This window comes from Anser cygnoides, chromosome 6, assembly GCF_040182565.1.
Source record: "Anser cygnoides isolate HZ-2024a breed goose chromosome 6, Taihu_goose_T2T_genome, whole genome shotgun sequence".
NCBI lineage: Eukaryota > Metazoa > Chordata > Aves > Anseriformes > Anatidae > Anser > Anser cygnoides.
In genome coordinates, this window is record NC_089878.1 from 35,370,106 (window position 1) to 36,352,178 (window position 982,073).

The window sequence follows — 982,073 nt, forward strand, 5'->3', positions numbered from 1 at the left end:
GGTGGGGAAAATTCGAGGCCAGGACAGAGAGAAACGGTAGTTCTTTATCCCTAAGGCTCTCAGCAGGTAAATATCTTCCTCCAGCTTGTTGTAGCTATCGCAAGCGATATCGCCAGTGTCGTTGTTAATTACGTTCCCTGGTACATGGGTGAAGTTATCCCAGATGCTGGGCCCTTTGCCATCAGCGTCCCAGCCCCCCTCTATCTGGTACGCAGAAGAAGACACACCCCACGTAAAGTCCTCCGGGAACGTCCCGTAGAAGTATGTGTCCCTCTCAAAGTCTGTTTGAGATGAAAACTTCTGCCAGACAACCTTTGACTTGGAGGGGACTTCTGATGCTGGTAAATCTGGCAACTTTGATGGCATGGGTAGGTCAAACACCACTGGCGCAGGGAGTCTGTTTGAGACTTGGGGTGGGAAACCATTCTTTTCGATAACGCTGGCATAGAAATAAGCGGATGCCTTGGGAGTCCTTGGTCTGTTGCTGTCTTCAAAATTCACATGATGTAGCCCGAATTTTAGGCTGTACCCCACGGGGCCTTCAAAGCCATCAACCAGGGATCGAGCAATGTATGACTGGACGTCAACCGTGTCTAGTTTCACCGCTGCCACAGAAACAGCACAAGACTGTTAGTCACCGGGACATTTTCTGAACACACCACTGCCTAACGCAAGCACTACTTCAGAGGGTAACGGGGCGATAGCCAAACGGCTAGGAGTGGTCTTCCAGGGAAAACAAAACAAAACAATTAGGGTACCCGGCAAGAAGAGCATCAGCACTGTCGTAGGAGCTGGTCAAAAGCTGAGTAATAAAAATGCATCAGAAGAGAAATATTTGAGTACAGGACGCTTGTGCCACTGGCAGCTCTTCTATCAGTGTGTTGGGAACTAGGTCAAGAAGACCAAAAGCTCTATACTGATCACCAACATATTTAATAAAGCTTTCTGATGTTATTGATTTGTGTATCTGAAGAGAAGAACAGTAAAATCTCTATTTGAAGTCTCAGAACTATAACTGTCCAGAACTTCAGTCACAAGCATTATTTTTTGCGTCAATTGGATACACAGATTGCAAAGATACAGCCGTACCTTGAATCTTACTCAAAATATTTGAGACACAAACATCTTCCTAAAAATTCTAACCCTCAGTAGTGCAGGACGCTGTCAGTTAGATCTGCCTAGTGAGTAAGGACTTCATTCAGTCCTGACCTATGAGATCTCTGTAGGTAAGGGCCTGCCTGCAGTCAAATTATCTTCAGGAGAGCTGAAGTACATGAACACTGTTCTCACAGAGAATGGCTTTAGGATCTAGGCTGTATTTGTCTGCATGTATGAAAGACCTGTTCCATGACCTAAACAGAATGGGGAGTTCCATATCCCCACACACATGGTGATGTTTTAAAGCTAATCACGGCAGAAGAGATGGATTAACCAGTTGCCATTAATTAAAAAAAAAAAAAAAAAACAAAAAAACAAATCCGTACCTTTTAGAGCCTCATTGATGTACCGGCAGAAATAATCCACTCGCAGAGTGTCGTTAATACGATCCCCTACGGCCTCTGTTGGCATACCGTTTCCTGCTATGTAAATTGGGATCTTTGTCCCTGTGTACTCCTGGGACACAAACTTCAGCAACCTTCTTAATCCCCAGGGGACGACGTGGATCCAAGCAGAGGCAGTCTTTGGCCAAGCAGGATCCACATGCAAGGAGAAGTTCCCGATGCTCTCATAGCCTGGTGCGCAGGTCCCGTTAGTCACGGCACTAACCAGGCGGGAGGTGTAATGGGAAAGCCCAAAAAAGTCTGCAGTCCCTTTCACCCAGGCTTTCTCCTCCTCTGTAAACACAGGCAGCTGTGCAACTGTCGTGGAGCACTGCTGGTTTACCTGCTGGATCTGAGCCTTCAGGACGTCTGGGTAATCACCGTCAACAAATATGGGGTGAGCAAACCAGCCGAGCATGAACTGCAGGTACCGCTCCGATGCCCTCACGTCCTCGGAGCTGGTTGGAGTCTTGGGTTCAGCCCAATCTGAGTTCAGCACCAGCCCCACTTTTCCCTGTTGCTGAGAACGGTATCTGTCGTTGTACAGGTGCCAGACGTCGGCGTGAGCCTTGAGAATTGTGTGAGCCACCTGGGGGCAGAGAGCAGAGGGATGGATTTGTGTCACACTGCTTTGCGGGATTTGGATTAAGCGTAAGAATCTGGCTGATTTCGGAACAGAAAATAAAATCTAGCATCCATGAACTACCCCATTTTCTGGGGAGTATCACAAATCCAACAAGCAAATAACTGTCTCAGAGGCCTCATTAGGCTTGCACATAGTTAAAAGTACAGAATCATCAGAGGAGAACAACACAATGGCAGCTGCAAGATCCTTGTTATTCCTGTGTCCCTACCTTGTAAGATGCGACTCCTGGGTCAGCGATTCCTGGAGGATGCTCGCCAGTGCCGTAGCCAGCATAGCTGATAACCCAAGGCTCATGGAAAGTAATCCAGAACTTGACCCGATCCCCAAAAGTGGAAAAGCAGAAGTCTGCGTAGTTCACAAAAGCATCTATGATGCTGTCATTCTGCCAGCCACCAAGAACCTGGAGAGCTTGCGGGAGGTCCCAGTGGAACAGAGTCACCATGGGCTCAATGTTAGCCTCTAGCAACCTGTCGATTAACTGGCTGTAATAATCCACACCCTTGGAGCTGATGGTCTCATTGGTGCCAGCGGGGAAAATTCTAGGCCAGGATATAGAAAATTTGTACAGCTGGGGATGAAGACCCCTCAGCAAGTAAACATCATAGCTGGTTTTATAGTAGCTGTCACACGCCACGTCTGCTGTCTGGTTCATGTAGACACGGCCTTCGTGCCCAAACCGATCCCAGATGCTCTCTCCTTTCCCATCCTCTGCCCAAGCTCCTTCAATATTGAAGGCACCCGTGGAGGTGCCCCAGAGGAAACCGCTCGGGAAAACATCCTGCAGAAAATAATCCCTCTCCAATTCAGACTGGCTAGCAAACATTTCCCAAACTGTTTGATAGGAGGAGCGAGGGGCGAGAACTGCATCTGGGTTCTCCTGCAGAGCACTGGCTTTGCTGAAAACAGAAAAAAAAGGAATTACAATCTCCAAGGTAGATGCCAGTGCCACAGAACTTGCAAACAGGGAGGATAAGTTATATGCTTCCCACTCGGCTCATTTGCCTCTTAAGGTACAGTCCCTTTGTATTCTGATCAATCCAATCTCCTGCCACCCCGCTGGCAGATGAAGGTGGAGTGCAGTGAGCCAACTTCAGAACAGCTCAAGAGCTATGTATCCAATGCACTTCTTTGTAAGCAGATCTCCATAATTCATTACACCTAGGTCAAAGATGCAAACAAAATTCTCACAGCGCAGCAATTTCACGTGCTCACGAGTTTCTGTGGGACATGCTAAAACTAATCAATCCTGCTTCAGTAGTCCTTAGCTTCTCCCTAGCCAGCTGCATCCTGGGCTGCACCAAAAGCAGCACGGCCAGCAGGCCACGAAGATGATCAAGAGGCTGGAGCACCTCTCCTATGAAGAGAGGCTGCAAGAGCTGGCGTTGTTCAGCCTGGAGAAGAGAAGGCTCTGGGCAGACCTTACAGTGGCCTTCCAGTACCTAAAGGTGGCCTCTCCAGGAAAGCAGGAGAGGGACTCTTACTCAGGGAGTGGAGCAATAGGACAAGGAGAAATGGTTTTAAATTAAGAGGCAGATTTAGATTAGTTATAAGGAAGAAATTCTTTGCTATGAGGGTGGTGAGGCCCTGGCACAGGCTGCCCAGAGAAGCTGTGGCTGTCCCGTCCCTGGCAGTGTCCAAGGCCAGGCTGGATGGGGCTTTGGGCAGCCTGGGCTGGTGGGAGGTGTCCAATCCAAACTGCGCTATGGTTCTATATCCCCTACATCTCTGGGGGCACGATGAGCTTCTCTCCTAGGCCAGATGTTATTTTATGTATTTAATTCCTTTCCAGTCCTTTCAGCAACTATCAGCAGATTTTACCACTAAAACTGTCATACATCTGCCTAGCATATTTGTTCCGAGAGGACACCTCTTTGTTACGGTATCTAATTTAAGGGAGAAAAACTGTACCTTAAAACACGAGATGAGAAGTCCAGTAATTCATTCACATCATACCCAATTGTACGTGCCTTTTCTTTATTAAGAGCTGAAAACAAACAATAAGCGATGGGCTTAGTCACAAATGAGATGCCACAGACTGCATGACACCACTTGTACATACAATTACACCTTTTGAAACAAGGGTGTATTTGTTTTTTTTGTTTGTTTGTTTTTAAACAAGTAATAGCTCTTTTTCTCAGATCCAGTACGTTGGGTTTTTATATTCCAAGAAGGTTATGAAAGAACCTATAAAATTGTTTTGTCTAATAGCAGTGGACTGGACAGGACAATTCTATAGTTTCCCATTCAGAGCCTAGCTACTAAACTCTCCCACTCCTTGGAACAGGTCACTCACCAGCGACAATGGCAGCTACTCGTATGAATGGATTCTCTTCCAGGGAACCACAGTCAAGGAATTTTAGAGTGAAAATCAAGATCTCTATGTCCTTCCAGAGATTCTGCAAAAACAAAATTAAAACGAATTGTATGAAAATAAACTGTGGCCAGCTAGTAAAACCATGTTCTTGGCATCTGTTCTTTTAACACAGAATAGAAAACATCTAGAAGACTGAGAATCAGCGATAACATTGTTCAGAGTTAAAATCATAAAACAGAGTAAGCATTAAATACCATCCCCCACTTTGATCCAAAAAGGCCCTATGCAAATCAAAGCATAAACCCCAGAAACTTTTAGTTTGACCTCCCTTTGAAAAGCCACAAAGAAGTATCTTGCTGTAAATGTTTGAACCACTCCAGATTTTTAGAATTATTGCAGCATGCAATCTTAGAGCAAATGAGTAGCTCCTTTTTCTGCTCTTCAGCTGCTGGATGACTCTTCTTACGTATTTTAAGAATGCAACTCGCTCTCAGATGGATAATATCAGGTACTAGCCTATAACATCACTGACGTTATTGCTGCTATGTGATCTAATCCTTTCACAAATTTGTCCTAATTAACATTTCAAGCATTGCCTTCACTGATGAGGAGTTGTGAGGTTGGGTATTATAGTTGCAGAACCAATGCTAGAATAAAATAAGATCTTTTTGTATAAAGGTATTAGCCAAATTATTTATCACGTCCTTAGGATGTGATAGAGGTTTTCCAGTCCTGGACAAAAGAATTATGCCTTTATTATTTATCACGTCCTTAGGATGTGATAGAGGTTTTCCAGTCCTGGACAAAAGAATTATGCCTTTTCAGTTACTAATGCATCAATAATGATCACTGACCAAGAAAAACATTTCCAACACTTTCGAACACCTGTCTTTGAGTCAGAAAAACAGGGAAGTAACAGTGAGTTGTATGCAGCTGTTTCCTAGCGTAGCTGCTGCCTGAGCTCTCACAGCAATCAGAACTGTTTAGACATGCATCAAGAAACACAAGTTTCCCTTCTCTTTACAGTCTGTATCTACAGTCGACTTCTATAAATCTATCAAAATCTTAAGGATTTTTTAAACATTTATTAGCTTTCCAGAGATTCTCTATGGGGAGTCTCCACTCTACACTCTACACTTCTGGCCAGGCCATCACTTTACCATTTACAGGGAATAAGTGACCTGCCCAAATACACAAAGCAGAGAGAGTTAAGGTAGAGCCTGGCATACTCCTTTTCAGGCTGCTATTGCCTGTGCTACATGATCCTGAGGCATCTCTGTGCTCATTTCTGCAGACACATGGACTACATACACCTAGATGCTGAAGGATTTAAGACAGTAAATTAATTGTCAATTACTTTGAATTCAGCGTGAACTCCTGTACCTGACCTCTTTGCAAAATAACTTGTTACAGATGGTCTGTGAAGTTCAGCAGAAATCTAAGAACAGCGATGGATTTGTTCTATCTGTTCTGCTCTATTACTAGAACTCCAATTCCCCAATGTATCCATGAAGTGAAATGCTCATTTGCACACTGTGCATAATGTTACCTGGAATTCACTCATTTGCATGTAGAAATCTGTTTCGTTTCCACAACTGTACTGAAGGTTGAGAGACAGAAAATCTACCGAATCCTGGAAACAAGAAAAGGAAAAGAATCAACTTTTTTTTTTTTTGTCAGGTATTCTGTTCAAAATATAAAGTTGTTAAATGTTAGATACAGGTACACTGCTGAAGTAAGAAGCCACACAGCTATGTGGGACAATACAATGAGTACAAACTGGGTGGTGTATGGAAAGATGTCTGTCCTCCTAAACAACGCTAAATTTAGAAGAATTAAATGAAGTTGTAAGAATGTTTTATGCATTTAATATTCCTGATTTACAACAGATTCTTTAAATTAGTAAGATTGGTTAATCAGAGACTAACCAGACAGAGAAACCTTTATCAGCATGTGGTACAGGGAGGCTTTATCAATAATCCTCTGCAGAAAGTCCACTTCAGAAATCTTTAACCGTTGCACACTACCAACATTACTCCACTAAAGGTCATCATATTCAAGGGAATAGATAGTATTCTTTTATTAAACTAGCTGCTGAAGTAGGCACAAAAAATTGATAAGCTTCCAGTTTATTTTTCAGTCCAAGGGTTTTTTTTTTCTAGTTTAGTCAGCTTGTTTAGTACATCTTTCCTCCCCATACAAACCACACCTTGCTTATATCGTTGAAGTATCATGCCTGCGTCACTACTTATCCTATTATTGAATCCTGAAGGACTGTGAATACAAGCCAAAAACCTGCACTGCCATTTGTTCACTGCATCCCACATCAACATTATCTAGATGAAAAGAAGTACTGATAGAGGGTTTGGTCTTTACAGAAAGGATGTCATCACCTTTGTAGAAAATAGGTTTTCCCCGTGTTGTGCTATCCCTGTACAACTAGACCACTTGTAGCAGAGCTCAGGCTGTGCTTTAACATATTAACTATTTTTAAAAAGATATTTAAAAAAATAAAAGTTTTTTTTATTTGATTGTGCATTAAGGAGACTTGTGAATAAAAGAGCAATGGGTATACATTGTTATTTAAGCATATGTTGCTAAAAGTGCCAGTTATGAAATATGTCTCCATATATTTTAATCACTGCTCACTAGCCAAGAAGGGATGTTGAAGTATTTTTTAAAATCAGAGCGCTTCACGATTGAAGTGATCAAACAAATAGATTTTACCCTATTGGTCAATCTGCTGAAACTGTATTTAACTTGCAATAGGCCACTTGATCTTGTACATAAAAATCAAGTGAAATGAAATAAAATTGAAATAATTTTGGAAATCATTCCATTAAGGTGTTACCTGAAGAGAAACTGAAAGCAGCTCTGATGAAGCACTATCCAAGCTATGATCTATTCCTAAAGCAATGGACAGCTTTCCACCTTGAAGAAAAGGAGGCAATCTGTTAGTAGTGTATTTAGTACAAATGAAGAATTTTGGTTCGCTGTAGTTATTTTAAAATCAGCTGGAACTTTTCGAATTTGTGGCTCATCAGCCAGCACCCTAGGTAGCTGATTTCAGAACATCCATTATCTTATCAATGGAGAGTTGCAGAAGGTAGAAATTCAAAGGCAGAGTCCAAGGAGTCTTTTTCAGTGAATCTTAAGATGTTCATGAGCAGCAACGATAACGACGTTGTTTGCAGGATCCGAATAGGATCTGAATACAGCTATCCAACAGGAACCATTCCACTCTGTGGTTAATTATAAATAATAATAATAATTTTCATGCCTTTGTGGTTCTTCTATGGTGACTTATTTTTAAATATCCATTCCGTGCTGGACATGGAAAAAAAAAAGACAGAAACAAAGCCCCAAAATAAACAAACAAAACCCCACAAAATACAAGGAAAGAACAAGAATACAAAACCTGCAAACTGACAGTAGAACATGGCACTGGCACAGGCTGCCCAGAGAAGCTGTGGCTGCCCCATCCCTGGCAGTGCCCAAGGCCAGGCTGGACGGGGCTGTGGGCAGCCTGGGCTGGTGGGAGGCGTCCCTGCCCAGGGCAGGGGGGCTGGAACTGGATGACCTTAAAGGTCCTTTCCAACCTAAACTATTCTATGAAGTCTGTGTTCTGAAACTACTATCGTCTACAAAATAGCTTGATCATTAGAGCTTTGTTATCGTACACACACACCCCAAAAAAAAAAAACCAGAATATTTTATTTTCCTTTTAAGCTAAAAGTAACTATCTTGTTTCTTGTTGGTTTATTTAACTATTTAATACATTTCACTTCAGCTAAATGAGAAATTATATATAAATATACACACAGAGATACATGCCTACATTCTCCCCAACTACTTTGGCTATCATTTCAAGTAAAATGGAATTATCAGTAATCATAAAAAAAATATCAAAATAAGATATTTGAAGGAACCTGTTATTCAAGTATTCCTATGCAATTCTGAGAGCAGTGACAGCACATTCAGAGATTACATGTAGCGGTTGCCATTTAATCTCATTACAAACTATTTGTGAAAAGGTCATACACAAAAATCCCTCTGCCTATTCTTACCTGCCAGCGAGTATTTCTCGTGGTAGACACTGTAAGCTCTGTCATGAGCAGCAGCCAGGGCCTGGACACGGAGCTGGGGCTCATCGTAAGGCAGGCTTTCCAAGACCTCTGGCAGGTCACTGAAAGTGAGCCACACATCAACCAGACCCCCAAAAACATTAAAACTGAACTCAGCATAGTCCACAAAAAGGTCAGCAAAAGCGTTGGTTTTGTTGCCTGCAGCCTGTGCGGCCACATTGCCAGGGATGTGCTTGTGATGCAGAACTACCACTGGCCTGAGGTTTGCAGCAACCAGCGTCTCGAGCAGCTGCTGGTAGCACTGCACTTGAGCTTCGTCTGGCTTTCTGGCATCCCCCTTGGGAAGAATGCGCTCCCATGGCAGGAAGATTTTGTAATGCGTCACCCCAACCTCACGAAGGTGGGAAAAGTACTGGGGCAGCTCAGAAGTTGCAGGATCTTGTTGGCATGGGTAATCACGGGTTTCAGCCGCAGCAGGGCCTGGAGCTCCTTTGGGTAGAATGTGGTTTTGCAGCTGGAGGCTATGTACAGACTCCCTGGGTAGAGGTCCAGCAATGGCCACAGAGATCTGAGCTAACTCCTCATCTATCCCAAAGCTGGGACAGGCTAACATGAAAAAGACAACTATCCTACAAACCAGCTCCATTTCTGGATCTGCTTCACAAAGTTAGTCCACACTATTTATATTATAGTAGAAGTAATATTTAACTGAAATTATCTATTACACAGATAAGCCTTCCCAGAACCAGCTGACACTCAAATGATAACAAATCAGGACTTTCAGTTGACAGACGAACAACTGAATAAATAGATGAAAATCTTTTTATGATAAACAGATCTGTCAAGCAATTAGTTGGAGAAAGGTCATGGGGAAACACTGGGTTCATTTTCTGCAATGTGCATGTTTCCCCTTATGCTTGAACATAAACTGACTCTCACTGAGACCACTTTCATTTCACAGGAAGAGAAAGTAAGTAGACAATGCTTTTCATTTCCTCTTGGCATTTTTTTTGGCTTAAAAGGAATTCTGGATTTTGCACAGTTCTGGATGCAAAAAGTAATGAAAGCAGTTACCTGCTTTGCTGGGGCTGGGTGCCACCAACGGCTCAGGTGAGCAGGAGGGAAGGGAGGCTCATTTGTGCTGTAGTTCTTGGGTGCGTGAAGGAAATCTGAGAGGTGGCACCTTACCCACTTGGAAAAGTGGGTGTTACATGAATTCAGGCAGCAGCAACATGTGTTCCCATTCTAAGAAATCAGGGAATTCAAACAATATAATTTTATTGCTTTCCAAAGTACTCCTGCCTTCAGCCTTGAGAAGGCATGCACTCACACAGATCACCTACCTAGATTGCTGCAGGAGGAGATAATTCTAATTTTCTACATCCAAATACAGCAAAATGGAAAAGCTGAGAACATTTGCCTGGAACTGCCATCTGTGCTGCCTAAGTGCAGAACATGTTTAAATTAACTAAATAAAATCTGACATAAACTACATTGAAACTATATTGAAAAGTCAGTTCTATCTCCCAGGTTATTTCCCTTAACAACCAGTTTTTGTCTAAAATATAGCTAGAATCATTTGGGCAATTCATTGCTCTCAAGCAATGTTTTCTTTGTTATTTAAGTCATAATAGAAACTCTCTCAGCTTCTGCTGTTACTCTCAACAGCCAACCTCCTTGCTTATAGAAGGACTGACTATTTGATTCTCAGCCAACTATTTGATTTTATTAAGAAGCCTTGAAAAGCTTGCTGAAACACTGTGCTTGCTGTTCTGAAAGCATAACTACTGTTTTTTTCCTCTAATGGATTTAACGAGCTTGACTAGGAACTTTACAGCACCACCTGCTGCTGATTTCTCAGTACAGCAGTGTTAACTCCAGAAAGAGAAGACCCCTCTCAACCTATGGAACATATAGAACTGTAGGGAAAGCAGAGGTAGAAAAAAACCACTTACTTTCTCCTTACGAGAAAGGATTAATACAAATGCTTATTAACAAATAAAGATCAGGATGGGGGAAGAAGGAACATATAATGAAGAACAAATATTTCTTTCCCTGTCCTTATTTTAAAAGTAAGTTATGAACAATATAGAGTTAGACTTGTGGTAGGTGGGCAGTTCTTTCTAATGAAATGAAGCATTTGCCAAGATGCAGTTTATGAAAAATATTAGCAGAGAAACATTACTGCATATAGAATTAGTGCCCAGTAGTTCGGCTTCACAAGATTAATCTGTTGATGTGAGCAGGCATCCAATTCAGTTGGATTGATTTCAAAATGCAACAAAAACTACTTAGGACTGTGAATGAATGATTAAATAAATAAGAATTACTAATCATATGTAAACTAACAAAAGAACTTCCAAAAACCATATATAAGTATCACCTTCAGTACAGCTCAAAGAATTCCTGATGTAGAATTCCTAAGGTGACAGAGTTCTCCATGTGAAAGGCTGCTAACTGGACCCATCATGGAAAGGAATGAGAATATTCCCAGTCTCGGCAAATGCAGGATGGTGTGCTGGAAAAAGAAACTAAAGCATTAATCCCAGAGGATACATTAAGAAAAAAAAAAAAAGAACTGCACCTTAATAAAGTATTTACCCCTCAGGAGTGCATTAGAAGTACTCTGTTCCCTTGGAGTGACAGCATTGTTGTGAAATCCTGCTAACATTCAGATTGGTGTTAGTTATTTCCTTACTCACCACGAGTTGAAACAAACAAGGACATGGTCACAAAATCAGCTTAGAATATTTTCTTTCAGCTCAAATTTTGTTCTCATTTGGTACCCTATTGAACTACCAACAAATTCCTGGGACGTTAAAGGGCGAAGCTTGGCCTTAACAGTAACACTCAGACAGACCCAAATGTTGACTGCAGCTTTTAGCATTCTAAAAGGATCCAAGAAGGAAAAAAGGCCTTATTAAAATAAACAATGCCTGATACATTTGGCCAATGCTTTTATCTCTAGTTTGAAAAGTTAAATTGCCAAATAACTTAGTCTAGTCATTTTAGAATGCAGGAACTTCAGATAAAATGGAAATTCAGGTATTTCTATGTTCAAGTATTTGTACTTAAAAATACTTACAAATATTCAAGTATTTGTAATTCTTAATAAATAATTTAATATTCCCATAGGGTACAGGACTTAGAGATCCACAGAAATTTAAGCAAAATTTTCTTATAGAATTATCTATAAACAAGTTTACTAATACACACTTGAAAATCCCTCACAAATGATGGCACTTTTCAATTCACTTACGAGTCAAGATATTCCTCAAGCTGGGGGGTGCCATCCTGACTTAATGCTTTGCTTTGAACTTGACTATTTTGACTTTCTATTTTAAATATGCAACAGGAGCATACACATCTTTATTACATCTGAAAAGAAAGAGAAGCAATCAGAGTTTTCCATCATCAATTACTGGAATTCGTAAAAAAAAAAAGCCTGTCATATGGGAAATTTAATCTTTCTTAGGACATGAAGCGTTTAGATCACTAATTTTTCAGTCGCGAAGCACAGGCATAGAAATAGCATCCCCACATACCAGAACCAACAAATCCACCCCCAGATATCTCCAGACTTTTAATGATCCTTTATTTATGTTAATAAGAAAAACATTTAAAATCTACAGTATAAAAAGTTTACCAAATACAATAAGAACAATTAATAGAACAAAATTCCCCCCCTTTAAAACAGAAGCATCTACATAGCTTGATGCTAAAAAGAGCTATTGAATGACCCTCCTCTGCATCTGGACAATGGCAGTGAAAACAGAATTAAAAATGAAACTAATACATGGCATTTCTTTAAAAAATGTTCAGGTATGCTCAGTATCTATAATCAATCATATATTATTAATTGCATATTGATGCGTTACACAGTAAAGCATTCATATGAATCGGTTAGCTCTGTATCAACCATTGCAACAATGCATAAAAGAACGCGTTTTCCAACACGTAACTAGTCTGAGTCTGTTCTACAATGCAGATCTCCGCCTTTAGTCTTCCAGCAGATAGTTTGGGTTGACAACCAGGTATGGGTCTTCATCAAAAGTCTCCTCTTCTCTGGAACCCCTCAGGCCTGACTGAGACAGCTCTATCAGAATGTGGTCCTGCAACAGACAAGAAAATTGCATTCAAACAAGAATGGAAAGGACTGTTTTGTTTGTCCTTTTTTAAAAAAGCATCTCCTTTTTTTCTGCTGGTAGCACCTCTAATTGACAAATTATTCAACCGTTTTAGCTGTCAATTCCCTCTTTAATAGGTTCCTAATCTCAACAATTACCTTCAGTGGTAATCTCCTGTATGTAGTATGCTTTCTGGGAACACATCAGTCTAGTGTTTTCATATTTCTAAAAATGAGAAGTGTTCTGCCTCTTTCCTACTTTGACATTTTTTCTTCCAAAAAGCCCAAAATGTAAAACAAGTAACTTCAGTGCGTGTACATATTTTGATCCTGGGAAGTAACAATTTCTACTTCAGAGAAATGTTTTAAGTAAGACACTCTAAAACGTAAAGCTATCCAGTGAATAAAATGTTTTGTTAATATTTGTGTGCTAATACAACTAAAACTACAGAAATACAGAAAAATAGCACTTATGCTTCTATAAATAAACAGCAGAAAATAAAATAGCACTTTGAACTTTTGTGTACTAATGCACACCTCTAATCTATTTCAGTGTTTTCTCTGAAATTAGTTTTAACAGTTATTAAACAAAGATGGCATTTATGCTGCATCAGTCAATGACACAGAAACACAAAACACATTTCTCAAATTAAGGAAATCTATTAAAAAGGAATAATTGCAATACATATTAAAACTTTTTCACTATCCACACATCCTTATACATACATAACGTGTAAGTCGGTGAATGACTCTCTCTATGATCTTCTTTTTATTTATTAGTTCTTCTTCAGATTCTATTTCAGATTCAATTTCCTTTAGATACCAATTAATAAGTTCGCTCTTCTTTAATGATGAATCGTCCTCTTCTGCAAATGAAAAGCATTAAAAAAAAATCTGATGACAATACCATTCCACATAATTTGCATAAACATAGCAGCTGTAAGATAACTTTCAAACCATAAGAGAAAAGGGTATCTATGTTAACATTTATAATGTTCAGAATATAAACACACAATAGCTCTCTTGTGCTTCTTAAAACAACATATTTTGCACAGGAGACTGCTTTATCACGGTTTAATTTGAGAAGAAATGTTTAACACAGAAATGTTTAACAAATTCCACTGAAAAATGCAAACCTTCTAAGTTTCAGGTGAATTTGTTTTAATGAAGAGCCAGTTCGCACATGTTGACACAACTCAGTCTGCCAGATTTTTAACAAATGCATCCTTACCCTCCTCTGCTTTCCTGAGGTGCAGCACAAGAAGATTAGAAATTCGTCGGTATTCAGAGAAGCCCAGCCTAAGAGAAGCTTTGGGTGCAGCATCCTTGTTCGTGTCCTCTGAATGGCCACTGATCCCATTCACAAGACCATTGACCCCAGCCGGAGCTTCTGCTGCACCTGTTTGGACACATGCTCAGGTTTAACTCTGCAACATCGTTTAACTGGCCAATAATCTAAGCCACTAAAAAGTGTGGCACTGACCAACCAGGCAAGTGGAGCCTACAAAGAGGCTGAAGAAATAAGAGAGTGAGTAGGGATAAAGATTCCTAGACAGTATTAGAAGAGAAATAGGTGGGAAATGGAAGTTTATACTCTAACAAGGTAAGCTATAAAGGCTGGAGGTACTTTCCCCTTTGAAAAGCTCTCTACAAATAATTTACCATTGACTCCATCTTGGTCTTCTTGATCCTCCATTTGCTGCTCATCTTCTTGGTCTAAATTGATGTCAGGAGTCTCAACTCTAATGATGGATTTATTTAAAAGCCTGAAAGCTTCCTTCACATGTTTTGGGTGAACCTGGGGAAGATTTGAAAAAACATGAGTTACAGAGGCACAGTGGCTCCTCTAGTATTAAAGGTTTCTTTCTCCAGTAGTTCCAGTTCACCCCGATTCTGACAGTCTCTCTACCCATCTCAACTAATCAATCATAAGCAGTAAAGACCCCACAGGTCAAATTACATCCTACTACAAGTATTCTGCAACATGGGGTTACAGAAGGAATAAACAGCCTGATGAATGTTTTAGACTTTAGCTATCACATGGTGTCAGTAAAGTTTTTTTACTTATGCCAAGAACATTTTGAAGAAGGATCAGTGGAGCAAGAAACATGAAAGAAATGGATCTAAACAGAAACAATATGAAAAAAAAGTTGTAATTAATGAGACTCTCCTCTGGAATTGAAGAGAAAAAAATGGACAAATCTTCCTTACTTCAGCCATAAAAGCCATCAGTTTCTTTATATGTTGAATTTAATTAAAAAATAACCCACCTCCTCACTCATGGGATTTAAATATGTACAATACCATAGTCACATGGAAAACCCAGAGCTGCCACAACATTTCTATAAACTTTCACGAAAAACCTGATACCTCATCACAGCAGTGCATACGGGCCATAGCTTCGGAGAGCCGAATCATGCTTTCCAGCTGCCGCACTGTGATTCTCCAGGATGACTTTGTCACTCCAGAGCCATCGCGCTGCCGTAGCCGTTTATACTGCTCCACTATAAAGTCCTCGGACTCCTTGGATATCTTTGTGACATAAGATGGTAAGACAGTTTGCCATGTTAAAAGCATTCAAGTTTATGCTTCTTGAATCAGATTAGCAGTTTCCAGACTTTTCTGTGAAATATTTAATTCTATCACACTTACCATACATAAATACAATGGACAATCATATCAGAATTACATTGTAATAATGATTATAGTAACAGTTATATGGTAAGTACATCAACTCTTCAATTATCTTTGTTCTTCTCTTCCAGACTTGCTTCAGACTGTCTCTATCAGACTGTTCTGCATGCAAACACACGCAAGTATACACTCAAGACTACTAACACCAACTACAGCTTTGTGTACATGCTTTTTAGCCTTTGTCTATCTGCACATGCACAGATCCAACTGGAAAACAAACTTCCCACCACATGAAAATGAAATGCAAGTTTGCAAAACTCTGTAAAGGGAGGGTGTTCTCTCCTCCCATTTGAGAAGAATGACAATAGAGTAACAACCAACAGATTGAAAAAACAGCCCATCCAAAAAGCTCCTTGGATAGACCACAAAAATCTGTACTTAGAGCAGTCTCATGTTCCGTGTTCTACCGTAACAAGAGCAAAGAAATATTGAGGAACACCACCCTTTTAAAATAAAGACAAACAATCTGCTGGATTAAGCAAGAGGTCAATAAAAGACAAATATCTCTGCATTCATGTATCGAATAACCCATGCCCTTGAGGTAAGAGATTAAGGTCACTGATTATAACATAATCTCATCTGGGCTGTCTGGATTTCTGGAGTGGAAAAAAAAAAAAAAAAAAAAGAGTGCATGGCTCCAAAATACGTTATGTTTCTAGATAACAACTGAATTTACTGCTCCTTTCATGAGAGAGCACTACACTAAGTGTCTGCATTCATCTGAAGAAAGCAAGCTACAGAGCGACTAATCCTTTGGACTTTCTCACACAGATTAATTTCTACAAGAAAGCAGTATTACCTTTGGTTTAAACTGTCTTGCAAACAGCAGATACCTTCTGATATCGTCTAATGAATACACACGATCGACAGATTCTTCTACTCTGGCATGCAGATCCACTATACGTCTGGCAATGGCATAATCTGTTACCTGGAATAATGTTGCTCTGTTAGATCACTCTTCCAACACCAGCCAAACGTCAAAACAACAGCTGTATTCTTCCTTCCCATCCCCTTCCCTCACTTGCACTCAAGGCTGAGCTAGTCTTTCCAGAAGCAAGATATTGCCAGAAGACCCAGGAGAATGCCCCGGAAGGTTTCAATACAAGGACACAGCAGAGAAGGCACGAAAGGCAGTTTTAGGATTTACAACCTCTTGGAATTCTCCTGGGTTACAAGTTAGACATAGAATAGGCAGAAAGCAGCACTTTGCAGCGTGGGAACCGCTTGCTTTCTTTACAGCCTACTCTCTCTCTTTCAATAGTCCCTTCTCAATTAGATAATGATGCTGAGCAAAACATCTGAAAGAACTGTACGGAGACAACATGAATCTCTGCATCTTTTATACTCTTGAGGCAAATGCCACACAGACAGGTGGTAGCAGTCTTAGCCTTAGTGACTAGCAATTTGTAAAACTGACTAACGTTGTTACGTTTGCAGGTCAAATCACCACAAGTACCCTTGTATTCAGCACTGTGTTCAAATTTGTACTGCCAGCTTTTAACTTTGCAGACAGAGAATAAAAGCAGAAGCAAGAGGCTCTCATGAGATCAGCTTCACCTAAAATTGCAGAGGGCCACAGAGATGGTCAGAGGGCAGGAGCACATTATGTATGAAGAGCGACAGAGAGCTGGGTCAGTTCAGCCTGAAAAGAAAGCAAGTGCCTCATTGGCAAGGCCAAATTGTTCCTGGAAGTACAAATTAACAAGAAAAGAGGCAACTGACACATATTGAACCATGAGAAATTCTGATTAGATATAACTTTTTTTATATATAAAAAAAACCCACAGATTTGTCAAACATTGCCATAGCAGCCTACAGACTGCAGAATCTTCATCCGTGAAGATGCTCAAAATTTGCCAGGTCAAGGTCTTGGCAACCTGCTTTTAATGATCTGCTCTGAGCAAGAGGTTAGACTAGAGATGTCCAGAGGTCTTTTCTGATGTAAATTATTCTACAATTGTTCAAAATTACCTCATTACATTCATCCACAAGAATGAAGAAGAGATCAAACCGAGACATGATGGGAGCAGATAAGTTTATATTCTGTTTCAATGACTTGGATCTATCATAGCGCCCACCAACTGGGTTTGCTGCAGCTAAAATGGAGGTCCTGGCATTCAAGGTAGCCTGACAAAAAAAAAAAAAAAGGAAAGAAAAAGATGTTGTGACTTGCTAAACCAACTTATTGCAACTCCAAGAGATCAGCATGAAGTCTTTTATACAGAACTGCAATGATTATATTACAACAGCAGCTCCTCAAAAGAGTCCAAACTCTTCTAACCAGTCCCCTTACCCAGCTCCGATATCATATTCTGCCCAGGTACAGTTTAATGAGTCAGTATTTTAATATTATCACACAACTACCACCAATACTGAAATAAGCCCTTAAAACTGCTACTAATCACCCTGTTTTTAAACAGTGCATATATACAAATCATTCTGCGAGCAAACAAAGCTACACCGTTTGAGGGTTACTTCAGGGTTAGGATTTTCCCCATACTCATTCCCATTTTCTGTTTCCTTCCCACTACTGTCTCTTTTTTCCCTTCAGTACAGTTTATGATTCTTTATGAGCACAAAAACTTTGCAGGTAAGTGATTTCTCTCTGCCACAGCAAGGCAGCTGCAGAGCTGACATCAAAGTCTGACAGATGATGTTGGATCAGCGTGTGCCACAAACTCTCACATGATCATGGAGACTACACAGCCAAAGGAATAGCACAAGCTACCTTTACTCCGGCTTTAGTAATGGATATCGTCTGCTGCTCCATTGCTTCATGGATAGCTACTTGATCCCGCAAGTCCATTTTGTCAAATTCATCGATGCAACATACACCCTGCAGCAGAAGAATAAAAAATAACAAGTTACCCAAATTCAATCACATTTGGGACAAAAGCATTTTTAAGACAGTTTGGGGCCTTTTGTCATTAATCAAAACCATTCTGGGGGTGCAGAAACCTCTCTAGTTCCTGTACTCACATTATCCGCCAACATCAGTGCTCCAGCTTCAATGACAAATTCATGCGACTCTTCGTCTTTTACAACAGCTGCTGTTAGACCAGCAGCACTGGAGGCTTTTCCGCTGGTGTATACAGCGCGAGGACTGAATTCATCCACGTGCCTATTGAGAGAGAGAACAGCGAGAAACTGTGTTACGCAAACTTAAAAAGACAGACTAAGACCTGCAGAAACAAGACAACTTTAATGCATCGCTGCTTTCAAGCCCGAGGGCCAGGACTCATTCCTTCCTTCAGGAAGCAGTTAACATTTAGTTAGGTCCCCCTGTCTGTAACGATATCTGAGCGAGCCTTGGGAACTAAGCCTTATCTAACTGCAGTCTGTTACAGGTCTGTTATTCACTCTTGGTTACACCAACAGAAAAAATAATCCAGACCTCCTCCCACAAGTTTTCTGCTGACTTCACAAACTCAGACAGCTCCTCACAGGTCAGGCAGAAGTCAGCACAAAGGAACGGCGCGAGGCTGCACAGCAGGAAGCAGCTACGCTGACCACAGGCAGCCAAAGGCAGCTTTTGTGATGCTTCCACATTTCTGAGATGCAATAGACCTCGGCCTCACAGAGAATAATCCAGAGGTAAAAGAGCATCATAATAAAACAAAACCATATTAAACAGAACTTGAAGTAAAACAAAAAAAAAAGCATTATAGCTTGAAGATGTAGCATTAGATATAGTTATTTCGTAATTATTGTTCAGGCTTAGTAGCTGTCTAGTTGATCAGTGTTGGGACCTACCAATTTAGACTAAGCTAAAGCAGGGGGGAAAAAAAATCACTATTTTATCCACCTCTAATGTTTTGAGATATGCAATGTTATATATTTTTTAATATTCAATGACTTTCAAAAACATAAAAACTTGTACTTCCATAATTATCTAAACAACAACAACCACTTCTTAATTTAATTCTTTTTTATTACCTTAAGGGCCTGTTGAATTTAGTTCAGCTCAAATAATTCAACCACATCCAAATTATTCCTGGAAAATTTTCTCAACTACTTTACTTCCCTTTCCTCTGTTTAACATAGGAAAGGCACAGTATACATTTATAGCTCTAGTCACACTGGACAATATTTAAATATTGAGTTTTAAAGAAATACTTACTTTAGAAATTGACTCTTGGCTGTACTTGGATCGCCAACAACACAAACATTGATGTCCCCACGCAATGAAGTGCCTTCAGAAGTGGTCTTAGGGACTCCTCCAAAAAGCATCAGCAGGACCCCACGTTTCACTTCATCATTACCTACCCAAGAAAAGACACTCAACGTGCAACTCCACATTTTTCCTATTTTAAAAAACTTTAGCCCACTAGAATTTTAGAGCATTTAGGCACACCCAACTCAGAATTTATTTGCTAAACATCCACTAAAAGCCTATTTATGTTCTTGATGGCTCTAAGTATGGACAAAATTCAGCTGATCAAACTTTTCAGACATAACCAAGGTAAGTTCTCAAACTAGTTTGAAACCAGAAGCAACACCAGACGTATGCAGAAATATATTGACGCACAACAGCATATGGATTTTGAACTCTTATATCTTCCGAATGATGCCCATATAAAGTAAAGCTCATATCCAACTGTCAGCCGTACGGTTAAGTGGTAGATCACCACATAGCAAAACCACTTTGACTACCTTTGCAACCCTTAATAGTTTAACAAAAGAAGTCCTTTGGAATTAGGTTTTCCTTTTCTAGCAAAACCAATTCCGGAGGGAAGAGTTTGAGATAGTTGGGACTGGGCTTTCACGCGTTCCCAAAATGGTATTAGAAAGATATCAGTAAGAACTAATATTTTCACAAGGGAAATCTCTTTTCTCTGCAGCAACAACTGGGCTCTTACCGTGGATAGTGGGAAAGAGGCTGGTACACAGATTATGATAAAGGTTCTTATCTTGGCTCATTTCAAACACCTTTTCCCACTCTTTCACGGTCATTTGATTTTTGATGCTTTCTGCAGTCTGTTCTTCATCTCGGAGCTCTTTTCCACCAAACTAAACAAAGGAATTAAAAATAAATAAATAAATAACCATGACAAATGTGATCACTACTGAATGCGAGTACTGCAGACAGGAGCTTGTACAAACTTGCACTCTAAGCTGAGCAGAACACATTCAGAAAGACTAGCCTTAGGCTAAGGCAGCTCATCACCTTCTATCTTTAAAAAAAAAAACAAACAGAAAAACATACAGACAATTCTGTAGCGGGAAAATCAAGTCTAAGCTCAGTTAACAAGAAAAAAACAACAGGGATGCTTGTCTAGAGAGTAAAAAGAGAGCAAAAATAATACAGCTTCCTTTGGCTAAAATTTGCCTTTTTAAGTATTCTTTAACCAGAATTTACACGGCCTTTTATTACTAAAACCCAGTCATATTCAGTGTTACTTATTATGTTGTAGTAACACCCTAAGATCTAATATGATAAAATAGAGGGAACAAGAAGGTTAGCTTTTTTCCCTGGGACAATACGAGTCAATAGGATTTTCTGGAGGAAAAGGAAATACTGGATAAATTTATGAAATTTGAATGAAATAAACGAATCATTTAGCTTTTTAGAATAAATTGATAGAATTGGCAAACTCCAATTTCACCTCCATGAAAACTGCTATGAACAATAAAGACAAGGTAAGAACTTGCTATGTAAATTCACTCAGAATATAAGGGCAGTCAAACGCACGGGAAGGTGGTACATGCACCTATTTAAAGCTTTACCTGTCCTCACCCCCCCTAATTTGAGGTAAAAACAGAGCGGAAATCTTCAGAACTCTTGTATTTATTTTCTCTGTAGACTCACCCGTGGATTTGTTGGTGCGACATAACAGGCTAGAAAGACTAGTTTATAGGACAGTTCTCTGACTCCAAGGGCACGAAGTCCTCGGATGCCTTCGGTTTCGTAGCCCTCTGTCCCGCTAAGCCGGGAGCTGGTTTCCGCGCGCACTCCTGCCGTGAGAAGAAGAGTCAGCAGCTGCCAGAGCAAGCTGCAGGGATGTCACACGGAGGTCAGGAGCAGCAGCAACAAACCTGGTGTTGAGAGCTGAGCCACGTCAGGCACGACAATCAGTGATCCTGTGAAGTCACATTTGTCACCTGCCTGGGCAGACTCCACTGCTTCTGCACGCAAGATCACCTCGACGCTGCGAGGAATGCTGCCTCGCGGCAGCTCAGCCTGCGTCTCCTGAATGCGGACCTGAGGAGGTACAGAACATCAAGCGCTCAGATGTTACTGAATTTCAAACTGCTTGTAAAGCTAATACAGCTTAAAAAATAAATACAGAAAGTGGCATTTGCTGGCTGCCATCCATATCAATCATGAAATTTATTTTTTAAATGAAACAAAATCATACTTTACTAACCAGGAGTTACTATCTAAGGAGTGTTAGGGAAACTGAAGAGGATACACACCTAGGAGCCACAGTGACAATTCTGAAGTTAAGGAAAGGTGTTTGGGCAACTCAGAGTCCAGTTAACGTGACTGAAAAAGCGTTATTGTGGAATACGATGTGCTGAGGATTTGGCAGACTAAATCAGTCTAGAAGAACAAAACACTGCCGATACTAAATACCCCTGCTGATACCCCTTTTCATACTTGCATAAAATAATTACACACGAAGTACCTGTGACAGGAGACTGACAATGGCTCCAATACAGGGATTTTCAGTGACTTGTTTACACACTAAGCTGTGCAATAAAACTGCTTTGATTCTAATCGTAACTTCCCATGCTTACACATAAGTCTTCCACAGACAGAAAGAAATTATTTGCAGAAACTCCACTGCCTTTTCTTGAGATCTCTTTTTGAGGTTGACAGAACCAAAATCAACTATCTTTGATATGCAGAAGTACAAACAACACCTTGCAACTACCACTGGAACACAGGAACATCATCATTTGTTGTCCCCCTGCCCCAACTTCCCCACTGTACCTTTTGGAAGTCAACAAATCTTGATTTGTTTGTGTCCAGCAGGAATCTCCTTCTGTTGGCACAGACCGGGTTTCTGCAGATGTTTGGCTGCGTATATTTAAATTGCTGCTCCACATCTTTTATCACTGTCTGACAGTCCAGGCACAGGAAGGTTCCACTTACAAGCTCAGGATGAACTGGGTGGGTACGTACCACCTGTCCACTGATACGCATCAGAGAGCCAATTTTTGCTGATGTCAGTTCTCGAATTCTGTTTAAAATGGAAATTCATCGGCATTAAATTCTTAGTAGGGTTGACATTTCCAGGGGGAAGGTACTACCCAACCAGTAGCTACATAGTTTCATTCGGTCTGTGACTAAAGAACTGTTGTAATACCCAAAGGAAACAAGGTTTCTGTTTTCCTATTTCTTGATTTTATTTAAAATTTTAGATTAATACTAAAGGCCAAACCAAAGCAAAGGTTGATTCATTGGTACTTCAAAAGCAACACGCTATCTATACGAGCTTTGCAAATAGAGAGGTTACATTAGTTTGCAGAATACTATGAACGTCAGTATTTGAAGCAGTTTTTCATTTGTGAATCATAAAAACACTGGACTGGAAAGGCTCTCAAAGATCAGCCATAAGGTCTGGCAGCTTCTTCACAATTGTACTGGTAAACTGTACGTTTTGTTCTGAAAATCAAAAACATTTTCAGTAACCTTTGACACTTTTTTGCAGTAGCAAAAACACACAAGGAATGAATAATCATCTTACTTGTGCCTTGTAGGCAGATCTTGGAAGGCAACATAGAAGTCCTTGTTTGAAGGCACGTTTCCATGGTCTCTGGCAAAAGTCTTTACTGCTCGGCAAAGATAAGGATAAACCCTGAAATACAGAAAATAATAAACTAGTAATTATAAATCCATTCAGAAGTAAGCTTTGATCTAGTAAAAATAAATTTCTTAAATATGAGGTTTTTTGGAATACAGAAAGCAGATAATCTCAGGTAAGACTTTATAGGCCTGAGATGGCAGCACTAGTCAGCCCTCATGTAACCTCTACGTTTTACCTGTAAAATTCCTCCTGAACAGTGGTAGAGAGCTGCTGATTGAACTGCTCCAAATCCACAAAGCTGACAATCAGTGTGTTCCGCTCTGGCCGAATCAGTTCTTCAGCATCGCGCAGGTATTTGACTTCCCCATCACTGTTCTGGAACCTGAAAGCGAGTACAATCCAGCAAAATGTTTGACAGTTATACATCAGGCAGCAGCAAAATACTTCTGCTGTCAAGAGAGGAGAAGGAAAGGACGATATGTGCTAAGGAGTGTGCAAGGAAACGATGGCACCCCCCATTCCCTTGCAAACAGCTTTTCCAGTGATGCCTTTCCTTCTGTCCCCATTCCACACACGCCTTGCAAACACATGGATCTGCTTCTTGCCCCACTGTTCTACTACACAGCCTTTCAGCTGCGGTCTAACCATGACCTGCACCAGTAAGACAGGCTTTGTTCCCTTAGGATCACGTGAACAGCTTCCTTGGGACATGGTGCTTAGGAACATGGTTTAGTGGGTGACAGTGGTGGCAGGGGGACAGTTGGACTAGAAGATCTTGGAGGTCTTTTCCAACCTTATTGACAGAATCACAAAATGGCCGAGGTTGGAAGGGACCTCTGAAGCTCACCTAGTCCAACTCCCCTGCCAAGGATTGCTTAGAGCACATTGTGCAGGACAGCATCCAGGTGGGGTTTGAACATATATAAAATATCCAAAAATACCTAGAAATATTTCTTCAGAGAAGGAGACTCCACAACCTTACTGGGCAACCTGTCCCAGTGCTGTCACCCTCACAGCAAAGAAACGCCCCCTCATATTGAGCCAGAACCTACTGTGCTTCCATTTGTGCCCGCTGCCTCTCGTCCTGTCACTGGGCACAACTGAAGAGAGGCTGGCCCCATCCTCTTGACAGCCTCCCCTCAGGTATTTATATGTATTGATGAGGTCTCCCCTCAGCCTATTGTTTTCCAGGCTGACCAGGCCCAGCTCTCTATTAACGACTCTGTGATCGTTGTTTGCTGCAGGAGGCCCCCTCCAAAGCCCAAACCCCACCACAGCTCCCCCGGCGAGCCCCCGGAGCACCCCAAATCCCCACACGGCGACTACCCAGGGAGCTCCCCACAGGCCGAGCTCCCCCCCCCCAGCGCCTCAGCGCCCCCTCCCTCAGCCCTGCCCGCCCGCCGCCGCCCCGGCCCGGCCCCGCTCACTCCTCCAGGAAGGCCAGGAACAGCTTCTGGCACTTCTCGGCCACCTCATCCCGCAGCTGCTGAGGCGCCGCCGCTGCCGCCCCTCCGCCCGCCGCCGCCGCCAGGTCCATGGCGACCGCCGTCCCCTCAGCCCCCTCAGCGCCGGCTCCGCCCCGCCGCCTTTCCCGCTTCGGCAGCGCCGGCCAGTCAGCGGCCGCCGCCACGCCCGGTCCCGGCCCCTCACGGAGGTTTTGGCGCCCAACGCCTCAGGGAGGAGGGGCCTCGGCGCCACGCTGCCGGCCGCCATCTCGGCCCGCCCGCCGCCATCTTGGGCCGCCGGCAGCCATGGCGGCTGGCGGGACGGAGGGATGGCGGCGGGTACCCGGCGCTGCCCCAGGCCGGCAGCCGCGGCTGAGGGACAGCTGGCGGCAGGGACAGGTGCCAGCGGGGAGAGCTTTAATGTCTGGGAAGAACTGGTCGCAGGCACGGTGCCACCTGCGAAAACATCCATCTGGCGGAGTCTGTCACGAAGGCAGCCAGGGGCTGGCTTCTTGCAGTTCTGAAACTTCAACAAACATTAAAAAATAAAACCCAAGAGTGTGAGCTTCCGGTAGTGGTGTTCCCTTATGTTGCAGTGCCCTTACCATGTAGCGCCCAAAGCCTTGTCTTAGCAAAATGGCAAAGAAAGGCAGTCTTAGATTTTCTTTTAAAAGGTTGGCACTCCGTAAATTCCATACTTTGTGAGACCATACAAGCAAAAATGGGCACAAAAGCAAGTGGGTTGTCAGTCATACATCAGTAGAAATCACAATTCACCTATAATAATTATTTCTGTTGAGTTTTCATCATTTTTGTTTTCCAAAACGAGTCTACCGCCACTCTATACACATACTGATAATACTCAGACAAGGAACAGTAAATAATTAAAATCTAGTGAGGCCAGTTGTATACTCTAGATACAGCTATCAAGAAAACATGCCTTTTTCTTCCCAGCTCTTTTCCTGAGTTTCTCTGTATCTATATTTTTAGCCTCTTTATCATTTTGTCATTGTCTTTTGTCATTTTTGCCTCATTTTTTTCTTAGTCTTTAGTTTTCTTCAGTCTCTTTTCCAGATCCTCTCTTTTCATACTCCTAAACAAACAAAAAATCATACTCTATTTTTCTAGAGTTTCTGTTTTCAGTCTCTTTTTTCCAGTCTCTCCTTAGAAAAAGAAAAGAAAAGGTCTCCTCTTTTTTTCCCAGACTCCCTTTTCTCCAGATGCCCTTTTCAGAGTCTGTTTGGGAAACAGAAAGAGGTTGGGAAAAGTGTCATTCCCTGCCCCACAAATTCCTCTTATTTTTTCAGAGTCTCTTTGAGAAAAAAAAAGGGGGGGGGGGGGGAAGGTTTCTCCATGCTCTCTTTTTTCCACAGATTTTTTTTTTTTAACCGCAGAGTTGCTTTTTTCCCATTCTCCATTTAAAAAAGAGACTCTAGGATTTGTTTTCAAGAGCTGCACTTTTTTTTTCCCCTAGAGCTGCACCTTTCCCTGCCCCACTGTGTTTTTCCAGAGCCTCTCTCTATTCAGTCTCTTTTCCTAGAGCTTATTTTGTAGTCATCCCCTTCCACAGTCTATTTTTCCAGTCCCCTCTCCCCTGGTCTCTCTTTTCTGTGGGACTCTGGAAAAAGGGGGGTAATCTTTCTTTCCCAGTCTCCATTTAAAAAAAAAATATATTTTTTTCAGTCTTTGTTCAGCCTTTTTTTTTTTTTAAAGTTGTTCTCCCCACGGTCTTTCTTTTTGCCCCATGCTCTTATTTATTTATTCTCAGAGGCTGTTTGTGGTGGAGAAGAAAAAAAACAAAAGCCCAATGCGTGTGTCACAGGACTCCACGTTTCAGTTTTTGCTTACGTACCTGAGGCATGACTGCTCGTCAAGCGTGAACAGCCAAAATACCGAAGTGCTGAATTGGTGATGGTTAACACGGACAGGTCCCCAGGTTGCCCCAACCGGCAGTGCACAAGTGACATACGTAGATGAGTGTCCTGCTGCAGGTGAGTCACTGGAACATAGCGGCTCTTTGCTGTGGTTTACCAGCAGCAGCCAACCTGTTTGCGCTCTTCTACGTGTCTTGTATGAGAAAATCAGCCCTGTGTTGTACAGGACCTCTGTTCCCTCTCACCTTCATACTTCTAACCCTTTTAAGCAGTGGGGTGGGGGAAACCACACACAACCCACAACTGAGACCAAAGTCTGAAAGACTCCTCAAGTTTTATTTGGAAACTGAAACACGCAGGGCTTAGCATCATCCCTCAGAAAGATCCTGCGAGGGCAGCCTATCAGTTTCATTTTATCTTGCTTTTATTATCAGGAAAGCCTTCAGGGACAAAGGATGGTGAAGTTACTGGCACAATCAGTGTGTGAATGAAGCACTTTGCCTTTTACATAAAGTAATAGCTGATTAAACTTATGCAGTTCCTGCATGAATGTGAGTCAAAAGAACAAATCGTTTCAAGCTTCAGAAGTCTGCAAGAATATCAGTTGTGTTTTTTTTTTTAAACTTGAAAGCATCTATAAATCATCACAGCGATGCAAGATTTTGAGTCAGCTAGTAAGATTAAAGTAAGGGAACTCTTTGAACTCCTTACAGATGATCAGCATCATCTCAGAAAGGCCCTTGGTGTCTAGTGGAACAAATATGTTTAGAGCTTCTCTGTTACAGACAGTTATGGATTTGGGGAACACCACTAAAATAGAAATCATCAATAAAAGGAAAAGGATGAAGCAAAAAGGTGAAATCAGAGGTAGTTTAAAACAGACACTTGTTCATCATTTTTGCTTGCTTGTAATCTCTAGGTCATTAACAGTACTTTCCTCATGTTTATAGACAGACTCTTAGAAACATAAATACAAAGCAGGCAATAGATTCTGCATCGCCCAGATGCTTATTATCTTTTTCACTGTAAGCTATGCTTCAGTGAGTTCAGTGATTTTCCTTCATAATGAAGTTCTTTCACTAATATGAAACTGTAAAAGAACAAGCTTAGCAACTTTCGTAATCATGGGTGGAACCAAATCAATGCCTATTTTGTAAGTACATAAATATAAAATGGAGATCAGCACTTAGAGGGAAAAAACAGTGGCTAAAGCAGGTACGTCCAAGCAGATTACTGTTCCGGTTGCTGTCAAGCGATTCCCCAGAACCAGCAGATGGGCCAAGGACACCTCTCATCTTTTGGATACTGATGCAATGGATGTCTGTCCATGTGGGTTCCAACTCCACACCTAGCACTGCCGAAGGACTGTGCCAGCTTGCAGTAGGATCACACCTCTAACAGGCCTTGAAACATAGCCTGGGCAAGAGGCTGGATTTCTGGAGTAACAATGGGATCACAGTTGTTGTCTGTGTTGGAAGCCGAGGTGAGCCTGATGGGAAACAAATGGCAAAAGCACCCTATTGTGGCCAATTTGGAGGCCCCACATATCCTTGGCACTATCCCAAAAGGGTACTTCAAGGATCCAAAGGGGTATGAGTGTGCCTTTGGTATAGCTGCTGTAGGTGCAAACAAGAATAAACAGCTGCCTACCTCATCCAGCCTTGAGAAGGATCCTTCTGTTGCGGGGTTGCTGCATGGAAAGAACCAAAGCGGGTACCAGTGGCCCCCACGATGGTGCACCAGCATCACACCTCCAAGGCTCCCTGAGTCGCATCCGGGAGCTGATTCCTTGACTCACTCGTCCTTCCCAGTCCTGTATGGCCAGTGCAAGAGTCTGATAGAGGCTGGAGGTTAACAGTGGACTATGAATGAAGTCACGCCCCTGTTAAGCACTGTCATACCACACATGCTGGAACTACTGCACGAAACGGAGTCAAAGGTGGCCGACTGATCCGCCAGTGCATTTTTCTCCATCCCTTCGGCAGCAGAGCGCAGGCCGTAGTTTGCTTTCACATAGCAGGGAGTCCGCGAGGTGCTTAGCTGCCTCTTGGGGTTACCCCACAACGGCAGCGCACAGCCACTGGCAGTCAGTCCTGCACTTAACTTCCAGAAAACTAGCACAAGTCCTCCCTCCTGGTGGGCAGATTCAGACAGCTTGTTGAACACAGATGGGTTTTCACAGGAAAATGTTGTAGTTAAACTGCAGAAGTAAACTAAGGCTTTCTGGTGTTAGCTGATAACCAAAGACTCCCTGGCAATCCCTTACTATACCATAGTTATTCCTAAGTATTTAAAAAAATTGCACCATAATAATTATCTTCATCTGTACATCATGAAAGAAAAAAAACATCTTAACTGGTGGAAAAGCAGCAGCAACTGGGACTGTGTAAAATGCTAACTTACAGCTAGAAATAGTGGAAATAAAGAACTACACAGGTTTTCCAGAACTATCAAACCACAATTACTATCTATCAAAACAAGACATAGTTCTGAATTACGATTTGGAGAGTTTTAACCAAATTCTAACACTGTGCAGCACTGACATATCCTGTTTAAATGACATCCAGGACAAATGCATGTTTGCATTTTGATTTATGATCATAATTATTCTCAGTTAGCTGTGAACAATTGCATTAAAAAATTCTGCATACAAAGGAATCGGGGCCTCCAGCCAAATTCGAGTTCTTCTGCAGCTACTGTGAATAAATCAAACTAAAACATGAGCTTGAATAACTCTTAACAGAACTGGGATAAGCACAGTTGTTACAGGAGCATATACACTAAACTTGCCGCTGCATCTAGAGCAATGAACTTAATTCCCAGAGTATTTTTTTTGTTAGCATGAAATGGAAGCTAGTAATTTTGCTTATTATTAGGAGGAAGCGCTTCCAATCTGGAATATATTACCAACTCTGTATGAACAAAAGTAATTAAATTAATTCCAGTTGGCTTAGCTGAATAAACAACTGTTTTGAAACTTGGATTCATCAGTAATAAGTCTGTGAAGATAAGCTGTACTTATAAGCCACTTAGCTTTGTAAAGTACAACTGGGTACACTGTAACAATTTAAATGAAAGTAAATAATTTGGGGAAGATTCCATGGTAAATTAATTGCATAACACTCATAAGCAAAGCTGCAAAATGTGTTATTCTTTGAATTGTGTGACTTCTAAACAAAGTTTAACTTTTACATTTCCAGTACTTTACCAAACTGACCTTTAGTATTCCTAAAATGATTGTTTTATAATGGAGAACTTGTCACAAAACATGAAAATTAAGTCTTGTTCAATGGCAGCTGCAAAAGATGATTTGCCCTTTTGTGAAATTCTACACAACTTATACACAGCCTCACTGACCTTTCTGTAGCATAACCGATATATGACTTCTCTGACATTTAAAAATCAAGGTAGCAACAGTAACATAGACTGTCTAAACTACACCTCCTACTGAAAACTCTTTAGCATGGAAAATGTTAAGCAAAAATTAAGTCAGGAGTCACAGATATGTATGAAAATCAGACTAACTGTATTGCAGGGCCCAAGCATGGAACGGAATCCTTTGTTCTTTGGCATCAATGCTTAAATGCTTTAAATTTGAAAAACAACCATCAGATAAAGTACATAAAAGGAAGTTCCAAATACAGTGGTTCCTCACAAAATGCAGGGCATAACTTTAGGGTTGGGAAAAGGAGGAAGAGAAGTAGAGGTTTGCATGCCATTGCAAAATGAGGTTCAAGGAGGTGATTCATTTGAGAAAAGGGATATCTAGAATTTCAGACGTACTCTGACTTACAGAAACACCCAGTTTCTCTAGATGTACAACTTTCAAACAGTTTGCGGCATTTATAAATGGAAAAAAAAATAAAATAGGTTGGCATACATTATTTCCTTTTGTTTCATTGGCAATAGATACATGGGATCCTCCTTGATTTACTTAGTTACCATAGAGGCATGCAAACATGCAACCTGCTCTCAAATTCACCATCCATTCATTTTCTGAGAATATTATATATCCCTCATGCATCCCATGAATGTATATAATCTCCTATCCAGTCTCAGGTAGTAACATAAAATAAAGAATGGGCATGACTTCTATACAACTTCCAAAAAAAAAAGCGAAGACAAAAAAATAAATTTAAACTTTGGACAGTTATTGCATCAGTTTTGTTTGTTTCAAAACAATGTTAACGATTCGTGATTATCTTGTGAGGATATAAAGCAAAAACCAGAAAGACAGATATTGTATCTAATTTACTTTGAGAGATTTATTACAATCTGTTAAGACTTTTTGTTAAGAATGTTCCACTTCTCACCTGCTTCTCTACCTAATACTCATGTAAATTAACAATTGGCTGGTTTCCTCCTACTTTTTGAATTGCAAGCATCCAGCTATTTCAGCTTTGAGCCACTTCTGTACTCCAAAATACTCAATCTTGCTGACATGAGTTAAAAATGCAGATTTTTATTGCATAATTTATTTAAATGTTTAGAAACTTGATACAATTTAATGTGACACTAGAACACTAGCTCAAAGTATCACATTTTCATTAAAAATGTGCAGTTGCCAATACAAAGTCTTGATCTGTTAAAATATTTTTCTTTTAAATAAATACCAAAGAATAAAAAAAAATTATTGTGGCACTTTAGCAAATGAGATGATCTTCTTTTATTGCATATTATAATGCTTAGATCAATACAGGTTCATCAGTAGCAACAGATATGCTCACAATCATATTCGCAGGGCAAATCACCTCAAACTTTCAGAAGGTCTCGTTAGGGCGTCAGTCGTTTGGGATCCCGTGGGAACATGGAGGTCTGACGGACATTATGCAGCCCTAGGTATAGCATAGTTACTCTTTCCAGCCCTACATCAATTGAAAAAAATAAAATAAAAACATCAGTATGGCAAGTCTTTTGTTCAAAACTCTTAAGAAGCTGAAAGTACTTTATAGCTACATCCAGCCTCACATAGTTCGACCGAAGACTGATGTCTTCAGTAGCATGGTCTAGTGGTGGACTTGTCAGTACTAGGTTAAAGGTTGGACTAGATGATCTTCGAGGTTTTTTCCAACCTGAAATGATTCTATGACATGTATGCATTAACACATCTGACTACAGAAAAGAGCTAGAAGCAGAAATTACAAGTTTTACATACAGCACCTTCTGACACGACACAGGCTTCATTTGGAACATGTACCAATAAGCAATGGTACTAGAGACTCAACTCTCTTTTGAATTACTTCAGACTTTCAAGAAAGATGGTGCAGAAAATTGAAATGGGAAGGGAGTAATTGGGAGAACTGTATCTTGAATACAGTTACAGAAGGATAGAACAAAGCAGTCTTAACTGCTGGTACCAAATACTTCAGAGACATTAACTGTCATAGGCAACTACAGTAAAAATCTGCTTGGGGAATTTCATTCCAAATGCTCTACAGTGCAGGAATACAGATTCAGCAGTATGTACCCACGTAACTATTTGCTGATATCTTTATGATAATAAATACTTCACTGGTCATTGTGTTCTTTCCTTCTGAAACCTCAGAGGTTATGCACATACCGTGGAACGTGTGAAGACTTCCACATCCATGGGGCTAGATATGCACCCCAGCCATACTGACACTAAAACCCAGATGCCTATTATTCACACACTCCTCCTGTGTTAAAATTTCCGGCTAAAACAACTAGAGAACAGTGATCATTCTCACAGCATCTTTGGTTTGGCTGATACTTGGGCCTGGCCTCTGGGATGTGTGATGAGGAGCATTTACATTGCAGAAAAGACACAGCTTCAGCTTCCTTGATATCAGTTGTGACTGGCCTAAATGATTGGGGATTGTCTACAAAAGCTGATGATCACTAACGCTAACATCTTTTAAGTGTTTCAAAACAGCCGTCCCAAAAGCATATTGCATTTCAACACATTTACTAAAGGCATACTTAGGAGGTTGTTCTCTTAACGTGCCAGGAATATATTAAACGTACCTTACCAATGTGAGGCAAATGCAGAAAGACTGAATCAAAGAAACCACTGTGCATATTGCTCAGGACCTAACAAAGTATCTTATTTCCACATGCATAAAGAGATTTCATTCTGCTAATGAAAGCAATGTCTATAACTGAAAATTGTTATCATTAAGTTATGAAAAAACTCTTTGTTCATTTTAGTATGTAAAATGCTCACACCCAAGACAGGAAGGCTGTAGACATCAATACCTTTGCAGAAACTATTAGCATCAGCCAAAGTTAATCAGTAACATTCAGTCAAATCGCAGTGAATAAAGACAGAAGCAATCACTTGTTTCTCTTCACTGCACAACAGCTTCATCAAATGCATTAAGATACCAGTGGCTTCTGGTATTAGTAGACTGTGATATATCCATACATAATGCAGTATTTTCTTGCCTCCTTACATTTTTCTCTTTGGTAAAATTTGAAGGTGACCTGCTAGGCTAATAAATCAGTGTATTTTCTCTTGTGATCACCTACCTTTTAAACTTGGCACACTGTGCCATCATTTTTTGCCATTACGTCTTACTGTTTAGCTTCTCTCCTTAAATTCCTCAGGATAAACATTTCCACACATTTTCCTAAAAAGACTACTACTGTGAATTTTATATTGAACCCTGATAGAGACTAAACAGTTTTAAGTTAAGGTCAAGCTAACACAGAATATAATAAAATAAACACACTTACCTATACCACCACCAGCATGTGGAGGTGCACCAAACCGAAAGGAATCGATATATGCCTTTATTTTCTCCAGATCTAGACAAGAAAAAGGTGTATTTGGCTTGGGGTTCATTAAACAGGTGAGAAACACATAAGCGACTAGGGGACTGCAAACAAAAAAAAATTTACCAAGGTGACTTAAAAACTAACAGTGGGTTTCACTCAAAGTGCAAATAAATTACCCAGCAATGTCTAGAAGTTACGCCTGTAGCAATTTTATTCTATTACTGTTAATAATTTAATCAGGAAAGGAATTCTAGAACTGAGTAAGAGCTAGGCCTAACTGTTTGTCATAATTTACGAAAACTAGTGAAATCCTGAATAAACTGCAATGAGAAAGTAATGATTTAACAACTGTTTTTCTCTCTTGCTACAGTGGGAGCTACTCCTTTTTTGCTAGTATCTTCTTGACATTTCACTTCACCATCCACTGAAAGCATGATTTCAATCTACACTTTACATTCCTGATCTCTACCTAATTTGCTCTTCTATCCTTTTACTATTAGCCAGCCTTATCCTTAAATTTCACCACTTATTGCTTATTTCCTCTCAGTTCAAGATATAAAAGGGACAACCAACCACTCTGCTGGAGTACTCCACAAGAAGTCTGTGAGAGTACAGAATGAGACTTGTTTGCCTACCCTCCTTCTATTGAAGGTATTTCCTGTGTTACATCCTCTCTAAAGCGCTTGGAAACAATCCCTTTTCATCAAGGTGTTGCTGGGAAACTAATTACTTTCTTAATACCACCACTCTAGATTAAAATGGTTGAACAATTAGATGGATTAACATTATGCATGAAACAGTGTTGTGATTTTAGCATTACTGCCACATTAAATTCTGCCTGAAATTCTTCCTCTGAACAAAACTAATCCAATCACAATTTATAATCTTTTAAACTGAGCTTTAAGTTGTTTATCTTGTTACCAATGCCGTGATGCTGGGCTCTTTCTGTCAGCAGCTGAGGATCGTGAATTCTCTGAGCTCCAGACAAAATCTCTTCTCCCCTCATGAACATATCGTAAGAGTTAGAGTTTTTCTGGAAAGACAAAGATTAGTTTATTTCCTGTCTAAAGCTGCTCCATCCTTAGGTGGCAAATACACACCCCTCAGTAACTTCACTTAGATATCCAAAGCTATGTAGTAACAGTGCAATGTATTTGAGTCTGCCCTGGAATTAGAGTACACTGTCTCCCCTCATTTGATTGGAGTCAATTTAAAAAAACAAAGTTCATCCACACACTCTTTGAAAAAGACATCGCATTTGCAGGCAGTAATCCAAGCAAAAGATGCTGTAAAGATATTTACTCTGGATTCTGGAATAAACTGGGGAATTTTCTATCAATGTAAAAAAGTGGATTTCTGTTGAAGTGTCTGTTGCCCTCGAAGAATGTTTTTGTCTCTTTTTAGTGATGGAGGAACTGGAGATCTCTTCTAGTGGCCGTGGAGATCTCTTCAGTAAAGCTCCTCCAATTTCAGCTATATATATTTCTTTCTCATGTGTTTTCACTGGTGAAGGGTAACTGTAAACACTTTATGGGCCATGTACAACTGACCTACTCTTGTTACCAGAATTTCAATTACTACAGCAGATCATATAAAAACACTTTATCTATTCTGTCAAGTTATTCCTATACAGAGTAATTTCAACTTCAAAAAAACCCCCACAGACATCGACAAAGAACTTTACTTACAGGGTTTACGGGGTCTGGCATTGTATAAAAAGGCCTCACAGCAAGAGGGTATTTGTCAAGAATATAGAAATCTGTGTCATACTGAAAAATGATGATTTTCAGAAGTTAGCACAAGTGAAAACAATGTAAAGAACAAATTAATATTCCACACAATCAGCGAATCTTTGAAATCTTAAAAAAAAATCCCAATAACTTGGCACAAATTTGACAGTATTATCTTCAAAAATGAGTTATCGATAAAAGTAGTATATTATTTATCTGTTTCCCAATGCTGCTCCTATTGTGAACTCAAGAATTTTTAGCAGCAAAACATCTTGCCAAAGTAAAAGCCCCCCCCCCCACCCCGAGATCTCATTTTTCCCTGAAGACTTCGTTACAATCTGTTCTGCTGGTTTTTAATTATCCTAAGAAATGGTTTTTTTTGGAAGTACTATCCTGTTTGGTGTATTCAATAGAAATAAAAGACTGAAAATGGTTTGGAGTAGATTATCAATAAGACAAAACTGTTGGTAGATGTTGGCAAAAACAAAACTGTAATACAGTCAGACAATTAAGAAATGCTTATGCTAATCACAAATTCTTCACAACTTCTGCATGTTGATACTGTTTTCTTAATCAGTGAGTAAAAAATTATTTTACACGAAGTAGCCATTTATACGTACCCAGTGATTCCACTATATCAGGCTTCAAATTCAGTGACAAACATATTTATTCTAAAATAATCATTACCTTTTCCTTTACGAGGCGTCCCAGGAGCTTTTCATTAGGTGTGCTGAAAAAGATTATCACCATTACAATTAAGTGATTTAAACTTTTACTGATTATATACTTTGTAAAGCTAAAAAGATTAAAGTACAGATTTACTGCAGTCTGTCCTTTAGAAAATGTATTCTTTGTTTCTGTGTGTTTTGGATTGTGCAAACAAATTTCAAAAATCAAGTACATTTATTCCTGTTCCTACGTACATTGTATGGGTCCTAGGAGTCCCTTAAATTAACTGGTACCTAACAATATTCTTGTTCTTATTATAACTACTTTCTAGTCGCTGTATTCATATTACTGAATAATAGTGTACTCTGTTTCATATGGGCATACATCCTGTGCGGTGATTTCTTTTTAGACACAGTGAGAAATGCTCTAAGCAGCTAGCGAGGAAATTATTTTGCTATAACGAGGTCTTACAACTGAAATTTCTTTGACACAAAGTTCCTTTAATTGTAGTATCACATATTATCCTAATGGTACCGGATATATTATTGGAAAGAAAAGAAATGTTTTAACATAGTAAGCATCATCAGAAATATTTATATATAATCAGTTAATTAAAACCATCTTTCAAGCCAATCAATGGAAATGCAATCAACTGCTTAACCATTTTCCTCAGAGGTGGAAAAAGGAAATGCGAAGGCATTACTGAAAAGAAAGACCTTAAGACTGAAGAATCTTTTTGTTTAATCCTATCCAAATACGTATGTCAATTCACATGAAGGACTGCAATTGTTATATAAAAAAGCGCTTCTTCTAATCTTAGAAGGTTCAAGTTCCTCTCACTTCACGTTGTAAGTTTTAGTTTTTTTAATCTCAGAGTTTATATGTATAGCCTAGAATAAGAGAAAGGACTACTTCCATATCCATTCATTTATTTGTCAAGAGATCTGGATATAAGTGCTGTTTATTCCTCTCAAAGTTTGCAGTTCCTTCTTGAGGGCTCAGTTGCACAGTACAGGACTTAAGGTTTAAGTTCGACTGACACATTTGGGCATTGCCAAAGTACCTCAGGTCGTCTTCATCACCCATCTCAACACCAGCCTCCCTAAGCATGGCCACACCTTCACGGTATTCCAGTCTCAGAGTTGGCTCCAAGAACTTAAACGGCTCACATGGGAACTGTTTGTTCACCGTCTGAATTTCAGTTTGGAATCTATACAGAAGAAAACAAGAATAGAAGCAAAATACAAAATAATTAAGAGATGTATGGTCAATGCAAAATCATTATTAGATACAAGAAGAATATAAGTCTGCCACAAGAGGTCCCTCTTGCAACATAAAAACCTTTTTTAAAGCATCTTCTGGAGAAGTTCTGTATAATCCCAAGGAAACGTTTCATGTAAATTAATGCAATCCAATGATATACGTGTTAATATTTTACTATTACTTCTGTTTTACTCCTTTTGTAAGAAATAATTGACTAGGTCAAATTTTCACAGTTAAGACATCTAGAAACCAACCCTTTGATTTGTAATCTTTAGCTGGGTTATCCTTTGATTTAAGTAATACTCTATTTCGAATATAAAAGAGAAATTTCTTTCTAGACTGATGAAAAGATTTGCATTTCTGCTGGCAAAATAGTCTAACTTGTAAGCAAATGAAAACCACTTCCTAAACTTCTGGCCTGGCTTTTTAATGAGTTAGACTATGAATAATGGAGAATAGTCTTTGTTGCTGTCATGGCAGAGACGTGGGCTGTTACAATAAATTTGATTCAGGAAAGCCACCTTAAACGGTTAATATTAATCTTAATTTCAAAACAGAACAATCAGTCTACCTGTAGTGGCACAACAGGAAGGATATTTTACTTTAATGATGGATCATTTGTATTAGGAAGCCCATTCAACAATGAACAGCAAATTTTTGTGGCACAAACTGGCATACTGTAGGAAATTCAAGTTTGGCTAAAAACAGACAATTTACTAGCCTATGGTTTTAGCAAACTTTTAAAGTCGGGTACAAAGAAATGGTTAGGAGCAAAACAACGTTTGAAGTTCTCTTGTTGTAAATCAGGTTACTAATGACTGATTATCTGACAGGCTGAGGACAAAATGCTTACCCATTTGATACCACAGTGCAAGAGATTTCAAACAAATGAAGTTGCTCATGAAATGGAAAATGTTCTCGTTACCTCTCCTGAAGTCCCTTGAATATCTGCACCATGGTATCTGCAATCTCATCTACCACTTCATGATAGTGATAGTTAAAAGCCATTTCAATATCCAGACCAACAAACTCGGTCAGGTGTCTGTGTGTATTGGAGTCCTCAGCTCTAAAAACTGTAAAATTAAACAGAAATTCTAACTGACCTGAAATTGTAATTCCATTTTGAAAAAATAACATGGACAAACAAACACATCAGTAATTGGACCACAGACAATGCTGTCTCTAGACATGACAATTCTGAGAAACAAAAAGTTCTGAGAAACAAAAAGCTGCCTCAAAGCATCATTTCTAATAGCATCTGACAGCATTATTGTTGCTGCGGTGGTCAAAGGATACAAGACAGACAAGACTTGCAGAGAGGTACTACCTCTTGTCACACTAACAAACAAGTGGGAAAAACAGACAAGCCTTCAGGCACACACAAGAACTCTCAGATTTGAAAACTACCTTTTTCACAGGAAACATACTTGTACGTGTGTGAATGTTCTGATTTTTTTTTCAGGTATATGAGTCTGATATATAAACATGTCTTCCTAAAAAACACGACTCGTGTTAGTAATTAATGAGACATTTAAGGTCTTGTGAATTACTTTTTTTTTTTTTTAGTTCTACATGCTGTTATTGATTTGTTTTCCAGCATTTTCACTTTACATATCTTTAAACCTATCTTTGATGTCTTAGCAAAAGATGCTTTATTACCACCTAAAAAGGCAACATCCTATCAGCTTATGAGAAAGACATAGCATGAGACAAGGAAATATTAAATTTGGATTATTTACTGACAGCCCAGTTACAAGTACACATTTTCTAAATAATGCTGTTTGGTACATATACAAGAGCATGGGATAAGTACTTGTTAATATGCAATGTGAAGTACTTAAAACTTTGCTTGCCTATTTTAGCTGCTTACTACTGGGCAACTAAAGCATGCTTAACAGGAAAACATGGCTTCAGTAGTCGCAGTGTTATTCCAAGTTCTCTATCATACTATTAGCTTCCAGTGCAACTCTATTCTTTCTCCCCAGAGAACAGCAGGCACTGGAGAAGACAATTCCATCTGTATTTCAGCATCTTAGTTTTACTTCAGCAACCTCCCCGTCAACTTTATTCTCGTTTGTCACCCCAACTGAAATTTGTGTTTGGTGTGTGAAACCATATTAAGTGAAAGCATTCAAGGCTTTCAAGTTACATGGTATCTTACTTGTAACTGCTAAAAGCCATCACTGCAAACGTTATAATATAGATAAGCCAATGTTTTTCTTACCTGGCCCAACACAGAAAACTTTTTCGAAGTCAGCACATATACACATCTGCTTGTACAGCTGCGGGGACTGAGCCAGGTAGGCACTGCTTTTGAAGTATGATACAGTAAACACATTGGCTCCTCCTTCACTGGCAGCTGAAAAGCAAGTGCTTACAGTAATTATTAAAATAAAAAAATAAAAAAATATATAGGTAGACTGATAGTCTTGTGTTTAAAGATAAGCAGGAGATTTTTCTACAAAGCATGTAAGAGGAAAAAGATACGCTTTCTTAATGCTAAGGGAAGCTTTGCAGCTCAGGACTGTCAGACATTGTCTTGCAAATCTGCAAATTGAGTTGGGATAGTTCAATATGTTACTATTCACAGCCTTCCCTCACCTTTTAGTGAGGACAGCAGAGAATGTATGCTTGTACCACACCACATCTACTTACAGCCCAACATTTCTGTAGAAACCAATCTTTATCTGTGATGCAAGCTTCAAAGACAGTTAACTGCAGAGGCCGAGATCTGAGGCACATCCTGTTTTGCCAGGACTGTCCTTTCTAACAGAGGACTGGGCAAATGTCTGAGTTGTCTGAAGGCACTAATGTATCTCAGAGCCCAAACTAGATTTACCAGAGGACATCTGCCAAAGGTATAAAGCTATCTCTCAGTTTGAGGCAATTATCACAGAAAGTTACCAGGAGAACACTAGGCAAGAACACCTGCATTTGAACCCCTCACTGTAAAGTGCCTACCAAAGCTGAGTCAATTTCCATTTCCCAGCCTGTAGTATAAGAGTTACAGTTGCCTACCATACTGACAAAAGCGCATCAGAGAGTAACATTACTTAATAGTCTTTGAAGATTCTTATGTTAAGATAACACTAAACAAAGTGCTAATTACTATTATTACTAGCCCTTCCACTATAATTTCTTTCTTTTCTTTCATCATCACTACTCCCACTGAAATAGTTTCAGTGACTCGTTATTTTTGAATACAGGTAACCTTTTAAATCTCAAATCTTAAAACAGCTATGATACGTAGCTTGGAAGTTTAGTAAGGACTGCATTGATTTAACTTAGTTATTTTTGCAAAACATTATCTCATTCAAACAATAGGATGCTTGCTTGCTTGCTTTCAATGGTACATTGCACAGTAAGAATAGCACACTTCCTCAAAAGTCCTACATAAATAAACTGACTGCCTGGAAGTCTTTAACACTTCATGATATTTCAACTGTCTCTGTAGGGAAAAAAAAAAAGTTATCCTATCTTCAGTGATACTTTCCATATTGTAAGAATAGTTGCTTGCATGAATTTTCTTAAGAAGTCCTGGTTTCATCTCAATCAAGAGCTGTCTCCAAAAATATAAATACAGAGGTATAAAACTCAGTAGGCAAAAGGAATGCATACAATGAACACACACAATGAGAATAATACAAACATTCTGCCCTCCAGTAACATTTTACATGTTGTGTGTCTTAGTGACATCAGTAACACCTCAAAGCACGCCAATAAGATGGAAGAAAAAACATCCACCTGTAAATCGGAGATTTTGACAATACAGCAGAGATCAGCAACAGAATCAGAAACGAAATCAACACTGCCAGACTTTTAGTTAGGCTAAAACTGTTGGACCATACTAACAGAAAAATGATACTACCGATCCTTCATTCAGCCATATATTCATTGGTACAGAAGTGACACACTGTATACAGTGCCATCATCTTATACCACGGTTTGTTGTAGCTTCTTTATGATGCAAGTTGCTTTTAGGCTAATTTAGAATTTATTTCAATACTGGGAATGGAATTTTAGACTCAAACTAAGACCACTGATCTGAAGAACAATGCCTATGATCAGAAATCCATATTTAAACAAATTAAAACTTTAAAGGTACTGACGAGTAGGTAAATCAGGTATATATAGTATTTGTCTTGTCGATCTTTTAGCATCCAAAGTCAGGAGAAAAATGAAGAACAACTTCCATACTTCCTTTGTTTGCTACGTCGTATCTAAATTAGGAATACAACTTTATCTTTTTGTTAAGAAAGAAGTTACCAAATTTTTGGCAGATAGGTACACTGAGCAAATATAAAGGAAGCAGATCTGTAGCTTCTGGATCAAATATACAATACCTGAAATGATTTTCGGAGTCTGAATTTCCACAAATCCTTTGCGAATGAGAGTTTCTCTGAAAAGCTGACAAATACCAGACTGAAGGCAGAAGACTGCCTGACTAGTGGAGGTCTATAAAGAGAAGATAAAATAAAGAATCCTAAGTTAGTTAATTTTCCCAACCCTTACTTTTTCTGGACAGGTATCAGGACAGTATAAGCTACATTTATTCTCTTAGGAACGCTAGGTTGTTGTATTTGCCTAAACAGAGAAAAGTGCACTTTAATTATTATTTATTACACAAGAAGAAATAGGAATGGAAACAACAGAAACTCCTCATTTCAGTTTACAGCATATTCAGTTATAAAGGAGGCACTATGGTCAATTCAACATTTAAGCAATCACTGATTTATAAGTTATGCTTCTGCAAATAAAGGTTTTATAGTAAAAAATTGAATAAAAACACTAAACCTATTAAAAAGCTTTCAGCACACTGAACTAGAACAGTTGCAGCAATATACCATGCATGATAAGAGCAAAGCCCTTACTTACATAAGGTCAAAATGTTTGTGCCTACTGAAGACTACAGAATACATGTTTGTCACGTAAAACCAGTCACATGCTAACCACATATGACACAGGCACAAAAACATCCTCAAAAGAAGGTCTGAACTCCCAGCAGCATTTAACAGTCCACGTAGCACCTGATCACATGAACTGCAGTTTTTCTGTCTTTTTCAAAATTTACTTCAGAAGTACATTTAGCTGAAAACCTGAACTGATCAGCTTGTACTTGTTTATGCACGACACAGGTAAGCGACTTATCTGGTTAACAAATATCTACACTAAACGTTCTTTGAACACTCTTGGGTTTTAGTGTGAAAAAAAAATCCCTTAACAAATGCTCAAAACACTCCAACACGTCAGCACTGAACCCGTATCTGATTTTGTGCTTGCAGCATTTTAGAACTGGCAGTTAGCAACCTACAAGCGTATACAGAACCTAACGAATTCCTGCAAACAACTTAGAAAACATTTCTTTACAACAACCTGCGTCACAGCACTGTTTACTTCTCCTTTCTGCAAGGTACCCTACTTGTCAGTTAGGGTAAGGAGAGCCTTGTGGGCTTTTTCACATGACTCCTACCAAACCACAAAACAAAAAAACCCAGTCAAAACAAAATATATAAGCACCCAAATTTAGACAGTCAGTTAGTGGATATGTTGAAATAAATCTACATTCGTCATCTCTAGGAGATAAAGATATCACCTAACTGAAAAACTGAAAGAAAACGGTAATAATACTGCAGATTTATAGTAATTTGGAGTTATTTGCAATTTTAGCAGACTGATATCTCAGGAGTGTGAGGGGCTGAGCCTAGTCAATAATTGCCAGCAGCTCTCGCTGTCTGATAGCATTAACCACAGCCACTACTCCCACTACTTTCAAAATGAAGGAAATGAGGTTTTGAGCAACAGTTACAAAAGTACCCTCAAACTTTTTCACCCTTTTTCCACGGGTCTCCCAGAGTCAGACATATGCTAAGACAAGAAAGGTAGCCCAAATTGGGTGTATAATTTGTGGCAGCGTTATATCAAAGCACCCAAATGATTCAAAGGGATATAATAAATACACATTTCATATATGCGTATATATTTAACCATCTCCTATTCAGAAGCTGAAAGATTTTACAAGAGATTACAACCCAAACAGTCACATGACAGTCACCAATACAGTTTTTTTATAAAGTAGACAAATTTCAAAAAAAAGAAGTTAAACAAAACGTGCAACAATTGCTTAAAAGTAGGACAGTAACAATGACTTCTGATCAACAATCCTTCTGAGGAACCAGCACCAGCTCCATGCTAAGGTACACACTCTCAGGAAAAAGAGGAATGGTGATGTGCTAGCCCAATCTGAGAGCAATTACTTGCTCTGAAGCCTAGAGGTGTGCACAGAAACACGGCTGGTAAATAACTAACACACCTCTACTAACAATACTTTGCCAGGTAGTAACAACTCTTTGCTTTAGTGAGGATGCAGAGCAAAGACATTGTCTTCCCAATCCCATCTGTAACGATAAATTATCTTCAAAAATAGTGTTTATGAAGGCAGCCAAATTCACTGGTCTGGACAGTGAAGTTTTTTCTTTAAATATAGACCAAGAAAAGAACAAGCAGCAATTCTCCACACCTCAAATTAGATCTCACAAGACCGCTCTTCTTACTACCTAAGGTAGCTGAGCATCAGTGCTCATTCAGAGACTGCCAACAAAGGTAACTGTTGAGTATATGATCCTGCAGTCTCCTTGCAAGAATTAAACAGGCCAAGACGACATTTGAGATAAACTCCTAAAGAACTGCATCTATCAACACGCAGTAGAGTCAAATGGATGACATCAAACTACAACTTTCCAAAGATTTTAAGTATGTGTCTATATGAAACAAATTTTTTCAGATTTAATTATGTCCTTTGCACTGGAATGTTTGGGACAAAAAGAGACTGAATTTATCTGAAGAAAATAATTCATGCTGTTATGTTGCCTTTAACTGAGGCACTGGTATGTGTGTTATGAGGTCTGGCTATAGTGGTAGGTAACAGTTCCCATTTGAGATACCACACTTAGCTGCAAACATAACAATCTTAAGGCAGAGACAGCTGTCAAAGTGAATCGATTTTTACCTTTGCCTCAAACAACATTTCACTATGGCATACTTTTCCTGTAGTGTTTACTCTAATATAAACTCTTCCCCTTATATACTGGGAAATTCTTATCTGAGACAGTGACAAAGACAGTAAATGATCCTTCAAGTGTGAAGCAGAAACTGAAACAAACTTATGCCACTTAGATGTTGCTGCTGTTAACAGTGTTGATGTTTAAACATGGTCTGCAGAATTTATTTCACAAGAAAATTTGTTATTTCTAATAATCAAAGCAGAAAAAATGTTTAGCTAACAATAGCTTACAGTTGGACCAGATGATCTTCGAGGTCTTTTCCAACCTTAATGATTCTATGAGTGCTGAAATACAAGTTTTCATCATAACTTCGCTGTGCATTTATTATTTAAACGCTATAAAAGGGAAATAATATTAGAACAGAGTAGTTTAACACTGTAAGACTATAAAAACAATTATCACACATTCTATTTAACACAATCTGCAGCATTGAAATAATCGCAGCCACGTAAGTCAGAGACAAATACGTTTCAGTAGAATCGAGGGCAGTTAACACCTTACATGATTATATCTCCAAGACGTGTGACTGAGGCGCAGACGTGCAAAGCTGTGAACTTTTTGTTACGCACATCAGCCACAGAATTTGTTCTGCACTTTTTACATTTTTGTTTGCCTGCTGTAACTACCTATCGTCTATCACAATCACTAATACATAAAGCGGGCTAAATAAAAAGGGAAAATAATATCAACTGTATTGTTTCAAATAACATACATTATTTTATATAAGGTAGGTAATTTTCCAAATCCTTTATCATATGTATGAGGAATGAAGTTTTTGCTAGGAAACCAGGATTAAAAAACTGTTACTTAAGCTAAATCCTAAGTATTTGAAATCAATTATTTCATTCAGATTCAGTATCGGTTTATAGTACAACAAGAAGATATGAACGTGAAGTTTGCCTGAGTGACTGAGACTGTGTTATGTCATCACAGCCAAATCACTATACACAATAAAACAAGCTGTATATCACAAGCTGTATATCAGGTTGTTCATTACAGCTTGAAGTCAGTCAGGAAAACTACAGCTTTTGCAATGAGTAAATTGAATTCAACACAATGAAATCAAGCTTAAAGTAATCAAGTATTTTGAAAAACCAAACTACATTAAGATCAATGAACAGCACTATCACGTAACAGTCTGACATCCATAAACTACTAAAGGTACAGGTTTAATGGTTATGCACTACCCTGAGCAGTTTAAACAAGATAATATTGACTCTAAAAGGACTGTGCTTTGGTCTCAGTGAGCTGTGCATTAGCAGACATAATTATAGCATCAGGACCACTAAATGCATATAATTCAAGCCAAATGCAGACAGATACCATTAAGATAAAAACCCTGCTGGACATCAAAAAATAAGCCAGAGCAAGGACATCAGTCAGAACATTGTTAAAACCCAATGAACCTGAATTGATTTTTAATTCAGAGCAAGACATACTAAGAAACAAAATCCAAGAATCAGTGTTTCACTTGATGCCTTGTCTTTATTCCTTTTTGCTTACCACTGATCTTCATGAAATATGGCTGTTTAACAATTTCTGTATGTGTTTTTACGTATATGAGAAGTCGCCGAATACTGCAGTCAAACTTTAGCACAGCAGAAAGCAGAGATTTAAAAACACCGTCAGTGCTCCAGTTTACTTTTTCTAATTGTTCCAAGAAAGAAGCCATAAAGGAAACGTATACAGAATCAAATACTTTAACTTCCATTAAGATATCATGAAAAACGGATACTTAGGTCAACAGCAGTTTCCTCACAGTCACCTGTGGCTATGTTAAAGGATATCTGATCTGTACAAGGACTCCTCTTTTCCTCTTTGTTCACACCATCTCTCTTGACACTAGACCCTCATTTTTTCTAACTCTAAAATTATGGGATCTGTATTTTATGAGTTAACTCATCAGGAAAAGTCTTTCTACCTAAGTCATCATTCCTTGGAAAGTTTTTTTGTTTGTTTGTTTTTTGAAATCCAGCTCCTTTCATTCATGCAAGTTTCACAGCTCCACTTCATCATGATTTCATCACACCCAAAGAACTTACCAGTTAATCACTACTTAAGATTAGTTAAATCACTATTAAACTACTTTAAAGATTGCATTAAATGGACAAATGTAATTTCAGTTCCATACTAAGGATTTTTTTTAGTCCACGTCTAGCCAAGGTATACGCATTTAGTTTAAATCTTTAGTTTGTTAAATCAGTATCTTTATTTTTGATATTCAATGACCTCCTTCTTCCTTAAAAAATTGGGGCACTAAGGAAACCAGAACTAGATGGCACATCTGTGGTTGGACTTCCTCTCACACTTGCAAGCACAGATCATCACAGCATCTCCATTAGAACTGTTCTGTTAACATTTCTTCCCTGGTGTCCACGATTTGGTTGTACCAGAAAGAAGAGGTATGGATGACAAAGTAGCTAACAATGATTTCAGATACCCCTGTGAGCTTTTAATACATCATGCCTAATCCTCCTTAGAATGTAACTTATGCAGTGCATTTGAAACACTGGGGGCTCTCTGAAGTCCCACTTGTACTGCAGCTTCAGTCTATGAAACCAAATCACTGAAAATCAATTACTGCTTGTCAGGAATTTTTATTTTCTTTTAAAGCTATTTTGAAGGATAAACTGCCGTCTTTCCCTTGCTTGTGTGCATACAGTACTTTGAATCTGCACATATATATTAGTACATGTGTTCTCACTGGGATTTTCCCTTTCTGCATTAAACACTTTTTCTGCTTATTCAGCTCTCCCCTGAAAAAAAAAAAAGTAACACATAACTACTTCGAATCCCCTTTTGCACAAGCATAGCTCCTGCGGAACAGAGAAAGCAAACGTATGATTAGGCATGAGCCTACCCAAAATAACCTTTGTTCTGAAACAAAGAACGAAATAGGCAGCAGAAGACACAAAAACGTGACACAGGCAGCCATGGGAACTTTGTCTACACATAGAAGGAAGGCAGAATAGATAACTAAGCCTAATCAAGGAGAAGCTGTGGACAGATTACATCCAGCCACAGGTGCAAGCAGAGGACAAGACATAAATAAGGCTCTGGAATTTGATATTTCATCCTTCCATCAGTTTAGTAAAAACTTAACCTGAATTCCCTTTTAGCATGAAAAGAAATAGCTGTTTAGCACCTCTGTCCATTAGCTGTTGGAAATGTGGAGAAAAATAGCTTCTGTAGAAGACAGAGTTAAGGTTCAGACCTCAAAACAAGGGGCCAAACATTGCTGAATAAATGGTATATTGACAATGGTTGGGATGTACAATAGTCATAGAATCATTAAGGTTGGAAGATACCTTCAAGATCATCTGGTCCAAACATCACCCTACTACCAATATCACTCAATAAACCACATCCCCCAAGCACCAGAATCGTATGCAATCATACAACTTAGAAAAGAAGGATCCACTTCGGTCAGAAGCTGCACCCTCCAAGTAGACCGGTGACAATTTATTTATTGGCAGACACATAAGAAGTATTTGGAGAGTCCTGCTGGACTACTGGCTATGTCTAGGGATGGAAGAATTTTAGCCCACCTCTGTTTCTTCTCTTGTGTTTACTCTGGCATTACAGTCTTCCTTCTTTTTCCATTACCAGAACACCTTCTCAGGTGTTACTCCACAGATGCTCTCACCTGACTTACAGCTTTCATGCCATTATTTTCAACTATTATTTTAACTGTTGTTTCCCTTTGTATTACTTCTCTGTTCTTTTTGGGGTTCAAAGCTCTTTTCTGTTTATTAATTATACAGGTGTTTCATTCATTAAAAGAATTTTCTTAAGTTTCTCTGGCATGTTGTTCAGCATTTTTCTGCATCATCAGAAGCTCAAGTGAAACTTTACCTTTTAACATCTCAGAGTTCTACCTTCAATTTAGCACACTGCCTTACCATTGCCATAACGTGATGCTTCTTTAAATCATTCTCACTGGTACAGAATTGTCTTAAGTCTTTCATGAAAAGAAAGACAAAGCGACTAATATAATGAGATACTAAATATCCTGAAAAGTAATCACAAATTGAAGTTGCTCAGTATCACACATGATAAGGTCAGGTGAAGAGCCATTAGCATTGATCCAAATAGAACAATTTGCACAAGTAGTTTTAGCTGCTGACAGAGATCAGATGTTCAAATGCTTTAAGCACCTCAGTCCCAAAACATTTCTACGTTTTCCAATAAATAAATGACTTTTTTGTTTTATTTCCCAGGCCCATGCATTGGTTTACTGAGAAACTACCATAATCATAATTTTGAAGGCAGTACTAGAAACACCATAAAAACAAGCTAAGCACACTCATCATTCAATGAAAAGCTAATTAAAATTGTATTGTGGAGAGCCAAGTATGGGAAAAGACCAGAAAAAGTCACGTCGACAGGACTGCAGTTAGTTAATTATGTGTTTAGTGTTGCTATTTTTATTTTTTAAAGAAAAGTTCTGCATTTTTTTTTTTATTGCTGATCAGAAACAGTAAGTATTTGGGAAGTATATTAACTAGCAGAGAGCTGCAAAGAAAAGTATTCCAGATAGAAAAAAATGGGTAAACAGTGGAAGAAACAAAAAATGAGACTGGTGTGATAGCCTGCTACAATTTCACTTGCAAGACATGCATTACAGCACCTCAGCTACATGTTAAGTTCAAAATTTCCATCCTGTATTTCAAAACAGAGCTCTTACTACACTTTCTGGTACTATACTTGAGAAGAAATGTTGTCTCCAAATTGTCTTTATTCAGTCACCTTTGACTTCTAGAAATTAAAATAGCCCAGCTGTAGATGGCGACACGCCAAATCCTAAATGTTCACCTTTAAACGACTAATAAGGGATTCTCCCATGAATGTCAGGAAAGTTGCTTTTGTTTTTTTTCCTGTTGGACTGTTGTTTGCATGTCCATATGTAGATGAAACTGAGTTCTCACAATGTCACTCACAAATTGAAAAACATGTTTAGTTTAGTGAAAAATTGTTTAGTTTTCCCTCTGGCCAACAAAACACTTCCATCAAATCCACTGCTTTATTGCTTCATGGATATGAGCAGTGGACAATCAATGTTTGCAGGTAAGCATATAACAAAGCATATTGCTTACCCTCAGATCAATGACTCTGTTATCCAGTCTTGTGTCTTGGTTTACAGTAGCTCTTCCATCCTAAACAGTTGTGCAAAAAATACATAATGAATATACACACCTAAAAAAAAATTAGTAGAGAAAAACATCTTTTGGTTAAAAGACCAGGGTCACTTCTAAATTCAGCAGAACTTCCAGATGAGTCTGAAGAACATACAACAAACTGCCAGTATAGCAAGGCTTAAGGTATAACTTCCCAGTGGTCACAGGCAGAAACCAGCTAAGGGGATCAACAACACATACGCAGGACTTCAAGCCCTCTGGTTTTGTTTTTCTGCTGCAGTTCAGTAGAGAACAAATCTATAGAAATTTCTAACACAGCTCTGTAGAAATATAAAGGAAGTAAAATGCAAGCCTAACAAAACCCCAGAAGCACTGCACGAAGGAAATGCTAGGCTTTCATGCTTTTCTTCAATTACAGATATATTAAAACATATTTGAGGATGCAAAGTTTTCACCTCCTCGCCTTCCACTTCTGGCCGAACAGCATCATCCAGCTGTAAGGGGAGTCGGGGTTCAGCTAAACTGATCACATAGATCTGAAAGTGAGAGAAGAACAGAAATAACATGAGATTCAGCTCACAAAAGGAGGTGATTTACAAAAGGATATTTTTGGCATAAACATGAAACAGTGTTTGCATAGGCTGTTAGCTGGAAGACTGTGATTTTATTCATATAGTCAAGATACATGGGTGCATTCTCACAATAATACTCACAGTGCTTAAATCTGATTTTCCTGTGGAAAGATGTTTATTTTTTTTTCCCAAGGAGTAAAAAAAAAAACACTGAGTTGAACAAGTATATACTACCTGAGGAACAAGCCTACTGGCATGAATGCCAGGTCTGAAACTACCAGATTTCACAGTTTTAGGTTCAGATTGCAGCTAGATCATCTCATTGTCTCTGTTGTTAAAGTACTGTTTTACTTACCATATAAATGTAAGAGACATTTCAGACTGATAATTCATTTGATAGGAAAAGCACAGTCAGAGAAAGGCACCTTGACATACAGGCTAGTCATAGGTGCATGATTTCCATAATGCTGTTGACTAAAATTTACCTTACTACTACAACTATAATAGGTATTGTATTCTACTATTGAAGTGACTGTGCTTCAGTAGTATTGTAAACATACAGTTTGTATATTGGCTGAAAACCTTTAGATGCAAAAAATACTGCATAAATGTTTAAATATGCATTCTATTTAAATAAACTATAAAGCTACACTTCCTCTAGCCCTACGCCACAAGCTGTGGAAATTTTAGATTTCAAGAGCTCCCCCATTATTAAGCCAGTACTTCACTTCAGCTGAGAGTTATGTATTCCACTCCATTTCACTAAGGGGAAGATTGTAACTCCCTGATACAGAAGAAACTTCTGACTTGCACCTAAAATGATGCAGACTTTTTATTACAGTACCTGCTGCAGTTAAGAATCAAAACAAAATGACATGCACTCTTAACCAAATTGTTCCAGTGAGATTCTTTATTTTACTTGTTAGCGTACTTCAAGTGGAAGATAAAAATCAAATCTTTTAAGAACAGGAATGTTTCATGTTTATGTATTATATAACGAAGTTCGTAGTTTAAAGCAGTATATATCTCTGGTACTGGACCACTTACTTACAAGGTTTGTAAGTGTAAAAAGACAGACTAGATAGGACAGATAATTTCTCAAACAATTAACCAGTGCTCAGTTTTCTCAAAAAATTACCTTTTGAACATGCAGCTCAACATCTTGCTGAGTACAACCTCCGATTTTCTGATGCGCTTTCCTCACAACGCCTTCTACATCCACAATGCTCTCTTTGTTGATGCTGTCAATAAAGATAGTAGGCTTACTAAATTTCATTGCACACTGCACCAGATTCAGTACTTTGCACTCAGATGTTTATGTGCTGTATGAACCGCTGGAACAACAAAACAGTTAAGGATTTAGATAGTTCTTTATTATATATAATCGCTAAATAATAAAGGATGTCACTGAAGTATTCCCAGCCACAACAAACTCAAACTGGGATGGAAGACTTGAGAGGGAAAGAATTATAATTAAGCTTAGTGATCGCTCATTCTTTGTGTGTGTATACATTAAGTGACAAGTTGCACAGTTCTTTTCCTAGGCACATACACTCTTGCATGTGTCAGTTGATGCAATTATCTGAAAGATGGGTCTTGAGCAGCAGAACAACAGACTGAAAGGAAGTCCTAGATCTGGAGGGGAAAATCAAACTGATCGAGCTTGTTTAAACTTCATGACTTGTTACTGAAAGATGCAAGATGCTTGTAAGGCACTTCTTTAAGACAGAGGACATCTTAATTGCTCTCCATTAACAGTCACTAATAGTATATTAAAACTCTATATATTATCTTGAAAATCTTCCAACAATATGATGGAAAGTATGTGTGCTATAAGCAAACAGTAACAAAAGCCTCAAGAGCGACAGATGAAAAATAATTCCTACGAACGGTTTTCATTTAGGTACTTAAAGTATTGGACTTTAAACCAATTACTTTCTACATGTAATTTCATCCCTACTGGAAATATATCTTTACTTTGTGTCTTTGGCAGCGGGCGTACAAAAAGCAAAATATCCGAAAATACTTTTCCTCTTTTTGAAAAATAACTGTTACAATTAACTTTATCTTTCACTTCTCAGGCACTTTTGAGATGACTGGAAAGCACTTTACGTACATCGCTTGACCACGTAAGCCCTCAGAAAGCAAGCAGGTAGCAGGCCCATAATTTGACTTCAAATGAGTTGAGCAAGGATGTCGTTAGACAAGTTGGCCACTACTGACTTTGGGAAATCAAACATCAATTAGCAACCTTCAGGTTTACGAGGTCAGCTCGCTAGTTAGCAAGACTCCTCCCCACACCCCAAAAATCCCCAAACCAATAAATCCTCTAACTTAACTAAATGGAAAAAAGGCTGGGTTAACGAGAAATATTTTACTGCACAGAACTGAGGGGCAATAACCCCCACCCAGTTAAAGGAGAGAAGGCCAGAGTGCAAGCAGATACAAGCCACTGCTGATTGTAACTACAGTCCTAATCACCTGCATCTTCATCAGTTTCTCTAGCATTGCCCAGAGTCAGTCTGGGAGCTGTGAACAAAACCTAGGTATTCTAGACAGACAGTCTTTTTGTACAGCTCCAGTAAAACCACATGAGAAACTCATTAGGATTAAAAATTCTCTTTTTAGAAATATCTGTGTTTGGAACTAGTCATGCTCTCACATGAATTACCCAGCTAAACAAAGAAGTTTCTCTTTTTAGTCGATGAAGGAAACTTGGCCTTCTTCTCTGACAAAGCCCAAGTGGTATGACCCAGAAGCAACTGAGATGCAAAACACTAAGTGTTACAGAGTATGACTACTTGCTTGTCCTGCTTTCTATTATTCCTGAAGCATCCACACCAGCTCTAAGAGAAGCTAGATGGATCTTTGGTCTACAAACTGTTTTATGTTATGAAATTAAGTTCAAAATTAAGTTATCCAACAGAATTTTGAATAAGTGATCAAAGTTGTGAAAAATCTATGGAAGCTGAAGTAACAGTGGGCAATTCAAGCACTAAAATTCTCAAAACTTAACAACATCACTAGAAACGAATCACAAAAAAAGCCAAATTTCATCATTTTAGCATTTCAGCATTCAACTATTTCTTTGATGGCAATACTTTCAGGTGATAGAACTCATTGGCAGCTGCTCTAAAAGTTACACAGACCATGGTGCTTTATATGCCTAACCATTAGGTAATTCCATTTCCTATTTAATATTCCTGAACAGTGTGCTTTTTTGTTATATTTATATTTTAAAAGAGCTACAGTTGCCAAAATCAGCATAATGAACAAATGACTGAATTTGTACAAAGCAAAGGTCAACAGTACACTTTAAATCAGAATTCATTTAGTAAAGTTTGAGCTTCCATTCATCTCAAATATTGAAGATGAGACAACAAATTCAAGACACATAGTAATGACAGTAAGTGCTTAGAAAGAGTTTGCTCTCTTACAAATGGTTCAGCTTAAATCTACTTAAAAAGACAGGAATACATCACTTTGAATGCAAAAGACAACATGAAGATAAGAAATGCACAGAGAATGCATCATGCTAAAGTAGTATTAGGTGTAACTACAAATTCCACCTACTTTTCCAGTAAGCTAAAGTTTAAAAGAAAACAAGTTTTACTCTTCTGCTAATTTCCCCCCGCCCTCAAACAGTTCTCTTCTACTTCTCCTGCTTCCTTCTTCACATCAACATTTTGGCAAAGCCCAAAAAATACTACTAATGACACCAACAGCAGTGTATTAATTGAAATTATAATTTTCCAGTCTGCTGAATAAAAACCCTCCCACTAATAATTGTTAACGAAAATGCTTTAAATGTATTGAAGCAAATTCTACACATTGCAAAAAAGAAAATAATAGTTAAATGTAAATGTTTTTTATGACTCAAATCACTGATCCTATGGCTGCAAGCTGGTATTAGAGAAGTCATTACAGAGCTATGCTCAGAATATGCCCAGAATTCACAACACACAAAATTCTAACAGTTTAAAAATACAGGAAGAAACTGACTTTTACTTCATTGCAACTGTAATATCACTTTGGAAACTTGCATAACAACTCCAAAACTTTGCACTTGTGATTAAATGTGCTTTCACTTATTTTTCCCCACTCCCTCTGAACTAGAACTACAATTGAAACGTTATATTTCTTGGTCTGGAACACACTTTAAGAACTGTGACATCCCTTGGTCCCTATTTTTTTTTATATATATAATTTCATGATGCATTTGAACTCAGTTTCTACCTATGTAAATACCTGTATCCAAATATGCATATAATTGCCTGAGCAAGTACCACCAAATTTTCTACTGCATACAAACATCTTTGCATCTACAAACATTCATAATCTACTCTAAACTTTCATTTGATGATTATAAAACATACTTTTCCTCATTCAGACTGCATATCTGATCTGGTATGCAAGTAAAAGCTCATGCTTTGAGTTCTATTTGAACTGAATTCAGCAAAATCTAGTGCTGGTGAAGCCTGAAGTTCCTAATGTAGTTCATCAAATGTAAACTACAGAAACCTAAAAGATGCTGCTTTGATCCTAACAGGTAATTCCAAGGATGTTACTGAAATGGTAATTTCAGTTCAAATTAGAACAAAAAAGAAGATGCTTTAGTTAAATGCTGGTAACTACAGCAAAATCTTCAAAGTGTTCCCCACAGCACCAGCCCTAAACCATCCAGGTAATGTTTTGATAGAATTCCCATGAGTAACAAAACCAACCAAGCCAAACCAAAGTGAACAAAGAGCAGAAAAAACACCAAAGCTATCACCATTTCCATTAAAGACAACAATATTTCTATCTCTAACTAATGTTGCAAAGGACCAGAACCTAAATTGGGATGCATGAAGAAGACAGATGATACCCTTTGGTTGTTTAACCCTTAATGAAATTATTTTAGTGACAGACTCAAAGCCCAAAGCTAAAAATTTCTCTGTATATTAAACTTTCATTGTAATGTTTCTTCCAAAAAATCAAAACTAATTATTAAAATGTCCATTAGATGCCTTATGTAGCTTTTAATTATCTGTATGCCTGTTAGCCAAGACTTTCTCTTTTAACCACAGGATTGCATTATTGCAGTCTGTATGACAACACCTTTCATCAACAGCTTCATGTTGCAAGCTGAACCCCATGTGGGCCTAAGTGAATCATATTTTCTTGATCAAAAGTCTAAAAAATTAGAAGAAACTTGTTTATTTACTTTAAATGTTTTAATTAGTGAAAGCATCTATACTTCTTCAGACATTTTCTTTTTTTTTTCAAGACTCATGCAAGCAGACTGCACAATATTAACACTTTATTAAATCTTAAAATATTAAATAATTTTTATAAAACAATAATCAATGGTTGCTCATGTCAGTGTCAGAGAAAGCTGGATATAAAAAAAATACTTAAAAAAAAAAAGAGTTCACTTTGCAGCCAAAAGCATGCACAGGTACCATCAGACTGGGATTTAAATTACCTACTCTTGGATAAACTAGACAGGTTTCTTCAGCCTCGAAGGAAGGCAGATTTACCTGACTGCATGAGTTCATCTTGCAGCTTCATCATCAACTTTTTCTAATTTGACATATATTCAGAAATAAAGACAATAAGAGGACAAAATATTCCAGAAATCATCTGAAGACTGACAAATATTATATTAATGACATTTTATTCCTCTTTTTCAAAACTCAGATTTTCTAGCATAGTAGGGAGGAGACCTGCACGAACTCCTGTTAAGTTGGTTATCTATGATCATCTCAAAGTCCTAATTACATACATTTTTCAATATTAATCCTGAACATATACAAAATCTGAACTAGCATTCACAAAGGGACAAATTCATATGGAAGAGTATCAGAGTGATTACTCCAAATAAGCCCTGGTTACTACATACCCCGTGGCAGTAACCTAGTCACCAGTTTCCCATCCCATTTTCTGTGCCATCAGCAAAAGTAACCACTGTGATTTCAATTTTCCCTGCTATTACCAATTCATGTAATCAATCAACTTAAATACACTTTTCCACATTGTATGTTTTTTCCTAAAATTTTACCCATCATATTTTTATTTTTTCTTATGTTTTATCTCTTTTCTAGATTTTCATTCTCTAGCCTACCACAGAGAGCCATGTACTTTCTGAGAGAGGGCAAACTGTTTCAGCAGCTAAATTAGGATCTGGTAACCACCTCCCCCAGCTGCTACATCATATCACCGCTATTTGTGGAATAATGCCAGTAGAGGGGTAAAGCCCAGTGCTGGTTTAAAAAAAAGAGAAAGAAAACCAAAAGTGACCACACCCAGTACGTTCTGGAAAAAAAAAAGCAGGCTGATAAATTACTAATTTCACCACTTGGCACCTTTGCTGTCTGAAAGAGACAATTGACACTGTCATTCCTTGCAGGAATGTGCAGAGGTTTTCTTTGATGAAAGACCTTAGGGGAACTCCATAGCTGCCAACCTTGACTGACACTGCATTGCCAGCTTTGTATTTTTTGAAAGATCAGCTAGAAACTTTTTACAGTTAACCTCACAGAAATCTCATTTAACACTGAGATAAACCAGCGTGAAAAGTATCTTTCCATAAACATAACTCACATTCCTATGATCGTGGAGATATTCAGTATATGAATATTACGTTACTATACGTATATTCATATTACATTCTGTGGTTTCTAGACCACAGAAGGTTATGAAAGTTTTGTTCCCATGTGCCAATATCTAAAAGAGGAACTGGTTTGTTTATTATTTATGAAAATTTGTACAGAAATTGCTCACGATTTAACCAACCTTTATCTTAACCTCTCCTTAAAATTCATGACCTGTAATTTCACAAGCTGTTTTAAAGAAAGTTTTGGACCCACTATCAAAATATGAGAAAGCAGCACATGTAAACTAACCTTTATCCACTGCCAATGAAAGAAGTTTAGTTTACACTGAAATTGAAATGTAAGGTATTTAATACTTTCTTCAATAAATGTGTATTTCCTCAGTTAATGTTTAGGAAACAAGAGGAGATGATGAAAAAGACACCAAGAAAGGCAGAGAAACAATATAGTTATTTTTAGACATCTAAGACCAGCTTCATCTGCTAATAATAATGGCATTATTCCACAGCACATGAAAACAAGCAGGAAAATGACTGAAGACAAGGCACGTACTGTCACTGTGCTTCAGGTGTCACTGACGTGGTGACCACAAGTGCACTTGGAAGTCAGGGAACAGCAGCCCTGAAGGACAAGAGGCAGCTGCAATGACGGTAGACAGAATTGTAGAACAAGATAAAACACTGGAAAAACTGAGAGCGTGGGAGGATATTAACGAAATAGGTTTGTTTTTGGGAAGGAATCTTAAGATGACTGCACTAATAGCGTTTAAAAATAAAGTAACTCTGCAAAACAAAACCCAGGATGGTTGTAGTACTGAAAGCTGTATCAGTCAAAGCACATTACAGTCAGCATATAGGCATTTCAGAAGCACAAATGAGTAAAATATGCATGTTATAAAGTCTGAAGTATCGGGATTTAGACATAAAATACTACCATAAAAGGGAACAGATTGAGAAGTCAAAACACAGTACAAACATGAATTTGGCTACTCAGGGGAAATCAGGTCTGTCACATTAACAAAAGTGGGGAGATGACAGGGAATTGGAAAGAAATTAAAGGATATGGTTCCATCTGATTTAACAGCTCACTGCTGCCAGAAGATAAAGGAGCTATGCCCTCTGCTCTTTCCAGATACCACTTCTTGGTAGCTCTGGACCTCCAGGACCTACTTTAAATCACTACCCTAACAGAAAAATAGCCTAGTATAAAAGATGAGTAAGTCTAAAAAGGGTCATGGAAGGCTTACAAGTGGCAGTCAGCTCACAGAAGAGTAAGGACCAACTTCCTTTTCACAAGCTCCTACACAGAGCTCTGCTGCTCACGAAACAAATGTAAGACACTCAGTTGTGGAGCCAAGAAACATGAAGAAAAATGGAAAAAAACAGATGCTGGAGAAAACTGGAGGATAGGAGAGTATCACTACTATAAAATTGTTTCACTGCTCTGCAGTGCAAGTTTGTTGAGAGCGCACAGGCAGACTGTTAGTGGGTTACAAGGAGAGGAAGTGGGGAACCGAGAGATTGTGCACTCAATTCTTTTCAAAGATTCTAAGTGCTGGAGAGAAAAAACTACTTCATGAAGAAACAGAACACTCTGGCTCATGAACACCTGTAAACAGCATGCTTCACACTGGCACTGCCAACTCTAAGCACCGCCAGACAACTAACACTGCTGGTTCTGTTCTCCCGTTGCCTTGAACCTCAATCAGCAGAGGCATTATCCTAACCTTCTTAACTTGGCTTCTGCAAGTCTATACTACAATGAATCCCTCCTCTCCCTGACATATTGAAGGTTGAAGGCTGTGGCACTCTTGCAGTTAATTAGTGGGGGCTCCCTTCCCAGGCACAAGAGTAGTGCCAAGAACTACACAGAAGCAACTCGAGTACCAAATGTTAAACATACTACTGCACTGAACTGATCCACATGTCTATTTGTGAGTAAGTAGTTATACATGACTAAAAAGCTCTATTATAAAAACACCTTTGTCACGCAAGCATATTTAGTAATGGACAACCTGAAAGCACAATCCTGAAGCAAGAAGCAGGGGGAAAAATGTGTTGTTTTTTTGTTGTTGTTTTGTTTTGTTTTTTTTTATATCATTAAGAATAAAATAAACCAATTAACTGAATTTAAATTGCTTCACACTTTTTTTTTTTAATTAGCAAGTCTAAATATTACTGCAAATAAAATGAGAATATTTTTGAAAAGTAACTCAATCCCCCCAACTTTTTGGGCCAAAAATAAGGCGTGTAAATAAGATTAATTCAGGGCACAGAAAAAACTCTTAATTTCAGCTCTGTAAGACGCTTGTAATATGGAGCTTCTTCGCACCAGTTCTAGCTATGTAATGTGTTACCACACTGCAAATCTTGTAGAAGAAAAACTCTGAACACGTGCAGACACACACAAACATCACACAAAATGAAGTGCCCCACTAAGCTCAGCTTGCCAGACTTTTTGTTAGCCACCTTGAAAGTAAATGTAGGTTGTCTATGGCGAGAGAATGCTGCTTCAGCAGTTCAGAATGAATTTCAAGCCTGTTCTCTATTTTATCTTTTGTCAGTGTAATGTATTCAACGCAATAGTGAACTGACAATTTAAATAACTACATTTTAAAACAAACGAAGCATTGATGTTAATGTGTGAAAATGGTCCCAACCCCTGGGAGTCCTGGTTCCCACCATTGTTTACTCTGACAACAGGATATAATTGCTTACTTACTTGGCAGCAAACTTTACCATCTGCTTGCTCGCATGCTGTCCCACAGCCACAAGAGCCTGGATATTAAACTGCTGCTGACGCAGGACTAAGAAACACTGCTTCCCTGAATACAAAGAAAAACAACGCAGGTGTATTAAGGACAAGTTACTCGGTATCTTTGTGAATGAGAAAAATGCTTTACTAGTTTGATATTAAGCTGAGCTCTTAAGGGGAGACGGGGAGGGGAAGTTTCCCGCTCCCCCTCCCTGTCTAAATAGCTAGATCTCACTACATTCAGCTCTGCAAGTACACCCACCAAACTTGAGATAAATCAAGTAATTTGGCTTACAGAACCTGCGAACAGACACTGTCTTAAAGTATCAATAAGCCTTCCAAGATAAGTAATATTTAGACAGAACAAACTACAGTTCATAACTTTTTGAATATCAACTGTAAGAAGAAACCATACTTGTTGCTTCGGTCACAACTGCTTCAAGTATACATTATTTTAAAATAAGTTCTTCTCTTCTAAAATGTACTTCATCACTTCTAAAATTAAAGCTGTAGAGCTCATTTGAAAAATGTACTCTGAGAGAAATGGGCTTGATTTTGCACCACAAGGGACTATACCAACAATGTTCATTCTATAATACACCACACACTCAGAATGAGTGGGAACAAAAGGAGTATTGATTCTGATAAATGACAAGAACCTAAAAGACCCAAATAAAAATTCCTGTAAGAGCAATTTATTCATGAACAGCTTAGGGAAAAAGAAGTTAATAGGACTTAATAGTAATTTACAAAGAATATAATGCACTTTGTTGACTTTTAAAATGGGAATTTCCAAGTCAACAAAACTCCTTTAATTTGTTTAAGTGACAGTTACAATCATTTCATACTTCTGTTCACATCTCTAATAAATATTCATTACTTAACTTACATTTAAGGAAACACGGTGATTTTAAATGTTTCTTCCTCAGATAGAGAGTACTGACAACAAATACTCACTGTTGTACAATGACAAAATGCATCGATACTATTTCAGTTCCAAATTCTGACTCATAACATGACAACATTTCCATTAAAATTGTGAGAATAAGAAGCTAGCTTTGTCAGACAGAGCTACTTCCCAATTACTGCTGACTTACACTAGGAAACATTCAAAACAACATATATCCAACTTGAACAGTGATACCAAAATGACAGTTGTGGTTTTCACTTGTGATTATGTAGATTACAATTTGATACATAGCTGCAGATGATTTAAATGATATTAGAAAATCATGACAGATGTAGATCATGACATACAATGTCAAATAAAATCAAACACATAAAACAACTAAAAATGCTATTAAAAATAACAATTACTTGAAATAACTTTGTCCTATGATTGTGATTTCAAAAAATGCAATAAAACTAACAGCATATTTTCAGGAAAAAAAAAAAAAGCCTACAACTATTTCCATATTCCAGAGGCTGCAATATCTTAGAAAGCTAATATAGTAAGGATTTACATTTTTCCTACAAGCAAACATTAAGCCATAGATTTAAATTAGAAAAGTACAGGCTTCATAAATTAAGTAGAGCCTTCAGCAACATATATGCCTATGTTTCAGCAAGTTGACTAATTAAAGTACAATTTTTCCATAGGACATTATATGCTAAGGAGTTTTTGGATAAGCTAGGTTTATCTCTCATCTTTAACATCTCAATATTTCTTACTTAGTCTTGGATTTGATACTGTATTTCCTTGAAAACAGTATTTTTCTCTGTGATCTCAGTCACAAAGAATTTAAGGAAGTATGGTGGAGATTCTGCAACACAGTATTAGGTGTTCAAACAAAAATATGCAGCTGAAGACAGCTACAATGTCACTCAACTTGTAAAAAGTTAAGGAAAAGCTAGTGAAACAAATGAGGAAACTTCCTATCATACATATCAGAAGCAAAAGTTCTGCAGTTGTACTTAACTCCAACACTGTAAGTCTGATAGATATTTGCATTACAAAAGGACCCAAATCTTGTCATGAGTAATGGCAGTTGTTTCTATGAGAAAAAAATGCTTTGTAGAATATAATCATTTCTAATCACACGGAAGATAAGTGATGAAACAAACCTCACTGATAGAAATAATTAAAACACTGGAGTTATAAAAATTGTAGAAGGAAACAACTTTTCCCCAAAGAGCCTAATGCGTGCAAGATAAAGTACCAAACAGATGAGGCATAACCAAGTCTAGTTCACGATTAGATGCCGTTCCAGATCAAGAGACAGGAAAAAAGGAAGCATTAGAGTGTGAAAAAAAATAGGATTATGGGATGCTCTCCATGTGTTTCAAAATCTTTACGTGGTATTTCAGTGAAAAGCGTAAGACCAACTTTAATTACTCACATTCAACAACAATAAACTATTTAAGCTTCTATAAAATAAACCGATATTGTATCCTATACATGAAGGCCTAAAAAGATGAAGAGTTTCAAAAGAAAATTTGGTTAAAAAGGTTTGACAGTTTATTGGTAGAAACTTTTAGTCACTGAACAAGTAAGAATACATCACACAGAATCCAATCAAAATTAAGCACAGAAAACCAAACAGGAGTAGATGTCCCTTCTTAGAAATACCAAATGACACGAGACCTTATGAAAGAAAAGGATGCAAGCAAGAACTTTGCACAAACTGTGAAAATGTGTTTGCATACAAATTAATACACTGTTAGTTACACACATCTACCAGCAAAGGAAAAAACTTTTTTTTTTTTTTAAATAAAATTTGGTCCACTTGCACTTCGTGGTCGTTTTATTTTCAGACATACTATTTTGATGTTTTATAAAAGCTTTGCATCCGTAAAACAAAAACAAGTTCCAGCCTTCCATGCCACAGAAGTCCCAGCTGCCTGGCAGAACCCACACTGATTTCCCAACTGCTGTTCAATGATAAACGCGATCAGTAGCTTAGGCTGGCTTTAAAATAAAGCCAGAAATAACATTTCATCTATGATAAAAAACACAGGGCCTCAAGCACTTTAATTTTAGTACAACTCACAGAAATTCCCAACACCCCATTCTTTACACATCTTTCAGTTAATTTCCATTGGACTTCATGAGTGGCTCGCTGTATGAGACAGCTGGATTTTGCAGTCGTTCACATTCATTTCTTTGGTTTATTGGTCAGAACCAGACAGGGTTAAGTAAAGGCTATGTTGGTTTTTTAGGAGTCAAATCCAAGCTTCTAAGAAAAATAAAGCTATTTTTGTGCAAGATTTTCCTGTTTCCTGCAAGATTTTCCTCTCCGTAATGGTAGGAATAGCGCCACAGTGTGTGTGGGAAAGGCTAACATTACATTTTACTCAAACATTTGCTTTTGTTGTAAGATTCTTTCCTCCAAAGCTTAAGTAAACAAGCATACAGTATTCCCTAAGAGCATTCCCTGAATGTCAGAACTGTTCTGTCTTGTCAGTCTAAGAGAGGGAACAAGAAGCACAATCAATAAATTGAGAACACTCTGTGCTCATAATCAATTCATTTGCTTTTATTCTTCAGGTTGTGCTAACAGTTTTGAAAATAGACATTGTTATTTCATGAAAAACCACAGTCTCTCCTGAGGTCAAAGGTGAAGGGTGAAAAGCAACAGCTTCCTGTAAGTTAATGTTGCCATGTTACATGTTATTCTGACTGAAGTAAATGTTTCATATTAGTTATTTAGAAAAGAGAAAGTAATAAACAACAATTCCATTTTGTTTTAGAGGTCTGTATAAAGACATCTGTCTTTAATACGGTAAATTCTGTTAGTAATCTGAACTTTTCCTCTAATTACAAAATAAAAAGCCATGAGGATACTCATGTTTGTATACTAATAACAACAATTAAATTAGATCATGTCTCCTGCCTGAATAATTCCAAGTTGTAATGACTGAGGTTTTCACAGCTTTTGTGATTATTTAGTTTCTGTACCTAGCAAAGAACAACTTCCATTTTATACCATACCACAAAACCACTGAGGAAATCACACAGGTCATCCTAAACGTAAGATTCTAATATACATTAAAACATGTGATATGTATATGTTTACATTTAGCTCCTTATTTTAACTAACAGCATTACAGACACTCATTAAGGAGGACTTTCTCTTTTTTGAGGATTCCTTTTCTTTTTAAAAAAAAAAATTAATCTACTATCTGTGACAATAGTCTGTACTGGATTTTCATCCCTACTTGGCATTATTCCCAGTTCTACAACTATCGTTAAGCTTCATTTGTGAAGATAATTTCTTTATGCTCTTTCCTTTCAACTCTTGGGAAGACAATGTATTTGTATCTCACTAAAGAGCTGCCAAACATAACTGAAACCAGTACAACAGTTGTCAGCATCTGATGTCAACTGAAAAGGCCAAAGCCTGTTGAAGTTTGCGTATGGCCAACTGATCTCCAGAGAGAACTTCTGATTCTAGTGAAAAAACATGGCTGTCAGACAGCCAACTGTGACAGCCCACACTACGCAGAACCTACAAAAGGATTCTCCCTCTGCCTTAAGTCCAAACTGAAATAATCAAATACAGACAACCAAAGGCAAAAAATCTGTAATTTTAATGCATATTTTTGTTTCCTATCAAAGAAAAGGTACAGTAAAACTATTCGTACACCTAATACAGTTGATCTGACAACTGATATATTTAAAATATTTTTTCCCATACAGCCTTAAAAATGGTTTATCTCAGTGCCCCCAAAGAGCTCCCCCAAAGCAAAATGACTGCAATTTTTTACGATTATTATTACTTACAGTTGTCCATACACTGTTTTGTAAAGTGATAAAAACAAAAATTACTTTTACAACAGTGTAATAATAATACCTGATTTTCCGCTCAGCTGAAAATGAAATGTCCTCTTCCCCTTTCAGGAGAAGAAGAGTAGAAAATAGAGAAAGCCGGTTGAAGTGAACACTGAGTAACCAAGTGGCAAAGTTTTCTTATACGCAAGACATAATTAACAGATAGTAATTGCTTTGCTTCCTTTTACCGAAAAATCATGACGCCAAAATAAGTGTCCAGTTTATACCAACAAAATGACAAAATAAAAATCAGATCCCTGGAGGCATCTCACCTTTAGCTCTGCTCGTATGAATTCTGCCACGAACCCAAACCACCTCATCAGCCTTCTCCTCTGTCAAGTCTTTTATTCGAACCAAAACTCGATCTGCATTACAGAAAATAACACATTTTAAAATTGTTTTTTGGAAGGAAAACATTTTTCATTTAAACTCCAGATACATTTTCTATCACTGCTAAAATTTACAATAAATCCAAAATACTATTTTGTGTACCTACAGCATAATAGAAGTTCGTACTGAAAACACACAAGATCTCATTTCCTTTCTCAGCGAATAACACTTGATCAAGGAGTTTTAAATTGGCTCAAGCTTAATGTTTGACTTACATTGCAGGGTCAAACTGTCCTAAAACAAAAGCAAGGCTTATTGTAGTTTGTGGATGGCACACCCAGAATGACTACACTGTTTTTATACAACTTCGCTCTGCTGCGCCACGAACCTGGACTTTCAAGCCTGGATTTCTGCTCGCTAAGGGATACCTGCCTTGCTCCACTGTACAACATGGACATTGGTATGTTGAACGTATGGCTCAGAGGAGACATGGCTGTTCTCTGTATATACATAAGCAGGGTGAATATTGCTGTAAAATAATCATTATTTTAAATAAAATGAATCTACAAACACATGTGCACTACAAATTAAAGGAACATTCAATGCAGGGTTAGGAAAGGGTAGAATTTGGATAATAAAGAAAGAAAGTTAAAAATATTTTTAAATGAATCAGGACTTCACTTTTATAGTTTGTATGCAATTAAAACTAGTGATTATACAAAAACATCTTTTTCAAGGGAGATATGTAACATAAACAAATTCACTCTCTCATCTTTCATCATAGACTTCTCCCATGTTGCAAAATAACATTAAATTCACTAAGACTCTTCAGCTAGTCTAAGACTAAGGCTTCTCTTCCCAACAGAACTTTTTCAAAGTTTGTCTAACCCAGCTTACCATCTGCCATTCTGCACTCCTTCCTTCTGTCCCTGAACATTAGTCACAGCTTGCCCTGAAATCCTATTATTCTGCACTGGACTGGTATTCTGAACTCTGCAAATATGAAAGGGGGTGGTAGTGTTTAAATGTTTTGTATGCCCTTATGCTCAGGGCAACGCATTTTTTTCTTCACAGACACACATCAAAATAAGAACAGAATGAAAGTGCACAGAGAAACGTGATACAAAATTGACTTGAATATATTCATAAGCGTGCGTGCACCTGCACTAGGGAAGGGAGACAGGGGAGTAAAGATGTTATTGCTTGCCAGCAACCCCTGTTGTTCAAACTTCATCAGTACTATAAGAAACAAGCAACCAGCACAACCTATAAGCTTTAGTACTTCTAAGAGTTTGGTATTTAAAAGAGTTTTACAGTTAAAATTACCTCAGTCAACTTAAAACTGTATTACTAGAAACCCAAAATATTTTCCAGGCACAATCATAAAGACAGAATGAGGTGTTACTCTTTTTATGGATCCTTAGTGTTTCAAGAACCATCTGCATTACATAAATATTTCTTAAAAATCTTTTTGATACATAATGGTCCATGTTTCACCAAGACCAAACGACACCTTTAATGCAAAAAAAAAACACATATATATATATATATATAATTACTAAAAACTATTTCAACTTCCATAGAAAGGGTAACAAAACAACATCCAAAAAGAGGCACAATTAAGTGATTTTTTCAACAGTAGACATGGCAACTTCTCCATCACTGTTTCCCTATATGTCCCAAATCTGGTCTTCTTTCCTCTTGTTTCTAAAATGCTGGTAGTTCACGGTGATGTCAATGCTTGTTAGTTCATGGTAATGTCTACGCTTGTTAGTATAAGCAATCATTTGTCTTTGCCACTCATTTTCTCTTGTCCAGCCAACATATTGTAGCTCGTGTCTTCCCTCCGTATTCTCACCTATCATTTCACATGGAATTCCTTTCAGTTCATTTCTATCTTTTCCATGATAAAAATGAAGCTTCTTGTTCTCACCTTGGCGGTTCTCCCATCATACTCTCCAGACTACTGTCTATTTTTTGGCAAATGCAAGCTATACTTACATTTTGTTTTCTTGCCTCTTCTTGCTGCACAAACACTTACAGATAATATCGCAAAAATAAAAGACATTGTAAATTGTGCTACAGTTGCAGTGAAGACAAGGAACACAGATATTAAAGATCAGACCAAACACTCCTTTCTTAGGTCTGAATTTACATGGCCAGCACCCATTGAATGTTCATGCTATGTCACATTCATTGCTATTTAAAATCATATTTAAGGAGAAACTGACTCTGTATTTTTTAATTTCATTTCCTTCATGTATAGCACAACCTCTTCTTTTCAACATAGTAAATAAGAATTATCTTTCTTGCAGAACTCTACCATTTTTTAAGCATAGGAGGAGAAAATAAACATCCAAAAAGCTATATGGGTCACACAAGTCAAAATCACTTTTACACAACGTTTCTTCTAGGTTCGTCTAACTTACATCACTGAATTTTGAAAGGGTTATAAATATTTCTGCTGTCGCTGTGAAGCGCCAACATCATTACAACGTTGGATAAAATTGTAAAAAATAAGAAAGTGGATGTTTAATAATAATAAACTAAAAGCCAAAAGGAGTTTAAGATGAAAGCAGCTTCCAGAGAGGGGAGGTGAAACCAACAGGTCTGAACAGACAAAAAGGGAAAGGCAAATGGAGTTTACTAGCAGTCATAGCCTCGAGCTGGCAGGAAGGACTGTAAAGACATGAGGTAATGGGAGGTAAGCACACCACACAGGCAGGGCAGCCAACACTAGCACAAAAAAAGACTGAGGTGGGCCAAGAATGAAGGCACAGGTGTGTGTGTGTGTGAATACAGTGGAGCAGGGCAGAGTATCTATGCATAAACTTTGTGACAAAGTGAAAGACCTTTTATTTTGCCTGGAGAAGAACAAGAATCTCTGAGTGCAGTGAAATGACAATAAGCTCTTCCTTTGGAGAGAATAATTTGCTCCAATCCATCTAAACTTTTTAGCTCCCCATGTCCATCCAATGCCCTCAGCTCAGTGCAGCTACTATATCGAGCCTAAAACCAACCGTACTACAGGCAGCAAACCGAGCTCCGGCCCACACCTGTGCTGTTGGCTCCAGTTCCCAGACTGTATGCCGATCCGCACACACCACCCACAACTCATTATTCTGACTTTGACATGGCACGTATCCACATGGACTTCAGCAAGAAATTAAGCACAGCACAAACAGATGGAACACCCGCATTTGTGGCACCCCATGCCCCACACGGTAGCTCCTTCAAGATGGTCAATGCAACCAGAATACTTCAGGGAAACACATATGTGCGCTACTGATGTTGAATGATGACTACACGCTCCCATGACTCCTTTGATAAGAACTTTCCCTGGCAGGAACTTCTGAATCTTTAAATTAAAAGGGCATCAATCTTAAGGAAGGCACTGGGCTGATCTTGAAATCTTTTATTACAGGCATTCTGTTTTTTATTGTTACCTTATTTGGTGTTCTGGGTAGCCACTTTCTAACGAATGGAACAGCAGGAGTGGATGTAAGTTTTATTTTATGTCCAGTGGAAAGCCTACTAAATCTTGTCCATGTATTGGCTGAGACTTTTTCAATGATTGAGGGGACAACAACCCTAACTACAGCACTCTGCCCTTTCCACATCGTTTCCCATAGCTTCTACCATTTGCCTTCTCAACTTATTTTTTCTCCAGAGCATTTTTGAGTGTTTCTTTTGAATATGAGACAGCTGGCAGGGTAGACTTCCTCCAAGACAGTAGGACTCGATCCACCATCCAAGCCTGCAGCTGGGGCTCCCACAGAGCTCTTGATAGAGGGTGTGAAACTGGCACAGGGGACAAAGCCTGCAGAAGCTCTGCTGAGCCAAACGCCATCGCAGAGAGCACAGGGCGAGGAGCTCCAACAGCGCGATCCTTCAGCCTACAGTCAGCAGCGCAGTTTAACTAGTCAGCTGCTACCTCTGAGAAGGTGCCTTTTTCATGTCGTTACGCCCTTTGGGTTGTGACTGCACAGCTATCTACGCACACAAGTGTGGATGGCTGTGTTGCTGCCCCCTCCAGCACTTACCACACCACCCCCAGCCAACTTCTTTTCCTTTGCTAAGCTGGCTAAACAAGTTGGTATTGTTCACAATTAAACACGTTGAAATGGAGCACAAGAAGACCGCTGCAGCCAGCAGCTGGGCTGGCTAACATTGTGACAGAATTTCAACTTTAGTCCTGTTTCTTTGGCAGCTAATGCATATTTTATTCAATAATGCCTGTTGATACAGTCTCTGGTGATTTTCTCATCCCGCTATTTTTTTTTTTGCATAATGTTCCCCTTCAGTTGTTTTCAAACTATGATTGCTTTTGTGGCCCCTCCTCTTCCCTACATTCTGCATTTCCCTTCCTAAGGGAGGTCAACCAAAACAACCATTCAGAGGAGAGAAAAAATACCTAGTCACATATGTACTTTTTTTTACATTCCACTATGAAAAAGTTACAAGAAGCCAGTCTGTTACCTTCCCTCACTCTTGTTTCATGAACTGAATAATGTGAAGATAAATATTTCTTGGGATGCTGATCTAGGACATTGTTCTCTAGCTGAAATGTCTTTCTGAATCCCAATTCTGTACCAGTATGAAGTGAGGATTTCTGAATACACAGCAGTGTGAACAACAATAAAAACCTATAAATATTAATATAGCCTACTCAGAGAGAGCTATTGCAACAAGCCATAGCAGAACTTACTCAAAAAAGACCCCAACCACCCAACATCTCAGGACTTGGTATACTATAAATAACAATAATTGAATACAAGAAAGTCAAACCTGCAGTGACAAACAGTCAAAAACTGACAGGCTGCGCGGGGCAAGGTCCATGCGAGCGCAAAGACTGTAATTCCATAATCTCTCTGGACCCTGCTCTGATATCTAACTACTATCACGATTTTCTTTTCTTCTGTCCAATCAGATTTGCTTCTGTTCCAACTTATGTCCATGACCTCCTGTTTGATTGCCACACACCTTCAAGAGTCTGGCTTTATCTTCTCTATACCCCCCCCATAAAGTAACCTTAGATAGTGACAAGATCATCCCTCAGCTGCCTCTCCTCCAGGCTGCACAAGCCCATTTCCCTCAGCCCCTCCTCAGAGATCCTGTGCTCCTTCCCCTGCCCAGGCTGGCAGCACTCCATCAGACTGGCTCCACAAGTCAGTGTCTTCCTTGCACCAGAGAGCTCAAACCTGGACACAGCACCTAAAATGCAGCCTCACAAGCACCAAAAGTATTCAGATAAAGGGAAAGAAGAACAGCAGGATCTAAATGAAAAAGTTTGGTAAATGAGTTTTCAAACAAGTACTGAAGATATGTATTATATAACTTCCCCTCTTTGGCCTCTTTTAATTTTTTTGTTTTTAAACTGACCTGGTTTCTCTTGGGATTGTATCATTGATGACACTCCATATCTTTCCTTAGCATAATCCTAAAAAGGAGATGAGAAATATATATCAAAGAAGCACACGCAAAGTGACAAATAAAATCATTAGTTAACTGAGGTAATATACAACAATTAGCTGTAACACTGAAGTGAAAAAATGCGTATCAGACTTTTACAGATGCACAAGTGAAATAACTGTGCCCTGTGAAAGAAAAAAATTCAACACTGAACGCATGACAGGATCACTCTGCTACACAGAAGTTAGTACAAATGCCTCTCCAAAGGGCCTACTCCTGAAAATATATTTAATTCCCACTGAAGCAGACCCATTGCTAAGTATTTCCTTCCAATATTCAGGTTCACTGAGAAAAACAACAGACTGTATGCCATTATGGCAGCCAAAGCAAGCCCGACTAACAAAATCTGTCAGGTAAGACAAGTAGATAGGGCCTTTTCTTTAGAAAGATGACACTTCTACACAGTTTCCCAACTAAGCCCACTCATTTTCAAACACTCATTTTCAGCGAGGCTGCCACCTCGCTGCCACCTCCCCACCCCAGGCCGGCCCCGCGCTAGGCCGGGCGCTCTCCCTTCCCCCTTTCGGGGCCCTGCAGCCCCGACAAGGCGGCCACAGCGCCTCCCATTCCCCCCTCGCTCCCTCCCGGCGGAGACCCACGTCGGCCGCCGGCTGCTCCCCGCTCTCCGGGCGGCGATCGCGCTCCGGGCCCTGCCCGCGGCCGGCGGCACTCGGCATCCTCCGGCCCCTCACGGTCCCTCACGACCAACTCTCGCGAGATCTTCACCACACTGTGCTACCGGCGCAACTCTCGCGAGACTTGAGCGTGGCGGTTCGGAGGGCGGGACCGCTCTCCTCAGAGCTGCGCACGGGCAGCAGGAGCGGGGAGAGTTTGTCGCCTCAGCGCCGTTCTGGGGACGCCCCATTTTTCTGCAAAACGCCCCATTTCGGCTGCTGCTGTTCCCACAGGGCTTGTCCTGCCTCACGACTCAGCCCGTTTTGACTTGGGGTGACACGTGGCGCTGAGATGTTGTGGCACACAGCTTGGTGCCAGCACGCTGGGGCAAACCAATGCGTGATTTTGGTGTCTCATAAATAAAACTGAGTCACCAGTGCCTGCCCTGAGTTTCCTCTCTTCCTCTGAATCCTGCAGTTTATTATTAGCTAGCTAAAACCCAAAAGTAGCCCTGGTAATTTGGGGAGAATGAGCATTAGAGCAAATCCAGGTGTTTCCCTCCAGCTGGGTGCTTAAATCAATGCTGCGGTATTGAGGCCGGGCCTTGCTGCAGGTGGCAACTTTCAAATGCCCAAAATCGAAGTTGCAAGCAGCTGTTGAGTCCTGTGGCCGTAGTTTGTTTATTTTATACAGGACAAGAAGAGGGAGTTAGCTGTCCTGATTTAAATTGCAGTTTTGAGTTCTCACATTTGACTAGCTAATCCCTCTTGCGGTATCGATTAGAGTTCTTCATTTCCTGTCCTACAGTTGTTTATTTTACAGCACTTTGTTCTGCATTGGTTCAGCGTCTTTTCTGGTGGGAATCCCCTCGCAAAGTTCCCCTTCTGCCTCTGTCTCACAGAATTATGCACTTCACCACCAAAAGACCACACAGCTTTCACAAAATCCTTTCTTCTCACGTGAAACGCTGTTTCAAGCTATTAAGATCCAGTAACAGAAAGGACAAATCACGGTTTTCATACCTTCTTACCACAAGACACAAAGTTCTGATGGTAGGGTATCGAGTACTCTATTTAACAGTAATGTAACAGTAATAAAGCACGTGGATTTCTTGCAGCACGCCAGTTGTGTCTTTTCTGTTACCTGTCACCTAGATCACAAGGCTGAAGAGAACCGCTGCTGAATCTTAACTAACCTACAGATGCAAATCTGGTGCCTCACCGCTGAGCAGACATTACCATCTGCGTGACCGAGCGCTCTGTAATTCTCAGCATTTCACTGGCTTTGCTGCAAAATTCAATAAAAACAAACCAACCCTGTAACCCTTGTTTTTGTGCTGGGAGCCTTCCAGTAGAGAAGAGCATAATGAGTATTTCCTCTGTGGGCAACTAACCTGAAGGCGGTTCTGAAGGAAAAACCCCTTTTAACATAATGGGGGTGTTAACTGAAGATAAAATATGGCCGCTCAGGGGGCACTCTAGTTAATTACTCCATTGCCAAACTAACAGGAACATTTTCCAGAATACGTCCTCTCGGGCCATTTGTCTGGAATACCTTTGCCTTGCAGTGGCAGAAAGATTTTAGAACAAATTTCTACAATGCACTGAAAATAATAATAAAAAAACCAATTGAAGAATAGTTTCACTGACAACAGTTACTTCATATTTGGTTAAATCCCTCAAAATTCTGAAGTAATCCGGGTCTGCAGCAGAAATGCTTTTTGCCGCATCCATCTCACCGGACTTATTACAACTCTTCCGTTAAGAGAACAAAACACTGCGCGAGGATGCTGGAGCTCATCTGCCGCACCTTCTGTCTCGTTGCACCGCTACTGAAAACCACTTAATTGGGGCAGTACCTGCGGCCAGCCGGTGGAAAGTGAGAGGAAAAAGCCGCTGCTGGGCCCAGGGGGAGGCGGAGGGCTGGGAGCCCGGCGGCCGCCAGCGCCGTCCCGGGGGCCTCGGCGAGGATTTCCAAATGGAGGTGACATCAGCCACAGCCAATCCTGGGGCCCCGGGGGTACAGCTGGATGGGAGCCACAGTCCACTTAGGTAACAAGACATGACATACCATGTGCTAATGCTAAATAATTTATCCCTCAGGCATACAGCGAATTGCAAAGCCAAGCTGAGGCCTGGTCAACAGTTTGTGGTTTAAATTAAAACTGCCTTTTCCGTCTTAAAGGGAGAGAGAAGCTTGTCAAGTGTTGTGATCAACGGTGAGATGCAGAAATCCTCTCCTCTCCTCTCCTCTCCTCTCCTCTCCTCTCCTCTCCTCTCCTCTCCTCTCCTCTCCTCTCCTCTCCTCTCCTCTCCTCTCCTCTCCTCTCCTCTCCTCTCCTCTCCTCTCCTCTCCTCTCCTCTCCTCTCCTCTCCTCTCCTCTCCTCTCCTCTCCTCTCCTCTCCTCTCCTCTCCTCTCCTCTCCTCTCTCCCCTCCCCTCCCCTCCCCTCCCCTCCCCTCCCCTCCCCTCCCCTCCCCTCCCCTCCCCTCCCCTCCTCTCCCCTCCTCTCCTCTCCCAGTTTTAAGTCACTGCAAATACTGATATTTGATATATCCTTGAAACTTAGGCATTAGCATCTGCAGTATCCTAAACTGAAGCTATTGGTCATATGTATATCTGTTTTAAAAAAACTTATAGGTGTTTCCATAGCAGAGTCACTAATGCGTCTCTCTAGGAATCCAGTGGCATCTGTCTCTGCGTAGGCTGAAGATCACTGTCTGTACTGGATGGTTTGAGCTAGCAGTAAACAGAGGCTGGATGTGATGTTAACCACAGCATTTCTTTGCCTGCTGGTGGCTGCTGGAACTTGTAGTGCAGTCTTCCCAGCTCAATGATCCAGCTAAGCCCAGCCTAACCTTTGACATACTTCTGTTAAAATATAGTGCTGCTTTTACTTAAGAGCTGGGTGCCACATCATGCTAAACTGAAGCCATGAGAAGTTGAAGACAGACAGCACCTTCCACAGTCTATCCTTCTGTAGCACTTTACAAAAATGGTTGCTCAAATATTCTTTAATCTTCCAGTTTAGTATTGATCAAGAAATGGACAGTTAAATATACACTGTGCTGATGGGAAGGAGATAGGAATTGCATTTAAGTTATTTTAGCGTACGAAATTAAAAGGGCTTCTGGCTTATGGAATAAGTGAGATTATATTTACCTAGACTACATATTTGGCTAGATAAAACCTGGAGAGTTAAAAGGAGCATGTGGAAAAAAATACAAAACAAATTGGTAGTGTCTCTGAAAGGTCTTCAGGGAATTCAGCTTTATTGCCACAATAGTACACTTTCTAGTATGCAATTACTCGTTGTCATGGAAAGGGATTTTGAAGATTTCTCTTCTCCTGGATGCTGCAAAGCATACTTAATTTAAGTAAGAGGTTGCGTTTGGTTTTCCTTTCCATATTAATGTATATATTTAGGTTCTTGTGTAAACCTCATCAGTCCATTATCCCAGTTTCTCTTAGATAACCAAAAGGGAAAAAATACAGAAAAAAAGAATTAGCAGCTAAAAAATAAACATATTATTCATTTTCTAAGTTAAGTAAGTTCATAGTTCACTCTGATAGAGAAAGCTCTCCTATTTATAATTTTCATCCTTGGCAAAAATACATAATTTTTTTTAAATTGATCATTCTGTTTTTACTCAAACATTTGTACAATGAATAACAAAGGCTTTGCATCTAAATCCAAGTAGGAACAGAATTTGGCAAATCTAATTCCTTCCTGGATTTTCGCAGCTCTACTTCCTTTAGGAAGTTTTTAGTCAATGGGAAACAAAGGCTTATTGAAAGGATTAAAGTTACAACTATTCCCTTTGTTTTAGAGGTTCAATCACGGTTTTCCTCTAGTAAACAACATTTGCAATTAATAAGACTTCTAAAAAAACAGGAACTTTGGGGAAGTACGTGATTATGATAAGCAGCAGGATTTCTTTTAACAGAACTCTATACAAAGGTGTAGTCCTTTTAAGTTGGGACAATGATAAACAATTGAGTTTCTCAATGCATTTTGAAAGTGTTCCTTCTGATAAACACAAGACAACATGCTCTGCAGTCGGGGATGGGCAATATATTTAAATAGGATAAATCTTGTCAACAGTTTATTGTGTCCCAAAATGATTTTAAATAGCTGCAAACAACCCACATTTCATATCGTGCATAAACCTAGTAATCGTGTCTTACACAATGAGGCATCTATGCCCATTGGATATACAGCGCTGCATATATTTATGAACTATTACCCATAAATTGTTTATTGTTTCCTTTATGTGATGCTTGAAAAAGGCATTTGGATAGCCGTTATCTGTGCATGAATAAGAACACATGGAATATTTAATCTTTATAATTTATCTTTTGCTGGGTTTATGTCATGAAATATCTTATGAATATTTTTATGTTTATGTCAGCTCTATTTTTCCTCCCCGCTTTGTGTATATTCCCAAGTAGTCTCCTGACAGAGGGAAACTGAGGGATATGCTGTGACTTTGTGGACAGCCCTCCCTGGAGGGCAGTGTGGAGCTGCGGGATGACTGGGAATGAGTGTGCCAGGAGACATTTCATGAACAACTCATCTATTGTTCTGACCCAAGTGTCCAATTCTTTTTCTGGGGTGGCTTACGTCCAAAGGGTGCTGAAAACAGTAATCTGGAGAATAAAGGAACAGCAATTCTAACCGGCCCCTGAAGTGCAAGCTCATTGTTATTTCTCAAATGCCATTTCTCATTTATAAAAAGCATATTAAGCCATTGTCCTTCTGATAATATTTTTTACACTTTTATCTCACACATAGGCAGATTTCTTCTATCAGAATTTTTGAGTAAGCGTTCCGGCGCACTTGCTAACTTCTAACCCAGATTCAGCTTCTGGTGAAGTTGTAAATCTTTAGAAACAGAAGGTTTTAATGGGAATCCTGACTCGGGACTTTCACCGTCAGGAACAATGCTCTGTTATCAGCAAAAAGTGAGTCAGGCACCAACACAAAATCTGTCTTTGAGATCATCCATTAAGAGTAAATGTTCTTTGTTGCACTCTAAAATAAACAAGAAGCAGTGACGAGTCATCTAAGTGATTAAATGCGACACAGAGGACATTAAATACTGTTTTTCAGACATTTTCCTATAGCAATCATGAGCTATTTTTTAAACAAAGCGTGTTATTGGTTAAGGGTGCTGCAACAGACATTCTGCATGTATACACTGAAACAGACTGTGAAGACAGTCACATGGAAATCTGTAAGTTAGAGTACATGGACAGACTGATTCTTAGAGGAAATAAGTGTTAGCATGAGAACAACAGCTGAACTAAAATCCCATAAGCCAGGAAAAACAGCTACACAATTACACTAACAGGTGGTTGGTTTCAAAACAAATTTCAAGGTCTGACAGCTCTGTGCACCTGCTTTGGGCTGATTTCTTTTAAGGACTTAGATTTGGCATGAACCATTGATAAAAACCATAATTCTTTGTGTCTGAGAAAAGTCATAATTACCATATAGTGATGATAAACTTCTAAAGCTTGCTAAAATAGTACTTAGCCAAAAGGTAATGTGTGTCATTGTGCACACTCTGTCATTATAGCTCAAGCTTTTCTCTACCAGAGAGCTTCAGGCAAACACCATTAGGATCAAACCTCTCCTTCTGTAAACGGAGATAATTCCATCTCACTAGGGTGGTGTGATTTGAATTAGGTATGACTTCAGCCTTTTCGTTCACCCTCATAAGAAAAATCATTTTTGATGGGGGATTTAGACAAAGATATTCATCAAATTTGGTTTTAAAGGATGTACTCTGTTCGAAATTTCTTTTAATTGCAAACATTTTACTTGGGAGGTTTTTTCTTTGCTTATCTTTGTTCTCAGGTTATAGGTAATTTTTTTCTGAGTTTTGGAGAAAAGAGGGATAGTCATTTTCATGTTGGGGAAAAAGGAGAATGTGCTTTTATTGTTTAAATTTCATGGTTTTTACTTACAGGAGGTCCTTTATGAATGGTTCACACGTGTCAGGAAGAAACAGTAGAGATCTTAAATTTGATCAGAGCAGAGTGACAAATGTAGTGTTTTAGGTTGAAGTTAATTACTTTCTATGGAATTGAATTAAGATTTTCAGAACGGTCTGAATACCTAGAATTCAAGTTCCTTTAATTTTCAGTTAGTGGGATTGCATACGGTGCCAAGATTATCTGGGCCTTCATTTTGAGCACCTCATGTTGCAAACCTAAAGCGTTCTGTTTTCACGTGAGGCAATCCTGACTTCTGGAAATGTTTTGTTAGTTTCTTCCAGGGGGAGCAGGAGGAAAATGATACCAATTTTCAGGTCTGAGCAACCCATGTGATTAATTGAAACGCATACCTACGGCATAGTACAGTTCTGGGGCACCAGCGTGGGCTGTACGCTGTGCAAACTGCAGCTACTTCTCACTGCTATCCTTCCTCTCCCCCTTGTCTGGTGAGCAAAATTTGCAGACACTCATAGACTTCATGGTGTTTAGGATTGCGGGGAGTGCACACAGAACTCCTAGGTTAGTTCTTTATTCTACTGTGGGTGATTCCCCTTTACATTTAGCTGGTTTTATAGGTGATTAACTGATGAGGATATGGAGGATATTCACAGCTGATAGCAGAGAAACAGATAAACAGGGCGATTAACCTGTCACATCCCATCTCGTTTTTACACACGAACATATAAATCTTACATGATGATTGGTTTTGTTTTAACTGTCCTTCATTCAGAATGACTCAATACTTCACCTGTTGTGGTGTTTTTTTTCTGAAGATTCTGTTTTCCAGACCTTGATAGACTCATCTCTTTTGGATAGTTGAGAACATTCCCGTTAATTTGTGCTTGGCTGCTATATATGATTTAACTGTGTAACTGTCAAGGTCTGCCTGTCTTTTTTTTTTTTTACATTTTTATAGTTACATTTCAGATCCCATGATCTATGGACTCGAAGCCATCTGGCTGGAAAACAAGATTCATTAATAAAGACTGAGGTGCCCTTTTCTTTGGGTCATAACACAGATGCTAGCACAAAGGCAACACCTCAGCTGCCTTCCTCAAGGAAGAACAGTTAGCAAAGCTGAGCATTAGGTTCAAGAACTGAGCACGAGGTTTCATCATTTGGAGGACTGAGATACAGAAAGAAAAAAAAATCCAGAGATCATGTGGATGAAGAATCTGGGAATCTGCAGATTTTCCATAATGAATATTTAACGGCAAGCCAGGGCCTGCAGCCTTTTCTACCAGTGCAACTAGTAGAGGCTGTCTGTGCAGAGTGCTCTTAAAGAAAAAGCACTTTCTCTTAAAGAGAGTACTTTCTCTTAAAGAAAGCAGGCTACCACTTCGCTCTTGTGGTAACTTGCTTGCCTTTACACCAAGGTTCAATGTGAAACCACACCTCAGACTGAACTACTCGTATAGATGCGCCCCTGTCCATTTCAGACGGGGCCATCCAGCTTAGCAGAGTTCTTCAGTTTAAGCTAACCTGGCTGACCTTACTTGAAACAGAACAGGAAACGCTCTGAAGAGCAGGCAGCATAGATAAGGATTACTGATTTCCACTGAAGTGTGGCACGATGAACACTTGAGAAAGAGCCAGTGGGCAGTAGCTTGTACAGTGCGGCTGTTTGCAAAGGCAGATTTGTCTACAGTGTGAATCATTCTGAGAAGATGTCAATCTCAGGGGCTTTTTTGTATTTGGAGGCTACCACTCTGCTGTCTGCACTGCCATGGCTAGCAGTGCTTCAGCCAGCTTGAGAGCTGTGTTGTATCTGTAGACTCCAAACTGCTATGGGGGGATCGTTTGGCACTTTGTTAGAATGTGGCTCTAAGCTTTTCAGAAGCTCAGGACAGATCAGGACGTAGCTTTCAGTGCTTGTCTCAGAGACCTGAGTGCTGAAGAGTGCTCAGATTTTAAATGGAAAGATTTGACCCCCTTTGGGAAGGAAGGGCAAATAGAACTGCAAGTAGGAAGCTCACCTTTAATAACACATGAACTATTTCTTAACAAGCTTTACAATTGCTTTGTTTCTCCCTCTTCTAGTGCTACAAACATGGCTAGCTGAAAGAAGACTTTAGAAAACAACTCAAGGAAGCTATGAAGACTGTTGGGAAAGCAAAGAAGCCAGCTGGACCGGTTAGTGTTAAACACAACCTCTAATAGTTGTATAGTGACACACAGTCTCAAAGAAGAAAATTTGTTTTTACCTCTTGTAGCCCTTTTTGTTTTTTACAGACGAATAACTTGTCCTGAATTCTTGTTTAGATTTTACTGAAACAGCAGTTAGATTATCGGATTAAATCAAATGCTGTCTGCATCTCTCTGGTTTATAGTTTTAGCTGGTCCATTTGCTCTTGCATCTAAGTGCACTTGAAAAGCAAAAGCAAAACATTTGACACTGTCCCGCACAACATCTTTGTCTCTAAATTGGAGAGATGTGGATTTTACAGATGGACTACTCTGTGGGTACGGAATTGACTGGATGGTTGTACTCAAAGAGTTACAGTCAATGGCTTGATGTCTGCGGGAAGCCAGTGACAAGTGGCGTTCCTCAGGGGTTGGTATTGGGACCAGCACTACTTAACTTCTTTGTTGGCAACACGAACAGCGGGATTGAGTGCACTCTCAGCAGGTTTGCCGATGACACCGAGCTGTGTGGTGTGGTCGACACGCCGGAGGGAAGGGATGGCATCCAGAGGGACCTGGGCAGGCTGAGAGCTGGGCCTGTGCGAGCCTCATGAGGTTCAACAAGGCCCAGTGCAAGGTCCTGCACCTAGGCCGGGGCAATCCCAAACCCGAACACAGGCTGGGCAGAGAATGGACTGAGAGCAGCTCTGAGGAGAAGGACCCAGGGGTTTTGGTTGATGAGGAACTCAACATGGCCTGGCAACATGCGTTTGCAGCCTGGAAAGCCTTTTTCTTTCTTTTATTTTGAGATAGTGCAGAGCCCACAGCATTGTCTTTGGGAACATTACTACATTTTTTAAACAAACAATGGATGTGGGTAATATGGGTACAGCTTTCCTGCTTGAATCTTCACCTGGTGTTGTCAGGAGTTTGTAAGTGTTGCAGCAAGCCCTTCTTAACAAGAACCAGAAACAGATAAGAAACAAATGAATGATGGTAAATCTAGACTATTTTTTTTTAATGGGGTGTTGCTGAAACATTTTTTGATGTTGTGTTCTAGTCGCTTAAGGTAAAGCTGGGATTTGCAATTTAAAGCAGTTTTCACAGGTAAGTTCCAAGAGGGTACACTAGGTCCTAATAACGCAAGCTTTTAATGTGGAGTGATTTATCCACTTTTCACAGTAATTTCAGATTACATTTTTTGAACTGGTACAATGAAGCAAGTGAGGGCATTCTCATACATAAAGCTCACTTTTTAATGCATAATAATAGGCTGGATTCTGTTTGCAGTCTTATATAGGCCTGGTAAATAGACAGTTGCTTAATCCAACATTGAACAGGAAAAGATTTTAGTACATCCGTTTTTCCCTTACAGTTTAGTGACGAGGCTTTCTCTCATTTTTCTCATTTTGGACACAATTACCACAGCAAGCACATTTGTCCAGGAACTGGGAAATACATTTTATGTAATGTTAAAATTCTGAACCTCTTGCTTAGGAGGCTGTACTGTTGAGAATGTTGAATTTTTAGTAGCTTGTCATATTTTATATCTGACGATTCAAGGAGATGGGGTAATATTGACAAGTCATAGGTTAAAACTATGAGTGAAAGTAAGTTTGTAGGCATCAAATCCAACTTTTCCTGCTTTGTGATATGTAAAAAAGGTGTTGGGTCTAGGTGGTACAGTTGATGAATGCAGGCGTCTGTAATTTGAAGTGACCGTCATGCGTTTCCAGAGTACCTACTACCGTGGTCACTGTGATGTTACGTAGTGTCCTTGATCCCTGTTCTTTTCTTAATCGTGCGTGAGTGGAAACACCATGCAATGCCTTTGTTGTCCAGGGTGGTCTGGGCAAGCCCTTGCACTGTGTGCAGTGCACAGTGGGAGGACTGGATGTTTCCTGGCCCCGACTGCTTTCCTTTCCCTTTTGTTCCTCCTCCGGGCAGCCTGCATTGCTCTCCGTGGTGCATTAAGTCTTCCTTGCAGGCAGACGTGGCCGTTTGGTACCTGTCAAAGAATGGCACTAGGGGCAGGCGTCCCTCTGTCACTATGTCCTACCTAGTGCGACAGTATTTAATCTCCCTTCCTCAGATTTTCACTGCCTCATATTTGAAATCTTAGAGGCAACTCTGATGTAAATCAAATGACGTTTTCTTTTCTTGTTACGTCTTCAACAGCCCAATTCTCCTTGCATAGACTAACTCCCATTTGTAAATAGTAACTCTGCCTCTGTGGTTGGTTAAGTTATTGAACTACATTTCTCATTTTAGACTTCATTTTTATTTTCAGAAAAGCAATCTATGACTCTTTACGTTAGGAATGAAGGGGAGGTTTTACTGGAACATTTTGCAAGCTGAAATGATTCTGACATTAAAAAAGAAATTCTTATCTCCGTTAAAGGTTTGGCTACATTTAGGAAATGGTTTTATCCACAATAATTTATCTCAAATTGGAGGGAAATTTGAATTCTAAAGAGACACCATACGAGATTAAATATATTATGCATGCACAGCAGGAACAAAAGGAAATGTCTCTGTATGAGGGATAGCAAAACTGAGGAGACAGGAAGGAGGAGAATGCAGTTTTTGCAAAAGGAATATGAAACAAACAAGCAAACCATTTTGTGTAGTCCATGTAGCAAACAAGAATAATAACAACAGAGAAATAAATGCAGCAAAGAAGACAGGATTAAGAAAATGTAGTTAGTTATACTGAGTGAGCTGATCGATCTGGAATTGTCTTTTTGTACCATCTACTCTCTTGTACTTTGAAACCAATTTGAAGTACACTAAACAAGAAAAAAGAAAAATGCCTAATAAGCTAGTTTTGACTTCGGATGTTTGAGCTGTGAAATGCTTTTGTTTATTTATTTGTTTGTGATGTTATCTACAAATGGTGACTGATTTCTTCCTGTACAATATCCATTCACTGCAATAAAAGAGAGGGATGGGACATTCAACCTTTGTCTTTGGAAGAAGAAAATGAGTTGTACATACAAAGAGAACAAGTTATTTATATTATTGTTGTAGTTGTCCCAGTATTTCTATACCAAGCTCTCAATCTTTGCAAGTCATAAATGCCATATAACTTCTTCTAGAGTAGGTTGAATTACATTTCAAATTACTTGCTCAGAGAGAGCATTAGCCATGTCTTCTCAGACACAGCATTGGTATTTTAAAAGCATTTTGCCTGGTTCCATGTCGAGGACACGTTTTCTGCGTAATATGCTGCTTCAAACTTATTATGATTCATTATCATTAGTGAAAGCAACTTCATAAAGCAGTTCAACATTTAAAGTATCACAGTGCAAACTTAGAAGTCTCAGTACAGCAATAATACTTCTTAGTCTTCACTGCAATTACAAAATAGAAAAAGATTTAAAAGATTTATACATGTTGTTCCCATTTGATTTATCTCAAGCCATGCTCTTACCATGAATTCTGTAGCTTTCTTCCTTTCTGCTTTGTTTGTCACAAGCCATTTTCTGCTTAGGTGGTTAATTTTAGGTTTGCTTTGGAAGGGCTCGAGCTCTGGCTTTGTGTCTCGAAAGCAGTGCCGTTAAACTGAACAGAGTACAGCCTGGAAACACTTGGAATCCAGCTGCTTCCAGTAACATAGGGATGGCTCCTATAAACATGACATGAGCTCTGAAGAGAGAAATGGAGAGATCTGTTTATGAACGGGAAGAGAAACTTTCTGTCCAGAGTAACTGATTTAAAATTCATGTCTCTATTTCCTAAACCACCTCCAAAGGAGATCAAAATGATGCTTAGGGTTTAGTTTAGCTATTAGAATCAGTGGTTTAGTTAGCTGTAGCTTTCCACTGAATAGCAAAAAAAAAATGTATATGATACATTTATAAAATGATTCTCTCCTTTTTTTCCTTCATTGTGCTCTTTTCCTCTTACCTACTGTTTTTCCCCCTTCTCTTTTCTCTTTTGTCTCTTTCTAGAAGTTCCTCTCTTGATTTTCTGAGTTTGTTTCTCTGTAATGCCCAATTTCTAGGAATTGGCAAAAGTTCTCAATGAAGTCAAATAGGCCATCTTTTTTTTCTTTTAATAATTTAATATTTTTTTCCCTTTATTGACTTTATACGTTTTAGTCAGATTGGAGAGCTGTTGCATTTAACTACGGGCATCATTAGTGAAGGTCCGTGTGTGCACAAGTGAGAGCAGAATTGGCTCAAAGTCTACTTCAAAAGGAAATTGAGTAGGATCCTGCAATCCCTACCTGCTTCCCTTTCCAACAGCAATGAGCTGAATCAGAAGGAAACTAATGAATTCTGGTCGATTTCCTTCAGCGCACCAAAGCTCTTTAAACACCTACTGAAGAAGGGAAATGAAGTAGGATTAGTCCATTTCCCTTTGAAGCCAGCTGTGTGTTCACAGTGCGAGCACTGGAACGTTATTTCACTTGCCACTTTCTGGCTGGGGGCCAAGCTCTAGGATCATCTTGAATTGATGCAGGGGCTGAAAACATGGAGGGAAACACCCAGGCTGCTTCCGAACAGTGAGTCAGAAATTGATATCTGTATGGCAAATCGACTTATGCTGCTATTCTTCAGTTCTCTACCTCTTTTGCAGGGGATCACCTCATTTTTTTCTTTAGCTTTGTCTTGGCCATAGGCTGTTCTGGGGCCTTATTTTCCCTTTTAGATTCCCTTTAGGTTTTCCCCCTTAGACTTCAAATGGGAGTGTGAATTTTTAATGTAGTGCTAAGACACATTGTTGTTTCTTTAGTGCTATTAGGTTGTGTTTCATCTTATACTGAGTGTGTTTGGGAAGGAAGGATATTTGAGGAACTGTATAATGCAGTATATGTGTGACTCATGCAAGTACTATTGTTCTGCATGTGTATAGGACTTTTCTGTCCAGAAAGTCTCGAACCATTTTGTAAATAACACAATGATTTCATAGCACGTGAAACTATCAGGGACTGCAATTCCCTTTTTGCTCCCAAAGGACAAGACTTCACTTTTGCCACTGCGTTTGCTTTTAGTGTTCCAGAGCTATGGCTGCCATGCAGTTCAAGAGTTCTGATCCTTTGTGAAGGACATAAGCAAAAGGTAAGGAAAAGATAAGCAGAATCACATTCATAGCAATGTACACATAAAGTACACTGGAATGAAAGTGGCTGCAGTCATGTAATTACTGTGTCGTAGTCGTGAAGGGAAGAACTGGAACATTTGGGCTGGGACTGTTCTTCTACAGAGAGCTCTTGGATCTCTGTGTCCTCACAGAGTCTTTCTTAATTGTAATGTGTCCACAGACATTGGCCTCGGCCTTGTCTATTACAGAGCATCTGCCACGTCCGTGTTTTTCCATGCCGCGGTGGTTCTTGCCTGTTTAGTTACGGCACATTTCTGAAAGGTGCAAACTAAGCTGACAAATGCGCTGCCCTGATGGCATAAATGAGCCTGAAGCAGGCGTTCACTGCCATGGCAGTGTCAGCTGGAGGTTACACACGTTTTTCATGGTTTGTGTTGATGTAGCTATGCTGGCAGAAATTTGTACTGTAGTGCTGACTCGAGGGATCAGGGGATGAAGATTCTTGGCTGCCCTTAAAGTAGATGTATACTAACCAAATTAGGGACTTGTAGATTAGGACTGGGACTTCAGCCTTGGTCCAGAGGTGAGAGGAGGACCAGTGGAATACCCAGAGCCCCAGAGCAATATCAGACTGTGTCAGGCTGAATTCAGCACAGCTTCTCTCTGAGGTTCACGTTTGCTTGCAGGTTGAGGGAGCTGCTGAGTTGGTAACAGAACTGACAAAAGGCAACAAACGTAAGCAACCTTCATCTTAAAACCATGCTAACAATAAATTTAAGGAAGCTAACAATAAATGTAAGGAAATTGACTTGTTATTCTGACTGCAGTTTTTTACCTAATAATACTGTCTCTAATAGACAGTGACGGATTACAGGAGCAGAGCTGAGTTCAAACCTCAAACTCTGAATCTGTATGGCCTTGGCTTTTAAGAAGATTAGGCAGTCCAAACCTAAATCCATGTATAAAACAGTGATCTCTCTTCAGGCTGTGGAAAAACCAAAGGAATTTCTTAGTTTGCTGGTCTTTGTTCTCAGGAAGGCCCAGTGAAAGGAGGGAAAATGAGAAAGGCTATGCTCGCATTCCTAAAGAGGCCTTAAAAAAGAAAAAAAACACCCAGGAGATAAAGAGTCAGGTAGGAAACGATGAATGGCCTCGAGAATTTACATGCAAAACTGCCCTTAAAGGAGACCTACAGGAAAGCTCCGCAAACCTCTGTAAGTGCTGTTACCTCAGCCAGAAGCTACCAGAGAGCTGGGTACTCTGCAAAGCCCAGCGAGCAGCACTAAATGCATGTACACAGATTAGACATGCATGACTTCTGGGGGCCCTGAGATGGAAGGGGATGCGCCCCGTCAGGGGAGCGGGGAAAAAAACAAACAACAAAAAAATAGTGCAGATAATTCAGTCCTCCCCGGCCCTCCACTGTGGAGATGTTCCCTTTTGTAGTCCGTACAACAGAGGTAGAAATTAGGCCACAGCATCACTGGAGCAGCCGGGCAGGCTCTGTCTGTGCAGCAGCAGCATGTGCTTCTTTTCAGGGAGTTGCGTGGCAACGAAATGCTGTCCGCCTGGGTAGCTGCAGGAGCCCATTGAAAGCCAGGGAAGGCCAAGAGGGAAGGAGAGAAAGGGAAAAAAAGGAGCACGGGGGGAGTGAGCTCACCAGTTCAGACAGTTCTGGCAGCAAAGTGAGGCCGCCAGGCATGAAAGAGGGGAGGCAAAGTGGGAAAAGGGAGAAAAGCTGGGGCTATTCAAGAGTAAATCTCTCCAGAGATGTCTCATTTTATTTCATAGGCAGAGAGGGAGGTAATGTCACTGGTTTTATAGAACATGTGAGGAGGGTCATGCCCACAGGATATATTACTTCTTATGTGTTAAATATGCATCTGAAAATCAGAAAGTGCTTGTGGAAAGCTGAATTTGCACACACAGCCTTCCGGTGGGTAATGAAAGGCATCCTCCGCCGCAGCCGTGTGCCCTGTGTGGCACTGGGGGACTTTTGGGCCACTGAACTCGGCTGCCACCAGCCCAGCAGGACAGGACATGCGAGCCCCTGCACTGACGTCACTGAGCGCTGGGCTGGGAGCGAATCCATTATAGTGACCAACAATTAGACAGCACCGCTGTGCCAAGTGACTGATTTCTGTTAGTGTGGGAACTGGTTAAATATCACTTCATCTGGGATTTTAAAGAACCTAAGGGAGTCGAGCGTTTAGCTCTCGCTGAATTTCAATTGCATATCTCCCAGGGAAAATTAATGAGCTGAGTCCTAAGAAACCTTGCTGTTTGAAGAGGAGCCTGCATTTATTGTTTGTTGCCCAGTTCTGTTTTCCCCCTCATTTGTAGATTCAGGGCATTCATTTTTACATGCAGAAATATTTATCAGAAATTTCAGTTAGCAACAGTTCAGAAATTTGGAGTCCTTGCTGTTCTGGAACAAACTTTTCAAGTATTTCCAATTAAATTCTATTGTCAGAGTTGTGAAATAAATAGTTGTGAAGACTGACACCCTGACTGCTTTGAGACTTAGCAGCTCACTGAACTAGATGGTTAGATCTTCTAGAAGTCAAGATCAAAATCATCAGATGAGTACTGAGCCAGCCTTCACTGCAGGCTATTGCAGTATGCTTTCCTAGAGAAAACTCAAGACCTAGAGAAAATATTGGAATTACTTAAATATCCAAACAGGAAATGCTGCATTAAATTAGACGAGTATTACATCTGACAAGAAGCCAATTTTTGACAGTTACCAGAAGTGCAGGGAAGTATATTACGAGTAATTTTGAAAAGGATTGCCTGTAAAGGGAATCTCTTTCAAACTGTAACATGTTGCTCGTAGGACTATGTTATTAAATATAAAGCTTAAAGAAAATATGTATTAATACTATTGGTCATTGTAGGAACTCCAGAAGAGCTGTAAGATCCCTACAGACAAATGCATCTGTTGTAAGTCTGAATTATTTTTCTGTGGTGAACAATTTCCGAGATGCATTCTGCCAGGAGCTCTGTTCACCCTAAATTGTTCAATCCTTGGGTTTCCTCTAGGTATGTACAGGAATCCAGCTACTAGCATGAATTTGCTTAATACATTTAAATTAGGAAAGGGACTGCACAGTCCTTATTGCGCATGAGACCGGTGAGATGTTAGGGATCAGACATACCCTCCAGGAACATGGATGTGGTGTCCTGCTGTCCTGGTGTGTGCAGGGCACTCTTCAGCAGCAGCCAACCGCATTCGAATTTCGGGAATGACACCAACGGCCTCCGATGAAAGCAGCCTGGATCTTTTCTCGCTTACGTAGTTAGTTGATGTTTTATGGTGAAAGCTGAGATTAGGAAGCTCTCCTAGCAAAACATACCCAAAGAACGGGCATAATATTTCAATTATGTCTGAAAAAATCTGTCATTTGAGGTAACAAACGTATACAATTACACTTTCACACAGAGTGAGATGTAAAAGAAGCTGTAATAAAATAAAATGCAGATAAAGGAAACAATTTTGTTTCCTTTGGAAACCAGAACGTAAATTACTGGTTGTCATTTTAATATTTTTTGTTGCCTTTTAATAAGTGTTGTGATTTTTTTCCAAACAAGGTAGAATGTATGGGGAGAATTAACCACCTAGATAACAAGTGGTTGTAACAGTTGGAGCCGTAGCATTTAGGGCACTGAAAGAAGCAAATCTTTTTGGATCAAACATCCTGTGTGCTGCACCTACGACATTCGTACTTTAATTCAAAAATGCAGACATCTGGGGTATTTTTTAGATTCTCTGTTGCGGCTGTCATCAAGCATATCATTCCTATTATTCGCAGTTCACTAGGTTGTGCAAGAAGAAACAATTTTTCTTCCAAAGCCCAGGAAATGAGCCATGTTGATTGTTCATCAGGGAATAAAACTGAAGTTTAGGTTTGTGTTTGACTGCAAGAGAATTTTCTGTAATCAAAAGCTATGTATCCATTCTGTGCCTGAAAGTAGGACCAGAATTTCCCAGGTTTTCCAGGATATGTGAATATTTCAGCCATTCTGATACAATAGTGCTGGGCTCAGCCTTTACTTTCCTCTTATCAGATTTGCCATACCCTACAATACAATAAACGCCCACACAAAAAACAATGTTAAAATAAGGTTAAGGTGAGGACATAGACTCACAAAGGAAGGAAGTTCTGAAATACTGTTTTCATTAAAATCTTCACTCAACAAGCAGAATGTTATCAAAAGATGAAGGGTCTGTGGCTGAGAAGGACTGAAACTATCCTAAAATTTTTACTGCTGTGGTATGAGCTTTATTGTACAAAATGATTGTTCGGTGATCTGCTCCAGCTTGATAATCCCATCCACTATCAAAGTGAATAAAAAGTTATTACAGTAGATTAGTTGCGATACTCACTGCTGTACATTTTTATGCACTTGTAGGTTGTTTTTTTTTCCCTTTGATGTCTAGAGACAAAACTGAAAGCTGAAAGCCTATGTGCAATGCTGAAATCGTCCGCCTTTTACAAACTTCCTCTGATCATCCTGTTATGTATTTTAAGGTCAGAAATGCCAGCTTGAGTACCTGATTTGGAGGCTGCGCCTTCTGTGCGTATTACTAATTGTCTATTGATAGGCTAAGTTTTACATACCCACACGGAGCTTTTGATTTTTAGACACAGATTTCCAAGCACAGTTACTCAGTTTCACTCGGATATCAGAAAAATGTCTTTGATACAAATCTCATTCACTTTGATGTGGTTTTCAGAGATTTCACAAATAAGATTTGACACCTAGATTTATTTTTTGCTATTGACTCCCTCTTCTACTTGCCTCCATTTTGGCATGGTATCAATCCTCCATATAATTTAGAAATCACCTCAAATTTAAGGAATTTCATGGAATAATTTAATGAATTTCATGCTATCTTGTCTGAGATTACTTTACTGGAAAGCCACAGTGTATTTTAATTTGAATACCATATTCCAGGGGTGCAATATTATCAGAAAGGTGTCAGTATCCTCAATAGATATCTTTCCCTGCGGTATTTGCTAGCAAGAAATGAAATTTTTAAATTAAATCACTATAATCTGTAAGTATATTGTGATGATAAAATAGAATCAGCTGGTAATAAATAAATGTCAACCAAAAGCTACACTATGCTAATTCCAATAACAAGGTTGTCTGAAGTACCAGGAGGAAGCCATAATGACCATACTAACATCACTAAGTCACACCTTATGCAAATATTCTCTGCCTTAAGTAAATTAAAATATGTGGTATTCATTCATCTGTTCAGTGTAGGAAGAGCTGTGAGCAGTTTTTTCAAAGGCTTGAGCATACCTCAAAAGACCTGGGTGTTAACAGAGGATCAGTGAGGAGCACAGCAGTGCTCAGGACCCTGCTGTAATTGCTGCTAGTTCTGAACTCTCTGTAAACAGTAAAACCAATTCTGATGCTTTCTGATTGCCTGGCTACAAGCATAAAGATATGAACACCTTTTGCAACATGATTTATACGCAAAGTAACATACCAGACTAATCTCCAGTTTATATATATGATTTATTACCATATTAAAGATTAAGGTCCTATTATTGTGCACACAGATAATTAATAAACACTCGTAGGTCAAAGGAGACAAAAATTTCCAAAGTGTTTACATTTAACTGCACTGTCATATAGGAAACAAATTATTAAATGTGTTGAAACAAGCTCTGAGGATTTACTTGTTGGTGTAAGTCATTCTTGGATGCCTTTATTCTGGAAAAACCAATGTCCATACATAGACAGTTGTGTTTTTAAGTAACTATTCTACTTCAAACAAATATTCCTTATTTGTATGAGCAAGTTTAGGCAAGGCCTTAGCTTTTGTCAAGATTCCATTCTAGTATATGCAAGTTCTTATTGCAAGATAAAGCTATGGAAAGCTATCCAAAGCAGAACACATTCAGTTAAAGAATTCTGTTGAAAATCTGAGGTTTAATGTATGCTTGTAATCCTGTACTCAAAATACTGCTGCTCTGAGGAGCTATGTATTTTTTCTCATTCTATTATTAATCTTTTTCTTTCTTTCTTTCTTTCTTTCTTTCTTTCTTTCTTTCTTTCTTTCTTTCTTTCTTTCTTTCTTTCTTTCTTTCTTTCTTTCTTTTGTTTCTTTCTCATTCCTCACAATTTTTAAACTTTTCTTCTTGGTGTTAAACAACAAAATCAATGAATTAATGGAAAAAAATAATGGGGTAAAAATGATCTGTTTTTCAGCCATTGTGAGCATTTTAGTTACCATGAATTGGGAGGTGTTTCTTTAAATGAGCAGAATCAACTGTCGAAATATGGCTGTCAGATTAAGACCAATTCTGATATCATTTATTTTGTATTTAGGTACAGATTCCTTCTTGTCTATATTGTCACAGGTGATAACTTGTTGAAGTGTGATGTATTACTTCAGCTGGGGAGTGGCCAGTATAAGAATATCAGTGGATCAATGGTTCAGTTTTTCTTTCCTTTTTTTTTTCTCCTAGAATTTCATCAGTTTTACTTTCTCATGTTTTCCTCTGACTTTTTCTCAGCTGTGTGGTTATTTAGGGAATGATCACTGTGTATTTAGGGTTGTCCAATATAAAACGTGTTTTCACATTTAGTTTGCTATAAAATTTACATGTGTTTGGCAGTGCTGTGTCAAATAGGAGTAAATCCTAAGGAGGTGGCCCTTGCTTAACCCAGTATCTTGTGTTATCCAAAGAATAACTTCAAAGCTGATTATTTTACCAAGAGGCACCACACAGGGCGACCCTTTGATTCTCTCTTTTTACTGCTCACGAGCTTTGATAAAACAAATTAAAATAAAATTTCTCAAAGACTTCGTCTTTATATTTTTAGTTGCCCCAATAAAAAGGATCACCTCCACATTCTTGGGTGTGCTGTAAAGTGCTTTTCTGTTGAGCTACTTTGATTACCATTTGCACATTCCTTAGTTTAAAGGAAAAAAGAAAGCTTTATAACATGGAGCCTGTTTTACACAGCCCTGTCATTGTGTTTACATGTTTCAATGCTGCATCTGTTTATTCCCTTTTTTCTTTTCTCTGAGGACAATTTAAGATGATTTTCGTTGAAGTGAAATCATCTTCTTCTTCTTCACCTATGTTATAAAAATCCCGTCGCATTTGAAAGTGTCATCATGATTGAAATTGTATTGAGAATTTAATAGATATGAGCAGATGGGTTCCCAGTCTCAATCCCTGTACTTGGTTGTAGTGAAAGATGTGTACTGCTGAGAAACCAGCCTTTAAGTAATGACTATACCATATGTCGTAAAGAAACACATCAAGGTTTGGCAAACTGTTTAAAAAAATACTGTGTATCATTCAAACTTTTATTTTAAGACTTCCAGAGTTATCTCCAAGCACAGGACAAGTAATTTAAATCGAGCACTTTAGTAGCACTGATTAGTGTTTAACCCGATACCTTCTAAACAGCTATGTGGATAATTGAGAAAGACTTAGAAAATTGCTGTATCAAATAGTCTTTTGGCAAATCATTTAACTGGGCAGTCCTGAAGTTTTGTTTGATATGTGAGAATGTAGCCATCTCACACTGTTTTTATTATGAATGCAGGAAGTAATGGTTATTAGGGCCTGGGAATCCCGTTAAAACATATCCTTGAATTAACATGTTACCACTGACAGTAGACTTTCTCTGTCAGCAAAGGAAAGAGCTTGAAGTATTCAATTATTAGAAGCCTTCAAAAAGCAAAAAGTACAGTAAAAAATAACATCCTTATAAGTGAAATAAAAGATGAGGTCAACAATCTGTCTTTTAGTGCATTGCAACCAACTACACACTTAACATGTGAACTCAATTTAAATAATTTGAAGCAGCAAATAAGAGAATACAAAGTCAAGTCTTGTATGAAGAAGTAGTACCTTTTACTGGACAAACTGATTTAACTGAAATAACAACTCGACTTTCTGGGGAATTACCTCTTAGACTTCAAGTAAAGCAACTATGAAATATATTTTTTTGTCTCGTAAAGATATTAGCTATACCTGTACAGCTTAAATCATTTATATGCACATAGTTGCAGCATCATTGCTACTAGAAACATAACATATTTGTGAAAAGCACTTTTTTTTCTTCGTTAGTCTCCATTTTGCTTTACAGAGTGATTGATTCCTTTCTGGAGCAAACTCAGATACAACACAATGAGTGCAGAGTTGACAGTAGTGCCATGTACCATGCGATCCCAGCTAGATAGAAGTGGTATGCTTTGAGCTGGAGATCCTCAGAGAAGGCTTGCATGGAGCTGTTGTCAAAGTCCATTAGATGTGTTTCAAATTTGTAGACACAGGGTTTGCTAGAGACTGTGCCTACAGACTCCTTTCGTCATCCCCAGCTGAGCATTTGTCCTCTGAGGCTGAACCATTGATAACTTGATATTGTTTTAGGTCATACTTTATGATTTTCCATAGGGAAAATACCAATTATAGTTAATAATTGGTCTTTTGACCCCCATAGATAATAATTAGGTGGTGAAGGAGTGCATGTTTAAGGGTGTAATGCAGTGACACGACATATGGATGGCACAAGCACACCCATAGTTAGTCTTGTACCTGTGGTAAAATGAGAGTGTAGAAGTACAAGCAAGACCAGGATTGTAGGAAGAGGCAAACACTTACTGTATAGTTCTCAACTGGACCGAAGGACCAGCTTTTGTGAATGCAAGACAGGGAGAGACATGAAGCAGAAGCAGCAAATTTCAAACTGTATTCTGTTTGGGAAAAATTGCTTTGATAATTAAAATTACTTAATTATTTTAATTTATTAAACAGTTTGAGAGAAAAAAAAAAGTGGCAAGTACTGCTGTGGCACAGGGAGAGATGGAAAACTCATTAGCCACTGGGAGACTGAAGGATTGTGGTGGAAAACTAGAACAAAGGAAAAGCTTGGAAGCAACTACTTAGAAGCAACTACTAAGGAGAAAAAATCTAATCTACTGAGATAAAGAGTTTAATATAAACAACCCCCCAACTATGCTCTTCCAAAGCAATCCTTTGTGGTTCCTTGTGGTTTGTGTCAGGACAGAATTTCTCCACCAGTATCCCTGCCAGACAGTGATTTACTATCTTTAATGTAATCATCCTCACATTTGTATTTAAAGTAAGTAGGCTCTTTCTTTGTTCTTGCATTTCCTTAAATTGAATGTTTTCTCTCTTTAAGTGTGACGCACTCGTTCTTTTATTTGGTGAGGGAATCAAAGCAACTCTGACAGATTGCATAGCATTGTCTCTAATCAAATGAAAGCAGATAACTCTGTAGTTTGAAAGTGAAACCCAGCAGCAGTTGCAATGAAAACAAATCTCATTAAGTGTAACTATTTTTCCTATTTATATTGCCTTGTTTTCTGTCTGCTTGCAAATTGCCGTTTCTTTCTTCTTCTGTTGTAGTTCTAACAAACCAAAAAGAAACTAAACATGCTTTGATTGTATTTACAACATCATCCAAAAATTCATTGCCTCTCATATTGTATGTAAGGTGCAATTTTTTTTGTAAACACTCAATTACATGAACTTTATAGATAGTTTGTTCTTTGGCAATATCAATATTCCTTCTTTCACAACAAATGTGCCTGAAATACTTTCAAAGGAAGGTATCTTACAAAATTTCAAAAGAAGACATGGCTGGAGTCCTACCAAAGTGTTTCTTTTAACAATATGATCCCCAAACAAGCGCTGTTTATTAAATGCCTTTGTTTGTGTATACATTTTATTTTTAGTAATGATGAATGTAAGTGTTTATGAAGCTTCCCTTTTTGCCTGTGAATTGTCCTACCAAAATATAATACAGTTCTGCTGTGAAACACAGAACAAGACTGATGGTTAGCATTGGTCATTTGTTACTGCAAAAATCTCACTGAAGATGTACTTCTGAGAAGTTGTATCTTAGATTACTACTAATACTTTTAATACTAGATTTTTGTTACGGAATTGATAGAAGGACAAATATTCATTTAATATGCAAATGTATATCATAATAAAGAACAAAATACCCAAGATGGTTTTCAAAGTGGCACTTGTAATCACTTGTGAATGCAAGCATGAATGCAAGCATTGGCACATAGCATATTTGCATATGCAAAACCAGAAATGTATGTGTTCTAATCCTACCTGTGCCTGAAAATTGTTGAATATGTAAATACACAAGTAGATAATTTGGAAGTACAGTTCCTCATGTGGCTCAGTACTTCTAGTACAAGCAAGAGCTGAGACAGTGACAATTGTGTAGTTTTAATTAATTTCTGTGAAAATAAAAGGATTGTGCATTTAATTGAAATGTAACATTGGATACCGAATGTACTTAGTTTACAGTAGATGTTCAAGGATGGGAGAGCTAAGGTTTTTGTATGCTTATTTAAAAAATTATTTCTTCTGGACGAACTGGAATCTTCTGAATCAGGCGATGAGTAAACTATCAGTTCCCTAATGATAATAGTTTTATTAAAGGTATAAGGGATACCGAAGTATTCCTCCATGATTCTACACAGCAAAACATACATTTATATAAGCAACTGTATAATTTGAAGGAGGACATAGAGAAATGCTTATGACAAAATGTGCAGCAAATTTTTACACAAAAATTGGTGAAAAAAACATTGTCTTAGTTTGGAAGGGAAGGGACTGCACTAGGGAAAAGATATTATAAGTTAGAATACTTTTGTGCTCTGGAAGGTTAAGGACGGAAGGGATGAAAGAGAGTGGGATAGTGAATGATTATATGTAAATCAGGCTAGAGGATAGTGAGATCAAAATTACAGTATGGCTTCATTACTAGTAATAAGAAAATTTGGGGAATCAAAACTACCGTAATTTTGAATGGGGCATGGAGATGACACTTAGACATTTGGTGCTTTTGAAAAAGAACTGATAATGAATGGAAAATAAAGAAAACTCCTAAGTACTGGTGTTTTCCACATTCACAGAATCACAGCATGGTTGACGCGCTGGAAGGCATCTCTGCAGATTGCCTAGTCCAAAGCTCCTGCTCAAAACAGGGGCAACTACAGCAGGTTGTCCAGGGCTGTGTCCAGCTGGGTTTTCAGTTTCTCCAAAAACGGAGCTTCCATAACTTCCCTGGGCTGTATGTTCCATCTTTTGACTACCTTCACAGGGGAAAAAATGTTTTTTCTTATGGTTAAATGGAATTTCCTATATTTCCATTTGTTCCCGTAAAGAAACTAGACTAAAGCTAAACACATCGACAGTCATAAACATTGCATTTTCAGTAAGGAATGATTAATTTCTTTTTCCTACACTGGGTTATATTGGATTTTGAACTAAAAATTCCTTTTTTTGTATAGGGTATATCCTTATGTAGAAGATTTTGACTGCTTGAGGAAAATCTGCAAAAACTCAAGTAACACGTTATGAATCACATGGCATTACAAGTCCAGTTTTGGAGTTAGGGAAATGTAAATCTCTTCACAGTTCTAAATTAGTGACTGAAATAATCACTCTGAGATGAAATCTGTGCATATTAGCAATATGCACTATTCCTTCCTCAATGTGGGTATTCAATTGGCTGGATGAAGTTGCCAAAAGAGGAAGAAAATCTCATTGTATTTTCACATATCAAGTTTAGTAGACTGTCTAATTATATCTTGCTTGACTGTCAGCGGAAAAAAGCACTTGGGTAATCTTTTCCAAGACCATAATAAAAAGAAGTAAAGAAAAAAAACAGCAATACTATTTTTTATGGTTTTTTTTTTTTTTTTTTGGTCTCTATTCTACTTGCTGTTATAGTGATGATAGTGAGTGATGATAGTGATGTTGCCCTTTTAGGCACTTCCATATTTTTTTTCTTTTTCTTTTTTTTTAATTGTAGCTTTGTGCTAAAATATTTCATTTTCTGCCTTCTCCCTTTTGCTCTGCCCACTCACAATTTCTCATGTGTAACTGCTTTTACTAGGACAATCCCATGTCTGTTCAAATTCTAACAAATACCTTTATGGAATTTTGAAAGGATACACTTATTGTCTGCTCCTGAGATGTTATCGCTTTATGTATGTTATCTCACGTCATGTATTTAAAGTATAGACCGCTTTCCCACTAATTTCCTTAAAGCTGTACACTCCACAGCTGTTGTCCTCACAGTAGACCTTCGAAATAAAGTAGCTGCTCGTACAGTCTCGGAGTTACAGAATTACTCTTTTATATCAAAGAAAAGGAGTTTTACACTATTTATCTTCTAGTATCAAGAAGAAGAAAAGAGGCTAGGGAGCCATCTTAGACTTTAGTTGAATGCTTCTATTTTCAAATTCAAGTGCAGGATGGTGATGTTGGGCACTAATTATTTCAAAGGGTAAAGTCACTTTTTTCTCTTCTTATTCTACTTCCACATTGTAAACAATTTCATAGGAAATTTCTTCACTTGGTTGCAGCCCAGCATTTCTGTTTGCATAGGATTGTACCGTTCTTTCTGTTACCCTGAGGTTCTTGCAGTGGCAGTTGCTCATACCACCAATGCATTTTATATCAACGTACAAATAGCATTTGATCCACTCTTCTCTGCCTATAAATGTTTTGTTATTGAAACTAGCTTGTTCAATGCCGCGATTCTTGACTGTGCTCTCTACCTCTCAAGCATCACAGACACATTGCTGTGCAACTTGTGCTGCTGAGGTCTGATGAATTACATGAGAGCTGGGGAGCAATTCTCAGAGTCCTCTTCCAGGATCTGTGGGTACCTTGAAAGTGATCTCCATGCCTTGGGAACCTAAAAGAAGAGCCACTCTTTCTGTGGCAGACTCAGACTGTCTTTTTGGTTCTTGTTATGTGTATTCCAGAGTGCTCACCTCTGGGAGGTGAGGCTGTGACCAGGTCTGAGCATGTTCTGCCAGTACTATGGAGGCAAAAAAGGCCTCTGCTCTTTTGAACACTTGTTTTTTACACAAACAATGTGAAGAAGCAGTTGGGCAGTAGGTGTGGAAGGAGATAAATTCCACTTATTAGCGGCTGAGGAGTGGGAGGCCAAGTTCACAGACAAGGTGACTTGCCTATGTACATACAGGCTTGTTCTTTTGCTTTGTCCCACTTGTATAAACTCTTGTCATGTTCAAAAATGATTGTAAGTGGAAGAATGTGGTAATGTCTTCAGCACTTCTCAACTCATTGCCTTTGTTTGTGTGCTATCTCTAATCTCACTGGTAGGTGAGATGTTGTCACAGTTTTGACTTTTACATGCAAAACAGCTAACTAAAGACATGCTTTCCTTTTTCCATTTATAGGCTAACATTTTCAGTTTTCACACTTAGAAGCGTAACTGATTGTTTCTAAGGCCTTGATTGCAAACTCTAAACAGCACCTAATCTCCATAAATTTAGGAAAACCATAGGAAAAACTGTAAGAATAACTAGAATTTTTCATGCTGCTCAAGTAAAATATTTTTGAGGCAAGTATAATGTACCTGTCACGACTGAAGACTGAAGTACATTTTCTCCTGATATAAAATGTCTTCTGTTTCTGTAACTTTGGTCTTGCCATTGCTCTTCATGTTGTCCTTTGTTTTCACCTTCAGCACTGAAACAGTGGAATTTATTCTTCCACACCGGTCTTTTCCCACTGGGTTCTTCCTCTTATTGATTGGGCTGCCTGTTATCATCCCTGTGCTCTTAGCTATGGACACTGCACGCTCCCATTGTGGGTAGCCGTGTATTAATCTCAGCTGTGATTTGTAATAGTGGTTTCTGCATGTTCCCAAATGGTTGAGAATACATTTTTAGAAATGGCTGTTGATTGAGGGCACATATCCGGACATTTCTGAAATTACTGTGCTGAAAGTGAGACATGGTTGCTGAATCTCAACAGTCCAAATAAAGAAAAGAAAAGAAAAAAAAAAAAGGCTGTTGCTGTCCAAAGTAGGAGGGCAGCAGTCACACCACAGTCTCACTGAAGAAATACAGTTTCTGCCACCATTCTCAGCTTCATTAGCTTTCCATCTAGGGCCAAATCTGAGGCAGAACTGTCTTCCTGCTTTGTGTTTTCTCATGAAGTGGTTTCTTCCTCCCTCACAGAACTCACACACTCGTTGTTTATGTTGCTCACTTAAAAAAAAAAAAAAAAAGTTATATTAAAAAAATAGCTCTCTGTGGTGAAGCTCTCTTTTTTTGGACTTACAATATTGTACACTTTCAATACATTTCTCTCCAGTATGTGGCTTTTCCTCTTGATTGTTCCTACAAAATGCCGGGTGGTCAGAACTGTAATGTATGAGAATTTAGACATCCTTCTGGTTTCCATGAGACTTTTCAAATACCAAAAAGTGAACATAAGAACAACTTCACTGCCTCAGACCAAAGTTATGTCTAAGTCAGTGACTCATCATCTTTTCTCTGGCCAGTGTTGGAGTATGGGAAAGAGTACAAGAAGACAGTAAGTTTATAGAGATATTTCCTCAATATTTTCTTCCAGCCTCCAGTGATTTTCAGACCAGGAACTTCTTGAGCCAGATATAGCCTCTCTGCATTTAATTGCCTGTGCTGTATTTTCTTTTATTAATTTTTTGATATCCCTTTTTGCATACCTATAAACTTGCAGCATATTTTAGTTCTACAGATTAACTATAGGGTATGAAACTATACCTCCTTGTGATAGCCCTGAATCTGAAGCCTTTTAGTTTTTTTGTCGGCCTGTTTGTACACTCTCTCATCTGTTTTTTTCTTCTTCATATTGCAAAAATTGCTTAATCTATCTATCTGTCTAGATGCTGAGAACTCCTGTATATTTTGTTGTTCCTCATTTATTATTTGTTCCATACCTGTGGTGAACATGAACATCTGTGATGAATAGGAATCATGGTGTTGGCATCTTGCTAGACTGAACAGCAAACTAAATAGAATCTAGTCATCAATCTGGAACATTAGCCAAGTATTTAAGCTTTCAAAATGTTACTACATTTTTCCATGCCTAATTTCAGATACTGTACGCCTTGGGAAATGGCAGAGCCAACAGTAACCTGAGCCCTTGCAGCTCTCATTTATTCTATAGTGACAAACGCTGAATACTGTTGGAGATCAGGTCACGTGTATATCTCAAACTTGGCACTCCAGTTCTGGGTCCCAGAAGAGATGCGTTTTTAAAATTTGAGTCTTTAAACTTTCAGCCATAGTCCTTTAATTTACAAAGTGTTAGGTTCAGTTTATCAATTCAGTGTTCAACTTCCAACAGATGTATTGAGGCAGAGATCAGGTGGGCAGATAATACAAATGCTGCTGAGTATTAACATTCTCATAGCTCCAAACTTTCCAGTCTGCCTACCTGCCTGACTGGGGTTACTTACCACTTACCATTTCTTTACCTCATTAATGGCTTTATCCTCGTTTCTCTTAGCTGCTGAGTTAGCTCTTTTAGCCTAGCACTGGTTAGCTTCTTGACTAAGCAGTTTGTTAATCAATGCCACAAGGCAGATTTTCTGCTGTTGTCTTTATAAGCTGTTCTCTTGATTGCATGTGCATATTAATGTAAAGCAATTGGTAGTAATTATGTAAGATAGAAGCTGTCCCCAAATGAAATTTGTTACACAGGAGAATAAACAGGGGGGAGGATGTGCTTTCTTTACGGGATCTGTTCACAGGAAAATGATTTTGTCACGTAGACTGCAGCGGGGTAAGCACGCAGGTGCCATCCGGTGCTGCTGGGAGGATGCTTGACTCACTCAGTACTCAAGACCAGTGTGTGAGTAAGTGCAGCATGAAGCTAGGAGAAAGAAAAAGAGAAAATTACAGAAAGTTATTAATTGGAAAGTATTTTTTCCCTTGGGTCTTTGTTTTTTGGAAAGCTTTCCTCTTGCCTCCCAGTTTCTGGTTACAGAAGCAGGTAGTTGTCATGAAACAAATATAGTAAATAATGGAATCAGTAGTTTGATAAATACACAATATTCAGTTCCCATAACTAAGGCAACTGAAAAGGTTTTAGCTTATAAATAAAAAAAGCTTTCTGCAGATTAAACTTTAGAAGCTGTGCACAGGCAGCTTCAGAATAACCACCAGCAGAGGTGCCAGCAACCGAATCAGATATCACTGCTGGGAAAAAATGCATTCCTGAGTTTGACATCTGGGTCCTGCAGCTGGAGTGACTAGAAGAAGAAAGGGAAACAGTGCAGACTGTCATCAAAAGGAGGTAGTGTTGCCAAGTGAGCATGGAAATTACATACAGATGCCACTTTTTTTTTTCTTAAGACAAATAGCTCAACTATACAAAAAAACAACAGCAACAACATCCAAAGATGTGCTTAGAAGTGCCTGATGGGTAAATGAGCTTTGCTTTTTTTTTTTTTTGTAAATACAACTGGAGATGTTAGATTTTGAAGTCAAATTTATAGTTGTATACATTTTAACATTTGAACAAACATGCTCAAAAGCATTTTTTTATGTATATGAAGGCAAAGAACAAACAGGGTGTATTACAATTTTCTGAGTAACTCATTGTTTTAGTTTTCCAGCCTGATACTTCACTTTGCGATATATCACTCTTGCTCAGCACATCACTTACACCACACAGGACCCACTGTAGTGACTCTTCTGAAAAGCTCCAACTATCTGAAAGAAAAATTAATCAGAGTTACTTAGGTAGCTGTGATAACAGTAGAAAAGAATGGAGAAAGCCAGGGTGCAAGAGACTGTATGTGTGCTGATCCAAAGCCTATCCAGTGGGAGTCTCTGCTGATTTTAGCACGTTTGCATAAAGTTCTAATCTGATCTTCTTCACTTCTTTTTAAAAGCATAAGTGAGGCTATGGTAACTGGGATAACTGAGTATTATAAGATTTGCTAGACAGAAGCATTGTACTTTAGTTCTGCCTTTTCTTTTATAAGATTTCAGGAAAGCTGTACTTGCATTGAACCCTTCTGTTCTGTCTCAAAAGCTTAATTATTAGTGATTATAGGGGGAAAAAGTTATAATAGGATATATTTAATGCATATAATATTCCAAATGCCTTGCTTTTACTTCTGAATGATATATTATATATGAATTGATAACAGTGTATACCTGTATATAAACCCACTGAAATCAGTTATTGGACAGAATACTATTTTCCATTTCTTTGTGGCTAGAATTAGTGTCATAAATACTTTCATTTAAAACATATTTTTGTTGTTGTTGAAAATTTATTTATTTTGCTACATCTCTTTAGCATACATATTAGGCAAGCTGCTTTTCCTGTCATTGTTTCAGCCAAAATACAACTTTCCTAGAACCATACCTAGCATCTCGAAAGAGAAATAATCTGTTTTCACAAACAAAATGGAAACAGAAATCTAGACTTTAAAGTGCTTTAGAAGTTGTTTGACTGATCAATATGATTCCTTCTGGGGAAGACAGATAATGAGATATATCCACTAACCCATATGTACTGCTGTGTGTTGAACAGTCCCTTCTGTGAGTACAAAAAAAAAATGTGTACCCTTTGTTGAAGAAGCACTGTGCAGTGAGGGCAATAAGAAAAGTAATAGCATAAAAACTCATCAGGGATGCTCTGATTAGTAAAAATACTAGCACCAGCTTTAAGTACACTGTGACTAGAGAAGATGCCAGAAAATGCTACAGAAATGGAGAAGAAAAAGGAGGAAGATTGTTTCCCTCTGAGTTTTTTTAATGGGATAAAGAGCTATTTCTCTTTGAGAACCAAAAGTAATCTGTCTTGGAAACTGTTGAAAGCCATCCCATCCGTTGAGTGTTAACCATCTTGAAATACATTCATAGTCTAAATATACTGTACAATTGAAAGATATCCATATACTGGAAACAATTATACCCCGTTGATAACCTCTGGGTAATGCAGAGGTCCTAAGGATCTCTCTTTGTTTACAAAGGTAGTCCCAAGGAAGTTGTGATGTCCTTAGTGGTGCACTCGTTCTGTATCAGTGTAGAGGTTGTACAGACACCAGGTGCATCAAATCAGGCACCTTCCACAGTAATAAAGGAACCTTAATCAGTAACTGTGTCATTGCCATGGTACCTGATTTTAGAAATAGAATATTTTAAGGCCTCTCTTTTTCTATTACCAGACCTTCAGCACCTGAAAGGAGATTTCAGACTAAATAACTAAGAGTGACTGCTGTGGGGATGCTTATTTGGAGAGTAAGCAATTGCATAGGTGTTGATGAAATTCGGACTACTGATGTACTTGAGGAAAGGTAATGTAGTTTGGCAGCTAAATATCTTCACTGAAGGACACTTTACATAATCTACTACTATTTGAAAGGAAAAAAGCTTGCATCCAAATCAGTCCTATACAAACAAGACCCTTTCTTGTTTAGCGTGCATTATAACTTGCTGTCTTGGTGCTATCTGAAGCAGCATCAATGGGTCTTGCTACCATTTGGGAAACCTGTGTGTATTTCAGTCACACATTGTTCTTGCAGGATTTCCTTAGGCTAAGCTGCAGAAGTGAAAGAGCTCCATTTAAGAGAGTTTGTGAATAACTAGGAAATGAGCATCAAACTAGGCATTATCTGAAGATGTTTGTTAACATGCAGGATGTTCCTTAAGGCCTCTATCTTGAATGAGAAGAGTGTTTATTCAGGATTGCTTTTTCAAAAAGCAAGAGTTCTTTTGCATGCATGTCACTATGGACCCTACTCAAGCAAAGAACTCTGTTTGATGCACTTGGCACAGGTCTACTCCTCTAGTTTCCTTGGATATACTGCTATATGCAGCCTTATTTGGAAGATTATACCTTTTCAGTAGTGAGAATGGGCACGATTATTACCTTGAATGCTTGCTGATAAACTGCTCCTTTTCCATTGCAAAGTCCTAACTTAAATCATGAATAAAAACTGTGGATCTCTGCTGAGGGATCTCTAGAGGGAAAAAAATGTTATGGAGCAAAGGCTCAGTCCTTTACTAGAAGACCAGCTGTGACCTTTCCCTTTATCTTGATAAAATACTACTTTTCATATCTAGCTACAAGAAGAAATACCTTTGTATAGATAGCAGGCTCTACTTTCTAGAGGGTGTTAAAGAAAGTTATTTTTTATTGTAGAGTGGAATGAGAAGCAGCTGGAGAAGCAAGTTTTAGAAGGTTTCCAAGTCAGGAGTACCGGCAAGGAGATAAATGGGATGAAAGTTTTTCTAACAAAATACAAGATTATGACCCAAAGTATAATCAGTTGGATTTGCGTGCATATGTCTATGTGCTTGTGTATATGAATGAGGAAGACAATTTATCTTTCCAGGAGAATGTTCTTACTTGAGGCCTTGCCTACAAAGTCTATACTGATGAAATAACATCTAGGTAGTTATACTTCTATAACTTTCTCTAATACTGACAGAGTTTCAGAATCAGTTTAAGGATCAACCTTCAGACTGTGAAATCATTAAACTCTGAAAGCCACCCGCTAAAAAGTTAAGAAGGCATGAAGTATATCCTTGTTAATTCAAAGACAAAAGGATCCGTTCGTACATTCAGTCGTGTGTTCTTTGTATAAGCATTATCCTTATCTCTAGGGAAGCAAAGACTTAAAAGAATATACATACTATATTCATGCTTATCTAATTAATTTCAGAGAGACTCCTAACTCAGCAGACAGTTTTTGTATATCAAAGTCAAAGGTCCTAACATATGCCAGCCTTCCTACACAGATGTTCTACATTTGATATCTAATAAATAATTAAGCACTGGCTTCAGTAAACCTACGCAGAATATAGATTTAGCTCATTTAATATTTGGAAAGCTACTTATTTTTTGACAAACAAAATTCATTTAGATACAGTCATTTGAATAAGTCAAGGTGAGTTTGTTGACAAGTTCACTTTGAAGGCTCTGTCAGTTTATGTTAATTGAGTGCAAAATCACGCTGGAATATTGAATACGTTAACCATCTTCTACTCCGTGCCCACTGACTTGTAAATCTTGAATTATTAGCTTTTAACTTCAGATGGTTTTATTAATTGCCTACTTGGGGTGGAATGAGATCTCTCAAAAATCTGAGAACAGCACAAGCTCTCCAGTTACGCAGTCTTCTCAGCTTCTTCAGAAGCAAAGCCATCACACACTGCGTACGGCGATACCTGCAGCTCAAGACCAACAATAGAAGCGTGGCTGAAGTGTGGCTCCACTGGCGCATGATCTAATTTCTCATCCTTTCAAAGTCGTAAACAATTAACTGTTTCTCTTCCGTAAACCCTGAGTAGTTATTGTAATGTAATGGAACAAAAACAAAGCATCTGGAAAGAAAAGAATTATAATTAAATTACCCTTTCCAATTAGAGAAAATGGTGGGCCTTTCCCTTGATTTAGAGTTATAATAATCATTTGTAATCTCATTTAAAGGGGCTTATGGTTGCATTCATAAAACTGGGAGACATTAGGATTGACATGACCTCTTAGGTATCTAAAGAAATTATAGGCCTAGAGAGGTAGGGATATATCATTAACTCCTGAGCCGACAGCATTTATTATTTCAACTGACTTTTGGTTGGATTAAATGCAGTCATCAGAAAATAATTCCATTTCAAGTAGCCAAGAATTATTAACAGGTTTTGCTAATTCAGGATTAAGTGCACATCAGTGGCCGAAGAGCTTGTTAGGATGAGCTGTCCGTTCACCTATGGAGTTTTGTAGAAAAAGAAAGGAGGAAAAGACTGTAGCTATTTTATTTCTGGTGTACAGCTTGGATTATTGGTGTATGAATATTATCTGCAGCTCTGTTTTCTTAATGTGGGAGAGTTCTGCAGTGGTCTAGACTCCATTTGCTCACAGCTAGATTTACGAGAGAAATTTAGATTTCTACAAATCGGATGCTTTAAACATAAAACTTAAAAGGCTCTTGTTGAATTGTAACAGATCCAGGTACTGAAACATCTACTGCTGCTTCTGAACAGAACCGTTTCATACTTGATAGCGCTGAATGGCAAAGTCCCACCTGCCTAGCCCCTAGAAGAAGTCATAACCAAAGCACTTCCCAGCTTGTTTCAAGGACAGCATTTGCTCCTAGAGGTGCTTTTATAAACGCACGCCTAATCCTATATAAAACATTGAAGAGGAGAAGGAGGTGCCCTCTGCAAAAACAATGTTATTTGTCAAGGGACGTGGGTACAAAAGCTCAGGTTGCCTTGCACTCTCTCCTGGGAGTGTGCCTAATCACTGCTGTGTTTCAATACCCTGTTCCACATCACTTAGATGTACCCTTGTTTTGCTTGCAGGCTGTGGCTTGTGCCTCATCATTTTCTCCAGTATTTGCCATTTGTAAGTTTAGGCAGCACCCTTCTCTGCACAATACCTTTTTAAAATCCAATTTGTACATATCTTTTTCATATATTTTATAGGAAGGGTGTCCTGAAGTCATGAATTCTGATAGCCTGGTCGTACCACAGTCAGTGTGGTAAAGATACATTACCAGGAGTTGGAGAAGTGAGCTGATGAGGGCTGACTCTCCTGAAGCACAACAGCAAATGATCTTAAAAACTGCAAAGCACAGGGATAGGCTCAGTTTCTTTAGATGGATCTAATTGCCCTTTTTTTCAGTAAATGAAATAATTCACATTGGTGTATTTCTATGGTTGTATATGATGCGTGGTGTATAGACAAACTGGTGTCTGTACGTGATGCTGGTGTGTTAACAAGCTTTTAAATAAAGCTGTTATTTCTGACTAAAGTCTGTGCAGATGAAATACAACTACATAATGTCTTCTTGAGAAACAGGTGGCAGCACTTAAAATCCTGCCTTCAGTAACTGTCCTCGCTGAAGATTTAACAACAGAAAGGATAACTGGCTACCTACATCATTCTTCTATGTAAATGCTGCCTGATGGTAATTATAACTAGTTTGCAAAAACATCCATAATCATTTACCAGTTTCCTATTGGAACAGAGCTGAATGTGGATTTTGATAAATAGAAGGAGGGGTGGGTAAATCACTTGTTTTCTTGTCATGCTTTTTGTTAAAAGTTTTAAGTAGCTTTGTATAAGATGATGCATCAGATTGGTTGCTTTTAGAGGGCACAATAGGTCCTAGTTTGGAAAGCAACTGAAAGAACACATGTAGGGTGAAGCATGTGGTACTAGCAACAGGATTTTAAAATGGATTAGCTTTAGAAACTGGATTTATTCTACAGAGATACAAAAATCTTTGTTCTGAATGTTAATTGTTACTGGAACTGCTGAATGACTGAAGAGGATCTCTTTCAAACACCTGGGTAGCAGAGGGGTTCTTAAATATCACAGACAAAGGATCTCGCGTCCTTCATCTGTCACAGTTTTTATTAGGGAGTGTCCACAAAGTGCTTGATGAATAGGCAAAGTTTCTTACCTATTAGCTTGTAGGAAGAAGCAAGAGTGAGAAGATTCAAGAATTCATGGCTCTGTAGGTTATTTATTCTCTGGGCTCAGCTATAGTTAGATGGGTGTACACTACACTGAATATTCATGCATTGGCCAGGCTCTCCCCTTCATTACAGCGTAGTAGGAGAGACTTACAGCTCCACACATTTACACCATACAATCATTTACACCATATTTAATTTGGCTTCAACATAACCAGGCTGACTGCTTTTCTTCAGTGGGACTAAGTTTGGGTTTTAGGCAGAGATTTAATGTTTGCTTCCTGAGCATACTTCATACCAAGAGGCAATTTCTTCTTTCCTTGATCGATAGGAAAATTAAAAGTAGAGAGAGTCACCGCATAATACTTAAGGGAAATTCTTGGCATTTTTCTTAATAGGAAGCCCTGTTAAAATTTAGTGGCTCTGTTAAATAGCAGACAGGCTCTCTACCTTTCAAGGAATCTGCTTTTAAAAAACACATATCACATTCAGAAAGTCCTGTGGACTATATATGCATGTAGATTTAGAGTTTGCTTTAACAAACAGCTACATTAAATCTGATGAGTGATATAAGTTATAATCAAGAATGTGATTCAACACGCTATTACAGATGTTTTTAGTTTAAAATGCTGCTCTCTCTTATTTGAGCCTTGTTTCAGGGAAAAGTCCGCTGTCAGGTAGTCAGCGGGTAATCATGGTTTGGTTACGGAGGAAGCAAGGCTCACTTCCCTTGGACAGGGACATCTCATTCTCCCACTGCCTTTTCAGCCTCTTGCCCTCTACCTGAGAACTGTTTTATGTTTGTTTAACACTTTGGCTGTTTACTCAGGGAAGTTTTGACAAGATAGCTAAACCAGTCTTAACAACTTGCTGCTCTCAAAAGACAGGGTCCCGCTTCCCCCCGGCTCCCAGGTGCCTCGTTCCACGCTCACTCTTGCAAATGCTCTGGCTTTTGATGCTTTAGTGAGCCAATTCAGTTCTATTCACTTTATTTTGCTGGTTTCTTTTCTATGAGTGGAGGGTTTCACAAAACATAGGGAACCGAGAGCTCATCGCCATCAAAAGAAAAAGTTCAGCAAGTCTGCGTCACCACTTTTCTTTCTTCCCGAGCCATGTGCCTGGCTGCTTACTTTTTTATCGTGGATGTAGTCAGCCCTCTTTGTGAGTTAACTTCATTAAAATGGCATAAAACAAATTAGAAAAAAAAAATAGATGCTATCTATTTAGTCAATTATATCTATTCAAAAGACGGTGTGAATGATTCTATAGATAATTCATGGCAGGATATAGGCCCACAGGACTAAGAATTGGAGAGTACTGAAGATAGGAAATGAAAGGATTCAAAGACAAAAGGAGTGAAGGAGGTTGGAGACCTTCCCATCAGAGCAAACTATTAGATTGCTTCAAATTCCTGTGAAAACCAGTCTTCAGCAGCTGAACTGGCTTGCCAAGAGTCACATGTGCTGCAGGGGTAATAGTAAATGAGAGCAGGAAGGGCACTGTGAGGTGTGAGAAAATCCTTTCTGGCCCTGCTGACTATTAGATCAGTTCAGTTGCTGCATGTCAGTGCATCGTGAGGGCCCAGCTCCATGCAGGATAGCACTGTCAGAGAAAATTTACCCAGTTGAAACACTGCAGTGGGATGCGGGAGAAAGACAGCAAGCAAGGGTGCAGGGGGACGGGACTGACCTAGAAGGCCATGAAAAGGAAGGTAGTCAAAACTAAGGGCTGAGGACAGCAGGAATTCATTAGATCTACTTTGCTGTCAGGTTAAATCGAACATGAAACCATGCCCTTGTACAATAATCCCTTCGTCCCCATTATTCATGTTAGAGACTCTAGCTTCTCTTGTTGATACACCCCTGTACTGAGTTCCAGCAGTGCACTTAGCACTCGTATGATAGATGTAATTCCTTCCCCAAAGAGCAGGAAGAATAGATTGCAGGCTTGTGATGAACCCAGTTTTGACAGGACTCATCTATTGCTGTCACATTAAAACATGCTTATTGAAAAACAGAATCATTGTCTTGCTTTTCACTATTTTGGAGACAGAGTTGATCTAGGGAAACTGAGGCCCCAGTCTGGGCTTCTGCTATCAAGCATACCAACATTTCTCTCCTTGGTGAACTCATATAGACTGACTTGGCAGAACAAGCGTTTTGAAAGATACTTTAAATACCAGATATTTTTCCCAAGTGAAAAAAAAGGAAAAAAAAAAAGCAAATATTAGCCTACAAAGGGGCAGTGCTGAAGAAGAGGGACAGGCATAAGAAAGGTGACAGGTGGAATGTCCAGTAAAAGGTTGAGTGGCTGGGAGAGGAGCGTTAAAGAAAGATATTGTTTTAACTTTTCAGGTTTATTTTTGTCTGTTGAGGACTGTTATGCTCACCTTCGGCAAGCTGACACATTAGGAATTTTGCCAGTGATTATTATTGCTGTCCAGCCCTATTGCGGCCTTGCAGAGCGCATCGGTAGGGAAAGCAAACTCGGGGGCAGCCGGTGGTCGTGTAGCCACGTTAGCAGCAGTGATGGCACCGACACACGGGTGAGGGACCCCCCAGCTGGGCTTATCCAGACCTCTCCTGGGGAAGATCTGCCAACTTCAGGGAGTGCTGAATAGAAATCAAGGAGGTAAACAAATGTCGCTGTGTTTGCGCTTTACGAAACTTGAGAATGAAAACAATCTTTGAGTTAAAACTTTGCATATGATATAGAAGTAATTTAGCTTTTGGCTAAAGGAAAGCAGATGTTGGAAGGGAAATGCATGTGAGAGGACATAGAGACTGTTGTGAGGGCTGCATTTTTTCTTTGAACAGTTTCTCTGTACTTTTTCTTACTTGTCTAGGTTATTGTGTGTAGTCCTAACAGAATGGAACCACTGCAAATTCTATAAAGTTATATTGCTAAAGGAAAAGTCAAGTAGAATAGAAGTTGTGAGAAGGGATAGTAGAAACAAAACACAGTATCAACAGCAAGCAACAAAACACATCATCAGCCCAACATCTCTTCACAATGTCTCCCTTCACAAAATCCCTAATAATTTCTGCTCAGTTTGACAAGTTTGTGTGGTAAAAATCTGTTCTGGTGTGAATTCCAAAAGGTAAGGATATTTAAAATGTTGACCTATTTCTTTCAAACATTATGCCACAATTATTGTCAGACTGTTGATAGCTGGGTATGAAAAATTTGTGTGTCTCCAGTAAGAGAAAACCTTTTTGCTGAAAATTTATTTCTGTTAGGTTCACCAGAACAATTCCACCTGCTCCGTACTGAAAGATCTAATTTCTTGTAGGTCTCTGGCTGCAGCTGAAATCAGAGGAACTCCTAATCTTCATTTGTAATTGATTTGGGTTAGAAGGGCATACTCAGAAGCATAATTCTGTATGTACTCTGACCTCTGAGTTCAGTGGGAGCTTGTCACTAAAGCCTCCTGCCCTTTTAAGAAAGTAGTCATTTTAATTAATATCTTTATCTGCAATGAGTCCGGACTTCTCGGAAAGTCAGTAGTCACTTTGCTGAAGTCTGGATCACTTGTATCAACAATTGAAAATGGTGCTTATAATCTACATTGTCATCCATATATGAACATATTTGTATATCTCTCTCTATATAAGGTGAGCACAAAGTGTGCTACAACTACTGTTAAAATTTAGTTTCAAAACCAATAAGCATAGCATTATTTTCTCCATGCCTTGTTGGTACTAGAATGATAGGAAGATAGTAACAGCGTTGATGTTGAAACAAATGGTCTTTAAACTCCATCCTGCTAAAGATTAAATATTTTCAGGGAAAATTAAAACAATAACACAAGATTTGTTGAGTACAGAGAAAAGATTTTAGGAATCTGTGCCTCCCTTACAAGAAATAATCCCAGTGCTCATGGAATTTCAATTGACATGTGATTTATGACTGTGAAAAAGAGTCTGTTGCTCTTTCAAAACATAAAGTGAGGGAGTGGCATCCTTTGAGCAAAAACTCTGGTGCCCTATCTGCTTAAGTGTTTCCTAAGTTTCAGCACTATGAGAATATGAGAATGCTCCATTGTTAGGGGATTCTGGAGGCATGCCTGATCAAGGAAGTGCTTCCTCGTCATGCTGTTTCCTTTCCCAAACAATATAAAAAATGGCCTTTTCAACCAAACATCTAGAGGTGGTCACTTTGTACATTGTCCAGCTAGAGCTCAACCATCATGAGATAAACCATTCAGTTGTATGAATGGCTCCATGTTATTTCTGTGACTTCCTTTTTATTTTCATGGTGATTTTGTTTTGATTTATGTATATGCATAGGAGTTGAACACCCTCTACCATGATTGCGTCATAGGACCAGCCAAGAAAAAACAAGACATGCCACCTCTACAGCCTGCATACATTAGCTCTGACACCCTCTCAACCACTCGGCTTCTCCCATCCTCCTCAAACGGGGACTCCACACAACCTGATCAGGAGGAGTGCAAATACACCATACAAATAATGGGTTATAGCGTAATTTTATCCCTCTGCTTGAAGTAGTCTAACTTTACCTCCAAACAGCATTTCAGATGAAGCAGAAGTAAGTTCATGTGTCCGTTCCTTTCTTGGTTTAGACTCGCCTGATCCAAAGGATTTCTAACTAATCTTAAGCACTCACCAGGCGTGCATTATAGTATTAGGTGAATGTCCACATTTCAGTCCAGGCACTGCTGCTGGCACATTGCATCAGCCATAGCAGGCAAATTCTGAATTCTGTGGAGAGTCTTTGTAAATAAATTACATCTTTGTAAATACATTCTATTTTTTTAATTACCATGTAACTTGTTAAAGATGCAGAAGCAACTGTTTTGTAAACAGTACTCATGTCTGTTTTCTGTATCTCACGTTGCACATTTAAAAGCAGTTGAGCTATTATTTTACACCAAAGAAGTGCTGAGACTATGCATTTTGTATGTCTTAAAGAAAAAATCTTAACATTATTCTCTATGCTAGACACAAAAAATTTGGAAAAGACTTGGAAAAGCTCTTTGGAAACTTTGGAAAGTTCTCCATGGATGTGGACTTGTTTGCTGTATATGTTTCATAGTTATGGCTATTCACCTTTGTGACTGAATTTACACTTTGAGAAATACATTTACAAGAAATATTTTTGATTCACAAAGGCATAAAAACAGTCATGGCCTCAACAAAAATCTGCTTACAGGCAATGTGGCTTTAAAAGGGAATTAATCGATTTTTTTTGTTTGTTTTTACCAACATGGTATATTTGTAGGAGCTTTGAGTGAAGTGTGCTTGATACATACTCAGAGGTAAAAGGACAGAATTGGAATCATACTTTCTTATTGTTTAATCATGGCAACTTTGTGCAATTTACAAATATGTTCTCTATTACCACTACAAATATATTCATATTTATTGATACATAAAGTTTAAAAATACATGGCTTTTGACTCATTTCTTTGCTGGAGCCAAACCCCAGTAATCTTTTTAAAGACATCCTTCTGTCCATAGTTTCACTAATTCTACTGAGAACAACGGCAGTTTTATAAAACTAATGTAGGTCTCATCTCTCTGTGGCACGGGTTCTGTTTTAATATTGCTGATTTATTTTCTACACAAATGCTTTCTGTTGTTTGTTTAAAGTGTCCTTTTGGTGGTCTTTGGCAGTAACATGGACTGCTGGGGTTATTCCGACTTGCACCCTCTTTCCTGCTAACTCTCTGCGAGAGGTAACAGTTGGCTGACTGTGAAGTATAATGGGAATAATCTAAGTTAATGCTAGAGGGCTCTAAACATTTCCTCAACAAATAAGCAGCAATGTGTTGATAGCCAGTAAGTATTTTATAAGTGCAATTAAGTCACAGTGATTGATTGGGCTGCGGTGGAAATCAGAATCTTTTAGAACAACAAATTCTTCATGGGGAAATGCTCACTAAATTAAGAAAACACACAAACGAACAACAAAAATAAACCATTGAAGAAGTTCTGCTCCTATGTCACGTTTTCCTCGTTTCTCAACTCTGTGAGGAGAAATATGATGAAAGCGAGACCTTCTGTTTCTTGAGATTGCATCGTTTTCTGTTGTTAGTTTATGTTATGCCAAGTGAAGTTACACATTTGAATTTAATTGATCCAAAACGTTAGTTACTAAAAGGGGGGGAACCTGCTTCCTCTCTTTTTACCTCTTCCTCTTACTTTTCTCTCGCTGTGCCTGGCTCCAGGTTACAGGGTCTTGCCCTTTTCTAATGCTTGTTGGACACCTTGTTGAGTTAATTCAGTTCACTAAACTGCTAGATTTTTTTTTTCTGCCATTCTAGCTTTGTGCTGATTCAGCAAACTGCGTCAGCTCAACGCAAAATCAAATGACTATTGCAAAAAGTCATTGCAAGCATGCAGGATGCAGCCAAGGTGCTGCAGCTTCCTGACTGAAGAGCAGGGGAGGTGAAAACAGAAAGGTCTTGCATTTATGAAAATATCTAAAATAAAACATACAATTTAATACATGGTTTAACATGATGGGACATACATTCAGTTGCTGTGCTTATGGAAGGACATTCTTTCTGAGTTATATCACCAAAATATCCATGTTGTTCATTTCACTTAAGTTCTTTGTGACAAATAGCATTGTTTATTTTTTGCTTTTTCAGAAGACTAGCAAAGTGTTTACTATTTAGATAAGTAGCAGTTGTGTTTGTTTTTAGTGTAAAAACATACAAATATTCCCAATGACTCTTTCCTCTTGCGTATTTATTACTTTTGAACATACTCTAACATGAAGAGATGGCTAACTTAGAGAAGATTAGCTATTGGAAATTCTACAGTCTGGCTAGTTCCTCCTAAAAAAAAAAAGTTAAAAAATCCATTATGTACCATTTTTTAAAAGAAAATCAACAGGGTTATATTAAGAAAATGTGGATGTAGATGGGACAGGGAAAGCTCTGCAGAGAATACCTTCCACAGTAGAGATAACCCAAGGACTTTAGTTCACACAAGGTCAAATAATAATATGTCTTTCATTCAGCTACTTTTGATTACTGTTAGCATGTGAAATTAAACTTAGAATAGTACAATGCAGAATAAATGTAGCATTGACTTTATATGCATGGTGTGAAGGTTAGTCACATGCAGTACTCTTGGTTTGACACTTCAGAGGCTGTAGAGCTTAGCAAGTGCTTGACTAGATGGCTTTTCATTTGTGGATGTTTTGCTCTCAAAAATCTCTTTGTTTCAAGTGATAGTTTAAGTCGTTCTAAAGAAAACGTTAACTGGAGTAAATGCATTCTGGTTAAAAAAAAAACAACAAACGATCTACAACTCACAGGTGTCAACTGAACAATTAGTATGTACTGAAACTCGTTTTCCCCCTATTCATCTAAGAGCCATGCAGTTTTCAAAATTATTGTGCAGTGAGTATTGTACTTAAAAGCATTGAGAAAAACATTTAACCTGAAATAAAAATACCACTCAAAATAACTTTTTGTCATATACTTTTATTTACCTTGAACAGAAAAGTTTGCAAACCATCAGCTACTGAGAATGGGGAAAAAAACCTAGCATGTAACAGAGGCGGCTTTGGTTATAAGTGCCATTTCTACAGCAGAGTTAAGCTATTGTAAACCAAACATCTTGTAGTAAGGTAAAAATCTCCAGCAAAAGTTTTCTTTTTTTAAGAATTTAACAGCAACACTGAAAACATTTACATATAAACAACAGAGAAATATTTTCTAAACTTTTAACAGCCACTTGCTACAACCCAGAAGTGGTTAGTTCACATATCTATACAAACAAGCACTAAAACTTTTGTGAACTAACCACTTGTCCACAGGACCTGCCTAGACAGTTTATCATCAATACGAAAGTTTTATATAAATAAGTCAATTAAACTCCACAGAGACTAAAAGAAACAATAAAAAAATCCAACTGTAAATAAATCTGTACATTATGGTCAGTCTCATTCTTGAGCAACTTTTAAAGTGTCTCTTTATAAAATGATGGCAAGGGGCAGTGTTAGCTGGAATGGAAACTTGAAGACTCCGACTCTGTAGAAACAGAAGAATGTCCCCCACGTTTGCTTTTTGACAGAATCTTGAGGCTTGATCCTCTGCTAACTGATGTCAAGGCGTTTTGTGCTGATGTCTTGAATTTGGCACCCAGGAAGGCATAGAGAATTGGATTCAGGCAGCAATGGAAGAATGCTAGGGCTTCTGTAATGGAGATCCATTTATGCACGATCGTCTCCAAGCTGCAGCGATGTCTGATGACTCCAAGCAAGATGAATGTATCTATGCTGATGCCAATGTAATACGGCAGCCAGCAGGCAAAGAAGGCGAGGATGAGGATGACTGTTGTCTTCAAGGCTTTGCGCTTCTGGTGGCCTTTTGAATGTGACAGCTTAGATATTATAATACAGTAGCACGTCAGGATTATCAGACCAGGCAAGACAAGTCCTACCAAGATATGCTGAAATCTGAACGAAATCAGCCAGTTTTCATGAGGGTACATGCGATCACATAGATACTTTCCTTCTACTTCACTAGTACTGGCAAAAATTATATCAGGCACTGTCAAAAGCACAGCGGGTAACCACACGCCTACATACACCACCTTCTCAGCCAACAGCTTTCGTGGGCGCTGGCTGTTGGTGGCATGGACTATTGCCAGGTAACGATCTAAACTTATAAAGGCCAAAATCAAGACACTGCTATAGAGGTTGACTGTGTAAATGACGTGAACTGCCTTACACAGAACATTCCCAAAGTACCAGCTTATCGCCGCATCCACAGACCAGAACGGCAAGGTGATGACGAAAAGGAGGTCAGCCACAGAGAGGTGCAGCCTGTATTTATCAGTCATGCTTCTCTGCTTCTTCTGGTAGCCCATAACAACAATAACCAATCCATTCCCGATTATTCCCGTTAGGAAGATGATGGAGTAGATAGTCGGCAAGAAGATCCGGTTGAAATCAGCGTTTTCATGCTGGAAGCATGGCTCTCCATAGTCTCCGTAGTCACCTGAGCCAATCTCATCCGTGCCATTATCAGAAAATTCAATGATTAACCCGGAGGACAGCTGAAAAAAAAGTAAAATAAAATTAGATGTTAGCACTTTTAGGAAGGCTCACTCTATGTAACAGGCTATATGACTTGTTAGGACACTAAGCAGTCTCTATCACCACAAAGAGGCAAACTTTTTGAAAACCACATAAATGCTATTTATATACCTAATGTATATATATATGTACGATGTATATAAAGCGTTCAGCAAATAGGAGCTAGTCAAGAAAAAACTTGCTTTGTCCTTCTCTGACGGGTAGGATCCTGTAACTGAGGACGGGATGGAAGGGACAGGGCTCGCTAAGGGCCGCCTGTGAGCCAGCCTCCCCTCAGGACACCTCAGCGCTAACTGCACGCCTACCGCCAACGGGAGCGAGCAGCCGCAACGCAGTTACACCGGGACGGTCCCCCTGAGCCCCGCCAAGGGGACGGGGCGGAGGAGGAGCGGAGCGGGTACCGGGGTGGCGGTGCACAGGGGACAAGCGGCAGCCGGGGCTGCCCGCGGGGGGCGCGCAGGGACGGGAGGGGCTCCCCCCGGGCGCCGCGCCGCGGGGGGCGGCCGGCCTGAGGCGAGCGGTGGAAAAAGGAAGCGAAATTCTGGCGAGGGCACGAAAAGCGCGCCCGGAAACCACCAACGGCTCGGGGCACGGCGCGGAGGGGCGGCTGAGGGGCGGCGGGGCGGCTGCCACCTGGCCCCTCACAGCCCCGTCGGGGGGCGGCAGGCGGCGAAGCCCGGGGGCACCCAGCGCTAAGGGGGCACCACCCGAAGCCGGAGCCCTCAGGGAAGATGCCGGGACCCCTCACGGAGCCCCAGGGCACCGCGGACAGCGGGGCCGACCCTCCCCGGCTTCGCGTCGCCCCCTTGGTCCCGCAGAGCGCGAAGCGGGGAGAGAGCACCCCCCGTCCCTCTGGGCGATGCCCCCCCCCGTCACTTACATCCAGGCTGTCGAGGCTGGTGTCCATGCTCCGAGCCATGCCGAGCTCTCCTCTGGCAGCCGCCCCGGCGGGACGCGGCCCTTTATCAGTTCCCCGCCGCCCCCCCCCCCCGCCCCGGGGGCAGCCCCCGCCTGGCTCCTCCCCGACGGGTGGCACCGGGCCCCGGCCTCGGGCCGCCCTTTGTCCGCATGGTGGCGGCTGGCGGGGCGCTGAGCCCTCCGGGGGGGTCTGTCCGCCGCGGGGAGAGTCCCCCCGGGGGTCCCGGGCAGCCGGGGTGAGGCCGCTGAGGGAGGAGGACGAGGAGGAGGAGGAGGAGGAGGAGGGGGAGGAGGAGGAAAGAGCGGTCCCCGAGTGCCCTGGTGACGAGGGGCTGGCTGCTGCCGTCCCTGCTGGCAGAGAGGGGCAGGGGGTGAGGGCACGGTCCCAGCTCCGAGGGTCCCCCCGCAGCCCCTCGCATCCCGGGGTTGGGGTCGGGAGGCCGGGGAGGAGCTGCAGGTGCCGAGCATCTCGGGGCTCGGGGGGGGCAAAAGCTGCGGGGCGCTGCGGGCGGTGTGAGCGGTCAGGAGACAATAGGGTAAAGTGGAACAATAGGAAATGGGAAGAGAATAAAACGAGCCGCCAACTTCATCTCACATCGTGGATTTGCATGCTTAGTGTCTCGTCATCTAAAAATAGTGAACACCAGTTTCTTTATTTTTCTTTATTTGCCCACTAGTATCAGGAACTGCTCGTTTTTCTCTCCAGCCTCAGGGCGAGGAAATCACCTTTTTTAATGTGAGCTGTTTGCAGTACTTGGATGGTCTAAAACAAAAGAGAAAAAACTAAAATTGTGGATATAGGATAAAAATAGCAGTCATAAAACAGGTTTGCAAGGGAAAACTAGCCCGAATAAAAATAAAAGAGAATCATGAATTCCCTTTACAGGTATCTCTAGGGATCAGTGCTGTTGATACTCACGCAGGTAAACTAATTTGCAGAAATGTTTTCACTGGTTTTGATGAGAGTACTTTTCTTTTTTTCCCATGATTTCACAACTCACATCATAGTGAGTAATTATATTGGGAATAATTGATTCAGTTATATGGATTTACTCTTTACAGTTGGAATTTGGAAAGAAGAGAAGAAGAGGGGAGAAGGGCATTCTTTATGTAATAACAATATGCTCAGATTACACTGGCAGTCTCAAGGGATGAATAAAGTGAAAATCTGTCAAAAGCTTTATTCTTAAATCCTCCTCTTGCCAGTTAACATGGCCTGAGTTAGCTACCAGTTCTAGATATAAAGATTATTTGCAGGTATTTGACAAGAGTTACTCTACAACTATTCCCCTAATAACTCTAGAACTTCTTATGTACTCATGTTTATGACTAGTATAGAATCGTGGAATCACAGAACGGTTTGGGTTGAAAGGGGCCTTGAAGCCCATCCAGATCAACCCCCCTGCCATGGGCAGGGACACCTCCCACCAGCCCAAATTGCCCAAACCCCATCCAGCCTGGCCTTAAATGCTTCCAGGGATGGAGCATCCACAGCTTCTCTGGGCATCCTCTTCCAGGGCCTCACCACCCTCGTAGTGAAGGATTTCTTCCTAATATCTAATCTAAATGTACCCTTTTTTGTTTAAAGCCATTTCCCCTTGTCCTATCAGTACAATCCCTGATAAAAGTCACTCACCTGCATTCTTGTAGCTGCCCTTTAGGTACTGGAAGGCAGCTGGTTATATTTCTTTTTGTTAAAAATACGGTGTGTAAGGTATGGCCCTTAATGTCATTATGTACTTTAACTGCATCATAATTTGATAGACATCCATATTTTGATAGAAGCTCTGGAATATCACATGTAACTTGCTTTAAAGGCAAACTTTATTTGATTACAACTCAGGAATGAACGGTCTTCAGAAAACTCAATATCTACTTTGAGTTTACGCCTGGAAAAATGTGAGAGAGGCACCATACCAGAACTCTATAGAAATAAAAACTCTTCTACTGAATCCCCATTTTAAGATACTAGACCTAGCCTTACTTTATGATATTTCTACCTTTCTGAACTCCTTTGGGGAAAAAAAAAAAAAGTATGACAAAATTATGAATATTGCCATTTTCTCATTATTTTCTGTAGAACCTGTGACGCATTCACTACTTTGTACAAATGGGAAAATACATGCCCTGAGTAATCTGCAGTTCCATGACCAGGCAGACAAATGAGCAGTATAATGAGATGAGGGATTTTCATATAGGGATGAGTAGGATCACTTCTGTGTAATCATCTTTCACTTTTTCATGTATGGAGGATACCCAGCTGACGGCACCAGGAATTGCTGTGCAGTTTGCAGCAAAGGTGTGCTTTTCGGAAGGCTCTCCAGCCTACTGAACTTGCGAACATGTGAACCAGCTCTTCAGGTATAGTCGTGTTGAACAGGTGTTAAAAAAATGGATCGGGACATGGAAAAATATATTCCACCTTGGCGGAAGTTCCTGTGGTGGCCGATGCATTGTTACGGAGAATGTAATCTCATCTGGGAGGGGCACAGAAGATTCAGCACCGCTCCTTCTCTGGGTATGCAGTGCAGGGCATTAAAACATGCCCGTAGTGCAGATGGTTTGTGTTCAATGGTTGAGGACGAGAAAAAACAAAAAAAAACACAATGGTGCATGAACTCTAGAGCGATTTGACAAGTCTGAGGGCTGTTTGGCTGTTTATTGGGGGGGGATAGCATGGGTTGCATTAATGCGTGAGGTATCCGCGGTACTAAAGGTGTAGTTACAGTGCAAGTAGCCAAGTGTTATCATCGCACCTTGGTTTTGCCATGCAGGTAGGCCTGCAACAGAAAAGGATATTACCTGGAAATTGATTTCATTAATTACCAGGATGGGAGGCAGTGACCCAGACAGTTATTTGTGTCCACAGATAATATAAGAAATTCGGAAGTGATGAATAATCTAGTTCCGTGGATTGGCCCTGAAGCGTGTAGTGCTGAGTGGTGGTAAATTCGGGGACTGATACCCTATCTGACGAGACGTTGCTGAAATGTGTTGGGATGAAGGTCCTCTGAAGCTAGCAGTCACACTGCTAGTTTGTTATCTACAACCCCTTTTGTTTCTCCTATCAGAAAATCCATGTGAAAACTTCCTTTGTTGCTTGGAGGACCATCGAGGGCAAGTTAATGATTCCCAAAGTGATAAAAGAAGGGGGCCGTTTCTGCAGAGCATGTAATTCAGAGAGTTAGCTGCAAATCTTCTTAAGATGCAGTTAGCAAATAGCAATTTTCAAGCTTGTTTTGCATTACATGTTTTTCTAGTCCATGAATTACTGTGAAAATCAGACACTTCCTAACCCATGTAATATGCATTTTGTTTCCAAAAGTGTGCCCCCTGAGATGCAAAATTTTACATGTTCTTACACTATTAAGCTAACAAAACAATTCCCCAAGTTGTGAATCATTAACCTATTTTTTTGTCTTCTAAAAAGAAACATAAAGTGCTGCTCGTGCATGAGCAAAAAAATTTGTAAAAAGCCTTTCCAGAGGGAAAAATACCCTTTAGATCCAGTATCCATAGAAGCAGAAAAATAAATGGCATTTTGTTTGACTATGTTAAATGACTTACTTGAAGTCTTCACAAGTGTCTTTAGCAAAACAAACTTGCAGCTAATAAAAGGTTGATGACAACATTGTCTTTTGGTGACACCTAACACAAAGGAGATAGGATCCCTGATTTATGTAAAACTGAAATGCCACCATAGTGTAATAATTACAGTGATATATTAATAAGCTGTTCTTTACTTTTGAGGATTAATGGAGCTATCCTTTCAAGATACATAAATGACTGTGTCTTAAAAATACAAACTCAGCAGCACGGCTGAAATTACTGCAGTATGTAGTAGGGAGTGAATAACTTTCAATCATTCCCTGTTTTTCCCTGTACATGTCAACCCCTGTACTGCAGGGCTTCTCAGAGCGAGGGGAAGTATCTTTTGAAAGAATAACAGAAAATGTGCTCAGGATTCGTGAGACATTAGCTTTGAGTAGTGGGTTGTTCTCATCTAAAACTACTCCAGGGAACTGATATTGTGGACTCGCTGGCCACTAGATGAAAAGCGCTTTCCTTACAAACCTCAGATGTTTATTGCCATACACCAGATTGACTTCTTGACAAATGGGTCTTCGAGTGGCCTGAAGTTGTATACATACAGAGGAAAGGGATATCCACTGCTCCTTCCATCTGATCCTTCTGCTGGAGTGGGAAAGGGATCAATCTTCCTCCCGTTAGAATGGCTGCAGACGGTTTGTCGGGGTTGGGTTTCAGCTAATGGCTCGTGCTTCTCCGAGCTCCCGTCTCCGTTTCTTCTCGCCCTGCCAGGGCCGCGGAGCAGAAAAGCCCTCCGACTGCTCCCCTGCTCCTGGAGGGAAGACGTCTGCCCGGCTGCTGGGCAGCGTGCTGCTGATTTCAAAGCACAAAATTGGAACCAGGACATACTGGATTGGTAGCATGTTACACTGTACGCAGGAGAAACCTTGTGTGGAGGGAATGATGCTTGAATATTGGAACGAAATTAAACGAAAAGCCTTACGTCAGTAAAAGGTGACGGAAGTGTTATGTACACTGGTATAAAAGACAGATTTCTTTATGGTTCCTTGCTTTTAACAAGAAGCATTTATTTTGTTTCTTTTAAGTATAGCCACAAGGCCAAGATGTCTAAAGTCAGCACAGAAAACTCGCAGCAGAAGCGAAAAAAAAAGTGCTGTCCTCTAAAAGGAATCATAGTCACTCCTCTGTTTTAATCCCACCTCCATCACCGGCCTCCGGCAAATCACTTAACCCTTCTGACTGTGCTCACCCAACTGTAAAATGGGGATAACAATACCTACTTACCTACCTCAGAGGAGAGTTGCAGGGATTAATTGGTCATGTTTGCGAGGCACTTTGAAGACAGAAAGTGCTTATTTTAGAGCCTGTCAAAATTATTGGTGACACTGATCGGCTAAAATTCAAAGGGGACCAAACTCATTAAAGTTCTGATCTTCTTCCTCCATTTGGCGGTGTTTATGGGTTAGCAAATCTCACTGCATGGGGATAGTTTATTGTTTGTTTGGAAGCAGAGAAGACTAAAAAGATGCTTTGAACAACTTTGTTAATCCTTTTTACAAACATGTCTTCATTTACATATCACTGAAGCTGAAGGTTTTATGTTTGATGACGCTGGAGCAGAGCACTTCTGGAGTCACGTTAAAGTGATTTTTTCCAGAATTGTGCTCGGATCAGAATTATGAAAACAAAGTAACTATCCTAAGTCATTTCTTTACTATAACCAGCTAGGATTTGGGCTTTGCCAGCATTCAGATACATTTCTGTTTAGCTATGAGATGGGTTTCTTGTGATGTTCTTTTATGCTGGAAAATTCCATTAGAAACTTGCTTGCAGTTGTTTGGATTATTAAGGACAGTGTTTGTTTCTGTGGACCCATGTTAAGAGCATGCTAAATTCCTGTATTACTCCTGCTACCAGAGGCACCTGGATCAAAATACATCCGTTTATGTTTGCATACATTCAACCTGTTTGTTGTACACAATGGAAATAGTGTTTTGACATTGTTTTTCCATCCCAACAGTTTTGGACCAATCTTTTGTTGAAATGGTGTCTCTGGATCTGTGTGCTTAGCATATAGTGATGTATGCTACTATGTACCATGTTTTCTTTATCATTTTCACGCATTTCTTTTAATTTTTTATTTAGAAATGGTAGTGGCTATTGATTTTTCACACGTTCTGAGCTTCTGAGTTTTCTGTAATAGTTGATTTAGCTCATTTGCCCAGTTGTTTTGTATCTGGAAAGTGGCACTGAAAGCAGAATTAGGAGCAACAACTCTTCCTGTTTAGCTCAGTTTTGCAGTCTGAAGCGCACAAATGAAATGGTTTTATTGCAACAGCGTTGAAGGAAAGCCTGTGCATATGGGTGCTGAGCCTCAGCTTGGATACTTGGTTTTGAATTTGCGTGCCAGGGATTGCTCCTGTCTGTGCTTCCTCTCAAAGCTGGCGACCGAATCTGCTTTTCAGCAGGCAGGGAGGTCAGCCAAATCCAGCGATGTGCATTTTCAGTGTTCTTTCTTTTGGGTCTGTCTTTTCACTTACTGCCCTGAAAATTCACTCCAGAATTCCAAACATTTCTGTTCTGCTGAAGCCAGGATTGCCGTATGCCATGACTGGAAAGCCTTTGAGGCGCTGCCTTTTTTTCTAGCAGGAGATGCAGGAGTAAGCCTGGGCTTACGTTTCTGAGTCAGTGTTTCCTCCTTTGGTAGTAAAATCAATCCCATTTACTCAGTGACTGTCTGTCAATTTGATGTCTGTTGAAAACATGGCTCAACATTCCTAAAACAACCAAAGAATCTCCACTAAATGTTGCCAAATTTTCAGTGCTGCAGAGTCAAGGCCCTCTGTGTACAATCCTTGCTTACATACATGAGTAAGTACAGCCTGCTGTGTTTATTGTCAAATATAAGGATATTGACAGCTGTAGGAGTCTTTATGGCAGCTGCGTTCCTTCTCTGATCATTAACTGTCAGTGAAATGAGCGTGATGCTGCACCTGTATTATATAGAACTGTCTGGTTTTGATCGGTGATATTTACTCTTTGCAGAAAGCAAAATTTCTATAAATGTAGTGGCACTTCTGGAGTTTTCTGACACTGATGGAAATGCTCGTTTGAACATCTGATAGGTAAGATATGGGGCCTAATCTTTATAAATAACCACTGAGGTCACACAGTATGATTTCTTTTCTGCCATTAGATGACCGACCTCTATAAAAGCAGGAGATCTGCTTGACTGGGATGTTGAACCTCTGTTTTTGATTTAATGGGGAGGTAAATCCAATTTTCGGGATATCTCTTACTGCATCGAGAGCGTTCCAGCCCCCTGATATGAAGAGCTAATCTCTTACAGTTGGACTTGCTAAACTTTCAGCTTGCTGGTTCAAATTAATTTTGCGGTGAGGCGAAAGGCAACTTTGCCTGGGCAAACCTGATGCTGAACCAGGCATCATTCCACATAATTTCACATGATGGACAGAACGAAGCCTTTATAAAAAAACACCTCTGCATGTGCTCTGACCAACCTGACAATAGCATGCTAGCGCCTGATCCAGATCAGATCTATACAGGGGGGTGATTCAGCTACAGTCTGTTATTAGTAGCTGTTGAGCCATCACCTCTAGAAGTGAAGATGAAGCAGAATCCTTAAGGAGCATGCCAAAGAGAACATGAGCATCCAAGAAAATATAGGGCATTAGAAATACCTTCCTGTCTTTTCTTATTTTTTACAAGAAAGAGAACTGCATTTGGCTTGTACATGTGTCTTAATGTGAAGTATCTGCGTTCCTCCCTGCGAGGGTGAGAGGAACTTACTGCTGGAGCTTTGGGCAGCTCGTTTTTCACTGCCTCATCAGATTATTGCATGCACAGAAGAAGCATTTAGAAAATCGGTTGTTATGAATATTTGTTCATGTCTGCATGTTTGTTCACGCTTCAGTATATCTGGTTATGCATAAGTGCATCAGCATAGATTTAAAAAGAAATCTTCCCCAAACATACACACAAACAGAAAACAGGTAAGTGTCAGTGAAGAAGTATGAAAAAAAATGCCATTCAAGCGAAGTATGGACAGGATTTAGCTGTATCACTGCCTCCCAAGGCATAACTGAACAGAATCACAGGGAGCGTAGAAGCTTCAATGCTCAGCAGAGACGGGTCCAATTTAGCTTAATTTGCACTTCCAACTTTTCCAATTAAAAGTTGTAGCCTGCAGTCCTGCTCCTTCATTCATGAGCTCAGTACAACCGAGAATGTGAAGAAAGGCTGGTTTTGAAATGGTCACTTTATAAATGAACTTGTTATTCCAGGAATTTGCCATTATCTCAATAGAAGGTTCTAGATTTCTGAGGTTATTTTTCAGCACTGGGTGAATATTGTGAAAAACATACAAGAGGGGAATTCTAAAAATATTTGTAGGTTACAGTCTTCAGGACGGTCTGTACTAAGTGCTATTTTATCTTTTTGTTGAAGTTATAAAAACAGGAAGAAGCCTTGCTACTTTTGAGGACCCTGATAAATGTCTCTACCTGTCTTCTTCTAGAAAGATCTCTTCAGGTGCCAAGCAAGGGTCACTGTAACCATGGATACTTATACTCCTCTTTCCCCTTGGGTTTCTGTGAAAAACTTGGTATGATGCCCAGTTTAAACCACACTTTGTGTTAGGTAATCATAGGCTCAGTCTGTTCTTGGGTATTGTGGTTTTAAGTTTTCAACGGTTGCTCTGTGGTTTGAAAGCTGTGTTTTTTATTCCCCCTTCTTTTCTAAGCAAAGAAGATGTTAAAGCAAAGCTGCTTGATAACAATTATTCCACCAAAATAAAGACTTTTGGGAAGGATTGATTGTCGTGTGGTTTAAAACTGAAACCAAACTAAGAAACCACTTTACTGGAGCACGATGTTCAATGCAAAATATACAGCATTTTACTGACTTTGGAAAGAGGCTTTTCAATTCCTGGCATCTGTCAAAATGTACTTAGGAATTCAAAAAGACGATCTGTTTTTAACCTGTACGATAAGAGTCAGTCATAGAAAGATTTGTAAATGTATTTTACTGAAAAGTGAAATACTTATTTTCCATAAAGCAGTCTGCCAATCCTCCTCTATTGCTTGGATATAGATTTACAAAGGATCTAAGTCTAGTTGAAGGAGCAGTGCAATACAGAGGGGAGGAACTAATTATAGATTCTTTTCAGCTTTCAACAACCTCAGAGGTGTTGAATAAGGGGACAAAGGCAAGGGTATCTAATGTGAATGAGTATACAGAAGTGGAAACTGCCCTACTGGATGTGGAAGCAAAGCTCAAGAAGTGCCACGTGATCAGATCAGAAGAACCTTATCAGCTCCATCAAATTCTAAAATAACCATGTTAGATAAGAAGTCCTGAGACAGTTTTGACAAACCTGTCAAAACCAAAACAAAGTCATGTGACATTTGAATAGCAAATGCAGGGCCGACATTGAAAAAGAACAGCACGGGCTAGTATCACTCTGGTTGTCTTATTAGCATGCAGAGCTTTAGAACAAGCCTTGGTGGGAAGAATATTTATAGGTGTGGAAAACAAAACAAGAAGGCTATAGAGTTTATAAAGGTATATTGTAGTAGGACTACTTAATAGCTTTCTTTGGTAACTCATTTTCTAGGCAAAGGAAATAGAGGAAGGTTCCACTTGTCTGAACTTTAGTAAAGCGTTTCATGTGATGCTATTTGAGTGTTTATAGCTTAGTTTGTTAAGCTAGAGTATGTGGGAATTAGTACAATATATCTAATATGAACGAGGAAGTTTCTAAATGGGAAATTACAATGATGACACTGAAAGGGAAACAGTGCAGGAAGGTAATCACTAGAGCTCTTAAAGGTTTTGTATTAGACCCAGTTATACTTACTATTTTCCATTAACTTTGGGACAAAAAGTAGTAAGCTGCTGAAATTCACTAGCAGTAGAAAATTAGGTGTCACCGTTAAAAACTGGAATAACCTCTGGCATGGCAGAAGGGAGGAAAACATAAATATATCAGCCAGTGGCAGGATAAGTCTGAACCACCAACTCTATATAGCTGAGAAAAAGATGTCCTTGATTATTGAATGTAGCAAATAGGGTATAGTGAAAGAGAGAAAGACATACTATCACTGCCATACAGAGAACTGGAAAGCAGTCTTCTGAAATACTTTTTACAATTCCGAACAAGAAAAATGAATTCAAATGGAATAGGCACAGGGAAGAACTATTGTTGTAAAGTGTGGAATGGAGAACTTCTGTTGTGAGAGGAAACTGAGAGAGCTTTTTTTTCCTTTGTTCGCAAAATGAAGGTAGAAGGGGGCAATGAAGCAGGATAGTAGGCACCTGAAAAGGAAGAGAAATACTTGAACCAGTATTAGCACACAAATAACTGGATGTAATATCATGATGAACACATTATGTAAAAAGATGAAAAAGATTTGAAATGGCAGAGGGACAATCTTTAGAAACAGTTTCTTCAGAAAAGAAAATTTTAAGAAAATTTAAAGAAAAAAATTAAAAGAAAATAATTTAAAAGAAAATTTATTCACTGCTTTGACAAATTTACTGGGACTTGTTGACCCTAGTTCAGTCTTGTTATCCTAGGTTCTCTGAAATTCTGTTCCTTTGATAGCTGTTATGTCTGTGAATGATAAAATATCACATAACCAATGACCAAAGAATATAAGCATTTGTATAACTTTTATACTACACATTTTATTTAATTCAAAAGACTTCACACCCCTATTTTTTTTTTAGGATTTAGGTGCTAATAGGGTAGCAAAATCAATTTTATGGGAGATGGAGATAACTGTTGAGAAAGTACCCTTCTGGTGCCTAAAGGCAAAGTAGTATTGAGTAGTTCCTAAAATCCTGATTTTGCTCTAAGAGAGAAGCAATTTTCAGCCACAAATGTCAGATTCTAGTATTCAAGCCATGAATCCATGCCAGAGTTGGTGAGCAGGTCTCTGTTGACCAACGCAGCAACTGTACTGCTTGTATCAGATGTAAGTGATTGTGACTTGAAAACAGAGATTTTAGAGTAGCACATAAAATCGGTCTTGTTTATCACAAAATCAATCACAATAATTAATTCAGCAGTTCCTGACTGACTGTGTAAGAGCCATTATTCTAGAGAAGCTTCAAGAAGAGCCAGTCATAAACAAAGTGTTAGTCTTTGAATAATTCTAAGAACAACCGATTCAAGTGTTATGAACAAAGAAACAGAAGGGCCTTTTCATCATCTGTCTGTCTTATTTCCAGTGGAAGGTGGTTTCCTATAAGACAGGTAGCAATCAAAGGCAAGAAAGGGCAAGTAAGAGCAAACTGTAAACATACAGAGCCAGAATCTAGGGGTTAGGAGCAGGTCAGTGCCTGACATGGTAAAAGCAAAGTTTAACTGTATTCTTTGACTTCGATTTTTAAATTAGTGCCCCACAGAGGGAGAGGTTGCAGTCTCAACAGGAAATAACGTGAGTGTTGCTTGGCATTAAGTTAGATATTAGTGACTATGACCACAATCACAAATCCACTGGACAGTTGGCTTTGTTAATTTTTGGAATGGTAGCTTGGAGGTTACCAGAATATGTTTTTTATTTTATTTTATTTTTTTTTTTTATTTTATTTTATTATTATGAAATGTTCTATAGAGTTTAAATGTGCATTTGTGTCTATTTTTATAAATGGCATGTACACAATGAAATAGAAATAATGTGATAATGAACAGGTTGTCTCTACTCTAGGTAATGTCTAGTTATTTCAAAGCAAAACCTGTGTAACTTACACTCCCATCAGGGACAGATGGACAAGAAATGACTGAGTGTTTAACTGGCCTCATGCCTATTCTTTGGACTGAAGTCCCTGAAAAGACTTCGTTCCAAGCAACAAAGATCTACTAAGTTTGCTTGTGATTCTTTGTAATCTATGCTACATGGAAACCACTTTCCATATGGGTAAATTCCTTCTAACAAAGAAAAGTTGTTTCATTTCACATGTGAGGAAGGTCCACAGTATAAAACTAAAAAAGGCAATTAACTTAGTGATTATGTGTAAAAGGATAAAATGTAAAAATGAAACTGTTTATACAGCGCCTGTACATGTAATACCAAAACAAAGTGTTAGGTACAGTCATCCTAGAAAAGCTTGTTTAACAGAAAATATACACGAAATAATCACAGAATGTTTTGAAACACAGAATGGTTTGGGTTGGAAGGGGCCTTAAAGCCCATCCAGTTCCAACCCCCTGCCGTGGGCAGGGACACCTCCCACCACACCAGGTTGGCCAAAGCCCCATCCAGCCTGGCCTTGGGACACCTCCAGGGATGGGGCAGCCACAGCTTCTCTGGGCAGCCTGTGCCAGGGCCTCACCATCCTCAGAGTAAAGAATTTCTTCCTAATATCTAATCTAAATCTACTGTTTTTTTAGTTTAAAGCCCTTACTCCCTGTCCTGTCACTACACCCCCTGACAGAGTCCCTCTGCAGCTTTCCTGTAGGTCCCCTTTAGGTACTAGAAGGCCGCTGTAAGGTCTGCCTGGGGCCTCCTCTGCCCCAGGATGAACAACCCCAGCTCTCTCAGCCTCTCTTCATAGGAGAGGTGCTCCAGCATCATCTTCGAGGCCCTCCTCTTAGCTCATTGTAATATGTCTGTGGAAAGATCAACATCGTAACAGAAAGATCAATATCAACTCATTTATTTACTTGCAAGCGCTAGTAACAGAGGTGTGATCTCTCTAGGGGCCAGTCTAACTCCTGCATGTGGATTTTCATAAAAGTTATGTGGTGAAATACGAAAGGAGCGTGGGGCTGAGCAAAACCTGGCTCCTGGTGTTATTCTCAAGGTGGAGAACTTGCCTTGAAGTTAACACTTTTTATTTGTGGAATGAAGGCTGCTTTGGCTGCTTTGGATAAAATTAGGCTTTGGATAAAGTTGGGGTAAGCAGTGAAGAGAGAGAAGAGTAGCCAAGAAGGAAAGATGAACAATAAGTTCAGAAGAAGCAAATAAATAGGAAGAGACAGAGTTGGGTCACTGGGGGACAAGAGCAAGAAAAGATGGTGACATATGGAGCTGATAGACCTTGTAGAAAAACAACCTTATCCTGATGGGTAGGAAGAGGTGAAGATTTCTCAGTAAAGGATCAGGTCTGTCTGAATTGCTGCAGGCTGAGTGGAATGATAAATGGGAATGCAAAGGGAAATGGGGGCCTCAGGGAAAATTTGTCCTAGCTCAGTAAGGACAAGGATAGTACCAGATTCACAGAGACTTATCTATCATCCAAGGAAAAAAGACAAGGGATGGTATAGAAAATGATGGACTTCTATAAATTTCTCTGCGAAATACTTCGGGTACAAATAGACAGACGCAAAGTTGTTTTATAATACATGTTGGTGCTTTTGTGCTTGTGTCCACTCTAAAAAGAGGGGAAAGTTATGCTCTGAAAGTGTGAGGCTGGGCGCTTTCAGGACAGGAAAACCTGTTTTATTCCTAGTGCAAGTAGAGCACAACGAGTAGAAGTCAAACGTGGATCCCATTATAATTTCTGCCTCTGTCTGTTAAATATGAAATCTCTTTATCTGTTTGTCCACCATGTTATTATTAAAATTTCCCTTTTGCTACAATTAGGCAGGAGATCTTTTGGATTATTCTTCTGGTTTCTGGCATAAAATTGCCCAAGCATACACATGCAATCATGTGTGCACACATCCATACACACATTTTCTGACCTTGGAACTGTGAAATGGTGTGTGAAGGGGCTCTCTTTTTAATAGCGGGCAACTTGTAGCATGTTCCCCACCGTACGACATGACAAAGGTCCTCAGAGGACCAAAATAATCACCACAACAGCTCACCAAAATAGCATTTATCTGGTTGGGTTACACGAATTCCATACCTGGAGGACATTATTTTTTGTAGAGCTGTACTATAATAGCTCCGAGGGTCCCACCAGTCTTGTTCCTCACCGTGAGGACCTACATACAGAATAAAAAGAGTTTATTTAGTTCTTTCCCTGCAGTAGCCAACAGGGTGCCATTTAGGTCGAAGTGTAAGATGGGGCCACTTGTCCATTAGGAAATGGAATGAAACCACTAATTCATTTTATGTAGACTACAAAACAGCTGCCAGACAGTAATAATTTTCAGTCAGTGCTGACCTGGGGTAGATTTAACAAGTGACCTAGAAATGAAAAGCTTGGAAGGCAACTGCAAATCCCCTGAGTTACTTTAAAAGGCATGCTTCTGAAAGATTTAGAAATGTATAATTTAGTAAGGAACAGACAGTGTGTTTTAACTAATATGCTTGTATTTTTCTAGGTCGGATTATTTTTTGCTTGATACCATCATTTGTAATGAATGTAAAATCCTATATCATAAGAATAGTAATGTTTTGTATCAACTTTGCATGAAGTTAAATTAAGTCACGACCAGAAAAGTGATAGGGAATCAAACTCTTAGAGTACATATTTGCATTTATGGAAACGAGTGGAAATGCTAAGTGCATTTGGAAATTAGCAAGATACTTCTTTGGTTGTCCCTGACAGGGGAGGTACATGGGGCTGCAGAACGAGACAGTTTCAGGGCAAAGGCATGGGCAAAAAAGATGGGCACTTAGGTTTTCAACAAACATGAATAATGGGGCTAAATTAGAAAATAATGAATGGCCCGGAGAAAACAGAGGAGGAGCTTATTGTCATCTAATTTACAAGACTAAAATAAGGGGACAGTCAATGAACTTAAAATAGTGGTGACCTATTGCTCTTTTGGCTGAGGGAGCCACGCAGCTGGCGTGCCTGAGTAGCAGCAGCAGAGCGAGGTCGCTGACCAGCCGTGTTGTGTGTGTGCACGCTCTCGGAAGCTGCATCTGCTGAACTTTCTGCAGGACAAGGGGGTAAACATGAGCACACTGCCACTGCTAGCTCTCACGCTGCCTGTCTCTGCGTCCGCTTGAGAATTCATGGGGATCTGGATGAATTGTTCTAGTACGTAGCAGCCACTCCCGTCTGCCCTCTTTTCCTTCTTGTCAATATCAGCTAGTCATATTAGATGTTTCTGGTGTGAAAAAGGAGAAAACAAGGGGTTAGTTGGTATCCAAGAGCATGCAGCTTCTTCTGGAAGACTCAACTTGTCTGTAGTCTGCTCACTACGCGTGCTCTTCAGGTAAAAAGGCTACGAGACTTGAGACTCAGAACTGACCCAGTGGTCTGCCTGTGGGCTGCAGCTGATCTCTGATACAAAATATAGGAAGTTCAAATGTAGTAATTGGAAATATTTTTCCCCATAATGTGAAATTTAAACTGAAATTCTGCTACAAGAATTTTCAGATCACTGAAGCTAAAAATGTACAGAGATTTTAGGAAGGAAAAGATGCTTATGTCTCCATAGTAAGTTTCAGGGTGAAAAGTGGTGGATGACTTTTTTTTTTTTTTTGGTAGGGTTAATTTTATATTTGCTGCTGTTTTTGTACCCTGAACTGATTCATTGTGGAATCGGATCCCACGCAAGGGAAGTGGTGGGATCATATTGCTCGGATCAAGACTGACATTAGTGGGACAAGGCATTACATCTTCTTACCAGTAATGCGAAAATGCATTTTTAGAGATCCATGGAAAATATAGTGTCTGGCATGGAGGAAAGGCAAAACATTTATCAACTGTGGTTTTTTTTTTTGTTTTTTTTTTTTTTTCTTTTTTAATGCTGGCCACTGTCAAATGAAGGATACTGTGTAATATGTGCTAGGGTCTAACACGGTGTGGAAACATATTTCTAATGGCATAGAGCACAACATTGTAATTTACTTAGAGAAGGAACTACAGTCTAATCCTTGCTACACAGAACTTGTCAGCTGGGACTCCAGGCTTTTATTAATGGCTCTACCTTTTGTGCCCTGGATGTCTGCAGGCAAGTCATTTAACTACCAACTTAAGGCTTTTTAAAAAAAGATAACATTGCGTGTACTTGAATCCAACAGAACCTTGAACATTAGATGATCTCATATGGCTAGGATTAGGAAAGATTCATGATAAATTAATGTTTCTTATTTTTATTTTTTAAATCTTTGGTTTCGATCTGTTGATAAAGGTGGCCTCAGATTACCTTACATTGACTGTGACCACACAGTGCCCAAGTGCAGAGGAAAAATGTTTGGTGTGAGCTGCTTGGCCTTCTCTCGCAGATGCAGAGTTGCCTTATATTACTTCACATTTACTACAAGGCATTACTTCCCAAAGGCTGACCATGTACACCTTTTACCTCTACTAAATCAAAGTGATCTGTTGTTGTATTCCATGTCTTTTCACGGCACTATCTACTCTACTACAGTTTCTGAAACTGTAATGTGTGCAAAGTATTTTCCTTTTGCTGCCAGCAAGAAATTTCTGGTGGTGGTGGTTTGTGAGGCTGATGGAAACACTGCACTTTGCAGCTTTCTCCATGGATGCTGAGGTTGTTGACCTCTATTGAGAGAGTTTGTGGGATAGCAGCTGAGCCATTTTTGTCTTCTGCACACCTAAATTTTGCTCTTGATGTTGACAGTTTCATAGTTCCAGTAGGATAGAGCTGTCATCAAGGGAAGTTGAGATCACACAGCATGAAATGGTCCCTCATTTAAAAGACACTGAAAGAGTTTTGGACATGGAGAACAAATAATTTGACCTTACTGAGTGCCCACAATGAGATGAATGAAGGGGACTGAACATGTAGATGATGATGGTCTTACAGTGGTTTGCACTGGATTGAAGACTTAATGAAGTATGTTTCTGAGGCATATTTCATAACCACATATAAGCACAAAACCTTGGGCTCCTCAGATCATTACTGTAGGAATTTCTATAGCAAAGTTCTAATCCACTGGTGAAGAACACTTCTATTACTGATCAAGGGAAAAAAGGTTTTACTACCTAGGAATTCATAGATAGGAAAAAACATACCTATTACTTAGCTTTGTATTTTGGTTTTAGTATAGAACCGCTGCAATCCAAATTGAAATGTCTTTACCTGGGTTTAGAAGGAACGTATGCCTAGACTAAGTTTGTTAACAAGGTAGTGGGGATGTAGTTTGTGCAGAAAATCTCTGTTTTGCAATATATGTACAAACTGAATGACCTCGGTATTAAGAGTGCCCATCTATAGGTGCCTGCAAACCAAATTATCTGTCAGTTGATCCGGGAAAAATTCTGAGGCTTCTCCTCAAAAAGAAACATGGTATATTCTCTCAAACATACAAACAAATTCACAAATAATGAGGCCCAATAAATAGAATACAGCTTTGCAGAGGGAGCATTTGCAACAGGCATAAGCTGACAGAGAAATTTAGAAGTGTATGTCAGCCATCCGGGGTTACTGCTATGCGTGAATTTAACCACTGATTTTCCGAAAGCTGTGAGCAGTCAGGGAAAGTACTAAGAAATCTTGACTTCTAATTGACTTGTGAAAATTGTAACTAGTTCTGGTATATTGCTGCTAGTTAAGTACAGGGTGACAAAATTAAATAGTTCCTTTAAATAAATGTCGTGTATCAAATAAGATCTTTATGTGCTTATGGTTATATTTAGAATGCTTAATGAGTACTGAGTGCAGAAGAGATTATATTTAAACAGAGAGTACCTTGGGGAAATTTCGGGGTGTGAATTAATATACTCTGTAAAACTCAATTTTACAGTTTCTGGTAAATCATCTTGCCATGGATAGTAAGGAATTCAGAACTCAATTTAATGAACTCATCCCATAAACTGTGCTAGTGTCTCTTGTCTTAAACCCTGGAAATTAAGGAACATCAAAACAATGACTTCTGATAATCCTCCCCAGTAAGGCTTAAATTCCTGCAGTGAGTCCTTTGCTGAAGTAGCTGCTCTGAAACAATGAGCCTCATACAAAGGCTCCCCAGGGCAGGAAGATAGGCAGGATGCAGGCTTGAAAGTTTGCTGGCCCAGTCGAGATTTTTTATAGCCTTGGGCTAGGCAGCACCAGCTAATTGGGAGAGCTGTTTAACTGACTCTCCTCTAGACAATGTTTCTCTATCTGTGTTTAACCTCAAGCTCTTGGCTATACCAGCTGGCATCGCTGCAGCGCTTCTAAAACAGTCAGAAAGCTGAAATCAGGGGATCGGTCTTGCAGGTAAGAGTATGTCTCAATAGAATGAAAGCAAAGAAGTGATATGGAGCTTTTGTGTAACCTTCCTTTTCCTCTTGCTACAGCCAGCTTGATTTCTTTGCAAAGCAATATCTGCCTACTGCTGCCTGCTCAGCGCTGCATCTCCACAATAACCCCCCTGTTCCTCCTCCTGTTCCTCCCCCAGTCCCTCATCCTGAAAAATCCCCACCAACTTACATTTCATTCTGAAAGAAGGAACTACACACATTAGACCCAAACATTTTCCTAGCTTCCAGTAACTAGCAAATACATCAGTATTGTTAAATGGATTTTTATAGAGAACTGGGACCCACCGGCGAGTTGTTTTGTTTATGTGCCTCTTGTCATGTAGTGCATGGCCCTTTTTGTGTTTGTGTCTCTCAGAGGTCTGTAAGAACCCGCTAGCATGTGGAATTTATAAGCATCTTTTGTAATGCTGAGTGCTTTATTTGAAAGCTCACACTACATATGACCAGTGACCATTTTATGATCACTCTGCAACTTGAATAAAATAAAGAACCAGACAGGAGGGATGGCTCCTATCTTACACTCCTAATTTAAGAGATTGTAATTCAAATTGTGATTGAGAGTGCAGAGTTAAAATGGAAAAGAAAAGAAAAAAAACAAACAAAAAAACAAAGCACAGGAAGAGTAACATCTTACAACAACATGGATAGTAGAAATGAATCAGAAATGATTTGGGTTTTATAAACATACAAGCTGATCATTCAGATCTTTAAAATAACTTTATTGTCCTGTTGCATTGCTGAGGTTGGAGATTTGAAAGGGAGAAAAAGCTGCAGTGAGTAGGTTCCACTGTCCTGCCCTTAGTGTCTGCAAGCATGCAGGCCTTGCTCATGTCTAACAATAAAGCCTTAACGTGGTATCAGAGGAGAAGAGAGGACACCAGCAGCCTGCCTCAGATGGCACCCCTACTTCTGTGGTGTATGGTTTCTGACTCAACCAAAAGGCTGGTGGTGACAGCAACTGATCCCAAACCTCCTGCACACAGCCCTGGTACCCTTTCTGCTTCTTACCTCGAGACTTCGTTGAATTGTGTGAAAACTGATTTGGGCTTACCCCTTGAGCTATTTCTTGGTATAACTTATTTAAAAAATAGTCATTTCAATACTCATACACTGTTTATCTGAGCAATAGTAGAAGCAAATTTCAAACAAAAAACTCTCTGTCAGACAAATCTGTTAAAATAACATTTTCCCTTTCCAAAAAGCTGCTTTTATGCCTCTGTTTTTCAAAGGCATAATAGGCATCTACTCAAAGCCAATCTGTTCCTTATGGGAACACATCCAGCTCAGGCTTCTCACTGTGTAATGTCTTCCTGCCACTCTTACCTGGGAATGTTTTGAACCACGCTACATTTCTGTATGGACACAAGAGACAGTGAGAGCTCCAACCTCTTCATTTGTACTCTCGGAGTTGACAGAAGAGTTGAATGGTTTAATTGATCCGTTTGCTTGGGTTCCAGCAAAATGTCAGTGATTCATATATTCTGCAAAGCTAACTAGTATAATAACTAATGCTTTTGTTAATGTTGTTTGCAGCCTGAAAGGGTTGGTATTTAAGTTACAGTGCCTTCAGTGTGGTCAGCAGCAGCATAGACAATCTCACGCAGTCCACTTGACTTGTCTGTGAGATACGTCCCCAGACATCTTAGCATCAAACACAAGTGGATGCAGTGCCAATAAGAGCACGGCAGTTCAAGTAGCTTTTAAGGAGTGGGTGCTCTCCTTTAGGTTACTAGGCTGATTAGGAAGAAGTAACACAAGTCCAGACAACTTGAATTGCACGACAAGGCACACTTAAAACCACATTTGATAAGAGTACTTGCACAGCAGAGTATACAATAAATGCAAGCTCCACAAGCAAATCTTTCTTTTTTTCTCTCATTTAAAAAAGAGGAAATTAAGTTCCAAAGGTCACACTGATGCTTACATAACTGAAACTTTTGTAAAATTTTGAGTTTTGCAAAAACATTTGCATGTTTAACAAAACCTCCTGTTTGCAGCAAATGCTGGGGGGTTTAGGACCAATGGTACTGCTATTTTCTTCTTTGTCTTGTGAAAACATTACTGTATGTTTTTACAAATGCTCTAGATAACTCAGTGTGTATAGATGGTGGATATAGTATAGCTTTGGCTTTTTCTGACTCACTCATGTTTACTATACAGCCTCCTCGACATCAGGAGGGGGTTCTTCACAGAGAGGGTGGTTTTCCCCAGTGAAGCAGTCCCACACAAGGACTGTTTAGTCACATTCTGAACTTTTGGGTAGACTTTACATTTGATGACAGTCTAGATATTCTATGATTCTATGCATGCTTTTTACATTTAACTTTACATTTAACAGTCTTTTTTCTATGAGCTATAATAATCATGGTTGCAACAGGTATTGAGTGCTTCATAGAAATTATTGTGTTAACAATCAGAATCTCTGGCATCTTCATTGTGACAACAAGAACAATGATGCATTAATAAAGAATGAAATATATATTTTGGGTATCAAGAAAATTTTAAGTAGTTATCTGTACAGCTGTTTCAGCTACAAGCATAAAATGGGATGGAAATAATACCTATTGAAGCAGTTAAGAGATTTCAGATATTGCAGGCCCAACGTGTACGAACTCTGAGTAAGAACCTACATTCCAGCAACATTTCCTATTGCAAGATTTCCAAGATTTTGATGAGAGTTCAGAACAAAAGCTGTTCTGTTCCTCCTGGGGCTTACGTCACCAGTTGTCTTATTATTCTTGATACTTTGCCAATCATATTGTAAGCTTTGAGAAAGGGATGAAAAAGCAGCTTTTCTCCTTTAAAGAGATTCAAACTTCAAAATCTTATTACTGTGACTATTAATTGCAGAAGAGGACAGGCTGAAACGCCAGCTGTAGAGTACAGTCGAGGTACTGCTGACAACATTTTTATGTGGTTCCACATAATGGCATTTCTGTATGGTGACCTTAAGGTTATAAATGTTCCCATGAATGTTAGTTTTTTGTTTTTTTTTTTAGTGGTGAGAAGTAATGCAATGATAGGATGACAGGAGGATGGGATTGGAAACAAATCTAGTATGACAAGCAATCTTCATTTGTTAGTTTTCTTTCATAATCTGTCATTTTGGAAATACTGACTGCTTGTCTTTACAAAATTATAATTATTTTTAACACTTTTTTATGCAAGTGTATTTGCTTTAGTCCTTTGCAACAGCCTCAAACTTTGAAGCAATTCAAAGAGGTACAGTCTTCTATGCATTAACTGTGTTCAAACAGAGTATGCCTGGGGACAAAATCCAAGGAAGAAACTGCAGCTGTTTCTTTAGTGGAATGTACTTTAGTACGTGTATCTGTGGAATAGCTTTGTCTTGAGAGAAATGCATTATTTGTATTTGTATTTGCATTTTATTGTGCTTATAAATACCCTTTAACACAAACTTTACCATGCTACAGAATAATTTAGCTGGGAAACTTGTTTCCAGCTCTTCATCTGCATTTAAAAATTCAATTTCTAAACTAGTCCTGCAGTCTCTTTGCCAGGACATGTCCCCAGAACATTTTCCCAAGGAGCAACAGGGACTTTCTCCGCAGATGCATGTATCAAGCCAAAGAGGCTACCAAGAAAAGCAGCAAGATTTCCTAGAAGCCAAATGGCCTGTATACTGCACACTGCACACATTTATTTCTTGTCTTATAAGTTATGGGTAAGACATGTGTGTTTTGAAATGTTTGTCACACAAAACCTTGATCCCCAAGCTGAATGGTGAAGAAGAGATGCAAGTGTCTTCAGAATTTTCCCTTCACTCATAGTTTAGCTTCTGTTTTCTGTGCTACGGGACTGATTGAGCAATCTTGATCTATCTATCCACAGGCCTTTGTTTGAGCTTTCCACAGGTTAAATTTCTCAGGATCTTGCCAGGTTGTTTCACTGTGGACTCAGTATTTTCTTCAGAGGTATTTTTTGCAGCCATTTACTGACTTTTTCATTTAATCGGGCCTTCTATTTAAAGAGTCATTGGTAAAGACTCCACTGATTTCTTCCATTTTTAAAATCATCTTTTCAAGCCACTTCTGATAGCTTTATGTATTAAGGCAAAATTGCCTGTGAAGATTCTCAGTACAAACTGAGTAATTCTGGATTCAGCTATATTTTCTTAACTAAAGGCTTCAGAATTGTATTTATTATCATTCGTCATACCAGTCTTGATTGGCCTAAAAGGTTCCAATTTGTAACCAAAAATGATATATCAGAAGTTCAAATTCATGTATACAGAAGTTCAAATCCATGCATATTATAGCTTTTCCACCTCATTTGATGCATAGCCTTCAGCAAGAACTGAAGTGGAAAAGCTTTCAGTGGTTTTGAGTCCTATGCAAGGTACTTGTTCTCAAATTTTCTGCATACAATCATTTAGAATTTTTAATATTAGTATTATATTATTTGAGACATTGTTGAAATGTTAGCATTCTTACTCAGAAAACTATCAAATATAACAAACGGACTTTCACTCAGTTTATGTCAGATTTCTTTGTTTGGTTGTTGGTACTGTTCAGAGCCAGAAATGAAACTGAAAGCCGGCTCATGGGAGAAGCAGTCATGTGGAGTCAAATCTTTTTCCCAGGACCTAAAGCAAAAACACACTTGAGGGCTGAACAATGAAGATAATTTTCCCCAAGAAAAGTTCTAAGGATAGCTGAGATGGCCCCCACACCACTAACAGAAATGTAAATACAGCCTTTGCCAGAGATACCATTGCATCCACTTCCTAATATATGACAAATTGTTGCTTTTTTCATTCTTATTCTCTCTCTGCATATGTATTTAAAACTTATTTATTTATTTATTTATTTATCTCTGAAGACTGTATTTTCTATGTAACATGTAACAAGATCTATCTAAATTAAGGAAGAGAGATTTTGATAATTATACAAGATAGAATGTTGTACTTTCTGATATACCAAATGCCCATAAGTATCCACAAAAATTGAACAAATCTAAGTGGGGAGCCCCACCAGTAGTCACAAGGCTGATGTTTTCATAGCTGATGGTAAAATCATGTAAATCAGGCCACAGAAGTATTAAGATGATTTTAAGGATAATTGTGGTCTTGATACTACACTTTCCAAATTTTTCCACTGTTATATAAAATACTAGAAGCAAGCAATGAAATTGGTTTATTACCACAATAAATTAACCTAAAAGAAGGACTTAGAAACCATGGGTCTGAATCATAATGTTGGTATTAACGGTGCAGGAAGGCAGTGTTCCTTGTGTAATAGTGCAAGTTTCTAAAATATGAAATGTCATGCTTGCTATATATTTCATAGATGGGAGACAAATGGAACTACATAGCATGAAATATTAGGGACTAACAGAATCTTGTACAAGCATTTTGTAAAATTATAAAGGTTAAAAAATGTAATCGCAGTAGATAAGATTAATCATAATTAAATCTAGGGAAAATGAGGTATTTGCAGAGTTTATTTCATTGTATTGACCTTCTTTTTATCATACGCTACTTAAAATGTGTTGTTGAGGACTGGCAGAGGGCATGTTGCAGCAAATGATCAAAGGGAAAGGTTTTGCTTTAAGACCTTACCCAGTGGGGAAAATGTGTATTAATGGTTTTGAACTCTTGTGTAGCATTTTACTCGTATATCTTAAAATGCTCTGAGAAGAAAACTTATATCTCTGTTTTACAGATTACGAGATGAGGCCACAGAGAGTTACCTAACAGTGTCATACTGAAGATTATGAAGCCAGGAGCAGAACTGAGAGGAAACCCTAGATCTCTTTAACTCCATCCCAGCAGAAGAGAAAAGGTACCAACCTATTTACATATTTCTAAGTGGCTATGTTAACTATCCTCAAAATAATTGCAGTTGTTTCTTGACAACAAGGATCTTTTCTGTTGTTCATTTTGATAGCAATGATTATATTAGTACAATTAACTGTGGAATATTTTAGTTAAGCAATAAGCCAGGTTGCAGTTGCATTAAGTTTGATAGAATTCTTTAAAGGACTTCTGTATGGGGTCAAGTAAACCTCCTCCTCCTCTTTTTGTTATTATTATACTTACTCTTTGTTTGGGTAGTGTCTGTAATGTTCTGGGCAATTTCCCAACATAAAAGAAGGCAATATTTCCTTCCCTAAGAGGTTACATGATAAAAAAAACAGGCAAAAAGATAAAGAGTAGAAAAGGTCAAAATAGAAACCGCTAGTGTTCTAACATCTCGTCACGTTTAGTGAGTTTATTGAGTCACTGAGTAACCTCCAAGGACACCAGTCTGGCCATGATCAACCTGAAAGAAGGCTCATCCCATTTTTAATTGTTTGCATGCAAATGACTCTTGCCCATTCTTAAGATAGTTCTCTTATTTGCCCTAGCTGTTGATTTGGGAGGGTAATGAGCAAAAACTATGCATTTAAATAAGGTTTAGGCATGCAGCTCCTACTGATGATGAACCACTTTCATCTGCTGCTCTGTGCATAGCAGCTCAATATATAATTACATATATTGTGTGATTTTTTTAAAAGTGTGAATGGGTGCTAATGTATTAAAAATACAAATCAGTACAAAGAGGTAAAACCACACATTCAAGCAGACTGTTAGGAACCCAGTTTAAAATAACATTACAAAAGATTAATATGTTAAGAAATCACAGATATTATAGAGATCAGAAATGGTACATATTATCTAGGGCTTTTAGATCCTCAATTCAAATCAAGTTTAGAACTGCACCAACCAAATGTTATCATTTGATTGTTTTTCACAAGCCTTATATCAAAGACATTTATTTGTCTTAAGTTGCCTGTCTCATGAAAACCATGACTGCAATAAAATTTTGTTTTAGCAGGCTTCACAGATGCCATTAACTTACTCTTGTCTAGATTTGGACACTTGGAAACTCTAATAACTACTTTTTGGGGATTCTGCCTGCATATACACCACGTTTAGATGGGCTACCATTCTTACAAGCACTATATTTAGGTCAGAAAGCTGTGTATTTATAAAATGCAAACATCAGAACAGGGCCAACAAAGTACAGTGATTCCATTTCTGAGCTTAATGGTTTTTGGAAGTTCAAAACTCAACCAAGTATTTTGATATTATTAATTCATGTATCTATGATGGTGTTAATTATCCATATTACCCGTAAGTTCTCTAATATAAACATTGCATATGTTTACATATGTATATCACATACCTCTTGGTAATGGTATAAGGTATTTAAAGCAACCAATATTTTCCACATTATTCCTTTGTTGTATCTTTAGCTGCCACAAAAGGTACACTTTCTCTTGTTACAACACACATTAGATAGATAAAATCAGGACCAGCAAGAAATAAACATCAGAAAGGAACAGTATGCTTATTATCACAATACCGCATAGATAAAATCTAACAAACATGAAGGCTGGAAGAGGGGAAAGAAGATCTTTCTAATTGCTTTACAAGTAGGGTTAGATACCAGATCAACGAATACCAGCTCAACAAATTACAAAATAAAAACCCCATTGCAATGTTAAAAATGCATAACAATTTAAAACAAACAATAAGGTAAGAAAAGTAGTAAAGAAAAGTGTAAAGGAAAATGACATTTTAATGATTGTCCTTGAGTTATGTTTCTCGTGTAAGCTGAGTACTTGTAGATTTGAAATACATTTCTCAAAATGAGTCTCTTGCTGTAATTTGTTTCATTTTAACTGTTCACTTCTTGTACGTTAGGATCTGTGTAGACTAGGGGTTTTTTGAATCTGGGATAAAAATGGTTCTTTTGAAATGTTGTAATTACCTGTAACAGACTTCCAGTTTTTCTGTACTGTCTCACTTCTTGCTTAGATACTAATAATTTTTTTTTCCAATTTTCTTTATGTATAACAGAGAGGTTTCAAAATCAATTTATGTGAGGGTTAGCTGTAAATTGTCACGGAAGGAGCTGCTCTCAGCTTTTTAGAAAATGGCTAAAACCTAAGTATTTTCAGTGTTAGTTTTCAGGAGGATCAGTGAGCTGATCTTGTTTATCCTTCGCCTGTATGATCTCTAGAGCCCGCACAAGGGAAGTGGTGGGAACACGCAGCTGGAGATAAAAGGAAGTTGGATTGCCCTGTTCAGGAGCAGTGCAGTCTCAGATCAGCTTAAATTGACTGTGAAATCTCACTTTTAGGAGAGGGGGAGATCTGCTGATTTACAGAGCAAGAACATTTGCCCTGATGTCTGATTTCTGCCTTACATAGGCTTAACTTTACATTAACTTTGCTGAAGAGAGTAGATTTAAAATTGCGGGGAAGCGCTAGGAATATTTTTAAAGTTAGGAAGATGGTTATATCCCTCACGAGAAACAAGTAAATTTGCTGGGTGATACGTTAAACAGCTTTTTGATTCCTTTCATTTCCACCTGTATAGGCCTCCTGTTCATGCCTGGGCTGACAATCGCGTCCCTTCCCAGAGCAGCGTGCCGAGATGGAGCCTGGCATGTGGTGCTTCCCTCCGACCCAGTCCTGGGTCCCTTGGGAGCTGTCAGCCCTTGGATGCTGCTGCATGGCATCTCCCCAGGGCCATGCCAGCACCCACCCATGACCCATGGGCCTAGCCATAGTCCCAGCCCGGCCGCAGCCTCCACTGCCCGTTTGCTGTGGGCTCACAGCGGTGAGATAGGCCCCAACCGGTGCCTTTAAATAATGAGAATTACCACAAAGTGCCTTCCTTCAGCTGTTCAAAAGTATCTTGAAGCCCATGTGGATCACATGCTGTCCCTTGGGTTTTTTGATTTTGTCATCTCATGCTTCTGGGGAGATCTGTTTTCACGGTAATTTTGCGTGAAACTAAATGCATATTTATTGCATTTATTAAATGTGCCCAAAATTACTGTTGGCCAGTCAATAACTATCTGCTACAGCTATTTCTAGGGGAAAATAAATCAAATTGATACGTAGGCAATATCTTTGGTCAGTAAAGTTTAATATTTAATGAAATTATTGAAGTATTCTTACTGTAGTATAGGTTTTGTTATTAAAAGTTACTGTTGGAAGCATAATTTATCCTGTTTAAATTGCCTTTCTCTTTACATCCGAAATTAATTTGTATACTTTGTCTTAGAAAATATCTTGCACAACATAGGTGTTTTGCAGAGACATCTAGTTTGAATAGTCTGAGATGTTTTTTTCATTGTTTCTGGATGGGGGAAAATTCTTTGTCTGTCACTCATCTTCGAAACAGAAGCAACACTTCAGTGAGAGTGTCCCGTCACCTTCTCCTGTCTCCTTTTGTTTATCTGACACCTTCGTGAGACATTTGGAACCCTCCAGCTCCATATAAAACATTTGCTTGGCAGGTGAGGCCTCCTCTTTCTTTGATGGATAGAGCACATGTGAAGAAGAGTTGGACACATCTGACTGTGTCCTGTATTCCTGGGGATCTTCACTCTTCTGTTTAATTACTTTTAAAAATTATTCTCCCTGTCCTTGAAAAAAAGCAGCTCCAAGCTCTGTCTCCTGGAAGTGTTTCAATTTCAAATTAGAGCAAAATAACATACTGCTGCGATTGCTAAATGCTTAGTACCTCACATTTCTGCTCGTTCTTTCTGTCTTCTGAGTGGTCTTTGCTGGGATTTGGAGCCAGCTGTGAAGTGTGCTTTGTACTGTGCATATGCCTAGGAATAGTCCCATCCAAATTATGCCATTTCAGATACAACAGCAGAAACAAGAACACTGCTGTTTTCTGTAGTTAACAGAGATTAGTTTTTGAATGTTTACACAGTCTAATTATGGGAAAGGATACAGAGAGAAATAAAATAAGGAAGAATGTTTGAGGTCCAAAACTTCAGAAAAGTCAGTGGTACATATGTGCCTTTGGATGTCTATTCAAGTTACGTAACAGAAAAATGTGGACAAAGCTGCTTGATACATTAAAAATGCCACCAGATATTATTTTCATCATGATTTATACAGATACACACCTAAAACTTCCACTGCTGTTGTTCAGTGCACTGAAAAGTAGCTGTTCTCATTATTTTGTGCAGGCAAATCCGTAGCTGGCCTCTTGCAAATCATGATTTTTTTACTATGAAGATTTACATTTTGCCCAAGACTATTCTTCAGGCTACATGTAGTCCAGTTTTATGGAGAGCAGCATTTTGAGAAACTGGGAACGTATCAGTAAAATGCACCAAGAGTGTGTTTACACATCTGCTAGTTATTGAATTGCTCCATTTGGTCAAGTGATGGACAGGCATGTTTTCAGAGTTTGAAGATGCTGGGTTCAAATCATGCTGGCTCTTGGTTGGAAAAAAACATTGTGATTTTCCTGGAGGATCTCAAAATGGGCCGTGTCTGCCATGTTAGCATTGTCCTGTGGGAAGTGTGCTTGCTGTGCCACAGAAAAGCTGGGGAGAGAGCTTTCTTCCAGGAATTTGCAGATGCCAGGACATGGGTGGTGAGGTGGGTCGACTGAGCACCGGTGACATTTTCTTGCCACTGAGTGGCCCAAAGCTTGCAGTGGGAAGTAATTGCAAGTGGCCTGACAGAGTTGTCTGTCAGAGTTGTCTGACGTTGTGGCTTGAAATTCGAGCTTGGTGTTAAGATGGGATCTGTTTTGATAGTCTGCATATTAGACATTGCTAAATAACGCTCATAGCTTTTTTGAAACACTAGAAAAGCTGACAGCTACCAGGGGTGTAAAGTAAGTGTACATAAGTATGTGTGCATGTTTGTGTGCAAATTATAAGGCAAAAGCTGGTCCTTAACTATGCGATAATACTGAGTTATATCTAAGCCATCCTATTAGTGTGCGGAAGGAAAACAAACTTTTATATAGAACTTAATACTTACAGAATACTGTGTGAAGGACCGCAAACCTGTAACTTTAATAACAAATAGATCTGGAATCCCCTATCTGTGTACCTATCAGTACTGAAGGAAGACTCTGCACTGTATTGTTGATGTAAAGTTACCCTTGAATTATATGTTCTATGTATTTAGTATGTACAGATCTCTAGAATTACAAGTGCATTACTAGAAATAGCTGATAGTACAGGAGTAGAATTAGAATTCCTAATTTCAGTAGCAAAAAAACTATTTTTGTTCCCTGAAACAATGTTTAGTAGTCACATTAAGCACAATTGAACACAGAGGAAAATTATTATTTTCCCTTCCTAAACATTTATAACCTCTTTATACCAAACTAGGTAAAGTACAGAACGTTCTGTATGTTCTGTATAAATCTAACCGATCTTATCTGGGACACACATCAGGCATATTTGAGTGATTCTGTAAACCTTAACTAGGAAGAGGAAAGATAAGTTTGGGGAGAAGAATGAGCAAATTGAAATTGCAAATTCAGGAAACAGTATTGCAACTTAAATTACTTGAGTGAGGAAACAAATTGAAGCTGTGTCACAATTTTGGTTGCAAAATCTAAAAACACCAAACATTAGTAAAAATAAGCCAGTCATTAAGGCCATTTATCCATTTTGTTAATTCTTTTCTCTCTTTTTTTTTTTTTTCTCCCAAGACTGTAGACATTTTTTACCTTAAGTGGAATTGTGTGGAAGGAAGGTTTAAAGCAATGTATCAGAAAAGGTTTACAGAAACCATAGAAACTCTACTAATGACATTTAGTGAAGAATGCAAAGCCAGCATTTAACTAGGCTAAACTAAGCTGGACTGAATGCTTTACTGAGATATTTTCCAGCATGTTCATTTACCTTAATACTGTACAACAGATGTAGTAATATCCTGGGACGAGCAAATTCTGCCCCTAGATCTTCAATTTGTTTCAGACATTAAGCTTAACTTGAACACACGGAGCAGTAAAATGACTGCTTGTCTTTGAATATCCAACTTAAGAACGCCATGTTTGGTTTTCAGAGATTTGCACACCTACATTTTCACTAGAGATCAACGTACATACAGGTACAAGATTATCTCACACCCTAAACTGGCTCACTATTGCCTCGTGTCTCTCTGCCACACTGTTGCATCACAAAACAGCGCAGTTCAGTAGTTGTCCTAGCAAAACAAAAGTAAACAGTGGCAGTAAAACTAACATTGAAAAACAGGTCCATTATCTTAAGAGTAGCATATAAAGTTTCAGAATGCAAAATGTTAGATGGTCTCCAAAATGGAGACCCCGGCCTATGGGCTCCTTAATTTGTCATTTACAAAATATTGATGACAAAGGTAACTTCACTGGTTATTATTGTAGTTCTTGCATTTCCTTGAAGTGCTTTGACATCTATGGTGAATCAAATTGTTAGTAATGATGGTGGCTTGTGACAACAGCCTCTGTGTAATATTGTAACTGTTAGCAGAAATCAAGCTTTTAGAAAGCTTCTGGATTCATGTGGTTTCCAATGCTGGTAGCTGTCAGGTAAATTAACAGTACTTTTCTAGGGTTTCAAACACTAAAACCTTTTTTTTACGCAGAAAGTGCCAACACAAAGATGAAAAGAGGTATTTGGTAAACAGAAAGCCTTTTATTTTTTAAATTGCTGTATTTTATTTCAGTCTTTTCTGTTTACATTTTCCCGTTCTGTTATGATACAATTTAAAAGAATATATCCACACGCTTAAATAGAAATGAGTTCAAGAAGACATATCATACATGTACATGCTGAAGCCCATTGACTTCAGCAGGTGTATGTGTAAGCTGAGCATTGACTTGGTTCAGAGTTTTGGAAAGGTTGCCTCTCCTCTAACAGGTATAGTGTGTTTTAAGACTCATTGTAATAAATACGACAAGGGAGTAAACAGGAGAAGTTGGAATGTAAAAAGGCAAACAAGATGAAAAGGGAACTTCAGCAAAAAAGTCCTCCAAGCAAGTTTGTGGGAAATACCAATGTTGTTTCTGTGGTAAAATACTGTATTAGATCAGCTGTGATCTACTGCAGACGTGTGACAACAAACATCTAACCTTCCCAGAAAATTCTGTGCCTGCAAGCTGTAGTCCCTTTAGTTTTGCAGAAAATATTTTGTGTAGAATACATGTAGGATGCTGTCAATATTAACCCCTTTCTCTGTAGATATAATGAGGAGAATAGCTATTCTTAAAGAGATGTCGTTTTCTGGACAGAAGGCTATGGGACAGATCATAGCAAATGAAAGGTGGCTGTAAATCACAAGGATGCAGGGGAGTCAAAAAATGAAGCTGGAATACATAGCTAGCAATTAGACGGGTAACCTTGGCAGGAGTCTAGGGGCAAATGATATTCCCAGAGAAATTAAATGTAAATGAAATAAAATGAAAAGTTCCCATTATTTCCTGCAGAGTGGAATTAGGAGAATTTTAGAGTAACTGCTGCAACCCTGGTGCAGAATCGAGCTCCTGCTTTTAGGGATCTGCAGAATTCCTGATCATGGCTCCGGCACCCACCAGCTGCTCAGATGTGAATCTCACAGGACTCCCAAGGCTTCGGCAGCATTACTCCTGACCTGCAGGGCTGGCATCCATGCTAGGTGTTGGACTTTCCTCTCTAGTGGCTCATTCTGTCCCTAAAATGAAAAATGCAGTCAGCTGCCGGCAGATGAACTTGCCTGTACATGTTTTGTGCAGAAGCTGGCTCCCCAGAAGGCAACAGCAACAGACCAACTGTAGCTGTTGGGGAAACCATTGGGGAGTTCTGCCGCGAACAGGATGTGATATATTTCTGGATGTGGGCTGTAAAGGCTTGCTATGAGCCCAGGGAAGGCTCTAGAGATCAAAAGCGTTGAGAAGCAGGTCACTAGAGTAGTAAAAAGGGCTTTAAGAGAGAGTGTCAGAGGACCAGAAAAAAAGTGCCCAACAGAGCAGGGAGTGTAGCAGCATCCTGGAGCTGCGAGGGAGCTGAGATCAAGGTTTTGGAAAGCAAAGAGTAACAGTATTCAAAACTCAGGGCTTTTGAATGGACTAGTTAAACGAACCTCAGGGAGTTAGCATCCTGCTAGAGTTAGTGCTCGGTTTATTGTGTGCATCCAGTGTTTATGAAAGTGTATGCGGATGGAGTTAGCTCTTTGGAACGCTGTTGGTAATTTATTCTTTGCTCTGATTTTCTATAAACGTTTATATTATCAGTTCTTTTATATTTTATACCTCACAATGCCTTTTGGCTTTGCCAAATGTATCTCAGAGGAACTTTATTATTTTTGTATTGTTTGTGGTATGAGCATGAACTTTGACTTCCTGCCTTCCAATTTAGTTTGGTGTCTAGCTTTTTGCTGTCTGGGTCACTCATGTTACAGCTGGAGCTTCCTGTTTTCAAACCCGTAGCAGCCAACCATGTAAACCTGAGGGTCAGCGCGTTCAGAAATGATGCATGATTCCAGTCACTTGTTTGCTGAAATAAATTAGATTTACGTAATGAAAGCTGTCAGGTGCTGTATCAATCTTCTGCACTAGTCAAAGTACTTCCTTATTTACAATTCGTGTTTCTTGATGCGCAACTCAGCCACTTAAAAATACTCGCATTATTTCTCTGAGAGGAAAACACCGTTCAGACACAACTTCCACTGAATTCTGGTGGCCCGATGCAAAAAGTCGTTATCTGTGGAAGTTTCGTTTGGAAGCAAAGGCTGTAAAGGCGTGTAAAACCTTGGGTGAAATAGTAATACTATTGCATACTCTGCACACCCACAAGAAAGGCTGTCCACCTGTGCATATGTGCCATTCCCTCTGCCTGGAAGTGAAAGGGAGAGTGAAGGGGCATCCCCAATCCCACACTATCCTGAAATCTAGGGCTTCCAAGAGAGATTTTGTTAGGAAGTAGGAAATGCTGTGTCCTGACTCTAAAAAGAAATACATAGTTTCTGTAAGGATGACTCTGATGGGTCAGTGTGGGATCCCCAGATCCATTTCTGCCACAGTGCCGGGCTGGTTGGTATTGTAAAGAAACAACCCTAACAGGTGACTCTTTTGGAGATTTTTTTCACTTTGTCCTGTGCTGAAGATTCTGGATGACCAGGAATGTTGCTTCTCTCTGCTGCAAGCGCTGGAATTTCTCAAGGTAGCTTTCTGTTACTGTTATTTCTAAAATACCAGCAGCACTGCCAACCACAAGTGCAAGCTTCCCCTCCCTTACCCATAAGCCTTCAAAGAATCATGAGATTTGCTTAAATCATGAGAATTTGAAGCTGCCATACGTATGAAGTTCTTTTTACTTGACTTCTTGTTTTTGCATCTTTGGGATACACCCAAGTCACACTGGCAAGCTTTCCTCCAAAAAGGTCACATGCTGACCCTGCATTACATCAGCTGAGGCCTGAAGAAAAACAGAAAGCAATACCTTAAGTGCCATAAAACCTGGAGAGTTAGCAAGGGTGTAGCAGATGGAGCGCACTCAGAACTGGCCTGCTCTTCCTTTTCTGAGTCGACATGAACTCTGAGGAACTTTAATTAAACCCGAGGTGTGTTTATTCTGCAGCAAAAGAAAGTACACATTCATCTGTTCTGTGCTGCTTGATTAATTAGCTCCCCAGAAGAGATTATTGCTAATTTAAAATGAAAAAGCATTTGGAATATTTAGGTGTTATTTTTATTTATAATTAAGGAACCCTTACAGAGCTATAACAATGTAAAATGACCTTCTATGCATTGAAATTACATTTAATCTACAGCAATATATTCAGAATAGTTCCCACTGAACTTTCTGTCTGTTTATTTTGTTTTTGGTCACAGCTGAGGAGTTGCCTATGTTTGCCAAACAGAATAACTATTTTCCCTGAGCAAAACAGGCAAACCGTCTTCATATCTGAGATATTCATTGCCAATACAAAGTATCTCCTAATCAGTGTACTTGTCTCTATTGTGTTTTTTAAAAATGAATTTGTTTGATAGATAGTTATATGTCTTGAATTGCAGTGCAAATGCAGACTGTCAAAGCAAATGTTGTACTCGGTTCGTGAGTAGTACTAATGGAAAAAGCTGAGTGGCAGATGACCTCGAGGGGAATTGGAGAATCAACATTTTCTTTTACTTCATATTCATTTAATATGAATGAGAGCTTTGTGCATCTTTGAGTTGGCCGTTGTCATCTTGAACCTTGAGTTTTATGTTTGTATATTCATAACTTCTAAATTCCAACAGCTCTCCTATGAGTTCACTTTGTGTGAACTTATAAGAAATTACAAAGCTGAAATTTATCAGGTAACTTTTAAGAAGAGCTTGCTGGAGGCAGGATATCCCCACGTCAGAATTCTCCATGAGTGGCAGTGGCGGTGGCTTGTTCCGCAGGCTCCCATGTTACCCTCATCCCTGGAGGCTCTTCCCACCATGCATTAAGCCATGTGCATGATATCTGTTATGCAGGGCTCATTTGTTCTCTCAGCATGTTCCCTGGGAGAAAGCATGCACATAAGTGTACTTATCTGTCAAGCTTTTAATGCATAGACAGATGCACATATCCATACCCATGCATACACAAATACAAAGAGAAATGCAGATGTCCATAGGTATGCAGAGATCTTTTTTTTTTTAAGAGAAAATAAAGTCAGACAAGCGCACCAGAAACATGGAGAAAATAGTACATTTTCCATCCTGATGGAATTCATTCTGGAGGCCTGTATCAGAAATTCAGAGTATTCTTGCTCTGGTACAGATGAATAGCATCATCACGATAAAGCTCTGAGATTTCTGAGCAACGAAGTTGCCAATCACAGTCGTTACCCTAAAGGTGTATAAAATAATTTATACAACTTGCTAGCACCGTGGGGAGCACCATATGATTAAAATGAATGATCTTGAACTTTATTCTTCATTCTGCAGGCTGCCGTGGTAGGACACGTTTAATACATTCGCGACAGTCTGTGGTTCAGAGAACATGCATTGCTGTACTTCAAGCAGTTAGCATTTCCTGAGGGTTAGTGCCTTCATGCTCGCGTTGGTAGGTGACAAAGAGCAGCTTCTCGGGTCTGATCCTAGAGGAGGATCACATAGGGTGTATTTATATTTAGTGCACTGGAGGCATTCGTTTTAGCTGTTGGTTTTCTGTGCCTGTGCTTGAGTGATGCAGCGTACAGCCTCTGCGCTACTGATGTGCAGGAAGTAGTTCTCACCTGCTGGAAACCAAGGTTAAGCTGCACGCCAAGCCCCACGTAGGCTGTAGAGAGCATCACTTAATGTGGGTGCGAGGTACCTCCTCAAGAGGAAAGTGCATCTTCTCTGAGGACGGTCCTCCACCAGTTTGCTCTCTCCATGTTCGGGGTTTTGTTAGTTAACAGCAGCATCATGGTGATGATAGGATTGATGAATTCAGGGCAGACCACAGTCCAGCTTATCAGTAGGTGCTGAAGTGCTTGGAGGTCTTTGTCTTTCAGCAGCTTTTTAAGGAACATTTACTTAATATTTGTCAGAATCAAAGGTCTGACAGAGTCAAGGTGATAAAAGCTGGACTGACCAAAATATTTTTTTTGTGTGGATAGGATGTGCTGAGACTTACATTCTGCTATGGGATACACATAACTATCATATCCCATAAAAGAAATTCTTGTTCTCAGATGGGAAAGTGTGTAAATTCTCCATGTTCAGCTGGCACCATTGCCATGTGAGACATTAAACAGTGATAAAGGAGCAACCAGTATAGCATTCAGGTAGTTACCAAGGCTGATGCTACCAATGAACAAATTAGGAGTCCCTCATCCATGCTATCGGATCATACATATTTTTCTTTAGGTGTACTCAGCAACAGTTATACTAGGAATGGCCTTTAATTTAAATTAAGATTAATAATTAGTGAATTGCATAAAATATGCCATAGTTCTCAGCCTACTGCAGAACTTGCATTGATGGTAAGATAGCACTGCATTCCCTATCACCCTTTTATTTTGGGACTATATAGTGATCTCCCATGCAAGTTAGATTTCAGCCAATACCCAAATAAAGTTCAAAATTATTAACTCAGAAAAGATGCTCAAGAAATTAGGACTCTCAAGCTGCAGTGATCATTTCCTAATGCTCCCACCTTACTACAGGAGAAATTACGTATACTACTCATTTTCCCTTCAGGAATGCTCAGTAACCTGTACGAGCTCTTTAACTCTGACATGAGGTTTCACTTGTATCTGTGGTGATTATCTGAAATGCCGAGTCTTGCTTGTAATTAAGCTAGATTAGGCTTCTCCTGTCTTGCAGCTCTATGCTAGTAGTGAGGCAGCTTCTCCACGCACCGAATGAACAAAAGCGTGAGCTCCAATGGCTGCAGGAAATGTTCTGTGGTTAAATAATTCTCTTTGTTTCTCTCTGTAGAGATTAGAGATAACAACAATTAAAACAAAAAAAAAACAAACAAAAAAAAACACAAGCAAACTTTCCTTATTTCTTAGATAACCACGAGAAAGAGAATGGACAGATATTTGAAGAGGATAAGAAATTAAAAGAACAGCACTAAATAGTACCCAGTATTGGATACTGATTTCAAGTTATTTTAAATCTTTTGACCACAGAAAGCCCGCTGCTGGCTGAATTTGTACGTTAAGACATTCTCAACAAACTTCCTCATATTCAGCTCATGTGAGAAGGGAAAACAGCTGGAACCCGTGCGGTTTACTGAGCAGACAAGTCCCGAGTGCCGGAGCCGGGCAGGATCCTGGATTTCATCTGGGCTCCGGGTTCTGACTCACTACGTGACCCCGAGAAAATCACTTGACCTCCTTGATCTTCTGCCAGCTCAGATGGAAAATTAGGTAAAAAGCAAAGACAGCAGTGGAAATTTGGTTCTGTAACTGAGCTGAGTAGATGAAATGAAATGAGTAAATGTACAGGTGTTTCCCTGCACTTACACTGTTGATATCAATGGGAGCCATAGCAGGATTCAAACAAAAGACAGAAAACAGCAAATGTTTGGCGATTTTTTCCGGCTGAGCATGGTCTTTCATAACACGTAGCTTCTCACTGGAAGCAACCTGTAACAAATACATTAAAATACAGCCGCTCGGTGTGCTGTGATGGTGCTGTCCGTAAGGAACGTGGCTTTCATAGTCAAGGGCACTTTTTCTACTTTTACTTCTCCTTGGTCCATGGCTTTGGGTCCTCTTGTCCTGCCTTGAGTAGATGAGACCTTTAAGTGACTAAAACACCATGAGAGGTTGTACAACTGGGGAGAAAGGGCTCAGGCCATCAGAATCTTGGGGTCAGAATCTTCCTGCGTCTATCTACCACTGGGTCTCTGGCTTTGTCTTACCTGTCTGTACAGGGTTTGCAATGAGACCTGCTCTTATATGTGGAAAGCAGCAGTACTTGGAGAGCCTAAGATCAAATACCCAATGGTGGAAAAAAAAGAATTTTTTTGGGGGGGGGAGAAAAATGAGTTATTTGTAAATGTGTGATGAAAGCAATACCTGTGACGATGCTCAGGTTTGGTTTTAGTGCCTTTAGGAGGGAATATGAAAGAAAGACGTGGTACGGTCAAAAAAAAAAAGAGAATAAAGTAGATGCTAAAGCCTGATCATGAATTGAAAACAGATAAAAGGAAAAGATTTTCTTTTTATTCCTTCTCCACCCATGTTCCCAAAGCTCCTTTAAAAAACTGACATTCTGGAAAAAACTGTTGCATTTCTGATTACATCACGGGCCACTTGATCAAACCTGTTATGATGTCACCGCAGCCACCAAATTATTTTAAGGCCTCATTACTCACAATGCTTTTATAACTTTCATTAAGTATAAGTGTGACATCAGAAACTGTAAGCACCAATCCTAACTTTGGTTGACCTTACTCTAAGAATTCAAGAGTGACCGACTTAGTTCCAGTTTTATTGCATTGTTTTATTTTTATTGCCATGCTGTGGAAAACATGTTCATATTACTGAAATCCATCTGAGATCTTATTACTTGAAAAAAAATTTTTTTTGATCTTTATACTTCAAAGGTAACCCTTTTCACGTCTACAGTTGGTTTAGGGCCTGCCAGATGAATGCTGTTTTTGTACTTGTTTTCTAAGAATGGCTGTCAGAAAACCTCGTCTTCCTCAATGCTCTTCAGTTTACCCGGTTTTTGTTTTTCTTTTTAAAATTGTATGGCTATATCTTAATTATATTTCTTTTCCACTGGTGCAAAGCAAACTCTGGCCACTGATGCCTTATAACTGGGGGCAAGAGAATTTTATTTGCATTGTTACTATCTGGCACATTTTCCCTATTTCACATTAAAAAAATATTTTTTCTCATGTATTTTTCAAGTTATTATGTAAGCCTGAAATTACTCTGAGTCTTTTGGCTCTGAACATCTGTAATGTCTCGGGTGGACTTCAGCCTGACGCAAAGTACCTGCAGTATGGGCAAGATAAAATCTGAACCTCGAACTAAATCCTATCCTGCATAAACCCCAGTCTTTGAAATGGAAGTAAAACTTTAATCTGAGCATCTGAGAGGAATGTTTGAAAACAGGACCGAGAGCTGAATTTCGTGGACTTACCCTGTCTTGCTGATTTGAATTGTCCTCTAGTTACACTGAAGTTATTTTGATGAGGGTAGTAAAGGAAACTGTTTCTGATTCAGTCTGATTCACCATGCCCAGACTTCTTTCTCATGACTGATTCAACAAAACACCATTTATTGTGTGCGCCTGTTACTATGGTTACCAGAAACACCGAGCATCAATGAAACTGATTAGAAATTGTGATTCTTTATATTCAGAAACATATCTTTTGTGTGCAGACTTTCTTATGAGTTGCAATTCATGAGTTAGCTTTGGGAAAGCAGTCTCTGAATTTGCTCCCACAAATCCGTATGGACATAGGTGCACACCAGTAATTTGTATGTGCAAATTAGCATTTTCTGAAGAAGCAAACAAAGGCAAATCATTTGTGTAAGACGTGGATCTGGGAAGCCAGAGTTCTTTCCCAGATTCAAACACAAACATCTTGTTTGCCCTTGGACCTTGTCACATAAAGAATTTTTTTAGAGGGCCTGTAAATTCGGGCACTTCTGTTTCCAGGCACAATAGGTACCTTTAGCCTGGTTTTTTTTCAGACTTTCTGTGTATCTGTGGTTTTAATTGTTGTCTGTGAGAACCTTTAGTTGTTTCCAACTCTGAAAGTCGTGTCTTAAGCAAAAATATGTTTGTTTGTTTGTTTGTTTTTCTAATATAAAGCAAGATGAAATGGCATAAATACTCTGTTTTCATGCAGTATCTCACTGTGCGGAACATTTTTTCACTTCCTTTTTGTGGATCATTGATGGGATTAATTTTAAAATAAGAAAGAAGTTGTTGTTTTCTTCTACTAATAGGTTCCAATTGCTAGGCTTGTTTAGTGCTGTTATTTTTTTTAACAAGGAACATATAAACTAATGAGACGATTTACATTTATGAATGAAGATAATACAAAATGGATGTCATTTGACAGGAAGATTATAGCAAGATTAATCTAACTTTAATAATGAATCCAGCTTGGCCTAAATTGGTTGTGTGAAAGAGAGAAGCAGCTTTGATCTTGCCTCGTGTAGCAATGCTGAAGAAACCTAGTTAAGGGAATTCTGCTGTTCCTCTAAGTGCACCTGCTTAGGCCTTTGAAGAGGATGCAAAACATAAACAAAGATGTAAAACATACACATAAGTTGTCTTTGCACTTACTCTTTTAGCTGTGAAAGGATGTTTCCCTGCATCTTTTCCATGTCTAGAATGAGATTCCATTATTTTTTCCTCCCTGTACACTAATGCTTCAGGGGCAGCTCCTAACGCCTTAGACCTTATAAACTCCTTGTAGACAAATTCAGAAGTCTTAAATATGCAAGTTGTCTGGCTAGACTCTGGTGGGGAGAAGCTTAACATTAAAAAGTCTGAAATGTTGTAGTGGGTTCAGTATGAGCTATCTGGAAGACATATTTTTTTTTTCATGAAGAGACCAGAAATGAGCTAGCATGAAGAATGAATTTACAAATTCCCTATAGTATATGATTTGTCCTGGCCATGGGAAGGTCATGGGTAGGGCAGTGTAGGTAGGATTAGGCTTGGCTTGATGATTTATTTTTAGTTTGAAACTAATACCACTTTTCTGTTACATCACTCAGTTGCAGTCCATGACAGATGGGAAGAATCCATGGCCATTTGAACTGCTTATAATATTTCAGCATTTACCACTGAAACCCTGTAGGTCATTGTGTGTTTTATTTTTTTTTAATGAGAATTGATTAAAACAAAAAAGTTTCCCTTCCCTTCCCTTCCCTTCCCTTCCCTTCCCTTCCCTTCCCTTCCCTTCCCTTCCCTTCCCTTCCCTTCCCTTCCCTTCCCTTCCCTTCCCTTCCCTTCCCTTCCCTTCCCTTCCCTTCCCTTCCCTTCCCTTCCCTTCCCTTCCCTTCCCTTCCCTTCCCTTCCCTTCCCTTCCCTTCCCTTCCCTTCCCTTCCCTTCCCTTCCCCCTTCCCTTCCCTTCCCTTCCCTTCCCTTCCCTTCCCTTCCCCCTTCCCTTCCCTTCCCTTCCCTTCCCTTCCCTTCCCTTCCCTTCCCTTCCCTTCCCTTCCCTTCCCTTCCCTTCCCTTCCCTTCCCTTCCCTTCCCTTCCCTTCCCTTCCCTTCCCTTCCCTTCCCTTCCCTTCCCTCTTGCTCTCCTTCTTTTCTTCTTTGGAAAGACTCCAAAAGATACATTAGGAAATCCAAAGCCAAATGCCAACAACGACTAAACTACTATCAGGATAAGATTTTTACTAATATTAAATTAGAACATAAAAAGGGTGCACAAACCAGACACTTTTTATTTTACCGTATTACAGATAAAGTGCCTACCTACCAGCCATGTCAATCAGACACTAAGCTTTCTGAAAGAATTCCATTTGACTTTAATTGTTGTGTAACAGATTTGTATTCAAGACTTTATTTAAAATAAAACTTCTGAAATGAAATTCTCTTCACTCAGACATATTTGTTTCAATCAACTTATAATAGAAAGGTTTAGTACTTAACTACAGAGCCCATGAAAAGTGATGAAGGATTCTTAAACACACATTGGGACTCAAGGAGGCAAACTAAATATATATATATATATATATATTATTTATTTTATTTTCATTTTTTAAAGAAAATTATCCAAAAATATGGTAGAAAAGACAATAGTAGAAATCAGGACTCCTGACTCTGATCAGCACCATAAATTTGGAAGATACTGCCTCATTATTGTATTCCGTAGATATAACAACTGCACTAAAAACTCTTACAAGCATAAACTTGTATTTGCCAATATTACTTTTCTATTAATACCTGTGGATTAAACAAACAAACAAACAAAAACCAAAGCAATAACAAGTTACAGAATATTCTTTATCAACGTCTCCATGGTTAATCTGTCCCACAAAGATGGTGAAAGCTGGAGGGACTGCCCAGCCTGTTACTTGTTTGGCTGTCCAGACAGTGGCATCCCAAATAGGACAAATTCCTCTATTCCTCTAATGAACAAAAATTGCAGAGTTGTGAATGAGATATTAGAGGACAGCGCTAAAATGCAGAAAGTGTGGAGGGAGGTGGGTTTAGATTAGATAGGAAAAATCGCTTAATTCTGGTGTACCAGCAGCAACAATCGTATAGGAATGGAAGTGGGATGGTATCTTCAGGCCTTGCCTAAAGCTGCCATCTCATTTGTAAAGCTACTGAGCAGACTGGCTGAGATTACAAGGCTCACCTAGCGTATGGTAGGTATGGATGAAAACTGGAGCAGGATTACATGATTCTTAGGAACAAGGGATGGCCGAACAGTCACATTGTGGTGGGAAAACTGAATTCCACTGAAAACAGGTCAGATTTAGTGGTGCCACTAATGTGTCCAGCTTCTGCTGCTATCACACAGTTTTTCTGTGGGTTGACTACTCTCTCTGTGCCTTTCTCCGCTGAACTCTACTGAAGTCCAAGCAGAGGTCGGGATTTTCGGGTTAGTGGTGACAGGCACAGCTGACTGCACTGACAGGTATGAGATGTTGCCATCGAAGATATAGGGGAGAGATTTATCTTGGAAAGCAAATTCTGTCCATTTTGTATAAAAATCTTCCTCTGCCAAAGGGCTGTATAAACAGCAAAGCCAATCAGTACTGACAAACAAGTGGTCTTTGATAGACAGCAATTAAGGAATTGAGGGTTTTCTCTAAAAGGGAGAGTCCTTTGCAGTAAAATAGGTGCCATGAAAGTGACAAAGTGATTATGTGGCCTCTTTGGTGTTGAAAGGGAATGCTAGCCAGGCTGGCTCCGAGCCCAGCAGGCGGGTTCCCCACCTGCATGGTGCCTGGGCCATGTGGCTGCCCCTCGGAACAAAAGGAACGGGACGGGGCCACCAGACAAGGCCTGGGCAGAAAGAGAGGCAAACTCTGCTGTAAGGAGAAGGAGGTTTGGGGCTAGGATGGAAAAAGAGAAACTGAGAATCGCCAGAAGGAACTGCAAATAGAAGCAGATGAAGAAAATTTAAAGATTCAGTGTTCAGTGGCCGGTCATCTGGCTCTCAACAGAAACCACTCTCAAGTTGCCCAGCTGGTCAGGATGATGAGAATTCATTGACTGAAACACAAATCTTTCTTGTCATTAATGCTTGCCTATTTTTTATTAACTTGTTCCAATGTCCTGTGCTTTGGGGACAGTTAGAGGATGTACATCCAATAGTGGTAGATGGTGAGGAACAAAAAGAGGTGTGTGATACACTGTGGAGCTATGTCCTTCTTGCTATAAATACTCTCATCTAATTTGGTTTGGCCTCTTCTGGTCATTTTAATTCTGTTCACTTTTGTTCATGTTATTTTAGCTTTCCTCTTCTCATTTTTTTTATATTCTAGCTAAGACAAAGAATGATATAGGCCTGAATATCTGATCTATTTGCTGTTGGATGTTGGAGTTAAAAATGAACGAGGGCCCTACTAAGTCATAAACTATAATGAACTATTTTGGGTTTTATGCTCCAGTTTAGCCTGCCTTGTTTGATTCCCTATATTTCTGCTTTTCTATTTCTCGCCTCTGTATTCTCTTCCCATTAATTTCTGTTTCTCCCTTTTTTTTTGCTGCTCTTGTTGTGGTAATGATTTCTGTACTGCGGACGGCTGTCCACCAGGAGCTGGTTTCAGCCCCCCATTTTACTTCTCAGCTGCCCAGTTGTAGTGACCTTCAATCACTTGTGACCTGGATCCCATTCGCACCTTTGACCTGAGCCCTACAGCTTTTGATGTAACGGGCTCCGATTAGCTGCTGACATGGGCAGGAAGGAGGAACCACGAAGGCTGTGTTGTGAAATGGAGCCTTACCTGCCATTCACTGAAGTCAGTGATTCCTGGGGAATCAGGATTGGGTCCAAAGTCTTGAAAGAAGCTTAGGCTATTTAAATTTTTGTGTCAGAAACAGAAATTACATTCTTGGCTCTCTAAATTATAGCTTTTGCAAGGCCAATGCTGCTTTTTATTCTCCCTTGCCATACTGCCTTGGTTATGAATTCATCACGTTTGAGACCCTAAAATACAGAGTCAAACAATGCCACTTACAATGATCCAGAGTCCTCATTACCTTACTTCTTTATCTATGGGCAACCAGTCTTGCATACAATCTTTCAAACAATTTTTACTGAAAGCCATGAAAACTGCTGGAATTGTGCTTTGCCTCTGCTATACAACGTACGCTTTTTAATAGGCATGGGTCAAAAACAAATTGACTTTTTAGAAGGAAACAGGCTGCTCCTCAAAAACTATTAGGGATTCTGTCATCTGGAATATCCCTATCCTGTTGACCTTATTTACAGATTTCAAGAAAAATACAGCATCATAACATTGATGTATAGACCCTGTAGCATTCAATTTCTTTAAAGGATGCCTCCATATGAAATAAGGATGCTGGTCATGAATGCATGCATGCTGAGGCAATACTAATGAGACTAAGCACTGTGGAATATATTGCACACAAAGGCTTTTTTAAAACGTAGTCATACACTTTGGAAATAAAGCAATTTGGCATCTTACCATGGCTACAAATGAGATAGTGCTATGGGAGGGGGAGTTGGGTAATAAAAGTGACAGTTGTGGAGTGTTATTGACAGCTTTTTTTGTAATTGCAGACGGGGCCTGCATTTATCCACATTGTCCAAGCTCTGGTTTTCTTTATGAGTAAAACACAACCATAGGATGGTAACATTTCATTTGGTCTGTTGGAATAATACTTCACTGTAAGCAATTAAAAAAAAACTTTTATTATTTTATTCTTTTTATTACTTTAACCATGCTCATAAACATAATGCTCACACTCCAAGAACCATGCACAGTGAGTAAGTAGAACAACACAGGGATTACACAAGTTGAAGGAGCAGTTTGTAGGCAACAAAAACTGCTGGATTTTCTGAGAGGTAAAGAGTGGGCGGGCTCCGTTAGGGGCATGGGTCTGCAGAGTGGAAAGTAAAGGAAAAGGAATGGTGTAAGGAAGACAAATAAAGGAAGGGAATTGTAAGAGCTATTAGTGAGGACCCATGCTGAGGGGAGGAGAAAGTGATGGAGGCTATAGGAAATAATGAGCAAAGAAAAAAGAAAACACAGCAGAAATAAAGGAATTTCTTTCTGGCTACCCAGATGTCCCAGTGTTGGGTGTTTTGGATATGCTGTTTATCTGGCTGTTCTCTGGACTCTGTCATAACGCTCTCAGACATATGGTTTAATTTGTAGGTAGTCCTGTATGGAGCCAGGAGTTGGACTCGATGATCCTTGTGGGTTCCTTCCAACTCAGGATATTCTGTGATTCCGTAATTCTGCATTGTGCACAGTGAGGGGAAGCGCTGCCTGCTCACTGCCCTGCAGGTCTGCGCTGGATTGCTGCCTGAGAGCTGGAACCAACTGGGTCCAGTATGGGGTACTGCTATACTTTCTGATAAGAGACTCACAGCAGTAGTCTCTGGGGAAAGCACTGATGCGTCCCTCTCTGGTCATGGCTGGTTACAGGAATTCAAGTCATGGGTAAAGACGAAAAAATTTCCAGCTCAGGTAGTTATGGTGAAATGTTTACACCAAAGCACAAAGATAGACATTACAAATGTATTTTAATTAGTGTAAGTACAGATATTTTTTCAAATCTACCCTAGGCTTCACAAACTCATATTGTATGGCAAGGTGTTGCACAGCACAGCCCTTGTTTAAAAAAAATCTCTTATTAATTCATTAAGCTCTCACTTTCAGTGGATATATCTATGCTTGTAGCATTAAGGAAATTAAACAAACATATCTGATTTACCTTCTGGGCTGGTTTGAGTATTTTGCATAATTTAGGTATTATATCTAATGTGCATTTGTGTGGAATTGCAAATTCCATTTCAAATATTGGGCTTTGTTTGCTTTGTTGTTGTCTCTTTTCCCTTCAAACTGAGCATAATTTCACAGCAGTGACAGTAAATGTCGCTGTGCCAGTTATACTGCTAGCAGTGAGGGTCCATTAAACGCCGGTGATCACACATTCAGGTGGAGCACAAGGAATGACTGCTGGCCAAGGAAAATTAGGTTTATAAGTTTGAGTTTGATCGGGGAAACAACTGTGCATGGATTACTGGATGGGGGCACAAATCACCTATTGAAATTTATTAGGGAGTTACTGAGCAAAGGGGAACTCATAGGTAGGAAATACAGGGAAAGGGGAGACAGAGAAATGAAAGAAAATGGCTGAGCACTGACAGTGGGCACGGGATCGAGCCTTCGTTGATCAGACGTCACAATTTAGAGGTGAGAGATGACGATTCCTTAAGGATTTGGAGTGAACTCTAAGGAAGACTCACGAGGGATGAAAATGCTGAGCTTTGAAATGTGAGTAATAATGTATTGTTTTGTCCAGGGCTGCAAAGGGCAGCTGCTCCTGGGAACCTCTGCAAGAGGACTTATCTGCAACAAACAGTCCTGGGATTCCTGGGCCTACTCCTGATTAGGAATGGTAAACTGAGAACATGTAGTCCAAAAGATCAATCAAACAACCAGCATTTACGGATGCTTAGGCAAATTTGAATGCACACAGGAGAAGCCTAGTTAAAGTGGCTCTGTCAGCCTTGTGACTTCTCCTTTTGTTTTGAGTGTCTCCAACTTCTCTCCTGTCTCCGTCTTCTCTCTTATTTAAGCAAATTTAGGATGAGAGCCTGGAATGGCTGGAAGTATTTATTCTGCTAATGTTTCCTGTCATTTCAGTGAATTCTATACTTGTCTGGGATGCTTTAATACTGTGGTGACCTTTGGGTCACAATACAATGGAAAATGTAAAATGATAATATTTATGAATGGGAACAGATGATCATATTCAACATATCTGCATGCCATTAACAAAATGAAAGTAAAATACTAAGATGGTTATCATATTATCTTTCACAATATCTATTTTCTCTTTTAAGTTGAAATGTAGGTGATTTTTTTTTTTTACTCAGATATCAGTTGGTAAAAGCTGTGCAGTCTGTAAAAGTTATAACTTGCAACAAATACAATTTGTCAGTGTGACATTACTTATCATAATTCAGCATTCAGATGCACGAGGGCTCACATACAAATACATTCCAAGTGTTTTCTAATAAAATAAAATAAAATAAAATAAAATAAAATAAAATAAAATACATCTGTGTTTCTGTGATAAAAAAATAGTTCTTTGCCTGTGAGGATAAAGTTATCGGGAATAAAAGATCTTTAGACTGAGTGTTCATTTTGCTTTCATAACCTTGACCAGCAGTGCATTTTGTGTCTGGTATATAGGAATTTATAGTAAGCGTTGCACACACTTTTAGCCTGCATTTTTTGTATGATCAATAGATCAGACTCAAATGATATTAGTGGCTTAGAGTCAGCAATTCAGTTTAATAGACAAGTTATGAAATTATGCACCACCTTATAGGCCTTTAAAACAATGTTAAAAATCAATTTCATGTTTGGCAAACAGTCAATGTAGCTCTGTCAATACGGAGTGACATGCTGAGGTCATACAGTAACAAATTCTACTCTCAGATGGTTGTATAATGAAAAAATAACACCGTTAACATCAGTGGGGTGACTAACTTTACAACAGTGTATAACAGGGCAGGATGTGACTTATGGGAAGAGTCTCTTCACACTGGAGTTGAACCAGGTTCCTGACATAAAGTACTGACATGAATTAGATTTTCACCGATGGGTAGAGGCCAACCATTTTTGCTCATAAACATGTCTAACCAGCCTATCTCTACATCAACTTACGGATGCTGATTATATATACTGATATATTGAGTTAGTTCATAAGTAATCATTCAGCTAACATATGAAAAAAAATCACGTCCTATACAGCATTACTTAGTGAAAATTTGACATGTGAGCCTCATTTGTCTCTTCCAATTTGTACATGACAATGAAAATCCTTATACACTAGCATGCTCTGTGCAGCATAAATACACTGTTTCCTAGGAAAGAAGCAAATCCTGGGACAAATCTCTGTTTTCTCTAAGCGTTGCGTTGACATATCATGGTCAGCATATTTTAAGCAGATACAATTATCTCCTTTTCCAGTCATGTGAGTTTGATTCTCCCCCTCGTAACATTTGTGCTTTTCTATTCACATCAGTAGCACCAACTTCTAAGGGAGTTCATTTGTGCAGCTAAGTTATATTTTAAGATGAAAGCTATCTTTCTGAGCTAAGTAAAGTTTGGGTAAGACTGCCAGCCATTCTCAACTTGTGCAAACACAGAATGCAAAGAACCCTGTGTACAGGAGACATACTGCTTGTTAGAGGATTACATCTCTGATTGTTTTTCAGTGAATTTCTACATCTGATAAAAGCTTTTGGGTTTGAAAATTTCCATTTTGATTTTTTTTTTAAATCTCAAGAGTTTTAACGGTTAGCAGATGGAAACGTCAAGGGCTGTAACTAACTAGTGCAATTTTTATTTTTAAATAAATGAGTTAAACCTATGATAATCATGATAATTACAACACATCATATGAAATTATGTTTATGGGAGCTAATCTATCTTAATCACTTGTAACAGAAGGCAGTTTGTTGAGAGGATTGAGTGGGACTTCAAAACAATTGATTTCACCTTCAGCTGTGTAAGGGAGAAAACAACTAAGTTACACATTTCTGGTATAGTTTTCTCCAAGATTGTAAACTAAATTATTATTACTACTATTAAAGCAAATTTATGGATTATAATTTTTTGTCAAGAAGCAGCAAGAGCTAGTGATTACTTAAGGGAAGGGGAGTCTGGTACCAAGGGTCACCTCAGTGGAGGCAGTGCCCTCACTAATCCAGGCACAGCCCCAGAGGGTCTGACCATGGTGTCAAGCCCTGGTAACAGGGTCCATCACAGCACCAGACAAGGCAAGAGATAAACTGGGTCCAAGGTCCATCCAGGGAGCCCCAACGAGGATGACAGAAGACAGGGTCAAGGACAGGACTGCAAACAAAGTCACAACATGGGCCCAAAGTCCAACCAGGAGATGAGGTCTGGAGGCAAGCTGTAACATCCATGCAACTAGAGCCACGATGTGGCTCCAAGGTCTGGCCAAAAGGCAGGCCTGGAAGCAAGCACACCTACAAAATAGCCTGGGCAAGGGCTGAAAGCCTAGATGGAATAGAGCCCTTGGGCCCAAGGGCAGGGCTGGGAGCCCCAAGGGCAGGGCTGGGAGCCCCAGGTGAGGCTTATGAGGATCATTAAGGCCTGTGAGTGGCTTAAGGTCTCTGGCAGTTCAGAAAAGATAGTCCTTTCTGTGAAGAGCTTGGTTGGTAAATATGAGGTAAATATGAGAAGTTAAAACAATGTGCATTTCAGTTTCTCAATGTGATTTAGTAGTACAGGTTATCTCTGGCTTTGCAGAGACAAAAATAAGTAATCATTTAGCTAGTGTTTTAAATGTTTTTCATAAATGAAATCACAGTATAAGAGGGGAGTTGAGAGAACTGGAAAGCTGATAGTGATACTGTAAAATTGTATAGCTATAACATGTGATCGCTACCAAAGCACAGAAAATAAGCATCTGAGTTTGAGACTGCTCTGTAGTATTTTTCTGAGTACTGTGTATTAACCTGTATGTTACTGGGGTTTAAAATGCATTAATGTTTGTGTAAAAGGCGGCAGTGAGAAGACAAAGCAGCAGGACAAAAAAAAGAAATTATTGCTGAGAAGGGCCTTATCTCGAGTCCACACTTGAGAGCTATTGAGGAACAATGGTTGAACCATTGGTTTTCAGAACTTTGTTGTAATCTCTTGCTGAGTTTACAGTATGGTTTTATCTGGGAAGGGCAAACCCCCGCAGTGGCAAAGAGCACCCTCCTTGTGCCTTAGGGGGCTTGAGGGAGAGCAGGGCCTGGAAGCGCCGGGCCTAGCGGGCAATGGAGGGAGACTGGGGTAACGGCCAGGAAGAAACGTGGCAGCTTTTCAGAATCTAATTTCTTTAATGACTGCTTTGAGTTTAGAGTTAAATAATGAGTGTTTTGATTTCTGGGAGCTGTTTGTCAGTATATGTATTTGTCAGTATGCCATGGACTCTAAAGTGGAAATAACCAGGCAGTGCAACAACGGACCTACTGCACGCATCGCTGAGTCCTGTTCAGCTGAATGTGTCGGGCCAAATGATGATATCTATTCAAAATATCAGTTTTCTATTTATTCTAGTTTAGTAAATCAGTGCTGGCTAAAGTTACAATATGGGTAAGAAGGACGAGCAGTAGCATGAATGTGAAGGTAATAACTGCCTTGTGCCTACCAGATCTGCTTCCAAGTAAATCCTTCTGTATAAACTTATTTTTATTCTTGGCTGTTGTGCTCCAAATGTAAATGGTATAGTGCATCCTTCAACATGAATTAGAGCATTTATATGCTTTCTAGTTTTTATATTGCAAACATTAGAGGTGAGAAGTTAACTGCACTTTTTTCTGCCAAATACTTTGTTACCATGCACAGGACCTGTTTGAGCCTAAGTTTGTAATTATTTCCCGTATAATTTTCACACCAAACTATAGTACTGCATTGCATTTACGTGACCAGGAGTGTCAGGAGCACTCACATAAGGTTTGTGGCCTGTAAAATAAGCTGTTATTGAATGAAATGAGTTAAACTGCACAGGAAACACTGAAGGTACAGATCCACGCTGTAGGTAGGCCATGCAGTCATCATACAGCTGGGCTACATGCTCATTTCTGCCTGTAAATTTGGACAAGATAATGCTACTATTTCATTTGTAAGAAGTGCTGTACAGGCCTGTCTACTGAGAAGCTCTTATGATATATGGTATAGATAAGTCAGTTCAGAAGAGAAACAGATTTTAGCTATGAATTACACTATTGATATTTCCAGAAAATTCAGCTTTGGAGCTCAGTAGGAGAAGGAGTCCTTGTTTTCAAAGTTATTCACTTAGAAACAAGCAGCCAACAAGTTTCTTTGTAGCAGAAGAGTGGAGTATAGGATTTAGGGGCCTCCTGTACAGCTTCACACACATGGTAGAGAATTCTCTTCTACCTGGCTCTAGTACATGCGAAGCACTGATATCCCTTCTATCAAGGAGAGATGGATGAGTGTGGCAGAAGTATTGCAGCTTTGTATTTTTGCAGCCATTGTGGAATTTTTCATTCAGTGTTTTGCTGGTTGCCAGATTCAGTCTTCACCCATTTGCTACCAATTTCAGCAGTTCTTACTGTGCAGGTGTGGCAGGTATGGTGATGAAACCTCTGCAGGCTTTGCCCAAGATTTCCCCTGAATTGAAACTCAGGAAAAGATCTGTTTGCAGACTCCTAGAATGAAGGACAAAGGCAGCAGTGTGCCAGCCAAGTGAATCATAGCATGAGAGGTTGGTTATATTTGGAGTTTTGCTATCCCACTGGAGTGGGAACAGGAGCCTTTGTCAAAGTCTGCCACTCTGATGCACCGGGAGGCCAATGAAATATTTCTTCTGGCTAAAAAAGGACCAAATGTTTGGAATAAAGGAAACAGTAGCCTAGAAGGCGAATTTCCATGGCTTTCAAGCTATACATGAGTTGTTTGCAGTTTCTTCTTGTTTACTTAACTGGTATTTCCAAATGTCTCTCTTTGTTGATTTCTGGCATTGAAATATGAGTAGGGGCATGACAATAGAAAGTGAAAAGGCACATTCCCCAGTTTTTGGGTACATTATTCCATGAATCTCTTTTGTCGTTGCACATGACCAATTGACCTTTGAAACTGTGTCAGAAATAACTCCACATCTTGATGGATGACACTGACCTTAATAACAATAACAAAAAGAGAGGGAAAAATGCAGCCCCTTTTCTCTGTAATCACCATGGACTGCTGGCTGTCAGGCTCAGACTTTCCTTATTGTTCTTCTCATTTACAAGCCAGACAGCATTACAATGGTTTTTACTTATTGGCTGGTACAAGAGCTAATGTGAAGATGGGTAGTGTGAGTGCAGCAGCCAGAACTTCGTGGTGTTAAGAGAGAGGGAAAAGAACTTAAGAGCCGACCTTAAATACGTGGCAGCGACTTTGCAAACAAGACTCCTATGCTCTGTTGTGGTAAACTGACTATTAAAAAAAAAAATAGAAAAAAAAGAAAAGAGGTGGAATAGTTTTAAATAGTGTTTACACATAGCAGTATTCTCAAATGGAGATATTTTTTGCCTCCAGGTAATACACAATATATGTGTTATCATTGAGTGTGTATTCCATTAAGAAACAGACCTGGATGAGATTCTTGTGGACAGATTGTGGAATGTTTCCTTTGTCTTCCTGACTGAAACTGAATAATAGGATTTACCTGATACAGAGATCAGGCCTTCTTGCTTAAAAGAATAGACAAAGCAAGAATGGGAACAGAAACTTTTTTTTTTATCATTTCAAGGAGGGGGAAAAAATAAATAGAATTGTCTCAGCTTCTGTAATGCTTCTGTGCTGATATGGCAAGATAAAAACTGCTTACTAGCATTAAAAAAAAAAAATCTTCCGTGCAACTATTGAGTTGAGAATGTATCATTAACTACTTTTTTTAATCAACATTTTTAAATGATGGCAATGTCTGGAGTTAATGAGAGGAGTGCTATATTCGTTTGATAGATCTTTTGTCCCTCCAGGTTTAGGAAGCAGAAAATGTTCCCGTTACACAATTCACTAAACTCGTCTAAAGAAGTGAGCCCAATATGGTGAGCCTTTCCCCTGGCCTTCAACAAAGGCCATTGTGAAGCTATTCGATCGGCTCCTTTTCCAGATTTCATGCCCATTAAAGCATCAATTACCTCTGACATTTCTATCAGCCTTCTATTAAGTTTGCACTTAGTAAGTTTCCAGAAATTACGAGCAAATTAATCCACACATTAATCAGATTGCAGAGGGAATAATTTTAAAGAGGAGGGAAATGCTCAGTATAATTTATGATAATAGATTTTTAAATTAATTGCTTCCTTTAGTTAATAATTTGTTCTCTTGTGAATACGTACTTGATATTACACTGGAAGCAGTTGTTTTTCTGGCTTGATCAATTAGTTAATGTTTACACAGCACTTTGAAGATGTAAAGCACTATGTAAATGCAGACCTGTTGTAGATCAGTCAGAAGTCTGCCAGGCTCATAGCCCTCTTTGTATATTTAACAACCGTCGAGTTGCTTTTAGCCTTCCCGAGAAAGGTGTTTCTTCTTTCTTTTTCATATTTTAGAGGGCCTTTGGTTGTGTTGGTGGTTTTTCAGTTGCAGGGCTTCTTTTTTTGTACCAATACTGCATAAGCCTCTTCATTGCACTGAAGAGCCCCAGGAGGAAGATGAGCTAAAGTCCTATTTCTTGCGTGCGATACTCTTATTATTGCCTCACTTAACAGATTTAAAAGCCCTCTGGACCTGAAATCAATAAGATCGGAAATGGAATAAATTAGTTGTGTTTACTCTGTTTATTTTCCTCCCCGTGTATGACTGAATACCTGTCTCTTAACACGGGGACAGGGATGCAGCTCAGCGAATTTCAGAACTATTTGAGGTTCTTAAATAAGGATTAATCGAATTGAAATAAACAGTGTGTCTTCAAAGGGGCTTGCTTTGGGATGCACAGCAGGGGACGTTCTGCATTGTATGCTGAAGTCAAGTTAGATGTGGAGACACACAATGGGTAAGTGGTTAAGCTTCAGCTGAATTTAGGGACTTGAAATACTTGGAGCTGGTTGGAGTCGGGCTGTTTGCAGGGGAGCTCTCGGGTACTAATCCCGTCATTCCTAACAAAGAGATGTAGATGTTGAAATGCAATGCTTGTTTTGCTCTCAGTCTTTTTTTTTTTTGTTTAACCCTACAAATATGTCAGCCCGTTGCCGAGGTTTTATATGGCAAAATACCCTGTGCATCACATCCTTATTGTTCTTTCAGGACAAAATGGAAACTAAGCAAAAAACCAGGAAAGTGAGAACAGGCATATTGCAGACACAGACACCTAAGAAATTGTGATTAATACTACTCACCAGTTTTATAACGCTTTTGTCTAGTGGCACTGGCCTGGAACAAACAATAACAAACCAACCATAATGTAACATCCCCTGAGAGCCATTTGGATCATGCAGGAGCTCGAAAGCCGACAGCATGAGCTGGTGAAAACTGTTCTAATTACTTGTTAAGATACACTCTGAAACCTGGCGAAGGAATCTGTGCTGAGTGCCACAAATGGTGCAGCAGTGCCACCACCTGCAAGAAGGAGAGACTCTGAGGGGAGGGGAGAAAGCCGTGAGGATAATTAAAATAAAGGGAAACAAAGGTCTGAGCTTAAAATCTAACCGAAATCCCACTGCAGCCATGCCTAATGAGGCCAGCCCTTGGCCCTTCTCCCAGGAGTAAGTTTGTTTTCATCTCCAGCGCTAAGTCCAAGACGGACAGGTTGTGATACGCATGTGAAACCTGAGCAGCAGAGAAGAGAAACCTTTCCTGCTATGGTTTCCTTCCTTGCCTGTGGAGTGGGACGGTGCAAAGTAGGCTGACTTTTTCCCTGAGATCCTCCTGGAGCCTGATGCTCCTGTTGGTCTTCCCACAGGTGGATTCCAGACGTACTGGGATATGGAGGGGTGAGAAGGAACTTCAGGCATTTCACACTCCCCTGCTAGGTGTTGGCATAGGTGCTTCATTTTCTTCTCTTAGTTGAATGGCTAAATATCTTTACATCAGTTTCATGTGGTGTGATAACTGAGTGACAATGCAAGATGGTAAGAAGTATGCTTACTAAGGAAATAAGTTTGCTGAGGATAGTGATGAAGCAACCATGCCTTGAATTCCTTATCGATTAAAAAAGGTAGTTTTCTGGTGTAAGGATTCATAGTCTGTGGTGTACCTGACAGGTCATCTTCACAGCCTTACGTACATCAGGGCCAAAGGGAAAGAACTGTGCTGCTTTCTGATGGCAGCCTCTCCCTCCATGGTGTACCAGGGACTGTTACTGCTTTATGTTAAATGTCCAAAGTTTGAACATTCATATAGGAAAAGCCCAAGCTTATTAAGGAAATCTTGAATGCTATGGTTATGTATAATAAGGAATAATGCCACAGAAAGAAGGCAAAATCTGTCTGTGTAAAATTGTCAATTTAAAGGCTTAGAGGAGTTGGGGATTTCATCCTTAGATGATTTGAAAGGCCTAAATATTGCAGATCCTGAAGACAAAGCAAGTCAGAAATATGTGGTGTAAATAAATTTACCAAATTTTTAACCAGAAATCATTTGAATTTTCTATGTGTAAAATGATTTTGCATTCAGCCTTTCAGGCTCTATTGCCACTGTTGCTCCTCCGCAATACTGATGTCTGAGCTGGAATTGTAGACTCCAAGCAATAGAGGATGTGTCTTCATTAGGAGCATTGTGTTCAATTTAATATCAGCTAGGTGGATTCAAGTTATTTGCTAACTTTTTGTTGGTTATACAGCATTCAAGCAAACCTACTCAAGCACAATGCACTAATGTTATCAAAAGCAACTTTCTGATGATCTGCTGGTTGCAGTCAGTGCTATCTCAATTATTTCAGGTTTCCACTGTCATTGGCAAACAGTTTTCTAATAAACACTGTCTCTAAAAAAGTAAAGAAAAGAAAAAAGTTTCCCAGCTGGGAAACAGGTTGCTGGGGTGTTTACTGGCAGCGTGAATGATGAAAAAGCTGAACAGGTACACACCAGAGAGCTAAGATTTGCTGGGAGCCTGTAAAAGCAAATCAGAAAAAAAGAGCTCCACTCTTTTCTGCGGAGAGGTGAGTGTAAGAGGGAGCTTTCCTGTTTGTTTTTTCCCAAACAAGGAGGAAGCCCTGAGCTTTATTTTCCTATATCTTGTTTAGCCACCTTGATTAGCGTCTATATTCAGGCTCCTTAATGGATAGTGTATTATATAGGTTGTTTGAGGTTAAGTAACAATAGGGAACATGGCTAGCACAGTTTCCCATGTCTCTAAATATAAACACAATAAGAATCCTGTTAAGACAATGAAGCAAGATAGAAACAGGCTTGCTGCTCTAGCGCGTAGGCTCTTTTTCTTGTTTTCTGGCCATTATGTAAACTGACATTCTGTTTTTCCCATTTGAGAGCAGACCTCTGCCTTATCATCATCACAGCAGATGTGCCCAGAGAATGTTTACCAATAAGGAAAGAGGCATTGCCGTTGTCTGGGTTGTTATTTCCTACAACAAAGAATAGAGGAGTTGGGATGAAGGAGGAGGACGGAAGGCAGCCGGTGTCAAAACGCTACGGGGACAGTGTTAGCGGGGACCCTGATGTGCATGCAGCGTGCAGCAGAGCCGTCACACAGCTACCAGCTTCATTCAGAAGTGTGGGTCTGCGGAAGAAGTGTTAACTGCCACCAAAATCTGTGTGCACGCACCCATGCCCACAAGCACAAGGTTGCTGTGTCTTTTTGAAGGCATCTGTGCAAGCTCCAACCCCCAACTGAAGTTACATCAGATCAAACCCTCCCATGCAAATGTGCACCACCTGTGTGAAGTGCATTTCAAACCACGCATGCCACATCTACTAGGACAGCTTCATTTTATTCTGTGCTATATTAGTAATATAACCTTGATACAAAATTCATGTATCTGCAAGGCCAGCAGGTATTTTGCATAGATAGGAGAAAAGTTCTAGAAAACTGAATTTCTCTGGAAAAATAGAAAATGACTGCTCGGGAGCAAAATCAAATTCAGGTATGAACAAAGCAAAATATAACAACTAGGCAGGAAGAATATTTGTACAGTGATGGTAAAATTCCAAGTGTTAATTATTCATTAATATCTGTGAGTTCAATGAAGACAAAATAGTTATGAGACAGTGCAGCACCAGACCTGAACTTTTCCCCATGTTCAGGTAAAAGATTTCCTTTTGCCCAAAGCGGCTGTGACCGCTAAACAACAACTTCTAAGAGCCATGAAGTATTCAGGCTGGGGTTTTTAGGTTGCATTTGTCTGAAAAAAAAAAAAAAAAAAAAAAGTAAGATAAATATATTTTGGTATTTACTTGTATATTACTTACGTAAGTGAATTCCATTAACCACCAGACATCCCTTCTAAGCAGACATAGCCTTAAGCTGTCATTTGACTTGTAGCTCTATCGTTTCCCCATCTGCAAAGTAGGAATGATGGTTTTCCCTAATGAAGTGTTATGAGAAGGCTTTAACTCATATTGATGAAGATCTTAGCATGGACAGTTAAAAAGTGGAAGGAGTTGAGAGCTGGTTTTGCAAGGATTACAAAAAATGGGTGCCTTCATGCTGCTTGTTTTGCAGTGAATCAAAAGGTTCTTTAAATTTTTGCAGTGGGAATAATAGGCACAGAGTTCAGGTCTCACTTATCTGGCTAAAAGGAATAAAAGCCAGAGGAAAAAAGTGAAATACTGACCCTGTTAACAAGTAAATATAAAGTGTCAGGACTTGGTGTCATTCTGATTTCTCCAAGCTATAGATGTTAAAAACCCAGTAGTGCCTGCATCGGAGTGAAAATGCACCAGGTTCTGTGTTCAATAAAAACAGCTTCATTCTCCCTGCTGTAGCTGATGAAGACGTGCTCAGCTGTAGACTGGTGCAGGTACAACCAAAAGCAGAATTTGTGTTTTTCCGGCTGTTTGAAAAGCTTCAGCCCCCAAGACAAAGTGTCACCATCTGTGAGTGAAGGTCTCGGCAGCTGTATTCAGGACGGTCATTCAACTTGCATTAATATAACTTCACCCTCTGTGTTCATCCCTTTGTGACACTTTGGAGATGCCATAGATATGGAAAGCAAGGGCACAAGGTTAGTTCTTCTGCGCTGGAGTCAACACACATAATATATTTTGACCTCCTGGGATTTTGTGGAGTGGTTCATTAGTGCAGTGGAACTTATTTGAGGCTCTAAGCTTTTTCTTCCAGGTGTTTGTCTCCCTAATTATCTTTTTTTCCTGCTTTTATCAGAAATACTTATTACTAGAAAGCTGTAGGGTTAATAAGCCTGGAATTTTTGAAGTAGTCTTTTGTATAATTGTTACGGCCCATTTTATAGGCACTGCAACATCATAGTCCCGTAGTGAAAAAAAATCAATATTTCTCCATCATACTTTAAAGACTAATTCCCTGGAGTAATCTCTATTCTCTACTAGTTTATTCTAAATAAAATTGATTTTTTTTTTTTCTGGGAGATTAAAACATGCCTTGAAGATTGTCAGTGGTTTTGTTGTGTAGGCCTTTATTAATAGACTCCCTGCAGCTTAATTCTGTTTATATAAGTTGAAAACAATAAAAAGAGTTGACAGTTTTGTCAGTCGTGTTTACTCAAAAAATATTAAAAAGTAAAATAATAAAAAAAGGAAACGCAGACACCTCCTCCCCCTGATGTAGCAAACGACATTGCTGTAAACAGACTTCAACGAAGTGTTTAGGAAGATCTGACTCATTAGAGTGGGCTGTTGGGTTTATCTATGAAATGTTAAATCATGCAGAAAGTGAGCCATAGGTCTTGGTGTGCGCTTTGTTAGCCAGGAGATGATTGTTTATCACGATCAACAATAACTGACGTAGGAGTCTGTTCACAGAGATATATCCTACTGTGCTCTTTGTCGGTGAACGTAGCGGTAGCGAGGTTTCGCTGTGGTGTGACAGGCTCAGACATCAGACAAGTGCAAGGATGTACTGTAAGTGGCTTGTGGGCAGAAGCTTCCTGTATAGAGATACTGAAACTGGTACGTTTACTTTGGAGGGAAAAAAAAAAAGTGTATTCTTCCTTTAATAAGCTGCATTTTTCATTGATAGAACTTGCCTCGTGGATGTGCCTGCCAACAGGTAGCAGCTGCCTTTGAAGGTTAAGGTAAACCTTGCGTTATCGCTTAACAAAATGCAGTGTTTAAATAGTTGCCAACAGTGGAAATTTACAGTTCCCAGTCAGATTGCCTTAAAAGACAGAGGAGCTGAGATCTAGGTGCTAATGCCGATACATTAGTTTTAATCATGGTTATCTTCCAGGAACTGAGAAACCACTTTGCAAGTGATCAGAGAACCTTCTCAGGATCGTATGAGTCAGCCTCGCTCTTAATTTGCTTTATATTAGGAACTGAATGAACTATGGATCTCTCCCATGGCAAAGTGTCAAAAAGACTTTATTATTATTAAAGCAGGATGAAAGCAAAATTTTTGTTGAAGAGAATTTCACAGATATGATTTGAGCTTGCCTAAATTTCCTTCAGTTCAGTTGTGATGCGGGACAGGCTACCACGGCTGAGTTCTGCCCCCAAGTTGTCACCAAAAATGTCACATCAAGCGATTCCAACATGACATGATTAATTGGCTTGCATTCACTTCAAACACCATCCAGTTTTACTCTAGATATATCCTGTACATTTGCTTTTCAGTGAATGGGTTCAAAATTTTGAATTTGTACTTAAATCTCTTTCAGCAAAGTGTTCTCTTTAGCACAGATAAGAATAATGAACTACTTCTTCATGAAACAAAAGCACAATATACCTTTCCTGTCTGTTCACTTAAGTTCTTGAGCAGGAAAAAGTCTGGGCATGTGCTCAGCATTGAACCTATGTGTATTCCTACTAGTTTGAGGTTATATTGCTCTTATAAATTTCATCAAATAATGCCCTGAAACTTATGTTGGCCTTTAAATTGTTGTGAATCAGAGACATCAAAGACCGATAAAATGGTAGAGTAGCCCAAATAATGACAGAAGTACCTTGGAGGATTCAATCCCAAATTTAAATTTGAACTCTGGAAAAATTGTATCTAAACTCTTTGATGTGGTCCCACCCTTTGCCCCTAAGCATTTTTATGTTTTATTTAGGAAAGAATTTCTGACAGAATAGAAACACAATGAAAGATCAGATACACTAAAGAAGAAAGATAATACCATATTTTGTGTGTTTTTTGTCCAAAATGTTGTAAAATATGGATTAACTAGAACCCAAATGTGTTGAACCTCAGGAACCACCTTAGTGTTCACCAGAACAAATTCAGGACCTAGACAAACTTGTGGGAAGAGTAGTAGACGTAACAGCAGATATTGCTTAGAAGCAATACTTCAGAGGTTTTGCTCTGTTGAATAAAATTGTTGGAATACAACTTTTGAAGTACCACCGATTCATTTGTAAAAACGTTGTGTTCAATTTCACTGTGACGCGTTTTCATATTTTTTTCTATAAAAGATCATGAAAGCAATCCATAATTCATGTAGGCAAAAGATTATTTAGAATGCTTCTTAGAGGAACGTGTTACAAATTGATGTATCAGGAGTGGGTAACTTAGTTAATTCTTTGTCACAGAAATGAACAGTATTGAAACCAGTTATTGGCTGGCCTGCAGACTGGTGTGACAGCTTGTGGATGCGAACCAGGCAAGAAATCCAAAGCAAAATTATAGGGTGGAAAGTACAAAAGTAGAGGAAGAAAATGAGCTAAAGAAAAGTGTTTCAGGACAGCCCTGAGGTCCCTGTGTTGGGAACAGACGGAAGAAGCGAGCTGTCCTATCTTCCCTTGGTCAAAATTTAAAAAGTTTTGAACTTTAGTTATCTCTTGTGCTTTCAGCTTGATATGGGAATTATCTTCAAAGTAGTTATCTGAAGTTTTCTATCTGGAGACAAAAAAAAAAACAACTTTAAAGGAATACTAAATACAACTGAAAGCAGTAGAAATCTACTAACTGTTGAATAAAAAAATTTCCTTTTATCTATAAATAGGTTATTGATTCTGATACAGCAACATCACAGTGTGGGTGGAAGAAGAGCTCCGGAAGAATTGATCATCTCAGAGAGGAAAAAAGAATTATTTTTACCCCCGGGAATGATATTTAATTTTGTCTGGGCTTTTTATTTGACAGTATTTCTGTTCAGTTAATTATAATTCCAGAAACATGCTGTTATAAATTATTTGCAATATATGTTCTTCAGATTTCATTTGTCACCCTCTGAAAATGTATTGAACTAATAATGAATGGGCACTCCGATCCCATAAATAGAAATAGCTGGAGTCAGAAATATTTAGCTTCCAATCCATATTTTGGAGAATTTGTTGAGTTCCTTGGAGAGTTCTGATCTAGCTACTATGTACAATGCCACAGATATTCTTCCAGTGACACTGGAGATCATTATAAGCAGCAAGATTAATTTGTGAGAGAAAGAGGAGAAAGCTGATGCTAAGGCCTGATGCTTCAGGGAAAACAAAACAAAAAGAGGTGATCAGTTAGAGTCTTTTTCTTATGATAGCTGTAGTCTCTAGTGTCCTGTAGTGTGATTGCTGTCATTTAAGAAGCATGCATCATGTTGGAATAAAAAGTAGAATAAAAACATGCTTGCTATTTCACTGTATCTTTTGTTGAAATGCTGAATTTCAAGAATTCAAGTTTCAAATTGTGTGAAATTAAAATTTCAACAATTTATTTATTTATTGAGAAATACTCTGCTGCTTAGCTGTTAAAGAAGAAACTGAATCCATCTGCTGGTCTTCTAAGAAAGATAATCTTTTGTGTAGCTAGAAATATTGGGAATAAATGTAATGGTGGTGGATATTTCCAGTCGAGATGGAGATACCATTTTTTACTATAAAAGTTCAGAAAACAAGCTGCAAGAACTAGATTACATTGGGGGGGAGGAAGTGGTGGGGAGCTTATGTCCAGTATATTCTGTGAAAACAAGCTGATGTTCCTTATGTATTGGGTTAAATGAAGCGTAACATCAATGAAGTTAGCAACTAAAGTAAAAATTGCTTGCAATAGGAGAAAATCAAAGTAGAAATTTTAAGCAAAAATAGATGGAAGAAACATTAAGATCCTTTGTAAAATTATACAACTTATTTGTGACATATTTTTCTGAAATATAATCAGTGTTGTTTGAGTCTGGCCTTCTTTTCAGGAAAATGAGTTCTAGCAATAGGGACAGAAAGTGGAAACCAGTGATGGTTTGAGTCAGTTGTGAACCTCCTCATTAAGTTAAATAATACCATCCTCAAAACTCATCCAATAGCAACATCTCAGTTCAACAATTTCTTTTCAGTCCATTTCATTGTCATCTCCCTTTTACCTAGTTTCTTAATCACCTTGTAGAATCCATATATTCATATTACTAATTTTCTACATAGCGTTGTTTGAAGACTGTTGCTGAAGTCCACGCGCTGTTCATAGATTTTAAAAGTAGATCAGAGTGAATGTGGTAAAAGAGGATAATTACTAGCGCTAAGGAATCTCTTGTATACCTATGATATAGGATACTGAAAGCCTTTGGGAAAGGCTGAACTCCTTCAATATCTGTTGGCATCAGCCTGCAGGAGACAACCAGTGGTATATATATAGCATAATTAAATTCTAGGGCTGTGTTGATTCTTAAGATTATTGCCAGGGAACTTTTCCAGCTGCTGAAAAAAGGTTGAGAGAGTGCTTAAATTAGAGTATATTTGATATATACGTGCTTCTTAGGTTTCGTGGAAGGTTAGTTGGGTCATGTTATTATTCTACAGAACGTGTTTTGAAATGATACATCTATGAGACAACTAAATTAAAAAAAGTACTTGCTATGCCCTATTTTTAGTATAAACGGGATAAAAATAATTCAAGTTACTGGTGAATGAATTTCACCTTTTCAGACCTTTGTAAAGCAATAGAATAATAATCATGGGCCTCGTTCTGTTAGTTGTTATTCCATTGTTTTCAGTCTTGTAGTGTTGTTCATACACTGAGGTGTCGTGCTTACAGATGGATAATCATTTTCAAATAAATGCTTCAGGCAAATGGTTGACGGAGTGCTGCCATCTCTTGGTTATGCAAATTATATGTTGCAAGATATTCAGCACTTTTCTTAGATGGGAATGCCTGCCCTAAATGTCTGTTTGTTATGTGAAAGCTGACGCTCAGCTCTAATACTCGACATGTTTGCAGACATTTTGCATTTAATTTGTCCAGCAGTGTTATTAGTGAAATTTGAGAGACATTGAGGTTGTCCTTCCTATTTAAGACGGCCAGGTTGGATGCTATTGAGAAAGTGGTTTAGCAGTGGCAAAAGCATTAAAATGCCAAGTGTGTGGTCCCCTGTTCTGTAGCTGGCAGTGACAAGGAGAGGCCACGCAAGCATATTGTAGCCCAGCAAATACAGTGCTGCTCTTGTTGGTAGCAGGCCACAGGCTTTGGGCTAAGGTAATGACTGTAGCCTCAGGACTTGCTGAGCCATGCTTGGCCTGGCGTTTGCTTTAGTTTGTTACTGCTGTAACAGCATTCTCTAGCAAGCAGGTGTCTGTTAGGTGTTTCAGCTTTTGCTTAGCTTTGTACAATTGAGTGCTAATGTTTACAGTTACACAAATGTCTGTAACTAATAGATGGTAATGACAAGTAGTCTTTAGTGTAGCGTGAATGATCTAAGAGCCTACAATAAAACACAGCAGAGAGAAGTACAGGCAGGGATGGTTGCAGAGGCCTTGGGAGGGTGGGCGTGGGATGATACCAGAGGCCCCAGGGCTATGGGCAGTGACTGGTCATCACATGAATACAACTTAACACTCACTTGAAATGTTGAAGCAGGGCTCCAAAATGCCAACAATAACGAGAATTCGGTCAGCATCTCAGGCACTTTTGTCCCTGTGGTGCTGCTGGTTGCTCCAAATGCTCAGGAGCCTCAACCCGCTCCAGGCATTTCAACGTGCAGCTGCTCACCTACTGGCAACTGTTGGCCTCTCCTAGCCCCACTCCACCTCGTAAAGCTACAAAGCTCTTCTTGATGGTACGTTTGTCATGAGGGTTTCTTGTGAGAGCAGTACAGTAGATAAACATAACGCTATGTGCTGATTAAACGATACACCCTGAGTTTTAACAGCCTCAATCCAAAGGAAGAAAGCTTTGCATCTCCTTTCTATGCCAGTTCTTTATATGTTGCATTATGAATTCTCCTGCTGGTTATTATCTTCTTATAATGCAGCCTGAAATTGGCCATTTATCTGTGCACTAAATGTCCAGAAAATTCCAGTAATTAGTAGCACTATTTCTACAGTTGGTGATAGGCATCTTTAAATTCTACAGTTAGGTATTTCCTCATCTGTACATCTTCACATACCATAGATACACCACGTAGATTTTTGTTAGTCCTGTGATAATTTACAGGCATCCTGCTTGGCGACCTATTATCTGTCTGCTTATCAGCCACACTGTTGAGTTTTCCATTGTTTCAGTTGTATTCAGATCTAATAGTTAGATTTTATGTCTTTCAGGCCTCTGTAGCCTTTCAGAGGTTGCCTGAGAAATGTTCCCATCTGAGCTCCACCTACAACTTTAATTTGTCATGTGCAAGGCTTTCAGAGGTGATCTCTTTTGGAATAGTTTTAGTTCTGAGAAGGTGTGAAATGTCAATTTCATTACCGTGGCTATGTGCAAATACGCAGTATTTACATGAATACTTGTTACTTCTAGATAATAAACATGACTGTCATTCTGGTTTAAAAATGAATGGTAGCGAGTGTAACTCCAACACTATTCGGGGAATATGGTGTCCCTAATTAGCGGAGTAAGGAAATGGCATGGCTGCTGTATCCTAGAGACAAGATACATACATGGGCCTAGTCAGAAGAAACAAAGAAAAATACTTTCTTAATTAAGCCCTAGTTTATTTTTTGTGGTTCATCTTTCTTTACTCAACTGTTTATAGAAGGTGACAGCAGTGGCAGGAGAGGAAATAATTAAATGAGATTTTTGTTAATCCTTGTGCTCTGTCTGAAAGGCTGCTGCAGCCTACAAAACACCCTGGCAATTTGCATACTCTGCTCTCTTTCAGCATTTGCAGATCTCCCTTGTTACTCCTTCAGAGATAAATAGTCTCACTAATTGGTTGATTCAGTTTCTGATAACATCATCCTTACTAAATTCCTTGTAAAGTGGGTGAGAATGAATTAAAGACTGCAAAACTCTTCTGATTGTTTTCTGTGAGGGAGGATCCAATATTCGTGGAAGGTCTTAAAACATTTTCATGACACTTAAAATTCAAAATGACTCAGGTGCTCTTGAAACTACTGCCTAAGGACACGTTTTGTAAAACTTGGAAAAAATGGTGGTTTGTTCTTACCAGAACTATAGGCTGTACGTGACAGGTGGAGTAGGTCTACATGAAAATCCTTTTCCTTTTTGTCCACTTTAGCAACATTGCAGGAGAACAAGATGCAAAACCAAAAAACCAGTCTCCAGCAGTTTGAAGAATGCGAAAGGGTGGAAGGGGCTTCAAAATTTGCACTGTTATGAGAAAGGTCAGGATACCGTTCCTCCATTGATGCTCTTCTGTATAACCACTTGGGATACTGCATCTGAAACGGGGTTAGAAAAGGCGTTATCTTCATCCCTTACCATGACAGCAAGCCTGAAATTGCCATGTGACGTCCTGCAGACTGGGTTCCCTTCCAAAATGAGAAGCTCCTCCTGCTTTGCCAGCTGCTACGGACAGTGAAACCCTGCACTGTGTATCAGAATCATGGTTCTTTCTTTTGGAGCACTGTTTATGTCAGGGAAGCATTTTGGAGGCAGGATGGCCATGCCCACATAATGTTAGTGTGTTGAGACACCAGCTAAAACACTGGATCAGAAATGAGATTCCCTTCTGCAAGTACTAATAGATGATGTGGGATATCAGGTGGGTTGTGAAGTTGAACCAGAAAGGTTGGTGGAAATCAGGGAACAAAATTTTCTGTCATCTAAGGCCTTACTTTGTACTTACTGAAGTTCCAGAATTTTATGTTAATTTTGATGGGTATCTTGCAGTGCCTTTGGATAACAATACCTGCGATGCTGATTACATGACCTCTCAGGGAGGTGTTTTTACCCAGTCCCACCCTGCCAAGTGAGCTATAGTTTTCATGCCTACTCTGCTGTCTTAACTGCAATTAATGTTTTTGTGAATAGAATATTGCTGTTTCTTCTCACACTTCTCATCATGCAGCTTGGAAAATGCCTTACCTTAAAAACAGGCTTACAAGTTTAATTGGGGATGCTAAAAATTATTCTTGTTTTCACTTCAGAAATAAAACACTTTGCTTGTGATTCTTCTTTTTGCTGGTCACGAATCCTTTTTTGTCAGTCATGGGCCTTTAAAGAACACCACATGTGAATAGGTAAGGGATATAAATTATGATTAGAAGGACAAAAGTAATTTCTTGGACATGACAGCAGCAGTGTGTGTGTTCAGAGCCTTGCTGGTGGGTAAGGATATGCCTCTTTCTCTCAGACCTGAAGTTTTGGAGGGCTACAGTGAGAGAACGAATGACCCAACTTTCCTTCAAAAAGGTAGTTGTCCACTGCAAAGACTGCAGTTTATTGGGAAATGGCTATTTTTTTTTTTTTTTGTATTTGTGCTAGTAATGAACCCTGTCAGTACTCATCCACACAGGTAACTTTAAGTGCAACTGTCTTTGATCGATTATACTGCAAGGAGTCTGCTTGTAATTCTCTGTTTGTTCCAGCTCACATACTAGACTATCTCTTGGTCACCTTATTATTCTGATTTTTGGGGGAATATTTAATAGATAATCTCATTTTTAGAAATGATTTTATTTCCAGTCTTTTATGATGAATTTAATCAATATTTATACTTTATTCAAATAAAAATGATAATTTTTCTTTTACACAATTGACCTTGTATCAGATATTAATCCTTTCCCTGCTATAAAACTCCGGTATGTTTTCATTCACCTCTTCCTTTACTGATCTAGGCAGTGGCAGCAAGTTTTACAAGCTTTTGTTTTATTTCCCACTCCTCTTAGATACTCATACACAAATTTATTTCAAACAATTGGCTATGAACTATCTATATTATTCTGATCCATGTGTCACTGAAGTTATACCAACAATATTTACTGCACTGAAAAGCTTTAACAGTATCCAGCAGAGCATCAGCTTGCCTGGTAATAATTCCCAAAGAGAAATGGATTACATTTTTCATAGCTTAAGAAAAAAGTTTAATATTGATGGAAAAATTCATACACAGCTTTTTTTAAAACACATTGAGTAAAAGAAAAGAAATATGTTCATGGGTCAGTTTTAAGAATGTTTGTAAATAATATGAATAGTACTGGTTAGTTTATTTTTTATTTTTATCATATGGAAACATTTAAGCCTCAACATCTTTTGGTTACATTTTGTGTATTACAGAGATTGTTGTGTTACAAGTTCTCAGTGCTTTATAACACAATCAATCAACTTATCAAGCTGTTACAGAGGAACAAACTATAGCATAAAATTAAAGTACTGTAGAGACAGTGCTTACATCTTTGCTGTATGTGCGCTACATCTTCAGGTTCAGGAAGTAAGCTGAAAGGCACTGTTTTTACACTACATTTAAGAAAACAGCATTACTGACAAAGCAGTGTGCTGTATTTACTCTATCACAGTTCTCTGCAAGTTTGTTCTCATGAAATACATTGAGTCTTTGGTTGTGGATCACATGGCTTGAAACATGGTAGTGTGGCTGGTAGGCATTTGTGAAGGAAGGCTGCTATCTCCTACCCTTTTCAACACAGGTTGCATAAAACAAGTAACAGTAATCAGGAAGCACCATCTGAAGTCTTCTTTCTAATTTCCCAAAGAATGTAAGTACATTTTTGCACAAGAAAGAAGAAAATAAAACCCTGAACTAAATAGTGAAATATGACACACAGCATAGAACTTTGCTAAGGAGAAAATGTGAAAGAATATGTTTATGATGAGTCTTAGAGCAGACAAACTGCTTGTGACAGGTCACCCAGATTTGTGGAATGATCTTTTGCTGAACTGAGAAACCAACGTTGGCATGATATTCTCTGTTTTTCCTTATGATACTTACACCATAGGGAGATGAAAATATACACCAAGTTCTAGAGTGAAGGCTGCAACACCCTACTTATGAAAAAAAAAAAAAAAAAGCTCTTACAACTCTTTATGCCTGAATAATAATTCAAGCAGAATGGGTACACAAGTCCTGCTGCAACTTAACACCCACTTGAAATGTTAAAGCTCCTTTTCTACAATGCTGAAAATAATGAGAATTTAATCAGAATCTCCTGATAGTATGGTACACAACTGTAAAGCCACAAATGAAATACATTTGCTAACACATTCTTGAGAAGAAAATCTGCTGGATACCTTGCAGGTACCCATTTTTTTCTTTAGCTGTGAAGAGAAGGCACAAGTATTTCAGAGAGCAACGAAAATATGCCTTCACAATGAAGTGGCTTGCATGCCCCTTTAATTTGAGAAGCTTGCAGAATAGAGTTATGATGAAATTATAAGTACTGTACATTTAAGTATAATTTAACTAAAAAACAATTCGCCTTGTGCAGCTCATTCAGAGACAATAGCAAAGTGACTAGTGGACCTTCAAGTGAAAAATGAATAGCAACCAGTCAGGAGGAGTTTGTGTATTCGCAGAAACTAGTGGTATTCATTGGACTATTTCATATGATTAGGAGGTTAACTCATGACTTATTATAAAAAGTAAAAAAGGTGAAACACTATCAAGAAAAATTCATTTGGCAGCAGGTAGTTTGTTGCCTATGGGTCTTTAAAAGTGTCTGGATAGGGGACACAGTCTCACCAGAGGGTGTATGTTCTCTGTGTGGTAGAATTTAGGAATTTCGATTTAAGCTGCAAAGCTAACAACTTAATTCGCCTATCGTGGGGTGAATAGGCCATGCGTGGGTTTTCAACTATAATTACTACACAAAGATTTTGTGTAGGAACTTTATATAAAGATATAATGCCTATTGATAAAGTGATTCATAACAATGTAAGCAAGTAGACTGAAAACATAATTAGGCCACTTATGTGATGATGACATTCTGTATTTGCTGTAGCTTTAAGCTTCCCTGATTGAGAAAGAAAAATGGCTGTTAGCAGCACCATATAATCCAGAACCTCCTGAGCTGTGCTCTGCTCTGCTATGTGACCCACTGCTGGCCCATGAAGTATATCAAACTGTCACATAACAAGAGCACCAACTTAACGCTGGACTTGGTTAAAGCTGACTTCCCCCAAACGTATCACAGCTTGCCATGACACCAATCTGTAACTTCCATCTTGATCCAAGTGTAATAGCAGAGTCCATGCAGCTGATCCCACAAAACACTGCCACTTTTGTACTCCTTGCTCAGGATGTGGGAGCAGAGGCTGATGCAATGAGCATATGCAGTCAGAAAGGAAAAACCTGGGATTGTGGTCCTGGTTTGGAGAGAGGGGGCACTTGGGGATGGGGTATCAGGTCAGGATCCTGACTTGGGAGAACTGAGATTGTGCTCATGCTTGTGCTGGTGGTTCTGGGATGGAAGTGCATGTCTTTATACATGTCTGACCATACACCCCACGCATAATAAGCCTCATGTTTCTGAGAAGCAAGAAATATGATGCAGATATGGTGAAAATCTGCTGAATTGCAACATCTTTATTAAAACATATTATTTATAAACTCAATTCTTCATAAACTTCATTTACTGTAACTGGAAAATTTTAAGTAATTGGGCAAATTAAAGGAAAAAATCCAAACACACTATGATTTTTTTTAGTCGAAAAATGCTTTTGTTCACATTTTTAACCTGCTGATATATATTTTGATATATGACACTTCTAATGGATCATTGATGGATAATCTTGTACTACTGCTGATTTACCTGACTGCAAGCCAGGTGTGACAAGGTAAGGCAAAAGTCATTCAAATCTCTTTCAGCTGGCAGAATGGAGAAAATTCATGCATATCCCTACTGTTCAGACCTTGAGAACTATTAATTGCCTTAAGTGTAAGCTTAGGAACAGAGCAGAACACTTAATCTTCTAACAGGTCTAAATCTTATTTACCATTCAGTTACAAGCTTTTTAATAAAAAAAGAGGAGGCTTTAATCTTCCAGTTCTCAACCCCTAACCAGATTCCTGGTTAGGTTAAATCTGATCTAATAACCTAATTGTTAAACAGCTTATGATTGATTCCTGTCAGACTCTAGTAGTTGTGCGTTGTATATAGCGTGTATATAGCATTTGCAGCTAGGTTTATGGTGCTGGGTACAGGTGACTTGCACAAGAATCTCCTTGATGTAGTAGCCATATTCCCACCCATTGTTTCTGGGAGATGCTTTTTAAGCACTAGGCAGCTATGTGCATTACTGAGTAAGCTGGGGGAATTGTTTCCTAGTTAAACTATGAAATTGAGTAAGGTACTTCCTTATAGGCCAACAGTTTCCTTCACAAACTAGTTCGTCCTGCCCACTTTGCACAGCAAGTGTACTTATTAAATACTGCTGTTAGGAAGACCTGGCATGGCACTGGATAGTTTTCTGTACCAAAGCATGAAATGAGACAGCCAGGGTGCAACTATCAGTGATGTTCGGAGCTCACAGGAGTTCAAACAACCTCCAGTGTATTCATACGAAACATCTCTGCCTGAAGATCAGTAGAGGCCAGGCTTTTCCAGAGAGTGCAACCTAATTGTGTAATGCTTTGTAAGCTCCTCTAGCCATCCTGATTTTTCACGTTGCTGTGCTGGAGAAGAACCCCGGAGCTCCCACAGGTTGCTCTGGGTTTGGGTGAGGGCAGGGACAGTCCTGTCCCATCCGTGACCGCCGGTCGGTGGCCCAGGGACAGCCTTTGTGCTGGGTGGATTGCCCCCCAGCTGGATGTGAGGTGACCTTGCTGTGGTCGGCCCTGCGTCTGAGGGGCGGTCAAAACCAAGCCGGGGCAGTCTGGTCCTCTGTGAAGTATGATAACAATGCTTTGCTTTCCTCTCTAAACACTGCTCGTTGCAGTTGAAATGCACAGTAACAACCCTCTTTGAAAATAAACGCGGAGCGTTTTCCTGCCTATCTCGGTGTGATAACTAAAGCAAGCAATTTTATTTTTATTTTTTTTTAAAATATTTTTATATTCGTCGTGCAGAAGCCGAGAACGACCGCTGCTTCCAACCCGAGGGCCCAGGCGAGGCCCCTGAGGCAGCGCCGAGGCGTTGGGCGGGCGCCGCCAGGGGGCAGCCTGCGCCCCGCTGACACACCGAGGGCGGCCCGGCCTGGCCCGGCCCGGCCTGGCCCGCTTGGGCCCGGGCTGTCCTGGCCTGTCGTTTCTGTGCCCAGAACGGGGGCGAGGCGCTGTGGAAGGGCTGTGAGGAAAACCAGGTGTAATGCTAGAGCTGAAAGAAAACGAGTAAAAGGAAAGCTAGCTGCTGCCTCCTGTTTGACCTCGTGTATTAACCCCAGATTACACAGAAATGTCAAAAGCAAAAAACCCCGTAAAAGTCTCTAAAAGCACTAAGTGCTGCCTTTGAACTGTTATCCCGTGTCTGTGTGACTATAATTTTATACAGCTAAGAGACACTTTCACTAAATAAGCAGAGGGAGGTAAATAAAACCAGAGGAGCAAGAACTATTCTAAGAAAAAATTGCCACCTTGTAATAAGGAGAGCACTTATTTGCAGTGGGGTGTTCTGGCCAGAACCAGCTTTCCGGGTGCCGTTCTCCTACTTCTGGGCTTTGCTTCCCACCAGCAATGCCACCGCCACCTGCGGGATTCCTCTGGTGGGGAGGATGCTGGCGTGGCCACCTCCTGTGCAGCTCCTGCTGTAGGACAGAGAGGCGAGGGGAGGTAAATCTTGCTTTATGCATAAAAACAGCAGCTAATCAAGCCATCCATCTGTGAGTTGCTTTAGGAGAAAAGTAATCCTGCGACAAGTTTAGTGAAAACAGCAAAGGAAGTTGGTTTCTTTGCAATTTAGGAAAGTGTCAAAGGACGACCTTCTATGAAAATGCTTTATGATATCCCTTAGGTGTGTTTTGTCTGATCTTTAGTGTATTGAGTAACACTTCGTAGAGGATACAGCTTTAAAAGTAGCTAGAAAACATCCATGCTGTTGTGGTTTCTGTAACTGGAAGGCTAAAATCCTATACAGGATTCACAGATACACTATTCAGCAGGGACAGAGCAGCCTTAGTATCTTTTGTGAAAATTTAGATCCAGATTAGAGTTAGGAGATTTGGGAGTGAGTGTAAAGGCTGTGACTTAACGTGAATGAATATGGTATCCTCACAAGATTTTGGTCCTCAGAGTTACACGTCTTGGGACACGAGGGGGTCCAGGCAAAGGACGTGCTTCTATTTATACTGGAAAACCACCTTTCCCATTTGGGATCCAACCTAGAACTTAAATCCGAGGGATGAATTTGGATGCAACACCTCTTAATTTCCCAGTATTTTACGTGGAAGACTTTTTTTTTTTTTTTTTTTCCTGTTGCCTATCACTAACTTCTGTACATCACTATATTAACTATGAGTATGTAAGTGAAGTTTGCAGTAGGTACTTACGTTGCAAGTAAATGACTTGTAAGTGTTGCATGGAGTTTAAATATTAGGATTGAATCATAAGATGTTCAACAAACAAGAAGGTAAATTTAAAAATGTTGAGTATCAAAATAATTCAGTATCACCACTTGTGTGGGGTGCTGATAAGACAAACAGCATTTTCCTGTGTTCATGACTATAGGGACTCAGCAAAGAAATGGCACTTCTCTGATAGTGTAGAAGCCAACCCAAAAGCCAGATGGAAAGGCAGGGAGGAGGTCTGTAAACTGCTAGATGACAAAGCTGTCTTGTCGCAATCATCACCGTAATCTTTTCTAAAAATGTAAGACTGTTCATGGCTAAATACCATCAAAAGCTATATGGTCTCAAACAGGGATTCTTGGCAGTGCTCAGCGGTAGCATTTCAGCTACTGTAGTTGCTAGCTGCACCCTTAGAAGTCAGTGTGATGCTGAGAGCTGAATTCATGGAAGGTCGAGGTAGCACTGGAAAATCATTCTAATCATCAAATCTGGATGTAATTAAAAATTGCATGATTAATCTTGGATAAGGGTATAGCTATATAATTTACACTACTAGTAGGTCTTTTTATAAAAAGAACAAGGAGGTTCTGTCTTCCAGACTACAGAGCAAGGATTTTTTCTGGTAATCTCTTTCATCTCTGATGGCACTTTTGGCTGATTCTGACTGGTTTTGCCTATCCAGTTTGATTTTTTTTTTCCAGTTCTCACAGGGATTAATGTTTTCTGTAAAAGAGAATAGAGATTTACCAGATATTTGATGGTTGAGTTTAGATGGAAGATACAGACAGCTATTGCTTAGATTGGTGAAGGAGTCTTCCAAAGAAGCCTTTAAAAATAACATGTTCTGGACAGGGAGTTCCTATAGGCAAAATGGGAGAATGTCATACTTACGCAGGTTCCTTTGGTGATATATATATATATATTTTTTTTTCATGGGGAAAAGAAAATGTAGAGGTTATGATAATTTTTTTTTTTGTTATAGGCCTTTGTGCAAGTGGGAAGACTGTCCTGACAAGTGAGTTTTATGGGAAGTGAACAAAACATGCCTCAAGTAACAAATGGTACCTTGTCCACTTGCTTTTGTAGGCATGTGGCTGTTGAGTCAGAAAGCTATCTTGCCTCCTGAAGAAAAGCAAGCCTTACCCATCACCTCGCGAATCTGTAAGTAGATCACTTATCCTAACTCTATTACACCTACTCTAACTGCTCCATAACAAGCAGTTAAATTTTTGGGGCAAGTGCTCTGATGGTGGTAGGTCAGCAATGTTCTTTCTGTGTTCACCCTGGCAGGCTGGTACTGCTGAGCTTGTCACCTAATGGGATGCAGCACTCTACGCAGCACCATTCCCTCCCATCTGTGGTATTTCCATTTTGTGATTGTCAGTCTCTCCAGTGGGCTGGGGAAAAAAAACCACAGCTCCTTTCCTCTCAGGCTCCCTCTTGGTGGGTTGGAGGGCTGAGTATTCCCTTTGTAGCCATAAAATATGCTCGGATTGGGAGTAGGAGGATATTACAGAGAAATCAAGCAGCATCTGCTTTTGCTTCCGTTTAGTGCTAGTGTTGGTAGAATAACCTCATTTGCTTAGGAAGAGTCAGCATACCTGCTTGTGAATCTTTTTTCCTCTCAGTGGAAATGAAAGAACAGCCAGGGACCAACTGAAGTAAAGTTGAATTTGACAAAAAATAGGGAAAATATCTGTTATTTATTCATTGCCTTAAATGATGAACAATAGCACAGCACTAAAACTATGAATAAGTAACTCAGTGATTCACATCTAAAGCCACAGAATCTTGACACAGGAAGAAATTGTATTTTGACATGACCCCAGTGCAGACAGGTAATTCCATACAGTTGGTGTGTATTACCTAAAATGCCATTAAAATCCTTGACTTTGAAAATACTAGAGACCTAAATTTTTAAGTGTCCCTGGGTGACTTGAATGTAATGCTATGGATATGAAGTGAAATTTTCCTCTAATGGATTTAAACCCATTGCACCGTGTATGAAGACTTGAAGAATTTTTTTTAAGACTCTGACAGACATAATATGAGTAGTTGTAGGCTTAGAGGTAAGTATTAATAATAAAGATGAATGAATATCTTCCTTTTACTTTTCTGTAATTTATATATAAAGGAGAAATTTTGCAATCTTTTTGTGTAATCAACCGGAATCTTTGATTTCCTAGATAAGAAACACAAGAGTAATTCCTGAGACCTTTTCTGTTTCTTTTAAGAGGTTTTATATGCAATTAATTAACTGTAAATATGGAATCTTCGTATCAAAAGAAAGAACCTAAAGGTAGAGGTTAGCTTTTTTTTTTAAATTTATTTATTTAATGTGAGTTATTTGAGAATATGAGTTAATTCAAATGTGAATATCAGTTGAACTGATCCGATAAGGGAGTGAGTTTTGATATCTTGGGTTTGGAGCTCACATACATTGCTCTCCTGATGCTTTCCTATGCAGTGCAGACACAGGGAGACATATATTTTCTGTAAGTCTTCTGTATAGATTAATTTTTAGACCTACCTATAAGCTCTTTCGTTAAAAAAAAATGTTTTCAGTATTAAAACAATTCTCTTTTCTTCATCCTTGGTTGTTACTGGGTGCATTATTTTGAGATTCACCAATTACTTCAGTAAGTTGGAAAGCAAGGTCTGGAAATATTGGTAAGAATGTAAACATTCATGCTTATTGCAGATATTTCATACTGGAGGGAGACATACAAATGAAGTAAAACAACAAACACACTAAGGGTTACCTCCTGGGATTTCTTGAACAGAAAGGAAATGATACCCTACACAGGGTGTTTGAGCCTGTTAATGAGCAGATGTAACTGGCAATCTTCCATAACTTGCTCTTAAATCATATCGTTATATAAGTAAAACTTGATTTCTGATCTGACTTTGGTGAACTGATAGTGAAATACGCACAAAAGCAAGCAGTTCATGCTGCACCATTTATTAAGCTTATTTAATGGTTATTTATGTTAGTATGTCAGAAATGTGTGGTGCTGGTGAAAAGAGAATGCATGGGCAAATGGAAAGACAAAGTAGTACTTTAGAAGTTGTGTTATTTGTTCCTGCTCATTACCTTGTTGTTTGGATGCCCATTGTTGATGACTTGATATAAGAAATTGCAAATGACACTTTTTGGCAATGCATTTATATTATTTTCTCAACAGATATTTAAAAAACTTTCCCAGTTTTGTCATGTGTGCTTGCCCAAAGTATTGGTATTTTCTCACAATATAAGTCAAAGATTTGATTTAGTTTTCTGAGTTCAAATTGTGCTGCATTTTGTTTAATTTCTTTTTATACCTGGAGAGCTCAGAAGATCCAGATATTATGAAAACATTTGTCTAAGTCTTAATCTTTTTATTTGATCCAGAGTGCTTCATGTGAAAAGCACAGCCCAAGGACTTTTGAGAAGAACAAAAAACCACAGTGGATAATTTCAGCAGTCACGTTACACAAAATCAAATTTTGATGTCATGATTCTTTGTGAATCAAAATATGTTTATGTAGGAATTTATTATTTCATATTCCTTTCTGACCAGTCAGCCATACTGGTATCACTTCCTCTGATTTGGTATTCAGCTTTGCTTTTACATTTTACAAGGGTTGCTGTTTGCTTTCTCATTCAGAAAAGAGCTTGATATCATGAGCTGTGTGAGAAGAGATTACTTCCTCTGGTTAAAATGCGTACCTCCTGGATGTAGAGTGTTGCCAAGTATAAAGAGTCTGACTATTCAGAGGTGACTCCTCAAAATGCCTGCACTAACAGGAAGCCATCACAGGAGATGCAGGCAGTGTCAAAGCAAAACTGCTCTAGGCTTCACCTGCAATTGGCTCCTGGATAATATTGTTAGATTTTTTTTTTCTTGTGTTTTATTTATTGTAGCAGGAATGATTTTCCAAGGACTGGAATATATTCCCTTTGTAGAGAAAACTCCACCCAAAGACCTCTGTATTTTGGCAACGTTAAATATTGACTACTCAACTCATTGCTTGGAGAGATGTAAGGAAGGCGGTGCCAAAGGTTATGCTGAAAGAAGTTCAGAGATTGTACTAGTGAGGTAGCTAACCTGAGATGCTCTGTGGCAGGCCTCGAGCTCTTATGAGAGCTTAGCAGGAATGCCAGTTCCTCAGTAATGTGAAAAACAGGTGCAAGACTTTTCAAGTTAAATATAAAAACTAAAGTGAATACTTACTCGATTGGCTGAAAATTGTGGTTGAAAGTAACTTACCCAAAGTCATGTAAGGACTCTACTGTGCAGCTAGGAACAGAACCCTGCCTGGATTTATTTGAGTCATGAAACTTGTTTAAAAAGTCAAATCTAGCCTTTTGGAATAGGATCTTGATGGGGAACCACAGTTCCTCAAGCACTTACTAAAGGAATTTTGTGAAAAATATTTTTGTGTCTGTGTATGTCTCAACCATCTCTGTGTCTGGTGACAGATGTATTTAGTAAATTCTCAGTGACTTCTCATCCATGAAGCTGTTGTAGAAGAGTATAAAGATTTTACTTTTATAATTTTCTTCAGAAGATAGTCTATTTTGTTAAATTGCACTGCAAAGGGCTATCAGTGTCAAATTAAAAAGGCTTTAATTCGTTTGTGACCAAAATAAATTAAAAAATGCAGACTATGTGGATGATCATTAGAAAAAATACTCTGTTACCTAAAAGGATTTTTGAATTGCTCAGTGGTCATGCGTGTACAGATGGAAAATGTTTAAGAGATATTGAGATGGTCTCAGGAGACTAATATGAGAGAAATACCAGTAATGCTTAACAAACATCACAAGGAACAGCATGTTCTCAGGAACATGGTATGCTTTACACAGGGTAGTCGTACTTAACTTTTATGATTGTATATCTAAATTCCAGATGGGCTGAGCTTCTGTGGATCTGAAATATTAAATACACTGAAAACAAATATAGCGTCTTCCAACTTTGGGCTTAGAAAAGCTGTTTTCAAAAACACTCTAACAGGTAAGAAGGGTGTCCTGCCAAGACACCCAGACTTAGCAGTCAGCAGAGCCCTCATACCAGATGACATGCCGAATGTGCCACGTGTATTAAGAGTGCTTAGCACCAGCAACCAACAATCTTGAAGTCTAAAATTCGTGTGTCGTACTGATTAGAGGTGTGTGCCATACACATACAGACACATGAGCTTCTATAGGTAAATCACTGCGCTCCACCACTGCAGTCGCAATTACAGGCTCTCACACCTACATACTGCTTTTCGGCAGTGGAGAAATGCCCAAATATGAATAAAACTGCTTCTGTGCAAGGGCATTACTCTCATACTGTGTTCATTTCTAAACTGATATAGATCAGTATATGAAATGCACAGGCATGTTCAGTGATAGAGAGTAAGAGAAAATTTCCTGGTATCTTCGCATCTAAGATGGATGAATTCTCTGTCGTTCTCTTTTTTTTCTCCACAAGATGTTCTGACATAAAGGCTAGATCATTTGCGCATAGCAGCACAAATGCCGTTATCATGTTGATTGAGGTAAAGGGCAGAAGTGTTGGTCATAGGGATGCAGAAGAGAAGAAAAATCCCTTACTGCAAAACTAAAGCTTAAATCAATTTAAATGAAAAAACCTTGTACTGTCCAGGGAGGGAAGGACTCTCACGAAATCGGAGAAGGAACATTGAACTTGATACTAAAGAGCAGCATAGGAGAAAAAACGTGATGGGAGAGAGAATAAATCAGAGCAAAAGTGAAAAACGCCCCGGAGAAAATCTAACTAGAGCAGAAGAGAGACATGAAAAGCAAATCGACTCCTTTGTTTCACACTTAGCAAAGCCTGTGTGGATGGCAGCATCAGTGTCAGGCTTGAAGCTTTGAAAAAACAACAACCTTGAGCCACACAGGTCAGAAGCCATCCGAGCACAGCTTCAACCCTTCTTTACTGACACATGTCCTTGGTTTTATCTGGGCTGCTACAGCCTCTTCTTTTCTGGCCTTTTAGGACCCTTTATGGTCCATACCAAAGGGCTCCTTTTTTACATTTTTCTTTCTCACACTCCTCTTGCCACCTGTTTCACTGGCCCTGATGATTCCTTTTGCATCTACTCAGTTCTACTGCACTGCTCTTGTTCTCCCCGTTAAGCTCCTTATATGTGATCCTTCTCTCTACATTTACCTTTATCTTTCTTTTACTCTTCCAGGGTCTTGTGTTCCTTTAGCATCTCTTTTCTACGAGCTGCATTCGTCCTGTTCTGCCCTTCTCTTCACACCGTCTGTGTGCCAGGCTTAATGACCCTTTCCTTAGGTCCTTTGTATTTTGGGTGACTCTTTATAAAGCACTTTACCTCCCTTTCCTTCGGTTTCACAATGCTGTGAGATTACCAAGTGCTGATAATACCGCTGACTGCCTTTGTGAAATGTTTTGAAATCTGCTGGCGTTATGTGTGAAAGGTAAATATTATTGCTATTTAAATAAGTTAGTACTAAGAATAAGGTGGGCTGTGCGTATCTCTTTCAGAGCTTTAATGCAGAATACTCTTTGATCTTCCTTTGTCCACAGTAGACAAGTATGTGTGTGCTATGTATCAAGTGCCTACTGCAACCTAAGCTCCTGCTCAAATTTATTGATAATGCACAATGTGTGCATAATTTCAAGGTTATATCATTGGCCTTAAAATCTAGTGCCATATTTTGAGGGGGGATTGTACACTGCATTTGTGGCTGCCTTCCTACCTGAGGTATGGGCATAGGTGAGCGAGGAGGGGCCGCTGCAGAAACTTCTGTTGCTGGCCTGATGAATACATACAAGTACGTTGTTAAGTGCCAGATATACTTCCTACTCTTGCTAACCAAAAAATATGGTCATGGCTTTTCTTGAAATTTTCCCTCAAGAATCATTTATCTGTATGTTGAGAATAAGCATGAGCAATTTTCCCCAGAAGGTGAAGTTCAAAGCTGCTATTTCTGAAAACAGAGGCTTAGAAAGAAAATGCCACATCAGTTTTGACTCTGGCATCTCATCAACGCTTCCGGATCTATTTTAACTTAGCCTTTTGTAAAACAAACAATACATGCGAGAGCAGAGCTGGCATATATTTATCCTTCATTTAAAAGGAAGATTGTATTGAAGTTATTTTAGAGGGCTTTTTGGTTTTACATGAATTGTGAGTTGTAATTACGAACTTAGTGGAGACTTCACAAATGTTTACCCTGGTAAGCTGTTATTGCCAATTTCCCGGTACTAAGTGAGGAAGAATAATCTGATGTTTCATCAGATACTGAAGTACAAGATCTTCTGAAAAATACATGAAATACTTGTGTGAAAATGTGTGTTTTCATAAGCACTGGCTAAGTGTTTCTGAGCCTGATAAGGCTAAGCATTATGCATCAATATTGTGCAGGAGGAGGTGTGGTTAGAAAATCTCCCAAGGTCCTTTCTAGAACCAGATTCAATTCTTTATTGAAGAATATCTGCTCATAAGCAGTCTGTCGGATCAGTCATATGTTCATTGCTATAATTGTGTATATATATATACACACATCTATATATCTTTTTTGCTGGTTTGGGTTTATTTTCTTAAATTCATTCAATATTGCCTTATTTTTACAAGAGGCCATTGTTTTCAAAGCTCTTAAGGATTTTTAACAGAATCAATCACTTAAAATCCTGATGTCTCCCTTTATCTGAACCTGCTCATTCCCCCGTTTTGTAGCAAGTCTGTTGGTATGAGTAGTCTAGAGCTTAAGCTGAATGTCATACATACTGGAACACCTCAGTATCTTGAGATAGTCTCATTCCATTAGACATTATTTCATCTCTTTTTCAATGCTATTTTTTTTTCACAATTGCCCTATGTATAAAAACTTAAAAGGTCTGCAGACACCAGAAGATGAAAAGGAGAGCGATTCTTCTTAGCACCGATCCAGACCGGAGACTGAACAATAGATTTCACAACTGTCGCTGCCGAGCGGAGTTCCTTGCCTGCTCCTGCACGCCAAGCCTCCAGTCCCCCATGAGGGAAGCTGCCACTTCTGCCTGGGGATGTTTTGTTTAGAGCCCCACAGACCTGACCTGCACGGCTCACACGAGTGCGAACTCAGACCTCCTGTTAGGGCAGAGAGGATATTTCGGCTGCCTTCTGCTGAAGTGTTCCTGAGTTTGATGATGAAGTAAGCAATGTAGATGATGGACATATGTGATCTGGCAAGGGGGCTCTGCACTTGGATGATAAGGCAGATACTGGAGAAATGACTGTGCTTTCTTATGATAGTTACTAGGTTGCTCATACTATCTCTGATCTACTGTTCTGTGACGTAGTTGCTATCTACCTTTTCTCTTGAGGAAGAATCATACAGCTTTCAGTCTTTCTCTTCTGGACTGTAGGCAGTTAGTTTGCTTAATCTCAGACCCTGTAGTTCTGCTCTCTCTGAGAACAACGGCAACACAGTTTCTTTAAAGCAGTGTTCACTTAACAAAAGCATCTTTACAGCAAATGACGACGTACATGGCTTGCTTTAGGCTTTTCCTTTAGCCTTGCCAATCCCCGAACCTGAGGAAGATACAGCTTCTTTGGCAACTCTCCTGGAATCCCTCCTCTGGCAACAAGCTGACCTGCATGTGTTCTTCGTATGGGAAGTCCCTCTTAACGTGCTGTTCTGTGGCTTCATACTGCTGCCTTGGACAGATCAGGTTGTGGAAGTGGAAATGTGTTCCTTGGTTGTGACTCCCCTCCCTGTCATCTTCCAAGCATGCCCTGGACACTACTCTGTTGCATTCTTGTGTACTCTTCCTCCTGCTACAATCTAGTCACAGAGGAGATTGTAGCACTCTACCACAGGTGGTTATTTACCTCCTAAACCTGTGCCACTAGAGTTTTTTGTGAACTAATCATCCTAGTTATTCCTTATGTGCACCAGCTGGTCTGAGGTAGGAGGTCAGGTAGAGGGTCAGGGGGGTCAGGAGGTTTGGGCTCTTTGTTGGGGGCCAGGTGTGATCCCTATGAGTGTTAAGTGTCAGTAGTTCATCAGCTAGGGTTGCTAATACATGTAAATACCATTTTATTCTGTAATCATTTCTGCAAACAATCATTTCACTTCATTAAAGGGGGAGACACATGTACCTAGGTGATGGAATTTTCTAACTTTTTATACTGAATTACACCTTGGGAAATGGAGAAAACTTGCTCCAAAGTGGAGATAAGAAAAAATCGTCCTCTGAATTGATACCATCTTCGTCTAAGGATGGTAACTGCATAGGCAGAGGTCTCCAGATTCATTTCTTGTCTATCCAGTAGAGTTAATCTAAGAATAACATTCTTTTGGATCAGTGTGGTGTTCATGGTAGAAAATCGCTAGGAAAGAAGAGAGTTATTTTTATTAGTAGCAGGACCGAGCAGAGAAGTACCTGAGCAGAAGAGATAGAAATGTCTGTTTGCTCTTGATAAGAGGTAAATCACTTTATTTGAAACATTTTCCATGCAATAAGTCACTATTGTTTTGTTAAGCTATTTCCTGTATGTGTGGACTCCGGTCCTACTGTGCTATACGCTATCCAAATATAAAAAAGAGTAAAAGCCAGCCTCAAATAGTTGAAAATCTAAGTGAAAGGCAAACATAAAGATAAAGCAAATAGATAAAGGGAAGAAGGGAAGATATAGGGAGTACAAATGATTTGAGTGAGTGAATCTCAGCTTCGTGGCTACTACCTAAAAGAAATGTAGTGATCATGCTGGTATGGAGTTTTATGAAACATTTAGATAAAACTGTTATCAAAGAATGAATCAAAATAGTTCCTGTAAAGGAAAACACTGTCTTCGCATCCTATTAGAATTCTTTCATTACTCAAAGAGAGGAAATCTCGTAACTACAATAGTAAATACAGTTTGTGTAGATAAAGCCACTATAGAAAAAGTGATCTCAGCAAAAGAAGAAAGTTGTCTTGTGGATTAAGGAGCCTTAAGAAGGTAAGAAATAAGGACTTGAGGAAAAGATTAATAGCTGAGTAATGTAAGGACCCATACTTGTGAAAATTATCTGGAAAGTGAATAAGTAGTACTTTATTTTTTGTTGGTGAGGTGAAATTGCATGGGGCTTCTTAGCTATGAGGAGATACAAAGAAAGCAAAAGGATCAAGCGGTGATAGAGCATTCAGTAATAAATGACAGGTGAGCTTCAGGGCGGACAGCTGATGGTAACTGAATCTGAAGGGACAATTGGAACTAATCATACTACCTGATAGATTCTAAATTAGCTGTAACAACTCTGAGAAAAATACTTGATCATTGCAGGGAACAGCACAATGGAGGCTGCAATGCAGTGCAGTCTAGAAAGAAATTGAGATGTTAGATTGTATTAAGACAAAACGAGTATCATTACAGAAATTTATGGTACACCGTTGCCTGTATTAAAGTGTTCAATCTCAGTCATTCCATCTCAAAAGGCATATGAAATAATGGAAAAGGTCCTAAAGAGAGCAACTAAACTGATGAAGAAATACAAAAACAATTCCCAGAGAAGTAAACATGAGGATATTTAAGATGGTGTTAGGAGGAAATTAATATGGGGCAACATAATAGATGGATGATAGTGTGGTGAGTCTTCCCTTTTTATCTGCAATAAAATAGAGTGAAAAGGATGTTTCCGTTTACTTACGTGCAGCTAAAAGGCAGCAGACTCAAAAAAAAAATATGATAAAAGCAAACACTCTGAACACTGCTGAACTAAGCCAATGTTTTCATTCTTAACGCTTTGCTGCAAGAAAGATTCCTTGCTATGATTTTCAGAGCTGGCTGCTTCCCAGCGGCTGCTGCTCTTACTGGCTCAGGGCTTTGCAGGGGCTCTGGGCACTCCCAGTGCAGGCGGTCACCCAAGAGCTACTGCTGGCCACTCCAGGAGCTATTTCAGATCCTGTCTTTCAGGACCAGACCTCCGACTGTACCCTCTCCAGCTGCTGGTGGTGACTGAACGAGCCCTGAGCTTTCTTCTGGATGCAGCGCTCTGTGTGCAGGTGACCAAACAGCACGCGGTCCTGTCCAGCTTTCCAGCATCCTACATCCGAAGAATTCAAATTACAGCTCCTTCCTAGCTGTAGGTCCCTATGTGTCGTATCATGTAGCCTGTCATGATCACTTTAGCAAGTTAATTACCTTTCATTGTGCTGAGCACTCTCATTATCTAGCTTCATTATCAGTGCCATCTGTTTAGTTAATACTTTATCTGGACAAGCTTTGGTCTAAGTTCCCTTCAGGATTGTGCCATTGATATTTAGTGTACTTTTTAAATGGGCAGACAGATGATAACAAAGTGATCACCGTATCTAGAATCCATCATCCGTTCCCTCAAACCTGTCATTGCTTCAATCGCACAACAATGGTCTAATTGCAATAATTTCACTTTTTAGGTCTAGCATCATTTAGCCTAAAAAACAGACTACTTATTTTGGTTAACTTCAAGGTGACTTGGTATTTTCTGAAGTTCATCCAAAATAACTGTAAGATTCAACCCTTTAATGTAGATTCAAAGATAAACAATCATACGGATCTTTTTTCAAGTAATTGATTCCAATCTATATTTTCTTAGATTTTCGTGTGCAGAACAAGCAACCTTTTAACTGAAGTTTTAAAAATAACATTGTGAGGACAAGGGCAGCAGGTAGGATTGGAAGGACTCTAAGAGATCCCTCAGCCCACTCAAGACAGGATTAATTGTGCCAAGTCATTCCTGACTAATGCTTGTCTAATTTGTCCTTAAATACTCCTGGCTGCAGGTTTAACATATTCCTCGAGTGGGTAGGAAGACAAGCAACTTCCTGCAAAACTTCTTTGTTATTCGAAGACTGTTATGTGTCCTTAGGTCTTGGCTAAGTTAAACAAACCCAGTTCTCCCAATGTTTCCTTGCAGAATCTGTTTTCTAAACCTTTGATCATCCTTGCTGCTTGCAGCTGTTCAGCTGGCTCACATCTTTCTTGATGTTTGGTGTATTAAAGCCTATCTACAGTGCTCCAGCCTCAGGCTGCAGCGTGCTGAGGGCTACTTCATGTGTCCTGTATGTGACATCTTCATCACACCCTCCAGTACCAGGGCAGTTTTGTTAGAAAATAAAGTACTGACTTGGGTTCTGTATTCAATTCTTTAGGTGCCACATCTTTCTCCTAACTAATTGTTCTGTAATTAGTTGTATCCCATCTTGTATTTGTGCAGCTGATGATTTCTGCATAAATGCAGTATATTACACTTGTCTTCAGTGAATTGTAATCTTGTTTATTACAGTTTCTCCAATTTGTCTAGATACATTTTGGATTTTAATGCTGTCCTCCCCAGTCGTCATGCATCTTTCCAGCTTGATGCTATCTGCAAATTTAATTACTGTGTATTTTATTTCGTCATTTAAGTCATTCATAAAAATACTGAATAGCGCTGAGCTCTTGCAGGAACTTTACTCAATACATCATTTTTCTCTTGGCAGTAAACCAAGAGCTTTGCTGAAATTTTTGTAGTAGTTTTAGAATAACTTTCTCGAGATTGTATTTCCGTAGCTCATTTTGATTGTGTCAAAAGCTCTTCTGAGTTTAATCTAAAACTAATCCTGACCTAAAAAGCCTGTTAACTTGTCCTAGAAAGAAGTTAGGCTGGCTTTTAAAAAACATGTTGTTTTATAGGTGTTTATTACTTTTATTGGTTGAGGAGCCAACCTATCTAACTTCAAAAAGCCTGGGTTTCTTTTACTTGGTTTCTTTCCCTGGACTAACTCTACTTACTACTAATGTACACAAGAGGTATGTTCATGTTGCTGTTTCCTTGTCCATTTATAGTTGTACTTTGGCTTTTGTATTTTGCTTCTACTTGCCTGCAACATCAATATATTAAATAGGATGTAACTGGATTTAATTTCTGGTCATAGAATCATAAAATCATAGAATGGTTTGGGTCGCAAGGGACCTTAAAGATCATTAAACTTCAGCCTCCTGCCATGTACACACTGGCAACTAACTCCATTTAGAAAAGACTGCATAATTTCTTCTCCTGTTCTGCCACTCCTACAAATTCCCTGGCTTTCATGCTCAAAGACATAAACTCAGCTGTAAGAGAATTGATTCTGTTGGTAATATTTTTTTTTTGTTTTGAATTTGTTTAATTTTTCTGAATTGGCAAGTAATTGGTGATAACTAGAAACAAAAGAGCTGGTGTGTATGCACATCAGAAAATAAGGCATAATTTGTTGCAACAGTGGTGATTAAACATGAGCTGTCAGCATATCCTCGTTTTCTACAGTTAACTCTGCATTAACAATATTAATAGGAGTAATAGCTTCTATTACACAGAGCGAGCTGCTTTACAGCCCCTACTGAGTGGTGACATGTAGCCTCCAGCTGGGGCAGGTAGCAAGCAAATAACATGGAGTGTACTAGCTAACTCAGGGGAAATGGCTGCAAAAACTCATGCCATTCAAAAGAAACGGGAAATTTTCTTACGGTTTCAGCCCAAAGATAAAACAAACATTTCAGGTGTGGAGCCGCCAGGTTGTGGGTTTACATGGGAAGAGGATCAGTGGCTGTGTTCTGGCCCACACTGGGAATTTCACATCGGTGACAGCAGAAGAAGGTGCCTACTGTCTGTAACATAGGTGGGAACTTCTTTTAAAGTTCCCCTCAATGGACATTTAGGTGGCCTGTCTGCAGCACAGAAATGTGTCTGTGACTTAAAAATCAGCTCTTAATGAAGTTGCTTCAGTAAGGTGGGCCCTTTTGAAAGGCTTGATTAAGCCCAACTGTGAATCTCTTCCAGGTGAGTTTGTTTACTTGTGTTCACTTTGTATGGTATTTTGGTGGCAATAATACTTATAAGAAACAATAGCTGATTTTCTCTGTGATAATTTGCGTAATAAGTTAGATGAGAAAAATAGTATTGCCCAGTGATCTGTGCGTCATCATCATCTGCGCATCTCATCGACAGTCACTGTGTGTTCTGAGTATGTGATACCAAGAAAAGGACTGAGAAAATACAGCTGAGCTGTGGGTAGTGCACCTGAAAGATGGGGTCTGGCTGGGAAATCCCTGCCCACAAGAATGACTGAGTTTGTTCTGCGGAGCAGAAGCTGCTCATGGGGTCTGTGTACTGTAATTTGGACCAAGTCCATGCTTTCTTTTCTGAAAGGTCACCAAAGAGCCATTAAATAGCAGCAACTTTCAGCGCCATGTCGTCAGATGTAGTTTGCCAGCCACAAGGCAGCACTTCACAAAGTTTTAAATTCACCCTGCTACATCAGGAGCAGCGTAATAAGCTCGAGTAGTCGCACAGGACACAAGCTATCCACTTGGATAGCACTTAATGTATGCTTTGTCATCCCCGAAACTCCACAGTGTTGTAGAGAGCTATTACACTTAAAGAAGGATATGTACCTGGTGAATCACTCCCACTAAATCTGATTTACTTGTAGCAAAGCCTAAAACAAACAGCCCAACACATTCACAGTAGTAAGATATACAGCTTCCTTTGCTATTCTACACACAGGATAATGACAATGAAAATAACAGCAAAGGGTACCGAAACAGCCTGAGGGACATGACTTGTTGTAATAGTGCCTGACCTCTATCTGTTGTCCGTCCTTTATAAGTCGCCTGTACAGAAGTGGAACCAATACACATTATTAAAAACAAAACCAATTCTGTAGCTGCTGAGTGATAGGCAGGGTATGTATTTTTCAAATCTATTCTCTTGCCTCTACCACCTTTCTTTTGCTGCTACAAAAAGGGCAAAAGGAAACATTTATTTGTTTAAAAATGTGTACCTTGCATTTCTCCTCTGATAACTAAAAAAAAAAAAAGTGTTCCTATACTATTACTTATTACTGTGCATTGTTTGCTAGGGCTATGTTTTCTATCATGGGATTCAAATTGCTTCTTGTGCCATCAGCATTTTCCTTTTTCACATTTCTTTCAAGGCAAAATGGAAAATGTATTTCTCTGCAGTAGCAAGAGTGATCAGGGAAAACTTTATTTAGGGTGAAAGGGAAAACAGTGGAGCCAGAACATGTATCTACACTAAAAATCTGTTTAGAACATCGGGAACCAACATATTCACAAGACAGCAATGTATCAGTTTTAAAAATTAGGCTCAGAAAGATATAGAAACATAGCATGTAACGAGCACTAACCTGCCTATTTGCACTGTAGATTAAAAAATCTGAAGATTTACTAATGAGGAGTTGAAATGAAGGACAGTGTATTTGTGAAAGACTTTATTTTGTGGAAAAGCAGTGTGAAGGCAGTGACACTTGTAAACGTAATACTTGGAGCGCATTTAAAAGTGAACAAGTACATTTCCATTCAGCATTATAGCACGGGAGACTCCATAAATAAAAATCCAAATAGTGCTTTCTTAATTCTCACATACAGTTACATTTAATGGCAATAGGACTTCCAACATGAGTAAAACCAGCAGGGCTTGGCCCATAACAATTATTCTTGTTTGCAGTCTGCCTGTTTTCTAAAGGTTAGCAGTAAGATTTCATGTACTTTCTTCCACAGCAGCGGCTCTGATTTAAGGAGCTGCTGGCTTCTGCCCTCCAGCTTCTCATTCCCCCCTTCCACAGCACCTCTTCAGCTGCGCCAGCACGGGTGTTAGTGGGGCCATTTGGCTAACCAAATGTGGGGAAAAAATACAGCCAGCACTCCATGCCTACTCCACAATGGCAATTTCGAAGCAGAGAAGTGAAGATCTGGGGAATTTAATGAGTGTACCTCATCCAAAGAGAAATAAAAGTGGTCATTAGGGAATGATAGATACAGAAGCAGAGCCTGGTTTGAGTGCCAAACCTCTCCTTTCGTACAGTAAATCATGTAGTGATACGGTGAAGTAGGCACAGAGAAAGGACTATTAGAGCTGATTAGCTTGTTTAAAAAGCAACACTAACGTGCACAATCCAGCATCTTCTGAATGTTGGAGTGAGTCTGTTTGCATTACTGTAGCATTTACAAAATTTAGCTATGACAGGAACTGACAGGGTTAGTTCAGACAGCTGAAAGTTTCGAGTTCTCCCCTTTCTCCAGGTAATTAGAAATGATAAGGAATTATGTCAACAAACCAACAGGAAGGAAGCAGCATAAATTGCGCTGCAATTAGCTTCTTTTTCATTTCTTCTCTTAATAGACATGCTAATGGATACCATTCAAACTTCAGTCCCGGAACAGTGATACAATGCTCTGTTCTGAAATCATATATAATTGTGCTTGACTTTAAAAATGTGAACAATGTAAATGCTGCAAATGCGGAGACCACTTGCACTTAATCTGTAGGATGTGCTTAATATTTTGCTGGATCAGGGCGAGAATAGAGAGCCTCCATGAGAATGAATGCAAGCTGATGTGCTGCTTATGGGAAGGTGTAGTGGAAATGTCATTTTCCCTTTCATTTAAAATTCTGTTAACAGTATATTCTTCCTGGTCCCTGCAGGAAGAGCTGTATCTAGATAATGTTTCATTGTTACTGCAGCAAATGGGCCGTAAAGTAAATGAACTAATTAGTCTTTGAATCATTAGGTTGGGTGTAGCTAGTCAGATGGAATTGTAAGCTGGTGTGTAGAAATGCATTTATTACATCAGGCATAATGCTGAAAAGAAAACAAGAGCCCTTTTACATGTTTTCATGTTTTATTTTGCCTTGTAAGGCTGTTTTGACTTGGTAGTCTCTGTTTTGCTGCCGGATATCATGGGGAGAATCCTTTTTTTTTTTTTTTTTTTATTTCCATAGGTGGTATTTATGACCTGAGAAGATGGGAAAAGAAGGCTGGAATTCCGGGATGCAGGTTTGGCTTTAGTTTTACCTTGAAGATTTAAGGTGTAGTATCTGCATTCTGCTTCAGATTATCATTTATGCAGAGGAAGAATGCTTCCCCGCAAGTACTGTCTTTAAATGTAATACACTTCATGGGCATGCCTTGATGTCCAGATGAGATTTTATGTGAGCCTTGAATAAAACAGTGCTGGTACTGACTACTGTGTAGGCATGCTGACATGACTGTGTTGCCTCTAGAGTCTCTACAAGTCTCACCACAGTTTCACAGAGGTACTGTCCTACTTTGAGTATGTCAGAGGTCTCTAAAATGGCGTTAGGGTGGTCAGTGTTGAGATGCCTTTAAAATAGATAAGAATGAAGTAATGGGTGTATAAAAATGTGAACCTCTGTGCAACTGGAGTTCAGGTGTCCAAAATTCTCAATGCATAAAATGTGTCTGAGGACATTAGGAAGGCAAATGCACTGTCAAGGAAGGAAGAAAACAGGGAATCTTGAACTGAAATTCTATACATTGATCATTTTGGGTTTCTTTGGAAGTTTTAAAATGAATTGCTTTATGGCATGAGAACAGTTTGAGGCTTGAGACTATTACAGCATCTCTTCCAATAAAAGACCTAATTGGAACCAAAGTGAAGACATACACTTGCCCAACATATTGGCTCTAGGCTTGGCTGATTGTCCACAAAAGACTTCTACAGGCACAAGAAAATTCTGTAGAAAAAAGCCTGGCAAAAGATCCAGCCTTTACCCGCAGCTGTGTGTGTTCTGTGTAGTTGAGAAACTCAGCCTCTCATCTCAGTGAGAAACTGACAGGAGATTAAATAAACAGTCAAGCAAAGCGTAATTCCTTTACGAGAGAACTTCCTCTTGATACAAAAACACTGCGGGGATTCCTGTGCCACTGTCTCGCCTTATCTTATCTATTAGCATGTTTGCTTGGATTTTATCTATACCTTGACAGTTCTTCAGCAAAGCTGTGGGCAACCAGCGATAATCTAGAGTGACATCAGGAGTGATCTGATCTAATCTGCCTGGAAAACAGAGCTGGCTCGGACAAGATGCTAATGTAGAACAACATTAGGAGTGATTTGATTTATTGCCCCAGACCTGGTACCAAGGTTGGCCTAATGGCAGAGGTGGCCGAACGCCGCGGCGTTGCACCGAGCCGTGGGCGCGCTCTTGGCTTCTCCCTGCACAGGATGGGTTTGTGATGAGTCTGCTGCCATTTATCATGTAAATATACATTTAGGGACCGTATAAAGCTGATGAATTGTTGAATCTGTAGACTAACTGCTCCTTGATGGTGTTGGTGGCTTAGTTAAAAGGACTGTCTAAAATGCATGTCATTAACTTGATGGACTAGAATAGCTCCAAAGGTTTATCATACCAGTGCCGGGGCTGAACCGAGTGTGGGGATGATTCTAGTGGCTAGAGCAGAAGAATAAGAGGTTGGAAATGTCATAGAGTCTTTCAATGATGTGCTTTGAGTCTCTCTTAACCTCCCTTCTGACCCTTCATGCAGAAGTATTTGAAGAGAAAAATAAATGTCAGCAAAGACGTTTAGAATCTTGGATTTCAGGTGCCTCAGAAAAGCAAAGTATTTTACCAGCACTCGAAATGAAATGTCTCCATTCAGGAAATAACAGTCATTAATTCTTTCAGTCAAACTACTTGGAGCTTTTAGTTCTTGTGTAAACTGGTAGTAAAAAGCCTAGTTAAGTAAAAAAATAAAAAAATAAGAAGAAACCAACAAAACTCTTTACTATGGGAGGACCAGAAACATTGCCATCAAAATTGCACTTTTGGAGAAGACAAATAGCAGTTAAGTTCTCTCATTAAATAGATGTTGACTGCTTCCACTTTAAAAAACAACCCTCAAAATAAAAAAATAACAGCTTAAGTTTGAAATTAAAGCTTTAGCCCTTTCCAAACGCAAATCGTTCCCATGGAGTGAACTTGCAGCATCTTAGAAAACACAGTTTGGAAGGGACCTTTCAGGGTCTCCTGGTCCAGCCTGCTTCCCCACGCACAGTGAGCTTCATTCTGATCAAGGACTGCTCAGGTTTTTGTCCTGCCTTCGGGGAAACTCTTCAAGGACTCATATCTCTGCTTATTATTATTATTATTATGTTTTAAAGCAAAGTTTTAAAGAAGCAAGAAAATAAAAATGGCCTTTCTTTCTAGGAGGGAGATGCAAGCTGTCTTTATACATCTCTATAAATATTTTCTGAATAACTGTCTTTTAGTACCTAAACAGTCCAATAATATTTCTTTAAGCAACTTTTCCCTTTCTTTGCTTTCATTTTCAAGCTAAATTTTAAATTGCACTACATTTTTATGACTGCTATACATAACATTTTTGAAGTTAGGGTGAAGAATGAAAACACAGAGCTTTTATTATAGTGCTGCTAAGGACGCTGCTATAGTAAATTAAATACCGTTAATATTTTAGGAATGGCATTCCTAAAGCCTCTTGTATGAAATTTCTTCTCAGCTGTCTTTCTTTAGCTGAAAATGTGAAAAACAGTTCTTCCAAATGGATGTACCTCTTCAATAATGCATATATTTTTCAGGCTAGAATTAAGTTGTACAATTTTTATATATCTAAAATAAATATCTAATTTTTATACTAAATACCAATTAAGATTTTCTAAATGGTGCTAATTTTTATATTTTAAAAATATTTTCTTGTTAAGTGGAGCTTTGCTGCCTTAGAATAATAGCTCTAATCATAAAATAATGCTCCAAAAAACCTTGGATGTGCTTAGGATTGTTTATTCCAAAGGGAAAGCTGGTATTTATAGAGCTTGGCTCATGCACATGGATCCGTCATGAAATCACATACCAAATGATTTAAACTAATTAAATAGAAAATAGTAAGTTGTTCACAAATAATTCAAACGTTCATCAAGTGAATAATTCATTGTGACCTGTTTGTCCAATTCTACACAAATTCTTACCATGTCAGAAAAAACGAAAGAAAAGGATATTTATAACAAACACAGATTGCCTTTGCCTTGCTCCAGCATGACCACTCCCTCGCTGATGCGGAGTATTTGAAGAATTCTGTAATTTCCCTTAATTGCAACGTGTGCTTAGGATGTTAAATGGACTTTACTCATAGGGAAAGTAACGGGAGTGGAAGGTCACTTGAAAACCATAAGAAAAGAAGTGCCTTAAAATCATTTCGTGTAAGGAGTGATAAACACGTGTAATGTGTTATTGTAAAGGGGCTTTGAAGTCGGGAACATTTTAATGAGCTATGGAGCCTAGTAAACGACTTTTTAAGTAGAAGGAGAGGACAGACATGAACAGGGGAAAAATGGAATTGAAGAAACAAAATGGATGGGGTATGAGTAAAATTATTCTGTCATACTGTGAGTAGTAAGAGAGCAAACCTCATGAGTGCCACTTCTCTCAGTGTTTTGAAAAAGACACTCTTTCTCAGCTAGGAAATGTAGGCCATTATCTGTCACTGATATCTGAAGCATAATGTGTGCAAAAAAAAGTCATAAAGTAAACTCAGACTCTATTTTCCCTCCCCTCTTCACCTGGTAAGTGCAGGGAGAAAAACTTCAGGCTACTAAAAGATGCATTTGTCTATTTACTTATTTGTGTTAGCTAGCAAAAGTCAATGTACAGTTATATGGGGTGATTAATTTCACCATAAAACATTCAGGTATCTGTTTTCTGCTATATAAAACCTAATTTTATATGAATGTCTCCTCTGCTCTTAAACTAACCAAGAGGGATATTAATTATTGCACATTACGCCTATAATTTCAGGTGATACAAATGCATGTTTGAAACTTGTGTCTCTTTTTACATCCAATCTGTCGCTAGTTGAATAACTAGGACATTGATCAATCAATTTGAAAAAACGAGACACCCAAATGTAAGCAAGTTATTAGCTTATGGATGTACAACAATGCAAAACCAAAGTTGGGTCTGAACTTCCATTGCTTGACATCAAGTTTATTCCATTGCAAATGAATTTTTACTACAGCCCTCCACAATATAGCTTTTATATTTCATGAGATGTCTGAGTCCACACCTGAGGAATAGACTTTAATTGTGCTGCAGAAATACAGGTGAGAGCAGGACTTCATCGTCCCACGTGAGACCTCTAGAACAGGCAGACAAAAAGCGATTTTAACAACCAGGTAGTTTAGCAAATCCTTCCTTAAATTTTGCTCTGTAGAGGTAAGCACCAATGGATGTTTTGTCTTGAAACACCTTGATTGTTTAGCATGCAGAATTTTAGACGTGCCAGCTCTGGCTGTTTGATTTATACCTTTGACTTATCTCTAATTATTTTAACCTTATAATTTGCATAAATCCAATCTCTGCTGTCAGACTTGGAAGACAACAGAAATCCCCTTATGCATTGTGACTCACTAAAGAAATCAGAGGTGTGATACTGGGTGGGCTTTTTTCGTATGAACCATGACAAACTTCTAATTTTGAGTCACTCCAGTGAATTTTTGTGCTCTTTAAAGATTTAGAGAACAGATGACTGCTGAGTGCCACCTTGCATTACGGAAGCTTTTTTGCCTACTTTTAGCAAAGTGGATCAATGACTGTCTGCCACGGCCATTCTGTACCAGAGCTGCCCAGCTCAGCAGGGAGGTTTGGTCTGTGATTCTCAGGGAATTCAGGTCTGAGGCACTGTTTGGATTCATTATTACATCAATGATCAAACTTCTGAACTGGGATTTGAATCCTGATTTGAATTCCAGACACTGACTCATCAAACAAAGAGTGAGATCTCTGAACTTTCTGAACTCCCTGCATCTGGAGTGAGAATGTCCAGCACAGGTAGTGAGAAGATAGGAAACGTTTTGTGGGAAATAGCCATTTTAATATTCCAAGATTTGATTTCTGGGAAGAAAGTGCATGTTTTTAGAAGGAGCAGGGCATTTCACGCCCCGTGCAGTGACTTGTGGAGCTGGGAGAGGGGCTGCCCATCCATAGGGATGTGGGTATTGGGGAGCTGGTCTGGTGTCGCCATAAAGAAAGCCTTTACTATCTATTAGCTTAGCTGGATTAAAAGGTTAAAACACCTTCTCGTGAAAATTAATTACCCTGAGCATTCATTAGGAAGTGTTCTTTGATGTCTGGCATTTGCGTGCTTGTGATGAGGAACAGGTCACCTGCTATGTGTGTAAACTCTCAAGGCTTACAAGAAGAGGAGTAGCTAAATTCCCTGCTAATCTGCTTCTCCCATAGAAGGACGAGCTTCTTACTGATACGGAGGAAGTCACACCTCACTGATGTGGCTATCTGCAGGTTGGCTGATACTGGGCAGGAATTAGAAGTGTCTTTGTGGCTTAGATTAGCAATATTTTCACTGTCCTGCTTAGCTGGAGCAAGAAGAGGTCTCCGTGCACTTTCATTCTGCTCTTGTAGTGATGCTGGGGGAGAAAACTGATAGTGGCAGTGCAGTGCGTTCAATAGGCATGGAACCAGGACGGCATTCCTCAGCCTGGCCATGGGCTCTTCCATGTCCTGAGGACTGATTACCTACGGGCAACGACAGCACCAAGCAGAGTTCAGCTGGACACAAGCATTTTTCTGGGTCAGTGCCAGACAGCTTATCACTTTTCCATCTAGCATTTAACGTGTCTGTTTTAGTCCTTCCCTGCTCTTACTCTGCCTTGGTGTCACTGTTTCAAGGAGCTGTGACATGCTGTTGGCAGTGTCTAGCACAGCTTGGGAGTGACCCCAATATAAGCAAGACCCGGTTGCATCTTTATACGCACACCTTCCTTTATGGAGAGGAGAAAAGGAACTGGGTTACGATGACCTGTGAAAATAAAAGCTTTGAAAACGAGGCCAGTGAAACGTGGCCGGGAAATTACTTGCAGTGAAGGTTCATAGCCTTCAAGGTAGTAAATGCTACATCATGGTAAAGATGCTGTATGCCAGTGAAGTGGCAAGGCCCTTTTCAGCTCCTGACAGCCAGGTGGCACACACATTTGGTTTCGGAGTGGCCTCAAAGATGTTACAAATCTCCAGTGCAAACTTCTACAATCTGATCACTTTTTTCTACAGCTTCTGCTGGCTTCAGCATGAGAGTTAGTTGTGGTCACATTTCTTTACCTCTCCACAAGATCAAGCTGTTTAATACTCTTTTTCTGCCTACTTTTTCATTGTTCAGGAAAGCCTGAATCTTTCACTTTATGTCTCATCTATGACCAAGCCTGATAGGGAATATGGGGTTTTCATGTAATGGGAAAACAGAAGCTAAGAGATCCATCATATCTTTGAATATTTTACTCTTAAAAATGACGTTTTTTATCAGCTGAGCTGATAGCACATCCGGTGTCACTTCATGTCCTTTCAGACCCTGCTCAAGTTTTGATCAGAGTTCACTTCATTATCCTCTGCAGCCCACTGTATGCTTTAAATAATACACGTAAAAGTCAGTCGGAAGATTTTAAAAATGGATGAATTATTATTATTATTATTATTATTTTTCATTTTTACCAAGAAGATGGACACAGCAATGGGACTTTACATTCTCTTGCTAGCTCTAGAAGTGAGCTGTGTGAACTCACATCTTAGCAGTCTTATATGCTTGAATTTATTTATTTACTTACTTGCTAATGTAAAGTGGCAATGTTTATAGTTTAAAAAAAAACCATAAACACCAGCTGAGAAGTGAGTCACGATGTGTTCTTTAGGTTAGACTTCTTTTCAAACTTGTGACTAAGGAGAGTGAACAACACATTAGTATTAATCTTACTCTTTTCATGCACTTCATGCATATAAATCTCTAAAAAAAAACCCATAGTTCAAGCTGATTGATAGAAAGTCTAATACAGTTTCATGACAAAACTTGGCCAAGGGATGTCTTAATGAGTGCACAGTGTTCTCACTGTTTTCTTTGCACTTTGGGATCTTTCATACATGACTGGCTTTTTTTCTTCTTATCTCTCTTACAGATAATCTGAATTGAATGTTTAAACAGATTAACTGTTTTGTAAGACTTAGATATTATACTGAAGGAATTGTTAATTCTACATCAGGCAATTATTGCTCAACATTGCTTCTGTCTGGAAAGAGGCTTGCCTTTCAAAGACAACACAGACAGCCCGGCAGTCTCTGTATTTGCAGCACTTTGCACACCTCATCTTTTGACCTTTATGGAAATGAGATGGCCATTCCACATCACTGAAACCATATGCATAGAGTAATTTAAAATACTGGCTGCATCTCAGCCCGGTGATGCCAGAACAATGTGCATGTGACAAAGAGGAGGGTGATTATGCAAAGTAGGAGTTACCTTCTCAAATGAAAAGTCATGGACGTTTTCCTTTCATGACACTTAGGAGAACTGTCAAGCTTCTCTGAGCAATTTGGATCAACCAGTGATACGCTTGCTGGCACAGCTAAATACAAAATTCCTTTGCACTGTTGAATACACAGTCTGTAATTAAATAATTGTCTCCTTGCTCTATACAGGAATCCAGACAGGGAGTGAGGATTTTATTAGCTGGTCTGGTGGTCAAGCTTTAAAGGTACAACTTTGAATACCGTACTGAAGTGCTCAGGATCAGTAGCAGAATAAAGACTACATTGCAATACCCACAACTCATAACTCAGCTCTTACCACCGCCTCCCTTTTGTTAAGGGCTCTGGCTTAATGCATCTAACTATTTTATTTCTGGTTCCACTCTTTATGGATGTAATGTAACTATGTACAGTGCTGCTGTGATGAGCTGTGGCTTGTAAATTGAATATCTTTGGAACAGTGTTGCTTAGTATCTCTACTTACTGTACAACTAATGAAAAGAGTTTATGCCTAAATTCATCCCTGGTGTAATTCCAATAAAGAGAATGGAGCCAGGCATGCATTTAGTGCTGAGTGATTTTTTTTTTCCCCTTCTCTCCATTACTCAAGTCTACGAGGCCACTGCAGAAGACAGAAATATAAAGATGGTGAGGAAGAAAAGGACACCTGGTGACCTTGCAATTGTACCTGTGCTAGGATGGAGCAGTGCAAGCGTGCCAAAAGGAAAGCAGCACATCGTGAGGATTCCAGCTTTTATCTGAAGAACATCTCTTATCCATAAAGATCATGGAGAGCTTTACAGCTGTGGAAGTGTGAATAACACTGTTGAGTCCTTTCAGGCAGAGAGGTGAAGAGGCAGTCATTGGACTGGGAAGGGGTAATTGACTGGTGGCTTCTGTGACCCTGCTACTCAGAGAGAGAAGGACCTTGTCAGTCAGACAAAAATTACTGCTTGGCAGAAGCACAGAAATTTAGTCATATAGCTCCGGTTATTAGTGAGGTCTGTGAATCTTAACCCTTCATACAATGCTTTAAAAATCAAGAAGAGGCAAAGTTAACAGCAGTTTAAAGGCATTTATGCCATAAATCAGAAACAAGCTAGCTGTTAGTGTCTCTCCTTTAAAAGCACAATTAGAGAACCACGGGAGAGTGGGGAAGATGGTGAAACCCGAGGAAGCCTCCGGGAGCTCTGCTTCCTGCAGTGCTAATGATGCTCCACAGAGGCCTGGGCACGCAGGGGGCCTGGCTTGTGGCTGGAGAAGAAGGCTCAAGGTCACTGCTCCAAATTTCGCTTTTACACTGAAATGTAAAAGGAATCACTCGAGCCTTACAGAGACTGAGAGCAGATCTTGGCACCGTCTTGTGTTTGTGGCCTCCCCACCATCAGATTAAAGCTTTGCAGTCCAGCCGAGTTTGAGCAACCTTTACAACTCAAGGTCAGGCAGGTTTTTTCATCTCAACTTCTAAGGCTTTCCTCGCTGCTAATCTTATGAATAGAAGTGGGAATTTTTCCTGGCATGTAAATGCACCTGTCTCAAATCAAAGCGTGAATTTGACTTCTGGGAGACACCGGGAGGGATCTTTCTGTTCCTGTTCTCTTGCACGGTAGCTCTGAATACACTGGCTTGTGGATTTTGCCCAAGGAGTAACTCAGAAAAAACCCGGAGAGGGTTGTTATTGTGGTCAAATGATCTTAAAAGAAAGGAAACAATTTGCTGTGTCTTGAGATGAAACAAACACATTTTATTTTTCCTCCTTGAAGGTTTTTCAGAAGGGGATATGTATTGTTTCAACTGACTAGAGCTTTCCTGATGTGTTTTATCACTTTCTTATTCAACTCGTAAGTCTTTGGAAAAGTTACTTAAAGTGTTGAGGTGTGTTTATTTATTTACTTTTTTTTGTTTTAATTTTCCTATTTAAAAAAGAATTTAATTTCTTTAAAGTGTCATCAGATACTTAGAGCCCAGCCTTTCCATAAGGAGAACCAACTTCTGAGGGATCTGATTTATCTGTAGGGTATTTCTTCATTCCTCCTTGGCAAGGCAAAAAAGTAGGCTCCCTGGAGGCAGACCATCGTGGTGGAAACAAAGAAAAGCTCTCCTGGCGAAAGGCTCGTATGTGGCCCACACTGCCTAAGTAAGAGCAGTGGTGGCTGCAGAAAGGGGTAACCCAGAGCTGGGTTACCACACAGTTGAACCAACTTAGCACAATTTGAGTACAAATTCTTTCAGATTATTTGTCTTCAGCTACAGATGACCATCAGAGAGTGTGATTGTAGAAACATGCCCACCTCTGCCATGGAAATGAGCATTTCCTGTGTTGTGGGTAAGTGTCGGCAGTTCAACAATGCCTCTTTCCTTGCTCTAAGGCAGATTTTTGTGGCTGCTGCCAGAAATCGGACGAAGGCTCTGATCTGTGACTTAGCACATCAAGCCAGTTGACTTCTCTTGATTGATTTTTGGTATTTACAAATGCTGTAATATTGCAGATGTGATGTTATGAACTCCACGCTATAGTTTTGCTTGTCCAAATCTGAATACAAGTACTGTATGATAAGAGGCATTTCAGTTGCATAAACAGATTTATAATGAAAGAAAAAAAAAAAAAACAAACAAAAACTTAAGGGAAAGTTAGCAGAGAAAAACATAGGCTTGCATCGCTTGTCCTTATCTCATAATTAGCAGCTCATCATTTCTTGACCTTGTATAGAGTTTGTAGGAGACAGTTCCTGTGGTGCAGATAGGTCAGGACTCAGTCTGGCATCATTATTATTGATTTTTATAGGCTTGAAATCCCAAGGAGATGACGGGTATAGAGATAATACCCTGTGCAGCTCAGTGTATAAAATTTATGTAAATTTTTTTTTCTTGAAGTGGAGCTGAATAAAGTGTTTATTTTTCACACTCCTTCGATGAGCAACACAGTGATTGACTGTAGCTATGAGGTATACGTATCCTATTGAAACAAATTATGGGAAAAAGGGTTGTATAATTCATTCACTGATGTGAACTAAGTTCATATAACACTGTCTCAATGACTGACTGATACTGCTGCTTAGTGGATGTGACATTTAAAAGTTTAATCATGATCCTGCAGCATTCGCTGGCTCATTCTAAATTGTAGAATAAGAAATGGGGCATTTGGCATGCTTTCAGACACGCTGCTATCTGCTGCAAAGTACTCGGTAATAGTTCTAAGTGCATGTATCAACCTTTTCATCTATTGATCTCAAAATATTTTACTGAGTTAAGTAAGAATCATCACCCTTCCTATTAAAAAAAAAAAAAGATAGGTATGCAGAACCTTGCCAAGCCCTTTAAAAATCAGCCTATTTCTTGTGATCATATATGTATGATCAGGAGACTGCTGTCCTGTGCATTAGGACCGCTGTTAGACCATTAGACCCCTGTTTTGTGCATTAGGAGAGTCTTTTAGGGTCTGAGCTTTGAGGTGCGTGTCTGCTTACAGTGAGACTTCTTTAATAGCTTTCAAATTACCAATTTTGTCTTGACAGAGTTGAGATGGTTGTACAGATAAAGACATACACCAAATGTGTCTCTTTTTCCCTGTTACCAGATTTTTTTTGGGAGTGGGAACTTAAACAGTAAATTACAGGTGAAAGAAAAGAAACAAAAAGTAAATTATATGATGATATTGAATTTGGTCTTATTAATTATTATTTATTTTGGTCAGATAAAAGTCCTGAGCTGATGGAGAACAGCTTTAAAATGTTGCAATGTCAGTGGCATTATGCACATGACTTAAATTACTTTTCCCAGTGAAGAAGAAACCTGGAAACATGTTGAAGTCTTTTCTATATTTTTGATGAGCTGGCTCATCAAAGATTTTCTGACTGGGTGTTTAACCTGCTTTTCCTTTTCTGTATCACTTACCCTTCCACTATTCTGCCCTTTCCAGAAATCAAAAGCTTTGCTAGTAGTGGCAGCCCTTGAGCCCTCCATGGTGTAGACTGCTTGTCCAGCAGCTGACTCAGTGGAAGAGCGAAAGGTACTTGCGCGAGGTATTAAATCTAGTACTCAGGCAAGAAGAGTGGAAAAAATAGGCTGCCATTCACAAGAATTTGTCCTCTGGGCTCCTGCAAACTGGCACAATAAAACCACACTCAGTGAATGCTTAATCCCATTTATAATGTACAGATTAAAAGTGACTTTAGCTTGCATGTCAGAAAGATGATGGATGAAAACCTCTTATTTATGCATTTGCTCAGTAAACTCTATTAAGATGCAAGTCTAGGTAGAATGTAGTATGCTAATTTCAGAATAGAGCAAATCCATTACACATGTGAATCTAATAAAATATTTTTCCTTAGTAGACCCTACAATGGTTCTTACTGAAAACAATGCTCAGCATTCTAACCTATGGTCTGTGCATATGTACAGGACTGATCAGTTGGGGACAATTCTTCGCTCATGGTTTCCTTTCTAAACAAAGAAAAATTCCCATTCACCTGCCATTTTATTTCTATGAGCTCTGTTAACTTGGTCACCACTTGTGTTCTAATGCACGTTACTTTCAGGGAAGTTTTACATCCCCTTTAATACAGAAGTTTCCATCTGCACTTCCTTTCTGCACCCTGTTACCATCTCAGCTTCTTACCTGCTTGAAAAGCTGTGATTTCTGGCTTTCTGTGCGCATAGGTGTTAACTTAGGGTTAACTCAGTCGTTCTCTCCAGTAAGAATATTTTCAGGGCTAAATATGTTGAGATATTCCTTACTGTTTCTGCTAGGAATCAGTTTTGATTGGGTTTTAGGAAATGGTTTCTTTTTGCAATACTTTCATTTTTATTTCAGTCATTGTGGCTTCTGCTATTCTATATGTCTTCTAGGCGCAAAAGCCATCGATTTCCCATGTTCAGAGAGATAATGTATTAAGGAAACTGTGACATGTATACTAGAAATGCTGTATACCTGTAGGAAATACAGCCTTGTATTTCTGCATCCTTATTTACATACAGTTATTGGCAGCCAGCATTTCCATACCTCTGTACCTACCCAGCAACCTGCCGTAAAGTTTCTGTGGTCAGTCATTCCCTGCTCTGCACCTTATTTATGCATTGCACAGTTGATGTCAAATCAGACCTGGCACTTTGTTTATGCTGCACTTATTTTGCACAGATACCAATGACTGACAGTACTGCAATGCAGGAAGGAATGAGACCCCCTATTTCTAGTATGCGTACGCAGTTCTGGAAACTTTTTGGGGAAGGAACAGGGGCAGCAGGATGCAGGAAAAAAGTTATTTTCATGAGCTCTACCTGTTTTGTAGCAGAGTCACCTCGAAGTTAGTTCATTCGGATTTAGTTAGTTAGTTAGTTAGTTAGTTTAGTTAGTTAGTTTAGTTAGTTTCATTCAGCGAAAGCTAGACACTTTTTTTACAACAGAAATGTGTAATTGGTAAAGATACACCTGTTTCTTCTTTAATTATTAGAAATAGGGAGTAATGTTAGAGATCATGTCCGGGACCTGGAGTTTTGTGGCATTTTTCAGCCCATTGTCCAGTGTCATTGAGTCCTTAGCTCCTACTGGTCTTCCTGTGCTCTGAGCATTCAGTAAGATGGTTCAATATGTGTATGTCTAAACAAATCGAAATGTACCGATATGAGTCAGGGTAAAACTGATAGACGAAACACATTTTAAAAACTCAAGTAGGAATTTTATATACTTCCACTGTATTTTTCTATTTATAAGGATAAAACCACCTAATAATTTAAGAATTGTGTCAATTTATATTAATTCATAGACTTATGGATGCTGAAAAAAAATAAAAAAGCAAAGTAGTCCACAAATGAAGTGTTAAAGAGAGTTGGCTTGCTGAGTAGTTGGAAGCCATCGGTTAACTGTGGGGAACTGGAGCTGTTAGAGCAGTACAGAGGGAATGGGTTTTCATTTAACCTTCAGCTTTATCACCTGGTTTAGCCAAATGGCCATTTCAAAACTGATAAACCAACTGGGCACTGAAAAAATGAGAAATACTGTCTTGTTCCATTCTAGGAATAAATAGAAGACGTTGCTGAAATGGGATCTAGTAGTTTTGAAGGCTGAAAGACACCGTAAGCATTTGATTATAGGCTGATGAGCTCAGGCAAGTTCAAATACAGAGCCTGGGTCAGAGAAGTGATGGCAGTTTCTTTTTTCTGTAGTATCATTGAAATCTATCACTTTTCATGCATACAGAGTTGATAGACAAGTCCCAGACATCACTGGACATAACCTTATTGATTTTCTTGATAATCCAAAAAAAAAAACCAACAAAAAAACACAGGAGAAAATGAGAGACAAGATGAACTACAGACCTCTGACTGGCTGATCTCTCAGTTTTACCTGTACTTACAGCTTGTCGGTACATGAGAAAAAAACAACATGTACCTGTTCTTGTCCTTCTCCTCTGCTTCTAAAAAAATTGATTCTCTGAATGAATCCTCAAGCAAAACCAGAAGAAAAAGTAAAGGGAGGCAAAGAGTTGGAAACAAAAACTTTAGTGAGTCTGGACTTCAGAGATAGTTTGGATTATGTCAGTAATTTAGGCAGACAGCTTCAGCCTCCCCTACATGAATTTGCATTTTTAGGACAAAACTTAATTGCTTTACTTGCTAATACCTTTTTTTTCTTTCTTTTTTTTTTTTTTGTTTTCTTTTCTTTTTCCCCCAATTCAGTTTATTTTTGCCAGAAAATTTAAAAGGGTGCCAGCGGACACACCTGAATAAAGTCTTCTGTGCACATCTGTTCTAGGTTCATGCGGTACTGTAACTGTAGACAAAAGGAGGAATTCTCCTGGGCACATAACCCTGCCATAACACCCACAGATAAGCAGAGGCCTTTCCAGTACGGTGAAAGCCAGTCTGGCATCACGGAGATGCTTACTGTCATTTTCTGTGGATTTTGAGTTATGGCAGTCTGTTCTCTGCAGTTATCATATCTAATAACGGAAGTAATAAGTCACTGTAAATAGCTGTGTATTTCTGGACCATTTCAGGTGAAATAAACATCAGAAAAATACTGAATAATGTTAGCATTTAAAGTGAGGCTTCCAGCTGCCTCCTCCCCCTTTACATTGCTTTTACATTGAAAGTGATAGGATTTGAAGCCTGTGTGGTAATAAAACAGAGAGGGTGTAGGAAGAAAAACCTCTGGAGCTGTTGTTTCAGCTTGTAGGTACACAGCACCTTGTCCAGCAATATCAGCCACCTCGAGTCAGTGGTGTCCTCCTACAGACGATGGAAACACATGGGCAATTTCGTTCTCAGCTATAGGAATTTCAGTCAGGTGTGATTCCACTGATTTCCATGGAAATGTCTGAGTAGTTCAAGAGAAGAGGAAATCAGAGCAATTGCCTTTGCAACGAAAGCACTCTTGTTAGTTGAGTTTTTGAGGGCATTTCATGTGCTGGGGTTCCTGGAGGACTGGGACTGGCAGACTGAGGTGGATGTGGTGTGGAAAGGAGGAAGAGGAGAAGGATAAAGCATAAAGCCAGTCGTAAGAACTGGTGGCTGTATTAATATGAGCCCAAACAGATGCAGATGATGGGTCCACCACAGTGACACACAGGGAGAGGCAGATACATGCAGTGAGCCCTAGGTTGCAGTCCTGGATAGAAAAAAAAGGTATGAATACATTTAACAGGAGAGAATATTGATTTTCAGCGTCAAAAATCGTTTTTCATTTCAGTTGTTTAACCACTCTCAGACAATAGATGCGTGTGAAGAGATGATACCGGGTAAGGCTGAGACATGGGCTTGGCTGTGAGGAGCCGAGTGTCCGTGAGGCAGCGTCGTGGCCAGGCACGGGCTGAGAAGGTGGGATGGGGAGGCGGTTTTAGAAGAGACCCACTTGGCCACGGAGCTTCTGCTCTGTGGGGCAGAGCTGGATGGTGCTGGGTGGAAGGGTTGGTGCTGGAGAAAAAGCGAGCGAGACCATATAGTCGCATTTGGAGGTACAGGAAAAAGAGGTTGGCATTGGTCTGCGCGGAGATAGATAAAGGAGAGTGAAAAGAAGGAGGCCAGTTTAAGTTCATGCAAAGAGGTGGAAGAGGAAGAAGAAATACAGCTGGAAGGAATGCTTGGGGAAGAGAGGAAAAGTGGGACGTGGTGTCCAGAAGTCCCATCTGAGGTCCCTCACACTAGTGGTGGGATAAACCAAACAGCAAAGGGACTGCCAAAGTTAACTCAGTGAGAGGTACGGGAAGGTAAAACACAAGGGAGAAAAGAGGATGAATTCCTATGGGGTCAAGGACTAAAGTGAGCAGAAAATACAGCTGCACTGAATAGGTGAAAACTACTCATAGGATGAACTTCTGCCTCAGTTGCATTTTTTCTGGCGCTGTAATAAACTTTGCTCTGTTCCTCTGTACTCCTGTTATTTCTATTGAGGAACCACAATGCACATGAAAGGTCTTTTATAAGTGACCAATTTGAGGACAAATAGAAACTGTTTTCCTGGTAGAAGTGCACTTGAACTGTAAGTTGAACAAAATGCTGCGGAAACTGTAACGCGGGCTCTGGAGACGGAGTAGGGGATGGGGATGGAGCATTGCTGAGCAGCATCTGCAGCATGGGAAAGGGCCTGCACACACATGCATGTGGCTCCCACTGGCCACCCAGCTTCATTCATGCCTTGCTCTTGTCAAGTTCTACAAACAACAGCATAATTATTTTAAAGGATTATTTTAAAGTATATTGTTAAGCTAATAGAAAGTGTTTTTTCCTTTTTTTTTTTTTTTTTTTTTTTTAATATCTGTTGGGGTTTGCAGACTTTAAAGAAAGGTTTCAAAGAAAGTAATTGGCTTTGCCTTCTTTCAGACACTGAAGCTCAATTTTCAGTGCAGGAGAGCATTAAAAACAGCAAAGAAAAATCGCCTAAGTGCATATAGTTGTAATACATGCTGCATTTGTAGCATCCCCAACAGGATACAAAAACAATATAGCTCAGGCACTTTGCTGGCATGAAAGAGCATCATTCCTTTGGTATTAGTTTATAGCACATGGAGTCATCTCTCACTTGCAGGAAAAGTCACTGAAATAATTTATGTCACTATTAAACAGCTTCACTGCTGATCCATTGCAGCCTCAGCACATTAACTATATTTACCATCTAAGGTACAGAAAGGAATCTGTCCTATCTGACGAGGAAGCAATAAAGTTTTAGTGAAATGGATATAAATCAAAGTTTAAGTTTGCGTAGTAAAAATACATAAAGCTATGTTTCACATCGTGTTTTATGCATAGAAATATTCTGCATTTATGAATAAAACCTGAATTTGTTGAAAAATACAATTTCCACGTTGCCGATTGTTTTGGTCTGTAAATTAAACAGCGTACATTCAGTGATGATCTAAAGAAAAATGCATTTTTTGGCCTGTAACATCCCCTTTGTTTTTGCCAAGAGAAGGGGTGTACTGAATGGTAGAAGACAGAGAAGAAATGGCCTAAAAATGTAAAGTCAATGAGCATTCTCTTTCTGGAATCCTCTTTGTGTCAAGTGCACGGTTTGCTGCATATACCCGAATTTCTACTTTTCTTTTTTGGAGCCTGGGTTTTTGCATCAAGCCGTCACTTTATTAAAGTCTTGCCGAGTGTCTGTAACACGACAGACTGGCCACAGGATGGGGTTTATTGCTGCAAATCCTTTCCTGGAAGACGATGGGGCCACCAAGAACCTGTGTATGTGTAAGGCAATGAATTCACATGGTAAGAAGGAAACCTGCTCCGTGCTGCTCCTGTCCTTGCGCAGTTCTCTGAAGATCTTCTACTCAGACATGAATCAAAATACTGTTATTAACTAAGACTGTCTTAAAAACTGGTGAACAGTTGTTGCTCTTGCAAGAGAGATCAGATTTTTGAATGTGACTCCTTTCCGTAATGATGAAAATCAGCAGGGTTTTGGAGGCATGGACTTGGTTGCTGGATGTGCGCCACTGTGGAGTGACAGTGTCCTGAAGATGGATTGCAAACTTAATGGGCCCAGTGTGGTGAACGGTGCCAAAGACCTCGAGGGAAGGACCACTGGGGAAGGCAGCAATAAGAGATGCCTATTTCAGGTCAAGAAACTTTTCTTCTGGAAGCAAGCGTTTTGTAGTGTACATGCTGCTTTGGACCACGCAGTATGATGACTACTGACCCACTTGGGTGTTAGGCAGGGCATTGCCACCACTGCTGTGTTATGGTATACTGGAGGTTCTTCCTCCCCACGGTGAGGGAAGAGAGGGTCAACACGTTTCTTGGAACCAAAGAGAAAATCCTGCCACAGTCAAAGGGCTTTGTGTGATCTACTGAAGGAGTAAGACATTTGCTTATAGGCTGGCCCTCAAATGCCAAGGTTTTGGTTGTGTGTTTGGTGTTGGATGTATGAGGCATTTTGATATCACCTGGGCTCATCAACCCCAAAACTTGTCTAATTTTTAAAAGACTACCTGTTGTACTGAAACCACTTGCAAATCTTGCCTTGCCTTCGAGGTTGTGAAGTTAAGTTGCCAAGACTGTTTTTATTTTTTTTTCCTGGCTACCTTCCGAGACACCTCCATGCCCCCACAGGCTCCCGCTGCGGTGTGCCTGCCTGGTTTCCAGCATGACCCTGGCCTGTGCGCTGCATGGGCTGAGCAGCTCTCTGCGGTCTTCGTGGCCTTACATGGCTCACAGAATGAGAAGGTAATTAGAGTGTGCAGTAACATTTTTCTTCTTCTCATCATTATTATCATCATCATCATTATTATTGCCATCATCCTTATTCTTAACAGAAGCATAGCTTATGCGTCTCTTCAGCAGAAATAACCCTTGAGATCTGTTGTACACAGTCGCAAGTAGATGTTACAAACAACAAGCTTGTTTGCTTCTTTTAGTTTAAAACCAACTTTTATGGTTATTTTATGTATCCTTTTTCATTATATCTCGACAGTTTAAAAAATTTCCATGGCATGTATCAGTAAAACAAGAGGTATGCTGAAAGAGTCAGCTATAACGTAGCCAAGCAAAAGGGTGCTTTAGGATGCATCAGCTTCTGTAGCATCTTTCATATGGACAAAGTTACAATGCCCTGCAGGCTATCTCAATGTGTCCAATTGCCTATTTTAACAAACACATCTTTAGGCTTGTGGAAGTAAAGTAAGGTCATTGCTAGGATGAATAATCTGACACGGGGAAAGAGATGCAGTGTGATGGGTCTGCTGCTCTCCAAACAGTGTGTACAGAAAAAATAATAGTAAAACTAAAAGATAACATATAAGCAATAAAAAATAGCAAGAATCTCTTCCTAGGCACATCAATCCTGACATCATCAGGCCAGCCACAAGTTAGATGGTAAGGGGAAAACAGAGAGAAAATGTGTCTCATTCTAGCACTGAAGATTACATGCCATCAAAAAGATAAAATTACCCGAGACCCTTCCAGATCACCCAAAAGGTGGGGTTGTGTGTATCCAGCACATTGAAAATCTAGCCCAATTTATCATCTTTGCAAGAAAGCAAATACTTGGTAGCTTTTGTATTTTAAGCAGCACTTGGGGTGCATGAAAATAAATAAATAAGGTAACCTTAAATTCTAAGCCCAGGAATGAAAATCTGAGCAGACTTCAGCCTTCATCATCAGCTTAGCTCTCTGGGTGTGACAGGCAATTTTCCTTTTTAATTTTCTCCAGCAGTAAGGAAGCTAATGGTACATCTTGAAAGATATGACCTTATCCTTGTAAGTTACCTGAAGCTTGGCAGAAAATAGGATGGCCTCACTTTCTGTGAAAGGCCAGCTGGAAGGGAAAAATTCCCTTCTTGCTTTCATCAGGGGACTAAGGAATGGGAGGAAAGATTTGATTCTTACACACAATTTTAATTCTGCAGCAGCTTTGATCCCTGTGGTGGTTTTTAGTGGTGCCATTTTATACGTTTCAAAATTATGGATGCTCCGTAAAAACAGATATGGCTGATCGTTATCATTTGTCTGGAATGTGTTGTAGGGCCAAATTTCTCAAAAGAGTGCCTAGATGCAGACTTTTCTTCCTCCTCACAGTCCTCTTGAAGTCAACGGAACTGTCTGTGTTCATAAAGTTATGGATTTGCTGGATTTTAACATGGCAAGGGTTTTCATGAAAGAAAAAGCCTAAATAGCAGCCAGAGCTATTCCAGTGAGTCATCTGACAACATGTCATTGGTATTGTGAATCTGTCATAACTGTGTGGATAAAGGAAACAGGGAATTCTTCTGTGTTCGTTTCTGAAGGGTTTTTGATTCACATTCACTTAAGTGGGAAACAATACATGCAACTGCAATAATTTTATAAACACACACCCCTCCCTATCATGTTCCTCTGCTTTTTAGGAGAGCCGGACCTTCCACCACTGTCTTTGGCAGTAGTTACTCCACTAACTTACTGTTCCATCTGCTGCCAGAAAAAGAAATGTTTAAACGTCTTTAAATTCCTTTTCCGAGATGTCACACAGGAGCTGCGTGTCAGAGCCCAAGTCGCAGTGCTGTGGTTACAGGGTGCATCTCTCTTCCTTTCACTGCCCACATCTGTTATTGTACCGCTCTTCATTTGTCAGATATCTTTATAAATGCCACGTTGCTTCCTCCCGTAACTCCTGGAGTTAACGAATGCCGTGAGCAGGGTCTGTTCAAGGGGTACGATATGGCAATTTGCACATTTTGTTAGCTGATCCCCATCTTAGGTCCAAACCCTACGAGTCTGTCGGCGGGGGCAAGGCAGGCTGAGGCCTAGCGCGGCCGAGCCCTGCCGCTGGCACGAGGCGGCTCCAGGAGCCCGCTGGGAGCAGACACGGCTTAAACCTTCTGCCAGGCGGCTCGTCCAAATTCCCACAACTCTGTGGATCAGCACAAAACTAAACCTGAACATCACAAATGCCAAAATAATGATCTAATCACTGGACCATGTGGCTTCTATTTGACTTGGCTTCAGAACGAGCGCTCTGCTGAAGTGAATAGGACAGCTCACGCATCCAACTGCTGTTATTACAGGTGTCTAAAGACTTGAGCACACATTGCTGTGTGGGTTTAAACTCATTTCACATTTCAAAGGTTTTCTTTGTGATCAAAGGGGCTAGAGGCTTATTTATAAATGAGAGCAGAGATCTGGGGACAGAAGCTATAGCCACCATTGACAAGGAAGGGCTAGGAGAGAGGAGGGGCACTGGGAACCAACCCAAGGCAGGCTTTTTCAATGGTCTGACTTTGCAAGACGAAGACTTTGTGGGGAAGAGGAATATCTTCCTTTTTTCTAGGTGTGTTTAATCAGAAAAATGTTGAAATGCAGCTGTGGCTGAAATGCAACTGCAAGCACTTCCCATGGCTCTGAAGAATGATTTTTCAGAAGAGAAGCCTGCTCCAAACAAGCCGTATTGTTATTTCCTTGTCCTATTTTGCCATCATTACTTGCAGCTACAGAATCAAGGACCAACATTTTACATTCTGGCAAAATGACTCTGTGTGTTTATGTGAACTAGATCATTTACACAGAGCTCAGTCATTGTTAAATGTGATTATAGTAATTCCATCATAACATCATAACCAAATACAGTTTTTACAGGAAATTAACAGAAATGTATGTTCAAACTGAGACAAATCTGGTGTGGACAATTTGAGTTGGAGGAACAAAAGGCTAGGACACGGGCAAAGTCATATCCTTGCTGTGCTGCACAGGCTTTGGGTGACCCTTAGCACTGCTTATGCACTTTATCCAATTATTCATTACTGCAAAAGGCAGAGTGAATTGCAGGAAGCAGGGGCCAGACCCCAGGATACCATCCTTTTGCCTGAATCCCCTTGCTTTTGGACTGCTGAGTGGGTTCGCCATCTGGCCCTGTGTATTTTTGGAACAGCGACCCAGCTTCAGGAGCAGGGATGCAGCCTGGCCGTGTTTGGGAGCAGTACACCTGCCTGTGCTGGGCCAGGATGCCAGACCACACACTGCTCGGGAGAACCACCTCAGCAGTGCAAATGCTGGTGGTTGCCACCGAGGAGCTGGCCTTTATGGTTGTAGTTACGCATGTCAGGAGGAATTGTGCCTCAGTTTCCCCTAGATTGGATTGTTTTTGAGCAGTAGCTCGCTACCTTCCCTCACGCCAGCTTGTGGGTGTCAGCATTTAGGGTGAGTTTGGACCCTCTTCATCTGTTATCAGGGGAAGAGCTACTGGATTGCTCCCTATTTTCTTGCACAATTAGACTTAAATCTTCTGAAAGTACGGCGTGGCTCTCATGTCACATTCAAGGAGGTGCGTTGGCTTCTGCTGTAAGAGAGATGGAAGAAGCTGTGCTGGGTGGAAGGGTTTCAGAGGATTTCACTACTGGCCTGCAGTTTCCTGATCTGCCACGTGAGAAAAGCACAAGCTAAAATGGTTTGACTCAGTGGATGAGAGACTGACTACTGCCCCCTCCCCAGATATGAAGCAGATATTGATTCATCAGAGCAAATTGCTGCTTTGACCAGCACGACAGGTTCAGCATTGCCTTCATCCAAGGGCAAAATCTACCCAGTTTCACATTGTGAGTGTGACTGTTTTCAGTTTTTGTGCTGCCCATCTCCTGATCAGCCATCGACGCTACTCCAGAGCTAAGGTGGCCTTGTGGTGACAGATCCTGGAACTGTTTTTCGTGACTAGTATCAAGATCATCTGCAAAGATACTAAGCAAAGAGAAAGAGAAGACTCAGATGCTGACAGGAGAGGACAGGGTGTTTGTTTATTTGCTTTAATTGCTGCAATGGATGTTCTGGGTCATTAGTCGCAATTCAGGAAGATTTAAGCTAAGGTCACTTAGCCCAGCTGGAGAGAACAGCCCAAGCTGTTTGCCTCCACATGTGGCTGGTACAGATGCAGATGTTCTTTTGGATGACTAAAACTAATGTTTGTTCTGCCTCCTTTGAAGCTTTACAGATTTAAGTGTCTGAAGTGAATGAGTGTTCTGGTACAGATCCTTGAAATCCGTGGTATCTGAGGGTCATGGTTCAAAGCATGACTCTATGCCAGCTTCAGAAACACAGGTAAGAGATCTCCCATAGCTATTATTTTATCAGGAAAATAATAATTGACTGGATCTATCAACACTCCTTTGCTCTCTGACCACTGACTCCGACTATTTACTGATTATATGGCATGTTAAGGTTAATTTCTGGCTTGAATGATGTACTGATAGGGATATCCCCGTGGCTTTGTATTCTGGAAGGGTGTTGATTTATAGAGGCTGTGCTGTTTACCTTTGGAAGGGGAGGAATTGCATTGCAACAACAGCAGTTCTCAGAAGGAAGGGTTGGTGGTTGTCATTCATTCCCCAGAGTCCCATTATTCAGGCCTTCATCTGATAGCTTAGGCCAAACGTTTTCAGACATTTTATACCACAGGAAATCCTTGCTATTTTGGGAACAAAAGCAAGTTCAGGTGAGTCTCTGGATTTGTATTTGCAGCACTCCTGGTATGAGAATCCCCCACCCCAGGTTGCCTTGCACAGGTGATTTGTGAAAAATGTGAAAGTCCGAATACTACTGTAGAGTGCCGCATAATGCTTATAAGCTTAATCCTTGGTATAATCCTTAAATTTCGTATATCTTGGCAAGTTTCCTTGAATAAGTGTACTTTTCAGCTAGATCCAGCAAAAAGAATAAATTGCATGAGTTAAGCAGAATGGCCAATATTCCTTTTGAAATTAATTCTTACCTGTGTGATTCTAGGCTTGCATGACTGCAATTGCCACTATATCAATTATGAAAAAAAATGAACATTTTCTCTTTTAAGTCCCTAAGAATCTCTAATGACATTTACAAAAATTCACTGCTTAATTTTTTTTTTAATCATTTTGTTTCCTCCATCTTCTACCACCTTTTTTTATATCTGTTTTTATGAACTTTTCAGAACTCCACTGATATAAATGGGAAAGTGGGGCACAATATTGAGTCTCTTTAGGACTTTGTAGACAATTAGCTAGAATGCTTTATGATTTTGGTTTGCAGTGATTTTGTATAGCAGTATAGGTTGGCTCTTGTCATTTGTGATCAATGAACAAAAACACTTGCCATGAATGCATCAATCTGTTGGAAAAAGAAGTTGCAGAAATGTTTGATCTTCGTTTGCAATAATAGTTCAAACCCTATATCCTTCCTCAATCTATCATTAGGATAGAAAAAGCTGGTCAAAGATGCTTTTCCTGATAGTGACAGTTAAAACTGAAGCATCACTTTCATTTTCCTACAGCTTTAGGATAGAAGTTTCCCGATTTTGTGTTATTTTTGAATTGTACATAGAGTCCTATGCGTGGCTCCAGTTTTCAACCGCCTTCACTCTGTGCTTGCTCCAAACAGTACACCAGACCCATCAGTTTAAAAATATTACCCAGAAATCCAAAATCTGAAGAGGTTGCAGACCCTTCTGGGGGGAAGGGGGGAACTTTCATTGTGTGGGCAGGAAGGGGGGTGCCAGGAGCACCGCCGGCACTGGAGCATGCTGCATGCTGCTCTCCGTGGGGACGGCTGGACAAACAAACACCACAACACGCACCTGACGGTGTGCAGCAGCTGAGCAAACAGACAAGGGTATAATTGATCCCTTTCCCTGTTTCAGTGTCTATTTAATGAATTAGCTAATATGGTGCTTACAGCGCGGTGTCAGTTATGACAGAAGCTGCTTGGCATGTTGCTTTGATTGAGAAAAAAGGAAGAGAGGGCACAGGCTGAAGAGCTGGTACAAGGCAGGGAGCAGGGAGGGCTGGGAGGAGAAGAGAGGAAGGCGCTGCCACCAGCGGCTGTGGGACACAGACGCACCCGAGGCCTCAGGAGTTGTCTCTGATTAGGATCCTAATGAGAAGTCCTTAACAGTCTTGACTAGGCTTTGATTATTTGTGCCTTGGGTACTGCAGCATCCCATTCTCTGACTTTGGCAACTGTAGCTGTGCAAAATGCTATCCGTTTTTCCCATCCCCTTGGTCACAGCCTCCCTTGATGGATCGTCTTTGCTGAGAAGTGACAGACCAGCCCAAGACACCAGCCTGGCTTTGTTGCACTTACAGACGCGGCGTCTCCTCTATGCTGCCTTCAGTCTCCAAAGTGTCTTTGTTGCTCTCCCTCACATCGCTCCTAAAGATTCATGCTGGCTACAGATAACAAACAAGTGAGGCTCCTCGTGTGTGCAGACCACGACCTGTCATCCCAATTGATTCTGTCTCCTTGTATTCCTTTTCTGCCTTCCTTTCTCCTTTGATTTTGGGGCTGAAGCCATCTTTTTGCTATGTGTTTAAAGGATTTAGCAGAAAGTGATTAGCTCCCAGGACAAGGGCTTTCACATACCAAGCTAATGGAAATGATAAAAATGCAGGAAAAAAATGATATCAAAAAAAGAACAGCTTTTCCTTGTATTTTAGTCATGGATTTCTTGACAAATACGATACCAATAACTCCCACTTTTCCCTCACATTTCGTTGATGACCTCTGGGGTCCTCAATACCAAATGCTTTTTGGTTTCATGTGGCAGAAAGGGCCCCTGCACCCGGCTGAGGTCAGCACCACTTCCATGTGAGAGCTTCTGCAATAATTGTGATTGAGGATCATGTGGTAGGACACCGTAGAGAGATGGAAAACTGCTACCTGTGAGGAACTTTAAGAGAAGGATTTCCCCCTTAAAATGAATTTATCTGATTTCTGTCTTCCTGAGATATACAGACGGAGGCTTAACTGCATAGAGTACTTTTTTATTGTTTCTGTAGAGGAAGATGAAGGAAGGATTCTGATTTAATAAATGATGTGTGTGAGACATGGCTGATGACTAGCAATCATTGATTTGCCCAGCTCTCATTTTCAAACACTGCAATTGTTTTCCTATTTTGTGGCCACCGTATCTGAAACTTTGTCATGTGTAAGTACTCTGAATTTTTTATATTGCCATACTTCTTTTTCCCCAGGTTTCTCCCCTCCCTTCTCCCCCCAAGCATTTTAATGGCCTTGGTTTTGGTTTATTTTATCACTCTAAAAGAAATTGACTGAGCAAATAATGTTGCTCTTTTGTTGATTGCTTTGTTGTCACTTAAATACTATTCCAATGTAATGGATAAATTATTGCTTCTAAGATAGATTTGCTGTTACATTTTTTTCTGTGTTTTTGAGAGAAGGAAGTTATGTCAGGAAAAAAAAAATATTTATTAGGAAGGAGGAAGGCACTGTGCATTTGAAACCCATGAGAAAGGTTGATTTTCAGTGCAGGGTAAAACATCCTTTAATTAGCTGAAGAGGAGAGTTTCAAAGGCAGAAATACAAGTTAGGTTCCTGGTATTCCCCATGGTTTCTCTTTCTTCTCTCAGCTGTATGATTTTGCAACTTTTTGACCAGCAATATAGTGATGCAGTATTAAATCCATATTACTCTTTTCTAGTATTGCATAGAAGGAGAGTTCCAGAGCATATAAACAGAAGGGGAGCAAGCTGTCAATCCTGTTCTCATCACTGCTTTCTGGCCACCCACACTTTGCCTAAGTATTTGAAAACAGCATAGTTACTTTGAATCTCCTGTGATGACTTTACCATGATGAATTGGAACAGAATGCAGGTCTCTATTAGATGTATAAATTACTGCATGTTTGTCACATCCTGAAAGCTGGCTTGATATATGGGTAAAGATAACTGTTTCTTGATGAGCTCAAGTCCTTGAGTTTTAGCACCTGAAGAGATTTATAGACAGTTGCCTGAGACAGCACGAAGTCTATGTTTGGAACAACGTATTTTTAGAACCATATCTTTATGCATTCACATAATGAGCCTGATTTTTGTATATGAGGTATACCCCAAACTAATGTTTGTAATCTATAGAAAATGGGAACGGTCAGCATCCCTGAGAACTAATGCTCACTAAGAGAAGAAAGCGGTTTTTTGTTTAAAAAGAAGAGATCGAGAAACAGATAAAACACTGAAAAAAAAAACCAACTGAATTATTCTCTGTTTTTCAGAAAACAAAGCCCATTCACCATTTTTACCATTTATAGCTCTTCTAAGCGTGAAGAACTAGCTATGAAGAGAAAAATTCCCAACCAAACGTGTCATACAGGGGAGCAAAGGAGCTGCTTGTTTTCAGGCTGAAGAGGTAGGGGTTAAGTGACAGCCTGAAAACAGCTGAGGCTCGTTCTAGAAAAATCAGCCTGGTGCCCTTACCTAAGGAAGGAGGAAAAGCAGAGGGGGTGATTTCCACTTCTCTTCAAGAAATACTGTGTTACTGACTTTGGAGGAGTCTGACTAACCTGTTGTCAAAAAGAGGTAATAATATGTAGAATTTAAAGCAAAACACACACGCACACAAAACAACTGTTATTCTCAGCTTTGGGGTTGCATATATGATGCTCCCCTGCAGCAGAAATAGAGCAGCAGTAAAAAGGTCTGTTGGTAGGGAAATACCTCCTGCCTGGGTCAAAACGACCTGGATCAGCTGTAGTCTTTCCAAATCAATATCCAGGATCATAAGGGATATAAAATTCTAAGTGTGCCGGCCTAAGGAAATAATAGGAGCTTATGGAGTAGAGCTGAGTTGCAGGTGACTAAGAGCATGTGATGGGGGCACAGCACTGTGCTCCTCCGATGAGGACGTGGTGGTGGGCTGGGACAGGGGGACTTCCCGTGGGCATGTCAAGGAGGCTCGAGGGGGTGAAAGGACTCTGTGAAAGGGGCTTCTGTGAGCTCTGCTCCACGGGCTGCATCCCACTGGGTAGCTCGCAACTGGTTCTTGGATTTAATAATTGTCAGACATCTCGATCTGAGGAATGGTCTCAGCCCTTTGGGGACTTCTGTTAACAGAGCCCAGGGAACCGGATTAAGAGCGTAACAAGGGAGCACTCCAAGGATGCAGGAGAAAAGGAGGAGCCTCCAGCTTCTACTTTGCCGTTAGGCTGTAGACCCCATTTTGCTTGTCCCTGAGGGAACAGGAGGTTGTCTGGAGACAGCCTAGAAATCTTTTCTAGCAGAGAATTGCTGCCCTGTTTAGGAGCCAGGATGGTAGGCAGGAGTTCAAGATGCCCACAATGTTCCTCTTTGCTTCCAGACCACATTGAGAGTATTCTGTAAAACCTTATTTTATGACTTTACGAGAACGCAAGTGAATTTGCCACGTGGAAAGCATTAGTGCCTTACTGGGACAGGATAACAGATTTTCTGTTGTGCATGAATATAGAATTATATATAAACAAGGTTTAATAAAATAAGGGAAACAAACTGATACAAGCAATATCTTCCTAATGTAAAAATTATCACGTACTGCCTGCTGAGAGGGATTTTATTCAGTCTGTGTAAGCTGAAGCTTTGCAAAATTACCACAGAGGCAACTTCTTTCAGCGTAGCAGAGAACTGCTGGGTTTTGCATGAGCCTTTCTGTTTCTTGCCTGCTTTTGAAAAGCCTGCAAAAGAAGGCAGTCTTTATGATTTGTAGGTAACTGTGTATAGAAAAGCCTATTTGTTACTACTCTACAAAGTTAAATGATAGTTGTCAGCCACACTTTTTTTTCCCCCTCCAAAATATGAGCCTGTCTGTCTAACCACAGTGTGGCACTAATGGTATAAATGCAGCAGAACGCAAATGGGAATTAAATAGGAGCTGTGTCATCATCTTCATAGATGTAATATTAAAAATATCACAATAGCTTATTTTTTTGTTCTGCTTATGTAAAGCAGAGCCGCACAACAAAGAATATCGTAACTTTTCTGATAAAGTGCAGCTTGTGACCATTTTTCAATCAAATGACTCCTTTGCCCTCCTGTTCTGCCAGCAACTGCTCATCTCACTAGGGCTTTCCTTGTACCAGTATTAACAATCTGTTATATACCAGATTGGGGTCATTAACCACTCATTAGCTCCTGAGCGAGGAAGGCCACCTCTTGTATGTTGAATATTGATTAGGAGGCAACAGAGCACTCCAGTCTGAAACCACCATGGAAGATGCTCAACTTCTGAAGCATAACCTCAGTGTTTATTTCATAATGTTCTGGATTAGATCTGCTGCAGCTGCTTCCTTTTTTGTTTTCAGTGGTTGTTTTCTTTGTCTTTCCTCTTTTGTACGGGACTAGGCACCAAATAATAAGCAAAAACACGCTGTCATCCCCAGCCTCTTGCGGGATGGAGGAGAGTCTGACAACTTAACTTGGCTTTGCTATCCCTCATGGGCAACCATGCTTCCTTTCCTTCCTCTGATGCATTGCTCATGTAATGTGTCTTGTCCTGCTGCCAATACCACCACAATAGATTACAGTGCTTCTCTGAACAGAGATGCTGGTGAGTAATTTTCATCTCTACTGAAATTAATTCATACATTTTTCCCTGGTTTGCATCAAAATCAAGTGACTTGACTGATTTAAGGTCCAAATTTGTAATCCTTAAATATATAAACCCCTTCCAAAGATAGTTTCTAGCAACCGGTAACATAATGGTAAATGCTGTTGAGGATGACCTTGAGGTAATAACTTCAAAAGCTGATAAGATTTGTGCTCTGATAGTAATAAGAGTTTAAAAATTAAACAAGCAAAACATTGTTTCAGTATTAAAAAACCTCATACATTTTATCTCAATATGTGCTATAATCCAAGCCTGACTGTGCATAATAAGCTTGTAATTCCATTGATTCATTGATGGCGAGATAACACCTGTAAATGGCAAATAGATTGTGTGCATGAAACGGTACGTGTGATGAACCTGCTCCAGCGTTGCAACTTCTTTGTAGTCTCACTGTGTCGCTGTCCTTCTGCCTGTTCCGAGCACCCTGTCTAGGGATTACTTGTCTTGCTCACTGTCAAGTAACTTGTGCACTGTAAAACAAACCAGTTAGATTTTATAGGTGATTCCACCAGTTAAGGCACTGCCTTACCGTTACTTGTTAGCCCTCATGACCTATGTGTTATGCAAATACTGATTTTTGAGGATGTGTGGTTGGATAAAGTGATGCTTGGATTAATTATCACCCAAGAACCACACCAGTTGCCTGTGTTACTGTTTTTGTAAGCGTGCTTCTCAGGCTAATTTCCTCCAGTAAATCCTCCTGTGTTGACAACAGTAATTTTAGGAGGATTAACTTTTTATGGTAAGGTGCACATACATCATATCGTAAAAAGGCAAGCTTTTAATATAAAGGTAAAATTTAAATTTAGTGTGTAATAAGTGTGATATATATATGCGTGGATATATATGTATGAGGAGAATGTTACAGGTGGAAGAAGCAAAAGTGTTTAAAGGTGTGAAATTAAAAGTGAAGGCAAACTGCTCCTCTACAAACCATGCCCTCCCCTCCCACCCCACCACCCCCCAAAAAAAAATATTCCAGGCCAGGTATTCCATTTCTTAAGACACAATCCTCTACTACTGAAGTCAATGACCAAAAAAATAATCCATATTGTTTCAGCAAGAAAAGGTTGAAGGCTTTTAAAATCTGTTAATACCATCTTATCCATTACTTGTTTTGGAAAATGAAACCAAGTCCCTTAAGCCTCTCCTCCCATCTCTTATGGCTCCAAAGTCAGCCTAACAGATCATGGGCTAGAGAGGCCATCTCACCTGTACCCTGCCATCGAGGGAGTCCACGGTTGTCTTTACTTTTATGAAATGTACCCCTACAGTGAAGAGAGGGATGTATGTCAATTTGTTCTCCGCTCTACGCTCCAGAAAATATAGCTCATCTGTATACCAGTCTGTGATGAGGCAGAAAGCAGGGTCTGCTTATCTAATAATCTCCTTGTATCCAATTCAAAATCTTGCCATGCCTTCCTGAGGCAACACTGCTATCATTTCGCCATCCAATCCATGCTAGCTGTCTCTCTTAGCTTGATGTAGACTTCAAAAAAAAGTAAATATTAGGTTCATGCAAAATAAGTTTTGCTTTGCCAAACATAATGTCTGCCCTTCTGATGTAGACTCTTATTTTCATTCAGAGAAAGTCTGAGTATGAAGCTCATATCTTGTTGGAAATATTTCTATCGTCATACATATATATATATTTTTTTTTGGTAGAGTAATATGATTGGAGTTAAGGCATTTGCAGTTAAATAAACATTTCTCGTTTTCATTTCTCATTGCTCCCAAAGAGTTTGGATAGCACTTTGCGAGAGCTCTGAGGCAGATTGCTGCAGTGACCAGGAAACGTTATGGATTTCTTCAATGGTGCATGGGTATCTGGGAAGAGTGGAACATAGTCTTGTCTTGAACATTAAGAAAGGTGGCGATCTTGAGAGCTTTATTTCTGTAATCAGAATTAGAAATATGAGCTGTGGTCTGCCTAGACACGGGGCTTTTTCTTCCTGCAGTGCATTTTTTGGGCCTGTGTAACAGACCGGTCACCTTCTAGCTGAGTTGTGGGGCCAGGCGAGTTTGTGTGTTCAAACAGCACCTTCTTCGTCCTCCTGAACCAAGCACTATTCCTATGATGACTCAGGGCAACAAAGATGGGGAAGGGTCTAGAGAGGAAGCCTCATGAGGAGCAGCTGTGGTCAGTGAAAGGAATGAGCCCTGGTGTGTATCAGAACAGGCAGGTGCTACGAGATGGCCCCAGGGTGTGTTCCCCAGCTGATGGGAGTGAGAGGAGGCATAGCTGGAGAGCACACCTGGCTCAGCCCAGCCAGGAGCTGAATATGGGAGCGCTCAGTCGGGTGCTGAGGTCCCTACACCCAAGCTGAGGGCTGCTCGTGCCTAAAGGATAGCATTTTTTTTCCCCATGTAGTGGGAAAGGTCACCCTGAGCTCCCGCCCCCGCTGCTCCTTGCGGAAACATCTCTCAATGTGGGCTTGTATACACAAATGCTACCAATAAATACACCTAGATGCGGAAGTTTTATCTTTATCTGAAGTCTGCATACGGGCTGTGTGTAGCCTGCCTACAAAGACACGAAGTACTGTCGTGTTCAGAGATGAGAGCTTTGTGGGAGAGGGTTAACGCTTCACATTAAGGCAACGTTAGTGACCTGTAACTAATGCTAGTATGCCAAGTTGTCTTCAAATTGTAGCCTCCAATCTGGTTTGTTTGCAAGATAAACCTGACAGTTCTCAGTCTAAGCTGCTCTATAATTCCCTAGCCAAAATTGTATACTGCTAAAAATAGAGTTTATAATAGAAGTTTCTGCTTTCAACTGTGGGGCTGTCCGGATGGCTCCATTATACTGCAATTCTGTTAATTAAAACGAAGGGGGAAAAACGTGTAATAGGATTGTGTTAATAAAGCATGAAATGAACAGTGTTACCTTAAGACACTTGTCTGTCTGTTTTTCCTTACTGCATGAGCAATTGTCTTTGTCTTCCTCAAAATACACTGAAATTGGGGGAAGGATTTTTTTTTTTTTTAAAGACAACTTCTAAGCTTTCCTATTGACTACCGTTCTGGCATCCTCTGATTTGTCACATAATTGTTTTGGCTTTTTTGGGCAGTGGGTGGGAACACAGTGTAGCCTAGCTGAATAGGCGCTTCATGTTGAATTCAGGCTGCTGAGAGTTACAGGCTGAATCACTGGGGCTGCTGGAAAAAAAAAACACAAAACGCTATTAATCCTGTGTCCTTTCAGGAGAACTTGTACTGAAAAATAACTTTCACATCTCACCTTAAACCTGAAGGGTTTCTAAAATAAGCTATGATGTTGTAAATCTGCAGTACAATTCATAGAATCTTAATGGTTATCATAATGCAGAAGCAAAACTCTTATATCAATATGACTGTAGCAGGAAAGAAAATGGAATCTTACCCTCTGTTTTCTGAATTAAAGCTTTCAATGTAAAACATCAGAACAGGTCTAGAAGCTGTAGGTAATGCTGAACTCGATTCCTCAAACATAATATTGTGATATTTATATATATATATATATTTGAAATTAGCCCCATTTTTCATATACAATCCATGCATATGTAGTTTTTACACATTTCCACCAAACAGGATTGGAGCTCTTATGAAACAGAGCTTATGAATTGACCTCAGCTGTTCACAGGGTTAGGGTCTAACAAATGCAGGTCTCTAGGCAACACTGGGTGTGTTAAATGCCACTTAAAATGTTTATTTTTGCTAGCATTATAAGGTATTTTATATTAATCTGAACACAGTTCATATCCATATTGTTTTTAAAAGAAAAAAAATGCAACTGTCAGGTTTCAATAGAGTTCATGCAGGAGTCAGTTTACCCATGCGCTTTCCAAGAAAGAACACAAAAGTGGGAGGAGAACACGAGGTTCAAATGAGCAGGTTTGCCTGGCATCGAGGTGTCCGTGGGAAATCAGCCACTGGCAGTACCTAGCACAGCTTCCAAGGGGTTATAATATCCTAGAAATCAAAGCTGAGGCAAGATGTAAAATATGGTAACTTCTGTCACTTGCACGGCTCAGAGAGACACCACTGTAGGAATAAAAAGTAACACCCCGAGTCAACCACAATGACAGAACACTCATTGCAAAGTGCTGCTTGAGCATATAAAGTGCAATCCAGTTGCTAACTCAAATGAAATATTCTTCTGACTGTTCTGGCCATCAGCCTTGCACCGCAGCACTCTGTGCAGAGAAAAACTCTGTAAGCACTGGAGAAAGTTCTGGTAACTTACCCTAAAAAGTCATTAGTTACTAAGGTGATTTTTTTTTTTTTTGGAGTATATCTGGATCAATTCATCTGAAACTGTTGCTAGAAGGAAGCAAAAATATATTTCTTGGTAGGAGTTTCCGTAGCTGAAGTGATGTTTTTCCAGAGTTGAAATGCATCAGCCTTTTGATGGCCATTATTAGATGATATACTGTTGGGAGGCTTCAGTTCTGAGGTGATCTTGTCTCATTTCGCTAAAATTAAAGGGTGATTTGTGAGGTTGCTGTAGGGGGAGCAACACTAGCAATTTTTGTTGCAGGGCTTCGGATTTTATTGTGTGTTTGCAAGGGAAAATGAAAAATCTTTATGTTCATTTTCATGTCTGAAATTTGAAAAATAAGTGTAATGATGTACCCAGTGATTAAAATGGACATTCCTTTCGGTGTTTAAATAATAAAGAAACGAGGCAAACTTTTTGATCGTGTTCAGATTGTGAAATAATTAAAAATGATAAAAAATAGCTTTAATAAAGATTCTCATCTGAAATATCAGTGGGTCTTTATATTTCTCTGCTGCTCAAGCTGCAGTTGGATGTTAATAAAAAAAAAAAAAAGACAGACCTCAAACCAAACAGAACACAAACTTGCTTGCTTCTTCGCTGACGGTGACAAGGATTGTATTGCAGTGTGGGGATCATACTGCAAACTAGGTGCTGTCTAGTCTGGTGGTACCATATATCACATGCCTGCTCTTCAGACTGCTCCTCGTTCTGTTTTCAGAGACAATACTGATGCCTGGATGTGCATCTCCACATCTAAAATTGTCCAGTCTTCCTCTCTAGCGCCAGGGTAAGGCTGGTTCTGGTCTCCCCTTCCATCCCCAGTCCCACACCTTGCACAGTCTCTGGCTTGTGGCGGTTTTCTGGGGCAAGAGACAACGCTCTACAAGAGCTGAGGGTGTTAAAGCAGCTCGGCGAAACCTCTGCTGAGCATTTGCACTGGTGCAGCAGGAGGGAGGAAGCACAGCACAAGGGAGGAGGAGGGAGGCCAGGGAAGATCTCTTGATGCTACTGATGTGACGCCTGCCAGGTCACCCACATTAAAGACTTATTTTGTGCTACAGACTCTATGACTAGCTCGGCTTGACACGTCTGATCTAAGTTTCTGTTTCACGTAGTATTTCAGCCATGCTGTGAGCTGCCTGGCTATTTTTCCTTGTCTCTGCAAGGTGCTGCTGCAGATTCACTGTCTTGGCAAGTGTGCCTGCTCTGGCTCCTATCACACATTTGACTATAGTTCATATATACCTAAAACCAGTAGCTTCTGTTTCTACCGAGCATTTTCATAGAGATTCACATCTAGATTCTTAGCTAGTGTATCAGAAAGCGCTAACTGGGTGTTTCTACAGTCATTCTAACAGTGTTTTCCTTTGTGGAGTGAGGCTTCCCAAACACCTCTGTGATAAAGAAGGGATTTGAAGTTTGGAGCCATAACATTTAAGGAAAAAAAAATCAAAGTCTTCAAAAAGAATTAAACAGCAGGAATGATTTCATTTTTAAATCATGTTAGAGGGAAAAGTTTATACAATGAGAACAGAAATAAATCTGTTCAATTTTTTTTTTTTTTTTGCCAGGCGTCAGATTCAGGGTATCGAATGGATTATTACTGGTTCTTATCTAAGTTTAGGAAGTGCTGTGAATTTATAATGAATACAACAGAGATTTCAGTGTTTATTGGTTTCCTGGTTTACTGATGCTTCACTTGCCTGTCTTTGCAAGTGGTGCCATTCATGAAGCCTTGGCTAATGTCCAAAGACAGTCTAGATTTGTTCCATTTATTGCTCTTCTGAGTTTGCCTTTTGGCAAAAAGTTTCAGATCAGGAGCTTTTTTTGCATATCAAGGCTTACAGGTCTGCTTTGAAAAGCTTTGAGGTCTTCACAGTCAAGAAACCTCTCACTATAAATTTATGGAACGATAATTTATTTATTTTTTCTTTGTGATAGCTATCCTTAACTTTCTGTAACTAAAGATTACCACTGCATGCTGTCTTCTGGCTTTTACTAAAGTGAAGTACAAGGAAATACTGCAGAGGGGAGGTATTTTGGACGTAGATTTACAGTGGTCCATTATGCAGATAAGAAAAAAGCAGGCAAAACACTTGCCACAATGAAGATGATGTCCATAAGGAAAGGTCAAGTGGAAATGTTCGGTTTCTTCTGGAGGCTTCTGAAGCTGCCTTGAAAATGATGCTTTATACTGGTCAGTGGAGCAGGGGTTGTTGCACAGGCAATTAGCTGCCCTTGTGGAAAGAAAATACCTTGAACTTCTCTGTTTCGTGGGTGAATGCAACCCAGCAGCAAAGAGAACTGAGTAAGGACAGCTCTTGTTTTGGCTCATTTAAACTGTCAACACCATGGTGATGGTGGTCTGGACTTATTTAGCGTTAATCCCAGATCTGTGCACCCTCTGAAGGTGCATTCAGTAGTGTTTCCTCATTCAGCCCATCTTTGGGTCGTGAGTGCCATCAGCATGGAGCCCAGTGGTAAGTGTGCATATTAGAGTATTGCATCATGTGTTCTGTTAACAATCCATAAATGAACTTTTTCACTTTATTCAGTAGCAGATAGTTTAGGGTTTATAAGTTGACTGGGTTCTATATGCTCCCCAAATCATCTTGTTGTGTTGTAATTGACTTATTAAAATTTCCAGGAACATAGGTATAAGGTTCTTGATATGAAGTACAAATGGTGACTATTCCATTCTGTAGTCTCTAGATCATCTCAAATATGTTTCTGAATTAATAATTCATGTTGCTTTGTATTATTATGGGGTTATATTTCATTCTCCTAGTGTCACATTTTTACTAATATCTGATATTGATGCTACACTAGTAGTTTATTCATATAAGCACAATCTTGTAGGTCTAAGGTATGATTAAATATACACTGGACAGGTGTGGTTTGCATCCTGATGTCTAAAGTGACTTGTTTATAATCTTAGCTCTTATATATCCTGTATTTCATGGGTGTGTCATGTTCCACTTTATGCTCTGACAGTGAGGTTCTTTTGTCTACATAAGGCATTTAAATATATTCTACATTTTCTACCAGTCTATAAAAGATTGTTATATTCAATTAACATCTTTTTTTTTCTTGCCTCAGATTTTTTTTTCCCCCAGTCTATGACCGTATTGATTGTGTCACTCGGCCTTTATTATCAAATGATTTTTTGTTGCATTGGTAGGACTCATTCACATACTAATTCTGGTTTGTTGGATCAGCTTTTCCAATGCAACACTGATACTATGAAGAGAGAGAAATTCCCTTCCAGGGTGCAGTGTTTACAGCAATGTTGCTTTGTGCTCAGCTAAGTGAGGTTATGTGTAATACTTAAGGGATGAGTTCTGGTAGCAGAAGTTGTGTGGACAGGCTTGTAAAAGCAAAACCTATAGTCTCAAAGTTGAAGGCAAATAAAAAAAATCCCGAAATTTCAGTTCTTGTGATGTGAAGGACAGCTTGACTTGTGACTTTGGTTTGCTGCCTATCGTTATTGCAAAGAGGGGAAATAATACTGTGGGTGACTTTCCTCTAGAATTGAAAGCAGGAAAGATGTCTGAATGTAAATGGATATGGCTTCTGTTAGCTTCTGGTGTGCAGAGAGGTCAAAGGAATTTGCTTAGTACAAGATATGGTTCATGAAGACTTGTTATTTCCTGCTTTGTACGGTTTGCCTTACTTGGCATCTTCCTATAAGGTTAAGGGATGCCGCTAAGTAGCTGAAGCCAAGATAACAGCTCTGTATTTTGGAAGAATGAAACATTCTGCTGAAAGGCTAAAATATTCTTACCTATAATAGTAGCTTGTTATTAAGGATAAAAGAAACCCAAGTGTTACATAGAGAGGTGATGTGGAACAGGTATGAAATTTTAAATCAGTTCAAATGTGGAGCTAAATGTTTAGGTTTTCTCTTTAACTAATTTTAATGGTTTGAGTGTTATGTGCACAGAGTTTTCACTATTTTCTTCAGACTCCGAGGATGAAGAATGCTCTTATAAACCCTTTATTTTTCCAGCAAGGAAAAGGTAGTGTAGTTTCACTTCACTATCCTTTTTAATGGCAGTGATGCCTATTAATGGCAGTGATGAATCCTTTGGCACTGTTAACTAAGCCCTTAATGACAGGCTTGCCTTTCACTCTTAACTCATCTCGATGTTAACTGTTCTATAACATTCACTTGAGGATTCATTACCAATTATAAAATACTTGTTCTGAACTGTGATTTTTTTTTAAATATTAAAACATTTTTATTGGTAAAAGATCTTCACGTCAAACAACTGCTAGGCTAATGATTGAATGCAGATTCATTTGGTTCATTCAATTTTGCATTTTATTACCTCATGAAGTAGGAAGATAATAGCCAAGTTCTTCTGTTGGTGACACCATTGAAAACCCTGACTAATTGTTGCAGTGAACGGTGCCGATCTGCATTTTCACACATCATTGAGCAAAATAAAGTCCAGAGTATGGAAAGAAAGGTAGCATGCAGAGAAGCTGTGGAGGATAAAATGTCATAAAACTCAGAGCAACTAGGCATAACTGAGAAGCCGTGGAGTCTGTCTTCACTACAGCCAGGACAAAAAGATGGTCTCTACTCCAGGGCAACACAACGTGTCTGGATCAAAAATTGGAGCGAAAACCAAATCCCTGTCCCCAGATAGAATGAGAGTGAAATATGGAAGGCTTTTGCTTTTTTCTTAGGTAGAACTTTGCTGGCAAGTTTTATGGACTTAGAGGTAGATGTCGTGGTAAGGCTGGAAAAAAAGTGAATAGTCCAATTGTCTGGAGTCAGAGGAAAGCTGCTATGCGGGGACCCTTGTTAGGTCGGGGAGGTGTAATGAACCGCTGCCTGGCAGACAGTGAAGTCTCACTATCTGTTACTGCCTGACCTCTGGCGCAGTCAGGTGTTAGCCCGTTATGTTAGCTTTCATATGCATAACCATCCCCATCCTTGTAGTTCTAATATTATTTGAATGGAACTGAAGTGAAAATACTGTCAAGACCCCTCTTTACCTTGAGGAAGAGGCAGGAAGAAATGATGTGAGGAGCTGTATTTGTAATGAATCACTCCCAGAAAATAGCTTATTGCAGGGAGAGGTCTATGAAAATGAACCCAGGATGAAGAGCACGTGTACGCGACCACCAGAACTATTAACTGAGGTTGTGCGAGAACCAAGGTATCGGAAAGAATCAACAAGAGAAGATCTTGCACTTATTGCTGGAAAAAATGTCAGTGTCCTCTAGGGAATTCTAACTGCCCTTTGATAATAACTGCCAAAACTCACTGTTTTCAGGATTTGCAGGCTCTGTGCCAATCTAACGGGTTTTTCTTCTCATCTGTAATGTAGATTTTGGTCTAAACTTTTTCTTGGCTTCTGTAGCTGTGTTTCTAGAAAATGTGTCTAACCAGTGCACATCAGCTATATAGATTTTCAATGTATCATTCGTACAGAGTCTTAAAAGTAAAATGGGTTGTCTCCTGGCCTGAAATATTCTGAATAATACATTATTAAATGCTTTTGTGTTTTCTGGAAAAAGAGGCTCCAAAGGTAATATACATGTTTCTTTATGATGATTTATCTCAGTATTTTGAAGAGAAGTATCACTATGTGAAGGCTTAAAACCAAACAAAATACCCCAAACAAACAAACAGAAAAAACAAAGCATTTTAACCTTGCTATTTGTAGTTGTTGATGACAGTGACTTGGAAATATTCAACAAGAAAACTAAAAGGGTTGCGCTGTTCTGTGATGGTTCTGTGTATTTTATTGACAAATGCTTTGATGTTGAAAACTCCCATTGTGATATTTTTTTTCAAAATGGAACACTTTTATTATCAAAACTGCTTTAAATATTTCATTGTTTCAATTTTTACAATTTATATAGCACAATAACAATGTTTAGAAGAAAAAACAAACACTTCCTTTAGGGGCCAGTGAGAGAAAATGTTTGTAATCCTAGAATTGTATTTTTCTTTGGAGTGGGGAAGAAGAAACTATCATTCTTAGGCTTTACTGTGGAAAAGGGCAATTTTGTAGGGAGCAACTAAAATACTGGCTGTACAGCAAGTACCAGTGAAATAGATGCTATCGCTGCTTTTCAGCTGTTGCATACTCTGAGTTTCTGGAGTTTCCTCTGCAATGCTGTAGACGTATCAGAGCAACAATTACTCTACCTAGTTCTCAATATTGCTGTACTTAAGATCACTGTGGGTATGTTCTCTGTGCTTACTAGTTGCTTAAACATGTATTTTTTCAGTCTGTATGGAGATTTGTACTACTTCCTCACAGACCAGGGGCTTGAAGCCTGAACAAGACGGCTATATGCTGCAGTCTGGTAGTGTCTACGGCGTAACTGTCTGTCATGAAGCACGAGTTGTGTTTTCAACATTGTTATTTGATGCATGTCAGAGCTGACAGTTCAGCTGAAACCCTTTGTGCCGGGAGAAATTAGAGTTGGTTTTGTTGGGTTTTTGGCTCTAGCTGGAAGCGTCTAAATATTTCTGGAAGGAAATGACAGTTCTGCTAAATGTTCCTCTTATACATTGGAACGTCTTGGAGCTCCCCAAAGTCAGAAGGGTTGTTCTGGATTTAAACTTGTATTCTTGTTCGGTTCTACTTGAGCTCTGTTTTAACAGGTGTAGATATACACGATTTTATCCCCCTAGATGTTCTTTTCTTTGTCTGCAGAAGTTTCTCTCTTTCAGAGAAGATGAGTACATTACCCTGCCTAAATAACATGTCTTTGAGATTGACTGTGAGAGTATACCGTGAGGCATGCACTAAAGACACTATAAATAGTGAATCATCTGTCGCAGACAAACCAGCTTCTATAATGGAATCAGTTGGATAGGTGCCATTTATCCTTATCATTTTTCTACTAAGAGTTTTACATTAGGGGGAAAAAGACATGAAGAAATGTTTTTTAGCTGCTTACCCGTCATCCTTGAACCAAGATTTATACAGGAACTGATTTTTGTATCCCTAACACTTATTGTTATTAACAACATAGTCAGACTCACTGTTTTTGCAGGATATCAAAGAGGTCAGGGATGTAATTGGCTTGAACGACTTTTTTTTTTCCCTTTCTTTTCCTTTTTTTTTTTCTTTTTCCCTTGGAAATCACAAGGTCATATATGAAATAATTTTTGGTGTAAGATCAAGAAAGCTGGAAAAGTTAGTGCCTATTACGCTATTCAGCATACCTTATTAATGAGCTATAGCAAAAGAAGCCATGCAAATGAGAACACAATTATTTACACTAGGTTTGCATCACTAGATGTAACCGCTACACCAACTTAAGAAGCACCCAGCTGCCTCTCCTCAGTCAGTGAATTCCCACCTGTGCTGTGGTTGTTCATGCAAATGTTTCAGCCTGCACCATAAATTACAGCAATAAAATTATCTGGGTGAAGTAGGTTTTTAAGTAGCTCTAAGGTTTTAGTTAGTTGGATAATTTTACTGATTTACACTGTGGCAATCACCGGCATGTGGCCGATTGAACTAGAAATGGAAACGAACGCAGAGCAGGGTGGAAGAGTTGGGTTCTTAAATTAACTTGGGCATAGTCTTGGTATGCCCAGGCCTGCCATTAATAACTCTTAGCACATGAACTAGCCATGTAACTTGCCTTTCATTGCTTCATCTGGTTTTCTATTTTATTGGTCCATGTAGCTCAGAGTGAAAAAAATGAGCAATTTGTCTCTAAATGCCATCGTTCACTGTACCATGACTTATGTATTGGAGTTAGTTATAATAGCCTGATGGCAAAAGTGGTAGGAAAAGCTGGGTGAGAAAGGTATAAAAACAGCAATGCTAACAGAAGGGGAGGAACTACTTCAGAAAAATAAGGTACTGTAAAAAGCTGAATCTCAAAAGGAGTCTAGACTGATTGTCTGGCAGGAAAAAGAGAAGGAAAAAAAACCACAAAATGTGAGATACAATAAAAAAACAATGATGGTAAAAGTAAAACAAAACCATTTTCTGACTTAAGATCAGTCATTTTATTGATTTTTAAAATAAAAGCTCTATTTTATTATGTGCGCCTGAATGTACCAGCCAAAACCTAAAAACACAAATGCTCATATAGCCTCAGGCAGCCCCCAGCCCCCTGGCCAATAACTCTTGTCTAGCTCATGCTGCAAGTGTAAGAGTGTGTACTCTTTTTGTAAGGTTGTTTATCAGTAAAATTCCAGAGAACTGGATAAAAAGGGTCAAGAATAAGCTGTTTTGGCTCTATATTAAACAAATCACTGAACCTATATTAAAAATCAATAAAGCTACAAAAAAATCAATGAGAGAGTTTTGAAAAAGATGCAGTCTAAAGGCATGATTACTCTTTGTGTTTAGAAGTTGCATCTTAAATTATGTTTTACAGTAGCTTCTGAAATTTTGTTTTACCCTAAGATACCTTTGCTGCTAAGATATGTCTGATAAAGGAAATCCAGAGATAAAATCTCTTTTCGAACAAAGCTATGCTAAAGATCACAAAAGAAAAATAAAGAAAAAATGAATCTCTTAACGTGGTCATTTATTTATTTCTATGAACTGTATGTATCACTGCAATTTCACCAACCCAGGTCTGCTTAATGTTTTGACCAGTAAGTCTAGATCTGCACCGACTCAACCCTCTCATCATGAATTTGAGACCTGTGATTCCATAACACATGTTATTGAAAGAATATTGTCTGTAACCACCTGTTAATTAGGAAACATGGAGTTAGAGCTAACTGTTCTAGTGCCCCAGGACTGACTCCCATTTCCTGCCCTTCATTTTCATAGTAGTAGTCCTTTATGAGAGTTGCATGAATACCTACAAAATGGGCGGAGACAGTAAAACATCCCTTTTTGAATTTTGAAGAGAGAGAACGCCGCTCAATCCAATCCAATGTGGCTATTCTGTTGACCACAGGGTCTCTGTATTTCATAAAATGGAAATTTCTGATTTTAATCATGTACTGCTTTTCAATTTTCAATGAGTCTTTTCAATTTACTTCTCTTGTATTTGTATGTGTCTTATGTTAGTGTTGAACTGCCTATGGTTTTTGAAGTGAATGGCAGAAAATCTGAATATCTTAATATTTCACTTCAGACTCTAAAACTTGTCTGCCTCACGCATTTCATAAAAATGCCATTTGAAAGTTAGCCCTTTGCTGAATGAAAACTTAACATATTCTAAGTGAAGAATATAATCTAACAATTGGGTTGATCAGCAATTTTCATATAATTAGTGCAAAAATAGGCATTTATTGGTGTTTTAGCTTAAAGACGAAAGTAATGTCTCCAGAGACTAGAGAATTTTTCTTAATTTGGAGTGGTCCTTGTAACTAAGTACTTACTAGGTTATTCCTCAACTGTACACAAACAATCAAAATAGCTGAAAACTCTGGAGTAGACTTGAGACATGATTCTGGATGACTCAGATTATTACTTGAAACCAGCTTTTTTTTTTTTTTTTTGTCCCTGTTAAATACTATTGCTAATGCCCTGGACCACAGAGAAAGCTTGTTGTATTCAGCCGCCTTCCTGCCTTCAATGATCAGTGCACTGAGTGGCAAAAAGGTGCTCAGACACGATAATAAGCACAGAAAATCCTGCATGAAATTCTTATCAAAACAGATTGTGTATTTAAAAGCTGAGAGCCTTCCTCAACTCAGATGGACACTCTGTCTTCACATGGAAATGGAGTAGAGATCTCCATGGGTTTCTGCTAGAACTGGCAGAGGCCAGTAGACATCCCTGAAAGTAACCTTGCTGGTAGCAGAAACAACAGGTAAGTAAGAGATATGGATGGAAGGGGAAAAAAGCTTCCTTCTGTTTCATGTATGTAGTAGTGTTTTTAGATGTAACTCAAGTGTCCTTGTTTAAGAAAAATTGAAGTGTTTCCTAGATAGCTCCTTAGACCTAAATTAAACTATGCTCTGCTCAGGGAACAAGTAAACTGATACACTTTCCTTAACCATAGGCCATTTTTCTTGGCAAACTGCCTTGGTTTTTAAGTGGCAAAACACTTGATAAGACTACTTAGTCTAGTAGTGCTTCAATAAAATTAACACATTAGTCAAATAAGGACAGACTGTTAGTCTGCCCACTGGCATTGCCAGTTGACTGCATCGGGCTGATCACTTCTTTTGCTTTTGCTGTTCTGCATTACAAGAGAAAGTTAGCATTTATAAAGTGATTGTTATGCCAGTTCCAAGGTGGTATCTCAAAAAGAGATGATTCTTCTGGTATTTATTTTGCTTATCTGGAGCAAGATGTCCCAGTAGAGCAACCTCTGGTAACGTTTTTATGAGTGTCAGTCAAGATGACTACTCCAACACAGTCTGGTCTCTTTGTCTCGCCATCCCCTTATTCCTTGCACTGCTATCATACCCCCACCAGGAATTTAGGTCAGCCAGGCTCATTTCAGGCAAAACAAACCGAGCAGCCTGCTTCAGTATCAACCCCCGCACTGTTAGCAGGGAACAGTGCTCCATTTCTCGCTGCGTGAGGAAGGCTCTCCAGCTTCTCTGCCTTGTGAGTCATCGCGGAGAAGGCTGGCATGAAAGGTTGCATGGATCCCACACCCACACACCTCCAACCACTGTTGTAAAGCCCTTCCATTAACAAAGACTGCATCAAAAGGACTAAACCTTCCCTCAGAGGATCAATTAGCAACCTTAAAATAGAATAAAGGAAGACAGAAGCCCTTGCAGAGCCCTTCTGCTAGTAGCTTTCCTTCTCAGAGAAAAATTCAGGAGTAAGCAAGTGCCTGATGGATGATGGAGAGCTTTCTGTCCTCGTTCCCCTTTTAACGCTTGTTTCAGTGTAATTACTGGAGTGTTACTTGTCGCAGCAATCCAGTTGCAGTTACATCAGCGTTTCTATTAACAATTTCTATTTCCAGGGCTTCTCAGCTTGGCTGTAAATACTTTCTGGTGGAAACAGGTTGGCACACAAGGCCTTAGTCATGGCACAAAGTTCGAAATGATTTTTCTATGCAATTGTTCTATATCTCTATATTTCAGGAGTACACAATAAAAATACAAGCTTTGCTGATCCAATATACCAGTTTCTATGTCTATGAATTTCAATGAAGAGTTCAGATAAGAAAATTCAATCTAACCATTGGGTCTGCCAGCAAATATCTTATTATGCTTACCAATCAATTGGTAACGTCTTCAGAAATACTAGCATTCAGGTAAGTTAGCATGCAGCTGCCAATGAATACCAAAACCTTTCTGATAAGTACAGCAAAGGCAGAAGGCTTTGAGTACTGAAAATGCCCAACCTGTAATTCCTAATTTAGGAACGTCTAAACAACTGAATCTAGGTCTTAATTAGACAGCATTGCCCAATGTGTCTTTAAAATTTCTTACGACATTATTTTTACCTTCTCTATATCATTGCCCTCCTACAAATGCCTTCAAATGTTAAGTTTCTCAAAAATGTTAAATGTATTTTCAACATACTTTCCTATCAGTAATTCGACACAAAGGACATAATGCTGAGATTTCATGAAATACCTTTGACTTGATCATATTTCATTATATAACATTTCCTAGAAGAGAAAAAATGATAAAAATGTCGTGGTTCAAAAAGTAGTTTGAATAAGTTGCAGATTTGTGTATGTTAAGCTGCCCTTATACAGCTTTGATTTGTGTGACCAGCACTTACTCAGCAGTTCAGTATAACTCTTATTGACCTTGGCAGCTGTCACATCTCTTGCTGGATTTTATGTCGCTAGAGGTGTCAACGTTCAGGGGAAAAGATGTGCAGAATATGCGTGGTTTTATTTGCAGATGGGAACGAGGTAGAACCCAAACTACATTTCCAACAGCATTATTTCACAGATGACAGTCACAGGAGACCTGTGACCAACTTTAACCTTTTAATAGTATGCATAAATTAAGGCTACCAGAGAATACCAAGCTGCCAAATATAGAAGCCGTAGTTCTAGGGTCTTTGATTAGCATGTTCTTCTCTACCTGCCCTGTGACAAAAAGGAAAACCAAAGGCTTTATGAAAGGTTTTTGAGAGTGGATACTCATAGACTTATCCTTCATTTACAAAGTGTTTTAACAAATGAGCAGATCTCCCCTCCAATGTGCAGGATAGATAACTAAAGCTTCCATTAGCTGCTAAATAACGGGAGAGAGAAGATGGAGCAGAACAGGCTCACATTCCTGTTTCCTTTCTTCTCTAAACAAATAGTGGATACTTTGTGTCACCTACACCCCTCCCTTATGCAGGATGTGAAGAACTAAGTCTGAGACTGATCTTCTCCAAGGCAGTCTAGCTCATCCTGAATCCTTATCTGCATAATGGTTCTGCAATAAACAGATGCAGTTTATCAGTATTTGTAATATAAAAGGTGTTTTCTGAATATCTTGGATGTCGTCTTGATTTTTCAAGAGGAGTTTTTTTGAGTTTGAATGTCAAGTTTGGATGCTGTTGTACCTCAAAGTTTTCTTTGGGACTATACTTCTAGGTGGCATGCAAGATCCTCAGTGTCCACAGCCTGCTCTGAACTTTGCGTGGTGAAAAGGCTCTGGCCTTCCCAAGCTGAGCTCTGCAGGTTGTACTCCTCTCCAATGCCTGGAGCTGTAACTACCCAACCTCACGCATTGACTCTTACTCCAGCCTGCAAGAGGCTTGCGCAAGGAAGACATTTTTGCTCATAGAAGGGCTTTATGGAGTATAAAGAATGATGGTCCTTGTGGCTTGGCAAAAGACAAAACAAAACAAAACAAACAAACAAAAAAAACAACCAAAAATCCGCTGTGAATCATTATACTCATCTCCATGTTTCTGGCAGTTTTGTCTGGAAGGTGTATCATATACTTTCTGTCTACTATTAGAGCACTTCATTTGCAGACGAGGCTTTGTGTCAGAGAGCAGAGTGTGTAAATGAACGTTAGTAAAGGAGTGAGCTACTTGAGATGCAAGACGCTGTACAGCTGAAACCTTGTGCTTATCCTGACTGTCTTTGGCTTCACTTACAAAACACTGGAGTAAATGAGCACAAAGCATCTAAGAGTTAAATTCCTTCATGAAAATCTCCAATATTGTAACCTCTGTTCCTTGCTCTTTTTTTTTTTTCCTACCTTTATTTTTTTCCTGACATTTTTCATTCTGTTGATCAATCTGACCTGCCTGTTCATGTAACCCACTACTGGGCATGAAATATGCCTGAGAAATAGCTTGTGGATGTTGTCTGCAGATGTTGCCAAAGAAATGCCCTCAGCATCAGCCACCAGAGCATTGTGCCAGCTCCTGCTGTAACTCTCGGTGACAGATGCCACCTTTTTGGAATGGTCAAAGCAGTCTGTGACACTTTTGTTTTGACCTCGTATTGATTAGCTCTTTGTTCTTTTAAGGTTTTAGCAAATAACTATGCTAATCCAGATAAACTAAGTCACAACTGAAGGTCAGCATTAGCTAGATAGCAGCCTCCAGCTGCTTTCTGGTGGAGCTGAAAAGGCAACAGAAAGATTGTGTATGATTTTAGCATAGTTTTACGAGGGACTTATTTATTGACATTGTCCTCTGAATCTCATCTTCTTTGATGCTGACTTAGATCACTGCAGTTCATTGTGCTTGATTTCACAAATGATATTCAAATGCAGCAGTTCATTTAATTATGGATAAATTTAAAATTTAAAAGCTGTAGACTGATTTCAGTCTGTTACACCAAGCCATTTTTCTTGGATCCAGTGTTTAGGCAGTGTTTGTTAAGCAAGTACCCACGTAAGGGTGGGTGCATGTAAGCCCCTGTTTTCTACTAGATGGACAGAGCTTAATAGCTCTAACCTGCATTATCGGTCTGGTATATTTAATGGCAGATACTTTGATGGCAGAATTGGTGTAGTGGCTGTGCTGTGAGAAGAAACATCTGAACCCTGTCCCTGAAAGCCTGCTTCTGTCATATAAAGGTGAGAGCGGTAGAATTGGAGACTGATGTGGGGTTTTTGTACTATGTCATTGGAACTAAATTTTCATTGACCTTTGGCAGAAAAGTTTCTTTAACTACAACCTGTTCTTTTACTTCCTGGAGAGCTGGAGATCAGAGTTAATGAGTTATACTGAGGTGAGAAACCCTGGCGCCCTTTTCCTGGAAACATGCTACCCTTTCTCCTTAATGCTACAGGCTGGCTATTAGCAGAAGCTCACCAGGGCTACAGAAATGAAGAGCAAAGCAGTTCTCTCCATTTCTCTCTGTGGGCAAGGATTTTTGTCTAACCCTATTTTTTTTTTTAAAACACAAAGAAAAGTATTAAATCACATTTCCTAAGACCAATATATACAAGCTTACAAAAGCTGATAGGAGCAAAGTTAAAAGCAAGGAGAGAGTAAGCAGTAAGGAGTCGAAGTGCTGAATTCTTTCCGTTCCCCCATTTCCTTTTTCTCACTTAAATTGCCCTGGAAAGTTGACAGAAATTGCTTTCAATTTGGCTGGAAATGCTGTATTTAAGCCTGTGAATCCCCAAAAAGGCATTTCAGTGACTACGACTTGTCTTCTGCTCTGGGCCATCCACAATCCTTTCCATCTCCTCTTCCTTCCTGGCATTTTTAAGAGCTCCTCTTCGCATTGCTTTCTGCTTGGTGACGTAAAACATTGCCACCCAATGCAGGCAGCCAAGGGTGAGCTGCAAATACCCCCTCCTTGGGGCTGCAGCAGCTGGGCTCTCGCTCGGCCGTGGGGGGCAGACCTGCCTTCCAGTGCCTTTCACTCCTGCACAGAAAATTGAGCCGTGCTGGAAACTCAGGGCTGTGCAGCTGGATTTACTCACTGACTTCAGCTGCCTACTTTTAGTTTATAAATTTAAATCCCGGCTTGGGCCACTTTTCTGCCTTTCTGCTCATCAAACCTACCTTCGCTGGTATCCTACCCTGATTCCTTGGATATTCAGGGCCATTAAAATCAAAGCAAAACAGAGTGGGAAATACTTTAAACCTTATGATACGGCTTGTTCTAAGACAAGGGCTTTTCCATTTAACGTTGTACAATGCTTTCTATCGAAGGCGTAGGCCAGACACTCAATCAGCAACGTCCACTCCAGCTGCTGAGTCAACAAAGTGTGCGGGCACAGGGCGGCTGTGTCATACTAAATAGTTTTCTGTGCAAATCCTTTCCTTCCTGAGTCTCTTTGTACCCCTGATCTTATTGATTTTATTGGCTGTGCTAATTTAGCAGTCCTTTGGGCTGATGATCATAATTGTAACACACAGCACAGCCTGAGTAAACAGGTTCATTGCGGACCTAGCATTTTCAGCTGCCCAATGGCAAATAAGCATACTTTGGGCGAGTGGTGCTTCTTAAATGCCTCTCACTAGTTGCTACAAATCCTGAAGAGCTATTGCAGGGTTATGCAGAACAGGAGAGTTATTCTGTATTAAGCACCATATATTTTTGCATATCGCTCTAAAATTATTGGAAGGCTGATTTCTTTTGAAGCAGATGGACACTGACAGAATTCAAGATAATTTTTACTGTGCCAACCTAACTCCAGTCTTCTTATTTTTACTAATGAGGTAAATATTTATGCCCGATTTTTCTTTGACAGCTATCTTGGAGTAACTGTGTCATGCAGTTGGAGGAGTATGTTTTAAATTAAAAGACGTTTGTTTTAAAGTTCAGTGGTAAAATATAACTGCAGTACAGAATGTTGCATATATTATAGACAGTAATCGGTAATAATTATAAAATTCTTTGCTAGAAAGTAGTGATGAAAGAACACTTAGATGAATGACAAATGAGCTGTTCAAAGCTCAGGTGATGTCAAAGGTAAGGCTGCATGGGCAAGGTTAATTCTCTTCCTTTGTGCACATGCAATGCAGGTATTAAGGATCCCCCTCTGCTTGCACCTTGAGATCTTTCTGCTGCAATCAGTGGTCAAACCTGGCACTCCCTATTATTTTATGTCTGCCCTTGAAGGAACAAACCCCAACATCATTAGTTGCACTTAGGGTTACAGCATGCTCAGAGGCAGGCATGCAGATTCTCCTCATACTGCAGCAGAAGCTGGACAATATCCAGACGCCCTTATTTCCATCCTTACGTCCTCCTGTCCCAGTCGCTCTTCTCTTAAATTAGCTGGAAGGTAGAATAAATAATTGTTTTGCAAACTAAATTCTGTGACCTTGAGGGATTTTGGTTTCCCCATTCTGGCACCGTACTGCAGCCCTTTGTCCCCGAGCAGGAGGTGGCGGTGATGGGGGCACTCGCTGGGTGAAGCCCTTGCTCCTGGGCAGCTGAGCTGAGCACCAGGGGCTGCTGGTGGCTCCGGCAGGTGGCTGAGCTCAAGTTTTGATGATAAAACCCCTCCTGGGTCCAAGAATTTGAACTTTTAACACTCCTGATAAAGTCCACAGGGAATTTACAGAATTAGACAAAATTATCTCTGAAATTGTCCTTGTAATTTGTCTAGAAATAACATGCAGTCTGTTCTGAAGTAGGACAGGTACTTGAAGGCAAGCATTCAAGAAGAATTTCATGGTCCAAGATGTGTCTTTAGGATGCAGTGAGGAGGCGTGATCAGTGTAGGGAAACAACTGATGCGATCAGTTTTTAACAGCATATTTTTCTGTCAGTGTTATCCATGCAGCTCTTTGGATAAATACATTTAGTGGGAGTTCTGGGCATACAGTGATTCATCTGGCTAGAGCACTTAAACAAGTCTCAACAATTTGTTTTTACTTTAAACAGTGTTTAAACTCAGTCTTTCAAGTTGGTACAGATATTGTTTGTATGTTATTTAATCCCATGTGAAATTTCCTTCCAGTTTATTTCTAGCTATGATACCAAAATCAGGTTGCTGCCAAAACATCAAATACTGTTTTGTTCAGTACGGCTTTACTGGATGAAGATGATACTATATGGTAGGTCTGTTATGGTGGAAAGCCTTCCTTTCCTGTAGACAGATACTTAGTACCTGAACTAATAAGCTCACTTTACCAGGGAGATGCTTCAATGAAACAATGTTATTGCCCCCAGTGTGACTTTACATGTAAAGTGCTGAAGTGAAAAACTCTTTAGGAAAACATGACTATAAATAAATTACTGCTATTTCTAATGTTTTCTCTTGGAGTGCTCATAAGACAAACTTCAAGCTGAGAAAGTACATCCTGTTTTTGTTTTATTGGGATGTGACTTCTGAGTCTTTTGCCACTGCCAGAACCTGCAATTAGGTCGGAGTGATTTCCGACCTCCTTGGCCTTCACTTGATTTGTGGACTGTCATAGTACAGTCCGAAATGTGACAAGCTGATTAACTATAAGGAATTTTTTGGGCCACAGGATGCTGCATATTTTCAAGTTAACCTTTTTACTAAGAACCTACTTTTGGGGTGATAGTCCTTGATTAATTATTAGCTCTTATTGATCACTACAGATATGAGAAGTCTAAGGTATAATCACATTTTTTTTCACCGACTAACTTGTCTTTGTGAGCTACTGCTTTGCAGAAGAAGAATCTGTGCAACCATGAGATATATAGGAGCAAAAGTATCAGAAGGAGAAAAGAAGTATTTCAAGGATTTCCTGCTGTGGCATTATCTACTTCTCTTTCTTCCACTGAGGAAGGCAGCAGCTGAATTTGCACTCTGTCAAAGAGCTGAGGAGTCAGACTCATTCATATGACCCACGACCATTTCCAGAACCATCTGAAAAGCACAAGGTGATTTTTCTTCTTTTTGCCCGGAGGACAGTCTGCATGCAGCCTAGTACAGATTTATTTATTTATTTATTTATTTTTGTGGAGAGTTTCTGAGAACAAGATACACTGTCTGTTTTTAGCCCTACCTTCTCTTTGCATCCCTCTAAGTTTCATTTGAGCAGTGCATGCTTAAGTCAGGAGGAGTACAGATGCTACCTGATACAAACTGGTGTTTGCTCTCCCCTGTCCTTGCTGCCTGGCACTACGTGTGCAGAATCATGCATGTTTTTAAGGGACAAGATGTGCCTGCTGGTTCTGCAGAGCTATTTATAAAATGGAAGCCAACAGGACAGTCAGCTTTATGAGGTTCAATGTTCAGGTCTGAGTGGCTACTTCTGGCACTGGCAAAAAGTGGTTTTCCCCCTACCCCCACCCCCTTTAATCTATACATTTCTAATAGCTTTTCTTTTCTATTACTTAATTTTTTGTGTGCATATAACTACACCAGTGCACTAGGCAAGCTTCTTGAGTGCTAGGTCCTTCAACGCTTGGCAGTTCAACTTTAAACTCTAGAGGAAATGCATGCATTGCAATGTTTTCACAGGAGGAAGAAAAGGTTCTGACTATTACAGCTGTCGTAGCTATTACTCTTTGCAGGGAAGTCTTCAGGTGCTGTTGAATACAGTACAAGGAAGAGAAGAACTCAGAGTTCATAAATCATAGAATCATTGAGGTTGGAAAAGCCCTCCAAAATCATCTGGTCCAACCACCCCTCTACCACCAATGTTGCCCACTAAACCACATCCCTAAGCACCAGGTCCAACCTTTCCTTGAACACTCCCAGGGATGGTGACTCCACCACCTCCCTGGGCAACCCGTCCCAATGCCTGACCGCTCTTTCTGAGAAGAAATGTCTCCTCATTTCCAACCTGAACCTTGCCTGGTATAACCTGAGGTCATTCCCTCTTGTCCTATCACTAGTTACCTGTGAGAAGAGGCCGAACCCCCAGCTCCCCACACCTTCCTTTCAGGTAGCTGTAGAGAGCAATGAGGTCTCCCCTGAGCCTCCTCTTCTGCAGACCAAACAACTCCAGTTCCCTCAGCCGCTCCTCATAGGACTTGTGTCCCAGGTCCTTCACCAGCTTCACAGCCCTGCTCTAGACATCCTAGATCTAGATCCATCTGCATCTAGACACCTCGATGTCCTTCTTGCAGTGAGGGGCCCAAAAACTGAACACAGTACTCTAGGTGTGGCCTCACCAGAGCTGAGTACAGGGGGACGATCACCTCCTGGTCCCGCTGGCTGCACTATTTCTAATACAGGCCAGGATGCCGTTGGCCTTCTTGGCCACCTGGGCACACTGTTATTGAGTTATTGATGTTCAGACCAATAAATGTCTGGCATCTATCACTTGAGAGGATGGTCACGTTTTACCTTCCAGGTATGTTGCAACTAAAAGCCTTGTGCAACCACTGCTAACAGAGCAGATATATGAGTCATGTTAGCTTCAAAGGTATCACTCACTAAGGAAATGCAATTTAGTGTAAGGCTGATAAATGTTATAATTATACCATAACTAGTCTCATCTTTTTGACACAGAAGTTGAAATTGCCTGTTCCTGTAACTATACGTTATTTCATAGTTTCATGTTAACAATTGTTTTGCCCCAAACTGAGGTGGTTTGACAAACACAGTGTAGGCAATCTAGAAATAAGCCCAATTTGAAAAGACATGGCTTGTGCATGTTAGTTAATTATCAGATGTCTTTTGCTTCATTATCACAAATAAGTATTTTAATAAATATTAAAATTGTGTTTTTATTTTTTCCACTGGATAACAGGTTACAGATACCAAATAGATCTATTTCCTATTAAATGAAGAGGAGTGAATCTTAGTATACAATGAGACTAGCGAGCAGCAGTGCTTATTTTTAGATTATGCCTTTAAAGCTAAACGCTATCTTTAAGTCCAAGAGGAAGGTGCCATTTCGTTCATTACTTTTTTACACTTGATTTCTCTTGGCAGGTTAAGACAGCAACTTTACATGAAGTGGATGATTGGTTGGGATTTTGTGAATCCTGGTTTCCAGGTTATTTCACTTCTAATAAATCATTTATAGAAAAAGTGGTCTTCTAAAGTTGTCTCATTAGTCTTCATTTTTGTCTCCTTTTCTTGATTTCCTTTTAAAAAGACACTGCATGAAATAACTCTCATCCTTGTCTTCAAACTCATGGGTGCAGTTAACCCCTCAAAACAAGTGAATGACCACTGTTTGATCACTGCTGTGGTTAAGCATTTAGCTTTCACTATGAATCTAGCTGCAAAAGTCTTGTTTCTAAGTCTAGAGATCAGTTTCTGCCCCACTTTAAGGTCCCTTTCTGCCTACCTACGTACTGAGGGAGTGGGTCGCTGGGTGTACAGAGGTCCTAGCCTGTGTTCTAGCTACTGCAGCCAGTTCTACTGTGATCCCAGGCTGTGAAATACTCGCTGGTGCTCGTCAGATCTGGAAATAATTTACTATGTCTGAGGTCCAAATGCCTTACCCCTTCCACTGTGGTTGTGAGTGCAAATCAAACTTTAAAGCTACCTTTGTTCTACTTTATCTCAGAAAAGGCAGTAGACTTCCAGGTACATCAGGGCCTTAGCCAGTGGGCTTGCCACTTACTACCCATGTATTTTTTTCATTCCTTTTGTTGCTAGAAATCAAATATTTAATCATTTACAAGAATTATTTTCAGATTTCTAGATGAATGAGAAGACATCAATCAAAATATGTGCACTTGCTGGCAATCATATGGACTTGATCTGCCTGCTAAGAGGAGCATGAATGAATTTAGATTAACATTTAACGACCCAGGAAAAAAAAAATCCTTTCTGGTACTCTGCAGATGAAACTGTTCTAGCGTCTGGGGATTAAGTTAAACTGAATAGCTTGTGAGTTCCTCTTTTCATTCCCACCTTGTTTCCCCTTGAGGATAAAATCTGCACCAGTCTCAGATTTTTGCTAAAACTTCAATCCATTTAAATCAGACTTTTTTTTTTTTTTTTGGAGTTAGGGAAGCACCAAGGTTCCTCTGATTTGTTTTCATTTGGGCTTGTGTAATTCTAGATGCAAAAGTAAAAAGTAAAAAGTTTTGAATTAGAGACTTTTGTATTATATCCAGAAATAATGTAAAGTGGAAAACAAAAGCTGAAAGTTGGTGTCTTCTCTGATTCATCTGTATCAAAATACAAAAGTGTAGTATCTCATTTGCTATTTCTATCTTACTCCCTGGACATGGTAAAGAGAGGCCAACTACCAGCAATAAACAGCTGCTTACAGGATTTCAAAGATGACCACTATGAAACACAGAATGGGGAGACTGCTCTAAAGATTGTCTGGCAATTGAGAATATTTGAAGGCACGAAAACAAGCTTCGAGCCCAGCTTTCAGCAACTGCTGGCAACCAGTGAGGGATACCTGAACTGTTAGACACAAAGGGAAATTTTTTCTCTGACTAAATCAATACCTCAAAACATACAAAGCGGTTTTTGATCTAGCCGAACACTCCACGAGTGACATTCTCTCTTCGGTGCTCACTGAAGATCTGGTGTAGGTTGAAGGGAGTCATGGAGGCATGCAGTCTCCCACCGAAAAAATCTGATGTATGCTAAAGAAGGTCATTACTTCTACAGAGCAGCTTGGGAAAATCCACCAAGTGGGTTTTCCTTTGGTAACTTTTAAGGGCAATGATTTTATTCCAGGTCTGAAATTCCTCAGCAGTTGCTGCTGAGATTTAATTATATGGTAAAGTTTCACTTGCTCATATTTGACTGAGATGTAGTATTGAACCTGTTGTACTCCAGTGATAGATAAAACTTTTTATAGCTTTGGCTTGAGCATAAAAGACTCATGGATGTTCCTTCTTTGAAATGCTGGGTTCAGATCCACTGCTGATAATCCAGCCAAGGACACAGTATCAGAGCTATGCTATGCCTTTCCTTGTCATGGAAGTGCACGTGGATTTGAATGCATTTATCTACTTGCTGTAAAGCAGACCGGCACCAGTAGCTTTGGTCAATCTCTTCAACTGCTTTGCCTGATATATACAGCTGATTTTTGTTTAGAAACTACCTGAATGTGTGTTGCAAATGCCATTTAGCTCTGTTCCCAATGTTATGCTACGTTAATGTAGATGTTATTTAGCAGGTTACCAATCAATACAGTACAGCACAAAAGGTGAATACATGTATCTTGTTGCCCCATTTCCTTACATCTGGTTAAAGTGTTTTTGTACTGCGTCTTGTATTAAATATTGTTTAAATCATCTTTCAGTTGAGTAAATTTTCCTTGTAATGAATTTTAGAAGGCTGTAGAGAGACTGCAGAAAGCTACTGCTTTGGCCTTCATTTCCCAGAATTGATCACAAAGGACTAAATGAAGTTTCTTGCATATGGTATGGCTTACCTACTTGTTTTGCAAAATAAAATCTTAACTTTGTAGAAGCTTCCTTCAAGACAAGCCACATTTTGCAGGGTGTTTCAATTATCAGCTACAGCTAAGAGGCACGTTAGGACTCTTCCACTCTTTTCTCTTACTTGGCCCAGCATTTTTATAAAAAGCAGCGACAATTCCAGTCATGAGGTACTGTGATCACCTACAGCGTAGACTCTAGAGATAGGTCAAGAAGATGGATGAGTCAGAATACACCACTGTCTGTATTATGAAAGCATTTTTGAAAGATGGGAGAGTGGGGCAAAGAAGTAGTGAGAAAAAATCTCTATCTGTTTGGAACTTTTGAAGGAAGTATAAATCTTTTTCATTTAGGGTAGTATCTGGTTGTATTTCCAGGTTTTTAACAAAACAGAGATGACTTATTGGATCAGACCCGTGGTCTGTCTAGTACTCTGTCTCTGATGGTGGCGATGGAGATGCTATTGAGAGAGGGCATGTGGGCCCTGCCCACCTATGTGCCTGTTCCTATCCTAATTCTCCAGAATTAAGGTTGTTGCAGCATGATTTTTAAGTGAAAGTAGATTATCCTAAAATACTTCAAGCAATGAAAAAGGATAAATCTGGTTTACTTTAATATTGCATTAATTTTTGCAAACACCCCCTTCCTCCAATTAAATAAAAACTATTCACATGAGAATTGTAAATACTAAGGTTTTGGGACGATCTGTGCCAAAGAGACAACTTTTTGCCTCTTACCATTCACAGTTAATGATCACTCACGGTCACTTGATTTAAGTATATCTTTGTATTAACTGCTGTCCGCCCGGGCTTTGTATTCTGAAAGCTATCATATCGTAAGTGACCATAGGTTGGGTGAACGCTATCACCTACAGGTGGGAGATACGAATTCTGATGGCTTTCAAGATGACGTTGAGAGCTTATAGCTCTAAACTAGGAGAAATGTGAGTTGTAGGTAGTTTTATGTTATTTTCAGTTGGCACTCGTTCAACTAGTGTATTACCATTAGTTGTCATTGAATTGCTGATCAATTCGTGTCCTTTTAAATTAATTTTGAATGTGTGCCTACAGGCTGTAGAAGGCTTCCTGAAGTACAAATAAACAACAGGTATCCACAGAACTATTACACTAGGGAGCATAAATGGCTTAGTAAGAAAACATTTATTTAATATTAAATATTTGTCTTAAGCTTCTTGCACTTTGTGTGTAACTCTAGCTGTTGTTGAAATGCTTATTTTTGTGTGGTAAGCAAGGAACAAGTATCTATGTGAAAGCTAAGGGGTGTGTGGAGAAGAGCTAGAGAGCTGTGAGTTAAAAATGAAGTTTGGGATAGGAAACAAATAGAGACGTTAATCATATCATGATAGCTGCTAGGTTTCTTTTTTTTTTTCCTTTTTTTTTTTTTTTCTTTGAATCTGAATGGTTGGAAGAAAATGACATGATGACAGTTAATTATAACTAATCCTGCAGCACTTCAACACAGACTAATATAAAGTTCAGAGAGTTCCACCAGCAGTTCACTATACCCTTAGGAAGCAATGAAACTTTGCTTAAAATAGTTGTATTGTTTCTTGGCATCAAGAATAAAAACCCCACCACATCGCTTAGTAAATGCATCTCATATGGTTCTGAAAACCAAGGCTATAGTGAAAGAAGTGATAAGCTTTCAGCATATATATGTAGGCTCTAGGACTACAGAGCATCTTTTAAACATGTTTATTATTATTACTATTATTTTTTATAATGCAGAAATGTCACTCAAACATGAAAATTAGCAATTAGTAAGGAAAAGGTTTCATCTTCTGTTATATGCATCAAGAGAAGAAAAATAAATCACTACAGATCAGAAAAAGAAATATCTAGATGAGGATTTGGGGAGAAAAACATTTCTAAAGTTAGTAATTATGACCTCAGTCAGTTAGTAGTATTGAGACACATTACAGCACATGATTGTTGCCTTCAGAAAAGTTTGGATCTGTTATTCGCCGTGCTGCTGATGCTCCTGGATGTGCTGCACATGGTGGTTGTGTGAATTATAGGAGAGGGAGAATGTGCCAATTACTTGCTTCACAGATTACCTGATTTGTCAAATGATGCTGATTTGGGGGCTTAACAGGAGAAACGTGTGGTGGAGAACAGAGGAGCAAGTACACTGAACTAATTCCTAGATGTTGTTAGGAGGCTGCCACTACAAGTGTAGGGGCTGGAATATGTTTCTCTGAAAGGATGGCCTAGACAGAAAAGTAATCTGCATAGTAAGCAAGCCTTCAGAACAAATGAACCTAATTGTAAGACAAATTCTCTATTACCCTTAAATAGAGAGGCGGAAGGAAGTGGGGGATGATTTTAAAATGTTTAAACCTTAAAAAAAAAAGGGAACAAAAATTGTTTCAAACTTGCTTTGTACCTGTTCTTGGACTCTTGTTTAGCTCTATTCTATATATAGCCCGCTTACGCAGATACGAACGATATTTGAATTGAATCCATACTATTGGGAACTGCTTAAATTTAATATCTTATTTTATATTCAAAAATGCAGAAAAGTGCAATTTTAGAAACTTATGAAAAGCGTGGTAAGTTGATGGAAAATTGTGTATAACTCTTTTATTGTGTTTGTGTGTGAATAGATAGGACATATCCTCAGACACCTATAAACAATTTGCAAGCAAACACAAGATGTGTGCAAACTCCAAAGAGGGCAGGGATGGCTGAGCACTGGGAGGGAGCCCCTGGAAAAGGAGGGAGAGCTGCTATAAAGGGAAGGCCATCAGCTGGGCTGAACATCCCTCTCTTCTTTGGGTCTTTAGGCGAAAGGTGGTGACTGCTTTTTGTGCAAGTCTTCTGGAAAATGTAAAGGAATATTCAGCTGTTGACTGAATTTCTATTATTTTTTTTCATCCTATTTCTGTTGTGGAATCTTAAATTCTTTTTTTTTCTTTTTCTTTTTGTCTTAAAAATTGCAGCCATCTACATTGTGAACACTTTCCTATTTCTTGTTGACAGGGAATTTAATAGTTCATTTAAATAGTAAATTTAGAAACATATTATGTAGTATTATTAAAGGTGGATTTTTTTTTTCATATATATGAAATAGCACTAGAAATTCTTCTGTATAAAGCGACTGGCTGTGTAAAATATTCACAAGACAGAGCCAGCCAGGTTCAGTGCAGTGCACTACGAAGTGGAAGCTGTTCATTAGGAAGATGGCTGGGTCAAACCAAATTTCTGCATATGGCTGTCTACATTCAGGAACTTCTTCCCACCACTGACACATTTGGAAGTATGGTCCAAACTTTCAGAGGCTGAACATAAGTCATGACTGTCCTTGCCCGATACGTGCTTTTTTACCTGTGAAGCAGGTTTTTGTGTGCCACAGTCCATCTAGCAAGGGCACAGAGCAATTGATGTGCACTGACACCGGACCGGACCGTGACTCCAAGGCAGAAATTTCTGAGCGTTTATAGCGTGATGATCTGTCACAGGAACTGAGACTTCATCTCTTGCGTGGATGCTCCTGAAGTATGTGACAGGATTGAACCTCCTCGAGGAAAAACCCTTCTTGGGAATCTCCTGCAGTGATGCGTATCTGCAGAGCCCCAGAGGCGTGGCTAAGGATGACAGGCAATAACTAAAAGCATGATAAAAATAGCAAGTCAATTTAACATCGGTATCAGAATGGCATTATTGATTGCGCAGGGCAAACCCCTCCAACGTTTAATTAAAGCACTGGAACAGAAGCACTAAAAAGAGCAAAAAAGCCAAAAGCAAATCCAAAATTATAAGAAAATGGTGTGATTTTGAGTTTTCTGCTCCATAGCCATCAAAAGCTTTCAGACCTAATAATTACTCACTAGCCTGGAGCCCTCTTTATCTCTTCCTATCACCTTTGTTACCAACTAGTGTCTCAGAACACAAAAACCTTAATACTTGACAGGTTCCCCAGCAGCTAAATTATTGCCAGTTGCTACTTGCAGGGAAGCCCTTCTTTCTACGAGCAGAATCGCTGCTCGCTGCTCCTTCTGTAAAGCAAGACTCCAATCAGGAAAGGTTAATAGCTTGTGAAGTGCCTCCATTGAAGCTTTTCTTCTTTTGCATGGCAGGTGGAATTCTTGCCCTGTCATGGCTACTGAATAGGAGGCAGATGCATTGCTTTATGCCGCGCCGTCCTCGTGTTTTTCTTTAACTGGCATGCCATGATACTTACAAAAGACTTTCTCTTACACACCAACACAAGTACCGTATTTCCTTGAACATTAACAAGGATATCACATTTTTAAACTCCAGGGACTCTAGCCAAGAAGATAATTGGTCTTTTTCAGTGGTTCTGGTCTGTACTCCAATTTGTACTGATTATATATTTGATAAATATTCCCTCTTTTTCAACCCAGTATTGGCATCAAAAGTCTGATCCTGCCTTCTCAATTTCAAGATGATCTTGAAATTTGAACAGGATGAATCATTCTAGGGTTGGTGAAAACAAAAAAAGTCCTTGTACATGTAAAGTCTGTAGGAGAGCAGGTAGCGTTGTCTGACCTTCCTGTACCAGTGCTGATATAGTTGTGTTAGCAGAACTGCAGACAGAGGATCTGTCCCAAAAGGATCTAGAGTGCCAATAGCTAGTGCTCCTGTATGGTTGAAGGGTTGTAGGATATGGGTTCTTGGGTCTAAATTATAACTTCGTAAGTATTTCATAAGAACTGGTGATCTACGCAAATCATCTCTTCCTGCATCTGTAGTGCTAAAAAATGTAAATGTTCAAACATTTTCCTCCCTCTTGAAAAAGTTAACTTGCACTTGGAAAGATTTTCAGTGCGTAAAATGTTAAGGGACAGCTCTGGCCACAGGGCTGTTGTTTGTCATGGCTCTTGCTAGGTACAGAAAGCAGACCCCAGTCTTCCTCAAACACTTTGGTTGCTGACGTCTACAAAAGAAGAAGCTGGCCAAGACCTGGAGAAAATTTTCTGCTTTCACTCCCATTATTAGAAAAGTTCTTTGATTGCACGAGTTTGCTCTCCTCTGGTACAATGGTGTAATTGGCAACATCTATAACCCACTGTGGTACTGTACACAGTGGGAAGTGGGAAATGGAGGATGAGTGAGAGCAACTCTCCATGCAGTGATTAGGGAACCACCAGGGGATGCCATGGGGATTAAATCTCTACTAATATTTAGCTCTGACTTGCCACTTACGCCTTGCAGCCAGCAGAACCACCCTCTGTACTTGTACCTTGAACAGGAGTGTATAATAAGTCATGTAAAGAGGAGTTGTGTGTCCTTTAGAAATCCCTTCCTACCACAGCACACAGAAGCAGGGTGGAGAAGAACAGCCTAGGAGGTACTATACTAAAGAGTGGGTGCTGGGTTTGGACTTAAATCAACATTAAGACTGGCTGAAGTATTCACCGAGGCGTACTCCAACTAGAGTCTTAATAAAGATAAATATCCTGCCTGCATGCGTTTCTTCTGTGTTACTAAAGAAGTCATCATCTAAGGGTATGTTCACAACAGGACTGCCATCAGTTATGGCAGGTGTCTTGATAACTTCATAATTAAAAATAAATTATGTTTGGTCCTTAAATAGGAATAATATTAAACTGAATGCCTGTTTAATCTGTTAAGTCTGTCACAAAGAAATGACACCATGAGAAGTGTGAATGAATGATATCCCTTTTTTTTCCCCTCCCTGTTTCTAATTACACATGATGGCACTTGCAGTGTCCCTTGTGAATGCACAGAATTGGTGCAGCACGGGAAATGCAAGCTTCCTTATGCTGCAGTCTGTTCATTAGCATCGATTTCTGAGGCACTGCCCCTACGGATGAGAGGATAATTTCTTTTTTGCAGATTCTCATGATCCCAACTTATAATAGACTATTAAAAATAACTTCTAAACCTTGGTGTAAGTTCTGGAACAACGACAGATTCAAGAAACTCCTCGTAACCCACCTTTCCGCGGAGCATTAAAGCCTACACAGCCACACCTACTTGGTGCCTGTCCTGTATGTAACACTTGTTTAAAGCTGTGCCTTTAGACTGCAAATCCATTGTGGCAGGCATTCATTATCTGCTTGGCTTTCTTTTTTTTTTTTTTTCTGTGGAGCCATTGACTTCAATATGAAAGCTGATGCTACTACAGTAAAAATGCCATATTTCATATATGGAAAAAGCTGTCATTTATTTGCAGTTATAGCATTCTGGTAAAGATTATATAGTTCAGATTTTTTTTTTTTTTTTACTTTTTTCCCCCCTAAGTTAGATTTGTTTTTGTGGTGCTGTGTAAAAGCACTGCTATCACCACACTAATGCAGTCTTCATTATAACAAAGGATAGAAACTGGATTAATTAATCTGACTAGGTTTGATCTGATCTGCACAGTCCCTTATATTAACTGTGGGCATAAAAATACATAACGAGTGATAGTGAAAAGTGTTCAGATATCCTGAAAGTTCACCATTAATTATGATTACAAAAGTTGCACCCAAGATGCTTTTCCTGATCTTTTTTTCCTATCTTTCTCTTTTTTTAAAAATGGCCATCTGAAGAAAGAATAGCATTTAAGACCAATTTGAGTGACAAATCGTATTAAATGGTAAAGTGTGAGAAAATAAATCGCAGGTGAAACCTAATTTTGACAGCTCTTCATCCACATTACTCAAGTAACTACTGTAAGATAGCGTAAAAATTCATATAATATTGTGGAAGACTTTCTAACAGATGCAGAATATATTGATAGGGACATTTTGTAACATAGTCTGATCACTTACCATTGATACTGTAGTGGAAGGCTTATATCCTGTATAATTTTGCTTTCAATTTTTGCTCCCTAAGAAGTAGACTAAACTTGTCGATGTGTTTTTATGCATGCTCTCCTCTTCATTTTTAAGTCTGGATTTCCATGTTTTGAAAATGTTCTCTATTCCTTCATAAGCTTAATTCCAGATGCTGTGCGGGCAGGTTGGTTCACATCCCCACGGTACAGAGAACAGAAAAAGACGGCTTCTTTACCCATCTTGCTGAAGATAGACCTGCCTGTAGTATGTGGCTTTATGCCCAGCTCTGCTGGAACTGGCTGTTGCGTAGCAAGGCTTGCCAAAATTATGCACAATAACAAGCTCCAATCTACATAACACCTGGCCTGTACAAACCAGGTCATTATGAACTTGATCCAAGCTGTCATTCAAGTGGCTTTGTTATTCTCTTCTTAGTCCAAGCCAGTCATCCATAAGCAAGAATTGGCTTAATGCTTCCCGTACCCACAGTACTCGGGTACCAGTTTTCTTTCTTTGAGCCCCACAAAGCAGGCACACCCCGTGTAACAGGAGGACCAGAAACAGCAGAAACAAGAAGAAACAACAGGTGATCTGGGCTAAAGAAAAATAAAGCCAAGCAGGTTACTTTGAGTTCCAAGCTCTGCGTTTATGCTATATTTTCCTGTTAATGTTGCTTGTTCTTTTACTCCAACTCTACTCAAATGGAGAAAAGCAGGCTTGTTTCATGTATTTCCTACCTATTTACTCTGTGTTTATTTTCTACATATCTTTTAGATAATATATATTCCTCTGCAAAGATTTTGAGGAACGCTGAAGTTTCAAGGCAGAGTAGCAAAGCCTGAATGTGTGCAATGAATGGAGCGGGCCCTGAGCTTGCACACTGATGGCAAGCTTGCCCTCTGTCACTTGCTGCTGGGACCTAGGGCAGGGCTCTCTGCCCCGAGACACCCCCAGAGAAAACCTTTTTTAAAGGAATCGCCTTCGAGGAAGCGTTTCTACTTTGGGAAGTGCAACTTTTCTCACGAAAACTAGTTTGAGGCATTCCTGACCCAGTCGATTGCATTTTCTGGTGGATTTTCCTTTCCCAGGAAAGACGCCCAGTCATCGGTGAGAGAAACGGGCAGAACGGAGCTGGGGCAGGAAACTCGCATTTCAGTCTGGGATAACGACTGCATGCCCTGTGCTAAAATATCATCACATCTCTCTGCCTCCATCTCTATTCTACTGCTTATTATTTCTTTCCTTTGTAGGAAGAACGCTTGCTTATTACACAGCACAATGAAGTTCTGGTTTCATTTGGCATCTGTGGATGCTACGGTAATATGAACAGTCAGCGCATAATGATTTTCTGATATGTAAAATTTATGTAAAGAGAAAATAAAACGAGAAGCATGAGTGACAACTGTGTCACAAGAAACATTACATACATTATTCTCATTGAATGGAAAACTTGCCGGGTGAGCTAATTTTCAGAGCCTGACTGGGTTATCCCTGGGGTGCAGTGTTAGTGCAGAGGTCATGTGTTAGTCTTACAGGGCCCGACTGTCATTCATTAATAGCAGCTTCGTGTCAGCGGAGTTATTTTTCACTCTCAGTAGTCATAATTAGTTTCACACTCTGCATAGTGTGAGAACAAACCTTCTGTAAGAGCGCAGAAATAAGAACTGTGTGAAAAGGTGGAATAAATATTGTAGTAATGGCAATGTGTGTACAGTCGTTGGGTACTTGGTAAGCTGGATACATGCATTAATTTTTCCTGAATAATCCCTTAATGTACTGACTGGGTGTAAAAAAAGCCTTGGCTGCACCGAATAATGCCTACTTGAATTTCTAAGCAGTGCCGATAAACTAAACTGAGAACATTCACTTCGTGTATTTAAAAAGTGATGGATTCAGTATCCACCCTTCCTCCTCTTCCTGCAATCAATAAATATTCCCTTCTTAATCGAGGCCGTCAGCCTGCTTGGTGATCTCGGGCACTAATTGAATTCCTGAAAACAGGAGATGACCCAGGGGGGCTTTTTGCAGGTGCAGGCGGTGCCTGTTGGAGCGCCAGGCGCAGCAGGGTGCGCTTGGTGAGAAGGGGTGGAAAAACACAGGGTTGTGAGTTGGGGGCCATGGCAGCATACGGCCACAACGAATGGTGCCCCAGTTGGTAGGATCACCTCATAGCTAATAGGATGCGCGGAGAAGTTGGTCTGCTTTGACCTTAGATGCCTGAGGAGCATCCCCCTAAGGGTATCCCCAAAGGGTATCCAAGCTGCAAGCGCGCACCGTTGGCTCCTTGCTCTTGATGGAGGAACCTGCCCGGCACTGCGGAGCCTCTTGGGCCCCTTTCCTTTCCCCTCCCATGCCATGCCAAGCCATGCCATGCCATGCCATGCCATGCCAAGCCACATGCCATCCCCTCCCGTGCCACGCCATCCCGTCCCGTCCCATCTCGTTCCCTCTCGGCGCCGCTCGGCAGAGGGCGTCAGGCGGCTCCCGTTCGTCCTGCTGCCGGAGCCGGGAGCCGTGCCGGTGCGCTGGGCGGGCCGGGGGGCGGCTGCCGAGCCTCCTCCATCTTCGCTCCGCCCGCCCGAGGCAGCCCCTCCGCGCCGCGGGGCCGAGCGGCTCAGGGCGCCGCCCCGACCGCCCCGGGGGCTCGCCCGCGGCGCCGGCACCGCACAGCCGCCCCGCCGACAGGAGGTGCGGCCACCCTCCGGGCTGGGGAGGGGGTCTGCGGGGGGGGTCCCGGGCAGCCCCGGCTCAAATTCCCCGCTTTGGGCCCCCCAGGAGCCCGGCGGGATGGGGATGCTCCGCGGGGGGATGCGGGTACCCGGCCCCGGCGCGCCTCCCCTGCGCCCTGGGGTGCTGGGGGAGGTCCGCGGCGAGGTGTGAGTTAATGGGGATCGGTATTAGGGCAGCGGGCAGAGCCCGGCTGGGCTCCGGGAGGCGGCTGCTGCAAACTCTGGCTTTAAAGGGCTTTTAAAAGTAGCGCAGCGGCGGCTCGCGGAGCTGCCTCTCGCTCCTCTCTCTCTCTCTTTTTGGTTCTCTCCGTCGTGCAGGATGGCTGATAAAATCGTACTTTGTCAACCACCCAGCCCCGGTCACACCACTGAAATGTTTGACTTGTCTTTTCCCTCCGTTGGTTCTTCGGTCAGTGATTTTAAATAAGGTAATCTGCTGCTTCCTTAACCGTGAGCTACTGTAAGCGTTGATTCCTAATTTGTCATGCTTGTGTGTTTGTTTATCTTGTGCTTTGTTGTTCGCTCAAGGTCAAAGCATGTGGAGTTTCTTGGTGGGGAGCAGGTGAGGAGGAGGGCTAGCTGATCCTGCTCCTCTGCCGCTGCCCGCTCGGGCGGCTGGGGATGCTTTTGTGGGAGCTGGGGGTCACGGAGGTACTTGCTGACCCCCACCTCTAGCTCTTCTGTATAATTGTATGTTGTGTAATTTATCTAGCAAAAACGAAAATTAGTGTTTTTTTGAAAAAAAAGCACGTAGAGGATGTATTTATTGTGTTGAGCAGGATAATGCACCTGTTAGAAACAGGTGCCACTGAAAGCGCATGAGAAGGGACGTGGTGACAAGGGGAACTTCTGTTTCTTGTGCCTTTTGCCACGGGGGTGCCCTGTGTGGGTGTTCAGCCTGCACTGTAAGGTCTTCAAACTTTTTTTAACAAAAGTGGTAAACTAGCTTCTGAAAGGATTTCATTGGAGTTCAAGTAAGGTCGTGCCAAAGAGATGACTGAACCTAACCGTAACATAACTGGCTGTGCAGGGCTACTTCTCAGAGACGTGTATATGGATACGTTGGCACTCGTGCGGTGTGTGCGGTGCTGCGCCCTGGGCTGGCTGGTTTGCGTGAGTGTGACCAGTTCAAAATGCACAACATCATGTCTTTGCAGGAGTAGGCTCTTGCTGTTAAGTGCTACGTTTCCCTAAGGGTGGGAGCGGAGGGTTTCTGTGCCTGCCTGTGCCTCACACGCTTGCTGAGGCAGTTTGAGAGCACTGTGGAAGTTACTGCTTTACCTGGTGTAACATCAACAGGAGGAGCATGAGCCTGCTGTAAGTCCTGACAGTTTTGCTACTTTGTTTGGAGGGACTGGGTACAGTTTCATGGCTAATTATTATTGTAAGTATTTAGTCACTTTTCTTAGCAAAGCTTTTTTTTTTTTTTTTTTTTTTTTTTTCTCTCCTGCAAAATCAGGGAAGAGCAGGAGATTTTACGTTCTGTTTTTTAATTTTGCTTCTCTGAGGGGAAGCTATGCCTGGTCATCTTCATGCAGTCGGAAAAGGAGATTTTTTTTTCCTCTGTTTGCAACATTTAAAAGCATTTTCTGAAAAAATCAGAAATAAACACTGCTCATGAGTAAGCTTCTCTTCTGTTTTGCAACGATCGTGTTTCAGAGATCCCATTTCACTCTGGTAATGGAAGACCAGAAGAGCTGTTGAGCTCCATCTGTATGCATTAGGGTAGGTGGTTGATTTGTACCCTGGGGCCATATTATCTGCTATTTCATTACTTCTGGATCAGTAATGATATTCAGGAAAACTGTATTTGTTAGTGACTGCTTTCTAGGGACGTCTCTTCACTAGAAAGCTTTACTGATAAGGATCGCGCTGATGTGTGTTTGCTGACACGCTGCTCTGGTAGGAGGCACTCGTGCTGTTGCTTTTAACTGCTTCTTACAGCACAAAAGTTCTGGGGTTTGCTGGCAAAAAGTCTGGCTTTATGGGGATTCCCAGAGGTCTCCTTGCACTTCAGTATAAATTTTTTTTTCCCCAAAACCAGTTTTCAGTCTCTTACGTCTTGCCCTCAGAAACACTGCTATCAAACAGATCAGCAGTGCTCTCGTGCCTGCTTTAGACACTGCTCCTTCTGTGTGCGTGGAACAGCAGCCACTGTCACCGCGGCTGGTGACAGGAGAGCACGTGAGGAGGCTGAGCTGGAGCAGGTGAAACACGCCAGATGCTGCGGGCACCGCGTGCCAAGCTCGCCGCTGAATTACGGCACAGAGGTAGCGACACGAGAGGGGTCTTCGGGACTGGAGAAAACAGGTGGTGGCTGCACTTTGGCAGCTTTTGATTGCCCGTAGCTGTTGGTAGGTGGGCAGGGGGTCGTGCTGGAAGATGTGCTGTGATGTGAGTGGTCCTATCCAGGTGTCCAAGGCAACTAAGCTTGTCTGGCTGCACAGGCTGTAAGCGAAGAGTGGGATAAGAAAATAATAATAAAAAAATAAATAAATACGTTGAGTTGTCAGTGCTGTGCCGACAACATAAATGCCTGTCTGTTCTGCCTCTCTGCCCTGCAATGCTTCTTGCAGCCATCCACCATAACTTAAAGGGATTATGAAAGCTGAGCAACAGGGATGCTGTTGCCGATTAAAGAGGTGATGGAAATGCCTTCAGGCTGTTGTTCAGCGAGGTAAGTTTCTCCATTCTCTGTTGCAGGTGTATGCTGTGCTTTATCGGTGTATGTGGTGCCGGGGGTCAATGCTATTGATAGGCCAGATGAGAGGAAAAGTGGAAGCCTGTCTGCTCAAGCTGCCTGATGCAGAGGCTGTTGTAGGAACTTGAGTTGTTTTGTAGCTGAGGGAGGCTGTCCAGCCAGGCTGCTGGGGAGCGTGTTTGAAAAGCACGTGTCTGGGTTATCAACAGCTAGGAACTTGCTTGAATCTCAGGGGTTTGTTTCAGTTCTGTGAGACAAAAGCATTGTTTTTGCAAAACTTAGCTTTACTGTTAGTAAACACAATAGACAGAAGATGAAAATTTCTCTTGTTCTGGCCACAGCTTGCAGGCTCCTGTGTAACCAGTACAGCTGAGGGGAGGGAGAGCCGCTGGGAATGCCTGGGAGTGAGAGCTGATGTGGTTTGCCTGTAAACCAGGAAAGTTTAGCAGCTACGGATGGGCTGTCTTGCCTCATTATAGTCGAGTTTCTTAGTACGACAGATCCGACTTACTGGCCAAAACCCTCTGTGCCGTTGTGGCGCGGCACGTTCTGGGTCCTTCCACACCCTGAGCTTGCCCACATGTCCCTCCCGCTCTTCCTGAGCTTTGAAAAAATGTAATTTACTCCTGAGGTAGCATTTTAAATATTAGCGAGGTTACATTTTCTGTTGTTTGCCCTGAGATCAAGTGCACAGGTGGGCGGGCAGGCCGTGAGGAGTTGGTGGGGTTGCCCGGGCAGCACGCTGCAGGCCTGTAGGCCGTGTCCCACCGCGTGCAGGCCTCTTTCCAGGGTAGTGGCAAAATGGGTGCTGTGGTAGGAGAAACAGGCAAAGCACCACAGGTAAGATGAGTTCGTTTACTTGAAAAATCCTAGGGAGTTGTGCCGGGGGATAACAACAACAAAAAGAGCCGTGTTGGGCAAGTTACACCAGAAACTCTGCAAGGTTTCTGTGCTTGCTCTGTGAGCCTGCACAAGTCCAGCCTCTGCATCACTGACAGACCGACCTACCTCGCTGCTGGGTCTGAGCACAAGTGCTCGCTGTGTACCCTCTTGTCTGGAACATGACACGCTAAAAATACCGTGCTTTGGACTGGTGAGCCTACCATGAACGTACTGGTAATGCTCTTTCTGCTCCTTGTTGAGTGCTCCTTACTGAGTCATCTTTAGACATTCCTTTGTATTTCTCTGTATTTAGTTTAAATGCTTGAGTAGTAAGGACATGCTGCATTACTGTTTCCATCAAAATAAAAGCTCAACAAATAAAAATCATAAAAAAGGAAGTATAAGTGAAAGCATTCTGAACAATAATCTGCTTCTAATTTTTTGGGGGAAGGTTTTTTGATTGCTTCTCTTTCTTTTCCGTTGAGACCAACTTACTTGCTAATGCATATATTTTATCTGAAAATAAACTAGCTAGTTTAAAAGTTTTTTTTTTTCTTTTCCTTGTATTCACATATGTTGTGGTTTAACCCGGCTGGCAGCTAAACACCCCACAGCCGTTCGCTCACCCTCCCCCCTCCCTCTCTGGGATGGGGGAGAGAAACGGGAAAGTGAAGCCGGTGAGTTGAGATAGAGACAGTTTATTAAGACAGGAATATAATAATAACAATAATAATAATAATAGTGATAATGATAATAGTATTAACAATAATAATGTGTAAGAAACAAGTGATGCACAATGCAATTGCTCACCACCCGCTGACCGATGCCCAGCCTATCCCCGAGCAGCCGGCCCCCCACCCCGGCCAGCCACCCCTATATATTGTTTAGCATGACGTCAGATGGTATGGAATACCCCTTTGGCCAGTTTGGGTCAGCTGTCCTGGGTCTGTCCCCTCCCAGCTCCTGCTGCACCCCCAGCCTGCTCGCTGGCAGGACAGAGCGAGAAGCTGAAAAGTCCTTGGCCTGGTGTAAACACTGCTCTGCAACAATTAAAACATCAGCATGTTATCAGCGCTCTTCTCATCCTAATCCAAAACATAGCACCCTACCAGCTACTATGAGCTACTTAACTCTGTCCTAACTGGAACCAGGACAACATAATAGGAAGCTTTTCTGAGAAAATATATGAAAGGGATGAGGGCAGAGACATTCAAGGGCCACCAAGAAAGCAAAGAAAACTGTACATTAATGATGTCATAAATTCAACCTGCCTAAGCAGGTTTATTTTAGTCCAAAAGACCCCGTCCTTGCCTGTCTGGCACAGCACTGTCCACTGTGGGCTGGAAATTGGCTCTCAGTGGGGTTGCAGACCCTGGCCTTTCCTGGGCAGAAGGCGACTGCACGATGTGCAGTGTCTGCTCACACAGTCAGCGAGCATTGGGCTCCTCGTGCGTGTGCCGGGCTGGCTGCGGGCAGGTTTTTGGGGAGCACCTGGGCTGATCTGCTGCCTGCTTGTCTGAAGCACCCGTCTCCCCCTGTCTGTGACACGGCCAGAGCTCGCAAACCCAGTTGCGGTGTAGTAAAGTATGAAAAGTGTTTCGGCTGAGGTGATGTGGCCTGGAAGGGCAGTGTGAAGAAGAGAGGGAAAGTCTGTTTAAAAAATGAAACGAACCTTTAAAGCTACTTAAAAACTATTCAGAAACAGAGAAATAGTCTGACTCACTTCTTTAAATAGAAGATGTAAATATTCCTTCAGAGAAGGAGAAAGCAGTGAATGGTAAGTATATTTCAAATGCTGGAAACAGACTAAATTAGAGTGGCAGACTTCTGTTCCTGCCCTCGCTCAGAGTGAGCGAATCGCTCTCGTCTGTCCCCGACTTGACAAGACTGGACAGAAGGATGCTCGTGCCTCTTGGTTCTTCCAGCCTGGCGTAGCCTTCCAAAAGGAAGATCGCACGAAACAATCTCTTCAGTTATCAGGTACAGTGGAGGCAGTTTTTGATCCATCTCCCGCAATAGCTAATAACTCATGTTCATATGTTACGAAAGCAGCCTAGATTTCTGTCTGTTGTGTTGCGAACAGGAGATTGTGGAGAGCGGAACTCGCCATAGCAGGGTTTGTAGATTTTTATATAAATATGTTTATACATACATGGTGCGAGTGTTACTTGGTCATTAGGTAGAGGTTTTTGTCTTTGCTCAGGTGTCTGTTGTCAGTAAATTGCTGTGTTTTCACTGGGGTGTGTGAAATTGTTTTCAGCTGTTCTGTTATCAGATGTTAGAGAGGCCAGGATGGTGAGAGTGAGGTTACTGCAGTACGGGGGCAGCGGTTCCTGGGCGTTAACCTGTGTGTTCTGAGGTACTTAGAAAACTACAGGCAGCACATATTTCAGATCCTGTAATTCGTTTTGGATATCCGTAGTAAACACGATATACGGCTTCAGTAACGGTGGATGTGGTGGAGTCGGTGATTGCAACAATCTCTAGTGATAAGGTATGGTTTATGTAGCATCGGCTTTAGTACAGGGCATTCATTTGGGAAAGAGGAAACTTGGGTGGTGGGGGAGGCTTGACAGATAAGGCAAATATATTTTTACAGATCATCCCAATAGAAACACACAGTAGGATTTCTTTTTTTTTTTTTCCTCTGGTCTTGTTTTCCTAATTAAAAATTTAGCTGTGCTTCAGCTGTGAAATGTTTTAAAACAGTCAGGAAGATAACCTGTCTTGTTTCGGAATATGTATTGAATTATGTTACAGCTGTTAATAAAATAGAGAATATGCCCACAACAAAAAAATGTAATGGATGGAAAAGCTGTCTGAAGATGTAGCACAATAAAGGTGAATGCAATTCAGCCATTAGTGAATGGGATTAAAACCCCTGTTTATGAGAGAGGGAGGCTTTCCACTGGGACGTAGTCTGCTCTGTGGCTGGCTTTTTGTCTCTAGTGAATTGAGACAGCTCTTCCAGAGCGTTTCTGAAGCTCAGCGCTGATGATTTGTATTCTCTTGGAGAGTAATTTGTCAGGAAATGAACAGCAATACGCTCTGTGTTTGCTCGAGTAGTACAGACAAGTCCAGGTAAAGGCTCACTTCTTGAGGTGAAGTCGTTTTAAACTTTCCATCCAAAAAAATATGTATTTTTTTTTTCCATTTCAGGTACTTTAGTAAGAAGTTTTGAGGTTGCATTAAACTGAGAGGGTCAGAGCTTCAAGCTAAATCTTAGTTCACGGAGAGTGTATTGCTAGTGAGAGATCACCATTTTAGAAGTAGTAAAATAATTTGGAAACTTGCTAAGTTTTGTCTAAGGGTTGCAAAATTTCATTGTGATAGTTTTAAGTAAATATTTGGAAAAAGTGGAAATAAAAAAAAAAAATAAGCAGAAGGTTAAATTCCCCCCCTGGTGAAGTGGTCACTTTTCTGGAATAAGACTTGACAGCTTCTAAGGGAAAACTTTAGGATTGCTTTCTAGCAAAAGCTAGAAAGAAAATAAGCATTCAGTTCTCATTCAGTTCTTTTTTTTTTTTTTCTTTTGGGAAGGGGTGGTGTTCAGGTTTGTCTAGTTTTTTCTTTTCCCTCTTCACTATTTTTGCAGTTCGGCAACTGAACAGAGAAGCCCATTAATCTTCAGGTCCAGCCCTAAGAGCCTTGAGGATTCCTGTCTTCCTGTTATTTCTGCTCTTGTGTCGAGTTGGGCATGATTCTCTTTCTTCTTTTCAAGTATTGGGCCTAAATTAGGTATTAGAAACATGTGTTTGATGGGATAACTCTCAAATAAGGGTTTTTGAGGCTTCTGTTGACAGTTTAGATCATGCTGTGGTTTGTGTTTTGTGTCTGTGGAGCTTGGGGCTGGAGTTGGGTAGGGACAGATTTCTTTGCAGCAGTCAGTGCAGCGTCTCACTAATTTGTCTCGTTTTGCTAAATGCAGAGAGATCTGAAACGAGTCTCAAATGTTGGGTCAGTGTGCTGCAGTGAGCAAGAAAGATGTGGGCTGGGACAGTCCACCGTGCTGAGGCTAACCTGGTGGAAGAAAGAGCAAATGCAGAGGAGCTTTAGGAGTTGACGGAGAGTGGTGAGGTAAATGTGTGGTTCGTGGAAAGGAAAACAGTAGACGTGTGTTTAAAATAATAGGAAACTACTCATACTAAGTGGTTGTTTGCAAAGATGGGAGTCTGGCGTGGGGACAACGAAAAGGGGTTGGTGTGTGAGTGACATGAGATGGTGGCGATTTGGAGCTGATACATGACAGGGGAAGGAGTTTTGGTGGGTGAAAACAAGAAAGAGAAGAGGTAAACAAGAAGGCTGGTGTTGAGAAACAGGCTCGGACTGCAAATGTGTGCGGAAAGCCAATGGATTGAAACCTCTGAATGACAAGGAGGGGAGAAAAGACATGAAAAAGAGACATGATGCAGCTTCGATTTTAGTGAGCGGCAACAAAGAGGATGTTTTATGTCACTCTGATCATGATGGAAATAGAAGCTAGAAAGGAGAGGAAACTTTAATGAACAAATAAGATGGAGACAGAAATGGCATGTCAAATACTTTTTTCTCCTCCTTTAACATAAAATAGCAACAAAAAATACACTCCCACCCCTCCAAAAGCCATGCAATCCACTCTCCACCCCATTTTATATATTTGGGCACAGCAGTAGTAATATATCACGTCAAATTCATCTGATATATGTGCTTATATCATGTCTAATCTTGGCAGGAAGTACAACGCTAATTACGCTTACTGTCAAGTTGATTGCCTCTTCCCTGCACAGCGCTAGCTCAGCCCGGCTCTCTCTCCGTTTACATAGGTGTAACTTTTTGTCTTTTTCTTTGGATCATTCTCGGCTCTGGAGTACCCTTTCTCTGGGTCTAGAGGAATCTCGGCCTGTCAGTCTTCCAGATGAGCTGTAACGACTTTCCTGTCAGGGATGTTTAACACAGAAGTATCGATGGGTTGAAATTGATGATTTGTTTTTGACTGTATGGGGTACGTTTTTTTTTGTGTGTGTGTGGGAATTTTTGCCTCGTAAACGACAGCATGTGTTAATTATACTTCGAAAAGAAAGTGCAAGGTGCCCATGTGGGTCAGTTCTGAAGATACCATGCTCAGTTTTTCTCCTTGTTTGGTGGTTTTAAAGTAAAAATTAGATGAAGGCAATGAATAGTAATTACATTAATTTGATTTTGTGACATTTCCTTAGGAATGTTCCTAAAAGAAGCAACAGCGAAGCTGGGCATATAATTTTAAGGAAAAGAAAGGGGGGCAGGAAAATGGAGCGGGGAGCAGTGTCAGTAGAAAGAAAGGAAATTGAACCGAACACTGCGGCTTCGCTGAAAATAATCATAGCACTGGTCATCCTCCTGCGGAGGAGGAGGAGGAGGAATGCAGCATGGGATGTGAAACTTCATGCTGCTCTGAAAGCATTTTCAATGCTATTTGCTAAAATACCTCTGGAAGGGAGAACATCAAAACTGAAGCGATCTGGAAATGCTAGCAGAATTTGGAAAGCATCTGGTCCTGAAGAGAAGAGCGTGTTTGGAGGTGAAAGCTTTGGGAATTACTTCTCTGAAACTGACTCCAGTTTGCGGTTAGGATTATTGCACGTCTGCCTTAGGAAGATGCAAATAGTTACTGTTTTCAGCTAAACTTAAAAAGAAAAATCTGAATAACCCTACTGGGACTGAGAGCTAAAGGTCAGAAACTTTGAATAGCAGCATTAATTGCTCCCTGTAAAGGATAACGGATTGGAATCTTTAAGGGCTTGCTTGTGGAGGAGGGCGATGTTAATGCCCTGTAAGGGATGACACAGCAAGATCCCAAAAATGGGGGCTGTTTTTTTTTCCTTGCTACTCCAAAATCAGATCAACATGCTGGTAACTTGGGTGTTAACTGTCTGAAGTGTTGTGGCATTACTTTAGTTGTGTGCTGCATTTAGGACTTTCCATTCCCTTGCCACAGACGGTGCAGGATCAAGCTCGAAGAAACAGCAACAGCAGGAATTAGGTAGTGCAGCACATACCGTCAGTGCCTTGAGCCATCCAGCGTAGAGACCACTCTGTAGGTGTGGGTTTTTTTTTTGTGTGTGTTAAATTTTGGTAAAAAGTTCCTGATACGGTATTATCACAGCCTTTCAGTAAATGTCATGCTTGATCTTCCATCTTCAGGCTGGCATCTTTGTGTTTGCGAGTTACGCTCTGTTCTCTCTAGTTTATGTTTTAATGTTACAGGATTATTAAAGAGGTATGTTGGCTTAAAATACATGAAGTATCCTATGTATGCTTGCACTATGTTGCTGAATGCTTACCATTGGTTCAGGCTATATTGGAAACGTGTAAATATTCAGGGAATCGGGGATATGTGGTAGAACTTGCTATTGAAATAGATCATGGTGTTCATTGTGGCAATAATTTTTAAGGAACTTGGATTTCCTCAGCTGCTTGTAGGATTCTGTATAATGATAGTGAAGCTATTTCTGCTTTCCTTCTCTAACTAACGTATTCAATAGATTAATTGCATGCTTATTTGTGCAAGCAAGGGTTTGGAAATAAAAAGTTTCCTGTGTTGCAGAAAGAATTAACTTCTTCATCATTTCTACAGTTCTTTTTGCAAAAGAATCTTTTGTAAAGTCACTCGACGCTAAATTTTTTTCCAGGCTTTCCTCACCGCTGTGATGCTCTCACTACTCTGCCTCCCTCCCTGTGTCCTTAGAAAGAATCCTCTCATCTCTAGGGAAGGAGGAGAATTGTAGGGGAAATATGATGATTTGCAAACAAGATTTAAAAAAAAAAAAAAAATCTTTAAATTGGTTTAACTTTGTAACAACAGGTGGCAGAATTTTTTCTTCCTCTTTATTTCAGATATGCTTGTTGATGATCTGTGGAAAACTATTTAGATTTGGCTATTGCAGTTATTTTTCCAATATGCCTTTTAGACTTAGTCACTAGGAGCTTGCTTTCAGTGGAGCACTTCCTAGAGTTTGTAAGAAATCCTATTGGACTATGTAATGATGTGTTTGGATTAAATTTCCTCCCTTTTGCATGTTCTACAGGAAAACGTGTTTCCTATTAGGCTGGTAGAGAGTTGTAAGGGATAGATTTTGTTTGCGTTTGAAATGGCAGAAGTCTCCTAGGCCAGTCCATGAAATTCCTGGGTATTCGAGGGAGGCAGATGAGCGCAGCCCAGCGCCTTGCCTTTCCCCTGCTCCTCTTCCAGCTGTGCTCTGCTTAAATGTGTGTGGATGTCTGCAGGTGGACACAGCTCAGAAAGTCTGGAGGCTGGCTGTCTTGTCGGGTGCTGTGTGGTAAGTGAAACATGAGGTTCTGTATCTAAAGAAGGTTAAAGATTTGTTTCCAAAGAAACACACTTCAGACTCTAGCAAGACCCTTCGACTACGTAAATGATGTTGATTTTGCATTTCCCTGTTTATCTGTCAGAATAGTTTCATGAATTCTGTAAGGACGGTGGGGGCTTCTTTATTGGACCAAATAAGAATGAAGAAGGCAGGCATTTAAGCCTGAAGTCAACTTTAAGTACTTTAGGTGTTTCTGTACAACAAGCATGTTTAAGAAATTTTAGCTGATGGCTGTTTGGCAGCATCGAGACCCTGTGCTCAGAGGAGACCGCAGAAGGCAGGTGTTTGGGGTTCGGTGTTCTCATTGTAGGCTGAATTTTTGTCCTAACCAGTTCTTTAACTGCCTGTTATCAAAAATGTTTGCCTTTTTAGTGGATTCAGATCCCCTAAGATAAGTAGCTGCAGGTTGAAATACTGGCAGCCTGGCGGTGCATTTAAAGTGGCTCAGTGGATTACTCTTACAATTGTTTGCTATCTGGGGATGCTGCTAGCGGAGCTAAAAAAGCTGTGACCTGATCATTATCAAGCTTTTAAAAGGAGGAACAGAAGTATGAGTGTCAAATTCTGCTGAAAATCTGTTTTTTTTTTTGTGTGTGTGTGTGTGTGAACTTGCCTGAAATATTTAAAGTAACACTATAACTAATGTCTGACCTTTTAATTAAAACTTTGCTATTCTTCCGGTGCTAGTTTTGTCAAGATATTTTCCAATATAATGCTATCAATGGCAGAGCTTTTTGTATTCTCCTCACCGGATAAATGATTAATGGTCTCAGCACTGCCTTCTGGATCACCTTGTAAGAGGTCTCCTTCATCAATCTGGCAAGGGGATTGTATGGCAGTTTGCACCCTAATTACAGTCCCCAGCTGGGGATGTGCTGTTTAACAGATTACTTGCAGTGGAAGTACAGTCGGCGCGGATATAGATGACCATGGAGTTGTTTGGTGCTCGGATGCAACAATTTGATTTCCTTTCTAGAACAAAAAAAATCCACTTCATATAAACAGTGCAACAGACAAACGCGTTTAGCTGGAATTAACTCTGTAACTTAAAGGTTTAATAATAACAACAGTTCTGTGTTTCCCTGTTTTCATCTCTTCCTTTGCTTTCTTTCGCAGTCTTACAGACGAGGGCAGTACTGCGAGTCAGAAATTTATATTACCAACAGAAACATTAAGGTTCCACAGGGCAAAACAAAAGTGATTCAAAAGGTGCTTTTATAGATAATAAGTTTTAGTGTTGAACAGTTTACCCAGAAGAAAACAGATTATTTCTAGTGGGCTGTCATTATTGCTGGCTGGTTTTTTTTTTTTTTTTTTCTGGCTCATTTGTGGTGTAATACTGCTAGTCAATTAAGATGTATTTCTGTAGGAACCATGAAAGACAACTGCCCTGCTTCCACCAAGCGTATTGCGAAGTGCATGCGCCTACCTATTGCTCGGTCTGACAAATCTGAGTGTACCGCTGAGAAACAGCTTATTTAAGGACTAAGACATAGAGAAAAACTTGCACAGCATCCCGCCAGGCACAAAGCAAGGTGCCCATTTTGGTATTTGACAATGAGAAGATCTAGTGCTTTGAAAGGATGTAGTTTCTGAATCATTTTGCATATATATCAGTGTTGTAGCAGGCAAAACCAGATAAGGTTGTGAATATCCTGGCAATCTGGAAAAAAATAATGATTTTTTTTAATTATAAGGATTTATTTTCATTTTTTTGTTAATTTTATTAAATCAGAGGTTTATCTGGGTACTGATAAATACTCACTGGGTGACATGCACTTGAAGGATAAAGGCAGGGAAAAGTGATAATAGTAGATTGAAGCTGGAGGTAGAAAATGCGTACAATTTGAGCCTATATCCTGAAAAACTAGAACTGAAGAATTGTTGGGATTAATGTTGGTTGATTAAGACTATAGAAGCCTTTAGTTTTGCAGTGGCTGCTGTGAAGGGGTGTGTGTGTGTGTGACTTCCTTCCTCTAACTTGGAGAGGGTAGGAAAAAAGATCCCGCTATTCAGTGAAAAAGGTGAAAAAGTAGTTGAATACATCTGACCTGTGTTTGAGTGCTGTTGGGTGGTAGCAAGTCTTGGAAATCTCTCCACTTCCGAGCTTGTCTCCCGGCATGTGGATGAGAGTGGATAGGTGTGTATGTCGGAGGAATTTGTCACTGTCTTGTACATGGATTTCTTGCAAATCAAGGACGAAGTCTTAATTCCTAGAGATGGTCAGATAATGGCTCGTTATACAGTGCATTTATTCTTCTGGATTTCCTTCCCCATGAGAAATGGAGGAATTGACCCCAGAGTTGTCATATGTAATATATATTGTTACATTATCCAGTATCACATGTGCTGTATGGTAAAAACTCTTCTGAGAGGTCATGGGGAAGGCTCAGCTTTATTTGCCCCGTGTTTTTTACCAGTTGAAAATCTTGCTTTTCCGATGGTCTGGTTTCCGTTCACTCCATTACCTCCCATGTGGAGCAAGCAGTCCTTCGATTCCTTGTCCTCTTGGTTAAAAATCAGACTGCTCAATTTCTTCTTGTTAAAAAGCAGATGCAATACTTCCTTCATATCTGTCTTTCAAATGTGATAGCAGCATGGCTGGTGCTCGTGTGAGCATTCATCATTATTCTGTTTGCAGAAGCAATTGGAAGCAAATGATCCAGGTCGTTGTTATTACTCATATTTTGCGTTCTTTCCAGTTCTGTGGCTTGAGCTCTTATTTGAGCCGCGCTGACACATTGTGAAACAACACATCTCGGTCTGTAGTCATGCATATTAATTGTCAGGTGGTGCACTGCCTCCCGCCGATCTCAGGATTACCGTGGTGGTGCTTTCAGGTTTTGTTCCAGGACAAATGCATTCTAGGTACTCGGGAGGAAAACATTTTTTCCTAAATTATTTTAGCAAATGGAAACCCTTTTTTACTCTGGCTGAAGACTTTGTCTTGGCTGCAAGCCTGGGAGATTTAAACATTTGCTGTTCCTTTTATTGTTCAAACCTGTGCTGCATATTTTAAGTGAGCAAGCAGTCTGTCAAGTTATTAGAAATCATTACTTTGCCACGGAGTTATTGAATGGATGTGGAAACAGGTGTTTGTCAGTTTTTACCTTCTGGACTGAATATTTTTGATGTTTCAGGAACTCTTATGTGCAGTCAACCATTGTGCTTCATATAGGAGAATGCTTGATTCAGATTATCCGAGCAATCAGGGAGCAGAGATGCGGTTCTGTGATTCATAATTGAAATTTAGCCTTTAGATTAACTTCATTAGTATGCTGTTGAACAAGGACAGGGTGTTAATAAATGAAAAAATCCTTCTGGGTTTAAGCACTGAGTGCCACAGTAGGTCTTTGCAGTTCATTATTAAATTTTTATTTTTGCTGTGACAGCATTATTTTAGATTTGACCGTGCTCTTTTTGTGTTTATTCATCAAAATTGTGCAAATAGTTATGTGAGGAAAAAGAGAGAATAAAACCCAAATTCTCCTAGTTAAGCCACGTTTTTGAGCCATTCTGAGATCCAGAAAAGGAACTTCAGAAAACTAGACTTAAGTTTCCCTTCCAAATGATATTTTAAAGTAACGAGAGAAACCTGACTTATATTCTTAAAGTCCTTTAAACTTTCTGGAGAAGTAGAAAGTAAATAATAGCCTCCAGTCGTTAGATGATAGGCTTGTAAATATTTATAAAATTGTGTTTGTTTATCCTACTGAGATGAAAAAGTTTCATTTGTTGTTCCCATGCCCTGATTGCTTTATCAATTCTTGATCTCGATTCTCGTTATTTTTCTGGATCTGGATATCCTTTAGACCATAGTTCAGCAAAGGACTTAACAGCACTTGAACGCATTTGAAGTTGCTTGGACTTCAGGTAACTTCTTGAAGCTGACCTTGATTCCCAGAGAGATGCTTTATTGTTCATTATATCTTGTACGTCTCGCAGTAGCCTGTGTGCCATCGGAGTAGATGTGAGTATTCAGACTTCTACGGGTGGAGTTTTTTTGTGCAAAATAAAGGTTAATGTAGTTGAACTTGGAGTGACTATGCCGTATCTGCTAGGAAGTCGTTATTGTTTCTATTTGTTAGGCTATTTTTATGTTTTATATAATGCTTTGTATGCTTTGCGTGGTTTTATAGAAGATTTGGACGGATTCTCATTTGTCATACAGACGTGCATTCAAGGAAAGTACATTCAAGGGAAAAATACCGAGTTACCAGAATGGAAAAGAAGATAATAGGAATTTTTGGTTCCTTTCCATCCTCAGAGCTGCTCTTGATCTCCCTAAAGCCTGTATCAGAATATTTCAAGTTAGCTGTACATATGCTCTTCAGTGGAGAGTCGTATACTTGTTGTAGTTCCGTGTACTTTGAGGTAGCACGGCATCTGCTTCTGCAGGGAAGAATTACGAATTTGGCTTTTTTCTCCAGGCAGCCTAGAGAGATGCGCAGATTGCTGAACAACAGAGCAGGTTGGTGTCGGGTTCTTGAAAAGTTGGGAGCAGGGTTTGAACTCCTTACCTGGAGTCTGTACTGGCTTAAAGAAGTTTAGCTCCGGGAAGCTTTGTGACTTATGGCGACGAGGAGTCTTTGTTCTGTGCTAAACGCGGTGGTGATGTTTGAAAGTTTGGAAAAGAAAAATGAAGAGAAAAGCAGAAAGTGTTTGTTATGTGTCACATTAAAATCCTTGAGTAATTGTGAAAAGCGTAGACCATGATCTCTTGATGTATTAGTGGGAGATATGTGTTTTTACATTATACTTTTCCGTAGAGATTGGGGTGAGGGTGGTGGGGACTTTTTTTTTTTTTTTTTTTTTTTTAATGCTGAAGGTTATGACTGAGGAAAATTACTTTGTAGGAAGCAGTTTAAGATATATGGAGTTCTATAGCTTCCATTATTTCCTCCTATGGGAGACCAGTCCTAACCAGCGGAAGTAATGCACATCCCAGAATGTTTTAATTTTCAAAAAGAGCTGCTGTTAGGAAACCTTGAATTAAGATCGAGGGCTAGACTTTGTGGAGTAGGGGAAATGTAGCCATTGCTAGTTTCTAGCTTATTGTAGCCACTTCATGGAGGAAGTGAAATATTTGACTTTTAGAGGGATGTTAGATAAAATAAAAATCAAGTTTACCCCCTTTTTTTTTTTAACCTGGAAGACACAATTTTGAGTATTTGTGATGTGTTTGAGCCAGTACCCAGTGTATAAGTGTGTTTTTTTTTTTTTTTTTTTCTTGAAACGGGTAGCCTCATCTGTAAGAGCCTGTGCTTTTCTGAGAGGAAACCATGCATATAGGAGAAAGAGAGAAAAAGAAGTAAATTAGACAACTGCAGAGTTTAGGTACCATCTGATAGTATGAAGTTTGAATGATAACCTAGCTTCTTAAAGACCAACAGATAATGTTGGTCTCCCTGTTGTCATTAACATTACACTCAAATGCCAAGAGAACAAGCAGTTTGTGAAGATACACGAATAAGGGGAGATGATGACTTTGCCTCACTTAAGGAGGTTTCCAGTAGGAAAACAGTATGAGAGGGGGGGAAAAAAGTCACTTGAAGAGGTTGGAAAAAAAAACAGGGAACCACTGCTGGTATGGATTTCCAGCAAGATGGTGGATGCAGGTAATAAATTCCCTGGGGATGCTCAGGAGCCAGATGTGCTCTCCAATATTTTGTTTTGTATAATGGAGAACTCTTCTTGTTACCAACACTTTTCTACTCATCCTGATCCTTAGATTGTGAGCAATCCTCTGGCCTTGCTGGAGGAAATATGGGGAATATGTTCAGTCTTCGCATGCCCTGGAAAACTTGTGTCCAAGCTAGGGTGCCTACTGCTAGCTCACAACTGCCCTTGCTCTACAGATTTGCCACATTTCTGAAAGAGAATTGCTTGTTTTTATCCAGGTAACTCAAGATCATGCTTACCTCAAAACAGTTATTGCTAAATGCAAATACTGATTTATTTACAAAATTCAAAATAGTAAAATTGCAGATGGGAAAAAATGAGTTAAAGCCTTCCTTTACTTGCATATTTATGAAGGTTAAACTGGAAAGATTTTTCTTCCTTTTTCTACCTGATATTCTGGAGCATTTCTTGGTGGTCAAGTGTTTCATTTTCTTGCACTCCTGATGCTTCTGATAGCGTTAATTGGAGAGTTTTCGTAAGTATGCTTGCACTTATGGTCAATCTCTCTTTTGAGGTCTGACAAGATACATAGACAGATTAACCTTTTAATCAAAATCTAGTTTATTATTCAGGGGTTAGTGTGACCAGTCACCTTAATTAAAGTAGGCATTGCTTTATTTCTTTGGAAATCCAAATGTACATCACTTCCTATATTTAATTGACTACTTAATTACTCCATGCTTCAATGAAGGCTAAAACCCTTCTCTTCCATCTCTTTGATGACTTGTTGATTAACCCAGTGCAAGATATCGCCTCTAGTGAGTCTTGTATCATGCTGCATACTAACTAGGATACAAGCAATAAACTCTGATAGTAGATACAAGTATCTAAAATGTTTGTTGCATGTTAATGGTTCTTGCCTGAGACCATGATGTAGTAACAGTTACCTGACCTGGCATGGTTGAGCCCAACCATATGTTCTGTAAGAATGTTATACTGGATAGATAGCCTTATTCAAACTACGAGTGAGAGTAAAGTTTAGTTTGTGTAGGACAAGTGTGTATGATGTGCAACCATGAGGGAAAACCTCTTGCTGCTTGAGCGTACAACACCTCTAATGCATTTTCAGTCTCTGTGCCCTTTTTGCCCTCATCACCTCAGCCAAATGCAGCCAAAAGAGAAAATACAAAACATGAAAGTTTTGAAACCAACTGAAGTCAGTGTAAAGTGTAAGGCTTCTTGTTGATTTAAGCGTGAATGGTTTTGTATTTAGCTTTAAATAAATTTCCTGCTCTAGAGGCACTATCTGGAAATAAACTGTATTTCAGCTACCTTCCTGGTTCTCTTGTATCATAGTAATATGATGTCTGAGAATCAACATACTTTGAAATAACCTTAGTGAAAATGAAAAACCTTGAGTAGAGTCTGTTTTCAGCTTTCAATATTATTACTTTGATATTCCAGATTTTTATATATATATATATATATTTATATTTGTATGTGTGTATATACATATATATATAGTAGTTTGTAGAATCATAGCCTTAGCTTACTTGTGGAAAGTATCTGGTAGGTAGTTTCTACTGAAAAAAAGCTTAATCTTTGGATTCACTGATCCTCTCTTCTAGCCAGAGCTGTCACTTCCTTCAGGTCAGTTCAGGCACACTATAAATCAGTACCTGCTGACTAGTCAATCAGCGATTGATTCGATTTTGCAGCACTGGAAGGCAGTCTTCGCTGGTTTAAAACAGAGTTAAAGTGGTCTAAAAGGACTGAGCGTGTGAGTTCTGGAGCCAAGACTTGTGTCACTGGTTTGCAGGCAAATAACTTTATATTTACCATGTAGAAATGGTCTTTGTGCTGGAATCTTTCTCTCTCTCTCTCTTTTCTTTTTTCGTTGTCCCACGTTAAACTTGATTGTTCTTTTTTGGGACCTGATACTCGTATCATATTCAGTATTGTTCAACTTCCCTGGTATCTGGAAGTGCTCAGGGACAGAACATCAGGCTCCTTAGTGTGTGTCTCAGATGGAGTTATAAATGCTAATGGAGGTTTTAAAAAAAAAAAAAAAAAAGGATGTTTGCAAGGGCCTTTGACACCTCTGCAGAAATATTGGAAATAAAACCAAATAAGGTCTCTTTAAGATCTCTTCAAAAGTTTAATACAATATTGATTTTCTTTTGAAGGTATAGAAAGCCTTTATCTGATGCCATGTCCTGTTTGTGCCATAGCCCATGGTTTGATAACGCTCAAATCCTTTGTGGTACTGAGTGACAAAACCCAAGTGCACCGTGATGTGACTTGTGCTGACCTCTGTATGTTAGTATTAAAAAGCACTCAGAAATGATTAAGTCCTCCGTGCAGTTTGGATTTCTGTGCCTCAGACTCCAGAAAAGATGCTGTTGCTCTCTCACATGTCGGTGTTCCTGTGAAGAGAAGACCTAAGTATATGTACTTCTGCCTGGCTGGGTTTCAAAGTTAGCTCAAATATTTTGTGTAACCTCTCAATAATTTCAGGGAATGAGAAAACACTGTTAGTGTGAAAGTACAAAATGTTTCAGCTTATTGAAAAAAAAAAAAAAAGGAAAACAAAAATACATTTTAGAAACATCCACTTTTAAAAATGGAACAAATTTCAGATTTTATAATTGTTTCAAAATTAAATATGCCTTCAAGGTAGTAAGAAATTTTCCCAAGGTAGATGAAACCTGCAAGGACAACTGATAGCAAATGAAAGGAAAATAGGGATGGTCTTTTATCGTTTTTTCTCCCCCTGTTACTGTCTGTGGGTCTTCAGCTGTGGTAGTCTGCTCACTTTGAAATTGCCCCGGTTAGGATGGTCTGAAGTTATTGTTGCTATGAGGGAAATGTTTTTACATTAGAAAGGTGTTTCATCTGACTAGCCTTGAAAGATTTTTTTTTTTTTTCCTGGTAGTAGTTCCAGTTTCAAAAATGCAGCCAGCATCATAGCGTGGGCAAGTAAGAAAATCAAAGAAGGACATTTTCTGACTGTGTGCTGTAGTTTTTTGCTTATCGGAATAACTCTGAAATTCTGTTCTGTTGAAATAACAAGGAAATATTTCTGTTTCTCTGATTAGAGGGGGAAAAAAAAAAGAAAAAGAAATACTCTGTCTGATCTGTGGAATACACTTGGAGTGATTCCAGCCCAGCTAGGGATGCTCCGGGTAGTGAACGGATCAGGATCCTGCAAGGGAGGCTGCTCTCAGTGCGTGATGTTCAACAGTGTCTCTAACTTGTTTAGCTCTTTTATGTCTCTATGTTGTGTTTTTGTCGCAAAGTAATTGTTAGTGTTTAGCGCTGGGTATTCTGCCAGTGTCTGATTCCATCAGTCAGTGCTCCCTGAAGGAGCCTGGTTCTTCTTGGAGCTGAGTCGAGGTGGCACATACAGCCACATCCTGAGCTGCTGGAAATGGGCTTACGTGGGCACTGTGGCAAGCTGCAACAGCTGAAGATTTGTCCAAAAGTTTATTTTCATGCCTGTTTAGCTTCTCTGTATGTATGCATGTTCATTTACACAAAAACTTATGCACCAAATAATGAGCAATTATTCCATTAAGACATAAATATTTGAACAAGTTAAAACAAATGAGCTGTGATAACATTGTATATGACTGAATTTGCGTGTTGTGTTTAATAGGTGCACGTTGTTACTGTGTTTAATTTGCCATCATTTCCCCTGCTTTGCCGTTTTTTCAGATGCAAAGCATTTGAAGCAAGACTGGGCTTCACATCAAGCTGAAGAACTGATGTGTGACTTTTTGCAAGTTAGAAGTCTGCTCTCGTAAATTCTTATTCTTTCACAGAGATTTACTGACTCTTTGTAGCTGTTGATTACCTGACTCAAGCAGCTGTACTGATGTTTCCACTCGAACTTCTTTCTGGTTGTTGCTTGGTACAACTTGGTTTGACCGCTGCGGTGCTGGAGTGGCAGCAGATGTAGAGAGGAGAATGAACTGAAGCCAGCACTTGTAAAGCAGCAAGTTAATAATATATTTATAAGGATACTATATATAGGTACTTTGATATCAATATATAGTATTAAATAATGTATAATGTATTTACAGGAAAGAAGTTTCAGCTCTGCAGAAGCAATTGCACGTATAACTACTTGGCAACAAGAGTGGCATGCTACGTTGTAGGTACAGATAATGTTAGTCTGCTTAAAACCAACTAGAAAATTTGCTGTAAATGCCCAGAGTGGAATAAATGCCACCTGAATTCTTAACGTGTTTTTGAAGCAGGTTATAAAATCATTTAAAGGAACCTGTGAGGTAGTGAAGAGAATTTAAAAGTCTGCGTGACTTTGAGCTTGAGAATCTGAGCGTCTTCGGTAAGAGACTTGTCTGTGTGGGAGATGCAATGTGTTAGTGAGCTACTCGTGGAATAGCTCCCTTGGGGAGCTCAGGATTATTGAAAACCTCTCCACCAAGTGTTGGGAATATTTGTTTGGCCTTGCTTTCCTTTAATAGAAGGAGCAATGGTTGTATGGTAAGTGCAATATAGGACTCTGGAGACTAAATAGTATTTTTGATTATATAGAAGAAAATGAGAGCTACTCAGCAGTGTAGGAGATTGGTCTTCAAATCCACTAAGGCAGGTGGTCATAGACAGTAGCCAGAAATCCCTGTGTAAATGTTAACTCTTATTAAAATCAGTGTTTTTTCTTTCTGTAGTTTCAGCGTGTTAAGGGGAGAAAGGGGAAGAAAAGGCTTATCAAATACCAGTATAAACAATATGTTGGCTTTTAAGGCAATCATTTCTGTTCCTATTTTTACTCAAAGCCATTAAGTTTTAATTATGAGTAAGTTTTCTAGTCTGTGTGTGTAAAATCAATGCTTTGTTTATGAAGCAGTAGCAGAGGCGAGTGCTTTCACTCAGGAACTTTTGTCTCACACCTGTGCCCCTTTAGGGCACCGCAGTTGTGTTTGCAGAAGTGTCATTCACTGGGTCGGATTTAAGCTCTTTGTTTTTACAGATGTTTCAAGGTTTTTCTTGTTTGAAATAATGTAAGAAAAGAAGAAAGGTAAAGTACAGATACAGTAGCCAAGAGGAGCAGCTGGGTGTAAGGGAACTGAGGCTCAGTGTTGGCAGCGGTGTCTTTTGTCTGCTGCTGTAGCTGCGCCCCTGGCTGCTGTGAGACTTGCGGGAGGTGAATGTGGGCGCTCATCCCTCCCTGGGGGTTGGAAGGGAGCTGCCACTGCCGTGGTTTCTTCTGGCCACAAGGTGCTGCTGTCTTACCTGCTCTTCCTTGCCTCTCCCAAGGACTGGTGCTGAGAAGCAACCACAACGGCTGCTGGTGAGGACCTAGAGCTATCTTCAAGCTGTCCCTAATCATCCTGTGTTACTCTGTGCCAGCTCCATCCCGGTAACCCCCAACAGGGTGTCCTTTCTCCAAACGACCTGGCAATGAGTGAGGGTAATACCCTGCCAGATGATGATGGATTCACTTATGTTATTTGATGTATCTTTCATGCGAAAGTTAATATCTGCTTTGATGTTGGGTAGGTTGAATTCAAAGAAGACAGTTGATCCATGATCTGAAAAGATGTTTTCAAGGTTCTTGCTGGCTACTAGTAGTTCAGCTTGCAGTTGTCTTGGCTGTCATTCTAGTTAGAGATGAACCTCTGACGGTGGGTTAAATACCAAAGCTAGAAATGTCATGCAAATGTGTGGAAACAGCAAAAGCTGAGTGGTCTGGGAGTTTGTTGTCTTTAAACAAAAAGACCTGGGATTTATAAAGCGCAATATCTGTATCACTTTCATTTGTTTAGGCTTATGTAAATTATTGAAATATATGTGGGAAAATGGATGTCTTAATTGCAGATAATTTGTATCTTCCCCCTCCCAGTATGTGTGGTTATAGTTATGGAATTAAAGGCATGCTGCATCTAGCAATATTTTTAATTTTATTTTTCTGAAGATGACAAAGGTTCAGGTGATCATCCTCAGAAATCTTATTCAGGATGGTGGAGCAGCTCTGAAATGGATAATTCAGGGTGGAAATGTGATGGATTCCTGACTGCTTGTGTTAGTTGCATAATCATAGGTTTTGGGAGATTGTTTGCCCATTAGCAGAGAACTCTGACACTTAACAGCTTCAATCTGCAACCCAAAAGCTTTGTGTGGTGGAGGCTACCACCGTTCTGCTGGAATTCATTGCCTCTTACAGCACTGAGCACGTGGGAGTGCAGGTAGGTAGTGACTGGGATGAAATTCGGTAATATGTTGATTATGACAGCTGACTTCAAATAGGAAAAAGTAGAAAGGGACTCTTGAAACTTTAGCTGATTATCTCTTGGGAGTCCAGATGTGAGGAGGAACTCTAATCCAAAATCTTCTCTTCTGGCTTATTACTTTTGCTTTTCTGTGTTTGAAAAGGAAGTGAGACCTTATTAGAAATCACTAGCTCTGTGTAGACACAGTGATGCATGAGGGGTGTGACGAACAAATTTTGCTTCCTTGTTTCTGCAGTGATCTGAAGATTTGATTGTTTTCACCTTGGCTTGTAGTATGGAAAAGTCCAACTTTCCAGTATACTGTTGTTGGTGGGTACTGTCATTGAAATCAGCAGGAGCCTCAAAACAGTCATTACTAGACCTGACATGACCAAATTTATGTGAAGGTTCAGTTACTAAATAAATATTTAAATTCCTTTAAATAAGAACTTTGATTAAAAATGTGCTATTGCAGTATTGCATCTTTAACTTTGCTTCAAAATTCTTGCATTTTTTTTTCCTGAAGTCAAGTAAATTTTCCTCATTACTTCATCAAGTAATGATAAAATGATTTATTACATTTCTTGGCTATAATAATAAGACTGTAATGTGCAGCAGTCATTTGCAATATGTTAATTCATTGTAATATTGTCATGAACAAACTTCTAATAGCTGTAAATACATCTAAAACTGTCATATTAAGTGCCCACAGACAGGTACAATGGGAAAAGTTGTTTTCAAATTCAGTGAAAATGCTGAAGAATGCTATTTGTCTGTAATTAAATATTGAGGATTTCTGTACTAAATATTTAATTGCCCAGCTGTACTGCAATAAAGTAGTGGGGAAATGCTAAAGCCCTGCATTTGCACTCACTGACCATTTCTGGGGCAGTGAATTGACCTCCATCCTAAAGGAGCTGAAAGGAAGTAAGGGGCTTAAAGACAAGTCTTTGGTGTGTTACCACCAGTGTTGGTCCTGAGAAACAACACTTGGTTATCGCGTGGCTACGCCAGGGCTCTTCTGAGCCACTTGTGTGTACAAGAAGACTTGTTCCTGACTTTTCGCGCTTTGAAGCAGGAGTCCAGGAATTTTGGAAAGGCTGTAAGGCACGTGGGGAGAAAGCAGGAAATGGACTATTTGAACTCTTTTTTGTTATGCGGCAAGTCTGTATCAAAATTGGCATTAAAACAATACAAATCGAAATGATTCGGGTTGATACAACTTTTTTGGTCAATTTTACAGACTTCTTTGAAGCAGATAATTGCTAAGAGAAAGTAAAAATGCTGTTTCTCAGTGTGTGAAATGCTCCCTGTGCTTTGAGGAGAAAATATAAGGACAGAAGTAGGACGTTGTACTTGCACTCAGATTTACAGGGTCGTTGATTAGAAGAGGCTTAGAACTGGCCTTCTTAGTTGTCCATTTTCAACACTCCAGATATTCCACCTAGACGCGGATACATTAAGTATAATGTATGTGTAGGCAGCACTGTAGACATAGAAATACTGGAGTATACTTTGAAGTCTTATGGGTCCGTAACATCTTAGAAAAGTTTAAAAAATTACTACCATTGTAAGACAGTGTTGAAATACCAGTTGGCCCAACACCTGGGGTTTGGTATGGTATTACTGAGGTGGATTGCTTAAATATCTCAGTCGTGGACACTTGTCCGTAACATGGGGACAACAGTGTTGTTACGAACCCCAGTAGTTCTTTCTAAGATGCTTTGAGAAATGAGTGTGTTGGGAGCTCCATGTGCAATGTGTTCTTCCAGTTATCGCAGCGAGGTGATGTGATGGTTCTGCTCCATCCACTCATGCTCCTGCCCCTCCACAAATAAATGGTAAGGAGGGGGGGAAGATCACCCTTAGATGTCAAGTTGAATGATAATTTGGTGTCAGTTCACCTGGGCACACATTGTCAAAAATAATTGTAGCCTGAAAAGGGGGGGGGAGGTTTAAACCACCAATGAGAGAAGTCCTGAAATGTGTCTGGAGTCTTTGTACCCACTGCTGTATCCCAGGGAGTTTCACTGTGGGGTATACACCTTCTATTCTATGTAATCCAGAGTTTTTTGGTTTTATTTCTACTGTGTATTAAAGCTAGGTCATGCTAAAGCTGCAGGTGTCTCACCCATGTGCTTGGGTTAATCAAATTATTGGATGTAAGGAATGGAAAGCGTGTTTGTTTTGATCAAGATTTTTTGGCTTTTTTTCTGTAGCCAATGGAGTCGTTCACTTTTGAGGATCATCCGGGTGTTTGATTTAACAGAGACGCTGCCCAGATCTGCTCTTCTGTATTTCTGTGTCGTGCTGCCATCCTGGCTATTGTGTTCTTATTCTAGACTTCATTATTGGATGTGTAACGTTGACTGTAGAGTCTGAGGAGTTATGCAGAATAGATGTTTCATGGTCTTCTGGATTAAATTTCTTTTCTCTGTGGCTGTGGGTGTCTGAACTCAGAGATATGCAGGTAGTTCTTCCTTTATGTTCCTTGAATATATCAGCTATATTTTTTTTTCCATGTGGAGCTGTGTTTTATTACTGTTGTAGTAAATTTTGTGATTGAAATAATGAAAGGTAAGGAGAATTCCTGATTTCATTGTAATATCATAAACCTGCACCGTTAAAAGTTGTGAATTTGTGTTTTGACAAAAAAAAAAAGTAGAAAGACTTACTAACAGTGAACATTATGCTGTGCAGGTGTGCTGGCATGCTATAAATTCTGCCAGTGCATTGCATCCTGACATTTAATAGTTTTATTATTCTGTTTGTTGGTCTTTTCTGAGCTAAGAGTGTCAATGAGAGCTGCCTAAAATGCCGTATCTTAAAACCCAGTGCGTTTGAGTGCACTTCACGTACCGGTTTTGCACTTTTTTCTTAACCAAGCATCAGGTATATCCTTTCTGAATATCATCAATGTGTGCATGTCATGATTGTTTTTATATTTGAAGCTATCTGACTTAGGGCGCGTTTAATGAACAAGGCCGTATGGGGCGTGCAGCACAGACGTGAGAGACCCGCTTGTAGTCAGCGGAGGCTGTCGTATGCAGGACAGAAAGGGATATGCCTCAGTTCAGACACTGGGTTGAAACTTATTATGCTCAGCCCTGGTATGGGAAGCTGAAGTTCACTAAATGGGAAAGGTTACCGAAGATTCATATTTATTTTCATAGCACTGTGTTGAAAGGTCTGTCATTTTATGAAGATGTTTTGTATTGCAAAGTGAGTTGCAGTTCTTCCTCTGAATTTACAATAGCTGTCCTGTGTATCCTTCCTTCGGTTTTCTGAATTGCATAAATACATCCATAGGGACGGCGTCCGTTGTTGGAATGCCTAAAGCTTTTTCCAGCATCCTCATGCAAAATATTACTTACCAGAAAACTACAACAGAGACAGCTTAATGAAATATTCTGGACCTGATTGAAGTTCTTCAATAATTTTTCATGTTCGCAGTGGAATTTCTCGTAATTCAGCAGAGAGCCAGTATGGTGAGCGTGGGGCTTGACTTAGAACGAGGGATGCTTGGGTTCAAATCAACTCTTCCTGGCTTCATTCAGATCTGGGACTTGGGTTAAAATTCTGGAATTCAGTTGAGTATTTTGAATCTGAAGCTGCAGTGAGGTGCATCTCTCACGTTTTTGATGTAAAATATATGTGAGAAAGGTAACCTTCATAATCAGGCAGCACATAAAAAGTTACTGCATGAAATAAGCCATTTCAGTTCAGTTTTAATGACAGTCATGGGTGAACTCTGCAACTCTCCTGTGCATAAGGCAAGACTATTCATAATTGGGAAAGTTGTTTTAATTCGGCTTGAAACATGGTCTGCAAGGAAGCTTTATAAGCAACTTTAACTGCCTTATGCAACAGAATAAGGCTATTACTTATCTAATTACCTAGATTTTCATTAATAATGCAAAGCTCCCTGCATTTTCATTCCTTCAGGTGATTAACCAAAGGTTTTTGTCAGCGATCTCACCTCTGTTTTGAGAGAGGTGCAATGAACAGTCCAATAGATCTTTATCTCTCCTTTAAAAAAAGAAATGGAAGTGATTAACCTTTAACACAAAACTACCATGACTGTTAACATCTCCTGTGCTAGCCGTGCTGAGCGAATGCTGAACCGTTGGTGAGAAGGTTAATGACTGATCCTCAGGAGAGGGGAGAAATTGATCTCCCATTATTTAAATATAGATCCAAACGCAGGTCTGAGACTGCTGGTATTTTGTTGCTTTTAAAGTTTGCTCTCAAACGACAGCAAAACTTAGATGACAAAACCTGGGCTGTGATTATTGATGTTAGGTAAGCAGGCAATTGGAGTCACAGAGCTGAAGTTTTAGTTAATACCGTTAGGTGTGAGAGCAAGGCTTGAGCAGCTGTAGTCACAGGGAGCCCGAGACAGTGGCCACAGCCTCAACGTTTGGACCATGCCAGCTGCTGCTTGCTCTACACTTCACATCAAACCTGGACTGTGTGCTGCTGGATACATCTTAGGTACAGAAACTTACGTTTAACATAGTTGTGAGAATTGAAATGTCTTTTTCATGATTTGCTGTTCATCTCTAAAATAGAAAAAACCCCACCAACTTTACAGCAGGTGTGTGAGGGGAAAAAAAATCCTGACATGGAAGTGGTTTTTTTTTTTTTTTTTAGAAAAAAAATTGAAGCTTATACTAGAGCATTAATCTTTATAAACCGTTTCTGCTAGGCTGGGAGCCAGCCCCACTGGTGTCTTTGTGCAGCAGGGTGCTTGGTACGGTGGGTTCATGAATGTGAACTGGGGAGCCTCAGTGCTCTGTACACTCCTCCCCCGGTGCTTTGGCGTGGCGGCATCTCCCTCCACTCACTGGCAGTTTTTGTCTCCTCCAATTTCTCTTGTGGCAGTCAGTGATAGGAAGCTGCCCAGCAAAGGGTTGTAGTGATCCCTCCTAACCTGCAGCCCAGCTTCTTGGCATGCATGGGGGCAAAAACCTCCTCGCTGTCCTCAGCTCCCCGCTCCCCATTTAACTTCTGTAAACGTCCCTTGGCAGTCCGGGTGACTCTTTCTCTGCATCCTTGGCAGTCCGGGTGACTCTTTCTCTGCATCCTTGGGTTTGATTGCTTTGAAACAACAGGCAGAGAGAGAAGTTGAGGGTTCATTAACTCCCTTGCCTTGCTGCGTGTTGGTGGTGCGGGCAGTGCTCAGGGTGTTTGGGGGCAGGCTGTTGCTCGTCTTGCTTCTCTGTGGGCATCGCCTCTGGGGTAGCTTCCAGCCGAGGAACCTCACCTCGAGCACTGCAATGGCAGCCGCTATTTCTGCGGCTGCCCTGCTGCAGAAACTCAACCGTGTTTTCATAAAACAGAGTTTAAGTAAGACGCTGTCTGGATTTCTTTCTCAAATGACTTTTATACTCTGGGAAACTCAGTGGAGAATTAGGTGTTTATGCATGGATGAGAAGAAGTTTAATGAAGAGGAAAACTACAGTCTTTACTCATTTTAGACTTTCTACTGTTTTTCAAATAAATCCAGAGAGAAGTTGCAATATTAACAGTGTATGCCTATTCTTATTGTACCCCTCAGCACTTCAACATGGGACTTAGAGACAAATAAAGCCCCCCCAAACCAACCCAGAGGCAAGCTTTGAAAAATGATGATGGGAAAGATCTCAGAAAGCTGCGTGTTTCGGGCTTTACGGAGAGAGCATTTTGAAAAATGTGGAACTCCAGGGCTGCAATGCTGTAAAGTGGGACACTGCTTTAATTTTAATTGTACAGGTATTGAGAAACGAGGAGAAATTTGACCAGAAATCAGAGATCTTGCCTGGCAGGGTATTTAAATAAATAAATAAATATATGAGCCAAGTGTTACTTGCTGAGGGCAGGATTGAAAATGCTGTTATCCTGTTTGCCTCCCTGCGTACACGCAGTTTGCTTCCTTGACCACGTGTGCAGGGGACAGTGTGAAGTAGCATGTTCTGTAGCATTTATATTCATAATTTATGCCTGTGGACTTGAAATAATCTCATTTGTCTTCCGCTGTTAGCGGAGCAGGTTTTGCTGGTGATGAAGGATGCTACAAGCAATGAGGGATTCTGTTGTTTCAGCTTTTCATTCGTCTTCCATAAAGAGTGGAGGGGAATAAGCAGACGAGTTATGTGCAATATAACACAGGGCATGCCACCAACCTGGCTTTGAGGAGACTCACCGGACTCCAGCTTGTCTGCTCAACAGATTATCGGGTGTGCTGGGCAGATAATACTTTGCTCGGATGCAGGGAAAGAATGTGTCAAACACCTGACCTCATCTTCCCAGGTGGCCGACCAGCGTCACGGCAGCAGGACGAGGGACACCGTGCAGCTCTGCCAGTGCCTTACAGAGGAGCGTGCTCGGGATGAAGGGAGGCGGTGGATCCTCCTGCTTTTCCTGCGGCAGTGCTGATCTGCCCCAGGCAAAATGCAGGTGGAGAGGAGGCAGGGCTCTGATCTCTCTCGAAGCTGTGCGCGTTGAGGATCACACCTAAAGTGAGCTCAGATCAGGTGAGAGTTTATTTCTTTGGTGAATCCCTACCAGGAGGGAGCTCCTGTCCTTTATGCCAGGAGCGGTTGCATGGGCTGCAGAGGAGCTGGGGCCAACCTGACGCCAGCAGCAGTCCGGCTGCAGCACTGCAGCACGGGTTAACTTTTCCCTTGCCTCAGTACTCCTGTGGTTGTGGAGTAGCAGTGCCCTGCACCTGTAGTTTTTCTAGGTTAAGCCAGCAGGTTATAGACTACGTTGCAAAATGGTCAATCAGGAATCCGTAGAGAAAATGTGTTTTAAAACTTTGCTGAACTAAAGCCATGGAAAACTTTGGCAACTACAAATAGGGAAAACAGAAATGTTTGCGTTGGGCATGTTGTGCAGCTTCTCACCTTGCTTATGCTGGAGTAAACCTGAACGAGCTCTGGTATAAATTAGATTAAACGTCACCCTTGGGGCCTAATTAAGCAGGGATATAAATAGTGGGGTAAGTTAAATGTTAGCAGATGTCTCAGGTAACAGGTATGGATGGGTGTTAATAAGCTTACATTTTCATAGATGCAGGAGTTGTAATTGCACTTGCTGCTCACTGTTGGGGCAATTGCTTGGAGCCCAGGACCGGGAGCCGGCTTGCTGCGTGGTGTCCTTGCTCCTATTGGCATCGTGCAGCAGCTCCTGAAGCCAGTTCCTCCTGGGACGGAGCTCCACTGGGCTCCCTGTGGGACATGGTGACCCTCATTTCTCCCATCGTGGACGTGGCAAAGGGGCAGCAGCCAGAAGGTGCTGGTGTGGGCAGAGCAGGAGAGGGCTGCAGCAATGGGGAGAGGAACTTGGGCAAGGAGCTGACCCTGCAGGGGTGGCAGAGATGGGGAAGGGGGGACGAGGTGGGGAGAGCACCCTGCTAACACTACGGGTGATATCCAGCACGGACAGGAGCTGCGTTCAGCCCAAAGGCTGGAGCTTCTGTGTATTGCTGGTTGCTTCCATTTACTCCTCTGCCTTGGCACCAAAAATACGTATAAATGCACCCTTTTAGGTACTCTTAAGCAAGGGGGCAGGATTTAAGGAAACTTTCCTAATGACTCTTTTTTTGTTGACAAAACCTTGTACTGACAGGCTTCAGTCTCCCAGTCACAGCAAAAGCAGTCATTTCCGTACCGATTAAATATCGTACCTGCTGAATAGGTTATTAAATTTGCGAACTCTAATGCGCCGTCTCCTATCTTGTTCCAGATAGCTAAAGGTGGCTGTGGAAAGTTTTAATATGTTGTCCCCTCTGCTTGCCTAATGGATGTTTCTGCAAAAATGGATAAGGTGATGAGATCAACATCAGCCACCTTCTGTATGCGGAGGCAGTGCTGCAGGCACAGGCAAAATCCTGGGCAAAGCATCTCATTAATGTGCCACAGACTTGGCAAATATGTCCTTGCTGTACTAAACGAAGGAAACGACCACTTGGTAAAGCACTGGCAAGATATGTATGTATCTAGCTTGGCTACTTTTATATTCTGGTAAATATGAAAGGCTGTTTCTTTTTAACTGAGGGCTCTGGGGAAGTAATAGGGAACTTGCATTTTATTTTCTGTTTGATTGCATCCTGAATTCAGTGCTAAAAGCAAGAGAAAAATTCATATTAAAAACACAAACTCTTTCCATCAAGGACATTTGATTATAACTCAACTCCAAATATTTTCTTCTTCTAATATCTATTTGATTGGCTTTTAATGTTTAAAAGAAAAATCAAAGTATTTCTGAAGACTGATGTGAGAAGAAAGCCCATGAACTTGTGAAGGCAAATAAAAATACTTTTAAAATTTATGATTACTGGAAAGGAAATGTGATTTGTGCAACTTAAATGAGGGGTGTCTCGTGGCTACCAATGTTCTGAGGAGTTTACACCTCATGGGCTTGATCCTATTCCTGCTGAAGCCTGCAGCAAGACCTTTCCAGAAAGCAGCAGTGTTTCCACTTGGGACAGGTGATGTGCTCTGATTACTCGTTTGTTGGGAGCTGGCGCCTCCCTTCCCAGAAGCAGAGGAGAGGGTTATGAGGGGTGGTTTGGTCTTTTGAATCTGAGTTTTATTCCCTCTACCAAACAGTAGTGCCCGTGAGACCACAGCAGCCTGCAGCTTCTCTGAATCCCGTCCCTTTCTCCAGAGAGGAATTCAGTCATTTTTATTACACTTCTGCTCCTGCAAATGTGGCAGAAGTTCCCCAGAGTTCGTAGGGCACTGAGCTGCTTTTCACTTACCATAAAAATAAAAGCGCGCCGGGGGAGTTGCTGAGCAGCGTCTGATAATGCCGGGCCTTCAGAGCCCCGCTCAGCCTGCAGCAACCCCGGCTGGCCTGGGCTGCGAGTCTCACGGTACGTGCACAGCTCCCTCCCGCCGGTGCTTTTATACCAGGACGAGCAGAAACCAGGCAGGCATGGCTGTGGAGGCTGAATGACCCGTTCCTCTGGAGGCACGTGCTCCTGTGAGGGGGGAACACGTCACCAGGGTGGTGGCATCTGTTGGCACTGGTGGCTTGGCAAAGTTGGGCCATCCGGGTCCAGTGCTGGTGACCAGAAGCAGAGCAAGGCCCGTTTCCTTTTTGCCTTTTTAGTTAAAAGAGGAAATAACAAAGCCATCTCCATCATTGTTTTAAGCAGTGAATTAAGCCTTGCTAAAGCAAAATATGATCCCAGTAAAAAAAAAAAGTGTTTTTTTTTTTTACTATATGAATACTTCTTCTGTGGTCATTTAACAAAGAGGCTGAAGTTTTCTAGAGCAAAGTGAACATCCAATTTGTGAAATTAATAAAGAAAAATAGAAGCTTTTATTACGGATATAAGGTCCATGATGAGTCTGAAGATAATTAGATGATTACATGTGGAGTGTTGGTAAGAGTAGAGTGTGAGAACTGTACTGCAATGTGATGTGAACACACAAAGGTATTGTGTAAGAAGCACGTTTGAGCCCAAAGTGACTTTGTTTTACAGTAAAATCGGTTGGCCAGGACTGTTTTGAAGTTGGAGAAGGAAATCTGGATTCCAGAAATGGATAGTAGAATTAAATACAATGTCAAAATAATTATTTAACAGTGAAAATTGTTACACTATGAAACAGGCCATCAAGAGATACTTGCCTTTTTTAGACTTTATTATTAACAGTAGACTAAACTGAATCCTTGTACATAGGATAAGGAAGAATTTCATTAATGACAAAAAATTTAGGTTCATGAAACAGGACTGTTTCTCATTTATGTGCTATTACACAACTTTGTGTGAGTATTTATGACCTTGTAAGGAGCAAATGTGTGACTCAAAAAGTAAAATGCCCCCAAATACTGTTTTAATGAATAAAGAAAATCTCCTTGGCTTGTTGATAGCTGGAGCTAGACCACACCATGCAAATAGCTCTTCCACCCATACAAAACAGTTTTCTTATTTCTTTTCCTTTAAATTTGAACACTGCTAACAAACTTCACCTTGAGACCATGTGTCTTTATACACATCATTGTACAATCTTGCATGGCCTTGTTTTTAAAAAAAGAAAAAAGTCTATGAAGTGTCAAAAAAATGTGTGATGGTCAAATGAGACTAAAACCTTAGGGTTACTTTTGTGAGTTTACTTGGTTTTAAGGCTCTTGCTTCAATTACCTGTTTTGGAGGTTTTTGTGATTTACCCATTTCCTTTAGTTTGATTAAGAGTGGAACTGAAGCAAATTCCTGCCATGTAAGATATCAAGTTCAAATATAGGTCATATTTAAAAGGGTTTATAATGAACTTTGTTAGAAACTTCTACTGGTTTTCTCTGGTGTATTCGAGTGCATATTTTAAAAGCTGCTGATGTAAAGCCCAGCTTATATAAACTTATATATTTAGAACTTTTTTTAAAATATTTTTTCCCAATATAAATTTGGGCCAACTCTAAAAGTGAGATTATATTGTGGATCCTTAGAAGGTGAAATGACAGAATTGCGTCCCTCCGTAACCTCTCATTCTTGCAGGTGGCTTTGTAGGCCAGAAATCCTTTAAACAACTCCCAAGAAATACATTGGTGCGACATTACCGTGGGGGAGAGACCCTCTCTTCATCCCAAAACACTGAGGTTTCATGTGAAGTCTGCTAGATGCTAATTACTCAGAGTAACTTGACACTGTCTCCATTTCTGAAATGCATTTTTTAAAGTGTGGTTTAGGCCAAAGGGAATGTGTGAATTCCTATAGCCAGACTTTACCACTGATTTTGCCTTCTGCAGTGTGTCGGATATAGCTGTTACAGAACATACGTACCTGGTTAACTCGTTGTTTGGTGCTTCTTCAAAAGAAAGAGAAGAACGTCACCACAGCCTCAACTGATTTCTCACTGTACACTTCTGCACACATCTCTGAAGTACTGATGTCTGTGTTAAGTATTGAGAAATACTGTAGTGCACTGTGGGAAGTCTGTTGAAATGGAGAACTACAAAACTTGGAAAAGTTAATTGTGTAAAAGCGTGTGTGTGTGCATAGTTCTCGTGGGACTTTAACTGGCCATAAAGCTTTTTATCTGACAGATTGCTTTGGAGGATTGCTCTAGCTGTACATTGATCCCATTTCCTTCTCCTCTCTCTTATTTGGTTATTTTTTTGAGAATAGGCCTAATACTTGTGATGTCTCACTGAAAAATTGTTCACAGTTATTTTATGGGTATCAAACACTGCAGAAGGAGTGTGGTGGTTAGTACAGAAACAGTGAAACAATTGGGTGCCTTGTACCTTGTCTAGAAGTAATTGACTCATTAATCTTAACCGCATCAACCCCATCATGTAAGGGTCAAATGTAGTTTAATTCTAACTTGGTGGGATTGTGATGGTGTCCGCTCCAGTTCAGAGAGTTATTCCTCTTCCTGAAAATTTGGTAATGTTTTTCCAAAGAAATGGGCTTTAAAAAAAGAAAATGAATAGGAGATACCATGTGAGCTGTAGTACATATACTGAGATACTTAGACAAAATGAGCTGCGCAACAGAACTTAAACCTTTACAGGTGAGATTTTGAAAAATGGTAGACGAGAGTACCCCAGCCATCAAATGATGGGGGGAAAAAAAGAAAAGAGGTGGTATATGTTTGTTTATTTATTTGATTTTATTCTCTGCTCTTGCTTGCCCACTGGTCAGTTTATTCTCCTGTGGGAAATGGTTGTTCACCAACAGACTTAGCAATCTACTTGAGTTGGATGTTTAATGCTTAATACAAAGTAGTTTCTAAGCTTGAATTTGTCTTCTACCAAGCCTGTATGTTATGAAATGCCAGTATGTGACATGGTTATTACAGTGCTGTGTTATAACTTGAATAATATGGTTCCTATTTTCTAACCACTGGCAGGTACTGTTAGGGTCGAGTAAATAACAGACAGAAATATCTGGCAAAAGGCAAACGTTACACAGCCATTGCTGAACAGACGTTCATCAGGAATCATTCAGTTTATCTTTTACAGATAGCACAAACACAAGTATCTTCAATTCTTCTTTATCCATATGTATGTAATTTCTTTGAAATCATGCAGCAGTGCCTTAGCGTTGCTGACAAGTATGGGGAGGCCAGAAGAAGATGGGTATAAAAATGTTCTGTTTGCACGCTTAGGCTCCTATTTGAACATTGTGGTTTTTTAGATTTCTTGTGTGCAGACTGCTGCTATCAAACTTGTGTAAAAACAGTTGACTTTGAAAGAAAAGTTTCCATCTGTGGACTAAGAGGGGAGAAAATATGGCCTTCCCCCGGGCCCTTTTCCTTCTCAGGCCTGGAGCGGAGATGCCATGCGTGGCTGGCTGAGGAATGGTTGTTGCTGAGGGGCGTGGAGCCACGTTACACCGGGTACGTCAGAGATGATGCATGCTTAGACCTGTACCCTGGCAGGAGCATCGCCGTCAGTGGTGTGCGGTGCCCATCTCTCACAAAAACCGGTGGCTAAACCCATTGCGCTGAATTTCATACGGTCTCTCACAAATATTTCCCTGCAACCCTGAGGAAGGAAAGGCTGCTGTAGAAAGTTTGGAGAAAGTACTTATGAGCTGTGACAGGGAGAGGAATGGTGACTGCTGGAGCTGCAGTTCAGAAAGCGACTCTGCCAAAAATAGGAGAGCACAGAGGTACCGAGGCCTGTGCTCAGGCCTTGTTATCAGTGTGCAGGGGTTGTCATTAAAGGGCCCAGAATGGTAAAAGGAGAGAGCTTAAACATTTTATGCCGCCTCACACGATCAGTGACACCGCAGAGGCTGTCAGTGCGTTTGCAGATGTGAGGAATACGGGTCAGGTAACGCCGGGAGCCCTGTCCGTGGTGCTGGAGATACTGGTACCCTTAAGGAAGCGATTCGCGAGAAGGCAGGGAAAGCTTTGTACTTGTTCTGTGCTACTCCCCTCGTTTTCCCCAGACAGCTTTGTTTGCTTATGTTGTAGCTGCACAGCGGATTGTCTGGAAAAAATGCATCTGATCGCTGGGTTGTGTAGCCAACGTTGTAACATCTATCGGTAAGCCGTGGTTTTAGGGGGGAGCTTAAGGACTTGGCAGAAAAGTGTGGGTTTGGACACGTCGTTGGCAGTCACCGTTACCTTTAATCCAATAAACTGATGGAAAAAGGTGTCAAAATAATAATAATAAAAAAAATCCAACTGAGAAAGGTTCAGAATCGGATTCTGTTTGGTGTTGTTACCTTGCAGGGATGCCGGTGAAGCAGGGATTGTCAGCAGGAAGCTGCTGGCATTTGTTTCAGCAGAAAGCTGAAAGAAGAATGCTTGTGCTGTCTGCTACTGATGTTGGAGTCGTTGGGGATTGCAGATGTGTAGAGAGACAGACAAGGCAAAACGGTGAGAAAATTGATACGGTTCGGGGTTCTGGAAGTTGCTCCCGCTTCATGGAAATGATGCTGTATGCCTCTCGCAAGGAAGAGGTAACTGCAGGGTCGCAGGAGATTGCTGCTCCATGCTGGGGAGTAATAGGTGATAACACAGGTGGATTGCAATAGCACAGGTGATGAGTCTTGATGTTTCATAAGCTCTCCGTGACCCCGGTAGCTTGAAATGAAAGATGTTATGTTTTCAGGACATAGCACAACCTAGACAAATGAATTTATTTCCCAGTGACACCGATACTCATAGCGGACTTGTATCCGTCTCAGCAGCAGCCTGATTACTCTTGGCAAACTTAGTTCGTAGTTTGGCCGTGTCAAATTGGGTGCTCTGTACTGGTTAGCTACAGAAAGGAGGACGGGTTGAGGACTTCTGAGGACGGGTTGAGGACTTCTGAGGACAGGTTGAGGACTCTGCCCATCAGGGCTTTCTTAGGACACCTGAGAGGTGTTACAGGGACTGGATATGGAATGAATCCGGACTTCTGCAAAAATAATAAACACTGAGTTATCACTGGAAGCTTCTGAATCTTGCTTCAGACTTGTCTTGTGATTCCTGGATCTCACTGCAGAAAATACATGGCCAGAAAAGCTGATATCAAGTGAATCATCTGTGTTATTATATCACGAATAATGTTTTTGAGTAGCTAAAACAAGCTGTACGCTGTAAGTCTAGTAAAACACACGTATGTTGAAGATGATACATGACCACTGTTAAACTTTATAAATCTTTTATAGTGTGGTAAATGGCTCAAACCAGCTCAGCTGGAAAAAGTATGCAAATTAAAATTAAAATGGAAATTGAGAAGGCTATGAGGCAAAAGAGAGATACCTATATTTGCGAGAGTACAAGAGAAGAGGATGTTCCATGTGTTACATTTGCCTTCATGTAATCCAGCTCTGAGAACTGGGGAGAGGAGGAACTGAGTGCACAGCTGTGTCGGGCTTAGCGGCAGCAGGTTCAGGTAAGGGCTACGAGCCTTTCTTTGAGGGAGGAAGGCAGGGGAGATGAAAGACAAAATTCAGAGCAGCTCCTTGCCCAGGAAAGAGCACTAGCTGCCCTGCCCTGATGCTCTGGTGTCCTGGTCTCCAGCTCAGACTTGATGTGTGAGATGATGGTGGTGGGGAAGGGTGGGTTTGGGAACATTGTACCACAAGGTAGAAGTGCTGCCAAATTCATCCTCGCAGCTGGTAGCTTGGAGATGCTCTGGAAGGAATCAGCAGCTGAAAACAGAGTCAGATTTCAGATACACTTTGATATTTTTCCCTTGTAACATGTTTCCAATTAGGTCATTAAATACGAAACCCTAGCTTGAGTTACCCTGACATTTCTTTCCCTGTCTGAGGCTGGCAGCAGGGGGTGGTGATGGGCTGATGCTGCAGCAGGGGATGTCTCCTTGCTTGAGGAGCTGGGGCAGGGGGGGGGCAATGATGACTTTCTCATGGACAATCACAACTCACAGCATGATTATGGGCTCTCACAAGTTGGAATGTCTTTTCTATCAGCATGGGGGGGGGGGTGGATGAAGCTGAAGGATGCCCGCTCTGGCTGACGTGAACCAACGCCCTTCTGACAAGTGGTTGGGGAGCTGGTGGGCAGATGGCCAATGACTTAGCCTGCACATCAAGAGTAACTTCAGAAAGAGTACCTAGCTTTTTCTGCGCGTGTCACTGGCATGTTGAACAAACAGGGGCGTTCGATAGGCTTTGAGAGGTGTGGAGGTGCCCATCAGCTGCTGGAAATGCTGGGAAGATCGAGTACAGTTCTCAGCTGTTGCAGCTGAACAGGGCGATTTTGCATCCCCAGAGGAGCACAAGCTGTGGAGAGGGAAGGCAGACAAAGTGCACGCTTACTGGCATGCTGCCTGTAAGCATGTGGCTGATGGTGCTTCATAAGATGGGAACTCATCTAGGACCGTCAGTACTGGCATTTAACTGGGCAGGAACCTTAATCCAACGTAAATTGTTATGAGGCTTTCAATTCCCACAAATTAAAGCTTCAGCTGTAAGTTTCTTTCAAAGTACAGGAAGACTTCCTAGCACTGTGATTTGTGATGTATTATTTGCCTATCCTTATGATTCAGTTTCCTGCATGCTACTCAGCTCCTGCCGGGAGAAGGGAAACATCTGAGCCACGTGCTGCTCCTTGGGCTGGGCTGGCAGCAGGGTCGGTGTGGTCTAGGTACCAAGGTATCTCCAGAGCAGCCAGGTGGCAGCTCGGGGACCTCTGTGCTCCACCGTGCTGATGGGCAGGCCTCCAAGGACTGGGTGCTTGCTGCTGGCACCCTGCTGTAGTCAGGATTGTTTGATTTTTCCCTTCTGTGCTTTGCCTGGAGCGAGAGATAAAGCAGTGTACGTTACTTCAAACCATCCATACGTGCGTGGCTCCGCGGGGCATCGAAGCCCTGGCGTGTGCTGAGCAGTGCCTTGCTGCACGTGGGTTCCCACTGCCTTAGCCCTGTGCCTGGGTTCAGTGCTGGCTACTTTTGTCTAAAAAACGTCCGGCAATTTATCACAAATCTTACAATTTAAAGCAGTAAGATGTATTGAAGTCCTTTTAATTTTCTGTTGGGTTTCTGAGCCCCTTAGGATGCGTTCAGGATGATGTTTGCAGATTTTACGATGCAACCAAGAAAGACAGAAAACTTCCTCTTCTGAGATAAAGGGGATTCTCATACAATAGCATGATGTATAGATCTGGTCCTTAAGGAAAAGAAACACAATAGTGGCAGACTGTAGAGGAATATTTATGGAGTTTTTGTTTCCTATTATAGCTAGGGTGCTTATTTTTAGTTGGAGATCTCATACCATGCCAGTCACATCCAATCCATTTCATATCAAATAATACAGAATGTGTTGTCAAATTATGTATAGTAATTGATTGAGCTCGTATATAATGTATTTTTAAGTTTTATTTTTAGCCTGGTTTGTGAGTGCCTCTGTCTAGTCTGCTACTGTCTAAGCTGAGTTTTGTAGAGGAGATGTCTCAAAGGCAACTGCCTATTTCTATATGCATAATGAAAATTGGTGGCTGCCTGGAGTACACAGTCAAAACAAATGCTCCTACTGATGGGAAGGCTCCAGTGTCTGTGGTGAGCACCATATCAGTTTTGGGTGATAATGTGCATGTGGTTTGGAGGCAGCAGCATCTGCCTCCTGCTTGGTTGGTGGTTGGGGATAAAGGCTGAAGGTGGAGGTGCTGCAGGACCTATGGAAGGACAAGGGGGTGAGAGCGTGTGAAAAGGGACTGGAGGTATGGGTGAGGTGGTGAGGCAGCTGAGGTTGTACAGAAACTGGAGGAAGGAGAGCGGGCATCTAGGGGATATCCATATAAAACCAGGCTTCAGTGCACCTGTGGAACGACTTCTTAAATAGACAAAGCAGTGAAGGAAATAGAAATGTGCAATCTTTTTTTCTGATAGACTTGTATTTGAATTGCTTTTGAAAAGAGTCCATAGCTTTGAGTAAGGACAATGGGTAGATCCTGCTTAGATTTCATCTTGATAATTTTCATGATGCCATGTTTTACTTTACAAACCAAAATTAGAAGTGTAAAAGGCCACTCGTCTGTCTGAGATAATGAAACATCGAGGAGCCGTGCTAAGCAATGGCTTGATTTAAGAAGAGGCCATATGCGAAGACAAGGTGCTTCCTTTGTTGCCTTTCTCTCCTGTGGATGATGCTTGATTTGTGTGTGCACACAGGAATCCACCGCGATTCAGAGGAGAGCCTAAAAATGTAAACAGGTGTTTACGGTATGGGCGATAGTTCGTCTTCTGGTTATTTTCTGTCAGAATAATAAGCAGATAAGCGACATCTGCGTGTAACCGCTTTTCTTTCTTAACAATGTGTTAAGAGGTGCGCAAGGTGATTATGCACAATTTTAAGACAGGCCCATGTTTATGGTCTCTGTCTCTTTTCTTCTCTGCACTTTGGTTCCAGATATGCGTATTTTCTTTCCTGTGGTATTTCTAAGAGGTTCTGGTAGATGGAAAGTTACTGATGAACACGGTTAATAAGTACATTAATGAGCGCGTTTTATGTATAGGACTGCTCATCTGCATACATTAAATGTTCCGGGACTTTATCCAGAAATGCAGTTATCCTTCTGGAAATAAAGTAAGAAAAAATTAAACCAAGTAATTTGCGTTTGACATGCATTAAATTGCAAACAAACATCATTTGAGCTTAGTGACAACAGAATCGGGTCTGGTTTTGCAGTAGTTCACATCGAATGGGGTAACTTCCTTTTGTACAGGATTTATTAAGTGCTCCTTATAGTCTTTCAAATAGAGATTTAGGGAGGGCTTTTAGTTTCATGCTGACTTTTTTTTGAAAAAATTGAAATTTCTGTCATGAAAAATTCATATGTACTTCACTAATTAAGAAGTGTATGCATCAGAGTTTATCTAGACAGAATTTTTTATGGTTTCTCTCCACTGTTACTGCCTCTTCTTTTTCCTCTGGTACAGACTTTTTGAACTGATCCTTTCAAAATGAAGTCACTTCCCTACAGAAGCTTAGTTCCTCGCACAAGCTGTCTTTTTAACATTTTTAATCTGTCTTAATATTTCTTTTATTCTACAGCGATGCATAATAGCTTTTGTTAAGATACTTACAAGGTCTATTTTAATCCTGAAATAAGACTTGACATCTCAGGATTATATATATATGTGTAACCTTTTTTTTGTGTGTGTGTGTCTGGAAATCACAATGAACCTGATGGACACTTATTTGTCACAGGCTGCTATTTTAGTTCCCTAAGGCAATTGGAAAAGAATTTGCAATAGTATATGTAATGTGAATAATTTTGGCTACATTTCTTTCTCATTTCTCTGAGCCACCTGTAAAAGATGCTGCTTTTTTGGAGACTCTCAACACCTGCTTTCTGCAATCCCAACCCATTTACGGTGTCCTGAAAGGGGCACCTGAAATTATTGCTCACATTTGAAAGTATTGCTAAAATAGGTTATCCTGATTTTACGGTGATTTTTGGGCTTCTGTTCTTTATGGTTGGACTCTTACTGCTATAGTGAAATGGAAAGATGGAGAAGGGACAGTGTTAAATCCTTCCATACCTCTTTTCTTTTTTATTTAGCTTAGAAGTTCGTCTCAAATTTATGCTTTAAATGATGGTTGACTACAAGAACAACTTCTGTTAAGATAAAATGTGTTTTTTTGACTTTTGACACTTCCAAATTAATGCCACATGTATATTTAAAATACATATAATAGATTAAGTAGAAGTTACTGCCTGGATAAAGGTATTTTCAGGAGGATTCTTTGACCTGCTTAATGCTAGTCTTTAGAGAAGACATTAAAAAAATTGCAGGAAGATAATTATCTATTCATGTGTTCAGAAGTTAATAAGACAATTTTGGATGGATTATGAATTTACAGAAGCTTCTGTATTGAGATGGAAGCACACTGAGCAGCTTCTGGCGGGGTTGCTTGGAGAGAGGTTAAGGTATAGTCTAGGATGGAGGCATGCTCCAGCACAGTAACAAAAGTGTATGTGCACAAAAGCAGAAGGAAGGAATTACATCGTTGTACTGTTCATTCCTGATGAACCAGTGTTCACAGAACCATATGTTTATTTTTAGCTTGGAGAGCGACTCCTGAATCCTCTCTGATGAGAAGAGGCATTTGAGAGAGAACCTGGCAGCTCGTGGGAGGAGGAAAAAAGGGAGGGACAGTGCTTTTGGCTTATTTCCCTCTACAGACTGTTTGGCATTAATAAACAATGTGATTTAATACGAAAAATATGTAACAGGAGAAGGATAAAGAAGGAGACTGTTCATCCTGTGTTTCAGTGTCTGTATGTCATTTGGGTGTGTGAAGGATCCATTGAAATACTTTTAAAATTGAAGCCTTTGATTGTTACGTATGAATGGCCGATAATATTAAGGTTCATTGTTCAGTGGTGTGTGTTTGATATGTCTAGCGTCCATTAGGGTGCTAAGAAATAAAAACTTAGATAAATGTTGACTGGATTTGCTGGAGCTGGTACGTTACTACTCACTTGGCACTTGAGAGGCCTTGTGAGGTTTTCTCTCAAGTCGTGCGGCTTACGTTTATAGAAGGTTGGAGTTCTGGCTCCTAGTCCAAAAATATTGCCTTGACTGGAGCTGTGGTGCTTGGTGGGCTCTAGGTGAACAGGGTGCCAAGGTGGGCTCTGCCACTGTGCCCTGCTTCGTGCCGCTGCGCCACCAGCCCTTTGGCAAGGCACGGTTGCAGGGGCTCTTCTGTTGTCTTCCTGAAGAAGACTGTGTGTGGTGGTTTTCCTACTTCTTCTCGTAGTCTGAGGTACCACTTCAACAATTTCTAATTATTCTTTCCCTCCTTGTTTAACTAGAGCCTGGCCTACCCCTAATTGGATGTGATTCCACATTACATAGTGCCTATCCATGAAGCTCACCACGGAGAGCCTTTCTTTAAATAATTGACTGTGTCTTCTTTTGTTGTGGCAGGTCCCTGCTCATATTTCATCTCACATTCACCTTCTTTGTGGCTGTGCAGTAATTTGGGTCTCGTAGCCCTTCTCAGAGCGCTGGTTTGCAGCGGGGATTGTTTAGGGAAGTTGCTGGCTGAGCGCTGTGCTGCTTTGATTACCTGGAAGGCAAATTGGCATTAGGATAAGTCTGTTTCGCTCAAGCTGATTCTGATGCTGGTGCAAGTTTTGTGAGAGAGGCAATCATTTCTTAGCATCACTGTGCAAATCTCTGATAGTAATTGGCCTAACCCAGAAATAGTCAAATCCTTTTTTCTTTATCCTAAGCTTAAGTGTCTCTGTAATATTCACTCATGATTTAAATGCTTTTTCCTATTGTGTCGATCTTGCTGCTAGCAAGAGAAACGTTTGAGTTGGCCACCAGTTCCTTCCACCCAAGTGATTCCAGTATGGCCTTTCCTGCGCGTGTGCTGTCAGCTCTTCACTCCTGGGAGATGAAATCTGCCATCTAAGTCCATGGGATCCAGTGCTTCAAGTGTTGAAACTGTGGCAGGGACTTCAGTGAGCGCTGACAGCGTGGGTTGGAGTATGGAGAGTCCGCAGGCTTAGGCAGGATCTTCTCCCAAGGTGGTCTCGGCAAAGGAGCCTACAGCTTTTCCTGTGTGATTCAGTCTAGTTATGAACCTGCCTTTTTAACCTCTACTGACAGCACATTCATCTGAAGATGTGTTATGCATTGACATTTCTACACTGCTTTGTGTGTGCGTCACGGTGATCTGCACGACACATCCTGTGTCCAGGACTCATCTAGGCACAGGAGGGCACCAGGACCAGCTAGAGCAGTCGTACACATCCTGGACCCCCAGGCTTGGCATTGTCTTGCGTCCCTAACAAACCTGTTAGAGGGATTATTCTCAAAACAGGTCTTAAGCTCTACTCAAATAAATTTCAGAAGACTAAAAATATATAGATTACGGTAATGGCTCTCTATGTTTTGTGTGAGACAATGCATGGCTGTATTTTCCTGCTAAATGCAGTGTATTGTGTGAGTTTGCTTGTGCCCATTTCTTATTAACTATTCTAAAATACAAATTACAATTGATTTGCAAGTCTTAGCTGCTGTTGAAAATGTCTACTAGGTATAGATTTATATAGATGATATTCATTGCTACTTCCAGCATATGAAAATATACTGAAACACTATTTTTAGATGTTTTACAAGGCAGTCAAGCTTTTTGCTCATCCTCTTGCCTATACTTTCATTTCTTGGAATTTGCAGAGTTTTAGATTAAAATAGGGGGAGAATTAGGTACAACATAATCCATTTACCTCTAGCTTTCACAGTCGCATATTACAATTGCTAATTTATCAGTGGGTAGGCTTTATCAGTGGGTAGGCACCTTTCCTTTGTAATAGATATTGAGGATAATTTAAAACACAGCTTCTAAGCTCAGTCAATTTACGTGGTACTTTAGGAGGTTAGTTGCTCAGGTATAAAGAACTATGCTCATTGGAGAGGTGTTCATATAGCCCTGTTTCATGGTGATGTTTTTTTCTTTAATATCTTTTTTTTTTTCTTGAATGCTAATCAAAATGGTTATTGATTGTCGTGATAATCAAGGTGTTTAACATAAAGTATGGAATATAGTTGGAAGCAGGCAAACTTTTCAAAATTGCTTGAAACTCCTTGCTTAGAAATAAGACTGGAGAGCTGAGCAATTTCTCTGTTTACAATTCATATCACACTTGTCTGAATGGATAGAGGTCCAGGAAAAACAAATCAAGTTTTATGTTCTGCTCTAAGCTGTTTCCATGCTTCTGGGTTTAGTTCCTCCTCTCCCCTCCCTCCCCTTCATCAAATGATCTTCAGTGAAATGGAAGCCGCATCGTCCTGTTTCCTCCTCTTCCCTTCTACCTCTTTGTTCTTGATTTCTTGTTTTAGGACACAAACAACACTAGTAGCTCTCATGTCTTCTGTTCTGATGCTAAGCAGGCTTACATTAAAATGATGGTTTAATTGAGCTCTTACACATGATAAGAAGATTGTCTTGTTTTGCTGAATTGCTGTATGCAGAGGTCTTTGGTAAGAGAATGCCAAGTTGCTTTCAGCATTTGTTAACACTTCTTAAGCATTTGTTAACAAGTAGAGAAAAGCAGAGCCTGTCATTTTAAGCATATTTATATTTGGAAATATGCATTTACCTGTAAGTCGGGGGAGATTCCTTGCACAGGAGAAGAAATTCCTCTCTAGTTTTGTCCTTTACCTTCGATGTGGACCATTCTTATGAAACAATTGCTGGCACGACAAAATCCCAATCTTGAAAGTAGGACGGGAGATATTTTCCACTTTCTACAGATCAATCTTTTCGTGTAACTCAAAGCAATTGCAGTCCTTTAAAAAGACTCATGTACTGAAGAAAAATTACATAGTAAATGGAGTTTTGAGTCTAGTAGTAACACAGTTCCCCGCTAGTTTTACCACATAAGGTAAAAAAAAAAATTATATATATATATAGGCAAAATTATGACCCAGCTCTTTTGCTGCCTCTGCCAAATATTGTTTGGTAGACCTATTTTAAAAGAAATGCCTAGGGTTTGCAATATATTTGCACAAATAAATGTAAAATAAAATTACAATTTAAAGGGCAGAAGTAATCAGATACATTGGATTGCTGTTCCTATTAAGTCATGTCGTTCAGATTCACATCTCTCTGATAGGAGAAAATGCTAAAGGACAGAAAAATGAACCGAGTAATGTGGAAGACAAGCCTGAGAATGGATGCATATTTTAATATTGAAAGTGTTTAGAGTAGCAGTCCCAAATACATTCAGCGAGCAGAAATGTATCAGACTTGGGAATCTATCAACAAGGGAGATTTCATTTCAAGTGCAGCCATTCCACTGAGGAAGCTGGTAATCTCTAAGTATAAATGTTGACTCAATTTTTATTTAAATCCTGAAACGCACAGAAAATGAAGACTAAAGTCTAGTAAACATCCATCGATGTGTAAAGCTTTTCACAAAAGCTTTTCTGCATTAGTTGAGTCAACTAATTAATCGACTAACTTTCTGATTAGTTGATTCATTAATTCACTGAATTTGGAAGAGTGCAGTGTATGGGGAAAAATATATCAGAATGTTTTAACCCACAGAAGTTGGACAAGTTAATCTTGACTAGTAAGCAAAACATGTTTTTCTATATTTTTTTTCTTGGCCACCCCCCAAAAAATCCACCAAACAACAACAACAAACAACAAAAAACCACCACCAATCCAAACCAATGCCACCACAGAAAGCAACGCCACCACTTCTAACCACCACAAACTCTAGAGGATAAAATGCAGGTCTAGGATTGGCAATTGGAATCAAAAACTTTGGACTCCCTCCTATTGACTGTTTTATTCTTAAAATACAGCTGTTAGCCCAGTTATGGCACGCTCTCAGCTGTTCTCAGTCCTTACCCTGAAGCAGTGTTTTGTATTCTTTGCCTGCAGCTTAGAGTTGTGCCCCGTATGTCTGAACAGATATTATTAAGAAACTTTTGTAATTGCAGTTGTTGGTATTTACACGTACTGTCTGCTTGTTTCGGAGAGGTGTATGAGGAAGGCTTTAACAGTGGGTTGAAAGCAAGTGTCACAAACAGATAAAAGCAAAAGATGTCAAAGGTAGATTAAAAATGGGTTTTGGTATAGACTTGAGTAATATGATTAAAAAAAAAAAGTAATCATGAAACCTGACTGTCATAATAAATTCACACAAAGCAAACTTAGTCCTAGCATTACTTAAATTTTAATTATGTCCAACTCCAAAATTGTTGTAGTCTGCTATTATGAAAATAATGTGGTGTGTCTGTACTGTTTTCTGCATAAACATGTCCAGAAAGGGTGAGGAAGCAGACAATAATGGAGAAAATGTAGGAGGCATGGAAAATGACCCCAGGGAATCAAAAACGGGAGATGCAATTGAGCAAAGGCCTAATTAGGAGAAGGAACAAAGTATTGTAGGGATGAGAAACCAAGCTGAGAAAAGGTGGTAAGTTTCATAAAATTGCATCAGTTATCTTTTTTTTGGAATAAATCAACTAATTTGAATTGTTTTGAATGGTTTGAATATTCAGGAAAATGGTAGCCAGGAGCAGATGTGCAGGAGGTGATTAACTGAAGGGCAGAAAGAGATGGTAGAACTGATTAAAGCAAAGAGAATAACTTTTGAGGTGGAGGAAAGCTGCTGGGTTTGTACGATTTGGAAGAGATTAACCACAACCTGAGACCTGATGTCAGCTGGCATGATCTTGGTAGACTAAGCCTTGTGGTGGAAAGCAGAAACAAAAAAAAAAAGTCTGGAATGATGTAGAGTAGTACCTCGTGTGATTCATTGTTGTCTCATCTTGCCTGATCCCACTTTCGGCAGAAGGTTGGATTGGAGACCTCCTGAGGTAGGTGGGGATCTGCCAACCTGAATTATCCTGTCCTCCAGTGAACAGGGAACGATGGCTGTACTCACAGCAGTCAGAGCAGGTAAGCACTTAGCTGGGAGGAGTGAACCAAAGGAAACGGGGCGACAGAGGAATTGATTAAAGTTTGAAACCTTTAGTGGAAGCAGTGTAGAAAAAAAATGTGCTTGTTTTTAGTACTTAGAGGAGGAGAAATGGGGGAAATAGTGGAAGAAATTGGAAACTTCTGGAGTGGAGGCAGAGAAACTCAACATTTCCAATGGTGTTTGATCTATAGAAGTGAGCATGAGAGAAAGAGAAGGCTCTACAGGAGATAGTACAGAGACACATCCCTCAGATATACCACCAGTGGTTTTCACAGTGACCAAGGGACGAAGGGATGCCAAATCTACCAGTAAGGTTGTTAGCAGTTTTGGTTCATTTGCTATGCTCAGGCACTTGATTTTTGAACTCAGATCAGCCGCTGCAGAATGCATGAGTAGGACCTGTTCTTTTGGTAGAACTGGTGAAGAGAGAATATTTTTGGCAAGATGTGTCCTTTCAGTGTGGGAAGGGTTGTTAATCATGGACCTACCTGGAAAACAGATTCTGGACCCTTGCGGACTATGCAGCCAGAGAAAACCGGAGAACGTTTTAAGTTACCAGTAGCACGCTGAAGCTATGAAATATGAAATTAACTGATAATTTTCATAGGTCACGCTCCTTCCCATAAACCAAACTCATCTGCTCTCCTGAGGGGAAACAGAACAACTGGGCTGACTTCTCATTATCTCTTCCTATGGCGTATCCTTATTGAATTACTGCCAGGTAGATGCAGCAGATGCTCATCAAGCCACTGCAGGGCTCCTCTGTTAATTGAACTGTAATGGGGATGACAGCAGGGAAGGTCAGGATGATGGGACCGGTGATGTAACATGAACTCTGGTAAGAACAACCTGCACGGGCAATTGACCTTGCTTAAATAATATTATACTAAGAGCTTTTATCAGTCGATATCATTATGGTTATCTTTTCATATCAAAACTGCAATAGTGTCAGGGACCCCTGTGTGAATCATATTATATTGTGTTCAGGGCAGCTGTATTTCTCACCCTAAAGAGAGTAGACTTTCCAATGTGATAAAATACAGTGAGTGGCTGTAACTAGCTGCAGGAGAAAAAAATGGGAAAGAAAGGTAAGAAAATTTTTAAATAGATATCAAGCCTTGCTTAACTGATTGCTCCAATTTGTTGAAAGGGCGATATTCTTTCTAACTGCCTTCGTGGCCATTTGGTATTTTTGTTGTCATGCACAATTAATCTTGGGGTGAAAGCAAGTTCATTCTTAGATAAAGCTGGAGGTAGATGATCTTTAGGGTCCCTTCCAACCCAAGCCATTCTATGAATGTGCAGATGTTATTGATGGCTTTTTGTATGAGAAACTTATTCCTACAGCTGGTTCTGTGGCTCTTAAAGTGCCTGGGAGTGACTGAGTTTCAGGCATGCATTCTAATACCACGCTCTGAGCCAGAGCATATATCTGGCATTTCTTCCACTCCAGAGGAAGCGATGTGATGTGAGCTCTTGACCGTGGTGTGCATCTTCTGTGGAGGCACATTTTTCTCGGGTGTTGCTGCTGCAGGTGGAGCAATGAGGTCTGTGAAGGCTTTCCCTGGAGACCCAGTGGCACGAGGAGGTTTGGTGCAAGCAGTAGCTTGCACATTTCTGAAAATAAATTTTGCCTAAAAACAAGCACCAGTTTTTGTTACAAGCCATGACTTGCACTGTGTTACTCTTAATGTGTTGGAGTAAGTTTGTGTAGCAGTTTCCCAAAGCTGGTTTCGGAGTGCTGTGTGCACACATGGCATCTGTGCGTGTGTTCAGAAGCAGCCTGTGGAAGCAGAATTCCTTATGCCAATGCCAGTCTATTTTTTTCTATGAGTGTTCAGCCTTCGCCCTATCTTTTTTTTTAAACTTTTTTTTCCTCTTAACCCCTTTCTTTATTATGGTCTGTCTAGGCCAATTTGCACTAATGACTGGGGATTCGTTGTAAAGTAGATAGAAGGCAAATGAGAGTCAGTAGCAAGGCATCACACCATATGAACTTACACGGACAGCTGTAGCTATAACTGTTTATAGTACGTATTCTTACGTGAGACCCAGCTTATGCTTTTTTTTTCCCCCCCTGTAGAAATAATGAAGACTGTGCTGTTGGAGGTTTCATCACAGCACTTCACTGGCGATGTTTGACAGGAAATGAAGAACCACTCTTTCAGTGTTTGATTAACAGTTGTTCCTCTGCAGCGCCCGCGAGTTTTTGGAGTGTTACGCTGTGTGCATCGCGCTCTGTTTTCTCCTTTCCTATAAGTTTGTACTTTGGTGCACTGAAATAAACAGCTGATGACAGAAGATGTGTTGGAATAAATGTTTATTTCAGCACTTTGGAAATGAGTTTTTGAAACAAAATTTATCTTGTGGATGTGTGTCTGTTCAAATTAGCTCATTTGCACATAGACTAGAGCTAGGTAGTGCAAACAGCAAAATAGTAACGACTAGATATCCACACAGAGGTGTAGATACTGTAGAAAAGAAATTATTCTTAATGTAAGTGCAACAGCAGAAGGAAAACTTTGTACATTCAGGAGGTATTGAGCTCACCCTCTGCGTATGTGTGTGTACGAGAGCAGGCCGTGGATCAGGGTATCTTTAGCTGTAGTCACCGCTGCGTGACCAAGTACTGAACTGAGTAACAAGTTAAAATGGTAACATCTTCCTGCCTGTATCTAGTTAATTTGTTTTGTCAGATGCTTAGGTGTGTGTATATGCACTCAGTTGCTCTGGTTATTGCATAAAATCATAGAGATGCCTCAGATATGCCAGTCCTGTGGCGAGGATTCAGCTGGTCTTTTTGCAGGAAAGCTGTGTGATCGTAGTGACTGACATCCCTGTCCGAAATTTTGTGGAGGTGGCCATTCTCTTGTGTCACCTTTGTGCTGCTCCTCGGCAGTGAGGAAAGCTCTCTGGCCATGGGGTCGCATCCTGCAGCTCTTGGGAGACCAGGAGCTGGGGGCTGGAAGGAGGAGGGAGCCGATGGTCCTTCCCCTGCTAGCTGGAGCTGAGGCCCTCGCCGAGCTCGTGTGCCCTGTGGTACCTGATTGTATTATTTTGACCTTGTGTTTAAGATTGATAAACTCTGCGTGGTGGCCGCATTCCAATAAGGAGGAAAAAAAACCTGACCTGCAACCTGTGATGCCCTATTAATGTCAAATAATATAAAGTAATATCAGAATGCAAAAGGAAATCGCTGCAGTAAAGCAATTTAATTTCTCTGAACTGAAAGCACTTTAATGGGAATGCTAGGAAAATCTGCAATTGTTCCTGCAGCAGAGGTTGTGAGGTATTTTCTTACTCTTTTTTTTTAACTCGGTTGCCTTGTAATTGGTGACTTTGAAGCTTTCTGTTGTTTCCAGCAGGAACGGTCATGCTGCTAAAGTAGAGAGTTTGCTCTCTGCTGAGTCTGATTTCCAGGTTTGCCTGTTAAAGGGAAATAATTTCAAATACTAGTTTTCAAATGGTATTATAGTGCTGAACGTGCATTATATGCAATGTTTTGCCAGTAAAGTGAGAATAATCCTCTTTGAACAACAACTTGCATTTACTGAAATGGTGTTGGAAGCAGTGCCAGCTCCCTTTCTCTTTGTCTGCCTAATTGCAATTTAACAGCAATCCAAGACCCATGCAACTGTGACTGCACTTCTTAGATACGGCTGGGTTTGACAGGACCTTTAGTTCATCCATTGCCAATGATGAAAGCTACAGCAGAATAATATATTGATAACAGACTCAAAGTTTTCTCTAACCAATGAAAAATAAATAAAAAGAAACTGCTGTTACCCCACAGCTATAAAGTTTCTCTGCCGTGGAGCGGACACGCCACAGTATGAGAGCATGGCGGAGCTCGCTCCCGCGCTGCGCTCTGCGGCGCTGGCTGGCAGGCATGCCGTGAGCAGCCACCCGCGTGCAAGTGCTAAAAGCGTGTATGGGTTCAGGGCTGGTGCCGTAAGTTTGGAGGGGAAGTCTCCGCTGAGGGCTGTCAGGTGCAAAGATCTCCTTGGTTCTGACTCGGGAGGTGTGGGAGCTGCAAATTGCTGGAGACCGGGCAAGTAAAATGAGAGGTGTTATTTATGCACGTTCAGTTCTTACGCTGCACCCCGGGCATTTGGCATCGGGTCCTTGTCGGAGGCAGGATCTGGGACTTCGCAGAAGTTTGGTTTGACTTGCTACAGCCAATTTTAGTATTTAGTTAAGTGTACAGAAGTGCACAAGCAGTGTGAAAAGGTTACTGAAAAGTTATTGGACACCTTGTGTTCTGCTGCTCAGAAAAAAAATCAATGCTGAGTTCACAAGAGAAACCTATCGACAGTCTTGAGCATTTTGATCTTAATTGCTCTGTGCTTGTTCCTGCTGTGAGGAGTGTGATAATAGTTCGAAGAACACTTGTGAAGGTAAATTAGCCTACTTTGAGTTCTAAGACGTGACGACAAGAGCACCAAAAGGTCCATGGCAGTTAAATACCGTTGAAAAGTCCAAGGCTTGGCTAGCATTTGGACGCTCGCGTGTTGGGTGACACAGCAAATGATCCTTGCGGAAGGAAATGTCGGCGTGCTCCTTGGCTGTTGAGCATCGTACTGGGGGCAGCCAACACGTGGCTGTGCACCTGGGAAGGGTCAGGATGATGCCTTTCACAAACTTGTGACCCTTGACTCTGAAGCCTCCTCTCCTGAACCGGGTTCGTCAGCACAGTGAAATCACGTCTGCTTTGTTACTGAAAGTCAAGTGCCTTTCCGTAGAGTATGTTGGAGGTACTTAGCGTGAACGAGATGTACCAGAAGTGCCATTTCACAGAACAGTTCTGCTCGATCACTGTTTTAATTAAAGTCATTCTACTGATGGAAAGTCTATTCTCTGGTGTTTTCTTTAATGTAGTCATAATGCATCAGTTTGAGCTCCCTTGCTAGAACATCTTTCATTATAATCCACTTGGCTAAGTTTATAATTAAACTTCTAAATTCAAACCTGCCTTTGTTATGTTTTTAGGATATACATAAACAAAAAAGCAGGAAAACTTAGGATTCATGGTTTTTACCCTCAAAGAAATCAATGCAAGTTAAGAAGCAATTCATTGGCAGTAACTTCATATTCTTGCTTTTAATCCCTGGCATCTTCCATAGCTTTGAGACAAGAAATAGTCGAATAGAAGGAAAAAAGATGAAATCATTAGGATTTGTACAATTTGACTATGGAGATCGCCAAAATATTTTTACTGTCAAATAGGGCTAGTAAAGGTAGCGCTTGCCTACTAGGCTTTTCGCAGCTAGATGTTGGGAAAAATTGTTAATGGTTGCATGTGAAAAGGGACCAGCCGGGACGCATGTTCAGCTTGGACGGGGGGACAGGAGGAGCCTGCTCCCCCTGCAGCTTTTGCTGTGACCCCTCCAGCAGTCCCATCTCCCATCGGCTCTGCTCTCTTCTGCTTCGGCCGGCGCCGGGCTGGTTATCGGCACCGAGGCATGGGCAGGAACAGCCGGCAAAACGCGGCAGCGTGCAGGCAGGCTCGCTCCCAGCCCGGAGCAGGCTGTCTTAGACCGTCTGCTGCTTGTTTGTGGTTATCTTCCGTGCGCAGATGTGTGAACACCAGATGTTCTTCCAGGCGTTATTTACCCTTACAGTTACCGGAGCAAACTACCAAAGAATTATGGAGCTTAATATTTTGATTCCCCTTGAGTGATCACTTAGGACAAAAGTTTAGTTCGTTCACACTGTACATTTTTATCCAGGATTTTCCGAAATGCTCCTGGAAGGAGATGAAATATTCTTAACTGAATCTTACAGATGAAGAAGTAGAGGTATAATAAATCGAGCTACTGTTCCCCTATATGCGAAGTCGCTCTACTGAAATCAATGGGAGAGCTTGCAGAATTAACTACTAGCGTCAGAGCAGGACCTTAGGTGACTTTTCACCTTTTTTTGACAGGTTTCTGACACGGCAGGCCCTAGGATTTAGAGTGCCTGTATTTTAACCAGAAGCCTGTTTTTCTCCAGATGTGTAAGCAGAAGAATGTAGTGTTTGTTTTCTGTAGGGTAGTAAAGGCAATTTAGTGTAACTATATGTTCATCGTTAAATAAATAAATAAAAAAGGGCAGCATGCTGGTTTAGGACAAAACAGAATTAATTTCTGGGGTAACAGCTTTCTCAGAAGGCAAGGCAGATTTTACAGGTATCTGAGGATGAAGAGTACACTGTAAACATCCAAGTTACCTAGGGATATCACAAGCAATGAGTCTGCTGTGCGAAATAGGCAAAGTTACATAATTAGAGCTTAGATTTACGTTAAGAAAATTTATTCATGATTAATGATGCTTGTCTTTGTGCTAGACATCTGCTAAACGATTTATAGCCAGATATAAGAGCTGCAACCTCTTTTGTTGTTGCTGCTTAGTGCTTGGGATGACTCTAATTGCACTGTGTATTTTAAATGGAGAATGCTACCCAGGTGTCCTTGTAAGCATCCCTTTCTCATCCAAAAAAAAAAAAAAAAAGTAGGTCGGATGTAGCTGTGATGGAGAAGGTCACAACTCCCAAGGAACGCGGGGGAATTTAACTGATGTATGACAAGGCTGAAACCATGCCTTAGATTCGGATCAGTTTAGGCTGATCTTTTTTCGAAGTTGACTTATAAATACTGCATAAGCCCGGGTTGGAGCAGAGCCAGATTGAATCGTCTTGAACCACTGAAACGACGCAGAGAGCCTGAAGAAATGTCTCGTCCTGTGGAAACTCGCTGAAACAGCGACTGGTCCCCGCTCGACAGCGCGGTGCGCGCAGACTGGGGAGGAAAAATTAGGCCATCAATCTTTTGTCTGTCGGTGCTGGATGCTTCTGAGGACCCCGATGTTTGTGGGATTAGCAGAGAGCCTGTCACTCGGAAACATCTGCCTCGCGGTGCTCAGCCGCAGCTCGCGCCTGTCTGAGCAGCGCCTGGCACACAAGGAAAGTTTCGCAGAGGCTCCTTCCTTCCCCAGCTGAGCAGGGATTAGACCAGGGTGTTTCACTGATGTGGAAAGGGAAATTAAATTTTGATCGTTTTAGAAATAAGATATTTATTGGTGAACTGCGTGTTTGTTTATTTATAGCGTTTTGACACTATTCGAGTGCCTTGTTTTCTGCAGGAATATCGGTTTCTACATGGCAGTCTGCTATTGAAACTAGTTTTACTCCATCCTGTCATTAAGAGAATTAGCAGTGACTAAGAAAATGCAAATGTATTTGCTATGATGGCTAGAAAACTTGAACGTGGCTTTTTCAAGACTGCCTTTATATTCCTAGCCATTTTACCTAATGTAGTTTATCCTTGTTTTTCTGAACATGATTCCATACAAAACAAACAAAAATGAAAGGGATGCTTGTGTTTAATCCTTCAAATACATGAAAACAACAGCTTATTATTTAATTTCATGAGAATCCATTAGTGCAGATGATCACTTGGCCAGGGTTGTATGATAAAGTGTATTGAGTACATCTAGATAATCACTTTTGGAAGAGTATGATGCGTTTCTGAGTAAAACACATCATGAACATACTTAAGCAGTTGCATGAATTTAATCATGAGTAGCCTTGGTAAAGTCAATTTTTAAAATGTAAGTTTCAGGTTTTTTTTTTCTTTCTCATTTTTTCCTCTATATTTGCCAGTTTACAGCTAGCCATGCTGACACATTTGGGAGCTGAGATATACTGTAACTAAATTTGATGTGAAGTGTTGGTGGCCTTCATAATGTAATTTATTCATGTTTCTGTAGATAGCATATGTTGCCTGTGCAATAATTTTTTATCATATCAGGACAGAACAGCTACTGTTCCAAATTGTGTTATACAAACCTAGATATACAGACAAATTTTTATTGTGCTTACTGTGGTGTAAATCAGTGGGCTCTGCTGAGCCCTGCTGGGGTAGGTGAGATTAGAATCAGTCTCGTGGTGTCTAATTTATTTCTGTTTTTTTTTCTGACTTAATGTAATCTCTATTCTTGCTCCGTGGGGAGCAGCAGTCAGTTATCTTTGTAGTCTTGTCCAAAGCATGAACATATGTGAAACCCCTCGTTTTGGGCAGGAGTCTGCTGCTCTCAGGGATTTACTGCTGTTTACTGACCCTTTGAATGCTGAGAAGACGGCAGTGTATTTAGAAAGCTGCTGATTAGCTCTACTTGTGCTTCATTAAAAATCTCAGCATCTTTATTAGCTGTTATGGGAAGTTTCTTTGGACTTGCCCGTTTCATGCCCTGACCTGCTCAGGACACAATTTTTACTGCATTCTCTAGGAGCTGGAGAGCTGCCCTGCAATTCAGAGGAGCGTTGTCTGCCCAGGGCTGGGCCTGCTGGCTCCGATCCAGCACATGAAGCTGAGCATCTGAACAATTCCTTTGCTGGCATTGCATTTTGGGGTGCGAACAGTGTTGAAGTTAGTGTCACTTATTCCTTCTCTTTCCCTTGACAGAAAGTCGGTGACTTCGTCTTTTGACCGTCATACATGGTAACTGCAATGCTGAAGACACCGGGGGAGTTGCTCCTCCTCAGCTCTTCTGTGTGAGGTGAGCAGCCACCTAGATGGGCAACAAGGGATGCCCGAGGGCCCCCTTCTCTTTCAAGGACCTCTCTACTCTGCTTGCGTTGGGGTAACATCTTTCCACTGAGGAATAAGTCTCCTGCATCTCAGTTCTGAAGGATGCTCAAGGTTCCAGAGCTTCGCTTCTGGTCTGTGTGGGACTCTGCAGGCTGTGTTCTGAATCAGATGTGAAATGCTAAATTAACCCAGCAGACGTGAGAATTACAATAAGTCTGTTAACGTTGCCTGAGTTGCGATATTTGGTCAACTTGATGGGTTTTCAGGCCTTAGTGTTTGCCGTTCATCTGAAATGTAAGAATGAACTAACCCAGATAACAGATATAACATTGTATCCTCCACCATAGTTAGTCAATATCTGATTATATTTAATTGCATGAACTTATCATGATAGAAACTGTTTCAAAGTAATTTAAATGCAGCTTGAAATTAAGTTTTACCATCTATTCAGTATGTACTATTTTCAGGTTTATCTCCAGTTTCTTATCAAGAACAATGCTGTGTATTATGTATTATGACAATGTTGCATTTCATAAGGTTAGGAATGTAATGGAATTTTCTGGGCTAAACTTCTAATAGCTGATAATTTTAATGAAAATCACCAAGATTACGCAAGTGAAGACCAATCTTGAAGACAGGTGTTATCTCTGCTAACTCTAATACGGATGTGGCATTTTTACCTGTAAAAGTAGGATTAAACACTAACATGCAGAAATATTTTGAGAATTTAAACATGGTATAAATACAAAAGGTATTACCCAAGAAAAATTTGATATATAAATTTACATCAGAGACTAGCTCTTGTTTAATGTGGCATGTACATGAGCCAGCATTTTTTGAGAGATCAGAACTTTTTCCATTTGAATGTGGATGGATCCAAAATATCTTCAAATCATGTAAAACAAACAACAACAACAAAAAATACCCTGCCTAAATAAGTGCCTAGTTAGTGTATTTGCGGGATGACAGAAATAGTGATTTGAATTTCCATTTTGAATCAGGAGTTCCAAGTTTTTTTTTTTTTGTGCCTTTCTTATTCTCTCATGTTTTGGAGCTTTTCTGAAATATGTAAACAATTTCGGTGTTCAGTGAAGCAGGCATTGAGAAGTTGGGCTCCTGCTGTATGCGGAGACCCCGATACTCCGCCACAGAGACATTCTTCCTTGCTTCCGACGTTGCGCAGGGATTATTTTAATGAGCTGTATGATGTGAAAGTGCTCCAGCTACCGGACTGGATACATTCCTGCCTCACTCACAATGTGGCTCTGCTATTTATCTGAAGTGGTGGAGAGCTTCATTAAAATCCCTTAGTCAGAGAGACCTCTCCAGAGTAACCAGCTGTTGCTGTGGAGCTCAAAGATCAGGGTCTTAAATGCAAGTCCCAAACTCTGGAGAAATGCCTGCGTTATCTCTGGTTTTCCCTTCCAGGCTGGTTCATCACTGATGAGCAGTGCCTTCCTTCCCTACCTTTCCTGGGGTATTTCTCATGTTGCCTTTGTGTATCCTATATTAATGCACGGTGTGGAGAATAGAACAGGTTCAGGTCTGGTGCTTCAGTTGTCAGTAATCTTAAAGTATAGGATGTGGGGTCTGAATTCGGAGCTGGATTTCCTGCTTCATTCTTGCCTTCATTTTAGCCTACTTATAACTTGATAATGTTCATTCTAAAGATAAATTACATAGACAAAAGAAAGGACACATGTCAGACTGTTATCAGATCCCTGGCCATTTATTTGCATTGGCAGATTTCTTCTTAAGAACTTTGTTAAGAACATTTAACAGCCTTTTTTTCATTTATTTTCCTACTTTTTTTCTTCATTTTGGTTATTTCTAGGACTGAAGAAGACCAGAAACGGAATTATCTGAATTATGCTTCTACAACAGAACTGGGTTTCTCCTCATTGGGCATGGCAGAGCCTGGGGAAGTCCTTCCTTTTATTTGTTTTCTTCATGTTGCAAACAGCTGACCTGGAAGCCAGGAGAGGTCATCAGTTTGTCTGGAAAACAGGTAGGAAAGAGATATGTCAGCTATTTACTAGATATTTCCTGAGGTTGAGAATGGAGTACTCTTCATTCTGTTTTAGATCAGTAAGAAATTTTAAAAGCCTGATAATGCCTTCTATTTTTTTTTTAACTGAAAAATGGGGATTTCATCTCTATTTCAAAACAGTAATTTATTGAGGTATGCACCAGAGTGACTCTAGAGCATAACTCTGGACTCCTTAATGTTTTAATCTAAGAGTAGAATTTTTGCTAGATACTTATAGCATCATTTGAATGTTGCTTTATTAGACGTATTGAATACTTTTCTTTGATCCATTGAATGAAAAGGGCACACCAGTGTCTTTCAGAACAAACTGAGTCAAAAGTCCATACTCTTGATTCATCTATTCCTAATTAACATTTTGTTGGTACATGTAGTGAATTATCTTTGTCCATCAGCCAGACTGGATACATGCAGTGTCGGAATGTTCAAAATTGGGCACGTGCAATGTTTGGAAAGTTTTGTGAACACGTTGATAACACTGTGATTGAGTGACAGGGAGGAGGTAAATGGTATGATATAAATGCATAAAACCAAGCGTGACACGTTGGATGCTTATTTTGTAGCACAACACAACAGCAAATACTGTTCAATGAAATGGAAAGATTGGCAAATCCAAGAAATTCAAGTAAAAGAAAATACTCCATCAGAAATATGCAACTGAACTAGGGGTTTCATTGCCCGGGATACCTTTGAGATGTGGCCTTTTATGACTGAGCAACAGAGCAGTTAAACTTTGTGGAAAAATGATTTTCCTCTTGTTGCGCTTTAACCCAGCAGGCAGCTAAGCACCACAAGGCCGTTCACTCATTCCTGCTCCTCAGTGGGATGGGGGAGAAAACTGGGGAAAAAAAAAGGTAAAAACTCGTGGGTTGAGATAAAAGCAGTTTAATAGAACAGAAAAGGAAGGGGAAGATGACGATAATGGTAAAAGAACGTCCAAAGCAAGTGACGCACAATGCAATTGCTTCACAACCTGCTGACCAATGCCCAGCCAGACCCCGAGCAGAGGCAGCCCCTACCTCAGCCAACTCCCCACTGTTATTGCTGAGCATGGCACCCCATGTTATGGGATGTCCCTTTGGGCAGCCTGGGCCAGCTGTGCTGGCTGTGTCCCCTCCCAGCCCCTGGCTGGCAGGGCAGCACGAGGAGCTGAGCAGTCCTTGGCTCTGGGTGAGCCCTGCTCTGCAGCTACTGAAACATTGCTGTTATCAATATTATGCTCATCCCAGACCCAAAGCTTCTAGGAGGAAAATTAACTCTATCCCAGCTGAAATCTGGACACTTTTTTTTTTTTTGAGAGGCTCGTCCTTTCTTGGAGCGGTTCTGTCTTCCTCCAGTTCACTGTTGTATATGTGATTTCTGAACAAGCTTTCAAAGGCAGGGCTGTTAAGACAATTTATGCCCTTCGGTGCTGTTTTACTTCTCTTAAGTTCTGAAGTGTATTGTGCCGGGGGTCTTTACAGGTGTGCACTAGAAGTCATGAAAATTTAATTTGACTTGATTGCAGCTGACAATAAAGTGTCATCAGTGCCTCAAAGACTGAGGCAGGTGTTTTGAGAACTAACAGAAAGCGGTGGTCTATGTTTTGTGGACACGGGTACTGTGCGCTGAATGCCCCGTGATGAGCTCATCCATCACAGAGCTCGTGGTAAAGCTCTGCCTTCCAGACACACGAGCAAATTGTGCCAGTTATCATGACTCCCACAGTGAATCAGAAATATCTGAGATCTCAAGAGTAATCTTATAAAGCTTAAATCCTAGCAGTATTTTGGTGTAGTTTTTCTCTGCTTATGAATGATTAGAGGTAGAAAATGTATGAAATACTTTCTTAATGAAAATAACTTGTGAATTTGAGCCATTCTTATTGTCCTGTTTAGCAAACAAAGACTTTCTTTCTCCAGTTAAATTTGCATCTTTTTATGTTAGTAAACAAAATTTTCATTTTAAAAATTATTTTGTTAGAAGTTAGTTTAAAAGTTAAATAAATCCCAAACCGAAATGTTTAGTTCTAGTTTAAAATGAATGGTATGTTCACTCCAAACACGTCCTTTTGTTAGTGAAACAGTGTTATTTATCAAGCCCCTCAACTAGCTCTGCAGCAGTAGCGAAGAATCAGCTTTTATAAACTGTGAAACCTTTTTTTTACAGTTATTCTAGGTAATAACAAAGCTGTCTGAGATTTTTCTTGACAGTTTGAACAGTTACTCTTTAGGGGACGATCTTGGTAAAATGGAGCTAGGTGTGCTGTAGTCAGGGCAGAGGAAACAAACTAATGGCTTTACTTTGATAATTTTACTGTATGTGGTGCAAATTTCATTTCTGTGGCATCTGGAAGCATGTATATCAAAAGAAAATGCAGTGACCTTGAAATTAATTTTGAAAATTGTGAATAGCAGTCTGCCATCAGAGTGGCATATTTGGCTTGGTTTTGTATGGTGTTCCTTTGTGATTGACTGTAGCCAAAAAAGAACAACAAAGGCGTATTTTTCTTTCAAAAGATTGCAGAGAAAAGTTTTGGGAAGATGGGGATAGTAACTTTAATGGAACAGGTGGACCCAGAGAGTCAAAGGGGTTAACATAACCTCTTGCGGCAGGATATTAATAGTAAAACAGCCTTGTGATTTACAGCATGGCCTAATGAGATCTGTAGTATAGGTAATAGGAAAAAAATCACCCTGTATTTTGAGGACTTGTGTGCCCAATTGAGAGGGGAAAAAAGAAGTAAAAGCACAGCACAGGGAACTTAAAATTAAGTAATTTTAATGTAAAAACTGAGCAGATCCATTCTGATAGAAAGCAAACCTGCAGCTGCTGTCTTTTTTTAATGAAAGGTTCTAATGAGCGATCCCTAATGGGAAAGGCGATGATCTGTTTTGTTTTTAAATCCTGAGTTGTCTTTTGCAAGCATGGCGAGTTACGTGCTGTAGAGGAATTCAACACCTTATTGAAATGCCATGCTTTATAATTAAATAAAAGCATGTTAGTGAAAGCTTTGACTTGAGGAATATGAATTTATATGTGCTATATTAAAAACAAAAACAAATAAAAAGGCAGTGCATCAGCACTGAAGCTCATAAAGCAGGCCTTTTTTTTACCTAAATCCTTGGCTGTATCTAATAAAGGCTCATACATATTCATGCTTGGCTTGACGGACTTGTTATAGCAATTGTACCAAAATCACTGCATCTACAAAAAACAAAACCAAAGACCCAGGCTCAGTATTTCTAAAGTTCAAGAACTTGGCAGTGTGAGGTACCTTATACATACTCTTCCCTCTTGTGTTTTACTTGTTTGTGGCCTACCTTAAAACAGTTTATTTTTAGCTCTTGTTTTTTAGAGATGATACAGTGTAAAGATATTTAGATATTACTATATCTTTTGGTTTCCAGACATTACTTGTCAGATACTTATTTTGTGACCACCAGCCTAACCATGAAAGCAATAATTATACCAATTAAATTACTCAGCAACCTTAAAGAGCTGAATAATTTTCCAACACTTGCCAACTAATAAAGCAGTTTTAGTGATATAATCTTGAGAAAATTTAATTGGATTTAAACCCTTGTAAATTAATATTGTTTAATGCAATACCTAATTAGCAATTTGCATATTTCACCATGTTAATTTTTATTCAACTCTTGAATGGTCCTGAAAGTGCCTAGAATTGGTGTAATGTAAATAAGTTTACATCTTAGTGGTTGTCAGTGAAGCTTTTAAAACTCTAAATGGAATATTGACATATATGTGAATCCACAATATGATTTTAGTGTTTTTTTTTGAGGAACTCTACAAATAAATTCTAAAGTTTAAATTAAGTCTGAAATACTTGAGATGCCTTACAGCAAAGGAGCTGATAATTAGAATTACAGAATGCTGAAAATACAGCTATTTTCAGAGATGCCTGCAGTTACTGCATTGGCAGGTTTTAGGCTCACCATCACTAATGACGACTTCAGCTCCTCCATAAACTTACACATCTACACACCAGTAACAGTGCATTTGTCATTTTCCCTGAAATATGAACAAAAATGAAAGGGATAAAGGCATACGCCATAAAAGTGGCTAGTGGAGCTAAAGCAGTGATGCTGTTTATTTATTTATTTAAATAAGCGGTTTACTTAAAAATATGATTTTGTAGGATGAAAATGTTTTGATTGTTAGGAAAAAAAGTTCTCTAATTTTGGTAAAATACTATTTAACATGGAAATAATACTCTGTATGCTACGAAAGGGGGAAGAGGAATATTAGAAACCCAGATGTGGCATCCCAGTGACACTTCCCCAGCAATAATTCTCTCTACAAAATGAATCACGGTGGGGATTTAGCCCAGCAGGGACACGCTCCCTGTTATGAATGGAAGAGCACTGATAGCGAGATACCAGACTGGCAAATGAATATGTAATACAGCTGATCATAGCGGAGAGATTTTACCTGAGGAAGAAACCATTAATCTTTCGGTGGCTGTGGGCTTCTGGGAGATAGGTATGGTGAGCTCTAAGTTGTATTGCCCCAGGTGAGCAAAAGAAACTTTCTTTGGTTGAGAGTTATTACCCGTATTTGAAAGTGATTCCTAAAATAGGGCTAGCAAATGATTTTGATCATTAGACTTTCTTCTGAGACAATCCATAATGGAAAAGATATGAAATGAACTTTTCAGAGAATGATCTAATGTGGAGGAACCTTTGAACTACTAGTGAATGCGGGTGAACCAGGTAGGACTAAGATGAAAAAGATCTTTTCTTCTCTGTTCTCAGATAATACTGCCATGAAATACCCTTTCCCAAGGTCTTAATTTCAGGAATGCCAAGTGCTGGTTTGGAAGTGCCTTTGACCTTGCATGTTAAAAGACAAACTTTTACCTACATGCAACAAATGTTAAAAGGAGCCCAGATCTTCAAAGGGCAGTGGGTCTCCAAGCTACTGAAAAGATATTCGAAGATAGCGCTGCAACAAATCATATTTTTTTTTTTCCAATGGAAAAATTAAAGTGGAAATTTAGCCTCAATGTCACCAAATTTTGGAAGATTCTAAAATTCTTTGCTATCCTAACGATTTAGGACAGCAGTGGTTCTCTTTGGTTATGGGTTGCAATCTTGTCATATCAACAGCAGCAACAACTGATAGGTTTTTAAAAAATAATTTATTAACTGCCATTCTAAAACTAGTCAGATGGTTGCCATAAACTGGATAATTGAAAAGTTGCCCTAGAATCATAAGCCTTCATAATTTTACCTTTAACATTATTCACAGTTTATACATTTGTGTTTGAGACAGATTATAATCTAAGTCACTCTTTTGATAGTTGCCCCTGATGTATTTGCAAATTAAAGACACCAAGCCATTCTGGACTTCTGCTATTGGTCATATCCTCTTGCACCTGGTTCGTCAAACAAAATCTTTTCTAAACATTGTCCTCAGAATTGTATCGAATCTCAGATGAGATTTTCCCTATTGATATTTTGCAATTTTAATTAGAAGTGCCTGGCTTAATACATCTCACAATCACATAGATGCTGCTGGTTTTGAACACTTTGTAATGAACAATTCAATTTGAAGTAGTTTAGTTGTTTTTAATCTCTTAGTGTATTTTCATTAAATAGCCATTTAAAAAGTACTTTAAATATATAAAAATCAACACAATAATTTAAAAATAGTTCATTGGTCTAAAACACTTCATTACAAAGAACGTACTTTACTGGACAATATAAATTTAATTTCTGCAAAATGATTTTGAATCAATGATATCTGAAACTAACAAAGAAAGTTGTTTTGCAAAATTTCACTTGCAGCAAAATCTAATATGCTGGCCGATCCCAGTCACTGATACTTGAGAAGATTTAAGGGTGGCCTCAAAGCTAATCTTGTGTTTCCTTGAAATGGAGTGCAGTATTTTCTTGTTGCTAAATATTTGGATTTATGTCCTTATTATTCCATACCCTTTCCTATCCACATTTTCACTTCTCTCTTCCATGCACATCTAAATTTTATTACATTCTGTTCTGCTACTGCACTTCGTGATTATTTCAGTTCTTCCAGCACGGTGTCCTCATCTGGTATCCTTTCTTCAGGAGTTAAAGCCAACTAGTCTTGGAGTTGTGGAGGTCCATCTTGTTGCCTTACTTTATAAACCTTTGCAAAGATGGCACAAATATTTATGTGGGTGACACATTTCTATGTTGTTGGAGACCTTGTGTCCTCAGGCAATAAATACTGGTGAGTTTGTCAGGGAACTGGACATACGTACCCGAGAAGTGCCCAATTGCTCCTGAAGAACCTCTCCTGCACAGGAAGCTCATCTTGGATAAGTGTGCCACAACAGCCCACTGCATATTCACCTACATCCTGCCACTGTAGCTTCTGGAGGCATGGATGTGGGTCTGGATTTATCCTTAACCCCCAGGACTGGAAGCTCAGTGTATGTATGCGATGTGGCTGACGAACAGCCTGTTAGTGCAGGGAACGTATTGAGCATCAGAGATGTCTGAGCTGTTAAAGGGGAGTGGGAAGCATAGTTAGAGCAGCCGAGGTGCTTAAACTGATGCCTTTCTTCCTAGCCTGCAAAACTTAGTGTGTTCTTATTAGCTCTGGTTTCCTGTAGGGACTCACACACCAGCAAAATGTTCTTCTTGGTGGCATTATTTAGCAGAAGAGTCGCTGGTCTCTGTAATTCTAGAAAAATGTACTGCAAGCACTATGAGAAACATGGAGCGTCAGTCAAATTAAAAAGTCAAGCTAAGGAGGTATTAAACCGAAACGTATGTTAAAAATAACACTTTCTACAGTTTTTCTCCAAGAATATAGTACTAGCCCTCAGCAGAAAGGAGCACAGTGCAACAGCATGGCTGGTAGGCTGTGCTTGCTGAGTTCAGATGTAAGCTTTTACAGCATGTGCCTGGTAATTTTGTTATTGTTGGGCTTGCAGAACTATTTCAATAGTTCTCTTACATGAAGACTGTGCTTTAACAAATATCGTTGTCTAACCAAAATCAAATGTTCAGTAGGTGGTGGTTTAAACCAGATTACACAGGAGATTCACACTAATCTTTAAATGTCCCTCTTCCCTTCCTGAGAATAATAGTTTTTGAGAATAAGGTGTTTTTTTCTGTTTTTTTGTTGGTATTGGGAAAAGTATAAGTTAGGCATCTTATCCTTTTCTTTACTCAGTAGTTACTATGGGAACAGAGCTGTGGGTCACAGGGGAAAATCTGCAAAAGTGGTTTCTTTTAAATTGTTCATTTAAAAGAAAAAGGATAGCTTATTATTGGAATTGTAGTACTTTTCATTCAACTTTGTTGGATTGTATTGTTGTACATATTTCACTCACAAAAGAAGCACAGTGAGTGGCAAGAAAAACAGATGGGGATGTTTTTGTACTTCTTCCTTGGGGTTAATATTTTTTTAATTGAATGCAGCTGTTGGAAAGATTTCTGTTGTTACATATAGATGGAACATTAAAAATGGACGCTCAGGTTTTCAGCCTGTTTCGGTGGGGTACTAGATTCAATTATTCTGCTGCCCTTGTTCAGAACCCCATGGTGTTTTTAAAATTATTATTACTATTATTATTTATTTTAAATAATTATATCTTGAGTTGGAATAAGAGCTTCGTAATTTCAGTATATAGGAATAATCACTTCCTCATTCAGCTATTGTCTAGAGCAGAATTACTGTGGGTGAACATGCACAAAATTGTATGAGAAAACCCTAAGGTCTCTACTAGAGATCCCTAAGCAGCTGAGTATTTCTAGGGCCACAAGTTTTGGGTAGTCTACCCACTGATACCCGTATTTCCCTGTATTTTTTTTTCCTGATACATATGGGAATAGTCCTGCTGTCATCAACATTTGTCTTTTTTTTTCTTTTTTTTTTTTCAATTCTCTCTTTGAAAAATGTGAGTAGCGTAAGCCAGGAAAATGAAGTGGAGAAGTTAGAATGGTTGAGGGATATCTCATGGTAATCCAGACTATTGACGTAGGGCTCGCCTGGCTTATTTTAATCACCTTCAGCTGGTTGATAGATATGATGAAATGCCTGCTTAATAGAATCTCAAATATATTGGCTTCAGCTTGCGCAGAAAATGCCTGATGAGATCAGTAGGACCATAGTGTGAAAGTCCAGGGGCAGTATCTGGTCCTTACTGTTGATTATCCTGTCTGGTGTCTACCACTTTGTAGGCTTCTACAGTTTCTTCTTCTAGAGACCTTTTAAAGTTTATGGTTAACTGCATCTCCACGTCATTTTTTGAGTATAACAGTGATTTAGGATTATGGAGCTAAATTTGGAAAAGCACGTTAAAACCTCATTAGAGCAGTTCTAAATATATTGGTTGTGTGTGCTGGGGGATACGTTGTAGGCAGTTGCTGAAGTATATCCTGCTTTTGTGTGGCATGTCCTGGAAGGCTAGCCATGAAAAATCACTTTTCAAATTAGAACTTAATAAAAACTTTCCTGCTCTGAACACTAAGCCCTACTCCCCGTGCGATTAGTGGTTTCATTTCTTTCTCAGCAGTTGGGTAATGATTATGGCTCCAGATGCTGCAGGAGTGATAAAGAGATTGATTAATTTCACTTGAAAGGGCATATGTTCAAAGAGGAGCCAGTCAAACGCCTTGAACGCCAAGCCCACGTTGCTGCTGCTTGCACGACTTGGTACCCAGCTGTTCCCGAGGAAAGTACCAGTAAACCTACGTTATTTATCTAGCCAATATATTTGCTGCTTGGTTTTGCCCACTCAGTGATGTATTTTTTTTCCTGTGTTCCACAGTCTCTTGCTTTAAAAGCTTTTTGTGACTCTCTATAAAGCAGAACCATAAAACTTCTAGTGGAAGACTGAGAAGGGGCTGATGTCAGCACAGCATAAGCAACAGCACACAAGTTCAGCATTGTGCTTATCCCTTCGACAGAATGAAGTGGTAATGAGACGATTCATTTTCCTTGGCATAATCAACAGCAAGTTTAAAAACATCTTCCTAAGCCTTATTTGAAATAACAGCTCACACCATAAAACTTACTGAAAAATCCTGACATTTGAAGAATTAAAGTTTCACTATACTTATTTTTTTTTTTTTTTAAATTAACATGTAAGGTAGATACTTCAGTAAGTCTTTATTGGGTCTTTATTGACCTATGGAATAGGTCAATGCAAGCATAAAATATGGCTGATGGTGCTAGCCATGTGATTAAATACAGGGCCATGGGATATCTGATATTTCTTGTGTTATCATTTGAACTTTTTCACTGATTTATGTCCTTTGGGGTTTATTCTGTCACCCCTGAGATCCCAAGACCTTCAAATATCAATAGTTTAAAAATAACCTCCGATGTGTGAAGCATGTTTTACTTTTCTACAGTGTGACATTTATAACCATAAACTTCACAAGTTGGAAGCTGCGGAAGGCAAAAATAAACTCTGTACATCTTTAAGATCTTTTGACCCATTAGTTAAATTGCTTTATACCATCCAGTTGCTTTTAAGCAGAATAAGCACTTGTTTCTAGCCATCGAAAATCTTATCAAGCTACATAGCTTCGAGCTGCAGTAAAAATGAGTTAAAATGAAATGTTTGCAGCTCTGTGTTAAATGTCTACATGGTATGAGAAGAATATGCAACTTGAACTTACAATATTTTCGGTTCAGCTAATCCAGCACATCCGTTTTTTAGCTGGCATTAAATACTTTGTAGCTCAAGTATAATAGTATCTTAACGTAAATCATTGTGAATGTAGAAAATCTTGATTTTGCAGGCACGTATTCCTAAGTTCAGCTTTATTCACTGCTGACAGGGAGCTCACAGGGTGTGAAGTTGTGTCTGTGCCAAACAGGTAGCTGACATATGTTTGTTTTAACGTTATAGTAGTCTGATAACGAGGGTTTATCCAAACTTTAACTCTTATTGATCACGTTTTCCTGTTAAGGAAGTATAAACCCTCCTTCTGCATTCCTCTGCAAGGTGTTAAGGAAACATTACTTTTAGAATTTGCTCCAAAAATGAAATAGTGAGGGGAAAAAAAAAAAAGAAAAAGCTAAGTATATCCTTGTACACATAGCACTGAAATGAAAGTTACAGGGCATGTCTGAGTGTTAAGTGTATTGCTTATGTGTTAGTACCTTTGTGTGTGTATATTTAAGCATTATTTTTTGTGTGTATTTATAGGCCCACCGTGTATAATTGTGTTGCCATATAAGCAAGGACACTGTTAAAGTGGCAGAAGTAGAAAGTTATCTGCAGTATTTTGAAAAGACTGAAGGAGGATGAGATGAGAGACAGGGAAGTCAACGTAAATGATGACAGTAATGTTATTGTGCCCTAAGGGTCTTGCAAAGTACCGTACTTAAAACCAATTTTTGCTTTGTAGATAAGTGAGCGTGTCTTGTTTAAGTCAATATACGTGTGCAATTGGTGATAAAGCTTGGTATTACGTGCCTTCTTTGATATTTTTCATACTTATGCTTTAAAGGTAACGTTATACTTATGTTCAGAACACTGTAAAGTATTTTATGCTTTTTGTTATGAGCTTTCAAGCATGTTTTTTGGTTTAGTAGTAGGAGTTGAGACAGGCCAAAGTTTTCACTCAACTTGGGTATTTATTGATGGCTAATTGACTGCTGACCTTTGCTAGGATTTGCTTCAAGAAAGCAGGGAGTGTGAGTGAGTGACACCAGGGGGTAACAAATCAGAGAGGTTGAAAAGCAGGTGAGAAAATGTAATTCTGTAAGTTACATTTAAATATTGGGACTGTTGTGGGAATAAAAGCAAAGCTGAAAGTCAGCAATGAAAATTCCTTCTTTTCCTTCAGATTTTTTTAAAGTGTTACTTACTCTTCTTCACTGTGATTTACTTGTCCTTGATTGATTTTTTTTTTTTTTAAATGGATAAGCCAGCTTTCAGAGTCCTCAGATTGATTTAATTATTATAGCACACAGGGCCCCAAATCAGATTTAAGGCATTTTGATACAGTTTATGGAATAAACCAGTGAACAGGTGCAGAGGATGCAAAGCTGCTGGTACTCAAATCTACTAGATTATTCTGCAGGCAGAAGATTCCCCATAGACCTTAACTGAAAGGTCAGGAGCTAACCTTAGTATATGCTGTTTAGTACAATATCTTGGTCATAAATATATCGAAACTATGTGTTTGTGTGTCTCAGTGTATTGGGAACTAAAATTGTAAACTCACAGTGTTCTGAATATATTACCAAATAAAGCTATGCAGCATTCAATAAAGCAATTACATGAGAAGCATTACAGTCAACTTCAATTCCAATATTAGCAGTAATAATCGATCATTTTCAATCCCAGGCATAGTCTAATCACTTTTTGTTGTTGCTTTGAAAGGTTACATTACTCAGTTATCTTGCAACTGAGCAACCTTTTCATGTTTTTGTCATGTAGGATTTTATAAATGCTCTTTCTTTTAATCTCAGTATTTTGGCATTGGCTATTTTGCAATAGTTTAAAAATTTCCTTAACTTTTTCTCATCCCACTATCACTTCTTATAGATCTTAGATCTTTTACTCCAAAAATATTTAATTGTCTCGAGCAACAGGTGCTTTTCTTCTTTTTTTTTTTTTCTTTCCAGTATCTCTATAAAACCTCCTTTTTCACAGAATCACAGGATGGTTAAGGCTGGAAGGAACCTCTGGAGGTCTGACCCCCTTATTCAAGCAGGGCCACCCAGAGCCGCTTGCCCAGGATGCTCTCAAGGTGGCTTTTGAAGATCTCCATGGAGGGAGACTCTGCAACTTCTCTAGGCAACCTGGCAAACCATTTTTTTTCCTCGTGCACATGTTCCTACTTTTCTTTGTCATGGGAATGCATCCTACATACCTAATTCCATTTAACGTCACCTAGAGTTTGTGTGCAGTTGAAGGGTTTTCCTTCCTTTGGCATGCCTCAGAACATGAGCCTGACCTTCTTGCATGCTTACTCTTCAGTCTGATCCCCTTGACCAAGACGGGTTTCTCTCGTCTGCCTTGGTCTCACCTGTGTGGGCTGTGCACTGTTCAATTCTATTAGATACTATTGCTGGTGGATATTAACCGATAGGAGCTAGTTAAGCCTCTCTGATTCCTTCCTTAATCAAGTAATTTGGGTAATGGTTTAGGATCTGTTCAGACAATTGAATTAACTCCATTAGATTAGTAAGTGACTTTAACAACAACAAAAAAAAAGACACAGGGCAAGATGGAAAAAGGAAAATTTCCATTAAGGTTTCTTCTTGCTTTGGCTCTCAAGGTGAAGATGCACCCTGGGTGGGTTGTTGATAAAATGAAAGACTTGATTCAGATTTTCTACTAGAAGTGTAAGTTTTGTAGGGGCTGTTTTTGGGCAAAATCCTAGATACTTTGGGAAAGATTCTTGTTTCCAGGTCTTCCAGAACCAATTCTAACCAATCCTATATGGTTGTGGTTGGTGCCATTTAGATAGTATTTCACGTTGTGATTAATGTTGACTTTTAATCCTAACCTGCCTTACAGTTAGTTGGATTACTGTATCCTGGATGCTCCCTACTGTCCCATAAATTTGCTTCCTTCATTGACTAGCAAAATTAGCATATTATGCATGAATGAGAATTAAGATGTCTATGACACTTAGTTTTTTCTCATGTAAATAGAATAGCTGGGAAATTTTGACTTAAGTATAATTTAGGAGTACAAGTAAGAAATGACATGTTATTGCTTAAGAGTAAGTTAAGGGAGATTCGTTTCTTTTGGTCTTTAGTGGACAATTTTGCCAATACCATCAATTTATTGCTGATGGAGTGTTTTTAGTGCTAAGTTTCTTCATGCCTGGCTTGGATATGCATTTTAGTGCACATAATGGACCCAGTATCCTATGGACATATGCAAGTATGTTCTCGTCTGCTTGTCTCGGGGTAGCTGTTGACGGGTGGTAGGTCCATATATCTGAATGGATTTTGGTTGTGGTGATGTTTTCTGTTTTTGCCTTTGTATCAACATAAATATATTCAATCTGACTTCTGTCATCCTGATGCAATGGCAGCTGCACTGAGGTGACATAGGGTGTAAGGTGTTATATGGGACCAGTGACTGTTAATATCATAAATAATTCTAGACTTGTCTTTAAGAAAAACAAAATACTAGATTGGTAAATGCTGTATGTAAAATTTCATAACTTTCTCATAAAACCCTTTTAGTGTCTATCTGGAGACTCTATTGATAAACTTTCCCTTAAGCATACATACAAATTAAATGTGGGAACGTGCAGCTAAAAGAAATTGCTCCAAGGCAATGATTCACAAGGATGAAAAATCAATAAGAGTTTCATTAAGGAAGGAAGGAAAGTTTAGACAGGCTCTTTGCTTTTCTATGGGAAGTAGAAGGAGAAATCATTGATCATTTTATTCAGCTTTCTTCTTAGTCATAATGTTGATGCAGGTACTCTGAAAAGCATGAATGTGGCTGGCTGAAAGAATCTGGCATCTGTGAGCTCTTCTACTACATCCCCAGTGGAGCTTTCCCAGCTCTTCTCCTTCGCGTCTTCCTTTTCACTTGTGTGAGCAGCACCTGCTCGGAGTGGAATTATGCTCTGGAGAAGCTGCCTCAGTGGGTCGCTCAGAGCTTGGTTAAACACGGCCGTATTTGAGCATCAAGGTGCTGTGTGAGTGTACAAAGCAGCAGCAGCACTGAACTGGCTCCTGTTACGCAGATGTGTACGGCACCGCGTTGTGTTCCACTTCGAGGTGCAAGGAGCCATCCCGTAACGCACCACAAGCGTGTCTGTAACCATGCTGTTTACACTACTGGGCTTGCTCTGAGTTTTTCAGTGGACAGGTTTGTTTTTATAATGATAAGGCTTCTACTGAAAGGCATCTTGCAAAAAGAAGCCCCAGGGAATCAAGTTCCTTGAGAACCACCAAACCGCTGCCAAGAGGAGCTGTGCCCACCGGGGGGCAGTTGTCCACCCCCGGCTGTAGCCTCACTACCCAGTGGGTAAGTCAGTTCTGATGCTATGGAAAATGGAAATACATTTGTAAGGGTTTTCGGTTGAATCAGCTTTCTGAGAGGTGGCACGTCCTGCAGCAGATCTGGTGGGAATGAGTAACGGGGAGGGCAGGAGGAAACCGCGCGGTGAATCCCTGCGGGACTGGTGGGTGACAGGGAGGACACGGGCCCACGTGGGCGTCGCATGGAGCTGGGTGGGTGGGTGAGTGTGTGCGGACCTCGACGTGGGCATCTGCTTCCTCCGTGTGCGGAGCTCCTGTCTGCTCAGGAGGCCGTGTTTGTGGAAGCTGGGCTTCTATAGCAACCGTATTTCCCTGCCATAACTCTCTCTCTTTTATTTTTTCACTTTTGCTATTAAAACTTGGTGATGACACATGTCAACAATCTTGCGGTGACACTCGGCAGTTATGCATCTGTTTGTTTTCATTAAATACTGTTTTTCGAAAAGTTTTAGTGGCTACCCGATTAAAGCACACTCAGACTAGGCAGAAGTGCTCTCAGCCAAGAGCAAATTTATTTCTCCAAGCTTGTTTAAAAAACAGGAATGCTGGCAGGCTTGAATAGTAAATATGAGCTGTACATCTTGTTCAGTAGGCTTTTTCTGGATGCCTAGCATGAACCAAACAAGGGAGTAAGTGAAATGCACGTGACTGAGGGCCCTGACAGCGCTGTGGTGATGGATTAAAATCAGATGAGTGAAGCTGCTGCCACCCCTGACCATCTGCCCTGCTCCTTGTTGCGCGTCCCCCAGCAGCAATATTTGGTCTGTTCATGAATCAGCTTTTATAAAGCAGTTTGTGCTCTGGAATATTAAAGTAAGCTGAACAGGGGCTGATTTACTTTAATATACGGTTCTGGGGGAGCTGCTTACAGCACTGCTGTGTGTCACCCAGCGCCTGGTTGCTCTGTTCTGCCCTGGAGGCTCACGGTGCGGGCAGCTCTGCCTGTCCCTGTACTGCATTTCCTTGCTTCCCTGACCATTAGCAGAAATGCTGCTCTGAGCCCAGAGTCTCTTCTCGGTGTGTTAAAAAACTTGTGCTCCAATTTACCACTCCTGCAGAAGCACTGTTACCGATTTGCAAATGTTTTACCTTATTTTAAGAGCACAGTACCTATTTCTTACTCAGATATTTATATGACAACATACACTGATCATCTATACTGTCATCTGCAGATGGTGTGTGCTGTAATTTGGGAAGTCTCTTGCTTGGTTTTAGAGCAAAATTGGGCTAAAGTTGATTAGCTGAAGCCTATGTGGCGCACCAACAACCTATGCTGATTTGTGGTAGTGAAAAGCAGTAAACCTCTGCTTGGGGCTGGAAGTCCCCTGCCTCCAAGGGCTGTGACCTGCCCAGCGACCTGCTCACCTCTCCCACTTTTTTGAACAGTGGTGAGTGAACAGATTGGAGTGGATCTTGTTTCAGCATCGTCTGTTTCTGCAGCTGAAGCTCCCATCTGATCAGATCGTATGTATTATTTAAGATGCAGAAGCTATGTAATCCAGTAAAGGTTAAGGCTCCATCTGTTCTGTCAACCTGGAGGACTGCTCATTTCACAGTGAAAGTCTGTGTTCTTGGATGACGCTGGAGACATCCAGATATGCCCCCAAACTCTTGTTTTGCATTTACTTTGCGATAATGAAGACCTCCCTGCGTTAGCACGGAGCACCTGAGATGCTCTTGGCCCAGCTGCGTTCACCTTCATTCAGTACTGCCAAGCGCACCTCCGAGACCAGGGCTAGCATCCTTTGACAAAAGCTAAGGAAGGCTGTACACGGCACCCAGAAAACATACCTCCTCTGAGAGGTCCTTGTGCAGTAGGAAGAGAAGGCAAAGAAAAAAAAAAAGAATAGGAAAAAAAAATAGAAAAAGGCAAAAAAAAAAAAAAAAAAAAGAAATCCAGTCCTTCGGGTTCCTGTTGTCTTGTTTAAATCATGTTTTCAACTTAAAATCGTACAGGCAATCAGTATGTTAGTGATTCTGTTTGGAAATGGGGGCAGCAGCTTACTTTTATTGTGTAACAAAAACAAATGAAATTATTCCACATGTAGGTGATGAGAGTAAGAATGGAGATTTGAGACTTAAAACTCCTGTTTGAGCTTCAGTGTCACCAACCCCCTTCTCTTCAAGAGCAGGAGTCAAGCTTCTGGAAAGCTCCCTGAGAGATGATTTTTCTTTCTTTACCCATTTGCATTTGGCTTTAAAATTAAGAATTGGCACTGTTTTTTTCTGGTTTCTCCTTAAGACCAAGAGAAATATATATTCTCTCTATATGATATTCTACATATGTAAAAGAAACACGGGGAAATATATTTTCTTAAAATTTGCATGGCTTCAGGTATAGGCTTAAGAAGTCATTCCAAGCATCACAGCAGCTTACAATGAAATTGTGAGAGTAAGTAAGGATGAAGTTTAGTCTCACAGATAAAAATTACCAACTTGGAGATAGAAGAAAAAAAAAAAAACACACCACAAAACCAAACTTCATTTTCAAAGCTTCATTTTCTCCTGTTCAGCTCATTGTGACCCATCTTCGAGGCTTTTTTCTTAAGGCCGGGCGATTTCCCTTCAGTTAGAAATGAGGCAGGATGATAGATAAAAACACCTACTGTGTAGCGCTGGTATCGTTTTTCTAAACGTAATTATTATGTTCTCGTCTTGCATTCTTCTGACACAAAAAAGGGGTACTGTGTTCCTGCTCTTTTCCATGGACACCACGTAACAGCCTGCATCGTCGCAGCGGTGACAGCTGGGTAGTACCGCCGGTGTTACAGGTTGTTAGAGCTTCATGAGCTCTGCTCTGTGAGATTGATAGCTCTGAGCTTTTGGAGAGAAAGGACCAAAGCTAAATCAAGTCCTTATTTGTAATTTGGGAAGATTTTTAGACGAGAGATTTTGTTTGGCAGGGCTGCCTGGCCTCATCAAAATAATTTTGTGTGTGTGTGATAGCTCGGAAGTGGAATAGTTGTGAGCCCTGTGCTGTCACCTGCTGGGGCTCAGCAGCTCTAGGAGATGGATCCCGTGGAGCTGGGGTGATTTTGGTACAGAGCTGGGGTATGTGCTTATGGAAGGTGGCTTCACATGCGGGACAGAGGCTCTAGCTCTAGAGAAGCAGCGGTTTTGGGAGGTAGGTACGTTCCCAGCCCCTACCGACGAGCCACTGAGCCATGCAGGCAGTGAGCCCAGATCAAAGATTTATCCCAGGAAGAAGAAAGAAATGAAGAGGAGGCAGTTAAATCTCTTCTTGTGCTTTTTGACTTTATGGGTTTTTTCCTTCTGTGCCATGACTGTGGTTTTTCTGAGCTGAAAGCTGAAAATATAACAGAGCATAAAAGCTCATAAATTTAACATGAGGTAGAAAGGCTATAGAATGAATAAATACATTTACCTTCCAGGGAGTATCTTTGGCCAGTCAACTTCTCTCCATGCAGGCTGGGCTCTGCTGTCTCAGGCATACAAACTCCTCTATGAAGCTCGTTTCCAGGAAGAGATTGCTCCCAAATGGCTTTAGCGGCCCCTTCGAAGGGCACTGCTAACTAGCGATGGCAAGTGGCACTTGGATTTTCCCTGAATTTAATGAAGCAGAAACAGTGGAGATCTCAAAGAGCTGTAATCTTTTTTCTCTCTTCTGTCCCTGTACTGCTAACCCCAGCCCTGTTTTCTACCTGATCTTGCCTGGATCTTGTTCCCTGTCCACATGAAGCTTCAAGTAAGTTGAGAAAAGAGGAAAAACTGCAAAAATGATGGTTAGTGGGCACGTAGGACATCCTGCACCTAGGGGCCTGATTGTATGAGAAGGATGTTTGTCAGTGTGTTACCATGTGCAGGGCCATCAGTAAAAAGGCAGATAATTGTTATGCTTTCTTTACAACACTTTCCTTAGATTTTTCTTCTGTTTGTCTAAATTCATAGCTCTGGCAACAAATGCTGTTATTTGGAGCAGGCAGCAGAGAGTTAAACTTTGGTGCATGGAATGTAGTTTTCTCAAGCTTAGTGAAATTGCAGAAAAATAGACTTCCTAGCAGAAAAAATAGCAATAAAATCCTGTGTAACAAAGAAAATGTGAGATGCTAACTGCTGCTGTTGTAGAAAGCATTCTCCTGGTCTGTAGCCTGCCACTTGTCCTGTGCTGTTGTGAGTGCCTGTCAACATTTGGGAAAAATGGTTGAATGAATGGACAAACACAGCTGAGAATATGTATGGTGTAATAGTTTTGTCAGGCTTCTGATGTTTATTCTAACATAAGTGTTTTAATCGACGAACTAAGACTTTTAATTAAAATGCGTTAGCTGCCCAGAATCTTAATGGCCTTTTGTGTGCTTGTAGAGGGGTCAGGCTTACTTAAGGTCAGCATGGCATTATTTTTTTCCAGTGTTTTGTTCCATCTAAGATCATGTGAGATTCTTTTCTCCCAGGTGAGTTCTTAAACACCCATCATTAATTTCCTTCAAGTGGCCAAACGCCTGATAAAACGTTTGAGAAGTAAACGTTGTTGACCGTATTAAGTTTCTCTTCTAGCTTTTCAGACAGGCAGGTGGGGTAAACTAAGATATCTGCTTTCTGCAAGGAGACGCTGCTCAAATAATCTAATACATATCTAATCAGGATTGAAGTGCTTCATTGATTTATTAACAGCACGTAATTACCAGCAATCAGTGAGCTATGCGTTCCCAGAGCTGAGATATGCACCGCTGCTCTCTTCCCACTTTTGGGGAGTCCCCACCGCTGTGCGAAACTGTGATAAATCGTGCTTAGGGGCAGAACTGCTTTTTCTGGAGATGATGTTGAAATCCCAGAGGTGGGATTACCTGGGGGCGATGGACTTTGCCTTACATTACTCATTCTGTAATGTACCCAACCACATGATACAGCACTGTCTGTCTGTCTCCTCCATTCATGTTGTGGGTGAAGAAGTTTCTGTTGTTCACTGTATGGCCTTTCCCTTTGAACGGGGATACATGGATAGATAAGTAAATGCCTGCAGATTTTGCTTTTTTTATACCTTGCCTTGAGAGAGGAAATACCATATTCATATTAACAAAGAAGAAATGTTTATTGATACCTATAGCTAATTTCTGCTGGATAAATAGGCGGTTGGTCTGCAGTAATTTCAGAGATGGATCCCACAGATAAACTTTTGGTCTTTTGTTAGATTCAGTTGGCTTGGCATCATCTGATGGCCCTGTCTGCATTCTCCTCAGTTTCAAGACAAAGAATTATTCTTGATATTGGTTTCTATTTCTGGCATATTAGAAAACAGTTTTTTTTTTCTTTTTTCCTGAGGTTATGGTTCTGTTCCTGATTTACTGTTTTTCCTTTCTCTTACTCTCTACATTCAAGATGCAGCATGCTTCTGCGTTCAGAATTGTTGCTGATGAGAAGCACGGTACTGAATTTCTCTGTTTTGTTATTGTTGCACCTTGTACGTTAGCAAGACTATATAGCATAGCCCTATCAGAAATGAGGGGAGAGAAAACGTGCTTTAAAAAAGCATGCAGTGTACGGCTTTCTGGGGTTTCTCATGGAGAAATGTGTATGCATGTGCTGGTCATATCCAGCAAATGGGGTGCTTGTGAGGAGTCCTCCCATACACGTGCTGGCTGCACCGCTGTCCTCCAGGTGCACAGTGAAGCTAAAACTTTCCATTCAGGTCAAAGAATGTACCACTCAGTGCCCAAAAGGGATGGGGTGAAGCTGGCTTACAAAGACTTTAATAGGACACATATGACACACAGGTTTTTTTTTTGAGAAAAGTTTAGATCAAACCTTTTCTAAAAACAGGGTTTCTTTGGCTAAATAATTATAAGAAAGCTATGTTGACAGGAAAAGGAAAAACCAGACATCAAGCCCTAGGTATAAAGCTATTATAGAAGATGGTGCTTGATGTGAAAGCGACTTTATTTGTTTTTGCCTTCATGTTTTCCTTCCTGATACCTGTCACTGTTTTGTTCTTTATTCTCCTTCAGTAACTAATATCGGCACCCAAGCTAGAATCTCATTTGACCAAGCAGTTAAATAGTTTTTCCTCTCTTAAGCCGTATAACCACTTCTTTCTGTGGAAATGCTGTATCTGACCCAACAGTTGAGTCAGCAGGAATTTCCACTGACTTTTCGTGAGGTCTGCGGAAAAAAACGATGAACACCACAAATCCAGACACAACTTCTAACGAATGATGTCCCATCGGACAGGCTGATTGCTTGGAAACATTAATCAGATAAATGCTTCTTAGTAGTTTTTTTCTCTGATCTAAGGCCAGAAGATGATGTGTGAGAATAAATGTATGTTTCTTACTGACCTTCTGCAAACCTTGCTTTTCCCCCTTCCTCCTTTCCTCAACTAAGGCCATGAGAGCAGCTGCAGTGAGCAACCCCACAGTGCTGCTTAAGCTAGCCTCGTCTGCAACAGTTCCTGTGCCACCTGCCTAGGGATAGGGAAATTCTATAGGAAAAGCATAAATTTAGAGATTTCCCTTCATCCTCTTCTATTTCTGAAGCTAGAGGAAGTTCTGAGTTGGAGGTGGTGCCTGCACTGTAGGGGTGGTAACCTTAACAGCCCTCATGGACTTCTCTGTCAGTCTGCCTGAATTACTTTTGGAAACAATTTGTTGTTCTGGCAACCAAACATCTTAGAGCAACAAAGTCCAAAACTTAATTCTTCATAAACCTGCTATGGTGTACGCTGAAAGCTTGTTTGTTTTTTTTTTGCTAACTTTATCCTTTGGTCTAATAAATGAAATTCCTCTTTATAGTTCTTGTTTTGTAACTGAATTATGCATTGTTTTTGTAATGTTTTAAGTTTGTTGCCCATTGGTTAAAGATTATAAGTAATGGTGAATACTCATTCCCTTTTTTCCTTTCTTCTTGCCCACTTTCGTACTGCCTACATTTCACACATGAACCTTAGTTCCCCCCAACCACCAAACCCCTCAGTTTGATGACAATTTATGCAATCCCCCTTCTGAAAGCAAGCCTTAATAATCCTTCTTGCCCTTCTCTGGTCTTTCCCTACTTCTACTGTTCTTTTTTGGAATGGGGAATGAGACTATGTGCAGTATCCCGAATGGGAGTCCACTATCATGTGTACCATACCCTGCCCAGGGATGCTGTAGGCTCCGGGATTTCCTCATGGTCTTGTCTCTTCCACTAGAACTGAATACTGTCTTTTTTGAAGAACAGCATGAAAAAACTCCATGATCTCCTTCTGAAATGGTAATAGCTCTTTTAGGGGCGTGTTACTGGTTATGTGTAGCTAAGGTTGTGTCTTCTCTTGTTAAAGGAATAAGCCTGCTGCTGAGTGCAAACCTGAGTCAGGGAATGTGGTAACATCCCGTTTCATGTAGTCGATAGCGATATTTTTATGTATAGGCTTTCTAATTCCTCTGAAACAGTCTTCCCTATTGTATTTATATATATCTATTTATTGCATTGATTTTATAGCTTCTACCAGCTTAAATATTTGATTAAGTTATGGTTCTTCTGGCATTACAATGAACGGAAGATGAAAAGTGGAAGGTTGTATATCAGTTAGGTAATGGCAATGGATTTTCTCAAACCTTATTTCCTCCAAATAAGAGGCAAGGAGAGAGGAAGAAAAAGGAGAGGAGCAGGTAGTCAAACATGCATCTGTGTGCTTTTGGACAGCACAAATCTGTAACTCTCTATTCCTGTGCAGCCCATCCTAACAAACCTTTTACAGGCAGCTGGCATTGCACATCCATTCACTTCTGCTGTTAAATATCTGTCTTTTTGCTGATTGTGAAAGAAAATAACTTTGTTTGCGAACAGTCCTGCTTACCTTTTAATAAAAATAACTAAGGTTTTTCTGCACTTTTGTTAATGTCTGCTGGAGTTAACCTCGTTTTGTTATTTCCGTAGGGTTTGTTTGAAATGTTTCTTCCTGAAAACCTGAAGCATTCAGTGGGACTGAATGTATGACCCAGTGAGGGCTTTTTTTTTTTTTTTCTTCTTTTTTGTTTTGTTGGGATGGCAAAAACAGCTTTAAAACTGGGTTTAATAAGACTTTAACAGTGTTGCTCTGAATGCTCTGCCATTTTTTGGAGCCGAAGCATTAGCTCTGGCGTACCAGAGGCTCTGTTGAAAGACTCGGAGCTGTGAGATGAAAAGAGGAACTGGCTCCCTGGGGAAACGCTGAGTGTGCTGCCAACACAAAGCACGGGGAAAGAGAACTATAAGCAAACTCCGTAATGTTTTGGTCACAGGCTGGAGGACCTAATCCGTCTTTTAAATTTCTGATATCTACAGGTATGTCTTCTCTTGGTTATAATTAGAATTTTAAGATGTTTCCTGGTTTAACTGTTAGTGCAGTTTTGTGCGCCACAATATAAGAAGGGCATAATACCAGTAGAGAACATCCAGAAGAGGGCAATGAAGGTGGTGAAGGATCTGGAGGGCAAGACATATGAGGAGCAGCCGAGGTCCCTGGGTTTGTTCAGCCCAGAGCAGAGCAGGCTGAGGGGAGGCCTCATGGCGGCCTGCAGCTCCCTCACGAGGGGAGCGGAGGGGCAGGCGCTGAGCTCTGCTCTCTGGGGACAGCGACAGGACCCGAGGGAACGGCATGGAGCTGGGACAGGGGAGGGTCAGGCTGGGGGTTAGGGAAAGGTTCTGCACCCAGAGGGTGGTCAGGCACTGGGACAGGCCCCACAGGGCAGTGGCCACAGCACTGAGCCTGACAGAGTGCAAGAAGCATTTGGACAGTGCTCTAAGACACATGGTTTGATTTTTGGGGGGTTCTGTGTGGAGCCAGGAGTTGGACTCGAGGATCCTTGTGCGTCCCTTCCAACTTGGGATGTTCTGTGATTCTGTGATGAAAAATATTAACAAAGAAACTCCTAGGAAAACAGAAAACACCGATGCCAAACTGACTTTTTTTTTTTTTTTTTTTTTTTTAATTTCTTGAAGTGCTGTAAGGCTTGTAAAGCATTGGATACCTTGACAGCAGCATATATGGGCAACTGAATTATCCGAGTCAGTTCCATCTGTCTTTGCTTCTTTAGTAGTGATAAGGAGAGTTGAAAGAGTGAGCTTGTTGTTTCTGCTTTTCTAGGAAGCTTGCTTGGGAGCTAAGTGATTTTTTCCTCTCCTTTGGGCCATATAAAGTTATCTCTAATTAACTTTCAAATTGTTAGCAGATCGAATATACTGTTTTTGTTGTCACGTGCCACTAAAAAGCAATCTCTGACATCTCCACTAATAAAAACAGAAACAATGACCTGCAATTCAACTCTTTTGGAAATTGCAACCTAAAGCAAGAGCCCTCTCAGTAGCTGGAAGGCACAGCTATGTTCTTCTGTATTACTAATTGAAATTACCTGTAACTTGCAACTTTCTTTGGGTTATCTCTTACTTTTTTCCCACATCTTTCTCTTTCTGTTTTTCTCTTAGACATATACTTGGCTAATAACTGCCATACTTACATATTTAAGAGGTGGAAAGAAAACTCTAATATCAACTCTTTCATGGACCTTTTCCCAACCTTGCTGTGTAATGCCCATCTGTTTGACCAGACTGATGGAATGAATGATGAGAGATGTGTAAAGCTATTGAAAATAATTTTTTCCTGTTTCCCTTTATTGTGATCATAAAAAATAGATCATTAAAGCTGTTTTATAAACATGAATGAGCTAGAAAATATTATGACAGCGTAAGTTGCTAAAGATACAGAAATGAAATTTTTACATGAGATTTATCTTCTTACTTTAATTTGTACTCCTGCTGTACTGTAAATGTAATAACCATCAAAATGAAAAATGCAACAGATTGATAATACCATTGAGTTTTAATTAAACCACTGAATTGAAAAGGGCCCAGATGGATAACTGGAAAATGTAGTTATAACCCTGGTATGAAAAATGCTGGATTGCTAGTGATATGTCTTGTAAATAAATGCTATGCCAAAAATAACCTCATTTTTAGAACATCTTCCTAAAATTAATCATTTAAGTTTCTAAAACAGATGGTTTCTAGATTTTATTTAATTTAGCTGCCAAACACTTATTACCCTAGATCAGGAATCGTGCTTTAACAAATCCCTGTCCGAGAGCCTGGTCCAGTACTGCAGTGTCCCAGGAAGCAGAGCAGTTGTGCCAAAGCGTGTGAAATCTCAAATATGTAAAATCACTGCTCAGTCTATTAAAATGTTGAAATTGCATTAGCTTGGCATAAAATACTTAATACACAAAATAATTCAAATCTTGGAACTTGAGATAATGTTTAACGCCACCAAAATAATATCAGATCTTTTAATGGATCTTTTAATATGGAGTTTTCAGCCTGTATTTTAAGTGTGGACTCTTCACTGAAAGTTAGCTACATGCTGAAACTTTTCTTCATTCATTTCTTGTCCGAGTATTCCAGTTAATATTTTGTCACTAAACAAGCTGGTGTGTGTATTCATGCATACGTAAGTACGTGTGCATGAGCGAGTAACAAAAATACAGGTTTTCCCAATTTTTCTTTTCTGGTGAAGATTTTGGAAGTTATTATCAAAGGGAATCCTTCTCTTCAACTTATATTGTAGCTATCTAAAAGCAAAAATGCTCTAGTCAAATTAAATTAGCTGTGATCAAATCCTAAAATTAGCATAGAAAGTTGCAGAAATCAATACCTTGTTACTTTCAAAGCTTGTTATCTCTACCTTCTCATGAATTAATTTTAGAAACTTTATGCTAAATGATGTATAAATTGATCTAAAGCTTGAAAAAAAAAGTGATCAATATTTTTCTTCTATTCAGAGAGAAATTCATTAAATTCTGTACATATTACATTGCCACATATTCTGACTGAGCTCTGTTCTAATCACTGCATTATTCTTGACTGAGAACACATTAGCTGTAAAAAGTCATGAAATGAGAAACAGGACATTATAAAGATTTTCTCTGGCTATTGTCAGTAATGAGTTGTGCAGAAAAGTGGAACCTGCTCTCATTGCCAGTAAAGATGTGTTTATGTCTGGTATTGCTTTACACTTAAGCATGGAGAACTTTACTATTTTTTTAAATCATTATTTCCCAATAATTTTGGAGAAGCATAAAATACTTCTTTCCTCAAGATAGACTTGCCTTTTCTCTTCTGTGACAAAAATATCTCTTATCTTCAAGAGAAAACCAACCTTTTGGGCAAGAATTGGGATGTTCAGTACATCATTCAGAGAGGTGACTAACATAATTAACTGACATCATCTACCTGGACTTGTGCACCGTCCCCCAAGACATCCTTGTCTCTAAATGGGAGAGACATGGATTTGATGTATGGACCACTCGGTGGGTAAGGAACTGGCTGAATGGTCACACTCAAAGAGTTGTGGTCGATGGCTCGATGTCCTGGTGGACATCAGTGACGAGTGGTGTTCCCCAGGGGTCACTGTTGGAACTGGCTCATTTAACATCTTTGTCAGTGACATGGACAGCAGGATTGAGTGCACCCTCAGCAGGTTTGTCGATGACACCGAGCTGTGTGGTGCGGTCGACACGCCGGAGGGAAGGGATGGCATCCAGAGGGACCTGGGCAGGCTGAGAGCTGGGCCTGTGTGAACCTCATGGGGTTCAACAAGGCCAAGTGCAAGGCTCTGTATCTGGGCCAGGGCAATCCCAAGCACAAATACAGGCTATACACAAATACAAATCCCAAGCACAAGGGTCCTACGGGAAAGCTGGAGAGGGACCTTCTGTCAGGGAGTATAGTGATAGGAAAAGAGTAATGGCTGTAAACTAAAAGAGGATGAATTTAGATCAGATACTAGGAAGAAATTCTTCACTCAGGGTGGTGAGGCCCGTGGCACAGGCTGCCCAAAGAAGCTGTGGCTGCACCACCCTGGAAGGCCAGGCTGGATTGGGGCTTTGGGGAACCTGGTGTGGTGGGAGGTGTCCCTGCCCATGGCAGGGGTGTGGAACTGGGTGGGGTTTGAGGTCCCTTCCAACCCAAACCATTCTGTGATTCTATGAAGTGGTTGAAAAAGATGAAGTCGCTCTTACTTCTTTGGCTTTTCCTGTAGTGATTGCTCGAGTACTCTCAGAGGGGTGTTAGTGATGCTTTGAGTGATGCCTCTCCTGGCTCAGACGTCTGGTTCAGACATTGCGCACCCGTTGCTTTGGCTGGAAGGGGTGGCTCAGGGTGAAATAGCATGTAAGGGCTGGCAAAACTCTCCTCTTTTAATGTGGAAGCACGGAGTCCTCGGGCTTTCCTGTCTCCTCCATGCTGTGATGCACAGCTGCTTACAGCTGGAACATCACTCCTTTGCTGATCTGCAGAGATACGTGTTGGTCCAAATTAAATTGTGGTAAAGAAACCCTCTGGCTGAATATGGGAGCACTGAGGGGCAGTTGAGTGTGTACCCACGTGTGCAGAGAGCATATAGAGCCCTGCTCCAAGGAAAATCCCGTTGTATCATTTTTTTGGCTGTGTTTTGCTGACTGCCAGACTTTTCTCCTATTACGCTGTCTGTCCTTTTCCCTTTTTTTCCCTGCCCTTTCTGATGTTATTTTTCAACTCTTTGGGCACACCTTGGCTTCCATATGGATGTCACCCAGTATAAAAAATAGGAGTCGTTGATATTCATGTAAGTCACTTCTCTACCACTTCAGCTTATTTTGATGATTCAGGAGAGCCTACGCATTATGTAAATTGAACAGCAAATATGGCTTCTTATTGACAAGACAGGAAAAATATGATCTCAGACAAAAAGTGGAAAGCATCTCTTTTACACAGAATAATAAATAATTGAAACTGACAGAATGAATTGTCAGAGAATGCTACTTAATAAATTTTGACTGATGTTTACCACTGTTGTAATAAAGAACATTTCTGTGTATCATATGTCACAGAATACACGCGTAAGTGTAAAGTTACCATTTAAAGCGCATATTTTTAGAAAACCAATGATGTGATACTATGTCTGCAGATGTGTGTACTGGTTAACTATATGTGTTTTGCCCTTACAGAAGTTCATACATTCTTCACGGAAAATAATATACAATAGCGTAACATAGAGTTTTTCTTTTCCTGAGTCTCATATGTTTTTATTTAAAGGAGAGTAGGAAAGTGAGTGGAAGTATTGCCATTTTTTCGAGGAAATCTGACTGAGGTTGGATGAACCCCAAATAACTCTCGTTATTTTTGTGTCAAATTTGGAGCAGTCACACTTAAATCATTGCAAGTAGTGTTTTTGGTTTTGTTTCTCTTTTTTTTTTTTAAATCAGGGGTTCTAAAATATTTGCATCGACAGAAATGAAGATGCAAAATTTACATTCTTTATTACTGAACTAAGAGTCAATCTCAAAAAATAAAGCACTGCTGTCTGTTACCAGTTTCATACTTGCAACTTCCCTGGCCAGGCAGAGCAAGATGCCCAGAGTGTGCTGCAGCAGTTGACTTGGGGAAACCATCACTAGCATTTCCCAAACGGGCCTTTTTTGACCCAAAGCATTTCACTACATATGAATTGAAAGCTGTGCAGTAATGTATTTCATAGTGAAGCTGCTACTTTCATTCTGTGAAACAAAATTAATGCTTCATTTACAGTGACTTTAAGAGTATTTTAATAAAATCCCAGTTTTGTATCATCCCAGTCTCACAAATGTATTTTCAGAGTTATTTCATGCAGCTACCTGAGTACAGGTACCACAAAATCCTGTCAATGAACATTTCACTCCACCAGTTCTTCATAGCTCTCTTTTCAAATGAAACAGCATCTAAGGGTAGCTCTGGGATGCCAGCCTTACTCTGCCTTTTGTAACTTCAAATTAATCGTGTTCTCAGTTTCCCAATGATTGTAGTGCTAGCAAACTGATGTTATACATGCAGTGTACAAAAATTGCAAATCAGTTATTTTGTAGAAACTTAATGGACTCCTCATTCAAAACTAAAGTAGGGTGAATATATTATTTTAACCAAGGCCACAGTTGTATGTTAACCTGAGCCAAGAGTTTGACATTAGTCATTGTATTAAAAAAAAAAAAAAAAAAAAAAACAATAACGAAACATGATACTAATTACCCTGTAATTCAGACTGTGTTACAGAAAGTATTTTCGAATTTAGTCTTTTTTTTTTTTCCATGTTTACTTATCCCAGTGCAGGTTCACTGATGCATCATCACACCCTTATTAATTTGTGCAAACGGCTTTGAAGTACATTTTTAGGGGATGAAGGTTGTTAGAGCTTGGAAATTTAAATAATGTTTACTGATTTACTGCAGTTAGTGTTGTTCATTTACATATTGCACTGAAAAAAATAGTAATTTTCTCAGGCATGTTGTTCAGGCCTTTCTGATCAGTCTGGGAGCATATCCCCCCTGCTGCCTGACTGGGAGGGGGATCAGATCAGGATGTTTTGGGGTCCTCTTGTCCCTGCTGTGTTGGTGTGTCTTTTAGGAGGTAATGTTATTCACAGCCTCTGTGAGTTGTGTGTTCTTTTTAATTTTGTCTTTTTTTTTTTTTTTAAGCTGGGAGGACTGAGAAGCCCTCTCATGTGAGCAGTTCATGCAGGAGGTGGCATTTCCTTAGACCTGCCGGGCCGATGTGTTCTGTCTATGGCTCGGGAAAAACGTAAAATTGCTCCATTTCTACGGATGCCTCACTGTACCTTCATGCTTGCCCTGTGAGGCAGTTTGTGAAACCTGACTCATACCACCTGAGTTCTGCTGGCATGAAAATGCTCAGTTTTTCATGTCTTTAATACTTACACTGAATTTCTCAGGAAACCTGAATCTCCCCGTGCTACCCTCCTTTAGGTGTTGGAATAAGTTGCAGTTGATGGATAGTAAAATTTGGCTTTGAATTTGGCATTCAGGAGAGTAATGTGCTAGTGTGCAGTAGTGAGGTATTTTAATCCAGTATATTATTGTGTTTCAGTGGCTTATTATATATATATATATTTATCGTGGGCATGAGAAAGTGATGGAAGTGGCTACAGCAGGATGCTGCCTTCCGGGGTAGAGTTTCTTTTGATATAACCTGTAAATCAGAATTTTTGTAAGAATTTTGTAATGAAAACACACACTATCATTTCTGTGTCTGTTCCCATGACATTTAAACCCAGCATGTAAAGAATGGCATTTAGTCCTCTGTACTTCAGAGACATAAGAACAGTCTATTGAACCACTAACTCTGTACCTGAAGAGTGTGAGTTGCTTTTAGTGGAAGTAAAATAACTGTGGACCTCTGAGTCACATATTTCACCGTTTTACCTATGATCTTCTATAGCTATTGCTATTTGTTAATTCCTTTATAAAGCAGCTGCCCTATCTGAAATTTTCTTGACAACCTATCAAGTGAAGGATAAATTCAAATACAAAATAACTATACGGTGAAGTACACGACATTTTTATATACAGTAAAAATTACTGATCAAAGTGATGGCAGGCTTAATAACAAAAAAAGCACTTGATATGATGAAAAGCAACATGTATTCTGTGATGTATATGAGGGAAAGAGAGAGAAAAATAATAGCTTGTAAAATACTCTGAAGAAGGGTGTTTTTTATTTTTTTATTCTTTTTTTTTTTTGTATGTTGAGGGAACAACAGGGCTTCATGCATCTGGGCTCTTAATCACCTTACTAAGAGCCTGACATCAAGGAACAGGTTTTTGGAGAGATCCAGCTCCATAAACTAGATGTTCCAAGGCCAGCCCTCCATTATGGGTTACATACATTTATCCCAAAATGAAGACATTGTTCCAGCCGCGGGACTGATTGTGCACATTTCATAGCCATCACTGGCCATCACTCCATATCAAGCAGCTGCCTGTGGGGTACTAGCTGTAGGCTCAGCGACTACTACTGTAGTCCTGCAGTGCCGGGATACTTCTTTACCCAGAAAATAATGCCTTGATGCGTTTTACATATTATTAAGTGTCTGCTATAGCTGAGCTGTCTGTAGTTTCCTAATGCTGTTGACCCCTTCCTCTGGCTGCATGCACAGCCAGCGTGCAGTGGAGGCACGCCCTATTTACTGATCTCGCCAAAGAGACCCCGCTATTTCTGAAGGTTAATTGGTCTTGCCGATACATAAAAGTTGTACTTCTGTATTTTTATGGCATGCTTCTAGGGAAGCAAAGCAAGCCTGAGGGTATAGTTAAAAAGCGCGTATAATCATCATCATCATCGTAATATAGCCATGTTGATATAGCACCTGGTTTAAACTACTGCTGACTCTTGCTTCATGGGAGCACGTGTGCTCATACAGGTATGGTAGCAGATGTGCAATCTTTTATTTTTATAAATATATGCTATATTTATATATATACACACATACACGTGTGTATATGCATGTATGTGTGTTTGGGACCTACTAAGGTATGCAAACTACTTTCCTTCAGGGGTGTTGTAAGAAAGCTGGGTGGCCTTAAAGATAGGAGTTTGAAGGATAGTGTAGTGGATTTGAGCTTGAGCTGTTGCTCGTTATAAAAGGGACAGGAAAGTCCTAACAGTTTCATACACATGCACCAGAGCCTGAACCTCTGGAGATCATACTGCCAGCACCTGCAGACAATGGGCAGAGTGGGGAAAGATCCTGGAGGTTGTTTGTGGAAGGGAAAGCTTTGAACAGAGGGGTATATTTTTAATGTATATACAGGGTATTTCTTCAAAGAAGTAAAATTCTCTGGTATTGCAAAGAAAATGCACATATATATATATATATATAAATAAACTGATCAACATAGCAAGAGAAGGTTATTTTGGAATGAGAGCAGCCGTGAGGAGAAGGGCCAGGGGGTGTTGGTTAATGAGAAGCTCAACATGAGCCGGCAACGTGCGCTTACAGCCCAGAAAGCCAACCGTGTCCTGGGCTGCACAAAAAGGAGTGTGGCCAGCAGGGCCAGGGAGGGGATTCTCCCCCTCTGTTCTGCTCTCATGGAGCCCTGTGTTCAGCTCTGGGGCCCTCGGCACAAGACGAACGTGGATGTATTAGAATGAGTCCAGAGGAGACCACGAGGATGGTCAAGGGGCTGGAGCACCTCTCCTATGGAGACAAGCTGAGGGAGTTGGGCTTGTTCAGCCTGGAGAAGAGAAGGCCCCAGGCAGACCTTACAGCAGCTTTCCGGTACCTACATGGGGCCTACAGGAAAGCTGGGGAGGGACTCGTTGTCAGGGGCTGTAGTGATAGGACAAAGGGTAATGGCTTTAAACTAAAGGAGGGTAGATTTAGATTAGATATGAGGAAGAGATTCTTTACTCCGAGGATGATGAGGCCCTGGCACAGGCTGCCCAGAGAAGCTGTGGCTGCCCCATCCCTGGAGTGCCCAAGGCCAGGCTGGATGGGGCTTTGGGCAGCCTGGGCTGCTGGCAGGGGGTTGGAGCTGCATGGGCTTTAAGGCCCTTTTCAACCCAAACCATTCTGTGACTCTTTGAAATTTATTTTTATTTTGTGCAACGTGCTGATCAAACAGTATCTACTGGTTTTCAGTCTGTAGCAAACCTTTCTAAACAGCGACTCATCTGCTCCAAATTGATGCTTTGCTTGCACATTTATAAATTCAGTGTTTTGTGTAATGTAGTTTGTTAAGGAAATACACCTGACTTTTCTCTGCAGTAAAATGTTTTATGAAACGTGTTGATAACTGACATTTGTTGACTTTTTGCTGATCATTCAGATCATGGAAAAGAAAGCAATTACATCTAATAAAGGAAACTGATTGTGCTTCAAGTTGAAGTCAATGACAAAAGTTTCCAAACTGCTTAAAGGTACGCAGCATTGGGTCATGGCGTTAGCATGGAAAAGCCATAACAGTGTTTCTTGAATCAAAACTCTGAAGAAGTTACATAAAAATCCAAGTTTTCTTACCAAATTTTCTAAAATCTTAGAATCTTCTCTCCTTCTTGGATCTTCTCATTTGTTCTCTCCCATCAGCATCACCATAATTTTGTTCTGTTTAGTTCCTAGGTTGTTCTGGTCTACCACTCTTCCCCATATCTACAGTTAAAATACGCGAAAGTTCTTCAGCTCTGTTATTTTGAGTCCTCTTGTAGTAGTTTGGTTTTCCCCTACTTGTTTACATTTTGCTTTCTAGTCATTGCAATAATGAACGTTTTAGAAAATGCTTCAACAGCAACATAAGCCATCAAGTCCACAGATGTACACAGATTACAATTTTACCCACTGCCTGCCTTGCCCGCTCTACCAACATGCTATTTTACACCAGACTTTGAAAGTCATTTAGTTGATTGATGTAGCAATAAAAGGACATTTAATAGCAGCCAAGATGAAAAGCTTTGCCTAACACTCTTTGTCATGTAATAATGATCCTTGTAACATTTCAAGACCTTCTTGAATGATGAAAGTATAATAAATAAAAATGCTGTTTGACAAAACTCTCTGCATTTTGAAAATTTCTTCTAGGATGAGAAGACCAATTAAAAAAATAAAATTCCTGTTTCCTCTTGTGACACCTGTCGTTGCAAGAGAATTTGAAATCAACTGAAATCAGAAGAAAATGAACACAGTGTATCAGCCCTTTCTGGGGATGGAGTTATTTCCTGTTGCATGGTGTTCATTTTATTACTTTTATTTTCTTTATTAAAAGGGACTGTGGTCATTTTTTCATGCATTCAGAAAAGTTGGACAGCATTCAAGGAATCAGACAGTATTTTGTGACTTCCTTATTTTGACTTATTATAACTATAAATTTAATTGAGCAACACAACTACTGTTTTCTCATAAATGTTAAATTTTTTAAGGAATTTCTGTCTCTTAATTTAGGGGAATGGCATACATTACAAATTCAGTCTGAGTTTGCTCTTTTGGGAATTGCATTACTATAGCTGAGGACAAATTTTTGTCTGCTAGGAATTTATTCCCTTGGCACGGAAAGGGGAACTCCTCATAACTTTTTCTGCATCAGAGTCAGAGAGGAGAGGATCCAACAAAGCCAGTGATAAAGTCCATGTGGTGGTGGTGTGTTTTCTAGTGATTATTTTCTTGGAGGAAACCAGAAATAGGCAGTGTTGGTAACAGGCAAGAGGAAACAAACATGCAGGCTGGAAAGCATGATGTTATGTCCTTTTTTCAGCTAAAGGAAGTAGGTGAAGAAAATTGAAAATTTTGGATGGCTGAATTTTATTTTTGAGGCAAGCAGGGGGGTCTTTAGTTTCAGTCAGTTAATAGCTGACAGGAACATGCTGGACCTTTTTTTTCCCTGGGTTTTCAGTTAAAATGAGATACTTGGCACTCTACGCTGAAGCATACTTCATGAACACCAAGGAAGGAGTTATGAGTTACTGCGTATGTCTTATGAACACATTATAGGGCATGCAAAAGTATTGGATATGTGGCTTAAGAGATTACACATATGAAGAAGAAAGAATCGATTTAAGCTGGTGAGCCAAGAATTTTATTTTTCTGGTGTATCCAGTTAGTTTCAATTGGTATAATATTTCTTGCAAGATTGGAACAGTAGTATTTAGAAACGCTTGAATTTTAGTACGCTTTTTTTGAGGGGCAAAGAGAGACAGAGTGGCATTGCCACGGATGGACTGTGGGTGAAGTCTGTGTTATTTAATTGAGAGTTTAATATTGGGGGTGGATGGAGAGCAGAAGAATAGCAGAGGTGAAAATTGCATTTGAAACCCAGATTCAAGGTGATCTGGTGCTTGGTTCTGTGAATACTTTTATGAGCAGTGGAAAGGCTAAGAAGGCAGTACATGAAGGCATGTGCATGCTTTTACTTTTTGACCTGATTTTCTATCTTGTGTTGAATTAAGTCTTTTCCTGTCTATCCCTATGAATCTTCCCAGTTTTCAGCATTTTGTGGCCCAAAAGAACATTTCAACATTTACTTTTCAGGGACAGCTAAAGGCTTAAAAACATCTCAGGTAATTAATGGCATATCCCTCCTTAAAAGCACAGGATTTATACTCCTAATGCCTACAAGATATTTTTTAAAATACCGCCCTAAATTGGGAGTGACTTAAAGGTACAGATTCCTATTGAAACAGCAGGAAAATCCAGGGGTTTTCAGAAAGCCTAGCTTTGACCTTACCTCTGTCTGTGTTGATGAAATGGAAGCTTCTCTGGGGAAAAGAGTGGGCATGACCTGGGTGCTCTGTTTGCTGCTGGAGAAACCATCAATAGTTGATGCAGTCCATTAATGGGGGAACCTTAACCTTTTCCCTTTAGGGCCCCTTGCAGCCCATCCAAATGTGTGAATACCACCCCCATCAGGTCAGCAGTAGTGTTTTGATGTTACATTAATATCTCAAGTAGGTATTACAGACACATCTCTAGGTCGTGACACTTCACCAATAAAAGCAAGTTATGTGTGATTGCTCCTCCTTATGTATCTTCACTCTCACGTAAGCCAGTTCACAGAAAATACGTGAAAAAAAGTGCTGTGAAATTGCAGGGCAATAGTAAGATGCAAATTCCTGAATATCTATGTAGGACATTTAGACATAATATTCTGCCTTTTGAAAACACTAGTTTGTTTTGGTTTGTACACCACCCACTAATACGAGGTGATAAAGTGATTTCCATTTCATAGGGAACAAGTTATTTGGGCAAATGTGGGCTTGAAGAAACTCTTCCCTTTGAACTTACATTTTTGGAATTGCATATCAAACCAGAAGGAAAATGCCTGAGGTGCTAATGTTTAATTGGCTTTGAGTCATACTGCTGGCATAGAATTTTCTTTTCTTTTTTATCCTAAAAATACAGAGCAAATATAGCTAAGCATTCTAGTGACTTTGACAGGCATTGAATCAGGCTGTATAGTATTCCATTTTGGGATGAAATAGTATTCTGTTTTGGCACCAATCATTACGAGAAAAAAACAAGTACCTTACCTGCCATTAAAGTATCTGCCAAACAGAATTACCTGGTACATGAAGATCGAGAGTGTGTATCCTGTTTCTAGGTCTCATCAGATTACATGTACGTGTATATGTATATGCTATTTTTTTTAGTGCTGAAACATTTTAATCATTAAATAAGATTCTAATTTCTTGCAGTTCATAGTTGTCAAGTGTTGTAATTAACAGCACAAGTGGCTGTTCCAGAGGCTGTTACAAGTGCAAAGGCTCATAGGGGCTACTAGCTGTTTCAAATACAGTACCAAACAGAGGCAATACTGATTTACTGGTGTAAGCCTTTGCTTCTTGGTGTTCTTTTTCAGACAAGCAGAACTATCTGAAATTAATATTTACTCTGTATATTTCCAATGACAGTGAGCTGCTGTTCTGTAAATCTAAGGTGCCCAGTCTTGGGTGTCCAGCAGGTGTGGAGATGTTCCCCATCACTGCCTTGAACTGAGCAGCATTGATCCAAGAAGACTGTAATATTCTTTTCAAAGAACAGAAATAAAAATTAGCAAACATATAATTTCAAAAGAAGTGGTTCCCTGCCCTTCCTACCCATCTGCGCTACCTCTTTGGCCCCCGAAGCCCCTGGGCTCAACAGTTCAAACTTGTGCTCCAGCTGGATATTGAGCACTGTTGATAGAAGAGTGGGGGGAAAAAGTCTGTGCAATTTGTGAATTAGCACTGGAAATGGGGAATTGTTGCCGTTTCAGCTCTTAAGTTGTCACTGGAAAACAGGATTAGAGGAGGATGGATTTCTCTAAGCCTCGAGAGAAAAGCTATCACAGTGGAATATTGACACAAGAGGAAACGCGTATCTTCTGTACTATTAAGCGTACTTAGGAAAATAGTTCACTGTCAGTCACAGTTTACAGTTATGAAATTTCTCTTATGTAATTCATAGGAACGATCTGAGGAAGCCAATTTGTATTGGAGTCAACCTTTTTCCACTCTGCTTCTTTATTGATTCTGTTTCTTGGTTCCCATTGGGCATTTTAAGGCTGTGAAGCTGTCCTTGCTCCCTGAATGCCTCTGCCCATGTCTAGCTGTCCTCAGTCGCTGGTGTAAAATCTCCCCTAGTGCACGTAGTCAAGCAGAAGTGTGCTGCTTTGTACGCCTGGGGCCATTAGCTTGGGGTTGCAGTCCAGAGACAGAGACTATTTACCTTAGGCAGTGGCAGCTGATTTGTTTTCCTGATCTGTTTTTCCTCCTGCAGAGTCAATTTTCTGAGGTCTGTGTTTGTTCTGATGTCGGTGCAAAGGAAATGCGAGGTATCTTCTTCAGAGGTAGTATTTTTTTTAGTTAGTTTCCCCCCAAGTTTTGTCCAGCATATTGGCTACTGGACCTCGCTTAATGGAACTACAAAATGCTTAAAAAGTTGTGAATGGTGGAAGCAACAGTGGAATTCTGTCTGTGTTGTTTGGAAACAGCTGTTTAAACAACCATCCAATGTAGATTGGCTTACTAAAGATTTATTTCTCAAAATTTAACATTTTTAGAACACTATAATGTTAAGATGTTAAATGAAAAGATGCTCTAAGGGGGGAAAATGGGACTAAAACAGTGGCAAGGATAAGATATTCTCACAGTGATTACTCAGGTTCTCAGGGTAAACTGTGGGGGAAGTATGAAATAGGAAATAAATCATATTCTGGCACCCATCAGTGTGCTATGTATTACTTTTCTTAAGCAGGTCTTGGGGTATAGAGCATACTAAAACCTGAAAGGCTCTTGTCTGGGCAGAAAGAGAAAGGGAACATCTTTAGGATGACAATAGAGAGAGAGAATGACAGAATTGGGAACAGAATAATTTGTTTTACCAGCTCAGAGGTGGAGGTAAGAGGTATTCAAAAACTATATAAAAGAAGAGGATAAGATGTATGTACATAGAATCCATTCATGTAGAGTCCTTATTGCTTTTACCCTCCAATCTTCATGTTAATACCTTTGGGTGAAAGAACAAATAATTATTTGTGCTGTGGAGAAATGGTTTTTTAGGCTCATTTTAATAGGAAGTGTCACAGTGTTGTGAAAGACAAAGAATTAGAGGTGTTGTGTTAACGTGGTTGGGAAGCAGAGGCGATAGCACAGAGAGCTATTTTGAGAATGGGTGATTTCATCCAGGAAGAGGAAAAGGCTGCATAATCTGTTCCCCAAAGAGGTGAATATTTGAGGAGCTCGAAGGAGTCTAAAGATAGCTCATTCTGCAACTTTTAGCACCTACCGCTTGTTTTAACTCAGGTATTCAGGAAAACCTATTGAAATATTCATGCGTGTTTGTTTTAATTTATATTTTGGGATAATTGCTGTAGACTAGTAGGCTCCCTTTTGGTTATGAGCTCTCATCATTTCTACCAATAGAAATTACTTCATATTGTTCCTTTGGGATTTTAATTGCATTAAGAAATGATTGGCCCTAATAAACTTCTACAGTCTGTGATAATATAATCAAATAAGATATCCATATGAAAGCATAAAATTATTCCGAAGCAAATGCTATCTTGATCATTAATTAGTGAACTATCAAAGGCATCATTGCAGACGGCAGTTATTTTGTGCTTTTTAGAACGAAGCCTGACCATTGCAGCTTCACATGTGTGTAGTAAATTCATATTCCAGTTATTCTCACATCAGTAAATACATTTGTACATGCATTTATATACTTATCCCATCTTATATGTATATTTTCAGTTTCTTTTCAGGTATGAAAATATCTTCAGTAAAAGCGTTTAGTTCTTTTATTAAAACTGTTACATTATATGGTGCTTTAGGAAACAAATGAATGGATGTGACTGCTGTCCTTGAAAGGTAAAATATTGAGCAACAGTTCAGGTTGTGCGTAAAGAAAATAGAAGTTTGGCATAAGCAGCATTTATAGAACCCACTGACATTTTAGACAAGTTTTGCAAAGAAGAGGAGTTGATGCTTGGTGGCAGGTTGTGCCATCTTTGAGTGGCAACGCAGGACAACTAAGTGATGGGGAGAGAGAAAAATTTAGGACTCTGTATTTGGCATGTGGCAGTGAAACCAAAAAGACTGTCCAACTCAGTGTGGGGACACTGTGATGGCTTGGGTTGCCTCCTCCTCTGAGACAAGGTGGAAGAACGGATGCTGTGCAAATGTGAACACCTTGATACCAACCGAAGATCTGCCAACCTTGGATTTTTTTTAAATGAAGTGCGAGTTCAATGGCACAGCATGCTTCCTATTTCTGGAATCCTTCGAGAAGTAGTGGAACTACAAAAAGCAAATCCAGAGCATTAACGAGGACAGGTGGGCTCATCTGTCAAATTCTTGTGAGATGCTGCCATCAAGATTGCTGCAGGCACAGCTTTATTTACAAAGACTGCCATCCAGATCTAAAGATCAGGAGCATCATTACCACCAGGTTATCGTGATCTGGTGATAGATGGCTCTCTTGTGTGCAGTATCAAGACAGTATGTGACATTTTTGTCTTACGATAAGTCTCCCTCTAGTTAAATGGGCATCATGGCTGTTTTTGAGTCGCATGAAGGCTTTGATTCCTAAATCCTGTAAAGTGGATTTAGGTCCCAGTTTCCCTTTTATTGATTAAAAAGTTAAATTTAATTGCTTACACAGTCTCTCTTTCTATTTTACTCATTTTATCAGTGAAATACAGGCCCACATCTTTGACTTCAAACAGTTACATTTACATAATCAGCACATTTACCATTCTCCCTCACAGTTTACTTATTGGTTGAGCTCGCCTGTCTGCCATGTGATCTGACCACAATGGTAACCACTCCTCGGTGATCATTTATATTATTATTGTAATATGGATTAGGCATCAGTTGGAAGTGAGTCCAAGTCAATACCGACTTTCTTCCTGTGACACCTTAGAAATTATTTAGCAGTCTGATACCCATTTAGAAATTCAAAGGCATTCCTTAAGGTGTTTCTTGGCAAACTGAGGTTCATCATGGAAACTTAGCAACTGGCTTAGCATCCAAAATGTAGGACAGAGTTAGATGACAGAGTAGGAATGTGGAGTGACTCTGCTCACCTTGAATTGGTCCTGGCATAATGGAGACCAGAATTTGGCCCTCTGTCTTCTCCTTGGGAAGATGGTGCCATGAGTGCTTACATCGAGTGACCGAAGGCTGGAAGTCCTGCTGCTGGTAACCCCCTGAGCTGAGAACGTGGACGTTGTAGGTAAAATATTTGGTCTTGTAAAAGTGTTTTTCTTCTTGAGCTAGAAAGTGCGCACATAAAAGTAAACAGGAAAAAATTAATGAATTCTCCTGCCTGCCCATCCAATTCATTTGGCTGAGGTTTGAATTCCCTCAAGAAAGGAAATATGAAAGATTTTACAGGAAGTAGCAGCTGTTCTTCTTCCTCCCTGGGGCGAAGCATATGCATCGTGATCAGTAAAACCACCCATCTTTTATCAATGTGATTGGCACCCAGTGACTTGATACAACAGTCCAGCTGTTGAATGCTGTAATCCTGGAGGGTCAGCTGACATCTGCAGTTGTTACTACTGTGTGTTGCTGATTTATGTACTTGATGCTGAATTAATATTTTATTGTAGCTTATATAAACAATTTCATTATAATTGCATGATTTAGGAGTCTTTTTAGGTGGTCATAAAAAGGTACTTCTGAGCCCTTCTAAAATTTGGATGGGGAAAATCTGTTTGCCAATAAATTATGAATGTAAAATACCTTACAGTCATGTCGTTATGGGTGGGTTTATCCACATATGAAGCTTGTGAAGGGCTTTATATAGTTGTAATCTGAGGAAGAGTTTATAAAATGCTCTGATTAGTTAGTATTTAAAAAATAAATGAAAGCAGCTGCTACCATAAGTATCTTTGTTATGCATAGTGTTCTTCAGTTATTACACGTGGAATGAAATTATTTGAAATGCCATAGTTTCTAGTGCAGAAAACAAATCAGTACCTGAGATACTGAACCTTGCAGTCAGAGAGAGCTCCGGAGGACTTGTTTTGCTAAGGCACTGCAGCACGTAATAAGTAGGAAGAATCTTACTAAGAGGGTTTATGCAAAGTATCTTTGGCTCACATCTGTGTTTCTACTTACACGAACGTCTGAGGCTGATTTATTCTGGAGAATGAGCTATTTGAATATGTTGCACTACAGCAGGCGCGTGTGTTTCTATCAGCATTCTGGTGCAGTGCTCTGCTCCGTCTGCTGGGTGCGAATGTGATCCTCTGCCTGGTGTAATTGCAGCAGCGATAGGACTTCGGGCTGAAGTTGTGGGAATGCAAATCCACAGAGGTGCGTTGACTGAGAAAGACGGTCCATCCTTCGTAAAAATTTAAGTGGGTGTTTCGTAAGGTAAATTCTCGCTTCCTTGCTTTTCCAGAGTTTGTCCTTTTGTTATGTAAATTGACTTCAGATATACTCAGTAACGGGGGGATGTTTTCTAAATACAGAGATGGCTGGTATCTTTGCTAGAGTATATTTTTCCATGGGGCTGCCTTTTCTCTTTTCTTCACTTATGACTTCTTAAACAGATACTTTTTATTTGGATATGTTTTCCGTAGGGTTGCAGTGGAAAAGATGTGCTTAAAACTTTCAGGGCCTCAGGTATGAGGTCAGCTGCCCCTTCTGCACTTCACCACGGAGGAGTTGGATCCCTGCCTGATAAGTCTCATCCCTTGCTGCCTCCTGCGTAATTTTTGCTTTCTCTGATCACGTTCTTTTCACTGCTACCTAATTGCTGCATTAACGTGTGACAGAGCATGTTACCAGTGCCTTGTGTGGAGCTCTGCTGCGGGTGGGTGACAGGCCTGCGAAGAGCTCATGGGCAGGATCCGAGGGGAAGACACTGAGGGAACATCTGAATGGGCATGTACAAGGCTGCCTGATGAAAAACAGGTCATCAGTGAAGCTTTTCTTGTGTTTAAAATCTTGTTCTTGGGCAAAGAGGAAGCACACCTTAGGTACGAGTGTAACCAATTAATTATTGTTAGTATAATTGGAATCCTAAGGGTCTAATCATCGTTAGTCCAGATCCAATTGTTTCTGCATTGTGTTATTCTTTTTGGACCTTATTTTCTTTATATCTGCAATAATATCGAGGTCTGCTGCTAACTAAAAATCATTCGTCATCTGAGAAAGAACTGAAGTAATTTAAGGCCAGTTTTCAAAGATGTTGAATATCTTAAATTTCTAAACTTCAGATAGGATAGACTGTAAATGTTTTTAATATGTAATTAATACGGATTACATTTTTCTTAGCTCCCTTTTCTTCATTGATTTTGCCATTCAACAGTCATTTTGATTTGTATATATAAAATATATAGCTTAGCGTTAAAAGGATTTCAAATCCAAGGGCTTTATTTACTTCAGAATATTCTGAATAATGTTTATTGTGGTAATCTAAGAAAGGAATAGGCATTTCTAATAGACTACTTCCAAGTGGCTTGATTGAATTAAAGAATGCCCACTGGAATGAAAACTCAATTAATAGCAGTTATTTTAGTATCCTTAGTGGAAAAAGAGATTTTCTTACTTGGCAGAGCTACCAGATTTATACGGCTGGGCGGTCTCCATTGGTTGAGGGTGAGGCAGCTCTTTTTAGTGCTGGAGGTTGTGGATGGATATGCCAAGTTTGCTCTGAAGTTTCAGTTCTTTAAATCTGCTTGGGGAGAAGACTGTGGGGTGGATTTCTTTCTGGAGGAGGACGGGTAGCCCACTCCGTTTCTCAAGAAGTCTCTTTCTGTAGCTGTCGATTTGTTGTGGCGATAGTGAATCTCCTTGTGCTGGCTAATGAACCAGCTGGGATGTGCTAATGAGCTGGTTCATGTGGAAACAGCTCATTCATATAAAAGCAGCAACCCCAAACCCCTCTGAAATCTGTGGTTCAGGAGTATTAGTTGAATGTTTTTATGTCCTTGTCCCCTCAGATCTCTCCCTGCTCTGCCTGTCTGGATAACTGTGTGTGTGGGGGAGAAATTAGTTGAAGAGTGTTTTATCTGTTGTCTGCCATCACCAAATTGTCACACACGTCCACAGCCTCTGTCATGACCTCCGAGACACCAGAAGTGCCTTCTCAGAGGGAGGAGGAACTGGCTGTGGTATGTCTGACTCCATGACGTGGTAGTCGTGGTACTTTGCGCGCCTCTGATGCATCGGGTACAGATTCTGTAGCACCAAAGGAGTACGAGAACACTGATTCCAAAATGGGAGAGAAATGGGATAATTTGATGGACGTAAATTCCTAACAGTATGCATATGCATGAGTGTGTATGGATTTTTACATTGAGTAGCAGATTTACACACATGTACACATATTCTTTTCCTTTTATTAAACAAATAACGAATAGCTTTTTCTTAATCAGATGTGCCTTAAAATATTAAGTGAAAAAGAGTGTTTTTCTTGGCTTATCTTCTCCCATGTGGGTAGGCTTTGAGCTTGAGCATACAGGTATTTAAAGGTTTGTTTATAATAGCTTCTCTTTTCGTAATGCTCCTCCAGGACTTGGGACTCATCTGCTGATTTGATTAAACACTTACAGGAGCAGCGTCTTCTGTCAATATTTAGTAAACTGTGGGATTTCAGGTGCTATTGTGATGAACCCAGATGTGACCTAAATTGAACTGAAAGCAGCTTGAGGCAGGAATGGCTTTTTATCTTCTTGAATCATCTTTGAACTTGTGATCTTCTTGGAAGCATATTTAAATTAATAAACACTATATTTTCTTGACAATACCAGTAAAGATACTGCGGGATTTCCATTATTCTGAGTTGTTCTTTTTTCAATCATTTCCCAGTTACAATGAAGATGATGAATGAACTTCACCAAGAAATGATATTGTAAAGCATTAGTTTTGCTGTGTTGGTGACACAGTGGAACAAAGGTGATTACCAGTGCTGATATTTAATTTAAAAATGTCTAAAAACTTGTACTTGACCCTTTTATATAAAGGTGAACTTGAGTGCTTAGTATGTGCGGGTTTCACAGACAGTTCTGGCAATAGTGTAAATCTTAGATCTATTCTGCAGGATAAATGATTATTTTATGTATTCACTGGAACCACTCAGAGCTACAAAAGAAAAATCCTTCCAGTTGTATTTTCATGCAAATATCTTTATTTGTAGTGTAAAAAATTAGAACATTTAGGTGGTACTCTTGTGTAAATTAGTAGCACTGTTTATAAATATCTCTACAATTGAAAGCAGCAGAAGTACCAGATGTGTAATTACATTAGCGCAGATATTCTACAGAAAGCTGCTTCTGTGAAACAGAAACAAGCATAATGTGGAAATCTTTGCTTTTGAGAGTGTGCATGCTATGCACATCGTTAACCTGTTAATTAAATCTATTAAGGGGCTACATTTTCTGAGGCCTTGTTAAATGATTACTAAAGTGTAAAAACATTTGTTTCTAAACATCTTCGGTTACAAAGTGTGGGCTAACGTTGATAAAACAGATGCTTAAGTTCAGACGTAAAATATGCGTACAACAGATGTGCACTCATAATTGATACTTCTCCATCTTGCCATTCCTTTACTTCAGAAAATCATAACGTGGTATCTTTTATGGCAACAGTGGCCAGATTGCCAGGTTAAGATTTGTTCATCTCTGCACACTGAACAGCCCGAGCAGAATTCCTGAGTGCTCTATGCGCCCTGCCACATCTTTCGGTGGTTTTCAGGAAACATGGATGTATGCTAAGCAAAGTCATCCTCAGGGTATATATTCTCAAATGTTTAAACATTTACAAGGACCTGGTTGTAACCTTGTGCTGAAGTTTCTGAAAATGTGCGTAAAGGTGCATGCCTGTTAAACTTTCAGTGATAGCTGAAGACTGTTCAGAAATATGTAACTGCTACAAATTCAGAATAACATAAGCAAAACATCTGTGAAAAGGCAATCTGCCAGTAGTAGTATTCTGACCTCTGAATAATTTGGGTGCATGACTTGATGTTTGAATAAATCCTCTTTGGAACTGAAGTTCTATTTTCAGGTTTCTTTATTTCAGCAGTGTAGTTATTAGAAAACCAACCAAACCAAACAAGCCAACAACAACCTTTCCCTTCCCCTAAATGTGCTTATTCCCACCCTGGGACCTTGGGTTAACACTCTGCCCGCTGCAGTGCTCAGAAGGCTTGGACTCGTGTTAATTTACTGACGCAGATTTATGGCCAACACTACAGTACTCTCTTCTCTGTTTATACTTAGAGCATTGCTGGCTTTTGCCCCAGGGAATCTAAGAACTGGAAAAGAAAAAACAAAATTAAAACAAACAAGCAAATAAAAAATTGCTCTTTATGTTGTAATGCTTTATTACCCTGTGTAGCTTTTGTTGTTCTTGCATGGGAGGTGTGTTTGCAGAGAAGCATTGCAGCAGAGGGTCTGTTTCTCTGGATTGGATGTAGCTGTGTGCCATGTCCTGCTCTCCAGGCAGTGAGCAGATATAAAATGCTAGTTTAAAACAAACAACAACAAAAAACCAACTAGATCTCGGTCCAGCCTGATGCAGTGATCTTAATCTGGCAGTGCTTTGCTGTCACTCGCCTGCATGTGTAGTCATTTGGAACAATACCTGGGAAAGTCAGCCGCCGAATGTGAGGGACATATTTCTTTCTTGACATACCTACCTAGATATGCTGTGCTTGCTTAGAGTTTGTAATTCTTGTCATAAGAGTCCCAAGATTTTTCTAGTCTTAACACCTGTGAATCAGAACAAGGCGAAGTGATCATGTTCCCTGAGTGCAAACTTGAGTGTTTTAGTTATTCTGTTCTCCTGGACCTTGCAATCAAGAAGCTGAATTTATGATGTGATAGGAAATTACTTCAGTTTGAAAAGTAGTGTATTTCTTATCCTCCTCCCCTCCCTCCCTCTCCCCTCCCCTCCCTCTCCCCTCCCCTCCCCTCTCCTCGTTTTTCCTTATTAGGGATGTGTTTATTTATTTATTTATTTATTTATTGCTATATGTCTGTCACTCTTCCCTGAAGTAAAAATCACTTGAATCACTTGAATCTTAAAGCTCTTCATCCTGGTTTTATGGTGTCTGGAAACTTAAGCACTTTGGCCCTCTTAGATTGATTGGATGCTGCTCAAAGCTCAGCCCTTCTTCCTGACAGCAGCCTGTGCTTAGAAGAGCTACTGGATGAGCAGATTGATTTATTGCTGGAGAATGCTTATCATTCTGAAACTTTGGTGTAGCTGTTTAAATTGTTTATTCCTGCACGGCTTTTTCTAAGTATTGCACTTTCCTGAAGTATTTTTTTTTTCCTAGAACTTGGTGCCTTTAAGAAGGGTGTCAAGGGTAATGGAAATTTAATAATAGTTAATTAAAAGTGGATAGTTAAATGTGGACTGTAAATTAAAAAAAAAAAAGGGAAAATGACCACTAGAAAGGAAGGTTTATAGTTCTATAATGACCTCTGTCCAGTCTTTATAAAATTGTGCACATTTAAAAATAGCACTTTTCCCATGTCTTAACCATGCTTAACCAACCCGATTGCTTTCTGTGATGGGACAACTGGCTGGAGAGACGAGGGGAGAGCAGTGGATGTTGTCTCCCGGGACTTCAGCAAGGCTTTTGACACTGTCTCCCATGACATCCTCATGGGCAAGCTCAGGAAGTGCAGGCTGGATGAGGTGGTGGTGAGATGGATTGAGAACTGGCTGCGTGGCAGCTCCCAGTGGCACAGAATCTAGTTGGAGGCCTGTAGCTAGCGGTGTCCCCCAGGGGTCAATACTGGATGCAGAATTGTTCGGCTTATTCATCAGTGACTTGGATAACGGGTAGGGTACCTCCTCAGCAAGTCTGCTGATGACACAGAGCTGGGAGGAGTGGCTGGAAGCCCAGAGTGCCATGCTGCCATTCAGAGGGACCTCGACAGGCTGGAGAGATGGGCAGAGAGGAACCTCTTGACGTTCAACAAAGGCAAGTGCAGGGTCCTGCACCTGGGGAGGAATAAACCCATCCAGCAGCACAGGCTGGCCACTGACCTGCTGGAAAGGAGCTCTGCAGAGAAGGACCTGGGGGACAAGTTGACCATGAGCCGGTGATGGGCCCTTGTGGCCAAGAAGGCCAGTGGCATCCTGAGGTGCATTCGGAAGAGCTTTGCCAGCAGGTTGAGGGAGGTGATCCTGCCCCTCACCTCAGCCCTGGTGAGGCCTCACCTGCAGTGCTGTGTCCAGCTCTGGGCTCCCCGGTACCAGAGGGACATGGAGCTACTGGAGGAAGGAGCTGCTAGGGTGTGATGAAGGGACTGGAGTATCTCATGAGGAAAGGCTGAGGGACCTGGGCCTGTTCAGCCTGGATAAGAGAAGGCTCAGGGGGGATCTGATCAATGTGTATAAGTATCTGAAGGGAGGGTGTCAAGAGGATGGGCCCAGACTCTTCTCAGTGGTGTCCAGCGACAGGACGAGGCAATGGGCACAAACTGCAACACAAGAAGTTCTGTCTGAACATGAGGAAAAGCTTCTTTGCACGAGGGTGAGTGAGCAGTGGCACAGGTTGCCCAGAGAGGTCTCCTTCCCTGGAGATACTCAAAAGCTGTCTGGACACAGCCCTAGGTAATGTGCTGTATAGGGCCCTACTTGAGCAGGGAGGTTGGACCAGATCATCTCCTGAGGTCCCTTCCAACCTCAGCTGTTCTGTGATTTAATTATACCACCTGGGATTGCTACCATCAGTGTTCTCCATCTTTGCAGAAATACTAATTAGTAGTAGTTTGAGCAGCATGGGAAATCCTGCCCATTGTATAGCTCTTCTATAATGCTAGCTTGTTCAGAGTAATGATTGTCTGGTCCATACAGTTGAGAAGGTATTTCTGCATAAATACATATTGTATTTTCATTGTTGTTGCTGATTTTCAATATGCAGCTGAAGTATGTTCTCATCCTGATGTATTAACTGAGTTTCACACTACCACAAAACATCAGTTGAACTTTTTGTTACAAGGGAGAAAAAACCCAATCCCCCAACAGAATTAACAAGCAGAATTTAACCTGCTTTGCAGCTGTGGAATGGGGAAATGAGGAATTTTCCTCTTTGGGTGGCAGACGTGCTCGTAACCGCGGCCTTCCGTGCATGGGTTGACCCAGTGTGGCACCTCAGGGCCCAATGCTGCATTTTGGTTCCTTTATCATGGCTTAGTGATTGAAAAAATACGATATAGTATCTGAAAAAGTATGATGACTTCTGTGCTGTAGTGGGTCATAAAATATGTAATTTGAGAAGGGCACAAAGCCAAGGAGAAAAAATACATTTCTCCCTTAAAATGATGTCTGGAGACAGATACACAATTTCCCGTGTTTATGTACATGTGAAGTAAATTCTGGTACTTCAGCAGAGCATCAGAAAGGTTTTGCGGGTATGCAGATTGGTGTGTTCGGTGTTTTCACAATTCCTTTCTATGAGACAATTGTGTGGATTTTTTTTTTCTTAACATTTTGAATATCAGAACTTTGTTATTATTTCAAAAAACAAGTATACTTTAAGCTTCATGAAAGAATAAGAAAATTAGAAAATGCAGATGTCAAAATTCAGAAGAAGGGATGGAAGTATTTTTGGTGTTTGCCAAGTAATGAATTATTGCAGAACTAATACAAGAATTCTCTTTGTATCGGAGCTCGAATCCCATGCAGATGTTGAACCACTGCCAGTGTTTCCTCCTCAGCTGTTTTCCACCGAGGCTCTGTCTCAGAGCAATAAGACATTGACAGCGAATTTCCTGATTTGATTCCAGTAGAAACCCACTGATGCTGATCTTTAAATTGTTTGGCAAAGTTTATTGTGGAGATGTGGATGGGCTGGCCTCTTCTAGAGCCGTGTGCTGCCTCTGTAGCAGCCCTACCCATCGCGGGGCTGTTAGTAAGAGGGTGGATCTGGAATGAAGCCTGGGCTTTGCGTGCCAGAAGAACCACTTGGAGTGACCGTTTGTGAGGAGGGCAGTGAGGGGAAGACCTCATATAGACCTCTTAGATTGTGCTTTCTATGGACTGGAGAGAAGTTTTAGATATAGTCATGGAGGAGGTGCCAGTGACCAGTGCAGGTTGTCCTGAACCTGTGCAGCTGCGCTGGTGCTTGCAAGTGCTAGGCAGACCTGCCGGGCTGCCCTGCAGGAGCCTGCTCGCCCTTCCTTGCCTTGGCAGCCCAGCTAGGGAGAAGCCCTGGAGGGGTTTGTTTGCAGGCATTGCCTCCAGGCAGCTTTGTAGTGCAGGCTGTGGGGTGGGAGATGCTGCATTACCGCTGCTGTATTGATTCTTGGTCATTTTCAGAGGGAGGACTCAGTTCCCCTTGGGGAATGTAAGCCTCAAAGTCAAGGTGGAGCAGCTGAAGAAACATTTTTCAGTTGCACTTTCTGTTAAGGTTACATTTAGAAACACCTTATTAAGATTATTTTGGTTAAAAAGGATTGGTTTTCATGCTTTAGAATTTTAAAAATGTTAAAGTTTTATTGCAACTCTCTAATCCAGAACTGAGATGTTTTTAATTGTATGCACGGTATAATACACGTAGTTGTAATTTGCTAGTAACATCTCTTTATACTTTTTGTTTTTATAGTATACTTACATTTATATACATTATGACCTCATCTCCTAATGTCAGTTGCTACCAAGACAAGATATCTGTTTTCACATAACCCTCAAAATATGTCGAACGGGTGTTTCAGTAATGTATTGCAATGTGTTTTTTTTTTTTTTTTCCTTTAAAAGCTGAGAGTTGAAAGAAAAGAATATTTTTCCTTGGGCTATCTCCAGGGTGTGGGCACATGATTGAGTAGCTCAGCTAACACAGTTTACATTAGTGCTTAATATTGAGAAGTCCTGCCTTCAAGTGCCAAGGGGTTAGTAAATCACTGAATTTTCATAAACAACAGTGTTCATTACATTCTGCTGTACAATGTCTTACTTGCTGGAGTGTGTCTTGAGTGTTACCGCATGTGGATAATAAGGCAAAAACCTGAAATGTAAAATTGGAACAAAATGCTGCCTGGCTATAAGTCACTAAGCTTCGCTTTTATTCAGATGTAAGTAAGATGAATAACTGAGCAGCTGAGGTACTCATTTGTGTAGGTCATGAAAGTTTAAAAAAGTGCTGCAGATATTTAAAATTAATCACAGGAATCAGAGGAATTTTCTCTGCCATGTGTGATACATTGCAAATATTACAATAGACTTGTTTTGTATAGCATCTTTCATATGAAGTGTTAGAGAAAGCATTTTACTGAATTGCTGTTAATAATATATAGCAAAACTACTGAGATAGTTAAGTACAGGTGAGGAAGAAAAGCTGTATTTTGGTTGAAATGTGGCATTCAATGCAGGGCAGGCATACAGGAGGGCTCTTCCAGAAAGCAGGGAAGTAGGCAGTTATGCAAACAATAGCTTTGCTTAATATTACTTTGTAGTATAAAGTAGTTAAACATATCAAGTCTGGTGTCAGGCTCTGTACAGAGCAGGTCTGTGCCACAAATATTTAAGTCTCATCGTTCTACAAGAAAAGATGAAAGTGGACTGAATACACCGACATGGAGAGAGTACAAATACAAGTGATGTGACTTTCATCAGCATAGTAAGATCTTTGTTGAAATAATTAAAAAAAATATTTTGTGGCATTTTGTCAAATGCCTTTTTATCATGCCTAAAATGAATTCAGTGGTGAGAAAATGTGGTAGTTCGTAAGATTTTTAACAGTTTGGCTCATGATAAATAAATATACATCCAAGTCACATTAAAAATTACACATTTTTCTTGAAAGGGGGGTTACAATCGCATCTGGTGGCGTTATTCCTCAGCTAGGCTTTAAGGACATCACACCTCTCTGTTCTGATACTCAGGGATCTTTATCTACACTAAGAATTAGTATGTTCTATTTAAATATAAACTGGCAGGGTCTACAACAACTGCTCTTAAACTTTATACTTAAACTAAAAGACAAAGTTTTTTTTTTATGTAGGAAATTCATGTGGAGGACTATACCACTGTTAGTCTTTTTTTTTTTTGAGTTCTTTCAATGTTCTGTGTATCAGATGGGACTTGGAAAATATCTGTTGCCTGTTAGAAAGAAATTGCTAACACAGTACTCTACTTAACTGATTGCTAATCGTGTCCTAAGTTTGCAAATTAGTACATAGCTACAGGGACAGAATAATTGTGGAAGATGCTTATTCAATGAATTCTCAGATGGTGAAATGGTTGCAATTAAGCTAAATGTCACATTAAACACAGCATAATTATTGTACCAGTCCTTATTAAGCAATAACATACTTATTAAGCAACTCTTATTGGGATATCTATTTGAGATTTGATACTTAGTTGTGTTTCATTTTGTCTGTAATATGTAATTATTGTCTGAATAGCCTGCTTGCCTTATGCTTTTGTGACCCGTGTGTCAAAGAGCAGATGCTACTGTATCCTTTCAGACATAATTATTGCATAATTGTAGGTAGGTCTTGCAGGCAGGAAAAGCAAATCAGGGCCCACTACATGAAATAAAATATAATTGCAGTGCTATATTGCTGCTTCTAACCGCATTAGAGAAGCTCTTTGGGCTAATTATATGGTTATCTTTCTGTTGGATAAAAGATGGCCAACAGAACAAGGTGGTGTTTTTTCTTCATAAGATTGAATTTATTAATTGCTATCATATCATTATCATCCCGTAGTGTTACAGATGTCCTGTATGAGGTGGTGGGATGTCTTTTTTTTTTTGTCCTTTTTTTTGTTGCCTTTTTTTTTATTTTTGGAAATAGTGATTTGATAGACTTTCTCTTCAGTTTTCTTCCCGGACTTCCTGAGATGTTGCTTACAGAACATAATCATCAGCCACATACGTGGCCGTACACTTTTTTTCTTACTGCACTTGGGTTTCAGCGGTCTGTTTCTAGAGGAGCATCAAGACTCGTTTTGTCTTGGACATTTTTGTTGCAGTTTTCATCTTTTCTTGAACATTCGCCTTCTTGAATTTGGAGGCCTTTGCTCCTAGATGGGCAAAAAATGTTACTTTTTGGTGGTGGTGTGAGACCATGGGTCTGTCCACTATTTGATTAGGTTACAGTGGTTAGGAGATGGACAATGTCTATGTTTTGTCTTCATCTTTTTGTATTTTCCATAGGCTGTTCACCGTGAAATAGATTTCATTTTATTTAGTCTTCTGCTTTAATTACCAGTGGCCTCCCATTCAAGGCTGGGAATTGTAATGCATCTTTTTAAAGTTCTAGCCTTTGATGCATAAGTTCCAGTGAGTTTTTAATAAAATATTGTTAATACTGTTATTCATGTTCTGCTGAGATGTTCCTTCTAATTGACTCAGATTTATTTCAAGGAAGGTGTAAATTTAACGTGGCTCCTCTAAAAAAAAACCTTAAATACTAATTACAAAGCAGACTATTGACTGGGAGGTATTTATATCCTCAGTTAAGCTACTGAACAGGATATTCAACTAAGCAATGAAACATTGAGGATAAGTTTACTGCTGTGTCCTGAAGAGATCATCGGAAGTGAAGAAACATCTGCAGTAATGGGATTTGCATCTGATTTTTCACCCTTATTTTTTCATGCTTATTTTTGGTATGCCAAGAGTGGTCTAACGGGCTATATTTTTAGCATGTTTGCCAGAGAATAATTGCAAATTGTGATGTGTCTAATGATAATGTAATTGCTTATGAGTCCTTTCTTTTTTTTTGTAATTTTTCTTTCTAAATTCACATCTGACATTAAGTAAAGGTCACTTCTTCCTAAGGCTTCTGCTGCATATCTATCTATCCTGTTAATGTTGGGACTGGTAGACCTGTAGCTATTACACAGAACAGTTCTTGAGCAATACCCAGGAAAGCAGCAGTACCAAAGAGATGAGTTTTGTGCAATGGTGAAAGAGTAGTGGTACGTTTGGTGAGTGTAATTTGGCCAGCCTTCTTCAACTGCTTTTTATTACTATATGGAGTTTTTTAGTGGTATTTTGATGTAGAGGAATATAGATTTTAAATTCTCCTGTCCTAAGAAGTAAGTAGTAAATCCTAAATTGGCGTAGTGTGTTCCAAACGATTTGTGAGCAAAACGTTGTTATGCACTAAGCTGAAGTGAAACAATATTGCTCATGAATTTTGGCTTTAAAAACAAACTTGTGAAAAAATAGACATTTCCTGCACTGAAACGTCCAGATATCAAAAAATAAAAGAAATTGTCTTTGTAAAGCTGCTTCAGAGAAGTGTTGAGATAAACTCACGATACAGTAAAGCCACCTAGTACTTGACTTTTGATTTTTAACTCCTGTTTTTAGTAAGATGACAGCATATACATAATCTGATGACTGTTTTTGAATCTTGGCATTTTATTGGAGTAGTCTTTTAAGTCAAAATGACATATCAAGAACAGACATTCAAATTGTCAATAGACTTCTTCATGTATCTGAACTTCAAAAGCATAAAATCTTTTTTTTTTTTTTAATCTTCAGTTTTTAAGCCCATTTAATTATAGTGAAAGTCAATGGTAACTAACTATAATTAGTACAGTACAGTTTGTGGTGTACAGTTTAATTTGCTGCTGTGTTTTCCCATTCAAGATGTGTCACTGCTGAGTCCTTACCTAGCACTGATATCTTTTGGTGTGAAATACAGACACAAAAGGGACAAGGGCTTTTCACATAGCCTGAAGACTGGATTTATCAAAAGCTGGAGCTGTCTAAACCCCGATGACTCTGAAAATCCATCTTGCTTGCTGCCTTTTGACCACAAGAGGAGGTGTCAGACTCAGGATAGAGTGGCAGTCATAACCTGGAGGATGAGGGAGGAAAAGCAGCCACCAAAGGGACATCTCCTGGGTCTCTGCTTTGTAATCACAGCCGTTGGGCTGCAGGGCACTGGCAACAGATGGTGCACCAAAAGGTGGCATCGCCGTCCACCTGACTGGCCTGACTGTGCTCCACACGTGCCTCCAAAGCTCCTGAGGCAGCTCTGGGGAGATCTGTAGTAACCTCTAGTCACTAAAAATCTGTACAGTCAGGACTGGTGATGCCAGAGGAGAGTCAACAGTGATAGCTCAGTGAGGTTCTTCAAGATTTGTATTGATGTTTCTGCATTGCTCCGAAGTCCCCATGCAGGATGTGTTGTAGGAGTGTCTTGGTTATACCCAAAGTATTTACTTTCCCTCTTTTACTAACTATGGTAAATAAAAGGACATTTAGTTATTTATTTATTATCATAATATCAATGCCCTGATTCTGGAAGATTCAATCCTCTCTGTCCATAAAGAAAAAAAACAACAGGTTTACCTACAAAAGCATTATCAGCTAGATGAAATACATGGTGTTATAATTGCAGCCATTATGGGGGCTGTTTTGTTTTTATGTGTTTGTTTTCTTAGTGTAAGCATGTAATGATTCTGGTAGTTTTAAAAATCAATTAAAAAAAACTTGTCTGGAGTAACATTTCTTAATATAAATTGATCTATTTATTATAAGTTCATTTTCTGCTATGAAAAAAATAATAATACAGAAGTTTTTGTTCGTTGCAGTGCACTTTGAAGTGTGGATTACATATGCAACGTTCTTACCCAGTGAAATGGTTCCATTACGGGGTACTGGAAAGTTTTTAAACTTAGGAATGAGATGAAACCCTCTTGAGACACGATCATCAAAATCCCTTTAATATGTTAAGATTCAGTCTGAGTGCTTTCCACTACTTTTTCTTCTCATTTTGAAAGCAATTCTATACTTTATAGCCCTTAGATTATTTTGTGTTCTAGGTGGATTTTTGTGGAATAATATTTTTAGACAAAAATCTTTCTATTTAGCCTTGTCTGATTTAAGTTCACTTGCAAATCCTTAAATAACATTCATACAGTTACATAAGTATGTTAGTGTGCTCCAGAACTGAAAATGAGATTCGTGGGTTTAATTTTGATTTCATTTCTCTTGCTGAATGACTAGCTATGCCCTCATCTGTAGTGCCGTGTACTGCAAACAGGGACGACTTGCTCGAGGTACTTCCCAGGGTAATTTAGAAGTTGAAGCACATGAGGAGCCTTTTCTGCTATATGGGGCTGGGCTCGCAAAGCAGCGCCCTGCGGGACCTGTTCTGTAGTATTTACGCTGTAATGTAAAGGCAGTTCCTCCATTTTGAACTCCTATTAAGCGTGTGCTTTTATTTCCATAGTATTTATCCTCACCGTTTTATCACCACAGATGATGATTCAGCTCCTTCCCAGAGCAGTTTATTCCATTGACTAATTGCTCTATTAAGAATGTTTTCCTCTTATCTAACTTGACTTTCTTTTCCTATTAGATTATTGTTCCTTTATGATCCTTTTTATACTCATTTGTACAAGCGGAATTAAATATTCATATTTCCTCAGGCTTTGGGGGGTATTTTACTGCTGCAGAAATGTGCCTGGCCTGTCTTTAATTTGAGATGTTGTGGGCCATTGGAAGGCAAAATTTTTTTCCAAGTGTTGGGGAGCAGTTGGCATCCTGTGATGTGAGTACATGGGGAGGAGATGTGGGTTGTGGGCCTTCGCAAACATTTAGCCAGTTTTAGGGACTAGCTGACAGTTGTTCACTTCGTAATGGATTCCAGAGCACGGTTTTGCTGTTGTTGGGTGAGATTTCTGGCCTGGCATGGCTCAACCCTCTTCTTTTGCAGGTCACTGGGGCCGATGCGTGGGTGACTGCGGTTCGGGGGGCACTCGCAGCCGGGCCGTCTGGTGCACCCACACTGAGGGCTGGACGTCCCACCACGCGAACTGCGACCAGAAGGAGAAGCCCGAAAGCCAGCGGCGGTGCTTTAAGGTCTGCGACTGGCACCTGGAGCTGTTTGAGTGGGAGGTTTCGGGATGGGGCACCTGCGTGCCCGGCGGTGAGGCCGGGGCCTGCGTCACAGCACAGCACGGCCTGCAGCGCCGCAGCGCCCGCTGCCTCCAGAAGCTGAACAGGAGCACCGTCGCCAGTGAGATCTGCGAGCATCTCGCACCCCGGCCGCCCCTCGAGCAGGCCTGCCTGGTGCCGTGCCCGCGGGACTGCGTCGTCTCTGACTTCTCCGCCTGGTCCCAGTGCGGTGGGGGCTGCACCAGGACCATGAGGCACCGGACACGTGCCGTTGTCGCTCCCCCGCTGTACGGGGGTGCCCCGTGCCCCAACCTGACAGAGTCAAGGCTCTGCGAAATGGCCGCCTGTCCCCTCGGGGAGGAGGAGCACACCTACAGCCTCAAGGTGGGGCCCTGGGGCGAGTGCAGGCTGCCCCATCATGAGGACGTGAGCATGGCTGGGAGAGCCGTGCTGGATTTTGGTGCGGACTCTGGAGAGCCGAGCGTGTCCTGGCTCGAAGGCCGTAAAGCCCACCATCACGCCCGGGAGGTGCAGGTCGGTTATCAGAGCAGGCCGGTCAGGTGCGTGAGGAGCGATGGCAAAAATGTCGTGCTGAGGTAAGGGCCTCATCTTTGATGTCCTTTCTTTTATATGCTGCTGCTTTTCACGGCCACACCGCGAGTGTACTTGCCTTTCCGAGTTTTAAATGCAAATTTTTATGTGTTTTCTTTGCAGTCTGCTTTTTGATTTAATTCCCTTCTTGTGAAGCTAGCATCCCCGGAATATTTTGCATGCTTCTGTGATTCGTGACTGTTTAATTCATTTTATGTTTTTAATATTTCTCTTCTGTTTTTTGTTGTTTTGAGGAAACCTCAAGGAAATGGAGTTATATACATATCACTTCCTACTGTAACTGTAGGAGAGGGAGGTGCTGAACACGGAAAGGTTTCATTTTCAATCACCTACTGCGTATATTTGGCTGAAGAGGCTAAAATAACATCAGCTTAAACTCCTTCGTTCTTACAAATCAACACTGAATAAATTGAGAAGTGTAAACCTGAAAAGGACTTGCAAATCTACTAGAAGATATTTCTTGGACAGATAGATCAGTGAGCAAAGCCATGATTGTCTCCTGCTTTTGAGGAGCCTTCATGTTTGTGAGACTGATACAAGATTCGTGACTTGCATTTCTTTCTTTGGTGGTGGTTGTTGATTTCTATCCTCATGTGTTTTAGCTAACAAAACAGCTAACAGCTTTTCCGTAGTCTATACAGGTTGCCTTACTGTAATTCATGTGTGAAGGTTACAATAATGTACAGCAAATAATGGAAAGATTTATTCTCTCCATTTCTTGCATTTAAATGTAAGTTATCTGAGCTCTGCCATTTGACTTTAGATTGAATTTGGGCAGATGCCAGGAGCTATAGATTACTGTGGAATTGATTGAGTTCTGAGAAAGTCAGAAGTAAGATTTTTGAAGAACTTCTTAGAAGTTCTTGGAAAATCCTGCTCCTGAATTTTGCAGAAATCGATCTTTCTCGGTAATCTACAGCGCCTGGTGCCTGCACAAATTCAAATTGGAGAGATAAGGGGTTATTTTTTGACCAAGTTGCTGCCCCTGTTTATGTCAGATACGTTTTTGCACACACACTGAGGTGCAAATATACATTCTAGCCTATTTGCTACCTCCTCCTATTACATCTGTAGCAAAGTACATATTTTTTATTGCTTGGAAAAAAGTCAAGATTTGTGAACTGTTGCAGCAGTTTCTAACATCTTGACTTTATTACTAGTCTCTAATATATGCTGATTCTAAATATACAGATTTTATGCTCATGTAGCTGCTTGACTTTACTGGAGTTACTTGTGATTTATGGTACTGTGAAATCCGCAGCAGGTTTATGTACGTTAACATGTGTTAGCTGCTTTTCTGCCTTGTATCTCATTCCTTATCAGTGGCTCTGGATAGGGAATACTGACTTGTTAAACTTTCACCGTCTCAGCCCTCACACTCTCAGTGGTACATTTGCTGTAGGAATGGGGAACGGAAGACACCGTTTTCATACTTTGCTCTTCATTTCACTGCTGTGTGAGTAATACATTAAACTTCTGGATGACAGAGCAGAAGGTCCCAGAAGGTTAAATTTCAGTTTCTCTACCGGTGATCAAGATGTCTTCTTCCCTCATCCTTTTTTCCTTCCTTTTCCTTCCTTTCTTTTTAGCTGATCCAGTCCCCTATTTGGGAGCATACAGCTCCATTAGCAGACTTTTTACAGTCCTGTCAGACCTTTTTTGTTGGGGCTGTGTCTCAGCTGAGGCTAACCCATCCTTTTTTCTTAGTAAGCCAATATACAAGAGGAAAATCCATAGATTCCATAGGGGATAAAAGATCTGTTTTAAAACCAAACCACACACACACAAACAAACAAAACCCCTTGTTATTACTTGTAGCCACGTAGCTTGAACTTGGAAACCTAAAACCCAAACCTAAAATCCATCATAAAATCCAACCTGTGTTTAATTTCAGGGCTCTAGTGTCACTGATAAACACCCCTGACAACAACTCCCTAAAAACACCCCATGTTAATGCCTTCCTTGTTCCATTGTGCAGCATATTTGCTGCCATTCACCTGAAGAATGGATCAGATCTTGCAGATGTCACTTTACAAGAGTGATGATATTTTGGCTACTGATAAAGAAGAGTAAATGCATTTGCATAACCCTGAAGCAGGGCTTGGCAGACAGCCAAATGTCTGCTGTAAAACTGGGAAGAAGTGCTTTATTTGTGCTTTTTCATTTTCCTGGCTGAGATTTCCTATTTAGAATAACACTGTCGAGTAAGTACCGATGAGAGATACAAATTAAATTTCTAGGAAGCTAAGGGAAGAGAGAGAAATATCCCTAGATGTGGCCTAGGGATCCTAGAGATGTGTCACTGAGGTCTCTGAGCTGCACGATTATTGGGGTGTGTTGGGATTTTATCACCACCACTCTTCCTTCTGCCACTAACCCAAAGAAAAACAGCAGGTGATGGGAGTGGTCAGTTTAACACCATTACCTGTCAAAAGCCACATGAGGGTAGCAAACATATATTCTGCTCACTTCCAGATTGATAATGCAGCAGCAAAGACGGCTCTGTGGTGTCCACTAGTGGTGTCTGTTGCCTAATTTATTATCAAAGTTGATAAATTTACCTGTTTCTAATCTCAGGACTGTTTGTCAGCCAATTATGCCAGCAAGCAGCAATCATTATGCATGCTAACGGGGGGTTACACTGGTACAGTGCTTGGTGTGAAAGAACAGGCTTTTGCAAAAAAAAAAAAAAAAAAAGGATTTTGGTGGGATGGGTGCAAGCTGTTTTTTAAGGACTAAATGGCTGAACGTATCCACTTCTTAGAGATGCAAAGTTACCTGTAAGAAATTAATTTTCACCTCTTCATTAACAAGTTTGTGATTCAAGAGAATAGCAAAAGTTGTCCTTTCTCTTGTGAGACAAGGAGCAGCAGCAGGAAATGTGCCTGACCTTTGTTTTCCATTTTCCACCGATTCTCCAGTTGTGATGTCGAATCCAGAAAAAAAGATCCTTTGGTTTCACGGCAAACCCTTGGGTGAGAGCTGAAGAATCCTTTGCTTTATAAGGAGAACATTGTTTTCATTTAAATCATTGGTCCCATGAAGTTTTGAGTGTCTGTGTCAGCCTTGAAGGTGCAGAAGAATATGCTAGGAATTTCTAAAGTAAATGTTGTAAAGTCGAGTTGCTTTGAAAGGAGCACAAGTGCTTGGAAGATAGGATGGACTGTATCAGGCGCACGGAAGTGGGGAATGTTTTTGATGCAATGTTGTTTAGATTGGAGGATCTGCATTTGTCGAAATGAATGAAAAAGGGAGAAGGGAAGAGGAAACGCAGAGATGGACCTCTACTTTTTGAAAAACACTAGAAATTAAGACAGTCGACCAACAGAATGTCTCTAGAACTTGAGACAGGTTCAGAAGTAATTTTGGTGTGAAAACTTTATATTCATAAAACATGAAAGGAGTAGGATCAAAATGAAATAGTCTTAGATATATTACAGAGTCTTTTTAAGACTTCATTTATTTTAAAAAGCCTATTTTTTAAATTTCTTTTTCAGATAAACAAAAAAGGTTTAACTTTCTTTAAATCTTCCATCCAGTAACAAAATCAACCATAAACACTTGCATACATTTAAGAAAATCTCTGAAAAAGTTGTAACAAATTTACAGTTAGAAATTCTGCTGGGTTTGGTTTTCTGTTTTGTCACAGTTGTAAAAACCTACCGAGTAGTGAGATGGAGGAACCTTTTTTTTTTTTTTTCCTATTTAATTTAGACACTAAATTGTACTTTAGTTAAATAAGTGCCTATAGCTAAACATTGAAATCCTAAATAAATTTGTCATGATTTTTCTAACTTGATGAGCGCATTCACTCAGCACACTTAGTATTCCCAGTAAGCATTCTGAGAAGTTAGCATCAGGAGCAAACAGTTTTAGTGCCTTTTTTTGGTTATTATTTGGATGAGGAGTCTTTTTTAGGTACGTATTTCTTAAACTCTTCATTCCGTGTGCAAGGTGATGATGATATAATAGAGTTGGATTTGGGATTCAGTTTGCTTTGCCTCTGTAAGTGAAAATTCAGGTCAAATTCAGTCAATGGACCGGTAGATGGAGGACGTGGTAGAGCAGCACTCAGTTCTTTTGTTTACCTCTGTAATTTGAATTTACATTATCCATTTCCTAGTGGATTGCACTTAACCACTGTGCTGTCGTACATTTCTTGGAAAAATTATTTGCAATTTCTGCTGTTGACACTATTCTGTTCTCTAGATGAGAACAAAATTTTACAGAGCAGAGGTGGAAATGCTGTGCTGTAATACACTTACATTTAATGGCCGTGATTCTGTTCTGGGAGAGGAGGAGTGTGTGTGTGTGTGCGCGTTCAGGTTTTTTCCAGCAGATGTAGGAATCAAGCCTCAGTGCTCAGGCTTAAAAAACAAATTCCTGAGCTATTGGATAAGGAGGTCCTTAAAAAAAAGTCTAATTTCCTTTGCTTTTATTAAAAGCACACTAAACAAACGAACAGTGACCGCGTTTTTTCCTTTCAATTAGAATAACGTTTTGGAAATACTGTCCAATAATAAGTAGGCTTTTTCTTTGTTTTTAAAACTGTGCTGAAAGCCAACTGCTTCTGTAGCCCTAAGATCTAAATGCCTGCCTAGTTGGCACAAATATGTCAGCATTTATTTTTAATCGCAGCATAGGATCTCGTGCATAAAGCTCTGGAGACACCAGAACTTAGACGTCTTAGACACTACAGTCTGTGTTCCTTTGGATCATGAGTCTCCCTTTGGTCAGGAGAAAATAGTATTTGGATGCTGTTAGGAACATGGCAAGGCTATGTCCACTACAGTCATTATTAGAGCCTAATGAGTCCTGTGCCAGGACTTATTCTGAAGATGATCAACAACAACCTGTTCCTGTCTCATTCTCTAACGCACTCACCTTTCGTTGTGAATGTGTTGATATGCTTGGGGAAATTAAAGAAAACCAGGGATCATTTCCGCTTGGTGCCCAGGCTGATCTAACGAAGCACTGCTCCAGGAATGAGATGGAGATGGAGGAGAAGAGCCGTACGCCCTTTGGCATCAGCCAGCAGCTCAACACTACGACAGGGGATGCAGGGCTATGTGGAAGGAGTGGTACATGGGGCAGCTTTTCCTCCTTGTCTTGCTTTTCTGTGCATAGCTCCAGGACTACAAGAATGAACAAGAGGCATGTCTAGGTTTCCTTTGGTTTAGTGTTTTTTTTTTTCAGCATGTCTTTTTTCCCCACTCAGTACACAGAAGAGTAAGAAGGCTCTCTGCCACTTGAGTGATTTAAGCTTCATGCATCTGTTGTCTGTTAACCAACTGATCCATCTTAAACTGCAGGCAGCATTACATACAATGCAAAACAATTCCTGGAGTTTTACAGTATCAATCCAGCCCTGCAACACAGAAAGCATCAATTGTGGAAGTACGTTATAATATTGCAGTCACCAGATTGACTCCTAAAAGGAAGATCTAACCTGAATACTTGAAAGTGGAAAGTTAGTGTAAAAAACTGGGCTTATGAGGTAGCTGCCGTCCCCAGGACTTCCTTCCTTCCCTGCTGGTTTGCTCACTGAGGTTTGTTTGTAGGCTCAGATTAACGAGTGTCTCACACACCTGGGTTTTTATCTGTATCAGATTGTTCTGAATACATCAGTTACATGAAAGAATGTGTCTGAATTTCATGCAAAAGGATGGGCTGTGTTTTTACATGTGTTTTTGTGTTGCTCGGTGTCACAGTTAATTTGACTTTGAGGCTCTGAACGAGTGGTACAAGTTAATTAGATTCACTTTCTGTTTGACTGTTGCATGCAATTCTCCCTCAAAAACATCTACCCAAGCAGAAGGATGAAAATTGCCAGCTCCACATCTTGTTCACCTGAAGGTCAACAAAGTTCTCTTTAGCCTTTTATAGGAGGAGCGGTGGAGGGATTTTCAGAGAAAGAATGAGCTATTCAGGCTTCACATACTTGCAAGTCTTGCACATAGCAAGGATGTGTGCTGGGCAGAGATGTCTTTTGCAGCCCAAGTGTTGGCATACGTTTGAATCCATTGGAACAGGTGTTGTAGGTATTGTCTTGTCTAAGTTTGGGACCAGCAATACTCATTTTAAAGAAGACCCCAAAGCAGATTTTTAAAGGCTTCGTTTTCTTTGATATTTCAGCACAGATCAGATCAGACTTAAATTTCTCATTTGCAGTGGTGCAACCCCAGAAATGGATTTGGGTTTTCTTGTTGGTATCTGAACAGCAAATTCTGATTATTCTTTTGAATATGAGATCACTTGCACTCCATGCTATGTTCTTAGGTTAACTCTAGTATAGTCACTCAGGACAATGATTTCTGTTTGCTAGTATTTTATCTACTCAAAATCAGGAATCCTTTCTTATCAACACTGTGGCATTGGTGGCTCACCTGATAGCTCTGTTATAAAAGTATTAAAAAGGAAAGAAGGTTACAATTTGCATGACTCTACCAGCCTAATGCTCCAACCAAGACTCAAAATCACTGGCCTAGCTTGAGTTCAGATATAATGATTATCACATTTCAGTCCTTGGTTCAATAGCACTGATGTTTTGTACCAGATGCAGCTATGCCATCAGTTGCATTCAACATGTGACAGAGGCTTGAGAAATTTTTTTTTGAATATAAACAAGAATAATTTCGGGGCATATCTCAGGTTTCTGCTTCAAGAAGTTGTTAAAATAAACCTTAGCAAATTCATCCTCCCTGCACCTGTGAGACTATTATTCTAGGTGATGAAGCTGAGACGAAAAGTGTTGAGTTATACTTCAAACTTAAAAAGAGAAGTGTAAATTTAAGACACTAAGTGCTGTATTATGCTAGTGATTCAGGGTGTAGTCAAACCTGATCACGTATCGGCGGCAATATTCCTGTTGACCTCTGTGAGAAATGGACCGATTCCCAAATTGGAGGAGAAGCGAGTGAATGCCCGTTATCTTCTCTGCTCCCCCATGAGATTGCCGTGCAATCCTGAAATGATTGCCCAGTGTATTTTCTGTAGAGAAAGTTAGCTTAGTCAGACTGTGTTATAAGTAATATTAAGTGAGGTAATAACTGGTTCCTTGGCACCAGCTCTAGATTTCACACCTTTTAAGTGCACATGTATTTGCTCCTTACAGCTGGTAAAAGCCTGACTGCGAGCAACTGGAAGCTGGAGAAGGCGAATTTAAAGAGAGTTCACACTGAGTTCATGTACGGTCTTAATTTCGGAGAGCGATTTGCATCATCAGTGTATCACCAGGCAGAAATCAGAAATTCTTAGCTCTTTTTTCCTGGTGACACTTTTTCTCTGGGTTCCATCTTTTTGTTTTTTTTCCCCTTTGATTCCTCTCCCCTTTCCCCTGTCCGATCATTTGTGGCTTTCCAGTGACATCTCTGCTCCTACGTAACTCCGTCCTCTTTTGTTATACCCTTCCCAACTCTGTTACTTCAGTTATCTATGGTTTCTGGGAGACAACCATGGTTTCTCACCCTTTTTGGGAGAATCCTGGTGGCCTTGTGGATGATCTCCAGCTGCAGTGAGGTGAAGCAGGAGCAGCTGTGCTCTGCTTGGTCCCTTCCACAGTGAGCAGGGCAGGAGAGCACTGTCTCTCACGTCTACAGTTGTCAGCTCTCAAAATTCATTTTTCCATTGCATTGAGCCACGTGCTGTGTTTTGCTGTGTTACAAAATGAATGAGGATTTTGTCCTAACGAAGGCTCGGGTAATGTGATCGAGCCCAAAAAGTACATGTACGGTTGCGGCATGCCACGGTCTCCTGTGGTTTGTCAGGTTGGAAACCCCTCTGGCCTTAGTTAACAGCATTTGCTTGATAACAACCTCGCAGAACAAAAACATTTCTTATTAATATGTGCCTAATTATTTTTTAAAAGAGCAGGGTTGCTCAGCAGGATGCGCTGGTACCTAGGGCGACAGACGCTGGACAGCTAGCTCTGTGCGCGGAGGGAGGAGAGCGAACACCAGTGGCAACACTTCTCCTGGGCTTGGCTTTTATTTTCAGTCCTGGTTAAACTGTGAAATTGTAACTGCACGGGTGCAAATGTGGTGCATTTTACATCTGTTGTAACTTGAAATAAATTAAGTGTAGTATTTGCAAACCACTCAGCACGCGAGATAGCAGCCAGAACTCTCTGGAAATGCAGGATGTGCATTGCAGCTCCTCTTACCCTCATTGATTTGGTGTTGAGGTGAGTCTTCTGATTCACCACAAATGACCATGGATTTCTTGGTTTATGAGTTAGGGTGAAATATCTGGGCTTTGGGCTGGGGAAACAAAAAATTAGTAAGATCTCCTCAGCTGTTTGACTGTGTTCTTCTCGCAGCCTGTGCGTGCAAGATGCCATCCCTTTGACCTTCAAGTCCTGTGTCATCGCTAAGGACTGTGAAACGTCCGAGTGGTCGGCGTGGAGTGCCTGCTCACAGACCTGCAGCTGGGGAGAGCTCGCCCCGGGCTTTCGGAGCCGGCGCCGTGGTGTGCAGAGCGTGGCAGTGGGCACCGGGAAGCTCTGCCCAGAGCTGGAAGAGAGGGAAGCATGCAGCACAGGAGGGAGAGAGCTGCTGCAGCCCTGCCCCAGGTATTTGTGTGCTTTTGTCAAAGTTTTCTGAAGAACCCCCTGTTTGGAGGTGGTATTGTGCAAAGCAAAGCTTCCTTGCTCTGTGTCTGTCCGTATGTATGGAGAGGGTCACACATCATGGCTCCTATCTGTCTGAAAGATCATTGATTTGATCACTGTTAACTATGATTAGTGGTATTATTTATTGCTAATAGCAGTCTCATAATTGTTGCTGTTATCATCATTGCTATTACAATAATTACACTTGCATATAGAAATAAATGTAAATTACACTGACTACAGCTTATGTTTTCATATTTTAAAAACCGAGAGCCAGATATTCTTGTTCTCTGAAAGAGCTTTCATGCCAATTGCTGGTTCAGAGAATTTCCTCAACGGCGCAGACTGGGCAGGTCTCCACGACTGTGCTTTTATTGGCTTTTCAATCATGACTTTTACACAAGCTTTAATGATTCCCCTTAATCTCCCCATAAAAAATTACAGTCCTCCTTGTGGAAAATGGGAACTGATCAGAGGTAACAGCTTGGTCTTTACGCAGCTTCCCTCCGGATACTTCTTAAACTGGGATATTTAGCAATCCCTGCGTATTAGCTTGGTTTATGGCAATCTTTGTTTTGGCATAAGGTGGGGAATTCACCTTTCTGATCTTTAAATCTGTGCAGTAGTGCCTGGCCAGGCTAGTATAGAGGGGGGCTTGTTTGCTTTGCAAAGAAAGTAAAATATTGCTTAATTTTTTGCGTCCCATGTTCTGAGATTGACTGTAAAATGCTTCAAGATTGTTAAGATTTTATATACATGTAGACAAATCTCCCCCTGTGAATGAATGTGTTTAATAGGAGGCCTATTCAGTGATCAAGTCATGAATTTCTGGTGTTTTGCCAGCTACTGCCACAATCTTTGATAAAGCCTTTGCAAGATACATTTCTTGGGAAGGCGTAACCTGTAAAAGCGTCACTATATTGTTGAGTTCATTCAAAATCAAATGCTGATCATTTTTATGCACCCTGCTAGCAGAGGAAGTATATATATATATATATATATATATATAAAATTCTTTTGCTTGATTACATCCCACGAAAAGGCTCTCACAGAGTGATTTTTGCTCCTGCCCAGATGCACATCAATTTCAAAGACAATAGATTAACACATTGTCTCACTGATTTTGTATAGGAGTGTAGGTGCAAGTGACACCTGATTGGGGTATGCCAGCTGGTAGTTAATCAGGGAGCGAGAAGACACGTGTCTGTCCCTAGTTTCTCAGTTCATCTGCTCTTTGATATTGCACTGCATGAAAGTGCAAACGATTGCAAAGGCTTGATGTAGAGCCAGGAGAGCCCAAAAGGTAAGAATCTGCATAACACTGATAACTTTCTCATGGTGCCACTCTTGCTATAGAAGGAAACCTGTTCTTTCAGGATATTGCTGCTATGCCATGGTTTACCCTCCCCATCCTGACATTCCTATGCCTATTCCATCCTTCAGGCAATCAGGTACTTCTCCAGTGAAGTACCTGAGTGAAGTAGGATAAACTGTCTAATGACCTATCCTAGAACAATAACTTTAGTCTTTAGACTCAGTTTAATAGAGCCACTTAACCAAAAAAATACAGAAAAAAATCTCTGGTATTTAGTTAATTGCTATTTCTAGAGATATAGTATCTCAAAATGCAGGTGATAGACTGACCTTCTTTCACTACGCACACTACTTTCACTTTCTTCTGTGTGCTGAGGAGAATTTGAGATAGCTGTCTGGTTAGTGGACTTTGATTTGGTTGTTCAATACTGCAGAAACGAGGAGGAATGAAAAGCTTTAACATTGCGGTACATTGTGGTACGTGCTGCAGGTACACCAGGTGTAAGGCTCTGGGAAGTGTGTAATAATGAAAAGACGACAAACATTTTAAAGTATGCTATTTAAGTGTCAGCAGCTGGTAAAAGATGTTGTCTGTCCACTTTACAGATTATAGCCTCATGATTCGGTTTTGGTGTTTGGGAGTTGGTGATCAAGATAGTGCAAGTACTTCAGAATGGAAAGCGGTAGCTGGCAGTCATAGAAGGATGTAATCTTAATCCTTATGAAATAATATAAGAAGCCTTTGATGCTCCAGATCTCCTTATCTGAACATTTTTGCATATCTTTGCAGTGTAATAACTAGCAAGATGGTACTTTTTGCCGTTAAATTTATGCCGCATCACTTATTGCTTTGCTGAGGGTTATCAGACCGTTTTCTTTTCTTTTTACTCCACGTAAGATGACAAATTTAAGGAGAGTCAGTATTAGGAACGAAAAGCGCTCTCCTTCATTTGTCAAGCCTCAATACAAACCTGTCTGTTTGTCTTTCTGGCTTGCATTTGCCTAATCAGGTTAGTCTTAAAATCTTTAAGGTGAGAGTCTTATTTACTTTCCCAGTCCCTGGAAAGTTGTTTTTCTGCTGTTGTTGATTTTAAGACCTGTAGCCACTTCTTTAAGTTTTATTCTCTGGGTAAAGATTTTCAAAATCATGCTCCAGGCAAGCCAAAGAAAATCAGTGAGAAGGTTGGCGAGAAAGAGCAAATCTCTGAGCAAAGAGAAAAGTGTTTCTCTAGAGGCCAGTTTCAGTGCAGGGACAAGGATCACCTCATGCCTGAACAAACGTGCATTTCACAGACTATGTCCCCCACCTCATTCATCCACCCGTGTGGAAAAGCAGCAGCTCAAGAGGCAGTACTTAGTTTATTTATTTATTTTTTTTTTCAGAACAGAAAGGTGGGTGAATTTATATTGCCATCCATGGCAAGGCAGCAAGTTAAGGTCCTATCGCACGTACGGGACGATTGATGTAAATTTGCTTTTAATGGGAAGGCCTTTTAATTTTATGGCTGAAGTTTACAATAAATTCTTTAATCAATAGTTTAAATGCAAGAAAATAAAACATTTTAAGTGCATATAGGACTCCAGAGCTTTGTGTTTTGTTTTACTTTTAGTTATTTGTTCTGAAGGGATTAGATTAAGGGTTTAAAAAGCTTAAACACAAGGAAGGTGATTCTACCTTCTTTATTGTGATATAAATTTGGGGTAGTTCAATTAAAGTGAATGGGCATATACTGATATAAAACTTGGGTAAGCACTAAGAGCATAAGTCCTATAGACTGAAGGGACCAAGAGGTTACTATAAATTGGGAAGATATTGAGCTCTTGTTTGTTGCATAGCTGTCACTGAGTCATCAGTTTTAAAACAATGTTTTATATCATTTTTATCCCTGATGTGTAGCTTTCATGTTCATAGGGAATAGATAGATTTTCCAGAATTATGATTATGTCTTTAAATCTTTCATTTTGGTTGTGGTTGCTATGTTACGAGACAGGGATTTAGAAAAAAAAAAAACACCTCTTTGCTTTGTTGGAAATTCAAAGCTTTTCAGAAGGTAAATGATGGAAAATGGGAAAGTTTTAAGACCTGATTTTTGCAAAAGGCTTGAGGTTACAGCTGAGATATGAGTGTGATGGTATCACTTTGTAGATGAGGCCCGTCATGTGCCCTAATTGAAGGTAAAGCGTTGGTGTGAAGTTGGAAAGACCTGAAAGGAAGCGTGCTGAACCACGCTGGTAGGCTGCTGGTGTTGTACTGAGCGTGGTGGCAGCATTGCTGTTCGGCTCTTCAAACTTCATTGGTTTTGGGCACACAGAGATGACCTCAGTTTGGCTGGGCAGCTGGATTCCCTCTCCTCAGATCAGGAACGAGCCCTGGTGAAACTTTGGTTGGTCAGCCCCAGGCTGGACGTTTCTCCTGTGGCTGCTGTTGGGCGTTGCAGTGAGGGCACCCTTTGCTCTGACAGTAGCACCCACAGGACCCGCTGTTCGGCTTCCTCAGCTGACTCTGGTTAGCAGTGAAATTCAGAGCACTGGAATGAAAAGCTGCTCAGCTTTATCAGCCAAGTTTCATCCTAGATACCCCAAGCACCTAGTTATTGTTTCTAGTCATTCTTTCTTGCCAGTTTTCTTAGCAAACTGATATAGCTGCATGTAGATTCTGGAGGTTCCCATGTTGGTCATTATTTAACTAGCACTCTAACCCTTGGGAACAAGGTCTGCTGATCTTTAGAAGTAGCTAAATCTCTTGTCACTCAAACAGTATTGTCAAAAAACTGGTAGAAGCCTATAGGGAAGACAAAGACAAAGCCTTTTTTTTTTTTTTTGTTAGTAACAGATCTATAGATAAACAGGTGTCACAGCTAGGACTGTAGTTTGCATCAAACAACCTACCTAGATATTGGTAGGAGGGAAAATGAGATGTTCCATCTGTTGACATTTGAAATCATCACCACCCACAGGTTTTGTTATAGGGGTGACAAGAGTACACTGAAGCTGACCAACTTTGATGATTCAAATGGCTCTCTCACTTCCAGCGTCATTGTGCTCTTGGTCCTCTAGGGACAGCGAGCGAGGTGGCTGAGTAGCATTGACCCAGCAGTAACGTAGTGCTGATATAGCACACCTGCTTTAACAACGTAATGCCCAGCGTTGCATTGGTGGCTTGGGTCGTGGAGTTTGGAGAAATTATGTGCGTGTGGTAAAGCATCTGTGGATATCGCTAATAATCTGTGAGCAGTAGCTGAAGGTTGTTAAATTACAAGTAAAAAAAAAAACAAACAACAACCCAGGTATTTGCCAGCCAGTAATCTCTGTTTTTTACTCATTGCTATTGAGTAATTAAGTAATATTCATGCTCATTGTCTTTAGAATAGCCCATAGATGGGCAAATTGATACCAGGTGTCAGCCACGCTGCATAAAACCCAGCAGAGCCCTGCAAGGCTGCCTGGGGTGACTGCTCCCTTCTGCAAGGACTCGGTGGGCTAACAGCAGGTCGGATATGCTTCTGGTGTCATTGACTTGTTAATGGCTGTGAGAACGTGTACCTTTTAAACAGCTAACGTTGGGGTCAGGTTTTGTTGCTGGAGAACTCCAGACAGCTTAGGGCATGCCCAGCTGGGAGCAAGCAAGTTGGGCTGGTAAGGATTTAGGCTTTAAAGCTGCTCACAGACGAGGAGGCGCTGGCGGTTGCACCTGATGGCTGCTCATTAAACGCTGCTCTGCGGTGGAGCAGGGTATCCAGTTACTCCGTGTGGATGTCTAAAGGGATTTTTTTAGATTCAGGAGCTGATGAGGTTTAATTATCTCTGAGCTCAGATTTAGTTATTTTGCATAATTTTAATCATTGATGGCCTAATTTTCCTAGGTGTTAACTCCCACAGCTCACGCTGAATTGGAGAAGCAGGTGCTCACACCTTTGGAAAAGAGTCTTTAGGACCCAGAATTCACAGCTGACTCTCTAGGCCAGCTCTTGATAATGAGTTTTTCTTTAGTCAGTTATTGTTTTAAGAAATACCACCCTAAAACAAGTATTTCCGTGGCTGAGGAAAGATGAGTGTGTTCTATATTTAGGCTTCTATCTTTGAAAATACAGGCCTGAGTAGCATGATGTCCTGAAGTGCTGTGGAGGAGGAGATTTGTTTACCCAGTGCTTGATGAAGAGCGGTTTTCATTGTCTTTATTATAACAGGAAGGTTGTATTTAACATTACATCCCCAAAAAAGTGATTAGGAATTCCACAGGAGGAACTATTATAAGAAAAATTCATGGCTGTACTTTATATGTTGTGCGATTTCAATTATTTCATACTCGTCATATGAAAAGTGTATTCTTTATTGTTTTCTGTGCTAGTAGTAAACCCTGTGAGTGTATCCAAATTTGCACGTGATTCTGTATATTATTTAAGAGGGCATGACAGCTCATCCGAAAAATACCTGTAAATTAAAAGTAATTAGCAGTATTCACAAACGTTTTCCATTAGTATTTTACAAAATTCATAAGTGCTCTGTGGCTAGAAATGAAATTCTTCTTATGCTTATATTTGTAGTGCAAGATGTTATGAGAACATTGATGTGTGCTCAGGCAAACTAATGCAGTTATTTTTCATGCAATTTTGAGATGTATGTGTCCCTGCCATAGCTATAGTCAGGGCACAGATATTTGTGATGGAGAATACCCAGAATACAAGGGGAAAGGCTCCTTCTTCAGGGACACCCCGTTGTGCTCGAACTTAGAGTGATCAGTCAGCCCGCAAACATACATAGTTTTAACAAGTGTATGTCTGTCCTAGAAAGAGAGAGTATTTGTCTTGAGGCTAAGAGAAGGAAATTATTTTATGTATTTTAAAACAGGTAAGTTTGTACAGAAAAAGTAAACTATGGAATATAGAGGAGCAAAGGTATGAAGCAGCAGAAGCGTAGAGATTGGTTACAAAACCAATATTTGCTAAGATTCGCATTCAGGAAGCTGAAGAAGAACTTTGGGCTCTTACTCCACTGATACTGTGACCTGCTAATTAAAATGAATTATGTCTGTAAAAACTGCTGCATTAGAAAAATGCTCCATGTTTTCAGACATGATGGGAAATATTTTTTTTATTTCTGTTGCTACACAATACTACTTTCCCTATGGTTTTAATTTGTTCTTCTTGGAAATTAAGAATGTTTTCCTTTCTTCTAAACTGTTGATGCTCTTTAGGTATGAATTAAATATAGGATGAAAATAGAATTTGCTGCATATCACAACCTCTGGAAAGAAAAACAAGAGAACTGAGTTACCTTAGGCAATCCCTTGAAGAAATTGATAGTACCCTAGGCCTTTGCAAAGCTGTCTCCTAGAGAATAGCTGCCTGGTACTTGAAACTCCATTGACGGACATGTAAGGTTTTAGCTATAAGTGCATTTCAGAATGACATGTTCAGCTCTTGGCAGAGAGAGGCAGTCTGGTGGTTTCAGCCACGTGTTTGAAAACTTGTTTTCACAATTAATCGAACCTCTTAATCTTTGTTCCTTTTTTGCATCCTGCTCAAAGGTGTTTCAGGATGATTTAGTGTTTGAGAACACTTCAGAGATTAGTGCTGTGTGAAAAGTTTACATGAGTACTATAGGCTAATAAGGAATATTTAACCTTTGTAAATTTAACATTCAAAATGTTTCAAAACATCCTCTGTTTTGAACAGGGGAGTGCTCCTATAAATATTAAACCAATTGTATTTTGTTATGTAATAAACTACCACCCGCTCTTGTTTCACCTGGTCTCTCTTCTTTCCAAAGGTTTTCCTGGAGGACTTCTGAATGGAAAGCTTGCCAAGTGTCTCTCCTCCTTGACCAGCAGGACCCTCGCCACCATAAGCATGCGGGCCTCTGTGGAGGTGGCATACAAACCCGCGAGGTCTACTGCGTCCAAATCACTGTCGAAGTTGAGATGCACCGACTGAAGGAAGGTATGTGCGTAAAGCCATTCTGAAATGTCTGGCACACATTGATCTCAGTCAGAGAAGCAAATAAATAAACAAATCCTTGCCATATAGTCCATAGAAGGCTTGGCTAGCTGATGCCCCCCTTGTATCGATACTTACCGAGGGAGGTGTTACTTGGGCTTGGTCCTCAGGATCCTGGGGTGGGGAACTGTCTGGAGCCAAAGCCTTCTAGGGGTGAACTGCTGCCAGTTCTGTATGTATACTTGTATGGGGGAAGTTTGAAGAACAGAGGAGCTAAATTCTTCTTCCTTGGACTTCAGTTTTTTTCCTTTTTTTTTTTTGTCAGGTAGTCTGGCCTCCTGGTATGAATGCATTTATTCAGGCTGGCCTGAATGCATTTATCTGTGGTGTTAGTCCTGGGTCAGAGTATAAAAAAAGAGATGTCACACTCCATTCTGGGTATGGCTTTAGCCTCTGCTTCAAACTGATACACGATCTTTCTTGTGTTTTGAAGGGGAAATCAAAAATAATATTGTCACAACTTCTGAGCAGACAGACAGTTTTTGGATTCTGGAAGTGAGTTATTTTCCTTTTAGAAGAATAATGAGTAGATACAGATGCATGATGAATAATTCATCTTAGGCTGTTTTATTTACTGTATGTAGTGCTCTTGCAGAATATGCTTTTGAGCAGAGATGGTAAGACAATAAGAACACAACATCATATCTTAGATTTATTTACTTACAAAGTCAAAGCAAACGTTTCCTGTGTGCCCAGTTGTGTCCTAGCATCCTGCACAGACTCTGAGGTTGTAGAAAGCCAGACCTCTATTAATATCTATTCAGGCCATGCATAGTTGTTGCTTCACCTCTTCCAAACATCTGGCACCACCTTGCTTTGCCAACACAGAACCCCCTCTGTTGTTCTGCACAAGTTTGTGATGTATATGATTTTCATAGTAAGAAAAGTGCTGTTGATGACAGCTATGTAACATTCTTGACTGTCTTCATCCTTCTCACTGCTTCTGTAGTCCGTGTGGCCACTGTATGGCAAGTTGACAAGCAGTAAACTTTAACTGACTTCATTTGTGCTTCTTTATTCTTTGCCAGTATTGTGAATTACCCTAGAAAATTAGGGGAGGTCATCTGAGACCCCTACACCAAAATAATTAATAACATAATTTGTACTGTATATCCAGTATACGATCACATGCAGGTTTTTCCTTTGTTCATGGTTCAATATAACTTAAAAATCTCAAGCCCTCCCCACAACAGCAGGGAAAAATTGAGATACTTCTTCCTTGTCTGTATAATTCTAACACTTTCTTTTTAAGAAACAAATACAGTTTTTTCATGCAGGCAACTGAAAAAACAAACGTAACATTGTGCAAGGTATAAAATTTTCCTGCTTTACCAAGGCAGTTGTGATTCGCAGTAGTCCTTAGAAAGTGAGAATGCATTTACTGTCAGCACAGTTACATGCGAAAGAAAAGAGGGAAAACCTTCCTTATTATCCCTCCCTATCTAGTAATATTCAATGTCTCATTTACTAGCTGATCAACTTTTGTTCTTTGACTAAATAAGGAGTGACATCTTGCACCTTTTCTGGCAATCTGAACTGTCAGAAAATTTTTATTCATCACTAGTGCATCTGATATTTTATTGTACCATTTGTCAGTGATGGGGAGAAGATGAGGAACTTGATTCTTCTATGTATAAGCAAATACAAGTCTAATTGCTACCATAAAAAGTACAGTTATTTTTCTTTCTTCACCTCTTGAATGCCCTTAAAAGGATCATTCAGAAATCAAACAAGCGAGTCTAATAGAATATTACCATCCATCACAGTTGTTTTTCTTCTGGTTACTTCCAGTGAGAATTTGGACCTAGGCACAATGACATATGTGAAAAAAGATTTTGTCCTGTGGTCTCTCCAGCAGCATTCTTGGATAAAATATGTTGAATCATAGTTGGAGACAGGTACCATCTGTGATGTACTTCTACATACTGCTCAAAGCTCTCTTATCCCCCAAGGATCTCTCTCTTATTTTTCATTTCTTTAGTCTTCCCATCTATTTCTTCTTTTATTAAAATGTGTATATTTAGAAATGATCCCCTGTTTTCTGGAGCTTCAATGTATCAGTTACTCAGAGGACTAAGTCTACTGATATCTTTCTATATTTTGATTATAAAATTCCAACGTGAAGATACTGGAAATGGAAAACTTTCACTCAAGTATTACTTTCAGAAATGCATTGATAAGATCTCATATCTTGCTACCGAAAGACAAGTCCTAACGAAGAAATCCCTACCCTGACCCAAGTGAATGTCCAACATATTCGTTAGACATTATGGAGGAATTCTACACTTCTAATGTTGGGCGATGAGTGAGGAGGAAAAAAGCAGCTTTTCACGTTTATCAAAGAGTTCATGGTGGTCTGAATGACCAGACAGAGGAAAAAAAAAATTATATTTCTCTTTACCACTGACATGAAAAAAAAAACATTTTGGTAGCTTTTTTTTTTTTTGCATTACAATGAATAAATTGAACTACATTTTCATGTATCAGCTTTAGCTGAGTTTTTGACATTCTAGTATTTGGAGGCAGAAAGTTTTCTGATCTTTAAAGTTGTTTATAATATTGTTGCTTTCTGAGACTCTTACATCTAGATGAAGCTGACAGGTAAAACGTGGTAAATGTGTTAAATGTTGTGTCACTCAGTTGTCTGTATTTATGTTTATGTAGGTAAGCCAATGTATAAAAACCTTATTACGAGACTATGCTGTTCTTAATGCTAGCTATTCTGTTCATCCAAGGAATCAACATCTTTATTGAGTTGTGAGGCTTTTGTTAATTTAGACTGAACTTTAACATAATTAGCTTTAAACAGTTCCTTATTTTTTTTTCTTTAAGTATCTCATTGAATTTTAATACATTTAAACTTTAATGATTAATTTTCACAGAAAGATGGTCATCTAATACTTCAGGTTTACCATTATTCTTTTGATATCCAGAGATAGAAGCAGCAAATCTACATATCTGAAATGATGTTACTTTTAAAGAGGAGACAATTTCTGCACAAAAAGCAGCATAGAATGTGCACAGTGAACTACCTGAAGGTACAGGCTCAATCTGCGCTTTCTTCCCTTCATCTCAGGATTCTCCCTGATTCTTGTGTCTAGACACAGTATATTTGGAACAAACGGTTGATGTGGTGGTGGTTACCTTTCTTCATACCTCTTTCTAATGTAAGTGTGTCCACTCATATAGAAGCTCTGGAACTGCTAAATAAAGCAAAAATGAAGAGCTTTAACTTATTTCCAAAGCTAAACACTGCTAACAAATATTTTTTATTCTTTTCTTTTGATTTCTATAAAATGCTATCTGAAATCTGTTTTTCCACAATAAATTTTAATTAATCTGGATGAATATCACCAACTAAAAATCCCCAGTACTATGAAAAAACACATGGTAAAAGCATGGAAGAATATTATACAATGGTCAGTTTATGCAGCCTGTCTACTTTGGCAATACTTAATCACAGTAAACAAGTCCACTAATACGGAAAGTATCATTCCTTTTAGAGTCTGTGGATGGTGTCTGTGTTCATGCTGCTAGTAAACATGAAATTCCTACATTTAGTCTTCTTCCTCAGGAATTTTTTTTACCTTCTCTGAAGAGCAGGGAATATCCTTTTGTTTTCTAATTAATTTTTCCCTTTTGGTTTATTTAGAGATTGTAACTCTTTGTCTGTAGTCAGAGGGATGGCATCCTCTATAAAAAAAATTCTCCAGAAACATCTTCTCTCTCCTCTGAACTAGTTATCAGTCGTCCCTTACTGTCCCTAGTGACTGGGATTGCTGTTCTCTCCATATTTTCTGTAACTTTCTAACCGGGGATCTGCCTGCCCTGTCATTCTTTCATAAAATTTGTGCTTTATATATCTTGACATTTTTTCTTTCTTACTTGTTTGAATGAGATCCAATTTACCTCTCACTTTTGGAATTCTCTTATAATGCTTTTGGAGCCTGTCTGCTTAAGTTTTAATTATAGGACTGAAAAGACCTTTGTGAAATGCTGTTCTTCCTTGAGTCTTCTTTATTGTTTACCCAGAGTAGCACTCTTGGCTAATAAAGTTTCTCTCTTATTACCATCTCACCAAAAAATCTCTGCATTTTCCTATCTTCTTAATCTTTGTTATTTTCCATCTGAAAATCCACATTAAATTCTCATACCTGTGTAAGGTTCTAGAGGTTTTTTTACTATTTGTTCGCTTAATGATCATCTCTATTGTATTAGTTTCAATTTTTATTTATTTATTATTTTATTTATTTATTTATTTTATTTATTATTTGTTTTTATTTGATCTAGGATTTCCATAGTAGGTATGTCAGTGAATGATCAAAGTAACCGATTCATTTTCCTTAATGTTAGAAACATGAAAAATCCTGTTCTGGAGTAGTACAGATTAATAAATCTAATCGCTAGGTTTAGAGCCCTTCATAATCCAAATATTATTCAAATCCTTTTTCTTTTAAAAGTTAATAGCTCTTCAAATATTCCTCCCTGTGTGATTCTCATCCATCTTAACATGTAATTTATAGTTTTATTGAAAATCCCCCAACAAGATAGCTTACATTTCCCTGATATAGCCATGTTAAAATTCCTAATAATCTGCAAGAAGAAAGGGACTTGATTCTGCTTAAAATATGCAGAGATAGATATTGTTAATTTTCCTTCATGTGATTTTTGATTTGAATATACCTTCTTTCTTCTTTCTTCATTTGTATAATTCAGAATTCAGGACAGATTAAATAGATTCAGCTGATTAATTATGTCTTTGACTTGCCTTTTTTGGCAGCCATGTGGTAGTTGTACATTCATTGTTCTTAGATACCTTTTAGTGTTACCTTGTAAAACTATTTCTTGAAAAAGTCTTTATTACTTTTAAAACCCTCTTTCTGTTGAGAGTTATTCAACTGTCAACAGTTAATATCCATAATTTTTTGTTTTACTCATTCCACTCTAATTCTCCAGCCTGTACCAAAACTTTTTTTTTTTTTAGGATGTAACTCCACCAGTTTATCTTATATATGTTTATTATTGTTGCTTGACATGCTGTTGTGTATGTTCATAGCCATAGCAGCAAAGCACATTTAGACTCCTTAAAGCTCCAATCCACTTTATTAACCAAAATGGCCAGAAGGTGTTCCCCTGTATTCTCATGTAAGTCCTACTTATGAGTCTCAGAATTAGTTTTATGCCCTTTATCCTTTCTTCTTTTCCACAAAATATTGAGCTTCCTCCCTACTTCTGATAGACAGAAATGTCTAATTCCTTCTTACCTGATGAGTAAACTTTTCAGACTATTTTGAATTCCCATATGGGAGATGTTTAGGCACTGCATTTTATTTTTCAGAAATTACTGGCCTCTTTGGACTTGCACAGAGAAGTATTTGAGGATTCCTTTCATTCACATCCAGTATTATTCTGTATTTATTCTCATCCCTTTCTTTGTGCTTTTTGTCTCTTTTAGCTCTAAAATATGCATTTTTGCCTTCTTTGCTCTGTATGCCCTGTTTCCTAATGAGGACGGCACTTGTTTTTTTTTTTCTGCAAGTTTTTTGTTCTGCTCTGAATCATGATCTTCCAATGCATGCCTTCTGGGGGATTAGTGTTTCAAATTGGTACATGTGGCATCTGTTCAATAAACTATGTGCAAGTACTTTCAGGAAGAGAGAAATATCAGCAGAGTGTTACTAGAGTGTGCCATCATCCTCTTGAGTGCTAGCTGTCCTGCAAACCACCAGGTCCGATTCTTTAGCACAATAAGTTGGTTGTGCAGGTTGTTGTCATCCTGCATATTTATTGGGAAAAGACTGCATTGATGCAGATAAGCTGCCCGTAGGAGTTGGCGGAGGATCTGCACTATTTGAATGAGCACAAGCCCTGTATGGAGTATGAGCTCTATATTAAATGCACACTGTTTTTTCAAATTTATGCTGGTGAAGCTGCAGGAATGAGAAGACTGATTTACTCTATGGAAATTAGAATGTAGGGACTTTGATGTTTAAATCCTGTTGTCCTCTTCTGGTTTATGAAATTGAAAAGGAATAGGTAAAAATATTAATAATGAGAAAACTTGACTAGGACCACAGGGGAGAGAGCTGATGGTCAGCAGTGGCGTGAAAATCTGCTTTGTTTGACAGGCTGGGCTGATGATGCAGCAACAGGAGAGTGCAACATGTGGTCTGATTCATAGAAATCAAGTTCTTAGGTGGAACTAAAACCCCATAAACCAAACCGAATGCCCAAGAATCGCCCTCACCCCAAACTAGGTATTTATCATCAGGATGACTGAACTGGCTTGAAGAGATGAGAAATATACCTCTGAAGTGTAAAATATATTCAGGCAAGTCTGCATCAGATTTATATTGCTGGGATGCCGAGTTATTGATCTGTAAGCTCAGCAAATGCTGAGCAGAATTTACGAGATAAAACTCACATAATGGAAAAATAAATATGTAACAGCTGGCTTCTTCGGGGGAAACCCTTTAGAAGCATGAGAGGAAATGATTTTATTCAGATCTTTGGGGTGCTTGACAGTATTGTGTAGTTGTGTATTTCAGAAATTTTAGTTTGAATCCATTAGGGAAAAACACATTTTCCCTAATGTGTTTCAGAGGTATTTTATTTTCATTTTTTTTTCTTGTCTAGAAACTAGTTAAAGGAAAATGAAAAGAATGTTTAAAAAAAAAAAAAAAGGGAATATATACAAAGATTTTGACAATGAAAGGAATTTTATCTTCTGAAAGGTACATTTAAGAGAACCTACTTTTTTAGTCAACATGCTATTTGATATGCCCATGAAATATTTATCTCTTTATAAATACATTTATTTACATAGCTGGCTTCGGTATGCAGCAAATAATGTGCTGTCCAGTCATTTCGCATGAGATACTAGGTTTTAGTTCAGGTTTTTATCTTTCAAATTTAAGATATTAAATGTTTTTGTATTTTGTCATTATTTCCTGCCGCTGGAGCTGGATTAATTTTATTCAGAATCCTTGTTTTCTTCTGAGTTATTTTGCTCCGTTGTTGTTATGAGGCAGGGGAGCTGCAGTGTGCTCAAACAATGCTGCTCATTCAGATGAAAGAAATGGACGGATTTACGTGCATGCTGTTGCACCCCGAAGGGTGTGGAGAGAGGTGACGAAGAAGACGGTGACAGGGATGCTGGTCCTGCAACAGGATACATTTGAGCTAAATGGAGCTCGCAGAGGTGGCACAGCTCTGCGTGAGCTGCCCTTGGGACACCTGTCCCCAGCGAGAATCACTGACACCTCCAAAGTGGCACTTCGTTTGTGATACTGGGCAAGTTTCCACCAGATTCGTATCGCTGGGATGCTGTGGCCCAGCATTCACGGAACAAAGTTCTGAACTTTCTGAACACGAAGTGCTAATAGTTTATGTCACTTCGGTAAAATTCCCAGGATCTTTAGTGTCCTGAAATACATTAAGCCACTGTTGCTCTTGGCAATCCGCTATTAACCTTCTTTCATGCTGTGATTAGCCTTCCATTTATACTTTGTTTCTTGTCTTTTAATTGATAATAGGACTTGTGCCTTGTGGCTTCCAAACTAATTGATTCTTTTTAGGAGCATGAAAAGATCCTTTCCATCAGGGATGGGGTGCATTAAGCTTTTCTGATGGAGTGATACAATGGCTAGGGTTGGTGCTGTTTCTGGGCTAGTTTAATTACATTCAACACATCTCCTTTGTCTGATTCTTTGTTTCCACTATAAAAACAAGGCTTTCAGATTGGAGAACTTACTTACCAGTGTTGTGCTGGTTTATCCCTATTGTGTTATACACATGTAAGTGATTTTATAAAGAATCATTCATTCCTGATTTTCTCAAGTAATTTCCCTTCATATCGATCCAAGTATCTTTGGTTCGTAAGTCCTGGCAAAGGTAGCAAGAACTTTTACAAAGATATGGCATCACTTTCCTGTACCCTGGTTATCCTTAATTAGGCACAGCTTTGCCATAAGATACAGTAAATATCTGATTGTATTGCCTTAAGAATTGAACATTAACTTGTATAAGGCCCTGCCAGTATGTAGGAGATAATCCTGATGTATTCCAGATACATTACTGATATTTAGAAATGTCTCATTTGGGTGTTTATATCAGAAACATTTGTTTTTCATTCTGAAGGGGAAATTAAGTTAAGGTCCAGGAAAAAAAAAAAAAAAGAAAAAGAAGAAAGTGTTAGATACCTCCTGAGGAGTGAAAAACCAAATTTGAAAGTAATAATTGCAACCAAAATGCAACCCTATATATTTCTCTCTCTGACTGGCCATCATTGCTTTTTAACATAGTATTGGTATGTATGCCAGCAAGTACATGCCGATGTGACTATATTCACAGATAATTTATTTATTGGCTTAAAATTACATTATGCAAGTAGTATCAGAACTGATTTCCTCTTCCACTCTACCCCCAAATCACTACCTCAGTAAAAATATATAGAGAAACAAGATACTTTAGAACCCAATTTATTATCTCCTGCTGGTAGCAATAACCTGAAAATAACAGCAAATAGTAAAATTTCAACTTGAAGCAGACACTGGTGCTGGGAACAGCTGTAGTCGCATTTATAAAGGATAGATTCAATATAACAGCTAAAGAAATGTGCAATGTTTCAGAGGCTTCCAGATTAGTACTTGATTGCTTTTTCAAGTTTATTCTGTAGATTGAGAAGAACACAGGAATTTAAAATATGTGAACAAATGTAATAAATAAGCTGCTACTTGAATAAGAGATACTGCCTCCCCCTCCCACCATTCCCTCCCTGACTTCTGCCTTTCCCCTCATCCCCAAAAGATGACTACTGTTTTTCCAAGGGAAATAAGTACATAAAAAAACAGTTTTACTATGTGAATGTAGAAAATACCATTACAAAGTCAATTATTGAGCACAGTCAGAAGGCTGTCTGGTATTTAAAGACAGGCCTAGCAGCTGTGTTCATTTATTGTAGACATAATCTGAGTTTTTTTTTTTTTTTTATTTTTTTTTTTCCCTTTCCTGAACAGGGAATCCCTGTCCAGGCTATCTGCACCTTTTTGGAGGCTGTGCTGTGTGAGGATTTTGGCATTTAAAAGGTTCATAGAAAAAGACACCTTATAGTTCATAAAGAGAAGGATGTTAATTAGCATATAAAAGAATGGCAGAGTTCAAGAAGGTACGGTGGGTAGTGAGTATTGCTTTTGAAGAACTTTATATGATTCATGCATTACTATAAAGAGATGAATTAAATTGAGGGTGTTAAGATGACGCCGAAAAGAAACAAAACAATGTCAAAGAGATGGAGAGGCTTGAGAAAATACTGCAGATGGTCCGTGAATGAAGAGAGTGGTAGTACCTGGCCAAAGCAGCAGAAAAACATGGAGAATTAGGGAGAATCGATTACTCTCAGAGCTGAGACAAGTGTGTGTGGAAAGACACGACTGCGTCATTCCAGTTTCTTGCTTTGTGGTCCACTGCCATGCAGCACGCAGGTAGGTGAAAGACGAAACTTAGACATCGAGGACCTGTCAAAGAGGGCTGTAAAAGCAGCCTACCTCTGTGCTGCTTCTTCCTCTCCACTCGAAATCTTCCCTCATTTCCTCCCTGTTACAGCTTTGTAGTAAAAAGTGAAGGCATAGTCACAAGACTAAAAGCAACTCAATTTGAGCAGACACTCAGGCAAAAAAGCAAAAAATCAAGCTTTTAAGTAATACTGATGGAAATCAACTGATAGAAATAGTTGTCAATCAAATTGCTGTCAAAGAGAGGAAACTCTTTTATGGAGCCCCACTGGTCCATCCACTCCCTCTGGCTATCATGCTGGGAATGGTGGGTCTTTATACCCACCTGGTTTTTCAAAAGAATGAGATTGTATGTGTGTTTCTTAAGGCAGCTGGTTTCTTTTTGTTCTTGGCTTATTTCTGAAGACTTTCACTGGAGGATTGTAGTCAGTGCAGAGTGAATATAAACTGGCACAGCCCTAGAATATATTTGGATTTTTGATTAAAATAGCCTGTGCATTTTCTGATCTACATTTCACAGAATGTATAGAACGGCTCAAGGAAGTGGGAAAAGGAGCAGTATTTTTCTAGGGACAAGAAGCATGTTGCTCCTGGGAATCGTAAGGGGAAAAGAGCAGCCAGTGCTGGAATTAAATAGAGCGTCAGCCGAAGGGAGGAAGAGGAGTGGGAAGCTGGTTATCGGGGAGAAGGCGGCAGGCATGTCCTCCAAAATGGGAAGGAGTCTTCTGTGAGTCTGACGTGGCCAGTAGGCTCAGTTTTACGCTGGATGCCACCTATAACCTTACCTTTTAACTTCGTAAAATTTTTTTTCTTGTTTGTCTTTCATTCAAACTAATTTAAAATACCCTTAGCAAAATGAGTTAGTTTTCAAAGCAGGAGACCCAACCTACTTTATCTAATATTCCGCATTTCAACGGTTACATTGCTTCTACATTACAATTTAAAAATCAGTGAGGAGAAAAGAGCCATTGCTAGCAACAACACCTTCAGTTGGAGCACAGTAGGATTGGATTTTATTCTTTGGGTTTACCATGTGCACTCAGATTTATTTCCTTTCATTTATTTGACTGAACTTTCCAAAAACGGTACAGGTTTGCAAAGCTCGATGCTGAAAGGCAGGTTAAGCCATGCATGAGACTTCTTTGTAAGATGCATCCTCTTATCCTTAAAAGTCTAATATTTATCTCATTCTGTCTGTCACTCCCCTTGCATGGTCTCTAGAAAAGTTGTGCTTATGTTAGCATTCAGATGAATTGGATTTATGCCATGTTGTAATCTCTAAATGAACATGTCAAAGGCTGTAGAGTGTCTCAAAAATCATTCAGAAAGTGGTCTTTTTTTTACTAATGGGTTATCTTTCAGGTTAGAATTAAATCACAGCTGTTGTTTAGTCCTGTTATTCTGATGAGTTGGAATCATAAGCACTGATATTGGTCTTAAATCTCAACTTCAGGACTTGTAAATAAACATTTATTGGGATTTTGAGCAGTGAATTCGTGTGTTTAAAAGAAAAAAGGATTCAAAGGATTTTATTTTAAAGAAAACGGTAAAGTATCAAAAAAAAGAAAAGATTATACATATATTGGACATATTTTTATAAATTCTTTTCCAGTGAGTTCCATGCATGGAAGCAAAGAAAAATGGACTTTAAAAAAAAAAAGGAGCATATAGCACACTCAATAGCAATAAAAATTAACGAAGGTTTGGTAATACCGTAGCAGAGTAAACTTGGACAAGCCTTTGCCTTTTGAAAGACTGTTTTGATACTGGCTTATCTAAAGAGAAAGCCAAAGTCAGCCCATCATGTAATTAAAATGCAGTGTTGTATAATGACTCAGAAGATAGATTTAAGCCTTCTCCCTTCTTTTCCTTCCTGCCCCAACCCCAAATAAAAAGACAAGAGATGTTAATTGGAAGTAGAAATCTCATGTGATAAATGAAAGTACAAAAGGAGTCAGCTTTCCAAATTTGTTGTCAATATCATCAAAACCAATACGCGGTAGAGTTTGAGATCAGCTTGTCTCCTGGATGCAGAAGTCTGGAGAACTGCGCAGCTGATCCATGCCTTCCTTGGATGGAGGCAATTAAAATGAACATCTCTACTGCCAAGTGGGAAAGTCTCTTTCTGAATGTGTGTGTGGAAGAAACGGAGAGCGCTGCTCATTTGTTTTTTGAAAGCAGATGAAGAAGATGTGAAGGTCTGGATTTAGTCTTCAATCCAAAAGTGCTTGTGCTCCTGAAGGTGATGGATATGCAATCATATCCCTGTGCTCAGACTTTCCTTCATCTGCCTTTGCCTGCTTCCCAATTGCTCCCAATGTGAGCTTTTTGGATTCCCTTCTTATTCATTTTTCTCTTCGGTATGAAGAGGTCTCCTTGTGTATAAATGCAGGAGAATAGATTCCAGTCTGTTGTTCTGGCACTGTAGAAAATCAGCACTGAATTTATCACCGATTTTCCATTAAGCATAGTCTAAAATTGGCCTGCTGAATATGGATGATTTAGATAAAACTAAGTGCCTTGCTGAACAGAAGATTAACTTTTTGATCTGGGAGTTAAGACATGCAAAAAGCAGTGCATTAGGGTGGTTTTTCAGAAGCTAAAGCCACCAGTAAACTCTGGAGCTCTGTGCGTTGGTCAAGGTAAAATTAGACTCTTTTTTTTTTTTCCTATTTTTTTCTCCTTTTTTTTTCTTTTTCTTTTTCTTTCATTTTCTCCTTAGTTAGTAGACCAGTTGATGGGAAGTTCTGCCTGGGTCCTGCTCCCTCAGCCTCCCAGCTGTGTAACCTGCCGTGTCCGTCTGAGTGCGAGGTGTCTGCCTGGTCGGTGTGGGGCCCCTGCCTTCCTGAAAACTGCCAGGACCACCAGGGGAGAAGAGGTAAGGGCTACTCTTACATGTTCCTTGCAGCATTCTGGAATCAAAAATGTGAAATGGAATGTTATGATAACTTTGCAAAAGCAGTGGTGTCAAATTCCACATTGGGACCTTAATGTATGTGTTTTTAAGTTAACATAGGATGGAGCTCTTAGATGTGCATACAGGACTGGAATAAGACCTGTAAAAGCTTTTTGCAGTTATTCTTGAAAGAAAAAATGGATTTAGATTCTTTTTTCCTGCACTGAACTTGTAGAAAGGGAGGATTTCTTGGGATAGCAACTGCAGACCTCCAGGGTGTGAGGGTGTCTCTCTCCCATCTCCTTCAGAAGTCCTGCTGAGTGGCTGGGCTCAAGGGGAATACTGGCGTGAGGATGAAGGGACTCAGGACTGAGCTGTATCCCATAGCTCTGCCATGTTGCAGTTCAGGCTGAGCCAAGAGGTTGTTCTGGGTTTGGTTTCAGCTCCTGGAAGAGGAGTATGCAAATACCTATTAATATCCCCTCGATCTTAATAGCCCAGAATACATGCCGTTTGCTGCAACACTTTGAGATTCATTGCAGAGCCTTTCCTTCCTTTACAATGAAAGCTGGAAACATTACCGCTGGAGTCGTGTCAGGGAATGAATATTATTATTTGGAAATTACACTGTTCTGAAAACAACATAAGTTTTTAAAGTGACTTGAGCTCTTCAGAGTGTTTCAAATGACAAAGAATTAATATAAATATTTCTAAATATAAAGGTTTGCAAAATTCATTTCATTTTTAAATTGTTTTAAAATGAAAAAAGAACATTCTAAAATTGTTTTGACTGATTTGTTTTTGCTGATGTGAGAATGGTGGAAGTTTGGTCTGTTGTATTTTGTGGGAATGTTTTATTTTTCATTTTCTTTTCTGTTTCATGTTCTAAGGCATTTCTATGTGGCCTCCACTAATGCTGTATATTTGCCCAATATCTGAGACACTGTCATAGGAAAGACCACCACCCATTTTCTTCTGCCTTTATAATAATTGTCATTTACATAACAAAACGTGCTGAAAGGTACTTGCCATTAGTTCTGCATTTTATACAGCAACCTGACTTTTGGTTTTATTCAGAAGGAGGTAGATTATGTAATCAATTTTTTCATTATTTCTGTAACCTTTTTCTTCCACTTTACATTTGAATCTACCAATTTAATAGAATATCATTTCAAAGAGGTCTGATATGCATTATGTATCAGAAATCCTTATACCTTCATAAGGCAGAATACTAATTTCGTAGTAAACTGCTCTGTTGTATTTTAAAACAAGTTTTGTCAGTAGTGGATTCCCAGGCAGAGTATAGATGTCATTTATATCTTCAGCTTCTTTACTATTTCTCTCTCTTATCTCAATTTTATTATTACATTAATATATGCCTCAATAGCTAATTCTTTGTTTTGGATGTGTCTTTTTAACTAATGTTGATTAAAATGAAAAAAGAAATATGAAAAATATGGGGCTTGTTGGAATTCTATTGGATTTTTTGGATTCTATTGCATGCCCAGACTGTGGGAAATCCAGCCAGATACCATCACAGTCAATTAAATAGTTGCAAGTGTTGTTCTATTGTTAGTCTTTATTTCCTCCAGTTCCAGATACCATACGTAGTCCTCTTTCTACTAAATTTTTGGTATAAATATTTTTGTGCAGTTGTCCAGTTAATTCACTTTCTATTTTCCAGGCTTTAGAATGAGACAAAGGCATGTAATTATGGATCCTGTAGGCCCTTCAGCGGGTTGTCCACATCTAGTGGAATCTATTCCTTGTGAAGACCCAGCATGTTACGAGTGGATTATTTCAGAAGGAATATGTGTGACTGACCATGGAGAATGTGGACTTGGAAACCGCATCCTGAAAACTGTATGCAAGAACAAGAAAGGTAGGTAATGGCGTCATCTTTAAAGCTTCCCTTTAAAATAGATTTTGTCTGAAGAGCAGTGAAAATTATTTCCAACTGCTTCCTGCTGAATTTTTTTGAAACCTCCAGATTTCTGAGTTGACTGTGGTGATCACCAGTGCTAATGTTACCTGGTATTTTGCTTGGAGCCTCTGGTCTATTTTATTCTAAATGAGATGTCTCACCAGTAGAGCTCATGTTTTGTCCCTTTGGCCTACAGTGTACCTCTTCCATGTGACAACAGTGTGATACCAATGGCTTGGTTCTCCCTAGAATACTTTTTTTCACTAGAATACTTTTTTCACTAGAGTATTTTTTTTCACATGTTGTGCAAAAGTAGGGCTGTCACTGAGGCCAGCAGCACCATGTACACAGTAACAAAATGAATCTGGCTCTTTACATTACTTCTGTCCTCAGTTTTCAGCATGCAGTTTGTCTTTTTATAACAACCCACTTGCCATGATATGAAGGAATGTGGAATGCTCAATTGTGCTGTTAAAATTAATACAAGAATCTAAATGAAATGGTGGCAATAAGTAATGCTTTACTCACTTGACAGCAGTTTGAGACCTGCAGTTTACAAGTTGTTAATAATGAATAAGTACATTTTTATATGACGTTTACAAACAACCAGCAAGAGCCAATTTCTCGTACATGGTTTGAACTTCAGCCAGAAGTTTCATTTCTTGATAAGGTCAGTGTTGTCAGATCTTTAGATTCAATTACATGGAGCGCAATTTTGAAGTTAGACTCTACTGTCATCTCAAAAGTGGCAAAATCATGGAAATTCAGAGCCTAATTTTATATCTGAGATGGAGAATTATTTTATGTGGTGCTCAGGCTGATCACAAGAAACAATTTCAAGTTGATAACAAGAGGGGTTAATTGGCAATTGGTGAAAAACAGTGTGTCATTTACGAGTCAATGGAATCTGGCAGAATTAAATTATGGCTGTTTTGTCCAAAGACTAAAGATTCCTCTGAAATAAATTAAAAATCCATGTGGTTGTCTTGCAAGTTTGTGGAAATGGGGCAAAATCTTCAACTGTTGTAAAAATGACCTAGCCAGAATAAACTAGAGAGAAGAGAGCTGTCTCTGAACTCTGAGTGGTCTCTTCAGTTGTGTGATCGTAACTGTAGGTCCAGTCCTGCAGTGATGTGTGCAGATGGAGCCTTGTACTGCTGAGGAGCACCACGCACTTCGCACTGTTAAAACTGTGCCAACATCCATTTCTGTGCACCAACTTGAGACTCAGAAGGAAAGAATATAATGTGGCAGATGCCCATTGATCTCTGATCAAACTGTTCTCTGTGGCTATGATCTTTAAGAAGCCATGCCTTTGAAGTGTCTCTTCTGCATTTAATTGTTCAGAAAGATATTGTAAGTCTCTTTTTCACTTTCATTACTCTGTGCATGTTCTAGTTACCAAATAGCAATGTCAGGACATTCTTCCTGCCCTGCCACCCCAAAGCAAACATTGACACATACACGTGATCATTTTCTTGGGTAAAAGCTGGAGTAAGCAGCAGAACTGTACAAAGTGTTTTGCCTGGCATAGTTGGCTAATAGGTAGTGGGAAGCCAACAGGGAGTCATGGGAAACTGTAAGACAAATCAGTTATGGGTAAAATAACATAAAGACTGTGCTTATGCTTAGCATTTATATAGAAGTCCAAATTCTGTGCAAGCAACTGCCGTGGAGAAAGCATTTAGGGTAGCTGCTTTGTGTGTTGATATTTTCATTTACTTAAGCGCCTTTTGCAGAATTCAATGCTGTATCCTAAAATTCAGTCATTTATCCATTGTCATCTATGCTTAGCGTGGTTGCTCAGTATTCCCAGTGAATGCCTAAAGAGATGAAAAGACAAAAATACACTTTTTGGACGCTGTTAAATGACAAAATCCAATGTATCTCATCTTAACAACAAAGTTCATTTGAGCCTGCGTTATGTTGATTAGGATACTTAGGTTCTTCTTTATATCGCTCCCTGCAAGATACCTTTATTTTCATATAAATGCCAGACTTCTTGGCATGATGCTCTCTTGCTCTTGTTGCAGTGTGTTAGTTCACCTCTACTTCAGAAGATGAAAGCAGCAGATGTGTCGGTGCCATTTGTCAGCCCTACTGCAGAACAGCATGGCATCGCGGTTTCTTGCCCTCGCTCGTCTCCTCCTCTCCCACCATTCCCAGTGTGGCTGTGAGCACACATCCTTCATGAGCCCGTGCTCTGCTGTGTGATGCCGTGCTGTTGCATGCTGCTTTCCACAGCGTGAGGCCTTTTTCATGAAGAGACGGTTTCTTCCCTCGCCAAAAATGAGCCTTAATTGTGTTGACTGCAGTGGGAGGGAGCTGGCCATGTTTTTCACTAAGGCCTCCCATGCTGCTGTAGGTGTAACCTGTGGGATCCTGTTGACCTAAACTTACCTCCAGCAAGGTGGGGCTTGGAAGTATATCTTGATCTCTGATGTATGTTGCTGGACAGTGGGTAAAGTTAACAAGGCAAGTTAAAGTTAAAAAAAAAAAAAAGTTAAAGTTAACAAGGCTCTAATCTGTCCCATTTCTGGTCACCCCAATGCCTGTCCGATGCCACATCTGTTCCACACTTGTGATGCCAGCTCACTCTGTCGAAGCATTATCTGCTTGTATGGGCTTGTGGGAATTTCTGTGACTTAGCACTTCTACTTCCACTTAGTCTAGAGATGCAAAAATGATTTTGTTGTTGATGTTTCTTAAATCCCTGTTGATAGGGTCCATAGTGAAAGTGTCTCCATGGGGCTATAGGGCTATACTATGTACAGATCCTTTCATGGAGTAGCTGGAGTCTATCATTTGTGATTTGGAGCAGCTAGCATAGATGAGGATGTGGAAGGAATGAGCAGACCATGATTGTCTCATTTTGTGATTGTAAGGTGTCTGTCTGCTCCCATCTCATAAGGTCTGAAATCTCTGTTAAGCTACTGAACATGTGTGATACTTGTGAGAAACTCTAGGTCCATATCCCTTCAGTGTGGCTCTTCTGTAGCATCAGAAGGCAATAGTGTAGTAAAAAGGATGCAGTGAAATAATATGTAAAATGGGAAAGACCTATATTGCATGCTTCTTCCAAATATTTTTTTTCAGAAAGGTGTTCTTTTATTTAGTTAGTGAAGAATAATGGGTACTTTGGGGAAATCAGTGCATCCAAAAGAATAATACAGGAAAATGGATGATGGTACTGCAGATTAGACTTTGTAACTGTATCCTTGAGATCAAAGAATGTATTTAAGATTTTTTTTGTATTCACAAACAACCTATGAATTATTAGTGATCTTAGTTGTTTAAAGTTGATCAATTGAACAGTCAATGAACAATCAATGTATTCTTCTTGATCGGATAGCTGCAATTATTTGACATTTACATTTGGTCAGTCTTGATTACAAGTGACAAACATTTCTGTGCATTGACCAGATGAAAATAACTCTGAAAAGTTTCCAGTTCACTTGTTGTCCTCAAATATTATTGTTCAGTAGATGCAAAACCATGAACGTGGTCAAAACTTTCTCATTTTAGAATGCAATTCGACAGCAGCCAAAACGTATTTTGCTTCATTTTTGGAAGACAACAACCAAAATCATCTTTTATATGCTCTGCTCCTTATGTCTTTGTGGTATCTGCAGGCATCTTGTGTATGGTGAGACAAAGGGAATGCAAGGTGGTAGCGGTGAGCAGAAAGCTGAAAATAATACTAGACAGCAGGATTTGGCCTGGGGTCAGCAGAAGAAAGTTAATGGACAGGAGCTGGTGTACCTTGATAGGTAGTTTCCCAATCTTTTAATTAAGATGCTAAGACAGACAATTAGAATTAACATATAAACGTTGTTTGGTTCAGTCTGGTGGAGGAATTTGGGAACCTTTTTTTTTTATCATTTTTTTAATCTATATTACAGTATTAATATTACATAAATAGATGGAAACAAGACAAATGTTGAACCAAACTGTGATTTTTAGAAATGCACTTTATATTCACGTAGGTTGTGAACACAGCAGTGATTGTGGTGAGGAGTATGCCTGGTTGCACTGGGAACATATGTAAAAGGAGCTACAATACATTCATGAAATAACAAGCATGACTCATAAAAAACAACAATTCGTTTTTCAAGCGTTTTATAAACGTTTCTTACAATACCGTAAGCTAAATCTCAACTAGTAGCAATGCTCTTGAAAGAATCGTAAAATGTTATTATTCTGAATCTGTTTTGTTGTAAACCCCATGTCATCAGTTATTAATTTGTTTCTGCTTGTTCTGATACCTGCCAAAAGAACAATTCATAACAAAGTTGATTTCTCAGTTATAGTGAACAACCTAATGTCTAAATAATAATAATAATAATACAAAGAAATAGTTTATACGTAAAGTATTAATTGTTTTAATCAGAAATTATTAGATCAGCAAAGTGGAGTAATCTGGGTAAAAAGGTAGTCTGATTTTACCGGATTAAGGTTGTTTTACTCTACTTCTAGTTACTAAATCAAACGAGTGTAATTTAGATTAGAAGGAAACAAGGATCTAGTAGTTCAGAGCTGCTGAGCATTTGCCATTCCTTTCTATGCTATTAGCTTGGGTATCTGGTTGTTTTGTGGGAATTTAAGTTGCAGAGTTGTTTTGCCTTTGATGAAAGTATTTAATACAGTTGCAAATAATCGGTCTACTAGTCATGCAGAGTGCATGGAGTGGTAATACGGTGCAGGTACTGGACCCAGAGTAATAAGTAGCGGGCCCTGGGACTCCTGGCTTTAAGGGGCAAACCACCCTGAGGCAGATGATTTGCCACGGTGGTAGCTTAGAAATAAAGCACGATGCTGTTGGAGCTGACACGGTGGCAAGATTTTTTAGTAAGCATTCTCAATGAGATTGTTAATAGCTGCAATAACCTACTGGCTTTAAGGTGCAGTAGTTGTCTGTGCAAAGGGGGCAGCATCCATCATCTGAGCCCTGACTCACTGAGCTTCGGCAGTGCCAGACATGGGGCTGTACCAGCAGCAGAAAAGAGCATTCATGAGCATAAATCGTTGTGAAGTAGAATACGAGTCGTCTTCATTGGAACACTGTTACACTGGATGATTGAACCTTTGTTTTTCTTTTCCTGGTACTAACAAAAACAGCATCTTCACTGGAGCTGGTGAATAGAAGAAACACACAAAATAAGGATGTTCAGCAGCCTTTCAGGGCTATCGCTGCTCTTGCTTTTGAACAGAAAACTGCTTCTTTACCAGCTTCTGCTGCTGTTCAGGCAGTCCTGCTTAACCTGTCTTTTAAATATGACAGCTGTCTTGTTCATCTATGTGATCTCTTTGGTTCTGGGCAGTCAGTATCTGGAATGTGGCACTTGCTGAGGAGATCTTTTTTTTTTCCTTAAGCATTGAAGTCTACTGAAAAAAAGTGCATGTTGGGGGTGAAATACCTCTATTACCAAATTTCAAGTTTCATCTGTAAAATTTGAGAACAATATTTCAGGGAGTCAGAATGTTTTCTACAGATTTTTTTTTTTGAATTAAATATGTTTGCTTTTTTTGTAAATGAAATAGACCAAGTCTGAAACAATAAAATATTTTTAAGAGAGGATGTTAAATAATATAAAAGCAAAATATTCCTTTTAGATTAAACAAGCATTTCACATCTTGAAATTACATTTTTTTTCCCTTAAATCTTCCTCCACTCTTTTCAGTCCACTTAAAGCAGTTTTCTTCCTTCTCCTTTTTTTTTTTTTTTTTTTGGTTCAGTGCCCAAACAGAAATCCATTATTCACACGGCTCTATTGACAGAGCAGACACTGAAATCCTGTTGGAATTCAAGCGAAGAGTAAAGGGAAGTAAGGTAATCAAAGCAGTGTTATTTTAAGATCCAATATTATGTTCTGCCAGAGCTTGACAGTGAAGCTCTGCACTTACGGAAGCTGAAGACTCTTTGGGGTAGAATATTAATATTGCTGTGTTCAGTTACCTGTCTATACTTACAGTTCAATTGCATTGAGTCCATTGGTCCCTAAGAATTTGTGTCCAAAGAGCCTGCGATGTGTGTGCTGCTTGATACACACCGTCATGGGAGGCTGGGACATCCATGACAGCTTTGCTTGAATCCTTCAGAAGGAAGATGCCGCAGGTAGAGGAGATGCCTAGTTTTATTCCTGGTTCAGCACATGAAGCTCTCTGAAAAGTTGTTTTAACATAAATCTGAGCAAAGCCAAATTGTCACCTGGGGAGAATTTTTGATTTTCCACGATGTAATGGGTTTACAACATAGAATGGATTGGCAGGCTGCTTAATTTCTCAGAAAAAAAAAAAAAAAGATGATTTACTGCGTTAAATTTATTGCAAGTAAGTTTTAAATAAGTTCTTTCTGACCTATCAGAATAAGATCTTAAATCTACATTGATACGTTTTGTCCATCAACACAACACAATAGAGAGATTTTGGGTGATCCTTTGTGGAGCCAGGAGTTGGACTTGAGGATCCTCGTGGGTTCTTTCCAACTCAGGATGTTCTGTGAGTCTATTCATGTAAATGCAGACTGGAGGTGTGACAACTTTTCAGGTGTAAGATTTGGATTTATTCTGTAAGGAAGGGTAAATCATCTAGTTGCCCAACACACCTGCACACACAACCAATACAATTGGTACCAGCTCTTCTAAGCCCACAGGTTCCATTACTGCTGTGGGGCTAAGCCTTCTGCACCAATTTTCTCATTCTTTGGTTGTGAACGTACCCCGCTGTACCCAGTCACTGGAGCTGTTGATCCCCAAGCAGTATGTTTTACTGACTGCTAGATACACAAATCCTAAAAGGCAATGTGCAGGGCCTTCTAGCAACTACGATCTACACTTCTCATTTTGCAACCATAATGGAAGGAACAGATTACACTGTAGTCGAAAGGCTGATGAGTATTATGAGTGTTTCAGAAATCCTGGAGAATGGCTTGCTCAATAGAATTGAGACCCATTTTTCATTTTTTTTGGTAGTCATTAAGATTGATGTGCCCTTTGAGCAGACCGGTTGTTTACGAGCCAGGTAGAGCAGATACGGTTACCTCCATCAAGCCTTACCTTGCTGCTGCTGGTTCTGTGCCAAATATTTGATGTCTCCTCCTGGAAACATTTAGAAAGACAAAATGCAGATTGTGACCTGCATTGGTGCATCAACAGTTTGCAGACTGACACCGCCATGGATTCCACTGAATTTACTGCCTTTGCATCCTCTACTGAAACTGATGTCTGCAAAAGAAACAGATCGGCTTTAGATTAATTTTAGGGTAAGTTGCTGGAATTTAAGAACTTTGCTTAGTCACACTAATGATCTTAAAATTCATTCAAGATTGTAGCAAACATATGGACCCCAAGCCAGTGAAGACAGAAACCGAAAAGTCTATAAACAAATCTTGTAGTTGTATTTGCATAAATATCTGTGTCCTAGAGTCAGGCATATTGTGCTAAAATACAGGGTGACATATCTAATGGTGGAAAGCTGGATGGGCTGGTTGTGGGCTTGAATCTAGAGGATAAACTCAAACATACTTTGATTAATTTTCTTTATCCTTAAATGCAAATATGTTGCACGGTTTCCAGCTGAACTGTGGCTGTGCCTTTCAAATCCTGGCAGCGCGCTTCGTGTCAGTCATCCAGAAGGCAGCTATAATCGGTATCCAGTGGTGACTTCAGCTCTGTATAGTTGGCAGACAGAGATACCAGTCGAGTTGATTAGGGATATAGGCAGCTTTCATCCTCCCTGTGCTTGTCAATATAAAGTATTGCAGCTACCTGTGAAAATATTTTTTCAGTGCTGGCTGAGGTAAGTGTGAGCTTGTGGTCTGCAGTATGCCCTCGGATGAATTTCTATGCAAAACCTTGATTCTTTTCAGTATCTAGTGCTCCTTTTTCATACGTAATGTCTCTAAAAGATGTTTTTCAAGACTTCAGAGCGGTGTTAAAATGGTGCGGGCAAAGGCCATTTCTTCCCTATGGCTGTTTCAGCAGGGAGGAGATGGGATTTCAAAGATCCAGCTCCTGCTTGCATTAGTGAGACAGAGCAGCAGGTGCTGATTCTTTTTCTTTTTTATTTTTTTTTGGTGAACCTGAGCTCATAACACCTGTAGATTTGGAACAAAGGTTCAAGGTCGCCCTTTCAGAAATGGAAATTATAACATTAAGAAAAACATAAACATCACTCATTACTTTAAGATTTGTATTGCCCTTTTATGCTCTAAATGTTAGGGAATGAGTTTGACATAAGTTGATCTGAGTTTGTGGTAAAGGTTACCTAAAGAGCATGGCATGTGTGAGTGACCGGTGAGTCTGGTACACAAGAGGTTTGAAGAAACCGTATAGAAGGATTAATATTTATAGAGTAGGCTATTGCAAATTTAACTAAAATTAACTATTTATTTAAAGAGTGCTATTTTTCAATATCGAGGGAGTCTTTATTGAATTTGACTCTAATCTTTCAGTTACAACACTGAAATAAGGTTACTGTATCTCTGTATTCTGTTTTATAACTGTACATATATATCATTATTTTTTTAAATATGAAAAAAAAAACATTTCCCCCCCCCCTCACAAAATATATTGTAGAAAAAAAATCCCAGATTGCTTCAATGAGAAACAAGAAAAATAGCTGCAAGTGCTGAGAGCATGCAGAATAAAATTCCTGTTTGGTTGTTTTCTTTAAACTAAGCATAACTTCACGTATGTGTTGAGTTCATATTATTTTTAGAGAGTTATTGTATTTCTTAGGGAACGCTACTTCAACAAAGGGGAGATGTGAGCAAAATATGATGCTTTCTGAACTCTATTTGAAAGTTAAGTAGTAGGTAGATGACAACTTGAAGACTACCGTGTGCAAATATGTCTTGAGGGGAGGAAGGAGGCATGAAGGATCAATCTGAAAAGCTGAATTAAAGACAGGATTCTGGATCTGTGACCCAGCGGTGACTGAAGTTGCCAGGAGGAGTGAATGGAAGAGGGTGAATCTCATCCATAAATGGCTGTGATTCTGGGGACTAAACAGGTTCCAAAAGTAGCTAAGGATTTCACTGCCTTTCTACTAAGGAAAGAAGCATTTAACGTATGCAAATAGTTTCCTCACTTCTTGTCTATCAGCTGGCAATATCTGTGTTGTCTCATACACAGAGCGGGGAGCTCACAGTCTTAAGGAATGTAAGAAGTGGGAATGCTCTATGACTTTTTTTTTTTATCCATCTCATCCCAGGCAGAGTTGTTAAGGTGCTTTATGCTCTAGTCCTACCCTTGATCGTTTTGGTGTGTAGAAAGGAGTTCTCTGGAAATAACCAGTGGCTATTCAGAGCGTTCACATGAATGATCTTTCCACCTGGTTTTAATGTGGTGTTTTTAGAGCCTCTTTACACAGTTGTGACAAGGGGCAAACCACAAAACTTCCTCAGGCTTTAGTTTCCTGTCCGTAATATCCCCTTTGAGATACATGAATTCAAAGCTTCTTGTATTAACACCATCCTTAAGCCATTTCTCTTTAACCAGATATTACAGCATGTTTATATGACACTGTTCACACAGTTTTTCTGAAGGGCCCTGTAACTAAATTGTAAGAAAACGCAGCATGGGTTGCGCGGGCATGAACTTTTCCATTAAGCATCTGTTCTGAACCCTTCATGTTGAAAAGACATGTGACAGTTTGCAGAAATGGTCACAAAATAAAAATAAAAAAAAAAAAAGGAAAAATGAAAAAGGAAAAAAAAGTGAACTAGGAAAGAATCATGTTCTTGTAGCTTTTGTCCTCCCACGGCGATAATCCAGTCTCTCCCTCCATGCTCTCATCCTGCTGCCCTCCAGCACTGCTCCTCCTTGTGTGTTCAAGTCCATCCCACGGGGTAGGCCAGGTGCTGCATACGTGCCTGATTCTGGGGGCCAGTGTTTGACCAGCCAGCAAGGACGGATGACTTTCCTTAAGTGATGGCAAATAATTTGGGACTTTCTCTAGCAGTCATATCAGTAGATAAGTAAATCTCTAAGAGACAAACCCATGTCAAATTTGGTTTACATCAGTGGGTGGTTTCAAAAAGAGCGTGATGGCATATCCTAATTTCCTTAGGAAACCAGGTTTTAATACAGTTGGTATTATTATTATTTTTAATTATTCTTAATAGAAAACTGTCTAATGCTCAGTTCAGAATTATTTTAGCCAAGACTTTCTATTCCAAGAGAAATACTCAAAATAGTGTAACGTGTTTAACTAAGCAGAAGGTCATTAGAGTAAAGAAACGACTGACATTTTGTTGCATTCTGTATGTGACATCTGGTAGGCTGGAGTCCAAGTTACCATATAACCCATAAAAGAAAAAATATTTTAAAATAAGCTACGTAACTTTTGCATTGGGTAGTGTTGTATAAATTCTAGGAATTTATTTTCTGATAATATAAAAGAAATAAGCCTGATTCTGCAAACGATTAAGTATGTTTTTAGGTCTGAGATCAAGTTTAGTAATGAGTATCTAACAGCAGGTTGTGGAGTTGGGAGCGTCCTTGCATTTCAGTCTGCAGAAGTGCTTGGGTGTGGAAGAGAAGAGGGGAGACGCAGAGAAGTCAGGGGAGGAGAAAACGCTGGGAACGGCCTGCAGAGCTGAGGTCTTCTGTGTTTACTGCTCCTTCGACAAAGGAGGGGAGCTGAACCGAGGATGTCTGTGTGCTGTACTGTGGGGATCAGCAGCAAGCTTCTTCCAGCGTTTATGTAAGGAAATAATTTGAGTATAACTTAAATAGACAGCTTCTCACATTGATCTCTGACCACAGACCTTTTCGTGGAGGAAAAAGAAGGGCTCTTTGTGTAATTGAATCCTTTCCTGCTGTGTGGCCCTACAGAAGGCTTTTTCTGTAGCTGAATTTCCTTTGGTGCTGCACATTGCATACTGGACAGAAATGATTATTTGCACCACCTTTATACAACAGTTGTGAATGCTATGGAGTGAAAATTAAAGTGTTGCACTTTCTTTGAGGTTTCTTTCTGCTTATGGAGTAGAGCTGATGAAATCCAAATTTAGTTCCATGTTTTGAGATTAATGGATGCCAGAGGGGAAGGCTCCTCCCTTAAATAGGAAGTTTTGACAAACTTTTAATTAAGAATTCAGGACATGGAAACTTTAGGCTTGTTCTGCACTGCAGAGATTGAATCTGTAGAATATTGGTCTGTAATTTTTTTATCTTCCACTTAATTCTAATTAAATATTGTAATGCCAGGATTCTTCATTAGGCAGCAATTTGTGATTAGTAAGGTAGTCATAATGGGAAGAGGAGAATGTGATGAAATGGTAGAGAAATTGCAGAGCAGGGAAAATGGCCATGGCATATGGCTCCTAAATGCTCTTTAATGTTCTCTTGTGGGCAGAATTCCCACTGAATTTCTGTGGGATCCTCACATGGATCCTGGCTTACCCAGAAACACAAGAGTTCAGTGGACCTGAAATGCAAAACTGAGCTCTGAAGTTGTGACAAGAAATGATAGACTAAGAACAGCCATAAAAAGGGCAAACTCCTAATTCTGCCATAATTTTGATGCCAGGGTATTAATTTAAGTATGGATTGCATTATCACTTTTGTTTATCCGTGCATTGAATTTCATATTTAATAAAAGGTAGCTTTTGTAAAGTGTTGGAGTGAATGTGATTTGGGAAAGATTAGCTCTTTGAGGAGACTGAGAACAATTTAAAGCTCCATTGTTCAGTGTTTTTCTTGTTGTCTGTCTGTATGCAGCACGTCTGTAATTGTCTCGTACGCTAGGTATTGCCTTTGTTTGGAAGAGTTAAACAAGTAAGAGGAAAAGGTTTTTCATAGTTCCTTTTCAAACAAACAGCCTGTTAGCTTTTTAACTTCAGGCAGCTGGTAAATGCCAGAGCAAAGCTTTTGACAAGAAGGTGAGTTGGAGTTTCTTTACAAACTGAATCATCCCAGATCACTGGAATGCATTTCCCAGTTTTGAAGCCTGCTCCTCCCATATTGTATGCTTTTGATACATCGCAGTTCTTAAAGCTGACACATTTATTTCACCACCCCTCTCCCCTCCCAATGGAAAAAAAAAAAAAAAAAAAAAAGGGAGGAATGAGATGAATGACTCAACGCATCCATGCATACGAGGTCAACAGCTGTGCAAGCAGAGAGCAGGGCTATTTCCTTTCATATCACCAAGGAGGAAAAAGCAATCACAAAAATTAGTTCTTGGCTTGGTCCTGTGGCTAGTGCTGTCTGTGGATATCCAGGCACTACATCCAGCAGGAGACAGAGATTGAAAAGGGCATTTTTGGGAAGAAGTGAGAATATTTATCTGCCCGTAGCAAGTGAGCAGGGAGCTCTCTGGGGAGAGCCTCCTCCAGGTGACATGAGCTCCACCTGTGTTTCCTTGCCACTTCTCCTCTGGCAGTGCACCTTATTCTGTCCCTGGTTTTGGGGTTGTTTCCATTCATTACTGGCAAATGTGCATATAATATAAAATGCAAAATCTTTTTCTTGTAGTGAAACTCTGATGACCCAGCAGGACTGGCAGGCCCTCATGAATCGCAGGCTAGACCTTGGGCAGTTCAGCAGAGAGGGGTTGATCCATGCTTGAACCAGATGGAAGACAGGATTCAGCTGCCTGTAGTACAGTGTAGAAACCCAGATGACCCCCTGAGATCAAATTCCATTTTTCTTACCAGATGCGAAAATCCCAGTAAATGAAGGAATAATTTTCCCCGGTTTCACCAGATTTCCCCCGTTTAATAGCATCAGCACTGTTTTGTTGTGTGCTTAGTGCTGTGTCAGAAGAGACTAGAGCCAAGAGGGCATTTTGTTCTTTTTCGTATTGTTTACAAATAAAGCTGACTGATTTGGTAACTGTGCTGGAAACTCTCTGAGACTGTAAATTTAGCAGAGTGCTCCCTGGGCATGCATAGATCTAGAGGTAACAGTTTCTTGCCTATCAATAAGTATCTTAACGCCTTTACTTTTAATGCTATATATGACTTAAATCCCAGGAAAGTAATTCCACTACTACTGTTCATTTATATCGGAGGAGTTTGCATTAATTCAGAGTAGGCTAGGTCTTCTAATACATTATTTATTTAGGGCTTCAAAATGTCTGTGGTACTGCATGTAGTTGACAGAGCGTATTCTTGTTTGTTAATATTATATGGCAACCTGTTTTCCCAAGATGCTTAAATAAATGAATACCTTCAAATACAGCTGTGATTTTAAAACCCGATTTTTTTCTTCTATTGAAACTATAGCATCTCATAATCTCATCTAATTCCTTTTCTCTACAACCATCTATTTTTAATAATTCTGGAAGAATCTTCAGTTCTTTAGCATTACATTGTGATAAAAACACATTTAGGTCTTGATTCTGCCTATCTAGCCTAGCTTTTGTTTCGTCCCCCTGGGAGATGCAAACTCCGAATCACCCTTACATTCAGTAACAAAATCCCTTACATGAGAGGTGAAGTACTGAGCTCATATTTTCTGGCAGTTCACAAAGCCTATAAATCAGAATACATGAGAGAGCTGCGTAAGTGAGGGCAAAACAAATGGTGTGCGGTGCTTGGGAATGAATGAGTCGTGTGAATGAACATTGGCATGTACATCTTCAGCCCCATATTAAGATTAAAGCGAGTTGTCTGCTGTACAATTGCATAATTGCTCCTGTGACTGATTTGGCGCTGCTCTGTAATAAGTTGTGAATACTGTATGCTGACCTGGTTAATGGGGTATTTACTAAATGAATATATTTGTATAGTTTAATAGGAGGATGGTTGGGAAAATTAGCAGGATGAGAAAGAATGGCTGAAGAGAGTAATTCTTTAGTGAGTGCTGGAGCTGTAATGAGGCAGTGCTGGGAAATGGCCGAGGAATAAGAAAAAAACAAACAAACAAACATCTTTGTCAGATTAAGTTTTTCTTTTTTTTTTTGGGAAGGAAGAAATAATCTGAGGGAGAAGACAAGATGATGGGAAGGCTGTGTGAAAGCAGCTGAGACCTCGGAGGTGCAGAGCCCTGTAAGAGAAGCACGTGGTTGTCTTTGGCATCCCGTTTTTTGTCATGCTAAGGCTCCGGGGAAGAAAGCGCTGCAGCTGCCTGTGCCACCTGGAGACCTGGGGTCTGTATGTACGGGCTGCAGTAACAGGGCAGTGGCTGTCCCTACAGGCATGTTTGTGGGGTTGCTTAGTGGTGTCTCACCGTTTAACTTCTGACTATGGGCCACCCAAACCTGTGGTCTGCCCGGCTGGTCGCAGAGCTTTTTTGGTAGGGCATCAGGAGCTCCTGCAGGTAAGGCCACCTCGCTGTTGGCGTATGAGGGCTTGGAGGGCGAGGTTGCGTGGAGCCAGATCCTTTTCCCACCACAGGGCACCTGGCTGCACCCAGGGCACGACTGTCAGCACCGTGCCCACTGCCACAGCCAGGAGGACGCGCGGGGCTGGTGGTGCCCCGAGTCCAGGCTCCGACCCCACTGGCGATCCCACCGGGGTGGGTGCGTGCACCGGGGGAGGCAGCCTCCGCCCGGCAGCCGTGACTGCTTCGTTTTTTGAAACCTCTCTTTTTCAAATTCAGCTATTTTAAGTACTATAGACTAAGATAATTATTTCATGAAGTAATATTATCTGCAAATTAACCTTGGATCTTTGCGTAGGTTCAGAAAGAGAGAGATAAGGAATTTTATCACAAATTGCAGACTTACTGGGTTTAACGTAAAGGCCGTGGCAAGTAATACATTTAAACTGCATTTAAGTAGAAAAGACCAGAATATCAAAGTCTAAAAGCAATAAACATTAATTTATTCAGAAAGTTTTTATTTTTCTTCTAGTTTATATGTTCTTTTCACACGCTGTCATTTAATGAGGTTATTTTCTGATTAAGCTAAAAAAAAATTAAAAAGTAAAATGTTTTATTTCAGTAGATGAAAATGGAGCTTTACAAATCTATCAGCTTGCCCTGTGTTGTCTGAGCTGGTTGTACAATCTTCCCTTCGTTCAGCATGGTTGCTAGACTAACAGATTCGGGGAGCAAAACTCCCCTGTATATAGAGTTTCTGTTGAAATCCATATTTTCATTTTCTGTGACAACTAATACACTTCCTGTAATCCCTTTCAAATATTCACTGGCACTATTCCCGGACATATATTTTGAAGGTTAAATGGTTTAGGATTTATGTACCCTACTACATAGGTAGGTCTGAATAAGCTAATAAGCCTGTATGGCCCCTTCATTGCCAGAGACCAGCTTGTGTCTCAGGAAGATTATAGCTGTGGTACCACAACGTTGGAGCTGCTTAATGAGCTGTGGTTCTCAGCTCTCTGCTGGGCTAATGAGCCCGGGGTGAAGTGCTGGGCTGGAAAACTCCTCGTCCTGGTTACAGAGCTCGCTCGGGTATCGTTATGTGGTGCTGCTTCACGTGGTGTGGATGTACCTCTCTGGCAGCTTAAGGTTTTGGCTCTCTGTCCAGAAACATAACATATATATATATATATATACACACATATATTTTGTAGGCTGCAATTGGCATGAGTAAAGAGCAATAATTAAAATAATATTCCATGAGGTTTGCATTTTAGTACAGCAGTTTGATTAAAATTGGATCTGCCTTTTCTTCTCCTTTAAGAAACATTGCTCAATTCGTGGCTAATGAAGTGGAACGGCACCGCAATCAATATTTATGGTGTCGCTCTGGGTACCTGCACTTCTTTCAGTCCTTTTTGTACCATGGAGCTGGAATGGAAGTTTTTAACTCCAAGGTAATTAATGGCTAACCGTGCAACTTGATATGAAGTCTTGAATGCCTGTTCTTGTTTCTTCTAGGTCACAGGTGACTTGCACAGATTTGTTACTTCTCATGATTGATCGAGTAAAAGCAGGAACTTGATTTTCTGCAGTGATCTGCTTTCGGACCCCTCAGTCATGACCCTTGGTGTTAATTTGGACTTCCCCAATATTGGAAACAACCTCTTCTGGAGTACCAGCTCTTGCCATTGAATGCTCACACATGCCCACACACATGGCACATATGAATCCTTTTAGCTGAGTTCATTGAAAACGTGTAGAGCAGAATTCTTTTTATACTCCAGTCTCTACCACAGGTTCCAGAAACTGCCAGAGCACATGTTCAGTCCAACATGAATGTTGTGGTGTTCCAGGCTAGTCTGCACTTTTGCATCTTACTGAATTTTGGTCTGTGCACAGCTGGGTCAGAATATTTTTATACAGCTGCTCACAAAGTCCACAGAATTTGGCAGTATTCTCAGTCCAAATCGGTCCCACAGTATGTTGTTCAACAATTCTCCTTTTGTCTATTGTCTCCTTCAATACTTTCCCAAAATAATAGCATCATCTCTGAACTCTTGGTGGGTTGGTCCCTCGCACAGTTCCTTTCCCTGTTAGTGACAGGGGCTGGAGGCAGTCCAATGTAATTAGTAAGTATTTTGGAGACTCTGCTTTGGCAGCCCTGTTAAATATGTGCAATGAAAAGCAGGATTTACTACGGGGCCTCATCTTTTCTCATTAGGGCATCTCTATGATCTGTAGGTTTTTTTTTTTTTTTTGGAAGTTTGCCATTCCTATTAACACAGGAGGTACCCTTTGGTCCAAATTGTGACCTAGAATAATTGTGTATAGTTCCCAATAAAAAGAAAGAAAATACATCCACATACTCCAGGGTGGAAATTTGCCCTTTTGTGTCCATTCCATTTCTCTTGGAGGAGAATTTCATTTTCGAGTAAAGGCAATAAATTTTTGCTGCTCAGATAAGTGACTACAGAGGTTCATCATCAGGATTTGAAGAAATAAGTCTTCTGAGAAGATGGATGATGACAAGGGGAGTAAGAGTTGTTATCCAATCATTTGTCATAGTCTAGAACATTAAGATATATGGGTAAGCCCCCTAAAAACGTGTAAAAGTTCCTTTTTCCAGCAGTCAGTTGGTACATAACAACTTACCTTGTGCATTCAGCCAGCATTACACGCTCTCTAAAAACTCATTTTGTTTGCATCTCTGTATACACAGTACATAAGTGGTAACATCTTCTATATTGCTGGGAAGTATTCTGAACATCATTGAAATGTAGCCCCACGTCTGCTGAATATACAGACGGACTTGCCTGGTGCTCACATTAACTCCCTTCTCTCCGTCCTCCATCCCTGTCCAGATGTTAATATTATCTGTCTTGCCTGGTTTGCTGATGCTGTTCTGCTCTGGGCTTTCTCCAGAGACTTTTCCCTCTGACTGCTTTTCTGTGATTCCCTGTTTTATGTTAGTTTTCCTCTGGTTCTTCCCATGTCTCAAGGCTTCAAAAACATGCTGCAGCCATTGGGTGCAATGTCAGCTAGTGAAAAATTAGATTAAACATTCATGGCTGTAGGAGTTCTTGTTAGCATATATGTATTAATTCAACACTTCCTGCTGGTTTTCAATATGTTGGGAGGTTGCATTGCCAGGGAGGTGACTTTAAAGTCTTCCCATCTGTAGTGGAATACATTTCGACTGCTTAAGAGCAGGTAAAACCTTGCTCTGCTTGCTGAGTTTCAAAGAAACCTTGCGCCTTTCTTTTAACAGACAAGTATTCCTCTCTAAACCGAGAGTGGTCAAGACCAGATTTCTGAAATACTTTCTCATCCTTCAACAGAAATCACTCTTTATTGCTCAACTGCAAGGTTGACCGCTTTCTGGCAGAGGATCTCTTTTTCCTGCCCCGTGCTGGTTTGTCCACTTTACGGTTACGACAAAGTCTGTGGCTTTGGCTGTGTTGTTCGGTGCTGTTTGCTGTTAAATGCTGGCAAGGCAGCTGAATTAGCTGATCTCAGACAGTCACCTTACTGTAGGAGGTAACGTGATAGCTTGCTACAGTGAACTGCTCCCTGCTTTACTGCTTGTTGTGGGGACGTCACACCAAGATGAGCTTTGCTTTGCCCCACCTGGGCTTGCCATAGCACAGAGCAGCTCAGGAACCTAAATTTCACCAACGGAGTCTGAGAGAGCTTGGTGTCTTGCACTAAGTCCTACGAAACTCTGGGAAATCCTCCAGTGTGGCAGCTTCATTATATCTCTGTGCTGGAGTTCAAATCCAACCCTCGTGTGTTTCCCCCAGCCTGTTGTAGTATTTCACGGCCAAAAAGCTTAATCGGCTCAATGTATTCGCTTGCGTTTCTCTCTTGTAGCTAGGTCAGGAGGCTGTACTGACTGCTGATGACTCACAGGCAGAGGATTTTTACCGTAGTTCGCTTTGACAAGGTTTTTAGTTATGAAACTCTCAGGCTTAGTCCTCAGTGGTAGCCTATAAACCTGCGTAGAGACATAGATGTGGTGGGAACCGAGTAATGCTCCGAAGGATCCCGATGTCCAGCAGAGGTTGTGATGCACGTCAGAGGTTTGTGATGAGACAAGCTCACGTCTGGGGCTGACAGCAGTCCTGGCTGTGTGGTTATAAAAGCTCCCCCCGTGTGACTGTGTCGATGGGTGTGAAAGTCGTGCTGGCACAGTCTGCAGCCTGCCATAGGGGCGGTGGATGCGGTGGGTATGGGAGCATGTTCTGACAGCGTGACTTCAAGTGATCGGGTGTTCGGTCCTGTGGGCGTTCGGTGACCTGACCACGACTGGGCTAGCTGCTCCTGTGGGCTCAGGAGGCATCAAACATCACATATCCATGTTTCCTGGGAAGCAAAATACATTTCTGAGTCCCAGCCGTGGAATTACAGCAGTAATAACAGCTATCATTTCTGGTGCCTCAGTGCCAAGTGTAAAGGTTTTGAGTTCTTTCTGTTACATTTTCAGAGTAGTCTATTCTGCTGTTTCTTCCCTATTTGTGCCTTATCTATGACTGAACAATTACTAGAAATGTGATGAGGATATCGTATGCAGAAAGTCATCCCGTTGTCTCTTTTCCCAATGACTCCGAGGCGTATTTGAGCAGCGGTTATCTCAGCTGCTGATCAATGAAACTGGAGCTAATGTACAAAGTGACCTTTTGGAAGAAAAAAAAGGTTGTGCCAATATTACAGTTGCAGTTTGAATCAACTTTTACACTTCAACATGTATTTAGTTGCGGGAGCTGTTACCTTACTGACTCGTGTTGCTATATCATTCATGATTATATCAACCAAGTTAACAGTTGTCTGAAATTTTTCTTGTTTGTCAGTTGTCATGTTGTCGTTGGCCAGGTATTATTAGCGTTACATGATGACCTTCATCATTTTAAGATTTGGTTTCACCTGATTGTCATGGCTCCTCAGTCGTGTTTTCCCTCCAACAGCAGGTACCTCTGTCACTGTTGAACTCAGACTCATGTGCATTGCACCTCTCACCAGCGTTCAATGGGCTGCACTTAAATATTTCCAAGCTGGCTAAATTCCTTCTGTCTTCTCACCTGCTTGTGCTTCATTTACTCTGAAGCTCTTCCTGCATAGCTCTACAATTGCCAGTTTGGTGAACCCAATGGGATTTTTTCCTCTGGAATTAGGCCCAGTTTACAGCAGCCTGTGGGTGAGCAAAGGTTATTTGCCAGCACTTCCCTTCTCTACATTTTTATGGTGCTTATGATTCTGATGGATGGAGCACTCAATTATTTAGCATCTATCAAACTTTTGCTTGCAACACCTAACCAAGTACTAGTATTACCTTTTTACTTTTTTTTCCCAAATACATAAGTTATAATTCTGCTACATTAATCCACAAACTAAAAAATAAGCGTACGCTGTTGCTTAAGTCACGCTTTTAATGAAATGGGTTTTGAATTGAAATTTTAAGTATGTATGAAGACAGTAAGAAAGCATTTGCAGTGTTAGGATTTCAATAATGTATAGAATTAGCAGAGCTTTATTATATTTCTGTGCCTGCTTGCCCTCGGTTGAGTAAAAGTTGTAATAAATATAAGTTCAAAGGTAAAATTTTATTGCTGCGCATGAGAGGATAAAAAATAAATTAGAGTAACGTAATCGGGCTCATATATGTTATGAATTTTGAACACTGTCTATTAGAAAGTTTGTCAAAATGTGCTTAGCTTTGAAAATACAGATTAGCGCTGAAGGTTTTAATATTGTTCTTCCTTATGTGCATATTCCTTGAGAATATAAGTATAAAATATCTCCTGCCGAAAGCAATTGTCATAAAATGGCACTTTCCCATTTTAATAGCTGAATAATCAGAACAGAAATATTTTCTAAGTCATGGAGAGGTTATTGCTTTTTTCATGCAAAGAAATTTAGTAGTAGAAAACCAAATTTTATCCAGATTTTCTTCAGTTTTTCTGTATCAGTTCTTATATTTGAAAAGCGCGTCCAAATGCTTCCTGACAGTCCTGACACTTTGGCGTGGTTAAAAAGGGAGAGGAGGGCCTCCATTTGATTTCATTTCCTGATTCTGTGTTTTCCTTTAATCTAGTAGCAAAGTTAAAATAGTGGTTCTCTAACAGTAGCTGGAAAACCTGGTAGGGAATGACTGGTTGGCCCTTTGCAGTTCATGCATCTCTTTTTCTGCTTTGGAGGAGCACAAATAAGGAATAGGTCGGCACGGCAGATTTACTGGGGGAGTGGCTGCTGGCGTGGGTGCCTCTGAGCTCGCCGAACTCCATTTGTCTGAAATGCCAGCTCAGCATAGTCCTGGCGTTAGCATCTCTGAGAAAACCCCAGCTTGATGAAATTTTGACATCGAAGATAATTCCTTCTCCTGTGCTTTCTCCAGTTACTGTGCATTTACTTTGTCCTCTATCATCTTCCTCACTTTTTTTTTTTTTTTTTTTTAAAAAAAGTGAGCAGGGGGCATACTCTGAGATTACCCTAGCATGAGCAATAGTCTTTTTTCGAGATGTTTTTAATTCAGTCTTCAGATTATAGCTTCACCGTTTGATCCAAAACGAATCAACAGGTGTAGGCATGTCCAGACCTTATTTTGTTTTTAAGTGAGGGGGCCAGTGCTGGATGTAATGGCAATGGTCCAGCTCCGGGTGTGCCAGCAGCTGGACTCGGCTGCTGTGGCTGAGCCCCACGTGTCGGTCAGAGCTCTCAAAGGATGCGGTGGTGGAGGCCAGCGCATCCCACCACGTGGAGGCCTGGGGACGCAGCCTTCATGTCCTGGTGGATGCTGCTCTGCCGGCAACACCCCAGTTGCCAGGTGAGCATGATAATGCCAGTCGGTGCTGCAAATATGCTTCATCTTGCTGCGTCAACACTCAAGTGACAGTGTTCAGCTCATCAGAACAGCAGAGAAAGAGCGAACATTTTTATGGAAAATAGTTTCACCAGATGAGAAAAAAGGAAGAGGAACATGCTGCCTTGTCTGAGCAAGCTTCAGGCAAAGTGGCATCTCAAGCCTGCTAGGTGTAAAACATGTCACTTTTTGTGATGCACGAGCAGATCTGTTGTCACCTTCTAATTACACCACCCAAATACAAGGCCCTGTACTGCTGGGAGAGATTTCCTCATGGAAACCCTCAGTGGAAACTTCGTTTTTCTTTTTTCCCTTCCTGACTGAGAAGTATACTCGCAGATACCAGCTCTTAGATTTTTATTTTAATACCTTTGAGGCTATTTGAATAAAATTGGAAAACAGTGACAGTGGGTCCTGTTCCCCTCCCTCTTGCTCCCCCCAGCTATTATCAAACTTAAATCTATGTAAACTTTCTAGAGAAACAGGAAACTTTTCTAAATATGCCTTCCATATTTTAGGTCGTCATAAATGCTTTTGCCTTTAAATTCCTTCGTTGATGCCATTGTAGTTGAGCTGTAAGCAGGGTTAGGCTGTCGTGTTACAGTATTATCAGTTACAGACAGTGGAGCGGTTTGGAGATCAAATGCCCTTTAAATGGCTGTGAAAGAACGATGCAGTACTGACTGAAATGGTAGGCATCATTATTTACGATGTGATTAAAGTTCTGCCTCGTGGGCTAAGTGGAAGCACACAGACAATAATATTTATATTGTTTCCTATGTTTAATTTCTCCCCATTTTAGGTACTAAACGATCTATCTACACAAAATACAATGGGAATTAAAACACTCTTTTCTTCTAAAATTTATGACTTTTTAATATAAAAATGGTTCAAGCATACTCCCATTCTTCTAAAATTTACAACTTTTTTATGTAAAAATGGTTCAGGCATACTCCCATTCTTCTAAAATTTACAACTTTTTTATGTAAAAATGGTTCAAGCATAGGTAAGGGTGCGTTAGCTGGAAGTAACTTAATGCATGTGAAAACTGTCTTGTGCAGTTGAGATGCATATTTTTGTACTTGGCAAAAAGCTGTGTTTACGATAATAGGTTTTACTCAATAACCAAAGATAATGGTTTGTGATTTGTATTGCTTTTGTCACGAACAGATTTCACTCATTCGTTTAGACCCTCAACTGGTAGTCAGTCTGTTATTGTGTGTACTGTCTTGTAATCTTTTAAAGTTATCCAAGAGGACATCTTACTACCAGTCAATTCGGAGTTTCGTGTATCAATTAGAGACAAAATTGAAAAATAAACCACTACCGTTAGTAGTACTAATAAAAATAAAAAATAGCCTAGTATTTGGTCCTGCATGTTCTGAACATTTCCTCATGGACTGGGGAAGCTCTGAGCTGCTTAATGGGATTACACACACATGCACACTCTGCATCTGAACTAGAACACATTTTTGTGTTAACTGCTTCTAAATGAGCACTTATTTTTAAGTGGTTGGCATAAATCTAATTTTAATTTACCATTTTCATTTTCTTTTGCATTGATCCTCTTTTTGTGGAGATTCAATTTCAGACGTGGAGAAAGATGTTTTTCAAAGATTCCAGATGGTATTTGCAATTATTTATTATCATTAGCATTCACTGTATCTGAAAACAAGACTTTTGCCAACTTAGATAAACCATTTCTGCTGCAGTGTTTACAATTTTTCAGTCTTATGTTGATAAAAACTCACTTTTCAGTTGATTTCTGTTACTACAAGAGTAAAAAATGTTTTCCGCAATACATGGGAAATTTCTAACTCTTATTTTTGGGAATAACAGTCAGTCATAGCCTTGATGACTATGAAGAGCCAGCAAGATACGTCATTCTTAAGAGTAGCATAATCAGAATAAATATCATAATAATCCGAACAGGTAAAGTAGGCTTTTCCGTGTGTACACATGTGACTTCTCTTTTTTGGGTTGCTCACTGTGTGAGATCACTGTTACCGTAGTTTGCCCTTTCTAATATGTCCCTTATATTTTTTTTCTTTTGAATTTTTAGTACAAAAATGGCACCTTAATTCTGTAGAAATGGAGTGTTTTGAAATTTCTGGCTGTGATGCCCTGGGAATAAAATGTCACCTTCTTTATTCATAATTAGTGTCTGAATACTTCCACTAAAATTGACATGGCCCACTGTACAGATATTTAAGATGAAGTTCACTATGTATACTATTGGAATAAACAAGTCTTCGTAACAATTGTTTTTATTCTTAAAGTTTTTGAAGTATATATATTTTGTAATATTTTAATACGTTTGACTTGTTTGTGTAATTGATTTCTACAATATTTTGTGTTGATTGACATTTTGAACAAAGCAGCACAGAGAAGAAAGCTGAAGGACACCTGCTTCAGTTACACTGCAGCACCAATTTCAACAATAAATCTTAATTGTAATCAGTCTTGATCAACCCACCTGTGTAGATTCCTTCGTTTATAATTACTAGGGATAAAGAAGAAAAAGAAGAAAGTATGAATAGAGTAGAAAAAACCAACACTAATATGGATTATGTTCAGTTCTTACTCTTTATGTTTTCAGATTGCTGTGCTATGCTAATTATTAGGAAAAGCTACTTGAAGTTATGTGCTCTTCTCTGAGAATACAGCAAATTCATGTTTACTTTCAGGTGCCACGTGAGCAATTTCTCTGTTGTACGTACAATCACAAGGTAGAAAGAGGTAGAATGAATTCTTCGGCTGTTATTTCCAAGCCTAGCAGGCAAATGTGCAGCAATATTTTTAAATGACTACGTGTCTTTGTGCATGGGACAGGAAATACATTGGACCCGGTGTGCTACATAGGTAACCTCATGCAGCTCTATTTTATTTTATTTTTTTTTTAAAGTTTAGGACTGATAGCTACTGCAAAATACTCCATGGTGGGAATATTCCACTCCTGGGATTTTCTCCGCAGTCTTGTCAGCTGCTTACTGACGTACTTCCCACCGGTGCTTGCTTTCATGGAGCTTCCTAAGGGTCACAAATCAATTTTCTTGCGTGTATTTACATAAACAAAAATGGAAAAAACAGTTGAGAGTAAGCAGTCCAAATGGCAGTGGAAGTTGTACAGGAAAGAAAAACAAATACCCATCTTTCCAGGCTCTTCTTCTATTTCTCATAAACACTCTAATGGTCATAAGGGAGTCCACTTGGATAAGCGACAGGACTGTGGGCAGCAATGCAGAGATGAAGGCAAGCCTTCTGATTTTGCAGTGATTTTGTAACATGTTTACAGTCGTATTGTTTCTTTTTCAAATTTATTCTTACTCCCTCTTTTTTTCATACTTTTTCATTTTACTTCCCTTTGTTCTTACTACCCTGAAACGTTATTGTTTTTCTACATTGTGCGTTATGCAGTTGAAAGTGGTTTTTTTTATTCATCTAATGCTTTGTTTTTTGTAATTGTTTTTTAACTAAGCCTTTTGACTCAAACCCTTAATGATTGTCATCTATTCTTTTTTCTCCTCAGAATGATCCTTGTTGCATTAGTGCTTATTTCCTCTTTTCCATTGTGAACGGCTCTTTTTCCCTCTCTGCTTCATCGTTTTCATGATAGATCTTCACCTCCATTTGTCTTCACTGTCCTTCCATTCTTCTTTTCTGGTGTGGGGCTCTGATAATAGTGATGGACCACCACAATTAAATGTGTTCCATACGCCACTGCTTTCCCTGACAAACTGACACGGCTCTTCCCAGATGCTCTTACCTATTGACTGGCATTAGCAGAAGTCAGCCAGGACCCAGGAACTTCACTGAAGTGTGACTTTGCACGCCCAGTGCAAGGCAATGTGTGTGGGATGGCTGAGCACGGCGGTCTCTGGATGGTCCAAGCTGCTGACAGTACCACGTGGAGGAGAAGTCAGCAATGCTGTTATAAGATGAACACGTTCAAAATGTTTATAAGCAATCTCTCCTATTGTTGTCATTTGATTGTTATTACTTTTAAATTTAACATTTTTGTTAGTTGATGAGATGCCTAGGCCAAGATGTTGTCAGCAGCCAGCTTTCTCTGAATGCAATTGCTGTTAGCGAAGTGGAATGCAGTCAATATGAATTCCTCTGAATTTACTACTGCCTGTTGACATCTTATTCTGTTACAGGCAAGTATTTAATCAAAGTTTATTGTCATTCTTCTCTGAGATTTAAGTGGGACATAAAATTTTACGATACATATAGTATTTTCGATGACGGCTTCATTATTTCCACTGAATAATTTGAAATGCTACAAGGAGAAATATTGATGTCAAACTGGTAATTGTCATTAAATATGCAGCATTTTTGCAGCAGTCATTTGTGCAAAAAATAAATTTTCTGAACTTGTAGGTAGCAGTGCAGAACCATCTGAAGAGCGATCTTAAAGCCTTTCCCTGCTGCAGAGGCTGGTCAGGGCCAGAGCTCCACGCGTGGATGCAAACATGAAATCTTCAAACTAATTTTTCAAATTCTTCTTTTTAAAAATGAAACCAGTATTGTGGTGTCCACTCAATTTGTTGACCTTTCCATTCCTACTGCCTAACAGGTTTTGTATTTTTGTTGCTTTAGTCATCCAATGACCCATGGACATTCCCTGTGATGCAGTACTTCTGCTGCCAAGCCAGGAGGGACAGCTGTGCCGGTGCAATTACCTGGGTCACGGGATGGGAGGATGCAAGTCACTGGGGAGAAAGAGAATATTGCTCTGGATCTGGGATTTCTGTGAGGTGTCATGTAAAGTAGGCAGGTGTGGTTTAATATTGAACCGATTCAGAATGAAGTGTTACCATTTATTCTGAACCTCTCTATGAAATACTTTATTCAAGACTATGGAAATGTTGTTTTCTTCTAGAATGGAAAAGACAATAGGAAAAAATAGGGAAAACCTCGCTCTTTATTTCAAGCAGGGTTTTATGTTTTTTCTTGTTTCGTTTTGCCTGTTGGGGAGAATTTCATTTGCGTTTAAGATGAACCAAAAAGTTCCACTCAGTATTGTATTTCTCCATGTAGTTTCTTTAAGTTTCTTTGTTAAGTTGCCTTGTTAAGGAATTCAAATAAGAGACCCGTGCATTTGGTAATTTTATTAACGAATGTATTTGCAAAAATGCTGTGCTTGTCTTTTCTTTCGTAACTATTACACCCTGACTATGGAAGGCAAGGGATTCAATGTTTACTATATTGAGAATATTATCTGTTGAACGGCTGTGGTGATCATGGCTAGCACGAAATAATTAACAGCTGTAACTCAAACGCAGGCATAAGTTCAGTTTTACAGCTAGTGCTTTCCCCATGCGGTTTTATTAGCAGAGGTTGGTTGTGGTTTCCACGTGGATAGAAAGCATTTCCCGAGGTTCGCTCCAATCTGAGTCCCACTGAACTTCCACCTGCATGTCCTCAGCATTAGGTTGAAGCTCTTCAGTTGCTCAGTCGTTGTCCTCACCAATCTTCCCGTTGTATCTACGTAATAGCTGGGGCTTTGTGCTGCTCAGTATTACAGCAGAAAAAAATACTCTTCGGAGTAAGCACAGTTCCCTGAGACTAATTCTGGGCACTTTGCCAATGTCAAGGGAGAGGAATAAAGATGAAATGAGCAAGTAAGTAATACCTGAAGAGAGGCAATGAAGACTGTGGCAGTAACCCCTAAGGTAGGATAGTTTGGATGGGTTGGATCCGTTCCAAGCTGATTAGAGGACTCCACAAAACCTAAGAACCCTTTTTTCTTTCTTTTTTTTCCTTTTTTTTTCTTGTCCTTTTGCCTTGGGTGGGCTATCTTTACTGATGAACAGTGCTCTAAGTTTATTATGACTTCACAGAAATTTGCAGGCAAGAACCAGTTTCCTATAAGAGAACTGTCGTGGGCTCTGAATGGGAAAGACCAGGTACCTGAAGAAAAAATTCTGCCGTGCTCTGAACTGCCACTGAGTTTAATTCCTGGTTATTACAAGAATAACTTCACTCCCGTGTCATCCTTTCTCATCTGAAAAACTAGAATAGGGAGCAAATTTGTAGTTGTCATTGTCAGTGCTGTCTCTTCCGCTGTTTTTCCTGAAGGACGAGTGACTCACAAAAACTGGCATCCTTGTCTGCCACCCCACAGCTCTCCATGGCTGATTTCAGAAGCTTCGTCTTGAGATCTAAACACATACTTGGAGGGGAACTTGTATTGCATTTAGGTAATTTAGGTGCTTAAAGCCTTATTTAGCAGAGAGAGAAATCTTCCTGTAGAAAGATTATTTGGAAGATCTGCAATAAGAATTACACCTTCAAGGTATTGGGTGGACAATTTGGAAGCTCTGGGGAAGTTAATATTCCCTGTAAATCTGTGCCGATGCTTAAAGCACTTTTCAGCTGTATCCTGTTCGAGCAGTTTTCATGGAACGTGAGAAGTATTATTTTCTTTTGTAATATATGGTAGGCTTCTGAAAATTCTCTGCTGGGCAGATGGTACAGAAGAACGGTACACCTCTACATTAATATCAGCCAGTAATTAAACCTGAGCACAGTGAGTAGAGCTATAAAGTAAATCAAACTGAGTCTTGAATTATACCTTCATGCACTTGTTGGCAAGCTCTTTATAACAAAACTCAAATATTCATTTCATCGCTGAGGAACCATGAATTGCAGCCTCTGGTTGCAGTGGTGCTGTTGCTGTCACTTGTTATAAATCAAATGTGAAAAGAAATCATGGATAGAAGTGGAAAGCAGATTTTGCACCTTTGCCTCACTTTCCCACAGGGTGGTTGCTCCAAAATCTGTGGAATGGGAATTGGGGTATGTAAGTGCACGCTTTTACCTAGGCTCATGGGTGGAAGAAGCCACCCCACAGGAGACCTGAATGTTTTGAACCATCTTCCAAGTGGAGTGCTGGGTGCTTGGAGGCAATCTTTGTAAAGTCATAAAGGCATCAGTGTAAGGACTCCCCCGGCTTTCGGCAAGTAGGACTGTCTGTAACGCTTATGTCTCTGGCACAATCTGATTTTTGGAAATAATTGTGCCAAGTCCAGAATTCATTGAACTTCATGGAATTCCCTTGCCATAAAGCCCATGGATAATGAAGATAACTCGCACAGGTGGAGGGAAGGGATGTGTGCTTGTAGGACGAATGTTTGTGACAACTCCCCAGGCCATGATCTATCTCATCCCTGTCATTGACTGCACACTTCCCTGTGAACGTGAGGGGAGAGGAGGATGGATGTTTTACAGTAGTTCACCAAAGCTTATAATCTCTTGATTTTACTGTACCAATGACTCCTAAAATCAAGTCTGCCCAGGATGCCCTCATGTTATCTGCTGCTATACAGACAAGCTGTCAAAATGTTAGCAGGGCTTTTGACACTATGATGACTCAAGGGGACTGCTGGAATAAGGCTTACAGGCTTACGTTCTATTTATTTATTTATTTTTATGCTGTTTTTCTCCGAAGATAGTTCTCAGCATTATGTGAGCATCCAAAGCAGCGGTGGTGATAACAGGCTAGTTGAAGCAAATGATTGATTAAGCACGGTTTGCAAGGGATGCCAAATGCAGTACCAAAATAGGCTCGTGCTGCTCAGGACTTGGGGCTGTCTGCAAAGGGGGGTGTTGGTCTTAATTTTGTTATTCAGCAGATTTGCAACAAATAGTACTAAAATGATTGGGCTTATCAAGCCTTTCCTGATGAACATAGGCAAATGCAAGGAAAAAGGACTATAAAATATTTTTAAACATATTTTGCAGTCTGATTGCCTGCTAGGTTCTCCGTTACTTCTTATAATATGCTTGGAAAATTTTATTTGTGCCTTGAGGGTGATGAGCCTGTCTTCATTTAGGGATGCAACTGCAGATAATACAACGGTGCTATTGACAGTTTTATGCAGTCTCGCTAGCAGCCTCCTTCTCTTATTTACTCACCCGTACATGTATTGTATTGCAAAAGCAATATAGATTTCTATCCTCCTGGTTATAATTGCATCTTGGGCTACCTCATCACAGACCCTGTTCCTCTAGAGTGAGGTGAAAGAACCAGTGTTACTCTGCTGTTGCCATTATAAATTTAACATTTTTTTCCCTACATATAATTGAGCTTGGTTAGTCATTATGTTTTTTCATAGATCTATAATTAAAGAAACCTCGAAGGAGAGCTTTGTAGCTATTATAAGGGCAAAAGAGGTAGCATTCAATGTGAGCTTGTTGTTTATAAACAGGAAGATTTGAGCCTCCTGAAATTTTGGATTTTAACTGAAAATTCATGAGGGTCCAGAAACACTAAGCAAGAGAACAGTGTAGCAAAGTCAACCATATCTGTTCATTTGAATTATGTTTATTAAACATTGGGTGTAATTTAGTACCATAAGAGTTATGTTTTGTGAATATTTATCAATTACGATGTCCTTGTAATGTCTGCGTAATTAACAAAATTACTGGACATTTCCCTTGATATTTTGAAAGTAGAATTCTATTTTGTTTTACTTTTTAAAGCAATAGTCCCATGTGTTGTATGCCACATTACATCCCTCATGTGCACTTTGTTCTGCTGCCCGTTCTGCCAGCTCTTCTTTTGGTTGGTAGGCTTTTCCCCACCACCCCCAATGTCCTGCCTTGTTGAAAGGGATTTTGGAAAGATGTATGCTTCTGGTCCCTGTCCCTTAGTTCATCCCCATTGAAAGTATTTCTTCCTTAGGCGAGGTTGGTACAATAGAACCATTATGTTGGATTTCTTAGTTTTTGTGTGAAAAGCACACAGAAATGGTATGTGGTTAGTTCTAGTGAGGTGACAGGACAATGACCAAAACGTCTATCAGATACTTTGTCCTGCAGGAAGAAGAAAACTGTCTTCTGTGGGGGACCTGTGTAAAATTTATATTGTGGAAAATAGGTTCTGTAGTTGGAGTTTGCTGGAAAATACGGGGCTTCTGATGATAATTGATATTACAGCTTTTTATTGATTATCACATTCCTCAAGCTTGTGTGCTTTATAAAGTGGACTGTAGTCACAAAGTTACACATAAAGCTTAAAACACATTTTTTTTCTCTGAAGAAATAATTTAGATGGTTGTTCAAATATTATACTTTCAAGCCTGAAGCTGAATCCTGCACTCCTTTGTGGTATATTCCTCCACTGTCAGGCAGACATTTGATATAAAGACAGTCTGTTCGATACAGACCATTGATATTAAAGCAAGTCGAACTTCCCTCTGTTTTGTTTTGTTTGCTTTAGGTGAAGAAGTACCTCATCACCTTTGCTCAGAGTATCCACGTCCTGAAGTCATGGCTTGTGAAATCCCTTGTGCAACGGACTGTGTGATCAGCGAGTGGTCCCAGTGGTCCCCGTGCTCCCATTCATGCTCCAGTAAAAATGCCGAGGGCAGTCAAAGCAGGAGTAGGTCTATCTTGGCCCTTCCAGCAGAGGGTAAGTGGTAAATATTTTGGATTAACCACTGTTTGTTTAATGAATTGACTTGTGTTCCTCAGCCGAACTATTTAGATCAAAACTAATCCCAATACTGAAGCAACGAGAAATAATACGTCTTGTCTATACTTCATGCCTAGCAACTAACAGATGATCTTTATAGGCTTGAGTTAATACATGTGTTACTTAGTGAAATTCTGTCATAGTTCAAAATTATTGCTTTAGCCTATGAATTATTGTATATTTTAGGGCCAGATCTGTGTGTGAATTTATTTCAGGAGAGCTACGTCCTACACTAATGAAATCGCAGCATGACATAATCTTACCATGCAAGTGTTTTCATATTAAAACATATTAGTATCAATTTAAAAGAGAACAGTGAGCTGTGTAAAACAGGAAAATAGAAAAGGACCTATCTGTTTTATTAATGCAGATCTGAAAAGTATTGACCTTCCTATTTTTCTGTTGAAATAAGTAAACAGCTCTTGATGAATATACATAATTTCTGCTGGATCTTCGTGGACTCATCATGCACCTGGATTTTTATGTACCAACATCACAGTGATATGATTTCTACACAAACTATGTCTTGCTAGAATTATAGTCTTCTAACAACAGTCACACATACAACATTTCATTTACGTGTTGCTTTATTTCAAAGGATTTGAATGATATCACACTGAGTGCATAAAAATTCATAAAACGTGAACAGGTCTAACAGACTAAAGCCTTGTTGACACAACAGAAAATATCTACTATTGTCAGCACTATGTGCAGTTAATCCAGCAGCAAAACACTTCAGATGCAAATCTAGTCTAGGACAAGCTCTGTTAAGTGCTGTTTTGTAAATTATCATTAAAACCACCCACTGTTTCTGGGGCAATGTTAAGGACTTGATCCTGCAAACCCTTGCTCATATGAATGGTCTGTACTCACATAAACATCCTTATAAGCACTTGCAAAGAAAATTGGGACCCTTCAGGATGTAAACTGCTATATAATTGTTGATTGAATGATAATAACTACTACTAAAAAAGTCTATGAGTGAGTCTATGAGTGAAAGAATAATTAAAATGAAAAATAAAGTTGGCTTCATATTTTCTGTAGTGGGAACGAAATGCAAATGAGAGACTAGCATGGAATTATGGAAGTAGAGCAAAGGCTGAACTATTGCTAGGGCTGAAGAAATGAATTCTAGAAGTCCATAAGCTCAGGGATCTCAAGAATATGTAGTCTGAAGCATACTAAACTAAAAATGGCATGCTTTGAACTGAATATTTCAAGCTTCTTAGAACGGAATAAATAATTAACAAAACCAAATACTCCAACTTTTTCTAAACATCTTTAGCAAAGCATAAAATATTTTACCATGCAGAGTCATACAGCTAATCGGAATTTGGGGAGACTGAAGTAGAAATGGATTTATTACTGTTTTCATTGTAATACTAAGGTAATGTTCTGTTTTCTGACTCTTTCATATCCGGCTCATAGGTGAGCCACCAGCTTCTGTTGGGGTCTGCTAACCATTGCAGATCATATTTCTTTTGTCCTCTATCAGCTGAGACAATGCTGGGCTTGGCTGTGCTCTCAGGACTTTTGGATGCTGTCTTGCAGGGTGACCTCAGTTCAAACCCTTTGGTCATTTTCCCCAAGCCGTTCGCAAAATCCCATTATATGAAACCAGGAGGCAGTTGATGAAACTAGAAGAGGTTGCTTTAAAATCAAGTTTTAAAAGATGTTTCTCAGCACAGCAAACTTCTGCAACTCGGTGCAAAAGGCGAGTGTGGAGGCAGCGAGTCTCAGCAGATTTAAAATGGATTAGAGGAACTGATGAACAACAGGTCCATAAAAGGTCCATAAATGTCTTCTAAATGGGCTAGACAGGGGTGTGCTGTTCTGCTTTCCTTGCACAAAAGTTGTGAATGAGCTGCAGAAAGTGGCCAGGCTCTTGTGCTTTTGCTGAACAGCATCTCCTGCTGCCACTTTTGCAGGCAGACTGCTAGGCTGAATGAACCATCAGGCATTACTTATGTTCTGAAATTAAAACTCCCTTATTACTCTTGCTGGTTTAAGAGTTCTTCCTTATTGTGGGTATTTTTGAGAAAACAGCATATCATTTTTCCCTGGGAAGCCCAAATTTTAGGTTAGATTTTTTTTTCCCTGTCTGATGGACCAGACATTTTGCCGTTTGCTTTTTATTTTCATTTTATTTTATTTTTTATTTTTTTTGGAAGTGTGCTCAAATGCTCAAGTGCATATCCAGTCTGCAGTTTTCCTTCCAAGCAGAAGTTTTTCAGGAAAGTAAGATTTCCAGGGGCGTTTTCCACTCTATCATTGTACTAAACCTTTCAGAGACTGAACATGATGTGGAACAGTCCATGCTCATGAAAAGAAGAAAAAGAGGACAGTAATGTAGTATAATCATCCAAATCAGCGTGCTAAGAAATTTCTATCCCTCTCTTTTCTCAGTGTTATTGTGGCTGTTTGGGGTCATACCTCATTTGGGAAGGCTCAGTCCTGCAAGGTGATCAGCATCCCTTTGAGGAGCAATATGCCTTCATCTCCTGTTGATTTTAGTAGGGTATAAAGGTGCTCAGAGCCTTGCGATATCTGGCCCCAACAATTCAGTTCTTTCAGAAACCTGTAGCTTTAATTTTGATGCCCTTTTGCTGTGTCATAAGTTGCCAGTTTCAGCCTCCTGGAAGAGAATGGTTTTGATTTTAGTCATTTTTACTTCTTTCTTCCTAAAATGACAATGCTTACTGTTACAATTTCATTGCGTTACTCTCTAGCTTTTGAGCTATGAACATCTGCAGCTTTTATGGAATAAATTCAGGCTGCTGACTGGAGTGTTAAGGCTTCTGGGGAGACTGTTCATACTCCTGTACTTTGTGGATTTATTACAAGTTGTTGACAAAGTGCAGTATCTTAGCAAAATCTTTGGACACGAATTTGGAGGATGCAGTCTCAGAAAAGATAAGGCTTCAGACTCAAATTCTGTCTTTCAAGTTTTTCCCGCTTGATTTGCAGATGTGGGTATCAGTTGGTATTAACAAATCTCCATCAGTATGGTTTAACACCCTATACAACTCTGTGGATATAGTACAAGTATTACTAAGAGATATTCCTCCTTGGGAAATTAGCAAGGAGTATGAACATAAAAATAATGCTTAATTTGTCTTTAAAGCTAATTGCATGTTTGCTGAGTGATACTGCCATTTAAATGGAATCAACTTGGCTGTGCGTAGGAGTATCAATAAGGTAACTCAAAAATATGCTTTGCCTATTTCTGTTTCCATTATGTGTTGGAACACAATTTTATGCAAGGCTAGTTTAATGGGGAAACAATATTTTAGAAAGTTGTTATTGCAGCCATAAAGGTCAACAGCTTTATTTAAGCTTTATTTATTTATTTATTTTTAAATGGAACAAAAAAAGTTAAGCGAACCTATCACATTTATTTTTTTCCATGGCTTCCTTTTGCCACGTCATAAGATAAAATATTGTATTCTTTTGACACTTTCTAGGTGGAAAAGCCTGTCCTCCTGACCGAGTCCTGCAGGAGCATCGTGCCTGCAATGATCACCCGTGTGTGCATTTCTACTGGGAGACTTCTCCCTGGAGCTCTTGCTCTGAAGACGCCCTGGTTGCGTTGAATACGACCTTCAGTTGGAGTGGAGAAGCCACTTGTGGAGTGGGCATACAGACAAGGAAAGTCTCCTGCATGAAGAGTAGTTCCGGCCATGTTACACCTAAAAGGTATTCAAAGAACGGTTATTAGCAGTATTCCTTCGTCTGTATAACTCAAGTGATGATTTGTAGTTACAGTACATTAAGTATAAAAGCATTTTCAGCTAGTGTAGAGAATCAGCAACTTTAATAATTCTATTTCTGGGCTAATTCTCCAGCTACTATTCCATCACTACTATGTAAAGGTTACTAATAGGTAACAAAAATGAATAGCTATCTCATTTTTAATTTTTATGTGTAAATCCCCCCCCCCCCCCCCAAAAAAAAAGCATGTTCTTAGTGCCATTGATTTTTTTGCTATTCAAATTCACATTTTTTTGCAAATGTTTTTCCTCAAGGACAGGTGTGAAGAAAATACAAAGTGCATCCAGATATAACATTCATGAATGCATTACTAACAATGTTCTAATGAAATAATAAAAAAATAGTTTGCATTATAGTTACACCATAACGAGAGAGAACAATATGTTATATATATAATTCAGTTGATTTATATAACTTCTATGATGTGATACCAAGACACCAAAATTATGTATTCTGAAGTACAAATATTCTGAATTTTGCTTTGCTTTTAGTAAATGAGGAAAATAAGCAGCACAGATGTTTTCCCTAATATCAAAAAATCAAGACACTGCTAATTATTTTTTCCACTGATAATGAGTCTAGAGACTAACAACTGAGTTTCATTTCTTATTGTAGCTCTCAAAACAATCCTGTTGGTATAAGCAGACTGTGTTGATTTCAGTAAAGTTAATTAAAATTCTTGAGGTTAATGAGATTAATTAAATAAAAGGGAAGAAATCTAGTACTCATTTATATCTAGAATCTATTGATATGCTGCAACTTTGCCTAATTAAACATATTGTTTATAGAGCTACATAACATCTAAAATAGTTGTTTGCCCCCTCCACTTTGAGACAGTGTAAGGGGAAAAGGAACTGAAGGAGGAAAGTAAGTAGTCACATGAAGTGTCTGAAGGGAAAAAAATCATACCAAAAGAAAAGATCTGTGTACTGGAGCTTGCAGAAAGGGGCTGCCCTTGGCTTTGGTGTGGTAGCTTCCGCACCGCAGCATTCCTTGTGTGATGGAAGTAGCTGTACCAGAGAGGACTTCAGAGTCCCTAAAAGAGCTTCTTACTGATTTTTTTTTCTTTTTTTTTTTTCTTTTTACTTTTTTTTTCTGCCTCTCTGGGTATTGTTCTTATAGAGATAGCTGCCTTAGGAATGAAAACCTTAGACATCTTAAGAAAGATGGTTCTAAATCAAGGGATAAAACCAACGTAAACTTGGGGTTTCTGAATTAAAGCAGTATCTGATTACTATCCAAGAGGGTCCGGATGGTTATGGTGCTGGAGGCGAGGGCAGTCCTCTTTGGTGAGGGCACAAGCACTGGGTTGCATGCACTGCCCTTAGAGCAGATGCCTGGGGTGAGGGACTCTGTGGGGAACCCAAGCCCTTTGTACCGAAACTGCAAATTGAGGATTACTGAACCAGAGCAAGTTATTCTGCTGACATAGTTTATGTTTGAGTTGATGAAAACTGACCTAAAGTAATGTTGCATTTAGAACTGCTGCAGCGAAAGTCTACCATTATGTGACTTCAGAAATGGGATGTATTATGTAAATTAATAGCCTTTGTGTGTTAGCATACTGAATTTTTTGTATTCTGCATTTTTCCTGATTTCATGAAGAAAAATTACACCGTATTTGAAGGAGGTGCATGGCACAGAAAGCTGAATAAAACTAGAATTACTGCAAAAATGTATTTCAACACCTTACTAACCAGAAACAGAAGAGAGATAACAGAATTCTGCCCTCTAGAATAGTCCTGCTTAATGAGTACAAATGCCTCTCTATATTTATCTTCTTTTAAATTTTACCTTTCAGTATTTTATTACCATCTCAGTAACAGAATGATGACTTCGATTTTTTTTTCTTTCCTAGCTTTGCTTAGTGGCACGTTCCTCTTTCAAATGTGATCATTTTGGGTTGCATGTATTCCTAAGCATCTTTGAGTGATCTTTCTACTAGAAATTGATAAAAATTAGAAAAGGGTAATACCCTTTCTGACAACCTACTTGAGGAGCACGATATGCCCGTTTCCAGAAAATTGTCCCTTTTCCACCCTTCTAGTTTTTAAATATTAATTGTCTGTGTCTGAAGCCTTTATTAGAATATATGTTACATATTATTCATTTAGGACTTAAAAAATCAAGAAAAAAATCACTTTTTTTTCCCCTATACTATGCTGTACAACTTTCCAAATAGCAATCAAGGCCTCAGTCCTGCAAGCTCCTGCTGCATAATGGGAAGGGGGCACAAATATGACTTTAAGTTACTTTTGTATTTCCTAGCAGCTTGAAAGTAGAGGAATATCACATCAGTCTTTACACACAGTTGCAAGTGGTTTGAAGGCTGTTGTATGTTGTGCTAAACAGGGCTACCTTATAAACATAACTACTCATTTTCTTTGGCAATAAATATATCTGTGTTGCTTCAGTGAGCGTTGTATTTTAGGCATCATAGGTAGTGTTACATTTACTCTGTATTCATCAGACCAAACATTTGGTGTTTTTTAAATCATTTTTAAACATTTTTAAAATCTGCAAGTGTGCTGAATTCAGTTTGGTAGCATGAGTGCAAGGGGGAATAAAAGTGAGGCTGGCTGTGAGTGGGAGTGATATCTTTCATATGGCAGTACGCTCGCAGCCCCGTGAGACTCTTATGAGATGAACATTTCCCTACAGATTTGGTGTTTATTGATGGCATGGTATCTTTGCATTTGAACTGATAGATGTCCAGATTCCACCAGACCTGAGACTGCGCGACCATGTGTCCTCCTCTGCAAGAAGGACTGCATCGTTACGCCTTTCAGTGAGTGGACTCGCTGCCCAACAACATGTCAACCTGGTAAGCCTTTAAAAAGAGAACGAAATTTTGGGCAAACTGTTACATCGATGGCCACGGGGAATGGAATGACATGAGGGGCAAGGTCTTGAGGAACATCCAGGCATACGACGTCTGCCTTCACCTCAGAGTTACTACTGGGGCTTTAGCAGCTCCCTGGTCTGCAGGATTTCTTCTCAGTTGTGTTTTCTGGCAGCAGAAGCTGCTACCAAGTCTTGAGCATCGCAGGCAGAGACAGGTGGCTGCCAGTGTGGATATGCTGAATTGGGAAATGCAAACACCAGTGGGCAGGGATACCCAAGTGGGTGGAGAGACAGAAAAGATCTGCGGAGACACAAACCCTTCCTTTTCTCCCTGTGAATTTCCCCATCACCCTGTACTTCCTGTGGATGCCTAGGAGAGGGACACAATGGAATTTAAAATTTGACAACCCAAGCATTGAGGGAGAACTCTTTCAAAGACAGAAGTCTGAGGCCCCAGTGTTGTATGGATATTTGAGGGATTGCTTCATTATATGAAATTTATTTCTCCTGACCAATCCAGATGTATGCACAGGGCTGTGCAAACAACTCTGTGTTTTTTCAAGTACCATATGTTTCTTTGATCTAGCTGGTTAGCTTTTGTATGCTAGGTGTTTAGCAAAGTTACTTTATAATGATCTACTGCTGTTTTTTTGTGGCAAATATATGTGTTTCATTAATTGTTCAGATGAAAGTCTTCTTAGTTACCAGAGTATTTCCTTTTTCTTGGCAGCTTCCTTGCCCTTCAAAGACTCTCAGTGGATGCTCTAGCATAGTCCTTGTTAGATTTTACAGGAAAATGAGTTGCTTTCTAAAACAGTGAATCCTGTTTTAATTAGCAATTTATTTTTAGACTTTAAATGAGCTGCCTATGAAGAAGTAGAATAAATTACCTGGCAAATTACTTTGTTTATTAAATAATAGTCTACAATTAAAATGAGAAGAAATTAATTATTTAACCTTCTTGGCAATGTTATCATTTTAATATAATTCTAAATTAAAACTTCTTAGATGGGGGAGTTTGCTTTCTGCTAGATCCATTATTGATATGGCTGCACTGCAAGATTTTTTTTAAATTTGCATTGCACAATTAAAACCTCAGCATGATAATGAAATTTTGAAACCACTATATGTATGTGAGTTGTTTGGGGTTTTGTTGTTTTATAGAAAAGTTGTATTTAATGAAAACAATATACAGATGGTGAATTACTAAGCACATCAAGCTGGAGCAGGTATTGCCTGGCAGATTTAAAATTAAATGTGTACCAGCATAAGATCAGAGCTTAGACAAACATGCAGTCACTAAATCAGGTTTACACAGAACTTTACCAGTTAAGCTGTTTGTAGTTTATCTGAGAAAATGCATCCAACTTTGCTATTTAACAGTAAAAAAGCTGACATTTTCCCTACATTTAAATGTCATCAGACAACAGGCTGTCTTCTGGCAACGGATTATCTCATACCTCAGAAATGTAGACAGCAGTGAACTTAGGGCAATAACAGATGGACGGACAACATAATTCACAAAGGAAGTGCAATTGAATCAAAACACCTGTTGGTGAGGCAGAATGGAGAGGTTGTTGCAGGTTATTGATTCTCTGCCATTTCAGATACTTAAAGGTGACAACTGTCTACCACAGTCTCCTATAATATATCTGTTTTAATGGGTCTTTGAGGATGAATTGAAACAAGAATCAAAGACTCAACATGGAGGTTTCAGAAAATTAAATGGTTTGAATGAGGAGCATGTAGATATTCCTGCATACTCGATGGTCAAGGTGTCTGGTGAGGTATCTGCTCCCAGCAAGGGTGATGTGCTCTCTGGTCTGCCAGCGTAGCTTTAAAATGAGATTAAAACGAAACAAAACTCACAATAAATAAAATTTTTCATCTCCCCCCTGAAAATAGATGGTATCTGTAAGTGACTTTCCTCTTCTGGACATTGGTTGTCCGGGGTGAAGGTTAGCAATTTCATTGTTGCTTAATTCTCTAAACAAGTTTACATGAAATGTTAGGCCATGTCTATCAAATTTATTTCTATGACTTAAAACGTATTTGAAACAAGGTAGAGTGAAAGTGGACAAAATGTATGGCTTGCCTCAGTAAGAAATTCCAGTGACCTTTACCTTGTGTCAGACAGTTTTTGTCAAGGATCTGCCACTGTCAGTTCTCATAAATACTCAACCAGAGTTGGTCAAACTTAGGCTTATGCTTTCAGAAACTCTTATCTGCACAAAAATACTGGAGACTGATCTGATTTTGGCAACTAAAATCTTGGAGGGTCTGTCCCTATTATTTGTGTACTTGAAGACTGATGCCGACAAGTCTGTCCCCTTCCCTCCAGTCAGGAGCAAAAAGGATGAAGCTGAATGCTTCCTGTAAAAGCTGGGGCAGCAATTCTGTCAAGAGAAAGCCAGACCTTAGAGTAGTGAGCAAGAAATTTGTCCCTCATCTGACAGCGGGAATCCACCTCTCCAAGCCGTGAGCAGTGTGCCAGGGAAGCCGTGGGGGTCAAATGGAGAAGAAGTGAAGATGCGATAGCAAAGGAGGGATTAAAAGAATGGATTGATGGGAGGAGTCATATGAGTCTTTGTGTAAGGAGAACAGACTGGAGGCAGTGGGACAGGAAGATGGGAATAGGAGACGAGGTAAGACACCCCCAAAACTGTCAAACACCGTTATCTGAATTGCAGAGTCAAGGACATATAAGTTGATTGTTTTGAGATCCTGGGGCTTGATTTTTCAGGAGGGCGGTCATAACCTTGCTTGAAATCAGCTAAAGTTTGGCTTTAAATGTAGAGTCCTACATAATGTTAATACTTTGGAAAACCAAGCTATAACAATCTTAAATGAGATATAAAAATTGCGTTCAGTAACATTTGTAAAGAAGTCTATAGAAAAGCCAATGAGGAAATTCAATTTTGAAAATGGGGTTTGAGTAATGTGCAATAAATGTTGAGGATAATTTAGTTTCTTGAGGTAGAGAAAATTACTATGGGAAGCTCATTTGGATTTGGTACTGATTAATCGGAAGGAAATGGCTAAGATTCTAATGGTGATAGACAATTTGAATTAAAGTCATCACAAAGAAATAGAGTTCATGATTCTTCGGAGAAGGGAAAACTAGCAATATCAGCAGGACAGCTTTAAAAAAAGACAAATTTCAACAAGCTCAGCAAATTGCCTGCTACACCTATGCAGACAGGAATGAGGAAGGTCTGGAAGCTACCAAGAAAGACCAAAGGTCTCGAGCCCAACTGCACTTTACTTTGCCACTTTCTGTCCTGAAACTATTACAATAGCTAGTAGGGCCAGGAGCACAGGGGAACAAGGTGCGCATAGGCCTCTATATGACTTGTCTGTCCAAGCTTTAACCTGTGAAGAGAAAATATCAAGCACAGCTCTGTTTTTATCTCTTCTCATCATCAGAATTGTTCAGAATCTTGATTCTTTTTTGATAGCCAAATTGTTGTGCAAAAGTTAGAAACGAACATATAACTGAATGTGAATTTAAAGGAATGCCCAAAAGCATAGTACCTAAATCAAGAATGCAGATTAAGTTATAGAAGAATATTAGGTTACAAAATGGATTGGATAACACAAATGGATTAGAAGTGAGTGGAAGCTGAATGAAATACATATCCATTACTTATTGAGAAATGAGGGAAATGCAAAACAGGGAATGTGCAATTCTGCTGTTGTTTTCTGTCTGCAGCCAGGAGAGGAATGGACTAAATAATAAATATTTCAAGAAATTAGCTGTTTCCACGTCAGTAGGGCTGTATGAATAGAGAAAGAAGTAGTAAGTAATGTCAGAGCATCTGGCTACTATCTTCTGGATGAGAAATTGCTAAGTCCTAGAGAACTAAATAAAACCCTAGTAATTCCCCACCCCCTCACCCCAAACAAACAAGCAAAACAAACAAAAACAACAAAAGAAAGGTCAAGGAAATCAAGGAAATTATAGATTACTCATCCTAACTTCATCATGTGGAAAAACACAAGAATTAGTTATTACCTGAGATGTAAACATCTCTTATAAGAATAAGATTATGATAAACTGGCCAGTATGGATTTGTTGAGAACAAATAATGCCCAGTAAATTTAATCTCTTCTGACAGCATTCCTGCACTAACTAAGGGAAGTGGTAGATTTTTGACACGTGAAACTTTTATCAGAAAGCTGAAGAACAGTGACTCGAATTAAATCACTGTAAATGGGTATTCAGGTGGTTGAAAAATGTCTCAGTGAAGATCACTGTGAAAAATGTCTGGCTCCCTCTCCTTTACCATCCTCCATTGGGTATACTGATATGATATGATCCCCCAAGCTGCCTTCTCTCCATGTTGAGCAGTCCCAGCTCTCCCAGTCTCTTCCTGTGTGTCAGACGCTTCAGCCTCTGCATCATCTTTGTGGCTGTTCACTGAACTCACTCCAGTATATCCACGTCCTTCTTACCCTCTGGAGTCCAGAACTGGACACAGCACCCAGATGGCTCACCAGTGCTCAGCAGAGGGAAAGGATCCATTGACCTGCTGGCACTGCAGCCCAGGATGCTGTCACCCTTTGCTGCAAGTGCACATAGCTGCCTCATCATTAACGTGTCTGTCAGGACACCTTGGTCCTTCTCTGCAAAGCTACTTCTAATCAGTTGGTTGACAGATACCACTCCTCAGGATCAAACTGGAGCATGAGCCAAGGGGAGTTCAACAGAAAACTGCTCTTGTCCCAGTTCTATTTGGTATTTGTCTGAACAACTCATCTGTCTGAGTAATAGCATTAGTGGATGGTGCTGAGCTGAAGGAGGTAGCAAATAAAATATATTAAGTGATACTGAAATCTTTGAGAAATTTTTCAAAATATGACTTGGGAAGGAAAAATCAATTGCGCGAAGACAGAATGGGAAGTAAAGACATCAGTACTGTCTCAGGCAACTCTGGAGATACTACAGACTACAAAACGAATGAAAGTCAACAGTTTGAAATGCTATAACTCGTATTGGGCTTGTTAAATTCAATGGACGTGTGTGCACACCACTGAAGGTATTGGTATGCTGTGCGCTGGTGAGGCTGCAGGTGGGATTCCTTGAGCACTGCATTGTAGGAAAGGGATCAGTGAGAGATGACTGAACAGCACCTATGAAGAACTGGGTTTGCTTAGTTTAGAGAAGACTGAGAGTGGATACAAGCCCTTAACATTTCATAAAGACTATTTATTCATCTGACAATAGGAATAACATTTGTTATGTCTAGTGCACAGAAGATTAAAAAGGTTTGGCTTAATTTATAGGAGGGATGACTTGTATTCGATTTTAAGGAAAGATTCTCCACAAGTAGTGGGCCCGTCATCTGAAAGGAGACTGGTGGAAGCTGTAGGGCTGCTTTGGGTGGTGGCTGTGAAAGAACTAGGAAGGGGATTGCCCTGGGTGTGCTTATCCTGCCTCAGGGTACGATACTGGGGCAAGCAACATTTGGTGCCTCCTGCCAAGCCCCTCTGTGGTGATTTCACAGTGATAGCACACGTGTGAGTGAAGGCTTGTAAAACTGATATTTTTGGAGCCAAACATTTTCATTGGACCTGTACTTGCACTTTGTGTCCACGGTGTGATGTTTCTCTTCTGCTCTAAAGCACCATAATCTTCCTACTGCAGCCTTGTCCTTGTCTGGGGCTCAAAAATAATTCTCGTATAATTGGGTTAATTTACAGACCACTATTCACTCTTGGACAAATCCAATGAAGTCTGCTGTCATAAGACAGCTTTTCCTGGTCTGGAATATTTAAGTTCTATTGAGACCCCTTTTCCGTTTTGCAGTTGCTGATGTGCACAGCAGTTACGCCAGCTCTCAGATTCCACGTCCCACTTACGCAGTCAAGGATTGTGTTTGCTTTAGCTATCAGGTCACACTGGTGTAAACCCTTGCCTTGTCTCTCACACTGCATTCTGTACCACAGATTGTGAGGTGTGTTCCAGATGCATTGACCTTGTGCATAATTCAGGCTAAGCAGAGAATTAGCCTCTGTTGGTTACAATGGTTTTCTTATCAGGAAGTTATCATCTATAATTTCTAGGCACAGACAGGTGGCAGCAGCCTGAGACCACCAGAATATGTTTTCAAGAACAAAATCTTTCATTGTAACAGGTTTCTTTTTCTTCTTTTTTTTTTTCCCCTTGCTCAGGTGTTTAAGCATTTGCTCATAGCTATTTTCTTGTCTGATTTGATGTTCTGTAAAAAAGCCATTTCTGATGCATCTCTTAAGCTGTTAAATTATCAACCTTCCAGGTGCTGCTCTGCTGAACTATTTGTAATTTTAAAGCTTTTGATCCGATGTACCATTCCCTCGCTTCTTTGTGAGGGGTCATGAGAGCCAGAGGGCTCACAATTTCAGAATATAAATGTAATGTGAGGATGTTTTTAGCCAAGACAGCTAGATCACTAACACAGGGTGCCAACTGTGTCTGGAAACCATTTTTTTCTTTGTTTTACAGGCAATGCTACAGCAGTTAAGCAATCCCGGTATAGGATTATCATTCAGGATGCTGCCAATGGGGGACATGCATGCCCAGACACCTTGTATGAAGAAAGAGAATGTGAAGATATTCCCATTTGTCCAGTGTACAGGTAAAAAATATTAGCTTTGAATCAGTTTCTTGCTAGTGGGTTTCCAGTTCTCTAGAAATTAATCTTGTTGGGTCATCCTGCACAGTTTTCATGAGAAAATGACATAGAACTGGGAAAATGCAAGGTTATAACAATAACATGAATAGTAATAGCAATATATAAATAGTAAGTTTTGCAAAATATGTAAAAGTAGAGATCAAGTTGGAGTTTTGAAATTATCTGGCTTCATCAGAATGAGCACCAATAGACACAGCTCCTGAAAAGGGTAACTTCAGGGTCTGAAGTTTTTAAGGATAATTTTACTGGGAACTCCCCCCTCAGTGTACCTAAAAATCAATGCAAGCTGTTTTGGTATCACAGGCACTGCCTTAATCATAATTGTATGCTTATTGCAGAAACACAGTCTTCTCCCCTGATGCTCTCACTCCAGTGAATAATATGCACTTAAAAAATTTCTGATTAGACAAATAGTACAATAGGGCAATTACTCACCGCTCTCATTAAAATTCTATGACCCATCTGTTATACAATGTTAGTAAATAGAAATGTATTATATCTTTGTATATAAATCTTCAAACCACACATCCTGTAGCACATGGACTCAGAGCAGAGCAGGCAACTGAACGTGGGGACAGAGCAGGAGCTGAAACATTCAGGCACTGTACTGCATGGCACTATGGAAAGCTGCTGTCTTGCATTCCTGGCTGACACACATCATAGCAGGGAAAGCAGCAGATTGTGTAAAGCATCAGTTGTGTGAGAAAGGGGTTGCAGAAAGAGAGTGATTTCAAAGCTCATAAAGTTTATTTTGTGACTTTGAGTTATGCCCCGCAAAAATAAAAGGAAATATGGTGGAAGGATGGTGTGGCTTTCTAGAAGGTGAACCTTACATCTGAATTTCAGTTCACAATGCTTATTTCAGGTCTGATTAAAGCTTTTTGTTGTTGTTGTTGCGGTTTTTCCTTGAGTCTCTGCAGTATATCATCATGTATATCTCAGCTTTCAAAAGTTTTTGTCTGGACATATTAATTGTTTTCCAATTTTAGCTACTTAATTGATGACCTTTTCCTCTCACAGGTGGAAGACCCATCGATGGAGTCACTGTATACTGGTACCAGATTCAGTGAGACAGGGTGTGCTGGGATATAACGAGGCGTGTGGACATGGTTTGCAGTCAAGGGGTAAGCTTTCTCCATGCAACCTCAAAATATTTAAGGTGATGGAGGGTGACATTTAAGTAGGGTCTTTACAGTTTTACAGTAGCCCATTTGGAAACAGTGACTGAAGCACTTCAAGTGTAAAATAAAGCGTTTTGGGAAGTGGATTCATTATATAGCTTTGCTGCTGTACTGAAAGCTAAAGTACCAGTAACATGATAGTTTACTAGGAGTACAGGGATGGATTTATGCTGGGTATTCATGTATCCTTACAGTAAGTACCCGTGTTCTTCTGCCTAAAGATGAAGTATGTGGGCTTTGAAAGAACTATCTATCTATAGATCTCTGTGAAGTAATCCATTCTTGGCGCTAAAAATGGAAAAGATAATTTCCTCGTGATTTTAAATTTTGCTAATAATTTGCCTGAGGCCTGATTTTTATTAGGGCTATTTGAGGAGCTCAGTGTGGGTAAAGGCTTTGGGCTCCTGCCCTTTGTGTGATTAAGCACTTGGAAAATACAGCGATCCAATTGTCTGAACAAAAGCGCTAAGAAGAATTTCACTCTTCAGAGTATGTGATGGGAGTCTGTAGCAGTTCCTGCAGATGGCTTGAGATTTGACTGTTATCAGTCTGCTGAAAAATCTAATAAAACCTTTAACAAAAGGTTATTTTTATTGAAAAAAGATTACTATACAGGTATGCTAACTGAAGAAACTTGACATAATAATTTACTCCTTCACAAGGTTAGAAGCTATTCTTTAAAGATGAACTGAATTTCTTACATAATCTGGAAACAAAGGAAAAGAGAGAGAAGCCCTGACAGTATGTGGGTTGCATCTGAAAGAAGAAATGTTTTAAACTAAAACTCAAAGGAGTAAATAACTTTAACTAGGTTTTGACCACAAGCCTATCCACAAGGTTTTCAAAGAGAACTCTGTAAATTGAGATGTCATTAAATGTATTCCTGAATCTCCATGTGAAGGGAAGGTAATCTTTATGCTTCAGTAGGTGCATGAACTTTTTATTAATCTTACTCTGACAGAATTCAAAGCATAATAGAAAAGTATTTTGCTTATTTTTGCTCTGTGGAGAGCTCTCCAGAAATTAAGGAGGCTATGTAGTGTTTTGGGGTAATCATGGGAAAGGAATCTCACAGCCTGGTGGGTTTAAGCAAATTTTGCTTCAGTGCCAGGTTCACTTTTTATAATTAGCTGAAGTTTTCACAACAGCTCCGATTTTCATAATTGCGTGATGTGATAGAACCAATCTGCTAGGCACTACTGAGGATGAATGAAGGTTCTGGAAAATGAGTTTTCAGATGAAATGCATGGAAGATTTTTGAGACATCTCGAAACAAGAAAACTCCTACAAACGAGAGGAGTGATGTCCACGGAGAAGGCAGCTGAAACCAAGCTGCTAACTGATGAAGTTGCTTCTGAAAAACAAGCTGGTAGATTTTCAGTGATTCTGCACCTTATCTGTAAAAGTGTTTAGTAATGGAAGCTTTCAAAAATCTTATGTTGGAACCTTGTCTTGCTACCTGAACTCTTCAAGAGCAGCTAGCGTGTGTGAAGAGGTGCTCTGTTAACAAACTGTCACGGAGTAGCCGTTTAGCCAAAGGTGGCAGCTGCTTACACACCTTGCAGGATGTCTTCCAGCATGTAGACTTCAGCGCTGGAGGACTTCTGAACTTATCATCCTTCACCATGAAAGCAGCCTTTGGAGGTTTTCTGTAATAATGTATGAGGCAAATCCAGAGAGTTGGCTTTATTCAACCTGGAAAATGGGAGTGAGGATGGAGTTGCACTCCTTCCAGAAGGGCATAATGAAATAACAAGATAACGATCATAAGTTGTAGTGACAAAAATTCCCAGATTGCCTAGGAAGGCTGTAGGTACGTTGGAGATGCTTAAAACTCAATTGAATAAGGCTCTGAGCAATCTTTTCCAACTTATAGGCCCGTCCTGATTTGAGAAGGCATTGGACCTCCAGATGTCCCTTCCATCCCAAGTTATATTGTATGATTGTGTGAGTCTGTAGAGTTCTTTTGAGGGTGAACTGTGCTATCAGTGTAAGAACTCTAGGTGCTCTAAATCTATGCTTTCCTGCAATATTCATGCATCCTACAACAGTTTGCGTTTGAGGTAGCACCAGTATTCTACACAGTAACTGGCTTGCATTGTGTGTCAGTGTCTTTAATTGGTAAATGCTTATTCTCCAAAGAGTATATGAATTTGCCTAACTTCTTTTTTACTATATAACAGCTATTACCCTTTTAGCACTAAAGATAATCAGCCATAGAGTATTCACTTTAGAATTTGTTTTTTCTTTTGCTGTCCATGTCCTGACTGTCATGGAAATAAGAGGATTTCGGTTTTCAGTGACTGCCAGGTCTGGCCAATTATAAAGGCATTGAATTAATATCAATTATTCTAAAGAAAGAAAGTGTATGTATGTGTATATGTTTAGAATATATTTAAAATACTTAGAACTGTGACTCTGCTGAGGGAAAAAGAAGTCTGAAATGGCTTTCAAGCTCCATTCTTAGGGTACATTCTGAGATAGGTACTTACAGATCTTGTTCCATGAGTGTTTTCACTGAAATGGCACATGTAACATGCTGAAGATACTGGGATTTATCCGAGTAATGAACAGAATAGCCAAAGAGATGATGCCTCTCTGAAGCTGCAGTTTTCACAGCTTTATCTTGCAATGATGTTGCACTAATTAAAACAGCCTTTCATTTTGTATATCACCTTCAGTAGACTAACTTATTCAGAAAAAAGGCAGGAAGGTAAGAGGAAAATAGTGTTTAGAGCTAAGAAAAATACTTGTTATTTAAACTTCATTAAGGCATTATTTGCAAAAGAACGTGAGATGGGGCACTTGAGAATAAAACAGGGTGGGGGATATTACTGTTGCTTGACAGTGACATAGACAACATTTCTAGCAATAAATGAAGAGCTTTACAAGGTTTTCTATTGCTATATAGCTGTCATTTTCCTCGAGAAGTGACTAATTTACTAGAAGGTGTCAAGACTGTGAGAAAATTGCTTCTGCTTCAGATGCCCTTTGGTGACTTTACTGTTCTCTGATGTTTGTGATGGAAGATCCTCCAGAAATGACCTCTCTCTTCAGTGCTGACATGATCAGCCATCTTAGACATTCACATTTTTTTGGGGAAAAAAATGTGTTGCTCATTACAAGGGATTGTTAACATTTAATTAGTGGATGGAAAGCCTGCTTTAAGCAAGTGTCTTTGAAGGCTGCTTCAAAAGCCATTGGATAAAGTAAATGGACACGTATTAAAGACCAGACTGATGTAATGAGGCTTGGCTTTAAAAAAAATAGTCTTGGAAATACCTGACAACATGGTTATGAAAAAAGTAGTTACTTTCCAAAAGCAGGGAGAAGCTGCAGCAATGGAATATGTCATATCTTATTTTCTTCTGCTCCTGCCACATCTTAACAGTGATTCATTTGAGGGATCTGACCATATCTCTGTGCATTAAAAGAAGGGATATGTCCATCTCTGAGCTGTAAGTCGCCATTGGAAGAATACAGAAGTGCAATGACACAAAGCAGCAAATTAACACAAAAGCAAATATTCTTAGAGAATAATTTATTGATTTGTGTACAGTAAAACATCAACAAAACCACCAATGCCATAATGAGAAACTACTACTCTGCTTTGGAAGAAGTGTACTCTCCCTGGCTTACCTGAGGTGACAGGGTGGACTACTACTGGATAACCTCCTTGTGCATCTTAGTAGAACATTTTTTGGGGGCATGCTGTACTGCCAGACCACGTATGATCTATTTCTTTTGTCCGTTAACAAGGTTGTAAATTCATACCACATGGGATTTGATGAGATAGTTGTTGATATAGATATAATCTATTTCAGTGCAAAAGCTGATATATGAATTGACAGTGAAAAATTGGGAATGCAGGAACCACTGGGCTCGAGGAATTTAGGATTCCTTTCTCCTTCATTGCAGGTTTCTGCAAACTCATTTGGAGTTTCTGTGGTAGCTATAGGAATGTTGTAAATGAGTCTGGTTTTAGCCTGAGATGCAGATCAAAAACTTATCATTAGGAGAAAAAAAAACAGTAACAGTCTGCCATGTAAATTTTTATTGGTGTGTTTAAATGCAGGGATTGTTCCAGTAAAATCTTATCTAAAATACAGGTGGAACTGTGATTACAAACGTAATTTGTAATAAATTAGTGACTAAGTTAACATTTGTTCCAAACTAAGTAAGATGAAAGGATGAATTTTGACATTGCCTGTTAGTACTGCATCTACAAAACTATTTTAAAGAGGTGTCCTTTAGATATACTATCAATTTGGAACACAGTAATGGCCATGTACATTACTCTTGTTTCTACTGAAATTATTTTGTGATAATCTATTTATAATGAGATGTGCCATCAGAAAAGCATCAGTGTTACCATTTTTTGCTTGTCAGATAGTCACCCAACAGTTCTTATTCCCTGTTTTGTAGGTAGTTAATATAACAGAGGTGCATTAATTATATTTTGAAGTGCGAGGTGCTGCAGAGTGCTTTTGAATAGAAATACCAATTTCAGGAGGTACATATTGAAATCCTTTTATAGTTTACAGGCTAGAGGCAATGTGATATCCTGAAGTTTGCAGTGGGTATGTTTATGATGGTAAACATGGCAAAACCACGGAGTACTTGAGTTAGATGGTGATATTTTATGAGCAGTGGTTTGTGATTCAGTCCTGCCTGTGCATAAATCTGTCCAGCTGATAGCAGCTTACCTGTAATCAGTAGCTCACTCCAACACTAGCTTTGCCTGGTAGGACGCTGGCACCTTAAGCCTTATTCTGGGTGATACTGAGGGTTTGATAGGTTTGTCAATATATTTTTTTATATTATTATTTTTATTTTTATTTATTTATTTTTTTTCCTGATGATGCTGGTGTAGGGACCCAATGGTAATTGGTGGTTGTGGGGAAATGAGTGGGAGTGTGGACTCGGGAGCACAGCAAGCAGAACATGAGTGGTCTTGGCCAACATCACTGTCTGGAAGACACCTGCTTGTCAGCTGGTAGCACTGATAGCATATAGCTGAGGGAGAGATAATTACTAGGGTAAGGACAGGAGCTGGGTCTTGTTAGTGATATATTTGAAAAGGTTTGTGAAGTGAAGTCTGTCTAGGATCAACATTCAGGGGTAGTGTTTCCAGGATGCTATCAGTTGCATCTCTCTGCAACTTTGCCAATGTAGCCAATCTGCGTCATACTGCAAATTCATACAGTACGTGTTATCTGTATTTTTATTTCCTTGTCACTGATATTGCAATTTGCAGCTTACAAACACATGGGGAGTAATAAGGTGATAAGAAGCAACCAAAATAGAATAGATTTACTATTATTTGTTCTTGATACTCTGATTTCTTTCCTTGGCAAGGCAGCTTGCTGAGGGTTGGCAGTAAGGTAAGTGGAAAGCAGGACAGATAATATTCCCTTGACTTCAGGAAGACTTTGAGTCCAGTCCTACATGATAGTCCTCCCACAGGCTATTCAAGTTCAGGAATTCAAGTTGGATAAATCGGAGAATGCTCTGAAATCAGTATGACCTAGAGAAATGCACTATGAGGTGGTTGTGCAAAAATAAGTTCAAAGCTCTGTTATCAGCTGTTTGCTGTCAACCAGGAAGGCCATTTCAGATGTTATCCCACCCGGCACATGTAGTCTTGGCTGTCTTCACTGTTTTCACTAACAGTGTGCATAACGAAATGGAGAGTACCAGTATAACACATCTGAGTAATCACAAATTGCAGGTTGTGAATACTTTGAACTTCAAACCAAAAAATTCAAGTTGGATAAATTTGAGAATGCTCTGAAATTGGTAAAGTGAAATTTTCATTAAAGAAAAAAAATACGTAGCAGTTACACTGTGTAGAAAGGCAGCAGTGCTGCAGAGGTGAGTGTCGAATTGAGTTATGGACTATGAGTTAGTAGCATTATGCTGTTGTAAAAAAAAAGTACACATCATTAAATCATCTATTTCTTGCATTTTATTTCATATCTCTAGCTTCCTGAAATTGATTTTTCTAATTCCTAAAATAGAATATTTTTAACAGGTAATCCTCACTTTTATTTCTGTTCGGTAATGTTTTCTGCCACTGTAAATGATGACAAACAATTAAGATCAAATACAAACATCAAACCTTTTCGTAATTAATTCTAATTACTTGTTTACCAGCAGAATCAGAATAGATAAGGAATTTTATTTTTCTTCCAAAATATCAAACTTTCATTCATCAGAAAAAGATAGTTATTTATGAGTCTAAGCTCTGGTGAATATTAATGAATGATTTTAAATCTCTTGAATTTAATGAAAATTTACCTTTGATTTTACACTTGAAAATTATTTACAGTCTTTGTGAACTATGCATGAACTGTGCACAGGAATTTGGAATTTGAGAGATTTATCATGACAATATGGATGTTTTACTACATAAGTCTGGATTGTTTGTATCTGATTTCTATCAGTTTACTTTTATGGTCTGATCTTTAAAATATTTCCCAAAGTCTGTGTTTAATTCTGACTTTGATAGTAGTTTCATACAAAAATGTGTGATAATGTTTCACAAAGAGGAAAACGAGGAAAAACTGAGGAGGAGGCATTAATACAAAAAAAATTTTTATTTGATAACCTGTATGTATACATTCCTAGCCTACGGTAGCAGTATGAGGAAAGTTTCCACTCACAGGCAGGTTTTTGATGGGATATATTTGAGTTTGGGCTCAAATAGAGCCAAATTGGGTTAGAATTGACCAGTAGCAGAGAGGAAAGGGCAGATGTTGACTATGTGAGATGTGGTGGATAAATCACTCTGGGCATTTGTGGCTGACTTTGAGATTTCTGCAGTTTTGAGATCTAAAATCACCTACTTGTGCAGAGATCATCCTGAGCCCCTTTCTGAAATCCTGATGACTTAGCAGAGTTGTCTGTGTAAATATTTGCGTGGCTTTATTGAAGGCCGCAGCAGGTAAATCAATAGTTTGGGGAACTGAAATTAGTCCTTGTATTGTATTACATCCCACTGATTTCCAGGTAATGTTTTCTTGTAGACCAATTTTTCTTTACTTTGGACTTAGTTGATAGGACAATGGGCAGAAAGATTGATACCGATTTTCCAGTGACAAGTTGCCGACAAGAGAATGATAGTGGACTACTCTCCTTTTTTATGGAAGATGTCAGCAGACATCACAAGACACTTAAAACAGTGCTACTATATTTCAGTCTGGGTCTGGTCCAGCTTCCATCTCAGGTATATCTACTGTATGAGTATTTCACGGGCAGTAGGAGAATTGGCATGACCTTACTTTATAGATGCTAACTAATGGCATGAGAGACTCCAACTCATTCTGTCACTGTAGCCTTATGCCAGCAAAACATAAAAACTAAGGAGACTCTTATGAGAATTTGTCCTGACAGTAATCTACAGTGCAGCATTTTATCCAAAGGCAATTCAGTATTCTGTAGACTTTCCATAAAATAAAGATGATGAAGTCTGCATCAGATAAATTATATGTATTTGATTTCCTTCAAAAATAGGACGATATATTCTACTCTGTACAAGGAAACAAGCAGGCTTTCTGGCTTAACTCTGTACAGTTCCTATCTGATAAACAAAACAGGAATATCAGCATCTTAGTATCACACGCAGCATTTATTTTCTGGGGAAAAAAAAAGAGTCTTGATAAGTAGAAAACTCTTTTGAAGCCAGAAGGCATAAACACTGAAAATGTATATTACAAGCATGTACCAATAGAGGGATTGTTAAAAGATCAAAATAATGAGAAGTAAAGCAGAGGAACATCAAAGCTTTCCAGTCTATGTATTTCTGCCTTGATTAGGAGGAAGGAGGGAAGAAGGGGGAAAAGAAGGCTTTAGATCAATAGGAAATGGCCCAATCACCTCAAAGTCAAAGGCAGCACCATTCAAATGTGTACAATTTACAAGAATTGCTAGAGCATCTCAATCATAAAAGTCCCAAATGATCTGACAGTACTCACACCATATTTAGCAGGTACACATAAAGAGTCAAGATCATCTTATCTGAAGGAAACTCCTTTTAAAATGTAAGGGTAGATATATTTTCATTTTGTCTTTCATCCCTCTGATTAAGTTCAGCTCTCTTTGGTCCTCCTAAGATTTCTTTCATCTAGTGTGTAGTCTCTATGATCTAAGAAACTATCTTTGGTGAAAGTCATTTTTGGGGTCCGTTTTTTAAATGATGAATTGTCATTAAACAGAGTATAGCAGATGAAAGTGGTCCAAGGAGAACCAAACTGTGCTGAGACTTACTCAGGAGGATAAAAGACATAATGAGAGACATAATGAAGAGCAATCTCTTCCTCCAACTGGAGACAGGCCCTTCCAATTACAACTTGTTTTAGCATCATCTTCCGTAGATTTAAAATTCAGGCTATGAACTGTTGATTCAGACTTTTCATACAAACCTGAGAAACTTCTATTATCTGAACAGTAGGCGTGTGTGGTCACACTTCTTGTTTTGTGCAGAGTGTTATAAACTATAACTGAAACCTTTCTGTGACCATCGATTGTTTGTAAGTAGAGCTGATTGTGCAGCTTTGTCTGCTACTTTTCAAAAATACAGGAGCCATTTTGCTCCAAAACTCTGTGTTTTGATGACTTAGAACCTGAAACAAGAGGGTTTATAATCCTTCGTATTTTATATGAGATCACATAACTGTCACTGTAACTAGTTTTATATATATATATATATTTTTTTTTTTTTCCTCCATGTTCTTCCTAGTCTCTTTGCCTCTTCTGTGTCTGGTATACTGCAGTTCCATGAGTTAACCCTGCAGTGTGTAAACCATTTCACTTTATTGGTGATTTTCATGTAAATTGAATTATCCTTTTTTCATGAGGCAATTGAGTCCATTTTGGTCACCTTTTGTGTTTGCTATTTTACATAACACTTTCATGTCCCTCTAGCTCACATCCATGCTGTAGACAGTCCCATTCCGTACTGATATAGATCTACTTTTGCTTTTATAAATTTTTAATTTCCTTCTTGTTATGCTTATGCTGCTTACAAATCCAAAGATAGTTCATGCTAAAGCCATTCTGGTTCACAGGAAAATTGTTAAAAATTCATCTGAGCTGCCCATGATAAGATCCACCTACTCTGGAAATGGCCTGAAGGAGAACTTTTCTTCAAATAGGCTCTTTAAACTGGAGACCTTAAAGCATGACCAAAAATAAGTAAGTTTATTAAAAAGCTTTTATACTCTTAGTTGTTGGAAAATCATTAGAGATGCTTTTCTCTGAGCCATTACCGGAATAATGTCATCTTGTCCATAATGATCTCAGTCAAGTGGAATAACAAGTTCTAGAAATTCCAGAGACATTAGGTGGGAGGATAAAGACAGGATATTTATTCTTACAGTACGGTGGTACACAATATACTTAGTTTGGTATTTATTTTACCTAGTGGAAGAAATGGTTGGTTCTGGGTTGAAATGCTGATGCTACTTAAATCAAAGAAATATTAGAGGACTTCGTCAGTTCTGTGGGAAACAAGACAAAAAACAAACAACCAATAAACAAACAAACAAGCACAAACAAACAACTCAGCTATTGGTGAAAGGAAAAATAGAGATGTTGAAAGGAATGGAAAATTTTCTTCTTGGCCGATATTGTTTATTGTCACGCTGCTAAAGTTTGGCCCGTCTAAGGATTTTTTGTTAGAGAAGCTGAGTAAAAGTTGCATTTTGCATTTTTCCTTGTTCTACATCAGTTAGAAAACACTTCTTATTAGAAATTATTGTCAGATTTCTTTAAATAATTAAACTATGGTATTGAACATGAATATTAGAATCCTAAATGACAGAGCTCATCAGTGTCACATACTGTAAATCTTCAAGCACAAGAGATGTTAATCGTGGCATGCCACAAAGGTGCAAAATGAATCCTGATGTCGTGTTGATTGAATGTGAACTTGTGTATTTATGTTACTCCAGCAGCTTCATGTCTGCAATTGAGGTTTTAGACATGAATTTTTCAGTTTCAGAATATGTGAATAACCATGGCTTAAACTGCCTTTCAAAAATCCCACAACCTTACTGTCAAACAGGTGCAGTAAAATGGCAGTATGGTAATTGGAAGTGACGAGAATACTTAGAAAATGCTTGTACTTACGCAAATACTTCAAGTAACTGTGAAGTGGTCAGTATTTCCTACATTTTCTTTACACATCCAGTGCTGCTCTTTTCTCTTGGCACCATTTCCAAAGATGTTCATGTCACTGTGTTCAGCCTAACCTGGAAAGAGAATTAATTGATTTTTTTTTTTTAAAGTAGCCTTTCTGTTAAGGAAGATGAGAAATAGTGGTTTCTAGTACACAGAGAATTTTATTTGTGATAGAAGTTTTCTTTAATGTTCAAAAATATATTAAAAAAATCTAAGCACTTTCTAAAACTGTTTGATTATTGCAGTATTAATTCTTCTGAGCATTCTTCCTGTTCAAAACAGCCCCTTCTTCCCTTTCATTAACAGTATTGTCATTGAATTGCTTCTCAAAGGATTCAGAAGAAGATTCAGTCTTCCTTATATTATAATAAATCAAAAGAAACTTCATCCAAAAAATTGGAATTCCACTGGAATAAAATTACTACACAAGAAAAAGCCATCTCTATATTTTGATGGCAATAGATAGTAATGAAAAAATGTCATCTCCTAACAAAGATTTTTCTAAAGTCAATTTTTTTCCTGGCAGCCACTGGTTTTGCCTAGTGCGTGAAGCATTTATTAAAGGATTTCTGATATTGGCTTTGTGAAATAAGGAAGGTATGGAATAATATATTCTGATATTTTACAGGTTTTTCTTAAAGTAGGGTATTTTGTAATGTCAAATTTGGATCTCGAATGTGAAGCCCTGTAGAAAATGTGACTTCCTACCACTTTTCTGGGCAATTCTAACATCAGTACTGTCGTTTCTTCTTGACAGTCCCCAGAAGTTTCAGTCCTGTGATCATATATTTATTTTCTTTGATATGTGCCCCAAGGTGATGGAAATTTCTTCGAGTTATCTCTTTTCTTCTATCTCTTGGATATTAACTTTCTGTATCTTTGTTTCTATTCCAGTGTTTGTGTTGGCAAAAGAAACGCTTGAACTAGAGGTATGCCATATGAGGGAATCTAACCAACCTATTAAAATGTAATAGGCTTGTCGGAGGCCATCTACTTCAGCATTTGTTTAATCCAGGGTGAAGTAGATCAGCATGTCCTCAAGGGATGTATTACGTGACAGAACAGCACTCCCAGCCGCTGCCGTGTGATAAGAATATATGGGCTTCCATAGCCTTTGCCCTTGCTGACCACGAGCCTTCACTGTTGGCTTATTTTGTTCCTTCTGCTCTCAGAGGACATTTTAATAATAATAGGTACTTATTAACAATTTTTGAGAAAATCAAGCAGGAATTGGTCTGCAGTACTGAGCAGATACGTGTAGACATTAATTGTTGACAGGGCCTGAAGGATTTAACTCTTCTGTTGCATTCTGAGCTCACAGCATGAGATGCGGTCATGACACATATCGTCATTGGGGCATATTGGGGCATTTATTTCATTCGTTGAGGCAAATCAGACGTACTGTGTTTGTGAGAAGTTGCTTTGACCAGCAGGTACTTTTCAGTTCCACTTGGAAATGATCAGGTAATGGAGCACACAAAAATCACTGCCTGCAAGATGGATGGGTTTGGTGCAGGCTACATTGCTGGTGAAGTTGCATGTGAACAAACCTCCAAACAAACAGGAAATACATTTGTGCTTTAAAATAAATAGATATCTTCAGTGCGTAGTTTCACGGAGTATAAATTTTCATGTAATCTAAGCACATCTGCTCATAATAATTAACTTCTTTGGCATATGAAAGGAAAAGCTACATCAGCTCTCTGGTATGATGAGATGGATTGCTTTCTGTCTGTTCATCATAATGATTAATTGTAGCATTTATATGAAAATGGCTGCTCTTTATTCATTTTTGTTTTTAGATCATGTACCTTGCTTTTTTTTTTAAATCTTATTTAAATGTAAATACTCTGAAAATCTGGTATGAAAGCATAAACTTTCCAATTTTAAGTGCTTTGATGAGAAAACAGGCAAAAATGTGTCTCTGCTTAAATCGTCTTATCTGAAGACTTTGAAAGATGCCTGTCTTTCCTCGTTACATGGATTTCACAGGTAAATGTAAATATAAAAAACTAACCATGAAAGAAATTTAGAAGGATTACGGAATTTCAGTTGATTCTGAAGACTGGTGTTTCCAAGAGGCAAACTTAATAATACTGAAACATAACAGCAATTTGCAGTTGGTTTTGCAAGTATTAAATATTTACAGTGAGGGAAATATAACCTGTTGCCCTTCCAAAAATTAAATGCAATTAATTTATGGGCTTTAGTTTAGTAAAATTTGAGTACGTGCTTTATTGAATGTAAGCTTTCAGATGTGCAGTGGAAGAAGTGATGGATGTACGAGTACAGCTATCAACTAATGCTGGCCTGTCAAGTAGTTTGATCAGGGGACACAAATGATCCTATTGTATTTACTCCCAGTGCAGTCATCATCTTCTTCCATTACTTGAAAAGAAGTTAATAAATGTTGTACAGGTAATCCCTGCTCTGGTTCCATTATTACTGTGTTTTGAAGTCTCAATATTTTTTTTTTTTCTTTATTGATAAGGTGATTCTACACCTGCCAGTGCAATGCTCTGGATAAGCAATATGCCTTCACCCACAGCATCTCTGCAGTCAGCAGTAAAACTCGTGGCGTTTCCTTGAACAGAAACCCTCCTCTAACTTCTGTCCAGAAGCGTTAACACCAGCAAATAACTGCTGGTGAACAAAAGCATCAAGGTGTGGAATTGGTCTCTGTGCCCTGCAGTGCTGACATGCTGTGCCATGTGAGGACTCCTAGACCCTCATATAGCAACTACATAAAGCAAACCTTTAGAAATCTCTGGCTGACCTATTTTTTTTTTTTTCTTGTGGGTATAAAGATGAAGGAGGTCACTCACAAGTTTTTACTGGCATTGAGTTTGTACAGTAAGAATTGTGTAAGCAAAAGAAATGATGTGTGGAGAGCATTTATTGAGTGAAAGTCTAAAACTCAGGTAAAGTTGCAGTAGGTATGAACAGAATTTAGCTTACAATTTAAAAATCTTTCTAGGTTGCTCAAATCATATTGATTAAATGATAAACAAAGTACTTGAAATCTCATGGTGACTGGCATAAGATCCCTGATCAAATTATACTGCAAACAGAGCACTGTAAAGGAAAATGTCTTCCCCAGTTAGTTATGTCTTTTTTTTTTTTTTAAGGATTTCTTATTAAAAATTCCATCCCAGGATTTTCTCAGAAGATAAACTAAACTCAACAAAGAAGTTAATGCAAAAATAAACTATTGCAAGGCATCAACAAACAGCTACAGTAAGCAAATAAGCAATTTGCAGATAAAGTCAACATCACATGAAATGTTTATAAAGGTAATATTTAAGATCTCATAAAATCAAATTGTATTCAGATACAATAACAAAAGTCAGTAATAAAACAGCAGTGAATCAGGTCCAGAGAGAATCATAAAGCAAAAGGCTATGTTCTGTTTCAGAGTTTTTTAGTGCTAAGCATACTATATATTTTTATGGCAACTCCACCCAATCTTTGCTTACCCAGTTACTCACTGTCGAGTGTGTGCATACAAATCAGACTGCTAAAGGCATGTGCTTTTTGATGCACTATAATTTAATTATTAAGAAAGCCATTTGGATGTCATTTAGGATTCATGGTGCTGAGCATTTTTAGGATTTTGTCCTCAAGGAAATAAGCTATTTCCTGTAGTATGTTTCAAACCACAGCGTATGTAATGCTGTGTGTATAATGAGTGATCAGGGAAAATACTATGGAGTGAGGAGGGAGGTTAGGAGGAACTGGAGAGCTGTGTTTCCTTACAGTTCAGGAAATCCTGACTGCAGACTCCTGGATTTTCTTTACATTGCACGTGCAGCAGCTCTGCTGCATTTGGAGTCTTCTGGAAGTGCATCATCAAGGTTGTTAATGAAAATTTGAATTAATAATTTATTCCATCTTAATAGTGAACCTTTACCAACTACTGTCTGCACACAGTCTTCCTGCCAGTTTTTCTTCTACTCCCTACTTGTTTTGGTAGAATATACCTTGGGTACCAGAGGAGTATCTGTGTCAAAAGCCATTCTAAAGTGAAGTTAGACAGCACCCGTTTTTTGTTTTCTTTCCTAGAGTGCATTAATCTGTTACAGAAAGAAAGTTCAGACGTTTAACTTTTTTTTAATTTATTTTTTTTTACATATTGGATGTGAGAGATGCCAGTGGTGTTTGCCCCTGTCATTGTCTGGATAATAACTTGTTTTTTGTGCAAATACATTTGCACAAAATTTTACTTCCCTTTCCAGACCTTTCTTTTTGTGTATTTCCGTAACCCTTGCTTTAAAATAAATAAAACAACAGCACTGGTACAGGCTAGGGAGAGTGTTTCATGGTAAGTTGCACTTCCTCCACGAGATCACAAAGATCAGGTCTTTAAGTTTGCTAGAGCAAGGATTCATTAGGACTGCCAGTTTCAAAATAGTTGGCTTATCCTAGACAGCTCTTTCCCCTGTAGAGGCCTGAGTTTTTAATTTTGTTTTAGCTGCTAATTGTCACACTTGCAGGATTGCAGCTGATATGCTCGTTGAAGTGGGGGGCAAACTTTTTTGGGCCTCTTTTTTGGCAGGTGGGGCAGGAGAGCTGGAGGGTGTCCTTCTGTCTCCACATTTACAGAAGGATCCTTTGTTACCTTTAATGCCCTTTGCTCATTCTGAATTATGTATGCTTGTGCTGCAGTCGTCTTCTAATCCTCACGAACTTGACCTAGTTTCCACCTTTCTTTGAGGGCACTGAATAGCTTTTGACTGAGCCTAGCTGAGCTCTCATGCTCCTGCTTATCTGTGGCTATGCCCAGTTCCTAATGAGACGGCTTTCACTTTGCCATTTGTTGTTTTTATGAGCTGCAACTTCCTGCAGGTTTTTTTTTTTTTTTTTTTCTTTTTTTTTTTTTTTTTTTCTACCAGCCTGGCCTTTCAGGACAGCTCCCATACCTTTAATAAATTTATATGAACCCATCCGAGCTGTTGTTACCTGTGTAATTTTATGGTCACTCGCTTTCATCCTCCCTCTACCCTGCTGTTCTCCATGGGTTCTTCCTCATGCTGTATGATCTCGCTGAGTAGACTTTGTGTCCTGCCCCCAAACACCAAATTTTGCCAAATTCACCAGAGCAGTCTCTGAATTCTGTGGACTTTGAGCTGTTCTGTATTCCTTTAGCGCCAGGTGGTGTGCTGTGGATGGTGTCCTGCTGCTTGCTCACAAGTTCACCTCATTTGATGTCCTTTGCCCAACATTGCATATATTCCTTTCCAATTGAACCATCGCCTGGGTAAACTGCATGAATTTGCCTGTTAAGTTTTGGCTGTGTCAGGGCTTCACTCAAAGAAGTATGTAATGTAATAAGTAAAAATTATCAGTCTGTTTTTTAAGACTTTGTTGAGTAAATATAGCATTATTGCGAAACCTCAATTACTTTTCTTGAAGTGTAATGTAGGAGATCTCCTTCCTATCTTATCGTGGAAGAAAAAAAAAAAAAAAAGGCAACCAAGACCTGTCCTGGAAAAGGCTACTGTATGATGGAAGAAAGCTATTCTCTAAGGGCAGTTATTCTTATTATATAATTATTCTGTATAGCAGTTATTCTGAAAGGAAAAGTCGAATACTAATAGCAGTTGAGTGTTGTTTGCTATTTAGTCAGCGTTTTTGTAGGTGCAGCAAATTTTGTGTTGGTAAAGGATAATTTTATTTTTGGAAGAGATTGTGTATGACGTGCTTTTTTGGAGTTGTTACTGAAGAGTCCCACCATAATCATAACAAAGTATATTAAACTTCATATTAAACATACTATGAGAAAGGTGGGTTAGCATTTGAAACATAAAGAGTTAAACTTTTCCTCACTTCTCCATGGTCTTTGCTCGTTCTTTTGCTGGGAGAAGACTGTCAATCTCGTGTCTTCTAAATGTGTCCTGTGACCCTACCTCCAATGCATGCTTATTTTTTCTACAGTAATTTTATATAGCAGTGTGAAATAGGCTTCTGTTATATTGGACAATGTAGAATACAAGAATCCGTGCAAAACTTCATATGAATCCTGGCTATTTTGCTTGCTTACTGTGCTGGAAAACCTTGTAGTCTCATCAAGACTTCTGGTTTATTGATAGCAGATACATCAGCATTGGCAGTTCATCTTCTTTTTCTCTTTATTAGAAAAACTTTCTGTATTTTTTTATTGAGTAGAGGAAAAAAAAAAATCTGGTTTTGTGTTTGTAGTTTATGTGAATATATATGTCAATCGTTGCTGCTGCTTTCCAAAATTCTCATTCCACCCAGGAGTTAATCTTGTGTTTTTTTTTTTTTTTCTTTTTTAAGTTTCACTGGATTTTGACAGTTGTATGAGTACTTAGGAAGTGGGTTAAAGCTAAAATAGCCGTTTAATGCCTTCCTTCATAATTTTCAGCAACTAGGGAACAACTTTTTTCTTTTTTTTTTTTTTTTTTTTTTTAAAATCTTGGTGTAATCAGTAATTTTACTAATAGTATGCTTTGATACATTTTTCTTTACCTTTTGACAAATTGCATTGTTAATCGTGTACCTCCAAAGTGTGGTACTTAATCCTATATTCTGACCTTTAATTATTTTAACTGTTAGTTTTGATCCCTACATGGAAGGCTGTGGAGATGTCTTTGTTTCACACACCTAATGCTTTATGAGATAAACAAGTAAGTAATTCATGCTTTGTTTTCTGTGTGCGCCACATAATGACCTAGTCATAATTTTTGAATCGGCTGTCAACACGCATTAAATCGGAGCATCTATTTGAAACAGTAGTATTTCATAAGCTGCATGTGACAGTTCATTATCTTATCTATGAGAACTCCTTTATTCCTTCATCTTGCCTCAAAAACAATATCCCTGCAATTGAACTTTTGGTAAAAGTCAAGGTCACAGCTTTGGAATAAAGCTATGTATGAGAATTGCCTGTCTCCCTGTTGAAAATGTGAGTAAATCAAAAGTACTGATACGGTAATCTCAATCTATAGGATGTTCGCTTGTGTTTTGTTGAAACTAAAGGATAAGAAGTTTTATTGGCTTTTAAAAACTGTTCCTTTTAGAGAAACTTCCTTGAAAAAGCCTCTTATTAATAAATCTAAATAGCATTAACGCTACACACACACAAAAAAAACACATCAGAAACAGCAGTAAATTATAGGAGAAAGATATATATGCGTGTGTGTGTATATATATACACAATAAAACCTGCAAGGAATGGAATTTATGTATGTATTTAGGTAGAAGTGTGACATCTACTTAAATTAAATTCATTTAGGAAATTCTTTTCAGGTTTGCTGAAAGTCAGCAGAAATTCCCTGTATTTTCTGTTGGGTCTGTTCCTTGGAGGGTTCTGGGAAGGGGAGAAGAAGGGAATATTTTAATCAGAAAGCCACCATTTTTCCATAGATTTATAATTTTTTTCATGGAATGAATGTCATGAAAGGGACTGTCTTAATGTAGAAGACTGATGCCATTTGGTTTCATTTGATTAAAGGAAGCTGGAAAACAACTTTGCTTTTGATTATACAAACTGCAGTTCATGTACAATGAAATGAGAGGAATCTCCCAGAAATCTATTTCAATTTCTGAACTAATTTTGGTTTGATATTGTCATATGTCTTGCTAATATGTCAAATCATTATGAGTTTGTAATTATTTTATTGAGTGTAACAAAAAATTAGAGTCTTTGTAACCTTTTAATTATTGCAGTAACTTCAACTTCTGCTTACAATTTGACATTATGACATTGAAAATTGTAGTCAATTTTTTCATACTTTTGAACAAAAGTCTTTGTTTGACTTTTGGCCTGCTGCAAGGAAACATTTAATGCTTCCTAAAAATTATATTCCAAACTTTGTAGGTTATTTATAATGCAGGTGATTAAAGCTTTCTCAGTGCTTCTGTGTTTCTGTGTGAATCACAAACCATTCGCTCCTGGAGGAGACTCAGTTTTAAGAAAATTTCTGCATGGATGGATAACTTCTTAATGCTTTTTAGGTCATCTACCTGTAAGAATCAGCATTGCTGTTTAACATTTTGCTGAACAGCTGTGTGCTGTGCAGAGAATAACGAGCATGGTGATATACCTGATAGGGAAAACAATTCAATTCTCACCACTCCAACTCCTTCCCTCACCAAAAACCTAACAACTGCACGATTCTCATGCCTAGCAATAGATATTCATTCCGTTCTCCTATTCCTTTGTGGGAAGAAGGCCCAGCACTGCACACGGGATCATAAAAGCCCAGAGAAGCCTTTTTCCATCAACTGCAGATGACCTGGCACTGGTAGGAATGCATAAGGCTGTGGGCTCTGTAGTAAAGCTGGAGAAAAAGCCTCGTATGTGGCTAGCATCATCTTCATCTTCCAGGGGAATTAAGTTTACATCCTCCTTTACACCACTGGGTGTTGTGTACAGGTGTTGGGCCGAGGGGGATCTGAGCAGACTGCTGCCCTGGCACTGCCAGTGGGACGCCTCTTGGTGCCCATAGGGGTTGCAGGGACTTTGGGTTCAGAACTGTGTTCTTCACTTACAAACTTTGTCTGTAGGAACCGTGGTCAGTTTTCTGCCTTAATTCCTGACATGGCTTAAACTTCTGCTTAAACTTGTTATCTGATGAGATTGGTGTGCTTGGCAATTGAAATCCTTTGTGGAGTATTTCACCTACAGGACACATTATTTTTTATTGACCTCTTTAACAGGAATGACTGTTATTACGCTTGGCTGATATGTATAGATTTTTTACCCCTCTTACTTTATTACTAAAAACCACTGCTATCCTATTTTTTCAAGGATAAAATATACACTAAAATTCATACTTGACATTCATTTCTTTCTAGGATGGCTTTTCCCAAGGAGTTTTCCCAGCTGGTTGCCTGCAGCTGAGCTCTCAGAGCTATCCCAGCACACAGTTCCCACCTTGTTTCCATTCCTGCTTCTGTCTTTTCCCTGCGTGGGGACAGACCCCTGGGCAAATGCCAGTTTTAGTGGCACTGATTGCACTGCTTTTCTGAAATGATTAGAGTTGGTAGCCCAAGAGCCTGGGGGAAGAGGAGCGCTCTATTTGGGCTGAAGGGCTGAAGGCTGTTCCAGCCCCCAAGCAGCCTCTCAGGCTCTGATTCCTCTATTTCTCTTCAAATTCTTTTTTTTTTTTTTCTTTTTTATTCCCTGTCTAGGGTTTCTGTGCTTCATCCATCGTCGTGTTGAACTGTGGGCAAAATTGTTTTCAGACACTGCCTTTGTTCAATTCTCTTTTACCTGATTATATTTTTATACACATCAATGAGATCTGCAATGTTGAGTGAAAAGCCATAAAAAAGGAAAAAAAAAAAAAAAGTCAGTCATTTCTGAGGATTCTCCTTTTCCTTATTTGAACATTCAAAATTTCGGACTTAATAGGTTTCTCCTTTATTCCTCGTTGCCTGTGATGTTATAGAACCTGAAAGAATGTCTTGGTTTTCATTGCTTCTAGTATTTTGTTGCTAACCTGTTCATTAGTTTATAGTGAGGGATCTGATATTTCCATACGCACCCACACTTTCCTGCTAGTGTTGCCCTCATCTACTGAATAGTAGTGTTAACCTTTTGTTTTGTTTTGCTTTTTGAAAATAAATAGTTTTTATTTTAATGAATTTTGCATTGTTTTGAGTAAATGAAAACAGTGGATGAAGCCGTGGTATTTAATAATGTAATGCCAGAACAGAACTTCATGGCATAAAGTTTAGTGGTTAGAGCAATATTTAATCTGTATAGCAATGTTATTGCTCGAGTAAACATCATCACTTCACACATTTCTTTGCAGGACCTTCTTTTGCCTCCAGCTATAAATGAAAGACGCAATTTTATTATAAGTCTCTTGGATTAGGTGCACAGGAGCTGCATTGGTTGACATTGCCTTTGATATATGTGAGCAAAAGTTTATAGTAATTTTTGCTGTTTCCATTCTAAAAGTTAATTAACTGATAAGATATAACCCTGGAGGTCTTCAAATAGGACAAGACAAAGGTTTAAAGAGAAACTGAGACAAAGGTCTGAAGCAGTGAAGGATCTAGAAAAGGTAAAATATGGATACAGTATTTTTAGAGAATCTCTCAGGTCCGTGTAGCCATACAAATTTATTTGGCTGTGTTAAGTCAAACTTACTCATAGAAACAAGTTACTCTGAATTCTTGGTGTGCTGTAAGTATTTACACTTCCATTAGAGCAACAGCCAAGAGTAGGTTTCCCAAATGTAGCACATTCAAATGGGAAGTTTCCTTTCCTTTGTGCTTCTGATGGAATTAAAAGCAACTATTTACTGTTACTTTGAAAGACACGCTTAAAAATTTCAAGTATCAGTTCTCTCTCCTGTAAAGGAAATGTGAAGTGAATCTTAATGGATTTTCAAAGTATTGAGTTGGTTCTGCTTTGAATTTTATTTCTGAAATAACTTATTTTAAAATTAAAGGTAATTACCATACCACTTTGGGAGATTTTGGAAGTTCCTCTGATTATGTTTCCTAGGTTTTAGGAAAAATGATAATGCTGGGTATCATTGGCAGTAGCCTGTGTTCCCTCTGCCCAATTTTTGGTTTTGTCATCAGCAGAACAGCGAAGGAGGGTGCGAGGGTCAGACGTTCCTCTACGCTTCATTTTGCTGAGGCCGACTCAGCTTTGTATCAGCGATGGCTGCTTCGTGATGTCCTCCATGCCTGGCATGGACCTGCCTCTCTGGAGGTGGTCGGAGGTCCTGATGCTGTGCTTGGCCACTGTGGCAGCCTCATATTTCCACCATCATGGGAAGGGGAAGCTGGTGATAACTAATTGTGGCTCAACCCCTTTCAAATGAGCTAGGAGAGGCATACTCAGGATTTATAGAAATAAGAATACGTCCCCAGAGCTGCTGTCACATTACTGTTTCTTCTTTACATTTTCATGGGCTGCTGTTGTCCTCATATTTTTTTTTTCTCTGTGAAAATATTTTTTAAGAAGTCAGAGAAAGTAAACATAAAACACTTTTGTAAAAGATTTGCTCCATGTTACATTCCAGAGACAACCTTCCCCTGCTTTAATTGTTCTTCATTTTAAACACGATGTGTCCGATCTTGTTGTAATGGCAGCTGGCAGAAACCTTTTGCATCAAGAAGGATTCGCACACACAACAATTTCATGCGACAAACTGCTCTGAGCTCCAGCAAAGATGAACAAAGCTTCACAGGTGGAAAGGGAATAAGATGAAAATCAAGCTGTTGATTTATTGTAGCCAAGATTAAAATAGTTTGTCTTGGAAATACTATAATATAAGAAAACTTACGATAGTATCACAGTCAGCTGTACCCTAAGGTTAGCTAGAATGAAGCTTATGAAGACTATCTAAAAATACTAATAATCTTCCAGCAGGGTGGAAAGTGTTGCTAGTTCTGATGCAATTTACTTTCTGTTGTGCTAATTTGTTTTTATTGCATTTGATTGTTTTTCAGGTAAACAAACCAGCAAATTATGGTTCCATTATTTATAATTATGTGATCCGAACCAATGGTAAAGAAATCAGAAATAGAAACTTTTTGTGCCAAATATTGTATTTGTTATACATGAACAACCCTATAGTAATCAATCAGTATTTTGATTATGTATTTGCTTTAGAAACAAATGCTTGTAAACAAATGCTTCGTTCACAGATACTAATAGGAAAGTGTAATAGGATCTGTTCCTTTCCTATTGAAATAAATGTGATTTTTGGTATTTTCATCAAGAATGCAATCTGCTTTATAATCCCCACACAGTTACAGCAATTTGGTACAAATTTAAGAAAAGTAGCAGCAGCTAAATAAGAAATGTTGTTTCCTTTTTTCTGTCTATAAGAAAGGAACAGAATGTCATCACAAGAAAAACATACCGTACACTAGGATATCTTCCTTCACATCTTCTCTGTGATCTTTTCCCTTGTTTTGGGGAGAGTAAAAGGGGAAAGTAAATCGTTTCTTTAGATCTGTTAGCTTCAAAAGAAGTGTAAAAAGGAATGGATTACCAGAGAGAATGATCTCAACAGCAAACATAAGAATTATAAAAATAATTACTCATCTTTTGTTAAAAGGCAGACTGATTGCAACTCCTTTGCTCACATAAAAATGAGTTAATTTGATGTGACCCAGGGGAAATGCCAGTTCTTATATGTATGGGAATCAGAATCTTACGCACATTATATTATAAAAACATCCTTTATCATCTTGGGCTGTTACTGATTTCTGTGACTTTTTTTTTAAATTTTTTTTCCTCACTAAAGAAAGGAAGTATGTCATGAGGTAGGGTTTCTCTAAAACACTTTTTTTTTTTTCTTCCACATACTAAGGATGTTTAGGAAGAACTATAAAAAGCTTTTCTGCATGTATAATTTCCACATTACGTACACATATATAGTGCTCCCACACATCAGCATAACTGCTCTTACTGGGAATCAAATCTGCATACCGGGTAAATCTGCTGAAAAGCCCCAAACATTTGATTTTTCAAGGTTCTGTGTGGGAACCTTTCCATCATTTCCTTCTGCCTCTTTCACCTTTAAGTACCAGCACCTTTACAGTACTTAGAAAGTACTGATCTTCCAATCTCAAGTACAGTATCTTTATTTTGGCAGTCAAGGTAGACAATACTGTAAGACAGCTGAAAGATCATTAATTTAGATCTTGTATAATTAGTATGCATTTTTATTGGCTTTGGTCAAAGTAGACTTAGTTGTCTATCAGTTTTAGGCTGGAGGTGAATAGCCAGACTTTAGAACTCAAAGCATTTAGTAATTTTTTTTTTTTATTATTATTATTATTATTAATTTATTTATTTTCTGTAGAAAAGTGATGGGTAAAGTGGAAAGTTGTATGCAAGGCCAGATGTGCAACATGCAGTGGTACTTCAGGAAAATTTATCATTGGTTTCCTTGAATAGACTACAGAAAGTAATGAAGGGGTTTCCAAGTTTCCATGTTAGTCCCTTCCTATTGCAGTTTTGGACTTTGATAAAGATGACAAGTCTGTATGCTGTAAAACGCCATGGTTGTCTGAATTCTACAAAAGCGTGGTTAATTACCAAAAAAAAAAAAAAAAAAAAGAGACCACTTTTCTGGTCTTATTTTAAGTCTGTCCATATCTAAATATCTTTACTAAAGTGCAGTGGTACAAACAGCATTATGCAGGCACTACTGTCAGGGAGGAACTGATAATTTCAGCCCAATCTACTTATCCTCCCTTAAACGTTAGCCCTGTGGCCAAGTAGTGAGAAAATCTGAATTTGGGGGAAATAGGAATGAATACAACCCAATGGACAACGGACTGCCATATAACCCCTTTCTGCAATGAGAAGACCTGTGTAACTGCACATTAATTTCTGCTGTCTTTATCTGACCCATAAATGTGACATCTCACAGGAGCAAGACCATGTCTGGGGGTTTGTCGAGAGAGAAGGTGAGTGCTCTTGCTCATACTCCCTCTCTCTTTGAGAAGCAAGAAGTAGGCATTACACAAGCTTTCACCATGACACTTGTCCTTCCTTTTCTGACTCTTGTAACCTTGATTTTCATGCTTTGCCCCATTGAAACTGAACACTTTCTACGCAGGACCCAGATCTTTATTTGTTCTTATGAAGCCTCATGGATGTTTACTCACTGGTTAGTAACCATGAAATTAAGATTTTTTCTTCCCAATAAAATGCCTGTGAAGTTCAAAAGCATCTCTTTTGAGAAAAACATTTCAGAAAACATTCAAAGCAGATGTGTATATTCTGAAGTCTTGTCACTTAAACATAGGAAAACAATGGAAACAGTGGGGGGGGGGGGGGGGAGTAGGTTCCCCCTGAGAAGTAGGGCTTCATTTAAGGCTTCACTTTTCTGAGCTTCTCCCAAAATCAGTTGGGTTAGGCTGAAGGTAAAGTGCCTGGAGGGCAGATTTATGCGGGCCTTGGAGCACGTCTGGTAGGGTGGGATTTGGGCATTGACAGCAGAACTGGGGAGGAGGAGAAGAGGCAGGTGTGAGCGGGAGGCATCAGGATGAGCTGAAGATTGCTGAAGGGGTCATTAATCGTGTGTTCATGGTGGTTTAGTTGTTGGTCTCTGTCGAGGTGACAGCAGAAAGTAGTTTTGAATGCCAAAACGAGAAGAGCCAAAGCTGAGGTGGAGCGGGGTAACGGGGATCTGAAAGGGAAGGGTAGATTAAAATCTTCAGGTGTTAGCTTGGACCATAATGTTTTAAATACAATGCTGGGGGAGATGTAAATATATTGGTTCGTTAGTGTAATGCTCTGCATTTAATATCTGTGCTTCACTGTGAAGGGATAGGTGGGGTAAAATGGTGGAACAAGATTCTAGAGCAAGATTTTCACGTGTATTTTCCTGAACCAACATAATACAATATTTTTCATGTCCAGTTATCTGCAAGTTGGTATCAGCAGTTTTGTCAAAATAGTCTTCTGATAACAAAAAACTTTGAAATGCACATTTGGCTGGACAAGCTTGGAGGGGCGTTTTCCAAGACCTTCCTCAGCTTGGTTTTGCCGTGTGAGCCGGCTGTCGTGTTCAGCTCCCCACTGCTGTTGTGAAAGGTACCCGTGAGGTGCTACTAAAAACTGGACCTGCCTAGATAAAACAGGCTGGATTAGATTTAAACCCATCCAGCTCTCACTAAAAGCACTGGCCAGTGAATATATAACTGAGGTAGAGCTCTCCAAAGGAAGTCAGTGCTTTCAAAGTATTCAGCTAAGTGCTTTTCTGATTTGAGTTACTAGCAATACTGTAAATATTGTTTGTTTTCAATTTTCTCACCCGTTATTTGGCATATTTGATTCTCTGTATTTACTGTGCTCTCAATGTGTGTATATGTAACAGGCTGTCTTAGTTTTATTTTCAGGTTGTGCAAAAATAATTCATCTTACATATAACTTGATGATTGGTGCTACAAATAAATTGAACTTGAGTACTTCTAGTAATTGTGGGCCACAGAAAGAGGGAAAAAAAAAGAAATATATTTTTGTATTTTGCTATGTTCTCTGAAAGGAGCAGGAGCATAATTTATATCATTAATCATCTAATGTGCTTCTATTGATTTTTCTTTTTAATAGAAAATGAAAGTAAAAGCAATTCAAAACCTGTAATAAAGTCAGAAAAAAAAAGGGAAATTGTGAAAGATTCCTTAGACTGATTGCATAATGTAGAAGTGCTCAGATTGAAGTTATTCACTGGCCAAAGTGAATATGAAACATTAAAAAATCATATTATTTTGTCTTTCTAGCCAGGCAATGTGTGAACCACTACAATAAGAAAACACTTGTATTAAAATGGAAATGGTGCTAGGCGTTAATGTATCAATCCCCTGTTCTACAATTCCGTCTGTGGGTGGGAAGAGGAATGGGCCTCAGAGCAATATATTTCTCTCCTATTTTTCCTTAAACAGTGGGCAATCCTGGTTCAGAGATGAGGAAGAATTAAAATATCAAGTCACGTAGCTTAGCAAAATTGACATGTACAGCTCAATCCTTTCAGTGATTCAAATCATATATTCCCCACCAAATAATCAATAACCTCATCCATAAATATTGAAGGAAAAAAATGTACTCTAACAAGTTACTTTAAAATGGAACAGAAGCGAGTCCTGTTTCAGGCGTTGCATTGCAGGATTCCTCCTGCACTGATTTTACTGGTTTTAATATGCAGCCTTGGACATTTTCGATCCCTTGCAGACAAGCTGATCCGTTCTAGTTCTTGCTCTGTGCTGTTAGCTGAAAGGCCTTCAGCCATGAGGGGCGGAAGGTGTGGGATGTACATACACCTTTGGCACCCAGACCTTGTGTGCAGACCTGTCTGTCCCTTCCCGTTGGGTGAATGCCAACGACGTTTACTTTGGAGCTCCACGGCTGGCTCAGACGCGTGCACTCGGGGCCGGCTGCCCCGGTGGCTGTGCAGGGGCTGGAGGTGACCCCCACCGGGCTGACCCCCGGGGGGGTGCGGATGGATGGGCTGCATCCTGAGGCTCCTGTACCTAGGCTAACCCATCTTCTGCCAACATACATGCCTTCTCGTGGGTAGGCTGTGGGGAGAAACCAACCCAAAGAGCAGCTACAACATGGACCTTTAACTTGAGGATCTTCGGTTTTGCATGCTTTTTTTCCTCTTCTCTTCTGATTTTATCCCCAACAACCCCTTTTTACCTGTTATAATCTCTTCTCCACATTAATGCTCTATACCAGACTTGTCTACCCAATTCTTCCCTAATCCTCTTTTTATGCAAATCATTTCAGTTGCTTTTCTTTATCTTTTCAGTTGATATTTACCATCTTTATTGCTTCCCAACCTCATCTCAGGCCTCCCGTTTGTTTGTAGTGCACGCTGGTTGGGGTCCGTGTTTACTCAGAGCTCTGTTTACGTGGTGCCATTTGTTAGCCTTTTAGCAGTACTGTCAATATCATTAATAATTATCAAATGGGAAACTGGTGATCTCAAAGCCAGTTTCACTGCTGAATAACTAGTTGTTCCAACTCTGCCTCAGTCATTTTTGCTAGATTTGTGCCTGCGATGTCCTTCCCGGCATCATTTTTTTCATTTTTCTGACCTTAAATAGTTACGTAGTGGTTTCCTCCTGTAAGTCCATGCTTCACGTGAGTGCTACTGAATCCAAGGAGAGCATTGCAGTGGTAAAGGTTTGTGTATGCTTATGTCCTTACAGGATCAGGGCCTTAGACTTAACCCTGAGTCTCAGTAGAGCCCTATATTACGTATTCTGTAAAGCGTACAGTACTGCTTATTGTCTCCTTCTATAATTAGGGATTGTGTAACTTACCAAAAATAACATAAATGTTCCACCTGGGATTTTTGAGAAACTGGTTGTAACTATGAAGGAGCATCAATATCAAAAATAAATGAGATCATCGTGATTTATTAGACTGTGGTTACAGCCAACAAGTCTGAATAAGTCCTCTCCTCTCCCCTCTTATCCTCTCCTCTCTCATCACTGAACTCCTTTTTCACTCCTTTTTCATTAATGGCACACGTAAGAAATAAGTTAACTAGTTACTGTTATGTTGGGGGTAATGAGAATAATTATACAACACAAAATGAGAATTTTTCTGATCAAAGGGAAGGTAAACAGCCACATTAAAATAATTAATTTGACTTTATGTACTGGCTTTGATTTTTCACAGGATCTTAGAAATTGAAGCCAAAGAAGATCATTACACCATTGTGTCTACACCTCTTGGAGGTTATACTTCTTGTAAGCCTCATAGGTCATCCCCTTTATTTATTAAGTTCACGCATCTGATTTACACTACCGTATAGCTTTGGTTTTAGTGTCTGGCCTGCACGTACCTTCCTGGTATTATCCGTCACTGTTTTCAGATGTTCTAATGACATTTAATTCCAAGTTTTGAAGCCACTAATGTAGGTGTCCCAAATTGAAGTGCCATGGTACAGCATAATTTTACTGGTTGGTAGTTGGTATTCTCTTCAGCTTTTTACTCTTAGGAAACTGTTGAAATGGATTTTTAAAGGAGAATTGATTATAACTTTGGTAAATGAATATAATTACTAAGACTGTCTGTAATTGGATTTTTACTTAAGAGGAACTATATTTATGTTATCTTTCCTTATTGCTTGCAGTGCTGTGCCTATAACATTTCTTTCTCCATACACTCCCTTTTGCTGGGACCATCTGTGGAGCTGTAAGTCAGGCATGTGCCTACCGAGAGTGCTTGAGCTCCCCCGGTTTGATGCTCGTGTGTTTCTTTGGTAGTGGTGTAACGTTCTCCAAAGATGTAGTCAGCGTCTCTGCAATTTGTCAGCGTACAAACATTTGACTTTACTGTGTTCAAGTTTATAGAAGTAGTGTCTGCTATTTACTCTTAATTTAAGATAAACGTAGTTAAAGAATATAGCTTCCATATGCTTCTTTATGCCATATGCTAAGAAGATGGCACACAAATGCACTGTTGTGGGTATAAATACAGAAGAAGAAGAAGACAGAAATTGTCATACTGAGTGTCCCGCTAGCAATCCTAATTCAGTATCTCGATAGGGCCCTGTCCCATCAGAAGGGGAGATCTCCTCCCCGGCACATTCAGGTAGCACTTGCCTTATGCCTCGAAGCGAAGCAGTTGCATCTGCAGCTCTTTTCATCGCTCACGTTAATCACTGGATTCAGCTGGCATCTTAATGCACGTATCCACGTGGTGAGTTAAACAACTCCTGCTCTGCTGTGAAACCAGGCTTCGCCTCCTGCCCGGCCGGGCTGCCAGCAAGGGGTCCTCTAGTCACACTCCTTCATCAAAAGATACTTTCTCTTAGCATTTGAAACACGGTTATCTTTCAGTTCAGTTCATGATCTTGTTTTTATTGTTATGAGAGAAAATGTACTTTTTTTTTTTTTTTTGTGCCAGCCGCTGTTTGATATTTATATCGGCAGAACTGCATTAAATTGCCATCCTGGAGCTTGGCCCCAAGTGTTTAATTCCAGTTTGGTGGTGTTTACCGGCACTAATAAGAAATAGTGGGACTTCAAAAGGAAATCCTCTATTTCTCTTCCTCACAGGAATCAAGACTGCAGTTTGAAACCCTTTATCTGGCAGTGTCCTGTTATTAGCTGTTTCTATTCATATGTTTGTGTCCATTTTAAATGCTGCAGAGAAATCATACGCTATGTCTAGGAGGGATTTGCAGTTACTATGGGATTATTTTTTAACTCATTGCATAGGGCTGAAAATGGACTGTATTTGCCCTTCAGTGGTATCCCTCTTAAAAAAAAAAAATAAAAAAAAATTGAGATGTTGACAGAACAGAAATTGCTTTGCAGTGTGAGTTTGTTTAAAACCATTGTGACAGACCTGAGGATTATGAGGAAGTATTTTCTATGTAACAGAAAACACAATGAGCCAAACCAATCAGTGGTTTGAAACCACTGAGGATGAATAATTTTATTAACTTTCCTGAAGGTCCACTAAGAAGAAATTTGTCTCATTCTGTTTCCAGAAGTGCCTGTATTTGAAAATATTTTTTTCTTAAAAGGCAGACCTAACCTAACTGGGAAATAAGTTTGCAGCAGGCACAAAGGAGGTGCCTGTTTCCTGAACAAACCACTAGGATCGATCTGGCAGCTGTGCTGCTCCTGTCTGCTACTTCTGAATCCATTAAAATGCCCTAACAGGCATTTGTTTTATTATTTAATTTATTTTAGCAATTCACGCAGCTCACCTCAGACATAGCATATGCATACAGCAGAAGTCCTACTGGTTCTTGTGACTGACACGCTGTATTTTGCTTTTGTTTCCCATTGTTGCTGTCAATAATATCAGCCTCGTTCCTCTCTTTCTCGCTCATGCTTCTCCATGGTACATTTCAAGATGTCTCTTTTTAGACAAACCATTACTCTTTCTGCTTTTCAACTCCTTCTTGTCTCTATGCTTTTTTCCTTGTTGCTTCTTGTGGCAAAAATGTGATTACCTTTGTTGATCTCTGAGAGTCTTCAGGGTCTCTCTTAAATCCTACTCTTTTTTTTTTTTTTGACAAGTTTTTGTGTGTGATGTAATCCCCCTCAAATCTGGTTACTGATGTCTCTACCATATGTCTTCAAAATTATTGCTGCATGCATGCAACACAGCATAATCCATATTACTTGTTGTTTTAATTTAACTTTCCTCTACCCATGTTTACTATTACCATTAATTTCTTTATGCTCCATAATCTCTGTCAAATATTTGCCCTGACCTTACATATCCATTACTTTTAGCATCTAAATAGCCTCAGCAAACTCAGTGAGTTATTTGTATGCTTAAAATTAAGGGCATTTGTGCAGAAGATGTGGCCATTACATAGTAACTCATTGCAGCATGGAGCATCTGTTTTAACATCGATATTTAAAAGTTCCATCACTTGTGTCACCATTAATAAATGTCAGGAATGAATTGCGGTCTTCTGTCAGATAGTGGTAAACATTGCAACAGGACAGTTTACTATGCAATTGCATATATTGCTAGCTGGGCCTGCAGCACAGGGCATTGCTCACTGCTCCCAGACACAAGCTGTAGCAAGGCTGAGAAGCCCTTGCATACACTTGACCATCCTTCACGTGGACGAGTTTGTGTTGCTGAATCTTTGGTGTCCTTGGTGAAGGTAATGAGGCTACACAGACCTTGGGCATCAGTCTATTACTTGTTTAACCTTCCTGGAGAGGGCAATTACCCCGCTTTCCCGTACAGAGTGGTGACTCCTTCCTCCTGCTTTCGTTATCGAGAAGGGGAATGTCGCCACGTTTCTGACTGCCAGCGTGGAGAGATGGCAAGGGTCAAAAGGATTGAAAGTGAAAGGCAAGGATCAGCAATTTAGAGGTGGCTATTAATATGCTGATTTACTGTCACTTGAGTCTAAAGAGACTTTTAACAATTGCTTGCCTTTTGCATGCTCTTTAAAATGCTGTGTTTTTTTTTTTTCTCCTTAGAAATCATATTGCATTTTAATGAATTACTTTTATTTCCAGGTGGCTGCCGACTCATCCCTTACTCCCATGCAGTACTGTACTTTAAAAAAAAAAAAAGAAAAGGTGTGAATTCATTGCAAACTTACACCCCGCTAAATCCTTAAACTGTAAGAAAGCAATGAGTTACTTTCCCCTTTTTCTTCATGCACTCTTAGTTACAATAAGTGCTGGCAACAAAAAAAAAAAAGTATATTCTGCCTCAAAAATCTGAATTATTTAGGAATCTCCATAAAATAATAATACGGGTTGTTAAAGTTAAATAATAATATCTGGTTTAAATCATTTCATCTTCTGTAACTTTATGATACAATGGGAGGACTTGCCTGAAGTCAGAGGACCTAACATGACTAAACTCTTGGGGCCAAATTTAATTCCTAACTCTGTCCCTGGTTTTATTACTTAAATCAAGTCATGACCTATCTTTGCCTTGGTTAATGACAACGTAGGATATAAATAGCCTATAATCTTGGGGATTTTCTGAGAATTAATTATTTTTAATGAAATGAAAGACTCCATGATGTGCAGACTATTTTTATTTATTATAATTACTTATTATTAATTCACTGAAACTTTAGGAAGTTTTATTGTAGGCTCCTTGTGACTCAGATTTATACGTTAGTACTTTTGTGCTCCATCATGACTGTTCAGTGCCATTACCCAGCCTAAAAAATTCATCATTACAGGCTAGCTCCAAAAAAGGATGGGGGTGCTGAAGGCAAAGGGAATTGGCTTAAAATGAAATTTGGGGAAAATCAATGCCTCTCAGTCTTGGGCTGTGCCCTTGGCAAACCCCATTGGACTCTTGCCTGACACAAAGGCATCTAAGTCCAAATCCGTAAGACCTCAGTCCTACCCCAGGCCTGCTCCTGCTCTTTCCTGTTGCCGGGGTGCAGTCTTAGAGACTGGGTGAAGCTTTAGGCAGGGGGGCACCACGTTTTAATGTGACAGTGGCTGGTGTGAAGGCACTTCAGTCGGATGGAAGTCAGCAGAGTGACGCTGTCCTCACCTGAGACCTGGAGTAGCTGGTTTTATTTGCTTGTGTGTTTTCATGTTAGCGCATCCATTCAGTAGTGCTCTGATAGGAAGCCGTCATGCTCTGGAGAAGCGGGCTGGCAATAAAATGCAGCGGCTGTGTCCGCTTTCTATCATGGGATTACCAAGGAGGAGGAACGCATGGGTCTCCTGCTTGCCAGGCTGCAAGCTGAGAGCTCTTCCCCTTCCTCCTAAACATCTCCATCTATGCAAAAAAGAGTCAAAGGCTTAAATCCAGAGAGAGGGAGGGCCCAAGAGGAAGCACAGTGTTTAGGGCACACAGTTTGGAGGGTGCTTACATCTTGCTGCAGGGAACGTTGAGCTTCATAAGCAGCATCTGCTGCTCAGACAGTCATTCCCTTCATCTGAAATACAGAAAAGATAACAGTTTTGGAACAAGAAGCTTTCTTTTATCTCTTTTCCTTTTTTTTTTTTCTTTTTTTCCCCCCCCTTTCTTTTCACACTTCAAAACAGTTTCAGTTCTGTGGGCGATGTGTGCATCACAGCTCGGGAATCCTGGCCTCGACCAAACATGCTTTATGGCACATAGCTGCAGTATTATATCTCTTCTCCTTTGGTCGTACAATGTATCATTGGTTGAACCATTGCCCCAGCACTTAAAATGACTGCCTCCTTGAGAATATTGAATTTATATCATCATTTAGATAACAAACCGCTCAAATAAGAATGTGTCTTTATGGTTTTGTGAAGCTCTCAGAACATGTTTGAGTGATGCATGAATAATGACCTAAAAATAAATCAGCTTTATACTATTAACCCAGGGGTGTGAATCTCCCATGGAACACAAGCACGGACTAAATACAGTGTAATACAATTCATACAACAAAATAAAGATTTCTGTCCCTTTACTCTTCAGCTGTCACGTGCCTGTCAGAGACCAACGAATCTGCCGATGTCACTGAATGCCTGAGGTGGGCAGGACCGATGCCGCCTCTTGTGCAGGAGTGTCTCGTTCCCTGCAAGGATGACTGCACCTTTACCCCTTGGTCTAAATTTACAGCATGCTCATTTGACTGTGAATCAACCAAAACTAGGAGACGGTCACTCACAGGTATAATCTTTTATAATATTTATCTGGTGATGATGCTCTTGAATGATGTTTCTTGGACGTTGGTGAACTGATGTTGGGGCTTTGGAAAATTCCAGATGGAATAGTGTACATCCCTAATTGATTTTTGGTCTGATACTGGTCATTGCCTGCTTCATGCATGTGCATTTCAGGATGAGAATGGTGCAGAAAGTCTCAGTGGTGGAAAGCCATTTTTAGACATAAACCAAATAGTGACAACGCATTATGCAAGGTTACCTGACTTGTTAATCTGGGAAACGTGCAGCAAATGTGCGTAGAAGTAGAAAAATAAATGTATTTCTCTGTTTAAGACTGTTGAAATCTGGATAAACTTTAAAGCAGGGAGTTCTGCGCTCAGCAGTATTCAGTAGCTCAATAGTGCAAATTAATACCACGAATGAAGAAAGAACAGTGTTGTTTAAACTGTTTTGCTTGATCTTTTATGTATGTTCATAAAACATTCTAGCTCAAACCGTTTAATGGAACGTTCTCCCATACTTGCTGTTGTGGTGGTTTGTAATTACGTTATTTGAATGCTGACCAAACTGGAAAGCTTTCTAACTGTGTGGAGCAACTTGGTTTACTGGGATTTGTTCATCCGTCCCCACTGTGTCTCCCCATCCTCCCTCCCACGCCCAAGTTACTTCAAGCCAAAATTAATTGTACTGTTTTTAGAAGGTTTACAGTGAAATTACTGTTGTTACCCTGAACATCCATGTCTTGTCATACTTTTGTGTTTGAGAGCTATAGAGTAGCTGGCTTTAGTGTGTTCCCTTCCTGGAGTTGAGCTCCACTACCAGAGGTGAAACTTCAAAGACTTCTACTGTAGAGCAAAAATCCAGCAAAGCCATAAAAATGTGCTCTGCTCTGATAATGTCTGGGAACTAAATGACAGCAAACTATGGCACCTACCACTGTTCCTTGCTTCTAGAATCACTTGTACCATGATTTTTATTTTGTTATTCACTTTGTTACTGCTGGAATGTTCCAAGTTTTTAGTAACTGACAATCACAGCATAAAGACATAATGGCATCAAACTGCCATTCATGAGTACGATTCGCTATAGGATAAAGATTTCTCTTTTACATAAACATCATTATTATAAAATGCTCTGTTGTTTCTGTCAAAGACCATATTTAAAATGTTCTCCATATCAGTGCTTGTACATTTAAAGTAGTAGAAATCCCTATCAAAATAATATATGCTTGATCTTATAGAAATTGTGATACCTTAAGAAGTAAGTAAATATTTACTTCCAGGTAGTTTTAAATCAGAATTTTCATTATGAACACGTGTACAAGCTGCAAAACAGTATGGTTCTACCTATCTCCTTTCTTGCTCTGTTATACATCAGACATAGATCCATTCAAGACCAAAAATGGTTTCTGCTATCCAGGTTTTGGTGGCTTATCTCCTCACCTGTACTGCATTTCTCGTGATCTGACTCTCCCGTAACACCTTGCTGGGTTCCCTTCTTCCCAATGGGAAGGATTTTTAAGCCTCAGCCCACTCCCTGCAAAAGCATCCTGAAAACAGTGGTGAAATGCAGCAGGTGTCCCAAGTGGTGCTGGGCGGCACAAAGCCACGGGGAGCAGCCAGGGAAGGGCCAAATCAGAAATCGGCTCTGGTGTGGCCACAGTTCAGAGAATTCAGCGAGATCAGTGCTGACCTGTCTTAGAATAAAATTCATGAAAATTGTTGCTGGCCTTAGTCATACAGCTGGAGAGCAAAAGTCTTGGGAAAAATCTCATCCATATAAACTCAGTCCAAATATTTAAGGAAAGTGCTGTTTAGGGAGTTCTTCACAGTTTTTAAACAAGTCCTTTACCCATTTGTATTTCACCTTTTCTGTGGGAGCGTGTGAGTTGTATCTCCTTGCTCATCATTGTATACGTCTATGCTCAAATGAATGCTTTGACTTCATTTTAAGAGTTCATTAACAATGTCATATTACAGGAATCTGCTAATTGTTTGCTAAGTATTTGCCTGCCTCCCACTCAGTTTTCGATAGTATTATTCATTTTACTTTGTAAGTAATCATAGACTCTACATTCAAAATTAGTCATTACTTAAGAAGCAAAAGACTTATTACAAAGCACATCAAAGTTCAAAGTCATTATGATGAATATACATTTTTTTAAGCAAGTCTTCAATTAATAGTCAAATATTCAGTGTACTATAGATATAATGCATTTTATGTAGATCGATATTTTCTTAATGTCATACAGGTTTTATGGATAGTATGTACTACCTATAATATTTAATGTATCTAAAGTTAGTGTTCAGAAGTTCAAATTAAAAAAAAAAAAGCTTTATAATGGAAGGGTTTGTGTCCTTGAAAATTTTGGTGATGACATTTGTAATCATCATTTTTAAAGCAGTCTGTGGAGGTGATAAAAACATCACCATCACTGATTTTAAAACTACTTCTTTGTGAAGAGTATGGTATGAAGGTATGAAGGCCACTTTTGCCTTTGATATAGGGCTTTAATAGCAGCTTCATTAGAGGATTCCTACGCAATGGATGGCAGGGCAAGATGGAAAAAATGTTTTGTGGGAGAGTGAGATTATTAGCATCCTTACCTATATCTGATATGCTTCATATAGTCATGGCAAAACTTAGAAACCATGCAGTCGTGGGCAGGCCCCAAAGTCCTGTGTTTACTAATAAAATGCAAAACATTTGGCTCTACATTTATACTGATTTTGTGGCTTCCATCAACTTGCTGAACATGAAATGCTGGAAATGCCACTAGAAAATTCCCTATCTGTTTAAAGCCTTTTAAGACTTTCCTTGAAGTATGTGGAGTTGTACCTCTTTTACCTCACCTGAATTCATTCATAAATATTTGTTATGAGTGTTAGGGAGGATAATATGAATAATTTCAAGTTCCCTTATAGTCCTTCGTGGTAGCTGACTTTGTAAAAGCTGGCGCGGCATGTCCCCTGTCTCCCAGGTGCCAGGCTCAGCCGATGAAGGCTTCCTCGAGGCTGCGGGCAAGGAGCCAGCCTGGTCCACAGCTGCTCTTGGGGATCCTCTTCCTCCCCCTTGGCTGTAAGGGCGCAGGGAGATGGGGCACGGAGCCAGGCACACGGATTCACGTGCCTAAAGGGTGCTGCAAACATGCCCCGCTCTCCTTTAGGGCTTGCCCGCTGTTGCGCTGCCAGCTGAAAAACAGATACTGGCATTATTTGCTTTCTTTGAGTTTATTATCCCTTTGTGTTTGCAAACTTTACCTTCCCCAGGACTCTTGATGTACAATTATGAAAGAGCTGGGGCTTGGAGGACGATAGTAATAAGGGCCCTTCTCTTTGGAGATGCCTGCTCATAGCAAGCAGGTGTTGGTAAGGGCAGCTGTGCTCCTGCTGACACGACTGCTGGTGCTGGACCAGCAAGGGGCTTGTTGGGTATGCAACTTCGTGTTTCTTTTTACTATCGTACTGGTCTGCAGTTGCAAGGAAAAAAACATTTTATTTTATTTTATTTTATTTTTGAGATCAGAGCTTTAAAAACTTTTTGCAGAAGTATTTTTAGAGTGTCCAGGATCCCCAAAGAGTGTTTGAGGATCTGATACACAGGCAGTTTGTTAGCAAAGATGAGTTCTCCCCGTCTCTGTGGATGACAAACACAAAGGCATTCCTGAGTTCAGACAGCATAAAGATTGCTCCACTTCACATTGGCTAACCCATGCCAAGAAAAGCATTGATTTTACCTTTCAGAGGCTATACACAGACCTCTTCCCCCTTGAGCAATTGTAGGGGTTCGGGGAGCATGGATTCTCTCCTTCGCATTATTTCTTCTTGTACCGGGGACCTCTTCTCATGTCTAGAAGTCCTCCAGGAACGCGGGCTGCAGAGTGCAGTTGCGAAGAGCTGCCCTGCAGGTTCATTTAAATGCGTCTGCTTCCTGAAGCTACCGAAGGGGAAAGATCTGTAAACAGCCTTCTTTTCAAACCTATTGAAGGAATAAAGCAAAAGAAAAGATTAAACCAAATGTAACCATTGAAATGCTTTCCAGCCCTAATAATTTCCTGAGGATTATCTTCTCTGGTTTCTTCAAAGTAAGGTTTGTGTGCAGAGTGCATCTTTAACTAATTTGTAAAGTAGCCTCAAAGAAGAAGTTGTGGCTAATGTGGAGTCCTTTGTAAGTTGTCCTGGCAACCATTGATTGCAAGCGAATAGAGACAAAGCAATCAATTTATTTTCATCAGATAATTAGAGAAAAGTGATATTATATAAAATTACAAAGTGTTTTCTGGGCAGACCGTTACTCCATTAAGACTGCGTTTTGCTCCTTGCCCTATCCATCACAACAGTATTTCCAAGTTCTCTGGTTGCCCCTGGAGATAAATACGTTGTCCTTGCACTCCAAAGCACTGGCAGCGGCTAATAGATGCTTCGGAAACATTCCTGGATATTAACATTCAGATTGTCTTGGTTCTAATGTGTTGAATTCCTGCAAGTATAAATAATATGACATGTCGTTATCAAAAGTAGCAGATGTTAAGCTAACGAACAGCTTTCTCTGGTTGGAACAGGGCGAAGCAGAAAGCGAGACAAATGCCAGAATACAGAAGTTTATCCTCAGGTTGAAACAGAGCTGTGCCCCTGCGAGGTGTTTACCTCCCAGCCCCATGGGAATTGGTCAGACTGCATTATCGGAGGAGGGAAATCAGAGCCACAGTCAGGAATGCGATCCCATGGAGACACCAAAGAGTGTGGAGAGGGGATACGGCTGCGCGCTATTGCCTGCTACGATAAGACCGGCAGACTTGTGGACCCATCTCACTGTAGCAGTTCAGGTAAGGTGGTAAAAATAAAACAAGATTGAACAACTCATGTAAACAGCCCTGATGCTGGGCACTGTGATCCACTCAACAGTTCATTTTGGAGCCTATCACATGTGCGCCTGTTTGCTGGTTGGATTCCATGAGGTTGCCATGGGTGTTGGACACAGTTCTTCTAGTATCTTATTGCTCTTAGTACCAATGTCTTCTGCAGTCTGAGTGTCTGATGACATTTTTACAATTGAAATGAAATAGAAGAGGGCTAAAGTTGACTATGGTGTCAGAATACCAGATGGATTTCTTTTCTTTGTATTAAAATCCCATAAAAGTATAAACTAGCTTAGAGACAGAAGCTATATTCCAATCAGCACATTGTTTGATGATATATCCTACTTCAGCTTTTACTTGCTTTTAGATTTTTATTCATTTTCACTAAATTTGGAGGTTCTTAAAGTTGTTTTCAGTGTGGGAATCAGAAACTTTCTATGGACAATCATATTTAATTGCAAAAACTCCGTAAAGTCCCTGCTATGTTGCTCATGACAAGTACATGTGACTTCAGCAGTCAGTGGTCTCATCCTTGCAATTTTGAGACAGTCTTCAGCTCAAAGTGGTACAGAGCATATATTCCAGTTCCACTGCTTGCTGGGGCTCTAAGCTATGCTTCTGTCTTAGTAGCAATTTGACTCTGCGTATAATGTAGTGGCCTATATCAAACACATGCTTCAGAAGATGGGCAGAATTACAGCTGAAGTAGAAACACAGCAAGAAGGAGATGTCATTCTATCAGGATATTTTTTCCAATTTTTCATAATTTGCAGTTCGTCATAATCATTACTCTAAATTGATTTACAGGCAAAAGCCATTATCTTAGGAGCAAATTCTGTACCCATGCTGCCCCCAAAACACTATTGCTCTCTGACTTCCAGCCAAAAACTTAGGACACCACACAATGTAATATAGCGAGTTGGAAGACTTGGTGAGCTGTGTAATGGGAGAAGGAGAAATGAAGTCTCAGGAGGAGATTAATAAGTACAATGGGAATCACTGACGTTCCAGAGTATAAGGGAGCAGAGAAGCTGCTCTGTGGAGGGTCTTCAAGATGAGGATCAGCAGCCTGAGCTGCATGTGGTAAAGGGGAAAAAAAAAAAACACATCCTAATGAAGTGATTCAGTTCTGGAGTGAATTCCTCTCGCAGCTGTTTATAGCTGTTCCAGCTGGCTGCACGGATTCATAAAGCAGCTTTCTGTGGTTTGTGTTTCAACAACGTGCTGTTGTACCAATTGATTATGCCTCTGTGGCCCATGAAGGAGGAATGCTATACCTTACCCCACAACGTTTTTCCTTCTGCAAAAAGCGAGCTGTTGAGTTTTGAAAGGTGGGTTTGCCTGTGCGGTGCCTTGCTCGTTTGCAAAGCTCGAGGCTTTTATCACTACTAAAAAAGAGGAGCTCATCTATGCGTGGGGCTTCTCTGAATAACCTTGAAGCCTGCTTCCTGTCAGTGATATTTATGTGGTGTTTTTAATGGTTGGGCTTCTCTTAGGGAGGTAATAGGGAGTGGTAGCTCAGGGGGATTGGCTTTCTTGTCTTCAGCTTTTTATCAAAGCAGAAGTGATTGCAACACAGCCCCAGCACAGGATCCATATCAGTGTGGTCAGTACTGTACAGCAGAATCCTCTCATGTGCCCTTAACGTCTGCTCACAGAGTGCTCTTAAGACTCGTAGGTTTGGAATTGGGTGGTAAATGAGGAGTGAGATGTTTCCACCTTCTGGATACCCTGTAGGAGTTCCCTTAAGGGTGAATTATTTATTTCCAGCCAGATCCCTGTGTAAAGTTCAGGATGTATAAGCTGCTCTCCCAAACCAGAGAATCTCATTTGATGGAGGCAGTCAGGATGGTCTCTTCATCCTAAGAAGCAGACCAATGTCACCATGGTCTGGGAAGAAGTCCAGTAAGACGCTGAGCCTTGCAAAGCCTTTGGAACTCCTGGTCAGACCACAGCAGTGGTGCATCAAAACCCTTCGTGAGTTGAATCCTGTACCTGTGCAGGTGGCTGAGGCTGTCATTCCTCATTGTCACCCAGTGTTGGACAGCTTCATTTCTCTGCAAGGTGAACGGGAAGCATTGCATCCCTCTCCGGAGCACATGGATATTTCTGTGACTTTGGGCACAGAGTGCTCTAAAGTGGGCAGAAAGCTCCCTCAGCTCCATTTCCATCACTTGGGACCTGCCTTCCAACCAGAGCCGTTAAGTGAAGATAAGGCCAATATTTACGGTCTCAAGAGCTGGGAGCTTTCAAAATGCACTTCTGAACACATTATTGAATTAGTGATAGCAACAAATCATTATCCAATTAATAATTAGCAGAATGTTATTCAACCATAATAGAGAAAAGCAAATTACAGAAGCATGCAGAATTGCTAAGCCCTGAGAAATTATTCATGACAGGTTTTTCTGAGTAGCCTAGTTTGTCTTGTTCACAATTAGTATCAGCTGACCTTCTGACATTTTCTAGGTGACTACATTTATATCTAATTAAGTCATGGCCTTATTTTCTGAATGCTGGGATATCTAGGCGTTGTTCTTGCTTTATGAGTTTTGGGGGTGAGCATGTTCCTCTTCTCTTTCTTTCAGGTCTCATGACCTCTCTGTTTCCTTCTCTTATCTGTTTGCCAGGACAATGCTCTTCCTTTCCCTCCTTTGAATAAAAGTGAGAATTTGTAATACTTACTTCTTTGTTGGGTGCTTTTGAAGAATTTTTACGAAATGTAAAAAGACACATGTAGGGTTACAAACTTTGCCTTGGAAGCAGATTTAAGTTTGTCCCAGACTTGATAATACGACGAGTATAAAGTGTAGGACAATGAAAGTGGTCAGTCTGTAGCTTTTCTAGAGAGCAGACTTTGGGCTTTTGTCCTCTTGCAGCAATGATTTTCACTTTCCCTGACTGAAACCTGGCTGTTAAACTTGCCTCTTCAGTAGGATTTAATTGACCTGTATCGAAGTGAATGTATCAGTTACCATGTGTACGTACAGTGAGTTTGAGTCTAATGTAGAGATTGATCACTGCTCCGAGAGGTTCACAGTCTGAGGCCCTGAACTTACAGTGAGTTTTCGGGGAAATTCTGCATTTGCAACTTGGGTGTGTGGGGGGGGGTGGGGAAACAAAACAAAAAACATACCCTCCCCAAACACAATCACTGCAATTAAATATTGGGTTAGCTCATGATCATTAGGTACAACCAACTTCAGAAATATAAATCCCAGACTTATCTGAAACTTACTCCCTTCTGCACCAAACCTTTTATTTTATGTCCAGAAAACAACACACCATAGCTTTTTTAATTTATCTTTTCATACGGCTGGCTTTTGTGATGGTGTACAGCTTTATTTTAGTGGTGTCATTGTTTTCCTTGTTGGCTCACTCAGTAAGCTCAAGAAATAACCTGCAGTTTCTAAACTGGGCTAATTCATTTCTCCTGGAGGTGGTTTGCTTTCCTTTTCCTTCCTTTAATCTGGAAATGCAATTAGGAAGTTACGGATAGAGGTAACTATCTCCAACTATATTACAAAAATATAATTGATAATTTGCCTCAATTAGTCTTCCCATCAGAAGACTGGATTGTCTTGCTTTCAGCTTACTGCTGCTCCAGAGGGTCTCTGTTTGCTGGTTGGCATTTGGAGCATCCTCTTTGGACGTGAAATTGTCCCGTTAATTGCAGCTCATCTGCTTCTTTCAATCTGTCATCTGAATTCCTCATACTATTTTTGCATTTCCACCTCCTTTGTTTTGTATTATTTCATGTGGCTCCTTTGCCTCTTTTTTTTTTTTTTTTGTGCTGTGCCAATTTTTATTTTTTTTATTTTAAATCTTAGAGGAACATAGGGTGTCTCATCTGTTCCAAATCAAAGGCTGGAGATCTCTGTGCTGTTGCACAGAGGTTTAGCTTTTGATCTGATGGGGAATTTGTGGAAAGCTGGAATTTATGAAGTGTGCTTATACTATTCAAATTCTGCTTTGCTCACAACAACAAGAGCCTGGAAGAAAGACACAACAGACAAATAGATCCTGGCTTTAAATCACGGAGCAGTTGGCTTCAACCTACAGTCACCTTAAAAAGCTTTAATTATCTCTAAGTTTTTGAAGGGCACGGCAGGGATGCTAATATACCTCGTTATTCTCAGTAGTAGAATGTTTTCTTAGACGGTTTAGTTGCATCTAGACAAATCAAAGGGGGTTGTGGCTGCTGAGAGGGTTCCCGGGCATTTCTGGTGATGCAGAGGTGTCACTCAGACCCTTCCCAACAGGTCTCTTCCTGCTGCTACCAGGAATGCTGCTGTCAAGGTCAGTCTTTGAGAATGTCACTTCTGCTCCCATGAGGACCTGGAATGGGCGGGAGTAGCAAGCATTTGCACCGGGAGGAGTTAAAAGCTTTGACGATGTGAAAGCTCAGAGTTGCTGCTCACATGCTGGAACATTCCCTGCTCCTAGGCACAGCAGGACAGCATTCGCCAGCAGTGACGACGCTGCTTCTGTCCGGCAGAACTGTGTCCCTAATGCTGAGAGGTTCAGGACAGTATGCAAAGGTCATAGAGCAGGCAATTCAACTCCTGCTGCTGAAAACCAGGTAGTCACAAGACTCGTGAAGTCTGGTTTTCTGAAAGATCAGCCCACAGCAGTGCTATATTTCTGCTCATGGCATTCCTCTGGGGCTTGCACTCCCTCACTTGGAAATCCTGGCCACCAGCTTGATGGACATGGCGTGACCGACCGGTGAGCAAACACAAGGACCCACTGCCTGACCCTCAGGCTTTTATCTTTTTGCTTACCTGAAAGCAGTTTTACCTTCAATTCTGAAGCAGTAATTCCACATTTAGCAAAATTACTTTGTTTCCAGCTGAAAGACACAGGATGCTGAAAGCATCTGAGTTAAAAGAGGATGAGTTATTTTAGGAGGAAATAAGACACTTTCAGATAGCTTTTAATCGCTGGTCTTCAATAATCTTTCCGCAAAATGATATTTGTGTATCTCAAAAAAAAAAACTATAAGCAGAGCTTAATAGATTAAAGAAATGTGACCCAAGTCTATCCTGGGCTGATAGCACACTTATCTTTTCTACAAGGTAACAATTATGGAAAAATCAAGTTGGAAAAGCTATGTAGAATAAATGCCTATTTATTTTTGCAAGTGTATCTGTTTTGACATTTGCTGTAGTATAAATTTATTCCTATGTGGTCAGTTTTATTTTGAAGAATGAAAACGTTGCAGAAGCCCCCAATTTGGTTTTGAAGCTCTTCAGAAATAGAAACTTTTCAGAACAGGTGTTTCACCAGTTTTTGAAAATAAGCATTTAATTTCATTTTTAGCCTAAACGAAATTGTACATTGAAGTTTCTTTTTTTTTTTTTAACCACAAACCATTAATTCCAGATTTGAAACAGATTTAGTTTTAAGTGATATTTGTGCTGCCATAGACAGCATCCAACAAACATCCACAATTTTTGCCTCTTTTCTGGCAGCCTCAATCTTGACTGCCTTACTTCTTCTACAAGGAAAGTTGGCAGTCCTGCCTAGGCTGGCCTCTTCCACCTCTGCACCTTAAACTTGACAGCCCTGAGGTGCCTCCTCCTCTTAAAAGTATGGCACCATCGGTTGATGGTAAGATGTAGGCTCAGCGTTCAGACTATGCTGCACCACCTCCATTTGGCATTTGGGCCATGAAATACTGGCCTACTCTTCTTTCTTTCTGTCATTTCTCCTGTGCCTCCCCCTGTGGCCTTTTTATTATAAATAAATGACTGTATTACTTACCAGGACAAAGCCTTTCAAAGACTGCTCGAGGAAGAAGTTTCATCTAAAAATTCACCTTGTTTTCTGCCCGTCTCATCCCCTGGCATGGGAATTAAGGCCAGCTTTGGATCACGTGTGTCTGAATGGCCTTGCCAGCTGCAGACAGGGCTGTCCTACCCTGCCTTCAGTCCCCACTTCAGGACTCCTTAAAGCTATTGTCACCTTTGAGTGTTTTGTGTTTTTTTTTTGCTATCTCAGAGCTAAATAGCTTCTAAATTTAGCCCTGAAATCCCATCTGGGTTCTCCTCTGGACCTTTCTCTGACACTTCTACACGTTTCCTTGGGTGCGAAGTGACAATCTTAATTACAGCTGTGGCTGCCGATGGAGCTGTAGGCGTAAAGCTGAGCTGTAAAGGACCTGCCCTCTATTTCTTGTCTGTATACAAGACTTTTACTTATTGCTCTTATAGCAGTGCTCACAGAACAGTGCTTTTCCACTATCTCTTCCTTTCCTCTTTTACCCACATCTACTCATAAGAAAACTTGGCCACAGCTCTTACTTCCTGGATGTTAAAGAACTATCAAAAGAAATTGGATCAGAAAACAACTGTTTAGACATTGCTGTTCTTTATGGTTTCTGTTTTTGGCAACAGAATCAAAGGTAAAAAGCCATCAAAAAAACGTCATTTCTGAATGGGGCAAGCTGTCTATCAAAGAAGTTTATTTAAAGCAAGACTTCCCCTGAGGCACTAATACATAGTAATGCACATTATTCCAGATCTGTATCTTCTTACAGAAAGCGAGCATGTATCTTATGAGAAAATATTTAGAGGATTAGGTATTTGAGCACCATCCTCTGTAGGTGCTACATTTAGTCATAGTGATGTGCTATTCTTTTTTCCCCATCTTTCTTTTATGCTTTTTGCTGCATTCCATAAAATGACCCTTTTGAAGAGGTGGCACTACCAGCCCATGAGAAGAAATGATTTTTTACGAACCTCAGAACTGGCTTTCTGCCTTAGAATATTACGTTTTTTTTCAGAACCCATTCCAATAGCTGCCGTCTGGGATAGCAGCGTTTGCTGTAAGGTGAATCAGGCTACAGGCTTTCAGAGGATGAGCTGCCCATGTGCTGGGGCTTCCTATCCGATGGGTTCAGGTGCATACCCCCCGGTGGTGCAGGCATGCACACGAGCACTTACTGCAGAGCAGCTGATGCACCGCGAGCCTTTGCTTGCTGAACCACCTTTGCCCACCCTTGCTTATGGCCCTGCCTTTTGTTTCTATTATTAGGTTCAGTCAGTTTTTCTGTTGTTGACAGGTTGATTAAAACTCTTCCGTGGGAGTTGAGAATGTTTTTGGTGTAGAAATAGTAACTCGGTGTGGAAGTAGTCTATCAGAGACTCAGGACAGTTTTGATAGCAAGGTAATGCACTGGGCAATCTACTGCTGACTTCTGCAGTAGGCTACAGTAAAGATATCTTTTTGAAATGTGGCCAGTCTCTTCATCCTTAACAATGCATTTATCACAAATATGGTCTGTTACGAAGCAAGGCTCTAATAAAATGTTATCATACAAAGATGGACTCAGAATTAACATTTTTCTCTCCCTATGTATCGTTCCATTTAGTACGTTATTCTGGAAGTATGAAGAAATACTGTTTTCACCGAAGGCATTTCATGAATGGAGTACTCTAATGTTAAAACCTCTACTTTTCCTGCTCATGGAGAGCTTCATGATCCCTTTGAGAGATGTGTAACTGAACTGGGAAGTGACATATATTCATGTAGTTCACAGGATTCCTCTCGTGTCTTACAAGGCTTTTTATTTTTCAATTTTTTTTTTTTTTTTAAGCTGGTTGCTTTTTATATAGCTCCAGTGAGTACGTCTGTAAGGCAAATAAATGGATGACAAGTCATTTGTAAATGGGAAGTCACTGTTTTGTATCGTTACCACTGGTAGGGAGCCCTGTGCAACCTGCATATAAGTAGGCGTCGTAGTTGTTTCCAGTGAGTGTTTACAGGTTTCACGTTTGACATATTCTGAGGATTTTCAGAGACAAATACATGTATTTCTGCTTGTATGGAGCAAGAATCCTCCAAAAACAAGAACTCCACTTATTGCATATAGGCAAGTGTCTAAATAAGAAGAGCTGATTGCCAGGGCAGCAGTGGGTTTGCTGGTGCATGACATACAACAATAGGATTAGCATGGAAGGGGGAGATGGGCGAGTAGTGGGTATCTTTAAAGGTCCCTGATGTAGTCTGCTTGATCAGAGGTTGGGAGACAAACTTAGAAACATAACAATGGCTGAGTTTAGAAGCTTTGAAGAAGTGAGTCTTAATTAAGAAATATAGATAAAATTAAACTTAAACCCAATCTGCTATAAGGATTATTGTAATGATACTGATGAGTATCTGAGCAGTTATCTTTCCTTAGCCTATGTCTGGGTGCGAGTTACACTTTGAAATCTCTCTGTTCTCCAATGTTTGTAAGTGAGGATGGTGTAAATTAAATAACTATGAGCTTGGTTTACAAAGCTGCTGGTATCCCTCACTACAGACAGATTCCCTCTGGTAAATCTTGGATCTCATTTGTATTTAGTAAACCAGGGGAGTGACCATTATAAACTGTAGTATTTAACAAGATTGCATTGCTCTCTGCTTCTGTCTGAATGTATTGGCGAGGAAATGCTCCAGCAGGGGAGATTGAAGTGCACAACCGGAGTGCTCAAAGTCACACTGCAAAATTGAAACAAAAATCTATAAGGAATTCAACACATCAATACTCCGTGCGGGGGCCTGCTTACGTCACGAAAATGTCCTATTTCCATCTCAAGGTTTTCCATCATCTGAATGAGTTGTGCTGCTCTCCCCGTGCCCGTGCTTAAGCTGTGAAAAGCCAGGAGGACTGTTCCTGCTCTTAACACCCTGTTTCTATCAGATATATATTTTTTAGTGCATCTTTATTTAAGGTTGGATGTCTTTGTGTCCCTGACCTGGTATGGAGGTGGAATGAAACTCCTTATAGGAGCGGGCAGGACGTCATGACAGAATAGCCTCGGTCAGGAGAGCCTGGGGCTGGACCTTGCAGCAGCTATCTGCCATTCAGGGCAGTGCTCACAGGTTTTCCCGACGTGCATAATGGTTAGTGGCATCTTCAGAACGGCGCGAGTATAATTAAAGCATGTCGTTAAGTTTCTCATTTAGCATCAATGAGACAAGAAGGAATCGAGGCAGTGTATTGATTTAGATGTATTGATTTGCGAGGTCACTGTGTCACTCGCCTCCTGCGACGGCGGGGAGGGAGGCTGCAGAGGTCGGCGGGGGCTCAGAAACTTCTCACTGCCTTCCCAGGGGCTGGGTGACCTGTTCTTGAGCAGAGGCCCTTACACTTTTTAATACTTCCCAAGTTTGTAAATTAAAGTACAAGGAACGTACGTTTAAAAAAAAAAAAAAAAAGAAAAGGGAAAAGAAAAATAGTTATCTTTTGCTCGTGTTGTCACGAACCTCCTTGATAATATTTATCGCAAATTTATCTAATTGCTTTGTGCTCCCTTCTGCAGAGTGATCTGGTCGTTTATGCTGTCTGAAATAATCGCAGTATTATAGTGCACAATGCTTGCTAATTATCAGGGTACAAAGAAATGCATCAGCATTTCCTATTCTGTAAAATGGAAACCGTAGAGTTGTTTTGCAAGCTAAGTTGTCTAAATGAGGCTTGCCTGTGTCTTGGGGTCATAATTTGGCAGCCGAAATTCGGTGGCATATTGTGTTGACAATGCTTGACGTCGTATGTTTAGGAACTGGTAGAAAGATGCTCTCCGTGGAGGGCACTGAACTTCGAAACCGAGTTTCTTGGTGTGCTCCAGCAGAGCCTGAAGCCACTGACCTTCCGGCCGTGTGTGATTTACTGAAGGGGGCAGATATTTTTGGTGCCATTTGGTGACAGCTTTCTCCCGGTGCTGGACCCTTGTCTCTTGAAGACGCTTCCCACCCGGTCCAAATAGCCCAAGACTCTGTTGATCTTCAGGGCACTTGGCAAAGGACATCTATTTTTGCAGCTACTGTGGAATTGGGCCTTTGAGAGAAGTCCGATGTATGAGAAAGAGGGGAATTTGACGTTCTGTGGACAATTTAATTTTGTCTTCATGGTGTGTTGCAGATGTGTGTACAGCCTTCAAAAACAGCCTTGTTTCATTATCTACATCTCATAATAATAATAATAAAAAGTAAACGTTATCTCGGGTTTGTTTTACCATATCTGCATTTATTATGAATTGAGTCGCCTGTAAGAACGTGTACGCTAAACAATTCTTAATGAAGTACGGTGGGATGAATTTCTTTCCTAATATACAGAGGATAAATACACTGACAAAGGGAAAAAAAGAAAAAAAAAAGCTATTCAGTTTTGTTTGGAGAAAGCAGATGATTTTCCCAGTTGCAGAGTGGTGATCAAAGCATGTAGGAAAACACAGCTGAGCTCCCAGCCTAAGCGCCATTGATCCTGGTGCATGAGTTTTTATTTGACTAAAGACTTTCGTAAGACATCGGGGCTCCCAAGCAGCCGGCCCACCCCTTCACGGCAGGGGAGCCGCTGCGGGAGGAGCAGGGATCATTTCCAGGACTCGTTTTGTGATCTGGAGCCGAGACAGATTTGTGCAGTGAATTTCTGCCCGTCTGCGTCGGAAGTTCCCCGCGAGATGAATGTACGCTGTGAGGTCCTGTTCATTTGCACTCAGAAGGCAGCAGAGTCGTCTCTCTTCTCCAGAAGAGTTCTCAGTTTGGTTTGCAATCTGCTGTGAGGAATGTGCTAATTAATGGAAATTTCCTTATTTAGTTAACAGATTAAATATAGCAACTAATACAGCTTGTATTTAAGTCAGGACAAGGTGTAAGCTTGCAAATTTTTTAAGAAAATGCAAAATCAAAGTAAATTAGGAATCATAATGCAAAGTCAGCATCAACCCGACTGCCTTGTCAGGATTTATAGAGGCTGTGAAATTGAACAATAAAACCAACCTTTGGATGAATTTCAATAACAATAACGATGAATTAAACTTACCGGCATTCTTTACAGGTCCTCTCTGGTCTATTTAGAATCTATAACCAGTCTGCTATGAGATAACGAGAGCATGTGCCTTTTTGTTGGGAAGAGCCAGTGGGAATAAATAAGCTAAGGCGGTCCATTATTCAAGCTTTGTGAAATATTTGATGCAGAAGTTATTTCTGCTGTTTTTTCGTTGTGTGTTTAATGAATGAATTCATTAGATTATCTCTTAAATTTCCCAGCTAGCAAACTAATAATGCATAAAATCTCTCAAATCCTTGCATATTAGAAAAAGTAAAAAAAAAAAAAAAAAAAAAAAAAGAAAAAAAATTAAACATTTATTTTGGCAATATTACATCTTGTTCAGATGCAACTGAAGTTGTTAGAAACATTAAGAATCCCAGGTTTATTCTGCTTAGTTTCCTTCAGCTAATAACGTTTGCCCTTGGAGCAAGGTTTAAACGTTTGGACCAGGACTGCTTAGGACGAGGTGCTCCTCTTGCAGCTCACAGACCACGGGCTGCCCTGGCTGGGGCACAGTCGTGGTGCTGTGGTCAGCTGGCAGGTCCCGTCACAGCTGCTCGATGCAGAATTTTAACCCAAATTAAAACACCAGCTTGCTTTGTGTTTGATCCCAAAGCTTCAGCGGAGCAGAATCTGGCCCACCGAGTGCCATGGTCCACCAGGTCTCGCTAATGAAGTCCCTAGCTATTAGACTTTCAGCTCTGCGTGGATTTACTGGTCTTACTCTACATATTTCACAGCCGGTTACCAAATAGCAAAATGATTCAATTTTTTTTTTCCCCTCTACCTTTGGTCTGTGTAATTAGAAACATTTCTCCTGTGTCACTGTCCACTTTGCTTCTCCCGTGTTTGTAGAAGGGTGATCTCTTTTATCCTAGAGACTCCAAGGGAAATTACTTGTGTTATTACTAGCGGCAGTAGCGGTGATGCAGAATTGTCCCTCTCTTAGTAATGACCTTGAATTTTATGAAGCACCTCAAGGTTTACTAACAAGGGTAGAACTGCTAGAAGTTTGTTAATTGAAATGATGAAATATGCTAGAGAGGATACAAATGAGTTTAAAGCCAATTCAATTAGAAGTGCATCTGTTTCCAAAGCTGCCGGAGGAATGTTGTTTATTTTCCAATCACTTTTAAGTCTGCCTCTTGGAATCCTTTTGGCACTTTTGTTTAACACTGTGCACAGACCTTACACCCTCGGCAAATTTATCATTTGGAAGTGCAACAATCAAGTGGATGTCAGCATCTCACATTAGCCTGTAAACCTACTAATTGCCTGCTTCTCCCACCACGAGCCAGTTGTGAATGTGGAGGGGGACACAGACAGATGCTGCAGACCCTCGCTGGATGTGCCTGGTGTGACGTGTGTTGTTTGGGTAGATGGGAAAGAAATTGTGCTACTGCACAAATCCATCCCCCTGTGCTGCCGACATCCTCCGGACCGTCATTCAGCCACCTCCTCGGCTCTTTTGGGTTGCACAGCAAAAATGAGAAAAGAAGTTTCTACACCATGAGTTTGAGCCTGCACCTCCAACACCCACCAAACCATCATCCTTGCTTTATTCATCTGCCTTCTCCTGCTTCATCTCTTTTGGGTTGCACAGAAAAAAAGGAGACAAGAATAATAGTTGCTACATCTTGTGCCTTCCCAGTGCATCCTGTGTATTCTGCGGGTACTTTGTTTATTATGGACACTAGGGAAGAGACTCCATTTGTGGCTTGTAGAGCAACAAGCACATTGTTCTTAATGAATAAATAATAATAAAATGAGCTTGGCAGCCTAGGTAAATGCATGTGGTCATCCTATTATCTTGGCAATGTCTCAGTACTAAAACAATAGCACTTAATCATAAAAAAAAAAAACAAACAACATCAACAAAAAACTTATTTGATCAACCAGTTCATTTTTCTCCTGACAATTCAGGACTATTCCCAGTAGCATGTTTCAGAGTGCTTACTTACAATTTCCCATGCATTCGAGTTTCTGTCGCTACCTCCTGCGACACCTGTGCTCTAGCTCAGTGACATGCAGGAGCGTGATTCACACAGTGCAGAGGTTCTCATCTGTAGTTTCTAAATTAAATGAACTTCAGTCTAATGGTATTTGAGATTTTGAGGAATAAATAAAGAGGAAGGAAGCTTCAAAAGAAGAGCGGACATGTGGAAAAAAAGGCCGGGGAGAGCCTATGTCTTTTTCCATAGAAGGTCTTGGAAACACAAGAAATCTTTCATACCAGGTTCTACAGATGAGAGAAAAATGGGAAACGCAATGGATGAGTGAGGTGCTTAAGGATGACATTGACAAAACCATATGAGTAAGCTCACCCATGAGTTAATCTCCCCAGGCTGAGTGACAGTGACTCAGAAATATATGCACGCTCTTTCCTTTATTCGTGTTCTGTTACGGTCAAAATGTAGAATTTGTTATTAATAGATGGTTTTAATAATATATCTATTTTTTTTTCTCATTTTTTTTTCTCTCTTGTGTTATGCACCCTCCCAGTGCAAAAAGTTTGCTCGGAATGCCAAATCTAGGCTTATTGTGTGTATCCAAACTCAACTCTTTTCAGCCCCTTGACACTGGCCAGCCATTTCTTGGCTCCTACAGAGAAAACCAAATATCCCATTCTCATAAGTGATGGTTGTAGATGAGCTGAGTACAACATTATTTAGTAGTTTCTTGTAAAAAGATATCTGTAAAGACATTGTATATGTGAGCAGAGAAGATTCATCACACAAAGATTTTTGCAGGAATTTATTTTATTGAATGAGATCTTTGATCATGGGAATCTCAGCAGTGGATTGACCTCGAGTGGTTAATAGAAGATATAATGATGGCTTGTGAGAAGAGCTTAAAAGAAGGTTATATTCCCGTTTTGATTCTTTAGCACTGTCGAATATGAAAATTTGGTTTCTTTTGGGCAGTAAGGTAATTTAATGCTCTATTAGCTGGATATTAATTATTTATACTTAATATAATTTATAAATATGGGTGAGGAAACTCAAAAAGGAATAAGCTGGCCTCTTAGCACCAGGAAGTCTTTAGAAATCCTGTGGTTTGAGGGATCCCCACAGCACTTTGCTGCAATGAAGTAGAAAAGATTTCTTTAGTTTTGTTTATTATACTTTTCCTTTCTGTTTCTTACTTTTCTATTTTTTTATTATATTTCTTTTTATTACAGAGGTAGATCTTGAACTGCCAAAAGGCTTAGCCCATTTTGCCTTCACTGATAAGTTGATAACCCCTCTGTCTAATCCTCCTTTAAAACAAGGCACTTTCTTTGTTTCTGTTGAGAGTTAATTACCTAGGCTGTCACACAGCCCAAGGAAAAATGATATTTCATGTGGTGGTGGAAGAGAACTCTTTGGAGAACTGCCTAAGAAATGCTTCTCATAAATCTATCATGAGAAAATTTCTTTTACTTATCATAACGTCTTATGAATTGCTCTGAGTGGCAACCTAAGCAGGTGGAATAGAATGTTGGTGGGAAATTGGGGAGTTTCATTTTGGGAAAAAAGTGAGTCTATTTTGGAAATATTTGTATATGTCTGTGCGTGGGTATAATCTTAGCTTGATGAGAATACAAAACATGCAAAGTTGAACTATCTCAGATATGTGATCACCACCGTAATGGGTTTGGTAGGAAATAATTAAGATGCCTAATGCCAGTGGCTTTGAAGCCACAAATGAAAAGGCAACGCAACTCACAGAGATAAGAGGCAGCAAAGTGAAGCAGAGCACGCTGTACGGGGACAGCTGTGCAGCTTTAGGAAAGGGTTCCAGCAGGAGCTGCTGTGCAGAAACAATCGCAGCTGTCAGACTAACGGGGTGGCTGTGCAAAGGAAGAGGGAACAGAGTACCAGCACGAAGCAAAAGAAAGAAGAAATAGAGCATCATTGAACTGAAGGAGGGAACTACTGTTGTTTCTGTTTTTTTTTTTAAGGCAGTGTTTGCAAAAACAATGTCAGTATTTCTTGTACTCCTAGGAGGGGGATGTTTTCTGGATGGGAGATGTCTAAATAAGTCTGAAAGCTTTCTTGATAATGAAGACCAGGATGGAGGTGGCATGCTGCTGCTGTGGATTGATGCTCTGGATGTAACACGGTCCTGGTTTAAAGTCAGCAGCAGGTTTGGACACGGCAGAGCCGGTAAATCCAGCTGCCAGGCAAGACTAATCTCCCTGCCTCGGCTTCCGCGTTTCCTGGGTGTTCAGGGCTCTTGTCCAGACCTTGTGGAGGGAAGCTGCTTCTACTTTTTTTTTTTTTTGTGTGTGTGTGTGTGTGTGTATATATTTCTGTTTCCCCCTGCTGTTGTGACTGTCATCTTGATAGAGAGGGGAGAAATCCTTCTTAAAAGCATAGTTAAATCAGTTAATTTGGTATTCTGCAGGTAAGGAATACATAGGGAGCGTTAGTAGGCTGAAAACCAAACAAAAAGAAAGGACATAAAAATGAGAAATGTCAGAAACACAGTATGGATGAAATTCTGTTATTTCCATGACCATAATTACTAGAGCTGTCAGAGGGACTAAGCCTTCTGTAATAAGGGCTGATCTTAGCAGCCACTGACTTTCATGGTTGAACATGAAATCTCTTTTTTGTTTAAATCAAAATAGTATGTAGAGACATGACAACCAGATAATAGAAACTGGAGGAGAATGAATGCAGCGTGGTGAGCAGGGATGTGCAGGAGCTCCTAAACCAGCTGTGGGGCTGTGTCTGTGTAGAGGAAACCTGGTTTTGTCCTAAGAAACCCTACTGGGTTTTAGTGCAGTAAAGTGTTTGGTATTCTGACTTTAAGTGATCCTGGGAGCACTTTTAGGTCAAGTCAGGCAAAGTTTTCTTATGCCATTTATGAAATGCAGAACAGTCAAAATGGTTGCAAAGATGTATAAGAAGAACTGCCAGGAGAAAGAGGGAGTCACATTTCCTCTCTTCTCCCAAGAACAAACCCCACCTGGATGCAGGTGGCAGATGCATACCTTGTGCATCTTGGTGGAGCTGCCAAGAGCACAGCCCCAGTGAGTCCATCGGCCGTGGGATGTCTGCTGGGAAGAGAGCCTCTGACTCCCTGCCCAGGGTGACCATCTAGACAGACAGAACAACACTGTAGGATCACAAAATTAGGCAGTACGCTTAGTTCTCCAAAATGTATTATGACCAAATTCTCATAGGAAGGATGATTACCACCTGTTGTCCATTGTCCACTTCACAACAGATACTTCTTGCCAACGTGCGTCCTTCATATCAATCAGTTTTATCATGGTCATCCTAATTAATAATAATTGTACTAAACCAAGAAATTAGTTTTAGTCACTGCTGTTCGTTACAAATAAAATTGTTATCTTGCATTGGGAAAGCGTTGACAGTCTGCCAAATTTCTTCTCTTTAAGAAGTTCTCATTTTGGGTTGATTACACAGACTTCAGAGACATTATATCATCAGAGTTCACGAGCTGTGGTGATTAAAACCTCTCTCTTAATTTTTTGGTTTAGGTTACATTGAAGAATCTTGCACAGTTCCTTGCCCATTTGATTGCAAATTAAGCGATTGGTCCACCTGGACCCCTTGCAGCTCTTCCTGTGGAACAGGGGTGAAAGTCCGATCCAAATGGCTTAAGGAGAAACCCTACAATGGAGGCCGCCCCTGCCCAAAACTGGATCTCAAGAATCAGGTGAGTGGTGTTAAATAGCCAACAGAAATCTCAATGTGCTTACTGTAGTTTTAACTAGGATCATAAAGGACTGAGCTGGTGAAGAAATACAAACAGGAGTTATCTCGGGGACCCTTCTTTGTTTTGGGTTTTGTAGGCACTTGTAGAACTTCTTGAGGATTGAGGGGAAGATGCTCATGTTACAGCAGAATTTGACATGAAACACCTCATTTCTTATAAAAAGACAGTTTTTATCTACCATAGCACAGGAAGCCCTGGACAAATAATCCCACCTGGATAGCATATAAACATCAGAGAACTGAGATGTCACGGACATTTTAAAAATCTTTAATTCTTTCTGAGACTAAGGTAGCAGCAGAAACATTTGTTAAATATCTATTACTATTTTTGGCAACATTTCCCTTAGACACAGCACAAGTTTCCTTCAACGTTAATCTCTGTATATTCAATATCGAAGTGTCCCATTAGAGGGAGATAATCTCTAAACTGCTGCTCTTAAAAAAATCAACGTGTATTTAAATGACATTTAATGCTGTATGCATTTCTACAAAACTAATAGAGATTTTCTACACATACTGATTAGTTCTTAATGGTAATTAACACTGATGAAGTACTATTAGTTTGGCCCACTCTTTCAAATTCAACTATGAAAATTAATTAATAGGACAGAAACTGTCATGCCGAAGGGACTTGATGTATATTATGAATATGTGAGTGTATATATATAGTAAGTTGTACAATATGTGTAGAAGGCCTTTAACAGTCTTCCTACAAAGATGTATTTGTATAGTGGCTTGCAGGTGCTAGAGCTGCTGGATCCTGTTTACTGTGCAATCGCTGCAGCAGCAGTTGTGTCCCAGGAGGCAGCACCACTTCTACCACCTGATTCTCAACTTGCTTAATTTTCCTCACAGTTTTTTTTTTTTTTTCCTGTGAGAAGCAGTTAAATACTTTTTTTTTTTTTTTGCTTATTACTGTTTGAAATTCATAGGCAGTAGACTAACAGAAGAAGCAAGAACTAAGAAATATAAAACTGCAATAAAGTGTATGTTGTCCATACCTCAGTGCTTTTCTTAATAGATCAGAGAGATCGCCAGAGAAGCAGAATGAAATCCCACAGTAAGTTGTTAGGTAACAATAAGCTCCTTTGTAATGAAAAGGTACTGGGATTGTTACCCACAGACACAGCAGAGTACTTCTATTAAAAGGAAACATTGCTATAAAGTGTTGCCTATTCCCACACACATTAGATTTGCTAATTTCAAAACCCTTTTGGAAGATACTGAAGGAAAGAAATTGTTTAAACTTGGAAATTATGTCTCTGTAAGGTTTATCGGCGTTATGGCTGGTATTAATATAAATGTGGCTGGTGCTTTTTGTCCATTACCAGGAACACAAGGCTTGATCTCTAAGTATGTGTATATATTTACACACACGTGTGTGTGTGTGTTTGCATTTGTTGGCTCCCCATATGTTTCTTAATCCTTTGTGCAGTTAGGAAGGAGTCTTGCTTGCTCTGCACCCACTGGACTTTGACTTCCAGCACTGATTTAGAAATGCTGATGTCCTGAGGCACATTGCAGCATGTAAAAGTTGTCTGCTCAGGAGGCGAACTGGGTTAGCTGATTGTACTGATGTTTAATGAAGCTGGATACGCATATTTAATCCAGGGCAAGGCAGATTGTCTTCTTTTTCCTCCGAGGTGCGCAATGTTTAAATCCTAGAGCAAAACTCTCCAGAATTCTGTATATATTCGTATGTGACTTCCTAATTATTTTTACGTAATCACATAATCTGGGTTAAATACCTGAAATACAATACTTGCTTTTCTGTGGTATCAGGCATGAGAAAGCTAAGTCACCTTGGTCCATGATTTTCTTTATCTTTTGCTGGTGACAATGCTATATTGTGTTTTATGCTTTGATAAAGACTTCAGACAACTTAAAATCAAGACTAAACCTCCTCTAGGTGCCAGTAGATTTCTTTTATTATTTCCTCCAGTATTTTAGTTGTCTTTTTAAAATTATTGTTTCTGAGCTTGAGTCTTGTTATTACTTAATTATTTTGGAGAATCCTCAATTTTCCAGTATCTTACAATTAAAACCCTTGGTCAGTTTGTGTCTTTTCCTCATTAAGCCAAATAATTTTTAACTCTCTTCTTTTGAAAGGTGTTTTCTAGGCTTGTTGTCAGACCCTTAGACCCTTGTAAGTCCTTTTTTTTTTTTTTTTTTTCCCCAATGCCTTTCAGATATTTGACATGAATTTAAGTACAGAGAGCGTAACTTGAAGCAGTATTCCAGCATTTCTCTCTTACAATTTCCCATTGTTTCCAGATCCCTGCCAATACAGATACTTCAGCAAGGCTGCTGCTTTAGAGAGAAGGGCAATTTGTATGATCAAAACAATTTATTGATTAATATAAAAATTATTGATTCACAGAAATCTTTTAACAGCACACTGTCCTCCTAGAAGCAGTCTAGTCATGGCAGTGCAGTTCGCTTGTGTATTTAGAACTGAACGTTTTAGCATAAATTTAATTTTATACTGAGATAATGAGACGTCCTGTTCCCGCATTATATTCCATGGAGTTTATGCTCCTAATTCCTTGGAGTATTTTGGCTCTTCTGGCAGTAAATTCGGCTGGTGCTAACAACATACCATTGGAGCCCTGGGTGCCTGCTTGGAGCCAGACATCGGGGCTGCTGCTGCAATCCCTGTGCAAAATGGGGTGGGGGAGCTGCCTAGGACCTGAGGGCTGCACACCTGGCTGGAGATGCCTCTGCCTGATAACAAGAGGATCTTGAAGCCACTCTTTCAGATGTCTCAAGCTCATTCTGCCTGTAGAGCTTCTCATTCAATCTTCTCATTCAGTGGAGCTTCTCGGGTGCAGTAGATGTGAGAAGTAAACTCTGAGCTATCACTTGATTTGATACGGTCACTTTAGCTTTCAGCTTGTTCTGTGTTATTGTCCCATTAAATTAGATAGTGAATTACAATATTTGGGGTGAAAGATGACAGTATTTTAATGCAAATCCATGTGATATGTTGAATTACTTTTGTCTTGTACCTCTAAGTGTTTGAAGATTGTTTAAGAGTTAGTTAACTATATTTCGCTAGATCTTTTAAAGAAAACGGGCATTGCATGTAGAAGTTGTGGAGCTCTTATCTAAGGCTATGATTGCTTCTGAACAGCCGATTGGATTATAGGGTCAGCTGGCAGATGTTCTTGGCTGTGCATTGCATGTTAAAAGAGTTGTAGCATTTACATTTTTCTATTTCTGCTGTTATTTGAATGCACTTACACAGCGTGCAGTTGCTAAGCTATTTAATATGTAGTTCTACATGACTAAAGGTTAAATATGAGTTATGGGGAGTTTATTGCTTGAATATTCTTTTATAGGTTTTTAGGATTACTACAAGAAAATGCATTTTCTTTTAAAGACTCACGAATTCCAAGGATTATCTTTCTATTGATTGCTCTAATATATATTCTTGTCAAGATTTTCCCTCCTTTTCCTTCCTCCCCCTCTTGCTCTTACCTGCTCCTGCTAAAGGACAAATATCATAGCAAATGGTTTATTGCCTTTGTATATATCGTATATATTTAAGCAAACATTTTTAAAGGATTAAGAGCCTTTGTAAAGGCAGGCATAGCAGGAAAGATGTATTTGAAATTTAAGCTTACCGCTTTATTTAAAATGAAGATTTTTTTGTTCTTAATGACATTTTCCAGTTTTCACTCTAGAATATGAGAAATACAGACACCTGCACATTACAAATGAAAGTACTTTTCCTGAAATTGAATGCACAAGTTTAATAATCAGGGAAAGGAGGACAGTGGTATCTTTATAGCTCAGACCTCTCAGAAACAAGTGTGAAGATGTATGATTTTCTAGTAAACTTTTCATAGAAAATGACTGGTTTAGTTCAACTCACACTTCCAAGGGAAAGAGATTTTTATTTTTTTTTGATTAGCAAAAATGTGTCAAATTTCAAAAGTAAAAAATATTACAAAATTATAAGCTTTGAAAACTCACCATTAGAATGTGCAAGATTGGATGGGTTTGAACCCTGATGCTAATAGTAGAAGTCACTATCATTTGGAGCCAAACATGGGCTTGGGTGTTGGGGAGGGTGTCATGTATGTGATCTTTCCCATTTTCTAATCTGCAGTGTTAGTAAAGGTTTGTTCAAGAAAGACCTTTTGTTAAGATGTTTCCAGGGCTTCTTACACTTCCTCAAAAAAAAATTATAAATAAGCAACACAGCAGTATGCAGACTAAGATTTGATTTACATTCATAGTGGTTTCTCAAGGCAATTTTTGGCTCGCGTTTTGCAAGCTAAGTTTCCATGATCCAAAAATGCCCCGACTCGTAGCTTGCAAGCTTTAGACTGTCAGAAGAACTCTGCCTAAGGAAGAGCAATGTAGCATGTCTTATCACAAGACACTGTAATGAAACAAGGTCCATTTTCACTTAGCTAGGTAACTGCTCTCAGAAAGAGCAATAATTTTGCATACAATAAAGTTTCTGAAGAAGCAACATATAGCATATAGCACTGTATTTCTCCTGTTTGTCTTCCTTCAAGTTATATTCCAGTACTTACCTGCTGACAGGAAATATTTGCAACCTCTTTGGATTATCTCTATGTCTCTTATCTGACTGTGAAATATTATAGTAGTATTTTTTCTCTTAATTTTGAATGTCTGACTATAAAAGGTTTTGGTTTTGTGTTTTATTTTGTTATAATAGTTGCACTCTTCTCTTGCATAAATATATCTTTTATGCATACATAAGCATGTATTTATCTATGTGTGTGTGTGCATGAAGCATTTTCAAAACTGTTAGGTTCCTGTGTTAGAAGTTGTGTCCGAACCCAACATTCTTTCATTGCTGTCAAAGAGTTAGCTCACATCCAGTTCCTGGTTGGATATCCCTTGCATTTTAGTGTCAGAAATCGGTCTTCAAGAATATAATCGATAATGTATTATCTATAAATAGCACCTGCATAAATTACTTCTTTTATAATATAGATTGCTGATTGTCAGAAAGTCACCACACTTTTTGGAAGGCACTCATAAATGGATGCCAGTAGCTTATTCCTGAGCCCTGTCACAGGCTGCTGTTCCACCAGCTGGGGGAGATCCCTTTCTGTGGCACGCAAGGACACGGCTGACCTATATTTTCCTCTAGCTCTATCAATGCTCATTTGCTTTGTGTGCAACTTAACTTCTGAAAACGAAGATCTGTCCTTACTCTTGGTTTTACCTTCAGAAGATCAGATTTCTTCCCACTCATAGTTAAAGGAATTACACTATAGAAAACATTGGTCCTCTGATTCCAGGCCGTTCTTACAGTATCATAAAAATGAAATGTTTTTTTTTTTTTTTTTGCCTGGTACAATCATGTGGGAGAATTTTCAATCTCAAAAAATAGTGAAAACTTCATGGTTTCCTTACACTTTTCTTTCTGTGACTGAGCGTTTTAATACTCAACTGTAATTCAGTTCATTAAGCGGGCCAAAAGTAGCAAGCCAATTCTGTACAGCCTGAGTGCTATCTCCCCTTCCTGAAGAAAGGGTCTGAAAAGCCTACCATGTGAAGCAGTACTGCTTCCTTTGCTAAAGGAAATAGAGCCATTTCCCATGTTGTCCGTCAGCATAATAACCTGTAGCATGTACTGTAATTCTCAGCATACATTAATTTTGCATTCAGTTTCAATAGCTATCCACATTTGATTTTCATTTCTCATGCAAGCTTTCTGGTAAATAAAAAGTCATGTAAGCATATTTTCGCAATTGCCATTCACGAAAAGCTTCATCCTTGTAAAATGGAGCCATTTGACAACTTCCTGGGAAGTATTTTTCACTTTACTAAGTATTCTGATAGCTCTTTCACACTCCTCTGTAATAATAATACATATTAATAGATGCTGTAATGCTATTTTTTGTAATTGTGAGAATATCTGCCCTTTCTAAATTAAATATCACGCTATGTCAGTCTAATTCTCAGAACTGCTCTGAATCCACAAAAATTAACACCCTTGTGCTAACTGACTAAACTGCATTTTTCTGTCTACTACAGACTGTACCAACTTCTTCATGAAATGTGGATCAAAGCAGGGCATTTTGCTGTAAAAGAAAATGATACATTTGCACCTCTTGAACTGAAAATTTACCCATAATTATTTCTGATTGAAGTGCAGAGTTCCTATTTTTGTCATTGAAGAAAATCGTGATTGTTTAATATGATAACATAGTGCAAATGTTGTGAAAGACAGGAGTTACACTAAAAGTGTTTTGTCCTATTTGCTTTTGTACAGAGGAGATAGAATTAAATGGAAAATCAGCCGTAGGAGGTTGGGTTGCCCAGTGGGCAAAGTATTAGCGTTTCACCTAAGGAACTGAAATTAAATTGGTTTAGGCAATATTTTTTAAGGAAAGAAGTTTGGTTTGTACTGAATCTCTTGTGGACAATATGTCATGTTGGAGGACCAGCGTGTGCTGCATGTCATAAATCAGCGTGACAGCGTCTAACACTGAGACTGAACTTACTCTTGCTTGTCTTTGTCTTAGGAGCAGAAGAACACAGAGGATTGATGCCTCGGTTGTTCCTTGGCAGCAGATTTAATCTTGTTCCACCCCCCCCCACCACCTCTTCCTCCTTTTAGAGTGTTTTCTATTTCTTTTCCAGAAAGTTTTGTGGTAGAATTTGTCCTCAGCTGTAGGTTCACAATCATTCTGGAAAGGAAATACTGCATAACAGTTAAAATAAGTAGGTAGGTTTTGCTCTAATTTGAACAAACAAGAATATTCAGAATAAAACATGTTGGTCCATCTTCCCCATTTCCTATGGTAGAAGAGATGAAAAACACAGCTATTTGGCACCATGTATTTTATCACGTTACTTAGTCTTCAGAAACAGTGAATTACACAGAGAGGTATCACTTCTCTTGCTTTTGGCAAGTTGAATGAAGATGTTAATGTGTTTTCTTTTACTCTACACTCTTATAATTTTGATGTGTACAAAATTGTTTTCTAAAATATTATTTTGTTGATTGCAAAACAATGTTTGCTATAATAGAAGACATGAATATGGAAATTTCTTTTGAAATAGATTCCAAGTCAAGTAATGAAGTTAATTGCAATAATTTATAGTTCTATAGAACTTGGCACATAATGATTTCAAAACTTTCTGAAGTATGAGCTCAACAAGATCTTGGCATTAGACAGGAGTAGATGAAGCAGGAGGCAGTCCAGCTCTGTGTCGGGTCTGGGGAGGTGTGTGTGCAATCTGAACCACGGTGCAGAGCACCTAGATGGAACAAAGTGGGGATTGGGTTGGGTTGGACAATTGGGTCGATGGCTTTGGCTTGATTTAGCCATCCGCTACTGTCAGAAGCCAGTGCAAGGCTACTCTAGGTAAGAAAGCTGTAAGAAAGGATGTCACCGCTGTCTGCCCCAGCTCTGATGCTGGGAAAATTGGGGTGAAGAAATGAGTTTCCTCTCTGCAGGGCAGAGTGTGTCACGTATCCTTTGGTCAGCCAAATCCAAGTCTGAATGGGTATTATATGGACCTCTACACTGAGGTCTTCTGTGATCGCTCTACTGTGGCTGCATCTCCAGCTTTGTTATTGATTAGGATTTTAGTCACTTTTTCAGTTTTCAAGTAGGCAGCACCATCTCTTAGAAGGACTGAATTTTCTTCTAAACGTTAAGCAAATTCTGTGTGTCCCTGGTTTGAAGTCTACTAAATTCAGTTGTTTGATTTTCTTCTTAGAGGAATGGGATTTCTTAAAGATGGCCTGACACACCTGTATGCTGTGAATATATTCTAGATTTCAAAGGAGAAAATTCCTGCGTCTTCACTAAGTCTATGATTTTTGCATTTTCTGACTTTTATGAATAAGAGGCAATGATTTGAAATGAAGTTGCTGTTCAAACAGGGAGAATGGACAAGAAGATATATGTTATGTTATCATCTGTCAGAGCTACTAGGAAGCCTGGCGATGCTGAGACACTTCTTGCATTACGATCCTTAAAATAACCCTGATCTTGCCTTTTTAAGTGTTGAATATATCTGTGTTGTTCCGTGTACGGCAGTTATCATTGATTAATACTTAACAAGTGTTAATAATTTTTCTGGTCCAGACATTTCTTGTGGCCATTTCCCAGAAATTATACCCCTATCATTTGTTCGGTTTGCTTTGTTTTATGTAGGGTGGCTGATTGATAGATTCAGGAACGGATTTTATTTTCTTTTTATGTTGCTTAATTGGTTTCCTCCTCTAAGACAACAGAATAAAAGTGAGAACGACCTTCTGTATGCCTCTTGATGTTTCCTCACATGACTGCAAGGATTGTGCTCGGCTTCCCCCCAGCTAGACGTGCGCATTTGAACTGCAAGCTGAATACATGAATCTTGCGTCTTTTTTAGGTGACAGCATCAGGATCATCAGCATTACCAGGCTGATAGCTGGAATATGAGCCACTTTGTGATTTTAGATTTCGAGACCCAATTACAGCTTTGAGTGATTGCAGATACAACCCCCATGTCAGGGAGGTCTGGTGTTTGCAAGGGATGTTTTCCAGAAGTTGAAATTCATTCTGGTCACATACTGGTTGGTTTGGGGGAAAGACAGGAGCAATTATGTTTACTGTAGAGCTGTGTAGGGCTGTCGCTGCCTCCTGAGTTGCCTGTTACAACGGGCACACTAAGAAAGCAGCTGTAAATATGGCTCTCTGGGAAGGTGCGATATGGATGGAGCCTGTGTAAGCTACGGAGTGCATACGCTTCCAGTCCCAGTGAAGGATTTTAGCTTTTCCTATTGTTTTTTCCGTTCTTTCCGCTTCCTTTTTTTCCATGGTAAAGCACAGCTAAATGAAAACAAAGTCTGCAGGTGCGTCCTCAGCCCCTAGCAGCACCCCAGGTCCTAGGGGGAGAACCTGGCTGTTAGGGCCCTGTGGTTTACGTACAGATCACGTACAGATTCAGCTAATCCTTCCTCATTTCCTATAGATCTTGACATGTCTTACTGTTACAAATAAGTACGTTGCAGGCTATAGCCACCCACAGAAAAACTGAGGACAAGTGGATTTTTATGTATTAATGCAATGTGAATGGATAGATTCTTCTGCTCCAGTAAGACGTATATTCTGTCCTGTCTAACTTTATTTACTGCTTCTTACTTGAGGAGTGCATAAATCAGCAGTCCCATGTAGTCTGTTGTGATCTATTGCTTAATTAAAAGTTATGAGGGCTTTTAATCCTTTATATAATTTATATTATTTTTGAGTCAGCTGTTTCCCATATTGTAACTTAACCAGGAAACATGCATTGCTTTATGAAGGGAACATTTTGTGAATCCTCGTGCTCTCTAGCAGATGCGGCACACAGCAGCGTGTCAGGTCTTCCAGATTAGCTTTGGAATTCAAACTCACAACCAAAGATAATTAAATGTTAGTGCACCTAATAAAGTTTACCTAGCATTGATTGGAGTTTGATGGCAAATATGGTCTGTGTGTTTGTTAGAGTTACGGATTAGTTTTAAAAGGGATGAGACTGATTTGTGGTTTCACAGTAAACAGATATTAGTTGCACTTTAATAATTTAAAAAGTATGCTTGCTTAAAATGGTTATTTATGTTCTAACACAGAATTAATTTGGTTTAAGTATCGACCCACATGTTGTCAGAATAACAGAACAACCAGTTTTATTGTTTTGTATTAGCATTACCATTGGGTGATTTTTAGTTTAGTTTAGTTTATTTGTTGGTAGGTTATTGTAGCATTTTCCCTTAATTAAAGTTGTAACTGGAATGCCCTTTAAAAACTATTTTTTTTTCCATATGAGTTAATATAAAGATAAAGTATGAAAACTTCAATTCTCTTTTTTTTTTTTTTTTTTTGTAGAGCAGAGATGCAGAGGTGGCTAGGTTGAGAAGTTCTACAAAATATTAACAGTTTTAGTGGAACGATTTTGAGTTGCATGTTTCAGAGGAGTCATCTGATTTGAATATTTCTGTGTTTATCTCCCTTTTTCTCAAATGTTATCTTTACAAATTGAAAGTGTATGTGCCAGTTTCACCAGAAAAACTTTGAGATTTCAGGGGGATATCGGTATCTAGTCCCAGCACTACGGATTCCGTGTCAATTTGCATAAGATTTGATATCAATTTGGCTTTAATTGATAGAAAGTTGGTTTTTTTTTTTTTTCAGAAATAAGAATTTCCTATAGCTGGGAGTCAGCTGCCCTCTGTTGGTTGGTTCAGCTTTGCTGTGATTTGATTTGTGTTTCTTATGACTTCTGGTGGGATGGGTGGGAAAAGCCTTCCCCTGGTTCCAGCCGCCGGTCGCGCGTTTAACTTCGTGGGAGTCCTTCCAGTAACGCACCTCTGCTGAGTGTGTGGCGTAGCCTTAATGAAGTGCTCAGTTTCTCTTAACCTTACTTTCAATTTTGGGTTTTCTAAAAAGCTTCATACATAATTACAGTGTTGTCACTGAACAGTCTTAATTGTTTCTGAAACAAAAATATGTTCCTGGATTTTTTAAAAACTTACTTTTAAGATTATATTTAGAATCATTAATAAAAATCCTGAAACTCTGTTTAACTTAATACATATTCATTAATGCTCTTAGGTAGTGTTCTATTTAATACATGGGATTTAGTTTTTTTTTATCCAAGTGCAGTGATGAATTGAGGCTCAAGCCTGCCGAGTGTAAAACAACTTTACTTTCCCTGGCTTCCAGCGGGAATTCTGCCTGCCTTGTGATTTAAACCAAGTCCTTAGCGTATGAAGCCCTGGGCTCCTTGGTCCATCTCTCAACGTAGTGTGAAGTGGATGGAATTTCCTATAGCACCTCAGAAAGTTCGTTTTGCTTTTTGTGGGAATGCTTAGTGGTCACTAAGTCTGAAAATATGATGTCTATGAGTGTACACATTTTCAAAATTCCTTAAAAGAAATCCAATTTGTTCCTTTAATTTAAATTCAGTCTACTCCCAAGTGGCCATCTGGAATATTTATATGTATATGTAAATCATTCTTTTGACTGCTAAGTAGTAGTATCTTTGCTGCTATTAATCCAATTATTAAGAAATTACTCCTTTGTAACCATGGACCTGGACCTGGATCAAAACACACAAGTCAATTTTTTATCCATCTTATATATACTCGTCTCTGTGAGAAGTTAAATCCTAGCTTTGAATTCAAATTTTAAATGTAAGTTTTGATGTAAATCTGTGTCCATATGCCAGGCCCGGGGATATTAATTTTTGTTAACATAATGCATATTTTTGATTATGCTACAGTCACAGCAAAACAGCACTTTAAATTTTGTTTTGGTTCAGTATATAGTTTAGTTGGAGTTTGATGTACAGGATGTAATCACACTGCTTTTTAAGAAGGCTCAGATCCTGTGCATGCTTGCTGCAGGATGGAGGTTTCAATTCTGTGAGTTGCAAAAGGGGATGCGAGAACATGTTCAGATCATGCTGCAAGTTTGGATTCTAGCATCTCTAAATGCACGGATGTTGGTGTTTTTCTTTCAAGTAGCTTTCCCCCAGCTAATAGCTGGTTGTAAAGTTGGATAGTAAATGAACAGATTTATATTTGTTGGAACACAAACATCAGTGAGTACTTTAGCAACTATAGTTGCAATAGATATTCATTAAAAAATCCATCGGAGAAATCAATTATACTTCAAGTTTGTCTTGTTGAGAGAATGGGAGTACTTGGTCCGTGTAAAGCAGATATTACTCGAGTGATCAGCAGGTGGGCAGACAAAATAGGCCTTATGGATAGTCTCACAGGTGAGTAAAATAATAAGAAAAGATTAATTTTCCATTCCTCGTGTTCCCAGAGCAACCATTGACAAAACAAGCATTTTTTGAGAATGGGAGATGGAAGACTGTATCTTATAGCGCATAGTACATACACTGCTCATCAGTCCTCAGGAAGAAAAGTGATGATTAACCTCAATCAGATTAAACATTTGCATATAAAAGAGGTCTTTCTTAATATTCATTTCAGGTCAGTATTTGATAAATGAATCGCAGATTTTCATCAGCATTCTCATGTCTTCATTCTTGCACAATAAATATCCTCCCTGGAGTTGTGTGCAAACAGCAGCATTTTCTGCGTAGTCACATATCACACAGGAAATTCTAAGTACAAGTTGGATTTAGGTCATATTTGCATGCTAACCACAGAAATTAATCCCGGCTAGAGGAAGACTAAATTATTTTAAGCTTAATTTCCTTTTCTTTCTCATCCTGTTGTAATAACGTAGCATATCACAGTGTTGGGGAGTTTATCAAGGGAAGACGGACAATTCTGGAAGTCCTTCAGGTACTTGTTACCTGATACAAAGAAGTGGAGTGTTTGAATTCTGTGAGATAAATGTTGATTTTATACAGATTTCTTTTACTCTGTATGCTATAGCTTGATGAAAATCAAATAATAATCCTTTCTAGCAGGTCACATAGCCTTCTAGACTATGCAGAGTCCTCAGAAATATTTTATTTTCCTGTTGTGTAGATCTGAGTAGAGCAGCACAAATCAGCATTCCTGCTTGTAACTTGTGCAACTCGGGTCATAGAAGGGAGCGTGTTCTCCTCCTGCTGCCATCGGGTCTGCTGTTAATTACAGTTCCTCACCCGTTTTCTATTTATCTGGATTAAAATATCATCCTTAATCAACAGAAAGCAAAAATAATCAGTGCGTGACAGGTGTTGATTTTTGCGATGACAAAAAACGTTTAAAGCTGGGAGGTTTTAGCTATGTTTCAAAACTGGGAGGATGTGACTCTTTTCTTGTGGTGGTGCCTTCCTAATGACGTTATGGGCAGTGCTGAGGTTTATATGGCCGGCAGTGCAGAAAGACCTACGTAATTCACAGTCAATCTGTGCTGAAACCCCGCTCAGCACTGTGCGCAGACACTGCCACGTGCTCGGGCTGGACAGCTCCGGTTGCTCAGTGGTGCTGGGTCGGTTTTACGGCCGCTCCTCCCTTCTGGAGCACGCCAATAAAGCCCCTGCATATCCCATGGCAGCAGATTTAAATGCCGGCTTTATGCCTTGTCTTCCAGCTAGTGCTTTTCTAACGGCTGCGTTACTCTGACCAAATGTTATCCCTACGGTCTTTGGCCAAACTCTCATCGTTTAATTAAATAAAGGCAAATTCCAATTAACTTTGAAGAGACGTGGAACTGGCTCTGCTTTTTTAGAAAGCGGTGTTAATTTACACAGTATTTCCCTTTTGTCTGCCTATTTGGTGAAGGCGGGACCTTTGATCCAAGTCACACATAAAGCCCTCTAAGCAGCCTCCCTACAGAACCGACATTTGCTTCGTATCGTGGAAGTTTGCACAATTTTGCTGGGTTGTGGACTAATTTGCAGACTGCATAACAGATGAAGTTTGACTCTGAAAAACAGATATCTTTTGGCTCAAATTGGATGTTTATCAATGGAGTTAATGCAAGGAACAATCAGTCTCCACATGCTTCTCTGAAATGTGTCCAACAACATTTGCAGCGCTATTGCGGCGTATTTGAAATGGTGAAATAGGGAACATTTGTTACTTTAAAAAGGATGCGTCTGTTGTGGGGGAAAAATACAAAAGTTTGGAGCTTGTGTCAAAATCAGGCATGTGTAAAACGCTGCCTGGGTTGTATTGCAAGCATCTAAGGAAAGGGAAAGGAATGTGCTTCCCGGGACAGGGTTACTGCAGAACCAAATGAACCCAGACTAACCTGAAATAATGTAATTCTATTAAAAGTAAAGGACAAGCATTGTCAAAGGTCCATGCTTTACATTTCATCAGTTTGTAGCTTAGGTACAGTACTGCCCCTTCATTAAGTTCAGTGGAAAAAACTTTCTTTGTAGTTTGTTTTGCCCCTAATAACTTGTGTGGAAAGCAGAATGGATAGTTTCTATGATGCTTCCACCTGACTTCCACCAGTCTTGCTGGGTGTCTGAACTGCAGCTGTGCTGGCTCGTGGTTCTCAGTGTTGCACACAGCACCAGCAGGGATGGGAGGAGCATTTTTGGTTACCGAGAACAAGTATCCTTTTTAGAATTACATCTTAGAACAAGCTGTAAAAACCGAGAGATTATTTTGCTCGTTTTACATCAGCCATTGCTTAAGTCACTTTACCTTTTCTTTGATAGCACAGAACTGCCTAAACCCAGTTGTTAAATACTAAGGACAAAAACCAATTCATTACCTCCTTCTAGTCAAAGAACAGATTTTCAGTGGTCTAGAATTTAATTTGCATTTAATTCAAGGTTTCATCAAGATAATTGTCTGTTTGGTTCACTCCTCTAATTGAACGTTTGCAAGAAAATTAGTGTATGCTCACCCATGGGAGAGAGGAGGTGCAGCAGGTATTGCACTGCAGTATTCCAGGGTCACCGGTAAAATGCTTGTAGTGTTTTCGTGGGACATGGAGCTCATTTCTCCGGCATAGTCACAGAAGTTGCAGGCAACTGTATTGGCCAGCTGAAAACATTATTGAAGTCTGTCTTGGCATTAGGCAGATTGTCTGCATTACTCCAGTGAGAAGTCTGATCCATCTTCTCTTATTTAAAAACCTTGTCATTCCCAGGCTGAACGGATGGGTATTTTTTCTGCCTTGTCTTTGCTGAAGTTTCCATTAGTAGTAAAAGCTCTGCTCTCTGGTATTTCGCTGCCCTGCAGATGTTACAGGGAGAAAACAGCTCTATTCTCTAATCATCAGAGAGCCATCCCTCGCAGCCAGCAGTCTCCAGACATACCAAACCCTTCCAGCCTCTCCTTGCAAGGCGGGAGCTTCATTCTCACAAGCAACCTGATACTTCTCTTCTGCATTTGTTTCTGCTTGCATATGAGAAATTAAGTGCCCAGATTAATTAAGTACACTAGAGAGGGTTTGTGAAACACCGGTAATTGTATCCAAGAAAATTCCAACATAATGCCTTCCTGCAGTGCATTGTCTTCTTTTTTTTATTTCATGGCCACATCAAAAACTGTTTCATCTGGTGATATGCCTCCCTGTATTTTCCCGAGGCTGACCTCCCAAGCTATAGCAGATTTTTTGTTATTGTTGTTGTTATTAGTCCCCAAGCACGTGATCTTTGCTCGGTACCAGTGAATCACAACCTCTCTCTGTTACCCAGTCCTTGTATCACTCAGTTCTTCCTTTGCACTGTCCCAGTTCTCTCTGTACAAAGATGTCACTTAGCTTCTTGCCTTCAGTAAACTTTTAGGAGGACTATAGCCACTTGTGTGCCAGTATAATTGGTGAAATATTAAACAAGACTGGCTCTAAGACCAGTCCTTCAGCAGTGACGCTAATAACTTCCCTCCAGCCTGAGGCTTCCCCATTTAACATCGCTGTTACTCTCCTACCTCTAGCCAAGCTAAATTTTTTGTACTAATCCCCATCTTCTTCAATTCAACTAATAACTTCCCAGGTGACAGTGTAGTAAAGCTTTACTAAAATCAGGCAGCTGAGAGATCTATTTAATTTCCTTTGTCCAGAAAGAGAGTTTTCTTCTCTAAGAAAGATGTCAGATTAGTCTTCTATGCCTTACCTGCATTAAACCCAGGTGGTATTTTTCCCTGTGTTCTCTTAGCTTCGCTGGCTTTGATTATACTTTCCTTAAAAATTGTTCTAAAGCTTTGCTGCCGTTAAAGGTGGAATAAAGGGCTCTCAGTTGCTCTGAGATTTTTTTTTCTCTTTCAGTGTTGGTAGGACATTTATTATTTCTGATCGTGTGATACTGTTCCTGTCTTGCTTGATTTATTTAAGCTTGCTACCCCACGTGAATTCTCATATGCCAGTTCTTTCACAAATCTGGATGGAAATTACTTAGTTCCTGACTTTTACACATTTGGTTTCTTGAGATGGGTGTTCATCCTGACTGTGATAGTTTCTGTGTGGTTATCTTCATTGGCACTGAAATGAAAATTGAGGCATGTCTTCGTGCAATTTGGAGTTACCTACTATCTTTAATCTGTACTCTAGCCTCACTGTGTAGTAGCTCCACTTCCTTGCAGATTATCTCTTCATGTAGCTAACAAAGTTTATGTTGCTTGTTTCAGTATCTCCTGAAGCAGCTCCCTGGGCTGGGTTTTGGTGGGGTGGCTGCCACTTTCTCCCTTCTTCGCTGTCCTCCCAAGCCATTCCTGAGCTCTGGTGCTTCCTTCAACTCCAGATGAATGCCTTTAGCCCCGCTGGACTTGTTCTGTCCATTTGTCTGGCTGACTAGTGAGGCCTGACGTGCTGCCTTCCATTTTTTCTTACTTGAGATATAAGTCCCTGTAAGTATTGGCATCTTTGACTTGAAAAATTCCCGTCATCCTCCCCAGGCAGATCTTTCAACCTCTTTATTAGCTGACTTCCCTGGCTGGTTCCCTCGCTGTGTAGAAGTTGCCCTTTCGAAGCCAAATGCTGTGACAGAAAATGCCTTTTCTAAGGGGTCTGTGGATTTCTGTAACTACTTTAATTTAGAATCAGCATATGAGCACATACTCATGTATGTGCTCAAGATCCATTTTTAAAATCAGTAATTTTATTCCTCTTATTTATCAAAAAGAAATCTGGAATAGCATCACCTTCCTGTTTCGATTAATGCTGAATTAACCTGTCAGTAACCGCTTTTAGGAATATTTGGATCTAATATTATTATTAGCAGCTTTTGTTCTCCAGTAAATCAGAAATCTTGTTAATACATATTGCTCTAATAACATTGCATTTATATTAAGATCCAGCTCTGGAGGTCTGTGGCATGTTGCCCACTGGCATCATCACAATGGAGTCATTGTCACTGGTTGGTCCCCAGATAATTTCAGTCTGGTTTTGATAAACTTCATCAATAATTTAATTCACCAAGTCTCGCTTACCTTTCTCCTTGGTGAACCTCCAAGACTTCATGTAAGTCCCTTCTGATTTGTATCTCTGTAAGAGGAAACTCAAGCCAGCTAAATGTCATCTTTATTTAAAGCCTTACAGAGCTGTGTTGTGCTTCTCTTCGGTAGGTAGTGCAAATGTTTGTATTTGTTTTCTGATACATAAATTATAATTTGCTGGGGAATTTAGATTTTGCAGTAGAACAACTCAGGCAGTATTTTATTATAAATTGTAAATTGGGATGTGTGTGTGTATTAGGATGTATGTAGATACACATGGAGAATTTTCAGAGATAAAAAAAGAAAAGATGGGCTAGGTTGAAAATACATTGTATACTTATTTTGATTGTTCTGAGTATTGCCATTTAAAAATATCATAAATTCAGAAAGAATATCTTGTAGTTACTTGGAGAAAACACACATGTAAGATGCTGAGATGACAAATACTGTGAAGATGTGCAGAAACCAACAGAGCACTTGGATTTGGGTTCACTTGAGTGGGCAGCTTTGTAGAAGCTGAAGATGTCTTTCTCCCCTGGCTGCTTGGTATTGATTGCCCTTTGGCCAAGGGTTACCACCTCTTCAGCAGCTTGGCCTCAGCCATCTCCATTCCCAGTCTGTCCCCAAGGCTGGATACATTAACCTGTGAGCTGGGCAAATTCAGGTGCTGGCACAAGTTTCCTTTGATCGTGTGGGTGGTGACCCTTGAGAGAACAACTGTAGTCAGTGATGTGTTAAGCCCCTACAGCAACCAAGAGGTAAACTTTTCAAATCATGTACCTTTTGGCATTTTGGAAAAATTTGTTGTTTCCTCCGAGGATGGTTGAGAGGGACTCGAGTAAGATGTGCAGCGGTTCCTCTTGGGGAACAAAACAAATCCCAACAGGGCTTCTAAAATACTGCCTTCCCCTTCTTCCCCTCTTTCTGGGAAGAGATTGAGTGAGAAGTTTTAGGCTTAATGTCATTTGATGATGTTCGCTGGGATGACTTGCAGAATTTTTGGCATCACCCAAAGTTTCCACCACTGTTAACACCTCTCTGTATCATCATGTATTCCTTCTGTCATGAATTTGTTTATACTCAGTATTCAATCTTTCCACTCTTTAGCCTTAAATTAAACATAAGTGTAAGAATTCAGCCGCAAGTATCATCATGTGGAAATGCAGAGATGCTAGCAATTGGTGTTTGATGACTGAGGTTTTTCACCTTGCAATTAAATAAGGTCCATGAATGTTAGTTCTTGTGAAAGATAAATAAGAATGCATGATGCTGGCCAGGAGGTCATAGATGAAATGAAAAAGATTTTTTTTTCTTGTAAGTACTATGGAAGAATGAACTTTACAAGTTAGTGGTCTGGATGCTATTACTGAATACAGTTTATAGCAAGCAAGAATAACTAAAGAATAACTATATGAGAATGTACAACAGCATAGAAAAGATTGAGAAGAACTTTCAGCCATTGATTTATCCTGTTTGTTTTCTGAAAATGTTCACCTTTGGGCACGCTGAGTTCAAAGATAATTAAGATAAAGACCCATACAAAAGAGTTTGCAAAGAGGTCTTCATTTATAAATAGTGCAAACCAAAGAAAAAAAATCTGTTGTAAAATACCATGGTCATTTTTTTTCCCATATAGCCCCCAAGCTGCTGAACATTGTCTGTCATGCTTGACAGACTTATTTGGGAGTATGTGCCCACAGAACAGTATGAAATGAACAACATCAGTGGAAGTGTCTCTGCTCTGTCGTGCTCTCTGTGCGTTTCAACCATACTTAAATTACAATTTATCTGCATCTTAAATGGTGGTCCTGTCTGCATATTGATTTCATCCCTGGTCTTCTACTGAAGAGTCTCATTAGACAGCCTAGTCACTTAGTATGTTGATTCAATACGACTCTCAAACACTAAATATTAGCTATACCCAGGCAGGGCTTTGTTGCTAAATAGCAGAGACACTCATGAAGTGCATGCTCCAGACTGGATAACAAGTTTGAAGTAGGAGAGACCATGATCATGAAGATGCTTTTTAAGCTCTAGAGGTGCTACTTAACAGTTACTCTTCTTTTATTCCTAACCTTAAAGGTTATTCATAGGTCTTATTTCTTACTTAAGCAGCACTAAGCAGGTAAAAGCCACGTTTAGAGGAATATATTTAGAATTTACAAGAGAGGACCTATGTTTTGTAATACTGTTTATACTGAGCGTTACAGAGGCATTTAATTATTGTGCAAACCTAAAAGATATATTCAGAATATATATAAGAATGCTTTCTGATCCCTACCTAAGCAACAGATGAGAAAATCTGAACAGATCAGATTGGTTTAGATAAAAAAAAAACCTAATGAGCATAAAGACTAAGTAAAGACTGCCAGATTGGGTTCATTGTGTGGTGCTTTGGGCTGAAAAGTAGCAGTTTATATGATATGTGATGATGACAGATTTATTAGAAGAAACATTGTTTTGGTCCCAGTACAAATATCACAAGTATCCAAAGCCCCTGAACAACTGTGTTCTCTTTTCCTTTTTAATTTGCAATTCTTTTTATTCTTCGTGACTCTTCCAAATTAGCGCAGCATTCTTCTGTTTGTCACATAAAATGCTTTTTTTTTTTTTGTTCTTTTTTCTTTGCATCAGCTACTACAAATAGCCCAGACACATCAACATAACACAGAAGGGGATAATAGGCTAAATTATCCTTAAGCAATTGTGGTTGTAACTGTTTCATGTCTTATCGTGGTATGTAAATTTGATTCTTTGCTGGATCCCACAGACATATCTCCATTTTGACTACTGGAAGGCACAGTAGGATAAATGGATTAAAGAAGGGAACTAGCTCTTAGCACTATTTCTTATCAGTTTTATGGTAATGCCTTCTATGAGGTAGTTGCTGTATATACACATAAAACAGATTTCCTCCCCAAAAGTGGTTGCCTATCAGTGTTGTAAAAAATGTAAGGAAAAAAAAAAGTAAAACAAACAAAAACCAGCCAACCACACAAACAAGAAAAAAAAAAAAATGAAAAAAAACAACCAAAACTATAAGGAAAGGTCTAAGAGTAACAAAAAAGGTAGAAGTACTGAGATTCTTTGGTCATACAGGTTAACAGTAGGCATAATGTGATATGTAGGCATATGTGATAGTGTTTTAGCAATGTTATTTTTTGAAAGAGCAAGCATAAAAAATAGCAGCCAGTATTACTGAGAGTGATACAACCTAGGTGCCATGTCTGGCTGGTTTTAGAAGGAGAGGTGAGGCTTACGGCAAAAGTGGATCTTGAGAACCTACTAAAAGCTGGGAGGTGGGATGATATTTCATGTTAATTCCAGTTGAGTATTCCACGGAGGGCAGCACAAAGGAAAGTATAAGAGAAGTTCAGACATGAGTGCTCCGTGCCAGTGTCATTGACAGAGCAAAGTAGGGACAACTGAAGTGAGAGAGAGAGGGGCTAAAATAATGTGTTGGCTGGAGAGCAACACTTCAGATATGACAGTATAAGTGCTAGTTTAAAATGGAAGTTGAAGCCATGGGGGAGATAAAATTAGCCACGGACACGATAGGAAGAAAGAAAAGCAGGAGAGCTGAGAGATAGCTCTCTGGTGCCCCATAAAAAGGAGGATAAGTGGAGGGAGCAAACTTATGAAAGGCATAGCAAAGAGACAGCTAACTCCTGTTCTCTATATAGTCGTTCTTTGGTGCAATACATGCAAAATAGCATGTGACATCTTTGGATTAGAGACCAGCTTTTTTGTTCCTTGTTTGAACATCAAGCTTTTGATACCACACAAACAGAAATCACCAGTAACGTGCTCTGCCAGGAGCACTACCTCCAGAGGAAGGTTGTACACATACTCTTGCCTGTCCAACCTAGGACTGCAATTTTTGGAAGGCAGCTTGTGGCTGATGATTAAGTTCCCATGCTAGAGTGTGCTCTGGCAGGCAGGGATGCACAACTTCTGCCTTTGCAGATGGAAATCCCTTTGCAGGAAATGTTTGCAAGGAGGCAGGAGGGAAGAAGTCCATCATCACCAGCAGGTGGGAAATTGTGGTACTGGCACTTAGCTCATTAATTCTGAAATGAAGCCCAACCTGTTGCAGGCCTGTCAATGTGTCCTCTAAATCTCTATGAAGCTTTTCTTACTAGGAAGGGTAGATTGTTAATTTTTAGTTAAGTGTCTTCTTGCCTTCATTGGGGCTTCCCTGTGTCCAAGGTGGTGAGGAGCAGCCTCTCAACCACAGGGGGCTGAGGTGGTGTCACACAAAGGTTGGGATGGACTCAGCGAGGAGCCAGAACAGGCATTCCCTGGGCTGGGAGAGGTTCATGGAAGAACAGACACACCCTTCCTCCAGCTGCCCCAAATCAATGGCCTCTAAAATACAGCTGTTCCCCCCTCCTTCCAAGCTCACCTCCTGGAACTTGTGCTGGCTGCTCTTGGTCCTCTGTGCCCTTTCTTGGGTCTCTCTGCTGCCACCACCGAATTCAATTTTGCAGCCTGTAGAGTTAGAACAAAATAACTCATCCAATTTTACCTACTTTACTGAGCAGCCTGAGGGCTGGCTCTGAGGGCAGGTGGGCATTTAATTTGACATTTGTGCCTCTGCAAGTCTCCTCTGTAAGCTGGAGGAGCAGTTCTAGCACTGTTGCGGGGGCCAGCTGATGCAGGTGAGCAATTGCCAATGGAGGAATAATCTCTTGAAGAACAGTAATATGTCAGGTTATACTCCAGACTTCTCTCTGTGGGATGATACTGCTCAAGAAAATTAAACCTAAGAGATAATTTGGCAACAGTCTTATTTTAAATGCTGATTAATGACTATTGCTTTAGCTTTAATGCTGCTCCTGTTCCACTCATGTGATGTTTTAATATGGCAAAGGAATTATGATTAGTGCATTTAAGTTTTTAATGTTCAGATAGTTAAAATGCCCCATAATAATCGCTGCCTTTAATATCCAGCAAAACTATTACAGAGATATAATTGTCCTTTGGTGTTGAAAGGAAGAAACTGGGATCCCGACATGATCTTCAATGCCTTTCTCTCTGGTAGCTTAAATCAAATCCTTAAATTTCAAAGTCCTTGGCAGCAAGTTTTAGGAACTTTAATTAAAAAAGAAGTCTTCCATAAATAAATTAAAGCTGAAAGACTAGAGATTGTTAAAGGAGAAGTTCAATAATTGCAATAGGAAGAACAGTAGAAGGTACAGTAGGATATGTACCAGAAAACACAAGTTAAAGCTTCAAAATCAGAAGACAAATTCCGATTCAGAAGTCTGTAATCCAAAACACACCTGTGCAGCATACAAAGTACCTCAAAGATTTGTAATTGTTATTCTCGTGACAGTAAAATATTCTAGATCCAGTTCTGCAATATCTCACACTTGTGGGAGTCAGGAATGATTTTCTAATAGAGTTACAATAAAATAATAAAAAAGAGCAGGCTCCAGCTCTGCAAATTTGGCTGATACTTGGCAGAAGCAAGAAATGTTTGTGTATTTTTCCCTCCTCCTGCCTTGGAATTGGTATTTCTATGCAGTCGTTAGTTTTCACCTCACCCAGCTTGTAATTCTGTTGCTTTCTGTTCTTCATATTGGGGAAAAAAATATTCCATTGTGATTTTGTAAACTGTGTAAGAGTCAAACGAGCTTGAACTCAAACCTTTCCTTGAAAAGGAGAATCCCCCAGCTCCTCTGCAGGACCGCTGTAAGGCACAGAAAAGCATCTCTGCATTTCGAGTTGCTGAACTCGCTGCAAGGGGTTTGGCAATTTGTCTAAGAGAATTTTTCATGTACAGCCGCCTCGCTCAAGAATCACAGCTCTCCCACTCAGCCCCACGAGCTCTGCCTCTGCTCGGCTACAGCAGCGCATTGAACTCATCCTCACCTCTGCCTCCTTCCAGTGGAAACCCCCGCTGTTGTGCTGGGATCTGCTTGTGCTGCCTCTCGTCTCGGCCCCAGCCGCCCGCTCACGTCCCTTTGCACCGTGCCCTGTCCTGTGCCGCCTCAGTGCGCGGGTGCAACGTCCCGCTCAGCTTCCTTAAAGCATTACCTTGCCTCCTCTCAAACACCATCTTAAGATGATGCCCCTTTGTGGGTATTGCTGCCAGCTGATGTTAGTCTAACAATTCAGGAGACTAGATTTTTGGTAAGCTCTTTCCTTTCTGTTTTCTTCCTTGTATTCCCTCCTTGCCTCTTCCTGCGTCTTGCTTGACCAAGGCTGGTGTATTCTTGCTGTTCACCCGTATCTGTAGAAGCGTTCGTTAATAATTATTGTCCTTTCTTTCAGTGTCATTTTTTTCTGATGGTTTAGCTGATCTTGTCCATGTGTTGATGTACCACAAGTACTAGGAGTCCTTTCCCTCTATGGGCCCTTCCACTATCAGTCCCTCTTTCTGCCCCACTTCCTTCACCATATACTATAAATAAAGCTAAATATGGATGATTGATGACCCTCATTATCTTCCTGGCATGATTCCCACTCCTTCAGGATGAACCCAGGGCTGCCACTAATTAAACAAGAATTAAACAAAAACTAAGCACCTAATTGACCATAGGCATAGGAGTTCCGCCTATTCCTGTAGGAAAACATCAGGGAGAGGATAGGAAGGGCAGGCAGCAATATTGTTTGTACCATGGGTAATTAACTGTACTGAGGCTGCTTAGCAGCTCCTGACTTTCCCTGGTATGTTGCTGAGGTAAGCCTGAGGTGGAGAAAGGGGAAACAGCTGAGTACTTTGCTCCCGATGTGATTTTCCGTATGCGTTTTCCAGAACAGAAGCAACCTCATTGAACTCATTGTTGACAGCAGTAATGTATAGGACTACATAATGTATGAAGCTAAAGTGCTGAGCATGACTAGGGAAGAAGAAACGCTGCACCATCTGGAAAGGAAGTGAATTCCTGTGCAGGAAAGCTGTTCGCTGCTCGGTGCCATTCACAGAGCAGGCATGGCGAAGGGGGGAATGGCTTAGCCTCTAGGGGAGGTTGGAGGTTAAAGGAAAACTGGGGGGAAAAACAGACCCTGTGGAGATATTCCCATCAGTCCTTAGATCTGGGAGGCTGGCAACCTGGCATAGCCGATGGAAGGAGGTGGGATGCCTATGACTACAGCAAGCTGTAACTAGAAGTCTAAATTAGAGGGTTTCAATACCACCTGTTTTATTGTTGTGATCCATGACCTTATTAACACATTTTTAGAATGAAAGAAAGTGTCAAACTTGAAGAAACATAAAGGGTAGGTGGAGAGTCTGAACATACGGTAAAGGTTGTTCTTTTTTTTTTTTTTTTCCTCCTCCTTGCTATATTATTTTTAGGGAAATGAAATTGCAGTTTAGCATTAAACCGATTTTGGAAAGAACTTTGCGCGCTCCTTCTTTTGCAGAGGTGACTTGATCTCTGTAATGCTTTTTTTTTTTTTTTTGCATTAATGTATGAACCTGTTTTATTTATGTTCATTACTCATTTGCAGTGCAGTAATCTGTTCCATAAAGATGTGTCCTCTAGTGTGGATCACTAGATTAAAGGGTTTGACCATGTCTGTGGCCAAAAACATTTTTTCTGAGCTATTTAAATGATTTTTTTTTGAACAAGTACAATGCTGTCTTTACTCACTAAATGTTTCACATATAATGAGAATAGCTGCATTTTTTTTTATTTTTTTTTTTGTATTATGGGGCCTCTTGTGTTTTTGCGGGGACATACACATGACAGAAAAATTTGCACACCCAAATGCAGCTCTCAGTTATTGGCAATGTACAAAACTTTGCAAATGTAGTAAGTGTTTGAACATGTCTGAATTCTTTCTTCATAGGAGATCTGGAGGAAATAAACTGGATTCTGGGAAGAATCTTCCTAGAGGCATCCAAATATAGTTTGACCGTTTTCTTCTGTCTTAAAATATGTCAGAGTGATGCCTGGGAATTCAGTGTCTTCCATTAGTGCAACGCTAAATCTCAGACAGGTGGCTCGCTGGTGGCTGACCCCAATATAATTGTACTGGATCTGCAGCAATCATCGGTTCTCTTGTGTGTCCCTCCCATACCGTCATCACTTCCCTTAACTTTTACAGTAATATGCTGTCAGTGTCATAAATGCCTTTCCCATTTTATTTATTTATTTATTTATTTATTTTTAATCTCTGAGGGCTAAACTTCTAGCTGACTTTCTGATAGATTTTCTAAGAAAATGCCTACTGAGCACATTTTTGACAGCAGTTCTTGTGTCTGACCAATTAGCAGAACTTATGGTAGGTGTCTCTTGGCTGCACAGGCAGAAGTCCACTCAAGATGGTTAGCTAGCAGCTGCGAACAAATGATGTTTAGTAGGAGTTGGTAATTACTAACTCCTCCATAACTCCGCGATCCCACAGAGAAAATTGAGATGAAAGTGGATTTTATTCCCTGAGCCAGTTTTGGAATCTCTCTCTTTTCTTCTGCCTCTGAAATTACAGCGCTTGGAGCATACTAATGACATATGTCACTATTTAGGTTGCAGTCATCTGATGCTTTCAGTCTTTTGTGAGGTTTGCATTTTGAACCCGAGTCACTCAAACATAGGGAATGTCTTTGCTGTATGTAATGTTACCTCCATGAGGAGACAGGAGCTTAAAATCAATAACAGCTCTTTGGATACCGTTTGCCACGTTCATCTATATATGTGCTTGGGCAATTCTCCCAAGTCATGGGAGGTTTACAGACCCCCCCATCCTTCAGCTCTCATCTCTGCTCACCTGAGGGATGCAGTAGGTGCACCTGTATGCATCACTGTTTGCAGCTCAGAAAAGAAAGCTTTTTTGTAAACCACCTGCAGAATAATGACTAGGAGCAAACTATTGTGACTAAGAGCGTGGTGTCTGTTAGCTTGGGCATGGTCATTTCTTAAGTTATTCAAACAGGAGTCCAAATAATCATGAGTGGCTGCCCAGATGCAAAACTACATTTATCAAAACTTAGGGCTACAAATTGTCATCCTCAAGAATCTCTTCAAACTCTGTATGAACGAATACTGAGGTGTAAGTTGGAAGGATTGTTTTATTCTCTCTAACTCATGTACTTTCTGGAAATGGTACTGACACTTAAAACATCTGATTAACCATCATTTTTTAGCTCTGATATCAGAGTTGTTTTAGGCTGAATATTAAGGAGAAAAGAGCTACGCACAATGAAATAATATCCTAGGTAACCTGATGAAAGCCCTATAAATAACTGTTTGAAAATAAGACTTTATTATACTGAAACTAATACCATATTGAACTACTTGGAAAGTTATATCGACATTGTTCAAGAATGCTTTATCTCTACTGTTTGTGATTCTAAGCTGTGCATTTATTAGATACTGCTATTGGGAAAATGGACAGCTATATATTCCTCTAGGAAAGGACAGCCATCTGAGATTCAGTGCATGGCTGTTGGAACAAAACAGAAGAGAGAAAATTAAGTTTCAATGAGAAAGTGGGGTAAAGATGAAAAAGAAAAATATATATATATCATGGGAGGTTGCTGAGTAGAATCAGATAATCTTAAGACCAAAGATCACCTGTCAAACCAAGTAAATAATTCAGGAAGACCCTTGATCCCCAGAGATCCTGGGCTGAATCGGCAATTGAGCTCTCCCAGTCCTTTCCTGTGGATGTGAATCGATGCCGGACCGCTACGCTCCCCCATGCCAGTAACTTGCATCTCTGCAGGCTGCAGCACTGGCTTTCATTGTCCTGAGACAGCCATAATTTCCCTGCCCCACATTACTGGATGTACTCTCAGAAATTACCTCCCGCAGAACTGCCCATCTCGCTGACATACTGCTCCTGCAAGAACTTCCATGCCCTACACCTCCAAGGCTGTATGCTTTGAATAAAGGTTTAACATGAATAAAATACCAAGCAAACGGCTGACCTTCCTGATGTGGACAAGAATATGAGAGTCCAGAAAGGTTGAAGGAGTTGTGAACATAGACATGCCTGCAGGGTGAAGTCCTGTAGCACTTAGATTCCCCCTGCTTAGTCCCATCTGAAAGTGTGATGAAAGTTTCTGAGGTGGTTTGGGGCACTTGCATTTTAGCCTCCCATTGTTCTAAATGTGTACGTTAAATAATTATGTCTCCACCTTGAGCTGTACTGCAGCCAAAAGGAGAGCTCATTCAGGCAATAGAAGTTTGTCCCTGTGTTTATTCTGACTTCCAGGAAACTTTGTCAGTTCTCCTGCCTCCAGGTTTCTGAAATCCCCACCCCTGTGGCAGAGGATCCGGCTGATGGACAAAGTGGTTCGGGAAAAAAAGTGCCCCTGGGCTATTTTTCAGGCTGTATCATACAATCAGAAACACTCAAAGATGGGAAGTGTTGGAGGGAGATAAGGGACATGTACAAGGTGGCAGTTATGTTGCAGGTGATAATCTGCAGGAACCTGAGAGAAGCTGCCCAGTCTAATCTTCTTATATTTATCTCTGAGAAGAATAAAAAACAGTTATACAACATGGAGATACACCGTTCCCATTTGTTGGGAAAACGTAGACATTTCATATTGCCAGCTTTGTCTCTGTTGTCTCAGCTCTGAGGAGCTGTAGTGAGATGAAAGCAGTGGGGAATGTCCTAGGAGCCAGTGCATCCCGGCTAAGGGAAAGTATTGAACTGAATCCCAAAAGACTCAGTTCAATGGTTCTTTGCTAAGGCAGCAGAGTTAAGCATAAGCAAATTAAATTTGTTGATATAAAACTGATTTGTGCAATAAACACAGAGAGCTTGCCTTCCCTTTAATGCATGGGAGGAGCACTGTGAATGGGCCAAGAAGCCAAGGGAGAGCAAGCAACGTGATGTTTGGAATGATGTGTGCCCATTTTCCATCAAAGTCCGGATAAACTTGCATGTCCTTATGTTAGAGATTCCGAGGGCTTGAGTACAGTGAGGTTATACAGCTTATCTGTGCTACCTGGGCTGCTTTTGGTGTGAATTCGTGCTGTATTTAATGCCAACCACCTCATCCAGCTGCTCTGGGCCCCCTGATGGGGAGAGGATGGAGGTAAGTACTGGCGTGGAAAGGCTGCTGGGGCTAAGTGGTGTCTGCAGGTTCATGACAGTTCATGAATACGGAGAGGGAGTAAATATCAAAGAAGGACAGCGGTTATACAGCATGGGACCCAGGGGTGCAGCTAGGGGTAATGGGGTGGAATTAACAGAGTGGAGATGCAGGCTGACTGAAAGGAAAAATCTCCGTAGCTAATCAACCTGTACAACAATGCCCTTTTCAGACTGAAAGAGCGATTGGAATGGGCGCAAACTAATTCTTCCTTTAGGAGTGTCTCGAGTTTGTTAGGTCCTCTCAGAGGCCAGGTGTGGATCACCTCTGCGTGTAATTCCGCTGATGGAGCAGGGCTTTGGAGAAGAAGGATGGCTGCGTGCGCGGTATAAAGCGCGTGTGGGAATGGCCCCATTATTTCTGCCGTGTCAGATGAGCGCTCGTGTCTTTGCTGCCATCCCAGCCTGATGGAGAACATGGTCTGCCTGAAGATGTGTCTGCTCCTACCTGCTGCTGCTGCCTCGGTGCTCTGCGGTGCGGCATCCTGCGTGCGGGGAGGCCCCGACTAGCGCTGGACAAGTTGATCTGGTGGTGGTGTAGCGCCATGTCATCTGTGGAGGTGAAATCAGGTAGTATTGGAGAAGCCCTCCTGGTGGTGGTGAGGTGTGAGCATATGGCTGTGCTGCCTTCCCCGGCTGAGCCCACCGAGCCCACCCCAGCTGCCCAGCGCTTGCCCCGGCTGCCTTTGTTGGCCCCGAGTGCTCGCTGCGGAGACAGCTGCACCCAGAGCAGATGTAAACGGGGCTTTGGAAAGGAAGCAGTCCAAAAGAGACAACGCTGCAGAGTAAAGTCTGAAAGCTTAGTATCAAATTGCTTTGGGAAAAAACAAGAAAGATAAACTAAGCATTCAGCCTGAGGAGGCTAATTCCCAACAAAACCATGCATTCTTATCATTAGAATTGTTAAAAATGTCAGTTATAAGTAGATGTGCTATAGGGAAGTCTGGCTGCTTGTATTACTGCGCACAGCAAAGATAAGCTTATCTTATTGTATCCTGGTTTGTTTTCCCTATTTTAGAGCTCCCAGTGCACACACCTTTGCTGGAGACCACTAGGGTCTTCCCTCAGTACCTAACCTCATTTTCTTTAAGCCTCCCGTAATTCTTCCCCAAGGAGAAGGTTATTTTACCCACTGTGGCATCTGACCTCGTTGTCAGGAGGTCTTAAAAACACAGCCGTTAAAATAATCGGTATTGAAATTTTCTCTGCCCCAGTCCTCCCACCGGTGACCTGTCTTGCTGCTGTTGGGAGTGCAAAAAACCTAAAACTGTAATTTTTTGCAAGCATGAAAGCATCTTTTCCAGGTGTAAGGAGGTTTCTTTGCCAAAACACGGTGCTGCAGTCCCGTGCTTGCCTGGCTGCTGTGCTCAGGCTCCCGTAGGAGCAGACAGCAGAGGTCTGGCTCAGCCCCTGCCATCACTGCAGTGCCTCTGGGTTGGTTTGGCTTCACCAGTGCTCGGTGTTTGCCTGAGCTAGAAAGTCAGCTGCTGTCCTTGAGCAGCATTATTCACAGTATTTAACAGGGAAAACACATCACCTCGGGCTTGTATTTGCCTTCAAATTGTAATGTCTTTTGGTTTTATTAAGAAAAATGTTTCCATGTCTAGATACACACAAGCACAAATATCAGTTACTCAGTTGATTGGTTTTCTTCATCTCCATGGTGCTCAGGAGGGAATTTGTTTGGCACTTTTCCTCTCTGATAATTTTTGTTGATAGAATAGAAAGTAACAGAAGGTAGCTTGATTATTCTGTTATACCATCTGAAACATTTTTTTTAAAAAACTATTTTTTATGCCAAATGCAGTGGCTTTTTCAGTGATCTATACCCAGGGTGTATTTCTCTATACCCATCTGAAAAAATGTGGAGTGTGTCTGTCCTTCGCAGCCTAGCCCTGTCAACATGTGGCCATTAAAAATGTCATTTGCAAACTGTCTGGTGTCTGTATGATAAACACCGAGAGGAATTTAATGCCACGCGTAAGTATTTTTAAATGTAACTTTGAGTGAGCAGTTACTTCCCTTGCTGTCTAGTGTTCATCCCTAAGTTATTTATCAGCCTAAATGAAAAGGCAATGAGATGTGGATTGTTTCCCGACTCGGGATGCGCTGGGAGGAGGGGAGGTTTGTGCGCAGGCAGTCTGGCGGCTCGGGCAGGCCAAGAGCAGCCACAGAAACGTTTGTGCCCGGCCCTTCGTCAGCATGATGCTGTGTAGCGGGAGAGGCTGGCAGATAAATCTGAGGGAGCCTGGCCTCAACGCCTGCGCGGCAGGATTTCCAAAAATGACTTTGCAAAATAAGCTTAATGTAAACGTGGGAGAGTTGCCCGTTGTTCACAGGTAGAGCGAAAGATGACGCTACTGTCAATATTAGACTAACAGTTGATAGGGGTAAAAACGTTAGCCTTTTTAATATTGCTTATATTCAAACGATTCTGATGTGTTTCATGTGTCTGATGCAACCAGAAGCTGTTACAGGACTTACCAGAGCACAAAGAAACAGCTGAAGTGTGGAGCCCAGTGGGGCTCCGCCGGTTTTCTATGGCGAAGTAACCCCGGCGTTGCCTCGCGGCGTGCCTCTGTCCTGCCTCATCCATATTTGCTTTGTGTTGTGCTTTGTCAAGTGTTTGTGAAACACAGCGAGCCTTTTTCACGAGCATTTCTCTTTGTCAGTCTTTGAGTTGCCTTCACCCCTTTCCGTGTCACTGCCACAGTTCCTCGTTACCGCATTTCTCCTTTTTTCCTGGCTTTCTTTGACTTGCGTTTCTGTACAGTGATTGCTCGCCCTTCTTTTCCCACATGCAGTTACAGTTGTTCTTTGTTTTCCTCTCCCTTATTTTCCTATCAATTAACTCGTGCTTATCCTTAGTGACTTCCACGCGTACAGACTGGTACCCACACACGTGCCAGTGCAGGAGGGGCCGGGATGCCTTGTGAAAGGAGGGTGGTGGTGGTGGTGGTGGTGGTGCTCCAGCAGGAGCAGTTGGCTCAGCCTGGGGCAAAGCAAGGACCTAGAAGCCCCTACCCTGGGCCAGAAGCTCCACTTGCATGTCCAAGGATGCCATCTACTTTATCCCCTCCAGAGTTACAGGTGAGAAATGGCAGAACTTACTCATGAACTATGCAGCCAAGAGAGTGTTTGCTTTACTTTAATAATTGCTTTTCTGTTTTCCTTCTCTATCCTGCATGCTACTGGCACCGTCATGACCTAGTTAAAAAGTTTATTCTCTTTGTTCGATTCCAGCTCCTGTCTTGGTTACAATTTAGTAGTTAGAGCCAATGCAGTAAAGAAAGTATTGTTGTCTTTGTGGGATCAGTGCTTACGGGATGATACGTGGACTATCTGAACTCCAGTGAGCTTCTGATCTGTAATGTAGAACAATTTTTTTGACAGCCTCTCAAAAGGCGTGTAAAATTCACACAGGCATCAATCCTCCCTTCAACTTCAATGTTCAGTTTATATTGTAAGTACGTAGTATGGGTTAATAAACGTGGCACTCAATGATTAATACGTGATTTAGAAGTTTTCTATGGAGTTCTTCATTCAGAGATACTAAGGCTAGAAGTAGGCCATGATGGTGATGGGCTGTTCTGACCTCTTGTATAGCACAAGCTACTGACTTTGTAGTCAGACTCTTGCTTACCTGCTGAGTTGGAGCAGGTTTGTGGAAAGGCACCCCACCTTGGCTCACACTTCAGTTCAAGGAGAGTTTTCCTTGGATAATCCGATTCAGTAATTAATTTCCTTCATGCTTAAAAAGGTCCTCTTTTTCATAACTTGAATATGAATTTGTCTAACTGCAGCTTTCAGCCTTGGGGACATTTATCTTTATCTACTAGCTTTAAAAATCCTTTTCTAAAAGAAATCCCCTCTGTATATTCCCAAAAGCGACCAAGGCTCCTTTTCACTACCTCTCACCTGAACCAAAAAAGTAGGTTTCTTTAGTTTGTTACTGCAATGTGAGTTTTTCAGACCTTGAATTATTTTTCTGGGTTTTCTTTAACTACTTTGTTGTTATCAGTGTTGCTTTTACGACGAGGATCTAGAACTGTAGGCAGTGTTATAACAGTGCTGTTAAATATTTAATATAATGGTAATTCCATTGCTCTATTTTTACATGAGGTATAAGAGTCCCTGTTTTCCAAAATGCAGTCTGGCCATCTGTGATTTATTCAAGGCAACAGTGAATTATCCAGCAGAGAATCCATCGATAGGCGATTTTAAGCTGCTGGATCTCTTTAAAGCTATCTCAGGTGTCATTCTGCTACTCTGCATCTGGTGTGATACAGAAGAGTCATTTCTTTGTGTGACACGGCATTGCTGTTTTATCTGACACTGATACCACGCTTCGCTGGCACTAGACAATAGATGGTCCCAAATTACACTGGTGTTTTAACTACTTACCTATAAGCAACACTGGGAATTCCACAGCTCGTGGCGGCAATGATTCTGGTCTTATTAGTCTTGCTGTCGTCTGCTGGCTATCAGTTGTTTCAAATCCTTCACATTTTTGTTCAAGTTGGGTGCACACATCTGGACATAGTTCACGAGCTGAGTCCATGCAATAGCTGAAGTGGAACTTCAGGGTTTTACAAACTCTACTTTTTATTTATTTTATTTATTTGTTTATTTATTTACTTTTGCAATGATAGTGAACCACATTCTCTTTATGGGGCTTTACAAGGTCTGGATCTCTTGCAGAGGCAGTTTTTTTTTTTCTCCCATCCCGTGTTTCTGCTGTTGAGTACTCAGTCCGGCATAAGCTCAGTTCTGTAGCTCTCTGTCAGCCTGATCTTTCAGTACATTTCTCCAACTGGCAAAGCCCATTTTGAATTCTCTTCTTCTCTGCATTGCCTTGCTGTTCCTCTCACCTCAGCAGCATCTGCAGAATAAGTAGGAATCGTTTTCAGTCCATCAGCCCCAAATTAATGAAAACATGAAGTACGACTGGATACAGAACATAAAGCTCTGCAGAGCCATGCATGAGATTTCTTGCCTGTTTTCCACTACTAACTATTCTGAGCATGATTTTCCAATGTATTTTGCACTTACCGAGTATTAGATTCATCCAGACCATATTTCCTTAGCCTAGGAGACAGTGTCAAAAGACTCACTAAAGTCACCATAATATCTGCCATTTCATCCCTATCCCCAGCATCTGTTACCCTGCTGCAGAAGAACATCAGAATGATTTCACACAGTTTCTTCTTCACAAACCCATGCTGCCTGCTGCTTGTCTCCTAGTTATTTTCTGCTGGTTATATATAATATGTCTGTATGAAAATATGTTTCCAAGAGTAAAGGTTTGGCTGGCTGCTATGCAATTCGTTGATTTTCCCGCTTTCCTCCTCCAGCTTTCTCTCCTTGCATCTCTGAAGAATCCTGTGCAATCATGTCCCCATCATTCCTAAATAACCCCACTGATCCTTGTTGGCCAAAGTTTCTGAGCCAATGCCCATCATAAAAAGTGTCTTGCCTTTCCTACCCTTCACCTGTTGGGTGATCTTTCATTTCCTCACATTCCCTCTGTTGTAAATTGACTGTTTTTAGGGCTGGACTTTTTCTGTGTAGTTCCTGCGACAAGTAACAGCGTTTCCCCTTTCTTGACTCTTCAGTTCCTTTCAGATCTGCCATTCAACTTCAGTTTCTCTCACCCTCTGCGAAGGGCTGAGTGAATATTTTCCTTTAGACCCTTTACATAGTCTTGAAACTACTGTTTCCTCTAACTTATGCCACATAGTATTTGTTCTGATGCATTATTTAATTCTCTAAAAGGTTTTAGGTAGAGTGGTTTGTATGTAAGACGCACCGCGAAGCACAGCTGTGTTGCATAGTCTTGACCAGTTACCTTCAACTTTCTCCTTTTCCTTGCTGTTCTGGGGAACAGCCTTTTTCACTCCATTATTTCCAGAGTCATGAATGCACGAAGGTAGTGCTGTGGGGAGCGGCAGAGGTGGGGGAGCTGCAGCATTGCTTGTGCCCTGACACGCCATGGTGCTGCAGAGCAGGACTGGGGGCGCTGCTGGTGATTCTTACCCGGTGCATTACCCCCAGCGTGTGAGCAAATTGGGAGTTCTTTTGTTTTCTGGAAAAGTACCAATATTCAGACACGACTAAGGTCCTTAAAAACAAGGCAGAAGGAAATAAATATGTGCTAGATGCTAATGTTTGTGCAGCATGGGTGTATATGGATTTGGAGTTCGCCATTGTTCCTGGTCAGATTTATTCCAAAAATGTCTGTTTGGTTTTTGTTTGTTTGTCTGCTTTAACATAGTTTCTCATTAACTATCCCTATATATAGGCATCACTGATGTACATGCTAAATAAGTAGGTATTCCATCAAAAATGATATATAAATATATCAATATATAAAAAATTATATATATATATATTCTTTCTAAATGTGGTGCTGGGGTACCTATAAATGTCCAGATGTTCCTTGCATGCCACAGCATGACCTGTGGAACAGTGGAATTCAGCAGAAGACTTTCCATTTTTTCCCGTGGATTTGGCCTCAAAATAAAGGCCAGTGACAGAAATGTCAGAATGTGAAAATGTGTATATTCCCTGATCTGAAAGAAAGGGATGGAAATCCTGCAGAAAGTTACCAAGAACTGGAGGGGCACTCATTACCCTGCAAGGCAGTGGCTAGCAAGCACTTTGCTGACGTCTTTTGGCTCTGGGGACAGCATGCGTACACTCTGGTGTCTGAAGAAGGTTGGGTAGAATTTAACTTTTGGCTCAAGGGAACCTTTAGTTTATTAATTATGAATGTGCTCACTGGAGAGCAGACTCAGGTGGATGCGTGGTTTCTCTCTGCAGCACATTGCTATTGTAGCATGCGTGCATTTTGTAAATAAAACTGGGCTCTTCTGTGCCTAAGTCTTCTCTGTCTGAGTCTGCCTATAAGAAACATCAAAAAAAATAGAAAATAAAAAATCCTTCAAACCAAGAAAAAACCCCTCAAACCCTGTCAGATCATAACAATTTCAGGATTTCTAAGTCTGCGGTGTTGTGACTGTAGCTGCCTTCGAATCTCTGCAGAACCCTGAGTTCAGGAGCTTGTCACGGGGGTGGCCTCTCAGCAGCAGTGCCAGGAGGGCTGTACCACCTGTAATTACACACAGCAAATTGCTCAAGTTAATGCTGCGTCTAAACACGGTACTAACATCTGCCTGTCTTGGCAGCGAGACAGCTACCATAAATATGCTATGCAACAGGCTGTCACGTATTCTGGCTCCTGGAGTAACTTGCTCTTCTGAGGGGAAATTTCCAGCCCCCGTTACTAATCAGGCTGTGAGTGATCTGAAGCCCTGGGATCCATCAGGCATCGACCGGCATCCCTCCTGCCCTCCCTCCGAGCATCACTTTCTGTCTCTGTCTCGGTGCTGATGAGGAGCAATCAGACCTGCTGCTGAGTGGACTGGGGAGAGAATGACAGTCGGATCCTAATGAAGCAGTAGGGTTACGAGCTGCTTTGCATTCCTGCTCCTGCACGTGCAGGACCCTGAGGCCGGGCCGCGTGCGGCTGTGCGTGCGGGATGCCCCGGGAGCGGTCTGCGGTCAGCTCCGCTTCATGCCTGTGGTGTGGTCGCATGGAAGTGTTTCAGAAAACATCTAGCTTTCAACCGTCTGATGCTTCCCCATCTCTTCTGCCTCTTGCCTGTAGTGCTATCAATCACTTTGTTCTTTTCAGCTAAGCGGTTTTAAATCTCCTGTGGAAAACTTGTGTCAGTCCGGTGTAAGGACAAGTGACTGCTCCGCAATGCTAATTCAGTCTTGCTTAAGCATGAAAATAAACTGATAAAATACCAATTTGAAGTTTTTAGACCTTGAAATGATTTAAAATCTCTTGTAAAAGAAAGTCTGGGGCTGAAACTCTGTCTCTGAGGCATCATTTTTAACTTAGCAGTAAGCTCTGATGGTCTTTTCTTTAAATTGCCTATTGTACGAATGCCTACGAAGAAAGTGCTTCTTTGGGACTGTTTGTGTTTAGGACTGGCATTTATTTCATTTCTCGTGACAGATGACTCGGCTTTTCGATCTAGTAATCACTCGCTCGTGCCCCTCGGGGGCAGGGGCTGACCTGCAGGAGGGCTGTTTGCGGTGGTAGTGCAGACGCAGCGCGGAGCTGGCCGGGTGGCTCAGGACCACGGGCGCATCGCTCCCATTTCCCCAAATCCCAACCTGCTCTGGGCTCCTGGGCTCCTCTGCGTGGGCTTCAGATCCACAGCTTTCATGAAAGACAGTGCCACCCAATTAAGATTTAAATGTCTGAAAGCCTTTAATGTCTGCTGTGATTGATATTCTGTAATTGTGGGGTTGCTTACCAGATTTCAAGTTAAGCTTCATAGATTATTTTTTTTTTTTCCTCCTAAGGCTTTGATCTTGAGACACTCGGAGGAAATCCAGAGGATTGCTGGGTGAAGCTGAATGAACTCTGCTTCATTCTTCAGCACAGTCATGCTTCTCATTCACTCACAAATAAATGCCTGATTTCTACTTGAGGGATTTTTTTTATTTTTTTTTTCTGAAAGATGGGGAAATCGAAGAATTGAATGCAACCTTACATTGTAGCAATTTTATTTTAAGCAGATTTTCTGCCTTTTTTTTTTTTTATTCTTCTCAATATTATCATACGGCAGCTCAACTAATGAATATATAATTTTCTTTCCTTTCTGCTTGTCATGCCCTGCTAACATGGACATCTACAAAGGCTCAGGTTGGTGTTGCAATCTGTCTTCATCTTATCTGATTGTTCTCATTTAGTAAAAAGGGGCTTTGCTGTTGTTCTGCATCAATCAGCTTTTTTCCCTTTTCCTCTCTTTAAAATTGGATCCAACATTATTACTGCATTACAGATTCATCCAGAGATGTGCCACATTCGTTTGTTACCCCTGAAACTATCCTTCGGCTTCAGCAGAATGTGCTGTTTCAAAAAACACAGGACATTGATTTATTTATACCTACTTAAATTTGCCATGCTTGCCTTGCTTTGTGACAGGGAGACAGCAGAAGCTGCAATACCCACAGCTTCTGGAATCAGCAAAAAATGCAGCACCGCTCTTCCTAACGAGTTTCTGCCGTGGTTTAGAACCCTGTGTTTGACAACGTAGTAAAACGTTAAAGTTAATATCTTGTCAAGATTCTGTATTTTCTTGATACTGAAGCAATATAATTAAAATAAAAAGCAAAGCCACAGGAACTGCCCATTTGTAATGTTATTAGCACATGCCCCCCGCACTGTAACATCTCAATTTTTTGGTGTGATTCCGAAACTAAATTGTCTTGCCTGAGTATTTTGGGTAGAAGTATGCTGTCCTGTGTCTGCGAGGCACCTGCACGGTTGTGCTCCCTGCTGTGCTCTGATCCTCAAAGCCTGAGGACTGCAGGCACAGGAAAACCTGGAGCCTTGGTGCTGTCTGTCCATCCTCCTGCTCTCTGCCTAACAAGTTGCCCAACAAATACCAGCAGCCGTGTGTTCAGACCCACCAGCACTGGGCGAGGAGGGGCTCAGATGGCATCGCAGGGGGCTGGGAGGCAGCTTGGGGCTGGAAGCTGCTCCTTCTAGGGCTGGCAGCACCTGGGAGCCTCCAAATTTCTGCCGCTGTTGCCACTCAGAGGAATGGGATTTATTGAAATGGACAGGCACTTGCACAATGTCTTCTCCCATATTTTCTCACATTTAATTACACCAACTTCTTGCTTTAATCTCCAGGAAGGAGCGCTCATGCTTCACCGTATTACAACTGGGTGTTTTTAGAGCCTGCATGAATTTTACAGAAAATAAAAACACTTAGTAAGAGTAAATACGAATTAATAAATCTTGCTGAGCAACATGTTAGTTCCATAAGTATTAGCTGTAATGACTGTGGTTCAGCAGAGCTCACTTCAATTAACTTTTTAAACAAGACATTTTCCATTCATTGCACTTAGGAATTTGAAATACAGTGATGTCTGTCTTTGCATATTTAATCATCCATTAGAAGAAAATAAGGGATTTACTAGGAGACCAGCATTTTTAAAGAAGTCCAACAAAAGTCTAGGTACGGCAAAAGCATCTGAAGGCCATGGTGAGGGAATGTGGAGCATCCGGATGTCTTTATTGCAAAAATGTTCTGCTGCTTTCCTAATTTTTCCTCTTCTTTTTCCTCATTTCACAGCCAGAATTTTGCACTGCTTCTTTTTCCGATGGCTCCATCCTGAAATGTCTTTATCTGAACTGTTCAGTATCTGATTTTAAGCTGAGATGTCATCCAGTTAGTGCGAGAAATAGGGCATTTCCCGCTACAGTCCCCTGCTCCTTGAGGGCTCCCTCTTCAGCCTCTAATAAATCACTTAATTCTTTGCCCTCAGCTTTCTCATGTGTAAATTCGGATTAAAGTGGAGCTGTTTTGAGGATTGGGTTATAAATAGATAATCAAGAGCAGTGGAAACTTCAGAGGATTCATAATTATTTTTTACCCTTCCTACTCACTGAAAATCTATCACTTTTTGGCAGTGTTTTTGAAGGCTGTCACCATGGACAGTCACTTAGAGTAACGTTGAGGTGTCTCTTACGGTAGGGGCTTCCAAACTGCCTGCAGGGCAGAGCCTGGGAATGGATATTTCTTTCTTCCTATGAGGATTTATTGCCCTGACTCACAATACGTATTTTGTACTTAGACATTAGAATAAAATCGATCCCACCCTTTTGTCAGCTTCAAAGTTTTCACCAGTTCTAGTTTTCATTAAACTTGGTTCAACACCAGTGAGGGCTTTTTATAACCTTATGGCAGTTCTAATTGATTTCCTTTTTTCCTTACCACAAAGGAGGTCAAAAATACTAACCCCTTTGGTTTGTGTGTAAATGAAAACGGAAAGTGCCGAAGTTATATCACAAACATTTGTGCATTTATATAATCTGCTACAGGCATAAAATTTCAGGGATTCCAGTCCTTTCTGAAGTCTTCTCGCATGCTGATCTGTTCAAACGTTTCTGGTGTAAGTCATTCCCAAACCAAACCTTTTAACTTCAGTGGCTATTTGCAGAGTCCAAATACCTAAAGAAAAGTTTCGTCACTGCGACAGCTGCTTTGCAAAATCCAAATTGCTTAAAAACTACTTGTTAAATCAGTTGTAGTACTGATGAGCAGTTAACATATTTCTAACGATTGTGATCAATATATAAACTAGCATGAAATAAAATCAATTTTATTTCAAAGAGAACTATTTAATGTTGAAATTTTAATGAGGTCATTTCTGTGATGTAGCATTTGTTAATGTGCAAGTACTCGTCCTTCCGACATACAGTTAATTAAGTAAAGCTCTTAAATGTGTGCTTAGAACTGCCAAATCAGACGTGCACTCTAAGTAATTAACAAAGTACGTTCTCCATTTTGAATTCAGTTTTAAAGAATCAAGTAAAATAAATGTATTAATAGAAAATATCTGTTTTGGATTAAATGGAACGTGAAGGCAGTATTACAGCATTACCAAAAAATATTCAATTAATGTATGGGTAGAATAGCAGCTATCCACCAAAAAAGAGATTGGGATGAGGTAGATGGAGGCAACATAGAAGTCGGATGTGCAGGTAATTGCAATGGATGGACATCTCTGCAGCTGTATTTCCCACTGTGCTCTGGGTCCATTCGTGTCAGGCTTCTTGCAGGAGAAGCGCTGGCTGCAGTCCAGATTTTGGAAAGTCGTGACCGTAAGTGGAGGAGGGAGCCATTTGTGCACGGTGCCATCCCACTGCTGCTGCCTCTTGAAGTCTGGATATGTGGGAAATAAACAAGTGGGCGTGCAAAAAGTATTAGAAGTGGGCAAACTGCTGGCAAGTCTCACTAGGAGTGTTTTTAATATCTACGCTTGATTTTTTTTTTTTTTTACCTCTAAGTGTCATTGCAAACCAGGGAAAATCATCTCTCTTTCTACATGAGAATATTTAGCACATACATGGCTTTAGTGTTATTCGTGTTGGTCTCCATAGCTCAAAAGTAGGTTGTTATTTCTTTGGTTTAGGCTGTTTCAGTGTATTAAGTCTAATGCAACCTTGGTATAAGGGCAGTGCTGTGAAATGGACTTATGTTAGCAATGAATTTAGAACATTTTTATTAGAAATGAATAGCACAGAGGTTGTCCTCGGGGGTCTCAGCCAACTGCTACAGTGATCAGTTTGGTTGTTCTAATATAATAAGCAGATATTGACTTAAGTTGAGGCGAACACCAAGATTTACTGTCTTGAAAGCTAAAATATTGACTGAGGGAAAACCAGAGTCAATATTTACCTTGAGGGACAATAAATCTTGATGTTCACTGAAATATGGAGTCGCTGTGATTTTCAGAAGTGTTGAACCTTGTTCTAGTTTAAGCTGCAGGTGCTCATCAGGAAAGTTATCTGAAGTATAGCTATGAGTTTTTTCTAATGAATCACATCAATTGGGCATTTGCTTCTATATGTCCTTTGGAAGGTCAGCATTATTCCTGACCTGTAAATAAATTAATAAATTACAAAACGCTGTAAGTCACCTGAACATTTTCTGGTGGTTGTATTTGGACCTTTCATTAGGAAGCGTCAGCTATTAAAAAAGAAAATAACTAGACTAGCATTACTATGTATTGTTTAAGTATCAGCCACCAGCAGCCTCCAGTCCTTCCTCCTACCCGAGCAGTCCCAAACAGGGGCCCCTCTCTCCATCCGCTGATTGATTTTTAGTTTTTGTCCCTCGGGAGATGCAATGTGGTAGTGCATTCCTTGGTTGGATGGCTCGCCCTGAATGCACTGTAAATACACTGTCGCGGTAATTTTGCATACATTTGGCAAGGGTGAGCTGTAAGTGGATTATTTTCCCAGGAGCTGTTGTTGTCTTTGTGTTTTGTGTCTTTTGGGCATACGGAATGGGGCAGCAAGAGGCTGCCACGCTGTGGGGCTCCCTGGGGTGAGCACATGGAGCAGGAGCTGCAGGGCTGGAGCCGGCTGTTCGGGTACCACCGAAGTGGTGTGTTTGTGCCCTGCTCTGCACCTACAGGGCAACGCGTGTGTCACGGGACAGAGGCTGATGAGCTTTCACGTGCAGTCAGCCAGGCTTGACGTGCCTAGGCAGCAGAGTACAAATGCTCTATTAACAGTTTTATTATTGCAACCCCGCCTGCTTTCAGAAGAGAGCGTTTGAGGTATCACATCAGTTGTATTTCCGTAATGGTGCACGGGGTCTTGCGTGGCATCCCATCCCTGCCCAAACTCTGCTGGTTTTCTTATGCAAAAAAAGTAACACATGGGAAATACTGCAGGCATTGACCACCAAGCTGCAGTAGTGGTAAAGTCCTGGCGTTAGTGCTCTACTGCTGTCTGCAGACGGCTTTATGGGGCTTGGGAGGGCTCTACGTGTTTAATTTTAATTTTAATCTTTTAAAAGATTTTACTGCCAAATGAGAGATCACTGAGATTCCAAGCCAGGATTGCCCAGCCCTTGGTCTTGCCCAGCACAGGAGCAGACACGCTGCCTAGCTCGGCTCCTACGGCCCGTGCCAGCCTGTCACCCCTGTGGGGGTTGGCACAGGGGCTGTGGGAGGGGGGATGCTGCAGGACGGCGAGCTGGAGGCAGAGGTGCCTGCTGCTGAGGGGGAAATCCCAGGCCGAGCAGCGGAGGTGGCACATGGGCTGTCCCAACCTGCCCTGCCGTCAGCCCGAGCTCATTATTCACTGTCATGGTAATGCGTGATAGCACACTGGTATCAGCTGAGGCTTCACCCCCCGTGGCACTGCCCAGGCAGGCGTCTGTCCCCAGGGCTGCGGGTGCCCTGTGCCTGCATCCAGCTCTTGGCACATCCAGCGCTTTGCCTCCCCTCGCAACAAGGGAAACTCTGATGGCGCCCTACACATCTCCCACTGATGTCTGTAGAAAGCAGTGGGTTTTGTCAGACAGCGCAGGCTGAGTGTGGTTGTTTCCCCATCCCGTGGAGCAGGGGTGCGGATAAATACCTTGAGTCTCTACATCCAGCTGCTGGGTGTTGCTGGGGAGCGAGCTGGCTCTTCAGTTTGTGCGGCCGTGTCCCCTGTGCCTCTGGGCTCGGCTGGGAGCACAGGTCTCAGGGCTGCACAGCTAGTTGGTGGCACTTGGGATGCCACTTGAAACTCAGCTTCAATATCATATATGAATATATATACCTGTATATCGTATAGTTAGGCCAGATACCACTGCTTTGGCATTAGGAAATCATTAACCCAGACTGATGGATGAGCACCGTGATCTTTGGCAGCCTTTTGTGCAGGCCCAGCGAAAGCTGGACTTGTAAAAACCCTTGTGGCCTCGTAGCCCCTGGTCGTGGCTGCCCTTCTGCCCCCTGGGCTGGCTGCCCCCTGGCAGCCTGCGCCTCTCGCCGAGCAGCGCCACTGCCGTGGTGCCCTGCGCTCCGCTCCCTCTCCCATCTACGCTCACCTCTTCATGCCATGCTTACCTCCTGCCAGCCCTGACTGCTAGGCTACTAGGTCCCTCTCTTTGCTGTTTTTCCTTTGTGTTTTTTTGTTTGTTTTTTTCACTTTTCATCTTATCTTGCTTTACAGACCGCCGAAGACAGACCCACAGTTCAAATTAGTTTCTGATGTTTTCTGTTCCCAAGGGGTACTCTTTAGCAAGGTCTCTCTCTTTTCTTATCAAATGGAAAAAAAAAAATAAAAAAAAAATAATGTGCTGATGGGGCACCGGTTCTGTTTTCTAGCTGGTTTCTAAATTTCCCCATCCTTTACCTCTAAAATACTGCAGGTAAGGTTTATTTATTGATGTGACCACAACATGAATAGTCATAATCTGCTATTTTAAAATGAAGCTATAAATTTCACCTGTGGCTGAATTTCTTTGTTTGAGGGGTGGGGTGGATTGATCTACAGTTATTTTAACAGTGAGACCTGAACTGCTCACAGCAGCAAGGCCGAGGGAATTTCGGCGTGTGGAAGAAGAAATCTTGGGTGTGCTGTATTTTTTCAGGGCAGCACACAGTGCGTTTGGACAAAGCAAGAGAGAACATTGTGTCTTCAAATCAGCTTCTGTGGACAAACTGGATTCAAAATAAATAACTTTTATTCGTTACCATAACAGAGCTGTTGACACGATCATTTGTTTAAACCTAAAAATCTGCTAAAGTGCTATTTCTCAGTGTGTTGCTTCTAACAGCTTGAACGTCTGACATCTTTTAGAAGTGTTTATCAATCTTTTGGCTTTTTTTTTCTCTGTATTTGGCTGTATTTTTCTTTCTCCGTAGATACCATAGTTCAGGTGAATGCACAGTCATGTTTGATTGGGAGATACGTTAGAGATAAGTCACTTGCAGGGAAAAAAGCATTTATGGTGTTTGTGTATAAAGATGAGATTTGTAGGAGGCATGAAATTTCGTTCTTTTACAGTAAATGACTTCCCAGGATATGCTAGAAGGAGAGGTAAATGAGTGCTGATTTTAAACTTGTACCTTCTGAAACATGAAAAGATGCAGCGCATATGGTCCTGGTGAATGACATGATAGATTATAGCAAGAGCAGTCTGAGCAAATGAAATTGTAATGGAATTCCTGCTCTGGCTTTAGAGAATAACTGTTATTTATCCCGTGTCCTAAGATGTTGCATGCATACTACTGTTTATTATGTACTTAGAAAACCCTTGGCAAGTCAATAATGAATAAACGAACTTAAAGATATGACAACACTTGTGGCATAAGGAGCATAAGCCAGGATGTTTTTCAGCGTACTCTTTTGTGGTTTTGGCTGACGTGTTTCTGCAGAGATGCTAACCCAGATAGTTCAAATGAATAGTTTTGATTCTTTTTCCTGGCAGGTGTACGAGGCAGTCCCATGCTACACTGAGTGCAATCAGTATTCCTGGGTAGTCGAACCGTGGTCTCCGTGCAAAATCAACAGTGAACAAAATTCCCTCCACTGTGGAGAAGGAATACAAACGAGGAAAGTCAGGTGCGTGAAGACAAAAGCACGATAGTAAATTAAAAAGAGCTCAAATGTTCTCACATAAAGCTGAAATAACTGGCTAAGTGAATACGTTGTGGAGTCCAAAGGATTTCAAATGAAAAGAAACATGCGTTTCTGTGTAATGGTTTACAGGACGAGCATCTCTGAGATGCAGCCTTGTGTTGTGATTGAGACTTCTTTCAGGAAGAAGCCCTGATGTTTAAATTAGAATTCTTAAACCTAGGTGCCATAGAGATATAGCAGCCCCCTGAGCTGCACAGCCTTGATATTCTGCTTTGCTAATGTTTTCCCCAAGTAATGGCACTGCATTCACTGAAGTGGTGTTCATTATCAGGAAGTGTTCATTCCCTAGGCATGGGGGAGCAATGAGGATGTTACTAGTGGGAACACACAGGTTTGTTCTTGCTGATTGTCATTTTCTCTTCACTCATCTGTCATATAATGAAAGTTAAAAGCCCCTGTATGAGGCTGGAAATGTTTACTCAAAGTATTTATTGAAATCTGTGAGTAACAAAAGCCAAAGACAAAAAAGACAAAAGTGTCTGTAGCTGTTTCGGCTTGCTTTGTTAATGCTATTAATGCCACGTTTTGTCCAGCCATATTTCACATAGCTTTGTGTTACATCCAGTGTCCTACTGGAGTCGTGCTGACCTGCTGATATCCATCACTGTAATAAGCTGATGATCCTCACATGAAAATTTCTGTTTTCTGTGTAGGTGTGTAAGTACTGCTGAGGACCACAGAGGGGAGACGGTACCCAACGCCCTTTGTAATCAGGCTGAAATCCCAGATGAAGTTCAGAAGTGCAGCTTGTACTGCCCCAGTGAGTGTGCAGTGTCCGACTGGGGACAGTGGAGCACGTGCCCACAGGTAGGCTCGCCTGGCTGTGGTTCCAAGGGCAATGTTCCTCACACATCTTTCTCTGTCCTTCAATCACCCTGTGAGAAAATTTTCTAACAACAAAGTAAATGATTTTCCAAGGGAGGTCAGGCCTAATGGATCCTACGGCCAATCTGGAGATCTTTGTATTTCTACAGAGACTGAGCTATAGAAAATTAGTTAGTAAAACACACAGAGGTATTACTGTGACAGTTCAACCCATCCTTCAACCTGGTCTACAGGCAAGGACCCAAACAAGCACAGCAGGTGACGGGATCAGCACTGTAGTTGCACTTAAGGGCTGTCTGCGTCAGGAATTAGTCTCAGGGGAGTGCTGTCTGGGGGATGCACATCTCCTACGGTGGTGGCACTCCTCTGGACAGGTCTTGGGCCAGAGGGAATGACAGCTTTCTCTTCTCAAAAACAGTATTTCTCTCCAGCATCTCCTCCTCCTAAAACCTTGAGGGAAGATTTGAGGCAACAGCAACAGAAGGGCATGGCAGCAAGATGCCTGAATAATTTGTCCTGTCACTGAATACTTGAAACTTTGTGAATTATGCAGGGACTCAAGCAACTGCCAAATGTTCTCAGTTTTTCTAAGTGTGCAAGATGGAAAGAACCTGCAAATTCTGTCTTGTGAAAACATTCTGGCCTCAAGGCACGTAGTTGGAAACCTATTGTTTCTCTCTGATCAGTGTTGAATAGGTGCCAGCTTTAATCTAAGGGCTTGTGTAATAGACTTGGTTGATGTATTTAAGTGACAAACATAAATTCATTGCCCCTATGTTAACAGGGCCATTATCAAAAGTCTTAGTGGTTATTGGACAGGGATTTATACTACTGCTGACACAGGTAATTTCCTTCCATAATATTTTGCGTAGCCTATCAATATAGTCAGTAAGAATATGTCAAATAAAATCTTGTGTTTCATTTCCTGTATTTACCTCCTCCTGAGCAGCATAGCTTTGATGAAGTACAACGCTCTTGCAACCAGTACGGATGCTTGGATACCTTTCAAAGTCCCACTGTGGTTGGGCTGTTTCTTTGTCATTAACTTGTTTCCAGAAACAGATTTTCTTCATTTCAGTATGCAGTAAACTAATGCAGAGATCCTCGAGGCCAGTGGGTGTTTTTCAGATGCCTTATTGGCAGTCAGTTGGTCATGAAGGACTGCTTTAAACATCCTAATATCCTTAAGACACGGTGAGTTTTTGCCTATAGACTCCTTTTCAGCAATGGTGAGGTCTCTGTAGCCCACAGAAGCACAAAAGGGATGACCAGAACTTGTGGGCTGCGCTCCATCAGGCAGCATAGCTCTTGGCAGTTGCAGGGACAAGTGCCACAGTCCCTGTGTCTCCTTGTACATCCTTTTGCCATGGTAGATGTTAATTCATAAATGTGAGGGTGCCTGCATGCCAATGCAATTAACTGAACAATATGCTTTCACAAGCTGTTCTGCAGTGCTTTGTTGTGAAACTGAGATGACTGTGTGTGGATGGAGCATGTGTTTAAATAGTGCTGTCCAGATACGAAACAATAAACAGCTTGAAGTTTTATGGACAAATAAAACCCTCCCTTTGAAGAGTTTACAGCAGTGCTGTCTCACTTTTATAGCTACACAGGCTGTTTGTGTTCCTTTGGTTTTAAGAGAGAACCACACAGCACAGTCCCTCCCATGCTGCAGATGCTTAACAACTCCAAGGCAAGCAAGGGTTTTGCTATACGTGCAGAATGGCCAAACCATGGCAGTGGTTCGTGTTCATTCTGTGCATGGGTGCCAGTGTGTTGGAGTGGAGACCGAGTATAATGTGTCCAGGAGTGAGGCATTGCCAGCACCAAGATGACTGAAGCATCCTTCAGCCTCCTGAGCAGCAACAGGGAAAGGCAGTCTCGGAGAATGGCCACAAACAGGTGGACACAGTCAATAACAGAGTTACAAAAGCAATGGAGTCTGTGGAGGTTCTAGTTTCATCTTTAATGGAAAGGTTACGTATTCTCAGTCGAGTAGCTCCGCTGACTTGAACTGAGAGCTTGCACCTGGACCTTGCCTGGAGACCCTACATACAAACACAAAAATATAAGAGTATTTTTTTGCATCTGGAGCTAAATCTCTTGTTAAGTCTTCTGGTCAGACCTGTTGTGCCTCCAGCCTGCATTGTCTCTTTCCATGGAGTCCCAAAAACCACATCAGTAAGTTGGCGTACGTAGAACCTCTAGCTCATTAGGGCTGCCTGTTTAATTTTTGAGGGAATGATGCTCTGTAGTTGATAAACTCCTGCATGGATTCTGATTCATCCCAAGCTGGAAACAAATGCTTGTCTTCAGAGGATGTATAAAGCACTTTTTGTATACTCACTGAAAATACATTTCCTAAGTATGTCTCCTTTTTCTTCCCCAAGTAACCTGAAACTTTAGCAGGATCACATCATATCAAAATGAAAAGGACAAACCAGACATCCTTTTTGCTCTTTTTCAAGCACATTTACATTTCATATCAAAATAGTTGGCATTCCTTTAGTCATAGCACTCTTGTGAGGCAGCTGCCAAAGAGCATCCTGGGAAATCCTCCTGTATCTCTGGCCATGTTTGGCTTACTGGAGATAAAGAGGATTTATGAAACTTGACAAATTCTAGTTTGTAAGAAATGAGCAACTCCAATTTCAGCATCATCTTTGACTGAGTATCTCTTTGATTCAAGATATTTACCTAAGATTTTGGCCATGGGAGAATTCTTTTCCAGTCACTTTGGTGCTCTGCTCCAATTTTATAGTGTTGATAATAAATTCATCCTGATAGCAGAATAACTAAGTCTTATCAGCTGAATATAAAAAGGCCTTTTAGATTAGCCAGTTTACCCTTTTTGTCAATATGTCATTGTACTCTGGATACTTTCTAGGGTATTACTTTATTACTAGTGTTTTATCTTGTAGCAATACTCTTCCCATGTGGATTTTCCACTTTTAGGATAGTAAATGATCTTGAATCATGTTGAAATCAATGAGTCATAAAGGTGGCGACTGCTTTGTCAATAGGAAGTATTTGCTTCAATACTTCTTTCTACAAAAACATGCAACATCTATTGTATTCCTTTTACATTTTTGGCTCCTTTTGCTTTTAAATATTGGTGTTTCTGGGGCCTTCTTTTGTACTTTAAGATACTACCAAAAATCTTTTATGTGTATTTTCCAATTGAACTGCAATTTTTGCAACTTGATTATACTGCTGTTTTACACTGCTACACAAAGATAAATTTTAATATCTCCTCTAACGGCACTTTGCTGTGACCCAGAAATGCAGCTGTCTGAAATGTAATACCTTGAGGTTACATTTGAGGTTCTGTCTCTTTACTGGATTCAAGAAACTCATAATTACTGATTTAAAGCTTCCCTATTACTCTCGTATTCTCTATTGTAAGATTAAATTCAGAATGATTTTCTCTCTGATTGAAGACTGTTTTTTGGTTCATAAAGTTTTCTTCTTTGTCGCTAAGTAACATTCATGTAACTTAAATACCAAGCTTTAAAGGCATTTAAAATAGCAGTTTGAAGCTTGCTAGTTAGTTAGAAAAAAAAAAATCATGAGCAAATCGGATTGACTTGCATTTTGCTTCAGAGATTTCGTATTCGTTCCAGCTACAATAGCGTGTTCAGCCAGACATCATCACTTGATTGCTCAAAGACCCAGCTAAACAATCTGGAAACTGAAATCCTATCATCTCTGTTAAATATTCAGTGATCGAATAACATGCACTACCTGCAGTGTCTTGACTTTGTATCCATCTGACTTGGAAATGTAATTAATTGACTTCAATTGAATTCATCAAAGCATTCTTAAAATGAGTTAATATGCGAGTTGTGCTACAAGTCCCTGAAATAATTACCTCTTTTTTTTTTTTTTTTTTGTTAGCTGTTTGCTACTATGTGGATAGCAGTCACAGCCCCACTATCAGATCAGAGTGGCCTTCTTGTTTGCCTCAGCTGTTGGCATTTCTAGCAGCTAATTCTAAGAGGTCTGAAATTAGTTAATTATAGGAGGTTACATGTCAAGCAAGTGAGAACAGCTGTCTCTATTTCAGTGAGCATTTTCCTCATGGATCAATAGCTATGTACAGTGCTCAGGACTTGTAGCAACTGATTTATTATTCTCTTGAATCTGTGGTGTGTGTGTAGTATTCAGATAACTGCTCATACCAAAAGTGGCACCAGGCAATACAGCTGACTCACAGGTGTAGTGACTTTGGTCTTAGGTGTGAGTCTGAGTCATAACAGTTTGGAAATGCTTTCCCTCTGAGCCAACTGGAAAATAAATTTACAACTCATTTGTAAACTTTGTGGCTTATTGCAAGCATTACTGAAGTCTACAGTATCACTCAGGAGGTATCAACTGTAGATTTAGCAGAGGACCTGTAGCATGCAGGTTGGACTGAAGAATGAAGCTTGCATAGAGCTGAATTTCTAGACCAAGGGATAATTCATTCGGGTGAAGGATAAGAACAATGCCAGTCCAAGGCTTTCCTGGAAGAACATATGCTGCTCCTTATGCATAGCTGTGACTTGATTTTTTTTTTTGGATGGCCTTATAAAAAAAGTTATCTACTGATGTATTTTTTTTTTTTAGATTCATTGTTTCATTTTATTCACCTTTGTTCATCTTTAACAATGATTAAAAAAACAATGGTTATATATGGATGCAGGTAATGTTTCAGAACTTAGATGCATCTCAAAAAGAAAATGTACGCAAATGCATTTTAATTTCAAAAGACTGCTCATATTATTTTAAATGGCTTCTTAAATTGTTCTGAAATAGCCACATCTGCATGAACAATATAATGGTTCACTGCAATGTTAAAAATAGTCAAACCGTGTTGCTGCCAACGCATTTTTACCTTAGTTTGAGGTTGCATGTTTCATTATGAATAGCCTGTTAAATATAATGTGGCCAGCTATTTATAGTGCAGCATGCATTATACAAGCTATTTGATAAATTAAACAGCTTAAAGGGCTTTCTACTGGGTTACAGCCTTTGTGATGTACAACTATGATGCATGTGAAAGCCTGGATCAATGGACAGCTTTTTAAATCTATCACAAAAAAGGTCTGATAGTATATATTGATGTGTAACATGTTAACAACCCTTACTCAGAACTTAGCATTCATAACTTTACAGTTTTATTCTTTTTAGTGTCCTTCTCTTCCAGAACAAACTTTCTGTGCTTTGTCTGTTCTATTATTGTCTGGACCAAAGTCTGGGTACATTCTTTGTGTATGTTTATATCCCTCACTTTTAATATTAGGTTAGAATAGTGGCAAGTGGTCACGGTAGAAAAATGTGTCTTGCTAAAAGAAATATTAAAAATACAGTAGTTATAGTGCCAAGAGTTCCTCCATAGAACGAAGAAAATGGCTTTTATAATTTCTGAAGTGAGTGGTCCTTTAGCAAAGATGCCAATTCATTCCTCCCTTATTGTGGTATGTACCTCCTGTTGCCTCAGAATATTTTGTTTCTGTTGTTTGTTCATATAATCTGGTCTACAGATCCTTGGCTTTAACTCAACTTTTTCACGCTTCATAGAAAAGAACACCGAAAATGTCTGGGACAGTCTTTTTATACATGTAAAGAAACTTACTCTGTGTATGATGTCCTTATGCTGTAGGATATTAATGAGTGGCCTGAGTTATGTGCCTGTTATTACTTCCATCCAGAAATTAATTTTATTCATACCACTGATATCAAAGGAAGTACTGTCCTGAATCACACACTCCGTTGCATACAATGATCAAGGAAGAATCTAGACTAAATCCAGCAAACAACATAGTCTGTGAAGTTTAAGTCCCAAATTTGGTTAGTGCCTGACCTTAAAGTTGTCCAGGCCTCTGACCTTCTACTTCCATGCGTCACAGCTATGTCAATTTCTTGTTTCCTCTCTTATATTTATGGCCAATTAGCACCCGTATTCATCCTCCTCCTTTGATCCAGAAATCTATAATCTATGTATAGCCTGGGCGGTGTAGGAAGTAGGTTTCAGTTATGCTGAATAGAGGCGGAAATTAGACAAAGTTTTTCCACTTGCCATGCAGATACCAAGCTCTCCTAATCCCCAGGCAGAAGCAAGACTGAGCTGTCTTTCTGGTAGTACCATCCCCCTGGCAAAGCAGAGCCTTTGTTTCCTGGGAAGATCAGGCATAGGTGCCAGCTATCCACAGCTCTCCTCGTTGCAGTTTACTGGAGGTGTCTCCAGAGCCAAGACCTAGCCTTTTACACTCAAGCTAGAGGCGGAATTTGAACCCACCTTCCTCTCCTGTTTCCTGTACCTGAGCTGTATGCAAGAGTTGCTCCATCTGGACCCCAGCACAAATCAGCGAGGTCTGCACATACGTGATACAGAGAGCTTCAGCAGCTGCCTGGGCTTCTGCACTGAGCTCAGTTCAACTATCTCCTGGCTTTGACACTGTCTAAATCTATCTTAATAAATCACTTCAATCTAAGTCTGTCACCTTGACTTCCAATGTCTGGGCAAGAAGATTTCCTGTGATGCCCAATTTAAGCCTGTTGTTACATGCCAAATTCTCCAACTGTGGAACCTAGTTACAGGATTTATAACCACAGGCATAAAAATAAATATGTGACTGTAAGGAGATGATCTCAGAAACACAAGTCAAAATTAAATTCCCACTATTGTATGCTTCTACTGTATGTACTTGTCAGTCTCTGAACAGTGGTGGTGGCTGCACCTTTTCCTCTTTCCTTGTGTTTCTGCTGTAGAAGCAGCATTGGCTGATGCTGAGCACAAACAAGTTGCTTACAAGAAGGAATGGCCAACTTAATGTAAAAATAATGATAAAGAGCTTAATCTATGATCAGTGAAAGTAGTATTTATTAGTGGAACAGCAGGAAGTAAAATAATGTCTCTGAAAGTATAACATTTACTTAATGGAAAGAGAGGAGTTGGAAATGAAGATACTCAGTAAGGGATTGCTGAATCACAGTGTTTTTTATTTATTAAAAAAATATATGTAAATTTATATATGCTTGTGATAAGAAGCATTCATTCCTAGTGGGGTAGAGCAGATCCAGTCTTGAAGTATATGTCTGAATCACAGAATGGTTTGAGTTGGAAGGGACCTTAAAGACCACCTCGTTCCAACCCCCTGCCATGGGCAGGGACACCTCCCACCAGACCAGGTTGCTCAAAGCCCCATCCAGCCTGGCCTTGAACACTTCCAGTTCATGTCAAGCTTCTCATCAACCACCACCCCCAGGTCCTTCTCCTCAGAGCTGCTCTCAGTCCGTTCTCCGCCCAGCCTGTGTTCGGGTTTGGGATTGCCCCGGCCCAGATGCAGGACCTTGCACTTGGCCTTGTTGAACCTCATGAGGCTCGCACAGGCCCAGCTCTCAGCCTGCCCAGGTCCCTCTGGATGCCATCCCTTCCCTCCGGCGTGTCGACCGCACCACACAGCTCGGTGTCATCGGCAAACCTGCTGAGAGTGCACTCAATTTCACTGTCCATGTCACCGACAAAGATGTAAAACAGTGCCGGTCCCAATACCAACTCCTGAGGAACTCCACTTGTCACTGGAGCGGCATCTTTGCTATTTCATATGGAAGAGTATTTTTGAAGAGTCAAGCTGTCTGTCATTTTCTTCATTTATAAGAATAATTATTAACCTCTTCTCCAGACTTGTCCAGATCTTAATTAATTCTGTGATAATTGCTTACTTAAATTACTCAAATCATTTTACTCTGTTTTCCTGCCTTTTCTGTAATATTGCTGGCAATATCGTTCCTGTCCTACCTCCTAAAAATGTAATGTGCACTCAGTGGTGATTGTTTTTTCTCTTTTCTCTTTTTCTCTTTTTTCTCTTTTATTTTTTAAGATCTAAATTCAGGACTAGATGCATGCTGCTGTTAGTGATGGCAGTGGTGACATATCTTCTTCCTGCTATGCAGCTGACACGCTTCTCTTCTTTATTTCTTGTTAATACCCTCAGTATCTCCCCACTGGAAATAATCCCTCTTCTTTAATTTTCACTGTTCACATCACCTAACTACTTCGCGTCTCCTAAGCCATTCCTTATTCTTTGTCATGCAGTAAATATTTAATTTTTCCAGCCTGGGATTTTTGTGGGGTCCTGCAGGAGTTGTGCACCCAAGCCCATTGAGATTCCATGGTGGCTGGATACTCAGCTCCCTCTTGCTCCTTTGAAAATTCCAGCTTTCATCTTTACCTTTGCAAGTCATTCCCTCCTGCTGCTTATTCAGTTCCATAAATATTTGGTTCAATTTTTTACATAGTTAACTTGAAAGAGTAAGGCCAGAAAATCAATTATAAAACTAAATTGACTTCTCAATTGACGTAAAGGGAAATTCAACAAATAATATTACAGGATATTAGTTACAGTTTGCAGACTTTGAGTTTTTGCATGTTTCCCATGTCCTCAGCTTGATTAAATGAACACTTTTCCTACAGAGATTCTTTATTATTCAAAACAGGTAAAAGTGGGTAGCTTATCGTATCAGCCCTGGCTTCTGAACAAGGTGGCTCATCAGCGCGGTGAGAATGCCAGCTTCAGAGCTGCAGTAAACTCCGTGTTTGTTTGGATCCTGGCAAACACAAGATATGCTTCGACCTGTTGGAGTCGGGGCTGCTTCACTGTTAAAGGACATCTGAGAGGGAAAATTGTCTGGCTAGCCAGTACATCTCGGTGGCTGTGTGACTGCGTGCACCACGCAGTGCAGTGCTGCATCAGTGCCCTGTAACCACGCAGAACAGGATGCAGGCTAGACAGGGGGAAAATACTTTTTTATTAAAAGCAGTTATTTGTCTATAAATTATGCATAATTTCTGTCTACAGGTTCTTATTTTGAAAGGGAGCAAAGGCAGGTATTTTGGAATTGGCACAAATTTAACTTCCTTCACAACATTCATTGATTTTTTTTTTCCCTTTTGGTAACATACTGCAGAAAAACATTAATTAGGAGTAGCTACTGAGATACCTTCTTTGATTTTTTTTTTTTCAATTGGCAAATCATTTAAGTTATTAGTCTTCATTGTGAGGATGAGCAATCAGATTAGTTGTGGAAAAGGCAGTAAACAATTGGTAAACACTTAGCACAGGTTTAATTTTTGGATAATTGAGAACAATTAGTTATTTTAGATGAGCATGAATATTCAAATAAGATTACCATTTAAAATGATTTGACAAGGTGTTTGTCAGCAATGAGGACATAATAAAATTTCCTTCACATAGTAAACACATAAGGAAAATAGGCCCTGACAATTCAGTTTTCAGACTGGACCAGACCTTTTCCCTATTTATCCTGGTATTTATTCTGTTTAGTTATGCTGTCATCTGTGCAACTAATCCAGTTTACAGCAGTCTGAGATCTAGATTTATGCTGCAATGCCATGACATTTCTCTTTAATATTCACAATACGAAAATTATCCATACTTTCACCCATGCAGGGTTCTGTGTTTGCCAGCAATTAGTAGCATAATAATAAGCCTGTGGCTTTAAACTGTTAGCTGTTTTTTGTATTTAAATACTCTCTAGAAAAATCGTGTTTAAAATTCCCAAGCAGTTATGAAAACATATTTCTACATGCATTGTTTTCTTGGTTTACTTTGCTGTTCCTGAGCAATCTTCGGTCCTAATGAGAGACTGTTAGGAATTAAATAGGTCATCTTGTTCAGTAAATGGCTCTGGATAATAGGGATTTATTTAATAGGGATTCATTGCCATTAGGTTCGCTGGGACCGCTCTCAATTGCCCATGACCGCTTTGGGGGACTGTAGGAAACCTCTGCTGAGTCTCGGTGGGCCAGAGCCCACATCCTTGGGGCTGGTTTTCCCTCCCAGCCTTACAAGCCCAAATGGCTATTATGTATTCCCATAATCACCCTGGCTTCAGAGCAAGCCTATTTATACTTTTTTATGAGTTCGTTTAATGAGACAAAACAGCTGTCTGTAGTGCTCCTCACCACCAATTAGCCTTGCTTGGTGCCACAGGCATTTAATCTGCAGCGCTGTGACTCCGTCCTCCCGAGGCAGGCTGTTCTCCTCGGCACGAGATGGGGACGTGACAGCCAGGCTGGGGACACTGGCAGCAGCACGGTGCTCCCCGTGTCCCAGCCAATGCTTATGTTACATCTCCAGATTAAGTAAACCAAGGGAAAAACTTCAGAAATGCAAAGGCAGAGCTGGGTGGTGCCTCCGTGTTCCTTCAGAGATGTCTCTCGTGCTGCTGGGGGCAAGCAGGAGGAGATTTGTGGGGACGACCAGGTGCTGTCCTCTACAAGAAGGGGATGTTCCTTGTGAGGCTGAAAGCATTTGGTCGCTATTGCTAAGTCTGCTACCAAAATGAAAAGCAAAAAATATAAGGATGGAGGGCTGGTAAAAACAAACATTTACAGTGGTTGTGATGCACCAGAACAACTGAAAACAGGCCTTCGTTGGCTCATACTCACGTTAAAATGTGAGCACACAAATCCTGGATTATAGGCAGCCCGACATTGGCATATATCACAGGCTTTGAAAAGTCACCCCATCTTGTTGTCAGCATGGTTATCTCGCACTCAGTGTGGCCGTGTGCTTGCATGTGGCGGCCGCAGCAGTCAGTGTCTGTGTGATTTACTAGAGTCTCTTGCACTGTCCATCCCTTTTGTGTACAGGTGTGTGATCCAAACGTTGTGCAAACCCGAACTCGACAAGTGCTGAGGTCTTCTGTCAATACCAAGCCCTGCCCTGAAGATTCGCAAGTGAAGCCATGTATTCTTAACCAAAATTGCTTCCAATATCAATACAATCTAACAGGTAGGTATAATTTTCCGATCTCTTCTCTGCAGGAAGGGACACCAATTACAAGGCACATTAAGCTGATGTTCTGCTTTTCTAAGTGTCTTTGCATAAAAGACCCAGCTCCTTAAAGACTTTCTCCAGTTGTGTTTTTAGTTATGTTTGCTTGTTGTGTTGGTTAAAGCCTTGACATTACAAGAATTACTTGTAAACATCATGAATTTCACTAACGTTAATTACATATGTACATTTTCACAGGTCAATGGGTAAATCCATGATTTTAGTAGTTGAGTTAACGTTGCAGGCATGCTGGAAATAAAACAACTAAATGGGATGTCATGTTTTTGCTGGGTCAGGAGGTTGTAACATCGGTGTGATCCCAGTGAAGGCAATAATACCAAAAACAGTCTGATCTGAAGGCAAAAGAGGTTATATGGGTGGGCACAGGATACTGAGAACAAAATACATTGTTTAGCACCTTAGTCAGAAGTAGTTAGATATGTCTCAAAGGAACTAACAAAGAGAAAGAAAAAGTTCTTTTGTTTTGACTAGCTCAGATAATTGAGAAAAAATCCTAAAAGAAGATCTGAGGTGAATTTGTGTGCTGGTGGGAAGGGAGAATAGAGCTGGAGAAAATGTAATATCTGAGTATAAACCGAGCCTGTTTGAAAGAAATCCCTAGAAGCACAGACAGCATGATGATGATGCCTTTTATTTATGATCATATTTAAGAAATGAAGATCAGTTGTGTGTTCATGTTTATCAAAGGAGGAAGACACAAAGTAATAGGTTTTCCTCTTGTATGCTCCCGATTCGTTTTTGGTGTATGGAAATTGTAGTTGTGTTGGTTTCTGCTTATTTTAAACGGTGTTTTATAGCTTGTTTTAGTTTACTTGTATTTTGGCCAGAATTTTCTTCTACTAGTAATACTGTTTTTAGTTCATGAGTATTAGAGCTCATTCAAATAATGGAAAGCTTTTGCTTTGAGACAAGAAATAGGTGAAATTATAGTTGCTTGTCAGAAACTTCCGCAGCTATCAAAGTGAAATTTTGCTTCAGACAATACAGCCCTGTAAATGCGCCAGCTGGGTTTAATTGACACACTTTATCAGCATTTAACAGTGTTCTGTGCCCTCGGATGTACCGGTTTTGTTGAAGGATATCTGAGCGTGAAGCAACAAAGTTCTCATTGGAGACCTGCTCTTATTTAAGAGCGACTTTCTTTTGTGGGTTTTCTTCTTGGGTTTGATACTAGCTAACGTGGTGAAGCCAAGGACTGGGAGATGACGACTCGCATGCTGAGTTCATAGAGGTAAGAAGTGAGTTGCAGCAGTGCCCTGCCATACCGAGTCCTTTGTCTTGTGCCCGCAGACTGGAGCACGTGCCAGCTCAGCGAGAACGCGACGTGCGGGCGAGGAGTTAGGAGGCGGCTCCTGAGCTGCGTGCGCAGCGATGGGCGGACGGTCAGCGCGCGGCACTGCCAGCAGGTGAAGAGCAAGGCCACGCGCTGTGGGGAAATGGGCAAAGATTAATTTGATTTTCCTAATTTTATGCCTGACGCGGCACAGTGTCGCCCCGGGGCTTCTTAAGGCTTAACGTGTGTGTTTTGTTGCTCACCGACAGCGTCGCCTGGAGAAGCCCACGGAGATGAGCAGCGAGTGCCTGGTGGGATGCGTGGTGGACTGCCGGCTCTCAGCGTGGTCAGCCTGGTCACAGTGCTCCCAGACGTGTGGTGCTGGCGGTGAGTCCACACCTACCCTCCTGCCCTGTTCACCCCACGCCACAAAATTTGTTGTGGATGGCACCCCCAGCCCTGCTTACACCAGAGGCCAGGCACTCCGGTTCACACCAAGCCCTTCAGACGTGGACACACTCAAGTTCCTGAGGTGCAGGGTTTTGGAGACAAAGCAGGCTCTTTTCACAGTACTCCAAAGTGAATTATGCAATTTAGGGAACAAGTAGATAGATGCCCGAAGGATTATTTTAGTAATTAATTTAAACTCTCAGAATTCAGTCATAGGAAACATTAACCCCTGAGACACAGGGAATGCTCAGAGCTAGCAGAAATGCTAGGGAGTTACAGGATTCGTGATAAATAGATAAGTAAGTAAATAAAAATCCTTTGAGGAAGTTACTTTTAGGAACATAACTATATTAGACTGAAGAAAAAAACAGGAAGAATATGGTTCGTGATTTAGTATGTGCCTCTGCTTCCATCCTGTAACCACAGCTCCCTCAGTGTTTTTATTACTCCAGTATTTTTAGCATGGTTTTCTGTAGCTCATAATGCTTACCTACATATAAAAAGTAAAAGAATTAAGGCCTTTCTTATTGCTATATGATTTAAAGAAAATTTTCAATGTTATCATGAGGAAATGCATTGAAAGTTATATTCAAAATAGGCTCATGACGTTATTTCCCAGGCTTGTAATGTGCATCGCATATACAGGTAATGGCTTGGAGATTCAGGAGCCATAATGTGTATTTGAATCGAGTTCACTTAAGGTCAAAAAGAAAAAGTTCTTAACTTCCATAAAGTGATCCCTTCAGATGGATTTCAGAGATCAAAGCATGTTACAGGGGAAGCTTAATATTTGGATTAGTGGTGTTCTTTCTTTGCTGAATTTTTAACCCTTTCATGAAGTAGTGTTCTCTCAACATAAATGAATAATTCATAGATAGTGTTTTAACAACACACTAGAAATACTGTTAATTCCAAATTTTATTTTTTCTTCAAAACCCATTTTAGATGGATTTTGCTGAATGAACTTAAATTTTTTTTGAGTGTTCAATCACTTACTAAAATAAACAGAGTTACATGTGCAAAAGCAGGTTGTAACTTCTTTATGGTTTTTAGCATGACTAACAGAGCAGCGCATCCTATGTAATGCCTGAAGGTCTTTTTATCCTGAGCACTCGCATTACGTAGTCTGCAAGGGATGTGCTACTACTCAAGTAGAGGTATGCCTCCTATTCCTGATCCTGAAATACTTGTCCAAATCCTGAAGATTGGTTAAAGGCCTGGTGCTTTCTAATGCATTTAAGGAGCACATACTTTCTTCATGTCCTAAGTCTGAGCTGGGCTTCTGCAGAGACCTGAGCCAGCTGAAAATACCAGTGCCCTGCAGAAGTCGACCTCAACTGTTCCTGTGAGTGCCCTTGCTGTAGGTGTCAAACCACATTAAAGATAGTTAAACCACAGGGTCAAGTGCAAACACTTCTGGTCCACAAAGAACAAAAGTCTGTTATATAGCTAGCTAGAAAACTGGCTAGATCGGGCTGTAGATATGCAATTCAAAAGCTGGAGATAACTATTCTGTGAACCTACAGAAGATAAGCATCTGTGAAATCAGCTTTAAACATTGATATCAATCACACGTGATGGAGGCACCTGAGCACTAATCCTGCAGCTGTGGCCTTTGTGTGGTTCCAACAGTAAGAACTGAGCCACTTTCCTGCTAGCTTCTTCGTTATGTTCCAATTGGATACTACTTAATGATAGTAATAATAGAGAAGTCATTAATTATGTACTCACCTACAGGTGGTACTTCACAGATGAATGTTGTGTGAGTTTCCCACCTGAATGTTCCCACACAGCAATACCTTCAAAATCACCATGAGTTTCTCATTGGCATTTGTGAGAATAGGATTAAACCTCAAATTAGACACAGAAAACCAAAGGACGACAATAAACGAGCCGTGGGAATAGGCTGTAATAAACACTGATTCTGTTTCCTTTTGCCAAATAAATAATTGCCTGCTTTTTGATAAAGCTAAAATGTAGGACTTAAATGCACACTTCTCAGAAATAATTCACAGCAAATCATCTGCATGTGCTGTTACTAGCTCCACTCTTTTCCTCATTCACTCCAAATAATATTCTGCTTTTCTGGCTTTTCTTAGAGAGCATGTGAAGGGCCTGTTGAAGTACCATAAGCGACTTCAAAGGGAAACATAATTTAAATATCATTCAGATCAAAATTTAGTGTTGCTGGATGTATGCTTTCATGTGTTTCTTAAGCAACATTGCTAACATTTTTATTTTGTCCGTCTCTTCCAGTAACTTGGTTTGCTGTGATGTATTTTAATGGATAGTACCTTTTTCTTGCTCAGGTTTTATTTTATGGAACAATGCATTTAAACATGATCCTGTGCTGCTGTGTACGTGGCACTGACATCTCGTATGGTTCTGGTACACAGCAGCCAAAGGCGAATATATTGATTTTTATAAATGATGATGAGTAAAGTAGATCTCTCCTGCCTGCCTGCGCTGAGCCTGCAGAGATGTGTAACAGATATTTGCCTCTTGCAGCTGTGGTTCTGGGCAGCGTCTGCTCTGGGTGCTGGCTCGGGCTTTATGCTGGTGTGGTGCTATATATCAGGGGTCCTCATACCAGTCGCTGTGCAGTTAGGAAAAGATGTATGGTACTGTGTTAATGCATGATGTTCCCAAGGCCTGAAACAAAGTTATTGGAAAAGATCACGGATAAAGATTGGAGAAAGGTAACTCCCAGCACGCTGTTTTTCCTTTGTTGAGGCAAATGAATGCACAAGGCTGTTGTATTTTTCTAAGTAAACGTTTTCTGGTCCTGGATGATTTCTCTCAAGTTGTCCAACAGATATGCTAAATAGTATAAAACCAGCTAAACCTGTGCCTCGTCACTTACAAAAGTGACCTCATCAGATAAATTTTGGGGTTTACCTGAGTTACCTAGGGTTGAACACACTGCCATGTAAATACCCCCAAGTAAATACCTGTTATTTCCAATTTTCAGCACACATTTTGTCTTAATTTTCATACCATTTAATGTTGCAGAGCGGAGGAAACAAATGTGCGGCTAATTCATTGGAAAATTAAGGTAAAATTAATTGGGAGATTAAAGAAATAACTAGGATTGCTTTGTCTATACCAGCGTTTGCATTAAAAGGAAATGAATTTCAGATGCAGTGAGATTCCTTTCTCCATAGACAGTAAAAAATAAGGTATTTAGAAAGTAAAGACAGGTGGAGTTTTTCTGCTACTTGAGCGGCAATGGAGCACCTAGATAATGTTTATGGATTGAGGAAAAAAAAGCAATAGAGCTTTAAGAAATTCACTGCAGTGATTGTGCCCAAGGGAGATTTCAACAAAATTTCTTAGACAAAATTTATTTCTTTAATGATTTATTCACAGTAGAGAAAGAAAGTGGTGGAGAGAGAAGCAAGTCAGACACCAGCTGACCACTGTGAATGGAGTGAATTTAAAAGTTTTGGATAACAGACTGCAGGAAAACAAAATGTAAATAAAAACAGAATGGTTGTTAGTTCCTCTTAAAAGGAAAATCATGGGTTTTGTTCATTGATCTTCCCATTTACGTTTTGTTAGAAAGTTGTAAAGCAGAAAGCATAAAAGGAAATTATGTCCTGAATTAAAGTAGCTTGATGAATACTTCAGGGTTTCCAGCCCCTCCTAAGGAGATCAGATCTTTTAAATCTCCGAGCGGTCCATTTCTGCCGCTGCCATCTCAGAGCCGGTGCCTGCAGGGGCTCAGCACTGAGCTGCTGCCCCAGGGCACCCCCGTCCCTGTTTCCCCAAACCCTTACACCCACAGGCTTCCCATGCTTTCCCAAAGAGCCCTTTCCATCGCTAACCAGTCCCCAGAATCCACAAAGCTATATCCTAACAACTGGCCTAATTTTTACGAACTGCAAATCGCTGCTGGCTGCAGCAACCTTTTGCATGCCAGGGGCTGGTTCTCATGTCTTCCCATTCTGGGGTAAGCAAAATCACTTCCCTTAGCCTTTGATTCTCCTGTTTTACAAATACCTTGGCATGTGCGTTGCCTTTCTCTGGACTGTCTCCAGTTTGCCTCCTTTAGCCTTTTGGAGCGCATTGCCCAAACCTCAGTGCGAGCAGAGGGAGCGTTGCTGTTGTGCCCCACCTCTCGGGGGTCGCTTCAAGAAACGAGAAGAATCAGACAAATTCAGTCCAGCGCAGATTTATCAAAGACCAGTTATGAGCCACCTGCTCTCCCTCAGGGTGCTGTGACACGATGCATTTTGGCACTGTGCAGCCCCCCTCCACGTTAATACACCCCGAGCACCATCAGCGGACCAGGAGCTTTCCTCCCGGCTCTGGTGCCTGGTGCACCGCAGGAGTTCTTACCTCTCCTTTCCTCTCAGCCGGTGGGATTTTTCCACCTCCTAATGTATCTGATTCTGTGATGGCTGAATGCACAGCCATGTGGATAAGAGCTTTTATCATCACTTCTGTTACAAACTCCCCCGGTCCAGAGGATTAGACCTGGAAAAGGAAAAAGTCTTAAAATTGGTTTAAATGGGTTTAAAAATGGAATTCAATGGGTCAGAACAGGGGAAGAGCACTGGAAAGGTAAGAGAGCTCGCTAAGATATGTCAGTACATTTTTCAGGCGAGTGAGCTTTTAATTTTTAGTTCCTAAAATTTTGTGGGAAACCCTGCTCTGTAGACATTCACGATGGCTGCTATTAGAAACGTACCCTAAGCACAGCTGCAGCACAGTTAATTAAAGAGCGCGTCCATAAATCGCTGCGAGCAGGCTCTGGCTGACTATCACGGCATCCCCACGTTGCAGGGGTGTTTGCTTCCAGCACGGACTCACCTGTACTCCAGACTGCAGCTAAATGACTGCCATGCAAGCGGAGCGCTTCCCTGCAAAACCTCCTCCCTTTCCTTCTCAGGGAGTTAGCAATTACGGCCTGCATCTGTCTCGTTGCATGTGTGCGCTCTTATTACCGAGTCCTTTTTCCTTTTTTTTTTTTAACTGCCTCTCAAATCCCCGTCTACTGAAAGGCGAGGCAGAAATTTTATCCATAGCACAATCTCATGCATTGCGTTGCATAAGGGCTGCTTTCACTTTTCTTTTTAATTGGAGCCCGGATTCTAATTGAATCATTCTGAGTGAAAACATTCCTGGACGTAAATGGACAGCAAAGGAGAAGGAAATGGAATTGCTGTAACTTTAATGAATGTATTCAGTTTTATTATTTCAAAAGTAGTAACGTAATTGCTTTTTCTATTCAGTAGCTGAAGAAGTTTTCACCAATAATAAATAGGATTTTAATGGAAATGGCAGAAGTGGTTATGGATGGTAATAGCCATTAGAGTGTTTGCAGTTTTCAAATTAGATGCACATAATTGGTCATAAAAAGGAAATTTCATTTGTTAAAAATCTCTGGAAACATATTGAATGGACAATGTTAGAAATGATGATTCCGTAGGAATTATTTTCTGGCCATATTTAATAATCAGGATTTAGTCAAATATTTAAATGTGTTGTGCAAACAAATAACGTGTTTGGAAAACGTACAAAACCGTGTTCAGAAATATCAGTGGTTGCATCACGGGGCAGAAGGCTTGGCAATTGCATCCGTATCGTCTAAATACTCTTCCCAAATAATCGCTTTGTGTCGTTTTTTAAAAATGGCTTTTTTGTTTATGGGTGTGAAACGAGTCCGTAATAACGATAACCCCCTTCTCGCCCCCAAATCTGCCTTTGCTCCTTCCTGCGGGCGTCTCTCACCGCGCCGTGTCTCCTCTCCCCGCCAGGCCAGATGGTGCGCGGGCGCGCGGTGCTCCTGCAGGCCGCGGGCGAGGGCAGGCCCTGCCCGGCGCAGCTCGCCCAGCACAGAAGCTGCCCGGTGAAGCCCTGCTACGGCTGGCGGCTCGGCCCCTGGTCGCCCTGCAGACTCCAGGTAGGGCTCGCGTCCACGCCTGCTGCCACCGAAACGGGGATGGGGCGGCGGAATTGATTTAGGTTTAAGAGGCGTGTTAAGGCCGGGAAGTTCAGGAACGTAAACCTGCGCGTGCGATCTCCTGGCCGTCAGCGGCGATTTACGGCGGTACGGGTTCAAGCACTGTGAGCTTATAGACGTACTAAAGAAGATTTGTGGGGTAAATGTGCTTGAGCAAGCATAGTCATGGTGACCTATAATTTAATTATATAAAGTAACTCTAACAAGAAAATAGATACGCCTGGTTTCCAGAGCTTCATCTATTTTATCTTTTTTTTTTAAGTACCATATAGCAGGTCTTTCTCTGCAAGGTCTCCAGTGCACTAGTGTTGCTGTATGAAATGCTGCCTTTTACTTTCCCTGCAGCGTGACTTTCTTTGTAGCAACCTGGGACTGGCTGGATTCAGGTCCCCACACACTCCGCACCGCGGCCGTCATTCTCTCCCTGCCACTGACTCGCATCTGGCTTGAATTGATTTTTTTTCCCCCTATACTTTTTCTTTTCTCCTTAGCTGTTAGATCATGTTTCCTATATTAAACCGGATAAATTGGTAACCCAGATTAAGCAGACAGGAATCTTTCACGTTGCAGTTTCCCAGACATAATGGAGCCTGCCTGGGCTGCTGAGAGCTGTCTTAGCTGAGGTGCAGGTGGGAGAATCGCCCTGCCTCATCTTGGGGCATGGGACCCCTGCGCAGGTCTGCGGCTGCTTCTCCAGACTGTCAAATATAGGAAATTGAAGGCAGTAATGGAAGTGAAGACACATCCCTTGTGTTTTCTGATCTGCCCTCTATGTCTGCTCGATGTCTGGGTGCAGTCGATGGACCTGTAGCAAATGCTGCAGGCAGCAGAATAGATACCTGGAATTTCCCCAGCTTTTTGTAAATGAAATGTGGAGCGTTGCAGCCTTTGGACAGCCCAAGATCACAGAACTGGAAATATATTTTAGGGTCACCTTTCTCCTTGGTTCCTGTGCTAAACAACAACTCATTGCAGCTAAGGAAAGATATGAATATGGTCTTTGTGTATGCTGCATGCGGTATTTATTTATGTATAACATCCTCAGCTGATATGTTGCCCAGCAAAGGTAAGCAAATTCTGCTAAACATTAGGGACAAGACTTTCAAGGATAGGAGCTAACATAGGTGATAAAAGAATTAGTAGGGAAGCTGAATTAATGCCCTAGCATATTCCAGAAAAATAGCACATCATGGAAATTAAAAATGTGCACCATCCAGAACCCAGCTAAATTTCAGCTCAGAGCAAGTAATCACAGCCTCCTCTAAGCCAGATATCATCCTGTGCTTGCAGTGAGATAGAGCCTGCTTCTCTTCTTAAATTACTGTGTTGTAGTTTCTCACCCCTTTGCTTTGTTTTGGAGAGAAGATTTTTTTTTTTTTTTTTTTTTTTGATGTTCAGCTCTCTTTAATGAGGTTCTTTGGAATTAAATGTAGTTCATAAATACAAGGTGATTTATTCCTGTGCTTTTCTGGAAAAGAAGCTTACATGTACTTCCTAAAGAAAGCTTTCAGAAGTCACGTTTTCAAGGATGCTTTGTTAAAGAAGGTAAATACATCATATGGTAAGACCAAAATGCATATCGTGAAAAAGTTTTCCTGGGGTAATATAAACAGGACAATTAATTATAAAGCTAAAATATTTCTTCCTTGTATTATGAGATAACTGAGACTGCATTTCTTAATTGTAGAAGGACTGTTAAATCGACTTCATGTGAATAATTAAAGGTGTGTGCATGTTTAGGAGTAGAGCCTGCTAAGTGTTTTGTATTGCTGGTTTTCGCAGTATGTAAATCAGCACACTGCTCTCCAGGCACATGTCACAGGCACCCCTCCAGCGGACCTGGGCATTTCTGCTGCATTCAAAGGGGTGCAGAACCTGGAAAATGGTCAATACACCTAATCTCAAAAGGTTGCATTACATTAATCATTTTCTCATTGGAGTTGAAGTGTTTTACACTGATCAGTTAAAAAAAAAGAAAAAAGGAAAATATTAGCAGTGAATGACAGAGGTCACAATTTTTCCACTAACAGAATATAAGCCAAGCAGCTAGGCATTATCAAGCACTATCTCCTAACATTCGTAAGAAGACTAAGAACCCTTCCTGGGGTGAAGGGCTGAGACGTAGAGGCTCTGTGCAGGTGCTCCTGGAGGGGCCCTACCTCCAGAATGACTGTATTTAGGGAACCCAGGGGCTTTTCTGAATCATCCAAAGGGTCAATGTAGAAATTTGTGCAGCCAAACGGACCATGAAACTCTGGAAGTCAAATCCCTGGACCTCTGGAATTCAAATGGACCTGGACCCTTTGGAAGTCAAGTCCCCGCATATTTCCTGCAAGGAGCTTGTGACTCGAAAGGCAGAGGCTAAATCTGTGCAAACCTCAGATCATCACACCTCCCAAGGAAGAGCACTTACAATACAGATTTGATCCCCAGAGTTTTGAATATTTGATCATCTCCTTGGCAATGCTCCTCTGATTAGCAGCTACTCACCGAATCCTCATTGTGCCATTACTGCAGCAAATTTCCACTGATTCCACACCTATTAATTAGGTCTTCAAATGTATAATTTTGGGGACATGAATAATTTTTAGGATGATAAGAAAGTTAATGCATTGCTCCTGCATTGCTTATGACCTTGCCAAATATATCAAGAAAGCCCAGTGTCATTTTCCTCTGTAAATGACAGGATGACATTGTATCTTTTAAATGCATTCAATTCATTGTAAAAATGCATTTCTGGTCTTGGATGAAAGCAAGAAAGTGGAAAACACTGTTAAAAAGCTAACGTTTATTTTTGGATTTATTTGAGAGTCCATGATTTATATTTACTTACTTATTCTAAATATTGGAAATATGAATATATTGCCAATATTTCATGATAGAAGGATGAAGAATGTTGCTTTGAGGCATGCTAACTTTTATAATGGAGATTACCGAAAATGTGTTCTTTTAATCTATTCTTTTTATTTGTGTCTGCATTTACATAACTATTAATACATTGATATGTATAGAAATATATATTTATGTATTGTTTGTAAAAGAACAAGTATCTTCACAATTTTTTTGTCCTTTCCAATAATCCTCAGCCGTTCCTTGAGCCACTTCGCTGAGCTGCGAATGGACTGCAGTTTGATTAGTGCCCATTTCCCCGGGGAATTTTCTCCACATTGAATTCTGTTTCCACCAGCAATTTCTAAGAACTCTAACCCAATTGACAGCCGCATGAGTTATTCACACACCATTAATCTCAGGCCGCTATAGAGGTTTCAGGGGTGAAACAGTAATTTAGAACAGTAAGTTGCATACTGACTAAAATGAAACATGGTGTTAAAAACTTGAAATCTGGCTGCATATGGTAAATCTACACTAATATTTCTCTAAGATGCTTTTGATTAGCAACTGCTCTAAACCCAAATAGTTACGCTTCTATTTCTACTTCACTGTGTGTCAGCAACAGAAAAGGTGTAGAGAAAATGAAAATGGTGCCACATGTTTACAGGAGAGCCATTCTTGAGATTCTTGCTATCAAGCATACTGCCGAATAAATGTACTTGGTAGGAGCCATTCTGTTCTGCAGATGAAGTCCATTACTTTAAAAGAATCTACTGCCCAGTGATTCAAAGTAGCATTTCCCCTGGTTGTATAAAAGCAATGTTTCATCCTCTTTCCTGAGCTTTATTTACTGAATTTTGTAAAGTGCTATTTCCATAAGGCTTAAGATGCATGTTCATAAAGCATCACGCGGGTTTAAGGTGTGTGCTTCGAACATCACCGCAGCTCTGTTTTTCAGAAGAAAATGAAACAATACCACCCTCTAGAAATAGCCTCGGGGCATCATTTCTCACAGCATCTTCAGCCCTTGATCACTGGGTTAACCAAACAACATTGATTTTCAGGTAGAGGAAGTCTTCAGCAAGTGGCTTGGGGTATTACTGAGTGTTTCAGAACCGGACTGAAGAGCGTGGAGTGGCTTGGATGGAGCCACCTAATGCTTGTTCAAACTGGATTCAAGGCTAACAAGCTGGGTCTGGCTTCAGATGACATTTCAGTAAGGCTGGCGATGTCTCCACCTCAGAACCAGAAACTCCCTGCACAATTAAGAAATTACACAAACATCCTAGTGCACGTTAATCCTCGCAGCCTAATAGGAGACGTAGAAGGATTTTTGCTGTTGCAGAGTTTAAAGCATTTAATTGCTCATTCTGGGCTGTGCCGTCAAAGGAGGTGAAGGCAACTGTCCCTTGCTTATGGGCAGGCTCTGCCCTTGGCTGCTTCAGAGAAGCCAAAACAGTCCTTTTGCATCTTTTATGGTACCCACCTCTTCTCCTAGGAGATTCAAGGTTTTGCCACGTGGGAAGGGACCAGCTCTCCTGAAGCCGTGCTCTTCACATTTGCTATTTTTCACTGCTGCACCAGGGAAAGGGCCTGCCTGAGCTCTGCCCCATCTGCTTGGTGACTCCTTCCTTCCTGGACCTCCCAGACATGGAAAGGAAAGGACTTGTGTGCTCTTCTCTCTCCCCTCTTTGGTTATACACATTTTTCCACGTGGTTCTGTCTCTGAGCTTCTATAGCGCTGCTTACAAAGGAGATCTCCATCTGTCTTCCCGTAACTGGGGATACTATTGCAGTCCAGAAACTGGATTTATATCTTTGAAGTCTTTATTTACAGGTGGAATCAAGTGTATTTCTTCTGCCATCTGCTAATGCCAGCAATGTGTGTCTCTGTTCCCCTCTGTCATTTCCTAGGGTGGGCAGTGCGGAGATGGATTGCAAGTGCGCAACCTCACCTGTGTAGTGCATGACGCATCTGTTTCTGCTACAGCCAAACCAGTGGAAAATGCATTATGTGCCGAGCTGCCTTTGAAAGAGACCGTGCTGCAGTTACCGTGCTCCGTGCCCTGCCCAGGTAAAGACTTTTGAAAGTCACACGACGCTGCCGTCTGCAATAGCTTTCTGAGACGGAGAGGCTTGCATAGCTGAGTACTGGCAGCTGCCGCAGTCAGAATTCGTACTTCAGCAAATCACGTAAATGCTCAGTCTGCTGTTTCTAGATCACCTGAAAAAGACTTTCTTTTTGGAGAAAATGAGATTCCCCACGAAGCAGAAAATCTGAATAATGCATACTATTGGGTGATAAACTGAGGTTATTTCCCTGTTAAAGCTGTTGTACGCAGCTTGTCCTTAATCCTCTAAGGCTGGTTCCTTCGGGAAGCCTGTGATTTATTCTTTCCGTGTGCAGGTGACTGCCACCTGACCGAGTGGTCGGAGTGGAGCTCCTGCGAGCTCACGTGCATCGAGGGCAGGAGCTTTGAGACAACGGGTCGCCAGGCTCGATCCCGGGCATTTGTAGGTCAGTCCCCTGAGAGCCCGGAGAGCTGCTCCGGACAAGTGGTGGAGACACGGCCTTGCTCAGGTAGCCTTGCCAGAGTTTCTTTTATTCAAGAGGTTTTTCTGAATTTGTTGCAATGCGAAGGCTAACTGGTATTGACGTTGCAGGAGGGAAGTGTTATGACTACCTCTGGAAAACCAGCCTTTGGCGAGACAATGTACGCACAGTGTGGTGCCAGCGCTCAGACGGAATAAATGTCACAGGTATGCCCCAAATTGCCATGCACAATTATGAATGGAAAGTCTTCATACAAGTTGTTCTTCTGTATCAGTTGCTCGGACAGCCTTCTTTCCCGATTCCTCTAGAATTTCAGTTCAGGTTTATGTGTGGGAAAGACAGGTGGGAACTCACCAGCCCTGCTGTCAGGTCACCATCACGCATGTCATTGCATGAGAGCCTTTGGGCGACTTACCCCAACTGTTGTGTTGGCCACAGGAAGACACGAGTGCACGTACAGTAACTGGTGTGCCTAGGCAGCCTTGTACAGCTGTTAGTGCAACTTTCCGGCAACAGGGGAGAAGAGAAAATCACATGTGATGGTAGAGAGCCCAGCTTCTGTAACTCTCCTTCTATTCAACAGACAGGAATCTCAGATCACTCAGACTGTGAGATTCCTGCTGGTGCTGTGACCTACAAATTCTGCCTGCACAGGATGAAAAGCGAAATCCATGGTCAGCACTTTGAAGCTCCACCAGAGATTGACAAAGGCAAAGGGCTCGCACATCCGCAGGATCTCTCTCAGTATGCAGAGGATGAATGAGGAGAGAGCAGGAAAGAAAATGCAGATGTTCTTCTCTAGCTCTATTTATAAGGACTAGTTAAGATAATATACAAAAGTTTTATGTGCAAAGGTTGCCAAGTAGTTAAGAACTCATTAACACTTTTTTTTTTTATTGCTATGAGGCAGAGTTCCCCAAGTGAGGATGGGCTAAGGCGTTAAGTGTATTATATCTTTTTATGTAGATAAGACGTTAATGAGGACACAGAAGATCTGCATCTAATTCCTGATTCTGTCCCCAACTTCCTATGTGGCCTGGGGCAAATTGCTTAAATCTGAATGTCTCTGTTCTCCATTAACAAGATGGGTATGATAATAATTCCCTGCCTTGTTAAGGCAAATTAATTAATGTGATGCCTACAGATATTATGCTAATGAGCTCAATAGACTAGTATTTAACCATATAAAATAAGCAAGCATGCACTTCTTACTCTGTGGTGATCCAAGTCAAAACCATTGTACAACATACCCTTGAAAGCACTCTTTTTTTGGAAAGTAACTTCTTTTCCAGGAGGGTGTGCTCTTCAGACCAAGCCTGCTGAAGTTCGTCACTGCAGCCCAGCGTGCAGAAAACCCTTCTCCTACTGCACCCAGGTGCGTGGTTGCTGCAGAACGTGGCTGAGGAATTAACACCGCAAATTCTATTCAGTTATCTTCTGGATCTTAAATGCATAGGACTAGGAAATAGTTTAGTGTGCCCATGGTACCACCTCGAGGAAGTTGTAGGAATTTCAGTCAAAGATAAAAGCTTCATAAACCCACACAGATGAGTGATGGTGTATATTAATGTTGTAATTTTGCGTTTGTTTCACGGGAAGGGTTTGGAACCTCTTGGTTTAATTTTTATTGAATGCTATTTTACTGTCACATAGCAAATGGACTGTTTAAAACTTATGTAAGAGAGGAGATAAAAGCATATTTGCTCTCCTGCTCCTCCAAGGACACAGGAGGCCCCCATGAGTGCAAGGAAGCTGTAGCAGCCTGATCCCACCACCTCCATACCAACCATTAAAGCAGAGTCTGGACCCCATTTGCTGAAATGTTCAGCATCGGCAACATCTGCTGAATCTTTGAGGCAGCATCTCCTCTTTGCCTCTGAGCAGATGTGAGCCCAGAGGTTACATACGTCCCTTCTTGTACTACTGAACTCCAGTAAGAGCTTCCAAAAATGCCTTCTCCTTGTTCTCTGTGTCAGCACCATGACAGAGCACAAAACCCAGAACCCTTGAAGTATCCAGGTGCAGCTGGGGTGTAGCTATTTCTATTTTAAATACAGCCTCCGCAGCTCTCAGCTTCAGCTGAGTATCTTGTGGGAGGAATTACCATTGGAAACAAGCTCATGGGCAATTGAATACAGCTGTAAGGGTTGTGAGAGCCTACAGAGGCATATAAATGATGGGCAGACATGCATTTATTAGCTATTTAAATTCTTGAGAGCTTCTTCACCTTATGCTCAAAAAAGCTCTGGATTGTGTCTGTCAACAAGTGCGGATGGTGTGGCAAAAAAACTGACATCAAGTGTTAAATTCTTATCACAGATACTGTAAATCACGTGTCTGGTTGGATAATACAGAGTGTGCCAGGCCTTCAGACAGGCATCATAATAATAAGATAATTAGAAAAGAAAGGCAATCTAAAAAAAAAAAAAAAATTAAAAATCTGTATTAAAGTAGCATCCAGAAAATGGAGTATCTGTTTAGTGAACCACCACATTCAAAGAAACCTCTTGAAGAAACTGCCTGCACTGGTCCAGGGCAGCAGATGCTTGGTCCTAAGAGGCAGTGCTTCATCACAGAGAGCCCCGTGTCAGCGGAAATGCCTTGGAATGGGGGGTTTGGGGCTGAAATGGGATTGTTGCTTTGTTAATCTTTTCTTTTGCCCAGCAGGGTCAGTGCTATCTTTTTTTTTTTTTTTTTTGACAAGAGGAATTGGATCAAGCCACAGATGCCTATTATTAAGTCTGTTGTGATGAAAATGTTTCCATACTGGGCTTATGTGTAATTAGTAACTCCCCAACCAATTGCCAATGTATTTTGGCTTTTTGGGCTGAAGTAGGTTTGCATGCATCAGCTCCTAGCTTGTTTGGTTTGATGGCAGTTAACTTGCTAATTACAAGTGTAGGATGTACCTTGCGGTTTCTTCACAGTTTACCTACAATTTGTGCTGTTCTTCACGAGGATACTATTCATTTTAATATCAAATTCCCTTTTATCACCTAGAGAGGAGTCTGCGGTTGTGAGCGAGGATATACAGAAATAATGAGATCAAATGGTTTCCTGGATTACTGCATGAAGGTACCAGGTTTAGAAGATAAGAAAGCTGATGTTAAGACCATTGCTGGAAAAAATAAACCTGTCAACTCAAAAATGCATGACATTTTCAAAGGATGGTCTATTCAACCTTTTAATCCAGGTGAAAAACTTAAATATGAATGGAATACATTTTCTTCACTACATTTCTGTAGAAGAAAGATACAAGCTTTGTAGATCATAACATCAGAGATTGTGTCTGGGAGCGGCAGAGCAGCCTCACAATTTCTACCTTGCATGTCATCTCCTGTTCCTTTGTGACTACACTGAGTAATCACAATCTCTTATGTTGAGAGATAGCAAAGAGAATGAAGCAATAATATTTTGCAAAAGTATATACTCTAATGTGATTTGGGGGGATGCTTAGAACACTTATCTGATGATATTTCTGTAAGTGATGTGTTTGGACCAGGGAAGGCATCAGTAGCACTTTAGAAGATTCTGAGCAGAAAGTACTTAAGATTTCATTAAAGAAAACATTGATTGTTTCTTGCTGTTTTTCAAAAGTGTATGAAAAAATGGGGTAGCAAGTGTAAGGTTTGAAGGTTTAAATGTTGAAGTGAAGACATTAAGAGAACAAAAATAAGCCAGAAGCAGGCAAGCTGCTGTGCCCAAGCAGTGAGTCCTATGTGGATCTTTGGCTTGGTTGGCATAAAGTGCTGGAACCGGCAAAGTGGATGTACCATACCTGACCGGTACACAGGACTTGTGCTGTAGCTATAGTATCTGATTACCATTTTGACTGTTATTTTGGAAAATTAATTTATTCAAAATAAATTTCTGAAAAGCAAGCAAAACTTTAAAATGGGAAACAGAAGTATCAGGCGTGTCAAGTTTTTACGGAAATGCATCGGTGTCCACCTATTCAGAAATACCGGCAGTGCCATCTTCCCTGTGTTCTGCTATCTGACATTGCATTTGTTTCCTATTAGTTTGTAACGAACACGGGACTTTAGAAAATAAGTAACGGAAGGTTCTGTTGCAGGGTTCAGGGAGCCATAATTCTGTCTGATATATGTGTTCACACTTTGAATGTTACATTTACATATTTGATTTGCATACAGTAGTTAACCTTTGTGTTGACAGTCTCAGAGCTAATAGAGCTTGGTCCAGAGCCTTTAAAGTTGGCTAGTTTTCGATCAGATTCATCATCCAGAAGCCCACACAGTTCACCAGCAGTTTGAGTCACAGGTTTGGGGTTAATTGCCATTTTGTCAGCATCCATGGCCCTCCGTAGGCAGTCTTACTTAGGTATCATGCCTTCACCCATTACCTTTATGGGGTTAGGAAAAGGGAGAGGGGTGTAGGTGGATGCTGCCATCCTCCCTTCCTTAAATCAGCATTCAAGGCTGCAGCCCTGAAAGCTTCTGGTGGGCTTGACCTCAGCGCACCATCTGTGGGCCTGTTCTCCCCCAGGGACTAAAAGACACAAACAGGGACTAAGGAACTTCAACAGAACATGGTGTCATTTAATTTTAGGGTATAAATGTTACAGAAACAACACATGGCAAAGGAGTAAACGTGCTACATGTGTGCTAAGTATATCACCAACCCCACAGCACCCTGTAGGTGCCTCTTCAGTCTGTGTGCGCTCTTCAGACCTCATCTCAAGGCTGACGCTCTTCAAGTTGTTCCCCCTTGTCTTATTTCTTGACAAAGTACGTAATTGCTTTCCTAAAACAGGCTTTCAAGCTTACTGGTCTGGGGTTTGCAGTAATTAGTGCTAGCAGAGCCAGGAGACCACTGTTATTTACCAGATACTCTCTTGATAGCAAGTCTATGGTGAATGCTCCCTCTGTGGATGGCATTTACCACCCTTTGGTGCTATAGTCATTGGCATCTGTGCCTGTCTACGGACTTGTGTCTGTTAGTAAAATTTTATGTGCCTTTCTCTAGTTAATTTGTGATTTTCCTTCCTGGTTACAGTTTGGAACACAAATTTTATAATGATTTAATGAGGCTGATATTTTTGTTCTTTTAAATGCTCTGCAGGAGAGCACAGAACTGATTTCAAATCAGGCAGTGTTTTTCCTTTCTTCACCACACTCTGGGAGGCCAGAGTTCAGAACAGAAACTTTTCAAGTTGAGAGGCAATTTAAATAGCATTGTTTAAATTGTCGGCTGACATGGTCCAATGCCTTTATGTTGGGGATGGAAAGCACACCTGCCATCATAGCAGACCTTGTGGGATGCCTTGTTCTTGCTGTGACAATCCCTTCACAGGACTGCTGAATGTTGCTTGGCCATTTCTAGTTGAGACAGCAAAAAAATTCATACCTAGGCTTCAGGAAAAAAAACCAACCAGACATGATGAACGGGGCTCTTCTCACAGGGGAGATAGGCTCTAAGTGTTTTGAGGGGAAGAGAAAATCTGTGAGTGATACTCAGCCTTCCCACAAAGCCTAGGAAAAAAAAAACAAACAAACAAAAACCCAACACCAGAAGGAACGGGAGCTGATGAAGTAGGTTTCCCTTTGAACAAAATTTGTAATTCAAACATAAAATGTAAAAGAGGTTTGGTGATTGTCCTGTGCAGTAACTCCCCACTCACATGAATGAGTTAAATGTCCTCTGTCAGACCACGTCTGGGTGCACGGAGCAGGTTCATGTCTCTGCCCCCAGTGTATATTAAAAACTCCATTGATATGAATCAGCGCTGCATGAAAAAAATACCACAAGTTGCATCCACAAGGAATTCTGTACAGCCAGAACTGAGCAAGAAGCAGGAATATTGATCTTTTAAAAATTATTATTCTTAATGCAAAGCTTTAATTCAGGGCCTGTCCAAATAACATTTTATGAGACTGCCTTTCAGAAGGAAGTATTTCAACGCATTCGAGCTGAAATGTCTGTGGGGGGAGGTTCTTGCTTGGGTTGCAGAGTGAGTCCCCTGCCAGTGCGTGGGGACAGACCAAGCAGTCCTATCCACAGCCCCATCTCACCTAGTCATCATGTTTTGTGCTCTGGTGGTCCAACTCGAAATTTGTTGCCCAACTTCATCCCTTTTACTAATCCAAAACATATCCTTGTTCTTAGTCTAAGCTGAGTTTATTCCCGCTTGCCTTCCAAGCACTTGTCAGCTCCAAGTAGCCTGTTCGCTTGGGCTTGCTGATGTTTATCTCAGGTGACCCCCAAGTACTTACACAGAACAACCGCATCCCTTCTCAGTTGTCATTTCTTTAGGCTGAACACCCTAGGTGTGCCTGCATTGATTTCTGGGTCAGCTCAACACTCAGCTACTCTTTGCTAGGGCAGCCACGGAGGCTCACGAGTGAGTACATCACAATTATCTCCCTCCAGCCCTGCTCCCTCCGTGGGCAGGAGCCTGGCTGCGGAGCTGCACTGTGAGCATTGGCTGTCTGCACTGGGCTGCAGGAGCTCAGCCAGAGGGCAGGCTGTGAAATAAGGCTGCTTTGGAAACTGACACGAGGAGTTCCTCTTCAGTTTTCATTGAGGAAAGTCTAAAGTCCTTACCAAAGTTAAGATTATGTCTTTAAGAAGATTGATTTTTACAAGAATCTTTTTTTCTATCAAAAACATATTTTAATGGATTATTCCCAGCCAATCCTTGCTGTTTCCCATCAATGATGCTATTAATTTTGCTTGTGTGTTTTCTCTTTATCATCTTGAGAATTTGCGTATTTTAGAATAAAGATTTTTATTCTTTACTTTTTGCCCCTGTCCTTCTTCCTGATCTTCCAACAGATGGCAAACTGAAGATGTGGGTGTATGGAGTATCAGCTAGTGGGTTCCTCATCATAGCTTTCCTGATTTTTACATCCTTCCTGATGTGGTAAGTATGACATGTTTTGTGCTGTGCTTGTTCTCTTTTATTTAAACAGCAATGCAGCTACTTAATCCTCGAGGTGTTAAGAAAGAATGGAAGTTGGATGAGGGACCTGCCTTCATTTGGCTCCTACCTCAGAGTAATTTAAAGCTCTCCAAACTGCAAATTCCAACTGACCTGACCATGAAGATGTTTGGTAGCCAAGCAGGGAAAGAGTTACTTTTGGTTATCAACAAGCCCATATATTCAGACTTCTGCTGGGATTAGAAAGGGCTTTTTGTTCTATTCTTTAATAAAACCGAAAAAGAGCAAGGAGACTGATTAGATCTAGGAGCCAGCTCCCATTCAAGGAAGCACCAAATAGAATAGGGTCATTCAGCTGGAAATGGTGTTTGAGGTGGGAATACAATAGACATCTATGAAATCAGGAATGGAGTAGAAAAGGGGGCTAGGGAATTTTTATATCCTGCAATATAAGAAGTAGGAGACATCTGATGAAGTGACTGCTTAAAATAAACAAAAGATTTCATTTTTCATAGAGCGCATTATTACCTTGTGAGCTTACTGCTATCAGGGGCTGTGTGTGCCAGAAAGATAAATGAATTGAAATAACATAAGGGCATAACAGTTCATGGAAGGGTGGGTCTCTTGGCGTTAATTCTGGTTTTCTGGACGTACGCCCCAGCTCAGGTAATCCCTAAATAGCTTTTGGCACTAAACACCTCAGGAGGAGACATGCCAAATGTCTAAAGCTGCCGTTACCGGTCACTGTTAGAAATAGGGTACTGGGTGTGCTGAAGCCCTGGTCTGCACCAGGGCGTCTCTGATGGAGGGTTTTATTGTGAGGGAGAGTCCCAGCCATGTCCTAACAGCAACATTACCCTATTTCATCCAAAATCGCTTTATTCTCTCCCGCTGTCTCATTCTTTCCCTCATTCTCTCTTCGACTAAAAGCTTAAGTAACAGTGTTTGGATGATGCCTAGGAGTCATAGCTTCCTATTTTTGAGCTATATAGCTGCCGTTTCTCTGAGATAATACAGCGGAGCATACTGAGGAATTTTGAAATAGCATTTCATAGTTCTCCATCACTAGAAGACTACCGAGGAGGTGTATTTTGCAATAATAATTAGGGTTGTTTCAATAGGGTGCCAAGGAAAATAGCCAGTGCGGGAAGATAATTTTTGTTGAAGTTTGCTTTTTTGTTGTTGTTGACATGTTTGAGCTTCACACTCTATTACCATTTGCATTTTTTGTCTCCTGAAATATTTTTATTTTTCTTACAGCAAAAAAAGCAAGCAGCATCAAAGCACTCCTCCACAACAGAAGCCTCTAACCTTAGCCTATGACGGAGACATTGACATGTAACATAAACAAGAAATCCAAATGTAGACATTGACTGCCTTAACTGCTTTCTTTTTTGTAACTCTCAGACTTCTCAGTTTTTTGAGGAATCTCCTGATATGTAATATACCGGGCAGAACAGAAATATTGCAAGCTTGAAATTTTGCCACCTCGTTATTAAAAAAAAAAAAGGAATCAAAGTCTTGGATCTTGTGCAACTTTTCTGAAGAGACTGGAAAATGCATCTCTTCCTGTTGAGCAATGGGAATAAAAAAAACGAATAATGTCTACTGACATTAAAAGGAATTGGTATTGGGGGAAAAAAAAAAAAGTACCAACAAAAAGGCATGACAATCCAGAGGAAAATGTGACAATTACTGTAAATGACAAGTTTGACACAGCATCATTATGCACTATATTAGTGCAGGGTTCTTTATTCTTCACATATTTCAACAATGAGTTTTATAGTGTTTACATTTCGTTCAAAGACTTTAAAACTGGATCATGTATTTTGAGAAACACAAAGAATAATGAGTTGGAGTGTCTGAAGTTATCTGGTTTTTTAAAGTTTCTTCCTTCTTATCCTGTTTTCTAGTCTGGAATATGATTTCACTTCATTTCCACCTACAGGACAGAATAAGGATTGTTAAGAAAAAGCCTAGGTGGTTTCTTAACTGAAAATATTTTTTAAAAGGTTGAGTAGATAGGTGTTTTGATGAATGGCTAGAGGATTTGATTGTTTAAAAAGTATTTTAAATTAAATAAAACCATGTAGATACGTTATGGCCAGTTTAAATTGTTATTCAGTTTAATTAATACAAACTCTGCTTTTGTATTTAAATTTTCTTATCTGAAATATTTATAAATTCTTTTTTTGAATTTAATTACCTGACCTCATTTAATATACATCAAACACAAATACAGTTTGTAGAAGGTCTTGCTTTTTTAAATGTTTCAAAACCACTGAAAAGTTAAATGTTGTAAACATCTGGGAACATTTGGAGAGGGTATGTGTTTATAATAGTACGTGTTGCAAGTAAGAAAGTGCCATCTTGTGGTATTGACTTGTATTTATAAGCAAATAAAATGCTAAAGGGAGTAAGAATATTGCTTCTGGTATGTTGAATTAAATGTGTGTAAACAACATTCATTATTAGTCTTTTACTGTGTCTGGGATTGAATTCTGATTTCAAACAATTCTGGCATGTTTTGTGCTGTAGTGATTAGCTGAGGAAATATTGTAGACAAGTACAAGTCCAGAGAGTAATTGCAGATCTGGAGAATGCTTGGTCTTATTTTTAGCTCAATGCTACTTCTTATTTGAATAATTAGAAGGGGAAAAAAGAATTGTTACCAGCCTGGCACCTACACGGCCCTTGTCAATGTGCAGTTACCTCACAGCGGTTCATCACAAGAGAAGAGCTTAACTAGGGCAGAAGGCAGTGCCTGTGGCGTTTTGTTGCTATTCAAGTTCATAATTTTAATAGGATGGTTTCTCTGAAAATACAGTGGTGTTGTAGATAGCTTTACCTCCCCAGGTCACGGAGGATGTCACCTGCCTAGCGTTTATCCCACAGCATCCAGCCGTGGTGGTGCTGTGTCTGCAAAGCAAGGTCAGGAACATGCTTTCCTCTTCCCAGAGAAAAAAATCTTGATGAAATTGAGAAGGAAAATTGTCTCAGTTGTTGAGAACCCAGTTTCCTGTTGAAGATGTTTGGCTGGCCCTGCTTTCTACCTTAGAGATGTAACTGTTCATGGTATAAACAACAGGATTCGATGTTTCTCAATAACATTGGGGGCCTATATCTTTTTTAACAGTGTCCTATACTGAACCTTTGAGTTACATATGTGAAGTAAGAGTTACAAAAGGAATGATAACCCCATGCTATTAGGAAGAATACTGCCAGACCTTTATATATTTTATCTGTGGGCTGTGATGTGAGAAGAATGGTATCCTGTGAATCGTGATGGAATAAACTCAATTAAGCAAGCTGCTCAAAAATATATTGGAGTGGGAAAGTTGGTGTAATAATAACAAACCATGGCAGCTGCAACCTGTGGCCATTGCCCTTAATATCAGTATAAATTACAGTCCAAACCAAGATGCTTTCTTCTTTCCCTGGGCAAGCCCAAGGACTGAAAGCATTGCTTTACTTGCAGAACCGCCAGTGTGCAGTTATATGTGCTTTCTATTTTTAATCCCGAGTGAGCAGTATCCATTAGAGTGATGTGGTCCAAAATGTTATCCCTCTGAACGGAAGATACAGATAAATCATAATTTTGGCTTCCCAGCATCTCACCTGAACGACTTTCTGTGCCGCAGTAATGTCCAGCGCAGGAGACATCAGCTGAATAGTAAGCTGCCTGGCAGGGACGAGGAGCTCCAGGTGTGGGGTTGCCACGTGCATGTTTACACCGAGTACGTGGCTCTGGGTTTGTGCAGCAGTTCGGTGGCCTTCATGCAGCCCGTGCTGCAGCGCCTTCTGAGCAGAGCCCCAGGGGGCTTGGAGAGGCAATGCCTTATGGCTGGGTGCTGGCTGGGCAGGGTGCTGGTGCGACGTCTTCTGCGGAGCTGTGGAAGTTCAGCAAAGCCCTTCAGGGAACAAACCTGCCTGTTTGGCTTTGTAGTTAGAGAAAGTGGAGGGGAAAGCTTGTTAAGCTGCCATGAGAAGGCTGCTGCCGGCCTCGCATTGTCTGCTGTGCGTGCACCAGCCCCGCGTCCGCTCACGGTCCGGCTCAGGCAGCACGGTGATGCAAATGTCACGATGTAATTGCATGTGTTTGAGAATCTGGGATTGATTTAAGCCGTGAAATTGAACTACGGAACTCATGGCCCTGCAGGATCAATGAGGCTGAGAATGCAGTGTAATTCAGAAAAAGGAATTGGTTATTTTGACAGATACCAAGATGACTGCTGTTTGTAAGAGCCCTGGATAAAGGTGCTGAGAGGGATGCCCAGCTGTCTGTGAAAGCAAGGTGAGTCAATTCCTTTCAGAATCCAAAATGAGTCATGATGTGGAAGAAGTATTACTCCCAATTCCTACCTATTTGAGGTTTCAAACTTTATGCTGAAGGAGCTGGTGCTGACCACAGCCAAAGACAGGAGAGAGATCTTGGTCCAGTGCGGGTAGGTAACTCCTGTGCCCTCAGCTAGGTTGTCCCAGTAAGACATTTAGGTGACTGTGAGTAAGAGCACTGGAGGGTCAGGAGTTTGCCATATGCCCTGGCAATCTGTCCTGGAAGATAATGACAAAATAACGAAGGAGTATTCACTTTGTCATATTTTGTTTCGAGGCTGCCAGGTGTTTATTACCGCAGTAAAGCATGCAATTTTTTTTCAAAGCCTTTGAAATCTGTATTCCATGGGATTGTCTCTTCTTCACTCAGAGACTCCTGTATCACACAGCAGTACAACAAAATAGCAGCAAGCAAAGTAAGACTCCAGAAGACAAATTACCAAGAAGTATTGAAGTGCTGCACACCTGAATAATTCCTGCATAATTTCAGTTATGCTCACAGATGGGATATTTGCATGCACAGGTACCACATCTATAGATATCCTTGCACCTCAACACTTTGAACATCTGGGCTTTTGTATGCAGAAATATCCTGAAGGCCCGGGGAGCCTGACATTCCTGTCAGCAGGGTTGGAGCCCAGCTCTTCTCCTCTCCCCTCCAGCAGCCACACAAGAAGCATCACTGAGCATTTAGCTTCAGATGCCATAGTTAAGAGCAAAGGCTGTGGTTTCCTTTGCTCTGGAAGCAGAGTAGTGTAAAAATTCCTATAAGCCACTGTAGATAAAGACTTGTGAATTAATTTGTGCTTGCATTCATATGTCTCTAAGAACAGCCTAATTGCATAGCGTTCTCTGTTTACATGCACTTACGTTCATGGCCAGTTTCCTAAGGAAACGAAGAGAACATCTTTCTTGAAAAAAAAAAAAGAGAAATCTGTTGAGAGTTTCCATTTTGGATTAGCCCTCATAAAGCGTGAAGTTGTCATTAGAAATCAGATCATTTGCTGCTAACATTGCATAGCTGGTTTCTTGAAAGACTTTTTTTTTTCCTAAACACACAACCTAATTTGCACTTATGAATGGAAGAAGAGATGTAGTTTAAATATAATTTCAGGGCTTGTTTTCTACTGGGAAGTAGTAACACAGAAAATGGCTCAGGACACCTGATGTATTAATGTGCCTCAGGACAGTTTTAAAATGTGTCTGGTTTAAAATGTGATGTAAATGAATTGACTTCCACACCTTATGGCTGTGACATGTTCCTGTCCTGGACAGGAGCTTGATTTATATTATCTTTATGAAGATGTATCTGTGCGCATGCCATTACGTGCCATCAGTATGCATGCGTTATTTGGCTCCTGGAGCCACGACCTGGCAGAAACTCGGTTCCTGTCATTTAACTGCTGACATGACTTGTGCCACCGGCCACGCCGCTGAGCTGTTGCAATGTGATACAACCTGTGATTACGATGGGTTGTGCCTCCTGCTCCTCTCAGACGTGAGAGCTGAAGAAACCTCAGGTGGTCGTTGTGGATCTGCTCCATGGGTGGAGGTGGGCGCTTCCCCAGGCATCGGTGGAGCTGCAACGACGGGATGTGACATGTCTGGGGGTTGCCACCAGCCTAGAAAGGTGTGTAGCTGTGAGGCTGCCTTAAAAGAGACTGCCTTTATTATTTCTTTATTATCTATTATCCCTTTATTATCCCTCAGGGGACCTAGGACTAGAAACACGAGTGCAACCTGCCCTGCACTGGTGTCATCACAAACATGAGTGGCTGCCCTGCATCTCTTGTGTGAAGAGGATAAGCAAGCACAGGATGTCCTGATGCCTGCTTATTGGCCTTAATGTTGTAAAGATGAGGAGGAATTTACCTGAACTATTATAAAATGAACGGAATCGTGTGCAGTCTCTTCTTGTTCCTTACTGGTAGAAATAAATGAAAGAAGCTCCTCACTGTGAAGTGTAAGGGCACAGGACTCACCACCCCTTGAAATGGTGTAGTGTTTGGCTGTGTTTGGTGATGTGGTTACATTCACACCTGGGGAGAAAAGAACAGCCTTGAATGAATAGTTAGAATGGTAATTGTAGGTACAGGATGCTTTCTGCATGGATTTTTAGTACATACCCTTATATCTTCCAATCTGATACAGTTTGTCCTTACTTCAAAATGTAAACAACTTTCATTGGTCACACATGAAATGTCTCAGAAAAGAATCCAGAAACCCCATATTTGCACTTGCTGGTAATTATGTTCATTTGCTTTGATTACATGGTTTGTTACAATAGCGTATAGAATGGACTCTAGACAGATACACGGGTTAAAGCAATTTATGGGATTTATCCTGTCGGCAAAGAGATGTTTTGATGGAATGAAAAATCAGATTCAATTTCCTCTGATAAGGAAGAATGTTAATTTCCTCGTCTGCTTTATGAAAGTTCACCTGCATGTTATGAATATTGTGGTTGTTACATGCCAATATGACATTTGGAAAAAACTCTTCAAACATAATAACAGTGAAGAATCTTTCAACAGTCCATGGATGAAGTGGAGCACCCAGCATTAATTTTGCAGCTGAGGAAGACAGCAGTTATATTTTTTTGAGGCAATCTGGCTTCCAGCCCGTGTGACCAGGCTTCAAGTGGCTTTTCTGCAGAAGTGTCAGGTGTGGGTGCAGCCCAGAGCTTGTGCTTCCAGGCTGCTGCCTCTGCCCCGTAATCACACAGCTATGCAGCAGCAGGATTAGACCAGGGAACAATGCGACATTTCCTCTCCATCACAACAAGCCTTTGGGAACTCCCTTCTGAAACTCTCACTGAGCAGGCAGTGACATGCAGGTAGTGTCACTCCTCTGACACTACTGTAACATCAAGCCCAAACCTACTTGGAGATGGAGGGATGTATCTGATCCAGAGTCAATACACGACGCCTGATGATGTTACATGGAGATGATCACATCGGTTTTAAGCTATTACCTGCTGCTTCCTTCGTTTTCCACCTTTGTGTCCTTTGCAAGTATGAATTCATCGATGCTAAACCACCTCATTTGGGAAAGTATGTGATTTACTTACACCAAGTGTGCCACAAGAAATGTGGTTTGCAGCTGCAGCAGAAGGGTTAAGCTTCTTGGCTTACATACATTGGGTAGAGCAAGTGTATGCAAATTTATTTAGTTGGAGTAGTTAGGGTCCTCCACCTGAGGACAGAAGTACAGGTGGTTTCAATTCTGAGAAACAACAGAGATTTAAATCTAGTTTATCAATCATCTTTCATGCTTTGAGAAAAAAACAATGCAAGAGGTTCACAGTGGCAGCTGACATCTTGTCCTCAGGTAAGCGAGACGCAGGAGGACTTTGCAGGAGAGATTTCACTGTGAGAGTGTTTCTTCCACCGCACACTAAGTGGGACTGTGGGAGTTGTAGCACAGCCAAGGCACCAGTGGCTACTTGTGTTTCAGCTGCTGTAGCTGAACAGCTTGTTTTAAGAGGTGTAAGAAGCACATTTGCTGAAACCCAGGCAGCGTGTCTGCGCTGTCTCTCCCATGACAGACGCGGTGAGGGACTGCAAGACAAAGTCACAGCAAAGATGGGTCAGGCCAGAGAAACTTACAGCTATGTGGTGTTTTCTCTAACCACCACGTCTGAATTGGGCAAAACACTTCATCTTGCAGAGTCTGGCAGTCTGAGAGTGGAGAAAACACGGTTTTATATCTCAGCCCCAGCTCTAGATCTGGTTTCTATTGCAATGGACTCAGCAGAGGAGCATCAGAGATAGGTATCTGTGTAAGCTCTACCCCATGACCAACTCCCACTCTACGGGGCAGAAACAATGACATTTAGGCAGGTTTCTCATTGCTCGGAGGCACCACAAGGTTGCTAGTTCTTCTCTAGTGGTGACTGGTGGAAAATGTTACACTCGTACACCTAATGCAATCAGCTGACGGAGGCTATTAAAATCTGGATTGAGATGAAAAGCTATAATACAGATGTGTCACATCACGGTTGCGTTGTCACTCTATTTCTTTGTCTAATATGGCAGATCCACAGCAATTATTTTTAAATGCGGTCTCTGTCACCACAGAGCACTAACTTGAAATATTTACTATTTTGTTTGCTTCATGCCAAGTGAGATTTCACTCAATTTGTCATTAAAACTGCTGTCCTCTTCTGAGGAAAGAGAGTATATTTACATAAACTGCTCTTCAGTAATTCTGTGTTTTCTACAGGAATAGGTGCTGGCATCATTTCACAATCTCATCAAGCTTTGTCCACAAAAATCTGTGCTGATGAGCCCATGGGACCGAAGGCAGATGTAAGGGAAAGGAGTACAGATCTGTTCATTGCACTCAGAAGGCTGTAGAAAGGATGATGGGATCAAATTCCCAGTCCTTTGTCATTCCTGTTCATGAAACGCGGGTCACTTGTGACCAGAAAAACCCATCCAAAATCCTTCCATTTTGCAAAGTTGTGCAGTATTTTTGATGTAATGGCAGAACACTGTTTAGAAATGAATGGCTGCTAAGATAAGCTTGCTGGATCCCATCTACAGCGCCCACTTCACACAGCTGTGATTTGCTTTCTATAGAAATCATAAGACTTGCTGAACTGGCAACCCCTCTCACAAATCATTAGGGCTGACTCTCCCAAATAATGAACATTTTGAGGATTTTTCCATATAATGTTAGTGCTTTTACTGCTCATCACCTTATTTCCATCACCATGACAGCCAGGAAGATACAACTCTAAAACCCAGAGAGCCATCAGTCTCATGCAATTGTGTGAACCGAAGAAACGGAAGGTAGGGAAAAAATAAAAGCCCAATGCTGTGATATTTGAAATGAAGTGAAGAGTGTCACACATGCAGAATGAGCAGCCCAGGGCTTGGCTGGATTCAACTTTCCCTTTCACAATGGAAATCGTCCGGCTCTATTTCACGGGTGTGATGGGGTTGTGGTGTGGCTTTTCTGGTCCTGCTGGCAGGACCGCATTAAAATCTAACCAAAACAGAAAAGAAAAGCGTGTCCCAAGTTTGAGGATAAACCCCACTGCTGCTGAGGACCAGGGGGCTGATGTGCTAACAGCAATACGCGAGCCAGTGCAGGGGACTTTGGGAAAGAAACCTCCCTATTACGATTCTGTCAGTGCCCAGAGCTGCTGCTCTGTGCAGTCAAGCACGTCCTGTGTTTTGTATTTTGTTAATATTAGACACTTTGTCTGGCCTCTTCTGCTGTTTGCTTTGTTTCTATTAATTATCTTTGATTTTCTTTTGCTTCTTTATCAGCTTTGATTACTTTGTCTGTGAAACTTCAGATCAGCTTTCGAAAGCGAAGCAAAATGTAAAGTGGAGCTTTTTTCTCCCTTGCTGACACCGAGCCAATGAATATGGATCAGAATTTTCATTTCCTTTTTTTACCACATCCATTTGCTTGATAGAACAAGCTTGCCAGGCTAGCCTTTCTTTGATAAACCTAATAAGGAAAAAGTGCTTTCCAACTCCATATTATTTTATGCCTTGTTTGTGACTTCAGCATCCTTTATACAGGTTTAAAGACAATTTATGCTTTATTGCCCTTGAGTCATTTTGTGAGAGCACTTGTGTTTTTCCCATAAAAATGTCCCCCCATAACGTGATGCATATTAAATAGGCGCTTGAATGAAGATGCAGCGGGGCGCGCTCGGGCCCGGCAGCACCATTTCCCAAAATGTCGGTGCTGCTCGGTTGTGGGCGTGGGGCCTGGCCTCTGAATTACTTCATCAAATGGCCAATTTCACAAATGGACCTAGATGGGAAACCTCTTCAGGGGGAGCACATCCCGCCTGCATGGGGAGTGCACTTTGCTTCCCGGCTGGAAGCGAGCGTTGGCTCACAGCAGCCGGAGCAGGGCTGGCCCGAGGTCCCAAAATCTGGGAAACCTCGTGGCAGTGCCAGTGCTCTGTCAGGGACAGCAAGCTAGTGCTGGCCACCTGGGCTCTGGAAGGATTTCAGGAGGGTGAAACCTTCTCTCAGCCTTGCCTCATAGGCGGATTACATTTGTTCCCTCCCAAATACTGGATATTTTTAACCTTTAAGAGAACAGTTTCGCTTTCGAGGTTAAAACGTGGCAAATTAAATGCCCCCAGGGGCTCCCTGCAGCGCAGGGGTGGGCACCGCTGCTCTCCTGTCCCCATGCTCAGCTTCTTCCCCAGCAGAGCTCGGGCGCAGGCCCAGCACCGACCCGAGTCACAAAATGGCTGACCATGGCGCAGTGTGGGGGCGGCTGCCTGGGCCGCAGCCGGTAATGGCGGCGGCGCTGGTGCGGGCTGGGTTTGTTCTTCTTCTGCTGCTGCTGGTGTTTCTCCGACCAGTGTGCTTCGTGAGGCCGTATTGCATTTGTTTCTGTTCCGTTTGGTCGCTGATGGAAAAGTGGCTGTGCTAATAGAGTGCAATGTGGGTGCCCTGATTGAGTCAAACTCTCTCTCTTATGGTAACTGCTTTTCCACATGGGAGGTATTTATTTTCAGAGGACAGAAAAATGACTGCATCTGCAGTATGCCTATAAATACACAGGGGACAATCAGATTAATTATCACTTGCTTTGGTAAAAATGGCTGTGTAAAGGTGCAGAACAAATACCATAAATCTACCCAATATTATGTTAACTAACTTATTCTCCCTACTGAAATAAAAACGAAACAAAACAAAACCAAAAAACTCTCTCCCATACTTGCATTGGGTAGGGAAGATCTACAAAATTATTAAGCAATGGTAGATTTGATAAGCTAATATGAGTATTAAGACAACATGAGTGTAAGACTGTTCTCCAAAATAGGATATTTTTAGTATTTTAAAAGTACTTTAGTATTAAAAAAGTAGAAATTGAGTAAAGCTGTGTTCCCCCTCCAGGCCCTGACTTCGGGGTGCCCACGAAGGCGCAGCACAGCCCCAAACACAGCATTCATTGCGTTCAAGTCATGGCTATAGGCACAGAGAGCTCGCATGTCTCATCACAAAACTAAAGGACTGTGGTGAAACAGCTCCTGCCTCTTATTTTCCCCACCGGTAAGTGCTTGTAGAGGTGTTTTGCAACCTTGCCGTGATGGCAATAAGCCTTTATCTGAACAAATTGATCCTGAGACACTGGAGTTTGTACCTTGTTTGCTGCCGCCTTGCCTGCTGTTTCTATCCTGGCTCCAAGGAGGTACAAATAATGAATTAACTGCTGGATAAGCCTCGTGGTCCCCTGAGCAATTATTCTGGCTTCTACCATAGCAGACTCAATTTGTCCTGCAATAAGTACAATTTTCTGAGAAGTTAGTTCTGGTTCAGGCACTAATGATCCACATCTGTGCAGCACAGTTGTTTTTTGGGGGAACCAGTTGTGAGCCAAGCTGTCAGGAAGAGCCGTACATTGGCATGCAAAAAAGCACACTGCTCAGTGCTGTGGTCCTTCAGGGGATGCAAATACACTCACCGCTCCGTGTGGTATTAGGTCAATTAGCAGAGAGAAGAGTGGTGTAAAGCATGCAGTGGTCTCCAGCACACGGGCAGCATGTTAGCAAGCCTTGCTTCACAGTCTCAGGAACATTGGCACTGGCAATTAAACAAGAATTTTGATCTCAAACATGTAAAATTTGTTTGCAGAAAGTACTCCGGGATGGAAATGCAGGCGCTGGTTAGCAATGTTATTTCATACAGCTGCTCATTAATTCTGGGAAATAAGTGTCGTTGTATGGTAAGAAAGAGCACTGCCAAATTACGTGTTTGAGCAGCAGCAGAGGGGACTGTCACCACCTCCAGTGGGATGAGTAAGCTGGGTGGTGATGGGGAGCCATCGGGCAAGAGATGCTGGGTGCTTGAGGCTTTTCTCTATTTGGTTTATCTTCAAGGTGCTCAAACATGGTGTAAAACAGGACATGATTTCCTTACTTTGCTGTTCTAGCAAGGTTTGTAAGAGTTTCCGTACCAGCTTCATCATTGTAATCAAAGTTTCATTCTTTGCATCGTATTCTGCTGAGTCAAAATTGCCTGGCCCAGTAAAACACCTGTAAACAATGGTAACTCTACACAGAAATGGTGTTAATCAGTTGTGAAACCTCTGCTGCATCTCCGGAGTGCTACAGGTGCTTTGAGCGCATACATCCTGCACACAAATAACCTCCCTGCGTCACGCCTGTGTCCGAAATGCAAAGTCCACTGCTGAGAAGGTTTGGCAGTGAGGCTTTATGGTATTGTGCCCAATCTGTAAGTAGATGCAAAATCACGAACAGCATTATATCCTGTTTACTCATTTTGAATATATTATTAAGTGTTTATTGGTACCAAAAGGGCATAATTAAATAGCATGCCAGCTGCAGATGAACACTGTATTGATGATAGCTCATGACACAGGAGACGAGTGAATTTTATTAACTTCATCATTTCCAATCCTCAGCATTGTAAAGAACTCAGACATTTTCTATTACAGTTGCAGATCTACCTTAACATCACTAAAGCAATCATAGGCATAAACTGAAAAATAATTAAAGGCCTGGTGACAACTTGATAACACTGGATAATTAAAGTGTTGGTAACAAAACCTGAATTTTAATTTTTCTCATTATACCTGATACTAGAAATTGAGATGGAAAACATCTTCACTATAGGAAAGCTCACCCACGTATGTATTATTTAAGGAGGAGCAGGTGCCAGAGCCGAGCACTGATTTTCCTGAGACGTTTGGTGCCGGTCCTGCCATGCTCTGTCACACCTTCCTGGGTTCTTCCCCACCTCCCAGGTCAGTGGTCATGCCCCTGCTCGGGGAATTAGCTCAAAAACTGCTTGGGGAAAAGGAAATGAGGTTTTGAGGCTGGGTGGGAGAGCAAGGGTATGGATAGGGGGCCAGGACATCATGGCTTGTTGTTGCATCGGTGTCCACAAAGGCAATTTTTGCCTCTAATAAGTATATATGATATTAATAGTTTGACATTGCTTCAAAGACATGTTTAATCAACATTGCTGAAGTCTCTAAGCTGTACCATGAGTACAAAGAGCACCAGAGAGTGAGCGCAGAAGACCATTTTGGCTCTGGTTGCATGCTTAGTGTTAGGACTGGCAGTGAGCGCCTCTTCAACTCTGTTATCTCTTCCACTTCTGATCCTTTGTAGGTTATCTTAATATCCTCTGTATCCTTGCCACCTCATTTGGAAGCTCTTTAAGTCAGTCTTTTCAGTCTTTACTTGGGATTCCAGTGAAAATCAAATTGTAAGTAGCAAACAGAAACAGGAGGAGTTTTGGTAGGACTGGGACATAGGCAATGTCTGGGGAATGGATATCTGTCTGCCTTCCCAAAGAGCAGTAAATCTTGAGATGAAATAAAGCACAAATACCCCAGAAAACACAGACTCTGCTCCCAGAAACCAATAATCCCAGGTAGCAAAAGGGGAGCCATCAGGAGGCAGAGAGGAAAAGAAAAAGTATTTTGCCAGGGGCTTGCAGCTCCTGTGCTGCAGGGATATTCTCCAGGAAGCCTACTCCCACAATTTTAAGTTTCTCAGACATTTCTGTAATTCACACAGTCTCTCCCAAGGAGCTGTGGGGAGCTTGGCCCCAGGAGGAGCAGCGGTTGTTGGGGCGCATCCTGCACATCGCCCATTTTGGGACCACAGCTCTTGCTGTGCCAGAGCCAAGGGCAGGATTAAGGTGCATTAAGGCAGGAGTTTCCACCCAGTTTAGCTGTGCTGCCTCTGCCAGAACCGAGCAGCACAGCGGCAGATTGTAAAGGGACTCAGGGCCCTGCAACTCTATCAGTTTTGATCAATTTTTCAGCCGAGTTAGTAATACACCGGAGAGCGTGTCAACCTGCTTTATGGAGGTCTGCAAGTGCCTACCATGGCTAATCCATAACGCTCAAATGGTTTCCTGGAAAACAGACATTTTGTTGTCACCATGAGGAGACTGCTAAGCAGCGTGGGGGGGAAATACAGAGGAAAACCGTGTGGCTGCTGCAGGCCCTGCCGGAGCTGCAGGTAGCTCCGGGCAGGACTCGCCTGCAGCACCCAAGGGACGGGCTGGGGGCAGCATGGGGCAGTGGGGAGCCCCAAAAAAGCAGCAGCACTTCTCTTTCTCTTTAATGGAACCTAGCAATCAATTTTTAGCAGCTCATGGAGAAGCAATTTGAGACACAAAGCAGTTTCCTCTCCTTCTGCCCCCCAGTTCTGAAATCATGGCTTGCTATGAACTGATGGCTTTATCTGCGTGCTTGAGGCATAGTGAGTGAGAAGGACGGTTCGTCACTTAAATATGCGAATGCTTCTCCCGGTCTTCTAGATTTATCATTCTGATACAAGATTATTTTGCTTTTAGGGTACTTACCAAAGCCTTTTCTCTCAGACTCCCTGTCGGAGCTGATTTTTCAGCCCAAGGCACTCTGACTCCCCTTCCCCTTTCCCTACTCACCAGCCGCTGAAAGCTTTCATGAAATTGCCTTTAAATGAACCCGTGCCTGGACTTCTTTCAAAGCATCCAGGTGATTCCTGAGGTCCCTTCCAACATGAGCTTTTCTATGGTCCCAGGATTCTACGAGTCATCTTTAGGGTGCCCCATCATACCCTCGAGGCTGGAAATTAACCATTAAAAACATGCTAGGAGAGCTTTTTCCCATTCACCTGACTCTGGGAGCTGGGAATTAATGAGAGCACCAACATCCCGATGCTGGGTGCTCAGTGCAGCAGCCCAAGGCCAGGGCTGGTGCATGTAGGGGCCCTCGTGCACTGCGTGTCCCCGTATCCCACGTGCCCTACAGACCAGGGCTAACCCTGCCTGTGCCACTGCCAAACCAGTCTTTTTGATCGTGTTTCTCTTCTTATTAATAGGGCAAATGCCAGTCTCACAGGAGGAGGAAAAAATTGCCTGGAGATTTGACTGCTGAGCCTGAGGAAAATCTCCTGACTTTTTTTCCATGGTAAATGTTCCGAACTATGGCCATTTTCAGAGATTACCTCTTTCCTGAGAACCCTTTTTTTTCCCCACTGTGTTCAATATAAAGTACTTTTCCTTTCCACAGCCTATAAAAGAAGGCTAATCCGCAAACTGAAAGCCAAGTCCTTTGCCCTTCCCGGTGCTGAGCCGTGACGCAGAGAAAAATACTCTGCCAGCAGTAATCGCGTCGCAACTGTTGCCTGCGGCCTGCTTTACGCAGGATGGCAAGTCAGCAAGTGATATGGTTCCAAATGACCTCTGTCAGTGCCTAAAAAGAAAAAGCAAAGACCACAGCACCCCGTGTTACTGGGAAAGGCCGCCTCAAGCACTACCAAGGGAGAGCCGAGGGGAAGAGGAAGAGCAGAAAAGTGTCCTTGCATCACCATCTAGTGGCTGCGGGTCGCTGTGTTTGGTAAAATAAATCCAGCGCCCACAGGTCCTTCTGTGGGGACATTTTCTCCCCTGCCTGTTAATGCCTTGCAACCTGCCAAGTGACGGAGAAGCACATTGCTATACCTGTGTCAGAAATGCCGGGCTGAGACAAAGCTCCTAGATGCGTTGTATTTCTGCGATACAGCTACAGATGCTCCAGCTTCCCATAAATGTACCTTATTTTCAGGCTCTCTTGAACCAGAAACCCTGCTCAAGGAGCGTTTCTCAAGGCTCAGTCTCCACGGCCTTACCTTTCGCACAGCTGACTTTGAAGCAGGGCCAAGAGCTCCTCCATTGGCAAGCCTTTACACTTCTGTACACAGGTGTTTGCAAATGCCCTGCTCTGGGGCACTGCATGTCAGATGTGTTGAATCCCGCCGATGAAGTGCTGTGAGCAGGTCCCAGCCCCTTCCCCGGTCTCCAGCTGCTCGGGGCTGGCAGCAGCACAAGTACAGCCGTGGAAATTGAAATTCTGAGCGTATTTTCCCCGTTGAAGACCTGTGAGCTACTGAGGGTAAAAGACACACTTCACCATGACTGTCTCTGCTCTCAGAGATATATTTTTTAAATGCTTTATGGTCTGTAGAGCAAAAGCTGGTCTTCACCTTGAATCAAATATCCTTTTTGGAGGTGGTCACATTAGACTCCCCCTCTGCCCTCGCCTTAGCTCTATAATTACAGCTACATGAGATATGACCTCTAGTCAAATAGTCTGAAAAAAGGTTTTTTAAAAGCTCTGGAAGAACTGCACCAGCAGCCAGAATTTAATGAAAAGGCAGGAAGGGCTGTGTTAGAAAAAAAATTGATCTCCAGACCTAGAAGCTTCAGTTTTGGGGGAGATAGATTGAAATGAAATGCCACTGGGTTTGTTTTCCTCCAGAAAAGGGGCACTCTCTGGGAGGAGTGCCCTGAGCCTCCCTCTGCAAAAACCAGGGCAGGCACAAGGGTGCCTCCTCTTCCCACCCAGCATGGGCACATGCTGCTGGTCTCCCAGTACAATGGTCCCTGCCTCTTCTGTAAGCATCACGCAGGTGGTCACCACTGCAGTGCAGGGACCAGGACGTGCTGCTGCCGTGTGTTAAAATATATAATGGGGATTTACCCCATCCAGGCTTTTTTCACGCAAATGAGAGAAACAATGTAAATTGAGAAGATGTTTTTAATATCCAGAGCAACCAACAGGGGCATTGAGATATGTTTGTGTTTCCTTGAACGAAGAAAATACTGAAACCAAAATCTAACTGTGGTCCTAATCGAGGTTTAAGTCCAGTTCGGGTAGCTCCCACAAATGTAGGTTTTAACTCAGCCAGAACCTGATGGGTTCTTGCCCAAGCTCAGGGCTCTGCACTGCCCCAAGGGCCCAGGTGGATTATGACAATTGCCTCTTACAACCAGTACTTCTTTTGCTTTTTCAGTGTTTATCAGAAGTCATATTCTTTTCCCTATAGGAAAAAATCTGCATACACGTATAGTGCATTTTAAACTCCAAGATTTGATTCTACCTGGAATCCGTTAAATATTTAATAGGATTAATGTAAAATAAAACTTATTCTGTAATGAGAAATCTTGTTATTAACTACAGAATTGCTAGTTATCTTACTCTGCACCAGATCTTGCCTAATGTAGAATAACACGTGTGCACCTTCACTTAGGAGAATATAAAAACTGCCGGGTTTACCTTAGAAATTTTGTCTAGAAAACAGAAAATGTCTACCTGATGAAAACACTGCTAAGGAATAAAAGAGCTCTGCTCATAATAAAATAAAAGCTGCATTTACATGGACCTTAATCAATTGTTCCAAACAGAGTTAAGAGATTTTTAAAAATAGGCTAAAAATACCATGAGGAGCTCTGTAAAAATGCTGACAGCCTTCCTGACATTCATCATCCTAAAAGCTGATCGCTGCCAAATGTTAGAAGATAAATTCATTGAAATTCCATGTACTCACCAAAGTGAAATTGGCCAGATTATGATTTTTTAAAATCTTCACAGTTCTAAACAATAACAACAACAACAGAATATCAAAAAATCCCAAGTGGGACTGTTTGGGAAGCAAGAGGGCGTAGAAAACTGGGATTTAATTTTTTTTTTTTTTTTTTTCTGGGTAGAGCTGTTGCCCAGCACCTTTTCCATGGAACAGTGCAATCCAGGTGTATGTGCTTGACCTGGAGTGGAACAAAGCACAGATTACATAAACCCCATTTTCTAACAGCGGTCAGCCCCACACTGAATCCACAAGCTGCAAGGGCACCAGGAGCAGGCACCTGAGGCACATGTGCCCAAACCGCGCTCCCTGCATCCCCAGCCGCCTGTCCCATTGTGTCCCAATTGAATCTGAAGCTGCAGCTCGGAGGTGGGGTGAGTCCCTGGTGCATCCCACCTCAGGCCAGTGGCTCGACAAGCTGTGCCGTGAGCCCAAACCCAGCCTGGGCAACGTCGTGTCAAACCAGTCGTGGATTTCCAAGTAACCAAATGCAGTTATGTGGAGGCACAGGTCTGGGGCTTGTCTCCACAGGCTGATGGAGAAGGGGACATTGAAGGGGCAAGGCACACTGTGGGTAATATCAAATCCTAAGGAACAGTGGCTGACCTGTTCCTGAAGGGCCAGTAGCCCTGTAGGCTGCAGCCTGTAGGGAAACAGTGCTGCTTTGTTTTGCCAGCAGGCCAGCCTTAGCTTCAGTCATCATCCCACTGCAACCCTCGGAGTCCAAACCCCAACCTTTCTACTTGCACGAAACACACAGTTCAGCACGGATTTAGTCAGCGGCTTGCCAAAACACCCAAAAGCACAGCGTGCCAAGGGTCCAGCCCCCGGAGCTGTGGCTCCTCTGAGGGCTGGCGGCACAGCAGGGCTGTGCACAAGGCGCCCTTGTCCCTTGTGCTGTGGAACAAAGGCCGCTGCTGTGTGCTAATGCCGGCGGCTCGGCGGCGGGTAGGGGGGCGATGGGGCGGGCAAGGGGCGGATTAGCCTCCAGTGAGCCCACACGGAGCTTTCCGAGCACCCTGCAGCTCCCAGACGCTGGAGGTTTCCGCACAGTTCACTGTTGCTGCAGGAAGGTAAGGCTGCGGGGTGCCCGGCCTGCTGAGCGCTGCGCCTTGGGGTGGGGCAGGCAGGGCTTTTGGGGTGAACGCTGGGAAAGGGAGCAGGATTTATGTGCCTTCTGCCATTAGCTCAGGGAGAGGATCTAACTGCTGTGGTTTAACAAGCCAGGCAGGAGCAGGCTGTGCTTGCTGGCCCCCGGCCACCCAGCATCCCCTCCCCATGTCCCCATGTCCCCGCTCCTTCCCTGTGCCCCCTCTCTGGGGATGGCGGTGGGAGGCACTGCAGGGCTGGGGCAGCCAGCACGAAGGAGAAGCAGAGTTCAAAGCAAATTAAAAAGTGCATAAAACAGCCCCCGGGTCTGCCTGGTGGTGGCTGATGTCCCTCATCCACTTCCACTGGAGTTGTAAAGGCCTCAATCTGTCCCTTTTTTCCCCCTTAAAAACAGCACGGCTCCTTGCCAAAGCATTTCCCCTGTCGTCCCCTGTGAGAGAGGACGGCGCTGGGGACGTCACCGCTCGCACGGGGCTCGGGTTTCCCGTTTTCACTCAAGTGACGCTGTCTGTCCCGACAGGTGCCGGCAAGAGGCCACCGCCAACGTCCCCGCGGGCTGAGCGAGCGGCTGGCGCAGAGCAGGACACCGGTGGCAATGCTCACCTAGGAGCCTCGCTGGCCTCCACCCGCACCTGGGCACCCACACACGGTGCTGCCACCACACACACGCAGCCAGGTGGAGGAGAGACCCCCAACTCCAGCCCCAGCCATGGAGCCGGCCCCCGAGATGAAGAGGTACGTGGGTTTGGGAAGGGCGTCCCCGTGCAACATGGGGACGCATGTGATTTGGGAATGAAAGTACGTGTGCCCCTGTCCTGGGAGGGATGGTGGATTTGTGGAGAGATTCTCTGTGTTTAGTGGTGATGGAATTAGAGAGATTCTGGGCTCGTGGTTTGGGGTTTCAGTCAGCCTCCAGGGAGGCAGGAGCAGGAGGCTCCCTGTGCCTCTGCCCACGCTGCTGCCAGGGGGAGCCTTTGGCTGCCGTGCTCAGTGCTCCCAGTGGGTTTCGAAGTCCTGGACTAGCTGTGGGATGGGCAGCTCCAGCCCAAATTGTTACTGTCAAGTCTATTTTTAATCTGGATGTTAGAGAATGTCCATTTATTCCCAGTGATAAGTAAGCCTGTTCCACCTTCCCAGCAACAAGAATTAAGCAATTTTAGAAACCCTGCCCGGGGAGAAACACCAAAAACCTCAGTGGAAGAATTAACTTGGCATCATCCTTCTTGGTGAATACTTGTGCTGCACAGTCTGTCCGGGCCACCTGGCAGGTCTCCTGGGATGGCTGGAAACATTTGACCGGTCAGAAATGGAATACGTGTCCCCGGACCATCTCTGTGCAGGGGGTACCATGCCACCTCTCAGCATTTTAGTGGGAGATTTATTCTGAAAACCATCTTGCTTGGTTCTGCCAGCACAGAGGGCAAAATAGTCCTCTCTTTTGACAGGCAGAGACGGATGAGGTCAGAGGGTCGAGTGGAAATTTGAGGGACTGGCCTGCAGCCAAGCTGGAGCTCATGGAGGGAGGCTGAGTTCAGGCTCATTACTGCTGAACTTTTGCAGGGCCTTTTCTGGGAGATTTGAGATCAAGATGGTAGAACTGAGACCCTTGATCTGCCTCATGGGAGTCAGGGGAGCTCTTTCTACAGGATTTTGGCCATGAACTCATGAAATGGACCGTTCTTGAAGGAACCTGGCACTGCCCCAGCATCTCCAAGTATTCTGGGACACCTTAGTCTCTTCTTTCCTTCATTCACCAAAGCAGTGCATTATTTCCACACGTGCCCATTTCCATGCTACCTGCTAGCACAGTCATTGTGTATTTGTGATTCAAAGCCTCCACTACAAGACTCCCATTTTTCTTTTCCACCCCCTGGCTTGTTTCCTATTCATGTGAGAGCTTTTCCCTGGCAGAGGGGAGTTGAGGGCTGCTTACAGCTTTTGCAGACTGTTTGTCATGAAGCATTTTGTAATGACAAAGCTTTGGGAGCAGCAATATGGCTAAACCAAGGTTACACAGGAATATCACTCCTAAATCTTGTTGCGCTTCTCCATATTGAAATGCAGTTAAGTAGAAGATGACTTTGCATAGGTAGCTTCATGCTAAAACTTTCTTTGTAGAAATGAGGTCTTCAATTTCATTTCATACTTCCTGAAATGGTATCTCATCCCTGTTTCATAGATGTAGCACATTATCATAGGAAAATGAAGATGTGACTTCATTGCTGGAAATCTTCACACATAAAAAAAAAAAAAAACCACCAAAAAACCTATTTTAAGAATGAAAACATTACCTGAATGAAAATAGCAATGGTACAATGACTTCTTTGCCTTTTGCCCTTTGAATCCTATGTCTTCTAATATTCACCCAAGTAACATTTGCATCCAGGAAAAACTGAAGTTAAAAAACAAAAGCAAAACAAACAATGAAACATTGGGCCAATCAATTCACTTCAGATGCTGAAGCTCACTATAGCCTTTTCCTAATTTCACTGTTATTTCTTCTACTCCGTTCATGATTAAAGGCTTCACAGAGTGTGTAATATCAGTTAATCTAATGCCTTCCACTGTATTGACTGGTTAATGATTCTTCAGAGGGAGAAAAAGCTTCCACGGCACATCTCAGACAAGCAGTGGTGCAGGTGGCCACTCCATCGGTGACGCTTCTGGGTGATCAGCTAACCAAGAAGTTCTGACTTTATTGTACTAAAAGAACACAAACACTATTGATTATTGAGCAAGGACAATTTGTCCTGGAGTATCTTCCTTTTGTTCTGCATTTTCAATGCAGCTACATAAAAGCGTACAGGTTCTTCAAATAACCGAAGTGCTATACTTTCCTTACAGGAATAGGTTCCCCAGCATGAACTTTGAAGCAGAGATTCTGGCAGCTCCACACGATAATTCAGGTATTTGGGAGAAAAATCAAAAAAACAAAAAGGAGATTAAAGTAAACTACCCACTCCACTTGCTATCACTACAAATATATCTTGTTTTGGAAACAGAGTTGGAAGTTGTTAAAAAACCAAACAAGCAAACAAAAAACCAGGATACGACACTGAATACTGTTCAGGGGAAGTCCGATATATACTAGGGTATAGTTCAAAGTGCTGAGGTTAGATATTGATACCTTTTCCTCCAATAGGGCTATACATTGGATCACCATTCATACCTTGCAGAAAAACAGCAGCCAGGGACATGTGATTTTGGAAAGAGCATAGGTGTCCAGTTAAGATTGCACAGTCCTGTATGACACACACAAAGTTTTTTTATCAATAGCAACTAAAAGCAGAATTTCAATAAGCAACTCCTCAAAAGGCAAAAATGAGGATGAAGATGCTCTGCTGAATCCTGTCCTGTCCTTCATTCTCATTTTGTTTAGGAGGAAAAGCTGTTTTTTTGTGCTTTTTTTTTTGTTTGTTTTGTTTTTCTTTCTAAACACTACCTTTTTAACGCCAATCTCAGATGTTGAGGCTGGCACTACCACTGCATCCCTACCGTCATTAGGATGAGACAGCAAGAAAGTGTGTTTTTGCGATAACTGCCTCCATCTTCTTGAGTTGCCCTGGGCCTTTGTTCAGAGCTGCAAATCCTAGTCTTGGTGGCCTGCACTTGAGCATGAGCCCACTCAGCTGAAATGCTTTTGCTGCCATCTGCCCTCATGGCCACGAGCTGAAACTTCCAGCAGGGAATTCACTTACCCAGCAGAGCACTGCTGTCCCACGCCAACGAGAGTCGGAAATGAGGCGCATGGCGTTAACTATTTTTGCTTCAGCTGCAGGTGTGCGTTTTTGTGTTGCATCACCCCAATAGCAAGGGTGCCAGCAGCTGGCGGTTTCATTTACGCTGTCCAGTATGTGCAAGAGCCACAGCCCTTCCAGGTCTGGACCTGCTGAGCCTTCTCATTCTTTGCCTTTAGTACTTCAGTCACTTCCTTTTCTGCAAATCAAGTCGTATCCAGCTAAGCATCTTCAGGAAATAATGGGGCCATTTCCTCAGGGCAACCTGCGGAACTGATGGTGACTTAAATATACTGGTGTCAAAGGGCATCAAAGAATATTTTTCACACCTTTAGTGTCAACACACAGAAAGTTTTTGTGTGAGCCCGCTTGCATGGATGGCTCCTGGGCTCCGTGTCCTCTGTCTTCCCGAATCTCTGGCTTCTGTTGGGTTGGGCTGGGTTTGGTTTGGTTCCTTCCACAAGGTAAGTGCTTCGATCCTTTATTTGCCTGGACGTCACTAACACACAATTCATATTTGTTTCTCAAGAGCTATATGTGGTCCCCTCCATGAGAAGTCTCACGGCTGAGGAGTATGTAGAGGCCTTTAAGTCATTTTTGGATCATTCAACGGAGCACCAGTGCATGGATGAGTTCAACAAGGAAGAAATGCCTCGCATCATGGCAGGGTAAGGAGCGCGTCCTCTGAGGTGTGAAAGCCATCTGTTATCTGGGGAGGGCAACCTGTGCATGAGGGTCAGCAAACATGTTTAAGGGTTTTCTGGGGCGTGAATGAACTTTTAATGCTTTTCAGTTTTAAGTCCCTTAATAGTGGTCTTTAGGATATTCTGTTTAATGTCTCAAGTATACATGCAATTTCAATTAATATATTGTGTTGCTTCTCAGCTTATGTTAGGGAAAGAATCAAGACCTTATTTTCATGTCCATCTGCTTTCATTAGCTGATTTTCAAAGGATTAACGATTTTTGGATTTTTTTCTCCCCCTCCTTTTTTTTTTTCTTCAAAAGAAAGCTCCCTCTTGTGCTCTATGCCTGCTTTTGAGACTTCATCACACATCAGTCCAAACAGAAACACATCTCTAATTCTGTTCTAGTGACTAATTCTTGCTTTTCTCAATCCCCTAAGACCTCCTTATTTCTATCCTAAGTCGATTTGCATTGCTTAAGTACCAAATGATAATCAGTTTTGTGAAGTACTGATGTAACATATTAAGCCTGTGTGACTGCAGATAGTTTCAGAACAGGCTAGATCCAAACCACAAGAAAAGTCTTTCAAGTCTGGATAATTTTTGGATGTTGTAGAAACTGTATTCTCCTTTGAGAAAAGCACTTAGGCAGGTAACTTCAGATGCTTATATCTATATCTGTCTGTCTGCCTAACTATCTATCTAAAGTAATAGAAGCAATAATAAAGAAAGAAATTATTTGGGGAAAATTGAAACGCAGCATTTCTTTATGTGAGTTTTAAACAATTCTGTTTGCTGGACCAATTTAAAACATTGCAGCTTAGTAGGATTCTAATCTGGGGTTCTAATTCTGGGTTCTAATTCTGGGATTCTAATCTTCAAAAATATTGAAGATTCTGACCTTTGCTCCCAATTTCAAACCAAGGTGAATATTGAAAAGAGAATATTTACAGTTATCTGGATAGCCCAACTTTTGATTTTTTTCTGAGCATTTATAGCCAATGTCAGAAAACCAGACTCGTCTCCTGAGGACAAAGAGGTTTGCCCCGGCTCACCTTGTCCCCGCAGCCCTGGCCAAGCACAGCCTCACTCCCTGCAAAGTGAACCCCAGGCCCAGGTTTTCTCGAGGCTGTTTTGCATGGTGCCAGCCACAGCTTGAAGAAAACTCTGGCAAGGAAAGAGAAACACTATACCCTGCTGCCTACTGTACTTTTAAATATGAGCCTGCTTACACAGGGCCAGATCCTGCTAAGAAATAAGTTATAGCTGGGCTCCACAGGGATGCTCGAATTTTCATCTCAATTCATGTGACTCATTTCAGTAAAATTCCTGGGCCAATGTGGCATCCAGGATATTAGAATTAAAACAGAGTTGTGTGACACAGTGTGGTTGAGTAACGTGTACTTGTAATTTCAGTCTCGGCAATGGAAAATCGATGATAAATGTTCTGGGCGTGGGGAGCGGCACAGGTAAGGAGCTGAACAGCACAGCTGATGCTGGGGGACAGGGGTCCTGGGGGTAAGGGAAAGCTCTACCCAGGTTCTGGGCAATGGGGAGAATTACTCAAGCATTAATAACAGTATTCCTCATGGAAATACCTTCCTCTTGATGATTCTCTCCTGACTATGTATGTCTAAAAGCAAGGAGTCCTCCAGGTTAGGTAGGAGAACACCATCAAACCTCATCGGAAGGAATTACAGACACCTGGGGTTTGTTCCACCCAAAGGTCCTGTCTTAGGGTCTCCCACCCAAAGGCACCTCCCATTGTGCATTGCCTTCAGGGTCTGCAGAGGTGAAAGCTGGGCTTTGTTTGGCTGCAGGTGGTGCTCAACCAGCGGAGATGAACAGGGGCTGGCCACAACCATTAGCACGGGGCCTCATCAGCTTCTTCAAGATGTGCTTCTTTGTTATTATTGTTTTCATCTGGTGATAAGAGGGGTTTAACTGCGAATGGTATTTACTCCCCCTCCCACAGAGAAGAAAAGTCTTTTGGCAGAAATAACCATAAAGCTGTTGTAAATGCATTTTTTTGGAAAAAAAAATGCAGCTTTGCTCCTAGGGAAACCGGGAGAAAATACAAAATAGAGAAAAGAAGTAGCAGGTTGATTTGTCAGAGTTTGATTTTGCTTTAGAAAGTATTTTCAACTGAATTATAAGTGTTAATACTTCCTACTGAAAGATTTTTTCTCACTTGTTTTGATTGTTTTCCTGAGTAAGAAGAAAATAGCAGTGATTGTTTTCTCCAGCTGGGAATATGTTGGAGCATATAAGAGAGTGAGGAGGAAGAAATCATTCAGTTCTCAATTACGCTCTGTTCTCATTAAGTAATATAAAACCGAAATTCTGTTTGACTCCAAGAAAGCACAAGGGAAAGGCGAACCCTTTACACTGCCCTCATTTTCCCTTATTTCCTCTTCAGAAGAAGTTTCAATGGGAAAGAAAAGCCCTAAGGCAGGCTGGCAGGGGCACGGGCTCGCACCCTGCAGCGTGCCGAGGCTGCCTGAGCCGAACTTGTGCGTGCTGCACGGGAGTGAGCCAGCGTGGCACCGAGCGAAAGGTCATGTGTGATCCCTGACCTTCTCAGGCTTGGACTCCAGTTTCACGGGGCTGAAATCAGTTTTGTCGACTGAACTATTAAAGGCGAATGTGACCCGCTCCGCATCCTAAAAGGCTGCTGCTTGGTCCTGGCCACGCTTGCTCATTCAGCCCTTGTTCCCCGCGGCTGGTGCAAGCACCTTGGCTGTCAGCTCCCGGCGAGTGACCGGCTGGGCTGCGGCTGCAGTGGGGCTGTCACATTTCGGCAGTGCCCTGATGTGGTTCGTTGCTCTTGGCTTCCCCAGTTTTCTGCAGGAGGCACATGAGCCTGTGGATGGGGAAACCTGAGCAGCGTCAAATGGTGAGTCCCCAGGGACCATCTTTGCATTTTATTGCACCTTCTGAGCCCTCTCTCTTTTTTTTTTTTTTTTTTTTTTTTTGGGGGGGGGGGGGAGGAGAGATCTTGGGAATATCCTGTTTGACCTCACAGAGCATGTGAAATGGTTGTCTTATCCACAGACTCTCAAGGTGTCTGCATCTTTTCTCTAAATTCAAGCCAGCAGCTCCCACCTGCCTCTACCAACAAAAGCATTCAACCTGTAGGAAGGCGGTGACCATGCAAAGAAAGAAAAGGAAAAAAAAAAAAAAAGATTTTTATGTAACCATTTGTTCAAGGAAGATCCCTGTAGCAAGTGGTTGAATCAATTTACAGTCCTAAATGCCAGCTGGCAGTGCCTTGGGCTGGGGAGCACCAGCAATTAGCGGTTCCCAAATGTGGGCTCCTCACACAGAGCATTGCTGCCCCATGCCCTGGAGCCTCTGGTGGTGGCAGAAGTGTATTTCAGCAGCAAAAGGGTATTTTAAAAGTGATTTTGTTTTGTTTTGTTTTGTTGTTTTTTTCTAAAACTCTGTAAAGTTCCCTAATCCAGTCTTTGAATTAGCAGGTGATAATGCCCTTGCCTGTGCATCGGCAAAAACACACAGTAAAATACAGAGTTTCAGAGCAGGAACTCCTCTGCTCCAGCTCACCCATAACACCAGTGCCAGCAACGAAACTGCCTTCAATGGATGCAGCCTCAGCCTCTTTCCTTGTGCCTCTGGCCAGCCCTGCACTGCCACTGCCACATGTTTCAGGGGTGCTGGGTACCTTTCTCCAATTTCAAAAGACACGTCCTTCCTTGGATGTCAGTGCAGTGCCGGCATGGCTGGTATTTCCCTCCCTGAATTCTGTTTAATGTAACACCTGTCAAAGATGACAGCTTTCCTCATAGCATGTCCATCCATTAAAAGGCTAGAGAAGATGCAGTATCTCATGTCAAGCCCTCTGTGTGTGACATTTTCGTGGGCAGGACTATTTTTAGGCCCCGCCATCAGCTACAGACAGGATCCTCGCAGAGATCCACTGAAGGCTGTCACCTCTGTTTATTTCCATAGTCCCAGACAAACCAGATGGACTTTGTACACTTGGTGCATCACAGCCCTTCTGACAGAGAACAAGGGTGACCTGCATCACCTCGAAAGGGGCTGGGTATTTTCTAGGACAGAAAGACAGACTGAGGCTTGCTCCCCCAGAGCTCAGACTGTGACAGAGGAGCACCAACAGCTCCAAATGCAGGGCACCTACATGATGCTCAAGCCACAGATCAGTGAATATTTGCAGCTCGAAGGTAACAACTGGGTAATGGGTTCCTAGAGCTAGGACCAAGTGGCCTGGCTCCAGAGAGGACAGACCCTTAGCAGACCCCCAGGTCTCCAAGCAGTGTCACACCTGAGGCAAGGCAGCTGCCGTCTCCCTGGGGCAGTGCCAATGGCAAAGCTGCACAGCCGTGCCAAATCCCTCCCTGCCTTCGTGCTAACTTTGTGTTTTTCTTGAAAACTAATGATTCCTTTTTTTTTTTTTTTTAAACATTGATCTTCGATTATTTCAACCTGTTTCTCCCATGACCCAGAGTATTGCCATTAGTAGGTTTCTGCTCAGTTGCTTATTTCTTCCTTGTTTTTAGCCTTATCTCTAAGTATATGTTAACTTGAGCAGTTAGACATCGAGATAAGGCTGTTACTGTCTGAGATGCCACCATGCAAGGTAGAAAGTGCCTCACTTCTGCTTTGGGGATTTCCGAGCAGCAGGTGCACTGGCATCCTTTCATCACCATTCGAGTGTTTTTTTAAATAATGAATTTGTGTTTATTGAATAGGTGAACAGGATTTGAAAATGATCAGGATCCTGCAGGCTGCACATCCAGGGGTCCTTATTAACAACGAAATTGTAGAGCCCAACCCACAGCATGTGGCTGCTTACAAAGGTGAGGCTCTTTGGGCCACCTCCACTGCCTGGGGTACAGCCAGAACCGTTGATTTGTATGATGATTTGTTCTGCTGTTCTGTGATTTTTTTTTCTTCTACTTTTTAAACAGAGCTGGTTAATCAAGCTCCAGATCTGCAGGGTGTCTCCTTTATTTGGCACCAGCTCACTTCTTCGGAGTATGAACAACAGGTGAAAGAGAAATGCATAAACAAGAAATTTGACTTCATACATATGATTCAGGTAAGGAAGTATTTTTTTAATATAGGAGTATTACATTTCAACACTACCTTCTGCTGGATGTTGGGGGGACCGGGGATGAACACAGTTCTCCAGCAAGCAATAGCTTCTGCAGCAGCTGTACAAATACTAAACCTCATTCCTGATCCACCCAGGTTTTGGTCTCTGGTTTTCACTGGTTTAACTGTATGGTGGGTAATAAAACAGGACTGTCGGACAGACGCATAAAACATCACACAGAGACCAACAATTATGCTTTGCCACTTCAAAAAGCTGGAGTTTTTTGACCTAATCAGAATAATTTGGATGGCATTGAATGGAAATATTAGTGAACATCTGTATCTGTATCTGCACTCTCACACAGGGGCCTCGGCCGTGGGAAGTCAGCAAAAATAGTGAAGAACTTGCCTAAAAACTGATTAAAGGGATGCACACATCTTGCAGCCACAACACTGCTGGGCCTGAAGGGCGGCGCTGGGCGGGCAGCGACTGGGAAGTCGTGTAAAGCACCAGCTCTATAGAGAGGGCCTAAACCCTTGCAGGGCTCTTGCACCACGCAGGAGGAGTAATGGCTGCATGCAACTCTCCCTTCCAGATGCTGTACCGTGTGGAAGATATTCCTAATACCATCAAGTTTTTCCACAGCTGCCTCGACCACCAGGGTAAACTCCTGATCATAATTTTGTCAGGTAAGAGGGGCATCTCATTTTTGGCATCATTGCTGGTGTTTTGAAGGGCTATCGAGTATGAGAGCTACCAGTAATTGCCTCAGGATTTCAGTAGCAGTAATTGCATCACAATTAAACAAAACAAACATTGTATTATATAGGGAGCATACAACCATGGGCTTAGTCTCTTGGACCCCGATGTCTGATGAGACTACAGATGTAACCTGTGTGCTCTTGCTTCCCTGCATGAAAAGTAGATGAATGACTCCATACCTCGCAGAGGCCTCCTGCCATGAAATTACTGGCTAGAGAGAAGTGTGGCTACTCCTGGAGGAAAGCCAGTCCTTGTTCATGGTGAAATGAGCACCATGCAAAGACAGCCTGAACTCTGGGGCACTTTGCACAGCGATGGCTAAAAACCCAGCAGGACAAGGGGAGCTGCCCAGAGCTGTGGGCTTTGAAAAAGAGGCACTTTTAAACTCATCATACTTATTTAAAAGAAAAAAAAAAGTGTTTTTTCCAATGTGCCATTCATGAGTTCCCAGCTCATGGCATAGTGGACAAAACACAATTCCCCATGTTCGACATTAAACCTCCCTCCAGCACTGCTGGGGGGCTGTTTCTCTTGCTATCTGGGACAGACTTTTTCATGTATATGCTTTTGGATGTTAAAAATGAGGTTCAGTGCATAAAAACGCCTGCAGCATTCTATCAAAGGGGCACTTAAGGAGTAACATGCATGTGCAGACTCTGTGCACTGATATAGCTGTGTGCACTCCTTGCTCCGGACAAACCCAATGCTGGTAATGGTCACCTGGGAGTTTCACTGAAACAGGAGAGTTTTGGAGGGAGGGATGCAGGTGGTCGTGGTTTTACCTATCTTTATGAGTGGACTCTGGTGAGGGGAAAGCCCTTCTACTGCTCCTGGCAAGGTCCGTGCCAGCAGCAAGCATTTCAGCCCCATTCAGTCACTGCACTGGCTGGTGTTGGGCTGCCTTGGCGTTGTAGGACTGACCTCTCCTCCCGCCCTGCAGACAGCAGCGGGTGGGCCAGCTTGTGGAAGAAGTACAGGCACTGCTTGCCTTCAACTGACAGCGGCCACTACATCACCTCCGACGGCATCACGGCTGTTTTGAGGAGGCTCGGCATCCAGTACCGCGTCCATGAGTTCCCGTCGGGCTGGGATATCACTGAGTGCTTTGTTGAGGGGCACCCGGCTGGAGGCCAAATGATGGATTTCCTGACGGGGACGAAAAACTTCCTGGGCACGGCCCCACCGGCTCTGCGGAGGCATCTGCAAGAGGCTCTCTGCCAGCCCGAATGCAGCAGCAAGAAGGACGGGAGGGTCATTTTCTGCAACAACCTGAGTATGATCGTAGTTGAATCCTAGAGTCCGGACCAACTGCAGAGGCCAAGTCGGGGCAGTGTGGGGCGAGGTGGTTGTAGAGGGGCATGCAGGAAAGTGGGGCACAGCCTCCTGTTCCCAGTCTGGAGCAGCCTGCGACATCAAGGATGAGCTCTTTGTCCCATTGAGGTCAACAGGGCCAAGTTTTCACCCTGGAAATCTAGTCCAACCTCAGGAGAACATGTTCCAGAAAGTAAAGAGCTGCATCTCACTAAAAGCCGGCGTGGAAGGTGTTTTCTTTAATGGTATGCATCCTCTCTCAACTGGATTTCCAGTTTTCCATACAGATGGCATGTTTACATACCTAAAGACACGTCCATACGACTAGGTGCCGGGAGAAGGCTGCAGCCCCCATGCCAGCTGCATACACACCCGTTTCTTCCAACTGCACCTGGACAAAACCACCAAGGTGTCCCTGCTGCTTTGCCCCAAACATGTGCCTCAGTGCACCCTGACTGGAGCTGCTCGCTGCTCTGCACTAGGCTATTTCAATTATTATTATTTTTTAAATCAGCATAGCTATTTACTACCCTGAACATCTCAGCATCTCGCAATATAGACACGTCTTAAAAGATTTTCCACCTTTTTGTTTGGAGAATTTCTGGATTACAGGATAGTACTTGCCCAGTACTCTTTCAGGCAGGTTTTAATTTTGTTACTTTCTTACTACTGTTTTTCTCCATATAAAATAAAAGCCACTTTAAACCAAAGAATGTCACATCTTGCTCTGTATATGTGGGCTTACAGAAAATGAAGAGCGAAGAGGTTGTTTAGTTAAAAAATGGAAAAATGCAAAGTACCATTTTATGGAAACACCAAATGCTTCTGTAAGTGAGAAAGGTGACCCTGAGGATGTGGAAGGGCCGAGCTGAGCTGCAGCTCACCCTCGTGTTTCCACAGCCTGGCCCCTGCCCTGAGCCTGCCCATAAGGATGACTGCAGCACAGCACCTACATTACTTAAATACAATGCATGGGCTTCAGATGGTCATGCAGGTAAGTTGAGACTACTTCTGCATGGTTCTGAGACTTTCAGAGGGCTGAAGGAGGTGCTGCCACGGCAGCTGGATGGAAAGGGAGACCTCACTCTGCATTTTGGGCCATGGTGCTGGGCAGACTTTGGGCTAGGCACAAGGGCAGAAGGGGCCCACGGTCCTGCCGGCCCCTTTGCAAATATCTGTCAGTGCAGGAAGCACCACCTCAGATGGGAAATACCTGCAGGTGCAGAGCTCATCTCCATAAACTGATTTTTCATGCTTAAGCTGGAAAGTGTGGGCCCATGCTTTTCAGAGACATTTCCTCTGAAACTACTGTATGGGGGGAAAAAAGACAAAAGGATCAAAGTGGAAAGCAGTAGAAAAATGGTAGCATAACATAATCTCTGGAAGGACCAAGGCACCCTCATCTGTAAGTACTATTGATTTGGCTTTTTCTTTGTTGTCAGCCTAAGAAATATCAATCCAAACTGGACAGCCTCCTCTGGAGTACCCCGTACCTATGCACAAGCTTTCCATTTTGATCCATATTGTTCTTATTCTACAGTTGCCTCCTTTGCTTGCTCACAGCACCGGGCAGGGAGTAGATGGCTGGCCTGGCGGACAGGCTGTCAGCAACGCTCCTGTCTATGTCCTCCTTCCACTGTTAATTCCCATGGTTTATTTCCAGGTGTTTGTAATGTCTCTGTTTCTCTCTGGTAAATTAAAAGAAAAATGTTATATACACCAAATATCAGGCAGGCTTTCCAAGTTCCAAAGAACCACCTACCTGCTACGTTCCCCCAGTTTTTCCCCAGCCCAACAGCACTTAGGCTTTCATTCCTCCATGCAGTTTCCCGAGCAGACAGGTGCATTTCCAGTAAGCAGATGCTCAGAAAAATCGGTGAGATGAAATTTTACTCATGTCTTTGTAAATCAATGCACAAATGCTCAAAGAAAATGAGCACTTCAAAGCAGGCTGTTCAGTGCCAGCCCAAGGAGATGAAACAGGGCACCCCATTAAAACGCTGCTGCCTAATGCTTTAGCTGTAATTTTTCTTTTGATTCTTGAACAGCAAGTCATTTAACAGCGTGTCTGCTTGTACACCTGGAGTAAATACTGTCCTAAGTGTCTATTCCATTTATTTATATATTTATTCTTGCTTTAATATGTTATTTATTAACTATTTCTTGTGCTGTTTGAGACATGCCATCCTCCCACGCAGAAGGTCGGTCTTTGAGGTGACCACGAGAGGGCTGCAGCAGCCGGCGGACCGGATCTGGCTCTGAAAACGCTCGAGATGCTGAGCTGGAGGAACAGAGCCAAGCAGGCGGGCAGGATAACACCGCTCTGCCTTAGCTCCGCTCGCCCTGCTGGGTCAGCACCTCCTCAGGTCTGTGCTTGCTCCATCAGTGGTACAGCTTGTCCCAGCTGTGGTTGGAACAAGCTTGTGGATAACCATGCAGTAAGCTGCTGTGAGTGCTCTGGGGTGGAAGGAATGCCTACAAAGCCCAGACTGCATTATTTCTAAGTAGAACAGTTGCAGATTTTATTATTTCAAGTTCATAGTACATCTATTTCAATGGTATAGCATTACTCGCCTTGCATGGTACAGGAGTAAGAGAGAAAACAGTTATTTTATACTATCAATGAAGGGTAGTTAGTTGGCTTTTTACTTAGCCTGTATTCAGTCTTGAGGGCTAAAGCTTTTGCCTTTGTAAGGCACATTAAGGCTTCTCTACACGTGAACATTACTGGGGATGACTATAGTGTGGGAACTGGAAAATGTAATAGCTCACCAATGAACTGACAAACTCAGTAAAATACTGGAGCATGTATTGAAAAGATTAAAGCTAACCTCAGTCAGGAAGCAAAACAAAAATACAGATGCTGAACTTTTTTTCCTTCAATCTTTGCCCACAGAAATCTGCTGAGGTTTGTATCAGGAAAAAAAGAACATATTTGTGTACCCCGTGTATTCTTCATGAATAAATGCATCGAATAAATGCATGGCTGTAAGGTAGGATCTCAAATTGCCACAAACCACACAGTGTCTGTGTTACTAGTGCTTACTGAGACACCAGGCTTAGCCCTGCAGATTTCAGGCTCTGGGTGCTAGATCCGGAGCCACCCTGGGAGAAGAAAGCTGAGGCAGGATCTAGATGTGGTAGAGCAGCTCCCACCAGGTTGTACATAGGAAACCCCAGGAACACTAAGGGCATGCTTATGCCCAGAAATGAGCCTGCCAGCAGTCCTGAAACCATGAAGGATTTATAATCGCTTCCTCAGAAATACTAAGCCGGGCGAGCTCTTGGTAGGTGAAGAGGAGAGAAGAGAGGAGAGGAGAGGAAAAAGATAAAAAAAAAATGTTTGAAGAGTGCAAGAGAGCACAAGCTACAACTGGGAAGATCTTGGGTTTGTAGAACATGTGAGATGGCCAGATCCTACTGGGGCTCCCATCCCTGAGAAGGAGCCAGGAAGAGCAGAACAGGAGCTTCATTTCCACCAGTCAGTTCCCAATAGTCTGATGACGCTTTTGGTTAGACCTGCCAGCAAGTTTGGAGAGAAAACATATGTTTTGTCATACATTATAAGAATGATAACTCTGGTTATTTAGAAACATGATAAGGAAATTTTCAGAGCTATCTCTAAGTCCCCACTGCTTTGTTAACATTTTCTAGCATTGTATTAATCACTCCATATGTGTCTGTAAACAGCTGATACTACGGACTAAAGAAGATTAGAGTTCATTGCTCCCGCGGCTGTTTTCTGTAGGCTTTAACTCGATGGGCACTTTGCCACGGACTTCACTTGGACAAGACCAAGCCCTTTGCTTTCATGAATGCTTTGCAATGCTTTCCCAGCTCAGAGTAGTTTTACTTTATAAGGTGCCTAAATCATCCAGAGGGTAAATGTTTTGATTTCATTATTTCTGGGAAAAGGGCTAATACGCTTTTAGTGCTGAACAAACAGTCTGAGAAAACTTGATTTGTAGATGTTTTCATATAGATAAATGTTGACTTTGGTTTGTTGTGCTTGTGCAGATCATGTTACTTGTTACTTGGGAAAAGGGGAAGGTATTTGAGGAAACTCAAAAAACTTCTACAGATTTAATACGTTTAACTGAAAAACCTTCATTATTTAGTACCAACTACAGGTTGTTCTCTGATTTTAGATACTGGTTATGAATTTTGTGAGGGAAAGAAATCCCTGTGACTGAAGGCAAAAATAGTTAACACTGGAGAATCAAACAACTCAGCTGTCAATAACCTTCAGTCTAAAACTTATTCACCCAAACTTTCCCCCATGTGATGGGACTTGTTTTTGTACGTGCTTAAAAACAGCAATGACAAGAATATAGATTTCAGCCTAGATGTCCTTCCTGAACTTTCTCAGTTCTTAAGGCTTCCCTCCAAGGTCTCACCGTTCCGAAATCCCTTCTCCAGCAGAGCATCCCCCCCTCCACGGCCTTGTCTCAAGGCATCCAAATGAAGGCGACCATCCCTCCTGCGCTCAGGGGACGCAGGGTCGCGGCCAGCCTCCCAGCACGACTCAATACCCGCTCCTGCCAAAAGTTAATGCAGATTTTTTGCTTCAGAGCATAAGGTGACACAAAACAAATGACCTGCGCTTGTCTGGGTACTTTACGAGGAACATGTCACCCCATTACAAATGCCTTAAAACAACAAGCACTGCCAGAGCGTGACTTCACTGCACTTTGTATAAATTATTCCAGAGCCAGTGCTTAATGTTTATTAATATCACTGATGCTTTTGAAATGTTAAGTAAGGACATTAATATAACCTATAATACCAAGCCATGTCAGGGTATTAATGGGAGAGCAAACCTCTTGCTTCCTCCTCTGTATGGGTGAGCAGTATTGCAGGTCCCAGCGTATGTAGAGGAGCAGCCACCCCTCGGCAAATACATTCCCCACACTTGTGGGAATTTAAATAAATCTGCCACCTCCAACACCCAGTAACTAGTTGGTTTTGAACATCATTAGCATTCGTACCAGTACTGAAGTCATGTTCACATATATATACCACCATGGTCCCTGAAAGTTTAAGAATATATGGAACTCACTCAGGCTCAGAGAAAAAAACCCACCTTGACCAGAATCCTGTCTGGGACAGGGATAGAAAGAAATAAATAGGGAATATAGAAAACAGTCTTTTCTTTATGACATCTTTCTCCTCCTGCCCCCGCTCTCCCCTGCCTATATGCAACGCACTGCCTGGGGACCTCCTGCACAAGAGGTTGCCTCCAGGCAATCATACTTCCATACTGCCTTTCCCCATTCATTTGCCTAATTTGTCTTCACACATTTTGCAAAGATGGGCAAGAGATAAACCCATTTCAAGTGCCTCTCCATGGTCACTGCCTTCCTCATCCAGGGTAAAAAACAAAACAAAATAAATTTTGCATTTGCTTCCTCTGCAACGGTTTCTACAACCCTGTTACTCAACTTCAGCTTCCTGCAGAACAAGGAAAAGTCCTTTCCCTCAGTGAGAACCATTGCTTCTTTTGATTTTTTTCCATCAGAGTAAATGTTTTCCCAAGTATTTGTGTTTTATTTGCAGGTAAAAGAATAAATGTAAAGCCATCCCATTTATGCCCTTTATTTTCAAGCATTCCAGAGAAATATACAGTCGTGATGAAAGAAAGGTTGAGAAATTTCAGCTTGAGCAATGAAAATTCGGGGCAAGTTCTAAAACATAGAAAAAGGAGATTTAGAATCCAAACAGTTCAAAAACCTTAATGATGGACATTTCTCCTGTTATAATCATATAGATTAGAAAAGCCTTATAAAGTGCAGCCTGCTAAGTAGCAATAGAAAAGCCTGAGTTCTTTAAATTTTTATTTTATTCCTACAACATTTCTCATGTCAGTTAAATCCTACCTGAAACAGAAGGAAATTGCAATATCTACAGAATCTTAGGTGATGCTGTGATCACAGTGCAGAAGACCTGTCCTGCTTAAAATGCTTGGACAAATATAAAATAAGCACTTGGCAATGTCATTCATTTAAAAAGGAGTAAAACCCCAGCAAAGTCGACCAGGCTCAGAAACACAGCACCAGCTTCAAAGTCATCCTTTTCTAAAGAGTTGCAAAGTTTCTTTTCTTTTTCCTTTAACAACAAATGCAAAAGCTCTAAATCTTCTCAGCCCTAAGTGCAGATGGTGTCAGATGAAGTCAACAGGAGACAATGCTTTTAGATGCTTAAAAAAAAACCGTGATTTCGTGCATCTCTCCTCCAGGCTATTATTCAGTGATGAATGTGCAGAGGCCCTTTGTGATGCCCAAAAAGTGACTGAGGCTCTTTGTTAATGGCAGAAGGTGGCCTCAGAAGCCCAACCTGTGTGTCTGAGTTGAGATGCTCGTAGATAAGTTCCCTGAGCAGGTCATGTCAGCAGATATAATGTGTCCTTTGAACCTCTGGCACCTCATTTTCTGTCCTCTGCTGCGGCATGTCTCTTTCTTTGAGTAAAGGATGGTTATTTCTTTACAATGGAAATAAAAATAGTTGACACAGAAGTGTGGTGTTTTGCCTATTCAGAGTGACAGTGGAAAGTTGCACTCCAGAGTCAGCTTGAATAGAGTGAACATTATTAAGTGCCAACATGAAAAAGACCTCTCAGAGGAGATAATGCCTTCACCCAATTAATCTTTCCTAATGAACTTACTCTTCAGAGGTGGGTAGAGCACTTTCAGCGTGAAGTTTGCTTCCTGTGATCATTTGTGCCAATAAAAGTCCTGCGAGAATGCTGATGAAAACGGATGTGAATGTGCCCGAAGTGGATTTATTTTGATATTTTACTTGTCAAAAAAAAAAAAAAAAAAGGTTTGTACTTTTCAACCAGACATGCTATTGTGCTGTCTCTTGATGATTTCTGTTCTCTAATAACTCCTCAAATGATAATAAGGCTCCTAGACGTGTGTTTCCGTTTGAATTTACAGCTGAGAAAATTCCATGTTTGACACACTTGGAAATAGACTTTCATTTGATAACCTGTATTTTTGAGGTGGATAGCTGCTTTCTGAACAGAACACCTTGGTGGTTATTTCAGTAACAGCGGTCTGCAAGTGCTCTTCTGGCTCTGAGAGATTTTGACTGAGGAAAGAAGCCCTTTTCCAGCCAAGATGCATTCTAATGATACTTTGCACTTAGGCAGATTCTTTTATGGAAGCATGTTTTATTCGTCAGTTACCAGACTCTCAACTGGTTTATTTAATTGTGTCTGTCTTTCTACCACATAAACTTGGAAGTCCAACGGCAAAGGTTTTTTTTGTTTGTTTGTTTGTTTGTTTTTTACAATTTTTGCTGTGCTTTGGAGATCTAGAGAAAGAAAGTGCTAGAGAGGGGGGAGAAAAGTGTGAAAATTCAAATGAAGCAGTGTCAGGCTAAAACAAATCCAGAGGGAGGAAGAAAGGCAGAAGGATTGATGAGAAGACTTTAAAAATCATATACTTGTGATGCATCGATTCCTTTATAAAACTGCAAGCTACTGGTCACTGCCATTAGAACTGGTAGCTAAAACTGGGAGAACATCTCCAGATGAGGGCTCCCAAATTAGCCACCTAACTCCTACTGCTATTTTAAGGACTTGTACTAGTGATCAGATTTTCACAGATGCTGGTGAGTATTTTGCAGTCTTGGAAAAGAAAATGTGCCCAAAAATTAAGACTGAAGTTTATAAACTGAAATACCCAAATTTTAAATGTTGGCCACTGCAACTTGTCTTCTGCTAAAACCAATTCAGTAATATAATCATGAAAGGCAACTATCAGTCTTCTCCATCTCCAATCTAACCAGCAAAAGAAAAAATAATTAATGAGGACATGAGGACAATAGAGTTAATGGCTGGGGAGAAATTACTTTCCAGCTACTACTCATTTCTGGAGTCATGATAAAATTAGTCACTTTGTATTTGTGCAGCCTGGTTTCATACCTCAAACTGTGAATTGGGATCATTTTTGAGCACCGCAAGCAGATAATACTTCTCAGCCCCTGTGGCAGGAAAGAATAGTTTCTAAATTGCACTTCATTAAATATGGTTGCAGAAGAGCCAGTGTGTCCAGGTGATAGGCACTGAACTACTATTTCTTACCGTATTCTGGAAGAGCCTCTCAATCAAAGTGAGACTTTATGGCCTGTTTTTAATTTCACAGTTATAAAGACGAACATGCAGCTTTTTCAAGGAAATAATTGGGTACTGTAGAATAAAGCACCTTCCTACCAAATAATAATGGCATATTTAATTAAGTAAAAAGCTATACGAGCTATAACAGATTTTAGTGTCTATAACTTATTTCTGTATTAAAGGGTATTTTATAGCCCACCTCACTTAATGTATAATAATTATTTTATTTTTTCTTATTTCTGCTTCTGTTCCGTGTAGGTTAGCATCTATTCTTTTCAATAAATATCTTAACACAGCTTTGTTTCTAAGAGAATTATATTCTCCTTGCTCATTTTTGCCAGACCTTGTATGTCTGCATCTGTTGTGGATGCTGGGGAACAGCAGCGTACCCCATCTTTCTGTCCCTGGTGGTCGCATCAACAAGCTTGGTTTGGAGCAGATGCTCCATTAGGGGCCATTGCTGCAGCTGCATGAATTGGTGATGTGTTCTGATACCAAAACCTTCAAAATCAGCTGCTTTCTTTCTCAAGTGATCCCTATCCCCTGTTGTTATACCTCTTCGTTTAGGGTTTCCAAGGCTAGCCTGTTGGATCCTGGATCAACTTTTTCAGTCCACAGTCCCATAGCCATGCTCCTGACTTAGATTTGTTACAGATCTTTCCTCATAGATCTGTAGCATTACATCGTTCCATCTGAAAACAGGTACAGTCACATATAATTTCTAGAAAACTGGCAACAGGTTGACTAGGGCAAACTGTTGTCCTGAGCTGGCCATGCAGGTTGTGTGGCAACTCTGAAACCTGAACCTAAACAACTGTGAAGTTTGAAAGTGCAAATGGCATTTCTGATTGCCCTAGCCCCTCAGCTTCTGCATTTCTTGTCAATATGATCTCCCCTCAGGGAGTGCTTTGGGCTTCTGTCTTGGAGCAGGAGGAGGGAAACACTGCTGTTGCTTCCAGAGCACACGTAAGATGGAGAAGATGAGATTGGTTTTAAAAGCTTAAACATGCTTCTTGGCTTGTGGCAGGGCTAATGCCTGAGTGAGTCCTCAGATCATAAAAGACACTGATGCATCAGCATCCAAGCCATCTATTTACCCAGGGAAGTGCTGCAATAGATCAATGTTAAATGCCTATTTGCGCTTCACTGCTCCAAGGCACAGAAACTAATTACCAAAGATAAATTAGCCCTTGTGACAATGACTAAGAAATACACATCCCAGGATAGACCACCTTGACCACAAACAGACATAATTCTCCCTCTCATTAGGAGTGGCAGAGGGTTACACGGCGTATCCTTCAGGCAGCATTTACTCGGGCTGGAGGGCTGTTGGGTTTGTGTGTGTGCTGAGGAGTCAGCAGCCGCTTGTGTCCCTGCCTGTCCCCTTTCCCTGATACGTTTCAGACACATCACTCCTCTGTGTCTCTGCTTGCCCAGCTGCAGGTTAGCAGCAGGACTAATACACCTTACGGAGACACCAGACGGCACAACTGATGGCCCAAACCTCCCCAGCACGACGCAGTGGCACATGAGCTTTCTGTCTACTTGTTGCCTGGCTTGGGAACGACAAGCACCTTGCTCCTCTTCGGTGTTGCCTGTACACCAGCTGGTAGCAAGTAGAAGGTTTTCTGTGTTGTATATGAATGCAAGGAGTTTTTCTAGCAAAATGTCCTCATTGTAGCTGCAATTGGCATACGGTGTATGCAGAAGAGCTCAAAAGGATTTCACTCTGTAAAGCAGTTGCTCCAGATTCACCTCCACTGGACCATTTGCTTCTCTCTTCCTCCTCCAAATGTGGTGGCTCTGAATTGGGACAGAAGCAGGAGGAGCTTCTACCCCATCTTGCTCCCTTATTTTCTAGCTGTTGAAAATTAGATGGGGGCTGTGGGATGGATTTTTGTGTCCCTGGGGGAGGTGTGTGTCTGGGAGGCTGCAGAGCTGCTTCTGGCTGCAGTAGAAATAATGTGAGAAACCTTACAGAGTGGTTCTGGGAATGGTTTCTGGGGGGGTGATTTGGCTCTGGACACCCACACGGTGCTTGGGGCAGCAAACCTGACCCCTCCGGAGCAGCACATCAGTGTCTCAGCATCTGCAGGAAAATAATGTAACTCAGTTAAACGCAGACCCCAAATGGCATCAAACTGACTGCATTGCTCCCCCGCCTCCATGGAAGTACACCTACTGACTGATGCCATTTAGGACTGCATTTGCCTTTTCCACCTGCTTGTCTTCCTGTGGCACCACAGACCCAGCTCTTTTCCTGCAGCAGAGCAATCCCTTGCTTGTCACCTTGCGCTGTCTCAAATTGTCTTCAGCTCTCAAAAATGACTTATTCTTTCATATCCCAACCCGCTTCTATGCTGGAGGTGTCCCCAGCGTGGTTTTATCACCACACACTTCATTTCCATAGCACAGAACATGCACAGGGACCCAGCCTGAGCTCACACAGGACAGCAGACAGGAAATCCGTACTGCACCTGAGCTCACTCAGAGCCGCCTGGCCAAGCTGGTGGTTTTGCAGGTGGTTTTTCGTCATTTTACTTGCAGGCAGCAGAGGTCAGCATTGCCCTGCTAATGGGAAACCAGTCTCCCCACCTACAAGAACGGCCAAAACATCGCAAAGATCATTTTTTGGATCAGTCCTTGTTTTATTGAAGTGAAATGAGCTTCAGTTGTGGCTTTTCGCCACATCAGCTCCCTTGGGGACACGTCACATCTTCTGCGCCTACCAGGGAGATGGCGAGGAAGGCTGTGAGGTGGCCTCAGCCCCCTCACGGGATGCTCAAGGTGCCTGCGGACAGCTGAGTGTCCTCAGGGTGCTGTCATGAGCCCTGTGGGATGCCTGTGTCCCTCTAGAGAGGCAGCAGCAGAGAGGTGGGTACCCTCGGATCCACCAATATTGGCAGGCATGGGCTGGAGATGGAGCCAGCTGTGCTGTGCTGGGGATTTCCCCTCTCCTGTTCATGTCAGACTACATTTAAATGGGTTATCCGCTCTGGGTATCCCGTGGGGAATGCCCCTGCCCGTGGTGGGATCCAGCCACGGAGCAGTGCTGGCCTTGCTGAGGGGTGGATGTGAGCCCTGCTTGCGGCTGAGTCGGTGGGTGGACGTGTGGTGGGCTGAGCATGGGGGAGAGGTAGCAGCAAACCTGCGTGGCCCCAGGGATGTGACAGGAGTGCCTGGGCCTCTCCTGATGCCGCCAGTGTGGGGGGACAAAGTGGCCAGATGTGTTCATGCTTCTGATCCTAAAAACAAGCTTTGTGCATCAAGCTAGAGTAAGGCAGGTAAGTGATGGAATAAGTGATGGAGATACCTGGTTTTGGATGTGTGATTTCTAAATGAGCTTTGAAATCTGTGAGTCACTGGGGTCTTTGAACTCAGAAAAATGGTGTTTGTGCTTGGTGGTCATTAAAAGTATCTGCTCAAGAAAACACAAAGATCCATAACATTTGCAAGACACCAACACAGGCTGTAGATTGCAACTGCTTACTTAAATTTATTTATTTATTTTTTTCCAGATTCAAAAGTTCTGACACATTTTCCTCAGTAACCTGTGCCTTTAGCACAGGGCTTCTCTGGCAGATGAGGGCTAGTGTTCTGCCTGTATAAACTCCCGGCTGCCTAGCCGTCCCTTTCTGCTGCCTGCCTCTGCCTGCTCTGCAGCTCCAGCCTGTGGGGGATTTCTCCCTTGCTCTCAGGAACCCAGTGTAGCGTTGCAGAAGTACTTGAATGCCAAACACATCTTCAGAGCCACCAGCTTGGCACCAGGCAGCCCGTTCAGTTTGCTATTCCAAACGTTCGGTTTACCATTCCAAGTCTCTAAATAATTTTTTATTTTTTTTTTTTAGCTAGAAAATTAATCTTTCTGAAAAGCACCTGGTCTTTATTTTGAAGCTTCCGTTTTTTGCACCTATGCTTTGAGCTGGGCAGCTTTAAATCCAGGTATTCTGCACCATGATAATGCTCTATCATTCTCAGTGCACAATCAAAATGTCTCACATCACCAAGTCAGTGGCTATACAATTCAAGCTGGTTGCCTCAGCACTGTTGCCTTCATAACCCAAACCCTAATTTCACAATAAACCCCAGAGGCTCTTGACAGGATCTGTGTTCCTAGCACATGCTGGCTGGCACTCACTGAATGTGTCCTCTCGAAACAGGGAGATGGAACAGCACAAAACTACTTCTGGAAGTCTGAATGGGGACAGCATCATCACCTCTGTGAAGCAGCAGGGTTTTTATGGCTCTTGACGGCTGCACACAGCTGGCCAAGGCACTGGCCTGTCTTTGGCCTGGGTTGAGGGAGACAGAAGAACTTCAGAGCTTCACACCTTTCCCATCACCCTCCAGGATGTACAAAAGAAGCTGAATTCTGCCTGAATACTTTTCTTTGCCATATTTCTGATTCATGTTATTTATTGTAATGGCAGGGTAAAAATGCCTAAGGAAAGCAAGTAATTTGAAGGCTGGACTTGTTGTGTCCCAGTAAGGACCCCCCCCCCCCCCCCAAAAAAAAAGTATCACAGTAAGTCCAATCAGCTTGGCCTTCAGCATTAACTATCCACTTGCAGCTGAATGTGAAATTACCCCGAAACACCTACTTCAGACCGCTTTAGGCCAGGATGAACAGAGGATGAACAGAGCAGCTTTGCTCTCAAGGCATCTGGATGGGGAGCACCCTGGGGCCAGTGCTCGCTGCCCCAGCCCCGTACCCTCACCCTGCACTTTGCAAAACATTTTCCATCAAGGTCATAAAAGAACAAATAAGGCAGGATCCCCTGGCTGCGGTAATAGCTTTGATCGGTCGCAGTCCATTAGTTTAAATAATCAATACCCGTAAGTGTCGCGCCGCAGTCTCCTACTTCATCACGAAAGCTGGGAAGTCGCAGAAGGCCACGTGCACTTACGGCACTCTCCATTAACTTTAGCAAAATTAAGCAGTCACTACTGGAGCATCTGACAAGCTACCTCCCTCAGTAAACCTGGAGCATCCAGCCTAAACACAGGCAGTCGAAGGGAGGATAAAGGCGTGTTTTTATCAGGGGGTTTCGTGGCATTATCATGCTCCTGCTATGCCCAGCAGCTCCGCAAGTGCTCGGATGGCGCAGCTGCATCTCCCTGCGTGCCAGAGGGCTGCTCTGGCCTCGTGGCACCGACCTCAGCTGCAAGGCCCTGAAACGGAGGCGAGCCCCTGGATTTGAAGGATTGCCAAAGATCGCTCTGCCTTGCTCTGGAGCAAGAAAATCCTTGAGGCAACTCGCAATAAATGACATTGAGTTAAAAAAAAACTAAAGAAATTATCTTCTGAACTTTTTTTTTTTTGCCTTGCTCCTGTGTTGCAAAACCTTCATCTGGAAAAAGGTGGCTCCAAAGTTTTATACTCAGCTGTTTTTAAAGCCTCTGTGTACGGTGGATACAGCTTTTAAGGAAGTGCTGGGGAAGGGCTTGATGTCTGCATTTTGGGGGGCCCAAACTAACGCCAGGTTGGCCCTTCATCCTGTTGAGGACTAGCTGGCAGCCAGGAGGTTTGTCGCGAGCCCTGCTGGTGCTGCAGCCCATGAGAAGTGGCTGCAGGTTTCTCCAAATCTGCTTCGTCTCTGCCTACAGGTAGCCGTGATGACTCACCAGACCGTCTAGGACTATATCAAGCGAGAAAATTTACATTGCATTTCTGCATTCTGTAAATGCTCCAAGGTTTTTGAGTGACTTATTTTTCAACATTAATTACAGCGTCATTTATTTCTTTTCAGCGGGTACAAGCATCCTCCAAATTAACAGCACATTCCTATTAACATTCCATTTCTGACATGACAAAGAGGTACATTCATCCCAAAATATGAGTAGGCCAATGAACCAAAAAATAGATGATTAACAGGAGCCCAGTTCCTGGAATAAATCAAATATTTGATGCCAAGGTTCTCGCCTCCCCAGTGAGCGTCTCAGTCCCTGGTTTATACACTTATCTGCAGCGTATTTCTTTCTGCTGAGAGCTTTCATTTTTGCACAAAAGCAAAACAAAAGGCAATTAAATCCCAGTGGAACAAACCCGAATGTTTCACAAAATGAAATTCTTGTTTTCTGGCTAGCCTAAAGGTCACTGACGTTGGAGGAGGCTGTTGTGCTGCGGCCTGCAGCGAGCCCGCACCCCAGGGCTTCAGCGCCGCGGCGTTCGTGGGGCTGCTTTCAGCAGCAGCGTGCACGGAGGGGATCTGTGGATATATTTTGTTGGCTCTGTTATGAGGTGTTCTTCCCTCAGCGCGTGTTCAGGCCCTTCTGTTTGATTTATTTCTGCTGGGGAGGAGGAGTTTTAAGAACAAGTTTTCCAACTCAGGGCAAGGGAGAAGCACCCACAGGTCTGTGCTGATGTGTATTTGTAACCTCGGGCATCATGTTCAGACCTTCCTTTCAGGCAAAGAAGGCTGCCAAAATGAAGTGCTCCAATGGCACTTTCCAGAAAGCTTTCAGGAGGCTGTGACAGTGGGAGGAGGAGGTGAGAACTATCCCTCCCCCCAAAAAAACCCTCTGCTCTAAGCCGCCAGAAAACAATGTGGTGGAAGAGGATGGTCATGCCTGGACCATGCTGCTGGCCTGGATAACAACTGGGCTCCATCATCACAACTGGCTCACTTCTTTCAGCTTGGACTTGGAGGCACCACCAAAAGAGTAATGTCCTTTTGGAGCTCGCACCTGGGTGCTGGTGCAGCCCTGGTCTGGATGAGGCATTGCCTGTGGCAGACAGTGAGTGCAGCAGGCTGTCAGAGCAGGGCATGCTGTCTGCAGGCTAAAATAGCAATAAAATAAAACAGAAAAATGCCCGGTTCCTCTGATGATTTTTGCGTGTTCCCACATTGTTACTCACCCTCGGCGGTGCAGATGTTTGCCTCTGGAAAGCACAAAGATGGATGAATTTCACGTTTCCATGCCTGGAGGCTGCAGCACCAGCCCCGTGTCGCTCCAGGAGCCATCCCACCACCAGGAAGCAGCAGCACCGCGTCCCCTCCTCTGGCTCTGCCCTGCACACTTTGAGCCCATTAACCAGAGCAAGGTGCTGCATTTCTACACTTCCACAGGTTTCCATTCTCTCCACATTTTCATGTCTCATACCCATCCTCGTGTATCCTACTCTGAAATATGTCCCCCAGAGCCTGGACATGGATACAGTGGAGAAGATAGCGGCTGTAGCCTGACAAGGAGGTGAGCTCCTGACACTGAAATTGGCACCAGATCCCAAAGTCCTTTACCTACTCCTCCTTTTCTCACCATTAACCTCACCATGGGTTTTTCAGAGCAGAGACAAAATCAAAACCAAGTAAACCACTGAATATGACCTGCCGAACAGTATCATTTCATAGCAGAGATCACAAAAAGGATTCCTGCCCAATAAAAGAGTGAATACACACATCTATAAAGAAACTCAGGGCCCTTTGTCTGTGGGAAGATGAGAGGTGAATGGGGATCAAAATAACAAGGCGGCAATCTAGCTTTCTAACAAAGCCCTGCTACCTTTAAAGTAACTGGTCCTGGTTTTATTTAATCAGGAAAATAGCTGAGAGCTTAAATAACTTGCAATATAAAGCCTGCACAAAGGGGAGAGTGGCCAGGCTGAGACGGATGTTTCGCTATCTTGCGTGAGAATATGATGCTTGAAAGAAGCAGTGACACATGGAAACTGCCTACAATGGCACCGGCTGGATGGAGGCGAGAGATAGAAACGGTATATAAAAAAAAATTATTACAAGAAACAGTTGCAAGCCTCCAGGGTAGAAAGGGAGCAGAGAGCAGAAACATTGCGGTAGATAAGGAGGGCAAGTGAAAAGGTGAGGGCACCGCTGCGGGAATGGCAATTACTTGGGATGTGGCAGGGAGGAGCCCAGAGGACGTGACGGGGGATCACGGGTGGCTGTGGGCAGCAGGGAGCTGCTCCTTGCAGGCACACCCCGATGGCCAGGCTACCTGCAGACACCCCTCCAGACCCATCCAAAAGTTCCTTTTCCAACAAAACGGAAAAATGACAGCGCTATCCATGAAAAACTCTTGTATGTTTTCACTTGAGCAATGTTGTACTACTACTTCCAGGGCTTCCGTATGATCCATGTGCCTAGCACTGGTAAGTGCTACCCAGGGAGCGCTGTTTGTGTGCTGATATTTCACTGTGAAATCCCACATTTGCAACTCTTTTGGCAGTGGGTGGTAAGCTTGGCTCTGAAACTAATACGCTATTTCAAACTGTAGTATAAGTGTAGTACAACTCAAGCCAGAGTGTGGAAACCCAAGGACTGACAGGTCACAAACCATCTCACTTTCCACCCTGAGTAGCAGCATTCAAGGGTCTGATTGCATGTGCCGGTAGCTGGCCATAACAACTGCTGCTGTTGCTGCTGTTGTTTAAGTTAGATCCTTGTTAATCTCTCTGTTGTGCAAAAATTTCAGCCTGTTTATGTGCTCCTAAATGCATCTAGCTTTGTGGTTTTGAGTTACACAGTGCCTTTAAAACTCTTTTTTTGCTGAGATGTGCTGGAAATCAGGGACTGGAGAGGTGACGGTCGCGTGGTGAGCAGCCCTCGGTGTCCATCCTGTGCTGCATGCAGTTCTTGATCTGCTTTTCCTTACTCCTCCACCTTTGACCCATCATCAGGCCTGGGAGAAGAGCAACTCTAATAGCATCAGGGCAGCTGAGCCTCTGCTCCCCTCTGTGTCTGGAGCTGAGGGAACATCTGGGGTTCACTGGGAAAGTCTGGGTTTGCTGAGCCACCTTCCCACACCAGCCGTCCGGGTGCTTACCAGGCCCCTGGTACCAAATGTGTTTCCACCAGCGACCTGTGAAAACTTAATATCATTGTAATGAGGTTGGCAGATGGGAGAAAGTCTTGGTTGGAACCAAAATATAGGCTAAGGAGAGTGTCTGGTATGGAGTGTACGGATGTATGGCTGTGTTAGATAGCATATACAGGTTGCTACAGTGACGTAAAGTCTGAAGGGGTGAGCGGGCGCTGGGCTGTGCAGATCCCTGGTGCAAATACCGCCTCTCTGTTTGGTACTGATCACTGCCATCCGTGCTCAGAAACCTGCGAGCTTAAAGATGATAAATCAGATATTGCCAGGACTGCAAAATCTCCAAATGGTTGAGGTCGCAGGGTCCGACCCCAGGCAGTTTTTGAAGATCTCCGCAGAGGGAAATATCTCCAAGGAGGGAGATAACTCTTTACCAGGTCGGGGTAATTTAAGTGCTGGGGTTCGGCACAACCAAAGGATTACAGATGTCTAAAGTGTTCCTAATACGTGGTTTTATTGTGATCTTAATGCTAAGATTTTGACTATGAGAGTTGCATGAGGCTAGTGCAATCTGAGAGGAGTGTGTGTGTCTAAGCCGTTTCAAAAGCTTATCGCAAGCTCCCACAGGAAGAGATATGAATGGCACAAAAATATTACACTTCGAGCAGAGAGATTTAGGAGGAATGTGAAACACGCTGATGAGATGCAAGAGGAATATTCAGTTGTCAAAATAATTCTCTGAAGGCGGCGGCCCCGTTAAACCAACACAGCTGGGCTGCCTGCATCGAAATGTCCGCGCCGGAGCTGTGTGCTCGCGGGGGGCGAGGGCGTCCAAAACTCAGGCCGGAAGAAAGCTCTTCTAATTTCTGCAGGTTGCCTTTCTGGTGTGGCTCCTTCAGATCTCAAAAGATGCGGTGGTGTTATCAGCAGGCTGCAGCCTCGTGAAGTGGGCACGGAGCTGTGCAGGGTGAGTGTGGCACCGGTGTTCTCACCTGGCCGCCTCTGAAAAGCAATGTTCAAGAGGGGGGCTCTCATTTGTAGGTAGCTGGCTTTTTCCAACAGTTCTTGCCTCATACTGCTGCATCCTGAGTAAGAGAATATAATTGTTCTCATACATAGGCAAAATGCCCTAAAAATTGCGTTTTTATAATAAATGATTTTTGCTTTCAAAAATCCATACCCATGTAGAAAATCTAAATCAGCAGCACAAGTGGCAAGGAGGAAAATCCAGCTCCTCTTCCCTGGCACTATTCTGCTTTCCAACGACATCCATAAAGTCAGCCTGGTCTTTGCCGAGTCCTTCACGCTTCCCCAGTGCAGAAACTAGCTTCTTGGCAGAGAATGAAGTCCCAGCAAAGAGTGAGCTGCAAGCTGCTCAGGTACAGCGCGAGGCAGGGGTCTGGTCCATGACCGCCTTACGGCTCTGCAGGACAAGAACTGCACCTGATTTCTAATGCCACCCCTTCTGACCGGCTCTTTCTGATAATGACTATTGGCCTGTGAAGGTGTGCAGCACCCTTCGTCACCTCCAAACAGAGACACAATAACAAACTCCCTGCCCGACCTTTGAGGAACTTGAATTTCTTTCCAACTTTAATTTAATTAAGTATCGCAGTTTCAAATTTCTAATTGAAATACCTCTTAAAAGTTATTATTTTTTTTTTCAGTCTGGGAACAGAGCAGTAATTTGTTTCTCTGCTTATGAGCCAGAAGTTGGGAGCGCTCCGTTATGAGATATTTCACAAACAATCTTTGATTCAATTAAGTTTGGGGAGGGGAAGAAAAGCAAAATTATTTTAACCGAGGCACACATTTATAAAAATTCCAATCCATTCCTCAGAAGTACCTGGGAAGATAAAGCGACCCGCCTGTTGAATGAATTGCTCTTGGCAGCCAAACTCAACTGCAGCGGTGGCTCAGCACCGTTGCAATTCGCAGCTGGGCAATGTGGATGCACTGAACCCAAGCACCCATGGCACAAATGCTGTGCTGCTGCATGCTGCCCCAGCCGACGTGCTCCTCCAAGCGTGCTGCATCAGTGCTGGTGTTGTTGTGGGGAGAGATGCTGAGCTTTGGCTTTATTTAAGCCCAGATATGGCTTCGTCCGAGCCACATTTGCTCTGACTGATAACTATGGAGAGATGAAAATACGGCCAGATGCTAATTTTTGCCATGTTAGGGGTCAGGAGCAGGGGTTCTGATGCAGGCAGTGCTGGAGGTGGGGTGATGGCACGCGTGTCCCTTCCCAGCACTCACCAGCCTGAAAAATCAGCGTGCCCAAACCCCCAGTGAGCCCGCCTGGTGCCTTCACTGGTTCACAGCACCATTTAGGGAACCTGCTCTGATGGTGTGAGAGGCAAAATATAAAAGGTCCAATTTAAGGTGATGATGTCTACGTGGGGCTTGGGGAGGGAGAGAAAATCCTCAAAAAGACTTGTGACTGGCCCTGCTCCCCCCAGGAGGGATTTCAGCACCCGTGGCTGTGCGTGTGTGCATGCAAAGCTTTGGAAATTTCCATTTTAATAAAAGCAACCTTGGAGGAGCGTGAGCAATAACCTGTCTGCTCTTTGGCACTGACAGTTCAGTTGTCCTGTAAAATGAGATTTTGCTACCCTAGCGTAGCAATCATGTTATCAACTCCAGCCTACATCGACGTGCTTTATTAGAAGACAGCAGAAATAATTCTTTGGACATTAAGCAATGTCTAGCTCCTGCTGTTATCGGGCTGGCTGAGCATGATTAAATCAGATCCAGAGGTGAGCCCAATAAATGCGTGCAGTCTCTGGGCGCGGATATTTGGTCCATCTACAGAAGCTGTGGTGAAAGGCCAGAACTTTGGTCTCTCTCACCCAGCCTTCCCCTTCCTGCTGCCTCTGGAAAATCTGGTTTCCTGGACCTGACCCACGTACAGGGCATGATCAGATTTCCTTAATGCCGGTGGGACTTGGTCCATGGATCTTTCCTCTGCCAGTTCCTGGAGCTCGGCTGGGCTCTGACTCCAGGCTCTGGTCCCACACCAGAGGGACAAATCTGCGCCCAGCCAGGGTCATTGCTGCCCACAGGCTGCTCCAGCACTTCTGGCCCTGCCGAGACATCATGCCCGTGGCCACCTGGTGTACCCAGAGGAACCCCAAGCCTGATTTTCAGCCCAAACCCCTGCAGATGCACTTCAGAGGAGGAAATAATCTGCAGATGCTGACTGTTCCCAGCCCTTGTCTCGCCTAAGGGGACAGGGACAATGACCCAGGTCCTTGCCAGGTTCCTGGGTGGACTCCTCTCACTCCCAATTTTATGTTTTAACATTGTCCCGTTTCACTGTTGGCCAACTATCTGCAGGCTTGTGAATTGTCCCACAAGCTGTCATGACTGAGAGCTATTTAATGCACAACAGCTATTATTTTCCAACTATTGATACCCTTGAGGCTTTTGTGATCCCCTCTCAATAACTCCTTGCAGCCCCTTTCCTTCTAGGGCAGTGCTGGGTGCATGCTCAGGGTAAAATGGCACAGGCAGGTGAAATATTTTTTTTTGAATATTGATGTTAAACGGAGTAAAGCCACATCGATGAACAAAACAGGAGGTCTGCCTGGGGGTGGTGTGACCAGCTTCTCCAGGGGATTTTTTTGCAGAGCAATGCCAGCCCCCCGTCTTGTGTTCAGTCCGAGCCCGTGTCAAACTGAAGTGCCTGAGACTGGGCTTAAAGCTTGCAGAACATGGCTCCGTGGGGAGTTAAGTAGCAAATCGACACCAACATCTTTCATAAAGCATACACAGGCACCAGATAGTTTTTATTTTTGGCTCTCTGAACTTAGGCTTTTGTATTAAATGGCAACTGGTACCTGAAGAACTTCCATTTGTTTTGTGGGTTACAGAGTGGGGAAAGCACGGGCCAGACGCACTGGTTTTATTTTATTTTTGATAAATGCTCAGGAAGCCGGGAAAACACCGCTGCCCTCGGTGTTCAGGTCTGTTTGAACAGCAGAGCTTATCACTGGGAGCCGGGGCAGCGCTGCCAGGGGCGTTGCAGCAGGGCCCGCACCCACAGCCTGGCAGGGAGCCGTTCCTGCAGCATTAGCATTCGCTGGGGCACCTCCCGTGCAGGGAAGCTGGCCCAGATTGTGGCTGTCTGAAAAATACAGCTCGGGCTTCGTTGTCCTTAAAATGAAAGGCCGGCCCCGCTGAGCGCGGTGCAGGAGCCTGCGGGCACCTCCTCCCCTTCAGCCCAGGCCAAGGCTATTCAAGAAAAAGGGAGAAAAAGGTGCTGTTTGCCTTTCCAAGTGGAGTTTTACATGAAACAGGAGCTAAAAGCCAGGGAAATGCAATGAAAGTACCTTGAAACTAAGCATTTTCTCCCCCAGATACATGGGAAGCAGAGCTGTGGAGCTGCTCCAATGGCACCACCCAGCAGGGCACAGGTGGTGGGCGTTTGCAGGGCCAGCCCCTCTGATTCCTGCCGCAGATAAAGTGGGGGCTGTCTGTCTGCATCTGTAACGTTGCTGTGGTCCTGCTGGCTGCTGTGTGACAGGCACTGACAATTTGCTGTGAGTGTTTTGGGGATGGGGCTGTGCGTGGACAGAGGGAATGTACAGCAAGTGCTACCTGTCCCCAGCCGTAGCTGTTCCCTCGGCGATTGCAGCTGCTGATAGGAAATCTTTATTTTGGTAAACTTTGGGCTAAATGTCAACCCATGAGATTTTTTTTTTTTTTCCTGTGACTGTGTCTTTGAAAGTAGGAGTTTTGCTATTACTGGTGTGATTTGATAAGCCTTGTGCAATGTGAACAGTTCATTTCTCCATGAACCGTTCATTTCTCCCTGCGAGTCCAGAAGGAAAACTTGAAACGTGAAGGAGCAATAATTTGGGGCACACAGAAGGCAAATATTTTATTAATGCTATGAGCACCAAAATGCAGTGTGAAAACAGACACGGGCTGATGTTTTTTCTCTACCCTTGCACTCCCTGGGTTAAAACTGTTTATAGCAAAGCTTGAGCCCTTGAAAGTAGTGTATAAGCAAAATCTCTGCTGCTTGGAAAAGAGCCACCTAAAAAACAAAGTAACCTGTACCAGTAGGTTTCTATAAGCAAATATAAGTATTGTACCTTACCGTGTGCCACATGCTGAGATAACCATTTCCAATTTGTCAGGAGTCACCTTTCCTTTGTACCCATAGCAGAGTTTATTTGTCATCCGGATGCTAATCAAGGCGCTGATAGACCTTGAGGTCTGAATGCTGCCGGTGCCCTCACAGCTGTGCCAGGCACGTTGTGTGAGCCCGCTGGTGCCGGCCACGCCGGGAGGCCAGGGCAGGGTGGCTGTCACCCACCCGTGGGTGCAGGAGTGGATCCTGGAGCCTTCGGAGACTGCTCAGAGAGACCGCACACAGGTACAGCAGTGGCACCGCAGCTGTGGTGTGAGCAGGGGACCTTCCTCATTTCCCCTTCCTACCCTTTCCCCCCACCCTTTTCCAGCTGGTGAGCTGGGACAAACCACACGCGGGGCTCAGCCAGACCCCTCCACTCCCTGCTGCCGCAGCAGCCACATCCTGGAGATCGGATCCCAGAGGGGGCCTCCTCCCGGCTGGGGGTGGGACCGGGGGCACCGCGGGGGTGTCAGCACGGCACGTCCCCAACACCCGCGGCATCGTGCCGAGGGAGCTTCTGCACCAGGCACCACCGCGCACGTAAGTACTGGGCTCGGGCTGCGCGGGCATCTTCAGCTTCGCTGGCATCCAGCAGCACGAAGGCAAACTCGCTGTCTCGCCAGAGGTCGTGTCGAAGCTGTAAAGAGTTCGTCAGTGGGTTTAACGAGGCTTAATTCTGCCAGTGCCGGTGCAAACCTGGTCCAAACCACTGCAGCGTAAGCACAGAAACAGCTTTTGAAGCTGCAGTCTTTTTAGGAAGCTACATAAAAATCTGGGTTGTCACTGAAGGAAATGTCCAAATGAACATTATTACCCCAAAGTTTCTATATCAGCCTGACTAAAAGAAATCCTTTTTTCTCTCTCCGTCTCTTTTGATTATTATTATTTTCCTCATTTTTAAAGTTAACTAGCCGCAGTTTAAACAGCAAAACACATAATGAAATAAATGGGGCAAATTCGAGCAGCCAAAAGCAGAATGAAATAAATGAGACAAATTCCTCGAACTGCACCTAACATGAAAATGAATCTCGGCTGTTTGTTAGAGACTGCCGAGCCGGGGGTGGGCAAATTAAATCACAGGAAGCACGGGGAGTTGGACAAGAAGGGTTGATTATCTAAATCTCCTCTCATTAACTGCAAAATATTTTTTCGAGATGGAAGGCAGTAAAATATTTCAGCGGAATGTGCCAAAGCCTCTTTGTGTGTTTAAAGTGAAAAGCAAAGAGCTGAGCAGAGGAATGGGTAAACACGGATGCTACCGCTTGCTTCTCGGGCTGGCAGCATATATTCTCACCCCATGTACAGCCAGGTGTAGGCATCCTTTTCTCAGGCAATGTCTGTGCTTGGTTTCCCCAAGTTAATGCTGGGGATTGCAGTGCCAGGCACCTGGAAAAGAGTCAGTGTCTGCTGGCAGGTGGGTGGGAGGGCTCAGGAGGGTTTGCCCAGCCAGGCAACATCGTGGTCTGTCTGTGCACGTCCCCTGAGTGATGGCCCTCCAGGTAATGGATTCGATTTAGCTGCAGTTTGTTGGTCTGTCTTTCTAATATGCAGGCTGGATTGCCTCCCTTATCTAAGGAAGCCAGACTCGTTAAATCAGCCCCAGGCAGGCTGCAGGGGGGGCTCAGCTCCATGGCCAGGGGGCCCCATTACCTTCCCCTGCTGCACCAGCCAGCCCTCATGGGCATCTGGGAGAGAGCAGTTTTTAATGCTCTTCTGCCATCTCTTCCATCTTTTCTGATTAATACATGCAGGTTTGCTGCGTGAGAGGGTGTGAGACACGGGAAGGGTGCTGGGTCTGCCCTGGTGGTGGTCCTTAGGAGGAGGTGCTGCTGATGTGGCATGGTGGCAGCCTGTATTCGAGCTCTGGAGCAGCACCCGCTGTGTCCTCGGATAAAGAGGAGCTGCAGGAGTGCCTCCTGCTGGAGTCCTTGGCACGTGGGGAGCTGCAGCTCACGGGATGCAAAAATAAAGCCTTGTCACGAGCTGGACGTTATTTTTGGCAACGGGAGAAAGGAAAGCTGAGCAAAGTCAGGCAGCTGTTCTTATCATTGAAAAGAGACAGAAGTCCAACGAGAGCAATAAAAATAACCAGGGGGGCTAGAAGGGGGTTGGCCAGGGGAAGGGAGGAGAGGGGGGAGTCACGGGCAGGCCCCTGTGTGTGGCATCTGCAGAGGGTTCCTCTTCCTCCTTGTGGGTGAGGACAAGACCCGATGGACACAAAGCGTGGTTTTGGTCCTTCCCAGCACATGCCTGGTGGTCCCCGGGAGCGCCCACTTCCTCCCCGGCCCTGGGTGTCTCCCCGCGCCAGGTTTCTCACGGCACCCATTCCAGTAACCCACGTGGCTTTTGGAAAGTAACTGCTTTGCTTGTGGGAGTTGCACCATTATCTTTAGAGGAACTAAAAATTACAGAGTGCGTTTTAAAGGGTTTTATTGTTTTCACCCCACTGCCAGCACCCTCTTTAAGCACATCAAAAGATTTAAAAAAAAAAAAAAAAAAAGAAAAACACGATAAAGACATCTGCTAGCATCTCTGGAGAAGTGTGCTGTTCTTTCTTCTAATCCAGTCCAAGCCTCTCCATGCCTTCAAGGAATAGGGGAATTTTTCTTTTCCTTAAGAAGTGTCTCAGGACCCTTTCACCGGGTAGTAAGAGTACCCTGTGTCAGCACCGCTAAAAAATACTGGCGTTTCCTTCGCAAAGATTAACCATGATACATGACCATTTGCTGCTCAGACCTGATTTATGGTTTCTATCGCAACATTGCATAATATTTCTTTAAGCACTCCATCCCTAATGTAAATTAGCTGGCGGAGGATGGGAGCAAAGTCCTGCTCCCATCCAAAGTCCCTGTTCAGCCACGCGAGATGCCTTGGGTTTATCCCAGTGTGTATTGAGCATTGTTTGCTGTTTCTTTCCCGGGTGCAGGGGATTGCTGTGGAGAACTAGCTGTCCCCCTGCCGTGCACAGCCTCCCGAAACCCGGCATGGCTTCAACCATGCGGAGCCTGATGGCTGACCCCAGCAGGTACCTCCGGTCCTTCCGCGTCTTCCTGGCGAAGTCGACCGAGCATCAGTGCATGCAGGAGTTTGTGGAGCGGCAGCTGCCTGGCGTGCTGGCGAGGTAACGGGGAGAAAGCCCTGCCCGGTGCTGGGCACGGTCCTGTGGTGGTGGCAGGTGGCTGCTGGTGGCCTTGGCCGCCCGCGGTAGGGGAGGTTTTGTCTGCGGCACAGAGCCTGCCTAGCAGGGAGGAGATAAGGCTGGGTGGTTTCTTTGCATGCAAATGTAGCTCACCCCGGATAAGCCTTGGCACATGAAAAATGCAGTAATGCATGTGGAGACCTCTGCAAATTGCCCAAATCACCAGAAATTGGCATGTCTGAAGAGCAGAGGTCTGAATCTGAGCCCACCTGCCTGCTCATGGGCATGCATGTACCTGCACATACTGCACAGGGTCTGTCCTGCAGGTTTTAATTCTTAGCGCTTCTGGCTCTTCACGTAATACATGTAACCCTATCTGCCGGGCAGCTCTGCTAACATTTAAAAATAATGTTTTGCAGTATTGGAAATGAGAAGCCTGCAATCAATATTCTAAGTGTTGGTGGCGGAGCAGGTATGCCATGAGCTTCACTGTTGATAAGCTTTAACCTTTTTTTTTCCGGCTAGAGGATTACAAGTTGCAGAGAAAAGTGGGGAGGGAAGGAAAGGCTTTTCTCTAAAAGTCCTCTGCAGGGGGCAGAAGGCAGTGGCCGGTGCGTGACCATAGTGCTAAACCAGCTTGTGCCCCACACCCTGACTCCTGCGTCTCCTCCAGGAGAAAACCCCTTTGCCACATTGCCCCTCGAGCTCAGAGAGGCTCCAGCTGCCCCTTGGGTTTCTGTGCCACCTGCTGATGGCACGGGGGGACACCGCCAACCCTGTCTGTACCTCATTGTCCCCGTCCCACCCCAGTGGCACCTCGCGGTGTATTTCCAGCCCTATGAAGGGCTGAGTGTCTTCTGGCCAGGTCTCACTGGGATCTGGAGTATCAGGAGAAGTAAGTCCCTTTTCTGATGTTAGCTGGGTGGAAAAACAATACCAACAGCAGAGAGTGCTTCTCTTCATTAAATTCTTGCTTAAGTTCCCCCTTAATTAAAGCCTATGTTTCCTGATTCTGCTCTGCCCATTAAGCCATCAGGCTAAAATTTTGTACGAACAGTTAATTTATTTTAAGTGCTTTAGTCATAACAACTCCAAAGACTAATCTCAGCTTTGTTAATCTCTCCTAATAAGTAAAAAATACATGTAAGTAAATGGTGGCTGTTAGTTATAAAACAGTGTGACAGAGCACAAACATTTCTCTCCAAGCAAGGAAAACCATTCCTTTGCCACAAAAAAGTACTGCTTTTAGGAGGAACACTTCGCTCGGTTAGCGAGGTGCTTCACTCCCTAACCAGGGGCACTCCAGCCTGGCATGGTGGATGTGCGGGCAGGAACCAGCAAAGCCCATTTCCTGGCTCATATGTCCCCACTGCGGGTCCCTGGGGACCTGTGCAGGAGCAAACCTGGGGGATCCAATTACCCTGCCTGACACCAGCCCCTGTGGCCCCATCCCCTGCACTGCGCAGGGAGGCAGCATGGAAGGCAAGGATGCTTTCCTTCCACTTTTCCACCTCCTGTGCACTTTTTCCACTGTGAGGGAAAAGCAAGCCATTTAATGTAGCATCATATCCCATTACCCCCGCCCATCTCAAGCTCCTGCCTTTGCCTACAGCCTCTGCCTTATTAAGTTCACACTCCAGCGCGCAGCACTCTGTACCTTTAAAAACCATAAAAGTCATCAGCGCCGCTATAAAGCAGCAACTGTGCTATAAACTATCCCGTTACGTAAAATGTTTAATTAGAAACTTAATGGCGAACATAGTGGTAGCCTTTAAAAGGTAATTGTGTTGGAGAGTTTAAATAATTCGGATAGCCTAATTGCCAAATTGTTGATAATGCAAGCTGCCACAGATTTGACTGTAAAATGCCTCAGGACACTTGTTTGCATATAAAAGAGCTAACCGAAGTCAATTAAGGCTGTGGATTAAATTATGAATCAAAGTTATTTTTTTTGGTTAAAAACAATACAAGGGTGGTTTGGCCGCAGAGGAGTGGAAGGAAATATATTAACCTACCTGCATATGGAAATGGAAAATTCAATTATTATTTTTTTTTAATCAGGACCTGCACAGCCTTTTCAAAGGGCTAATCCATTTTATAGAAAGTTGGTAAAGAAACCAAAAATAAAAATATGTTGCAGTAGGAACTTACAAATTCTGTGTTTCCAGAGTTTACCACAGCAGCCTGCAAATGACAGACTTTCCTCTGAATTTCCAACAAAATACGGGGTTTGCAGTGATAGCAAAGCCACAGCTATTTATGCTACTTCAGAAATTCAATTTCCCTTCCCTTAAAGAATGTGCTTGCCCAGATGTCACATAAATTTTGGTGTTATTAGTTGCTTTATGAAAGACATAAGTCTAAAAGATTGAACTCTTCCTTGCTTTTTATGTGAAATTCTGGGGGCATAAATGAGCAGGTGAGACCCTCGGGCTGGAGTGTCTCATGGTGGGGCCAGGAGCAGGCAGAGAGCTCCTCGTGGTGCGAAGGACCCTCCAAGGGGAGGACCATGTGCTGGATTGAGCTCCAGGGTACATGTTACAGCCGGCATGGCTCTGCTTCTTCTATTCATTATTTTCATTTATTTATTCTTCTGTTGTCTTTTTCACCTACATTTATTCTGTCGGAATAAGCAGAAGCAAGCCCTGCAAGAGGCAACCAAGCCAGCCCCATGCTGTCCCCAGACCGATGCCTCAGTCAGCAGCATCATCTCCCTGAGCTCCCTACATGGCAGACGGGGAGAGGTGGCCAAGAGCAATGGCAGCTCTGTTTAAATTTAAAACCTTACATGTATGGGTGCTTCCATCGGGAGAATAATTGCAGCTGGCCTGAGTGGTGCCCAGGGAGAATTGTTCCATACGAAGAAAATAGGTCTGGGGTATTCTGTAAGCAGGGGATTAAGTAAATATAGATGGTATGTGCACTACTCATCTTACAGAAAAAGTCACAGTATGCTAAATCTGGACAAGAACATGTTTTTCATACTTTCAGTGTGTTTACATATTCTCCTCTCCCTCACCCCCATGACACGTTAACCACTGAGGCCAGACCTTTCTTATTGACTCCCTGGTGAGCTGGGACCATCCAAACCGGTACCATCATGGTCATTTAGCATTTTCCCCAAGAGGTTTGTCCATGTCTAGAAAACACAAAGTCACACTGCCCACATGACTGTGTCTGGTTCCCCTTGGCACTGGTGCTGGTGGTCAGAGAGGAGAAATAGATAGTTGGGACTGTTGTTTATTTTATTAGATCCTACAGCTCTGCCCTCAGTGGTAATCTGCTGAGAATTCAAAGCACCTACATGTAACTGTCTGGTACATTTTTGGTACCCATAGGGCAGGAATAAAACTTCAAAACTGGCCTTCTGATGGTACTGGAGATGATGTTTGCCTGAGCTTTGCTTTCATCTCTTGTGCGATGTCGCCTCTTTCCCTAGGAGAGATTGACCTGCAGATCCTCTCAGCTGTACAAGCCAGATATCCAGGAGTCACCATCAACAACGAGGTGGTAGAGCCAAGTGCCGAACAAATCCTCAAGTACAAAGGTATTTTGACATTAAATAAATTAAATTTACATTAAGTATGCTAAATGCATTAAAAGAGTTGAACGCTGGACGACCCCACGTTCAAAGGCTTTCTTGCCAGAATTGGCTCTTAAAACTTAAGAAAGTCACTATTTTATGCTTTTCTGACATCACTGCTTTTCTACATTTGCTTTCTCATTATAATCTTTGTCTCTTCTCATTATCATCTTTGTCTCTTACACTGCAAAGAACTCAAAGAACATGGCAAAAGCTTGCAGGTAGACAGACTTTAAAAGTTAAGCAAGGTGGAAAGTGGTGTGTGACTGTACGGGAACGGAGCAAAGACCACGTATTTCAGAAAGAATTCTCCTTCAGCTTGCACTGAGCTGGGATCCTGCAGCAACACTGATTTTAGTGTCTCTTGGTAATTCTTACATATCTTAAAACAGTTTCCGAGTAGCTAATCCCCACAGTGTGAACTGCGTTAGTTTGCTTTAGAAAACATTGCATGGAAAACAAGCTGGATAGGGGAGGTTTTTGCTGTGTGTCTGCTCTCAGTGGCTTAGAGTTCGTTTCCTTCCATCAGTCTGACAATCTGAGCTATGCTCATGGGGGAAAGCAAAGCATTTTAAAAGGACAGAGAATAAGGAGGGATGTTTTGGTTAGATTGTCCTACAAAATGAACGTTAAATATCAGTCCACAGTTTGATTACATTGCTGGTTTATCACTGTATTAACACCTACCAGGCTTTACCTAGCATGTAATTACGGTCTTGTATGGAGGTTACACCCATCACATCATATAGGCCATGAGAAGCCCTGAGCAGAGCCCAGCTTGCCAGAAAACGGCTGCTGAATGGATGTGGCAGTAATGAATGAACCTCGTCAGTGGTCTGCGTTATTGGAAATGCTCCAGAGTAAATACCAGATTATAAAACCACATTGTAAATCTTACTCTTACTCTTGCTAAGGTCCTTGAAAACAAAGCATTCCCAGCATGAAGCCACTTGAGGAAGCTAAAGGGAAAAAAAAAAAAAAGGCAACAGTCAGAGGAAATGCATCATTTCTTGATACCTGTCTCTGTATTACATGGACCTGATCTCTGAAAAGATAGCTTCCCAGCAGCTTTTATGTTGTTCCAGACTGAGATGGTAAAGAATGGGCAAAAGAGCATTTGCTCTGTATATTGGATGATTTGGGCACTAGATTCACTGGCTGCCATCAATTAATTGGCGGTCCCGTTCTATTTCAGGGAGTTTCTTTCCAGCAGAAAGTTAAAGAAAATATAAGATGTTGTCCGTATTTTAAATTTTATGCTAAACTGGAAATGAAATATTCATCTGAATTTCTTTCTTTAAACTTTCTTATTTGGTAATTAATCATGGCCCCAGTAGGTATCATTAATTAGGTTTCTGAGCCCCTTTTCCGAGGAGAACTGGAAGCATTATCTGTGCCTCTGAGGATTCGGTAGCTATGTTTTCTGCCTAACCAGCTGCTGTCTCCTTGGGAAGGAGAAACTTGGGAAGGAGAAACTTTCTTCCTGGGACTCACAGTGATGACAAAATGAGATTTCTCCTAGGCCGTGGCATATGCCAGAGGCTCCCATAGTCCTATGTCCAGTGCCCAGGTGAAGCCCCTTGGTTACCATGGCCTGGGCTTTGGTGGCACCATGACAAGCCGTGCTGCTGATGCCCAGGCATCACAGTGCAGCTGTGCTCAGTCCAGCATCAAGTCAAGGGCGTGCGGATGGCTTCTGGCCCAGACAGCAATCTGGGTTGTAATGAGGATAAAATTTAAGGAAAACTTTTCAAAGCTGTTAGGGTGATATGTTTTGGGTTCGGATGAATCTTCAGACAGCAACTTCCCATAATCAGAATGAGTTTGTCCTTTCTGAAATGTTGGCTTTAAAAGCCCACTTTGGCATGCAATTCACTTCCCTTCCTAGCGTCTCCTTGCAGACTGCCTAGCAATTGAGCTGGAGCAGATTGCACCAGATTATGTGTGATGGTGATATGAACTGCTGCTGAAGCAAGCCCGAGTTTAAAACAGCAAATTAAACCTGAACTGCAAGTGCTGGGGCCAGTGACAGATAAATGGAAGCAAGCAGAGCAACAGCAGCAGCAGAAAGGGGTGGCCCATTTCCATCCACAAAAGAGAGGAGATAAGCACTGATGGAGCATTTCTCATCTCTCCAACAGGGATATATCCTAACGGAGCCCAAAAGGAGGAACATTATGATTAACGGAGTAAAGGCACTGGTGTTAGCAAATCATGTTGTTTTGAGCATGTGTTCTGTAGCTAAGGCTCAGTCTGCCTTTGGGCCATTTAAGTTTTAAATTTATGTTAACTCCAGCGAAGCACGGGAATCGCATCAGGGATAGCTTTGTCCTGGAGCAATCCTGAGCCCCAAGCAGGCGCACAGCAAGATGAGTTCCATATGCCAGCAGATGGACATTTGTATTCCAGCATCTCCTAAAATGCAAAATCGTCCCTCAGTGTTGCTACTATAAAAGCAACGAAATGCAGTGGTGAGCCAGGCCCCTTGGTATAACTTATGCTTTGAATCCACTCCTCCAGCTTTCTGCTTTCATCTGCCATTGGATGTGCATTGCATCAAGGTCTGAAAACACACCATGTGTCACTCTTTCTAAAGTCTTTTCTCTAAATCACTGTTGTCCCTTTCACCTGAAGTGGTTGGCCAAAACTCTGGACTTTTGAAAATCTCTTGTATTTGAACACAGCAGAAACCCAAGGTCAGGAGATGGGGATTTGCTCGTGAAGCAAAGCTCCATTCCCTTCATCCTCATGATGCTCTCTCTGGGTGAGCCACTTGTCTCCTCTGCTCTTTTCAAGTTTTTAATTGTGCTTGTCTCCAACACAGCCCCTTTGATCAATCTTCAAGCTCCTGTATTTATTTGGTCAGACTCTGGAAAACCCTTTGCCGTGGTAAATGGAGCTTGAGCCAGCCATGAGAAATTTTCGTGTTTTTTTTTTTTTTTTTTGATCAGGTAAAGAATGGAGGAGACTAAATGAGGGTTCAAAGGGGAAAGAATCAGACCCTCTTAAGGTTTCACCTAACAAAGACCTGGACAGCTGCCTTCTTACACACAGCCTCAAGGTTTTAAGTATTCCATTGCTGTGTTAAATCGGTAGCAAAGCACTTTGCCTAAATATGACTTTTGGGTGTTATTAAAGCTCTGAATGGAGATCGATCCCATATTTGCAATTGAGATAACTCTGTCCTGTCTTCTCCCATATTTCAGAACGTGTGGCGGCGACATCAAACCTCGAGAATGTAAAGTTTACCTGGCATAAGGAGACAGCTTATGAATACGAAAGTCGAATGAATGCAGAAAAGAAGTCTAAAAAATGGGACTTCATTCACATGATTCAGGTAAAAGTCTGCAGAGTAGCTGTTGTCAGAGGTTTGGCTGTTTAAAGTGTGCATGAGGTATGTGACCTCATTATCCACTCTAAGGGGGAGACAGGTGAGTTTATTTCTCTATAATTTAAAGTACTTAAGCAGAAGTGAACTGCAAAAAAATGAAAGATGAGTTACAGCAAAGCAGCTTTGAGCACAGTAGTCCTATTAACCAGGATGTGGGCGACAGTCAACTAAAAATACATTTTAACTAGTGTTTTCAAAGCTCCTTGTCCTCTCTGTGAAACTGCCTTTGTATTCCCCAGTATACCGAAGCCATTACAAGCCATCCTCGCTGCTAGAGGAAGGCAGAACTTTTTATCCCAGGTTAATGAGTGAACATGAGCTCGGTGCTGGGGAGGGTAGGTCTGAGCCCGTGGGGCTGTCCTTGCCAGCAGGCTGGCACCCTGCGGATGGGCCTTGGCACCTCGCTGCTCTCCTGTCCGGGTTGCTCCGTGTTACAAGTTATAATGTTCTCTAGGACCCCACCATGTCTCTGTAAGCATTTCTGCTCTTCCCAGATGCTGTATTATGTGAAAGACGTCCCAGCGACTATCCGGTATTTCCACAGCCTCCTGGAAGGGCAGGCAAAGCTCCTCATCATCGTGGTGTCAGGTGAGAGCTGCTCCACAACGCGCTGGGTGAGGCGAGAGCCGTGGGCACCGCTGGGGTCCCTGCGAGTTCAGCACAGGCTGGCCAGAAAACAATGTGTATTTTTGTTTTAAATATCCCTTTATTGCCTATAGAGGGAAACTGGAGTAAACGGTGCCCATTCACCTGCGACTATGGAAACCTGCATCTCGTCTACATTTGCCCAGCTCTGTGCTGCAGGTTGCAAAGCGGAAGGCTCTGTGAGGCAGTAAACCCATGCCATGGGCACAAAACACTTTTCTCTCACCTTCTCCCCTTCCCCATCCTACAGCCAGGCCAGTGACAGAGCAAGATCTCCTTTAGCCTCAGCTACAGCTGTTCCCTGTAAAAGGCTCTTCAGGCAGGGCACAGCATTGTCTCGCTCCTGGAGATGTGCAGCATTAAGCAAAGAGCTACTGCGGGGCTCGGCTGCGCTGTACAGCAGGTGTTAGAGGACATATGGCTCATTTTCTTCTCAAACTGCCCATCTCCTTAATATAGTCCTTTTGGGTGGAAAACGGCGTTTTCAGGCTGTTTGAGATCTGAAAGAAATGCTCTGTGGTCAATCCAAGAGGAAAATGTGGGAGTGGAGAAGGCTACTGCCTTTTAATACTGTGGGCAAGGTATGCTAGAGGTATGGTAGTAGTGGGTTCTGCTTTGACTCTAGAAAGCCTTTAATTTGCCTCATGTAAACTACAGACATTTTAGTTGTGTAAACAGTCACATCCAACAGTTTTTTTTCAGGGCTGTTAAGTACCATTTGTTCAGAAGTTTAAGCTATTTTTTATTGAATTTGGCCGTATCTGCAAACCGTAATGTATTTGAAGTTCCTTTTTTTTTTTTTTTTGTCTTCATGAAGTGTCTGCAGAGAAAGTGCACTTCTCCAACCTGAATTTATTCAAACTATTTTTCTTCAAAATTTTTTTTTGGTTTAAAGCAGTACACTACAAGAATTCTGTATTTTAAATGATCTGAGTTATTGTTCTTGTTGTTTGAGTAATGAGAATAGATCATAATATCAGTTTATTGCTGATTACTTGCCTGTAGTTAATTGAAACACTTTTCCAGTTGCTTAACCTGTCCCTCTGGATATTTGTGAAATGTGAATACAGGGAGGAACACATGTCTATTCAAAATTAATTTGATTAAAAAATTGAATTTATGAAAACTGTTTGAAATCCTCCCCAGGCCAGGCAGTTCTTTGTTTTCTCATTCCTCCTGTTTCTTCTCTTTGCACCTTCAACACATGATGCCCCACGGTTGCATGAATAATTTCATCTCTTTTGCATTCAGATGGAGCAGGTTAGACACACAAGTGCCCACTAATGGCTGTTTCTTCTGCAGATATGGTTAATGGATAGGGTGGTGTCCCTGTGAAAGTCAGAATTAGTCTGAATAACGTGGTACATGATAACCTGTCTGGAGAGACGTGCCCGCTATAGAGAAAGAGGGCAGAAAGTGGTGTGGAAATTGCTGGGTCCAACAAGAAAATGGGAGAGAGGAGAGGAGCTCAGAATAGCAGAGGGGAAATGAGAGGAGAAAACCTTGAGGGAAATAAGTGTATAGAGAAGGGAAGGAAGACACTGCTACCAAAATGAGCACTGAAGCAAAAAGAGGTAATGAAAGATAAGCAGAACAAAGCTCATTTCAAAAAATGAAGGTAATGTCGTCTCCAACACAAACACATTAGGATATGTTAATTAAAAACCATTCTGGGAATAGGATTGATAGGAGAGGGTTTGGTCAGTCAGTGAAGGTTGCAATGCCTCCTGTTCCATCCCTGCCAGGAGAGCAGGCGAGTTGCAAGAGCTATATGGTGTTATTTTTAACACATTTAAAAAATGTGTTTACATCGCCTTGAAAACAAAAGTAGCGCCATATGCTGAGCCTATCGAGAGCTATTATAATAATGCTTCGTTCAGGTAGTGTATAATTGCTCGGCTCAGAGATGGCACTGAGTCACACAACACTGACACCAGCAAATTTTCTGCAATTAGCGCTCTGCATTCAATTTCCACCAGGTGAAAGAAAATATTGTAGCCCTTCTAAACACCAAACTGTTTATTTGACTATAAATAACTGTTTGCAGATAAAGCATTTGCAAAACCGCCGAGCAACTGGTTTTAGCAGTTATGGAGATTTATAGTCATAACTCTCAAGAGCTGCTCATTAGGCTCAAAGTTATTTTCATCCTGTCCAGTCATTCTGGGTGATCCTTTTATAAATGGCTTGTAGCAGAAGTGCTGAAGCACAGATCCAGGGTGAGGGAAAACAAAGAAGCGAAGATGCTTCTGGGAAGGTTTTAGCTTACCCAGCTGGTTTTCTTCGTAAAATGTCTCTTGAGAAGAGGAGTGAGCGTGTGTGGGCTTAGCATGGGCTCTCTTCTGGAGGTGCTTGAGGTGCTACAGGAGCCTTTTCCTCCCTGACTCTTCATTTTTGAGCAGCCCAAATAAAACACAGCCCAGACGTCCTTCTGGCACCACTGGGGAGGTCTGCTTGGGATGAGGGGAGCCCTGCTCACTGCCCATGCCTGACAGCAGCTGACCATGGGAGTGAAAGCTGCAGGCCAGGAGGATGGTTTTTTTGACCACACGTCCAGCTGCATGGTTAATGTGACCAGGGTTTTGCACCCCATGCATTTCATGTTACAGGTAGATAGTTTACTGGCAATAGGTGTTTTAATGAAGCTCTCATGTAGCTCAACCAAGAAGTAATTGGGTGAAGGAATGGGAAAGTATTTGGTCTGCCAAATTGGTGGCTGATTTAAACTTAATAGCTTAAATCAAGATGTTAGTAAATATCTGGTGGTTAATATGTGTACTATAGAAGCATGCCTCTCAGAGGTGTCTGCCACTGCAATGACACACATGCATGGAAAAGAGTTGGAGCACGTTGGGAGAGGAAGGGGGGAAGATTGTGTGCACTGAGCTGGGGGCTCAGAGGGAGCTGGGGGTTGGTGACATGTCCCTAACCTCCCACAGCCCCAGCCCAGAGGCATGGGGCAGCCAGGCAGCCACCTCCCCTCTGGCCCAGGACATGTGCCCCAACTCTGCAGACAGCTGCAGGAAAAAACAAATGCTCAGAAAAAAAAACACTATGAAGAATTTTTTGATCATTTTTTTGTTATGGTTTATTTCTCAGAAAACAGTGGTTGGGAAACACTGTGGAAGAAGTATGGATCTTCCTTGCCTTTAGATGACCTCTGCACTTATGTGTCCTCTGCTGATATCAAAAGGATGCTGGATTCAGCCGGGCTGAAGTACCAGCTCCACGAGCTCCCATCCAACATGGACATAACCAGCTGCTTTACCGAAGGGGACGCAGATGGGGAGTTGTTGCTGGATTTCCTGACAGAAACATGTAACTTTTCTAAAACTGCTCCTCCTGAGCTAAAGCATCAGATAATGGAAGAATTAAAAAAGCCCAGATGCAGCGAAAAAAGAAATGGGAAGGTGCTTTTCAATAACAACCTGAGTGCAATAGTGATTGAGCCCTGAATTAACACATTTTGTTTCTAAAACATTCTTTATAAATGGATTGGTTTACTTCTACTTAGTTTACTTCTTGTAGCCTGTTAAGAAGTCATTACTAACATCTGTTGTTATACGTGAACTTTAATAGTGAGATTAATTCTGTACTAATCTATGAACCTGTAACTCGGCAGTAAATTGTGCTTTATCATATGGATGTTGTGTAATCAGATGTAACTTGGACCACCAACTCAAACACTGCAGAAACCAGACCACTTCCTCTGGCTGATGGATAAGAAATAGCCAGGAATCCATGATTAGGTCATATTCATTTAAAAACTCTCTACAGACCAAATACACAATTTTCAACTTCTCAGTGACTCTTGCAAGACGTCATAAAAGTGATTTGGGTACCAGGTCTGTACTGGTACTGCAAGAGGGAAGGGTTTGAAGGTGGTTGTGGCACAGGAGTGGTAACAATCAACCTCGAGAGGTGGATTTTGCTGACAAGTCCTGATACAAAGCCTTGGTTAGGAATCAGCTGCTGCTGTTACACGGGGCCTTTTCTAATTTTTAATTAAACACACAAACCTTCTGGTTGTAGCCTCTAACTAGCCTGGCAGCAATGGCCGTGCATGCCTTGTGAGATTTCTAGCTTGGAAGATGTAAAAATAAACCCTGAAGTCAAGTGACAAGTTTCAGTGGGATTTGTTTCCTTGCCAGTGGAACCACATCAGGTTGGTCTGCCCGGCACATCGTGTAAGGGGTTCAGCAAGAAGGTGCTTCTCCTCCTCAGCCCCTTCTCTCTTCAGGGCTGTCTCTGCTCCCAGAGCTGATGCATTTGTTTTGTTGAGTGATTTCATGGGTTTAAGAAGTGCTGTGCTCTCTACGGGGCACAATGCGTAATGGAATACAATACAGTCATAGAATGACTTTAATAGCATGAATACTCAGTGTATCCAGTGAGACAGGTGTGATTTCTGCCATTGAAAGTATTTGGTCCAGGGTAGAAATGGTTTATTTAGGCAGTGCTTTAGTAGCATGAAGTGATGTTTTAGTTTTGCATATGCATTTCTGAAACAATATAGATTATTGAAGATTTGAGGTGATTTACAAGAGAATGCATCAGGCACTAATAGCCATTTATATTCATTTTAGAGTGAATTATTTGAAACACGCAATTCTCCTAGTGATCAAATATTAATTCCAGTGTGTTTTAGAACATTTCCACAATATTTCTCAGCTGTTGAGCCGAAGAAAATCTATTGCCACTTTTACACAGCCCGGTGCACAGATTCTTGCATTAGGAGACCTCGGCATATCTCTAAGCTGCTACAGTGATGTGCCAGTGAGGGAGAGAAAGAAAAATCTCTCATTAGGACAGATTCCTGCACGCATTTCTAATGGAAAGCACATTAAAGTTTACAGTTATTTCCATAGCTCTTTTGTGTTGTCAACGACCTCTTGTTAATGGTGCTTGTGGAGGCAGTGACCTCTGAATATTGCCACACAGCCCTGTCAGAAGTGACGTATCTTGGGGAGGCACAGAAAGGCCGTAACAAAAGGAAAAGCTGAACTACAGCCAGCAACAGGATGCACATGCGTGGCCTGTTGTTTCATGGTTTAACAGAGGTCAAAACACCAGAAACAAATGCTTTAGAGTTTTCTGGGGAAGTTTGTTCCAAAGATTTGGCAATGGTCCCACCTCTTGCCTGGGAAGGAGAGAGGAAGGACAACAAAGAAGATCTGGGGAGAAAAGAGGACATTATGGCCAGAAAAAAAAAAAAAAAAAAGGAGATTCAAAGGATGACAAAGGGAGTGCCTGCTGAGTGCATGGTATTGCATGGGGGCCTTTTTAAAAAGGACATTTCACTAGGGAAAAGGCTCTTTCACCCCAAGCTGGAGAAGAAAACTCCTTATCTACATTGAGGAGGGCATCCTCTGCCATGACTTTGAATTGAAAGGATAACTTCATTAAAAAGATGAGGGTGGCAGTGGGAAATGCAGTGAAGTCCATTTTGTGTATGCATCTGCTTCTGTTGAGGGGCTGGGGAAAAACTGAATTAGAATAGCACCCTTAAGGGATACATTATTTTTAATTTTAAATTTGCAACACACATACTTTCAAGAAGTAACTGCTGCAAGTATTACATAGTAGGAAATGAGTGTGCGGAAGGACAATTTTATGCTCATTTGACCATAAAAAAAGAAGGATTTTTTGTAAATCTCTCAAACGACTTCATAATAGCCTGAAGAGCCACATTTTCATGCGAGAATCACCCTTAATTGTACAGCAAGATGCTGCCGCTCCAGAGCATGTCTGGGGAGTCCAGACCCACTACGGACTTCGATTCACATGGCAATTTTGAGCTTACCTGTGGGCTCTTCACACTGAATTAGTTGTTTTCCTCCCCAAAAGCCTGTCTTACCTCAACCTGCAGAACTTTATTCCAAAGGCAAGTGTCCAGATCTTGCTCTTTGCAAATCTGTGGAGGCCAACGGGCCAGGTCTGCCTCACTCACACCCCTATAAGGTGAATGTATACCTATAGGGGGTATTTATGTGCTCTGTGCAGAGGTTTACTGAGAGCAGTGGCCTTAAACTGGCATAAATCAGACTGAAACAAGAAAGGTATCAGGCTACTTGTATTAAAGACACACCAGTAAGGATCCTCCTGCATATTCTTTGTGCACGGATATCCCTTTCTGGCTGAATAAGTTTTAGATATGAAATGTAAACATTTTACAGAAATATGGCTCAGCAAATATAACCCTAAACATTGTATCTATACGTGCCTTTTGTCAGAGTTGGTTCTGAAAAATTAATTAAATAAATAAATAAAGGAAAGACATCCTTCTTTCTTTTCATCTCACAGGCACATAAGCCTGGACTGAACAGATTATATTAGGGGTTCAGGGGAAAAAGCTAGAGGGAGAGGAAAGGAGGAGGAGGACAATGAGGATGAGGAGAAGGAGGAGGAGGAGAAAGAGGAGGACAAAGAGGAAGAAGAAGAAGAGGAGGGGGAAGAGGAGGAGGACAAGGAGGAGGAGAAACAACTCTTCATGGAAACAGCTAACCCAGCAGAAGTGGGGGTCCTGATGCTGTGCCAGGACCTTTCCATGGGAGGTTTTCAGGGCAGAAAGGGGTCAGCCCCGTGTTGGTGGAGGAGGCATCGCTCCAAGCAGTTTCTCCACATGGGAGGGCTGGGGGAAAGAAAAGTGGGCAAGGAAAAGACTGAGGTCCTCCGACAGAGCCTGGTCTTCACATGTACATCCCTCCCACATCGCATACATCTGTGGGAGCAGCTTCAGAACTGTGCCTTTAAATCATACCTAGAAAAATACTCTTGCCGCTCCGTTAATTACAACAGCAAACTAAACAAATGCACTTACAGCTCAGTTGCTGTCGCCATTTCGGCATCAGTGTAATTCATGCCTGCAACCCATGATAGGATTTTTAATGTCGTTACACAGTAGGGCAAAGTCTTCATTTTTAATAAAAATACAAATGCTAAAATGAAATGGATTAATATCTAATTTTACATTTTCATTTACATGATGTGCAAAATTATCTTAAATATTTGTTATGGATGGAGTGGCTTTCCACCAATTTAGGCTTTTTTCGAACTGGAGAATGTTAACATAAATTGTAGCATAAATCATTGCCTTGTAGAGTACCAGAAGGCACATATAAAAACCCATATCTTTACTGCACATATTTCCCATTAACCATAATCTATTAGTAATTGAAGTTCATTACAAATTCTTGTAGACTTTATTGCTATCATGCTGCATGACATAGTGAACCTGGCTTGCATAACAAGAAGTCCTTGCTGGGAAATATCCTATTAACAATGACAGTGCATTTGTCATTGTGATAATAAATCCAAGAGCTGCCTGTAGATTATAAATTATTGCGGCGCCATTTCCACTGTTGTAGTTTAAAAGTTTTGTCAGCACTTCCATTTTAAACCCCCGCTTTTCAGGGAGTTATAAGTTGACCATAAAAATCTGCAGTGAGCTGAAACTCAGCTTACAAGGTCTCAGCCTGAGAGCACGTTTTGTCCCTCGGCACCATTCCTATTTCATCCACAAGAAAGTCTTAAAAGCCGGAGCCGTGTTTGTGGAAGATTTTGTCTTCTGCATTTGCTCAGCTTCTAATTGGAAAAACAGGCAATTTGACAAGCAATTTGTCCATAATCTTTCTTAAGATTTTGGTATAATTTAAAAATATAGCAAGACAAAAAGATGGGAGCTCGCTGAGTTTAGCAGCTGAAAAAGCCTCAGACTTTCTCTGCAGGACTTTGGGGGGACACTGGACGAGCCCTGCTTCTCTTCAAAGGAGAAACTGAAGAGGAATGATGTTATCCATATGCCTTGCAAAGGGGTTTTAAGGATTAATTACTAAAGTTGAAGTTCTGGCATCCACTCAAGCCATCCTTCATCATGTCTATGCAATTCTTTGAGCACTATATAGGGTTTAAGTGTTATTAAAAGAAAATTGCCACACAGTTGAACTTCAAGTGTTAATTATGACTCAAGATATAAATGACATCAGGTCAAACCTTTCCCAATTTAACTCCGTAATTGACTTCAGCTCGCTACACCAGGGGAGATCTAGCTAGCTGAATGCATCTGTCTATCACATTTCTCTAGTGCCTATAGCAATACATCTAATTATCTGGACGTAACCATTATGCCTCAATGGCTCCAAAATACAGTAGGATGAAGCCTTTGACTCCCTGAAAACACCAGGAAAACTTTCCTTCCCACCATCAGGACCAAGTTTTCACATCATCCTTCAATTCATGCTCTGTCTTGCAGTACTGCTTGTGTTTTCATGGGGTTGATAACAGATTTTGCAGAAAATATAGCGATCACCTTTCCACATCCATAGCGTCTTCCACCTCAAAATGCTCCAAATTGCTTTAAAATCTTGATATGCAAACCCAGTTCACTTACTACTGAGGTGCAGCAGCCTCCTGGGTGAGATTCAGCAGCTGTTGACTGGATCATGGCACCATTTCACAGCAATTTACAGCAGGGTGAGGAAGAGGCAACTGTCAGCAGGGGAAGCAGCAACTCCAAGGAGCAGAAAGCAACTGCTGGGGCTGGCACCCCACCAGGGTGTGGGCATTAACATGTCTCCTCCACACAACATTGATGTCATCTTGATGCTTTCCCTCTTCCTTGGTGGTGGAGCAGAGGGATGTGGGGCTGGTCCAGAGGGACATCTCAGGACAACCCAGCAGGTCCCACAGATCACACCAGGTGTGGGAACGAGGGCTTGAGACCAGCTTTTGTGGTGCAGTCCTACCTGTGTGCCCCATCTTGCTGGTGGTGATGGGTGGCTCTCCTACAACCCATAAAGTCAGCCTTCATTGCTTTGTACCTCCCAAGACCTCATGTTCAAGTCTTCAGAATGTCTTTGCGCAACAAAAGACACTTCACCACAGGCCTTCACTACCCACCAGTCTGTATGACAGGCAGAGCTGGATCTGATGGGTGAAAGGGAAAAGAAGGTATCTTCCTTCTTAGCTTTCATTCCTCTTCCCACTCCCAGGTGAATGAGGATGGTGGTTAACGGCGATGCATGGATCTGCTGGTCTGGGCTGGTCCTGGTGTGACTCATGATGGTGCTGTTGGTCAAGAGTGGATAACTGCTGTAAGTGAACATGGCAAGTCACAGATTTCTTAGTCTGGTGTATTCTGGCTGAATTATCAAGCCTCTAGACAGAACCAAAACCAAACAATCAAAATAAAATAAAATAAAATAAAATATAAAATAAAATAAAAAATAACCGATTCATGACTTGCTGAATTCCCTAAACCATATCATCCTTTGGTGATGTCATTCCTGTGTTGAAATCCCTAAACCTCAATTGTATCATGCTTTCCCACTCTAATAGAATAAGACCTAATATTTGAGACTCTTAATGCCATAAATACTTTTTGATGTTTTATACCAGAGTGATTTTGCAAAAGTGTCAGTGAGATTCTTATTTTGGTGAAGATAAATAGAGTATTTTCCAACAGATATAATTTCTTTGTTTTCTTAAAGAAAATAAAATGACGTTTTTTGGAGGCTGTTCCAAGGACCTGGTATGTTACTGTGGATCCTGGCAGAGATGAATTAGTGGCTGGAGTATAGGTGATCTTGCCAAAAATGAATAGCAATGCAATTTATCATATGCTTCTGTAATTTATCTCATGACTATATATTAGATTAGATAAAGACAGAAAGACACATGAACTGGGTGGACTGGACTAACACTGAAAGCTTACAACTGCTTTTATTAAAGCTGACAGGAAGATATCTGTTGCCCACATTGCAATCAGTGCTTGGACTCACATTTTTAATTTGCTTTGAAGTCTGATCTTGTCCAGCAAGAGGAAAAAGCTAACTCATCATTAAAGAGTTTGTTAATCATGTCTGCTAGTTCATATCCAATACAAATTTGTTCAACATGTATTTCTTATTCAGTCATTTAAAAATGCTAAATATATAAAAAAAATTGTAGAAGCTTAAAAAATAACTGCAATAAGTAGCTGTGAAACAGCTACAAACACTCATTACATGCAGCAGTATTTTCAAGGTAACAAAACAATGGTTTATTTTGTCCCTTTCCAACAAATTCCATGCTTCAAAATCCACTTTTCATACCCAATCAGTCTGTCTGTAAGACAAACAGTCTGCAGCCCAGAGTATTTACCTACACACAGCAAAAAGATGTGCTACACTGCCTACAAATTCTGTAATACCACCAGCTACCTTCTTTGGGCTCGTTGCAAACCAGTGATTGATATCTGTTCCTTTGCATTGCTTCCCTCTCATATCTCTTTGTCCTGCTGCTATAATCGATCACAGATTTTTCCATCAGGCTTCACGTCAGATTAGGACAGTGAACATGACTTGCTTAGAACAAACTGCTTCAAAGCACACTCAGCCAAGCTCAAGAGTCGAACTGCTTTAAAGGAGTTTGGGGCATGTCCGTGAATACTGTGCACTGTCAGGAAGTCAAAGTACCTTTGATGGTAGGGGTTTGGGGTTGTTCCTCTCTATGAGCCTGCTGCAGTTATCTCTGCCAACCCAGAGCTGGTATTTTAAATAATGAGCATTGCCCAGGTCTTCATTTTCCTGATTCAGAAAGGAATTACTGCTCAGGAGTCATTGTCAGGATGTGGCAGGATTTGCACACATATTCTGTCTGGGATAAAGTTACACAGTCACACCCAGCTTTTGTGTTTGGCACTTTGTGCTTGCTATCAGGAACAAAGAGGAATGAAAGCAGGAACAACTTTCCCTGCTCTGCATAGAAATGTATTTGAAAGATTCACTGTGCCTAGTCTTCATAGGATATCAGTTTCTGACTTTAAAAACTTTGGGGATTGCTGCTTGTTTTCATATTACCTAGCACAACTGAGTCCTCAGCTTGGTTGGTGGTTTTTGGGTGCACCTGTAGTAAAAATAGCAAATAATAATAATAACGACAATAATAATAAATCCTCCCCCACAGCTGCTGTTGTTCAGGTCTGTGAAACCCAGAAGGAGGGTGGGTGAGCCCCCCAAGAAAAGGCAATGATGTGGTGGATGGGAAGTGTTTTGAGGAAGAACATCCAACATCCAGTACGGGAAGTCTCTGACCTGAAGTATTTGGGAGAATACTGGGGAAAACAGTCATACTCAATTGCCCTGCATGTGTGAGATATAGGACACTTTCTCCTAGGTCCCAATATGTAACCACAGCTGAAGAAACACTAAATAAATAACTGTGACTGCCTAACCATTTAGAGCTTGGTTTAGCCCAAGCAGAAATGACCATTGCTAGAGATAATACATCATGGCATATAAATAGTGTCACTTGTTTTACAGACTAAATTTCTATTTTCTGAATTTCATTTTTTTTTTCCTAATAACGACCGGTATCTAACACAGGGCAATCATTTGGCTAATTGAAGCTGTGCTTGCACAGCCCGTGGGACCATGAGCTCTGACATCCTGCATTTAGTCCCAGGGAAGACACAGGCAGTGGTGCATTGGTATAACACTTTAAACAAATTCTGAGTAAAAGTTTGTTTGCTATCCGTGTATATTAAACAGGTTCTCTTGGGTTTTGTGATGTGAGGCTGGATGCAATTACAGCTTTCTTGAAAACAAAATCCAAGAAAGCTTGAGACTTACAAGTCTCAGAGTGTTTCCACTGGAAGCTGCTACTGGGATTGGGATCTTTCCCAAAATAAGTCAGGCGAACTGCTGATCAGATGGGTTTGCTGTCAGGGCAGAAGGCAAACCATGAAATAGATGTGCAGCTACCTGTGGGCTGCTGTAACACTGAATGTTTGGCAGCAGGTAATGGGATGGGATGGGATGGAATGGGATGAGATGGGATGATAACAGTGGAAAATATTAAAAAAACCCCACAATGCTAAAAGCCTGTACTCTGGCAAAGGCAAGGCTTTGCAGCACAAAATTTACAGTATTTCTGCTTCCTACAAGTCTGGGCCTGGCAACTTCTCCTGTCACCCCACAGAGGCTTTGAGGCTGTGTCTGGAGACAGCATTTGCTCTAAGGCAGAAGCCAGAAGCTGGGAGGCGAAGATCCATGGCAAAAGAAATTTGAGGTTTCTTGTCTTGCAGGTGAACCTCACTTCCCCTAGCTGTTTTAAAGCTTGGTGAGCTGGCCCACATGGCAGAAGAGGGTAACCCAAATTACCCAGGGAAACCTCATTCTGGCATGATTTATGGAGAGGGTACAACCACCCTGTAGCAAGACAAGGGGCACAGATGTCCTGGTTTACTGTTCAAACGGCTTATCGATGTGTAGGGTCATCCATCACATGTTGCTGTAGGTCCCAGGCCAACACATATAAAAGGCTGCCTCACAGCAAGCGCAGCCTTCTCAGCTCCCATCTGCCCAATCCAGCCCTTCTAACATTGCTAATTACATCCCTGCTCATTACCAGCTTGGCTACAGCTCGCCTCAGAGCTGTGCCCATATGATGTGCCCAGGGCTGGCTTGTGCTAACGAACAAAAGAGACACGGGGTCTCAGTCTAAAAGCCTGTTTCAAAGCCCGGGAGTTATTGCTGGCTAAGCTCAACCTCTGGACGATTGCACTTCCATTTAGAAGGCAGACTTGTTCTAAGACTGTGTTACTTGTTTCAATTTTTAGTTATCTTTTAGTTAAAATGAGAGGTGCTGCGGTTCAGTTTCTGGTGTCTATATGGCTACAGGTGAGCGTTGTTTTGGTTATCCCTCTGCAACACGCAGCTCTGCAGTCTGAGCCCTCGGAGGAGCCCCAGGGCTGCAGCTCAGGGCAGGAAGGTGGCCTGGGCCGTGCCAGGAGGCTGAGGACAGCAGGATGAACTGCTCACACCCGTGTGTGGCTAAGGCTGAGCAGGAGATTTGAGCCCTGACGGTTTTAGGACCTAGGTATTTATTCTGATCCTTAGGCATCTTCACACCCAGGGGATTTAAAATCTTTCTGCTGGAAGTGAATGAGCAGGGCAGGGCCGGGTGATCAGATATTCACCCAGAGAGGGCAGGGGGGGTCGGCCTGGAGGGAGCATTCGCCTTCTGTGGGGCAAGCACGGTCCCCGAAGTAGCCCTGTGAGCCCAAAGAGCAATGTCCCCACTGCTGACATGGGTAGTTTGTACAAAACACAGCTGTGCTTGGGAAACGTGTAGCAAGAGACACGCAGTGCCAATCCCACCAGTACCTCCATGCCAAGCAGCCTGATTTTAAGTTACTTTTTGGGAGGAAATGGGCAATTCCAGTTTTAGATATAAGATCTCAATGGTGTAATGCCTTTCTGTTGTGAACCCCACACTGAGAGCAGCACCGCGGGAGCTCTGGCAATGCATGCTCACTTGCAAAGCAGAGAAAATAGATGTGGTGTCATTATGTGGCTTTTGAAGAGAGCTGGAGCTGGTCACCGTTGTGGTTTTAATGGAAATAGCAGGTAAGTCAGCGGGCAAGGTGTGTGCGTAGGAGGGAAGGGAGAGAAGTCTCCACGTGTTTTGGTCTGTTGGGCCATGACACCTGGCCAGTGGCATGCAGTGACACTCACCCAAACCCTCCAAAAAGAAAGGCAAAACCCCCAAAGACAATCCTAACCTCAGAGCAGCTGGTAGATGATGGCAGAGCAATGGCTGTGACTTGTGTAAGAAATGGCAGCTTTTGCCCACCAAATCCGACGCCACTGCTGGAGGCTTTGGAGGCTCACAGCCATGGTGAATACTGGGGATGGGGATGGAGAAGGACAGGAGGGTGGCGAGTGTTCAAAAATCAGCTTAGGACACCTGAAAAAGAGCCTTAGTGAGTGCTCTTCTAAAAATAACAGTGTGTTCCTGGTTGTATCAACATAAATGGAGTAACTGTGTAACAGAGTTTTAATTGTGATTCCTCTTTTACTTTCCTAGAAACCATTAAAAATTCATGATGTGATCAAATGACTGAAGCTTACAAAATACTTTCAATTTCATTTTTATACTCATTGTGGCTCTTTGTTAATTTACAGCTAGTGAGATAATAGATAAAGCCAATCTTATCATTTACTTCCATCTGATATTATAAAAGTGCTAATTTAAAAAAGGTTACCTAGAATCAGTGGGAAACTTTGATTTCTGTCATTAGCATATTGAAGTCGAGCTTAGAAAAGGTTTCTTCCCTGAAACGTGCATTTTCTTAAAAGCTGCTCAGTGCCCATAACCATTCTGCTGATCTCGAAATATGGTCCCCTCACAGGCCGGAGCTAACCTGTGCATATGAAATGAGCTCAGCTTAATGTTGTGTTAAAAGAGTTTGGTCTCTGGAGCAGTCGCTCTTCTTAATAACATGTAATCATATGCCATCTATTTAGTTTTCATTTAACTTGCCCCATGCAAGCAATGAATCCAGTTTAATTAAATGTTCCTTTAAACAGCGAAATGACACTGGTTTGTAGTTTAAAAAATCTATACGCCACAGGGCACCCTCAAGACACAAAATCCTAATAAAGAGGATGTAAGATGTACAGCTAATAATACAGAGCAAGTTTGACATTTGCAGGGTAATTTAGTGAAACAAGTGCTTCCTTACAGGCTTTGTGCAGGATCATGGTGACTGCGGGACCATTTAATAGATGATGAAGAGCCATGTTTGTAATAACGCTAATAAACTAGTCTGAAAATTAGCCTACCATGCAGTAAAGGGATGCTGTGCGTGTATGGAAATACTGTTTGGTGACAGCATGAAGAGTTGTCAAGAAGTGGAGAAATGCACATGAAAAGTAATGGATGGCAATGGGGTGCAGGAAATGGGCACTGTGGGCACCTCAAGAGAGCTTAGAGTAGCCCTGAGCTCCTGACAGCCAAGGGAATGGTTTTTAGCTCAAGGAGTGCTTAGTTGGGTATCCCAGCAAGGGGGGAGGACAGGCAATGAGCCCCTTGCCTGGAGCTCACCAGGCAGCCCGTTGCAGTGTTGCTTTTCTCAGTTAAGCTGAATCTGGTCTAACCCTGGCCAGGAATTCAGCTCTTCTTCTTTCAAGGGCAGCATAAGGTGGAAGAGAAAAGTGAGGCAGAAATGGGTGAGAAGTGTTCGTTTTTCTCCTTTAGAAGAATTAGGACCTTCAATAAAGTAAGTATTAGGGCAATGAAGAAATAAACACTAAAGCATCTCACTCAGTAAAAAGAAAGTGCTTGCTAATATATGCAGTGCACCTGGAAATGCCCATTCGAATAATTACAAAAGGGAAAAACACCGGGGAAACAAGCAAGCATGAAGACAATAGCCGTTAGAAACAATATTAAATTAAGCACGCCTTTTGAGATCAACAAATTCACTGATTAAATTGTGCATTACAAACCCTGCCTTGACTTCACTTAGCTGGAGTCCTGGAGCGAACCTGCAAAAACGTGAAAGCAGCAGCTTGATTTGTATCGAGCAGCAGGAAGGGCTGCTCCCAACTTTGTTCTGTTCTGGGCTTTTTCAAGATGTTAAAAAAAAAATGTTTGTTTATTTATTTATTTATCAGATTACAGCTAGCAGAAGGCACCACACTCCAAACAAGGGCAGAATAAGGGCACTTGGTGCCACACAGCATTAAGCTTGGCACGTGGCACACAGCTTCCCAAAATCAGCAGGCGTGTTCTCATTGACCGAGCAGCCTGGGAGCATGGCCTGGCACCAGCTTCTTACCCTGCATTTATGAAAAAGCAAATAATTTTTTTGCTATAGGATTTTTTTATTTTTTTTTTGCTTTAGTCTATAGGAAAGGGAATTACCCGCTGTGATTTCTGCCCCTCGGATGTTCCCACCCCACGGACAGCAGCCAGGAGCTGTGCTCCAGGGCTGGCTCTATGAAAGCAATCCAAAGCACACACAGGTCTGTGTGTCTGTGCAAAGGAAGGGTGGAACAGAGATCGAGAGATACCCTTACTGTGACAGAACAGCATCCTCTCACACAGACATGAGAAATGAGTGGCAACAGGGTTATTGTTATTAAGTGTTTATTGGGTCAGAGGGTTGTTTATAACCATTTTCCTATCTTTGATGAGGTTTCCAGGGATAATGGAAACTCTCCCAGTTTCTCTCATTCTCTCAGAGATCTTCTTAGATTGACTGTGGAAGCCAGCAGGCTCTTCCAACTGATTTTGTGTCTTTACAAACCGAAAGCAGCACGCAGCCTCCATGCAGTTCTCCATCCTAGGAAGGGGGCTCTCTCTCAGTCACCAGACAGCCCAGGTGGATGCTGAGGGGTGAAAGTGTCGGAGAGCTCTTTTCTAGCTAAGACCCTCTTGTAGCAGCCCACCCTGTTCACAGCCTGTGCTCCTTCCTCTCCCCAAACCTGGGAGATGCTGCATGAGCTGCCCAGCGTCACTGCCATTTGAGGCAGCTTTATTTCAGCTTTTATCTTTATTCAGTGGGAAGAGAAGACCTGAATGGCAATCACTCATCGCTGCTTCTATCCACTCGATCCCTCTCTGCTTCTCCGTAGGCAGTGAGGAAATTCCTGTGCTGTGCTTGCTGCTAGGGAAGTGCCCGACATCCTTCCTCCCCAGAGCACTGGCAGGCTGCGTGGTTTGGTGACAAACAAGGACCAAACACCTCAAAAAGAGAAGAGCATCAGCTGCTCTGCTCAGATGTCCTGGACGCCAGTGGAAACATGCTCTGAGCGAGGGACACAGCCTCCTGCTCCTGCAGGGAGCGCATTCAATAGGACAGCTTCTGTGCTCCATGTCAGGCTTCGTAATTAAGACTGGCATAGCCCATAAAGTGACACATAACATATTAAACACCTTCTGCGCCTTCAGAAGTGCAGGCTGGGTTTATGGATGGGGACTCGTGTGGCCCAGCTGCCCCAGGCCATATGGTCACTGCGCTCCTCGCTGTGCTGCCGTGGGTTGGGTAGCACAGCAGGGTGGTGGCCGGGACATTGGCGTGGGCAGGGAGCAGAAGCACATGGGAGGCAGAAAATGATGCTGGCCGGACAGAGCGACGTGCTTTCCCTGGCAGCGGTGATGGACTTGGTTCAGCTACTCAATTTGTGAGAGGCAGAGCAGCCAAAATAACTCTATGCAAAATAAACAGCTGAGAGCAGATGAAAATAGAGCTAATAATATAGTCATTAGGAAGAGAGCCAAAGCACAAATAGCAGTGCCTAGTGTGAAAGGAGAAGTCAGAGAAGGGAAATGACTGTATTCACCCTGTGCTGCAGGAGGGACACCGACACTGCCCTGCACAGCATCGTCCTGCCTACGGAGGCTGCAGCCCTGCAAGCACAACTTAGCCTTGGTACAGTTTATAAGGAGGTGCAACACCAGAGGGGGTTAACAGCAGCAGAGAGGTCGGGGATGCTTTCTTGCTTGGTAGCCAGTGTTTCTTCTCAGCCTAAGGTCAGGCAGCATATTGCTTTTTACCCTCAGGTGGGAGCTAACAGTAATGCAGCCTCTCAGCTCGCCATTCCCAGCACCTGTTTGAGCCGTGCTCGTGCACACCTTTAGAGAGAAACCTCCAAGTGCCTTTTTGTGCCGAGTGCTCCTGCGTCTACACCAACTGGAAATGGGAGGAAAGTCCTTCCAGAGAGCCAGTGCAGTACACTTGTTTATATAATAGCCTCCCGTCCAAAACGGTGCAGGCTGTTCTCATTTACAGGAGCATTTCTGCTGGGGTAAAAAAGCTGTAGAGCAAACGATGCAAGCCCATGCTACAGAGGTATCGATGGGGATGGTTTCTCCCCACTCCTCTGGCCCTCGGGTGGTCACATCCAGTCCGCTGCATCCTTAAAATGAACCAAAGTATATATCTTGATTCCTTAATCACATGTTATGGAATGATTGTGATTTCCCTCAATATCCCCCAGTGCCTCTAGGGAAATATAGTCTAGACCAATTTCTGGCATCTGTCTTTCCTAATCCTTTGTGCACAGCAAGGCAGAGTGTTTATTTAATGGTGTGGGAATGTCCACCTCTTCAGTGCTTTTTTGCCAGCTTTGTTCTCTCATTGCTGAAGGAAAAATTTTAGAGGATTTTTCTTTTTCTTTTTCTTTCTTTTTTTTAAAGTAACACCATGAACCTTACAATAAAACTTTCTGATGAACAATTTTTATTTACAAGTAAGAGCTAAAATTAAAGGACAGGAAGGAATATGAAATATGCTCCCTGATTTTATTTGTCCCCTTAAAGTTATCAGAATTTCAATGTGTATAATTAATTTTCTTATTTAGCTGAGGCACTTTTATGGCCCATGTCAGAAGTTTGTTAGCTCCTCACAAAAGGTCACACCAGAGAAATAATTTTCTCTCTGTGATATAAGTGGGGAACCAAGATGCAGAGGCTCGAACAAGATTTTACAAATTGTTATGGTGTCTGAAGCTGAGTATAAAAGCTAAATGGCAATTTCAGGAGCTCTCACTGTGTGAAACCAAGAGGAGTTAGCAGCTATTTTTTTTCATCTTTCAATCCCTGAATGTCTTCAAACTCTGTCCCTCACCAATGTGCCTGGGTTCACCCATACAGCTTGTGCAAGTTGAGCCTGCACTTCCAGCTCCAGCCCGAAGTGCCAACGGAGCCCTCATCAATGGCAGACTTGGTTAAACACAGAGAAATACTGCCAGGAAAGCACAAAGCGGTGATGAGTGTAATTAAATCGATTTTACAAGAATGATGTCGTGGTGCTAGCTGGTGCCTGCCTGTCCTGGTGCGAACAGCTCACCTCTGCCAAGGAGGTGAGCGTGGCTCCTCTAGACAACGCTCTGAATGAGCTGAATCAAGGAGAAAGATTTCCCCCTTTCCTCTTCACTCTTTGCCTGGTGCAAAGCAGAAGATACCCATGCCAAACCGTTTCATTTCTTCCTGCTTTATTGCCAGCCTTCGGGCTGTCTCATTCTGGACCTGCTGCAATCCAATCTGCTCTTGCTAATACTTCTAATATAATATTTATAACTGCCCAGGTTGAACCAAAGGCTACTTGCACTGACAGATGCCACAAGCTATATCTCTCCTTTCCATTTTATTGGCTGGTAGCTTCTGGCAAAGAGGCAGAGGATCTGGTAATGAAATGCTCCTCTGTTTTATACGCACGGGAACACTTTGCCCATTATTCATGGGGGAATTATCAAGGGACTGTTGGTTGGATATCAATGCCTCATGGAAGAGCAGAATATGTACTGTGATATGTTTCTGGTTTAATTATCAAGCTGCAAACACATACCAGCTTTCAAACTTGGGGCTGCAGGGTCGTGTTGCTCGACAAACTCGGCTGCAGCACTGTGGATGGAGAGACCTTATTCTGCAACAGGGCTGTGAAGTCATTTCCCCATAACTAAATGCCCACGATGAATTCTGCAGGCCTATAAATAGGTATGGAGCTGTGCTGCAGATAAAGCATCTCTTTACTATTTCGTGCCAGCAGAGCACTGAGGAAAATCCTACAGGGAACAATCTTCTCCTGGCAGATGGTTGGACCAGGAGACCAGCTTGACATTTTCCATGTCTACTTTTCATGATTTATACAGCATCACCCCTTGGAAAAGCAATTCTGAGAGGACATTATGATTCTATAATAATCCAGTGTACTTGGAAGAGAAAAAAAAAAAAAAAAGCCTGTATAAATATGTGTAGTTGTGTGGTTGGAGCTGACCAACTTCTTCAGCTCCAGCCCTTTCTCAGCTTTTTGACTTACTTGGACAGGATTTTTTTAATATTTATTTATTTAATTATTCATTTATTTATAGGTGGAGGATTAAGCAAAATAACAAGCTTCCACAGGTACACTAGTGAGCTGGGGGCAGAGGTGAGAATAGTCTAAGGGAAAGAAGAAGGTAGATGGAGGCAAACAGGCACCCTGGTTTCACACTGCAGGGCTGTTCTGCCCTCTCTGCAAGAGGTGAGCTATTTTTTATCTGGTCACTGGGCTATTTATTAATTCTCTCTAGGGCAGAAGGAAATCTCCTGTTTCCCCCCAGATCTTGTTTTCATCCAATCCTAGAGCAAGAAAAATGATGAAATATCAAAAACAATTATTGGAAGTCAAACTGCTTCCCCCCAAGCTCTGTTCAAAGGCTCTAGGGGGAATTCCTCCTTTTGGTCTTCATTAGCAAGAGAAAGGTGAATCGAGGGGAATATAAGACTTAAGGAGAGTAAAAGGCTCCAGGACAATTTTATTTTTGCCCCATAGAACCCAGTGTAATGTCACTGACAACTGGAATCTGTTACAGACCTTTGCTTCCTGTGGCAAAGCTGTGGGCAACACTGCTGCCATAGAACAGAGTTCTCCGTGAGTAAAGACACAGATTTCTGAATTCATGAGGACATCAAAGACCATAAACAATAATATTTCAAACCAGGAGAACATCACCTGGCCAAACTGGGTAGATAAAAAAATGTACAGACCAAAGACAGCATGATGGGAAGCGGTTGGAGACTGGTGGTTTTGACATTGCTAACTAGTTTTAAATTAAACTAGCAGTCCATTTAAAGCCAGTCTAAACAGAGGAAGACAATTAAGTCTGTAAATACAGAAAAGCCATGGGGAAAAAAAATAATTTTTGTTTACAGCAGTACACTGTCCCCCACCCTTGATATCTCTATATAAACATGGCATGGAAAAAGGGCTCAGAGCTCTTCAAGTGCTGTGTAAAAACAAAGTGCAGAAATTTGGCTATTTATTGTTTTTAGCCTCTCTTGATTTATGTGCATGGCTATGGTACAGCATCCATTTCTAGCTCCTGCTTCGTGCTATTGCTCTTTCGTGTAAATGAGCTATGCTCTTCTGAACACAGAGTTTTCCTTAAGGCAAACACCACCCAGAGACCTGGATGCCTCCACTGCGTGCAGATTTAATCTAGAACCAGAGAAAAATATGTATATTCTGAATGCAAAGCAAATAGTGATTGCCCTGACCCTTCCTTACTTCAGAAGTGAGCTGCAGCTGTATTTGCTCTTGGGCAGGGGAACTGTTTTCCCTTCAACTATGGGGAGCAGAGGCCACGAAATCCAGAACCTCACTGCCTGGAGGAATCCCCACATTGTGTGTGGGATTGCTCGAGTCCTCTACAGGGAAAGAACGCTCATGTTACTCTTGCTGCTCTTGGACACAGCCATCCAGGACATTTCACATTGCCTGGAAACCAGAAAACCCAGCTTGCATCCAACTGATTTTGCTCAATTATTATTTTTGAAAAGACCCAGTCTCAGCAGTCCCAGTGAGGTCTCCCTCACTCCTTTCATTTCTTAATACGTGTAAAACCAAAAGGAAGAAAAACAGGGCAGAAGGTTCATGCAGTTAAGCTCTAGATTGACTTCATCCAACTTAATGCTTTTTAATCACTCTTTGAACAAAAGATTTAGTCTTCATAATCCTCCTTTTGCTCAATTTGCTGTTCCTTACTTTACAAAATCTACCATTTGTTTAGTTTCACTGATTCCCACCCTCAAGCAAGTTTGCAGGAGGAAAAATGGCTAATATCAAAAGGAAAATGACTTTTATGAGTAAAATAAATTCCAAATTACAGTGCCAGCATTTCTTTTATTGGCTCTTCCTTGAGAAGGCACACCCAAAACCAAATAGTGTCCTTTTCATTGGGTAATCGGCTGAGCTACTAACAAAAACTCCTTGTGTATCTCCAGGAACAAGAATGCCATTAGACCTGCTGATTTCAAGGCTGGTGCAGCACTATTTTTGGAAGACTGAGATTTTTTTTTAGTATTAGAGACATTTTCAAAGAAATTCCTGATTCAGTCTCTGCATTTTGTTACCAAACCCAGCCAGGGCAGTGGGTTGAGCAGTGCCACACTCTGTGCCAGCTGCTGTGGGGCCCTGGGCTCTGTACCCCCACTGGTGTCAGGAGAGCCAGACCCACAGATCACTGTTTCCCATTGCCCAAATCCTGCTCTACACTTGATTTCAATTGGTGTGTTGTGAATATAATCCTCTAGCCCTGTTTACAATGCACAAACCTATCCAGGCTCACACCTCTCCTCACTTTCACAATATCTCATATGCTGTCTCATATGCTCTGGAGACCTTGTTATATGAGAACATTTGCAAAATAAAAAAAAAAATCAATTTATCCTTCTTAATGGTCTGTAAAGCTAAAAATATATCTCATCTTCCATTAGCTCCTCACTTAAAATAAATCAAATCAATTAAATTTCACTTTTAAGATATTAAAAACTATTATATACTTGAAAACATATTTATTCTCCAAGTTGGTCATAAATAAATATAAGTGCATATTCATCTGAAGTACTCTGAAATTTTATCCTGCAATTAAACAATTTCACTGAAGGTCCTTAAGAAAACTTATTACTATGTTTCCTCCTGTTCCATAAGGTCAGACAGATGTGATCAAACATATGTAACATGTCAGAAAAATACAAAATCCTCTAGCAATCATTTTTCTTTATGAAAAGCAAAGAATTTGCCCTTAAACCATGTGAAGGAGAAAAGCCCATACACCTAGATTCAAACCACATCTAGATTCATTTGGAAAACTGGAACATGGTTTTCTCTGAATAACAGACACAAAGCCCCAGGCACTTTGTATGTTCAAAAATTAAACTTACAACTGGCATACATCTGGCAGTGATCCTGTACACTAAATCCATTTGGTTGGCCAGATGGCCTGAGACTTGCAGCTTTTTAATCTCGCACACAAAGCACTTTAGGCTGGAAAAATAATAAATACAACATAATACGGCATCATGACGAAACGCCTCTTTTATTGGTTTTGGAGCTATAGGTAGAGGAAAATATGGTCCAAGCAAGTATTGTTTTCACAGCTTACTTCCCAGAATGTGTCAGATTTTGTGACTTCATCTTCTTTTCCTCTGTTTCTCATACCTTGTTCATCCTCAGCAAAGGATGAGCAATTCCTTAGGCACAGGCTTGCATGTTGGAGGCAGAGTATAGCACGATTGGCCTCAGCTCCTCTCTGGTCAGGAAGAGCAGGACTGTGAGATCTTAAGACCTCTTTTATTTCTGCTCCCTTCATGACAAACATCCCACGTTGCCTTTCTGTATTCAAAACAGAAGCAACTTTGAAATGTGAATTTTTCTACTGTCAATATCATTATAGCCAAGGGCTATAAAAAAACAAACACTTCGTTTGCTTTGCTCTGAATGCGTTTCTTTTTCTCAAATTCTTTTCTGTATGTTATTAGTGAAATCTCTTCCACTGACTTGATCAGCAGCTGCAGTGTTTTTCCTATATGCTGCTGATCAGTTCCTGTGCCTATACCCGTTTTTGCTTTGTTTGTTTGTGACAGACACAGAAATTCAACCTCCCAGCTTTATGCTCCTCTTCTGGTACCAATAAAGGCTCCATGTTGCCTCCAGCTCACCACTTGCCACAGATATCCCTTTCCTACTCTCTTTTTGGAAAGGTTAATGGAGCATCTCTTTGTCTTAGACTTCTGTTATACACCGTGCAACTAATTCAGCCAGAACCGTGGGGTTTAGGGCAAACAGATGACTTTACTCACTGGCTCGTTTCATCTTTCTAGTGATGCCTTTTTTGCTGGCAGCTTCAAAGGCATCTTAGTGGATAAACTGTCTGACCTACAAAAAGACGTACAAAGAGAATCCCCTTCTCAATTAATTCTTGTGCTCCAAATTCATACTCAGATTTGTTTCTGAGCAGCTTTCATTTCTGTTAATCAGCTAAGACAGTTTTAGTTCCCTTGAGTTGCTGCTTGGCTGCAGATCTTCTCCCAAACTGTGCTTCTCCCTGTCATTTTTAGGAAGCGTTGCTGCTGAAAAAGGCAGAGGCCTGGACTTCAGCTGAACTGAACCAACATATCTCCACCAAAGGAAATTCTTTCAAATTCAAGTTAAGGCAGGTTTGTGCCACCCAAAACTCTTGTTCCTAAATGTTACAGAGACAGCAAGCATGTACCTTGCTGCCTAAAGACCTGGTCCAAATGCTGTTTCACTCTCTTAAATTCCTCGGCATTTTACAATTACAACTACACCGAGGAAGAAAACTTCTCTATTCCTTCCTACCAAAGATCCTATGGTAAGTTTGTGCTTTGGGGAAAGTAGCTGAATGTAATCAGTAATGTTGACAGCGTGTGGGGAAGATAAGCCTCGTTGCTGCTGTCTTACAGACGAGAAAGCAGAGGCTGAGAGAAGTTTCACCCAAGGCCATGAGGGGAATTGAAAGCGGAGCTGGGAGAAGATCTGTATCTGCTCAGAGCACTGGGCTGCGTCTGTATTTCTGATGGGTGAAAAGGAAGGCGTGGGGTTCACAGACAAGATCTGTGTATGTGTTAGAAAAAACACCAATGCTCAAAACTACTCATCGGACCATAACCTGCACTGCTTACCCAGAGCATCTGAAACCAGTAGATAGAGATTTGAACCGAGAAGCAAAGCCATGAAACCAACTCTTCTTGTTCTGGGATCCCCGGGACCCCCATGTCTTTAGGTCACCCCCTGGGGCCTCTTCAGCCCCAGCAGCAGCTGCAGCACATCTGGAAGTAGAAAACTTCAATTTGGAGGCCCAACTACTAATTTATGAGCCTAACTTTAGCCAAACAGTCTTGACAGTCCTGGCCTCTGCCTTTAATGTTATTAGTATTCTGGAGGGTCTATTGATGATTTCATGCCAAATCAACTTTGGCACATTACAGCGATTTGTCTGAAATCCAGCAAAAGAGCTCTCCTAATAATTCAGCTCTCAGACTCTGCAATGCTGCCGGGAAGGTAATGTGTGTCTGCATAGGTGCCCTCAATCTGCTCTAAAACATTTCAGAAATATTTTACTGGAATTTAAAGCATTTTAACACTTACACTTTCTTTTAAGACTTTGCCATTTGTTTTAACTCTGAGTACTTTGTAGTTTGCTTCAAGATAATTTTAAAATAAATAAATAACCCCAAAAATTACCTATAAGAAAAAGGTCTTTCATCTTGAACTTAAAATTTTCAAGCTATGTTCTTTAGATGTAGCTCTAGTTGTGTGTACAACAATGCACGTTACACTGTCAAAAAGTACATTAACAAAGTAGACTTGAACTATTTGGTGTTAGCAAGGCAAAGCGTTTATCTTTCCACCAGAGCAATGATGGTGCACAAATAAGATAGAGACGATGTAGTTTATCAGTGTCCTTTGTGGAGTATGTATCATCTCCTTCCAAAATATTCTAACCTTTCACCCTAAATCTGGATTTATATAAATGTGACAACCCAAACCTTTTGCATTAGTAAATTATATATCTCTGAGTTGAAGGATAATATTAGCTGAATATAGAAAAGGTTATGTACAACTTTTTCAAGGCTGTGAAAAGAAGAAATATAGTTTCTCCCACCTTTGTGCTTTGGGTGAGGTGGGTTCAGAGGTCTAGTAAAAACTGACAATTGGGAATACTAAAAAGCATAAAGTTTAGTTGCTCTCTGGGTTTGATGCATATATTCTTAGCGGTCACTGATTTTATTTGTTGAAGGATATCAGATATTTCAGTTAGCAAAGACACAGACAGGGATGCTAAATATCTCGAAACAGGAACCAACCATCACCTGAACTGCCAGCTCACTTAAATGAGCATAAATTGCAGCAGGGAGACAGAGCTGTCCAGGGTCCATCCAAAACAGTGCCACCCAAAGCTAGCCATAAAGCAAAAAGGGAAATAAGCATTTCTGCCTCTTTGCATGATTCGTCCCCATTATGGAGTTTACCATCCATCCCTCTTTACAGGTGTTAGGGCCCCAGGACCAGCTGATGTCCATCACAGTCCTTGGGTCCATCACAGTCCAGCCAGCTGCACGAAATGACCGCCGGGTGCAGGTGAAGCCATCTTCCTCCCTCGCCTCGCTGGCCACTGGGCATGCACCAGGCACCAGAAATACCTCAACAAGGGACATAGAATTTAACCCCCAGAGCCTCCAGCACGGTGCGAGACTCTTCTGGTAACAGACCCTGAATGCAAATGTGTGTTACAGAAATAAATGCTGTATATGGGAAAAAATAAATATCTTTCACCCAGCTTTACATTATGCAGGATGGTCAAGGAGACCTTTGCAAGAGGACTAAAGATAATGTCCCAGAAATGAAAAACACATTTTTCTTGCTCTAGGTAAATATTACTGACATGCATGGGCAGCTTTTACAGTTCTGGCACATTGCTTCGATCTTTTCTTTCCCACCATGTGAACAAATGTTTGTTTGCTTCAAGTTCAGGGCAGGTTTTCTGGGGCAAAATCCATCCAGATGGTCACCAGACAAAAGGAGGACTCTCAGATTTCTCCAAACACTTTTTTAAACCAAAGAAATTGTTTTCTACAATGCTCTTCACTGATGATGCCTTCTTTGCTTTTGCTCACGACGTTGATGGAATAAGCTGCTTTTGTTGACTAAAGCTCTTGAATCCTATAGGCAGTTTAAATCCTATCAAAAGGTTCATCTTTTCAGATGTTCTTTTTAAGTTCTTTAACTATATTTTCTGAATTCTCCTTACTATTTCAATCCCCATAGCTAAGCCTTTCACACTACCTTTATTAGTTCCTGGAAATGACACGAGTGCCGTACCCAGTACACATTTACTCAAATTAATATCTATATTATTGTTATAAATGTATCACACATGGTGACCCAAAATCACACTCTTTATGTACTGCACACATACTAGATGTGTAGATAGATGTTTGATGAATGTTACATAAACTATTCCTGGTTTTATTTCTTAAAAAAATAAAATATAAAAAAAAATCACCCAAGCCTTTAACCCCAAAATTTCAGCTTCCATCCTCTATACTGTTTAAAATACTGAATTTTTTCAGGCCCGATGTTCTTTCCTCTTGTTTCACAAAGAATCACTTCCATGGATACTGGTGATGCTCGATTTGCAGCAGGCTTACTTCTCTTGGAAACTATGCACTGCTTTTATCCAGAAGCAAAACATAACAGGTGAGATCTACCAACCATGTAGTGCATGAGCAAAGTATTGATCCCTCTGAAAAAGGAAAATCCTCAGCTGTTATTAGCCCAAACCTACTGCTTAAAACAGGAGGGTCTTCATCACAACCCAGGTCTCTGTGTTCTCAATTGTTATGCACAGCCCCCTGTTGTAGGGAGCTTTGTAACCCACACCAGGGTGTTGCAGAGCAGGGGATAGTCTGAGGGAAGATGGAGGAGTTTTCCCCTCTGTAGCATCCACATAGCATCCTCCATAGCTGTTTGCACAGGGATGCAACTGTGAACATGCCCAGGAGGGCAAACAGAAAGCACAGCATCCCACAAATGGCAAAGCATCATGGATGGGACCAGCGGGAGGGTGGAGGTGGGCTGTCAGTGTACAAGAGTTGATGTATGCTGAAATGTGCAGAAAGGGAAACTCCATCCCTGGGAACATCCTTGGAGAAAGCAAGAGCAAGCCAGCACAGCAATGTGGTACGTGGATCAAAGAAGATGAAGCTGATGGATGTGGTGTGCTCGTGGCAGTGAAATGGGGGCAGGAAATATCAGACAGATGTTCTTAAAGTTCTGCTGCTAATTATTGCACAGGTCATGTTGTTTATGACTAGAAAAGCCACTTTGACAATGGTTTTCTCTTCACACCCTATTCAGTAATTAGCATGCATTATCATATCCTAGGGTGCATCAAACACAGCTTCGCTAGTTGGTCGAGGGAAGTGACTGTCCCACTCTACTCTGCGCTGGTGCAGCCTCACCTCAAGTACTGTGTGCAGTTCTGGGCACCACAGTACAAAAAGGATGTAAACCTGTTGGAGAGTGTCCAGAAAAGGGCTACAGAGATGGTGAAGGGCCTAGAGGGGAAGATATATGAGGAGCGGTTGAGGTCACTTGGCCTGTTCAGCCTGGAAAAAAGGAGGCTGAGGGGAGACCTCATTGCAATATACAGCTTCCTCATGAGGGGGAGTGGAGGGGCAGGCGCCGACCTATTCTCTTTAGTCACCAGCGATAGGACCTGTGGGAATGGTGTTGAGCTGAGGCAGGGGAGGTTTAGGCTGGATATCAGGAAGAGGTTCTTCACTGAGAGGGCTGTCACACACTGGAGCAGGCTCCTAGGGAAGCAGTCACTGCACCAAGCCTGTTGGGGTTTAAGAAGCGTTTGGGCTGTGCACTTAGTCACATGGTCTGAATTTTTGGGTAGACCTGTGTGGTGCCAGGAGTTGGACTCAATGATCCTTATGGGTCCCTTCCAACTCAAGATATTCTATGATTCTATAATATCATACCTATACTCTGCTGCAGGCTCAAAAGTAGCCTGTGCCTCAGGTACTGTTTTATGCTTTTGCTCTTGTTACTACATCCTTGTAAGTCTTCAAAAGTGAAATTAAATTATCCCATACAGAAGAAACACCATACAGTAGAAACTTCAGTTGTTAGGACCTGAATTCTCACTGAAACCAAAGGCAGGTATCTTACTGATTAAAGAAGCTTTAATCTAGCCTGGTTTGTTTACTAATGAAGGACCGTGAAAGAGACACATGTCCTTGTATCTGAAGAGAAGGTGAAGGAACAGCTAGTGCAAGGAACACAAAAATTAGTTGTGCCAGAATAATATGTGGTTGTGTCTGAGCTTGGAGACTGCAACCATCTTTGAACTTCCAGATCTAGAGGAACACTTTGGCTGCAGTCTAAGGGCCATGTGTATATAAGCTCCCCAAAGACAGCCAATCCCATGACCTGCCAGAAAACAGCAATGTAAGCATGTAACCAAATTAAAGCCAAAACTTTCAGCCCAGTCCTTGACCTGAATAGTGAGTGAGGATCCGGATCCCGGCATTTATACGTGATAGTTTCTATGCAGCCAAAGTAAATACTGTAGTCAGAGGTCATGGGGTTAGATTTTGAAAAGTCCTGTATAAAGAAGAGATCTCAGAAAAAGCAAATTTAAATAATATTAATGTCAAGAAAAGTAATTCTGATTGCTATATTCTTTATCTGTCATGACTAGACAGATGAAAATCTATGATAGCAATTTTGCCTTTAAGGTCATTTTCTTTTTTCTTTCATTTATTTATTTTTATTTTTATTTTTATTTTTATTTTTATTTTATTTTTATTTTTATTTTTATTTTTATTTTTATTTTTATTTTTATTTTTATTTTTATTTTTATTTTTATTTTTATTTTTATTATTTTTATTTTTATTTTTATTTTTATTTTTTTTAACAGGCTCTGTACTAATTTTCCTCACAGAATGACTAACAGAAATATGACCCTTGTGCACTTTTTGTAGTTAATTCATTAGGTCAACTCTAACCACTAAGCCTCTTGTCAAGTTATTTCTATTAGTGATAAGGAGCAATTAACCTTAAAACATTGAAGCCAGGTAGATGAGCCTATTCCACAAGGTCTCTTGGCTCCACCCTTGTTAGGTGAAACCTGCCAGGTGTGGATCATTTGACCTTTGCCATATAGGAAGCTTGAGGAGTTAGGGGAGGTTTGCTCCCCAGGGGAGTCTGAGTCTTGGGTTATCTAGGGTCCTTTTTTTGTAGTCTACAGCTTCTTCACGAGGAGGAGTGGCGGGGAAAGCACCGATCTGTTCTCTTTAGTCACTAGTGATAGGACCTGCAGGAATGGAGTCAAGCTGAGGCAGGGGAGGTTTAGTCTAGGTTTAAGCTGTTGAAGTTTAAGAAGCGTTTGGACTGTGCTTAGTCACATGTTCTGAATTTTTGGGTAGACCTGTGTGGTGCCAGGAGTTGGACTCAATGATCCTTATGGGTCCCTTCCAACTCGGGATATTCTATGGTTCTATGTTTTTTTAGTGAGCTATAGAAAAATCCCATGTTTTTTTTTTGGTATGATTAATACTGTCTTTGTAATTTCTTGAGATTATATTCCTCAGAGCCAGGTTTTGATGTGCTGGAAAATGTGAGATGTTTAAATAGCTATTATATCTCACTTGGCCAACATGCTTGGTACAATATGCTACATATGGCTTATATTTAGTGTAAGAAGCAGCAGGTGCCCATGAGGGTGAGCTGGATCCAGAACCCATTCAGCAGGCCATGTGGGATCTGGCCACCATCAAGTCAACTAAAGGACTTGAAACACCCAGCTTCAAACTCCTGCTCCATCACTGTGTGTAACCTCAAGGAGCACAAAAAGCCTTTCTCTGCTAAAATTAAATGGGGAAAATATGCTTTCCTACTTTACGTAGTCCTGAGGATGAATTCCTGAAAGCTGCTGAGGTGCTCAGATCCTAAGGTAACAGAGGCAATATAGGTACAAGAGATTGATAGTCTTTCCATTAACTTTGGATGAGACCTTATAGGCACTGTGCATTTTTTGTAATGTTCAGAGTAAGCAATTATCATTACTTCCATCTGTTCTTCTTCTGCCTGTGTCCTTTAAAAGTTACGGCAAAGGCTGACAAGGCAGAAAGGCTGTATGACTCAGAAATAAAGAAAATGAAATGAAACCCCCTACCAAAGTGTGTCTGGAAGAGTATAACACATTCCCAGAACTGTGTTACCTGGTGAGCAAAAAATATATGTAGATAGTATCAAGCCTGAATTTTTTGCAAATTATTTTCTGAACTGTCATGATGAATGTCTTTGGGACTTGATGGCACCTCCCTACTAGCATGTTCATCCAGCAGCATGAATAATTTTTAAAAGAATTAGACTACTTTCGACTAGTGGCATGTTTTAGTTTTCAAAACTTTTATTTTACAGTCTTCCAGGCCTGGATCAGAAATGGATAGTGTCATTGTCTGTTTGGGAAGACTTACACAAAAGACTTGCTACAGGTATAGAAAGTTAATCTCACAGAATGATCCTTTCTGCCTAGAGAAATATTGCTCCCCCAGAGCAATGCCTGGAGATGTGGTAAAGAGCCTATGGACTCATGTGAGAGTGGACACCCAGCAGTGTATGAGCTCAGCTGCAGCAGAACCTGGAGTAGCATCTTTCTATGAGAAGAGGTAAGGCAGACTGATAATAAGATACTGGCATCACCTCTGAAGAGATTTAAAAATAAAAAAGGGATAACTTTAAAATTTCTGTCTTAATTATCAGAATTCACATAAAGATTGCCCCTTCCTTAAATTCTGTTTAGTTGGTGCCAAATATCCTGCTAAACCTTCTCCCTAAATCTAAAGTCCCAAGTGCTGAGGAAAATAAAGGTTGTTGCCTATATTAGTTCTCAGTTGTTCTGCTTGCAAGAAGGTTTATAAAATGATGTTTTGGGATGTTCTGAACACAGCTCCATTGGTCTGACTACTGTCAGAGACTTGGAAATATGATCAATACTTAGAAATAAATTCACATTCACTGCTTATGAACCTAGACAATGATTATTTTTATACTGCATTCTCAGCAAGCTTTGGCATCACTCGGGTATCAGAGGAAAACACCACCTCCAGCAAGCGTCCTGGGAAGGCTGTCAAAACAGCACTTGCAGCTGGTGCAAAGCAGGTAGTGAGATGATGACTGAGGAGTTACTCATTCTTTGTCAGAGGTTCCATGGCTCCTTTTGGGAAGTGGACAACTGCTTTTCCAGATCTACACAGCAGAAAATCATTGCTGGTGTAAAGTCAGGCGAGAGGCAGGGGGCTCAGGAGAGCTTTGTAAACCTGGAGCAGCACTGGCTGGGCACTTGAGTGTTTTGTTTTTTTTTTTTAAACGAAGCAGGTGGGAGCAAGGAGGAATAGCTCATATTTCTTCCAGAGTGAATTCAGGGGGTCTGTGAGATGGTCCTTCCTGTTCCTAACCGGGCAGGGGGGACCAAGCGCTTCCAAAGGACCAGATACCACCATGGTGGCTTTCAAATCATTTTCAGTCTCACAGGCCCAGCCCAAAGAGGGAAAGTGCTGCCGACTGCCTGGATTGTTATCAGGAGAGAAACAAATAGAAATTTGCACCTGATCCTGTAAGGCTGCTCTTAAGTCCCTGTTGCTCTCCTTGCTCAATGAGTGTGTGTACAACCCGTTGGTACCCATGGGATGGCAGATTTCTTGGGGGCATCCTCTGTTTCTGTTGCAAATGTTCAGCTTTAGCTTCCCAACGAACCGGTTGGCAGCCAAAGTGTTAAAACTATGTATTCAGTACTAGCAACCGTGGTTAAGAGAGAAATGTCCATTTGAAAATGTATTTCCATCTATGTGGGATAGGGCCGTGTGTCTGGAATGTTATTGAGGTTAATTAGAAAAATTATCTCATCAGAACAAAAAAATCAGGTGAGCGGAGTCTTTCTGCCTGAGACACGCTAATCTCTCCCAGCTCGGTTTCAAGAGCAACCACGATCCATCAAAGTCATTCCCCCGTGCAGTCCCTTGGGGATATCTGAAGTTTAGCCAAGTGTGGCAGGACTTGCATCACACCTGCAGTATTCATGAAAAGGGGTGTATGAACAGCTTCCTCCAGTGATGTGCAATAGAAAACATAAATCTGTGTGCTTAAATACTGTTGTCCCTATTTGAGAAGATTCTTATATATTCTTTTTCTCTGTTTGTGAACACCTCCCCTAAGTTAAAAAGAAGTAATGACTGTTCTCTGTGTCATTTGCTGTTCGATTGTTCCCACGCAATGTTTGCTTGCATTCTTTTTAATTTTTTTTCCTCTAATAAAATAAGACCCATAGACAGGCAGCACAGTCAATAACAGGTGCATGTCTGTCAGAGTGGCTTTCAAAAGGAACGCTAATGATAGCATAGCAACTTTACTTGCCTGTGTTTCACCCCACTAGATTTCATTTGCTTTTCTCAAGGGGGTGGTCACTGGCACTCGTACATCACCAGTTGTTCTGGCCACTGATTTTGAAATGTTCATCATCTCTTTTAGCAAGTTTTTTTTGGTCAAAAAGCATGATTCATTGCTCAGCTCTCACGCAAATAGGGTGCTATTCAGGAAAGGCTGTAATAGAAGCCAGATGCTGCTGTTTCCATCTGTAATGATATTTCTCACATTTTCCTTCAGGGGTACTTTGCTGTCTCCAGTTCCCAGTCCTCTCTCTCACCATTCACAGGACTCGCCCCTTTGACTTCAGCATTAGGAGAGCAAGATTTAGCTCGAGGCTTCTCCTCCACTAGAAATAAGCTGTAAATTGTTGGCTGTTTTGTTCTCACCTTTGCTTTCTTGAGAGTCGCCCTGCGCAGGGGGTTCAGCCCTGTGCCCACCCTTGTGCTTGGGGTGGAGGTGCAGCTCCACGTGCCAGCCCAGCAGTGAGAAGCAACAAAGCTGTCAGCTCTGAGATCTATTTTTATATATATCACCATAAATAAAATGGAAAATCACTGCTGCAGCTCTCTCCCTCCCTTTATCAGTCGTTGTCCTTTCTGCTGCTGCAATACAAAACAAGCAGGAAAGAAAACAAATTAAATTACTCTGTGGTGCGTGGAAAGAAGATGCCATTTAGCCCAGAATCCATACTGGAGCTGCCAGGCTGCAACAGGGAGAAGAAAAGTCTCATGTTGCCGCTGCTATTAGGTGGTTGCTGCCTCTCCTGGCCAGGCAGGACAGGAAGGCACAACCTCAGCCCGCTGCTCTGGGGCATGAGCTACTAGTGTAGGGAGCTGCATTTTTTTAACACATCCCTACAAACCACTGAACTCATCCACCCGTGGCTAGGAAGAGTCGCCCATGGCTCTGTTGAAGGGTTGGGCTTCTGCCCTAGGTGCAGGGAGAGGGGAACTGGGGACCTCTCAAAGGGGGTGAAATGTTGGGTGTCTGCGTACCGTGACACTGCTGGCTTCTGCTCTCAGCACTGCTACCTCTGTAAGGCAGGCACTATATATTAGGTATAAACACTGCACATAGAGGAGGAATATTTACACGCAGCTTTGCTTGAGTCTTTTTTTGAGTCTTCATCACTAGGACAAGGATGTTGCATGGCTTAACTTGAAGTCTCACCCACATGTAAACCCGAGCAGTCAGAGGTCCATATAAATTGACCAAGAAATTCATTGGAGTAATACATCAATTACTTCAATCAATAAGCTTGAATACCTGTCTAAGATTACTTTTTTGTGTGTGCACATGCTTTTTGCTCTTCAGATCACCAGTTGGACACAAAGCATGGGCTGGAACCCATCAGGGTTGGGGCAGCAGCACAGGCAGCTGCAGGTGCTCTGGAGCAGCTCTTCACCAAGTTCTCCTTCAGCATCTTACTGCGCACGCGGCACAGATTGACTCCTGAAATGTGTTTCAAAACCCCATTTTGTTCCCAGTATAATTCACAATTAGAGGCCCTCTTCTCTGTTGCAATGTGTTTATTTTGTTCTGCGCTGATTTGCGGTGTCCCTAATGAGCAGTTAACAAGATGTCAATTAATCATGCAAATGGGAAGAAGTAGATATTCTGCTGATTGCGCTACCTGGAGCTAAGATTTGAGACTTCATACAGTTAGCTGTCTCTTATTTGGTTCTTTTTTCTTTTCTAATGGTTTCCATGAGCTTCTGCTTATGGTATTAAAGATAAATGGATGCTCAGGCTCTTCACTGCATCATAGCCCCACTGGTCCCAAAGCGACTCATGTCTGACAAGAAGTATTTCACATTAGGTGCAAAGAAATATGCCCATGTGTAATGGGTTCATTTCCCTAAGAAACTATGAGCCCATCTGTACAAATGCTGCCCAGATGGCTGCATGTGTCTGCAAACCCAGCTTTCCTCAGAAACACCGGGCTTTGTGGGGCTGCACAAAGTGGTTCAAAAGGGATCATTTGGGGCCAGATATTATGCTGACAGACACGAGCTATGTGCAGAGTCCAGCCCCCGGGCACATTCCTGCTTAACCGAGACATGAAGTTAGTTTAGAAACACGTTTAAGATTTCAGGACAAGACTCCTAGACTCAATACTCACATGGCAAATGGTGCTTGGCAGAAAACGAGGCTAGGCTAGGAGCAGTGCTGTGGCTTCTGCTCAGGTCATCACCAAAGTAACCACAAGAAATATCATGCCTGTTAAACCCCAGTGTTCCTTCATCCTCAGGCAGAGAGGTTGCCTGTAATGAGGAGGTCCCTGGGCAGGGCTCCTGCACCGCCGGGTCCCTCGGCATGGGGACTGTGCAGCCTGCGTACGTCCTTTCCCTTCCTCTCCATTGGGAACTTCCCCTCACCTAATTTGATTTTGCTGTTCTGTGTTTTCATGAATGCACTCATTGATTTTCCATTTTTTTTTCTTTTCCTGGCAAAACTTACCCAGTGATTATTTGAAAGGCTGCAAAGGCATCTGGGGAGTTTCTCTTGCGCTGTTATGATTTAGGCTTGAAATTGCTTAATTGCTGTTTCCTGTACTTCTCATTTTCAGCTCCCTAATGACTGTAACAATTCGTTGCCTATTATTCCCAATGACAGGGCAGTGTTTCGTGTGCAATCGTCAACAAGACATTTTAAAATCTCTTTCCTATAAGCGGCAGAGGGATCCAGCCTTTCGTCCTGCCTCACTCCTCGGTCCTGCAGGCCGTGAACAATTCCCACTTAGGGCATGAACAGTCCCTGGCATGATTTCATTTGGACAACATCCAAATACCACTAAGGATGCTCAAAGTTTTCCTGTCACGTATTTCTTTTAATTTAAATGATTAATTATTGATGGAATTTTATTGGCTTTCTGAGAGGAATTATAGCAATTATAATATATAACAATCTTGAGTTAAAAATATATAGACAGCAAAACAGGGAGGACAAAAGAGATGGAAAGGCATGGAGCAGAGTATCAGTGATGTGAACAAGTGAGAGCAGAGGAAAAATATAATAGACATAAATTAACTCATGCTTACTCTGGGCTAAATTAGAAGGTAGCCCCCAGAAGTCAGTGCTGGCTGGGCTGAAGAAGCAAATCCAGGCTGTGTTCTTACCTTTTAAGTAATACTTAACCTTGGGCCAAATGCCCTTCCACATGATACAGATAAAGCAAGGTCTCTCTTTAAGTCCAATTAGTGCTGCAGATGCTGCAGATTTGGCAGCATTTATTAGTGTAATGAGAAGGTAACTCATGGATCACTTAAATATTACATAACTTCAATAAGTATTAAATATTTTCCTAGTGGAGACAAACATACATGTTTTCTCTGTTCATTTTCTTCTGTCTGCTTTCAAATACCCAGTTCTGTATTTTAGCATTGAAAGACGAGGAAAAATGGCCTGTTGCAGACCACTCTTTGCTATCTTGAGTTTCCAAATGCATAAATGTTGATCTGCTACACGCAAACTAGTTTTATTTTAGGAAGGATTCAGAACTGTCTCTTCTGGCTATGGAGCTTCAGGAGTTGGTTGGGAAATCCTCATTATTCTTAGCTCTTTTATATTGGTAGGCACTTTAAAATAACATCAATCAAATGCAAGCTAAACTTTTCCAATCAAGTCTGTTTGATGAATTTATTTGCAAATGCGAATAATAATAATTTTTAACTGAATTTCTAATACCTGTTATTTGGGAGGAGCAGCATTTAAAAGAACTTATTATTACAACAAATCAAGCTTATGAATGGAATGATGCTTGGTGTGGTGTGAGCTCTCTGGAAGCATATGGCACCCTTTCTGTAAGACGACAGGCGGTAGTCAGTGTTGAGGAAGAGACTCCTTTTGGTTGCAAGTGCTAACGGAGGACTCTCGGCATATGTTCCTGCAAGGAATTTGCATGTCGTTTAAAAAGGAAAATGCTAATGATGCCTTCATAAATTCTCTTCTTTCCTGCCTCTAATGAAGTCATTTCAAGCTTCTGACACTTAATATTATTGCTTGATCACAGTACCTTACAGGAGCTGCTGATAGTAATGGTCACTGATGTTTCTTCATCATATGAAGACAAAGCAGGGTTTGATATATCTGGTATGCAACAAGCACAGCTTCACTGAGAATTCAAGGCTTCCTTCAAAAGTCTGACCTCTGACTGATTTTCAATGAACAACAAACATTCTGTTATTTAGTACATCATTTACTATATTTATTAATTTTGCCTATTTAACCTCATTTTTGAAAATCATCTGCACAATCCTGCTTTTCAGGACTAAATGTGTGAATCCACTGGGCAAAGTCCCAGTGACTTGAACCCAGAGGTCTCTAAGCTTGTTCATAGTAGGTGTATGGTCTCAAAGGTGCCATCCTGTGTAGGTGATCCCACATCAGCTCTACCGAAAGCCTGGGGGCTATCTGAGGGGGTCAGGTACTAGTTCCAGCCCCCATCTCAGACCTGAGTGTATACCTCTGGGGCACTGCTGTAAATTTTACCCCTTACCTGTGACTTGAGCAGCCGGCTGCCTTACAGGTTGCCCAGCATTTTGCTCTGCATTCACACAAAGGCGGTGCTTAAACTTCGAACAACTAATGGTAGAAACATGGCTGGAAAAATGCCTATTTTTGTCCAAGTTTATTCAAAACATTTACAGTTTACTCTCTTACTTTGATGTAGTGCATTTGGTCAAAATACCCACCAAGCACTTTTTGTTGTGTTTGAGGCATGTTTTTAGAATTAGCTTAGACAAGGTGCATTACCCTTGAATTATCTGTGTGAGCTAAAGCAAAGCAGATGCAGGAAGAATGTGATTATCTTGGTAATGTTTGTGAAACAGATGCGAGCACTAGCAGTAGAATAAAGCACCCTTCTATGTTATTAATGTTGTTGCCACTAGGTTAATAATACAGCGCACATCCACCACCTCTGTATTCAGTCTACTGGGCAGATATATGAAAAAATACTGTTAGGAAAAGGTCATATCAGAAATGTCTGTTTAAAATAAGGTTTACCCCTTGAAACACTGAACAGATTTTGCTTTCTGACTCCTAACGCATCACATCATACAGGTGGGAAAAAATTGACAATCACATTTCTGATCACCTCACCTTCTTTTTCTATTTATTTTCCCTCAATGCGACATATTCTAAATGGACAAAAATAAGCACACACTGCATGACAAGACCAGAAATGATCCAGGCTCCTTTTTCTACAAGACTTTAGCTATTTCTCCCAAGTTCCCCACAATTTTGGTGATGGTTGAGCCCACACGAAGGGAGAGGAGGTACATGGATGCTCACACTTTCCTGGGGGCATCTGGGAGGGATGAGGGTGGGCAAGATGTCACTGCAGTGGGTAATTTGTTCTGCCTGGGGGTGGTGAGGACATGGGTAGGTGTTTTCCAATGCCAATTGAAACCCACATGTTTTTCTGCAGAGGGCCTGGGAGTGGCCAGTAAACGCTCTAGGCTGGCGTTAGCACATCCTTTCTTCCTCTCCTCAACAGGGATAGCTCACTCTGTCCATCTCAGGGACTGTTGCACCATCACAAGTAGCCTATAAGAGAAAATCCCCAAATAACCTGCTGCAGCACATCATCTGCTCCAGGGTTTGGCTCACTCAGATGGGGCCATCCCTCTTAGGAGCCCTTCCTTTTGTCTTTCCTGACGGTGCCATGCTATGGAGCACTACCGCTGTTCTTTGTGAATATATAAATAAAGGAAAAAATCCTTCTTCCCTCTCTGTCACTGGAAATAATAAAAATGGATGGGGAATCCATAGCTGCGCAAGACACTCAGTCATATCTGACACAAAGTTATGTGAGATGAACCAGGAACGTAAGGACTCGGGCACCTTCACACTTGGCCCTAAATAGGCTGGCATCTGTGGGTGTCATTTTCTAGGCATGACTCCTTCACAGATTTAAATCCCTGGTTAAAAAATGAATCCGTAAAGACGTCACGCATTTGCCTACTAAAGAAAACTGGCAAAGGAAAGATAAAAAGCGTATATATTCCTTTCACTAGGCTTCTAGGGAATAAGTACAGAACTCTATCTTCCTCTTCAGCACTGCATAAAAAACAGAATGCAAAATTTTCTCCTTGAAATACTTTGGCACAAACAACTATTCTGCACTATTTGTTTAGAAATCCAGTGGGGCTTCACAAAATAAAAGCTAGTATCTTCTTACTGGTAGTTGAAATACGAACTAATTTCATGCACAATTGGCATCGCATAAGGAACTTCCTTGATATCCAAAGAGCAAAAGATTTTATGAGGCTGCATATGTATTTATGATTATTTAAGATTCTTGTTATAATGAGGATCCTTTAAGGAGAGGAATTTTGTATTTTAATTTGCATGAAGACAATAAAAACTCTTTGAGAAGCAATTTCTCTCCATATAAAAAGTGAGAACATAGCACCTTAGTGGCACAGACATCTGTTACTTAAGCAGATGCCACCATGTAAACCCCATCAAGCAACACTATCCGCCAATCCGAAACCACCCAAACTACATCCGGAGCCAAAATTCGGTGGGTGGCTGGGAGCCTCCAAACAGGTTGAGAAATGATGGGCTTTTCTTCAATGTCCTCATTAAGCATGCGGTGACATTTATTTGTTTGTCGTTACCAAACACTGCTGTATCGTGTGGCTCTGTGTATACTCTTCAGTGTGAAGTTAAACCCCGTGATCTACAACCTGCAATTCTCCCTCATAAGATTCATATCAAAGGAGGCTAGCCCTTCGACACGTGAGATGAATAACCTCTTCTTTGTTTCTCATTATGACTGCGGTTTAATGTCCTCATTCTGGAGCTGATGTATCAATATCTCTGAAGGAGATTAAATATTGCTAGCTCAAGTGCTACATGCAGCGATACAAACTCAAGGGACTGTGCTCCATGGCGGAGCAGCGCTGACGAAGTCTGGGGCTGATAAGCCCTTTCTGAAGTTCGCTTACACTTTAAATCAGCAGTTCATGAAAGGCACTAAGAAAAACTATTATATTACTAGAATGGATGGCAGTAGAGTTTATATGTTACACCTTGAAGTAAGCAGTAGGATTTTCAATCACTTGATAACCTTGAAACTGCTAAGGTATCAAATTGCTATCATGAATATTGTGCAAGAACAGAAATAACTCAGAAAGCTGCCTTTGTGAATAATAATGTGGGAGAGAGCAATGTTCTTCTGGGCTGGACTTACAATAGCACCAACAAGCAAATATACATGAAGGCAAGGCATGTACTTAAACAAGCATATTTGCATTTGACTATACATCAATCAGTCACCAGCACTGCTACATCTTACCTGCTTCACAGAGGAAATGAAAAGCTTGCTAGATATTTTTGCCACGCAGGAAAAAGAAACTGAAAGAAACTCATTTTTATCTATACAACCAAAACTATTAGGATAAAACACCCTACGCATTGCTAAGAATTACATCTTGAACAGAGTATTTTAATAAATGCACACAGTACGAGTCCTTCCATGCAGGAATGTATTTGAAAACCTAAACAACACATCCTCCTGTTTTGCATGCAAGATGTTTTAATAAATCCTGTGGTTTCCTTCACACCGGAAAAACACAGAGATCTCCTGGATAAGAGGGACCCGAGCCAGCCCTCCAGACTCCCTCGTTTATGTCCTGAATCAGTGGAGTTTGTCCCAACTCCGGTTTTGTTCTGAAGCACAACGCAATTTGAGTCTTGTGGCATTTTCAGGTGACGCAGCCTACTGAGATCGCCTGACAGCCAAGTGAAAACTCAATGTCGGGAGTGATTCATCATTGTGTCAGATCGTCCTGCACTTTGTCACAATGACTGACAATAGGGGAAACTTGGAAATAATACAAAGATTCGACGCTCACTGATAATGCCTGCATTGTGATTAGAGAAGGCGGCGGGCGTGTGAGGAGAATGCTAATTCTGGCCCCCCGCCCCCCGTTTTGTACTGCTTTCGCTTCCAACAGCTGGGCGCCTGTATTTACTTGCTTCATCTTCACTCCTGTGGCATTTTTAAGTGCAGAACCTTTTTTTCCAGTGTGTTGCAGAGCCATACTATTGCAAATGCCAGAAGACACAATATCAGGCAGAAAGCTAAATTCTGCCAGTGATACTAGGCACTGCATGGTCACAAGTGTCTGGGTGGACGAGCCCTTCCCTCCGAAGCACTGAAGTTATCGGGGTATCTCCCCAGCACCTGAAATATCACTAAAAACATTCCGTGTAGTAATTCCAGGAATGTCATAAAACCCAGCAAGCACGCATGAATTTGCATGTGCAGTGGGGCTGTTGTGGAAGGGTCTTATAAAAAATGATTACTGAGAAATTTCTCCTTTATTTTGCACTGACTTGCAATAAGGGTTTAGGATAATTGCTGACTCGATATTGGCACACAAACAACGAGAAAAACTGTCTGCAGCAACTTCCATGCTCTAAAGCTTCTCAAGTTTTATCAGTATTCACAGCAGCCACATCAAAGACCAAGGACTCAGCCGCGTAATTAACTGGGGGGAAGGAGAGGCCCTTTCTGAGCACTCCAGCTATCCGAGCTGTTTTGCTGGCTAAGGAGTAGGAAGAGAAGCACAGCAAGAACCAGCAAACCCAACGTCACTGCCTCTTCCCAGGGCAGTACGAGGGCAGCAGAGCCAACGACCCTGGGTGCATCGCTGGGTGCAAGATGTGCAGGGCAGGAGGTGGATGTGGCCAGCTGGTGGACCAGCACTTTTGCTTTGTCTCTCTTTCAATTCTGCTTTTTTTCCCTGCTTCTCCCTGGAAAAAGCTCAGGCAATTCTGCAAAAAGCAGGTTTAGAAGAGGAAGGGCAGGACAGGCTCTGAGCTCGGCAGATGAAAGAAAATCCATTTTGTCTCCACTTTAAAGATGGAGGAGTGCAAATTTCTCTGAAGAATATTCCTTGCCTACAGAATCAGAGGGTATTTATAATTTCAGAGCTCAGTCTAGCAAACAGCCTTCTTTATTCGCTATGCACTATTACGCACATAGCTGGGCCGTTAGAAGTGAAAATAAAAGAAAAAGAAATTTCTAATGGAACAAAAAGAATGACCCAGTTGTTTATTTGGCACAAGCAATGTGTTCTTCTTTAAGCAGATACCAGGTTTAAATACATTCTGAAGAAAAGATGGGAATACCTCCTGCAGCTTGGTAGACTCCTGTGAGCCCCGGCCCCTGATGCCCAGACTGGTTCAGGGCACTGGGAGAAACCAGGGCCTGATTCTGGCCTCGCTTGTACGGACATAAAGCTGGAAAACCACAGACCTAGTGGGGTCACTCTGAGCTGGCCCTGGTGTACCTGGGAGGAGAAATGTTGTGGGGTAATAGGCATGTCCTGCCCCGGGGTATATGTGTATGGAGGGAGGTCCCCTTGGGAAGATGTTTTGTCCCAAACACCTTGTCTCACAGTTCCCATTTCATCTTTGTGCTCCTGTAGATCCTCCAGACAGGGCAAGCTGGAACCTGAGGTGGCTTAGATGTGCTTATATGGGAACATAAAAGGCTTTTTACTGCAATCAGTTACCATTTTGTTTCCAACAAATACAGGCACATAGCTTGAAAATGTCTAATGGATTGGTGCATTAATTTAAGCTCAATAACACATTTCCATCCCTAACTGCAATATTGTTCTGTGAACAAGTATATGGTTTATTTGCTGAACGTGGTTTATTTCAGGATAGTGAGTGAGGAGCTGGATGTTAAAATACATCTACAAAATAAATGATCCGTACATTAGAAAGATGTCAGAAGTTATTCACTAAATAAAGCACCACAAATATTGTAAGCTGAGGGAAAGAATGACTTTATTGACATTGAAAAATCTCATCATTCACTTCATTTTGTTTAAAATGACCAGTGCAAATAACAGATACATTTTTTCACTCTGTTGCTCCGGCAAGATGAGTTTGAGCCATCAGCTTAAGGTCTCTGAACCTTTAGCTTGTGACAATGCTGATAGAAAGAGTGTTTCCCAAAATGTCTTAACAACCACAGCAGCATCTCTCCATGTAGATATTAAAGATATAGTCAGTAAATGCAATACAAATCCACAATGGGATTACTATCTATACAGCTGAAAAACAATTGCTATGTTCATTCATTCGAGTGAAATCATTGCTGGCCTTTGGACTACCCATTACTTTTTTACTTTTTTTTTTTTTTTCTAGTTGTTTCTTTTAAATAATTAACATGTAGTATCGAGTAAAAACTTTTTTTTTAAAAAAAAAGCACCTTCCATATGGATTGCAATTATCTTTGAAATATTTTAATATTAAGAAAACAGCATAAAATAAAAAGCAGTTTCATTTTTAATGTTCCAGTTTAATTAAGAAAGTGTTCAAGTAATTTAAAAATGTAGGCATTAAAATACCAATTAAGCTTAAGGCAAGTTTTCCTATTAATTTTGATGACACCAATACAGGGGTGTCACATAGAGGTGACCCCTTAGAAACAGGTTATTTCGAGTATTACATTTGGTTGTACTAATACCGAGAGAAAATTAATTAATTTATGAAAAAACTTCACCTATTTGGCAAATCCCAAAAGGCTGAGCCCTGAGAAATATGACGTAGTTCTCATAACAAATAATGTAGCAAACGTAACATCCTTTCAAGGTTTTAATTGCAATTATTATTTCTCAGCCCTCTACTCTGGCTGGCCATCTTGTTGAAAATTGAAAATATTTTAACAGTTTCAATTGTGCACTGTGAACACAATTATAATCTACAGTTTGAAATAAAGGCTATTCTAATCCACACTAATTATTTTAGAAATGTGTTTATTGTTCTAATTCTCTGTTGGTGACTAAATGGTAAAACTAGCATTTTAATACATTAAAATTGAATTATTGCCTGAATCCCTAATGCAGGAAGACTGCAAGTTGTCATGGGTGCCAGTAACATTCACAAAGCAGAAGTCTATATATCTGATTTGAGTATTTATAATGAAAATTTTGTGGGTAGCTGGGCCCATTAAAAAAAGATCTCAGAATAGGTTACTTTCCAGGAACAGCTACAGGAAGTATCCTCATGGACACAGAGTTGCTAATTCTTACAGCCAGCCCGGTTATGATGGATTTAGGTTAAATTTATCTCGTTTCATTTTAGCTCTTAAATTGGTTAATGAGGCTGAAATATGCTGTATTTCAGGGAAGTCGCGCTGCTCTGCACGAGGAGCAGAATTTATGCCGACGTTCGAGTCAAGTGCAAATACCACCATCGCTCCTTCATTACCGCCTTAACTGGTGAGATCTGTTCTGCTCGGCAGAACTCGCACAAAATGTCAGGTTCCTAAATGAAGAAGCTCCTGTCTTTGTGTGAGAAACCGGCGGATTGGCTAAAAGTACTTCAACCTTTATTTAATTCATGCCTTATGAGTGCTTTTTGGCAGAAGCTCTTGGGATCTGGTCTTATGTCACATTTACTGAAACTCATTTAATTATTTGCAGCTGAGCAGGGCAAGAGAATGGTTATCTCACAGGGAAAATCTCATCCACTTCTTTTTCAGCTTAAACCCCAAACCAGGGAGGTCAGTTAGGATTCCTGTGTTTACTTCTGTCCACTCCGTGGTGACTTGTCCGTTGGTGCATAACCCTGTCCTTGTGGCTGCTTTTGGAGGTCTGGTTTCTTCCAGAGGTTTAGAGGGTTTTGCAAGCACGTGGTTTTGATGGAAAGCACATGCAGAATATGGGATTCAGCCTAAGGCTAAAGACAGAGAATTGGTGATTTTTATAGCTTTAAAAATCAGCTTTATGACTATCATTAAATTAAAGTATCTCTGCTCATGGGGAACTTCTGTTTCATGAGGGGTTGCATACCCCTTAGCAGTTAGTCACCTCCAAAGCACTGTCATCACAAAACTTTTTATTTTAAGTACGAAAATCAGAATGAAACCCTTCTGAGTGAGGATGTTCTGTGCTGGTGAGCTTTAGGCCAGGCTGGTTAGATTTACGATAAATTCTTAACGTATGTCATTTTCTTTTCATAAATTCCAACCTGAGCAACATATAAAATATACGGTATAAATGTTTCCTTTGGAAACTTCTGTATGCTTCATGATTACATAGCTTAAGAAGTTTAGAAGCCTTGGGCGAGCAACTGAAAGTACAAGAGGAATGCTTAAGAATTGTTTGTATGCTTGATTTGTTTTACAGTGCATTTGGTCTTTAGTTTTGATTGGATTGTCTTACTGAAACATGAAGGGCATTTAGAAAGTAAGAAAGTGAATAGGATACATTTGCAACTATATGCCCAAAAGCAAGATCTTAATGTCAGAAGTAAATTATAACAACTTACATTACTGATGACATACATTATAATTCAAAGCTTGGCAAACCACATCAAGGTTGTTCTTACCATGATCTGACAAAAATGTCTTTAAAACCTTGTGTTTTTTAGGTTTACAGTAACCAGACTTTATTTATGCTAGGAATTTTATAAATAAAGAGCAAGCTTTATCAAAGGTAAAACTTTTTTTTTTTTTCCTAAATGATGCTGAATCTTTTTTTTTTTTTTAATAAAATATTTATGCCAATAATCATAAAAGTAGGATGGTCCCAGTGGGTAAGAGATGTCAGCTGTCATCTTCTACTATGACCTTGAAGAGTTTTCTAGCTCTGGATGCAGGAAAGGATTTAGGCAGTCAAGTCTCAACTTGTCCCCTATCGCTGAAGGTTTCCCAGGTCTGTAAACACTTCTGCTGGTGCCATGAGGTGTGCAAATGCGTTAAGTCCTGCCTGTGAGCAGCACAGCAGCACGTAAGACTTCCCACCACCCAGCACATGGCAGCTCTCCCCTCCGTGCATCCCATGGGATTTTCTAGCTTGCATTGCCCTGTGGGGACCCAGTCTCAGGAGGCCACAGCACAAGGTGAGGATTCACTCCCTTGAACACACCTGCCCAAGTCTCCTATGCAAAAGGTGGTTCCTGCATATTTCTTAATCCTTAAAATACTTATTTTCCATGGATTTGTTTGGTCTTACCCAATTCACTTAAAAACATTTCATATCCTCAGCCTCTTCTGGCAAATTTAAATAACATGTTTGGTGAAATAAATCATAGCATCATAGAATGGCTTGGATTGGAAGGGACTTTAAAGATTATGTAGTTCCAACCCCCTGGCACAGGCAGGGATGCCACCCACTAGATCAGGTTGTCCATGGCCATGTGCAGCCTGGCCTTGAACACCTCCAGAGACGGGGCAGCCACAGCTTCTCTGGGCAGCCTGTTCCAGGGCCTCTCCACCCTCTGAGTGAAAAATCTCTTTCTAAAAAATCTCCTTTTGTGTGTTTTAAACCTACTGTTGTTATGGTCTCCTGCTCTGCTAAATACTCCACCACGTTATTCTGATTATTCAGAGGCTCGGGCACTTTTCACTACGATGAACGAGAGCCTGGTTTAGCTGCCAGGTGAATGATGATGAGCAGCAAGGTGATTGCTCCCTGTATACTCTGGTGCAAATGGTACCACTTTGGAATCAGGCCCACTGAAAAAAAAAAAAAAAAAAAAAAGAGAAAATAATAATAAAATAAAAATATTCACATCCCTTAAACATAATAAGCTTGATTTGTCTGCCATTCAGCTGCAATCAGTGAGAAACAGCCCCACTGAAGTAAGCCTGAATGAAATATGAGGTTGTATATTTAGGCGAACAATGGCTGAATTTAGGTTTAGATTCTAGTGCAGGGTTTTAGTAAAAAGGGATGCACACTGTCAATGTGAGAAGACGCTGAAACTGTGAGCTCCTGGCATAAGTGCCATAACATCGTCACACCGATACCAATCAGAGAGCTGCCGCAGAATGGGTGCTGGGACTGGGGCTTCCCAGCCAGGGCCAGGCTGCAGCTTGCTCTGATCATCAGCTTCCAGGGCTGATGTAGGTTTTTGTTTTGTTTGTTTTGTTGTTTGTTTTTTGTTTGTTTGTTTGTTTGTTTGTTTGTTTTCTTTTTACAAATGTACTACATTTTTATCCGTTATTTCCTGGAAGCCCTAGACATGCCTGAGGAAAGCCCGCCAAACATAAATAGGTAACTAAAATCCATTAGAGAAACACACTACCTACCTTTAAAACTGATATCATTTTTTGTATGGCATTGTCTGCCCACTATGTTGACTGTGATGTAGAGCTTGGCTTCCTCACTAGTTTGTACGGAGTGAGTTATGTGTTTGTGGAGCCTGCCCACGGCATGTGCACAACACCTCTGCACCAGGCTCTGTTGGTGTGAATGAGCAATTAAAAGAGAGTTGTCATATGGAAAATTAAAAAGTGGCTACTGTTACAAAAATCTATTCTTTAATTCATGCTGCTTATAACCCCCTGAAAAGAAAGTAATGAAAATGCTTGAGAAATCTTACGATGGCTCAGAACACCCATTGGCACCGTAATGATTTGCTGTGTGATTTACATGTGCTTAAACGTCTAGAAGCAAAGCCTGGGCACAATATTTCAAGGCACTAAGCTCTTAGTGACTAATGCAAAATGTCCTTATCACTCGCTATCTGCTTTTTTTTCCTGTTTTATTTTTTATTTTTTTCCTTTTTTTCTTAATTATTTTGTATTGCTTCCATTTCTACGAGGTGGCCACCCATCAGTCCTCTGTTTTGAACACTGTAGAGAGGTAGGACACAGTGATTTTATGGAAATCTGGAGCCTCAGGATTCATCTTGGTAACCTCAGATTGAAGACCGAAGCTTTGTATTATCAGAATTGTACCCATTTTTAAGATTGAGAGGTCCTGACCTTCTTCTCTTCTTTGGCAGTTAAGATGTTTAAGGTAGTGTTTTATTCATGTATTTATTTAACTTATTGATCGGCAAGAAACAGTTTCTGTGCTCCATCATTCTTTCTGCACTCAGAAATGTATGCTGAAGGAAGACAGTTTCCTATTCATACCATTTCATCTGAAACAACTGGAAAAATTCAGCCACTCTTAGAGTATCCGTCTCTGAGATCCACAGAGGCAATAACAAGGTAATGGGAACAGCTGCAAGGAGGGGAAGAAACTCTCTAAATGCGTAGCTTGAAATTCCTGTCTAACTTCTTCTTTTCTGCCATTGCATCTGAATATATCAAGTGTATGTTTCTTAATCTAGACTGTGTCTTCGCATGTCTTGTGAGGCTGCACTTGACCTTTTATTGGAGAGAAGTCTTAATACATAACTTAATGGAAGAGCTACGCTTCCTTCAGGGAAATGTACTGAAAAACACCACATACTCACTTTTTCCAATGAACCTAGGCAGACTATCAGCCTGCTTTTTACATTCTAACATCATGTTTGCTCAAACAACCAAATACTTATGCGCACAAGAGATTTATTTATTTATTTATTTATTTATTTATTTATTTTATTTATTTTGCTTTTAAATCAATCCCAGAGAAATGTGCAGAGTTCAAGCAAGGGGCAGAAGGAACCTCTCTCAGTTCTCCAAGCTCCATGAAAACGGTGCTGCAGAGAGAAGGAGCACACTCCCAGCGAGGTGGATACCACCACCTACTCTCCTAGAAGGTGGAAATTGGGTGAATTGGCTTCAGCTTGTCTTGTCCGAGACCTCCAGCAGCAATTGCTAACAGGAAGGAAATAATGCCTGGTGCTGCTATATAATTATATATAATATTGGTGATTTACTGCTGTATGATAGTTCTAATAAATGTAAATTAGGCATTGCTGGTAGTAACTTTGATTATTATTGATGTTATTAGAACAAGAATTTTCTGGTAAAATCTTCTTGGTTAGTATCCATTCCAGGGAAATAAGAGCAGACAAATATTCCAATGTATTATCAAGCAGCTGAACAACTCCCGAACCACAGTTATCTTAATGATGTGACAAGCATCAACTGTCCTCTCAAGAACGTTCCCATAAATCAAAGAAGTAACCTGTGTGGCATGTGACAAGTTTGTGATTAGGAGAAAATTAACATATTCAAACTCCATTGTGCAGGCATGACCTGGCTCCAAAATACCTAGGGCTCCCTCTTTCATAGTGAACCAAAATGGATCCGAGCGCTTCCCTAGCTTAAGGGCTCCAAATTTCAGAGAAATTTACACCAATAACAGAGACTACCTACCAGCCTTGAGAGCCAAAGCATGGAAGTCCTGCACACTAGGATTTTTATCCCCTGGGACCTGTTGCAGTTTACAGAAGAAAACATCTGTCCCACGGAGACTATGTTTACTTTCCCATATTGGGAAGGAGTTTGATAACAAGCACAGACATCTGCAAAAATCTAGTAATGACAAGAAGGTCCATTTGTAAGACAGTATGCCCATATCCTTTCTGTCCAGTATGGCATTCTCCTCAGGATCCTGAACATCTCTGTCACTGTCACACAAGGAATTCACTTGCAAAGCACTCAGTTCCCAAATTACTTTACCCAAACATTGAATTCTTAGGACAAGAGCATATCTGAGCTATGCCAATTTAAAACAGAAACCACAGAAGTCAGTGGGTTTGAAACTGAATGAAATTGTTATGAGATCTGAGCTTGGCCAACTGGGATCCGCCAGCATTTCTGCAGTATCTGCAAGAGATAATAATTTCAGTTCCAAGTGGAGCAAGTCTGAGAACCCCGTGGAGCCTGGTCACTTTTATTTCTGTAAATGTTTTCAATCTATCACTAGTATGGATATGTTTAATAAGTGCATTAAAGGCAACTCACATCAAAACTATACATTCTCCTTATTTCCCCCAGTCACAGCCTGCCACAAAACAACTGGAAACCATGAAATTTCTCTGGATTTAAGCAAAACTAACTAAAAGCAGACTCAAGTCTTCTGCAGAGGATCAAAATCCATTGACCAAATTTTCCAGGAATCCAAAATATAACACACGCTTACTGAATCAGACTTATCAGTCACTTACTAAGTTGTATATTGATTATATTATAAACCTCAGGGTTCATTGATTCAGCATTTAAGAGACACTCAGAATAGGTGCTACTTCCACGTGAATGCAAGTAAACAGAATTTTGGCAGGGAGATGCCAGACAGATATACATAACTCAGCATGTGCCTTTCCTAGCCTTGCCTTTCCTTGCCTTTCCTACTTGGGCCAGCCCAGACTTTCTTCCACAGGGTTTGATGTCTGCCTTAACTGTCAAAGGTGTGAAGGCTTCCTAACCCCAGGACTTGAAATTCCAAACATTCTTTATAGCAATTATTGAAAGTACATCATCTTCTCTATTCCAAACAGCCAAGGTTATCCTACAAAAACAAACAGTTTTCCAAATTACCATATGTTGATATCTGAGGAAACAATGGTTATTTCCCTCTTCCAAATACTCAGAAATACTGCAGTGTTTCAGAAAACCCAAATGCAAAACCAAGGGCAACTACAGGTATTTAAGCATTACCGCTGTATCTAATACACAGCTAATGGCATTTATTATCAGAGAATGGGGAAAAAGTAAAATGAAGTTTTGAGGCTACTGTAAAACACCAACATTAAAAAAAAAAAAAAGATACTTTTATTTCCATATTGTGTTAAATCTAAAATAAATTTCTACTTGTTCTGTGAAAGCAGAAAATCAAATGGAAGGAAACTAATCTGGGTATCTTATTATGGGAAAACCTGCAGTGTGAACTCAACCAAGCTATTAGACTCTAGAGAAACCACATGGGAGGGAGCTGCAGGAAACAAAGCTTCATAAGTTCCACTGGTCACAGAATGACTTGTTTCTTAGTTAGGATTAGCCTTTATACAAGCGAATGGAAAAGCTGTGAGAAACTCCAGCAGGTAACTAATTACACAATGCAAAATTAAACACAGCCCATCAGATATGTTATCTACCTCTCTTTGAGTGGGAAAGTGTACTCCAGTGCAAACAAATAAATAAATAAATATATTCATGTTTCCATTTTTTTTTTGAAAATACTCCTTTTAAGATAATGTGGCAAAACCAGACATTTTTGCAACTACATTAATTCCTTTTACTGAACTGCAAATTCCACTTGCACAGGGAGGAAAGAAAGCATGAGCCAGATGCAGAAAATTGCTCCATTTGCTGGTAGCGTAGCTATTTGTATGTTGACAAACAGTTGTGCCAAGAGCAGATGGATATTTTCTAGTATTAAAGAACTGCTAATTGTTTGCTGCTGTTCCTCTCAAGTTCATGGGGGAAAACCATTGGTGTTCTGCAGAGCAAGGCATGAAGAAACCCGTTCAAACCGTGCAGTTGGCAAAGTGGCCAGCACCTCCTATGACGGCATGGAGGATGCCCTGAAGCAAGAAGATGCTCAGCCAGATGTCAGCTTAGCAACTCTCAGTAAAGCATGACCACAAGGAGTAGTACTTTCCAAATCTTCTGCAAGTCCTTCACAAAGCTGCACATCTCAGGCAGAAGAAGTATTCAGTGCAAAGTGTGATAAACCGCATGTGTCTATACAGATTTTACAAAGCCATTTTGGCTACTTGTGTCTCACCCATATTTTAATTATGTGAAAATATAAACAGGCTTATCCTAACATACTGGAATGATATATAATTAATCTGACAAGGAAAAGGCATCTTTCAATAAATCTGTAGAAGTTATCTTGCCACTGCTTGTTTATGAGGCTTGAGGCATGCACTGTATGCTCATGACATATTCAATCACATTAGAGACAAGTGTAAAAAGAGTGAAGGCAGATAAAGAGCAGGAACTGCTTTTCACAGACTGAATTGCTCTTATCCAGCTTTTGCAAGACAGAAAGAAAGAGTGAGAGAGAGTAAAAGCAAAAAAAAAAGGAGGGAGAAATTAAAAGGGAGAAAGAAAAACGGAGAGAGAAAGAAGGAAAGAAAATTCAGTACCCTGTGTCTTGATATCCTTATATATATCGCTACTAAAGTACAATTTAGTTAGCTTAAAAAAGTCTCAAATCTGATTTATCTATGAGACACACTTCACAACACAAACCAATTTTGCTGTAGTAATACCATGTCAATATTTCCTGACAGAAGACAAATGTTGTTATTATTTTGCCATTTCTTACCTTTGTAAAAGTTTAGAATTTTACAAAATGACTCTTCTTTACATGTCAAAATGGTAAGTTGTTGGAAACAAAAAAAAAAATTGAAAGCATTCTTATATCTATTGACAGTGATGGATTCTACAGTGAGGTTAAAAATGATTCTGGCACAATATCGACATTTAAAAAAATAAAAAGAAAACCATATTTTTAATGGATACATGCATTTTTCCTATATAAACTGAGGAAGATAAAAAAGGGAAAAAAAATAACAGAACTAGTTTTTGTTGTATCCTGTGGTATTATAAATGATTTATCTATATGCTGTCTGCTGGAGCTATTTGTGCAAATCTGTGCAGACACACATTCCTCTCCTCTGGTGATCTTCAGAAAAAGCAGTCTTTCTTATCTTTGTATTCAACCTCTCCTTTCCCCTCCACCATATTACAAGGAGAAATATAATATATGATCTCTGCTTTACGTTCACTTTAAGAGAAGACTTTTAAAACTGACTAAACTCCCCAAAATAAAATCTTTTACAATTTTTGCTCTGTCACATTTTTAAAATCTGTTCTGCCATGCTTACCAAATATCATTTTGAGGAACTATGTCTCGCACTTTCATACAGATCTCGCACTTGTGCTAATGTATTCTTGTTTCTGTCTACAGTTACATCTTGTGCTAACATATAAGCACAAAAAGACATGAAACAACTTCTTATCTCTGCTTTAAGTTGAGAAAGAAAAGGAGGTTGTCATCAGCAACCACAAAGATTGTTGAGGTGTAATCTACCATAAAATATTACAAGAAACACGTTTTATAGTTAGTCCTGGCTTGCCAAAGGATGAAAAGAAGAAGGTATAGAGAGTACTTGTGGAGATAAAACCACGTGACTTATTTCACCAAGTTAGTCCCACTAGTCAATCAGTACTTTCCTCTAGAATAAAACATAGGCAATTTTGGCCTTTGCAGAAAACATATGAGTCAATCCAACTACTTTTCTATCTAGCCAGTTTTCAAAAATATTCAGTCCAATATCAGAAATGAGTAAGTAGCAGTTTATAGATTTCCTATGTAAAATCTGACACTGGAGTTCAGTATTTAAGCCTCAACAGGGCTAAACCAAGTTACTAGTGAGCTGAATGCAAGGACATAACTTCAAAAATATATGCTGAATAAAAAATATAAATATCCAGCTATATGGTATCTATATTTGACTGAATTATGCAGATCAGCTTCAAAAAGCTTTCAGTTTGTGAAACAGAAAGACCTCAAAGGCCTTTATGATCAAATTTAACAAAAGTTACATTATTTATATAAACATTCACACACTTTTTTCTTTAGCACTCTACTGACTTATTTTTAACTACAAAAAAAAATCAAAGGCCAGAAAAACACTGTGTATTTTACTTCAAACTAAAGACCTCAGATCAGAAGTGTAAACATTTTCACTTATCTAAGAACCAGCTGCACTAAAATCAGTGAAATTTTCTTTGTTTTTATTTGTACAGCAATAGTTATATTAGCCTAAAACTGACATAAAGGAAGAATTAGGTCATATGTTTAAGTCCAATACATTCTACAGTTCACTTTCATGCTGATTGTTTTAATATGTTTCCCAAATCCACGCTGTGCAAATAATTTTGGATTATTATTTTACATCGCAGCAGTTATACAAATGATCTACCAACTCTTGTTGTATAAAAGTAAATGTAATCTGTCTTCTGAACTGTAAGGTTTTCTTCATTTTACCTTAATACTATGCATTCTATAAGCAGAACACAAAAGCAGCTACATTAAAAAATAAATTACCTGAAACTTAATCTGAAGATTGTACAATAACACAAAATTACAGTATTTCAAAGAAGTTAGAATTATTATTTTTTGTTTCTCTTCTTTATTTCATTCCTTGTATTGGCAGAATGTCCCACAGAGTATATTGCATACTTTCTCAGGTAGGAGCAGGGGATACAGCAGGGTCAGTGAAAAGCAGTGCATTCTTCAGTGCATATTCCTGTAAAATTACTGTGCTTCTTTCCTTCTTTATTTTCCACCAGAGACACTAAGCAGATGATTTTGCAAAGACTTATGGATCCATTTATTTTGAACCACGCCACATGTTCCTCCATCTTCAACAAAATTGGTCGCATGAAGTTAAGCACATGCATAACTGTTTTCTGTATTAACCCTCTGAATTCTGTGTTGAATTCATTGGCAATTTTTCTTGCATTCACATAGGTTTTAAAAGCAACCAGATAGAACCGAAACACTCATTTTGACATGAAACAAAATAAAATCGGGAAAAATGACTCATGCTGCTGTAATATACAAGACCTTTCTCTTTTGCTGAAGAGAATTTGATTAGTTTTCGGGGAGTGAGGGGGCGTGAATTGAACCTCTAAGCCTTTTCTGTATTACAATTACTTTCACATACAATTTTGAAGTACATAGAACCACACTACAAGAGAATTTTTGTATTTTCCTTGGGACTTTTAAAGGATGTCTAACATTAGAAAAAATAGCATGATTTTTTAGTGCATCTAAATATGAAAATGTTGCCTTTTCCATGCCCAGAACAAGTTCCTGGAAATCAATGCAGTGTGCCTGATTGCCTTCTTAGACATATAAAAAATTAGGTAGAGAAATTAATTTGTATTGCAACCTGCTTAACTGAATGCAAAATCAAGATTTGTGCACAGCAAATTATATAGAAATTAGGCAATGATACCCAATGATTCTGAGTCATTTTTGAGATGTGACAAACATATGTCATGTATGATCATTTTTTTATTGTTAGGTTCCTATCAATTACACTTTATAAAACAACTGGGATTTTTACTTCCATGTTTTATTTACTTGAAAAATGTTTCTTGAAAAGCTGTCTAAGGAAAAAGTGTCTTAAATTTACATCTTCAGGGCAGAAATGTGGTTGTGCTCCCCATTTGTTTTCCTAACAATCACAAACCCACACAATCAGATTATTAAATGTTTTCTAGAGTTTGATCTCCACATATACAAAATACCATTTCATTCCTCAACATCAGAATTCCATACAATACAAACCTTCCTGTATACTTGTAATTTTAGTAAACTAATAAGTATTTCTAAAGCCTTCAAGTTAATGTTCTTCACTCCCCACCGATCTTAGCCTATTGCTACATAGAAACCATTTCTCTCTGACACACGGAGCAATTAATTCACACTGCTAAACACAAGAGGAATGTAATGCTTTTTTCAAATATCAAATGAGTCCAATTTCATTTAGACTTAAATGATTTTTCTGGTCCCTCTTCATGTAGATACCTCTGCAGTCAATTAGCATTGTCACTTTTAATCTGTAGTGCTCAGATACTGGTCATTTCCCATTAGAGTCTTATTAAATAGATTCTTATGGTCAGATAGAGCCTTCTGCAGTGTAATATCTGAGGAGAAAAAACTGACAGTCATTATGCAGCTGGCATTTACTAAAAGGTTAGATATTGCAGATAACCTGAATCACAAATTACACTGCATGTCAGTGAATTAGCTCACAACTTTACAATTCCACATAAACAGCTATGTTTTCCATCCAAACAGTCTTAGACTATTACTCAGTTAAACTTAATCATAAAAAAGTTTCCTAATTAAAATGTTTTTTAAGCTTTAAAGCAGCAGACTTTGCCTCAGACTTTCATGTCACATGCTAAACAGGAAAACCTCTCTCAGAGCTTTGGATTCTGATCCTTGTAAAACCAAATTCCCTTCTGCTGCAGACACATCCTCTACTAAACCCAACTGTGCTCCCCCACCTGCTTGATGAGAATCCATTATTATTTAAGCTGCCCACACTAAGTGATTCATTTGGAGAAATCCCACAAGCAGCTCAGTCAGCAGGCTGATGGGGAGAGAGCTTCTGGCAAGCAGAGGCACTACAAGCAGCTGGCTGGTGACTTCAGATGTGCTACTTTCCATGCTACAAAACTCAAAAGGAACTACTGTTTCTCAGAGATGTCTTTTCTATATGTGAAAACAACAGAGCTGAGAAGTCCAGTTTCACGGGATTCCTCCCTGTCATCTTAAAAGGAGAGAAGCAAACTCACTGACTTATTTATTTATTTTACAGTGTTGCTTCTATCAAATTCAGACTGCATGGGATCATTGACACGCTGAGGATTCAGCCTTCATACTACTGCCAATGCAATACATTTTAACCTGAGTAGAGGACAATGATAATTTTTTTAAGAAAACTTGGATTTTAGTGAGATTCTTTGTGGCAGATGAGATTAAAAAAAGGGTTCTGTAAAGCAGCTGGGAACTTATATGAGCATAAATAAATCCAAGGAAATTGTGTGCTGGACAAGGTGTAGTTAAACACAGAAAATAATATATCTCAACCTGTGGCTTTAAGCAATGATATTTAAACCAAGACATAGCAAAATAAGAACATACCAACTTTGTGATCAAATGTCCATTTCAGTGTCCTTCAAAGTCAATAAAATCAAATTGACTTAACAGCAGAGCAGGTCTGAGTGACCAAAGTGTCTGACTCACTACTGGATTAATGGTATGAGACCATGACAGATCGGGATACCCTAACCCAAAGAAGGTGTACCTTGCAAGATAGGGAGAAGTTGCAGGGTTAGTGGGGTATGGCCTGTGCTTGGTGAAGTGTTCAGGATTTGCCTTCAGACCTAGATTGTGCTTTTAAAAAGACATGAGTAGTGTCTCGAGGCCAAGACAAGCACTTTTTAAAGTCTTAGCAACTGGGGTAAAATATATTACTACCACAACTCTAGTATTATTGTTTCTCATGGGCAGTATTTCATCTGTAGACTTTTGTAACCTTATGTCATTTCATTTATTATGAGGGCCTCAACAACCATAGTATTTAAAAAATACTTTCTGAATGCAGTTACATTGAGAATATCCCAGCATTTCAGGATAAAGTTGTTTTGCACCATTTTTTTTTTTTTTTTTGTTCTGAAATGGGTAGTGGGGATGCTAGAGGGAGGAGAAACTAAATGACTGAAGGCCAAATCTGTTGCAAAATGGGGGAGCTGAGCATGGATCCCAATGTTCTGATCCCTAGACTTGCCTCCTCTAGAAAATTAATTGTTTATGCAAAAATAACTCTCCATTAATTAGGTAGCACCAGTCACTGAATTCATACATCACACATTTTCATTATGTAACTTTATCAAAATATCTATTTCATCTTCAGCAGTGTATGTGTGTATTTTTTCCTACTCAGATTTGTTTAACTGATTGCCTGCCTGATCAGTCCTACTGATTGTTTATCTCTGGTGGCATACAGCATCCAGGGAGCTATGCTACAAACTGACAGGCATCTCACTGTATGGAATAATTCAATGACTCATTATAAAAGAGAATTAGACGTGGCTTCAGAGATTAGTGCCAAGAGAATTTTGCAATTTTACATTCCTGTTGATGGAAACCGTAGAGACATGTAGCATTGATCAGCGGGACACCAATCAAGACACCACAGAGGTCAATGTAAACTAGCCTATGTAGGCTTTCTCATGGGTCACAGAAATATGTGTGGGTTTGCTTAGTGCTGAAATTCCTTCCAAAATACTCCTTTTTACACAGCATTAAGGCTAAGGAATCAGCCACTCAGGAGAGAAAAAGTGGAATGAAAGTTGAAAGTTCATCATTAATTCTGGTCCTCATGCTTACACATCAGAATAATTTCTGTTAATCTTTATCGTTCAAAAATTATACCATCTATAATACAATGCAATCTGATATAGTCTTACTTCAGTACACTCTGCAGCTAAGTGTAACATACATGAAATCTGGCTAGATTCTATGTTCCAATGGGATATACAAAATAAACCAAGGGGAAAAAGTTAAGAGAGCTGGATTTTATTTACGTTACCCTAAGTAAATTGCTGAATGACTTTAGGCAACCTCCAGTTATCTTCTGTCGTGGTTTTCTCATAACTTCCTTTCAGGGATGAGTAATAGTAGCTCATTTGCACTACGAAGAAGTTTTGGATTAGCTCATTCACGTTTTGAGGCTATTAGGTGGAAAATGTTATAGTAAAATATTTTCCCTGCATCTTTACGAAGTCTCCGGACCTAGAATTGAAAGACAGCAAACTGCCTAATATCCTGCTAGCTTTCCTTTTTGAGTACACCCGGGGGTTGGGAAGGGAACAGAGAATCACCCTGTGCAATACACCAGGACTTCTGCTATATTATTGTGCATAAAAAAGGCAAATCTCTGCCTGAGTCCCTGCAGCCCACATGATAACCAGAATGCATCTCTTTGTGTACAAGTCATACAAATATTACAGAGCCCACTATTGGGAATGAGAATAAGAGACTAAGCTCCAATACCCATTAACAAATAACCACTGTTTCATTAAGTTGTGCAGCAAGGACTGTGCAGAACAGAAAATTGTGGTAATTTAATATAGATTTCTACTTGGAACGTTATGATACCTGTAGAATATTTTAGTAAATTACTGATGTCAGTTGTATTTCTCTTTGAGACTAGGGAAATAGGTTATTGGCACAATAAAACATCTAGAGGCATTTAAAATGTCAGTCTAATAGCAAGAACCAGTAAGGCTTTTAATTACCTTCTGTGCAATTTTTTTAATTGCTTCAGTGGCTGCAGTGCTTAGTGAATTCCTGACAGAGCAGCTGCAACTGACTTAATTTAAAACGCTTTTGAAGCTCTAGGAGGAAGTGTTAAGGAATATAACAGAGACCCAGGGAACTATGTGGGATATTTTATGTGATACATGCGAGGAAATCTTGGGCTTATTTTGCAACATGGATAAGCATGTTTTGAATAGCTTGAATGGATATCTACGTTGGCATTCCCCTGGTTTGAGAAGAAGGAGCTGTCAGCTGCCTTTTATGGGAGCCACACACGGCACTTCACTTCAACGAAGGCGAAACCCATCCCTGATGGCCTTGGCAGCTGTGGGGAAAACAGCAGAGGCTCATGGAAAGACTGAACGCTAGGAGTAATCCCCGGACCCTGGCAGATCAACCAGAACTTAAATTTATCTTGCAGATTCACTTGCAGCTCTTGAGATCAAACTCTGTAGGTTTTTTTGCTGTTTTTTTCCTTTCAAGAGAGAAAGCTGTTCTATTAATGGGGAAGAAAGCATATGAAAATGTTCCCTTATAAAATTTAATTTATGAATAACTGGCACACCCCACCCGAGGACTATCCACAGTAACCAGAGAAGGACTTGAAGAAGGGGAGCTTCCTGCCCTTCAGCCTGCAAAGACACAAGCCCACAAAAAAAAAAACAAACACGTGGCACCACCTCTGAAGCTCTTCCACTCCCATCCTCTCCAGCCTTGGATAAAGAGCTTGGCTCAGGCACTCTGGCACCACTGTCCCATCCAGCTCACTGCCACTTCTGTAACCTCAAAAATCCAGGAGCAGTGAGGTCCAGCTGTTAGCCCAGCGCTGCTGGATCTTGGCAGAGGGAGGCTGGGAGTGGGAAAATCATGAGAACATCAACCTATGGCTCTCTGGCAGGGCAAAACCATATGCTTTCAGGTTTATTTCATACTACACTGCACTCTGTTAATAAAATGGACTTTTAATCCATTTGAAAAACCACACGGGGCACAGATCCATCTCACAAACCTCTCCTTCCCTCCTGGGGTTTATCTTGATTAGGCTGTAAAAATGCATCACTGAAAAGGATTAGCTAATATGTTCTAACATTTTTTCCAGAGGTTGTTTCTACCCTACAAAAGCACGGCAGTATCATATTCTGACTAACATATGGTTAAAGAAAACTTTTTTCCTAATAAAATCACAGGGAGTGTTTTCTACTCTACAAGGAAGTGTAGACCTCAATCACACAATGGGTACACACACCAGCAGTATTTAGTTAACTCTAACAATCATAGTCAGGACAAATTTTCAGACACATAATGATTATGAGGACACATCGTGGAAATGGGAAAGAATAAAATAGTGCCTAATCTAGTGCATTGGATCATGTCATCATTTAAAGTCATAAAATAGGACTATTCATTTTAAAATTATTGGAATTCTCATTGTCAGCTTTAAGTAGGTGTATTCCTTAGATATTAATTTTTGTCTTCCATTGAAACTGTGTGGAAAACAATAGGTAGAAACGTGCTGGGCAACCTTTTAAAACTGAGGTTTTAGTTAAATATACAGAGCAGTCCTTAGAGTGAATATTTAATAGCAATTTTGAAGGTCAGATATAGTCAGTAAACAGTTCTATAAATTATGTTGAAAAATTCTTTTGATGATCCTTGCGATAAATCCTTTTTGTGTAAACTACAACATATTCTACCGGGTCCTCTCTGATTTCATTTATATTCACATAAATCAACGGAAAACCCATGGAAGTCAATGGAGTTAAAATGAAAACAGAAACTTTCAGTTTGATTTTTCTAGGAGGCATAAATTCATTGCATCAGCTTTTCAGGACTAGTACAGGTTTAGAAGAACATGTGTTGGTGATGAAATCTACCAGAAGATCTTAAGCTCCAGTAGTCTAAAAATCCATCTTTACCAAACATCTTTTGTAACTCAAAGTCATCTACTTAAAGGGGTATGTGTGTGTGATTTTAAAGAAGCTGGAGGAACTGGAGCAATATCTTCACTTTAAATCAAAGTGAGATGGTGTGAGGTAAAGAGGGGTGTATTGTTATTTTTATATCAGAACTTGGAAAATAAATTTTAGATGACTCTGTCTTAGGGGACAGAATTTATCTTGCCTAGCCTGCCACTATGTCTCTTTTTCATTTGAGTGTAAAGATAGCATATTTTTAGATATGCGTACAAATAAATGGAAAGAAAAAAAAAGTACAATACTTTATATAAACGAAATGCATTATCATCATCAGAACTAAGGAAGTCTGGTTGTGTGTGGATTTTTATTTCATATTTATTCAGAAACTCTTCTTATACCCAGAACGCTTATATGATCCCATGTAAGCATTTCAATATCCCACAGACAAATGCCTTTTCAGACTGGAAATGCCTTTTCTTTACTTCACCACCTATTTTCATAAAACATCTAGGAGTAATCACTGATTCCTCTGTCAACTTTGGTTGGCCAATGTGTTTAAAAGCTGTTAGCAGGTTTGCACAGGAACAGTATGACTGCATAAGCCTTGTTTTCAGAAGATCAGCTGAAAATATTATTGTCTAATACAGACAATAGAGACATGGAAAGCCACCTAGATCGAAGTCTAAGGCCACACACATACACTTCCTAGCACAATAACATCAAAGTCTGTTCCACAGCTTGAGAAAATGCAGTTGGCATGGAAGTTTTCTGAAAAACAAACACCAATCTGAAAGTGGTTTTATGTGTTTTCAAACAGAAGCATTCTTGCTTCTTGTTGCAATTCCCTTTTCATTAAAACTTAAAGCACTTTTTAAATTGGGCAAACAAAAAAAAAAATTGCTAAATGTTCCCCCCAAAAAAACTCCAGCTAACAGTTTGTCAGTTTATATGAAATGAAAATACACGAGAATAGGCATTAAAAAAAAAAAAAAACGAGAAAAAGTAGGAGTGGACAGTAAAACCTCTACAATGAGAAATAACCTTTAAGATGATAATCTGAGTTATGTTTCACTGCAAAAAAATAAAAACTTTAACAACTGTAGGAAAGAATTGACATACTTCTGGCAGATGTATGGTGCATTATTTTAATTAGGGGGTCCCTCTCATGTCAGAAAAAAAAAAGGTATGAATTCATTCAATATTTAAGTACTGTGCTATAAATTTATATCATAAAATCTCGGAGGACTCTTAAAATAGGATAACAAGAGTAATTTTTCATGCTTAAATTCTGAAACCCATTCAAATTCCATAAGCAGTGTATTGGAAGGCTACATTTTTTATGTTATCACAGTTTTCATTAATCTATCATTTTTTGCTCATTACTATCTTCATATTATATAATCTTATTGGATCATTGAATAATGTTTTCAGTTTTTCTCCTTCTGATTAATGTGTTTATTGATGCAAAAAACAACAGATATTACTGTTGGGAATACAAAGCACTACACTGAATTGAGCCTTAACTTTTTAGGGTTTGTGGATTTTTTTTGTGTTTTTTTTTTGGTTTGATTTGGTTGTTTTTATTTGTTTGTTTATTTGTTTTAACCAAAGTGTATACAAATAAGGAATAAAAATATTTGCTTCTATTCGTCATTTCACCTACAGAAGTTCCAGTGTCCTATTATTTGCAATAGGTTTCACACTTTAAACAGAAGTTTAATTATCAGGTCACTGCTATAATTGTGATATATGCTCAGGTAGCTACGTTGCCTGTGATCTCCTAGCATATTTCCAATGTTTTAATTTTAGCCGACAATGAGACACTTCATTTTCCATCTCCAGAACATTGTTAAATACACTGAAGAACAACAATTTTTAATTGAATTTAATGGAGGTGTTCAATGTTAATTTCTTTCCACTCCTACATCCTCTTTCATTTATTTTATTCCATGCAGTCTTTAGTCTAGCATAGGACAATACAGTTCATCAAGTCTCTAATAAGTTTAATTATGCTCAGCAGAAACATGTTTAATATTCCTTCTAGTTCTAACAGACTTGTGTAAGCCAAGTGCTTCCATAGGAGAGAAAATTCAGTATCTGGAAACTCCACACATTTCAATTTGCTCCATGTAGTGGAAAGGGAAGGTAATCTCTTTCCCATCTACATACTTTGATGAGCTATTTCAGTGCACGAGCTCCTAAATCTGTGGCTATAGCTTTAAAATAGGCAAACTCAGCAATCCTGAGGCAGTTGCAATCAGCAAACTATATCAGCAAGCCCTCCCTAGGGCACAAAGGCAAAGCAGGACAAACCGAAACAGTGGTTGCCTGACGAGTTTTTAAAGGAAGAGGCCAAGTGGCAGTTTAAAAGTGGAAAGGTGAATGGGACTTAAAGTGCTCTATAATATTTACTGCGTGACCCCAGCACAAAGACAACAGCAGTGCCTACAAAGGTAGGTGTACCAAAGCACGCAGCAGAACAATCCTGCTGCAAGGCCTTTTAAATAAGTCTGTAGCCTTAATCTTATTCCTGTTCAGCTTCACCTGCTCTCACAGGCCAGCTGCATGAGCACCTTTCTACCAAGAGGACTTGGGATAACGAGACCTGATGGTGGTACTGACAGGGTCTCTGCGTACCTGTCTGACCTTGCGAGGGGGCACCACTTCCATTTCAGCTGTTCCTCTGTTGACTCTGTAAGGTCTCTAACCAGCTCAACAGCTGCAATTAACCTCTCCAGCAGCTACTCAGGTCTGTCCCTACCAGATGATATTTAGCAGAGTGACTTGGTCCTTAAACCTTTCTGTATTGGCCTCTTCTATTTACTGAGTTCCTTCTTTTTTTGCTAGAGGCCCAGTGAGCTCCAGAGTTATGATCAAGCAAACATGCGGCAGGGAACAGATCCAGCTCAAGACCCACTGGTCTTCTGGGCAGAAGCAAGCTCAACCACCTCCAGTTTCTAGGACTGTGCAAGTATATGGTGTGAAGTTAGGTAAGGCTATGAGGAAATGCAAGAAGTAGAACATGAATTTCATATTAAAGACATAGTCAGCATTATGTTCAAAAATTACCGTATCCTAATTTCATTTATTCATACCTCTTCCAGTAGAACCATTGGTGTTTGAAATTTAAAGAGTATTAGCTCTTTAAAAACAGTTATGTTGGAGACAAAGCTATATTCCTGCACTGGTGCCTTGCATCCAGCTCACAAGCTCATTCGGTCAGTATGCCCATCTCTGGTATGCTTCAGGCATGTGTGAAAACTGCAGGTAATGGCACCTCCCTTTGCTTACCACTGTCTGGAACAATACATATAATTAAATGTATAATTTGTGTGAATATGAAGCTTTGTTGAAACTTTCCCTTGGTTTTCCATTTTCTTCGTCTGTGCTCAACTTTAATTTTTTATTTTATTTATTTTTTCACTCACCAGATTGATAAATTCAATTATTTATTTTCTCTTTTCCCTTTCCCTGTAGGTAACTTGAATGGTCATTCTATTTTTCTCTGTTAATGAAGATTAGATTAACACTTTTCTTGTTCTGGGTTGCTTTGTGATTTGCCTTGTCTAGCAATTATAACTTTTCTACTTTGATGTGAGTAGTATTATAAACAGTACTCTAGATAATGGCCAACTCTACCATATGGTGCAATAAAAATGCCTGGATCTCCTTTTGATTTATACTGCAGAGGACAAGTAATTCAATTCACTCCGCTAGTTGATTTGTTTTTCATTGCCAGTACACATTGGGATGAATACTTTGGGGATTATTTTAATGCAGAAATATCCAGATTGCTTTATTTGTCTAGATATCAGCACATTTTCCAGTTTACGAATAGCTTTTGTTTTCATTGTTTATTCATTTACCTGGACTGAATTTCATTTGTCATTGGTAGGTCCCATAATCTAGATGTCTTCCCAAATGAGCTATACTGTACACATGGGATTTTTTTTTTCTTTATGTACTCAGTTGATGTTAGCATTACTACTTGGAGATTCAGTCTATAATTAAGGGACATATTCTGCTGATGCCAACTACATCCTACCTCTGCGCAGGTCTATTATTTCAATCTGTCACAATTTGACACTACCGTAACATTTGTGCTTCAGCATAAGCCTCTCCCCAATGTTTTTTATGAAGCCTGAATTTGTGACACTAAAGCTGAATTTGTGACACATAAGCACTAAAAATACTTCAGCTGACTTTAGTTTTTACCTTTGACTTCAAAATCCCTTTTGGACTATTATGAAATGTCTTCTAAGAATCTAAATATGATTACCTCTATGCCTCCCTTAATGACCAGGAAGCAACAGTTTACTTTTCTTATTGAATTAGGAGACCAGCAGTCAGTTACCCCCAGGTATTTGGACTTATTGAGAGACCCTCATAAGTATTTCATGGACAAGTATATGTTCAAAATTGTTTCTAACCGTACTTTGGTTTTTGTCAGTACATTACAGTAAGTAAACCTATAATAGCCATTCAATTTCCTTCAAAAAAAAAAATTGAATATTTTAAAAAATACTTCCAACCAAATAATACAGTAAACCTGAACAATAAACTATTTTTTTAACATGATCTAAAATTCTTATTACCTATGCTGGAAATACTGATTTCTCAGATAAAAGGTACGGTCTTTGTCGCTTACCATCCTTTCATTTTAGTCCTGCCCTGAGTCACTGGAAATGAGAACTTGCCTCGAGTGAGGTGCACCATGTTTCAAGACCCTCATATTTTCCAAAAGGGTTTAAGGGAAGAGTCATACTATCAAAGTCAAGCCTAGGAGATTTAGAATATAAGTAATTCTGTAGCCTTCTAAACCAAGATTTAAGGAAATGACTAAAAACTAGTAAAAAAAAAAAAAGAAAGAAAAAAAAGCGCTGAGGTATAAAAAGGAGAAAAAGAAATAATATCACACATGGACATTGAGATCTAGTAACACGTTATTGACAGCTGAAAGTTTTCTCCAATAAGGGCAATTGGCTACTCCTTGTTTAGTATAAACATTTCTATTTGCTTTCATACTCTTCAAAAAATAAGTTTATGCAACAGTCAGGTTTTCACAGACTTCTGAACAAAGCTTTAGAAAAAAAAATTGACAAAGTTCTGATACTTCTTCCCTATTTTTATGCTAAGCATCCAAAAACATTGATAAATTGTAAGGATAATACAAATAACAAACCTCCAAAATAACCTCCAAATTTCAGGGTATTCAGGGCGATCTTCTACCGTTCATGCATTTCTCTACTGTTGGAAGGCAACAACAGTTTTTACTGCTCGAGTTGTGTCTTTTAATGGCTTTGTCTCTGTTTTGTTACTATCTGAATCATTTTACACATGAGGTACTTATGCTCATTTAGCAATGCATCTGCTAGTGTCGTGAGCAGCAATGTTTGGTAAGGCAACTGTGTCCACACAGGGAAGAAAGTGATTTTCACATCCCTTGAAATGTTAAAGTGAGTAAATAATATTTGTCTCATGGAATAATGTTATATATAACAGGACTGTTGAAGAAGAATATAGGGCTGTGTTAAATAAATATACGAAATAATACGTGCAAGCAAACTCATGCAAGTAATTCCACAGACCCGAAGCAAGACATGTCTATCTAAATTGGATTTAGCTTTCAGGTTCACAAGCCTCATAAAACAAGAAAAATCAGAACACAGGATACCAAAAAAAAAAAAGTTTCTGCCGCCAGTTTCTGAATAAAATATGCAACGTAAAAAGGTATGGGATGTAATATTTAAAATATGCAATGAAACACAGATGGAAAATGGTAAACAGATCACAGTGAGCTGCGTTGCTTATTTTTGACACTTTTTTTTTTTTTTAAGTAGCCACTCTCCTTTACGTCTTCCCTCCATTCCTACCCTGTATACATTTTTATGCTTTTTATTATTATTTCCAGCACAATTTGCAGCTTCTATGAGCTGAGCTGAGCTTGGAATAGCCACTGATGCTTTTCTGGTGCAAAACAAACTACATGAAGAATCAGCACTGTATTATCTCTGCAAACATGTACTCTTCCTCAGTCATTTTGCAGTTCTCAATCTAGTGGATGTCAGGGTATTTAATATGGCCCATTCTTCATGGAGAATAGTCGTCCCATTTGCTGCTGTGAGATTGATAGTGCTGCGTGCTATCAATCCCAAAAGCTCTGATGCAGGCCATGGACCTCAACCAAAAGATTCCTTTCTGTGCTATCAATCTCACAGCTCTGTACTCTCTCCAAGTCTTAAATCAGGCTGGTTGATATCTTTCCAGTTTCTGTATTCCTGCATCAGCAGTCTGGCTAAACATGGTCATCACTCACTACCTCTGTTTCAGCAGTGGTTACAAACACACTATCACTTTCTGCAGCGTTACACTATTACTGTTGCAATTACTATTTATTTATATTACAGGAGCACCCATGATGTGATCAATGCTTTCTAAACCTAGACAAAGCCACAGGCTCCATCCCCCAAAATGGACGAGCCATACAGGGACTTTTTGCAATAGTAAGACTTTCAATCTTAGATTGCACCGATAAATATCAAACACATCAGTTTTGTGTTGAACAACAGCAATGTTTGCTCTGTTATGGATGTTGCCATCTTTAACACAGTGAGCTCTGAGGCACCTCCAAGAGTTCCTGTATGTCAGAGTGGAAAGGCAGAGGGTCCCCCTTTCAAACTCCCCTGGCCTGTACGTAGATGCTCCTTCCTGCTCTGATGGGAGTATCGCTGCTTACTTTGCCTAATGGCCATTTAGTGGCCTCTTTAAGTACTCTCAAAACCCTTACGTGTCATATGCTCCTGGAAGACATTTTGTGTAAATGTGAACATTTAAAAAAAAATGTTTAACTGAGCTTTTCACCTTCTTTTTACATGGCTAGATTCAGTTGTTTTTTGTTGGTTGTGACTTGGTTTTGTTGTTGTTGTTGTTGTTTGTAGGCTAAGTGCACCTATAAGGTGTATTTTTTACAAGCAGCAGGCACCCAATAAAAATATATTCAGATCAGTATATATATTCAGTATCTTTGGAGGTAGGCAAATCTTCAGTCAAAGGCTTATGGCTCACATAAAGGAAAGTGGAAATGCCCCTCGTGTATTCAAGTCTTAATATAAGCTGATAATTAAACTCTCTACCATTATTGTTGAATTTGGATTTTAAATCCTTAAAATATGGGAATGTCAAGTCACCTTTCCCACTGAGACAATTTAACAACTGAAATTTATGAGCCATACCCTTCATTATGACTTCCATTATGTAAGGGGATCTTAATTTTAAGCCCATTCCATCTTTCAGTAGAAGGCTGATGAAGTAGTACGAACCATAGCTTTTATAGAGCTTCTTCTGCAAGAATGATTAGATAATATCCTACATGAGTATCTGGGTCTGCACAGTGTCACTTCTGTGAATCAATGCGTGAAGTCAAAACTAGGTACTTACCAACTCAATACGTACCATATTCTCCGCCTTGGTAGTAGAGGAAATAAGAGTACAAGGACTCAGCATAAAGCCAAGGAAACTGCCAAAAATGTACAAGTGGCAGTAAGAACAGATGAAGCAACACTATTCCTTCCTCTGTGGCTCAGCCAGCTGAAGTGAGAAGCCAGCTGTGCACACCCCCTTTTAGGGGTCAGAATACAGAAACAACAGAGATGTTAGTTCATCCAGCTCAACCAAGCCAGATAATAGGTAAGATAAAAAGAAGTACTAAAGTGAAGGATCTTTTAGTTTTCATTTTCATTCAGCCTTCCCTAATTAATATGCACAATAAATATTTCTGGATAAGCACCCTGCTTGGAGTACCAAGATGAGAATCTGTAATGAGAATCAATAATTTAGTGGAGTCTATTTACTATTCTATTTTTGTTGCCTATAAACACTGTCACAAAGACTGAAGCCCCACCATGCCAACACACTGGGCAAAACAACTCCATCTGAAAGGTTTAGTGTCTGCAAATACAGCAGACTATGAACAGAAAAGGAAACAGCAGAAAGAAAGGGAAAATAATGCAGATGACCAACTCAGTGAAGAGTTGGAAATGATGCTCACAGGTCCTAAAAAGCAATCCACTTATCTGGCTGGGAGATGTGCTCTGCAATATTGGGTTTACAGAGTTATTTGAAAATATGTACAATTTTGCTTTTAAAAAATCCAGGGTGTATTCAAGGCAAAGCAACGCAGCAGTCTGATAACATAAAAGGAGAAAAGACATAAGCAAGACAAGTGAAAAAGTGAAACCCAAGAAAAACTTCTTTCTATATGAGAAAGTTTTGAAAAGAAGTTTTACATGAATTTATCAGTTTTGATGAAAACACACACGCATGAAATTAAAATGCAATATTTCAATTTCCCCAAGGAGTTGGGTCAAGTAGCATAAGACAGAGATATTTTTAATTACCAACAAAAGGTCACTTTTTCGTCTCTAACTTATGTTTTTATTTTCTCTGATTAAATAATGCAAGATCTATGGTCTACTTACAATGCAAAAGATTGTAGGCTTTATCTGCTGCAAATACTCATATTTCAAGGGCAGACTTCTTTATTTTAAACTAAATTTCTTCTCATTCTTGAAAAGATCTCTTCTAGTCTCAACTTCAGTTTGTAATGAATGTACTTAGAGAACTAATTTATTCCTTTATTAAAAGTATAATTACTTATTTTTTATACCGACAAACAATATTTCATGCAAAAAGAACTGATTTAACTTTCACTGCTTATAGTAAGACTATAAAGACTCTTGTACGAATCTTACAGTAATATCTTTACAGAGGACAGAAATGAGGATATAAAAACCTGAAATACAGTTCACTTAGACTGCAGTTTAGTAGAAGTGCATGACACTTTATCAGTTGTATAAGTCCTTCTAACTAAATTATGTTACAATGATGATGCTATTAATCATACCTACAGTATTCTCCCCATCTTAGGAGATCTTTCAAATCTACTCAGTCTCTACTAAAGAAAAATACCAAATGCTCATTTATCCTCTATTTAAAAAAAAAAAAATGGAAGCAAAGTAATTGCTAGTAACAGTGATGTGAAATGCAAAACATGAACATATGCCAAAAACAATTGGGAAAAAAATGAACAGTAAATTCTACCAGTAAAACTGTTCTGTTTTTCAGCAATAAAGCAAACTATAAAGTAACTCTATAAACCTGTTAATGTAATGTAAATCAAGGCCTCTAGAACCAAGGTCATGCAAAATTGGAACATTCTTAAGACAGGAAAGCAAAGTAAGGAAAAAAAGTCATTCTATATAGTATATGCTATGCTATCTATTGAATAATGGTGGTCAAGATGAGGGGAGAGAGGATATAAACACCATACCATATTTGAATGGAGTAGATCAGTCATCAATATGCAAAAAATAAAAGTCTATTTAAGGGAGGGATAATTTAAAGGTTATTTCAACAAAAGCAAATTAACTGCACAGAGTTCAATGTCAGCTTCAGCATTGCAATCCAGCCTAAATATTAAGATATGCAGAGGGCAAATAGCTAGTATTTCTACCCCCTTTATAGTATGTGATGCTGGATCGCAGAGAGAAGAATCATTTAAAATGAGTTACTAAACACATTCTGAAAGAAAAATATTTATTGTTGCTTATTGGCTTTATTTTAGGAGGAGGGTAGTTGAAAAGAAATTGAAAAGAATAAAAACAAAAAGAACAACCTTAGAAGAAAGAAAAAAAAAAAAGAACAACCTTAATGTGGTATTTTAGACTTGAGACCCCATAGCTATCAATAAACCTTCATTTATTATAAAACTCTGACTTTAACCGCAGTGACTCAAATATCTCTACATAAAAATTGAAATCATCGAGGCATCGCTCCTGGAAGCCAGTACACGTGCTCTGGAGAGATGGAAGCTCTGGATAGATGTGTGTGCATAGCATCGAGTGGGCCAAGGGAGCGCACATCAGCCCTGCACAGCACAACACTCTGCGTAACGTGGTGTCCTGCCTTCCTGGGGGACTCCAGACTCGTGCCCACAGCCATGTGAGCTTACTGCCTGTGGAAAGCATTACAGCGATGCACTCTGCGACTGAACCGCTCTACATGTAAGCCAGAGGTGGGATGCTCTGTCAGGGAAGAAATCCTGCTTCCCTCTGCTTTCTTGTATGTTTTCCTCCCTTTTTGGCTACCACTCCTTACACTGCTTTAGACTGGTAGAAGTCTCAGAGGCTCTCTAACTAGCTTAATTTGCTGCAGAATTTGTTCATATTTAATATATTTGTCATATGTTAACATATTATATGCCTAAAATATTTACAGAAGCCAGCACTGTTGTAACAGGAAGCTAAGGAGAAGCCAAACGAAAGCATATGCCACACCACTTTATAGCCACTTTGCATTCCTTCGGCATTTGCCTAAAATCACCTTTGAAACGAACTCCTTTTTCTTTGATTTAAACTGTTTGAGTAGAAGAAATGTTCATCATGTGTCTACAGTTTCTGTTAACGTGTGACAGTGTTCTTATACATTGTCGCACGGAGCAGCTGAAATTATTTCAGTAAACAAAATTATTTAATTTTCCCATATATCATCACTACGTTAGGCTGAAAGCTCATCATGTTTTTCAAAGCAAAAGAAGTGCCAAGAAAGGCACACAGAGGCTTCATTTTCCAAGCCTGCAATTGTCAAAGGAAATATAATTTTTTGGCTTTTACACAATTTACCCTGCTGCACACACTTAAACGTCAATGCCTGATAACTGCTTCTGTGTATGTGCTGAAATACTTACACGCAGAAGCTAAATATGTGAAGGAAGAAATGCATCATTAGCTTCTGCATGCACATTACTGAAAATTGGAACAAAATGCCCTAAGGAAAGGATCTCATGAATTTACAGTTGAAATGGTCAAAGACCAATAGCTTAAGAGCACCATTTAACAACATATTGTGGCTGTTGTTTGCTTTAGGCTTCTTTTGCATGGAATTTGACATATGTGTGGGTGTATGCATCTTCTGAGCAGAATGTGAATTAGATCAGATAAAATATATATCAGCTCAACAGGGTGCCCCAAAATACCCACCAACCAACCCATCTATTGCTGCATTTGCCATCTTAAGCAAATTCAATTTCTTTCTTTGTGATAAAATAAGCCAGTTCAAAGTGGATAACATCTCACAATAATGAGTCCCAAAGCTGTAATTTAACACAAACCTAGCAATTCCATTATACGACACATCCAGTTCATTAAAAACAACAAGCCAGCTTGTATATGATCTCTATCACCACAAATCAAATATCAGCAAACTAAGCTGCAGAGAAATGCATGGTCCAGCTGAAAAAAAAAAAAAAAAAGTAGAAATCTAAGCAACATAATCACCTCAGAAGACAGTTAATTTAGATCAAATGTTCAGATAAAATTATGTCTGACTCATTAATACTGAGATAAAAGCATTTCTTATCTAGCAAACTTAAAAAGATCTTAACTCTATTCTATATAAATTATAGCATATTCATAGTAAATATAGTCATATTTAATGTATTATTCAAAGTATTTTTGAGTTTATTCAGGCAAATGGCTGATAGTGTCAGTGGTCTGGTTAACAAGTATTAAAAGTATTAGTTTATTTACTGAAAATCTGTGTAAAAGACAACAGAAATCCATTTACAAGATATAACTGAAATAATTTGGACTCAGTCCTTCATTTCATGAGCTGCTGGGCACTGGCAACTCTCATCATCTTTAATGAGAAGCTTCAAAACCTTTTCAGGTTATGAATACCTGGCACAATAGGACCCCAGCTGAAACACCTTCTATATTTTAGCATCTACACCACTGCAATGCTACTAGCTGTGTGGCATTTTACTTGCTTCACGTTGCTTAATGGAAAGACTCTATCAGCTTTAATGCCAATGAAATATTTTTTAAATTCCTCTAGGCTCAATAAAAGGCAAGAGATGTGGCCAACACACACTGTTCCAAGCGGTCAATTCTAGTTTTAAAGCAACAATGCATAACTCTTCTCCTAAAGGTTTACCCTTTTAAATGCTCTCTCCAAACTCTTTTTACATCTAATAGGCCATTCAAAATGCTTTGAAAATAGCATATATATATATATAAATAGCATATATATATATATATTACTGCAGCAATTTGGTTACTGCTTTGCCATCCGCCTACTGATGTACAACGTGTTTACTGCAACATCAACTGAACAACTTCTTGCAGGACAAGACAGAGGGAACAAGGTGGTGTAGCATGGCCAGGGTCTGAGTTCAGATCCATTTTGGGATTCACATAAACCACACTGAGAGCAACAGAAACACATATAGAGGCACAAAATGAGGTGGATTAGGAAAGGAATGCCCCATCTCTACCAACCAGTTTCTGTGCCTCTATAATGCACGTGTGCAAAAAACAGGTTTCTGGCTATTGAGATGTGCAGTCTCCATGGCCATTCCCCATTTTCTGCAAATAAAAAGCAATAGCTGAGTTATTTTGCTTTTATCCTATAGGAAACACAAGTTCCAGTTCGATTCTCTTAATGCTATGGGCTGTAGGTTTGCATGGAACCATAACATCACAGAAAGTGCAAAGGATGAGTAGCACAAATCATTGCCACTGATAGAAAAGGTCGTTTCCCACTCCAAAATGAATCTTGTTCTTAATTGCACCATCAAACAAAAAGATATTTCGTGCATCAAACAAGGCCACATTACACCAGCTTGACAGAGAAGTGAAGGAGACAGTATTACAGTGACCACAACAAACTGCTGGCACACCAAATGGAGCAAAGCTGTGCTTATTACAAATTTAGTTCATCCTTACAAGCAAAGCTACTTTAAATGACTTTCTCATGCTTCTGTAATGACTGAAGAGAGACCAGTGCTCCTACTGGGCATCAGGATGTTTGTAACACTCCGGCTATCCCGTGTGACTTTTGCTGTTGTGTGGCAACGTTTGAGAGCAAAGCAGGAGAGCTATGTGTCCTGCTGACAGCAGTGGTTATGACACCTAGCTGGGAGAAGAAAGCCAAGCACTATTTCAGTGCTGCTTGAGTTCATTGGTTTGGGATTTGCCTATGCCATGGCGCATCACACATCTTCCTCCATGCATATATCTGTCTCATCCTCACTGTAAAGGGGATAATATAAGGATATGTTGAAGTCTTAGTGGATGTCCCCTATGTCCTGGCACACAAATCTCACCAAAGGAGACCATAAGAGCTATCAAAATCCTGGGAGACTGAGCCAAGTGATTTCTAAGTAGCTAAAGACACCCTGCCACAGACATAAAATAAATAAGTGTTCATTAAGCAGTTTCCATAATGAAATATATGGTATTCCTAAAGCTGAAACCACTAAGCAAGAGGTTACTTCAAAGATCTGTTCTCTTTTCATGAAAAAAAATAAAGATTAGGTTCATACCCATCCGCACCCGAAAGAGAGGAAGCATTAAGGGAAAAATTATTTGATAAAGGCAAGACTTGAGACACATTTTTCAAGTTCATGTCTCTCAGTTTTAATGGCTCTTAATGACTCTGTCCTGTTTCAGAAGTGACTATAGCACAGAAAGCCAGATTATTATTTTTTTTTATGTACAATTTTTCATATCTGGGCTTGAACAACCTCTTCTAAATGTTAAAGGTATAATGATACAAGTTAACTTATCCACATAAAACAAGTAGAGGAACAATCACGGTAGAGACTAAAGATAGCCAGAGAATGCAAATGTTGAGTAGTACTTTTGATTTGAACTTGGAAAAAAATATACAAGAAATAAAAGGTCTGGACTCTCATTTTGCAACCATGAAAACCTCACTTTGTTTTAGTGTTTCCAAATGCCTTCAAATTCTCTGAAACCCCAGCAGCGAACCAGAAATTTGAGGCTTCCTAAAATAATCCAGGGTCAGGGAACATTTTTGTCCTAGGTCAATCCCCAGGGCCCCAGTAACAAAAAATTTGCCTGACAGCCTGTGATGATGCCAAGAAGTCAGGAAGGCTGCATGCATGGCAGTCCAACATGGAGGATGGGCAGGGAGCAATCTCTGTTACATTTCCTGCTGGGATATTTTAATTTTATGCGTGTGAATCTTCCCCTTGAAAATGATTGTGATGGCCAGTTCCCAGACCTCAGTCCTGCTCTTATCCAAAATGCTTCCTTGAACAGGATGAACACTGAGCAAAATCCTGGAGGCTTGGATCACTCAGGCTGATAAGGTCACATTCTGCAGTAAGAGCTGTGTTTCCGTATATTTATTTATTTATTTATTTATTTTCTGGAAAAGAATAAGTCATAGCTCCTTTGGCAAACCTACAAAATGAGATGACCAGAAACTACACAATTGTTTTGGAAGCGTAATGTGTTGCGTGTTTAACTTACCTGAGAGAGGACACAGAAGCAAGGCAAGCCTTTAGATGTGAAGCAACCCGCATCCCACCTGCAACAGAAGTTGACAGCACTGTTCCTTCAGCATAGTAAATTATGCTGGAAATAAAATGAGAAATTACTCATTTTCCAGATTCTATATGTTGAGAAGTGATATACAGTACGAAATACTGCTTCTCAGGTAAAGTAGCAGCGCTCACCTCCAGCTCTATACTGCAACAGTCACCAATGAAATATAATTGCTGGCAAGAGAGGAGTAAAAAAATGAAGCAGCAGATTAAGCAGGAAACTGCCAGTAGGCGAGCTGGCAGGAACCAAGGGGAAGCAGTCTTTTCATGTGGATTAGCTTGTTTCTCTCTGCTAACTTACCACAATTAACAAGATATACACCAAAAACCTGAAATGTATAATAAAGTCAAATTGTTTAGGTAGACTACTGGCTTTAATTGCAGCTAGATGTGTTATATCGATGCCAGGATCATATATTGTCACTCAAGTAAACACTGAGTTCCTTATATTCATTAGGTTTTTAATATCTTTTCTTTTTTTTCGTAACTTCTGTTTCTGAAAAAGGTTGTAGCATTAGAAGGCAACACTCAGTTATGTCACATTTTCACTGTGAATTCCCAGCATATGATTAGTTCTGTTTCCTGAGGAGTTTCTCTGTGCTTTCTTGGTTTTGAGACACCAACAGCTTAGAAATTCTGGCAGATATCTATGGCTGCAGACAGGTGACACTGCTGTGGCCAGCCTAGACCCGTGCCAACACAAAGCCGTGGCCTGGTGTGCGAGGCAGCAGTGAGCATCCAGGCCAGCTTTTGCCCTCCTCGCTCATTCGGGGCTGTAATTTCCACTTCCCCTCCCTACCCTCCTCTGGGACGGGAAAGCTAAATGCCAGCTGCAAACCTGGCCAAGATAAGAAGACGAGATAGCACTGTCCACCTCAGGTCACTTCTCTCAGCATCCCAGACTGCTCCACAGAATTACCCTGCACCTTGTGGGGAGGTTGTGTATGGCTTGGGATAGGCTTGACCAGGAGACATTGGTTAGAATTTATATTTTTTTTTAATTAAAAAATAAGTTCATCAAATCTTTTACCTGAAAGTTTATGTATTAAGCCCGATTAAGATATGTTTATTTAAAAACGAAATCAGCCACTCTCCTCCTATCTCTTCAATGCAATGGTACTGCTAGACAGAGAGGTAATTATTGAAGGGAGTCAAAATGTTTCCAAAGTGTTTTCTCTTCACTATATAATCATGATTATATTAATGTAGTGTTTTATTAAATGAAAATCAAGCCAACCTAGGCCTGTAAATGTTACTTCACAGGCAAGGAAACCCTTATTAGCATTCCCTAGCTGCTGCTGCAATTCTTTCAGAGAAGTTTTATTGCTGCAATATATATTCTCTGCCTGCTACTAGATTTCTGTCTTGTTTATGGAATTTAAATGGTGTATTAAACTAAATTCTTCACCCTGTCTGTTTCCAGAAAGAGAGATCCTAGACAGATGAGTTGATGAAAGGAAAACCAAATAGAAACAAAACCCCTTACACCTTCCAATTAGAATTCAGCAAACAGCCACGTTTGTATCAGATATCAAATTCTCTGCTGACCTCTGCTGAAGCTGTCATGGGAGCAAGCGCAAAGAAGAAGTGGTCTCCAGTTGCAAGAGCCACTTGTTATCCTGAGTCCTGGGCTCCACCACCTTTATGCTGTGAAGACGAAGCACCAGAAGTTCAGCTCTGCAGACTTAGTTCGGGCACCTTTACCCCTGCCAGCTCATGTGAGGGATGAGCCCTGAGCCTTCATGCAACCCGGGGCAGGGGCTGCAGTCTGCATTGCCCTGGCCACCACCTAAGGTGCCCTCCACAGGCAGTGTAGCCTCACCCAAACACAAGGCCATGTATGAAACTGGGAAAAATATGTTTAAAAGATGAGGAAAAATCCGCTCTGGCAGACATAGTAAAACTATATCTATATGAATAAAAATCAGTGCTGTAAGGAGCATGTTAGCCACATGCTGACCTCTAAAACTGGCAATATCCAACGGGTGACCATCCTTTCCTCCTCCCTCCCTCGTCTGCTGACTCCCAGTGCAGGGTCTGATGCACCTCTCAGACTCTGCTCCCTAATGAAGCTGAAACCTCGAATGATTTCAATGTATGGGTAGCTAAGGGCAGGCCTAACTCTGCTGGTGCTCTTTCCAGGTCCTTCTAGTGAAGAAGGGTCCTCAGCACAGAGCCAGCAGTGAATGGCTGCACTGAGTAAAAGCCATGGCGAGTGGGTTTGGTCCATCTGGTCTGAAAAATCATTCTCCTCTTAGGCAGTTTAGTCCCACTAAGCAAGTCTGAAATGTACATAGTGACTCCTAGGGTGCCGCAGGAAGAAATTAGGTAGGCACTTCGATCAGATGGAGCCTTCTCCCAAACCCCGCATATCAGGAAGGATGGGGGCAGGGAGTGCCTGCCTTTCCCCAGGGTTTCTTTCCATCTGGTAGACAGTTTATGTAAATAAAGTCATGCTGTGGCCTTCCTCTTGTCGAAATGGGAGCAGACAGCTTCTTTCCCTGCAGCGTTTTGGACCCCAGGGCTTACGTTTAAAGCCAGAATAACTCCACTGAGCTCAGTGAAGTCACAGCAACATTAAAATGGAGAATTCAGAATCTTTGACTCCTTAGCACTCCAGCCTTTCTGGCATTATTTTATTTATTCAGCTTGTCTTTCCAGAAAACATTCGATTTAGATAATAGCAAGTGGGAGAAGCAAACCCCTTTAGGGATCAGCAGTGGTTGTTATATGATTTCTTAACAACTATTTTCTCAGCAGCAAACAAGTCTGCTACTGAAATGGTATGGTACCTTTGTAGCACATGAGAGCACAGCTTGCAGAACTACTTAGGTCTATTAGAACTGAGAAAACAAAACAAAATGTGAACAAAAGATTCATAAAGCAAGATTAAATCATTTGTAGCAAATGCATAGTTTATCAGGCCTCTTTTTCTCTTGGTTAGATTGTGCTTTTTGGTCACAAAAGGCCAGGAGATGTAGTGCACAAACCTACCCCCCTATCCAAAGAGAGGCTGGACAAAGCTTTGTATGTAATACAAATATTATTACACTTCTTCTATTTTGGTGGGCCTAAATTGAAGCTTACTCTTTGTCAGCAATCAGGAAAGCTTAGAAATGTGCACGGAATCTGTAGACCCAGCTGTCCAGCCACATGAGGACAGTTTGGAGGGTCCACCTGGAGGCTAGCCCCCCTTACAGACACAGCACTTATCCAGAACTTCATTTGAAGACCAGCTCTGGCTGCTGACCGCATTTCACTCCACAACAGAAACATTTCAAGCAAAGAAGTAATGAATCCTAGTTTTGACTCAGCATTTAAACAAGAACCTTAAGTTTGGAGGCTGCCAAGTGCAGATAGTAAATCTATTTCCCCACATCTATTCGTTCTGTTTGTTGTGTACAGTATCGATGGCCTTCGCTTTTTAGGAGTCTGTTTTAAATCACTGTCAAATACTCCTTAAGAGTCTTCATTGTGTTTTATTTTCTGATTTCCCAAACAAAACAATTTCTTACAGACAGCTAATAAAATTTCCACCCGCCTTAGCTGCTCATACCAGTGCTGCATATCACAACTCTTGACCCAGTTGCACAGGACAGCAGCAATGATATGTTGTAATTGACAGCAAGGGAAGCGGGTTCCTCTGTGTATTGTAGTCATTGCTACACAGATGAAAACAAAAAGTATCTTCTGCAGATTACTCTCAGAACTCCCTAGTTGTTCAGCTCTTACAAAGCAAAGGAAATTTACCCTTTACAGTTAGTACTTGGCTATTTATTCTCTCCCTTGTCCTAAAGTCACACTGTCATTTATTCTTAACACTGGCGTACCTCACACAGACTAGGACACACTGTCTAACAAATTTTAATACAGTGATTGCTTTTCTCCTAAAGACTGTGTAGTCCAAAAGAAGGAGGTTATTTTTAATTGAAAATAAATCTGTTGTTCAAAAAGTGCTACATTCCTGGTTGGGTTTTCTGTTCTTTTTTTTAGGTTTGTGGAAGAGATAAAGGTAGCTATGCCTGTATTACTCCAACTTAATTTCTGCAGATTTTCCTGAAGCACATTGTTAAAGAGTGGCTATTGCTCCTAAATCGATTTATTGCATCTCCCACTCTACCGCAGGTTTCATATAGCTGAAAGTTTGAATCAGAATTACTCCAGTGCCAAACAAAGATAAGGATGGGACTTCAGACCTCTTAAACCTCATGCAATTTTAGTTAGCCCATCTGTAAAATGGAAATAATACCATTTTCCTCTCTTATACAAATATTCTGAGATGTTGCAGAGATAGGAAACAATCAGCTACTCTTATAATAGGGAAACCACATAATTATCTTGGCCAAGATTAAGATACTTTGCTCTCAGGATATTTATGCCTACATGAGCACAAGTGGAAGAAATGTTCAGAGTTTGCAAGATGTTAATTAGATTGCATGAGGGAAATTGTAAGGGTAAAAAGCAACAACAGTGTAGCCACCCTACTCCTGCAATTAACTTCTCTCTTCAGAAGGCATGAAAGCATGGCTGGAACTTAGCAGTAACTTGGAATTACAGCTCATACACACAGTCTCTAAAATGCTCTAAAAGCAAACATAACTGAGCATACTGGTCTAACCCTAGAGCTGACCTTGCTCTGAGCAGGAGTTTGGACTGGAGACCTCTTGAGGTCCCTTCCAACTTGAATTACTCTGAATTACTCTTATGAAATGCAGAAACAAAGAAAACCTAGCCAGCAACTTGTTATTATCTTGTTATCTATTCATACAGTCTCCTTGGCCTGGCACAATACCATCAAACCCATAACTACTGGAAGATATCAACCTGGGGAATATCTCAGAGCCCGCTGATAATTCAAGCCATCACACTGAATTTACATGCAATACAGTCAGGGTACCTTATACCTTCAATTACACATTAACTCATGCATATCATGTCCATATCTGCAGTATCGTGAAAGTAACAATGGTTTTATAAACACCTTTGGACTCACGGGGATACTATTAGCGATCTTATCAAATTCCTTGGCATTAACACAGCCCAACCTTACAACTATCTTGCCTTCCCTGCTAGTATTAAAACCTCCTCTGGCATTAGTCCAGGCACCTTCTCTGAAAAACTTTAAAAAGAACTGCAGGAAATTTGTGCAGATTTAAAATTTTTCAAATTACTGGAATAGCATCAGCAGAAAGCTGTTTCTGAGCAATGGCAGACACGGGGGGGTGGTGGGGGGGTCATGCTTATGCTCCAGAACCTTAGGATAAAGCTGACTTTAGGGAAAAAATTATAACTTCCACTGACTAGTTCTAATGTCTTGCATTTGGGGGGCATATACTGCCTCACAGGAGACTCATGTAGGTGAAGGGCAGCATTCTCTGTGCTGCTATTCTGATTGCGGAAGAAGTAGTTACCATTTTAGTGTTTTTCTTGGTAGGAAAGGTTGAGCTAATTTGAAGAGAGGGCAGGTTTGTTGCTATTCAACAGACAGAACCTTTTTTCCCTTGCATCTGTGCAATATTTGTCACAATCACACTCTCAATAAGAAAGACCTATGCTGTCACAGAAGTCACCATTAAACATTGAGCAACTCTACCTTGTTCAGCTGTAGCATCAGATACACACACAAAAAAAATCAAATGCTATTTGCATGATATCCTTCATTAGCAAAGGTTAGTTTCACCTCTTGCACTTCTAAGGTTCTTGGCTCTTATCTCTAATTATGTGCTAGCTTGCCCAGCTGCACAGGGAAATTGCACTGATAAAATCTTTAGAACTCACTTAAACCTGCAAGAACAGGTTTGATTTAAATTACACAGATATCACTGACTCTACCTCAGGAACTCTGAGATCAGAATTTGCTGTCTGTTATTAATAATAAAAGGATTCAGAATGGATTTGTCATGGAATGTGAAGCAGGGAAAACTTTGCCCCTTGGGACGTGATCTCTGAGTAACAGATTTACTCCAGCATATTATCTGAATAAAGGCCTCAAATGAAACCCACAGAAGTCAATGGAAAAGTGCTCAGGGGATCAGGCTGACAGATCCAGAGTTAGAGTGCTACATACAGCTTTAGCTCCCCTACAGCTGCACCTTTCCTGGAGCACAGCTACCAGGCAAGAAGTTTGTGGAGGTTAGGCAAATGGCGGAGAGCAGAGAGCTCCCGAGGCTTTGGGGCTGGACTGGGGAAATGGAAGGACACGAACTAGAGAAAGATACCTCACTTATTATTCTGAGGGGTCCTAAAAATAGGTAGCAGTGAGGCTCATAGATGTAGCCAGGTATATATACAGCAACTTCTGGTAGCCACTAGTACATACCGCTAGTCACAGCTAGGTGCAGCATGCAAGTTGGTGGCATGGGGTTGCAGGTTGAGCAGGCAGGAGGCTGGTGAGTCGAGGTGATAGGAACATCACCTGCTTCTTGGGGCACAGCTCCCCCTTGGATCTGGGATCCTTCTGAGGGCAGTGATCAAGCTCTCCTTCACCTTTACTGGGCAAGGCTGTGGTGAAGGAATTGGGGCACATGAGAAGAATATCAAGATACTTCTCCAACTTCTCTAACCACCACCTGCCAGGCCATCTGCTGCTGCTGCCAGTGCCACCTGGGCAAATCACCGCTTGGATGGAGCAGCAGGAATAGCAACCATGGGAAGGGCAAAAATGACATCCCATCAGCCTGAAGCCACAGTGGCCTCTAGAAACTGCATGCAGAGCTGTTCCCACTTCGACCAGGTGTACTGCAGCCAACACACCGCAGTCACCAGAGAAGAGTGGGAGACATTTGACAGAGTTGACATATATCTCTGTATAATTTTATTTTTTATATGCCAGGTGAGATGGTATGAATTCACATATTGACTGACTCTCTGGCTATTGAAAAACGTATTTTCATATAGCTGTTATAGTTCATAAACTGTCTGAATACTGAGAATACTTTTAATTCATCAAGAAATACTGAATACCAAAGTTCTCTGAACTGATTGGCTTTTCTACACTTCACTTACACCAAAGATTTCACCAATTTCAGTGTTAAGTCTATCATAAAAGTATGTTATAATAACCACAAACAACTGTTAATCATCTATATTTCCAAATAAGTTTAGATTACATTTCAAAATTAATGTAATGAATAGATAGTTCAATATTATCTGAGATTTATAGAATCAACTTATGTCATCTCACAGGGAAATTGACATGTCTTTTGTCCTTAACCTGGACACAATTTGATTTTGCAGAAGCACAAAATGAAATTATACTGCTTCCTAATATCCAAATGTGTTAGTTGACGCTAGAAAACGGTTGGTTGATTGCTTTGCAGCAGAACAGCCAGACCTTAAATTTAGCAGATTTAGCTGTGGCTAGATGCTTGTACTCTTTGTATGTATGCAGCAGATGAGATACAAGTGCAACCTCACTTCAAAATGCTGTTTTGATTTACAGTACACGCAGCTTGGATGACTCCAGCAATAATGTAGCTTGGTTATCATGTGTATTGTCAAGTTGCAGTGACTCAGTAAAGTACCCTGAACTTGTAAAGGGGGAAGAGTCTCTGAGATATCTTTATAAAGCTTGAGGAGCTCAAGTTCACAGCAGAAATATAGTACAAGGCCCAGCTATCTCTTGTTTCCAGTCAACTCACTCAAAGTGAGATGCCTTCTGCCATATTATGATTTATGGTCTAGTAGAAGAATAAAAAAATGTTTTGGCTTCATATATGTCAAGAGATCTGATTTGTAAACAGGAACTAAAAAATTTAAGTTGCTCTAAAAGATAAAATAAAAATGGCCTAAACGCTTTCAGTACTGTTGGTGAAAAGTCAAACTTTTGGAATAAGAAAAATTTCAGACACTAACCTCAGTAAGAGCAAGTCTGTTCTTAACAATATTAAATATTAACAGTTAAAAACAACAATAACAACAACAAAAACCCCTTACAATTACCTAAGAGTTATTGTGGCTTTTTGAACAGGGCTGTGTTACAATCCCTCCCTGAAAAACAGACCGAAGCTTTTGGTTTCCTGCAGGCCCAACACTTGCAGATTTGCCAAGTTACAACATGAAAAAACAGTTCATGAAACCTAAAACTGAAAAGAAACCAAGCCAAATGCCATATGGACAAGCTGCCAGTTCAAATGCTTTTGCAAGTTTTGGTGCCCCTTTGAATGTCTGGGTTGAGTGAATTCTTCCTCCTGATCAAATAATGTGTCAGACATCTACAAGGTCAAACCCTGGGAATGGTTCTTAAGTTAGAGAGGATGTCTTTGACCCTAATTCCTTAATTTTTTTTTAGTATAACAGTCCAGTGATTATTAGAATTACATCAGGCATACTCCACTATTAAATTTTTGTAATACAGTAGCCCCAACGGAAACTAGGAAAAGGTAAATAATGTAAGAGATGTGATGCAATGAAAACACGTTGGCCTACAAGACTAGAAGCATAGTGACTTACATCGCTTGATACTGAAAGGTACTTCTGGGCACCCTTCCAAAAGGCAATATTAATTAGCAAGTACATCTAGGTCCCAATTTCACAGTCCTCCAGTAATCTTCAGACTTTCAAGAGACTGCAGCATCCCTGGCAGCTATTATGAAAGATTTGTATTTCACAAAGAAAGCTATCTGTCATGTTTCCCAGCTGAAATAAATAGTAAACTAAAAGAACTTCCTTTTCCTGTCTTATTTCATTAGTTTTGACTTTCAGTGATCACTCCCATAAGATTTCACTATGAACCGAAAAATGGCTGCATGGACTCTCCAGCCAGTTTTGAGTAACACATATCTGGCAGAGAGTCCAGATTAGAAGGCATCATATGTATCAACGTTTCTGTATTAATAGTAATTTAATAATAATCAAATAGTAATTTAATCCAACTGTTTCTTTTTTCTCTTTCGTACCTTATTAAACAGATCAAATACTGTATATCTTGAAAATGCTCTGTTCCATTGTGGGCTCTTTACAAATATGTTTCTATTTCAGTGAGGTTACAGAGCACATAAAATTTTCATATAACTGAAATGAGCTGTGTAGGGTAAAAGTAAATGCCAGCAGGCATCTAAATATTGTAGCATCTGTTATATTTTACACTCTGTGATCACAAATCTTATAAAGCTTCACTGCATTTTAGCAGTATTCTTCACAAACTATTGAAGATTGATGGCTAGTGTAATTGCCGTATCTGATATGCTATCATTTTTAATATACTGAACTACAGCAACTGCCCCCTTCTTTGTACTATCAACCTATGTCTGTTTTATGTTTCCATAAAGAACATATTGTACCAATGACCAGTTATATTACTATCAACTAATATTTTTACACATTATTGTGCTATCTTAATTTTTCACTGCAATACATTCTGTTATATGTAAGTACAGAGAAAACATGATTACATGATAATATGCAGCAAGATAAAGTACGACACATGGGTTAATTTTACATATTTCAAGGGTATTATATTTTTTCTCTTTCTTGTTGGTTATTGTCTATACTTTCAAGATACAAGTGTGACAAAGTGGGTAAAACTGATGAAAACAGACTTTTGAATTTCATATCCATTTTCACTTTAAATTAAACAGCAAAAACAGCACTATCTATGAATAAACAAACTTCTAACCAGACTGGAAGTGGCTAAAGTAAAAAACACAAACTGGAGTTAGGAGATCAAGAATTCCAACAAAGTTCAGTTACATGCATAATGAATACCTACTTAGAAGCACAAACAACTACCTCACCACCTTTCCATCCATCCTGTTGACTAATGATGTGCATGATTTGAAGAAGAAATTAGTCTTAAGGAGTAACACTAGCACCTTGTTGATCAATTCAGCAGAAAGCTCTCCAAAGAGAAGCAGATAAGGCACGTTTCCCTGGCTAATCTATTAGAGTACTCTGTCATCCCTAGCTGGGCCCATTACTCCAAACTGCACTTCAAGTAAGTACAACTGTCTTTGCTTTCATTTCTAAATAAATACAGCATTTCTGCTAGCGATGAGAGCACAGTGTCAGTAAGAAATTGTTGACTTCGGTACTAAAAGATAGATTTCCATTTACCTAACATCTAGTTTGCCATTCAGTTAGGAGTTCTGCCTCAAAGATACCAGAGGTTTAAACCAAAAAAACATAGCCTGCCCTTTCATTACTTGTCTGCAGATACATGGTATGCTAACTTTGGTAAACACCTACAGTAATTTAAGTTAAAAGCTGGCAGAGGGAGCCCGCGTGTGAACCCTTCTTCACACAAAAAGCACAGCTGACTATGGCTGAATTCCCCATGGGACTAATGATTTCTTGGTTTGCAAGAACATGCTCACAGGGCTCTCCTGAGAGCGGAAATTTCTATAGATTGTTTCAGCTCACTCATCTTTCTCTTGGAGGGCTTGTAAATGTGAATTAGCACTTATGGGTATAATATATTCAGAGGAAAGGTGTCAGTCTTTTGAGTAACAAGACTGCCTCCTTTGCATCTTTAATAAATGACTCTGTGAACAGTATACAGTCACACATTCCTCATTAGCTGAAAAAATGAGAATGCTTCAGAAGAGCTAAAGAAACGTTTAAACACTGAACATCTGCAGAGATATGGTTTAATGAACAAAGACTATTGAAGGCACTCACTGTCCTAATTTCCACTAAGTTGACAGACAATGCCCCAAAACTGCCTTTCAGATCCAACATTAACTAATAAGCTAATCAGAGCAGAACAAACCATTTGTGTATGACTTTAAAATAAAGAATGGTAAGTATAGTTCTGCAACATATGTAGTGGGTTTTTTGTTTGTTTTTAAACAAGAGAATTATTTGTTTTGCTAAAAATGCACACACATGCTGAATAGTCTGTTCAGCATAAAAATGCCCATATTTGTCTAAATTTACTGTACATTTTTTTTATGAGCTGCAATAAACTCCACAATTGTGAACTCTGGCCAAAATTCCTTTCAAAGCTCGTAAGATGCAGCTTGGGCCACATAGCTCTGCAATTTGGCCACTGAGTTTATTTTGTATGGTGAACCTCAGCACACCCACCAGTCTAGCATCAATAGGTGCCTTGTAAAAATGCCCTTTTAAAATGCTCCACAGTCCTATTCAGTACATTTTCTGTAGTGGCTAGGTTTTACTCGATAGAAAAATTCTGTATCAGGTTAAAATGCCTACTGCGTGGCTCAGTAGAAATATTTTATGAGAATCAGATGGCCATAACAGTAAGAAAGGAGGTTTACTCTGAGCTTATTTTTACCCAGGATGGAATTGGCAGACATGACATTTCATGCCCTGGATGGCTTTTAAGTTGTAAAGTGATCTGAAAATGTGTTTGAAGAGAAATTTTGAAGTCTCTCTTCTGTGGTCATTTGCTTGAAGACTTTTTCATTCCCATCTCTTTAAAAATACCAGCTACCTGGGGCAAAGGCTGTCATCTTCTTGGTGCTGCATAGATCTTGCACTATGGATCCCAATGATCTATATAGATTTGGTACTTCATTGATAGCGTGATTTAGTACAAATTATATACTTAGAATTTAAACAGAAACAAAATTAAATTATAAGAATTATTTTAGTAATTAATTTTTAGTAGGAACCATCCATGAAAATGGTATGCACAAGTACGCCTTTAACTATTATGTGAAATCACCACAATTTTGTCTAGGCACTGAAATTATAGAAGGCTAAAGATAAAGGATTCAAGATTAGTTAGATGGCAACTGAAATGTACCCAGATATATTAAAATAGAACTTGTATAATAATAATAATAGCATTAATAATAATAAAGGTACAGCATTGAACATTCCAGACAAACACATTTTTGTTTTTAAACATAGAGCTGAATCACGTATTCCGAGGTAAGCAGGCTACAGGACTTTTGAATCAAATACACTGGATATCCATTCTCCTCAATGATCTGGGTTGCCCAGACTGATAACATACTGGGAAAGTGAACCATGACCATTTACCTCACAGAAAAGCTGCTGTTTATCATAAGAAATCTAGTTTAATCAGGAAGTTCTGCTCACAGACGATAAGGTGACCATTAGACACTGAATTAAATTACCGTGGATCTCTAGAAAGTGGTTGAGATTATGAATAAAATATGCAAAGATCTTGGTGGATATTTTGTTGCTTATTTTTTGTTGTTGTTTTTATAACAATTTCCCAATCCAGTTCACTGTGGAGCTGCAAAAAACAGCCATGCTGAACCAGGGGAAGTGCTATATTTTTTTTAGCAGCAATACTGGTTTATGCCAGGTAAAGGTCTGCTACTGCTACTCCAGACAAAAAAGCCAAATTTACCCCAGAAGGAAAGATACTGAAGTGACAAGTTCATCTCTGAGATGAATTTAAACAATGGTGCCACCTGCTAACAGCTAGTTCAGAGGTCCAAAGATGTAAACATGATGGCAAATCTTATCAAGCTGTGGCATTTATGGGAGAAACTGAAAATTTGTATTTGCGTTGCCGACTCTATAGTTATAAAGTAAGTATAAGTGCTGATCTTTGTACTGTTTGTTTTATGCAGCGGATATAGACATACACTACTCTTCCAGTGAAAAGTAAGTCGGTTGTGCAGATAAAAAGTTTATATAGTACAACTTATGGCCCATCGTTTGTTGTTGTTTGAACAGGTCAAAGTAAGTCTGCTGAGCATTGAGAAGACAGATGAAAAACTGTCCCTCCGGCCACTGAAGGATAACACCCCACGCTGGAGGAAGGGAGCACAAGGTGCCAAACACAAACCTTGTGTTCCTGACGTACCTCTTGAGTCAACACGGATACAAATTCCATTGAAACATGAATGTAGCATCCCAGCATGCCAGTACATAGGAAAACCTGAGGTCTCAGGCCAAACACTTAAATTCCCTCTGGTCTCTCTCTCTATTTCCTCTCCTATAACACGGAATGAATAATTTCATTAACTTTCTCCAGAATGGAATGACAAGAATTATTGAATTAGTGTTTGCAAGGTGTTTCAACAACAGGAAGCACTGTGTGAGCACTTGCAGTGCTCTTGCAGTTATTGTAAACCTCCAAACCTGCACAGATGGCAGGCTCAGCATCTTAAGAGCTGGGAGTATTTTTAAAAAGACATAGATCTTGTTAGGGTTTATTGGGAAAACAAAGCAGTGCATGTAAAGGTCTTATCTGCACTTTTATGTCATGAAGACTTTATTTACACAATCCCAACATCCTGCTGAGTGTTTCAGCAGCTGCAGTAGCTTAACGAAAGACTAATGTGATCCTTCACGTATTTGTCAGCAATGACAGTCCATGACCTTGGTGGAAACCAAAGCAGGAAGAGCGCTAAGAAATCATGTTAAGAAGAAAAAACATGGAGAGAAAAAGTGGAGGTGGAGGTTCTTCATAAGACAGGAGGAGAGGCACTGTAATTGTCCCATTGGGAACAGCGTGCATCTGACCACTTGATGTCAGACTTGACCCACATTTCAGTCAGCTTCTAGGGCAATAGAAGCTCCAGGTGAATTTGATACAAATGCTACCAGGCTCAAAAGAGGTAGTTTGAAGAACACTTCTTTGGAAAAAAAGAAAAAGAAAAAAAAAATGTATAAGGTCAAATATATGAACTAACATGAAAAGCTGTATTTAAATCTTGACCTACTCAAAGGTCAAACCTTCTCACAGAAAGGAAGGTCACGTGGTGCTCAGATCGTGATTACATTAAGATCCCTAGATCCAAACACATCTGTTTGTAGGAAAGCTTGCAAAGGCCACATCTCAGGCCTGTGCCCATCACAGCTCTCTGGAAATAACCAGACACAAATCTGTGATCCAGCAGTCCTCTGAACTCTTGGAAATACAAAATATAGATCCACTTTCAGTTCCAAAAATACTGTCCATCTCTATCAGTCAATGTTAAAGCATTTTATTACTCTTTGCAAGGCAGAGCACTCTGAAGTTATGATACCCTCCCCAAGGTGCAATGCTGCTTACAGTTACCTCCCTGTCAGAGGTAGTCACCTTCTGAGCTTCTTGCTTGAAGATGAACATGCGTGACATGTTCAAGCAATGAACACCTGTACTGCTGCAGAAACACAGTTTAAAAAACAGAAGAAAACTATCGGCTTCTAACTTGGGCAACGTAAACCAATTTCTCACTATGAATAGGTACATTTAAACATTTTAAAAAGTTTTACTGCCTTAATTTCAACCAAAGCATGTGAATTAATCAGCATTCAAGCTGTCCAATAAAATCACGTTCCTTGGACTTAAACTAGATCTAGAAAATGTCCACACACACTCACCTGAAGGGTGGTAGTAAATAGCAGCAGAGGGGATGGTAGGCTGCCTGGCACCAGAAGTGGTAAGTGGAGAAAGTAACTTCCAGAAGACATGTACTCACAACCTAGACCCCCAGTTAAAGAAAATATGAACCAAAATTACTTAGTTTGTGGGCTTAAAGTTGCACTGAGTTCAATGAGATGGAAGCACTTGATAAAAATTACCCTAAACTTAAATGATTGTTGGAAGAATAAACTAAAACCTGTGCCAAAATACCTCCCTGAATGTTGTCTAGGTCTTCACAGAGGCTTAGATAGCAAGAAATTTAGAGTAGGTCATATGAAAAATTAATAATAGCACAGAAAGTGTAAGGCAGCAAGAAGAAAATGGACCATCAAGTGTAAATTTGAGCATCTTCTGTTGTCTTGTCATAATTTATTCACAAACTCTGAGGAAATATTTATGTCCCTAAGTTATGCATGTGCTTATATTTCAGTGGCTTTAATAGAGTTTAAAGCCTTTGTTTTGATGGTGTCAAAATTGTAAACATTTAAAGCAACATTGCTTTTAAGTTTGGGAATATCCCTACTTTTCTAAACAACAGAGAAAGAAGGAGAGGAAGGGGAGGGAGAGAGTGAAAGAGAGCAGTGGCTGCTGTGTTTCTGCCACTACATGGGAATACGTGATGATTTGTGTATCCTGCAGAAGTGATACTATCTTTATCAGAGCATTCAAACCTCCAACATTCATTACCATACCCTCAGTGACTAAAATTACTGTTTTGAAATATGCAGTGCCATTTTCTACTCTGTATACCGATTTTAAGCAATCATAAAAGACAGACCTTTCTAGGATCCAATGAAGCAATACAATAATCTATATTCCCTGTGCAGAGGTAGGAAAAAAAATAACAAAAAAGAAAACAACCACAATTGAAACAATGTAGTATCAGCACAGCGTAGCACAACATGCATTAAAAATAAAACAGAGTGAATGATAGATAAGTAATAACAACTGTGGGAACACTACTGTCCAAACAATTAGATTTCAAACTAAAATGATTTTTAAAAAAACAAACATAGGAACAGGTGGCTGAGAATGTAAAATCTGGAGTGATGTGATTTTTGAATTATTAATTGTTATCTGTATTTTTTTTCAAAGCAATCTTTTATCTTGTTAGAAATAACAGGGGAAGATAGATATATCATTTACCAGCTTCCTCATTTCCTCATGAAATTTAGCAAGGCAGACAGCATTATTTTTTCAAATCTCCTAAAAAGGACTCATCACATCTCTCTGAATTTAGATGACCAGTTTCTACTGAAACTGTATTTATCCTTGCATCTCTCAGCCCTGCTTTCAACCAGCATTCCTTTACATTTTAAAGGAAGATGTAAAACTATTATACCGTTTTTAGTGCCTTATTAAACATTAAATAATGAGTGGAAGCAAAAGAATGTTTTTCCCCCTAACTCCTCTCATGAGCCACGTTTTACTTTGAAGGCTGAAGATGAAAAAGACCCACACTAGAACTGCAGTCCTCCTAAGGTACTTAGTCTGATAAGTAACAGCCTTTGGAAATTCATGATGGAAACCAATTGGTGGTAGCAGTGGCTACATAAGACATGAAAATTCTTCTCATTCCCTCACAAGTACATTCCTTACAGACTCCGACAGAGATTTCTTAATAATCAGCACCCATGCTGGGGGATCTGCAGACATCATCGCAAACCCATAACCATCTGTAAGCAACAGGAAAAGATGCTTCCTGAATAGCTTTCCAGGTGAACCTCACATGGAGGTGTTGTCTAAGAACGGCCTAATTTCTCAGTCTGCACATTGGCTGCGATGAATTTCCTGCCTACAAGCCTTCAGCCTGGCAGGACTAAAGCAGAGCCTGGCTGCAGGAGCTCCTTCTAGCACAGGGCTCCACTGCCACACTGCTCAGCCTGACCTTGCCTGCACCCAGGGCCTGTGCAGCACCTTAAAGTCATTTCTCCAAAACTTCAACTTGAGATGTACTCTGCTCTTGCTTAACTGTGGTAATACAGTGTGTATTTACTTCCATACTAAAAGAGAAAGCATGAAAGAGGGCCCACAGTAACTGGTCGGACTGCTGCTTACCAATGAAGGCCTTCTCCAAAAGCTGTTGACAGCAGGCCTGTTTCTTTTGAGTGCAGATATTTGACTGTAGGTAAAGGTGATATAGTAACTGCTACACTTGCATGATTCAGAGTGATCGTGTAGCTATCAGTACAGCACAGAACTAATTAGTGTTGGTAGGCTAGTTTCTAACAGAGTGGTTTGTTGCCGGAAGGCTGAAGGTATTCCCCTCCACTGTGCGGGAGGCTGAGCTATTTTATTTTTTTATCACAATTGACACCTCATGCAAGGATTTTCATGCTGGATAGTACAAGCTTCTCTCTTGAATGTCCAACGTGTAGATGTCAGATGGTGCATTTTGGCTATGAAAGGAAAAATTATACTTGATCCGAGCTACTGCCAGACATGCTTGGAATGGTTTTCCATACGAGACAATGGAAAATCTTGCAGTGTATGAGGCCAATAATCAAAAATGTGTGCAGAATCTGGATCAGTGCATATATTTTCTTAGCAGGGCTGAAGTATTTTTTGTCCATGATCAGCTTATGACTCTTTGGTACATGAGGCACTACTGATGCATTTCATGATTCCTCATAGTTTTCAAATTCATTCTTGTGCCTGAGTGGAAAAAGTACTGAAAAGACCAGAGAGAGATCAGGTCATAATTTGTTTTGCTTAGATTTGTTTCTCAGAGTTTCTGACAATAAATGAAGTGCAGGCTTGCATGAAGGTGGCCTGGGGTCAGTGGGATGGGGAGGGAGGAGATTCTTTCAGGAATACTAATAAATGTTACTGACTGGAACAATGAATCATTTGTAGGTTGTGTGGGCTCTATGAGGTTGAATTCATAGCTCTTTTATACAGGTGGCTGAACAGATTAGAAGCAAGATAACTCATTCCTTAGGAAGGTCAGAATAATCACAAAACTTAATCCTTTCACAGCAAAACATAAACGCATTTTTTCAGCCAAGCTTTCCTATACTGAAAGGAGGGCAAGTAACTATCCACATAGGATTAAGAATCTGGGGGAGTTACTAACATATCTAGAGTTTGGCATATGCTAAAAACCCTTTTTTGAATTAAAATAGAGAACAGAGTTGCCTTTGCAGTCAGTGGGATTAGGAGCATAAACCCAGTGTGAAAGAAAAGAGTCAGACCCACCAGGTTCTGCTCCAGAAGAGAGAGGAGACAAAAACAGGGCAATTCCAACTGAGGAGGGAATGGCTGTTGTGTGTGTCCTCCAGTGCAAGGTATCAGTAGGCATCAGAGTGAGACAACCGAAGATGCTGCCTCCCATAACTAAATTAAACTATGGATTAGATAGATTCCTGGAGTGGGAGAGGATAGATGGACAAAATTATGTTTTTTATGAAAGAGTTTGTAGAATTCATTTTTGGACCATGGCTCATTTGCTGGACACCGAAGTCACTTTAGCTGATTTATTTGTCTAACTGACTTCTTTTCTTGCGATAATAATTAACATAGTGTAACCAATTAGAAGACTTCAAATACATAATTTTGGAAACACAAGGATCTGTGCTGAAAATCTGAGATCCTGAGGATGAAGTAAAATATTTTGGGTCTTGGTGTAAACTGTTCTAACATTTGCCTACACTGCGTTCATGTGCACTGATGAACAGCAAAACTAAAAGGCATACAAACTGGTTCTTCTTTCCAATTAAAATAAGTTAAAGCAACTATACTTTGCAGAATCTTTTAGGTAAAAGATAATTTAGATCAAGAACACAAGTGGTATACTAGCTATTTTTAGCAGCATGAAATTTTTTGTAACCTTTGACTCAGAACCTCCTACTCAAAGCCTCCTTTCAAAAGCATGAAATACCTGAAGATCTGTCTATATTATTTAAACCAGCAATTAGTAGCAGATGTTACTGCAATTTATATTTAGACACCAAATTTCAATATCTTAAACAGAAAGAACACTCTTGAAGGACAGAAGGAATAATTTCCAAATGTAATTACAGCATATTGTTTTGATTCTCTCTCATTAATTTACCTGATTGCAAAGTAAAATTAAATGAAGTTATATTTAAATTTAAAATTGGACCTGTGAGTAATGTAACAACTTATTACTTTACTGTGTGAGAAAAATAGTTTTAGAGTATATTTCGCATTTCATTAGGCAACCCCCATTCTGCATAAAGCTGCTAGAAGACATGGAAAATATAAAAATGTTTTAATGTTAGGAGTACAACATATATCACAGTTATTTTGTAACAGGACCCTCCAAAACATCAAATATTTTTAATATAAATCTCTGAACAAAAAAAATGTGCTTAAGAAAAAGCATGTGATGTAAGTAGTTGTCACTACATGCATTTGGTAGATAATAACACTGAAAAGTTCTCTTGACTTGCCCTACGCAACGAAGACTATATCCAGATCCCAACCCCAAGAAGAAAGCAAAGAGCAGTGGTCTAGTCCGTGTAAGCCTCAGGAACAATGGGGAATGCCTGATTCACTGGTAGATCTTTGGGAACACAGAGGATGTGTGATGTGCACTTTGGAGCTACCTCCAGACAAAATGCCTGCCAAAGAGGTAAGGAAGCTTGACTAAATAGCAGTCTAACTTGTCTGCTTGTTGGCTGGGAATAGAACCACTTCAAGCAAACAAAAGCATCAGTGTAAATGGTCCAATTCTTGGCAGTGTCAACAAAGAAGAGAAGATAAGAAGGCAGCCCTTCAGGGCTGTGTGGAAGCTAAATGCTAGAATACCGTATTTCACCTGAAAGTAAGCATTTGCAAAAGACTTTATTCTCCACTGCCACCAACAGCAGTACAGGGAATTCATAGCTTTAAATATATGTGTATATTTATGTTGGTGTTTCCATACATTAGAATATATGCTACAAAAATATTTAGATATCTGTATTTTCAATCAAATTCATATTTTGTGGATATGATTAGAGAATTCCCTCCTGGTAGGTCATCTATTCTTGTTCTGCAGATGCTACTATCCAAATCCAGACAAACAGACCAAAAAAATATTTTTTTTTCCTCCTCATCTGCCCTCAGCACGACATCTCAATATCGCTTTTAAACTTTAAGAACCCACCCCTGTTTTTCGGAACAAATTGTCTTTCGTAATGCCAGCAAAATAAATGGCAACACGTCTAAGTATATGAGACTGCTGTATACCTGTATATCTGTAAAAATGCTGACTACATGTGGTACTGCCCAATGTTTTAATGACCATGGTCTGAATAATAATAGCACATTTCACCATGATTCTAATACAAGTGCTAAAATCTGTTTCTTTAGTTGCATCTAAACTAATAGGCTAAATATTTTCATCAGTAATTCAAACAAAGCTTTCAGCAACTTGACAGGAAAAGCTTGAGAGCATTTAAGGAAATGTCTTGAGATAATTCCTGCAGACCTTTACCCTTGAGGCTTACCTGTCCCATTAAAGTGAACAGTATCACGTCACTAAGAGTTAACAGATTTAGCGTGGGCTCCTCCCACAAGAATTCACCACAGAGGAATTCCTTTGATTTTTGTAGTTACCCTAAATTTACTTTAATGAAAGCAAACCATCAGTGCATAGACCTTTGATACCAACTCATTAAAGATCTAGATTATTTTAATGTTCAACCAAAACTTGTCTGTCCTTTAAAAAACACACAATATCCATTGCACATTTTACTTAATGCATTCTTCTATAATTTCTCCTATCATTTACTCATACTACAGGCTTTTTTGTCATCAGTAATGGGAGCATCTTTGGTTCACTAGTATGTTTCTCTAGTTACCTAGCAATACCTTTGGCCAGAAGGAAGAAGAAGCAACCAACTCGTTTGCTGAAGGAAGATAGGGAAGTCTGAATGTACTGGTTTCCTCAGAAATGCTGAGGTGGTACACATCACCACCACTACCATTCTTACCGTTCTTCTATACTTTTTCATACCACCTTCTTCTTTCCACCACTAAATTCACTTAATCAGGAGAAAAATAAAAAAATAAATAAAAATTAAAAAAAAAGAGTTGGACCAGGATAAGAGGTAGAGCAGAGATACTGATGGAGCTACATCGTTCTTCTCGATGGAAGAGGTGCCCAGATTCCCTCCCTTTGTTGTTGTGGGAGGGTACTCAGAGTTACCGTAAATCACTAGAAAAGGTAAGCTGAGCAAAGTACAGGTCTGGAAACAAAGAAAATCCAACACCTCTAGTAAGCTGAAGGTATTTGTACAAGTGCAGTATCAGCTGAGGGACTAAACTGAAGAAATGACATCTGGGTGATAGAAGTGCCATGCATATTTAAGTTGATTTTGGTTTTCAGGTTCAATATTGTGGACAGGTTTCCCTATTACCTCTTAGAATAAAAGCTCCAGGCTGGTTTACTTTTAAAGATCACTCCACCCAAGGAAGTCCAGCTGCTTATACTGGGAACCCTCATAGCTGTAAGTTATTTAGAACCTGAAAATTTGTTATAGATTTCATATATATATATATATATATTATTGTCTCCTTTGACAGACAGACCAAATTCTCTTTCAGGTAGCTGAAAGTAAAACTCTGTCTCCAGGCAATTACAGTCTTAAGTGTTCAGCTGATAGATATCTGTTTGCATTTGTCTGTCGCATGGGGACTTCTTTTATCAATATGTAGCAGATTTAATAACTAAAACTTGGTTCATGATTTATTCTTTTAAAAAATAAGACAAAGAATTTTATTAATCTCTTCTACACATTTATAGTTAGTTCTTTGACAATTTCTAGTTCCCAGGTGGGCCCATACAAAGTTGTTTCCATTTCCAACATCAGTATAAATTTGTCCTCTCCTGCTCGAAAAACTATGTGAATTTTCTTCCTTAACATTAATCTAAAATCTCTCATTTTCACTTTTCACATGACATAACAATTGTATTTTAGCATTGATCCTTTCCCATTTGTTCAGAATCTTGCATGCTTGCATAAGAATCCTCCTTTAATCTCCCTTTCCTTAGCTATAGAGGAAACTTTCTTCATAAATCATGTCTAGGTTACTAAAATATCTTGGGCAGCCCCCTGCTGCACCTTTTCAGTGTCTTCCCATAATGAAGTGGCTGAACCCGAGTGCTGTTTTCTAGAGACTGGTAGCATACCAGAATAATTTCTGCAGCTTTATATGCCACGCTGCCAGAGATATATTTCAGAAACTTGTTTGCTCTTTTTCATTTTTGTTATTGTTACCAGGAAATAGTGCTAATGGTTTACTCTATTATCTGCAGTCCCGTTTAGGTTCTTTTCTTAATATGAATTCCATGTTGTGTTCCTATTTAGACTGCAATCTTCATGCTTATTCTTTTAGTAATTGGCTACATTATTTCACATTATGCTGCACTGAATTTTATGAACCACTTATCTACCCAAAGGCCAATATGCTTGTGTTATAAATACTACCTTTCTGCTTATTCCAATCAATGCCGCTATCACCTGTGCTTAAATCCTTAATCTATTCCACTCTCAAAACACCTCAGAAGGGTGAGCAGCTGCAGTTAAAGGGAGTAGCTGATATGCAGTCATTTATTTATAAATAAATAAAAATAGAAAGAGAGAGAGAGAGAAAGAGAAAAGTCACAGAGAATAAAAGACAACAAAAAATAACGCGCATCGTCTGTGCAAGGCCAAGTTCTCAGGTTCTCCCAGTGGAGCCATTTAACCATCAAGGGAGTATATTGACTTCTGCAATGTAAGTTACCACATTTCATGAAATCTCATCCTCCATCAACAGCCACCACTGTCTTCTGTTCACTTAGTGTGTCCTTTAAAGGGTCCTTCTTCTCAGGACTTCAGCTTCTTCAAAGGGTTTCCCTAACAACTGGCCTTGGTCACTTTTTCCTTTTCTCTGTGTAATTTTATTTGTGATCAAAATTCATCACAAATAATCACAAATTCATTGCAATCTCTTTACATGGACTGCCATCCAAGTAGCATAGAAATCTTCTTTGTCTGTTACACAACAAATCTTGTATTTTCTCTCTGACATTTCCTCACAAATGTTTAGCTATTATGTTACACTAAACATGACTAAAATCCTGCTGTTAGCCTTCTTCGTCCGATAGATGTAACCCTTCTACTCCTTTTCTTGACCTTTGTGGTGTTTTTTCTCTGTCACTCAAAGCAAGAAAGGGGAGCCTTAGATTTGCTAAAACCTTGCTGATTCTTTCTATACAAAAACTGAAACTGTATTTCTAATAGCATGCTAAAACTCATTCAGATTTTTAGCTTTCAGCAGGTATTTCAATATATTTTGTCTTGAAAGTGTGAGTCTTACCTCATTTATATCTACACAGTAAGTCTTCATGCTTTTTGCACTGACCCTTATCATCCCTTCACAGATCCCACTTCTTGGCAACATTAAATATAACTTACCTGCTCTCATTTTCATGCCATTCATAGCCTGTCTCTCACTGGAAATGACAACTCCTGCCTCCACTGGATGTTAGCAGAGTTTTGAGATAAGCCATTCCCTGCTGCCATCACCGCTTGGGATGTCTTTTCCCTAAGCATCCACAGAGCTATCCCATTATCCTTCAAAACCATTCTTACATTGTTCCTTGGCTTGACACCTATAAAGGACAAATGTTAGGCAGCTGGTGTGCTGATACCGTTTGCCTTCACGCTTATCAACTGTTTAGTAGTTTCTTTGCACTTCGCCATCTGTCCATCTCCATCTGTTGTCTCCTGCCTTACACTTTGGATGTAGGCTCTGGTAGTGATGACCGTCTTCTAAACATTTTTCCTTTTGTTAACAGAGCAGCAAGCACAGAGGGTTCTGGTCTATGACTGCTGTTTGCTAGGTACTGCGTAAAGCGAATTATTCAGTCAGCACGCTGGTGGATTATTTTCTCTACAAGGAGCAAATATGCAACTGAGGGTGCTTGTGGACATCACATCTCAAAACTGTAGCTAACAGTCATTCCTTTCCCCTGTCACTTCTTATTTCTCTGTTAGCGTGCAAGGAGATGAAGGGGATAGAACACAGACAAAGCCTCCCAATGTTTATCAGTTGGCTTACTCCTTTACTTCCTCTGCTTTCTAAAGAATCTCTAGGAAACCAAGCTCAGAAATTATTTCTTCAATTCCGTGTGAAAGAAATGGGGGAGAGGAATTTGAACCAAGCAAGAGCAATGACCTCGAAAATCATCCCTAAGAAAATATTCCTGATACTGATAAGGGATAGGCAGTTCTGGAAGACATGAAATGATAGCACTAGCACACTGGTCAGAGCATCATGATAAGAGATGTCCAGATATGAAAGGACAGGAAGAAGGGCAGTGAAGAAGCATGGTGTTCAGAATTAGAAGCATGGTTGTGAGAACCAGTGGTCTGTGCAGCACAGAAGGTAGTGGCCTCAGGTACACGGGCAAAAGACCAAAGTGAAGAAGGTCTAAGTAGGCCAGGAGTACGAAGGCAACACTTCAAGTTATGACAGCATGGAAAGAAACATTTTCCTTCCTACACCTCTGAAATTCTTCAAGAAGAGCATCACTGTTTTACAGTAAAAATCTTCCATATATCCTGAACATCTTATTCAAATTCATATCACAAACAAATAGAACAATTAAAAAAAATGCTTATGACTGAACACAGTTATACTTCTATTCATACAATGTAAAGATCCTGAGAAATACCAAGCGTCTGCTTTGAGGTACCAGGCATTCTTTAATGCCTCTAAAAGAGGTCACAAGTTCACTTAACTCCTCTGATAAAGGGTTCAGTTCCCTGCAGAAAGGGCCCTTCATTGTCTTCTTTTAAGCCTGGAGGTAGGAAAAAATCCTAAACACAACACCAGATGTGATTCTAGCAAATCAGTTTTACCCTCCGATAACTTTAGACACTTCGGATAGTGTATTTGTTTTATTTATTTATTTTTAGACAAACAAGCAACAAAATGAAAAATAGTAACATCCTACCTTTTTAATGAAGTGTTTATCTAAGTTTGTCTTTTCAAATACTATTTATTTTCCCACAATTTATGAGCCTGTATGAAAAGTTAAAGAAGATTCAAGATGAATGTATTTTAAGCCAATACAGGAAATTCAGCTGAATGGTGTTTAGGAAAGATTTATGATATATCTCATATATTGATCACCACTGATAATTTAAATGCATTCTGTCTGGTGGCTTAGTATTTTAAAAGACAGATCAAAAGCTACCATTTAAAATGGCAGTTGCTGGAAGGCTTGGGGACATTCCTCAGCCTGTATAAATCATCACAGTTCTGCCAATTTGAATGGATCTACCCTGATTTACGCTGCAGAGAACCTAGGGCTCTACTTTCACAGAATCCTTTAAAATGCATGCAGTAGATTGACCATGGCTTAATACTGCTAATCCAGCTGCCCTTGGTCTCTCTATTTTCTCTACTTAGACTTTGGAGATACTGTGTATGTAGGTAAGCAGCATTAAACTAAGAGTTCTTCAAAGAAATGGACAGTATTGATTGGCAGATGTTTTAATGCCATTCCTCTAAGCACTGTGCTCTGTTAGCAATCATTTCAGTCTAATGCACTAGCCCAAACTCAACACAGCAATCCTGACACTAGTGAAACTGTGGGGCTGTACAGCAGAAGGAGGCTGGCTATCTTCCTGTAAGCACTGGAGCTACTTTTCAGGGATCAAGGCTCACCTTTTTTTCCATCTGTTTCTCATGAGGTAGTTTACAAGAGGCAACATAGCAAATAAAAACTTCCAGAATTATTTCGTTTTGTGGAAATCACTGTGGAGACAGATGTCAGATCTTGTTCACAATTTAGTACCAAAACTCATATCCATACAATGAAGAGCTGTCAGTTCCAGGCTATATTAAAAGCAGAATCCAATGTTTTTGTCTACTTTTTCCCCCCCCCCAACATTCTCCCTCTGCTACCTTTATATACGAAAATAAAACATACGCAGTCTTGCAAAGTAGGGTCTCAGGGGCAGGGACTGCTGCTTCCTGTACTATCACCTAGCACAATGGGACTTTCCAAAGACTAAAATCATTCCTAAGGATTTCTGCTCTTTTAAGTCAGAGACCTTGGTGGAGGGCATTCAGAAATCTTCATCCCCCGCTCCCCATGTGATAACTTGTGATCTTTTTGTCTGAGACTAAAGCCCCTGAGAAACCAGGAGTACCAAAAGAACAAGACATATGCAAACACACACGCTTCAAAATCATTCTATTTTTCTGCAAGGACCTTTCTTGCCCCTGCTGATATCTGCGGGGTAGTGAGTATGGAAGAAGACCTGAGAGGTGTCTTACTTTTTGAGCATGTCCCAAGCATGCCTCTTTTCACCATGTGATGCAGAAGGTTTCCTGAGGAGCAACATATATGTGTAAAAAAAAAAAGGTGCCCTCTGGGATGTGGGGGAGTGATCACAGAATCCTACTGCTAGCTTAGCTCCAAGTCCTGGAAAAGTTATGGTTGTCTTCTGGAGAAAAACGACCTATTGCATTAAGAATATCAGAGCTTGCTACTTGTCTCAGCTCTTGATTAGGAAATCAGTGCTGCCCCCTCCCTAAATTACAGCAATTGTACCTGTGAACAGGTGCTATAAGAAACCAGCATCCATTAGTGTATTTTCTGGTTTCGTGATTAGCTGATACAAAACTGAGATGTAATCAAGTAAGGATTCATTCGTTTGATTAGCCATTGAAATTATTCTGTGCCTAATCAGATGCCTGGCTAGTTTGTCAGCCTTCTTTGTGGAGTCTTTTTCTTTAATGGATGGTCCAAATCCACTCACAACAGTGGATCTGATTTAAGCGTATGTGTGGGTGTCCTCTGACTCATCTTTGAGAGTCAAAACAGACAGATGAAAGAACAGCTTTGATGTGAGCTTATTACATTTCTCACCTAAAAAAAGGGAAAAAAAAGGAAAAAGAATTCCAGACTTCTACAACAGAACAAATCTAGAGACAGTAACAGAGAGAAATGATCTATTGAAACAAGTTGTCTGTGCAAACCTAGCTGTACAAGTTACAATATGCAACAAAACAGATCCAGACTAGAAATCCTTATCCTAAATCATTGCAGATTGCACATAGACTTCTCAGCCATAGATACCAAGATTTTTGCATTCTCAAGTCTCATGTTGCTTAACTTTAGTAAGTTTTTCACGTGGGATGAAGGAAGAGATTCCTTAAGACTGAACAATAGTTAAAAGGGGCATTTCTTTCAGGTCCTTACTAGAACAGATGCTCTGACTATTAAAAGAAAGAGACAAGAAAGGCGGTACCACATGAAGTTTGTTTTGGAAAAAGACTGAGTTCCCCAGTTTGTAACTTCTCTAAGTCAGTGTGCTATGGGTAGGTTCAAAATCAATCAACAAGCTAGTCTTTGGTAAGAATTTATTCTCTGCGATTCCTAGAAGAGTAGATGGAAATGAATGACCGCTCCTGCTCCAGGATTCCTTCCCTTCCCAGCCTCCCTTCAGGAGGAGACTACTGCAGAGAGATTTAGTCATGCTAACACACTGTCTGCCTGATTTGGAGACCAAAGAGGTTATTCATTTTTGGTATCCAGAGCTAGTCAGGAATAAGGAATAAGCCCAGAGGACCAGCACCATTGTTGATCCAATCCAAATCAAGCCTACAGCAAAATCCATTTCCTCAGCTTAAAGCAAGAGATTTTCTGCCCAGGGCATCTGTCTACTTTATCTATGTGCTGTCTACTTTATCTGTCCCATGGGCAGGGACACCTCCCACCAGACCAGGCTGCTCAAAGCCCCATCCAACCTGGCCTTTAACACTTCCAGGGATGGGGTATCCAGAAGGTATGTTATAAGCCGCAGACATCACCTTGCATAGAAACATTGCTGACTGGTGACAAAAGTTTTTTTGCTCTTCTGATTGTTGATGTTTTCTCAACAATTGCTGCTACCTAAAGCTAAGAAAAAGCAAAATGCCACTACAGTATCTCAAATAATTTCTGAACTATTTTGGCTTTCAAATTCATAAATATATAAATGTTATAAATATAACAAATATGAATTCTAGATATTGGAATATACTGAATACCTCTGAATGCAAGAATATAAAAATATATAAGTATATAAAATATTCTTATGCAAGGATATAACGATATATAAGAATATAAAATTCAGCCTTTTGAAAAGAAACTCAGCTTAAAAATTAAACTTGAACACCATACGCGTTAAAGTCAAAATGCTGGAGGAAGAGTATATCAACTATTTCAGCAGTCACTCTGTTTATAAAGAGGAGTGGTTTTTCCAGCCTCTGGTAGTTAAACACGTTCTCCACCAGGTATAAAACTGTTATTACAACCTCAGGGTGGAAGGAAAGAATACAGGAGTACTCTCAGGCTAAGAAAGCCTGTCCATGGAAAATTTATAACTAGATCTGCTTTTAGAGTGTGATCTATTCAACTCCACTTCTTTCACTCAAACAGTAGTTTGTTTTAAGAACAAGTACTCACAAGAGGCAACTCTCCATTCCTCCTACGCCGCAACAAAATCCAGCTGACTTGAGTAGTATTTTAGAAAGGATTATATGGCTTGTGTTTTAAATTAAGCAGGATTCAGTGTTAAGATATTTTTTAAAAAAGGATGCATTATCCAAGATGGACAGAATAAAAGTTAGGTTTGGTGTAGTAGCTCTTTTACTATTTAATCAGTTTAACTTTGCAGGAAGTTAGCAATTAGCATTGCAAGAAGTTCTCAATGCCACAAGCCTCTCATTTGCACTTCACTCATTGTGGAAGGTTTCAGTCCTCCATGTTTAGAACAGGCCCATGCAAACACTGGCAGAAGGGACCTTCTGAAATAGATCTGAAGGAAAAGAAGCTTGGCAGAAACAGATAAGCAACAGGAATTTCCCACCATTATCACTTACCTCTCTTCAATTCTTCCATTTGTGTCAACTCATATGGCCACCTTTAACTGAGAAGAATAGGAAAAGAGTCAAGAGAGTCAAAAGAGTCAAGAGTATTTCCCTGGAATCAATCACTAATGCAATATGAAACAAGGGATCCTGGTTAGAATCCCAGTTAACACTGTATATGAAGGCTGAGTTAGCTTTTTCACCTCCGCAAGCTAAATACCAACCACATTGATTCAGTAACTCTAAAATGAATGAATGAATGAATGATCTGTTACTGACATCAGTAGCCTCAGTCTTGACTTTAGAGACTGATTACATGATATTAGTTACTGAATTAGTAGTAACCATCCTCAAACACTGTTTAAGGAGTTCTTATATTGAGTCTGAGATCCAGAGTAGGTGATGCACTGTTAAATAAGAAGGTGGAGGCCTTCCGTGCTTTTCTAAAGGGAGCTAGAACTTCCTCTGCTGCAGTATGGTACTTGTAGGTTGTCTCTCATCTATTGCTGCCCCAATGAAGCACAGGGTGAGCATTTAGGTATAACTATGAACACAGTGGGAGGAAAAGAAGTACATGATTGCTGAATTAGGGTAGAATAAGATAACAGGTTCACAAAAGTCATGTCCAGCCCAGAGGAACAGTCTCTGGAAAGCAAGTGGAAACCTCAAGGTCATAAGGAAAAGCTATAGGTCACTTGCATGACCATGACATATTTCTGCAGAGGAAGGTGAAACATCTGAATGCAACATCTGCTTTAGAAATTCTTTGGCATGACTTGCCAAACCTGGGCTACAGAGTTACTTCCTTTTTGGACCCCTCTGCCTTCCATTTAAGCATGCCAGTTATCCTGGAGTGGAAAGCTCCCCTGCAGTCAGACAATGCTGAGTCTTCCTCACTTCAGTGTCTTCCAGATGCCATTTGGGTACTGAGAACTATCCAACTGCCCACCCTCTACTAGATGATTATAAGGAGTGCAGAGACCTTATCCTGCTCCCTTATGCAAACTCTGATGCAGTGTCCATGAGGACAGGGGGAGTAAAAGTAATGATCAGATGTGATCATTTCTGAAGTCACTCGTAAGTCACTAATCACATGCAAAATAATCCAACACATTCAGTCATTTATTTCAACAGCCTACCTTCTAATGTCCCAAACTACTACAGGATTTCTTTACCTTGGAGGAGTGAGAGGAGGATAGCCCTTCAATTTTTATGGGGAAGATTATAAGCTATAGAGAAATACTAAATGAATAAAGAGACACAGAGAGAAAGGTAGCTGTCAAGATACTTAAAAAAAAAAAAAAAAAGGCAAAACAACAACAAACAGCAACAACAAAAACCTGAAATGAAGTCAGTGACATTTAAAAAGAAAACTAGAAAATCTACTCAGCTTGGCTTTGCAGACCAGCAGCTTGGAAATGACGGCTCGTGAGATGTTCCATAACATAAACAAATGTACCCTCTGGGCACCATATGTATTATTGATCCTCAAATATAAAGAGAGGACACACACAAAAAAAACTCATTAGAAAAAAAAAACTAAGGAAACCTCAATTTCGAGTGTTATAATAAATGCAATTGCAGATTTATGCTTGGGAGAAGTGCTTTGGATCTTCTGACACAGCACCTTCAGGACTGCTGCAGTTCAACACGATGTTGTAATTCACAGAGAACTCTCACCAGCTCCAGCTGATGTGGACACTAATTGGAAATTTCAGTGAACAATGGAAAGTATAGAAGTTTCTTTTATATAACTAAGAAGTTATTCTTCAACACACAAAATAGTGTCCTCAGAAAAAAAAAATCTCCTGTAGAACAATTGTACAATGCAAAGACTTCAACAATCCTACTACCCTGCAAGGAAACTGCAGGGAATTCATGTGCAATGTTAAGCAGACATTACTGGTTTGAGGTCTGAAACAAAATGAATCTAACAGAGTAGCTACCAAAGCCCCTGCTGGCCTCCCAGTAATAAGCAAAAATAAGAAGACAGCAAAAAACATATGGAAGTAAATTCTGAAATTATTATTACAAGACTTGACCCAACACAAAATTCTGTATCTAGCTAACTTAATTCATTGAATTGTGACTACTCATAGGGTAGTGTGAGAATGTGGTTATGCATACCTTTTTTTTTAAAAAAAAAAAAAACAAAAAAACACCACCACCCCAAACAAACTCACACCTTGGACAATTCATTTCTAGCTTAGTATTGCTCTCAGAAAAGACTGGTTAGGTTAGAAAATCTGAAAAATTTTACTTTAGGCATGTAAACTTCCATGTTTTATTCAATACTACCTTGTTTAACTCTTACACCAACTTCATCCTAAGTATTTGAGATAATTTAGAAATTAAAAAGCAAAATCTACAATTTTTACAACAAACTACAACATTTGTAATCAAGTGTTAGAATTTTCCACGAAATTCTTGTCTTACTTGGATACGCACTACCCCTTTAAAATATCTCTGCTGTAGAAATCTCCACCTAGGATCTAGGACCTATTATCAGAAACAAACAATTTTCTTTTTTATGCAAGTATTCTGTGGTTGTGGGGAACAGAGACTAAAAATAGCCTTCTACTCACAATTAATAGCATTCATGACTTTTCATTGTCTTTCCATTAAATGATTTCAGAGGTACTATAAATGGAGTTACATTTAAATTAAAAATTAAATGTACTTAACACGCATTATGTAAATTCATTATGATTGCTTAGTTACAGAATTGTTTATTTAAGAACCTTTTAAACAATGTTGTTACAATAGGCTATCAAGTTGCAAATGCTAAAGCTATGAATAATTATTGTCAAACTGCACAGCGAATTTCCAGTTATTACACGTCTTACACCATAGAGACATTGGTTCTGGAAATAGTGCCAGAATAGATACTAACCAGAAAACTGATGAGATTTCAGAAAACAGAGTAATAAACAAGGTAACCAAACAGATATTTTTAATAATTGTATGGATTAAGTCCAATTTTTCAAACATGAATACAATGACAATTAGAGCTTTGCATTCACATTTGGGAACCTAATTAGAAGTCAACTGACCTGAATAGACACCAGCAATGTACCGGTAGCAAATGATATTTTCCAGTATTACCAAAAACCTGTCCTGCTCTGTTTATAAGCTTACCATTAACATTCCCCTTTTGCAGAGTCTGAAAGCCTGCCTAAAGGTTCTTTTTCAGCACCTCCTAGTGAACTTCGCTGCCTCTTTATGGAACCTGATAATGTTTGCCATTTTGTTTTTCAAAGCTTCCTTTCTTTATAAGTTCTTAGATTGAAGACAGTTGCTGCTTCTAGAAATTTTCATCTTGTATTTTCTACACTGACAGCACACTGACTGGGCTCTAGCAATCAGCTGTATTATTAGATGATTATTTATGTATGAGGTCATGATAATTACCATTTCTAATGCCTTGCATACCCTAATACCTTCAGGCTGGTAATCTTTAGCATGTCTTCTTCCAGCAAATGTTAAGAAGCTTATGCTTGAGAGTTTCAAACAACTTGGAGTACAAGACACAATCCTGTTGCATTTTCAGCTTCACTTTAAACCCGTGTGCCTTTTCAGCTTCAGTTCTCACATGTTATCGTTCTTTCATATATATCCGGTCTTTATAGTGAGTCCGCAGGGTTCCATCAATTCTCAGACACCGTCTTTCCATACTGAGTAATTCACTTGTTTAAATTCCAAAAAGACCCTACCAACCTACCATTTCCATTCTCCCAGCCCTATTTGTTTATTCGTCTCAGCAAGATCAACTGAAAAGCACGAGCATCCTCTTCTGAAGCCAGATACACTTTCCTGCAGCTTGTAAGAGCTGTAAGAGTACCCAGGAGGCATATTGAATAGATTAATGCTCTTTGAATACATATACAGATTTCTGCTCCCCTTTTTGAGCAGCAAGAGAATTGCTACTACTTCACTTGTCTTTCCTTGTTATAGGCACATTTGATTTGTCTAGATTACTTATCGGCATTATATTAAGTAATGACACTTCATATACCTCCATACATATGATTTTAACTAATATTGCTCACTTTTTTCACCTATTCTCTTTAGTTCCACATCATTATTAGCCTTATAGTCTCCTAGAACAGTTCTTTTTAGCTTATTATCAAAACCTAATGGTTCCAGTCTATCTGCCACAAAACCTCCTTCAGCCCAAAACCAAATCTGGACCCTTTTGCAGGTTTCCAGCTCACCTCAGTAACTTGCCATTCTAAACCAGGGGTTTTCAGCATTCATTCACCCTTCTCAGTCCTGAAAATCACACTGAGCTATGCAAGCAGGTCATTCACAGAAGCATTGCTTCCAGCCCAACAACCAAGAAAAATACAATTTCCTTCAGGGAGACCTTTTTACTCTGAAATTATATCAATTCCTGAAGGCACCTAAATATCAAGGCAAACAGATAAGGGTCAGGAAGCTTTGCACATGCTTCCTGCCACAAGCACAACACCTCCAAACACACCCTCCCCTCCCCAACACCACTACCAGCAGCTGTGATTACAGGGAAGTTGACAGCAAGCTTTTTTTTTTTTTTTTTTTTTTTTTTTTTGAGCCATGCAGACAGCGTTTTTAAGCAAAGAGTTTGTAACTGTGGATTGCAACACGTGTTTTTGCAGTGATTGCCCAGCCATGGCCTCATGCTGCGTTTGACCTGCTGCATTTGCACCTGATTACAGCCGAGCAATGCCCCTGGCACTTGCAGCCTGCCAGGAGAAGCCCCTGGGCAAGGCAAGGCAAGCAGTGCCCGTGCAGGTAAGGACAGCAGCTGCTCCTTCTGCTGGTATGTGCCGCATCTCCACCAGGAGGCTCTGCTGACACAGCTATGGAGGAAGAGGCTTTGTGCCATGCAAACAGCAATCCGTGCCTTTATTCGTGATAAATTAGCACCAGCTCGGTGTCCTCCCTCATTATGCACCAGGACGAGGCCGCTCTGTATCATGCGTAGGCACATGGGTCTACTTCTGCCCAACTGATACGTGTCAGAGTTTGTTAACTTTCACGGCAGCTTCATACACTGTCAGGGAAGAGAGATGACATCTGATCTAGCCCGAAGCCTGCCAGTAGAGTTGACTGGTCAACATTTTCTTTAAGGAATTTGTAAGAGCAGAGCAAGTTCACACTGGAGCAGGTAATGGTCTGAAGCTCCACCGATTTTTTCGTCAGACTGCAGCTTCAGCAGTATCAACAGGGTTTTGAGCAAACAAATTTGCTCATTGCATACTTACATGCTAATAAGGAAGCATATCTATCACACCTTAACCTCTTTTTTTTTTTTTTTGCCATAAGAAATTTTAGATGAGTCGGCTTCCTGTGCATCTCTGCTGGCACAAAGAAAGTGTCAAAGAATAAACAGGCGAGAGAGCATGTCCTGGGACCAACAAATTCAAGATGATGTGGATCTGCACCCTTACTTTTTCTCTGTAACCAATTAAAAGAAGTTTCTAATCTCCCCCACCCCATTCCTTCCTTCACCTTCTGTTGTTACAACTGTGTAGGTTCAGTGCTCAGAAGGAAATTAGAGAGGACAAGCAGCCTATGTATGCCCTAAACCAGTTTTGCCTCCAAAGAATGCATTTTCCATAAGTATTAGTTCAAAATGCTTTGCAAATACAAATAGATCATGGTGTTAACAAGTACAAGGCTTTGATAACTGCACTTCTCACCTCTAATTTCCAATCTAAACTTGGAAAACCTAGCATGACAGTGTAGAATATTTTCAATGCTCAAGATTCACGGTCAGCAAATGTTACATCCAAATATTTTTTTTATTGCCCCAAAGACTATCAGCATTTCCTATACTCTTCAGCCTCAGTCTTCCTCAGCAAAAGATTAGCCTTATCTGACTAAGTTTTGTAAAATTGTTAGCATTTCAGTCTTACTTCAGATTTCTCTAGAAGCCTGCCTCTACTTCTATTAAATCTCAGTATTAAAAACTCATTTACTTCAGCGGGATTAAGTACAAATCTATCCTCCACAATTGTAATCCCTTTATTTGCAGTGTCATAAGAAAAGTGGGTTGTGTGATCAAACAGTTACTATTCTTAAATGAAAACAAGCAAACAAACCAACCCAAGAAAGTGTTTTTTGTCAGCCTACCATCATTGTCTGTTCAGGTTCAGGCCCACAGCCAGAAGAGGCTCTTCAGCTGTTCTGAAACAGAAAGTGGGAGTTTTTCCCTGTAAAAGTGCTTTAGCACCGAAGCTATACACATGTACTTCGCCCTTTCAGGGCAGCTGGGAGCATGTCCTCACATGAAGTATGGGCTTGTTCAGTTCTCTCCTCTCAGTCAGGTCTCAGCACCACGTTTTCACATCTACGAGGTCCAGCACCTTCCTCCCAAGGAGGGAAGTATGTATTAGCTGACTGGCAAGAGTTTACCCCCTCAAGGGCCAAAGTGCCTATGCAAACTAACAACAATCTGCTGACAGAAGGGCCGGAGATGGCGCTGAGAGCCTTGGACGCTTTGTTCCTCCAGCTTTTGGTCCCACCCTTTTTGCTGAAGGTGTCGGTGGGGTTATGTTGCAGACCCAGACACCTGAATAGGCCAGTCTGACAACTCGCCCACGGGAGGGCTGCTACCCTCCTCCTCCTCCTTCCTCTGCCTCTCACTTGCTCTCCAGCCACTGAACTCATGGTGGTTCGGCAGAAACACTGGTAATTTCCTTCCTGGTATATGTCAGGTCTGTTCACAAAGGCTGGTGGAAGGAAGAAACCAATGAAGAAACCAAGAGGCAGGGGTAGGAGCTGGACTTCCCCTCTGAGATCAGCAGGCTCTCAAAGCTGCAGCATCACTCAGCAGGTCACGTCCATGCTCCTGAACTGCCTCAATGCCATGTCTAGATACAAGTTACAACTTAAAGGCAACACAGAGAAAAATGAATAAATAAATCAGCCTCGGTACTGAGGCCAGTTTTTCTGCTGCCAGCCGGAGCTGTAGACTCCACCAGATGGGCAGAGTGAGCAACCGGAGGAAAAAGTGGCAACATATTTTGAAACGCCATGAGTAGATGAGCTTGAACTGATTTCATCATGCTGCCAGGACACTCAGAGCACTCTTCTGGTCTTACTTCACGAAGAGCACAACAAATTGCACTACTGAATCTGTCAGCTGAAACCAACCACATCAATCACATCTCCATAAAACCACCCAAGGAATCAAAACAATGCATTTCTATGGGGATGGCACCTAAAGCTTCAGTTGGACCCATTTCACTATGTCAGCACTGTTCTGTGCTGAAGTCACTGTGAACACACGGGTCTCTGGATTTGTAAGCAGAGAGGACCCCACACTGCAGATGTGTGTGCAGTTTACAGCCTCCTTGTCTTATTGTAACCCAAAATTGGTGCCAAGCTCCTACTAACACATCAGCCTACAGACACCTTGAGCTGTGACTTCTTCTGGAGGTGTCCCTGCCAAGCTGCCCCTGCATGGGACTGCAAATCAACCATCCCAGTGCAATGCTGTAATTCCACACATAATTTTGGGTATTGTAGGCTGATGCAGTCTCTGTATTCTCCAAATTTTTAGCTTCCCATTTTTGCTTTGCATTGCCAACTCTCCTGGGGGGCACTTCACTTGTGTGAAGCAGAGGAGGGACTGAAACAAACCTTTTAAATTTGGCTGCAGAGGATCTGTTTTTTGACACACAACTGCACAGATGCTTATGCTGTCACTGTTTTTTCCCTGAAAGAAGCTGACAGAACTACTAATCAAATATCCCTGGTCATGTATTAACAGCCTGCAGGTTACTTGCAACCTGGAGTCTCATTTCTGTGATAAAAAATAAGGCAGTTCATACGTGAGAACTTTTACTAGGTTACTTCAGAAACTTGTTCGGGAATTTAAAAACAAGGAGCCCAGTTTAAGTTTCAAAGAAATGAGGCTAGTTTTATTTGCTTTGGCATTCCTTACTGAAGATTTCCCCATGCCTCTCCAGCTCGCAGTTGTATTACAAGTTATTTTTAAACTAAAGAGTCACACTCCTAAATAGTCAGATGAAAAACTGTCTTTCAATATTCAAAAAGGCTAAATATTCATTCATTTTAAATAAAAAAGGGAATTTTAGGTATTTATAATCCCTATAGGTATTTATAATCCTTGATGTTAACATGCAACTCTACACAATATGTAATTTTGTAATTCTGTGACTATATTTTCATATTTATGCAAATGAGCTCTTCAGTGTACTGCAGCTGTTTCCTCAACCACATAAAGTGTTTGCTTGTTGCAGGAAAACACACATAATTACATTAGGTTGGCTGCCAAGAAATAATAGTCCTAGAAGTAAAACCTATCGATCAGACAACTGGTACATCACTCTGTGTGTCGCAGCACAGCTGCTGTTGCTAGAAGCTGTGGGATCATTCCTTTGTAAACTTCCCAGCTTTCAATAGATTCGTGCCATGTTTCTTTCCCTCCTTAGAGCAGGATAGCTTAATGTTGTAAAATCAGCACCCTTCATTTTTTTTCCTGAATAACGGGAACTGCTTTTAAAAACGCAAATTTTATAACTTTCTCTCTGAAAAATAAAAGTCTTTCAGGTGCACACATGCACATCCATATGTACGTAAGCACACTTTGCAGTGTCAAATGGTTTTTTGCTGGAGGCAGTTATGCAGCAGAGAGTCTCCATGTTCAATTTTGGACTCTGGAAATCACCACAGAAATTTAAGTGTAGAGACAGACAGGTTTCAGACATTGCAAGCTTGGCTGTTAGTCTGAGGAGAGAAGCTGATCTGTCTTCTCTGGGTCCATCTTGCACAGTCAGCCACCAAAAATTTCAGACACCAGCAGCGCAATAGAATATGCAGCCAGGTGAACGGATCTACCTGCTTCTTGCTGAAAACCATGCTCCACAGTGATAGCTTATGCATGAGTTAAATGTGGTTTCTTAAACTGTGAGTGTTGATATGTTTGAAGCTCTACTGTATTATTTCAATCTCCTCTTAATGCCAGCAGGTTAAAACAAAGCAGAGCCAGATAACAATTTACACTAGTCACTTTGTGTCACTAGAACAACTCTGGAGTGGAGTGACAAGCAAAAACTTTGTGGTTTTGCCAACTGTGAGATCGTGATGTTGATGTTTTTGGCAAGGACAAGCAGAGACTACAAATCAAAGATGAGAGAGAAGATAACAACACATTAACAACTACAGCTCTGTGTCATCTGGAAAGCTTTGAGACACACTTCTAGGGGTTCCACATCAGCAGCCCTCTTCTCTCTCATACAAAATGTCCAGGCGAGCTTGTAAGGATCAGCAGAATAAGAGAATAAATTCATTACTGCTACTATCAACCTTACCTTTTATGTACATATGTTTCGGTGACCTGCACTGCAGCCTCTAACTTGCTCTTTCATGTACTTTGAATGTTTTTTTTTTTTTTTTATCTGCTAGACTATTTTATGATCTTTGAATTAAGGAAAGTAAAATGTTCTTGGAGAAACAAAACTCTCAGCTGTAAATTATTTGCCTGCACTTGCAACACAATAACCTTGCTAACCTCCTGCTGGTTTCTGCTTTGGTGTGACCATGAAGGCTCTGGGTGTCAATGCCTTTGGCCAGTATCCCAAAGTGATGGCCAAACTGTAACATAGCATGGTAAAGAGTGAATACACAAACCCCTTTATGTTTCTCTAGGTCATTTAGAATGCCTCACTGCCACTGTGAGGTCTAAACTTTATCCACAGCTTCATAGAAATGCATGATATCTTTATTATCCCACCAATTTTTAAAATAAAACAATAATTTAATAATAATAATAATAATAATAATAATAATAATAATAATAAAAGAAAACCAAGTAATATGCAAGTATCTTTTAAAAAAATAACAAAAACCACTAGATCTGACTCTGTGGACTTACACGGCCAAGTTTTAGCAGCTGCAGTGACCCATTCTCATGTTAATTTTGGTATGTTACAGATTGAACATGAGTTTGTTTAGTTTTATAAGTTGAAATGAAAAACTTTGTCAACAACAGCATCTCTTTAGTAAAAATACAATCTATTTGTAAGCCCATTGCTGAATTTCTTCTTACAGAAAAGCTCACAAAGGAAGAGCAATGAAGAGCAACACTTGTTACAGCTAAGTACATTTTGCCTTCTATTTTCAATTACTATACCTCAAAACCTGTCTTCCCTGCCCCTCTCCAAAAAAATGAAGATTCCTCCTCTTTTTTTTTTTCTCACAGCCTTGGACTTCCCCTTTCATCACAGCCCACAAAGCTCTCAGGCTGAATCATCAACCCAGTCACGGGAAGTCGGATGCACCTCACAACGGAGAACAGCTGAGATACAGTGAAAAGAGACACGTTTTGCACCAGCTGAATATGTTGCCTTATCAGCACTCCTCACCCCTGCCAGCCTGAAAATGAAAGATCGAACTTGAATTGGTGATTCATTTCAGTACAGCTGAGCCACCGGCTCTCTTCCCACATTGTATTCGTGTTTCCTCTGCGGGCTCTGTTGTCAAAGCTCTGCCACCCACTCACGAGCACGGGCTGCAGGCGCCTGGCTTGGATGCGTACAGCAGCGTGCAGCCCGTGGAGCAAACTCAGCCGGCTCGGATCTGCTGAGTGATCTGTGCTGCCCGACAGCCAGGGGATAGCTTTGGCAATCAGCAAGTCAAAGCCTGCACAGCTCTGCTGAGATGCTCACAGGCGCACCGCGATGAAACGCACCAAGCTGAGACTTGCTGTGGTTGCTCTGGTCACAAAGGGCCTTGGCCCATGCTCTGCCCCGTTTCAATACGGCTCCTGCCATCAGAACACATTCAGCTTTAATTAACTGCAATTGTCTGCATCGAAGTAGCTAGAAGCACAACCTTCCAGGAATTGCTGTTTCCACTGAAAAACAAGTCAGAAATCACCCAAAAAAAAAAAAAATAGAGTAGTTCAGATTACTATAAAAAGGTAACTGCACAGGCACTATTTTCATCTTTTAAAGAGAATCTGATATACAAGTTTAACATGAACACTGGGGTTGTGGAAAAGAGCTTGACATGGGGTGCAGAGGATCAGCTGAATTGATCCTAAGGATTTCACAACCCCAGAGAGACGTCCCACGGCGTGCTGTAAATGAACTCCCACTCAACCACTGTACAGGAGGAAACAAAACACCCATTTACAACCCTGCATGACATCTGCAGGTAAAACCAGTCTCAGTGAGGACTCTCTGAACCAAAAGCAGATGAGTTACAGAAGATCTTTTAGAAGCTCTTATGCAAGAGCGTTGCCAGCTGAAGCCACCCAGTGCAGGCAAGGCCTAAGGCAATGGCAGTAACACAGAGAGAAGTGGTAGCACAAACCAGTCCCTAAGCAATTGGTCATTATCAGTAGTCTTTGCCTATTTCAGAATACACAGACTGAGGAGAAGTTGGTAATTAATATTCTCTAATTATGACAAATCATGACTACTGTCATCTGAGTAAAGCTACAGATCTACTAACTTGACACTTAAACAACAGCAACACATTCCTTTGATGGAGTCTGGACTGGATGTGTCCTATCAAGCTTAGTAAACGTATACATTACTTTAAATAGGAGATCAATTTTCTTTAGAGTAATCAGAATAAAAAAGCCAGCTACGGTGTGCTGAGAACTGGTTTATCTCCTATATGCAATGGGAAACCATGAGCTCTCAGCAGCTTCCAGAATCCAGCCTAAAATACAGCAAGCACAGAATCTATACCTGAAACAAAAGCTCAGACAGGGCAAAAGAATTAAAGCAAGGGGAGGTATGTTGTAATCATCAGCTTTACCCCAAAGACCTTCTTGTTACCTCTTTATTCCTGTTCCAGTTCCTAATGTGGAAATTTCATCAACCTCACTGGAAATTAACTTGAGTCTTGAGTCAAATTAGTTCACTTCTCACTGCATAATAAATCCATTCCAAATAAAAGCTAAGCACATGCCAAATTATTTCTGCATGTGGAACCTGTCCCCAAACCAGCCCCAAACGGCTTATCAATATGCAGTCACTGCACCTGAAAGTTTTTCACTTTTGACTTCAGGCACCTTTTGCTAGTAAGAGAACCGTCCCTTCAAAAACAAAGTTATATAACAAGAAGACAGATGATCGCTAATAGAGAAAGATGTGTTAATCCAACACATACCCACATAAATAAGAAAGAGGAAGTAAGAGCCCAAATATATCAATTTTACTTTCAAGGACTTACTGAAAACCATAAATTAAAGCAGCTTATTTTCTTGGAGATGATTTTTGGTACAGCGATATCTGACATCGATGTAAGGCCAACAAAACTTCCTCGGTATGCAACGGAGGGCCTAAAGTGCTGTACTAATGACATGTTTGGCAGTAAGTAAACTCCTCTGCATTTGTGAGCAGCCTGTTAATCACTGTGTAAAATGTAAAGGGCACAGATCAATCAGCAAGCTCAAATAACACATGGGAAAAAAAAAAGGAAAAAATCAAATAAAAAAAATAAAAAAAAGATGGAAGGAGTCTCTATGACTATAGCATCAATGGCAGAACGATCTGATCCCTCTGCATGTGGTAGAATAAAATCTGCACAGGAGCCAAATCCCTTCTCTAAACTCTCGTCTATCTTGAAGCCCCGAATACTAACCAATGTTAATGTAAATTTTGTCAGGCGCCCGACCATTATTTAAAAAAAGAAACATTTCTCTAAGAAGCACCTTCCGCAGGTCTCCCAGCACAGTTTGTGCTGTCTGACTATTGTTAGACTGCACACTCCTTGGGCCAGGAAGTGTCACTCTTACCGCCTCTTACACTGCTAAGCACATTATTACAGCTTAGCATCCATAACTATGAGAAGCACAGCCAAGAAAAATCCCACAAGTTTACTTTGATGTGGGTTGCAGATATCAGTCCTGTTCTGACATCAGGAAACTGGACTCATGAAGTATTTGTCAAAGCTGTTAGAAAAAAAAAATGGTGAAAATATTTAGGGCTCACCTACAGGGGACAAATGGGGATACAGGGGATAAACCACATTAATGTGGTTTACTCAGATTTATTTAACTTCATGAAACTCTCCAGAAACATTTATACTTATGGTGGTTTTAATTGATTAGAGTAGGGTCTGTCTACATAAGGAAGCTAGTGTATAATAAGCTGGGCTAAATATTTCTGGATCTCTGGCTGCTCTCCACTCACTTCCCATGCAGCGATGATAGCCAAGTCCATATACACACATATATATAAACACACACACAAATCGTGCCCACGCAAGGAGTTAGCATAAGAAGGAGTAAACAGCATGTCACAGATTCACACTCTGCTGCACAGCACTCTGAAGTGCCAGATGACAGCGATATGAGTCAGATCTTCAGGGCATGTATGTGTATCTTTGTCATTAAACTTTAATTCCAGCATCCTCTGTTCCTTCTGTGCCCTCAGTTACTTCAGATAGCTTTTCCTCCATGCAGCGTGGGGAATACAGGCCAACACAGACTTTTTAATCTCTGGTTTCTACAGGGTGACAGTGCTGTACCACCTAGGAACAGAGGTAGAACACCATCATGCTCAGTGCATCTATAATGCCACTGTGAGAAAGTCTGTCTCATCCTCTACTGCTGAATATTTATACTGAGGGAGTGACCAGATTCCCCAGTGAAGTTTGGGGATCCATTGGGTTTGTAACCTTGTACATGTCTGCAATAAGTCAGTCTCAGCCCTAGCATGTCTATCTGATCCACAGATGACAAAACGCCAGGGAATACTCCTCATGAGACAAAACACAGCTAACAGCACTCTTAGCAAGACTGGGTATTTCTCCTATATACAAGTTGTACAAGCCATGATTTTCATTTCAACTTTAACTCTTCCCAGAATACCTAAATTGCACTCCTTTCTGTCTGTATCCATTTTCAGTGCAGTTGGAAATGGCATTATTGGAAGAGCTAGGACTTAAAAGACAACAAACCATCATCTTGAAAACATTGCTAGCAAGGGAAAACTGGTGATATGGACTCTGGCTCTGGCCATCACATCAGGACTTAGTCTTCACCTTCCTGAACAGGACATGATGAATGAAGTTTGCTCAGTTTGGGCAAGAGGAAACATAAATGATCTTTTTATCTGGACTAAATTCACAGAAGTCCTATAAAAAAGCAAAGAGACCAAACACTTTTATCACATTACATTACATATTCAACCCATCTATTAGAAGGAGACTGATTGGATGTACTCTGCCAATTCAATCCAATTCTCCAGCAATACTCTCCTTCCTTGCTATTAAGCATCTCAGCCTCCCAATCTATAATAACTGGAATTGGAATCCTCTGTCTTTTACCACAGCATTTCCCACCGATTTAATCATTCTATTCATATTTCTTGCTGACCTGATTTTTCTCCCCTTTCACTTTTAAATCCTCTATTGACTTGAATTAATCTTGCAGAGGGCTTGTACGACTGGGAACTCACTGAGTTTCGAAAGCAAGCTCTGCTAGCTCAGAAAAGGTCTTCTCACACATCTATTTTCAAAAAAGGTTAAATGCCTAGTGACAGATGTAGCCAAGTGTCATTAAAAAGAAATGCAGCCCACCACACACACAAGAAGAGAATGAAAGTGATGGTTAGAGCAAATCTGTACCTGAGAAACCGTTTCAAGTTTAAACTCATTTGGGGGAGCCTGCACATTGTTGCATAGGAAAAGTTATGACAAAATTGCTACTAAAATAAAGGACGAGCCAGTTTCTTGTGTATAATACTTATGTCCTGCAATAAGTTCTCTTACTTAAGGCTGTGCCACACACAAAATACAAATTATGCGTTATGTCCATCAAAATATATAACTAGCTACAGTCCTCATGGCTTAAATAGCAGCGGGGAGCCATTTAACATGATTTGACCCTGGGTTTACACTTTTCTCCCTGACTTGACACTGAAAAATATTTACACAACAGCTATCTTTACTAACAAGGGGTCTCCAGCATGAGGTAGATTCATTCTGTGCATCCAGTACAACCTTTGGAGCTCAATGAATTAAAACACATTTTTGTTATGAGGTTGTGAACAGAGGGCACTTCAGGCTGCTGCAGTTTCTTGTGAAATTCACATTTATTTCCTCATCTTAATTGCCTCTTTTTAGCTGCATTAAAGTGAAGAGAGAAAGAGGCTGTGATTTCATGGCATATACTGAACCTTAGTTAGGAACATAAAGTCAAAGATATTTTGTTATAATCAGATACAAGCTCATATGTTGTAGGAAATAATCATTTCCCTGCAGTGAAATGTATGGAAAGTAACATCCAATGGTGCTCAGAAAAAATAAGAAATAGCTCTTTGCTTTTTTCTCAGTTTAACAGTCATGGTGTGGAGTAAAATACTAATTCCAAATAGAGTGGATTACTCACTGTTTCTACTATTATTTTACAGATAAGTAAATTCTTTTAATTTGGGATACAGAAACAGCATGATACTACACTATTGAATAATTTAATACAGTTGTAATGGAAATTTGTGTTAAATATTCTTGCATTTCATACAGTTTTTTGGTTTCAGGTAATTGTTCATGAAGTGTAGTCTATGGATCTCTGATAGTCAGCTAAGTCATATTAAGGGATCTATAGGCCTACTGAACACACTCAGTATTTTCAGTAAAGAGTTTGATAGAAGTGAACATAACCCTGAGAAATGTAAGGGCCTAATATTGATCCACAATTACACGCTCAACGATCAACCCCCCCATCTCAATTACAGGGGAATATCAACAGAAAGCAGCATTCTCCATGTAGAGAAGAAGGATTCAGATATCAGCTGAAAATAGAAAGTTATAAATGGCCACAAGCTAAACTTTCAGCCAGGGGAAGATACTCTCATCCAATTACATGAAAACTTCTTTTCCCTTCCTGAGCTTAAACCATTTGGCTGCACTATTAATACAGTCACAGCAGCATTTCCTAGCTAGAAAGAAGAGGCAAAAGCAAGCACATGCAAACAGAGCAGTCATTTGGCAAGGGAAATAGTGCCAGTTGAAAGGCACAGAAGGCATCACTTCATAGCAGAAACATTATTAACAGGTTTTTATCCCATGCTTTTTGCTAAATTTTCCTCTCTTTGGACAGAGTTCCTGGTTTGTTGTTGTTTGTTTGTTTTTTAATAAATTACTAAGAGCTTTGGGAGTTTTTGACATGAAAAATATTGTGCAACTATCATGCTAAGACAGAAACAAACAAATAAAAAATCATTTTTCCTAAGCTGCTTAGATATACAAGGTAGATAAAGGAGAAAATCATTTCAGCTGGAGTAACTATTACACTTAACAAATGTGCATGTAAAAATATTTATGAAGCTTTATTTCAGATAACAATAAATGGCACAGAATCTTTTTGCCTATTTTGACAAGTCTCCTTATCATAAACCCAGAACTGTTCATAGCAGTCTTAAGAAATTAAGTATTACAGAAACTAAGTACATTACCTCTCATTTTCCTTTTTTTATACTAGTACCTGGACCTTTGAAAACTCATGTAGATTCTTGGAGTGATTATACAGCTGTTTGCAAGTTTATGCCCAGTATTTAGAAATTTAAAATAAATTATTTTCACCTTTAATTGCAGTAGCAAACTATTCTTACTACTATTCTTACTCACCATGAAACTGCAAAGATTTTGTGGGCAAATTATCCCTCTTGCTGCTAGATAAAGAACTGAGCATGAAGATGCTGAAATAATCTTGAAGTATGAGCATTTAAAAAAGAACTAAAAACGTTATTCAGAGGTTCAGAGGAGGAGCAATAACGAACACTTAGTGGTTTTACAGCTACCTGGTGATTTAGCTCATGCAATTTCTTCTACAAAACTATTTCATTGTTTTAAACAGCTCTCAGAGTTCATTGCCACTAGTTGTGAACTTGACAAAATGAAATGCTGTTTTCCATCAACATGTGCATTAAACCCAGTACATATTTTCCTTTAAGAAGTTCATGCCAATCAATGTGGGATCTGTACATTTCCCACTATTTTCTCTACTGTACCAAATTGAAATGAAACATCTCATAATCAGAACAAAACAGGGATACATTGTGTGCAAGGACTTGACAGAGAACCGTTAGCTGCATATTGTCCCAGTTTTCACAAATCTGGGGTTAGGGGAGTAAGGAGAACAAGAAGTAAAGGACAACAGCAATAAGGAGAGGAAAAATGTATGCTAGATTTAAGATTTAACAAGGCGTAAGAGCTCTTAGACACTAATACCTCCAGCAAACTATCCTTCAAAAGTATGAGTAGGGACTCCTGGACAAGAGTGGGAATGGCTCTCAGCCAGGAGGATCTCTTTGTAGCCACCGCTTTCTTAAATTTTATAGCAATGTAAATAATGTTGATTATCTAACATGACAATTCCAGTTTCTGGTACAGCTTTTTTCCATATCTTACCCACCTATCTGCCATGCGATGCCTTGCCCTTGAGACAGAAAGAAAACATAAGGTCGGAACCATTAGTCAACCTGTTGGCCAGAGGCAAAGTCTGGCTGGACATAGAGTGTTAGGACCTAGTCCTGTGAGAAAAAGGGAGTGAAGAGGAGTCGTGATTTCTGGTCAAGCAGCTTTGCCACATTACATGTCTATAATTATTTTCAAGTCAGCCTGATGTGGTTTAAACAGAAGTGATAGCTGGAAAAAGCTGGAGCTGGAAGTTGAACCTAAAAGTGCAGGGATGAGACCACCTTGTGAACAATGATCTTTTCATTGTACTAAACTGGTTAATTTATCATTTATATTAAATTATAGCAATTGTAGTTAACTGAAGGGCAGGATTCTTGGTTTCTGAAGATACGAGTTTGGTTCAGATAAAAAGGATATAATTAATTCTCCCATGCGTTTAGTAACCAAATTGTCAAAAACTCTTCTATCTTAAAAGAAAAAAGGAAAAAAAGGTATGACTCCTCCAATTTCTGTTTCTGTTTGAAATGTCTAACCTGTTTGGTCCATACTCTGTGTCAAGTTCAGTCAAAATAAAGATTTGGAAGAACAAGAGATAATAAACTTAAGCTCAGATGTTATAATTATTCCTCTTCAGTTTGGCCTGTATTAAAATAGCCCATACTAAGCCTGAGGCCACGAAGGTCTCAGGTCCCTCAGGTTTTTAATCACCATCACAATTTAATGCAGACCACAGACATGACACCAGGAAAAATCGAACAGCTTAGTCTCCTTATAAGTAGCACAGAATTATATACTCATGGATGCGGTTTCAGTATTACGTTTTACTTGGTAGTGCTGAAGTATATCAATTTACAGTTCCATGTGATTAAAATCCCTTAGGAGCACTTTGGTACAGCATTCTAAGAGTCTGCACAAGAGTCCTGACCACTGCAGTGATGCTACAAGAAAGCAATGCTTGCTGTTGTAATTATAATCTCTGGAGAACTCGTCTTGCTAAAATGTAAAGATCGCATTATGAGAATTTTGCTTGACACCTGCGTTTCAAAGTGAAAACTGAGCTACTGGTAAATTGAAAAAAAGGAGAGAACCTTGGCTATTTTTCAGTTTTAGATCCCCATAAGCATTTAGACATAATTCACTTTCATATGTTATATTGGAAAGGAGAAGATTTGAAGTTTCAAAGGCCTATTTATCTTCCTCCTAACCTAGCAGGCTTGTTCCCTTTGCAATGGAACTTTTCCTATTATCTGCTCCTGTCTATCATCACATCATCCAGCTCCTCTCCGGTGCTTCTGACCTTCACCTGCACTTGCTGCTTCTCTCATTCCAGGCTCCTTCAGGGGATCCCAGCCTTGGGCTGAAACATATGGCTGCTTTTCCGCAAACTCCTTTCTAAAAACCCACATCTACTGTGACACGTGCAAGCTAGGAGGTGACTAATAACGGGTCTACCAAAGGGAATTTGGGATATATTTTACAGTAAAAATAGTGATGGCTTCTTTTAAGTTTTATTCTTCTTTTCTGCACTTTATTGATTAGTTTCTTAGGGCACATATGCGCTGTACAATACTATATGCCACAGAGATACCTGAGCTACTACTGGATGAGTCAGCTCTGCAGGACAGAGCTAATTAGCCCAAGCACAGCGCCTTGCTAACAGCACTGCATTGCTTTAAAGAAAGAAGGCAGTGCGTCTTCACAGTGCCGCACTCTGCCCTAGCCCTGCATCAGCTTGCTCAGTGGTAGCTTGCTGATTTCTGGGTCTATCAGAGTAGAGACTTTCATTAGCAATTGTGCAAATGCTACTCCGTTAAAGTTAGCAAAACTCATATGAAGACTTTTTTTGTAGTTCGTTTTTTTTTCTTAAGGTGTCTGTTGTGTGCAAATGTATACTTTATCTTGTAAAAAAAATTCAATTTCCAACCATTATATACACATACATATATATATATTTTATATATATATATATATATAAAAGGTTTGTTTGTGTGTGAAAAGCAAATATATTCAATGCTGAAGAAAATCAAGGGCATAAGTCACCCAGAAGTGGGTGACTTCCAGTGCTTGCATATTACCCAGCCACTTGGCAGACATGCAAAACGATTTCTTAAAATTTCTTGAAACAAGCTCTACAATGCAAACTGTTCTCTTTTTATTCTCATTAAAGACTAAAGGAATCTTTATAACTACAAAGTCTCATCTACATTAAAGACAAATAGCAAAAAAAGTATTTCTATACCCTGCAGGATTACGCTACCCTATCAAAACTTTGCTTTACATTCATAAATGGGAGTCCGCATTATGGCTTTGTATAAATATAATGTAGACAAATCCAATGAAGTCATTTTAGGAACACATACCTTGACCAGCAAGTCTTGCTGATCAGAATCTAAAATTAGAAAATGATCCTCAAAAAGAAGAATAAAACAGCAGAAGAAATAATAAGAGGAAGGCAGACATTAAAACTTTTCAAAAGGCAGAAGGAGGTGAATAAAGTTCTTAGGCCCAGCTTAGATACCGCTATAACTGACTAATTAGAACCATCTACAGTCCATAAACGAAACGAGTAGACTAGACTAAAACAGTATGATCAGTAAGGTCTGTAGTAAAAGTGATTTGAAAATATGTATTCTTCAGAATATAGAAATCTCCATCATGATCAAGTCAGCCATATAGGACAGACTACAGTTGGTGAAATGTAAAGTTGGACCTGGGAAACCTAAAAATCTGAAGTCAAAATGGCAAGGCTTCTAAATAACAGAGTATTTTGAAGTAGGTCTTTCCTTCTTTCAATGAAGGAATAATGATCCAAGCATGACCAACTTCCAGCCCTGTCACTGGGGGCACTAGCACAGGCTCCTCTGTCTGTACAGCTCTGCGGCATCACTATTTTTGAAAATGCAAACCTCTTAAGTAAAGGGTTTTTCTGTAATGTAGTATAGTGAAAATCAAAAAAATGAATTCTGATTAACGACGTCTTGAATGTTTTTTCCAGGCTAGCCAGTTCCATAAAATACATTTTTATGCTGTGCTCATCCTTGACATTTTGGGCTTCTATTTTTCCCCGTGTGGGTTGCTTAAGAACCAGTTTTCCACATGCTCCAAAGTGACTCAGGCATCATTCTGCACTAGTGTGATGGCCCTGTCACAAGTTCTCGCTCACACAGATCTCTACACCTGCCTCCTGTATCAGACTGGGAGCCATATCTTATTGGGTGAACAGCAAGAAAGCACTAACAGTAATTACAGAAATGTTTTTCCTCTTCTCTAATTACAGTGACATCAGCATTCTATTAACCTTTAAATTACCGGTATTTTTCCAGAAGAGAACTGCAATGAATAGCAGTTACGAGAAAGCTCCCTGATTCCTGTGCAGAGAAAATGAGCAAGAAACAACGCAGAGGCAGCGGAGCTGGTGCCAGTACAAATGGCTCCTGACAGTGCTCTTGCATTGATGGACACCATTGCCTCTTTCAGACCAGACCCTCGCCCAGTATCTATAAAGCACAGTTCTTATTTTCAGTCTTTGGAAAAAAGAGACCAGGAACTCAAACTGCTAATAGTGAGAAACTGCTGTGGTGTGTATGCCCCTCGACAGGCAGCAATAAGCACTGCTCAGGGTTCACCTTAATCACAGCGTACAAAAATGTTGAAGAACATGAAAGAGAAATAGTTTGTGATAGTCTATTTTCATCTGTTACAAAGCTGATTACTCTTTTTATTCCATCGATGGGGTTCCTTATTTTTTCAGTAACTGACCTCACAATGTGATTGCGTTTTTCAGAGAAGCCAAGGGAAGAGCTGGTTGGCAGAAACAATACTTTACAGAGCAAGGCAAATGAAGTAGTGGATATTTTTGTGCATTCTGAAAATGATGTTTAATCATTTAGGGATGCTTAGTCAGAGGAAGTTGTTTCTGTCCCTCTAGGTTGTCCAAGCACTTCGTTCCTTTAAAGGAAGTCTATGAAAATACTTCCCATGAGAAAAAGAATATCCAAGGAACATATAGAACCATTTAAGCTGATGAATATTTTTCACTCTGTTGTTTCTGGCAGATGTGCCTGTTCCCCAAATACACCTAATACAATCATTGCAAACACTCTACAATGATGTCACTAAAAAAAATCTGTTTACAGTGACATATGCAGAGGCTTGGCATGGCAAGAGCACAGAAAAACCCGCGATGGAATAAAAGAACCTTATTATCACATCCACAGCTAGAAAGAACACATTCTAGATGATTTTTCATGAAAACAGAGTTATTCTCTACTTCCAATGCCAAGAATGGCTTTTCTAGACACAGTTCTTAGTTCAATTTACAATTCTGCTGCGTGTTCTTTGTAAATGTGTATAGGAATATAAATTTATGTTGTCTTCTCTGGTTTTTGCTTTGATTTCTGGTTACCATATTTATACCTATCAACTCTGTGTACTGTCAACTTCAGTCAACCTATTCCTGCAGAATGAGCAATGGGTAAGAGAGCTTCCACTCAAAGAAATTCTTAACAAGGTTGTAAAGTGAACCCTAATTTCCTTTTTTTTTAGGGTCTATTCTAAGAATGGTTCTAGTTTATGTAATTTATAATTATAAAAGAAAGTGGACCACCAGGTGAAGTGAATGCTATGACAAGAGGCTCAACTGAGACTCAAATCTTTGAACCAGGGAGAGAAGGAACTTAAACCAGCTTTCTCCCCTCACCGTGTGACAGAGCCACCGTGCCAGGGACAATACTGGATTGATTTTCTCTGTCTGGGTTTGAAATTTCAGCTGGGATTTCAGGTTGACCAAGCACAACTGAAACTGCCTTGCTCAAAGGAGAAGTTTCAGCATTTCCTCAAAACAGTTTTGTCAAGGGAACAAAATATCACGAGCAGCTGAACTGTGCCATTTTCTAAAACAGCCAAGAGGCTGCAGAAGCCTTTAGAAGCCTTAATCTCACTTAATTTTCTTGAGAGTGAGAAGAGTCAGCATGCATTTACCGCTGGTCAGATGAAGATTATATGAAGCCAAAGTCATACTGGAGCACGTAATGGCAGTGTAACTCCGGTGGCATTACGAACATCAGGCTTTCTGAGCCTTGGCAGAGGTGAGTGGCTCCAATACAGGAGCTCTTAAATCAGCATGCACATTTATTGAAAACGCACCTACATAGAATTCAGTTCTAATGAAGCGAGTAAAAGGGACTGAAATTGCTTAGTTTGTACCTTTAGAAAATCTTATTCATCTTAATATATCGGCACTGCTACAATTAATAGTCTATTTGAATTTCCTTTACAGTTTCTATTACAGGAGGTTTATAATTCATGCATAAAAATCTAACTCTGGGCTGAAACTTGTTATTTAACGTCTTAGCTCATTTCGTGCGGCTTTTCTGCACAACCCAGCTCACCTCCCTCCCCCAAACACTAACAAAGACTGCTGCATGGGTTTCATCAACCTAACATACTGATAAGGGGTCAGCAAGCTCTGCATGCTAGGGATGTAGAGATTGCAGGAGTATATTTCTAAAAGAAACACCCAGACCTGCCCAGGAGCAGATGGGGTGAAAGCTCAGGAAGTAGCTCTTCTAATTAAAACTTTTAACACACTCAGAGAACATCCCCAGCAATTTTACTGACTTCTTATTTGCCTGTCTCCAGTATGAGGAACTTAATTCTTCCTATCACCTTGAATAAGGATCCTACTGGCCTACAGATTTTTGAGGGGAAATGATCTTATACTGGAGACAGAAGGAACAAGCACAGCACATCCATTGAGAATGAGACTCATTCAAATGAAAAGAGAGGAGCAAGAATAGGCCAACAGCTGGGAACAGTCCAAGTGTCAGCCACCTAGACGGGCTAAGAGACAACTTAGGGACATACTGAAAAAACTGTTCAGAGATAGATCAATGGAATGAGCCAGAAAGGGTGTGGAAGCAGAACCATGTCTGGATGATACTTGAGCCATGACTCCACAAGCATTAACACCCTCTCTGTACACTAGCAAAACGTTTTGCTACATGTATCTGGTCTAGATCAGCCATAGGTGCAAACTGCACTTCTGTTGAATTATCCAGAGCTGTGATAATGTTTATGGTGGCTTTCTGCTAGCTACATGCAGACAGACAGCATCTTAACTAACAAATGCAGTTTATGCAAGACTGATTGCTTGCAACTGGAACAAAAGTCTTTTTCTGATCTGGCGTTAAGAGATTAAAATCCTAATTGACTACACTTTCAAATTTTGAACCCAAATGAAGAGTGTTGTGTTACATACCTTCATAACAACTCCTCCACCATATTTCCTTTCCTTCAAGTCCCACTAAGTCTCTCCTTTCTCACCTCAATAAAAATGTAATATTTTTGATAATTTGCTGAATGATATACATGTCCATTTCTTGTAGATTCTTGTAACTGGAAACTACAAAAGAAACAGCACTAAGATCTACATTTTTAAATTTTCTCCAAAACACTTCTGAAGTATTATCTTCTACTATTTTGCCATAAAGTTAAAAGAAAATACTGTAAGAGACTTAAAGTACTGCCTGTTGTACTATCTGTTCAAAACCTCAGGGACAGAGATTTGAAAATAAAACTCAGTAAATTACTGAAAAGTAAGGAGCGGTAGGGAAGGGTTATGACCCTGCATCAGCAAGAGCTTTTAAACAAATCTATTTAGATGTTTTACAGCTAGCCTGAATGGGCTGTAGCTCTTTGGGATAAGATAGGCTCTTGCAGCTGAACTGCAATCGGGCAGTGATACACAACTTTGTGCCTGTGGAAAAAGAAGGTGCTCTGCTTTGACTAAGGTAGGGGTAAGAACAGAGTGGTTGGAAAGATAGAGATCACCTATAGACTGAAACTAATAAGCATCCCTCGTTTGTCATGTCATATCTTTTAATGCCTGATGTTGCTCTGCTGAAGTTGTTGTTACATAGGTCTGTGTGGGGATGTGTTGTTCCCCCCGTGGAACAGTGGTGTCCATCAGCTGGAGTGGAACTGGCAGTGAAGATCTTAGGTTTCTATTCCCAGCCCTGCCACTGACCGTGCCACTTACTCTCACAGTCACTTTCCTTCGCCATTCTTCAGCTTCCACATCTATAAAACATGAATGTCATTATACACTCACATCATGAAAAGCCTTAGTGATTCAGTTAATCAAAATGCTTAACTGAAAATAGTATAAACTGTCCTCAAGGAAAGAGAAAATAAAAACTGCAGTTAGCACAGTTCCTGATGAGAAATTACAATGAGAATAAAATGAGTTGTAAAATAATTGCTTTTAAGGACTTTGCCAAACTTCAAAGGCTGTCACCTGTGAGATTATGTTAGAACAGATTTCATATGAAAATACAGCCCTACCCTACAGATGATCACAGATGAGTACTGAATAAGCATCCACCAAGGAAGTTATGTTCGCACTGCATCATTAGCTCAGAAAACATTGTGCTCTTTCAGAAGTTTCTGTGCATCATGCCAGAGCGTGACTAGATTCTATCATCCTTGTGCACTGAGGCAGATTTCTCCTAAGCAGGGAAAACTTTAAGGTTAAATTCACATATTTCAAGTCAGCGGTCAGCAGAGTTTTCATAAATCTTAAAACTAACCTATTGTGTAGGGTCTTTTACATATTCTTTCTTCTGAAGAGAGAGACAATAACCTCTCAACTGTACTGCAGTTTTATACTGTAATGACTTTGGCTGGGATAATAGAGTTAATTTTCTTTGTAGAGGCTCACACAATGCTGTGTTTTGGATTTTTGATGAAAACAGCAGCAATAACACAGCGATGTTTCAGTTGCTGCAGAGCAGGGCTCACCCAGAGCCAAGGACTGCTCAGCTCCTGGTGCTGCCCTGCCAGCTGGGGCTGGGGGGACACAGGCAGGACAGCTGGCCCAGGCTGCCCAAAGCGATGTCCCACACCATGGGGCGTCATGCTCAGCAATAACACTGGGGTAAAGAAGGAGGAAAAGGGGGTCATTCAGAGTGATGGCATTTGTCTTCCCAAGAAACTGTTCCGCATGATGAGCCCTGCCTTCCTGGATGCAGCTGAACACCTGCCTGCCGATGGGAAGCAGCAAATGAATTCCTTGGTTTGCTTTGCTTGTGTGCACAGCTTTTGCTTTACCTAGTAAGCTGTCCTTATCTCGCCCCATGAGTTCTTGCACATTTGCCTTTCTGATTCTCTTCCCCTTTCCACCTGGGGGGAGTGACCGAGTGGCTGGGTGGTGCTGAGCTGCCTGCTGGGGCTGAGCCATAACAGAAGCTAATGAGATCCACCGAGCGTGGACTCCAGCTCCACAAAGGCCATCATGTTCAGCCTGGGGTTCCCATTAAAGAATGGAAGCTTCTTCACTTCGCTCTATCATGACATTTTAATTTTGAAGGGAGAACTAGGATAAGAGATTATAAAAAATTCACCTAATGGGGTGCTCCAACACTTGGTTTGGATTTGTATGGGGTTTTTTTTGGTAGTATGTACTGGATTAGAGCTGGACGGTGTTTTTCTGATATTCAAAGAGAGAAAAAAACTAACCGAAAGAGAAAGGTTTATAAATTCTCACATAAAATGATATATGATTCATTTGAAGGCATCTACAGCTCAGAAGCTGTCCTCTACTGTGACAGATTGAAAAACTCCAGTACAATTTGTCTTCTCAAGCTGTGCGTGAAAGAAGATTCTGGGGGAAGTTTTTCAAGTGCAGAAACATGTGCCGTCTTCTTAGCTTCTAGTTTATATCCAAGTCACAGAACTGAGAACACTTTATATCCTGTCAGTTTTAATGTTTGTCAGTGTACTTTTATAATTGTGTCACTTGTGAGATTTTGTTAGCACAGAGACTGGGGTTTGTAAGACTGTGAGGTGTGAAAGTAGCACAGTAATTCACAGAGAGCTTTGTTTTCATAAACACTGACAAGCAGAGGACTTGCAAACTCCCTGGTTCTCTTAGACAGCCTTGACAACACAGGCTTTGTGCTGTCTCTCTCGTGTGGAAATCTTTTCCCTACTCCAGAGCAGTCATTTCTGCCCACTACTCACTATCAAGGCATGTTTTTTTTCATTATTGTGGCACATTTCCTGATTCCCTTGGCCAAACACTCACGTGTCTACCAAAATGTTGATTTAAAATTTAAAAGATTTAAGATTTAAAAATTATTTCTGATTTCAAGTCAAATTTTGTCTAGGCATGTCTAAAAAATGTCAGGTAATGTCAGAAGTCAACACGTTTTTGAATAGCGGAAGCGTCCTGTTCTTATGTCATACAATTGTTTTGATTTGGCTTTTCATTAGGAAACATTTTAGAATTAACTTTAAAACAAATAAATAAAAAATAGAAGATAATGAAATCATATAATTTTATTTAGAAAAAAAAAGTGAACCATTTCTACGATGGGGCAACCTGAAATTGTTTACTCAGCTTTTTTGGGAGTTGTTAAAAAGTTCAGGCAACAATGTATCTTCTTGTGAGGAATTTTTTTAATAGTCAGTAGTTATCCACTGGTCTCAAAATGCTAAATTTCTCTTCTCTTCACATCTCCTTTCTAACACAGTTGCTTATCAGTGTTGCTAGAACAAAATCGCAGCTCTGCCAGCCAGCCAGAACCCAGCTGGTCACTGGTTAAAGAGCAGAGTGGCAAAAACAGCAGCTTTTTCTATAAAATAAGAGTGCATACAGGGAACACTAGAGAGGATCTTGTCACACAACATCAGTTCTTCTTTCATTTATAGCCTCTATACGTGCTCACATGTGCTTCAACTTTTGTTTCCCTTAGGGAACAAGCAGTGGGATACTTTCATTTTTCCACGCAACTCTCAATAATATTTTCAGGCTAAATATTGTTCTTCCTGGTTTCTCTTGCAGACACATTGAACCACAATGTCTGCTTTCTCTTATGGTGTCAGCCTGTTCTGCTTCCCGGTTCCTTTAGCTTGAACATTTGTATTTGTTCTGCACTAATGGCTATTAATGTTTTGATCCTTTCCACTCTACAGCCTCATTCTGCCTCAGGTCATAGTTCTCATCAGACACTTATTACTCATTCCAGTATTTCAGGAGTTATTCCTAGTAATAGTGTCAATCATTTTGTTTCCTTGCTTCCCAATGGGGAAGTACAGAAAAATAAAAGAAAATCACGACTTTGTCTTCATTTTCTCATAATAGTTTTCATGATCAGGTCAGTTTACGGTAAGATTTAATTCTTGTTTTTGATATTGTGCAAGTTCTTTTTGGTCTGGATACCCAGGTGAGCAGTTGTTCCACCTGTAGGTGTTGCATTATTGTCTTGTTAATTGCTTTTCCTGCCATGTTGTAGGTGTCGTGAATCTACTCACCGACATCAAACTTCATCTAGGGAGCGCCGAATAGTAACAGCTCAAGCTTTATCATTAAATTGTTCTTTATCCATTACGTACAAGAATCCTACTACTCTGGCAAATGGCTGAGTCCTACGCATATACATTTGTGGCTTTTCATCTACATGCTTCTCTGGTGCAGCTTGTGCTTCTCATCCAAGTTCTACCCTATGTAATACTTCCTTGAAAGACTCGTTTCAAATTTCAAAAGCCACAAGTGTTGAAGCTCTTCAGCTATTATTGCTACTCAGCCCAAGCCTCATCGTCACTGCTATCATTAATGCCATTCTTAATTTCCTTTATTTCAGGTAAGTCACAAAGATCTGCAATAGCATACAAAACGGCACACAGTACACTTCTGAGATTGCCCGGGGTCTAAAAAGAGCTCATTAAGGCCTTATTAACCAGCATGTCATATCATATAATTGTAATTTTGGTATGACCTGAAATGTTGTACTAACAGGAGAACAGAATTTACGCTTTCAGCATGGTCCCTAACTGCTCCCGGAAACCATTCTGGCAGCTCTATACTCTGAAGCTCTGGGGCCAAGTCCTCTGGGGCATCCCTTATCTGTGCAAATGCGTTTGCTCAAGCCTCTGCTCTTGTGTACTTTTTCTGAAGGTCCTGTTGTATATCTGTACTCCATTACTCAGTGCAGATAGAAGAACAAGTAGTAATGACCATTAAATAATTGAAATACTCTGATAAAGTGACTAATTGAATGCAAAACACTTGTCAATATTTATTTCAAAGAAAAACATTGATAGCCTTATCTTTTAAATAAGCCAACAGAAACACCTCTCAGCTGTCACAAGTAAATATATTTGACACTGATGAGGAGCTCTCATGAATTAGTTGCTTTTTAAGTTCCTCTTGTGATTGTTCATTTAAGTGGAGAAAAGCCAAATTCCCAAGCTCCGGTAAAAGCATTTGAGACAAGGTGCACATAGCTATGAGATAAGGCCTATTCACCCCTCAGTATATGAGTAGTTGAGGAATTATGGGAAGCAAGTGAAAGGCAATATTAACTGAGATAAACAGCAGGCACTTAGAAGGGAATTCTTTCCCTTTACTGGAAAAGAGATAATACATAGTTAATACATTAAGAGTTAATACATTAAGAGATAATACATTGTTAATAGCTAGGATTAGCTAATGAAAACTAGTCTTGGAAAGGATAATTATCTAAAGTTTGCCTAGAATGAGCTTTCAAGTTAGATATTTCAAAAGTCAATTTACCAGAAGCAGACAGCACCAATGGAGTAAAAGCACGGTTAACTCTCTCTTAACTTCAGGGCAGAGGAAGGAAGGCAGTTCTGAGCTCACGAGGGTAAAAGCTGAGGATGCCATACCATGAGTTTAGAAAGTACCTCATGTCTTGAAAACCAGTAGTTAGAACTATTCAGAAGTGATGTTTCACGTTAGATCATAAACTGTTTTCATCATAGCTGACAGGCATGTTCTCTTTTAAATTGCAGATATCAAGTTTTTCTCCAGCGTGTTTTGACTTTTTTTTTTTCCCTGTTGATGCAAACTAACTACTTACACGCAGGTGCTCAAAAGATATTTCAGAGAAGCTAGACTGATGATAATATGTAGCAAAAATTAATCTCAGTAATGGTTGATAAAGCTTACTTTGTCAACAAAGACTGATCAAAGTAATAAAACTAATCATTCTCTATCCAGACATGGAATTGATAGACTCCTTCATAGAGTACCAGATGAAAAATTAAAACAAATTTCAAGAACAACAGAATACCAAAGCTACAAATCAAAAGTATTTCAAAAGGCATTTTGATTAACTGAGCTCGAGTTATGTATTGTGCCAATTGATCTCTGTTTCTTTCTTGCCAGGTATTGCTTCTGATTTATTTCTTGCCTCTCAAAATAAACTGATCATATTCAGCAGTGACCTTAAAATTATCATTAGGGAAATATGACTCAGAGAACCCTGGATAGCCTCAAGCTATTCTATATTTATGAGACCATGGCTTCCTTTGTATCTCTTCAGTTTGAGGAGATGATGCTGTCATCTTCTGTTACCTTAAAACTCACAGGACTGAACAGATGTTTCAGATGACAAATCCAATCTTTGACTGTGTTCTTAGAGATATTTTTTAGAATTTCGTTTATGATTGTCAGTGACTTTGAGGTAACACACTTCATTTTCAAGTCTGGTTTGGCACTCAAAGGCAATTCAAGGTAGTCATCCAGGAGGAACATCTCTAGTGCTTTTATTTTATTTTATTTTATTTAAAACTACTTTGTATGCTTGTAAAAACACCTTGAAATATTGAAACTCAAAAGATACCTAACATGCTGTTTAACATCTTTGTCAGTGACATGGACAGCGGGATTGAGTGCACCCTCAGCAGGTTTGCCGATGACACCGAGCTGTGTGGTGCGGTCGACACGCCGGAGGGAAGGGATGGCATCCAGAGGGACCTGGGCAGGCTGAGAGCTGGGCCTGTGCGAGCCTCATGAGGTTCAACAAGGCCAAGTGCAAGGTCCTGCATCTGGGCCGGGGCAATCCCAAGTGCAAATACAGGCTGGCTGGAGAATGGACTGAGAGCAGCTCTGAGGAGAAGGACCTGGGGGTGGTGGTTGATGAGAAGCTCGACATGAGCTAGCAATGTACGCTTGCAGCCCAAAAATCCAACCGTACCCTGGACTGCACCAAAAGCAGCATGGCCAGCAGGGCCAGGGAGGGGATTCTCCCCCTCCGCACTGATCTCCTCAGGCCCCACCTGGAGCCCTGCGTTCAACTCTGGGGCCCCCAGCACAAGAAGGACATGGATGTATTAGAACGAGTCCAAAGAAGACCACGAGGATGGTCAAAGGCCTGGAGCACCTCTCCAATGGAGACAGGCTGAGGGAATTGAGGTTGTTCAGCCTGGAGAAGAGAAGACCCCAGGCAGACCTTACAGAGGCCTTCCAGTACCTAAAGGGGGCCTACAGGAAAGCTGGGGAGGGCCTCTTTGTCAGGGGGCGTAGTGATAGGACAGGGAGTAATGGTTTTAGACTAAAAAAGGGTAGGTTTTGATTTAGATTAGATATTAGATTCTTTACTGTGAGGGTGGTGAGGCCTGGCACAGGCTGCCCAGAGAAGCTGTGGCTGCCCCATCCCTGGAGGTGTTGAAGGCCAGGCTGGATGGGGCTTTGATCAACCTGATCTGGTGGGAGGTGTCGCTGCCCATGGCAGGGTTTGGAATGAGATGGTCTTTAAGGTCCCTTCCAACCCAAACCATTTTGTGATTCCATGATTCCAGTTCTTAATTATGCAACTAGTGAAGTGCAAGACATCTGTCCACTCTGCTATTTTTCTGGTGTTTATCACCAGTATTTTTTTGCTCTGAATTTAAATACAGTATGAAGCAATTGTTCCATGGTCAGTTCCTGCTTTTTGGACATGACCATTACTGAACAAGCTTCTACACCACTATGGATAATACTGTTGAAACCAGCAAAGATACTCAGGCATAATATAGACATAGGAAAAGCTCAGACTTTAAGCTTCAAGTATTTCAGATAAAATAGTGAAGGTATAAAACAAGAAGGAGTCAAAAGAAATTAAGCAACTTAATCCTGAGTTGCAAGAAAATCGTTTTTTTAATATACATATGGGAGAACTCTTCAAAGTTATTTTTATTTAATACAAATAGACATAGAATGAAATCTGCATGCAAATATACTGTCATGATGAGTAATTACTGCAAATCTCACATTTTCCAAATCAATGGTGTCAACAGACTGTTTTAAAAAAAATGCGACTCACCTTTTGATAAAAAAAGTGGAATTTTGAACCTCTCTGAGCATAACGTGAATGAGAGCTTACTGTATAATTTTCTTCACCAATTAGCATTTGTGTTATGTAAATTTGGTAAAGCAGCTGAAAGCTAAAATCTTAAATGAAGGTTGTATCCAATTACAGTACTTCAAAATGATTCTAACAGTGTTTTATCAGTATATATTTCTTATGCCAGACAAAATCTGACTCAGAAGACCATTATCTGCTTTAATCTACCTTTTCCTGACTGGCAGTTTTAAGCTATCTGCACTAACAGAGCATCTCCCTCTCTGACTGATACACTCTACTCATACGACATTATTCATCTGAGCTTTTGCTGTAGGAATAGGATGCTCCTGAGCTGGTCACTCAAATCCCAGAGCAAAAGGAGGCTATTCAGCTTATGCATCACGACATGTCTTGAGACACAAAATGCTTGTCAGCAAGGACTGAACGAGATAAAATCATCAACAGTGTAAAATCTGTGCTAATGAGAACTACGGAACTTAAAGTGAACACTGACATGTAAAAAGGTGTTAAATTTAAACAGACAAAAATAAATAAAAATGGATAACAAAACTGTGTATCGTCTTAATATGAAAAAGGTTGCTACTTCAAAACTTCAAATATCAAGCAAAACTCTATTAGAAATCACAATGTTTTGTTTTTTCAACTTTACATTTAGCATTTGTATTGGTATCTTTCAGGTAATCCTGAAAGGTGTGTGATTTTTTTTTTCCTCTGGTATTCAGGATGGGCTATATAGCCCTACTTTTATTCATAATGAAGTGATTCACTTATTATACAAATCTTCAGTATTTCTTGGAGATGCAGCTACCTGTCCCGTATGTTTGGCAGGCATAAAAATAGATATTTACCAAAATGGCAGTCCAGGTTTATTTTAGTCATTATTAAGAGTTATATTTTTACTGCTCGGAACTCCACACTAAAAATGTTTGTTTTGCAAAATATGACAAAATAGATCAACCCTATAAAATGCTAAATTAAAAGAAGGATTGGGCTTTTATGACTAGAGACAACTGAGCCAAGCCCTGGCATGAAGCTCTAGAGACTTTGGGGAATACTGATGTTTAAAAGTACCCTTGTGAGCAGTACAATTAAGGATTTTGTTTATCAGTTTGGAAGCAAGAGGCCATTTCAAGAGGCAACACCACAGAAATGTCAAAAACAAAAAGGGTAATAGAGTTCAAAACAACTTGTCTTCCTTACATTCTGAATTCAGGTGTGGTTTTTCCCTTCTAAATGTGACTTAGCAATGTGATCTTTCAGTGAAGAATCTATTGACTCTTCTTTGAATCTATTTGTACTCTGTCAGAGCCAACTGAATTCTTTTCAGATTTTGGTTTTATCTGAATTTATAAACGATAAAGTTTGGGCCCATATAAAATTCAGAACTTCATGCTTCTGCTTCTCTCTTTGAAAGTGACTTTTAAAGGCATTTTAATAGTTACTTGGTATTGAAATGAAAACAAAGACTATGCATTTGGATTCATTATCAAATACATGAATATAAGCCACAAAGCAAAATGTGCTCTTTGTGATTGTTTTCTGGTATAAAAAGAAGCTTCCATACCCAATGACACAGAAAGTGTGTAGAAATGTATGCTTCTTGTGTTTGTTTATTGGAGAGCAGGAGAGAGTAGAGGAGGAAGGATTCAGTATTACATTTCAAAATACAGGTTTCAATCATACTTTTATTTGGGAGAAGAGAGGAATGCTGATTTGCAAAAAAAAAATAATAATAAAAAAAAAGGTTTTCTCATTCTTTAACAAGTCTTCTATAAAATTCACAAAAAATCACCATCATCTTTCCCACTGGGGAATATTGTAAAAAATCTATCACATCCAGGGATGTATTTAGTTTCCAAGTTACAGCCTGGGAAACCGTATTTCTAAAGAAAACGGAACAAAGCAAAAGGACTTCAGTAGTTCTTGTTCTTAATTGCATATGCAGCTAACAGTAATTATTCCTGTATTTAGACTGCCTATCAGTTCTCATTATGAAAAAAGTCTCATTGTACATGTGTGTGTGGGAAAAGGCTTGTTTGTTGTAAAAAGAGCTGCAAATATTTCATGATTCGCAGCAGGGAACGTGAACTTGGAAGCAGAAGTAGCTGTAAGGGATGTGTCTTATCAAGCATATAAAATAATACCACAGGTTTGCCATCTTTTTTGTGATCACCTCAGTGACACTGCAATAGCCCTGAGAGACTGCAGTGATGAGAGATTAAAGTAGAAAGAACCTGGGACAGAGCACACAGTTATACAGACACAGCTGTGCAGTTCTAGCAAATATGAATGAATTCAATGGCGTATATGTACATGAAGGAAAGATAAGGAAAAGGTAGAAGATTTGTAGGGGTGGATGACTGAAAGGAATATGAGATTTTTTTTGGACAAGAAACTGGTGATAATGTGTTAGAGAATACTGAGGAGTAACTAACCAAAGGTGGTCAATGATTTGCAGTAGGATATTCTGCAGAAAAAAAAATAACGTCATGTACTGCTGCAACCACTTTTCAATCAGTTCTCTTCCACAATGCATTAAATAAATATCCATAGAAAGATATGATACCTGCTTTGAAGTCCTTACTATCTCGTTTAAGATGTTCTAGAGAATACAGCGAACACAAAAGAGAAACTGAGGATGAAGAGCATAACAATATAAAGCAAATTCTATTTAATAACTTCCTGTTTTAACACATCAGGCTTCTATTGAGGGAGAAAAAATACAGGTGCTGTATTTTTCAAGCTTCCCTTGAACAAAAATGCATTGTAAAGCTAACTAAAATTTAGCGGGAAATATTTGCCCATCTTGTGAAAGCCAGAAAACTCAAATGTTTTCCTATTTCACCTTTCGGATGAAAATTTTTGATGTGTTTATTTGTTTTTAATTAAAGAAGAAGGGGAAGCTCAGACAGAACAGCTGCTGAGCTCAGGCAAAAATTGGAAGTCCCAAGTTCAAGTCTCTGCTAACATCAAAGCTTATTTATACAAAGTAGAAGCAGAGAAGAACAAAGAATATTCCTATTGCTTATTCTTAAGCGAATACCTTGGTGATCAAGGTCTTATTAGTGATGGAAAAGACAGGAGATCAAAATTTTCACCTAAATGGCAAAAAACAGAGACTTGAATCTGACCCACCCAACCCTAGTAGGCTCTTCATGATAGCCACTGGAATAGTAGCTGTTTCTTCAGACAGTCTCCTTCAGAAGAAACCGCATGCTTGCTAAAGCCTTTCTGCCAAACCTAGCATGTATTTTCCAGTGAAGAGTGTTTTTCAAGCGAAGGAGCATTCTCTTGAAACATTACTGGTTAATTTTAGAGCTGTATCACTAACCTGTAAGAAATTATTAGTCTGTTGCAGCTTAACAGGTTTTATTATTTTTCTTTTAAGGAAGAAAACCTAAAAGCAAAATATATTAAAAAAATAAGGTGGCAAGTCAATCTAAGTTGGGCAATGCCTTAATACCCTGGAATTTCATATTCCAAAAAGCAATTCAATTTTGTAAGCCGCTACATTATAAAAAGACTAAAAAACGTCTTTGATGAAAAATTATACACTTTTAAAACTGTCCATAAAAGTGGGACTCATATCAGCTAAATCATCCCCTGAATTTATTTAATGTAAAATCAACCATACAGCTTGGCAGTATGTTTGAAATGTTGCTCTTTTACAACTAAATAGGGTAGGGGGAAAAAAAAAAAAGTTATTACAGATTTATCACGATTCTTTCAGAAGGTACTCTCATTTGGACATGGGAGGAAAGAAAACCAGAAAGCATGTGACACTAACAGTCTTGGGTTGTTTGCCATTGATTTTTCTAGCATCAGTTATAAAAGTGATTAACTTGCTTAAGAAATTAGATGAAATTACTATGCAAGTATTGACTTTCATTCAAAAAGATTATCTTAATCTAGTTTTCAGTCTCAAAAACATATCGCAGCAATGCGTTTGCATGTGTGTAAAATGCTTCCTCACACCAAAAAGATCTCAAAGAAGTTTATAATGAACCAGAAATTAGGATATATAATTTCACAACTGAAATGTGGTTACCTATTGGGTAGAGAATTACTCTCACTTGTAACTTCAATTTGCAAATCATTTAAGCGCGTGTTTACATATGCTACTCTTTCCCTTAAATCTGTGGGACTGCTCAGACGCCTAATACTGAAACTAATCTATTTTAAACATTCTGAGAGTTAACATCATCGTGTGCAGCAGTTGAATTCATACAGTCCACCTCTTATCGCACAACAAGGATGAGGAAATCCGGTCAGTAACCTGGATTACTTTCTCTGTTTCAAATAGTAGCACAGGAAATCTGATGTTTAATATAGGCCAGACGAGTTTTATGCTGAAGGATTTATCTAAGGTGAAAATCCTGACAGCCTGAAACTTGATCACCCTGGAAAGACAAAAGCTTGTATTGTCTACCCAGATTAGAGCACTTAAAGCCTCCAAATGCTAATCCTTTTATAACTGTGTGTTAATATGCTTTCTTATTCTTTCAATGAGCATTCTTAAATGAATTTATTCTATAAAGAAACCCCTAATAATTGTTAGTTATGCTGATAAAAAAGTCTACCCTCAAGAAGGTATCAATAGAGGAATATGAGAACTTCCAGAGAAGGAAGGCAGCACTGCAGTGCAGTGGAAACATTGCTCTATCCCAGTGGAAGATGAGAAGAAAGAACATCTACAGAGGCATTTTTCTTCTTTTTGGCTTTAACCTCTTTATAGACAGCAATGTAACATGTTACCTTTCCCTGAAAAGCTTTCAAGAATATGATAGTAGTAAAAAACAAACAAACAAACAAAAAGCTTATATTGTATGTGCATATTCCTGTGGGCCCTCTGCCTGAGTAGAGAAAGTATGATCTAGGGCATTCACTCCGGATTCAGGAAAGCTTGGTTCCCTGCTCTCCGCTGCAATCTTTGCTCTCTAAGCGTAGTTAATCATGTCACCCTTGTTTTTCTCTACAATTTTCTGTCTTTTCTAATTAGATTATAAACTCTTTGTTTGTCGCATGCTTTGTAAAACGTCTGGTATAAAAGGCCACTTATCTCTGTTGACCCGCTAAGTGCTGCTATAATGCAAACAATACTGATGCATCCTGACTTGATGGTATTTCACCTTGATGTGATGCAAGAGGCTGGTGCTGTTTGGCACGCTGTAATTTGGCACCGAGAGGAGAAACAAACTCAGGATATGAAAATGGGAATAGCAGAGAATAAGACTGAGCAGTTGTTGAAAAAAGTACAGGAAAATAAATTCAGTTTCTGCGAAAACCAGCTGGAGACCCAGATCTGGAAAGTGCTTGTTGCTTTACTTGGCAACCATTTGCACGCCTGTCTGTGGCATTTGCCCACACATCAGAATATTACGTCTCTGAGGGAAAGCAAAAAATCTTAAACCAAGAGATGCATGCTTTGATGGCAGCCTAAAAACTTCTGAGCTGTACTCTCACCTTTTGTCTGTTGACAAATATGCATGTGTTTTTCACAGCTGCTGTTAATGACCCATCATTGCAGACTTCCTCTAAAGTGGGATTTAAAGGAGGTGGTAGTTACTATATGAAATGATCTTAGCCTACTGCTTTCCTTATGTGCTAAACTACTCCGCTTAAATCATAAGATTCCCATATGGCCTTTTCAGTTAGAAGCAGGAACACACCCTTGATTTCTAATAGAGTTAGTTCTGTCTTGTGAAAGAACAGACCTTTTTAACTTCCTTCCCCTTCGTAATAGCTACTCCAAGCACTGAACTGTTCAGCTCACAATACCAAGAATCCTGACGGTCTATTCTGCTTGTGTCTCACAGAAACAACAAAGGCAAGATGTATATTCTTCTAAGTAGTGGGCTTTATAAAAGGTAACAGCCTAGTCCTCCTCCAAGTGTCATCTTCAGCTAAATGGAATAAACACTTGCTGTGGCTCTGAAGCTATTTCCTTCAAGGGCTGGAATGAAGCAAAATAAACCAACCACCCAAAAAATGCTGAGCCATCCAAAAGCACAGTGCCACATTGGAAAAGTACCTGAAATCGTTCTGAGTGAACAAGTGCTACCAAAAGCACTATGGCCGCATCAGTGCAGTTTTTCTCTGCAGGATGAATGATCCAGGGCAATGTGCCTCCCTAATGCAGCTGTATTGATTCTGAGACCTTGCCTGGGTATCCTCACCCAGCACAGTGCTGCGTGTATGGATTATTAGTGCTCGTTCTCGAGGGAGGGAATTGAGGTGTCAGTGAGCCTTAATTGTGTCTCAGTGAGTCTTAATTGTGTCCATAGCTAATATTATCCATAAGGTTATAGGTCTCAGAAAAAAATGAAAGAAAAAAAAAGCGTTTTACACAAGTTTTATTTACAATTCTCCACAAAGAAGACTGCAGTACTGCATATGGAATTTAGAATTTTAATTTCCTTCATTTTTAGAAGCAATATGTCAATTTAGAGCAATTTATTCCACCTGGACTATGGGAAAGAGATAAGGCCAGATACTCTCCCAACTGCTGGGTGCTGCACATTACCTGGGAGGGAATGGAAGTGGGCCGGTTCTCCTCAGGTCCCATGAGAAACACTCTGCAGCCAGTAACACAGGTTCAGGCAAGGATCTCAGTGAAGCAGTTTTATTTGCGATCGAAATGGTGGGTGGACTACAAGCAGGAGTGCCCAGCAAAAGCGTATCATAACCTTATATCCCCTATTACCCGATGCCTGATTCCTCCCCGGTTTCCTCATTGGCAGAGGTTCACATTACCACATTCACCTCATTACCGCAGGTTCACAAACTTCTCGATGGTTATTACTATACCATATATGTACCGTTTTATTTGACTGGTAATTTCCTTCTTTTCCCCTTCTCTTGTGACTAGAGGGCCAAGAGATTTTTTTTGTTTTTACTTATTTCACATTGCTCGTCCTGTTTTTCTCAGCGATCCCCCTTATTTTGGGACAGCGGGACCTTCCCCGTATCAGCACAACATACTCCCCTGTGTTGAACACAGGAGCTTAGCGGAATTTTCCACACAACTTTATTTCTCACAGTCCTAACACCTGGCAGGACATGGAGAGGGCGAGGGTAATTTTCAGGTTAACCCGTCTGAAAACGGACAAATAAAAAGCCATGAGAAGCTCTGAGAGGACCCTGAAGCAGTCGGTAAGGGGGGGGGGGGCCAATGGGGAACCTTTGGGTTCCCGCACCCCCAGGTCTCCTCAACCGCCGCCACCTCAGCGCCAACGGCTGCCCCCCCCTCACGGCCGCCCTCTCCCCGCCCCGCCCGGGCGGGGGCGCGGCCACGCGGAGTCCCCGGATGGGCTCTGCTCGGCGCGGCGCTCCCCGCCCCCTCCGTGCCCGGAAGTGCGGCGGCGGCTCGGCGGCGGCTCCTCGGCGGGGCCGTACGGGAGCCGCGAGGGGCCGCGATGCGGCTCCGCCACCGCCCGGCCTCGCCGCTTCCGCCTCCCGCCGCTGACCGCCGGCCGCCCGCCCCCGCCCCGGCGCTATGAGAGCCGCCGCGCCCCGGTACGTAGCGCATGGACGGGGGCTCCGAGGGACCGGGGGTTGGGGGGGGGGGGGAGGCGGGAGGCCTTTGTCGTGCCCCCTGCCGGCGTCCCCGGGGCCTTCCCGGAGGGCCCGGCCCGGTGTGAGCCCCCCGGGGGTGGGGTTGGGGACGCCCGGGGGGCGGTGGGTGGCCCCGCGAGGCCGCGGCCGGGCTCCATTTTGTGCCTCGGCCGACGCCGGTTTTCAGCCGGTGATGTCATCGGTTGGTATTGCGTCACGGGAGACGTCACCGGGGGTTTGGGGGGGGGGGGGGGGGGAAGTGGAGGAGGCGAAGCCGCCCCGAAATGCCGGCCGGGCCGCCCCGGTGCGGGGTTACCTGCACCCCCCCCCCCCCCAGGGCCGCCAGGTCAACCCAGTGGGTAGCGCCGCGCCGGGGGAAGGCGCTGCGGGAGGCAGCGGGCCGGCCCCGGACACAAAGGGAGGAAGCTCCGAGCTCGGCAGCCGGGCCGGGCCCTCCCTCGGCCTCCCCAGCGCTGTTCTGATGGGTATCGCAGGCGGCTGCAGGGGCTGCTGCAGCGGGGGGCCGCAGCCGAGCCGTGCGTGCGGCTGCCGAGGGGTTTGTTTCGCTGCTCCGGGGGAAAAAGAAAAAGTTTTGGCTCTTCTCCGGTTTTTACCGGAACTTTTTGTTATTTCTGGGAGCAAAAATCCCTTTTTAATCGGACACTGTTGCCTTAGCAGGCCCTCAGTATTTCACCTGGCTCCTCCTGTGCTTCTGGCATATAGATCTCGGACAAACACCAATGCTTGGCTGCCTACTGCGTGGTGTGCCCCCTGCAACCCCCGTAAGCGGATATTCAGGCAGGGAAAATCACTTTTAAGCAATATATCTTTTGTACATAAAGCTACAAACGCGGCAGGGTTTGGTACATCACCAGAAGCTACTTTTAACTCTCTTCTGGAAACCTGAGATTTTAAATATCCAGAAATATCCTCGGTGTTGTATTGCCTCGAAACAGCTTTCTGCCAGACTTTTAACTTCAGTTTGCTTTTAGACTGTCAGTAAAAATAGAGTTATGTTTTGAACTGTGAGCTACTTGTTGCTATTAAAAACTTGTAGATGCTGTAGAACAAATATAAAATGGATTTTTAAAAAACACATTTTTTTCTGTCCTAATCACTTGGACAAATCATCTTGGACAGTCAGTTGAAATTACATATTATAAAAGCTACTTTTCTCCTTTACCCAATACATTGTGTTTCTCTGTTAATTTTTATGCATTTGAAAAAAAAAAAAAACAAAAATAAGCATACGGGAGAGACAAACCAGTTATTAACAGCACAAGTTAAAGTAGAAAAGAAATGGCTGTGGGCAGTAATAGATAATGTAGTTAAGACTTGCACATAGATCTCATCAACTTCCTTTTTTATTTATTCTTTCTTGGTTTTGTGTCTGAATTTGTGGTTTTCCCACTCCGTCATGTGCAGTCTCTTCACTATCTGCTATAACTGTTTTCTTTGTCTTGTGCCCCTGTAGAGGAGGTGACCGTAGTTAGAAATTTCAAGCTTGTTTCCAGGTCCTGGGGCATGCTCAGAAGGAGACTTCCATGTGTCTCGTTTTACAGAACCACCCCATCTCATTCTCTTTCTGTCTGCTGGTGAGAAGTAGATATTTGTGGGTTTTTTTCTCTGGCAATATTTTGTGGCAGGCTCATTTGTTTATTACAGGCGTTTCTGTCGCTTTGAAAAAAGTCTACGACGTGCCCCTTTTGCCTTCTGTGTACTTGACAAAACGTGGTTAAGAGTAAGGAAATCTTCATGAGATTGTTACTATAATTGAGAGCAAGAACTTGATACTTGTAATCGTAAAATCGTGTGATCTTCACAATACTCTGCCCTGATCAAAGCACGAGTGCTTTGAAAAGTGTCGGTGTCGTGTCACTTCTCTTCCCACTTGTTTTTAGGTCCTCCCTCACTGCTTATGCTAAAGCATTTTGGCTTCTTAGGAGTCACCCAGATGGTGCTTCCTTAACCGTCTCCATCAAATCAGCTCAGAAGCTACACAGTCAACTAATGACAGGGTAGCAAAACAATGCATTGGGGATGCGTTAACCTGTGCGAATTACCTGGTTTCAGAAGCCTATTAGCATAGCGACGGTGGAGGGACATGCAGCCCTGTACCGGCTCTGCGGAGCTCGTCGGACTGAAGAGGAAGAAAAACCCAATAATTAATTCAACGCTCTGTTTCGTCACAGGGGCCTTTCTGGGGTGAAATAGAAGATGCCGTTGCATCACTGGTTGCTTAACGTTGTGGTGCGTGTGAGGCCGTGATGGAGCTTGGTCCATCGCTTTGGAGATGGCCTCCTCAAGGCTTTCATACCTCTGCTCTCCATACCTTTCCTCCCTCTTCAGAATTCCTGCATATTCACAGCAGATTTCTTTCCTGCTTTCATTCCTTGAGAAACTTCCCGGTTTATTTCTTTACGGCAACTTATTTCTATTTTTCCTTGTCCTACCCGTACCAAAAGTATGCTTACTGGCATCCTCGCCTCAAACAAAAGGAGGAAGCCTCTGCTTTAGTTTGTGCTTAATTAAATGAGAGACCTGTTGCAGCTGTGTGAGGGGTGGAGGTTTGGTCGTAATGGCAATCTTGTAGTGGTAGTTGTTACGGAGAGAGGATGGCCACTTGCCATAGCTCAGTGGCTTTCTTAAGTAGTGCGCATACTGCGCTAGATAGCACGCGTGTTGTGCTGTTCAACTTGTGTGGTGTGGTTGAATTTTGGCAGGCAGGTGATCAGTATTGGAGTAAACTTAAACAGAAACCCCCTCAACTTTCACAACTCTGTTTTACCCAAGTTAATAGCTTTCCTGTGTGGTTTTTGGTAGCCTGGTTTAAAACCATTCTTTGTGGGCTATAAAGGTTTTTTATGGTCTTTGCCTGCATGCTCGCAAAGCAGTTCGTTGTGTCTGCCAGCGTTCTTGTGATCAGTGTTCGCATTTAGCGTTTAGGAAATGTAGTGGAAAGCGAGATGCTCCTTCTGCTGATTCAGAAACTCATTGACACGGAATAATCTGCAGAGGTAACACCTTCAAATTCCCTGAATTAGATCGCTCACCCATGATGCTACGTTGTATCTCCCCAAAGCCCTTTAATTTTTGTGACAAATGTTACACTTGCCAAGTTTCATTGGTTACTAGTCTTTTTTTTTTTTGCGGGGAAATCATAAACCAATTGTAATATATTGTCCCACTTCATGGTTTGAGAATGGGCAGTTGCTTTAGCGGAAAAGAAGCTAGGTTCTTTTCCATGCTGTTTGCTCAGAGATTAAAGGTGGATGAAATAATTTTAAGTGGGCTTCATGTCAAGTTGAACGCTAGGTGAACAGAGAAAAGGATTTCCGTGTGGAGTTCTTACCTCTATTAGAGAGGCTCCTTGTGCGTACTTTGCTTTTAACTGCTTCTTTTAGCGTTAGAAATGTTTTAATGTGCTCTTCCTTGATTTCATTGCTAAATTTATGGAGTGAAGCTGGCGGGTTTTATGAGCACTTGCAAAATGGTAATTTACGTCTTGTGTATGTGTGAATATTTCGTAAAGGAAATTTATATCTCTTAAAAAAAACTTGAGCTGACTTAGCTGCTAAGCAGTATTTGAAGCTCTAGTTTGCTCTGTACTCATGCTGTATGATTGCTTTAGGATGGACAGCTGCTGAGCTTTTAATTAGTACCTAATCGAATACTGAACAGTGTCAGTCCCATCCACCTTCATGCGTGCAATGTTTGCTCTTTGCACTATATTGTGACTTAATTCGTGTAGTTCAAAGGTGAATTATCACTTGACATGTAATTTAACTTGCAGCTTTAGAGAAAGGCCAAGTAATGGTGTGCCGGGGAGGGTGCCACCGGGTAGCTCTCGGCCAGGGCCCGGCTGGTGTTGGGGTGCGTGTCTGCAGCAGCTGGGGAGCTGCCCAAGTTCTCATGGTGGGAAGGATTTGCTGCTGGACCTGCTCGTGCCGTGCTGTGGGGAGGATTGCAGGGTGAAACTTGGGAGCCAGGCTTTCCCTTGTCCTTCTTCCTGATTGCTGCTTTAGTGCTTATCCCCTCCCAGGTGCCTGCTCACACTTTGTCGAGTCACTTGCAAAATCAGTCCCGAAGCAGGGCTACAAATGGAGGTGAATGGAAGGAGGGGGAGCGATGACTCGCACTTGATTTATTTGCAATGCCGTGTTTTGTTGTGTATTAAATGCTTGGGAAATTAATTAGACTTGGGTGTCTGTAAAAAGGTTTGAGGTTATTTGCATCAGCCGTCCCTTCCTGAACAACTGAAATTGCGTGTAGATGCAGAACTCCTCCTGGCCGGAGGAGCAGCTGGTGTAACTTTCTCCTCTGGTGTCATACTTTCTAGTTCTCTGTTCCATGTTGACGCTTTCTTTGGAAAACTACCTTTCCCCAAAGTTTTAATTTTCCTGGCTTTCTTTATTCAGTTTCTAATTGATGAATCTGTTTTCTCCATTAGCATTGCCTGTAGCCTGTGAAGCATAACCGTTTTCAATGTTTAAGTCAAAACAAACAAAATAAAACAAACACCCACCCACTACCTGAACTTGAAATGAATTCTAAGTACAAGTCACTTGTTGCTTTGAGCGCTTAGTGTACGGGTGTAATGATTTGTGTTAGTTAGCTAATAATTTCTTGAAATGCATTGGAGCAGGGACTTGTTTACTGTCCACAGAACTTAACACAATAGGGCTCTGAATTACCTAATCTGTAGACATTACCTCAGCAACACAACAAGTAGTCTTTGGTGCTTTTTTTAATTTTAAAACAGATGGATTCTTAGCTAACTGGGTTTATTCTCAGTGTCATTTGTTTGTAATCAAAACTCTTGAAGATAAAATCAGCAGAACAGTTCTGTAATGAATTTAGCAAGCCAGTGCTTAATATAGTTTGTTTCAGCTTCTGGGGTGGAGCAATATATTATGATAACATTAAACAACTTTAACTGCTTTTAATGAGCATCGTATTTACTGGTCACACTGATATTTATGTATCAAATTGAATAACTGTTGTTGTAAAAGATGACAAAATATTGTCCTTTCAACTCTCAACTCATGTCATGTCTCTGCTGTGTGTGAAGATAATTGCAGCAGTTACTTGTGTACAACCAGATTTGTACCTATTTTTAGGTGTTTTTTTTCCATGCCTTCAGTTCTTCTTACACTCTGCGTGAACTCAAAGACTTGAGTCATACTACTTCAGTTCTGGAAGTGTTGTACTAGAAACCAAATGGTCTGAAATCTCTAGTTAGCTTTTTTGGGTAATTGTAGGTTGATGTATGGCACGTTGCTGCGCCAGCCACTGAAGGTGACGTGAGCTTACAGTTAGGGCTGGTAGTGGCTGGTGTGTGTGGCTTCAGAGGAGCAGAAGGGATGCGATCGTGTTTCGACGTTTCTGATCTCTACAGAATCTGCTGAGCTAGATTTTGCTTGTTACTTCTGTGCATGTAGGAAACGAACTTTAAAAATCAGAAATGGAAGAATATTTGTGTTGAAGCGTGTGATACCATTTGTGTAATTATACTTTAAACATTTCTGGGAAAACAAACACTTGACATGTGGTTGGCCTGAGAAGAGAGATACAGTGAATATGTTGGGAAGAATGGATTTGCACTGTGAAGTCCCACAAGAGGCTTCTGCATCTGGGGGCACCTGTATTGCTTATGGCAAAAGGTGCCTCATCCTCAGTGTTTCCTAAAGTGTGGTTCCTCTCCAAAAATAAACAAAAATCATGATATATGTAGAAATAGGAGTAAAGCTTCCATGGATAATAGCCTGCTGAAATTTTGCATGTGGCATGCTGTCTACATAGTTAATTGCAGTGGTTAGTCACAGAAATAAGGTTATCAAGTCAGATCAGATTTTATTCTGTAGTCAGTAGTTTTGAATATTTCTTACAGGCCAGATACCATTTTAAAGAATTTAAATATTAGTTGTTTTTGGAAATATGCCTTACCCTCTGACAGTTAGAGACCTCTCCCTGAGTGGGAAGAGGAAAAATACATGGCAATAACATCATCGGCTGTGTGTTATCTGTGTATCTGATAAATTCTAGCCTCATACCCTTCACAGAAACTTTGTGTTGCTTGTGAAGATGGGCTTGCTCTTTGGTGTGAGCTGGCTTCTTCCTTTCCTGATAGTAGATTGCATTTATTTTTTTTCCCCTCCTGTTTCTTTTTCTTTTCTGTGAAGGCAGCTTTCCGGAGCGGCACGGCAGGCGTCGCGCTGCTCCCCGGCCGATGAGGCAGCCGTGTCGGGGTGAATCGCGGCGGGGCTGCCCCTGGTGTGGCAGAGGCAAGGAGCAGCAGGCCGGCTCCGGCTTTCTGCCTGCCTCCCTGACGTCAGTGAAGATGAAGCAAACCTACGGCTGTAGCTCGCAGAGACCTTCGCAGGCCCAGCAGTTCCAGGACAGCAGGGAAGAAGCACTGGGAGGGATTTGATTTACTGGTGCTAGCGCTGAGGGCTTCAGCAGGTGCTCAGGAGGCACGCCTTGTGATGGAGAGCAACTGGCCACGGTGGTGGCTGTGTGCGGTGTTTTGTGGGGTGTGTTGCCAGCAACAGCCTCCCAAAGGCAGCTGAAGAAGTGTCCTACAAAGGAGCAAGCTTGTCTTTTATCAGCCCCGGTTGCTTTTGTCAAACTGTGATCTGTTTAACCGTGCCTGGATTAGCCAGGCCGCCCCAAGGGGCCTCTGCCAGCCCCCTGGTGTTGTTTGCCTTACTGCTGTGTTTAAACTTCGCAGCCTACACATAGAGGAACAAACTGGTGGTGTAAGTAGGTGTGAAAAAAGTGAGCAAGTCTTTTTGCAAGACACTATTTTTTCTTGTTGCTTAGAATGTAGTCCTAGGCTTCAGTTTGAACCCTCAAAAACTTGCACAGATTTTTGGTGTGTGAATCGATGTTAGCCTTTTGGGGGAGTACTCCAGCAGGGCAGCCTGACATGGACCATCCCCTCTCCCTTGCCCTCGCAGCCCCAGGTGAGCGGCCTGAAGCTGAAAACAAGAGCAGTGACGTCTGGCCTCTGCAGCTGAAGAAGCAGTGGGGCTCAGTGCCTAAAGCCAGAGTGCTCGTTGCTAACTGGTCTTCTCTTGTGAGGTGCCCATCAGATGGTCCAATGGAAACTGAAAGCCACAGGAGTCTTGTAGCAGTTATTTCTTTAAAAAGAGTTTAACCTTTGCGAGGAAAACAATTTTAATATTACTTTTGTACCATTTTTTAATGTTACTTACCCTTAGCCCTTACTCTGCTTTAATCCATAGTCTTAAAAGTTTTTTTTGCTGCTGAGTTAGTTCAGCCTGTCTATAAAGAGGTAAGAGATGCTTTGAAAATTTCTTCTGTCTTGAGCAAATAAGACTGCTGTAGTAGGAGAAATAGTAGGAAACTGCAAAGGTTTGAATGGCTTTTGTTGTGGAAAAATGCATCTTAAGCAGATTATTTTTGAGTTGTTCTGACTTCTAAAAGTAGAAGTAAACTAATACCTAGTTGGTTTTGAAACAACGGAGTAGTAAAAATTGTGTACCTGTATTTGAGCTTTAGAAACCAGTTTCCATAGGATAAGAACTTTAGGATTTTCTTTTCTTTTTTTTTAACGCTGTGTACATGTATGAACTTTTTGATGTCTTTCTAGGACTGTTTCTGCTTGTCTTGCAGACTTTCACCAGGTGTTCATATTGCTACACTTTCAGATTCCTACTTCATATTCACCAAAGCGAGTGAATGTGCAGCTCTACCTCTTGACCTGCCTGCCTTTCCTAGGATGCTGCTGTGGATGACATTTAATACCCAGTTCACTGAAATTAACTGTTCGAAGACTGTTTAGGTGAACTAGCATCAAGTGCAGTCTGGTTTTCTAACAGAATTTGCTTTTAGTGTTTTTGCTTGGTTTCCTGGCATATAAATGTAAGTTGTAGCTTTTTGCACAGGATGTAGTATTTTTTGTGACTGTTTTGGTACGAGTCACTGAATAGGCCTGAGATGAGCTGTACCTCTTACAAAATTTCCATGAAGATGCAGCTGCGTACACAAATTCGTTCACTCTTTGCCATGATAGGTAACAGGGAAGTAAATGATCAAAAAACCTTATCAGATAACATTTGTGAGTATAAAGAAAATGTTACCACTTCAGTGTGAATTTTCTAGGTAATAACAATCTGCAAAGCTTAGTGAGCAGAGCATTATGCTGCTGTTGCTCTGTACAACTTCTCTGTAGCAAATAAGCACCTGTCTCTAGGGCATGTAGTCCAATGCTTTATGCTAATCCTATGTGTTTTTTTTAAGACCCCCACCCAACTAACCAAATCTTTCAAAGGAGTTTTTCTTTGCAAAAAGAATATCAAGGTTCCCATTTTCAATTTGGTAAACTTCTGGTTGTGTGTAACTGAAATATTTGGAAAAAAATAATTCTTCATTCAATATGCTTTCACATGCCAGTGATTTGTTTGGGTAAGAGTGATGGAGTGAAACTAAGGAGGGAGAAAGATCACTTTGGCTGTATACCATGGGAAAAAAAATGACAGCAGTAGACTATTAAAATAGAATAGCTTCCCAAGAGGAATAGTGGTGGAAATGCCCATCTTTTGGGTCCCATAAAGCTAGTCTAAAATGAAATTGAAATGCTCTAAGAAATAATTTTGCATTTCTTCTCTAGGGAAATGGATAGATGACTCCTGTAGGGAATAGTCTAGGTTATCTAATGTGGAGTTTCCTATATTATAGCACAAGAATGCAAAGCTAATGCTGAGGGATTTTTATTAATGAGCTTGGCTGATGTAGACTAGGCAGTTGCGGTTCAAAGTCTGCTAGGCACTGGGTTTTCTCTCAGCTGAGGTAAAATTCAGCTTTATTTTTTTGAGGCTTAAGATGGGAAAGAAAATTCAGAGAAAAGCACCAAAATGGCATAATGGGTTCTAGTTCTTACAACTAATAGTATAATCTTGCTAATTTTGAGCTGCTGACTTGAGTGTTACGAGTTACAGCTGCTACCCCATCCACTTGAGGAGCTGTGCATTTTGCATGTGCCTGGTTTTGCCTTGCTGGGGTCTTCTGCTGGAGCACCTCAGGATGTGCTTTTAAATTCCTTGTCTTAGCTGCAGCTATTTTAAGCTGTTTCTGCCCCAGCTGTGTGCCCCATCTCTTTGCTGGAGTTTACTGTCCCAGGAGCAGGGGTGACAGGGGGATGTAAGTGTAGTTTCTCAACTGTCACAGTCCAGGGGAGTATTTTTTGTCTCTGGAGTTAGGATTTAGCTTACAGTGTGGGTGCTGAGGGGTGTTTGTGCCTGCTGATGGGCAGGGGCTTCCAGGGGAGCTGGCGGGTGGCATGGGTGAGACCTTATGCTGAAGCAGCTAGGAGCACCTAGATCTTGTGATTTAAACCTCAAAACTGGTGTAGGTTTGTGCGTTTCCAGTGAAACGTATGCTTAAGTAAGCATTTTTGCTATGACGTTCAAAAAAAACCCCTTCCTTTTAACTATTATGGGCCTTTCACTTCTCCAATAAGTCTTTATAGGGTATTTTCTGTGTGTAACTCAACTGCTGTTCCCTTCCGTTTGCCCTGAAATGGAAACTTGCATATTAGAAGTGCTGCAAATAAAGTTAGATGTAGTATGTGCTCAATCTACAGTTCTTCTAACTTTGAGGTGGCAGAGGTGTGGAAAAACTGTGTGTGTGTGTATATATTTAAAAAAAAAAAAACACCTGCAATTGTTTAAGTATCAGTAATTCTGTGCACTCAAATGTTGCAGTGTTAGATAGGGATTAAATTCAATAAATATTGAACACAGTATTTAAATAATTCTTTGGGTATACCCTGAGTCCGTTCTCAGAGAAGAAGATGCTGCTGCTGAATAAATTGGAAAGCTGCCTAAGCTTAATAGACCTTTCACATGTCTGTTATTGTGCTGTGTATCATCCAGCAGAAAATTTGGTTTAATACAGTTAGCTAATAGGAAATGTGCGGCGATTCTTTCATAAAGATCAATTGTGGAGAGATGCAAATCCTGCCAATTAAGGAACAATTCCATCTTTTACAAAGTTTTCTTTCTACTAGTAATGTCTTACGATTTTTTGTAAGCATAATCGGCTTACAAGACCAACTCTTAAACAGAAAAAAAATGGTAAACTTCTCTCTTCAGCTGGATGATACTTCTTAAGTCTCTAGGGTTTGGAGAGAAAGATAATGCGCCTTGTGTGATTTGAGCAGCGTTGAAGCCGGTTTAATCAGCTACAGGAGTTCCATGCCGGTGGATAAGCAGGACTCAGCCAGTAGGAGGTGTCGTACAAGAACTACTACCAAGCAAAAAGGCGCATGGCTTTCACGGGGTTTAACCCTGAAATACCTGGCGGGTGGCCACCTGTTCTGGCCTTTATAAGTCGATGTTATGTAAAACTGAGTATGAACGGGAGGATCATGTCAGGAGGGATGCAAATGTGACCCAGTCTGGGGCATTAAGATGTCTTTCATTGCAGACTTACCCGTTTTGCTCTGGTTCATATTTGTTTCCTTCAGCTTCATGTGTGTATTCTGTCTTACCCAAGAAATGATCCAGTGGACCTTAACACAATTATGTTCCCAAGAATTTGCCACCTCGGTAATCTACAAAATAAAACAGATCTCTTGAATAACAAATCCCAACAAGTTTTTAATCACAGGTGATAGTTTAATTAAAGGAAATGAAATCTCTAGCTCTGTAGCTAGAGCATGTTTATTTTGAATGTTTTTTTGGAAGGTAACTTTATTGAATGGAAGACTTATTCATCTAGATTAAAAAACAAAAAAACAAAACCAAGAAATTTTTGTCTATACAAGTAGGCAAAATGTATTTGTTTTTTGTACTATGTATTTATTAGGAATAAAAAGTTGGAGGAACAAGTTGTTATTCACCAGTTAACCTTCAGAAAGTAGTCTTTTTACCTCAGTCAGTGATGAAATATCAATATTTCCAAAGGAGGAAAAAAAAAAAAGTAAGTTTATTGCAGCTTTTCATTCCTTGGGATGTTCAGCCCCTTTCAGGAAAGACTGACCATTGAAATACAGAGTATATAGTACGTGCATGTGGGGTTCGTTGGCATGGCCATTTATTAGGCTTTCCTTAGACACTACTAAGTGATGTTAGTGTCAGTCACTCTAGGTAAGTTGCTCTAGTTCTTGTTAGCTGATGAATGCCTGAAGTAGCTTGGTTAGAGATGTGTGGTGTTTGAGGCAGGGCAGGTTCCCCGGCCTCTTTCTGGGGCATTTTGGAAGCTTGCTCCTGTAATGGTTTGGCAGCACATCGGACTTCCCTGTTACATGTTGCGTTGTTCCTCAGCTGCTGGACAGGACTTGAGTCAGCCCACGCTGTGCCTCTTGTTCAGTTATATCATGTGGTGAGTGCTGAAGTCCTGTGGTGTGCCAAAACGCAGCCGGGGAGAGGAGGCCTCTGCAAGAAGGGGTGGCTGAGGGAAGGATCAGCAGGGACTGAGCTTCCAGTTCCCAACGTGCTTCCTCCCCGCTTTTGAGGGAGCGGGATGGGGTCACTGACTTGGTGAATTGATCCATGGTTAGCTTCTGGCAGGCTGGGTTGAGCTTCCAGGGTCTGTCTGTCTGTTGGATGCTCTGCAGAAGGCAGTTTGTCCAGTTCTGCCAGTAATTTGCTGACTATTATACCGTACTGAAATAGAGAAGACATTGCAATGGTCACTACTTAGCATGCACGCATGCTCGTATGCGCCTCTTAAGCTACTGCTGCTCTGATGAAAGAAATACTAGGATATAGGAGTTATACTGAGCTTCCATTCTTACCTGTGAGAGCTCACAAAAGATGATGTTATCGCTTCGGGAAATTCTTGAAATAAGTTTTGAAGTGTTTTGCGGGTTTATTATTGAGGGATTAGAGGATTTCTCTCTGTGGTATTTTCTTTGTGCATACAAGCACATTGATTCCAACACAGCGTGTAAGACTCAATGTGTTTTTGTATAGCCATGAGGTTGAAAAGTAACTTTTTCTAGAATAATCGTGATAAATATTCAATTTATGGGAATAATTTCTGGGAAGGGAAACAAGATAATGTTTGAAACTCTATATAAAATTGGTGTATAAAATACTTTTGAAGATCTCTTTTTAAAAGTAACTGGAAAAAAGTTAGAGCTTATACAGCTTTTGATAAAATTTAGTGTGTATACATTTTTATGGATGATAGTCTATTTTCTTTACACTCTGTGTGTGAGTAATTAGAGGGAATTAACTTCAGATAGCTTGAAGCTTAATACAAGTAATTCTTTGAACAGGAAGATACTTCAGCTATTAAATAAAATGTGCTTTGAGGATTTGCTTCTCATTTTTTTCTCTTCCCACTCCTGCTCTGCCAGTAGTGCTGAGCTCTGTGAAGATGCTGATTTTAGAGAGACCGGTCTGTTGGGCACAACGGTTAGCAGGTGCCATCGATACCTTACGAGACCAGGAGAAGTGGTAAGCCCGTCATGTTCAGGATCTGAAAGTATAGGTTAAGTAACATAGTTTTGGGCTTTTCCCCTCTTTTGAAGTATGACAATGAAAGTGGATTCTCAGAGTAAGTCATTGATGATTGCATGACCTGCAGTATGGGTATATCACTTCGCTAAGGAAAAAAAAATCAGGCTACTTGACGCACTTCAAAAATATCTCTAATTTCCATTTTGTAATGCCGGAAATTACTTTTTCTCATTACTTTTTCACTAAAACTTCTTTTAGTGTTCCCAAGTGAGTGTAGATGTGTAAGTTCCCTCCAGTGGTCAGACATCTTCACAGGGAAGTGTTTGCACGGGTGCTTTGTTGAGCCGTGTCCAGGCAGGCATGGCGTCGCCTGAAAATTATCAGATGTGTGATGTGATAATGTCCTGTCACCTCCGACGCTTTGTTCACAAGAGCAGGCAGAGGAGTAAATGCAAGTTCTAGCATGAAAATTGTCCCTGTGAGTAAGTAGCTTCATCGTGCTGATAATAAGCCCTCCTTCCTGCAGTTCATTGGTTTAATTCCACCCCGTCCTTCTCTGACAGGGGCTGTCAGCTGCAGCTCCATCTGCTCCTGGCCGCTTCGTCTGGTAGGCTCTGATGAGGGGTTGGTACTTGAAGACCTTTTTGTGCGAGCTGATGACAGTGGCTAATCAATGATTCATAAACACTTTCTTCAAAGTAGTGTTTAGCCTTTTCCCCACGCAAAGCTCAGAACAAGGGGTGAGCGTGTAGGTGCGTCCTTCTGCCTGCTTGCAGTCTGTCCCCTCAAGGCCTGCTTGGTGCCACCAACCCTCCGCTCAGTGAATCCATGCCCAAAAATACAGTAAGATACAAATCTGTTTCTCAAAGACATGTCAGGAGCTCTGGAAAGTCAGTTGTCCACTCCTAATGTGGTAATTGGAAACTTTACAAAAAGTTGAAGCCATTCTGAAGGATGTGATAAGCGTGCTTGGTCATGGCTGCTGCCAGAAATGGTAGTAAATAATAAAAGCCACGCAGCAGGTTGAAGTAGTCTCTGAAGCACGGATGCCCTAGGTAGAAGCAGGTACAGAGACAGACAGATGGGGAAATAATGGAGGGGCAGGTAGTAACCACCTTTGCTTAGACTTAGTCTCGTTTGTTGGGTTCGTTCAGCTGTGAGACAGGAGGGAGCAGGTAGCTACCAGTAGCTGGCCTCAGGTCACTGGGTGCTTCCTAAAGGGGATGCTGTACAGAGCTTACTTTAAGCCTTTTTCAGTTTGGTGAACCCTTCTGGGCAACCTTGTCTCTTCTGTAATTACTGGACTTCTAGGAGCTGGCTGGTCTCAAGTACTGAAAGAGCTCAGGAACATGACAGAAAAATAAAATGGGGCAAGCGAGTTCCACTATCTGAAATTAACATTGGCTGTTTGTTTGTTACCAGTTATCATCTACAGAAAATACTAATTAAATACTGAAGACTTCCAGAAGTAAACATAAGTTTTATTTGGAAGGAAAAGTATTTCTTATGGGATGCAGCTGAATTGTATTTTTGATTACACTTGAATGTCTCAGTGATCCACATCTTGCATGAGACTTATCCAATGATTTTTTGCCTTGTAGTTGATCTCTTTTCAGAGAGCTCCATCTGACTGTATGGCATCTTCCTCATCTGACAACAGCTGAGAATGGTTTTTCTCCCCAAGGCTTTATACATTCATTGTCCAGAGTGATTTCCATGTCAGCAGGCTTTAATGTACGAAGGCTAATTAATATTGCAAGTGGGTGAGAAGAGGTCCCAGAAGGGCATGAAGGAAAGCATCCAGTGAGGATCATTGTGATTCACAGAGAATTCTTCTCCCCGTAGGAAGGGAATTCTTCTCCATTCATTGTGACTGAATTGTGTATGGTCTTGCAGGGTGTTCTTACCTAAATTTATATAAAACCTAGTTTCTAAGTGTATTGCCCATCTCTGGAAAGTTCCAGTATGATTAGTGATGTGCAACCACCTCTTTCCAGTAATGCAAATAATACATTTTTTTGCAAGTAAAAAGATGAAGCTAGCGTTCCAGGAAGGTTGTAGTCTTCTGATCTTCTTTAATGATAGCAGGATACAATTTAAAAAAAACTCTGTACTGAGAGAAAATGTTTAATTGTGACTTTCATCCAGCTTGGTCAGGGTTTGCTTCACTTCTTTTTAGCAACTTCATGGGGCTGCTTAAGTGAGAAACAACGCGTCTGGCAGGTATCTGTCTGAAGATGACAGCAAAGCCTAGCTAAAAGAGGGTCACCAGTAACCCAGAGCTACTCTAACATGTCTGTATTCTTTTATTAATTATTTAAAAGGCTTGTGTAAGTAGACGGACTAATTACATGTCTAGTTAGATGTGATGAATCTGGGCATGTGACTCAATTTCTGATGGGAAGGAGAAATTGCAGTGCTTGGTGGTAACCTGTAACAAGGTTGCTTTACTTGTTATTGGAAAGTTCTTCAGATTTGGCAAGTTGACTTCAACTGTTTCAGCTCTGTGCTTCAGGAGGCAGCCAGCTAGTGGTTGTGATTATTATTGTGATTATTTTCAATAAAATCTATTGGCATTAAAGATACGAGGCAACCATAAAAGATGGGAAGAGAATACTTTAAAAGTAAGTTTATTTTCTCACCTTCCCTTGAAAAATCCTAGGATTACTTGAACCTATTCTACTCCCAGAAGGCTAGGTGCTCTTCCAGAGCCGTGTCTATGGAAAGCTAATGCAGAGCTACTGATAACTGAGCACTCACAAGGCCCTAGGTAGCCTCCAAATCAAAGGAAAATATCCCAAGGAAAGTTATAACACGACTGGAATGAGCAAGGTGTAATAATTTTAAAAGGTGATGTTGAAATAACATCATTAGTGGCATTGTACACTGCATAAACGCTTGCTTTTATAAAGTATTGCACAAAGATTCAGCTTGCAGATTTGTAGTACAAGTGGTCATCAACGAATATTTGACACCTAGCTTGTCTAAATAGCAAAACAATTTTAACTTCTTTTCAGGTTTTTTCATTGCAGCATTTAGTAAACACAGTAATATGGATATCAAAACATTGATTTTTCCACACTTACAGAGGGTGTCCAAAGAAAAATATATGAATTACTTCCTCTTTTTTTTTAGGAGAATTACTGAAGTCTGGATTGCTATTTTGATACTATAACCTGCAATAAGTGGCAATGTCAAGGGTTCCCACCCCACCTCCTCCTGGGGAGATGTCCAGTGGACCTGTGGCTGAAAGCTGGTGTTACACACAGGTGAAATTGCATGAATTCCAATGGCTTTATTTTCTAGTCATAATAACCATTTAAAAACAATTCCTAAAAATACTGAGTTGTGCTGATAATCTAATTCTAATAATTAATGCATGTTATACAAACTAAATTTTATTGAAATTTTTCTACATCTTTTGTTCAGGTTAAAGTAGTAAAATTTTCCTACATGTGGACCATTAATAACTTCAGTTTCTGCCGAGAAGAAATGGGTGAAGTTTTAAAGAGTTCTACCTTTTCATCAGGGCCAAATGACAAAATGAAGTGGTAAGGTCTTTATTCTGGCAACTGCTTTGTTTCCTATTTTTTCTGCCACTAGCAAAAGCTGCAAAATCAAATTGTGAATAACTAATAAAATTTAGACATTTCTTGAAGTTTCATTATAGGTACAGATTGCTGCTGGTTTCGTAGTTTCAATAATCATGAGGGAAACACTTGTTTTAGTAGCACGTGTAGTATCTTAAAAAATTAATACAGATCTGAATTTATTCTGTTTATGACTTTAAAAATGTAAATTTTCTGCATTTCTTTCAGGTGCCTGAGAGTGAATCCAAAGGGATTAGATGATGAAAGCAAAGACTACCTGTCATTATATTTGCTTTTAGTCAGTTGTCCAAAAAGTGAAGTCAGAGCAAAATTCAAATTTTCCCTGCTGAATGCTAAAAGAGAAGAAACTAAAGCAATGGGTAAGGGAATCTTAATGTAGTGCCTGCAGATCTATAAGAACTTTCCAAAGAAAGTTAGCTTTGTATTTTTTTCAATTAAACAGAGTTTAACACTGAGAGAAACTTGAAAATATCTTTTTAAATATCCTTTTAGAAAGTTAATTAAAAATCTTTTCACACATTTCTGATCACTGAGCTATGTTAATTTCTCCTGAGCAGTATAAATTACAATGAATTGCTAACTGCCATCGCTTCGGACTCTTGTCACCTAACTTTTCTAGCAGATCATTCTTGCTTCCTGTCAGTAGAGCTGTTTGCTTGTTTCTAACTACAGTGAAAGTGTTTGATTTCCATAGTTAATTAGGGTAAACACATAGTGGTTTTTTGTTTTTACACACGCTTTTATGATGTTTTCATCTGACTTCGTCTGATTTACACCGTAATCAGTTTAAAGACATGAGTCATGTACCCAAGGAACTAGAAGACTTTGAAGTAATTTATTTGATTTAATTGCCTCTTGATATGAAAAATGTTTGGCTCTTTTTTCAAACTTAAAAGCACAACTTTGACTGGAAGCACTTTTTGGGAAAGATGGAATTCTCATGAAAACGTATGCTTTCGAGAGCTGGCCTCTTTTTTTACACTAAATACTGAAAGGTCTCTGAAGAAGTGAAACATGCTAGAAGGATTTAGTCTAAGATTCAAATGAAATATTTTAATACATGTTTAGAAAAATTATATACCTGTATGGTAGAGTGACTTCTGTAGGGTACCGTTCAGACGAATATGAAAAAGGTTCAGTATTCGCTGTTTTTTTCCCTTCTTTTCCATTGAATGAAGTTATTTGAACGTACTTCTCTTATTGAGCCCTCCTGAAATGAAATCCCTAGTCACCTTTCAGGTATCTGTGTATCTCTGGGAAAACAGTTTAATATAAATGCCTATTTCCCAAACCATAATCATGTCATTACCTGAAACTAGCAGAATGTAAGTGAATACTGTGGGGGCATTAACTAATAGCTGAAAGTAGAAGTGTCTTTTTAGCCTGCTTGCCAAAGTACAAGGTAATGCTCTCTGTAATACATCTCCACCATCTCCAGTCTGACCTATGAATCTGATTTAGCACAACAGTCTAATGCTGGCTTAATGCAAGCAGGTCTGTGCTGTTGCTAATCCTGCATGTGAAAAATCAGTCTTCTTTTTTTCCTTTTTCTCCTCCAGGGCTTAAGAGACCTTGCAGCGTCTCTTAAGTTGCAAGTTCTCCAGTACTTATGTTCAAAGTCTTCTGGAGGGTTTGCTTTGTTTTTTGAATAGCTCTATAATTTCTTCATCCTCTAGTTTATCTTTTCTCTCTCTGCAAATTGGGTCTTAACATTTTGGTTCAGGGTAGCAATTCTGTGTCACTTTCTCCTTATATGACTGGACCCACTTGTAATATCTAATGTAAATCCACAAAGCTGAGTGCAAATCCAAAAATATTATAATAGTTGGATTCTTTGGAAGAGAAATAAATATACATATCTAACTCTGTATTCATCCTCTTCCAAAATGCTGCCCTAAATGAGGGCCATACAATATAGGATGGGAGGGATCTGAAGATTATTTGTCAGGTTGTCCTTTAAATGCTAAAAATCACAAGGTGCTAGAAAAGAACCCGAAGAATAGATGTCTTAAGTTTCTTCAATAGTAGCTGTCCTGTATTTGCACTGCAGGAATTAAGCATCATTTCATTTTGGGAAATTACCAACAGAAATCTTATTTCTTGGACTTCCCAGCCATTTACCATCTGCTCCTGGAAAGGCTCTGTTTTTATTTATACCATATAATGATGCTCAACTTTAGATGTCCTTTGGTAATTGATAATTCATGCACAGACTGCCACTTCCAGTGATGAAGCTTGTCAGTTCCTGAGTTGTTCTTCCTTGTTTTTTGTTAATACAAGCCGCCAGTAAGACATCTTCATCTACTTTCGGTGAAAGAACTGTTGTGAATCTCATTTATCCAGCTGTTGAAAGTGAGAACAATGGGCTTGATATGTTTGTTTTTTTAACACAAACTTGACCATGTAATATACTGTATATTTCAGTGATGCTACTAAGTTAACTGTAGAGTAGAGAAGTTGGACTTTCTGATGTCTTTATTTTGGAATTTGTAGAAGGAGTGCTTTTTTAACTTGATTCTGTCTTGAAAAATACTTTACTTCCATAACAAACTTCAGACTTTAGCCTTCTGTGAAGATTTTATAAGTTTAACTATCTATTCATAAAACAGATGAAATGATTCTTGTCCAGCATTTTTTGGAATTAAAGAAAAATCCCTCTGTTTATGGAGAAGTGGGGATGATTTATTTTTTTTAATTCTTTGATGTTATTTCAGAAAAATTCTTTTTCTTTTCCTTTTCAACAGTCTTTCTAAATATAACTTGCCATGTTTTACTTGCAAATAAAAGTATTGTGTTCTTTCCTGTAATTCATTTAGTGGAACAAGTGACCAACTTAGGGCAGACATGCAGTACAGAATAACTAACTTTACTCAGTGCATGTATTCGCACTAATATGACCCTAGGGACCCTTTTATGGACTGTGGACATTAGAACAGGTTAAAAAAAGATGGTGTGGTCACAGCAAACTGATAGATTAAAAAAAAACAACTCACAGCATATGGCTAAAAAATAAATGTCAATGCATGTTGTCATGACCAGAGAAATAGTTGGAAGCTTTTATTTCTGTTTTGCTTATTTAATGCTTTTGCTGTATTCCAAAATAATATGAACCTGTGAAACAGGATTTTCCATTTCATGAAGAAGTCAAACAGATTGTTATGACAAATGCAGAAGTGTTGTCAGAATGCATTTGTGATGACAAGCTCATTGTAATTGTACTTCCCCGTGAACAGTTTGTTTTGATGCATTGGCTTTTTTAAACTTTAACTAAAAACTCCCATGTTGGATGATGCCCAAGGAGAAGGAGATGCTATGGTTTGAATTGCAGATCATGCTCTTCTAAGATCTATCAAAATTTTACATCATAGCACCCCCCCCAAAAAAAAAAACACGACTTTAATCAGTTGTTTCCTAAAAATGTGACAGACATGATCCCAAAGTGTTAAATTAAATCATTTTTGCCTTAATGCTTACCCTTTGTATAGACTTTTAAGGTGTTACTGTTTTTTTTTAATATTATTAACTTGCTTTATTTGTACATAACTGTCTTTTATCAGAAAGCCAAAGAGCGTATCGGTTTGTACAAGGCAAGGACTGGGGTTTTAAGAAATTTATCCGAAGAGATTTTTTGCTAGATGAAGCTAATGGTCTTTTACCAGATGACAAGCTTACGTTATTTTGTGAGGTAGGTATAAACTTTTCAGTGATAAGTTTTAAAAAGGAAAAAAAAACTTCTTTTGTGTGTTTATTTATGTTCATTTTAACACTAATATAAATGTTGTGTTCCGTAAATGATAAGTATGGTGAGAGATACATTTAGTTGCATTGTCTACATTGTATTGTTTCATTTTTTGATACATGTGTTGAAACTTAGGTTCAGGCAATCAATTCAGGCTTATTCTGCAACTCCAAAGAATTTGCCAGAATTACGTTAAAGTCAGCTGTAAAATTATTTATGAAAAGATGGCTGATAAGTGATGTGTAAAGTGTCATTTTACTGGGGTCACTTCAAATAGGTTGTGTTTGAAATTGTAGGATTGTTCTTCACTGCTTAAGCAAAAAGGAAATGCCTGCTGGTTCACATTATTAAAAAAAAGAAAAAACATAGCTAATAGTTAGAATCTATATTACTGTAATATTATTCATTGCTTTAGCCAGTTAACAGCTTTTTCAAGTAAATTAAATACTTTATTATATTTATATTTATACTATATTGATATATAGTAACTGTTGTATTTTTTTGAACAAATGTAAGTCTCCTGTAGAAGGATGTTCCTTGGTACTGATAATTAATATTGAGAGCTATGGTATAAGTTCACGGTGTATTATAGATCACTTTTATAATATTGTTTTTTGTCGGTAACCTATGTTGTCATATTAAAATTCAGTAAAATGCTTATTATATGTTAAAAATGGAAGCTAGAGAAAGTCACAATATAAGTACTGTGTGTTAAGTATACATTAGCTGGCTATCTCTGCTGCCATGAAGTGATTAGTGGCTTAGGAGGATGATGGATGTTTTAACTGCTAATAAGTTTGCTTTGATCTGTGTATTTACAGGAAATGTGTAAAATTGTCTTGGCAAGATTACAATTTAATTATATGTCATTATGCTATGTAGGAAGAATAATTGAAATGTGGCCCCTGAGAATAGATATTGCAAATATAGTGCATCTTATTTTCACTTAGACAAGTTAAATTAGCTGCATGATAAATTTGTTATGAATACAATTATTTGGGTGATAAAAGCAGATGTAACAAGTGTTTTATGGTTCTGCAAAGATACTCTTGAGTATTTTGTCATTTTAAGTTTTCCTTGTTATAAATGGTTTGTAAATAAACAGCTCCTACGGTTTGTTTTTTGGAATTAGGTCACTACATAATTTTAGATATAGCTTGTTTTATAACAAATTATAAAACAAATAATAAAATATCTGCAGAGGTCTTAGACTGCTTTCTTAACTTGTTATCTAAAGTATCACACCTTATTTACTGTTGGACTACCACAGATTCAAAACCACAAAAATGAGGTACATTTTCCATGTTGTCTGTCATCTCACCCACTAAACTTGTTCAAGTCATAGTTTGTACGTTCTTGTACACCCTTATGCAGGAGGGCATGCAATGGAAAAAGAAACATTAATCCTAATCCATATATGCAGTGCAAAAGCTGCATCTTCCATAGCTTCCTAAGAAGTAAAGTGAATCTGACCTTGTATAGTACTTGGATGTCCTGCCTAGATTGCCGGTTTCCTTTAAGATGGGTCGTTCACTAATCCTTTTAGCATCTCCTCATCATTTTTGCAGTTTAGGGGATAAATACCTTCGTTCTTGTGAGTGATCTTACAAACACAGCTCTGAAGCATCTGAAGTGAGGATCGTGTGTTTGACAAAAGGACGTGTTTTATGATTGTTAGCTTAAGATGAGTTTTCAAAAGTTCTGTGGCTTTAATGAGATTGGATTTCAGCTCAGTCTAAAGTGGTTCATTTAAAAACAAAACAACACGTTGATTCTAAGCGTACTGTCTGGATGTGTGATATATGAAATACTAGATCATCAGAGACCAGCTTGAATAAATACAAAGATGTAGCCGATCTGTCTAGGCAGTGTCTGTAGCTAACAGGGAAAGGTTCCTGTGTGGAAAACTTGGAGCAGGAACTTAAAGCGAAGTCTCTGGAGAAGCAAAACTCTTTCCTTTTAAAACAAAGGACAAGTGTTGCTAGGCTGAAGCTCCAGTTGTGCATATGCGTACTTCCTGAAATTGTGCTGTGGAAACTGAAGTAGAGTTCACCATAGGCCTACAGAGCTTTGAATGCTGGAAATGTATAGTCTTACTGTGAAAGTGAAGATTTTGAGTACTTTGGGATACTTTTTCTTTTTAAAAGATGGAAGAATATAAGGGAATTTCTTCTCGCAAGGGGATATGGGATGAGAGAGGGAATTAGTCAATGATTCAAATCCTCAAACTGCTGTTTTAATTGGATCATCATCCTCTTCTGATCTGGTATTTTGTTTGCACTGCTCTGACTTTCTGTGAAGCTTAGCTGTGCTATTTTTGCATTATGCCAGATTTATTCCAGATGCTGTGCTTCTGGATATCAAACATGGCACTGATCTTAACAGTGTAAGCATTTTCTTAAAATATAATCCTAATTTTCTGTATTTGGGTGATGCAGTGATTGAGATCCTTTAGCGTGGCTCTCTTCTTTAGGAAGGTTTTATTCTCAGGCGTGTGCTCTCAGACAACAGGAAAAAAAAACAACCTGCTGAGCTCTTCTGTTTTCCCAACAGACTGATTAAAAGGACTTATATAAATTTTTTTTGAAAAAAGCAAGTAAGAATGCTACTGTCCTGTTAATTTACTATGTGAAAGATTTAAACCTGGAGGGTAATGGCAATGTATTCACTTCAGATGCACGTTTTTAAATGTAACCAGTTCTGTACAAACATTACAACCTGTGAGTATTCATTTATTATTTTAGTTATTTCCTACTAGATCTTATATTCTGTTGGCTTCTAAAATAATGGCTTTTAATCTTGTTTGGAAAAACAATTGTCTGTGACAAAGCAAAACAGGATAATGAAGGAGCTGTATTACTTGCGCTTAGATTGTGTTATCAGTTTGAAAGTTAAGTATGAACCCACTGATTAGGGGTATCACACTGTTTAGAATTTCTGTGGATTGTTTTTACAAAATTTTTGTGCTCTTGTGATCTTAATGATCTGTTTAGAATTTTATTTTGTATATATTTACTTAAATGTGTGAAGAGCGAACAGTTAATTTATCTCTGAAATAGTATTGTTTACTTATGGTGTCATGTCTCTCCTTGACTTACTGTTGCTAATTTTATTATGTGGTATTTTGTTTTGGTTGGATAAATGCACAATGTTAGTCTAAGTAAAACCGTATTTGTTTTATGTTACTTAAAAGCAAACTGTAAAATGGTTCTGGTCTAATGCCAAAAACACCACTGTTTTTTGCTTTGCTTTGGAGTTGCTGAACTTGTAGCAATAGGTGCTGTAACTTAATTATTATTGGCATTCAGTTATGAAAGAGTTGTCTTGCTGTGATTTTCTGTTAGGTAAGCGTGGTCCAAGACTCAGTAAATATATCAGGACAGTCTAATACAAACACTTTGAAGGTACCTGAATGTCGACTAGCAGAAGATTTAGGGAATCTCTGGGAAACAACAAGATTTACAGATTGCAGTTTTTATGTAGGAGGACAAGAATTCAAAGCTCATAAATCTATCCTTGCAGGTACTTTCTACTTTTGTATTGCTATTATTTTGCTATTAAAATTGCTAAAAGCTTAAAAACTGATGATATTTAACATTTACATCTCTTGCTATAGCACGATCTCCAGTTTTTAATGCAATGTTTGAGCATGAAATGGAGGAAAGCAAAAAGGTAAGCCTTACTGAAGACTTTGCACATAAATATTTGTACATCGTAAAAAAGGGAAAACGTGCAGAAAACTTGAAGTGTTGCAACCTGAGGAAGGTGAGTACTGTGTGACTGTGTGAGCGGAGGGGGTACTTACTACTCCTGAACGCTTTTCTAATGAGTTCTGGGGGAATTTGTCTGTGTAGAAAGATTCCGATGGACTTGTTCTTATTTACATCTGCTCTAGGCTGTTTTGTTTTGCTTTTTAATATTAGCTACTAATGTAATTGATCTGTCAGTGTCTGCCACATTTTTTTCTTTAGCTTCTACCCCGACATAAGTCAATTGACTTGATTAATACAATATGGCAAAACTTTGAAGTTTTGTGTGGTCACTAGGGATGTGAAGGAACAACAAGTGAATTATAACTCACATTAAGCCTTAAGGCAGTGAAGTGCTTTTCATTCACAGTTTCTGCAAGCACTTGACCTCCATGAGTGTTTTGGATGGATAGTTATTTAATCAGCACAGAGAGCTGCTTCTGCTTTTATGCTCTTGATATCTCCTACAGCAAAGAGTTGTTCATCTCTTTCATGAAAAACGAGTATCTAAAAGGGCTTGGTTATAGGCAGAATACATGAAGAGGCAAGGAGAACTGATCAACTCACTAAAGGATTATAATGAATGATCATTTCATTTTGCAGGCTGCAACTGTAGCACATGTGTGTATGAATCTATCAGATGACTGTGGTGCTGCAATACTACCAAGTTTTCACAAATGTGATGTTTTTCCTCCCTGCAGTTCCCCAGGATGGAAACTTTCTCAGGCAGAATTAGAATATTAGAAGCATTTGCTTAGGATTTCTTGATTTAAAGATTTCTAGATTTTTTTTCTAGACTTAAAGAAATCCAGACTTAAGCTGAAAGTGGCTCTTTGTTCTTTCTGCTACTCTGATTTCTAGTATTCCAAGCATATCATTGTCAGGTTGGAAACTCAGCAATACTTTGCAAATGTTCCTGAAACTGCCACAGGTACAGCCTGTGCAATAGAGTCCACACAGACATTTCTAGAAGGAAAATGCAATTACTTCTTTTTGTAAGCTTTCCCAATTAATGTCTCTTTAAGAGCTACTGTTTATTTACTTTCTGCTTAATATTGTAGAATGTTAGTTTAAAATTGTAAGGATCTTGTATGATGGATGTGAAATGAAAACATAGCGTGCAAGAATATATTCGATATGTTTGTTTTAAAGATGTTGTTGAATTCCAGTGGTTTTTGATGATGATTCTTCTTTACCATTTACCAGAACCGTGTGGAAATAAATGATGTAGACCCTGAAGTTTTTAAAGAAATGATGAGATTCATTTACACAGGAAAAGCACCAAACCTTGAAAAAATGGCTGACAATTTGTTGGCAGCTGCAGACAAAGTAAGTAACCCTAAGGTCTCCAAACTAATGTTTGTTTGTGGAATGTTCCTCTTAAAAAATATATATTTTTTAGTTTGATATTCATCTCAATTTTTTAAAATACCATAAGAAGGATCTCATCAAAAATGCAGAAAGATGGAAGGGTAGACTTTTTTAAATCAGTATAAGGCTTAGAAACCTTTCAGTAAATCTTTGCTGTTCAGAAGTGTTTCAGATGTTAATTGCATTTACTCTCCATTAAAATAAATAAAAAAACAGGAACCATTAATATGATTTGGAAAAATCAGTCTTGAATAAAATTTATCCGAGGTCTTTATATTCTTTAAGAGGATTTATACAAGTGTTTGAATAAATTCAAGTGTTTGAATTGTTTTCTAAAGTTACTGTTACTTCAGAGCTTTCATCTTTTTGTCTTTCCTACAAACTTTATAGTTCTAATCTTTCATCTCTTCTGTATTGGGATCTTGTCTACTCTTTAAATTGTCACTCAGTGAAATACTTTTTCTACTGTGACTTTTGAGATGAGGGTACTTAAAACAGCACAACAATTAAATTGAGATTATTCACTTTCATATTATTTAATTTTCTAACTTTTTTTAAACTTGGCCCTATACCTTGTTTTTTCTTTTCACGGCTTTACAGCTTGGGTTGAGATTTTAGGTAGCTATCCTCAGACAACATGCGGTTGTCTTTCCCTGAGGAGTTTTAGGTAGATTAGAACTCAGAAAATGCTCCTTTCAGTGTGTGTAATACGAAACTTGTTCACTCTCAGCTGAGATTGTAGCAATTTCTTAAACTACCTAGGTGATTTCTAAATTGGCTGTCTAATTACATCATTAGTGGTGAAGCTGCCTGTTCTCATAATCAACCTTATCACAACAATGTAAGTCAGCCCAGTAGTAAATTTAAAGAAACAACTATAAAGTTGTTTTTGGCAATTTGTGTTCAATTTTCTTCAAGAACTCTTGAACTGGCACTGCCCTGGCTTCGGTGACTTACCAGTTGTATTCACTTCAAATCTCATTGCCAGCATCTCATCTCTGTGTTTTTATGCTCATTGTGTTTTGTCAAGTTCTAGTACACCCAAGTGTGAAGGTGAAATGGTGTTTTTTATCAATGCCAGCTTTTATTGAAGACATTGATAAATGTAGAGAATGTTTTAAGATGCAGTTATGTAATTGCTTGCAATAGCATGGCATAAAGACAGTGAGCTATAAGGTCCCTTTAGCTTTTTATAACAGTCCAAAATTTGCTATAAACTTTTCTGTTCTTTCTGAATGTGGAATAATCTAAAAATGAGTGTTCTGCATATTCCCTGTTACGTTACCTAGTAGGTTACAGACTTGTTATAATTGTTATTTACGTACTCTAAATAGAAGTATCCTGAGGAGTAGTATAATGATAAAATGGATGTAAAAATGCATAGGTCTAGAAACATAGAAGCTAGTCCAAGAATTTGACATTTCTTCAATGGTATTTCTTTGTTGCATGGTACAGTTGCTAATACAAATGTATGAGTGGCAACTTGACTACATATATGTATGTGTGCGTATATATATATATATGCCAATTAAGCATCTAAAATTCCTTTCATACTTGAAAACTGAGTGCTAAATTAAGTAGAATGGGGAAGATTTCTGTAGAAGTATATACAGCTGAATGAAAACTATTCAATGTATGACATCCTTCAAAATCAAAGCACAGTTCATTCATGCAGAATGTAATAAGGGAACATAATTATTTTGCATCAATTTTCTGGTAGGCTTTCTCAAAGGTATGAGAAGTTTAAAAAAAAAAAAATTGGAGATGGGGGAGTGGGAAACCTCAGAACAAGCCAGTTTCAAGCAGCCCAATACATTTTTTCTTTGATCAGCTTCATGAAACAGCCCAATATATTTTTGCTTTGATCAGCTTCATGAAACTTCCCATTGTATAATTTCTTGCCTTCTGCTTTGAGATTTAAACCTATCTGATGATGATTTTGATAAAGTGCCTTCATATCTTCCTTGCTCTTCCTCCCATACCAAACTGAAGGAAAACAAACTTCTAAGTGACTTTTTTTTGATAAAAGTTCTTCCAGTAAAGTATTTGATCAGTTTGTGTCTAATCTTATGTCTTATCATTTGAGGACTCTTAATTGCATCATATTGAATTCTGAATTACCTGTTTGGAAGCAGTGTGATCTTAAGCCTGAGCGGCAGTAAACGTATTCATGGTGGCTGGACCTGTATTAAACTGTCTGTAGAAATAATGGTAGAAAGAATAAGTTTGAAGAATGATTAGTGTAGTTTTTTCTTTTATCAGTATGCACTGGAACGGCTGAAGGTCATGTGTGAGGAAGCACTCTGTAGTAACCTCTCGGTAGAAAATGTTGCTGACATTCTTATCCTCGCAGATTTGCACAGCGCTGAACAGTTAAAAGCACAAGCAATAGACTTTATTAACAGGCAAGTAATATTTATGAGACTCCAAATATACTTGTACTTATGTTTTGTGTACCTTCTCAATATTAGCACAGTTCTCTCTTCCAGGTGCAGTGTTCTTAGACAACTTGGGTGTAAAGATGGGAAAAACTGGAATAGCAAGTAAGTTTCCCTTCTTCCTGATCTTCTGTACAAACACTGCTAGACTGCAGATCTAAGGACTCTTACTTCATTTCCATGCTACTGAGGCCAGTCATGCACTGTAGGTAAAGTAGGATTCAGCAGGTTTTACCACAGTTAGGATTGTGACTTCCACTTCAGATGATAAGAGGACTTAACTGCCCTCCAGCGTGAGGTCACCACAACAGTTAGTTTTGATTCCTCTCCTAGGGATGTGTCAGCTTTGTGCGGAAAGTGGCAGCAGCCTTCAGGTGGCAACCTGGATGTGATTTCAAGGCTTAGATCAATCTGAACCTGCAGCATTGTCAAAGCCAGAGGGATAGTCACTTTTTTTTTTTGCCTTCAGCAACATGTTTGTGCACCTTCCCACATGTCAGCACTAATACTCCTGAGGCCACACAACTGGTCAGCCAGGTCCCTCTGATCTGGCTGAGTCTGTAAGTGCTCATGCCTGCCCAAGAAATAGGTTGAGATTATGTGGCTCAGACTGTACCACTGATTGCAGTATATGCTTAGACCAGCTCAAATGAATCATGGAATAGAAGATAGCTTCAACGTGGCCAGTGGTGGGCTGAAACATAGTAAAACAGCAGCAGGGGATTTAGTTATTGCTGTCAGAATCTCCAGAACAGTGAAAGGCTTGTGCTATACCGGTTACTTTAAACCTAGTGTTTTTCCTGCAGAACTTGAGCTCTTCACAGGTGTCATGAATGAGCATGATAAGAAAGAAGTGAATGGTAGAAGGAAAATCATTAAATACTAGTAAAAAAAAAAAAGCCAAAACTAATAAATGTAAATCAACTATATAACCAGTGTAGATTAGTTGATGTGTTCCTCTTCGTGTGACATGGAGCTTACTAGTTTGCTTCTGTCTTGGGTAATTGCTAGTAAAGATGCTGGTCATCTTTATTTCCCTGACTTATTGTGGATGCTTTAGCTGAAGTAATTTTAGAGGGCCTGGCTTAACTGACCCTGAGCACTAGGGAGTCCAGACTTTGGTATTGTTGCTCAAGGCACTTACCTTTACTGACTTGCAGCAGAAGATTAAAGGCTTGCATAACAATCTGCGAAAGCTTTTTTGAGAGATTGTATAGTGTAGAGGTCAAATGCTAACTTTATTTCAGGAACACTGTCAGGCATAATATGGAGGTGCTTACGAAAATGCAGGGCAACGGAAATCTGGGATCAAGGCACAAGCTGTTGGTTCCAAATTACAAATTTATCTGTGGTCAATGTGTCATGCCTCTCAATCAGTGTAGTATTCTTCATGTACAGAGTAAAATTTTATGGTTTTATATCATTTCAAAATATTGCATTTACCTTTTAAAAGTACTATATATACATTGTTTTCTTATTTCCTGGATATCGATGTGATACTGGCTGACACCTGTGGTTACTGTTGTGTCAGTTAAAAATCACAATGGCTTTCAGTAGCCATTGCCAAATGTAGCCTGTAATGTACTGAAGCAGGAGTGAATGTCCAAGTATCATCTGCTGGTACTCAGATTGCGATCTCCCAGTGAAGGGTTCTGCAGTCAGCCAGCTAATCTGTCTTCATAACTTCTCTAGTACATGAACTATATCATTCTTACTGCAGTTTAAACTGATGCATCATGTCATCCTTCCCTCTCCTACAAATTGATCATTTCTTCTATGTAATGAGATTATCATGTCTTCCCCTGGTTTTCTCTTCTATATGCTAAACCTCATTTTTTCCTAGCTATCCTCTTATCATTTTTATTGTTTTTCATGTGCAATTCCAAGGTAATTATCTTACACTCTGCTCTGTATAGGACACAATTCTCTATCTGAGGTCTGGCTGATATTGACTAGGGCAGGATAAGTAGCCCGTGTCCTACACATGGTGATGCTGTTAGCATACCCAAATTCGGTGCTCCTTCCCAAAGGCATTGTTATTGGCATTCGTAAAGTCTGTTGTCTGTCACGTTCAGTTGCTCATCTGCAGTAATCCTGCCTTCCCTGCTCTTCTCCACTGTGTGTTTGTGCACTTGCTTTGTAAAATTGTGTGACTATTCTTAATACTTTTGTTTTCAGCCAAGCAACAGACATAATGGAAACAGCAGGCTGGAAGTCCATGATCCACTCCCACCCTCACTTAGTAGCAGAGGCCTTTCGCGCACTAGCATCTGCACAGTGTCCACAGTTCGGCATTCCACGCAAACGGCTAAAACAGTCATGAAATCTTCCATGAACTTAGAGAAATTGAATTGACTCTACTCCTCCATGTCCAGAGGTGTTTTCACAAACCATAACAAGAGTTTTTGTTATCCTTGTACACAGAACAGAAGCTGAAAAAGCCTATTGTTTGCTTTTCAGATGGATAATTTATGGTTTAATCCTCAGCTTTAAATTAGACTGATTACTCTAATTCACTGAAAGGCCTTAAATTATCTTCAATGACTCTAGTCCATATAGTTTAATGTATCTTGATTTTTTTTATTATTATTATTTTTTAATGTGCCTTGTCTTTTTGACTAGGCTCTGCAGGATTGCACTAGCTCCATAATGCAGTAAAGTTGATAACTGAAGATTAATTTTTGAAAGGGATCTTCCATTATTTTCAGAAGAAAAAAGATTATTATAGTTTGGTCCTGTGCTAACTGGAAGGTTTTAACTAGCCTCTCATTGAAAGCACTTGAACCAGAGGCGCATAATGTACCCTAGGCAAGTGCGAAGTATAGGGAGAGCCTGTTTACCTTCAGCGAATGCCTACAGGCTATTTATGGCAATATACTGCTTTGAACATAATTTATTTTTCATTGTGGGGCAAATATGCAATGGTTTGGCCCAAAAATGTATTTTCATTACAGTTTGTAATGCTTATTGTGTGTGTGTCAAAGCTGTCCAAACGGTGAAAAGAAACACAGAATAAACCTCTTAATTGTGTTTCTTGACGGTCCATCACTAGTTTACATTTAATGCAGAACTGAATGAGAGGCAAGGAGTTCAATGTGAAAACGGAATAGTATTGTGTATGGAAAAATATATCCCACATGTACGGTTACATAGCAAAGTAAAGGATGCATAGAATGACCAAATGTAAATTGAAGAAATGGGCCAAATGGATTATATGCACTTTTAACGTGTAACTTTTGTATGTTGTGTGGTACATATATATTTTGCTTTTGATGAATTAATGAGGTACAGGTAATTGTGGCTTAACTTTTTGGATACATTTTCAAATGCCCACAGCCACATGGGATTTAGTTTTGTTAGAAGAGAAAGGCATGTCTTTTTAAGACTCAGTTGAAGGTGACTATTGCAGGCTTTTGTATTTAAGTAACAGAATATTTTCTCTTATTTGAAAAAGGCATGTGAAAGATAAAATTCTGGAGGAGGGATTTTTCCTGTCTCGATGTGTGTGCACAGTTTCTGTTAACACCTGGGGAGGCTGCATACACATCAAGAGGAATATTTCCCTGAAATGTCAGATGGTGTTTGCAAGCAGAGACTTGCTCAGTCTTGCATTTCAGTTATTGTGCTAGCATTGTGGATGATATTGAAATTCTGCATAATGTGAAAAGGATGAAACATTTGTAAACTGCTTGTCATGGGCCAGTTCTTTATTATATGAACCTTAGCTTTAATACCAACATCCTCAGTGTTTGATAGCTTTGTTTACAATTGGGAGGAAAAGTCTGCAGTAGTGCACACTCTGTTTCCTGAGTTATTACATTAAGTTTACTGTAATAGTGAAAATACGTTGCATTTCTTCTTTGGGAAGACTTTGGTTTCGTGGTGGAGAATGGGAGGAGATCTCACGTAATTTATAATCATGTTTGGATAAAGGTTTAAGTTTGCGTAGTTTAAAAAAAAAAAGTTATGCAGGGAGGAGAGAGGAGGAATTTCACATTGTTTACTATCTTAAAATCTATCTGCATCCTCATTTCATTAGGATTCATCTGAATTGCTCTAAATGAAATTTTTAGAGGAAAGAGTATATAGTTTTATACTTCGGTGTCTAGCGAACCATTAGCAAAGACAAATTGGAAAAAAACGCCCGGGCCAATTTCTAAATAAAATAACCTCTAAACATGCATTTTCTTACCTTCTAACTAAATCTTTATGATGGATAAAGTGTAAAATCAGAAACTTTAATAGTACATAAGGCATCAAATTATATATTTACAGAGATTTATCCTTTTATCAATTTTTAAATATTTATCTAAGGTCTCATAAGCATTCTTCACAATAAGAAGTAAAGGTAATTGTTCCCTCCAAAAAGTGATGTTTTTGCTGCACTGTGTAATGTGTTAGAACTAAATATCCTCATACCCATCACTGGTAAAACTTGCAGCTCTAACGTACCAAGTGACTTGAATATTTAATACTGTAATGATTGTCCAGTTCAGCTTGTTCTAAAGTAACAGCATACAGTAATCTAATGGAACGCTTAAGGATTTTATGAAGACTTTTTTCAGAAGCTTAATAGCACACTTTGTACCAAAAAGTCAGACACTGTGCTGTGATATTATCTACGTTGTGAAGTGTCCACTTTTCAAGTTAGGCAGTGTATACCATACATTACACTAACAGGGAGAAAACACAGAAATCATGATTGATCTGTTGAGATTTGGTTTTATTTATTATGTATATTAAGTTTTATCAGCTCTTAAGGAAAAGGTAAAACAGTTGCTGTATTCTTAAGTGAGCGCACCAACTATTCACCCCTTCTGTTCTCTAACTACATGCAGTGTTCTCACTGGAGCAGGACAGCTGATAACTGCAGCGTTCGTCAGATTCAGTAGCTTGTTTTCATTCCCCACATCTCAAGAGCTCGCCCGTCAAAACCTCAGTTGTCAGTTCTAAGTGCAGCAGATATAAAACTATCTATTACAACGGACAGGTTTTTTTTCAGGCTGAAGTCTTTAGGGTTTTTTCTTAGTTTTGTATACAGATTAGGAATATATTGTATGAAGGTGCCATGTTTTGGCTTGCCAACACTACTCCCTCGGATATATGTGAACCACCGCTTCCATACTTTTCTGGGGAGAACCCTGCATGTGTCCTGTGTGTGCGTGCGTGTGTGTGTGTGTATGACTGTGCGGTGTTTTTTGTCAAGAATGACTTTCTAAAAATAAGGACTCAATTTGCTGTTAAAATGCTATTATGTATTATATATTTTTTTTCCATTTGGACCTCTCCTAAGGAGATGCTTTGGGTGGAAGAGGCTTCAATAAACAATCCTTATTTTCTAGTCCATTTACTGCATGCAGAAGTATAAACACATTGTGCCTTTTTTAGGAAACTGTTTCAATGAAGGGAAGATTTAACAGGATACAAGATCTTTTAAAAAGGTATTTTTAAAGGTGAAGGAGAATGTTTGACACGTGGTTGAGTAAAAGTTACAGATTATACCTTTGAACTCTGTTGCATGTTGACTCTTGCTTCCACAATTAAGTTTTCCTGAGAAACTACACTTAGTTTCACTGTGGAAACTGCAAAAATGTGGAATTACAGATACAAGTTGAGTAATGGTATATTTTGTGAAAATGTGAACATATTTGCTGTTACAAGCTGAGTGTATGTCAAAATATGATAATCATGGATACAGAGTTAGTTTTACAAGTTACTCTAGTTTTGATGTTTTTCTAAACATTGAGTGTTTAGCATAAAATTCACCTTTGCACGGGTCAGTAGAAGACCTACATGGAGATGATGTTCCTTTTAAATCCTCATGGTAAGGTTTCTCCCTTGGGAGATTAAAATAATGTGCAGTACTTGAAACTGTGTTTCATAAGACAGTGAATTGCAAATGTGAGGTATTGCTGCCTGAAATTGTTGAATTACGTTGACTTTTGCAGTTGGTTAAAATTCCTTATCTTAATTGATTTTTTTGTATTTGACAAATGGAATGTTCTTTATCTGGTGTTGATAGCATATTTAGTACAGAGCTTAGCTCATTAGCTAGCAAGACACTGACTTAGTCTCATAACTTGGCTTCTGCTTACAGTAAATGGACTGTTTGTAAAGGGAATTCACTATTTCAAGTGTTTTGCAAGGAACTTCGCTGTATTTGTAACCTGGTTTTTGAAGGCTTGAGATACATGAGTCCTATTTTAGAAATTAAGCCAGTGAAACGACTTAGACCTGTTTTGGGGTGGAAATGACTAAGAATTCAGATATGTAAACAGTTGTATCAAACCATCCAGCCTTTTTTTATCAGCTGATGTTAATGGTGAAATACTTTTTGTACCTTGTTGCTGAAAATATTTTTGCGTTTCAGCACATCAAGTTACAATAAAGTTGTTACTTATACAGAACGTGTCTGTGTGACTTGTATTTTTTCTCCTGTATATGATCATAGTGTCTCCTGTTGTTTCTGTGCTTTGAGAAAGATATTTTACCAGCGCTGTAAAACAGTTTGGTGTAAAATATACTGCTGTCCTTCTGGAAATCTTTTTTGGGTAGGTTCATATTGCAGTCTTGCTCTGATCTCCACTTAACTATTTCTCGATTTTGATACTTTAAAATAATTAAAATAACAGAGCTCTGAATAGCTTATGGGTTGCTTTCCTGAGAAACAACTGCCTTTGCACAGACTGTCAGAACTGGTGCTCAGAGGGAAGGAGAGCTGTTCCCTTGATAATGAAGGCTGTGGAGATGAAGATGAGTATCATGGTTTCTAAGAGGTTGGCTTTTTTTAAAATCACCTACCATGGCAAACAGTCCCTTTTTCCTGCCAGTGAGTATAGGTTCATAATGACCACATACAACGGAATGCTACTCCCATTTCTGTGGGAAGAGTAGTGTGTAAAAATAATCCTTAGGGATAGGTCATGGGTTTTCGTCTGTTTATAGATTTTTGCAAAAATATGCGGAACGGTTGGTATGCTGCTGTACGGATTTGAATTTGGACACTGAGCTCAGGGAGCAGGTAATGTGAAGGTAAGTTACTTTTTGTACAGTAACAGGCCGTTTGAACACAGTTACCTCAATTATGTTACCTAGGCTACTACATGAATTAGCACGGTTGACAACATATTGCTATAAAGCTATATATTGCTGCATTATTTATTTCTAAAATTCCTGGGGTAAAAAGTATAGCTACGGGGATGTTTTGGGTGTCTCAGCATAGAATGCCACCTTTGTCTATAGGTACATGTAAAATTCTCCACATCTGCCTGAAATTAACATCCCTTAGTGGCTGCTCCACAATGATTCAGCTTAAATTTCCTCTTGGGGCTTACAGCAAAACAGTGGCATAACTTACACCGTTACAGGCAGTCTCAGTAACAGCCATAGTAAACTTGACTGGTTAGCACAGTGCATCGTAATCAAATTTAACTGTGCAAGTTCCAGTTTATAAATGAGCTGCTACGTTTAGGTAAAGGATGTTGAAGCTTTTTTTTGAGAAAGCTTAAAAGGCTTTTTAAAGAAGGCTTTATTTTTATCCCTAGTCTTTAAAGTTTAGTTCATTATTCAGCCAATCATTTTTTTAAAAAGCACCCATTTGCCTTCTAAACTGAATTCTAATAGTCCGTTGTGTGGAAACTGGGTACAAGAGTACTTCACACTGCCAATCTATATGAATCTTGATTTAACTTAAATATCAGTAAGTTTTTCTTTAGCAGCTTTCTTAGAATTCTCCTTTGAAGTCTCGTGTGTCATCTTTCTTTAAAACAGAAAAGCTCAAATAATGAATGTTCATGGGAATTGATAAGATGTGCTATTAAAATAAAAAGCATCTCACTATACAAAATTGCCAGCTCTGCCATATGCTGAAGGCATAGTTTGTCCTGAGTAGTGCCAGCTTAAGCAGTCCCTGTTACTGGCATTAAAGTATTTCAAAGTGCAGCCTAAGCAGTCACAGGTGAGAAATGGCAATTAAAGTGTCTGCCACTTCTCCGAACTTTATTTGTAAATTGTCATGATTATTCAATAGCATCTTAATTTTACTGTAAGAAATTCAGATTAATTCTAGGATCTTGCCTGTTTGACTTAGCTAAACTTAATGAATGCTTTATTATATTCTATATGGAAGAATATAAACCTTAATAACAGTGTTTTTTCCATGTTTTGGCTGAATTCTGTTACTATTTAAGAAAGAGCTTTGCACGTTCCAGTACAAACTTTACTTTCCACATTTATTAAGTAAACTATTTTAATAGTAAAACTACTTGTATTATATGTAAAAATAACTTTGCACTTAGCTTCCTAATTGTATAGTAATAGAAGAAATAGTAGTAATTGCTGTTGAAACAATAGCACTTCTGAACAGTTTTTTTCTGCAAATATTTTGCTAATTTTCCACTAGAGTAATATGTTTTTTTTCTTGCATCATCTGTTTTGAAGATTCCCCGTTTGTTCTCAGAAAAAGCTGGAAGAAATGCAAATGCAGAAGTCGAGTGAAGTATTTCAGATCTGTGATGGAAGCTTGTCCTGCTAGAACCACTGAATCTAGGCAAAACAAAAAACCAAACAACCCCCCCCAAAACTAAAAAAAAAAAAAAAAGCAGCTGTGAGAATTCATGAATGCTTGGAAATAAGAGAGAGCATTCTAGTGTTTGTCAGATAAGGTGTGTTTTAAATAGTATGAGAATGTTTTAAGTGTAAAATTGGGTTTCCTGTAAGTCAAGTATAAATGTCAGAAATGAGCTTGTGATTCCAGACTCAGATAAGGAGGGAGAAATAATTTTGCAGAGTTTTCTTGGGCATGGCTTATAGAGAAAACAATTGCTTTGAGTTCTCAGTTAAAGTATTTGAAGACTTACAGCAGTAGCAACATGTGATAATCATCTTGTAAAGTAGAGAGAGGATTTGCCTTGTTTTGAAAGCATGACTTGACACTAACATTTCTGTCCTGCATTCTTAGTAGAGATTGGAGTGTAGCAACATTTTCGTGTGGGTACTGTATTTCAATCAAGGGCATGTATATAATGAGCGTAAATCTGTGCTTTGCCAAACTTATGCATGTTTCATGTATTGGCAGTGATAGTCATGTAGAAAATAAATTGCACTATGTCAGACTTTGTGCTGCTGATCAGAGCGGAGGCAATTTGTGTTGAATTTTAAGCAGTTATGGGTTTTGACTTCCCAGATTCACTGCAGAGTCGACTAAGCCATTTCCTTTAATAAAGGTAAATTTTGAAGCATATGCAAAAAATTCTCATAGCGTGACTTCTTAAATCATAGAAGTTTTAATTGCAGGGAAATGTCCTATTTTAACCTTAATTGCCAAGTAAACTATTCAAACTTTTTCATTTTTAAGTTGATAACTTTCTGTAAGCTTTAAAATGAATTGCATGCATTGTGTACACATAATTTCAAAACCAGCTCTGTTAAGTTTATCAAGTCTTGAAATTTTAAAGCAAGCCACCTACCTGCTACTGAAGCATGCAACTAAAATGTCTACCCACTGTGCTCAGCAAAGACTTGGTGGGGTGGTTGTGCCACCCTCAAATTAAGAGCTGTGATGTTCTCCATAGAGCCCACGCCATATGTTGTAAAAGAAACAAAGTCTAGTAAGTTTTGCATCTTGTCCCTGTCAGATCTTGCAGATGGCTTTTTCCTTTTAGACACGTATATGTGGGAATTCTTCCAACTTTAAGACTTCATTTTGCCCCTATAACAGGACTGTTTTATTATGCTGGATTAATAGATTGCATACCAGCACAACTTGAGGAGGATTATCTAAAGGCAACAAATGGATAGATGTAAAATTTCATTGCCCTTTTTCTCTGTAACTATTGGGCTAAGGCACAGTTTGAATACTAAAAAGTGCAGCTGAAGTTAACAAGAGCTGTTTGATATTGATTGTTGGTGCAACAATGTCTTTCTAGATGCAGACAAGCTTCTAAGCTACTTCTTTGCCTTCATAAATATCAAAATGCTTTTGGCTGTTAGTATTATGACAAATAATGCCCAGAACATCTTGCATATTTTTATATTTTCTGGCTAAAGTGAGTTTATGAGGGCTTGATATGGAAGTGTGTGAATATCCTTTTATGAAAGTACCTGTCCCTTCAAAAGTCCTGTTGGTTTTTGCTGTTTTTTTCCTTTTTTTTTCCAATGTGGGCTGGCACCTTTGAAATAATATAAATAAAATACCTCATCTAAGGAACCTGCAAATGCTTTGCAAGAATTTCAGCAAGTTCATTTTCCTCAGTTGAAACACATGGAGATGAATTTTATCACATTTTGACAGTGCCTTTCATAGTAAATGTATCATGTCAAATCTAGTTGATCTCAGAGCCAACTACAAGAAGGGTTAAATTGTATACTAGGTTAGGAAAACAGTGTTTTGCCAGTAATGCCTAAATAGCAGACGTCTACTTCTGACAAGCTGACAGACCAGAGAATTGAAACTTAATGAATCTTAATGCTTTCTGTCATGTACTTCAATTTTCTCAAATTATTTCTCCAATTAGTTCTAGTCTTTGTGAAGGAATGACTAATGATAATTAATACATTCTTATAATTTGCATATTCAGGCTCCAGTGTTTCTAAAAAAATGTAGATTTGTGTGTGAGGGTGAGCCATGTTAGTATGTTATCTCTTTGGGATGTTGAGGTTTTTCAGGTGTATATGTTCAACTCAGCAGGGAGAATATGGTAGGTACATAAAATAGTTTAATATGCTTTTGCCATAATAAATAAATTGGGCATGACCCAGGTTTCAAATCTTTTCTACAAAATTTCTTCTCAGCTACTCTTTAAGGGGAAGGTAGGGAATGTAGGAATGCAGAGCTATCATCAGGAGGCTCAAGTCATGAGTCTAAATCTGCTTTAGGAAATGTTTAGGTCTGCAAGTTGACAAAAGTCCTGATGTTGAGCATCTCTTCAGAATTTTTTCAGAATATTTAGGATATCTGTACCTCTTTGTCATTCAGTTTTGTCCTACTCAACACGTTGAGGGGTTTATTTAAGTACATCATATGAATTCTGCATTTAAAATCAGTAGCATATTTTAGCTATTCCTTTTACTTTATTTTGCCTGCATGGGAGCTCAAGATTTCCATGCTGCTCTGCAGGTACTTAACCTTTGACTCGCAAAAAACAACTTTGGTTTCTGCTTAATTAGTCTTGCCTCTTTTGATGCAAAAGCTCATTCAGAGGAAAGAACCGCAATCAAACAAGTATTTTCTCATTAAAAAGGGCAGCAGGATAAAAAATTATAATACATTGGCAGGATATAAAGAATCAGCTTGAAGAAATAGAACACAGTATTTGGCAGAATAATCATCTGAAACTGGCTTTCTGCAATGGAGATGCTTTCAAGCTGCTAATGCAGAAAAATAACTCAAGACTACAATGAACACCATGCAAGCTGGGAACTTGCAAAACCAAACGAGACAGCAAGGAGATAGTTCACCATAAACTGTGAGCATTCTGCTCCTTGGGTTGGTGCTGCCCCGTCATCACGAGTTGAGACTAAAACTGCAAAAACTGCATTTCCTTCTCATAAGAGGCTTGCCCCTTCTCCACAGCTTTCAGGCTGGAGAGCAGGTATTGCAGGTGTTCATTAGGATGACTTGTGGCTGGTAGGCCCTCTAACAGCTTTAGGGTGTATACAAGGCCACGTTCTGCCTCTACCTTGCTCACGACTCTTAAACTGGTGCGATTTCAGTGCTGCTGATTGAAGTTACCACAGGAACTGGCAGGAGTGGAGGAATGAGTCTGTCACAGCTCTGGAGGCCTGCAAGAGCTGCAGAGTCTGTGCGCCTAAAATTAGTGTCTCTGGATAGCCACAAAAAGGCTATTTATTCAGATGTACTTCGTCAAAGAAACCGAGTGCTTGCATTCCGAGCTGCTTTATTGACAAATATTTCATACTAATCTTGTCACTTGTTTAGTTAAATATGCGATGTTTACTGGGGCAGCGTGCCCTGGTCACATTCATCTCTGTGAATATCCTGTACAAATTTTAATCAAAGTACTCAAGCAGAATACTGCCTTTCGGAAAAGAATTATCCTGAAAAAAAAGTTAGTATGGATGCTCAGGAAGCTTTTTCTTATGATATCCCTTGGCATTAGGAGCTATTTAAAATGTGTTGGGATAAAAATATCCTCTAGTCCTAAATAGCATAGTCAATGTGAGAACCGAAAGTATAGTTCCAGGTAAGGTCTCCAATATGTAGCTTAATCCGATTCTTCTAAGACATTGACCATCCTGGGCTGGCTGCTACGTGATATTCTGGACAGTTAGCAAAAAAATGAAGAGCTAAAAATTAAGAGGATTTTGACTGGTTTATGTGAAGAGGAGGTTACTGTTTAATGTTGAGGAATGTTAAGTCTGGTTATTTAAATCTCTCTCTCAAATCAGCTGCTGAGAACACTCCATTTGGTATAAAACCCAAGAGCATTTTGTCGTTGGGCTTCTGTGTAAATCAAAAAAATAATAACCTCTGCACTCTTAGTCATTCTATGAACAGTCGTTGTGTTTACAGTCTTTAAGTCAGTGCTATCAGCAAGTCCATAACCTTCCCTCTTTGCTTGTTTGCAGAGAGCAAACTCAATATTTGTTCCTGGTTCCTCCAAATAAAGGCGCGTAGAGGTAGGGAAGGTGCTGTTGCACTGAGACGGTCTTTAACAATAATCTGTGTTTGTATTTTAACATGAATCACAAAGACAGGAAGAAATTTTTCCTGACGTGAATGTTTTCCCCTCGTTTCATCGTTTAAAAACAAACACAAAACATGGGGCTGGCTCAGCAGCGCTGAGGTCAATGAGTGGTAAAACATAAGCAGCTTATACAGCTGTGTGTGGAGATTCCTATCACAGAACCTTCAATAGTGCTGGCATCATTTTGTAATCTTTTATTTGGCTCTTACAAGTCTACGAGTGTCAGAATTGGCTTCTTTTCCTGCTGATAAAAAGGGTTTAAGTGCCTGTAATGGAGATGCCAATTTCCCCAGAGCTGCCTGCCATGTGCTGCCTTGGAGGAAAGGAAAAAGGAAAGGCCATGGCTGGCTTGGTAGGGCTGAGGCCTCAGTGCTCATCTGCTCACAGCTAGTGTCTTTGCACGTGCTTGTCAAAGCCATTTGGTCAGCGATTTATGCCAAAAGAGTGAGGTGGAGGGTGAAGGAGTACGTTCACATGTTGTTCACAACAGCACTCTCAGGCAGGGCAGAAGTTGGTGAGGCAGTAAAACCTGTACTGGAGCCCTGATCACTGGCTGCTTTCATGGTCAGTGTATGTCTTACATCTAGCCTTCAGCTTCTTCAGCTGTTGCATCAACACCTTTCTCCACCAGTTGAAATACCTGTCTTGTTTTTTTTTTCCTAGCCAGTTCTCTAAATGTGTAATATAAACCTCTTTGAGCATGATACATTATTAGAGTTTGCAGCTGAACTTGCTATTGGCTTGATCATGAGCTCCCTGTATTTAGGATTAATTTCCCTGTAGTACACTTAACCGTGCATGCATGTGTGCACAGACATGCACAGAGCAAAAACGCCTGGCTAGGATTTGCCAAGAAGTTGTTTGCTGAATTCTTGTGCATGAGCAGTCATAGGAATGTCTTCTGCAAACTAGAATGAGAAAGGTACCATTGCAGATTTCTTAAGTTGGGGATTTTTCTTCTGTGCCATAAGTAAATACCACCTATTGTTATCAAGTAATTGATAAGCAGAATGTGCACAGGTGATGAGGGCTTTTATTTCCAGTGAGTTTGAGTTGGAAGGACTTGACACCTTCACACTGCAGGCCAAGTACTCATTCTTCCCATTTGCACCTAGCAAAATTTTTTTTTGCTCCTACTCTCCTGGGTTGACAGCTGCTTGGGGAATAGGTGAGGAGAAATGACACTGAAAAATAGATCCTGGCTCTGTTGTGAGCGCTGTGCTCAATAGCCTGTTTCTGAGTAGGTGGATGGCAGAGTTATCATAACTGCACTTGGAAGATCTGCAGGAAGAATAACTCAGAGGGGAACGGTGATCTTTCCTTGGTCCTTGCCCAGGAACTGCGTTAGCGTGATGCGTGTCCTTCTGGGGCCCCGTAATGGGATTTGAACAAAAACGTGTGCCAGAGCCTGCAAGTTGTAAATGATACTTGTCAGGCTGGCTGGGAAATGCTTTTTCGATTGGTTAAAGAGAGATTACCTCTTGTTCTTTAGATGTGCTGCTACATTAACATGCCAGGCATGAATATTACTGTCTTAATAGCCTTCAAAAGTGACAAAGTTATAGGATCTGTTCATTAGCTTTGCCTTTGCTTGAAAAATCATTAAAAAAAAAAAAAGAGCTGTTTTTCCTTAAAAATATGTAGTACATATTTGAAAATGTCCATACAAGTGAGGGAAATTCTAAAAATCAATGAGCTAGAGGTTTTATGTTTAATAACACAGACGTGCAAAATGAAGAAAAACAGCTCTTATAGCAGATCTTGGTACTTCCCTCTTACAGCTGTTGTTACCAATTCTTAATTGTCACACTCATTAAAGCTTTGCCAAACGCTTCAGTCCATCCTCTTACGTATAGGCAAATAGTGGTTTGAACCAAGTCAAATTTTGGGGGTGTGACCAATTGAAGGTGCATAAAACTGATCAAGTTCCCAAAGAATGGCTACTTTGAGTGTATTGCAACAGTTTTGAAAGCCCAGTTGTGCCTTCTAGCAAGTGCAGTCCTTGTCTTCAGAAAAGGCTAGTTTATGTATAGGTAAGCACGTATATGAAAATGTACAGAGCAGAGGTATTTTTTAGGCAACACATTACCTTTGGTATCTGCAGTTCTAAAGGGTCTCCATGCTTCTTGCAGGTTTTTAAATATTGCTGCAATGGAAAGGTAAAGAACTTCAGGTTTTGTAGATTGCAGTGTTTTAAGTGTTTTCATATAAAGTACAGGTTTGAGTCCTGACATACAAAATGCATTCATTATATTGTTTTTAAATTGACCACAAAACTCACGGCGGCAATCCTATCTTGTGTAAGAGCAAGCTAACCTACAAGCTCCGATATTCACCATGTTTGTTGAAATGGGGCTGTTTTGTGGTGGAGCAGAGCAGCTCAACACAAGAGGCGATGTTATGCAGCCATGGGAAGTCAGGGCTAAGGAGAAGTATTACACGTTTGAAACTTTATCCATTGAGGTCTCCTTGTAGGAATCCAAACATTACAATGAAATCCTACTGGTGCTGACAAAACTGCCCCAGGATCTCTTTTAACAACCATCCCTATTACCTGCTGCCTTCCATCAAAAGTTAGACTGACAGCCAAAATTACTGATGTATAACTTCAACCCTATCCCTTCTGGCCTTTGTCTACCTGTTTTTGTAGGTAGTGCAGAATATACTCCTGTGAAGTCTATCCCTGTCATTAGGAGTCATCTTGTATCCTGTGATCATCTGAAGATCCACTTTCCTGTAGAGAACTCTACAGATTTATAGGGAATCATCTCAAAATTGTTAGTTACAAAGGCCTTAAAAAGCTGAAATAAGGCACTGCGGGTCTGATGTACTGAATTATCGCTGCGTACATAAGTCAGGATTCAGGGAGAAGAGGCAGACGTGATGACGGTACAATTTGTTTTCTGAAATGTTAGTTGAGTGGAATATTTCCCTTATTACAAAAATGCATTAACCAAATACACGTGCGTATTTTGAGCATCAATATTATGTTTTCATATCCTGCGCTAGATTAAAATGTCAATCATAGTATCCATATTTCATGGTCCTCTAGAAGCCTCAGGGAAGGTGCACATGTCTAGTGTTACTCGTGTTCCGCCAATAAAACAACACTCGAGACGGAAATCTGTGCAGGCCATATCGCAAGATGTCAAATTAATTGTACCAAAATAATGAGTTAGCACCAAATGCTAATTAAATATTGATGGAAGTCATACTTTCAATTATCTTCATTATGGTGCAATGTTTTATGTAGACATGAAATGCTTGGAATGTGGGCATATATTTTAATTAGTCTTGTCATATAAAAATACTTGAGTTATTTCTCTTCTGTAAAATCCATTTTTAATGCGCTGGAGGTCCATGACCTAGTATCTTTTTGATACAGTGGAATTTATTAAGTGCTGGTGTTCGTCCCTTTTTCTTCTTCCTTCCATTACAAAAACCCAGAGAGAACAACCATCTTTAATGGGGAGGCTCTGTAAATAGGGGTTCTGCTGCTGCTAGCCTGGTTGGCCATGCTCTGTCTCCATGCCTTTTCTCCTGGTCAGGGCACTAAAACTTGGTGACCCTGCTTCGAGCCTTTGTAGGATTTCTAGTGATGGTGTGAACTTGCTACCTGAAGTCCTTTGGTTCTCCTGGAAGAAGAGATCAGTTTCACCTTGCTGAGAGATTTCTGGGCATTTGTTCTAATTGATGCTCCTTCAGTGTCTCCTCTCCTCCTTCACAAGGCTTTCTGTGCTCGGCTGAACTGAGATGGTGGCGGGTAACTTGCTGCAGTTAGGCTACAGGAGCAGAAGGGGAAGGGTCAACCGCGGCATCTCAGTGTCAAAATGGATAGCAGCTCTAGAGTGGTTTAGCAGAAAGAAATCCAAAAACATCAGTGTTGCAGCAGGAAACTGAGCTGAGGCAGAGGAACAAGTAAGTAAGGTGTAAGAAGCCAGAACAGGATGGCAGGGCCTGCTCCTCTCTGCACTGGGGAAAAGGGTTTTAAGCTGAAAAAGAATGAACAGCTTTTGAGATAGGGCTTAATTACTCAAAGCTGCAGGACTATGTGTTACTAGGACTTAATTGCCTAGAGACTAGTAAGAGTCGTGCCACAATATTTTTGTACAGGAAATTCCCTTTGGGGAAAATGGGCAAACTTACCCCGGAATTGACAGTTCAAACACATGTAGTGTGCAACCTAGTTTTCCTCAAGTTCCTTGAGCTTTCATAGAAACACACACACAAAGATTCCCAAGATTAAAAGTGCTCCTGTAAAATGCTGTCCTAGAACTTTAAGGGGGGAAACAAATAAGGATTTATCTTTAATAAACTGAGGGCGGAAATAAACAGGTGAAAATTAATCCTATCTGCAGACTTTGTGGAAAGGAAAAGTTTATGTCAACCCAATGCTTGGATGGACATTCCCAAGCTGGGCTGGATAAGACAACGTTGAAGTTGTGCTATTTTGGGGAGGGGGTGTGAGGTGGGGAATAATGCTCTTCTTCTGTCTCTTGGCCATAATCATTCGTCTTTACAGGGTGAATGCTAAGGATGCTTACAGCAAAGCCTGCATGCTGCACTAGTGTGTGTCCATGCCTCCATCTGCGGGATGGGTGAAAAAAGCCCAGACCCCACGAGCATCGATACGGTCATCTCTGAGAGCACTGGAAACTTGAGTGGGTGCTGGTAGGTGAGATATGATTAGAAAGGAGGGCACAGGGCTTTTCCTTGCGGAAGGTGCAGCCTTAGTGTTCTTATCTGAGCATAAATTGTTCCTAAAAGGTGAGCCTGATATTATTCACTGTGGAATACACATGAACCCTGTAAGAGGCATCTGAAAATTACCAGCGGTGAAGCATGGCAGAGCAAAAGGAGTACTTCAGCTGAAGAATAGATAATGCCCAGCAGAGCATAACTGCGGTACCAGCTGCTGAGAGGGTAATTCAATGCTCGTAATGATTTTCAACTTCATTCTAAAACTATCACTTTGGAAGTATTCCTCATCTAAAGTACAAAGTTTCCCCAGACCATCAGAATAGAATCTCTTCACATCCTCAACATGTGAAATTAATGACTGGATATTATGCTGAGAGCCATTTAATTAAAAACACTCCCATTAATAATGCAGTTGGAGACTGTATGTGTATTATGTAATTAAAGATAGTACATCAGTAAATGATACTATGCAAAACCAATTCAAAAAATTCAAATGAAGCAGTGTAACATAAGGAACTTAATTCAAGTGGGAATAAAAGTCAATGTGAAATAAGCTCAGTTTTTCCTGGGAGCTGCAATTAATCTGCTTCTGGCAATGCTATTCAATACTTATGTTTTAAATAAAGGGTTCTGCTTGTTTTAAAGGTAACTGGTGTAATGTATCAAATACATTTCTCTCTCCACTTCCTTTACCAAATAAAATTACAACTATCCCTTCTATCTCTATGCACTGAGCGTGGATGATTTAAGGGGTCTGGACTGCCTTGCATGCTATTCATCCATGGTACCATTTTACTTTGAGCAGCGAGGTTGTGCTTGGCTGTCACAAAACGCTGTGGGTCTCGTAAATACAAATACTTTACAACCAGCAGAAGGAAGTTGGAAGAGGGGCGCTCCCTTGGGACAGAGCAGTCACCTGGCATCGCCTCCACGAAGCTCAGCTGTGCAGGTGCCTTGGTTTCGCAGGATTTCTTTAGCTAATCCAGATCTTCAGTGATTGAAGCCAGAAATGCTGCAGTTAAATGCAATTGACGTAAGGCTCCTTAATTCCAATCCACTTCTCGAGTACTAGATAATGTTAAGTAGGCTTGCTTATCATCTTAAATGTGGCATCTTGAAGTATTTTTAATCCTTTGTTTTACCTCCCCAGAAATATGTGTTAAATATTCTGCACTGGGCTGTTAGGTTCGTGGTATAAGTCAGCTCAGCATCACCAGCCACTGTGGCGTGTGCTTCAGAGACACCTCAAAAGGTGCAGGAAGAGCCTAAGTAGTATTGACATAAAATAGAGTCAAGGTGTCTTAATATTCAGTTCTCTTACCAAGCTGAACCATAAAAGCTTCTTTTGAAGTACTTCAATTAAAATCAGTTTGACGAATTTTGAAACCTGGGCTTTTTTAGAGCAGACTACACAAAAATAGATGTGAATTGTTATGCAAGTGGCTGTAGTGGGTAATACTGGTGTTGCCACGTACCCAGAGCTTGGCCCTGTAGAGCTGGCGCTGCCCCTGGGGTGGGACCATGGGGTCCCGGTGTCCGTGCTGCTACCTTCTCCGTGTCCCTGTGAGGCGCAGCGGCCCAACATCCATCCTGCCTGTGAGCAGTGGCATCGTGTCTGGGCTGGAGAGCCCCATGTCCTCCCTCACCCGAGAGGAGCACCCTAGAAGAGCTCAGTGTGAGTTATTTCATCGGGGACTTCCAAAAATATGGATTGGGGGGGGGGGCAGAATGCAGTCACTGCCCACCTGTCTGGAAAACTCACAGCTGGGGGACATGTATCAGCTCTCAGGGCTGATGGGGTGTTTATCACCTTCATCGGGAACGCCTGCGTGATGTTCCGAGTCCCAGCTGGAAGGAATTGAGTTACGTGCTTTGAGCTTGCCTGCGACTGTACGAGCTGTGGGCTGGAACACGGTTAAGGTTTAACAGGTATGCTCAGAGAGTTTGGGCAGCTGCAGTGTGCTGTGGCAGCCTTGTGCAACCTTCACCCTTTCCCTGACGTGGCTCAGTGCTGGTGAGCGCAGTGGATCTATGCCTTGGCATGCATGTGGGTGCTGGCAGCATCAGTGCTACCTATAGGGCCTGTAGACCAAAAGATCCCAAGTCTTGTTTCTTGGGAAGTAACGTTGGCTGTAGCAGATAAAGCAAATTTGACCAATGCTACAAGATCCAGGCAAACACAGTGATAACTTTAGTTGCTCTATTTTTTTTTTTTTTTTTTTTTTTTTTTACCATTTTAAACTTTAGGGCTAATTCATATAGCCTCACTGTCTCATATTCCACTCTTCACTTTCTTGCCAATTTGGAACCAATTATAATGTATCACCTTTCAGGAAGATCACCAGCGTATTTGGAGCTGTTAAGATAAGGTAGCCGAAGCTTAATTGACTGCATAATGATGGCTGAGCCACATACTGTCTGGGAACGAGGCAAGAGACTAGGGAAGCTGAATTTGCATTTGAAGTGGCTAAAATGTAAAGCAGCCAAGGGCAGGTATACAGAATAACTGGAACGTGAGATGCTAGGATCAGGGTGATAATAAAACTGTTTTCTTTACTAATGTTAGTCAAAGGGAGAGGTGCAAGGTGAGTAGTGGGACATCAGAGGAAACGTTTCAGAAGCAGCTTTTGCTTCTCTCCCGGGACTGTGCCCACTGCCACGGTCAGGTTGCATTCTGCAGGGTCCTGTGCACTGCTCCCATGGCCCAGGTCTGGATGAGATCCCAAACCCTGCCTGGAGATCCTGCTTGAGAGTGCCTGCAGCTGGAAGTCTTCTGGCTGAAAACCTATGGGTGTTCCAGGCTGGTGAGCTGAGTGATTTGGTGGGCAGCAGCAGTCTGCAGGGCGATATTGCTGCGCCATGAGGCTGGCAACACCAGCAGATTGCATCCCACTTGCATCACTACTAAAGGTAGATCTGAGCAGGCTGTGCTGCTGACATGTGGCTTAGCTTCTTTTCTCTAGCTTCTGAGACCTGAACCCACCTGGGACATGATATCGACCTGTGACCCTGATTTTGGAGACCTGTGAGGGGGTTATGCTAATTCCTGGTTTTTAGTCAGTGACCAATACAGTACAGGTAATGTTCTCTAAGTATACACTTCAGTGCTAGTTGCCCATGTGTCAGAAACATCATTTTATTTATTCATTTTGAAATACAAGAAGGAAACTGCTTCTGGTGGATGTATCTAAGAGATGTTCACAAGAGGCAGAGATGGGAATGGCATAGTCTAGCTTTTCAAATGATACAGCCTACAGCTAAAAATGTATTTGATTGATGTGTGTTTCCTTGAGCTGCTTAGTTTGCGACTTGTTATTGTCTTTTCTGCTGTGCATATTTGAATAGGAACAGTGGTAATGACGAATCATTATTATACTATAAATAAAACATTATCCAGATTATGCTGGTCAACGGAGCATAAAACAAATAGCAAAATCTAATGTCCCTGAACTACCCATGATTTTGGGGGTGGGAGGCAGCAGCTCGGGATGCTGATTTGCACTGAACACCTTCATATCCGAGTGATGGGGAGAACAGCAGCCAGCATATTTAGTAACGAGTTTAAATTTTTATTTGCATTTATATAAATACATGCAAAACTCCACTGTTGAGATTTGGATTGATTTATAACTCAATATATTAAACTTTTTTGAATTAGATGAGAAACATTGGTTCTTCGTTCATAAGTCATTCCTGCTCACTTGGGACATTTTCTAAAAAATGGTGTATTTCCTTTGCTTCCAAGCAATTATTTTAAGGTGCATGACATTTAATCTACTAAATTCTTATTTCAAAAATCTCTGGATAAGGGTCATGAGTGACAATTATTGAAATTTGAAACTTGTATAAAAAGTCATCTGCTTATACAGAAAAATTCTTTTTAAAGTAGTGCCTATTCTGTGTAAAATTAAATTTTGTTCTGTTTACACAGGTAGTGAAACTTGAGTAAATGAAGTCTGTCACTGTTAGGTTCATTGGAGCGTAATTTGCTTAACTTGCTAGGCTGAAACACTTTCTTTTTAATCTGATTTGTGACTGCAAGTCCTTTCTTGCAGTGATTTTTCTCAAAACTGATCATTAAAAAATGTTCTGTAATGATTTGGGGCTGATTTTTAAGGTACTGATCAGAAACAATGCAGTGGGTGGGGGTGAGTTTTGCGACATAACCGGTTTTGGTACCAGGGCTCCTTGCCTCGCAGGGTCGAGCACAGAGCCAGGCTGCCCAAATGCAGTGGGGCTGGAGGAGGAGGAAGGGGAAAAGGAGGAAGAGGAGGGTGGTGGTATATGGCTGCCATTGCTGAGCAGGCCAGAGCTCCATGTGGGTCATCCTCTCCCTGGGCCGACGTTTGGCCTGCTTTAAGGCAAACCCTGAGCCTTCCGGGGCAGCCTCTCCTAGGTGCAGGCCCCCCAGGCCAGGGCCTTTTTCTACGTGGAAAACCTTCAGCTCTCGCCGGCCTACGTTGTGTTTGCTGGTGCGTTAGGAGAGGAGCAGGGCTGGCAGTGGTCGCTCCTCAGCCCTTAGGGGAGAAGGAAAGCTCCTGGGGGGGATTTATGGATGGGCCCAAGAGTTGATTCAAGTCATCCGCTGCTGGCTGGGCACCTGTCTTCTCCGTGTGTGAGCCCATTTTGCTACCTGGCGCTTGGCTCACAACAGGCGGAGGCTTGAGGCCTTTCCCCAGCCCTGCTCGCCAGCCCCAGGCCCTGGGCCCTCACCCTGTGGTGCGGGAAGCCCAGCCTGGGCCCTGGCTCTGCAGCTGCAGGTGGTGAACCCAGCTCCTACCCCAGAAGCTCCCCTAGCACGGACAGACCAAGCAGCAGGCCCCTGAATCTCTACAGAGCCTCTGCTGGGGAGGAACCCGGCAGACATGAGCCCAACCCCTCTACTTTTAATGCCCTGGTTCAGGGGCCTTACGTAATTATTAAGCAGTTTATGACCACGCTCATCAAAACATCCACTTCTCAGCTGCCATAAACGCTATCAAACTTATTCAGCCCAGGCTTCTAGCACAGTTAGGTGCGGGGCAGACTTAAATGTCTCATAGAAGAACAAATTCCAGTTGGAAAAATTACTCAGTGATGTGTTGTAGTATCTTAGTTTTTATGCATAAGGACACAAAGTGATATTGGGGAAAAAAATCAAATATACCACAAGTGAGTGACAGATTTAGCAAACTCTCTTTATTTACATACAAATACATGTACACATATATTCTGTATATGTACACATATTCAAGTGTATATACATATATGGTTTCCACGTACTCTACAATAAATAGCATGTAGGGTTTTCTTTTAATTGCCTACAGTGCTGAGTAAAAATACATGGCAATAAAATCATGGCTTACAGCTAAGTTACAAAAGCACCAAACACCGAACCCATAGCAATAAATCCAAGCTTATATACAGCTAGAACGAGGACACGCTATACAGAATACAAAGTAGAACATCTTGTAGGAATCGACGATAATTGACAAACTAAAAACATCATTTAGAACAGGAGAGACTCTATAAAATGGAGGAAAACATTTAGATTTGTGATGAAACAAAACCACACATTTAAGTTTGTCACCTAAAGAGAAAACCAAATTAACCATTACCTTTATATTTTTGACAGAATAAATTTGTGTCTGTGACTTTACCATGGAAATCAGAATTAATCTCATGAGTGAGTCCTTCTGAGCTGCCAGTCATTTGTCTGGGTGCATAACACTTGAGCAAAGTATTTTAACAGTACTTCATTTAAGCTGCGTGTAGCTTCTTGGGCCCTGCATGTTAGTTTGATTATAGGTTAGAAAAAGCGCTTCCTCAGCCAGCTTTTTGCATGGGACCTGTAATATCAGGCTGTCACAGTGGTCTGTGATAGCAAACCAGCAGCAGCAGTAAAATCAATACTGAAAGAAAGCATGGGGGATTTGTGCTTGGCGCTGTACCGCTGGAGCTAGCTGCTACTGACTTCAGAGGGAGCGACAGCTTTGCTTCCGAAGCAAATTCCTAGTCAGACCCTTGGTTTTTACAACTAAGAGATGCTTTCTGTACAAGGTGTGAGTCTGGCTGAATGTTTTCGTATCGATAGCAATTGTTTGAGATCTGCTTTATGAGGTGAAGATGCATAGATTTTTGTTGTCCTCTTTGTTTTTCATTGCTTGTGTACTGACCTTCAATATGCAATGCAATGCTAAGGAAGACAACTGGGTGCCGTTAAGCAGAAAGCCTGTGTTACTCAGGCATCATCCTTATGCTGTGATGTATTTTCTTTGCCACAGTATAGTGGTAGCGAGACAATTGCTTCCTTTGAGGGGAAACCAGCCCCTGTTACCATTTTCAGACTTAAACAGAGATTATCTTTTTCCAGGGTATGTACATTCTCTATCACCATGAAACTAGTACTGGTGGGTGTGTGCAAACACTTGAGAATGATCAAAACCAGTGATGACCACAGAAGGAAGAAATGTACACCAAACCTGCACACCTGGTGGGTCTAATAAACTAAAACTCGTCAGTTTTTAGTTACATCATTGCATATCCATGGGTAAAAGTCTGAAGGAAGAACTACTCACTCTTCACTTCAACAAATACGTACAACTACTACAACTCATAGAAATGCAGCTTCCTTTCCTTTTTCCTAGAAATAACACTTTCAATATTTAGACTTGATTCTTCGAGCCCTGTGTGTAGAACATTCTTTGTGACATTAGTGGGAGAGCTGTTTATTTGGGTTTCCATATAAGCAGCTGAGAATCACTTGTTCTTTATACTGTCACCTCCTAAAGTTCCCAATAAGAAACAGGATTGTTTCCTGCTAAGTGTTGTCCAATTCACGTAAAAGATAACCTGTCTGCCGTTGAGTCTTCTTTAAAAAAACTTATTTTCACGATCGATGCTCATTACAGACAAAATTTGCTTTGATTTCTTTTTTTCATCATGTGTCTGCCTGGTGGCTCCCTTGTGAACGATGAGAGCGCTAAAGTGCAACGGTCTCAAATGAAAATGATTGTTACATAAACAGTTTGATTATTTACGATACAGCACAAACACAGCTACAGTTTTAAAAGACTTTTTAACCTGATAGGAAAACATATTTCTCCAGAAGGTTAATGGGAATGCTGATTTTTATGACTGACGCTGGATCTCTGCAGTTACTGGCAGCTGTCTCAGCCGGAGGACAGGTACGGAGTCTCGCTATGGTAGTTGTAATCAGGACAGACCTTCTGCACCAGTTTGTAATCTACGCTGTAAAAAGCAATGTAAATGCAGATAACTTTAAAGGGTTTAGAACACAACCAGGAGACATGGCTTTGAGTCTGCTCTTGATAGCAGATCTTGGAGGGGTCGAAATTGCACAAGGCAGTTTTTTTAGCGCGATCTGTTTTTTCGTACTCGATCCGGCAATTGAAGGACTTGGATTCCTTGGTCTCCAGCGTTGACTGTGGAGACGACTCAAACTCAACCACCTTGGAAGGTGGCACCAGGCTTACAGAAACGTTCCCGAGACCTGTGGAGTTATGTCGGAAATAAACGCTGAAGGTGCCGTTGCCATGATCAACGATTTTCCCTGTGATCAGGAGGTTCAGTTTAACAGTTTTGATGTTAGAGTGGAAGTCGCCCCATCCAAACATCTTCTTGAATTTCCCAGTTTTTACGATAGGTCTGCGTTTAGTTCGTGCGAGAGATTCCTGAACCTCCGTGATGTTGGACAACCAATCCCAAAAGTTTTCTGTGCTGTCTGAGTAGGACACCTGGCCGTGTTTCAGTACTGGAGATGGCTTAACAAACAGGCGTAAGGGATTGATGATCCTGGAGTGGACCACGTTGTCGACCAATGTCTCTGCAGCATCCTTGTCTTCCCAGTCCAGCACGTCTGTGGCTTGCACGACTTGATTAGCGTCACAGAATACCTGTTTCAAAACAGAAAAAGAATTGCATGAAGTATGAAAATAAAAATGTCAAGATCCAAAAGGAGCCATTCATATTTATTTTTATATCAGTGGGGACTGAACCACATCTGTGCCAGTCCAGTCACGCGGACTTCTGTAATGAGTAATTTCTACCGCCCCATGAAAGCTCAAGGATTTTATTCACAATAGTTTACGGCAGATGCAAAAAGCTCAATGAGAGCCATCCAGGGGAACAAATGCATAAATCTCTGGACAGGTCGAGGACTGTCACGTGTCAAGCAAGGCACACTTTGCTCACAGATGTGTTAGATAAAACCATACCTAAGGACATAAGAAAACCTGAACAGCAAAGCAGTATATCTACTGAAAGATGGGGTGACAGAGAAAAACAGATTTTTTCCATTCTGTTTTCTTTTTCTGCTTACTTAACCTGACAAATGCTTAAAATCCTCCTATCTGCACAATAAAATGTTTATTATACATTTGTATTTTTGGTCTTGCCTCTTCCATTCCTTCCCTAACTTGGTATGCCCACTTGTGTTCTCAGTTTGAGTCAGACTGTGAACAAAATCATAGCTTTTGGTGCTAAGCTGCCTGTATTTTGCAAGGCCTAACCTGCAAGAAGTGCTGAGCAACGCCACTCACAGAGCACGTCTCTTCATTTCTCAGAAACGTGACTAGGGCAAGCTAAATCTAATGCAAAACAGTTTGCAATCAGAGAGCAAATAACAATTTGTAGCAGTGACAAAAGGTGTTAGCTTTCAGACCCACGTGTCTCAGTAAATATCAGGTTCCCAATTTAATGCACACAGATACTGCCCAGGTACATTCTTCCTGGACACCCTGAGAGGGGAGTCCTGTTGAAAATACAGAAGTTGAGCACATGCTCAGGAAGTCAGAGGTAGGACCTGTGTTTTGACAGGCTAGAAGTGAACATTTGACTTATTTTAAGACCCTCGAAGTCTTAAACATACATTTTGTAAAATGTGTTTGCATGTTCATTCTCCTCAGGGCTATCCTACACCAGCATCCTCATGTACAAACAGAAGCTTTTCAGCTGCTTTATCGTTCACCAGCATGTTACCCATCGCATGAACGGCATGAAAAGCAGCTTAATAGGGAAAGAACAGAGTTGTAGCGTGTCCCACCCCCAAAGAAAAACTCCTTCCTCCTCCTCCTGGCAAAATGCTGCCCCGAGTTCGTCATGGATCTCGCGGGGCCGGGCGCTGGATAGCGGGCTGGGGAGGAAGGAGCGCCCCTCCATAGGTAAATTATTTTCTTCTTTAGATTGGAAAGGGGGAAAAAGACACCAGCGATCACTCTCAGCCTGAGACCTTGTATGTCAAGTCTCTGCCGCCATGCTACGTTTTTTATGGCTGAGCTACGGAATCGGTAAAATAGGAGATCTTAATGGAAGCAGAGATGGATGCTTATCGGTGCCAGCACGAATGCCGCTGTCATAACGATGCTGGGGGAAGCTGTCACGGTGATGGAAAGCTCCCGGTGAAGCACCGCATGTTTATGCATGGGTCCTCAGCCACTGCTAAGCCAGCCCAGGGGCTGAAGGTGAGCCGGGTGGCGCTGGGAGCAGCTGGCACCCCAGGGAGGGAGCTCCCTGCCGCAGGCTGGGGCTGGCGCTGAGGATGTGGGGCTGATGCAGGCGGGATGCTGTCCTGTGGCAGCCCCAGGCTCCAATGGGGACAGGGCTGAAACACCAGAAACTTTGGCTCCTACTCGAAGTGCTAACGACCACTCAGAGGCCCAGGCACCCACAGCTGGTACCTGGCTGGGGACTGCGGGGGGCAAGGTGAAGGAGCACTGCTAGCCCCAAAGCCACTCGGTGCGCAGGAGGTCCGGGCTTTGTGTCCGCACACAGCTCTGCCTGTCCTTTGGCAAGGACACAGGGACACACACAGCCGTCCTTCTGGGCCGCTTTCCTTCCGCAGTGCTTATTGGTATGTGTGCAGCGGCTCTTTGGCTTTCCTCCCCTTCCTTGTAGGAAGAGATCTGGAGAGCACTGAGCCATGTGTTAGCAGTAATGCTCGGCGTATGGCTCTTCTGGGGGCGCTCACTCCAAATGAGATAGCAGAGCATTGCTTTCGGAAGTGCTTCTTTCCACAGGCTCCGATATAAAAAGAAGAAATATGTAGTATAAGGTTCGGGGGAGCTAAAGAATGGGAAACATTACCGCATGCTAAAACAAGTCAGGATTGTCACATCGGGAAGGTATTAGGGCACAGTTATTTCAAAACCGGGGTGGTGGAATTGCGGAGTTGTGCCATGCCAAGCCACTGCCACGACGTTTAATTGCGTAGGTGTTGCAGTGAAGGAGCAGCTGGTACGCTCACAGTGAGACCTGCCGCTGGAGCTGCGGTGACATGGGCTGGTTCATGTGGCAATGAACTGGCTTTCGTAACACAGGAATACAAAACCATTAATGTGTTGAATCATGAGGATGCAATATTCCTGTTTAAGGCACATACAGCACCCAATAAGCACTGCTGCTTCCTTAAAATGAGCATTTTTTTCCTCCTCTCTCAAACAGGTTGAAGACTACAGGACTTGGGCAGCCTTAATCCTTAATTCTTGACTCTGCCTCCTCCTGCTGCTGTCCTGTTCCCTCATTTCGTTGTAGGAATGAGGCTCAGGGGCTGACAAAGTTGTCGGCTCAGTCAGTCACAGGGAGGGGACTTTGCAAGCCCTGGATGGTACATTTGTTGTGTTCTGCAAATGTTCAATAAATGGTGTCTAACAAAGAACGGCCTGGTTCTGCTCGGTGCCCAGCGCAGGAGCACGAGTGAGGGCGCCTTGTTCAGAAACATGAATAATATTTGTACAAAACCCTTTGTGTGTGTGCACAGATTTCTGCTATTTTAAATAAAGCTTTCTGCAACATGAGAGAACCAAGCCCTTACACCTCATTTGCCGCTACACATTGCACAGACCCCTCACGTGATGACAGCCTTTTGCTATTAGCAGGGATGGGCCGATGCGTTTTGTCCAGCTGGTTATTCACTTCGGTTAGCAATTTCCGGGAAATAAAAAAATCCGTATTAAAAGACGCATGCAGCTGGAAAAATGACCTCCTCAGCATCTTCCCATCTCACTACGATGCTTCTCTATAGTGGAAAATATTGCTAGGAGGGTATTTGAAAAAATCCTAGCTTAGGGAAGTTTGTGTATACATTTAAATAGATGGCTATTGCTGTAGTTCTCCTCTGCTGCACCTGCATTTTCCCATTCCCTCCAACCCATCAATTCCCAAGCAGAGGAAATCGCCTCATCCATTTTCTGCATTACAGAGGCTGTAAACTGTCATCCCGTTACCCCCAAATTTCCATCAGACCGCAGACTCTTGCCCGTACCGGGCATTATCTTGGACCTGTCGCGCTGTGCAGAACCCACAACACGCCTTGCCCTTTCGGTGGGGTACGCTACCCACAGAAGCAGTTCAGACCGAAGCATAACATCGTGTTTATTTGTGTGGTTTTCAGCTTCAGACCACTGGCTCTTCCTGCGTGCTTCTCTGAAAGATTGTGATTTCTCTTCAAAGCCTTTCCTTTCCATGAATGATTCTGATCATGGCAGAGAGGCACAGGGTTAAATGAGATCCCTGTGAACTATTTTTAAGAAATTAGCCCGTGTTGAAGCAACACCGGTATCAGTAAATGTGATATTTTTCGTATTTGTCCCATTAAATTTGTGCTCCCACACCTTCCTCTGTGGGCAAGGCACTAAGTAAAGGAGGAGCAGACGTGCAAGTGTTAATGCTTTGGGGATTTTATCCAGGTTAGTCATCAATCACCAGCAATCATTTCTATAGCTTCACCCCTGCCAGGAATCATTTAAAAACTGCCGGCAATTAGCTGAAATAAATAGGTCTGGTGGGATAAACTGCTCTGAAGCACCAGTCTGCCACTCGCCGGTGCTGCGGCGAGCGTTTTATCCCGCAGACAAGAGAAAAACTTGTCCTGGGGGAGCTTCCAGTGGGCTCCGAGCTCTCTGCTGGTCCCAGCCCTGCCGCCGCATCGCGAGGGTTTGTATTCTTCTCACTGCTGTAGCTGCAGAGGATGCTGCCCTGGCTTCCTCGTGCTAATCTCAGCATCTTGCAAGCCACGTGCTGCAAGAATAAAGCAGAATCATTGAGCGGCCTCACAAAAACCTTGCTCTGAATGGGGGGGTAGGAGGAAGAGAAATAGCTCTGCTTTATCTGTTTGAAAATTCAATGATTTCAACACATTTATCAAATTTTAAATAATTTATGTCTTGACAGGCCTTATCAATTTTGCAAAGCACACACATTAACCAGATACAATGATCTCATATTAGCTTTTTCAGCATCTTACACCAGAGCCCAGGAAGATTAATAAAAACTCAGACCATCATCAATTAAATGGAAAAACATAAAATTGTGTTCCATTATAACCTTTTTTTTTTGCAAGAAAATGATGACGGCTTCTAATAATTCATCACAACAAGCTGAGTTTGAACTTTACCGATTATTAAATACGTTTTTCCCAAAGGCAGAGGCTGCGATGGGTTTTATGGCAGCAGATGTGACTGCTGTCAGGAATGCTTCAAGAAATTTAGGAATTTAGCAACATCTTTTAGCAGGACTATGTGTTGAGAGCCACGTTTGTCCCATCCAGTCACAGTCTCATTTTGCAGGATGTTATAAGCGCATGAGCTGCAATTGTAAGGTGGTTTAACTCTCATTTACCACTGCAGCTTTTGCTAGGAATGAAAGCTTTGAATTAACAACCGGGGTTGTTAAAGGAAAAATTATTTTGGATACTCAGATCTTCAGCAGCCCAAACTTATGCTCAGGTTTTTGCTTGGAAAACTTTGATTTTGCTTCCCTTCTCCCAGAAATGCTGCTGGGAAACTTTTGGCTTTCCCTTGAGGAAACAAAATAAGAGATCGTGCAGGTCAGCCTGCACCAAGGAACGAGTCGCTGCTTGCAGCAGGTTGAAGAGGTTTCACTGCCAGGCAGGCCCAAGATTTTGCACCGATTCCTCCTCCACTGGACTTTGCGGGCCCCGATGCACGGAGCCATGGACACGCGGCTGCAGCTGCAGCGGGTGGGGGCTGAGCTCGCTGCAGGAAGCACGGAGCATCCCGCCGCCATCTGGGGCTTGTGCCTTTTCCCGGGAGCTGTTTTAAATCCGATAGAGGAGTTGCGATAAGCTACTTTATTAGAAATTATTTTCCTAAGTTCAAAAGTGTCTGTAAATACCTGAGGGCCTGGCAGCAGGGAGTGCGGCTCACATATTGTGAAAATATTGAGAGCTGCAAAGGAACGCAACTAACTTCTGCCTTTCGCTTCAGCTGTGAGGAAAGTATAAAAATTCCTCGGAGACGAAGCAAAGCTAACGTAAGGCCCTGTATCTGACTGCTGGCTTTACTTCCTGAGCTGAATTCTTCCACCACAGTGATGGAGGAGGTGCTGGGTGACCCGAGGGTGCTCGGGGTGGCAGCGAGGTGCCCTGGTCAGAGCCGGGGGTGCCCCTGTGCCAGCCCCACAGCGCTGTGGCCTTTGAACCCTTGGTGGTGGACAGGAACAGAGCAAGGAGGGAAGTACGTTTGTCACACCTTCCAAAAATGAAAGGAATGGCAGAAGGCATCGCAACTGGAGGCAAAGATCAGGCACTACCGAACCTTACAGCCCGTTAAACTTCCCACCTGTAAAGGAATCCTGCAAGGAGATGCCCCTCGCAGGGGGACGCTGTGCTCGGGGCCGTGCCACGTGCTGCTGCCAGCCACGGGCGGCGTGATGCCCTCCTGCACCGAACCTCTCCAGCAGCTCTGGGAATGTGTTAGAGCAGTGAAACAAGGACGTGACAGGAAGAAAACAGGGACTGAGTCAATCAGACTATCGATCCGTATATTATTTGTGAATATTTATATTTTCTGACAATGCGTATCATTGCCTGAAATTCAACAAATCCTGATAAACATGAATATAAACTTAAATACCTGAAGGAGACACGACAGTAACAGCAAGCCCGAAGCTTTCTTTAACTGCTTAGTCTTTTGCCTTTCAGGAGTTTCAGACTGTCACAGAAGGTAAAGCAGAAAACATAAATTGGAAACATAAAAGCAAATGTGCAGACTCAGCACCATTTCCCCCCACTATAATACGGCAAGTTCCTCTTTTATTCTCACGGCAGAAATATGGGAATTGAATAAAGTGGGTTCGCTGAGCGCCACTGAAAGGCGCTTTGCCATTTTTCTGTGAAAGATCTGAGAGAGAAAACCTCTATCTACATCTACGTACCCCTGAAGGCTAGGGAAGGTAACAGGTAGAAATCTTTACTTTAACGAGAATATAGCTAACATTCAAATAACCTACAGACAAACATATCAATCTAAAACAAATGGGCGTGCTGAGAGAAGTTCCAGTTCAGGCTATGATTTCATTGCATATTTTTCAACAAAATGTATCTTCGATATCATATTTTAGAGCAAAAAAAAAAAAATCACTTCAAAATTCTCCACTTTCTGTGAGAAAGCAAACAGTATTTTACTAAAACAGCACTTCAACAAGGAAAGAAAATTGGGAGGAGGAAGAAGCAGAAGAAAAAAAAAATATATATTTTTTAAAAAGCTTGTAATTAATTCTTTTTCCAGAAAGGTATCTGTGGAAAGCATTTGCCATTTTACCCATAACCCCTACTAGTAGTTTCAGCTTAAGCGTTCCCTCCAGCCTCAATTGGATAAATTGCATAGATGGCTTTTAAATGATATCCGTGTATTGCATTGATCTACCTTTTTGCTGAAACAACAGAAAATTTGTTCTGAGAAATGCTTCTTGCCAAAAAATGCGCACAATTCTGCTGTTGAAGACTTCAGCTTATTCTACTTAAATCCCTTAAAGATTCCCTTAAATCTAAAATAGAGATCTTTGAGATAAAAAATAGGTATCTTATTTGTTTATAGGAAAAAAAAAGGTTCATAATTTTGTCTGACATTGATTAGATATAAATATTGTTATTACTAAGTAGTTTTTCTCTTTGCAACTTGTGAGGCATCCGGCTCTTTTTGAAGGGTGGAGAAGTAATAGAGATGTAAACCATTTTGTGACTGATCTGAAAAGCAGCGCTATAACAGAACACCTAGATCAGTCATGATAGATAAAGAAATCTTAGTTGGGATCTGTACTTATATAAGTACCTAAAATATTCGAGAAGCGTGTGTAGTTGATGAGAGGCCAGGAAAGGGAATGCTGCGGTGGGGGGGCTCAGCGGGGCAGCGTCTCTGTTAGAGATGAGCTGCCCTTCAGCGAGTGAAATAAAAAGGTCATCAAGTCTATGAAATACTAATGGCATAATCTGGCTAGATGGGACTTCTGAAGGACTTCCAAAGTCAGATGGCTAAAAGCTGAAAATCTGACTTTAAAAGTGGAAGTACACTTTTCTCAAGGGCAGTTTCTGATCCTGGTAAGCGAAGGGGGAAGCTGAAAGCTGACCAGAGCGTGCAGGCTCCTTGCTGCAGTGGGCCGGGGGCTCTGGCCATCTGCCTGTGTGCCCAGGATGCTTCTTCTGGTGGGCGCCTTCTGGCCCCATTTGCTCCTGCCCTCCTTACAGCCTCCCCCTGACCACTCTGCCCGCTGCCAGCGAGGCTGGGGCACCAGTCCAGCTTTCAGAAGGAAACACCTCAGCTGCTGGGGAGGCTGCACCGAGCTCCTTGAGGTCTCTGGCCCTGCTCCCTGGGTACCCGCAAAGAGCTTCAGGTGCTCTTTGAATCACTGTGTTCAGCTGCAGGAAGTTCCGGCTGTGCTCATGCAACCTATTTTGCACGGAGCTTCCCTGGTGCTAGGGACATGCACCGGCTTGTGGGACTGAGACTGGTCCTTTAGGATGAATCTGGCATCCCAACCAATATTTAGTTATTTTTAGAAGACATTTCTTTTGCCTGGTAAGCCTGTGAGGTGTCCCAGGTGCTTTCAACCTCCACCATGCCACTTACAGATGCTGCTCAGCAGCTTGCATGACTAAAACCTAAAAAAGCTTCCTCCGACAGCAAATTGAAATGGAACCACTTCAAGTCCTTTGCCAAGACAGCACCTGCTGACCGTTCGTCTGTTGAACTTTACAGTTAATAATTCTCCTTCCTGCTTATTTCTTTAATGCCTGGGAGACTTCGCTTTACATTTGTGGAGATCAGTTCATTAAAATACTAATTTCAAAGCGTAATTATCTGTTGGTGAGCACTGCTGTTTGAACCAGCGGTAGCCCTGATAGGCTCTGAACAGCAGGAGAGTTCACAGCTGCCCCAGTCCCACAAAACTCCGAGCAGGAGTCACCGAGGCACTCGGATGGAGGTGGGCATGCAAGGATTTGGGGGGAGAGGGGTTTTAAGAGTCACAGTAAACCACTAAGATGATTTTATGTGTCGGGGAAACCGCATTAATGTAAAACTGCTGTACCTGTTAGAAATCAACTTGATTTTACTCAAGTTGTCATCTAGGTTTTGTATGCCTTATAAATTTTAAATTAAAAATCAATTACAGAACAGCCCTTAATCTCGTCTCTGGAGTTGATTCATATTTGGATGAGAACTCCGAGACCCAGCTGACCTCCCTCCATGCTAAGCACGACACAGAAAATGGTGATTTTCTATCTCACCACTCACGTGCCATTATTCTTTTTTTTTTTTTTACAGCATTATGAGGTAGAGTTTTAATAATCTAGCCAGATTAAATGAATAAAAGTATGCTCCTGACAAGTTAGAAACAGAGAAAAGCTGTACGTTTCTAGCAGATTTCAAACTCTGTATTATTACAGCACGTAAGAGATGATTAACAAAGAAAAATATTACAGTTATCTACTCCCTTTGAGAGTCTAACTAATGAACCTCTAACAGCTGCTGTTGAAAAATCAGTAACACTATCACTATCAATTTCAAGACAAAGCACAGCTGACAGATGTTTGAAGTGATAAATCAGGCTGCACAAGGATTAAAATAACAAGCCCCAAATGGCCTTTAAAAGACAAAGGTGCTGCAGCAAACTATTTTCAGCCACTTTGGATACTGTCAAAAGTTAGATCACTGATACAATTATCTTGCAAAACAGTAATGGCCAAAGTAATATGTTACGCAAAATCTAACAATGGCAATACTGGAGCCAAGTTTTTGAAAAGAACAGGTTTTATATTCATTTGCGCTTTTAATGGCAGGACTGAGAATGCCGTGCTGCCCTGAATATTACTTCTGGGAACGAGTTATGAAAAGCGTGCGCTGGGCTGAAGCATAAAATGTAACTGAATTGCATTCTTGTACATTTTAATTAATCCTATTTTAAAGCGAGGAGTTACATTTTAATAGGCAATGAACGCACTTATTTAAATATGGCATCAGATTTTTCTGTTGCCTCACTGCAGGCTGCATTTCCTAAAAACCTGAAGAGACGGAGATAGTTAAAAAGGTCCAACCCAGGAAGGCAGTGCGTGTGTGCTTGCAGACTGCTGCCTTCCATGGGACACGGAGGGGAGAGAGAGACAAACTCGACGTATCTGAACTTGATTTCAGCTTTCACTGTTGTGTGCCTCTTGCCAGAGGGTATGTGACTCTGTGTTAGGAAATGTCCCGTTGGAGGAATGAAAAGCACAGATATTGTCCTGACACTGGCCTTGGGCTTGCCAGGCTGGGCACACTGCATGGTGAGGGGCCTGGCAGCGGTGCTTGGCGATCCCTTGTCAATCTTTCACTCCGCCATCTGAAGAGGATGTGTCCAAGAGCTGGGCGAGGATACGAGAAACCATTTTAATCACAAGATCAACTCTGGCCTCCAAAAAAACCCACTTCACTGCTTGCTTTCCACGTGGTGACCCTGGAAATCTGACTTCCAGGCTCCACTGGAGGGTAGGCCAAGGCGGAGGAGGAAGGCGGCCTACGGCTCTGCAAGAGCTGCTGCTTGCAGGGCTGAGCAGCACAGGGCCCCCAGAAACTGGAGGCAGGCATGAGGGGGAGAAGGCCAGGGAGAAGCCCCCTGCCCGCGGCCTTAGGGTGCCATGGGGTCTGGGGCCTGGGGCCTGGGCCTGGGGCTACAGCCCCCTGGTGTGAGCACAGCCCGGCCCCTTCTCGCTGCCCACCCCAGCGTGGGCGTGATGTGGGGGAGACCACGTCAGTTTTCTAAATTAAATTAAAGTCTTTTTCCTTTTGAAGCCACCTAGCGTGAGGGAGCATACAGGGGCACTTCCAGATATTTCATTGCTGCCTACACACGAGCATGCATGCTGCTTTCCGAAATGAATTACTCTCTTAAAGAAGAGAAAATCATGAACTGATGCTGCCTTATTATTAAGTTTGAAGGCGAAACAATATTACCCTTTGACCAGCAGCAGTCAGCTATGCGTGCAGCTGCTGTGCACTGCATTGTGGTGTAGTAGCACTGACTTACACTGTAAGGTCCTGTTTAAACTCAAATTTAATCCCTTTTAATTTAGTCAGCCATCTTTTGTGTCCCCAAGAAAAGGAAAAACAGAATTCCTTCCAGCTTGAATTTGGTTGTTCTTTGAAGATTTGGGGAGCAGTTAGAGATTAGTTGGTCAAATCCTTTCTAAATTAAAAGCTTCCTAAAATAGAAATATTTTCCTTAGCAATTTTTTAGCTGCTTATCAATCTAAGAACTCAACTTTCTGGATTAATTTTAATAAAAAACAAAGAATCCACAGCTACTCCCATTCAAGACCCCTGCTAGATACATGAAATGTTAATTCCAAACTGAAATGGCAGTTTTGAGATGCTTAAGAAATGATGAGGTCCAAATCTGAAATCCAGTCGCCATGTGATTTTTAACAGGGTTTAACTGGAAGTTGTTTAGTCATCTGGCTTGTACCCAGGTGCACCGAAGTCATGACTTGGGTTTCAAAAACAGAGAAGGGATGACTTTGATAGCCAGTTCGCCTGGAAGACTGTCACAATACATGCCTGGCTTGTTCCCAGAGTAATTCACAGAGGTGTTTAGTGTCTAGGATCTTTAAACATGCACTCTAAGAACACAGAAAGGATCTGAAGAAAGAAAGGCTTACATCAGACATAAATGTTACGTTCTAGCACAATAGGAGTTAATACAAATTGCTGTCATTTGCATATAAAAATATAATTTCAAACCTATTTGCTCCACATATGCTATATCTGTATCAAACAAAAAGGGAATACATTCAGTGCATCTTTACATCTTTCAATCTTTCTTTTACTGTAAATTACTGTGCACATCACCCCAAGTATTAATTTGGTCTCATCACAGGATGCATTTGATGCATTTCAATTAGCATATACAGAATAACGTTTCCAGGTTGTATAAAAGAATGATACTGGCAGGGTGCTTGCAGTTGGTGAAACAAGCACTAAAGGCAGATAAATCACCCGCTGGCAAACCAGGGCTTGGGGAGATGGGACTCTAGCACAGTGCTTTCAACGCACACACATCTAAAATGTATAGCCTAGAAAATGTACAACCCTAGAAAAGAGACAGCAGGAAGCATTCTCTTCATATGCGTATTAAAGGTGTTTTAGAGGAAAGACTATGAAAATGCATGACCTTAAAAATTTTTCCTTGTGTTACCATGAATAACACAAATAGGAATCCAGATTTCGGTGGATACCTGTGTTCTAACAGACAATGTTTCTGTCTACTCTGTTTCCCAAACCTTTGACTACAAAAACCTCAGAAGGCCTAAATATGATGTCAGTTTGGATAACCATTTAATGAGAAATCTCGGCCCTGTTGGCTTTGTTGACTTCGCTCACAGCAGACTTTTTTTTTCCCAAAAGTTTAGATAATGTCTGTGTTATTCGCAGTTCTCTGTCAACATCCTCTGCGATTCTCTTCACTGGTCCTGCCCTTGACCATGCACAATAACAAAAAAAAGTGTCTCTTTTAAATCAGTGTTTGTTTAAATTTCTTTTGGGATTTTTGTTTTTCTGTTGATCACAGTCTTGAGCTCTTGGGTAGATAATGAATGTGCTTCCGTTCTGCTTTCCAGAATCCATAACCGCAAACAAGACTTACAGGTCACTGCTTAATTCACTTACTGTCTAAAAGGGTTTAACATGAAATCATGTCTTTCTCATTAAGTAGCCAAATTCTGAGTCTGCACACAAAACCTAAGCAAAATATATGAGTGGGTTTGGGACTGAGATTAATCATGCTGCTTGTTAACACTCAAAAACTGAACAAACTGGGGTTGGGAGGAACAGCTTTTTAAGCAAAAGATATGAGATGTGATCTGATAAGCAGAAGGTACAAGAGCTGATGATGTGTAAGTAAAGTCAGGCTTAAAAAGGCACACATTCCTTCTTGTTTTTAATGCGTGTTTTCATACAGTTTGTGGAGATCATAGGAGACAAATCTAGCTGTAACTGCTGCCTAGGCCAAAGCTGGTAGTAAGCATAAGACAGCCAAAAAAGCAACTCCGTTGTAAATGTTTTAAAGTGCCTCCTCTGCATACCAATGGTGGTTCTACAGGGACTGCAAGTAATCCCTTGTATGAAAATTGAATGTGCTGCCTTACTCGATCAATTACGAAGATTTTTAAAAGGCTATAAATATGTATGTGCATGACTGAATCAGTAATAAAACTGTGATTTTATAAATCTCCAAGTCTCCGTGCTCAGGTCAATAGACTGCGCTACATAAAACAACGTTACGAGTCCCGATACCTGAGAAGTGCCGGCTGGTTGTGATGATGAAGCCCTTCCAGGAACGGCTGGCTTGCCTGTGCCACCTGCCTGCACTGCTGCAGGGGAAGGACACAGGGAGCTCAGCACTGGCACCGGGTGGCACCGGCAAAGGACACGTCCAAAGCCTGGGGAGATGTCAAGCAGCAGGAGGCAAGCATTAAGTGCAATTAAATTAGCCCAGCCATTTTTCTGCTGTTGCATTAGTAAGATAACCAGGGAGGTTTTTGCTTCCTTCTTTTCTCTGCCCTTTCTCCAGCAGTTAAAGAAACACAGTCTGGGTTTTTGGTGCCCTGAGGCTGTGGTTCCACATTCCCCAATTCCACAGTTCCCTGTGTGCATTGCTCACCCTACAAACTTAATCTGGGTCAGGCTTAACCATCAAATTAGCCAGAGTATATGCATGGTTTTGGATTAGAAATTTCTAAATAAATCTGTTTCACCTGTTCCTCCTGTCTGGGGTGGAAGCAGAGGACCTTTCAGCTGCTGTTTGAGGCACAGCAGCTCCTCGCTGTCCACCAGTCACGCATCAAGGAGAGCAGGACTGCTGGACTCGCAGTGAGGTACACGTGTTGCTATCACCCATGATAACAAGAGCTTGAATACGTTATTTCACTGAACAGAGACTTCGTATTTCCAAATCATGCTCCAGAAAAAATTCTTGGCAGATCTCCTTCCAGTCAGCAATGGGCGACACCTCATTAGTGTAGATAAGATGTCTGTGGCTCGCGTCTGACTTTGCTTACAGCTTGGCTGAATTTCAGCCAAAATTCTGATAGCTGAATATGGATCGAAATGTCTAAACAATTTTGATGTGCACTTCATTGCTGCTCAATACTCTGAAGGGGATATTTTCTCCAGGGTGCCAGCAGCATGCTTCACTGCTTTTTCTCCCCTTGTCCTCATGGTCACTACGCACAGCAAACCTAGCCCAGCTGGGAGGGAGGAGGAGAGGTCGCTGCGCTGCCCACTCGCTCCTCTCTCTGGATGGGGCTGCTGCTTTCCCGGCCTCCTGCTTCTCCCACTGCTGTTCCTGCTCTCAAGGTACAAGAGCTCCTCCTGCTGAGGTCTGGATTGAGGAATGTGTGTCTGCCGTGCACCAACAGCTTCCCTGCTCCTTGCGCTCCTGCCCAGTGCCATCCTGCCTGGTGCTGTAGGCTGGCAGTGGCCACCACCACCGGTCCTTGCACTGCTGAGGGTCCTCTTCTGTGTCCCAGAGTGTCCTGCAAACACCCTCATTCCAGATTTCCGCTGAAAGGGTGTTCAGCCATGTACACACGAAAGTGAGAGAAAGCGATTAATTTGGAAGGATGTAGGTACTAAAAAATCAGACAGAATTCACAGTTCTGCATGTAGAGATGTATTTCTTTTCCTGTAGATTAAGCCCACATGTACTACACCCGGGTCATTTTCTAATAAAAATCTTGCATTTTGCATGTCTGTATAAAGAAAACATAAGAAGAATACGACCCCCTAAGAAGATACAACCCATACAGCCATCGATGAGTTTCAGTAAGAAGTATCTCAAAAGCATGTTGGCTGCAGATTTGCCTTTTTGGTCTGATAGCTACGGGCTAGGCTCATGCAAATAACTGATAAGTGTGATCGTTTCAGAAGTGAATTATAACATCAGGTACTGCTGAGAGAACATATTCTATTGCAGAAGGTCAAGAATAGCTAGCCACTGTCCTTGTTTTTAATTATTTATATTATATGATAAATGACTGAACAAGATATATGTGCTTTTATTGCTACACTCATGACTTCAGCTGAGCAGCTCTTATTTTCTGCTATATGGCTAATATTGTAATTAAACCTTGGTATACGCTTTGGGAATTATTAAAAAGCCTTCTGAGCTGTGCTGCACAAAACACTCCTTACAGAACCATTCCTTTCCTGATTTCATTCATGTTTATATTATTTATATAACCGAGAGAGGGAATCAAATCAAACAACCTACAAAAAAAGAGTGAAAAACAGGGCCTTACTTGCTCCCAGTAGTAAAGAAATGTAGCGTTAAGACTTGAAACTCATTTCCAATTTTCTGTGTTCGTAACACGGTCTCTAAACAGTGCATTATCTCACATACCAGATGTGCAGCAGTATCTAGGTACAACAGGGTGCGATAAGTATGGAATTTCAGTCTTATTTCTTCTTTTATGCTTTAAGTCAAATCCTTACTCTGATTTTAATTTAGGTTTCTGCCTTGTTTTGGTGTATTTTAGAGGGTGGGAGAGTGGTGGGGAGTTTGGCATTCAATTACAGACATGGAAAAAGAAATCATTTGGGATTCAGAGTATCTGAAGTTAACAGCACAAGAGAAATCAACATCCAAACCTCTAATTTTATTTAAATTGGTGTAAAACTAGACTATAGAAACAACTTATGCTGATGTGATTAACTCCACTCAAGTGGAATTTGGCCCCAAGACAACAGTGTCTTGCAGCAAGCTGCGTTTGGAACTAAAATAAAGTGGAGGGATCTTGAAAGTTACTTGAATCACTGTCAAATGCTATTCTGAAAATACTATTTGCCTATTAAGTAATTTGAACACATTTAAATAAATAACCCATTTATTTTTGTGTTATTAAGAGGTACACCAATAAAAAAAAAAATTAGTGTTCTCTCTCAGCTGAGATGTGGTAACCTCATAAAGCAATCAAACCGTGTTGCAAGAGCATGTTTTTCATGTATAAGTAGTCACCCTGGAAATAGAGGAAATAAAACTTTGCACCAGGCTGAATATAAAAACTTGGATGCAGCATGCTAATTTTCTGGTATGTTAATAGCATTTGGGAGTTGGAAGGTGGGAGTTTCAGCTCAAGGGAAAAGAGAGACCACAGTGGGGGAAAACCAGCTTTATTCTTCAAGGCACTTTTCGTCCTGCTGTTTCTCAAGGAAGGTTCCTTTGTCTGCAAGGAGTCTTCGAGAGCTCTTTGGATTCAAAGGAAACTTCTTGCTGGTTTCTGTGGGCTTTGACTGGGGCCCAGAGTCTGAACATCAGCATGGTGCTGAGCAGCCCCATAAGACATGAAGGTTTCTGTGAACATTGAAAAGGTTCAGCTCCTTGCTGGATCAAACAGCTGCACACCTTTAAAGAAGCTGAGCATGATATACAGTGCTTCCAGTCAGCCACAAATGAATGAGCTAATTAAATTATTTTATTTTATTTTTCTCTGGTATAGTCCAATTAAGTTGCTAAGCCAATCACATTGAAATGAATCAACCATATTGTTACATAATTCTTTTTAATAAACAGAGATATCATTACATGCGCTAGGTTCTAAGGGTGCCAGATGCTCCTAAACAGGGAGTCTAATTTATATCATTGATTTCAAGAAGCAACCCATTCATGTGTGATAGCTGTTATCTCAGTTTGAAGTATCTCATATATAAATGAGAGCACAGATGAGCAAAACGTGGACCTTACTTAATTCCCCATCACACAATCACACAAAACTGTTGTCCAAAACACTGAATAAACGTCTTTGCTGAGGTTGTTCTGTTTAACGCAGTTAATAGGACTGCAGCAAAACAGAGAGGCAAAAATACCCTCTCAAAATTATTGCACTCAACGTGATGAAAAAACACTTGACCTTCAGAAAACCAAACATTTTGCTGAAGTGAGAACCTAAGCTGGAAGGTTGGCTCTCTGTAACGTGAAGGGGGGTTCATGGCCTTGCCCACGACTGCCAGCCCGTGATGCTCCTCAGAGCAGAGCGCTCCGGGAGCCAGCGGGGACTGCCATGGACTTAGTGCCTCACACAGGGCAGGAAAGCCAGTCCCCACTGCAAAAAAAAAAAAAAATAAATTAATTATGTCCTTTAGTTTTGATTAAGGCTTCAAGGATACTATTAGGGGAGAGGGGAAGTGGAGGCGTTCCCCTCAAATACTGTCAGTGAGGTAGGCTCCCTCAGAGAAGGGCGTAATGCGCAGATCTAACCCAGTAATCAAAGGTTGTTTTTATCTTTCATGCCCTTGGTTTAGGCTTTTTTTTTTCTCCCTTGGAGGAGATTATACAAAACAAAAACTGTCTTGGTTTGTTTTTTTTTTGTCAGCTTCATTGGAGGGCTGAGTGAGTCGCACAGAAGCCAAGGTAGGCCGAGGAAGGTTAGCTGACCCTGCTAGGCCCTCAGCAAGCCTTAACTGGAGAAACGGCCACTGAGCAGTAATAACCTTCACCCCTCGGAGATGGACGCCACCAGGACATCATTGAGAGGGAAGAAATGGTGATTACTGAACATTTTTGCTGCTCCCATGCCTACCACCCGAGTTTGTTCCCGTTTATTTTGGACCTCAGCGAAACAGCTTTAGCTTTGTGTGTTTACTCGGACAGCGATGATTGAGAGCTATTTCTCTGGAAAAAAGCTGAAGGAAAAACCCCTGTGGTTTCCATTTGGACATTAGAGGCTTGATGTGTTTTGCTGTCACATTCTATTTTTAAATGCATGACACTGCACAGGTGTTCAGACTCCAAATCCTTGGCTAAATCTGTCATCTCTCAGCAGCTTGTCACTATATCAGCTAACAAACTAAGGGAGAACCAAGTTCCCGTATGGTAGAAAACTGCAAGTGCTTGACAACGGTTGACCATAATTTCTTTCCGTCACTGAATTGATCAATTTTCAGGTGTTACATTTGCTGCGAGGTTCATTTGTCTACCTAGAATTACTCAATTTAGTAATTTATCTACAAGCCCTTAATTTGTAGGACACAAGCTAACAGACAATTAAAAATGCAAATCATTTTTGCAGGAGCAAAAGTTGTTAGTCTGACTCAAAGCACAGGCTGGCAGTTTCACCTCTGAGCTTGCTATCCATAATACACCGGTTGAATTCATAAAGACACGATTTATGGCGAATTGCAAATCATCTTCCTGCGTCTGCCTTAAGCAGACATTATTTCCGTACCTGTGGGTATAGCTGAATGTAATACAGCTAAGAATCTAATAATCAGTACTTAGACAAGCTGGTCTTGAGATTCTACTCCAAAAGGTGGCTAACCCACACTCATGTTGTTCTGGAACTTTTTGTTCAATCTTTTGCATTGCTGATGAGGACTTTAGGGAAAAATGTACCATGTTCGAGCTACATAGAAGGAAGGTTGAAGCAGTTCGTACAGGACCGCTGCTCCAGGATGACCAAGAGAGCGCGTGTTGCTGCTTCCCCTGGAGCACCTTCATCCTACAGAAATGTTTCCAATGCCCAGAAGCACATTTGCTTCTGAATCCACATAGCTATTTGCTGCTGTGGCATTGGAAGACCAAACTCGAGACCCACACTTGCAAGTTTTAGATCTCCCTAGAGAGACCTGTAGTGGATTATCAAGTCCACCTAGCTCACCTAGAAGGAAAAAAAAAAAAAGTGAAGGGCAACTATTCCTTTGTAGGAGATTTTTTAAAATTTGGCTTAATGATCATTTAGCGTTCATCACTAAACAAGAACAGTGGTGCCTGTGTCAGTGATATACTATTGATTATGTAGTGTAGATTCATTGCAATAGATGAATTTGACTCTGTACACCTAAGTGCAACTAATTCAAGACCCCTGAGATGTTGATTCTATTCCCTATGCAATCTTTACTATCAGTAGAAAAGAACTGAGTCAGGGATCCCCTGAGCAATCCCAACCCGTACACAGACTATGACAGCGATGGGTATCAACCAAGCATGCCAAGCGAACTGGCTGATGTTTCTATAAGGCTGTTCTCTATCAGGTTTGAAAGGTTCCGTACACTGGGATGACCGAAGAAAAGCAAACGTAGTGACCGTTCTCAAAAAAAAAAAAAAAAAAGCTAAGAACAATCTGGGGGATTACCAGCTGCTCAGACTCCCTTCAGCCCCTGGGGAAATCATGGAGCAAATCCTCTCTAAAGTCTTGTCTGGGCACATGAAGGGGAAGATGATGACTGGGAATAGCCGGTCAGATTTACCATGAATTTACTTTGCCATGCTTGACTAAACCGATTGTCAAACATTTATCAAAAGACTAGATCTGGGGGTTGGGGGATAACAGAAGAATGTCATCTACTTTGGTTAGCCATATTTAACGCGGGATGTTACAGCCTGGATGAGTAGACTACCATTTGGGTGTAAAAGTGGCCGGACCCTTGCTGGAAATCAGTAACAGAGTCCCACTCTTCTGCAAGAGTGCAGACAGAATTCACAAAGGCATTTTCTAGGGTTAAGTTTTCATAATCGTGAGCGTTACTGAAAGGTTTTGAGGTGGTTTGCTCTAAAGCACAGTGTAAACAAACAAAAAAAATCAGAACTACTGCATAAGATGATTTATACAATGTTGTTTACTTCGTATTTCTTTATAAAGTTAGTTTCAGAATATATTAATTGAAGTTGTTGCTGTCAAGACTGAAGAATCTGAAGGATGGACTTAATACCCACGAACACTGACATTTGCAAGTATTTAAGTTAACTTCTTCCTCTTCATATTTGCAGTGTGCTTTCATCTCCCAAGGTCCAGACTTATGCCAGAGGTGCAATAAAACGTGACAGAAGTCCAGCCTTCCACAGGTTAAGCAAGCAAGGCCAGGAGCAGAGGTACTGCCACCCCGTCCTCCCACTCGTAGTCTTTCCTTCATCGGAGAAATGCTTGTGCCAAGACGCTGGAAATGATCCATTTAAAAAAATATTTTACTAACAGCTTTATTTTTTAAATATGTGACTAACAGTTGATTACCTCAATTATAAGCTTAGAATGGCAGCATATAAATGAATTTTCACATCCCTTGGAACAAAAAATGTATGTACTCTGTGGTAGACTCAAAGGATAGTTTTTGTCTGCTAACTTCCAAGGACATTGCTTTACATGTATATACACTCCGTGATAGGATGAGATGTTCTTCCTTGCCTGGTAATAGAACTAGACACAGATTGCTTCATACTTAAGTTGTCTGGAAGAAAGTGCACTTCTTGAATTATGGTTAGGACCAGTGTTCAAAAGCATTTCCAAGAGAACAGAGGTTTTAGGTGTTTTTTTTTTTTTCTCCCCTCTAGCTGATGGATTTCAAAATATCCCAGTACAGACATGATTAGCACTGTGTGGGATAAGAATTTATCTCAAAAGCTAACTTTTGAGAATAGCGTTTATATTTCACAAGGTTGGAAAACGATTGTGATCTACTGGCATAATCTATCATCCTACATATCGAGGCTGCATTGCAGACTCCATCACTTTCGGCACTGGGACACATTGCAGAGAGGACTCAACCAATTGGTCCTAGAACTGGGACTGCAACCAGAAAGTGAGCAACCAGATTGGAAAAATAGACATACGTACACACTTCAGTGACTCACATCAATCAGTCTGACTTATTTATACTGTTTTTCAGAACAGTAAATTTAGTAAATGCATAAACGATTAATACATTATTATAGTACTGTAATTTATAAAAAGAACAAAATTTAGGAAAAGCTATAATGCATCTACTATTAAACCTTTGCTATGGGGTAAGAGACTGCTAAAATACCCACCTTGCAAAGACTACTTAAACTTGACAAAGTACAGCCTGGAAAGGTTATTCTGTATCTTATCCTCCAGGGTCAATAACTCTATACTTGGAGCCTTCTCTGTACTGATCTGTGTTTCCATGCAGTCTATATTTCAGATGGACATGCACCTTGATGTTCTAACAAAATTGATGAATTTCTCTCACACATTTATTGTTCTTATTCCTGACTACTGCAAGAAAAAATAGCGCCTTGTCTAGCTCTTAATGGAAAGTTTATCTATTAAAGATGATCACTTGTATGAGAAACAGGTTGTGGTGCCAGGTAAGAGGACTATTTTACAGACTTCTCCAAACACATTTCTTTCAGGAACAGGAAATGTGAAGTAATGTCGGGTTTATATCAACAACACATCTGATGATTTTCTACAGCCTCTTTCAGCAGAAGCTTTTCTCACATATTGACAGCTACGAAGGTTGCCATTGCTTGCAAAGAAACGTGTCCCTCAGGAGTCTGTGGCATGTTTCTTTAGCCAGAAATTAAGAGACTGAGCAAAATATTCAGGTATACAATCTGTTTACGTGCAATTCCTGCTGTTACTTTTCTTTTCAGCCACCACTGTATTTTCTCTGAGCATTGATGGGTGTTGAGCCCTGTACATGAAGCAGAAGGCACTCTTCAAGAGCTCGCAATGGAAGCAATATGTTAGGGAGATTGGTAATGATGTTTCTGGCTAGATATGAGAACATTCTCCCTGAGCGCTAAACTGATCAACACTGCATAACTGTTCTCATCCTACCTTTTGATGGTGTGCTCATTAGCTTGTGCATAGTGCTAATACAGTCACGTAGCTCACACCTTCAGCATATACGCCTGGTGTACAGTGTGCCACTCTCATGGGCTGACTGCTGGTGTCCAGAGTAAAGCTGCCTAGATAAAGTGTCCAGAGATGGATAAAAACATATGGTAGTGAACACTTTGCAGTTTGAAGTAGAATAAATACACTATCAATAGAACAGGAAAGAAGACAGTGGGATAAAAGTACAAGGTATTTAATTTCACTGGTTTCAGATGCGCATTCGTTATTTTATTCGAAAGAAGAGTTGGTCAAGAGTATCATTCAGAATATACTGTCTTCCTCCTGAATCTAACCCATTTTCTTCATCTGCAAAATTGCTGGATTCTCTAACACTTAGATGGTATCTTGTAGCATCAACAAGCTGTCTTACTACTGACTGGGTCAGCCCTGCAGGTATCTTTACATTAAGAGGCTCTGTGAAAGCCAGTGGGAGTAAGGAACAAAAAATGACAAAAGACACTCCAAACACGCATGGTCAGTGACAGAGATCAACAGAGAGGCAAAGCTTAATGCGACTCACAATGCTACCACTGTGGTTCTTTGAGGAAAAGGTCCCCAGGAACATGCAAATAACGCAGCCTACAGCAAAGCGTATCAATAGTGACAGAAAGAAGATAGCTAAGCGTAACAGGAAGGAATTAAGAAAACTTTCTGCATAACATTAGGAAAAGCTTACTAAACAACACAATGCTGTCAGCTCTGAAGCTTCCTAGGGACTAGTGTGAGACCTAAAACAAGCTGAGGAAGAGTACTAGGAAGGGTAATGTGGCAGCAATCCTGCATTATAGGATATTGGATACCTTTGCCTGGTGTCTGTCTTTTGAAGTGAACCGCAAGAACAGGGAGAGCTCAAGAGACAGCACACGCAGTTTTTCAGAGGTTCATAAGGGATGCCCAGGTCCTGAATCTATAACTTTTAAAATCACCCTGTAAGACATATGACCCAAGTAGTCCTTACGTTTTAAGGATGAAAATTGCCTTTAGTTGTTTTGGAGCACGTCTCACCAAGGACATCAGCCCTAATCGACGTATGGGCTCTGTCGGGACACAAGCCCAGGCATTTCTGCATTGATTTCTGCTGAACGATCCAATCCAGGCCATGGTTTTCACACACCTTATACTAAGGTCAAAGAAGGAGGAAAAATGGTTGCAGTGAGTCCTCCACCCCTTTGTGTTCTGTGCATCTCCTGGTAGGTGTGAGAGGAAAGCCACCTTCCTGACCTCTGTGAATTTCAACTCGCATATCCCGCTTCCAAATCTGTGTGTATTCTTTCTTCCTCCAAAAAGTGAATCCAAATAGCTTTGAGGGAAGGGACTGAGCACCCTCATGTAATATACTGTCTACCTTGGTAAATATGATACTGTCTTGAGAGACACAGGCTCCCTTTCCCTTCCAGTACTGTAAACTAGGATAACCGCTTATTTATTTGCGCATAGAGAATGTAGATATTATCACTGATTTATTCATCAGTCCTTAAAAGCTGTTGTATGTTAAAACTAAACAGCTTAATGTAGCAAGGCTGCTGGACTCAAGTGAAGAAGCACTCCTTGCAACCTAGGGGAAGGCAGCTTCTAAAAGGGACGCATTTAAGTCACTGCTCCTTTCTTCCTAGGATCTTATTGGGTAGGGATGGCACTTCCTTCTGTGCAGCGAATCCCACCTCAGGCACAATATGCAAACTGCAGGTGTTTAATTCATAGCTGCAACTGGGGTAACTTCTGTGCTATCTTTTCAGAACTTGAAATTATCCAGAACTGTAGAAAAATGCCTGACTGCTTTTAGTTAAGATGTTATTCTTAAACTGAGGGAGTGAGCAAAACCTCTGTATTAGCGTAGGTTTTCTTGCCTGACTAAAATTGATTACTTCTTTTCCAGTTGAGTATTTTGAAGAGGAACCCGAAACAGATGAATTATGCAGTAGCCCACATCTTCATCAAAGCCAAGGAAAGATTAAAATGTCTTGAAGCCTCTACATGCCTGTACGATAACAAGCAAATCCCTGAAATGTGGCTGTCCCAGGAAGTCCTAAAGAACTTCTGATCAGGACTCAGGTTTCTTTTGGCTTTCAGACTCGTTTCTGTTTAGAATATTATTTTAGCCCATTTCGTATGAAAAAAATCAAGCTTCCTATGATGCTGTTGCCATAGCTGTATGTCAGTCCTTCTCTAACAACTGTTCAACCATTCTGTGCACTTCAACTAGATCTGAAAGACCTGGAGATCTCAAAGATAATTACATTCCTATTAAATAATGGTACTGGGAAGACAGAAGTCAGGGTACAGGGCCCTTACTCAGAGTAGGGAAGGCTTATTAATGCCTGCTCACAGACCAGTTTATCTCAATACTAACATCCTTCTGTGCATTCAGAGAATATCACTGGTACAGGACAAATCAGGTACAGTGACTACTGGTTTGCATTATCAGCACTACAATTCTAATATCTAAATAAGACAAAACTGAATTTCCTTTACATTCATCTGCTTTATTGACATGAATTAAAAATAAAGTCTAGTTGTTGATCTGAACAAGACAATGCAATCCATCAAACCCAAAGAAAGATACAAAAACTATTACTTTTTTTATTTTTGACATATTAATTTTGTTATTCCACCAACAATAAAATTTGTTGTTCATTGAAAGAACACTGCAAACCTCACCAGAAGGCAAATTTCTACAAAATGTTGTTCTTGGTCACCATAACACAAAGTTAGGTATTTTTGACCACTAGGAGATCCTGGAAAGGTGGCTGCAACTCCTTAGTTTCCCGTAAATAGGGTATGTTTTGCTTAAAAAAAGAAAAAAAGGTGCATTTGGGCAGTAGAAAGGAAAGAATTCTTTCTACCTGGTCCCAGCTGCTGTAGTTTGGATCATGTGGACATCCCCAGGAGCCAGAGAAGGCCTGGTGGGACTTGGTGGCTGGGCTGATGGCTGGACTTTACCATCGTGAAGGTCTTTTCCAACCTAACTGATTCTATGTTTTTAACAGAGAAGACTGTGTAGTGTGATTTAAAACTAACTCAAACTTTAATGTTTCCATGACGGGAAGACTAATTCCATGGCTGTACAACCACAACCAATTTCAAGGCACACAAGGGTTCAGCAGCAGGATGAGCTTGAGTCCGGCATCCACCTCCAGCAGCACCACAGCATCCATCCCAACCCAACAAGGAGTTTAACGTCAGTCTTTTCCTTGCCTTGAGCGTTAATAACATTGACAAAACCTCATCCATTTTAAAAGAAAGTAAGGTGCAATTTAGCTAGTGATTGCTGTATATAACTATTTCAATCATCTAAATTAAAGAGGACCAGGCTAACACACCAGATAACCCTTCAGCGGTGTCACAGCAACAAAGGTAACATTACCTGCTATGAATCCTTCCACGAAGCTGATTAGCATTTTGTTAGCTTAATGAGTGGAAAACAGCCCAGGCTTTCGGCTTCTCCCTCGCATGTTGTTTGCTCAGGAAACTAAAGGACTGGGTTTCGCTCATCCCTTGCTTCCCATTGTGCCACTCTAAAAATGCCCCTGTCTCCAGCCAAAGGGTTAGATTCAGCATCTCTCTTCAGCTGCTATGGTACTTTGGTACTTTCCTCAAAAAACAACCAAACAACAAGAACACCCCACACCTTTTTCTTTCCTTTTTTTTTTTTTTTATGACTATCTTACTGTTTTTCTTTGCTTTTAAACTAAGAAGGCTTCAAACTAAGAACATGTTTTAATAATCCATAGTAGAGGAAAACAGAAGCAGCAGGTTTTGTAATTATCCCCAAATGAAATGATAAAATTCTGGAAATAGAGTTTTGTTTCTTACAGACACCACCAACTTCTTATACATGAGAAAACACAGAACATGTCTACATGGCCTGCGACCAGGAGCCATACACTGGTGTATGGCTTACATCTGGAGGCTTTACAGACAGATTTATGCATTAAGCTTGCCATTCTTGCCTCTCAGCAACATTTAGTGGCACTAGTTTCTGCTGTCATATCCCAGTTCCAGACTTGAGCTGAACCCCAGGAACCAAGGGATACAGCAGGTTTAGCATGTGCTCATGTAGACCACAGTCTCATAATGCACTATCTGCCCTACAGTGTATGAAATAAATATAATTTCTAACAAAAAATCCTTAAGATATATTATAAAAATATCCTGAATGTCATTACATTTTCCTCCTCAGTGCCACTAAAATGTAGGGATAAAGCTATCTCTTTATGTCGTTCACATATTCTTTTTAGTACAAACTGTGTATTTCCTCAGTTTCTACATATGTGGCTCTGAGAGGACTACAACCCACATATGAAGCATTTCACTTTAAATACATACTCTTAATTATACATTTTGTTGGACATCTGGAAGCACTAAATACCCAACTGTTGTGCCTTTACGTATTTGAGCATCGAGTACTTATTGAGCATTACGTATTTAAGCATAAACGTATTTGAATTGTATCTGAAGAAAGCACGTGGTACAGCACTACAGTCAACTTGGAAAATATGTGCAGTGCCACCTAAGTATTAGTGGGTTAAAAACCCTAAGCAGTAAGTCGTATGAATCAACATACACATAGTCACACACTATAGATGCAAACAGACTGGAGAAGTCAGCTTCTCCTCTAACAAAGTTCATCCTTGCCCCTGTTGTTGTATTGAGGCAGGCCAGTGGAAAGACGGTCAGCGGTACAGGACATTCTGGCACACTGGAGGCAAAAAGTGAGAAACACACCACGAGGCTCCGGTTTATGTTCAGCCAGCCTTTGTTCCTTGGTTTCACAAAAAAATGAGTGCACACCTCTTGACTATAAAGTGCTGCCATTACGTACCTGGTTCCTGCACTACAATCTCTGAAGACTGCAGTAACCAGCCTGTGGGAACTACAAGAACCCAACTGCTTGGGGTAAGGAGAAAATTTGGGTTGGGAATCCCGCGGGTGGTTAAGCTGGCAGTGGTGGAGGAAGGCACTCAGCAGTACCAGCTGCAGCTGAAGGTTGGAGGGAAATCACTAGCCATGAGACCCTCCAGGGGAACAGCAACTCCAACTTTCCAGACACGTAATGAACAACAGAAGCAGCCAGCAGATGCTTGCAGGGAGAGAAATAAACAAGGGAAAAAAAAAAAATGCTGAGCAGCCAGCCTTAGAGGAAAAAACTTCAGGGTCCATGTCTTACCATCCTGGGATGCTCAACTTAGTGGTTCTCAATACCTTTTCAAGGCACAAAATACAGCAACAGTGCCCAAAACTGCTGATGGAAACTACCAGGTTCTTGCACTTGTGCAAGCAAAGACTCAGAACAGGTTGGGGAAACAGACCTTGCTCCTCTCGGTCCCTCTGTCCCTCTCCTCCTGCAGCGACTGCTCAGGTTCACTCCACCTGCCCATCAGGCTTTTTGATTTCCATCATCTTCCTCTCTCTGATATTCACCTCCTACCCCCACAGCCAAGTCCCAGTGTTCCTCAGGTCAGCCTCAAGCACAGCCAGCTCCTTCGCCAAAGCCCTTAAATCCACACAATAACAGAACAAATACAGCAGCACATCTATGCACAGTGGTTTTATTTTCCTAGATATTGGCTACAGCACGATGAAAATCAGGTTGAGTTTATACTGGTGATTCATGGTTCTAGAAATACCCGGTCGTCACCAAACCCAAGTATTGTAAAGCCAGGAAATTCTCAAATGATTGTTCATCACAAACATAAGCCAAACATGCTGGATTTGGGGAAGCAGAACTAAAGTGCTCTAAATAACCTTAACTCTTCACTGTAATGGCACAATAACCATAATTGGTCCCAGCGCACATAAAAACTGCTTTTAGAGACATTGGATTTTTAGTTTTTTTTTTTTTATTTCTCCCTATTCTTACATTTTCACTTGCCTGCTATTAGTAACTTATATTGCTACCAGTCGTTTGGAACAAATAGAAAACCTGAGCTCGAGAACTCCAGCTCCTAAAGCTCTTTACAAATAATTCTACCTTAAGTTATAGGCAAGTTGCTCGGATTGTGTATTTACAGCAAGCGCTGCCATCCCAGGGAGCACAGAGCACTGTACCAGCACCAAGGTCTGCTGCAAGGACAAAACCGCTTGGTCTTCTGTGGACCCATTTTCATAGCTCTTCATTTCCTCTTCCCATCTTACGATGTTTCCTTGTCCTTCGAATCCTGAAATAAGCTTTAGCTGCAGCTAAACCGATGGCTGGCCACAACACCAGCCACAAGAGATTCCCTGCAGCAAAGGAACGACAGTGTTTTCTGTGCGCTGACCTGCAAACCTCAGCTTTGGTGAGACATCCATCCCCAAACCCATCCAGCCGCCCCTTCCACCTCTTGTTCATCCGGCAGCGTACCGACGACCCCCAGATTTCGGCACGGGTTCATGGCTGCAGCCTGGCATTGGGGCTGCCCTGTCGGCTCGTATCACGATGTGCATATCGTATCACGACTCGACACGCAGACACGGCCGTGCTGCAGGACTCCATGCAGACAGCAGCGCGCTTTCAGCGTGGCAATGGCGCAGTGAGCTTCTGGAGAGTGGGCCACAGAGCAGCGGCTGATGGATGAGATGAATTTAGAGAGCATCAGAGAAAGCCTGCGAGTGTGGGAAGTGCTAAATTGCAGAAAAGAGGTTCTACGAGGGTGAAACGTGACTGACAGGGACTTAACACTACTGATCCTCTGCTTCTGTACAGGTCCTCCCGTTTTTAACTTTAACTCTGACTGATTCTTCACCTACCCAAGGAAACCACAAACTACAGCCACAAACAGGGTAGGAAAGGAAGAGAATGAAAATGAGATGGGGAAAAGGGATGGTACAAGGGGAAACATACACAAAGATACTTAGGCTATTCTGGTGAAAGGTCCAAACCAGAACATCTGGAAATCGAGGTCAGGGTGAACACATCAGAGTCACGTAAACGGGAACCTCCCCTGTGATGTGGTAAAAATGTCACAGCCAATAGTTTTGCTTTATAGCTGGGAATAGCAAAGCGGTGAGCTACAGATAGGCAGGCAAAAATCAAGACTAGAGACAGATTGACAGAGAAAATGCACTGTCCTCTGAAGTACACCTGCTTTTAGATGCGTTTTCCTTTAGATGTGTTTTTAGATGTGTTTTCCTTTTGACCCACAACTCTGAGCTCCCTCCTTGCCGAAACCAAGGCTCAGGAAGCAAGCAGAAAGGTGGGATCCCAATTTATCAACTTAGCATTTGGGCTCCACTGACTTCTCTGCTTAGCTTCCCTGGCAGTTGCACTACCATACAGGTAACAAAAGTGCTTACAGCACATCTCTGGTAGGCAGATCCCAAAGCTCTTTACAGTGGCAGACAAATGCTCTCCATGTGCCAATGGAAAGACTGAGGCTTGGATTTTGAGTGTCCTGTGCTTGGGAAGCCCGGGCTACCTTGTGGTCTCATAGACATCACGCAAACTGACTTGCTCAACAGTTTTTAAATAGGATCCACCACCTTTCTGTGCCCCAGTCAACCTACAAATAAACCATGAAAAACATCAGGTACCAGCTCCACAGAACTGGGCTAAAAGATGCGATGCTGCTGCAAGCTGAGTTTCTTGTGGCATCTTAACACCCTAGCTAAACTAAACCTGGCCCATCCACCTTGATGCATACTCCTCATTTGGGATGATGAAAGTCCCGAAGTGCTGAAACCAGCGTTTCTTGGGCTGTCTTAGCTTCGAACTGCCTTCACTCCTTAGATTACTTCTAGTACCCTATTACACCAGAATAAGACACAGGTGTACAATGCCTACAGCACCGAGAACACCAAAACAAACCAAAAGGAATGCTGGGCTGAATGTATTTCATGGCAAATATCTCAGTGAAATTAAGAGGGATGGAATTTCATCCGTGTGCTTCCCGATGACCAGAGGGTAGCGTTTACCTTTCCCAAATGGAGTTTGGAGTTTTATGTCGTGGTTATTTTTGATTCTCACTGCAAGGGCACGTTACACACTGCAAGTCTGCAAGGTGACAGTGACAAAATTAAAGAAGCCAAGAGAAACACACTTCTGTTTCTATGCCCCACGTAATATAAGTATTTTAAATGGAAATGCAGCTTCATCTCAGTTTTCAAGCTATTTCTGCTGATGAAGCACTGTTTTGTACTACAGCATGTTATGAAATGTTCTTTCCTACTTAAGTTGTTAAGACCTTTTAACTCTGTTTTAAAATCATGCTGTAAAATTTTTGGCTTAACTGTCAGGCAAAATTATATTCATTATAGGTAAAAATGTCATCCCTCACAAAGGCCAAAACAAAGCGTCATTGAAATTCACAGAAATAGATGCTGTACTCAGCCTAGGTGGAGAAAAATCTTGAAATAATATACTTTGTCACTCTCTGTTTTTTTCTCATCTATCCAAACACTATTGGGAAAAAAAAAAATCAGCTTTTAAATGTTTGTAAAATAACTAACTTCCTCAGTTTATAAATGGTGACAGCTGCCCACTGCTAACACTAGAAGCGAGTTACTTGAGAGGACTGCTGACACAACTTTAGCTATGGGCGCTGGAAAATGCTGCTGCAATCCCTTTTTAATTCCAGCCGGCCGAGATCAGGAGCGACCCAACAGTTGAGGTGCTTGAATACCCTACGGAACCACGGGTCCCACCTGCGAGTGCTGCTCTGTCCCTGCCCCTTGCCAAGGCAAAGAACTGCTTACACTACCTACCTACAGCGAAAGCAGACCCGAGCTGATTCAAACCCTACGTACAGCCCCCTGCTCCCCCTCTTTTAAAGCAAAGGGTGAGTCTTGTACATTTTAAAGACCCCTATTTTAAAGCTATTTTAAACGAGGGTATGAAACATGGCATTTTAACAGTGCAAATTAGGAACATGAAAACACCAAATATTAACGGCATGTATTTTAATAAGATCTCCTTAAAATGAAAATTCCTAATACCTCAATCTTTTCAATTTCCAATATGTAGAGCTCCATTAGTTATACAGAGATAATTAAGAAGGTATTCAGCAACTATGTGAAAATTGAAAAGCTTACTGATGACTAACAGTAAAGGAAAAGCATCTACTGACAATACAGCATATCAGTTTCAGGTCTTCTTATCAATAACAGCCTGGACACACCCTGACCAAGCACTGCAAATTATTTTTTGATCTATACTGACAGCACAAGCCAAAATTCACTCTCAAACCGAACGCATTTATACAGATGCCGGTTAGCACCTCAACCTGACACAACAGCATGTTCCAGCCTTACTGCTTTACATACCCAAATATGCGAAGTAGTTTAAGAGATACAGCCGTGCTCATACTGCATGCATTACTGGCACGCCATCTACTAGTTAAAAAATAATCCAGGAAAGCGTTACAAAAATGTATCCACACTCCACTGAGAAAATACCAAACATGAACTTCTGATTGAATGGTATTGCATATAACACCGTCACCTAACTAACACTGTTCAGAAATGCAGTGAGATTTTCTGCCAGCATCTCCTCAAATTTGTGCAGTTTTACCCCACACCTGCGCATCTTTATAAAGTGGGCACTTAGATGACACACTTCTGTATTTGAAAGCCAAGCGAGAGTTTGAGGTTTAATGAAAAAGTATTTCTGGCTTCATTAAAACGTAGAATACAGTTGCAAAGATGTTTTGCATTCTACCAAGCCTGTTTTTGCATTTAAAAATTAAGACTGTGCCATCAGTAAGGGTTTGATGGCAGCACGTCTGGGTTACTAGAGTGCTGCTGTATTACAACACTGCAAGCCCCACTTTTTTTCTTCGTTGGCTGTAATGCTGAGCATTCTGCATTTTATTAATATTAACCACACTCATTGTTGGTTAAGAAACAGTTGAGAATTAGCATCACCGATGCCTGCCTGCTGAAATTGCTAATTAGATTCCAGGAAGCCACCAGGCACTCCAAGTATTGCACAGAGAGCAGAGAATAGCACAGAGACCTGTGTTCCGTGCATCAGCACCAGCACCAAATATTTGCCCGCAACGTATAATAAGCTGTAGCTTTAACCAGATGTTTACCAGAAGTTAACCAGATGTTCTGGAAACACATGCCAAAGTGTTTTCATATGTATTTTTGTAACAGACGAGCACTAAAAGGCGGACCTAAAACACCTCTAAAATCTCAGACATTCTCTCTTTGCTTTACTACTTACACTAACTTGTGTAAGCAATAAAACTAATTGTCAACAAAACTTTGCTGGTTTGTACGTGAGGAAAGCAGAAAACTGAGCACTCCTGAGAGTTCAGTGCCACATCCACCTGGAGACCTGCACCGGCTGCGTGCGACACAGCAGCTTCGCTTCCTCCAAGCAGCCAGCCTCCCTGCAAAGCGCGTTTAGCCCCACAGCAAGTAACCCCACGACGCTACCCGAAACGCTATCCACACAGCGATCCCTCGCGATGCCAGCTTTAACGAATCCCTTTGCTATCTGTCTAATAAACGAAACGGGGCATGGGGGAGAGGGCTCGCGGGTGCGAGGAAGGCGCGTTGCTATTCAGCCCCCTTCTGCTCAGCAGCTCCGTCAGCCGTTTCCTGCTCCCCACCCGCACCTCTCACCCCTGCCTTGCTCGGCTGGGAGCCGCCGTGCGAGCGAAGGATGCCAACAGCCTTCGGCCGTCCCGAGCGGGTGCCTTATCGCGGGGCTGCGGCCCGGCGCCTCGCTGCTACACGATAGGGCGCGGGAGCGAGAAACGTTACACACGACGAGCACAATCCAGAGAACCGGATTAGAATCTGACATAAGCTTCCTCGAAAAACTGATCAGTCAGTTCACGCCGCAACGTTAGCAGCCGGTTCTCAGGGAGGGTGGCGAACCCCTTCAGGGTTTGTCACACGCTCCCGGGTGACCACGGCGACAAACTTCGAGGTGCGAGGCAGCTGGGGAAGAGGGGCAGAAGTTTGGCAGCACGAAGCGGAGGTGACAGGGGAGCACGCGGCGGGCTGCCGCGACCAGAAATTCCCGAAATAATAACAACGATAATGCTGGAAAAAAAAAAAAAAGTCTTGAAAACCGCGTTTGGTTCGGCTGCGGCCGCCGGCCCCGAAGGGAAACGTCCCGCCGCAGGCCACCCCGCTCCCCTACCGCAGGATTTATATTGGAAAAAAACGGGGGAAAAAAGGGATTAAAGGGAAGAAGGAAGCCCCTCAGCAGCCAGCGGTCGCTCCGGGGGCCGGCGGCAAACTTCGGGAGAGCGCTGCCGGGCCTCGCCCCCGCGCTCCCCCGGCCCGGAGGGGTGCAATTAATAAAGGAAGATAATTAATAAATAAATAAAGGAGGGTTGGGGGGAGGTCGGAGGGGGGGGGTCCGGAGCCTGGAGAGGGGCACAGAGGGGGGCACTTACGAGCTGCAGCAGGACGCCCTGGAGCACGACGAGGGGCCGCAGGGGCACCATGGCGGCTGCCGGTCTAGGCGGCGGCTCCCTCGGCGGGGCCGTGGCGCATCCCCGCCGCGGAGGGGGGCGGCCGGGGCTCGGGGAGGCGCCGTGCCCCCCCTCACAGGGCGCTGCGGGCCGGCGGCGAGCCCCCGGCGCTGCCCCCGGCTCTGCCCCGCCGCTCGGCTCCGCGGGCGGCCATGGCGGGCGGGGGGGCGGGCAGGGGGCGGGAGCGCTGCCGGCCCGGAGGGGTCCCCTCGGAGCCCGGTGGTGATGGCGGCGGTGGCGGTGGCGTCCCCCGCTGGGGGAGAGCCGTGGTGGGGCTCCCGCTCCCGACGCCCCGGCTTTTGCCGGCAAGTTTAAAGCCGCGCCGCAGCGGCCGCCCCCTCCTCCTCCGCCCGCCCGCCCGCCGCTGCCGGGGCGGGCTCCGTGCGGCCGGCGTGGTGCCGAAGGGGAGGCGGGCGGAGGGCTGCTGCCGCTCGCAGGGAGCCGGCCGGGCCCCCTCCTCGTCCCCAGCCCACCCTCAGGGGGGGAGCGGAGCCCTTCGGGGGAATTAAGCCTGCCCACGGGCCGGCCTCGCCGTCTCCACGCTCCCGCCTGCCGGGCTGAGGCCCGGGGTGCCCGCAGGGCCCCGGGGTGCTGTGCCGGGCACCCTCGTCCAGCCCCGGGGTGCTGTGCCCGGCCGGTCCCTGTGGGTGCTGAGGGGCTCGGCTGGTTCCTCACATGAGTCTGGGCAATGGCATTTGAGCATGAGGGCACCCAGTGCTGGGACGTGAGGGAGGCAGGGAGGGCTGCAGCGCCCACCTCCCGCCTGAGTCGCTGTCCTTATAATGATCACAGTCAGTGAATCGTAGCATCACAGAATCATTAGGGTTGGAAAAGACCTCCAAGACCATCTGGTCCAGCCACCCCCCTGCCACCAGTATCACCCACTAAACCATATCCCTAAGCACCATGTCCTTGAACACCCCCAGGGACGGTGACGCCACCACCTCCCTGGGCAACCTGTCCCAGTGCCTGACTGCTCTTTCTGGGAAGAAATGTCTCCTCATTTCCAACCCCTACTGGCACAACTCTCAGTGAGTGCTCTCTGCGCCCAATTTTAAGATATGTGCCATTATCAGCAGTGAACCTGTTCCTGTGCTTTCAAGCTGCAACCTCAAAAGGAGAATGAAGTTTTGGGCTCGGTGGCCTGCTGTGGAGGCCGGGGTGCCTGGGGCTGGCAGAAGGCCCGGCCGTGTTCAGCATGCAAGGCTGCGGTGGGAGCGCTGTTATCCCCCTGAGCATCGCCCCGAGTGTGCACTTTGTGTGGGGTGTGACACGCCAGTGCTCAGCCGCTGGGCTGGAGCTGAGACAGGAGCTTGGGTTCTCAAACCCTGCCCGTCATTTGCAGCCCGGTGTCCTCTCAAGCCTCATTGCCCTGTTCAGGTTACTCTTTGAGTGCCCTCGTACCTTCGGCTTCAAAAATACTTGCCACTGGAAGGAGCTTTGGAAGCGCTTTTACTGCACACGAGTTTCCCAGACGGCGGCTGTAGCTATTTGTGTGCTGTGTCCCTGCTGCTGGGTGTCAAAATGTGTCGTGCAGGTATCAATGAGCCACCGACCGCATTCCTTCATCTGAGTCCAGAAAATGCGCTCAGGTGTAGGGAAGGAGACTACATCTAAGCCGAACGAGTCCAAAATGGGTTCACGTGCATCAGGCTTAAAAGAAGATTCAGAGAAGTACCCACTGAGGCGATAATCCACGTAGTTTGTAGCACTACTTAAAAGTTCGTACAAAATGTTTGTTTTAGTGGTCTTTTACTATAGAATAATCATCGCAAGCTATGTTAGGGCTTCCCTGTCAGAACGTAACCCCAAAAGCTCTTTTCCCACCCTGGCTGTCCAACAAATCAACACCTCCGTGTTTAAGAGGTTTCACCCTAAAAGGGTGTTTCCTTTGGCGCCGACCCTCTCCCCCTGCACGTGTCAGTGCAGGAATTGTCGGCTCGGCTGGGGCAGAAGGACGCGGAGCGGGGCAGGCAGCAGCGGTGCCGCCCGTCGCGGCTCCGGCCCGGCCGTCGCCACCCGAAGTGGCTCCGGCGACGCTTGGACATGTCGCCGGCGCCCTCTGCTGCCCGACGGCAGCGCCTGCGAGCCCCCCGAGGAGGGTTTCGCTTCCCCGTGAGCCGGGATGCCATTACGCAGCGGGGCGAGAAGCGTCGTGCAATTAGCCGGAGTCGTGAAGGCCGAAGCCGGATGAGGTGTTTAGATGGATCTTTCTTAAAACGAAAAGCCGCGCTCTCTGAGTTCAAGGAGAGCTGAATTTCTGTAATTGGCTTTTAATGGAACAATAGTGGTTAAACTAAAGCGCTGCAGTTCTATCCTATTAAAGGCGAGCAGACTCAATTTAAATGACATTAACTTTGTCACACAAGCTATCAGAAGCTGGCCCTAAATCATACTGTTTCCAGATTAACTACCCATAAATGTTTGTAAAGCGCTTTGAAGATGAAAAATACCATGCACAGCAAGTGATAAGTGATATTGTTATTTGTATTACTTCCCAGAAAAGTCGCGGTAGCGGTGGTTAAGAACAGAACGTAAGGCTGAGCTTTGCACCCCCTGGCTTTGGTTGTTAGCGTGATCTTCAAATGTCATTTGAATGGGGAAGTGAAAATTTTCTGGTCTAATTTTAAGGCACAGTAACAAATAGTTGGTTCAACTCGGGAAATAACAGTTGCAGGAAGTAATCCCACTCTCTCTTTAGAAGTGGATTGGTGATCCAGCTGTGGAAAAACTAAAGTAACAGCTTAAGGTCCTACTGAACCATCCCAGCTGTTATGAGACGGTGAAAAACACCTGATTATCACATGTTCTCTAGTGGTTGTGCGCAAAGTCAAGGGTGATTTTTATTCATTCATCAAGCCATTTACAAGGACAAACAAGTAAAACCTGTAGTGAACATCAAAATCATCTGTCGTTCAACCCCAATTCAATTTCCAAGTCCTTCAGGTTAATTTAAAGCACCAGCTCCAACCTTTGCTCTTGTTGGTCCTCCTCACTCCATTTCCGATATTAGGAATTCTGGACTGGAAAGAGCAGCCCGTGCCGTTCGGTCCATCTCCCTTGGCTGCAGACAGTGGGTGTAGGTCCTTTTGGGAAACGCTTTAAGCTCCATCTTTAAAGTAGTCAGCCAGGAGTGGGGAGAGTCCCGTACTGCATTAGGAAGCGGTTCCAAAAATTCACTCCCCTGGCATTCAGAAACCTGCTTCTAGCTTCTAGTTTCCAGATTGACTGTGCTTGATACCCAATTTTATACACGCTTGTCCCTTTGCAGCCATGGGGCTTGCTTTTAACATGTTCTTCTTCATCCCTCTGGTAATGTCTACCCCAAAAAAATGATAAGGTGTGGACAAATTTCCTCTAAAATGCTACTAATTATGTGAGCCAGGCAGTCTCAGACAATAGCACTCAATTTCCAGTATCGTTCTAATAAACCTTTCTTTCTGTTTCCATTGGAACTAATTTTTCTTGAAGATGGGTGAACATCCAAATTTAGATGGTAGTAGTCATGTGGAACATCATTAACACTTAATGTATCACTGTTGGAAATACATTCCACGATACACAGAGTTAGCGTATTTTCATTTTCAAGAATGTCACGTACGTGACTGAAGTCTGTCTCCGCTGCTTTGCTGTAACTAATATCTTCAACCCTCCGCCAGAATTTTGGTTATTTCATTCTAGACCTTGAACATACCCTGTTAAGCCATACCTTACCCTCTCCACGTTTTCCCTAATCACCTTCTCCAGCATATCTATTTTTTCCCATCCAACATCCAATGACATTTTGATTGAGGTCCTGATAGATGACTCTATTTCATTTGCCTAGAAAATTAGTAACCTAATCAAAGACAGGTAATGAAACATTCATCATCCTCCATGATCTACCTTTTGGGGCAAAAAAAAAACCAACAAAAACTAACAACAACCCAGAATGCAACAAATTAATCCCATTTTCTATTTACCTATGTTTTCTTTTTTTTTTTTATTTGTTTTCTTCCTTCAGGCTGTGTGCATTTCTAAAGCTCACGTTTGCTGTTATTGTGTTTCTCTTCTTTTCATATTCTCAGGCAGAATTGCATTTGCTCTTCTACATATTCTCACTCCTGACTGTACAGACCCATTACAGATCTTTCCTACTGCATTTACTGACTTGAAGTTTCCCAAGCCTGTTGGTTCAGAATTTTGGGCTGAAGGTTGCCTGCCACTGCTTCTGCACCTCCTCTTGTCAGACCATATCAAACCGTTGGACTTTGGTTTTGCCGTGGCTGTTAAACCTTCCATTTCCATTTTTTCCTGTCCTTTATATTAGTTATATTTGCCAAATATCCAGAATCTTCATTTGTATTTAAAACTGAAGCAGAATATTAATTTTAGGGTACATCTAGACTATCTTCAGTTCTTTCTTCATCCTAAGATATAGTGCCTTAGGTTTTTTCTTTCCATGTACACTTTTATGAGGCTGAAGAATCTTGTCTACTTTGTGATTTGAATATATGTGTTTCTCACTCTATTACACTTTCTGACCTCTAATGTCTTTACATTGGCTTTGATTTTCAATCCTTTTTGCCATTTTTTGTGTTCTGTGCTTATATTTTATTTTTTGTCCAGTTGGACCCTGCACACTTGACACCGAGACATTAAAAACTTTAGTTGACAGACTATTTTCTTGTTTCTATTCATTTAATTTGGATAATGTGAAGATTCTTTTTTAAACCATTACAAGTTGATTTTCTTTAAATGTCTTAACTATACGCTAAGAAAACATGCCTGTCAGCAAGCTGACCTGCTCTGCATCGCTGCTTCTGGGTCCAGTCTTCATGCATTGCTGCCAGAGTGTTTTAGTTCATTCTCTCATCCTATACAGTGTCTTTTCTATAATTTCTAAATCTTAATTTTGTCACTTTTTTTTCTCTACACCAGCATTACCAGCAGCACTTCTTGTCCCTTTGCTTTCCATCCTTATGCCTTCTGTTTTTTTCTGCATTCATTGTTTCCTCGTTTATCTGAGGTGCTCAGTTGTCATTAAGTTGAGCTGCAAGCTTTGCTTGAGACAGAGATTGCCTCTCCACTGGAATTTTGTATCACATCAGTTAACTCTTTTTCTCGGTGCAGCCAGCGTACTGCCTTTCTCTGTTCTGAGTAGTCTAAATAGAGAATAACAGCCTGCTACTGCTGTTTACTACTGCTGCATTAGCTCAGGTGATGGATCTGTGCTGTAGCACTGACAAATTCTAGCCCAGCTCCTCAAAGGGGGTTGTTACACATTTAGATTTAAAGCTTGCTTTTGTAAGGCTATGAGTGACCACTGTATTGAGCTGTTTTTCCGCCGTATGCTTAAACATGATTTTTGACCTTGAAAACCATTTGAAAGAAAGCGAGCTGACTCACCAGTGCTCACTAACTCTTTCTGAATTCCTATAGCTTACATATATTCGAAGGAGTTTAAAAATGAAGCAAGTGAAGTATCACACACTTTATCACACACTTTACCAATGAGCACAGATCTGTGCGTAAATAAAGGGGCGCATCCAGATCAAATGGACAAGTGAAACCTTTTAGTAGACATGCTGGCACTCCTGGAAGAGCCTTGGTGAGAGCAGATCACTAGTTAAAACTGAGAGGCAGGTGGTAATGGTAATCAATACATTTTAAACCTTTTTACGAACATGAAAGAATGAATAAAAAGGGACATCCGGGAAATTAGTAATTGTTAGTTAAAGTCAAATGCCCGGCAAAATACCTGAGCAGATATTAAAGGAATTAATACAAATGGACCTAGAAGATGAATCAGTAAAATAGTTAAATTTCCAGAGTTTATAAACAACAGCTAGAAGCGTATAAAGCAGGATCATGGGAAATATTTTATAAGATATCATAATGAGAAAAAGTAATGATAAAAATTCAATTTTAAAGGAAAACAAGTTGTCTGTAACTGGATCAGAAGAGCTATTCAATATAATTGGTCTTAGAAGTTATACTAGCTGGAGTTGTATGCTACATATACACATACAGCAATCGTAGCATTTGAGGGCAGAGCGTCCCTGCATTAATACTCTCAGATTTTTTTCTACCTTCAGAATTAATACATTTTCCTCATCAGAAATGGATGTATTCTTTCATCAGTTAATTTCTTGCAAAGGAATATTTTATAATTTAGATGGGTCACTCACGTGAGATTCATTTATGTTGCAGCTGCCCAACTTCCTTTAGTTATAAGTTCTAAAAAGCTTTATTTTTGAATATTTTTTTACCATGTTAGAGTTTTAATTTTTTAACCATTGTTTTTTCCATAGAATATGAGTAAACAGTATCATTACAACTGTACCGTGTTGCTTATGTTCGAACCAAGAGACCAAACAAGCAAATCTGCATTATGACAAAAATATACGCTGTGTAATTCTGCTAAAAAAAAAAAAAATCCTGCTTAACATTATGAAAAAAACATCACAGAGCTGTACTAAAATGAAGGCTGTGACTTGAGATTAGAATTTGCTATTGCATTCATCTAGTATTGAAAATATAATGTGATCTTTGGTTCAGTGAACGCTTCCAAATCCACTTCACTTTCACCTTTATTACACTTCTAAGTCATAATCTCTTACATAAAAAGAAGCAATTTTTTTTACTGTCAACTTTCATATGGGGAGTGATTAAAAAAACCTGCACTGAACACGTGTGATTACTAAGTATCAAGGTGAATCTCCGTAGCTCTGGAAGACAACTGAAATACAATGTTTTTAGTGTTTTTTAGAGTTTTAGCTAGTCAGGAACATACAGATATGATAACATGCCCAAGTGAACTTTTTGAAAGATAGAGAAAAATGTTTCTTTTTGTTTATAAAGAGGCCACAAGTGGATTTTTAAATCATCATTTTTTCTGGCTAATTTGACCAAAATGGGTATCTCTTTGTCTATATCATTTCCAACATAAACAATTATTTTAATCAGTGATTACGACTTTGTGGTCTGCATTTCTTTACATATTATTTACCAGCAATTTTCACATTTTATTGCTCTGTTCATCACCTGCATGAGACTCCCCGGTAAGCTCTACCCAAGCTATATACAAAGTATATATCCAGTGCACATGTTGCATTGGTACCTTGTGAGATAAATGCCACATAAAACATCCAGAAGATGCGTTACATTATCAGAGCAGTTACAGCAGGCTGACAGATAATGCAGCTACTAGGCTAAGTTTGTCACTGGTTGTTTCTTACAATTGGTGCAAATTCTTTGTTTTCTTCATCGTCTTCCACAATGCCAAAGCAATTACTCACACGACATTTTCATTTCCGAGAGATACCTGGTGTCTTTCGGGCTTTCCTCGCATCCTTCCTGGCAGTACCCTATGGAAGGGGTTGCATTTCCCAGACCCTGGCTCTAAGCTTGCCATTAGGCAGCCGAAGCGACGAGTAAGCACAATCCGTGTTACTGATTTCCTATACTCAGTGCCACCGCGATGAGATCAAAGAGTTAGAGCCTGTAATGCAAGCCCTGCTGCTGCTAAATTTGGGATAGGTGTCGTAGGGCACTGCAGCCTGGAGTTAGTTACTTAGTCAGCTGTGGGCTGAAACTTATAAATGTGCGTTTTTTTTTTCTGCTTCATAACTCAGAAATTTTCTTTGATGTTCTGTGTAAAATGTTGCACTTTGAATGATAATGAAAAAGAAAAAAGAAAAAATAACTAAAAAAAAAAAAAACAGCCAACCCCTCAACCATTTAAAATCCTTAGCTTCTAACAAATAATTTTTCACTGTAAGGTGATTGTGGTCTTTGGCATCGTACTTTGGGCAATGGAAACAGCCTCCTTCTCCCTCCCTCCTGGTCTCTTTCCCTATGTTGCTTTACATGTCAACTCCTTTTCCCGTTCTTTCTCAATTCTGTCATTGTCGGCCCTTTAGCACAAGGCACAGGTGCCCCAGGAGCAGGGACCAGCCCACTGCATCCACCTTTAAATTGTGGCCCAGCTGGGTGCAGGGCTGCTGGGGGAGGAGGGAAATGTTTTGGGAGGGTCAGGGCTGGGGAAATAACTCAAGCTTCTTGTTTTGTTTAGAATCCAGGTCAAAATTACTGAAGAAATTTGGGTGGAGCAATATTTTGGCCTTCTGGAGATGCAGATTCCCTGTGTGGATGAGGAGAGGCAGGCCTTGGCTTCCAAGGCAGTTTTTTTGGGAGATGTGGCAAAGCCTGCTGCCAACGTGCCTGGTTTATGCTGAGTGGGAAGAGCTTTGGAATTAATCAGAGGGACTAAGGAGTCTTCCCTGAAACAAGGTAGGGTTTGTTGTGGCTTTTTATTTTGTGTTTGCTGGGATTTTATTTGAAAAACCTATGACTGCTGGAAACTTGCTTGAAATTTGAGCAAATGTGGGAAAGGAGGAAAAAAAAAAGCCTGGTTAGGAGAAATTGTTTGCTGGACAAGATGCCCAGGAGTAGAGGCATGGGTTTGTAATGAAGTTTGCTATGTATTCCAGTCACCACTATTTAGCTTTGCCCCTTGCTCTGGAAAACATGTCTCAACAAGGGCAAGCTTTGCCAGCTGCCTGAAACTGGCATATTGAGGGCAGCTGGCTTAGCTGGGGAGAGCAGCAATAACTGATGGGTGGCCTGCTGCCATTCCTATGTAGGGCCAGGCTGCGGTTTGTTCTGCGTTGACCTCAGACTTTACTCCTCCATAAAGCTGGTGTATGAAAATTGAAGTACTGCAGTGCTGCTACGCTGCCTTTGAAAGGTCTGGAGCAGGCCAAGTAGTGAGTAGCACTTCTCTGCTTGGAAAGTGCAGTAGCAATTAGTCTGTAACGGCCTTGACGTTACGGGACTTTAAAATTTCAGCCTGTTTGCTGCTGCTGGCCTTAATGGGAGATGTGGTCTCTGGTGGTGGGGACACCAACCCGTAAAGCTGGGCTGACCGGGAACTGAGGAAAGGAGTGTTGCAGCTGGTGGGTCTGGAGAGGTTTTCTGCCTCTTACAGTGCAAAGAGGCATACGTGTATCCTGTTGCTTTTGTTTCCCTGTGCTGGGTCTTTGAGAAATGTGTCACTTGTTTTTCTCGCTTGCTGAGTTCTGTCAGCTTTATTTGTAAGGCTAAGCTGAAAAGGCCTGTGGAAGCCTCTGCCATCTTTAAAAGTCTCAGAATTAGAGAAAATTAACGTCAAGTTTTTCTTTTATTTTCTTTTGAATGAGCAATTGAGAGGGAGGTAGAAAAGCAAGGGTTTGCCCAGGTGGATTAGGAAAGTTAGTTTTTTTTGAATCAGAAAAATTCCTCAAAAGCATTACATATAATTAAAAATCTTAAACTACTTTGATCCGATGATTAGTGGAAGCAAGTACTACTGTAACTTTTCAATCAGCAGATATCATCAATAAAGTAATGAATCGAGGGAAATATCCTTTGTAGGACTAAATAAATCATGAGAGACAGCCTGGGACTTGGTGCAGCCGTGCAGTTCTGTCCTTATTAATCAGATCACATCCGGCATGTTGCAGCCCGCGTATGAACGGGGAGTGTAGCAAGCAGAAACCTTCCACGGCAAAACTGAAGCGTGTGATATTTAAAGGCCTATAGGTCAAAATTCATTTTTAGAAGTCAAAACCATTGCTGTAAACAGATAATGCTCCTTGCCCTGCCATTAGTGGTATGCTTCCAGTCCTTTCAAAGCAGGAGTGGACGTTAATTTGGGATGTGTTTTGCAGGTGTCACACTCCAGAGGAGTTTGACCGATAAACTCTACACTTCACATTTCATGCTGCAATAACAATACATTCAGGATCAAATTTTATGGCCAGTGGTACATTTTTCTGTTATTAAAATAAGAAAAAAAATCGTAGACTATCAATTTACTGGAGGGACAAAAAGTATTTAAACGTTTTTTCCTGAAAGGCAAGTGTGATCCGACATGGATGGACTCCTTCAAAGTTACTCCACAAAGCTTACCAGAAATGTTTGTTTAGCAACTGCAGTTTCCATGGTCTTACAACATTTGTAACAGTTTTCTAGAAAATAGTTACCACTATTAATTTTCTAGGACAAGCAATGTTCCAGATGAAATCTGTCGATACTAGTGCTCAATGCAATGTGTGTGGCAACATAAACCTTACTGAAAGGAGTGGAAAGATGCAGGGACATCCGAAAAAGAAAAACCATTATAGCGAGGCGGCTTCTGTTTGCTTTGTCACTTGTCCTTCTTTTCACAGCGGTTGAAAGGGCTTTGAAAAACCTTATCTATGTTTACTGGAAGTTGATTTTAGTGGCCAGGTGTGAATGCACCAACAGGGAATGGTCCAAGTGCAGAGCTCTGCCTGCGCCGAATGGCCTCGAGCTGTGGCTTTTGACCCGTTGTCTTCAGGTCACCGTATTCTTATTACAGAATTAAGAACAACTGGAAGAAACATGCTACTTATAAGTAGGTTGACAATTGCAGTATACAAATCTACTTTTCCACTGGAATGTTTTTAAGGGCCTGTCAGCAAAGAGAAGGTGGAAATCATGGATTTATCTATTCAGTTTAATAAAGCAGTGGTTTTATGCAGTTGGATGTGATTACACAGTGAGACACAGAAAATATTTCTCTCTTTCTGAAGAGAGACAGTGCCACGTGTATGGCTGTTATATCCATACCTTTAGGTTCCTTCCTGTGTTTTTCCTGCAGTGCCACATCTGGCACACATTGCACAGAGGGGCTGTACACACAACCTTTCCTGTGCTGGTGCCTTCCCAGAGCGTGCAGGTTCTTATGCACCAGGGCTGGCTGTGGGTTTTCCTGCAGTTATTCCTCAGGGCAGAGACAGCTACTTAGTGCCTCTCCTCCTTCCATTTGTGACTGCCTAATAAGACACAAAACATGATCAGTCGCTCCATAGTGTGTATTTCGTATCAAAAGGAAATCGCTGACTGCAGGCAGGAGGTCATTCAGTGTTGCCGCTAACAGCTTCGGGTATTTCTGCATTAAAACCCAAACCGAATGTTGCAGGCACTGAACCATCTGTAGGCGCAAGTAGGCTTATTGTTGCTTAAGTTAGCACAAATGAAGAGGTTTGTTATGTACTTCTACCTGCTTCTGTGTGATCAATGCTCCAAAACAGTGAGAGTCTGCTGCTCTCACTTTTGTGTCAGAGTTGAACGAGATGCAAAGAGGTCCTCTTATTTTATTAAGTGTGCGTTGTTGCTCTCTGCTCCCTCCCAGCAACGTGACTTGACAATAACAGAGACAGCTCTTCAAAATGCATTGTCAGTAGTTTTTTTCCCCCAGAACAGCCTGACATACCTGTAACCCTCCTCCTCGGGGTTCAGCTCTCTCTGTGATCCCAGACCCAGCTTGCGCACAGCACGCCTGTGTAACCGTGGCTCAGACTTCTGAGAAATCTGCTAGACTGATAGAAAGAGCCGTAATAAAGCACGGGGAACATAGCCATGCAAAACAAGGAAGGTGAAACTACAGAGATAAGGCAGGTGAGAAGTGTACAGAAGGCAGCTCAAGGACTCCAAGGGAGAACAAACACGGAGTGTTGCACAATTCTAAGGAGAGTACAAGGTCAGGGGATATATAGGTGTATATCAGACAACTAATTGGTCTATACTTCTACATGTGTGTCTCCAGCTTCCAGATCTCTTTATCCATGCTAGGTGTTTCCTCAAGTGACACAGGGAGAGCCAAGAATTTGCCTTCAGAGGGAATTACAGGGAATTGTACCTTCAGTTTGCCTAAGCATGGCTTATATCCTCAGCTGATCATGTGCCCACAAACTTTCTCCTTTCTAATAGCTCCTCCTCCTTCAGGAGTAAGCCAGGCTTTTAAAATCATCTTCAGACCTTTTGTGCTTCAAGTCTTGGAAGGACTGAAGTTCACCTGTAGCCTTATCAGTCATCAGAGCTTCACTCACAGCTCTCAGCTGGCTTCTGCAGCTGCACTGCCTCTTTGGACTCCTGACCTCTTTTGACTCAGCTTCATGTCCAAAGCATTTGATACATACAAGGAAAGAATGCCGAGGGGGAAAAAAAAATTCTCAGCTTTCCTGACTCTTTCTATAAATGGTTAAATGAAATAGTTTTGTAGGTACAGGCACTTGCATAAGGATAGGGGTTGCCTATTATGGGCAATACTAGAAACTAGTCTGCGATGTTTTGTTTATCAGAAAAAGATATGAAGGATTGAAAAGATGATTGAAGTATTCTTAATGTGGAGCAGATCTAACCTGTGGTGATGTTCATTGTATATTGCATAATGTGTGAAATACATTTTCACCTCCTGCAGTCTGTCACGTAAGCCAAGTTTCGAAGCATTTTCTGAAGCTCATGGTTGCTAGTGGCTTCTGTATTTGTAACAGAATATCGCTCACTATTGAATCTGGTTGGATTGCAGACCTGAGGCCTACTTCATTGCCAGAATCTTTGACTGGTGGCATTGGACACATGTGGAAGCTTGCTGGAGATGTGGTACGCGATAAATGTTAACCTAGACAAAAAACAACGGTGGAGCTAAAGGTTGCTTATAAGTAAGCAACCACTAATCTCTCTTGGGTGAAAAACCTAACAAAATGCCAACTTATTAAAGAATTTCAGAGAACTCTTCTATAATGTAAGATTGTTTTTGCTGAAGGTCTGAAGCAACGCAGGCACAGCAGGCTGCCAGAGATTGTTTTGTCCAGATGGGTAGCCAAGATGAGATGTAAATCCTTTTCAGATATAGAGTCAATGAAGAAAAGTGGTATGTGTAACAGCCAGGAAAAGCTAAAGGCAGGGATTTAGAGGGTGCACATTTAGATGTAGACAGCCAAAATCGAGTATCCAGATTGTGTCCATACACCTAGTTCATTCTCATTTTCATTTGTAGGCCTTCTTCTTGATTCCCAATAATGGGGCAGGAAGCAAGAAGTTGGCTCCGCATAAATTTTGATCTGTTTATCTTCTAACTACACTTAGGTGCCAGTTAACCTAAGCAATTTGAAACTGTCCAGATCAGATATTGTTAGCTACAACTCAATGGCTGGTCTATTAGGTGGACACAGCACAGTTATCTCTTGCCTCTGCTAAGCTGTGGCTTAATTTCTTGTATATTTCTACATCCTAAAGTATTTCCCATGCATGACTCAAAGTTAAGCAGGTCTTTTTTTTTTTTGGTGGTATCATCCATATATAAAATGTTATGCTCTCTATATGTATGTATAAAATCAGCTCTGAAGAATCTTGTTATGAAACCTAATCCACTCTGCTTTAACAAACACTATCAAACTTCTGCTGTTATTTATCTGTAACACCACATGTAATCTTTATATTTCAAATGAAAGAACAACACATTTCTGAAAGCAGATAAATTAGAGCTCCATTTCTAATGGAGCAGCTTCTGTTTTTTTTTGTCCTAAGATACATTACAACAGTGGTTAAACTGGGCTATAATGTGAGGAGACAGAAAGCTGGCTTGTACCTTTAGGAACAGCTGGTGGGTTCTGGCATGCCTGCTCATGCAATATTATCAGTATTTTAAATATAATTACATTAGATCCTGTTGCCCCTGTTTTAACTTCATCTTTGTTAAATACTGATTCAGAGAAGTATTACAATACATCAAGCTTACTAAGACATGAAGATATAGAAATACTGGAAATGAGAATTCAGGGAGGAAATAGAAATTAATGGTAAAGTAAAAAGGAAACAAAGAAAAGAGGATGAGAAGAGTATCAAAGTGAGAAAGAATTGTCATCAGTGGCCTTGTTGAATATAAGGTGTGTTCGGGAACTGAGAAGCAATATTTAAAATGAGGATGTATTAGGGAGAGCTAGAAGCCAGGGAAGTGGAAGTTTGTTTGCTTGTGTTTATAGTATTAGGTTGATGCAGACCTCTTGCTGCTGTTCACCGTTGTAACTGTTACTATTTAAATTGTCATTACCTTGGAGTCTTTAAATCATTTTACTCCATTAACACTGCTTAGCAGTACAATGTATTTGAGCATCTTTCTTTACAGTTCATCTGTTCCAACTCAAAGCATGCTGAATTTCAAAGGCATGTTGAAATTGGGATTCTTTGAGATAGTCCGTAGCGATAATTGCCTGGTAATGCTCTCTGCAAGCGAGCAGCTGGTTTCAGCTTCTGCTCCTTGGCAGATGGACTCTCAGAGACTCAATAACTCAAGGAGCCTGGGGGAGCAGGTGCCTGTCCTGGCAGGCACTGGGGAGCAGGAGGCAGGGAGAAGCCCCAGGTCGGGCACCCAGACCTGGCAGGACCTCGTGGCACTGGCAAGGGAGCTTGCTTTGGTGTGGGAACCATACGAACTACCCTTACAAGCCCAAACCAAGGGGATTTGCAGTCTTTTATTTATTTATTTGTAAAGTCTGTATGTTTTTACACGTTGGAAGGCCCTCCTGAGGCTTTGCTTTATTATGTTGTGTGTATGTGGTCTGTTGTAATATTAAAAAAAAAAAGCACTATTGACAGAAGTGCTCCCTCTCACTACAGTGCTGAAGCAGCTGCTACTTGCTGTGTGGTAAATGTGGAATTTTGGTCATTTCTGGGGGATAGGGAAAGGCTAATGTGGTCATCTCAAGTGAGGGGGGGGGAAAAAGCACGAAGCCTCTGAAAAATCCTTTGCTCCTTAGCATGTATTTTGAAGTGGCCAAGTCATTCTGGCTACAGCATCGATGTGACACGGGATGCACAAGCTGGTCACTCAATTTAAAAAAAAAAAATTTTTGGTGCTTTTATAAAATGGCCAGCCACATATTTTTAAGCTGCTATATCGTTACAAAGTGAAAGGGATATATCTAATCTCCTTTACTAGGGTATGAGAAGACATGTTAGAAGGCTGCCTATGCACTGTGAAAACTCAGTTATAGATATGGCCTAAACTTCCTAACCTGAAAGAATCACACCCTAAAAATTGAAATAAACTTTGCATATGATAGAGTGAAAAATGCACTTTTGTTCTACTGGCCACAGCATTTAATACCAATTTTTACTTATAGGAGCAAACTGTAGGTTGGATGTGCAGCTAGCAATGCTCAATCTATCAAGTGCATTTTGGTTCTGAGAATGCAGAGAGGTAGGAATTTAGAGTGACTGAAATCTGTACTTTGGTTTTGTTTTTTATTAAAACTATCGTACGGAAAATATCTAACAATAGTAAAATCTTGGAGCCCATTATTTTAAATTTTTAGGTGTATGCTCACAGATATCCTGCTGCCTGTTATACCAGTAAGAAAAGAAGAAAATTGTTATATGTGTCTGTATATTGTTTGATAACAGGAAAATATATTGTGTTGTCAAGAATTTTGAAGAGGCAAGGATACAAGAGCTGTTTTTGTTGCTAGAAATGATGTCCAGAACTGCAGATACAGGGCTGGAATTCCACATTTACAAACCTTTCCGAGTGGCTGTACCAACAGACTTTGTCCAGCTTATCTCTGCTCTCCAGAAATCTTTTAATTTCTGTGAAACAGTAGCTTAAAAAAAAGGAAAACTTCACTCTTTGCCTCAGCCCCAGAAGGGTTGCAAGCGACATAATGAGAGTATTTTGCTGTGAGAGAACGTATAGGAATGTGGATTTGAAAAAATAAAACAAACAAAACCCCTACACAATAGTTTCTGTTAAAAAGTTTCTGCTTTAGGGATTTTGTACAGAGCCCTTACAACTAAGCAGCAACATGCTGCCATCTACTGGCAAAATGCACAACAGGCACTCAAATACCAGCAAGTACTATCACATTTATTTAATAACTTTTTATTTAAATCGGTATGCTGTAGAAAACCACACAGATTAAAAAAAAAAAATCGAGCAAAAAGCATATTTGATCAGAATAAAAAATTACAATGAAACGGAGTGAAGCAAGTGCTATAAATCACAGCATCACGCAAGTCATCAATATGCAGTATGTAAAAATCATATTTCGCATTAGAGAGGAAATGTGTGAGGAAATAAACCGTTTATTTATGAATGTTTCATCCCTTTGCCAACGTGCTGAAAAGAGGAGAAACATGCAGAGTTTCCCTCCAGGAAGGTACTTGAGATGGAAAAGGTCCTACACCTACAAACCCATAAGGTAACCCGAGGGGTACTTAGTGTGGAAGAGATTCAGTGGAAAAAACGACACTTACAATCACCTCTGAAGCTGTCCAGCTTCACACATCTGAACGAGTAATGGGTCTTGGCACTTTTAACTCTCTTGCAGTCTCTTAGGAGCAGGTCTGTAAGGAATGGGGACCTGTGTACACGCAGCCAGCGCATCAGCTGGGGGGAAAACGTATAAGCAAAAATCGTTTTTCAGTGCTCCTAATGAATCATTCTGGTCCTGTTTTTTAAATGCATGGTCTGCTTTGGTTTCCCAGATTGCTATGCAACATGGGAAGAAGGGGAAAGAAAAGAAAAGAAAAATAAATATTTTCACTGAACTTCGCTGAAAGTTCCCAGCTAAAGATCACTAAATATTTTGTATATGAATGAAGAGATTCATTAATTATTCCTTCATTCACACAAGATAGGAAACTGTATAAAGTCAAGACTACTTGATATGTCTGTATATTGACCAGACAGTAAAATCATTCTATTTATGACCCAGCTTACCATCTGCCACTAGTAATCTGATGTATTTGCGAAGAGGTATCCCTCCCAGAACTGCAGAAATCTCCTGAGCTTCTTAGCTTTTGGAGACAAGTACTGACTCTCAAGGAGTCAAATGGAGCAAATGTCTCATGTGAGCCCTCCTTCCCCCTGCTGGCAGCGTGTCTGGCTCAGGGTGCAAACTGTGCCTCCCCTTGTCCCTTCTTGTCCCCCGAACACCTTGTCCTCTTCTTCCCGAAGTCACCTCCTTCCACTTCCCAGCTTTTCCTGTTCCATCCACTTTATTGTTTCTGGCTGATGAATGGCTCTTGGAGGAAGAAAATGCTTGGTTCACATTCATCCAAAGCAGTTTAAAATCCCTGTGTTCAGTTTGAACTTCAGTGACAAAGTTTTCATTCTGTTCTGTTCCTTGTTGATAGGACATTTATCTTTAGGGTCCTTCCTTTGGGCATTTGTGTACGTGTTGCATTTTTTTCAGTGAATGCATGTAATGCTGGGATGGGTTTTCTTATTATGTGAAATAGTAAATGTATATATATATTTGCTAAAACTTAGAGTTTTGACCATAAATGAGGAAAATATCCATAAGCACTTTCATGAGTAATTTACAGTGTTTTTTATTCCCTCATCTCGTTCAGAATACGACCATAGACAATACTTATGTTATAGAAAGAAATAGATAACGTTTGTGTTTGGAGAGGAGGTTGTTATTCTGTGATGAAGACAAAAGATTGGCAATGAGGGTTTGTAAGCTGACTCTTCTTTGTAGTGTTGGCTCCCTATGATTTTTTTGTTATTTTACTGTGCTGAAAACTGGATTTTGTGACATTAACCTACAGCTGGATGTTGATACTGCCTGGCCAGTGCAAGACCAGGCAAAAGCTGACAATTGGAAAGCTCAAATGCCTCGAAGCTTCAAAGTGCTCAAATGATGTCTGAGGAAAGGCTGAGCAGAACGAGGAGTAGCAGCTATCTCTTTCCCAGGACATATGGACTAATGGTGTCCTCAGTTTTTTACCGTGCTGCAACCCAAGTGGCTGGAACTTCCAGTAGCAGCAGGGAAAGGTGGTGTTGGTTACGGGGCTGTTGGTCCTCCCCAGTCCCCTTTATTTTCTTTATTTCCATCCCTGTTTGGCTGAAGGACTGCAAGAATTCCTAAATGCTATTCAGCTAGTTAGTAGGCATTTCTGTAGAAACTCAAGTCTACTACGATGGGTCAGTTATCCAAGGCTGTGGCTTGGAGGAGTAAAAAGGCACAGGACACATGCAATGGTCAGCTAACTCACCTGGCTACCATGATCTCTTCCTACAGATTTTTTTTGAAGGTTAAAGAACGTGGCTCAGGTATGTCCAAATGGTTGTGACCTGCTGTCTTCAGGCAGCACAGATGCTTGGACTTCTGCAGCATAAAAAGACAAAGTAGCCAACAGGCTCTTTTCCTTGCCTGGCTACCACTTTGGTTCCTTGCTTTTCATCCTGCTAGAATTTGTTGACTGTTGGTGTGCAGTGTATAAAGCTCCTCTCTTTATTTGGTCCTTCAGGGGAGGGGCGAGTATCGTATGAGGGCGTATGAGTATCTATCCCTCCTGTTTTTATTTTGGGAGAAGTCCAAAACTGGAAGGCACCTGTTTTCTGGCTCTGAAGGGGCAGCAATCCAAGCTGGTGGAAATGTCACGAACAGCTGATCTTGAAGCAAGGGCTGTCAAAACACTTGTTTTACAGCCTTAATCCCATTTTAGCACCAAACAAATAATAATGTTCTGGCATAGTGACCTGCAGAAAACCTCCTGTTTTCTTTGTTGCTTGCTTTTGAAATTTTGTTGAAACCTTATCAAACATTGTTGCTTTCAGAGTCCAGATTTATGTTCTGGTATGGTCATGAAGTCAAGCCTTCACTCTGAACATGCCCTACACCAACATCCAGGTCTGATAGCCTCCTGAGGCTACCTGTAATGAGCAAAAATGGTAGGAGGTGGGATGTGAAAAAGATAAAAGCTTGTTCCAAAATAATCTCTAACTAAAGAACATTCTGAAAGAAGTTAAATACAAAACTTACAAGGATACATAAACATTTTTAGTCTTCTACAAGCCTTGATCAGCCAGCTATAGGAACACAGATGGTTTCAATGTTGTCCCCAGCCCTAAATAATTTCAACACAACTTTGCCCTGTATTAGAACTTGTGCACTCTCTCATGCTAAATATTTCCTGAATTTTTGTATATGTCCTCATGGGAAAAATAGAGGAGATTCAATGATGGTGGAAACTTCTCTAAAAATGTCTCTATCCTGACTGATTTTTATAAGCAGTCTCTTTGGATGCTGGGGTGGTGGGATCTCTCTGGTAACAAAACAAGTTCCTTCTAGCTTTTAATCAGGTTTTAAGCTGAAGGTTTGGTTAAATTTATGTGGCAGAGTATTTTATTGATAGAAGAGCTTGCCAGACCTCTTTGGCAGTGCTCTCTTTTCACTTAAAGACCTTGGTGTAAATCTTTTTTAATGGTTCAGCTACGAAAAACTTCAAAGAATCTTTCCCCGCTTCTTTCCATTGCACTATCATCTGTGTAAATCATCTTGCTTACTCATTCTCTTAGCTACTTTAGATTGTTAGTCTTAATGACAGTACTGCAGTAAAAGTGGGGAAAAAAGTATTTTAAACTGTCATTAGTCCATAAAACTTTGATCATTTATAGTAAGTGGGAATTCATCGTGGACTTTTAAGAGAAGCGAGAGGTCAGTCATACCATCCCTACTTAGTTGTGCACCTATGTGATAAAGCACACCTCAGGGGAAAAATAGAAGGTGGAAATGTAAGGATTAAATGTGCTAAAATTTTGATGCAGCTACTCTTTGAGTTATAAAATATGATGTAATAAGTACCTAGGACTCTGCTTTGAACCTTTCTTGTGCTTTACTCTAAAATATGCAACACTAAAGTAAGAGTTATTTTAGTGGTGCAAAGTTTGATTGTAGTAAATCATCTCAGAGTTATCATTGCCATCATTCAGCAGTTTCTGAAATGTGAATTCCATGCTAATTGTACTGAAAAGGTACTTCTTGTTGTATAATCTGTTTTTATTCATTTTTATTAAATGTGACAATGTGCAGGAAAGTCTTCCAGGGTAAATGTGGGCCCAGTGCGGAGGAATCTTACAATATCACTAGCACTTTTTCTGGTTAAATCTTTATCAAAGCTTTTAGTGAATCAGAAGGTCTTCTTTGGGAACCTAACAGTGTATTAACATGAACTTCAACCACAGACCCTGTTTGCCAAGCTTCATTAATATTGATACACTGAAATGCATTGACAGATCTTAAATGTACTAAAAACAGACTTTTGCTGTAGTGTGTTGAGATGTATCATTTGGCAGACTGACTCAGTCACTTGAAATGCCAATACTTTCTCTGAAAACTCAGAATGTAGAACTTGGAACTTAAAGGTGAATTTTCCATTACCTGTCAAAAGGATTGCTCAAGTCTCCAGGTGTCATCCAGAACAATTCCATTCAAAAATGTTACGAGATTCAAAGCACTGGATAAGTACTTAGGAACACACCTCATAAACCAGAGAGAGACATACTGTCATCATTAAAAAAAATAAGTTGTTTTATGTGAGGAAGTATTGGACTAGCAGTATGTGTGGTTTATATATATAATGTGTGTGTGTAACATATAGACATCTGAAGATTCCTTCCTGCCATTCTGGCAAATGGCATCTCAGTCCATTCAGTGACTTCCCCCATCCTCACTGTTCGCAAACTTGCACAAATCCCATTTAGGCTTTATTTTTGTTGTGCTTAATTTCAATATAAACACGTACTTGCAGTAATAATTTGATGAAAATCTGACCATTCCTTTTAAAAAAGTGGAATATGAAAAATACACTGTATTAAGCTTGCTATGCAGAACAGTCTGATTTTTGGCTGATTTTGGAATATTCTCACACCTTGCTTAGTTGTTGGTGTGTTTGCATACTACTTTTTTATGTGAACTTATGCTTTTTGTTTGCTGTACTGCTTGCATAAAAATCAATTGACTTTAGCAGGAGTAACCATCTAGGCAAACAGAGCAGAATAACACATGGATTACCTTGTTGAAAAGTGTACGTCTTCTGGCGTGAACGCAAAAATTGTTTTAAGCAGAAAACAAGTGGTATGTACTACGCTGTAGAAGTTTGCCATATTTTCTCTTGCTGTAGTAATTTATATAAACGCAGGTTACATAAAACGAGGTAAACACTGGGTAAATATCTTTATTGAATTTCAACCTGGATTATGAATAATGATTTTTGAAGTCTTCGAACCCAGAAAACAATATATGCATTTCAAAAAGCTTTGCTCCTAGCTTGCTTTATTTAGCATTCTTGTGAATAGCTTTTTTATTATTGATTGTTGTTGTTTTTTTCCTACAAGATTTACTAGATGTACTAGAGTTGTCCTTTGTACAATTTCATTTTCTTTTATTGGTTCCCTTAGGACATCGTTATCCTTTGAATAAGAACAGAAAACTGTGTTCTCCTTCTCCTGTTTGGTTTTCTTCCATAATCTTTATTTCCATTTGAACAACAAGGTTGGTCAGGGAATTCAGAATTAAGACTCCATTTCACATCCTCTTCCTTACCTATCTGTGTTGCAGCTAATACTGTCCTCAGGGTATTTAATAAAGTGAGTCAAGAATGCATCCTGACAAAACAGTAGGGCCGTGTGTAAGGAGATGCAATGCGTCAGGTCATGTACTGTGAAAATATTCCTAAAATTAAAGGAGCTGATACAAAAACATTTGCAGACAAAATTACTCTGCGAGGAGGAAGCTTGTCAAAATTAGAATGATATCCATGAAGTAGTAGAGAAGTCTTCTGAAGTCTTTTCTTGTTTTTCTTTTTTCCCTGCCCCATCTCTTTCTATAGTCTGACTCCTACTTTCCACTTATTAAGAAAACTCCTTTAAAATGAAGTTATAATCCAGTGGTGCAAGCAATTTCTCTTCAGTTGTGGCGAAGAGAACAAAAGAGTCTTATCTCGGCTTGTTTATCCCAGAAGGATGGATGGTTTCTGCTATGGTTTCAGGAGAAAGAGATACTTAAGAGGCACATTTTCTACTGACTGTAAGATTTCAAGGATTTTAAAGAAAGAAAAAATGGGAGCCAAGTGAGAGCATAAATATCTTTAAACTAAAAAGCTCAAGAGTTTTTAATCCTTGTTTTATTTGTTCTCTAAAGCTTTGACTGCTGGAAAGGGGGGAGGTGTGTCCAAATTTCAGCTGGAGTAGGAATGAAAAAAGTGTCAAGTCTTTCCAAAAAAAAAAAAAAAAAAAAAACCCAAAAGCAAGCTGAAAGGCATCCTCTTACTTCAGGATATAAGGGATAAGTTCTGCCTTAATTGCAAGGATGCAAAAACTCAGAAAACTGCAGAGCTGCTTGAAGTTGATGCATCACATAAAAGCAGTCAGACTCTTATTTGCTTTTCTTTTTCTCTTATTATTTTATATATGTCTTAAATGTAAGCCGGATTTATTTAGACTCAATTGTATGCTGCTACTCCTGGTTCAGACAGTGAACTCTTCGCTCTATTGGAAGTGCCCCAAAAAGATTGATGTGAGAAGCACTTTTAGTAAAACCATTCCCGTTCCTCTGCTTTGGTGTTGTGTCAAACCCTTAATGTGTATTGCTTTATTATGCATTTGTGTTTGAGTGAGCAGCTTAGTGAGGCTCCATCTGCTCAGTTCTGGTGGAGTCCAGGAGGATGTGTAGGATTTGCTTACACTGCTTGAAGTGCAGTAGCTAACTCCAGTCCTGTGGCCAATGCTCCCCTTCTCTCACTTCACAGCTCTGCAGATTAACTGGCATTAATGCAAGCATTTGCAGCTACACACGGAATATTATAGGGGACATGGTGGCTCCATGTTTGCCTTGCAGATGCTCATTTGCCTACAAATAGGTGTAGAGTCTTGTTTTGGTTCTTTCCATCTCCTCCACCATCTCCCTTTCTTGTAGAAGTGTACAAGCATGGCAAAATCTATTCTGGTTGCTGTACAGGACCATTTCTTTTGTTTCCATTTGTTTGTATTAAAATCCTTCAAAGTGTGTTCTAAAGACTTGCATGTTATTGAGGTCAGATGAATGAATCTGTAGTTCCCCAGTTATTCCATCCACCCTTTTAAAACATAAACAGTGTATTTTCTTTTTTCAAGCCTTAATTTGATAGAACAATTTGTCCAAAAAAAATTAATCTATTAGACTTTCCTTACTCAGGCAAGGTGATTACTGGATGTATTCACTTTGAGAACATCAAGCTTTACTTGGTTTCAGTAACATCCATTCCTCAACCTCATTGCCTTTAGCCATCTCATCCTCACTGAAAGTTTCGAGTACTCCTCTCACTGAATATTCACAGGGACTTGCAAGTCACCATCTAGAAGGTTAAACTGGAATGACAGCGTATAATTTAGAGGCAGAAACTAAAAGATTCCCTCTTGAGTTATGTAGGTTGAACGCCTAAAACTGGACACTCTAAATATCATCTCTGCAAATTTTAGTCACAGCTAGATCAGCTTTAATTTATTCCTCACCGCAGTTTATAGCATCCCTGCTGCTTATTTCCTTGTTCTCTTACATATCACTGAAGAATATTTCTGTTCTAAATTTTGCTGCAGATCCTCATTCTATGTGGTTTTTGATAGTTTTCACCTTTTTCTTTTGGATCTGGAGATGGCATTTGATCCTGAAGAGAAAAGAAAGGAGCTTTCTTTGCTGAATGCCTTTTTTTTCCTTTTCCTGTTTTTACTCCCTGTAGCCTCTGCATATTTATAACACCATTCTGGTGTGGATTTAGCTCAGTGTGAAACTTTTTTACTAGCTTTTAATCTTTATTTGAAACACAAGCACCAGGTATGTTTTGAATTTAAAGACCTTCTAAACCTAAAAGATGTTTTTGGCCCAGTAATAGCTACTATTTTCAAAAGGTTAAGCTGCACGGAAAATGTGCCAAAATGTATTTATAAAATTAATTAATGATGATTCAAGTCTGTATATTTTTTAATGTACATTTTAAAATATCCAAATCATGGGATTTTAAATTTAAATCAGTCTTCTACTTTGGCATCTTTGACTGGCACAGATGATGGGCAGCTGCTGAGTCCAGATCTTGTTTGTGGCTCTGCAGCCTTTACAGAAATGTCATGGTTGGGTAGGGTGTTTGGTTGTAGTTACATCGATGTAAAATTTTCAGGGAACCCTTCTTCCACTGAAAGGAGGCATAACTATCTTGAAATAGAGCTGATTTTACTACTTTGGATCAGATCCAGGTGCTGTGACGTCTGCCTAACCTCAGAGTGGCTGGAACAACTACGCAGTGTTGTGACCTGCAGTATTGTGGTGTCCTGGCTCCTAACATCCCCACCATTTGTGCTATTTTTCTCCTATCATTTCAACTCATTTCTTCCTGGGTGAGGCAGAACGCAGTCCTCTTTCCTCCCTGGGCACCCCTGAAGGACAGGGCCAGCAGGCCGGCTGTCAGCAGGGACGAGCACCCGTGCCCAGTCCGTGGGCTTGTCTGTAAGGCACCGTGGGTACATGAATGTTGGCTTTAAGGGAGAAGTAGGAACACAAGCTACACTTACCTGATTTCACCCCCTGGGTGTTGTGGCTATGCCTGATAACACAGGGAGAGCCAGCGAAGTGTAGTTTTGCAGCACATTGGGACGTGATCTAATTTTGGATGGGGTCTGTGTGCTGCTGCAGGGAGCTGCTGAATTGTTGTGCTACCACAAGTCGTGTTACTGTGCTTGGGGATGGGCTCACATTCTCTTTAAACAGTAATTAAATTTCATTTATAAGGGATGACTTAATGTCTGGTAAGACAGATAAAATAACCAAGGAACCCAATTGTTCACAAAATCAATGGAAGTTCTAATAATCTTATAAAGTACCACTTAATTTCTTTCATAAAACTGCTGGCTTCTTCATATTTCATGGTTTCCTCATGCATAGGTCGGTTTAATTTTAGGTAATAAATACACCCATATTGGCCTTAGAAGGCAACTGTACATCACTTATTTATATAAACTACACTTGCACGGTCTATTTTAAACTTTCCATGCTTCAACAAATTGTCTGGCTGTTGACCTCTGCTGGGTCACACCTGTGTATTACTGAGCAACAGCCAATTTGTTGTTCTAATCTGCTCAGTGCTCTAAATTCTTGATTGGACCTACAGTCTAAATAATTCAAGTTTATTTTATTTAAAGATATAGAAGTATGCTTGCTGGAAGGGTAGGGAGGTTTGTGTTGAGAAATTACAAGTTTTTGCAATGCCTCACAAGTGCCTGGCAAACTTTAGAGTAAATATTACTGCTCTAATCTTTTGGGCCTTTTTAACGTTACACGTTATTTCAGACTTGTAATGCATCCACCTATATGAAAATCTAAACCAGAGAAGCTCTTAAATTAGAGATGTTAAACCTCTGTACTTTCATTGCAGTGGAACAGATTAATATTAATCTTTATGCATGTGCTAATGACACCTAATGATCAGATAGCTGCTGATATTGTCTTCAATCACTCAAAATGAGTCTCTAAATGGATTATATAATATATAGATACTTTCAGGTCACCTGTTCATCTATGAATGCATTTTTTTCCACAGATTCACTTGCCAGATGGAAACAGGGACAAAAATAAAATGTTATTTCTGCATTTTAATTATATATTCTTTTATAAAATTCAGCTTTAAACAAGGATGAACATATACAAATAGATGTACATTTTAAATGAGTTATTAACCACCAGATTCATTAATGAAATGTTAGTGTATGAAGACGAGCAAAACACATAGTCTGACTGAGAGGGAAAACTGTAGCACTGCTGTCACTGTCAGTCACAAGTTTAAAATACTCCTGACCGCAAGCCTTTCTGTCAGCAACCTTGAATTAAATTCAGCAAAGCTTCTAATTAACACCGAAATGTACAGTAACCTCACGAAATTGGAGGTTTGTTACTGTAAAAAGGACTTCTGCTAAATCTTGCATAAATTTCACTTAGAGATGAACACTGGAATAATAGCTGAAAGTTAATGCCCACATTATTATTACTCACATTATATAATTAAAACAATTTCTTTTGTCAGTGTTAAAAAAAAAATAAAAACTAAAAATATGAAGAAGCCCACAAGAAAACCCACAAAAATCAACAGAACTTGAGGCATTTTCTTTTGGGGCTAGATTAATAGCAAGTATCCAAGAGCCATCTGCAGAGGGCTCAGGCACCTCAGAATAGTGAATGTTTCAATTTCTTCTCAGTTACTGCATCACAGTGCTCAAGGCCACTTCAGTGCCTATTTGTCATGCTCGTAAGCACCTGAAATCTGATTTTTCTTACCCACTGTGTAGCATACACAAACACCAATATGGAAAGATCCATAATAGGATTCTAAAGTTTTAGTGAATGCAACACTTTATCAGTGCCATGAGATTTGTTTTAGCCATACTTTCACGTACAATCAGAACAAGAGCTACTATTCTAATTTTCCAAGGTGATGCACAGTTATTAGAGACTGAAAGCAATCCTTAAATGTTGAGGCAGAAGGAGCCGTGGGCCTCCTTGCTGCCTGAAATGAGAGCATAATGGAGTACCAACCCAGAAATTAGGACCTGGACGTTTTCTGATGTAATGCTCCAAGCTGGCATGGCAGACTGACTTGTCAGGGATTCACAACAAAGCCCACACCATGTACCATATGCCATCAAGTAGCCATGCGGGAGGGGGTTTTGAGCTCTCGCTCTTTCTTCCAGGCCTGCGTGTCACTCAGCTGCTGACATTTGGTTGTGGAACAGCAGTTGTGTTCAGGGACCCCCTCCGTAAAGAGAGCAGAACATGCTTTTTTTTTTAAGATAAATTACTGAAATGTGTGTTTCTATTGCATGTTTTTGGACTCTAAAATGGAGCAAATGTCTTGTTTCATCACTCCTGTCTGTGACCTGGCTGCATGGGTTGTCCTGCTCAGCAGGGATGGAGTATGCCTCCATCAGTATCTTTCTGAAACTTAGCTGGTAGCAACAATGTAGAGGTCACTGTTCTTCACTTCTTTGCTGGTGCTCACCCTTTTAAGTTATTCTACATTATTTTGATTACTTTCTCAGTTTGGAATACACAAAGATGGTCTCTTGTGCTCCTGTTCATTTCAACGTTCATCAATTTTAGTGCAGTTCAGGTAACCCTTGGTCTACAAATACACACGGGAGTGTGAGTGTGTTAGGATGTATGCAGATGCTATATGTCTCTATGTATTGTAATTTTTATTCAGAATCTGCATACTGGCAATTAAAAGACAAACAAATCCCCAAAACACCAACAACTTTAAAAATAAATCATCAAAGATATAAGTCTTGTTGAAATTCAAATGGATTTGGGTACTGACAGATGAGTTCTGTTTTTTGAAGCTATTGTCTCAACAATACATATGTCCTTTTCCTATGGCAGAGGTTAGTAAATTGGTAGCTAGGAAAAGTAATTGGATCTTTACCACCACAACTAGCAGTCTCATGTGTCCTTTGAAACCACTGTTGATCTGATATAAGATAATTTACCAGTCCAGAAACAGTGGTACCTCCTTTATCTGTTTCTGCTGGTATCCTTTATCCTTTACCTCCTTTATCCGTTTCTGCTGGTACGGACAGGAATTTTCAGCAGAGGGAGGTGGTGGGCAACAATTTCTAAATCACTTCTCTTTTTTTCTTTTTATTCTGTTAAACTGCTTTTGAAGAGGACCAGATCTGGAGGGTAATGCAGTGAAATTATTAGCTTTTTAGAGCCAAATGATAATTAAACAAACATGACAGGATCACTAACTGTGAATAACACCATTGAAAATAACGTTGGTGATTCTTATTTACATTATGGCTACTTTTGGACCCCTTTATACACTTTGAGGCCATAAGACCTTTAAAGTCCGTAATAGAAATGAGAATGTGCTATTTAAATAGTTTTAATTAATTAAGCAGTTTAACCAGCTTAATTAAAACATTTCACAAATGGTGCTGTTTTCCTAACAGCATTGATTTGTTAAGTCATTTCCGGTATACATTTCCCATGCTGGGGAAAACTGGGCCAACCGAGTAGATACAAACACACTGAGAAGGCAGTGAGAAATACAGTTTCTACACAGAAGAGGATCTACCCATTTGTAACACGCTAGTGACAGCTGAAATGTGCCAATCAATGGATTGTCTCATGTAATGAAGCACACTGCAATGATACAGCATTTGCTGGGATGTAAAGGCACGCCATAACATGCAGTTTATTTCTGCTTTATCTCGTTACAGATGCTAAAATAAGCAGTAACATGTTTTATGTAGCAGAAAAGTAAGTCTTTGATTTTCAGCCTGACTCAGCTGCATTCAGCTATATTTTGCCCAGCACAGGAATGTGGTGCTTGCTTTTGTTGGTTGTTTCTCTCTCTTACTGGTCTTTACTGATGCTTCAGTGATACCAGCCTATGCTTGGCAAGTCCAGGGCTGGTGCGTTGCTGGTACAGATATTGAGCGATCCAGACACTGCCTCTCCCATCAGCCAGGAGCTCTTGCTTACTGTTATCTTTCTCCACACCTTTTATTAAAGGCTGTCTTTTCCACTCAGATTTTCCTCGAGCAGTACGGCAAATAAAAATAATCAGTTGCAGTGGTAAGAGAATAGCACACAGTAGGACCTTACTCGCCTGCAGCCTGGCTCCTGTTTCTCATGTCTACATCTTGAATTGAGTTATCTCTTATCATGATGCTGAAATTTGTCGTGCATTTCAGATACAGTAATTACTGTATCCATGCATTTAGCTCATATTTGGTCACTAGCAGCACGACATGTTCTCTAAGTATCAGACTCAAAAATTTCAGGGCCTCGTAACTTCTTTTTATACTACTCCAGGTGCCTTCAGTAGTCCTTTGTTAGTTAATAACTTACAGATACCCTGTGATTCGGTGTCACTGTGATCTAGTTTGGCATTGACCATCACAAGTCCCCCTCCATTGTTTCATTTGCACAGTCACAGTAGCTAAGACTATACATTTCTCTACGTGTAGTATTCTTTTGAGTTACATTTTTTTAACAGATTTTCCACCCAGCCAGACGTTTCAGGTAGAGCTTGTCAAAATTCTAATAATCATAGAAAATAGCACCCAAAGGGGGCTTCATGAAATATGCATCCACTTTCCTTGCAAAGGTTTGTCATGTTGTTTGTGATATGCAACACCTCAAAAATAATTTTCTGCTTGTCATCCTTCATCATTTATTTGTGCAGTTGATTATCCCTAGTCATGTGTAGCACTGTGTATATTTCCTTATTGAATTGCATCTTTTTAAGAAATTTCTCCTTTTATTTTTCCTTTTCAGTTCATCTCGAATTCTAATCGTACTCTCCAAAGTTATCACATTAAAGTTAAATCTTAACCTATCATCCAAACAAATCATTAAAACTTTTTTGCTAATTCAAGCCCAGAATAGTTCTGAGAGGATCTACTGACAGAAACAGAGACCTACCTGTTTTTGGAAGTCCCTTCCAAAGGGTTCAGTTCTTTCTTTCTCCAGGAATCTTATTTGCTCTCCTGTTGACATGCGTTCCTGGATGCCCCTCATTTTCATTGCCAATCCTGGCACTTCCCAGAAACATAGGAGATTTTTTTCCCATGAAGTCATTGCATTTACGAAGTTTTTCTTATGATTCTGGTCAACAGCTCTCCTTCCCAGTGAACCATAAGCTCATCATTCCATAGGATCGTACAAAAATAATCTTAAGAGGACTTCTTGAGGTATTCAGTACTTCTTCCATTTTCAGGGTAAGGCTGACTCAGGTCAAGTTCTGCAAATCCCCCAGGGGGAGGCTTCCCCAGCTTCCCATTCCAGTGCTTAACCACACTCACGGCGAGGAATGTTCTTCCATCAGTCAAACCCAAGCTTCCCTCGCTGCACTTTGTGATTATTGTTGCTGGTCCTTTCACTGCCCACCTCTTGGAACAGCCCGGCTCCACCTTCCCCTTTAGCTGTTTCAAGGCACCAGCTGGATTTCTGCCTGGCTTGCTTCCTTGTCTCTGTTGTAGCCATCCCATTGCCCATCCTAGGAGTCATGCATCCCAGCGCTCTTCTAATCCTAGCAGCCTGTGGTTATTGTTGCTGAAGTTGCCTCTTGACTTTGTTTTTACTCTAAAGGATTAATTTGATGGAGAATATGAAGTGAGATGATCTTCCCACTCCCTATTTTTCACTCTTTGGTTCAGATGTTATCCTCCTCTCATTCTACTTTTTTTTTTCTCCTGATATAGGGTTGGTATTTTAGATAAAAATGAGCTCTGAGACTTCCTGTTTTCTCAACTTATTTGCTTGGAGACTTCATTACATTTTGCTGCTTTTCATACCAAAGGCATTATTTCCCTAGGATAACTTAACTTCACAATACCCTTTCAGGATAGAGCACAGCTGTCTGATCTTATCTGGGCCTGACAGATGCCTACCCTTTCCACCAAGCACAATTCTCTTCTTAAAAGAATTACCTTTTTCTGTAATCTTTGCGTTTAAAAATGATCTGCATACATATGTTTGGAAAGTAGGGTTTATTTTAATAATGTGAAGGAAAGACAATCAGATGTTAGAGAGAGTTGCCGTAACAAATAGAATTACTTCTGTCACTTATTTCATCACCCATTTTAGTGTAAATTTTAGTGTAATTGTCTTATTTATACTGGCTTCTCTCTTGGAAGAACCCATAGCAATTTCCAAATGTTTAATTAAAACCTCACAACAGTAGTGTAATGTGAACATAGTACACAAATGAGAGAAGATAAGGCCCTTTTATAGTAATTGGTATCTCAGTGTTTTGTTACAGGAAAGTTTCATCTGGCACCAAAGCAGGGGACACTTCCTCTTTGTTGCATTATGGCTCACTTCCATCGGGATGTCAAATTCTTCTGAGAACTAGATTAGTTTTTTCTTTGTTTTAAACATAAATTCTGATTTATCTCACTTGGTTTCAGTCAGGGTCCACAAAAAGTTCCAGTTAACGCTGAGGGGTCAGGAAAGCGAAACTGGAAGAACAACTGCCTTAAATTGGCCTTTTTCTAGGAAACAATGCACACATCCATCCTAATTTTCAATTAAGCGTAATTCAGGTACCTAATAGGAGCACCAGCACCTCTTCTAGTTGCCTAAATGACCACAAACATCTAAATTTCCATTAAAACAACCACCACAGAAACCCTCTGACTGACTAGCTCATGCCCAGTTGCACGGCAGTCCTTGCAGAGCCCAATATCTAGGTACCTGCCTCTCATTGGGGGCTGCCTGGGAGCCTCAAAATAGACACCAAATTTGTCTCATATGGCAGGAGAATGAGGGGGAAGTACAACCGTTCGATGATTAAAGCATTTGTTAGGGTAGCTGTTGACCTGGACTGCAGCTGGGATTTCTCTGGGCATCATGGAGAATATCCTACTCAGCAGGCAACTCTTCTTCATCTGTGCCCTCTTTTTCTCCTCCTCCTTCCTCTCCCGAGGAAGTCTGTATTCACTACTGTGCAACTTCATAAATGGTAAGAATCTTCAAGGTGCTGAAACTCTGTATTATAACTGTTAAAGGATTTCTTTTGAAATAAGATACCGGACTGCCTGGCTACATACGTATACCCAAATTTTGAAAAAGTCTTTTCGAAGAAATATGTTCAGAGCAGCCAGTTTGGTTCTTGTCAGCGTTGTCATGTTTTTTTTTGTTAGCTTTCACAAGACTCAATGGTATTTTTTTCCCCACTAACAACTTTCTCTTCCTCCCCCACAATCCCCATGCTGATTCTTCAGAAACACATACCAGGAATCTTTTGAAGGTTATCGAAATAATATATCCCCCGCATCTTTTGTCTTGGCAGTGTGCTGTCTGTTTTAGCTAATTTTGTATAAATTCCTTCTCTTAGCCTTCTGTTATCCACTAGCTCAAACTCCTAATGAAGACCTTACTCCTCTCTTTTGAAAAGTGGTGTTTAGATAGCTGGCTTAGGTTTTGTCTCTGGCGACGTTCTCCCAACATATTACGTAGTGTCTCTTAGCACAGCAGGCCAAACCCATAGAAACCAGCTTTTGTTTCGGAGGCAGGAAGCTAAGGGCCTATCTTGAAAGGGTCGCCTGTCTTCCTATGAATATGGGAGACCCGGAAGCCTAAGGCATCAAAGTTTTGTGTCCCAAATTTGCAGTGGATACTTCTTTGCAGTTATCTTCTTCTGTGAAATGGCTCATACGGGCTCATGTGGTGTATATAGAAAGAGGGAATATGTGATGACATAAGATTAAGTATGACAATTAAAGATTTACTGCTTGGATTTCAGAAAGGGCCACAGAAGTTTGTGGCTGTATTTTTGAGAATCATTTTGGTGACTAGTTTCAAAGGGTAAATTTGGCAGAGTTTTAACATTGCAAGCGGCAAGGCTTCTCAGTCAAGTGACGATGATGTCTTATGGGTCCCTCAATAACCATGAATCCTTTGGGTCATCAATATGTAACATCCAAAGAAAACTGCTTGTGGCAACATGGCCTTCAGTACATCCCAGGTGCTCACACTATGGGCTCTTTAGCTTAAATACTGACTGTTGCCTAGCCTAAAGCTGTACACTCTACTGAATTCCATGGGCGAATCAGCCTCTTCCACTCAGCTCCTTCTGTCCTTCCTTCGGTATTTTTCCTCCTTTCTCTCCCTCCCTCAGTATTTGGCACTTATGATGTTGTGCAGTCCCTGATCTTGTTTGTTTTTCCAAACTTTCTACCTGCCTTCCTTCTCTACTGCCAGCAAGCCTGGAAGGAAAGATGTAGCATTGCAGATCAATCCGTATAATTCAATGAAAGTGCCGAGGATGCATCTTTAATGCTGTATTAGGAATCTGAGGCATAATGTGTTGAGCTTTGGTAGGGGGAGTAGATTCAGAAGGGTAAGTGGCTTGTGTGTTGGGGGATAGCTCAGCCTTAAGTATCAGCGCAGATGCTCTGTTTGGCCTCCTCAGTGCTAAACAAGCAGATAACAGGATCAGAATGCTGTCTCCAATGAATAGCTGGTACATGGTTAATGGTTTAAAAGCAGCCCTGCTAGAAGTTTTAGTAGTCTGTTTGTACGTACACGCACACACACACATATATATATATATATGTTTCTCAAATATCCTACGGATAAATTTGAAAAAGGTAAAGAAAAAGAAGAAATACTTGTACCTTTACTGGATGATTATAAAAGAGAACTACTGCTCAAGTATTACTGCAATGTTCATAACTTATTGTTTACATTAGTAAGAAAAATATTGTTTATTTTAACAAACATAAGAAGCACATTTTGCAAACCAATATAGATTTTCTTTTGTAAAGAAGCAGATTTTCCAAGAAGGTATTAAAAAGGAAACTTTGGTTTTGAACAAAACTGAAAACAGTAGCAAACATAACTTTGACTTACATCATGATTAATCTATAAGTAACCAAGTATTATGTTCAAATACTTCTTTAAACTTAAGTCAGTAAAATCACACAAAATGATTTATTTGTTTTGCTTGATGCTGCTGTTACATTGTGATGCAGCTGGCTAAGTACAAGGATTTATACAAAGCAATATGCTTGGAATATTTTAACAGCCATTTAATAGGATCTAAGATCAAATGGTGTATATCTCACCGTTTCTGCTTTATTCATGCATCAAATAAATTGAACAGCCAAGTGTATACAGGAAAACAGAGATGGGATTGGCCTTAGGCATGCTTCTGTCCATATAGAACAGAATGCACTTACAAATATGTGGAAAAAACAATCTCTTTGGTAAAACAAAAGGGTGCTCAGCACCTCTGGAATTGCTCTTATCATTCCAGTGCCTGACCATTTGGTAAAGTACTCCTTTTTAAACACCCAAGTTTCAAAATTTTGGCTTATAAATACATATTTGTGCATGCCATGAACAATGCCTCTCTAGCAAATGATTAAAAGAATAGAACTGAAAAGACACACAAACTCATATAGTAAAAACTCAATAAGAAATTTAATGACGAGTGAGCTAGCATTTACACTCTTTAGAGGTGAAATCTGAGCACTGAATTCATCTGCGTCTGTATAAATTAAATTTTTTCCCTGGGTTTATAGAAAAACCATTACACATAACAGCTTACTCCTGTGTCTTCTCTTGCTCCTGGGGGCAGAGAAGTTTTAAATTATAAATAAATTTCAGCAAAAGTAAGGATCTGTCCCCATTTATGTTCAAATACATAATGTTACATCTGTATATATACAAGCTTGGGGTCTGTTCCTCAGAGAAATTACAATCATAATTGTTTTGGATAGATATTATCTGTCTATACCATGAATATTTGGGCCATAGTGCTCTGGGGCCCAATTTCTGCCACACTCAATCAGTGTTATTGGAATTCAAATATTATTTAGTAATTGAAACCCTGAGCATAATACTGAAATCTTCAAGCTCAGTTGAATTCAACAGTTTATCCTGAGTAAAGATAGAAGAATTTAATGCTACGCTGGGCTGCATTAAGCAGGAGATATGGCCGAGTCATACCAGCCTGCTCCTACTTTTGTTATTGAAAAACATTTTGTATAAATCTTATACAAAACTAGGGAGATGAAATCCCATTTACAGTGAGAAAGCCAAGTTGCTGTAGATGTGTGCAAATTATTCATGAGAGTTTCAAGTAACGAGCTTCCAACTAATACTATGGTGAAAAAATAGACCCTACTTTTTTTTATGCTTATTTCTTTTAATAGCTAATTATGGAGATAACCTATTAAATCCAAATACATTGCATTTGCCAACAACTACTCTTAAAACTGCAGTGATGTCACAACATTTCAAAATTCAGAACATATTCAATAAAAAAAAAATTACCCTAAATTGATTGAAACTGCATTACTTCTTTCATTTCAGTGTATCATATTGAATGATACAGCTAAATGAATATATTAGTACTAATTGCCTGTAAACCAGCTCAGATGCTTTGGTTTAATGGATGCAGAAATCACTGTAAGATCAGCTTCAATTATAAATTAAGTTTTTAAAAGACAAACTTTTTCAAAGCTATAAAAAAAAAGCCATGTTTGGAAGGCACGTTTGTAGAAATCTATACCCCCCACACACTGACACAATACAAAAAAAGCACTCTGTATAAACGGTGAAGAGTTCTAGCTTAAAGAATCAATGCCAAAACAAAACAAAGATCATAATCTAGCAGTAATTTAAAGTTCCCTATTGAAAGAAAACTAGTGACAGAAAGCTGAAAACAAACAAGCAAAACCCCTCTTCTCAATCCAGGAAAATACAGCATGTAGCTTTCAATAAGTGAGTAGGATGTGGGAGCACTGGAACTTTGCTTCAGTATTTTTCTTGACTATGATTTTAAAGGAGAAGGTTATTGCAGGTGCAATGCGTTTTTCCTCAATCTAATGAAGCTAAGGTGGGGAGGCTGGGGAGGTGGGACAGAAAACCAAAAATGTAAAGTTCCACGTGCAATAAACCAAGCCGTTGTTCTTGCTAAATAACGGTTCTTCATAATAAATGCCAGAACTTGCTTACTGCTGATTTAGGGGAGGAAGAGGAAAATTCTGTACACTAGGTAGGGTGACAAGCACAGCAGCACTTCTTCAGCCCTTGCATTTGTCTGAGGCAAGGCTGGACAGGAGAACTGCACAGATGGCAGCAGGGGAGGAGAACCAGGCAAGTACTCCGCAGCGCTTCTCACAGCGGTGCACTTAGCAAGCTTTTAAAGAACACAGAGTGCCTCATAAAGCAAAAAGTTAAGGATAATTAAGGACTAATTAAATATATGTATCATGTATATAACCACAAAAGACACAGTAAAATTCAAGTAGCTATATATTTAAATCCACCATTACTGGGTTTTAAGAGTCTAGCCTGCCACCTCATTAATGTCCAAAACAGGAACCATCACATGCATGTTTGATCTTTAGACTTACTTCCAAAAAAAAAAAACCCCAAACAACTATTAAGTTAACAAACTGCAAGGAGGTAAATGACAGCAGTGATGTACAGGCACAATTTGGGAATGGCCTGGATGATGGCTAAATTTAGAGATCCCTTGGGAAACCCCCTCTACTCCCTGTTTGCCGACAGACCTAGGAATACCCCATGCTATTTAGAGGACTGGCACAACTTGTCCTGGTAATAAGAAAAAAGCAGCTCTTGCACAGCACAGCCCTGCTTTCCAATGCTGCCTACGTCCCTTGGCGAGGTGCTGCAGTGCCAGTACCCACTGGCCTCTTGCGTGCACCCAAACACCCTCACAGAACCATGCACACCAAAACACCCTCATAGCACTGTGCTCACCAAAATACCCTCACAGCAACAAGCACCTCCTGAACGTGGCAGTTGTCAGGGTCCCCGGGCAGGGGTGGCATTGCCACATGGCCATGGCCCAGACCTGGGCCCAGCGGGTTTTCCGCATCTTCATCTCCCCCGGGAAGAGCCGGTGATGCCTTGGGAAGCTCAAGTTCCATCATGTGGTGCAGGGTCGGGAGGCTGCAGGGTCAGGCCTCGGCTGCTCAGGTTTAGCAGTCCTGGAGCTGAAACAGCTGCCGTGCCAGGTGCAGCTGTCTGTGCAGGGTTCGGTTTCATCCACGAGGCGCCCCAAGCAGACCTGGCACGACCACAGCACCCAGCCTTCGGATGTGATGCTTTCAGGGTGCTGTCACCTCGCAGCGGCGGAGCTCCCCAGGCACCAGCGGCTTCTCTGCTCCCCGGTGCTGCGGGAGGGAGAGGAGCAGGGCTCAGGGCTGGGTGAAGCCATGAGGTGACCCCCGTGATGGAGCAGTGGAGAACGGCTCCCTTCTGGCTCCCCACTGCCCTTCACCCGCTTGCGCTGCTCGCTGAGGCAGAAGGTGCAGATGGGCCGTGGCGAGGCGGTGGCAGCGGGGTGCTGCAGGCAGGGTGTCGTGGTGGTGGTGGGGGTCCCCTCATCCCGTGCCTGCTGCAGCAGCAGCACGTTGGCCAGGTGTGAGATGTAGCTGGAGGCCAGGCGCAGCGTCTCCACCTTGGACAGCTTGCGGTTGGCCGGCTGGGTGGGGATGAGGGTGCGCAGGGCACTGAAGGCCGTGTTGACGCTCTGCGTGCGGTCCCGCTCCCGGGCGTTGGCTGCCGCCCGCTGTCGCCCTCCTCCACCCGCAGCCGCCCTCCGACGCCTCCTCCGTCCGCCGCCCGCTGCCGGGGGCTGCCCGGAGCCCACCGCCGCTGCCCCCCCGCCGGCCTTCATGGAGCCTCCCGCTGCCCTGCCGCACCATGACTTTTATGCACGCTCCCTGCTCGCCGCGGCCCTCAGCCGGGGGCCGCTGCACCTGTTGCTGCCGGGGGCCTCGGCTCGGCTCCCAAGGAGGGAACCCGTGCCTCTGTCCTGCGCCGGGGAAAGGGAGACCCTGGCCTCACCCGGACCGGCACCGGGACCCCGCTACTGGGACCTGGCCGCTGGGACGCAGCCGGCTCTGACCCTGACAGGGCTGTGAGCACTTGGCTCCAGGTCTGCCCTCAGGGCACTGCTCCAGCACTTGCAGTCAGATAGTAGTAGTAGTAGTAATAATAATAATAATAATAATAATAATATAAGCAGCAGGGTGGATCTCATCACCTTCCCCAGCAAGCACCAGGCATACGTACAAATCCAATTTCTTGCTCTGTTCAAAATGCACGCCTACCTCAACCATTTACTTATTAAAAGGTCATCGTCAGCACTGGTTTATTACACCTCTCTTTTTCCACACAAGTTGGACAGGCTGTCTGTGCTCAGAAACTCGGGAAAGGTCATGGTGCAGGTTTTTTTCGAATGTATAATCTCTGCCTGATTAAGCATCCTCACTACACGGTTTAGCACAGTCCACAAAGCTTATTTGTGGTGGTGGTGTCTAAATACGAATCCTTCCTCCCAAATCGGGGGTGGATTAGCAGAGTCGTACCTCTTCAGTCATGTGTCTTACACTTAGGCTGGACAGCTGCTGTGACATACTTGGCGGGGAGTCATGCCCTCTCAAAATACAGCCACGTCCCAGCATCGGGAGGCCACGTGTATGAGCTGGGATGCCACGGGGCCAGGTCACATTTGTTGCACCTTCCTTGTGGGCAGAGGTTGCAGGCAAAAATGCACAAGCAATGCCATCGATCCAAAGGAATTCCTTTGGGGTGCAGAGCAGGATGAGGCCCTTCACCATCAGGTGCTGGGCAAAGCTGTGATCAAAATCAAAAAGTGGCAGTTTTCCCTAGAGTATGTGAATGTAACTGTATCACGCTGCCATAGGACTAACATTTCTATTACAGCCTTTTGCAAAGTAAATGATCTAGAGTATTCTGAAGTTGAATTTCAGTACTTACAAGCACCGTTTTTACTTTCCACAGAAAACATGTTCCCATGTAAGCCTGCATTGTCTTCCATGTGAGTTTCTCCAGTTTAGTCACATACAATATTTCTAGAGTGAAATTCCAGCTCTGTTGAAGTCAATGACAAAACACCCATTGATTTTAATGGAGGCAGGATTTCACCCTTGATACGTTCTGGTAGCTGAGCTGTGTAGATAATTGATTGTTTGTCAGACTCAGACATTTGCTTACCAGTGTTTTCCTGTCCTTACCATTTTTTTTCTTTTTCTTTTTGATTTTTTATTACTGAAAGTAAAACAAAACAAAGCAGAAATCCCTCAACAAAAAAATCCCCAGCAGTTTCAGAACCCTGAGACAAAGCTACTGCTGGTATTAACACAACCAGAATTTATGGCTTATTGATAAACTGGCAGAATGGGAATGTAATAAGCAATGCTCAGAAAGAAAATGCTGCTACATCTGCAGACAAACACAAAATGATTTTCACTGATATCAAAGCAAGAGATAACTCAGGGGTTAAGGACTAAGGGGTGGCTGAGTGACTCCTGTTCTGTTTCCAAGGCAGTTTGGAAAAGTAAAGCAAGAAACATTTTTTTTTTTTGTAATCTGTTTGTTTGTTTGTTTGTTTTCCCCTCCTTATAAGGAGACTTGTAAAAGGAACAAAATGCTGGTGGCTTTAATTACTAGTTTATTGATTGGGATAACATTTATGCAAGTGCTAGGGGGAGCATGTTGCTCAAGGAAGGAGCAGAAATGCAGGACTGCTGTTACTTTACAATTTGCTGAATTGCTACTAACAAGTAAAAATGGGGCTGTAGGAAGAAAAGTGCGCGGTATTTTATGTGCAGTGATAGAATTTTGCCTGAAATCTGGCTGAATGCTACACAGAGAAAGATATCTGAGGGTCATTGTAAGGAAGTATTTAACAGTATTCAAAAGACTGGAAATATGAAATAGCTGGTTGATGTAGTTGTTGTCTAGTGTCTGGTGTTTCTTTGATTTGCCTTTAGTTTTTGAACAACAGTGTTAATAGAAAGTACACAAAAGAAAGAATTTGGAAAAAGAGAATTTGGCTTACCTGTGAGAGAATTAAACTTTATCTACGAAGAAAGCAAGTTAGAGGATAACTAAAGAAACAAATCTAATTTAGTGGCTAAGAATGTTTGTGGTCACAGTCAAGAAGCCTTGAAAATGTATTTCCATTCAATAGAAACTATAGCCCAGAGTTGTTACAATTCTGAAAAAAAAAGTTAAAAAAGACATTTAGAGACAAAAATACTTTTAAAAAATAGTACTTGAACATTTTTGGCATCATTCTGCACCTTCAAATCCAACTGAGTTCAGTTAGAGTTCTCTGTTTATTCAAGAGCAGACATACACTATAACTGTATAGAAAAAAATAATATTTTGTGGAACAGTGTTTATAATTTTTCACGTAGCACATGGTGGCCCATGTCTCTCCTGTGTTTTTGGAGGATTATTTGCACATAGAATCATTCAGGTCGACAAAGACTTCTAAGATCATCTAGTCCAACCTTCAACCTAGTACTGGTAAGTCCACCACTAAACCATGCTACTGAGTTCTACATCTACACGTTTCTTGAAGATCTCTAGGGATGGTGACTCAACCCCTTCCCTGGGCAGCCTATTCCAATGCTGCCCAACCCTCTCAGGAAAGAAATTTCTCCTAATTTCTCCTAAAAAAAGAGGGGCTGGCAGGGAAGAGTTGCTGCCTTGGGCTTTGGACAGGCTGCATTGCTGTGGGTCCTGGCTCAGCCCCGCCATGGGCCAGCAGGACTGGTGGCACCGTCACGTCTGCTCTCCTGGAGCTCCATCAGCTGCTGGCTTTCTCGGGTAAGTGGCATGTGCCCCCATGGGCCTCGGTCGTGCGAGTTGGGCTGGGAGAGGCTCCCAAGGGAGGAACATTGACCAGCCCGGCAATTTGGTGATGCTGTGAGTGCTTGTGTAAGCCTTTAGTGGAAACTGCTTAATTAAACTGCTCTCCCACCTGAAAAAGCACTGGCATGAGAGCTCGTGTGGAGTAATCAGTGACATTCCTGTCTGCAGGAATATATCCAGGATATTTCTTACATAGTACTTGATAAAGCAGGTACGTGAGGTATTTCAGTTACATTTGACAGATTCAGGGAAGAGTCCAGAGAAATCTAGCAAAGAGAAACAAATAAAGGACACTGATGGCTGGAAGTGTCCACACAGCTGAGAATAACCCGTTTGACAAAACACTATTCATTACATGTCTGCCTCTGTGTGACTTTGGCTGGCTGTGACAACTACTTCGGTCCTTTGCAACAAGCCTGGTTGATTGAGTTGTCATTTCCAGTGCAGTTCTTAATAAATGTGACTTCCAGAAAATTCATGTTGATGGAAGAGTCTTTTAAATGGCATTTTACCCTGCAAAGGTTCTGTAAGAGAATGATTTTAAGGAGAAAAGATAGCAGAGGAGTATAAATACGGAACGGTACATGACATTTTGGGGGGAAGGAGGACTCCTGTAGAGCATGTTAAACGATGCAAGGTTAAACATGAGGTGGATTGGAGGCTTCTAGAGTTTCAGTCATGTCAGGTGGACTGGTGAACTTTGGAAAGCTGGATTTTAATAACTATCCTCTCTACATTTTGAACTATCAGAGGCAGCAGCTTGCTGCCGCAATGTGATTTCGCAGGCAGGGGAGGAGCGGCCCCAGCTTTGCCCCGGATTGCTGGTAGTTGATTAATGTGGGATCTAACCAGTCCCTTCTTGATATTCCATCCAGTCAGGTTTAGCATGACACTTCTCTCTTCACTTGCAATCTCTTCACTTACAATCTCTGTTCTTCATCTGAATTGATCGGTGCTGTGATTCTCCGGTGTGTTAATGAGTTTTCTGTGTGGTACTGTGCTAGGGGCCTTGTTAAACTCCAGAGACATTTCTGCCTACTGCATTTTATTTATACGCCCACTCTGTTACTCTTGACAAAGAGGAGCTGAGTTGTTTATCTTGAGTTTTTGTCAAAAAATTTGTCTTGCAGTAATTTTCTCTGCTCTGGCTGCCCACGGAGGCAAATCCGAATGTATTATTCACCTGTTATTTCAAAACCATTTAAACTTGCCAAATGTAAGTGGTGTTTTACACGATTCTGCTGATACTCTCAAAGTTGTTATTAACTGCCTCAGAAGTAATTTTTGATTGTGGCTGCATGCAGTGGAACGATGACAAGGCATATTCTTTCCTCTGTCAAACTGAAACAATGTAAGGACAGTATGCTTGCCCTCAGAAACAAAATGTTTTGCAAGCAGTGTTTGTGCAGAGACTTTTTGTTCATTAAAGTTGAATGCAGCTGGAGCTGTCCCCACCTGCTCCCTTGTTTCAGTGCAAATTAAATCCACCCTCACCCATCCTGAGCGGTGGTCAGGAAGATGATGTCTATAGCGTTCATCATGTGGTCTGGGTGCCAAGATCCTTTGCCAATACAGATGGAAACCCATGTGTTGGTCAGAATCTGCATTCTTCGTGAAAGCTGTGGTTGCTCATGTCTTTCTATGTAGCGGCTTGGCTGGCTAAGAGGGGCTCTTCCACTCTCTGGTACTTTGCCGTGCTGAGCCATGCCTCTGTAGCCTCAAGCATACGTTGTTGAAATGTGCTCTCTTTGCTTTCGAAAAGAAAAGTCACTCAAAGCACCATTCAGCAATGTGCCTCTTCAAACTTTTCTTATGACAGAGTACCGCCAACTTGCGCTGTTTCTTTTCACTTCCAGGTGCTCTCAAGAGAGATGGTCAGTTTGTGTATTGCCCTCCTATCCCACGCTCCCTATTTTGCCTTGAGACTAATGGTTCGCTGAGTGTGAAAACTAAGTGTTACAAAACATTTTCCAATGTTTTATAAGATGGAGAACCTATATTTTTTAGCTTCCTGGAGTTTTCTAAGTCACTGGGACTCTACTGTAGAAGTAGAATGCATATTATTGAATAGGCATGGAGTTGTAGGCTGTTTTGTGTTTTTGTTGTTGTTCTGTCCTCTCCCCATGATTGCTAGATCTTAGAAAGAAAGCTTTTTCTTCATACCTGTGGTTTTACAATCTCCTTTTATGAAGAACACTATATTGCACAAGATTTTGCAGATACTTTAAAGAATGTATTTTCAACAGTTTCTTTCAAGTACTTAGAGCTGACAAATACAAAGATAGCCAAAAAAGCCGTGAAAGACTATAATTCAGTGTATAATTACTAGAGCTTCTGTAATATAACTGCAACTGAAGTTGTTTGTATGGTTTCTTTCCCTCCTCTTAGCTTCTTGAGTGTCCTCCTAAGAAGATACTCAAAATCTGACATTCCTTAGATACTTCACTTTTTTCTCCTTAGTGCTTCAATTGAGCACTTATGCTTCTGTTAACGAAGAAGCCTGTGATCATGATTCCATAGTTCAAATTAGATTAGAGGACAAATTCAATTTTAGTCACTCAGGTTCGAGTCAGAGCTGACTTCATTGTCGCCAGTTGAGTTAATCTGTCTCTGCACAAGTGTAACTGATAGCATAAACAGAATGATAATCAACTGCTGAACTGTAGGCACAATTTTGAAGTTATTCCATAATCACTCAGTGTTACAAAGCAGGCTACAACCAGTGAGTTGGTCCTCACTGGTTAGTAATCCCTTTGGTTCTGAATTGGCATCACTGGGAGCCTGCTGCTGGAAATATTACACTCATATTAGAGAGGGCATGAAGGTAAATGCCTTGACATTCTCCATTCTTGTAACAGAAGTTAAAGCAGAATATGTGTGTGTTTTTTGTGTGAAGCTATTTCAGTTTTGAACGTGTGTTGTAAAGAAGAGAGTCCAGCATTTCTGTGCCAAGCAGAGAAATGAGACAGAAATGCCGGGCATGGCACCGCCAACCAAGCAGCGGTGTCAGTGTCCCGCAGTGCCAGTGCTGCCTCCGGCCTCTCTCCTCTGCTCCGGTGAAAGCAGAGGTGGTGGATGTGCTGGAAGTCTTCTGTGGAGTAGCTTCTGATTACTGGGCACCTTTCGGTTAAGACAAGGGCACCCTGATGTGAAAGTGTTGTGTCAGATTCAAACTGAACTTCTGAGACCTACTTAAATCCAGTTCAATGTCTGTAAAAAGCCTGAAAATTTTAAAAGAGATTTAAACAGGTGTTTGCAGGCTGTGTCAGTGATGAGGAAGATGCAGGAGCTGTTTTGTAGCAGCTGGCAAGACAGAGTGTTCACCTGATCTCTGGCTGGAGAGGACCATTGTGGGGTTATTCCAGTTTGAATGAATTAAGTCAGCTGCTAAGTATCTCAGAGGTGTTTTGGGATCTCCTTTAGTCCTGGCAGCAAGTGCAGGGAAGTCAGTTTAGAATAAATTCATCTCATCCCTGCCTTTCTACTCATATTTGAGAAAGTGGGACTTTCAGACATACACTACTTTTATCTTTCTTGAGATAGGGATACAGAGAGTTTTCTAAAAAGTTCTTTAGTCAATTGCTAACCAAAGCTAAACATGAAGGTAGAAAAAAATCATAAATTGGAAAAAAATAAATGAAAAAATAAACACTGATCTACTTAAAATACAGCTTTCTGTAAAAAACATGTCCTTCAATTGAAAAGAGCGTTTCAGGATCCTGAAGCCGCAGCTGTTGATGAATATGTCTGTTCGGTGGCTCTCTGGAGCTAAAATAATACAGTTTATTGAATAATGCGTGAATGATGACAAACTAAGAGCTTACTGTCTGAAAGCTTACAAAAGTCTGCTGTAACGCCAAACAAGCATGGAATGATGCCAGCATTATGCTTTCAGTATGAACTTTTCACTTTATCAGGGCAGATAGGATCATGTAAAATAAATCTGACTGAGCCGTCCAGACCGGGGTCTGCGCGGAGTGGAACGATCCCAGGTACACTTACAAGTGTAAGGATGAGTGACAGGTTTTGGGGGTTTATAGTGATAGACGTTTCTTCTTTATTCTGTTATGTGGTAAGTCTTTTACACGTGTTACCGACTGCACACCAAAGATCAAGCTTTCAGTCACAGAGAGCCCTCTGCAGAGATTATTTGACCTTCCGTCGGGTGCCTGTGGGGATATCACGCCGAAAGAAGTCGCTCTCATTAAGGTTCCTGCTGACAGTTGGCAGGCCAGGTGGTCCTGCATAACATGAGTACAGGGTCTCACATCTGAGTCTTTAAAGATTGTGCAGGTAGAAAGAGTGGCTTGCTGGTGCTCTGAGTTAAGCCAAACTGGTTTGTGTTAGCTTAAAAAAGCACTGTTTGTCTTGTGTTTTCTCAATATACCCTGCAAGATCGGTGTCTTTGCTGTATTTGGTGTCATGCTTGAAGAAACCATCAATGCTATGAAATGTTTCGGGATGTTGTATTTTGGGAACTCACTGTCACAATATTTTACAGCATACCGGTTGCTACATGAGTCAGTCTGAACAGGGCAATAAATTCAGCAACTGGAGCACTGGTTTGTATTTCCTTCTTTTCTGTCTTTTCTACAGCTTGCAGCTATCGCTCTTTCCCTCCCCAAATGTGCCCAATATCCATATGTCTATCTTAGAGCACACTTTGGAGCCCTTTGGAGCTCCTCTTTCCTGCTTCTCTTTCTTTTAAAATGCCTACGGCTTCCAAGCTGCCTCGTATCTCAGGGTGGATGCTGCCGAATGTTTCCTAGAGAGATACAACCTTTTCAAAAAAGAAAAAAAAAAAAGAAGAAAAAAAAAAAGACAACTGCTGATTAGCGTGACAGCTTTTTTGCTCTTGCTTCAGACTGTTGCTAACCAGTCTCTGTCCAAGATTTCTGGTTCATTTTGGGCCAGCACACGCTATCATGGCATTCCAGACACCCGTCCAGAGCTACCAGCTTGTGCTCACCCTCAGCTTCCATGTAAGAAGTGAACGTGCAGACAGTGCTGTAAAGAAGAAAACCTGAAATCCTGAACTGAGCATACCTGAGGGAGAGCTGTTGGAATCAAAAATACATTGAAACCATGCCTCTCTTATATACAAAGTAAGCTCTTCATCTTTATTAAAAAGCAGTCTAGTTGAGTGATTAAAGTTATGGTTTTGCTGAAGTCCTTGCTGACTGAAGATTTTTAAGATTTTAAATCCTTTTAATATGAATGATATTTAAAGTTCATTTCATTGCTTTTGCCAATTCTATCTAAGCCTCCCTTGCAGACACTGCTGCTACTTACATTGGTGTAAGAGAAAACAGTGTGCCAGCACCCGTGTTTATAAGGATAGAGTACATCGAGTTTCTTCATATGCCTACCGTCAGCTTTCCTTTTTCCAGTTGTACCTGACTGTTCTTTTGCTCTCTGTAGTAACCCGCTGCCAAATCTTATAAAACAACATTTCCTTTTATATTAAGAATACTACCAGACCCTTGTAAAGAGGAATTCTGTTCTTGTATCTGGCATTAAGAATGTGTCGTTAAAGAAACAGCAGCCTGCCATATCCAGCAACTGTACTGGAAGTGATTTCTTGCAGGAAATAATGGCTTTCTGCTGAAATCATTAAAATGAAATTCTTAACTTGTCTCGAGATCTTTGAAGGCACGGGGAGGCAGGCTTGCACAGTTCTGTGCCTGTTAGGCACATCTGCATGCTGACCTGCCTTCTAGGCAGACCTCAGTAAGTTGCTTGCCTGAAAGGTGCTGTACAAAGGCTTGTAACTCACTTTCCAGGCAGACAAGAACCGGTACCTGTCTAGGAGACATCCCCTTGCTGATGACCTGCCTCCAAGGCAGATCTCTCTAGTTATCTTTTCCGTCTTTGAAGCAGCTCCATGCAGAGTTGTGTCCTTAGCTGACTGAACTGCTGCTTGCCTGGGAGGTGCTTGGGTTGATAAGCTTCCTTCTAGAAAATCCCAAGCAATTATTTACCTCAAACATCATATTTTTGAAAGGAACGTGTAGATTTTGAATTTGGAAAATATGTTTTTAGTTCTGACTGATTACTGTGTCTGATATTCACTGTTAACTGCAGGTGTATAGGAAATATAACAAGCATCCCTCTCCCACGTTAAGAAAAATAAAGAAGCCTGTCAAAAAATTTTGCTAATATGGCACAGAGCACGCATATGCTCATGCTCACATCCGTGGCAGTAATTTAGCTGCCAAACTTGCTGTATAGGAGGGAGGGAAGTAGGCTGACTTTTTATGAAATCCAAAATTACTATTCTGTGGAGGACTAGGAGGAAGGCAGACACTGGATGTTTCAGTATACAGTCTTAAAAATTGTGTATGATCGTTGCGAGTCAGGCAACCAGTTCACTCATACAATCTTGTAAGTACCAGTTGCTCATTTTTATACAAAAAAAAAAAAGTTTTAATTTTACTTGAACAAAACCAAACAAGACCAAAACAAAACTCCATTTAATAGTTAATGGTAAAATACAATTTAGTTCCTTTTGCTTTCGTAGAGAAACTCAGATTGCAGATCAGACATTAGACCTGAAAAAAAGTGGCATATACATCCTCAAGGCCATAAACCTGCAGCAGTGAAGTCACCAGATAAAGGATAGATCCGCTATCAAGTATTCTTATGCTCAGGGCAATATTATTGTGCAAGTGTATTGGTGTGGTTCTGCAGCAGCCTGCTGGCAGACAGCGTCGAGTCACTCTGACGGACATAGAATGAGCGCAGAATTAGGTCTTACTAGCTCTGCTTGTGTTTCACAGAAGCAGCAAGACTCTCCTTTAGGTGTGTTTATACTTGATACAGTCTGACATGTCCCGTGGGTTTGGAAAAACATTACATTAACACAAAGCGCAGCAGTTAACAGTAGGTATTGCAGAATCTGTTGGTCCTACTCTGTTTCTTCCTGTAGGCTGACCCACTCCACTGGTGACCAGTATCTCCTGTCATGGATAATCTTCCCTTGTTTCAGTGGCATTAAAGCTGGGGCACCATGGATGAAGAGCTCTGAGGGTGGAAGGCTGCATCTGGCATCCCCAGGCCAGGACGCGGGTGTGCCTTGCTACAGGATAGCTGGATGTCTGCTGCGAGCTGTTCCCATGTTCCCAGCTCGTGGCTGCCCCGGACGCCTTCACATTTGCATCACATGCTGGGATGCTGCAGGGGCAGGCGGGCACCCAGGACATCGTGTGAGCACAGGGCAGGAGCATGTGCGGATGGTGTGGTTTTCTCTGGAGCATTCTGCATCTGGAACGGGTGCTGAGAGCGATCTTCCACCTCTCCTTACAGGCACTCTGATCCCTCTGTATGATATAAAAGTGTAATTAAGGACGTCAAATTTGCGCTTGGATTGGAAAGCGCTCAGATATATACAAGTTTTTAGTTCTGATCTAAGCTAGTTTCAGAGTCTGGAAAAACCTTTTCTCTCTCTTCTGCCCAAATTAATTTAATCCACTGGACGTGAGGAATAGTAATTAGGAACACAAAGTCATGCTATGCGATCCAGAAATGCAGGTAGGATCCCCATTATTTTTTGACTCTTCTTTCTCCCTCTCAACCTCTTTCACCCTATCTTTACTCTAGCGTATTTTGACTAATGACTATGGCTGAAGAAATTGAAATATGCTCATGGGTATTTCTCAAGCAGACTAAGTTTTTCAGCTAAATTATTCATTGTGAATTAGCTCCTGGGAGGCAGTGCCTGTACTTAGTGTGATGGTGACTGGGCTGCACCTCTGGGTATCGCTGTGGCACTCGGATGTAGTGTTGACAAAATTCACAGCTTCCAATGGCCACAAATGACAAAGTAGGTTTCTCCTGCATACGTTAGCTGCTTGAAGCGATAAGGCACGACCTGCTCAACAGAGGGGAGTTGGGTGCTGACAGAGAGCAAACGCACACTTACAAATAACAGGTTGCATATGCTAAAACGTAGTGAAGCTTCATATAATATTTTGGCGTAAGAGATTCATTAAAATAACAAATTTTGGGGAAATAGCTGAGTCCACCCACTTCCGAAGCATGTGCAGAGGGGTTAGGTTGCTGTTCATAAACCAGTCCGAGATTCCTGCAAGTCACCAGATGGCCCGGTACTATGAGTCACTAGCCGGGGTAGCTTTTGATCTGTAGAACTGAAGCCATGCTTATTTGAATCCGAGTTTTACTTTCTGCAAACCCTGGAAATGTTTTTAATAAGATGATGTGCTGTTACATATGTATCAGTTGATAATATGTGGAAAGTTATTACTTCAAATATGTTGAAATCATTTCTGAGAAGTGATTGGAATAGTGCATTTGAAAAATCAAAGTATATTGAAGGAAATGCACTAACCTCATGTTTTCATCAAAGGCTTTATAAGGATTTTGTTTTTCATTGGTGTAGTGTCCTTTTCTAATCTCAGCATTGTAGAGCTTACCAAATGTGTTGCAGAAAAATCCTCTGATGCTCATCCATGTGTATTTTGAGAAACAGCGGGCACCAAAGAGAAGACTTTAATGGATATGAACAGAAGAAAAGAGTTACTGAAATCCAGCGATTGTGTTAGAGAACTGAATCTGTAGCAGGCATGGGCAAAACTGCTCTGCTTCTGAACCCTTCCAGCTTTAGTGAATTAGATAAAGAGCAACACAGATCTCAGCTCACCATAAGTTTTGAGTTTTGTGACACTAAAGTCCCTGCCAAGCTTTTGCCAGTATTGCCTAAGTTCTTCATCTCTATCCTGCGTAACAAAATACATCTTCGCGCAGCATGCCATGGCCTCATGTACACACTAACAGTAATGAATGCAATTACCAGCTGGGAGCAAGGTGGGAAATCCACAGCCTTTTCTCGTTTCAGAACCCTTCATTGGATGGCATCAGATACTTTGGGCATTTTAGAAACTCATGACAGCTTCTCAGGTACACCTTGTTTAAGGTTACTTTGCGGGGTACGAGCACCTAGTCCAGTGTGCTGGGTATACAGCCACTTGCCTGGGATCTTGCTGTTTCCTTCAAAAGACAGGCGTGTCTCTGTGCTCCTTTCCAAATGAAACCCACTGCTGACCCTGTTTCTAAATCAAATCAACATTCCACCCCACCTGCTTTTTACCACCTGAGATACAGTAATTTAAATGCTTTTTTTTTTTCTTTTTTTTCCCCTAGACCAGCAGGTCGAGGGAAGTGATTGTGCCCCTGTACTCGGCTCTGGTGAGGCCGCACCTCGAGTACTGTGTTCAGTTTTGGGCCCCTCGCTACAGGAAGGACGTGGACGTGCTCGAGCAAGTCCAGAGAAGGGCGACCAAGCTGGTGAGGGGTCTGGAGAACAAGTCTTACGAGGAGCGGCTGAGGGAGCTGGGCTTGTTCAGCCTGGAGAAGAGGAGGCTCAGGGGCGACCTTATCGCTCTCTACAGGTACCTTAAAGGAGGCTGTAAAGAGGTGGGGGTTGGTCTGTTCTCCTACGTGCCTGGTGACAGGACGAGGGGGAATGGGCGAAAGTTGCGACAGGGGAGTTTTAGGTTGGATGTTAGGAAGTACTTCTTTACCGAAAGGGTTATTAAGCATTGGAACGGGCTGCCCAGGGAGGTGGTGGAGTCACCATCCCTGGAGGTCTTTAAAAGACGTTTAGATGTAGAGCTTAGCGATATGGTTTAGTGGAGTACTTAGTGTTAGGTCGGAGGTTGGACTCGATGATCTTGAGGTCTCTTCCAACCTAGAAATCTGTGATACTGTGATACTGTGATACTTTGAGAAGGAAAACCAGCTGCTAAATGTAGCGATGGAGAGAAACGCATTGGAAGTAAAGAGGAGACCTACAAAACGCCTGAAGCTTGGTGTCCCGTGGTCTTGTGCCTGCGTAGTGCCTGAGCTCTGATTCGTACTACAGCTTTCTTCGTGCTGGGGGTGCCGAGAGGATCATCGCTGTCAAAGTGTTTGCATTCCTGATCTGTGCTAGGCACACGGGGCCTTTCAGCTTGCTGCCCCTCTGCCGGACCTGGTTAAACCACCCGAAGGACTAAAACGTTGGCGTGGACTGGCAGACACGTGCACCCAAACAGGATGCTCATATGCACTTGTTGCCCTGAAAATTCATGCAGAAGCCTAATGAATCTTGCCCCACCTGAACTGCTTGGTCCTGACACTACTTTAGAGAGGCGTTTGCTTCGCCTTCCCCCCGTCTGGGTCTGCTTCTGAGCCGTCACGACGGCTTTCGCCCACACAGAGCGGCCCAGCGCTTTCTGGACGTGACCCCCAGCCCTCGGGCAGCCCCAAACGTCCCGGCCCCGGTGCACAGGACCCGCTGAAGAAGCGACCGCAGAGGGGAGGCCCGGAGCGGGCAGGGCCCGTTCCCCCCCCGCCGCCCGCCCGGCGCTGCCGGCCCGGGGCCGCCAGGTGGCGGCGTCAGCCCGCGGTGCTGCCGCACACGGCTGCGGCGGCCGGCCTGCGCCCGCGGGGGGAGCCGGCTCTTACCCTCGCCTCTCATCCTTTTCCCTTTCCCTTTTCTCTTTCCTTTCCCCCCTCCCTTTTTCCTGTCCCTTTTCCTTTTTCCTTTTTCATTTCTCTTCCCTTTCCCTTTCCCTTTCCTCTTCCCTCCTTCCCTTTCCCTTTCCCTTTCCCTTTCCCTTTTCCTTTTCTCTTTCCTTTTCCCCCTCCCTTTTTCCTGTCCCTTTTTTCCTTTCCCCCTTTCCTTTCCCCCTTTCCTTTCCCCCTTTCCTTTCCCCCTTTCCTTTCCCCCTTTCCTTTCCCCCTTTCCTTTCCCCCTTTCCTTTCCCCCTTTCCTTTCCCCCTTTCCTTTCCCCCTTTCCTTTCCCCCTTTCCTTTCCCCCTTTCCTTTCCCCCTTTCCTTTCCCCCTTTCCTTTCCCCCTTTCCTTTCCCCCTTTCCTTTCCCCCTTTCCTTTCCCCTTCCCCTTCCCCTTCCCCTTCCATTTCTTCTTCCCTCCTTGTCTTTTTCCCTTTCCCTTTTTCCCTTTCCCTTTTTCCCTTTCCCTTTTTCCCTTCCCCTTCCCTTTCCCATTCCCCCTCTCCTTCTTTCCTACTTTATTTTAAATATGTTTACCTCTTATTTTATTTGTATTTATATTATTATTTATATCTCTCTATATATTATTTTATCTTTTTTTTTTTATCTTTTATTTTTATTATTTTTATTTCCAGTTTGGAAATCCCCAAGCAACCCAGTGAAGCCACTGATTGAGACCAGGGAGGACTGGGGGGCATAACAGAGTGAATTTTTCTCTTGTGCTATCAGCTGAAGAACACCTTGGAAAGTCTGCAGTTAGATTGTTTTATAAATATTGTATTACAAGACCATAAACACTAAAAAATCACTTTGCAAATACTTGTTTGTAAGAATTGCGCTTTTAATTCCTTCAGCTGAGAGACTCTGAGGATGATACAAGAGTGAATTTAGAGGAGGATAAACTACCTATGCCATCAGTTTCCTCCAGTACTTAATATTGCATTTAAACCGATAATGATTGAAAAGATTTTTGGATAACTCGCCATCTGAGATATTTGTAATGTTAAAAAATCGCATTTTAATGTAATCTCTGCTGCCTTAAATGAGCTTACATTATGCATGTTGTTATGCGAAGAAAAATGAGAGAGGAGAAAAAACTCCTTGCAAACACTTTGTGTGAGGCTGACAAGTAGGTAAAAACTTAATTTCCTTTGCAGGCATTGCTCGGGACTCAGAGGGGAATAGCCACACGACGGCAGCCACGCAGTGCAGGGGCAGGGCTGCAGATAGCTGCGACTTTTAGTCCTTGCCGGTTTGCTTCTGTACACAACTGCGTAGGAAATGCTTCTTTATATCCAAACTGAATTCCAGTCAGAGGTAGGCTAAAAGCACCATTCATTTAGATTAAAGATCCTGAAACTATCACGTTTGCAGCCATTTGTCACAGTTTAAGTAGCAGTGCATAAATGTCGTGCTGTTGGTACACAATTTAATCTCTGCTGACAACAGCTCCATTTCCAAAGTTTCCGCAGCATCTTTTTTTTTTTTAAGGTTTACATTTCTTGCAAGCAGACTCTTCTGCTCGTGCAGAAGTGGGATGGTTCTGTAGGTGAGCAGGCCTGAATGTCCTCAGCACTGGGAAAAAATGATAAAGCACAGAGATTAGTGTGTATGTGAGCACCGATCAAACGATGTTTGCACTTGACAGCATTTACATCTAGCTGAATGTGTGGTTTTTATTGGTGCTTCAGGTCAGAATAAAGTGGGCAGGCTTTGTTCTGGCTGAGGGTGAAAGACACACCGCTAACTTTTGGCCTCCCCTTGTCCTTACTGCCTTTCCTGTTACCTCCACCACCAAAAGCAGAGGAAAAACTAATCATATGATGAGAGTTTTTCATTATCTTTGCAACTGTTCTGTTGAAAAATACAAGCAACGATTACCAGTTTATCGAACACGAATGCTTAGCTTCTAGTGGATGTCAGTCTTTTGGTATTCTTGGCACAATGTTCGTAGCTTTAGGCCTTTCCTTGCAATAAAGCATTGGCTCAGAGAGTATAGATTATAAATCACCGTGTCTCTTTCCAGTGATAATGCCCTTTACAGACCTCATTGCTTTGTCTTCTAAATCTGTCTGTGTTTGAGCATATGCCCAACCTGGAGCAGGTGGAGGAAAAAAAGGTGAATTTCCTGCCACAAGGAACTTTTCTAAACTGTTTCGTTGCAGCTACCAGGAGAAACAAGTCTTTATGGTAATTCATCTAAACCAGAGAAAATAAAAATGTTGCTACTTGGAAGACTGCACTGATCCTAAGTTGCAGAAACCTCATTGCTTCACTCTGTGAAACAGAGAGGTAGAATGATGTTTACAGTCCTCTGCGTGCATTTTTTCCTAACCCCAAATGAGAAGAGTATACATCTGGGTTCAGGGTGTCCTGAGGAACTGGAGGTCTGTCGTAGTGGGATGCTTTTGATGCAGCTGAATGTGGTTCCTGAAGTTTGGGGTTAGTGTGCTGCTTACAGAGTTACTCGTGGCAGTGGTTCAGAGCAGTGCTTCAGGAAACCTCTCCAGTCAGTGCTGCCAGGCCTTTGTAGTTTCTTAAACTTCTAAGGAACTGAGGAACTAAGAACTTCTAAAATACCTGCAATCGTTCACACAGGACAAAACAGATGTGCTTGGCTAACCATTGCACCCACAGAAGAAAAGCTGAAGCCAGTGGGAACAGGATCGGTCCCAGCTAACACATTTTAGCCATAGCAGCGCTAAAAAACATTTCAGCCTCCCGAGTCCCCAGCAGAAGTGCCATCTCTTGAGCAAAGATCAGTTTAGTTGAAATAATCTGTGAATAAGTAGTGGCATCAGATTCAGATAAAGGAAAAGGACTGACGCATACAGATTGAGACGGGAGTTTGGTGGTAGGAACAAGGAACCAGGCAGCAAGAAATGCGAAGAGATCAGAAGTTATGCTGTGCAAATACCTTATTCACAATGCAGTGAACTTTAATTTCCAGAAGCAAATATTATATGTAAGTCTTGATAATGGAAACATTATCATATCTGAATCCAGCTTGCCACTTTCTAAAATACGCTTCATGCAAGATAGCTGTCTGTCCTGTCAGATTATAAGCAGTCTGTGTTTCGCTCTGGCAGTTTGCATTCTTTCTGGCTCATTTGGCTGTTCAGCTTACTTTACAGTGCTCGTTTTCACAATATTACAATTCTTATGGTGCACTGACTCTGCCACATGACTAGAAGTGCTGGAGCTTCTCAAGATCCATGACATAAAGAGAATTTCTGTTTTCCCTTCTCCATTTTCATCATGGATCTTCTTTGCCGGGCACTGAAGTCTTTGCCCTTCGCCATTGTGCAGCTGAGCGCCACGCCGGCCCTCTTCCCCTCCTCAACCTTCTGGGCAAGCTCCCACTGCCTCCTTAGCTCCACCAGTGCTGGGACGAGTCCTCTTCTAGCTCTCACCATGCCCAAACAGCTCTTGCAGTCCACTTTGCCTTTCTGATCCTCTTTGCCACAGCCTGGTGGGGTCTCTCCCTGCCAGAGGGCTGGCAGCCAGTGTCCGGACTTTTTTTTCTTACTGCGAATGAAGTCTGAGTCCCAGAAACCTCTCTCTGTAAAGGGTTTGGGAGCAATGGGACAAGACAGGTGGTGATGGGAGATGTTAAAATCACGCAAATTGGAAGTACTTTGAAAGAAAATGGCTAGAGAATAACATCCTGGGCCCAAATGTTCTGGATTTCAGATCCAGATAGACCAAAGCAAGTGAGAAGAGCTGAAATGTTGTGTAGAGCCCGTAGTGAACACATTGTGAAACTCAGTATACTTTAATTTTCCCTTCAAAAACTTATCCTTTCTAAAATTTGAAACTTTGTTTCTTCCAAGGTCACTTTAGATTTAATTTACCAATATGATATATGCAAAGAGTTAATTTAATAATCTAATATGGAATTTTTTTAATTGCCTGACAAATACATTGTAAGTATGATCACATCTCTCTGAAATGAAAATCAAGACCACTCAGTGTCCTTTTGTCAAACTGATTGCATCTAATTAAAACAGAAAGAAATCCCTGTGATGCAGCGTTTCTTCCCATTAACATGCACTGCACAGGTTACTACCTAATTTAATACAGAATGTTGTCTTGCATTTCGCTATCCCTGATAAAACTGCTCTGGTTAGATGAAGTTAAGTGAACTTCTGAGTTATAGAAGGAAATAGCAATCCCCACCCTCATGCATGGTGATATATAATTTATTTCCTTTCCTTAAGGCTTGTTTCCAGCTATGGAAGTGCTAGCCCTCGGCCTCATACCGCTGCTAGCTTGCTGCTCTGATTTCTTGGTAAATAGATAAACATGTCTATAAGATTAGGGGACAAATTCGCTTCAGCACCCAAAGCTCTCTGATCAATACCACTAATCCATTAAAGATTACAGCAAATAATCTTATGTTTCTGTCCCTTCATTCTGGTGTTAAATACGAACTGAAAAATAACGGACTAAAATATTTCTAAAATTAAATGAAACAAGGAAATTACCCTTCACACATTTTAAAGATAAAGAATCCTCATTAGTGCGTCTGCTGGCCCGGACAGACTTCCTTTGAAAGCAATTTAAGTATAACAAAGTCATTTTCAAATTAAAAAGGAGCAGCAGCTGTATAGAATGAGAATGTAACAGCGGCAGCCACACAGCCAGCTCCCAAACCCCAGCACCTGAATCTGACAAGAGTTAATTTGACCAAATGGCCGCTGCACCTGAAGGAGAGGGGGTGATGGCTACATTAAGCCAAGGCAAAGGGCTGCTGAGAACTCAGCTGAGGGTTCAAAGCCCGTTGAAGGGGGTGGGTATTTTGGCTTTGGAGGAGGCCGAATGCAGCCCTTGTTGCTCTGAATAAATGAGTTTATGATTCAGCATAGCCTCGGTCCCTGTGGAAGGAGCCCCTGTAAGAAGTTCTGTCAGAGTGACTGAATTACAAGCCGACAGGACTTTGCTGTAATTTATTTAAAGTTATTTACATGCACAAGAGTACGTTTGTGGAGCCAGGTTCTGCCGTGATGAAATTGGAAAGGACGCTTACCTAATGCTAAGGTGACCCAAGTAAGTGTCCCCAGCTCTCTGTGACCTGTTAAATAGTTTGGAAAACCTTCCTGATTGCTGAAAGAGTTTTGCTTGTTGCTTTTCATTCACTTTTCCGGGCTTTACCCAGCTTTATTTTCCCAGTCTGGTCTGTTGTAGTCTTTTGCCTGTTATAATTGAAAACTGGTAAAAGAAAAGTAACTTTCTAAGCATTCTTTGTGAAATGCCATTTAAAAGTGGAGTACTTGATGAGCCTTTGAGCCAACTACTGGGGTTATTAGATCGAGGTCATAATGAGCTGGTACGTTTGCTTACTACAATATATAGGAGTCTAATGGCAGCTGCAGTCATTTACTTCCCCTCCCCAGCTCTTTGCGAGCTCTTTGCTTGGTTACACGAGGTGTCACCAATAATGCCAACAGGGATGAAATCTGAAGAAATTAACAGAAATAGTGTCAACGCGCTGTCTTCTGATTTAGTGCCAGTTTCTTCAGGATTTCATTTTATTGCTATCAATATTTCCTGTGATCATCACTACTGTAACATAATCTCAACACTGCAAATTAATTTTGTGTAGAGGCTCTGTTCTGTCCCATCGGCGGTGAAGGGCTCACCCAGCCACTGCCTCCTCCCCACTTTCCCCCAGCTATTATGCTCTCTGCGGTTTATGGCTTGTTCTCTGCATTTTCACACCCCCAGCATTTGCGAAAGACGGAGCGAAGCCACGGTATTTCATTTACTCTATGTTAACTCCGCTCCCCTGGGTTGTGAGAGAGTGAAAATTACTTTGTAAGGGAAGGCTTGGCCAGCACAGGAGAAATTATTGCTAAATGCTGGATCTGAGAATCAAAGTGGAGACGAGGTGCTGCTCAAAACTGTTGAAGTCACTCCTTTGGTGATCTTCGGAAGTGTCATTTCATGGCCATTAGTTTCTGGGCACCGTGGTGTACCATGGGTTTTTGTTTCTTTCCTTTTCCACTCGTCTTGAACTCTTACAGTGCAATTACACATTTCTGTGGGGGAGAGATTGGCGCTTTGATGGGGCTCCTTGTGTGTCAGGGGAAGTTATAGCGAGGTGGACACCGCAGGGGAAAGATGAGATTGGTGTCTTTTGTGAAAAGAAACATTTTGATCTGGCTTCTGAGAGAAGTCCTGTGTCCTGGAGGGAGAGGAGGAGAGCTGCGGATGGGTAAGAGCGTGCAGAGCTTCCAGCCTCGGACACTGTGACCCTCAGCACGAGCCCGGGAGCAGGAGGGATGGAAACAGCCCGGGGCTGCGCAGCTACCAGGGTTTGCTGGTGTCCCTCGGCTGGCACCAAGCTCCTCTCTGTGCCTGACAAATCCTTTCCTTGGTGCCCAAATTATTGTGCCTGATTATGGCATCTGCCTGGCTCCTTAGAGCCCATCGTGAGGAGTCAAGTATGTAGCAGGGAGAGGGGGGAACTGAGAGTGGGGAAATGCCAGCAAGAAGCATAACGTGAGGGGCTAAGAGAGAGCACCCCACAAATCCTTGACCAGGTGGGGGTTTTTAGCGGTAGCAGGGGGGCTGCAGGGAGCATCAGGCAGCTGCCACAGGCTGCAGGGCTGGCTGGGGGCCCTGACCTGGTGCCCAGAGCGCCCAGCACCAGGGTTAAACTACACCTGCGAGCAGTAGCAGGGTACGCCTCGGTCTCTGCTACTTTAAGCCTATTTGTCTGAGTGCTGTGCACCTTTTGAGAAAATAAATCATACTTAGTATTGAAGAATTTGCTCTCTGAGTCACAAGCTTTTAGTAGTGCCGCTGGTCTTCCACAAGAAAATCTCTGCTGCCATCAAGTCCTGCAGGCTTTTCATCCTGAAGGATACATCCCATGTTATGTTTTTACTCTCTTTCTAGAGGGCCTGGTAGCAGTTCTGATTATTTCTGACTGGTAACGATTCTCAGACTGCTGTTTGGTGATAACCAGGCAAATGGAGATGGTAAATGTGTTCACTGCCTGTGGTTTCCTTTGATGTGGTTTTTGCCTATGTGAGCAGGGGACTTTAACATTACGGGTGTGAGCACTTCTCTGCCTGGATTGACTCGCTGCAAGGGCAGTCATTATGTTCCCTCCAGACAGATTTGCCTCTGTATCAATTTAGCATACCTTTAATTACAGCCAGGAAGCCTTTAAATTTCATCTATGTTGTAGGGGATTTTCTACGTCCTAGTCTGAGTTCCACCCAGTAATGTTAAATTAGTCTAATTTATATAAAACTGACCTTGCCCGAACATATACCTATATTAAAAAAAAAAGTGCTCAAAATAAAAAGTGAAGTACTTACAAGACCCAGGATCAAAGTCACCTATGAAACTTTAAATCACCCTTTTCCTCGTTCCAGATAACCTTTGCTTTGTTCATTGTACAGAGTTCTTACTGGGTAAGTAACAGGCCAGTGTTTCTCTTAGTCTGCTCCTGTGTCATTTATGGAGTGCCACTGAAACATTGCATCAACAAAGAAAAAAAAAAAAGCATCCTAGTTTTTCCCATGTTGCTTTCAGTGCTGATTTGCAATTGTTCGTGAATTAATTAGCACGGTACCCCTGCAAGGCAAGGTAGTGTTAGTCCCCGTGTGAACATGAACTGGGGCTTAGAATAAAAGCGAGTGCTAATGATGGAAATCTAGTTGGAAATGGCTACTGTCCAGTTTTGCAGAGTTGTGTGTCTGCTGTAGCATGTTAAATGAAAGTTCTAGATAAGACTGCTCGGCAAATGTTAGCACACACACAACATATTTACATTGGACTTCATGCCAAAAAAATGGCTCAACCGCTTTACCCTAGACTTTAAAAAAAAAAAAAATAAAAATAAAAAATCAACAAACGTACAAAATTCAATATCCCATTTGGAAAATGTAAGTGGTTACATTGAGACAGATTTATCTGTAAGGAAAAATGGGACCTTAAATAGGAAATGCCAGCTATGCTTAACTACAGACATCAATAATTATGAAGCCAATGTTAAAACCTTACTCTCGTTAAGATGAGGCCATAGTTGAATACTCCATCAACATGCAAAAACTGCAGATGTACTAGATTTCCTCTTACATTTTTTTCTGCAAATAGAAGACTTTCAGCTATCTGCCCTGTAAGCCTCTGAGAGATCTATTTCCCCTGGAATTTGGCTCCAATTAAAGCTTCTCGGCATGCTGAATCATGCTGGGAGTTTTTACTGGGGTGCTCGATCTCCTGGTGATTGCGGTGGCTTCTTTATTTTCTGATTTTATTTTCTGGTTTCCTGGGTGTACAATCTGGTCCCTCTGGGTCCGCAGAGCTGTCCCTGGGTACTTCTGTGCTTGTAGACACCAAGGTGTCTTTGGGCTAAACTCCCTTTCTCCGGCTGGCTGGATTTCCCACACTGCGCTCAGAGGTCTGCTGCGGGGTTTTTGTAACCTTGGGCTAGCCAGGGCACCCCTTTCAACATGAGCTTTTCCAAATGCTTATTAAGCACGGGTATGTTCATGTGTGACCTTTTCCTTGTCTTTTTGCTCTGATCCTGAACGACTGTTTCCCAGCCATCCAAAATCTTTCTTTATATGTAGTACTTAAGGTGACTTGCTTTCATTGCCTACCTACATCTCCAGAGTATAATATAAATTAATGTTAATTTTATTTATTTTACACTCTCCTAATATGTCACTCTTCTGATGTTTTTTCCCTTTTGGTTGGAATTTGGTGGATAGGGCTAATTCTGCACCATCTTTGATTTTACAGCTCTTTCATTTTGGGGGGTAGAGAACTCTTTACAGGACTTTCGCTCAGGTTTGGATTCAGCCATTAGGTTGCTGAATATGCTTCAAAAGATAACTGTGAAAATCTCATTACTTCAAACCCTTTTGAATGAGGCAGTAGAAAGTGTGCCGCACGAAGCAATCATGCATTATTATTTAAATGGCCTAAGATAGATCCTCTTTTTCTTTAATAGCATCTTTGACCTCCCTTCTTCCTGTAGTCAAGCCACGGAAAAATTACATTTTGTAGCGTACATTTGTACATGGCACTGTCATTTGGTTATTTCTTTTCCAAGGGAAAGCCACTTCCCTCCTCTTCCCCCCAACACCTTCTAAAAGAAAATTGAGCTTCTAGGAACTTAATGTGCAAACTTCACTGTTACATCCTGCAAAATTGAGATTGCTTAATGGAACTGGAAAATAAAGATTATTATTTTTTTTCTCCTGTTATGAGCAAACTTAAGCAATTTTAGATAGTCATTTGTGGTCTGGTGAATGCAGGGAACTAAATCCTGACTGACTGCCAGAAGCGACAATTTCAGTCGCTTTTTTTCCTAATTGAATTCTTTTATGATAGTTTCAAATACAGAAGCCCAAGTACTCGGTCTCCAAAATTCAGATACTTGTGACATTAAAGTAATGAACTTACATAAATATTAGAAGGATATTTAGGATGTTCACACCAACTGAGTAGTGTGACATGCTGTATAGTTGCATTTTTTTCCCCTTATAAAAAAATCCCAGCAATATTTTTTTTCATCCTCAGATTTGTGAATAGTAAACATTTTCCTTTTAGAGGAAAGAATGGCAAGTTTAGGTTATTTTAGAGGCTTTTTAGAAAAGTATGTGTGAATGGGAAATTTCCCATTGCGTTGAAAATATTTCTGCAGCCTTACACGTAGTGGCAGTTTTCATCCACCTTCACTAGGTCTGAAATAATTAGTTCATAGAAAAAAGCTTTGGGGGGGGTGGGGTGGGAATTGAAAATAGATGATTGCTGTTTGGCGACAAACAGAAAATTAAACTTCAGTAACTCCCGGAAAGCTCCTGCATGCATTGCTGAGATTAGGGGGAGCACTGCTATGTGTGCAGCATAACAGAAGGGTGTTTTTTGGCTGATTTGTAGTGGAAGACTGCGGCATGTAGCTACCGAAGCCTGATATAAATGCACTCCGTGCTGCCAGCGCCAAGAACGCTTTGGCGTGATGACGCCAGCCCGCCTGCTCTGCATGCTACAGGTGGGTGTCTGCAGCTATGCTAAGGAAGCAGCCCGGGCAGCCTGCCTTGCCTGCTGGTCCTAATCAGCCACTCGCCTCGCTCCTTTCTCATGCAAGATTTTCATCCTTCAAATACACTTTAAAAAAATTCATAATGTTTACTGCTTGTTCAGATTGCAGGCTGTTTGGTGCTTTTATCATACATTTGTGTAGCCTTGCTGGAAAAAAAAAAAGATGTTCTGTCTTAAATCCCTTACTGCCTTGGTCTTTCTTAGTCCAAGATGCTTGGTCATTTGTTATATATGTCATGGGAGGTCACACATCCTTTGTAGCATTTTCCTTCTGTACTCCCTTTAGAACTTTTTTTAACGCCTCAAAGAGTTTGCTTCTTTATTTCTTCTTAAAGAATATCAGCTTTATTTCTTTACTAAATCACAAGACTACTCAATCCATTGAATAACTTGTTTTCCCTATGTTATGCTATACTTCTATAAATCCTTTGTATAAAAAAGTGGCAATTCAGGTTTGTTAATATGAAAAAATAAGATTTTTTCTGCTAAAATTCCTTTAAAAATGAAAAACGTGAAGCATATCTTGACAATTCTCTTTCACATTTAAAAATCTGTCTCTATAATCATAGCGAAATCATGCTAGGATTTGTGCTTTTAGCATATATTCCCTGGTGGCAAAGAGTTTTAACTGTGTATGTAGAATTTTTTTTTTTTTTTTTGAGGTTCTACATTAGCTGTTGTTGCTCATTGACTTACACCTGACTTTTTTCACCTCCCTCAAGGTACACTGATAGTTACTTAATGATGGTTAAAATTCCTTACCCATTTTGCTCAAATTTCTGGGCAGGCCGCGTTACATCTGTATGTGTGTTGTGTATGTGCCCGCACGTGCAAGGTGTGTGTTTTCATAGGTACCTGGAAGATGATTTTGTGTTACTGAGGCCTTCTCCCATTGCAGTATTTTGAGGCATGACAAAACTTTTGTTCCTTCAGCTGTAGGAACTGTTACTGTATGAAGAAATAACTCACAGACCAAAGCTGAGGGTGAGCCTGCACGGTGCTAGATGTTGCATAATCCAAGAGTTAGTTATTTTAGGTTGCAAATTTGTTGAGATTAAAAAGTCAAATATAGAAGAGGCTCTATTTAATGGAATATTATCACCCTCATTTTGTGAATGAGAGGAGCTGAAGCATTCAGACAAGTGAATGACTTGCCCAAGGTCAGAAAGGAAACTAGAGCTGATGCCTTATCTCCCTAGCTGCAGTTTCAACCAACTAAATGCACACTCATCCTTCATGTGAGTTCTCAAGTATGGTTCTTTTGTGCTTCAGGCATTCTTCCTAAGTCAAAATTTTGTGGAGTCTTTCTCTTTTTCCTTTTTTTTCCTTTCCTTTTTTTTCCTATTATTGTTAAGTTTGTTTAGGGAAAATATTTAGTAAAATTAAACAAACAAACAAAAAGAAGATACCATGAAAATGTTTTTCCATAAACTGAGTGTGGTAGAAAGATGGAAATATAAAACCAGCTGTTATTTAATCATGACCTGCACCCTCTTCCTTTAAGAGTTTTAGATGATTATGAAATTAAAGCACAGAAAAAAGATTATTAAATTCTATAGTTAGAAAGGTCTGAAGTTTTAGCTAATTATAGAAGAAATATTTGAAGGGATGGACTTGGTTAGGGAAAAGAAGAATATCTGGATACGTGTTTTAAAAATAAACTGCCACTTCGTAACCTTTTTGTCCATGATCATGTGATATTTGTGAGGTGGCTGAAGTGGATCTGGTCTAGCATTTCCTTTTTGAAGCTCAATGCAAATAAGAATTTGACTGAGTTAGTGCCCCTGGTCCTCCAGCCTGTCTTCTTTTCTATTTCTATTTCCCCTTTTCTTTTCTTCTTTTTTTTTTTAATTGTAAGCTTTTCCACATTTATGAAAAATCTGCCTTACATAATTTTAAGGCTTCAGTTTGTAATCCTCTTTTACAGAACATTGGGCTGAGGGTTGTAATGAATGCTTTGAGAATGAATAACCTTATTTTAGTACTAATATAAGGAATCAGCTTTATAATTGAAGTATCAGTAAATTCATCACCAGAAAGACTATTAACAAAGTAATTACATTCATTTCTCCAGTTTATTGTTATTAATTTCAGATACACAAGGTTGTAGTGGAAGTCATCAGTCCTTGCTTGTGAAAATCCAGGGTAAGATCCAGCTGGTGTGATTATACAGCAGATGATATAGTCCTGTAGGTGTAGTATGCGAGACGTGGGACACTGAAGCTAGCTCAGCTTCTTAATTGTGCCCAAAGATCTATTAAATCTGTGATTTATTTATTTTGTGTGTGTGTTTGCATAGAGGTGCCTGAAAAGGAGGTGCTGGCATTGCTATAACATAAAAATTGCAGAGGAGTGTGTGGTGAATGTGGAGCGGTGGTGGTTCCTTGCATTTCACTGCTCGTTTGGACAAGAGCAATGACAGACCTGCTGATGGCCTGCCCAGCTGTTCCTGTTACAGGAGAGCAGGGAAGTCTGCACTGGTTTCTAGAGGACTTGGTGAGTCTTGAACCAGTAAAGCACACCATTTCCCATGTAACGACTCCTAAGCATGAGCAAAATTACAGCAATCTGGAAATTACTCCATGTGATCAGGCCCTTGACTCAGAACTAATACAGGCAGGGTCTGTGGACTACCCTGTGGTATTTAAGTGCTTGTGATCAAATTATGGGTGCTCTTTTTTAGCCTTTCCATGCTATTAGCTTCATTTAGGATTCCCTGTTAGTAAGAAATCAGTCTAAAAACTCTTCCTTTTAATCTTTTTTTTCCCTCTATCCCAATTAGTTTGTAAATTGAAGTCGCTTGTTACTGCTAATGTGTTCATTTAATCTTTTTAATTTCTTATCATTTCTGCGTATTTTGGGGGAATCAGACAAGTTACAGTAATTCATACTAGCAACAGCATCTACTTATTCACCTGAAAAAATCAGCCTTAAAATAATTTATCTTTCTGAAAGATATTTAGAAGTGTAACTGAGATAAGTGTTTGATTGTGCTTCAGTTAAATTCAATAAACAGGTATTTATGCAAATTCAGTTAGCCTTACCAGTCAGACGTTCAGTTAATAAGAAGATTGATATGTGAATAATTCACTCTTATAATCGTTAGATTTCAAAACACCTTACAGAGAGGGTAGTAACAAATCTCCTTCCTGGAGAATGGGGAATACTAGAGGGAGGTGATTTACTGATTAAGTGAACCTGTGAGCTGCTGGCAGGACTGGGAGTGGGCACGTACTGAGCCTCACCAAGCCCCATCTGCAGCTAAAACCTTACCTCAAAGACCTGCATTTGTAATGCTGTGAGTACTCTGGATAGTTATCTGTAATGAAGATCATACATGTATACGTGCAATGGATATTTAAGAGATGGAATTACTCATACATACATCATGAATTTGTATATATGTCAAGAGTAATAATCGAGGATATTTTTTTGAAAATATAAATCAGTCCGTCAATTGACTGAATGCACTTAGAAGATATGAGGATAGTTATGCATCTACTTTAATAATTTATACAACTTGATTTTAATCATTATAATTTCGTTCTTTATTTTTTTCCTGGGGCACATCCTTCATAGGAAAAACACTCATAAGAACTCTTCATCTCAAATCTCTTGGCAGAGTCAGGAGACTTTGTTAGCTTGTGGAACTGGTTTGGGTGTCAGAGGAGCAATATCGAACTGCAACTTCCCATAAATTATAGGGAAACTGGAAGTGTGGTATAAATGAAATTAGAATTGGGTGAGAAAATATGGTTTCAACGTAAATCAAGTAACATTTCAGGTGAAACAAAAAAAGAATGTACAGGTAGAATCTTATAATTGAGTCACGTTTAAAAATATTCAAAAGCATCAAAGTGAATAATTGTTTCCTCTTGAGAGTTCCTTTCAAGCATTAGTAGAACATGTCTAATGTTAATGGATCTTGCCCGTCGTTTGGAATGCTCCTTCCTGCTGGAATAAACAGAGTCACTTTCATATTTCTGAAGGTTTCTCTACATTGTAAGAAGCATCATGGGAGCTTATTAAGTTCATTAGAATACCGAGGAAATGTTAACAGCAGTTCTAAGTGCTTCTTTCCTTCAAAGTTTTGTTATTTTGAGAGGAAAAATGTAGGGAGTGAGCACTGGAAAGAGACTCATGCTGGATGAAATGAGGAGTTGAAAAAGGCACTACTATTGCTGTTTACAGTTGTGGAATCTTTCGGGAAGCTTTTGAGCTTGGGGAATATGTGTGTTTTCACTCTTAGAACTTCATTTTTTCACATCATATGAAGAAATATCTAGCAAGAGATAAAACACTACCAAATAAAGTTCTGGTAGCAAGATGCAGCTTTCAAATATCTCAGCAGAGAAAACGTCAGGGCATCTGGGGCATCTGTTGATCTGACAAGCTGTATTATATACAAACAAAATGTATACCTTAAAGAACTGCGTGTCTCTCTTCCACAAAGAGCACAGTCTGACGCTGAAGCTTCTTGTCTTCTGACAATGGTAATGTGAAGAGTTATACTGGTCCAGAGCATCATCTTATTTTATTCAGCAGTTGGGATCCAAGATGAAAGCCCGATCGTGTGGATGCACAAGAAAGCTTTCACATATGAGAAGAGACCTCCTGGAATCAGCCAGGATGTGAGAAGCCACAGTAAGCTTTGAGTGAAAGATGATGCACATATGATGAGCATGTGAAGTTGTACCTGTATTGGTGGTTAGAACCCAGTGGGACTGATTTGAAAGTGTTTTGGACTTTGGCTGACTGCTTGGCACACAGAGGATGCCAGAGAGGGAACAGGAATGCTTAGGTTAATCTATCTAAGCAGAGAGGTAGTTCTGTGAAACATTAGCCTGAAGGTTGTTACCTAGTTTATGTTTTTGGATGGGATTATCCAAATAGATAGTGAACTAGGAGCACGAATGGTGATGATAGACGCAACTTTGTGGAACCATGTAGGAAGTTGGAAGAAGGATAAAAAGGAGGCTCATTTAAAAAGTGAAGGAGAAGGAAGGAAAATCAGGAGGTGACAGGGTCACAGGGAAATCAAAGGAAGACAAAAATTCAAGTGAAAGGCTGATTGCTTGAGGGGGTCACTCATTCACAATTTGAGCAATAGAAGAATGGAAACAGATTGAAGTTTTAGCAACTACACTGACACTCAGTTAATGCTAGCTGAAAGCTGGATTGAGACAGAACTAATTTGAGACTTGAAAAAACAAAACCCTGGCTCATTACAGACAAGTTCAAAGAGCTTACGACAAAAACAAACAAGCAACTATGAAGTAAAAATGAAACTCTCACACATTTCTACTGAGATGGAGGAACCGATACGTAGTAAGGGCTTGAGGAAAAGACTATGTACAGGAATGCAGACAGCGTGAGGGAGATCGGAAGGTAGGATGTGCAGACAGATGAGTTGGAAGAGAAGAGCAGCAGAGGAACTTAGGCCCCTCGACATGGAAAGAGGAGAGGCTTGAGCCTGGTTCTGCAAAGTGAAATACTGTGCCAGCAGGCTTGTAAGAATCCTTCCTTGTCCCAGTTCCTTCCGTCTGTTAAGGGCAATTTTAAACTTACTGTAGTTGATAGGGAGGCCCAAAGTTGAGAAATATTGTTAAAACAAAATAGGATCAAACTGGTATGCTGAATACATAGTAATAAGAATAGTAGAGGTGAGATAAATTTAGTGGGATGGTGTTGTGGTCTTAGAAACTAATAATGTTGGAACTCTTCTGTTAGAAAACATCTGTTACAAAGAAAGACTAAGGTCATGGATGCTAGATGAGCTTCTAGAGTCAGTGATGACATGGGAGTACCTCCAGGATGTAATTCATTGCATCTAGCTCAAACATCTATTTTAAGATGAGATAGATTGCTGCCTGGAGTTGCCTTTCTTTCTGCCTGGAAGCCTGGACAACTCCTGAGATTGAATATCTAACCAGTAGATGGATGAGTCCTGCCCAAGTTGAGTATGCATCATTGGTATGCTCTATCCACAAAAAGGCATCTGTGGCTGGAGGAGGTGTATTGTAAGACATTTCTCACTGAGGAAGGAACGTACTAATACAATGATGGAATGGGCTGGTGAGAATGTCTGAAACACTATGAAATCTGTGTCACTCCAATTGCTCCTGCTTTAAATAGATTTAGACTGGAATAGCAGCAGAGGGGAAATGGAGAGTCCATCAGGAGAGGGTAGAGATTGGTCTAGTACCTAGAGGAGAAAGGGCAAAGAGGGGCTGTGATTACACCTGGAGGGCTTAGTCCCCCAAAGTCTGTGAGCCATATAAGTTAAAGAACAGCCTACCTTACAGAATAAAGAGTAAAATGATGCCATTAAAATGTAAACAGCAAATTTGTCAAGAAATGTGAGCAAGAAAGGTTTCTAAAGGTGAATTCACTGAGTTTCTGCAACAAGCCTTCTAGCAGCAATAGGAACTTGATCAGTTTGTGAGGGAGGGTATATATACATCGTGGTTGCCTACAACAGCAGAGCTTTTTGGTTGGTTTTGAGCTTTTTTTTTTCTTGCATTCTGTCTCTTGCCAGGAGATATGAAGCAGACTAAGATCTGTTGTGCCTAACTAGAGAGGAAATCATTCTTATCTAGTCATCTTTTACATAAGTGTTTTGAGTCCTTGTCGGAATGATGTATTCCCAAATGGCACCAGTACTAATGTAGATATTGAATTCTGAATAGATTTTTATGACACACATCAGAGTTTTGAAGATCGCTAGGGAAAGTATTTCTACTGACTGCAATTTGATGAAAAGCATACAGTGCCCAAAATAACTGTTGATTTCAGATGTTGTTGCCATTACAGGTAATAGGAAAAAAAAGTAGAGCAAAATGTTTTCTTCATTGCATGCATATATGCCAGTTACACTGTGAAATTTAAATAGCAATGATTGTCCGTCAAAGTAAAGAGTTTTCAGAATGGAAAAAAAAATCCTTTGGAAACCTCTAAGATAATCATTGATTTTGGCTGACTGTATAAAAATTTTTGGAACAGTTATGATAGTAGATTTACGTCCATGTGATGTGGATTTGAAACAAAGCCCTACTGATAGTGCAGAAGGTTTTATTTCTTTGTCTGCAATTGGCACAGGACAAATTGAGAGATGCCTTTGCAGTACAGCATTTTGTTCTTTGATTTCAGTTTTGATTCTGTTCAAACGTGCAGGTTTAGCACTTTCATTTAGATGTTCTCAGTATGAACAGAACAGATGAATTCAGAGGGGTCCTGTGAAAGAAGATAGTGTCAGGTGGGAGAAAGATGGTTTGGTTATTTTGTCTTATTTTGTCTTTCTGAACAGTGAAATACTAGTGGACGTGACGGGCAAGTTCTTCTAGTGGAAATTAATGTAAAAATGTCAATGCAGTAATTACTAATGGAACATAGTCTGCTGACGCATTAATGGAAGAAGTTTCTGTTTGCAAAAGGTAGAAAGTATTCTGGGTGGACTTGTTCTTTTTTTGTGTCTGTGCCTGCCTTGGTTTTCTTATCTGTAAAATGGGAATCCCAGATGTTAGCTGTTTTTGAAGTTCTTGAGTAATGTGCTATAGAAAAGCAACTTTTTTTCTTCCAGTTATGGGTTTAAAATTCCTGAAAGCAGTCATACAGATAACCATTTTAATTTCCATTTGACTTCTATTTCAAAGCAAAATAGTCATTCAAAAGATGGTAGTATATTAGGTCAAAGTTCCTTTATAGTCTGCATAATTTGTTTCTAGAATAGCTGAATCAACTGCTTATAATAGTCTTCAGAGTTCTAAGTAATAAGCCAGAAAGCCAGTCTTCTGAAAGGTAGGGAAGCCCAAAACACGATCTTTCTCTGAGTTGTAGCTGCTCTCAATAAATCTCTTTTCATTCGTAATTTGTTTGTACTCTTCATGCCTCTATAATTCTGAGGTTTCTCACATGTTCAGAGTAAGTTGTCCTAAGTTTAGCCTAGCAGCCCAGGTGCCGATGTTATGTTCTCATTGTTTATTACACGCAAACAGAATTCACCAATGCAAGTTTTGTGCTATAGGGAACCAGCTGGTATCACGGTGCTGCTTCCCTGGGCCAGCACAGCTCCCTGGGAGAAAGGGAACCCAGCTCTCTGTGAAGGCACTTCTAACTCAACAGGATTCACTCAAAGGCGAAGAGGTTTCCCTCCCTAAGGGACTGTTCCACATTGTCTGAATCCCCTAAATTGCACTGTAGGCTGTTGTAGCTCAGCTAGGACATGGAATCCTTTCTATCCTTCACGAGGTGATTGAGCCTCTGCTAATCCTTCTGGACACTTGGACACTGAGACTTTAAAGCATTTACTAAAATAATTAAGCAAGGTTTGTTGATTACCTTTGAAATAAAAAGGAATTGCTTCATTTCATAAACTGGAGCCTACATAACCCCTGTGAAATAAATTTGAGTAATAAAGGAAGTGAGACAGCGTGGTGTGATCACAGGAATCACATGAAGACCTGCAGAACAAGTAAACTGTCCATAGTGATAAATACTATCTGTAGCGATAACTAAGTGACAGACAGTATCACCTACCTGTGATTACTACATGTGGGATACTGGGTTTGACAGCCCAGCATGGCGTGTGTAATGTTCCACTGTCAAAGCTGACATATGCTGCCAATTGCACGCACAGACTTAAGAAAACATAGCAGAATCTACGTGGTGCCTCTCTGCTGTGTAGTAGAATAACACAGTGGAGCTCTTGTTTATGTCATATATTTTATTTGATTTTGTGTTTACCTGGCACACTGATAGATAGCACATAACAAATAATAGGAAAGTAATACCTGAGGAGATATTATTTTTATTAGTATAAATAAATACATTCAATCAGGCATAATAGTTTCATTTACTTGAGAGACTAAGATTTATTACTTTATTTTTTGGTCACTTAAGTAAATAAATAATATTCTGGATGGCTCATAATCTTCTATGAAACACTTCTTTATTTTCATTCATTCTAGCAATTCATGAACGCATTAAGTAAAGCTCCATATTTAAATAATATTAAAATGGTGACACAAATTGAAGTCATAGAGGCATGAAGAAAGTACAGCCTGCCAAGATAAATTTCAGTGTTCTAATTTTGGTTATTTATGTTGCAATCTAAATGCTGAATGTATTTTTGTATTGAATATGTTTTAAAATTTGCAGTGGGATTTAATTTTTTAAAAAATATGAAGTTACTGGGAAAAGAAAATATACTATGACTATAATTTTCTTGCTCTGCTGCTGACAAACAGCTACAGAAACTTTAAAACTATGTTATTTTATCAGAATACATTTAAGCAATGAAACACAATGGGTGGTGTTGTTACAGTAAGATAATCACCCCCTGAGGTGTACTGAGACACAGTGTGGCTGATTACCTCTAATCCTGTTGGGATGTAATTATTTCATGGTAACGATATTCTTGGAACTGCCTTATTGCTGTTATCAAATTTCTTTTAGCTTTATATCTAAACACATTAAACAATGACTTTGTCAACTTTGAGGTCCGTTGAGATTAATCTATCTTTTCACAATGTTTAATTGGCAGTTGAAATATTTTTTTTCAAGTCTGGTTTCAATTTCCTCCTAAGATCCCAGCACAACTGCAAGAACAGTAGAAGACTTTGATCAATCCGAATGAAGCTGAAAAGCAGAAAGTTTTATAAAATGGATTACAATTAGAGAAGGAGTCTGGTTAGCTATCAGGGATTCCAAGAACCTATAAGAACAGGTTTGCATCAAAGTCACATCGGGTCTGTGAGCCTCCTGCTTTCAGAACTAATTTCAGAACATATGAATGAGTCTGAACTATGGGAGGTCACCAGGAAAGGCAGCCCTGAGCTCCTAGCAAGGCCGTCTTGTTGGGTTCAGGAGAAAACACAGCTCCAAGCAGGTTGGTTTATCTTGCCGCTTTAGTGGATTTTCCAGTCTGGAGTGAGCTTCTTGCTACTGGAGAAGTCAACAACAGTTTACAAGACAACTATGTGTGCCTTGAATGCAAGAAGGGCATGCCATTGGCTCCTGTTTGAATAAACACTCATTAGGTGTTCAAACATATTTGCCTGATCAAAGTCTAAGACATCCAAGACTTTCCTTCAGATCTATATCCTAGCTCAGCATGGCGACAGACAGACAGCACAAGAGGACGGGAAAATGTTGCAGTCTGAATTCTGCTGTCCAGTTCTTCAGTTTTTATTTTTTTCTGGCTCATGAAGGCAATTCTGATCTCTTTGGCCAAACTTAAGGGAAGCTGCTCAGAGGGTATGTCAATACCAGTTCCCTAACTTTTAACTGGGAGAAGTGACACACAGTGGAAAGTCTTCGTCTATCATCAATTCAAGACATTAATTCAAGGAATAATTGATGTTTTATCTAATTTGTGTGGTCTGAGGGTATGCTTCAGCCACAGGGTAGACCACAGATGTATGCTGCAGCAGTTTTCACAGGCTGGCTCTCTTGCTTATCCACCTTGAAGGCTGGAGTGCCATGGGTCTCCTCCAGTACGTGCACCTGGTTGTCCTGCCCAGAGAAACCAAGAGACAAGAAGAGGAGAGCTCTAACCCCAATGTTGAATTGAAGTGGTGGGTTGCAGAGCTGGAAGCACTCCCTATGTTACATCTCACCCAAAGCCAATACAACTCTGAAGTCTTCCTTGGTGGTCTGTAAAACCGAAACATGGATCTAGGAGTTAAAATGATACGAGCTGAATTTTACATTTGGGTGTAAGAGAGCGAGAAGAGTGAGAATGTTGTCAGTGGATAAAGGCATATTTTTAGTTATTACACTTTGAAATCATTGAGTTCTTCCTGGAGACAAAGAATTATTCTGCTGAATCCTCTGAGACCTATTAGTAAGGATAAAGAGTTGAAGTGTCCCTTTGGGGCAGAAGACACTGTAGAATAGAACAGAAAGATCCTGAAGCAAAAAAGCCTGGAAACAGTTATGGGGGAAAAGCTTAAGGGAAGAAAGATTCATGCTTTTTGTGTTGCATAAGTTTGAGAGACTGAAGGAAAACAGAGAAATTGGACCAGTGTATATGTGTTGTGTCCAAAACAGAGTAGCATTTTTTTGCAGCACAGAAACAAAAATTCAGATGGTTTGTTTTTATTTATAATTAGTATATGCACGAATGCTGGCTTTTAGGGATGATCTCATTATGAAAAAAGGACGAGCGAAATGTAATGCTTTCTGGACCTCTGCCCATTCCGCAAATCACATTCTCCTCCAGGCTTCCTCAGCAGAACATCTCTGTTTTCTACAGAATGGTGTACTCAAAGATGAGTTGCATTCATTTATTTTCTAAAGTAGGGCTTGTTTGCACTCTATTTGGAATAGATTTCTGTCTAATTATACTAATGCACGTTCAGTCCTAATCTAATAATCTGATCTGGATTACTAAATGCTAACAGAGCTGTTATCTATCATGGATGAGTTTATCTCAGTGAAGGCAATGATTTCCAAAGGGAATGAACAAGATTTCAGAGTATGTATGTGAATAATAAATTAAGATACAGATAGCACATGTTAGTAATGAGGAGGTAAAATGATAATTGAGTGGCTCCAAACTGCTGTGATTTAAAGTAGATTTTAATTGGTAGAGATTTGCAAGGTACATGACCATTGTGCAAGTTAACGGTGTTGAACTAAGAGGACAGGATACTTTTAAAAAAAAAAATTTTTTTTTGCAAGGGAGTTGTCAACTCAAGTGAATTCAATTCAAGTTCCATCTGGTAGGGTTACATTCTGCCTGAATTCTATCTGGAGTTTAACAACAGTATTAGTTTATCAATTCTTACATGCAACTTTACATAGAGTTGTTGAAATACTGATCTTTTTCACTGCAAAGGGGTCTTAAAACATATTCTGACCTTTACAGAAAAAAAAAGCGATTTTCATGATAAAATCAAATATGAATTATTCAAAGGAACAAGCATCAAGTCAAAAGTCACAACACTTGACGATAATGATAGGACTTCTGCAGATGAAAATGTTGATGTTTTGTTTTGGTTTGTATCAGTAAGATAGCAGGTCTTCTGTGACCAAATTTTGGAATTCAGCTTTGATCTGGAAAGTTTTATTTGAGATATGTGACCTTAATCTAATATTTGAGTTTTACATTAGTGAGTCTGATTTACTGAAGAAATAGACTGATCAGGTTTAAATGCTGCAACAGCAAACATTTGAGTAATAAATTTAGAATAGTTAACAGAAAGTTCCCATTGGGAATTTAAGTTCCAGTAAGCATATTTCTGTGTCAATGATTGGAAAGAAAAAAAGATTAGTTATTGTGGACACTACACGGTATGGCATGTTTGCTGTCTGCCTGTAAGGGAAAGAAGATTTTGGTAGCCTAAAATGCAAACTGGTACTTCTACTGGAGGGGGTGACTTGTGCAGCAGAGGAATAGGTGACTGTCTTTCAAAGCATCAAAGTGATCAAGGATTTCTCAGATCCGCAGAGGTAATCCATCTAAAGGCAGGTCCTATGGAAGTGGATGGGGGGTAATGAAATTGAGGAGAAAAACAAATCACAAGGGAAGAAAATAAATGTCATTATTGCAAACGTACCAGTTAGAGAAGCAGAAGAATCTGTAGTCTGTCTTCATAGCTGAAAATACCAAATTGCTACAAGACAGTATTCTGGTGGGCAGAGCATGTGCAGAAATCAGTCTGAAAGAATGAACCAAAGGAGAGGTTTTAATGCACTGAACAAAGCTGAACCCTCCTCTAAAGAAATCAGGTGGATGTCAGAGCAGACCACAGCTGGATAAAAAAATGGACAATCTTCTCAGTGGACTACTGAGTTTAGAAGAGGGGTTGGGGATTCTGCTCATCATTTAACAGAAAGTAAGCACAACAGTTATATGCAAGGAACAAGGTGAAGGAAAATAATTTCAGCATATCGCAGTTAAACAAGAGAACAGGACAGCAGAAGACCCTTTCAGTAGGGATTTGACCTATTTCAAATTGTGCTTCACCAAACATGATTTCTAAAACCCTGAGATTTGGGTAGAAACACCTATCTATCCTGCTGATTTTCTCAAAAATCCTTTCTGCCCCTTCAGCAGCAGAGGAGAGACAGCTGGAATCACTGCAGGTGAACACTGCTTATCAAGGCCTGCTACTTGAGTTTTGGGTTGTATTTTATGCTATTAGTAAGTGAGCTAGCAGATACTATATTAGTTTGCCTAGTTAAATTTGCATATGTATTTTGATGGGGTAGTAAATAATGAAAAAGACAAGAAAATAAGCTAGAGAGCAATATACTTATGAGGAAAAATTGTGATAATCCATCAGCTGTAGTTTGGTACAGCCATATGGAAGGAGAGATGAGACAATGACCCCAAAAAGGGATCACTGGAGATATAGTGCCTCAACATGAGTTTTCTTTGTCATACTGCGGCAAAGAAAGGCAAATAGAGTGCTGTGATGTATAGAATGAGTATATTAACGAGCCGACATTTGCAGCATCTGTTGTTAGTATACTTCTGTGGCATGTATGTTGCAAGCAAAAGTTAGTGAAATGTGTCGTGATGTGAGATGGGGACAAACTGACATTTTCCAGATATGCTGCAACTCTAGCATCAGTGTGGGAAGTGGTGGAGAGGTATTAGTGGCAGTGCAGCTTCTTGTCCTCCGTTGTTGCAGGTAGGAAACATCCTCTACCTTGGAAGAACTCGGGAAATTCCAGCTCTCCAACTCTAGGGCTCAGGAAAGTATTTGTGATCTCTCTGGATTTTATAAGGCAGAAAGAAGATTGTACCTATTGCAAGTAAAGAGGAAAAAACTATAAATCACTAAAAAAAAAAATCTATTTTCTTCAGAAACTATGAGCACAAATATTTAGATGCACAAGATAAAGCGTTACTCTTTCCTCAGGTTCCCAGCACTGGAGTCTGGGATTTTGCTGGCCACCCTAATGATTGCTGTTTAAGCCAGTACCTCATCACATCAAATAGTTTTCATTTCTAACTGTTGATGATGGGGATATCCAACTGAAATCTTGGTCTTCGTAGGCTAAAATCCTTTTTATACAAAAATGCAGTTTTATTTACAAGATGGACAAAATGTAACAACAGCATGATTTAATATAGATTGTTAATAAATGCTGTCTTAGTAGTATATAATCCCTGAGATGTATTGTTCCTAACACAAGAAGACAGAATTCCTGCTTTGGACAGTTTATTAACTCTGAGCAAGGGTGTTCTGTGATTTAAACTCTGTCAGTGGCTGGAGGAGTCCCTGTTCAAACCCTGCCTCTACAACCTTCTTATATATATAGTTTATATAAATATCAAGGCACCTAATTTCTTCTAAAAATAGAAATAATTGCCTGTTTTACAAGTGGATGCATATTTACGAGGTACACAGTGGTGCATGTGCCTTGAAGACCAATGTTGCTTTCTCTGGGAGCAGTACCCGAGCTGCTTGGGAAGGATGCTGAGTGGCTCCTGCAGGGCGTGATGGCTCCTGGACAGCCTGCATCAGTGCAGGAAGGAGGTGAGCTGCCAGGAGATGCTGGACTTAACGTGACTTGCTCACCCTTGGATGTAGCAACACAGCGATCTTCACCGTAGGCCTGCCTGCAGTGGAGTAATAGGTCTCTTGGAGAATTCTTGTCCTCTTCTACCTGTAACCCATTGCCACGTCGCTTTTTCCCTCAGCTTTCACTTCCTGATCCATATGGCAGGCATGTTGTGATTCTCATCCTGTGAAAATTTTAGTAGTGCCAGGGAAGCCTCCAAGGTGGAGGGCATTACACAAGTCATCTTCTGCAGAGCTAAGCAGGCAAGGCAAAGCTAAGTAAGAGTTGGGTAACTGAAGTAGACCGCCTGGATGCCCTTTATTCATTTGATAGAAATCTATAAAGGAACTCATCAACTATAACTGGTTAGTTCAGTTAGTGACTTTTTTTAGTTTATTAACAAATGAGATGTGGACTCATTATTTCCCTCTTCTTCCTCTTAATCTCTGTCTCTCTTCAAAGCAAAAATGCCCCAAAACAGAAGTGAGACTGTGGCCTTTAGAATGTGCTCATTTGCTAGTGTCTAATGCCCTCTAATTATTTTCAAGATAATTTTCACTCTTCTATCTCAGCTGACTCATCACTGTCTTTGTCCCTTTATATCTTTGTCTGTTTTCCCACTTCATTTTCCATTCTTTCATTCCTCCTTTTCTCCTTGTGCTTCTGACATCTGTTCCCCAATTCCTTCCTCAATGGTTTCTCATGAGACCGGCAGCCAGGATCCTGGAACAGCTGCGCTGTGCCCGACATACAGAGATCAGAAGCAGTGCAAGCTCGGGGCCTGCCTCGAGCTCAACTGGAAAGCTAAATCTGCTTTGCTTTCTTTGGAGGCTGAACCGGATGCTTCTTTCTTTCCTTTTTGCATTGTTCACATCCTGTGGAATTACAATTTTTCTCCCGCTGCTAATGCTATTTGTAAGTTATTTCTTCCTGTTGAAAATGTGACACAATTGCAGGGGCTCTCTTTGTAGTTTAGTTAACTGTAGGCAGGATTCTGAATCGTTGTGATCGCATCTCACCTCTTGCCTTATGTTGATTTGAATTATTTTCTCCTAGAAAGCTGATGGCATATGGGCGCTGGCAAGGCAGCAGCAGGCACCACTTGCACCCTTGTATTTCTGTATGCTGGTATTTTCTGGCAGAGAACCTGGGGTGGATTAGGGCAGATTATGGGTCTTCAGCCCCTGGAATTACCATGTACTTCTTCTAGAACACTGTTGTGATCAAAGCAGTACCAAGAGCTGTCTGTCAGACAGCTGGCCTCTGTGCGTTGTTTTGAATTTTCTCAAGTAAGGGAAGTTGTGCCCCAAATATCTGGGACAGTTCTAAAAATGGCTTCTTTGAAAAAATGCTCTGAGAATGCAGGCAGTTGCAGGTATGGTAGCTGACAATATGTATTTTGTCGTCTTTTGCAATAATGATAGCTGAAAATGTCACCACCATTATACTGCACATTTTATGCTGTTTCTGTAATGCCCTTAAGCATCCTGTCCTGCTAAACAAAACTGAAAATTACTGGACCTGGGTAATCTTCCCTCAGCAGCTTGATATTTGTGTTTTTAATTGTCAAATCAATTATGGGGGCTTTCTGGTAGAGATGCTGTTATTGTTGTGTGCTTAGCCAGGGGAAAAAAATACTAACAATCTTCAAGCAAATCATATTGAAACACAGAAATCTAAAAATACTAATCTAGAAGCCAGGAAAAAATGTGTAAATATTGTTTTTTATTTGGGAAGTCTTTTATACTTTAATCATAACAATTAATGTTGTTCATTTCTGGAAATCTCAGCTAACATAGGGAATACAAATTGGTAATGGAATATTGCGATGGAACTTGAAAAATCTTTGTTAAATGTAACAGCCTGTGTTGAAAATCATTCTTGAGTTTCTTATAAACAAGGTCAATGCGGGTTTATATGGTGTCAATGTGAACTCTTTTGTACTGTGCTATGAAGCCTTTTAGCACACTTTCTTTTGTGCTTAAACTCTGATTCTCAAGGCCACGTGTTGTTTTTAAAGAGTCACTGGAAATGTGAGAATTTATACTGGTAGCAAAGAAGTGCCTCTGATCACAAATCTCACCTCTCCAAGTGACTGTAAGGACAGGGATATGGAAGGGCAGAAGCTTAGTGAATGTGAGCCAGTTCTTTAAATCAGAGCAATTTTTTTTTTGAGGTTTTAATAACTTTAGAGGCCAGAAACCTTCTCTGGGAAGTCTTCCTGTATTGTCCTGTGTCTGAAAAGGAAACTCGTATTCTTTCTGCATTAATGTGTTACTTTTCTGTTAAGGCATGCAGAAATATTTTCCTTATCCGTAGGTGTTTTCAAATAGTATGTACAGAGGGGAAGTAATGGATTGGATTCTCTTGAAATAAATTGTTTAGAGTGAATAACTGTGCCTGTATAATAATGTGTATTCTGACCAGTGAATCAAAAATGATAATCGCAAGGAGAAGAAGCATCATAATAGATTCCAGCCATGGTTTGGGCAGTTGGAGGTTTTGGGGAGGCAAACTACAATACGCCCTAGTACAGGCACGTACACTGAGAGTATGTTTGGTATTTTGTGTGTCCATTGGGAGTATATGTGGTGGTGACTATGCGAGTACCATCTGTCGCATAATAGGCTTCTTATCCTGGAAATGTATATGTGTATATGTATATATTCACTGGGGAATATATTTACCCCTATTTGCCTATACCAAACTGTTTTGCGAAATTAGGTTTTATCCTACCTACTCAGAACATATATTTTTCTGGTCAGAAGAGTGTTTTTTCAGACACACAGATAAGTTCCACATGGCTTTAAAGGAGAGTCTATTTAGTATGTGCTTGTGCACATACGCACACACAATTGTATCTGTGGGTATAGTTCTTCATAACTAATTGAGTCAGATGCTGACTGTTTGGATACTTTACTCAAATACTTTAAATTGATGATGCAATTGTATGTTTATTGATACATCACCATGTTTTCCTGCTGGTAGCTCCCTCTTGAGCTGTTTTTTTTGTGATTTTCTTTATCAGCTATTTGCCAGCTGAAGCCTTTTGCAGAGATGCTGAAGGAACATGGTATGGATAACCTCCAGGCCGTCCACTTAAATAAGTTTTTTTTTAAAGTATATATTTTTTAAACTGGAAAACATCCAAGGATGGGGTTTTGTTTCAGTTTTATTGGGGTCAGTTTCACATTAATTTGCCACATGGGAGGATCGAGCAATTGGTAGAAAGGTTCTGTGAGAGAGCGCAGAGGAAACGTGCACGTGCTGGCACGGAAGCCCATACAAGTAGGATAAATGTCAAAACAGAAGAAAATCTAACACTAACTGATCCCAAATACTGTGGCGACAGTTTTGCCCATGTTTGCAATGTTAATTGTAGGATGTCATGCTTTTTTATGCCCTTGTGGTGAAATGTAATTAGAGAATGATACAATGTGGATAGAGCATGTATGGCTGAACATTATTTTTAGTCTCATTGGAGTGTAGAAGTTTTAAGAACAGCTTGTGAACTCATTAGTTTTAAATCCCTTAGCGTGAATAGTTTCTGTATTAAAAAAGAAACCCACCAGGTGGAAAAGATATTGCTAGGGAAATCCACCAGGAATGGAGGCTGCTTCTTCACAGGAATACTTCAGTGATCAGACCCCTTATGAATATTGTCCTCTTAAAGTATTTTCAAGTGTTGGGAAATGTAACAAAACTTTCTATATTATTTTTTTACTTGAATTTTGTTTGTTTTTATTGACATGCCCTACTAAGTGAACCTTCTAAGGTGGAGCGTGTACATTAACTGAGCTGCGCAACAGACTTCGGCCTACCTGAGGCAACGAGAAGGTTGCTCTCTCTTCCGGCCTTCCAGCCGTGGTGTATTTCTGACAGGGCAGCGGTCCACGTTCATCTCTGGTGATCTGCTGCCAGTGGTGGAGCTGCAGTGGGAACAAGTTTGGCTCTGTGTAAAATATGGTTTTGACATAGGAAATAGCGTCAGGTCTGCAGGCCCCAGCACGTGCTGTGCTGCGCTTGTTTTCCAGCTCCTCGCTCAGCCAGTGGCATGTGCTTGGCAAGAGCGGTGTAGTGCCCAGTCCTGCGTCTTTCCTCAGCTTTGAATACCAAGAGTACAGTATTGGTTTTCTGGGGCAAACCCTGTTGGGACTTCACTTCCACTGAGAGGTTTTCGATATAGCAAGTACATGACTGAAAGAAATATCGCTGTGGCTGTTTCTGTACTTGCCACTTCTGCTGTGTGGGAGGCATTAATTTGCACGCCACAGTGGTATGGATGGTATGGTCTTTCTCTCTCCTTCACCCACACATATATTTTGACCTTTTCTTATTTTCAAAACCTAAAGAACTTAACTAGAAGCCTTTTTCATTATTTCACACATGAAGGGATTTGTTCAACTGGGGTCTCTAAAAGTGGTGCTCTGAAGTCAGAGAGGACCAGCACCAGGATTCTTTATCTTTCCTCCTTGGTCCTTTTCTCCTTCTCTTTTTCTTTCTTTTTTTTTAAACTTCTTTTTCTTTTCCTTATGAATGCAAACGTATTTTCAAACTAATATTTTACTTCTGGTTGTGGTGCAGAATATGTCAGATCTTTCTAGTCCATCAAATAATAATTTATTTAACTCATAATAATTTATTTATATAGGCAAATACCCCAGTGAAGATTACTTTAAGTGCCAAGCTCTGTTGTTGTATTTACTTTTGCAGCTCTCCTAGAATTTATGCATCATATTTTAAAAAGAGGACTCTAGTAAAACTGAAAACCTTTCAGAAACCCCAATATTTCTTCAAATTATATCAAGTGATAGTTTGTTTCTTAATTTCAATGTCTGTGTTCCCTGAGGAAGATAAGCCACCTTCATAAAGAAAAGTTTTTGAGTTTCTCACTGCTCTTCCTTGTTAGTAATAGGTAATAAATTTTATAATTCTCCCTATACTGAGCCTGTTTTGCCCATGATGATAATTGTTGAGAGATCTCCCTGTCCTTATCTCAACCCTTGAGCCCTTTTTATCGTATTTTCTTCCCTTTTCTGTTTGAGGAGGGGGACTGAGAGAGCGGCTGTGGTGGAGCTCAGCTGCTGGGTAAAACCACCACAGCTTTCCAGTTTTCACTTGACTGGTTCAACAGGACATGGTAAGAAATCCTTGCTCCTCCATTCAAAGCTGCTTTTCACATATCAGAAACATTTTAAAACCTGCCCAATGCTTTTCTTTATATCATTTTTTAAGAATCATGTCAAATTGTCATGAAGCGTGAATGCACAACTGTACCTGTAAGCTCCAGTGGGGATTAAGATGCTATTGTGCGAGGTGGCATACACGTACACTGTCTGTAATCTGTCCCTCCAGCAATTCCTACACCTTTGGCTTTTTGGCATGTCTATTACTAGTCTTAATCCTAATGGTACATGTGATAATAATAGCATGATCTTTTCAACTTTTCTCCATTTTCATTGCTGTCAGGTGTCAGGAACTTGAAATTTATGCAACTACTTTTATAACTGTAGCCAAAGAAAGGAGACCATACCTACTCTTTTTTTTTCTGTTTTCCTCATTCCCCAGCTGGAGGAAAGCCAGGTCATGTTACTGTGGGCCCACAGCTTTATGTATATCAAAGAAGCAAGGTATCAATCTCATCCTTTTTTATTTCCCTACCCAATACTAAAATGCCCCAAAGACCCTGGCAACAGTAGATGACTTTGAAATACCACATGACTTGAAAAGCTGTATAGAAGTCAGGGCAGACACCCAAGTGCAGCCATCATCATACACCAGTAAGATCAAAGAAGCTTATTCCTTCATATATAATATATAAAATATAACCTTGACTGAAGACCACCATGAAAAAAACAAGTGTGTGTTCAATTCTCATCTCTGTGAGAAAAGTTTTGATGACGAGTTTGCATGAAAATTATGAGTGCAACTCAAGAATATAGCAAACGCACGATTTCCTCTGCACAGAGAGACTGGGGCTGACAGCAAGGAGCCCTGGCCCTGCATAGTCTGAGCTCCAGCTTAGACCCAAACAGCTGGAATTTTAAATCAGCCCAAGGATGTGTGCAGCACATATTAATTAGAGGAAAAAAAAAATTATTGATGCAATGAACTTTATCTTGCTTGGTTTACCTGCTTCTAGGTAATGCTCTTTACTGAATGGTCATCCATAAAGCAATTTAGCCACAACCCTGTTCCCATTACTCACTGGCTTGAGGATCTTGGCATGTGGGGAGGGAACGGACAGTTCCTCTGTGTCGCTGCCTTCTGGCCTCCAGCCGTGCCAAAGAGAGAGAAAGAACATGGAGCACGCTTGTTAGAGAGATGCAGGAATAGAGTAAGAACAAAGTGAAAATTTGCATGTTTCCCAGTCTGCGAGGCAGTATGAATCATGTAAAATGTTCATGATTATCAAACAACACCTGCATTTACAAATTCATCAGAGGCATAAAGTAAACATATCTGCAGGCATAAATAGCTGAAAAACTTGCTTTTCCCCCACATAATGTACTTCCAATTATATTTTTGATAAAATACTAGGAGGCAATAATTCATATATAATGTTCTGCAGTATTTAACTATCAGATATGTCTTCCTAATTAGGAATTCAGGAAGCAGTAAAAATCATTAGAGAAATAGTTGGGTGAATGCAACTGATCTTTTTCGCCATGAATGTCATTCCGAATTTGCAAATAAATTCACTTTGACAATACTTCTTCTTAGAGGTTTTTCCCTGCAAACATCTGAGCAACTGAATTTTAGTATTATGAACAACAACAGCAAATAAGCCTGAGTGTTTAAATCATCATGGATTGGCAGCTTGCATGAGTTCAGGGTTTACAAACTCCGTTGCCAGCCATGTACCACAGTCATTAAAATGAGCAAGATAGGGATCTTGTCACATGCTCTGCAACTTGTGATTAAAAGCAGATGAGTGTTGAGCAATAAATTGGATCTCATTCAGGATTTGAGCTTTGCAGGACCCTGTTGTGTATGTGTGAGCATAGTCCTTGCAGCTTGTCCCAGGAATGCCTGATTCCTTCCTACGATGTTGTAGCAGCTTTGGGAAGTGCTTCTGGGGATGCTGCTTCTCAGAAATGGTTAGTTTTAGTTAACAGGTGAAAACTCATGAAACTTCGTGTCACAGCATGATGTAAACTTGCAGACACTTCTGTTATTCTAGTAGATGTCAGTCCAACTTTTGTCCATATTCACAGAACTGAATGGCTCTAGGCCTGGTTTGACTTATTTTTACCAAGGACCCTCACCTAATTCTCCTGTTGTGGTTTAGATTAAGTTACCACCGGTCTTTGTGGTCTAAACTTTTGTTACTGTTTGTAGAAGAGCGTATTTGGAACAAAAAAGTAAATTCCATTTCCAGTTTTATCGTAATGATATCTGGAGTTCAGGAGATAATTATTTCACTGCCGTGTGCGAAAATGCCGTGAATTCCAATAAACATACATTTATTTCATTTATTCCTTGCCTGGAGTTCAATTAACCTCATTGAAACCAAAGGGAATACGTGGAGCCAGAGAAAGCATGTACTGAAAATGGAAAAAACAAACAAAACAAACCAAAACAACCTACGATTCTGTTCAAGTGGGCGATGCAGCAAAAATGAAGCATCATTCACTTTTCCACAATGTGACTCACCAGAACCTGAGTTCTTGCTTTTTAATTTCTCAGATCTCCTTTCCTCTTCATCAGTGCTCCCAGATACCTGCTTTCATCTTTTTCTGTTAAGAGTTTAACCCTCTCTGCATTGGCAGGGTGTGAGATTTCTCAGGAAGGGAATGCGATCTCAGAAAGCTTTTATTAATATGTAGTCGTGGAAACAGATCTCTGAGAAAACAGCATGTGTTGCATCTTCTTCTGCGTTACAGGGTATTGTGATGTAGAAAAGGATAATGTCAGTAGGAAAGAGTTTTTATCTGAAGAGAAAAAGGTCATTTTGCCTGCAAGGTAATATTAGAAAGCTACATGCCTACAGCTGTCAGTGCACTTGTTAGCATTCAGTGCAATTGTAGTAATAAAGATGGAATTTAAAGATGGACATTGGAGGGAAAAGTGAAATTGTTTGGAAAGAAAAAAAAAAAAGACTGCAATTAGTAATCCCCTAGAAAAACAACTGTACTTTAAATTTAGTGCAGTAAAAAGCCTTATAAAAGTAGATGGAAAATTAAACTAACGTGAGATTTCTTAAAATAAATTATTTTGAATCAAAGTAAAAATGAGTGGAAGAAATGATTCAATATAATTCTTGTAATATTCTGTAAACTTCTAAAAAATTTGGGATATCTATATAGTGTTAAGAAATGAGCTCCTAATAGACACAAAAACAATTTAGCAGAAATCAGCGTAAAATAATGTAAATTATTAGCATTTTGACAGTGTAAGTAAATGCATGGACTATGTTGTATATGTTGTCTATTTTCATTTTCCCTTTTAATCTATGAGCAGCTCCCAGTTGGCATTAGAATGCAGTAGGGAATAAGAGCCTGTGTGCAGTTTGGTTGTGAACTTAAGTCAGTAGTGAAATGTGGTGTTTCTCGGAAAATGTGCCATTCTGTGTGAATGCGCAGTGTCACTGCCTGGCCACAAGAGCAAACAGAGGTAACCTCTAAAATCTTTCTACCCCAATGAATTTTTTGAAGAGAGGTGGAAAGATCGAGCTGTCTAGTGTCCAATCTGTTTCATGCCTGTGGATTATCTCCTGGGTCATATGGAGATATGTAAAAATTATTGTAGCTTTATGTGTATATATGTAAATATACTAATGTATATATACGTAAAGATACTAGTAGTTCAACACTTTTGTTCAGAACAGTTAACATTCATTTTAATTTTTATTTATTTGCTGTTGTATTCTAGTTCTTTTTGAGGTACACTAGAAGCCTATTTCTTGATGAGAAAAAAATAAAAAAGGCTTGCACCTTGCACAGCCCTATAGCATCCTGGAGGTACCTGCCCCATAGTCTCATAGACATTGCCTCTCTCTCCTTCCACATGTCCTTTGCCTGTGGGAGCAAAGACTCGGGCACTGGTGTGATCTGTGGGAAGCCAGGGTGACAAGCTGCCAGCAGGGATGTAACTATAGGATGCAGCATCCTGATCTGACCTATTCTGCACAAATGAATCACTGACTTTCCTCCAAGAATTGTTCTCCTTGATCATCAGGAAAGGTTCTTCTGTCTGGACATCTCTGCTCTTGAGTCCACTAGGTTTCTGGCCTTCTCTGCAGAAGATTGGAAGTTTGCTGTGAGGTGGAATATGGCTTGAATTTATTGCAATGGATGGATACACTGCAAGTGGATTTAATAGGTCAATACTTACATTGCACCTGAGTGCAGGCTACCGATACCTCTTGCTGGTTGAAAGACAGAGAATGATACAAATTTCACAGGTTATGGCACCCCTTTTTATCACCTTCTCCTCTTGTCTTAAGGGCCAGCAACCTGAAGTGAGCATGTGATAAGCTGCTGGTGAAGGATAGGTCGAGGAAGGATTAAAATTCATCTTCCCTGCCATAGCTCAGACAGATGGTATCACACAGGGTCCATCTAATTGCCTGATTGTAATGATCCCTTCTGGAGAGGGCGTGCAATCTATATTTAAACCTCAAGACAGTGTTTCTGCAGAGCTGCTAAAGACATGTCCGTGCCTGATGCTCCTGTGTCTCTGCAGCATTCAAGCTGCAAGCTCTGTTTCCACAGGGCTTCATCAGACACCGCCAGTGAGTCCGAATGCAGCTGGGAACCTCAAACGGCAGCAACAAACTGTAGGGGTGGGAGAAGAAGTGAGCATAGCAAAGTTCAGGATGATTTGGCACAGGTAGCTCCTTGTGTTGTGTGCCATTGTCAGTAAGTCATATGAACAGGGCCAACTATCCTTTAAATAATTCCAGGCCTGACGAAGGACAATGGTTTTTCTTTTGGTTTAAAGTTTCTAATGAGCTTCTTGTACATCACCGTTCTTGGAAAAAACCCAAAAGCTGTCTTGTCAAAGCGAAAATGGTATTTTATCTTTGAAATTAGGGTTAGAGAATTTCATTGCCATGAATATTCAGCACTTTTCACATCACAGTTCTGCTCATTGATCATGCATGTAAAACATTAGTGGCATCCTGGGTACTGAATTAAATTCAGTCCTTGCCATTTGCAATTCTGCTCACTTTGGAGGTCACTGAATGTGGCAAGGCTGCCTTTTAGTTTTAAAAGCCATGTAAACACATCCCTAACCTGCTGCTAGCTATCAGCGCAGGGAACAGCATTATACTTCTGCTGGGAATGAAGTGCTGTCCACAGCAAATTAGCTGGCCTCGAAAAAGCCTCCCTGAATCCTTTGAACCTGATGTGCCAGTTTGATTAGCAATAGGAAAGAGCAATGCGAAATGCCACGTGGCTGCCCCAGCGACCGGGGGAAGAGCAGGAGCAGGGCTTTCAGTGTCTGACTGCTTACCTTTCAGCTCTCTTCTTTCCAGATTTACCTCACCGATGGTTTTCGTCCCTTTTATCAACACCAGTTCTTCTTGCCCTTATTGTGGTGAGATGCAAAAATCAATTTCCTAGAGATGACAATCTTTTAGACTTTGAACTTTTAATGTTTTCAATTACATTCTCAACTAAAATCTCAATTATGGGGATTATAAATAGCAATTGTTATTGATATACAGTTATATATACACCTGAAACATTGGGTGACCTATAGAATAGCAAGATAATTTAATAAAAGATTTCTTTTGCCCAAGAACATATACCTTCATTGCTATTTTTGATTATTTCTTTGCATCTTTGTGATAGAAAGTGACCAACAAAACTGAACTCTCCCAGTATTTCTTAAAGATTAAGCTTCCTTAAATGTAATAAATTGCTCATACTTTCATGTTTGTAAGAGACTGTGTTTCCTCTGAGCTGTCTCCATCTAGTTAAATGCCAACCACAAAAATCCTTTTTTTTCTAAATAAGCCTTCCATTGAAACTGAATGGGATGTCATAAAAATAATTGGAGATCTGCCTGAGAAAAACCTATGGGCTCAGCACTCAAAAAACGATCCAGACAAGTCAACCCTGTAAGTCCTGGAGCTTCAAATCAGGCCAATATTCATGTTATTCACAATAGGGTAGCATGTAAAAAGGCTGATAAGCAAACGTTCATAGGCGTATGGCAACAGGCGTAGGCAATGCATTTTGTATAGCAGCGAATTACATTTAATTGACAGCACATGGCAATATATGCATAGAGTGACATGCTTCTTAGAGGACTTTAAGTTCCTCAGAATATTTTAGAATACCTTTATTTTACTACCGGTATATTTTACAGGATTTTTTTTTCCCTTCTTCACAGAGAAAGTATAAAATGAAACTCCGCATTCCTCGAACCCCAAATCCCACAGCAGGTTAAAGATGCGCTTCATTTTAATCACGCTTAAATCTCACCGAGGTCAAAGAGGGATTCTCAAGTGCTTAAAACTAAGCACGAGCTAAGTGTTTTGCTGGAGGAGTCTGAAGGAACAGCACTTGGCTGGATCAAGGCCTTATAGCATCACGGTGGGATTAGTTGTGTGATTACAAGTAGCTTTTTGTGTTTTAAGTGTTTATTAAGTGTGAAGCCAGGGACAATGGTGCAGAACCTCTCCAAAAAGAGCTTTGGATATTCTTCTATAAAGATTTATTAGTATTTTTTTTTCTTATTTTAAATTAAGAAATCCTTATAATTATGCAGTCTTTTATGCACTTTCTTATGATTGCTCTTTGCCCTTTATGCATGTTTATTGTTGTTTTTCTCCCTTTATGCATACTAGAATGTTAAATAGTAAAACAGGAGAAGCAAGCAGGTATTATGTGATAATTGAACTCTTAATGTCGGTGTTATGATGCAAGTAATGTGACTCAAGGTCTCTTATACTTCAGCAGCTAGACAGTAATTGCCTGATGATAATCATGATAACTACACTCCCTGGAGTTACTCCACTGCTGCTAAGAAATATCTTCTGGATCTCTCACATGAGCAAGATGAAAACCCCCACATTCAATTATTCTACTGGAAGTTGAATGGTTATGATGCATGTTCCCTCACACAGTGATTTACACAAATAGAAGTTTTATTCTGCAAGGAGGGATAATATTTTAAAGTAGAAATAATTAAATCCAATGTGGAAACTTCATTCATTGCTGGATGCAGGGTCTTCTTGTTTGCAGAGCAAGCATTTTATTACCTGTATATTACCTCCATTACATCCCTCAGCAAGTGGGGATGTTACAATAACTAATTATATTAAAAGCTTATTTTTGAAAAATGTGGTCCCAAGGAGTAATCAGCAATTTTGGCATGAGGAGCGAATGGAGATTACACCCTGATAATTGTTTTGGCAAGTTTGTCGCGCCTGTATGAGCGATGATGCCTTGTTACCCAGGGCAGCTGTAGCTGCTCTGCAGCTCCCGCCCAGCCCGAGGTGGACTTCGTTGGTTTGTGGCTGTTTTGCTTACAGTGCCATGGCTTAGACCACCTAAACATGTAGTTGTTGGTGGGTTTTGAGTATTATTTACTATGAAAAACAACATTTTCACAAAGAATAGCATGGTGCATAGAGTACAACAAAATTCATTTTACTATGCAAATTATCTGAAACATTTGAATCTTGGAACTGGGCAGAAATATGCCAGGATACATTTTTTTATTGCTTCCTTGGGAGGTGACAAATGTTGAAATACAGATTTTGGAAGGTCAAAGTAAAGCTGTCTTTTGCAAAAGACAGAGATTTTGTGGCTCTTGCCTGGTTGTTACTGCAATATCTGGGGTGAACATTTGGGATGATGTGCTGGATGCACTGATGGGAAAGGCAGAATACCTGCTGACTCTGGGGACAGGGTGTCACTTGTCTGCTCCTGATAACAATATAACAACTGCTGGACTGAAGTGGACCACTTCAGGTCTAGTACTTTGTCTCCAGCAATTTCCAGTACCAGATGCTAAATAAAGGAAACAGGAGGACTGCGAGGTAAACATACTCTTGGCATATTTATTCAGCTCAGGAAAGTAATATAGGATGTTACGGAGGACTGGTTACATTTGGACCGTGCCTGGCAGCCTTTCAAGATCCATTTATCCTTTTGGTTTCCACAAAATTCTTTGGCAACGAGTTCCACAATTAAAATGCATTAGATAAAAAAATACCATATGTTTCAGTGTACAGTCTGTAGGTTACCTCCATTCAAAAGAAAACATCTTATTCACCTATAATAAAAGTATGTGTGTGCATCAGGAAGGCTATGGCCTCTTCTCCCTGACAGTGTTCTCCCTGCTTCTGAGCTTCATCATAGTTCCTTTGCTATTTTCCTAGGTGCAGGTTTAGACAAAGACTTATTTTCCTGCTTGTCTTTTAAAGGGCTGCGAGTGACTTGTGTACCTAAAACTGTACGATTTCCTCTTGCTTTTAAAGCTTGTTCCCTGTTTATTTACTTATTTTTTTTTAGTCCCAGTCACTGTATTGTGAAAAGTAATGTATAATTATTTTTTTCTGTGCTCTTCATATTTTTATAGTTGCTATCTTTCCCAGTCCATGAGCCCTTGTCCGTTCAGTCCCTCCTGACGTGGGAGCTCTTCCAAACCCCGATCAGTGCAGCCACGTGTAAATTAGGGGTGATAAATTGTTTGCATTAAAGGTGGTTATGAGACTGACTGACTTGATACTTTGAAAGCACTTTGAAATCGTTGGATAGACCTATTTTCTATTTATTGGTCCTTTCTTTTCTGTCTCAGATTAATGTAGAAACTTATATAAATATGCAAAACAGTTATTCCCTCGGGATGTCAGAATTGTCTGATTTGAATTTTCAGTAGAGTTTGAGTCTTATTTTCTTCTGAAGCACCTCATCCAACACTAACAATTACCTTGGCAAAAATGTTACCGAGCCATTTAATTTAATTAGATAATCCCTTCCTCAAGAATGCAAAAATCCAGCAGAACCAGGGGAATTTTTTACCAACTGGCAGCAGCTTCCTGCAGGTCTTGGTGCATGCACGAAGTGTTGCAAACCACGATTCCCCTTCATGTTACCAGCTGATTGTGAGTTCCTCAGCAACTGAACAGGGTGAGCTAAATTCCTCTCTCTTGTATGATGTCAATATAGCAGTACATTTGGAAAAGTTTAGCTGTGGAGTTTAGTGGAGTTTCCAGAGTTGCATCAGTTATTTTTTCTTATGTTTTTGAAGGTTTAACACCTGTGCGTATTTGTACATATCACAAGATAAAAAAATATTTACATTCTAAAGCATATTAAAACTGTAACTAAAAAGAACATGTATTTGACAATTTTAAAAGTTATCCAGGTTTTTGGGAAGCCCTCATCTTCTCTGAAGATGATGAAAGATCCAAAGGACCACTGGTGAGATATAAATCTTCTCTGAAGTGCTCACATCTTATGAAGTCTGATGCAGGCTTAAAGATTTGAGCCCACATCTTTCTTAATGAAAATGGAAAATGCTTTTTTAAAGCACAACAATGCCGATGTCCTACAGCTGGATATGAAAAATGACTCCTGCGAGTCATCCCTGCTTTCTCCCTGTCTTTTTTTTTTTTTAAAGCCATTTGTACAGAACTATGCAAATTATTTTAAACAGACCTCAGGCTAATGCCACTGTTTTAAATGTGTAACAGCAGTGTGAAAGATGTGAGCATGCTGTTTAATTTATTTGCAACTGAAGATCAGTGTTTCTGATATTTACTTTGTTATTATTATTATTTTATTAATGAAGAATTAATCCATGAGACAGCAGCAGACCTGGAATTGTGCTCAAGGACCATGTGGAGGACAAGGAACACACTCCTGATATTTTTCTACCGTACCCACCTCCATTTTCTTCTTCTAACGCTTTGCTTCCTGCACTAATATTCTAGTTCTCTTGACATAATGAATGAGCTTAGGGACTTGCAGGAGTTTCAGTACCATTTGTTTTTTATCCTAAAGGAAAATACAAACCTCTCTGTCAGACAGGACTCTGCATAAAAATAAGTGCTTTCTGTAATACAGAAGTTGAAGGTGACCTATGGTAATAATGGATGTAAACTTTTTCAAGCTGAAAACAGTCCTCCCTAGGTTTTTATTTGTTCTAGCTAACATTTTTCTCTAATGATTTATATACTGCATAGTTTTTAAAGCACACAATATTTAAATGGCAGTAGATAATTGAGCATCGTAATAACCTTTCTTTCATCTAGGAAGTATTGTTTACCAATGTACTTGGTGAGAAAATGAAATTGAATAAAAAATGAAAGTTTGACTTTTTAAGTTTGAGAATGAAAACAGATATTTTGCTAGATCAAAAACTGGAAAAATATTTGGTTAGGTAAAAAAAAAAAAAAATCTTGTGTTTCCAGTCTATTAATGAAAAGCACAGGAAAATAAATATTAAAGAGATTTCAAATGAGAGCAGAATCAAGAGGTTTTATTTAAAAGGTAAGAAGCTTGCTTGTTTCTGCTTTTTCTTGCATTTTTTCTTCTATTTCCAATTGCCATGCTAGGTATCACCAAATTTATATTTTTTCTTTAAAAGTTGGGTGTAAATTTCTTTGCCTAGCTGTACCTCTATATAAGAAAGAACATTCATTGTAATATTACTCTGTGCTCTTGATCAATATTTATGTTATTAACCAAGCAGTTGTATAACAACCTGTCTCTTCTAATACTTAAATAGAATATTTCTTCATTCTTTCTGCAAATTGCTCCTTTGCGTCTCCTGTTTATTGAGAGAATGACTTACTTTATTTCTTCAGTAATAAAAGCCAGTAGCCACAACTGAAAATCTTTGGGGAGTCAATAGCAGCTGGGGCTCAGAGCAGTGATTGAAATGCTCTGAGCAGAGATGGGAAAGGAAAATCGTATTCTCCTTCCCATCCAGAGACGTCGCAGTGGGACTAGGGGCTGTCTGGTCCCTTGAATTGGAATTTACCTGAAGGTATCCATAAAGGCAGGACTGAGGCCCATATATTCACAGAGCTCTTAACAAACTAATTAATATTCAGAAATGGAGCCAGGAATTGGAAGGGTAAACTAATGAGAAATGATTAAGAGTTAAATATGCATAGAACGGCTTAGCAACTATTAAAGCAAAGGACACAGTAGTTGCCTGCAAATACAGAATGTAAATAAAAAGGGCAGAGGAATTAGTGAGGTTGGTTCTGGAACTAATGAAATGATATACAGCAAAGTTGTTGTCTTTTTGCTTATTAAACTTTCTCTTAAGCTGTAATGCAATAGGCAATACTGGAAAGACATGAGAAGAAAATTTCAGGATAATAAGATAAAATAGAAAGTAAAAAGTGCAGACCGTGGCCAAAATGTCAGATTTTAATGACACTTTGTGTGTATGAAATCTTTCAAAAAGGCAAGAGGGAGGTCCAGGGGCCTGTCAGCCTCACCCCAGTGCCTGAGGAAATGACGGAGCAAGTCTTCACGGATGTGATGCTGCTTCCAGACACACGAAGGTTGTTGGATGTTACGAAGAACTTCTTTACTGAAAGGGTTGTTAGGCGTTGGAATGGGCTGCCCAGGGAGGTGGTTGAGTCGCCATCCCTGGAGGTCTTTAAAAGACGTTTAGATGTAGCCCTTAGTGATATGGTTTAGTGGAGGACTTGTTAGTGTTAGGGCAGAGGTTGGACTAGATGATCTTGGAGGTCTCTTCCAACCTAGACGATTCTGTGATTCTGTGAAGGATGGGATGAGGTTGCTGGGGCGGCCATTGCTGGTTTGCAAAGGGCAAATTGTGCTTGATGGGTTCCTTCCCTGATGAAAGGACTCGCTCTGTGAACCAGGTGGCAGCTGTGAGTGCCATTTAGGCCAGTATTAGCACAGCTCTCAGGACAGCCCTACCAAGTCCTCACAGCCAAGCTGAAGCTCCTGGAGATAGCACTGGAGAGGGTACATCTACAATACTGTGTCTGGTTTGGGGAGAGAGACACAGACAGCAGAGCTTTCTGTGGAGGATTCCTAAGATGGTTGGGGTCAAGAACACGTCACCCATGAGGAGAGGCTGGGAGGGCTGACTTTGCCCAGCCTGGAGAAGTGTGGGATGGGGCGGACTGAACCTAGTAACAATTTTTCCCAACTCTTCTCAGAGAAGCACAAAGGAAGGAGAAGAAGTGAAAATCATGTAACAAGGGAAATTCAAATTGGGTATAAAGAAAAATATTGGCATGGTGAGGAACCCAGAAAGCCCGTGGGTTCCAAAATTCAAGTGGACTTGGTCCTAGACACCCTGGGAAGCTGGCTGTGCTTCTAGCAGGACGTTGCACTAGGTGTTTTTCTGTAATTTTATGCAACAGTACAAGTAGCTGGTGACATCTAGGCCTCTACTGGAAGGTGTTTGTTCAAAGAGGTAAGGTGAGCAGGCAAGGAGGAAACAATCAGATGAATTCAGCACGTGTAAGGAGGATTTCTGAGTGAAATTGACCTGAAGCTTGTGGTCAAAGACTAGACTATTGCAACCAAACTCCAATTTAGCTAAATGGAGGTTTGGGGACTCCATAGAAAATTTGTAGTTACAAGAATGCCCCTATAAGGGAACCCAGGGCACTGTCTGAGCATGGGAGAGCTTTATCATCCCATCCAGCCTTGTGATCACAAGCCATTTATGAGAGTTTTTACGCTGGTAATTGTTTTCTATATTGTTTAAACCTGATTTAAAATGCAAGTCTATTGCAAGAGATTTTTTTTTTGATATTTATTGTTTTAATTTAGTTGACAAATTGATGCTACTATAAAGGCAATGTTCTGTTAAATCTAGTTTGCTTGAGACAATACTTTACAGGTGAAACACTTGAATAATTGAAGTGTGCATGCCTGTTATGCTTTTTCAAGTGATTCACCTGCCTTTGATTGTATTCAGCAAGATTTACTTTAATACCAAGCATCATACAGTAGAACATTTCAGAACAATCTGCATATTTAAAATGCTGTAATTCTGTTTGGCAAGTCAACTAAAGGAAGCACCAGCTAACAGAATTACAGTTCCTGCACTTTCAAAGCCTAATATCTGTAAAACTGTTCTGCACGGCAGTCTGTGGGAGGGGTGGGGGGGTCACAGCCCAGCTGTGGCTCAGCGGGTGGACATCTCTGGGCACACCAGCAAGGTTCAGAAATGCAAGATCCTGAAATTTATTACTGAAGACGTTTAGAAAATACACTTAAAAGTATGCTTAAAATCCTGATTTGGCTTATATGATGTAATAGGCTACTGTCTTTTGTCTATATTTTGTTTCAAATTAATCGCACTACACACTCGGAATAGCTGTACTTGTGATGATGTGAAGGAAACACTGTATGAAAAATGGAAGATTTAAGTCTAGCTATAGATTGAATATTGGTGATTTATATTGGCTGTGGTAATTTCTGAGCTTGAAAGAGTACAAGTTATTTTAAATCTGTCTTACAGTAACAATACCAGGTCAGATAGCATCAACCTCAACTAACATTAAAAAACAAAACAAAACACCCTTTTTGCCTTTCTTACAAGAAATAGCATTATTGCAAACTTGAAGTATGGAGAAAAACCATCATTGCCTCCAAGGTTGTATGCCATCTTAATAAGACTTATCTTCGAGACAAGAAAAAATGTACTTTTCAAATCCCACATGCATTACAAACCACCACTTACAAAACCTTTGTTTTAAAGTGCTGGCAATTTTACCTAGGGCAGACATTTTACTGCATTTAAAAGGTCTCCACAGGATACTAGTAAATCTAAGGTGAAATATAAGGACCTATGGATACAATGAAATTTAAAGTTTTTATTTTTCCAAGTTTTTGTTATTTTTCTTTTATTTTCAGTACAGAAAACTAACTTTTATCTTGCCTTTTATCTAGCCTTTGTGAATACTTAAGATTAAATTTTAAGATAAAAACGGCTAGTAAAGAGAATATATTCATAGTTTGTTTATTTTTTATTTTTTTTTTCAAGAAACATCACTAGAAAAAAAAGAAGATGTTTAAAATAAACTAACAACATAACCAGAGATCTATTTGGGTCATGAGCCAGAAAAGGCCATCTGGCATTCCCAGTGATAGCATGAGCAAGAGCTGCCACCTTTTATTGGGTATTGATAAGGTCTGGTAACTGCTGGGTTGCTCCAGCTGAATACAAAATTTCAGACATAATGGGTAATGCTGCATCCCGAGTGGTAATTAATGCAACAGAAGAATAACATTAGTGGGCACACGGCCTTTCCAGCTAGAATCGATCTACTTGGAAATTGAAATTCTGAGACCAAAGTACTTACTTGAGATAAACAAAAATTTAAGGGACTGTCTACGCAAAAATAGATTCAGTTCCTCGGATATATGTCTGGCCGTCGGGCCTGGCCTGCAGACTATGCCTGCGCAGCAATGTGGCAATGGCATTTCACCGTGAGCATCATGGTGAAACCATGAAAACATTTAGAAAATACACTTACCGTGAATTACCGTCACCAGTAGCAAAGTAGTTCACAAGCTGTACCCAACATCTTCAGCAACCTGGATTTTAAATAGTACAAAGCTTGGGATTTTTGTGAGCATGCTGGCAGTTGAAGACAGTGCCTGCAAAGTGATGTTTTATGGATGGGTTCTTCTTTGACTTGTCTTACAAACTCATGTTAGGATGACACTTTTTTGACTTTACTAAAACTTTTCATGAAGTAAAGTTCTTTACATAGAACTTTTACAACTAGCAAATATATGGTATTAGCAAATAATACTGAGACTTTTCTTTGAGAAGGCTTAACTCATGCATTACGAACCCACAATTAACATTACACCTGTCACTCTTATTTCTGTTAGAAAAACCCATATAATTTTGGTAGGGTTGAGAGCTTTCGATATAGTAACTGGACGAGCTAAGTTTAATAACAGAGTTAAGAAAAAAGATGATGCCAATACGGTTTCCTCTTCATCCTTACTAGTCGTTTTCCTGGCATGTATTTGAATGCCTCTCAGCCTTTTATACCTAGGAGCAGAGGTTATAATAATGGCTTTAAATGTGTAATCTTGTGCAATAAAACCCCTACCATTAATGCAAGGTTAAGTATCTGATTTTTAAACCTATCAAGGTCAGGAAAGTAAGAAGATAAAATTGCCAATGTAATTTAGCAGGGAAATTCAATGTATTAAACAGTTTACAATGCATACTGTAATGGAAGAGCATCTGTCCCAGTAGTATGAAAACATGTTTATAATGACTTAACTGGTTCTCTGACTGATCAGTAGGTGGAGAAATCAATACAAATTGCAAGCAGGACCCAAAGAATTTGCCACTCCCTGGGGCTAGACATTGACAACTCTGCTCCCTCAAAACTCCCCTTCCCAGAAGTATGAGTTTATAAGACTCCACTGCAAAGTGGAATATGTGGCTTGGCAATGGCTACATATCTAGATGGAGAAGAAAAAGACCTCTTCGATGTTTGTTTTAGTCTTTAGGTTGTTGCTTTCTGGTGGGATTTCTTATACCATTATACGTAAAAGTCTGAAACACCAGCTGGAGAATGCTTGCACAATAGGGACCAGTCATTTTTAGAAGGTGACAACCTATTTAATCCAATGTTTTTACAGAATCTGTAAAAAGTGTAGGAAGAAAATTGCCTACTTTTACCATCCTTCCTGTTTCTCAGGACCTTTATAAAGTCCAATTAAATTCTTCGGTCACAAAATCATCCCTGGCAATTTAGCCATATTGAATTTGTTGTTTTTTGAACTTGATCTTGGTAAGCAGCATGATTCCTGCCTGATATTCTTTTTCTTCTGTGATGTGCTTTGTCTATAATTGGCTGTGAAATTTTAATACGGTCGTACAAGTAAGTTTTGCAAAAAGTTTGATAGTTTGTTTGCAGTGAGTCCTGCTGCATTAGTATTTAAAAACAGAGAACTAGGTGAAAATGTCTCAGAGGATTCAGTGCGGTGATTTTAGTTTGCTTTTAATTAAGCTTTCTTCTTCCTCCCTTGAAGCTTAGTCTCCTCGGAGGTTTGGCATGTACTGCAAAAATTTCTCGCTGGAATTCACATCAGCCCAGTGAAAACTGCAAGACCCAAATTGTAGCCTTTCTTCCAGGAACTGAGGCACTGGGATCGCTCATCCATGATGGGCACAAGTTGCTTGAAATGAGTCAAAACTGAGCATGAATTTAGCCTCAGTCAGACCCAAATTTTAGTTACTAAGCTAATTTCCCTAACAAAAGCATAAGTAATGGTGTGCTAATTTGATGTGTACCAGTTTGAAGTGAGCTTTTGAGGAAGCTCACCCCAGCCCATCAGAGGGGAGAAGCTGCAATTATGCAGAAATTATTTTGTGCCTCTTGGGTACCTTTGCAATTGTCACTTTTCTGTGTTTTTTCCCTCCTTTCATCCTGACATCTCCAGAATCAACTGGTCCTTACGCATGTCCTTGATTGGCCCCTTCCCTTTTCCCTTTTTTTCCCTTTTCCCTTTTCCCCTCTCCCTTCCCGTTGTGGGTCTACCTCCTTCATCCCTCTCATTTAAATGATGGGGAGATGGGCTGCAGCAGCAAGGAAGGACTGGGTGCTTCCTGCACACATCGCATTCAGCCTAGAGCTTTCACCAGTTACCTCATGGCAGCTCACATATTGGTAGACAATAATTTGGACAATCTCAAAAAGTTTATTCCAGGCTACAGATGTTAGTTGTTTTGCTGGAAGATTATCAAAAATTGCAAGGGAAGAGGACTGCTGCCAAGCTGAATTATGATGTGCCAAGGATGAATTTTCACTCACAGCAAAACTCAGGATCAGATCAAATCCAGGATGCTGCTGTGTTTAGGGTCTAAAAGCAAAGGGATTCATAGTAATTCAGTTCATGAGACACAACGCCTCACTGAAACTTGGATGATTTAAATACTGTTGTGGTGGGGAATGCATAAGAAAGTAGGGAAGCAGAGGGAGGCAGATGTGCTCATACTGTCTTGGTTTGCTGCTAATCCTTTTGTGTGCCTGATGCTTCTGGAGGTACTCTTGCAGCGGGTAACCGTGAGACCTGCCTAGAGGACTGGTGGACCAAAAGGGATTCCTTCTCCATTAATCCTCTTCACAAGGTTATCCTTTTAAAGGAAAGATTTTCAAAGCAAGGAAAGCTCTTTATACTTCTTAATAATGGATGTTATTGAACTGTAGAACATTTTAATGCCTGTGCAGAATTTGCAAATGCCTTTGCAAATTTGTGGCAGACTTAAGATTAAAATATTCATGTTTTCTTTCCTCCAATCCTAAACTCAGTCTGCACAGTCCTAACAGCCTTTCTGAATGAGCTCTGTAGGAATGGGGGGCTGGCAGGGTCTTCCAAAATGCCATGCAATATTGAGTCATTCCTATAATGTGTTCTGTTCCCTTCTACGGTACAAATGGTTGGACTAGAAGATTTTGAAGGTCTTTTCCAACCTCAGTGATTCTATGATTTATGAAATGAGACTTAGCCATGTATATTGGGAAATGGAAGAAGTCAGAATGGGTGCTTATCTTCAAAACAAAAAAAGAGAACAACTTATGCCAATAGACCGACCACCTTCTGTTCCTTGGTGCAAGCAAGATGTCAGGAGATTACTACTGCAGAAAAATCTCTTTATAGATAAGGCCAAGAAGAATTCATCACGCTTAAAAGAGTATTTCCCAGGAGGTAGCTTCCTTCAGCTGAGCTTGATCTCTCGACAGTAAATAAATGCTTAGCTACACGTAATATTACTTAGCTTGTTACATATGAATACTGAAATGATGTTATTGGTAAAGTAAGTGAAGGCTCTAAGGAGAAAATTAATATAATAGCCAGAATGATAAGATAACTTGTGGAAAATCCGTTTATAATCTTGAGGGGCTTGTTCATAATTGTTACTGCTTTCCCCAAAACAGTTGTAGAATGTGCCATAACCTACTTTTTTTTTTTTTTAAGTGCAGTAGTTATAGTATGTTTTTATAGTCATCTTGACTGATTTCATAATCTAATAAATCAACCTTAGTAAAGTTAAGTTTATTTCCATTTGTCTATTTCTGTATTTAAGGTCGCAATATATTAAAATCAGAAGGAGGCAGGGATAAATATGCATGTGCCTTACAGCTGTGATGTGTGTTAGTTGTGGAGGTAGTAGCAGATTTCGTAAGGCTTTTAACACATTTTTGCCTGAATTGCTTGGCATAGGCCTGAACCTGTGTTTAGTGTGTATCTGTTCCGTATGATAAAGATGTAGCTTCAGAGTTGGGTGATATATGTTTAAGTCCTAGATGATAATGGACAGAGAGCTTCGGAAAGGGAGAAACTGAACATTATGCATTTTATTGGAGCTTTGTGAAATTGCAGGCTTCAATTTGCTACAAACCGGTGGAGCTAAACCAATGTTCGCAAAGATGGGATATTTTAGAGAAATAAACCTATAGCTTTTTTTCTTCTGCCTCTTGCTGTCTTAGAGGTGAAAACTCTATAATACTTTGTGATAACAGTAAGGTTTATTACACAGGCTTTGCAGTATTTCAGACCTTTCCTGCATTATGCTGTTTTATTTTAGCATTAATGCCTTCAACTTACAGGTGAAGAATTTCTGAAGGGGCAGTGAATTTTACACCTCAGTGATATCTCCTTTTTCTGCTAATAGGCAGTATTAAACATAAAACCACACTAAGCTAAAATAGAGTCAAGGTTTGTTAGTAAGTTCTTCCTTCAGCTCAGGTAGAAAGCAAGTGTGCTAACCTCTGTAACCAGTTGGAAAAGATGTATTGTCTCCTTCTCTTTGTAAATGCCACCTTAAGGAGAACTTAAAATGCCACGAATGTCTTTCATTTCTTTGAAACCAAACAAAACTCTGAGAAATATGACGTCCAAAAATAAACAAAAATATTTTTTGGTTGGCCACCACCTAGAATATCAAATATTTACTCAGCTCTTCTTAACATTAAGTACTTGCTTTTAAAGATTAAAGGAATTGTTTGTTACAGCTGAATTTTGCATTTATTAAGATAAATCTGTAAAATAAATTGTACAACTTAAACGATTTAGAATAAGAGGAAGTATTTTAATGTGAACATAATAAAAGAGAACAATTACTCTTTAGTGTGACACGCACATCATGCAAGATGAATACTGAGTTTTATTCTACTCTGTAAACAGTGACAATAGAATTTACCTTCAATATAATATTCTACTTTTAAAATAATATGGATGTCCGTCTACTGGAAAATAATCAGTTTTTAAGCAGCATAGCTCTAGACATTAAATTCAATAAATTTTCTATCTATCTACAACTGTTTTCTTTCGGATAATGTAATACATGAAGTTAATGAAAATGATAAAAATGGTAGAATGCCATCTTGCTTTTAAAGCTTTTAAAGTGTTTCTTTGCCATCAGGAATTCATTATTTTGACTGTAAAATTGTCTTTTTTTTTAAAGGAAGAAAAAATCTATCAAGTATCCCAGCTAATTGGAAAACTCTACTTGTGATATAATGTGATAGAAAGTAGTCAAGACAGCGGCAGGTCTCCGAGGAACATTAAAAGGTAAGAAGCCCTGCTTGTGCAGAGCCGACAGCTACACTTAAAATTCAAAAGATTAGTAGGTAATACTGTATTACTCTGTTCTGATTATCATAACTACATTTTATTTATATATTTTTAAAAGAAAGCTGCAGGCTCTGATGTTTGTAGTAATCCCCACCTCTTCCTTACTGTTTTTATCTACATCCTTCTCTTCCTCTTATCCCTTGGTATTTCCAGCAGAGGTTATTTGCAAAATCTTATCTAACCGGCAGAGGTAGTACCGTTGGTTTTAGCTATCAGACTTTAATCAGAAGAACTGGAAATCTGCCCTGAACCTAGAAAGTAAGAAATGGTCACTTTTTGGTAGAAGATGTACTGTCTGGCTCTTCGGTGTCCATCCAGTGCACCTGCTGAAGCAGAGGTCCCATGGAGAAGTGTGTTCTTGTACTTAATGCTCATATTGCTCTGTGTATGTGGGAAAAAGTTTTAAAGGGTAAATATCAGTCTGGTATTACCTGACGCTGACAGCCTGACATTAGGAACTATTAAAAGGTATATGGCCTATTTTTAGGAAAAATAAACAGTAAGCATCAGCTCAGTAGATATTTTTACGGACTGTTGCACTTGCAGTCCTGAACCTCCAGTTTGTATGGCAGAGGCAAGCACATTACCTGCAAACCCCAGTGTCAGTGCCCTCGGGGCTGCAGGAACATGCCACTGCATGGCTTGGGGGCCACATTTTGGCAATCTGGAGACCAACCCAGAGGCATTTTTGCTCCTGCAAGCCCTGATCCCCATGCTGCGAGGCTCTCCTCCATCTGCTCCCCATACCCCATCAGGAGTTTCTGATTAGACCTCCAATAGCATGTTAGCACAAACCAGAGTACCCATGGAAAATAATGACCTACAACCAAATGAAGTTGAGCTGAACTGACTTAACGAACCTGCATTGTTAAATGCTCCCTGCTCATTTTTGTTCCCTCTGTAAGCACTCTGCTGTATAGAAACACCTACAAAATACACTTCCCTGCTCAAAATGAGGCTTGACAGTTTTAAAAGTGCCAATGTTGGGTAGGATAGCAAAAAATTCCCCATGCAGCTCATCAACAGCTGGGTTTCGTGTGAACATTTCTGTCCGTGGCACTCAGTACCCATGAAAATGAGACTATTCAGTCTCCTCATAAATATCCAATGAGCTATAATGTCATCAGTCTTCCTAGAAATAAAATATTAAACACTGTAAATGGTATTTGACCTCTATTACAGTGTATGGAGGATTAAAAATGCTCCAATTTCAAGCGGCGTGCTGTCACATGTGCCCCAAACCCGCGCTGCATGTTTGCTGGAGGCAGGGGACAAGTGGAAGGAGGCAGCCCAAGCGAGTGCGCCTGTCGTCCAACACCTACCATCAACATTGTGAGCACTGTGCTCTGCTGTGCTTTCACTTGTGTTTTAGACACTGTGGTGGAAATATGGAAAATGTGCCACTGCGACATTTTCAGGCATTGTCAACAATATGGTATCAAGCCATTCCAGCAGCTTCACTTTCAGTTTTTCAGAGATAATATTTTTAAAATCTGTACTTACAGTTCCCTTCTGAGCACTCCCGGCATATGTTTTAAAACAAGGATGAATTCACCATGGAAAGCTGCCATATTTTTCTTTAACAGCCAATAAATAATGTTTTGTGTTGCTGAATGAGTGAAGCTGAACCAATGCCTTAAGTTATATGAGAACCCAGCATTATTTTGGACTAATGTGTCTATTCTCATTGCTATCCTGGTATCCGTCATACTTCCATTTTGTAATCAAAGATAAGGAACAATGAATATTGTCTGGCTCTAAGGCTTTCTTTTGCAATTGGATCTGCTTGAAGAAAGGAAAAAAGGAGGAGCTGTTGGATTATAGAGGATTTTGCCTATATACATCTCTATGTCTTCCTGTGTCCTTCTATGTCTCTCTATGTATATACCTATAAGATATTAGGAAGAAAATGTGCTCAGAGGGTGGTGAGGCCCTGGCGCAGGCTGCCCAGAGAAGCTGTGGCTGCTCCATCTCTGGCAGTGTTCAAGGCCAGGATGGATGGGGCTTTGGGCAGCCTGGGCTGCTGGGAGGTGTCCGTGCCCGTGTCAGGGGGTTGGAGCTGGATGGACTTTAAGGTTCCTTCCAGCCCAAACCATTCTGTGATTCTATGACATGTTTTCTTCGCTAGAAGTTGTTACATGGTTGGAACGTTACATTTTTCTTGGTGGTAAATTTGCAAAATAAGCATATAGAGTAATATTAAATTAATTTTTTGAAAATCTAAATGCCAAGCTTGACCTGCTGGTGTCTATTATAGTTAAACATTATTTTATCTGTACACTAGTAATTAAAAAGCAAGTGCATTGTGCCCAATAAATGTTTAGTTGAATTTGTGTTCTCCCATAGTTACATCTGTCAAAGAGAAGTAAACAATCATTTAATACTTTTTAATGGAAGTGTATTATTTAATAATGCTTTAGCTTTTGTCTTAGATAACTCTTGTAATTTTGTTAAGGTAAAGTAATCTCTGCTTAGTTTGTATGGCATATTCAATAATGACACCATGCTTTTCAATAAAATATGCTGAATGCCAGCCTCAAATCCCAATACCTACCAGACATCTTTCTAATTTGCAAATCATTTCAGTTGCAAATATTTCTTTTTTTCATTTGTTTGATATTAGGGACTGATAAATCCACAGACAGGAACTCAGTTACAAGCTCATCTATTCTTCAAACTTCATTTCTGTTGCTTCATATAAAAATATAACCTTTTGAAATTAAAGAAATTTTCTCTTTCATGAGGGTTCACTTGTTTGTTAGATTGCACGAATTTATATTGTGGTATACCAAACAGTTCCTGTTCCCTGCATGCTTTCTCTCTGTGGGGCTCAAGGAGGGAATGCATATGGTTTTTAGGTAGGTAAGCTGACGCATGCTGTATGTTTGCTTGATGTGATGCACCTTGGCTACGTGACACAAGGGCAAGAACATCTGCAACCGAAGCTCCAGCATAGATAAGGTGGTGTTGAAAAGCACGCAGAGGGGCTACAGGGAGCTGTGGGAAGCCAGGAGCTGGAAGGACTTTTGGCCTGGCTTCAGTAGGGCAGGCAAAGCTTTGTACTGCTCACTACAGCTGCAGAGTCAGAGGGGATTCTCCTTTCCTTCAGGCACCTTCTTTTGTATGAGTGAGGGCTGTGAGACTCTTTGATCTTGAGAAAGCTTGAGCTCAAAATTAGCCAGAAAACTTTCTGAACTCCTGCTTAATTGGCTTTGCTGTTGTTTTAAGATTTTTTTCCCCTACCTTTCTGTTAATAATTTTGTACAAGCTTTGCTCAGATAAGAGCTACTATAGCAGCCCATGAAGAACCTGTGAGCACACCTAACTTGCATAAAATTGACTGTATTGCAGGTGCACGCTCTTAACTAGGAAAATTTAAAGCTACTGACTCCAAATCCAAGCATGAAATGATCCAAAGTGGAACTCTGTATTTCATGTGGCCTTTTCTCTTCCGTTTAAATTTAGCCCTCAAATGTACAGATGCATCTTCCTGTGCCCTTGTGCCCAAGGACAGAGCTCAGCCTAAAGCACATAGGCAAAACCCTCTCCTGCATGCTCAGGCAGTAACAGACTGCAGTTCTGCAATCATCAGTACAGTGTTAAATTGCAGATTAGGATTTGTCATGGACACAAAGTGCCACACAAACATTAGGATGGATTTGTAGTGCCAGGTTGCCTGCCTTGGTCCCTTGGAGGATTGCAATTGGATCATGGTCTTTGGCAGGGAAGAGACGGTTGGCTTTGGCAGAAGTGTCCTATCAGACCTGTGGAAGGTCCCTTGCCTTGCTGCACATGATTTCTTCATTTCATAGTTTCATGTGTCCAGTTCTTGTATATAGATCGAAAGAAATTATGTGTTTATATAATATGCAGCTCAGGACTAGGCCTTCAAAAACTTGGGTTCAAGTCCCTGCTCAAATGCCAGACCTTTCTGTTGTAGGGATGCCTGTCAGAGCTCAGCAGAAAATCCATTTTCCTTATTCCAGTACATTCTGCTTTGTGAATATTTTCAGGAATATTTGAGGTGGAAGAACAAATTTAACATTCCCTCAAAGCTCTTTTCAGTACTAGTTGATTTTTGTGTTGAAGCCCTAGTTAATACAAGTGCAATTTTCTTAACCCATAAAATTTCCTAAAGCAAATACAAGAACAGCAGATTCATGCACTCTCTGCAAAACCGTGTGTTTAGCATCTACAGATCAATTATATCAAGTTAACTCATTGGATTTGAGTTTGATTCCCTCAATTATTTAAAAACACAAGTACCACGATTATACAGATTTTATAATTATTTCTGGTGATAGATTCCCTCAGCTTAAGATCAGCATTTATGCAGCCCCTTTGTGATCAATGTTTTAACCTTTTAAAGGGATTCCCATTCACACATTCCACCTTATAGGTCTATAATTATTTCCAATTATCTTATGTAAACCTTCTTTATCCTTCTTTTTTAATCCAAGCAGTCTCTAGCGTAAAAGCTACTAAATTAGATCCTAACTGTCCTCCATCCCCAGCTCTTTTCTGCTGCATCTGTAACCTTGCTCAGGTTCTTTCCTGCCTTTTTTTTTTCTTTTTTTTTTTTTTTTTTTTTCCAGGCATTATGACTTAAAACTTTACTTTTTCAGTTTTTCAATAAATGATGGCTTTCCACCTTGATTTTCCTAGCTATGGTCTTTGCCTCAGGGGAGGTTCAGACTTGATATCAGGAAGAGGTTCTTCACTGAGAGGATTGTCACGCACTGGAACAGGCTCCCCAGGGACGTAGTCACTGCACCAAGCCTGTCAGAGTTTAAGAAGTGTTTAGACTGTGCTCTTAGTCATATGGTCTGTATTTTTGGGTAGATCTGTGTGGTGCCAGGAGTTGGACTCGATGATCCTTTTGGGTCCCTTCTAACTTGGGATATTCTCTGATTCTATGATTTACAAGAATTCTGTTTCACTCACTGCTTATGTTATAGAATCATAGTATCACAGAATGGTTTGGGTCAGAAGGGGCCTTAAAGACCATCTTGTTCCACCTTCCCTGCTATGGGCAGGTACACCTCCCACCAGACCAGCCTTGGCCTAATGGGGCACTCACAGCTTCTCTGGGCAGCCTGTTCTAGGGCCTCACCACCCTCATAGCAAAGATTTTCTTCCTTTATCTAATCTAAATCTACCCATTTTCAGTTTAAAGCCATTACTCCCTGTCCTCCCACTATGCTCCCTGACAGAGTCCCTCCCCAGCCTTCCTGTAGGCCCCTTTAGGTACTGGAAGGCCACCATAGTGTCTGCCTGGGGCCTTCTCTTCTCAAGACTAAATAACCCCAGTTCTCTCAGTGTCTCTTAGCAGAGGCGCTCCAGCCCCTTGATTGACTCCACCCCCTCGTGGCCCTGCTCTGGAGCTGATATCACAGGTCCCTGTCTTTTTTGTTCTGGGGGCCCCAGAGCTGAACGCAGGGCTCCAGATGGGGCCTCAGGAGAGCAGAGCAGAGGGGGACAATCTCCTCCCTGGCCCTGCTGGCCATGCTGCTTTTGGTGCAGCCCAGGAGCAGTTGGCTTTCTAGGCTGCAAGTGCACACTGCTTGCTCCTGTCAGGCTTTTTGTCCACCATTTCCCCCATGTCCTTCTCTGCAGGGCTGCTCACAATCCATTTGTCACCCAGTCTGTACCGACCTCTGAAGTTGTATCTTCGTTCTCAGATGTTTCCAAATAGTTTCCTTCTTAAAGAAGTTTTTTTTTTTCCTATTTTCATTTTTTTTTCTTCCTATTTTCTTGTTATGTATGGAGAAATAGAGAATAAAGCCAGTTTTGAATTTCCTTTTGTGTGTAAATAGTATTTTGGTCATTTTTATCTCTTGCAGGAAATCTCTGCAGTTTCTTCTTGCCACTTGCCTTCATGAACCTCCAGCCTTTTTCAGCAATTTGGTCTGGTAAAGGGATGGCAGGTCATAGCTGTTGAGGGGAAAATGATTGCTTGATGTATAGGGGCATAAGCTTTTAAAAGTGTTTTAATAGCAGGAGAAAGATTTTGAAATAGTCCCTGTATTAAAGAGTGAATGAAAGTGTTAGGTTGATAGCGGCTAGTGTTATTAAACAGACAGACTGCTTCATTTTGAGCCAGCAAATAACCAGGTTTGGTGATCACAAACGCTTGGCTGTACTCTCTTGGACACATGTACATTGATGTTTGTGATAACCTCTGGTGGCTTGGTACATCAAGAGTATCGGGATGGCATGCAGCTTTTGAATCAGTTAATGTAGTTTTGCTACCCCATTAGGACAAATCTTTTACACCTGACACATACCCCTGACAACACCAGTAGTCTTATAAATCAATCACGAGTAATGCATGCCCAAGTCTGCTTTGGGGGAAAAAAGAAAGGAGAAAAGGAGACCTGAGTGCAGACCTGAAGTGTTTTCTTCTTCTCTCTCTAAAGCAAACTGATTAAAAGCATCTGTATTCTCTCATTAAGCTTTTCACAACAGTAATTCCTACCTCCTTGTGACAGTAATAATGCCAGCAAGTTACATGTTGAAACTGAAACCCTAC

The 982,073-nt window shown here is 40.5% G+C and overlaps 10 protein-coding genes and 6 long non-coding RNA genes across 35 annotated transcripts in view; 7 read left to right on the forward strand and 9 right to left on the reverse strand.

Moving 5' to 3' along the window:
* The window catches only part of LCT (lactase), a 23,498-nt gene extending 11,473 nt beyond the window's left edge, over positions 1 to 12,025 (reverse strand). Inside the window, exons 1-10 of one of the 3 annotated variants that reach the window (XM_066999212.1) lie at positions 11,846 to 12,025; positions 11,188 to 11,247; positions 8,569 to 11,104; positions 7,353 to 7,432; positions 6,051 to 6,134; positions 4,481 to 4,583; positions 4,096 to 4,171; positions 2,396 to 3,083; positions 1,485 to 2,130; positions 1 to 605 (exon numbers count right to left, since the gene is read on the reverse strand). The exon at positions 1 to 605 is cut by the window's left edge and continues 955 nt beyond it. In XM_066999212.1, the coding sequence (XP_066855313.1) occupies positions 1 to 605; positions 1,485 to 2,130; positions 2,396 to 3,083; positions 4,096 to 4,171; positions 4,481 to 4,583; positions 6,051 to 6,134; positions 7,353 to 7,432; positions 8,569 to 9,232 (2,946 nt within the window). In that variant the 5' untranslated portion in view covers positions 9,233 to 11,104; positions 11,188 to 11,247; positions 11,846 to 12,025. Of the gene's footprint in view, positions 606 to 1,484; positions 2,131 to 2,395; positions 3,084 to 4,095; positions 4,172 to 4,480; positions 4,584 to 6,050; positions 6,135 to 7,352; positions 7,433 to 8,568 lie in introns of all 3 variants that reach the window. The other 2 variants (XM_066999214.1, XM_066999213.1) reach the window with 2 other exon arrangements.
* A 135-nt stretch (positions 12,026 to 12,160) lies between these two features.
* Positions 12,161 to 24,767, reverse strand: MCM6 (minichromosome maintenance complex component 6). Its single transcript, XM_048062738.2, has 17 exons — positions 24,588 to 24,767; positions 23,396 to 23,542; positions 23,101 to 23,211; positions 22,344 to 22,593; positions 21,443 to 21,608; positions 21,216 to 21,361; positions 20,266 to 20,416; positions 19,527 to 19,668; positions 18,386 to 18,527; positions 18,135 to 18,242; positions 17,378 to 17,533; positions 16,206 to 16,334; positions 15,083 to 15,244; positions 14,375 to 14,510; positions 13,944 to 14,111; positions 13,439 to 13,578; positions 12,161 to 12,698 (listed from the first exon to the last, which is right to left on the reverse strand). The coding sequence occupies exons 1-17, from the start codon at positions 24,695 to 24,697 to the stop codon at positions 12,585 to 12,587; spliced, it is 2,478 nt and encodes an 825-aa protein (XP_047918695.1). The 5' UTR covers positions 24,698 to 24,767; the 3' UTR covers positions 12,161 to 12,584.
* A 6,154-nt stretch (positions 24,768 to 30,921) lies between these two features.
* DARS1 (aspartyl-tRNA synthetase 1) lies at positions 30,922 to 70,326 on the reverse strand. Its single transcript, XM_048062739.2, has 16 exons — positions 70,173 to 70,326; positions 69,484 to 69,541; positions 64,044 to 64,136; positions 58,968 to 59,070; positions 50,789 to 50,891; positions 49,534 to 49,614; positions 49,037 to 49,096; positions 41,223 to 41,334; positions 39,104 to 39,238; positions 37,805 to 37,952; positions 36,680 to 36,826; positions 35,635 to 35,677; positions 34,906 to 34,986; positions 34,139 to 34,250; positions 33,176 to 33,247; positions 30,922 to 31,344 (listed from the first exon to the last, which is right to left on the reverse strand). Exons 1-16 carry the CDS (start codon positions 70,248 to 70,250, stop codon positions 31,253 to 31,255), a joined length of 1,518 nt encoding a protein of 505 aa, XP_047918696.1. The 5' UTR covers positions 70,251 to 70,326; the 3' UTR covers positions 30,922 to 31,252.
* Positions 70,327 to 70,393: 67 nt separating this feature from the next.
* On the forward strand, positions 70,394 to 588,588 carry THSD7B (thrombospondin type 1 domain containing 7B). Of its 10 annotated transcripts, none has more exons than XM_066999216.1 (32): positions 70,394 to 72,406; positions 78,231 to 78,323; positions 139,020 to 139,139; positions 188,008 to 188,082; positions 323,730 to 323,823; positions 325,690 to 325,863; positions 380,268 to 381,045; positions 389,379 to 389,630; positions 396,753 to 396,922; positions 409,214 to 409,369; positions 411,072 to 411,269; positions 441,673 to 441,864; positions 445,392 to 445,623; positions 448,407 to 448,522; positions 455,027 to 455,159; positions 456,237 to 456,340; positions 488,952 to 489,146; positions 493,704 to 493,967; positions 510,314 to 510,492; positions 554,247 to 554,380; positions 555,112 to 555,265; positions 565,944 to 566,085; positions 567,439 to 567,554; positions 567,691 to 567,808; positions 573,634 to 573,779; positions 578,586 to 578,745; positions 579,079 to 579,252; positions 579,336 to 579,431; positions 580,503 to 580,600; positions 582,226 to 582,418; positions 586,021 to 586,108; positions 587,387 to 588,588. In XM_066999216.1, the coding sequence occupies exons 6-32, from the start codon at positions 325,725 to 325,727 to the stop codon at positions 587,466 to 587,468; spliced, it is 4,809 nt and encodes a 1,602-aa protein (XP_066855317.1). In that variant the 5' UTR covers positions 70,394 to 72,406; positions 78,231 to 78,323; positions 139,020 to 139,139; positions 188,008 to 188,082; positions 323,730 to 323,823; positions 325,690 to 325,724; the 3' UTR covers positions 587,469 to 588,588. The 10 variants fall into 10 exon arrangements, with proteins under 10 accessions (XP_066855317.1, XP_066855316.1, XP_013041821.2 ...); XM_066999215.1 differs by having other exon boundaries at positions 70,394 to 72,239; XM_013186367.3 differs by having other exon boundaries at positions 70,394 to 72,239; positions 580,518 to 580,600.
* Positions 113,088 to 115,749, reverse strand: CXCR4 (C-X-C motif chemokine receptor 4). The gene is made up of 2 exons (XM_048062740.2): positions 115,607 to 115,749; positions 113,088 to 114,686 (listed from the first exon to the last, which is right to left on the reverse strand). The coding sequence occupies exons 1-2, from the start codon at positions 115,643 to 115,645 to the stop codon at positions 113,625 to 113,627; spliced, it is 1,101 nt and encodes a 366-aa protein (XP_047918697.1). The 5' UTR covers positions 115,646 to 115,749; the 3' UTR covers positions 113,088 to 113,624.
* LOC106039327 (uncharacterized) lies at positions 149,488 to 153,859 on the reverse strand. The gene is made up of 3 exons (XR_001209165.3): positions 153,698 to 153,859; positions 151,453 to 151,525; positions 149,488 to 149,623 (listed from the first exon to the last, which is right to left on the reverse strand). It is a non-coding gene; the product is annotated as an uncharacterized lncRNA (long non-coding RNA).
* LOC136791130 (uncharacterized) lies at positions 163,434 to 180,758 on the forward strand. Of its 2 annotated transcripts, none has more exons than XR_010832478.1 (3): positions 163,434 to 163,945; positions 173,392 to 173,446; positions 175,316 to 180,758. It is a non-coding gene; the product is annotated as an uncharacterized lncRNA (long non-coding RNA). The 2 variants fall into 2 exon arrangements; XR_010832477.1 differs by lacking the exon at positions 163,434 to 163,945 and adding an exon at positions 172,840 to 173,273.
* Positions 487,936 to 493,697, reverse strand: LOC106039328 (uncharacterized). Of its 3 annotated transcripts, XR_001209168.3 has the most exons (4): positions 493,411 to 493,697; positions 492,879 to 493,120; positions 488,374 to 488,439; positions 487,936 to 488,279 (listed from the first exon to the last, which is right to left on the reverse strand). It is a non-coding gene; the product is annotated as an uncharacterized lncRNA (long non-coding RNA). The 3 variants fall into 3 exon arrangements; XR_001209166.3 differs by lacking the exons at positions 487,936 to 488,279; positions 488,374 to 488,439 and adding an exon at positions 492,040 to 492,778; XR_007162905.2 differs by lacking the exons at positions 487,936 to 488,279; positions 488,374 to 488,439 and adding an exon at positions 492,040 to 492,805.
* A 16,153-nt stretch (positions 588,589 to 604,741) lies between the features above and the next one.
* On the forward strand, positions 604,742 to 617,207 carry HNMT (histamine N-methyltransferase). Of its 2 annotated transcripts, XM_013186370.3 has the most exons (9): positions 604,742 to 604,885; positions 605,443 to 605,657; positions 607,767 to 607,828; positions 609,189 to 609,327; positions 610,761 to 610,813; positions 614,075 to 614,182; positions 614,294 to 614,424; positions 615,017 to 615,110; positions 616,124 to 617,207. In XM_013186370.3, exons 2-9 carry the CDS (start codon positions 605,632 to 605,634, stop codon positions 616,477 to 616,479), a joined length of 969 nt encoding a protein of 322 aa, XP_013041824.1. In that variant the 5' UTR covers positions 604,742 to 604,885; positions 605,443 to 605,631; the 3' UTR covers positions 616,480 to 617,207. The 2 variants fall into 2 exon arrangements, with proteins under 2 accessions (XP_013041824.1, XP_013041825.1); XM_013186371.3 differs by lacking the exon at positions 607,767 to 607,828 and having other exon boundaries at positions 604,743 to 604,885.
* Positions 617,208 to 638,634: 21,427 nt separating this feature from the next.
* Positions 638,635 to 652,924, forward strand: LOC106039378 (histamine N-methyltransferase). Of its 2 annotated transcripts, none has more exons than XM_013186502.3 (7): positions 638,635 to 638,768; positions 641,452 to 641,646; positions 642,084 to 642,136; positions 645,104 to 645,211; positions 648,454 to 648,584; positions 649,133 to 649,226; positions 652,383 to 652,924. In XM_013186502.3, the coding sequence occupies exons 2-7, from the start codon at positions 641,510 to 641,512 to the stop codon at positions 652,736 to 652,738; spliced, it is 879 nt and encodes a 292-aa protein (XP_013041956.3). In that variant the 5' UTR covers positions 638,635 to 638,768; positions 641,452 to 641,509; the 3' UTR covers positions 652,739 to 652,924. The 2 variants fall into 2 exon arrangements, with proteins under 2 accessions (XP_013041956.3, XP_066855362.1); XM_066999261.1 differs by lacking the exon at positions 638,635 to 638,768 and adding an exon at positions 638,937 to 639,065.
* A 137,845-nt stretch (positions 652,925 to 790,769) lies between these two features.
* SPOPL (speckle type BTB/POZ protein like) lies at positions 790,770 to 824,734 on the forward strand. Of its 4 annotated transcripts, XM_048062791.2 has the most exons (12): positions 798,251 to 803,416; positions 805,021 to 805,153; positions 806,555 to 806,688; positions 806,849 to 806,970; positions 807,238 to 807,389; positions 810,588 to 810,715; positions 814,114 to 814,291; positions 814,386 to 814,534; positions 815,725 to 815,847; positions 818,152 to 818,294; positions 818,379 to 818,432; positions 820,506 to 824,734. In XM_048062791.2, exons 3-12 carry the CDS (start codon positions 806,611 to 806,613, stop codon positions 820,648 to 820,650), a joined length of 1,272 nt encoding a protein of 423 aa, XP_047918748.1. In that variant the 5' UTR covers positions 798,251 to 803,416; positions 805,021 to 805,153; positions 806,555 to 806,610; the 3' UTR covers positions 820,651 to 824,734. The 4 variants fall into 4 exon arrangements, 3 of the variants coding, with proteins under 3 accessions (XP_066855133.1, XP_066855134.1, XP_047918748.1); XR_010832151.1 differs by lacking the exons at positions 798,251 to 803,416; positions 805,021 to 805,153 and adding an exon at positions 790,770 to 790,946 and having other exon boundaries at positions 818,136 to 818,294; positions 820,506 to 820,620; XM_066999032.1 differs by lacking the exons at positions 798,251 to 803,416; positions 805,021 to 805,153 and adding an exon at positions 790,774 to 790,946.
* Positions 792,332 to 793,499, reverse strand: LOC106039356 (uncharacterized). Its single transcript, XR_001209191.3, has 2 exons — positions 793,049 to 793,499; positions 792,332 to 792,453 (listed from the first exon to the last, which is right to left on the reverse strand). It is a non-coding gene; the product is annotated as an uncharacterized lncRNA (long non-coding RNA).
* Positions 824,735 to 840,891: 16,157 nt separating the features above from the next.
* Positions 840,892 to 876,810, reverse strand: NXPH2 (neurexophilin 2). The gene is made up of 2 exons (XM_066999034.1): positions 875,969 to 876,810; positions 840,892 to 843,630 (listed from the first exon to the last, which is right to left on the reverse strand). Exons 1-2 carry the CDS (start codon positions 876,017 to 876,019, stop codon positions 842,887 to 842,889), a joined length of 795 nt encoding a protein of 264 aa, XP_066855135.1. The 5' UTR covers positions 876,020 to 876,810; the 3' UTR covers positions 840,892 to 842,886.
* On the forward strand, positions 860,406 to 867,840 carry LOC106039380 (uncharacterized). The gene is made up of 4 exons (XR_001209200.3): positions 860,406 to 860,543; positions 862,766 to 862,867; positions 864,146 to 864,340; positions 866,512 to 867,840. It is a non-coding gene; the product is annotated as an uncharacterized lncRNA (long non-coding RNA).
* Positions 876,811 to 907,023: 30,213 nt separating the features above from the next.
* Positions 907,024 to 913,427, reverse strand: LOC125182666 (transcription factor 15-like). Its single transcript, XM_066999639.1, has one exon. It carries the CDS (start codon positions 912,851 to 912,853, stop codon positions 912,293 to 912,295), a length of 561 nt encoding a protein of 186 aa, XP_066855740.1. The 5' UTR covers positions 912,854 to 913,427; the 3' UTR covers positions 907,024 to 912,292.
* Positions 913,428 to 930,894: 17,467 nt separating this feature from the next.
* On the forward strand, positions 930,895 to 951,487 carry LOC106041007 (uncharacterized). Its single transcript, XR_007162911.2, has 3 exons — positions 930,895 to 931,427; positions 936,282 to 936,393; positions 946,028 to 951,487. It is a non-coding gene; the product is annotated as an uncharacterized lncRNA (long non-coding RNA).
* The last annotated feature ends 30,586 nt before the right edge of the window (positions 951,488 to 982,073 follow it).

What these genes read in the sequence shown, in the direction of transcription:
- MCM6 (XM_048062738.2), bottom strand. Translation starts at nt 24,697, where the DNA reads ATGGACCTGGCGGCGGCGGCGGGCGGAGGGGCGGCAGCGGCGGCGCCT. An exon ending in GTTCAGGAGGAATTTTACAG is followed by an intron (nt 23,212 to 23,395) that starts GTAAAACGTAGA and finishes TCTGTATTTCAG; the next exon opens with GGTTTATCCTTATCTTTGCC. An exon ending in TTCACCGACTTACACGTTAT is followed by an intron (nt 12,699 to 13,438) that starts GTATGTATAAGG and finishes TGTCTGTTGCAG; the next exon opens with GACCACATTCTGATAGAGCT.
- DARS1 (XM_048062739.2), bottom strand. Translation starts at nt 70,250, where the DNA reads ATGCCGAGTGCCGCCGGCCGCGGGCAGGGCCCGGAGCGCGATCGCCGC. An exon ending in GACGCCTCGTAAAGGAAAAG is followed by an intron (nt 34,987 to 35,634) that starts GTAATGATTATT and finishes ATCATTTTTCAG; the next exon opens with TATGACACAGATTTCTATAT. An exon ending in ACATGCTGGTGGTGGTATAG is followed by an intron (nt 31,345 to 33,175) that starts GTAAGTGTGTTT and finishes CAATTGATGTAG; the next exon opens with GGCTGGAAAGAGTAACTATG.
- CXCR4 (XM_048062740.2), bottom strand. Translation starts at nt 115,645, where the DNA reads ATGGCTCGGAGCATGGACACCAGCCTCGACAGCCTGGAT. An exon ending in CCAGCCTCGACAGCCTGGAT is followed by an intron (nt 114,687 to 115,606) that starts GTAAGTGACGGG and finishes CTTTTTTTTCAG; the next exon opens with CTGTCCTCCGGGTTAATCAT.
- THSD7B (XM_066999216.1), top strand. Translation starts at nt 325,725, where the DNA reads ATGCTTCTACAACAGAACTGGGTTTCTCCTCATTGGGCATGGCAGAGC. An exon ending in CCCATTTGTCCAGTGTACAG is followed by an intron (nt 455,160 to 456,236) that starts GTAAAAAATATT and finishes TTCCTCTCACAG; the next exon opens with GTGGAAGACCCATCGATGGA. An exon ending in TTTACATCCTTCCTGATGTG is followed by an intron (nt 586,109 to 587,386) that starts GTAAGTATGACA and finishes TTTTTCTTACAG; the next exon opens with CAAAAAAAGCAAGCAGCATC.
- HNMT (XM_013186370.3), top strand. Translation starts at nt 605,632, where the DNA reads ATGGAGCCGGCCCCCGAGATGAAGAG. An exon ending in CCGGCCCCCGAGATGAAGAG is followed by an intron (nt 605,658 to 607,766) that starts GTACGTGGGTTT and finishes CTTTCCTTACAG; the next exon opens with GAATAGGTTCCCCAGCATGA. An exon ending in GCATGTGGCTGCTTACAAAG is followed by an intron (nt 614,183 to 614,293) that starts GTGAGGCTCTTT and finishes CTTTTTAAACAG; the next exon opens with AGCTGGTTAATCAAGCTCCA.
- LOC106039378 (XM_013186502.3), top strand. Translation starts at nt 641,510, where the DNA reads ATGGCTTCAACCATGCGGAGCCTGATGGCTGACCCCAGCAGGTACCTC. An exon ending in CTGCCTGGCGTGCTGGCGAG is followed by an intron (nt 641,647 to 642,083) that starts GTAACGGGGAGA and finishes AATGTTTTGCAG; the next exon opens with TATTGGAAATGAGAAGCCTG. An exon ending in ACTTCATTCACATGATTCAG is followed by an intron (nt 648,585 to 649,132) that starts GTAAAAGTCTGC and finishes TGCTCTTCCCAG; the next exon opens with ATGCTGTATTATGTGAAAGA.
- SPOPL (XM_066999032.1), top strand. Translation starts at nt 806,611, where the DNA reads ATGTCAAGGGTTCCCACCCCACCTCCTCCTGGGGAGATGTCCAGTGGA. An exon ending in AAAGCTGGTGTTACACACAG is followed by an intron (nt 806,689 to 806,848) that starts GTGAAATTGCAT and finishes TCTTTTGTTCAG; the next exon opens with GTTAAAGTAGTAAAATTTTC. An exon ending in AGAAGAAACTAAAGCAATGG is followed by an intron (nt 807,390 to 810,587) that starts GTAAGGGAATCT and finishes GTCTTTTATCAG; the next exon opens with AAAGCCAAAGAGCGTATCGG.
- NXPH2 (XM_066999034.1), bottom strand. Translation starts at nt 876,019, where the DNA reads ATGGTGCCCCTGCGGCCCCTCGTCGTGCTCCAGGGCGTCCTGCTGCAG. An exon ending in AGGGCGTCCTGCTGCAGCTC is followed by an intron (nt 843,631 to 875,968) that starts GTAAGTGCCCCC and finishes GTTTTGAAACAG; the next exon opens with GTATTCTGTGACGCTAATCA.
- LOC125182666 (XM_066999639.1), bottom strand. Translation starts at nt 912,853, where the DNA reads ATGAAGGCCGGCGGGGGGGCAGCGGCGGTGGGCTCCGGGCAGCCCCCG.